This window comes from Planococcus citri, chromosome 3 (assembly GCF_950023065.1).
Source record: "Planococcus citri chromosome 3, ihPlaCitr1.1, whole genome shotgun sequence".
NCBI lineage: Eukaryota > Metazoa > Arthropoda > Insecta > Hemiptera > Pseudococcidae > Planococcus > Planococcus citri.
The window spans coordinates 81936406-83031555 of NC_088679.1; the positions used below are offsets into that span (position 1 = coordinate 81936406).

A 1095150-nucleotide genomic window follows, 5' to 3' on the forward strand; every position below is an offset into this window, starting at 1 on the left:
TACCTACCTACCTACGTATATTGAGTAATGCACGCATTTGGTGGGAGCCTGCCTGAAAATTAATTTCAGAACAAGCTTATTACGATTTGGAAGCCAACATAGTTCACTGCTTGATAAGTGACGTTTGGAGATGATTATGAAAAAAATTTTAAATGAGTTGATAGGAATTTATAGGTACTTAATTAAGTGAAATACATATATGAGCAACATAAATTCCATTTCCGCAGCGTCACACAACATAGGTAGGTAGGTAGGTAGGTAACTGTTTGTGCGCACAATTAGATTGGTAAGTCTAATTGTACCTATACTTCAAGTATAGTGTTTCGTTGATGATTTACTTGCTCGCATTGATGCGTCCATTTTTCGTCTTTTTTCGAAAAAGGAAAAATCGTTGTTGCCATTTCGGCTCATTCTTTATTTTTCTCAATGCATACCCTGGGTATTTACTTCAATTGCGCAGGGTGAGAACGTCGTACACTCAATCTTATTGTTTAATGGAGTTCGACGTTCGATTGTTTGTGTTGTTTTTTAAAACCAAAATTTCCGCTTGTACGAGTAATAGGCTATGGCCCAGGTAGGTTATAAAGCAGAAGTCGTTGTCATGGTAATTCAGAGAACGGTATTGTGTCTTTCAGTTAGAAAACACGTTACTTGTCACATTTATTATAGATACCTACTGATCTAACGAAGAAATAAAAAAACAATAATGCCTTGATCTACATAGTGTAGCTCAAGAAAAGTGATCATTCACTGACATACCTTTTGGAATCTTGGAATCTCAGAATCTCTGCACTCACCTAATAGTCCGGCATATGACAATAGGTGTAATTGCACCCCCCCCCCCGACCGATCCTCGGGGACAACTTTTTTCTCAAAGGGGACATCCTAAGGAACATTATAAAGCAAACTTGCCCAAAAAAAAGTTGGCCTTACTTACAAAATGGCGGCCATTTTGATTGACTGGTCGGCCGAAATCGCAGATTTTGCGTTTCAACATAGGACTTGCACGTAATTTTTCAAACCTTACAAAAGTAGATCGAAAGATCATGCAAAAATTTATCATCTGTCAAAATTTCAAGTGCTAAAGTGCGTTTTTCGATTTTTGGTGAATTTTTGAAAATCCAATTTAGGCCAAAAGTGAGGGAAAAAATCAAAATTTCACTAAATTGAACAAGAAAGCTGAAATTTGGGATATGCCCTATTTTTGACATACCAAATCGATTGGAAACGGTTTCAACTCGTTTTGAGCAGTTCTGGAGCCTCCAGCAGATTTTTGAAACTCGAAATTCCCACAAAATTCCATCAAATTGGAGTTGTAAAGCTGAAATTTATTCTAAAAACTAATTTCAATACGCTACGAAGTACTGCAGGTGAATTTAAAAGTCGTTTTGGAGCCTCCAGCGACTTTTTTGAAATTTCCTGTAGCCTCCAGCAGATTTTTGAAACTTTAAATTTTCACAAAATTTCAATAAAATGAAGATGGAAAGCTGACATTTACTCTGCACTCCAATTTTAACACCCTCTGAAGACGACTTCAGGTGGGTTCAAGTCATTTTAGAGCCTCCAGCGACATTTTTGAAAATTACTGGAACCTCCAACAAATTTTTGAAACTTGAAATTTTCACAAAATTTCATCAAATGGAGATGGAGAGTCGAAACTCATTCTGCAAACTAATTTTAACACCCTCTGAAGACGACTTCAGGTGGGTTCATGCCATTTTAGAGCCTCCAGGGACATTTTTGAAAATTACTGGAACCTCCAACAAATTTTTGAAACTTGAAATTTTCACAAAATTTCATCAAATGGAGATGGAGAGTCGAAATTCATTGTGCAAACTAATTTTAACACCCTCTGAAGACGACTTCAGGTGTGTTCAAGTCATTTTAGAGCCTCCAGCGACATTTCTGAAAATTACTGGAGCCTCCAGTAGATTTTCGAAACTTGAAATTTCCCGAACTATAATTCATCAAATGGAGTTGGCAAGCTGAAATTTACTTCGCAGGCTACATGGTGGTTTCATATGGTTTTGAAGCTTCCAGCTACTTCTAGGACATTTTAATTTTCCAAAAAAACGCCAGGATACAACCTTTCGAAAAGTCGCTGGAAATCCACCAGCAGTCAACTTCGTGGCGTATTGAAATTAGTTTGCAGAATGAATTTCGACTCTCCATCTCAGTTTGATGAAATTTTGGGGAAATTTCAAGTTTCAAAAATCTACTGGAGGCTCCAGTAGATTTTCAAAAATGTCGCTGGAGGCTCTAAGATGACTTGAACCCACCTGAAGTCGTCTTCAGAGGGTTTTAAAATTGTAGTATAGAGTAAATTTAAGCTTTCCATCTCCATTTAATGAAATTTTGTGAAAATTTAAAGTTTCAAAAATCTGCTGGAGGCTTCAGGAAATTTCGAAAAGTAGCTGGAGGCTCCAAAACGGCTTTTAAATTCACCTGCATTATTTCGTAGCGTATTAAAATTAGTTTTTAGATTAAATTTCAGCTTTACAACTCCAATTTGATGGAATTTTGTGGACATTTTGTGTTTCAAAAATCCGTTGGAGGCTCCAGAACTGCTCAAAACGGGTTGAAACCGTTTCCAATCGATTTGGCATGTCGAGAATAGGGTATATCCCAAATTTCAGCTTTCTTGGTCAATTTGGTAAAATTTAGATTTTTCCCCTCATTTTTGGCCTAAATTCGATTTTCAAAAATTCACCAAAAATCGAAAAACGCACTGTAGCACTTAGAAATTTTGACAGGTGATAAATTTTTGCATGATTTTTCGATCTACCTTTGTAAAGTTTGAAAAATTTCGTGCAAGTCCTATGTTGAAACGCAAAATTTGCGATTTCGGCTGACCTTAGCTGTCAATCAAAATGGCTGCCATTTTGTAAGTAAGGCCAACTTTTTTTTGGGCAAGTTTGCTTTAAAATGTTCCTTAGGATGTCCCCTTTAAGAAAAAAGTTGTCCCGGAGGATCAGGCGGGGGGGGGGGTGCATAGCGACTAAGTACCCTTTCTTCCTTTGAAATCGAAATGTGAGGAATGCTTCTAATTTCTTACTATACTTATATGTATTTGAACACTGTTTCATGTTCATCTTCCATAGTTAACATTGATATAAATTATAATGGGCGGATTGCTCGTCTGATTAAAGTCTTCTCAAAACATCGATCTTCGTTCATCGAGGCTTCGATTTCAAAAACTGAAAACATAAGTATGTAATTTTTCTATTCTGTGAAATCACGTGTAGGTTGGTAGTCGGTGTAGTACCTATTTTGAAATTTGAAATTTTGAATAATAATAAATAAAACAAGTAATAAAGTTATGAAAAATAAAATACTTATTTCATTTTATTTATTCATTGCAATATGATTACACAAAATAAAATTGTGATGGCCTTTGTCCGTTGGTCCTTTCACGGTTTTACCTTTGAGCTTGAGCTCGATTTCTTGCAAATTTTAGATTTTTCAGTTTACATTGCTGATGGCATTTGGCTACGTATTCAATGCTACACATAATATTGTATTTATTTTCCAACTATTCATTTCAAATAATGAAATGAAGAATGAAGAAAAAAAAATAAAAATCAATTTCATTGTTTCACTTCAGGCTCACCGAGAGCGTTACATGCCGAAAAACTATCAAATCGACAGATTTTTATTTATCCCGTCGACCGTATATAATGGACGAATAATTCAAATCGCAGGAAATGACGGCTAGATTTTGGATGCAGAATCCAGGAAACCTTCTGCTCATGCGCCAAACATGACGCTTACGGTGCTGGTGGAGAGAGAGACGGTTTACTGGTTGAACGTGGGTTGAACCAGTGAACCGTCTCTCTCTCCACCAGCACCGTAAGCGTCATGTTTGGCGCATGAGCAGAAGGTTTCCTGGATTCTGCATCCAAAATCTAGCCGTCACATTTTGTCTTTTTTTCACCGTTGAATTATTCGTCCATTATATACGGTCGACGATTTATCCATTCTTTCGCTTCAAATCCATCACACAACCAGTCAACCACAAAAAATAAAAATTTTTTCTTCCAATAATCAAAATTTTTCTAAACGAAAGCTCAATTTTGTTATCATGTTTTAAAAAAGCTTAGATAATTTTCGTAATTCCGAATCGAATTTGTTCGATGGAGAAAAGTGATTATTACCAAATTCGAGTAATTATTTTCGTTTTTCAAAGATGCGAGAACTATTTAAGGAAAACAAATTGTACGTATGTTTGAAAGTTTAATGGCATAAATTCACTTTCAGTGCTCGTATTAACGTGATAATTGGTGATTTGTGAGATCCGTTTCAACGTTTGACAGCTTCGAGGTACTTTCCGTTGGAAGGAAACGTTCTTATGGTGTAATTTTTGAATGATAACAAACTGGACAAAATGGAAAGCTGTTATTATAGCGGATTAACTTTGGTGGGCTTGTTCAACCATCAATCAGAAAAATCAGTCCAAACGGAACCGTCGCTTCTGGAGACCTACATGGTGAAAGACTTATTGGATTCGATGAATAAGCAAAACTTCGTCAAATACGAATGCTTCGATAGATTGAACATCAAAGAATCTATGAATCCTGTGAAATTGGATAAGCCTATGGTGGACGAATATATACCTAGAAACGATGCCAGTAACGCGGAACTGGCTTTTTTCGAGGAACAATTTAAAGCGCACTTGAACACTCTTAAGCCATTTGAACAATCCATGAACCATGACTTGAATCCGCAAGCGATCGATCGTAAAATCCATAAAGCTGATATTAAACAAAAGCCAACGAATATGATGATGACCAAGTATATCAAGGTGGACAACAAAGAGAAAAAGTACAAATGCGAAACGTGCAGTAAACGTTTTGTAAACTCTTCGGATTTTAAAAGACATTTGAAAATCCATACGGATGAAAAACTTTACATTTGTAGCGTGTGCAATAAAGGTAAAGTTATCGTGTTTTTTCTCGTATTCGTTCGCTATAAATGTATATACCTTGTCTGATAACCGATTATTATCATTACAGGTTTTAGAAGTAATTCTGATCTCACTAGACATACACGAATTCATACTGGGGAAAAACCCTACGCCTGTCCTTATTGTGATAAACATTTCATCTCATCTGGAGACGTCAAACGACATGTCAGAGTAAGAACCAAATATCCTTATTGTACAAATAGGCCGCGGTAATTGATCGCCAAAATATACCTAATCTCTTTTTCTATACGTCCAATAGGCGCATACCGGTGAGAAACCTTACGGTTGCAATATATGCGGGAAATGTTTCGGAAGTAATGCCGATTTGACCAGGCATACGAGAGTTCATACTGGAGAAAGACCTTACGCTTGTGTCACTTGCAGTAAACTTTTCAGTACGACGGCTGACGTAAAACGACACAGTCGAATACACAGCGAAGAAAAACCTTACGAATGTGAAATTTGTAAAAAGTGTTTCAAAGGATGTTCCGATTTGACTAGACATCGTAAAATTCATACTCCCGACAAACCTCATACTTGCGTAATTTGTAGCAAAAACTTCAAATTTAGCGGCGATCTGACACGTCACTATAGAATCCATACAAACGATAAGCCATTCATCTGTCAAGTTTGTAAGAAGTCTTTTCGCACGAACCCGGATCTTACGAGACATTCTAGGCTGCACACCGGCGAGAAACCGTTCAGTTGTAATGTGTGTTTGAAACGGTTCACCAACAGTACAGATTTAACCAGACATATTGTCGTCTGTGTCGGTGGAAAATTTGTAAATCATCCGTTGAGTACTTATCCCAAAGTATCTAGGTGTTCGTGAAGTTCGGCTTAATTATTTCTTAAGTACAAAAATATGTTAGTCGTTGTTTTTTTTTTTTTGTAAATAGCTATCTACGCCTATCATTTATTTGTATCGCGTGTTTCGTAAAATTGTGGATTATTCGGGTATTGGTGGTTTTTTTTTGTACAAATTTTCAACAGTTTCTTTTTCTAGTCTTCCAGCTCTGTTGAGAAAACGTTCGACTTTTAACTACAGGTAGGTTTGTGTGCGTCTCCGTTTACGCATCATGTTTTCCTATGCTCATGAATTTTTATCGAATTCAAAATGGATCACATTTTGTTATCTGCGCCCTGGTTTGAAAAAGCGGATATTTTTTCGTTTTAATATTTCGTTTCTAATTAGTATACCTATTGTTATGCTTGCCTTTAAAGAATTTATATTGTAATATTATTCTAAGTATGTAATGGTTGTAAATTTTGTTTTAAATTCTCTATTTTGTAGCGCGTGCCTTCTTCATAGCGAATTTTTCCAGTGAAGGTACTTTTAAGAAATTCCAATTTAGTATTACATCCGTTATGTTGTTTTTTTTGTTAAGGTGTATTTTATCTCCGACCAAAAAAATGCGATACTGTCTTTACGTCTTGATTATTTTTTCACTCGCTCGATACTGCTATGCAGGTATGAGGTACATACGTGTGTACTGTGTACCTAGCGCAATATTTATGAACAAAATATGATATGTGCGTTCGCATATGCATGCACGAAGCAAGAAAAACCGTACTGGAACCACCGAGTTTCGAAACACTATAGATATCAGGTCAGCTTTTCATCGACCATCGACAAGAAAGCAAGACATTGCTGAGCTGTTGCCAAACAGTTGACAAGAGTGAACTTATTCCAATTACGTATTTCATTTTCATCGGTCAGTTTGGTCTTCATTCAAGTAGGTATTATTTTTTTGATAGGCCTTACTTACGAAAAATTTTGCGTTCGGCGTTCACCATGGGACACATTCGTAACTCTCAAAATATAAAATTGTCAGATTTTTTCTCTCATTTTATAATGATTTCCTACTTTCTACGTGTTGAATTGAAATAAAGAAATTGCAATAAATTCTAGAAAAACTGCAAACCCGTTTAAGTTTAAAGTAAGCTGCATTTTAATTTTGAATAAATTGATGTTTTTCTTGAAAAAAAATTTTAAAAATCGAAAACTGAAAATGCATGAATGCAATATTACATATTAGGCGATTAAGAAAATATTAAAGATGAAAAATTTTACTTATTTTATTTTTAATCAATTGATTTTTTAATTTTTACTATTTGTGACCCTCCATAAAGAAAGGTGTAAAACTGTGAAAACGAAAATTTTACAGGAGCGCGTTACGAAGTTCCCCGTAAATCGATTGAAAACGATTTCAACCCGTTTTAAGCAGTTCTGGAGCCTCCAGCAGATTTTTGAAACTCGAAATTCCCACAAAATTCCATCAAATTGGAGCTGTAAAGCTGAAATTTATTCTAAAAACTAATTTCAATACGCTACGAAGTACTGCAGGTGAATTTCAAGTCGTTTTGGAGCTTCCAGCGACTTTTTGAAAATTCCTGAAGCCTCCAGCAGATTTTTGAAACTTTGAATTTTCACAAAATTTCATCAAATGGAGATGGAAAGCTGAAATTTACTCTACACTCCAATTTTAACACCCTCTGAAGACGACTTCAAATGGGTTTAAGTCATTTTAGAGCCTCCAGCGACTTTTTTTTGAAAATTACAGGAGCCTCCAGTAAATTTTTGAAACTTGAAATTTTCCCAAAATTTCATCAAACTGAGATGGAGAGTCGAAATTCATTCTGTAAACTAATTTCAATGCGCTACGAAGTGGACTGCTGGTGGATTTCCAGTCGTTTTGGAGCCTCCAGTGACTTTTTGAAAATTCCTGAAGCCTCCAGCAGATTTTTGAAACTTTAAATTTTCACAAAATTTCATCAAATGGAGATGCAAATATGAAATTTACTCTACATTCAAATTTTAACAACCTCTGAAAACTCAAGTCATTTTAGAGCTTCCAGCGTCTTTTTTGAAAATTACTGGAGCCTCCAGTAGATTTTTGATACTTGAAATTCCCGCAACATTAATTTATCAAATGAAGTTGGCAAGCTGAAATTTACTTCGCAGGCTACATTTTGGTTTCATATGGTTTTGAAGCTTCCAGCTACTTCTAGGACATTTTAATTTTCCAAAAAAACGCCATACAACCTTTCGAAAAGTCGCTGGAGGCTCCAAAACGACTTGAAATCCACCAACAGTCAACTTTGTGGCGATGGCTTATTGAAATTAGTTTGCAGAATGAATTTCGACTCTCCATCTCAGTTTGATGAAATTTTGGAGAAATTTCAAGTTTCAAAAATCTACTGGAGGCTCCAGTAATTTTCAAAAATGTCGCTGGAGGCTCTAAGATGACTTGAACCCACCTGAAGTCGTCTTCAAAGGGTGTTAAAATTGGAGTATAGAGTAAATTTCAGCTTTCCATCTCCATTTAATGAAATTTTGTGAAAATTTAAAGTTTCAAAAATATGCTGGAGACTCCAGTAATTTTCAAAAATGTCGCTGGAGGCTCCAAAACGACTTTTAAATTCACCTGCATTATTTCGTAGCGTATTGAAATTAGTTTTTAGATTAAATTTCAGCTTTACAACTCCAATTTGATGGAATTTTGTGGACATTTTGAGTTTCAAAAATCTGCTGGAGGCTCCAGAACTGCTCAAAACAGGTTGAAACCGTTTCCAATCGATTTGGCATGTCGAGAATAGGGTATATCTCAAATTTAAGTTTTCTTGGTCAATTTGGTAGAAATTTTGATTTTTTCCCTCATTTTTGGCCTAAATTCGATTTTCAAAAATTCACCAAAAATCGAAAAACGCACTGTAGCACTTAAAATTTTGACAGGTGATAAATTTTTGCATGATTTTTCGATCTCCCTTTGTAAAGTTTGAAAAATTGCGTGCAAGTCCTATGTTGAAACGCAAAATTTGCGATTTTGGCTGACCTTAGCTGTCAATCAAAATGGCCGCCATTTTGTAAGTAAGGCCAACTTTTTTTTGGGCAAGTTTGCTTTAAAATGTTCCTTAGGATGTCCCCTTTAAGAAAAAAGTTGTCTCGGAGGATCGTTGTTTGGGGGGGGGGGTGCAATTACTCCTATTGTCATATGCCGGACTAATATTTCGTTTGCCAGTTTTCACAATAGTTTACAATTTGTTTACCGGGAAATATTTTTTGCAGGACGAAAATCTCTTGGAAATTTTTTCTTTCGAGTCTCTGGTTGAATTAAGACGATGTTCGATAACTTATTCCATTTATTTACATAAAATTTTATTCTAAATAAATATGTAATTAAAGATAGGTACAATTTGACGATTTCTTTTCTTTTGTAAATTTACATAATTAGCATAAATATTTGACCAAGTTAACGTACGTGTGTCGATAAAATTATTATATAAAGAAGGCCTTAAAGCGACTAAGAATTTGAAGTATTGTAAGAATGCTGTTTCGTTACGGTTACAACGTTTCATCCATGTCAACCGGTTCCGTAATAGAGGCTTGGGCTGCTGGAGTTGTAGGCGCTTCTGTCGAAGGACCATCCGCTGGCGGTTGATCACCGCTCGGTGATAAAACTCCGCCTAAAATAAAACGTACACCCCAATCGTTACGATAACAATATAAGAAATTCATACAATAAGATATATCTATGTATAAGTGAGAAGATGTTGACAATACCTATGTCGGGAACCACGCTATTATTAATTAATGGATCACTAGCCTCTCGAACTTGACTATTAGCACCTTTAGGATCAAGATCGGTAGCCCAACTGATATACATCAAAGATAAATGATCATTACCTAGTTTTTTATGAACCTGAAAGCAGTACAAAAACAAAGTTGAGTAGCAAATTTAAATTTTCCTACGTACAACGACGATAATGCGAGAATCCAAAATGCAATTAATACCTTTCCAGTCAAATAGAAAACAGACGACTCTTTCGGCACCAATTCTTGTAATTCTTGAAGCTCTTGCAAAGCTTCTTGAAACCGACCACCGTGGAAGTATAAATTAGCTCGATGAAATTTACATAATGCACTTTTTGGATGTATTTGTAAAGCTTCATTCAGCGTGTCCAAGGCGGTAAATGGTTTTTGTAGCGCGTTTTGAACCTAAAAATGAGAAAATATTTCATAAAATTCATTCCAAAGCGCGCACTACAAAAATGATTCGAAAAAAAAAACTCACCACTCCGATATGACACATGATTACGGCACTTGTCGGATGAATGGATAACGCTTTTTTATAATGAATTTCAGCCAACTGGTATTTCTCTTGTTTATAGTATATGCTACCCAATCCATACCTGTAAAGCCGATAAAACATAATAATATCAGTCTATCTTTCATCGTGAACACCGGAAAAATAGGTCAGCTCAGTTAAGCTATTTCTACATACCAAGCATTGTACAGTCGCGGATCAACGCGAATCGCATGTCTGTAACATGTCATAGCTTTATCTAGTTCTTCAGTTATCACAAACTCATGCCCTAAAAGGGTATGTGCATATGCGAAATCTGGATCTAACTGTAAACAGAGTACATCGTTGGTAAAGTATTAATTATAGATAAAACTATAACTTTGAAAAACCTCGATAATCGAAACTCGTCAGCAATGATGGATACCTGAACAGCTCTTTCAAAGAATTTAATAGCGACATCGTGTTCTTTATGCAATGATACGCAATTTCCAGCAACACTCCACGTCGACGGGCTATAACGATCACACTGCAATAAATCGTGAGCTAACGACGATAAGTCTTTCTCTTTGTGCAGATGCCACAACGCTGTGCTGTAAATTTCCATCATACTATCGCGATAAGGTTCTTTCTCTCGTACTCTTTCAAAATATCTATGACAAATGAGAATGATAAAACATTAACCACGATTTTAAATATTGAAATGAACTCGGCTGATCTAGTCGTTCAGTTACCTGATAGCTTCTTTGTATTGATGCAAGGCTACGTGAGCTTTACCACAATAGGACATCACTAGAGCAGTATTTTGTTGAGGCATTGGTAAATCGAGAAAACTGTCCAATGCTTTATTCAGATCGTAATGCGCTAGGTATAAATACGCTGTACCAAAATTACGTAGCAGGGCCATTAAACCTTCTGAAAATACATAAAATGATCGTAGTACAAACGAACGATCCTAAAACATTTCAATTCAGAAAATGGATTATACTATACCCATCGACTGTTTCTGCAACGCTAAAACTTGCTGACAAGCGTTCTGAATTGATAGATTGGAGTCGCTTTCTAATTTATTTTTCTCATTCAAATCACCAAACGTCGATTTACTATTTTTCGACAATTTGATCGATTTAGTTTTACGAGACGGTGACTTAGGACTGGTGAATTTTGGACTTTTGTTGTTTTCTTTAACGTTATAATTGTTATTGGTAACCCGAGAGCTTCTACGAAGCGGCGCCGATGCTGGTATATTAGGGGTGTTTGTAACTAAGGCTGTATTACCAGATTGGCTGAATACTACTGGCTTGGCAACTTGTAACGGCGTTATAGTTTCTTTTCGTGCTACGCAGAATGAATTAATCATTACTCTTTAATACAACACAAAAAAAACACGAATATAATATAAAAGTTGATTCAGCAATAAAGAACTTACCTAACAACTGTCGTTTGGGGATAATTTTCTGATCATCGTTTTCCGGCAACGTTCCGCTCGGCGAGATCACATATCCTTCTGCTGGACTCGAATCTAGTGGTAGAACTCCAAAACTTGGCGAAAGCGGACTCAATCCGTACAGATTACGATACTTATTAGGTTTAGATACAGCTGCCGGAGCACGAAGTAACGAGAACTGGCTCTCATCCGGAGTAAATTGTCTAATCCCACTCATCGAGTTGTTTACGATTAATCCTAACGTTTGAACGGGTGTACTACTGCAAGTAAAAGAAAATATTGTATCGATTGAAATTTTTCTACAATCGAATGAGCGCTCATCTCTTCAAAACCTAGATTTCACGCGTTTACTTACCTATTATTACTATTAAAAACGATATTTTCAACATGTCCGTTAAAATTATTCGATCCTACATTGAAGGAATTTTGGCAGTTTACGGGTGTTTCGTGTTGGACAACCTGGAAAACTTTGTTCGGATCCGGTTTTTCACCGTGATCGCAAAGCTCTTTATAAGACTGCCACAAATACGGGCAAATTTTCAACGATTTACGTAACGCGTCCGCTCCGCGGACATTACGTTCGGATTTATAATATATTCGTCCGATAATCTGCAAGACGAACGCAGACTCTTCGCCGTATTCATTTTCTACATCCTCGACGGTTTGAAATCTAGTCACGTCACCTCCAGTTAGCACAAGTTCGGCTTCAGGTATCCTAGAACATAGCAATATAACGTAAATAAACACATTCGATGTCTCTTCATCTGGCAGACGAACAATTTCTACAAACTTTTCTAAATCGACGCAACATTTTGCCATGAGAAATTTACACTTGGATGAATTCAGTTTCCTAGCACGTAAGGCAGAATATGCTTGCATTTTTTTGCCAGCTCTGTAATAACACGTCGCCAACAAAAACAACGTCTCGTCCGAATCCACTGTAATTGCATAATTTGAAATATTATATCATTTCTAGCAGCTAATGCGATTAATTATACTGCGATGATGCAAACCTTCGGCTCGCAGTCTTTCAGCGAGGAATATAGCATCAGCAAAATCATAGTGATTCAGGCAATTCCATATCGCTGCCTAAAAAGCATAAATACATTCGTTTAAACAGACAATTCAAATATTTGAATTCAAAATAGTCACGAATCTATTACAGTAATGTGACATCTCATCTTATCAAAATATACGGACAGAAGTAATTTTTAACAACAATGTTGATAATTGATCGATTAGCAACCCATACGACGAACACGCATATATTCAGAAATACATTGAAAATCAACGGCCGACCACTACTTTCAAGCGATACTTCATGATTTATGAGATTATAGTCGAAGAATTTGATCAAATTACTGCACAGACATATGTACGTAGTAGATGGCCTACAAGTACCTGAACTGGTTCCTGGACTAGCATTGTTGAAATTCGTCAAAGCAGTGCAGCTGTTTTCGAATAATGATTTAACAGTACCTTTCGAAGAAACACATTACGAATATAAATGACTGATTAGTATAAATGTTTAGATAGAGGATTTTTCCAACGATGTAGATAACTCATAAATTTTTTGACAAGGTTAACACTTTTTTATTGAAAACGATAAGACGCAGTGCACAGTTTACTTCAATTAATTCACAACATCCAAACGCACAAATCGGACCAAATTCGAGGAAATTCGACAGAATGTTTGACATACATTGCACATATTATAAAACAAAACCACATATGAACATTGAACACTAAAACAACAATTTTTCATCTGACAGACAACATCGGAGAATTTTTCTTTCTTTTTTTTTCAAAAAAATTGCTAAAGGGTCTTTAAATTTTACACAGTGTTGCCTTTTTTTTTTCGATGCGTTCCGAACCGGAATTCTTTTCCCTCACGTATCACGGATCACGAATACTCGAGCACGGATCCGATCAATCCGATCCGATAAAAATTTACCGTTATTGTTTCCGTTCCGTTCCGGTCACGCAGCGCTCTCGAACATTTGACGTTTTTTTTAGTTACTAAAATTTTTCAAGCCTCACAGGGGGTATGCTGGACCGCCATTGTATTTCTTCCCAAAACGTAAACGAACGAAACGCCATAAGTACGCATACAATTTTTCGAGTAATAAACGCAATTTTTTCGATTGTTCGCGAGTTCGGGTGAACTTTTATGTGGTCTCAAATTAAAGACGATGAAATTCCCTATCGATTGATGTTAAATTTTCGTCATTTCGTGTAAAAATAACGATTTTATGAATACTTTTATTTTACGGATTTTTGCATACTACGTACGTCATCTTTAAACTAAAAATTCTCAAAATTTTCAGTGGACACATGCATGTTTCAAAATACCAAAATGTTCGGATTTTCATCCTCTTTAAAATGAGCTATTAGCGAAAGCTCTAGATGCAACCGATCAAATCTTCTTGACGTTTAAAGTTGCGAAAACAAGCTGCGCGCGGTAAGTATTTAACTTTGAACTAAAATTACTCAAAATTTAGAGTGGACACATAGGTATTTTAATACATCAAAATGTTCGTTATTTTATCCTCTTTAAAATGGTTGTTTACCGAAAGCTCTACCTCCAACCGTTCAAAAGTTTTAGAAGATTGAAGTTGCGAAAAGTGGTTACTGATCAAAAATAGCTGACTGATAACAGTGATAACACGACTTGAACACTTTCCGCGAATTTGATCTTCAAAAACTTTTGAACGGTTGAAGGTAGAGCTTTCGGTAAACAACCATTTTAAAGAGGATAAAATTACGAACATTTTGATGTATTAAAATACCTATGTGTCCACTCTAAATTTTGAGTAATTTTAGTTCAAAGTTCAATACTTACCGCGCGCAGCTTGTTTTCGCAACTTTAAACGTCCAGAAGATTTGATCGGTTGCATCTAGAGCTTTCGCTAATAGCTCATTTTAAAGAGGATGAAAATCCGAACATTTTGGTACTTTGAAACATGCATGTGTCCACTGAAAACTTTGAGAATTTTCAGTTTAAAGATGACGTACGTAGTATGCAAAAATCCGTAGAATAGAAGTATTCATAAAATCGTTATTTTTACTCGAAATGACAAAAATTTAACATCAATCGATAGGAAATTTCATCGTCTTTAATTTGAGACCACATAGAAGTTCACCCGAACTCGCGAACAATCGAAAAAATTGCGTTTATTACACGAAAAATTGTATGCGTACTTATGGCGTTTTGTTTGTTTACGTTCTGTGAAGAAAGAAAATGGCGGTCCAGCATACCCCCTGTTACAGTTCCCTAGCCTCACTAGCACTCCAGCGGATAAACTGATAAGCAAGTTTCCGAATAAAAACTGAAAAAGAAAAAAAAATTAGAAATTACAGGAAATTTTTGACTATACTGAACTTGTCTAATTTTTGTAGTCATAAAAAATTTTGCGTACGAAAATGCTGAGTGATAATTCAATGTCTTTTCCAACATTTGGATTCGTTCAAATTCAAAATTGATCTTTTCCCCTTTCCTTGTGCTTATGAATCGATTTGTAACATACCATACAATGAAAATTAATGATAATATTGCTAGTTGAATAATTTTGTATCATAAATGTATTATTGGAATTTATTCAGCCATTAAAATTACAGAAAAAAAAGTTTTCAAAAAGAAACATCTCAATATTGCGTAACCCAAGCCATGGATCTCCTTTTGCAAGGTCACATGACCTCGCTCATTTTCGAATCTCCTTTTTCCATTTTTCATCCTTTTAAATAACTAATAATGATCGTAGCAACGTCTATGTTATATCATTGAAATGTCAAAAGTGATTTTACAAATACCTAGGTGAGTAGGCACAATGTTTTGAAATCTCAAAAATGAAATAAAACTTACAGTTTCTTTCGAAGACACTTATATTGTATACGTTTTATAAAAAATTTTCAAAATAAGACGGAATATTGAACAATACATGTATATACACGCGCCGTCGTGCCAACACATACAACAAAAGTGATGTACACTACTGTATATACACACAGACATATCCATAATATGAAAAAGTTGACAAAATGTTGGTTCACACCTCAACATTATCGTAACATACCACAAGTTAATAAATTGTACATTCCGAATTGACATTGTTGAACTAATCGAAGCCATATTTCTTCACGTGAAAAAAATCACCTAGGTAATCATTAAACGATAACATCTTCTACATACATACGCAAATTTTTTTACAATAAGATATGCATTAAATTTTAAATCTTGTCACTGTTCTCGCGTCAACTCTACTCTTGAAGGTACCTATCCAGTGGATTCGAAATTAATAGTACAATCATACAAAATACACTTAAATCATTTTTTTATCACAAGTATGGTAAAGTTCAAAATATGAGACTAATACGAACGGCGTTCATTAAGCCATCTACACATAGATCAGAGTCAAATAATAAAACCATGTTTTTCAAATACGTAGTCTAATTGTTCTTCGATTATTCTGTTTTGTGATTTGATTAAAATTACAAGTACATAGTCATCGTAAGCGGATAAATATGACGTATAAAATTCGCAACATATTGTCTGCGCAAGCAGAAATTTGAGCAAACTCGAGACATGAAAGTAATCAACTATCACATTAATGGATCAAATTACACAGACGCACCGAAAAGAAGTTCATTGGAAACGAATTTCAAAGACCAGCAACATTCAACGCCTCCTTTCGGTCCGAACCGGGTTCAAAATACTAAACTATTCATCCGTTACATAATTCTGTTTCTTGGTTGAAATTTGAAGAAAAAAAATATATACGTAGGTAGATACATTAAAATTAAATATTAAAATAAAATTTTGTAACCGTACACAAACTATTCTAGCAAAAATAAAAACTTCAAAAAAAAAGTAAAATAAACAAAAAGAAAAAAAATAATAATAAAATAATAACTAACGCCAATCACAAGCCAATCAAATCACAAAATATTTTTACACCAATTACACACGTACTAGGACCTCGTCAAAGGATAATAATAAAGAGTTAATGCAACAATAATGAACAATTAGTATTACTTATTATAGTATTAACAAGGCAATCGATACGAAAATAAAAATTTTTCAAAGTGGTAATCTGGGTTCTACTTTGAAGATGACTTATTATGTTTCAGTTTTTTTAAAAAAAAAAAACGCTTTCAAAATAATAATTTCATTTTCTGCGATTCTTTTCCCGAAAATTATACTGAATTGCGAGTCGCACTATTTGTCAATCAATGCGCCATTATTTGTCGATTTAAAAAACAAAAACAAAAAAAAAATAAGTAATAGTAAAACAGAATTAATTAAAATAGGACAACGATGAGATCTTGTGACCACCAATCGTAAGCTGATGGAACGCGTTGGTTTTAATCGCAGATAGGATAAATAAATTCAAGAATTAATCGACACTAATGAGTTCGTTCGTTTCTACGTAAAAAAAAAAACGAAGCACGAACGAATCATTTTTTGTATCATTAAAGCGTATCACACAACAAAATAATGCCGAGAGCATATAATTCATCGTCTTGAAATTTTAATCAAATCCGCCATAACAGAAATTCACGAGTAGATACGGATAAAATGTCGAAGAAAATGGACGTGTTAGCGCGATTACATCTGACTACACATGAAATATCTCTGATCTCTCAAGCCAGTTCGTTTCGGGTTTTACGCATCGAACTATGCCAAACATAGGTATTGTAGTAGCTGAATATCGTTGGACTACGCATCAATCACATGTACATAAATTATACAAAGTGTAAAAAGTGTTCATAACACACAAACCTATTTATACGAGTAATCCGATCGGTAAACATTATACGCACCCAAGTTCAATTAATACACATACATACATACATAAAAATATTTCGCGTACGCGATTAAATATATCACATTTTAGCATAGGTATTCGTAAACTAAGAAAAAAAATTTGTTCGATAATACATCAGCCGGATTGCCAAAGCCAAACCACCTTAATTAATCATCGAGTACAAAATGTACTTAGAAAAGAAGAGGGAAAAAACAAATAAGACAGAAAACAATCATTGATTCACGTTAACAAATTACTAATGTCCTCGAAGAGTCGATACGAGTGTAAAATTTACAAACAAAAAAAAATCTACCATTTACACTCGACTGGGTTTGGAGAGAAGTGAACGGGTTGTTTGGTAAGTCGAAAAGTTTACTTCGGTTATTACAATATTGTAGGTTTGGATACGCGTTTATGACGTTTCAGATGCACATAATTATCAGCGACTGCTTGTTGGCAATCCCACTGAAAGCCGGAATGCGTCCACGATTTATGATTGAAGTTTTACGTCCGCGTCGCTCTATTAATAAAAATGAAAATTATAAAATTAAGAGAATTTTTGATAGAAACGAGAGCGAAAGAGACACGAACCGGTCAAAATACACAATCCGAATTCCAAGTTCCTCCATCAGTCTCCCGGATGTTCTGGACACGAACGATTCACATCGAACCATTGGTCAATACAACTGTAAGAAAATCATTCGAGTTTTTATTTGTAATTTTAATTAAAAAATTGCATCGATTACTAGTAGTGAAGCTGAAGGACTACGGATACAACGTACCTTTTATGATACACACATAAACAAGGTAATCTAGCAATGGTATCTCCTTGCAGAAGATCTTCCAAACATATAACACATTCTCCTTTATCATTGGTTAATACGTCCTCTATAACAAATGAAAAATACAATCGATCGATTAGACATCGGAAAACCAAACTTATTATACAATTTCATATTTCAATCTATTAGTATATCAAGCAATACATTCTAATGTACAAAGGGTTCAGGTATACAACATCCAAATCGTCTCTTTTATGCACTAGTAAATATTGAGGAATTAATAGAAACCAGAGCCTACCAAAATAGAGCTTTCAATGAGTAAGGGAAGGTAGATAGGTAGGTTAAGTAAGGTGGTACGTAGTTAGTGCAGAGGTGCCCGAAAGCTAATATCAATTACTCATATGTATACAGCATGCGGAGTCAGACGGCGACCGTGGCTCGCGCAAACTATCACAGTCACGCGATACCATTTCGCTGTCAACTACTCTCGCTCCTCTGCCAGTGAACTTATGAAGAAGAGTGAGAGGTTTCTGACGTAGATATACCGAGCTGCGTACATGTAACGTGTGTCACTGATAAATTACCGTCAATTTTCAGCTACACATCGATCGCGTCATCAAATTGCGAAACATTTGCGGAGGAGAAAATTTAAAAAATTTTCCGTCCCTGTAAATACTCTCGTACGTATAACGACAGAATAATACGTATACATACATTATACAGCGCAGAGGGCGCAATTAAAACCAGACAAAAGTGACTTTTTATCACGATAAATACGTGACTTGGTTGAACGTAAATGGCATCGCGTCGCCATCACACAACATTACACTAACACATCGCAAGTTTGAATAGTTCGAATGTGAACCTAAATCCATATAATCTAAAGCATTCGAGAATTGTTTCGTTCAAAAAATTCGCACGTCTGGTATTCTAAGGAACAACTACAGTGAAGCAGGCATCAATTTCCAATAGTAAATTTTGAGGAGGCAAATTTCAAAACGATTGAAATTCGAACGTTTTTTCTCGCATATTTTAGCGCTGATCACGATGGAAAACATTTTGAAAAATTTTCCATCATTCGTGTCATCTCCACTTTTTCTGGATTTTCAACGTTCCAGATCATTCAGCGTCAAATAACTCACTAAGACCCCGGGGGGGGGGGGGGCTACAGACGTTACGAAGAAAACTCTCAACACCTCGAATTTCCATGTAAAAGTTGCTCTTGCTCAGGCTCTCTTTTCCCAAGAACGCCAAATCTTTTGCAAAAGCAAACAAAAACACACACAATAAAAAATGCTTCTATAGTGTGGTTCACTGTAATATGTACACTAATGTAATACTAATATTCAACCCTTCGTTAGCAACTTAGTATACTCTTATCTATTCGTTTTCATGGTCATTTGGTTGTAGGTATCGATTTTTTCCTTGGCGTGTATTGACTTACAAAACATTAAATTATCATTACGACTCGGGCGATGGGGTGACCCTTACTTTCAGAGTCAGAATATGAATTTCCCAATCCGCCATAGTCTGGCATATGACAATAGGAGAAATTGCACCCTCCCCCCGCCGATCCTCCGGGACAACTTTTTTCTTAAAGGGGACATCCTGAGGAACATTTCAAAGCAAACTTGTCCAAAAAAAGTTGGCCTTATTTACAAAATGGCGGCCATTTTGATTGACGGGTCAGCCGAAATCGCAGATTTTGCGTTTCAACATAGGACTTGCACGAACTTTTTCAATCTTTACAAAGGTAGATCGAAAAACCATGCAAAAATATATCACCTGTCTCAATTTCAAGTGCTAAAGGGCGTTTTTCGATTTTTGGTGAATTTTTGAAAATAAAATCCAATTTAGGCCAAAAATGAGAGAAAAAAATCAAAATTTTACCAAATTGACCAAGAAAGCTGAAATTTGAGATATACCCTATTTTCGACATGCCAAATCGATTGGAAACGGTTTCAACCCGTTTTGAGCAGTTCTGGAGCCTCCAGCAGATTTTTGAAACTCGAAATTCTCACAAAATTCCATCAAATTGGAGTTGTAAAGCTGAAATTTATTCTAAAAACTAATTTCAATACGCTACGAAGTACTGCAGGTGAATTTCAAGTCGTTTTTGAGCCTCTAGGGACTTTTTGAAAATTCCTGAAGCCTCCAGTAGATTTTTGAAACTTTAAAAATTTCATCAAATGGAGATGGAAAGCTGAAATTTATTCTACATTCCTATTTTAACACCCTCTGAAGACGACTTTAGGCGGGTTAAAGTCATTTTAGAGGCTCCAGAAACTTTTTTGAAAATTACTGAAGCCTCCAGTAGATTTTCGAAACTTGAAATTCCCGCAACATTAATTTATCAAATGGAGTTGGCAAGCTGAAATTTACCTCGCAGGCTACATGGTGATTTCAAATGGTTTTGAATTTAAAGCTTCCAGCTACTTCTAGGAAATTTCAATTTTCCAAAAAAACGCCATACAACCTTTCGAAAAGTCGCTGGAGGCTCCAAAACGACTTTAAATCCACCAGCAGTCAACTTCGTAGCGTATTAAAATTAGTTTGCAGAATAAATTTCGACTCTCCATCTCAGTTTGATGAAATTTTGGGGCAATTTCAAGTTTCAAAAATCTACTGGAGGCTCCAGTAATTTTCAAAAAAAGTCGCTGGAGGCCCTAAAATTACTTGTGCCCACCTGAAGTCGTCTTCAGAGGGTGTTAAAATTGGAGTGTAGAGTAAATTTCTGCTTTCCATCTCCATTTGATGAAATTTTGGGGCAATTTCAAGTTTAAAAAATCTACTGGAGGCTCCAGTAATTTTCAAAAAAGTCGTAGGGGCTCTAAAATGACTATACATCCACCAGCAGTCGTTTTCAGAGGGTGTTAAAATTGTAGTGTAGAGTAAATTTCAGCTTTCCATCTCCATTTGATGAAATTTTGAGAAAATTCAAAGTTTCAAAAATCTGCTGGAGGCTTCAGGAATTTTCAAAACGTCGCTGGAGGCGCCAAAACGACTTGAAATTCACCGGCAGTACTTCGTAGCGTATTGAAATTAGTTATTAGAATAAATTTTAGCTTTACAACTCCAATTTGATGGAATTTTGTGGGAATTTCGAGTTTCAAAAATCTGCTGCTGGAGGCTCCAGAACTGCTCAAAACGGGTTGAAACCGTTTCCAATCGATTTGGCATGTCGAAAATAGGGTATATCCCAAATTTCAGCTTTCTTGGTCAATTTGGTAAAATTTTGATTTTTTCCCTCATTTTTGGCCTAAATTGGATTTTCAAAAATTCACCAAAAATCGAAAAACGCACTTTAGCACTTGAAATTTTGACAGGTGAAAAATTTTTGCATGATCTTTCGATCTACCTTTGTAAAGTATGAAAAAGTTCATGCAAGTCCTATGTTAAATTTGCGATTTCGGCTGACCTGTCAATCAAAATGGCCACCATTTGTAAGTAAGGCCAACTTTTTTTTTGGCAAGTTTACTTTAAAATGTTCCTTAGGATGTCCTCTTTAAGAAAAAAGTTGTCCCGGAAGATCGGTGGTGGGGGGGGGGGGGGAGTGCAATTACTCCATATTGTCATATGCCGGACTATTATTGATATATCAAATTCATTGTTCAGAAATTAATTTAAAAAAGTAAGTGACGTTTTTTTTTTTTTTTTTTAATCAAAAATCATCATTCTACTACTGAAAAAAAATACCAATTTCACTACGCAAACACTGATTAAAAAAATCATGTTTCAATCGATCACTGATCCGAATTTCTCAAAGTACTCGTATCTGATCGATTAACTTGATACTACATCTTCGGTTACAAAAATTGGCTGATTCAAGTCCGGTTAAAAAAGATGCGAAAAATTCCGAAACATCATCATTACTATGTACATTACTGCTTAGTGCTGTTACTTTTTTAAATAATTTACATCATCGACTACTCACCATTATAAGTCAGTCTAGGTTTAGTTAAACACATTACTAAATGGCACTCTACATCATCTGGTAACACAAATTTCGAACATACTGGACATTTTATACCTGTAAACCAACAAAATAACAAATTAATAAATTGTTCGGCTAAAACAAATCCAGATACTATTTTATATCAATTTTCAAATAAGATTTGAAAATTTTTGAAAAAATTCAAACGGTTTTCTTCGTAGTTTGAATAATATTTTGTGACATTATAACGATGTGTTTCATTAAAGCTCGCATTATTTTCAACGATTCTCATATTAATTAATTTTTTCACGAATTTTAAATAATTTTCACGATATTCCGAGCAATTTTCGAGCAAGCATACGCATAATTTTGATAAACATATATTACATACACATAACCAAACTAGTTTTCGTTTTTTTTCCCCATTTTTTTTTTACGTAGGGAAAGAAAAATTTCAAGGTGTTATTAATTACGTACATAAACCTCAATTAAAACATTCACGTATTGTTTTTACGCCTCAAATACTCTCCTAATACCTACCCTAATACAAGTATAAATCATCACATACAGGGTGACTGGACACGTGAAAATTCGGAGAACGTTCATCTCACTGTGTGAGTTTAAAAAACTTGAATTTAACATTCTACACACGAGCACGATGATATACTTCAGTTATCATTCAGTTTTATTCATCTCATCGACAAAATTTTATCAAAAATGGGCAAAATATACGAACAACAGGACACACTCGCTTAATACAACAACGTACCTACCTACGAGCGTTTCGGTATTTAGATTCTATCGAGCGAAAAGAAAATATGCATCTATTAAACGTAAAATACAAGCTGACCCAGGAACCGAGTAATTTATTCGCTTTATTCGCAAGTCTTTATTTCCTGAATGAACGGTGCCATCGAATTACTCGAGTATTCGAAGCTTACAGCGCAATTCATTGTTCAAAACTAGCAGTAAGTAACTATTACCCATCACATCAAGGAAGAAACTAAAGTTGGAAAATTCCATACGAAAAAGAGGTCTCGTTCATTCCAGAGTAAAAAAAAACGTACTTCCTTCGTCCACTTTCATTTTCATTTTGAGCAACACTAATAATAACAACAAAAACTCGGAGATTGAAATATTTATCACATTTACAGAAGATTCCCATTATCGAAATAAAAAACATCCAAACACATCTACTCGCATACGAAATACTTCCTACACGAAAAATTCTCAATACTCGCGGAAATCCTGCATTTTTTTTTTGTTGGACAAACGAGCATTATGAATTTGGAAGATCTAATTCAAAAAATTGTACGTAATATTCGGTATGTGATAGACATGGTCTATTCCATTGTTATCATCCCACAAGAACGTACTAGTACGCGAATAAAAAACACTCACACTTCAACTGTAGTGTAGAAATAATTGCCAATAAAATAGTTTCATGCTACATTCGTTAATCATACCTGCACATTGCAAAACAGAAAAACACGGTTAAAACGAAACATACCGAATGTTAAGAAACGAATCGAACATCAAGAAAAGAAAAACTCGAAACGAATATTTTTATTCATCGTTTGAAAATAAACCCTTTTATTTTACATATTGCGGTATTTCGGTACTTGCCATACTTCACTACGACTTATTTACATGACTACAATGAATGATAACGAACGAAAACAAATACTGCGCTTCAACGGAGAAATGTGTGTACCGAGAGGTGTATTTTTAACGTCGATTTTTCGAGTAATCAATCGAATAATATGTAATAAAAACGAATGAAGACGATTATGCAACTCACCATTTAATGACCAAATATGCGAAGGCAAAGATCGAGCGGTATATACTCGACCAAGACCAAGACTTAGACCAATATTAGTTCCCAAAGGGCTATCGAGTGAACGATCATCAGTGGAATTACTTTCAGTATCTATAGTTTCGATTTCACATTGAACTTCACTCGAATTAGCGGTTCTGTTGACATTTTCATGTCCGTCTGGAACACTGGATAACGATCTAGCTCTTTGTCTATCGGTTGAGCCAAGGTTTGGCAGAGAATGCAACAAATTAAATGCACTGCTAGCTACTACGTCTGAAGCACTTCCAGTGGAAAAACTTCTTTCACGAGCACTTGCATCGTCACCATTAGCAGTACTAGCTTTAGCACCCATCACTGTTTTATAATCATTAATGTACTCGCAATCGTTTTACAATCATTCGACACTTTCACGGCGAATATTTATTCATTTCAATCACACTATTTTAATTATAATTGCAAGACACCACCTCCGCGAAATGGCGGCCATATTGCACTAAAGGTAATAAAAAAACTTCGAAGTTTGAAAAAATTTCAACTTGAAAAAAAAATTAAAATCTGCTCACAGACCGCATTATAGACAGTAGAGGGAAGACTTCGCACTATCGTTATAAAAATGTACATTTTCCGTGCGCAAGGTTTTCGTAATCGCGAAGTTGCATGCGCGAGCGCTCTCTATTATTCACAGCGCGAGAAATGTACGAACTACATAGATTCAAGAGCATCGCTATAGAATCGCGAAGTTACATGCGCGGCGCCCTCTACAAATTCTTCAAAACCTGGCGTCCGAAACGCGACTGGTTTTGATTTAGTCCCGCTTTGAGTGCGAAGTCTTCCCTCTACTGTCTATAGACCGCATAATAAAAGAACTCAGATCCGGTCCGGCACGGATCGGAACGAAACGGAAACGAAAACACAATAAGGAAATTTTGTTTAGTTTTCTGAGATACCGTCAGGCGTCACGCGTCACAGATTTGTCAAACTCTTCTGGTTTTCGTTTCGGTTTCGGTTCCGAGAAAATTACGTTCTTTTTCCCCGGTTCCGGTTTGTTTACAATTTTGTTCAACGAATTCAAACTGATAAGAGATAATTTCTTCCATATTTTTTTCCATAAAAGTTCAAATTTTGAATTCGATTCCCCAACCTTCTGCTGCGTTTTGTGAAATAAAACTACTATCAATTTGAAGAAGAAACTTTAAACTTTAAAATAACGTAAGTTTCAGAATTATTCATTTGATTCTTGTATATAAAATGTACAACTAAATTTGGACCATTTTTGTGTCAGAAATAGATCACTAGAAAACCTCGTACTTCAAAAACGAAGCGAAAATAAGCTACAGTAGCTTCATTTTCAAAAATTAGAGGCGTTTACGATTATTTTAAGCTATTTTTTGATTAAAATTCGTTGAAAACTCTTCATTTCCGAGTGATTTAAAATACTTGTTTACAATATTTGCACTTCATTTGAATGTTGGTTTTCGCATAGATTTAAATAAATTATCATCGAATATATCTTAAAATGATCACGAAGGTTTATACTGTCTAAAAAATTAAAATCAGGCCCTCGTTGCTCACTTCCTCTTCATTTTTGAAAATTACTAGAATTTTCCCATTTCTATCTAAAAGGTGACCGATTAAAAAACCTCACGTTTCAAAAATGCAGCGAAAATGAGGTACAAAGGTTTAATTTTTGAAAAATAGAAGCTTTTACGATCATTTTAAGCTATTCGTGGTTGAAATCCGTTCGAAACTGTTTATTTGAGAAGGATCCTGAATCTTTGTTTGTAATGTTAACTTAAATTTTCGTTGCAATGTTGATGTTCACATTTCACTTTTCAAATCCTTCTCAAATGAACAGTTTTGAACGGATTTCGATCACAAATAGAACTTGTGGTCAATATTATCCTTGCTGGACTACTGTTTTTTTTTTTTTGTTATAGCTTAAAAAACTACGTGATTTCGTCTCAGAATTATGCTGTGATCTAGAATAATTGTGCTATCTACTAAGAAATATCAATCGAAATAAATTCATTTTTAATGGCAGCAAAAATCAAATTGATTGATCCACCGAGCTCAGCCAGTTCCGAAAGGTAACGATATTTTCATCACTGGAGTAAAATGTTGAAAATTTTTTGTAACACGCTATACCAAAAATGTCTACTCTTGTCTTATTGTTTTATTCAGTGATTGTAATGATAGAGAAAACGCTATCCTCAACGATCACGATATTTTAGAAGAAGAGGAAGATGCAGAGGAGAGAAATGGTATCGACGAAGTTGATCTTTCTGTTAGACCACAGACGCCCAAATCCAGTGAGTATGAAAAAACAAAGCTACCTACGTCCTGCGTTACAAGCGGAATATGTAAAAATACGCCTGTGCCTTCGTTTCAGATTCTAGAGGAATCAGTCGGCAAAAGATAGCGGTACCAAATCAGTCCATTAAAAAAACCGTCTCCGAATCGGTATTGACATCGCAAAAACGAACTATTTACACGGCAGGTCGTCCACCATGGTACAATACCGCTGGTCAACAAGTAGAGCCATTTGTAATAGGTGACTATAGATAACGGCTATTCAAATTTAACCGATCTATAGATTCGATTTCCGCTCATTTAATTTACTAACGCCCCATTCTGCCTTATTTCTCAGGCATTTGTGGTGGCAGTGCATCCGGGAAAACTACGGTAGCTCGACTAATCATCGAAGAATTAGATGTGCCTTGGGTGACTTTGTTAAGCTTAGATTCTTTTTACAAAGTTGGTTTCTAATTTTCTCTGTACTAATGGTAGCTTACTAACGTCGCTTGTGGTTTAACATTTATGTAGTGAATGTAACACTTGAACGGGTTGTTTCAGGACATTACGAGCGAAGAAGAGCTGAAATTATGTAAACGATGCGAGTACAACTTCGACCATCCCGATGCTTTCGATTTTGATTTATTAATTTCTACTTTGCAACGCTTGAGAGAAGGCAAAAAAGTCGATGTTCCCATTTACAATTTCGTCACCCATAAACGCGAAGCCAGAACTGTAAGATCTATTTTTTAACGTATCATTCGAATAAGTACTAAAATACGCGAAAATGTATTTTGTAATCGCATCGATTAGTTTATCCATAACGTAAACGTACGCGTGATTTAACGCCACGATAGATAAACTCAGTCGCGTGATTTGTGCGCTTTGCGGTGATTACCGTCGGTATTTCCTGCATTGACATAGTTTCGTCATTCGTGTTATTCTAATCTAATTCAACGCTAAGCACATCAAAAACAACATTTTAAACAAAACTCAATTGAAATATTTTAGAAACCGATACGATAACATTGTAAAGAATAGTGTTTCCGATAAAATTGGATAACGATCCCGCTTACCGCGCGACTGCTGTTTTTAATTACAGCAAGCAACAAATAATTTGTTTGATTTTTATTTCAATTAAAAATAATAAGCAGTATTGTTCGTACGATACGATGCAGCGGTAATTTATCGATTAGTTAAGGTCATTGATGCAAATACAATCGCGATAACAGTATTTGCATGCGTTACCTTACTTTTAGCGTGTATATCGCTGATCAACTTAATGATTGTTTTCGTAAATTTACTATGAAGAGAATGATAGAGGTACGCTAGTTCATTAATATTTCGGTTATCGGTTTCTTGAAACTAGTACAGAATTTGAACTTTCTAATCTCAAAATAATTGAACCTATTCCATTAACAAACACTTGCGAGTCGAAAAATATACATTTAGTAGAATCGGAATATTACTATTAGTCCGGCATCACCCCCCCCCCCTCCCCCCGGGACATCCTAAGGAGCATTTTTAAAGCAAACTTGCCAAAAAAAAAGTTGGCGTTACTTACAAAATGGCGGCCATTTTGATTGACAGGTCAGCCGAAATCGCAGATTTTGCGTTTCAACATAGGACTTGCACGAAATTTTTCAAACTTTACAAAGGTAGATCGAAAGATCATGCAAAAATTCATCACTTGTCAAAATTTCAAGTGCTAAAGTGCGTTTTTCGATTTTTGGTGAATTTTTGAAAATCCAATTTAGGCCAAAAATGAGGGAAAAAATCAAAATTTTACCAAATTGACCAAGAAAGCTGAAATTTGGGATATACCCTATTTTCGACATGCCAAAATCGATGGGAAATGATTTCAACCCGTTTTGAGCAGTTCTGGAGCCTCCAGCAGATTTTTGAAACTCGAAATTCTCACAAAATTCCATCAAATTGGAGTTGTAAAGCTGAAATTTATTCTAAAAACTAGTTTCAATACGCTACGAAGTACTGCAGGTGAATTTCAAGTCGTTTTTGAGCCTCTAGGGACTTTTTGAAAATTCCTGAAGCCTCCAGCAGATTTTTGAAACTTTAAATTTTTACAAAATTTCATCAAATGGAGATGAAAAGCTGAAAGTTATTCTACATTCCTATTTTAACACCCTCTGAAGACGACTTTAGGTGGGTTAAAGTCATTTTAGAGCCTCCAGCAACTTTTTTGAAAATTACTGAAGCCTCCAGTAGATTTTTGAAACTTGAAATTCCCGCAACATTAATTTATCAAATGGAGTTGGCAAGCTGAAATTTACTTCGCAGACTACATGGTGGTTTCAAATGGTTTTGAAGCTTCCAGCTACGTTTTAGGAAATTTCAATTTTCCAAAAAAAACGCCATATAACCTTTCAAAAAGTCGCTGGAGGCTTCAAAACGACTTGAAATCCACCAGCAGTCAACTTCGTAGCGTATTGAAATTAGTTTGCAGAGTGAATTTCGACTCTCCATCTCAGTTTGATGAAATTTTGGGGAAATTTCAAGTTTCAAAAATCTACTGGAGGCTCCAGTAATTTTCAAAAAAGTCGCTGGAGGCTCTAAAATGACTTGAACCCACCTGAAGTCGTCTTCAGACGGTGTTAAAAATAGGAGTGTAGAGTAAATTTCAGCTTTCCATCTCAATTTGATGAAATTTTGTGAAAATTTAAAGTTTCAAACACTCAAAGGGATCAAATATAACACGCATATTCCCTTTAGCATCCATCGCATGATCCTGGAAAAGAACAGACTTCGTCGCTACTGGCAACGTACTAAAGATCCAAGTATAAAACCTCAACTCAACCATTCAACCCACCAAGTTCAGAAGATCTGCTGGAGGCTTCAAGCATTTTCAAAAAGTCCCTAGAGGCTCAAAAACGACTTGAAATTCACCTGCAGTACTTCGTAGCGTATTGAAACTAGTTTTTAGAATAAATTTCAGCTTTACAACTCCAATTTGATGGAATTTTGTGAGAATTTCGAGTTTCAAAAATCTGCTGGAGGCTCCAGAACTGCTCAAAACGGGTTGAAATCATTTCCCATCGATTTGGCATGTCGGAAAATAGGGTATATCCCAAATTTCAGCTTTCTTGGTCAATTTGGTAAAATTTTGATTTTTTCCCTCATTTTTGGCCTAAATTGGATTTTCAAAAATTCACCAAAAATCGAAAAACGCACTTTAGCACTTGAAATTTTGACAAGTGATGAATTTTTGCATGATCTTTCGATCTACCTTTGTAAGGTTTAAAAAATTTCGTGCAAGTCCTATGTTGAAACGTCAAATCTACGATTTCGGCTGACCTGTCAATCAAAATGACCGCCATTTTGTAAGTGAGGCCAACTTTTGTTTGGGCAAGTTTGCTTTAAAATGTTCCTTAGGATGTCCCCTTTAAGAAAAAAGTTGTCCCGGTGGATCGATGGGGGGGGGGGTGCAATTACTCCTATTGTCATATGCCGGACTAATAGGTATTGAGAATGTTTTTCTACTCTATTAGATATTGTTGATAAATAAAACGTTATGTAATAATCCACAATCTAACGAAGTTATTTCGATTGTTACAGAAAACAATGTACGGCGCTAACGTTGTCGTATTTGAAGGAATTTTAGCTTTTCATAATCCAGAAGTGGTGAAGGTGAGATTTAATTTTATATTCTAATTGTCGCAAGTAACCTCTGAAACGAGATCGTGATTTAGATAGTTTCGTTGAGTCAGTAATTATTCTGGGCCTTTGATGTATTGTTCGATCTGCACGAAAATCGTCCCCATGGAAAATCTCATTGAAAATTGTAGATACGTACACGATGATGCATGTACGCGCTTGATAAATAGGGAAAGGTTATCGCATCGCTGAGGTACTAAAACCATAATCAGCACCAAAATGATGTTTAAAATAGTAAAGTACGTTTTTTTCAATTATTGAATTTAAAATAATTACCCTACGATGAAGTACATACATACATACGAAAAATGTACATACTAATCCTCTTATAATTTTTGATTGGTTGTTTCTTGAAACGAATTTTGTGTAATTCCGATCAATTTTTTGTCAAGATGCTGGACATGAAGATATTTGTCGACACGGATGCGGATGTACGGTTGGCCAGACGTATGAAACGCGATATTATCCAACGTGGAAGAGACGTCAATGGCGTTCTTAAACAATACGTTCGGTTCGTGAGACCGGCATTTTTACATTATATTGCTCCGGGCATGGCATACGCCGACATCATTGTGCCTAGAGGTGGCGAAAATACCGTAGCTATTCAGTTGATTGTTCAACATGTGCACTCACTATTGCAACAGGTGATATGTCTGAATAGGAAGAAGTCGTTTGAGAAAAAAGTCATTACGTAAAGTTCAATTGAAATGAGTTTAGTAACGATGTATAGGTCTCGTTATGAACAGTATTTGTTTTTTCGGGTGAAAATTCAACGTATAGCCTTTATTTAGTTCAAATATGTACTATTCATATAACCAAGTTAATGCTGACGCAGGTTTTATATTCTATTCCAGCGCGGATTCGCACTTCGTGAATCGTTGGCAATGCTAAATAAAGGTCAACCGTTACCCGGTTCATTGTACATATTAACTGTGACACCTCAAATCAAAGGTTTGCATACTTTCATTAGGAATAAGGATACGGCTCGTGATGAATTCGTATTTTATTCTCAACGTTTGATGAGACTGGTTATCGAATACGCGCTATCATTGCTACCGTTCAAAGTAAGAGGAATTCACACCAACCACGAATTGGGTCGGTAATGAACATTATTTTAATTTCGATAAATTTGGGTTTAGGATGTAACGATTGACACTCCGCAAGGTGTACCGTACCGAGGCAAGAGCTGTACGGCGGATAAGATCTGCGGTGTATCCATATTACGAGCCGGTGAAACGATGGAACAAGCATTCTGTGATGTGTGTAAAGATACTCGTATCGGAAAGATATTAATCCAAACGAATCGAGTTACCGGCGAACCGGAGGTAAAAATTAAAACCGCTGATGGTCTTATCACTATGAAAACAATCTATCCGACTACTATTGATTTCAGCTTTACTATCTACGACTACCTAAGGATATAAAAGACTACAAGGTGATCCTGATGGATGCGACTGTTGCAACCGGTGCCGCTGCTATGATGGCCATTCGCGTTTTGCTCGATCACGATGTTCCTGAGGAGAATATTCTGATAGTGTCTCTTTTAATGGCTGAATCTGGTAAGTGAAACTCTTCCTTCACCGTTACGTAAATCTTCATCGATATTATTAATTTAATGACATTTCAACAGGCGTTCACACTATTGCGTACGCGTTCCCGCAAGTCAGAATAGTTACAACAGCTGTAGATCCGGAAGTAAACGAGAAATTCTACGTACTGCCAGGTATCGGTAACTTCGGCGATAGGTATTTTGGAACTGAACCGGAATCGTTTTGAATCCTTCAACTTGCACGCAAATTATTGTGCACGTCTTCGAAAATGTTTATATCGTCAGTTTTGTTAAGTAGGTACGCAGAGAATACGCAACTTTTTTTTAAAACATAATATTTGAATTTAAGATCTCCATTGGAATGCAACTGAAACTTTAGTTACCTGAATAAAAAACAGTGAATTTTACGTTTCAATTTTAAAACTATTATTTTGCGGGCATATATTTTGTACTCGTTTTATTGTTCTTCCTAGATCGCACTTCTTTTTTCTCGTGAGTATTTTTCTTCAACGTTCACTTCATCTCTTCAGTTTTGTCTTTTTTTGTGTGTGTTTGATGAACGTGATGTGATTTTGTATGTAATAATGTGCCGTATAATGTGATGGTCGATGAATCTGTGTAATTATTTAAGATTAGTTGAAAATTTTCAGTATTGTTTGTGTAATGAATTAATAAATGGTATTTTGCTAGAAATGCTGAGTTATTCGAATTTTTCGAATCTACTTATGTAAAAAATCAGCGAATTGACTGATGAAACGTTCATGTGGCTGAAATATTATCATGAATCGCGTCCAAAATTTGCGATATGCTGTTTAAAAAATAAAAAGGAATTCAAAGTAGTGAGAATAATTTCTGTAAAATCGAAATCTTTGTAAATGGTGCAGCAGGGGCATTGCCATTTCTTCATTTCCGGTGTCAATTCGACCTCAAAGGCCAAAAACTGCCAAGTTTTTTTATAAAGTTCAAAGTTTAAAATGCAGCCCAGTAGGTATGCAGTGAAAAGGATGACATATTCGGAATCATACTGCTTAATTAGTGATTAATTAACCCCTTGTAAATTATAATAGTGTTTAATTAATTCAAGAATTTTAATCTATTTTTAAAACGCGATAGCAGCGCTATCTATAGTATGAAAGGTGAAACGAACTGTCAACAAAATTTCAAAATTTATGGAGCAGCGCTTCGGGTAGTGAAAACGCGAAGTTCTTTTGTTATTCTGATTTGGATGCAGAAAAAAGTATTTTCAACTAATTTTTCCGCATACAAATGAGGATAACAAAAGAAGTTCCTGTTCTCGCCTTCTGAAGCGCTGCATCATTTTTTTCAAAATTTGTTCTCTTCTTAAACAGTTAGTTCACTTTTGACATTACAGATAGCGCCACACTGCCACAGTCATGTCGTTGCAATTTTTAGGAGCTTTAGCCTTTAGGGCGAACTTTTAGGGGTACGAACTACGAACTACGAAGGGTCATAAGTGAGGTTTTTGGACACGAGGAAACCATTTCCCGCATCAATTCGACATTCGACCCCAAAATGCAAAGTTTTTTAAATATCAATATTTTCGATATAGAGTTCAAAGTTCAAACTTCAAAATCAAAGTTCCAAGTTACTAAATTGAAAATCTAGTTTCCGGTTCAGTTGACGGCTAGCTTATCAGAAATCGGCGATTTCTGTATTCTGAAGAAGCTTGTGTTGCATTTTGTGGTTTTTGCAGGAATGATTTTAAAAAAATGAAAATTGGCATTTCAATTATTTTTACAAATTGCTTATGAAAAGGACAACTTTGAAAGGAATTATCATTTTTTTCAATTTCTTATTGGAGGAAGTTATCATAATTCAAGTGGCATTTATCGAGTGTTTGGTAGAGATTGGTGGTATTTTTTGTCAGGTTTTCGGGATCCGAATCCTCCGAATCTATTGCCAGTATTGCCCTTTGTACGAACGATTCGAGAGGACATCTGAAAGAACAACATTTTAAACATCCTATCGAAATTTTGTCGGATATTTTTTCGAGTTGTCCAAGTTGAGTTTTCGCAGAGGCATTTCTCATCAATTAAAAATATGTCCATTGAATAACTTTCACAATCAATAATACAGACGTGCATTTTCTTACACGAACATCCTATTTCGAACTACATAGAATGAGAAAAAATGAATACACATCGATGAGATATAAAAATAATTTAATCATACCCATTTATAATAAAAGCTCATTATTGGTCGACTACATCGGAGTCATTTGATAATAAACAATAACTAAAACACGACTCGCTATCGATTTGACTACCGCAGAAAAAAACGCCTTGTTTCTAAAACCAACTTGACTGCACTTCTCGTACTTGTAGTATAAAACAAAGTAATTAAATCGATTCGGCAGGTCGTTCGCATTCCAACGCTTATTTTTCAGACCGGCAATAACAAAAAATTATCGTAATATGTAAAATTAAAATCACAAACGCCGCTGCAGTATGAAGTTACCTAGCGAAATGAAAATCGTGCCAAGTACCCGTTACTTTTTTTTAAAAAAATAAATAAATAAATAATGATAAATTTCAATCGTTATCGTAATACATTTAAATTAAAAATACGATCGCTCGTCTTTTGAAAACGAAGAAAGAAAAAAAAATGGCTACTATCACAAAATCGACATTTCACAACATTAAATATTATAAAATGGAACTGTCAACAGAAATACCGAATTATACTCGTAATATGTATGTAAACAGCGCTGTTGTTAATTTGATACAATATTTAAAAAAAAAAAAAATCCATCTTCAAGATCTCGTATAAATATGTCTGCAGGTTACAACAATGAACCATACAAGTACTAATTAGGGACGTAGGCTATTGTGGTATGCCAAATAATTACTCGATTTTAAATCTTATATAATTAATAATACTCGAAAATTATAGTCTCGAAATCAGGGAAATATGTAATACGAAAAATTTTATACGATACGTATTACGAAGAATATCATTTCGTTCGTCATCGGTCTTTTTTTTCTTCTTCTCTCATCATAAATCATGGTAAAATCGTTTGAAGCAAAATACATACCTATCTAAATACTTTGGTCAAGGTACCTCTACCTATATTTGGTACCAGCGCAATAAGGTACAGTCACGTTCGCGTATTTAAAACGAACGTGATACATATTTTATTATTGTAGTTGAGTTGGACGAAAAGATATTCTTCGTAAACCGGAGAAGCTTCAAAAACATACTATGTACTACAACGCACGTGAACGTAATTCATGTGAAAAACAAAAAACAAAAAACTCCATTTAACTCGAATTTCCTACATGCATCATTAAGTCGCGATTCAATAACTCCGGTGAAAATAAATGAACGGAAAAAAATGCGTAAGGTACATCAACGTGATTTAAAAATAATACATAAAAAATTAAAATCAGTAACAGAAAAAACTTAAAGATAAATATACGTAATTTTTATAGTTTTTTTTCACGTTTTCTCTCCCTAAATTTTCGTACAATGAAAAATTCGCGTCGTATAAAAAAATTACGTAAATAATACCGAAAAGCAATCTTAAACGTATACGAAATTTAAATAAAAAAAGAAGAAAAAGTAATACGAAAAAGAAAACAAAATATGAGAGAAAAAATGATAATCTAATTAATAATGGAAATTTGTTTAATTTTTTTCAATGATGATTATTATTCAGATAGAATGGCGTTTATGTCATGAAACTTTGTTTAGTCTCCGATTACACGTTAACAGCGTTTCCAAGTACGTTAACTGTACGGGTTTATGCAAACGCAAATGTTTCAGAGCATCCTCGACGGTGAACCATTTTCTCTGACGACCTGTAAAACGTACAAAAATATACAAAATTTAGTAATCGATTCGTTTTACTTTTGAAACAATAATTCAAGTTATATCGAATAACGTGACACGAAACGTGAACGAATACGAAAATACACTGCTGTCTGAAATTCTACTTGAAACAACGATTACTTCTGGAAGTGGAGTAGATACGAGTATACTGTATAAGCTCAAAGCGAACCAACCTAGCTTCGGTGACCGATAGTGTTTTTTTTTCTTTAAAAACAAATTTTCAAGTATTTATAGAAGAATTTTGACACAAAAATGAAAAATGTATTAGACGAATTGATTTTTTTCTTCGGAATTCCGAGTAGGAGGGAACTGAAAAGCTCCCGACACGACTCAACTTCAGACTGAAGGGAAGATCAAAATATTGAAAATTATATTCTCATGAAATCCAACAACTTCGATAACGTGTGCAATTTTTGGTCTATTTAATATTTCGGAAAATCCAATATCAGCTGTTGCGAGGGTTCCGAATTCTTCGATTGGACAGCTAAAATTTCTTTCTGAGAAACCCTACGAGTCCCCCCCCCCCCACTCTTCCTATTATATAAAAAATAATCAAAATCAACGATTGTGGGGTCGAACAGTTCCTGTGTGAAAACAAAATTTACTCGAATAACATCATTGCATCTAAAGTCACGTGTTCCAAGAAAAAAACAAAATACAAAACAAAATTAATACAAACACATTCGACCGTTGATCTTTTATCATTCGAATGAAAGAGTGTTCAAATAAATACGAATGAAATATTCGAATTATCGAATACCAATACCTATTTGCACAACACTAATTCATTCGCGAAAAATAGCTTTTTTTCGATACGCATTCGTTATAGTACTTTGGTAAACAGCAGGTGAGAACGGAGAAGAGGAGACGAGGCGAGCAACGGACGGGACGCTCGAAAAACATACGTTAGGTATTAAAAAAATTGACGATAATTCGACGTTTCGACATTTACACGATTAATGTTATCGTATAAGGGGGAATAATGAAAGAAAGAAACCGCCATCGACGTAAATCATTTTTAAATTTCGATCGACCTTGACGAAGAAGCGAGCATTTGCCATTCGAGCTAGGCAAAGGTATTCGCATGTGTTCTGTAAACCAGCATTATCAAGTGACAATAATAGCCTAATATAGGTAGAGGTACATGAAAAGCTTGCTAACTATACGCCCACACAACGTACATGGACACGCTACTACCAATGCCACACACGAGGATGTAGCTCAAGTTCAAAGGCCTCCTTTTGGAGAAATGTCTTTAATTATGGCAGACTTTTCGCGATTTTTCCGACAACTTTTTTCGCATTTTTCCAGATCGCTCCAGATATTAACTACACATCGAATGGAGGACAGAGAAAAGGGTTGAATTTTTTTCAATTTTTTCCACAGAAAAGCTCAAATCAAAGTAAAAGTATGCCAATAGGCTGGACACCAGACCAGAAGACCTCCCATTACGATTCAATAAGTGTTTCGATTTCGGACAGTAATGATGTAGGTACTCGTAGATAGGAAAATATTGTACTCGTAAAAAGAACACTAACAAACATAGGTAGGTACCTACCTACTTTATACACGTAGGTGAAAATGAAAAACACTTATACCTATGTAGAATACAGGCAATATTCTTACGCGATGATTCGGCGATTTAAAAAATTTCCTCTAACCTTGACGAGGAGCGAGCATGGGCGGCGCGATATTCAAAAGCTTTGCTTTGTTCGTGAAAGTCATCGCGTTATTAAAGCAATGAAAAATGACACCAAAGTCGAGTTACTAAGGCTAACAAAAATTTGGCTCGACTAATTCGATCGAACTAGGTACTCGGTGCGCTGCGATTTTGCCTTAAACTGTTACCTAACATGTCGTACTATGTACCTACACTTATAGCCAACCACTGCTTCAAGTGCAATTGCCTCAGCATTTTGGGCTCCCTCGCAACAAGCGGCAGCGCCACGCCATTTACCGACGATCAAAGCTATTCGCGAATTTTAATGTAAAAGACGAATGAATTATTATCGAGACTTTGCATATTTTTGAAATACACAGTACCTAATTCACTTTCTCAAGTTTTAAAACACCATAATATTCGTGTTTGAAGTTTTATGAAACGCAAAACGCCAAAAAATTAATAAATTCGGCTTATCAATATTCAAACTGTAACGCGAACTTGGATTTTAATCCAATCCATGGTATCAGTTGAGTTTAGAGCAGGGATGAACAAACCTTGAAATAAAACTTCGGCATTTGGCTTTGAGCTTTGTGGAATTTCTGTATCAGAGGGACTGCTAGATTAAATTGAATTCATAATATTAATAATTAATAAAACTAGTGATATTGGAGAGCATTCATTATTTACGATTAATTTCTCTTTCTTTTCTCGTTGCTTCTGAATTCAGAGAATTCAAATTTACAAAAAAGCCTGTAATATTCTGGCTAGATTTCAGCAGTTTCATCCACTAACTTTAATCGCTCACTAATCGGTTCAATTTATTCATCCCCTAATTCAATTAGAACTCTAAATCAAAATATTTACTCATGCTTTCAAAACTCATTAAGCGTTGTAAATTTAAACTCAAACACTTACCCACGATTCTCGAGTCAATTAATGAACAGTAAAAATTTATAGCTGTGGGCTCTTCGATTCCCACAGCCACCCCTAATTCACACGATAATTCAGAGCTCATAAAAGTCAAATTTGAAACCTTTATGGCTCTGGGCTCACATTTAAGCCTCGCGCTCGCGACCATTTTCAATATGATAAAAAACTGAAATTTGAATAATGTTAATATTTCTCATAATAAAATGATGAGACTTTTGTACAAGAGCTAATGAGCTCTAAGTACTTTTTAAACCCCTTTAAAATTAATTACAAGTACATTCAAAACATTGACATGACATTTACAACTTTTTTATCACTTACTAATTATTCAGAATTGTAATGATTTTTCATTTGTTGCGCGCACACACCCTCCAAATTGCAATTTTACAATGTTGTAAATGTCACTCGCATTTTGATTCTTTCCCAAAATAAATTTAAATCAAATTGTCTTAAAAATTTGCCCAATTTGAAGCCCTCCCTCTCAAAATAAACCAAATTTTATTATAAATACAATACAATTACATAGGGTGAGTTTACAAATCCTCAATTGTTTTCAGACTGCCAAAATAGATACTTCGAGTTCTGTTTAATGGTTTGTTTCTCAACTACTGAATTTTTAAGTTCTTACTTATCAAATTTTCAAGTTCACAGTTTTTATTTATTTTGTTCACTAATTTTCAAGCATCATTTTTTTGGAGATTTATTGAATTTATTCGCAAATCAATTTATTGGTCAATTATTTTTACTCTAGAGTCAACAAATGTTTTTTATCATGCATTTTATAATTTTTCACAAGACCATTCAAGAATTCCGATTTTTGATTTGCGAATCCATTTAGGGCACCAGACATTTCCTGTCTAATTTTACTACAGTAAGTCCCGCTTATTAGAATCGATTTGGAACCAGGTATGTTTGATTCTATAAACTGGAGTATTCTATAAAGCGGAAGGATAAAAATGCAAAATTCCAAATTATGTTGAGATTTCATCACTTTTTGATGTATTTTGAAGTTCTAATACTTTTTCAGTTTTTTTAGTTATGTTTAGCCTTTTAATATGTTTTGAGCACTTTTTTGTACGATTTTTATAAAATTTAAAAAAAATTCCATCATATTATACCAATTATCACCAATTTAAAATATTTATATTCACATTTTTATGTCATTTTCACATGTTTTCATGTAATTTTTGTTCAATTTTGCCAAAATTCATGGTTTTTTCCCATTTATGAAGATTTTTCAATTCTATTAACCAAATGAAATGTTCTTTTTATTCCAATAAACGGAAAAATTTGCATGTAAGAAGATACAAATGTTCTGTCCCAGCACATTCCATTCCATTAACCGAATTATTCTATTATCCGCGATTCTAATAAGCGGGACTTACTGTAGTTCAATTTATTTAACATTGGTAAGTCTTATTTTTGGAGTTTTATGTATTTATTTAAAATTTAGTTTAATAAGTTTTTCCTTACTTCACCTAAACCTTAATTTCATTTTTTTTTTCAGGGCTGTTAATATGAAACATAACAAAATGAAAGACACAAAACAAAATGGTAATTTTCTCCTCTGGACACGAAACGAAACGAATCAAAAAAATTACACGAAACACAACATTATAACAAAACGAATCAGTTCTGTTTCTTCAATTTTTGGATTTTCATGGCAAGTTTTTTTTTTGTAAATTTTGACCAAATTTTGTCAAATTCACTCAAATTTTATCCATTTAGAGCCTTTAGGCGGGTTTTCTTCTGCATTGCGTTACCTTAATGCCAAATCCGAGTATGCCCATACAAAAAAAGTATGATTTTACGCATCACTGATAAGGTTCGGATATGCTCGGAAGGGTTCGTTGAGTTCTGATTGAACATTGGTCAGCTTCGTGCATCTTTGGTGGAGCATTTCAACTGTACTCGAGATACAAATTTTTCAATTCAGGGCTTCCCAGAGTCTTATCAGCAGGGCTCGGATATTCTTTCCCTAAAAAACCCAAAATATGCGCTTAAATATTCCCTAAAAAAGGCCAAAATATGCTCTAAAAAGTAAAAATATTCCCTAACGATATGGGAATTGTTTTACAGGAAAAATCAATTCCTGTACAATTTTTCTAATCTTGTTGTGTGATACCAAGAATTCACGATCATGAATGCAAAACAGAGCATTTTAAAATCACAAAAAGGTAATTCTGATTCCATTATTAAAGGAATAAAAAACAAATGAAATGAACAAAAAAAAAATAAGAAGGTACAAGAGAGCTATTGCCAGTTTCACAAATTTTGAGGGGAAAAAATGAAAAATAGCCTAATACTAATTTTATGCAAAAATTTGAAATTGAGCAAAATATTCCCTAAAAATCGCTAAAAATGTAAAATATGCTCCAAAAACGCAAAATATTCCCTAAAAAATGCCAAAATATGCTTTTATATGCTTTTATGGAGAAATAATTATGCCAAAATATGCTCTAACGAATTAGGCTCATTTTACTTGAAATTTCATGAATCGTGGAGATAATTGAAAAATTCCCTATCCTCTATGCATACAAAAAATATGCTCTAGCATAAAAATCCGAGCCCTGCTTATCAGTGACGCAAAACGACAATTTTTTTTTTGGATGGACATACTCGGATTTGGCATTAAGTAAGGTAACGATTTACTACTAAAAATGTCCGCTTTTCTCACTTTTTTGGCTGGAAGGAAACGAAACAAAATGACACAAAATCGCAAGAAACAAAATGATACCACTTTTATAGAATGAAACAAAGCAGGATAACGAAACAATTTGGTTCAAAGAGCTCAACCAACATGAAACGATACATTTACATTTTGTGTCCAACAGCCCTCATTTTTTTACTTGTGTGAATAAGGATTTAAACATTTTCCAAATTCAACAGTAAATTTAGATTTTTATTTAATTAGATCTTTTATTATTTTTATCCAAAATTTTGTAAATTTATAGGGTACTTATCTAAAATTTATCAAATTAAATTTTTAAACTTAAACTCTCAAATTTTATTGAGTTCAATCTTGAGGAATATAACAAGCCTTTGAAGAGCCCCCCCTCCCTCCCAATGAAAATTTTGGCTAACTTTCGGCTTGGAAAAAATAAAACTTGCGAACTTTTAGCTTTTAGCTTAGTAGAAAAATCTGCCCGACTTTCGGCTTTCAGCAAGCTTTTCTTCCCCTGTTTAGAGCATCGCCAGGTCAAACTGGTGAATCAATGCTCCTTCATTCGCACTTATGAATAATGAATCGTTGATTCTTGAAAATGGGTCGAATCACTGTTTTCGAGCAGTTCTTCGTGATTCAAATTATATTCACGGTATCTAACGGATTTTTTTTTCTTGAAAAAAATCACTACTTTTTAATTACTTTATTCGACCAAATTTTCAGAACATAAAACAACTTCTAAAATCACGAATATGTACTATAAATAAAAGGAAATGTAGTCCGAATTCGATGCAGATATTACGCAATAGCAAAATCTAAATTCGAACTCGAGACGTTACTTTAGCGCTGAATTAGACTCCACAATAACTCATGTAATTGCATTATGGGAGAAAACCGTCAGCGCAATGACAATGCGTCAAAAATAAGCTATTCACATAATATTGATATGGGATCGACTCAAATTCGACTTCTAGAGCACTTTTTGCCAGCCAGTAGACTACAAATTTTAAAAACATTTTTCAAAAAAAAAAAAAAAAAAGAATAAAGAAAGATCCGATACGACTATTTATTTTTAGGGCCGAATTCATAGACGTTACTTAAGGGACACTTGGCTAAGTGGTGAATTTTGATTCAATTTTTCTCACGAACGAATAAAAATTTTATATTTTTAAAATGATAAATCAACACTTCGGAGTCCAATCTCTCAATTTATTCAAAAACAAAATTTCGAAAATTCGATCACGCCTGGAAAAATTGCTTCAAAATTCACCACTTAGCCAAGTGATCCCTAAGTAACGTCTATGAATATGGCCCTTAGAAATTCGTGGGCGGTCAAGTTCCACTTTCTCTCATTGAGGATTAGAAAATTGAAGTGGCTCGAGTTTTTTTCAATGAACAATGCCATTCTGATAGAAATAGATCAATTTCAAGAATTAAAATATAAAAAAAGAAAAATGAGTAGTTTTTTCACGATTTCTCGAATTGTCTGAGAACTGATGGTGAGGAGAGCGGGGGGGGGGAGGTCTTTCCGACACGACTCGATGACAAGTCGGTTGAATATTATAATTTTCTCCATAAAAACTATCAACTTTGGGGGGAATGGGAGCAAAAACCAAAAAAAAATTTTTTCACATGAGCCATTTTTTTCACAAAGCATACTCGTATTATACATCGAAGTAATATGAATAGAACACATAATACACGTGTGACGTATAATGTACACAATACACATGCATTTTTTCGCAAAATGATAAGCCGTGGCAAAAAAAAGCCATACATTAATCGTAAATAACTCAAGTACACGCGTGGTGCCTTCATTTCTTCGAATAACTCTTCTCTTGTTCCACCTTTTCTATGACGTATACCTAATTGGTGGTACATAAATTGAACAGTTTATTTATATAAACACGAGCAACGGTTTTGAAAACTTTCCTCTCGTCTCACTCTCTCTCTTTTTTTTTATTATCAATGCCCCGAAATTGCCCAGTCCAAAATATTGAATAAATTATCAAGTTACATCTATATTATCTATTCTCATTCTTCCCAGAGAAAAATGAAACCGAATAGGTACCTACCTACCTAACTAATAGAATTAAGTGAATTCGTGTCATATATTTTATAAACAAAACAGAGGGTTAAATTTTTCTGACAATGAGTGGATACTGGATATACTTAAGGTAATCGTGATCAGCATAGAAAGTTTGATACTGTAGCTGTAGCAATTTCATTAGATACATTGCATCTACGAGTAGCTGTGGCATTGAAAATATTCTATTCCGCTAACTATTTTTCTTTTTTTTTTCGATTAAATTTTTTTTTCTGCGTATTATAAAATTCATCAATTATGATAATAACCGCGTCATAATCTAGCAAATACGACAACCATTTAAAATACAAATACCTACGTATTCGTATTTACGACTACGATCCGGACTATTTAACAGCGATATAGTAAGTGTATTATATAGGTACGTAAACACAACAGGGTCTATGCACAATACTCGTACACATACACATACATACTCGTATACGTACATGTTCATGTAACATACATAGACATACATTATTATTTAGTACATATTACGTATAAGTGTGTGTGTTCAAGTTAGTATTTTAATTTCGGCTACGTAGCGGTAGCTATGTACTAGCTACAAGCTACAGCTAGGTAGGTAGAGGTACGTACAATATTTCACTATCGTCTCGATCTTAATTACGATGCCAATTGCCAAATAAATGCACACGTAAACATCAACAGACAAGATACCGATGATAACTTCTGAAAATGAAGCACGATGAGAGGTGAATGCGATCTATTCCTCTTCTCCCTTCCACGATTATTTTGATTTTGACTCGTTTTCCTCGAACGATTAAACGATTAATTTACGATTTCAATTAAACGAAATCGTGTTCGGCTAGCACGTGATAGATTATACGTAAGATTACAACAACGTATTTACATTTCCTGCATAAATTTACGTCGAGCCAACTTTGTACAAATTCGCCGTCTTTTTTTCGATCAGAAAACTACCCATCGAGTTTGACACGAAAATTGAACACACGTACGTTGTATGTACTTTCAAATCACACCAATGCCAATCGACTAGCAAATCATGAGAAACGTTTGATGAAATTTTAATTTTCCGCAAGCGATTATTTTATTCGAATATTTAAAGAGAGGGTCAGTGAAAATTATTTTTTTTTATAAATTTTTCAAACATTTCCAGGCAATATGGCGATGGCGTAGTAATTTGGATTTTCAAGTGTAATTATTATATGTACCAACATTTCGTTTAAAACACGCTTTTTTTGATGACTTTTTTTCTCGTTATTTGGCAATAAAAAAATAAGATTGGTTCTTTTCTATCAAAAAATAATGAATCATTTCGACATTTATGGAAAAATATTTTTTTGAATTTTTCTACAGCAATTTTGTATTTACTCGCACTCGTTAAAAATTATTTTCTCGAAAATATCAAAAAACATCGTAACAGTGTTTTGATATGTTGTTCTACATGAAAAGGATTTTTTTGAATTTTTTTCAGAATTTTCAATCATTGCTTTCATAGTTACTTTCAATTCAGTTACAGGTTTTTAAACCGATTTTTTTTCAAACCTTTTGTCTAATATGTACGACGTACGTATTTGATTTAAAAAATGTTTTGTAAATTTAAAGGGGGGGGGGTTTACCGGCACTACTTATTTATCACCGAGGAGGCTGACAATTTCATGGCGCGATTTTCTCAACTGAACTAACAAGGGAACCTCTTGAGGTGTCCGCCTCCGATTTGAACGGGACCGCGATTTTTGGAAAGAGCATAGTCTAAAACCCCCAAAACCAAATTTTCAGCTGCCCAAGTTCATTTTTCGATTTTTAGCGAATTTTTAAAAATCCAAAATTGACTATTTTGGTGATTTATGCTTTTTTTTTAAAAAGTACGTACTTGATCAGTAAAAATGTTCAAAATAAGTCCTAAAACCGATATTAACCCCCCAAATCCAAATTTCGCCATTTCCAGCCATTCTGGAGCCTCCAGCGCGATTTTTCAATTTCTCCAGAATTTTCAATTTGCTCTAGAAGGCGTGAATATGAAGTTGGCCAGCTAAAAATCGAGTTGTGTGTTATACTCGACCTGTTTAACGAATTTATCCACATTTGAGCCCATTCTGGAGGGGACACCTCAAGAGTGGGTTTTTGACCAGCTTTTATTCATAATAAAAATATCCAAAAATTTAAGGGAGGCCCAAGAAAGGCTGGTAATTGCGAAATTTGCTCTCGTGTGGTTAAATAATAACGAAATACAACGATTCGCGCAAATTTCAAACATTTTCTCACAAACGAGAAATTTTTGATTTTTGGATATTTTTATTTCGAAAAAAAGCTGGTCAAAAACCACTCTTGAGGTGTCCGCTCCAGAATCGGCTCAAATGTGGATAAATTCGTTAAAAAGGTCGAGTATAACACACAACTCGATTTTTAGCTGGCCAACTTCATATTCACGCCTTCTGGAGCAAATTGAAAATTCTGAAGAAACTGAAAAATCGCGCTGGAGGCTCCAGAATGGCTGGAAATGGCGAAATTCGCCTTCGTGAGGTTAGTTCATGACAAAATACTGCGATTCACGCAAATTTCAAAAATATTCTCACAAACGGGAAATTTTTGATTTTTTTGATTTTTTATTTGAAAAAAACTGGTCAAAAAACCACTTTTGAGGTGTCCCTTCCGAACCCGACTCAAATGTGGATAAACTTGTTAAACAGATTGAGTATAACACACAACTCGATTTTTAGCTGTCCAACTTCATATCCACGCCTTCTGGAGCAAATTCAAAATTCTGGAGAAATTGAAAAATCGCGCTGGACGCTCCAGGATGGCTGGAAATGGTTAAATTTGGATTTGGGGGGTTAATATCAGCTTTACGACTTATTTTGAACATTTTTACTGATCAGGTACGTACTTTTTTAAAAAAAGCATAAATCACCAAAATAGTCAATTTTGGATTTTCAAAAATTCGCCAAAAATCGAAAAATGAACTTGGGCAGCTGAAAATTTGGTTTTGTGGGTTTTAGACTATGCTCTTTCCAAAAATTGCGGTCCCGTTCAAATCGGAGGCGGACACCTCAAGAGGTTCCCTAGTGCTTTAGGAGGTGGGAGCCGAAAAGACGAAAAAAAATTCGTTTTATGTATGTATAAACAAGGTACACCATAATTATGACCAATTGACCACTTTATTCCACGTCTACAGGTACAACTACAAGGGTGCGTATAATGATGAACGATGCAAAATTAATATCGTATGCATCTGAATTTAGATGTTTTCAATATAAAAACAACGGAAGCGTTGGCGTCGTCTGAGTTGCTTGTTGAGTAGGACAGTTGTCTTTGTACACATAAACGTACAATTCATCAAAAATCAAACGGTGACGACGATAATAAACAAACGACTTCTACCGAAATTGTCAACAATGAAACATTTCCACCATAATTATACGTATACTCGTATGAAGTTGTACAAATATTTGCTTGAATATTCAACGACACTCGGCAAGAGCTGCCGGTCTTTCGTATGAATGTGCATAGTACGAGTACCTACATTAAAATATACTTACACGTATGTAATTCATACGTTACGTGTAGCAAGCAATCTACGTAGTGTACGTAGCACTTCTGTGTACAACCTCAAATCTGCCCCCTCCCCTCACGTAATTCTGCAATTAGCAGGACCAGGTACTCATTACCTGGAGGTACTACCTATACTGATCGTTTACTTTATAATTGCGTAGGCAGCACAAACGTCGAAAATGATGAATTTTCAGTCTTGAAAAATCTCAATATTGCGACAAGAATGTCACAGGATAGATTAGTAAGAAGGAACTCAGTATACATACGACTATGTACGAGTATGTGAATGAATACGCATAATGCTTTAGGTATGTAGTAGTAGGTACCAGGTACGAAGGTGGATAAGTACAGTCGTGAATAATCAAAGCGTACTACAATCGCTGAACCTGATATGAACGATAATAATTAGTACGAGGCACAAATTCACTGTGCTTGATCGGTGACAAAAAACGCGACAGTTAAGGCATTATCGGATACAGACAGACTGACAATCGATAAATGTAATTTTATAAAGAAAAACAACTAGCTATCGACTAAATGTCGATTCACCAACTTCATTTATACGAAATTTCCACAACCTTATCTCAAAAAAAAAAAACTTTCGTAGTAGCAACGATGCCACAAGGCACAACAAGATGAACGTTAGCTTTACATGTAGATTAACATTCACGTAACGTGTCACATCACAACAATATAAACAAATTACCAACAGTACTTCTTGTCCAGATTTAAAAAAAAAACAACATACCTATTCTAATGGAGTCTTCCCATTCGGGCAATTCTTCGGTGACAACCATAACGAAAACCTCCGTACGATGTTTCCTTTCGATATTCTGTAAAACAAACAAATGCAATCCGACGTGAATACACAAAAAATGCGTAAGGTAAAAAAAATGCTCGAGTCGAATTTACGAGTAAATGTGTCATGGAATGGTGAACGGATACTAGGGCCTAAAAAATTGCATTCGACTTTTCTGCCGTCGAGTCGAGTCGAGTCGACAGAAAAATCGTAACTTTTCGAAAAAATGATTTTCATCCCTTTTTACCATTCCTTGACACAGATCCATAATAATTATTATACGAGTAGGTAATTAAAGAAATGTTGAAATTTGGTTGGTTTTTTCAATTTCAAGGATAAACGATTTGTTTCAGTGCGCCAACAGCAATAATAATTTTAAAATCACACACGACTCTGAGCTGAGAACCCGCTGCAGTCGCATTAGAATCATAAACTGCAATTTTACATCATTTCTAAAATTCTGTCACTTCAGGGAGCTTCCATAATTCCACAACTTGGAGTTAAGAGATAGGCAGGGGTACACGACTACACGTGTTATACCTAAATCAGACGATATTGTCATAAAACTTTGATTGATAAAACAAAGTTGAAACATTACCAGCGCCACGTCGTCGCTAGTACAAAGTTCGTACTTCTTAATACAACCAAATCGACTGATTTCTTAGTTACAAAGCTAGGTAATTAGTGTGTAGATAACTTACTCGTAGATCAGATAGCTATCAAACATAAGCACTACCTAATACCGAATGATACATAAATGTACTACATAGAATAATGTAAGTACAAGGGCATTGGGCAATTACAGCGAACAAACGTTGATATTACAAAAAATACTCGGAGCACGGACGATTCATTAATTTTTTGAAATTTTGGATTCATATCGCAATTCAAAATACTCGATGATAAATTTGTTTCTCAAAAAACCCTCCATATCACAATTTTCAGCTGCTGAAGTCGATTTTCCAATTTTGGCGAATTTTTGAAATTTTTGTCCGACATGTACCTTACCTACCTAATGCTGTCATATCTCCCCCCCTCTCCAACTCCCCCCCCCCCCATATGAACGTCATCAGTTCGATTTTCGATGAAAAAGAGCATGTTCGATACCTCATCTTCGTTTTTGTAAAATATTAGCCACTTTAGTTTGAAAATGGGTCTACAAACAAAACTACGAAGCTATTTCGAACGCAATATCGAAAACGTACCTAAAGGAGAACAAAATTCACGCAAATAGGTCATCGTTCCTATCACTATGGCAAATAATACCGCTTAGAGAAAAGCGCGACATTTTCTCGCGTTAATCGCAAAATAAAGATTAGAACAGCTTGGAAAATTATTCAGCCATTTAATCTAAGATAGGTAGGTATAGGTACGTATATATTGTACTTTTTAGCTACAGCATCGCACTAATTATACAAAAGCTGAGCTCAAAATCAAAATTTCCCAACGTGCGAATCGTACTATTTAAAATTACATTTCTTTTTTCAATGAAATAAGTAAATAAGGAATGAAAAATGAAACAGCATCGAAATGATGGACAATAATTATACAAATATCAGGGAATCTTGACCAAATACCAAATTCAGCGCAGAAGTTCATCTCGAGTTGAAATTGACTCGGGAAAATTTATAGTTTCAGAAGTGCTCCTGGAGGGGAGATATGGGTTCTCAAAGTGGGGGAGATTTTGGAAAAAATTCAGATTTAAAAAATATTTTCTTCCAAATTTTTTTAAAATAAGTTTTAAGTAATTTTTAAAACCGAGGACACATTTTGGAATATGTGATGCCAACTTTTTGATCTACATATACAAGAATATTATTTAGATATTATTGTAAATTAGAAAGAAAAAAACAAATTTTACACGTACAGGTATCATCAGCAACGATAATAACAAACTACACTAAAATTACGTTACCTTACGCGCCAGCCAAACATACTAATTCAAATTCAAAATGGTAGGTATACGGAGAGGTACTGCAGTAGGTATAAAATAATAAACAAAACCAGGCAGCAAAATATAGAACGATACTTACTCGTACCTCAAAGATGCCTAAGAATCGATCTAATTTCCCGGTCACGCCGGCTTCTTCGGCTACTTCTCTTACTGCGGTGACACTCGAGTCTTCCTCAGGTTCGACTCCACCTCCTGGAAATATCCACTGATCGGGTCGCTTCGACGAAGTTACCATCAATACCTGAAACACGAACAGAAAACAACGTAGAGGTAAAAAATATGTAGGTAGTAGGTACATACATTATACAATTGTACATTATTACTCATGTTTCAAATTCAAATACTCGTTGACCGTCTATCGCAGTTTAATGACTTGAGAATTTCGAGTCAATAATAATAATAGGCAAGTGTGCGCTTAAAAAAACACGAGCAAAACTTTATATGTATACCTATTAGTCTGGGAAAGTTGGCAGTAAGCAACGACATAATTGTCAGCAGAAATTTTATTGTTCGAAGTTGTTTATACGTAGTAAGATCCATAGAAGCAAAACAAAACAATAATTACCCTACCCGACCGCGCTTGCGTTCTCCCCCAGTGTGGATCTCACTCAACCCGACCCCGTGGCGTCTTTAAATCACAAAATAGGCAACCAGTCGTAATGACGTTTTTTGTTCGTCTCGAGTACGTATATGGCACAATCTACAGTTGAATTCTGGCAGACGATTTCTGGAACACTCTGTACAATGTAGATGCTCGATGTGATGTTAGAAGAGATGTGCATATGTAATGTACCTACATTTTTTCGAGTTCGCATCGAAATTCTTTTAAGGATAAGGCAGCCATCTTTTAGGTATGTCACGTTTCCCATTTTAGGAGTATATTATGAAGTTGAACTGATCCATGGGCGCTGAGGTGAACATAGTAAAATCTCAGTTCCTCCCAAATACCAAAATGAAATTTTGAGTAAACCTCAATTTTTTGAAAAAATCTACTTAAGGAGTATTCCTATAAGTATAATGAAATTTTTCAATTTTCATCCGATCAGATTTTCCTCGGGTCTCGAAAGGTTAAGAATCTCGATTGTGGGTATTATTCGTAACATTTTTGAGAAACCTTGAAGACGATTTGTAATCTTACAAGGGAACTACCTGAACCGGCAGAAACGAAAATGAACGAATCCAAGCTAGATCGAAAGGGGACCATCTCAGGACCCCAAATCCAAAATTTCAAGTGCTGAAGTTGATTTCTCGATTTTTGGTGAATTTTTGAAAATTGAAAAATTCAAAAAATTATCAAATACTTAATACCAAAAATAGAAAATATTGATGAAAATTGGAATTTTCTCGGGAAGTGGTTCAGATGGCGTCCCTAACTCATTTACAACTATCGAAATTCGTCAAACCCCAATTCCAGTCATTCTGGAGCCTACAGCGATTTTTTATCATTTCTCCAGAAACTTGAAATTGCTCTGGAAAGGCTAAAAATCAACTTCAGCACAAATAACTTTACTTGGGGCCTATGTGGGTTGCCTGTGACCAATTTTTGCGGTTGTCGCAAAAATCGGCGTCTGCCGGTTCAAATGTGTATTTTTGCCCATTGGAAAAAATGCCAAAATTTGAAAATGTTAAATATTCCATCTTTTGTGATGCTACCTATCCGAAATCGAGCTCCGACCTATTTTCGACGTTCCGAATAGGTAAACCTCCCATTTCGACCATTTTGCAGCCTCCAGCGATTTTTTTATCATTTCTCCAGAAACTTGAAATTGCTCTGGAACGGCTAAAAATCAACTTCAGCACAAATAACTTCATTTGGGGCCTATGCGGGTTGCCTTTAACCAATTTTTGCGGTTGTCACAAAAATCGGCGTCTGCCGGTTCAGATGTGTATTTTTGCCCATTGACTAGTGCAATGAATAAACCACAAAATTTGAAAACATTTAATATTCCATCTTTTGTGATGCTACATATCCTGATTCAAGCCCCAACATGTGGTTTTTTCAAAAGAAAGTAGGTAGATACATATGTGCCTACTTGGTACCGCACATGTATGTACAAGTCAATGGGCTAAATACACATCTGAACCGGCAGACGCCGATTTATGTGACAACCGCAAAAATTGGTTAAAGGCAACCCACATAGGCCCCAAATAAAGTTATTTGTGCTGAAGTTGATTTTTAGCCTTTCCAGAGCAATTTCAAGTTTCTGGAGAAATGATAAAAAATCGCTGGAGGCTCCAGAATGACTGGAATTGGGGTTTGACGAATTTCGATAGTTGTAAATGAGTTAGGGACGCCATCTGAACCACTTCCCGATAAAATTCCAATTTTCATTAATATTTTCTATTTTTGGTATTAAGTATTTGATAATTTTTTGAATTTTTCAATTTTCAAAAATTCACCAAAAATCGAGAAATCAACTTCAGCACTTGAAATTTTGGATTTGGGGTCCTGAGATGGTCCCCTTTCGATCTTGCTTGGATTCGTTCATTTTCGTTTCTGCCGGTTCAGGTAGTTCCCTTGTTAGGCATTTTCAAATTCAAATGAATACATTTATTATGAATGTAAAGCTTGCTCAAAGAGCATAGTACTGGCGAGTAAATACATATTGATTCCTAGTTTAAAATTCGTTGAAATTTCCAGGAATATTCGTCCATAAAATATGATTATGAATATGTACCAGAATGACTGTTATTTTATTGTCTATGTCACTGATGAGGAGTGATCAAGAAAAGCCCCCCCCCCCACTTCCAAAAAATCAACGAATATGAAGTGATATATTGTAGGCCTATACAGTTTTTCAGTGCCAGAGGCTCTTCGTTGTTTTACAATATGTTTATTTAACTGAACACTGAAACCCATGATGCAGCTGTATATTATTGTCAGGATATTATGGTTGGTAGGTAGGTAGGTAAGTAGGTGTGGAAAGATGTGTGAACAGAAATGCTTGGCGCCGCACCAGCTTGAAGATTCAGTCATCCGAACGTATATACGAGAAAGATGAGAGAAATTAAATGAACAGCAGTAATAGCACCTCCTCCCTACTTCGTCTATCCTCGTATTTTTTTATTATTTTATTTTATATTTTTTTCGTTTTCGGTTGTTAATACATTGCGCATACTACATTACATAGATAGATATTATGTATATGTACTGTGTTTGTTTTGTCATGCTTTTGATCATGCGACGAAAGATGCGAAGCGCAATCGCGCATTCGTACGTTTTATCATGACGAGTAGAGGTAAAACTACTAACTCTAAGACCGGATGACTCGTCTCCTAGTGCCAACCAATTGTTGAATACTTATTACTTACCTACTCGTATTTTTTAATTTTTTGGCCACTTCACTCTGTGTTGAGTATATCAGCTAGGGACAGAGTGTATTGTGTCACCTTGTCTTTGATCGGTAATTTATACGATGAAAACGTCACACAATTCTGATGATAGGAAGTGTTGGTTGTTTTTTAAATTTTCATTGTCGTAGCCGACACTTTTTTCTTTTTAATTTTCGGCCTTAATGCGATAATTAATATCGTCATTCGTCACAGTTGGAGAAAGTTGCGAAGGAAGCCGGAAAGTTTTTTTAAACAGTCCGAGTATATGCGAGGAAATTTCTAGAAGCGGAAAAATGTTTCGTAATAAAGTGCGAGTTGCTCTACACTTGCTCGTATGTATTTGAATTAGACAAATTGACAGTCATCGTATGTACGAAGAACAAAATTTTATTAGAGAAAAGTTGGGCGAATTTCTATTCTGCCCCTATTTCCTGTTTTCGTTTTGAGAAGTTGATAATTATTCGATTTAAAAACCAAACATTTCAGCTGCTCGAATAACTTGGGTAGCTGAAAGTTTGGCCATGGAGGTTTTAGATTTACAATGTTCTCTCCAAAAATCGAAATCTGTTCAAACCGGAGGCGGACACCTCGAGTGGTTGCTTTCATGCTTTGTCTTGAGAATTGAAAAAAAATTGATTTTGTGGCCTCCACCATTTTTTTTTCATTGTTGAGTAAAATTGGAACCTCAAAACCAAAATACAAATTTGTTAAATTTGAATTTATTATGTTTACATATGTAATGTACTCGAGTTTTTCGACTGACTCGATATGTGTAGAAGATGGAATGCTGGCTGAAATTGTGCAATTCCATTATGGTACAACATAAATCGAAGGAAAATCAGCACGTACCTATTCACTGGTTTGGGATAAAGATGAAGTGAACACCAGCGGCGGCGCTCGCTGTGGCTTCATCGTATGGAAGAAAAAACAGGGGCAAAGATCGATTGAAAGTGAGCACTATAGGCAGACAGGATAGATCGAATAAAGAAGGGTGGTGTGAAAACTGAAAAGGGATGGTGGCATGGCTGTTGTTGTTGCTTAACCTACAAGTGGGTGCGATGGTGGCGCGGGGGCGGGATACAGCTGTGTGGTGTTATGTAGGTACCTATTTGTGTATATTACACATCTTACCGCATTACCCATCTACGAGCATACAGTCTATACTACCTAGTGCGTTTGGCGTTTGGCGTTGGGCGAGTGAAGAAAGAGTTGGCCCGAAGAAAATTTAATCAACACGCGAGTGTGCGAATGCGAAAGCGAAGAAGCGAGAAAGCCGAGAGAGGTGAACGAATTTGCGACTGGCGCGAATGCGAAATTCGACGAGGAAAACTTAATATGTAATATTGGTGCGGTGACTGAGTAATCGGGGCGGATTTGAGGAATTGGCGGCGAGTTGAGGCAAAGGCCGGTCGCGTCGCGGCCGCCGCTCGAGCTCTGCTGGTGCTATGTGCTTGTGCTAGTTCGATGGCGCAAGACTAGTTGAAATGAGGGCAAACACACGTAGGAGCGTACACCTCCGCACCCAACGGCAGCGGCAGCCCAAAGCTTCGGGTTGTTACTCTTCCCACTGTTTTTCTTTTCCTTTACTTACTACCTACCTAGTACCTACCTACTCGTATATTCGAAGCAGTAAACGTAGTATTTTGGTGTTTTTGCACGTACTAGTATGTATGTGGATGTACATTGTACCATGTACATACTGTACACTTACACATCTCTGGACACAAGCTCCGGCTATGATTTTGCAATCGAGCATTTCCAGCCGATAGTGAGTAAAATTCGCCTCGGAGGGTGGTGAACTGGTGAACTGATGATCGACCAGGAGGACGACGCGACGCGGACGTTGTCCCGGATTGTGTGCACTGTGCAGCTCAAGCTGGGGTGCTACTTGGGTATAAATGGTATACGAGTACGAGTGTATTACTCGTATTACGAGTACGATTTCGAGTCGTTTTATCCGCACCATTCTCGAGCGTGCGATCAACTTTTGTTTTCGTAAAATTCTGTTGGTATTGTACCTCGTATTGCATGTGACCTTTCTTTCACGTAGCCAGCCGATAACCATAAACCATTTTCCTCTCCCTATCGTTTCGCAGCCGTAACTTTGACGCCATTGTGACTGTTGTAAATTTGACGCATGTTTAATAAAAAAATTAAAATACTCGTATACGAGACGAGTGAACGTGTAACCGATGGCACTTTTTCCACCAAAATTCCAGAATGAAATTTGATTCTATCTGGTAAACTTTCACATCTCAAAACATTTGAACTTTTGTGTACGAGCTTTTCGTGGAAAATGTTCAAAATTTATAGGCGCTTATTTTGGGATTTCATCGTTGATCCAATGTGAGCAGTAAGGTGAGATCTATATCTAGTATCTTACTTCGACCCAAAATCCCAAAATGAAATTTGATCCCAGTGAGTGACTGAGCTTTCATGCCAGCGATTCTTTCAATTTTTTATATACGTACCTCAGCTTTCTGTGAATATTTTTCGAAATTTATAGAATCTTATTTTTACAGAAAATAATTTTCCAAAATATACATTTAAAAAAAAATAAAAATCCCCACCGTCAATTTCTTCATTTTTGACCAAAAAATTTTTTAATTAGAAAATTATGGCACTCTCACATTCTGTAAGTGTCAGAACTTGAGTAGAAAATCATTTTTAATTTTTTTTTTCAAAATTTTGGATTTTGGCTTCAAAAGATTTTGACATACTACGTATATTATTGAAAATTTTCTGATTCTAAATCGAAAATCGGGATAGAAAAACTGCCCATTTTAAGATGACCTCCTTTTTTTTCTTTGAATCTGCTTATCGAAGTTATACTCCTTCCCATATACATATAAATAATGAAATTTTCCAATTTTCATCCGTCACATTCTTCTCAAAATCTCAATGAGTTAATACAGATACACGTATGGACAGTTGGGGCACATCAGCACAATAATATAAATGTAGGTACTTTAAGGTGTATGATTGCGAAGGCCCGAGAGTAGGACATACTGTAGGTAGGTACATGCGTCATTAATTACGTAATGAAATTCGAATATTGACCTTAGGACCTTGTAATGTTATAACTCGTGCATTTGGCAAATGATAATACCGATCTAACCTTGGCTGCATTTAAGTAGTCGCTGATACCAGACGTAGGTAAATATGTACGAACACAATACATACTACTTACACAAACACACAAAAATCAACGTTTTTATTGTACTTAACTGTACCTACCTAATCAATTGGATCAGATCTTTAAGCTGATGGATTGAATTTAAATTGATTTCAAGAATACTTGTACTACATACATAGTTGTACTTATTACACAAGTAAGCTGAGAATTGATGATTCAGACAAAAATTCATTTCAAAAATACCTACGTAGGTATAAGAAAAAATGCCCAATTCTTAAATTTCTAAAAAAAAAAAAAGTTATCAAAGTGGAAACATTTCTGCTCAGAATGCTTCAAATGACGATGAAACTCGACACTAGAAACAATATTGAAAAATGAAAAGGAAGCATAATTTTGATTAAAACTAAATGGAATGAGAAACCTGAGCATTTTTGTTGTACAGAGATTTATTTCCTAATAGAAATTTATTTCGGTTTTTTTGTTAAAATTCACGATACACGTATTTATATCGAAGTATCTCAGTGCGGCAGTCTGTTTCTATAATTTCTACAGTTTCCCAAAATGCTCAAATTTCACTAGTAAAAATATTTCGAAAAATTCATTTGAAACGGAAAAGAAGGAACACCGGTGATTTTACCTTCTTTCTATAGCCGAGCAAGGGGATATCCATTATCCACTGAAAACGTCTCACACCGATCTCGAACATTTTCCTTCAATATGTGGTTTATCCATTCATTCATCTCATTACTTTGTATCGCCTATTTGTTTACGTTAAAAATACACGTACGAGTATGTAGATGTATACCTAGTTGATTGGTCGGCATAGATTTCTTTCCCAGATCAAAATGCTGTCAAAAAGCAACGAAATGCCATTACTCACACGTGAAGCTCGCTTATCTCACATGTGCACATTCAACTTTGATATACGATACCGAATAGAAATTTAAAAAATAAAAATAAAATAATACAAATAATAATACATACACAATACACATCTACAACAAATTAGATATTATGCATCGTCTCGTACATATGCAGCAAACCAGCTCGTCATTTATCGAGAAAAAAAAGCAAAAAGAAAAAATATGTAAATTAGGTACATCTGGATGCATTTTTAATTTCAATTCCAGAGAATCGCATTTCAACGCGTATCAGACTCATTAAATCAGTTAATTTTTAACCGTCATGATTTTCCGGTACATATTATCTTGTATTATCATCATTTACGCGCATTCAACTGCGAAACAAACTGTAAAAATGTCGAAAGATCATAAAATAAAATATTGAAAAATTTCATGGTACGAATACGAATCAAGAAAAATTTGAATTTTTACATCCATGTTAGGGTTGATTGGATACGGATTCAAATCACGATTCAGATCAAAAATTCACGATTAGACGAGATTCATGATCCGTGATTCGAATCAGAATTGTTGCTAAAAGTTTACCTTACAAAAATTACATCAATTTTTTGAAATTTTTAGACACGTATTTTTGTATGCAAATTTGGTGAAATTTTCACAAACTCATACCAGTTTTGATCATTTTGATGTTTTTCAAATGTTTCTGTCATTTTCACTAAATTTCGCAACAAAAAAAATGCTGCACTTTATTATAGTTTTTTGCAACTTTAACGTTTTAAAATAAATTTCTATGCATTTTTTAAATATTTCAGTTACGTTTTACGCAATTTTCTCTGAATTATTCCCAATATTTTTGAAATATTATAAGTGGTTGGTAATTTTTAATGATTTAAATGTTCTAAATTTGATGACCCTACCGAAGTTGACTCAGTTTTTGAAAATTTCATAAATCTAATTCACTATGTAGTTAGTCAGTCATTCATTCATTAGCTTGACTTTAACTTTAAAATTTTGGAAAACTGCAAACAAAATTCTGGTACAGCGAAATTTGATCTCCAAAGTTGACAAAAGTTCGGAATTCTTCGAAATTTTTGAAATTTCTCTATTTGAAAATTCAATTTAAACATAACGAGATAGATACGATTACGTACTACCGAGATCATTTTTCATGCTTTTTTGGCTGTTGATTTTTAAAAATTGAATTTAAAAAAAAGAAAAAAAAGAATAAGTAGGTAGGTACCTACATATGTTTTTTTGCCCAATGAAGCGATGGCGAAAGCTCTTGAAAATTTACAATTTGTGAAGCGCAAACAAACACTTTTAAAATAAAAATGGTTTAAAAACGAGAGGAAGCAAAAATTAAGCGGAAAATTTTCAATCAAACTCGAAAGAATCTAATCTCGATGGCGCGTATCAGACTCATTAAATCAGTTAATTTTTGACCGTCATACAATTTTCCGGTAGTCATTTTATATCATCATCATTTACGCGTCTTCTGTTACGAAACAAACTGCCAAAATGTCGAAAGTCTTATATATACATATAATAAGATATGATAACGAAATGAAAAATGTACAGTTTTTCATAACAAGTACAACATAAGATGAATGGGTTTCCAAGGTAGGAAAACGCAAAATTTCAATTTGTTGCAACAATTTTCTTCCTCGATAGATTCGAGTTAAGAAAGCACGAAAACTGGCTGCAAAATCAACCGTCCCCTTTTCGACAAGAGGTCAAATGAGGTCAGAAAGTGCGGAAATCTTTGAAATGCATCACCGATTACCAGCGTCAAGTTTCAATTTCCCAAGTCAAGGGGAGGGAAGGGGTAAACAATCGAAATGGCAAGAAAACGCAAGTTTTTCTCTCATAAAATGAAATGAGAAGACTGCTGAAAAAACAGTAGTGATCAGGAATTTTTTCCATTCGAAACTTACTAAAACTGAGTAAACAAGTACAAAAATTTTCAATCAAAAAATGAGATTCGCTCGCAGGTTCTCATCATTTGAACTATGAACTGTACCTACTGCTAAAAAAATACCACACATATATACAAGTAGCTACTTATAGCAAATGCAAAATGTCTTCGAATTTCAATTCGTCATTCAATCCTGTAAATAGTACATATTCATTTTTTCACAAATGCAAACGATTTTTCGACGCGTATCAGACTCATTAAATCAGTTAATTTTCAACCGTCAAAGAATTTTCCGGTACTCTTTTGTGGTATCATCATTTACGCGTTATTCAACAAAAAAAAAAAAAAAAGGTCGAAATAATAGTCAGAGATGAACAATATTATAGATATCAATAACGAAAATAGATCCATTTTCAGTTTGTTTTTTGCCTCTTTTTTTTTCAACAATAACTATCTAGTTTTTTTTAAAAAAAACCAATCAACTTGAAAAACATACTCGTACAACGTTATCAACACACCAAAATAAATAAAATTGCATCTAAGAATGCACATTGTGTTAAAATACTCAACTACATATATACTGGTTTTACAATTAATTTATTTCACGGTGAAATAAAAAGGGTTAGCAGCGGGGATGTCGTAATAACAACGATGATCATTCGAGATTCTAAATTTATCCAACACATTACATTATTATTAGATCAATTTGTACGAATATAGACAGAGAGACACGTTTATAGTTATTCTCATACAGATAAATTATCTTCTTTGTCAACTCTTTTACACTGCTAAAAAGGAAGGAGTGTCCGCCACGTATATAGAGGTAATTAGCGATCATTTTTCAAGCGCATAATAAATTTTTTCGTCTCGAGAATAACACACGCCATACAGGGATGGGACAATGGGAGTCGATCGAGGCGACGTCTCAACGATAACGATAATGAATCGTGTCAACAGGTCGTGTTTACCGAAACAATAATATTGTATTTTTTTTTTTATTTCATGATTCGGTAAATTTATACTTAAATACGTCTCGTCGGCGCTTTATTTAGACACAAATATACGCTCATTTCTCTCGTCAGCCATTCAACGCCTAAATTTTTCAATTTAACGCCCGCCGATGCTTTCTTTGCACTTGGACGCCAATTCTTACTCGTTAAAAGTATAAAAAGTGCAGACGTACCTTTAAATTATTATTACTTTTATTATCTTACACCAAAGTGCACGGTCAAAGACAACAAAGAAATTCACTCGCAGCGAGAATTCTTTCGCGATAAATAATTACATTAAAATAAATTTCTTTTCTTCTCTCTATTCTCTATGCATTTACTCCTCATTGAAACTGCACCACGCCGCGCGCCGCTGCCAAGAAAACAGCGAACTATGAATTTTGAAAAATGTTCATTACTCGTATTTGTTTCATGTCAATTCTGGTCGAATGAGTATAATGAGGATTGAGGAGAAAGATTCATCTGACGGTCGTGATAATGTCCGATCTCCTTTGGTATCCTCAAAATGTACAAAATAGATGGACATTTTTGTTTTTTGGACACGATCTTCTTAATATCGTTTAAAATATTATACCAATGAGATACGAAAAAAACTAAGAGTGATATTTCTTCGCCTCACTTCGCAGTAAGAAAATTTTTCGAACTTTGACTAAGTAGTGTAGGCGAATTAGCAGAAAAATCGCATTAAAAAAACATGTTTACCTAGCCAAGCTTTTTTGGCGGGAAATTGTCGAGGGTGACCCCATGAATAATTCCTGAGAGTTACCACCCCGTACCCCTCTTGCTAATTTTTTTATGGGGGGCTGAACCCCCCCAAAATGGGTTTTTCGCAGATTTCTCCTCAGGGGTTGATTTTACGTCGAAAACAGTTCAGTACTTTTTTGTTCTACGTCAAATTTCCGATCTAGTGATATATCAACTGTCCTTCTACCCCCAAGGGGGGTGGGGCTAGAACCATTTAAATGAGAGGGGTTTTCTAAAAAACACAAAAAAGATATCGTCGTGTAGGAGGGGTGAAATGGCCCCCGAGAGCGTTCGGGTTGATAATAGCATGGAAGGTGGGTACCATCGAGAAACTACCGCGTGAAAAATTTCAGATCCACACCACCTCCCCTTTTTGGGGAATCCCCCTTTTTTGAAATTTCAATAACACAGTCCTCAGCCCCATTTCAACCGATTTTGAAAATTTTTCTGGAAGTTATGTATATCCTTAGTAGGTATCCCCATAAAAATTTTCAACCCCCTCCCCTCATATTTACCCCTCAAAATGGTGTTTTTTTCATTTTTTTATGCCTGTTAACAACCAAGATTGCGAGGTACAATTTTGGAAACACGTTTTTTGGATGTATTTGTGACCCCCAAACATCATATACTATATTAAAAAATTTTGCTTTGGTGCGCCGTGGTGAAAACTTGGAATAATGTATCTTAGGGGGTGGGGGGTGAAATGGGAACTTTGAAAAAAAAATAACTAATAATGAGTAGGGTATCGTTTTCATATGATTCGATACCGCTGAACACGAATATGACGTCAGATTTTCTGCTACACTCACCTAGCCCTCTCCAGAGCCCCTCAACCCCCTCAATTTTCAGTATTTCTGAAATGAAGTTATTTTGATGACATTGATGTCGTTTTCATATGATTCGATACCGCTGAACACGAATATGACCTCAGATTTTGTGCTACACTCACCTAGCCCTCTCCAGAGCATTCAGCCCCCCCTCAGTTTTCATTATTCGTCCTCGAGGATTGATTTCAAATTTGAAATAGCTCGGTAATTTTGTTGTACATCAAATTTCTTACAAATTTTGTCCACCAACTCCCTCCCGAACATGTTAAGGGGGGATGAGGCCTCTTAAATTGTTTTTTCAAAAAAAAATTCAGTGCTAAACTAGTAACCCTTTCTGTAATAGTATATGAATTATTGCATGGAAGAATAATAAACACTAAGGAGGGGGTGAAGGCTCTGGAGAGAACTGGGTGACTGTAGTAGAAAATCTGAGGTCATATGAAAACGACACCAATGTCATCAAAATAGCTTGATTATTTCAAAAATAGTGAAAATTGAGGGGGGCTGAGGGGGTCTGGAGAGGCCTAGGTGAGTGTAGCACAAAATCTGAGGTCATATTCGTGTTCAGCGGTATCGAATCATATGAAAACGACATCAATGTCATCAAAATAACTTCATTTCAGAAATACTGAAAATTGAGGGGGTTGAGGGGCTCTGGAGAGGGCTAGGTGAGTGTAGCAGAAAATCTGACGTCATATTCGTGTTCAGCGGTATCGAATCATATGAAAACGATACCCTACTCATTATTAGTTATTTTTTTTTCAAAGTTCCCATTTCACCCCCCACCCCCTAAGATACATTATTCCAAGTTTTCACCACGGCGCACCAAAGCAAAATTTTTTAATATAGTATATGATGTTTGGGGGTCACAAATACATCCAAAAAACGTGTTTCCAAAATTGTACCTCGCAATCTTGGTTGTTAACAGGCATAAAAAAATGAAAAAAACACCATTTTGAGGGGTAAATATGAGGGGAGGGGGTTGAAAATTTTTATGGGGATACCTACTAAGGATATACATAACTTCCAGAAAAATTTTCAAAATCGGTTGAAATGGGGCTGAGGACTGTGTTATTGAAATTTCAAAAAAGGGGGATTCCCCAAAAAGGGGAGGTGGTGTGGATCTGAAATTTTTCACGCGGTAGTTTCTCGATGGTACCCACCTTCCATGCTATTATCAACCCGAACGCTCTCGGGGGCCATTTCACCCCTCCTACACGACGATATCTTTTTTGTGTTTTTTAGAAAACCCCTCTCATTTAAATGGTTCTAGCCCCACCCCCCTTGGGGGTAGAAGGACAGTTGATATATCACTAGATCGGAAATTTGACGTAGAACAAAAAAGTACTGAACTGTTTTCGACGTAAAATCAACCCCTGAGGAGAAATCTGCGAAAAACCCATTTTGGGGGGGTTCAGCCCCCCATAAAAAAATTAGCAAGAGGGGTACGGGGTGGTAACTCTCAGGAATTATTCATGGGGTCACCCTCGACAATTTCCCGCCAAAAAAGCTTGGCTAGGTAAAAATGTTTTTTTAAATGCTTATTCGCCTACACTAAAGATATCAGATCCATCATTGAATTTTTTTTCAAAACTTGTTTAACAAACCTAGTGTAGGTACATATTTTCAAATGTAAACAAGTCACAAGTGATTGCGTATTTAGGGCAGGTAAACACGATAGGTTTATATAAAACTCCCGGTGGTTTCGCCTTTCGCATAATTAATTCGACTACGGCGACGACAACGACAGCAGAAAAAAAGTCTGAATTGTGTCTATACTACAGACAATAGACATTACCTACGTCGTATAAACAAAACTATGAGCATTGTAAACTGTATAGGTAAGGTACCAAGGTACGTAGATCAGTGAGCCGTATCAATTGGAATTCTTCAAATCTTAATAATGCATCAATTCAATAATTCGCAGATGTGTACTTCCAGAGGTAGATATCATCTGTTAAAACTAAAAACTTTGAGGCAATGACTGATAACGAGAATACGGATTCATGTACAGGAAATTTTTGTAACTGGAACACTGTGTCAGTGCAGACTTCGAAATGTCTCAGGGGGTTGCCTATCAAATCACTAGGCGATTTCAGGGTAGGGACACCTTGAGGAGAAGGGGGGCTTCGGTCTGGGATGTGGTAGAGATCAAGAAGGAAGGCAAAGTAAACGGTACCACGACAGAAAATTTTATTTTGTACATGGTCACCAAAGATCGGTACAATGATAAGCCTACTGTACAAAATTTCTTAATGACATTAAAGAACCTAGTCATAAATAATGTACACAGCTTAACATCAAGCAGTTGGCGATTCCCAAGATAGTCTGCGGATGAGACCAGCTGGATTGGAGCCTGGTAAGACACTCGTTAATCGAGTTCTTCAAGAATACTCCAATCACAGTCCGGGTCTGCAGCCATCAGGAAAAGCAGAAAGCCTGATGAAGACTTTTGAACCCTGAAGATGACTATAGATTGAAGATGTAAATTGTAAATAGATATTTTTATTATAATTAGATTGTAAGAGGTGGTCAGTGCCAAAGAAATATAAATAGGCATTTTCCACCTCATATATATTCAAATGCATGTAGATAGGGTTTCAGTGTACATAGTAGTTTGTATAGGTATGGCTTGACCTCTTTCAGACGTATTTCATGAAAAAGCTTATAAAAAACACATTCACAGCAAAAAAATTAAAATTTGATTATTTTTTGAATTTTTTCAAATTTTGATTTTTTTGTGATGAGTTAATTTCACTGAGTGAAAGGGGTTTTTCAACGTTTTCAACGGATATGTAAAAATAGGGGTCAAATGGGTCAACTTTACCAATCAAAACTTTGTTTCATGTTTTAAATAAAAAAATCTCATTTTTTTGCAAACTTAGAATTTTTTTAAATCGACTTTGCGACAAGTTACCATCCCAATTTTTTAATATGTTGTTCAGCATGAACAGTTGTCCATAATATATTTTTTTCAGAATTTTTGAGAGTCGGAACGGTATGAAAACTACGTTTTGAAACTTTTTGAGCTAATTTTTTGTACGAAAAAAAGTGGCAACACTGATTTCTATGATTGTATCACCAAAAAGCCTTTCAAACCCCCTAACTATGGGAAATAGTTCCATTTTGGAAGGTTTCGCGGTTATCGAGTAATCCACTGCTGAAATGGATGATACATATTATAGGTTCACTGAAAACTTTGACACCCCCTGGCTGCCGTTAAAAATGGGATAGAGGGCTGCGATTTGCGCCATTGGTCATCCCTTCGGAAGGTCTTTCCACAGGAAAAATTTCAAAAAAATCGCCGAACCCGCCTACCACTTCTTGGTCCAATTGACGTGGAATGACCCAGATATGTACTTCCAGAGGTAGATATCATCTGTTAAAACTAAAAACTTTGAGGCAATGACTGATAACGAGAATACGGATTCATTTACAGGTGGTAACTAACCAAACCAAGCAACCTGTCGAGATGCCCTGTACTGAATTGAACACTACAGCGATTTTCGGGAGAAAAAAAATGGTCTGAAACTTCCATAATCAAAATTTCAGCTCCTCAAATTAATTTCTCAAGATTTCGTGAATTTTTGAAAACTTAAAATGGACCATTCGTGGCAATTTATGTTTTTTTTTCCAACATACATAATTATATGTATACTTTAGTTGCGGAGATTTCATCAACATCAAATGCAGGCTACCTCGAGATGTCCCCCGGTAAGATCACGTTACAATTCGTAGATCTACGCAGATAATTTTAAAGATGTGCAATATTTTCGTAACACCTTGTATGTAATTAATTGGTTAAAAATAAATTCTAATGTATAATATCCGTACACGAATACTTGTGCGAATAGTCTACAACACGCATTAACACCAGAACGCTTGAAATGTGGCAAAATTCTTTATATATACTTAATTATAGCAACGATTAAAATCGGTTGATAATTTTTCAAAACTAGAATTGCCGCATTCCAATTCCTCAAGGTTTTGCAGCATTTCCTAGACGTGATCCTCGTCGAGATTTCCGACTTGACGATGACCGGTCGGTGGTCAGCAAAATTTAAAACACATCGATCAAATTTTAGATTCCATGGAGAAAATTATTTCTCTAAATTTCTGGTTTTATTACATCGAATTAACCGGTTTAGAGGTTTAGACGAGCGACTACAACGGTCGATAAACAGAGTTGGTCACCAATCATCACCATTACTAGCACTGAACCGACTACAACTATTACGACACTTCTTCACGCCATTCCCAAATATTGGAAATTTTTTGTCCCCAATAAACTAGATGCGAACTCGAACGAATCCAGACATTATAAACGAGATCAAGGATATGTCACTATACCTTAGTGATTTAATATTGCTACTGAGAGAATAAGCGAATAATTATTATTATTTTCGTCATGAAATCCAAGCATATTATCGTTATAATCGTTTTTTCATTTTTTTTTTCATTTTATTATTATTATTCTAGATCCGATTAAATAATTATTTTTCAATTATACAGCCCACTTACAGCCGAAGGATTTCTTATTAAGAAGCATGGCATGGTTAAGCATTATCTACAGATTGTTTGCAAAAGTTCATATCAGCGTTTTCGATTCGTAGAAATTCAAATTCAAAAGGTTTCAGACTTTTGATAACAGGTGCTTACAAGTTTTTAAAAATGTAATTTCTTTTTCTTTTTTTCGTTCAGTTATGAAAGACATGAATGTAATTTGTACGATGACGTTAGAATTCAGACTCGAAAGTCGAAATAGCGCTTGGAATTTGGAAAGGAAGATCAGCCTCATTTTAGAGAGCATCCTCGAAAACAACCAACATAATGAAAAGAAGGAACCGGAACAGAAGACGCGACAAAACAGCTGGTCACTAGAATAAGACAGGCTGCCGACAGTACGACGTAACGTGACGTATCGACTACCGCAATAATCCCACACAGTTCATCATTTCTTTTGGATTTCAGCCAGAATTTAGAAATTTACAAATTCTGAACAAAATTTTCCGATTCCCATCGTTATAAAGCGTACAATACATTCGACATCGTTCTATCGAGGTATACTCGTACCTCTACCTTCGTACCTAGATGAAAATATTTACATAATTCTCAGTAGGTTGTAAATGAACGAGCTGAACTTACAACGCTTGTACGACTTCACAATAGCCTGTATAATAAGGTCGCTTTGGTTTAATAGATCGGATTTTGTATCGAGTTAATTAGCTTAGGGATTAATAAGGTGCAAAACTCGATAGTTCACGACACAGGTAGCTTCAACTTGGGAACTGACGGCGAACAATACTTTTCCAATATTTTAACATCAAATCCACTTCCATCGCTGATCGCTAGTTCGCTACGAGCTTCCGTAAGAAAGTTGAAAATCACTTCAACCATTTAAATCTACAACATGATCTGTGAGTTTCAAATTTCACTCACACGATCGAGTTCGTGTCAATTAACGCGCACCTACATGCTATTAATAGGCAAATCATATACACGACAGAAGGATTGAGAAAACGCAACGTAGCATATCGATGACCATTGACTTGTCACCGGAACTTACAGCAGAAATATTGGTGCGGGTTCACATCGTACATAAATTAAAAACCAACGATAACGATAGAAATTTATGCCAAGCATAAATAAATGCAACGTACCTGATCTTCTGAATCATTTTTCACGCATATGCAAGCAGCCCTTCTTTTGAATCCATCTGCATCATATATACGAGTAGAATTCGGTTTTTCTTTCACCATTTTGAAAATCTTGAAATTAACTAGACAACTATTTATATACTACGCGGATCTTCTTAACCGAAATGTGAACTAAAAAATAAGCTTTGTAGTACAAACACCATGTTGAGAAAAAAAGAAAAGCGAACGCGACAACGAAAATGAAAAAATTTAACTACAGATCAAATGTAACCTAGACTATAATTACTGTCAATAAAGAGAAGTCTCTTGAAATTAAACTTAAATTTTATGACAATCCCCATGCTCGATGCAGCAGGGAAAAATAATCCGTTCCGCACAAAATTATTAAACAAATCGCAAGCAGAAATACTGCAAACTGCAATTCAAAACGTCAAATGTCGACTTTTCGAAGAATGTACCGAAAAAAATTTCCGTGAAGAGAAGGTTCAATTTCACAGAGAATATATATTCAGAACTAGAGCCCTGCGCCGCCGCGCCGCGCCGCCGCCGCCACCAATTTTTCACACATTTTTTGAGCCGCCGCCGCCGCTTTAAAAATTTTTGAAGCCGCCTTGCTCGGCTGAGCCGATTTGAATCACTCAAATGGCAAATTTCAGGGAAATTTTCCCCATATTTTGGATTTTTTCAAGTGGCTAAATTTTTCAATTTCGCCACGCACTACCTAGAATGATTTCTCTTCTCAGCTTGGAAAAGAATGCTAAATGCTTATTTGAGAAGCTGAATAATTTTCGCAAAAAATTTGTATTTTGAGGTAATTTTATGATTTACAGAAAATTACCTCAAAATTTCAACCTTTGTAGCCGGCTGAGCCGCAGCCGAGTAAAATTTTTGCCGCCGCTGAAAACGTCGGCTGGAATCGGCTACGCCGCCAGCCACAACGCTGCGCTCACCATAGCCGCCGCCGATCATTTCGTCGTCGGCGCAGGGCTCTATTCAGAACGGAAACGTTGGAGAATAACTTTTGTAGTTCTGAATCCCCGATAGAGAGAGCCACTAGATCATTTTTTAAAAATTTTTTCATTTTTTTCTGTGAATAAAAATTTAAACAAGCTATCAGCTATTCGCTGATTGCAAAGGGTTTTTGCTTTTTGTTAGGTGCTTTTTTTTATTTTTTATTCATTTTTCGTAAATTTGATCATTTTGATCACAGCCAAAAGCAAGAAGAAATTTACGGAGTAACGAATTTGCAAAAAAAAATAAAGAAAACTGAATAAAAAGCTTCTGGCTTTCGCTAGCTTTTAAGTTGCTACTTGCTTAGCTAACAATAGCTTTCAACCCCCCCTACTTCCTCAGCTTTCAGCTAGCTTTCTGCTTTCCATCCCTACTATCATTTATCATATCATATGTACATTCAGTCATTGTCATTCAGTGATAATTACTTAATTACTGTCAAAACCCCTAATTTCGGACACTTTTTCACGTTTTTCGAAAAAGGCTTTAAAACGAGCGATTCAACTTGGTGTTTGTCTTCACATTCTCATAGAGTGTCATCGTGTGAATCGTTTTTGAGCATCAATTTATAAATTTTACGTGATTTTGTTTATTTAATTTGAATCCGAAAAGTGTCCGAAATTAGGTCCAAGGTACCCTAATTTCGGACACTTTTTCTTTAACGTGGGAACTCGAAAATTTTAGTTGAAAAAGAAATTATTTACCTCTGAAAAACAACTCCAATCAAAAACAGCTCGAATCATGATGTGAAATGTAGAGAAAAACGATTTTTCAAGGAAATGTTCAGCACTCTCATTATCCACTTTCTCATTAGAAAAATAAGTTGGTAACATTGAACAATTTCTTATCAAACTCCTTTTTGATGATTTTACGACTCCGACTTTTACTTTTCAGTATGGTTTTTAGGAAAATGAGTGAAATAATAGTATAATATCTTCATCAAAACTGAAAACACTTGAAAAAATACCGTCGAACTCGAAAAATACACATTTGCAAGTGCATCAGTGTTACCCTTCCAAACTCGGTAAAGCGTTAACCAAAGTGTCCGAAATAATGATCCGTTTCGCGACTTTTTCAGTTTTTAGGATTTAAATAATAGAAACAAAACGTGAAATTTGATAAATGAATTTTATTTTTAATTACCAGTGACTTCTTGATATTTTAGAGCGATTTTCGTGGTTATGAAAGCATTTGGATAGACTCTGTGAATAACTTTTTCCCCACACTTTACATGAAGCACTTTGTAAAGTCCATTTTAATGGCTAAATAAATAGTGTAAAATGAAAATTCTTACATCAGGGAGATTGTCCGTGATCTAAACTAATAGAAGAAGTGTTCACTTTTACTTGTACCCTTGGTTCTTATCAATAAAAGAGCAAAAACACTGAGTGTCCGAAATTACGTACCCTGTCCGAAATTAGGGGTTTTGACAGTAGCGTAATTAATTAGCAAAAGCAAAAAGCAAAACGATAAAGATTGAATGTTTAAAGAACATCACACATTTTCACATTTCGTTAAAACGTCGCCTATACGCGGCGCTGACGTCACACAGACTCCATGCACTCTCCAATCCAAATCACAGAATGGGTCTCTCCGAAATACTGCTCGCTGATTGGCTACAAATTAAATTGAAAATAATCAATTGCAATAGGGTTTAGTGGACTGCTACATAAGCAGCAACTAGCAACCAGCAACTGGCAACTTGGCAACCAAATCAAAAAATTTTGATTTGGTTGCTAGTTCCAGCCAATAACCGAGCAACTTCTTATCATTTTCGTTCCACTGACGCGAAACGAAGTTGCTAAGTTGCCGAGTTGCCGCTTATGTAGCAGTCCACTTAGTGCACTGCTACATAAGCGGCAACTCGGCAACTTAGCAACTTCGTTTCGCGTCAGTGGAACGAAAATGATAAGAAGTTGCTCGGTTATTGGCTGGAACTAGCAACCAAATCAAAATTTTTTGATTTGGTTGCCAAGTTGCCAGTTGCTGGTTGCTAGTTGCTGCTTATGTAGCAGTCGACTTATGCTGCTAGCAGCAAAAACCCTGGCCCGTCACACACTTGCGCTACGCTATGTTTTAAAACGTAGCGTAGCGAAGTTAGTTTCATTGAGGTATATGTAGTCGACTGCTACATAAGCAGCAACTAGCAACCAGCAACTGGCAACTTGGCAACCAAATCAAAAAATTTTGATTTGGTTGCTAGTTCCAGCCAATAACCGAGCAACTTCTTATCATTTTCGTTCCACTGACGCGAAACGAAGTTGCTAAGTTGCCGAGTTGCCGCTTATGTAGCAGTGCACGTATTGTCCGTCCAACATAGCTTGAGCTGAATTGTGTCAGTTGCATTTTATGGAAGCCAAAAAGGAATAACAGAAAGGTTTCCCAAATTGATTAGCTTTTATCTTGATCTATTTCAATAAATCTTTTTCCAGCCAATCAGCCATAAATAAACATGCAAAATAAACATAGCCAATAATTTTTACTCTCTAAAAAATTTTGGGAACCAAAAAAATTTGGAAAAATTCATGAAAAATTTGTTGGAATTCGGCTTATGCAAATGACACAATTCAGCTCAAGCTATGTTAGACGGACAATAGGACCACACACTAACGCTACGCTACGTTTTGAATGCGCTACGTTTTGAAAACATAGCCGAGTTTTGTAGATGATCTACAAAACTGCGCTACGTTTTAAAACGTAGCTGATCTCTGATTGGTCGGAATAGTGATAACGTGATATGCAGTTGCACTTTTGACTTTTTCAGGAGATATATAAACTAAATAATTAATTCTTGAGAGTAATTAATTTCACAATCCGTTAGAAGAAGTACGGATACAGTGTTTTATTGCTCCAAGACTTGGTTTTTGCTCCTATGAAGCTGAAATTTCATCATAATTGTGAAGTGCCTGGGGTAATAAGATTACGAAAACGAAGAGAACAATTATTATACGGCGAGTTATTGCATTTTGACAGTTGATGAGTTGACTAGAAAGACTGAACAATATTTTAAAATCATTTTACTGCTCTAGAAGTTTAAAATCATGAATTATACACTGAATTTGTAAGCTGAGAAAAGTGGAAGTTTCTGTTATCACAATTCAAAAGCGCTGATAAAACAGAACGTAGCGTAGCGGTGTATAGCCACAGTGTGTTGTCCAAATGTGCTACGTTTTTTTTGCGCTACGTTTTAAAACATAGCGTAGCGCAAGTGTGTGACGGGCCTAAAAATAATTAATTAATTAATTTAAAATAAAATTTTGAAAATAAAATAAGTAAAATTTTTTATTTTTAATATTTTTTTAATCACCTAATAATATTGCATTTTCAGTTTTAAAATTTTTTTCAAGAAAAGAAAAACAAAAACATGAAAACATTGAAAACATCAATTTTGAAATTTGAATTTTTATTCAAATCGAAATGCAGCTTATACTTTAAACGGGCTTGCAGTTTTTCTAGAATTTATTACAATTATTTTTTTCTTCATTTCATTTCAATTATAATTTCAATTCAACACGTAGAAAGTAGAAAATCATTTTAGAATGAAAAAGAAAAAATCTGACAATTTTATATTTGAGAATTACGAATGTAAAAATGCAAGTTACATTAGGATAGCTACACATTAGGACACACAATAACAAATTAAAATTTCAATTGAATCAATTAAAATAAAAAGAATAAAATATGTAGGTATAAATAAAAAAATGAAAAACTTGAAAAAAATATATAAACAATGTTGAATCCTCGAAATTTGATTCATAAATGAATAATAATTAGTGGGTATCTAATTCAATTTACTTCGGCAACAACTCAACAAGGCAACAACACTTCAAACTTTTAAAAAAAAAAATCGAATAAAACTATTCATTGCACGCTCGTGAACTCCACTTCCGAGAGAAACGGAAGTCGATCATAGGTACTTTGTACTTTACATATTTCGTAGGTAATTATGTTAGATTAGATGAAGAAGGAACATAAATGGTGAATATTACACTAATTTTTCTTTTTTGATTAAAAAAATGATACAAAACATATAAAAACAAAAAGGTTGACTCGATTTCATAAAAAATGGTTTCTTATGTTCGATGGGTTAAAAACAGACTCAAATTTTATTCGAGAAAGACTTTGAGAGCCAGTAGCCATATTAAAAAACAGGATCGATAACATGAGTGATTTGAAGGAAACTGAACAATAAATAAAGCAACCACAAAGATACAAGAATTACTGCAGATAAATATCTCGTTTTGATTGGACCACCTAGCTCAGCTTTTCCAAACATCGATAGTTTTCTCCTCAAAACGAGTAGTAAGGCGGCCAAGACTGCGGCAACTGAGAATAATAAAACGCTGAACTCTAAACCAGCAGATTTCACCTGAAATTGTGTACCCTGTGGGGAAAAAAAAGTGAATGATGCGGATGGAAAAATAAATAAACTTGTGAACGTTTTGGTGCGTGCAGTATAGTTTTTCATAAGGTGCATAGGTATACTTACTTTTTGAGCATGATATGCTGCAGCCACAAACCATGGCACACCCACACCAATTAAAACATTTACAGCAATCGAACCAGATATATGGATTAGAGCACCGTCAGCATGTGCTTCAGCTTTTGATACCATGCGAGCGCCGAGTATATCTGGCAATGTAGTTCCCAAAGCTACGATCGTAATAGCTGAAAAAATACGTGAAAATTGAAAAGATAGATAAGCGATCATCCAACGGAAATATGATACGTAGGTATGTAGGTCAATAATGTTTTGATGCAAACTAGGTACCTGTTAACGAATCATCGAGGCCTATTAAGCAACCGAATATGGTCGCTAAATCGCCAATTATCGTTGTCATAATTCCAATCACGCATAATGAAACAACGAAGCAAAGCCAACCATCAAATATTGCCACCGGAGGCACTAATGCGAACAAAACCTACAACAAAAGAAAGCAATTAACAAATTACGTACGCTTAAGCATATAGGTACCTATTTCACAATACTTAGATGCATGTGAACATATATTACACGTTGTGTTCATGTTTGTTTCATGCCGTTGTGTTATTTGTACCTACAGCATTTCACATACCTTCCAAAAAAATGAGAAAAAGTGCGTGACATAATCCAAAGTAGTAGCGTTTTCGACATCGCCACCAGCAACACTCATCGCCAATTTGAACTGTTCGCCCCACGTTTCGGTATGAACTCTGATAGCATCCAAATTTGCTCCTGTCAAGAGCATTAATCTATGTGCAACGCTGTTAAAATCTGCAAATAAAATTGAAATTTAATTTCGAATGTAGATTACGGTCAACGTGGCGAATCGCTAAAATGAAGTAGGTAAGTAAATTAAATGAAGAATGAATATACATACCATCGTCGTTACTGATGGTGATTAAGGTTCTATTAATATTGCCAATTTTAGCTCCGTTGGTAGGCTCGAAAAGTGCTATTTCAAAATACTCGTCTTTCTCCGGATCCATATCGTCGATTATTTGGATATTTATTTTTTGTTTAACCTTAAATAAAAAATAAAAAAATCGATAAAATTGCTAATTATTTTTTACTCGTATATTGAAAAGACTATACCTATATAGCGAATGCTCACTTAATACCTTTGTTTATATAGTACCTACATAGAAAGGTCTAACGTGTATATGTCTAATAAAATGACGTATGTACCTCTTTATCTTCGAAAACTACTTCTCCTTCACCGCCTACATAATCTCTGCCAGCAATAGCAGTTTTATCGATAGTTTTCCATTTCACAACTACACGTCCATCTGCTCCACGAGTTCTCATCACTGGAACACAAATCAATCCAGCACTTTCCTTCACCACGATGCCTCGTTTTTCGAATGAAACGATTCCAGGCTCTACAAAAATTCCAAAGTTTCATCTTTTTGCCAAATTATCGACAGATGAAAATTTCAAAACATCAAAAATTAAACAATGTTAACCTTCGTCGTCGATAATGGTTACTTCCATTATGGAGTATTGACCCAGTTTAACTCGATCAGCGTATTTTCCCACCACAGTTAACCTTAAGAAAAATTCTTCGTCGGGTTCCCATTTATTATCGTTCACTATTGAAACGGCGACCTACGCAATACAAAAATGAAGATAGGTAATGAATGAAGTACATATATACTGACAATAGCATTGCAATGACCTTCTTTCATCAACAAAGTATATAGGTACACGCGTTTATCAACGATCTGGTCTGAAGATTTTTTCCTCAGGTTTCATATGCTCGTAACAATGTAAGTAATTAAGCGTAAAAAGTTACCTTTTTTTGATCCTCATTCGGTGCAAAAGTTAACACCTCTCTGATTGGAATGTAATCTTCAATTCGTTTGGCTGTTCCATCGATGGTTTCAATTCTAAACATTGATTTTTTTTCTCGTTTACATACTAATATCTATCGTTTAATTGAATAGGTATACAAATACCTATAGCTTCATGATCATGAAGATAAATTACAAACCTAACTCTCGCTTCTTTATCTAAATTTCCATGCCTCCAAACAGTTACAAAGAAATTACCAATGTTTTCCTTTACAGCCATTCTGGGGCAATGGAATTCAATAAGTGAAACGTCTTCAGACTCGGGAGTTTGAGGTAATTCTCCCAATTTTAAACCATCTGGGTGATTTTTTATTATCTCGTATACCTGAAAAATTTATTGAAATGACAATATTTTTTTTCAATTACAGCTACTATAGGTATTCAGCGGACATAATAAGTAATAAGTTTTGTTATTGGTAAACGAATTAATGCGAGCCTTATAGCCTACCTCTTTTAATTTATTGCACAGCACAGGTTGTCCATTTTTATTTCCAGTAAATTTTCTAACGCTGTTTATTCTGTGCCAGTTTGCTGAACGACTACTTTCGTCGACTAATCTGTAAATTAAGATAGGTATACGTATATATTTTTGTAAATGATACGTAGAATATTATACGCTAAGTAAATTATTGTAAATTCCTATAGATGAAATGATTTTTGGCGAACATTTTATTAGGTACGATAGATTATTTGCAAAAGATGAAAATGAAATGAAAATTTCGAAGATAAGAGGGTCATCTGCAAAAAGTTTGGTTGTTCATAAAATTATGAACATAGCTAAATCCAGTAGCTAATACCGCAGTGAGATTTCCGATCATGCAAAAATTTATCACCTGTCAAAATTTCAAGTGCTAAAGTGCGTTTTTCGATTTTTGGTGAATTTTTGAAAATCCAATTTAGGCCAAAAATGAGGGAAAAAATCAAAATTTTACCAAATTGACCAAGAAAGCTAAAATTTGGGATATACCCTATTTTCGACATACCAAATCGATTGGAAACGGTTTCAACCCGTTTTGAGCAGTTCTGGAGCCTCCAGCAGATTTTTGAAACTCGAAATTTCCACAAAATTCCTTGAAATTGGAGTTGTAAAGCTGAAATTTATTCTAAAAACTAAATTCAATAGGCTACGAAGTACTGCAGGAGAATTTCAAGTCGTTTTGGAGCCTCTAGCGACTTTTTGAAAATTCCTGAAGCCTCCAGCAGATTTTTGAAACTTTAAATTTTCACAAAATTTCATCAAAATGGGGATGGGAAGCTGAAATTTACTCTACACTCCAATTGTAACACCCTCTAAAGACGACTTCAGGTGGGTTCAAGTCATTTTAGAGCCTCCAGCGACTTTTCTGAAAATTACTGGAGTCTCCAGTAGATTTTTGACACTTGAAATTTCCCCAACATTAATTTATCAAATGGAGTTAGCAAGCTGAAATTTACTTCGCAGACTACAGGTGGTTTCAAATGGTTTTGATGCTTCCAGCTACTTTTAGGAAATTTCATTTTTCCAAAAAAACGCCGTACAACCCTTCAAAAAGTCGCTGGAGGCTCCAAAACGTCTTGAAATACACCAGCACTACTTTGTAGCGTATTGAAATTTGTTTGCAGAATGGATTTCGACTCTCCATCTCAGTTTGATGAAATTTTGGGGAAATTTCAAGTTTCAAAAATCTACTGGAGGCTCCAGTAATTTTCAGAAAAGTTGCTAGAGGCCCTAAAATGGCTTGAACCCACCAGATCAAAAAGTCGCTGGAGGATCCAAAACGACTTGAAATTCACCTGCAGTACTTCGTAGCGTATTGAAATTAGTTTTTAGAATAAACAGCTTTATAACTCCAATTGGATGAAATTTTGTGGGAATTTCGAGTTTCAAAAATCTGTTGGAGGCTCCAGAACTGCTCAAAACGGGTTGAAACCGTTTCCAATCGATTTGGAACGTCGAAAATAGGGTATATCCCAAATTTCAGCTTTCTTGGTCAATTAGGTGAAATTTTGATTTTTTCCCTCATTTTTGGCCTAAATTGGATTTTCAAAAATTCACCAAAAATCGAAAAACGCACTTTAGCACTTGAAATTTTGACAAATGATGAATTTTTGCATGATCTTTCGATCTACCTTTGTAAAGTTTGAAAAATTTCGTGCAAGTTCTATGTTGAAACGCGAAATGTGCGATTTCGGCTGACCTGTCAATCAAAATGGCCGCCATTCTGTAAGTAAGGCCAACTTTTTTTTGGGCAAGTTTGCTTTAAAATGTTCCTTAGGATGTCCCCTTTCAGAAAAAAGTTGTCCCGGAGGATTCTCCCGGGGGGGGGGGGGGTGTGCAATTACTCATATTGTCATATGCCGGACTAATTAGTATACCTACCTACCTACCTATCTACCAGACTAATATCTCAATTCTAAGAATGCAATCCTTAGAGCCGTAAAGCGAATAATTGAAATACCTATTTTTTGTAATCAAAAAACTTGGATAAGAAATTTTGAGGAAAATTGATTTTCTACGAAGTAGGTACCTAGCAATATTGGTGCATTCAATTCAATACGGTGTAATTTTTGAAACGTGTTAGGTTACTTATAAAACCCGTAGGTAATTACAATTTTTGAAAGCCAGATTTCTATACTTTAGCACGTTTCGGTAATTACATACTTATACCTATGAAATACAATTGCAAATAGAAATGCAGAAACACAGCTTCAATTTAGTAAATAAATACTACACTTGCGTGACATTTTCGTGTTGAAAAAGAATTTTAAACGTTGATTTTAGTTTTTATACCTAAACCTGGACATCGAAATCCTACGAATTTATGTCAATGATCACCTAGCTCTCTTTTTGAAAAAATGTACTAAACTTACCTACTTAGTACTTACTTATACATAAAATAATATGTAGGTCTAGGTACACCAAACTCACTTTGTAGCGGCTAACAGAGCGATTTCTTCTTCTTTTAAATTGGGAAACTTTTTAACTTCTTTGACGAATTTAATCAAATTTTCTCTGTCGACTTCTCCATTGGCCTTACACAACGTTTTAGGCTTGCCATCTGATAATCAAATAATTTACCACCAATTACACTAGTTTGGTTACCTAATTTAATGTTTCGCTTTGATAGGACGTAAAAAGCAATCTCAATCTGGATAAGTATTGGGTAGGTAGGTAGTATTTTGTATACGTACTCAACTCACCGCCTTGCAAAGTAGTAAGCTCCAATTGTCGTTTCATATCTTTTGATTGCAAAAATCCGAAATAATCACGATCTGCGACGTAAGCGAAAACGATCAAAATTGGAAACAATATAAAAGTTATCGAAGCTTCCCATAATTCCACAACATCCGGCGAAATGTACCGTAGAATCAATAACAGCCATATGTAAGCGAAGAAGCTGAATAATCCGGTCACTAAGAATACCTGAAAAATAAACGAGCTTAGATTAAATAAAATTAATACTAAAGGAAGGTCGTGTGTTTGTTTGTTGTTTTTTTTTCTTCAATTTAGATCTCAACGTGAGTAAGTAGGTATGTATTAGAAAATAATGAGAAACGAGTAGCTATGCAAGTTGAAAAGTTATACTAACTAGGTAGATAGGGAGAATATTATACCTACTTTCATTCTATGAACTTTTTTTATTTCTCCAGGAGGCAAGGCAAGAATACAAATGCTGGTGATGATTAATAAATTAAAAGCCGCCGAACCAACGATAGTGGATGGACCCAGTTTTCCTGATTCGAAATTATGTGCGACAGTTTCCACAATCGATAGTAAAATTTCTGGCGATGCAGTACCGAAGGCCATGAGCAACAAATTGGCAACAGTATCGTTCCATACTCGCACTTCAATAATTTCAGGTTCATCTTCTTTCAATATAGACTCGAAAGAATCACTGCTACCGTCTATCTGGTTAAAAATACAAGATTTAAAAAAGTAAAATCATCGTATTGATTACCTACTTAATTGGTCATTTGTTAGCAGATATCAGATAGAATGGTACGAATTGGTACCAATTAGGTACCTATATCTGCAGGCATGGTAGGGTGTGTGAGGAAGGGTGAACAAAACTTATCCTAGCATGAAAAACTACGCGAGATGAACAAGTTGCCTATCTTTGAAAACTGAAGGGAAAAGGGGCCATATTAGAAATAGTATATTACACAACGAGGGCCGAAAAAGTGATTTTGGACGAGGGTGAGGTTTGTGACCCGAACGAAGTGAGGGGAACAACTCACACGAGTTCAAAATCACTTTTTCTCCGAGTTTAGTGAAGTAATTTTTCCTGAACGAGGGTGGAAAGTACTTATTTTTACATCCGAGCGATTCTCGCGAGGTTGGAAAAGTAGTACTTTTCACCCCTAGATAGGAAAAGGAATTTTCAAAGTCGGACTACAGCTACGCTTCGAAATAATTGAGTGTTGCATTACAATATAGATATATTTTCAAAATAGGAAACTCCAGGTAATTCACACTCACCATTCGAGTCCAGCACTGAATATAAGCATCATACAAAATGTACTATAACATACAGATAGGTAACTATAACCAGATGCAATGAAATCAGCTACGTACCTCGTTTAACTTTATTAGCCAGATAAATTTTTCTCGTATGACTTGTAATTCTATCGATGGATGTCATAAATATTTGCGTTATGATGGCAATTCCGATGAAAAAATACAACAGCGTACAAAAGTACGCCAATGTTCGAAACCACGTACTCCATAATCGCTCATCCAATAAAGGTAGAATTAATCCGGGCGCACAAATATCCTCAGGACCCCACGGATATCGGCTGTGGTTCGAGTCGTGACCCATCGCGCACAATTCTATATATAAAAAAAAAAAGAAAATCAATCACTCGACGTGAATACGTAAATGAAAATATTACGAAAAATACGACGAAATACACATATTCATAAACGACCGCATGCCTGCCGATGAAAAAGTTCAAACGACACTGAAACTGAGAGTTGTTGTAGCGTACAAGTACTACAAGAAGTATTAAGCCATATAGTCATGAGCTGCGTGTATCAATTGATGTGATGGTATGGTAGGTGAATTTGCTTGTAGGTGGGTTCTGGATTCTGGGAAATGTAAATTATCAACATCGCCCAGCGGCCAACAGGTATGCGTAATTACTAGATAACCAGTTTCCAACGAAAATAAAAGTTACTTATTTGAAGATGTGACGAATAATGTTACCACATTTTTTTTGTTTTGCTTCTTTTTTTCTCAAGTACGTACAAACACAAGTTAGTACGTATACGTATCATTCAAGTTGTGAATTACCTATACCTACATTAAGTAGGCCTGCAGATATATATCCATATCGCTATACAACATCATATTACGAGTATATTTTTTTCACCGGGATGGGAGGATGGCGAATACTCTTAGATCTTTCGTGATAATATTTATTGTCAGTGTGCGTATGAAAAATGTTTATTTACTTACTGAAAAATCCTAAATTAGAATTTTCCCTTCAAATGCTTTTTCTGACTTGAATTATTTTCAATGAACATTTGATCGAGTACCTACTTACCTACCCATATCGTAAAAGGGGGGGGGGAAATGTCTACTTATAAATTTTTATTTCTTCCCAATAACGTCTGTACGTCTGTACCTTCTTTCCTAATAGTCCAGCATATGACAATAGCAGTAATTGCAACCCCACCCCGCCGATCCTCCGGGACAACTTTTTTCTTAAAGGGGACGTCCTAAGGAACATTTTAAAGCAAACTTGCCCAAAAAAAAGTTGGCCTTACTTACAAAAAGGCGGCCATTTTGATTGACAGGTCAGCCGAAATCGCACATTTTGCGTTTCAACATAGAACTTGCACGAAATTTTTCAAAGTTTACAAAGGTAGATCGAAAGATCATGTAAAAATTCATCACCTGTCAAAATTCCAAGTGCTAAAGTGCGTTTTTCGCTTTTGGTGAATTTTTGAAAATCCCATTTAGGCCAAAAATGAGGGAAAAAATCAAAATTTTACCAAATTGACCAAGAAAGCTGAAATTTGGGATATACCCTATTTTCGACATGTCAAATCGATTGGAAACGGTTTCAACCCGTTTTGAGCAGTTCTGGAACCTCCAGCAGATTTTTGAAACTCGAAATTTCCACAAAATTCCATCAAATTGGAGTTGTAAAGCTGAAATTTATTCTAAAAACTAAATTCAATAGGCTACAAAGTACTGCAGGTGAATTTCAAGTCGTTTTGGAGCCTCCAGCGACTTTTTGAAAATTCCTGAAGCCTCCAGCAGATGTTTGAAACTTTAAATTTTCACAAAATTTCATCAAATGGAGATGGAAAGCTGAAATTTACACTACGCTCCAATTTTAACACTCTCTGAAGACGACTTCAGGTGGGTTCAAGTCATTTTAGAGTCTCCAGCGACTTTTTTGAAAATTACTGGAGCCTCCAGCAGATGTTTGAAACTTGAAATTTCCTCAAAATTTTATCAAACTGAGATGGAGAGTTGAAATTCATTCTGCCAACTAATTTCAATACGCTACGAAGTTGACTGCTGGTGGATTTCCAGTCGTTTTGGAGCCTCCAGCGACTTTTTGAAAGGTTAGGTATATGGAGTTTTTTTTTCGAAAATTGAAATTTCCTAAAAGTATAGCTGGAAGCTTCAAAACCATTTGAAACCACCATGTATGTAGTATGAGAAGTAAATTTCAGCTTACCAACTCCATTTGATAAATTAATGTTGGGGAAATTTCAAGTTTCAAAAATGTACTGGAGGCTCCAGTAATTTTGAGAAAAGTCGTTAGAGGCCCTAAGATGGCTTGAACCCATCTGAAGTCGTCTTCAGAGGGTGTTAAAATTGGAGTGTAGAGTAAATTTCAGCTTTCTATCTCCAATGATGAAATTTTGTGAAAATTTAGAGTTTCAAACATCTGCTGGAGGCTCCAGTAATTTTCAAAAAAGTCGCTGGAGGATCTAAAATGACTTGAACCCACCTGAAGTCGTCTTCAGAGGGTGTTAAAATTAGTTTGCAGTATGAATTTCGACTCTCAATCTCAGTTTGATGAAATTTTGTGAAAATTTAAAGTTTAAAAAATCGGCGTGGGGCACCATAATTTTCAAAAAAGTCGCTGGAGGCTCCAAAACGACTGGAAATCCACCAGCAGTCAACTTCGTAGCGTATTGAAATTAGTTTGCAGAATGAATTTCGACTCTCCACCTCAGTTTGATAAAATTTTGAGGAAATTTCAAGTTTCAAAAATCTACTGGAGGCTCCAGTAATTTTCAAAAAAGTCGCTGGAGGCTCTAAAATGACTTGAACCCACCTGAAGTCGTCTTCAGAGGGTGTTAAAATTGGAGTGTAGAGTAAATTTCAGCTTTCCATTTCCATTTGATGAAATTTTGTGAAAATTCAAAGTTTCAAAAATCTGCTGGAGGCTCCAGAACTGCTCAAAGCGGGTTGAAACCGTTTCCAATCGATTTGACATGTCGAAAATAGGGTATATCCCAAATTTTAGCTTTCTTGGTCAATTTGGTAAAATTTTGATTTTTTCCCTCATTTTTGGCCTAAATGGGATTTTCAAAAATTCACCAAAAATCGAAAAACGCACTTTAGCACTTGAAATTTTGACAGGTGATGAATTTTCGCATGATCTTTCCCTTTGTAAACTTTGAAAAATTTCGTGCAAGTTCTATGTTGAAACGCGAAATGTGCGATTTCGGCTGACCTGTCAATCAAAATGGCCGCCATTTTGTAAGTAAGGCCAACTTTTTTTTGGGCAAGTTTGCTTTAAAATGTTCCTTAGGATGTCCCCTCTAAGAAAAAAGTTGTCCCGGAGGATCGGCGGGGGGATGCAATTACTCCTATTGTCATATGCCGGACTATAAAGGCCAAGGGTGATCTTCAAAGCCAAATCGGAATTGTGCATTGACACTATAGTAGGTAGAGGTACCTATAACGTCATCGTTATTTTAGATCAAATCCACAAATGTGTCTTGAACGTGGGATCTCAAGGTTACATGAAATTTTTTTAGATACTTACTGCCACTTGTAAGTACGCATAAGTGAGTGTGTGGCTTGTGGATTCATATCAACCATAAAAACAATTGAAACAATACCTACCCTACATATTTAATTGAACTCACGCTAAATTCTATGGGTGAATTTTTTCCTTTGACTAAAAGTCCAAGTAAGTAGGCAATGATAAATTAAATTCGACGCAAAAAAAGAAAAGAAATAAAAAATTAGATGCATTTGGAGGACGGTGGTAGCCGCTTGAACCAAACATTATTACTCGTAATATACTTTATCTATCAATTTTTGAGAAATTTTCCTGCATAATATGGAATGCACGTATCAAAATTACCTAATCGCAGCTAATGATTCATACATACGAGTAAGACGCGCATAAAACACGAAAATATATTTAAAGTAAAGAGTGATATAGAAAGGAAAAACAAATTGATTGCAAAACAGAAATCCTTGAAATGAGTAAGTACAATGTACCTTTACGGGTAGGTCTAGGTACGTCTACGTACTTTACTCTGCCGATAAGCTTAAGCATGGAAAGCTCTTGAACGTGATATCTGTCTACTCATTTTATCGCAGCAATATAACTCAACTGTATTTTTAATTACGTTAGTATACTCTCCCAATTTTTTAGTCCAATTAAATAGGATTTCGAAAATTTGCACGTTCGATAATACTCCAGCCCAGAATCCTAGCAACGTCACTCATTATCATTCGTTTATCAGATTACTGACATATAACGTGTACATTTTTATCTACATTATATAGGTACGAAAAATCACACGCGACCAACAAGATAAGAAATATTCAACTGTACGTCGTACTAATTATAGCTACTTAACACCGAAGTCATACATTTTCCTAATTTCACATTGACATTGTAGTGTTGTTCTAAATTTAAAAAAAAAAAAAAAAAGAAAAAAAAGAATTCAGTTAGATACGTCACTTACCTAATCATAGGCGATTGGGCGATAAATGGATAATAGTTTTTCTAACTGCACCTAATACGAGTGTTATTGAATCACATCATCACCATGATTACACACACATATGAAAAAAAATTCGAAATGATAAGCGTAATCAAATCACTCCGAAGTGCAAACCACCGAGAAATTTAATGCTAGTGAAAGCACTTGCATACCGAGACCGACAATCCGACATGTAAAAACAATAAAGCGCGTATACCTGGACCTACATTTAAATTGAAACTATGTGTATCGAACAGGTTTGTATCGTTGGTGTATCATACTGTTAATGAGTACAAAATGTTTACGAGACATTGTATCTTAAACCCAGCTCATCTCGTAGTTGAGTACTGACGAAGTAGGTACTTCGAATCGAATACAAAATACTCCGACCAAAGTATACTTTTATGAAGAAGAGCACACTTATCGCCCGTACAATAATTAAAAACTATCGACACTGAAAAGACACAACAGTTCATCTATAGACAAGAGTAACAATATTCAACATTACACTACATAAATTATTTCAATTATCGAACCGAACCGTTAAGTTTAATTCGTGCCAAACGAACCTGAACCTACCACTGCATGGGTACATTACCTACATTCCTAATTTCCTATCTGTATCTGCAGTCTGTATATTATTTCATTCGTGATTTTTTATATTTTATGTGAAACGTATACCATACCTACCTAGTATCTTTGGAAAAACGAAATAATTGGATTATTTCGTACTTATTAGCCTGTTAACGTTATTTATGATGCTAATATTGCTCAAAGTCACTGCCAAGGAAATTTTTTTTGGCACCAATTTGAAACATATGATAACGTTAATTTGAAAAAATCTTCGAAATAGACCGCGATAAGAGCTGCATAATTTATGCGTCAGTTGGGATAATAAATGAAACACATTGAGCAAGTGTACTAATACGAACATTAAAAAAAAAAAAATATTTTATCGGTTTTGAATTTCATTATTTTATACCTGTAGTATATTATACTCTTCATTTGTCCATTCCCTCCTATTTTGACAGACATGAGAAGATTCACACTAAAACATATGTTGTATTAGGTATTTCATACATTTTTGACAGAAACATTTGCACACTTAGCCTTAATGGTTTTGATTTATTTCCAGGCGTGAAGTAAAATGTATAGTAGGTATTATTGGTACTTATTATTAAATGTACATAGACCGATATTTTCTTGAATTTTTTGTTAGATGAGAATAATGAGAATTCATTCAAGTATTTCATGTTCAATAATTTCGTACACGGTACAGTTGAGTAAAAGTGCTCAGGATAAATAGGCACTTATATACGGGAATTAAAAAAAAAAAAAAAAAAACTTAGGTAGATGTAATTTAGTTTCATAAAAATATTTTTATCGCCAACATTTTTTGAAATTAAAAAAAAAAAGCAACAAAAGAACAAGATGATTATAATTAGTTCAAAATACCTATGTATTTAGTCAAGTATGTTTACAAGAAGCAAGTCTCAAATGAAAAAAATGACTCAACAGGTGCAGCGCAGAACGATGAACCAGAGGCCAGTGGGCCAAACCTAAACACACAAGCTCCATGGCGGTTCCTCACATCCTACTTGTAAATGTAAGCTATTTCTCATCGAAAAACATCGTAAATTGACTCACGGTGTAATAATAGTTTACTTTCGGTAGGTACTTGTAAAAGGAATAAAAATTAAAGTCGAATCAAAAGTATGGACAAAATTGACGAAAAAGATATAGGCTCACGAGGTACCTACATAGTACTTCAAACCAAACGATTACTCAACAACACGCAGTTATTTTATTTTAAATGACGACTAATTATAGAAGAATTCTTACCCTCTAATTACTCCTCAATTATATCAATTGTAATTACGAAAAATTTCTTGCATAATAGATCAATCCTTTTTTTTTTTTTTTTTTTTTTTTCTAATAAAGTACTGTTAGTTAAAATATTGCGATTATTTTTAGTTTACAAACTCAGTCGTCGATTCGCATACAAAGTAGGTACATTGTACATTTGCTGATTTAGTGAAATTTCGGTTTAGTCAACTACATCTCGTTTTATATTTGTTTTCATTTCCAAATTAAGTAACAAAAATGAATGTGATATTTACCATCGGCCAATGGCTATTTCACAGTTACGAAGAATTTTGCGAATTAAATCTAACGTATTTCAAAATATTCGGTTTGTTTCAAATGGTGAATCCTTATAACAGAGTTAAAATGTACAGCCAAATGTTATGGATGTATTTTCACGCTGGAATCACGATATTCACCGGAATTCATACCGGGATTCAACTAGTCGGATTGTTTATAAGCGGCGACACCGATTATAAATACATGATGAACACCATTACGCATATTGGAAACTGGAGTATCGCCGCTTTGAAATTTGTCACGTTTGCTTATTCGAGAAAACGATTGCAATGGTTATTCGACGTATTTCGGTTAGATTTTCTGCACGTTACAAGTATCAAAGAAAGAAAAGACATATTGTACGATAATGCCTACCGATGCAACTGGTTCATCTTGCTTTACGTACTCAGTTGCTTGAGCACTTGCGCTGTATGGAATATTTATCCGTTGGCCGAATTGATATATTACTCGTTGATCAAAAGTGGAAATTCTACGTATAAGCCTCAAAACATCCTGGATAGCTGGTACCCGTTCGATTCTACTCAAATGCCAATTTTTTATTACATTTACGTTTACGAGTTCGTCATCTATTTCTATATGCTGTTTGCGTTTTGTTGTTACGATTCCTATTTGTTCTCTATGTTTACCATGATGACGGCTCAATTTCAAGTGCTGAATGAATCGTTTTCCGATATCGGCTACGATAGGCCTATAAGAGGCTACGATCCGCATTTGGATGATCTGTATCTATTCAGGCCCGAGGAAACGATGAAATACGTACGAGCTCATTTATTCAAGTCCATAAACAGTGTATCGCCTTTGGATAATTTAGCATTATTGAAAACTGAACAATTACTCGATACAGAACATAGAGTACGAGTTGTTCACATGAAAGGTACATATTTATCTTACTACTTTCGTAGAAATTTATTCAGTACCTCTGCCTACTTTTTGACAATTCAAAAAATTCGAATCTTAAATCCAGTGGCTTTTAAAGTATACCTACCTATATTTCCCGTTGACCGGTGATTTTATTCCATAGGAGCGGAAGAAACGCAAAAAGCACAGGATTTTTTGGATCAGTTAATAGAGTGTATATTGGATTTGCAAAAAGCGAATAGGTCAGTTTGGTAATCCAGAAAAACCCAAATTATTTCTCGTCATAAATCATAGATTTCGGTTCTAAGATTTCTTGAAGATGGTAGATTTGTACATTATTACCTGGATGATTTCATTTTCAGGTATGCAAATGAACTTATTGAAGTGTACAATAACGTTATCGTATTTCAAGTTATCGTAAGCATTGTTACCATTTGTTTAATGGCCTTTCAAACCGTAGTGGTAAGATTTTTTTTCCTTCAATTTATTAGGTAGATAATTTTTTGAAACGAAATTCTTACATTGAAAATTAATCAATTTTTCATTATTATTAACAGTATTTTTCGGTGGTTGAAGACGACGAATTTACAGGAACGCTTCAAATATCCAAAAGTTTATTGTATTTCGCTTGCGCTTTTCTACTATTACTTCTTTCGTGCATGTGTTCCGGTGATTTAAACGATGCTGTAAGTGCTATAATGTACATTTTACCTAAAGGTACAATTTTAGAGAATATTCGTCAAAAGTGCGCATAAAATATTGTATTATTGGTAGAGAAAAGAAATCAATGTCGCATTTTACAATGCCCACTGGCACGAATTCAAATTACCTCAAGATCTGATGAAAAATGTTCTATTTTCGATGACCTGCGGACAACGCACTCATGTCGTTGAAATCACTCATCGTTTTCCGGTCGATTTACATACGTTTTCCGAGGTACCTATTTATTTTGCAATTTTTCTTTAAATTTATTTATTTATTTTTTTTTAAATCAAGACGATCGAATTTAATTACTTATTTCATTATGTCAACAGATATCGGAGGTGTGCTTTTCTTATTTCACATTTCTGTTGAATTATTACCGAAAAAAAGGAGGTTATCAGTGAATTTATCATTATATTTGGCAAGTGTAGTGATTAAACCTTAACTAGAGGTAATCGAATAGTGGTGTAGATGATTACATGATCTCTTACAATTAACGTAAAAATACTATAATAAATAATTGACCTAAGATGCAATTAATAAAACATTACATCATCATCATGCACAACCGTTTAAATTAAAAAAATAAATAATAATAAAAGATAAAATAGAGTAACCAAATATTTGGTAGGCAAAAAAGATGAAATTTTCACTCGTTTCGCTGATTGATCAATTAAAATAATAACATTTCTCGATAAATCAATCGTTTTTTTTTTTAAAGATCTAAATAATAATATTACGAATACTTAAATAGAACCTAAGTATTGTCATAGGAAAATATCATCCCAAAAGAGAAATTCGTATCAGATCATACACTCATAAAGAATATATCTTTAAAAAAATGGCAAGTATCGCTTATAATACGTATATATAGTTAAATACATCACAGTCTGAAAGTAATTGAATTAATTTTATACGAGAATAGTTTAACAAAATAACCTAGATAGGTACATGCTACCAGGGAATTAAAACTAAAGTCAACATTAAAAGGCACTCGTGAAATGACTCGAGTTGATACGAGTATTTGAAAAAATCCTATGTTCATCCTTAAGGTGGGAATAAATAAAAATGCTCGAGAGTTCACTGACTCGATAAAGCTGCATAAAACACGAAAGTTTCAACCAACTTTACCTGAAGCTGCGCATAATTTTTCAGTTTTATTTCTTAGACCGACAACATTGAAATGAAACATTTCATCAACAAGAAGCGATCATATTTCATGATTTATCACAATAAGTAAAAATAGATTCATTGATTTAGAAAAAAAAATTGAAACGACCCGATTATAATGGTACATAATTACGTTTACATGAATACAATTGCTCCGCTCCTTTTCATAAATGAAATACGAATGAGACAAGACAATAAATTATCATAAATCCGAGAGTAAATTTTCAAAATTTCGAGTATTTTGTTTCGACAGATAAGAAAACTTCAAAATCGACTGCAGGTAAATATTCATCTTACGCCAATGAAAGCAAATTAAAATTATGGTAAATTCTGAGTAACCGGACGACGGTGAAAGAATTCCAATCGTTCGATAAATATTAAAAATATTTTCACTTTTTTCCCCATCAAAGGTACCGGTATCAATAAATAGTACAATATACAACCTTCAGTTCTTTTGAAATAAATTGACTACGGTTCGTTTGGAGAAGTTGGCGTTTCCTTCAACTTGGCGCTTTGATCACCGTTTTCAAATTTTCTCAAATGTATCTGCGATAAATAGGTAAATACGAGCAAAATTTAAACAATATCGAGAGAAAGAAGTGATAATGCAAAATACGTACCTTAATATGTAGATTTACTTCGTCAAATCGACTCAAATAGGGAAAATTTCCTCCAGATTTCAGTTGAGCCAATTTTGCATGAGGATAAAGTCGATAGATTTCTTCTCGAACAGGACTGCATATCGCGTATTCATCAAATACATCCATAATGGTAACCGCCATTAATCCGCGCATACTTGTCGGTTTCACTCGCGATGGAGAGCAGTTAATCGTTAATCGAGAAGCTAAATCGGCTTGATTCAGAGTATTCAACTAATACGCACAATCGTGAAATTAAAACGTGATTCAAAATATTTTTTCGATTTGTTTTTATCAAATATTGAATTACGTCGTACCTTTTCTATCACAAATTCTGCCGCATGTTTGATATCTTTGTCATGACTCGGTGTAATTAAGCTCGGCATAACGAAACGTCTCAATAAAATAAAAGGAAACATCCAAAAACTGAAATGAAAAAATAGCAAATAATTTTGATCGTCGAGCGTTTTTTCCATCAGCAAAGTAAAGAGATAGTCCTATAAATCAACTTACAAAGTGCATGTTTCAGAAAAATCAAATATTCCGGTATCAACAAATGTATTGCAGAGAAATAACGATTCAACTCGAGGGTAAGACGATGTATGTTCGACAAATTTTTGCGCTAAGAATCCACCTATAAGAGTAAAAGAGTAAGAACAAATTAACAAACTAATGCAAATAATAGATTCCGAATTTATAGTCAGTATTGAAAACGAAGTATACGAAAATTTACCCAAAGAAGCGCCGAACAAATGCACTTTATCTAAACACAAATGATCTAAAAGTAATTTAAAACCATTACACCATTCATTGACGGACCAATACGATGATGGAGACTCTACCTGAAACAAAATAAAATGAACAGAGTTATAATACCAGTGGTAATTTTTACTAAAGAGAATACGAATTTTGGTCAACAATACTCACTGCAATGACACGGTAACCACAGGTACTAAGTTCTAACAGCTGTCTGAAATAGATATCCGCCGTTCCACAGGCTGGAGGTAAGAATATCAATGGAGATCGAACATTTTTAGGACCCGCGTCGAATACTTTCCAACTCTAATATAATTCAAAGACAGAAACCATTAGAAAATCAATTAAAAGTGCTCTTCTGAACAATTGACTCACCTTATTTCTACAATTATCGACGCAGATGTTCTTCAATGGAATATTACTCCTGAACAATTTGTACTCGGCGGATTGACTCAACTTTTCCATTTTAATATAACTTTATTCGATCATCATTGAAAATTTCACGTAGCTCGTAGATTTTATTGTAAATGATTAAAAAATATGAGTAATTTTCACAATTCAAGGTATTTATTTTTTGAGGAAAGAAACGTTGAAAGATAAAAAATTTCTTATCTGTTTTCGATATTAAAAACAAAACAAACAAGAAGCAACAACCAAAACCCGAAACCGAAACCAAATTTATTTGAATTATTCCAAAATGGAAAAAGCGATCCGGGACGCTCCACACGGTCCGGATCATGGTTATGATGAACCGTAACCATACTGTAACGTAACGCAACAGAAACATAATAACAGAGCACGTGGGATTCTTATCTGAGTTACCTACCCCCTCCTCCTTCCTATCCCTTATCACTATTTCTTTTTTTTTGCCTTGCCTTCTTGATTTTTTTTCATAGAAGTAGAAATGTAGAAAAATATGAAAATTGAGTTTGAAAAATGTATAAAAATAATTCAGAAAAGTTATAAAGAGTGTAATTAGTGTTAATATGTTACTTAGAAGTTTGAAGAAAAGAAATTTCTCATTTGTTCTGAATTATATCTCAATTCGGCATGAAAATAATCATTGCTGCAGATGCTTAAGGTTGTACTTTTTGTGAATAATATCGCACAACTTGGTCGTTTTTTGCATAATGTATATTGAAAACATACCTATTATTTCAGGTACACGCAGAAGCGTTTTTCGTCTGAGAAACGAAACGAAAAGTATGATATTGCAGTCACAAAATATGAAAGCATACCAGTACAGAACATTCGAAATTTCAGTATCATAGCTCATATAGACCATGGTAAAAGTACTTTGGCAGATCGTTTATTAGAATTTACCGACACAGTTACATTAGAACCCGGAACAGCACAGTTTCTAGATAGGTAGGTATGCGCTTGAATCTTACGTTACCGTCTCATATAAATACCGTGTATTATAATTTTAGGCTTCAGGTTGAAAAAGAACGAGGTATTACTGTAAAAGCTGTCACCGCATCGATACAATATGTGTCGAAAATTACGGACGAAAAATACCTATTGAATTTAGTCGATACTCCAGGTCATGTGGATTTCGCCAACGAAGTTACTCGAGCACTAGGAGCATGCCAGTCTGTGATATTATTAGTAGACGCTAATCAAGGCGTACAAGCTCAAACTTTTGCAAATTTTTATCTGGCTTTTGGTAATGATTTGGTCATAATTCCTGTGATTAATAAGATTGACTTGAAGAATGCCAATCCAGAGTTGGTTGAACAACAGTTACACAATTTGTTTGATATTGAAAAGAAAGACGTAATCCGAGTAAGTATTTTTCTCAGCGATTCGATTTATAGGTACCTACTTATTCGATGTTTAGATGGTAAATGGTAATCATTGATTTCAGGTATCTGCAAAACTGGGTACCGGTATCGAAGATTTATTAGAAGAAATAATTGACAGAGCACCTCCGCCGCCTGCCAATAGAGATGCTCCTTTCAAAGCGCTTCTTTTCGATAGCTGGTTTGACCAGTACCGAGGGGTGGTTATGTTATTTTACGTTCAAGATGGAGAAATAAAAGAAGGGGATAGTATCACATCGCACCATAATGGACAAACGTATATAGTTAAACATGTTGGAATCGTACGTCCGAACGAATACGAAACTGGTATACTGTAAGTAATTAGTAGACGTATCGTTGCTACTTCTTCGGTGCAAACGCCAAACGATAGCCTTATTTCGTAAAATATTGAATCATTTGTTATAGAAAAGGTGGTCAGGTGGGCTATGTCACTTGCAATATGAGATCGGCGAAAGAAGCTCTAATCGGTGACACGTTTTATTTTAAAAATGCACCAGTTGAACCATTTCCCGGATTTAAACCAGCACAGCCGATGGTTTTTGCGGGAATTTATCCGGTTGATCAAACTCAAACCGTGAGTCTGCGTAACGCTATCGAGAAATTAACTTTAACTGATTCTGCAGTTACCATGGAACCTGAAACTAGGTAAAAATCATTTTTAGATTCGTATGATATGGATCCCTTGTTGGCGATTTTTGTTCATACGTTCATTATTTCAGCCCTGCTTTAGGTCAAGGGTGGAGATTGGGATTTCTCGGACTATTACACTTGGAAGTATTTAATCAACGATTAGAACAAGAATATGACGCTCAGACAGTAACGACTGCTCCGAGTGTTACGTATAAAAGTTGGTATTTCTGTTTGCAATTTTTTGCGCTTGAATTTCTGATTTTTTTTTCCTTCAAATTATCACGTCTTATTAATTCATTACGTAGTACGAATCAAAGGAGAAAAAAATATCAAGCAATACAAAAGCGAAGAAATTTTTATTTCTAATCCCACCAAATTACCGGATCCGGCAATCATAACAGGAATGTTTGAGCCTACCGTTAAAGGAACAATCATAGCGCCAAGTAAAAATGATTCACATAATACATTTTTACCGAAACTGAAAGTACACTGAAGCGAAATTTTTCTTTTTCAAGTTGAATATATGAAAGACGTTACGGCGCTTTGCGTTGATAGAAGAGGCGAACAACACTCGAGTTCACAAGTGGATGAATCGCGAATCATGATGCAATATATTTTTCCCTTAAATGAAATTGTAGTCGATTTCCACGATCAATTGAAACGCATTACTTCCGGTTTTGCTAGTTTTGACTACGAAGATCACGAATATATTTTATCGGATTTAATCAAGGTACCGCTGGTTTCTATTAATTTCTCCGAAAGCGTTTATAAATTCGTAAGTAGTTTAATTGCGAATTCGATGTTTGCAGGTGGATATTTTATTGAACGGAAATCCGGTTGAAGAATTAACCATGATTGCTCATAAAAGTAAAGTTCGTGAAGTTGCTCGAGATGTTTGCCTCCGGTTAACCAATATCATTCCAAGGCAACAGTTTTTGGTGAGTGTGCAGAAATACAGACCTACTAAGTCTACGCATCTAATTCCATAATTTCCTGCGATTCTCACTAATGGCGATGATAAAATTTACACAAATTATTGTAATAGAGTATTAACACCGTCGCGCTGCTATTCTTATTGAAATGTTACCAATTTTTCATTTTTTGTTCGCAGATTGCAATCCAAGCAGTCATCGGTGGCAAGGTGATAGCTCGAGAAAATATAAAACCTTTTAGAAAAGATGTTTGTCAAAAATTGGTGAGTGATTTTCGAACTCCAGTTAGAAAGAATCGTTTTAATTTAGATCATATTTATTGATTTGTGTGCGATTTTAGTACGGAGGCGACGTTACTAGACGATACAAGATACTGGCCCGTCAAGCGGAAGGTAAACGAAAAATGAGAATGATTGGAAAAGTGGAAATTCCCAGAGATTCTTTCATTCAGTTATTCAAAAAATAAAACCGTTGAGTTTACGATGGCGAATACAATTTTAAAGGAAGTACATTTTGTAAATAATTGATCAAAAATTAATATCTTCTAGTCGTCATCAATTTGTTTATTATTCGTAATCCCTCAATTCAGTGTTTCAAATCAAACCTTTTCAATGTTTTTTTTTTTTTTTTTGGTCCGAATTGGACATGTACGTCGTTGGTTGATAAGAATTATGAAAAGAACTGAAATTACGAGTATTTAGAAAATTTGGAGACATTTGCAACGATAAGATGTTTGGCGTGGGTTTTGATGATAAAGATGCATTCAGCTTCACTTCATCCAAATTACTATTTATGAAAGTCGAAGTTAGGTCTTTCGGAGTTGGTTTCGATTTAGAAGAACTGGCCGGAGCAGAATTAATTACTGGCTCTATCCGAGACGATGGTGCAGCTCGCCTTGTTTAGATGAGCTAAAAAAATATTCGCGTTAATAACTCTATTGTAACTTGATTTATCTGAAATATTGTAATTCGAGATAGGTACCTTTGTTATTCACGTAAATTCAGTGGTTTACTTTCCTGTTTTTTCACACTTATCGGAAATATTCATTTTGAATCTTGTAATTCTTCCGTTTGTTCGGATGTCAGCGATGTGTCCGAACTATTAGTAGAAATGTTATTGATATCAAAATCCAAATTCCTTTCAAACAGAAAATTTGAATTAGTTTCCATTCAGTTAACATCAATAAAAGCGACAGTTCAAAATTTACATATTAGATGATCATGATTACTTTTTCAATCAGAAACCGACCAAATTTTTTCTCTATACAACACTTTTTTGACCCCGGAGAGATATCAAATTAGTAAGGCTGAGATATTTATTTTCTAAACAATGCTAATAAAATATTCTCTATTAATATTTTCCTAAAAAACGTGAAATACGTATAAATATTCTCTAAAAACCCGAAATATGCAAAATATTCCCTTACAATATGGGTTATCATTTTAAAGAGAATCTTATTCTCTTTCATTTTGTTGATATTATGTGATATTTTAGGTAAATAAATAAGAAATCCTATCCTTTCCATCAAAATTGACATAAGTTTTGATTTTTGAAAAAATTTTGTTTTCAAATTTCAATTTTTGATTGAAATTTGTTTTTTTTTTAATTTCAAAATTTCGCCTGTTTTATGAGTTTTTCAAAACGAAAATATTCTCCAAAAACAATGAAAATTTCTACTTAAATATAGCATATAGCCAAATATTCTCTAACATATGTGGGGCTCAATCGACTCGAAATTTTATGAAACGTAAAACTACGTTGGATATACCTTATCTATAGTATGCTACAAAAAGATATGTTATAAAATATTTTTCTCAGCCTATCAAATTAGGTTTAAAATATTGAAACCTAAAAGGCACATGTATGTTTGAGTGTCAAAAATAGAAGGAAAATTTAGATACTTAGGTATTTGAAACATTGTTATATATATATGAGATAGGTACCTTTGTTTTTCACATAAATTCGATGGCTTGATTTCCTGTTTTTTCAAGCTTTTATCGGAAGTATTTATTTTGAATAAATATCGTAATTCTTCCATTTCTTCGGATGTCAGCTCTAAATTCCTTTTAAACAGAAAGTCTGAATTACCTGGTATAATTCTATTCGGTTAACATCAATAAAAATAAAAGCGACGTAGGGTATAGTTTAGAGTAATGCAGGCATCATATAAGGTGGTTACTTATTTTTGTTGCTATTCGCTATATGAAAAGTTACTATTCATTAGACGATTATTTTTTCAATAAGAAACCGACCAATTTTCAATTTTTTTTATCAGCTGTTTTTTGACCCAGGAGAGAAATCAAATGAAGTTAAAAATATTGAAAAAGGCACATCTATGGGGCGTTTAAGGGTCAAAAATATGAGGAAAATGTAATTTTTCCAGCTTAAATGGGATGGGATGACCTGAGATGCTGAAATTTTGATATTTTGGTCACAATGAAGGGTATAATTATGTATTCATCCGTGGCTTCATTTTTATTAATGTTGGGTCCTTATTATGGTCCTCTGAAAAAATGACCTCTCTGTAATTTCCAACTTTTTAATTTCCTCATTTTAAAGGGTAAAATCTAGATCCCTAAAAAAAAAAACTTCACTCCCTTGAAATGCAATCATTCAAAGGAAATGAAAGATGTATGAATAAAATGTGGCATGTCTGAAATCGTTCAATTTGAGCTCAAAATTAAATTTTCATGTCATTTTCCAACACCAACAAATTCTATTGTAAAAATGACACTTACTTCTGTTGTTCTTGCATTGAATAAAGTTGCTCGATTTCAGCTACAACCACATTGACCATTTCTTCTACCACAGTCATTATAGCGTTGAACTGATCCACTGTAAGAGAATTCTCAATACTAAGAGGCATCTCTAACGGCAACGGCACCTCCTCCCCGTATTCTACGACAAAATAGGCTAATCTGAATAATACATTGTATCATAATGGTAAAAATAAGACAATTCCTTACCGACACACATCAAAACTGGAAACATTTTCTCAGCTATTACTTCTGCAGGAACGGCGACTTTTTTATGATTTAAAATATTCTTATAAATACCTGAGAAAAATATGATAATTTTTATTCACTTAAAGTCTTAAACTACCTAACGAAGAAAATATGTAAATACATAATTGTATAATGAAAATCGTCGAATTAATAAGGATTGAAAATATTTTCACCTGCAATACTCATCAGAATTTCCGGCTCTTTGCGGTCTTCGACTCTCAAAAAATATAAGAAATTTAAAAGATCAACCCAAATTCCCCATAAATCTAAATGCTCCACTAGTTTACCGATACAATCTAAACAATTCACTCGAACCTGGAAAGTATGTAAAATTGAGCAGAAGTTCCAATAGATGAACAAAAATTTTTTAATGTCACTCACAGAAGTATAGTTGTATTTGTAGAGTTTTTCAATACGAGGCATCAGATCTCTATTCATCGTCTGGTAGTGGATTAAGGGAGCGAAAGTGGGTATAACAGATAAGCATTGTTCTTGCAACTGTTTCGAATTACTTTCGAGTGCTCGAAATAACACGGGTAAAATTTCTGATTTTATTTCATCGGCGAGAGCGAGTTTCAGCATCAGTTCCACTTTTTGCAAACAGATAAGTTGAATCTGCAAGATGCACAGTTTGAATAAGGTATAGATACATTACATTGCATTAACGAATACACATTGAAAAATCATCATTTTTCTCACTTGCACAGGTTCTTGCATCCTTAGTACTGGTCAGAGTTGGCGCGATTCCTCGGTTCGTCAGAATCGGATTCCTGAATTACGATTCCCATACCTGAGAGAATCGGGATTCTCCACTCTCGATTCTTTCACAGAGTGAATCCGGTTCTGAATCCGATTCTTTAGCGGTTCTCGATTCCCTCCGATTCCGATTCCCAAATAAGTACTAATTTTTTTCAACTTCAGGACTTGACAAATGAATTTTAAATGAAATCAGTAATTTCCCCAACTAGGTATATGATCATTTTTCATGTTCTATTCTTTCGTTTGTGGCTGTGAGTAGGGAATTGCAGAGAATCGCGAGGGCGCGATTCTCCATTAAAGAGAATCCGATTCTTGCATTGCGCGATTCTTTCACTGCATAGAATCACTGATTTGCAATATTATCACACAACAGCCAATCTTTAAAAAAATGTCACCAGTCTCAAACTACAAAATGCAAATGCATCACTAAAAGCCATTAAAAACAGTGCATTTTACTGTTTCAACACGTGAATAATACCTGCAAGGAATCGCAGGGAATCGAGAAGGTGCGATTCTCTATAAAAGGGAATCGGATTCCTGCGTTTTCCGATTCTTTCGACTTGAAGAACCGCGATTCGAATCCGATTCGAATCGTGAGAATCGGATTCTTTCTCGATTCTTTCGCGCGATTCGAATCGCGCCAACTCTGGTACTGGTTTTAAATAAAGTAAAATACATTGCCTAAATTCTTTTTTAGTACAATGTTCGGAGATAGCGAATACACTTGGTAAAACGAAAGGGACCATGGTTGGATTGACGAATTCTTTTGCTAAACATGGAATTATCCTGTAAACAGAAATTGATCAGTGTGAAAATACGTTTACTGTAAAATGAAGAGATTAGTAAATGAATATCTTTTTTTTTTACCTAAATACGCATACACGATGAGGAAGTTTTTCTAACATTTTAGGCAATCCTTCATAAAATTGTGATTTCTGTAGATTATCCCACTGAAACATGGAATCCAAAAACCTTAATGCTATGACACCAACATCATCGAAAAATTCAGACTGAAAATAATACGAAATAGAATAATGCGATTTTCATTCAATTAGTTTAAAAAAAGAAGCTGGGGTGATCACTTTACCTTTAAAAAATCTTGAATTTTTGGCCTCAGCTGGGGCATATAGTTCAACATGAGTTTAACTATTTCTCTAATTTCTTGAGGAATCGTTAACAGATCAGAATTGGAAATTTGTTTAAATTTCGACAAATTCTGATTATACGTTGTCCAATTGTTATTCGAGTAATGAAAAGGAAGGCCTCTATTGTACAAAGTGTAAATTAACATTCCGAATGAAAACACATCGCTGAACACTAATAATTTGCCAGATAATGCGGATTCTGGAGCCAAGTAATCTAAATTTGGCTGAGCCAACGCACAGGGTACATCCATGGCGTTTTCGATAGTCGGCCATTTTACCTGTTGAATAGATTTTGAATTTAGTTTTAGAAATTAAGTGTGAGTTTGAAACCTATTATTGGCAACGTACGATAGCTTCTGCTCCACTAATGCAGTGAACGCTGTAATCAAATCCGAATATTTTCCAGGCACCTTCTTTGTTGATTACTACATTGTGCGGACATAGATTACGGTGTAATAACTTCACGTCATTGTGTAGAAATAAAAAACCTTCGGCAATCTGTAAAAAATGTATCGAAAATTGAGTATGTTTTCAATTTTTTTTCGGTAGAATATGATGATAAAAAGTTAATGGACCTGGTGCAAGCCATATTTTATTTCAACGTCGAATAAGTTGTAGTTTTCCAACTGATCAGGAACTGGAACTGGTAAGTTGTCTACTTTACCCAAAATATTTGCCAGACTAGCAAAAACGGGTTCAGTAACAAAAGCTAAGCTATCGCTGTAACAAACAGGTAGGTAGTGTAAATATCAAATGATCACACACAGTATCAGTTTAAAGTGTACTCTCGATAGAAGGCATGAGTTAATCCTGGTTAAGTCTACAAACTTACTGTGATTCTTCTAGAGTATGTTGCACCATCAGAATTTGAGGATGTCTTAAACGAGCTAATTGAGAGATACTTTTTCTCAAAGTATCTAGCACAGCTTCACGATTATTTTTTGACAATGTCTCCAATTGTTTTTTTTCTAATATGAATATTGAAACCTCTTGGTTGGTGGATTTCTTGAATCCGCTGAATATCTTCCACAGTAATCCTACGATGGAGAAATTTCATTAAAAAATATCTTGGCTTGAGAATTACACTTTGAGGAATTATTTTCAAACCTGGTCCAGCGCTCGCGATATGATTAGTGGCTTCGTATTCTCTGGTAACCGGATTCCCTGGTAAAAATATAGATAGCTGTGATACGGTGCTACTGACAGTATAGTATAACTTATTGAGTACGTTCATTTTCAAGCAGTAATACGCTAATTCACGACGAGTCAAATTTAAACATCAATTTCTGCAATGCTTCGTAAATCTGAAGAACGTCAAATATAAGTACATATTATATTATTTCAACATATAGCGTTGAAATAATAAGAGCCTTTATTTATCAGATGGTTTGGTACTTTGAACTTCGTGCTCTTTAGTGATTGTTCGTCACTTTTGGACTTCGATGATTCATGTATATGGTTTTCCCGCCACCCTCAACATGTGACAATTGTCATAAACCGGTTTCTTTCTGCGATCGCTCCGCAAGAACGAGTCATGTTGAGAACTGAGAACACGCGATTAGCATTCAGGTTTGGTGAATTTTTTTCTAAATATTATAAATTTTTCAATGTATTTTTTTGTCTGAAATTGGTAAATAAACGAAGTACGTATTCAAACGTCAGTGATTTGCGTATTTATTTAGATATTCATTAGTATAATTTAAAAGCTAAAATCTAAAATGATGAAAAATACTGCTCCTTCGAATAAAAAATTTAGGAAAGTGACACATAAATAATAACTAAAAATGCACAATTTAAATAATAAGTTTCTACAATGTACAGAACTAAAAAAAAGAAATCGTTCAAGTATCTATAAGGTACAACTAAAAATCTCAACTATCACAGGTGGTTATTTCAACGGTTGTTGAAAAAGATGTAATGGTTTGTTTGTTGAACAAATCTACCGTTAAAGAAGCTAGAAATAATGGAATAGATTTATGCTGTTTGAGATGTAAATCTATCATGTCACTCAACGTTTGAGAGTATCCAGTTTCGAGTAATTCCATGGTTCCATTATTAGAAGACGACATCTACGATAACGTAATTAGTTAATAAAGATCATCATGTCCAGGTAAACGAGCTACGAATATTATAATGCGTACCTGGAAGAGTAATATGTCCTGCGGATCAAACGCGTATAAACTGCATAGTCTGTACTGATTGTTGGGTAAAACATCAACCTTATAACCGAAAAGCATATACATGGCGTCTCTAAAATCGTGACTTCGTTTTCTAAACACTTCGCATAACCTTTGATTTTGAATTTCTGCTGATTTCAGCCGGTCTTTAAGATCTATAGAAAGAAAAAATATAATAATATACGCTATTTTGTATCGAGAATTCAATCCATGCGAATTTAGGCCAGACTCGTACCACTGATTTCTTTCACAGATGTGCCTTGGCATCGTTCTTCTACAATCCGGGTAACGTCTTCGTTGTTTCCCTCTTCTAACACTTTGATACGTTCTTTCAATCTGTAAATTTCTTCGCTGGCTTTCGTAAGTCGATCTTCATAGTTCTGCGCTGCTTCTGACGTAGGGTTAGCTCTGAAAAATATCCGAATTTAATATTTGACAGTGCAATATTTTGATTTTGTTACACAATAAAGCTTACTTTAGATGAATGATCTTCGTCTGTCTTGGATCAAAATCACCTTTCAAATGACGATACTCTAATTGATCGCTCAAATGTTCAACTTTTTCACGTAATTTTTTGTTTTCTTCTCGAAGTAGACGTTCTCTTTGCAATAAGTCGTCTCTTTCAATGAGTAAAGCAGATGGTTTAGTATCTATTCCGACATTGAGAATTAATTTTCAGTCAACAATTTCACAATAATATAAATACACACTGCAAAATACTTTATGCTAATAAGCGTACCAGTAACAACAGCAATTGATGGATCAGCTTCGAGTTGTTTTAATCGTTCTTCATATCCATCAATAACTTTTTGCAAAGCATCGAACTGAGTATGAGAATCCGAAGCGATAGTCACATCCTTCTGACAAGAATCCAGCAAATTCCTTAAATCATTGCGTTCCTAAACAGAATAAAAAATGATTACGAAAATGGCGCGATAAATATTCACAAGACCAACCAAAAATCATATTTGAGAATTTCTTTACCCATGTAACTAAATTTAATTGTTTCTTGAGTCTTCTGATGTTTGCAGCGTGAGTTTCACACGAAGTTTTTAAAACATTCGTTTGTTCTTTATACTTGCCGACTTCCTTTTCCAATTCATCGACTTTTTCTTTTAGGTGAGAAGTCCTGAAATTTACACATCAGCGAACTACATATAACACGAACATAAGAAAACATCAACCGAGATGATAATGAAATTACCTGAGTTCTGAATCCTTACATTCGGACACGTACCACAATTCTTTTTTCACTAATTCTTCCAAACGTCGTTGAATTAAAATCAGAGGTTTCACCGTTTTGTCATCTTGTAGGCAATAATGTTTTGATAAACTTGCCCAGTCTTCCAATTCGCCCTTCAAGTATTGGTTCTCGCCTTTCAATTCGATCAATTCCTGATTCAAATTATCCATTAATTTCTGACGAGTTCTCAAATTCTCCACTTCTGTTTCTAGGTATAACACGTTTGAAATGGAAGATCTGCGAATACAGATGGCGTTAATTACACATTATAATTCGCACTGTTTGACAATCATTCGTAAACAATTACTTTAGACGCTCGTTCTCTTCTTTCAAATTAGACAATTCTTTTTCCAACAGCGGAAGTGATATCAATCTTTTATTTTGCGATTCGACGTATGCTCTAGTCTCTAAATACAATTCACGTTCTGATTCTAAATCCTAAAAAATGTAAAAAGAATTACAATTATTAGCTAGTTATAATCATGCATGGAATCATTGATACTTGAAAAGTAAACAAAGAGTGATGAAATAAACCTTTACGCGTTTCATAGCAGCCAAAAGTTTCGTTTGCTCCATCTCCAATTTCCTTAGATCGTTATTTTTTTCAATCAATTCGTTCCGAAGTTCCTCGATAAGTTCGGTGTTCATTTCATTTCTTTTCTTCATTATACTTATTTCATGCGAGAGTTTCATAATTTCGTTATTTTCCTCTTTTTTCTTATTTTCAGTTTCAGCTTCAAACTGTAACAAAAAATACAGACGATTTCAGCAAAAAAAGTCAATGAATCTTCAAACATTTCGAAACGATTACCTCGAATATTCTTTCTTTCAACAGATGATTTTCTTTCTGAAGTTGCGATAATAATTTACAGGCTGAATTTTCTTTCTCATTTTCACCAAATTTCAGGTTATTATAACGATCAACTGCTTCTGCTTCGCGTTTTCTGATGAAATTTAATCGCGACTCCAATTCTTTCACCTAAAACATAATGCTATGTCGTAAAACTAGTCTAATCTCAATGTTTTACTTCACTTGTTACCTTGGATCGTTCTTCGTCAAGATCCTTTTTCAGCGTTCTTTTTTCTTCTTGATAACGTAACGTAGTTTCGACGTTTAATGCCTCTAATTTAGAGATTCGCTCTTCGGCTTCAATAACTTGTGCTCTGGATTTCATAACTTCCGACTTAATCCTTCTAATTTCCCAAGGAGACATGACTAGAAGCGGAGCAGAACCAAAAGTTAAGCTTCAAAACGTAGAATAACTTCGTGAAACGTGAAGAAATTTGTACCTTCATCGCCAAGACCTTTGGAAGATGGAGGTGTCTCGAGCTTTGGTTTCTTATCAGATATTTCAGACTTACGACCATCGAATAGCAATCTTTTAGGTTTGGAAGATGAACAAACGGGTTCTCTGAATGCATTAACTGGCAACATAGAAGATCGATAGTAATTCTTCGCGTTTGCTCGAAATTCCTCCAGCATATTGACGATACAAGTGGGATCGTCTGCGTCGTCGTCCATCGTTATCGTTCGAATAGTAGAAACAAAACAACACAAAGAATATTACTTTGAACTATTTTAAACTAAAAAATTTACCATCGCACTGGCACCTAATTTTCGCGACAAAACATTGTAAATTCAAAATAGTAGAAACTCTAGACAATTTGAATTTGAAAATAATTGAAATTTCGAATATTGATAATCGGTAATTTTCAAAATTTGAAATTTCAGCTTCGGCGCGCATGCGCATGTCAGGTATGCGCAGAACGGGCTTAAAAATAAAAACGGAACGAAACGAGACCGATTTTTATGGTACGATCCGTACGATGCAATGCTCACGTTATCTCGTTTCGCTCCGGTCGATCCGGTCCAGCTGGAGCTCTCACGTGGTCACGTTATTTTGTTTCGGTTCCGCTCCGTTCGGAAACAAAAACAAAAACGAAATAAAAAAATTCTTATCAAAATTATTATCAGTTGCATTTTTTTGCGTAAAAAACACGTAGAATTTTTGTGCAAGTGCCAATCATCGGCAAAATTTGAAAAATGATTTGAATTTCGTGCTCCAATATGTCTAGATATCCGAAGAAATAATGCTACCAGGTATTGGCATATTTGGTTCAGGAAATATCGTTAAAATAATCGTACCATACTTGAAGCAGAAAGGCTTCAAAGTCGAAGCGCTATGGGGCAGAACATTATCAAAAGCTGAGGAAACAGCAAAAGAACTTGGCATACCGTATCACACGAATAAGATAGATAACGTGTTATTGCGAAAAGATGTTGACTTGATTTTCATTCTATGTTCGCCCCATCTGCAAGCGCAAATCGCCGTCAAAGCTCTCGGAATAGGCAAACATGTCGTATGCGATAAGCCTGCAGGTTTGTGTCAAAGCGATGCCATCAAAATGGTTCACGCTGCTCAATACTATCCGTCTTTGATATCAATCATCAATCATAGTTTACGATTCCTTCCCGCTTTCACGCATATGAAGAAAGCCATTTCTGAAGGCTTTATCGGAGCTGAAAATGAAATAACTGCCTGCGATATTCGCGTTCAAATGGAAACGTTATATTTGAATCGATACAACTGGCTATGTGAGAAATCCATGGGCGGCGGTGTATTAACGCTTATTGGCAGTCATATTATCGATTTGATATCTTACTTGATCAATCAAAAAGCTGTTAGAGTGCACGGTATTGTGAAAACTTTCGAAGAAACTTCCGGCACCATAAATGGCATCAGACGTATTACGAGTTCAGATTTTTGTACTTTTCAAATGGAAATGAGCGGTAATATTTTACAAGACTCGCTTCCTTTTTACCCAGTGTGTTGATGTTGAATAATTTCTAAAATTTGAAATTGTTTTTATCTTTAGGTAACGCTCTCGTAACGGTTACTCTTAACAGCCATCTTCCTGGTATCTATCATCAAGAAGTTTTGATTTGCGGTAAAAATGGCCATTTACTGGTGAAAGGGGGCGATTTACACGGTTACAAGAAATCCACCCAAAAAGAAGAAGTATTATACCTGGACGTTGAAGATTTACAAAAATCCGATAAACTGAATCCGCTAATGGGTAACATAATACCCAAACCTTATATAAAAGGATTTTTCAAAATGATAGGTTCTTTAAAAGAAGCGTTTCTACCGGTCGAAGATAAAAGCGGCTGGATAAAACAGCCAGTTGCCGATGCTTCTACTTTCGAAGATGGTTTATATGTACAAGCTGTGATAGATGCTTTATACAAATCCAGCGCTAGGCGAGAATGGGTGAGAGTTGATATGATTACAGAAGAACCAGACCCAAACCCTTTGCTTAGCGCTGCGGTCAGAAGAACGGGTATTTCTTTGTAAATCATATTTTCCTCTTTCGGAGCTACATTCCATTTCCAGTATTACTTTCTACAATCATTTCTGTTCACTTCGAACTATGTACACAATCATTTTAAAACGAAACTCAATAAACTAAAACAGTTATGTAAATTTGTAATGTACCCATTAATTAATATAATTGATTGAACTCTGTCGAATATTCAATAAATAATAGGTACATTAGCTTTACCGAGACAATCATCACATAAACTTGACTAAGTACAAAGGTAACTATTTATCCGGTTGCGAAATGAAAAGCTTACAAGACAAAACAAGTGAACCCGAGTTTCAATTTCGAACAGCGTTTAAACTACATTCAGAAGAGTTATCTGCCGCATCGCTATCTTTTCCAATTCAAACCTAATATGTTTCTTGCCTAAACAGAAATATAAAAATCATATCGGCGATTAATTAGTAGCTACAAATTAATCTTACGCATCTTGATTTTATGCGCTATACTCACAGTGGTAAAAGTAGCTTGAGAAATTTCTTTGGTCAGCTGAGACGCTTGCTCCGATTGTTGAATACAAGAATACAAAGCTGTCGCATCATCTAGTTGGGTTTTTAAAAACTTCCAAGTATTTTCGTAATCGGGTGACTTGTCTTGTAACATGTACAATTCAGTTACTTTGTAAATGCCAGCTAACGCTATCCTTCTTACATACCAGTCGAACTGTGAATTTACAAACAATCAAGAATTAGAACGTAACTTGGATTACTACAGCAATAATAATATGGGATCTCTTACGTCAACTGATCGATCACCAGCGTAGTAACATATATCGTCCACTAAAGTGAGTAAATTTGACAAAGCCGTAGGAACTGCTCGTGAAAGTGTTAAAGTAGCTAGAGCTTGTGGCCATTTGTCAATGTACGGTATAATCATTCTTAGTCGTGTTTCTATCGCATCGCTTACGAAAATTTTCAATAATTTTTGCCTGTGGAATAATAAAACATACTCGCAGTTAATAAACAGTGGGATATTTCCGAATAATGGTCAAATTAAGGGGTAGAAATGCCTAATATCAGTGTAGTCAGATATTTGGTCACAGAGACGCCGTAAGAAAATTTTATACTTCGAAGTTGACGAATAAATTAGCCATTTACTTGTCAGTTGGCGAGGTTTCAACAACTTCAGGTTTATTCTTCAAATACTCGCACAATTGTTCATTACAAACTGAATAGAAATACAGCACCAAATCACAACCGCCTAAAGGAAACATCTCGCCAATAACTCCAGGATATCCGATTGATTGAGCACCTACGCAATTCAGTCGTAAATTAAATGTTTCATAAAATTCTATCAAGATGATTAAATAGTATAATTTACCTGCAACGATGGCAGCTTTCGTCCATCCATGAACGGAAACATGATTCAAAGACGCAGCCAAAATTTTATTTCTTATGTTCTTCTCATATTCATTATCGTTCTTATTTTCGTTTTCAACGTCATTTTGAATAGCTGAGTTGATCTGATCTTCTGAAATAAATCTATCTATGACCTCGTTTTTCGAACTTTTTTCTTGGAACACGCATTGATACATCTGTATTCCACATGCCGGTGCGAATTTAATGGGTGATTCTGCGAACATTCAAAGTTTAAAAAATCAAATTCGATTAAAACTTCATATAATTTTCAATCATTGTTTTTCTACAACTTCAAAAAAGTATAAAAATCAACAGTAGTTTGAATTGATGATGATTTTGAAAAATTTTGCCAAAAACTGTTCTAAACGTCATGATTAGCCGTTTTAAATGATCCGAAATCGTAGTTCGTAAGAAAGTCACTAGAATTGAAAAAAAAACACAAATAATTTCAAGCGATTTTCAAAACTACACGAATGGACCAAGGTTGTACTTGTTCTACTTGTTCATATAACAAAAATTGAAGAATTCGACGTCATGAAAAAATATATTAAATTAAAATCACATTAGTAAAAACAGAAAGAATCGTACATTGATAAATTAGGAGAAAAAAATGATGAACCGCAAAAATACATATCACATTATACGAAGTAATATAATATACAATGTTACTGATACATCATTTACAGGCATTGTATTCGTATACCAATTGCATAGCATGTTCGATCATATCCAATGCGCTGAGGGCATTTTTCGTAGCGTTTATTTTATCCTCTCGCTGTAATCTTGGCAATGATTTACCTTCGACCACGATTGAAACATTATCTTCGAATGGTAACGGATCGTCGTTATTGATGAACGTAACCGCATCGCGTTTGTATTTCTCTCGAGACTTTTCGATGGCTTCTTCGATTACCGTAAAATAATTCCTATCGAAGTGATCATAATAATCGTGGATACCGGTTTGGTTTTGAGCATCTCTGCGCAACATTAACGCGAATAGATATAATAACGAAACGATTTTGTTCTTCGATGCTATCAAATCGGTATCGCTGCCTTCTCCAAGCTTGGCAAAAATCTTCAATAAATCTATCAAGTATTTTCCTTTCTGGTAATATTGGAAATTATTCTCTACGAAGCTCGTATGCATCATTTTCCTAAAGATGGTTATTATTTCGCTATCGATATCTTCGCTGCCAGTTTCCGAGGTGATATTCATGAGTAATAAATAGGTTCCTTTCGGATCAAATTTAAGCACGTAGGATTGCAGCAATTCGATGGCTAATTTCCTATTTTCAAATATGTACGAATAAATACAGATTCGGCTGACAGCTGCGACAAATTTCTTGTGAACTTTGTACTCTAAATATCCGTACGGTATGGAACCATTCGGCGTGCTTCGGAAAATTTTATCACACAGCAGGAGACCTTTTCTGACGACAGCGTTATGAAAATTTTTCATCAGTAAGACAGACAAATAAAGCAATTTGTGAAATAAATATACCGGAGAAAAGGCCAGAGGAAAATAATTGGTGAACGGAGTTTCGGTAATTCGCACCGAATAGTACACAGCCAAAGGCAGGATTTTTATTTTAGCCCATAGTGGATTACGCACCACAAAGTCTGAGCTGTCTTCATCTAAATAAGTATCTTTATCGGGCTCCAGTTCTTCTACGTCTAAGGCTTTCGTTTCGTCGATAAATTCGAACAAACAATACGCTTTACCGTACAACTTGCCAATACTGCGAAGAACTTGGTCACAGATTTCTTGTAATTTCTCGAACTTCTCCAAATACAGATACATGACAGGTTCGGCTAATATGTGAAATCCAAATGCGATCAAGGCGTCGATTTCGCGGGCCGATATCGTGTCATTTAGAAATGTTTCGTAAAATACGACAAGTTTTGCAGATAAATGCAGAAGCTTATCGACGTGTGGATCATTGACCGTCATTATCTTTTCGTCGAATTCGATATTGTGATCTTCGGGAAAATGAACACTTTCCAAATAAAATTTTATGGTACTCAGCGTCCATTCTAACCAATACTCGCGAGATGATCCTAATTTTACCAGCGTAAATTTCAAAGGGTCTAACAGCATGAGAAATTTTTCGATGCAGCAACTTTCTTCATCCACTTGCTCCAACAGAGTGACAAATAAGTCATCCGGGTCGATTTCGTCGACGATCGATTCGAGTATTTCTTCGTAACATTCGACTAAATGCGGACACTTGTATATACGTTCATCATCCATGAACTTGGATATGCTGGAAATCAGATCAACACCATGCTGCGACACAATGGTGGTGAATGTTTTTGTCTGTCTCAGTTCACGAACTCTATCCAAGTCTCCTTCGTTGAGAGCATCGTGCATCAATTTTATTTCTCGTTTAAAAAATTCATCGCCTGCCATATTTTTTGATTCTTGTAATTATTTGCTCGAATCAAACATAGACGATTCTAAAACACGAGACAGACACATATGTATGTACATCTTCCGTATGATAATTCCAACATCTGATTTAAATACAAATATAACTTGGGCGATTCTTCACCATGTGAAATATTCACTTCAAATGAGGTGTTTTGCAATCAAAATCAGACACATAAACGAGAATTAAAAACACATTTTACGAGAAACGAAATGGTCAAATGCAAAACACCGTGAATATATTACAAATTACTTTATGTACTTAATTTTAAACTTTCGTATCTAATTATGCTTACCAATCAAGCCGACAGAAAGTAATCCTTCATTTAGTAAACTTTTAGAAGCACGTTTCAACACACGAAACATTCCAATCAGAAACACCTTCTTGTGGATTTCACCGATACGATTTCAGCAATGCAAGACTGTGAAGTTATAGAATTTCTGGTATATCCGACAGGTATTTCACACATTCACGACGATAATATTTGTTATTCTTCGGCACTTCGAGTTGAATTATGAGGAGAGAATGAACACAATACGGATCAGCGAGTAGAAACTAGCGAAAAGATGGACAGAAAGATAATAGCTGATTGCATTTTATTGCTTCACTGTTGGATCTCGCGCTCGCCAAAATTGCTCATGCACATGCTCAAAAATGCTTTTCGCTTGCTCACTATGCTCAAATCTGTTAGTTTTGGTGGTGTTGCTCTTCTGTAAAAATTTCTAATGACGTCATAAAAAAGAAACCAATCAAAATAGCGGATTTTCTTATTTTTATTTACCGGAATGACGTCAGTGTTTCAACTCCATAAATTTATTTTATATTTTAATAATTCCAAATAATTCCAAAATGTTCATTCAAAATTCAAATTAATGAAATTCTTGATTTCGATTTGACAAATTTTATTTCAATTTCTTTCTGTTGGAAATTCGCGAATGAATTAATGCTCCGCTCCGAAATAGTTAGGACTAGGCAAAAAAATAACAAAACCATAGCAACGGAAGATTTTGTACTTAATTACCTACTTCATTTTGATAATCCTCCCTCATAAATAAAATTGAAAAACGAGAAAATTGTCAAACTAATGACTACAAGTAAGTTCAGCATTCTTTTAAAATACACCCCAATTGAAATTATATCACAGTTGAAACAACTAACTAATCGTGATTCTTTTTCATCAACCTTACAGTTACAGAAGATTTAGTAAGAAGAAGAGCAGAGCACAATGACGGCCAGATTGGAACTCTGGAAGAATTATCATTACATCAGCAACAGATAATAAAAATAGATCACTTACAAAATTGGTGTAAAGACTTGAAAATTTTATTTTTGCAGTCTAACGTCATTTCAAGAATAGGTAAGTAGGTACTTACTCATGATGGTCCATGGGCCAACCAAAGACTATTAGGTAAACTTTTCATCAGCGTCCTAGCTAGATGCAAGGAATTAATTTTCTCGTACACGTAATTTCAGAAAATTTGAACAAATTGAAAAAATTAGAGTATCTGAATTTGGCATTAAATAATATAGAACGGATTGAAAATTTAGACATGTGCGAATCACTCCAGAAATTAGATTTAACTTTAAACTTCGTTGGAGAACTTACCAGTGTAATTTCTTTAAAAAACAACCGTAATTTGAAAGAATTGTGAGTACCTACTTGCCTTTTCGTAACAAGTATACGAGAATAAAATGCACACAATGTTTTCCCATTTTTAGATACCTGATGGGAAATCCATGTTGCAAGTACGAGAAATATCGTGAATATGTGATAGCAGCTTTACCTCACTTAATGGTTCTAGACGGTATAGAAATCTCACATTCTGATCGAATTATAGCTAATCGGGATAGGCACGAAAATCACTTCAGAATAATAGAGCAACAGGATGAATACGGAGGTACGCAGATTTTCGCTTTTCTAATACCTACTTAACGCTGATTTTTGTTGTTGTTTTTTTTGTGTAAATCAATGGACAAACATTTTTTATACTGTACCAGAAAAGAGAAAAAGTGAAAAGCGAAACATGAACATCTCCAAAGAAGACAATAATGTTGACTATACAGATGACACTGGGTAAGTTTTCGCCTACCTGTGAAGAAAAATATCTTTAATTTATTTCAGAAATTACAAGTTACTTGAACGATTTAAGTTAACAAATACTCTCGAATTCACACCTCGCAGCTTTTGGAATGAAATGAGCGATAACACGCCGGAAACCCGATTAGCTATGATCCAACATTGTCGTAAAAGTAAGGAAAACGTAGTGGATCTGGGTGTCTCTAAGCCTAAACGAGAAGTGAAATTATTCAAAAAAGACGGATTACCTATGAATGTAAATGAAGCTAAAATTCCTTTCACACTAACTGAAGACGAAGACCGTAAAAATTTTATACTAACAGTTGAAGTGTACAAGTAAGTAATTCACACTTAAACAATCATTTTCATCGTTACATGGTACGAGTAGGTATAATTAACAACGAAACGAAGAACATAAGAGTATTTTTTTCACCATTTACAGACATCTAGACACTAGTTTACTTGATGTAGATGTACAACCATGGTTTGTTCGAGTACTTATTAAAGGGAAAGTATTACAATTGGTCTTACCTGAAGAAGTACACCCAGATCAGTCAAAAGCCCAGCGAGGAATAAGTTCGAAGAGACTTACGATAACCATGCCAAAAGTGAATATGATTTCAAGAAAACTTACTCTCTCATTATCATGTTAGTAGCTGTACCGAACTAATATACGACTTAAATACAGGAAAAAGAAATTCTGAACAGTGCTTCGAGTAAAAAATACTAACCAGTTCGATAAACTCATTCGAATAGCAAAATCGTCATGAAGGATACATGCCATTGCATACGTATATTGAGAATTACATAATGAATGATTATTTACAAGTTTATTTGGTAAAATGCATTGAACCTATGCATTTATAAGGCTTTTACAAATATTTACAGCACATGTTAATGAAAAAGGCGAATATTTCGAACGTATGTAGAATAAAAATGTAATATACATTAGTTATGTTAATAGAAAAATGATAATTTCTACAAAATGTAATATAAAGGCCTTGATAATCCTATTGATTTAAAAATCGATACCATAATTACAATTTTGTAACATTAAAAAACATTATTTCATAAAATTAATTTTCACATCAGGGAATACTACTAACAAAAAATAAACAACCTTTCAACAACCACCTTTGTAATAATTTGTGAATAGGATTTTCAACTCATCGACACCGCATATTTTGGTCCCTAAGCCTCTGAATTAAATACACGTCACGAAAATCCCAATTCCTTTCAAAATATTAAATTGTCTAAAAAATATATAAATTAGGCTAATACGGTTTTTAAAAAAAAATACAAATTTATAAAATCGTATAAAAACAATTCAACGGTCGAGATTTTTTTCTCACCCAGCGTGATATAAAATTTTTCGGACATAAATTTTAATGAATAAAGATTTTTTAAAAGACATGTTTCAATCATGATTGATTATTACAATAACACTACAAACAGAATTGATATGTTTTCATTGCTTTTAAATTCATTTATTCGAGATTTTACATCATTTCAACACTTACATAACTTCGGTTTGAGGGGGAAAAAAAGAAAGAAAAATGGATGCGTGTTTAATGTACAATTTACACGGAGTACTAAGCGTTCAAAAAGAATATTAATATGTACCAATAAATCTCGCGAGCAAGGGAAAAAATACGCTGAAAAAATGTTTCGCGAAAATGTATTTATCGCTGGTGGTTATGCTACCGCCTTTATTACGTCTCGTTGGCCATATAAAATTACATAGACAAAAGAGTTCAATTCAATTAAAACTCGAAGTACCAATCTAAGAATACACAGATGATACTGATCACCAGTTTTTAATAATAATGTCTCAGGCGAAGTAACTCCGTTCAGTAAAACAGATTACTCAAAAACGAGCTCCAATTACCTATTCAATATTCATTCCAAATCAAAACCGTAGAAAGAATTTATAATAGAAGCGTAATGAATGAAGCAGATGCGTGCTATACAAAGACGAATCCTACTCTAGTTCAAGTCTAAGACTGACACAGTAAAGTATGGGTTCATACCACGTAAAAATTTCAACTAAATCAAACTTATTAACTCATTATTGCAAGAAAACAACGGTCAATACAGCTTAAATGAAAATAAGAATATGCGAATCCATTACAGAAAAAACATCGGACACTCACGTTCCATTCATCGGTAATGAACATTGTTTAGCAGGAAAATACTTGAATGGACTCGTTTTTATACGTTTTTACGTTATCGCAAAATAAATTAAAATAAAATATGTATTGGAAACCAATGAACTAAATTATTCTGAAAATTTCGCGTGAATTAAAACGACTGGGTTAGAATACGAAATACAGAATGAACGACGAATACTTTACAAAGTGATGTTTTCAGAAAAAAAAAGAACTACTTCCTTATTTTAAGTAAGAATAGTACAAAAATTAATAACAAAGCAGGTAGAATGTTGCCTGCTACATGTAAAAACGAAAAAAAAAAAACTGATTGAAAAACAAGTAAAAATTATGATCGATAAGAAAAAAAATCTAAAAAAGCATTCAATGTAAGACTTACTTGGCGCTAAATCGAAAAAAAAAAATCATAATAATCAGCGAATTTTATGTATAATAGCCTATCCCATTATATTTATGCGTTAAAACGTGAACATTACCAGCCATCACAGAAAAAATATTCGTTCGTAAATATTCGATAAAAATTTGGGCGAGACGAAAAATAAAATGAGGATATTGGTAAAATAGAAAAGCGTTTTGAAAGACCTTAAAAGTATCGACGACAAATACATAACCGGTTAACAGCACCTATTTGTGGTTTTCTCATTACGCCTGTCTATGGTAACCCTGTCCGGAGCTTCGGTGGGATCTCTACCTGTAGTTTTATTTAAAATGGACGAAGTCAATTCCATAAATGCATCATTAATGTTCGTGTTACATCGAGCCGACGTTTCCATGAATCGAATACCATGTTCTCGTGCAATCTGTCACAACGAAGCAAATAATTAGTTCATAATTTGATAAAAATACGTAAAAATTTATCAACTGTAATTATCGTTTATAAACGAACAATTCAATTAGATAAAATAGCACGAGAATAAAACACTTACCGCTTCGCCTTTCTCCTTGCTCACAGCCCTTTTTGATTCCATATCACATTTATTTCCTAATATCATTTTCTCTACGTCTTCATTAGCATGCTACAAAAAATACACAAAGAAAGTTTTAATATAATAGGTAAATGGTAACAATTCCACAGATGGATGAGCATGACTGATTTGAAACACTAACTGTTACCTTCCACTTTTCGAACACTTTCGAACAATGATTGGAACAAAACGTATTCTGAGTAAAGAGAAAAAAAACTAACCTCATCAATATTTCTAAGCCATTTCACTATATTCTCAAAACTCTTCTCATTTGTTATATCGTACACTAATAATATGCCCATAGCACCTCTGTAGTACGAAGTTGTAATAGTGTGGAAACGTTCTTGACCTGCTGTATCCCTGTAACACGAAACATATGATGTTGGAAAAATACTACGCTGTAAGTCCGCTTTCGTTTTGAAATGGCATACGTAACAAAAACATACCATATTTGTAGCTTGATTTTTTTGCCTCTTAATTCGACTGTTTTTATTTTGAAATCGATACCTGCAATGAGAGAAACGAATTAACATATATACTTCATTATTATTTCAAAGATTCAACTTTGTCTTTCAACACACAGATCTATACCGTGTAACAAACCATATTGCTCATAGCAGAATCATACTCAAACACGTCGAAGATCGAATGTGATTCGAGGTATCAAGTATTACACGAAACAGCATATTCAGAATGAATTGTCATTGTAATGAAGTGAAAATGCTTACCTATAGTTGAAATGAACGTAGTCGTAAAAGCATCGTCAGAAAATCTGAATAATATGCTGGTTTTTCCAACACCCGAGTCTCCAATTAAGAGTAATTTGAACAATAAATCGTAAGTTTTTTTAGCCATATTTTAGTACGTTAAATTTACTTACAAATAAAATATGGATGGAAACTAAATACTTGACATTTAACCGTAATTATTTCAGTTTTTATCATCAACTGCTTTCGAGTAAGTTGATCATAAACTTATTACGAAAAAATAAAATCTATACAAATAATTCCGATATCGGACTATCGGTCATTGTCATTCGCTAACACACGGGTACATGGGTAAATCTCAATTCGTTATGCTTTTTCTTTTTTATTACAACCAATCACAGTTTAGGTGATATTGCTCACGAAAATTGAGGAGAAAATTGGTCCAATGAGAAATGAGAACCAAGAGGACATGATTCCGGTATGGTTACGAGCTATTGCGTGCCCTTACTGCCCGGACACCCGCCGTCATCCGGAACGAAAGTGTATCTGTGCTCATCAGTGCTCACGTTTATGGTTTTCTACTGAAAACATGATGATGACGTCCTCCAGCTTTCCTCCCTCCCATCCCATCCAATTTTTTTCCAATCTCAACACTGAACTTTCAGTTTTAGATGTCAGAAACAGAAAGAACTTTCGCAATCGCATGCCCCAAAGGCCCCTTAACTTTGTGATTTCTTTTGATGAAGAAAAATTGTGTCGTGCGACTTGTGCGTAATTTTGTGTAAATTATTTCATTTATGATCATCATCATCAATCGTTATCCATTACAAACAAAGTAAGAAAGAAAATTGCGTATTTATTCCTGATCTAGTTATATGCGACTCACGTTGATGTGTTCATCATACAATCTCATTCTCGTTTTGCGTTTACGCGCAGAAATTTGCAATCTGTAGTTTATGGATTTGCTCAGTATAACTGTATCGCTGGAGGAATACAGCAATTTAATTAATTCGATGAGGAAACATTTTTTTTAAAAATTCGACTTTGTTGCCATCATTGACGTGAAAACTAATAAGCCATCTAGGATACCTTTCATTCATGACTTCTTGTTTCAGTGACGTGTTGTGCTCCATCCTAATGCTTTAAGGAATTGACGAGGTGCCGTTTTCTTTGCTTTATCGTATGCATACTTGAGAAATATTTAAAAAGTAAGTTCATTGTTACCGTTTTTTATTTAAATGTGTAGTCAATCGCTGACCATTGTTGTAATTAGGTCGTTTGAAATAACGGCACTATAAATGGTGTATTGAAATATCGTTTTGTATCGATGGAATTTTTCATTTTGGAATGATATTTATTAATGTTTTCTATTAACGTTTACTCCCAACAGATGTCAGATAAAAATCAACCAGCCGTTAATCAGTGGAATTCAACATGGAGTTATCCTTTTTATCCGATGTATTCAACAATGGGGTAAGGATCAAATTGCTTACTTGAATCACGCTTAAATACGTTTTAGCTTTATTTTGTGTCGAATTTTAATGATGACATGGGAACATTTTTATTTAGGTACAATGCTCAAGGGCATGTCAATATGCAGTACTACCAAAACGCTTATGCTGCGGTAAGTTGTTATCATTTTATTGTTGTAATGTGATTTACAGTTAGATTAACGCATAATTTGTCTTGATGCTTCATTGGTTACGGCCTAAAACAAATTGATAGTGAATGGACTTATGATTAACTAATGGACTGTGAGAGAGAAAGAGGAATGATATTAAGGAATGACAATGAAGTTTTTTTTTTACAGATGTATCAGAATACATTGATGCAACAACAACAACAATACATGCAGAATTTTTTACCCGGAGGTAAGCTTTTGTTTCAATAATAGTGCATTATCTGCTTATCACGTTTCACCGTTAACAACTTACGAAACATTATTCATGTTGCAAATTTTCAGGAAAACTAGGTGGCGATAAACCCGAAGAGAAAGACGCTAAAACGGAGAATGATGAGAAGAAATTAAACGAAAACTGTGCCATAGATATGAAGGAAGACTTACCACCGTTGCCACCGGGATCTCCTCCCAAACTTCCTCCACCTCCAGAAATCTCTCTAACACCTAAAACGAGTAATTATTCTACTTTTTAGTGTCTCTTTCGCTGTCGTATTATTATCCCGTTGAAAACGTTTGATTTTTGTAGATCCGGTCAAATTTAATATTGCTGGCAAGAACGCGATCATTAGCCCACCCAAACCAATGAACGCTTTTATGACATTGACTGCTAAACAGAAAAAGAAGAAGAAAAATAAAATGATGAAAAAATTGCAAGCGGAATCGATGAAAGTTGACAAGTCAATCGCATCGTTGGATTTGTATCAAGTTCCATTACCTCAGCCTTCTCAATCTTCTAATAATTTCCAGTATATTCCTATTCCTCCCGTTCCTCTTCCTCCTGTACCTAAAGATGTAAGTGACAAAGGTAGTGAACTGGAAAATCAAAACAGCGATGCTGACACGAACGTAGACAACGACTCTTTCGCTAAAATCGATAAGGTGAAATCGACTATGGATATGAAGGAATGGCCTCAATCGTTGACGTAAGTTTTTTCTCCTGCGAGATATTTTATTCTTCTGGTGTTACATTTCTTTTTTCCCCTCGACTTTTAGCGAGTACGTGAATAGATGTTATAGTAAATGCAAAACCAATGAAGAGAAAGATCAGATAGGTAACAAATTGAAGAACAAAATTTTACAGGCAGCCAGTAGTGAACTGTTGTGGGTAAAAGATTGGGATAACGAGCCGATGCCTTTGTTAGTATTATTTTTAATGCCCTTGGCAGTTAGTAACTTGAGAGTAGATACAGATCTCCGAATTGATTACGATTTTTGTTCGCAGATTGGAAAGCGAATTGTCCACCTTGCCACAAACTCCGGTCTGTAAACAAGGCGTTTACAAAGGTGGCCGTAACATTTTTACCAGGTCGTCGTCTGAAAAGAAGCCCCGTAACAATCCGTATCACAAATATTTACCAAATTCTCATCAAGGTTATCAAAATGATAGTAATGACGATTCGCCTTCTAAATATTCAAAAAAATCCAATTCAAATGAAACTAGTTGGAACAGAAAGCAGAAGCGAAGGTATGTTTATGTATTTTATTACGGTTGTTGTTGTGTAATTTTATCTTTCAAGAGCAATGCGTAATTTTTACTTTTTGTATTCATAGACCTGAAGACTCCTCGTCTGAAGATTATATCCCTATTAAGAACTCCGATGATGATAATAATGGTAGAAATAAGAAGAAGTAAGTCTTCGAATTCGTACTATGTACATTAATACCGATAGCAACTTCGACTATTTTATGAACTATGAAACCGTGTTGTTTTTAGACCGAAGAAGTTTTCCCTCAATGTGAATGAAAATCCTAACGGGCTAGCTGTGGATAAAGCAACGATGGATAAGAGAGCTGCTCGGTTCAGTTTAGGTAGTAAAGAATCAGATGATGGTAGAAACTCGAATTCTGTCAAATCGTTATCTTTGGTGTGGAATTCCACCTTAAGTATCAACGAAGACAGAACTCCCGATTCCACCGCAGAGCATATCGTAGGAACATGTCAAGATATCGAGAAACAATATTTAAGGCTAACCTCGGTGAGTAAAATATATTTTATTTCTATTAAAATATTAATTTTAGTTGCCTTCTAATTTTACTTTATTTGAAAATAAATTTTACAACCGGGTGATTGAAATTAGTATAGAATAATAATCATATATGCACTTTTATCGGGTTTTATGTAGCAGTCTTCAAAATGGCATAAAAAGAGCCAGCTTAGTGTTGATGTTAGAATTGTCATAATGGTGTTTTATGTGCGTGAATGATTTCAGGCATTAGAAGCGTCATCGATCAGACCACCGGAAGTTCTCTCTCAGTCGTTGGCAAGAGTCAAAGAAAGGTGGCAAGCCACTCAAGATTACCATTACGCTTGCGAACAACTCAAATCAATTAGGCAGGATCTGACAGTAAGATTATTGTGGAAAGTACCGGAGTTGCGTGTTATTTTCCCTTTTACTATTTTACTATTTTACTATTCATCTTGTTTCAGGTGCAGGGAATCAGAGATAGGTTGACCGTAGACGTATATGAAACGCATGCTCGTATCGCTTTAGAAAAAGGCGATCATTACGAATTTAATCAATGTCAGTCTCAACTAAAATTACTCTATGCTGAAGTTGAAGAAAGTGCGAATAATTCGTACGAGTTCACTTGCTATAGAATTTTGTATTACATCTTCACCAAAGATACGACAGGTAAACATTTAATTTTTTTCATTTCTCGCCTCGTTCATTTTTTCAAGTTGGTTTGTTTATGGTAATTCTCACATGCGCTTGTGTTTCAGATCTTATCAAAACTATTGTTGAGTTGAGAAATGACGAAAGAGACGACGCATGCGTTTCATTTGCCTTAAAATTATCGTCTGCTTGTACCGCAAACAACTATAAATTATTTTTCAAACTGTATAAACAAGCCCCTAGGATGGCTAGTTATTTAATCGATTTATTTGTACCCAGAATCAGAAAATCAGCAGTTACTACGATGATAAAAGCGTACGTATTTACGGTATTTTGGCAAGTATAATATTTGTATTCCTCCCCCCCTCGTTTGCATGCATTTTCTTATGTAAAAGAAGCACTGTCAGTCATATCGATCCACAGGTAAGCGAATTTTTTGTGCAGAATTAAGATAATTACAAAAAGGAAAAAACTCATTCTCCGAACTGTTGTGTGTTTTTTAGTCAACGAATCGTAATCTTAACAATGTAATAATGTTCTGTTTTGAGTTTCAGCATTTGATTATCTTTAGGATTGCCAGGGTTTTAACGAATTTGATCTCTGTTATTGTAGTTATCGTCCCTATTTACCGGTATCGTATATAAAGGATATTTTGGGGTTTGAAAGTGATACGCAATGCGCGGCATTTTTAAAAGAAATGGATGTCATCTTCTCGGACGACGAATTGTCAAAAATCGATTGTAAAGCGAGTTCAACCAAATTACCCGCAGCCACAACTCGTCCAGCTCAGTGAACCAGATAGCAGCGAATAATATTTCAACGACGAAGAATCTATGCGAAAAATCTTTTAAAGAAATAAGATCCTCGGAAATAACGGAATAAAATTTATTGTGCGAAATATGTACCTCAGTTGAGGTGTCATTCGAGGAAATTTCCTGCCGTCAATTCATTCAACATGAACCGCTATGATTCGCATATGTGAGAAACGTGAAAAATTTCCATTCCAGTTGTCACCATCGGCGAACGCGAACGTCTGTGTATGCGTGAAAAATTCGGGAACTTCGAGTGCGCGAATAGATGAATTGAAAAGACAGCCGCACTAAAGAAAACGGCAGCTGAAGTCGAATGAACGTTGCTTGATGAAGAATAAGTTCAACGAGAATTTCTCTTCTGGACCTGGGAAAAATGAAGAGTACAGAAATATTTAACAAGAAATATTACATAGAAAACGATAATGTCGTTTGATGGATTCGTTGGTTGAGAACATCATCGTAATGTCGGTTGCTTCGTAAAAAAAAAAAACAAAAAAAAGTTCAGATTACGGAAGATTTACATGACATGATCCACGATGAAGAAAGACAGAAATATATTTACATGACATGGTCCACGATGAAGAAAGACAGAAATATATCACCATTTTATACACGATGAAAGAGACAACGTTGCTTCTACGAAGTTGTCGGTTGCATTATCTCCTTTGTGATCTCTTACACTCTCTCTGAAATTCCCTATTTACCTTAAATGCGATCGTTTAGGCCCAAAAGATTTCACTTTCTTATATCTTGAGATGTCTCATGTTTCGTATCATTTTATTTCAATATCTTTGCCTGAATACGTTGCGAGTGTAATTTATCAAATGTACAAACATTTTAAAATACCTACCGGTGTTATTTCTAACTGTATTTCGAATACTATCTTACGAATTTGGAGAATAATTCATTCCACGATGTACAATCAAGAAGAAGATCAACATCAACTATAATCCGACATGAAGTCGACAGTTCATTAAGAATACCCAGAGTCGTGATGTTGCATTTTCATTCGAAGAAAACTGATATTCAATTTTTTGCCGTTCCGTTGCATCGGAAATTTGCAACCAGTTACTCTGTGATAGATCGGTCAAACTTGCAACCTATCGTGATTATTTATCAACTTGTTGAAATTTTATTTTATTCGCGTATTATATTTATGTAACCACTTCTATTCGTACGGTTAAGACGCTTCAACATTTTTTAACTGATATTTATGGTTTAATTAATTTTCTCTAAAGTCTATACGTCTTCACGTAATGTAAGAAAGACACTATAACGGCGTTGAAATCGCCTGCGCGGTTCTTTTTTTTTATATTACGTGGTCAAATTGTTGAACGAAGACATTTCAAAGCAAGATAATTTCTTTTCCTATGTTTCCATTTGGCATAAATATGCCATCGCGATGTCAATTTTTTTCGTTTTTCCTCCTATTCGAAATGCCTATCAACAATAGAGCGTATCGTTATATTTCGGTTATTGTAAGCGTTTCAATTATTAGTTTACCTAGATGGTTCGAAGTAGTTGTGTGTCTTGTTGAATATTATTACTCTTGTAGTTTTTATTTATGGCGTTTAACATGTTTTTTCACTTTTCAGCGTGTGAGTAATCGATTTGCTCAATGAATCTTCGGATTTTAGGAATTTGGCTCGAGTTGAGTTTTTTGGGGTCTTATCGGACTCTTTTAAACTTACGCTGTGAATATTGTATTATTAATGTGTATTATTTTTTTTTTATTTATTTTAGAATTTATGTACGAAATTTTAAAATACATTACTTAATTATCGCGAACTGAGGTTTTTGATCATTTGATTACTTTTTTTAGGATTAATAAAAAATTGATTGGTTGTTAGTTGTAAATTCCAATATTTGATTGGTAAATGGGATCTGTAATATTTCAAACTTCGGACTTCAATTTTTGTCTTGTGAATTTTAGATTGACCTTCGATGATTGCGGCGAGGTAGCGTTTGAAAAAACTTGCCATGAAAATACCAAAATGAATTTTGTACATGTGTGAATGCTTGTAGGAAGGTAGCTAACTAGGTATCGTGTTATGGGCTCGAAGAGATAGTAAGAAAACTGGGACCTTCCATGAGACATCTCGAGAAGGAAAGAAAAAGTGAAAAACGTAGTTATTTTTTACAGTTTTTTTCTCGCTTCAGGTAAATTCAGTTTTTTAATTTTCCGTGGTATGGCAAAGCTACGAGAAATGAGGATGACTATTAATGTACTAATAACAGGACTTTCGTTCCGAAGTTCAAGCATATGAGTTGATGATGACTCATTCGTGTTTAGTAAAATGGTAATGTAATAATTCCTAATTTGTAATCAGACCGAAAGGCGACTTCTACACCAAACATGTGTAATAATTATTAATCGCTTCCTCAATATCAATAATCAATATTGAAGTTTGAAATCTTTCACTATAGAGATAGACTATAGTACTTGAAAAGTTAGGAGAAATCGAAACACACTTCTGTGGTAGCCTAACTGCAATTTGAATTTGAAATGAAAATACGTCGTCCCAGACTCCCAGTCTGATACAACAAATTCTCTGAACTTCTGAAGCACTGAAGTCAGTGAAGTGAAGTCTCGGGTCTCGGAAATTTGAATTTGTACTATTTTTCACCTCAGATTTGAGTTTGTTAATTGTTTGTAATGAGTAATAACGACTGATGAGTAAGTAAAGTTGAAGTTAGTTGCATTACTAGACGTTAAAGTGCACTAGTTTTTTTTTCCGGTGCAAAAACTCGGAAGCCGTCGGGTATTGTCGGAGGTACTTCGTTCAACTTGTATTTATCTTTTCATCGTCATCTTTCCGTTCTTTTCTTTCCAGTTCTCATCTTCTCAAATTCAAATTTTTGATGTTGAGTATTTATTCTTTTTTCCACAACTAAAGCATAATACTAATGATGTTCATATGAACTGACTTGATAGTTGATGTTGCATTGATTGAAAAACCACTATCACATCACTGTAGAGGCGAAGATTATTGACAAAATCACCGCGAACTGAGAAAGAAAATATGAAAAAACAGTAAACAAGATTATTACTTATTTCCGAGCTTTCGACAATTGTTTTTCAACTCATATATTCCAAATTTGCGTAGGTACATATGTTTCGTGAAGAGTGTACAGTTCATGAACGATATGTATCAACACTATCAGGCTTGACTTTATTAAAATTAAAAACCACCTTGAAATGATGATAATTGACCCATCTAACGGTTAATATTATGGAAAATGCTGAATAAGTAATTATTAATGTATGTAGTACGTAATGGTATTTTATATTTTCATTTTTTCACCTTTACGTCCTTTATTACGAAGCAGAACAGAGTTCGAGACTTGAGAGTTATCAGTTATCACACTAGAGAAATAGGGTCGTGCTGGATTCACCGACTCCCAGTCCAAACTTGAAATGAATCAGTCAGTCGTTCATCAAATCATCACTTTTCACTTCAGTCAGTTTTCACTCATTCGGTTTCATATTTATATTTTGAATGAAAAATTTTCCAAGTTCTGTCATTGTGTCATTTGTGTCCCATACCAACTTCCTACACCACTGTATAATTAATTCAATTTTAATTTAATTGTTTTTGAAAAGAAAATTATGATCAATTTAAAGAGAAATTTTATTTTTAATTTTGAAAGAAAAACCAATCCAACTTCAAAACTTTGAACGGATTCCCAAAAAATGGAATCAATTTCGAGCTCCAACAAATTCGACTTACGTCTTGGTACAAAACTGAAAATTTTAAAATTTAATCTATAGCTGAATAATCAATAATCTTTCCTACAATCATGAATTACGAGTTTGGAGTTGAAAACTGAAACCCATTTACCATTTCGTTGAATTAGGTAATTGTTGGAACTTCTGGAAATTATTTCCAGGAACAAGAACAACTATTTTATAATCAGAGCTCAAATATTTTTTCCCTAAAAAACCCTAAATAGACGCTGAAATATTCCCTAAAAAATGCCAAAATATGCCCTAAAACGTAAAAATATTTATTCTCCAACGATATGGGTATTGTTTTACAAAGAAAATCAATATGGGACGAAAAAATTATGCCAGTCCCACTAATTTTGCGGGGAAAAAATCCGAGCCCTGTTTAGTGTTTATAACAGTTATAGTTTTTTCAAAATCGACCAATGAAGGAATTTTGAATAGAAATAATGATACAAATTCATTCAATAAAAAGTAAAAACACTAGTAACACCCAATAAAATTGATATTAGTGCTGGTAAAGTATAATTAATTAATCAATCATCATTTATCAATCAACTTATCAAGCGAAAGACGTTGAGAGAGTGAGCGGGATTGAAGAGTCATGAAAAGAATGAGAATCATGAATCGACTCTTTTGGACTGGGAGTCGGTGAATCTAGCACGACCCAGAGAAATAGAACAAGTCGAACGAAGTACTTCCGACTGTACCCGAAGACTTCCGAGTTTTTGCACCGGAAAAAAAAACTAGTGCACTTTAACGTCTAGTATGAGCACTGAGCAATTGCTTTGGTACTACCTACTACAGCACTTCACAGCGGCAAGGTTAGAGACTTGAAGACTTTGACTTATTCAGTATTTACGTACTCTTGTAGTCGACGCCTAGATCGAGAATTCTCGAAAGGAGGAATCGGATGACGTAAATAGTGGCGCAATGGCGGACTGCGACGTTCTATGATGACTTCTGTGGTTCTGTGTGTAAAACAGTAGAGACAGGGATACTTGCGCGATTCTTCTGAGTTCATCGTTGTTTGTTTTGATACCGGAAAGTAGAAATTTTCGAAGTGAAATTCAATATAGAAGTTATTCGACCTTCAGATTTCGTGTGAAAATTGTCAGATCATTCGGAATTTTGGACGATTCCTTAGCAACTAACAAGTATGTAGATTATGTGTAATTCTGTCGTATATTGCATTAAATTTGATAGACGAGACGTTCGTATGATCGTGTAAAAATACGTTGGGTATTGTGTTTCAATTGATGTTGCAATACCTCTTCCAATATCATCGACTAGAAAAATTATTCATAACCGTACCTACAAATTCATACATATGTTGATTGTGGTCCAAAAATGGAATTTTGTTTGATCCGAAGAGACGGTTTTGAAATTTATGAAAGATTTTGATACCAACATGGGTCTCGTCTCTTCAAAGGCCTAACTACAACTTACAAATGACCGTTGAAACTTTCCTAAAAAAAGAATGGACTGTTGCGTTACTAAATAATATAGTACATGATCATGAATGTTTCATGAAAATGACCGAACATTTTGACTTGTAAAAATCCTATTTTGTTAGTTGATTTCGTCTCATGGCGACATCACCGTTTCGAATATTACGGTTCCAATTTTTTTTTTCTAATCTATGTAGTTAATTTCTGTTGTAGAGAAATTTTTCGGTGTTATTTGATGACGTGAGTTTCATCATGGCTTGGCAGCAATCAGGAAATCCATATCCTCAACAAGGTTCTTATTAAAATTAATTAGTATATCATACGCTAGATTTTAATTTTTCTTTTTCGTGATCTTTCATATTTTATTTTCTATCGCGTTGTATGCTAACGTTCTACGAGTATTATTTTTCGCATTATTTGTATCGCTGTCGCCGTTTCTGTTTCTTGTATGCATGTATGGATACCTGTATTTTTTACACGGTGTTTATTGCTTCTTATGTGTAGAAGTGGGTAGTATGTTATGGCATGTAGTTCGATTACTCGCTGTAATATTATCTACATTACGAGTATGAGTAATTCGCGTATTGGTATGATTAGGTTATTAATATCATATCGTTGAAAAAAAAATTATGAGATAAGGGAAATATGCGCGTCAGTTATGAAAATAGTACTTATTTCATTTTTACTGATTACCTAGCTTTCGTTTTTAATCCAGTGTTGTTGGATGTTGGCGGAGTGTTGATAGTTCGTGTCAAGTAGAGTAATATTTCAACAAATAGGTACTGTTTCGCTAACGCAAAAATTGATATTTTGTAGGTGGCCCACCTCCTCCCGGTTTCTACCCTGGTGGACAACCATATCCAGGACAAGCACCGTACCCAGGACAAGCTCCATACCCAGGTCAAGCGCCCTATCCAGGCCAAGCACCATATCCCGGACAAGCTCCATACCCGGGTCAAGCGCCGTATCCAGGACAATCTTATCCCGCTGGCAACATGCCCAATTACAGCTATGGTACTCCTGAAACCGCCGGCAATAATGCCGCTGGTGGTTTCGCTTTTTCGGATAAGACCATCAGAATGGCATTTATACGGTAATTTATGTCATTATTTATTATTGTATGTATTGGTTTTTGTGGCTGTTATTTTCAAATTTCTCGTGACATCTCCTGCGCGTGGGTCACATTTGGTAAATTCTCTATGAGATTTTAACGAGAATTTCTCGATTTTTATGATTACAGTAAAGTGTACGCTATTCTAACGGCGCAGTTGGCGGTTACTGGATTCTTCATCTTGTTGTTCGTTTCGAGTTCTGGTAGTCAACAATTCGTCGCTAGGAATTCATATATGATATGGATTGCCTTGGGTGTTACAATTGTCACTTTGTTAGCATTAACTTGTTGCGAATCCGTAGCTCGAACTACTCCGACCAACTATATCTTTCTGTTTGTATTCACTATAGCCGAAGGTTTTTTGTTGGGAGTCACCTCATCTAAATTTGGAGTTCAGCAGGTAATCTATCGATCTCCTCTTAGCTGGTAAATCTAATTACACACGCAGTCGAAGAGAAGTGATTGAAAAATTATTTTTTATTCGATTTCAGGTTTTGTTGGCTGTCGGAATCACCGCTTTGATATGTTTCTCCCTTACTGCGTTTGCGTTTCAAACAAAAGTGGACTTCACCGCGATGGGAGGAGTTTTACTCATATTGGTCATCATATTAATGGTAGCCGGTATAATTTTGATGTTCGTTCCGGCTATCAAACCGATACGCATTTTATACGCGAGTGCGGGAGCATTTATATTCTCATTGTATTTAATTTACGACACTCAAATGATGATCGGCGGCAACCATAAATATTCTCTGTCGCCCGAAGATTACGTATTCGCTGCTTTAGCGATTTACTTGGATATTGTTAACATTTTCCTCTACATATTGCAAATCATTAATGAGATTTCGAAAGATTGATTTTGTTTGGTTTTAAATTATAATGAAATTTTGTTTTCCTAAATTTAAATTCATATTGCAACACCGGTGAAGTAATTTTTTTTAATTTGTTTTTCTGTAACGTCGAATTTTTACTTTGTATTTTAACTTTTTCCAAGGTTATTTTGTTTACTCGATTGTTTATTGTAATTATTATAGAAATTTAGTTGGCTTTCATTTTCCGTACACATTCCTATTTTCAAGTTGCCATTTTCTATTTTTCTTACCATGCATGAATCGAAAAGACTTTCTTATTCCTGTTATAATCAATCTTATGCTAGGAGATAGTTATATTGCGTGTATATTTTGTTCTCTTATCTCTAGTCTCGTAGTGAAAATAATCTTAGGATATTTATTCGAATGTTTTTACTTCACTAAAAGTAATACCTACCTATAATGATAATTATTGTTATTCGCAAAATTTGGTTTATTTTAAATTTCCATAAGTCTACCTAAATATGATGAGGATGATTTGAATTTAATGTACCTGTACGCGTTTGAATATGTGTGCATCAAGATGTTACATTCTTTAAAATGATGAATAATTTGTAATTATATGTATCTATTCTTTTCGTTTGGTAGTTGTTCTTGTTCATTATGAACTTGTGTGCCTGTACTTCAGTGTGAAAACATTCGGCGAGTTGAAGTCAATATCATTTATTTTGTGAAGTAATGATGAACACAAGTGAATGAATTTTCGATAGCGTTATGTGTTTTTTCTATCATTTAGTTTGTTCTTCGTTATGTAATCTGTTTATCGTTCGTTATGAAAATTGGTAACAATGTATGTAAGTACTTTTATTCATTTTTCGTAATACCAGTGGTAAGTACTAAGCAACTACCTTTCCGTTTTCCATTATGACTAATTAATGTACGTCAATACCGGGTGCAATCTCCTCTATTCGTCGCAATGTGCAACCGAACACGTATGTATTTACGGCGAATCGAGTAGGCAACTTATTTAACAATGATTTAACATCATGTAAAAATTAGGATGTATTTTTTCAATCCTTCAGCCTAAATTCAAATGAAAGGTGTTGATTAAAATTAAAAAATTGATCAATTCACTTGAAAAGAAAATGTGACAGGACCACAGGTCTGACAGGTGGCCATAATCGACTGTACTTGACTTGAGTGGGCGAACAAAAAGCTTACTGAAATAAATAACCTTTCTCCAAAATTGACCTAAATTTTGAAAATTACAATATTTCGAATGTAATGTTGCGTTGCTTAGCCCTCCTTCGGCCCCTTCACCAATTCACTAGATATTCATTTTTAATTTTTAAATCTAGATCAGTGTTTTAATTTAATGACAACAAAGTTTTAGCTCCGCTTTGGTTTTAGGCTTTGGTTCAGTTCAGAGTGTTCAGACTTCACCACTACTTCAGTTCTGTCTAGACTCTGGAAAAACACCATGTTTCGTGTATTTTTTGCGCCTTAAGAGTAGGCAACCTCTTCGACACTCCCAAATATATTCGCGTTTATCTTCATTTAAAACCCCGCCATGAACGTAAAACGAGTGGTTCTGTAGTAAATCGAGAGTGCTGAGTTCAAATTTACAATTTTTATCAATCAGGGATACCAACTTACCAAATTGGAAATAATTTTAGGTACATTCAAATTGCATTTCACAATCGAATTTCATAAAAATCACATTATTTGTTAAAAAAATGCCACGTTTCTGATAATTCTTGTGCCTTGTGAGTAGGCAACTTCTTCGACAGCTAAAAGAGTTTCACATTTTCCCCATTTAAGCGACTGAAAAATTATTTTCAGCCAAACTGAGACCCCCTGCGTTCACTTCTACATTTTATTCTACTCAATGATCACTACTGACCGTCCACGGTCCAAGAAAGCTTGGCTGAATTCGCAATCAGTGACCTTACATTGAATAAAACCGGCGTTGATATTTTTAAAATCCTAAAAAACGCCGTGTTTCGTGTTTTTTTACGCCTTGCGAGTAGGCAACTTCTTCGGCAACTGAAAGAATATTTCGCGTTCATCTCCATTTCTAAGCCTTGTTTACGCGCTTACAAGCGATATTTCACTAAATAACTAATAAGACTGCAGACGTCAGTTTTACGGTCTATTTTACGCTAAGATGCTAACTTCGTGTTCCTAAAATCACTTAGGAATGTCGAATTTTGTATAACGTCTGCGCCTTGCAAGTAGGCAACTTCTCCAACACCGTGGAAAATTTTTTCGGCAAGAACGACTATCTACAGTATCACAGACGTCGAGTTCAATTTCAGCGAGTCATTTCAGCCAGATAAGCCAACTTACCATCCAAAATCGCAGGTTGAATTCCAAAATTTCCAGTTTCTTTTAAATTATCCATCGATCGAATCAAATGGCAAACAAAAATGACCGAACTTCTAATTTCAATAGGTATCCAAAAGATCCAAAACAAAATAGGTTGTTCAGATTGTTATCGAACCGAAACCGAAACTATAAACGAAACATCAATTTTCATGGTCCGTTTTTGGTAGGTTACGTTGCGTTACGACCGCGACGAGTGAGAAGTTCAGCTAGTCACGGATCACGGTGAACTTTGTTTATTTTTATCTTTTTCTTATCTGTGAAAGAGGAAAGTGAGAGAAAATTTTCACTTTGCGTCGCCACATTTTTATCTACCCAAGTACTTCGAATTTAGTTAGTTAAATAGTTAAATTGTAGTGAGCATTTTGAGCAACCAAACTGGAAATTCTGATCTCAGTGCATCGAATTGAATTAATTTTATTTCTATATTGCATTCATTGTAAGTGTCATTTCATACTTAAAATATTTACGTCTAAGTTATTCTTTCATGTGTTGCCGAAATACCTTGGAAATACCCAGTATACCTACGTGTGCAAGAAGTATTAGTCATATCAGTTTATCTTCTAGCGTTTTCAAGTTTCAAATGCATCGTTGTAAAAAAAAGAATAGCTAAACTAACTGGATACATTCATGAGAGCTCTTTTACGTATGTTTTGTTTCGCTTTCAATTCCCAGCAGTCGATTTCTTCTTATGAAACGTTTATTGCCTCAAATAATACTTTCCCTGTGTCATCCAGTGATGAATCATTATACTTCGACGCAATTTAATAAAACACAAATATTTAGCGCTAATGATGATAATTTATTAATAATTTTTCATTTTTATCGCATACCTAACACGAGTAATCATTTTATGTAAATCATTTGCAGCCTTCATACAGATTATCGAATAATGGCATGGCAACAAAGTGGAAGTTATCCGTACACTCAACAACAAGGTATGGTATGAATTATGTTTTCGCGTATTTGTTTGGAATTTAGAATTTGACTTGTTGAGAAAAGGCTGAAACTACTGGAAGTTGTTCATCACTTCATCAGCCATGTTTCATATTATGCTTGTTAATTTTCAGAACATGTTTATTATGGCTAATCAGTAATATTTTGTTTTCGTCGCTTTATTTTAAAGTATAACATACACGACAAGTAAATCAATACGTCTCGTTGGCTTAATGTTGAAACTTAGTTAATGAAACATTGAATATACAGTATTCAAATTCTGGAAAAAATAATGTATTTCAAGCGGCCTAAAGTTAACTGTTCTCGTAAATAAAGATTCTATTTTTATTTTGGTTTTTTAATGTATTCGAGAAAAAGAAATCGAATTCATTTTTTTTTTGCAGGTGAGAAAGCTCTTATCTTGGTACGTTATTGACATACAAACGCGTGTCTCAATTTCAAGGTCTGAAAAAAATCAATACCTACTCATAAATGATTAGAAAATGTTTCTTTTGGTTTTAAATAATCATGCATATACTGCGATGACAAAGGCTTTTTTAAACAACATTTGTAGTTGTATTTGTGAGACGTCCGTGTTCGTTAGAATGAATTCGTTGATTTTTGAAAGTACAAATTTGTTCCCAACATTTTCATAAACTGTATCTTCGAGTGCGAATTAATTTCCGAGCTTGTCTGGTTGTTTCACTTTTGAATTAAGCATGATGTTGAATTCTATTTCTCCTGCGGGTATTTTTTAAAAAAAATGTTTTTATTACGACTAATACTTATTGAATTTTGTAATGCTTTCGTGATCATAAAATACTTTCATGATTTTTGTTTAGCTGTTCCTCCTCCATCCTATTATCCAGGAGCTGGCTACCCCAGTGGAACCGGTGGAGCGCCTCAAGTGCCCGGATTTAAACCATTTCCGGATACGACAGCTTATCCCGGTACTCAGTCTGGAGGTCTTGGTACTGCTTACGCCGGCTATGGAACTGACGGCTCAGCTGGAGGAAATTTGGCATTCAGCGATAAAACTATTCGATTGGGTTTCATACGGTAGAGAGTTTTGTTTTTTCACCGTGTTATTCGAGTTGCGAGCATTTTTTTTCTCAACTGGTTTATACGCGTCTGTTTGCAGGAAAGTTTATTCAATTTTAATGTGTCAACTCGCGATTACTTGCGCGTTCATCACGTTATTCGTATTCAACGATAGCGCCAGAGGTTTCGCCAGAGATAACGGTGGTTTGATGTTGGTAGCTTTCGGTATCACCATCGTATGCCTATTGGTAATGAGCTGCTTCGAATCTGCCCGCCGAACACCTCCGACTAATTTTATATTTTTGTTCATTTTCACGGTGGCTGAAAGTTTTTTGTTGGGTGTCATTTCTTCTTATTACCATATGCAAGAGGTGAGATTTCATTAATAAAGACTATGTTACCCAATTCTATTCTAACTTATATGTACTTGTTAATCAAACGATTTTGATGGTTCTGTATCGCAGGTGTTGTTGGCTGCAGGAATATGTACGGTTATATGTTTCGGTTTGACCATATTCGCTTTTCAAACAAAAATCGACTTCACTATGATGGGAGGTATATTATTTGTCGCGGTTTTGATTTTGTTGATTTTCTCTATTGTACTGATGTTCTGGCGCAGCAGTACGGGTCGTCTTGTGTACGCCTGTCTCGGCGCGTTCATTTTTTCGGTATATTTTATTTATGACACACAAATGATGATCGGTGGTAATCATAAGTACGCTATTTCACCCGAAGAGTACGTTTTCGCCGCTTTGAACTTGTACATCGATATCGTCCAAATTTTCCTTTACATTTTGAGTATAATTGGTTCATCTCGGGATTAAATTTTATTGTTTTCGAGTACGAGTATCTTTTCCAGATCTGTGGATTATATTTTTTTCAATTGTAATGAAACCGTATTTGTATTTCGATTTTTGGTTTCATCTTAATTTTGGAGACAACTATCACCCTTGAAAATTTTTATATTTTACTGTACCTATACTTATGTGTATTTTTTTCCTCCCTGTTTTTCACATTTATTACATTTTAAAGTTATTTGATATTTTTAGTACATTATATGTGAATTTTTAGTTTTAAGGATAGTTTCTCTCTAGTCTGCTGTTGAGCAGTTTTTATTGGGTCTAGTTTTTGTTGCCTGATTTATATATTTTTATTATAATAGCGTTGGTAGGGTTGAGGCGCAGTGCCTTGACTACGAAAGGTCTCATTTTTTTTTTTTTTGGTTAGCCTAAATTGAAAATTGTTTCGCTTTTTTACGGGAAGCTTTGTACAGTTTCGCCCATTTCGTGCATTTCTGTTATGTCAATTGTCTTTTTACGATTAAATTTATTTTCAACTAAAACATAGACGGACTGGCGAGTGATTTGATTTTTTTCCACGCCAGATATGAATTAAGGATGAAAACGGTTGCATTATTTTTGAACTATTTGACGCGAGTTTTCGTCGGCTGCCCTCGTGAAGTGTAACATCCGAAACTGAGTATGTCAGTACCTAATTTTTCTATTTAATAGTACTATGTTTTTTATGTTTGTTTTCATATTACTTACGTTGTTTCCAACTTTTTATTGCCATCTTATGCTTTATACAAATCCATCATGTTAACTTTTTTGTATCATAGTTTATTAAATGTGTGAATTTTGGCGATTCGAGTTTTCATATAAATGCATAATTTCAAGCAGGATACAGGAGAACTGGACATGGTTTCTATCGAGTTTTTTAGTTCGGTAAATTGATGATAACATTGATAACTCATGGATGAAAAAAGTTGATATCGAGATGGTATTGTTGAAAAACTCCATGTTTCAAATAATTCGTGTGTCTTTCGGCCCTGATTTTTCCCAATCGTGAAACCTTCCACGACCGTGAAAATGGCGTTTCCAAGGTAAATCGAAGGCGCCGAGTTGAAATTAACAATTTTCACCATTCAGGGTTGCCAACTTATCAGGTTAAAAATAAATTCACGTCAAAATTGTAGGTACTTCTTTATCGAATCACTGAAAATGACTGAAAAATCATATATTAGGTATTCATTGAAAACATCCTCATTCCGATTTCGAATAATTTTTGTGCCATGAGAGTAGGCAACCTCTTTCTCTTTGACATTTTGAATATTTTCGCATTTTTCTCAATTATGAAGCTGTCTACGAACATGAAAAACTGAAAAAGGCGTGTCGTCTGGAGTAATTCGAGAGCGCTGAGCCAAGCTGAGCTGAGTTCTAATTTGCAATTTTCATCAGTCAGGGACGCCAACTTACCGGATTAGAAATAAGTTCACGCCAAAATTGTAGGTATTTGTATTTCTCAATCGAATCGAATGTTTTGAAAGTTGAAAACCTCCACGTTTCGAATGATTTTCATCCCTGGAGACGTGAGAGTAGGCAACTTCTTCGACATTTCCGAATGAATTCACCTTTCTTTGTAATTGAAGTTCCATTACGAATACGGAATACAATATGAGTATTTTAGGGGTTGAATCAAGGGCCAATTTAACCATTTTCGCCAGTCCGAATTGCCAACTTTGAAGTGAAGCTTTGAACTTACCGTCTTACCAGGTACCACCAAATAAAATAAAATAATTATAATAAATTGAAGTTCCCGCTTGAAGTTAAAATATCGTGTTGTCTATCTTACAGTAACAAAACTTCTCTTTTATTATTTGGTTAAAGTTAAAAATCAAAATCATAAATGTCGTTTTGTTGTGTTTGAATGATTCATGTTGATTTTTTTTCCAGAATATATTACATCTTCAATGTCGTTGCTTTGATTTTAATTTCAAGCTTTGCAGATTTTCATAAAATTTGTTTTTTTGCCGGAGTTGTTGACCTAAAAAAAAAAGAATTTTCGGCTGTAGAAAAATTATGTTGGCAATGATTATTGATTTGATAAAAAGTTAAAGTAATGATAAGAGATGAAACACTTTTTGAAAGGCAAGACAGAAAAGATCAATTTTATTTGAAAATTTCTGTACAATGATTTTATATCGCTTTCAGGCTCCTACATCTATCAAAACAATGTATTCATTTCTGTAATGTGCTGTATTTCGTTGGCCGACAAGCAGCCAAAATTCATTACATCGAAAACCTACTCTGCAATCTCCGATACTCGATTGCTTGAAAATGGGGAATACGTTCACGGTTTTAGGCCGGCATGCTTTGAAAAGAGTTCGACGATTCAATGTTCAAAGTAGAACCGAAAAGTATCTGGAAAGGCATCAAGATAAGCCGGAAAGAGCTCCTCTTTACGAAGCCACCATGAGAGAAGTGGAGAAATTGATGAAAGGTACGATTACGAAGTTTAGATACTTTTGCACATCTCACATACTTATCTTGGTCTACTCTAGAAATGCCCGATTTGACGGAAGAAATGAAAAAGAAAGATGGTATCTTGCTGAATAATCTGCGCAAAGTATACGTCACCTCTGAAGGCGATAATAAAGTAAGTTGAAGAAATTATACCCTTTTTCGTACGTTACATTGTTCTGATGCCGATCAACTTTTTCTCAGGATAGTTTTTCTCAAGAAAGAATAGATTCGAGCCGGGAAGCTAGATTTTTACAAGCCATTAAACCAAAAGAAGTGCTCAAAGATGCTCCACCTGGAAAATACACCATGCAGCAGGCTTTAACAATCATACAACAGTATCAAAGAAATCCCATAACGAATTCTACCAAAGCTTTAGCTGCTCAATTCAATTTAGAACCTTCTGTTGTCGGTAAGTTCTCGCCATTCGGAATTTTTCAATACGCAGATTAATTTCCTAAATATCGTCTTTATTATTTCTAGCCAAAATAACCAAACACGTTAAAATACTAGACTACTACGCTCCGAAGAAAACAAAAGAGACCTCCCACGAGAAGATGCTGAAAGACTTGATACCGATTTCTTACCAAGGTAAATCCGAATCGGATTTATTGATCGAACTGCAACAGGAAGCCGACAAGAGAACCAAATTGTTGTTCGAAAAAACTGTCCGATTAAGAGAAGCTAAAACTAAAGAAGAAATTTACATCGAATCTGATCAACCGATTGAAGGATGGCTATCGAAAGAAACCTCCGATAAAAAAGAACAAGTTTACACCGATTTAGAAATATATCGTAAAACTGGCAAATTACCCGACGGACCTAAACTAATAGAAGGTCGAAAATTGGATGATTTGACTATCGAAGATATTAAAAGATTAACTGCGAACAAATCGGATCAAGATTCGCCGGAAAAGCCTAGCAATGATGGAGATAAAGAGTCTGAAAAAAAAAACGTACCCGAAGATCAGCGAAAAGCGACTAATTAAACGTAGACATTTTGTTATTATTTCGAATTATTAAATTATCGTTTTCAACGTTTTATTTTCATTACAAAACAGTAATAGTAATCATAATTTGAAACATATAGGAAAGAAAAACTCGTATAAAATAAGTACATGTAAAAAAATAATCATTTCGGATCATCCTCCGATCGAGTATTGCTGGTTAATTGTTCAGCTTCGAATGTAGTTTTAGGTTCGGTTAAAGGTATATATTTACGTTCGCTATCTTCGTACGACATTTGCTGCCATAACTGACTACGAGATTGATGAAAAGCGTAAGGAAAGTCTGAGGTTTTAGCAGGAGCTGCGACCACAATAGGAGCAACGTTACGTGTCTCGTCTACGTTCAAGTCGCGTCTTTCGTTAGACGTCTCTTTGCTAGCCACGTTGGTCCATCGATTCGTACTAAACGTACGTATTCTTCGAGACCGTTCAGTGGTGCTTTTAGCACCGTCACGTTCGGAAGGCGTAATAAAAGGTAAAAATGCCATCCGAGCGTATCTCTCAGCTTGCTCGAAAAACGATATCAATTTTTGCGGTAAGAATTGTACGACAAACAACGACGACGAATTCTTACCGTCTTCGTATTTGCGAGGCTTCTCTTCGGTATTTTTCGTCGACCGAATACCGCCTGCTGCGTTAACGATATCCGAAGGAGAACCGGTGACCGCCGAACCGGATCCGGTCGCAACGGTGGAGTTTTGATAGTGCGACGACATAGTCGTCGGCGATAAGAATATCGTATTAGCGAGAGCTTTCGCATAAGTAGTCGACGTCGATCGCCAGTTAGGATTCACCACATTCATCGATTTACCGTATTGCGGCCTGTGCGTATGTTGCGATTTACGGGTCCTCAGCGTACCCGATGCCCTCGGCTTTAGAACCGGTTCGGTAATCTCCGATTCTAATTTAGCCGCTTCCGAATCTAAAACAACAACAGTGCCCGAAGCGGCAGCCGCAGCCGATAATTGTTCGGTAACGAATTCGTAAGGGTTGCTATCTTTTTTTCTAGACGTCGACGAGTCCGCCTCGGATGCGACGCTGCTCGTTGAAGAGATATCTAGTGACTGGTTGGACGATTTTTCCACGTCGACGGCGTTTATGTACTTTAAATGCCGGGCACCGCCGTTGTCGAATTTCGTATCGTCTAAATGATTGTGTAAATTGGAAGGTACTTCGGCCAGGTCTCCTTTCTGTTTCCAAGGATCGTTTATGTATTCGGTAACGCCGATACCGATTTTAGTAACATTATCGATATTGCTGCTACCGCTGTGGTTGCGATTCGTTAGAATTTCGTTGCCGATGCGGACCACTTGGGTTCTGGGGTACGTATTTTCGTAGCTTTTGTTGCGATGAAATTCGTTCGCGAAGCCCGCGTTATTCATCTGTAATGAAACAGATTAGAAATAATTAGTAATTACCTAATCCATAGAATAATGGATGACGTAGTAATATGAAAGCGAAAATTCAATTATTCGATGAATTAAGTATTTTCAAGTTTTCTCAATCTACTTCTAGAATTAGGTACCCGTTCGTATAATCATAAAAGTTCTTTGACAATAAATACTTATAGGTAGATACTTATTGAGGTGTTCAGTTCTCAAATAGATCCTTCTAACATCTAACAAGGGAACCTCTTGAGGTGTCCGCCTCCAATTTGAACAGGACCGCGATTTTTGGAAAGAGCATGTTCTAAAACCCCCCAATCCAAATTTTCAGCTGCCCAAGTTCATTTTTCAATTTTTAGAGAATGTTGACTATTTTGGTGATTTATGCTTTTTTAAAAAAAAGTACGTACTTACTTGATCAATAAAAATGTTCAAAATAAGTCCTAAAGCTGATATTAACCCCCCAAATCCAAATTTAACCATTTCCAGCCATCCTGGAGCCTCCAGCGCGATTTTTCAATTTCTCCAGAATTTTGCAATTTGCTCCAGAAGGCGTGAATATGAAGTTGGGCAGCTAAAAATCGAGTTATGTGTTATACTCGACCTGTTTAAAACGAATTTATCCACGATTGAGCCGATTCTGGAGCGGACACCTCAAGAGTGGTTTTTTGACCAGCTTTTTTTAAAAATAAAAATATTCAAAAATCAAAATTTTACCGTTTGCAGGGAAATTTTCGAAATTTGCGAGAATCGCTGTATTTTGAACACTACAAACCCCCCGAGGCCGAGTTCCGCCATTCCCAGCCATTCTGGAGCCTCCAGTGCAATTTTTCAATTTCTCCAGAATTTTCAATCTACTCCAGAAGGCGTGAATATGAAGTTGGGCAGCGAAAAATCGAGTTGTGTGTTGTGTTATACTAGAATTACTGTTTAACTAATTTATTCACGTTTGAGCCGATTCTGGAGCGGACACCTCAAGAGTGGGGTTTTGACCAGCTTTTTTCATAATAAAAATATCCAAAAATCAAAGGGAGACCCAAGAAACGCTGGAAATGGCGAAATTCGCTCTCGTGTGGTTAATTAATGACGAAATACAGCAATTCGCACAAATTTCAAACATTTTCTCACAAACGAGAAATTTTTGATTTTTGGATATTTTTATTTTGAAAAAAAGCTGATCAAAAAACCACTCTTGAAGTGTCCCTCCCCCCAGAATCGACTCAAATGTTGATAATCTCGTTAAACAGATCGATTTTAACATACAACTCGATTTTTAGCTGCTCAACTTGATATTCACGCCTTCTGGAGCAAATTCAAAATTCTGGAGAAATTGAAAAATTGCGCTGGAGGCTCCAGAATGGCTGGAAATGGCGAAATTTGCGCTCCGGGGGTTAATTCTTGAAGAAATACAGCGATTCGCACAAATTTCAAAAATTTCCTCACAAACGGTTATCTTTTGATTTTTTGGATTTTTTAATTTTGAAAAAAACTGATCAAAAAGCCACTTTTGAGGTATCACTTTCAAAATCGGCTCAAATGTGGATAAACTCGTTAAACAGGTCGATTGTAATATATAACTCGATTTTTAGCTGCCCAACAACATATTCCCGCATTCTGGAGCAAATTGAAAATTCTGGAAAAAGTGAAAAGTAGCGCTGAAGGCTCCAGAATGGCTGGAAATGGCGGAACTCGGCCTCGGGGGGAGGGGGGTTTGATGCGGACTAAATACAGAGATTCGCGCAAATTTCAAAAATGTCCTCACAAACGGTAAAATTTTGATTTTTTTTTTAATTCTTATTATGAGAAAAGCTGGTCAAAAACCCACTCTTGAGGTGTCTGCTCCAGAATCGGCTTAAATGTGAATAAATTCGTTAAACAGTTCGAGTATAACACACAACTCGATTTTTAGCTGCCCAACTTCATATTCACGCCTTCTGGAGCAAATTGCAAAATTCTGGAGAAATTTAAAAATTGCACTGGAGGCTCCAGAATGGCTGGAAATGGCAGAACTCGGCCTCAGGGGGTTTGTTGTGTTCAAAATACAGCGATTCGCGCAAATTTCGAAAAGTTTTTCGCAAACGGGAAATTTTTGATTTTTGAATATTTTTATTTTGAAAAAAAGCTGGTCAAACACCACTCTTGAGGTGTCCGCTCCAGAATCGGCTCAAATTTGGATAAATTCGTTAAACAGGTCGAGTATAACACACAACTCGATTTTTAGCTGCCCAACTTCATATTCACGCCTTCTGGAGCAAATGAAAAATTCTGGAGAAATTGAAAAATCGCGCTGGAGGCTCCAGAATGGCTGGAAATGGCAAAACTCGGCCTCAGGGGGTTTGTTGTGTTCAAAATACAGCGATTCGCGCAAATTTCGAAAATTTCCTCTCAAACGGTAAAATTTTGATTTTTGAATATTTTTATTTTGAAAAAAAGCTGGTCAAAAAACCACTCTTGAGGTGTCCGCTCCAGAATCGGCTCAAATGTGGATAAATTCGTTAAACAGGTCGAGTATAACACACAACTCGATTTTTAGCTGCCCAACTTCATATTCACGACTTCTGGAGCAAATTGAAAATTCTGGAGAAATTGAAAAATCGCGCTGGAGGTTCCAGAATGGCTGGAAATGGTGAAATTTGGAGTGGGGGGGGGGGGTTAATATCAGTTTTAGAACTTGTTTTGAACATTTTTATTGATCAAGTACGTAGGTACTTTTTTAAAAAAAACATAAATCACCAAAATAGTCAATTTTGGATTTTCAAAAATTCGCCAAAAATTGAAAAATGAACTTGGGCAGCTGAAAATTTGGATTGGGGGGTTTTAGAACATGCTCTTTCCAAAAATCGCGGTCCCGTTCAAATCGGAGGCGGACACCTCAAGAGGTTCCCTTGTAAGGAACATTGTGTTATCTTTTTTACATTCTTGACGTACAAGTTGCATACTTCAAGAAGTTTAGGCTTGATTTTCATTATGCGTAAATTTTATAGCTCGACGATCAGCAATACTTAATAAGGGACCTACAATCAAATGAACGATTTTTCCTACTTGAGAAAGGGCGTTAAAGAGTCGAAATCGTCAAAACAATACAGAATTTCATCACAATACTTAGAATTATGATGTTTTTTTTCTCCTCTAAAATTTATAATATGTACAATATATGTACCTACTGATAGACGAAAATAATCTCTTACGAACTAATTTCAGCGACAAATTCCGAACTGCACGAATGAACTACTAAATTTTTATTTAGGTAATGTATTACCTAGTTGATATTGGAAAAACGCTCCTCATACGTAGGAATAGATTACCTACTCGTATAACTTATGAATGATTCGGAACTTTGGAGATGATCAAACAGATGAGCTACGAACCAGTATTTCATTATACTTATTATTTGCTAACGGTATCAATAAAACAACTGGTTATCGTATACGTAGTATTTAGCAAGCTCATCGTATTCGCCTTTCGTTTATTTAGAATTCATTATCCATGCGTACTCGTATGAGCAGAAGGTATAACTATCCGAGCAAAACATAAAAATTGACAACGTTCTCTGTCTACTCGACTATACGTACTTCAACGCTAGTAAAAGTTTGATTTATTTCATGTATGTTGCAATTTCTGGGCACTAATTCGAGAATAACGGGAACACCGGTTTCTAATACTAGATCTTCTCTGCAAGCTGATAATCTGTAAGAAGAAAATGAAAGAGGAAGATATTAAGCGTGCACGGAATAAAATTTCTGATATCATAAAGCTTGGCCTGCGAGGCACGTGGGGTTTTCGAATGATCGTAAATCATCAACCGAAGGTACTTCTAAGCGTATGCGAATGTGATTATTATTATAATAGGTACGTATAGGTACCTACAATACGTACGTGTGTCGATTGACACTCGTTCAATTTCACATCACGTTTAAACAGACGAATGGACAGTTCTAGTAGAGGCATGAGAGTGTTTTTACAATCGAACACTTATTAATAGGAAAATTTTATAACGGTTCCTTCGACTTATTCAAGTTTACGTACCCACCTAGGTACACTGAGAAAGTTGAGGAACCTTGCAGCTCAACTATGTAAATACTCGTAGTTATATTCGATAATGAAATCATTTCCGTTATACAACACATAGCCCACGCCTCCTGTTTTTCTCAATCTCGTATTTCTAGTTTCGTAAAATTACTCAATGAAAGTAAAAGAAGGAAAAAAATCATTCTATCGGCGTGAATAAATTAATGTGCCCGGTGTAGTATTAGCTAGTAGGTCTAGGTACGCACTACGCAGCATCTCGTGCAGTTCTACGTACGGTGAGGTAGGAAAATAACCCATCTTCGCAGTTTAGTCTTAGTCTATGATTATCGTCGAGAGTATCGAGTATCTAGAAGACCTACGTAGATAGCTGTAAGTATACTTACACATGGCCGTAGCTGTTGGTGAGAGAAATTTTATTTATTCGCCATTTCGACGTACCGCTGGATAACCATCCGTTATAAGCTACGTAGAGTACTTGAATTTCTAAAAAATTCTGCAACGCGGGATGCGGTACTATTATTCTGCTTACGGAATCTCCGCTGATCAATTTTTCATCTTTCTTCCTGTAATCGATTAAGATGTATGAGTACATGCTATGTAGATATTGTATGGATTGTTAGTCATATTTTTTATCATCGATATCGTTCGGTTATTGATGTTTTTTCAAGGTTATAGTTGAATTTTAGAGGTAGCTTACTGAGTTATGACGAAAGTTTCGTTCAGTTCCAAGTCTCCGATTAGAGTGATTTGGATTTTTCCAAATGTCACCGATTTTTCCACCGATGATGGGTCCTTATCGGGTGAATTTTCAACTTTTACCATATATTGATTTGCTACAAGAACATAGAAAAACTTGGTATTAAAATTTGTAATAAGTAAGGTTACTAGTTATACCTATAAAATGACATTAACGCGAGCTGCTTACTGAATAGGTACTAGTTAATAGGTAGATAATAAAAGTAAAAAAAAAGGCAATCAATTTGCGAACAAAACCTACCGCAGAAAGGTTCTTCATCTCTGGTTAAAAGATACAAAGTACCTCGGCCAGAGAATTTATCGGCATAATAACCCATATTATTACAGTCTTTTAAATTCTGACACGGGAAACACTTCCCTTCGATAAAATGATCGTACGACTCGCACGGCACCGCCGGAAACTGACATTTTGGCGATACACTATCGGTGAAAAATTTATACGCTCTTCTATGATTACACAGACTCCTTCCATAAACTTCGTTAGCGGCTGAAACGTAAATGGTCGCTGTACAGATTATACATCTTACGATTCTCGGATTTCATTTTTTTTTGAATTTTATTAGAAAAGACATCGTTTGAAGCAACTTACACCAAATCATGTCGGAAACAGCGCCCACAAACAGATTCGTACATCCTTTCTGCATTCTGCCACCGTTTGGGTAAAAGTCAACGTGCCCCATCGGCTGCCAGGCGCCTAGTCCTCCCAATATCAGATTTTCCCCGTTTGAATGAATTACGTCGACGAATTGAGCATCCATCGAGTCTAAACGAGCTCTTCTGTCTTGACTTTCGAACAACGGTCCGGCTGGATCGAGTCCTGTAATTGTAATTAGGCATATACACGTTGTTAGAATCATTCAATTTCACCTAAGTCATAAAAGAACGGGAGAATTTGATATTTAATTTGAAAGGAGCGTGCGGATCTTTGAGCGTCGATTTTGATTTGAAACTATGAAATCGAAAGTGTTCAACAAATACCTATAAGATGACCTACTTGTACCCGTGCGAAAGATATGAAGGGTGGAAACAGCACTTCTAGGAAAAGATTTTTTCAAATCTTCCACGGGGAAAGAATCGAGTTAGGCCTACATTCAAATAAAAATTCATTCAACTCGAAGTGTTTGGATTTTCAAAGAGAAGAGAACTAGAATTTTTTTTAGAAAAAACAATAAATTCTGAAAAAAAGAAAAGAATTGGAAAATTTTAAATTCAGATTTAAAAAAAAAAATAAGAAAAAGTAGGATTACCTGATTACCTTTCCGGAATTTCTGGCAATTTTGGTAAAAAGGTCAGGACTTTCAACAGTTTTTCTTTTTTTAATGTTGGTCAATTTGGAGGAAAAAGATAATTTGTGGCAACAATTTTAACGATGCAAGATTTTTTTCTTTGAAATGTTGGGCAGTAAAAAAAACGATTTTTTGACATTTTAGCAAACAGCAGGGTCCTTTTGCAGATTTTGCCAAAAACAGGACTTTCACCAATTTTACGAGAAAAAATACAATTTTTATAATTTTAGCAAAAACAAAACTTTTTTATAATTTTAGCAGAAGACAGGATTTTTTGAGGATGATTTTTTTTTTGTAAACTTGGCTAAAAAAATGTCTTTTTTAGTGTGCGTAGCACATTATTAGTTTCGGTCTGAAAGTGGAAAAATTCTTTGGAATGAATGTTCTCTGAGATGGATGGACGATTTTTTTGAAATTTCTATACGTAGATGTGGTCTATCATGAGACATTCAACGCCGTAATTATAATTGCAATTACTAATTACTCAAGTAGCTTCTTGAGTAATTGCAATTAATTACGAAAATTTGGACCAAAGAAAGAATAAAAAGAGGAAAAGGGCCATATCAAAAGCAAAGCTGACAGTATGTAACACCGCAGGGGGTGTAAAATATTTTCTATTGTTCAGTTTTCAAAAATTCAAAAGCGAAGCCGACGTCAGTTAAATTTTAAAATTTATGTAACACCACAGGGGTTGTAAAATCTTTTCTATTGTTCAATTTTCAAATTGTGGTGTTACATAAATTTTGAAATTTCTTATCTGCAGTGTTATCTTTCCCCTGGTTCAATTTCAATAATTTGGTTATTTTCTAAAAGTTATAAATCAAAGTGATTTGCAGCCTATTGATATTCAATGATCCATTGTATTTGCTTATCTATCCCACTATACCTAAATGTAACACCACAGGGGTTATAAAATTTTCTCCATTGTTCAATTTTGAGAAATGTTTTTAGAACACCTGCAGGTGTTTCATTTACACAAGTTCAGTACCTAGACAACAAAAGCAGGTGTTTACCCTTTCTGAATTAAATCCCACCAGTCATTTGTGATTTTGCTGTGCTCCCAAGAGGTTTTCTCAGTACTGAAGTGCTTTTGGAGTTGCATTATGCTTTCAAGATATATCGCGTTGTGCACTGGAGCATTCAGAATAGCAAAGTGTATTCGGATTTGCGTTGTGCTTTTCTTTTCAAAATCACGTTGTGCTTTTTTTTGAAATTGCGTTTTTTTGAATTTGCGTTATTTTTTTAAAAATTAAGTTGTGCTTTTTTTCAAAATCACGTTGTGCTTTTTTCAAAATCTGGTAGTGTTTTTTTTCAAATTTGCGTTGAGCTCTTCTTTCAAATTTGTGTTGCGCTTTTTTTTTTGACACTGTGTTGTGCTTTTTTTTCAAAATCACGTTTTATTTTTGAATTTGCGTTGTGTATTTTTTAAAAAATCACGTGTTTTTTTTCAAAATCTCGTGGTGCTTTTTTCAAATTTGTGTTGTGCTTTTTTTTTTTGCAAATTTACGTTGTACTTTTCTTTCAAATTTGCGTTGTGCTTTTTTCAAAATCGTGTTGTGCTTTTTTTCAAAATCAAGTTTTATTTTCGAATTTGCGTTTTGTGTGCTTTTTTATCAAAATTGCATTGTGTTTTTTTTTTGAAATAGAGTTTTTGTTTTGGAAATAGTGTTTAGCTTTCTTTTTTTAAATTGGCATTGTGCTTTTTTTTTGCAATTTTTCGTTGCGCTTTTCTTTCAAATTCACGTTTTTTTTTTTGAAATTGTGTTATGCTATTTTTCAAATTTGCGTTGCGCCTTTTTCAAAATCGCGTTGTGCTTTGTTTCAAAATCGCGTTGTGCTTTCAAAATCCAAAATTTCTTTGTTTTTTTTTTGAAATTAGGCTGTGCCTACTTTTGTAACAAAATGGGCTACGCACACTGTTCAGCTGCAAGCGCAGCTGTCTAGTTTTTTTGTAAATTTGGCAAAATGAATGTCTTTTTTTTAAAATTTAAAGCCAGTTCAATTGAATTTTCAATAATTAGCCAAAAATCCAAAAATGAAGTTCAGAACGTGAAATCTTGGTGCTCTTTTGACCTAGCTCAAATCGGAGAGTACGAGTTCAAAAGGTTTCACTTCTTAGAGATCAAATAGAAATAGTTGAGTGTCAATATTATATCTCATTGTCTCAAGTAGATATTTTGTTCCCTCATTCAACAGAACGAATTCGTGAATGAAGTGCGATTGATTCATGACTTACATCGGGCGTTATAGTGTATGCATAATCTTAATCACAAACCAATGTATTTAGACTGCGCTCTACCTAACCTGAATCAACTTTGCTTTCTACAAACACAGATTCCATGCCCATGCCCATGCCCATACATCCGTAGACATCGGACAAGACACACAGAAGAAGAGGAAGAAGTCTGTTAGCATACTGACTGAGATTGGATATGAGCACTGTGCCGCCGCACCGGTGCACAGAGCTGTGTAGATGGTAGCACTACAGAAACAGTGTTACGAGTACAGGGTCAAGGACAACATAATCGCTTCTTCGTCCATGTCCCTCCTACATCTTGCATCTTGTACTTATGTAGATGTACTGTGCTGAAGAAAAACGCTTTGCTGGCCCACTGCACTCACTATAGTTAGTACTTACGTCTACTTAGTACTTACTACATACCTACACAGTGCTCACTGCACAATGTATAGGTACTTGGATAATATGACGCTACGAGACACGAAGTAGGTAGAATGGTAAGGTAAGTGAGAAGATATAGGTACTACGAGTATGACTGAGGTACTCGTAATACAAATACATACATACATTGCTTCAGTATTCAGGTAGACCGGCTACTCGTAAAATGTAAACGTATTACGAGTACCTATAACGGTACCTACGTATATGTACATATCGTATATTGTAAGTATATATTATCTACTCGTACGTACCTGTAATTCGACTAAGGTTTTTCAATTCCGATCCAGCAAAGCCGGCTACATGCGCTCCTAAACTGAATCCGATCACATGTACGTTACGTACGGATAAATTTACATATTTCTCCAGTCCGGACAATAATATGGCCACTTGTTTTCCCACCAATCTCGTATTGGCTGCTGCTCTAACGTAATTTGGTATCGTCGCGCCGGCTTCCCAATCTACGCAGATTATGTTACATTCTTCCTGCGATCAGTAATACGATAGGTTACGTAGTACAATAGCCAAAAATATTACGAGTACCTATACAGTTATAACTTATACACATAGGTAGATTGCTATAATACGAGTAGGTATGTCGAATACTCACCACAGACATTAGGGCAGATCTCATCTCGTAGACCCAGACATTGGAGCACGAGCTGCCGAAACCGTGAATGATGACTTTGGTAGGTGCTGAGACATTGAAAGCTTTGCCAGCCCATTCCCATATCGAAGAGATATTTTGAGCGGATACGTCCAACAATGGCGTATCGCCTCGACTACGACGCGAATTATAAAGCAAATACCTAGTATTTACTTCTTCGGGAGAGTTTGGCAATAAATCGATATAACCGGCTTCTTGAAAACAACCTAATTCGTCGTAGCATACTTTTAATGGTTCTTTTTCTGCCGTTTCATCGTCTAGCTTTTTTTCTTTTTCGCTACTGTTCGATTTACTATCGTCTTGAGATCGTTTTTTACGTAATTTACCGTGATTTTGTTCTCTGCGAAAACAAGTAAAAGTGAAATGAAATCATCTGTCGTTTTGTTCGAACGATCTGTATAGTCTATGCCTATTGCCTATTCCTATTGGTAATAGCCTACAACCTGCCGCGTCAGATTGTAGGTCTACGTACTGCGATTACCTACGAGATCGAGAAGGTACCAAGAAGATGGCATTCCGACTCGTTCGTTTTCGTTTGTGTACTTTTAATGTTCTATTTGTACACCATTGAACAAGCATTTATGTAGGTATACTTAGGTACATTTATCGAAGACGACGAACAAGCTAAGCAGAAAAAAAATAGATAAACGCACGTATTTACGTGTTATTACTTGGCGTGGCGAATTCGCTGCCTTTCCTTCCAATCGGCTATCGAATACACTACGGCGCGAAATATCTCAGCGTCTCGTCGTTCATCGAACGCTTCTTCAGAAGCACTCGCCCACGGAGTACCACCGCCGCCGCCGACGACGCCTTTTTCGTCTATATCAGTCCTTGGTACATCAATTTCATTATTTATCCCATTATGATAGGTGAACACATTATTTGCAGACAGCCAACCGTTACGATCGTCATCTATAATTATGATATTAAACAGAAAAAAGAAACGCGTTTATAGTCGAATCCCTCTTTCCATTTTTTTCTCTATGTAAGTGTTGAAATTCAACAATAGGTAGGTACATATAAACATTAGACTGGATAGGTATCGTATCCTATGTTCCAAAAGTCTCCCTGGGAACTTCTGGGACACATTTTTCCCGCGGACAGGGTCCCATCAGTAGAGAGTAAGTGTCAGGAATCGATTGAGACCACTCGCAATTTTTTCGCTCGTGTTATAGCAACACTGTGAATTATTTTTCCCGCAAAAACGTGGTTTTCAGTAGAAATGTGAAATCTGAGCAACTAGTTGGTAGTAATTAAAAATTTATTGCAAACACAGGGAGTGATTGTGCCCGGCAACGAATTAATATTTGAAAATAGATAGAATAAGCTACATTTTGGTATAAAAAAAATTAATTTTGATTAATTTTTGAGGGAGCAAATTCAAAAGCAAAAACGTAAATAAGTTTTATTCGATAATTTTTTGATATTTTTGAGCTGTTTTGGGTGTTATTTTTTCAAGAAATCGAAAAAAGGACGATTTCAGTCCGTCAGGAATGTTTTTCTGCATATTATGTCCCCTCTGTCAAAGGAAATTGATGTCTCAATTTTGGTAAAATTTCATAAAAATGTCAAATTTTGAAATTTTAAGATTTTATTAGCAAAAGTGTGTTTTTTTGAAATTTTTTCTAATTTGCATCCAAAATACAAATTTCTTACTTGACTTTTTGCATACTGGAATGATATTATTGGTATTGTCCCACTCGTCCCAGCAATTTTTGCATATTTTAAGCACTGATGGAACATATGCTGTCCCAGGACAAATATTCAAAGTCCATGGCTGGGACATACATGATCTCACCTCAATATCTTGAGTGTGAGTTAAGGAAAAGTTGTTTAGAGTTGCTCAAGGAACGATTTAATGTGAAAAAATTGGAGGTGGGATGCAAAACCAATATTTGGCGCGAAAGGGTTAAAATTATTACACAGTAGGTATTCATTTTTATTTTTTTTTCATTTTTTTTTATCATTAGTCATTGCAACTATGAAGGGAGGTACCTATTTCAACTGGCAGAAAATTTTTTGAAACCAACTTAGAGCATGAAAAATATATCACCAGCCCAAATTTCAGGTGCTTAAGTGCATTTATCAATGTTTAAAAACCAAATTTGGGATAATAATGGGTGCGATTTTAGACAAAAAAAAAGGGCGTCAGTACATTTTATTTCGTTCCTTTTGATGATATTTGTTCAATTTTTCTTGGGAGGGTTGAGGAATTTTTTTAAAGACTTTTTGGTTCCCTGGACTGGAGCCCCACAAATTTAGAAAAAGTCAAGAAAGTAGAATTAAGCGATGTAAAAAATTTTTGAAAATTTTTCATTAAAAGAAGTCAATTTTAAAAAATCGGCGGGATCTTAAAAATAAGAGAGACTCTAAACATGTGTAATTCTTAGATTATGTAAGGGTAAGGGCACCCAAAACCGACCACTTTTTGTAAAACCGCCACCAATCGAAGACTATTTCACTTCAAAATGTGGTAAATAGCTTAAAATGTAGGTTGAACCTTCCCGTATATAACTCATATCAAAATTTTGGTGTAAATGAATAATCTTTTAATATGTTTTTTGAATTTTTTTCCAAAACAACTCAAAAACAATTTTTCAAAATTTGATATCCTAATCCCGACCATCTCCAAAAAGTTAGGTACCCTAATTTCTGACCACATTTGAAAGTGCAGCAACCAATAAAATACTATTTCACATAAAAATACAGTAAATGGCTTAAAAGATAAATTGAACCTTCCCCCAACTCATATTAAAATTTTGGGGTTATAGAATAATTCTTCATGGCTTTTTGGAGTTTTCTTCAGAGGCACTTCAAAAATGACTGTTTGAATTTGGTACCCTAATCCAGACCACCCTGAATTTACATGATCTTATGGGTGATCGGGATTAGGAGACCCATATTATTTTACACTTTTGTAACAATTTTCTGTACATACTTGTGATTGATTACAAAAACGGCAATACCATCAAAATCTCACTTTAATCACGATCACAAATCATATTTAACACCACAAAATTACACTGAAAGAAATAAACAGTAATAGTTACATTGAAACGATGCACTCAGTGCATTAAAACGCGGTAATTTTGGTATAGGAATGAAACGCATTAATCAGTACATATTTAGAGAAGTAACTATTACATAGAAGTGCGGTAACCATTCCATCGCTTTTATTCAACAATATTTAAAAAGTGGGGATTGGTACTATCAATTTCACGTTTCTCCGCACATCTAAATAATTCTCACTGAAACAAATTTTTCAAGAACCTATTTACCTACGAAAATTTTCCGACCTAACCGGGATTCGAACCTGGGACCTTTCGTTCCTAACTACCTACACTTAATGACATGGCCGCGAGTAGAATGTTTGATTCAGGCTTTCAAAATATTTATAGTTTTTTCACTGTTTGAAAAGAATGATTTCATTGCAGTACGGCGATGTACTCAGTACATCGTTTACTGTATTCAGTAAATCACTACATGGTTCTCAGTCATGTTTAAGGAATGTAATCATTGCTTACTATATGATGTACTTATTACCCACCAAATGATGTTTTGAATACCATGTCTGCAGGACTGAGTCCCCAAAGAAATGTAATGAGAACATAGGAATGAATTTTGAAAAGTGATGTAATAAATCCATCCTAGCGATGTACTCATTCCATCACTTGATGCATTCTCTGATTTAACCTATGTAATCATTACATCAAAATGAGGTAATTTGAAAATTACTGTACTGTGCAGTAACCATTGCATCAATTTCGGGACTGAATAAAGCGTTTCGAAAATCATTTCTTTCAGTGTAGTTGTAACAAGTTGAAAATTTTTGGTGATAAAAAATGATGAAAAACAATTTTTTGATCATGGAATTTCTTCAAATTCAATTTACTTCGCGAGTTTTGGCTTTACAGTGGCCGGGAATTTCTCAAATTAATTGTCTGTGATAGAGGAACACGTTTATATGAATTTTCAATGGGTATCGCTAATAACAGACGAGATATACATGGTGGTCGGGATTAGGTACTGGGTGGAATAGGGGTACTTTACCCTAACCTATAACGTAAAGGTACTGAACTTATCAAGTAGGTACCTATAGCTAAAGTAGGTGTAGGTACATAAGTTGTACGAAAACTTACCATGCGACGATGCCGAAGTTAAATCAAACGCTATAAATAAAATAATTGTAAAAAAGGCAGTCGATTGAATTTTCTCCCTCCACCAAGGTCTTTTTCGTTTTTTCTTTCTTATCATCTCGTCTGAGAATGGCCCTTTGGTATATTTTTGATTTAACTGACTGACGAGTAGCGAACTGGCAGTCTTCATTTTCACCTTCTACGATCCATCGGCGGATTATGTCGCCCTTTGGCGGGGTCGCGGCGCCGTGCAGTATTTCAATTTTATCGTACTCGTTTCTTTTTTTCTTTTTTTTTACACCGCAAGTACGCCGATCATCTTCCATGACGACGGAAACTTCATCTCCTTACGAGTAACCTGAAATCATAAGATGCAAACCGGTACCTGTAGCAATCGAAAAATATATATGTACCTACTCGTATTGCATCCTCGCATAATCTACAATATCCCAATAAGATTACCCGATATTTATAATCTCGTTTCTTTCGTATCAAGTACCATATACTTTCCATACTTTACCCTCGTCCCTTACCCATCCACCTATCTGTACTTATAAGTATACCTACCTACCTGTACCTATACTGGAATAGGGTATTTCAAAATGTCATAGGTAGTCGATGCGGACTGTTGCAAGAAACCCGACGAGAAAAAGAAAAAAGTTGTCAAACTGTTCTTCCATGACAAGTGGAAATTAAAACAGAGAAACAGATAAAATGTTCTTTTGTGTAAACAGCTGTTGCCCAACTCAACTTATGGTACAATAACGTGTTGTTTACATGAAATACTCGCCGGTCTTACACATCGTGTCTAATGATGGCTGCGTAAGTAGATGTGCCATCGCAAACACAAAATTGACAAATTATTGTCATTTTAACAAGGTAAACCGCCGCCAGTATCCTGAAGTACGAATAGGCATACGTATCATCGATTTTTTTTTTCTTTCTATTAGGTATTTACACTCGTATATGAAGAAGTACCTGAATAATAATTCATCGTCTTCTTGAACTTGCCAAGTTCAAGTTCCAATATTTTTCGAATAATTTATTCAAATTTTTTATTCGACAATGTTGCCGCAGAAATTTCATCAGTTGCAAATTTATTTCGTGTGTTACGATTTTAATTAGTGTTTAACCATTCTTCATGCGAGCTTTGTCAGCTCTTACTGAAATTCCATTGGTTTTTGACCATTTATTAGGTACATAATTTCAATGATTTGATATTTGTACCCGTTTTTGCAATTTTTTCAAATTTCTCATTGCTCTGTGGATTTTCAACATGAAAAAAATTTACCCAATAAACTAGAGTCTTTGGGCTTTCGAATGGTTCATTTGAAAAAAAAAAATTCCATCATTTTTTTCAACCCTTTAAAGCTAAAAATACAAAAGGTGGTCCATTTTTGTACCACTTAGGTACTCTAATTTAAATCGCCAACATCCCGTAATTATTCGTCAAAATATTTCATACCTGCCAAGACATCGTGGCTAAAACCATGCACATTGCACATTGCACATGCTGCAGCCAAAGCACGAGTCCTAAAGTTCGGTAGGTAGGTATTTTACCGTTGAAAATAATTATGTGCCAATTGGCTTTGCGGTTACCAACCACTTTACCATTTAAATCATTTAATAAAACCATTTGGCACACATAAATCATCTATGTACATAGGTAGAGGTACCTACGCGTATGTAGCCCATGTAGTGAGTAAATACAAGCACATGCATAAAAAATTCCTCGACAGTTTTTTCTACTCGCGTACCTACCTACGTATGTATTATTTCTACGTAGACCCGCTATATACACGCTTATTATAAAGATGAACGCATTATAAACGGCCGGTATGATGCGATGTGTCCAAAACAGACACGACACCTCAACAGGAAGGCCAACTAAGTAATCGTTGATCGAGAGTTGTTCCACGTCCATCATTAACCTCGGCAGTCATAACGTCGTGACTTATTTAACTTTGCCAACAGCCAAAGTCATTCAACCTATTAAACTTTTGAAAAAAAAATCACGCAATTACTTCCATACTCGTCGACGTCTATTTACTCATTTAACAATTCAAAATGATTCGAATTCTTCTATAGATGCTTTGATATAACCGGCAATAGAACGTGCTTTGTTGACGTTATTGTTCCGTCTACAGTCGATAATACCTACCATACTCGTAATTTATGTTGAGAAAAATTGTTCAAGAAAGCGCACCACGTTATGAACATACGATTAGGTAGGTATTATTCCTAGTAAAGTGGCAAGTGGCAGCATTCGTTAGACCAACGTAAATGGCAAATGTCAAATGCGTGAAATCGAAAAACAATTACGTATCTAGCCAGTTGGACTATAGAGGTACTTGTTCATTTATCGTTTGATCGATCGATGATTAGCAGCTCACATGGTTGGTCGTTAACCTCTTCCATAGCTTACGTAGCCGATACAATTATATGGCTGCACTCTGATTGTTAATATGTACATATTATGTATATATAAACGAGTACTTACTTAAACGTAGGACTAAACACACACAACTCATAGTCCAAGTCAATTTTACATTATAAGTAGGTACTCATATACCTGTACCCAGCGCCAAATCATCAATTTGGCAAGCATCGCGGTAAGTACAAATAGAAATTCTCGAACCTCGTGTCTTGTTACGTAAAACATACATTATCATCGACTATCGTCCAGGTTTCAGTATAGGTCATTCGATGAAAACGTATTGATTGGTGACTATGTTTCTCGAATAAAGGGCCAACAATCCAACGTGGTATACGTATGTCTATGTAGGTATGTACTCGTAGTTTAGGTACTTCCTGATTCGCGGTTTCTTTACTGTTCCTGTGAGACTGAGTATTTTATGGTCGTGAATTCAGATTTCAAATCGCCCTACTTCGATTTTCGTCAAATCTGGCTGTTTCATCTCGTTTAAAGGGCCATTTTTAACGTGAAAGAGAACATGAAATTTTTAAAATAAATCATTTAGCTACTAATAATACCTAAGTATCTATATACACTTTTTCAGTGTTTAATTGGAATTGAATTCGGCACCTTGAAAATACTCGTATAAATGAAAACCACATTTTCATCTATTGAATTCATACCCAATTGTGCAAGTATTGGTAAGTCTTCGATAAAATTTCAAAAATTGAGATGGAAATCGAAGTTCTGCTGGAAGCTGCAGATTTCAAAATGAGGTTCTCATATTTTTCTATTTTTCGCCAAATTGAGACAGTAAGTTCGTGTTTTATTGAATGTATCTATTTCCAGTGGCGAGGACTTTTTCTATTTTTTCAAAATGATTTTTCGCTGACTCGAAGCACTGTAAGAGTTTCCAGCGGCCATTTTATATAATGAAGTTTCAAAGATTTAGTTATCTACCACTCTTTCACAGAATATGTTTAATTTTTTTTTTAAATATCCCGTGAAAATCGCGGAACTCTTCCACTTAGACCAATACTGCAAAACGAATGTAACTTTTTTAACCCTAAAAGGCCTGAACCAAACTGGAAGTTTATCAGAAAAAATGCTTTAAATTTGTTGAATGGGACTTACATGAATATCACTTTAATTTGTAGTATGCCCCCCTGCCCCTCAAAATTATTTCGTAAATGAGGGGTAAATTTTTTCAAATTTTTGTAAATTATGAAAGAGCAAAATACCTAATTGGCCCAAATTTGAGGTAATCTTATATAATCGCATTCCACGCACCTAATTATTGAAAGCAAATCCTTGATGAGCCCCATCCAATTTTTGGTGGGGCATAAATATGAAAAAGTTGAGGTAAAATACGGGCCAAATCAGGGGCGTAGCAAGCGATGGGGTTGGGGGGGGGGTACGGTACCCCCCCCCGGTGGGTTTGAAAAATTAAAAAGTTGGCATTTTTGAATGAAAATTCAAAAATGATAACTTTTCAATTAATCATTAGTTGAAAAGTTGGCGTTTTTGATTCAGAGTTCGATATTACAATTAAGTTAATTTACCAACTGTTGAGGCATTCTTGATTTGCCAACTGAGAACTTCAGAACTCACAATTGTCAACTTTATTTTCTACTTATTATCTAGTTAAAAAGTTGACAATTTGCAATTGTTTTAAATTAAATTTGCCAACTACACACAATTAATTTCAAATGTAATGTACCTATATTGTAATAGGTAAATTTTTGATTTACCAACTGAGTACTTGAGAATTGGAAACTCAAAATTGCCAACTTTTCAAGGAAATTATTCATTTTGTTCGAAAATCGACAATTCTCATTTATTTTGTTTACTTAAAAAGTTGGAATTTTTTAATTGAGTATACTCGTAGAAGAGAACTAAAACCAACAGAATCAACGCCATAAATTTAAATTTAATTCGGTTATTTTTATTCTAAATTTGCCAACTGATGCGAGCATGATACAATACCTGAGGACTCATGTTGGCAAACTAACCAATAATGTTGCACCTACTTAGTTGACAAATTTGTACTTGACTCATTTTTTCATTTGCTTATTTATTTTTCCAAATAATACAATTATTGTGATAGCTTTTTATGCTATTTTAGTTTTTAAAATGTACATTTCCAAAAGCTTGAGCCCTCACTTCGCTGGGGCTAATTTGTTTTCCTTTTTCCCAGTTACATTTTCTAGAAAAATATTGCGAGAATTTGAAAAAATGCAAAGATCAGAACAATGATTTTCTATATCATCAAAAATGACGTTCATCGGTTTTTTGTGTTACAAATTGTTAAAAGCTTTTGCCCTCGCTTCGCTCGGGCCATTTACATTTCACTTTCCCAATTCTAAATTTCTACAAAAATATTAGGTAAGTAAGTCTTTGAAAAATGACGTTTTTTTGACTCTCAAGTTATAAAATTTTGCAAGCTTTTGCCCTCGCTTTGCTTGAGTCAATTCCATTTCGTTTTTTTTAAGCTCTTAAAATGAAATTACTCCCTAATTATACATAAAAGTTTGAATAAAATTGCCTTAGGTAATTTCCAATTTTTTAAAATTTCCAGTAATGTTAAATAAAAACATTGGGTCAAATACAAAAATTGGGAGTATTACCTCAAATCACAATTTAGCCCGAGCGAAAAAAGTACAAGCAAAGCTGTTTTATTTGAGCAAATTTTTAATCGATTTTGCAGTTGGCAATTTCAAGATTTCAAAGTTGGCATTTTTTAGAATTTACCCCCTTGTAAAATCACTTTGCTACGCCCCTGGGGCCAATGTCCTCCATTTTTAATTTTATGAATTTGTTAATACGCTTTCACAAAATATAATCACAAAGGGTAGGTATACGCAGTGGGGTACAGAGTGATTTTTTCAATTTTTGATTAACTGGTTTCGTAAAAGTCGCTGAAACATGAGATGTGAGTGGATACATCGAGTACTGCATATGAGAATACACTTCACTTGAGTAAAAAGATATGAAAATTATAAAATGTATACATAATGCATGCCTGAGCTTTTTCAGGACTTTTCACTTTCAGTTGCACTAATATCTAAAGCTCATCTGAATAAATTTTACACATCATTAGTAATTTGGATGAAGTGACATTTTTCCAATGATGCAGTTTACACGAATAAAAGATTGAACTCCCATAAAGGAATCATGATTAGTTACGAAAATCAATAGGTAACTATGTAAACAAGAATGCCTGAGCTTTCTTACAGAATTTTAGGCTGACAGCTACTCACACCTCTAAAGCACATCTATATAAATTTCACACATCATTTGTCATTTGGATAATGAAATTTTTGTACACTGATGCAGTTTACTCGACTAAAAGATTGGACACACATAAAGGAATCATGATTTGTTACGAAAATTAATAACCATATAGACAAGAATGCCTAAGCTTTTTCAGAACTTTGAGCTGCCAGCTTTATAGATTTCTGAAGCACTAACAAGTAAACTTCACACATGATTTGTAATTAATTTGGATAGAGTGTAATTTTGGTATATTATGATGACGCAGTTTACTCAAAAACAACTTTGGACATCATATAAGGGAATTAATGAATAATCACAAAAATTAATAACTATGTACACAAGAATGTCTGAGCTTTTTCAAAACTTTAAGCTGACAGCTACTCACACCTTTAAAGCACATCCGTATATATTTCACACATGACACATCATTCATAATTAATTTGGATAGTGAAAATTTTGTATGATGATGCAGTTTACTGGACTAAAAGATTGGACACACATAAAGGAATCATGATTAGTTAGGAAAATTAATAACCATATGTATAGATTATAATGCCTGAGCTTTTTCAGAATTTTAAGCTGTCAGCTACCCATACTTCTAAAGCACATCTACTTATATAAATTTCACATATCATTCGTAATCAATTTGGATAGTGAAATTTCTGCATGATTAATTGATGATGATGGGCCCAATCATGTAGTGGAGGAAATTGCATCTAGTGTACAAAAATTTCATTATCCAAATTAATTATGAATGATGTGTGAAATTTATATAGATGTGCTTTAGAGGTGTGAGTGGCTGTCAGCCTAAAATTTTGTGAAAGCTCAGGCATTCTTGTTTACATAGTTACCTATTGATTTTCGTAACTAATCATGATTCCTTTATGTGAGTTCAATCTTTTATTCGTGTAAACTGCATCATTGGAAAAATGTCACTTCATCCAAATTACTAATGATGTGTAAAATTTATTCAGATGAGCTTTAGATATTAGTGCAACTGAAAGTGAAAAGTCCTGAAAAAGCTCAGGCATGCTTATGTATACATTTTATAATTTTTGTATCTTTTTACTCAAGTGAAGTGTATTCTCATATGCAGTACTCGATGTATCCACTCACATCTCATGTTTCAGCGACTTTTACGAAACCAGTTAATCAAAAATTGTAAAAATCACTCTGTACCCCACTGCGTATACCCTTTGTGATTATATTTTGTGAAAGCATATCAACAAATTCATAAAATTAAAAATGGAGGACATTGGCCCGTATTTTACCTCAACTTTTTCATATTTATGCCCCACCAAAAATGGGATGGTGCTCATCAAGGACTTGCTTTCAATGATTAGGTGCGTGGAATGCGATTATATAAGATTACCTCAAATTTGGGCCAATAAGGTATTTTGCTCTTTCGTAATTTACAAAAATTTGAAAAAATTGACCCCTCATTTACGAAACAGTTTTGAGGGACAGGGGGGCATACTACACATTAAAGTGATATTCATGCAAGTCCCATTCAACAAATTGAAAGCATTTTTTCTGATCACTTCCAGTTTGGTTCAGGCCATCAAGGGTTAAAAAAAGCAGTAATAAAAATAAATCAAGTTTCAACTGTGGAGGCAACTTTTTTTTTTTTGTATTTAAGGATCATTTAAGTGAAGGGTCTAATCATCAGATCTGGTTTGATCCCATCATGATGCCTGCCATACTGGATCTGATCATATCATTAGTTGAACAGATCTGCATAACATTATGTAGGTATATTGGATCCTGGGAGCGTCCGGATCTGATCTGATCTGATCAACAGGTGTGGTCAGGTATTCCAGGTATTCGTAAGTTGTTCCTTATATTGCACAATAAATTCCCCCCTCCCCTCGTGGGGAATAGGGGACACTTTGAAAAAAAAAATCCGGTCAAATTCAATCGGGTCTCCTCTATTGGGTACGATCAGATCTGAACCGATCTAATCCGATCAAAAGTTCAAAACTTTGATCCAACCTGTAGATCTTGTCTGATCAGGTCAAATTGCATCCAGAAAATATCCGAATTTGATCAGAAATCATTGTTTACTATGGGTCTACTCATGAACTTGATATTTCAGAGTTTTTGAATAGGTACTCTTACGTTTGCATTAATACCTAATTATTGACTTCCAACTTGATGTAATTTGGACACCGCTAAAATTGTTAGCATTTCAAGTTTTTTTTTGGGGGGGGGGGGAGATGGAAAATTATAGGATCGGTTCAAATCCAGAATTGACGTGATCTGACTTGATCATATTCAGTAGGGGAAACCTGATCAGATCCAATCATTTTGACATCGGGTATATTTTTTGAACCAAAGGGATCTTTCCGAAATTTGTGTAACAGTAACACTGAATTCTAAAAAATTGGGGGAAAAATTCTACAGCTAGTTCCTGATATTATGCCACGCACTTCTGAAATTTCAAAAGCTTTTGATTCAGTTTCAATTGAAACAAAATAAGCGTGAAAATTTCGATACCTTTTATCTGAATTCTTCTCACCATAAACGTGTTTTAAATAATCATTCGAACGCGAATGATGCACTTACTTATACCTACATACTCGTACATAATTTGGGCATGCCATCAAACGAGTGTCGACTTTGAATGCAATACTTTTACCCACAGTTCGCAAGCTTGAGCCAAGATAACAAAAACGAAACATAATACAATAAGTATAGTAATAACCGCTAATTGTTGCCAGTCTCAGGTGAAACGACATTCATTTACGTCGTTAAATTATTATGCAGCAGAGAAGATCTCGCCACTTACTACAGTTTTAATTAACCAACTGCGAGAGCGCGAGCGCGAGCGCGTTCTCATTTACGAACAAAATAAATGGCATTTCTACGGCAGCGACGCGAGTAAAATTTTTGCACGAGGGGCAAAGGTTGCGTAGAATTTTGTATGTACTCTCGCACTACTCCGCCGATGAATTGGTTACGCTTGTTTTCTAATCTTTTTGCACTTTCTTTCGAACACTGCAGCACCTGGTGGGACGAATGCTTCGCAACATTAGGCTATATAAGTACCTACCTACCTAGGTCCTATACAAAACACCGAGACGAGACAATACCGGCCTACAATGGGCTAAATTTGCAACATGCCGAGTTCAGAATGACTAATATTCTGGAAACGCCGCCACACGACGACGACGACGACGACGAGTCGAAGAGTCGACGACATAGCGAGTAAACCGAGGCGATTATTCATTAAGTAGGTCGTCTCTGAAAAGTGATTCGAAGATGTGGGTGAGATGAAAGTGATCATACGTAGGTACATAAGTACGTACTCTGCAGATTATCGCCAACGCAAACGCGAACGCGAACGCATTTTATAAATAAGTCATTAAGAAACGATCCCCGATATTCGATGTGCTTTCTACGTAAACGCAGGTGCGTATATACTTTTTAGAGTTACTTAACCTTAGTGCCTGTCTACTCTATACTCGCACCTCAGCTATACATATCTATGCACTTTTACATAGCACGGTGGTATTTTAAAAATGCTGCTATGTTTTTTTTTTCGTCTTCTCGTATCACTTTCGATGTTTTGATTTATTTTCATGTTTATCCTTTCGAGTTTCTACCTATATGAGTATACATGCGCAGCACAGCACACGCGTACGGCGTAAGCATAGGTAGAAAAGGGAAAAGGGACGAGAGATGACTAATATTAATGTAGAAAGTAAAATGTAAAATCCTAAATGGAACGAAAGTTAACTTGCTCGTTTTATTAAGACTATAATAGACGGTATGTGGCATGTCGATATTTTCAATCGGTACTTTTATCTGTAATTAATACACACACGCGCTCGTACCTCTGTACTTCTACCATGCCCCTGCCCGTAGTCTTTTCTTCCAAGTGTACCTCTACCTATACAGTACATATTACATGCTACATGCTACGTAGACGTACATTACGATAGGTACTACATAGACATACGAGTACACATACTCGTACATCACGTAACCATACCCATATTGTTGAAAGGGTGTCGTAAACGCCTTATTTTCTCATTTAAATTTATTCCAGGCGCGAGCCATACTCGTAAGCACGAAAACAATCATAGTAATAAGAGTACCTACCTACCTACCTAGTTACCTATAGTACCTACAGTTTACTCGTACGTACATATGTTGATGCATAAAACGCGATGATTTTCACGATAATTATCTACCTATACGATCGTTCCTTTCTTTTATATGTATAGCCACAGCGTTCGGGCACATTTGGTGAAATGAAAGTGCAAGTCAAGGTGGATATCTATATTCTATATGTAAGGCACCCAATCACCCATCGCTATAAATACCCACCTAATAAAAGGATTCGATGCGACGATGCATAAGCATAATGCGCCCAGCATTAGGTATAGGTAGAGGTACCAAGTTTCGAGCGTACATTTAGAAAAAAGTCGTTCACTCGGACCGTTGGCATATTTTTACTTTCCACCGGTTGGTACCTATTCCTTTCACTTTATAGCATCTCCCCTACACACTACTACTTGCATCAAGTCTACGTTTAAGTTCCTGGAATCAAGGCCACGGTCGCAAGATCATCAACAAACAAACTTCACACTTCTTGGAAGAACACGATCGAGATTGGAGGTGGCGCTCAAGAAACAGTTTATGACGCCCAAACTAGGTATATCTGTATAGGTAATAGGTACTTTGACACGATCCTCAAATTTATAAATTTCCCAAAGTGACCGCTTTCTTTTTAACACAGAATTCAAAACAACTGTCAGAGTGTCAGCTGAAAAGTTCTGGGAACCGGACTTTATAGGTGCTACAGAAGAGCGATATTATAACCGGCGCCAAAATTTTTGCACTGGACAGAGAGGAATCGAAAAAGGACCGTAAAGTACACGACCAAGGCCAATTTCAGCAACTGAAATTCATTTCTCGATTTTTGGAAAATTTTAATAATCTCCAACTGGTCTACTTCCCAAGAAAAAAAATCAAAATATAGTATAACTAACACGAAAGGCTGAACTTCGGTTCATACTTTATTTTTAACCTCCCGAATTAATTGATGATAATTTCAAGCTGTTCTGGTTCCTTCGGTAGATTTTTGATTTCTCCAATTTTCAAAAAAAATGTCGAAAAATAGCGTGTCGAAATAAAATTCAGAACATCTAAGCTCGGATTTACTATCTTTGTACCACTTCAGATCGATTTATAGGATCATGTATTTTCAAAATGCGTTCTTGTCAATTCAAGTCCATGTTATTATTATTTTTTTTTCAAATAAAAAATTCGTGATTCCCGAACGAGCAAACGAAAAAATGTGGAATTTCGTATATTATATCCTAGAAAAGCCTTCTTGCGGAAGGGAGCGCGATAATTGTAAGTGGTAATCATTTTTTGAACTCCCTCACCACCCCAAACATCCAAAAAGAATTGATTTTCACCTTATTGTTTAAAAAGTCCTCTTTCTGTTTCCAAATTGGCAAGCAAAAGTCCTGTTTTTTTCTTCAAACTTGCTTTCCTATGTATACCTAATTATAAGGTTCTGTTTTTTTGTTTTTTCAAATTTGCCAAGTTTTTCCAAATCAAAATGTGTCAATTTCTGGCAAAATAGTCAAGAAATGTCCATTTTTAGTAAAATTGTTAAAAAGGGCTAATTCTTACAAAAATTGTCAAACAGTCCTGTTCTTGCCAAGATTGCCCAAAAAAATCCTGTTTTTGCCAAAATTGCCAAAAAAATTAGTCCCGTTTTCTGTCAAAGTTGTCAGAGAGTGTCAGTTTTTGGCGATTTCATGAAAAAATTCTCGAGAAGTAACAGTTGTAATTGTTGCCAAAAATGCTAAGAAAATGCCTTTTTTGACAAAACGTCCAAAAAGCATTGATTTTAGGCCTGCCTGCCTAAAAAGTCATCTTTTTGTTTCAATATTTGCCAAACCAGTCTTGCAACAAAAAAATTGCTTAAAATTTTTTTTTAGTTTTTATATGCCCCCACCTCCCTCCCCCAAATTTTTCATTTTTTTCTTTTTGCATAGAAATTTTTCGGTAGGCACTGGTGCGTGCCCCCGCGTGCCTCCTCAAAAAACCTTATTCTTAGATATCCCTCCCCCCTCTGTGCACAACATATATTGCAATTTCAGATAAATTAGAAATCTTTGATTTTTTTTTATCTGTGACGAGTGCATTTTTCCAAATTGAAAAAACCCTTTTGAAATTGCAATAAGTACATGGTGCACCATATTTCGAGTTGGTAGACATAAAGTTTGCCCCTTGAGTGCCGCGTAGACGGTTCAGGGGCTCCCAAATTCGTAAAATTCAATTTCTGTAGGTTAAACATGGAAAAAATCGACGAATTTGGTCCAAATTCAGGTTGATGGTGTAGTTTGGCGTTTTTCATGATTTATGTAGGTATGTACCTATTTTGCAAAAAAAATTTTTCGGTCAAAATTGATCAATTTAAGCAGAAAAAATCGTGTAAAAGCATTTTTTGCATTATAAAAAATGCTGAAAAAATATATGTTGCGCATTCAGATGAGATACGTAAGTACATGATAAGTATATATTTTTTCATAATTGCATCTCTGAAAGATGCGATCAAAAGTGCCCTTTAAAAGCATGAATTTTATCACGGGGGTTTGGTACCATACAGGACAACAACCACTGGTTGGTTTCAAAATTGGAAGATGAGGCCAAATCGCCTATCTTACTCCGGCTATGCTCTTCCATCGTTTCATTAATTTTCTAGATTTATCGTAATTTTACCGAAATATCTCAAGTTTTTGGCAATTTTTTAAAATTAATTTTAGAGCAATTTTTTTGGTGTATTTTCGTATTGCTTTCAAGGTAGGTACGAGTATTTTTACGCAATTTGAAGTGTTTTAACGACGTTCTACGGAATTCATTGTGAATTTTGCTAACTTTCCAAGAAATGACGGCTAAAGCTACCGGTTTAGCTAACTAAGCCTTGCTTACCTGACTTTGTTATGTTCTTCATCGAACACTATACATCGATAATATTTACTCGTACGTATAGGTACCTACCTATGGCAAACTCCATCTTCTGTTTGACCTTAGTTTCCGATAAAATCGCAAGAAATTTGCGTATCACTCAGCCCTGTTTTTAATGCCAAAAAAAAACATCATAAAGGTCACATACCCGGCGTACCCCTGAACAACAAACTAAAAACCTCCCGCAACAATCCTACACGAGAAGTGATGAGAATTTTTTGGTCACAAATTGTATGCAGAACAATTTTTGTGATAGGTAATTACGTATTTCCAGAGCAAATTGCGAAAACCCGATTTAGGGGAGGTTTCATCCCCTTCCAGCAGAACGCTTACCACCTAGAGGTGGAGACTTTTAGTACATTCTTCAGCTACAGAGAGGTATTTCCTATTTATGCATTTAAAAAAAGTCCTTTTTAGGGTCAACTATGAAAAATTTGTCTAGATTGACTGGGCTATTGACTTCGCCTGAAATAATGCGAACACTCTGATAGGAAATTCCAATCGTTTACGATACTTACATTATTACACAAAAAATGATGAAATTACCCACGTTGCGGAATACACCACCTATTTTTAACATCACGCAGCGTATTAGCAGCAGGTACCCTTGTAGGTACCAGGTAGTCGAGTACTACAAAAGCATTAGTATAAGTAAGTACCTATATAGGTAGGTAGTAGGTAAGTCAATGCTCTTTGAAAAGCACCCTCGGGTAGAACATCGCGGCTTTACATAACCTTTTTCCTAATAGCCCATTTCTTTGACGAACAAGTTGTATCTGTTTCTGTTGGTGTTGGCAATGCAAATACCTACATAAGTATATGTAGTACTTGCCTCATCAGCCTGTTGTATTTGAATACTGGCATATATAATTTAGCCGCTTTAAACCAATGCGTATACCTGCACAACTTGGAAGTGGTAGTGCTGGTATCAAATTCGCAATCAACCAAGCAGTTATCCTCCCTCTAATATACATTATAAATATGTTGTCATAGACGTAAGTTAAGTATCTCTGGCTCTACCTAACGTAGGTACCTAGGTAAATACGACGTCAGCCTTATAGGTAGAAGAGTATCATAGCCTTGCCTTGCGTACAAGTACGCATCGCATCGTACGAGTAGGTACTTCAATGTCTTCACACCCAACTTCCTGGTGTGTGATGCTGCGATGTTATCATCTTGTCATCTCGCTAAACGACTAATAAGAAATTACTGACGACCAATACAATAGACAATGCGGCTACCTATATTAAATAAGCGTAAAACAGGTTCCTTCTCGATCGTAAAAATAGACTCGCGAACATAAACGTTTGAAAATCACCTTAAGGGATACATTTAGTTACTCGTAAATTTTGAATGTTCTAATATGTACATACGTATACCTTACCCTACATATGTAGATTTGTATAATCGCATATGTAAGTACTCGTTTAATATACTCGTAGGAAGGTATTTATAGGTGACCCTTTTCACTGTCAGACTTTTCGCGGCTATCTACCGACAGTGCCGAAATGACAATGAAAACAAGCAATGAAATTTTTTATAGCATACTTCATGTAGTATGTACCTATGCTAGGTAAATGATGGTGTCTTACAGTTTGGCAAATTAGCGTTCAAGATTGCAATACATACATATTTTTGTTACACATACCTACTCGTATTAAAACACATCGCTTACTTTAGACATTTCTTTCGCTGGGACTTTGATTTAAATTATCGATGTCGAATAAAATGCCGATTTTTCGTCATAAGTGAGTATGATTTATGAAGTTATTCGTGCTCGGTACAAATCGTCAGAAATATATTGAAAAACATTAATTCATCGCAATATCACGTAAGCGTGTGTTGCCCAAGAAATCGTAAAAATTGAAATGCAATTATTACTAAAAAAAAATACAAGACACACTCGCGTAATCGTAATTAATTTTGAAATTAAGTAGGCTAGGTAAATATTTGAAATACCTACATTGAAACGTGTCGAAGAACTGTAAGTACGTACCCTTACCTATACCCGTAAAAAAAGATCCTTCGCGCTAGAATTATTTTCAACATAGGTACTTGGAATTTTGAGGTTTTCATAATTTTACCTCACTCAATTAATAGACCGGTATGATTGTCAAAAATTCACCAAAAATTGAAATACTGTATTCACTTTGGCGCTTGAAGTTTTGGCAGGTGATGCATTTTTGCATTGACCAGTTTGAAAATGTTTAAATATTGTATCGCATGGAATATCTCCATTGTAAGATACTCGTAATTGGAAATGTAATTAATTATCTACAACAGTTGTTCACATCTTTTTTGTCATAAAATTAAACCCCTACTTTCTGCTTCTACGAGTAGTGGAGCACCTCGATCTTTCGGGGGTTCAATTTGTGCAATTTCAACCTTTTCTGATAAGAAAAACTTGGTATTTTCTTGGAATTTTTGGGATATTTAAATGCGAGAATTCGATAAAATGTCACCCCAGGGTCATTCCATGCTCAATTAGCCAAAATTTGCCCGAAGGGTCGCCTTAGCTTGAAATTTAACATCCTTGTTTTTTTTTTGTTACAAAACTTTGGGCATCCCATATTTCCTCTCCAGATGAACCTGGAGAACTTAAACTGCTATTCACGCCATTCATCATCTCTCCCCACGGAAAATGAATTCTATGAAATCCTATAAAAAAAACATTGAAAGATTTACTATAGAATTTTATGTCCAGAATAGGTATACCTGTAAAATTTTATCAAATCTCATATAATTTGATTTTACTTGGATAAAGTTCTATCAAACTTGTATTCTTTTGTTTTAGAAAATGATATTTAATTAGTAAAGATGGTCTAATTAACGTTAAAATGTAATTTGCGCCTAAAATGTGAAGTAGTGTAGTAAATTTTATCAAGAGAGCGAAAAAAAAAATTTCAAAAAATTTGACTGCCTTTGAAGGAGTTAGAACCTTCAACCTCCCACACCTCAATCAGATATCTTAATCACTATACCACCCTGTTCCATGAGATAGGAGGTATTAAGGCTATTCTCTACCCCCTGTTATCAGTGGCAATTTTTGATGAAAACTACAAACTTTGGTCGGGGATTGTGCGAATACTATTGGATGGATTTTTGTGGGGTTTGGTTTATTTTATTCAAAAAACATTCAAAAACTAGGGTATGTCGAGATATTTTTGATTTATGTCATTTTGTGCCCGTCATTGGGAATTGAATGGAGGTACTATTGATGCTCAGATCTCCGTTGGAAAAGCTAAATTAGAAAATATGGCTACATATCCTCGCTTTCAATGATAAACTGTTAACATTGGTGAAAAAAATTGGAAGAATTTTGAAAATTCACGGAGAAATCTCTGCCCAAAGTTCTGATGGGAGCAGGTTGTGGGACATAAATATGACTAAATTTGTTCACTCGATTACACGCAATCTTATGAACGAACGATGAAAGTAACGCACAAATCGGCTTCATATTTCAAACGTTTTCACAGAGGTAGAGAATACCCTTAAGAAAATTTATATTCTCTTTCCCAATTCCCAGGGTCTGGACTTGGAAAATTTTCTGGATTGTTTGATCAAATTTCATAAAATTTGATAGACTTTGATTAAATTTGATGAAACTTGATTAAAATGAATATCTTGCCATACCTACAGAAATTTTTTCAGTGAAACAGAAGTTCATGACTTCTATCCAGTTTTATGCAATTCTATAAAATTGGATAAAACGAAAGTACTTAAGTATAACAAATTAACTAAGTGATGCATACTTTGATCGTTTGATCAAATTTGATATAGCTTTATAAAAGTTGATTAAACAATATCACGTTTTATATAACTTTCAAGAATATGTTACATCCAACTAGAGCCCTACCGCTGCCGCCGCTACCGATTTTTCAAACATTTTTACGCCACCACCACCATTTCAAAACTTCCTCCAGCCGTTGTGGAGTAATCTGTTTGACCCAGCCGGCTTAACTCACTCAAATGGCAAATTTCAGGGTGATATTTTGCGTATTTTGATTTTCTCAAGTGTTAAAAATTGTTCAGTATTGCCATACACTACAAAAATCAAAAATGGTCTCTCTTTTCAGCTCGCGGAAAAGAATATGAACAGTAAAAGCTCGTTATAATGCTTTCGGATATAACACTGATTTCGTTATAACGCTGATTTCTTCTGGTCCCTTGACATCCCCATTTAAACCAATGTAAAATTAATCGCAATATAATGCTCATGAGTGAATATAAATCGCGTTTTAACGCTCTAAAATTCAGGAAAAATCACATTTTTTCCATAATTTTAACAACAAAACCCCAATTTTTTGCGAAAAAAAGCTCACTTATGTCTTATGTGTAAAAATTTTTTACACACTTTCTGAAAATTTTGGCTGCAACAACAGTTTTTTTTTGCAATTTTTGTAGTTTTGATTTTTAAAAAACCAAAAAAAAAACTTATGGCAAAATGTTGCCAAAAAATCATTTATATTATTACTGCAGACCTCAAAATCAAATTAAAATTTCAGATTCTTTTATTTCCAATTGGAACAGTTGTTAAAATTCAAAATAAAGTTCACGGTTCCACTTCCTTTATAACACTTTTTAGAGTTGCGAAAAAACTCTATTGTAACCACTTTTTCATGGTCATCGTAGTCATCGTAGTCATCGTAGTCATCGTAGTCATCGTCGTCCTCGTGTAGATTTTTAAAATGCTAAGCAATATGCAAAAATTAAATTCCGATTTCAATTCAAAACTTTATTGTAGATAACTAATCTATATATATTAAAAGAAACTTGAAAACCTTTGTCCAGTCCGTGTGCCTCTCCCAGTGGACCGATTTTGCTGATTTTTGTTTTAAAATCTTCCTTATGACGCGTAGATATGTCATGAAACATTTAGAATCCAAAATTTTTTAGTTTTAGCCCAAAAAATTAGAAATGCACAATTTTGGACAATTGTAACTTTAAGCTTTCATTTCGTGGCCGAATATTTCTCATTTGCTAGGCATTTTTCTTATCATCAAAATTCAAAATGATGCAGAACATCCAGCTTATACTTTGCAACCGACTATTTCTCCTTCTAACTACTCATTTGGTTCGAAAATTCATGATTTTTGCAGAAGTGAGGAAATCTGAATAAATGAAACAAAGGAAAAAGATAGCAATTGAGAATGAGAGTATGTACTTCCAAGTATATAGGTAAATAAATTGAGAAAGTAAGTAAACCAGAAAAAAAAACAGAAGGAATGAAGAAAATTAATATGGACATTTGAAAAAATTGAAAAAGAAAATAAAAAGTAAGGTAAAAGTCATGAAAAGTAATGGAAAACAAATGCATTAGGAATAAAAGAAAAGAAACAAATTAATGAATTAACAAAATCTAAATTGAAACCTCATCAATCTTGAAAAAACTGAAAAACCAGGAAACAAATTGTAAGAAAAGAAAATGTAAAAACAAAAACGTAGTTATGCCCAACCCTAAAAAAAATGTATTGAAGTGAGATAAAACAAATATGTATGTGACGCGGCATACAAAAAGGTTAACCAGACCAAAAAAAACAAAAAATGGATTTTTTTATTTGCTATTTTTATGTAAAATTGACCATAGAATACGATAAAACCATCGCCAGTTCGCTATCTTGAAGTTTAACCTGTAAAAATGGCTCCAAAGTGAGGTAGCTCCAAGAAAAATCTTTAAAACTTTTTTTTTTTTTCAATATACCTAGGTACGTTGAAATATTGCTAATGAAAATACTTTTTAAAAAATGGAAAAAACGCTTCAAAAAGTTTAAAACTCAAAACGCGGTTTTCTCGCTCAGGGTAACCTTTTTGTATGTCGCGTCACATATGGTTGAAAAAGAATAAAAATGAATTCATGATGAATACATAAATGAAAAAATGAGCAAAAAATAAAACAATAAAAAATGATAACAGAAAAGTTATGGGAATTTGATAAATCCAATACAAAATGATTCGAGTTATATGAAAAAGGAATGAAGAAGAATAAATGTTAAAAATTGATGAATAAAAACAAGAAAAAATGATGATGATGATGATGAATGTAAAAACAATTGGAGAAAAAAATTGAAAGATATCAAAACAAAAAAAAAAACTAAAATTGAATGAAAAACTGACATCAAGAAAAAGTGCAAAAATGAAACTGAAGACAAAAAATTGAAAGTAAAACATAAAAAAAAAAGAAAAAAATATAATAATAAACATGAATTTAAACAAAGAAAATTGAACGACATCTAAATAAAGAAAAACTGCAATTGAATAGAAAACTGAAACTAAAAATGGAAACCTTGAGATCAAGGATTTTTTACATTGGAGAAAACCATTGCCAGTTCATCAACAATTTTGAACTTTCAGGGGAAATATTTTCAACTTTTTTGAGGGGAGGGTCGCGAGTCGGGGTTGGGGCTGCGGAGCAGCCCAGGGAACGGACACCCTAGTATTGATATGAAAATGAAGATGAAACGGTGAGGAAGTATGTAATAAGCCAAAACTGAAATTGTAGATATAACTTTTGCGGGTACTTTCATTTTTTTTTTCAACAACGAAAAACAAATCGAATTCGTGAAGATTGTAATTTTCCAAAATAAAATATAACGATATTTCGTGTAGCAAAATTCCAAAGATTATTTTGAATTTAATTTTATAAAAATCGGGCATCTTTCTAAGTAGCTATACAAGAAGTGAAAGGGTAAATTCAGAAAAATTAATAATTTTTCAAAATAAAATAAATTACGATATTTCGTGTATGTCTGAGGTGAGATTATATTGATCATACCATCAAGATTTGTTGAAGAACTATTCAAAAGCATACAGCATTAGAATTTAGATCACCCAATAAGCAAAAGGTAAATGCAAAAACTCTCTTGCAATCAGCGAATAGCTGATGGCTTGTTTTGCTTTAAAACGAGAATTCGCGGTATAATGCTAATCAGTGTTAAAATGAGACTTTCTGTTATAACGCGCTTCGGCCTATAACACTCTTTTTCTCTGGTCCCTTGAAGAGCGTTATAGTGAGCTTTTACTGTATTTCTATTTTGAGACTGAGGACTAAGAAGTAGAATTTAATTTTTCATACAAAGTCGTGTATTTTGGGGTAATTTGATAATTTACAAAAAATTACTGCAAAATTTCAGTTTTCAGCAGGCTGAGCCGCCACTGAGTAAAATGTTTGCAGCCACCAAAAACGTCGGCTGGATTCGGCTCCATCACCAGCCACAGTGCTGTACGCTGTACTTTCCATAGCCGCTGCCAATCACTTTGTCCCTGGCTCAGGGCTCTACGTCTACATCACACTCTATAAAACTTTATAGTACCTACTTCACCAACTTTTACAAATCTTTATAAAATCACATCAAATTTTTTGTACTGTCTTACATCAAACTTTATCAACTTTCACCAATTTTTATAAAATTGAATAAAACTTCATGTGTATATTTCATCAAATTTCATCAAACTTCATAAAACTTTAACAATTTTTATGAATCTTCATGAAATTATAGAAAACTTTGCATCCACAGTTGAAATCCACTGGATCTAATCAGATATAATTTTATAAACTTTGATAGAATTCTACAAAACTTGATCGAATTTGTCATCCAATTTGATCAAATAAGATCAAATTTGATAAATTTTTATTGAAATTTATCAAATCATTTTCCCATGGGTATCATCGAGGTCTATCGACTGGATCCTTATTAAGAATGAAATATCTTGGAAAAATTACTCATCTCCAGCTTAAAAAGCTTAGCGATTTGACACTTTGACAGGGAATGGTTCAAGTGATTTGCAAATCTCAGGTCATTCGCCTTTTTAGATTAAAATACTAGTAGGTTAGGTACATCGCCATTGCATTATACTATTAGCGAATATTTTGATTCGTTTTGGGAAAGTAAATAGGTAAGTGAATAATTTGACGTGTACGAAGTACGATTATTTGAAAGTGACATAGCAAATAGCTATAATAAGCTATAAAATAGAAATTTAAATAAATCGCCTGCGACACTTAATCGTTGGCTATACTTGCCGTGTATGTAGTATGCACTATGCAGGTAATAGGTATTTATTTACTGGTTTTACATACATACTCGTAACACACACGCAAACACTTTCAAGTACCTACCTATATCCACAAGGTGTAGGGTATCACTGTATCAGCGAGCACATTTTTACAGATAGGCTATGTAATACTACCACATAGGTAGGTACCTAACTACCTATATATATATATATATTCGATCTGTTTGAGACTGTGTTATTACTTATTATAGTAAGTCGACGTAGGTAATAGGTATGTAGGTACATGTTTAAGAATTACATGCATAAGTTTGCATCGCATATCTGAAAATATGTACTTGTACATTACAATAAGTATACTTTTTAGGTACCAACGTAAATAAGGAGGAGGCGGACGAGGGCGAAGTCACTGGAGAGCTGAGTACTGTTACACACATACTACTCGCTCAAATATGAGCATTTCAAAGAGCAGAAGAAATGTGAAAGCTGGCTGTGACTGTGGCTGTGGCTGATTCAAATTACAAAAGAAATACAAATAGGTACTCCTCTTCGTCGCGTCGAGTCGCATCACTCGATTGTTGTGCTAATGCGAGCGTGCGCCCATTTTCGTTAATTACCGCCGCACCGATCACTTTTCAATGAGACAAATGTACCAATTAAACTCGATAAATTGGATGCGTTTGCGTTTGCCTTGTCGTCGTCGTCGAACCAACTTCATCACGAAATCTCATAAAGCCAACTCGTGAGAATTTATGCCCATGCCGATGCCGGTTTTTTTTCTTCTTCACCAGAACGCAGTACTCACACTCACTACTTACCTACATAGTAGGCAGGTACGTTTGTACATATAAAATGCACACTTTACGTGAATATTTCGCGATACAACGATTATATGTGTCAGTATGGTACGTACGAGTATAATACTCGTATACCTCAACTTGGCAGAGAAACAGCGTCCAAGTTTCTTGCATGTATTTACTCTCGTAGTACGATGACGGATTTCGTTAATTCATAACGAATCACTATTCTGGACTTGTGAGCTTTCGTCTCGAATATTATACGCAGGTAGGTACCTTACCTACCTAGTACAGACAAGATGTTTAGTTCCGGCGCAGCGTAGCTTTTTTCTAATTGGCAGGCTAGATCGCTGGAATTTGTTTACATCTCGTATCCAAGTGCATAGAAAGGCGGAAATACCACGCCAAGAAACGATTTGTTTTGGTCATAAAATAGGTATTTCGTCTATATAATACAATAGGTACATACTTATATGTAATATAGATTTTATATACCGCACGGTGTGACGAGCGACGACGCGACGAGTAGATAGGTATACCATACATAGAGATAGATACTATAGATACTGAAATTTCAAACCATAACACTACTTAGGTATTTAGGTATATCCTTCCATCACACTCGTTTATTTGCTATTCCGCGTTAATTAAATTTTGTATGTTTAAAAATTAATTTTCTTTTATCATTTTATAAGCGAAGCGAATCCGCATATAATTAACCCATTAAACGCGAAAGAATACTCTTTATTATTTCGTGTCTAAACCTATGTACAAATAGGTATAGGTAGCTAACTAATACCTACTCGTATGTGCGTGTATAAGAGAGACAGCGCATCTGCTCGCGGTAAACACTATCATAAGAGAAAGGTGTGTAGGTTAGGTACCTTACCTATAGTACCTACACGAAATTTTCTTTTCTTCTTTTTTTTCGGAGTCAGACGCGCGATTACTGAACGCACGTGGATTACGAGTAGACTCGTTAAGATTGAAGAAAGCCGCGCCGCACCGGAACCACCTCATGCAAGGGTGATTTCGTGATACGAGTATATTGTCAACTATGTACATATAGAAATATTTCATCTTCTCGTTGTCTTATCGAATCTAATTGTATTAGGTTGTCAGCTCCTGGTACGTACGAGTAGGTAGTAAAATTTCACTCGCATGAAATTTGCTTATCGAGATTTCAACACGATAGAAAGGTGTTATGTAAACGAGAAATGCAGCGAAATTTCCTCGCAATACAAATAGATTCGCTTTCCACCTCCAAATACGAGTACCTCTACCTATCAGGGCTAAAGATTTTTACGAGTACGAGTATATTTTCGAGGAAACCAGTTCGGGGTGTCTGATTCTGGTTTCGATCAATTTCATAAAAAGCGTAGGTATTTCAAAATTTCCACACCCAATTTCAACTCTGTTTAAATCAATTTCCTATAATTATTAGCCAAGCTGGAGCCTTCAGCGAGACTTTAGTTTTCTCCATAAATTATCGAAAAAATGAGGAGGGCCATTCCAATTTTCGGTTACGACTTTAGAAGGGTTGGAAGGTTGAAACCTGCAAAAGGCACTTCGGGTACATCCTCTCATTGTACTGTGAAAATTTGGACCCTCTAGGTCAATTTGGAGAGGCTGTGGTTTTTCCTAAACGTTGTTATAGAAAGTTGAAAAATGTGGAAAATAACCCAAAATTTTACTTTTTTGACCCCGATGAGGGGTCAAATGAGGTAAGGTTGAAACATGCAAAAGGCACTTCGGGTACATCCTCCCATATGTAAAATAGATCAAAAATCCACTTTTTTGACCCTGGAGAGAGGTCAAATAGGGTTGGAAGGTTGAAACCAGCAATAATCACTTATGGGGCACCCTCTCATTGTATGCTGAAAATTTGGACCTTCTAGATCAATTTTAGGGGTGAGGGGGGATCAAAAATTGGGATCAAATATGTTTTTTCTCACCTTAAATGGTGTGGGGATGACCTAGGAAGCTGAAATTTGGATATGTTGATCACAATGAGGGTACTAACCAACGGTATGATTTTGGACCCTTTTCATCTATTTGGGGTCATATTATGCCCCTCCAAAAAAATGACCTTTCTGTAATTTTCAACTTTGACCCTTCAAACTGCGAGGGTCAGTTATAGGTCTTAAAAGAACCCCATTCCCTGAGTTTGAGTTGATTTGATCAATTAGAGAAGATTCCAGGTCATAAAATGTGAAAATCTCGATTGTGCTGAAACTTATAAATAGATATTTGTATAACATTGGTACATTTTGCTAGTTATCACTTTTATCATTCGTATTGAAAATTTTCAACAGGTTTCAACCACTGTGTTGATGGCCAACAGGTGCTGAGATGAATAAAATTTTGGAAAGAGCATTCTCATAAATTCAGCGACAGAATGACAAACTACATATCTTATCTGAAATAGTTGGTCTATGCCAAACTTGGTCCCGTTTTTTTTACCATTGAGTTGAACCCCCATGAGCAGCCATGTAAGTCCGAAAGTAAGCATAAGTTGTGTTCTGTGATTATGCTTAGAGCATGCTCTAAGGTGATATTATGGCTTATGGCCTGAATAATTAACAAGCTATCAGCTAATCGCTGATTACAAAAGAGTTTTTGCGTTTGAGGGATAATGAATTCACTTGAATCATTAAAAAAAAAAGGTATTTAAAAAAAGAAAGTTCGGGATAAGTTTGAATTTAAATTGAGGAAGGCGATGTTTTTAAAACCCAAAAGTCACTCTTCAACCGAAGCAATTTTACAATAATTCTGATCCTTGGTTGAAACAGCTATTTTTGCCAAGTTTTTGAAATATTTTTAGGGTAGAAATTTGATGTTGAAAAAGTTTTATTGCATACATTTTCAACTATGTCGCAAATTTTTTCCAGAAAAAACGTAAAAAATGGCATTTTAAGACAGTTTTTGAGAAAATGAACTCGTTGCAGATAATTCTTTTATTCGAATCGTAAGTTGGTTGAAAGTACTTTCCTAAATACACAATAAATTATTCGCTCATGCTCATCTCAAATAACCCGCGTTTGATTTTGTTTCTCATTTTCTGGTCAGTTATATTCGTATAAACTTTTTCAAACAATTGCAAAAACGAAATCGTGATGGAATTTGGTATTGGTACCTCTTTAAACAAAGAAAACAGCTCTTCGATATTGCTTAGCATTTTAAAAATCTACAAAAAGATTTATGACGACGATGACTACGATGACTACGATGACTACCATGAAAAAGTGATTACAATAGAGTTTTTTCGCGCTTCGCGCAAAAACTCTAAAAAGAGAAATACATGGCTGAGAAGTATAAGTTGGATTTTTTGTTTACTATATATTATTTTGATGATAAATAAAATGCTTGGCAAATTGGAAATATTCGGCTGAGAAATTAAAGTTCAAACTTATGATTGTTCAAAATAATGCTTTTTTGATTTTTAGTTTTTCATGCCTAAAGTAAAAAATTTTGAATTCAAAATGTTTTATAACATATCTACACATTGTAAGGAAGATTTTTTTTAAAAAAATGAGTGAAATCGGTTCAGTTTTCATAAATTTAAAGGAGGGGGCCCAACAATTGGTTTTTGGGCCATATCTCCCCCTGTATGGGACCAAATCGGTTCAAATTTTGGGATTCGATTCAAAATGCAATTTGGAAGAAAACATATTTTCAAAATTTTTTACAATTGATTTTACGGCATTTTTCCTAATTTTAGGGCCCTAAAAATCAAAATTTGATCTTCGCTATATTTTTCGCATCAAGTACTCGTAATGAGCTTTCTATTTTAAAAACTGACACACGGGGAATCGTCTAGTTTGAGCTCAAAACGTCGAGAACTACATATCAAAATTTTTGACCCCCGACCTTTTTATCCAAAAAGTTGGGCCTACCGCAATAGCCATCATTTTTTACAAAAATTTGGCTAAAAATAGGTAAAGACAAAAATATCAGAAAATCACCATTATTTTTGGGCTTCAAAAATTCACCAAAAATCGAAAAACCAATTTGGTCAGTCGACATTCAAAATTTCATGCTCATATGTTCGTTGGTTTTTTACAGTACTTCAAATCGTATAAGTACCTAAAATTAATTGCACATACCCATAAGGGTAGAAGAAAGGAAAACAGCTCGAGAAACCTCAATTTTTCTAACGGTTGAGATTTTATCAATGATACATACCTACTGTTAGATCACCTCTCGACCCTTTTTTCTTAAGCGAAACCAATAACCAAAATTGCACAATAGTACGAGGTCCATTCATGTCTATCTGCATCTGAAAGAGCTTTACTGAAATTTTTTTTTTCGGTTCAAACACACTTAAAGTATTTCAAAGAGTAGGGTGTTTTTCGCAGGTGATCAGCTTTGGAAGAGACAATCAATAATAGATATTTTCACAATGAAAAAAAATTGAAATTTCAGTAATCCAGAATCTCTTTTACTTTCCATCAAAAAACGCACCTACTCTCACAGTGAGCTTGGTAATATCTCTCAAAGGCTTCGAAAGATTTTAAGCTCGATTACATTATTTCTCACTTCGAGTGAATATTTCATTACACCGGAATACCATGTTCGAAATATTCAAAGACATAGCTTTCGATGAAAACCTCCACTCGAATGTTTTCAGTCGAGTGTGGGTAACCTTATATGAAAAGTTGATTCACAAATTCCTCTTTGTGGGTATATTCAACTCCAAACAAGTCATGTACAAACGTATATCTAATGCTCATATTACAAAGTATAGGTAAATAGTATGAAAGAAACTCTCTCATTACCTAATTTCAGATTCATCGGATAGTGGGTGAATTTGAATACAGCGCACTACGAAAATTCAACGCGACAATGCACTCGGTCAGATTCAGATACGTATTTGAGCACAAAAAAAATCGGTCAAATTATCGAATCACTTTTGAAAAAAAATGAATTTATGATTTTAAAAAAATCGACTTATGTGAGAAAAAAAATTGAAAAAAATGATAATAAAATTCGCGCAAAATTATCGACACGCAAATGAGTAGGTACGAGTGAAATGTCGCCGATTAGTCGCCAAACTTTTCAAAGAAGCCGCACTGTTTTGCTGATAAGTGATAACAGCAGAGAATCCGCACTGGCACTGGCACTGGCACTGGCACTGGAACACAGACCGCACATCGAAAAGCTACCGTACTCGTCAAAATAGCATTGACTTGTGACTTTCTAATACCCGTAGTCGGAGTCGGAGTTGCCGTCGTACGAGTACTTACGCTTACCTCGCTTTCGTTGTACGAGTAGTACGAGTATGTACTTGGCGGATTCTTACAGTTATGATAACGACAATTCACGCGGCGGTGTACCTAGCCGAGTGCCGAGTGCCGAGTCGACGATCAAAGTTACACATTCTCATTAACCCAATCCAATCCATTCCATTCCCATGCACACATCCTATCGGTCGACTTGACTTCATTACCAGCGTTCTAGTCACCGCCGCATCATGCCTGGTTCGCCTGCACTTCTTCGCTCGTCCAGACACAAACAACCGTCATCACCGTCGCTCGTCGCGTCGACCGAAAAAAGTAGGGGCATACGGTGGCTGCTGGCTGGAAGCGAGACGAGGACGAGGTATCTACTACACACAGTATATCTACCAGTATTCCATACCAATACCATAAAATTTATTGTATGTACGTACGTAAGAGTAAGCCGTACAAGACAAAGAACAGAATGGAAAGGGTATCATCACATCACATCGAGTCTAAACAACAGCTAAGGTATTACAATCGGTCACCTACTTTTCGTTTCGAGACGGAACATTCATTAGCGTCATCGTCATCGTCATCGTGGTCGAGGTTTCTCTGCACTATGGACTATGGCTATGGTCTTATTCTGACGAGTACCTCTACCTACTCGAGTGCTGAGTTGCTGACTCTTCGAATTCGTAATCGTTTACTTATCACGTTACTACGAGCATTTAGTTTTCATCGCGTAGTCGCATTCGTGTTATTTGTTTAGAATAAGTACCTAATAGGTAAATTGTTCGGGTGCATTTTTTTTATTTTTTATTTATCCTTTCTTTCTTTTGTTCCGCAGGTACCCGTATTTTCTTTTCTTCTGTTTCCTCTTCGGTGTCGCGTAGATTGATAGTATACAATCGACACGTGACCGGGCATAATTTTCGTTATCGTGGTCAGTGGTGAAAAAAAAAAATCACCGGTGTATGCGAAGAAAATTACCAAATATCTCGTGTAAAACCTATCGTCGAATTAAATGCTCATTTATACACGTTTTAAAATGTTTAGACGAAATCATCGAAAATTACCTACCTCTCATTAAAGAAATTACCATAAAGTTGTCTTTTTGATTTATGTCGTTTATGAAAATGTTCAAACGCATTGTGTACTGTGTAGTGTGTAGGTATAGCTAGTCTCAATGTTACCTACCCATTTGAGCGAATCTAGTTGCGAATTGAGCCCATTTCATTGCCACCGTATCGGACATTTGAGTACATGCGCAGAGCCTTGATAACATCTTCGTAATAATTTGCGTTTCAATGAAAAATACTCGTAACTCGTGAAATCTTAATCCATACCATCTCTTTGTCTTTATTTTTCTCACGTTCGAACACGATTCTTTTAAAGGAAAAACTCGATTGTGCAAGGGCGCATTAAATACTAAACTTATCAACTCATTTCAATGAAACTTGCACCGGTTTGTTAATTTAGTACTTATCTCATACTCGTGAAAAAAGCCATTTTGATGAGCTAATTTTTTGTTACGAATTTATAAATACATATAAAAATGAATTCACTCGGGTATAGGTAGGTACTCATTGATACTGGATGGGATTCAAGGATTCATTCTTATAGATACTAGCAGTGTTTCCATTCTCCGGAGTCCGGAATGAGAACAAGATGGGCCAAGCATCGTATTAAGAGACCCAAAAGAAAATTATCGAGTTGGATCAGATTAAGTAAAATTCAATCAAGTCTCTCCAGATGAGTATCATTAGGTCTGAACCAAGTTTGAACAATAATTACCTACATAGCTGTAGATCCAACTAGGAAAGTAATCCCAACCGGTAATAATAGTCCGGCATATGACAATAGGAGAAATTGCACCCCCCCCCCAATCCTCCGGACAACTTTTTTCTTAAAAGGGACATCCTAAGGAATATTTTAAAGAAAACATGCCCAAAAAAAAGTTAGCCTTAGTTAGAAAATGGCGGCCATTTTGATTGACAGGTCAGCCGCGAAATCGCAGATTTTGCATTTCAACATAGGACTTGCACGAAATTTTTCAAACCTTACAAAGGTATATCGAAAGATCATGCAAAAATTTATCACCTATCAAAATGCCAAGTGCTAAAGTGCTTTTTTCGATTTTTGGTGAATTTTTGAAAATCCAATTTAGACCAAAAATGAGGGAAAAAATCAAAATTTCACCAAATTGACCGAGAAAGCTGAAATTTGGGATATACCCTGTTTTCGACATGCCAAATCGATTGGAAAATGTTTCAAACCATTTTGAGCAGTTCTGGAGCCTCCAAGCAGATTTTTAAAACTCGAAATTCCCACAAAATTCCATCAAATTGTAGTTGTACAGCCAAAATTTATTCTAAAAACTAATTTTAATACGCTACGAAGTACTGCAGGTGAATTTCAAGTCGTTTTGGAGCCTCCAGTGACTTCTTGAAAATTCCGGAAGCCTCCAGCAGATTTTTGAAACTTTGAATTTTCACAAAATTTCATCAAATGGAGATGGAAAGCTGAAATTTACTCTACACTCCAATTTTAACACCCTCTGAAGACGACTTCAGGTGGGTTCAAGTCATTTTAGAGCCACTGGAGCCTCCACACTCCAGTAGATTTTTGAAACTTGGGATTCCCGCAACATTAATTTATCAAATGGAGTTGGCAAGCTGAAATTTACTTCGCAGACTACATGGTTAGTCCAGTCATTAAAGACATTTTTACAGGAAAAATTATTATCAAACAGATCTTTCGCAAATATTGTTCACAGAGGTCCCCTCAACAACATACTAAAAGTCCTGGCCCGTACGGGGTCCGGAACCCCCTCAAAGGGGGGTGGAACCTCCCCCAAAATCAGTTTTTCGCCATTTTCTCCCCCGCATTGCATTTTAGCGAAAAATGTGTAATAGATAAAAGAATCTACGTCAAATTTCCGATCTAATGATGTATCAACTTTCCTTGTATGTTCAAGGGGGACGGAACTGCAACCATTTAAATGAGGGGGGTTTTCTGAAAAATAGATAAAGGCTATAGGCGCCTAAGAGGGGTGAAATGGTCCCCGAAAACGTTCGAGTTGATATTAGTATGGAAGGTAGGTACCATTGAGAAACTTCCGCCTAGAAAGTTTCAGATCCACACCCCCTCCTCTTTTTGGGGAACCCCCCTTTTCTGAAACTTCAATAACATTTTTCTCAGCCCCATTTCAACCGATTTTGAAAATTTTTCAGTATGTTATGTATATCCTTAGTAGGTATCCCCACAAAAATTTTCAACCCCCTCCCCTCATATTTACCCCTCAAAATGATGTAAAAATGAGTCTTAGAGAGGGTTGGGGGTGAAATGGGAATATTGGGGAAAATAACTAATTATTAATGAATAGGGTGTCGTTTTCTTATGATTCGATACCGCTGAGCACGAATATGACGTCAGATTTTTTGCTAGACTCATCTAGCCCTCTCCAGGGTATTTGGCCCTCTCAATTTTTTTATTGTTAAAAAGCATAAAATAAGTTGAGAAACACTATTTTGAGGGGTAAATATGAGGGGAGGGGGTTGAAAATTTTTGTGGGGATACCTACTAAGGATATACATAACACACTGAAAAATTTTCAAAATCGGTTGAAATGGGGCTGAGAAAAATGTTATTGAAGTTTCAGAAAAGGGGGGTTCTCCAAAAAGAGGAGGGGATGTGGATCTGAAACTTTCTACGCGGAAGTTTCTCAAGGGTACCTACCTTCCATACTAATATCAACTCGAACGTTTTCGGGGACCATTTCACCCCTCTTAGGCGCCTATAGCCTTTATCTATTTTTCAGAAAACCCCCCTCATTTAAATGGTTGCAGTTCCGCCCCCCTTGAACATACAAGGAAAGTTGATACATCATTAGATCGGAAATTTGACGTAGATTCTTTTATCTATTACACATTTTTCGCTAAAATGCAATACGGGGGAGAAAATGGCGAAAAACTGATTTTGGGGGAGGTTCCACCCCCCTTTTAGGGGGTTCCGGACCCCGTACGGGCCAGGACTTTTAGTATGTTGTTGAGGGGACCTCTGTGAACAATATTTGCGAAAGATCTGTTTGATAATAATTTTTCCCGTAGATGGGACATAATTGGTCTTTAATGACTGGACTAGGTGGTTTCAAATGATTTTGAAGCTTCCAGCTACTTTCAAGAAATTTCAATTTTGCAAAATAACGCCATATAACCTTTCAAAAAGTCGCTGGAGGCTCCAAAACGACTTGAAATTTACCAGCAGTCAACTTCGTAGCGTATTGAAATTAGTTTGCAGAATGAATTTCAACTCTCCATCTCAGTTTGATGAAATTTTGGGAAAATTTCAAGTTTCAAAAAGCTACTGGAGGCTCCAGCAATTTTCAAAAAAGTCGCTGGAGGCTCTAAAATGACTTGAACCCACCTGAAGTCGTCTTCAGAGGGTGTTAAAATTGGAGTGTAGAGTAAATTTCAGCTTTCCATCTCCATTTGATGAAATTTTGTGAAAATTTAAAGTTTCAAAAATCTACTAGAGGCTTCAGGAATTTCCAAAAAGTCGCAGGAGGCTCCAAAACGACTTGAAATACACCTGCAGTACTTCGTAGCGTATTTAAATTAGATTTTAGAATAAATTTTGGGTGTACAACTCCAATTTGATGGAATTTTGTGGGAATTTCGAGTTTTAAAAATCTGCTTGGAGGCTCCAGAACTACTCAAAACGGTTTGAAACATTTTCCAATCGATTTGGCATGTCGAAAACAGGGTATATCCCAAATTTCAGCTTTCTCGGTCAATTTGGTGAAATTTTGATTTTTCCCCTCATTTTTGTTCTAAATTGGATTTTCAAAAATTCACCAAAAATCAAAAAAAGCACTTTAGCACTTGGCATTTTGACAGGTGATAAATTTTTGCATGATCTTTCGATATACTTTTGTAAGGTTTGAAAAATTTCGTGCAAGTCCTACGTTGAAACGCAAAATCCACGATTTCGGCTTACCTGTCAATCAAAATGGCCGCCATTTTGTAAGTAAGGCCAACTTTTTTTTGGGCAAGTTTGCTTTAAAATATTCCTTCTTAGGATATCCCCTCTAAGAAAAAAGTTGTCCCGGAGGATTGGTGGGGGGAGGGGTGCAATTACTCCTATTGTCATATGCCGGACTATAAAATTTTTGTACTGGATACACTCAAGTCGAAAAAGGACTCCTAAATATATCACCAGTAAAAATTTCACCCGATGAAATTCATTTTTCAATTTTTGGCGAATTTTAAAAAATTCAAATTTTAGCCAAAATTGAAAAAAATCAAAATTTTAGTAAATCGACTTGGACAACTGAAATTTGGTTTATAGGGTAGGTCTAGGTACACTATATTTTCGACCTCTCGAGTAGATTCCAGTGGATTTTTGGTTTCTACAATTTTCGAAAAAACGATGTAACTAAATAAGGTGAAAATGAAATTCAGCACCTAATAAACTCGCATTTATCATCTTTGCGACCCTTTCAATCGATTTAGACATTTTTTCCACGCCGGTTCAAATCAAACATTTTCTTGGGCGAGTGGTAATTTAAAAAAAAACTGCTCTCGGGCTTGCACTGGATTTCGAGTTTTTCATTTCTTTAAAAATAATTACCCCAGAAAATTTTGGATTTGAACCGACGACACGAACAGATTTTGAAAATACGAGCCTAAATCGATCGGATGGTAAATTCAATCTGATTTTTTTAAGCCTCCAGCAAATTTCCACATGTTTCCAGAAATTTTTAATCGCTCTGGAAGGGTCAATAATTTATTTTTGAACAGACACTGTTGGAATTTTGCCTTTTTCGTCACCACCTGAAATAGTCTGGAAGGTTCCCTGATGAACTCTAATCAAATTTAAGACATGAAATTCATTTATGGGCCTTACAGAGTGATTTGAAATTTCTAGTTTGTGGAGAAAATTAAAAAATCGCTGGAAGCTCCAGAATGGCCCTAAACTGGATTGAAAAACCATCAACATTACGAGATTAAATGAGTAATTCCGATTAGAGCTATCACGACGACGACGACGTTGTTCCTCGAATCTAACAGCATAAATTCGACAACGGATAGCAATAGCGTAGCTCGATCGTAAGGTACTTTAATTTCGGCAGGTATAAATTTTCACGATTCATGGTACGAGTAAAACAGCTAATTTCTAATTGTCATCTAATCTCGACATTTGAAGACCGTGAAACAATAAATCTAAAAGTAATTTTTATGGTCTACGTAATGAACTGAAACCGTCGCGTCGCGTTGCAAAAAAGGCGGATCAATTTTCAAGTACATCAAAACATTAGCTAGGTACCTGCTGGCTGCTGTTGCCTTGTTGATGGACTGAAAGAAACTATCTACCTATATAAAGATCCGACTAATCATGTTTTCCGAAAAGTTAACGCGGCGGATTTTATTGCGCGGAAAAATTCGTCAGAGTACGATCGTTACCGATTAACGCGCTAACTTTATCTTACTTTCAATGCTACAGTACAACATCGTGATTGAGGAGTAATTATACCTAAGTACTTAACTTATTTAAATAGGTAAAAAATATCGCTTGTCGGCCAACATCACACAATGGTAGCTACACAAAGTACAAGGATCTACCATAGCTAAATGAGAAAAATGATACCGACACGATGACACTGGCGACGCCAGCCTGTGTGCCCAGTGTGCACGGGCACACCTGTTCATTTTCCAAAAAGAAAAAAAAAGTACTTTTACTTGACTTTTACAAATTATTTATAAAATTCTTTACCAAAAACTCATTTTTCTTAAACCAACAGTTATTTTTGAATAATTTCAAGTTCATTTCTTGATGCATCAACATTATAGACACTGGACCTGCGGAGTAAGACAACCAACTGGCAGCCATCTTGCCAAAAAAACCTGTGTAGAGCCAATTTCTCCCGCTGAGTGCTCTTGGCTGCGCTGCTGTCGATTTCTTGAACAAACTACATGCAAAATACAGCGCAGCCAAGAGCACTCAGTGGGAGAAATTGACTCTACACAAAACTCACTACTGTCCCTTTCCCCCGTTGCCTGCGGATTGAAGTACAGCGCAGCCAAGAGCACTCAGCGGGATAAATTATCCCTACACAAACTTTCTTCACCATTTCCATTCCCCTCGGCCTGCAGTCGGTTGTCTTACTCCGCAGGTCCAGTGTCTATAATCAACATCAATTTTCTTATTTCAATTTTTAAAACATTGTTGGGCCAGAATGAGAATTTTGGAAGGAAGGGGGGGGGGGAATTTTACAACTTGGTTTTATAATTTTGAAAATTGGCACACCTGTTCAAATTGCCTGGCGTCGCCACTGCACGATGATAACAAAATAAGAGTACCTACCTATAGCTAATAAATAAAAGTAAAATCTTACCATTTTACAACGACGTAGCTGTTATGAGAGTTGGACATTATTTTTGCACGTTTATCGAACTTCTGGTAGAGATGTATTATTCCATTTTTCTCGTAGAGTTGGCAATTGAAAAACATGCGAGGAATCGAGCATGAGTCATAATACGAGTACGTACGGTACGTAATTAAGAATACGATAAGGCACACAGAAATACCTACGACTAAACCATAAACGTCTATAGCGAAACGCGTTTTTGAGTATTCTGTATTAGCTTAGCTATTAGCTAGGTATCGATTGACATTATACGAATTTTGAGTCAAGCTTAGGTTTTTGAAGAAAACAAGAGAAAATTAACGATACCCCTCAAAAAATCGTAAAAAACTGCAAATATATCGCGATGCGAACAACATCATCTGATTTCATTGACCGCAGCTTCACGAAAGTCTCGAGTATTAATTTTTCCCGAGCAATCATCGCAAATTAGTCATATACAGAATGAATTACGTCCTGCAGGTATCCACGTATAAAATTGCATATCATTAAAAAAAAATGAATAAATAGTACGTAAATCATGCGGAATCTTGAAAAAATACCTAGGTATATTATGTAGGTTTTCAAACGGTCATTTGAGACAGCCGAATGAATACATATACCTATACCTGCCTACCTATCTATAGAAGGTAAGAAGTCAGGTACTACATAGATAGTCGATCACTATGGTACCCAAATCCGTTATCCGTTCCAAGTGAATTTAGCTTACTAGTTAGTTGTATAGAGGTCAAAAGACGCAGGCACTCGGTCAATATATCACACATTGTATAATTCATATACTTATTATCTACGAGTAGCATCATCTATGCACTACTATGCTAGGTATGCTATTTAGAATTCCCAGAATGCATTTATACGTGTACCATACTACCTTAAGGTTCAGCGAAGCCATATAGCATCTTTTAGATTTTTATGCATCGTCTTGACCGCGGTTACTAAGTACTTAGTTCAGTTCAACAAAACAATTTTACCTTTTCAGCACCGTATTTAGATATTTACTCGATCACTAGATGATCGAATTACTTCTCGTATTTATTGGCACATTGAACTCGCGTATTTGTCTCTTTGCGAAGATAGAATAATGACGATTTGTGTTCATCAATTCGCATCTTTCAGGAATAAACGCCGTCATACGAGTACTATAGATGCTGTTAGAAAGAGCAAACTTTTTTTCCTCAGGGAAAAATCCGGATTAGGTAAAGACGTTTTTAAAAATGTCCGTTGCCTACCTACCTACTTTCAAGGCACAAAAATATTTTCAAATTTTCAAACATGTATATCCACTTAATATGTATTTGCGAAGTTACGTAGTTGTCCCGTATGAATAAAAAATACATATATGTAAATGTATTCTGATGCTTCGGATAAGTTGGCGTCTCGGATTAAAGTTGCGAATTTTGAAACTGCTGAATAGTTTGCCTACTTTTCAGGCGTCACATCTGTTCGAATGATGACGTTGATGACGGTTCTCTGCAATACAATTTTACGAGTAGGTAGGCATTTTTTGGAAATTCGAAGAAGGCGGGTGATGAAAAGTGGCGAGGACCTCGAAAGACTGTGGGAAAAATTTGAGGTCTCAGCCAGGGTTCGGCATGATCCGGATCATTTTGATCCGGATCGTGATCCGGATCGTGATCCGGATCACTTTTTTTATGATCCGGATCATGATCCGAATCATTTTCAAAAATTTGATCTTGATCCGTGATCCGGATCACAGCCAGTTGTAGTGATCCGTGATCCGGATCACTCATTTTCGGATCATTCAACGAATCACCAACGATACCATCTTTTTTTTACTTTTTTCATTTTTTCCTCACTTTTCACCCTTTTATTTGGTTTAAAATTTTTCATGTAATTAAAAAAGGAGAAAAATCTAAAAAAATTTCAAATAAAAAAGATTTTAATGTTATTTAAATCAAATTAATAATTGAAAGATCAACAATGAGAAGTTTGATTTTGCCAAAAGTAGTGAGATCAAAACGTGGAATGTGAAAAATCATTTGTTTTTGTATCAATGTGGAAGAAAAGTATTTTTTTTTTCAATTTTCATATTCAGTGACCCTAATGGTAATAAAAAATAAAAATTGAAAATGATCCGAAAATTGATCCGAAAATGATCCGATTTTTCGGATCACGGATCACGGATCATTGATCCGTGATTCGGATCACTTTAAAGTTTGTGATTCGTGATCCGTGATCCGAATCATTTTTTCATGTGTGATCCGTGATCCGTGATCCGATTCACAAAATCGTGATCCGTGCCTGACCCTGGTCTCAGCCTACACACAGCTTTTTGCAACCGGCGTTCAAAATTTATTTTCGACTTTTTGATGGTTATTATAATAGGTATAACCCTCTATTCTATGTAACATAAGAAATCTTCCTTGGTACCGACTCCAAACAAAGTTGGTCTTCTCGCATTCAGACACTTTACTTTACCCCCCTCTCCTTCTTCCAAAATATTTCATTTTACAAATTTTCAATTCTGCATACAAGGAGACCATATTATCGTTTGGGGACAAGAGAGGTTTCTTCTTGAAAAGTACCTAGGTTATTTAAAAACATTCGGACAAGAATGAACAATTTTCAAAATATTTTCAGACTTCAATTTCGGCTTAAATTTGTCAATTTTTTCAACTTTTTTTTCAGGGTAGCCAAAAAAGTGACAAAATGCGAGCCAAACATTTTAATAGGTGCAGAAAAAAACAGAATATATTACGAATAAAATTAAAACCAATTCAATTTCAATAGGTAAGTTGAACTATTTCATGACTTTTTGACAATTTTTGGGTAGCAAAGTAAGGATTTTTGAAATTTCTGATGAGAAAAACCAATTTTTGGAAAAACAGAAGAGACGAACGATTGATATTAATGCATTCTGGACGTGAGCTTAATTCAATTGAATTCTTTATTGCGTACCTACTTTTTTAAATGCGTTATTTAACGTTTTTTTCTTCAATGTTTTGTTTTTTCTCCCAGATCACCTATTACCTACGTATTGTGAAATAATCGTAATTTTTCACAGAAACAGAAACCTACGACTCGAGTGGACACCAGATTCGGACTCGACGACTTCGATTTTCATCATAGCGCTATTTTGAATTCAGCCACTTGCAATAATTGATGATAATCGTTTTGTAATTTTACTTTCAAAATTACTTTCAATTTAGATAAAAGTTGGTAGTTTTTGCGCGTCCTCTACTTATTCCGGAATATTAGATTTTCAATAAGAAAACTAATTTGCTAAAAAAAAAAAAAACGGAAAAATAAACATTGATATTATTTTTCAAATCTTTAAAAAGGTTGTTACACTCGTGTAAACTCGTGCCTTCACCTTGAATGTTCAGCTTGGAGCTTTTCAAAGTCTTATGGCAGAATTTCTGGTATATTTTCTCTAAAATCCCACGTAGAGATTTTGTTCGAGTTCAACCGATCTTGAGGTAGGTACGAGCCTTCGTGGATTTTGCGCTTCGACGAGAAATTGCGAAGAAATGCAAAATATGTCGAAAGAATTGCATACCCAGTTTGCCGTAAATACATACAACGCCTATAGTCCGGCATAATGACAATAGGAGTAATTGCACCCCCTCCCACCAATCCTCCGGGACAACTTTTTTCTTAAAGGGGACATCCTAAGGAACATTTTAAAGCAAACTTGCCCAAAAAAAATTGGCCTTACTTACAAAATGGCGGCCATTTTGATTGACAGGTCAGCTGAAATCGTAGATTTTGCGTTTCAACATAGGACTTGCATGAAATTTTTCGAACGTTACAAAGGTAGATCGAAAGATCATGCAAAAATTTATCACCTGTCAAAATTTCAAGGGCTAAAGTGCGTTTTTCGATTTTTGGTGAATTTTTAAAAATCTTTAGGCCAAAAATGAGAGAAAAAATCAAAATTTTACCAAATTGACCAAGAAAGCTGAAATTTGGGATATACCCTATTTTTGACATGCCAAATCGATTGGAAAATGTTTCAAACCGTTTTGAGCAGTTCTGGAGCCTCCAGCAGATTTTTGAAACTCGAAATTCCCTCAAAATTCCATCAAATTGGAGTTGTAAAGCTAAAATTTATTCTAAAAACTAATTTCAATACGCTACGAAGTACTGTAGGTGAATTCCCAGTCGTTTTGGAGCCTCCAGCGACTTTTTGAAAATTCCTGAAACCTCCAGCAGATTTTTGAAACTTTAAATTTTCACAAAATTTCGTCAAATGGAATTTTAATACCCTCTGAGGACGACTTCAGGTGGGTTCAGGTCATTTTAGGGCCTCCAGCGACTTTTTTGAAAATTACTGGAGCCTCCAGCAGATTTTTGAAATTTTGAATTTTGACAAAATTTCATCAAATGGAGATGTAAAGCTGAAATAATTTACTCTACACTCCAATTTCAACACCCTCTGAAGACGACTTCAGGTGGATTCAAGTCATTTTAGGGCCTCCAGCGACTTTTTTGAAAATTACTGGAGCCTCCAGTTGATTTTTTAAACTTGAAATTTCCCCAACATTAATTTATCAAATGGAGTTAGCAAGTTGAAATTTACATCGCAGACTACATGCTGGTTTCAAATGGTTTTGAAGCTTCCAGCTACTTTTTTGGAAATTTCAATTTTCCAAAAAACGCCATACGACCTTTCAAAAAGTTGCTGGAAGCTCCAAAACGACTTGAAATCCACCAGTAGTCAATTTCGTAGCGTATTGAAATTAGTTTGCAGAATGAATTTCGACTCTCCGCCTCAGTTTCATGAAATTTTGGGGAAATTTCAAGTTTCAAAAATCTGCTGGAGGCTTCAGGAATTTTCAATAAGTCGCTGGAGGCTCCAAAACGACTGGAAATTTACCTGCGGTACTTCGTAGCGTATTGACATTAGTTTTTAGAATAAATTTTAGCTTTACAACTCCAATTTCATGGAATTTTGTGTTTCAAAAATCTGCTGGAGGCTCCAGAACTGCTCAAAACGGTTTGAAACATTTTCCAATCGATTTGGAATGTCGAAAATAGGGTACATATATCCCAAAATTTCAGCTTTCTTGGTCAATTTGGTGAAATTTTGATTTTTCCCCTCATTTTTGGCCTAAATTCGATTTTCAAAAATTCACCAAAAATTGAAAAACGCACTTTAGCACTTGAAATTTTGACAGGTGATAAATTTTTGCATGATCTTTCGATCTACCTTTGTAAAGTTCGAAAAATTGCATACAAATCCTATGTTGAAACGCAAAATCTACGATTTCGTCTGACCTGTCAATCAAAATGGCCGCCATTTTGTATGTAAGGCCAACTTTTTTTGGGCAAGTTTGCTTTAAAATGTTCCTTAGGATGTCCCATTTGAGAAAAAAGTTGTCCCGGAGGATCGGCGGGACGGGGGTGCAATTACTCCTATTGTCATATGCCGGACTATAGGCGTTGTATGTATTTACGGCAAACTGGGTATGCAATTCTATTAACATCAACAAATTTTTCCAAGATTTTCTCACGATTTCTCTTCAAGGATCAGCATGAATTTCGGTAGGTACCAACCGTGAACCGTCCACTGAGTGGAGATGTCAATTCACTACCTATTTATTTTTGAAAATTTTCATAGAGTTTGATGATCCTCTCTTCTGTAAAAAAATGCATTCCTATACTGCCCGGGATTGATTAAAAATTTTTTTAAACGATATGTTTTCTTGGAGAAAACGAAGGAATTGAGGACGGTAGATATTTCTTACGTTTAATTACGTTGTATTCTGTTTACCTATGAAAATTATTTTCCAAGTAGGTACTTCTTGAAAAAAAAAAACAACTTCTAAACCAGCGTATAAATTTTTGTAACAAAGAATTTATTGTTCATAACATTTGTACAGAAAAAAAGAAAGATAAACAGAAAAAAACACGACAGAAAAAAGAAAATACGGAAAATCGTTAATTAAAAATAAGAGTTACTACGTTACAATTTTTCTCATATTGTAAAAACATACGAATAGTAAGTAATTCAACTCAAATACATGCATACAAGAAAAAAAAACACAAAACGATAAAAGCACATCATCGTTTTCTTAACAATACATACGTAATTATTATGTACAGAAATTAAATACTGAATCATTTTATTTATACATTTTAACAAAAAAAATTCTATGGCACTTTGCGCAGGCTACATACGCGTAATACTTTCTCGGACAGTACAAACGTGATACTCGTATATATGGGCAATACTCTACTTCTTTGATACAACCAGTTCAACCGAACCGACAACGCTTGAAATTTTTTAATCACGTAACAGTAAAATGTACGTAGGTATCACGATTACCTATACTACAGTAAATAAGAAGGAAAAAAATATTAATATTAGGTAGGTACTTACGAAGCGTTAAATAAGAATAGGTATACTTAATTTGTATTTCAGGAAAAAAAAATTTTAACTCTACAAGTTCTCGCCTAATTTTGATTGGTTGGGCACTGGACAATGAATCATGAATGATAACGGATGATTTTTAATCACTAATTATGTTTTAGCTTATTTGGAAGATTTTGAAATAAGAGACAAACGTATGCTACATTTCGTTTGTACATTTCTATAATAATGATAATATCTTTGGTCGCTAATTAATTAACACAGTCTGACTTTCAATTTTTTATGATAATTTATTAACATTATGAAAAAAATACTGAACTCATTTTATCAAGCATCAGTGTTTCTGACTCTTTTTTTTTTGAACTTGATTTTTGAAAAGAAATCCCAAATTTTAAAATATCTATATGAAAAAATTTATCAATTTTTTTCGATGCAAAGATTTGATCTAGTTAAAATGATATCATTTTCGGATTTAAATTAACACATAATGCAAGGCTGGGACTTTTTTGATTACCATGAAACCTTTCATTCGACAACCTTCCAATATCTACGAGCTACTTTTGTCGAATTTCTAATCAATGTTTAGAATAAAAAAAACGCACTTATTCATGTTTAAAAAAAAAAAAAAAAAAAAATGGCGCGCAACGCGGAACACAATATCTAGTCTATATAGCCATTTGATGAGAAAATAATTTTACAAATTTTACATAAATTGTGGCAATTACATCGAAATTCGAAGCTGCCCGTTGATTCAACACACTAGGTATATATTATTATTAATCGTGTAAATTTAATGCTTATTGTTCGAATATCGCAAAATGGTACCAGAAAATACTAAAATTCTCGTACCTGTTTTGATGCTCTGTTTGATGAAAGGTTTCACATAGAGAGAGGAGAAGTGGTCGGCTACGCAATATGACAGCAAAGTCGACTCTACACCGTATTCTTACACGTATGACGTATTTATAGATACAATTTACTGCATAGGTAGGTATAATACATAAAAAATTATACAAGAAGGTTTTTCTCTAATCACAAAACGTTCTACATACATTATGGAAGAAACAGCGAATTCAATGTCATACAAAATAAAATACCTATGTACCTATAATACTCGTATTTGTATAATATAAGGATATTCCAGCTCGTTTTATACTCGACTGATCGTACGTACATATAATTCCAGACTCATCGCGTAGATATAAAAATATTGCAAATTTTACTAATAACGTTTAATACCGGCAATACCGCATTGGCAAAATCTATTATGTACGAGGCTAGAAATAACGATAACAATAGTAAAGTTAGGTACCTAAAAATATTAGTATCGTTGGTAATGAACGTCGCCATGTTTATTCCACTATTCGTCAAAACGCGTACGTATAATTATTTACACAACATAATCAATTTTCAAATTATGACAGAAATGCTCGTCGATGGTTTCATAATAACAAGTACTAATTGTAAGTACTTAACAATGTAAATCGAGAATTTCAATTATAAAATCAAACGTTCGAAAGCAAATAATGCGGTTACTCGAAATAAAAAATGGTACACTATTACTCGTAATTAATTTTCCCCCCAAGTAATCATAATAAATGCGGTAATAACTTGCGTAGTTTTGTGTGAATATAAGCCAGACTTATTATTCGCGGGCAGACTATGTTTAAAGAATAGGAACTTACATTCTAATACCTAATTATACTTTTCAAAACATCCATAAAAAACAACACATTATTTTTTTGTACGTAAAAATCGACGCGAAACATTTTTCAGATAGGTACGCGTACGCGTACGCGACCAAGTAATAAAAAAACAAAACAAATAAACAAAAAATTGGTCGTATTTTGTGCAACGTGTTCGAATCATCGACATTTTTTAAAAATTGGTAATCGTGGTTCTATTTTCCCACATTTTTAAAAATTTTTTTTCTGGTTGAAAAACATCTCTTAACACGATAACTACCTACGAATTGTTTGGTAACTCGGCACATTAAATTGATATTTTATGTGATAGGTACACACGAGAGTGAGTAAATGCAGTAAAGTTTAGGTTAAACCAGTTCAAGTTAGAATGAAAAATTTATTTTTGTTAGCATCAACGTTTAAGAAGAATTGACGTTTCTAAAAAGCCGCAAAAATGTAGGTACGGTATCTTTATAGATGATGTAGGTATGTATGTATATCTACGAACTATAAAGGTATCTAGATCATGATATGTAAAAAATCTTGCTTCAACCGAGCACATCGCCAGTTACACAATTCCTAATACGATGATCGAGCGATTTCCAGTCGTAACTTTGTGAGAATTTTCTCATTAGCATAATTTATAGGCTGTTTCGTCCGAATAATTTAGAATGAATTATTCAACAACGATTAATTTTGATTAGATTAATCTCGTAGGAAAATTATTTTCCAACGAAAAAAGGTCACCATTAGGTACTTTTCAACTAACTTTAATTATGTGAGCCTTAAAAAAAAAAAAAAAAAAAAAAAAAAATACCCAGCATTTGAAAAGTGCACAATTTGAACTTGACAAAGATGAAATTTAAAAAAAAAAGTTTTTCTTCAAATCGACATGCCCACTTTTATTTTTAAAGTTATTGAAAATGAGTGAAAATCTTTTTTTGTATAAAATTAAATTTCCCACAAAAAAGTCTTTTACACATTTCGAGTAGGTACACATTTATGCATCCTCAAGACCGAAGGAGATGTAACGATTTGAATTTCAAAACAAAGATTGATTAAACTTCCTACAAAATAGGTTGGTTTTTCTTACATTTTTTTTTAGTTTCAAAATTGAAGTAGACACGCGAGCTTAAAAAAGAAAGAAGAAAAAGTGCACTTTTTTTCATTTTTAAATAGCAAATCATTTTTCCTACAAAATGGCGGCGTGGTACAATTTTTTAATTTCCTAAAAATTTACTCGAGTCTGTAACTAACGTCAACTTGAAAAATTGAACTCGACGAATTCGCACGCTATAAATCTCTCAACTGTTACGACAGGAACCTTTCGAACACACGGTACTCTCGAATAGACGTACGTATTTTGTACAATTAACGTAACAATAATTTTGATTTTCATTACACCGCAACAAAAAGGGGAGAAAATTGAAAAACCTTATCACTTATCTCGTATAAAAGTATATTTTTATCACATTAGGTAAGCTTCTTTTCTATTTAGGTATAGGTATCTTCGAGGATATCGTAGCTAGGCGCGCGGCAACGCTTCCAAAAATTAGTGTTTTCAAAAACGTACGTAGGTACGCAGATAATACTTCATTAGGTATTATACGTCTTACTAACGGGAAAAAATACAAAATTTGCACACGAAATAGAAGAATAATATGTAGTAGAATAATACTAGATAATAATAAGAATAGGTGGTAGGTAATAATAATAATAAGTAATAATTAATAATGATAAAAAAAATTAGTTCCACAGTGATGTAAAAAATAATAAACAAAACAAACCAAAAAAAAGAAACAAAAAAAACAAAAACAAAAAACAAACAAACGTATATAAGAGATAGATAGATATGTAGTATTGCGAAGAAAGAGGAGAGAGGGGAGAGGGGAGAGGGGAGGGGGGAGGGGGGAGGGGGCGTATTATTCACACAATGTATAAGGAAAATCGAAACGTATTAGATTAGAAATTCTAAAATAATAAATGTACGTAGGTAATAATTACTTATATAAGGAGGTAATGCGACATAAAACAATAAACAAAAGAGTCATCAAACACGACAAAACACGCGCTAAACAACAAAGAAGAAGAAAAAAATTATAAAAATTTTTTCTAACTTGGACTAGAATAATGTTAATAGCGTTGAAAGGAGATTCATTAAGTTGTAATGTATTATAGTATAGCCTATATATTATTAAAAATAATACCACGTAAAAGACTCAGCTATGCGTATTTTTAATTTTATATAGAAATTTCTTCAAATACTCGTCATAAATAGGTAAATGGGTAGGTCTAGGTACATCGTACTCGTAATACATACGTAATGTAGTTATTATCATACCTACATAGGAGACGCGAATTACGAAATTGACAATAATTTTTCAAATTTTACACCACCCAATCATCATAATTATTTGCGATAGGTATAGGTACCTAGATGTTGATAAAATATCTACGAACAAGGTAGATATTGATTAATAATTACTCGTAGGTAGGTAGGTACGTGGTGATGATGCAGAGGCAAAGCGCCACTCGAATTTGGTATGCTTACGAATATATAGATAGGTAGGTAGGTAAAGGTATATAGGCTCTAAATGCAACACAGCGCGGTTCGTCCCACGTGTCATGGGTTCTAGTAAATACTTTTTTGAAAACATTCCCAAGAGTTGTTTCAAAGATATTAGGTGCCTCTATATGTAGGTATATAGACCAGCGATTTCACATCTGGTTAAAAAATGGACAATAATTCGGTTGACGATGTTTCGAAATGTCGAGTTGAAATTTCAGCTGGGCGAATTTTTGAATTTCTTCATCATCACGTGATGGAGGAGTCAAAAGATCTGATGAAAATAGACCAAAACCGAGACTTGAATTTTTTCAAAAATATTTTTCGAATATCTACTTTTGGGGGGCTTTGCAGCTGAAATTAATTTCAATTCGGATGCTTAAAATTTTGCAGAAATTATTTTTCACAGAAATCACTCTTACGAAGATTCTATCTCTGGAGGGAGCTAATCATCAACTATGGAACCTTTTGCAACGAATTTTCCGAAATTCCAAAAACTAACATTCGAGTGATGACTGTATCAGCCCCCCTCCCTCCTCTTGCAGTTTGCAGTATTTTATACCCACATCACGCAATCAGCACCACGACTGTGTGTAATATCTCATTGACTAGCAACAAAAAATGAATTCTCTCACCCTCGGGCATCGTAGCATCGTAAGAAGGGGTACGTCTATATATAAGTACGTATTGAATAACACGCGGCGATGGACAGTCCGCGAGTCTGCTTCGATATTTTTAAACATACATATGTACTAGGCACTAATTAACATAAGTACACGATACAAATGCGCAATATTATAATCAACGCCGCGGCGAACGCTTTTCCACTTTTCACTATGGTCGCGTCGCGAGAAGTAGGTAAGTATAAACGACAAACAAAATCGAAACAAATTAAAAACGGAAAATTGAAAAAAAAATAATAGGTATTTGTAAAGGAGAAGGAGGAGGAGGATGAGGAGGAGGGAAATAGAGAGAGAGAAAAACGGAGGAAAACAAACAAAAAACACGACAGAGAAAATAAGAGAATACAATAATAGAAAAAACAAATGCAAATTAGCACAAAAAAATGGTAACTTTAAAAAAGAGATACAACAGCGACCGGCTTCCTAATGCGAGACGAAGTGAAGAAGGCGTTTGCTGAGAGCGGTCACGTCCAACGTGGCCACGATACGGGCCAGTATGGGTGACGCGGACGAGCCTGAGCCTGAGCCTGCAGATGCTGCACTCGGCAGCCCATCTTCGCGTTGGCTTCGCCGATCTAGTCACATTTCGGAAAAAGTCGCTCCGCCGAAACTCGAACCATCGTTCATATCGTCGTCGTCGTCGCCTTCTTCGACAGTCACGTGGAAACGAATGTTACTCACGCCCGAGCTGGCTGATTCGGATTTATCGTCGCCGCCGCCGCTCACTGGTTCGTCCTGAGGTGGAGGACTCGGCGGAATCATACCTTGCAAAGGAAATACTACAATATTAAATCGCGTAGAAGAGAATGGTTCGAGTGAGATGGCGATGAGGCGAGTCTATCTCGACTTGGAAAATTTAGTCGTAATTGCGCTACCCTACCGTCCAGATCTTTTACGTATCTATAGCCATAGCCTAAATCCTACCAGCTCCAACAAATGGAAACCATCATCATTTCGGTTTTGTTTTGTTTTTTCTTTTTTTTGCCATCATCGTGGCCCACCCTTCCATAATCAGCTAATCAGTTAGGCAACTTATTCGACTTGGTCAAGTCGCACTGTAGCTGGCGTATGTCTAGGTACGCGGCGTAAAAGCGGATAATATAGGTAAGGTTATCGTTATACGAGTAGCATGCGGGTTGCCAAACAATACTAGCTGAAGAAGTAATCAATCGATTCGCAAATTTTCGCAGTACGATTCAACGCAACGTACTTCTCGTCGACTATCATTTCCACGGCTGGGTAAAGCCCGTGAAAACTGCAGCAAGTCAACTTTGGTACCTCTACCTACTCTGGCAATAGGTACCTCGTAATTTTATCCCAAAGCACAGTCCTGCAATTCCATACGTATAGCATGTTCTGTCGAACAAGAGTACCTACCTCTAACATTTACGCGTATTTGAAGCTTTAGTACCATAGGTAGAGGTACTAATTGAAGTGTAAAGTGTTCAAAGAAGAGTGTCAGCACTTGAGTAATTCAACTCGAAGATGGGCTCATAATATTACAAACCTAGTGCATTCTTATGACGGTTCTACAAGTATAATACGTGAAGAGGAGGAAGAGTGATGGGGGAGATGCTCGAGTAAAAAATCAAAAACTGTAAAATGTTCCAAGTACATACTCGTACAAAAGGGATATTTGGACACGGATTTTTTCCGAGCACACGAGCATCCCCTCCCACAATTTAGAGGCGAAAGAAGATTGACAATAACGAATCGAACCCGTTGAACACGAATATGAAGTTAGATTAGCAGGTGGACCCTCTTGAGGGCCACATTGGGTGCCAATGTTTTGTATTTCAATATCTTTAGAAAAATTACCAAAAATTTAGAAAATTTTTCGATTTTTCAAAGTTGGCAATAATGATTAAAAAAATTGGCATCACGTGCGTTCCAAAATTTGTTCTCATTGTCAGTTTTAGGAATGATATCTTTCAATATTTTGGCATCATTAATGCGAAATATTTGCGAAGAACCCCAGTTATAGGGTGTGTGGGGAGTGGTTGTACAAACTTCAGATTTGGATATAACTTGGTACGAGTAAAAAAAAAAGCGAGTAAGATGAACAAGTTGCCTATTTTGAAAATTGAAGGGGCAAAATACATTTTCAAAATCCAAGAGCCGAAGTCCAATTTCGACCACGGGGGTCGGTATAGTATATTGAAAAATGAACAAACTACCTACGAGTATTATGACTTTTTGCCTAACTTTGCAAATTGAAGGGACTACAAATGATTTTCGTACATCAAAAAATAAACAAATTTTGTTACGATCATTTTTTGTTTACTTTAAAGTTTAAAAAGCTTCGAAGCTCGGCAATTTTCAATTTGCTAAATATTTCATTAAATTTACAATTTTTGTGCTTCAGAAACTTATTAAATTTTAGAGTAAGAAAAAAATATGATCGTAACAAACAGCTGAAAAGTCAACGAGGATGTTCGAAAGTTGAAGAGGCAGCGATTTTCAAAATTTTGAGGCTTTTAAATCGCTCTCCATTTCAAAACCATTAAATCTCAAACATAATTGAGATTTTCAAGCGCGCGAATTTTCTACGTTTATGCTATAGGCATTCTTGTCGACAGCAGCGCATACCATACGCATGGAATAAGAGAAACGAAGAGGCAAAACAAACAAACCACATCAAAAACCACCAGCGAAAGGCTCGCCTTTATCATGATGATGTAAAATGAAAGAAAGTCAAACTGAAAAAAACCAACGCAAGCGCACTCTATGAAGCTTTGTTACCAATTTTAAAAAATCTCTAAAATCGCGTCAAGTAAACCTACTTATTATCTACGTAGAGGTATAAATTTTCTGTTTTCAAAATCGAAGCAAAAAATACGTAGGAGTAGGCGCAGTTAAAACAACACACACGTAGATATCTTCTTTTTCATTCGCTCAGACTCACTATACATATAGCTAGCTCTCCGCATCCTTTCTCTATTTCTCAGCTGAAAATCGTGTGGCAATAATAACACATTTTCGTAGCCAAGTATCTCGTTCTCGTACTCGTAGTACATACGAAGTTGGAAAGCGGGCGCGTCACTCAAAAATACGTACGCAAAATTAAGAAGCTTAATCGTAAGTCGTAACCGAGACGCCCGATCTACATATTATAAGCTACCTACGTAGGTATAGGTACGTAATACTTGTAGCACACGAAAAATACACGCATAAATAACTTACTTTGATACCAGTCACGATTTTCTTCCAATGTATCTAAAATATCTTGGGCGTCCGGGTGAACTAGATCGGCCCAAGTTTCCCATAAAGGATGCACGATGTAATCGATAAAGCCAACCTGTCGCGTAAAAAATAAAATGCAAAAATTAGTACACGTCAAAATTTACGACCAAAACTTGAGAACACGAGCTAGTAGGTATAGGGTACATTTTCTTCCAGTGCAATAAACTCCTCGATGCGTAGGTATAAGTAGCCTACACACCGAGCATGATGAGTCGCACAAGCTCCATTACGATATGGCTTTTATTTCAAATTTCACAATTTATGTAAACAACTTCTCTAATTTTAAAATCCGCAGTCAAAGGTATATAATTTGTCACGTATAAAGAAAAATACTAATTTGGTACTACCGAAAAACTCATCAACACTTTCACGGATGAGTAATTTTATTCACCAAAGGCAAAATTCATCGTCAACAGCGAGCTTCGTCAACACTAGTGAAATTTCAGAATACGTATCTACTATTAAAAGATGATGTTCTTTGACGCTTGACGGGATAGGTAAAGTGTAGTTTAACGGAAAAGAAGAAAATCTTTCTCGTATTTCTTCATTAAAACATACAACCACGGTCGCTTTAAGAGGCGTTATGAAGTAATGTATTGTGGGGAGAAGAGGGCGAGACTGAAATTTTCCCAACATTTTACATTAGATTTTCTAACTTCGGGTACGACTTGTTCGAGACCCTCAATTATTTCTATACAAAGCGGATCAGAAATCTGAAAAGCGTGAATATTGTCTAGACTTTGAAGTAGCTCAGGTACCTGATTTTCGATAAATTCCACTGCTAATGTAGGTAGTGAAGTAATAGGGAAACCTATTAGACCAATAGTTAATTCGGGAGCCTGAATCTCGTAAAGCTTTTTTGTACCCATCGACATACCATATTTTAAATTGCAACAATTTAATTGCGTGATCCATGATGCTGTTTTTCAATAAGTTAGTATTAATTTTCAAAATTGATTAAGTACGTGTACGACGACTTTGTTATGCAGCCAAATTTGTAATTTTTTTATAATTTTAACTAACGCAAGCATTTCTCTGTTGTACATCATGTTATTCTTTTGATGATCTTTCATGGAAATGCTCATATACATGATAACTTGTGGTTTATCATCAACGTAGTGAAACAAGCAAGAATTCATTGCATCGTCCATAACCAAAGTGTCTAGATGTAATTCTAAATTGTCATTCGGTGGACAGAGTTTGAAATCTTTTTTATATTCACGCATTAAAATTTCAAAAGCTTACTCTTGATCAGGCCCCCATACTATGTTTTTGCTATTACCTTTTATTGCATCGTATATAGGTCGAAGTATTTGCTGATAGCATGAAATAAACCTACCATAGAGACCAGTAAGATCAACTAAACGTAGGTAGTGCATCTTTTTTCTTTTTAATGAGAATTTCCCTGTCCTTTTATTAGTGTGTTTTTTTATAAATGCATCAATTTTCTTTATTTTATCGACATGTTAGCTATTTCATCTTTTTCAACTACAAAACCTAAATGTTTTATTTTGTCAACAAGAAATACGCATTTATCGGGATTTAGCATTAAACCAAATTCTTTTATTTGATCTAGAATGTTGAATAATCTATCCCTATGGTGATGGTCTATGCCTATAGTTTCAATAAAGCTGTCACCCCATATCTTCACATCATCTACATGCTCGCCCAGGCATAGGTGTGTCGTTATTAATTTATATACAGTAGGGTCGGGCACGTTGAACCACTGGGCAGGTTGAACCAGAGGCCATAACTTTTTTCCTATTGTGTGTAAAAATTTGGCTTCAACGTTTATTTGTTGGTAACACTGAACTGTGTTTTCATTCAAAAATTCATCACTGTAGCACAAAAATCCGATGCGTAAAGTCACAAAGAGTACTTTTTCAGTGAAAAAAAACGAAAAAAAATAATTTTGCCAGGGAAAGTTCGAATTCTGGTAAAAGTTTCCATTTTTAAGAGATCGGCGTTACTTATTATTAATGCTGTATACATCGGGGTCATTTTTCTTCAATAAAATCTATTGTAAGTGTATCACTCTTTTTATACATCTGCTGTGAGTAATGAGTGTGCAAAATGGGCAGCTTGAATCACTACCTCTAATGTGACCATCCCTATCAGGTTTGTTAACGAATTTCAATTTTTTCATTCATTATTTCAGATAGTACCATAGCAAATAACTTATAATAACATTCCCAGGTCTCTGTGATCTTGATTAAGCATTACCTTTCATGTATGTACTCCATGGTTACCTATCATCATGGTTCAATGTGCCCTCTTATGTGAATTCTATGTTGGTTCAATGTGCCTTAAGCATTGGGCACATTGAACCAAAAATGGACGCCGCTTTAAACAAATTTTCTGAAAAAACTTACCAATCAAATTACTTCAAACTCCTAGGGCTTATAGCCAAAATATCAAGCTTCAATTTAAAACTTATTCGAGCATTCTAGGTTCAAAACTTTTGAAGCAATGATGAAAAAACCTAAACCTGGTTCAATGTGCTCGACCCTACTGTACTTGCTGTGTACTTAATGCTTTTTACCCCAGCCGCCACCTCCAATTTTCCCTCAAAATTCCCAACTTTTCACCTTTATTTTTCCACCTTGGAGGGAGGGGGAGGGGTGCCCTCCATCGTTCGATACGCCTTGCGTGGCTTGAAAAATTACGGTCTAATGAATGAGTTTTTGCTATAAGTACTCAATGTACCAGTTGGAAAGTTAAAAGAAAATATAACAAACCTGAGATTTCTCGATAGTAGCATTATGCCTATCGCACATTGGACTAATATCTAGGTTCTGCTCTTTCTCTTTGTCTCCTTGCAGGAAGAATTCCTCCATTAGGAGATCCACCCATCGGCGATACAGCGGCAAAGGTTTGGTCGGGTTGCTGAGATCGGCGCAATGCACCAAATTTTCTAGTACCTGATAAACAAAGATATGAGTATAAATCAATAACCTTACTCGTCGTATTCTCGTGTCGTGATGACCTAATATCTATGTAGGTATGTGCATAATTATATTTTCGGCATATAAATCAAGATCATCGTTCCTAATTAAACAAACAACATCGCTATACGAGAGGGACTATTTATCACTCGTAGATGCGATGTCATCTATCGAGTTTCACTTCCGAATTGCTAATGTGAGTAAGCGAGAGCGACTAAGCGTAGGTATAGGTAATAGATATGATATATATTATAAGTAAGTAAATTATGGTTTTAATTACTTGAATACGGTCGGTGTAATTATCTAGTAACAAAACACCGGATCCGGCCACCTTTTTGGTTTCAACCATTGTTTTTAAATCGGCTAATAGACTCATATGTTTTGACATATCGGTTGACAAAACCTGTCGACAAAAGATGTGTAAGAAAAAATATGTATTAGTAGTAGCATCAACGTTAATAATAAAGTATAGGTACCGAATATACCGATACAAATCGGAAACGTTTTTCAATACCTAATTCGAAACTTACCATATCGATGACCATTTTTCTTAAAGTCTGTCGTTGTTTTTTGCTTAAATTTAGAAAAATATCGCAACCTTCGTTTTGTAACAGCTTAAATGCGACAGCTAAATGATGATTTTCTAACACCGATTCGTCGTTGTACATTAACGCCAATTCGGAACCTGTCAAACAAAGTAGGTACCTTAAATTAGCCACCATTCAAATTCAATTAGCTTTAGTATAGTAGGTATGTACTAGGTACTCGACGACGACGTACACCGTACACGAATTAAATTCTCTTTTTTTCCCTTCTTTTTTCGTCGCCTTGATGGTTGACTTATGGTACGAGTACCCATTACCCAAGCTAGACTGCTATAGGTTTAGGTAGGCTTATAGGTAATTAACGAGGTGTACGTGGCAGCAAAAAACTGCCATGGCGCTATTTCTTTACATAAGTAGGTTTAGGCAGGCACGCTTCGACTTTATTAAAAATTTTTATTACGAGGAAAAGTTTGTCGAGAAGGAATTAGTTATACGATGCTCGTTTGCTCATTCTAAACGACCCAAAGAGCATACCATGCTCTTGCTCTCGCATGTACCTTAGCTACATAAATTTTCACAACCCGTTGCGAAATTTAAAGTGTAACTTTCACAAAATGCGAAGAAATTTTTAGTCGTGCGACGTCTCTTCCTCCCCCATTCGTCCTTCAAAACGACCTACGAAATGTTAATCATTACGACGACGACGCTTCGATGATCAAATAGCCTATCTGCGAGTAATTTCCAACGCGTAGGTACCTACCTGGAAATTTAATTCCGACAGTAAATGTGATTCGAGCAATTTTTTTTGCTTCGTACGAAGCAGGTCGAATTTTATAATATATTTTTTTCTTCGCTCGGGTTTGATGATCGAAAATCTAGAGTTCTTTTTAAGATTGCATTGCACGAGTTATGTAGGTGTCCAAAATATGTATCGAAGAAATTCGACGAAAAAATGTTTCGAATGGAAACAATAAGAGATGATAATATTTCATTAGATATAAATTAGGTATTCAAAAATAACCAAAAAGTCATCTCGACGAAAATGATTTGAAATTTGTTCAGATTAGCATAACTAGGTATCATAAAGGAAAACATCGCGAATTGGGTGAAAAATCAAATAAGTAGCTCGCAAATTAACGGGAAAATATCAGAATACTTAGGTAAGTACCTAAGTACACGTAGAAATCATTGAAAACAAAAATTCGTGAAATAATATTCAAAAAATTGTCGAACCTTATCGAAATCAATGTGCAGAAATGGTCTATGAAAGTTATCAAAAATTTTCTCAAATATACCCGAATATACGTGTAATTAAAAAAAAAAAAATAAAAAAAATAGGTAAATACTGAAAAGCAACTTACAAACTCACTTTTTTAGAAAATTGTCAGGTGGAAGATGTACTAAAAATTGGCCAATTTGAATAAAAATGTAGGAAAAAAAAGTTCGATGATTTAAAAAACGCTCAACATTCTGTTTAGGGGTATGCTAATTCTCAAAATTTGTAAATCCATAATTTTTTGTACCCTCTCCCCACCCCAAAATCCATAAAGAATTAATTTTCGCCTTATTTATAGAAGAAGTCCTCTTTTTGTTTCAAAATTTCCAAATTCTTCCTTTTCTTCTATTTTTAGTGTGCGTATCCCACTATTAGTTTGGGTCTGAAAGAGGAAAAATTCTTTGGAACAAATGTTCTCTTAGATGAATGGACCGATTTTTTGGAAATTTCCATACGTAGATGTGGCCTAATGTGAGGCAGGGAACGCCGTGATTATAATTGCAATTACTCAAGTAGCTTCTTGAGTAATTGCAAATAATTACGAAAATTTGCACCAAAAAAAGAATAGAAAAGGGAAAAGTGCCATATCAAAAGCAAAGCCGACATCAGTTTTAAAATGTAACACCACAGGGGTTATAAAATGTTTTCTATTGTTCAATTTTCAAATTTATTTTTCAAAATTGAATAATGGAAAAGTTTTCTTCAAAGGCGGCTGACGTCAGTTAAATTTCAAAATTTATGTAGCACAACAGGGGTTGTAAAATCTTTTCTATTGTTCAATTTTAGAATTTATTTTTCAAAATTGAACAATGGTGAAGATTTTATCAAAAGCAAAGCCGACCCCTGTGGTGTTATATTTATCAAAAGTGAAGCAAACATCAGCTTTAAAATGTAACACCGCAGGGGTCATAAAATATTCTTATCTACAGTGTTACCTTTCCCATTGTTCAATTTCAAACATTTCAAATTTGGTTATTTTCTAAAAGTTATAAATCAAAGTGATTTGCCACCTATTGATTTTCAATGATCCATTGTATTCGCTTATCTGTCTCCCTCATATGTACCTAAATGTAACACCACAGGGGTTATAAAATTTTCTTTATTGTTCAATTTTGAGAAATGTTTTTAGAATACCGGCAGGTGTTTTGTTTGCACAAGTTCAGTACCTAGACACCAAAAGCAGGTGGTTACCCATTCTGAACCAAAACCCACCAGTCATTTGTGATTCAGCTGTGCTCCCAAGAGGTTCTCTCAGTACTGTAGTGCTTTTGTAGTTGCATTATGCTCTCAAGATATATCACGTTGTGCTCTGGAGCATTCAGAATAGCATCGTGTATTCGGAATCATGTTGTGCTTTTTTTCAAAATCACGTTGTGCTTTTTTTTCAAAATTGCATTGTGCTTTTTTTTTGAAATCTCGTTGTGCTTTTTTTGAAATTGCGTTGCTTTTTTTTCAAAATTGCCATTGCGTTGTGCTTTTTTTCAAATTCACATTGTTCTTTTTTTTGCAAATTCGCATTGTGCTTTTTTTTCAAAATTGTGTTGTGCTTTTTTCTCAGAATCGTGTTGTGCTTTTTTCTAAAATCACGTTTTCATTTTCAAAATTACATTGTGCTTTTTTTTCGAAGTTGTTTTTTTTAAAAATTGTGTTGTGCTTTCAAAATCAAAATTGTGTTCTGCTTTTGAAATCCAAATTGTGTTTTTTCTAAATCGTGTCGTTTTTTTTTGAAATTGGGTTGTACTTTTGTAACGAAGTAGGCTATGCACACTGTTACAGCTGTGCTACGTGCAGTTGTCTAGTTTTTTTTTGCCAAATTTGCCCAAATATTTCAATTATTGGATTATTCCAACAAACATATTTTTTGAAATTTCGCCCTCGCTTCGTTCGAGTCACGTTTACATTTCTAAATACGAAACAGTACCTAGCCTTATGTTGCAGCAGAAACTGAAGCAGGTATGCTCTCTTATAAACAGCCCCTCAAAAAAATAATTGAAAATTTTTATCATTCGTAGCCTACGGTATTCTTTATTGAATCAACACGGTCGAAGGTTACTCTAATTAAATCGTTTGAAATTCGATTTCGATTTATTATAAAATCAAAAGACAACATCATCAGCGATAAAAATAAACCCATCGTGTGCGCGATGCGACGTCAGAGTCAGAATCAATGGCGATGGCGATATTACGCATTACTTACTCGAATTGATAAGAAATTGGTTAGTTAATCCAGGATGATCGACGTCATGTATAGTAGCGGCGAATAAGGCCGCGCATACTTCCAATGGTGTGAACACAGACTGAAAACAAAAATAAAAACAGCTAAGTCCAAGTACTCGTATTCGTTAAAAGCTGCAGCCACACGTGCTTTACGTTACGTACGCGTACTCTACATATCGTAGGTACTCACGAATGCGCGAGTAATTAATTAAACAGTTACACGAATACGACCATCGTGTAATCATCATCCCATCATCACACCCGCCTTTTAGAAAAATAATTTTTACGCCCTACTTGTTGTAGGTAGGTAGCTGTTAAACAATCTATGTAAATTTTCGATAATTCTCGCATATAATGTATGTAGGTAAACGTAATATGTACATCCAACTGATAAGGAAAAATTACACTCATCAGTCGGTTTAAATACTCGTAAGATACGTAGGTACTCGCACTCGCACTCGCACTCGCACCTCCACAAAATAGAACATTAACCGCTCTATCATCGATGTATTTACACTAACGACCACCGCGTGGCAAAATATTTACCTACCTTATATGTATTATCAAAATTTGAAAAAATTAATAAAGTTGTAAAGCGTGAAAATGAGAACATCAGAAAGAAAAAAATAATAATAATAAAATCAAAAAATTGGGGGAAAAATCAACAAATTACCTACTAAGATATCGTATGGTACTTAACGTACGTAACGTAGGTACGAATATACTCGTACACTACGTACGAGTGTACGAGTACGAGTATAAAATTATATGGGTTTTACAGCTCGTAAACGAGTTTCATATCGCTCTTTTCCATTTCACCGTGCATGATTAAGAATTAATGAGCCAGATAATTACGTTTTAATCGTCTTATCTGCGTTAAATGAACATTCACCTGGGCCAGGCTCGTGTCCAATTTAACGCTACAATTTAGCAACACGCGAGTAAGCTCGTTAGACCTACGAGTACGGTACAAAATTAAGGAGACCTCATACGCAGCGCAGCAGCCAGATTGCGAGTACGCGACTCGACTCATGTAGATGCACTTAACACTTCTTAATATCTGCCCAGTGCCCACCAACCAGGTACTAATTTTAAAGCTCGCTTACGTAAGAAAATACGATTTTTTTCGACGAAAATAGCTCGACCGATGTGCTAGAAAATTGCTCCATATTTAAGCCAATTATACTCGTATATACTCTCACCTCTAGTGCAGGCGAATTCAACAATACGTTGGTAGACTGGGTAACGTCAGCTGCATGCGTACTATTATGGAATGGGTTATCTTTAAGGTAATTGTCTTCCAAGGTCATCATAAATGTGACAAACGTTTTTGCAGGAATCATAAAAGCTTTCAACAGATCTCGTGCCTGTAAAAAAACACAACGCAAAACAAATGTTTAAAAATACGAGTATAATAATTTTCATTTAAATAACTTAAAAATCAGCAATTACCGATAGGTGTACACTGTACAGGTGTGCCCTATACCGGCTACAACGATAGGTTACGCGAAAGAGAAATCGATATACGATATCAGACTACCTATCTATAAGGGATATAAGTAAGCAGAAGGACACTATAAGTGCACAAGTGAGTAGATATAAAATGTATTTCCTGGCACTGGAGTAAGAATTCTTACAATACTTTTTAAATTCAAAAGTATGTGGAAACTTATGTGAAAAATTTCACATAAACCTTCACATAGTTTTTCATTCAATCAAATGCAAAAATATTTACAAAACTTAGATATTGAAATGAAATGCAAAATTTTTTGCAATACTTAAACATTTCAAACAAATGCAAAATTTTTTGCAATACTTAAACATTTCAAACAAATGCAAAAATTCATTCAAAACTTAAACATTTCAATGAAATGCAAAAATTCATTCAAAACTTAAACATTTCAAACAAATGCAAAAATTTCATCACAACATTACCATTATACCACTAGTTAAAGAAAACATTATCTCTAATAAAGCGGTAACACAAACACCAACACCTTTATCATAGAAACTGATTCTTTTAACTAATGAATTTTTTCCACTGTGAACGAATTTTTTTGCATTTGAAGTACACCATCTTTTAGAAATTGATCCATTAGTTAAAGAAATCAATTTCAATAATAAAATGAATAACTATAATAAAATGGATAACCAAGCACCTTTAAGAACATGTGAGAAGTGTATGTGTAAAATTACATACAAGAACTATGCCAGACATTTAAAAACAAAGAAACACAATGAAGTCAAGATTAATGTGAAAGAATTAAAGACGGAATTGAAGTGGTATGGAATGAAAAATGTTGATAAAATGAAAAAATCAGATTTGTTAGTGAACAAAGATAAAATCAAGGCTATTAATATTGATAGAGAAAAATTGTTGAAATTATCAAAAAAGAAATTGATTGAGTTTATTCAGGATAACAATTTCAATATTAATAAACAGTTGAGAAAAGATCAAATAGTAGAAAGGTTACTCGATTTTCACTCAAATAAAACATTACCTCTGCCCAAATGGGAATTTGTGGATGAAAATTTTAAATCAAGACATGCTCAATTTGATATGAAAAATAACTGGGATATTAAAGATATGTCAAAGTTTTTACATTTTATGAAAAAACATGTTAGTTCTTTACTTCAAGAATGGATGAAAAAGCATAGTGGTATTAAAGTGAATTTTTGTGTTTCTGCAACTTATGTAGACACTCGAGATGAAACAAAAATTGCATACAAACATTTGCAAACTAAGAATGATAGAATTACTAATAGAAGTGAATTAACAAATGGAATTTCAACTTTAATGAAGAGTGTACTTGATAGACATGAAAATATCATTGATGAATTAACAGGTAGTCCATGGCGAATAATATCAATCAATAGTTTTAGAGTAAATATAAACAAATATGACCCGCTTAGAGCAAGTTCCTATATTGATCTTCCAAAAATTTTAAAAGATAAGAAAGCAATTATAAATGTTAAAAATACTGATAATAAATGCTTTTTATGGTCACTTTTAGCATGTTTATATCCTGCAAAAGATAATCCACAAGAAATAATAAAGTACAAAGCATATGAGAAAACTTTTGATAAAGCTTTGAAAGATATTGAATTTCCGATGAAAATTAAAGACATAGAGAAATTTGAAAATAAAGTGAATGAATTGAAATTGGTAGAAGGTGGATTATCTATTAATGTTTATCATCATGATGATCGTTATAAAATTTATCCCTTACATATTACTAAAGAAGAGAAAACAAAACATGTTGATTTATTGTATTTATGTGAAGAGAGTAATGATAGAAATACTCACTACTGTTGGATTAAGGATCTAACAAAATTGATTAAAAGTCAATTAACCAAAAACACTCAAAAAATACATTTTTTGTGCAAAAGGTGCCTTTGTCATTTTTACAGTGAAGTTAAATATTTAGAACATAGAGAAAGCTGTAAAGTACATGATCCAGTTGCAGTAAAACTTCCTCTTAAAAGTGATAACATTTGTGAATTTACAAACTATAATCGATCAATGAAAATTCCTTTCACAATAATAGCTGATTTTGAGTGTATACTTAGAAAACTTGAAAAAACTAAAGTAGAGGAAGATGCTAAAACACAAAAAATTCAAGAGCACGTACCAATTAGTTGTGTTTATTACATTTTATATGAGAATGGAGAAATATCAGAGAACATGTTTGAATATTTTGGAAGTAATACCCCTCAAGTATTGTGTGAAAAATTATCAGAAGATGCAGTACGTATTGCTAATGAATACATATATAATTGTAAAAAAATGAAGAAACTGACCAATATACAAAAATGTGAATATAAAGAAGCAACAATATGTCATATTTGTGAAAGAAAATTGAGTGATTTCCCACCTATGATGGAAAAAAATATTAATAAATTGAGAAAAGAAATAGAAATTACTTCAAATATTTTAAAGTATCATGATGATCAAACACTGACTGATAGACTAGAGAAATTAGAATTAGATTTGAAAGAGAAATTAGATGATGAAGAAAAAAATAAAAAGAAAGTTCAGGATCATGACCATATAACAGGTGAATATAGAGGTGCAGCTCATAGTCTTTGCAACTTGAATTACAATGTACCTAGTTTCATACCCGTCTTGTTTCACAACTTTTCTGGTTATGATTCCCACTTATTAGTCAAAGAATTTGCTGGAACTACAGATAATTTAAAACTAATTCCAAATAATGAGGAATCTTACATCAGCTTCTCAAAAGTTGTAAAGTTTCAACACTATTCAGGAAAAGAGGGTAAAATAGAACTTAGATTTTTAGATTCATACAAATTTCTATCTGAACCACTTTCTAAATTGGCTAAAAACTTGGAAATGTGTCATTTCAAAAATTTAAAGAAATGGTTTGATAATACAGTACCACCTGGAAATGATTCATTGTTCAATTTGTTGACTGAAAAATTGGCTTACCCTTACGATTATATGGACTCATTAGAAAAATATGATGAGGAAGAGTTACCATCTAGGGGAAATTTCTACAACTCCTTGAATGATGAACATGTAGATGAACAGGAATTTTTACGTGCTCAAAAAATTTGGGAACATTTCAACATTAAAAATCTAAAAGAGTTTACAATGTTGTACAATAAAATTGATGTACTCTTGCTAGCAGATGTGATTGAAAATTTCAGAAAAACTGCACTTGAAATTTACAAGTTAGATCCACTTTGGTATTATACTACCCCCGGATTTGCTTGGGATTGCATGTTGAAAACAACAAAACAAAAATTGGAATTGATAACTGATGTAGACATGTTGTACATGTTTGAAAATGCCAAGCGTGGTGGAATTTCCCAATGTTCAAATAGATATGAAAAAGCCAATCATAAGTACATGGGTGAAAAATTTGATAAAAATAAAGAATCAACATTCATTCAGTATTTGGATGCAAATAATTTATATGGATGGGCTATGAGTAAACATTTACCATATGGAGGGTTTTGGTGGGCAAATCCAAACGATTTTACTTACAGTAGAATTTTGAAAATGAGAGATAACCAAAGCAAAGGATATCTGTTTGAAGTTGATTTAAGCTATCCAGAAACATTACATGATTATCATTCTGATCTACCTTATTGTGCAGAAAATATTATTGATGAAAATAGACTTCCTAAATTATTCACAACATTATATGATAAGAAGAAATATGTTTTACATTATTTGAATCTTAGACAGGCTCTTGAAGCAGGTTTGAAATTGGAAAAAATTCACAGAGTTATTCAATTCAACCAATCAGATTGGATGAAAGTATATATTGATAAAAATACAAAGCATAGACAAAATGCAAAAAATGAATTTGAAAAAGACTTTTTTAAATTGATGAATAACTCGGTGTTTGGTAGAACAATGATGAATGTGCGAAATCATGTGGATATAAAATTGATTAGTGAAGGTAAAAAATATACAAAGTATGTTTCAAAACCAAATTTTGTAAAATCAACATTTTTTGCAGAAGATCTTGCAGCTGTTCACATGAAAAAAACTCACATCAATTTCAATCAACCAATTTATGTGGGTGTTTCTATTTTAGATATTTCAAAAACATTGATGTATGATTTCTATTATAGGTTGAAGAGAGAATATAAAAATGATGTTAAACTTTTGTATACTGATACAGACTCATTAATTTTGTCAATAAAAACGCCAGACTTTTACAGTGATATGAAAGGAATGATTGATGAATTTGACACATCAGACTATCCTGAGAATAATATATATGGTATTCCTCAAGTTAATAAAAAAGTTATTGGTAAATTCAAAGATGAAATGAAAGGAAAAAGTATTGAAGAATTCATAGGGTTAGCTTCTAAATTGTACTCCATCAAAGTATTTGAAGAAGATGAAAAGAAAAGAGCAAAAGGAGTGAAGAAATATGTAATCAAAAATCAAATCACCCATAATGATTATAAAGAATGCTTAGAGAAGAAAATAACAAAGAGTTTCAAGCAGAAAATTATACAAAGTAAAAATCATAATATTTACACATTTGAACAAGATAAAAGAGGTTTATCTCCATTTGATGACAAGAGATGTATATTTGACAATGAAACTTTACCTTGGGGACATTATAAACTAGAAGTAGAAAGACAGAATTTTATCACACATTTGAAAACTCTCTCTTCACTAATATAAATAACTTTGGTTAAAATTTTTTTTTCCTTATTATAAAATAATAATATGATCAATAATGAAAAGGGGCATCTTAAATTATTACTCTCTCATGTAAATTGGTATGATGTTTCAAGTAATCAGGAACTATCAGAAAATTTAATCAGAGAATTCAAAGACAAAGTATATTGGTTTGCAATTTCAGTTCATCAAAAACTGTCAGAAGATTTCATTAGGGAATTCAAAGACAAAGTATATTGGTTTGCAATTTCAGTTCATCAAAAACTGTCAGAAGATTTCATTAGGGAATTCAAAGACAAAGTAAATTGGGAAGAAATTTCACGTTATCAAAAACTATCAGAAAATTTCATAAGGGAATTCAAAGGCAAAGTAAATTGGGAAGAAATTTCACGTTATCAAAAACTATCAGAAGATTTCATCATGGAATTTAAAGATTGTGTAAATTGGCATTGGATTTCAGGTCATCAAAAACTGTCTGAACATTTCATTAGAGAATTCAAAGATCAAGTAAATTGGCATTGGATTTCATGCCATCAAAAACTGGCTGAAGATTTCATTAAAGAATTTAAAGACCAAGTATGCTGGGAATGTATTTCATGGAGTCAAAAACTGTCTGAACATTTCATTAGAGAATTCAAAGACAAAGTAGATTGGAAAGAAATCTTAGAAAATCAAGAACTATCAGAAGATTTCATATGTGAATTGAAAGATTGGGTATCTAGGAAAAAAATGCATTAGTTAAAAGAATTGTTTTCTATAATAAAATGAGTTCTATTATAGAATTGGATGAATTTATAACAAATACTTTAAGGAACAATATTCAATTATTTCAAGAATCTAAGCAAAGAGTGAAAACATACAACATTGAGGATGGAAATCTTTCTCCAGAAGTTGTGAATGATTTTAAAAACATGGACAAGTTTCAATTTTCAGAAAGCATATTGATGTTATATTTGAGAATGAGAGAAAACTTGATGAAAACAAATGTGAATACATATTTGAATGAAATGAAAAAAATCATTCCTTATGAGATTATGAAGGAAGCTTCACAGAGATTTGGTCTCATATGCAATGTATCAAAAAAAGAGTATTATCCATCCAAAAGGTGTCAAAACTGTGGAAGTACTCGAGAATTTTTCAAAGATCGAGATAATATTTTAATATGCAAAAAATGTTTTGCCGAGGTAATTCACTACAAACATAATTCTAAACCTCATTGCTTCAAGAAACAAAATTCAAACTACAATAGGTTAAGTAATTTCAAAAAGTGTTTGGAGAAATATCAAGGAAAACAAACTGATTTTATAAGTCCAGAGGTTTATATACATTTACAAGAAGCTTTATCTACATTTGGACAAGTGAAAAAATCAACTGTTTTTTATTTCTTGAAAGAACTAGGTTATCATAAACACTATGACGATTATATTCTAATTCATTCTAATTTAACAGGGCAGAAACCAAGTGATATTTCCCATTTAGAACAACAACTTCTAAATGATTTTGAAAAATTTTCCAATCAATTTGATTTGATAAATAGCCATAGAAAAAACTTTATAAATATGAAATTTCTTTTACATAAATTAATGTTGAAAGATGGTCACAATTTTGATCCAGAAGATTTCATTTCACTTGGCAACAAGAGGGAATGTGATGAAATATGCAGAAAAATATTCCTTTCTTTAGGATGGAAATATTCATCTAATTAACTGCTTTGTTCTTTTAGAACAGTGTTCTAAAAGATATTACCACTTTTTATAATTTTTTGTAACCACTAAAGCTGTATAAAACTCATTGTTTGGACTCACACATCTGTACGCATTTTGATCTGTAAAAGTTAGATTTTTGATTTCAATAAACAAGTCTGTGGTACGAATTCGCTCATTAGAAATGATGGATTCATTGTTATAATTGAACCACTTATTATTTGACTGAAATTTCTCAAAATTATAAACACATTCAATTTTTGTATTGACTCCCTCTGTTTCCATAAGCAATTTTACCCAAGTTTTTGTCACCAAATGCTGTTGACTCTTTAAATTTTGCTGCGACACTACCAAATAATCATAGTAATAGTTACTTGAAGATTCACCAAATTTTTTTGTTCTAATTCGACACATGTATTGTCCTTCATTTATAACTTTCAAAAATGATACAACCTCAACCTTTTTCTTCGATGTTGAATTCAAATATTCAAATTTATTGATACTTAAACGTTCTGGAATGTCAAAAGGAACATCTTTAAGCCATTCCAGCTGATACACAAATTCTTGTTCTGAAAATGTAACGTTACAAAATAGTGTAACTCCCTCATTGTTGACTATTTTTTGAGATCTAAAGAATAAATCATGTTCTTGTAAAGTTGATACAAAAAGGGTAAACAGAATAATACCAGCACACTTCATTTTATAATAGGAAAAAAAATTTTTCTACTATAAATGAGCAATAATTACAATTTAGTAAATGAAAATGTTAATATAAGAAAGGAATTGAAGGCAATGTATCAGGCAAGTAAAGCAGGTAAAATTTATAAGCAAGAAGTATTAGAAGAACAGTTTAAACCAATCATTACACCACTAGAAAAAATTAGAAACCAAATAACTCAAAATGTTCCAGAAACCTTCCAAATACCTTCCCAAAATCTTCCAGAAACCTTCCCACAACCTACCCAAAATATGCTTGAGTGGAATAGTTCTCATGAAAATGTTCTTGGCGAAATAGCAAAACAATATTTACAATTTTATGCTGCTGATGATAAAAAAGAAATTTGGGATACTACTTTTGGGATTCGATATGATCTAGACATTAATAAATGGATGATTGGCAATGAAGAAATTAATTTTAATGGTAATAACATCAAGTTTAAAGGTGGTATTGAATTTAAAGGAACTCATGGTTTATGGCAGTTGTTGACATTAAAAAATCCAGATCCAAATGAGTATGATTCTGAAGATTTAAAGGATTTTTGGAAAATTATTGATAAAACCAGTAGTTATAAACAAAATAATAATCCATCTTCCAGAGTGAAATCAAGTTGTGGAATCAAATACATTTCTGTAATAAAACCTTTACTGGATAAATATCTGAAAAAGGGGGGAGGGTTGTATCAAAGTGATAGCATAGATAGTTATCTAGAAAAATTAATCACAATTTACTCAGAGATTCAAAAAGGATCTTTAGATGGTAAGGTAATAGTACCAATTTTAAATCATCTCAAAAAAATGAATTTGTATGCCAACACATCTGGGGATAAATATATTTATTGGGATAACTTGCCTGAATTGTTTGATAAATTAGTTGTTTTGTATGGTGAAAAGAAAGCTGGAAATTCCAACCCTCATTTAAGAAATGAAATTGTTAGGATTTTGCAAGAACTTAAAGAACTTTGAAAAAAAAAATTTCCTATTATAAAATGAATAGTGACTCTCCATGTAGTAGTGAAGGAAATAATTCTAATACACAAAGTGGGAGAACAAGCTCCCAGCATCAAAATATGAAAACATGTATTTTCTTGATGACGATTCTCTTGAAAAGTATTTGGAAATTTAGAAAAAAAGTGATTAGACGCAAAAAGAAGAAATGATATTTTTTTTTCTGTAATAAACATGAATAGTAACAACTTTAAAACTATATTGAATGACAAAATTCGACAAAGAATTCCCAAGGTGATGTTTGATGGTGAAGTGAAAGAAGGTAGTGGTATGTTGGGTACAGTTGCAAATTGGGCAATAAAGAAGCTTCCATTACCTCCCATGCATTTAGAAGATCATAATTTTACTGGACCCTGGACAAATCCAACTTTACAAATATTGAAAGGAGTTGAACCAAGAAATAAACTGGATTATGCATCTAGGAGACATGATGTTGCTTATGAATTGATGGAAGATCCTGCTGAACTTCATGAAGCTGATTATATATTACAGAGAGAAGCTTCAAATATTGCACGTGATAAAGATACAAGTAAAAAATTGGAAAAACAAGCTCAGCTTGTGGATGCTGTCATGGGTGCAAAAAGGTACTTTGGTACCGGTATGAAAAAGGAAAATTATGAAAAAATTCCTGTCAATTTAGATGAAAAAGAGCAACTGTTAATTCTAGAGGGAATAAAGTTAGGGAAACCAATTACTTTAAACTTGGATCACAAACAATTGATTCGAACAAAAAACAGTGTGATGAAAGAAACTTATTTACCAGTGACAACATATCAAAAGAAGGAAATCAGCAAAGCGCGTACCCAAAAGAAATCAGTCAAGATAAAGTTGTCTGCAAAACAATTGGAATTTATCAACACAAATAATAAAACTGGAGGTTTCTTACCTGCTCTAGTTGCTGCTTTACCAGCTATAGCTGCGGCATCATCCATAATTAAAAATGGTTTTGATGCCTATAGCAATCATAGAGCAAACAATCAGTTAGTTGAAGAAGTTAAAAAAAGATATAAAGAAGAAAAACCTCTTCACAAACAACTAACTGATATACTAGAGGAACCAGTAAAGTCTGGTACAGGTTTGGAAAACAACGAAAAGGTTTTGCAATTTATAAATAATTCTAAAGATATCAAATTAGCTATGAAGAAAGTAGGAAGAGGATTATATTTGAATCCAGCTTCTCATCGAAAACCTGTTGAAGGTGAGGGGTTATATTTAAATCCAGCTTCTCATCGAAAACCTGTTGAAGGTGCTGGGGTTAATGTGAAAGCAAAAAAAAAAAAGAGGAAGGGAGGTTAATAAAAATTCCTATTAAACCCTTATCCAATATGGAACTGGAATTATATGCAAAGGAATTGTGTATACCTTATTTTAGGGGAGTGTTTATGAAAGATCAACTACCAAAACAAATTGGAAGAAATGAAAGCATGATTATCAATTTAGATGATTCTATTGGACCTGGATCTCATTGGGTTTGTTTTTTCAAGAAAGATGATTATATAATTTATTTTGATTCTTTTGGTGAAAGACCTCCTAGTGAAGTACTAAACTATTTTCAAAAGAATGTATATTATAATGTTGACCAAAAGCAAAATTTCAATCAAGTTATTTGTGGACATCTTTGTTTGAAATTTTTAGCTGAGTTCTAAGTATTTTAAGAGAATTTCTCTTAAAATTACATTTCTCTAATATCCAATGCTACATAAATTTTTTCATCACCAAAATCCAACAGATTACCATCTTGATCTACAATCTGAACTACAATTTCCCTGAAAGAATGTGTATTTATTTCATAGTATAAGTAGTGATATGGGATTATCCAATATTTTTCACCTGTTGGAGCTGACCAGGGGTGGGAGTATATTACACCACCTCCTCCTTCTCCATTTTCATAATTTGTATTCACTAAATTACATTTTACTTGAATAGCAGTAAGAGGAAAAATGTCAATCATTCTATCTGAATGATGTGTTACATCTTTTTCTAAAACCCTTTCACTATAACCCAAAACTCTACAAATAGAGTTGGGTACACTAAAGTCAACTTTTTTACCTTCAGATATTATCTTTACTTTATGAGTATATGGTGTCAAATTCATTTTTAATTTATCTGCTGCACACCTTCTCTCTTTAATTGCTTGTAAGATATCTTCTACTTTGTACTTATCTCCAGGAATGTGAATGTAATGACGACACTCTTTATCTAATAACTTATCTAGATGTAAATCTTCCCTTTTTTGTATTATTGTATTTAGTTTATCAAATTCCTTTGCTTTGATTGTACTCTCTAGATTATCCACATCATAAATTCCTTCTGGAACTGGTATCATCTTCTTTTCATCTTCTGAAAGATCAAATCGTATATTTTTTCTCTCAACATTATATAAAGAGTTGAATTTTTTATCTCTTATAGCGTTGATAATATCCGTAACTTCGTAGGCACCTTCTGGAATATAAATTTCCTCGTGATTTCCTTGATCATCTACAAGATCAAACCTGTTGTTATGTTTTCTTACATTCATTAAAGAATTAAAGAGACTAAGAATGAGTAAACAAACTCCATAGAGTTTATTAGAACACAGATTAACTCTATTTTTAAATATTGTGTGAATGTAAGAAGATAAAGTTTCTCCTTTACGTTCGCCTATTAAATCAAATCTCATATTTATAATACAAAAAAAAAATCCTAATATAAATGAAGAAAAAACGTATTATAAAAGTAGTTAAAAGTGATATACCTATTGAAATTGAAAATTATGATTACAAGGAGGTGGGTCCACGATATAATAGAAATTTTCCAAATGTAATTCGAGCTGGTATATTTGGTCCATCAGGTTGTGGTAAAACCAATCTTTTAATTCAAATTCTAATGGAAATAAATACATATACCCATATTTATCTTTGCTCAAAAACATCTCATCAAGAAAAATATATTCGATTGAAAAACATAATAGATATTATCAACAGAACATCACCAGAACAGAACATTGGTTTTAGTACTATATTACCTCAAGATTTGAAAGAACCTGAAGAAATGAAACCAAATTCAGTTATAATTTTTGACGATGTTTTGACAGACCCTCAAGATAAAATAGCAAATTTCTATCTGAGAGGAAGACATTACAATATTTCTTGCTTTTATCTAGCTCAATCCTATTCAAAATGTCCAAAACAATGTATAAGAGATAATTTTAATTTACTGGCAATTTTTATGCAAGATCTTAGAAATTCGAGACACATTTACGATAATCATGTCTCACATTTAGTAACATTTGATGAATATTTGGAAATGTGCAATATTTGTTGGAAAACTAAGTATGGCTTTCTAGTAATTGATAAAGATTGTGATAATGTGAATGAAATTTTTAAACAAAGTTTTAAAGGATTTTTTTATATACAATAAATAAATGGAAGAAGCTAAAGAATTACATGCACCTATTAGGAAAAAATTTTATAAAAGAAGTATTGTAACCAAAGGTATTGACGATTTATGGGCAGCTGATTTATTAATTATGGACAAATATTCCAAAGAAAATGATGGTTTTAAATATATGCTCAATGTTGAAGATACATTTTCTAAATTTGTATGGATTGAACCTTTGAAGAATAAGTCAGGTAAAGCAGCTACAGATGCTTTTGAAAATATTTTGAAAATCTCAAAAAGAAAACCCAATTTACTTCATGTGGACAAAGGTGGAGAATTTGTAAATCAAACTTTCAAGACAATGCTGAAAAAACACAACATTAAAATGTATCATACCAATAATGAGGAAAAGTCTGCAATAATTGAACGTTTCAACAGAACATTAAATCAAAAGTTGAAAATTTATTTTGAGATGAGGAAGAATTTCAGATGGATTGATATTTTACCTAAAATACTAGAAGAATATAACACAAAAGATGTTCATAGAACTATTGGTATGCCACCTATTAAAGTTGATAAGGATAATGCAGAAGAAATTTTGATGAAATTTAACAAAAATAAACCCAAATGTAAATCGAATCAGAAATTTAAGCAGGGAGATAGAGTTAGAATTTTTGCATATAAAAAAGTTTTTGATAACAAGTACAAGAATAACTGGACTAAAGAAATTTTTGTAGTTGATGAAATATTTCACACAACTCCTGTAACTTATTCTATTAAAGATACTGATGGTGAAGAAATTGAAGGGAAATTCTATAATGAAGAACTTTTAAAATCCAAGTTTTAATAAAAAAAATTTTTCCTATTATAAATATGATACAAAATTACATTGAAAGTGAAGACTTTGTAGTCTACAGACCCTCTCCACAAGATGACATAAATAAAGGAAATAGTAAAATTCGTATAAGAACATACAATGAAGATGTCATTACCCATCCACATAGAAGTGGATTACTTGTGAAAGGAATTGTTACAGTGACTAAAAATTCTGACAAGAGTGCTGTAGCAGAACTTGATTTGAAAAAAATATCATTTGTTACTAATCCACTACCACATTTATTTTCAAAAATTGAATATTTGGAATGTGATAAAATAATAGATTCAGTTGAAGAGCCAGGTGTGGTTACTACTATGAAAGGAATTGTTTCATTTGGTTCTGATTCGATTTACAATGATGGAGGCTGGAATATCTCCTCTCCAAACTCAAATGTTCTGAACAAATCTGGGTATTTTACTTTGTATGATCCTTTAGAAACACTATTTGGTTATCATGAGGATCACAAGGATTATGTATTTCACGTCCCACATGAATTAAGGTTAACAAAAACCCATCTCAATAATTATAATAATATGTTTCAAGTTGATAGTACTTTTGCAAATGAACATACTATTACTATAAAATTTACAGATGTTGCACTAATAATGTCACAGGTAAAATTGAGAAGAGAAATGGAAAACAAATGTCTAAAACAAATACTGGCTTCAAAAGATTTACCACAAATTTTTAGACATTGGGGATATGAGTTTAAAACTGGTATAACAACAAAAAAGTATACATGTGAATATACTTGTGATGGGAATCCAATATTTATTCTTATTGGGATGCAAAAAAATAGAAATGATAACATCAAAGTGGATAATAGTCAATTTGATTTATGTGGACTTGAAAACGTTCAAGCTGTTCTCAACAATAATGAACATTATCCTAAAACTGAACTAAATATAAATAGTTCAGAAAATGATTATAATAAAATTTATCAAATGTTTAAAAATTTCAAACTAGCTTATTATGGTAATGAAGGGAAGCCAATTTGTTCTTTAAATGATTATGTCAACAAATATCCCATAATAGCTATTGATTGTACCTGCCAACCTGAAAGCATAAAGGAGAGTACCACAAACGTAAAATTAAAATTTAGATTCAAGGAAGCTCTTTCTGCTGATACAGTAATACACATTGTAACTATTTATAATGTTGTTTCTACTTATAACCCTTTCACAAATAGAGCTGTTGTAAATTAATCTTACATCTTTTATGAAAAATTTTTTCATAAAAAAGTTTTTTATTCACATCATTAAAGTCTGACAATATGAATATTACTTGAGTCTAAGTTACATAAAATATGTTCAATTAAGCCTTTTGAAATATTGCGATTTACTATGTCTTTAAGTTCTTTTGGTAGTTTTTCATTTTCTGAAATTGCGCACTAATTTACTTTGTCTTTGAACTCTATTATGAAATTTCCTGATAAATATTGATACCTTGAAATTCTATACCAATCTACTTTGTCTTTGAATTCTCTCATGAAATCTTCAGATAGCATCTCATGCCATGAAATTCCTCCCCAATCTACTTTGTCTTTGAATTCCCTTATGAAATCTTCTGATAGTGTTTGATGTTTTGAAATCATTCCCCAATTTACTTGATCTTTGAATTCTCTTATAAAGTTTTCTGATAGTGTTTGATGTTTTGAAATCCAATGCCAATCTACTTGATCTTTGAACTCTCTTATAAAGTTTTCTGATAGTGCTTGATTTCCTGAAATTTCACTCCAATCTACTTCATCTTTGAATTCTCTTATAAAGTTTTCTGATAGTTTTTGACGCCATGAAATCCTTTCCCAATTTACTTGATCTTTGAATTCTCTTATGAAATACTCAGATAGATCTTGATATCTTGAAATTTCTTCCCAATCTACTTTGTCTTTGAATTCCCTTATGAAATCTTCTGATAGTTTTTGATATTCTGAAATTCCCTCCCAATCAACTTTGTCTTTGAATTCCCTTATGAAATCTTCTGATAGTTTTTGATTACTTGAAACATCATACCAATTTACATAATCTTTTATTAATTCAAGGTGGCTCTTTTCAATAGTGTTCATTATTTATTTTATAATAGAAAGAAAAAAAAAATGTCAATTTGTTTTAATCAAATGCAAAAATTTCTCTTCAATAACAACCTCCACATCTGGTGGGTGCATTAGTTAAAAGAATCAGTTTCTATGATAAAGGTGCTGATGTTTGTGTTGTCACTTTATTAAGTGATAATGTTTTCTTTAACTAGTGGTATAATGGTAATGTTGTGATGAAATTTTTGCATTTCATTGAAATGTTCAAGTTTTGATGAAATTTTTGCATTTGTTTGAAATGTTTAAGTATTGCAAAAAATTTTGCATTTCATTTCAATATCTAAGTTTTGTAAATATTTTTGCATTTGATTGAATGAAAAACTATGTGAAGGTTTATGTGAAATTTTTCACATAAGTTTCCACATACTTTTGAATTTAAAAAGTATTGTAAGAATTCTTACTCCAGTGCCAGGAAATACATTTTATATCTACTCAAGTGTACTCTAGTCAAGGTCATTTCCAATGTAAAAAATTCTCATCTTGAAATAACCGAGACGCTGCACGCTGTGGAGGTAGGCGAGGTGACAAAAAAAAGGGGGGAATGGGGAAAAATGTAAATTTGAAAATATTTTTATTAAACTTGGCGCAACTTGCGACGAGGCGAGAAAATGCTCCAGCTCCACCTTCCCCCCGCCCTCCGAATGATTGATTTAGAAGGCATATTTTCGTTATTTATTTAATGCAATATCGCGCCATCGCCAGTGTCGAGCGTTCTTTCTTCTTCTCCCTATAACTATACTCGTATACGTGACAATGTTTTATTCATTTTTTTGTTTTCTTCACTCGCCTTCCTCAAACTTCCTGTAAACGCCTGGGATTTACCGCTACCGCTTTCCGGCTTATATGCCTTAAAGCGTTACGAAATACAGTATGCGCGCAACTTGAATCAAAAAGTTGACTCGCCGCTCAAAACTTGTAGCAAACAATTTAAAGTAAGTATGTATAGAGAAAAGATTAATTTAAAAACTCGACCGAGAGAATTTCGCGCCAACGCCGCGCCGGCGGTGGTGCTTCTTTCATCTTCATATGCAAGCAGGAATTTTACGCATCTCACAAGTCATTTGCTTTCCCATCAGACTCGACTTCATTTTTAAATACCTCGAAGTGGATGAAAAGTTGGGCTATAATATTTCCAAAGTGAAGGAATCAAGTAAGGGGGGAGTCCGAATCCGATATTTCTACAACTTTTACTAAAATGTGCATTTAAACAAAGTTTCGTAACTTTTTAGTGATTTTCAATGATTTTAACAAACCATTCGTGTCTTCAAGCCATTTTACCAGCTTTTTTTTTGCAATATTCCTGAAAATTTTGATCGCTTAATCTTGGCAGAGATTTCAATAATTTAATTTGTTTTTTCATATCGCACAATTTTATCACGTTTACTGCAATTTCATCTTTTTTTGTTAATTTGCAAAGATTTTAATGCATTTCAATTTGTTTCATACAATTTTTGCTGGAGTTTGTCAAATTTCATAAAATTGTATGCCCTGCTTTTGGTAATTTTTACCAAAATCGATGCGTTTTTACTTATTTTTGAATTATTTTGCAATTCTAATCAAGATTTACATACCTACTGACACTCTCTTATAATTTTCATAAAAAACGTGAATTTTTTGACAATTTTAGCAAAAACAGGATTTTTTTGAGCTATCTTGGCAAGAACAGGACTGTTTCACAATTCTCGCAAAAATTGGTCCCTTTTTGCAATTTTACCAAAAATGAACACTCTGAAAATTTTGAAAAAAAATTAACACTTTTCAACAATTGTGCAAAAATGGGTACTTCTCGACTATTTTGCCAAAAATTGACGCTTTTTGACACCCCCCCCCCCCAAAAAAAAATCGACACTCGACAAATTTTCCAAAAATTGACGCTGGAACAAAATGAGGATTTTTAAAAACGCGAAAATAATTATTTTTGGATGTTTGGGGGGGGGGGGGGCTGGAAAAAATTAAAAACTATCAACTTTCGAAAATTGGCGTGCCTTTAGAAAAGAAGTGATCGAAAAAGGCCCGATTATTTCACAGAGAAATTTGTAGTGCCAACGTATGTCTCCTTTTATCAACGAAAAATGCTAACATCTTTTTCTACCTTTTGAAACTGCGTGCTTACGACCGAAATTGTCGTTCTTGAAACAATTTCCATCTTTCAAATGACTATCGTTCAAATATAGGTATAAAGTTGAATGAGAAAAAAGCTCGATTATAATTATTAGGCCTACTCGTATTCGCGTTTTATTACTAACTGGTCAAATTCGGATGAAGTTTAAGCTCACGAATTGAGTAAAGGGATTACGTAGGAACCGTGGGTCTTCTCTTATAGCCACTCGAGATACCGAAATTCATTATCATTACAAACGTTGCATATGTCCTAATGAATCTCTCAATTTTTCGCGAATTTGAGATAATAGATGGTACAAGACTCGTGTTATATTTACATTTCACAGCCCACATTCCCACATTCGTGGATTAGTAAATCAATACCTGCGAATTGGTTGACTAGGTACAGTATTCGAATTTCAAACATCGAATGCTACGAAAGTTATTGATAATTGCATTAATATACGAACGTTTCACGTTTTAAAAAGGATTAAAACGCAAATGATGAAGCTGAATCAGAATTTGTCTCTGACGTGACGTTGCCTATCTATAGTACCAGCCAATAGTGCCTAGTGTTGAGTTTGTCTCGAGGTACCTCTACCTAGGTACCTACATATAACGAGAACGACTATAACTTTTGAACGTTACTAAATTTTCAAGTTGAATGAATGAGGTACGAGTAGAGTACTCGTAGATGTACCATAGGTAGGGAAAACACGACATACGTATTATGAGGTAGGTAGAGGTAGAGGTACTTGTACTTTTCTAGTAATCGTATCGAGTTGGTGTTTTGTTGGATTTTCAAACACGCGGTTAATACGTAGTTTTTCCACACGCGTGGTTTTATGACAAGGTGAGGCGAGGGGAAGCGAAGAGTATTGATGGGTGTACTGTACGTCTACGTACAAAAAACAGAGTAATGTAAGCATCTCGTCTCACATGTATTTATACAGAGTATACGAGTACCTGCGTTTTACATTTACATTAGGTACCGTACGTCGAGTTCAGTGGCAATGGCGAATGGCAAATGCGCGTTTATTTGTAGGTACCTACCTAATTGTTTACATGTCTGAAAGCTAACAAGGCGACGCCGCCGACGCGACGTTAATTCAAAAGTTTATCTAATACATTTCTTTTTCACGGTTCAGCATTTCACTCGACTACGTTAGCTCGATGTGGGTAGAAACAAATTCAGGGTACCTTTGCGCCACATATGTAAAAATAGGTACTCGAGTTAGTATATACGTATATTTTTTTAGAGGTACTACAACAGCTGGGTGCTGGGTGCATTGCACTACGAACATACAAATACCTACCTACAACACTGTTTACAGTTGATGGAAATATAGGAAACGAGTACCTATGATAAAGTGTGGGTATGCGCAAATACGAGTAGATACATTATGATGGCAATGCGGTGTAAAAAATCACGTATGTACTTGGTTAATTCGTACGGGTGGCGGACACAAGTGAAAAATCGAAATACCAACATGGTATGGAAAACAATGAGCTACAAGCACCAAAAATATAATTATGTAGGTACTTGCAATTCTGGCAATATGGATTGCGAGAAAAAAAATGGAGGAAAATTTCGATCAAATTCAAAGCAAACCTTGATTTTGAGTTTAAAGCACTCGAAAAAAATTTCAGCTTCCGAGCTGCCCCTTGAAGAGAGATAGGATAGGGGTCCTCAGAGAGAAGGGAATTTTTGAAAACGGGGTGATTTTTCCGCTCTACCCCTATCCAATCTGTTTTGGGAAAAATAGCCCAGTACCAAAAGACATTACCATCAAAATTCAAGAACACTTGTAATGTTCTATCACTTGAAAATGGGAAAATCGTTTTTGAACGTTCAAAATTACCTATTCAACATTTTTGTTTACAACTCTCCCTTCCAAAAATATTGAAAGATATGTATTATTCCTGAAACTGGAGAAATGTATTAGAGTCGCAGTAGTGCCAATTTTTAGACCAAATACATTCGCCAATTTAATAAATTTCATACCTACGTTTTTGTTTTTCAAATTTTCGAATTTAGCGAATTTTCCGAATCATATCTGGCTAATTAGCATGAAAAATGCTAGAAAGCAAGTGGGTGGGTCTGGGGTTAAAATTTGCGAAAATCTGGCGAAAAAGGTCAAGAAAATGTTTTAGAAACATTGATTTTTACTAAATCTTCTAATAGCATTTCTATGGGCTACAAACTGGCAAAAGTTGAAAGTTTTCACTGTTTGTACTGTAGGGGTACCTAGTATGTGTGATCGCATCAGACAATGTGAGATGCCTTTGTATTATGTTTGACTGGACTTAATGGAACTCCAGGTATCTGAAAGCGGTTCTTGCGAGTCTGACGCATTCCACATCCACCCTCATATGGTACAGTGATACATATGCATTTCGAACTTTCTGTTTTTCTATATGTATCACGATGTAATACCATAGGGTAGAACACACTAAACTGAACTTTTTTTCTCATACAGTTTTCTGTAAGCTGGTTGGTTGAACCATCTACATTACAAAACAACGTTATCACAAAAAGGTTTCAAGCTAGGGTTTTTGAATACAGTAAAAGCTCGTTATAACGCTTTCGGATATAATGCTGATTTCGTTATAACGCTGATTTCTTCTGGTCCCTTGACATCCCCATTTAAATCAATGTAAAATTAATCGTGATATAACGCTCTTGAGCATCTAAAAATCGCGTTTTAACGCTATGAAATTTCGAAAATTATCGTTCAATGTTGTTGATTTAAGGCATTCAACGACTACTTTTTACGTGTTTTTATGCGAAAAATGATGAATGGAAAATTTGAATATTGAAAAATATCCACAATATAAAAATGTCTTATCACAATTTCGACAATTATCGTTCAAATTCGTTGATTTAAGGCATTCAATGACTAGTTTTTATGTGTTTTTATGCGAAAAATAATGAATGGAAAATTTGAGTTGAAAAATATTCACAATATAAAAATGTCTTATCACAAACTTTGCGTGAATTCGCGAATCGACATCGACACTCATCTCTAACTTCAATCAAATCGAAAAAATAACGCCAGAATTGAAATCTAGCTGAAATTGCAACTTTTGAGGGAGGATGACCGAAGGACTGCACGAGTTAAACTACCATAACATGGCAAAAAAAAAAAAAAAAAAATACGTTTCTTCCAAAAATGACCCTACACTTTGAGGACCTCTGATCATCTCCTTGAATCGCTAGCGAGCTCAAAACTTTTCTGGGTAGTCTCCCACTCAAAGATACGTGTTCGTGTGTATATGCATTTAAATTCGAAATATTAATTACAAGTTTACCTATATGTACATTGTTTTGACTTTCTTTATAACACTTTTTTCACTTTAAAACGAGAATTCGCGGTATAACGCTAATCAGCGTTAAAACAAGACTTTTGGTTATAACGCGCTTTGGCTTATAACGCTCTTTTTCTCCGGTCCCTTGAAGAGCGTTATAACGAGCTTTTACTGTATATGTATATAAGCTGTATCCAGCTTAGAAACTAGTCTATGTTAGAAACTTGGCGGAATAAACTTCACTGTTTAAAGTACTCGTTTCTTTTGCGACTCCATCTCCCTTGTTGGCCATTCAGTTGGCCATTACAAGGAAGTCCGTACGACCATTCAGTTGGTCACCACTGAAGACAGGCATTAAGCAGCCTGTGCTCGGCCATTCAGTTGACCACTACACAGAAGTCTGTACGGCCATTTAGTTGGCCACAACAGAGATAGGACCACAGCCTGTATATGGCCATTAAGTTAGCCACGACGCAGAAGCCTGTACAGCTCTTCAGTGAGCTACCACAGGGACAGGGGTACATATCATCACAGCCGCGAATCAATATAATTTGCTACCAAATAGGTGCATAAGAAGGTCTATCTCACTCTCCCCTCTGCAACCTCGTACCAAAACTACAAAGTGGTGCCAAAACCAGGAAATTTTCAAAAAAATGACGCCCGGTGCAACGACCTCAACTACTGCAACCACTGTCACTGTAACCCCTTCCATCTCCACTATAGGTTTTGCAAATTCAGGCCCACATCCAACTGCAAGTGGAATGGGTCCAATTTTCACCACAATGCCGCTAAATCGCGTCACCTTGTCGGAATTTTTACCTGCAAATCCAACTTTATGGTTTATTCTCGCAGATGAGCAATTTCGAACCCATAAAATAAGATTCTGACAATTTCTCAGTATTTTATGTTCCAAATTGCCCCCCCCCCTCCACATACTCGCTTGCGCCAGTGACATTTTAAAGTCAAATGACACTGCTGGAAATACTTTGAAAAAATTAAAAAATCTAGTCCAGTCATTTTAGATGAAATGAGAGGATTTATTCGGACTAATTCCTACAAAAGGTTTTTTTGCGGGATACTGTAGTGGAAGGGGTCCTATTTAACATACTAAAAGTCCCACCCCGTACCCCGCGTGCGTCGCGTGCTAGAGCGTGAAAAGTGTCCCGCCGCGGCGTTTTTTGCGATTTTCTCGCGAGGGTTTGATTTTACGTCGAAAATGGCTTTATTTTTGTGTTCTACGTCAAATTTCCGATCTATTGATATATCAACTGCCCTTCTACCCCCAAGGGGGGTGGGGCCAGAACCATTCAAATGAGAGGGGTTTTCTAAAAAAAAACAAAAAAGCTATCGGCGCATATGGGGGATGAAATGGTCCCGGAGAGTGTTCGAGTTGATACCAGCATGGAAGGTGGGTACCATCGAGAAACTTCCGCGTGAAAAATTTCAGATCCACGCCCCCTCCCCTTTTTGGGGAGCCCCCTTTTTCTGAAATTTCAATAACACTTTTCTCAGCCCCATTTCAACCGATTTTGAAAATTTTTCAGTATGTTATGTATATCCTTAGTAAGTATCCCTACAAAAATTTTCAACCCCCTCCCCTCATATTTACCCCTCAAAATGGAGTTTTTTTATATTTTTTATGCCTATTAACAATCAATATTGCGAGGTAAAATTTTGGAAACACGTTTTTTGGATGTATTTTCGGCCCCCAAACATCATATACTGTTTTAGAAATTTTTGCTTTGGTGCGCCGTGGTGAAAAATTGGATGAATGTGTTTTAGGGGGGGTAGGGGGTGAAATGGGAATTTTGAAAAAAATAACTATTAACGAGTAGGGTGTCGTTTTCATATGATTCGATACCGCTGAGAACGAATATGACTTCAGATTTTCTGCTACACTCACCTGGCCCCCTCCAGAGCCCTCGCCCCCCTCAATTTTCACTATTTTGGAAATAAAGTTATTTTGGTGTCGTTTTCATATGATTCGATGTATCTGAGCACGAATATGGCTTCACATTTTCTGCTGCACTCACCTTGCTCTCTCCACAGCCCTCAGCCCGACCTCAATTTTCACTATCTTTAAAATAGTTACATCAGAGTGAAGTTTTTCAAGGTCACACTCACTAGTTTTGGGAGATTAAATTGCGTTTTTTTCAAAAACATGATAAGAACCATTCTTATAGGAAATTATATGAGAACATTTTTTGTATAACAACTTTGTCGAAAAACGCGTTATTTCGCGAGATAATCAAAATATGAAAATGACTTTATTTCCAAAATAATGAAAATTGAGGGGGCTGAGGGGCTCTGGAGTGGGCTAGGAGAGTGTAGCAGAAAATTCGAAGTCATCTTCGTGCTCGGTGATATCGAATCATATGAAAACGACACCAATTTCATCAAAATAACTTTATTTCCAAAATAGTGAAAATTGAGGGGGGCGAGGGCTCTGGAGGGGGCCAGGTGAGTGTAGCAGAAAATCTGAAGTCATATTCGTTCTCAGCGGTATCGAATCATATGAAAACGACACCCTACTCGTTAATAGTTATTTTTTTCAAAATTCCCATTTCACCCCCTACCCCCCCTAAAACACATTCATCCAATTTTTCACCACGGCGCACCAAAGCAAAAATTTCTAAAACAGTATATGATGTTTGGGGGCCGAAAATACATCCAAAAAACGTGTTTCCAAAATTTTACCTCGCAATATTGATTGTTAATAGGCATAAAAAATATAAAAAAACTCCATTTTGAGGGGTAAATATGAGGGGAGGGGGTTGAAAATTTTTGTAGGGATACTTACTAAGGATATACATAACATACTGAAAAATTTTCAAAATCGGTTGAAATGGGGCTGAGAAAAGTGTTATTGAAATTTCAGAAAAAGGGGGCTCCCCAAAAAGGGGAGGGGGCGTGGATCTGAAATTTTTCACGCGGAAGTTTCTCGATGGTACCCACCTTCCATGCTGGTATCAACTCGAACACTCTCCGGGACCATTTCATCCCCCATATGCGCCGATAGCTTTTTTGTTTTTTTTTAGAAAACCCCTCTCATTTGAATGGTTCTGGCCCCACCCCCCTTGGGGGTAGAAGGGCAGTTGATATATCAATAGATCGGAAATTTGACGTAGAACACAAAAATAAAGCCATTTTCGACGTAAAATCAAACCCTCGCGAGAAAATCGCAAAAAACGCCGCGGCGGGACACTTTTCACGCTCTAGCACGCGACGCACGCGGGGTACGGGGTGGGACTTTTAGTATGTTAAATAGGACCCCTTCCACTACAGTATCCCGCAAAAAACCCTTTTGTAGGATTTAGTCCGAATAAAAAATTTAAAATGACTGTACTAATCGTATCGTTTCTCTCTACTTGATTTCTGATGAACAAAAATTAAACAAATTATTAAAAAATGTCTCTATGGGTACTAAAAAACCCCCTGTTCTTCTCACTGAAACTTTCAAGTTGAGCTCTCTTTAACTTGTATTCGATATTCTTATTTTCCTCAGAGCTTTGAGTACCCCTGTTTCCCTTACAAATGCACTTTGAGAACTGCGGTTCACGTCATTGGTCACCTCTCACGAAGGAGGTCCATATTCATACTTACACCTACCTATAAAAGATAGTAAAAAAAAATCGCCAACTTCAAAGTGCAAAAATGAAAAAGCTCGACGATTTGAAAAGGAATATCCCAGAACTGTTACATCAGTATTGTATGTACTCGTGCATAAAATACTCTGTCGTTTCTCCATATCCGGAAGTAGTGTTCAAAGTCAAACTGGATAAACCTCATTATATTTGGAGACGCTGCGCCGATGTCGACGACGCGACGGCGACGACGTCATCGTCATCTCCCGCAAGTAAGTATTAAGTATCCCGAACCAACTTAATTCCACTTTTTGAAAAGACCAAAAAAATAAACCGAGAGGAAATGTTAAGGTGACGTGTACACATTTCTAAGAACTTATTAAGCTGTCACCGAATTCATACTCGAGAATAAATTCATTAAAAGGGATTCGGGCTTTTCGGCGCAACGTTTGATAAATTCACACCGAGCTTTTGATAGTTTTATAATGGAACAACGAACAAGCCCCAGTTTCATTGTGGCAGGATTTAAAAGACGAGCCTGACAAGCGAAACAGTTTTTCATTTTACGTTTACAAAGACGGATCAGTCGGTGCAGAGCGTTCAAACTTTTTACCGCCAAGTTTAAACTTTCAGACAGATGAAAATGTATACAGGGTGGGTTGACCATTAGTAAATTACGTTTTTATTTACTCGGCACTTTTTTATCGAATTTTTTACACGACCATGATTCGAGGGTGAGAAAATTCAGCTATTATACTATCGATTATTTTTGATTTTTCGAATTGGACACCTCGAGTTTCAATGATATTTTCAGTACCTATTTCGTCATTTTCTTTATTTCTAGCCCAATTACTCGTATTTGCTCTTGGAATAAAAAATGGCCACTGAGCAGGGAATTATAAATGATCATTTTGAAAACTCTTCTACATAATGAAACGTCCAACTTTCACCACTACTATATTAATATTTAGCTGTGTTGGGCGTGAATTAATATCCCTCACCATGTACCTATTTGTAATCGACATCGAAATTTTTGCACGTCTTTTCAGATCCACGACGTTAATTGATACGTGAGAAAAGATACTTTATAATGTATGTATTACTAAAAATACTCCTATTTATATGGACTGTTCCGCATTTAAGCACCAAATACGACCAATATAATCGCGTAAATCACACCGAAGATGCGATTATTATTAACGAGTATGTTTTACAGCGCGCGGTTCAAATAGTTACTCAATCGAGACCCTGTGTAGGTGCTTAGAGGTCGTACAGTAGGTAACTACACCAACAATATATGATATTCGTTTGCGATTTGTATATACTAACATAGTACACACGATTTTGCGTACGATTTGCTATATCTGGTAACAGTAGTAAATAGTTCGAAAAATAATATCGTATAAATCGAAACGTAATTTATTACTTTTTCAAAAATACTGCCAGCGTCATCCGCAAAGTTTCTGCTCTCTACTCTTTGCATGTTGCACCTACTCGCAAGAAACACTACGAGATATTAAATTTTTTCGAGATTGACATCGTCTTTGTGTGAGACAAAAACCGAATCCTTTTGAATTTTAATCGTGGTCAGGTATCTCCTGAATCCAAACTTTGATTTAGTTAGGTACTATTTTTACATTTTACATTTACACCTAATAAATTTTTTCCTTCACAGATCTACTCCAATGCGTCGCATTTCAAATCTCGCGCCTTCATTAGAGAAACTTTGCGTAAAGTTATACGTTTATACAATCGATAGACTCTAACAAGATGCGAAGAAGAGAAGAAAACCTAGCAAAGTCAATATTTAGTAACATTTTACCGATAATAACGCAGAAAACTATCAACGCTCGACAGCTTAATCTTAAATATTGCTCGCAGACTGGCTTTAAATCTACCATCTACGTCCCACATGCTCTCTATTCAACTACTTATTTACGCATTTACAGAATACTAAATAACCCCATTCATTAGAGACATAGCGTTTCACTTATTCGCAAAGTCACAACTGTTACTTAACGTTCTGTTTTTACTCTTATACGCGTAGGTACATAGGTGTAGTAAAATTATGTAGGTATTTTGTATTGTACTCACTTGAAAGACTGTATAAGCGACAGCTGTCAATGGCTTGTTATCCGATAATTCAGATATCCTAAATATATCGATACCCCATCTATCGATTTCGGCCAAAGTCTGTTGGAAATCAATAATAATTAGATAATAATTAATTGAAAAGTAGGTATCACGAATAGAAATATTCAGAAACTGGAAACTGCTCATTTATGGTACTACGAAGTGGAAATTAAAAAAAAAACTGCTTAATAATTTGTGTGAAAATGTCCAATTGTTTCATATTTGTAACTCATTAAAGATGATCAAATCTTGAATAATTCTTCCAAAAACATCCAAGAATTTTCCCTGTTAGTGATTAAATTTGGGGCAAAAGATCTAAATATCTGAAAATTTTGAATTGAAAAAAAAATTAAAACGCTTTCCTAAGTAGTGAAAAAAATCGAAAATTCGAGAAATTGCCCCACTTTTATCTTTTTATAAAATTTTTAAATCACGGAACAAAAATTTTGAGACTCCCCCTTCTGAAAAATATTGGGGTATTTTTGGGAAAATGACTAATTTGTTTTTTATTTCATTTCTAAATTTGAGGAGCTGGCAAAAAAATGCTCGAGTAAAATCGGAACACCTAGACCCAAAACTAGCCTGATATGACAATAAACGATCCCCCCTCCCAGCGATTAAGCAGTTTGAAAATTTTTAAAAACCCGAGTTAAACTTGCCCGAAAAAAAGTTAGCCTTACTTACAAAATGGCGGCCATTTTGATTGACAGGTCAGCCGAATCAGCACAGGACTTGCACGAAATTTTTCAAACTTTACAAAGGTAAATCGAAAGATTATCCAAAAATTTATCACCTGTCCAAATTTCAAGTGCTAAATGGCGTTTTTCGATTTTTGGTCAATTTTTGAAAATCGAATTTAGGCCAAAAATGAGGGAAAAAATCAAAATCTTACCAAATAGACCAAGAAAGCTGAAATTTGAGATATAACCTATTTTCGACATGCCAAATCGATTGGAAACGGTTTCAACCCGTTTTGGGCAGTTCTGGAGCCTCCAGAAGATTTTTGAAACTCGGAATTCCCACAAAATTCCATCAAATTGGAGTTGTAAAGCTGAAATTTATTCTAAAAACTAATTTCAATACGCTACGAAGTACTGCAGGTGAATTTCAAGTCGTTTTGGAGCCTCCAGCGACTTTTTTGAAAATTCCTGGAGCCTCCAGTAGATTTTTGAAACTTGAAATTTCCCCAAAATTTCATCAAACTGAGATAGAGAGTCGAAATTTATTCTGCAAACTAATTTTAACACACTCTGAAGACGACTTCAGGTGTGTTCAAGTCATTTTAGAGTCTCCAGCGACTTTTTTGGAAATTACTGGAGCCTGCAGCTGATTTTTGAAACTTTAAATTTTCACAAAATTTCATCAAACTGAGATGGGAAGCTGAAATTTACTCTACACTCCAATTTTAACACTTTCTGAAGACGACTTCAGGTGGGTTCGAGCCATTTTAGAGCCTCCAGCGACTTTTTTGAAAATTACTGGAGCCTCCAGTAGATTTTTGAAACTTGAAATTTCCCCAACATTAATGTATGACTACGTAGTGGATTCAAATGGTTTTGAAGCTTCCAGCTACTTTTAGGAAATTTCAATTTTCCAAAAAAAAAAACCATACAACCTTTCAAAAAGTCGCTGGAGGCTCCAAAAGGACTTGAAATCCACCAACAGTCAACTTCGTAGCGTATTGAAATTGGTTTGCAGAATGAATTTCGACTCTCCATCTCAGTTTGATGAAATTTTGGGGAAATTTCAAGTTTCAAAAATCTACTGGAGGCTCCAGTAATTTCCAAAAAAGTCGCTGGAGGATCTAAAATGACTTTAACCCACCTGAAGTAGTCTTCAGAAAGTGTTAAAATTGGAGTGTAGAGTAAATTTCAGCTTTCCATCTACATTTGATGAAATTTTGTGAAAATTCAAAGTTTCAAACATCTGCTGGAGGTTTCAGAAAGTTTCAAAAAGTCGTTGGAGGCTCCAAAACGACTTGAAATTCACCTGCAGTACTTCGTGGCGTATTGAAATTAGTTTTTAGAATAAATGTTAGCTTTTCAACTCCAATTTGATGGAATTTTGTGGGAATTTCGATTTTCAAAAATCTGCTGGAGGCTCCAGAACTGCTCAAAACGATTTGGCATGTCGAAAATATGGCATATCCCAAATTTCAGCTTTCTTGGTCAATTTCGTAAAATTTTGATGTTTTCCCTCCTTTTTGGCCTAGATGGAATTTTCAAAAATTCACCAAAAATCGAAAAACGCACTTTAGCGCTTGAAATTTGGACAGGTGATGAATTTTTGCATAATCTTTCGATTTACCTTTGTAAAGTTTGAAAAAGTTCGTGCAAGTCCTATGTTAAAACGCTGCAAAATCTGCGATTTCGGCTGACCTGTCAATCAAAATGGCCGCCATTTTGTAAGTAAGGCCAACTTTTTTTTGGGCAAGTTTGCTTTAAAATGTTCCTTAGGATGCCCCCTTTAAGAAAAAAGTTGTCCCGGAGGATCGGCGGGGGGATGCAAGTACTCCCATTGTCATATGCCGGACTAAGTAGGTAATTGAAAATCAACTCACCTGGCCTAGTTCTTCTTCGAATCGAGTCTCGACGCCGTATTTTGGTAACTTTTCGCCGGTAAAGCTATTAGCATGGCATAGAGGACGTTTTACGCCCGATATATGAGACATAGGTGTGCCTCCATTCTTGTCGGTAGGCTTTTTTTTGTTCTTCGTTGCAGTTTTGGTGCTTTCTAAAGTTTTCAGACTATCTTCTATTCTTAAAGTAGGTAAATCTAATTCTTGTTGTTTATCTGCAACAAAAAGCGCATGCACGTTTCAATTATTATCCGCGTTTTTACATATTAGATAGGTACACATCTTTAGAGATGTCTTGCAACGAGCGACGTTTAAAGTAAAGAATAAAGATGCTGGAATCCGTTACACTCGGATACATACGATTCGAGTTAATACCTACGTAAGTATTAGAGATAGCTAATAAGATGTAGTTAAAATTCAACGTACCAAGGAACGTGGAACAGATGTATTCGGAAATCTGGTTACCAGATCTACTCGACTCGGAAAAATGGCTAAGCTCTTTATTTAACATTCGTTTAAACTGTAAAACAAAGAGAACAAAAAAAAAAACACCGTGTAAATTCAATTCAATACCCAAACAATAAAACCGTAATTCTAAAAAAAATACTGTAGGTACAGATTCCATTAAACGTAAAAAGTTTACCTCGCTTTGTATATAGCGAGATCGTTTATCTAAGTATTTGTATTGTTTTTTTTTTAGTTTTTTTTTTGCCACAGCAATTTGTTAAATTATTCGCGTATACTTTGTACCTACGAAGACCCCCTTTACCCCTTTATCCATTTTTATCTTTCGCATCATCGATATTATTATTCTCGGGGTATTCGAACTCCTCCGCGGTGTGAACAACACGCAGACACGCGTCTCTATAGCTATACGAGTATTCATTCAATGCGATTGCTTCTTTTTCCCATTTCTTCGTGTATTTTACAAAAAAAAAAAAAATGACGTACCTATGTGTATGCTTTTCTACATATCTACGTATTACTGTGGTAACTTTTTTCGAGAAATCCGACAATTATTTTAATTTTTTACACGACGCCAAGTTTCTCTCGCTTTTGATGATAATTATTATTTCGATCGTAATTTCCAACACCAACGCATCTTTGCTTCTGTATTTCCGACAGCGCAAAACGAGCAAAAGAGAAAAAAACCATCATAAATCGAAGATGCAATTTTCCAAGATTTTACATCCCCCTCTTTAGAAGCTTCGCCCAGGACGTAATCTCATTTTACGAAAACACGTAATGTAGGTAGCAGAAAACTGACGTTTATATTTGTGCCATGGCGTTGAAGACGACAACTAAAAATACGATTTATGGAAATTATCATTTCAGGAAGTTGGCGAATAATAATACTCGTATTTCGTTGCATAAAAAATGTAGGTACTGTGCACAGAGCTCAAATACCAACCCACTTGAATTTTGGATATGGGTGTGGGTGTGGGGACGGGGGCGCTTTTAAAACTGTCTTCGGTAAGACGTTCTGGTAAGTTTATGGAAAAGACCTGACAGGTGAATGATATTTTTCAGCGTTTTCGTACATCGTTGAGTTGAGACTAAAATTTTGAAACATTTTCCTCGTTTGAATAGGTAGGTATTGCTATATAGGTAGAGGTACATATTTAGTGGCTTTTTCACAGAGCATGATGAATGGACAGCAGTTATGATTGGCTAAAGCACTCGCAGTATTCCCTCAAGGCTCGCAACTTCACCGATACGGAGAAAAGTATACTTAATTTAAAACTGAAAAGTATCGGTTTTCAACCATGGTAAAAATTGTAATAATGAAATAAGCCGAGGCGGAATGGCAAATAATATCTATCCTTATTAAGTATTATCTGAAAGATCGCGAAAACTTGAAAAAGTTGATGAAAATTTTTGCGATTTTTCTCGTTTTTTTTTGTTCAAATTATTACGAGAATATTTTCGTCTAATTTTATTTTTGAAGAATTGAATCACGTTTGACAATTTTTGACCCTCTTCTCGGTAGATATTCTCCCAAAGTAAGGTATGTATATTAATAACTAATTTTTTCAATAATTTTCCTTAAAAAATTCCAATTGGGAAACATAATGGGGTGGCATCCGAGTATCAATTTTTTCATTCGAAATAACTCGCGTGTTTCGGGTAAATTAAAAATTCTTCGTGAAAGAAAACAGGATTTTTTTCAAGAAAATTTATCAGCAACTGAAAAATACTCGCACTATTGTAATTTAATAAGAGGGGTTTTCTCACACAATTTTCAAGCCCTCAAGATCAAGACATATCTACTTAATGGTCTAATTTTTTTTCTCCAAAATAATAGGTATAAAGTAGGGCTGAAATAAGTAGGTAATTATTTTAAAAATTAAAAGCACCACCGTGATAATTTTAAGTGCCCAATACTAAATATTAATATCCTAATCTATTTAGAAAAATATGATTAATTTTACACGTCCTTCGAAGACACCCACATTTTGAATTGATTATTTTTAAAATACCTTCTCCGCTTCATTCGAGGCAAAGCATAGATTTTGAACAAATCAAAATTTCACGCGCATCAAGGTTATGAAAACATCGAAAGAAAAGTCGTCCAATGAGTTCGCACGATGGATGAATGGTTTCGAGTAGGTACATATAAGTTATGTGAATGAAGCAGAAGACGCAGATATTCAAAGTAAAAGGGGTGGACAGCTATGTTGTGGGTGCTAACCCTTCGTCGTGGCCTATTTATGTACGAGTATTTTTACAAAAACGTCCGGCCAGCCTTTTTAAATTCATTTGTAATCGTTTTCCAAACATCGAACGTACTCGTAGATAATTTCAACGTCGAATATATTGCGACGCCGTAAATGGAACCTTGAAACGGGGCAGCGCGCAGAGCGTTTGAAATTTCGAATTATCAAAACTTTCATCCTTCTGTGCGTGGTCAAAGCATTTAGAGAGAAAGCCGAATGCTCATCCGAGTATATTACATTTAACACCACGGTCCAAATTTCAATCATGCCTGGTTGAAACATCACACGCGTAGGTAGATGAATTTTTACCATCACTTTGCAGTAATCCGGTAGGTATTTTGAAATACTCTTAACACTACCTATATAGTGAATATCCAAATTCCACTTTCTCAACCTGATCCCAAAACACAACGGTACCTACCACAGATTTGCAGCCAGTATCGATAGGTACGATATAATATAAAAGTTGCAAAATGCCGCAACGAAGACCGTACCTTTCTGGTAATGGAATTAAATTACTCGAACCACGTCTAGAAAATTATTATCAAAACTGCTAATAAATAATCGACGCGGATTTCTCCGTTCCAAAAGGATTAATCCGCGTTCACGAATGCCCTTCTGAATAACCGAACGAAATTTAAGAAATCTGGATGAAATCCATCCATTCATTATACTCGTAGAATAACTTGGCGATGAATTATGGCCCTATGTGGGGCTACGTAAAAGCCAAGGTCGCCGTCATGATGGGAGGTAAGCGTCTACCGAAGTGAAATGGTGGAAAAATAAAATCGAAAAATTTTGGAGTACGAGAGTGCATGGCACCTTACAAGATGTCCAATTGCCCACCAAACTTTGGAGGAATTTATTTTCAGAATTTTTTTGCTCCCCATCCAACTTTCAACGAAACATCTTGAGAACTTAAACTCTCACCAGGGAGGTGCCCATTTCACATGACAGCAAATTTTTCAAACCGGACAAATTTTTGCACGTTTTTTCAATTTAGCTTGGTTTTGATAGAAAAAAAAGCTTGAAGCGATGAAATTTTTTAGTTATTAATTTCGTGGAATGAAAGTCCTATCAGAATCACCTGCCCAATTTCAAACAGAATTTCTCATGTCGACCTGTGAAACGAATGAAGACGAATTTTTTAAATTTTGGTATATTTGAAACTCCTTCCCTGTTACCATTCGATTCAATGCGGATTTCAAGAGTCTCTACCGCGTCCAGATTATCGACTTTATTATTTACAATTTATTAGTGGATAAAATCTTCAAATTCTGGCTGTTTTAAAAAAAATGATGTTCATAGATCCCTAAAAATGTGCCTTGAAGACAAAATTATTCCAGAGGTACCTATACGTTTTTTTTTTAGATATTTTTTGCGGGCACGTGTTAAAGAAGAGCATACAATGCCAAAATGTTAAAAAATAGCTGAAATTCTAATTTCCATAATTTTTAGGGCATTCACCCTCCTCTTATTCAGTTACTTCAAAGTAAGTAAACAAAATCTTAATGTGAAACAATTCAGCTTTTGGGGACCAACTCCAACTTTTGTTCTTCAATTCTATCTTCAGAAGCACTCGACATCGACATAAGTTGGTGGAGCTATTAACATTTTTACTGTAGATGAATATTGAAAAATTTCACCCTCCCCCCTCCTCCTTTTCCTATTTTGTGGGCAGTTGATATAATATATGAAAAAGAACTGAAAAATTAAAGAAATTGGACAGAAAAAAGGTGGAAACGGTGGGGAAAATTCATAATTAGGTACCCCTTGCCCCCCTCGTGTCTTACATATCACACTTCACGTCACCTTGGGAATGAAGATACAGCGAAAGAGCCAACTGCCGAGTCATTAATTTGCTTAGGATCTGGGCGAGAAATGATTGGATCATGATCACGATGCCAACATTTCATGAATTCTATTTCATAAAACCAGATCTTATCAGATCTAATTGGATCTAATAAGCGGCACCTAATTGGATCTGATCAGATCCGTACATTGTCCGGATCTAATCGGGTGATAGTGTTGCGGTGGCATACCTCGATCTCATTGTCAGTAAGGCATTTGACAGGGTTGATGTTGGGATTCTTTTACAGAAGCTCTGGAACTGTGGGATAAGGGGCGTGTAGCATGACTGGTTCAGATCCTACTTGGAGGGAAGAACTCAAGCTGTTAAAGTTGGGAATAAAATTGGGAATTTCTTACCTGTAGTGCATGGGGTACTACAGGGCAGCATACTAGGACCAATCCTCTTTTTAATTTACATTAATGACATTTTCGAACTAAAATTAAATGGGACATTATATGGATTTGCAGATGATACAACTTTAGTAAATAGGGCCAAAAATCAAGATGATCTTATTAAGTTTATTAACAAAGATTTAAAATTATTGGGAGGCTGGTTCTGGCAACATAAATTAAAACCAAATTCGTCCAAATCAAAATTGTTAAGTTTGGCTATAGGGTTTCCCCTGACCTGGGGTCTATGTGCTACATGCATGAAAGCCCGGATTGTGGGGCTCCATGTGGCTGCACGCCCCTGTCACAAGTTGAGTCAACTCGATACCTCGGAATAATGATTGATTCCAAATTGATCTGGAAAGAACAGAGTTTATACTTACAAACTAAACTTAGAAAAATAGACTATTTGATTCGCTTCCTGGCACAACATTTTGACACTCAACACATGGTAATAATTTATTACGCTCTCTATCAATCTGTGCTCCAGTATGGCTTGTTCATCTAGAGGGGGGGGGGCAGCGGACTGTCACTTAGAACCTATCCATATTCTACAAAAATGGGCAGTTAGGAGCATTGTAGGTAAAAAAAGAGGGGAATGTACGTACAAAAAACGATTTTCAAAAACTAGAAATTCTGCCTATTCAAAAACTCAATCAAATCCAGGCAATTGACTATATGTGACATGACACGACAAAATCGACCTTCGGACCTAAAAAATTATTTTTCACTTCTTGACGGATTTTTGGTACTCGGACATTCAAAAATCATTTAAAACCACCCAGAAGTCCCTATGATTTGCATAGCTCCATATAGGTACATGGTAATCCAGTCAGAAGTGTGCTCATTTTTTTGATTTTTTTGATTTTTTCATTATTTCAACTTTTAAATCGACCTGGAGGCGAAACAAAGCGTTCTATGAGAAAAATACATGGAGCAAAATTGTAGAGAATTAAATTTCCAAAAACCTACAAGAGGTTTATTTTTCTCCAAAATGCATAGTTTTTCCGTTATTCTCAAAAAACAGAAATTTAATGGTAATCATTGATAGAGGGGAGATATGCCGGACCTGTAAGGGTTATATAGGATTAAGTATATGTGTTGGTAACACTGATCACGCGTCGCGACACAGGGCTACAAGCCCACGGAGCGGCGCTGCGGCCGATTGTTATATTGTTGAGGTACGTAGTGATCGGACGTGTCGACGCGGTATAATCTCGGTGGTGTATCATAGCCATAATTGGCAAGAAAGCGTATTATATTAGTTTTAATTGTGTTTTATTATTTAATTAGTTTAAGTGTAAGTATCGTGTTGATACATATAAACCTTCTTAAAAGGTATTTAATTGTGTTTATTCTTTATGTGTTTAATACAAAGTATTCACACGTGTTCTCTTTTACTTATTGTGTGATATAATTGGTATAGCCTCCAGCCGGGGTAAGTGATATATTCTTTGAGTATTCAGCTTATGCAAGTATCACCAAGTGGTACTTAATATCATTATATTTACATCATCATGAGGTTTTTGTTTTTTGAGAAAAACAGAAAAACTATGCATTTTGGAGAAAAATAAACCTCGTATAGGTTTTTGGAAATTTAATTCTCTACAACTTTGCTTAAAATATTTTTCTCGTAGAACGCTTTGTTTCGCCTCCAGATCGATTTCAAAATTGAAATAACGAAAAAATTTTTAAAAAATTGAAAAAACGAGTGAAATCACGATTGAGCCCCCTGTATCAATGTAAATAACCATTTTACCCAGTGATATTCACACAAAACAGGCAAGAAATGTTATTCACGACTATGTTTAGCTCAGTTTAGCCGGAGAACCTGATTAGAACGCAAGCACTTCCACTGAACGAGCAGAACTGGACTGAAAACTTTAACCCCCCCATAACTCAAAAACTTGTTTTCAGCTCGAAGGTCGATTTTGTCGTGCTGCGTCACATATACAAAGGAATAGGTCCAAATTTAGAGTTTATGTGAATGAGAGGGGGAGGAAAATTGATAACGCCATTGCTCCCCTACCTAGGTACCAGCGAGACAGATCTGGTGCTCAGGCTCTGTGGTGCTTGCAGAAGCTGTTTAACACAGTGATGAGTAGAGATTTGAGCTCCCAGCTGGCACTAGTCTGGTGGTTACTGGAGAGTGAAAACACCTTACAGACTACTGGGTAGTATTATGTGACATGTCTGCCTTCTGTTTGCTTATAGTATGTGAGGTCCTCTTATTCCGCTGTAGATGCACTCATTTTTTATTCTATGATGATAAATGAATTTGTCGTTAAACTTTCCTGTGTTCATTATTTTTAGCTTTTAGTTTCGTTTTATACTCTTTCATTTGCTTAATTACGTTTTTATTTTTTGGTTTGTTTTGTTTGTTTCTCTTTCTTTTTTTCTCTCCTCCTTCAATCTGTTAAATTTTTTTTCTCACTTGAACAATGTTACCATGGAGCTCTTTCGCTCACGTAATTGCGCATAGGGGGGGGATATTTTGTAATTTCGAAATATTTTTAGAAATAAATAAATATTGATTGATTGATTGATAATTAAATCTCTCCAATAATTAGAAAAAAAATTTTTTTTGATTAAATTAGATCTTTCAGACTCGATCATACACAATCATTTACCCCTGGAGTATCAAGAAAAATGTACCTACAGTATCTGATTATTGGTTAGTTACTAGTATCTATAGCCTATAGGTAGGTACTATAGAAGTACATAGATGAATATACATATTATGCTACAAAGTACAAACCTTCAACGATGCCATATCGGAGACTGATCTATGCGTTTGTATAGTTTCCAGCTGATCCAAGCACCAATCCAATTCATCCATCGTTTCGACGGATAATTTAACGTACGCTTCATCTGTCGGGCACAAAAAAAGCACATCGAAATCGGTGAGCATTGTTCGACAATTACTATGTACGTTTGCGTCTGTTCTCATCATCTCATCATCGACAGCTGCCGCGGCCGTCGCCACCACCACAAACATGGCAACTTTTAGTCGAGTTTTAATTAAAATTTACGATATTTTCGACGACCGGCCCCCGTTAATAAATTGGCTCATCAATTAATCACTCGACTCGACTTTACTCGCAACACAACACAACACTATACAGAACGTCGCGTCGTCGTCCGATCAACCGAATAATGCACGCCAACTAAAGTATTCAGACGATTGAATGCGATAACGCGCAGACTTTCCCTTTATATATACACGTAGTTACGAATATAATTTTGGAATTTTCGCATCGATAGGTAATACCCCAACTTCGCTACAAATACGAGTATGTTTTCGAAAAAACCACACACACGCCAACGACCCGGCGGAAAAACCGAAGAGTTTAAAATTAAATTACCATCGGAATTGTTTTCTCGGAGACGACAGCGCGATGCACACACGAGTTATGAGAGAAGACGTAGCAGGTCTGGCTGCCATCGCCATCGCACACGTACCAAAAAGACTACGACGACGACGACTCGACTCGACGCTTCTTAATTAATTACTCGAACCATATCTTTCGCTGGCTGACTAGTTCGCGTTCGAGTTCGAGTTCGCGTTCGCTGCTCGTCGACATTTCGCCGTGGTTAAATTGCATTCATTAATAATTTTCTTCCGCAATTTTCTACAATTAGGCGTCGTCGCGCATTCACTTCGCAGATATTCTCCCTCACGCTGTGCTAGCTGCTCTATGCTGCGATGAGGCGCGGCGGACTCAACTTTTTCACCCGCGTACCTTACCTACCTACCCATATCGGCAGCAACGTGATCATTTTTCAATATGCTGCGAGCTTTCACGTTCCTCTCACTTTAATTTCCAAGCTTCGAAAAAACTTTACTTCCGATATTACCAACTTGGATTTCATCGCACAGTACGCGAGTAGGTACTTTACTCATCGTAGGAACGTAAATTTCAACAATCAACACGCTAGCTCGTTTTTGCCATCTTCTCCATCTCCACTATGCTCAGCTCGTTATATGGTACTCGGCGATTCGAGAACCATTTTCCTCGATGAAAATTTAATTAACTGCACGTAAGTAGTACGAGTATATTATGAAGATATACATACCTCCGGGCGATAAAACTCTGTTTTGTTGCTGCGTTGCCGAAGAAGACCCCGAAGACCTTCTCGATCTGCAACACACAAACAAACAAACACCAACTTGTTTAATGCGCGCGATTTTACAAATTATTCGCCAACTTTTTACGATCTAAAGTCCGGGTCATTGCAACTACGAGTACATAAGTATCTACACTATAATACGTATTTCAATTGATCAAATTGTCCAGTCAATGATACAAATTACCAACTCATACGCGACACGACACTATACACAGAACACAACTTCACGAGTTATTTTCACAATATGTTGGTATAATCGTATAAGTACTTAAAGTTCAGATGCTATAGTTACCGGAATCGAGTCGAGTATAGTGACTAGTGAGTATATACACACAATCGAAAATACGTACCTACCGACATCGAGTAATATTAGACACGCGGACGACGACGATTATAAATTCAAATCGCAATTCCATCGCCAATGCTGTACGCCTACGGTCTATTGTACGTAGGTAAATTGTTTTCTTTTTTCAACTCCACTCCGCGCTTTGCTGCCTCGAGCCCTCGCAGTCATTTTCGAGGCTCGCGAGTCGCGATCAACTTCACACCGAACGACGAACATCCTTCTGTAGGCGTGCGTAGCTTTAGCTTATAACCGAGCATCGAATCTATGTCTACGTACGATGTGTAAAAGTAGATAAACCAAATCGACGAATAATTTCATGCAAAATAAATCGCTTTCGTCAAATTTCCTCGCATAATATTATCTTTATGCATAAGTTAAACGAGTACACGTCGTGTTTTGTAAAACAAAACCTCAAATTTGTGAAAGACTCGATCGTCATGCGCCAAACTGCCAAAGAATGCGCCGATTTCCCTACCTGACGCCATTGAAAATCTTCGAAAACATATTTTTTCAACGTCCCACAATAATTCAGAAGATAACTATTACCTACCTAGGGGGGCGGGGGGGGGGGGTAATTCCACGTCAATTGAACCAAGAAGTGGTAGGGGGTTCGGCGATTTTTTTGAAATTTTTCCTGTGGAAAGACCTTCCGAAGGGACGACCAATGGCGCAAATCGCTGCCCTCTAGCTCATTTTTAAAGGCAGCCAGGGGATGTCAAAGTTTTCAGTCAACCTAAAATGTCATCCATTTCAGCAGTGGATTACACGATAATCGCGATACCTACCAAAACGGAACATTTTCCCATAGTTAGAGGTTTTGAAAGGCTTTTTGGTGATATCATACAAAACAGTGTTTCCACTTTTTTTCGTACAAAAAATTAGCTCAAAAAGTTTCGAAACATAGTTTTTATATCGTTGAGACTCTCAAAAATTCTGAAAAAAATATATTATGCGCAACTTTTCATGCTGAACAACATATTAAAAAATTGGAATGGTAGGTACCATGTTGCAAAGTCGATTCAAAAAAATTCAGTTTGCGAAAAAATGCGATTTTTTGATTTAAAACACGAAAAAAAGTTTTTATATGTGAAGTTGGCCCATTCGGCCCCTATTTTTACGTATATCTGTTGAAAAAGTTGGAAAAACCCTTTCACTCGATGAAATGAACTCCTCACAAAAAAATCATAATTTGAAAAAATTCAATTTTCAATTTCCATCATCAAAAAAAGTTCAAATTTATTCAGTTGTCTTATTTTGACCTCTTTCTGACGTATGTATTTCATGAAAAAGTTGATAGAAATTACACTCGCAACAAAAAAATAAAAATTCGTTCATTTTTTGAATATTTGAGAATTTTGATTTTTTTTGTGAGGAATTTATTTCATCGAGTGAAAGGATTTTTCTAACTTTTTCGACAGATACGTAAAAATAGGAGCCGAATGGGTCAACTTCACCTATAAAAACTTTTTTTCATGTTTTAAATCAAAAAATCACATTTTTTCTCAAACTTAAAATTGAAGGGTTCCGTTCCAAGTCGGCCTAAGTCCATTTTTATCATTTTTGAGTTAGCAGCGCCATCTGCTGGTACAGGTCGGTTAACACCTTTATCACCTTGTCCCAACACCTGGCGTTACTTTTTTCGCTCAGGAGCGCTGTTTTGCCTGCTCGAAAAAACAGCTGATTATTCCAAAGTGGCCTAAATCATACATTTTTTAAGAATTTGTATACAAGTGCAGTTGTGCCGGTTTTTTTTTCAAGTTTTTCAACGATTTTCGAGAGACGAAATTTGAAGGTGCTTCGAATGAAATTGTTTCAGAAATGTATTAAATTAATGATTCGTGAATTTTTTTTTGAAAAAACGCATTTTTCAGCTCTTTTTCGAAATTTTTAACATCAGATAATTCCAAATGGGCCTAAGTCCACTTTTTCTGACTGTTTGACGCGCTCTGGAGCTGAAAATACGCAAAATTAAAAAAATACCAATACGGTACTTTAAAGCAGAAAGATCAAGCTTCACAACCATATAATCACATCATTTATTATTGAAGCGGAAGGGCGAGAAAAACACTTATTTGTGTTTTTCTCGAAACGAAAAAAATGGACTTAGGCCGACTTGGAACGGAACCCTTCAATTTTTTAAAATCAGCTTTGCAACATGGTACCATTCCAATTTTTTAACATGTTGTTCAGCATAAAAAGTTGCGCATAATATATTTTTTTCGGCATTTTTGAGAGTCGGAACGATATGAAAACTACGTTTTGAAACTTTTTGAGCTAATTTTTTGTACGAAAACAAGTGGCAACACTGATTTTTATGATATCACCAAAAAACCTTTTAAAACCCCTAACTATGAGAAAAAGTTCCATTTTGGTAGGTATCGCGGTTATTAAGTAATCCACTGCTGAAATGGATGATATTTTAGGATCACTGAAAACTTTGGCACCCCCTGGCTGCCTCTAAAAATGAGCTGGAGGGCTGCGATTTGCGCCATTGGTCATCCCTTCGGAAGGTCTTTCCACAGGAAAAATTTCAAAAAAATCGCCGAACCCCCCACCACTTCTTGGTCCAATTGACGTGGAATGATCCTGATGTCAATAATTCACTTTTCCTGAAAAGGATTTTGTTGAAAGGCCAAGTTGATAAAAATTTATTACATAAATATAAAATTTCATCATTTGAAAATTTTTCTAATAGGTAGGTAGGTAGGTACCTACTACCTAGGTACCACTCTTCTCCCCAACTTTTTAGGTACAGGGGAAATATTTCAACACAGAATTTAATTCTCTTTTTATGTGACAACTTTACTTCCGCAGCTCCGAGAGGAAGAATGAATTTTCACATCACTATAGGTACAAAACTAGAATGAACAAGGTCAGATGATTCATCAGTGTCTAGTCCGATAAATTCAGCATCTCGTGATTTTTTTAGAAGGAGGGGCACTGATCTTTATAGACAACAAGATGCTGTAAATTGAGTACCTTCACATTTTAACTTTTGGATGCGTAAGTTGTAAATATATATTTTTCAAATCCTTACCTACTCCGCCTGGTGCGAATTGGAGAACCCCCTCCCAAAAAAAACCTTATGGGTTTTCCTTGTGGGTCATTCCACGTCAATTGAACCAAGAAGTGGTAGGGGGGTTCGGCGATTTTTTTGAAATTTTTCCGGTAGAAAAACCTTCCGAAGGGATGACCAATGGCGCAAATCGCAGCCCTCGAGTCCATTTTTAAAGGCAGCCAGGGGGTGTCAAAGTTTTCAGTGAACCTGAAATATCATTCATTTAAGCAGTGGATTACTCGATAACCGCGATACCTACCAAAATGGAACATTCTCCCATAGTTAGGGGTTTTGAAAGGCTTTTTGGTGATATCATAAAAATCAGTGTTGCCACATTTTTACGTACAAAAAATTAGCTCAAAAAGTTTCGAAAAGTAGTTTTCACATCGTTCCGACTATAAAAAATTCTGAAAAAAATAACATTACGGACAACTTTTCATACTAAACAACATATTAAAAAATTAGGATGGTAACATGTTGCAAAGTTAATTTTAAAAAATTTAAAGTTTGCGAAAAAAATTCGATTTTTTGATTTAAAACAGGAAAAAAAGTTTTGATAGGTGAAGTTGACCCATTTGAACCATATTTTTACGTATCGTTGAAAAAGTTGAAAAAACCCTTTCACTCGATGAAATAAACTCTTCACAAAAAAATCAAAATTCGAAAAAATTCAATTTTCAATTTCAAACATCAAAAAAAGTTTAAGTTTATTCAGTTGTCTTATTTTGACCTCTTTCTGACGTATTTCATAAAAAAGTTGATAAAAATGACACTCACAACAGAAAAATAAAAATTCGTTCATTTTTTGAATTTTTTCAAATTTTGATTTTTTGTGAAGAGTTTATTTCATCGAGTGAAAGGGTTTTTTCATCTTTTTCAACAGATACGTAAAAATAGAGGTCAAATGGGTCAACTTCACCTATAAAAACTTTTTTTCTTAAATCAAAAAATCGAATTTTTTCGCAAACTTTGAATTCTTTAAAATAAATTTTGCAACATGTTATCATCTCAATTTTTTAATATGTTGTTCAGCATGAAAAGTTGTCCATAATATTTTTTTTCCGAATTTTTGAGAGTCGGAATGATATGAAAACTACGTTTTGAAATTTTTCGAGCTAATTTTTCGTACACAAAAAAGTGGCAACACTGGTTTTTATGATATCACCAAGAAGCCTTTCAAAACCCCTAACTGTTGGAAAAAACTCCATTTTGGTAGGTATCGCGGTTATCGAGTAATCCACTGCTGAAATGGATGATATTTTAGGTTCACTAAAGACTTTGACACCCCCTGGCTGCCTTTAAAAATTAGCTAGAGGGCTGCGATTTGCGCCATTGGTCATCCCTTCGGAAGGTCTTTCCACAGGAAAAATTTCAAAAAAATCGCCGAACCCCCCTACCACTTCTTGGTCCAATTGACGTGGAATGACCCTTATTCGAAACAAACGATTAAAAAAAAAAAAAGCAGCTGGAAATATTTTCTCAAATTTTGAAAACTGAGCTCGGTTTTTGAAAAGGCATAATAACAAAATATAATGAACTAAGGTAATTTTTACTCGAGTAACTTTAGAAAATCATGGTTTTCTGAGGATGAACCAGCCGTATAGACTTTCATTTGCAACAGAAACGTGCAAAAAGTTCATATGTAATTGCACCTTCGAGTAGCATGCCCTATGTTTTATTGACTCGAGTCTGGAGGATAATGCGAGTCATCTTTATGACTTATTAAACTTTAAAAATGTTTCTAAAATAAATAAATAGGTAGGTACCTAATAATATGTAGTTTCCTACATAGTACGTATGTAATCAAGTATGTTGGTACTTTGACTTTCAACCCAACAAGCCTCGCAAGAACGAAACTTGCGCCGTGTAAAAATAGAATCACGTCAGCGTACGGCAGATACTTAGGCTCACTCACCTATTCTTATAAATTGCAAGAAGTGCGAAAAAGCTCTAAAAATAAAAGCTGCCCGGCTATGAAATGGAAATTTGCAAAGTTTTGCTCGTTTAAGTACCTATTTACGAACGATGCACGATGTAAGTAAAAAATTGAGGTACCTTCGCGACAAAAACAAAGGACAATTCATGCCAAAATTACCGTCGCACAATTTGAACGCTTCATTACACATGACTTTTTTATCTCGCCGACGATTCCTTGAACTTGTACCAGATTCGCATATTTTCTCACCACTGTTTCGTCGTCGTGTACTTAATAAGTACTTATTCCAATTTTGATACCGTGTTCGCAGAATTGGACGGTGTTACGAAGCATTGGCCAATGGCCATAGCGCATAGCCCATAGCCCAGCGTCAGCATGCTTTTCAATAATACGAGTACGAGTAGGTAACACTTGCACGTGCTCTTTGTCCATATTCAACGTCATTCGGTACCTACGAATAGTGCCTTACCTACCGAAAATGGCTTCGTTTCTTATTCTTACGTTCATGTTTGCGATAAAAAGTCAAACACCCGACGAGTAGGTTTGTTTTTCCACACGCAGGTATAGATATCTACAAAGTTTACTTACTAAGTATATTATCTACACTTTTTATGTGTATCACTTACCAAATACGAGTACGTACGAGTACATATAGTACATATGAGTAAATAACCCGACTCGTTCGATTAATTTTTCATTGATAACCGTGTTTTTCTTACTCTCAATGAAGCGAGACACGACGCACGACGTGAAAAAGTGCGTAACTATAGGTAGTGTAACAGCGATCGTAAATCATGCGTCAAACTTGCTTCTTTTTGAAAATTTTAATCCGTATATTTAATATTAGGATAGGTAAATAGTTACCTACACGTTTTGGAACGATTCGCGGATTAATAGCACATGAAATTGATATAATGTAAAATGTGCTCTTTCAGCTACTACTATCACTACTTGAGCGTACATACACTCAATATTTTTTTAATCGATTTGTTTTTCGAATGTCGTCATCTTTCAAACGATCGAATTTTCGCAAAGCTTATTCGTATGTAGGTAAGTATAAGTACATCACGATATAAGGCGTAACGTAAATGAATTGCCGAGATAAGTGTATTAAATATACGATCCGACGACGACTTTCGATACACACACAGTTTACTTTTGACGTCCTCAATTTTTCGTTGCCGAATTTAAATGGATTGTTTCGAAGCGGATAAGTATATTTTTACTACCCTATACGTACGTATACACTTTACACTATACAGAGTGGTTGGTTTGCTTTCAAATGTTGACCCGTGATGACGTCATCGTTGTGTTGAATGACCTATTATTACGAGTATTTCTTTCTTACGCGTAGGCATTATTCGTATGTACGAGTTTGGCATTTCCTTGTTGGTTGGAAAATTAGTGTAACGATGTCGGTCGGTCTTTTCTTTGCTTTTTTCTCTCGTCATTAAACTTTTCCTCGTTTCCATTTTGGTTTTTGTAGGGGCGGGTGGGGGGAGATGGGGTGGAGAGGGGATTAAATTGCTGGAAAATGTGATTACATATCACTTTTAGGGGTCTACTGAGCGGTTGAAAATTTAAAAATCGTTTATTTTGAGATAAATTCGTGTGTTTGAAAATTTTTTTTGCAGATGTTTCGCATTAATTAGGTATGCCAAAATATTGGAAGATATCATTCCTAAAACCGAAGAAATGTTTTAGATCGCGGTAATATGTACCAATTTTTTGATTATTTTCGACAATTTCAGAAATTTGAAAAAAAAGAAAAAATTTTCAGCGTTTGTCCAAAAACTAGACAGCTAAGCAAGGTGTGAGTAGCTACTAGCTAGCTGCCTTTCAACAGATATAACCGCTACGTTACATAGGTAGTGCATAAGTGACTCAACCATGTCACAGTGATGAGAAATAATAATTTTTGAAACTCGTTGCTTCTAAATAATAATTTTTTTTCAGTTTTTCATATCTTCCAAATTATAAAATTTCAGAATAATTTCTAAGCTTGCATTGCCTCTAAATTAAGAAATTTTTAGTTAGTTTTTCATAGTTTGCATTATTTTAAAATTTACAAAATTTCAAATCAATTTCCCAAATTCCGCATTGCTACAATTTCTTAAAGTTTTCAATGAATTTTCAGAATTCACATCGTCTCAAAATAACAAAATTTTAAATAACTTTTCAGAATTTTGTATTGCTGCTGAGTTATGAAATTTTGAATCAATTTTTAGAATTCACATTGCCTCTAAATGACCAAATTTTGAATAATTTTTCAGAATTCTTATACTCTTCATATTAACGCATTTCATATCAGTTTTCAAGTTCACATTATCTACAAATTACAGAACTTTTAATCAATTTTTTGAATTCTCAGTGTCTCTAAATGACAAAATTTCATATATTTTTTTAAAATTTCTATTGTCTTTAAATTTACAAAATTTCAAATTAATTTTCAGAATTTTCCATTCGTTCTAAAATTATTAAATCTTCAAATAAGTTAAGAATTCCCATTGCCTCTAAATTACACAAAAAAATATGGGTAATTTTTACAAAAATTTCAACTATTTTAGCACAATAACCAGATCCCGTTCAAAAATACATAATATTATGATGAAATATGTTTCAAAACTCAGTATTTTCAACTGTTCAGTTACAATAATAATTTTTACTATAATCTTATATGTAGTAAAAATTATCATTTCAATAAATTTAGCTATACCCATACATCAATGATCACGCTAATTTCGATGTGAATGTCGACCCATCCACATCCGTCACTATTGTCAACTTGTGTTGATCTGCAGTCGTGTGGGAAATTGGCTCCGACACATGGTCAAAATTCACATCGACATGGGGCATCCAAAAATGACAGATGTGGATGGATCGACATTCGCATCAAAATTTATGTTGACCTCCTGCTTCATAAAGTTATAAAATTTTAGTTCTAAAATTAAATTTTTTTTCCAAAAATGATTTCCTCTGATGTGGCTATTGCTCGTGCTGAAAAAAGCATCGATGCAAAGTCCACTTACGAAGAAGTACAGATGAAAAGTCTGTATAATCAAAAAGTTGAACAGAAATTCCTTATATCAAAGATGGTACAATACTTTATCTAAGAGTACTAAACTAATCCATTTTCATGTCGACATGTCAATGTTAATGTTGATGTGAAATTCAACATCAACAAATACATCCATAATACCAACATCATATCATCTGCAACTCCAAACTGTGGAAAAGTGAATAATTGAATCAATTCCCTAAAAAATTTGTTTTCCTCATTGAACAAGATCATATTTTTGAATGTTTACTAAACTTTTAAACACTGAAACAGAACTTTTAATTCTGAAAAATTGGTCGACATAGTTGTAGATGTAAATTTTGAGCATCAAATTTTACATCTACATGTCAAGATGACATGTCGAGGTATCAGAAATAATGAGAAAATTTCGAAAATTTTCATTTACCTGGCTTTTGTATGGGCAGAAGATTCCTACTAAATAATTAATTGATCACTTTTCCATCATTATGTTGGAAAAAAATGTAGTCGATGTAAATGTCGACGTCGACAATTGCTGGGAGGGTAGGTACTAATAGTAAAAATCATTTTGTTTTATTAATTTTTACTAAAGCATGATAATAAAAATCACATAAACCAATTGTGTAAAAGATTACTCATTTTAAAGTAATTTTGATATCATTAAAAGTGAAAATTACTCATGTCAAGGTAATTTTTACTAATGATATTACATATCATATTTTCATAACTCAATTTTAAAAAATTAAAATGAGGGGGTAAGAGAGGGTTCAATCTTCTTTTTTTTTTGCACCATCATCATGTACCCACTTCGAAACAATTTCCAACGAAAAATCCGTCACCTACCTACCTACCTACCTCATGGGGATTCGAACCTGGGTCCCTACAGGGTGCCCAGGAATATCGAGTACCCCTAAGAAAGTTTTTCATTAAAAATATAGGTTGGCAACGTGGAATAGATGCATATGATTGGTGGAATGTTATCTCTCCAGTCCAACAACCAATCATGTGCTATCATTATTATCATTCACTGTGACCAACCAAAGTATTTTAGTAGAAAACTTTTTTAGGGGTACTCGATATTTCTGGGCACCCTGTACAATATTCCTATTCCTACCTAAATGCCCTAACCACTCGGCCATGAGTTCACATGGAGGGTTAGGGCATTAAAAGAATATATGTATTGCTTGGTAAACGCCCCACCAAACCACTCCCACTTGAAATACACAGCCGGCAGACTGGGGGTATGACAGAGTACAATGAGCGGCAGGTGTTATACAAGTCCCCTTTACCCTTTTTTAGAATTTAATGCATTAAAATAATGAACTAAAATATTGCAATTACTTAGCAATTACCTATCCAAATTGAATGAAAAATAATCTATTCCCTCCGCCTTAATGATTCTCACATTCTATCCAATAAGTACAAAAAATGGTCGGATAGTATAAGAGAACATTCATTTCCAATGACATTTCATTTCTCAAAGCGAAACCAATACACTAATAAGCGATTTGCCAATTTTTAACCTACAGGTGTGACAAAGTGATGTATGTATATGGGAGGAACTAGATTTTCTCAACTTTTTACCCCAGATTCCCCCTTTGGTATTTTTCATACTAATTATAGTTAAATGTGGTCGAACGAATTCTGGGAAGGGGAGTTGGAAATAAAAACGCATCGCGAGATAAATATTTACTTATATACGTACGAGTAAGTATCTACTCGTATACAATTTGATTCAATGGCGAACATGTTGGTGTAACAAAAGTACATGCATTAACCAATTAGTTAAAGTGAAATTTGTCGTCTAGAATTAAGAATTTCATTAGATTTCCGGGTACTCTCAAATAATACCAATTAAGTGTTTAAAATATACGCGGAATAAGAAAACTTCATTTCGCCATATTACGAGTATAAAATTTATTCTAAATGAAAGATGAATTATAGCTATTAAGTAAACGCGCCACTCTTATACTTGGCTATGAGAAGAAAAATTAAGCATAATAGGTATACGTGCGATCTCGTACGAGGTTGAATACTTAATGTTTATAAAACTTTTCACGCGTTGGGAGTTTTGTCAACGAGACAAGGTGAGGTACGTATTACATATAAGACGAGCAGGAGCGAATAGACTGTAATTATGTAAACTTGTAGTTGAAGATACGAGTACGTTACTTATTAGGTAACCTAATGCTACCTATAGGTACGTAAGTAAGTTTATTTATGGTAAAAATACGCGAAAATCGTATTACGCCACTTACGTATATACGTAGGTACTTATTACACAAAATTCACTCGCATACTTCACTCGTCGTACGGGTAAAGTTTTTAAAAGCTCGAAGCTCTAAATGAGCCAAATTTACCTACAGAACCCACATACGCGATGTGTGTGATGCGGTTTGGTACTCGTACTCGTACGAGAAGAAGAAGCTATAGCAGGCCAGCCCAGGCACCTCCTCCTACATACGATATGAATAATAGCATTTTTGGCGAACCTTTGATCCTCTTTGAGTGAATCTCGGTGTCAGTTTTATTTTGTTTTCTCTCTTTCTCTCTCCCTCTCTCCCTCCTTCGCCTTTCTCGTTCTTCGAGTACTTACTTGCCATGCCTTGCCGACCGTATAAAATAGGCTTATGGTTTCCGCTATTGCCGGTGTTAGTAGTTTTATCCCCTTTTCCCCGGGTTATTTGGAGTATTCGAACGGTTGCCGACGTGTTCGATACAATACGGAAACATCGAACGGTAACATTTTTCAAATTCATCCCTTCGTCACGTTGCTCCTGGCGCAGAAGCCGCTGCTATTTAACCTACGCAATATTACTCACGTTCGTCCTGCTGGCTGCTTTTATGTTACGATTTTCTCTTTTACTTTCTTTCTCCGCGTCAGACAATCGCCCCAATGCCCCGAAGCAAATTAATGACTCGGAGTTGGGAGACTCGATTTTAAAATTTACCTACTCCTTTCCACATTTCCTCATTATTATTCAATTTTTTCTGAAATTCGGGTTTAATAAAATTAGGTATAAAACCTATCCGAATTCTGTTCTCAAATTGAAAACAGGATTTAATAGACCTAACCAACCCGATAAAGGCTCTCGATCGTACACATATGCCAAAAGGGTATTTCATCGCACGCCGAATGTTCGTTTGTAGCTGTAGGTACGAGTAAGTATAATATTCTGTGGCTGAATTTCATCAACGGTTTGCGGTTAGTTTATTGTTTAATTTGCTTATATAATCTCTCGAAGGGGGTATCGAAGTCGGAGTGTCTCGACGAGTTGCGCTATGCCCGTTTGATATCATAACAAACCGCATAGAGCGGATTATTATCGTTAAATGAGAATACGAGTACCTCCACGTCAGGAGTTGAAAATTCGTTTAGCTCGCTTCGAGCAGTTCCATCGAATAACTATCCCCTGTTTCAGCCTACTCGCTTGGGTATTAAGATGTACCCGCTGTTGAACATTTCATATGGGTTCACCTTGATTCGTGAAAAAATGATAATAATAATGAATGCTCGTTTTGCGCCACGTTTCCTTTTTTACTATCAGCGTAGGTACTTAGTTTTCTTTTCTTCGTATAGAATATTGTACAGTAGAGTAGGAAAAGAGAGCATAGTGAAAAAATGAAACAAATAATTTCTTTTTTCGAGAAGAAAAAAAATACCTTTACTCGGCGCTGGGCCGTGAACGAGAAAATTATCGTGGAAGAACACGAAACTTGAAACGAATAAACATTTGGAGGTGATGGCGGGGTATACTGCCTCGACAAAGGTTATAAAAGTAATTTCTTTAGGTAAGTATTCAATTTACATAATTTTTTTTCCTACGTCCGCGTCGTAGTAGACCCTTCGTACCTCGTAATAATAATTTAATTAAACGCGTGATTTTCTTTTAACTTCGTACACGTAACTATACATAGCTCGTCATCGACTATGTAAATTTATTATTAATATTGTCGAGAGAGGGAAAGCAAACAATGAAGCAGTGTCGCTATCTCGTGCAAAGACCGAATTCCCCTTCCTCATTTGCTGCGGTTTTTATGTCAACCATTAGGTAAGGCTATTTCATTCAGTAGTTAGGTATGATTATTAGGAAGAATTCTAAAAATCGTTGGAATAATTGTATATAGATGTAGGTACAGTACAGATGAATATTCTTTGTGGGGTTTGTACAGGTGGCTGTTTTATTTCTGAGCTCTTAAAAATATAAACGGAATTTATTTCGTCCGCGTTGACCCATATTTTTTTCGGACCACCCTTTCAAAAAAGGTAGAATTTTGGGGATATTTAGCCATCTATTTTTCACCAAAATTAGGTTGTATTTTGATGAGGTGGTGTCGTTGTGAACTGTAAAGTGTGAAGTAATGCTTTTTTTTGCATCAATTGCTTTCTCAAAATTTTTAATATTTATGACGAGTCAAACTAGGGGTATGCTGGTTCGCCATTTTATTCGTTAAGTGTAGGTACATTTTATTGTTATAACTCGAAAACTATACAACATTTGCAAAAATTTTACAAGAGTCCTTTTTTGTAGAAAATGAAAAAATATGACCAATCGTGCAAAAATCTTGAAATTTCATGCAGTAGCCAGTAGAACTTGGAATAAAAAAACGAAAAAAATTATGAAAAATAAAATTCGATTTTTTTGTCTTTACATTTTTTTTTTTTTTTTTTTTTCAGATATCTTGGGTTCTATGTGCGCAGCATGAAATTCCAATTTTCAATTTTGCAGCTTTAAAACATGAAATTGTTAAGTTAGTGACGTTTGAAGTAGGAACTTGTACGTATAAAAATTGAACTTACCTAAATTAGATATCTGCGAAACTTTTTGACACGAATGATTTACGATATTTTAATAAGCTACGTGTCAAAAAAATTCTCCCACAGGTACCTACTAATATTTTGCAATTTTTTTCGAGCTTTTCATCGACTTTTTTCAAAATACCCAACCCAGCCCAAAAAGCGACGAGCCAACGTGGAAAATTAAAGCGAAGAAAAAGAGGGGTAAAAAAACTTTTTAATAAAAGCAGCAAATGGTAAAAATTATTGCTCGAAACGTTCGATGATGCTGGTTAGTCACATGTAGTAGAGATAAAAAAGCCCTGACCGTTGCGTTATATAAATTTAATATACGTTTGCCAATATCGTTGCTTAATGGTGCGACGTTGGTTTGATTGAGGAAAGATGGCGTTTTGTTTTTTTGAACTATATGGAGCAGATTAATGCGGCGGAATTTGTGCCTGTAGATGCACACTGTACTGTGAATGTACCATCTACCTCTTTACGTTTACGTACGAGTATACTCGTATAAACGTTGACGTACAGTTGTACGAGTATTGTAGATAGCTTCAAAGTTGTAGGTACCTCAACGAAACTGGGTGAGAACTTTTTATTACATATAATGTATTTCCAGCCATTCTGAAGCCTCTAAACATGATTTTTCGATTTTTCCAGAATTTCACAATTATTTCTGTAGAAGGCGTGGACGGTGGAAATCGGTTTGGCCCGCCAAAAATCGTAGATACTCGACTGAATCATCTGTAGTTATATTTGCTGCAACCCACTATTAAAAAATGATTTTAAAAAATCAAATTGCTCGAACTTGTATTCGTACGAGTAGAAGTACGCTACCAATGAACCATGAAATACACTCCACTGTGCAGCTGTTGCTGCTGCGAATCAGTAGGTAAATACGCGTATGTACTCGTATGTATGTAGTTATGTACACAGAGTACATCGATACGTATCGCCCCGAAAAACAAAACAAAACAATCTCCTACAACCAGTTCGTCGAAATATACCTGTCATGTCATTCGGTTAATTTGAACTGTTACGCGTTCCGCGACGAATAAATTTTCTAAAAAACATTTCGCGTCACATCTACGAGTACGAGTACAACTTGTAGTAGGCTACACGTAAATGTGAAACGTACCTAAACGAAAAGACGCCGATCTTACGTCATTGTTCAATAATTACTCAATTACACCTTTCATTAATTACTTCGATAAACTCGTCACGTCGTCGTCACCAACACACCGCACCCTCGACGACGAGCAATACCTACATAGGTACCTATACAATGAAATAGCACGAGGCGATTCGTTTTCGTCGTTTGTCGAAACAAAAAGTCAATTTCCACAAACTTGTCAAAGAAAGCGAGCGAGCTAGAGACACAGCGGGCGACCTTTTTCTTTCGACTTCAAAAGCGTCGATAAAAATGTCAAATGAAAGGCCTATTCACTCGTTCGAATTCGAACAAGAAATGAAAACATCTTTCGATGAAAAATTATACCTATAGGTAGGTACCTACTACCTAGGTACTTCTACTTACTACCTACTCGTTATTGAACCGCGCCGAGAAAAGTCAAAGGTTTATTTACAATTTACATTCTTCATTCCAACAGAGCTACAAGTACAACTTATGACGTTAGGTAGGTATCTACGATTAATGTAGATATAAGGTTGTTATGTGCTTGTATCTGGTTATTTGTCGGTGACATTTAAAACCCCGGGCCTATATTTCTACGACACCTAGATACATCTACGCAGGAGACGTATTTCTATATGTACGAGTATAATTTGTACGAACAAACGTAGCGCACATACGCATACGTATGTATTTCATTTAAATTCAGCCCAACAAAGACGACCAACTAAAGCTGAAATGAGCCCCATGTTGTTAATATAAAGTCGAATAACGAGCATTACGTCGTCGCACACCGCCGCACCGCTACCTCTACCAACTCTGTACAGTATTTTATGCTTAATTCGCTACACAGTACAACGGCCTCATAACCCATTGCATAGTTTACAAAATTCCAGTTCAGTACGAGAAAATTTATCCAATTTATTTCCAACTCGAGACCGAAAAATACAAAACCTATAGAAAGCTCATTTTTCGCCCGAGCCAAGCTGAGTACAATCGCCGCGTTTGGTTTTCCATCGTCTTCTGTTTCGCCTTTTTAACGGTATTTTAATTAACCATTATTGATTCGGTTAGTTATGTTTTGTATTAACAGAGCCAATCAGCCAAGCACGATTCATCCCCTCGTTTGGCGTTTTATTAAAACTTAATATAAAAATTTTTATTTGACCGATTGAACTGCGAAAGCTTAAAAGTTGCGACGTCAGTATTGCAGTACATATTCTTATGCTACCAAACCGCTCGGGTTCATTCGTCGTGTATGTATATTCGTTACGATGTACCTTATTCACCTTTCAAATTTGGGAGTTTCATAAAAGTTGACCAACATCATTTGGAGGACCAAATAGTGTTTTTCTTGAAAAAGTAATTATTCAGAAAGATCCACCCATAAAAGAAAAATTTTCAACAAATTTCTACAGAGATAAATTTTTCACCCCCACCCCCCACCCAATATAGGGGCTCCATACAAAAGAGCCAATATCATTTGAGGGTTAGACAAACCCGGGGAAAAAAGTTCAAACTTGGCCATACATGATCATGTATGATGACTTCATACATGATCATACTAAAAAATTGTCCCCCACATGCTCATGTATGGATCATTTGTATGAAATTGCATGTTTTATATCATACATTTTATTCTATAATCTAGAAAAGTGTCTATAATCTGGAAAAATGTCTGAAATTCATTTATCCACATTTGTCTTGCATTCTTAGCACATCTTATGTACTTATACCATTCAGCAAATCATCCCATATATTTTATACTGACAATATTTTTATTATAAAAATTCATACATTCTCGAATTTTAAGTATGATCATACATGTTCATGTTAAAAAAAATCCCCGCATTTACACATGATCATGGTTACACTAAATCATACTTGATCATACATGATCATATATGACATGTATGATCATGTGGGGGACAATTTTGTAACATGAGCATGTATGGAAACTTCGGTTTATGTATGATCATGTATGCTCGAGTTCATCCACCATACATGATCATGTATGGCCAAGTTTGAACTTTTTTCCCCGGGAAGGTTGTTTCTTGAAAAGGGAGTTTTGTGGAATAATTCCAATGTGAAACGGATATTTTCAAACAGTTTTCCTCGATTTTGATTCATTCTCGTTTGGGGATTATTTAGAAAAATTCTGACGCAGAAACAAAGAACTTTCATAAATTGGACTTTTTTTAGTGTGAGTAGCACACTATTACTTTCGTTCTAAAAGTTGAAAAATTCTTTGGCTCGAATGTTTTCTTACAATTAGAGGAATGGGCCGATTTTTTTAAATCTTTCATACATAGGTGAGACTTAACTTGAGGCAGGGAATGTCGTAATTATAAATGTAATCACTCAAGTAGCCTCTTGAGTAATTGCAATTAATTACGAAAATTTGTACTAAAAAAACAATAAAAAAGAGGAAAAGGGCCATACCAAAAGCGAAGCCGACAAAAACGAAATTTCAAAATTTATGTAACACCACAGGGGTTAAAATCTTTTCTATGGTTCAATTTTCGAATTTATTTTTCAAAATTGAACAATGGAAAAGATTTTATCAAAAGCAAAGCCGACCACAGTTAAATTTCAAAATTTATGGGTGTTATATTTATAAAAGATGCCGATCGACAAACACAATACACCAGGCCATAGAAACCTTTTACAAAAATTTCAAATTTGGTTATTTTCTAAAAGTTATAAATCAAAGTGATTTGCCGCCTATTGATTTTCAATGATCCATTGTATTTGCTCATCTGTCTCACTTATACCTCAATGTAACACGACAGGGGTTATAAAATTTTCTTCCCCTTGTTCAATTTTGAGAAAGGTTTTTAGAACTTCTGCAGGTGTTTCATTTACACAAATGCAGTACCTAGACAACAAAAGCAGGTGGTTACCCTTTCAAAATCAAATCCCACCAGTCTTGTGATTTTGCAGTGCTCCCAAGAGGTTCATTCAGAACTGTAGTGCTTTTGGAGACGCATTATGCTTTCGAGATATATCGCGTTGTGCTTTGGAGCTTTCAGAATAGCATACCTAGTAAATTTGTAATCGTATTGTGCTTTTTCTCAAAATCCCATTGTGCTTTTTTTTCAAAATTGTGTTGTGCTTTTTTTAAAAATTGTGCTGTGATTTTTTTTCAAAATCATGCTATGATTTTTTTTGAAACTGCGTTGTGCTTTTTTTTGAAATTGCATTGTGTTTTTATTCAAAATTGTGGTTTGCTTTTTTCAAAATCACATTGTTTTTTTTTTCAAAATTACATTGTGCTTATTTTTTTCAAAATTGTGTTGTGCTTTTTTTTCAAAATCACTTGGTGATTTTTTTAAAAATTGTGCTGTGATTTTTTTTGAAATCGCGTTGTTTTTTTTTTTTGATATCACGTTGTGCTTTTTTTAAAATCAAAACCACACTGTGCATGTTTTTGAAATTGCATTGTGTTATTATTCAAAATTGTGGTTTGCTTTTTTTTTTCAAAATTACGTTGTGCTTATTTTTTGGAAATTGTGTTGTGCTTTTTTTTTCAAAATCGCGTTGTTTTTTTTTCAAAATTACGTTGTGCTTATTTTTTTTGAAATTGTGTTGTGCTTTTTTTTTCAATTTTGCGTTGTGATTTTTTTTGATATTGTGTTGTGCTTTTTTCAAAATCGTGTTTTTTTTTTTTCAAAATTGCGTTGTGCTTTTTTTCAAAATTGCGTTGTGCTTTCCAAATTCAAATCGCCTTTTTTCAAAATCGCATTGTGAATTTTTTTTAAACTGCGTTGTGCTTTTTTTTCAAAATCACGTTGTGCTGTTTTTTTCAGAATCACATTGTCCTTTTTAAAATTGCATTGTTTTTTTTTCATATTTGCGTTGTGCTTTTTTTTCAAAATGGCGTTGTGCTTTTTCAAAATTGCGTTGTATGTGTCATTTTTTCGATGTTGTCCATTTTGTTTCAAAATCACGTTGTGCTTTTTTAAAAGTCTTGTTGTTCTTTCAAAATCCAAATTGCTTTTTTAAAAATCGCGTTGTGCTGTTTTTTTCAAAATTGCATTGCTTTTTTTTTCAAAATCATGTTGTGCTTCCCTACAGCTGCGCATAACGCAGCTGTCTGGTTTTCAATTTAGCTAGAGAGCTATTGACACCACTTTTTTACAGATAGTGGAAAAATAAAAAATGGGGAATCATTTTCTCACCCGAGATAACAACTGGAGGTGGAGGGGGGGATTGGAAAATTCCAACTTTGTAAAACAAGGTGCACCCTAATACTCGTACTTTACTCCCATACATAGAAGCATTTGCAGCTACAGAAATAGATGCAAGTTTATACGTAAAGTAGATATGAAAAGAAACACAAAATTCACAACGAATCGAGTTCGCGTCGATTTTCACGATACAATCACGCCATAGGTACATATTATGTAAATACGAGTAGGTAAGTATAGGGATTAGGTAATCGAGGTGTCTGCTCGGATGTATGCAAATGTTTGACAAAAATTCACACTTCGTTAACGATCGTCAATTTTCACCGTTGAATAAAATTTAATGATTCATCGATGCGATGTTGGAAAATTGAATGTACCTAGGTGTAGGTACCTCTACATAGCACAATACGAATGAGTAACGCTTACGTTATTACGAGTAAAAAAGTACTTTCCCATGAGCAAATTTTACTACTTAACGCTAATACCTATTACGTCTCCGACTGACTGTATTTAATGCGACGCGATATTTTCGCAATCCTTTCACTCAGTTTGGGATTGTTTTTCCTTCACTTCTGCTGTCATCTTTTGGTATTAACTTATGTGTGTATTAGAGTTTTCGATTTACTACAACGAATAGCGCAGAAAATCTCGTTAGAGAATAGATATTCGCCTCTTTTGAAAAGCGAACGTACCGAATACGATTTCCACATCTTGTTAAATCTCTTTTATTTATTTGAAAATTCCCACTCGGTACACAAAAAGCAAAAATATCTACCTAATATCGTCAGAGTTCAGTTCTTCACGCTTTATATGTACTCAAATTGTGAAACCTCAAATGCACTCATTTCACATAACTCGAGTATACCAAGAATACTTATTAGGTATACATTGCGAGCTTTTATGGCATTTTCTATTCGTTCTCACCAGTTTATTTCGCCCGAGTATTTTCAAATCGAAATTATACAAAGTAAATAGGACAGATTGAGGGTACTTGGACATCTGTTCGATAATAGGTAAATGATCATTATTGCGGAACGGATTTAATTCTACAAATTCCAATCATATGTAGTTTCAAATTTTCAAATAAAATTGTTCCAAAGTAAGCTTACGTATAAACCAGCCTTCAAGATTAACATGTTCCTGAAAAATGATTCGTCCAAAATCAACGTGTAGCGAAGTTCTACTTAACAACGGTGCAGTCGTGCATGAAATTCAAGTTGTCAAAGTGTCTTCATGCTGCGAGATACCTATTCGAATTCGACACGAATTTTCAGACACGTTTGTGCTTCTCTTTATTGCAAAAATGGAGAATTTTTGCGTAGGCGAGTTCTTTTGAAAATTTTTACATCCTTTTCATGACAAAAATCGACCTCGAAAGACTGCAGGAAAAATTTTACGTCTTCGGCTTGAACCATTATTTTTTTTACCGGGGGTTCAAATTTCAAAATCTATATTGAAAATCATTCAAATTTTAAAATTCACTTTGAAAATGAAAAAAACGATGATAATTGATTATGAAACCCGTTTTTGAATGTTTTTTCAACCTTTCAGAAGTTTTCCATGACTCGAAGACCTACCCAAAACTTGTCTAAAATGACATAAAAAGTGAACAAATTTCAAAAACAATGTTCTCACTTCTAATTCCATAGGTATATTTAGGTATACTGCCTGCCAAAAAATTGAAAAAAACATTTTTTTCTTTATTTTTAATGCACTTAGCCCAAATTTTGAAATTTGAAACCTTGGTAGAAAATGAAGGTTTGAGTCAGGAATCCAAAATTTTTCCTGCAATCATTTGAAGGCCTCATAATACAACTTTTTATCGAATTCCTCCTCAAATTTCCCGCCAAAAATAAAAGAGGACCCACCCTATCTCACACTCGGTAAATATTAACTTGAGTTGACCATAGATAAAAAATAAGCACGGGTCCTTTTTCATTTTCTCAAAAGTAAAACGTAGAGAAACATACGCAAGGACCGATTCATGACGGCTCATCGCGTGCATAGCTTTCAAATGAGTAGCTACAAATCGAACTGCATGTTTATCAGTTTTCAAATAAACACCGCTCTGAATGTAGGTACTCGTATAATCAGTCTACCGCAATTACCCGCTTAAGTACCGTATAAAGATAAACGTACAAGTTGTAAGAAAAATTGCTTTTTCTTCTCGAAGATCGATAATTTGTTAAACTACTCGTAGGTATAGCGACAGAGCAGCAGTGATGTGTCGCTGTTAAACTTAATTTTCGAGGCAGCGTTGTACATACGTACATACTCGAATACGAGCTCACGACGACGACGACGACGGAATTACCTCACGTTGAGATAAAGTACCTACTTCCGCAATTATGTTAATTTACTTTCAACCGCCAAATACCGATCACGTATGTGGCCAAGTAGGTATAGCTGCTGGGTGAGAATGGGTAGTTGGGTACCCCTACCCATTAACTACGAGTATTATCTACGTAGGTAGGTACGAGTACTTCGTTGACTGACTTTTAATTGAATTTCGACGTTCGACGGGCCTCAAGTGCCGATGTCATGCCATTCAATTTACCTCAAGAGCTGAATTTTATTCATTTGTATTCGAAGGTATGGTATAGGTATTCTCTCCTAATACTTATACTGGAACGACATACCCTACCTTATGCAAAATTGAAATTGCTCCAGTCGAGTTGATTTATTCAAATACTCGTAAACGCGTAAACGAGTCAGATACTCGGCACTATTGGGGTGCAAATGGCACACGATGGGTGACCATTTTTCAAAAGATTAAGCTCACTGCCAGCGCCATCAACATACCTACTATAATTTTCCATAAGCATGCACCTCTGAGCGCATTTTTAAAGCTCGTCCGTTAGAGTTGGTCTTATTAAAAATGTACATCCATCAAGAGGCTTCCAGAGATTTGCAATAAAACTCGATCGTCTTCGCGTAAGTATTTACGAGTAATACTCACTCGCGTTGAATTCGCCCTCATCGCTAGTTTGCTACACAGCTTATATAGGTACTCGTAGTACATACGATACTCGCTAAACTGCATAATAACATCAATCATTAAGCACCCCAGTAAGTATAAGTACTCGTATTCTCGACCGTAATAAATCTCCGCTCAAATATTTTCCATTCTTTGTCGAGTTTTCTCGAATCACAGTTCACAAAAACTGCACGAGCTACAAAAGATGATGCGAAAAAAGAGAAAAACACAGCATCGGATGAAGTATAGGTCGCGGTCGTCCTCGGTTCATTCTTCGAAACACGAGTACGAGTTTACCTAATTTTGAAATTTTCAGACAAAATTCAAACGCTTCGCTCGTCGACTCCTTTGATGAAATTATTTTTTCATTTTAAAGCCATTTACGTTCGTCAGAGTGACCGACGGTCCGACGGTCACTAGCTCTTTTGAACCCGATTCGTTGACGGTTGAAGCGTTTTAAAATGAAATCGTGTGTGCCGTGTGGACTGTACAGTGTAGGGTAAGGTTGCCGAAATCGTACCGGCGCCCAAATCGTACCACCCCCTCTATCTCCGAAACTATCTGCAAATAGCACTTTATGCCGATAAAATATGTTACTAGCGTGTATTTCAAGGTGCCTGATATCAATATCGGGCACATTGAATCATTGGTGGATTTTTTATGACGTTTTTTAGAAAAATTGCATCTTCCGTTAAAAAAACTGACCTGTTATGTAAGATAATTGCGACATTAAAATTTTGAAAAGCTAAGTTACGTTTAATCCTCTTAAAAGCATGTAATATTACCTACATTTAGAGATATTTATGAAAAAATTTCATCAACATCAACCTGAGTGATAGAAGATTGATGTTAAAAAATGTGAGTTGCTCAAATCGTACTTGTTGATGGTTGCCTAAATCGTACCATGATTTCAATACAGAAATGTAATGTCAAAAAATGTTGAAAAGAAAAAATGTGGAAAATGGTCTGCGGAAGATATGGAAGGGCTCTTTGGAGAAATATGGTGAAAATAATTTGGTTTGAACGAGTGCTGCTGTAAATATGAAATACCCAAGCTCAACTTTCTTTGACATTTTAGAGACATTGTAAAAAAAGGGACAGATGAAGGAATGAAGGTCAAAGGGCGGGGGGAAACATGATATGGCCACGCAGGGAAAATTAGAATTTGACTTCGAGGTGGTAGGAGGTCATAGAGCTTTATTTCTACCAATTTCATTCATGGGTACGATTTGAGAAACTGGTGGTACGATTTGAGCAACTAGGTCCCTAAATCGTACCTTTTTGAGACCTTTGCGCGGATTCAAATAGCGCCTTTGCTATTTGAGATGCAATTTTCGTTTTTGCGCTCAAAGGTAGGCAAAAGACCAAGGTACAATTTGGTGCATGAATGGTTTCCGAAAAATAATTAGAGCACAGTCCAGGTTGAAAAAAGTAAAAAGTGGTACGATTTGGGCAACCTTACCCTATACAGTTTAGTTTTTACTCATACGTACACAAACACATGGTTTAAGGTTACTCGCGGAGAATCCTAAAACGAAATGGTTCCCTTAATGACCAAAAAGCGCTACAAACATTTCGAAAAAGCGTTTGAGAATTTTTCCATCAAAAGGGTATCGAATTTTGCTGCAAAAAATGCATATACCTAGGTACGGGTATTTTTCAATATTTTTTCACATATTTTCGGTGTAAATTCGACAGTCATTTCATCACTTTTCAATAAGTACGAGTAATTAACCCTTAAAGGCCTGAACCAAACTGGAAGATATCAGAAAAAATGCTTTCAATTTGTTGAATGGGACTTGCATGAATATCACTTTAATGTGTAGTATGCCCCCCTGCCCCTCAAAACTATTTCGTAAATGAGGGGTCAATTTTTTCAAATTTTTGTAAATTACGAAAGAGCAAAATACCTAATTGGCCCAAATTTGAGGTAATCTTATATAATCGCATTCCACGCACATAATTATTAAAAGCAAATCCTTGATGAGCCCCTTCCCATTTTTGGTGGGGCATTTATATGAAAAAGTTGAGGTAAAATATGGGCCAATGTCCTCCATTTTTAATTTTATGAATTTGTTAATACGCTTTCACAAAATATAATAACAAAGGGTAGGTATACGCAGTGGGGTACAGAGCGATTTTTTCAATTTTTGATCAACTGGTATCATAAAAGATGTTGAAACATGAAATGTGAGTACATCAAGTACTGCATATGAGAATACACTTCACTTAAGTAAAAAGATATGAAAATTATAAAACGTATATACAAGCATGCCTGAGCTTTTTCAGGACTTTTCACTTTCAGTTGCACTAATATCTAAAGCTCATCTTAATAAATTTTACACATCATTCGTAATTTGGATGAAGTGAAATTTTTCCAATGATGGAGTTTACATGACTACAAGATTGAACACACATAAAGGAATCACGATTAGTTACAAAAATTAATAACTATGTAAACAAGAATGCCTGAGCTTTTACAGAACTTTAGGCTGACAGCTACTCACACCTCTAAAGTACATCTGTATATATTTAACAAATCAGTTGTAATTAATTTGGGTAGTGAAATTTTTGTGTGATGATGCGGTTTCCTCGACTAAAAGATTGGACACACATAAAGGAATCATGATTAGTTACAAAAATTAATAACCATTTATAGATGAGAATGCCTGAGCTTTTTCAGAATTTTAAGCTGTCAGCTACTCAAACTTCTAAAGCACATCTATATAAATTTCTCACATCATTTGTAATCAATTTGGATGTGAAATTTCTGCATGATTAATTATTGATGATGATGTGCCCAATCGTGTAGTGGAGGAAACTGCATCAGTGTACAAAAATTTCAGTATCCGAATTAATTACGAATGATGTGTGAAATTTATATAGATGTGCTTTAGAGGTATGAGTAGCTGACAGCTTAAAATTCTGGAAAAGCTCAGGCATTCTTGTCTATACAGTTATTAATTTCTGTAACTAATCATGATTCCTTTATGTGTGTCCAATCTTTTAGTCGAGGAAACTGCATCATCACACAAAAGTTTCACTACCCAAATTAATTACAAATGATTTGTGAAATATATATTATAGATGTGCTTTAGAGGTGTGATTAGCTGTCAGCCTAAAGTTCTGTAAAAGCTCAGGCATTCTTGTTTACATGGTTATTAATTTTTGTAACTAAATGAGAAGGGGATCATCAAAGATTTGCTTTCAATAATTATTTGCGTGGAATGCGATTATATAAGATTACTTCAAATTTGGGCTGATTAGGTATTTTGCTCTTTCGTAATTTACAAAAATTTGAAAAAGTTGACCCCTCATTTACAAAATAGTTTTGAGGGGCAGGGGGGCATACTACACATCAAAGTGATATTCATGTAAGTCCCATTCAACAAATTGAAAGCATTTTTTCTGATCACTTCCAGTTTGGTTCAGACCTTTAAGGGTTAAAAGAGATTTTTCATGTTTTTTTCAGGGTGTTTTCCCACTATTTGAACACGTTTTTGAAACTTTTTCGTGCATTTTATAGACAAATGTTTTGAAAATTGCATTAAGGTAAAGTGGGGTAATTCTGATGGCAAAATTCAAAATTTTAGCAATTTCTCATTTTTTGGATTTCCTGTACCTACATTTTGGGGCAAAAATGATGAAATAACTTTATTCCTATATGTCCTTCAGCTACACATTGACTATATTGAAGAGTGATTTGTGTGGAGGCTTCATAGGTACATATAATTGAAAAAACATTTTGGAAGGTCTAGTTATCGGAATTACCCCATTTTTGGGGTAATTCCCCATTTATTGTGTACTTAGGTTTTTATTTCGTGTAAATTGAATCATTAGAACAAAAATTAGACTAACTAGAGAAAAAAGCCCCTTTTTGATGTTTTTCTTTGATAATTTCGACCCCCCCCCCCCCAAAAAAAAATATTACATCAAAACAGAGGAAAAAAACATTACAAGGCAATTTTGCTAGGGTTATCTGAATTACCGCGCGGCACGAAAAATGATGGAAATGTTAAACAATTAAATATGTGCCACCAAAAAAAAAAAAATACAAAAGCGAAATCTAAAGAGGCACTGACACTTTAACACTTATCCATCAAATTTCAGCTTCTAAACAGAATTTTTCAACAAGTTTTGAACGATAAAACGAGTTTCAAAAATGCACGTTTTTTTGCGGCAAAGGGTTTGGGCATCCAGATTTTTTTTGAACACTGCACAGACTTGACAAAACGGAGCAGATGCACCATCTGATCATTAATGGATGTAGGTTAGCACTAAAAGTACCTACCTACTTTCGTCATCAGTTGTGCCAAAATGTGTTTTGCAACAAAGATAGGGCTTGCTATCGGAATTACCCCACTTTACACTTTATTTGATGATTTTTAGTGATTTTGTGACTCAATTTACGAAAGTGTGAGTCTAGTTGGAGTATTTTAGCGACGACACAAAATGTCTAAAAAGCTTCGAGCTTTTCATTCGATATTTCCGTATGCGCATCGAATACAAATGCTATATTAGTAGCATTTTATTTGACGTGAAAATAAAAAATTTGTCTCGGACATCCGACATGGTGGTATTTGTACTCTTACGCAGATAAAAAGCCAGCGCTTCCGACACACCGCCATTCGCCACAACCGCAAATAAGTAATTTCGTCATAAAACGGTGAAAAAATTCAACGCAACGGGGAAAAAACTGCAATCAAAAATAAACGTCTTCGCGACGATGCGATACGAGTATGATAATACGTTTAAAGAATACGCTAAATATAAATGTGTTCATTGCGAATGCGAAAGACGACCGTGTTAAATGTAAATTTATTCCAGCGCGAGATTACCATTGTAAATTGACATTTGTCGAGCGAATATTCGTGACCCTCGAAAAAACATTTCCTCGGATATTTTTTCGACGACTACGTCGCGTCGCGTAACTCTAAAGCGAAAAGTACATACCTCTACCTACCTAGGAAAAAAAAGAGAGGAAACAACATCCTCGTAGCTTTCGCTATAGGTGTAGCGTAGGTACATTTACATTGTACAAGTACGCGTAGATATACATACGTATATGTAGGTAAAGGTATACGATGAGCACGAGCAACGACGTCAGTAGGTACCAAATGTAATTTTCATCGCGATATAACGTCTTTTTATTTTCATTTCGCTCTCAGGTGCGTATTTTGGTCATCTTTTTTGCCCTCTCGAGGTATATCTACCTACTCGTAGGCTGCGGAATTCCATCATTTTACGCGGCAATACGCGACTCGTTTATGTCGGCGTATTTTTCATCGAATCGCCGCGCCGGCAAAAAAAAAGGCTTTCACTTGCCCAGCCCGACTCGGCCCCGTTACGAGAAACAAAAACCTACAGCAATATTTGACCGATAAATTGGCCTACGCACGAGCACGTCGGCGTGTCCTCGTTTCGTAGGCCTATAATAATTTGCTCGAAAAATGGAACGACAAAGCTTTCACAAAAGAAAATTTTTCACCGCGTTATAACTTCCATAAACGTTTTCGAAAATTGCAAAAACCCCTCAGAAAAAAAACAATTGCCTTTTTGCTCGTTCGTCAAAGTGCGTGTGCTTGTGCCTGTGCCTGTTCCATGTATAGTAGGGCGGGTCGAAAAAAAACGTAGGTCTCAGAATTGTCTGAAATTCACATATGTGGTTCCTTTTGAGTTGAAACCACCCCAAAAAAATTTTTAGCCCCCCGCGGCACCATGGGGCTGAGCCACGTGGCCTCAAAGTGGGGCCATTTTAGCTAAAAATTCACTTTTTTCGGGTTAAAAGCTCCAAAATCGACTTTAAAAATTTAGCCTTAGCACTCAATCGGTAGAGTTTGAGATGCTGAATCTCCCTGTGGAGTTCGTTTTTTTGTTCGGTGGTCCCTTACGTCGGCAACTTTTCGTTGAAAGTACAAAAATAGCTGATTTTAAGGTGTCAGGAAAACGTTTCCGCGAATTTATGCCCAAATGGTGTTTTGTAGGGGGACATATCGATGTTGTAAGTTGTATATGTAGTCGAGGGGTTAAATTTAGAATCATCAATATGCCCTCAGATCGCTGATAGGGTACATGATTCATGAAACTTTTGTACAACATTTTAGGATTTCATCAATTTGAAAATTTCATCAGATTGCTTCTACCTACTTTTTTCATGTTTTCAAAAAAATTTTCGTTTTATTTTTTATAAATTCAATTTTGAATGACAAATCATTCAAAAATATGAAAAAATGATAAGACAATCAAAAAACCACAAAAATTTGAGAAAATGTCTCATTTGCGTAAAATTTTGCACAGACTGCTCGGTTTATTGAAAAGTACATACGTACCTACCAAGAATTAATCTCAGAAATTCTCAAAATTGAATGATGATTTGTCAAAACTGCAGAAAGTGTCATAATAATTTTCAAAATTGAGCCAAAAAAAACAGTTTTTATTTTGAAAATTCAAAGTACAAATTATCCTAAAAAAGTTGAAAAAAAAAACAAAAAAAAAAACTCAGACCACAAAAACATTTTTTCGATTCCACTTTAGGCACCGCGTTGATGCTTTTCAATTTATTTTCGATTTTTGTCGTTTTTTGATGGTCTATCATTTTTTCATATTTTTTTGAATTAAGTATTTTCACATTTTTCAAAAAAGGTTTTGTGTACTTCTAATTCAAAATTGAATTTGTAAAAAATAAAATGAAAATTTTTTGAAAACATGAAAAAAGTAGGTAGAAGCAATTTGATGAAATTTTCGAATTGATGAAATCCTAAAATGTTGTACAAAAGTTTCATGAATCATGTACCCTATCAGCGATCTGAGGGCATATTGATGATTCTAAATTTAACCCCTCGACTACATATACAACTTACAACATCGATATGTCCCCCTACAAAACACCATTTGGGCATAAATTCGCGGAAACGTTTTCCTGACACCTTAAAATCAGCTATTTTTGTACTTTCAACGAAAAGTTGCCGACGTAAGGGACCACCGAACAAAAAAACGAACTCCACAGGGAGATTCAGCATCTCAAACTCTACCGATTGAGTGCTAAGGCTAAATTTTTAAAGTCGATTTTGGAGCTTTTAACCCGAAAAAAGTGAATTTTTAGCTAAAATGGCCCCACTTTGAGGCCACGTGGCTCAGCCCCATGGTGCCGCGGGGGGCTAAAAATTTTTTTGGGGTGGTTTCAACTCAAAAGGAACCACATATGTGAATTTCAGACAATTCTGAGACCTACGTTTTTTTTCGACCCGCCCTAATGTATAGCATCGTACTCGTACGTAGGATACATTGTTTCAGCGCCAACTTACCCCCGCTCATACGAGTAGTATTCGTACCATACTTACTCCAAATACGTAGGTACCTATACTTTTTCTACAATAATAAAAATAATACAGCGTACACTCGTACTATGCTTCCTTTCATCATTACTCATTAAATTCAAACCAAAGTTGTTTTCCGAGTTAAACAAAGGCTTTCATAAACACACTCGAATCTCGTCTCTCTTGGTACCTTCCTTTGTAGTATGATTTTACGCGCCAGCGTCCCAACTCTAGCATTTTTTACCCCAACGCCCGTCAACCGTTTTGAATAGAGAAATGTGTGCGCAGAGTTGGCGAGAAATGTCGCGAGTTACTAAATTGAGATGTAACTTTTGTTCCATTGTTTAGGGAGGATTTTTTTCAAAGGTCAAATTCGTTGACATAAATCGTCTTTTTTTTTTGCATATCTAGTTTCTAGATTTTTTTACTATTCTGGAATCAAAATCTTTTTTTTTTGAACATTGTTTTTGAGAATATTATTCAACCAGGGAGTAAGAGTGATTTTCGACGATTTTGAATTAGTTTCTTCAAAATTCGTCGAAAATCACTTTTACTTCCTAGTTGAATAAACTACCAATGTCGATTTGTGCAATTTTTGGGTAATTTTGGAAGATTTAAAACCTCTTTAAGACCCTCTGATTTTAGATCTACTCTATATGGGTGCCACTGCTCAAGCACTGGTAATGAATGAGTATCCTCGCCTTCTCGGAGACTGAGCGAATTGAGGGAGTCTCTGGTGGGTGAGTGCTTAGTGCTTACTGCGCGTATTTCAGCTTCCCAATAATAATCAAAACTAAATCAAAGTAAATAACTTACTGAATTAAATAAGCGCCTATTTTTCTCTTGTTTTTTGTATTTTTGAAAAAGATTTACTCACCTGAAACAAAGAAACAAAGTAAAATAGTTAATTGCTGCTCATCACAAGGCGACGAAACGATCCATGCACGTTTTCAAAACGGATTTGTCCACCTAGTTCGTGTCTGCGGACACTTAATGAAAATGGAGTTTTATTCGTAGGTACCTATATTGTAGGTACTGGGGGAGGGGGGGTGGTGTAGGTAAAGTTTTTCTGATGTGGCAGGGGATGCAGTGGAGGTTTTTCCCCATTGGCCATTAGCCCATTTTTTAATTTAAAGGAACCGATTAACTGAAACAATTTTTATTTTTTTTTCATAACATATTGTATTTTGTTCATTTTCTAGAAATATTTTACAATTTTGTTGAAAAACTGAATTAAAAATTTCAAGCTCCCTGATTCAATCAAATCAATCAATCAATATTTATTTATTTCATATTTTGAAATTACAAAATATCCCCCCCTCTATGCGCAATTACGCGAGCAAGGGGGCCTCCATGGTAACACTGTTCATGTGAAAAAATTTAACAGATTGAAGGAGGAGAGAAAAAAAGAAAAAGAAAGAGAAACAGACAAAACAAACCAAAAAATAAAAAGTAAATACGTAATTAAACAAATGAAAGAGTATAAAACAAAACTAAAAGCTAAAAATAATGAACATGCGGGAAAGTTTAACGACAAATTCATCTATCATCCCAGAATAGAAATGAGTGCATCTACAGCGGAATAACAGGACCTCACATACTACATATAAGCAAACAGAAGGCAGACATGTGACGTAATACTACCCAGTAGTCTGTAAGGTGTTTTCGCTCTCCAGTAACTACCTGACTAGTGCCAGCCGAGAGCCCAAACATCTACTCATCACTGCATTAACAGCTTCGGCAAGCACCACGGAGCCTGATCACCAGATCTGTCTCTTCTGTACCTAGGTCCAGGGGAGCAACGGTGTTATAAATTTTCCTCCCCCTCTCGTTCACATAAACTCTACATTTGGACCTATTCCTTTGTACATATATAGTCAATTGCCTGGACTTGATAAAGTTTTTGAATAGGCAGAATTTGTAGTATTTGAAAATCGTTTTTTGTACTTTCCCCCTTTTTTTTACCTACAATGCTCCTAACTGCCCATTTTTGTAGAATATGGATAGGTTCTAAGTGACAGTCTGCTGCTCCGCCTCAGACGAACAAGCCATACTCAAGCACCGATTGATAGAGAACGTAATAAATTTTTACCACGTGTTGAGTGCCAAAATGTTGTGCCAGGAAGCAAATCAAATAGTTTAGTTTTCCAAGTTTAGTTTGTAAGCATAAACTCTGTTCTTTCCAGATCAATTTGGAATCAATCATTATTCTGAGGTACCGAGTTGACTCAACTTGTGACAGGGGCATGCAGCCACATGGAGCCCCACAATCCGGGCTTTCATGCATGTAGCACCTAGACCCCAGGTCAGGGGAAACCCTATATCCAAAACTTAACAATTTTGATTTGGACGAATTCGGTTTTAATTTATGTTTCCAGAACCATCCTCCCAATAATTTCAAATCGTTATTAATAAACTTAATAAGATCATCTTGATTTTTGGCCTTGTTTACTAAAGTTGTATCGTCTGCAAATCCACATAATGTCCCATTTAATCCCCATGGGGTCGCAGGGGGCTAAACATTTTTTGGGGTCGTTTCAACTCAAAAGGAACTACATATGTGAATTTCAGAAAATTCTATGACCTACGTTTTTTTTCAATCCACCCTACTGCACACCCCTTATCCCACAGTTCCAGAGCTTCTGTAAAAGAATTCCAACATCAACGTGTCAAATGCCTTACTGAGATCGAGGTATGCCACTGCAACACTATCACCCTCATCTGGACCATCGACTACCTCAGTAATACATCACTCATACTATTCCCAGACAAAAATCCATACTGCTGTTTTGAAAAGAAATCTTTTGAATGCAGGAAATTTAAAATTCGATTTTTTACAACTTTTTCAAAAAATTTTGGTAGTACTGAAAGAAGGGAGATTGGCCTGTAATGTTCCATAAATAATTTACTCTTGTTCTTATGAACATGGGCAACAATGGCCTTTTTCAGAGACCATGGAAATCTTCCTTGATTTATTGCAAGATGTCAGCAATATCTGTTGTCAAAATAACAGAATTTTCCTTAAACAGTTTTGCCGTAACGTTATCATGTCCCGTAGATGGTTTGTTTGGGAGACTTGAGACCTCAGCATGAATCTCATCACATGTCACTGGAGGGAACCCCAGGTTATTTATAATTTTTTTGGCTGGGTATTAAGCACTATTTGTTTCAAGGTTTTGGAGTTCATTTGAGATTTTATCACCTCAATAAAAACTTGATTAAATACATTTGAGACCTTAATTTCATTTCCCTCAACCAAAACCTCCTCCTAATCAGTTTATCTTTCTGCTTCCCCCTGATCAAATCTATATGTTTCCAGTACTTCCTTGGGTCATTTTTACATTCGCTAGGACAGATGCCTACCTATACCTTACATAACTATAGCCTTTTAAGAAATGTTCATAATAAATTATCGCTCACGTGCCCCAAACAGCTAATCCGACCGTGTTTCAGTTTCAATTAGTATACTATCTATATCCCTCCCCCAGTCACCCTGTATATGTAGAAAAAATTACTTCAAATCATCTCTGCAAACACTTCGCGACAGCTGAAATTAATCCACGTGTTTTAAACGTATACAAAAGAGTAGTTTGTAAAAATAATAGGTGATTTTCCGCACATCGTACATTCGATCCGTATAAAAACAAGCACACTAACGTGTAAGTGCGAGTTCGAGTTCACATCACATCAAAAAATGAAGACGAACGAAGGAGGTGCCAGCGCTCGTGTGTTTACAAACCGCCGAACAACAATATCAACATCAACAATAACAATACCCACCTAAATAACTACCTAACAACAAAATATAGTACGTATAAATCCATCAACGTCAAACGAGCAACTTTTTTCCTCGTTGTATTTAAGTTACCACCTTTAACTTTGTAAAAATTAATCAAGTAAATATTTTATTTTCAGTCAACGACGACGACGACGACGTTCTACTTATCCAGTTATTCACCCTGCTTATTTTGTTAATGCATTTTAGACGCTCGTCTTGAGGGAAATAAGCCGATATTCGTTCTAAACTTTTACCAAGTAGTACCCCATGGCCTATACCTACCTATCCGCGTGCAGTATTATTTTTAAAAAAAAATCGTACATAGGTACTTTCAAACAAACCGAAAACTTATGATACCTACCTTTCTTCACCCTGGGGTTTTTTTTTTACGAGGGGATGGGTATGTACGAGTAACGTAAATACACAAATACTAGGTAAGGTACATTACATTACCTAACAAAATTTAATTTTCGTCGCGAAAAATAATCGAATCCAAGTTTTTGCTCTTTTTTCGGCAGTCGTTGAACTTATTCTACGGAAACACGAGTCTTGGTCGGTATAGACGAAGACGCATTTTTATAAATGTGCATAAGTATGGAGTTGACGAGCTAAGAGAAAAAAAGAACAGCATTTCGTAAAAATGGGTCGACGAACGACTCGAAGCGAATTGAACGTTGACCTTAATCTTATCCTCTATATCAACGACGATATGCCAGCAAAGGATAAAGAGAAAATCACATAAATGTACAATGTACGACTACGAAATTTGGATTTCAATTTGATTCGATCGATAATATGTAGGTACTTATCTACGCCCATTATTAAAGGTACCACCACCACCACCACCACCACCACATCTACCCTACCCAGATTAAATGTCGTAAACGCACCTGCCTGAATAGAGCTCTTTGACGCTGACGTTTTGCCAAATTGAGCGAAACAAATTGCCAAATCTGTCTTGGAAAAAATCCGCATACAGACACAGTGCGACGCGGCGTGGCGCCGGCGTCGTGTCTGCAGAACAAAATGACAATTTATAAGACTCGGATTGCACAAAGTAGGTACTCGAACAAGAACTCACTAGTTAGATGGTTGGATCGCGTCCTTGGGCGAATCGCGAGCACGTTTTCAGACTTTTCATAGGCTATTTACGCCAAGCCGAAGCAAAAGGTTAACCAAATAGGTACAGTATCAATTTACCAAGTTTTCTATGTACCAAACAAACAGCACTCCGAGTGTTCGGTGCGAATTATTCCGAATGCGTGAGTTTTCACGATGCGGCATCTTAACGAATCCAAACATCTAGTGATTATTTTTAAAGACCAATTTTCGAATGTTTCAAAACTTTGAGAACATTTTTCACGATTGAAGTTTGAAAACGAGGCTGACTTGAAAGTTTTTTTTCCGGTTTATTTATTCGTGCGAATAGTACTGAATCCTCTCCCCCCTCCCTTGGATGATGAAAAATTACAAGTATAGCCTCCTGGCTCTTATATATGTATACTATTTTTCTAAAAGCAATTAAATACGTACATATCATGGCGCAGGTGGAGAAATTTTGACACAGAACTAGAAAATTTGAAAGAGAAGGACATTTTTTGGTGTTTTCAATTATCAGAATCTTTTTGTGTCGGTTCAAATTCAAAATTTTCTACAGTGATCATTTTTGAAAATAATGAAAAAAATCATCGTTTAACTGAAATTCAGTTTGCATCCCATTTTCGACCTGCCGAGTCGATTGGATGACAGTATCGATGGAGCCTCCAGCGGATTTTCGTGTTTTTCAAAAATAACCCTGAAAAAAAGTTTGAACTTGAACCGGAACGGCACCGAAATTATATGTAAGATTCTTAATTTCATTTTCACCCTATTTACCAACAACGTTGTTTCCAGAACTGGAGAAACCGAAAATCCGCTGGAGGCTCCAGAATGGCTCGAAACTGTCACTAATCGACTCGGGAGGTCGAAAATGAGGTATAAACCAAATTTCAGCTTTCCAGGTCAATTTTCTGAAATTTTGATTTTTTTCTCGTCTCGGCCCAAATTTGAATTAAGTTATCAAACATTTGTAGATTTTATTGCGCTGGTTTTTTTCGAGTAATACTTCTGTTGCTAATCTTTTCGTCGAAATAGAAAAATTTTTAAGCTCAAATTTCTACGATATGATAAGTTTTGTAAATCGAAACTCATCAGTGCGGCTTAGGTAAATGGTGGGTGGTTGGTGCCTCTACTCGCCGCATCTATCGCTCGTTCCATCGAGATTGAGATAAAATATGGAGGTGGGTATGAGTTAGCGTAGCTGCTGTACGCGTAAACGCGAGGCTTTTTAATTAGTTACACAACAATGGCTGTACGGTAACACGTTGCAATTATTTAGCAGCCGCAGCCGGAGCCCGACGAGCCATCGTCGAGAGCTTATCTTTAACCGAGCAAGGGTTCTACATACTACACACCATACACTATAGCTACAGCATACCTTACCTACACCTCGTGACGCGTCTAATTATTCCTTCCATAATACTCGAGTACGCAACCAGCACAGCGAACCCATTTCAAATATTAAACACGCTAATTAAAACCGCGCCATCGTGCCCGGTATTAATTTCCAATTCCTGCGCAGTGTGCAGGTATCTACGAGTAATAAACTCGTGCCAAGATTTTGCCAAAAAAATTTCCTAACGACGATGGTTGATGGGGCAATTAATGGAAATCACTTGTAATGTGTTTCAAAGTTTGAAAAATTGGATTCATTTTATGGAATTTTACAACGATACTGACGTACTTTCGATGCTTGTTCGTCTACGAGTATTTTTCGTTTTTACTCAAAATGTCTGCGTGGATTAAAAAATACATGTCTCCCATCCAAAAAGATTCGATGTCCAATCCGCTCAATGTTTTCGTTTTGACCACTCCAATTTTGCTTCACGGGACACCCTGTATGACGGCGTTGGCTGCATATTTTTGTCACGTGGTGAAATTCCGAAAACACGACGTGTACTACAAATGAAACCACTCGTAAGTGTGCCATGAAAATTTTGTTTCCGAGAATTGAAAATTACTCTAACCGAGTCTCGGGTCTCGGGTCGAAGAGATGATCGGTTGCGACGCGCGAGACGTAGTATCCTAAATTACCTACCCATTACTCGTACGTATACGTACATTCGGCTCGTGTGAACTAGAAGCTGGATTAGGCAGTACAAGGCAGGTGCAGGGTTCTGCTGTCAAAAGATCAACTAGAATTTTGGCTACGCTGATTTCATTTTAGCTCCGTTGGATTACGAATACTCACACTTACGTTACGTACGAAATTAGCTCATTACCGAACGTAGTTCTACTCGTAGTCTTAATGATCACAATCGGTGGGCTGCGGTTCGCTGCACGAACCATCTTCGCAGGTAATTTCGTTCATTCGTCGTTTAATTAACGAATTGTACTCGTACGAGCAATTTTTTTTTTTTTTTTGCTGACGCGACGTCCAGTACGTTTTTATATACCTAAACGTCGAGTTCGTATTGATTTTTCGTCAACACAAACTGTAAATGAAAACCTCGTCCATATACGATGCGGCGAATCATAAATCCTTTCATTCCTCACCCCCACCCTCGCCCGAATCACCTCGCGCGCTTCGTTCTATCTTTAAATCCAACTCGAATGTATGTAGCTTTGCATGTTAATCGAGTCTATAGGCTACACCGAATGAAAAAGGTTTATCATTTTCATTTTTATGTATGCATTATAGCTGCGGCCTCCGGCTGTTGCGAATAAATTCGGCGGTCAACTTATAATATTGCGAAATTTTACGATTCGAGGACGATGCGACCACAGGCCGGAGCGAGCTTATAGCGTCCAAATAAACGTCGAGATTGTTATTTTAATTGCCAAATGTAGATGAAGAGTGTGCGATGTATGTACTTACTACTTAGCTCATTTTGCGAGCTTTATTTAATCGCAAAGTTGCCTGGTATAAATTTTTAGCCAGTTTACTTTTTCAGTTTAAATTTTTTTTTTACATCTCTAAATAAATGTGATAATCATGGCGTAAGCGTATGATATCCGTTCTGTAAAGTTTACGATACGATAGCTGATTTTTCATCAATTACCTAATAGTCCGGCATATAACAATAGGAGTAAAATTGCACACCCCCCCCCACTGATCCTCCGGGACAACTCTTTTCTTAAAGGGGACATCCTAAAGAACATTACAAAGCAAACTTGCACCAAAAAAAAATCGGCCTTACTTACAAAATGGCGGCCATTTTGATTGACAGGTCAGCCGAAATCGCAGATTTCGCGTTTCAACATAGGACTTGCACGAAATTTTTCAAGCCTTACAAAGGTAGATCGAAAGATCATGCAAAAATTCATCACCTGTCAAAATTTCAAGTGCTAAAGTGCGTTTTTCGAATTTTGGTGAATTTTTGAAAATCCAATGTAAGCCAAAAATGAGGGAAAAAAATCAAAATTTTACCAAATTGACCGAGAAAGCTGAAATTTGGGATATACCCTATTTTCGACATGCCAAATCGATTGGAAACGGTTTCAACCCATTTTGAGCAGTTCTGGAGCCTCCAGAAGGTTTTTGAAACTCGAAATTCCCACAAAATTCCATCAAATTGGAGTTGTACAGCTGAAATTTATTCTAAAGACTAATTTCAATACGCTACGAAGTACTGCAGCTGAATTTGAAGTCGTTTTAGAGCTTCCAGCGACTTTTTGAAAATTCCTGAAGCCTTCAGCGGATTTTTGAAACTTTAAATTTTCACAAAATTTCATTAAATGGGGATGGAAAGCTGAAATTTCTCTACACTCCAATTTTAACACCCTCTGAAGACGACTTCAGGCGGGTTGAAGTCATTTTAGAGCCTCCAGCGACTTTTTCGAAAATTACTGGAGCCTCCAGTAGATTTTTGAAACTTGAAATTCCCGCAACATTAATTTATCAAATGCAGTTGGCAAGCTGAAATTTACTTCGCATGCTACATGGTGGTTTCAAATGGTTTTGAAGCTTCCAGCTATTTTTTAGGAAATTTATATTTTCCAAAAAAACGCCATATAACCTTTCTAAAAGTCGCTGGAGGCCCCAAAACGACTTGAAATCCACCAGCAGTCAACTTCGTATAGCGTATTGAAATTAGTTTGCAGAATGAATTTCGACTATCCATAGGCCTAATCGAGGGCGAAAGCTCTTGAAAATTTTTATTTTGAGAGGCATAAAAACGATGTTTTTTTGTGAGAAATTTGTTTTTTGGCTTTAGTACTTGATTTTTAAAAAAATAAATTTTCATCTTCATTTTGAAAAAGAAAAGAAAACAAGCCCGAGCGAAGCGAGGGCAAAAGCTATCGAAAATTGATGTTTCGAAAAGTAAAAATTTGTGTTTTTAATATTCTGAAATTGTTTAATAAAGAAAATTCGCATAAAACCCTTCGAAAATGAGTAAAAAAAAGATAATTTGGATTAAAAACGTTTTTTTTTGTTTAAAAAACGAAAAAAAAAAATCAAAAAAGTGACTTTTTTGGAAGAAAAGTGACCAATAGTGACTTTTTGATGAAAAAAGTAACCAAAAGTGACTTTTCGTGAAAAAAGTGACCAAGTCACTATAAAAGTGACCCAGTAAGATGCCTGTAAAATGACTTGAACCCACCTGAAGTCGTCTTCAGAGGGTGTTAAAATTGGAGTGTAGAGAAATTTCAGCTTTCCATCCCCATTTGATGGAATTTTGTGGGAATTTCGAGTTTCAAAAACCTTCTGGAGGCTCCAGAACTGCTCAAAACGGGTTGAAACCGTTTCCAGTCAATTTGGCATATCGAAAATAGGGTATATCCCAAATTTCAGCTTTCTCGGTCAATTTAGTAAAATTTTGATTTTTTCCCTCATTTTTGGCCTACATTGGATTTTCAAAAATTCACCAGAAGTCGAAAAACGCACTGTTGCACTTGAAATTTTGACAGGTGATGAATTTTTGCATGATCTTTCGATCTACCTTTTGTAAGGTTTGAAAAATTTCGTGCAAGTCCTACGTTGAAACGCAAAATCTGCGATTTCGGCTGACCTATCAATTAAAATTGCCGCTACTTTGTAAGTAAGGCCAATTTTTTTTTGGGCAAGTTTGCTTTAAAATGTTCTTCAGGATGTCCCCTTTAAGAAAAAAGTTGTCCCGGAGGATCGGGGGGGGGGGTGCAAAAGTCAGCAATTTTATGGCGCAAAAAATTTCGGGACTCATCGTGATTCCGTGACAATGGCTTTAAGAAGCTTTGGTACGTAAAGCTTCTAGCAAGTTTCAAATTTTTCAAAATAATTTCAAACTGCTCCGGAAGAACCAAATACATGTATTTCTCGTCAATTCGAAAATCAAAAAATTAATTCTTGAATTATTACTTGATACGCCAGTGGCTTAAAACTATTGAACCATCCGACAAAATTAAGGCGCTAAGTCATTTTTGATCCCTACACATTTGAAATTCATGGAGAAAATTGAAAACCTCATATGCTCAGATGCTCGCAATGTTTTTTTTTGCATTAGAAAGATCGAAATAATCACCTTATCGAGGAATTTAAAATTCCACACAAAAAGCATCAAATCAAAAAGAACATGGGTACCGGTAGATTATTAGTGGAAAAATTACGTAGCAATAATTTGTGACACTGGCGCGTGGCGTGATTCTGACAGCAGCTGAGGGACGCGAAAGCACTGCTCAATTCCTTATTTGATGAAAAGTTTTCATCGTTTTACAAGTTTACCTATTGCAACTTGAAGCGAAAACACAAACAAACGAGAGTCAATTTTTTGAGCACCGTTCAAGGCTAAGGCCTCGTTAAAATAAACGAATGGAATATTTTCACGATGGGATTTTGAGCTCGCAAATTTTGCTAGCAGGTTCGAGTAAACTCAAAAAATGACTCTCGCCTTCGACCTACGCGAGCTTTTATGCCTACTCAACTGCTGGCGTTTTTCAAATGAGTTTATTCGAAAGTAATTATACGACCGAGAATGTTTATTTGTTCTTCGCTCGGTATTCGCGCGAAAATAAATCGCATTACACCCGTCACCGAGTAAAATTGACATTCGTGACGTCACGCGTCATCCACCTTCGTCGAGTTTGGGGATTTTTAAACCATTTACGAGTACCATTTTGTAGAGTAAAACGACTCGTACTCGTAGTACACCGAGTCGACTACCATAAATAAATTGCAAAATCAGTTGATTCTAATTAGCTACTACGTTATACGTTACGTTGGAAATAGGTAGTAGGTAGAGGTAGGTACCCCGCAGACCTACACATTTGGACCGATGAAGATGACAGCCATCGTGCCAAATATTCGCCGTATTCGTGTATTTTCGCGCTAATAGAATACGACAAGACGAGACGACATATTTCAAAACGTGAAAAATGCGAAGCTGCCATTTCAAGTTTTATTATCATTAATCAGAACAGAGTTGAAAATTTTTTCAAATATGTACCTAATTATTTGCGACGACTTTCGAAAGTGGGGCTGGGTATAGAGTACGTGCTAGGTACGCGTATGTCAAAACAAGGCGCACGCGTTCTGTGTGGCATGGCTAATATGAGTAAGTTCGCTCATGAGGGGTAGGGTAGGGTAGCGTAGCGGGCACTCGTAGATAATGGGTATGATTATGTTAATGCGGCATCAAGAAAAACACATCGCATCGCCCCGAACAAATGACATCGATTCAGACGACGATGCTAAGTACTTTTTTTCGCGACGACTTGGCCCATTTTACACGATTTCTGGATTCGAGCCTAATTGGGCAACGGAATATAAAGAAACAGAAAAACCAACAAACCATTATTCGAGATATTTGTTTTCTTTTCCGCTTTTATTAAGATAACAAAAGCTATGAATAAGAATTTCGTCGCACAACGTACGGCATTTTGAATAGAATCGGCTCGAAGTGGCTTTATACGAGTACGTATTTATGTATGTACATCCGCAGCCGTTTCGTTTTCCTATATCGGCTCTTTTATTCCTTTGCGTCGATTTTTATACACGATATAGCCGATAGGCCGATGCGATGATGCTAGAGGCAGTTGGGTGCCATCGCGTAGAATCGTCGTAAATTTACAAACTCGAAAAGAACATCGGGTTGTGAACGTTTGACGGCGATGACTCGATATCATCGCGTTCTATTGGTTCAACTTTAGATACTTTGTATTGTACATGTAGGATACCACTGTAGGAAGTGGCAATGTACCCTATGAGGACGTGTACTAATGTGTACTGAACCCTATTAGCTGAATGGTACAGTTCTATTGTCTACCTAGAACCCTCTGAGCAAGGTGCAATCAACCAACAAAAACACCCGAATTGTTTCATGTGATCTGTATTATACGCAAAATGTTTACAGTACATGGTTAGCTTCGTTTGGGATGTCTTGGCCTTTGGGTTATATATGTATCTGGCCACACAACGGATGTAGATGCATTTTTCTTGTTTGATAACGAGACCATTTTCTTCTAGTCGTTTGAATAGGGCTCGAAGGTGCCACAGTGCTGTTGTTCATTGTCAGAGGCTACCAAAATATCGTCGAGGTATGAGTAGCAGAAGTCGAGATCCCTGAGTATCGAGTGTATGAACCGTTGGAATGTTGAGGAAGTGTTTTTCAGGCCAAAAGGCATTGCTGTGAATTCGAACAATCGTTTCGTTGCAATACTTTGAACGGGCCATAGTACGGAGGTTGAAGTGGCTTTTTGACTGCGTCGTGACGGAGAAAAACGTGTGATGTTTTGTGTAGTTTTGGAGTAGGATACCACTGTAGGAAGTGGCAATGTACCCTATGAGGACGTGTACCAACGTGTACTGAACCCTATTAGCTGAGTGGTACAGCTCTATTGCCTACCTAGAACCCTCTGAGCAAGGCGCAATCAACCAAGCATCAAGAGGGACGACTTTAGCCGACAATAACACCCGAATTGTTTCATGTGATCTGTATTATACGCAAGATGTTTACTACATGGTTAGCTTCATTTGGGATGTCTTGGCCTTTGGGTTATGTACTATCTAGCCACACAAGTTATCTACAAGTAGAAAAACAGTGCTTTTTCTACTCATATACAACGGATGTAGTCGATGCACTACATACGTATGTAGTTACGTCAAGGATGCGAGTAACATTTTGAAACCAGAACCCTCGAAGAGGAAAGATCTAAAAAAATTCCCCGAAAATTTTAGTCGTCCAACTTCGAATAATGAAATCGTGCGAGACCCCCTCCCCCTCCGCTTCCGCCTCCTTGAAAAAATTTTAAAAATACAAAAATATAATTTATCCAAAAGTTTTTTAGTATTTCTGTGTCAGAATTATTCAATCCTCTTCTCAAGAAAAAACCTTTCTCTATTTCCCAAACCATGTTGATTTTCTTGCGTATAGATAGACGGAGCTTTCAAAGAGGGAAAAACCCAGAGTATAAATGATAGTTATACTCGTAGCAACAATTACTTAGTGTACCTAAGTAAGTTTCATCAGAACTGGCGAAATTTCCAACAACGGGGAGAGGGGAGGGGGCGCAGTCGTAATCCTAATACGAGTTGAAACTGGAACAGATGTTTTTTTTTCTCAATTTACGTTTGAAAATTATTTTTTAATTTCTCTAGATTAAAAAAAAAAATTGTAAAAAAATTCAAACGCTCAGATTTTCTAGTTTTTTTCACCATTTCTTTCATTTTTACCGAGTATTTATTTAACGACGCTTTTAAATTAATGAAAAATGAAATTTTAATTACATTTTTTTTTTCAATTCACAATAATAATAATAATAATAATAATAATAATAGTAATGGCGATAATAATCCTCAGTTCTGCGCAGTAAAAATGTCTTACTCGCATCGCCAGAGGGGTAAAAAGCATTCGAAAAATTTCGTCGAGTAAATTATTCTACGTTGAATTGAATTTCACACCGGAATCGAGTAAAATACCGCGAAATAAAATATGCAAATGCGCCCAGAAAGGTATTAGACTTTGTTTCTTTTAGAGTGAATAGTGAAGTAGAAAATATAGGCTACAAGGTGGATATGGATAAGGGGAGTGTAAAAGTAAAAATACCGAAATCTCGTCTCTCAGACTCTGAAATTGAATTGCACATCTCTCCAATAGACAAATAGGTCTCAACACAAAGCCAAATGACACGTATTAAGCAGGTAGGTATACGTATACTGCGATCGTCTCCGTAAGACTAAAAACTTTGGATAAGTCGAGTAAAAATTTAATGTTTCAATTACGAAGCATAAAAGCGAAAAGTTTAAGATAGTGCGGAGATTTAATCGTCGAAGCTACCTAATTAAAAATTTCTACTCTCCGGCGAAGGAGAAAAATGGTGCCGAGAAAGAGGGTGATGAGGGGGCGATTAGTCGATGAAAAAAGATACAGGTATGTACGAGGCGAGACGGCGTGTTGCTGCGTTGTAGTTTTGCCGAAATTAAATTTCTATACCTTTAAGAGATACCTAATTCAATTACGAAAATGACTACATGGTCGTGGTGTTGGGCAGGACGTAAGAGCAACAGCAGAGGAGTCGTCGACGCACCCCGCAAATTCCTCGAACAAAATTAATTAGAACGTCGTCGTGGCGGTGGTTTTAATGGAGCAACGCTGCACCGGAGACCGATAATTTATTTAAAATTTAACGCCGTAAAGCCCGAGCCCGAGCCCGTCGTTAATGAAATTTTTCTTTATTCTTATAACACGCGTAAAGATAATTACGGTTATGAGAATTACGATGATGACTACGATGATTAGGATAAAAATTCGTTTAAATTTTCGATTTCTTCGTTGAAAACTCAAACGTTTTACGTACCTACCTACTACGTACATGGTGTGGTACAAATCATGTACAGATTCAGAACATAAGGCACATGAAAGGATAAAAATTTTGTTCAATTTTTTTCAAGTATCGAGGACGTTCAACGATGACCGTCTGTAGACCATAAATTTGAAAAATAAAATTTATGTTTTTAAGTTTGGAATGGTTCCATGTTGTTTGAGATCGACGAAAACCACGCCATATGTAGGTGCCTACAATACACAAACAACGCAACGTGAAAAACTAACAAAAAAGGAAACTCGATACGTTACATCAAAAGCCACCTCGCGACGAAAAGGATCCATTTGACAAAGTATAAAATGAAGCGTTTGCCCATTTGAGAATTTACGTAGGTATCAGGCGACGCGACGTCCGTCCTCTTCTTCGAACGAGATAGAATCTTATTTCAATGTCAAGGTAAAGATGCGATCATTTTTCGTTCAGCTACCTGCTGATGCTCGAAGCTCGAAGCTCGTCAGCGTAATACGAGAAGTAGGTAGAGGTACTCCCAAAACGATGATTATGTGAATACGAATACGTGCAGCTGTAGCATTGTCTCTGAGATTCTGATACGAGTAGAATGACACTGGAATTTTTTAAAGCCAGATAAAATATAGGTAAGACCTGACCTCTTCGTTTGGCTAGAATTCCATCTTACGCTCCCCTAATTACGAGTAGAGAGTTGAAGATTTTAATGTTTTTTCAGCCAAAAAAATAAATAAAACAAAAACCTCGGTGATTTATGGCATAAGTACATTCACATATTATGTGCCTTTGTTGCTTGCGAAAAGAAACGTTTTTTTTTTGACAACTGCTAACTTTTTGGGTCATTCCATGTGAACTCAACCAACGTTTTTGGCTCATGTCCTTCGATTTCGCTCAAATTTTTTTTTACAATATCTACCCACCCAGTAAGTAAGAAAACCGCAATCAGTTTGGTCCCAGCCCCCTCAGGGGGCGGGTGGGGGGGCTTCCATTACTTTTACATTGTCTCGAGGTACTCAACTTCAGCAGCCCATTCCTCCAAAACTATGATACTTTGATCAAAACTGATTTCACAGTTCGAAAGGGCATTGAATTTTGAACTTTTTAAAAGTATTTTGAAAATTTTAAAAGTTGAAAGTTGAACTTTCAATTTGGAAGTTCAGATTTCAATTTGAAAGTTCAGATTTCAAAATGGCGCTGTAAGTGGAAGCTACCATTTAAAATTTGGAAAAAATTTCCATAGATGTACATTTTGATACTTTTTTGAAATATTTAGGTTTCGAGATGAAACTCTTGACGGAGGGGGAGCACCCTCACCACCAATTTTGGGTGAAACTTTCGAAAGAAAATCTGGGGCATGTGATTATCGAATTGTATGTTTTCGGCGACGCTGAACACTAATATGACGTTAGATTTATGATAGGACCCCATCCACGGCCCCCAACACCTCCTCAAAGGGGGTAAAAGTTCAAAAAAGTGTTTTGTTCGTGCGACACATGGAATAATATGTTTTTGGTGACGCTGAACACGAATATGACGTCAGATTTTTGATTGGACCCGTCTACAGCCCCCTGCACATCCCCAAATGAGGTAACCCAAAAAAAAATGGTAACATTCGTGTGACACATGAAATAGTATGTTTTCGATATCCCTGAACGGGAGCCCTGCAATTGCGCCAAATCACTAAAATCGTGTACCCGGAATTGCGCCGGGTGTTCATAAAAGTATACTGGCAATTGCGCCGAGTTAAGAAAATGCGAAACGAACAAGATATGAATGAATCGTTCAGTCGCATAAGTTATCTATTCATCCACTCCAGAATCTTCTACCTCCTAATGTCGTAAAAAGTAAGTCCAACAAACAGGAACAAAATTAGAGGTTTTTCAGGAGGGGTGGGGGAGGGTGACTGAAAATTTTCCGATCAGTGTGAGGAAAAAATGCCAATTTTGTAGAATAAAATGATGCATTTTCTAAAATGAAGTACGAGATGAAAGGATAATTTTACCAATAATTGATGTAGGTATAATACTCACTCACATTAAAGCTTATTAAAAAATTGCAATTTTCCCTTTTGAATTTATGGAAGTTTTGAATATGAAATTTTTTAGTTTGGGAAAGAGGTAGGAATTGGAATTGGTCTGAGCGAAACGAGGTCAAAAGTCTTCAAAAATTTGTATTTAAAGAAGTGAAAAACAATGTAATCGTTGAAAACTTATTTCTTTTTTTGCTCAAAATTTTAGAATTTAAATGTTGAGTTTTTGAAAATTTCAATTTTGAAAATGAAAAGCAAACAGGTCAGTGGCAATAACTACCTCATGCCCCTATACCTACGTCTACACCTAATTACAAATATAAGAACGAATTTTTCAAGTACTTACACCAAAATTACTTCTGACAGTCCGTAGTGTGAGCATAGGGTCGGGAAGATTCGTTCTTTTGATTGGCGCAATTCCCCATAAACACATTTCTTTATGTGGCGCAATTGCTGGTATGCTTATTTTTTTTACTCGGCGCAATTCAGGGTATATTTGGCGCAATTGCATGGCAGCCCGCTGAACACGAATATGGCCATAGTTTTTTAAATCGACCTCACCCATGGCCCTCGAACCTCCCCCAATAGGTAAAAGTCCAAAAACATTGTTGGCGGCCGTGGATGAGGTGCAATCAAAAATCTGACGTCATATTCATTCGTATTCAGCGTCACCAAAAACATATTATTCCATGTGCCGCACGAACAAAACACTTTTTTGAACTTTTACCCACTTTGGGGAGGTGCTGGGGGCCGTGGATGGGGTCCTATCAAAAATCTAACGTCATATTCGTGTTCAGCATCGCCGAAAACATACAATTCGATATATCACATGCCCCAGATTTTCTTTCGAAAGTTTCACCCAAAATTGTGGGTGGGGGTGCTCCCCCTCCGGCAAGAGTTTCATCTCGAAGTCTAATTATTTCGAAAAAATATCAAAATGTACATCTATGGAAATTTTTTCAAAATTTTAAATGGTAGCTCCCGCTTACAGCGCCATTTTGAAATTTGAACTTTCAAATTGAAAGTTCAACTTTCAAATTGAAAGTTCAACTTTCAACTTTTGAAAATATCAAAATACTTGAAAAGTTCAAAATTCAATGCCCTTTCGAACTGTGAAATCAGTTTTGATCAAAGTATCATAGTTTTGGAGGAACGGTCTGCTGAAGTTGAGTACCTCGAGACAATGTGAAAATAATGGAAGCCCCCCACCCGCCCCCTGAGGGGGCTGGGACCAAACTGATTGCGGCTTTCTTACTTACTGGGAGGGTAGATATTGTAAAAAAATTTGAGCGAAATCGAAAGACATGACTTTCAAAATCATTTTTTTTGGTTGAGTTGACATGGAATGACTCTTTTGTCAATTTTTTTTCTCTGAATTTTCACGTTTGTTTTTTTTCGTAAAAAAAATTACTCGTCGCAAGGAAAGCTCTAGAAATTATTGCCTCCTTCCTGAAGATGTTGAATTTGAAATAATTTTATTAGTATTTTTTAATCATCCCTCGAGTCTAAAAAAGAAGTCGTGCCAGGAGTCTCTTCGATCGAGTTAATACACTCGTAATAGCAAACCATTTGTATACTTAGTCCAGAAAAAATGAAAATAATGAAATCTTTCAAAGACATTTTTCTCTATTTCGCAAGACAAACACCGGAGCCCAGATTTTGCACTGTATTAATTTCAACATTTTATCGCAGCTAAATACGCGAAGCACGGAGGACTCATGACGCATCTTGAAAGAACGTATGGTAGATACGTATTAAGCTACCTACCTCAGATAAATACGAGTAGTAGTACTACATACGTATACCTAGTTACCTACACAATATACCCACCGAAAGGTATACGAACCATAGCACCAAAGAAATTTACAAACTACACACGCACTTCGCTTCTCATTTCGCATTTTATACGCTCAACTTACACACATACCTACACACGGTGAAAGAAAATTCGTAAAATAATACCGCAGTAGGTAGAGGTACCCACTACCCACCCACCGCGAAACCGCGAAAACACGCCAAGGGATTTCGAAAGTTCTACCCGACACGTATCTACGCCAAAACATGCAATTTTTTCGTCACTCTAATCCTCCTTAAATTTGGGCAACATTCGCCGAGCTCTATATGTGCTGATTTCAAAGCACGCCATCAAACTTCTCGTCGTCGGCGTCGGCGTCGTGTCGCAGCTACGTCTACGTACATACGAGAAAATCCAACTTTTAAAGCTGTTCTACATACGTATAGTGTACCTCTATCTACATAGAATAGCTAGCTAGGCAGGCAGGCAGGCAGGCAGGTAGGTAGGTAGGTAGGTAAGTAAGTAATGACGCTGACGCTATAAATTCTTAGTCGTACCTACGTGTACAAAAAGAAGGGCAGCGAGAGCGACGACGCGAGGTGCAGCACGAAATTTGTGAATATGATGAAATCCAAGGCGACTGCGATGCGTTTTGAATTTATCGTTTGTTTTGAAATGCAAATTTTCTCGAGTTAAAAATAGGCTCGGCAGAGAGAAAATGAAGAAAAAACCTTGGTTTCTCTAACTGGTACATCGTGCTTCTATCGTCATTCGTCTTATCCTTTTTTATACTTCGTAAATTCGCCGTAAAAAATTGGAATATTTTTCGCGACATTCTCAGCCCAAAACGTAAACGGAATAAATTTTTGAAAAGACTGCGAAATGTGAATAGATTATGAGAAAGCGTTCGCAAGCTACCTATATAATAAAATTAGTCGAATTTTCTCTAGAAAAATACACTCGCTTGTATAGAAAAAATTGCATGATTGTATTCGTATTTTTCTCATTTTTTTACAATAAAATGTCTACATTTTTATTTTTAAAGGCTTCCAGTTTTGTGTCACGCATAAAAATAAGCCAATTGTCAATTGTCGCGGCTACAGTTCGTTTAAATACCATTCAAAAAAAAACACCAAAATGCACACGAAGAAAAAAATTGTGTTAGCAATTTTAAAATAGAGGCCAATCATTCGATCGTAAAAATCATCCAAAACATAGAAATTTAACGCAAATGTTTCGAAATTATTACGAATTTTAAGATAGGCATCGTAGAAATTGATATTAAATACTGAGACTGGCAAAACCGCAAAAACAATTCAAATTTTTCGAGGTATTTCAAGGAATCTGATTGTTTTTCAACAATTTACTACGTTCTCAAGAAGCTTCGAAAACATGCTTATCCAAAAGGATTGCAAACCTTATAAGTACATATAGTACATAGACGTACCTACAGGATCATTTTGGAATTTGCATTTTTTTTTCATGTCAGATGTTTGAAAACCTACACTAAAAGAACTGTTTAGTAGAAATTACTGTGAAATTTAGTAAAGTGGCCCTCTGATCACCCTTTTTGTAAAATTTACTACATTTTATAGTACATACTTACAACTAAAAAATGTAGTAGAAAAAGTAATTTTTACTATATTTCTTAGTATGTAGTACGTACCATGAAACGTAGAAAATACTACAAAAAAATGACCAGAGGTCTCCTTTTCTACGTTTTCCAGTAATTTTTACTAATGAGATTTTTCTCAGTGTATTAGTCCGGCATATGACAATAGGAGTAATTGCACCCCCCCCCCCCACCGCTGATCCTCCGGGACAACTTTTTTCTCAAAGGGGACGTCCTAAGGAACATTTTAAAGCGAACTTGCCCAAAAAAAAGTTGGCCTTACTTACAAAATGGCGGCCATTTTGATTGACAGGTCAGCCGAAATCACAGATTTTGCGATTCCACCTAGGACTTGCACGAAATTTTTCAAACCTTACAAAGGTAGATCGAAAGATCAGGCAAAAATTTATCACCTGTCAAAATTTCAAGTGCTAAAGTGCGTTTTTCGATTTTTGGTGAATTTTTGAATATCCAATTTAGGCCAAAAATGAGGGGAAAAAATCAAAATTTTACCAAATTGACCGAGAAAGCTGAAATTTGGGATATACCCTATTTTTGAAATGCCAAATCAATTGGAAACGGTTTCAACCCGTTTGGAGCAGTTCTGGAGCCTCCAGCAGATTTTTGAAACTCGAAATCCACTCAAAATTTCATAAAATTGGAGTTGTAAAGCTAAAATTTATTCTAAAAATTAATTTCAATACGCTACGAAGTACTGCAGCTGAATTTAAAGTCGTTTTGGAGCCTCCAGCGACTTTTTGAAAATTCCTGAAACCTCCAGCAGATTTTTGAAACTTTGAATTTTCACAAAATTTCATCAAACTGAGATGGAGAGTCGAAATTCATCCTGAAAACTCATTTCAATACGCTACGAAGTTGACTTCTGGTGGATTTCAAGTCGTTTTGGAGCCTCCAGCGACTTAATGATAGGTTGTATGGCATTTTTTTTGGAAAATTAAAATTTCCTAAAAGTAGCTGGAAGCTTCAAAATTATTTGAAACCACCATGTAGTCTGCGAAGTAAATTTCAGCTTGCCAACTCCATTTGATAAATTTATGTTGGGGAAATTTCAAGTTTCAAAAATCTACTGGAGGGTCCAGTAATTTTCAAAAAAGTCGCTGGAGGCTCTAAAATGACTTGAACCCACCTGAAGTCGTCTTCAGAGGGTGTTAAAATTGGAGTGTAGAGTAAATTTCAGCTTTCCATCTCCATTTGATGAAATTTTGTGAAAATTTAAAGTTTCAAAAATCTGCTGCAGGCTTTAGGAATTTTCAAAAAGTCGCTGGAGGCTCCGAAACGACTTGAAATTCACCTGCAGTACTTCGTAGCGTATTGAATTTAGTTTTTAAAATAAATTTCAGCTTTACAACTCTAATTTGATGGAATTTTGTGGGAATTTCGAGTTTCAAAAATCTGCTGGAGGCTCCAGAACTGCTCCAAACGAGTTGAACCCGTTTCCAATCGATTTGGCATGTCGAAAATAGAGTATATCCCAAATTTCAGCTTTCTCGGTCAATTTGGTAAAATTTTGATTTTTTCCCTCATTTTTGGTCTAAATTTGATTTTCAAAAATTCACCAAAAACGCACTTTAGCACTTGAAATTTTCACGGGTGATAAATTTTTGCATGATCTTTCGATCTACCTTTGTAAAGTTTGAAAAATTTCGTGCAAATCCTATGTTGAAACACAAAATCTGCGATTTCGGCTGACCTGTCAATCAAAATGGCCACCCATTTGTAAGTAAGGCCAACTTTTTTTTTGGGCAAGTTCGCTTTAAAATTTTGCTTAGGATGTCCCCTTTAAGAAAAAAGTTGTCCCGGAAGATCAGTGGTGAGTGGGTGCAATTACTCCTATTGTCATATGCCGGACTATATAAGATGATTCAAATTTGAGCTACTGAATCGTTTTCAGGTTCCTAAAATAGGAATCCCAATAGTCTTTGGCAAGATAACAGTAGAGAATAATTTTAAAAACTCAAAATGATAATTCGAAGGTCGAATAAAATAAAAATCAAACGAATTAGAATAATAAAAGCACCAGTACGTTACACGTAGGTATAAACATAAAAATAATAAGTACCTACTCGTGCTGTACGATGCATCGAAGGCACGTTGAACTAATTAACCAAGCTGTAAAGAAATTGGAGAATAAAACAGAATAGAACGAGTCGTTCGTTCGACTCGAGGGTCAACAAATCTATATCGAATGTATTACAAACGTCATAAAATCGTACCAAAGAAACATGACGTGAAAATACATCGAACGAGTTGATACGAGTACATACGAGTAGACATACGACGACGAATGACACATGTCTCGAATTAATTGAAAAATTGAATTTCAACGAAAAATACCCGCGATCTACGGCTCGAATCAGCCGAAAGATTAATTTTAGAATTCCACAGTTTCCAAAAATCTCGAAACTGAAAATACCAACTACGTCAACTCGACGCTTCGCTTTAATAATCCGAATTCGAAACGTTTGATGTTTTCCAACAGATGATATCGCATCGTCATTTTTATTAGAAATATTTTCCAATTTTGATTTTTCTTTCTCATTTCGACAATAATGAAAAATTCCTATATTACGTCGCAACTTTATCGGCAGGTACGTCACGTTATACCAGTACCTACCTGGAAAATACCTGCTGCTCGTATTTTTCTCGATTTCTTTCAAAAAGGAAGGTATTTCGCGAATTTTATACGCGAGTACGTTGAAAAAAAAAACAGAAAATCTGCTTTAATTGCTTATTAATAAAATCTCACGTCAAAGAATTCTCGCATACCTTCCTCCTCTTTCTCTTTTGCGTGTACTTCTCTATCTACTTACCTACAGCAATATCGCGAGCATATCGAATCCCTAGTCGGCGAATTTCGAGCAATTTTTTCTCAAGGTTGTCAGCATCGAGAAGAGTGAATTGATTGTAAGTACGCATCATTATGTGTGGTGCTGACAGAATAACACGCGTAAATTCCTCGTCAGGTGATCGCAAACGAATATTTTTTTCGATTATTTAAGAAAATCCAAGGCGATGGTGCCGATAATGATCTTTTCGGATAATTTTTTTTAAATTGAATTGCGCTTCAGAAATTGAATTTTGAGGGGAAAAATGAAACGTTTAGGAAGAACAGGTTCCTTATTTTTTACGAACGAATCTGACTATTTTATATTTTTAAACGATGGAAAATGAATTTCCTCTCTCTTGAAAGTAGGTCAGCAATGAAATTCGAAGCAATTTTGCGAAATTTCGTACCCCACTGGTGATAAAAATTTCCCAGCTGGAGAAAACTTATAAAAATTCATCGATCGGTCAAGAAAATTACTCCAGCACGGTTATAAAGATGAATTTAAAAAATTGGCCCGAATCGGCAGTAGGTATAGGCTTTTTTAAAAAATTCCCTCAAGTTACGATAATACCGCGAGGGTAGAGCTTTTCGATGTATCTACGAGTAATTTAAACATTTCGAGCTATTTTGTTAAAGATTTACGAGTTCGAGAGTACTCGACACTCGTATACCCCGCGTAGGATATTTTGATAAATAGCGTCTTTTTACGCTGCACTATCAGAATGGCGTCTATTTAGCAAAGTGTAGAAATTATGGGAAAGAAATTTTTATGGTAAATGATTCTTGGGCGTGCTGAAAATTTTAAAATAACAAAGTTGTTCAAACACGATAAATACTTATACCGCGTGCCTACCTAGGTACTTTTTTTTTACATACCAGAGTACAAAAAAAGAGCGAAAAAGTAAACGATAGAGCACCCATTACTAATGTACATAGAATGTCACATCGCTTTATGGACGTCGCGTCGTCACATATTAATGAAATTTGAACGCGACAAACGACAATACATACGTCGTCAGTAAAATTTCGTTTAATTCATCACTCGAGAGTTGAGACAATAAAGAGCAGAACGTAGGTAGGTACAAGTAAATAAGATATTTTGTATACCTACCAATCTTTAGGGGGGAAAATTCGATATTTTTGCCGGCAAATAAAACGATTCGTGTTAATAATCTTTTGTTGGCGTATTAAGTAGAGATCCACATTATTTAATGCGCGTGTCTCGAGTATTTTTTATTCGATATACTTATCTACCTACTCACTATCAGAAAAAAAAACTCGTAGATACCTATCACCTAACCTACGTAGTAACAGGTTGCGATGTAATCCGAACTCGAGAAATTTTCCTTTAATTTGATTATTTTCATCTCGTTTCATTTTTCGTGTCTTAACCTACTACCTATAGCACCTACGTCACTAAAAAGGTTGAAGTCTTCCCTTCAATTCTTTCGCTCAAATTCTCCAATTCTTTTCCATAGAACGAGTCTGAATAGTTCGCCATTCCCATTATGCGTGGATTTGACCCAGGTGGGCAGGTATTTATTCTGGATCGTCGCTTTACGAAATTTCATATAAGTAGATAAATATGGTGAGAGTTGGAAGGACACGTGTGTTGAAAAATTTCGCTTTTTATTTTACGAGTACATAACTGGAAAAGAACCTTTGAAAATGAAGCCACAGTTGATAATCGGAACGCAGTCAAACTGATAAAATCTGAAAAAAGGGATGGGAGTCATGTGGCTAGATTAAGGGATAACAGATGGACACAAAAAGTCACTTTCTGGTTCGATACAGCAACAAGAAGACATGAGAAACAGAAGGCTAGGTGGAAGGGTAATTTTAGGAAATTACCAACTCATCGCCACTTCCAATTCCAAATAGTCCGGCATATGACAATAGGAGTAATTGAGACCCCCCCCCGCCGATCCTCCGGGACATCTTATATCTTAAAGGGGACATCCTCAGGAACATTTTAAAGCAAACTTGCCCAAAAAAAAGTTAGCCTTACTTACAAAATGGCGGCCATTTTGATTGACAGGTCAGCCGAAATCGCAGATTTTGCGTTTCAACATAGGACTTGCACGAAATTTTTCAAACTTTACAAAAGTAGATCGAAAGATCATGCAAAAATTTATCACCCGTGAAAATTTCAAGTGCTAAAGTGCGTTTTTCGGTTTTTGGTGAATTTTTGAAAATCAAATTAAGGCCAAAAATGAGGGAAAAAATCAAAATTTTACCCAATTGACAAAGAAAGCTGAAATTTAGGATACACCCTATTTTCGACAAGCTAAAACGATTGGAAGCGATTTCAACCCATTTTGAGCAGTTCTGGAGCCTCCAGCAGATTTTTGAAACTCAAAATTCCCACAAAATTCCATCAAATTGGAGTTGTAAAGCTGAAATTTATTTTAAAAACTAAATTCAATACGCTACGAAGTACTGCAGATGAATTTCAAGTCGTTTTGGAGCCTCCAGCAACTTTTTGAAAATTCCTAAAGCCTCCAGCAGGTTTTTGAAACTTTAAATTTTAACAAAATTTCATCAAATGGAGATGGAAAGCTGAAATTTACTCTACACTCCAATTTTAACACCCTCTGAAGACGACTTCAGGTGGGTTCAAGTCATTTTAGAACCTCCAGCGCCTTTTTTGAAAATTACTGGAGCATCCAGTAGATTTTTGAAACTTGAAATTCCCGCAACATTAATTTATCAAATGGAGTTGGCAAGCTGAAATTTACTTCGCAGACTACGTGGTGGTTTCAAATGGTTTGGAAGCTCCCAGCTACTTTTAGGAAATTTCAATTTTCCAAAAAAACGCCATAGGTACAACCTATCAATAAGTCGCTGGAGGCTCCGAAACGACTTGAAATCCACCAGCAGTCAACTTCGTATAGCGTATTGAAATTAGTTTGCAGAATGAATTTCGACTCTCCTTCTCAGTTTGATGAAATTTTGGGGAAATTTCAAGTTTCAAAAATCTACTGGATGCTCCAGTAATTTTCAAAAAAGTCGCTGGAGGCTTTAACATGATTTGAACCAACCTGAAGTCGTCTTCAGAAGGTGTTAAATTGGAGCGTAGAGTAAATTTCAGCTTTCCATCTCCATTTGATGAAATTTTGTTGAAAAAAGTTTCAAAAATCTTGTGGAGACTCCAGTAGTTTTCAAAAAGTCGCTGGAGGCTCCCATATGAGCTGAACCCACCTGAAGTCGTCTTCAGAGGGTGTTAAAATTGGAGTGCAGAGTAAACTTTGACTTTCTATCTCCGTTTGATGAAATTTTGGGGAAATTTCAAGTTTCAAAAATCTACTGGAGGCACCAGTAATTTTCAAAAGGTCGCTGGAGGCTCCAAAACGACTCAAACTCTACCTGTAGCTGACTTCGTAGCGTATTGAAATTAGTTTGCAGAATGAATTTCGCGTTTCCATCTCCATTTGATGAAATTTTGTGGGAATTTCGAGATTCAAAAATCTGCTGGAGGCTCCAGAACTGCTCAAAACGGTTTGAAACCGTTTCCAATCGATTTGGCATGTCGAAAATAGAGTATATCCTAAATTTCAGCTTTCGTGGTCAATTTAGCAAAATTTTGATTTTTCCCCTCATTTTTGGTCTAAATTGGATTTTCAAAAATTCACCAAAAATCAAAAAACGCACTTTAGCACTTAAAATTTTGACAGGTGATGAATTTTTGCATGATCTTTCGATCTACCTTTGTAAGGTTTGAAAAATTTCGTGCAAGTCCTAGGTTGAAACGCAAAACATGCGATTTCGGCTGACCTGTCAATCAAAATGGCCGCCATTTTGTAAGTAAGGCCAACTTTTTTTTTGGGCAAGTTTGCTTTAAAATGTTCCTTAGGATGTCTGTCCTCTTTAAGAAAAAAGATGTCCCGGATGATCGGCGGGGGGGGGGGGTGCAATTACTCCTATTGTCATATGCCGGACTAAAAGGATTGCCCAAGATGAAAAAAAAAAAAAAAAAAAAAAATGGTGCAGGCTGGGGGAGGCTTTTGCCCTATCCTAGGATCACGAGTGTTATGTACAAGTATTTTCATATAGGTTTACCTATATTGTAATACTTGTAAACAATAGAGCTTTTGATTGATTGATTGATAGATAAATGGTCACTCGTGAATGATGACCAGCAATGGACGACGAACTAACAGCTAAGCAACACTTACTACAGTAGTACCTGTGCTCGTACAATTTGCACAAATAAGCGTACAGAAAGCGCGCGAAAAAACGACAAACGGCCAGAGGTCGATTCGACAACTGAGAAAGAAAAAAGAGAATAACAATGCAAATTTTTTACAGCATTTCTCGGAATTGAGCGTTATTGTCGAGAATACAATTAATTCGTCGTCGTTTAATTATCGCACGAATGAATAGTAAATGGTATATTTGGCGACATTGAATAGGCGAGATGTTACTAAAATTACTCCGTAAATGACAGTCGCGATGGACGATTAAAGTACACAATTTAATCGACTCGAATACTCGAAACGTTCGCGTCCGTCGTCGTAGTTATGTAGGTACAATTTAATTACGACGATAAATTTTTCAGTTAGCGTTTTCCGTAGTTCTTATTATTCTGTTTTTTTTTTCTGTCGTTCATTTCTTGCTCTTCATTTTTTCGAAACTTTTTGGACGTCAAAAACGAATCAAGAATCGACGAAGAGCACTCGTCCTATATACGTATGTATACTGGGAAAGATGAGACGTTGTTTGGATTTCAATCATATTTTTCGAATCGGTTTAAAAAACCTTCCATTAAAAATGATGGCATCGGTACCTTAAGCCAAAAAAGTGCGGCTACAGTGCTTCAGTAGATATTATTTTAAAATGTGCAAAATCAACAGAAATAATTTGTTAAAATAGCCAATAGGTATAGGTAGAGGTACGTACTTATACGTTAAAAATAGCGAAAAAATAAAGACAAATAGATACGTAGTAAAACACTCACTTTTGCGTTGGAACGTTCGTTAAACTAACGAAATTATTGCGTACACTTCTTAAACTGGCTAATATTTGCGCGAATGGTGTTACGATTAAATCTTCTCCGTGACTGTAACAGAAAAAGAGAAAAAAAATTCACATTAGTCTATAGGAATAAAATTACAACAACAAAAATTCACGATTCAAATTACCTACGCCATTATTAGGTACAACAAGATAATGCGCGATCATCATCTACCTATAGTTTAAGCCATTAGAAATATTCGTGTGCTCGATCAAAATGAGTTTCTTGCACACAGCACATTTACTCGTAGGTTGGTAAGGTATGCATAAGTGTGTATTAAAGTATTCATTGATTTACGTATGTACAAATAATAAGCGCAATTTGCGATACGATCGAGGACTGATTATGCCCTCTTCACGATACATATCTACTGAGAAAAAAATTTCGCACGCGAACGCCAGACATTTTTCACCGAATATTGAAATTTTCAAGCACATCTTACGTGAACATTTGATTCAAAGAAATACCAAGTACCTTTTCATATAGAGAAAGTGTATCGTTGATATTCTACGAGGAGCCCATAACTCGAATTTATTTGGGTAATTGAAAATACGGTTTACTTCTACTTTTGGAATCTCAAGGAAAACCCTCCCTCATAATATCTCAAATAATATTAATCCCCATAAAAGCTACTAAACTTGAAAAAAAGAGAGAAAATCTTTATTCTCGAGAAAGTTGTGAAAATATTGCATTCCCTGGCCAAAACTCTTCCAAATGAGCCTTCTTTCCAAGAAGAAACCTCCCTGCTCCCCCCCCCAATTTTCAGAAAATTTTTCATTTTATCAAAATCAGAGACGTGCCCAACGAGGAAAAATTTAGGCGAAAAGTCGAGAATTTTTGAGGAAAATCGGTCGAGTTGAAAAAAGTTGAGAAAATTGGAAAGAAAAAAAAACATCGGTTTTACTTCTTTATTCAAAAACTTTCACTCTCGCTTCGCTCGGTTCAGATCATTTTTCTTTTCCCTTCTCCGACCAAAATTAAAAAGTAAGTATAGAAAAATTGCCTTCTCACTTACCAAAAAAAAAGGTCATTCCAATTCATTGCAGTCAAAACTGCCAGAAAGTCCCAACTTCTGCTAATTTATCAAAAAAGGTCCAGTTTTTCGCCAAAAATTCGGAAACAATAAGTAATAATTTATAATTTTTGTCAAAACTGGTTGTTTTTGAAAATGTAAAAGTTGTGTCCTAAAAAAAAAAACGAATCGTAAAATTTCGAGAGCTTTTGCCTAGGATTGGTACCGTTGCGAAAAAAAAATGCAAAATAACGAAAAAAGGTGCAAAATTTCATTCAAAAATACCAAAAAGCACAAAATTTGGCCTTGAAATTTCGTATCTTGAAAATGATTTTTTAGTACAAACCTCGCAAATTGAAAATTTTCTGAAGCTTTCGACTTCGCTTCGCTCAGTCAAAATCGCAAATTTTTTTTGTTCTCTTTTCAAATTTGATTTTCAAAAACCGAACAGGTTTTAAAAAAACGAAAAAAATGGCGAATTTTAATTTTAGTATTACCCTTGCAATAGAACCATTCAAATTTTTTGTCAAGTACATACGTATAAAAACGTCGTTTTTGAACATTTAAAATTACCTATTCAACATTTTTTATTCGAACACCTCCTTCGAAATTTGTTCGAACCGCAGTTAGCTAAAGCTAATTACACATATCATGAAAGACTGGGGAGGGGAGGGGAGGGGGGGTCTGTGACGAACAGTTGGGAAAATCAGGCGAAAAAAGCTGAGAAAAGTCCAGGCTCACCCGGGCCTCCCTTCCACGACATATCACTTCGTCAGACCTCTGATGAAAACCAACAAAAAATCACAAAAACAGTTTCAAAGGTATAGAGAAGGAGCCACCCTATAATAGGTAGATATTTTATACTCGTATAATTCGTCTCTAAGAAACCTCATTCGCCCTTTTTCCTTTTGTTAGCTGTGCGACCAAAAACACCCACTGTCTAATTGCTGAAAATTCGCTCTTTCAAGCGAAGAACAGAACGGTTTTTAAAGCTTGTTTTTCAATTTTCACATTTGAAAAACGTTAACCCGCTTATAAAATGAAAAACCACTCTTACCCGTATGGTTTAGCAAAGACTCAAAGTTAGTGCACAATGTTCACTCGAGCTGAAGCCCAAGCCAAAGCGAGACCGTACGTCGCACATTACAATTCACATTCACATTCACATACACCACATATACTTGGTAAGTACACACAACACTAAAACAATAAGAACTTAGGTAGGTAGAGGTACCATATTACCTAGTATTCGAAACAATAGCAAAAGCAGCGCACACAGTTGACCGAGCGTGAAATTTCTCACATGATGCGATGTAGTAGGTACCTACCTACTTGTACTCGTACGTAACTCGCCGAGTTGCGAAACGTGAACACGATGAAAAACCCACTCGAAAAATTCGAGCACCCTTAAAAAGCAGCGTATTTCGCGAAAGCGGCCAACACTTTCAAATATTTGTAAAAAGATTTTCAAACCGACCGAGTTCAAAAACCTTCGATAAGCTCGTCCTACGTATAAATTTGCGTCTTATACGTATATACAATACTACGAAAACCAAAACGAAAACGACACGAACGTAACCACAAAAAAAAAATTCAACCACGTTTTACGTATACGAGTAACATGTACGAGTAAGTGTACATGTCGAATAGGAAATACGAGCTCCTAGTCACCTACATTATGCATATTTCCTATCGCAAGAGGAAGAAAAAGAAAAAGAAAAAAAAAACACAACCATCCATTACGATAAGCTGGTCGACGCGATAGTTATTTATACCTACCTTTAGATTAAAAAAAAAAAAACACTACCTATCGCCGCGAATGGATACATTATACTACGAATTTACAACGCTGGTAGGTATAATTTTTCGGTCACTATACTGTCGAGCTTAATTTTCAGCATATGTACTGAAAATTTAGCTAGGTTCCTAGAACCTCGTATCATACGTAGGTACGTATGACACATACGAGTACATATACCATACTAGGTATAAGGTACTCGTCTACGTCTATGTCTATGTCTATGCAGTACACGCTACACGCTACAAGCTCGTGTAATGAATTGCGCAGGGGCATCGTGTATTCTACCCGCAACAAACATATCGCTTTATAGAGTTGATGATACACTGTATAGTGTATAGTGTACTTACATATACGAGTACACTTATACCTACATATAGTTTACGTGACACGCTGATCTACACCACGTCCCATATCGCATGTGCCTTCACCGCCTTCAGCAGTCTTTTAATAAATAAAAAACCTAGTCGAGGGTTTTACGAAAAATTATAATACGATACCGAGTACGATAGAAAAAATATTCCCCCCGTCACTGTCACACACGATGACAAGATTAAACCGCAACCCAACAAAAAAGAAATCCCATTCTCGCGAATGAATCCTCGTCCCTTCACCTCCCGCACGATTATACCTATCCTTTTAACAAGCAAGGAAAATGACACACTCGATTTTCACCGAATACCAGCTAACTAATTACTCGTAGCTCGAAAAGTGCATATGGTATAATCATCATCGCAGTTTTCAAATTTTTTCTTTGGCAAAAGAAACTCGCCTAGAATGCAAAATTCGATCGCACACGCGCCAATCAAAGAAACTACTCGTACTCGAAACAGGAAAAGAAAATACTGTTTTCGACGATGTAGCGCTTTTCTTTCAACTCTCGAAGCTTTAATCTCGAGAGACTGTTCGGTACAACCGTGGACAAGATACATACATACATGTGCCTAAATCAACAATTTCGGTGCGATCAAATCTCACGCCTATAAACATTTTGACATGAAGAGACCAGACACTTGAAAACCACTGCCTAGTGCCTGCCGATGCCGATGACGAAGCCGACGTTAGCGCCTTTCCTCGTGCCAACGTGACGTAAATTGCGCTAACGCTACGTCGCATCGTGTCTCGTCAATCGTCATCATTTCGTAGGTAACATAAAACATACCCCCCTACCTTTTGCCCTTTCATATCATTTCTTCTCGTGCTGACTGCTGAGCTAAGCATGTATGGGTACTCGAATGATAGTCATCGACCAATATACCTATTCATCTACATTCACGTACTCTCGTAAATTCAAAAGACGACCTTTGAATGTTGAACGAGAATTTTTTCAAACAAAGTAAATTATCGGGCTATGAAGTACGAATATACCTTATTATTGTCGGTCTATGTAGGTATTCCTCAATTTTTTTTTCTGCGAGGAGAAAATCTCGAAAAAAATAACTCTTTTTATGCCTACGCCTACACTTAGAACTACCGGAGGCCATTTTTTGTAGTACATAGAATTTTTTCCGAAAAAATGAGCGATCACTGTCTTCGACCATTTTTTTCGTCCACCCCTAAAACTTTTAAAATCTTACGCAGCTACGGAATAAAGAAATTGAGAAAATGTCTTACAAAGAGTACAACTCGAGGAAAATGGCCTATATTTTTTGTTTTAGGGTCTAAACTATCGATTACGCCCATTTTAAACCCATAACAAAAATTTCCCGTTGCCTAGTGTTATTTTCCGCCTACATTTCAACAACCTAAGTTCTTTTTTTTGGGGTGTTTGTAATTACTTGATTATTACACCCGTCGTGTGAGATTTAAATAGAGTTGGTAAGGTCAAGTTTTTAAATTAGATCTAAGAATTTTTTAATTTCGGAAGGGTCGTCTGGTATGAATAGGGATCTTTCGTCTATTTGTAGGGATAGTCTGTGCTGATGTAAGGAGGGACAGTGAAATAGTAAGTGTTGGACAGATATAATTTCTGAAGGCAAAACTGACATGTGGGTTTTGGGGCCTTTTCATAGAGGTGATTGTGTGTGATTTTTGTGTGGCCAATTCTCAATCTAGTTACAATGATTTCTTCAAGTCTGTTTGAGTGGGAGAGGTTTTTCCAAGGATGGACTGATTTTTTAAGTTGAAAGAGCTTGTTTGTGGTTTGGAGGGACCAAAAGTTTTGCCATTTCTTACGTGTGCTTTGGGTGAAGATAGACTTGAGGTCGTCAGCTGTGATAAATGTAAGGGGAGAAAGGGTGGTAACAGATTTTGCATTAATATCTACAATTTCATTTCCTAAGATTCCAACGTGGCTGGGTACATACATAAACTGTATGAAGAAGTTTGAATTTTGTAAGTCAAATAGAGTTTTATGAATATTTTGAATTAGAAGGTGATCGGAAAAAAGGTTTGGATATCAGTTAATGAGCTGAGGGAATCACTTTGAACTAAGAAGGACTTATTTTCTGATTCATAAGTGAGTATATCACAGAGACAGTGGAAAATAGCTGCGAGTTCGGCGGTGTAGATTGAAGAACAGTTATGGATTTTAAAATTTGAAATTCTATCATTTATAGAGTAGGCATATCCTGAGTGAAGTGTTGGTATTTTTGATCCATCTGTAAAGCAAAGATTGAATTTTTTGTATTCTGATAAGAGTTAAAGATAGTTCTGTTTTATTACTAATGGAGAGTGGCTATTTTTGAGTAGTTACGTAATAAGCTGTAGATTGACTTGAGAGGCTTTAGAAGCCAATGATGGGGGGGGGGGGTATAATATCGGTTTTTGGATGAGAGTTTTAGGATTGATTTGAAGATCATTCAACATTGTGATGAAATTAGAAATGGGTCCTTCTATATGGTCAGAATGTTGGGGGTTTGGCGGGTTAATTGAGTTTTGGAGTCGATAGGAAGGGTTGGTGGATGCATTTGAGATGAATTTGTTTGTTATGAGTAGGGCAACCCAAAATATGCTCTCATTCAAGGTAAAATATTCAATATATATTTGATTTTTTGAGGTGAAATATTCAACAAAAATATTCGATTACCCCTAAAATATTCAAAAATATTCGACATCAAATTTGGTATCGTTTCACTCGCCTTTACAATCACATTACAAAAATGGCTACATCGTTGGGTTTTGTTTCCTAAATCATATGCACTATTCGCAATTTTGCAAAATGGAACAAAATTGTGGAATTAAAATTCTATATTGATCATCAAAAAAAGAAAAAAAATAGAAGCTTAATTTAAAATTCAATCTTCATCATCATTTCATCAATCATCAATATCATCATCATTTAAAAAGAGCCATTTTTTTCATCTTCAACATTCTGTGAAAATGACGTTTCCTGTGTTGCGATTCTCAAAATGCAAAAATTTCCAAAATATTCAAAAATATTCGATAAATTGTGAAATATGTGGTAATTTTAGACAAAAATATTCAAATAGCAATCAAATATGTGAAAATATTCATTTTAAGGCAAAATATTCGAAAATATTCGAAATGAAGTAAGTCTTAAATGAAAGGCAATTTTCTGAAACGTAAAATGGTTTTGTTACATTTGTAATCGGAGTGCAACAAAAAAACATTCAATAAAATATATTGGGTTGCCCTAGTTATGAGAGTTCTTCTAAAATCTGGGGGTAATTCTGCTGCTTCACAATAAATGCTATCTATTGGAGAGGAATAGAGAGCACCTATACCAGATCCTTAGGGCTGAGTTTTGAATTGTTTTTAGGATATTTGAAGTTTTATTTGAGATATTTGCAAAACATGGGCTTCCATACTCAATTTTACTGCGAATTAGAGATTTATACAAGTGAACTATGGAGTTTGCAAGATGGATTATACTTGGTATTTTTGATTATTCTCAACAGATTTAGGTGTTTCATGAGATCTGATTTTACTTTTAGGAAATGACGAGTCCAATTTAGTCTTCTATCAAAAGTTAAGCCAAGAAATTTAGTAGTGGTTTTGAATTCTAAAGAGTGTCCTTTGAAGTCGAGAATGAGATCTGGAGGAATCTTTTTTTTTTTTTGGTGAAAAGTATGTAAAAAGTGGGTTTTTGACTCTGAAGACAGTTAGACCATTAGAATCTGCCCATGATTCAAATTTTCAAGGGTTTCTTGGATTACTTGAAGAGCTAGTTGAATATTATTTGAACGAAAGGAAATGTTAATATCATCAGCAAAGATTCTCAGAGAAATGGGTCTAGAAACAACATTGGAAATGTTATCAATCAAAAGTATAAATAAAACTGTGCTAAGAACTTAACCTTGGGGTACTCCGTTTTCAATTTCAAAACATTCTGAGTATGTATTGTTAACTCTCACTCTGAAAGTACGGTTTGTTAAGAAATTTTGAATAAAGTAGGTAGGCCAAATGTCCTCCTATTCCAATGGAATGTAATTTTTGGAGAATTTCATAACGCCAGGCTTTATCAAATGCCTTTTCAAGATCAAAAAAGACTTAAAGAACACTTTATTTATTCTGGAAGGCTGAACTAATTTCTTTTTGGAGACTAAAGAGGTGGTCTAGGGTAGATCTTTTCTTTCTAAAACCACTCTGATAAATACTAAGAGAGTTTGAGGAATCAATATATACCAATTAAGACGTTTAATAACCATTTTTTAAAAGTATTTTGCAAGGAACTGAAGTTAAGGAAAAGGGGGCGATAACTAGATGCAAGATTTGGGTTTTTATCAGGTTTTAATATTGGAATGATTGTTGCAGTTTTCCACATTTTTGGGAAGAAATCCGAAGTCCAAATTTTGTTATTTTATCGCACACGTTGAACTGCGCTGCACCCCGCAGGGACCTCGAATTATTATTTTATTTTGCGGAATTTTTTGTATTTTTCATCTTGGCGCGAAGCGACGAAACATATTTCGCACTCGGTAAATTTATGACGCAACACCGCGTCGCAGCACGTGGAAAAAGAAAATATTTGAAATTAATTACTCATCAATCGAGGCTTTGTCCGTCAACGTTATTTGTAAGCAGTAACAACGCAAATATAAACATGCACTTGCTCGAACACCGAGTGCGCATATTTTCAACTTACGAGTATTGTACGAGTAAATGAAATTCGCTTTATTTAATCTCTATAGCTAAGCTAAGTTATACATTTATATTCGCGGCGATATGTTTACGATTACGATTAGGTACACCAGCAAAATTACACGGTGCCAAGTTTTAAAATCGTTTCTCTCACACGGCCGCAATTAAGGATTTTTTTCACACAGAAACATTTAGAAGTGACGTCTAAAAAGGTGTACCATACCATACCATACCATACCTATTTTGGTACGTATAAGATACGAGATGTAGGTAATGCCAATGGGTATCTTTTGCGAGAGTATATAGGTATAAGGTAACCTACCTAGTTTGCGCAGGTTGGTTTTTATTTACGATTTCGCTGCTCGAATGTATCTAGTCTGAAATTGTTTTCGAGATAAAGGGTTCGCGTTCACCATTCGATAAGTTTTGTAATTAAAGAAATCGTTATTATACGAGTAGAACAGTCGAGTTATTTTTGGAATCTTGTACGAATATCACAACTACTAACTATACCCTACCCTCTAAGCACCATCTAGCGATAGTATTGGATTGGCGCTGGAAACACCTTATAAAGTTCAATATCAAAGTTATTGTTGTACAAGAAAACCTTTTCGAGCAGATAATTTAACGTTCAATGAAATCAAAGATGTGTTTTATAAAAGCAAAGTTGAAAAGACGACGAAAATAGGTATGTATGTCATTTTTTTTTCGGCGACGAATATCGACATCGTCAATATTTCATCCTCGCTCGAGGTACTAGTAGTAGTCAACTTTTCCATTTTTAATAGGTACTTTTTTCCATTTTTTAATCGTCGAACAAAAATTTTGAGACTTTCCTCCTTCTGCAATGTCGATGTCTTTCCGTATTTTAAATCAAACTTTCGAATTTTCCATTTATTCTTCCTATGCCTATTTTGAAAATTTGACTTTCTAAAAAATGTTTCTCAAGTCGTGATAAATGAAGGGAAGATCTAAACATTTGAAAATTTTGAATTAAAAAAAAATATTGAAGTGTTTTCTCAAGTAGGTAAGGTACCTACTACCTACCTAGTGAAAAAATTGACAGTAAATATTGAACCCCCTCCCCTTCCATCCAAATAAATTTTTGAGAAAATGTCCCGCTTTTGTTATGCTTGTTGGACAACTTTTCGTATTGAAAATTGGAAATCTCGTACGCATAAGCAAGTAACTTCCATTTCAGGAGTTTGCACGATATTTAACATCACCAAGTTAGTTACCTACTTATACCTACATTATATACGTAGCTTTTATTTGATGTAGTGTTACCTCGGTTGATGTCAACTGCGGAATGATTTATACTGTTAAACTGGGCGCCGATGCGGATGGCGGATTCTATTCGTAATTAAAAGCGACGTTTATGCCGTGTCGTACATTAAACACAGGTACGAGTATATGGTACTACCACAGTGCCGAGAACCGATTGCGACAGGGCTTAGGACTCGAACTTTGTAACTGCGTAGATCTCTCGCACAGGTTCTAAGACCCTTAACTGCTTTCTAAAGGAAGCAACTGAAGCAAGAAATTTCTCAGAGTAGAGAATAAGTATTGGCCACAGGAAGTCCATTATCGCATTAATAACCGCAAAGAAGCTGCAATATTCGTCAAATAGTCAGCTCAATAAGCTCTGGGTACGAGTTTCTTACCTACCTAACTACCAATTTTGAGGAAAGCAACGAATAATAAACTGTAATATGGTTATTTCCTAATCTTTGCTGTAAATTTTCAAGTACGAGGTATCCAAGTGAGTGGCTTCTAGGTGAAAATTCCCCTTATAATGCTCGTAAGTATAAGTACCTTATTTGGTTCATCGAAGCACATATCTTTACCTATATCTACTCGTAGGTATACACGAGCTTTTCGAGCGCTTCGCTCGTTTGATTCGCGATTACCATTTTCATTTATAACTACCGCGTATAGGTGTTTATATGCTTCGTACGATTGTAGGTAGTTTGTAACTACTTATATTTTTTTTATGCAAGCCGACAAGCCGGCCGGCCAATGTAGAAATTACACATTAATATACATCTATCTATGGCGTAAATGCTCAGTGTGTGTAATTTTCAGCACGAGTAATTCGGGCTCGTTAGGTACGTAGGTACTTAATTAGGTAGGTATTAATTTTTCAAAGCATCGTTGTGCGGTAGGTATGGTGCGCACGCGCATAACGTGTCTATGTCTATTTTATGAGTTGATAATTTAACAGCATAACGTGGGTATACATATTTGCAAGCACACCGGTAGCATCATCTGTATCAAGCTCGAACGACCACATTTCAAGGATATTTTTTCGATTGCAAATGATTTTTGTTTGCTCACACACGTATATTTTCCTACTCGTACCAACGTATAATTGTAATTTTTACTATTTCATGGCCAATTTGAGGTTCACCTGAAAATTCAAAGTCCCCCTCGTGTTCTTTTAGGTATGAACACGATCTATTTTGATCAGAGACTCTATGATCTGAATAGATCTGGTCGAATCAAATTGGATCGAAAAATCCAAAAATGAATTTCAAGATTTTGAATTTGATTACGTAGGTTTTAGAGCATACTCTTTCGATCTAGTAGCCTGGTTCCGTCTGTCTAAATCGGAGAGTGCCAGTTCGAAGGGCACTCTTGCGAGAAAATTAGAAAAAATAGACATTATCGGATTCATTTAAAAAATGTTCTCGACAAATACGAGTAGTACCTAAATAAAAGGCACCGAATAACTAATTGACAACTTCTTCCACCAGCACCCAATCGTCTATTCTAATATTCGTGTCGTTATTTCGCTCCCTGCGGAAAATTTCTAACGACGAAGAAATGCGAAATACGAAGAATGAAGAAAAAGGTTGCGAACGAGGAAAAGCAAAGACACACAGCACATCTATGTCTCTTTATAATAAATGAACTCGAGACACGCATCTCTTTTTCAAGCGTTACCTGCGAATAATTCTTTAATACTCGTACCTACATATTCATTTCACCTATACGACTACGAGTCGACTGCCACGTACCATTCACGTTTGATTTCACTACAAACAAAGGTGCTCTAACTGAGCTTACAGGTTAGAAAGCAGGTAGGTACTATATGGATATGGGTATAATGTAGTTGTAGCTGGAACGACGAATGACAGACACAAGTTCACCCTCATATGGGTAGGCTATAGGTAGGTATAGTATAGGTTAGGTACGTGAAAGAGTTGTAAATTCAAAAGCTACTTCATTTATAACGATCGTCTCTTCTGACTGTATGAAACTAACCAAGAACCACGTCTATCATATCGAGATTCGAGAAACCGTGACCATTTATCAAAAGCTCCGAAATGTGGCCGAGTTAACTTTAGCTGGGCAAATCTTCTCCGCAGAATACTCGTACATGTTACGTGTTCATATATCACGATAAAAATCATTTATAAAACCGTATACACGCGAGACTCCTATGATCACATACCCCACAACCCTTGCTAGTTGCTACGAGCATAGCGAACAATTAACAAGTACGAGGAATCTATATAGTACTCGTCTACTCGTATATCCGATCCGAGTCGGCGATCGCTAGTCATTTATTACCGCAAACCGATAGATATACCAAATCCACCCACCAAAGTAAAAAAAATCTCACTAAACCGTTTCGTTTGATTGCGATATATTATACGAGTAGATAGGTATCTTCCCAGCTCTCTGTTCAAAAACGACAACGCCATGCGACGTTTCGCAAAAATACCAATCTCTCAATTTTTTTTCCCTAACGAGAACAAATTACTTATACGAATACTGCATCAAACTGTAAGCTAACTATACCAACTGCCTTTTTCGCCAAATAAACGAAGATGTGATTATAAAAACCGTACCTTTTAAACTCACTTTTCCCGATTTGAACAAAACCAAATTAGATCGAAAGAACATGGGTACCTTAAAACTTCCTAAACATTCTTCATGCAGGGAGGAGTTTATTTTTCTTATTCAAACTTTGAACATTTCTCGAATTTGAGCAATAGTTTTTCAGGGGGGAAAAAGAGTAAACAGCCCGAGCGAAGCGAGGCCAAAAGCTCTCAAAAATGTGTAATTCAAACTCTAAAAAAGTCGACTAATGAGCTCTTTTCTACGGAATAAAGATCGAGAAAAAGGAACGAATTCGAATTTTTTTCATTTTTTCACTACTTTCACTACCCATTTTAAAAATCACTACTTTTTCACTACTTGCACTACCTGTTAGATACCCTGTCAAAATCTCATGTCTTCATGGCACCAACCCCCTTCCTACCCTACCCTGAAGCTAAAAAATACTGAAATCCACTAATCCAGAAAAGCATGCGGTACCTCCGTGAATTGAAAAATAATGTTCGAGAAAACTTGATCAAATCTCAAAGTTCAAGTTTAAGGTTCCTTGAACTCATATACATATTAGGTTATGTTTGGACTTTCTTGAGAGGTAAGCGTTAGCGTTAGCTTCTCGAACGATGCGAAAAAATTTTCAATTTCAGACGAATGAAAAAATTCTCATTTTTACTTACAATAGGTTATTTTTGATAGAAATTTTTACAAATTGCTTTAGAAAACAAAGAAAGATGAGGGTGACGGAGTGCGAGAGAAACAAAGTAACTTTCAAACGAAAGAGTGTTTTTTTTCTTTCTATAATATTACCATAGTTGAGAAACGCTTGCAAACAAAGGAAGAGGTACCAGGCATATTTCAACGTTATAGTGACTAAATTACCTGCACGTTATATACGAGCACACGAGTATAGCACTCGTAAGTATTCATATAGGCTGGGTATAACGCACCAACCATATTTTTTATTACCTACGCATTTCGGTAAGTAAGCAATAAGCGTACGAAGAAGAAGAAAAAAAAGTTCAATTTAGTCGGCCCATTTTGTAGAAATATGCGAAACGAATGAGGAATGGATTCGTGTAAAGAAAAATTGTCTTCTCGTTCGTGATTTATCAACGTTTAACAAATTGCAGCGTGCACCATAGGTAAGTACGCAAATTTCATTTATACACACTTGGCAATACTTACTGTTATTTTTCATTTGGTTATCAAACCCATAAAGCTATCTCAAGCACGGATATGGACACTAAAAACAACATAATATACGTAATTACGCCCGTTATAACACCTCTTACACCTGTGCCCCTTACTCGTCTTGGAACCCTCTGCAAATACATCTACATAGGTAGGTACATCTAATGGATTCACGTAAAATAGCCAGTTAGCCACACAATGTACATTGTACACAATGAACATTTTTTCGTAAGCATTTGCAATTGCAAATAATCGCAAAAAATATTCGATATTTTCGTGTTTGTTTTTTTTTCTGAGCAAATATATCTAGGTAGAGGTAGGACGTATTTTATTACCATAATGTAAGGAATTTATTGAAATTCTTGGAAGTTTTGCTTGCCTGCTGCGTGAAGCAGATGTGCAGTAGGCACGTACTTTAATAGGCTGCAGGCATACCTTATAAATTCCTATGTGTATGAGAGAGAAAAATGAACGAAAATTTGAACCAGAGTAAAAGGTTGTTAAAACTAAAACCTTTTTCGAAGACTTTTTTCTACGAAAGTACGCATTTAATATTAGAGAAATTTTGTAAAAAAAATATAAGCAGAAAAATTTTAGGTTTTGCTTCGTCCTTTATACGGCCGCAGATCGATTATTATTAGTTTATTTTTTCAAATTTCCGAACAGGCGAGTACCAAAAATAAAATCAAGATTTAATGCGATGCCTAATACACTTCATAAAAAATTTGTGAAAGAAAAAACAACGAAAAATATCGATACTTGGGTGTACCTAATGCAGAGATGCTTTTGCTTACGTATATACGAATATACGAGTACGTAATACGACGTACATATTACGTGCAATACGAAACGATACTCTCGATTGTCTTTCCCACCCCTCTTTCCCATTCATCACTCGATGTCGATAGTGGCAAAATATCGTGGTTTTCGACGTCGCTATCGCACGTCGACAAATCGATGCGCGATAAAAATAAACAATTAATCATATCGATTATAAAGCTGACAGAAATAGAGAAAAAAACTTGATCGCGTCATCGCGACCGCGGTTTAATCCACCTAATCCTCTCGTTATAGATACGAGTACGAGTACGATGGGTTTGAACGTTTGCACTCCAACCAGGTCTTTCTCTCGGTGCCCTCTTTGTCTCGTACGAGTATACTTTTCGCGGTTGATTTCGATTAAATTACCGAATCAACGAATACCCATCGACCATCGTCAATGCGATGACAATGACCGAGTCAAATTTTTAGCTCGGATTTTCAGAACAAAATGATAAATCTGCAACATTTTCAGCTTTCGAAAGCTCGCAAAATGTCAAAAATTTGAAAGAGGTTTTTTTGAAATACCTACCTACTAGTATATTGAACGATTCAGGCTGCGAGGAGAAATCAAATTTCGAGAAAAATAATACGTGTAATTGCAAAAAGCATTAGATCATGAAACCAGGCACGTATAACATCTTGAAAAACAACCATAGCTTTGAGGAAGAAGGTTATGGCTGCGATGAAAAATCATTTAGTAGATATAGAAATAAACCATCGCTGGCCATTCGTACGTTAAATTTCGTCGGTTGGTTCGACCACGACGTACTTATTTGAAACTTGAAAATGGAACAAAGCAAAGTTTAACCCGAAGACGAAGGCACTTTTAAAAGAAACTCAAATCTGCGGTCGTCGAATAAACACACAACAGACTCGTCGCCGATCTCGTACTCGTATTATCGCCGTGGGATAAATATTTGGATGAATTTTTCATCTCGATTATACGTTTCTGTTTTATTATTCGTATAACTATACACCTAAAGAGAGGATCTGGTCGTTTGTTTACACATATTGTGGAGTGGAGTACAATGGGGGTATGCGTTGCGGAAACAGCTAGCGAACGTTTAATGCTGCAGGTAGATACCTAGAGTTGAGATAAATAGATACCTATACGTGTATCGTTTATGAATTCTACGCCAGTTTCACCTTTACAAAATTTTAGAGATAGACGCTTTTGCGGTGTTTTTTACGCCGCATCGCGCCGCGTCGATTTAGAGTATTTGCGAGCAGATTTGAATACGGAAAAGAGTCACGTTCTAACAGACGTTAGCGTCGAGTTTAAAGCGAGTTGGCAACTTTCTTAGTATAGTTGAAGCAGGCTCCTTTGAATACTCGTATTAGAGCAAGTCGAGCGATCTACATATTTTAACTACGAGCATGAACGATGGTGGCTGGTGGCGTAAGAATACGCAATTTTTTCCACCAATTTGTGCGTGGCGATGGCGAATCAGAGATGCTTTGATCCTTCTTGACATAAGTTCCGTTATCATCTTTCATACTTTTGCTTTTGAGCTTTTGGAGCGAGTACAGTATCCATCCAGAAATATGGTGAAGTTTCCGTATCTTTGATAACATGCTTTTCAAAGCGTTCTAAAGTTCCTTTTTACTGACGAGGACGAGGAGTATTCTAACAAGGAAGCCTTAAAGAACAGTGATATTCTTATCCAGGAACGGTCCGGAATCTCTATAACGAGATTACAATTTTTCTCCATTGCTTTCAAATTGTTTTCAAAGGCGTTGAAATAGATCGAGGCAGGGCAGATAACATTTTTTGATTGTACCTGCATCAGGGTGAATCGCGAAAAAAAAAGTCCGGTGGATTTTGATCAAATTCAGCAGAGACCTTCATTTTGAATCGAGTTACTCAGAAAGAATTCTAGCCCCAGAAGGTGCCCTTGGAAGGGAGAAATGGATCCTCGATTAGGGGGAATTATAGATACCTAAGTCGGTGTATGTTATTAATCGAAAAAGTTTTGTAAATTACCGTGCAATAAAAAAACTGTGCTTTTTCAGTTTTCTATCAATCCATCAATCAATCAATCAATATTTATTTATTTCTAAAAATATTTCAAAATTACAAAATATCCCCCCTATGCGCAATTATGCGAGCGAGGGGGCCTCCATGGTAACATTGTTCATGTGAAAAAAATGTAACAAATTGAAGGAGGAAAGAAAAAAAGAAAGAGAAACAAACAACACAAACCAAAAAATAAAAAATAAATACATAATTAAGCAAATGAAAGAGTATAAAACAAAACTATAAGCTAAAAATAATGAACACATGGGAAAATTTAACGACAAATTCATCTATCATCCCAGAATATATATGAGTGCATCTACTGCGGAATAACAGGACCCTACGTAATGTAAGCAAACAAAAATAGACATGTGCTCCAGTAGCCATCGCACCAGTACCAGCCGAGAGCCCGAACCTCTACTCATCACTGCATTAAACAGCTTCAGCAAACACGAATATCAAAAAAGGACATAGTTTCTGCTGGAGTGATTAGTTTTTGCTAAAAATGAGGTATGTGCAGAAATTTTTGGTGCAAAGTTTTTTTTATTGGGTGCGCTAATATGGACCACCTGTGATATTGAATTTTTTACTCATTTTTTACAGCCACTGAAAAAGGAAATGCTTGAAATACTTTTTTGTTCATTTCTACAAATAAATATGATGTTTTGAAATGTAAAAATATGTTTATTTTGAAATTCTTTAGGTGGTCCATATTAGGCGTCCAAAATTTGGAACTGTCATTTTGACACTTGTCATTGAACAATTTTTAAAAAAATATTCAAAATTAACCTGAACTGCTTAGAATACATTTTTTTGTTCATTTCTACAAAAAATATGACCTTTTGAAAAATGTGAAAGCATGTTTATTTTAAAATTTTATAAGTGGTCCATATTAGGCGTCCAAAATTTTGAACTGTCATTTTGACACTCATCATTCAACAATAAAAAAAAACATACTCAAAGTTGACCTTCACCCCTGAAGTTTTGTACAGTGTTAGTGGAAGGATGGAACTTCATTTTAAGCCTTTGTGGAGGTTTCTACACCTTATAGTTTTCAAGTGGCAATCCTCCAAAATAAAGTGGTCCATATTTGGTGCCTCTACCCTTAATAAACATAATAAGATCATCTTGATTTTTGGACCTATTTACTAAAGTTGTATCGTCTGCAAATCCATATAATGTCCCATTTAATTTTAGTTCAAAAATGTCGTTTGGTCCTAGTATGCTGTCCTGTGGTACCCCATGCACTACAGCTAAGAAATTCCCAATTTTATTCCCAACTTCAACAGCCTGAGTTCTTTCTTCCAAGTAGGATCTGAACCAGTCATGCTGCATGCCCCTTATCCCACAGTTCCAGAGCTTCTGTAAAAGAATCCCAACATCAACCGTGTCAAATAGTGGTGTCAAGTACAGTGGCGTCGCGATAAGTGAAACCTCGATATGTGAAAAAACTCAATAAGTGAAATAAAAACCTCCTTCCCTTCATCTTGGACCAATTTTACATGTAAATCAACCTCAATAAGTGAAAAAAGGCTACCTCGTTAACTGAAACTAGGATTTATCCCAAAATTATTGTGTTTACCTCTACAAGTGAAATGTTGTCTGCGTTTTACCTCTATAAGTGAAAATACCTCTTTAACTGAAAGGTACTGACTCGTTCAGCCTCTATAAGTAAAAGAGAGCCTCGATGTTTTGCTAAAGTCAAATCGTTTCCAATGGATTATGTGTCGAACAAGAAGGCATAGATGGCCTGTGAGCTGTTTCAAGACTGGCTGATCAAACTAAATTCGAAAATGATCAATGAAAATCGAAAAATTTCATTGTTCAATTCATGTTTTTCGTTTTTTTTATCTGAACTTTGATAAGTGAAAATTGACCAAAAAAAAACTCTCCAACTGAAACCTTCGTATGTGAAAAACTCGATAAGTGAAACAAAAATTTTCTTCCCTTGAATTTTCACTTATCGCGACGCCACTGTATCATCGAAAAAAGGTATTGATTGGTATCGAATGACTCTCCAAAAGTATTGATAAGTATAGATACTAATCAATACTCCAATTTTTCACACTTTTGCCCATGTTTTTTTTTCACCATGGGCCAAGGCCCAGAAGAAAAAACAAAAAATACAGTGACAATTTGACAACAGCTGGAATTTCACAAAAATTTGAACAGTTTTTGGTAATTTTTTTTTTTTTTATGCTTTTACTCGCATTTTGAGGAGGTTTAAACGATATTTTGCACCATTTTTGCTAAATTTTAACGAAATTTTGTATTGGATACTCGCTTAAAAAGTATCAATAAGTATCAAATATAGCCAAGTATCGATACTATCGATATTTTTTGACACCACTAGTGTCAGATCCTTACTGAGATCGAGGTAAGCAGCCGCAACACTATCACCCGCATCTAGACCATCGACTACCTCAGTAATGTGATCAAACAGAGCATCACTGGTACTCTTCCCAGACAAAAATCCATACTGCTGTTTTGAAAAAAAATCTTTTGAATGCAGGAAATTTAAAATTCAATTTTTTTCAATTATTTCAATAGTACTGAAAGAAGAGAGATCGGCCTGTAATATTCCATAAATAATTTACTATTGTTCTTATGAATATGAACAGGGACAACAACGGCCTTTTTCAGAGACCATGGAAATCTTCCTTGATTTATTGATTTGTTTAAGATGTCAGTTATAACTTCCAAGATGATAAGGGATGTTGACAGAGACCTGTAGATCTTTGCAGGGATTTCACTTTGCTGATGTAAGCTGGTAGTGGTGTTTTTCATTCCAACTTGCATACTTTCTTCAAACATTTACTGTTTTGTGATGTACGCTTTGTGCTCCGCGCTTAACGAGGATAATTTATTGCGTCGGTTTATATTATGTACTTTACGTACACACGATACGACCAAGTATAATGCTACGTACTCGTATATACGCGTACGCGACGAGTATTATGTGGTTCATGGTAAAATTGTACTGCGGGCTTCCAATTTAGAATTAATTAAAGTTCAAGAGCGTCTTTTGCAGTTATCTAAAAAAAAAAAAAAAGAGCGGTTACATCAAACCGTGCGTACGTTACGTACTATTAAGTACTCGTAACATAAATGACCAGAGAGAAATGTTATTTTTTCGTATCCTTTTGTTTGCTTTACTCGAATACCGGTATGTACATACATATCTCGTGGTGTACGTGGCTGTCTCTATAATTTGTATTCGTACATTATTCGTATTTGCGAATATGATGATGTTTTTTTTCTTGTTTTGAATAATACGAAAAGCGGACGTAGCTATCGTTTGTTGGAGCCGGTCGTCGACTAACTAGAGCAATTGTTCCATATAATGGTATTTTACAACGTAGGAATGTATGTAAATTATGCTGTGAATTTGAAGATACCTAATATCACTATCGATGGGAAATCATTCATCGACTTCGACACACAACAAACTATAGGCCAAAGCCATCGCATAATATGGTATCTCTCATTTCCTTTGTAGATTTTGAAAAGTGAAAGATGTTCATTTCCAATGAAAGTTCATCAATTTGAATAATTGTAAACTTTTCGTTGTTCAGTCATCATAATACCCATATACTCGTAGGATGAGAAAATCGTACATATCTGGCTAAATCAGGAAATTGACCATTTGTGAGCAGAGCTGATTTTATGTACTTACTCATGCACTAACCCGATCACACGTGCGGCCTTTTCAGAGCAATTTGAAATCGCTGTGGCTTGAGAATGATTCGAAATGATTATTTGCTCTTTCAAAATTTCAAAAATTCACCAAGAATTTAAAAATAAAAATTTCCATATTCCCTGAATCCAATTTGATCTGACTTTATCCCTGGATGAGTCACTTAGCACGAATATTACGTAGGTATGACATGCTTTCTGTATGAGACGAATAATTCAATCCATGGCAAGTAGGTAGGTAAGTAATAGAACACGAACGGCGACCATTGGCTAATGATTATTTGTAGGTAGTAGGCACCTATCTCACGTTGTCGTAAAATTGACCTCGTTAACGTCTCGCTGCAGTTTTAATTTCACGAGCACGAAATAGTAAAAAAAGAATAAAGAAAAAAATGAGAGAGAGGAGTGAAGAGAAAGAAAAAGAAAATTTCAATGAAATTGACAACTACTCGTACTACATATTACGTAGACTGCCGAGTAGCTAGTGATTTTTCATCGACTGGGGCGAAAAAATTGGCTAACCTTGACCGGGTATCGTGCGGTACAACACGATGATCGTAAAGTTTTTCGTGTTTTTAGAATTTAATCACCGCGTCGTCGCGCGTCTGTCTGTCTTATTATGACCAGAAACGGCATCGGCATTGTCCATGGGAGAGACGGGGGTGGAAGCGTTAATGATCGAATATTTTTTAGCTATACCTATTACCTACCTACGAGTAAATATACGTAGATATGTATGTGCACCTGTAACTATCCAAACAGACACGTATAGGCAGAGGTAGACATTTTCCAATTCTAAGTAAGTAGCTCGTCAGCAACTTATAACTACTTACGCTTACGTTATACGAATAAAAACGATGATTTTTTCCCCTACTATTCTACTCCTCGGGCAGTAATTATATCGTATACGGCGCGGTGTTAAAATGCAAAACAAATATATTTGTTTGGCGCGTTAATTGTTATTTTTCAAGGCAGCCTCAGCCACCCTCCCTTTCACTCCCTAGTCCCCATTCGAGACGATGTTCAAAGTTCATACATATATCTACGAGTATATTAGACAATTAGATCGCTTCTCCATTTGCCTTATATACTTCTATAGCAGGTATTACTCGTACTAGGTGTCGTCTCCGTATTTCTGTAAGGTCTATTAACGATCGCGCGTATATGTCTGCTAGACCGATTATAAACATCTTGGCGTTTTTGGTTTTATTTACGAGCCGCGATGGCAGCGTATAATAAATAAACCTGATAATTCGATACAAGCTTTCTCCCCCCCGCCCCCACCTCCCCCATATTTTCCTACATTTTCAGGATGAGAAAAAAATTTCCACGTGGTGAAATTAATGGCCCATGTAAGAGGAAACTCTTTTCGAGGCAGCTTTCTCGTATTTTTCCGCTCCGCGTCGCGTCGTCTCCCGTCGCCTTTGAGCCTACACAATGGAAGTCTGCAAGTTAGAGAAGAAGATTTGCGAGCGAGATTTTTCATAAAGCATCATCCCATCGTGTACGAGTAATAATAGTCATTAAGTAAATCGCGTTAATAAAGAAAGAAAAAAAAAAGAATCATTCAAATTACGATGAAAAATTAGCCCTTGTTCGTCGTTTTTCTTAATCGCGTGAAAGTGCTGTGAAACGAAAAAAATGGGGGGATAAAATGGAATGGAGTCTAGTCACGTTACACAGCTTTAGATGTATTTTATGCCTTTCCCTCGCGAAGAAAAATATGTGAGCGAGATTTGTTTCATTTTTCAGCATGTTCGCCATCAATAAGTAATTGAAAGGGGTGGGGGAAGGGGCGAGAAAGGAATAATTTGCACTCGGTCTCGTCGATTTCCTGGATAAGCCAGGGAATGAATGTGGAATTTGAAATAATTGACGTTTTGGTTGGGAGGACATTCTCTCAGATCATTGCAACAGAAAATTATTAAAATCCCGGCAGGAAAATGACCTTACTCGTCTGACCTGCACTAATTAAATCGGATGCGGTCAGAGCTAGCTGCGCTCATCTGAACCGAAAAAATAAGAGGGAGGCCTCTTCCATAGTGACAGTAACGTCAAAATGAAATTATCTCGAGAGTTTGACTCAACGCCTGGTCAATTTTCAAAAACATTTCAGTAAGTTATTTATCAACAAATACTTTTAGTCATCCAAGGACTGAACCAAAAGTTTGGAAGCACTGGTTCACTGAGGAGACAATTAAGACAATAGAAGAGCGTAGGAAGCTGCCAAGGACCATAGAACAAGACAGACAGAGGAAAATTCTATCTCGGCGCACAACTAGGCTGTCACAACGGGATAAAAACACCCACATTTCATCAATTTGTGAGGAAATCCAGATGCACACTGAGAAGAACGAGACCCGGTTGCTCTTTCAGAAAATCAGGTCAATTACGAGAGAATTCAAGGCCAGTAAGCAGATCATTCGAGATGAAGAGGGCAAAGTTAAGACTGATGCAGAGGAGGTTGCAGAGATATGGAGAAAATACTGCAAGAAGCTATATGCTGAGGAGGAGGAGCTTCCTGATGATCCTAGGTTCAACACCGTAGAAGAAAAGGAGCCACCAATTCTACTTGATGAGGTCATCAATGCCATCGAGTACTTGAAAAAAAAGAACAAAGCTCCAGGACCAGATAAGGTGACAGCTGAGGTCTTTAAAGCTGGAAGTGAAGAAGTGACTCACCGAATCCACAACATATGCAACTCGATATGGCTGAGTGGCAAATGGCCGGAGGACTGGGTACAGTTGACATATGTCACTCTGTATAAAAAAGGATCTCTTGAGAATTGTGAGAACTGCAGAACAATCTCTTTGATAAGTCATGCCAGAAAAGTACTATTGAAGATTGTGTATGACCGGTTATACTCACTCATGCACAGTCTAATCCTTCCAGAACAAGCAGGATTTGTGAGAGGAAGAGGAACTAGGGAGCAGATCCTCAACCTCAGGCTGCTGATCGAGAAAGCATGAGAATACTGTGTTCTGTAGATGAAAGCTTTCGACTGTGTACAATGGCAAAAACTGTGGAGAATTCTGCTTGAGATGGGTGCCCCAATACATCTGGTGTAGCTGATCAAACAACTATATGAGGGGAGCATGGCAAACGTCTGAAAAAACAAAGACACAATGTCCGAGAAATTTCACCCAGAGAGAGGAGTACAACAGGGCTGCATTCTATCCCCACTCCTGTTTAATCTGTATGGAGAATACATAATTTGAGAAACGTTGCAGCTAATTGTATCAGAAAGCACCAATGACGAAGGCTCAGGTGAGTGGCAAGGAGGAGTATCAATTGGAGGTGTACAAATTTCAAACCTTTGCTACGCTGATGACCCACCCTCATCGCCTCAAGTGTCAAATATATGACTTATAGTTTTCTGAAATGCCAGGAAGAGGTCAGTGCAAAATATGGCTTGCTAATAAATAAAGCAAAGACAAAGATCATGATTGTGAACCAGCCTGAGAACAACTCGCCAGAAATACAGGAAATTGAGGGAATTGAAGTGGTGAACCAGTTTGTATACCTGGGATCCATTGTAGATAACAAAGGTGGTAGTGAAGCCGAGATAAGACACAGAGCACAGATCACAAGAAGCGCCATGTCTCATCTAGATGAGAAGATATGGCCATTGGTCAGGCACAGCAGTGAACAAGACTCTGAAGATAAGGCAGGTAAATGCTCTAGTTTTCTCAGTGTTTCTCTACGCTTCGGAAACTTGGACAGTGCGTGAGGGAAACAGAAGAAAAATTGATGCGCTTGAGATGTGGTGCTGGAGGAGAATGCTTCGGATCCCATGGATGGAGAAAAGGACCAATGTGTCCGTCCTGGGGGAAATCGGTGTCCAGAAAAGAGTGTGCGCAGTGGTATTCAGCAGAATCCTCAAATACTTTGGGCATGTCTTAAGGACTGATGCCATTGAGTCCCTATTCATCCAAGGCATGGTTGAGGGAACAAGAGGGTGCGGACGCTCCCCCTCAAGATGGACGGACTCCATTCAGAAAGCCATTGGATGCAGCTTCACAGCTTGCGTCAGGAACGCCCTAAATAGAGACAGTTGGAGGGAGCTGGTGTACCATTTCACAGAAACGGCTGCCATTGCGTCATAATCACAATACCCCCGGAGGGATGAAACGGCACCAACTATTGAAAAGTCAGAAAAATATCCTTGTGATCATCTGAAAATTTTTGTCTTCTCCAAAAAAAAGTTGGTTTTGCAAAAGGATTACAAAATTGCACAAATAAGTACAAGAAATCAAACGTGCGAGTACCTATATATTAGGCACGTACGTAATTTTTTCATCTCCATTATGAATACCTGTTCTTTACTATAAGACACGATAGTTACATTGAACAGAAAATCATTGCCACTCGTACCTATCGTTTTGTACCTGCTGCGGCCGTCTAAATTTGGTTCCACAAGTACAATAATAACTGGATAGTCTACTCGTATACGGGCCAAAAAAAGAATCCGCGTAAAATTAACAATATAGCCGAATAGGCGAGTATAATTTAGCAACCACAACCACAACCACGCAGTAGTGGCGAATGGCGATGGCGCAATGTAAAAAGCTCGCTTCACCATTAAAGAGAAAAAGGCTGAACCGACGAAAACATCTATTTATAAACTGACAGTTCATTTGAAAAAGGCCATAATTTAAGATTGACGTGAAAACGGCAGCTTTCTTTCATTCGAACGTCTCGCGAATTCCTCAATAAGAGAACATTCTCGCATCGCGCATCGGTATCTATCGGCGAATAGGGATACATTTGGTCGATAGGTTAGGTACGAGTAGGTATGGTTTCGGCGACAAAAAGCTTCGGCGAACGAATTAATTAAAACTACAAATCACTCTCGCTTCGGTATATTAAAAAACCAATCGAGTTATAGGTAATCCCTGCGGGTGTTTTTTTTCCACTCTCTTCCTGCGTCCCCGCCACGTGCCCTGCGATGCACCGCGTCGCTGGAAGTAGAGATATCGGTTCCCATTTAGGCACATTTTACCCACCATAATTCACTCCAAGTTCGTTAGTGTTGAAACCTTTTTCGAATTATAACTACGATGGGACGTATGGTTGGTGGCTCTGGCTATTACCAGGGCCATAAGGGCATGTGTTTTGGTTCGGATCGTTTTTAGTTGTTGGTATGTGGATCTCTAGGACTCTACCTATACTGTGGATACTGGATACGGTGAGCATAAACGGAACGAACCACCTAATAACCCAACTACGAGTATCATTTTGTGTCGTGTCATTGATGGTGGATGGCATGGCTTCAAAAAGAGTGGTCAACCGCGAATTTACAAATTAAATTGCAGAATAGATAAGATCTGCTGAATTTAGCCCACTTGATTACAGATAGGTAGGCAGCTAGGCACCTAAATCTCGACTCGGCGATATTTTTCAACATTACAAGCGAACTTTCACAGTCCATGAAATTAACACAAACCGCAAATCCTTTAAATAATGCCAACTAGGTACTTGGAACTACCCTTCTTTTACTCAGATAGTCTAGATACGTACAAGTTTTACCCAAATTCAAACTCGAATCAAAATCCTAACCACTCTGAAAACTCACCCCTACGAGAAATCGTTGTCATTGTTTAAATCCGTTTTAAATCTAACTCTATAGGTAAAAGTACGTGATTATTTTCCGCCAAACGGAATGATTAGCTCACCGGCACAGAACTTTAAACTTTTTTTTACGTACCTACAATAATTTGAAAAAAATCTAAATGAGTTTTCAATCGAATGCGCGCGCCTGTATAGCAATAGTCAAACCTTTACGTAAAGATCGCGTGCGTTTTTTTTCCTTTTCGAAAACGATTTTTATATCCAATACCGAACGACATAGAATTGTTTACTTTTTACAATATAAGCCAGTAATATAGACGAATAACGTAACCTTTTTGTATTAATAAAAATATTTATTTTTTGTAGCTTTTTCCTCTCCCTGCCCCTCTCTTTTCCTATTCAGACATTTTATGAGGTAATTTATTGAAACTTTTTTTTTTTCTTCAAAATGATTATATCGACGAGAAAAACAGTCTCGTCTATATAGGTAGCTAACTTTTCAACTTTTTTTCTATATAAATAAAAATAAATAACCGTATTGATATTTTTATTATTATTTTTTTACCATTATAGACTTTTAGCTTGAAAAAAATTATCGCAATACCGAATAAAGAAGAGATGGAATTTTTCGCTAACGTTGGAAAATAGCATAAGCCCGCAGTTATCGTCTCTTTAATCCTCTGAATTCGAAAGCGTATTGTTTTCTCGTCGCCAAAGTAAATAAAATTCCATTATGTACTCGTATCGACTATAATGCGATAAGTATTTGTACTTGGACAATTTCATCTTTTTGTATCATTTATGGATTTTTAGCTCAACTTTTTTCCAAATCGAATTCAACGAAAAGTCAACGAAAGTCTTTCAAGTTTATCCGAAGATTATTACAGTGGATCTCGAAGTAAGTAATTTGTTTTTACCTACACATTTGAAAGATCATTTGATCATATCTGGTTTTCCGAAATACCATTACAAATTATAGGCTATATTAATTCGATTTGACCTCGATCCTAATCCAACTTCACTCACGCAGCCGAGTCCTCTCTATAAACATCGATTACACTACGAGTAGTTCGACACTTTCTCAATAATTCAGTCCGATTTTTCACTCATTTCAAACTGTTTTCATACTCGTAGATCGGGGCTTTGCTAGACTCATTACGAACAGTGTCACCTCAAGGAAATTAGGGATTCGCAGTTTATTCCAATCGATTTAAAATCACTCCGCAGTTTCGCTCATTTAAAAACAATTTTATTCCTTTTCTCGGTAGTTTTTATACTTAGGTAATTCGCGAGTTTGAGAATTTGCTCGAACAACGCTTATATCGGCAGCAGTTCATTTTCATCGTTCAATATTTGCCCAAAGAACGAAATCGTTACCAGAATGGGTAATTGGGGAGGTAAAGGAAAGACTCCGTATCCATTGCAGTTCGTTATAAAATACGCATACGTATTAAAAAGGAAGGCAAAAAATTTGAATTTTCTTTGATTTTGCAACTCCGCAAGGGGGTAAAAGGAATTCGCGAACTGATTATAAATTCAAATTTCTTGCCCAGCAGGCTCGATAGTAATGAATTTTTTATGAAAGGGATTCGTCGAAATGGAATACCGCGTTTTATGCCTGGCGAAATGCGCCTTTCTAAAAAAACATCTCGCCAAAATACTGAAACCATCGTTGATCCTATTCGTTTCGGAGAAGTTATTCGTCTTCGCGTAAAAGACGATGAAAAACCCGCCAATTTTACGCTCGCTAATTTTAGTAGATAATTTTTTACCCTCAAACACTTCTCTCGTTTTAATGAGAAAAATATTTACGTACGGACCAACGAACGGATATTGCTTAATGCATAACACTTATATTCGAGAAAAAGAATACGAGTAGGGACCTGGTTTGAGTTGCTGTTTAAAAACAAGCGTTAAAATAAAGGTTACTCGATGATACGAATTTGTGGCTGTTTATCGGTTTCGAAACACTTCGAGTTGTCTTTTGATACAGATATTTATTTTTCAACTTTGAGAATTTAAACTCTCGTTTTCAAGATATCGATTGGAGTACAAAAAAAGCGAAACTACAAACATTTTGATAACGCGAATGGCGAAAAAAATCGGCAGATTTTTGATCAAATTTGGCAAGGATCTTCAAAATTTTAGCTCGGGAAGTGCCCTTGGAAGGGAGATTTAGACCCTCAAAAATGAAGAATTTTCGAAAAAAATTGTGGTTTTTTCGCTTCCATCGCTGCACAACCTGATTTAGAAAAAAATTTTCTCGCAAATAATTTGTAGGGAGGTACCTATTAGTTTGGCCAAAATATTGGAAGATATCATTCCCGAAGGTGGTGGGGAAATATTTTGGAATGCAGTGGGGCCAATTTTTTGATCATTTTTGCCAATTTGATAAAATCGAAAAAAAAACGTAAGCTTTTGGCTATTTTTCTCGATTTTTTGAAATTGACAAAAATGATCAAAAAATTGGCATCACTGCGTTTTAAAATATTTTTCCAGTTTTTCAAATGGTATCTTTCAAAATACCTACCTATTTTGACAAAATTAATGCGAATTATTTGCCGGGAAAAAAAATTTTCAAAACATGATTTTATCCAAAAATAAACGATTTGAAAATTTTTAACCGCTCTGTAGAATCCGAAAAGTGGTCTCGGATTTCGACGACAATAGCATATAGGTCAACGCAGAATCTCAAATACTTTGATTTGAGACTGAATTATTTTTCCGAAATAGGTTGGGTAGCGATGGGAGCAAAAACAATAACGATTTTTTCAAAAATGCCCCCTCTTTGAGAGACCATTACCGCCCTCCAGGAGCACCGCCGGAGCTAAACAATTTTCTGAGTAACTTTCAATTCAAAGCTAAGGTCTTTGCTGAATTAGGTCGAAATCCACCAACTTTTTTTTGGGGCGATGGACATGTTTTTGTAGGAGGAGACGTCAACAATTTACAAAATGCTGATTCGCGAGGCATTGATATTGGAAAATTGAGCGGGAGGGGGGAATAAGACGAATTCAGTTGAATTCTTAATATCACGCCAGACTTTTCAAAAATTGAAAAAAATTTCAATCAGTGAGTTTACGTTTCTGATTTTACAATATTATTAATTTATCTGACATATCCGAGGGAATTTTTTAATGTTTTGTAAGCCTTTCAAAAACCTTGGAAAAAGTGACCAGTTTCTGACACTTTGAGTTAAATTTACGTAGGTAGCCATTTTTGAGACATTTAGTGGCGAAGTCTGAATTCTGAAGACTTGGAAGAAATCAATAAGTTGCTATAAAACCATAGGTACCGAGAATTCAAAAAAAAAAAATGCTATTTTAAGTACATTGTTCAAAATCCAATTTCTGAACGCATTTCATGGAAAACTAGAATTTCCAAAACCTTGCTAAAGGAACCAGAATAATCTTAAACTAGGTACCTATTACCAGTTGATTCAATAGGTCAAAAATAGGGTAAAAAATTAAATGGGTAAATTTTTTCGAAAATTTTAATTTCTGAAAAAATCTGCCAAGGGCTTCAGAATTTCTCAAAATTGATCGAAACTACCTCCAATCGAATGGGGAGGGGGAGTAGCGAGGGGTCGGAAAATGTTTTAAAACAAACGTTCGCGGTCAATGCATCGCAAGTTTTGCTTCAAAATATCTTTCTGGACGGAAATTTTTCGAACATACTGTAGTAGGTACAAGTAATCGATTTTTATCAACGAACGTAATGGTAGGTAAAAAAACGTACTGATACGAATATCACAAAAATACCTCCTCGGATAAGTACCTATGTATGTAATTATGCGATTTTCGCACACGGTTCCTAATTAAATATAGCCACCCCTCTCCCCTTGACCTGCGTAATCAGCGACGATCAGAAAATCGCGTCTTGGTTGAGGCTGGCTGGATACGCTCGAGGGAAAGTAAAAGTGGTAAGGTGATTTTTCGACAGAAAAAAAAATGGTACGGTACGTCTACGTATACTCGTACTCTACAGTCGTATTTTTAATTAGTGTAGCGATCAGTTGGCATACACGATGCACGTAGGTATCGTGTATCATTTCAAGGTAAAAAGTAAAACACATACGATTGTATGTTTATTACATGTAAAGTGGCGTAGGAACGATAAACAAACGGCCGACGCGACTCATTAGCCTCGTTAACTCGTTATGTAAACTCAAACCAATGCCCGTATTCGCGCATTCGTACAGGCATAATTATTATAGGTACATGACATACTATACTGTATGTACAGCATTGCAGTCGAAATACAATATAAGAAAACAAAAATACGCCACGCCGAGGGAAAAAAATGAACGCGTGCGCGTGGCACTGGAAGAAAATCTAATGGAAAAAGTTCACCCGTCTAGTAAATCCCTTCGATAATGGAAAAAATTGTTTTTTCCAAATGTCATCGTGAAATTCTCCATCTGCGAAAGTCTTTTGTTAAGGAGGCGAATGGCGATGGCGAATCGTATCGACACCGAAGACGATGCGAGGCGACGCGACGTGCGAAAAGAAACAGCAATCCGAATTTTATAACTGTCAGTTCCTACCTATAGCCACCTACTCTCTCTCTATTTCGGGCTCACTCTTTTCAAAATTCCAATTCGGAAAAAATTACCGTGCAATTTAAGAGTTTTCCAACTCGCTGGTGTGACGCGGTTCCACATCCACTTCCACATCGACAACTACTCCGATTGATAAAACATTGTAAAGAAAATCTTCATTCGAGGTTATCACCGCGTGAACAAATCTTGTCAAGTTCAAGTACATACGCTTTAACAAGTTGACGAAAATTACGACAGAAAAAGGTGTGGAAACCTCGTATATGTACCGGGTGACTTAAAAGTCCTGCAACCGAAAAATTGGTTCCTTGAAAAAATATCAACAGCCAAAAAGAAATGAAATGGCAGTCGTTGCATAGCAGAGACTCCAAGTGATTCACAGCTAATAAACTTGTTCCCTTGTAATGATTCTTCCACAACATTTTTAGTATTAAGTAAAAATTTTCGATTTTTCACGAAAAAATTTTTTAAGTTTTTTTTCCTGAAAAATTAAATAACGATCGGCGAATGGCGGGGGGTGCATCATCTGGTGAAGACCATCGTGTAGCGTTGCATAAGCCACCTTAAAATAATCCGACGTAGGCAACCTTTCGTACACCTATGATAATTGTCTGCTTGGTAATATAAATTCAAGTATGCCTGGTCTGCCCCTGCAAAATGTGCGCTATGCAATTCGAATGGGGGGTGAAACTTCAATTACTTGGGGGAGTACCCTCCTACTATTAATAACAACGCAATTGAAAAAGCCTGCTCATAAACGTATTTTTTATTTTAAAAAAAATTTTGGGTTGCGTAACTTTTGGGTCACCCGGTATCTATATTGTATATTATGGGTTTCTCTACCTTACCTTCGTTCCTACATATGTACTCGTACTTCGTGTGCCTGAATTTTATAATGGATTCGAGAAAAACAGCCCAAAAATTATCAATCTTTTTCAGTTTTTTGACATTGGAAATAGGCACGGTACTGACTAAAAAAATCAGCACTGCTGCGTTCCAAAATATTTCCCAATTTTCAGACGATTCGCACGATTATTTGGTTCTCATAAATGTCAAAACTTTGAAACTTTTATGGCTGCAGGCTCACGTTTTCACCCTCATGCTGGCGACCATTTTCAATATGATAAAACCGAAATTTGAATAACATTGATACATATATCTCATACAAAAAGTTGACACTTGTAACAATTTGTACAAGAGCTAATGAGCTCTAAGTACTTTTTAAACCCCTTTAAAATTAACCACAAGTACATTCAAAACATTGACATGACATTCACGACTTTTTTTATCACTTACTAATTATTCAGAATTGTAACCCTTATTCATTTGTTGCGCGCATGTACCCTCCAAATTGCAAATTTACAAGGTCATAAATGTCACCCACATTTTGAAATTGCGCATCCTTTATGATCCTTTCCCAAAATAAATTTAAATCAAACTGTCTTACCAATTTGCCCAATTCGAAGCCCTCTCTCTCAAAAACGAACCAAATTTTATTATAAATACAATTAGGGCGAGGTTACAAATCCTCAGTTGTTTTCGGCCTACCAAAATAGATACTTCGAGTTCTGTTTTACGGTTTGTTTCTCAACTACCTACTTTGTTTATTTTTTAAAAAGTTTGTTACTGAATTTTGTCATTGTCCAGTTCACGGTTTTATTCATTTTGTTCACTAACTTTCAAGTACCTACCTACCACTTTTTTTTTTTTGAGATTTATCAAATTTATTTGCAAATCAATTTATTGGTCAATTATTTTTTACTATCCCGTCAACAAGCGTTTTTTTATCACACATTTTATAATTTTTCACAAGATCATCGAGAATTTTGATTTTGGTTTGCAAATCCATAGGGCGCTTGAGATTTCCTGTTAATTTTACTAAGGTAAGTGCAGCTAATTACGCCACGTTGGCAATTACGCCACTACTGCAGTTCTCATAGTAAACGAGTAGATGGCGCTGTGTGACGATTTTTAGGTGATTGTACTGTTAAAGCCAAGATAGGAAAACCAAAAATATCACCGGATCGGATAATTTTCTGATCTGTGGCTCGCTTTTTCGTAAATTTGATGCCAAAAAAAAACGTTATGTTAAATTGACCACAGTTTGGAAACATGCTGTAATTTGTAATAAGGGCGAAAAAATTTTTTGAAGATATGTTTCCTGTAGTAAATTTAATGACGATTTCAATGGGATAAACAGTTTTTTGTCATTTCTTAATGTAAGTATCGAAATGTTGAGAAATATACAAAAGTACCAATGTTGAAAATTACGCCACTTTAACAAAACTCTTTCAGGACTTTCACATATTTGACCAAAATACTAAGAAATAATTTTTAGCGATGTTTTTATCAATAATTTTAAATAATTTTTTTTGGTGGTGGGGGCAGAGTGGCGAACTGCATATGTTGATGAATACACCACATTTTCAGAAATGGAGGGGTGGGATAGGGGGAGGGGTAATGGAAAACATTTTTTTTAGGGAAAGGTAGCCAATAAGATGCCCAAAATGCCAAATGATTTTTACCAATGTTTTCATAGATTTTAAATAGTTTTTTGGGATGTTGGCGTAATTACCTGCACCTGTTGATAATTACGCCACTTTAGTAAACAATTTTCAGGAAGAGATTGGCGGTATTGGGGGAGGGGTAAGAAAAAATTTTTTTTTCGTGAAAGCTAGCAAATAAGATGTACTTTGAGGTGGTACATTCACATTTTTGTCAAAGATGCATTTTAACCTCACTAAATGACCTCAAACCTTGTGGCGTAATTACCTGCACTTACCTTAGTTCAATTTATTCAATTTGGTAAGTCTCTCTCTCCTTTTTGGAGTTTTATTTATTTATTTAAATTTTAGTTCATTTTTTTTTACTTCGCCTAAACTTTAATTTCAATTTTTTTTTATTTGTGTAGATAAATAACAGTATAATTTAGATTTTTATATAATTAGATTTTCATTATGTTTATCCAAAATTTTGTGAATTTCTGTCTTGAATTCATCAAATTAAATTTTGAAAACTTAGTTTTGAATTTTATTGAATTATTAAAGTATGAGGAATATAACATCATCATAATGAAAGGCAAGATTAATGCTCCAGTGAAGCAAGAGTGAAAATTTTTCAAAAAAAAAAAATGGATGTAGTAGGTACCTAATTTTATAGAAAATTCAATACGGGGGAGGGGGGAGTTGGCCTTTGAAAATCCATCTTACAGAACATAAGAAATTGAATAAAAATTAAAAATAAAGACAGTTTTAATATAGGTAAGTAATTACTTACACATTTTTTTTTTTTTTTTTTTTTAGAAATTTTTGTGCTTTCTGAAGAAATTTTTATACTATTTTCATGCTTTCTCGTTACCTAGGTCAAAATCTCACTTTTTATGCGCTTTCGTGACATTTTCATGCCGGAAGACACTCTGACTTCTATTTCTATGAGCTACGAGTATTCCGATAACTCTTGATTATTCTCTTTTCTATTCGTCGTAGGTATCACTAACTAAGTAAATGGGTACATCACATGGCTGTGTACATAAATTCAACTAATCTCTACTGTACACAGCTACTCGTACACACATAAGTACACGTGTTATCTGTGCCAATATGCGCCGTTCTTCCACCACCACCCCGAACCGCTCTTCACGTCAATTTTACTGAAGCACAAGACAAGGTGCACTCCACTTACCTAGTATCTCTACCTACCTATAACGTATACCCAGTTACTACTTACCTACCTACCACCTAATTGATAAAACTACCAACACAAACGCGAGTACATCGCAACACATTACCATTACATTTCATACATACATACTCGTACCGTACTATAGGTAAACGTCTTAATGCAGCGTACAGTATACAGATAAGTGTTGTCTCGATCGGTTTAAATTATTGTAACACGATAAGTATACCTGACAGCGAACTGCAGCCAGTCAGATTTTAAATTGCTTCGCTCTACGAAGTACTTCATCGCTCGGATCCACTTTTCGCCAAGTTAATATGTGAAGGGTGTTGTTGAAAATCAGCACGTAATTCGATACAAATAATAGGTAGTACATACATAGAGGTACTATACGAGTAAAATTCAAATTGTCAGTTTCCTCTTCATACACAAGGTGTATTGAACGCAGCGAAAAAATCCTCCTTCACGCAGCTCACGAAACTCTAGTACATTTACGTATGTACGTACATACGTATGTACAGAGGAAGGAAACGTATACGATTAAACACCACGTTAAACGTGATCTAATTAATTCGATCGGACAAATCGAGCACTATTATAGTCAGGTCTCAATTGGTCATCCGCTCGCTAATTCTGTCGAAAGCAATTTTATGATTGATTATTGTTCTATAGGTCAATACGAAAAAATTTAGCCCAGATGCCCTTTTTTTACCCTCCCCCTTTTCCGAGGGTCCACCCCCCTAACTTGAAAATCCGTCTATCTCTTCACCTATGGGTCGTACAGAAAAAAAGTTTAGATGAAAATTGTTCCTTAACATCTCCTCTACAACGTGGCCATCTTCAATTTTTGTTTGGAACAACCGTTGAGCTTAAAAGCTCAAAAAAGCTCTTTCAAAATCAGTTTTTTTTATTTTCTGCCGAAATTTACAGAGATACATTAAGAAGTATAATAACAAAAAGTGTTTAGAATTGAATTTACTTTCTAAAGACCCGTATAACAACCGATTTCCTCACCTCCCCCTCGATTCCATAGGACCCACCCCCCTTCCCAAGATTCCAATATTTGATTTCAGGGACAATTGAAAATAACCTTGATAAAAATTGTTTGTTTTCATTCAATAATGCTGAAATACGCAGTTTTTGATTAATATAAGACATAAAAATAGTCAAAACTGTAGGCTTATAATTGTTCTGTGAAAATGAAAAGTTGATTAGCAAATTACATATAATACGTATTAGGAAAGAAGTGGTCAATTGGTAAGTTTCAAAACATGGAGTAAAGTTCAAATTACAATAGGCAGATACGTATCAACAGTTCAACACCTAGGTAACTAACATTTCATCATTTTTTTCATTTTACTTATATGAGTACATACGTTGCAGTGTCTAGCACATTTTCCATTCCATGATTAAAAAAATCACTGGAGAAAATTTCAGTCTGAAGATATGAATCTGCACAAATAAATTTTAAGAATTTGCATAAAAAATCGATCAAAATTTCCATCATAATATCTTTTGATTTTTACAGAATAGACCTATATGTAAGTATGTAGTTTCGACTATTTTTATGCTTGAATATACAAATCAAAAACAACTGTGCATTTCAGCATTATTGAATGAAAACATAGATAGGTGCAACTACGTATTGCAATTATAATCGATTAATAATCACCGATTATTTACAATCGTCCATAATCGATTAATCAGACCTTTGCATAATTTTTAAATCAATTCATATGTTTTGGTTTTATGTAGATTAGATACCTACTTAATTTGTTATGTGGAGTTTCATATTTTCTTTTTCACTTCAACCCTTTCATTAGAATGACTTTTTCATTAAAAATTGGAATGGAAAACTATTTAGGTACATAATGGCTCTGAGAATATTGATGGCATATTGATGGCATGATGGCGATGATTGACGTCACTCAATTCTAACCGATCACAGAACAGCAGATTTTTTGACCGATCAATCGATTATATCCTATTCTTTGGGACAAAATAATCGATGTAGCATCGATTATAATCGCTGCTTCTCTGAGTGCAGGCATGTAAATGAAAAAGGTGAAATTCGGTTTATACCCCATTTTCAACCTTTCGAGTAGTACAGATCAATTCTTTATTTTTGTAATAAAAACTTTTTGATGAACATTTTTTAATTTTTTCATGCAAATTAACACCCTGAGGCCAAAATTTTCTCCATGTGATTACTTTTGAATGAACAGAAAATGTGTTAAACACTGCCATATAAAATTAAAAAATGATTTTAAAAAGTCTTTTAAAAAAAATTGCTTTTGAAAACATGTGTCTGAATTGAATTACATTTTGTCCCTATTTATGGCATACTTACCTACTTACTTATCTTTTAGAAAACCAGAGTCTAAAAATTGCTAGAGAAAATCAAAAATGGTTCGAAATCATGACTAATCGACAGGAAAGATCTAGAGTAGAGTACAATTAAATTTAATCTTTCTCTGGTTAATCTTATGACACTTACGATATTTTTTCATAGAAAACGAGCCAAATTTGAAATTTTGAAAATCCATCAAAAATTGAGAAATGCGCAGGCATGTAAATGAGAATGGTGAGATTCAGTTTATACCCAATTTTCAACCTTTCGAGTAAAAAAATTCAAAATTGAGTAGTGGATATGGTAATAGGGAGGATTGGCCACTTCTCTCCTAATAAGTATTAGGTATATGTAATTTGCTAATCAACTAATTATAAGCCTACAGTTTTGACTATTTTTATGTCTTATATTAATCAAAAACTGCGTATTTCAGCATTATTGAATGAAAACAAACAATTTTTATCAAGGTTATTTTCAATTGTCCCTGAAATCAAATATTGGAATCTTGGGAAGGGGGGTGGGTCCTATGGAATCGAGGGGGAGGTGAGGAAATCGGTTGTTATACGGGTCTTTAGAAAGTAAATTCAATTCTAAACACTTTTTGTTATTATACTTCTTAATGTATCTCTGTAAATTTCGGCAGAAAATAAAAAAAACTGATTTTGAAAGAGCTTTTTTGAGCTTTTAAGCTCAACGGTTGTTCCAAACAAAAATTGAAGATGACCACGTTGTAGAGGAGATGTTAAGGAACAATTTTCATCTAAACTTTTTTTCTGTACGACCCATAGGTGAAGAGATAGACGGATTTTCAAGTTAGGGGGGTGGACCCTCGGAAAAGGGGGAGGGTAAAAAAAGGGCATCTGGGCTAAATTTTTTCGTATTGACCTATAGAACAATAATCAATCATAAAATTGCTTTCGACAGAATACGCGAGCGGACGTCATTTTTTGTCAAATTGAGACCTGACTATTAGGCAATAACATTGTTACCTATATAGGTATTTACTCGCGTCGAAAACACACACACGAATACTTTACGACATTCGGTCTCAGGAACTACTTTCTTCATTACACACGCGATTAATAATACCGCATACTTAGGTGAATTAAATTCGTAAACAAACACGTACCAAATACACGTGTTCGATGGCGAACACAACCGACAACAAACTGCCAACACAACCTATTAGGTACCTACATAGTACATATTTTGTTTGCTTCGCGAAACCCAAAACCAAAGTCATAGAACTCGAAGGAGATGGAAAACAGAAAAAAATTACTCACACGAGTATTATGTATTTTCCCCCAAGATTCGAAATCCTACAGGTAAGTACACAAAACATATTGATAACCGAATGTCGAACAAGTATCGTCAATTACCGTAGCTAACTGCCAAGGCTGTACATGGACGAAGAGCTACGAGTAGGATTTCCCAGCTGAATTCCGAAATGAAAATTAAACCGGAGGTGATTCACGATGCGATAGTTGATTTCTCCAGACGAATTGTCATCGTACGCTTGCATAGGGACAGACAAGTGTTGTTGACGAAAATTTGCATGTTCCCTAGATAAGCTATAATTGTTTGGGTTTTCCGAATGCGTGTCAATTAAGGTGGGTCAAATTGTTCGAATGAAAATTTTCTCATATCCAACATACCTACTTATTTCCTTTTACAACGAAACCTTTTGATCTGATAAGTTCCGATTTGAAAAAACATGTCATAAAATCGCCATAACTAAAATTTCAGGAGCTTCGGTGTATATTTGGGCTTTTGGCGAGTTTTTGAAAATTCTAAAAAAATCAGTCTAAACGAGCACCTATGTACCTACCGAGGGTGGGGGGGGCTCAACAATTGGAAAAATAATTCTTAGAAACACTTTACCTTTTTACATTGTAATTCTTGGGTTTGATTTGTTTTTATCAGAAAAACACTATTGGGTCAGTCCACGTCAATTGGACCAAGAAGTGGTAGGGGGTGCGGCGATTTTTTTGAAATTTTTCCTGTGGAATGACCTTCCGAAGGGATGACCAATGGCTCAAATCGCAGCCCTCTAGCCCATTTTTAACAGCAGCCAGGGGGTGTCAAAGTTTTTAGTGATCCTAAAATATCATCCCTTTCAGCAGTGGATTACTCGATAACCGCGATACATACCAAAATGGAACATTTCCCCATAGTTAGGGCTTTTGAAAGGCTTTTTGGTGATATCATAAAAATCAGTGTTGCCACTTTTTTTCGTACAAAAAATGAGCTGAAAAAGTTTCGAAACGTAGTTTTTGTATCGTTCCGACTCTCAAAAATTCTGAAAAAAATATATTATGGACAACTTTTCATGCTGAACAACATATTAAAAAATTGGGATGGTAACATGTTGCAAAGTTGATTTAAAAATTTAAGTTTGCGAAAAAATGTGATTTTTTGATTTAAAACATGAAAAAAAGTTTTGATTGGCGAAGTTGACCCATTTGACTCCTATTTTTACGTATCTGTTGAAAAAGTTGAAAAACCCCCTTCACTCGATGAAATGAACTCCTCACAAAAAAAATCAAAATTCGAAAAGATTCAAAAAATGAACGAATTTTTATTTTTTTGTTGTGAGTATAATTTTCATCAACTTTTGCATGATATACGTCAGAAAGAAGTCAAAATAAGATAACTGAATAAACTTAAACTTTTTCGATGTTTGAAATTGAAAATTGAATTTTTTCGAATTTTGATTTTTTGGTGAGGAGTTCATTTCATCGAGTGAAAGTGGTTTATCAACTTTTTTCAACAGATACGTAAAAATAGGTGTCAAATGGGTCAACTTCACCTATCAAAACTTTTTTTCATATTTTTTCGCAAACTTTGAATTTTTTTAAATCAACTTTGCAACATGTTACCATCCCAATTTTTTAATATGTTGTTCAGCATGAAAAGTTGTCCATAATATATTTTTTTCAGAATTTTTTGAGAGTCGGAATGATACAAAAAGTACGTTTCGAAAAGTTTTGAGCTAATTTTTTGTACGAAAAAAACTGACAACACTGATTTTTATGATATCACCAAAAATTCGTTTAAAACCCCTAACTATGGGGAAATGTTCCATTTTGGTAGGTATCGCGGTTATCGAGTAATCCACTGTTGAAATGGATGATACTTTAGGTTCACTGAAAACTTTGACATCCCCTGGCTGCCTTTAAAAATGGGCTAGAGGGCTGCGATTTGCGCCATTGGTCATCCCTTCGGAAGGTCTTTCCACAGGAAGAATTTCAAAAAAATCGCCGAACCCCCCTACCACTTCTTGGTCCAATTAACGTGGAATGACCCTATTCGATAGTTTGGTTTTTCAATTTATTTAAACAGGAACACGATTTCTCGTCTCTTTATCGCAACGTTTCGCAAATTTCAATTGTAGGTAAATTTCATTCACCAAGACTAAAAATTACCAAAGTTCGTCTCAATCTCGAAAACTCGTAACCACCCATACTCCCTTTCTGAAAACTTGAAAAAAATCAAATTTGATTTATTTTTCGGGCTTCGTCAGTTTTGAAGTGAAACGAGCAGAACATTCAGCTTTCAGCTCCAATTTCAAAAAAGTACAACCTTTTGCTTCTAAGACAACGCTACAGTCGCTTAACGCTTTCGTTCATGTTTAAAAAAATTATTTGTAAAACACGGGGATTCGTGAGACTTTTCAAGAATGAATTTCTCTTAGTCAAGGAACGAGGATCCTGCAAGATTTCAAATATTTCTCGTAAGGAGGAGGGGGAGGAAGAGGAAGAGGTAGAAAGAAAAGGTAAGATATTTTCAGAGACTTCGTGAAATGACAAAAGGTGCGAATAAACAGCTAAAACTTTGTAAATCTTTAGGCCAGTTGCATTGCATCCCATTCACACTTGATGAAAAATCTTCAACGTTTTATGCTCGCAGTTTTTGAAACTATTCGAATCTTCCAAAAATAGATAAAATGTGATCAGTGGCATAAAAATGTGAAAGTAGAAGTACATAAAATTGTTAGAACACGCATCACCTTACAGATCTTTTGACATACCCTCTCACTACCTACTCTTGACTAAAAAAAATGAACGAAATCGATGATTCAATGATGGAGGTGTTTTTTTTTATCAATTAATACTAGTTTTTCATTTTTTCAATGATTTTGTGATGAAATAAGTCGATTCATTTAGTGAACTTTTAATTCCGCGAAAAGTGCTTTTTATTGATTCGTGAATTGGAAAATTATCCCAGAATCGTCGAGAAAGCCACAAATTTCCACATTTTTTTCTCAGAGGAGAAGAATATAAAGGGAAAAGGGTAATTCGAGGAGATTTTTGTGTTTCCGAATTTGTATACAATGGTGAGGGACTGTCTTTATACAGGTAGTTCAATAATGGTCAATCGCACGATCAACTTGAAAATATCGCAGATAAAATGAAAAATACTCACATATCGCGTTTGGACCTCTCTTCCCAAAACTTCTCCCAAAAAGACGAGCGATACTTGACCTTAAGCACGCTGGTACTGAGGGTTCTGGGCAACTTGAGGGCGGACGACGAAGGCGAATCGGTGCCTTCGGTGCCCATGCCGTATCGGCGAATTTGAGTCGACGACGACGAGGACAGCGAAGCGGTCGACGACGAAGAACAGCTGACCGAGAAGCCGGCCGACACGGAGGTCGTCAAATTCAGAGCCAATTTGCCGCTGGCTTTCGGAGTACTTTCTTTGGTCCGGTTCTTACGTCTGAGTCGTTTCTTTTCCTCGGAATTGTCTCCCCCACCTCCTCCACCTTCTCCTTCTCCGCCACCGCCGTCTTCGCTCTCGTCCGAACGTTCTCCACCACTGCTACTGTTGTTACCGCTGCCGGCGCTTTGATTCCCACTGGCCGCACCGTGATCTGCCGGACTGCCGCCGCTGCCGCCGTCCACGCTGCCGCAGTTTCTATCACCTTGACCTCGGCAAATCATTTCCGACACCGCACTATCCCGCAATGATGAAGATGGTTTTACCGACGCCGCACCAATTTTTACTGATGCTACCACCCTTTGCACTTGATCATAATATTCGAACGATATCTACACGCGAAACCGACTATTAAGCTGCCTCTATGGCTAACTAGTAAACCGATACGATATTGATAATTGTCGCCGGTAGCAGCGAGATTAACCCCGATTCACCAGAACCAAACAAACAGAAACAACGACAACAACAACAAAAGCGGCGAATAGCTAACAATTAATCAGCGAACAGCTCGTCAAAATTGATACAGGAACCTCGAAACGACAAAAAATTTAATCAAAAATTGGTACTAATAATTGGCAAAAATGACGAAAAAAGAAAGAATGAAAAAAAAAAAAAAACGAATGAAAAAATTGCAAAAAATCTGATCAATCGTAAAATCGCATTCAAATGGATATAACGACACGAGTCGCAGTCGAGTCGAGACGAGACGAGACACAACCGATGACGAAATGCGGTACCACGTTCACCTCGAAATTATAAGCTGCGAATACTGTTGTCAGTATATCTGTACGCTACACCTCACCGTTACCGAACCCGAACCTCTTACGTCGCGGCGGCACGGCGCGGTGCGGCACAATGTGCCATTGCGCCTTGCGCCGCCACCGTCACCGTCTTCACTGTGCGGCCGCACGCCCCTGGCGCTGGCGGCCGTCAGGCCTGGCGAACGGTCGCTCGCGCGCGCTCTACGGTGCTGGCGGCCGCGATCGTCGCGATGTACCCTCGACTCGTTCCCCGACCCATACCTTGCACGTCATAGTCGCTAAACGTCGCCGATGCGCCAAGTCCCCCCCAATTTCACCTCCTCTTGTCGTCCTCTCTTCGTATGATCCACTTTAATAACATATTTTCTCGACAGCCTATTTAATCGTCGTTTGCAAGTACATAAGTACATACATACAACGTGTTACGTATTGATATACGTATGCTAAAAGTACACATATACTCGTAAGTACATACGTAGTACTCGTACTTCATCAGCAGGTAAAAATATAGCTGAATACATGCATTTCTGGCTCATTACTCATCTCATCATCAGCCTCGCTCTCTCTCTCTATCTGTTAGGTTAGGATGCACCTTATTTTAAAAGTTCAAATTTGAATTACACCACTTCGTAATTTCACATACCTAATCGTTTCATTTCTGGAAAACCTATGGAATTTAAAATCCAAATTTTTTTCGAAAATGGTCTAAATGAAACCTCTCGGTCACTTTATCCCTGATTTTTACCATTTTTGCAGCAAAACATGGAAACCCAAAGGACAGCTCACAAAAAAAAAATTAGCCACTCCTTCGGAAAATTTAGGATGAAGAGTGTCGCATATTTATTACAAAATGGCCCAATATATGCATACACTGATGAAAAAATTGAATATCCAGTTTAGGATGGCTCTTACTTTGATGTTTCACTTTTTTGCATTCCAACCTCCCCTGAAATGGTTGGATTTGGCGAGAAAATAATTCAATACATTTTTTGATTTTCCCCTAACAAGAGAAGTAGGTATTTCAGGCAGAAGAACTGGACGCAACTGAATCGAAAGAGCATGTAAAAATACACTAGTAACCGATTTTAGGTGCTTCAGTAATAGGTACATGTTCAACTTTTGGCGAATCTTCGAAAATCGAGTCAAAATGGGGGGAGGAGGATCAAAAATTTACTAAATACATCCAGGAACCTGAAAAAAGGTATGCGTCCTGTTTTCGAACACTCCAAATCGATTTAAAATGGTATCGAACCGTTTTGAACAGTTCTGAAGCCTCTGGCAGATTTTGAAATTCCAGAGGATTGCCCAGAATAACTTAATCGCGGGTCATTCCACGTCAATTGGACCAAGAAGTGGTAAGGGGTTCGGCGATTTTTTTGACATTTTTCCTGTGGAAAGACCTTCTGAAGGGATGACCAATGGCGCAAATCGCGCCCTCTAGCCCATTTTTGAAGGCAGCCAGGGGGTGTCAAAGTTTTCAGTGAACCAAAAATATCATCCATTTCAGCAGTGGATCACTCGATGACCGCGATACCTACCAAAATGGAACATTTTCCCATAGTTAGAGGTTTTGAAAGGCTTTTTGGTGATATCTTGAAAATCAGTGTTGTCACTTTTTTTCGAACAAAAAATTAGCTCAAAAAGTTTCAAAACGTAGTGAATGGTACCATGTTGCAAAGTCGATTCAAAAAAATTCAAAGTTTGCAAAAAAATGCGATTTTTTGATTTAAAACACGAAAAAAAGTTTTGATAGGTGAAGTTGACCCATTTGACCCCTATTTTTACGTATCTCTGGAAAAAGTTGGAAAAAACCCCTTTCACTCGATGAAATGAACTCATCACAAAAAAATCAAAATTCGAAAAAATTCAATTTTCAATTCCAAACATCAAAAAAAGTTTAAATTTATTCAGTTGTCTTATTTTGACCTCTTTCTGACGTATTTCATGAAAAAGTTGATAAAAATTACACTCGCATCAAAAAAATGAAAATTCGTTCATTTTTTGAGTTTTTTCGAATTTTGATTTTTTTTTGTGAGAAGTTCAGTTCATCGAGTGAAATGGGTTTTTTAACTTTTTCCAGAGATACGTAAAAATAAGTGTCAAATGGGTCAACTTCACCTATCAAAACCTTTTTTCACGTTTTAAATAAAAAAATCGCATTTCTTCGCCAACTTACAATTTTTTAAAATCAACTTTGCAACATGTTACTATCCCAATTTCTTAATACATATGTTGTTTAACATAAAAAGTTGTCCATAATACATTTTTTTCAGAATTTTTGAGATTCGGAACGATATGAAAACTACGTTTAGAAACTTTTTGAGCTATTTTTTTGTACGAAAAAAAGTGGCAACACTGATTTTTATGATATCACCAAAAAGCCTTTCAAAACCTCTAACTATGGGAAAATGTTCCATTTTGGTAGGTATCGCGGTTATCGAGTAATCTACTGCTGAAATGGATGATATTTTTGGTTGACTGAAAACTTTGACACCCCCTGGCTGCCTTTAAAAATGGGCTAGAGGGCTGGGATTTGCGCCATTGGTCATCCCTTCGGAAGGTCTTTCCACAGGAAAAATTTCAAAAAAATCGCCGTACCCCCCTACCACTTCTTGGTCCAATTGACGTGGAATGACCCTCGCGTAAAATTTTTTCGACATTTTTCATTTTCCAAAAAACTGGTGTAAGCTACAGAAGTGCTTATTTCTAATCGATGTAGGAGTTCAAAAATAATATGTCTACCTACAAATTCCAGTTTTCTACTTGAATTTGATAAAATTTTGATTTTGCTTCATTTTTGGCCCGAAGATTTTCAAAAATTCGCCTAAAAAGAAAAACACTTTCAGCTCAAGAAATTTGGGCTGATGACGTATTTTTACATGCTTTTTCAACTCGTAGACTATAGTTTTGTCCAGTTCGAAAAATTTTCTTCTATTTGAATCGCATGGCGAGTACCAAAAAATGTTGAAAACCAGTTGAAAAAATATTTTCTGAATTATATTTTTCGAGTGCTTGAGAGAGGGGGACAGGGATTTTGGCCACAACTTTCATTTTCAAGTTTGGGGGCTGACATGAGATTTCAACGCGTTGTAAAGATCACTTTAGACATGCACAAGTGAGAAAAAAATGAATTTTTGGCTCTAAGTTTTTCAAAAAAATACTCAAAATCTCAAAGTGTGATTTGGTAGCATTTCAAAGACCATTTTCAAAATGAATGAGAAAAAGTTATCAACTCCGAAACCTTGAAATGTGCGATTGGGCAGCTATATACAACTCATGGTTATCTTCCACTTGGACAATCTTTCAACTTGAAAATTTTCAAAGATGGCAGCAGCAACTTCAGCAATCTTTTGATTTGTTCATATTTCAATAATTAATTTTAGCCCTTTGCTTTCTGGAAGCCTTTTTGATATGTGATGATTTATTTTCAAAAAATATATGTAGGCACCTTTACTTAGGTACCTAATTATTTTGAAATTACCTCCATCAATTTCCATTTTGTTATGTCGAAAGTGGACCTCAAAGCACGATGTAAATTAAGGGATACTCACTCGCAGAAGATAGAAATGAAAATTCATCAGAATACACGTGTTTCCAAAATACTCGTACATTATACCATCTAAATAATACGAGTGCCTATGTACGAGTATGTAGATACAGATAGGTAGCAGACACTTGTACCAAAATTTACACCAGCGAGCGTACCTACTCGTATACCTGTCACGGGTGCTCCGACTCGCAGACAGTTCAAAGTACACGAGATTGGATTTCGAATTGATTGCCAAAGTGAATTGAAATGCGGCGAGTTTTCCATTTTCGAAAACGCCAACGAGCTCGAGCACTCGAATAGGTAATAAAGTTCTAAATCCAGACTCGCGATAACGAGATATTTTTAATCCGAGTCGAGTTTTTTCTCTTCGAAAATTTCTTTTTACGTAAGCAACGATATCTACGCTTACGTAAGTCCAAATACCTATAATCATTCTAATCTAATCTTTTGAGTTGAATTGCGAGTGAAAATAAATTGAGGTGTTGGAGGTCATTTGATCGACTTAATTCAGAGCAGGGCCTCTACACATATGTCTATACCTATACTGAAATGGGGAAAAATTATTTTCATCGAGTTTTTTGCATTTATTCAACTATGAAAAATGTTTCCAAAATCAATTAGGTAAAATAGGTTTAATTTTATTTTTTGGAAAAGCGTTGGTACACAATTTTCAAAAAATTCGAGAAATTCAGACCGATCGAACAACAAAATGTACCGACGACGAGTAAATAAAATTACTCGCTTTAAAAATAATAATAATAATAAAAAAACCATTTTTACTCGAGCTATCTCGACGTTTAGCTGGTTATAATTTCAAATTAAGTTTGTATAATATTGCGGAAATGGCCGGATATCGTTCAGACGAAACGAATTATGCAATTTGTGCTACGTACAGTTATGTTGCAATGTTTGCAGGTCGATGAAATCGAAGGAATGCAAGTTACGTCCGTCCGTCTGTCCGTCCGTTCGTTCCAAGTGTACACTGTGCTGAATTTCTTATACCGTTTTGCGTCGCCGTTAATATTAAATATCCAAGAAGTTTAGTTTCCGTGCACTTTTTAGCCATTTCTGCCATTTTATCGATTTGTAATTTTCAACATAGGTAGGTAATGCATCTCGAGTACCCTTTTGCCCTGTATTTGCGTAAAGCGTGACGCAATTTCTTATCCCTGCGGGTTTCCAAGTTGTAGGTATAAATTTCTGTTTCCCAGTTGAAAAAATCCAATCATCCGATAGCGTAAAATTCTCAAATTATTCGTTCGCTATACCGCAGACAATGAGTCATTTTCACTAACAGCAATACATATTAGGAAAAGCTGGGGATGCGAGGAAGAAAAAAGAGATGTACCAACAACAACAACAACAACAACAGAATCCGAATGCAAATTCGCTAGAAAATTTTTTAAAAAGTTGGGTCAATTTCGGCGCCTCTACTTGTCAACATTTTATCGTAAATTTATTGGGCGGCTACGAGAACACTCGACTCGACTCGACGACGTACCTACTCGTAGCTCGTATAGTCACACTCGAGTGCATTTAAAATGAGAGAAAAAAAATTATCACCGTGTTCTTACTTACGAGTAGGTATGTACGTCTACGTAGATACTTTACACGACAAATGTTTTCAAAGTAATTCCCATTCGCAACAAACTATTTTGACGTTTTTATGGATTTTCATCGGGTTTTTTCATAACATTGTATTAGGTATTAATAAATCGCACAGATAACGCGTACGAACGAATATAAACTTACGGTACAAAGACGCAATTATTATTATTTTTTTCTCCCGTCGAAGCATAAATCAAGAATGTGAGCAAAAAAAAAGTTGCTTTTGTATAGGTACATAATCTACATATCTTGATTTACTCGTGATATATGTAGTATGTTTGGAAATACCTGCAATTCACGTAGGTACCGATATTACCTATTATTCCGTTATTACTTACTTTGTAAAATAATTTTTCTCTTCATAAGCAAAAAGCACGCCAGGTGTGTGACGAGAATACCTGCTGAGCATTGAAACCGCTAAAGTCGAACTCGAGCGATTGAAATTTTTGCTCGTTTGATTTGAGATATGGATCAGGGTGTACCACTTTATTTTGCAAAGTTGGAATTTTACAGCCCCCCCCAAATTGTTACTTTTTAATTTCTCCTCTTTCTCTAAAAAAAAGTGGCGCCGGTAGCCCTCCAAGTAAAAAAAAATAAAAAAAATAGACAAAAATTTCAATTTACGAAAATTCTTTGTTTCTGCGTCAGAATTTTTCCAAAAATCCCCTTCTCAAGGAAACATTTTCTCCGACCCTTCAAACTATGTTGGCCTCTAAAGAGCCCTTCAAAGTTGAAAAAAATCACAAAAAATGAGACTAAATCAAAATCAGAGGAAATTTTTTGAAATTTCCTATCATCTCTGAGCAGAATCCTACTTTTAAACAGGTCTTTTCGCAAACTAATCCTCGAAATTTGTAAGTCCATAATTTTTGTACCCCCCCCCCTCTCCACCAGAAACTACCAAAAAGAATTGATTTTTTTTGTATTATCTGTTTAAAAAGTCTTCTTTTTGTTCCACAAATCCGGATTTTTGACAAACTTGCTTACAAGGTTCTGATATTTTTTTTCTCCTGAAGCCAAAGTCAAAAAATGTCAAAAAGCGTTTGGCTTCGGGGAAAAAAATCAGAACCTTGTAAGCAGGCTTGTCAAAAATCCGGACTTCTGGAACAAAAAGTGGACTTTTCAAACAGATAATACAAAAATCAATTCTTTTTGGTAGTTTCTGGTGGGGGGAGAAGGTACAATGAACTTACAAATGTTGAGAATTAGCTTGCCAATCAAAAAGAAAGGGGAAAAAAGACCTGTTTAGAAGTATAAGATTCTGCTCAGAGATGACAAAATTTTCGATATCCACTGGTTATGTCTTGTACGGAGATGGGAGGGGGGGGGGGGGGGCTACGAGTAAACTTGGTGTATAAGTTGATTTTATCTAAATGGGGACTTGAATGAGGTGTTAGACATGGATAGTTTACAATTTTAAGGATTTTGTCTAATACGTAAGTACGTACTTAGACGATTTCTGATTTTGGCGAAATACAGATCTTTAAGCAGGAAATTTTTTCAAAAGTTCAGATTAGGAAGAGTTGAGTTCAAGTGCATAGAAATCAAATTCTCTACATTTACAAATAGACGCTGAAAAATTAGGAAAAAATTGAAAATCCTGACACAATGATGATCTGCTTATTAGCTTCCCATTTTTGACAAAAAAAAATAACCTTTTAGACAATTTTAGTAATTTTGGAACGAAACACCACTTTTCTACAATAATACTTACTGAGAAAAAAGCAAGACCTTTGACAAGTCTTGCAGAACCAGGATTTTTTGGTATTTTGAACAAAAATGAAGACTTTTCGAGATAATAGTCGAGCTTTTTGAGAAATGAAAAAAGTACCTAGGAATTTTAGACAATTTCAACCACAATTAGAAATTCCTGACGATTTTGAAAAAAACTAAAAAAAATGAAAGTTTGACAATTTTGACTACCTAGAATTAAAAATGTTCGGCAATTTTGACAAAAATTATCAAAATATTTCAAATTCTGGTCAAAATTGTCAAAAATTTCCAATTCTGGGCAAAATTGTCAAAAAAAAAAAAAACATTAGATATTTTGATCCAAATTGTCAATAATTTTTAACTTTGTCAAAATCGTCAGAGTTTTTAAATTGTAGACAAAATTATCAAAACTTTTTAATTTTGGACAAAATGGTCAAAAATTTTCAATTCTGGTCAAAATTGTCAAAAATAGTCTAATATAATTTTGGTCAAAATCGTCAGAAATAATATCTAATTTTAGTCAAAATTGTCAAAACTGTCAAAATTGTTTAATTTTGGTCAAAATTATCAAAAATTTCTAATGTTGGTCAGAATTGTCGAAAAAATTTCTAATTCTGGTAAAAATTGTCAAAATTTTTTTCTAATTTTGGTTCAAAATATTGTCAAAAAAATTATTCTTTTCAAAATTGTCAAAAATTCCTAATTCTGGTCAAAATTTGTCAAAAATTTCTAATTTTGGTCTAAATAGTCAAAAATTTCTAATTCTGGTCAATTGTCAAAAATCTGAAATTTTGGTTCAAATTGTCAATAATTTCCAACTTTGTTGTCAAAATTGTCAGAGTTTTTTAATTGTAGCCAAAATTATCAAAAATTTCTAATTTTGGACAAAACTGTCAAAATTGTTTAATTTTGGTCAAAATTGTTCAAACTTTCTAATTTTGGTCCCCTACTTCGATTTTTTCATATTTTGTAAAATTGACAGGCTCGCTGTTACCACTTATTTTTCACCGAGGGAGCTGAAAATTTCATGGCATGATCTTCTCACTCGAGGTAACAACTTTAGGGAAAGGGGGGCCAAAAAATTTTTTTTTTCACCATAAATATAAAAAAGGTACACCCTAACATGGATACAAATTTTCTTCCACTACCCCTCCGCTCTCCAAAGAAGGAAAAAATGTAATATGATCGCCCTCAATAACGCCTACTACCTATTATACTGTATTAAAACGTTATTTCAATTTTAGTAGGTATAGAGTCAGCTTTTTCACAAGATGAGCATCATTCTCCGGTAGTCAGATGCTCTAATTTAATTGTGTCGCGGTCGTGAGACTTACGATTGAAAACGGGCACGTCGACAAGTACATATTTGAAAAAATGAACACGTTTCTGCATTACGAGTGCGATTAATCCTTTTCCTGGTACATACTATAACGATCGTGCTGCTGTTTCTCTTTCAAGACAAGATTCTCTTCAAATTACAAATATTTTCTACTAAAGTGCACAATTTTGTGCGCGTGTATTATTTGCTGAAACTCTTTACTTCGCTGGTAGGTATTACAACAAAGTACCTACTCGTACGAGACCGATCAGGGAATCATCCGACGAAGACGCGAGAAGAAAATACTCGTAGTCGATGCGATGCTGATACCGCTGAATACGAGATTTTTATTTAATTGGCGCATCCTCTGCTCGCCATCGTTGTCGATAGACTATACGGTACCTACCTCGTCTCTACCTATCTACTCGTCGCACAGCACAGTAATTCCTCGCAAGTTAAAAATTATTTAGGTCAATTCGTTGGCGCATTGTTTCGACTAGAAGATACTCGTACACTACGATACCTACAAGAGATACGAGAGTCGAGAGTGTACGATCAGTGACATCTAGAATGTTTGCAGCGTTTACGAGTATCTAAGTATGCTTTTTCAATCCGCACGTTACTAAATCTTTATTACGTAATTAAATTTGCTTCGCTTCGCATCGCATCGTCGCTCAAAAATCCTCCAGCGCTACTTTATACTCGTACGTACTACGTAGTACGTACCATTGTACTCGTGTTTGTTGTTTTCTTCGTCTCGTACGAGCGACGAGCTTTCATAAAATTCATCGTATTTTCTCGCGATAACCGTACTGCTCATCATAAGACCATGAAAGGCAAGCAAAGCTCGTAAACGTATGGTAAAATAATGTCAATCGTGATACGGGTTATGGTATACGTTTACGTAGGATACAACCAGTCGTTGTACGAATATCTGCGAGTACCTACTTTCGTAGCGCAATTTAGCTTCTTATTGATGGAAAGGAACAGAGAAGGCACCTTTTATGAGTGAATAGAGACGATGATCGTGTCATCAACAAAAGCTTAAGTATTGCGATAGTTATGCTCCAAGCGTCCCAAATAGCATTCTGTTTCCGTTTCATTGAAAATATTATTAGGAAATTAAATTTCTCGAACTCGAATGTGAAAAAAAAGTCAAGCATCGAGCTGATAAGAATGAGGATGATTTTGTTCCTGGTTCTTAAAAGTCAGTCTTAATATCTAAAAGTCTATCTTATTATTCCGGCATATGACAATAGGAGTAATTGCACGTTGGCCTTACTTATAAAATTGCGGCCATTTTGATTGACAGGTCAGCCGAAATCGCAGATTTTGTGTTTCAACATAGGACTTGCACGAAATTTTTCAAACCTTACAAAGGTAGATCGAAAGATCATGTAAAAATTCATCACCTGTCAAAATTTCAAGTGCTAAAGTGCGTTTTTCGATTTTTGGTGAATTTTTGAAAATCCAATTTAGGCCAAAAATGAGGGAAAAAATCAAAATTTTAACAAATTGACCAAGAAACCTAAAATTTGGGATACACCCTATTTTCGACATGCCAAATCGATTGGAAGCTGTTTAAACCCGTTTTGAGCAGTTCTGGAGCCTTTAGCAGATTTTTAAAAGTCGAAATTTCCACAAAATTCCATCAAAGTGGTTCTGTAATAGTGACTGTAATCCAAGAGGAGCACCGGAATTGGATTTTCATTGCTGTTTTCTAGTTTTATGGGTTCCAAAAATTATTATTTTACAAAAATACCAACTTTTGAATGGTTTTGTGACTTTTGTGGATTTAAAATGTCCTTCAAATTAAATTTTTTCACGAACATTTTTCTTTTAATCTTTTCGTTGTGAAGGCTGAACTAACTAATTGTTTCTTTAAACGATACATTTGATTACACTCTGACCCAATTTTAAAAACTAAATTCAATGCGCTACGTAGTACTGCAGGTAAATTTCAAGTCGTTTTGGAGCCTCCAGCGTTTTTTTGAAAATTCCTGAAGCCTCCAGCAGATTTTCGAAACTTTAAATTTTCACAAAATTTCATCAAATGGAGATGGAAAAGCTGAAATTTACTCTACACTCCAATTTTAACACCCTCTGAAGACGACTTCAGGTGGGTTCAAGTCACTTTAGATCCTCCAGCGACTTTTTTGAAAATTACTGGAGCCTCCAGTAGATTTTTGAAACTTGGAATTCCCGCAACATTAATTCATCAAATGGAGTTGGCAAGCTGAAATTTACTTCGCAGACTACATGGGGTTTCAATTGGTTTTGAAGCTTCCAGCTACTTTTAGGAAATTTTCAATTTTCCAAAAGAACGTCATACAACCTTTCAAAAAGTCGCTGGAGGCTCCAAAACGACTAGAAAATCCACCAGCAGTCAACTTCGAAGCGCATTGAAACTAGTTTGCTGAATGAATTTCGACTCTCCATCTCAGTTTGATGAAATTTTGGGGAAATTTCAAGTTTCAAAAATCTACTGAAGGCTCCAGTAATTTTCAAAAAATTCACTGGAGGCTCTAAAATGATTTGAACCCACCTGAAGTCGTCTTCAGAGGGTGTTAAAATTGGAGTGTATAGTAAATTTCAGCTTTCCATCTCCATTAGATGAAATTTTGTGAAAATTCAAAGTTTCAAAAATCTGGTGGAGACTCCAGTAATTTTCAAAAAAGTCGCTGAAGGCTCTAAAATGACTTGAACCCACCTGAAGTCGTCTTCAGAGGGTGTTAAAATTGGAGTGTAGAGTCAACTTTGACTTTCTATCTCCGTTTGATGAAATTTTGGGGAAATTTCAATTTTCAAAAATCCACTGGAGGCTCCAAAACGACTTGAAATTTACCTGCAGTACTACGTAGCGCATTGAATTTAGTTTTTAGAATAAATTTCAGCTTTAAAACTCTACTTTGATGGAATTTTGTGGGAATTTCGAGTTTAAAAAATCTGCTGGAGGCTCCGAACTGCTCAAAAAGAGTTGAAATCGGTTCTAATCGATTTGGCATGTCGAAAATAGGGCATATCTCAAAGCTCAGCTTTCTTGGTCAATTTGATAAATTTTTGATTTTGTCCCGCATTTTTGGCCTAAATTCGATTTTCAAAAATTCACCAAAAATCGAAAAACGCACTTCAGCACTTGAAATTTTGACAGATGATAAATTTTTGCATGATCTTTCGATTTACCTTTGTAAGGTTTGAAACATTTCGTTCAAGTCCTATGTTGAAACGCAAAATTTGCGATTTTGGCTGACCTGTCAATCAAAATGGCTGCCATTTTGTAAGTACGGCCAACTTTTTTTGGGAAAGTTTGCTTTAAAATTTTCCTTAGGATGTCCCTTTTAAGAAAAAAGTTGTCCCGGAGGATCAGGGGTGGGGGTGGGGTGGGGTGGGTGCAATTACTCCTATTGTCATATGCCGGACTATATCGCGAGAAAGATTTTTTTAAATTTTAAAACCACGAATTCTTCATTTGAAAAAAAATTTTCTCAATACATACTTATGTATGCACAATTGTACATGGATACCATTAGATTTCCAATTGTCGGTGTTTCATATTTTCTTTCCAATAGCACGAGCATCCCAAAACCATATCCATGTTTAAAAGAAATAAGGTGTATGGTTCACGATTTCTCATCGCAAATCATGCCAATAAAATTACTGCACTCGGACAATTTCCACTGCCCAGTGCCCAGGCCCGTATTCTACCCAACTAAATTGTTTCTACAGTAAAAATCGTTTAATGTTATAACGTTTGTCCCAGCCCATTTTAATAACATTAAGCGGCTTATAACACAAACCGATTGAACAAAAAAGTGATTTTTTTCCAAAAATTTTTATATGGTCAATTTTTTACTAAATATGAAGAGTGATATTCCAAAACTCGCTTTGTCCATTTTTATCAAAGTTGGGTTTTCAGCAGTACCTGGTAAATGAAGTATGAACTCACATTCCTACATCATCAACCTACCAAAATGAGGTGTTAAACTCACCTAAATAGCCAATTCACTAAAAATTAAAAAAAAAATAATGTTCCAAAACGCGCTTTGTCCATTTTTATTGAAATTTTTTTCAACAGGATTTAGTGGATGAAGTGTATACCTACACTCCTACATCATAAATCCGCCCAAATAAAGTGCTAAACTCGCCTAAAAAGCCGATTAACCCGTTTAAAGGAAAACTGTTTTTCCTCTTTCCTGAAAAGTTGTGAAAACAAAGCGAGTTTTGGAATATCACTCTTCATATGTAGTCATTGAACTAAAATTTCACAAGAATTGTGAGAAAAAGTGTTGAAAATAGGTTGAAACTTCAGAAAGTTATGAAAAAAGTATCAAAAAATGATGTGAATAAAAAAAAGACTGAAATTTCAAAAAAAATAGGCAAAAACTGGGTGAAAAAATGTTCAAAACATTTTAAAATTACATAAAAATGCTTAAAATTCACTTAAAAGTTATAACATTATCCGATGCTCTAATTACAATAACCGATGGAATTTCAATGTAATGAGATGTAAAAGATCGGGACCGGACGATTTTAATAACATAAAGCGATTTATAACATTACCCGTTATAATAATAAGCGATTTTTACTGTATTTCTAGGTACGGTCGTCTATTCCACCACATTCGCTCGTTCGGAAATTTATGTATTAAGCAACAAGTGCACTTTTTCTTGAACCACGGGTACAATTCTTCTTTCTTCTTCGTTTTCCATTTCCAGTCTCCTTGAGAAACACCTTCTCCAAGGGTGCGTATTTTTTATACGAGTACACTCGCAGCTCACCAACGAACGGACCCCACTTACTTACTACCTACGTAATTTGTAGACGAATGAGAAAATTCTCAAGTAGAAAATTTGTCGATATAATGGTTTTCCTCTTTTTTTTTTCTTCTTCTTCTTCAACGAAAAAGGCGAAACATGCCACAGCTCGTGGTTCGTTTCCTCGATTCGCATCATTATTGAGCGTTTACACGACCAAACAGACGGACGAACGGACGCACCTCGTCGGTATAATGATATCCTCGAACGATGAAATTATTTGCCGAAATGCGCGCCCCATTTAGTCCCCGTCAGGGGAACAGAACAGCAGTTCATTAAAAAGCAGTCAGCCATTAAGCCTACATGCACTTACTGTAGTAAATGGCGGTCTTTCGTTATTCAGTACTCGAGTACGATATGGTATCGGAAAATACGAATACAAATTGATCAATTCCGTTTTCCTTCCGGTGGCGATTGTAATTATCCAACAGAATCGTAAAAATTGGAATTAATTTTTAGCAACGTTGAAAAAAAAAGTTGTTGGTCAATTTTCAAAAGAAATTTCAATAATTAAAAAATAGGTACCTACTACCTACCATCCATCAATAAAGATTTCCACCAGACAGAGTCGAAACTTTGGTATCACAGGTAGTGTATTTTCTTTACTCAAACACTCAACTGCTTCAATAGCTATACCTACTTAGGTACCTAAATATATAATGGAGACTAAGTAAAGGAAAAAATGTATCTTTTTTCATTTGAAAAACTTTTCGAATTATTTTGACGTTATGCAGTCTGGATATAAGTTGTTATAAAAGTTTGATCACCTCGATAAATCATTAGGATTTTCTACTTCCATCTACAAATACTCGCTAGAAAAGCCAGCCAATTTCTTTTCTTCCTCTCTATTATTTTTCTGACAGTTACGCAGCTAAACACATAACGTACGAATTCCAAAAGACACGGATAAACTTCTCCCTAAATGTTTGAAAAAAATGGAGAAATTTTTAGCAAAAAAAAAAAAAAAAAATGTTTTTCAGGTAGGTAAAATTATAATTTCAGCAAAATTTCACGCCTTTATATGGTACTTCCTCTCAACACCTCGCCGTTTCAGAGGCCAATTTAAACTTTCAAAGTCGACCAAAATTTCTCCATTCATTTTTCGTTCCATACGTACTGAAATGTTTGTAGGTAGTAGGTACATATTGTTCTCGAATAATATTTTGAAAACTTTGAAACCTTGATCAACTTGAATTTGAGAAATTAAAACAATTTCAACGTCAATTTTCAAACAGCTTTTAAAACTTTCTCACGAACGGTTCTCTCATAATTCGACACAATTTGAACGTGATGACGTCAGTGACTTCATTATTTTCGACACTTTTACTCGGCTTTTGAAAATTTACACCTATTTTTTTGACTTATAAGTACTTAACAGTTTTTTTTTTTTTTTTTTTTTTTTTTTTGAAACAAGAATTCCATTTTGATGAACGATAAACATTTTTGTGATTTTTCTATTTTGGCAAACCCTGATCTACCGAAGAATCATCGATATTATTGAATGAATCTACATAGCACTGTATAGCAACGTTTCCAATTTACGTCGCGTCGCTTGTCAAAACCATCCCAAAAACACGCGTCTACTCGTAATACCTCGTACTAGTCATGTTCAAATTGGAAAGTTCACAACTGACAATTATTTAATTTGGCGAGTCGAACTACCGTTAGCCATTCGTATTCTGCCGTCATCGCGAAGAGCTTCGGACACAAGCGGGCGATTAATTGAATTTTTACAGCTGTTCTGTTGCTAGCTGCGTTATTCACGTAGGTAACGCGATGTGCGACACGAATTCAATAGGCTCTAAATGTGGGCAAGGTATCCATACGATATCCAAAAATACATCGTCGTTCGAACATTTTACAAGCGGAGCTTCATTTTTCGAATTTTGCCCAATTTTTCACGATTCAAAAGCTCGCCAATACGTCACCACAAAAGGAACCCTTTTGAAGTCACATCTCTCCGATTTGAATGAAACCCAAAGATCACGTTTTAAAACCTCCGTAACCAAAATTTCCAGTTCTTAAGTTGATTTTTGAATTTTTGCAACATTTTTGAAAAGTTATTTCCAAAAATTCAAAAAAGCTGTTTTAAGGACGATTTTTATCATTCATCGTGAAATAGAGAATTTTTTCAGCATAACAAACAAATCTGGAGGTTTCAAAATTTTTCAGCCCATAGCAATTTAAGATTTTTAAAATCTTCAAAAATTTGCCAAAATCCTAGAATAAATTTTAGTGCCCGAAATTTTCCAAAATTCGTCGAACCTGATTTCGAACCTGCGTTGATGTTAAAGTTGTGAGACCAACTAATAAACTGTATCCCATTGAAATAAATTAAGTTGCGAACGTCGTCGCTAAATTTTATTATGATTATTATTATTATTATTTATTTATTTATTTTTTTAAATGTAATTTTATTTCCCTCTATTATTTCTTTTATACTTATATATTTTTTTCTTTCATCGGGGAATGGATAATGCAAGTTCAAAAAGTTCCCTCTTCAGTTTATTCAAACATAGGTAGGTAACGACCATTTTAAATTGAATGAAAATTCAAGACACACGTTTAAGCAATGCAGGACGAGATTTTGAAAACAATTGTCCGTCGTATCCGAGTCCTAAACGAAGACGAACCGTCGCCGAGTCATTTTGACCGACTACCTACCAACTGCGTTCTCGTTCATTAACTAAATTAACAACACAATAGGTACAACAAATCGTATCAGCGAAGTCTCAACTTGTACTACGTTGAAAAATGACGACAAAAATACGGTAGATAAGGCACCTAGTACCTACTTTATTCGAAACGAGCTAAAATATCGTAAGATTATAGGTACGTACAAAATAATACAAATAACACAATGGTACTCGTGTAACGTGTAAATACCCTAGGTTCGCGAGCTGCGCACGATGAAAGCATTTACGTTAAATTTCTCTGGCTGCTGTCGGCCAGAACGGCGAAGAGACGTACAGGCAGAGACGGACGTTGCTTTTTCCGCTGTTTCCTGCCGTATTAAAAAGAATACTCTGTATAAACTTTAATCCGTTCAACGTTAAATTTGAATTACTCTATACGCTTCATTTAGTTATAAAATTCATTCTCCGTTGTATGTAAACCTGTTTGTGAATATAAAAACACAATCCACCTTGACCTCTCGTAATTAAAAACAACCTATTAGCTCGACTTTAGCGTTAGAAGGATAAATAACGCCGCGTCAGGCGCCGGTACCGCATAACACACTACACACATCCCAAAGGGTACGATTCATTTAACTTTCCAACTTAATTTTAACGTTAGGTATATTTTTTCACCTTTACTCTATACATGTTACTCGTACATCTACATACCGCATTTCCATACTGCCTTATAAATTTTCATAAGTATTAGAAGGAACTTATAATATCGTACGCGTACGAAGCAGCGAAAAATTTGTTGAAAAACAGCGTATAATATGTACTTATAAAAAAAAGAGATAAAAACTGGAATTTTTTACTTTCCACATTTTTTTTATTATTATTTTTTTTACCACTCGATAGTAATTTTAAAAGGAAATGTTTTTATTTCTGCTGTTCGAGTTGTGATTCAGACACCTGGTCGACCTAATTTTATTTGATGTTTTTTTTTAAAACTTTCATCGAAGACTACGATTTTGCCAACAGCAGGTGTTCGATTCGGTGTTAATAAATACGTAATTATAATCACCACCACGATATACCTATAATGTACATTAGAAGTTGTCATTCGCAGTAACCTAAAATTAAGTAACTACCTAGTCCTAGGTATATATTTGCAGTTCTACTTTTTTTTGATTTTTTATTTCGCTGATTTCAAGTTGAAAGTTGGAGAGAAGCAAGTGCCAGCAAATACTAAGTAAGTATACCTAATGACAATAAACAGAGGCAATTCAATTTTTTGAAATTGTAATATACGATAGTGCGAGAAATGACGCTAAGAGCAAAGTCATGTTTGTGCTTAGAAACAACTCGCAGAAAAACCAACCTTCGTCTCCATATTCCAACTTGAGAAATTCTCAATTTTTTATAAATTGGTACCTAGACACTGAGAAAACTAAAAACAAGTAAATTACTAGGTAGAAGATTTTGAGATTTTGGTTAATCGCTTTAGGGCCCACTTTCAACATGATGAAGAAAAGTGTTTTTTGGAGACGCTGCTTCTTCATATAAAAATATTAAGGAATATTTTTTGAAACGCGAGATCGACCTATGGGAACTTTTATTTTGTTATAACTCTGCCATTTTTCATCAGAAATGTAATATTTTGCAAGTGGAGTGATTCTCCAGCGTATTTACATCGACCAATAAGTACCGACGATCTGTAACATTCATTTTCTAGATGAGCCAAAATTACTCGCAAGACGACAACTACGTATTTTTGAGGAAAATGTTCGTGTACTGAATCGCTCACCACAGCAGTCCCCCCCCCCCCCTCAAAATGAAACCGAAGTAAAATTTTTTCATCTGAAGTATTCTCAGCCTTCGTTATTATTCGACAGAATATTTATTTTGTGAACTATCCACCATATCATTAAACTGATATGAAATGTTAAGACTTGAAATTGTATAGAAACCGCGCCTGGCGCAGAAGCCTTCATGAACTAAGCTGCTGTTTTGTGAACTGGCATTTTCATCATAGATCCGGGCTCAGAACGCCTTTTCCCACTATTATTGAAATTACTTTTAATTTAACGAACTTGAATTTTTAGAAAAGCTCCTGGCGCAGAACTCCCCTCCCCATCATTCGACTGAACTTTGATTTATTGCAACGAAATTTTCACTATAGCTCCTGGCGCAGAATCCTATCCTCAATCACTCGAAAGAACTTTCCATTTTGTGTGCTAAATTTTCACCATGGCGCCTGGCGCAGAAGCTCCCATTGCTATTACGAACTCGACATGAATTTTTGTGCACTGATTAGGATAAACTGACATTTTCACCGCAGCTCTTGGCACAGAATTCCTTCTCCCATTATTATTAAAATGAATATTTTTCATTCCATGTAAGTACCTATTAAAATGTTTACAGTTCCTCCAGGTGCAGAACTTCTCATTTTTATCACCATACTGAGATTTGATTTGATGAACTCAAATTTTGGAAAGACTCCTGGCGCAGAACCCCCTCTTCCATAATTGAAATTGAAATAGAATGAACTGAGATTTTCACCGCAGCTCTTGCTACAGAATTCTCTGCCTTCAGCATCAACCTGAACATTGATTCTCCTTCCAAAGACTGATATTTCCACAGTAGCTTCTGGCGCAGAACTCCCTCTTCCATAACCAAACTGAACTGAAATTTTCGCAGTGGCTCCTGGCGCAGAACCCATTCTTCCATAATTGATCTAAAATTTAATGAACTGAAATTTTCATCGCAGCTCCTGGCGCAGAACTCCCCTCACTCATCATCAAGCTGAACATCAATTCTCCTATAAGGAATGATAGTTTCGCAGTAGCTCCTGGCGCAGAACTCCCTGACCCATAACCAAACTGAACTAGAATTTTCACAATGGCCCCTGGCGCAGAACCCACTCTTCCATAATTGAACTGATCTGAAATTTAATAAACCAAGATTTTCGCTGCAGCTCCTGGCGCACAACTCCCCACCACTGTAATCAAACGGAATGCTGATTGCGTGCACTGAAATTTTAAAAGCGGACCTTGGCGTAGAACTGAAAAATGTCAACAGCAGCTCCCACGCCGGACCCCCTCTTCCATAATTGAAATCAGCTCTTTAAATGAATCTTCAATTTCACGAACCAAAATTTCCATAGCAGCGCCTAATGCGGTCACCTTTCAAGGCCGTCTAACTGGACTTTAATTATTGAACCAGAACTTTCAATTCAGCGCCTGGCGCAGTAGCCATCGCAGCCACTAACTATACCTACTCTTGTTTCGTGAACTAAAATTATCTACACTGCGCCTAGCGCACAACTCTTTACCGCAAAAACGACTCAAATTGCCCAAATTTTAACACCCCTACGATGGACAAATCAACGGGAAAAAAGTTATTCTAGCGAAGAGGCATTCACACAGCTGGCAAGGCGCTATAATCGACCATCGAAATGAGATACTACTTTAATCAAAATTTTCACACGTAGCATCGTTTCATCCATCACTAAAAATGCTCCGTCATTATGATAATAAATGCTACTATTTTTCGCACCCTGATTTTTTCGCAGGTTCTAGCCAGTTGCCACTCGACCACCGCTCTTCCCTAATACGCGTACCTACAACTACGTAGAAAAGAACCTTCACCTCGGTTAAATACATTTCGGTTCGGTAAATTTATTGTAAAAAATGACAACCAAAAACCAAAACCGTATCAGTTTTAATACATTAGAAAGCTTTCCATATCGCAGCGGGCGATGTCGGCCAAACTTTAAATTTAATCAAAATCATCGTCATAATACGTATTACGAGAAGTGCCAACGACGACGCGACGCGATGATACAATACTCAATGGACGCCATTTGAACCACTTTCAGCTGCAACGTAAACCATACGCTGAACCCCTCCCGCCATCTCGCTTACCTACCGCGACTATGACGTTAATAAATTTGCCTATCTAGGCGTATTTACGGCGCGGTGACTCAACTATACCTACATAATGTGTAGTACTCGTACATACACCACACCTTACTCGCTCGCTCTTCTTTCCGCGATCTGCATAAGTAATCGAAAACACGATAGCATGCTAATTATGCATACCTAATAAGTACCTATAGAAAAACATAAGTATTCTTCGCTCACCTTTATCGATTTCAGTTCTGCTTTCTTTATTATTTCTTCACCCAACCCGCTGGTTTTTACGAGTAATTCGAAAACTTTAATTAAATACGTCAAATAAAAATACAACCTACTCGCTGATACATTCAAAATTCGTGAACGCTTGCAATCTTTTGTAAGCGAGCTGCGTCATTATTATCGAGCAAATATGCCTAAACTTGAATACCTTTTCCGCAACAAAAGTCTACTTAGTACCTCGAATCGCAGTCGCTTAACTGCGCAGTGTCGGCATCTGGTACATTTTCGTTGAATTTTCACATCATTTTTCGCTCTATCCTTCTACAACGAATAGTCGAAAGATGGCGCTCGGAGCAGACTTTCCCCAATCCTGGCATATTTTCATTTTCACGATAACGTAACACGACGTTTGAAAATTCCATATCGCCTTATTATACCTAACAATTGTTATTTCGAGACTTAATTGCTTCTTTAAATAAAGCGAGAGATTTCCTCGACAAATTTAATGTCGTCTCGAAATGAAATTCCAAGAATTTTAGTCGGCGTTTAATTAATTCGTAATAAAACTCGAAATTGTTCCATTTATTTTTCGTCGGTCGTCACCTTTTTTCTTTCTCGGATTAAGGGATGAACGAGGGATTGGGATAAAATAGACGAGTTTGAAGCAGGGGTGATGGTACGAGTAGATTCATTTTGAACATTTTTCCAGTTTTTCGGCTCAGTGGCCAGTATTTTGTTGCAGGTGAGTTGAAAATAATTTGCATAACGCTATACTCGCGTATTCATTTCGCTATACACAAGTGTTAATGAATACAAGTACGTAATATTTTACTTTGGGAAAATTACACGTGGGTCATTTTATGTTGGTTTGACAGATTTTTCGCATATCTGAGCGTCCATTGATTTTTTTCAGAATTTTTTATGAGGTCGTGTTGATCTGTGAAAATAGAACACTGAATATTGAAAAAAGAAAACTAAAAGTTTTGTTTTGCAGCTCTGCAGAATTTACTAAAAATTGAGCCTAGATGTAACGATGATGGCAGAGTAGGTATATGCCCGTAAATCAAGCACTGCGACGATAGTTTCAGTATGGCTATGCAAATAAAATTTGTTTAAAATAATGGGGGAGGTAGTTCTGCACCAGAATCTGCTGTGAAAATTTTAGTTCAGTTCAATTATGGCAAAGTGGGTTCTGCGCCAGGAGCGTCGGTGAAAATTTCAATTCATGGAATCAAAGTTCAGCTTAATGATATCTCAGTTCATTAAATTTCCGACTAATTCAATTATGGAGAAAGGGGGAGGGGGGTTCTGGGCCGAGGGCATCCGTGAAGATTTTAGTTACGTTTAGAGGTGGAGGAAAGATATTAGCACCAGGAGCTGCTGCGATAATATTAGTCCTTGAAAGGAGAATTGAACTTTATCTAACGATGAAGGTAGGGAGTTCTGCGCCAGGAGCTGAAGTGAAAATCTCAGTTAATTGAACTTCAGTTCAGTTCAATTATGGAAGAAGGGATTCTGCGCCAGGAGCACCTGTGGCCATTCTGATTCAGTTGAGTTAAGGAGGAGGGAGTTCTGCGCCAGGAGCTGATGGGAAAATTTCAATTCATCACATTCGAAGTTCATTTCAAAGAAAGTGGGGAAATGAGTTCTGCAACATATGGAGTTGCAATAAAAGTGTTAGCTCAAGTGATGAAAGTTTGATGCACAACTGAGGGGGGGGGGGCTTTTGCACCAGGAGTATTAATGAAATTTTGGTTCATAAAATAAATTCAATTTCAGGGTAATGAGGGTGCAGGCTACAAGCTACAGGCTATGGTGACAGCAGCAGCTGAGACGAGTGTTTCAAGGAACAAAAATTCATGTCAAGTTCAGAATGGCAGTGGGTGCTTCTGCACCAAGGCTTTCAGTGAAAATTTCATTCCTTGGAATAGGAGTTCAGATTGATGATGGTGATACAGAGTTCTGCGCCAGGAACCACTGTGTTCTGACCATTTAAGCGATTTTCAGGTCAATTATGAAGGTGGGGGTTCTGCGCCAGGAGCTCTTTGAAAATGTGAGCTCATCAAATCTCAGCGTGATGATAAAAATGAGTTGTGCGCCAGGAGCTGCTGTGAAATTTTAGCAGGTAGGTCGAAGCTGAAAAATGTCAGCTCATTTACCAAAGGTTCGACGCATGACCGTGGTTGGGCTTCTGCGCCAGGAGCCGCTGATAGAATTTCGGTTCATAAAATTCAACTTCATTTTAATAAGAGTGGAGGCCATTGTGACAGCAGCAGCAGCTGCGATGAGCGTTTCAGTTCATGAAAATTCACGTTGAGTTCATAATGGCAGTGAGGGGTTCTGCGCCAGGCGCTGCTGCGGTCAACATGTCAACGCATAGAATGGAAGTTCTGTGGAATGATGTGAGGGAGTTCTTCGCCAGGGGCTGCTGTGAAACTTTCAGTCTATTAAAATAAACTTCATTTTTCAATGACGAGAAGAAAGGGAGTTCTGCGCCAGGAGCTGCGGTAAAGAGGGTATGTAAGGCAAAAAGGGGTTTCTTTTCGTTTTGTTGCGTTTGATTTTTAGTGATATTCTTCAAATTTGAGAGCCTGGTAGTTCCAAAAAACGATATTACCTCACTTGAAAAATATATTTTCTCTTTCGGAAAGAAAACTCAATAGGAATCTAAAATCTTGTTTTGAAAATTTCCAATCTTTGAAAGTTAAAATTTACTTTAAAAACTTCAACTTTCAATATGATAGGGAAGTTCTACAGATCTTACTCGAGAACTCGACAAGACTTCATTCCAAGTTTTTAAGAGTTTAGTTGATGAAAATGCCAAGAGCCATCCTGGTGAAATGTTTCATGTAAAATTTCCTTAATTATTAATACAATTGATCCACATTTTAAGCGATCAAAAAAAAGTAAGAACGTTTCATACAATTTGTATTCATTAAATTTGGCTGAATTTCATCTTTTTTTTTTAGTGTTTTTAATGTAAATATTTGTAATTTTCAACACGTGCTCACAATGTTGTACGCTGTGATTTATTTCCCACGAAAAAAAATCACACCGAAATTAGGGCTTTACTCAAATTTTGACCCTCCCAAATCCAGTCATTGGTGAAAAAAAAATATCTATGTCAACAACAAATTTCAGTTAGGCAGGTATCTACTTACTTCAATTTTATCATTTTTTTTTTTTTGGCATGTAAAATGAATTGAACTGTAATCCAAAAATCGAAAATTGTTAGAAATTTGGCTCAGATGTGTACTTTTAGATGTTTTTTTAATTCGGTTCATTTCAAAATTACGATCGAATTTTCATTCCTATTTCCAATGTTGATTTCCAAATTGTAGGTACCACTTGTATAGAAATTATCATCGACTAAATTCAAAAATCATAATAGTACAACGAAGCCAGTCCCTATTTCAATTCACGAATCAACAAACTCAAAAAAGTCGATCACGATCGCGCAGCAACATAACGTCGAATAAATTGCCCTGGTAGTTCATCTTATACGCGTACGTATGTACATACAACGGAAACTCAACCATTTTCCATTTTCTGCAAATTTTCAAGCCATCAGTGGATAATCATGGTTTGGCAAGCATCGCGTGCTAATGCACCATACATTACGTACGCTTCACGTCCATTTTTCCATTACGCTAAAGTAAATTATTTACTTACTAAAAGAGGCGAGAGCACTATTTACAAGCGCTGAATTATAGGATACCAACATTACATACGTATATGTATAGTTTGTACATTATTATCGTAGAATAAATACATACCAAAAAAAAAAAAAAAAAGATAATGATACTAAATAAACCAAATTACGCAATCTACTCTGATAGGCGTCGTACTCGTATAATTCTGTACTGTAAGTTCAGTACAGCGCCTGAAACGCAGATAGCGTTACTTTACAGGGAAAAGTTGATGAAAGCTCTACCGTATGATACATGGCTAAACGCAAGCTCAAAGTTGCAGGTTAGGAACAGGTAGTTATTACGTAAACATGTAAGTATTTTATGATTTTTGGCGCGCTATAAATGTAAGTAGGCTAATGTACATACATACCTACATCATGATGCGAAAGGAAAGCTATAATATTTTTTTTTTTCGCAAGGTACTTACATAGGTATTTAAACTAACGCTGGGGTAATTGATAAAAAGCTGATTTTTTTTAGTATGTGAGTGAAATACGAGTAGGTATAGGTATACTCGGAGCGTGTTATTAGTAAGTGTATGTACGAATATATGTATAAATGAGAAACGATGCGAAAGCTTTGAGGCATTAACAATGCCAAAAATGATTAACTTACGATCGTTCCAATAATGTTTCCGATTCTTTTAGCCTGAAAACAAAATATATACGTAGAAATATAAAACGTTTACTAGAAATCATTTTAAGCGAACGCAAAATAGCCCATAATGCGACATATAAGGCTTTTCAAGCGACGATGCCATCTGTACCTTTATACCCTACGTATGGTGTGTACATATGTAGTACGTACACATATCCACCTGGTGTACTCGTATGTATTATCAGATACGAACCGAACTTTGCGCATTTGGTAACAGAAACTTAGCAGCATTCTCAAGTGCCAAGTTGAAAAAAACAGACTTTGAGGTCATACCACGTCTTATATTTTTGACATCAGTTTTGCTTGGAAAAAAGTTTGAGATGTTAGAAAAATGAAAACATTGGAAAAGCGAAAAATTCGAATGTAAAATTTTGCCTTCCACATGCCTTTTCCTTCTTGAAAAATATCCTGTTAAAAGTCCCGCTCAAGTCTCGCATTTTTATTTTGGGATTTTGTTACGACACCCTGACAATTCCTATCCTATAGAAAAGCAAAACCATTAAGTGGGACTGCAAGCTTGAAAACTCGCTTTAGTAGTCGATAACATATATACGTAGGTACCTATACTCGTAACAATTGAAATAATAAAACGTTACCTAATAACTGCGGATAGAAATCTCCATCGCAGCGAAAAGTGGCTACTTGTGCTTTACAAAATGAGGCGACTGGCAATATCATAGAGTCGTTAAGCTTCCCACGATCAGTAGGAAGGCGATGTACGACGTACGTATACGAGCACTTGCGTATTTTGAATGTAGGCAAGAGCCCCGAGTATACAATATTCGCTAAATACCTCTGGCTGTAGCTCTCGCTATGCCACCTATCCGCATTGAAATCCGGTAACCACGAAACGTTGCTCGTTCAACTGCCTCTTTTTCATCTGTACCACTAACACGCGAATACCTTCGAAATCAAGCGTAGGCAACCATACAAACACGATATTCGTTAACCCAAAAAGCTACGCGAACTTGTTTCACCGGGATAGGTTTAGGTGTAGGTACCGCATATTGCGTCTCCTCGTGCCATCATCTCGAGCGATATGGTGCGTAAATTTTTCGTACTTGTATTCGTAAAACGGTAAAACCCGAATCACATTTCGTCGAGGTTTTGTTTTAAAAGTTTTCGACAAATTTTCCAGCATCAGTCTCTCGTCGACTCGAGAGAATACACGAAAATTTTCGCAAACAACCCGACAAAAGGAGGTACCTATCTTACGTAGAAAATTGTTGCAAATTTTCGTTCAAGATGCAGCGAGCTGGCGGCGCGGCGGGGAGCTTATTTAAAATTCTCACCTTTTCACGAACGAATCGTACAGTACGAAAAAGCGAATACAACAACTACACGCAGTTTCACTTTTTGCATTTTAATTAAAACTTTTTGGCCAACTTTACCCCCATCAATAACACTCTGCAGTGTGCGCAAACACCGCTGCACCGCTCACTCTGCAACAATTCCTCGTCTTGTTCGCCAAATCCGCACTAAAACAAATTTATCGCGCAACTTCTCAACAATTTCTCCTCCAGCTATAAGTACCAACTTTTCAAAACAGCTGAAAAAAGAGCTCGCGTTTCGAATAGAAAGAAGAAAAGAAAGAAAGAAAAAAAAGGATAGCGAGAGGAAGACGGAAAAAGAAAAGAAACTCGGCGAAGCCGAAGGTGCCGGTTGTAAGAAAAGAATGATACTCGTGCAAAGAAATCCGCAAGTGCCCCCAGAGTCGACTTCGACTTCTTTCTCGGTATATAGCAAATTCGTTCGTATCAATTAAAAACGCGAGTTTGCGGCTCAGAAGTAAAAAACAAAGAGTCTGGTGAATGGTTTTTCAATTTGGAGGAAAAAAACTCGTCTTAATTAGCGCGCGAGTTCATTTTACAACGTCTTTTTGATACGATACCCATCCGTTTTGCTTTGTTGCGCGAACTAACTTTTCAACTTTCCCAGATTGTGGTTGAATGGAAAAAGAGTCGGAAACTATTCCGAACAAGTAGGAGGTCAGGTGGTGAGTGGCGGGGACGACGATGATGAGCGGATATATTTTATTTCGAGTGAATTAACCCGCTATTTCTTCGATACCACGAAAAACCACTTTGGCATTTTCAATCACTAGCACATTCTACGATCCCTGCTGTGAAGATTAGGGTGTACCATACCACGTATTTTATTTAACCAAGTCGGAATTTTCTACCTCCCACCCGGTAAAGTTGTTATGTACCTCGTATGAGAAAATAATTCTATATTAGCCCCCAAGTCCAAAAAATTAAAAATAATAATAATAATAATAAAAAATTCGCCTCATCAACATTTTTTGTTTCAGCGCTAAAATTCTTCTGATTAATCCAATGTTAATGAAAAAAAAAAAACTCTGGGGTTTTCTTCTGCTAAAGCCCAAGTCAAAAACTGTCAAAAAAACGTCAATTTTTAGCGAAATATTAGTCGTTTTGGAGCCTTCAGCGACTTTTTGAAAATTCCTGAAGCCTCCAGCAGATTTTTGAAACTTTAAATTTTCACAAAATTTCATCAAATGGAGAAGGAAAGCTGTAATTTACTCTACACTCCAATTTTAACACTCTCTGAAGACGACTTCAGGTGGGTTCAAGTCACTTTAGATCCTCCAGCGACTTTTTTGAAAATTACTGGAGCCTCCAGTAGATTTTTGAAACTTGGAATTCCCGAAACATTTATTTATCAAATGGACTGGGCAAGCTGAAATGTACTTCGCAGACTACATGGTGGTTTCAAATGGTTTTGAAGCTTCCAGCTACTTGTAGGAAATTTCAATTTTCCAAAAAAACGCAGTACAACCTTTCGAAAAGTCGCTGGAGACTCCAAAACGACTTGAAATCCACCAGCAGTCAACTTCGTAGCGTATTGAAATTAGTTTGCAGAATGAATTTCGACTGTACATCTCAGTTTGATGAAATTTTGGGGAAATTTCAAGCTTCAAAAAACTACTGGAGGCGTAATAAGTCGCTGGAGGATCTAAAGTGACTTGAACCCACCTGAGGTCGTCTTTAGAGGGTGTTAAAATTGGAGTGTAGAGTAAATTTCAGCTTTCCATCTCGATTTGATGAAATTTTGTGAAAATTTAAAGCTTCTAAAATCTGCTGGAGGCTTCAGGAATTTTCAAAAAGTCGCTGGAGGCTCCAAAACGACTTGAAAATCACCTGCAGTACTTCGTAGGCGTATTGAATTTAGTTTTCAGAGTAAATTTCAGCTTCATAACTCCAATTTCATGGAATTTTGTGGGAATTTCAAGTTTCATAAAACTACTGGAGGCTCCAGTAATTTTCAAAAAAGTCGCTGAAGGATCTAAAGTGACTTGAGCCCACGTGAAGTCGTCTTTAGAGGGTGTTAAAATTGGAGTGTAGAGTAAATTTCAGCTTTCCATCTCCATTTGATGAAATTTTGTGAAAATTTAAAGTTTCAAAAATCTGCTGGAGGCTTCAGGAATTTTCATAAAGTCGCGGGAGGCTCGAAAACGACTTGAAATTCACCTGCAGTACTTCGTGGGCGTATTGAATTTAGTTTTCAGAGTAAATTTCAGCTTTACAACACCAATTTCATGGAATTTTGTGGGAATTTCGAGTTTCAAAAATCTGCTGGAGGCTCCAGAACTGCTCAAAACGGGTTGAAACCGTTTCCAATCGATTTGGCATGTCGAAAATGGGGGAGGTATATCCGAAATTTCAGCTTTCTTGGTCAATTTAGTAAAATTTTTCCCTCATTTTTGGCTTAAATTGGATTTTTAAAAATTCACCAGAAATCGAAAAACGCACTTTAGCACTAGAAATTTTGACAAATGATAAATTTTTGCATGATCTTTCGATCTACCCTTGTAAAGTTTGAAAAATTTCGTACAAGTCCTATGTTGAAACGCAAAATCTGCGATTTCGGCTGACCTGTCAATCAAAATGGCCACCCATTTGTAAGTAAGGCCAACTTTTTTTTGGGCAAGTTCGCTTTAAAATGTTGCTTAGGATGTCCCCTTTAAGAAAAAAATTGTCCCGGAGGATCGACGGGGGGGGGGGGGTGCAATTACTTCTATTGTCATATCCCGGACTACAAATTCAACCATAATTCTAATCTATGTAGTTTTACAGGTCGGAAGGTTACTTGATATTAAAAATTCAACGAAACGATAACCAATCTTTGAATCATTATAGGGTCAAAAACGATAAGTTTTACATCACTGGGTGTGAAAGTATGTATGTGTAATGTAATGTAATGTAATGTAATTTAGTGTACGTTTATTTGTTGTCAGCACTCTTAAAGACCAAGTTGAAATGAGCTTTTTGAAAATAGCACACCTACAAACATAAAGCATACGCCATCTCCGACAACAAATGAAAATCCAGCACTAAAGCTCGCTGCAGAGCATCGTCGTTATCGGTTGCTCTTTTTGTGTGGCTCGAACAAGCGAGACAGAATCCGACATATGCGCAAGAGTACGAGTATTCAGACTGGAAGTGGATTGTTCATAATCGTGCGATAGAAAATAGAAAGAAGAAAAGGTAGAAGGATCAGGATGGAAAAGACGCGAAGGCGAAGCAAAAGTAATATTAACTTCGACATGTACTCGTGCTCGTACTCGTACATTTTCAGAACAGAATAGAGCTAGCTCGTATTCGAATACCATCTTATTGCGATTTGGCGTTTCGTACGACGATGTGAAATTTAAACTTCGCGACGTACACTTCGCTTACATGTGTTTAAATTGGATCAAAATATACGCGTACGCGTACACGCTTCGTACCTATCTACCTCCCTACTCGTCGCTATGTAGCATAGCTGCGATATACTATGTAGTATACAGTATATACCTACGTAATACGTATACACATTATATACCCATACATGGAAAAATTTTAATATATTATTCTCGTCGCATTGAAACGCCAGGCTATTTCTAATTCATATGCAAAACAAACGTTGTCGTCGCAGTCGTCGACGTCGGCGTCGGCGTCATTTTCCTTTTTTTACTTTCAAAACAGCTAGCGTCGAATCTACTCGTACGTACCTTACCCACTGACTTATACTCGTATTCTACCGGCTGCGGCTCTATAAATACGAGTAGCTATCAAAATTGTTGAATTTTATTTCCTTTCCTGTCTCTCACTCGAGCCGTACTTTTTCTCATTTTTCTTCCCGAATGCGGAGATTGCGTTTAATTCAAGTTCGATCGGATACATCAATTCGGGAAAATTAGACAGATTTTTCAAACTAATCACGAGTCGGAAAACTAGTAGAGATTTTTCGTAGTCTATTTTCACCCTAAGTAGTCGTCAAAGGTACCAACTGAATTTCGTTTCGAGCCAACAATTGCGCAATAATTTATCGGGTATTTTTTCAAATAGACGTATACTGGAGAATCCGAAAATCATCTGGAAGCTGCAAAATAGCTCGATTCGAAACCTTCACTAATCGATGCGAAAGGTCGAAAATAGGATACAAACCAAATTTCACTTTTTTTAGTTCACTCGTAAGCAAACCGCGAATTTTTCATTTACTCGTATGTGTTTGGAAAATCACTGGAGAAAATTTTGGATTTGAACCACAGGTCCATTTTTGTTGAAAAATGCTCATAATTCAGCTAAGTTAGTAAGAGTCTGAAAATTCTGTATTTTGAAGTCACACCGTATTAAGAAGGAGGGGAGTAGAACTCTAATGATAAGCTCATATAGTCATCTCCTGAACGTCTACAAATGGGAACTGCTGAAAAATATTCGATTCATAAGGAAGGTATCTAAACAGGCACAAAATTTTTGGACCGAACAAAAATGGATCAAAACAGAATATTACCAGTGCAAATAATTTAAGCCTTCATTTCTCGATTTTTGGTGAATTTTCAAATTGTATAAATTATGGTCTCCTTTTCTTTGAAAAATTCAAAATTTTGATCTCATCAATATAAAAGGCTGAAATTTGGTTTTCAGCTTAGGTACACCTTATTTTCAACCTCCCGAACCAATTGGTGATGGTTTCGAGATGTTCTGGAGCTTCCAGCAAATTTTTTTTTTTTGATTTCTCAAGTTTTAAAAAAATGCTTTAAATGAAGACGAAATGAAATTCATTGCCTGTAAACTCGGATTTATTATCTTTGTGACACTTTCGATCGATTTTGGCACATATTTTTAAAATCCCTCGAACCGGTTTAAATTCAAAATTTTCTTCAAATATCCACCAACTACATACATATGTACTTATTTTCGAAAATATATAAAATTCATGCCCCAGAATTTTTCAGTTTTCACGATCTTCTCGTCTTATTTTTTGAAAATATTCTCTGTCGTATTCTCAACTTTTCATGTAAATTTTTCGCACATTCGAGTAATGAAATCTACTTAGGCATGGACGAAAAAAATGTGACGTTTCGACAGTATTTTTCGCCTTGCGAATTGCTCCTTTTGGTGGAGTTTTTTATACTTTTTTTCTCAACACTCACTTACTCATTTGAATTGAACGATTCAGATTATTCCACTTTTAACTGCTTTTTTGAAGATTTAGCTAAGCTTAAAATGTTTCCTTTTCATCCAAAAATTCGCCATCGCTCGAGAAAAATTTATCCAAAAAAATCGAATTTCGACGTATCGAGTTGGAAAAAAACCTGCCAAAAAAATCTCCTAATCCAAAATTTCAGTCATCCGAAGTTTACGTCTCGATTTTTAGAAAATCCTTAAGAATGTCAATAAGTAATAAGCCCAATAAATTGATCAGAAAATAAAATTCTCAAAATTAGGGCACACTGAGTTTAAATGTAGATATAGAAATTTTGTTCACTATACTCGTAGCTAATCGTGAACCACTTGAACCCATTTTTTTTTTTTTTTTTTTTAGAATTTCAGACATTCTAGAGCCTTTAGTGCATAATAAATTTTCTCTACGAATTTAAAATATTTCCAAAACTGTTCAATATCAGCTTGACCTGCTAAAATTGTGCATTTTTCCATAAGATTTTTGGAGGCCTCAAATATGAAATTTGTTTATCCTAAAACGAGGAAAAATTGGCCCGAGCGAAGCGTGGGCGAAAGCTTTTGAAAATTTGTACTTCGAGCAATAAAAAATAATGCTTTTCTATCAACACAGGCCCTTATTTTACCATATCCTCCAGAAAGCGCGGGCCCGAGGCCAACTGCATCCTTTGTCCCCCCTCTCTTGACAGCCCTACCAGAGACGTTTGAAGACTCCGAGAGGAACTAATTTTGCGCTAGAGGCTCCCATTCGAAAAATGAAAGGGAACTTTCACCAAATTTTAGAAAAGTTTACACTCGAACCATTCGCCAAAAATTTTCTAAAATGGAAATGCGCATTTATTGACCGAGCTAGTCGAAATTAGGTTCAATCAAAATTTTTAGCAGCTCAAGTTAATATCCAAGTACATTTTCTGAAATACATTTAAAATTCAATAGAATAAACTAATTTTGCATTGGAGGCCCCAAAACGTCTGGAATTCGCGAAAAATGTATATTTGGAAACCTCATTATCATTGTATCAACATGAATTCCAGTTTTTCAATACTCAATTACCTACGTTGCGATTTCAGAAATTTATTTTCATCTATTTATGCCAAAAGTTGAGAAAAGAATTGGGAGAGGGGCTAAAATTTTGGATTTCTGGGCGTTTTAACACATTTTCTTTCCAAATATCGAAGAATTTTTCAAATTTCGAAATGTAAGGTGATTTTGGTTTCAAAAAAAAAATTGATGTGAAATTCAGCGAATTTTCGTCCTTCCTTCTCTCTTTATAATAACACTCGTATTGCGCGGTTAATGCAGCACGAGGAAGATGGGCTAAAAAAAAAGTGAAATTATTCTATTAAATTTCGCCTCACTTTTTCGTGGTTCGGTTGGAAATTACATTCAATTATGAATTTGCATCTCATTCGCATAAGCAAATAATTAATAAGGTCCGAGAAACCATCGCAGGTAAACGTACCTAACCCATAGCATTAGGATTTTTTCGTCGGTTTTTAATTACGTAGCCCATTGCATACGTATACGTATAAGAGTTAAGAACGCATAAATTACTCGATTATAAGACTATTATTTTTTTTTCGCGAAGAAATTACCTACGAATATCTCGCTACGGTGTTAAGTAGGTCTAGGTACATACATATATTTGATTGCGGTATTGCAGTATATACGACATACGTGTGTGTAATCATTTCACCGAGACCAAGACTCAGAATGAAGGTGAAAATAGCATCGTGAAAAGCTCGAGATTAATAAGCCAAGCGTCAAAGAATTAGAAAAATATCAATAAAACCATCGACTCGATATTACAATACCTATCTAAATTAAAATATTACCATCCCGTATGATTTTAGAGCATATTACTACGTGAATTATTCAAAATAAAGTTGAGAAAACGCACCTGCAACAGAAAGGGAAAAAACACCAAAATTATTAATAAACCTATGTACGAGGTATGATTAAATACATATGTATGTACATATAAATGTAGATTTAGATACTAAGTACGCGTAGTGAGCGTCTGCTTAATGAATTAAAACGACGACGAGCCTCGATTGTAAATTGAAAATCTGTTCACGAAGCGCAACGTCTGCTGCGTCTTATCGAAGCCATACATTTCGTGCTGTCCGTACCACTCCCTGCCCAGTGCCCCTATCGACGTGATATCCTATTTCAAAAAATCGAATCGCTTTCACGAAACACGAACACGAGTATATTAATATGACGACGACACCGTATACCTACCTTCCTACCAACTGCTAAAAGCAACCATGGGTGAAGCAGATTTTTAAAAATCTATTAACGTTTGTGTAGAAATTATAGCCTGCAGTTTCGATGATCAAGTCTCGCACGTCACTAGGTTTAGCACTTGGAATTCATTCAAAGGTCATCTCAAATGTTCATAAATCATTCGCCGCGTCGAAAAATACCTCACAAAACGAGGGAAAAAAGTCTCGTTACTTCGTACTATACTTATACGTTCCATGTGGCCAACTACGTACCTACCTACTACATATCTAGCCCTTAGGTAATTGATCAGAGCAATTTTACACGTATTAGAGGGCGCTAAGTGTAAGTACCTCTACCTATATACGAGTAGATGTATACGTAAGTACATCTCGTAGTGGTACTTATTGCACCTACACGTACGTGCTCGAACTTCCTCGCCACTCGTGTCCTTACTTACCGCGAAAGAGAAAAATTACGCATCATTTTGGATCGGAATTTATTAGGTACTAATACTCGAACCGACAATAAGTCGAGTACCTAATGTATTTTTGGAACGAATACAAGTCAAGTCGGTATAATTTATAAGTTGAAAGTTGAGATGGTGAAGCCGGAGCGGAGCTGCTAAAAATACTCGTTTTTTTTTAAATTCAAATCATCGGACACGGTTTCGATTCGACAGAGGAATAATCGCTTATTTCCACGACGAATGCATTTATGCAAAAGTGTCCAATCGCGTGCGAGCATTCTTCACACGAAAATCTTATCGTTAACTTAGCAGAGGTTGGTACTTGGTAGATAATCAGAAATCGAATCCAGTTAGCATTTCTCATCATATTCGATCGTCAAAAGCAATAAAGCCACGTTCTCATGGTCTCGCCGTAGAACATGCCACATCCCTTATTGAGAAAGCGAATTTAAAATCAGTAAAAGCGACACCACGACACGACACGATGAAGAAGAGAATTTAAAACTCGAGGTAGGTACTAGTTTATATGTACTAAGTATATATGTGGAGGGTTCGAGTTGTGGGTCTGGATACAAAGTGCTCGCTTTGACAAAACCACGTAGACGTACCTCTACCTCTACCTCTACCTACGAGTATGTATACGTATGGTTAAAGGTACGCGACAACAAAGTGGCTTACATGACACGAAAAGCTACAAAGATAACTATCGCAGGTATCACGCTAGAAACAGAAACGAGAAAAGGCGAATAGTTTAGTAAGTTATACGCATACGAGTATCTCGCCGAGCACAAATACATAACTCGAGCAATTTCGCAAATGTTTCAAAATATTACGTATGAAAACTGACATCCCGAGCCGGCGATCTACTGTATACGTAAACATACCTACTCTGTGTACTACACATTGCTAACGCCCCTGCTGCACAACTTTGTCTCCTCTTTGCAAAGTCACACACCATGGTAATGGTTGGCAAAATCAGCAAAGACAAGATTGGAATTTACACCATTAACGCTCCGCGGAGTAAACCGAAGCATGAATTTTGCATGTTTTCGTAAAAGGCAGACTAGAAAATCGATCCTCTTTTCGACGATTTATGGCTTTTCGTCAAAATATCAAAACAATGCTTCAATACGTACTTTAAATTGTATATGTATTTTTCTCTGTTTCAGAAATTCAGCTCCTATTAGGGTCATTCCACGTCAATTGGACCAAGAAGTGGTAGGGGGGTTCGGCGATTTTTTTCAAGTTTTTCCTGTGGAAATACCTTTCGAAGAGATGGCCAATGGCGCAGATCGCAGCGCTCTAGCCCATTTTTAAAGGCAGCCAGGGGGTGTCAAAGTTTTCAGTGAACCAAAAATATCATCCATTTCAGCAGTGGATTACTCGATAACCACGATACCTACCAAAATGGAAATTTTCCCCATAGTTAGGATATTTGAAAGGCTTTTTGGTGATATCATAAAAATCAGTGTTACCATTTTTTTCGTACAAAAAATTAGCTCAAAAAGTTTCAAAACGTAAGTAGTTTTCATATCGTTTCGACTCTCAAAAATTCTGAAAAAATATTATTATGGACAACTTTTCATACTGAACAACATATTAAAAAATTGGGATGGTGACATGTTGCAAAATCAATTTAAAAAAATTCAAAGTTTGCGAAAAAAATGGGATTTTTTGATTTAAAACATGAAAAAAAGTTTTTATTGGTGAAGTTGACCCATTTGACCCCTATTTTTACGTATCTGTTGAAAAAGTTGATAAACCACTTTCACTCGATGAAATAAACTCCTCACAAAAAATCAAAATTCGAAAAAAATCAATTTTCAATTTCAAACATCAAAAAAAGTTTAAATTTATTCAGTTGTCTTATTTTGACCTCTTTCTGACGTATTTCATGATAAATTTGATAAAAAAATACACTCACTACAAAAAAAATGAAAAATCGTTCATTTTTTGAATCTTTTTGAATTTTGATGTTTTTGTGAGGAGTTCATTTCATCGAGTGAAAGGGGGTTTTCAACTTTTTCAACAGATACGTAAAAATAGGGGTAAAAAGGGTCAACTTCACCCATCAAAACTTTTTTTCAAGTTTTAAATAAAAAAATCGCATTTTTTTCGCAAACTTTAAATTTTTTTAAGTCGACTTTGCAACATGTTACCATCCCAATTTTTTAATATGTTGTTCAGCATGAAAAGTTGTCCATAATAATATTTTTTTCAGAATTTTTGAAAGTCGGAACGATATGAAAACTACGTTTTGAAACTTTTTGAGCTAATTTTTTGTACGAACAAAAGTGGTAACACTGATTTTCATGATATCACCAAAAAGCCTTTCAAATATCCTAACTATGGGGAAAAGTTCCATTTTGTTAGATATCGTGGTTATCGAGTAATCCACCGCTGAAATGGGTGATATTTTAGGTTCACTGAAAACTTTGACACCCTCTGGCTGCCTTTAAAAATGAGCTAGAGGGCTGCGATTTGCGCCATTGGCCATCTCTTCAAAAGATCTTTCCACAGGAAAAACTTTTAAAAAAATCGCCGAACCCCCTACCACTTCTTGGTCCAATTGACGTGGAATGACCCATAAGTAAACACCGATTTACCATCTTAGGGACCTTTTTGATCGATTTCGCCATTTCAAATCAAAAGTTTTCTCCGAGTATTACAAAATATTTTAGAAAAAAATGAAAATGAACACGCGAGGTCCGGTGGACCTGGCAGAGGGTTCCTCAGATTTGGATTAAAAAAATCCTCTTTTTTTCGGAGATATTTTTATCTAATCAAAGTTCAAACGATCTTTATAACAAGTACCAAGTTAGATTGAAAATTGAACGAAAATTTTGCAATTTTATACACCTTTTTTCCCTTGTTTTTGGAGGATAAATATTTCATTATTTTTGTTCCACGAGGACGTCTGGCCATGTACCTCTACCTTTCTGTACTTATTTATCCGTCCAAATATTTTTCCAATGGAAAATTCTCATCATTTGGTAGAAAATTCCAATTTCTGTACGTTTCAACGAATTTCAAACACCTAACACCTATGTAGGTATTATTACTCTTAGGTAACATAGTTTCTTTCAAATCACGACGCCCACGTCGCGTCGCCTCGAGAAGAGAAGATTACCTACCTAAAGAAAGTTTGATCGTGCGTTAGCATCCACGTCCATCTTGTTCGGCATTTTGAAATTCGAGCAACGGACACGGGTGCGATACGAGGCACCAAATTCAATAATGGAAAAACACTTTGTAATTTTGACGAAAAAGTTAATCATCGAGTTTTTTATTTGCTCCGCAAGTAAAGCGAAAAGATATTTTAACACGTCGAACGACCTAGTAGCGTGTAAAGCTTCGTCATCGGGTCATCATTCATTGTTTGCGGCGATGACAGTTTCTGGTTTCATCACAATCATATAATTTATAGCGTGATAGTAAATTATAAATGCAAAAAAAATTATCTGAAAGAATAATTAGACATAAATATCTTCATTCGGCCAAGTACCTGCATAAAATCTCATTTGATGTGATCAAGGAACCATAGTAAGTAATCATTTGAAAATTAAATTTTACTACACAGGGCTTTCGAGCATTGTGTCCAGCGTGTAAGTATAGTTGTACGTATGTACCTAATTTTACTCCTTCGATTTCAAAATCGAGGCTATTCAAAGTTTTCAAAACCGGCAACACGTTCGTCTGGATTTTTGCGACGCTATTCGGTTGTTACATTTAAATTTCCAGTTTTGCCACCCTCTCCTCCGACACCCTGTATATTAATTTTTCAATGGGAAAAGACAGAATGGCGTTCTCACGAACTTTTTTTTGTTTACTTTGTTCAACGAAAACTTCTTTTAGTTGCTCCAAATTCGAGAAATGGAAATTTTAAATATTTATACAACCGGCTGATAATTTTGAGAAAGAAAAACTTGGCTGATCAGATTCCTTCTTTTGAAATTCTCTTTCATACTAGTAAGTACTACAAAGTAGGCATACCACACAACTACACAGTACACAGACACACACGCCGACAAAATGTTATGTACATTTATTCAAACTTAATGCAGTAGGTATGTATTTGGGAAAAGGCTTTGATTTATTATTAAATTATAACTCGCATCGTATAGTACCTACGTATTTATGTGTACAACAAAGAGTGAAACAGAAATGAAATTTGATCTATAATTCAAAGGCGTGCAGAAGCGCCTCTATCCGGTGAACGATGATGGCGGCTCGTTTAAATTTATAGCGTACACTAAACCGGATAAATCAATTTGGAAAATTCATAAACTAATATACAATTTATTCGCCATATTCGCAGACTTAGTTTGCATTATAAAAACACGTGCTGTAGCCATTGCGAAAGGCTACGAGTATAATATGTGTGTACGTGCACGGTGTAATATAAAATTAGGTAGGTATACCTATCTGCACTGCAGACATCAACGTACATAATCCTAATCCATCATACTTGTCGCCATCTTATTTTTTTCCTTTTCCGTTTTCAAACCGTGTGTAGATACTTAGACGTATTCGCAGCTGAGGTGCCTCGGAGCCGAATAAATGTCTACTTTCACGGTTAAACTTGATACTGAATCGGCTGGTTCGGCTCAAATGTGGATAAATCCTTTAAACGGGTCAAGGATATAGACCACAACTCGTATTTTAGGGGAGGGGAGCTGCCTAAATTTATTTCCATCCTTCTGGAGAAGATTTTAAAAATTCTGGACGAATCTAAAATCCTTGCTGCAGGTTCTAGAATGGCCAGAAATGGTAAAATTCCGTTCCAAGAACATTGATATCAGTTCAGGACGAATTTTCACAATTTTTACTACGTACATTACGTATGTTCATTTTTTTTTTTTAAAGGTAAAAAATCGCCGAAAATGGCGAATTTTGAATTTTTATAAATCCTCGAAAATTTAATCAGGGCAGCTGAAATTTAGGCTAAGAAAGTTTTCTACCATTCCCTTCCCAAAAATCGTGGCCTTTTTTGAATCGGAGGTAGTCATTTCGAAATTTACCTTGTGAGATGAGTCGAGTTAGGAAAAAAAAAGAGAAAAGTTGCTACTTATAGGCTTACAACCTCTACGTTAACGCGTCCAATGGCCTTTTCTGGAGCCGATATCTTCGGCAATTGAAATAGACATTTTGCCAACATTTCGCTACAAAAAAAGTTTCACCAGCTCGAAACGAACCTTGGCCGAACTTGAAATCAGCTCAACGGCGCGCCGCTCGCTGTAAGGCTTGCGGTTCGGTAGTCACATTTACTTAATTAAAATAAGCGGAAATAAGAAAAGGTGAATGAAAATAACACTAGGCAACGGCATATTTGTGTTTGGGTTGAAAATGGGCTTAATCGATAGTTTAGACCCTAAAACAAAAAACAGAGTGGGCTTTTTCAATTTGAGTTGTTTTTGTGGTCAGGAGAGATGATCAAAGTTGCAAAAATGGCCGTTTTTGCCCTATTTCACGAGTTTGTGGCGACATCAGTATTATGTTTCAAAAAAAACCAAGGTCATATTCGGATTCTACGCACTTTTTTAAGTAAACATCTTTACCGGATTTTTGATTTTCGAACATTCAAGCGCATACGGAAGATTTTTGTTTGTAACATATTTTAAAACTCGGAGCGCGCGATGCTGGCGTTACTCCACGATGCAATCGTGGCGCGGAACCGTGTTCGCGCGGGCGAGGCTCTTGTGCAGTAGAAATCTCGTGTTACAAACGAAAATCTTCCGTATGCGCTTGAATGTTCGAAAATCAAAAATCTGGAGAAATTGTTTACTTAAAAAAGTGCGTAGAATCCGAATATGACCTTGGTTTTTTTTGAAACATAATACTGATGTCGCCACAAACTCGTGAAATAGGGCAAAAACGGCCATTTTTGCAACTTTGATCATCTCTCCTGACCACAAAAACAACTCAAATTGAAAAATCCCACTCTGTTTTTTGTTTTAGGGTCTAAACTATCGATTAAGCCCATATTCAACCCGAACACAAAAAAAAGGTCAAAAATTGTTGCCTAGTGTAATGGTCGTTAATAGCTTTTTATCTAATGAGCGAGTCGATTAAAAGTTTACCTACATAGCTATTTTGTGTTTCTCGAAAAAAAAAAAGAATTAAACGATCGAGACGAGCAAAAAGTAGGTATTTTAATTTCAGAAATTTGCGAACATATCGATGAATAGAAAACAGATAGGAAGCTATTATGGGGCGAAGGTTGATTTATGCAGTAGGTAAAACTTTTTCATTCTTCAAAAATGTCAATTTTGGCTTTTTCTTTCTGGATAGGTAAATTTGCATTTTGCTGAATATCGATACCGGTTTCAGGTAAAATGACCGAGAATAGAATTTTAAATCGGCGTACGTCAGCATTTCCTTACTTCATTATGCTGCAAAAGTCACCGCAAGGTTTTAAAAACCTTTTCACCCGTAAAGATCGTGGTGGTGTGACATTATAAGAGTTTAATTAACCCCATAATCAGAGTCGTCTACGTCTTGTTTGTAAGAAAGGAGAGATTAAAAGTGAGCGAAACTTGTGACAGACACATGTAGATTTGAAATACTTAGTAATAGTACCTATAGAAATAAGAAAGTGAAAGCTGCTTACATTATAAGGGATGAGAAAAGGCAAAAACGTTCTTTTTTTCAAGTAGACAAACACAACAGGAACAATACGAAAGGTTTGTGGCAAACATTGTGAGGGACACATATAAACTGAAACCAAAAGTGTACAAAATAATTGAAAGAATATCGGAAGATGAGGTACACAGAGCCAACATTGCCCCACCAGACTGTGAAAAAATGGTCGAATACTATGCGAACCTATGGAGTGATCCCGACAATGAAATTGAAGTGGCAAACCATGAGGAGAACAAGTATGAGCCATTCTCTTGGGAAGAGCTAGATGGAGCCTTGAAAAGCTCCAGAAATGGAAAAGCCCCAGGCAGTGATAAATTACCAACAGACTTATTCAAGAACCCCACAATAACCGTTAAGAAGAGACTGCTGGCTTTCTACAATAAAATACTATCAGGTGCAACCATACCAGAACACTTCCGCACTGCAATTGTAATACCCATCTTCAAAAAAGGAGACCGAAATGACCCAGGAAACTACCGTGGAATTAGCCTACTAAATGCTGCTTACAAAATACTTGCAAAGATGCTAGCAAGAAGAATTGAGAGCCATGCGGAGCCAATAATATTGGAATGCCAAAATGGATTTTGGAGGGAAGATCATGCATAGATGGGGTATACGCAACAAAGCTGCTGATGGAGAAGAGACGAGAATATAACCTAGAGACCCAAATGTGCTTTGTTGATCTGAAGAAGGCATATTATGATCAAGTACAAAGGAAGAAGTTGTTTGAAATCCTGAGGAAAATCGAAGTGAATGAACAAATAGTATGCCTAATTGAGGAAATATATACAGATAATGTAATAAGAGTAAGATCTGGAAACATGTTGGAAGCAAAGAAGATAGGAAGAGGAGTAAGACAGGGATGCCCAATGTCATGTGGTCTGTTCAACACAGGGGTTGAGGGGTTGAAACTGTTAAAAATCCAAAAACAAAAATGAAGGAAAAACCAAATATAAATCTGTTTTGTGCAAAACTCAAAACCAAAAATAAAAAATATTTGATCAAAACCAATTAACCAAAAACCAAATATAAAAAATCGTTACCTTAATGCCAAATCCGAGTATGTCCATCCAAAAAAACATTGTCGTTTTGCGTCACTGATAAGACTCTGGGAAGCCCTGAATTGAAAAATTTGCATCTGACTACAGTTAAAATGCACCACCAAAGATGCACAAAGCTGACCGATGTTCAATCAGAACTCAATGAGCCCTTCCAAGCATATCTGAACCTTATCAGTGATGCGTAAAATCGTACTTTTTTCGCATGGACATACTCGGATTTGGCATTAAGGTAACAAAATTTAAAATTTACATCATCAAAATATGAGTAATGTTTTGACTTTTCTGCATTAATTGACCAGTAGAAATGAATTCAATAATTAATAATAAGTACTAATACTACCTAGAATTAGGTGGCATAATGCGATACTTAATTGGCAGGAAAAAAAAACCTGAAAACTGAAACCAAAAACCCAAAACCAAATAAAAGTACCAAAAAACTGTAAACCAAAAACCAATTATCAAAAGGTGAAAACTGAACTGAAACCCAAAAACCAAAAATCAATTTTTTAACAGTTTCAACCCCTGGTTCAACATCTACTTTGATGACATGATTAAAGAATGGTTGAAAACCAAGCCAAAAGGGCTAGATATCAACAACACCCATGTCAATACCCTGTTGCTTGCTGATGATCAGGTGGTCTTTGCTGACAACGAAGATGACTTGCAGAGAGCGATGTACATACAACCTTCAGAAGACAGCTGATAAGTACCGAATGAGAATCTCGTCATCAAAAACAAAGGTGATGGCCTTCGAGGGGTAAGAGCCAATACTCAGTAAAATTGTTGTAAATGGACTGCCAGTTGGACAAGTTAAGAGCTTTAAATATCTCGGATGTGAGCTGTCATATGAAGAAGTTGACGCACAACTTGAGATCAGTAAATTCCTGAGAGTAAGCGGAGCTATAAACCGAGCCACACCTCCAAGAAAAGTCAGAGCCGAAACTCGAATAAGAATCTACAATACGCTGGCAAGACCAATGCTGCTGTATGGAAGTGAAACATGGACAATGAGAAAGGATATAAAAAGCAGAGTAACCGCAGCGGAAATGAGATTCATGCGAGCCACAGCAGGATATACTAGACGAGATAGGAAAAGGAACAAAGACATCCTGAAGGAGCTAGGAGCAGAGTCAATCATTAGACGAGTGAAAGATTACAGAAAGAAATGGCGAAAACACGTTGACAGAATGCCTGATGAACGGTCCCCTCGAAAAGTCAGAGAGTACACTCCAACTGGCAGGAGGAGTAGAGGAAGACCGAAGAAAAGACTTGATGATACATCGGCAAGCAATTCTTTTACATTTTCCCAGACGGGCTGAACAGCTCACTGGGCCAAAGTTCAATGATGATGTTGATGACTTGAAAAAAAAAAGTTTTTCATAAGAAAAATTCAACACACTAGAAACTTCCACATCTATCTCCAATATTTGTGCCCTTCTTGAAATTTTTGAAAGTATTTAATGACATCCCAAATTCCTATTTTTGATATACCTTATAGGTATTACTACATAGCTGATTTTGTCATTCAGATCCAATAAAGAAGACCTGATTGTTTCAGATCTGGACAAATCCGGATATTCCCACAGATCCTCCTGCATCCTGATAAATACAACAAATAAAATACACGGATGATTTCTGACTTGGTGAATCTGTCGCCAAAGAGTAACCATATTATAGGTTTTTGTTGGTCATGTGGCGAATTGTTGGTGAAGTCATCACCAGAATGTATCAAATGGACTAGAAAATTTTTTCGATTGTCTGGTGACTTAATTCTTGGTGACTAATTCACCAAGCAATGACCACGTCCACGTGTACATATATGTAGAATTTATACTAGAAAAATTCCAATCACGAGTCCGAATGGTCTATAACCAACATAGGTAGAGGTACCTCGAAAGAAACCACACACCGAACGTAACGAAACGTAACGTAAACGGAAGCGAATATTTCACGAGCTTCAACTGCAGCAATAACGTAACGTACGAGTATGTAGGAAGGAGCATCATTCATGTAAGGTTATGTACTACTCGTATAGTATCGTCGCATCGGTCAAACGTGGTTCCTTAATTCGTATTTATTTCATGGCCCATCAACTTCGGGTGGGTTTAGCTAAACATTAACGGATAACTTTTGGCATCGGGCGCTTTTTCACTTATTTTACGACTCATTAAAATGGTACAGTCGGTGACAATGCGAACAAAAATTTCGCAATTTTACAAGATACGATACGCAATGTTGTAGGTACTACGTACAACCTACAGAAGATGGTGAATTCCGCTTTCTTTCCCATCCGCCATGGGTACCTCTTTTTTTTTGACACGATAATATTTTATTCATTAACTTTTTAAATAATGAAGGTACGCTGCGGGCTACAAAAAGCTCGGACGACTTTTCTTTTTTTTTTCTTTTTTTCGGTAAAATATTAAAACATTTTTGCATCATTTTTGTTAGGTATGCTCGAAAGCATTGATTTTTCCCAAGCTTAATTTTAGACTACGTCATTACCCTTTGTTTTTACGATTCACGTTGAAAGTTTTCCCCGCATACTTTTACTTTTTACTACGATGTAATACCTCATCCTCCCTCGCTCTTTTGTACCTGCCGTTATTATTATTTTTTTTTCTCAACTTATGTTACTCGTATATAGTATTACCCGAATAGGTAAGGGAACAAGCTTCTAAACTTGATGAAAAATTAACAACGACTCGAGTTTTACGACGGGATGGTTTTCTTTATTCGACAATGTGCAGAAGCCTGTTAATTAGGGTTAATTAAATGGCTTTTAATGAGCGAATTTATAGTTTTTATTTCACCTAATCAGTCGAGCAGCAAAATTTTACATTTTGTCGTATAGTTTACCTACGTAAGTTTCTCCATCAACAACGCCAACAGGGTAAGTTTTGAATTACAAGGTACTTATACTTACCAACTCGCATACGAAAAGCGTGGGCTTCATTTTTACAAAATAATTTTTCAAACGCTCCTGATGGGATTTGCTTAGTTTATTTTCATTTTTCCTACAATCTTGGGGGACGAGCTCGATGTGACTTTCCAGTGATGTATTATCAACATTCCCGACCGATGGCAAAGAACAACTTATAATTCGATTTGCACCTACAGGACCACTATCTTTGGAAAGAGAATGGTCCGAGACATCCGTAATCAAACTTTCAGCAGCCTAAATTGATATTTCCGTTTTTCAGCGAATTTTTGACATATTTGCTGATTTACTTATGCTTTGAAAAAATGTTTTCTTAAAAATTTACGTAGTTTTTTCAAACCATTTCTGGTCATGCTGGAGCCTCCCACGTGATTTCCGATTTCCCCGCAATTTTAAAATTGCTCCAGAAGACGTGAAAATTGGCTCGCGGGCAGTTGAAAATCGAGTCAGCTGAAATTTCAGTTATATAGGACTTTCCGACCACGGAGAATCAAACGTGACTACCTACAGGGTTCCAAGACCTCCCATGCGGATGCTCCAACTTCGAAAACGAAAAAAAAAATACATAATCAAATTGCCCCATAAGAGTATAAGTTCACAGAAGGTTCGTTTATGCGAAAAAATCTCGTAGAACGAGTATGCGAGTGAGTAATTCGCAACTTATGTCGCTTCGCGATTCAGGTCTCGTCGCGAAGGAATTCTTTATGCGTAAAATTCCTCATAGTCAGCCTATAATCATTACGAGCCGCACACTAACCAAGAGACAGGGTACCTCTACCTATATTCTACGAGCCATAGTACGTCGTCGTATAAGCGAATATCAGCGATATTTTGCGTTCGCTTTTGCATCGTTAAACGCACCAGGCCGATTTAGGGCTTATTTTAAATGAAAATCGTGATAACATGTTCAAACACCGGCTTTAAATTCGGTTTTTGTCATTTTACCCAGCTCGTCGCCGGCTCTTTATGGAAAGCTATATACAATAGGCCTACCTAGACCGATGAAAGCATTCACACAGCTCAGAAGGAGACGAAAATTTGCACATGTTAGACACAGTACGACACAGGAAAAAGGCTAGCACGAGTCATTTGCATACCATTTACGTAGAGAGTAAGTACTCCTTTTTTTTCCTTTTTTATACGTGGTCATCGTATACCTCTACGATTCCACACAAAATGTAATACCTATAATACTTTCGAACAAAGGCGAGACGAGGAGATTTCATTTACCTACGCGGTATTTTTCTTTTATCCGTTAAAATCGAGCGTCCTTCGTGTTTAAGTTCTTTTCAACACGCGACATATACATCGACGTCTCACAACACGAATAGATTATAAGGAGATTGACCGATTTCATGTTTATAAAGTGAAATAAATTCCACCTTGTACTTAAATACTATAGATTACTGCATAAACACACACACACACACATACATACATACATACATACATACACACACACACACACACACACACACACCCTCGCTTTATTGTCGAGTTTTTTTCGATACTTCTTTATGAAACAGTAGCCTGTATTCTACAGCTAAAGCGGAACCCTTCAAAATCGTACTCTCAGATTTGAACGAAACGGAGTTAGATTGAACAAGCATGTTCTGAAACCCCTGTAACGAAAATTTCAGACTCTAAAATTCATTTTTGGACCTTTAACGAATTTTTGAAAATTGAAAAAAAAACGCAAACGCATGTTTTGAAGGCGATTTTTCAACGCATCTCGTGAAATATATTTTTTTTTGAGCAACGTGAACCAAATGCGCATAAATCTTTCAATTCAAATCTCACACACTAACTCGTAGTTTTGGACCATTCTGGAGCCTCCTATCAAATCTGTCTGGAAAGGTCGAAAAAAAGACAAATTGCGATTATTTTTGAGTCTAATGATCGCCAGACGAAATAGATATTGTCGAAAAATTCGCTCACGTGATATATGTACTACAATATACCTTCCTTGAAAATTCGATTTTTTTTCTCTTTTCTTGGAATTTTCAAAGTGGTCAAAAATTCACTTTTGAACTCACACTCCGGTCGAGGGGATGCCCAATATGCACCTATCAAAGTTTTACATTCCATAGCTCATTTTTGGCCCTTCCAGAGCGATTTGAAATTTCTAGAGCGCAAAACTCGCTGGAGGCTCCAGAATTGTCCAAAATCACTATTAGTCCGGCATATGACAATAGGAGTAATTGCACCACCCCCCAGCCGATCCTCGGGGACAACTTTTTTCTTAAAGGGGACATCCTAAGGAACATTTTAAAGTAACTTGCCCAAAAAAAAGTTGGCTTTACTTACAAAATGGCGGTCATTTTGATTGACAGGTCAGTCGAAAACGCAGATTTTGCGTTTCAACATAGGACATTAGGATTTGCACAGACTTTTTCAAACTTTACAAAGGTATAGATCGAAAAATCATGCAAAAATTTATCACCTGTCAAAATTTCAAATGCTAAAGTGCGTTTTTCGATTTTTGGTGAATTTTTGAAAATCGAATTCAGGTCAAAAATGAGGGAAAAAATCAAAATTGTACCAAATTGACCAAGAAAGCTGAAATTTGAGATATACCCTATTTTCGACATGCCAAATCGATTGGAAACGGTTTCAACCCGTTTTGAGCAGTTCTGGAGCCTCCAGCAGATTTTTGAAACTCGAAATTCTCACAAAATTCCATCAAATTGGAGTTGCAAAAGTAAAATTTATTCCAAAAACTAATTTCAATACGCTACGAAGTACTGCAGGTGAATTTCAAGTCGTTTTAAAGCCTCCAGCGACTTTTTGAAAGGTTGCATGGCGTTTTTTTTTTTTTTGGAAAATTGAAATTTCCTAAAAGTACGTAGATGGAAGCTTCAAAACCATTTGAAACCACCATGTAGTCTGCGAAGTAAATTTCTGCTTGCCAACTCCATTTGATAAATTAATGTTGGGGAAATTTTAAGTTTCAAAAATCTACTGGAAGCTCCAGTAATTTTCAAAAAAGTCGCTGGAGGCCCTAAAATTACTTGAGCCCACCTGAAGTCGTCTTCAGAGGATGTTAAAATTGGAGTATAGAAAAAATTTCAGCTTTCCATCTCCATTTTGATAATTTTGTGAAAATTTAAAGTTTCAAAAATCTGCTGGAGGCTTCAGGATTTTTCAAAAAGTCGTTGGAGGCTCGAAAACGACTTGAAATTCACCTGCAGTACTTCGTAGCGTATTGAAATTAGCTTTTAGAATAAATTTTAGCTTTACAACTCCAATGTGATGAAATTTTGTGGGAATTTCGAGTTTCAAAAATCTGCTGGAGGCTTCAGAACTGCTCAAAACGGGTTGAAACCGTTTCCAATCGATTTGGCATGTCGAAAATAGGGTTTATCCCAAATTTCAGCTTTCTTGGTTGATTTGGTAAAATTTTGATTTTTTCCCTCATTTTTGGCCTGAATTCGATTTCCGAAAATTCACTAAAAATCGAAAAACGCACTTTAGCACTTGAAATTGTGACAGGTGATAAATTTTAGCATGATCTTCCGATCTACCTTTGTAAAGTTTGAAAAATTTCGTGCAAGTCCTATGTTGAAACGCAAAATCTACGATTTCGGCAGACCTGTCAATCAAAATGGCCGCCATTTTGTAAGTAAGGTTAACTTTTTTTTGGGCAAGTTTGCTTTAAAATGACCCTTAGGTTGTCCCCTTTAAAAAAAAGTTGTCCCGGAGGATCGGCGGGGGGATTCAATTACTCCTATTGCCATATGCCGAAATATATATTACATATGTATGTACATACCTAGTTGTTAGTGTGTGAGGGTGAAATTGGAGGAAATATTCACATCGAGTCACTTTGCTCGAAAAAAATCATCCCTCATGAAATTAGTTCAAAAATCGTCCATAAAACAGAAATTTTCAAAAATTCGCCAGAGGTCCAAAAATGAACTTTAGAATCTGAAATTTTGGTTAGGGGAGTTTCACAAGATTTTCTTTCGATCTAGCTAGGTTTCGTTCAAATCCGAGAATGCGACTTCGAAAGGTTCGCTTGTTAGGTAGGTAAGGTACGTAAACAAAACATAGTCGTGTATTATTCGTATAAATTCATCATCGCGTTTTTTCAACGATAAATAACCCAAACTGCGGCCCTGTAGTTACACTCGTTAGATAGAGAGAGTGGTAAGACGTGACGGTGCAGAAGGTGTACCGAGTATTCGTGATACCGTAATTATTCCTCGCTGAATTTATCGTTTCGTTGATAATATTAGTTTTTCTAATACGAATAAGTACCAAATACAAACTCTTACATATAACATCGATTTAAGTAAATACACGTGTATACAGGGTGGTTCAACCAAGAGTCGATGATTTGAAAAATCAGTAAAGCAATAGTCTCGTGCCTCCTCTCATCTCCCCCTCTCCCCCCATAACCTTTTGGGTGATTTACAGTACCTTTATGCAAGTTTTGCTACATATTGTCAAATATTACAAAAAGATTTATTTTAAGAAATTTTGGCAGAGGAGATGAATTGAGAAGTATTTTTTCAGACTATTTCAGTATATTTTTATTTGGAACTGAAGTGGTTCTACGGGTACCTAACAGTTTTGCAAACAGAATATCGACTCAAAAATGAAGAATAATGACTCGGTAGAATATATATTTTTTTAAAACGCACAATTTTTTTTCCAAGCCAAGTACGAAGAATTTTTTTCAATTTTTTGCAATACGGGAGAAAATTTGCATTTTTTGAAGGGGGAGGGGGCAACCCGCGAATATTTTATTCGCTTACGGTATATAAATAATTTTATTTTCAAAAATCGTTGTAAAAAAATATGCATTTACTCGCCGATTCACCTTATATACATATCGAAATGTAATTCTAGATCGCTAAGCCAGATTTAGCGGCGATTATTGGTGTGACTTTTACAAACTCGCGGTAGATTCTAATTGGCATCGTAGGTACGACCTTATAACGGCAGCACAGAGCGTTTCCAGACACGCGATTCGAACAACTTGAGTAGGTAAGGTAAGGTAAAGTAAGTACTTCTCGTTAAGTGCTCGATATTTCAAAGCTACCACATACACAAATAAAAATATCGTACATAAGATAAAAACTCGCTTCGTATAGTATGGCTTGTTTTTGTTTATTTTCTTGTCACCGTAATCGCGATCTTTGCACGAAACTCGTCGTCGTCGTCTACCATTTTATAGCTAAGGTACTATTACGAGTAAAAAAAATTGACACGCTTACCTTTCGCTGGCAATGGACGAATTTCTGGACATGGATTTCGGAGACATTTCAAAATCGGAATCCGATTTATACAGGAACGACTCTCGTCTCTGAGGGAAATTTTGCAAAACCAAGCCGCCCGAAGACGGCGAGGTTCCGCCCGTTTCCAGAGACAGCTTGTCGCCGGCTGACGCTTCATTTTCAACGTCGAATCTGCAAACACAAAAACATAAACAAACCCGTTAATTTTTTACAATTTTTTCCGCCTCGCCTCGCCTCGTCTCGTCTCACTCGAAAACAAGGATACGAGGAAATGTCGTCGCATCTTCGTCGTCGTCGTCGAAAATTCCAAATATTTTTATACAAACATACATATACTCGTATAACTACTACGTTTTTAAGTATTTTATAAATGCTCGTCGCGACGCGACACGGAGCTAACAAACACGCAGGACAGGATTAAGAACGACGACGGGTGGGGTGGGGTGGGTGGGGAAGGGTCAGGCGAGGATGAAAACATTTTAAGGACGATTTATTATAGAAATACTCCGGTATAATACATAAATACGAAAAACATAGACATAAAAACCGAGCACACTTTTTCTCTTTCAATCTTCAATAAAAACTTTATCGTCTTTGTAAATCCTCTTCATTTGCCAGACGTGCCCTTGTCTTCTCGGTTACTTCGGACCATATAAAAGACGAGCGACGAGCCATTAAAAATAAAGAATTTCAACTCGCACCGCGCGATGAAGAACGAGAATATTTTTTCGCCCCATAAAAAGCGTAAATTTAATTAAACTTTAACCGGAAATCTTATTTTTATCCGAGTTTTTTTTTATGGAGTTGTTTATTCTACACCATATACCCATATTCCGCGCGTACACTCGTCGCAGCGATCGACCTTATATACGAGTACCAATTTCCAGCCCTTACAGGCCTACGCCAACGCCTAGCCTCCCCCCCAAAAAAACCATCAACAACAACCCTTTCCCTATCACCCCCCCCCCCCCAATTGAGCTCAGGAGCAACTTGGCGAAAAAAAGCGATATGGAAATTTGCTTGTCGAGTTTATCGATGAAAATGGCAAAATTTTACGTTTATGTTTTTCATTATACTACAATGTATAGGTATACGATTCGAGTAATTTCAAACTCGAGTACAAGTTATAGGTACTTATTTGTGTAGTAGTTAACCCACCTAGCGTAAAAAAACTTGGTTGGTTTAATTTTTTTTTTACGTATTTCACACGCCGCTGGCCGCATCTTTTTGCGAGGCTTCGCATCAATCCCTGCGCCATCGTCATCGCCATCGCCATGTCGGGCCGGGATGCCATACTGACGTTATTTTCGAACCCGTGTCCGCGTATTTTCTTCACCTCGACACCACCCTGCGCCGCCCGAGCACCTATGCTCGTCGTGTATAATGTATATGTATACATATTATTTAGTATGCAAATAGTAATGGTAATCCGGTTAAAATTATAACATCCCACAAGACCTGCATTAATCGCCAACACCGTCTAAAAGCGTCACAATTCGTGTTTCAATAAATAAAAAATACACGTATCGTACTCGTACGTGCACACGTAACCGCATCGCACCCAACTCCACATACTTGCCCATTCGGCCAGAATTCCTAATTCATAATCAACGCGTTAAAAAATTTTCTCGACATAAATGAAAACGTGATTTACTTAATTTTGGGCGGAATTTTACGAAGCGAATGAACAAAAAAGGACTTTATTTTACTTAAAAAATTTGTAAAAGCGTAAATGAAGAATATTGACACGAAAACGTGGGCGAAAAGTTGAAGAAATACGCGTACAGAAAAATCTGCCGCTCGTGACTCGGTTAGTTTCTGAAAGCATGATTACTGAATTGTGCCATTTCCAAATCTAACCGCATCTGGACTGAAAATTGAGACTAGAATTTGAAAATTCAAAATCAGAAGCTCTGAAAGGGAACATGGTTGTCGGTCATCTTCTTTGTTCCTGCATCACAGTCATACAATCTCAATCAATCAATCAATCAATATTTATTCATTTATAAAAATATTTCGAAATTACAAAATACCCCCCCTCCCATGCGCAATTACGCGAGCGAGGGGGCCTCCATGGTAACATTGTTCATGTGAAAAAAATTTAACAGATTGAAGGAAGAGAGAAAAAAATAAAGAGAAACAAACAAAATAAACCAAAAAATGAAAAATAAATACGTAATTAAGCAAATGAAAGAGTATAAAACAAAACTAAAAGATAAAAATAATGAACACACGGGAAAGTTAAACGACAAATTCAGTTATCATCCCAGAATAAAAATGAGTGCATCTACAGCGGAATAACAGGACCTCACATACTATAAGCAAACATTAGGCAGACATGTGACGTAATACTACCCAGTAGTCTGTAAAGTGTTTTCACTCTCCAGTAACTACCAGACTAGTGCCAGCTGGGAGCTCAAATCTCTACTCATCACTGCGTTAAACAGCTTCGGCAAACACCATGGAGCCTGAGCACCACATCTGTCTCGTCAGTACCTAGGTACGGGAGCAACGGTGTTATCAATTTTCCTCCCCCCTCATTCACATACCTAAACTCTAAATTTAGACCTATTCCTTTGTATATAGGCCTAGTCAATTGCCTGGACTTGATAGAGTTTTTGAATAGGCAGAATTTCTGGTTTTTGAAAATCATTTTTTGCACTTTCCCCTCTTTTTTTACCTACAATGCTCCTAACTGCCCATTTTTGTAGAATATGGATAGGTTCTTAGTGACAGTAAACTGCTCCCCCCCCCAAAATGAACAAGCCATACTGGAGCACAGATTGATAGAGAGCGTAATAAATTTTTACCATATGTTGAGTGCCAAAATGTTGTGCCAGGAAGCGAATCAAATAGTTTATTTTTCTAAGTTTAGTTTGTAAGTATAAACTCTGTTCTTTCCAGATCAATTTGGAATCAATCATTATTCCGAGGTACCGAGTTGACTCAACTTATGACAGGGGTGTGCAGCCACATGGAGCCCCACAATCCGGGCTTTCATGCATGTAGCACCTAGACCCCAGGTCAGGGGAAACCCTATAGCCAAAACTTAACAATTTTGATTTGGACAAATTTGGTTTCAATTTATGTTGCCAGAACCAGCCTCCCAATAATTTCAAATCTTCATTAATAAACTTAATAAGATCATCTTGATTTTTGGCCCTATTTACTAAAGTTGTATCGTCTACAAATCCATATAAAGTCCCATTTAATTTTAGCTCGAAAATGTCATTAATGTAAATTAAAAAGAGGATTGGTCCTAGTATGCTGCCCTGTGGTACCCCATGCACTACAGGTAAGAAATTCCCAATTTTATTCCCAGCTTTAATAGCTTGAGTTCTTCCCTCCAAGTAGGACTCGAACCAGTCATGCTGCAGCCCCCTTATCCCAGAGTTCCAGAGCTTCTGTAAAAGAATCCCAACATCAACTGTGTCAAATGCCTTACTGAGATCGAGGTATGCTGCCGCAACACTATCACCTGCATCTAGACCATCAACTAAGTACAGGCATGCCTATACTTAGTAGGATTTGTGTATTTGGCACATACAAAAACCTCTGATGTACCTAGTCTTTGTACTGGTCTCGGAAACGTACCTTGTTTGTTAGGGCATCTAAAATGGCGATTAATCTCGTTGCCTCAGTGGTGTAGTGGATGCACGCTGGACCGGCAATCCAGAGGGCCTGGGTTCCATTCCCAGGCTGGGCACAAATTTTTCGTATGTTAGATGCATTAGAAAACAGGTCAATTATAAATAGGCCGGTAAAAGAAAAGAGACTTCTTCTTGTTTGAATTATCTCATCGGTCTAAAAGTAATTTCCTTGCAGGTTGCCTACCTGTACTTAGTATCAAATACAGCCAAGTATTGATACTATCGATATTTTTTGACACCACTAGTGTCAAATGCCTTACTGAGATTGAGGTAAGCAGTTGCAACACTATCACCCGCATCTAGACCATCGATTACCTCAGTAATGTGATCAAACAGAGCATCATTGGTACTCTTCCCAGACAAAAATCCATACTGCTGTTTTGAAAAGAAATCTTTTGAATGCAGGAAATTTAAAATTCGATTTTTTACAACTTTTTCAAAAATTTTTGATAGTACTGAAAGAAGGGAGATCAGCCTGTAATGTTCCATAAATAAATTCTTATGGACAGGGACAACAATGGCCTTTTTCAGAGACCATGGAAATCTTCCTTGATTTATTGTAAGATGTCAGCGATAACTGGTACCAAAATAACAGAATTTTCTTTAAACAGTTTTGCCGGAATGTTATCATGTCTCATAGATGGTTTGTTTGGGAGACTTGAGACCTCAGCATGAATTTCATCACATGTCACTGGAGGGAACCCCACACTATTTATAATTTTCTTGGCTGAGTAAGCACTATTTGTTTCCAGATTTTGGAATTTATTTGAGATTTTATCAACAGAGTAAATAAAAAATTGAAGAGTGATATTCCAAAACTCGCTTTGTCCATTTTCTCAATTTTTCAGGAAAAAGGAAAAACAGTTTCCCTTTAAACGGGTAAATTGGCTTTTTAGGCGAGTTCAACACTTTATTTGGGTGGATTTATGAAGTAGGAGTGTAGGTAGAGTAGGTGGGGGCAAGAATCCGTACTTAGTGTTTGAAACGCTATTATTCGGCTGCAAATTTGTCTAGGGGAAGGGTAAGTATATTTATACAATCTGGGAACCTTTAGCTACAAGTTTTTATTGAAAAAAAAAAAAAAGTCGTCAGCATTTGGAGTTATTAACGTTTAAAGACGAAGTGTCAAAATAGGACTCTTACCCCACCGGGTGGGGTAAGAGTCCTACATAATAAATATCAGGATTTCGATTCTCAACATTTTTAATACGCTCTCCGGCATGATCTTTTGATCCATTTTTCTAACATAATCCCTAAAAATAAAATAAAAAACAATAAATTATTATCCAAAATTGAGATCTTATCAGTAAAATGTAGTGATAAATATTGTAGGATTCTTGCCCCAACCATGTGTTTTTATAGTTTTTACATATTATTCAAATATTTATAAAGGTATTTATTATTTCAACGATTGAAAAGGGTACCTCAACTCATGGTCTTGACAAATGATCATTCAAATAGTTTCAAAAATCACTTATCGCAGCTTGACATGCTAAATATGAAGACGTAAAAATTACAGTGGAGAACAGTGAAAAATATAAACTGATATTTTCACTACTTAAACGCGTCGCAGGGTTGCCAATTTTTGTAGGGTGACTAAATTTTGCTAAAGGTACATGTGACTAAAAAAATTGAAATTTTTCAGTGTAGCCAAATATGAGAAATTCAAAATCGGACTCTTACCCCGCTACGTACTCTTGCCCCCACTTACTCTAAGTATACACTTCATCCACTAAATACTGCTGAAAAAAATTTCAATAAAAATGGACAAAGCGAGTTTTGGAACATTTTTTAAAATTTTTTTATTGAATCGGCTATTTACTCGTAGGTGAGTTTAACACCTCATTTTGGTAAGTTGATGATATAGGAATGTGAGTTAATACTTTATCTAACAGGTACCACTGAAAAACGCACTTCGATAAAAATGGACAAAGCGAGTTTTGGAATATCACTCTTCATCGAGACCTTAAAATCATTTCCCTCAACCAAAACCTCCTCCTGATTTATTCTAATTTTTGTCAGTTTACCTTTCTGCTTCCCCCTGATTAAATCTAAGTACATACATGTTTCCAGTACTTCCTTGGGTAATTTTTACAAATATCACAAAAACAAATCACATAAGACATAATGACAACCTCGCTATCGCAATCTCTCGGCCATAATGTCTCGGACACAATCTCACAATTATAAACTCGATTCCACAGTCACATCCTCAAAGTCTCATGTTTACTAGTACATATTAGAGAATCTTACTTTTTCAGACGCGATCTCGCTATGAAAATCTCACAACTTTTTCATCGGAGTTTCATCGTCACAATCTCATAACAAACAATCATACCCTCGCAATCTTTTGATCACATTCTCACACACGATTACATAATCACAATTCATTATCACAATACCTCAGTCACAACAACACGATCATAATCTCACGATCACAAAGTAACAATTTCACTTCACAATCACTAGGTGTACTGGTGTAGGTACTGGTGATGTTGATGCTGCTGAAAAAGTATTGATTCGTAGGATACCTTGCCTACCTACTTATGTAGTTCATTACTGAAATACTTCGAGACTAAGATGAGAAAATAAAAGGGGAACGAAACTTGAAAGGAAAAACATCTCTATGAAAAGTTTTAATCACGTTACGAACGCATGTTCGCAATACAGTATCGGATTGCGAAGCACAAAGCGCGGAAATATGTATTAATCATGCATCGAGAAATACTCGTAAGTTAAAAGTTGTCGAATTACAAATTACGAGTAAAGCAAAAATTGTATTAAAGGTCGAGTAAACTAACTACCGAACAAGGTCAAATAGTGAAAAAAAATTTAGGGTAGGCGGCTATATCACTCGTACCTACTAACTTGGAAAAACGAGCGGGCTGAAACGGATATGAAATGTAATCGAGAGGCAGGAAAACGTCAGTTTAAAGAATAGCTGCGCTGCAGCGGCTGCAACTAACTTAAAGGACAGCGTAGCAAATTAAACAGCGCGGCGGTGGTGGCGGCGGCGGCGTAAGAACTTAACAGACTTAAAAGATCACCCTCATTATGCTAAATTGCCAACGTTCACGGTTCATGTAGCAATCAAAATGTCAAAAGTCATTTGTTGCGTTATTCGATGCGATTCAAAATGCTTCAATACCTAACGTAGGTAGAGGTACTCGTACTCGTACGAGTAAAATTTAACCTCTCAATATCACGTACCCCTAAGTACCTACTCGATCGTAGGTATTTATACCTTGCTAACGTGCAAAGAGTATTCCCTTGGTGGATTTTCAATTTCGCGCGTACACTATAATCGTTACTACCGTACACTAAACTAGGCTAAATTGGCTTTGCACGGTACCTCTTCCACCTATATAGGTATGTTTTCCATATACAAGCTGTTTTGCATATTATATGAACTTAATCGTATAGAAAGGGGGGGAAGGAACCAAAATTTTTCATTTCTTTCCTCGTATATACGAGGGATGTTCGTTTACAGAGAGAAATTATTTGCGAAAAAGTACACTCGTAGTTAGTAGATAGGTAGGTAGGTAGGTAGGTATTGTGGTGGAGGCGAGTACGAGTGAGAATATAAATATACCGCAAGAATTTCGCATTCGAGCAACAAGTTGTGTATGTGTATAGCAATAGCTGTATAGCTGTATACTCGTACGTATTCAACTATTCATGCGAAGCAGTGACACTTACGTTGAAAAATTGTGATTAATTATATTAAAAAATTCTTACATTGTGTCCCAATTGGCAAGAGATGGTAATTCGTTGGTGACGCTCGCGCTACAACGCGACGCCGCTGTACCTACTCTATGTTTTGCTTCTCGTTTTTTTTTATTCGAGTATTTTACGAATTTAATAACGAAACCGAGCTGTAGTGGCATTAGAGTAATTTAATTTGTCGTTTAATTGTACTAATTGAACGATGCCGCGATTTTATTCTCGTTTATTTGTATGTTTCGAGTGATGCGGCAAATTTTTCGCGCGTGCTTCGTGTGGAATGTATTCTTATCCTATTCGCGCACGAACCAACTCGAATTTTGAATTTCTATTTTAAAAAACAGTACTTACATAAGCATTTCAAAGTTTTTTAAAAAAATACCGATGAGGGTTTTTTTTTACAAATTACATAGCTTCAATCACTATCAATAAAACCACAGGGTTTCAATTTTTTTCAAACTCGCCAAAAATTAATTCTCAGGCTAAAAAAGGAAATTAACTGAAAGCTTTTCAAGAATATTTTGAAACGCGAATGAGGACGTGTTACAAATTTCACAGCCTTCTTCTCAAATTCTACGAGTAGGTATCACTTTTATTTTCAAATTTTGTATCCATTCCCCTTCTTAAAAAATTAATTAAAAATTCCACTTTTTTGCCTTAGAAAAATACGAGGGTACTTCAATAAGTTACTAAACAAAGTGACCTGGAGGGGGGACGAATGACCCAAATTGGTTGATTTTTCGATATGTTGAAGCTAAAACTCTTGGGCACAACATATCAAAAAATTAGCCATTTTGGATCATTTTTTGCATTTCAGTGAGCCCAAACTTGTGGAACCTCCACTTGCATTAAACACACACGAAGAGTAGTGCGCTGTTATTCGATTTCTTCTCTCTAAGAACATTAAACCATGTGGAATTTATCGGAGAATATGCTGTCACAATACGTTAGTTTCGGTATGAATTCGATTTGTTTTCATTTGTGGGTCGAAAATTTCAATTTTGGCCCACAAAGTGTGAAATTAGCCTGAACTCAGTTGGCGTTGAAATGCATGCTACGTAGTATGAGCAAAATGAGCAAGATCGTGGTGACTGAGCAACTTAAAAATTATTTTATGCCAGTTTAGATTCAAATTCGTAGACAAATCTTGTGTTATGATACGAATACAATATACTCGTATGTAGCATACAGTTACACGCGAGCTAATTAATTAAAATAAACTAACATATAATTTTGTTTTGTTTTGTTTCAGGTGAGTGTGAATTTTCACTCTGAAATTGGTATAGAATAAGACAAGTATGAACCAGAACCTACCTGTAAGAATGCGTAAGTAATTTTATGATTTGGGAATGTATGTAGTTTGTAAATCTGCATTCACAAGTTCAGAACTGCAGAAGGTCTAGGGCCAACAATCTCGAAAACAGATCTTCTCATTCAGTAAATCGTGTGATACGCATTTCGGAAAATACTCCAATGTTCCTTATACAACTTGCGTAATTATTGATCCAAAAGCAGTCAGCTGTGCCTATTTTTTGACTCCACAATTTTAGAATTTGAGATCGTCAGTCAACATCGTAGACTATGCAGTCCGCCAATGTTCGTTTGAATTTTCAGAACTCGGTCAGAAATTGAAAAACGAAATTCAGCTTTAAAAATTTAACCCAGGGTTGTAGAATATTTTTTAACACTCGTATTACTCGTATTTCGATATGTATTTGCCCGATAGTTATAGGCACTGCCATTGTTTTCGCACAAGATGTTAGCTACTTTTTGCGCTTTATTTGTAAATAAAACGTTGATAGATATTAAACGTGTAGTAGGTAATTACACCGTACTCGTACCTCTACCTACATCATGACTACCGACTACATATGTGCCAATTTTTAAACGGATTAATTCGACGAACGAGCGCGAGCTGGATTACGCTGGCTGGCCAGCAAATGCTTCGCTATTAACGTGATTTGCTATTGCTGGACGCTGCTGGCGTTGTATTTTCTCAATTTTTCAAACAATACCGAATAAACGGACAGGCAAAAAGTTGCCAACATTAAAAAGCTCGTTGTTTGGGGAAAACGCTAAACGTTCGCAACTTGCGCGGTTCCCATCGTATACGAGTACAGTAGGTAGGTAGAGAGGTACCTCTACCTATACTTATAACTCAATCCATGTTTAAACAGACTCGCCGAGGCCATACATATCGACGTTTGTTCGAGCCGAGCAAATCTCATATTGTAAATCCTTCGCCTTTGCAATTATACCTACTCGTACAATACCCACCTAGCGTTGGTACGTTTTTACGAACGCAAACAAATATGTATTAACCGCCATCTTTTGTCCACGCTCCATCGCATCGCATACTGTAACATACGTACTTATAACACATTCTCTCTGTCTCGGATAAATAGGTATCCTTCTCATGCAGTATTTTCTCTGATAATCTTCGCAAATTAACCTTCTAGCGAGATTTGAAAAACACCACCGCGTCATTTGTCTCAAAAACACCTGTGACGATGGCAGCTTTTACCAGCATAAATACCGGCGATAGTTTCTGTAGTGGATCTAAGCTCATCGAATTAATCTATTCAAACTTCTCTCGAGTGGCCTTCGCCGTTTATGTTGATATTATGTTAGTGCAGGTCGTTTAGTCTGCTAAATATGTACGTATGTTGGCGTGTAAAAGTACCCGGTTCAAGTTTTTAATCTCATCATCGAGTGAAAAATCATTCGTCTAGAATCGATAAGCTTAATTCCAAATAAGGATAAAAGTCCTCGGTGACTGTCGAGGGAATTTCAACACGTACAACTTCGGGTAAAATTTGAACACAAAATTTCAATTTTTTTCCATTTTTGCAACAAATTGAACTTTTAGGAAATAAAATTTCAGACCGAGGACAATTTTCTCACAATTTCAAAAATCAGAAATTTTGAAAAATATCAAAATGATTTCGCTTCTTTTTCTGCCACCAGTGTTATAATGTTCTACTCTGATTTAAGATCAATTATAATTTCATCGCGGCGAATCATCCATTTAAAAAGTAGGTAGGTAGAAGAGTTGAAGGTACCTACCCTACAGTAAAACTGAAACATACCAAATGCTTCGGGATATAGAGTGCAAATCACGCGATGAACAGAATAAATGAACCGAATGGTAGTAAATTAAGCGAAGTCAGCCTATACTTATTGGTGAAATTTCGATTTACCAATCCGAATCATTTTCCAGTGTAAAAGTTCAATTGAGCGGGAAAATTATTACGTTGTAGTTTTTCACGCTCGGTTTTTGATTTAGTGTATCTACTCGTAAGCCTACTAACGTTATAACTTACCTATTAGGGCCGCGACTCGAGCTGTCGTTGTCGTTTTTCAAAATTATCAAGTTACTTTTTTCTTTTCGCTGCAGCCATTTTTGGTGAGCGGAAGCGCGTAATTTTACAAAATACTCGACGTCCATCAACCACACCCCCAACTTGTTGCTTCGATGACAAGTTTGCGAATTACTTCGCTAACGAATACGTGCGTATGTGCGAGTGAAGCCTCTACAGTGCTACGAGTATACTCTTTCGCCTTCTTCAAAACTGACGTAATGTGACAAAATATCGTTCTTTTTTTTTCTGCCTTATATTATTCCGATGCTAAAATTTCATTTACTAGTCGTTTAAAGTTCTATGGTTGAAGAATTATTCTTTTGAAGAACGATAGAAGAACATGTTTTTTTTCGAATGTTGAAATGTGGAAGGAGGCAGAGAAAAGTTGGAAAATAAAATTTAAAGTAGGTACCGGGTTCGGCAGAAATAAAATTCAAAATTTAAAAAATAAAAATAAAATTGCGAATTAAACTGAAAATAAAATTGAAAACCAAAAGTACTTAGAATTAAAAAGCAAAAATTCTGAAAATTGATTCAAAAAAACTCAAAAGTCAGAATCTTAAATTTCAAAAATTAAATAAAAAACATGAAATTAATTGAATTTTGAAAATTGAAGTTGAAATCGAAAACAAAAAGTTCAAACCCCAGAATGATATTATGTATTAAATTCTGAAAATCGAATCCAAAACTGAAAACAAAATCTAAAATGAAAGAAAAATCGTAAACTTTGAAAATAAAATCGAAAATTGAAAATAAAACCGAAAATGAAATTGAAAGCTAAAAGTAGGTACCCTACCCTAGAATTGAAAAGTCAAAATTGAATTGAAAATTTCGAAAAAAAAAATCACCACTCACGTATACTTACCAAATCAGAATTAGGTAGACCTACAGGTACTAATCAATGCTCTCAATTCACCGTGTGTATTCAAAATACTCGTAAGTATGTATTTATGTAGGTACATAGAAGAAGAAAATTAGCAAACTGCGAAAATACAAAAGTAATTGATACCCTAAAATCTTAAAAAATAAGCGTCTCTTTCACCATTAAATTCGTAACATTTCTCAACCTCATTCCATGATTTTCCAAAAACAAACGATGACCTACCTATGTACGTACATCGTTTTGCATTGGAGAAACGCCTTTCCTTACTTATGTGTACTTTGAAAAAATAGGTAGGTACCTACTACCTACCTATAGTGCAATTTTAGTATAGGGTAATGATTTTGCGAAAACAAACCAAAGTTTATCCGTAGTCCTTCCTCGCATAAAAAAAAGTATTGGCCAACATTTCATTATCAAAGTTCGACATTATCGAAGGTTTTCCTGATAGAGTAGATAAGTAATACTATAGTTTGAGAGAGCCTGAAGGAGGTTGTATTAGTTTTCTAATGCGATTATCTACTGTTGTGAAAATAGAAAACTACTCGTATGGACAGGGAAAAATGCTGTTTAAAGGAAGCTCGAACTCTTTCAATGGGAGGAGGGAGGGAGGGAGGGGTGGAAGGACGGGTACTGATACTCGCCAGAATTAAATGAAAAAGAACTCGAGTGCAATACACGTACAAATTTGAATCCTGTTCGACGTGAAAACCATTTACTTTTATTTATTTATTTTTTTCTCATTTCATTGGAACTTGTATGTATAATTCGTCTACCGATTCGTTACTGGTGATGAGGAAATAAAGAAAAATTGTATCAAATGAAGGCTTATTTTGGCAATTTCGTGTGATACCGATTTCTCTATAAAAATCTCCTGCTATAGGTCTATAGGATCGATGAATTTGCACAACATTATCGTTCATATTGAGAAAAGAAACGATGGAAATTCGCACCGCGTAAAAGTCGTAGCTGTATCGAATTTGGAAACCTAACTGTGTAAGTGTGTACGAAATAATGAGATGATTTTTTTTTTCTCGTCGTCGATATGCTTCGTTTAGACTTTCGGTACCTACGAGTTGATATGAAATTCGTCGACTTGATTTTTACAAACGAATTACACAGTTGTAAAGTTGAACCTGACAAGTTGATGTCGCATACGTCCATGAATATCAAGCTACGTACTTACATAAATCGCATCAGCACGACGACGCGACGACGTCAACGAACAAAGTCGTAAAATTTATCGAAATTTCACTTCGTGTAAACATACTTATTCGACGCATTTTATTACGTAGCACCGTAGACGTGTCGATTTCGACGATTCGACGTGAAATATAACAGAGTTTTCCAACATTCTGGTCCAATCAATTCGAAAAAACAATGAACTCGAGGCTTATTTTCAACAATACTTATCCAAAAAAGAAGAGAAAAAAAAAGCCGAAGCAAAAGCAAAAGAAGGAAAAACCCGGAAAAACTTGGAAACTGTTCAAAAATTGCTTTATAGAAAGGAAAAGAAATTTGCGCGTTTCTTTATCCGGGATAAATTACGTTTTATAAATATGAATGAGGGTGATCGGGTGAGATGAACTTGGGCGCGAGAAATATACTTACTTATCTCGACACCCTTTTCTGTTTAGATCCGGTACGACGACGACGACGACGATGAAACTGAAAGCTGCTGACGTTGCGTCCGTCCCGTCGTCGTACAGTCAAGATATACAGCAGCTCATCTGTTTAGCGTATCCTTTAAATAAACAACATGCTTTTTATTTTTCTATACCATCGAAAGCTGTCGTAAAGCCGAAAAGTCAATCTACGTACGTATTTTATCGAAAAAATGCCATCTAGCGCCGAGAAATTAAAAGTCAAGTAAATAGCTATAAGAGTAAGATATGCGGCTCAGCTCAGCTGTGTGTGTCGTTGCCATCACTCGCGTTTCAATAATCAGTATTCAAATCCGTACATAGAATGATTGAAAATGAAAATCTTATAGTGTCGGAATTTGCATTCGAGGATGATTTTTGCCTCAAAGTTTCACCTTTTTTACGCTACAATCTCTCGAAGGGTTGTTGGTGAAAATTTTTTCAAAATGGATAAACCTAATCGAAGTGTAGATAATATGCAAATGTATATGATCAGCCAAAGTGCATTTTTAAATTTTTGGTGAATTTTTGAAAATAGAATTTGCGCATTGACAAGTTAAGCTGAAATCTGTATGCACCCAATGTTTGATTCCCCCTTCCCCCGCAATCGATTGGAAACGTATTCAAACCGTTTTTAGCAATTCGAGAGCTTCCAGCAGATTTTTGAAACTTGGAATTTTCAAAAATTTTACCCATAGTGAAGGTGGGAAGCCAAAATTTACTTCATAGGTACTCTTATTTCAACGTGCTGACTCGATTGTAGGTGGTTTTCAGCCGTTATGGAATCTCTAGCTGTATTTTTTAGAAATTCTAAATTTTCAAAAAAGTGCCATAAAAACTGTTTAAATGAACTTTGGCTCATATAAACGCGATTTGCGCTTGTTAATGATCCTTTTGATTGATAACGCGCCATTTTTTCAAAATCGGTTTCTGTCTGCTGTGGAATAAGTACCTACCTAACCGTACATTTCTCCAACGATTTCACGATTAAAAGTTGCTAAATGCTCCAAAACTGCTGAAGTGAAAAGCAAATTTCAGCTTTCCAACTTCATTGGGTTAAATGTGGAAACCTCAACTTCCAACTTTTACCAATCATTTCGAGGGGACAGGAGGATCGAAAATAAGGTACATGTCAAATTTCAGTTTTCGATTTGATTGGATTTTTTTTTCAAAAATACACACCAAAATCGAAAAATTTTCGCAAGTTTCTGCATTTTTGGCTGAAGATGCATTGTTGCAATTTTGCGTGCTCTTCTGTTTTAGCTTTCTCAAAGTCAAAAATTTTCTCATCAGTTGAGATGCTTCTCCTGTAAGTCCAAAAAACTCGTGCTCTTTAAAAATTTTAAAAAATTTAATTTATCCAAAAAATGATTACTTTTTAGTTTTTACACCACAATTCTTCTATACCTAGATGTGTAAACCAAACCTGCCCCGAATTCCCAAGCATGTTTAATCGTTTTCCTGTGTAGAGCAGAGCGCCCTTGGATTTGTAAAAAATAAAAAACAATGGAATGAATCAAAATTGGTGAACATTTTTTGAAAATGTCTCATATCTATGTTAGAATTTTTCCAAATAACCCCTTTATCAAGAATAAATTTTACTCCGTGTTCCAAACAATGTTGCAGCTAGGTCTCGTTGCGTGTAGTTGCCTTGGCCCAAAAGTTGATAAAAATAATAAAAATGTCTGCAAAAATTTTCAGAAAAATTTCCATTTTGTAGTAGAATTCTTCCGACCAACCACCTGGTTCCTTTGCCTCAATAATGCATCTCAAAATTTGAAAAAATAAAAAAAATTCTCCATTTCTGGTGAAAATCCTTTTGAATGATAACTCTCCTTTTCAAGAAAACCCCTCTCTCGGTCTCTCAAACAATTTTTGCCCTTATAAATGAAACGCTGGCACATTTTTTTTTAATTTCAATCCTCGAGTCAAAATTCCTGTAAATAATCCCGGAAATCTTACTTTTTCCCCGAACAATGTTGGTTCTCTTATTATGTAGGTAAGTACTTGGAAAAATTCAAAAAAAGAAAATCAAATTGAACTCGGTTAGCAATTTTTTTTTTGAAATTGAATTCCTCTTTGTAATTTTTAAGAAGTTTAGGTAACTAAAGTTTCATTTTTTGGTTATCCAGGGGGAGGGGATTCTAAATTTTTGAATATCGTGCTTCTCTCTTTTAATGAAAATTGACCAAATCTGCGGATTAGAATGTAAAAACGTAAAAACTAATTTTTGGAGAACTGGGAAGAGGGTTCCCGGAACGATTTAATTTTAAATTAACGCGACTATATTTTTCAGTCCCCCCCCCACCCCCAAAAAACCAGCATTATCGAACGAGGAGGAAATAAAGCCACTCTAATTCGAAGAAAATTTACGAATGAGATTTGTTTCATCTTAAAAAATGTTTACGATGGTCAAACGTACAAAAAAAGTGATTTCCAATTTTTTGGAGTTGGAGTAAGTAATCTGTAAAAAGTTTCGCAAAATAAATTCGAAGAGATGAAATTTCAAGAACGCCCTCGCGATGACCTTCCGAACACGATTCGTTTAAGAAAAACTAGGTATAGAAGAAAAAAAGAAGAGCAACGAGAGAAAAGATCGAATCGACGATAAATACTCGAACGAAAGAACGAAGCGAACACCTTGCACAATAATACCATTATTTCACTCAAACTTTACCAAGATTTTTTTTTCCACAATCCACAATCCGTATACTTTTTAGCTCGTGGTATCTTCTCGCCGCGTCGCGTCGGTATCGTCAACGATGGCGAAAAAAAAAAAAACTCGAGAAAAACTATGAATGGAAACCGCCACCGCGCATAATCATCTTGGGAATAAGGAATATTTTAAAAAGAGATTTCGATTTGGAAATGAAATGGCACCTCGATGAAATCGCTGAAGCGTGTATGTTGAAAAATTTCAAATTCGGATTCGAGTTGGAGTTCGGGTTCGGGTTGGGATTCGGCTCGTTTCCATTTATTTTTTTACGCGTTAGTTGTAAATTGGCGACGAAAAAGGAATGGAAAAATGCGAATTATCGCGACGACGACGACGACAGCGACAGCGACAGTGAGAAGACGTTTCAAACACAGTCAATAATTACTGCTCGCTTTTTTCTTTCCAATTACTGTCACCCGGAAAGCGAGAAGCTTTCTACGAAACAGACAGCGCAGCTATTCCTATTAGTAAATTGGATTCGCCGAGGTGATGAAATTAATACTTACGAGAATAACTAAAAAGAACAAATTCGATATCGATGTACTCGTTTTAGTGGGTTCTATCTAGCTCCACCTTCTTATATGTACGAGTACGTCTATCTTTCCGTTGGTAAAATTAGTAATGCATTACGCGTAGGTAACCTGCTGCTGAAATGCCCAAAATGTAATACTCGTACGTACTCGTAACTTGTCCGATGAGGTCAATTTCAAACGTAGTTTCTTCTAAAACAATACCAAGGTGTGTTGGATTTATCAAAATGTGGACTTCATCAGCTTGCGAAACTGATGTCCGCAATATATTTCCAAACACTTTTTACAATCATGTCTGCAATAATTTTACACATACCAAACTAGTAGGCTAGTACCTACCATTATAGTTTCATCGATGCGATAAAAAATTACTTTCTACATAAATAATATGTACGAGGTACCTATATTTGTACATTTTCTCATTTTCATAGAATGGAGGTTCAATTTTGTTTTTTTTTAGAAAACTCATAATAATACGATGACCGTGTAGGTAGTAGCCTCCTCAATATAGCCATCGGTAAGGAATACCGGTTGTGCACTAAATTAAGGTTCCAAGTTCGAACAAAGAGCTTTATCTGACTATGTTAAAATTTGATCGCTTAATTCAGTTCGTCTGGGCATAGTTACCAACGTTAATACCTCGAAATGGCGAATTAAAAGGGGCTAATTTGGATTTTATTAGAACAAGTTTCTCATTTCTGCCCAGATTTTCATTCAGTATCTCTATAGGTAAGTATCTGCGTGAAACAAGGAATACGTAGGAAGCTAGGAACCTTTCATCGAGGAACCTATTTAAACTCGAGCAATTTTCATGTAAAATTAACACCATCGTGGGAATCGTCCAGTTTTTTATACCGTAGAAAGCGTAGAACGAGGGAAGCGGAGTCTCGTGATTATTTTACAACGCTATTTTAAAGCGAATATTTTCCGCATCATCGTTTTATTGTACCTATTGTGTTTTTCGAAGAAGAAAAAAAAAGTGTATGAATAATGCAGAAAAGTTCGATTTTTTTGCTGGTCATCAGAGTACCGTGCACTTTAGTACACCTCGTACATACGAGTATACCGCCGCGTAGATGTATAGCTATTGCAGGAAAAAATAAATCGTTTAAAGAGCGCTGCTTGGTCTCTCCAGAGAGCACTAATGGTGGCAGTTGTCTAAAATAAATAAAATAATACACTTATCGCCGCCTTTTATCGAACAGTTTTGTTGTTCATGCCAAAGACGCACTCGTGTATTTAACCCCCCAATTCAATTCGGGAGGAAAAAATCCAATTTTATTTTTTTTCACTTACTTTTACATCAGCAAAAAGTTCAGTTTTATGTACTTAGTACTTACTTACACAATACAAGAAAGGTATCACAATTTGTAAAATGATACGGGGAAGGGGGAGAGTTCGGATAGTTACAAAATTTTTTGCAATTTTTTCGATTAGGCACAGTGAAATGTCAATAAAAATACGAAATTACGTTCAAGATCTGTCCTACCAGTACAAGAGGAAAAAGATAGATTTTGTTCAAATGTGATCAAATCCGAACCAAACGTTGACTGGGTTGGTGAGAAGGTCCCAGGCGGATTGGGGCCCTCAAAAAGTTACCCCTCCCCCTGACCCCTCAAAGAACCTTTCTCCTGCTGTTTTTTTCTCAGGTTCGGATACTTGAAAACTTGAGTGTTGGGGGGGCGGGGGGTTGTGAAAATTTTTCCGACCAGTACATATGAGAAAAAAAATTTGCTTAATAAAACGACGAGTTTTTAAGATAAAATGAATAATGACAATTTTACCTATTTATGTAAAACTCACATTCGGTTAGGTTCGTTGAAAAAATTGAGGAGTCGGCCTGCAAAGTGACCTAACTGCAAAAAATTGATTTCGAGATAAATGAGAAAAACGTGTCCTAAGAAAATGAAGTCACATTTTCGAAATCTGTTTTCGGGAATCGAAAGAGTCAACCCTCACTCACTTAATCACCTTTTCGTTTCTGAAAAATATGAACACGGGTTCGCTACAGGGTGTAACAAAAATGAAAAATGCTGCAGTTAGGTCACTTTGCAGGCCGCACATACGTTTTTTTTTTGTTTTTTAGTGATATGTACGCAATTTTCTCCGGTTTTTCATTGAGTATGTTATTTTTTATGAAAGCAAAGATTTATTCATTCATTCAAGATTTTTTTATGTACAGGAAGCTGGGTAGCTAAAACTGGAGTTGTGGCTTATTCTCAACTTACGATTTTACCATTTCGAATCACTCTGGAGCCTCCAGTGCGATTTTCGATGTCTCCAAAATTTTAGAATTTCTTCAGAAGGGGTTAAAATTAATTTTGATTTCAACAAACAGTACCCTCTATGAAACACATTTTCGGAAAATCGTAAAAATAAGGTCACTTTGCAGGCCATGCTTTTAATTTTATCATTTTCAAGGGGGGAAAAGTGGTGTTACGAGTGAAACTGGATGAAGGTGATATATTCCTTTTGTAGGGCATGTCCTAAACTATCAGATAGCGTTGCTATCTCAAAAATCATTTTTTTGCAGTTAGGTCACTTTGCAGGCCGACTCCTCAATTGTTATTTTCATTTTTGAATGTATGGAAGTTTCAAATTGGGATTTTTTTTAGCTTATAGAGATATGAATTGAGCTGAGCGAAGCAAGAGCAAAACTTTCAAAAATTCGGGTTTCGAGAATTAAAAACAATGTTTGAAAAATTTTGTTCATTTCCTTTGCTCCGAAGTTTTAGAATTTAATTTTGAAAATGAAAAGTAAACAGAGTCCAGTGAAGGAAGGGCAGAGCTCGTACTCGTAGGTACTAGGTACTCGATTTTTCTCCCAAAAAAATCATTTCGTAACCGAAAAAGCTCGAAAAAGTAACCAAAAAGTAATTGAAAAATAATTGAGAAGTAGCCAAAAAAAGTGTAAAAATGCGAGCAAAACATAAAATCACAAAAAAAAAAACAGAATTTATTACGAATTGAAATGTAGCCTATTTAATTTTGAAAAGTTGAACTACATATTTCGAAACTTTTCGGTGAAAACTCGAGACTTTTTGACAATTTTTTGGCAGAAAAGTGAGGATTTTGGTAATTTTTATTTTAACTAGAGGAATGGTTTTCTGACAGTTTCTGGCAAAAAAAACGAGACATTCGGACAATTTTTTTTAAAAAGTAAAAATTGAAAATTTTGGAAAAAACGACTATTTTTTGAAATTTTGTTAAAAATTGGGAGCTTTTTCACAAATTTTGACAAAAAGCAGGATTTTGACAATTTTAGTAAAAATTATCAATTTTTGAGAATTAGAAATTAGGTAAGTACATTTTTTCGCAATTTTTTTTTCCAAAAGTGAGATTTTTCATTTTGCACTTAGGTATAGTAATTTAACGTAAAAAAATCGAGACTTTTCCTATAGCGCGAAATAGCTAGAGAAAGGGAAGACTTTTGGATAATTTTTGGTAAAAAAAGAAACTTTTTGGAATTTTTTGCAAAAACTGAAAATTCTAAGCAAAATGCAAGACTGACTATTTTTGGGGAAAGGCACGAATTTTTGACTATTATTGGCCAAAAAAATTATGTATGATACTTTTTCCCAATTTTCGTTGAAAGTGGGAGAACTTTTTCGGTCATTGATACGAGGATACTTCAATAAGTTACTAAACAAAGTCACCTGGAGGGGGGACAAATGGCCCAAATTGGCTGATTTGTTGCATTTCAGTGGGCCCAAACCTGTGGAACCTCAACTCGTGAAGAACACGCATTTAGGACACCTTTTTTTTTACCTCTTCAATTTTCTCAAAATTCTTTCCTCTCAAATACGTTTTTGGGGGGTCTCATAAGACAGAATAAATCACTCCAGGCTATGTGGAAGGTGCTCCAGTAGTTCCCAGCCCAATTTTTGGAAAGTTTACCTACTTAGGAGGAGGGTATAGGCGGGGACATCGTCTTCGTGGAAAATGACTCCTCTTTCGTGTAGTTTTTTTTAAAAATTTAGAGTTTCACGGATGATTTTATGGATTGTTTCAACTCAGACACCCAATTCGATTGATATTTGTTCCACAGAAGCTCGCCGGACTCAAAACTGAGCCATTGGACGTTTTTACTAACTAGTTGAATCGATGAGAAAGAGGGAGAGGGTGAGACTTTCTCGGAGTCGCTTTAATATTTCAAGTTTTCAATGAGAAGCCCTGGAACGTGATTCTTTCTTCTTTCTTTCCAAAGATTTTCTCTGGTGGCATATTAAAAATGAGTTTTCCTGGGAGTAGTACATAAATGTATGTAGAAAGGTGAATGAAATGGAAATTGCTACAACTACACGTATGTACATAGTTGAAAAAAGAAACAAAAAAAGGCAAGTTTATAAGAAGTTAGGTGGTACGTAGCGATGTAGGTAGATAGATATACTCATCGTACCTCACACAAGTGGAAATACGCCAACCCACGCAATTTTCACCAACTTCCTAGCTCGCCTGCAACTGAAACTCGCATTCGCGGAATACTGGTAGGTACACGAGATAATTTGACGCTTTAAAAGAAATAGACTACGTAATAATAATAAAGTATTCATCGCGGAGCGTATTTCGGGTACAACAACATAACGCTAACGGTTAATAAAACGGCCAAGCTTGCGGGTACGGGACATGGGCGCCGGGCGCAGGGCGTCGTATCTAGCTCGGTATAAAGAGTAATTTTTGTAAACTCGATGTAGCCATTATCGCGCCGACTAAAAGTTGGTTATAAATTACAAAACAAGACCAAAGTAAAGTTAGCTTTTACCGCACACGAATTCACTCAGACTCACGTAATACCCAGTTACCTACCCATACCCGTAAGTTATACACGGCGGCGCAGCGCAGCGTCGAGTTATGTTTTCGTGAAAATCTCGCAAAATAAAACGGCTTAACGCCTGCCGCGTCACGCCTCCATATTCGTGGCATCGTGGCTATGGCTATGGCTATATAGAGCTCCAGCAAAGGCGCTTTAATTATTTTCATCATCACTTTTATCGACTTTGGGCTAGAGTGGTCTGCGGGTCGGCACTGGTTATTAAAACGAAGAAAGCTAGAAGCAACCCCTAACCTCGCACCAGTAAACCAGTATACGAGTCAGCTCTACACCTTACCTAACCTAACCTAACCTAACCTATAGGTACTCGAAACGCGTGTAAGCGTAGGCGTTTTTGAAACTCATAATCAGCAGACGCGCAGACAGCAGACAGCTGTGGCCGCCCCAAAAGACGCTTAAATAATTGAAAAATGTTAAATACTCGTACCACGCGAATGAATATTTATTTCGGACTCGTTGATTTGTCAGCTCGACATTTTGCCCTCTTATATTTTCAATTTTACGCGAGCCCGAGTCGAGCAAACAAGAGAGAAATTTTTCTCGCCGCCGGTGACACTTCCGCGAGGATTATACGCTTAAGTTTGACGGCGTCGGCCTTTTCAATTCGCCTTTTTTCGCCTGCCTCTTTTCGCTTCTTTCTACTCTGTGCCAGTCGTATTTCATTTTTGATGCCGTCGGCGAATAATAGGCGAGTAATTAATTTTATTGCCGAGAAAATACCCGGCGAGGTTTCCAGTCTAGAGATGTTTATTATTTATGTGCATGCAAATTGGAAAATTTACGTGTTTGACGATTCGCACTATATACCTACTTGTTCTCTACTAGCGCAACCAGCGGAGCGCGGCGTAGCGTGTTTTTAAATCATTTAAACCGCCATTATCTAGTCGTATAATGCCTATTATACCCACGGCGTGGCGCGGTGCACAGTTAATCGTCACCTAGACATCTTCTCTATCAATTTCCCCACAGTAAACTTCCAGACTACCGTAGGGTATCCCAATTATAGGAAGGGGAACGAAAGGAGTGCCAACTTTGGCTCACGAATCAATTTCTGGCGAAAAAAAATATCAATCGCATCTCATCGTGGATAATTTAAGGCATCAAAGGCCACATCAAATTGCCAAATCCACCCACCGCGCCGCCGGTGAAAGTCTATAGCTGACCCCAAGTGGGCTGTAGAAATTCATTTCTCAATTTTTAGCGAATTTTCAAAATATCAAAAACTTACAATTAGCTGCTTCGCATTTTTTGTATTTCTTGGATTTCCAAAAAAATCGAGTAAAAAGTAGTTTTTGACTAATTCGAGGTCGCCGCTCGCCGAGTGCGAATCTGGTGTCCATTTTGTTCGGGCTCAGCGACCTCAAACTATAGTCAGAAAACGTCATTAAAAATGCGAAATTTTACAACTATTCGCTGGCTCAGTCTAAAAGATGACTCATTTTAAATGAGAGGAGACCGTGTTCTTGAAGGCCGTCTGGCATCCTTTCTGACCTCGTCCGGTTATTGACCTGTTTGTCTGGCTTTTGAGAGTCGTCTGAGACGTTTGAAAGGCGCCTGGCATTCAGTCTAGTCTCAAAGATCATATCATTGACCTGTCTGTCTGGGTTTTCAAGACCATCCGGGGTTGTGTCTGGTCTCAAAAGGTCGTTGACACGTCTATATGTGGTCCTTTATGGTCCCAGCTATTCTCGTCTCATTTTTGAACACAAAAATCGCCTATTTCTGAGAGAATTTTATGTGCTCTGGTGAAAATCTGATACCGGAAATGAAATCAATGTCCCGGAACCCCCTTCCCATTCTCCAACTGAATGTCGCGACTCAATTTGTGACAAAAAGGTTTTCGATCGAAAAAATGCACGATCCCTTTTGCATTTTTGGATTTCTTCGTGTTTCAAAAAAATCTAAGAAAATGTGGTTTTCGACTAGGTATTTTGAGGTCGCCGAGTCTGAATCTGCTGTTCACTCGAGTCGTGGGTCGCTGCTTCAGTGAGAAATTTGCCACTAGTTCACAAACCACAAATCCGATTGCAAAATGAGCGCCATTTTCGTGCTCAGCCACTTCGAATTAGTCAAAAAACGCCATTAAAAAAATGCAAAATTCAATCGCGTCTTTCTTGGGGTCATTTTTGAGCCGAAAATGCGCCTTTTCTTATAGAAGCGTGCACTGTGGTAAAAATCTGGCATAGAAAATGAATTCGCCGGCTCGAAAAACTCCCCTAGCCTAAATTTCGACTCAATTTGCGACAAAAAATTTTTTTTTTCAAAAAAATGCGTGAACTATTTCGTAAAAAAAATCAAAATTTGATCGAATCGATGTGAAACGAAGAAATTGGGATTGTAAACTGTTCTGGAACCTCCAGCGGATTTTCAAATTCTACAGCCTTTGAAAAAATGCCACGAGTGGTGTCAAATTAAGTTCTGAAAATATATAAGCTCGCATTTACTGTTTTTGTCATCCTTTGGATCGATTTTTAACAGATATTTTCTTCAATTCTTTTGTGCCGGTTCAAATTCAGAATTTTTTCCATCTAACAAGTACATATTATCTTTGAAAAAAATTACAACAATCAACAATAATAACAAAAATAAACTCGAGGTTCGCGAACAAGTGAACGAAAAGATGCTGAAATTCAATTTTTACACCCATTTTTAACGTGTCGAGTCATAAATCAGAATTTATAGATAAATTCTATATTAATTCAACCGTTTTTTTTTTTTCAAGCCGAAGATTCTAGAAATCCTTTGAGACTTCAAAATATCTCGAATCCATAGTCGATTGACTCGGAAGGTCGAAAATCGGATACCAACCAAATTTCAGCTTTTTTTGCGGGCACAGTAATTTTTATTGATTATTTTTCAAAAATAATTAATCGCTAGAAACATTTTTTAATTTGAACAAGCGCAAAATGATTTTGAAAACATTTGTCAAAAACAATCAAACCGATCTCAAACATAGTGAATTCGAGTTTACAGACGCTGAATTTCAATTTGACTTCATATTTTACTGCATTTTTCTCAAAACTGTAGAATCAAAAATTTCACCGGAGGCTCCAGAACGGCTCCAAACCATAATCAATCAACTCTATACGTCAAAAATGGGCTATAAATATTAAAATTTCAGCCCTCTACGCTATTTTGATCAAATTGTAATTTTTTTTTCACGGAGCATTGGCCTTTGAAATTTCAAAAAACTTGCTAAAAATTAAGTGGCGATGCAAAAAAAATCAAAATTTTACCTCGATAAACTGAACTTTTATTTTGTTGACTAGATCTTTCAGCACTGCGCCAGCACCTGGCGCCTCATAGGCCATGTACCGAACTTTCTTTTTATAGAGTAACATTTTAATAGCAGCGCCTGGCGCAGAACCCGCCATCTCATCATCCATCGATTGAACTCCATTAAATGGGCTAAAATTTCGACAGCAGCTCCTGGTGCAGAACCCCCTTTCTATATTTTATTCATAATGAAGGAACCAATCGAGATTTCCGCCGCTGAATCGAACGGGGCCATAATTTTCGGAAACAGAGTTGTCTAAACCGTTCGTATAGTCAAAATTTTAGCAAACCGAATTGATTTTTTAATTTTTGGCGAATTTCTGAGAATTCAAAATTGACCATTTTTAGAAACTTAGGTATTCATTTTTTTTTTTAAATTTAAAAAACAATTAGTTCATTAGGTATTTAATTGAACTTTACTACATATTTATGGGCATTGGGGAGCCTCCAGCGTAATTTTAGATTTCTCCAAACTAATTTAGACAGTTGAAAATTGAGTTGAGAAATCTTCGATGTTTTTCCCGTATACTCTCAACCCAACTTTCAATTCGCATCTCTTCTCTCTTACGCCAATGCGTGATACGATGCCATAAAACATGAAACCAATCTCAGCACCGAGCCTTAAGCATGGCTTGCCACGAATAAGGTAATGGATGGTTATACAAAGGCGAGGCTGTTGTCTTATGTTTATGTTTCTAATTAAATAAAACTATAAGCAACGATTTCGTGTGATAATTTTCAGCAGTTCACGCTTTGTTGTAATGCTCGTTAAAAAAGTTTATTTCCTTTGACTTTATATGCAAGATGTGCCAAAATAATTAGACGCAAAATAAAACTTTCGCAATAATTATAATACGTTCGCAACGTAGGTCTACGATACCTCACTTATGCACGCTATGCCCATGCCGATGCCCATGCTACGTTGCCTGGTGCCTGCACCCCTCTACTTCAACCCCATTTCCCAGTTGTTTTAATTACTTTTTTATTGCCGCCGTTTGCGTTAATTTCGTTGCGAAGGGTAATTTATTAATTTCATTTTTGTTGCGGATAAACTTTCGTGTACTCGTATTCGAGTACGACTTACGAGCCACACTAGTTACTATTCTCTACAATTTCCCACTTTCTAATTCAGCGAATTCCACATGCCATGGAAAATTTGCTTTTCACTCGTAATCGTAAGCAAACAAAAATCACTGAAAAAGGTACGAGAAATTCGCGTACCAGAGAAGAAATCACGTTCCGAGGAAAGAAACTCATCGATCAAATTTTCAAATTTCAAGATTACGTATTTTCCTCGTACGTTGACGGATTTTTAAAATTCCAGATTTTGCGCCAATTTTTAGCGAAAATTTTCACATCCCAACTCCATGTGCCAGATGTTCTGATGGAGGTTCCAATTTGCAATTTGGCCAGCAGCGTGGAAATTTAAACCCTATACTGTAAAGTGTAAATTGATTCGTTGACCGTGAAATTCAAAAGGTAGAGTTACCAAATATGTTACATATGAAAGAATATGCCTACGCGTATTTTTGAACATAAGTAACTAAGTACGCAGCATTTTGAAACATGTGAGTGCTCGAGTGAAATTTTATCAACCCCATCCATCTGACTCTGGCAAATTTTGATTTTTCAAAATAAGTAAATTTTAATAATGAGGGAAAAAAGTGATTTATAAATGTCGAAAATTAGCTTTTACTCGTAAAAAGGATTAAGCCACTCGAGCCAAGTTAAAGCCCCATCCACGGCATAATAAAACTAACCACACCCCGTAGGCCTACCTTATGCATATTAACTACCAAGTAATGGTATCGATTTTTGCCTCGAGTTGCATTTAAAAAATTCTTCTCGAGATGTAGCGACATTTTTTGCTCGTTAGTTACTATGCAAAATACACAGAAATAACGCAGCTTTTACGTTCAAAGTACACAACTTATTTAATTGAAGCGTTTACAAGAAAAAGAAGAAGAAGAAGAAGAAAGTAAGATAGAAAGAAAAAGAAAAAAACTCGCAAAAAAAAGACAGCAGGCTGCTTAGTTGACGAGGAAAGATCTTTTTACAGCATTATTTGCTTCATTAGCAAATTTATTCGGCGTCACATTGCCAAAGAGTCGAATAAAAAAGGTGAGCTTTGAAACTCGATATTCTTCACGCAGGATACCGAAAGAAAGAAGGTAGAAAAATAAACAAGAAAAAAAAGCTGGGTTAAACTTTTCGCAGGTTCTTCAAACATTTGTTTTGTGTTCGTTCGACGTGCGAAAAGTATTTTTGTACTTTGTGCATAGATTGGTTTTGTGGTTTTGTGCTTTGGGGTTTCTAAAAAAAAAAAAAAAAAAAAAGGAAAAAAAATACGAAGTAACGCGGATTTTTTTCACATAGGTAGGTAAATAGTATCATTTCTTTGTGAAGGTTTTGAAAACTTCGCAGCAGTATTTATTTTCTTCCGCTGCTAAACGAGTATACCACAATGATTAAAAACACAACAAAATTTGTAAGTTGATGAATCATCGTGAAAGCAACAAGTGATACCATAGATACGCTAATACGTGATGTTCACGTACATACCTATACTGGTCAGTCACATGTCGACGACCTTTTTAATTCAATTCATGTTCTACTGTACAATGTCAATGTTTCACAAAAAAAAAAAAAAAAAAAAGATCGTGACCTTAGAAAAACATTTTTAATTTGGTTGATCAGGCCCATCTCTAGATCAAAAGGTTTGATGATAAAATGTACATAGAAGAGAAGATGATCGAATAAATGTTTTCACACAGGTGATAAAAAACAAGAACAGACATCACTATTAGGTATTTTCTTTGCGAGTGGGGAATGAAATTACAACTGCACTTATAGAGCATCAAAATTATTCAAAATCACCTAAAACTGCAAAGGAATCGCAAGTGTTGAAATTTATTTCACGATTTTTGACGAATTTTAAAATTCATATTCGACTCGTTTCTTTATGAAAAAGAATTAAAATCTGATCAAAGTGACTTAAGAGGCTGAAATTTGGTTTGTATGCTATTCTCAACCATTTGTTGATGGACTCGAACCGTTTCTAGAGCCTCTAGCGGATTTTTGGACTCTTCAGTTTCCGAAAAAACATTTTACGTAATTTCAAATCAAAATTTTTCCTCTGGGATTACCTACCTACTTGTGAGAGAAATGACTGGAGAATGCGCCGGAGGCTCCAAAACGGCTCAAAAGCATCATCAATCGATTCGGTCGGTCTAAAATAGAGTACAAAACAACTTTCAGTCTATCGAATCAAATTGATCAAATTTTGATTTTTTCCCCTCATTTTAGGACCAAATTTTAATTTTGAAAAATTCTCCAGAAATTCGAAAAATGAATTACAACAGCTGAAATAGAGTTCTTTGTTCGGTTTAAAAATTTTTGTGCCGATTGAAATAGTCGCTTCTCTCGCGTAGGGTAAAACATTCAGAAATTCAACACCAAAACACGGAAAGACTTCAATGAATAAAACATCATAAAACGGAGCTCAGGCATTTATAAGCGTATACCTATACTTACACATAAAATAATAATGGCGATAATTTTTTCATTTTATAAGTTCGTCGCAGCAAACGAATGAATAAAATATTCGCATTAATTCGGCACAGTAATCATATTTTTTCCTTTTTCAAGCGCTAACATTTTGAGTATTCGATCGCTATAGACATAAATTAAGCATCAATATTCATCATTAGATAGACGTACTCGTACTTCACTTCATCTGCCAATGACAAGCGAAATATATTCTATAGGCACACCTTCATTATACATGTACTTAATATGCCCTTTTGGCTTTTGGGACTTGGGTGTTAAATACGGATATGCAGACCGAAAATGAACGTGACAATAAGTTGAATTTTTTATAGCATTTAACGATAATATGGTTTCAAATCAGGGCGGAACTAGGATAAAAAGAGGGATGGAAAAACGATATTGCGTTATGTGCTTACTGCTTACGTCTGTTGCTATAGCTAAGGTAGATACTTATCACATAATAATACGAGTACGTCACGGTAGGTACTAGGTAGGTACCTACACATACATTAAATTATTGTCGTTTTCTACTCATATCTATGTACCATTGTACTTACGAGTATAAAAAAGAATCTTGATAACCTGAATACCTTTACCTACCTATTACCTACTGTTGGGAGTACGTTTAAATTATGCCCACTGCGCTGCGCAATAACATAGAATAAGTAAATTTCACAGGAGTAAAATTTTTCATCGAATTTCTTAAATGGAACCCGCGAACACAAAATTATATTTCAAATGTTCCAAAAGCCCCGAAGCCAAGTCATCAAAATTCACATTTTTCTGCCAAAAACTGGTGAAAATCGTTTACTGATGTTCTCTAAAAAAAATTACTCACGTGCTTGAAATTTTCAAATTTCAAAGCACCATTTCGTTCACTAACGTCTATGCCTATACTACATACATATAGTCCGGCGTATGACAATATGGGTAATTGCACCCCCGGCTGATCCTCCGAGACAACTTTTTTCTTAATAGAGGACATCCTAAGGAACATTTTAAAGCAAACTTGCCCAAAAAAAAGTTGGCCTTACTTACAAACAGGTGTCCATTTTGATTGACAGGTCAGCCAAAATCGAAGATTTTGCGTTTCAACATAGGACTTGCACGAAATTTTTCAAACCTTACAAAGGTAGATCGAAAGATCATGCAAAAATTTATCACCTGTCAAAATTTCAAGTGCTAAAGTGCATTTTTCGATTTTTGGCGAATTTTTGAAAATCTAATTTAGGGCAAAAATGAGGGAAAAAATTAAAATTTTACCAAATTGACCAAGAATGCTGAAATTTGGGATATACCTTATTTTCGACATGCCAAATCGATTGGACACGGTTTCAACCCGTTTTGAGCAGTTCTGGAGCCTCCAGCAGATTTTTGAATCTCGAAATTCCCACAAAATTCCATCAAATTGGAGTTGTAAAGCTCAAATGTATTCTAAAAACTAAATTCAATACGCTACGAAGTACTGCAGGTAAATTTCAATTCGTTTTGGAGTCTCCAGCGACTTTTTGAAAATTCCTGAAGCCTCCAGCAGATTTTTGAAACTTTAAATTTTCACAAAATTTCATCAAAATGGAGATGGAAAGCTGAAATGTACTCTACACTCCGATTTTAACACCCTCTGAAGACGACTTCAGATGGGTTCAAGTCATTTTAGAGCCTCCAGCGACTTTTTTGAAAATTACTGGAGCCTCCCGTAGATTTTTGAAACTTGAAATTTCCCCAAAATTTCATCAAACTGAGATGGAGAGTCGAAATTCATTCTGCAAACTAATTTCAATAAGCTACGAAGTTGACTGCTGGTAGATTTCAAGTCGTTTTGGAGACTCCAGCGACTTTTTGAAAGGTTTGTATGGCGTTTTTTTTTTTGGAAAATTGGAATTTCCTAAAAGTAGCTGGAACCTTCAAAATCATTTGAAACCACCATGTAGTCTGCGAAGTAAATTTCAGCTTGCCAACTCCATTCGATAAATTAATGTTGGGGAAATTTCAAGTTTCAAAAATCTACTGGAGGCTCCAGTAATTTTCAAAAAAGTCGTTGGATGCTCTAAAATGACTTGAATCCACCTGAAGTCGTCTTCATTGAGTGTTAAAATCGGAGTGTAGAGTAAATTTCAGCTTTCCATCTCCATTTGATGAAATTTTGTGAAAATTTAAAATTTAAAAAATCTGCTGGAGGCTTCAGGAATTTTCAAAAAGTCGCTGGAGGCTCCAGAACTGCTCAAAACGGGTTGAAGCCGTTTCCAATCGATTTGGCATGTCGAAAATAGGGTATATCCCAAATTTCAGCTTTCTTGGTCAATTTGGTAAAATTTTAATTTTTCCCCTCAAATTAGATTTTCAAAAATTCGCCAAAAATCAAAAAACGCACTTTAGCACTTGAAATTTTGACAGGTGATAAATTTTTGCATGATCTTTCGATCTACTTGTAAGGTATGTTGAAACGCAAAATCTGCGATTTCGGCTGACCTGGCAATCAAAATGGACGCCATTTTGTAAGTAAGGCCAACCTTTTTTTGGGCAAGTTTGCTTTAAAATGTTTCTCAGGATGTCCCTTTAAGAAAAAAGTTGTCCCGGAGGATCGGCGGGGGAAGGGTGCAATGCAATTACTCCTATTGTCATATGCCGGACTAATACCTAATGAGTAGGTAAGCATAAAGAAGTCAAGTTGAATTCAAAAATGTTTCGTTGAAATTCATTCGCAAATTACGAATGAAATTTCACTCGAGAACGTTGCTGAAGTCGGCGCTCAAATTTTGAAATGGCTCTTTTAAATCATCACACACGTACGCACTGCACGCGCACTATTTTAAAAAGAATGATGGTATAAAATGTATAGAAGCAAAAAGTTATAATCAACGCGTGATAAGTGTAATGTGTACAGTGTACACTCATACACTGTAGCGGCTCATAGTTGAAGTTACATAAGTCGCGCCGCGCCGCGCTGCAATAAAGCAGAATTTATCTCACTTATAAATGTTTCGGACGATAAATGAATCTCAATTTACACATTTAAAAAGATTATACCGAGACCTAGTCGAGCTATTAATTTCATCTCCTCCACCGCGCCGCGCCCTGTACCAGTATATACCCTTCAACTACATCCTAGTAGTCTTACTTCTATTTCTATAGCAAGCTCGAAAGTTGAATTTAATTTCCCCAGCCCACTCTCGCTCACTTTCCCCAACAAATACTTACTACAAAATTTACTAACGTATTTACAGAATTTTTGGCAAAACAGCTGAAATACAGGCCCTTCGCTGTACGTTTTCCAGCACGACGCGACGCCGAGAAACCTTACTGAGAAGAAAGAAAGAAAGAAAACTACGAGTAAGAAAAGAAAAATATATTCGCGTAAATGGTTTCGAGTATAAAAAGTTATCGTTCGAGAATCAAAATTCTTCACATGTAGCATTCGACAATTTGTTCGTGTCTTACTCGACCGTGCTAGGTGCTCACTGCTCCTACTCCTACTCCTACCCTACCACGGCCACACAACGGTATACGTAGTATGGTATAACAAAAACACTACACACAGAGGTACCTACTCGTAGTTGCCAAAACTTCTTTTTCACTCTGACGATTATGACTTTAAGATCGAATTCCCTAGAGTGTTTTCACATTTCGAAATATTTGAATAGTATAATATATTTTGGTGTTGTTAGGTAGGTATGGCACTTGTTCGTTTTCGCTTTTACGTCTCCCTGGTTCGACCCACCGACCCCACCAATCCGACTCCCGACTCTTCGTCGTGTTACGCAATTTTATCGCTTTCCAAAAATGAAAAACCTCAGCTATGAATATCAAAATTTATGCAATTTGCTAGCTCGTACTTTTATATCTATTTTGCCATCCGTATTCCGCACGAAAAATGAATCAATATTTTCTCTTTTTTTTCGCTTCCAGTTCCAGCTGAAAGTCTGGACGGTCAATGGATAATTGCTGTCATATCGGGCGGTTCGTTTCTTTTTCTTTTATTTTAGAATACGAGAACTACATTTTTATTCTACGCATCAAACGTCGAGCTTTGCTATTTATATCGCGCGAAATCTATTAAGTATTTCATACTGCGAAAGTTCATTCGTCTAGATGAACTGAAAACTGAAATCATACGTAAGACGTGACATTTTTTATTTATTCCATTCCACGAGACAAGTCAGCTTTATGAAAGAATTATTTTAATTTGCAGAGAAAAGGAGAATGAAGGAAGTATAAAAATTGCGAATAAAAATCCGATTTTCGCTCTCATTTGTCATTATTTATAACGTAATACACCGGACAGTTGCGAGAATAATTAAGACTTACCGAATGACAAACAAAAGAGAAGACTTTTTGTTCTTTCCAACAGTGGCGTCCACTCGGAACTTATTTCAAGTGAATTCTAATTGAAAATAAAAATTCATCGTACAATGTGACAAGAAAATACCCGCTGAAACTTTTTAAGCCGAACAAAAAAGTTATCTTATACCGAGACAGTCTATCTCTAAAATTGAAGGCACTACATGCAAATGTACTTTTCAAGGCCCAATGCCCATCAAAACTTCAATAATTTACCTACCGCCGCCGGCTCCTTCAATTTCGAAGATACGTAATTTCACAAAATGGCATTTTTTACTCGTCCCGAAAAGTTATGCGTTTCGTTTACCTTGTTGAAAATAAACAAATTTCAACTCGCCAAAAAAAAGTTACACTACGGTCATTCGATGCGAAATCAGCCAAAATTTGCCGCAAAGAGTCGTCGATTTTTTTCGTAGGTACCTGTTTTGCATTTCGGTATTTTCGGTAGAGATTATCAAACGATGGGAAATGACGCAAACTAGAGTTTCCCAAGATGTTTTAGCGGGAACGAAGCGTATTTGAAAAATTTCAAAATGACTGACAAACAGAAATTTCATTGTTTTGCGAAATCCATCGCGAAAAGTTCGTGCAAGTTGTAATAATTTCATAAAAATGTACTAACGCTTCCTGAATTTTTTCGATTTTTAATTTTACCAGCTTTGAAAAGTTGAACTTTCAAAAAGAGCTTCATTTTGAACTTTTGAATTTTAGATTATTTTTAAAAGTAGGTATCTACTCTTAATTATTTTCAGAATGCAACAGATAGATTTCCTCCAAGATGGTGTACTTGTAGTTCCCAGCAATCAAATTCTAAAATTGGTCATCATGAGAAAAATAATTGTAACTGCTCAAAAAAACACACACCCACACACAAATCACCTACCTCGAGATTAGTTCAGGGGGGGGGATAGCGATTTCACTTTCTTCCATAATAAGAGAAGAGCTTATTAAACAAATTTTAAGCAAAATAGAAGGACTTCAGTAAACTCAAAACCTGACTAATTTGACATCCTACATAGGTACCTATTCAATTAGGTATATTTGGGTATAGGAGTCACGAAAAGGACTGGGGAGAGGGAGTTGCATGCTTCAAAATTTTGAAAATTAGTATTTTCTTCATTTTTGAACACTTTGCAACCAGTGTGCGTAGCACACTATTACTTTCGTTCTGAAAGTTGAAAAATTCTTTGGCTCGAATGTTCTCTTAGAGGAATAGACCGATTTTTTTGAATCTTTCATACGTAGGTGAGGCTTAATTTGAGGCAGGGAATGTCGTAATTATAAATGTAATTACTCAAGTAGCTTCTTGAGTAATTGCAATTAATTATGAAAATTTGTACTAAAAAAACAATAAAAAAGAGGAAAAGGGCCATATCAAAAGCGAAGTCGACAAAAGCAAAGCTGATGTCAGTTAAATTTCAAAATTTATGTAACACCACAGGGGTTGTAAAATCTTTTCTATTGTTCAATTTTCAAATTTATTTTTCAAAATTGAACAATGGAAAAGATTTTATCAGAAGCGAAGCAGACTTTGGTTAAATTTCAAAATTTATTAGGGGTTGTAAAATCTTTTCCATTGTTCAATTTTCAAATTTATTTTTCAAAATTGAACAATGAAAAACATGACTCCTGTGGTGTTATATTTATGAGAGATGCCGATCTGCAAACACAATAAGCCATAGAAACCTTTTACATAAAATTTGAAAATTTGTTATGTGACCCTGGTGGTGTTACACTTAGAAGGGCAATAGAAATCTAATTTCTTATCTACAGTACCTTTAGAAAAATAAATAAATTTTCAATGATCCATTGTATGTATTCGCTTCTCTATCTCGCTTATACCTAAATGAAACACCACAGGGGTTAAAAAATTTTCCCCATTGTTCAATTTTGAGAAAGGTTTTTAGAACTTCTGCCGGTATTTCATTTACACAAATGCAGTACCTAGACAAAGAAAGCAGGTGGTTATCCTTTCTGAATCAAATCCCACCAGTCATTTGTAATTTTGCAGTGCTTCCAAGAGGTTCATTCAGAACTGTATTGGTTTTGGGGTGGCATTATGCTTTTGAGATATATCACGTTGTGCTTTGGAGCTTTCAGAATAGCATACTAAATTCAAAATCACGCAATGGATTCAGAATCGTGTTGTGCTTTTTTTCAAAATGGTGTTGTGCTTTTGAAATCCGAATCGCGTTTTTTCAAAATTGCATTGTGATTTTTTTCAATACTGTGTTGTGCTTTTTTCAAAATCACATTGTTTTTTTCAAAATTGCATTGTGCTTTTTTTTCAAAATTGCGTTGTGCTTTTGAAATCCAAATCGCGTTTTTTCAAAATTGTGCTGTGATTTTTTTTCAAAATCAGGCTGTGATTTTATTTGAAGTCGCATTGTGCTTTTTATTAAAAATTGTGTTGGACTTTTTTTCAAAATCTCGTTGTGCTTATTTTTTCAAAATTGCATCGTGCTTTTTTCCAAAATTGCGTTGTGGTTTTGAAATCAAAATTGTGTTTTTTCAAAATTCCGCTGTGACTTTTTTTTGAAACTGTGTTGTGCTTCTTTTTCAAAATCGCGTTGTGCTTTTTTCAGAATCGCATTGTCCTTTTTTTGCCAAAATTGCGTTGTTGTTTTCGAATTTGCGTTGTTCTTCTTTTTCAAAAATCGCGTTGTGCACTGAGAAAAATCACATCAGTAAAAATTACTGAAAAACGTAGTAAAGGGGACCTCAGGTCGATTTTTTGTAGTATTTGCTACGTTTCATAGTATGTACTACTAAGAAATATAGTAAAAATTACTTTTTCTACTACATTTTTTAGTAGTCTGTACTATAAAATGTAGTAAATTTTACGAAAAGGGTGACCAGAGGGCCGCTTTACTAAATTTTACAGTAATTTCTACTAAACAGTTCTCTCAGTGTGCTTTTTCAAAATTGCGTTGTGTGTGTGCTTTTTTCCATGTTGTCCTTTTTTTCAAAATCATGTTGTGCTTATTTTTTTCAAAATCGCGTTGTGCTTTTTTTGAAGTCTCATTGTTCTTTCAAAATCAAAATCGCGTTCTGCTTTCGAAATCCAAATCGCTTTTTTTCAAAATCGCGTTGTGCTTCTGTTTCAAAATTGCGCAAGTGCTTTTTCCAAAATTGCATTGTTTTTTTTCGAAATCATGTTGTGCTTCCTTAACAACATACGCTATGCACACTGTTACAGCTGTCTAGTTTTTTTTTTTCAAGTCCAACACCAGGTAAGGTGTAGTGTGTCTCAAAATTCTTAAAATCAACGTAAATTTGCCATATTTCAGATTGTTTGATTCGTGAATATTGAAAAAATACATACCTCTGATTTGAGACATGAGACACCAAAAATAGGCTAGGAAAATGATGTGATATGTTTAAGAATTTTTTCAACATTTTTAGGGCAACAAAAATTCTTTTTGAACAGAAAAATTCAACGTCGCGTCGCAATAAAAAAAACAAGCGAACTAGGTACTAGGTATGTACTTATCTATACTGATTTTTAAAACTTTGCGATATTTCAAACCTCTCTCCCTCTTTCTCAACTCACCGCGGGTTTCAAATGTAGTGTTGCGGAAACAAAACAATTGAAAAAAAAATACGAAAACAGTAATAAAAATCTCACTTTCTGAACGTTTTATCTATATAAAGAACCTTTGGGTGCCTCTTGAGCTCTCAAAATGTTGTGAAAAAAGAACAAAAGTGTAACATGTTGATTCCTGTGAAAGGGAGATCATCGCTAAATTATGCAACTAAATTTTTTCTTAAAACTTGTAAAAAGAAGAAAAACAGGTACATAAAAACAGATGTCCTCTTTCACAGAAAATATGGAATTCAAATCACATACTTACTAACTCCATGACAATTATCCTCAAAGTAAAATACATTCGATCAACTCACCTGTAACAAAGAAAAAAAAACAAGTCGATTAGAAACAGCGAAACTTTTATTTTTCATTCAATTACGATAAAGATTCACAAATCATCAAAAAACGTAATTCGTTGGCACAATGACAACTTGCGATCTACGAGTACTTTTATACTTGATATGTACACATCGATCGATTAAATCTGGAAAATCAGGAACAGTCGGGAAAAATCATTTCTTTGAATAACTGTTAGGAAAAAAAATCCTATACTATCAGAAATAATAACCGTAATGAAATTATCTATTGGGCGTTTGACATTTCAAGGGAGTGTTGTAGGTTGTTGGTAATGTTGGTGCATCATTTTTTCAATTTCCAGAACAATTTTTTTTCACTCGGTATAGCACTATATAGTCGTTTCACGTATCTTGTAACGCAGAGAAAAACAGTCAAAAACATCCGACAAAAAACTGCGATTAATTGGAAAAAAGAAGCTGTCGTTGATAATATCTACATTCTACAAAATACAATGGCACCCCCACCCCCCCCCCCACCCGCTCTGTAATCCAGGTCTGTCGCACTAGCAATTGCATACGTTGCAGTCTCATTACGTGAACTCTGTAACAAAAAATATTTTCCAAGTATGTACCTTATTTCAGGTCCAATTACCACCGTCCATCCACGTCTTCGACGTCCGCAACGAATCCTGCGATTCGGTCCATCGCTGGGTGCCACTTCTTCGCAATTCTTTTCACCGCACATCTCATCCTTGCTCGAATCACACATCAGAGATAAGAATTACTCGTCGAAACAAAACCTGTAATACTCAAACTTTAACGACAACCATCAGCCCATCACACAGCACCGCATCATTTCGATCAGTCTGACGGAGACGTGAGTAAAAATAGGTAGGTATCAATATCGAACACAGCACTATATTATTATACACGACTCATCACGTCGTGTCACTCAAACAAAAAATCGCGGCTCAGAAGTGAATCCGACGCACCAAATTCGAAAAAAGCTGAAAAATGTGCAACGAAAAGACCACGATTATCGAACTACTCGTATATATTTCAGATTTAAAAAACACTCGAACCGTTACTCAACGAAAGCATCTTTACAACTGCGGTAAGTCTCGTAAGTAAAATTAGCGGTTAAAAAAACGACGAACACATCATCACATCATAATTTACAGATGTCTGTCTACCCTACACCTTATGGTTTTGGTGTACATGAGACATCAGACAATAATGCACAACTTGTATCACACAGGTACACGGACACGCTTAGATAAAAACACATACACAAAATACGAGAAAATATAAGATAACATCGTTTTGTGTGTTCGGTCACTTCGAAACGCCAACAAACGTACGACGAGTACGTATACAATCGCAGTGCAAGGAAAAGAAAAAAAAGGGCAGAAGGGCAGAAGGGCCGAAGGGCGAGCGACGAGAGCGTCTAAAAATTCTCGAATTCTTGAGTATTTTTAACGCAAAAACGTAGGTACACCAACGCTCTTAGTCTCATTTTCATCATCCAAATTATTTCGCGGATCAGTTCGCTGCACGTTGACAACGGCGAATATTTTTCGTATATTTCATATTTGTACATAGACATACGACCGAACCAGCACCGCACACCGCGCACCCCCGCGCTGCATCGCGTCGTCCCTTGCGGACACTTCTTCGCAATAAGCCCTGCTCTCAGTGCTCAGCCTTCCCCCTTCGTACAGAATTGGAACGCGGACGTGCCACCCAACTGTCTCTCTATAACGTTTATAGTAAATGCGGTGTCTGTGTGTTGTGTTGTATGTACTTGTACTAGTACGAGTATATGTACCTATCTACTCTTCTACGAGTATGTTCTAAATTAGCCACGCGATCATTAAGAGGTACGATTTACGGCCAAAGCTTTGTGCGAGATACACAGACACACATATGGGTGGGCACTGGGCACCGGGCACTGGGCAGGTAGGGGCAGAGGTGTTAGCTTTTCAATTCTATGTAAAAAGCGTCCGCAAATAGATAGGCAGGTATACCGATACCCGTAGTATACCTTCATTTATAAAGTTATCGGTTGGGTTAAACACGGTCAGCCTATGAGCCTACCTTTAGTACCTTTACACATACAAAGTAATTCGATGCGACGACGGCGCTTTTCAATGTCGTAAAAACTTGATTACGACTCGATTTTCTAAACCTAAATCTTGCCTTTATACGATACGTTCAACGGCGCACTAACGCGCACATATTGTACAGTACACCACAAAAATATGTTGTAAGTTCATTAGATCCTCGGGGAATACTCACGTCGTCGTGTCGTCGTGCCGATGACCTTTGACTTCGTGAAATAAATCAAGAAATTACCTACAACCGTTTTGATTTGTCAAAAGCCATCAGTTTCGATTTCGATCTTAAGCAGCGATACTTCAAAAATACCTCACGAGTAGACACCTTTGAGCAGTGGCGCTAGCGTAGCCAGGATTTTCTAAAGGAGTGGGCAAAATCAAATTTTACAGGCATGAAAAATCGAAATCACAGATAATTTTCTGGAAACCTTTCGCGATGTGGGATGATTTTACTCGTATGAAGATAAAGGTAAAGCGAAAACTTTCCGAAAAAATAGGTCCAAAAACCGAAAAAAGTCAATTTTTGTGAATTTATTTTGAATTTTTGATCGCCAGGGGAGCGCTTACTCCCTTCGCCACATGTGAGCACCCTCAAAACGGGCGTAATTCAAAAACTTACAATAAACCCAAAAACAATTGCAAAATGATATCCTCCCTTACATTATTGGTGCCGCAGAATACGAATTTGACAACATTTTTTTTGTAGGGGTATGGGGTTGGGGGGTGAGGGGGGTCAAAAATTCATAATTTGATCATAATGACGTGTGATATGTCGAAATGTATGTTTTCGAGGGTGTAGATCACGAATTTGACAATATTTTTTTCGTAGGGGTGAATGGTGAGGGACGAAGGGGGTAAAAACGGTGAAAAATTCAAAATTTGATTATAATGATGTGTGATACGTCAACATTTACCAAGTATGAATAATTCAACTGAAAGTAAGTACTTTCCATAAATTTACTGGATTTTAGTTTTTATAAAGTAATTATAGAGATAAAATTCATCTTGAAACCCCGTTTTTCTCCTACTCGGCTGCACAAATTGGAATAGAACAAATTTTCGCACGTAGATGCACGGGAAATTCCAGTGGCTGGTAATACTTGAGATAGTGTATTTCAAGATGTCAATAGCCATTTTCGACCGCCAAAGTGACCCAACGACCCCCACAGTCGATTGTAGTGAAAAATCATAGTGAATTTTGATAAAAAGTTGGAAATTTTTGTCTTAGTGGGACTTTGACGGCTCCCCAACAGAAAATTCTTCATTCCCCACCCTTCACCCCTCCTACCCCCTCGAAAACGTACATTTTGACATATCACACATTATTATGGTCAAATTTTGAATTTTTCACCCCCTTCATCCCCCACCATTCACCCCTACGAAAAAAATATTGTCAGATTCGTGATCTACACCCTCGAAAACATACATTTCGACATATCATACAGCATTTGAATCGAATTTTGAATTATTCACCGTTTTCACCCCTTTCATCCCCCACCATTCACCCCTACGAAAAAAATATTGTCAGATTCGTAATCTACACCCTCAAAAACATACATTTCGACATATCACACGTCAATATGGCCAAATTTTGAATTTTTGACCCCCCCCCCCACCCATGCCCCTACAAAAAAATATTGTCAAATTCGTATTCTGCGACCCCAAAAACATAAGGGAGGATATCATTTTGCAATTGTTTTTGGGTTTATTGTAAGTTTTTGAATTACGCCCGTTTTGAGGGTGCTCACAGCCCACTGTGTGTCACTGCCCTTGAGTGTTCAAAAGAAACATTACTTAACTCGGATTTTTCTCAACCAAGACATCGGTTTTCAAATTTCATTTTACAATTTTGTTTAGAGAAATTCACCTTTCCTTTGAAGCATTTTTGGTGATTTTCTGATTTTTACGTCGGGTAGGGGTAGGCTGGCGTATACGTGGAAATTTTTTAAATCACCAAAAATATACCTAGTCGAAATATGCGGTTTGAAGTTGCGAATTCAAAGTGATAAACGTAATTACCTGCGAGCGATTCCGCTGTCTAATTTATTTAAGAGAGGAAAACGGTAATAAATTTTACGATCGGAATGCGAAAACGACGTAGGTAGGTACATAGGTTTGCAGGATACTCCGGTACAGGGGCATGGGCATGAGCATGGCAGAATAAACGTGATAAAATATGCGCCGAATTTCGTACAATAAAATTGCCGCATTCGCGTTTCCAAATGGTAGGTAAATTACGATCAAAACGCACGTTGTGGGTTGTAAGGGACAAGGACGAGGGTGATGTGTGTCGGAAAAGAGGGCTCGAGGCGTTCATTTTGGTAAATTCCGATGATGTGGCACACGTCGGAATTACGCGGTGGTGAAAAATTTCGCCCCGTTAACCAACCGGTTTCAGCTGGAATTTCGGCGGTCTGGATGAAACTAGGTACCTCTACCTGTGTAGTGGTGTGCGTGTGTTCTGCTGTACAGTATATTGTTTGCCACGATAACGAGATAACTAAGTGGAGCGAAAACGAATTCGGAAACGAGGGTGATTAATTTGAGGAAATTTACGGGTTGCTTTTTGTTGCCGAAAAGGTGGGATTGGCGAGTGTTAAATCTTACGACGCGCTGCTGTAGGTATTACCTACTCGTAGTTGTGTTTTACCTGCACCCTACCCTTACAAATAGGTAGGTAGGTAGGTACCTCTGCCTACGCGGAGGCGTTCATTTTTCAAAAACTGCTGACTGCGGTGCCGATGCCAATGCTGAAAATAAGGTGTTCCAATATTGGGTCTCGTAGGTACGAGTAACGCTGCTTAAAATGCCATTCTATTTATTTTACGATGAAAATTGCTCGGTAGGTTTCAGTATACGTACATATAGCCAACGTACATACTTGGAATATGTATTAAGCGAAGTTTTCTTACCAAATTTTATATGTACGTATTGTTCGTTGTCAGCTGTTGAAGAAAAAAATCGAACAAAGAGATTTCAGCTCTTTTTGAAAGGATTTTTTCACAATTAGAGAATCCAAAAATAAGCATCGCCGCTCGATGGGGAGGGGGGCGGGGTTGAAAAATAGGGCATCGGGAAAATTTCGGTTTCTCATTTCAATTTGGCAAAATTTCGATTTTTTTCACAAGAAAGGTACCAAGCACGCTGAGAGTTCTAAAAAGTTGGGAGGAAAATATCAAATACTTCATACGATAATGTCAGACCTTTGAAAACTTGAGGAAAAAAACTCGACCAATTTGCAATATTTAGAGTAGGCAAGTAGTAAGTACCCTATAAGACCAGTGTGTTTCGATATTTCGACACAGTACACGCCAACAAAACTGCTTTCATTATCCACCCTTATTCCATCAATATCGAACGTACGGGTGATTCATTATCGACGATAAATTCCTCTGGCATCTTTCAGTTGAGGAAAAAAAGGATGATAATATTTTAGGCAATAGTTCGCTTCATTATTAAAAAGATACGTAAACGAGTATCGGACGGGTACATTTGATAAATACGAGTAAATTAATCTAGCTACAGGTACTTCAAGAGGTATATATCTACAATACACGAATAATGAACGATACTACACGCGTTCGCGATGTTCGCTTCGATATAGGTAAGTATACCTATTACCTACCTATAACAGCTCCTTATACAAATTTCGAATTCCGATCAGTTCGTAGAGCGATAAAATACAAATAGCATCTAACCTACCATGTCGACATTTTGAAGCCGGTTTTAAATTAATTATTCTCAATAAACATCGCACCTTTATACCCAAACTTAATATTACCCAGCCTAACGTACTACAAATAGACACTGTATAGCTATACACTGTACAGAGGCAGTGTACAGAGTGGCAAACATGTACATAATAAACTTCTTTTTCACCTCATCATCATCATCATCGCGTTGAAACTTTGATAAATTACGCGCTGAAAGCTATATCGTTGTAATTATTATTGTATGTAATGCGAAAAATTACGAAAAAATATAGACGCAAGCCACGTGTCCGCTGCGCCACGCCACACTAAGCTAATGCCTGTGTTTTCAATTAAAAATGATGTATAAAATTATACACGCAGTACGTCGTTTATTCGATCGATGCGATGATGAAATTAACGCAAGTACATTATCCATTCGATTGTAGGTGCCAAAATTACCTCGTTTACCATACTTAATTACATACTAAGTTGTTGAATTTTGAAATGTCAGACTTTTTGAGACGGAAACTTTCCCATATTTTTTCTCTCTTCAGTACAGAACTCCGCTCCCCTCCCCTGCCGTAAACAGATGTGGTGATGCAAAAAGTTGATTTTCATGGCATTAGCATTTGTAAATGTTTTCAGGAAAGTATAATATTTTTAAAAAATACCTAGAGGAGAAGGTACAAATATGGACCCCCTCTACCTTTTTGGCTTTAAAGGGTAGAAAAAAATCAATTTTTTTTTTCGAATATACCATTCAAAAGGCCAAAGAATCTAGTACATATATTGTGTAAAAAAAAAATTTTTTTTTGTTAAAAACTCACGGAGAAATTTGAAATTTAGAAACGTGTCATAAAGTGGTACAAATATGGACTCGGGTAAAAATATAGACCCCCTCAAAAAATGAATAAAAATTTCAGAAAATTGTAAAAAAATTTATTTGAAGATGTTTTTAATGCTTTGGACTTGTCTTCTTTTCTCGGTATTCTAAAAACCATTGAATCAAAATTAGATGGAAAAAAAATTTAGGGGTCCATATTTATACCCATGCAAAAAATTGGCCAAGTTGATGAAAAATGAAAAAATTATGGTCTCATTTTTGACACTTCGGACATGTCTTCTTTGTTAATAACACTTTTCTTGACATTCTAAAAAACATTCAATCAAAATTAGGTAAAAAAATTTAGGGGTCCATATTTATACCCATGCAAAAAATCGGCTCAGTTTATGAAAAATGAAAAAAATTATGTGAAAAAAACCCCCCTCACCCCAATTTGTCAACGGCAGCGACATTTTTTCAATATATTTCACTCTTAAAATAAAATTAGGTAGGTACTTACCTATAGTACGAAAAATGGCATTTCTCGTCAATTCGTTGACAAATTGGGGGGAGGGGGATTTTTTTCACATATTCGTCTACTCATTGGTAAAATATCTCAAAAATGCAACATTTTTCATTTTTTAGGTTTCTGATCGTACTTTTGCAATAAAAATAAAACTTGTAATTTTTTTTCTCAAAAATGAAAAAAAACGCCCCTCTAATTTTTTGACATGTTATTCTGCATAAAAAGGACTAAAACTGAGAATTTTTTCAGAATTTTTACTGGGAGACATCGTGGTTATATTTAAATTATAAGTTTTTAAATTGATTTTTTCAGGTTTCAGAAAGTGGCAACACTGATTTTGACATCATTCGTCAATTACCCCCTCAAAGTACTGCAATTTGAGAAAAAATTCGAAATTCTATACCGCGTACAACCGGAGCAATTTGCAACTGAAATTTTCCATTTTCGGCCATTTTGGAGAACTTTGAAGTGCCACAGCTCGTCAAAAAAAATCCAAAAAATGTCCGGTTTGCGTCATTCGTCATCGTTTGATGACCTCTACACATGATCTGATTTTGAAAAAAATCGAAGAACTTTGGGGCAAAAATCCGCCGATTTGGCATGGAATGACCCATATCTAATTCAAGAAGTGAAAATTCACGGTTTTTGATAATTCTTTGAATTTCCATTTCCTTCAAAATTTCCAACTTGTCGCCTAAAATTTTCTTTGGGAGGGGAAGGGGGGTCGATATAACGAAAAATAACTGAAAAACTGGCCGTTTTAAAACGAACCATCGAACGAATCGCATTTATAAACAAACGCTAGAAAAATCTGCGTGCTCGAGAAAATAATTACGCACAATAGACATTCTCGTAGGAAAGTTTCCGAAACAATTAATCAAATTTGAAAACTCGAGGTTTATTTTTACTCGACTGTGCAATCGTTTACTCATCTACGACGTTTGTTTTTCCGCCTGCCGACTCATCGTGTGAAATATCTCGCGAAAAATACGGAAGAAACCAGCAAACCACCGCTCGGTGAAGTGTAAGTGTTTCGGAATTCGAAAACGAATAGACAAAAATGCAACGCGCCAAAAGTACGCGATGTATGTACTTGTACAAATACGAGTTATACTCGTATGTCTATCAGTGTAAGTGTAATTTGTATTCGCGGTACTCGTGTACTCGTGTACGAGTAATAACGAAAATCTATAAATGTTGACCGCCAACGCCGAACGCCGGCCCATTTCTCAAATAGATGCTGTTCAAATTGTCAAACAAGCCGATCCCTTACTCTGTTCCGATATTTTATGAAGTACCTATGTATGTATAATACATAAAAATAGGTACAGTGGTTTTATCGCGAGCGTTAAACCAAATTCGAACCAGTATTATGTAGTATATCGAACGTAGGTACCTACTTATCGTCACCTACAAGAATGTGAATTTCCTATCTGATGAATCATATACAATTTGAAAGAAAACCGTTTTGAAATTTTTCCACGGATGACAGTAGCCAAATTTTAACTCTTGAATGGCCTAAAGCCCGAAGTGCTTGATACTCGTAGGCAGAGGCACCTACCTACATTTATTTTGAACAAATCAAACCGATTAAAATTTTGAACTTTTATTCGTGATGTGGTTTTTCATAAAAACTACATGCGACCTCTCCTCCTCTTCGAACACTTGTTTATATTATTTTTCTGATGAAATGATGAATGAACTAATGATTTACTCACATTTTATTCCAAATTTCTAACATATTCCTTCCCCAACTTTCTCCTGCTCTTTTCATTTTTCTACCCTGCCATTCGTCTATTTTTCTTCGAACGAACTTTTGCGAATCACAATAGAAAATCCATTGGAAAAAAAAAACAAAAAAACGAGCAGGAATCTAATACATATTTTCAAGTGAAAAAGCACACATCGCAGTCTGATAACTCGTGCCTATAAGTATCTAGATCTACTCATCCACCATCCACTATATATCCACCGCATATATATTCGTAGCTAGGCTACTACTTATCAATTAGATCATCTGAAACGCCCAAAACTGACCATATGACTATCGAACGAAGGCCTCCGAATGTCAAATATAAAGCAGAAAGAACGCGACGATTACATAGTTTATGGCAAAACGTCGTGATAAATCCATTAGTGGAAATTACGTACGACGATATACCCAGCAAAGGCATAGCGAGCATTGTAAAAGGAGAAAGTGAGAGGAGAAGAAAAAATTAATTTACTAAAAACAATAAACGGGTGCGCGTGATCGCATAGACAAACACTCGGACGCACTGGCAAGCCTACTTGGACAGTTATTGCCATTAATCATTCGTGAATTTCACCAGCAGCAGCCAATTTCTTCGACGTTTTCCATCGCCAATATCTAAATGATACTACATATATACTCGCTTACTCGCGTCGTAACGACGTAAAAATTGTAAACAAATGTTCGAACTCGAGTCAAGTTGCCAACAACACTCGGAAATGCCATAACCAGTATACCTAGACCTACCTACAGTTCCAAGTATCATTGCATGATGGATCCATGGTCCATTTTGAGCACTCTCTTATGTTGTTTGGCTACAAAACGATGATGATGGTCAATTTTTCCACGTTTATAGCGCCTTTGACTGGTTCAAACAAATTACAATAATGTTCTTTGGAAGTACATATCCTACTTATGAAAATACGCTATATCAACGTTTAAAATATGATAGGATGGATCGCAAAAAAAAAGCTCGAATAATTGTTACCAAATTCGGCACGGCGGAGACTTTCATTTCGAGTTGAAAAGTCACTCGGAAAAATTTTCTGTTCCAAAGATACCCTTGAAGCCTGAAAGAGAGATAAATAGGTCCTCGAAGACGAGACAAAAATCTCCGTGACAAATTTCAAGAAATCACTAATTCATTTCACCTTTATTTTTATTTTATTTTATTTTTTATTTTTTTTTTTGAAAAGGCAGATCCATATGGCAAAAAAACATCCGAAGGGTCATTCTACGAAAAGTAGGCAGATTTCGAACAAATTCAGCAAAGACCTTCATTTTGAGTTGAAAATTACTCAAAAAAATTTTTAGCACCGAGGGTGTCCCTGGAAGGGAAAAATAGGCTCTCGAAAGAGAAGGAATTTTCGAAAAAATCGTTGTTTTTTCGCTCTTGTCGCTACTCAACCTGTTTCAAAAAAAATGATCCTATATCTCAACTAATAGTACTTAGGTATTTGAGATTCTGCGTCGATTTATGCCGATGCCGTCAAAATCCAAGACCACTCTTTTCAAAATTCTACCGAGCGGTTGAAAATTTGCAAATCGCTTATTTTTCGATAAATTCGTGTTTGGGAAATTTTTTCTTCGGAAATATTTCATTTCGCATTGATCACGTCAAAGTATCAAAACATAATTGGCTACTTCTGGAAATTGACAAATATACCTATACGTATTTCAAAAAAATCAAGAAAAATTGCCAAAAATGGAATTTTTTCGATTTTTTTGGTCAAAAGCCGTCGACTTTTTTTGAGTAACCCACCCTAATGTTTATAAGGGGTAGAGTGCATTTGGAGGGTAATTATGAAAGCTCAAATTTTCGGTCTCTCCGATTGGGTCTGATCAGGTCTGAGAAATCACTAAATAAATGGGGATTTGTTTCCTCCAAATTGTTCCAGCTAAGGCTGATTTCTTCATTTAGTTATTATGCAATTTTTTATCTCTTTCCAACTTTTTTGACTGTTTTCGTCTCTCTTCGTATCTCCTGATAATTTAGACACACGCAAATTTTGAATCGATATAAGTAATTAAAGTATCCAAATTTAAGTAGTTATTACTTTTTTGTGGGGCGAGATAAGAAGCTGGGGTTTGCGATTTTTGGCATTTTCAGTCATTTTTACGTAGGTAAAATAGGTACTTAGACTTACTTATCCGAAAAAATTGAAAACCGAAATTTTGGTTGACAACTCTCAAACCTTATTCTGGGACACGCGTAAAGAGACAGCGAGGGTGGTGACTGGTGATTTCCAGGGAGGGTGAGGCTGAGGATTTTCAAAGTCATTTTCGCAGCTTCAAATTTTCCTTTATGTACTTACAAGGGAACCTCTTGAGGTGTGCGCCTCCGATTTGAACGAGACCGCGATTTTTGAAAAGAGCATGTTCTAAAACCCCCAAATCCAAATTTTCAGCTGCCCGAGTTCATTTTTCGAATTTTGGCGAATTTTTGAAAATTCAAAATTGACTGTTTTTGGCGATTTATGTTTTTTTTTTTTTTTTTTAAAGTACGTACTTGACCAATAAAAATGGTCAAAATAAGTCCAAAAACTGATAATAATTCCCCAAATCCAAATTTCACCATTTCCAGCCATTCTGGAGCCTCCAGCGCTATTTTTCAATTTCTCCAGAATTTTGAATTTGCTCCAGAAGGCGTGAATATGCAATTGGACAGCTAAAAATCGAGTTGTGTGTTATACTCGATCTGTTTAACGAGTTTATCCACATTTGAGTCGGTTTTGGGTCGGACACCACAAGAGTGGTTTTTTGACCAGCTTTTTTCAAAATTGAAAAATCCAAAAAATCAAAAGTTTTCCATTTGCGAGGAAATTTTTGAAATTTGCGCGAATCGCTGTACTTCGTCCACAACTAACCTCCCGAGACCGAATTCCACCATTTCCCATTGATCTGGAGCCTCCAGCGCAATTTTTAAATTTCTCCAGAATTTTGAATTTGCTCCAGAAGGCGTGAATATGCAATTGGGCAGCTAAAAATCGAATTGTGTGTTATACTCGGTCTGTTTAACGAGTTTATCCAGTATCCACAATTGAGTTGCCCAATTGCATATTCACGCCTTCTGGAGCAAATTCAAAATTCTGGAGAAATTTAAAAATCGCGCTGGAGGTTCCAGATCGGTAGGAAGTGGCGGAATTCGGTCTCGGGAGGTTGGTTGTGGACGAAGTACAGCGATTCGCGCAAATTTCAAAAATTTCCTCGCAAATGGAAAACTTGATTTTTTTTTTTGAAAAAAGCTGGTCAAAAAACCACTCTTGAGGTGTCCGTCCCAAAACCGACTCAAATGTGAATAAACTCGTTAAACTGATCGAGTATAACACACAACTCGATTTTTAGTTGCCCAACTTCATATTCACGCCTTCTGGAGCATATTCAAAATTCTGGAGAAATTGAAAAATAGCGCTGGAGGCTCCAGAATGGCTGGAAATGGTGAAATTTGGATTTGGGGAATTATTATCAGTTTTGGGACTTAATTTGACCATTTTTATTGGTAAAGTACGTACTTTTTTTTAAAAAAGCTTAAATCGCCAAAAACAGTCAATTTTGAATTTTCAAAAATTCGCCAAAATTCGAAAAATGAACTTGGGCAGCTGAAAATTTGGATTTGGGGGTTTTAGAACATGATCTTTCCAAAAATCGCGGTCCCGTTCAAATCGGAGGCGGACACCTCAAGAGGTTCCCTCGTTAGAATCTGACCATTTTAATTTTTGCTAAGTGAATTCGATCGTGTTCCAGGTACAGTACAATTTGGTAGGTAGGTTCTACATATCGAATTTTAGTGCTTTTTCAGCGATACAAAATCCGTATTTTCGCGTATACTTTCGAAATATTAACACTCAGTTAGCATCAATTTTAGAATACGGCGGCGAAGACGCGTGATAAAAATGATAGGCTCGCTCGTTGACACGTACACTACAGCCCTCTCCGACTCGGTCTGCCTCTGCGTCGCATCGTCTTATGGCATTCGGCTGAAAATTGGAGTGAGCTCGCGACGATGCGATGCGGATACGAATGCGTCAACGTAAAATGGATTAATTACGACGTATCGTCGTCAACTATTGAAAACTCCGACTCGGTCGAAACGTACCATATTCTTTATCATAATATTTGCATAACTCGTTCGCGAGATGTTTACATTATTCGTTAAGACACACTTTATACTTAGGTCGCATTCGCTTCGTCGTCGCCTGTATTTGTATTTGTACGCATCGCATATACATACAAGTCCAACACGCGCACACGTACGCCTAAAACTAATATCACGCTATACGAGTATATGCCAAATACAAAGAAGTATATAATCTTCACCTTTATCGTAGACAAATATATGTATACGAGCTTCGTAACCCTTTAGGCGGCTGATGACGCGTCGCGTCTTCAAATCCGCGCGTACGCGTACGCGTATGGTGCATTTCATTCGTACGTAATTATAACGCTACAAATTAACGTTCATTATGAAAATAATATTTAACGGCGCGGCGGGTTACCTATTAATGATTTTTTCCCCAAGCCTCTCTGCATTACGAGTACCTATGGGTTATTGCTATTATCAGCTTACTAAGTAAGTCCCAGTGCTCGACGCGACGCGACGTGTACCTATTACCTACACAATTATGGTACGCGTACACCTCATACCTGTCTACTTACTAGGTGTAGTAGGTACATTATAATAAAACAACTACTCGTACCGCTGCATAAATTCGTAATTATTTATACACAATACACATTACACATACATACTCGTAGGTATCAGGTAGGTACACAACGAGTTCGTTGATGCCACAGCTGAAATCACACTCGACAGTCGACAGTGTAGGGCCAAGGTAGGAGGTAATATAGCTTTGTATTATGTAGGTACACAGTACGCGCACTTGTTAAATCGTAAATGACTGTAATAGCAAACAATTAATTTAACTATTCAAATAACCTAAAATTACATAATAGGTAATGATCTAGAGAACTGCTGTAAATTCTGGAGCGTTCGATCTTACCTACGTGTACCTACGTGAAAAACGAAAAAATTACGAGCCTTCATCAACGTACGAGTAGTAGACTAGATATACTTAGATTTACCAAGGCCAAGACAAAGCTCAGGTTCGTCACAGTGATTTCACCATTCCTAAGTGAAGATCTGTCGTCTTCTGACAGAATCTCTGGCTCAGTTTTTATTAGAGCAGCGAGACCAACACGGGGTTTTAAATTTTTCGAAATGGTCCAAAAATTCCAAAAATTGCTGAAAAAGTCATAACGTTCAGAGGTGTGCCAGGAGGGGTGGAGAGGGTCTCACCCCCAGACAGAATAATTTGGGTGAAACGTTGTGAAATTAGCTCGTGACCCAGCTCTAAAAGATATGTAGATCATTCTGCGTTGACCTAGGTCATTATCATCAAACTCCTAACCTATAAAGTTGTAAATTTGGAACATAGATTGTTTTTGACCCCCCCCCCCCCCAATAATGAACGGTTTCGAACCCTTCTGAGCAGTTATAAACCTACATAATATTTAATGAAAGCTGAAATTTCCACAAAATTTTACCAAATAAAAATCAATAACCTAAAATTTCCTCTATAGCTTAATTTCAGCATAAATTGAGTCGGCTGGATATTGTTCCAACCCGTTCTGGAGGCTCCATCGATATTTTAAGAATTTCAGCCCCCCCCCCACAAACAAAAAACTCAAAAGTTGTACGTCTAGACTGTATACCAACTTTCAGCTTTCTAGGTTCTGAAATTCTGATTTTTTTGCATTTTTAACGAAAAATTGAAAAATGCACTTCTCAGAACCTGAAGGGTCATTCCACGTCAATTGGACCAAAAAGTGGTAGGTGGGTTCGGCGATTTTTTTTAAATTTTTCCTGTGGAAAGACCAATTCCGAAGGGATGACCAATGGCGCAAATCGCAACCCTCTAGCCCATTTTTAACGGCAGCCAGGGGGTGTCAAAGTTTTCAGTGAACCAAAATATCATCCATCTCAGCAGTGGATTACTCGATAACCGCGATACCTACCAAAATGGAACTTTTTCCCATAGTTAGGGGTTTTGAAAGGCTTTTTGGTGATATCATAAAAATCAGTGTTGCCACTTTTTTCGTACAAAAAATTAGCTCAAAAAGTTTCAAAACGTAGTGTTCATATCGTTCCGACTCTCAAAAATTCTGAAAAAAATATGCTATAGACAACTGTTCATGCTGAACAACATATTAAAAAATTGAGATGGTAACTTGCCGCAAAGTCGATTTTAAAAAATTTAAACTTCGCGAAAAAATGCAATTTTTTGATTTAAAACGTGAAAAAAAGTTTTGATTGGTAAAGTTGACCCATTTGACCTTTATTTTTACGCATCCATTGAAAAAGTTGAAAAACCCCTTTCACCCGATGAAATGAACTCATCACAAAAAATCAAAATTCGAATACATTCAATTTTCAATTCCAAACATCAAAAAAAGTTTAAATTTATTCAGTTGTCTTATTTTGACCTCTTTCTGACGTATTTCATGAAAAAGTTGATAAAAATTACACTTGCAACAAAAAAATAAAAATTCGTTCATTTTTTGAATCTTTTCGAATTTTGATTTTTTTGTGAGGAGTTACTACATATTTCATTGAGTGAACCGGTTTTTTCGACTTTTTTAACAGATACGTAAAATAGGGGTCAAATGGGTCAGCTTCACCTATCAATACATTTTTTCATGTTTTAAATCAAAAAATCGCATTTTTTCGCAAACTTTGAATTTTTTAAAATCAACTTTGCAACATGTTACCATCCCAATTTTTTAATATGTTGTTCAGCATGAAAAGTTGTGCATAATATATTTTTTTCAGAATTTTTGAGAGTCGGATCGATATGAAAACTACGTTTTGAAACTTTTTGAGCTAATTTTTTGTACGAAAAAAGTGGCAACACTGATTTTCATGATATCACCAAAAAGCATTTCAAAATCCCTAACTATGAGAAAAAGTTCCATTTTGGTAGGTATCGCGGTTATCGCCGAATAATCCACTGCTGAAATGGATGATATTTTTGGTTCACTGAAAACTTTGACACCCCCTGGCTGCCTTTAAAAATGGGCTAGATATATAGTCCGGCATATGGCAATAGGAGTAATTGCACCCCCCCCCCCCGCCGATCCACTGGACAACTTTTTTCTTAAAAGGGACATCCCAAGGAACATTTTAGAGCAAAGTTGCCAAAAAAAAAGTTGGCCTTACTTACAAAATGGCGGCCATTTTAATTGACAGGTCAGCCGAAATGCGTATTGAAATTAGTTTGCAGAATGAATTTCAACTCTCCGTAGCTTCCCATCTCTATTTGATGAAATTTTGTGAAAATTTAAAGTTTCAAAAATCTGCTGGAGGCTTCAGGAATTTTCAAAAAGTTGCTGGAGGATCCAAAACGACTTGAAATTTACCTGCAGTACTTCGTAGCGTATTGAAATTAGTTTTTAGAATAAATTTTAGCTTTACAACTCCAATTTGATGGAATTTTGTGGGAATTTCGAGTTTCAAAAATCTGCTGGAGGCTCCAGAACTGCTCAAAACGGGTTGAAACCGTTTCCAATCGATTTGGCATGTCGAAAATAGAGTATATCCCAACTTTCAGCTTTCTTGGTCAATTTGGTAAAATTTTGATTTTTTCCCTCATTTTTGGCCTAAATTCGATTTTCAAAAATTCACCAAAAATCGAAAAACGCACTTTAGCACTTGAAATTTTGACAGGTGATAAGTTTTTGCATGATCTTTCGATCTACCTTTGTAAAGTTTGAAAAAGTTCGTGCAAGTCCTATGTTAAAACGCAAAATCTGCGATTTCGGCTGACCTGTCAATCAAAATGGCCGCCATTTTGTAAATAAGGCCAACTTTTTTTTTTGGCAACTTTGCTCTAAAATGTTCCTTGGGATGTCCCCTTTAAGAAAAAAGTTGTCCCGAATGATCGGCGGGGGGGGGGGTGCAATTACTCCTATTGTCATATGCCGGACTAAGAGGGCTGCGATTTGCGCCATTGGTCATCCCTTCGGAAGGTCTTTCCGCAGGAAAAATTTCAAAAAAATCGCCGAACCTCCCTACCACTTCTTGGTTTAATTGACGTGGAATGACCCCAGTTGAAGTGTCGATGCACGAGCATGTTTGGAAGCTCTTTCGATGCTTCTTGTACAGTCCAAAACGTTTTGTACTGGCTCCTAATTGGAATACCTTTAAGCGAATATCCCAAATCATGGACGAGAAAAAAATCATCGACTTTTTATGTATTTCGACTAATGTCCGGTTATTTTTCTGTTTCCAAGTTTTTCATATCTACACGTGACATATGTACGTAGACGTACCTACTTTCAAGTTGTTTACCAACGTAAGAAGTTACGTATAAGATCCGTATAAGGGAATTCGTCCCAGTTGGAAAATTATAGGAAAAGCGATGGGTTTCGTTAGCAAACAGTAAACAAACAGTCAAACACATACGCTGCGCTATACACCGGATAGTTTTATATTGCTCAAGTTGTATCGTTCATACTCGACTCGTAAGTCATAAAAGCGAGTAAATCTCCGAGTATACGAAAGTTTCCGCAACAGATTTCGTACGCGATACTGTTCATTATTTTGGAGACAAGTTCGCGGCGATAGTGTCAAAATTATGATTTAACCCATCGAGTCACCGCCCCCGCGCCACGCTGATACATCCCGAGTTGGCTCCTAGGTATTTTCTAACACACATGAACATTGCACGTTGTTATAGCTGGAGACTGGAGTTAGTTTCAGCGAGTTTTTTAAGACTTTTTGACAACACCGCCAATGTGTGGGCTAAGATCAGGGAATTCTTTGTAAGGATACCATACGAATACGGTCAAGTTTTCCGAATCGGTTTTCAAATTCATAACTTGACAGATTCTTCCCAGCAGATTTCACGTCTTCGCAGCTTCTAAAATGGCCGTATCCTTTGCTAATTTGAAGACCCATTCCCTCCAGTAAAACTGCACTATTTTGCTTCGAACTTCGAACGTAGCATTTCCCCTGTGCTGCCCTCTGACTGTACAGGTAAAATAATCTGTACAATAAGGAAATCTCGACTCGATTTACATTACAAAGTTAGCAGTCGACGCGACGTCGAGGTATCGTTTAAATAACATTAATTAACGCGCCAAGCAGCCGAGCATCGAAACGTTTAATCTCGCAAAAGCGACAAATCAATTTCGATAAATCAGCCTCGGTCGTCGCCGAAGCCGCGCCGTCGAAAAGCACCTACATTAATACAATTTAATTCTAAATTAATTGGCAATTTATTGAAATTAATTAAAAACGTTTCGACGAGACGAGTAGGTGCGGGATAGGTATGGTAAGTAAGTATTCTTTGAGACGATGACGATGACGATGACGACGCCGAAATCGCGACTGCCACGCCGCGCCGCCAAACGTCGCAATAATCCCAAAAGACTACGTCGTGTGCGCAATCAACGTAATAAATTATCGCTTGTACTCGTACCAGTAATTTGTCAAAGTTAAAATTTACGCTTAGCCCATTATAAATGGTTCGCCATTCATCTTACGGCGCGATCAAATAACAAATTCAAGGTTCTCTCGATACGAATACGCTTACAAACCTACAAATTCAGGCTCAAACTCGGGCTCGATCGTACACGAGCAAACGAGCATTAAAAGCGATTATAAACCTTTCAATGTACTCGTAGTTCAAAGATGAGCCTGAGTGTCTCGTCTTACTCGCCGAAATTGTGTCGCGAACGGGAACAATACCTATACGCCAACGCAGTGCATGGCTTTCGAAGCCAGGTAAAGGAATACCTACCATATGAGTAAGTCTACGTACCCTATAGTCTGCATTCTGGTATGTACATATACAGTAGATATAGGGATAGAGGTAGAAGTACTCGCGTACAATAACGATAATCCCCAAAAGTATAACGGAGAATGTCGCGCGTGCCAAACGTCAAACAGCAAATACATATATTTGTACGTAGACATACGTACGAGTAGGTAAGGTATTCTACCTGCAGTACACACGGCATTTAACAATCCGCAAAACATCGCTGAATAAACCATAAGTGTCTTGCAGCTAAATTGAATTGCTTTTTCATGCCACACCGCAAAAGCCAACGCCACTCTTTGCAATATCTACCTCTACTCCAACCCCTACCCCTACCGATACCGTATCTTCTACGGAGAATACGAGTATGGGTTGGAAAATGATTGATAAACTCGCATTCCAACTATACGCGGTATCATTTTATTTCGCTTTTCCGCCATATCCGCGTAACCCGCAACGAGACCCGACCCCCTCTTCCCCACTCTCTTGCTCCAAATTCGGCTTTCATAGTCAGATATACTTTTCAACTTTTCTAATTTATTAGCGAAATAATCGCCGAGATGAATAATTAAATTAGGTACCATACACATTTTCTTTTCGAAGAAATTATTCGTTTTGGGGGAATTTTTTTTATAGATTTAGTAAGCGTGAAATTCTCGTAGAGGGGTGAAATGCGGTACCCTATCGATTTCAATGAACGTAACCAACTACTGAGAAAACATTGCATAAAAAAGTTTCACAATTTTGGGCGATTTTTGAAAAACAACCAAACAAAAACAGAACGATTGTGGGGCATGGTGTTCACTGTTCAATATACGCGTTTAAATTCGATGATCGCCAATTGTAATGCCCCCCCCCCCAACTCATCCCTTCAAAGCATAATACCGCACACATCTTCAAATTTGTAATTTCGCAAGAACTGAAAAACCGAGGTACCTAAACGATTAAATATGTAGCCTACACCTATTTATAAAAATCCACACACGCGTGAGAAAATTATGTATTGCATTCCTATAAATTGAATCTGACCAAATGTACGCTTGATCTGATCTAATCAGATCTCATTAAACAGCTCTAAACTGCTCTGATCATTATCCCCTGAATATATGTACGAGTATAATATGATCTTAATACTTATGTATAGTCCTTAGTCCGGCAAATGACAATAGGAGTAATTGCACCCCCCCGCCGATCCTCCGGGACAACTTTTTTCTTAAAGGGGACATCCTAAGGAACATTTTAAAGCAAACTTGCCCAAAAAAAAGTTGGCCTAAAATGGCGGCCATTTCGATTGACAGGTCAGCCGAAATCGCAGATTTTGCGTTTCAACATAGGACTATCTAGCACAAAATTTTTCAAACCTCACAAAGGTAGATCGAAAGATCATGCAAAAATTTATCACCTGTCAAAATTTCAAGTGCTAAAGTGCGTTTTTCGATTTTTGGTGAATTTTTGAAAATCCAATTTAGGCCAAAAATGAGGGGAAAAATCAAAATTTTACCAAATTGACCAAGAAAGCTGAAATTTGGGATATATCCTATTTTCGACATGCCAAATCGATTGGAAACGGTTTCAACCCGTTTTGAGCAGTTCTGGAGCCTCCAGCAGATTTTTAAAACTCGTAATTTCCACAAAACTCCATAAAATTGGAGTTGTAAAGCTGAAATTTATTCTAAAAACTAATTTCAATACGCTACGAAGTACTGCAGGTGAATTTTAAGTCGTTTTGGAGCCTCCAGCGGCTTCTTGAAAATTCCTGAAGCCTCCAGCATGATTTTTGAAACTTTAAATTTTTACAAAATTTCATCAAATGGAGATGGAAAGCTGAAATTTACTCTACACTCCGATTTTAACACCCTCTGAAGAAGACTTCAGGTGAGTTCAAGCCGTTTTGGAGCCACCAGCGACTTTTTTAAAATTTTTGGAGCCTCCAGTAGATTTCTGAAACTTGAAATTCCCGCAACATCAATTTATCGAATGGAGTTGGCAAGCTGAAATTTACTTCGCAGGCTACATGGTGGTTTCATATGGTTTTGAAGCTTCCTGCTGAGTACTTTTACGAAATTTCAATTTTCCAAAAAAACGCCATACAACCTTTCAAAAAGTCGCTGGAGGCTCCAAAACGCCTTGAAATCCACCAGCAGTCAACTTCGTAGCGTATTGAAATTAGTTTGCAGAATGAATTTCGACTCTCCATTTCAGTTTGATGAAATTTTGGGGAAATTTCAAGTTTCAAAAATATACTGGAGGCTCCAAAACAGCTTGAAATCCACCTACAGCTGACCTCGTAGTGTATTTAAATTAGTTTGCAGAATAAATTTCAGCTTTCCGTCTCCATTTGATGAAATTTTGTAAAAATTTAAAGTTTCAAAAATCATGCTGGAAGCTTCAGGAATTTTCAAGAAGCCGCTGGAGGCTCCAAAACGACTTGAAATTTACCTGCAGTACTTCGTAGCTTATTGAAATTAGTTTTTAGAATGAATTTCAGCTTTACAATTCCAATTTGATGGAATTTTTGCAAATTTCGAGTTTCAAAAATCATGCTGGAGGCTTCAGGAATTTTCAAGAAGCCGCTGGAGGCTTCAAAACGACTTGAAATTCACCTGCAGTACTTCGTAGCCAGGGGCGGCTTTAAGGGGGGGTATAGGGGGTATACACACCCCCCAATCATTTGAAAATTCGGAATTTGTCGGCAAAATCAAATCGTTAATTTGCCGACAAAATCAGCAAACTATCCTCAAAAATTCTCAATTCTTTAAAAAGCGTTTGCCCTCGCTTCGCTCGGGCTAAAATGTTGTTTTCTATTTTTCAAACTAACCTTTCACATCAAAATTACTGCTGGTTTGCTTCTTGAAACTACAAATTTTCAAAATCTTTTGCCCTCGCTTCGCTCGGCCCACTTTCAAACTCACAATTTCGCGAAATCTGTGATTGAATTTGAAAAATATTGAGATCAAAAAAAAATTCCTTCATTAAAATTGACGTGAACTCAAAAATTGAAAAGAAAATTCCTGAAATACTCGTAGTAATACTCAAACTATTTGAATAGTACGAATTTTTCATTTTCTCTGAATAGAGCCAACTAACTGTTCAAAAACATACAAAAATGACTTTTTTTTCGTTTTTTGGACCAATTTTTTAAAAAAAATGTCGCTCTCGCTTCGCTCGAGCAGTAATTTTACCTTCTTTTCAATAAACTGATAATTCTTTTTGAAAAGTTTTCAGAAAATTATCTAAAATTCCGATTTTTCATGTCCAAAAATCTGGTTTTGCTCCCCCTCCATCAAAAATGAAAATAACCCTGTCCCCAATGATTTCAGCATACGCTACTGGTATTCAGCATGTTAAAATTTTGATTTTTGTCAGAAAAATCACAATTTTTTTGTCGGCAAAATGACATGATACACCCCCCCTCCAAATGAAATGACTTCGATTCGCCTCTGCTTGTCAGTAAGTAAGTAGGTATGTATGTACTTAGATATACTTCTTTTGTGAGCATTATTGTTTTTCAGACTGTAAAAAATTTAAATTTTAGTCGCATGCTTAATTTTTCATGTCAAGAGCAGGATTATATTGGAAGAAAACGGTCAAGAGTATAAAAATAACCGTTTATAGGGCCTGACTAATTTAATAAAATAGGTATTTTTGAGGAAAGGGAGGGGGGAATGAAAATTCATGAAATTATTAGATATATTAAAGCGTGGGCCGAAAAAAAAAACTTCGATGTTTGATATTGATAACGATCAATACTTACTTATTATTCTACATTAAAAATGATAAAATTCGGGGATAATTTACTTTGTGTTGTAAATTGACCTGCAGCATCTCTGTCTCATGAAATTCGCGTCTTCATTTGAAATATTTTCTGAAAACGAATTTTTCAGTATCGTTTGCACGCCTTGCCTGTTTATTGAATTTCTATTACCTACCAACACGTATAATTCTTGGTTATATCGAGCACTTTGAACTCGTTCGATTCTTTTTCCTCGCGTTATTTTTTTCCTTTGGAAGTTGGCAAAACTCAAAATCACTTCTGAATTTGATTACATATCAAACTTTGGCGCCCACAACGAAGGAAAAAAGTAATAAGACGAAGTAGAAGCGTGAAAAGAAAGCAACAAAAAAAAAAAAAAAAAAAAATAGGCAAGAATGAAACGATGACATAAGGATGAAGACATATTATCAAGTAAAAAGAAAACGCGCGGATTGAATAACGACACCGACTCATTTTGTCGACAAAAGCGAAGAAAGTATACGAGTAGAGAGAAGGCGTTAGCTGCGAGAGCGAGAGCGAGAGCGTTCAACGTTGATATTCGCTGAGAGTGTTAAGTTTATAGGACACGCTGTACACGTATAAACATTTTTGCGGCAATAATCGAAAAACTATTTCCTTACAATGTCACGATCATCAATCATTTTCCAACATTTTTCGCAACTTTGTAAAATCTTCATCGCATCGCCTAGGTTTATAATACTCGTACGTATTATAAGTATACGCGGTAAAGATGCGAGAACAGCTCGTACGATAGTGGGAAACGAGGCTGCTCCGTGGTTCTTGGTTAGGGTCTGTGTACTCAAACTCATACTATAGCTTTGCTTTTCACCCAAATGATGCAAATTACATAATACATAAATGTAGGTATGGTGTAATGGTGTATCGAAATTGTTTGATTTTTAATTTAGCTGCTGAATCGGAGGAAAATATTTTTCAAATTGAAAGATTTTCTTCGGAGAATTTAAAGTACCTACACCTATAGTACCATAGAGCGACGATGAGACGCGAAACAAAGTTGGCGAGGAAAAAATCGAAATTAATCCTTGGCCTGGTTTCGTGCTGTAATTTGGTTTAGATTAAGGTGGTCGTGATACTTATTCGTATAGTAAGTTATACATATAGCGTAGACCTACTGTGTATTTATTTGACGTAGCGTGGGTAATTTTTTTCATGCGTACTATACGTAATTCGTAGTTATAGGCTACGTGCGATGACATGATATGAACACATTTTGGTGTATTGTCACACCTCTCGAACTGCGTGCAATTGGTCGCCCAAAGGGCACATGGCGGGTATTTTTTACTCGATCGACTTGAAAAATACGTACGTATTCTTATACCTGTAATCAAAAATACCTTTACTACGATCGTTTTAACCTTTAGCTGGCGATTAGCGGGCATAAGTAGCCTACCATAAGCAGTCGGTTCTTGGATATCAGTTCGGCCTGCTAATGTGTTTTAGTACATTACATACTCGTGCATACAAAATTTATAACGATCGTAATCACGCACATAGCGTATTACGCGCATCCCTTACAGTCCACCTAACTGGTCGTAATTTCTTCCATTGTGAATTTCTCCAAGTGGAAAAATTTTCAACGTACATATGTGAAAATAAGGCGAAAAAATACAATCTCGTTAGGTATTCCTTTTAGAGCACACCTCACTATCCTGTATTCGTATTCGCATTCGTATTCGAGTTGCTTTTTTTCCTCGTTCACGTTCTTCGACGCCCATAAAATATGCCATTGCCCTTTAACCTCTTCCACGTAGGTATCTGGAAATGTTATCCCATATCAAGTATACCTGCCGGAATTCACGCTACAACGGTGAAGTTTGTGTTCGCCAGCAAAAAAAAAAAGAAAGAACACGACAACTTTTTTGCCAGTTGTTTTTCCGAGTTTGTTTTCCTTAGTTGGGTGTTCTTAAACTTGGCCGTTATAATTAGATCTCTCGTCGTCTAAAGACAACTATCTTTAATTCGATTGAATAAATTTCGAATGGCGCAGCTGGATGGTTTGAAAAGTACGAGTAGGTATCTATCGCGAGTTGTTTGAATATACTGCAAAAGGATATACTCGACTGAGGGGTTGTTTAACAAATGCTTAAATTTTATAGATGATCAATGATCGTCCTTTCCAGTTACTTATCTGAATTTCGTAGTTCACTGTTGTCTTTGCGAATGTTTCACTCGACTTTGCTGTTGAAGAAGCGTTTGAGATGTGCGATGTTTATTGTTTACATACCTTTTGCCTGTTACGAGATAAACATTAGACTACTCGTATTTCGCTGTACCGTGGTCCATTCGAATTTGATAACTTTTATCGATAGGTACTAGCTAACCTACTCAAAAATCTTATTTTTGCGTAAATTCGTGTTTTAAACATTTTTTATTCTCAAATATTTCGCATCGATGAGACCAAAATATCGAAAAATTTCATTTCTGAAACTGGGGGATTATTTTCGAACGCAGTGGTGCCAACTTTTTTTGGCCGTTATGGGCTATTTCAAAAAATCGAGAAAAATAGCCGATGACGTGACAAATTTTTTGGTCTTTTGAAATTAGCAAAATTCATATCTCGCCATGTTTCGTCTTAATTATCGCAAAATATTCGAAAAGAAACTATCGAAAATTTTCAGGTCCTAAAGTTTATTTTTGGATTTTCGGTGAATTCGGGAATGCTTAGGTATTTGAAAACTTCAAAAAAGCTGTTTCAAAGGCCATTTTTATACTTTTTCAGTTTGAATGACTCTTTTGATTCAACTCCCCCATATCATCAACTACTTTTTTTGGGTCACTCTGGAGCCTACAACGATTTTTTCCAGAAATTTCAAATCACTTTGAAGAAGCGAAAAATGAAATTCAGCGAATATAATTTTAGTTGGAGCTTATTGGGCAATCGCTAAACCGCTTTAGGTAATTACCTCAAAATTTTCACGTTTTTAGGTTTTTTTGAAATTGACAGTAATGACCCAAAAATTGAAACCACCGCGTTCCAAAATATTTCCCCAGTTTCAGGAACGATATCTTTCAATATTTTGGTTTTTGCGAAGAAAATTTTTGCGAAACACGAACGATTTTCAAATTTTTAACGGCTCAGTAGAACCCTAAAAGTGGTCTTGGATTTTGACGAAAACATCGTATGTACCTATATGTAGATTGGCGCAAAATCTCAAATATGTACTTTCATTTAGGGCTGGGCCATTTTTTCCCAAACAGGTTGGGCAGCGACAGGAGCGAAAAAATACGATTTTTTGAAAATTCCTTTTCTTCGAGGGGTATTTATCTCCTCCAGGGGCACCTCTGCGATTGAAATATTCATTAAGGAACTTTCAACTCAAAACGAAAGTTCCTGTTGAATTTTTTCAAAATCTGCCGAATTTTTTTGGGGGGGATCCGGCCGTCCTAATTAATTTATACCTACGCATTTTTTGAACACAACAGATGTGTTCTTTTTATACGGATTTTGGCAGATTTGGAATCCACAAGAATCTGCATCGACTCGCGAGGTCATAAAAATGGAGTACAAATCACAATTCAGCCTCGTACGTTATTTCGATCTCTCGATTTTTTTCATGAGAAATAAACCAAATTTGAATTTGCGAAAATTCGCCAAAAATCGAAAAATTAATTTCAGCTCCTAAAATTGCTTCTGGTGGCGTATTTCAAGACCCTCTTCCAATTCCTCTTCGTCCGACCTAGAAATGCTTATGCTCGTTGAGATACTTACATTTATAGAACCGTTGAAAGTAGCCAATATAAAGCTTGAAATAAAAGCTTTGCGCCATTTCACACAAAGTTTTCAAAATTGAATATTGTACAGACAAATTGGAAAAATTTTACTGCCCAATTAGGAAAAAAATCAGCGAATCAATCAGGTCTGGTCATTTCACATCCATTCGTCCAAAATTTTGACCGCCCAAACACCTCACCTCAGAACCATCGACTCGACACAATTCCGTATTTAAACCATGAAAACGATTGAAAAAACCTCGAGGAGGAACTGACGAGGTAAGTACGTGAAAGATAATGTACTTTTCCCTCCCCAGTCACCATCAACGTTAAGGTAGTTCATCTGTTGAATTGTTTTAAAAAATGAATGAAAAAGAAAATGGAAAATGCGAACATACAAAAATAGAAAATAAATCCTACTCGAAACAGATGAAACGAAAAGATACAAGATTTTCCAGTTTTTATTTCGTATTTTGTATTTTTTTTTCTTCTTCCGCAATCTGTCCAAAAAAATTTACGCGATATCAAATTACATACAACTGAAATAGGCTTCGGCTACACTAAAGCTAATATAGTTTTTGATAGCGTAAACATCGAACCAAAGTCTCTCTATTTCGTTGCAAAATCGCATATTCTTTGATCAGTACTTACATCTCGGGTCTGGTGTATGTGATATATTTTTTTTTCATGCCGTTTTCTTCTCGGCAACAATTCGCTTTGATATTTCCTTTTTCATTTTTTACATCTGGCACATCTTTATGAGCTGGATTCAGAAGGCAACATAATAACGGGAAATACACACTCTCGTATATACAATACGAGATGAGAGAATAGAAAAAATTGCGCGTTAAAGCAGAAATACTAGGGCATCTGCGTTCATCTTGCACATAATATTCATTGTTATCACGTATTTCGCGTTTATACAGATATACAGGCAGACAGACAGACGCAGAGCGAGCTTTGGCTTGAATTATGGGTGCTATACCATGCCATACATACATAGACAATACGAGTCCTATGTGCCATGTACATACCAAGACAGACACAGAATCTCTATCTAGCCTATGCATCAATTACGATGCTATTTCCACGACCAAAAAGTAAAATACGACTAAGCCTTTTGCCATTTATGCATCCGCGATGAGTGGTCAAATAGAGTTTGGGCTTCTTATATACTGTATATGTATTATTTCCATTTCATCGCGTGTTCGTGCGATATACGACGCACGTGTCGAAAGAAAAGCAAACTCCAACTCGCAGATGATGATGTGGAGAAATTTTAAGAGGAATTTCATGTCGTACGTGTGTTTCGAGCGTGTATCACATTTTTGAGTCGTAGGCACCGCGTTGTGCAAGAAATTGATAAAACCACAAAATCTGCTCACAATCAGAGGGGAATCTTTTCAGCAGGCAAAAAAATTCTTGAACCCGGGCAAGCTTAAATCAAAAGCGCATAAAAAATACATCAACGGCCAAACTTTCAGAGCCCTTGTACATTTGTCAATTTTTGGTGAATTTTTGAAAATAAGTAGCAGGTATTTGGGTTTAAAAATAACTGGAAAAAAAATCAAAATTTAACCAAATTGATTTAGAAAGCTGAAATTTGATATGAGCCTTTTTCGGGAAAGCTAAATTCCACTTTACCGTATAGTTTAATTTTGATATTATGATGAATTGGGTCTGAATGTGGAGGGAGGGAGGGGGGGGGGTTCGAGTTATCCGAGAGCGAATTCCAGATTTTTAAATTGCCATAAAAAAACCGTCTAAATTAGTTTTAGAGCTTTTAAATAGAACAGTTTGATTAAATTCGATCAGATCCAATCTGAAAAATCTCTAATCTAATTTCTTCTGATCAAATCCGATCATTTCACCCCAAATTGATCTGCAAACTCGTGAGAGTAATCGAATGTCACGAGTTTCGTCAGATTTTTTCGCGATCAAATCAAGTTTTATCAATTTGTACCTTCGTAACACCCACAACGACATCGACAACAAAGAGCAAATTATTGTCCTTCTTCATTGTAATTCGCAATCTGTTTTCTGTACATACTTTAAATTAGAGTAGGTAGGTACCTATATTTCAGTTCTACGACCGTTTTACTCAATTTATAAATGCAGTAGCACGCTTTCACCGAGTAAATCGAGCTGTGGTTTTATTCAAACTCGTTAACGACCTTTTTTTCCCCCAACAGAGGCGAAAAGACAACTACATTTCGAGTTGAATTCGTATTTCATAGCAGTTAGAAATACTTTATCGATGGTGCCATGTTGTTGAAAATGTCGCGCTCATTATTGACTATCGCGTCGTCGTTGATATGCGATAATATTCATCGCGAAAATTACCCTTTTAAAAATTCACAACGTAATAAAATATAATTTATGGCGTGTTTTTTTTCTTGAAATATGTTCTAGATATATTGTAAGTTTGAGCTATGTTACAGGCCAATGCTATGTAGTAGGTACTAGGTACTCGTACTTCTCTATTGTCTGTAGCTTTGAGGTCATGGGTGTTCTGTTCGTGTAAGTACATATATGCAATAGCAAACCAAAAAGTTGACCGTATTTTTAATACCCGAAAAATTCCAACTGAAAGTGGTAAGTAAAGCGCAAAAATTGGATTAGTTTTTTCCTATTTTTTGAAATTGGCAATAATGCCCCAAAATTGACACATTTGCGTTCCAAAATATTTCCCCAGTTTCAGAATTAGGTATATTTTTTCATATTTTGGCTTAATATCGTACTTGGAAGTCACTCAAAGAGTTCATCTTACACATCTGCAATCGCATGTGGCAAACTGGAGAATGGCCAGATGATTGGACCCAACCAACAAACATTACATCATTTACTTACAATGTACTTTGGACCATTCGGACCATTCGTAAAGAAGATCGGCAATGGATCAAAGGGATAAAAATGTGGTGCTGGAGACTGCTGCTGAGAGTCCTTTAGACAGCAAAAAGAACTAACACCTCTCTGACTGTGGTGCAGGTGGTGCTTGGCCGAATACTTTAGTACTTCTGGATGGGTCACAGGAACGGATGCCAAGGAGACAATTTTTGTGCAAGGCAGAGTAGAAAGAGCCACAGCATGAGGATGATCATCAACCAGATCAACCTGGTGGCGGCGGACTGACTCCGTTTACAGAGCAATGGGCCACAGCTTTGCTGAATGCGTGAGAAGCACACAGGACACGGGGCAATGACACTTGATTACCTGCAGGATTACATAAATGTTGTGATTCGCAAACTTTCAACCACTCAGCAGTACTCCAGAAACGGTCTCGGATTTTGATGCAATTTTTTTTCTCGTATCAGGTTGACATGCCTAAATTAACATACCCTTCTCCTGCCAGTACCCAAGGAATCTAACTGCTTCATCATCAAGTGTCCCATTTAATTTTTCAGGATTGATTTCTCCTAATAATTCACACTCAAATAAGTGTTTGTCAGTCTGAACGTCGCCGCATTCACCCAGATCATCATCAGCCAACTCGTCATCGTTTGATGACCTCTACACATGATCTGATTTTGAAAAAAATCGAAGAACCCTCGTGCAAAAATCCGCCAATTTGGCATGGAATGACCCACTAACATCCCGCACAACAATTGTCGACGTCGACATTTACATCGACTACGTTTTTTTCCAACATATGATGGAAAAGTGATCAATTAATTGTTTAGTAGGAATCTTCTGTCCATACAAAAGCCAGGTAAATGAAAATTTTCAAAATTTTCTCATCATTTCTGATACCTCAACATGCCATCTCGAAATGTAGATGTAAAATTCGATGCTCGAAATTTACATCTACAACTATGTCGACCAATTTTTCTGAATTAAAATTTCTGTTTTAGTGTTTAAAATTTTAGTAAACATTCAAAAATATGATCTTGTTCAATGTGGAAAACAAATTTTTTAGGGAATTGATGAAATTATTCACTTTTCCGCAGTTTGGAGTTGTAGATGATATGATGTTGATATTGTGGATGTATTTTGTTGATGTCGAATTTCACATCAACATTAACATCGACATGTCGACATGAAAATGGATTAGTTTGATACTCGCAGATAAAGTATTGCACCATCTTTGATATAAGGGATTTCTGTTGAACTTCTTGATTATACAGACTTTTCATCTGTACTTCTTCGGAAGTCGACTTTGCATCGATGCTGTTTTCAGCACTAGCAATAGCCACGTCAGAAGAAATAATTTTTGGAACAAAAAATTAAAAAATTTTAAATTCAAATTCTATAACTTGACGAAGCAGGAGGTCGATATAAATTTCGATGTGAATGTCGATCCATCCACATCCGTCACTTTTGGATGCCCCATGTCAATGTGAATTTCGACCCTGTGTGGAGCCAATTGTCGACACGAATGTAGATCAACATCAGTCGACAATTACATCGACAATTAGCTCGACACAGGGTCGAAATTCACATCGACATGTGGCATCCAAAAGTGACGGATGTGGATGGATCGACATTCACATCGAAATTAGCATGGTCATTGTTGTACGGGATGTGCCTGTCGCCATAGTCTTGACATTCTTGAAGTTTCTATACAGGCATTAAACACTTTTTGGATCCAATTTATTGACTTTGGTCCAAAGTGTTTGATCTGTTCAGTATATATGTTATCCACACCAGCAACCTTCCTATTTTTGGACAATTTGAATGCAGACTTCACTTCTTTATTAGTAATTGTTGCAGCAAAGTTATTCACTTCCTCATCCATGCATCTTTCCACTTTTGTTCGGCTGCTTTTGCTGTCAGTCTTGCCATTCAGGAGTAGTTGATGGGCTACTTGGTTAGCTGTAACCTGAATGAAATTGCTCTGTTGGGTTTTGCCTCCATCAAGTCTCTTCAACAGTTTCCAGGCTTTTCAGTTATCTTCGCAGAAATCCAGATTTTCTACTAATTCCTGTCATTTTTTCTGTCTAGATTCTGCTATATCACTTGCTAATCATCTTCCACTATTGAAGGATGCCGGCAGTTTTGCATCAAAGACCAAGCTCAGCTTCTGCTCTTCAGCCCATATCTCCACTAGGCCACCATCTATATCATTTTCAGCATATCCCCAGATTACACTATGGCTGTTGAAGTCTCCAACTATTATTCTTGTTTCTGTGGATGCCATCTTTTGAAGCTGGGTTTTCCCAAAAACTGGTTTGGTGGGGGCCAGAGCAAAAGAAAATTACCATAGAGGTACCTAATGTTATCACCGCAGAAAGTTGTGATTTTTCTTCAGTCTTGTTTTACTCGTAGCTCTTGTAGGAAGGGACAATTGAAACAAATTGAAGATAACATACGACATATAGGTATGAGTCGAGCATCTTGTCCATGGGTACCGGTTACCTACTTATAGCAGAAGTGCACTAACATTAAACGATCACACGGCTGGCCGAACGCATAAGTAGACGCTACACCATACACCGTACTCCTATACCCTATACGTTTGCCCTGTGGAAGCGCAAAGTGCATCCGTACACAGGGAGTGCTTTTAAATACATCATCTATTATTACCTAGTTTTGAACAAAGTGCTTTTAATGGTTTACGTAAGTGTGCTCGAATGAAGGAGCTATTCAAATTCTACATTTGTTCTTTTTCATGGCTCGCGTTTGAGATTTCACGTACAAATACCGAGCGGTGCGCCCGCGGCCCGCGTCGCGCCGCATCCCATCGTCGTCATCGCAAACTCTAAACGCCTACTGTTAGTTTATACAAAAATACATGTACACAAATGAAAAGTGGCTTTTCCATATGCGCCAATGTGAATAAGTTATGCGCGTGTACTTTACGTGCGCATATTTTCAGTAGCATTTTTCCAAACACCCGTCGGCAGTCGTATAAAGAAAAGGTCAAATTATTATAAGATCGACACTGCTTACACGAATACTTTCCATTTTCACTCGTATTTTTCATATTTAACAGTAGATTTGTCAAAGACTAGCAAACAGTTGGAAATGGACAGAAAATCTACTCGTAATATGCAGTTAACACCCCCTCCTCCCTCTCCAATCACCCCAATTTCATTTACTTTTCATAGTAATTATGCAACCCACCCGAGCTGGTTCCATTACACAACCACTTGTAAAAGAAGTTTTCTGAACCTACATATAATATAATGTGTGACAATTTCACTTGGTACAGATGGTCCAACATTTCAATTCAATAGTTGAAGTTGGAAACCAAAAAGAAAACTTTTTGCCCCGCGACAAATTAAAGAACGGAATATTTTCTCTCAAAACTGAAATTCATCAATACCGTACCGTCGCGTCGCGTCGCGTCGAATAGTGTAAGTTATGTAATTTCGAGAAAAACACCCGAACGAACTATTATACAAGGTCACGAACCGGAACGTCGAATCGAAAAGCAATCACGCCGAAACAAAATAATCCTACATACGAATTCGACATTATGTATTTCGAAAATTCGACAATAGAATTAGACTCGTACAGAACAAGGCGTAATACCCGAATCGAGCGATAAATAAGATTACGTCGAGATTTCATCTATAAGAAAATTAAGAAAAGCGTTGGAAAGCTTTAAAGCCTTCGTATCACATTCGATGATATAGACAAAATTTGCGTATAGTTATAAGCTTCTTTGTAATAATAAACTCGTCATCATCAGCTACAAAAAGTTACTCGCAGGTAAAACTTTATCCGAGTTGGAAATTTTCGGCGATAAGTACGAGTATAAAGCTTCAAAGACGCGACGCGACGCGAGGGTATAGCAGAGAGAAGAGATATGCTCGATGCTGGGGAGTGCGGCGCTGCATAATAATTTCATTCGCCGCCGAATGATGCGGAAATGACTCATATTCATCTTATACGAGTAGTATATACCTTCCGGTGTAACAAACACAAGACTGATTCAGTCAATATTCGAAGACGACTACAGCGATGAAAATTAAAAGGAAATTATCGACGATAGTTTCATCGAATACCAGGCAGCCTTCATAACTTATCAACTTTGATCGATCGAACTGAAATTTAGCTACTTAATTGAAAGAGTGTGACCCTTCACACTTTAGAGCCTCAATTTAAGAATTATCGAAATTTGTTTGTGAGGCCTCCAATTCCACATGAAGTTTTTTTGTAGGTTCCCACATTAGAAAAGAAGGGAATTTTTTATCATTGGCTCAACCCCCCCCCGTGGAGCCGAGTGGGGGGAGGGTGAAGTTTTTTCAGAAATTAAAATTTCTCGTATCGATGCCAACTTTGGAGTTTTACTGCTCCAGACTGCTGCACTTGGACATTGAAGAATATCTTGCGGTGATGGTGTTTCAAAGGTATCTATGTAGGTAAGTAAAGCTTTTTTAAAAAAGAGTGAAAATTCGAAAAAAAAAGTTTTTTTCTGAAAAGGGGATTGTTTAGAATTATGACTTTAGGATGGAAAATTCGTCCTTTTTTTTTTGTTCATTTTCAAACTCCAAAAATTACCAAATGTAAGTGCAAAAAAGTAAAAATTCCAAATAAGAATCACCCTCAAAAAGGGATGTCCTAACTGGCAGAACATTTTTTTGCATCGATCGAATGTAGATCGAAAGAGCATTTAAAAATACACCACCACCCACCAGCCAAGAATTCAGGTTCTGAAGTGGATTTTTCAATTTGTGGCGAATCTTAAAAAATTAAATTATTTAGATCAAAAGTGCAAAAAAAACTGAATTTCAGTAAACATGGCCTAAAAATGCTGAAAATTGATATACGATACCTTACAGCTTTTCAGGAATTTTTTGGGGAGCTGAAATTTCCAATCAACATGCTGAAGCTATTGAGGAAACTTTAGCTTATCAACTTTATTTGGTGAAATTTTGTGAAAATTCCAGCTTTCAGAAATCTTTTGCAGGCTTTTAACTGCTCAAAATGATTTGAAACCGCTCGCAATCGAGGAAGGCTCTTATTTTATACTTGGTGGCAATTTTTTTTTTCGGCTTCTTCTTTTCTCACCCCCAAAGTGGATCCATTCGATTCGAAGACAAAATAAATCCTATGAAGTTTCAACCTTCCAAGTGAAAAAAATGTTGCCAGATTGCGCTCAATTTTCCAAAAAATCATAGACAAATTCAAAATTTCACTACAAAACTACCTACTTTGAAAAAATAATTGGTTCATTTATGAATTCATTGAAACATTGCTATTTGATACCCAATTCCAATGATGAATGGTTACCAGTATTTTATAATCGAGTTACTTACCAGTAACAGTAACTTATAAATTAAAAAAAAAAAATCTCAGAAAATTGTAACAAAATGAAGGCTACCTTTGAATCATCTAAAACTTTCAACAACTTACCGAACTATAACTGAACTGACAAAAGTGGACACGAGCTAATTACAAATTTCTTATTTTTACACGTGCAATAATTTTTCAAAAACGAGTTTCAAAATTTTCTTCCAATTTTGTAAATTTTGTACATTTTTGACGGGTTTTCATACTTTCTTACTTCTTAGTCATTATCGAATTTCGTACTTTTTTTCGTGAATTGTTAGTTTTCTCGGCCAGTAGACATCCGACCTCAACAACTGTTGGAAAAAATTGATTTTTTGGGCCGTTTTGGTTCAAAGGAGGAATATTGAGATGAACTAAAATGTAAGAAAAAATCAAAAATTAGAAAATTTTGGGTGATTTTCTATTTTTTAATTTTTTGAAAAATTGGGGAGGGGGAGCAATCTGACACCACTTTTTTCCCTGAGATAAAAAAAAATCGTGAATTATTTTCTTACCATATGGAACAACTTTGGGAGGTGTGAGCAAAAAATCTCAAACTTGAAAATAAGAACCACCCTAGAAGGAGGAGGAGGGGGGGGGTTAAACATATCTACGTAGGTACAAAATTAAAACCTTCTAGGTCAGTTCGATAACATTTTGAGTTCTCGGATTTTAATGATAATGGTCCTAGGTCAACGCAGAATCTACTATCAGCACTGGTAATTCTTCTCGAAACAGGTATAGGGCGGGCATGGGCCGTAGAGGGAATACTCCGACACTTTTTCAGAATACCTCGTTTTCGATGACTCATATCTGCCCTCCAGGAATACCTGCAGAACTAGAATTTGTTCCGAGTGACTTTCAACTCAAAATGAAGGTTCCCGACGAATTTAGTCAACATTGTGCGACATTTTTTTATTCTCGATTCACCCTATCCACACTCGTACAGCACAGAATGAAATGGTACGTAATTTCGCGCATAAATTTTCGCTTCGTAGAACGTTTAATGAATGAAAGTAGGGCTATCGCACCCACGATACGACGAGGGGTTGACAATAAATAATTGTTAATCCGTTGGTTCGAATGCTACCGCGGTGGCGATGGCCAAGATACTCGTAACTGCAGTCACTTGACACTCGACGAGTAGGTAAATCACCCAACGAACCTAAGTTCATTAAAATATACGAGCAAAATACTCTACTCATCGTACTAGAGAGATATAGATACGCAGAAAATACGAGTATCGTTAATGCTTAATCGTGCAACGATCGTTAAAGACGTATCATTAGTTATGTTCGGGTTCGACGATGACGATGGCGAAGTACAGACGCAGACGCATCGCTCGCAATGATAATTTAATTCGAAATTCGACGCTTTCGAGTCGCACTCGCAGACTCGCTCGCCGTAATGGTTATGGTTTCGCCAGCGCTAGCGCCAACGCCAACGACACCAGCAGCAGTTCCATCGCCGTGCCGTGCTGTGGCGGGGCTTAAGGCTTAACGCTCACGATACTCAATTACCTACTCAATTTTCGCACATAGGTAATACGTAGGTATTCGGGTAAATACCTATTACCATTACCACCCATTGTTGGTATTTCGCTATCGCTGCTTGGCAATGTACCTACGAAAGATGCTAATTCGCTAAGACGATTACCTCGCGCGCCACGCCACGTGTGCTAAACAAATTGTCGTAAATTCTTCCGCACACGCGTGAAAAATCGCCCTACATTTATTCTGAAATTTAGACGTACCTACACTCGTATTTTACCCTTTACTACCGCACCTACTTATCATGCCGCAGTCACATAGCGAATCCGAGAAACAGAAAACGCTTCGATAAATACGTCTTCGCACAAATATCGCGCCATAAAAATAAATTCAAGCGTGTTCGCGAAGATTTCAGAATTTTCCAGTCAAATTACTTATTGGCTAGATTTTGTAACCCAACCAAACCGAATCGTTCCTTTCGCCTCACAAAAAAGTTCAATTACTACCATTATCGTTCAAGGTTTAGGCGGTAATAGGAGGTAGTCAACCTTCACTCGAGGGTAATTTTTTTCTCCCGGTTTGAAATTAATTACATTTTATAGAGCGTAATTTGGCAAAATGTTTACGTTATTACTTTTTTTTTTTTTTTTTAATATTGTATGTACAGATAGGTAAGTAGGTAAGCACCCTCAAAATACTTTAATCGCGGCCCTCTAAACGTTTTTATAGCCTATAGGTACCTATACACGAGTTCGAAAAAAATCACGTATTTCTTTCAACTCGATTTCCGAGCCCACATGATTCATAATAATAATATTCCGCGATTATAAACATTAAACACCATACCTACCTACCTATCTCATTAATATACATTTAATACGTAGGTAAGCACCTAATCTACGAGTAATATATGAATCGGTTGAAACCGTGTGTTTATCGAGCAATTATAACTTTTATCGACTTATCGAGTTTATTCCAACTCCCCCGAGCACGTACATAATATTTTTCTCTATTGTAGATTTTTCACAATTCATTATCCAATCGCAATCGCATATACATAGGTATGTTATGTATTGTCAACAGCGCAGTGTTTTTTTCTGTTTTTTGTCATCAATTAAGTAAGGCTGAAGGATATTTCGACGTCGAGGCAGTGCATCGAAGTTATGAAAACCATTTTTTTTAGTCAGGAGTCACAAAATCCAGAAAAATGACTTCCAATCGACAGATAGTCAGATATGTACTTTCACACATTTATGTAATTTCCGAAAATTGATAGAATATTAGAAAACGGCTAAATGTACATCAAAATGTCGTCGAAACTTTCCATAAATTGTTTAGATCATTATTAAAACTTTACACTCATGGAACATCCAAGGTAACTTACTGCACTTTATAGCCAACTTTTTAAAAGATAGACTCTTCAGAGTTGAAATTTCAAGTGAAATCTCTGATGAATACTCTCTTGTCAATGGAGTTCCTCAGGATGCTGTGTTAAGCCCAACTCTGTTCATTGTAGGAATTAATGACCTCACTGAAGCAATTCCTTCTCCAATCAAAAAAGCTTTATTTGCTGATGACCTCAACATTTCTCTATTTTGTAATCACATAGAACTTGGCGAATCTCTACTACAACAAGCCATTACCAGCTGCTATCATGGTCACAACAAAATGGTTTAAAATTTTCTCATTCCAAATCAGCTGCCCTACATATTTGCAAACGAAATAATTGTACTCATGAACTAAACATACACTTCAACAATACTCAAATTCCAACCCTCAACACTATCAAATACTTAGGTATTAACTTTGACAATAATCTCTCCTGGCCCTCTCATACAGAAGAAATCCGATCTAAATGCTTCAAAAAAATGAACCTACTTAAGAAACTTTCACACACCTCTTATGGCTCTGATCGTCATACCTTACTCAAACGCGCACACTCATCAGACCAGTTTTAGATTATGGATGCTCTATCTATACCTATGCTCCTGAAAATCGCCTCAGCAGGCTAAACACTATCCAAAATACAGCTGTACGGATTTCCACTGGAGCATTTAGAACTACCCCCACAGTAAGTCTTCTCAATGATGCTTCTGAATGTCCACTTGACATACGTAGACAGTACATTTCTACATCAACATACTTGAACATAAAATCAAACCCAGATTTCAACTTGAAGTTGGAATATATGATTCCTATGCATTCACTATCTGTAAAATTCCAATCTTTTCTACAACAAGTAGAAGAAAATAACATCAAAATACACCATTTGCTAGTAAACCCTACCCCACCTTGGCAATCTTTTAACCCTATCATTGACCTATCTTTAACAGAATTTAATAAAAATCTCACCAACCCCATCATACTTAAAAGACATTTTCTTCTTCTTCTTGACAAGTATAAAGAATACAGTCACATATATACGGATGGCTCAAAAACCAAACACTTCACTGGATGTGCTATCATTCATGGCGATATCTCTATTCCCATTGCTCTCCCCTCCCTTTGCACCATTCTCACTGCTGAATTATATGCAATTAAATCTGCAATAACATATTCCCTTGATTTTTCATTAAATAAAGTTACAGTTTTTACTGACTCACTATCAGCTCTTTTATCAATAAAAAACTATAGGTCAAAATATTCACATCCTATATCACTTGAAATTATTAAACTCCTGCAACTCTTCCAAAATAGCACACCCATACTATGCTGGATACCTTCACACTCCCAGATTCATGGTAATGAGTTGGCTGATAAAATAGCTAAGCAAGCACACCTGCACCTCCCCCTTGCCAACATTCCAATCCCTCTATCAGACCTAAAGCTCCATTCAAAAACTTTAATGCATGAAGTGTTTCAATTTTCATGGTCTCTAATCCCTAGCTCAAATAAACTAAAAATTATAAAAAACACTACATCTTTGTGGAAAACTTCTGAACAACTTCAGTGTAGATCTGAAGTTCTTCTCACCAGACTCAGAACTGGTCACTCTCTTCTTACTCACCAATTCATATTCCTCAAACAGCCTCCCCCATCATGCCCAGAATGCAACATCCCTTTAAACATGGCTCATCTACTAATAGACTGTCCTTCCTACCAAAATGAACGCTCCAGACTTCTAAATTCCAACCAACTTCAAGTCCTCCTTTCTGATGACCCCACTCATATAGACAATGTCATTAAATTTCTTTACTCTACTAAATTAGATAAAAAAATTTAAAATTTAAAAACCCAGGTAGCCCATTTCTTTGTACTGATTGTAACTTTATTTCTAGATATGTATATACATATACCCTAATCATAAGTTTGTCTTAATATAGGGCCCCTAGCATAAGTTGCTGTAAATGGCTCTTAATAAATAAATAAATAAAATTGAAAATTATCAAAATGAAAATTATCTACCTACCAAAAATTAATCAAACATTCTAAGAACTGAATAATAATTCGTCCAGAATGCAGGAAGCGGGTATAAATACCTACTAGTAAAAATCTTCATTACTAAAAATGACCAATCATGAATTAATGCAACAAAAAAAACAGATTATTTAAAAAAATTTTGAAAATCACTTTAAAATTTGTTGAATGCTGTAAAGTAACTGAAATTACCAAAAAATTGATGAAAAATTGCAAAAATTGAGCTAAATATCTCAAAAATGCTCGAATATAAAAGGAAAATTGTTGAAAATTACAGGCCACTGATAAAATATGCAACAAGTATCGTGAAGTTTGTCAAACTGACTTCTCGAGATTTCAAGTTATTGAAAATTATCAACTATTAATTAATAAAAAGTCAACGCGATTGAACAAACATTCGCAAAATTTGCTTAAAATTTCGTTAAAACATCGTGAAAATAGTTGGAAATTACTGAAATTTCACGAAGTGTATCTTGAAATGTGAATAAAATATCGCAAAAATGCTCTAATATAGAAGCAAATTGAAGATTACAAAAAAAATGATCAAATAAGTAGATACATAATATGTACGTACTACGTAGGTAATCAGCGAGCTGGAATGGCTCATAGTTGAATCATACATCACAAATTACGGTTTAAAAAACGCTTTGAATCACAAATCATGAATCACATCCGAATTAAGATTCGAATCGCGAATCAAATAACGACATTTTGACATTTTCGATCGGAGTTTTTTTTTCTTGAAAAAATTGTTATTTCGAGAAATTTTAGAAAAACGAAAAGTTGTTATCAACTCGGGCTTATTCTATTTTTCTTAATTTTTTCAACTAGAAGGGAGAGGCTCCGGACAGGAAATCCGGAATATCACGATGGATGTGGCGGGGGGGGGGGTCCTTCTTGAGAAGAGACTACATTATATGTAGGAGAATTCTGATGTATCTACTTATAGTTAGAAGTAAAACAAATTTGAATAGACTAGATTTTTTACATTTTTTGAAATTTTGTTGAACAGGCAGAGAGAACGTGAGACGTCATCCCGAAACGACTTACAATCAAATTTGAGGACCAACATTTTTAGAGAATTTTTTACATAAGACACAACAACTTTGGAAGCAGGAGAAAATAAAGTCGCAAAAAAAAATGCAATTACTAATAGGTAAATATCATAAAAGCCAGTCACAGTCACAGCCACTTCATTCACCTCACATTTTTCAAGGTTTATGATAAAAAAAATTCATTTTTTTTAGTCAAAATGAACCGAAATAATTTCGCAATTGGGAGCAATACACCTGATGAAGGCACTGCGTGCTGAAACGTTGTGTTCTCGTGCATTTTAACGTAAATCTAATCAAGTCAAAATGTGTAATTTTTGTTTTTTTATACTCCTCTATAAAAAATTGCTTTACAAGTATTGACAGAAAAGCATCGAAATTCCAACACAAAATCATTGTGAATGCCTACATACTCGTAAGTATGCAAAAAGTGATAAAATGCTGTTAAAATTGCACGAAACAATCCAAAAATAGGTAAATTTGTTGAAAACCAGCAAAATTAAGCGAAAATCATTTTAAAAGTAATGCAACAATTTAATGAATTACCGACTACCTGTATCTACTCATTATCAAAATAACACAAAATCATGGAAAAACTTCCTGAATTACAAAATTTTTTAAAGAATTCAAAGAAATCCAATTTACCTACCTAAACAATTTTTTTGGCACGAAATGTTTTCTAAATAGAACTCGTACCCTAGTAAGTATTTGAGTGGACGAGCAAAAACAGTTATTATGACAAATTATCCGTCTTCAAAATTGAAGGCGCAAATACAATTTGAAAATTCAAAATTTTCCAAATGCAGGGCACGACTTTGGAAATTTTGAATCAAGTTTGCCCTTCAATTTTGAAGATGGGCAATTTGTCGTAATAACATTTTTTTTCGTCCATTCGAGTTCTATGGGTTATGGGAATTATGGAGAGGAGAGGGGGAAATATAAAATGAAAGAATCATTTTTTGTAATAAGCAAATCATAACTTACTCACGCAATTTTATAGGTACATACTCCAGATATAGGTACACTCTATTTATTTTCCCCATGGAAATTTGTACTCACCTGAAACAAAGAATTAAAATAAATCATCAGTAAAGTTAGTTTCACGCTAATCATGTGACATTAGAAAAATTAAAATTTAATGCGCCAAAGGTACGATGATTTTTGAGAATTGGCAGTAGGGTCATTCCACGTCAATTGGACCAAGAAGTGGTAGGTGGGTTCGGCGATTTTTTTGAAATTTTTCCTGTGGAAAGACCTTCCGAAGGGATGATCAATGGCGCAAATCGCAGCCCTCTAGCTCATTTTTAACGCCAGCCAGGGGGTGTCAAAGTTTTCAGTGAACCCAAAATATCATCCATTTCAGCAGTGGATTGCTCGATAACCGCGATACCTACAAAAATGGAACTTTTTCCCATAGTTAGAGGTTTTGAAAGGCTTTTTGGTGATATCATAAAAATCAGTGTTGCCACTTTTTTTCGTACAAAAAATTAGCTCAAAAAGTTTCAAAACGTAATTTTCATATCATTCCGACTCTCAAAAATTCTGAAAAAAATATATTATGGACAACTGTTCATGCTGAACAACATACTGAAAAATTGGGATGGTAACTTGTAACAAAGTTGATTTTAAAAAATTTAAACTTTGCGAAAAAATGCGATTTTTTGATTTAAAACATGAAAAAAAGTTTTGATTGGTGAAGTTGACCCATTTGACCCCTATTATCGCGTATCTGTTGAAAAAGTTGAAAAAACCCCTTTCACTCAATAAAATGAACTCATCACAAAAAAATCAAAATTTGAAAAAATTCAATTTTCAATTTCAAACATCAAAAAAAGCTTAAATTTATTCAGTTGTCTTTTTTTTTACCACTTTCTGACGTATTTCATGAAAAAGTTGATAAAAATCTCACTCACAGCAAAAAAAATGAAATTTGCTTTTTTTTGAATTTTTTTGAATTTTGATTTTTTTGTGATGAGTTCATTTTATTGAGTGAAAGGGGTTTTTTCAACTTTTTCAACAGATACGTGAAAATAGGGATCAAATGGGTCAACTTTACCAATCAAAACTTTTTTTCATGTTTTAAATAAAAAAATCGCATTTTTTCGCAAAGTTTAAATTTTGTCACCTGATCATTTTTAAATAGACAGTCGAGTTGTAATTCAAAAATGTGAAAGAAAAATTCGAGAAACGCGCACTTTTTGTGATACACTCCTCTCCGGCAGGAATCTCATTATTTTTGAGATTTTTCGTAACTTTATTCAAAATTAAATTTTCTAACCGAATAAATTCTCGAAATTAACTTCCTATTGGGGAATAAAACTCGAATTATTAAATTCCCCTTCCATTTTTTCGAGCGATAGGAATAATTGAAATGATTTTGGAAAATTGAAAAAAAACAGTCTGTACGAGTATAACTGGGAAAATTCGAGAATAAATCCTTTTTCTAAAAGAGTGGATATGTAGGTATCCTATAGGTACATACTTATTATGATTACTTATCCGCCAAAAAAAAAAAAAAAAATAGAGACATTAACAGAGATTGAGGATGTTTCTAATAGTTTGTACACTCTACTATACGCCAAGTAAGACGAATGATATTTTAAATGTTTCGTCTGCCGCGTATTAATTAAGAAGAAAACAAAAAAAAAAACAAAAAAAAAATCGAAAGAGAAAACTTAACGAGTGTTTTATTTTACCTTTCTGTTCGTTCTATTTAGTGATTTATTGGTGTCTATAGGAGACTAGCTAGATGTGTGGACGTTCAGCGAGAAGAAAAGAAATTGAAAATCTTTTCTTCTCTTTTTTTCCTCCAAAAAACATCATCTTCCCTTTGGCTCGAGAATTTCGCTTTTCTCGCTGTATAGGTAAACTAACATTGATGGAGATGAATGAAAAATAGGCGTTGAAAAAAAGCGCGTGTAAGAAATCAAAAAAGTACTCGTATAATGACGATACGATGGAAAAATCTGCGAAATTATCCGGTCAAACCGATGAATTTGTTTCAAGACTGGGATATTCGACTACTCCATTTTGTAGCGTAATTAAAATGTACTTTCCGGTGGTTGTACATACGATGTACGGTTAGGGAGAAGATCTATCCGAATGAGTCGTGCATTTACTTATTCGTTTCTATTGCTGTAGTAAGTCCAAGTACATGCTAATACCCGACTAGGCGACTACCTATTCCGCATTTTCGCGACCGCGACCGCGAGCAAAGTAACTGGGTAATTGGAAATTATTCTGGTCGCTGGCAAATCGTAATAATGCAGGTTGTTGATATAAATTGGTCAAGTCGTAAAGACGTAAACACGATGACGTCATGAATACGATTATTCAAATATCTGCGAATTTGCACCGGCTATATCGGCGATGTAATTTATGATTTTATTTAAATTTATAAAACCGACGACGCGCGACGCGACGGTCAGGCTTCCTATATTATTCGCAGCGAGTGAATTCTCTTTCATCGCTTATTTCCGCGCGTATTTGCTCATTCCTTTCCTTTACTTTACTGAGCTTTTCTTCACACTTTGAACCCAATGGTTCCGAATTTCATCCTGCGTATTGCGTATCGGTTTACTTCTGCTCGTTATCAAAGTTACTGTACTGCGGATTCATTTTGAGATATTACCTATTTGTTGAAGATACTACCTATTCTACGTTTAGATATCATACTAGTAATATTCGTCTTTAAAAAGGTCTACGTATACCCTTTTAGTCATCTCAAAAAACGCAAATTACGTATTACATTGAATTTTTTTTTTGCCTCGTGAAATGTCACCAAGTAAATTGATTAAATACCTTCGTCTTCGTAAAATGATAGATAATAAATACCATAAATATTCGAGATTATATTTTTGTTTTGTTCGATTAAAAATACTAAAAACAAAATTGCGACATTTTTCCATCGTCATAGGCTACGATGCTGACATTGGCGCTTCACTCTCGCATCATCATCATCATCATCATCATCATCAGGTGTAGGTGTAGGTGTACGAGTATAAATCGCTTGTAAACGTACTAACGCACACGGTTCAACTTTGTACGATAAATAAAAAAGTAAACGTAAATTACGAAGATGCGATTAAAATTTATTACTTTTACGACTTAATAAAGCTCGACGCGCCGCGCCGCAGCGCCGCACCACGCCACGCTACGCTGATGAAAGAAACAAACCAGTTTTATTTATGCTTACGCTATTAAACGCGTTAAAATAAAATCGTAAAAATTTCAAGTATTCGAGTGTAATTCTGTTTCCATCGATTACCAACCTCTCGCTCGGATTGTTTCTCCTTTTTTCATCTGCCTTATAGCTTAAATCTCGGCCAGGGTTACTATTTTTCAGCACCCCCTTTCTTCCTTTAAAATTTCTATTAATCTGCGAAAGGTTCCGAAAATTTTTGAAATATTCGTAGTTATTACGAACTTACTTGAAGATGTGAAGATTGTGGATTGTTGGAAACTTGTTGTCCATTTGCTTCCTAAAAGTGTTAAACTCGAAGCCTTCTACTCGTGTAACCAAAATTTCAATTCCTCAAGTTCATTTTTGAATTTTTTTTGCAGATTTTCGAAAATTTTGAAAAAATTTAAAAAACCTGTCGTAAGGGCGTTTTTTGAACTTTTTCGTTGAATAGGTAGGTGGTATCAACTTTTTAGGCAAAGAGAGCCGATGCGAATTAAAAATATTTTTTCCACGATAATATTATTTTTCAGGCCTTCCAGCTAATTTTTGGCACGTGGAAATATAGGAACCCTCATTTTCACAACAACTCCAAAAAAACGCTCCTATGGATTTGCAAATTGGAAAATCCGTATTCTCGTCTCCAAAATTCAGTTAGATACTCGTAGCTGCACTGCGCACCGTTCTTCATATTTTATGGAGATCTTTTCCTACTAAAAAGTATTTGAGACATCCGCCAACTCAAAATACAAAATCCTGTGTGAAAATGAGCAAAGCAATCCGATTTCTTGGGAAACAATTTCAAGTGAAATCTCCGATGAATAAATTCCCTCTCCAATCAAAAAAGCTTTATTTGCTGATGACCTCAACATTTCTCTATCTTGTAACGACATAGAATTTGGCGAATCTCTACTACAACTAGGGCACACTACAAACCAGGTATGTCAGATGGCCATTTTGTTCCTGGTTTGACCAACTTAGCATTGCAGTATATGGGAATTTGGCAAACTTTAACCGCGTTTATCTTCAAAACCGTGCCCTTTTACAACTTTTTCATAATAACATCTTTGAAAAAGAATTGAACGAGCTTTCCAATGGTATGCTACATGTATCAATTGAAGTACATTTAATTTTTTTGAATTTCAGTCATTTTTCAGCACTTCATTTTCAGGTTAAAAATAGTTTGAAATTATGTGAAATTCACAGCATGTGCTCTAATTCAATGATTACTTTCATTCTATTCCAGAAATTCCGTCATAAAAACCTTGAATTGAAAAACAACAATTTTTGAAAGTGAGGAACAAAATGGGAGTCTGGCAAAGCCCGGGTTATAGTACCTTACTACAACAAGCCACAGACCAGCTGCTATCATGGCCACAACAAAATGGTTTGAAATTTTCTCACTCTAAATCTACTGACCTGCATATTTGCAAATGAAATAAATGTGCCCATGAAATAAACATACATTTCAATAATACTCCAATTCCAATCCTTCCCTCTGTTAAATACTTAGGTATCAACTTTGACAACAACCTTTCCTAGTCCTCTCATATAGAAGAAATCAGATCCAAATGCTTCAAAAAAATAAATCTACTCAAGAAACTTTCACATACTTCTTATGGTTCTGATCGTCATACCTTACTCAAACTATACCTCACACTCATCAGACCAGATTTAGATTATGGATGCTCTGTCTGTACTTATGCCCTGATAGTCGCCTCCGCAGGCTAAACACTATTCAAAATACAGTTGTACAAATTTCCACTGGAGCCTTTAGAACTACCCCCACTGTAAGCCTTCTTAATGATGTTTTGGAATGTCCACTTGACATGCGTAGACAGTATATTTCCACATCAACATACTTGAGCATAAAATCAAACCCTGACTTCAACTTAAAGTTGGAATATATAATTCCTATACATTCACTATCTGTAATATTCCAATCTTTTCTCCAACAAATTGAAGAAAATAACATTAAAATACACCACTTGTTAGTAAACCCTATCCCACCTTGGCAATCTTTTAACCCTATTATTGACCTATCCTTGACAGAATTTAACAAAAATCACACCAACTCCATCATACTTGAAAGACATTTTCTTCTCCTTCTTGACAAGTACGAAGAATTCAGTCATATATATACTGATGGTTCAAAAACTCAACAATTCACTGGATGTGCAATCATTCATGGCGATGTATCTATCCCCATTGCTCTCCCCTCCCTTTGCACTATCCTTACTGCTGAACTATATATGCAATTAAATCTGCAATTTCATATTCCGTTGATTTTTCTTTAAATAATGTCATAATTTTTACTGACTCACTATCTACTCTTTCATCAATAAAAAACTATAGGTCAAAGTATTCACATCCTATATCACTTCAGATCATTGAACTCCTTCAACACTTCCATAATGGCACACCCATACTATGTTGGATACCTTCACACTCCCACACTGAGAGAAATTTTTTTAGTATAAATTATCATAATTTATAGTAAACGTGCTCCAGTATTGGCATTATAGTCGAAATTACTATAACTATAGTAAATTAAATACTATACGTATGGTAATATTTACTATACTATAGTATTTTTTATTATAATTATAGTATTTAATTTACTATAGTTATAGTAATTTCGACTATAATTCCAAAACTGGAGCACGTTTACTATAAATTTATTGTAATTTATACTATACATTTTTCTCAGTGCAGATTCCAGGAAATGAGCTAACAGATAAAATAGCTAAACAGGCACACCTCCACCTCCCCCTTGCCAACATACCAATCCCTCTATCTGATTTGAAACTCCATTCCAAAACACTAATGCATGAAGTATTTCAATCTTCATGCTCTCAGGTCCCAAGTTCAAATAAACTCAAAAGCATCAAACACACCACATCTTTATGGAAAACTTCTGAGCAACTTCAACGTAAATCTGAGGTTCTTCTCACCCGACTCAGGACTGGCCACTCCCTTCTCACTCACCAATTCATATTCCTTAAACAGCCTCCACCACTATGCTCAGAATGCAACAACATCCCCCTAAACATTGCTCATTTACTAATAGACTGCCCTTCCTACCAGAATGAATGCTCCAGACACCAAAGTTCTAACCAACTCCAGGTCCTCCTTTCTGACAACCCTTCTCACACAGACGAAGTTATCAAATTTCTAATCTCAACAAAATTAGATAAAAAAATGTCAAATTGTATGTACATACTTAACTTTATTTCATGTGTATAACCTACGTAATTTTAAGCTTTTCACTTGTAAATACGAGCCTCTAGCCGATAAGTTGCTGTATATGGCTCATTAAATAAAATAAATAAATGAAAATAAATTTCAATTTTAAATGCAATATACGTAATACAAGTAGGCATTTTTTTTTTTTTTTAATATGAATAGGGCCCGAGCGAGGTGAGGGCAAAAGCTCTCTAAAATTCACAATTCTTCGTTTTTTCAGGACATAATTTTTATATTTTCAAAAACAGCCAGCTTTGGCAAAAGTTATTAAATTTTTGTTTCCAAATTTTTGGCAAAAAATAGGTCATTTTTTGATATTTCAGCAGAAGTTGGGACTTTCTTGCAGTTTTGACTGAAATGCATTGGAGAGACTTTTTTTGTTGGAAAACCAATTTCAAGTAAAACAAAATTATTTTCGATGCGAGGAGCCAATTCTTCTACTCTGTAAAAATCGATGGTTCTTGGTAATTCTTTGACTTTCCCCGCTCGCAATACATATTTCTTCTTAATTCCAGCACTGCCAATTTTTCCCCAAAAGTTCCTAAATTTTTGCGTCAATTTTTCTGTCGGAGAAGGGGATGAAACTCCCCGGTTCAGCACTCTTGTGACACGTAGTCTACGTATGTATGATACAAACGTATTTGAAAACTAAAATAAAATGCGCTAAGAATGGGCAATTGGGCAACTGCAAATTATGGGAACTCGTAATCTCTCAAAAAGTTCTTATAAGAAGTAGGTATTCGAGAATTATTCGCGTCGATGATAGGTAGTTAGGTACGTACGTAAACGTAGTTAGGTACCTCTACCAGCTACCTGTTTATATGTAGATATCAAATAGCCAACATTTTCTGCAGGCTGTCTTACTATACGAGCTAATTCGTAACCATATGAGGGAAAAAACCGACGATCGAATAAAATAAATAAAAAAATCATCCGAGAACAGAAATTACGAGTGAACTCGAAGTAAGTATATGTACGAGTAGTGTATAATTTAGCAGACAGTTTTGATTTGCCTGACGGATATTTTCATCTTGTTAATTATTACGCAACACATCTGGTAATTTGATAGATAAAAAATATGTTAATCGGGATAACGCATTTAGTAGTGGTTTTTTCCTTCGCAAAACGACCGTGAAATGTTTCAAACCATAGGCTAAATGTCGAAGCGCTATAACTATCACATTAACACGGAAAAGAACTAGATTTTCTGGCGAATAATTAAAATCGGAGCGACGATGCGACCGAGATGTATACGTAAAATATCTACGAGTACGAATACGAGTATCGTTAACTTTACACGCATAAATCGAGATGATTACACATTGGATGGTAGTCTACGTCTACGTGTGTGTACCTTACGTAGTTACTGAAGCACGCCAACTCATTGCAAGATTCTGTTTGTACCGAAAATTCTCGCCAATTAGAAAATGATCACATGTAGCAAATATACGAGTAGATTTATGCTGCTTTTGAACCAGGTTCTCTTTAAAGTCGATTACTTGTATTATTAAAATATTGAGCTCGAGAAGCGTCGCATTTTGCTTTCAAAGATGAGTATTGCTATAGACCTACGAATAAGTACGTCTACGTATGTACCTATTACCTACCTAACTGTTTATATAGTTTAGCTGTAGGTATACAAGTACAGGGTGCCCAGAAATATCGAGTACCCCATAGAAAGTTTTTCATTACAAATATAGGTTGATGGGCAACGTGAAATAGATGCATATGATTGGTGGAATGTTATCTCTCCAGTCCAACAACCAATCATGTGCTGTCATTATTACTCCTATCATTCACTGTGAGTCTGTGACCAGCCGAAGTATTTTAGTAGAAAACTTTTTTAGGGGTACTCGATATTTCTGGGCACCGTGTAGGTATACAAGTACATAGGTCTAGGTACCTTTTACTGACGTCATACCGCATACGTGTGATAGAAGTATATATACGCCATACCCACAGTACAGAGAAGATAGGATATCTTACGTTAGCTATACCTACTTATAGCTACGTGAATTTCTTTTTTCTACATACTCGTATATTCATTTCTTATGCAAAAGCTACGGGTATCTATCTATCTAGATACCCAGTTTACTCTGCGGGCGAAAAAATAAAATACGTCGAGCTTTAACGAGTAGGTAGGTTAGTTAGGTACCTCTCGTTTCTCGTTCGTCAGAAAAACAACAACAACAACAACAACCGCAACCGTATTCCCGTCAACTACGAAAACAAAACTTAAAAGTCGAGAAAAAAATCCCATCTCAACCTTGGAACGTTTTCTGAAATACTCGTATTTTCACGAAACAATTTCAATTTCGAGAATGGGATGCTATACCGGCGATACCCTCATTGACGAAGGAATGAAGGATACTCTTATTTACGTACTTGTGCCGAACCAATAGCGATAGCCAAAAACGGTCAGGACGCGGACGTCACACAGTCCAGCTTAACTGCAACACGAAGCCAGAAGGCGAGTTCATCAGTCATAAATCTTCGCAATGTTATCGAATAGGTAGAGGTACCTAGACCTACGAGTACATAGCTACATAGTACATACCCCTTACCCCGCCGCCACGTGCATCCATTCTCGGCCCAAACTATATTCGCAAAATTACGCGACTACTTTGCGCTTTTATACACCAAAACCAGCGTGAAACTTTTAAATTAATTACGTTTCTCTCTTTAACCAGCATCATCGCTCGTGCCGAGAAACTTATAGCTGCACCACTGCGAGATTTCTAATTTGCCAAAACGCCATCGCCAGCGCAGCGTCCTTCTAGTTCGCTTGCGGCTCGGCTGCAAGTTCAACTACCATACCAGGTGCTGGCTGAATTGGTTGGAGCCACTATCAATTTGGGTCAAACAATTCAAAAAAAAATCAAAATTTTACTCAATCGACATGTATCCTATTTTCGACCCCCCTCCGGCCTCCCCCTCCCCTCCCTTAATTGAAAACTGCTTTCAATCGTATTGCGCAGTGCTGGAGTCTCTAGAAAATTTTCGAAAGTTGAAACTTCTAGAATTTTAGCCTCTTCCCTCCCTCTCCTCAGAATCTTTCTACATACGAGTATTCGGATGACTCGAATGCGAGTTGTAGAATTGTTTTTTTAATGGGTTGAGGGGGGGGGGGGGGTTGGAGGTGTTGAATAATGATTTTTTTAAATTTCAATTTTAAAAATGACAATTAAACAGACTCGAGTGAAGCGAGGGCAAGGCTCGAACTCAATTTTCCTTCCGGAAAAGTAGATAATAATAGAGACATTTGGACAATTTTTTGAATAAAAGTAAAAATTTGAAATTTTTTGAAAAAACGACCATCTTTAGAAATGTTTTTACGAAGCGAAAATTTTTCACAATTTTTGGAAAAAAGCAGGATTTTGACATTGTAGTAAAAAAGAGAAGAGCTTTGTGAGAATTATGGTCAAAAAGAGATACCTACTTTGGCGATTTCTGGCAAATACCTAAGCGGGGCTTTTGGATAATATTGAAGAACAAAAATTTAAAGCAAAAACTTGATATTTCAAGGAAGAACCAGCAATGTTTAAGAATATATTTTTTCATAATTTTTTTTTCGAAAATTCAGATTTTTCACTTTGCAACTTAGGTATATAGCAGAAGACTTTTAGACAATTTTTGGAAAAAAATAAAACTTTTTACAATTTTTAGCAAAAAGCAAGACTGACTATTTTTGGGGAAAAGCACGAATTTTTTGCAATTATTGTCCCAAAAAAATGGTACGTACTTTTATCGGGCATATACAATTTCGGCACAAGATAAGTAAGCACACCAGGGGGTCAGTAATGACGCATACAAACTCGGCACATGAGAAAAAAAGAACGAAAGTAACACATACAAATTCGGCACATTAGAATGAGCGAACGAAATCGAAAAGAACACATACAAATTCGGCACATTGGAAAAAATGAACGAAACCGAAAAAAGAACATACCTACATACTAATTCGACACGCTAGAAAATAGTAAAATAGGTAAAATAGATAGAACATGTATCCACTCATTATGTTCTCAATAGATTTCATCCAAGGCAGATACGTACATACATACTTATCAAAAAAGTAGGTACCTACTACCTACTCTGTTAATTCATGTACTTACAATACTGGCAAGGGAGGTGCCTCAGGTGACATTCACCGATTTCAACGATTTCAACGATTCTTGCACCATATTGGATAGAGGACACCGAACATACTTACCCCAAATTTTCAGCTGCCAAAGATGATATTTCAGCGGTCTAGGGCGATTTTTTGATTTTTGACCAATTTTTATTTCAAAATTGCAATGTGAAAATCGAAAAATTGTCCTGCACGGCCGAAATATCAACTTCAGCAGTAGAAAATTTCACTGTGGGTTAGTCTCATCATACGTACTATTAAATTGCCAAAATAATATGAGAGGATTTGGTATGCGACCTGGGCCAACTATTTTTGGACAATTTTTCATAATTGCTACGTAGGTATGATACTTATGTGAAAATCAAAAAATTGCCCTGGACGGCTGAAATATCAACTTCAGCAGCTTAAAATTTGTGGTTAGGCTATATTCGATGTCCTCTATCTAATGGTGCAAGAATCGTTGAAGTCACCTGGGGCACCTCCCTTGTTAGGTACCTAGTAGGCTAGTACCTACATAGAATTATCCCTATTATCCGTATTTGAGTACGTACCTAAACTAGGTACCTATCTACTTGCGTATTTATGCGTAGGTTAGGTGCGACAAGTTTTTTACATTCATGTTTTAAATGCGAGGTTCATTCTTTCCTATGTGCCGAGTTTGTATGTGTTAATTTCGTTCTTTTTTTTCTTGTGTGCCGAGTTTGTATGTGCCGAATTTGTATGTGTCATTAGGGAGCGATTTCTAGCATTGTGCCGAGTTTGTATGCAAGAAGTGAGAATGTGCCGAATTTGTATTTGCCCCTTTTATCGGAACTTTTGGGTAATTATTAGGGCGAAAAAGTGATCATTTTTGGCAAGAAACGAGACTATTTGGTTTTGACAAAAGGTGAGATTTTTAACTATTTTAGGCAGAAATGTAGACTTAACTTTGATTATTTTGCATCGTAGCCAGTTGAAAAACGATACAAAAGTGTGTAAGTATAGGCCGATACTTTCTCAAATTATTCATTTCCCGATATTATTAGCATTTTTTTCTCTTCAAGATGTAAGCACTATGTAAAAATTGAATTTTTGAAATTTTCTCAAGAGTAACTTTAGTAACTAAAACTGTTGAAAAAGTAGCCAAAAGTACTTTTAGTAACTTTGGTAACTTAATTAAGTACCCACTTGAAAAAAAAACTGAGTACGAGCCCCGAGCGAGGGAAAACCCTTATTTCGAGAAATAAAGTTTTTTCAGTTGAAAAGGGCGTTTTTTGGCTAAACCTTTCCTAAAATTTGAATGATATAGGTATTTCAATTCAATTTTAAAAATAAATAACGCAGGAGCACAAATGATTCGAGGGCGAAAGCTTTCAAAAATTCGTATTTTGAGAGATAAAAACCTCGACGTTTTGGGGTTCCTGGCAATCGTCAGTCAACATCACATTCACAGACCAGTCCGCCACTGACTACTACATACCTTACCATACTCGTACTCTATCAAAATTGGAAAAAATTTGCGAATGAAACAATAAATGAACCCTCGAATTGCAATACTCGCATTCATCATCGTATACGAAAACGCGGATCCATGTACAAGTAGAAACTACGCGTATAAGTAAATGATATTGCGAATAATTATACCTATATTTTCATTTGCGAAACAAAATCTCTACAAACGTGTTTGCATCGCAGAAAAGTCATCACCTAAGGAAGTGCTCGGACTGGCACATATTTTGCATTCAGATCTGCCGCCCGATCACCCCGTAATAATCTTACGAGTAGCTTCACATATCATTAGTTTGTCAAGGTTATTTTGTGTAGGTACTCGTAACTGCAGCATAATCTCACCTACAATGCAAATACCAATCAAATCAAACTGCAGGTTGCTATTAGTGATTCGCGTATTTTCATAATACGATACTTACGAGTATTTCTACTTGTGTTTTATTCGTACTACTGTGCGAATTGCGAATAGATCAGCTCGAGGTACGACCTCTTACCGCTTACGTAACATTTCTGGTTCGTTAATCGTGGTCATTTATCATCCAGTTCAAAGAAGCAAACCCAGAAGTATAAGTAGATACGCGCCGAAAAAGACTATAAAAGATAGGATGCCTTTCATAAACCCGACCGTGTTCTTTCAGCTTCATGTTTACCATCAATGTCCTGTGATTAATAATTTTGTTCATTCGTCAACATTTTTATTCTACGTATTTCTCGCTTAAGAATCTTCTTACGAGTAATCAAAAATAAAATGGGACAAGATTTTTCAATAAGAAATCGCAATTGAAAGAATTTTTATTTGGCTATTCCTCATTCCATCTCTCTCTTCCTTCCTCAGAGTTAAGTTGTACAATTCACGTAAACGCTGGAAAATTTTTTGTAATAAACGCAGAGAAAACCAAAGAACAACCGAAACACCATAAAATTAAATTTCAAGAGCTCGATCTAATTTCTCGATTTTTGGAAATTCTAATTTGACCTAATTCCGAAAATCAAAATGTGATCAATTTGAGCCGCGAGGTATATAATGAAATTTGGATTTTAAGTGCGCCATTTTTGATCTACTCTCTAAATGTAAAGCAGTCAAATTTCACTGCTTAGCAGTCACGACATTTTGCCTTTTTAAAGCAGTAGTTTTTTTTACTGCAAAACAGTGAAAAATTACTGAATTGGTCAGTCAAAATGATTTTTTACTGACCAATTCAGTAATTTTTCACTGTTTTGCAGTAAAAAAAACTACTGCTTTAAAAAGGCAAAATGTCGTGACTGCTAAGCAGTGAAATTGACTGTTTCAAATTTAGAGAGTAGCAAATTGTTTGGCGATAGCCTCGAGCGGTTGTGGAGCCTCCATGGAATTTTTGGGTAGTATGTAGGACCTTCCAAGTTGGAATAGCCATTCGTAATCTTACCTCAGAAGAAGCGAAATAACGCAAAACTTTAAACCCCCCTCTTGTGGAATTTTATTTTTGGCCATAAGGTACCTTTTCGTATGCGCCCTCTCATAGAAGGATTCGAATTGAGAAAATCGTTTCTAAAAAATAAAAAATAAAAAATTGTTTTTCTCTTCAAAATTGGGAGAAGTTTTAATAAACAACTTACTGCAGATTTCTTACTCATAGGTATTGTTGTTCTTTTGACCTGAAAAAAAAATCCAAAATCGATCGAAAGGGTCAAAAATTGTAGTAAATACGAGTTTATGAGCGCTGAATTTCATTTTCGTCTTTCTTTTGCACGGTAATTTTTTTTAATTCGAAAATCATGAAATCCAGTACAAAGGCTCTCAGAACAGCTCAAAAAATCGAATTTATAAGTATTCGATTCGGAGGGGTCCGAAAAATGACAACTAAACCAAATTTCACGCATCTTCTTCAATTTGATGAAATTTTGAGTTCTTCACGAAAAATTATTGGGAAATTTACATTTTGTTAAAATTCATCGAATTTCTATGTAAAATTGACAAAAGCATGCGATTTTTGATCTGAGGATCATTCCACGTCAATTGGACCAAGAAGTAGTAGGGGGGTTCGGCGATTTTTTTGAAATTTCTCCTGTGGAAAGACCTTCCGAAGGGACGGACGACCAATGGCGCAAATCGCAGCCCTCTTGCCCATTTTTAAAGGCAGCCAGGGGGTGTCAAAGCTTTCAGTGAACCAAAAATATCATCCATTTCAGCAGTGGATTACTCGATAACCGCGATACGTACCAAAATGGAACATTTTCCCATAGTTAGAGGTTTTGAAAGGCTTTTTGACAATATCATAAAAATCAGTGCTGCCACTTTTTTCCGTACAAAAAATTAGCTCAAAAAGTTTCGAAACGTAGTTTTCATATCGTTCCGACTCTCAAAAATTCTGAAAAAAATATATTATGGACAACTACTCATGCTGAACAACATATTAAAAAATTGGGATGGTAACATGTTGCAAAGTAGATTTTAAAAAATTTCAAGTTTGCGAAAAAATTCGATTTTTTGATTTAAAACATGAGAAAAAGTTTTGATAGGTGAAGTTGACCCACTTGACCTCTATTTTTACGTATCTGTTGAAAAAGTTGAAAAAACCCTTTCACTCGATGAAATAAACTCCTCACAAAAAAAATCAAAATTTGAAAAAATTCAAAAAATGAACGAATTTTTGTTTTTATGTTGTGAGTGTACTTTTCATCAACTTTTTCATGAAATACGTCAGAAAGAGGTCAAAATAAGACAACTGAATAAATTTAAACTTTTTTTGATGTTTGAAATAGAAAATTGAATTTTTTCGAATTTTGATTTTTTTGTGAGGAGTTCATTTCATCGAGTGAAGGGGGTTTTTCAACTTTTTCAACAGATACGTAAAAATAGGAGTCAAATGGGTCAACTTCGCCAATCAAAACTTTTTTTCATGTTTTAAATCAAAAAATCACATTTTTTCGCAAACTTAAATTTTTAAATCAACTTTGCAACATGTTACCATCCCAATTTTTTAATATGTTGTTCAGCATGAAAAGTTGTTTGTAATATATTTTTTCAGAATTTTCAAGAGTCGCAACAATGTGAAAACTACGTTTCAAAACTTTTTGAGCTAATTTTTTGTACGAAAAAAAGTGGCAACACTGATTTTTATGATATCGCCAAAAAGCCTTTCAAAAGTTCAAAACCCTTAACTATGGGAAAATATTCCATTTTGGTAGGTATCGCGGTTATCGAGTAATCCACTGCTGGAATGGATGATCTTTCAGGTTCACCGAAAACTTTGACACCCCCTGGCTGCCGTTAAAAATGGGCTACAGGGCTGCGATTTGCGCCATTAGTCGTCCCTTCGGAAGTTCTTTCCACAGGAAAAATTTCAAAAAAATCGCCAAACTCCCCCCCCCCAACCACTTCTTGGTCCAATTGACGTGGAATGACCCCTGATCGCATTTTTTTTCCCGCGCTCTTACGATTTTTCTTCGTCCACTCGATAATATGGCGGTTTCTTTAGTTTGGTGAAAATGAAGTCCTTGCGATCATTTACCTATTTTCATCCAAATTACTTTTCGTAGTCGATTCTGTTTGTAAAATTATCGCGTGAAGCTCGATCATTGTCAATACGCGTGTGAAATGTGAAATGATACTTTCAACTATGGCACATATTTCTAGTTGTACCTATCTAATGTGAACGTCATGTTTGAGGGAAAAATGTTGCTACTCGTAAAAATACAAAATTATTAGGTATCGTTCAAAGCATCGTCACCGCCACGCCGCTAGGTGTGCGGGTAATAACTGCGAAATTGGAACGCGTCGAGCGTGCTATATGACGAAAATTGATCTGCGAGATATTAATATTTATGATGATGATACCTACACCTACACGTAGACGTACATTACATACATAAGTTGTAAATGTTTACGTGTTATAGAGTTTTTCTCTTCGTATCGTATCGTATGGAGTATTGCATTTTGTTTACACTGCATAATAATACGCGAATGATGTTTCATTTCGATTTCCAAGCCGGCTGCAGAGTTGGAAAAATTCTCATTTTCCAATACAAATATAAGAATAGGTATTGCTCGTTTTGCAACTGAACTGATGCTCCAGCTCAACACTCGTGCACAGTACATATTAGGTATAATCATACGTACATGCATTGCTGCATCACGCTGTGGAAAAAATTCCTATATCAGGAAAAAAAACACTGAAAAATTACAGCGAAAAGTATTAACTCTTTATAATTATCGACGGAAGATGGACGCTGTGATTAATAATTTTTCGTGAAATAAATTGGTACTCTAGGAGAGAAAAAAATAACATAACAGCGGGAAATTCACTCGATGTAGGAGGTTTTCGAGATAATGGTTTGTTGTGCGTTTTTTTCTGCCGCTGTGTTGCTGTAGTAATCGATAACGCTTCATTTCGTGCAACTTATAAAAATTTCATATCTTTTGAAACATCTTTCTCGACAAAACCGAGAGAGAAAGGGGCAAAAGTAGATGTAATTTAATTTCTTTTTTTCCTTCCGTTTTTTTTTTTTTGGACCTAAATGCCTTAAGTATGAAAAATAAAAGTATAACGACGAATGGGAGAAAAAACGTAGATTAGATTTTTAATTTACGTAAAAAAATTCTTATCATTGAACTCATTTCTTAAAAGATTTTTTTGGCTGAAAAATTTGGCTCGTTAAAAATTAAATGTTTCCGCTTCTTTTTTATTTATTTATTTTTTTTTTAGCGACGTATTCGTCAAGTCTCTATGGCAGTAAACTTTGCACCAGAGCAACTCGAGCAAAAGGTAATTTTTATTTTACGAAGGAAAACTACAGTTCTCTAACTACGCGAAGGTAGGTCTATAGGTACCTACAATATTTCAGGTGTTTTCGAACGCGATGCTTTTTTTTTTCTCTCAGCGAAACGTTTATTATGAAGTGCTGAAGTACTACTTGCTCGTGTAAACGTACTTTTGGTCTTTTTTTTTCTTCGTGGTGGATTTGGTTGGTTGGTTGGTTCGAGTAGACCGACGATGTGTTGTTTCATTTTTCAAATTTCACCCTGGTAGATGGGTGCTGAGTGGTGGTGTGTGTTGAGACCAGGCATAGGCACCAGGCCACGCAGCTTCGCGAAGCTCGAAGCTCGATATACTCGTAGTAAAGGGTACGATGAATGTGCGTTACAATGATAGATTTGTCTATTACGTAATCGAATCGCTCGGATAGATTTGACGAATGGAAAAACGATAAGGTTTTGGACGATGTCATTCTTCAAACGCGTATCGATTACGTGCCATTTTTAAAAGCTATCAATCTTTCATTTTATCGCTATCGCCAGCAAAAGGTGTACGTAGACTTAGACGTATAGACGTACGTCGTACATCTTTATTGGAGTGTGAGAAAGATGCTTATACGAGTATATGTACTCGTACGAGAGACGAGGCTTCACCAGACAAGTATCAAGTGGCCGTATAGCCTAGGCTGCGTCTAGTTCAAAGCACACATTTATGTACCTCTACCTACCTATATTATGGTATGGTACGTAATGTATCGTTTCTGGTGTATTTCGATGTGTATGGCTGGCTCTGGCTGTGTACTAAGTATACTCGTATGGTCGATATTATATTCGTAGGCATACTGTACTGTAATATAACGTCTATCTCGCCTCGGCTCGCATATAGTATGTACGTCTACGTATGTACTGTAGGCTAGGTACTTGTATATTGCGGTTGCTCGTAATACACGTAGAATATTACTTTTATTGTATTTGATTTGATTTAATCAATCTCGCTATTGCACGTCTTCTCACGCAGCACATTCAGCTGTATTCTGTGCTGGCTTAGCTTAGCAGATTTCGGCGAAATAACAATTTTATTTTGTGAGAATATACATTATGTACTCGTAGGTACTTACGCTACGTTGTATGACGATAGATAGGTAGTTCTCAACTTCTCATATATGTAGGTAGGTATATATAGGTATTATTATGATGTAACAAAGAACGAATTTGCTAATGGTTATCGTGACCTGTTGCCTTGGATCGGTGGTAAAAGTTAAGTATCACAACACAATACTTATACTTACTACGAGTACCTATACTCGTATCTACGTATGTACGATGCTATTACCAGCATCCACCATCCACCATCCAGCTCGCGTAAATGATAGGCGAGCACACGTTTTGTAAAACTGATACCTAATTTCGCGGTCGAAATTTAAAGGTATAATTTGTACCAACATCAGCTTACCATTATGGCTGACTAAAATTATACAACAACGAAAGTTCAAATGGAAAATGTGTAATTTTGTAGCGATTACCCTGTGGGCACGTTTGGCACTTAGGACGCAATGCCAGCGAAAAAGTGCCAAAATCTGACACTAAGTGTCACATTTTGGCACTCAATGTCAGATTTTGGCACTCGAGTGTCAGGCATTGGCACTCCAATGTAAAATGTTGGCACCGGAGAAATTTTCCAATAACACAAGTCTCCATTTTTTAGTTTTAAACTTTAAAACTTTGATTGAACATTAAAAATGAAAAAATTCGCAAATTTCAGATTTTTTAAAAATTGAATTTTAATTTAAAATCAAGTTCAAAAAATTTTTATGCATCAAAAGTTTGAAATTAAGTTTGTTGGTAGGGTGGTTTAATAATTATAACCTTACAATAAATGAGTTGGTGAGTGGTTTTAGAGAAAATGGCCCAGTTCTAAAAGATAAGTATTATTCAAGATTTTGCGTCGATGTAGACCATAGCCTTCAAAATCCATTAGCACTTTCATAGTTCTGTTGAGAGATTGGAAATTTTCAAATCTATTTTTGGATAAAGTAGTTTGAGAATTTTTTCTTCGCAAACATTTCGCATTAATTAGGTAGGTATGTCAAAACATTGGAACGCTTACTTCTAAAACTGCGGATATATGCGAGGGGTGTTCAATAAAGACTGAGAGTGTTGCTGGTGTGCCGAAAGATCGACTCAGAATCTCAAATTCTATCTTTTGGAACAGGATAATTTTTTCCAAAACAGGTTGTTTTGGGGCCAGAGCAGAAAACCCAAGATTTTTTGAATATTTCCTCTCTTTGAACTTTGAAGACCAATATCCATCCTTCAGGGGAACCTCCAAAACTGAAAGTTTTTCTGAGTGAATTTCAACTTAAGATGGAGGTCTCCGCTGAATTTTCTCAAAATCTTCCAAATTTTTTTTCGCGATCCATCCAAAAGAACATACGAGTACATAATAAGAAATAAAAGTTTTAAAATTTCTTCATTGTGCAGTTATTTTCTTTTCAAAAAAAGAACAGGCGCTTTTCCAACAAATAAAAATTCATTTTTTTAAATATTTATAATTTTTAAGCCTTACCATTGGAATTTTTTTTTGAGAAAAAAATTAAAACTTATGCTTACCTACTCGCTTTGTTGTTTACTTTAAAAAAATATATTCTTTGTGAAAAAAATCTATAATTTTTGAAAAAAAAACTCATCTTCAAGAAAAGTTTTTAAGATCAGCATTATCAATATTATTTTCATTTTTTTTTTTTTTTTTGAATAATTATGAGAAAAATTTGCTTTGAAACCTTATTGCAACTTTTTCCTAAGCTCCAGTGAATGCTTCTATCTCACAAAATTTTTTTCAACTAATAAAAATTCTTTTTTTTTGAAAAATATTTTAAATTTTCAGGTTCATACTTACCCTAGAAAATTTTCATTGAGAAAAAAAACGAAAAATTGGAACCCCTCTTTTTAAAAACAATATTGTAAAAAATAGTGTTTTTTACAAGGAAAAAATTGAAAATTAGAATCGAATAAATTTAAAAATTTCCCCAGTAGGACAGGTAATAATTTCAGAGAAAAAAATCTTCAAGAAATAATTACTAGTGTCTAAAAAGTGCAGTGATGCATGCTCAAAATGAATGAGCAATCAACTAACAGTCGCTTCATCACGAAGAAATTATGTCTCACGCGGTGGCGTAATTGGCAAAGCATCGGACTGACACGCAAGGAACCCGGGCTCGAGTCCAGCCGGAGCCGAAAAATTTCATTGGAAATAGGTGGGAAAACAGAAAATTGGAGAAAGTCACACTCAACAACTCTATACACAGGCAACACTGCTGCGAAAAAGTATGTACTAAAGCTCTTTAATACAAGTATGGAAATAGATTATACTCTTAAGAAAGTCATAGGATTTTACGTAAGTTTTACGTACTGCGCAGTGCGCGAGCAAGCATCAAATCAGCTGTTCACGTACAACGTTGCACCCCATTGGTTGCTCCACCCACCTCCACCGCGTGACGACACCAACCTGCCATGCGCAGTACGTAATACATACGTAAAATGCTAAGACTTTCTTGAGAGCATAATCTATTTCCATACTTGTATTAAAGAGCTTTAGTATGTACTAGAATTGAGAATAAAAACTTTCTCATAATTTTTCCTCGCTGACACCGGCACTGGCACTGGCACTGAAAATTTGCATTGCGTCTCAGTCTCACATTGACGCAATGTATCAGTTCTCAGTGCCAGTGACACTGACACTGGCACTCTGACACTATGACACTGGCACTAAAAATTGGCATTGCGTCCCAGTCTCAATTTGACGCAATGTTAAATACTGGCACTAAATGCACAATAATGTAATACGAGTAAAGGTTCCATTGTCGAGGTCGTCCAGCGCAAAAGCAAAGAGAACGCGCGAAAACTAACTCAAAACTGGTAGGGTTAGTAGAAAAATGAGAAAAGGACGCTGTCAGAAAATAAGAACGTCAGGTTCGATGACCTTTGCAGCGCTTTAAAGCAAATTTCACACTTGAAAGGGAATGGGAATACAGATTCGGTAGCACAAACACAACACAACACGAGCCTTCTGTAGTACGAGTAGTCTATACCTATACGTAAGTATATTTTTACGTATACCTATACCTACATATATTGTATTTACGTAAAACGAGAGTAAAATGGTGACAGCACGTACGAGTATATACTCGTAGTGAGGGAACGCGAGCAACAGTGTTTACGTATTTTGAGGTAGGTATATAGGTATCTCGACTCTTGGGCATTTTTTTTAACGCCGCTAGTAAATTGATATTTAAAGAGGACGCCTACGATATAGGTTAAGTGCTGTTCGTACTTGGTACTCGGTAGTCGGTACACAATTTCAGACCGAACATGAAAAGAAGTGGAAGAGAGAGAAAAAAAAGCTATTTGCGCGAGATGAATCGAACTCGTTGATGATCCTTCGCATTGACTTCAACTTCAAACACAACCGACTCGATGAAAAATTACCTACCCTTCGCGACTGCCATGCCATGCCATACGATGTCATGTCGCTAGCGCGCAGCGGAATCCGCTTTACGACTAATTGCTGCTGCCACTTTTACTCGTATACCAGCAGCAAGTAAGTCGACGCGATGACGACACCGACACCGACGGATATATGAATATTTATTTCGTTTTTCTGCTACGTCGTCGTCGTCGTCGTTGTAACGAAGCCGAATATTGAAAAAAATAAAATCATCCTCCATCCGCGGCGATAATACGACGAATAAATCTCTTAAATTGGCGCTCGGCGAATAAGCGAGGGCCCCGGCTCGGCTCGTCGTAGTGAAAAAAAAAACGCAAACGCAAACGCTCTCTAAGCTGTAATTATCAGCGAGCAAAATGGAAACTTGTAATTCGCTTATCGCTGGAACGTACCCTGCATCCCTCACTCCGTCACCGTCCCCGTAGAATTAAATTTTTACCAGATTTATGGCTTCGAATATTTTCGGCTTTGCGTTGCGGATACGGCACGGCGCGAACAAATCGCGTAAAACGTAAAAATCCCTTCGCTCAATCGAGCCTATCGGCTGAGATTTTAATTATCCGACCACCTCGGCCTCACCGCGCTCGCACCTCTGTCGCTGAGCAAATGCTATCCGTGCCAGTTACACCTACACCTACCTACACCTATTGGTACGAAAAGCAACACCCTGCTACACCCTTTACCCGCATACACCTTTGCAGATGTATACAGCTACAGCTTTACCTGCGCGTGCATAAAGTTGGCCTGCGGAACGATCAGCAAGCTCTAAGCTGGCGCGAGGGCAACAAAAAATCCGCCACTTCTTATACTCGTAGATACGCACACAGTTTAACACTCTCGTCTCTCGTATAGGTACCGATGAGCTGATGAAGGTGCGTGGCGGTGTCAGTCGGCAGCCACTCCGAAGCAATCTATTACTATCGTTTAAAGCTGATTATTTTTAATTTCCCGCAGGAATTAGTGTTTATCAAAGCTAAATAGAAATCGCCCCGTCATAATAGAGAGAGCGTTCGGTGTTGAGCGTTGAATTTCGTATTCGTGCAGTATTCGCATTCGCATTCGCATTCGCATTCGCATTCAATTTCGAGCTGTGCGCTCAATGGAACACACCACACAGCTCCGAGCTTTGTTTATCAACTGCTCGCGCGTATTCGACAAAAACAAACAAAAAAACAACAACAACACTTCGTAATTAACTCCACCGCACACCGCACCCAGCGTCTCGCAACTCCTTTGAGCACGCTTCATTAAGACGATAGCGAGCAATTCGCAAATCCTTTTCTTGCGCTTCGATACTTCGAACCTGACCCAACTCGCTCGCTGCTGTTTTCCTCCCTTACTTTTTCGACACTTTCGAAATCCCGATACCTATTACCTACACCTACCAACATCTCGGCTTCACTTTAATCGTATGCGGTATACACTATACACTATATACACCATCTATACAGGGTGTCCCATTTAAGAGTAGCCTTCTTTGACTAGAAACGCAAGTAACCCCTGGCACGTCTCGAGTTCATATTACGTAGGTCTTAGATATGTACATATGTTTGCTGAGCATCAAAATTGAAGACGCCGAGTTCAGCTTGCAAAAAAAAACTGAATTTTTACAAAACAAGGAAATGCTTACTAAGTGTAAGTATCTACATTCAGGGTGAGACTGAAATTTTCTCAACTTTTTCCACCAGATATTCCCAAATTTTGGTGTCATTCTTTTCATCTGTGAAGGTGAATTTCAAGTCGTTTTGGAGCCTCCAGCGACTTTTTGAAAATTCCTGAAGCCTCCAGCAGATTTTTGAAACTTCCAATTTTTACAAAATTTCATCAAATGGAGATGGAAAGCTGAAATTTACTCTACACTACAATTTTAACACCCTCTGAAGACGACTTGAGGTGGGTTCAAGTCATTTTAAAGCCTCCAGCGACTTTTTCGAAAATTACTGGAGCCTCCAGTAGATTTTTGAAACTTGAAATTAACGCAACATTAATTTATCAAATGGAGTTGGCAAGCTGAAATTAACTTCGCAGACTCCATGGTGGTTTCAAATGATTTTGAAGCTTCCAGCTACTTTTGGGAAATTTCAATTTCCAAAAAAATCGCCATACAACCTTTCAAAAAGTCGCTGGAGGCTCCAAAACGACTTGAAATTTACCTGCAGTACTTCGTAGCGTATTGAAATTAGTTTTTAGAATAAATTTCAGCTTTACAACACCAATTTGATGGAATTTTGTGGGAATTTCGAGTTTCAAAAATCTGCTGGAGGCTCCAGAACGGTTCAAAAGAAGTTGAAACCATTTCCAATCGATTTGGCATGTCGAAAATAGGGTACATTCCAAAGTTCAGCTTTCTTGGTCAATTTGGTAAAATTTTGATTTTTTCCTTCATTTTTGGCCTAGATTGGATTTTCAAAAATTCACCAAAAATCGAAAAACGCACTTTAGCACTTGAAATTTTGACAGGTGATAAATTTTTGCATGATCTTTCGATCTACCTTTGTAAGGTTTGAAGAATTTCGTGCAAGTCCTATGTTGAAACGCAAAATCTGCGATTTCGGCTGACCTGTCAATCAAAATGGCCGCCATTTTGTAAGTAAGGCCAACTTTTTTTCGGGTAAGTTTGCTTTGAAATGTTCCTTAGGATGTCCCCTTTAAGAAAAAAGTTGTCCCGGAGGATAACGGAAGGGGGGGGGGGCAATTACTCCTATTGTCATACCTATGCCGAACTAATATATATATATAATATATATAGATTTAAACTTAGTCATTGTGGTGCCCGTTTGAAGTATACGTAGTCAATGTGGTGGTCATTTTTATATAAAACGATGCAGAATCGAGTGAAATGCACTCCAAGGTGAAAAAATTTTTTTGAGGCGGGCACCACATATGACTAATCATGATTAAAAACCAAAACTGCACCAAAACACCTTTATCATACATGTATTTATGTGATCCTCTATGTACGTGGGCACCACAACTACCATAAAAAACCCGGGCACCACAAGGTACATACTAGGTACATGTATTCATATATTTTTTTCAACTTTTCTAGATTTCACGACTTTTTCCAACACACCCAATTCTTCCGAAAATTTCCAACTTTTCATCGAGGAGATGTGAGGGGGGAGGAGTGAGCACTTTATTTTATTTTCCTTTTAAAATTTCAAAATTAATCGACTACAATATTTCTGATTTCATTGCCCTTATACCTATGGATACTTCAGTGTTCAAAATTGTATTTTTTTTGGTAGGTGACTAGGTACTTATTTTTTGAAGAAGAAAAAAAAACAAAGAAAGATGAAGAATCCGAGAATTAAACGATCACGAACCACAAAATTTTGAAACCGATTGAGCCAATCACGACACGATTGATTTCGGTTTCCATTCGTCAAAAAATCGTATGTACTCGTATGTCTTTCTGGAATGTTCACACTTCACAGCTACGTGTGTTTGCTCGAGCCTCGAGTACGTACAATATTTTAAAGTTCTGCGAATTTCCCTGTGAATTGATTTTTTTCCTCGGCTATTTGCACGTCTGATCTCATGATTCATGCATTCAGTTTAAACTGTTGGAATGACGATTGTTTAGATTACGTGATATGCATGATTGCATGGACTGGTGTTATATTAATGTATTAGGTAATTGTTTATAAAAAGGATTACTGACCAGCATATGTATGTATAGTATACGCCTATGACGATGTGCAATATAATGTATGTACAATGTACGATAGAAGACATGTACATAAGAAACAGAGTTCGCTGAAAGTTATGGCACAGTTAGCAAGAAACCATGCTACGAGCCCAACGTCAGCAGATTGGTAATTAATTGAAAAATTCAGCCCAATCGAGAGAATAAGGAACAAGAGGACAGAAACGAAACAACATAGTAGGTCTAGGTAGTAGGTACCAAGGATGACGATGACGATGACGTGACAAAAATTCAAAAAAGCGATACGATATCCTTTGCCTTTGCTGCCGCGGCCGCGCCGGTTCGATGAAAATTCATTTTGTTTGGCGGTGGATCCGAGAGGTTGATATTGTGTTTACCATGGACTTGCGTATGCGAAAATAAAATGTAAATTGCAACGTTCCGCGTTCTCGGAACTCGTTACCTTTTAATTTGAAAAGCAAATTAAGTTAATTGTCGAGTTTTATGAATTTTATATTAAGCGGTACGCGATGACGGTGGTGATTCTCAAGATGCAAACTTTCTAAACGAAAAAAAAAACAAAAATTCTCAATTCGGTTTTATTAGGTTGGGTTAAATTGAAAAATGTGGCCCTTGTATTAAAATGGAGAAAAAGTACGAAAAAAGGCCGCACTTAGAGCGCCGTCCCGTCCGTTTGCCTTTTAATCTAACTGCGGAGACAGTGAAGCGAGCTCGGTAAATTTTCATTTTGTAATTATATTGCGAAAACAAAAGCTCGCTGGTTCGTATTCTGTTTGTTATACCTTCGCCTGCCCCTTTTTTTGTTTTTTTTTTTTTTTTTTCGTCGAGCAAAGTAGAGCGAATTCGTCTGGTCTTCGGTATTTTTTCTCAGAGGACCGCAAAGTTCTCGGAATAAATATGAAGCGAATGACCTTATTAAAATTGTAAATAAGAGTGCGCCAACCTTTCGAGATGTGTATTGAAGTTGTTCGTCAAGTTTTTGAAAAACATCGCTACGAAGAACACTATAGGTAGGTAAAGGTATGTACCAACTTGTACCTTCCTTCCCGTGCGAAATTTTAAATAAGCGGAATTTAATTTAAGTGAAAATTAACAATACGTTGCGCTGCCATTTGGGATTAGAACACCCGAGTGAGCTCTATGCATCGACAAATATTTCCCTTTTACCTGACAACTAACGTTTTTGAAGAGATCTCCTTCGGGATGAAATTTCAATTACTCGTTGATGGAAAATGGCAGTTGCGCGATAACGCGTTTAAAAATCGTATTTGTACCCTACAGTACACTACATACGTATCTATGTGTATATAGGTAACTGAAAAATTAAAAAAATTAGAGGAAATGGCGAAATCGGAGCGAACTTGGCAACAAATTGCTGGAAACCTCATATCTCAAAATTTTACCGAAATGTAAGAGTAATTTTCCCTCCATCTCGTTTGGAAAAAAAAATCATGAAAAAGTTGGAAGGCGGGAAAAACTCGTGACTCCAAAGAACCGCATGAGCAAAGATTTTTCTATATGTACTTAATCTAATATTAGAACGAAAGAATCATACTTAATTGTAAATGAAATGAATAACTTACGCAATTTCACACCAAAGATATCTATTCAAAGTTGTATTCATCGATGGAAATTTTTACTCACCTGTAACAAAAAAAAAAATAAAACAAATCATTAGTTAGTTTATTTTGGAGAAGTTGAAAATTTCAATTTTTCCACTGCTTATTCAGGTATTCTGTTGTTTTTTTTTCAAATTTCAGGAAAAATTCGTTTAGTGTGTGAACAAAATCGACGATTTTCAATCTTTCTATAAAATTACGATAGACATTATTTGAATGTACCTACCTACGTATATGTATTTCAAGGTATGTACATATTCAATTCGTTGGGTCACTAAAAAATGAAGTCACAGTCACGGGATCCTAAAATGGCGCAATTTCAATTTTTTAAAACGTGAATGAAAAAAACATAGGTAGAAAAAAACTTACGCAATTTTGCCAAGAAAAATGAAATTTCTTAACATCGGATCAATTTTTAGGAATTAAATTTCATTTTTCAATGTTTGGTGAACTTTTATAAAAAGGGTATTTTCTATGCTATTTTCATCGTCTGGGTGAGTTTGACGTTTCTGATACCTCCTGGGGTGTCGGTTCACAGAGCTATTAGCAACTATGTGTTTGCTACGGATTTTTATGGTACATAGATATGCATATAGATTTTATGATGCACTATTGGCAGCTGCATTGAGTTGCATTTATTATGAGGGGTTATTTTAGCGACCATGGGTGATGGAGGCAAGGGGTTCTCCCACTTATTTGAGTACAAATATACCAGCAAAGAGTTGGGCTGAGCACAGAGATCTCAGTCGAAGTAAGACTGTCTTAAAAGTAAAGTGCCTGCGCTTGTTGCTGCTGTTTTCCCTGGTCACCTAAGAGATACCTGCTTCATTGATGCTGTATTAACAATACAATTTTGATACTAAGTATTACACGAATATGTAAGTTATCTTACTGAGTACAAAGATACATGAATACTTGTTAGAATATGTTTTGCTTTAGTTATTTGAATGATATAATGGTGCATTGCGCATGAAATGTAACTTGATATGATTTCAATTGAGACAGTGATTGTGATTAGTACAGTGGTCGCCTTTTGATATGTGCATTGTATGTCTTGTCAGTGAGTCAGGGCCCTGTGGGGGACTCAAAGAGGTACCACTATGCAGTATGTGTGAAGAGCCATACAGGCGACGATGTGGCCTCTCGGATAAATCTGTGTTGGTGCCTATGGCGTTGTTGAACAGCGCTGCTAGTTGGCCATTGAAGATCACTCCGTTATACTGACACTGATGGGTGAACCACGGGTAGAATTGGTACTTGGGTCCAAAGCATCCCTGCAGTTGGCCGTGGCTGAGACTGCACAGCCTGAGACTGAGGTCTTTTAGAAATGATTGAGAATTGAGATTGAGATATTTACGAGTTATCTACGAGTTATTTACAAGCCTTGCATGATCTATGAGTAGTAGTACGTGTACTCAAAAGTGATTATTTTTATTACAGATTGCTATTCATCCATCCAAGCTCCAGCAAAGTTAGAACTCTGGACCTGACAACCTCAATTGATTGATTTACAACATCAATTTAGATAATTTGCATATTCTTTTGATGACATTTTGATTTACCTGACAATTGCTCATGTTTAATAATTAATAAATAGTTGTGTGGTTTGTAATGGCTATTTCCTGGCACATTTTCAAACTACTTTTTGAAAACACTCTCTTACAAAATGTTGGAGCCAAAAAAATTTCCTCCACCACCCCCTCTCCTGCCCACAATGGCAAAAAATTGCCTTTTTTGAGGGAAAAAAATTCATACTTGAATGAATTTTGAATAAAAATTTTTGAATTCAACCAAAACATATAGAGGAGACACGAGTCCAGCTATGTGAATGTTTTTCAATGGGGGGAGATATCGACGAAAGAAAATTTGAAAACACCATTATCTCCGAACCTAATTCAAGTACACAAATTTTTTTTCTTTCAAAAATATACCTACATACATGATTACTAAATTAGAAGTTTTTTCCAATTTTCCCTCCAGGTGAATCGTTATTAAAAACTCAAAAAACCCTAAAAAAATGCGGTTTTTGCGTCACGGCACCACCAAAAAAGTGATACTGCCAGCAATACAATTTTGCAATTTCGCACTCGGGCCTCCAAAAACAATATAAATCCAAACAACTTCTTGAAACCCCAATTTTGGGCCGAAAGAAAATTCGACAATATAGGATATGAAGTTAGATTTGCAGTTGAACCTTCCTAAGGGTCACATTGGTGAGGGGGGGGGAGTGCCCAAAAATCGAGTTTTCACGTGAAAAATGCTAGCACTATTTACGCCATTATATGGAAGTTGCATGGTACAAATAGCACTAGTTCGGAAGGTTTCCTTTGTGTAAGTAAGTAAGTATTGTAAGAGGCATCCTACTGATGATATATCGTACATATAAGTATGTATATTTTTTTTATAAATTCGCAGATACTCGATACTACTTGAACTCGAGCATTCAACAATTCAACATTCGTTTTAAAGATGTAACTCCAGAAACATTTTACCAAAGCTACCTAAGTACTATTCCATAATGTTTCATATTTGAAGTCTCGCGAGCTATTTGCCGAACATTACAGAATACTTAATCCTATAAAGATGGAAGAATGGATCTGCGCAGATAATTAGCCGAAAAATTTAATCTAATTAGCTAAAATGAAAACAAATTTCACGCTCAGCTGAGCAGCGTAGCACTTCCGATGCATCTGGCTTCTGGCTTTTTGGCCAATTACCACACTGTTGAAATTTTAAAAGCGTTTGCTTAATTGATATCCGGCTTTTTTCATTATGAGAATATCGCTGCTTATACTTTAGCTTATAATAACATCTATCTGACGAGACGATATGAAGGATTCTTCAAACAAAACTCCTCTCCTCGTATACCACGAGTAGAAATTCGGGCACACGTGTATAGTGTACGTAAGAACAGGCAAAACAGTCATATTACCTAATAGGTACCTATATATATCTATTAAGTTATTAAGCTATTCGATTACCTACTCGTATACTCGTACGTATACCTAGTTTTGAGGGTGTGTATTTGTAGTTCGCCTTCGCTCGCAAATAATGGTACCAAGTTCTGTACGAAAACAAACGGTCTCGTGTATAGAAAATAGAAATTTTAATCGATTCTCCCATCTTCATCATGGTTTCGGGTAGGAAAACCGACTTTTTACTCTACTTTCAGCAGCGTACGTAGTACAACAGAAAAAAAAAACAAATGTTTCCATAGCGTATTTCTTTTCTTTCCTTTTTCGTGTTTATTTTTTTTCCAATTTTTTATTTTTTTTTTTATTTTTATATATTTTTCCTCTCTATTTTTATTTCTCTACAACACACATACATACCTACGTGTATTAGGTATACGAGTAAGTATATATTGTAGTACGTATGTATGTAGTATACTGCGTTTCATTACACGAAATGCCATTCCTCAAAGCAACATATTTTAATAACGAAAGTCTTTCCACTCTTTATCTCCGGTCTATACGCGACTACGCGTATACTTACATATACGCGAGTATACGAAACTATAATATTTTTCCATGTCATAAATATTCTGCTTTTTATACCAGCATTTCCGCTGAAATAACTCTGTAATATAAAGATGGAATCGCGCGGTTGTTGGTTCTTTTTCGATGTATCTACATCTAGCTATCTACTACTATTTCTTTCATGCCAAGGGCAAAGATAGCGACAACATGCGAGAGCATTAAGTTGGCCGCAAAAAATCGCAATAATGGATTTCGCCGAAGACAAAATAAAATTCAGTCATTCGCCTCCTGCACCTCAGACCTCGTCGCGTCGCGGCGACCCCTCGCTATTCGCTATTCGCTTTTCGGCCACACTAAATAAAACACATCTTCTCTCTGGGACCGAACCGAAGCCTGGGCCCGAATTCATTGTCTAAAAACAATGACGTCCTTCGACTCGAACACCGCGCCGTACATCTACGTATATTATATCGTATCTATTCTGTGTGTACTGCGCTGTATACTCGTATATTGTCGTATCTAGTAGGTATCTACTCCTAGAATAGGGCACCGGAACCCACGCAAACGAGATTAATTTCCAACTAGCGCAGAGTACAGATTGGACATTGCGAACATCAAAAGAAATCCATATAATTCGATTGCATTACCGTTTGAAAAATTACTCAAAATATTGCAACGTTGCGGATTAATAAGTACATTATGTGCGCAGTATGCGCGCCATGGCTATGGCTATGGCTCGCTCAAGCTCCAACTCTCGCTCCTGTCTCCTACTTAATACGTCGAGTTACGAGAGAATTTCATTTTTATCGAAAACTTTTTTTCCTTCTTACGCTATCAATTTTTTTTTCGTATCCTTTTTGATCAAACGAGATGAACTTTATTGTCGCTGAGCGTATCGCAAATACCACTACGTAGGCATGTATTTCGTCAATTTATGAAATTTGATGGGAAATTTATTCGCTGCTCTATATAGCCTACTCGTACTGTCTTCTCCTTATATACTCACTCTTAGTATAGAAGCTACGAAGGATATCGTGCTTCGCATAAATTGACAAATTATACAGCGCTGCGCTGTGCTGTATATAGATATACGGACGAAGTTTGCGATTTCGCACCAACTCTGACGTCGTTCATTACGTACATGCAAAAATATTTACCCAAAAACGAATAACTGCCTTCATAAATCTTCGCATTTTCTAGCTCACTTGATGAATAGATATTTACATTCTACAACGCTGCATTTTATGAGAAAATTGCCCAAATTTTAATGCAAGATGTGGGCGAAAGGAATCAAAAATTTTCCAAATACGTACCAAGTACATAATATGTGTCATTCCGTTGGTAATGGGCCCATTTGGTCGATTCTATATTTATCGAGATGATCGTGTTTTTAGTGAAAAAGTCGAGAGAATCGATAATCGAGGTTTTGATGGATTTTGATGTAGAACATATCCTAGGGTGGTTCAAAGAACAATAGAAAAAATTTCATGCTTTAATTTTTTGAGCTTACCCCCCCCCCCCCAGAACTGTTCCATTTGGTCAGAAAACACTTCAAAAATTTCAGGTTAAAAAAATAATATTTAGAGGTCGCGCAGGAGAGTTGAATGTTCGTTCCCTCGTTGGATCGAAGCAGTACTACAAAACGTTACCCCCTCTACAATGCATGATAAGTAAGTCTAGTCCTTGGTGGGCTTTTTAAGATGTTGTTAATGAAGAGTCAATGACAATTTTTCAATTCCAAAGCTCATTGCAGGTGGAAATACAAAAGATTTGAAAAGTAAAGAAAAAAGTATGAATTTGAGGTTGTATTATTCTATTCTACTTGGAAACCGAAGGGAAAAGATGTATAGGATAAATTTACGTTGAAATATTAATATTTTATAAGATTCAGCACTTCAAGTTGATGTTTTAATTATTATTAATTTTAAAGCTGTACCTACCTAGTAAAAATATAATTTCTCGATTCTAAATTTCATAATTCGGGTTCAAATGAATTCTACAGCAGGAAAATCATAATCAATACTTTGGAATGGATGGTTTACAAATCCAAGAAAAATTGGTATCCCTTAATAAGTTGTAGTAGGGATGCTGTGCTCAGTATACTTAGTTGCACAGAATCAACCCCGTCAAGCTTTGTTGCGTTTCCCATGACGCTTTTGTGGGAAGTATTGTGCTTGCATGGCTCGTGGCTCTAAACACTCAATGCTTGTGCGCGACCTTTAAATATTAATATTTTTCAACAAAAATTTTATGGTGCCATTTTTTCATCAAAAGGAACAAAATTAGGGTAAGACCATAAGAGTTTTTCTAAGAAGGGCCCATCTGGTTGATTTTGTTTTTTCGCGGTAAATTCATTTCCGAAGACTTCCGAAAAAATACCCTCTGAATTGTACTGCACCTAGTTGCCAGTGGCAACATGTATACCATTCAAAATGCGGTTTAGCTATGTAGCTGCAGCGCTAGCCGTGTGGCATAGGTAATGGATTGCTGAACGGGAGTATGAGTTCAAATCGCATTTTGGGAAGAAATTAAAAAAAAAAAATTACGATTTTTATTTTTACAAGTTGAATTTTGACAGAAAATGTAATTTAATAATTTTTTTTGCTTTTGAACAGAGTAATGAATTTTTATGCAAAATTTTAATTTATTATCCATTGTTTTCCAGGCTTAAAATGCTCATAAACATGAAAAGATTGAGTAAAAAAAATTGCTATTGCAGGTGGGTAGTAATATTTGACAGTCCGGAAACAATAATCTTCAATTTTCGGTATGAAGGTTTTGGGATTACATGAAATTTCAGCTTTTTTCAGAAAAAAAACTTTGAAGGCAATTTTCTCAAAAGTTGAGCTTTTCAAATTTTTAATTATGGATTTTTTGAGGTTTTTTTTTTTGCAATTTTTGGGCTTCTATCCAGCTCATATGATTTCTCCGGAGGTTTACTTCGACCCCCCCCCCCCCCCCCCAATAACTCAATATCGACCAAATGGGCCCATTACCTGCGGAATGACACATATATCCTCAGCAATTTCAAAATTTGCCAACTCCTTTAATACCGAAGAAATGTAGAATTTTTGAATAATTTAGATAAGTAGGTATTGGTAAATCGCAACTTTAGAATTTATTTTGAAATTTGAAAGGAAAATAAAACGAATATTAGATTGAACAGCTAAAAAAAAAAATCGGACAAATTTTGGCCAAATTCAATAGAGGTCTTCATTTTCAGTTGAATGTGATTTAGAAAAATGTTTGACTCCGAAGGGGCCCCTATAGAAGAGAAATGGGCCCTCAAAGAGGCGACATTTTCAAAAAAAGTCGTTTTTTCGCTCCTGCCGCCACCCAGCAGGCGGTATACCTAACCTACCACTATCAACCAAAAATTCTTATCTCTACGATAACCAACTACATACAACATAATTATTTGGCACATTAGTAATATTACGCTTGTTATAATACGTATCACGCCTGATATGAAACCATTTATACAGTATACACGCTAAACGATAATTTTATCAACACGTCCTCGTTCCGTTAACTGTTCACTGTTCAGATATGTCTCGCAGTCGCAATTCGAGTCTGCGAGCTGCTGTTGGCGGTCATATCGACCGGACTGTGCGAAATTCCGAAAAGGGAGATGAGGATGAGGAGTGCGCAGCATAAACCAACTAGGTACATATTACGAGTATTATGAAAAAGCTATCGCATATGAGTATAGTGGAAAGTGGAAAGTGGAAACAGGGGTTGGTTTTGGTTATGGCTACACATAGAAAAGGAGGTGAGCAGAATAACGTAAACAAATTAGCGTGTGTAACGTCGAGAGGAGTCGTTCAGTTAGGATGTGGTGAGGACGACGACGAAGGCAGGGTTCCTGTTCCTATATACGGATCCTGTTTAGTGGGTGTATGTAATGTGTAATGTACAGTACGTTACATTACATAGCATAGCATAACATAACATACAGAGGAGAGGAGTAAACCATACACGTACACGCTGGCTACATAAGAGAAGGCGGCTGACTGCGAGATAAACTCAATGACCTGGAAAACTGTCATTTCCCCGAGAGAGTATATCTATGCATGGGCCAGCCATTGCCATGGTGTGGCTATATGGCATCGCATAATGTGGCACAATATCAGTTACTCACACATGTGCTTCACTTACGCACAGCACACGATAGGACACGTTGACTATACAGAGTTCAGCTTCAGATGTACACGGATAAGAGTTGCATGACGATAATCGGGTCTCAATTTGACATAAACACAAGTCCACTCGCGTACTCTGTCGAAAGCAATTTTATGATTGATTATTGTTATTCTACACGTCGTCGATAAGAAGAAATTTAGCACAGATGACCATTCCCCCCTCCCCCGCCTCCTCCTTTCGAGGGTCCAACACGCTAACTTGAAAATCCGTCCATCTCTTCACTTATTGGTCGTATAGGGAACTAATTTTCAAATGAACATTGTTCCTTGAAATCGCCTCTAGCCTCTACAACGCGGTTATCATCAATTTTCAATTTTTGTTTGGGAGAATCTTTGAACTTGAAAGCTAAAAAAAAAAAATCATTCTCAAAATCATCGAAATCAGTTTATTTAATTTTCTGTCGAAATTTACAGAGATAAGTACTCACCTAGTGAGTACGTAATATACTACATTAAGAAGTACGATGACATAAGTAAATTTCCTTTCGAAGGAATCGTATCCCAATCAATTTCCTCGCCTCCTCCTCAATTTCATATAAGATCCACCTGTTTCCTATCTTTCAGCCAAAAATAACTAAAATAAAATCTTGCCTTTTGTTAAAATTTCCACATAGCCTCCTTTTCGGCCGAAAATCGTTACTTTTTCGCAAAAAAAATCAACAAGTAGGTATCCATTTCCGTTCCCAAAAATTACCTAAAAATCCTGTTTTTTTTTTTTTTCAATAAAAATGTCGATGACCAAAAAATTTCTCCCATTTTTAACGGAGATTGCGAAAAAATTCCATTTTTTTGAGCCCAAAAATTGTCAAAAATTCGCGCTTTTCCATAAAAATAGTTTCATTCTTACCGTTTGATAAAAATGATAAAAATTTTGCGTTTCTTGCAAAAAAGTCTCCATTTTTTACGTAAAATTGCCATAAGTTGCAATGTGAAAAATCTCACATTTCGAAAAAAATTGCGACAAAATTTAATTAATTTTTACTTTTTACTTTTTTTTATTCTCGAAAATTACAAATTTTCACTAAAATTATCTTTTTGCTTTAAATTTTTCTTCTTCAAAATTATCTAAAAGCCCGGCTTAAGTATGTACTTGCCAGAAATTTCTAAAGTATCTCTACCTACTTACCTATCTCTTTTTGCCAATAATTTTCACAAAGTTTCTTATTTTCGCTAAAATTGTCAAAATTTTGCTTTTTGCCAAAAATTGCTGTTTTTTCTGAAAATTTCTAATTTTTACTTTTTTCAAAGAAAAAGTCCAAAGAATTGCCTTTTTCATCAGAAATTACCAAATTCCTTACTTGGCTGTCGAAAAAATTGTCAAAAAGTCTCGATTTTTCATCAAGCAGTTTCAAAAATTTTCCAATTCGTGATAAGTATTCTGATTTTTTTTCTATTTCTTTCTGTGTTATAATGTATTCGCTCGCATTTTGTCACTTATTTGGCTACTTTTTTTTATGTATGACATTTCACTACTTTCTGGTTGATGGGGGGGGGGCATGCTAAAATTTTGAGGGCCTTATTCGGTGCATCCACCAAAGGCTTCCCATCGACTCGATCTACGTCTGTCTAGGGGGCCAACTTGGTTATCTTGGGAGGGGCTGATATGGCTATGGGTCATTCCACGTCAATTAAACCAAGAAGTGGTAGGGGGGTTTGGCGATTTTTTTGAAATTTTTCTTGCGGAAAGACCTTCCAAAGGGATGACCAATGGCGCAAATCGCAGCCCTCTAGCCCATTTTTAAAGGCAGCCAGGGGGTGTCAAAGTTTTCAGTGAACCAAAAATATCATCCATTTCAGCAGTGGATTACTCGATAACCGCGGTACCTACCAAAATGGTACATTTTCCCGTAGTTAGGGGTTTTGAAAGGCTTTTTGGTGATATCATAAAAATCAGTGTTGCCACTTTTTTTCGTACAAAAAATTAGCTCAAAAAGTTTCAAAACATAGTTTTTACATCGTTCCAACTCACAAAAATTCTGAAAAAAATATATTATGGACAGCTTTTTATGCTAAACAACATATTACAAAATTGAGATTGCATTATGTCGTAAAGTCGATTTAGAAAAATTTTAAGTTTGCGAAAAAAATGGGATTTTTTGATTTAAAACGTGAAAAAAAGTTTTGATAGGTGAAGTTGACCCATTTGACCCTTATTTTTACGTATCTGTTGATAAAGTTGAAAACCCCCTTTCACTCGATGAAATAAACTAACTCCTCACAAAAAACTCCAAATTCGAAAAAATTCAATTTTCAATTTCAAACATCAAAAAAAGTTTAAAATTATTCAGTTGTCTTATTTTGACCTCTTTCTGACGTATTTCATGAAAAAGTTGATACTAAAAATTACACTGACAACAAAAAAAATGAAAATTCGTTCATTTTTTGAATTTTTTCGAATTTTGATTTTTTGTGAGAAGTATATTTCATTGAGTGAATGGGTTTTTTCAACTTTTTCAACAGATACGTAAAAATAAGGGTCAAATGGCTCAATTTCACCTATCAAAACTTTTTTTCATGTTTTAAATCAAAAAATCGCATTTTTTCACAAACTTAAAATTTTTTAAATCAACTTTGCAACATGTTACCATACCAATTTTTTAATATGTTGTTCAGCATGAAAAGTTGTCCATAACATATTTTTTTCAGAATTTTTGAGAGTCGGAACGATATGAAAACTACGTTTCGAAACTTTTTGAGCTAATTTTTTGTACGAAAAAAAGTGGCAAAACTGATTTTTATGATATCACCAAAAAGCCTTTAAAAACATCTAACTATGGGAAAATATTCAATTTTGGTAGGTATCGCGGTTATCGAGTAATCCACTGCTGAAATGGATGATATTTTTGGTTCACTGAAAACTTTGACACCCCCTGGCTGCCTTTAAAAATGGGCTAGAGGGCTGCGATTTGCGCCATTGGTTATCCCTTCGGAAGGTCTTTCCACAGGAAAAATTAAAAAAAATTGCCGAACCCTCCTACCACTTCTTGGTCCAATTGACGTGGAATGACCCCTATGTGAGTTCATTTCACTCGAAAGAAACTTTTTAGAGGGATTGGAACTTAAAATTTTCGAATTTTAAAAATTTTTCTTCAAAGTTTGATTTTTTAAAATTTTTTAAAATTAAATTTTTTGTTTTGCCATGTACCTACGTAGAGCAATAATAAATCATAAAATTGCTTTTGACGAAATTAGCGAGCGGATGACCTATTGAGACCTGACTATGACGTACTCGTATTTTGTGTAGATTACAGATTGATACTGCACAGGTAGGTAATCCCAAAGCTAGACAGATTCGTAACCAACTACCCACCTACAACATGGACGTAGCGAGCATGTACTTGATACTTTTACATATTACTACGCTGAAGTACGTACTACGTACACAATACACATTAATTTAATAAACGCTACGTAAATAAATACATATGGTGTATTCTTGGTGCAAAGTTTATCACATGCGGGTCTTTCTCTCTCTCTCTCTCTCTGCCTCCCTTTCTCTCTCATTTTCTTTCTTTGAATTGGTACTGTAATGTATTACATATTGTGTACGAACTTGAACGAGTATCTAGTACGTGTCTCGATACAGATACAGACCTACAATAAAATGTAAAACTGAATCCTACACGTAGATGTAGAGCTCCATATGTATCTCTATCTACAATACGCAATGACGACACGAGACTATGCGACGCTCGCTCTGGCTTTACCACACATGTAGTATAATGTATTTCATACGAATGCGAATACGAATACGAATACGATGATATACAGTACGTCGCGTCATTTAATAACGCGGATGAAAACAATAATTATTACATATACTTATTTCTCGTTACACATTTCCAACTTCACACACATCTACACATATCATAATAATATACTAAATAGCATATGTGTGTGCAGCTCGTAAAATATACTTGCGAAAAAAACCGCGAGCGTACACACATACGCGTATGCACGCAAACACGAGTTAACACGTTAGAAAACAACGTTTAAAAACGAATAACGATAAAAAGCCGACACATGACTTATCAGCTGGCGTAAGTAGGTATGGGTGCACGATAAATGAAATTTTGCTAAACTTTTCATAATATAGACGACCATGCTCGACGTATAATTTAGAGCTACCTATGTAGATACTCGTACGTATGTAGAAGGTAAGGTAAGGTAAGGTACCTCGTACATTATGCACACGAATGCACTACGTAGACAGGCAGGCAGACAGACAGACAGTATTACTCAAGCATGAAGATATACGTAGCATACCACGTAGATATAACCTGGGCACATGGGGCTATTGGAAGGGAGGAGAGGCACGATACGATCGAGAATTATAGACCATCTTACCCGCAAATCCACGAATGTCTCCTCGACCTAGCACTCCTTGGTACCAAAAGTATACCCGGACAGGAGGATTCCTTATCCGGATCGTTTCTGTGGAAGACCGGCACCGAAGATGACCATCTGAGAGACTCGGCGGCGGCTGCGGCGGCGACCGCAGCCGGCAGCTTATGATCGCCGCCGGTCGCCGACCCCGACGATGGGGTGGTGGTGGTGGAGCAACAAGAAGAGGAAAATTCGTCGGTGATGAGTAGCCGAGGTATGGGCTTTTGCGATTGCGACGACGACGAGTTGCATTTTTTTTCACACTCTTCCAACGTGCTCATCGATACACAATGTCGAGAAAAAAACTACGCACCATAACAGCACAAGCACAAGCACAAGCACAAGCACATATACCGCACGCCGCACGCCGCGAAATGAAATTTTCTACTTTACGTAATACACGAGTAGGTAATAGGAGGTATACTACGAGTAGACTATACGTATTATCTCGGTAATGATTTTGATTTTTTTTTCTTCGCTAGCAATTTTTTTCAGCCGTATGAACGCAGCTCGACAAGCACATCGCCGTATACGAGTAGAAGAGTGTAGTCGGAGACTCGTAGTTGTAGTCGTAGTCGTAGTCGTAGTCGGAGTGGCAGTCGCAGCTTCGGCTGTTGTGCGGCGGATGCCGGGCGCGTAATTCACAAAGGCACGACCCTTCGGAGCGGAAAACCAAACGCAAAGGAAAAAGGCACATTAACACGGAACCGGGATCGGGAACGCGAGGCGCCGTTTACATCGCGTATCACACTCAATAAACACAAGCGCAACTTGTATACTGATCAGCACCAAGTAAAAAAAGTTGATACCGAAAAACCGCTGTGCTACCGTCGTCGTAGTCGTCGTCGGTGTACGGTATAACCGCCGCCGCCTGCCAATACGCGACCGTAATACATTCTTTCCCGCCCCCACCGGCTTCGACTTCGGCTTCAGCTTCGGCTTAGCGTATCGTATAGCTTTATAGCTTTAGCTATACGGCTGCTCTTCGAGTTCGACGAGTTGGAGTTGGACTGCACTGCACTGTACTGCACTACACAACATCGACACGCTATTCGCTAAACCACCGGCATCCGCATCCGTACCGTACCTCCACGCCGTCCAAAAATACATAACAATAATACAGGTAAATAAAGAGTTAGCTGCCGAACAGCTGATCGTCGCATCTTAAGGTCATGCCATGCCGTACCTAACCAACTCCGCCACCGCCACCGCCATGCAATTCTAATCCAGGTAAACCATTACCATCTCTCGTGTCTGGTTTTAGTGGTTTCCACTAGGCAGGTACTTCTACATACTTCCTCCTCTCACTGCAGTATCTTTCCATATCCATTTCCAACCAGCTGGACTATATTCGATGCAGCGCAGTCGTGCACGTGCAATCAGCAATCATCACACTCACTCTTTTCTCCTCATCTTACGTGCTTTATGAAAACCTACTGTTCTCAATTCTCATGAACGTTCAACACCTTGACTTGTACTCGTAAATTACCAAAAAAGAATTTTTTAATAAAAATAGGAAAAACAATATTGAGAGCAGATTACCTAAATGTGAACTGGAACGACATTATTTTTTATTCCTACCTAAACACTTGAAACAAAAATTGATAATTTTCGAATATTCAAAGTAAATATCCCTGCTTATTTGATTTCACTACACTTCGTCTGACTTTCAAGTTTTAATGACTTGAAAAAAATTGAAAAACTTGGGAAAACATTTTTGTTAAATTACCTACCGGCAATTTCTATAAATTACTGGTAATTCTGAACTAGATACCGGTTATTTAATGGTAATTTTTAGTGAATAACTGACAATTCTCAGTAAACCACTGGTAATTTTTAGGGTCATTCCACGTCAATTGGACCAAGAAGTGGTAGGAGGGTTCGTCGATTTTTTTGAAATTTTCCCTGTGGAAAGACCTATCGAAGGGATGACCAATGGCGCAAATCGCAGCCCTCTAGACGTTTTTTAAAGGCAGCCAGGGGATGTCAAAGTTTTCAGTGAACCTGAAATATCATCCATTTCTGCGGTGGATTGCTCGATAACCGCGATACCTATCAAAATGGAACATTTTCCCATAGTTGGGGTTTTGAAAGGCTTTTTGGTGATATTATAAAAATCAGTGTTGCCACTTTTTTTCGTACAAAAAATTAGCTCAAAAAGTTTCAAAACGTAGTTTTCATATCGTTCCGACTCTCAAAAATTCTGAAAAAAATATATTATGGACAACTTTTCATGCTGAACAACATATTAAAAAATTGGGATGGTAACATGTTGCAAAGTTGATTTAAAAAATTTTAAGTTTGTGAAAAAATGCGATTTTTTGATTTAAAACATGAAAAAAAGTTTTTATAGGCGAAGTTGACCCATTTGACCCTTATTTTTACGTATCTGTTGAAAAAGTTGAAAACCCCCTTTCACTCAGTGAAATAAACTCCTCACAAAAAACTCAAAATTCGAAAAAATTCAAATTTCAAACATCAGAAAAAGTTCAAATTTATCCAGTTGTCATATTTTGACCTCTTTCTGACGTATTTCATGAAAAAGTTGATAAAAATTACACTGACAACAAAAAAATGAAAATTCGTTCATTTCTGGAATTTTTTCGAATTTTGATGTTTTTGTGAGGAGTTCATTTCATCGAGTGAAAGGGGCATCAGTACTTGGGTAAATGGGTATAGTGTTTGAACTGCACATAATTGGTATACAATGGAATATGATAAAGTTGTAATTGAAAACTGTCTACATTTTGCCACTTCTCCAGATGTGTCTTTAAAGGAGTGGATCTCTGGGTATCAATGGGCTGCTCAAAACAAAAAAGTGATTCAAATTCCAGGCGATTCCAGCGCTGCTCCCTTTTTTTTCACTACCTCCACCACAGCCAAACACTCAATTACTCCCAAATTGATCGAAACCTTCAAATCTGCAGTCTGCAGACAAACATTGGAAAACTTTTGACGAATTCCTCAAACTCACACATGGAATTTGGAAAATCAGCATTGTATCGAACAATTTGGAATTATCAACTTGTTCATGCCCTTATTTCATGAAAAGAACAACATGGAAACATGTACTTGGAATGCAAAGTTGTCAGAAATGGATTCGGGCTCCCCCCAGGCGAAATCCATTTCCTTCGGCAAAAAACGCAAGAGTGGGAGGTCAGCTAAATCCAAAAGGGCACTATTGGTGCAATGAAAGTTTTTTTTTCTATCAATTTGCAAATGTGTAGATGTGTAGTCTCTTTTTAATTGCATAAATTGCCGTTTTTTATTCATAAAATTTGTCGTTCCTAGATACTATTGTGTCGTGAATTTCGCTTATCCGGTTGTCGTGTAAAATAATTATTTGTCGTTGAATGCATTTTTTTACCCTGCAATATAAATGCCTGTCGTTGAAGTAATTTTTTTGTCGTGTTTTTTGTGGGCCGTGGTATTTATTTTTTCTGTCACTTAAACCCCCTTATTTTTGTCGTCCATTTCCCCTTTTTTGTCGTAACGATAAATCATACCCTTTAGGTTGACTGAAAACTTTGACACCCCCTGGCTGCCTAACGGCTAGAGGGCTGCGATTTGCGCCATTGGTCGTCCCTTTGGTAGGTATTTCCACTGGAAAAATTTCAAAAAAATCGCCGAACCCCCCTACCCTCTTGGTTCAATTGACGTGGAATGACCCACATAGCATAAACTTGCGAAATAAATTTTCAATTCTTTTTCCACCTACCCACTGAAGAAGTTGAGGGGGGGGGGAAATGCTGAGAATTGTAGCTCAACAGTCGACAATCAAATTGTGTCAAGAGCTCTCGAAAAGTGAAAAAAAGGTGAAAAAAATCTCGAAAATTTGTACCTATATTGGACTGGTCTCTTTTAATCCCCTTCTTTAAGAGAGGATATCTGCGATTCTTCCAACGCGAACGTAAGCAGAGTTGTCCTCTCTGTTCAAAAGCAGCTCTCTCATGTCGAAAAAAATCAAAAAAAAATTGAATAGGGTAAATGTGCCTAAGTTTGCGCACCTAATTTTCAAACAGTCACTACTTTTTATGAAAAGGAGCTAGAATATTGAAATTTGTACAGAAGGTTCTTCAAACATTTAGCTATGATTTGCGCCAGAAATAAAATTTTTAATCGATTTATTTTTTAATATTTTGAACAAAAACCAAAAAAAGTCAAATGCGCAAACTTTTAGGCATATGCCTTCCTAAGATTGCGCACCAGTGAAAAACATGGAAATTCGTCAAAATTATTTAATTAATGATGAAAGCAAACAAATCGTCTCACACGAACGTGCATTTGAAACTTCTGAGTGAACCACACTGGAAATGCGCTCATATCTGGTATTTCCAGCATTACACCCATTTCTCCCTAGCTTTTGACAAGGAGTAAACTCTATACGTATATAAGGTGTCATTTCATTCAAATAAATTGAGTTCTTGATGAAAATTTCGAAAATCATCATTATTAGTCTAGAAAAGTAGCGAAAAATAAAAATCGCAATCCTAGGCACAGGGGTGTTTTTTTTTTTAAAATTGAAAAATTGAAACCTAATTAAAGCAGAAAATACTTGAAATATGTGCTTGTTATAATCCCCAGTCAATGACGAATCTAAAAATAGCTTATTTAGATCTCTACTGCCATTTCCATAAAAATTGTCACGTGCGACTTTTATTGGAAAAGTTATAAAAAAATTTGAAAAAAAAAGTGTTTCGCTTGTCAGTTGGCAACACTTGGTGCTACCATCACCAAAAAGCGTCAAGTATGGTCATTTTGATTCTTCTTTCAAGTAAAGGTGGTATCAATGTTGTAACTCTCACTGGTTCTGAGAAATCGTTACTGCGCAATCTTAGGTGAAGCGCGCAAACTTAGGCACATTTACCCTACAACGAAAGTCGGAGACGATTTTTAAAATTCTTTCAATATCTGAGTCACGACATGACATGGTTCTCCTATAAAAAGATTTTCAAAGTTGGAAAAAAATCAAAATTTAAAATTTTTTAAAAATGGTAAGACTTGACAAAACATACTAGCAAAGCACCGATGTACCTAGACCTACGTTTATATGAATTATCAACAACAACAACTGAAGAAATTTCCGCAAAATTTAGCCAAAATTACATTTGAGAAAAACATTCAAAAGAGATGATTAAATGACGAAAAAGTACCCATATAAAAACGATCAAAAATTGATGAAAATTCTCCATTTCCAAAAGCGACGAAAATTGGTAAAAGTTGAGAAATTTTAGCAAAAATTATGTTGCTTTAGTAACACGAAATTTCATAATTTTTTATTGATTTGCAGTCGCTTCGGCTTAGTGCTTAAAATTTCCAGTCTCGCCTCGCCTATCATATTTGTTTCCTTTCTCCTCGCTTTCGATCCGCGCCTTTCCCTTTTCCACCGTTTATCCTCATTCATTTAAAATCTGTACCTGGCCTTTTCCTCAGCTGTTTTCTCTCCACTATGCATGTGCCATGCCCTGCCGTCACGCACGACCCGGTCACACACGTAGTTACTTAGTCTATATGTATTTTCGTACAATCCGTGACATGGTGATGGCGATGGCGATGGCGCCCTGGCCTCTACTCGTATTTTCTCATATACACCTTTCGTACGTGAACGTGAACGTGAACGCAGCACATCAAATACCACGACCACGACCACGTACCTAAACACGATTTTCCTCGGCTTTACACACGTACTTCATTTCCTAACCCATCCCTAACGAATATTTCAACCCTTAAGCCCCGAGCCCCAATTCGCGGGCATACTCGTATATTCAGCGGTCGCGATGCCCATACTTACGAGTGTGATGACTATATATACTCGTATGTAGTATACCTATCCCCTCATCATACTTTGACGTCGTATCAGTGTTTTATGCATAGTCTACGTAATTATATGTAACTACGAGTATATCTATATTGTGAAAACACCACACACATCCGATTTCGGATACATCAACGACATACTCGTATGTGTACGAGTACGATACGCTATTTACTATATGTATATAGGTACGTAGTAGGTAGTAGGTACATTATACATAGACATACCTACCTACACATAATATTATACAAACACATGTTAGCTAGCGTATGGGTAGGCAAGAGTCACTATACGAGTAACCCTAACCCTATCTACGATACACGATGGTTCATTTTCACCCCTTCTGCCATTCTACGAGTATGCATACAAAACGCTTTGGGCACCTCCCACCCGCACTTATCGTTTTGACGACTCTCGTGAAAATTAATTACCTATCGTATCTGGAACGAGATTTTCCCCACAACGCAACGCAACGTCACCCAATTATTTAAAAAAACACACCGCTAAACTTAAATCCTATTAACGGCGAATCGGTACAGGTTTTTTACTTTTCTGCCATCTGCCATAGCCGACGACTACCAAGAGATGGAGCCGACACGACAGAGGTACATGGAAAAGCTCGATGCTCGATTCATTTTCACAGCCAATCGTAAAAAGTCGCCGAGGGTGTTTCGAGTGATTAATTTTTCGGTCGATTTGATTCGTCGTTCGCCGGGAAAACCATCCACCACCCTTCTTCAGAAGAAAATACGAGTAGGTATACTTATGAAAATTTGTTACACGATTCATTAAAATAGGTACATCTACATATATCAATTTCCAATCTAATCTATATTTTCTGTCTATAGTCCCCCCCCCTCCATCATTTTATGATAAGTTTTGAGATCGATTCTCTCGAGCTTTTGATATTTCAGTTCATGAAAATTTATCTCAAGTCTGTTTTTGAGGAAATTTGCTGCCGAACACCAAGACTCGATGGCGCTAAAGGTAAGATACGAGATGATATTACGCACGTACCTTAGTTTAAAATGTAAAAATTCGAAGAATTTGATGTTATTAAAAATTTCTTCATTTTTCTACTTATGTATATGTAATTGATGACATTTTTCAGTGTAAATACCAGTTACGAATTGTGCTGTTCAAGGACGAATTGACGTGGCGATACTTTAGGAAAAAAATCTAGGTAGGTACTTACTACCTATTTCAAAAATTTATTCCCCATTATAGCGATCGTAGCGCGAGTAAACATGTTTTTACTGGGATGAATTATAAATAATAACTACGAGTATTTGCTGCACTTGTTCGAGCCGGATTTTTTTTCCATCGTTTAATTTAAATTACAAATTTATCGTGTTAATAACCTCATCGACTCGTCGTTGAAAAACAATTCGAGAATTTTTGTTTTTTACAGGCAAATCCGTATCCAAATACGAGATGAAAAAATGATTTTCTGGAAATATTACTCGTATCTACTCGTATAAGTATACCTATGTAGTTTGTACTTTTTCAGACAAAATTCTACCATCTTATTTTGTTCGATTTTATTGTTGGTCACTTTTCCTTGGCCTGGCCGCAGAAGCAGAATTTACTGAGCCATCATCACACCATTGTACTCGAATGAAAAAATAGAATAAAATAAAATAAAAAATATCAACCACGCGGTAAAAAGGAAAAATTTTAATTAAAATTCATGCGAAATTTAACCCAACTGTCATTTCTTTTTTGTCAGAGAAGAGACCGGAGACCGAACGTTTTTAAATTAAAATATACACCGAGAAAAATAATATCAACCGACGAGACAAAAGCTGTTAACATGTTTGTGTCAAATACGTCGCGATGAAAATTTTCAAGAAAAAGACGAATTTATCCAGCAGATTTTGTCTCGTTACACTCGCATATTGGAGAAAATTAATTAAAAACGTTACGTCTATTTCTCCGTAATGTACGACGCGACGTACGTCTACGTAGTACGTACCGTGCGCTGGCAGCGAGAAATTTCCAAAGTTCCCAAAGCGCTCTTTTATGTATTATAGTAGCGAATTAAATTTAGTATGTACCTAAACTCTAAACTCGTTTTCGTCCCTTGCAATAAGGTCGCTCAGTTGCATTTTACGTCAAAATTTACACCAATTTAACCTTTTTTTTTGAGGGGGGGAGGTGTTATCTTCTCCCTTTCAGAATTTACTCTTACTAAGGCTAATTAAGAATTGTTATTTTCCTTTTTCAATTTATGAAAGTTTCAAATATGGAATTTTTTAGTCTAGGAATGATACTTTCGTATTTCAAGAGCGGAAAATCGATCTGTTTTTAAATAATTTTTTCGTTTTTTTGGCTCTAAATTTTCAGAATTTGAACGTCGAGTTTTTACAAATTTCAATTTTGAAAACGATAACTGATCAGCAAACAGACCTAAGCGAAGCGAGGGCAAAAGCTAGTTTCCAAAAGTCAAGAACTATGTGTTTTTTTAAAGTGAATAGTGTATTCTGTTTACTTAGTTTAAACATTTTTTAAAATTTGAATTATACATTTTTTCAAAGTATAATTTGAAGAAAAAACACACAGCAGTCCGAGCCAAGCTAGGACGAAACGTTTTCAAAAATTCGTATTTCGAGAAGTGTAAAAAACAATGTTTTTTAAGTGACAAGTCGCATTTTTTTGACCCCACAATTTTAGAATTCTAATATCTAATAGGTACCTACCTAATTAAAAATTCCAATTTTTTTTTTGTTAAACATGGAGCTCCGGGGCTCTCTAGGCCAGTCCACCCTCGGAATCGTACATCGATCGATTCGGATGATATTTCAAGTGAGGATGCAAAAATATTTCAATTTCAAGTTAAAACTCGGAAATAGAATCGGGAACTAATACCTACGATCTGCCGACTCGACCGAGCTGAAATTTGCTTACTCGAAAGAGAACAGTTTAAAACCAAATTTCGAGTAGCCCGAGTTGATTTTTCAATTTTTGATGAATTTAAAAAAATGGCGGCAAGTTTCTAGCAAATTGGTAGGTAAGTTTAGGTAGTTAGGTAGGTACATTAATTTTATGCAAAAAAAGGCAAAAAAGAAGAAAAATCCAAAAATTGTTTTATATACCTTCTACCTACTGAAGTCGATTTCCTCCCACCCTTGAAATCGGGCCACTTTTGAAAAGATCTGGAGGCCTCCTCCCCTTCCAAAAAAATATATATATTTTGCAACGATTTTTGAATTTTTTAAAATAAAAATTGTCAAAAATTCTAAACGTGAACATTAGGACTTGAAATTTTATGTATACAGGGATTTTAATACGTGCTCTTTCAATCTGACTCGGTTTGGTTTGATTCAAATCAGAGAGTGGCAATCCAACAGGTTCCTTTGTAGGAAAGAATTTAGGAGTAAAATTTATATGATTTTTGTTTTGTTGAAATTTCACGTCGTCGTTTACACGGAAGTCGATTTTTTCAATAATCCGTCACTTTTTCTTCCAAAAAAACACGAACAAAAACAAAACAAAAAACTCCAAACATTACTTATCTATTCGGTAACATTAGAAGGAGAAAAGCTCTACATAAACCACTATCATTAACCTCTTTTCGCCTTTTCACAACGCGAGACCCTTGTCATAATAATTTATTCTGTGGAAATAAAAAAATACACGCCAAAAAAAAAGACGAAAAAAAAGAGGGAAACAGAAAAAACAGCAATTTTACGAATACGAGTAAAAAGATCTCGAAAGCGTTTAATTCGCTCAACCTCAAATAGAAAATGTTATCGGGTGGAATTTTTTGCGGCTCTAATTCATCTCGAAGGAGTACTTTTGGTATGATTAAAGGACTACACTATACCGTATAATTCTCTGACATTAGTCTGGCCAATGAAACGCATTTGGCTGCATTATTTTTTTCGCAAAGCTCATTACCAAAAGAAGGCCATCCTCTATACCGTTTAAATAATAACAATAAAAAGAAAAACAGCGATAATTAATCAGCGCCAGTTGGACACTCATTCTCCTACCATATAGCTGATATGTACCTATAGGTATTCTTACACGTTGTACACGTGTTGCTTTACTATTACTGTATGTAGGTACTTGGCACTAATTCGATAAAATTTACCATTTTGTATAGGCGTAAATTTTATAATGAAACTTGAAAGAAGATGAATTTGCGACGATTAGGCTGTATAGTGTACAGCTGACACTGCAAGTATCTATATGAACGAGTATGTAGAAAATGATTCGAGATTATCGACTTGCCTATCCAATATCCATACATGCGTAATTGCGTATGCGGTGCGGCTGCGGCTGCGGCTGCGGCAGTTGACGGTCGTCTTGATAATTTTAAACATTAAGCCGAATCCGTAATAAGCACCGCACCGCGCACGCATAGGCATACGAACGAGTATTCATACTCGTAATCATAACAACCAAGATGAAAACTACGTCACGCATTCTATTGATTACGATGATACATAAAATCACGCGATGATAATGAAAACTTGCCGTTTTCAAGTTCACGTTCATACAGAACAGCGCAGCTCTCGCTATTTTACTCATTACACTTAATACCTATGTACTTATCGTCAGGTACGTTAGTTAGAGGTGTACTTAGGCCTAACCTACCAACGAGTACGAGTACGAATAGAATAGATATAATATTTCTATCTCTCTGGTCTCTACGCATCCATATGAGACACAGGCACGAGCACACAACACTATACACTCATACAGTAAGACAATCTCGTTAAAACATTTTGTCTTTCTACAAGAATAACTTGTTAATCTTTGATCTTTAATCATAGTGTAATTTTTTACGAAATTTATCACCGTTCTCGTTAGCTCTGACCTTATGGACTACTGTGGTGACTCTTCACATTACTTGTCAAAATTTCAACGCCTGATAAATCAGCAAACAAATCACATTCAAGGCGAATTGTTCTTCGATTCTAATTTGCATACACTTACTTACGAGTACTTACTCGTAGTACAATGTGACTACGAAGCTACGAAGCAACTAATGGAAACGAACGTAGGAACGTACTATTTCAGTCGCAAACAATACGTACAAACTTCATTCGAACTACGTATTGTAATGCTTTGGACTTCAATTTGGCATCCATAAACGACAAAACTTGCAAAAAATTGTCATCAACACGAACATTACGCGGATATACGAGTACATATTGTATATTTTCATCCATCATCCAAAAAAAAAAATCAATTGAAGGCATTCTCAAATCTTATTTTTCTTCGTAGAATTACAAAGTCAAGAAAATTTCGAGCAATTCGGGTACTTTTGGTAATTTTTATTATTTTTTTTGAAAGGGTATTCCACGGTAAGATAGACGAAATGGCCCTGTTCCCAGATTTGGAAAATTATGATGGATTATTGTTGGGCACCTCCGATGAAAATTTTAATCATTTTTGCCAAAATTGTACAGAAGTTTCTTTTTTAAAAAAATTATAAAAAATCCCAACTGTTATTAAAATTGCCAAAAAAAGTCCTGTTTTTTGACAAAATTCTTGAAAAATACCTTTTTTAAAGAAGTCATTTTTTTTGCAGAAAATGACCAAAAAACTTTGTCAGTAGCAAAAATTTTGAAATTTCCTGATTTTGCCGAAATTATCCTAAGAAGTCTTTGTTATGTTTTTTGCCTAAATTATCAAAAAAGTCTCGTTTTTGTGACAATTGTAAAGAAGTTTCATTTTTTGTCTAAATTATAAAAAACTCCCAACTTTTGTAAAAATTGCCAAAAAATTCCTGCTTTTTGCCAAAATTGGCAAAAATTCTTGCTTTTGCCCAAATTATTCTAAAAAGTCATGTTTTTTGCCAAATCATTGTCAAAATTCATTACTTGTGCAGCCACGTGGGCTAGAGACACATTTTGAAAATTACAATTTTTTTGTGTTTTTTTTTTTGCCAAAATAAACACATAAGGTACCTATTGTAAAAAAAAGTTCTAATTTTTCAAAACTTCTGCTCTTTGTCAAAATTGTCAGCAAGTTCTAATTTTTTTGACAAAATAATATTTCTTGCAGAAATGACCAAAAAACTTTGTTAGTAGCAAAAATTTTGAAATTTCCTGATTTTGCCGAAATTATCCTAAGAAGTCTTTGTTATGTTTTTTGCCAGAATTGTGTGCAAAGTTCTGTTTTTGCCAAAATTATCAAAAAAGTCTCGTTTATGTGACAATTGTAAAGAAGTTTCTTTTTTTGTAAAAATTATAAAAAACTCCCAACTTTTGTAAAAATTGCCAAAAAAACTGCTTTTTGCCAAGATGTTCAAAAAAATCCTTTTTTTGTCAAATCGTTGTTAAAATCAATTTTTTTGATGAAAAAAAAAATGTTTTGCCAAAATAAATTCATACTAAATATTGTAAGAAAAAAAAACTTTGCTTTTAGCCAACATTTTCAAAACTTCTGCTTTTTGTCAAAATTGTCAGCAAGTTCTAATTTTTTGACAAAATATTGCAGGCTAAGACCTTTTTTTGGCAATTTATCCGAGAAATTCTGTTTATGCCGAAATAGTCAATGCTTTTTTTGACAATTTTGACTAAAGTGAGGATTTTTAAAAATAATTTTGACAAAAACGAGACTTTGTTCGATAATTTTGGCAAAATCAGGAATTTTTGGCAAGTTCGCAGTGACGATTTTTCGCATTATCAGAAAGTGCAGGTACTGAGCGTTTTGATAACCTTTTGACCACGTTCTCTCGGGTGAAATTTGACGCTTAACATTTTTCGTCCTATACATTTTTCGCATATTTCGCATAATTTTGCAAAAACACGCGGAAAAACGCGTATTTTTCAGGGATTTTCACAAATATGAGCCTTTTGCAGACAAAATTTCAATTTTATGGATTAATAGGAAGAAAGAACTTGTAAAAAGACACATTTTGGCGAAAACAGTTTTCACGATAAACCATTTAGCCCGGAGCTGTGGCGGTTCAAAGTTTTCTTTTGTCAATTTTACCCCCACCACTATGATAAATTTTTTTGAAAAAAATCATGTTGAAAGGCCCTGGCTTCCCCTACATATTCCGCGTGGTACCAGAATTTTCTATTCACTACTCACAGATACAGAATTTTTCTCCCAAAAAACCGTTTTTCGGCTATACTGTCCAAGGAGGGGGGGGGGGGAATTCCCTCGAAAATTTTCAATGGAGGTACCCAACAATAATCCATCATAATTTTCCAAATCTGGGAACAGGGCCATTTCGTCTATCTTACCGTGGAATACCCTTTCAAAAAAAATAATAAAAACAAACAAAGTTGGAAAGATGATGAGATCTACAACACTTCATAGTTCACACCTACCCCAATAATTGCGATGGTTTTAGACCGTTTTGTAAACCTCCCGAGACTTTTTTGAAACGCTAATTTTTGTAAATACGTACAACAGAAGGCTGCAGTACAGTGGCGGATTGGCCTATGATGTTCACTGGCGATCGCCGGGGGTCCCGAAACACCAAGGGGTCCCATGTTAAAACCGAAAATATCTTGGAAGTAAAAAATTCTAATAATAAGTACCTATCAATAAGTGACAAATTTGCGAAAGTATAATCGCCCTACTTATATATTTTTGTATTGTTTTTCAATTGGCTACAATGCAAAATAGTCAACGTCTACCTTTCTGCCAAAAATAGCTAAAAATCTCACCTTTTGTCAAAATTTCCAAATAGCCTCGCTTTTGGCAAAAAATTTTACTTTTTCGCAGAAAAATTCAAGAAGTATTCATTCCCCTTCTTAAAAACTACCTAAAAGTGTACTGCTTTTTTACCTAAAAAAATGTCAATGATCAAAACATTTCTCCCATTTTCAACGAAGATTGCGAAAAAGTACCAATTTTTCAGCCAATAATTGCCAAAAATTCGTGCTTTTCCAAAAAAGAAATACGCGTAGTCATTCCTGCTTTTCGCTAAAAATAGTCAAAATTCTCGGTTTTTTAACTGAGAAACCTGTAGTTTTGAAATTGGGCAGCGGTTCTCTTCCGAGGACACCTCTTTTGTGTGACAACAGCTATCTCGAATTCGCAATTGAAAAATAACTCGTGTCCTTGCGTCATACAGGTACTAAAAATTTCAAAATTCTCAACAATACGAGTATGCATGTAGGTACATATACCTATAATCACAAAACTCAAGATTGAAATTTTGCAAAACTGCCGACCCACTTTACACAACAGGAACTTAGAAATATGCTATCGTGACAACAGCTCAATTTCAAATTCAAACAAGAGATAAAAATTACATCTCATAAACGCTTCTTCTTCATGGATAAAAACATTTCAAATTTTTTCTGCATTCAAAACTGAAATACGAACCATGGATTTAGAACAAAAACTGAAATCTACCCAACTTATATTTCTGCTCCAATTTTAACTCGATCTATACCAACTTTTCCCCATTTTTTACATAATCTGCGAGATAATTACCATAATCTCCGCGATAAAACGATAAACTGAAAAAAAAAAAAAAAAAAAAAAAAAAAATAGTTATCAACTCGCGGATAAACTTTTTCAAAACTTCGACAATTATGCAGCGGACAGAGAGAGACAGAGACAGAGACAGAGAAAAAACATTAAAAAGTTATCTACAGGAGTTATAGGTTAACTGACACTTTGGTAATTTTTCAATACGAGCGAAAAAAATTACCAGTTACTAGTACGCGTATCTCTTCGCTAATCAATCAATTTAACGTTTGATTAATGCTTTTCTATGTACCGAATCGTTATTATTCGAGTAGGTATTGTTTCGAGACACGGCCAAAACTAATTTTCCACGGATGGGTAATAGAGCTATATGGTGCGAAAGGCGACAAGGTTTCAATATCGAATAATTATAGGTAGGTAACTCACAAAAAAAAAATTGGACGAGCACGAACTATTGAAAAAAAAAATTTCTCGCATAGTTACTTACTTATATGTACTTACTACTTCTTAATGGAAGTCAAAATCTATAAAATGTCGACAATCATCAATTGCTTGGGGGGGGGGGGGATTGCGAATTGAAATAGATGTGATAACTCCGGAAAGGGGCGAGACAAAAAAAAGGGAGTTGAAAATTTCTTCTGCGGCGCTTTTATAATTTACGTCGAGTATCTATTACGAGTAACATCTTAAGGTTATTTTCATTTGAATTCGGATCAAAGGCGATTCTGCAGGTAATTTTATTTGCACTTGAAAGTTTCTCATTATTTTCATAATTTTTTCTTTAGACTCGACATTATACGCTCTACTTCCTCTAACATGCTACTTCACTTCTTCCATCCACCATCCGCCATTTTCTGGTTTGCATCCCGATTATACGACATTTTTAAGAAGCTAAATAAGTATCTATGTAGGTAGGTATTAGATGAGAAAACATGAAAGTAGTAGATCGATTGATGAGAGACTCGTCGTACCTATTATTAAACCTTCACAAACCGTATTCGTATGTGTATGTCAGGTATTCACGCATCTCATACTCGTATCTATAGGTATTAGTGGTAGGTATAGGTAATATTGGAGACGGAGAGTAAAGGAAGGCGGGCGACAACGTACAATTTGGTCGGAAATTAAAAATTTATAAGCATAACACTCGAGAAGTTAGTTGTTAAATTGAACAAACAACGCTTTCATTCGACGCTTTCGTAATATCCGCAAAATGTATTCGGGCTTTTCAGTTTTCGCTCACATCCCTATTCGGATATACTAAAGCGGAAGAAAAACAAACGTACCTAATCATTCGACGGTATTAAGGGGTATACGTTAGTAATCGAGGAACAGTTCTTCAGAGACCTTTTTCTGTATATATAACCTTGGTTAGGGCTTCGCCTTCGCCTTCGCCAGCACCCGTACAAAAATATACAAGTACGTACTTAGTTACGAATACCATTCGCGCCAAAGTAACCTATGTACTGTGACTGTGGTACGAGTAGATGAACGTGGTGATGGGGTTATGGGTACGTTTAACGTTTACATGTCAAAAGGGTATACGAGAATAGCTCGTCGAATAGACAGTGACAGTTCTCGAAGATCATATTTCCTATTAGTCGGGGAGCCCACTTAAGGATAAATTGCACCCCCCCCTCAACGATCCTTCGAGTCAATTTTTTTCTTAAAGGGGGGAGTCCTAAGGAACATTTCTAGCCCTTGTACTAAAAAAAAAGTGGCCCTACTTACAAAATGGCGGCCATTTTGATTGACAGGTCAGCCGAAATCGCAGATTTTCCGTTCCAACATAGAACTTGCACAAAATTTTTCAAACTGTACAAAGATAGATCGAAAGAACAAGCAAAAATTTATCACCTGTCAAAATTTCAAGCGCTAAAGTGCGTTTTTCGATTTTTGGCGAATTTTTGAAAATCAAATTTAGACCAAAAATGAGGGAAAAAATCAAAATTTTACCAAATTCACCAAGAAAGCTGAAATTTGGGATTCGCCCTATTTTCGACATGCCAAATCGATTGGAAACTGTTTAAAACTGTTTTGAGCAGTTCTGGAGCCTCCAGCAGATCTTTGAAACTCGAAATTCTCACAAAATTTCACCAAAATGGAGTTGCAAAGCTGAAATTTATTCTGTAAACTAATTTCAATGCGCTACGAAGTACTGCAAGTGAATTTCAAGTCGCTTTGTAGCCTCCGGCGACTTTTTTATAATTCCTGGAGCCTCCATCAGATTTTTGAAACTTCAAATTTTCACAAAATTTCATCAAATGACGGTGGAAAGCTGAAATTTACTGTACACTTCAATTTTAACATCCTCTAAAGACGACTTCAAGTGAGTTCAAATCATTTTGGAGCCTCCAGCGACTTTTTGACAATTACTGGAGCCTCTAGTAGATTTTTGAAACTTGAAATTCCCACAACATTTTACTAAATGGAGTTGGCAAGCTGAAATTTACTTCGGAAACTAATTTCAATACGATATGAAGTCGACTACATGGTGGTTTCAAATGGTTTTAAATGATTTTGAAGCTTCCAGCTACTTTTTGGAAATTTCAATTTTCCAAAAAAGACCACATGACCTCTCAAACAGTCGCTGGAGGCTCCAAATCGACTTGAAATCCGCCAGCAGACGACTTCGTAGCGTATTGAAATTAGTTTGCAGAACAAATTTTGACTTCCCATCTCCGTTTGATGAAATTTTTTAGGAAATTTAAAGTTTCAAAAATCTCCTGGAGGCTCCAGTAATTGTCAAAAAATCGCTGGATGCTCCAAAACAACTTGAAATCCCCCTGCAGTTGACTTCGTAGCGTATTGAAATTATAGTTACGTGCAGTGTAAATTTCGGCTATCCAACTCCATTTGATGAAATTTTGTGGGAATTTCGAGTTTCAAAAATCTGCTGGAGGCTCCAAAACTGCTCAAAACAGTTTCCAATCGATTTGCCATGTTGAAAATAGGGTGTATCCCAAATTTCAGCTTTCGAGGTCAATTTGGTAAAATTTTGATTTTTTTCCTCATTTTTGGCCTAAATTTGATTTTCAAAAATTCGCCAAAAATCGAAAAACACACTTTAGCACTTAAAATTTTGACAGGTGATAAATTTTTGCTTGTTCTTTCGATCTACCTTTGTACAGTTTGAAAAATTTTGTGCAAGTCCTATGTTGGAACGCAAAATCTGCGATTTCGGCTGACCCCTCAATCAAAATGACCCCCATTTTGTAAGTAGGACCACTTTTGTTTTGAGTACAAGGGCTAGAAATGTTCCTTAGGACTCCCCTTTAAAGAAAAAAGTTGCCCCGGAGGATCGACGGGGGGGGGAGAGGTGCAACTTATCCTTAAGTGGGCTCCCTGACTGAGCAACGTGTACTACTGTGCTATAATAATGCCAAAGATCAAAAGTCTTCAAAGATATGATCGAGGAGATGGAAGGGAGGTGTATGATGGTATTCTTCACAAGGACCGTGGATCAACCTTCATCAAGGAAGTTACAGGTGGTAAGGTAACGCTATAATGAAAGGCATTCTTCGAGAAAAACTCAAGTTTAGGGCAATCAACCCCCCTCCCCCCCAATGGGGCCCAAAGAAGGGTTCAATTTTTATTCCAACTTCATATTCGTGTTCAGGGGCTTCGATTCATACGAAAATGACAACCATATTGTCAACCATTTTCAAACCCTAATATAGGGTAGGGAGGTGCCCAATTGCCCGTGGATTCAAAATAAGCTTTTTGAGGAATTGTTGCATTTTCTCTAGTTTTTTAAGATTTATGCGCAAAGTTTCAGAACTTCGTCACGAGTATTTTTTTTTGGCAGAGTTTTTCAAGTTTTTAAAGATGGCCGACCTGGAGAAAAAATTGTTTAAAAATTCTAAAAATAAGTAGCACCCGAACATATTTTCAGAAGGAAAAAAATCTTCTGCGCTTGAATTAGGTTCGGAGATATGGCGGCTTTTAAGTGTTCTTTTGTCAATATCTGTCCCCGGGGGGGGGGGAGGTGCCAAAATGAGACACCCCCCTCGAATGAGACATTTTTTTCGTCATTGTGGACAAGGAGAGTTGGGGGAATAATTTTCAGATCAATAGTTTTTTTTTTTTAGAGGTGTCCAACAATGTTCAATCAAAATTTCAAAAATCCTAGGACAGGGGTATTTCACCTACGAGTATTTTACCATGGAATACCTTTGACTCTTTTATGAAATTTTCAACATTTGAAAATTTCGAAGGCTCCAGAACTGTTCAAAATGGATTGAAACCGTTTCCGAATGATTTGGAGGTAAATTTGATAGAATTGTGATTTTTTTCACATTTTTAAGCCAAATTTGATTTTTAAAAATTCGCCAGAAATCGAAAAAACGCGCTTTAGCTTCAGCTTGGTCAGGTTCAAACATTTTTCTGTCAATTGAGATACCCTCCTTGTAAAAAATTTTAGGATAAAATATGAGGTGGTAAGTAATAACCAATTACCTTCAGGTGGGCTAACAACTTGAGCGTTTGCATTCAACTTTGGTACGAGTATGTTTCAGGTAAGCATACTTTCGACGCACAAGGTAGGTAGGTAGGTACATATGTAATAGGTACATGTGTATAACACTACTGACTACTAAAGTACGAGTAGGTATGTATTAGGTAATGGTGATTTGAAAACTTACCTAACGTTGGCAAGAGTATGTCGACGACTGCGAAGATATCGATTATGATATTTTTGTAAATCACCGATGCTTCCCTGCTCGGCCTGCATTCTGTTCAATGCGATGCTGGAGATACCGGCGCTCGCGCTTCCGCATGTATTATCCGAACTAGTGCTGCTACTGGTCGCCGACCGAGTCCTCAAATTACGTTTCTTTTTGCGGCTCTCGCACTTTTGCAATTGCGGATGCTGCTGATAAGCGCCGGACGCCGATAACGTTGACAGAGACGTTTTCACTTTGTTTAAAATCAACAACGAGTTGGAACTTTCGGATATGGGATCTTCTTCGAGCTGATCGTCTTCCTCTTCGATATCGTGCAGCTCCTTGATGGTCAGATAGTTGTTCAGACACGTCGTCTGACCGCCCCCTCCGCCCGCCTGATCGCCGCCACCGGCATCGTCCTCCTTGGGCGGATCTGCTGGGCCGCTACCTTTGCCGGACGGACTCGCGGACGATTGCGCTGCGGCGGATGATTTGGAATTTGACGCGGAAGCCGCGGCTGCGGCGGCGGCAGCAGCGGCAGCGGCGGTGCCCGAAGCCGAGTTATAGCTGGCGGCAGAGGTCGGCGCCTGAGCGGATCGTGGTTGCGATGTTAGGTGGGTCGCGCCGGCGCCGTCGTTACGCGTCGACGAAGGATCTCGCGACTGCAGCTGCTCTGCGCATCGGCGGCAGCAGCAACAATTACCTTTGCACACAGCACCCCCCACTACGCCGGTTTTATTACGGCGAAATGATAACTTCCTTTTTCTTCTGCTTCTTTTCCACTGCAGCGCCGCCGCCTCCTCGCGATTTTCTCTTCCTCACGAGCTTCTTGTAGATTTTCCTCTTCACCAGTACGAATGCTAGTACGACTAGGCTGCTACGATCATCGATTCGCATTGAGGCGCTTATTTATCGAGATGTCCGATACCGTCCACTTTCTACCGCACGCGCACCTGCAATCAAACGAAATCGTACGTCTTTATAAATATACTCGTATGTACATCTACACGAACAGCTGCATCAAATTCAATAGATACATATGCATATATCATCATTAGCAAAAATGCAAATACACAAGGAGGAACAAAAGACTCTTCCTCAACGAATTACTTATACGAGTAGGCATTAAAAGACGACAACGGTGAAAGGGAGAAATATATACTCCTAGGCGTAAGAAGAGCGTTTGTCCTTGAAACCTCCCAAAGAAATGTACATTTCTTTCCCTTCACGAGATTCATTTCAGTCTAAAAGTGAGATTTCACCCCCCAAAGTTCCATATGCCCATAAACGAATCATTGTCCAAAAAAAAAAAAAAAAAACTGGCAACAGGTACACCATGCTATGAAGATGAAAAGTACCTGACACGTCGAACAGAACCAATTTTTCTCAAATACGCAGAGCATCCAGCAATATCCATAAAAAACGCGCATCCGAATTACTGAAAAATTTGTCGACAAGGAATCATACTCGTATTCGGGTGGGTTACAAAATAGCACTGTGTTCGGTATCTATTCAGTTCAACACAACTTAAATGTTTACGTACTTGTGACACACTGAGTGAACGTATTTTTTTTTATTTTTTATTTTTTTTTCAAAATGTAGTTTGTCGCCAACAAATTGTGATAAAAATGATAGCGATGAGCGATGCCATTATATTCCAAAATCAAGTCGTCATAAAATTCAAAAAATAAATTAGATAAGCTCATCAGCAGATGAATTTAGTACGTCATTCAGCTATTATGCATTATGCACGGAATGCAGATAAAATAGCACGTCCAATCTGATAAATTATCGACACATAGGTTCGTTGAAAGAGTGCGTCATCCACACCACTGAACCAAATTAGGTAAATTTTTGAAGGAAAAAAAAATGAAAATCTCCGAATCAATTTTCACACCGAAGTCAATCACAGGTCATTTTCGCTATTTCTTGAAATTGATTTTCAGAATATAGGTACCTATTTCAGTATTTTGATGGGCTCGCTTCATCTGGAACCTCCAGCCAAAAATTGATTTCCTTCCAGGGTTCTAGAATCAAGCCACCAGTTGCCCCTAAAGCACAAGTCAGCCACAGAGGACACTCGCGAGTAATGCACTCGTACAGTAGCATAATTCTGAACAAAACGTGGAATAATATTGCGAGACAATGCTATTCGGCAATCCTTCAAGCAAAAGCCGGACACGAAAATTCTGATCACCCTATGAGCCGAAAAGTCACACCAAACTGTCACTGAGGACACTCGATTCGCAAGAATGTCGCGTAATGAGGCACTAATCCAGGCGACTTGGCGAGAAAAGTTCAGGTGGACAATCCTCTTCAATGAAGTAGGAAAAAAGGCTGGACAATATCCTCGAGGCAAGGTATACTATACACTATATAGTATATAGCTATACACACAGTATGTCAAGGAAGTAGCACCCTGGAAAGACAAATGGTAGAATTAAAAGCAAGAAAATTATTTGTAATCAAGCAGAGGAAGTGAATAACTTTTCGTCACTGTGAACATACTCCGAGGTCACAGCAGCTATATGCTCAGCCAAAAATCAAAAAGCAGTAGGTGTTCATAAAATGTATGTGGAGCAGATAAAGCATTTTGGGCCAAAAACTGTTACATGGATCCAGGAATTGTACAACACCTGTGTAGAAACATCAAAAATACCTTGATCATGGAGACATGCCCATGTCATTGCTATCCAGAAGCCAGGCAAAGACCCAAATGACCCTAAAAGTTACCACCCTATATCGTTACTATGTCACCTGTATAAGATATTTGAGCGAGTGGTCCTAAATCGAGTAGCTGAGAATATTGACAAGAACCTAATCAGTCAGCAGGCAGGTTACCTGGGAAATCTTGTACTGGTCAGGTCCTGAGTTTAACACAGCCCATTGAGGATGGTTTTGAACAGCGCAAGGTCAATGGTGCTGTGTTTGTAGACCTCACAGCAGCATTTGACACAGTGTGTCATCGGTTACTTCGGTACAAGATTTATGAACTGACCTGGGACTACAAATTTACAGAAATCATCATGACACTGCTTAAAGACCGGAGGTTCTATGTGACTTTAGATGGAAAGAACAGCACTTGGAGAAGGCAAAGGAATGGCTTGCCGCAGGGAAGTGTCCTGTTGCCCATCCTTTTTAATATCTACACCAATGACCAACCAATTGGAGGACCTGCACATCGCTTCCTTTATGCAGACAACTTGGCGCTCACAGCATGGTGTGACACATTTGTATAGGTGGAAGATACACTGAATCAGGCAATAGAAGAACTCGACGAATACTTGTTCATTCCACCTGTGAAACCGTGAGGCCAAGAGATAGCTCAACATCCAATGGGGAAACACTGCACTGAATCACAATGACCACCCCAAATATCTAGGAGTGACACTGGATAGATCACTCACCTACCAGCAACACTGTGAAAAAACCAAAATGAAAGTGGCTGCTAGAACAAATCCAATCTGAAAGCTGGTAGGGAGCAGACGGGGAGCTAAACTAAACCACAGGTCCTGTGCACATCAGCACTAGCGCTGTGTTATCAAGTTGCAGAATATGCTTGCCCAGCATGGGAATGATCAGCACATGCAAAAAAGTAGACGTGCCCCTGAATGAAGCCTGCCAATTGGTGACAGGATGCCTCAGACCAACTCCACTCACAGCTCTGCATTGTCTCGCAGGGATTGCACCACCAGAAGTGCGTAGGAAGGTGGCTGCCAGAGCAGAAAAAAATAAAGCAACACACAACCCCCTACACCCCATGCATGGCTACAACGAATTACCAGAGAGCAGACTAAAATCAAGACAAAGTTTCCTGAGAACAGTGAATGAATTAAGTGCTCATGCCGAAGTTGCAATACTATGAGCGAATCATTGCCCCAAGGCAACTAACTGAAGTACAGCCTATGGAAAAGGCTGAATAGAATTAAAAGCGGAACAACACGCCCAAAATCCAACCTACACAGATGGCACTTGGCTGATGACGATCTGTGTGAATGTGGCGAGGTACATGATGACAGACACCTTTTCAGGTGTCGCTTATATGGTGACTTTGATGCAGACGAACTGAACTGGACAATTGATGACGAGGGGATGAAGTTCCTCAAGTATTGGGGCAAGAAGGGAATTTAGATACTTCATATTGCCGACTGGACAAGAGGAAAAAAAGTGCCCATGTGGCTACAATTTCCAAATGGAAAGAGCTGACGAGATAAACGAAGCGGCGTCGAGTAGCAAAAAATAAGGGCCTTTCAAAAACTCCTTTGAAAATTTCAGGCCCATATGCTCAGGATGCCTAATACAAATTGAAAAACCGGTTTGGTCAAAAAATTCAATCCGGTTTGTACTGGTGAAATGTACATATTCTACACACTAAGGCGACAAAAACGTACTTAATACGAGTACATATCGCACCTCGGGAGTAATAAGGTGACATCTCAAAAAAGTGAAATTTTACAGGAGAGTGATTTTCTTTTTTTTAAAAACTTGATTCATTATTTTTATCAACTTATAATTAATTGTGAGGAATGAATAGCACCTCATTTTAAAGATCCGGTATCCTACCTTCATTTAGCATAAGAACACTTTGAAAAATAAAATCTTAAAGAGGAAATATTTCAATGTTTGGAAAACATTTTGAGTTAGAACCTTTCATTAAAGTTGATGTGGAGGCGAAAGGAAGCGTCCAAAAAAAGTTCATGTAAACAAAGTTGTAGAGAATTAAATTTCCAATCGACATAATGCCGTTAGTTTTTTTCTGAAGTGCTTAGTTTTTGAGTTTTTCTCAAAAAACTAAAATTTCATTATCTGTGAAATTCATTTTTCTGAAAAGTGATCAATTTAAAAAAATTTTTCCATTTGGTACAAACCAATGAAAAATGCACTCCTTGTGACTATTTCTTACTGACAAACATTCTAAACAATCAAAACTGTTTGTTAACACTCTGTATTGTACTAAATTTGCTCAAAAAAGGTGGAGTTTTTTAGATGTCACCTTATAACTCCAAACAACTTGCAATGTTGTTGGGATTTTGAGTTAGGCCATTTGAGTTTTTTACATGATCTAGATAATGTACCCAACTCAGAGTGTTATTTTTGGTTGAGGGGGGTCATACAAGCCCCAAAAATGCAAAAACATCAAAATCAATTTTTTTTGAGATGTCACCTTATTACTCCCAAGGTGCGATATTATGAAATATTATGAATTTTTTGAAACCGGTTCATTACTTTGCAACCAGTTATTAAAAATTACCTACTTATCTAAAGTTTGGAGATGCAAAAAAAAGCTCGAACCAAAAGTTGTAGGTTGTATAGGGCGTGAAAAATTACACAATTTTGTCAAATCACGTTTTGAAACCAGTTCGTTGGTTCGCATTTAGCAACCAGTTTTTGAAAATTGCAACCAGGTAATTTTTAATAATACCTAATTGTTGCAAAATAATGAACCGGGTTCAAAACCTGATAAGCGAAAATAGTTCAATTTTTCACACTCTACAACTTTTGTTTCAAGAGTTTTCCCTTCCGCATCTCAAATTTTGAGATAGGTAATTTTCAATATGTAACTGGTTGCAAAGTAATGAACCGTTTCAAAATCTGGTCAGCGAAAAAAAGATCAACTTTTCACGCTGTAAAACTTCTGTTTCAAGAGTTTTCCTGTAGGCTACCTCGAAATGTTGGGTGATTGTCAAAAACTGGTTGCTAAATGTGAACCAATGAACCGGTTTCAGAATCTGATCATCAAGGAGTTCAATTATTTGGTGCTAAGATTTTTTCTTCATCTTCAATTTTCAGGCGATTGTCAAAATCTGTTTACTAAATGCAAACCAATGAACCAGTTTTAAAATACGATTAGACAGAATTGTGTAATTTTTCACGCCCCATAGCTTTTGTTCTAAGCTTTTTTTTTCTTATCTCTAATTTTTGGGTAATTTTTTATGACTGATTGCAAATCAACAGAAAGGGCTCCAATTTTAAAGACAATAATAGGTATAAGTATAAAAAAATCTACCCCCCCCCCGAAAAAACCTCTTTATAACTCTGAAGGGTGTTCATTTTCATCGAGTTGGACTATTTTTCGCTGCATTCGAGTATGACCTTTTCCCACTTGGTTCATTTCATGCAAACATTAAATTAATCCATCCGAGTGAACTATTTGTCTAATAAATTTTAAGTACAAGAGGGAAAAAACACAACAAAAAAATGACAAAAACTGTGCCATATAAAACTACTAGGTGCATTACACACCAACATTTTTCTTTTCTCACTTCATCAAATATCCTCGTAAATCTAATCCAACGTGTAAAGGAATCTCTAATATTCATATTACGTTTTCTCTTTTTGAATACAGAAATGCGTGCCAAGAAGTGTACCATAGCCCATGTACGTCTACATATTACGCGTATATTATAATAATTTTGCAATGCAGGGCAACGGCGAAGGCGAAGGCGAAGGCGAACTCTCACAGTGCAAACGCGAAATACTACGAGTATTTGTAATTTTGTTACGACCGCGAAATATACGCGCGTTTTTTTTTCACCATTTTTTCGCGTCTTATCGCCGCCACGCCGTGACGCTTTTTTGGCAAAGATACTCGAATCTTCGTCGGCTCGTAGCGCCTTCGAAATAAGTACATATAAATTTAATCCCGATTCGCACTTAAGGCTTACTTGAAGTAGGTACTGCGTAGGTAGGTACGTACCTAACTTTTTTATAAAAAGATTTCGATAAGCAACATTGCGAGTTTTCAGCTTTAAAAAAATCAAGTCGTAAAACATTTAAGAGGTGCTCGAGCAGCCGAGATATGCTGCGAAGGATTTAGCAGAAACTAAAAATTAACAAGAAGAGGCTGTTTCTTATAAAATGAACATCTATTGTTGGAAGTAGCAAAATCGTATCGAGAAAAGATTGTTCTTAATTGAAAATTTGAAGAAAAAAAAACACACGCCAATGAGTTTTTTTATGTTTGCTTTTATGTAGTTGATTTAATTTAAAGGCGACTTCGTCAAATAGAAAAATTCATCAATCAAGTAAATTTGAAAAAAAAAAATGAAAATCAACTGAATTTGGATTTGAACCAAAGCTTATTTCAATATCCACTTTCGAGATCATTACTTAGGTACCTACTTATGTACTTGATTATGAAATTCTAAAATAAAATATCGAAAACCTACGAAAAACAATTTTGATAGTTCACCTCAATGGGGGGGGGAGACGGGTCCATATTTTGAACACCGGGGGTATAGGGGGATTCAACCGACGGGAAACGCTCCATCGTAAACATTTTCAAATAATATAATCCAAAAATAATGCCGATTCAAACGCTCACATCTTGGAATTTAATATTATCAGTTCAAATGATCATGCAGAAAAATGCAATTTTTTGACTCCGCATCGCAAAACAAACGTGAGTGGAAATGGGAATGAATAGAATCTGATAACAATCACAAAGGAACGCATCGACAGTAAAACAAAACGCAATGGGAGTACCATTTTCAAGAAGTTTTCAAGTTTGGTAAGTAAAGTTCACCATCGTCGCATCGATTGGCATAAAAATTAAAAAAATTCTAGAAATTCGTAATAGTTTGCAACATTGTTGCAAAAGAAAGAAAAAAAATGTACGAGAATTTGCCGCAATTTAACAACTTTTCATTACACCTTTCTCGTTGTTTTCAAAATTCACTGTAGGCTGCAAATTTCTTCATGCACAGATAAGGCTGTTTCGAAGAATAATGAAGAAAACTAAAACAAACATGGAGCATTTTTTTTTTAGCTGCAAAGGTCGAGTATACGACTTGCTGCTTTAAAAGACACACCATCGAAGAAAACTTTTCTATCTCGTTATTCACAGTTGAAAAATTTCGCGATGTTGTTATTTCGTTTGAAAAACAATAATACGCGAATTGAGGGCGCGGGCCCGCGTCCCTTCCTCTCCGTCGCGTAGACCGACGTTTATTTAAACGTTGCGTTGATTAAAAATGGAGAACTAAACGAGCAAATTGTTTGAGAAACATTGTTGCGACTACAAATTGCCTCGACTGTGTTGCATTTATACGAGCACGCAAATAAAATGGGTGGTTATCAACTATACGAGTACGAGTACGAGTATGACTGAGTATGAAACGTAATACACTCGAACGCAATAAGAAGGTCTATACACTATGTACTGGATAGAAATCACTTCGTACATCGTGTACGTAGTCGTACCTCTACCTACCTATACATATAAAATAAGGCGACTTGCCAAATTTTTATCATTATTTTTTCACAAGTTAACGAACTCGTTGTAAACAAACGAATGTACAACGTTCTTGTACTTCGCTATAGGTACCTAGAATTATGAGAAGTATTCGACGTGTGTGTCGTGATATAAAGTATAAATTTGCCTCTTTTTTTGCTGTTGTTGTTGTTTTCATTTAGCTATCGTTAAAAACAACAAAAAAAGACGTGTATCCGTATGTCCAGTTGTTGCTGCTGTTAGAGGGCAAAAAATGAAATAAAAAAGAGTAAACATACATTTATATAAGTACGAGTAGAAGAGATTTGAGTGAAATGCACATTGCACACGCTGCTGATGGAATTACCGTACGACGTACACAGATCACGTCCGAAACGAGGAATTTTTTAAACGACTGAACAGACGAACACGGCAAAAATGTTTAATTTTATCGAATGTAACTCGGGCGTTAATTAATTGCGACGTACTACTACTCGTAGCTAGCTAGCTAGGTAGGTAGGTAGGTATAACGAGAAAAAGCTAAAACCCCTTTATTGAAATTCTATGGGCGAGCTGCTACTCGTATCCGACGAGTAGGCTACGCGAATTTCGAAGAATTTTACTACGTTTCATTTCATCGCGTCGCGTCGCGCTCGATGGCAAAATATTTGATGTCTGGATGAAATCATTTATTATTCCCAACGATTCGGCTAATTTGTTCGGTTCACTTTGAGCTTCCTAATACGATTCATTACTCCTATTTAAGTACACATAGCGTAAGTACGAAGGCCAAAGTTTATCAACAGTGTTTTTATACTATTTCACTGGATTGGATATTCCATACCTACCTAGTACCTACCTATAGTTGTCTCCAGCATACTTCTATTATAATATTCAGAGAAGGTAAGTACATATATCGTATTATTCATAATGGCGAAAGGTTCTTCACCTTATTTTCATATTTTTATATTTATACGCAGAAAAAAACATTTAAAGAAAAACATTAGGGTGGAATGCCCTCTAAAATTGAATATTTAATCAAATTGAATTAATTATCACCTAAATTAAATTTATCGTATCGAACAATTAAATCAATTTCAATCATATTCTAAATTGAATTTGAAGTTAAATAAAATTAACCCTTAAGGCCCGAACCAAACTGGAAGTGATCAGAAAAAATGCTTTCAATTTGTTGAATGGGACTTGCATGAATATCACTTTAATGTGTAGTATGCCTCCCTGCCCCTCAAAACTGTTTCGTAAATGAGGGGTCAATATTTTCAAATTTTTGTAAATTACGAAAGAGCAAAATACCTTATTGGCCCAAATTTGAGATAATCTTATATAATCGCATTCAACGCACCTAATTATTGAAAGCAAATCCTTGATGAGCCCCATCCCATTTTTGGTGGGGCATAAATATGAAAAAGTTGAGGTAAAATACGGGCCAATGTCCTCCATTTTTAATTTTATGAATTTGTTGATATGCTTTCACAAAATATAATCACAAAGGGTAGGTATACGCAGTGGGGTACAGAGTGATTTTTTCAATTTTTGATTAACTGGTTTCGTAAAAGTCGCTGAAACATGAGACGTGAGTACATCAAGTACTGCACATGAGAATACACTTCACATAATTAAAAAGATACGAAAATTATAAAATGTACATACAAGCATGCCTGAGCTTTTTCAGGACTTTTCACTTTCAGTTGCACTAATATCTAAAGCTCATCTGAAAAATTTTTACACATCATTCGTAATTTGGATGCAGTGAAATTTTTCCGATGATGCAGTTTACACGACTAAAAGATTGAACACACATAAAGGAATCATGATTAGTTATATGAAAATTAATACCTAACTAAGTAAGTATGTAAACAAGAATGCCTGTGCTTTTACAGAACTTTAAGCTGACAGCTACTCACACCTCTAAAGCACATCTATATACATTTCACACATCATTTGTAATTAATTTCGATAGTGACATTTTTGTACACTGATACAGTTTCCTCCACTACACGATTGGGCACATCATCATCAATTAATCATGCAGAAATTTCACTATCCAAAGTTTGTCTAGATATGGCCTGATAAACTCAAATACTTGACGTAAATATTTAAAATAACTGTAAATATTGTACCTTTTCATACTTTTTTTATACTTTTTTATTTTATTATATCTTTCTTTTTTTTTAATCCCCAAAATACTGATACCCAAATACAGAAAAGTTATTCAAACATCCAGAAGTCGCGGTTTGAAGACAGTCCTGGATCAAGATATCTAAAATTGTATATAGTAACTTTAATCTAGCATAGAACGTCATAGCAATCTCCATTGTGGGTGGTTGGTGAGAAGTAAGCAGCAAGTGCGCTGACCACCCCACAAATATCCCAATGTATTCACGGTCTTTTAACTAGGGGCCCCAACTTGTTGGGATCACCCCTAGGCGAAATCACTCCCCCTTCAAACTTCCCCCAGAGACGGGTCGGGGGCCCGGTCTGCTGTCAGATAGGTACGCGTGAATAACGACTCCTGGAGCTTGGCAGAGATCGAGCCTTAGGCAACCGCCTAGGGGTCTGGGTCAGGGTGGACGATCCGTCTCACTCTCCCCCCCATTCCCCTTCCTGTCCCTCGTCTTAATCTTGGGGTTGAAGGTATAGCTATATTCTAGAATAATTAATAGTACTTAATATTAGTAACCCTAAGATTAAGATTGTTTTTTCTTTTTAAATAAATTAAACCCTCGGCGCCTAGTGCGACCGAGGAGTTTTTAAAAAAAAAAAAAAAAAAAAAAAAAACTAATCATGATTGCTTTATGTGTATCCAATCTTTTAGTCAAGTAAACTGCATCATCATACAAAAATTTCACTATCCAAATTAATTACGAATGATGTGGGAAATATAGGTATACAGATGTGCTTTAGAGGTGTGAGTAGCTGTCAGCCTAAAGTTCTGTAAAAGCTAAGGCATTCTTGTTTACATACTTACTTAGTTAGGTATTAATTTTCATATAACTAATCATGATTCCTTTATGTGTGTTCAATCTCTTAGTCGTGTAAACTGCATCATCGGAAAAATTTCACTGCATCCAAATTACCTACATATACGTTATTTATAACATATTGTGATAGGGTAAAGTCACCAGTAGTTGACACCTACGTCACAAAAATCGCCATTTTGGTGTCCCAGTGTGATTATTGAAAACACTGATTGCACTAAAAATTAATTCGTACCTCGCTTATTATTGGCCGTGAGTTAGGTGATGATTATCAGTCATACTTTTTGCGTTTTATCAACTTTTTTTTTCACCATGAAAATTTTGCAAAGTGTTTTACAATTATTTTTCCATCAAACAATTTTGAACATTTTGAGATGGTTATTATACCATTTGAAAGCTAATGAGATACACTTTCTTTCTAACTACTTTTGATTGATTCATAATCACATTTTCATGCTTGATAAACCGGGTGTCAATTACTGGGGTTTTTTGGACACTTTTTGAAATGATCGTAAAAATCTCAAAAATGCACTTACGAATGTGAAACACAAATCAAAATGTAAGGAAAACTGTGTTCTTTTAGATCTACTTACCAAAGTTTTCAAAAAAATATCAACTTGAGCTGTAGATTGTTTTTTATCAAAAAGTATCAAAAATCTGTTCAACTACTGGCGACTTTACCCTATCCCACCTCGGGAGTAATAAGGTGACATCTCAAAAAAAAATGATTTTGATGTTTTTGCATTTTTGGGGCTCGTATGACCCCCCTCAACCAGAAATAACACTTTGAGTTGGGTACATTATCTAGATCATGTAAAAAACCCAAATGGCCTAACTCAAAATCCCAACAACATTGCAAGTTGTTTGGAGTTATAAGGTGACATTTCAAAAAACTCCACCTTTTTTGAGCAAATTTGGTACAATACAGAGTGTTAACAAACAGTTTTGATTGTTTAGAATGCTTGTCAGTAAGAAATAGTCACAAGGAGTGCATTTTTTATTGGTTTGTACCAAATGGAAAAATTTTTTTAAATTGATCACTTTTCAGAAAAATGAATTTGCACATATAATGAAATTTTAGTTTTTTGAGAAAAACTCAAAAACTAAGCACTTTAGAGAAAAACTAACGGCATTACGTCGATTGGAAATTTAATTCTCTACAACTTTGTTTACATGAAATTTTTTTTGGACGCTTCCTTTCGCCTCCACATCAACTTTAATGAAAGGTTATAACTCAAAATACGATTTCCAAACATTGAAATACATATTTCCTCTTTAAGATTTTATTTCAGAGTTCTTATGCTAAATAAAGGTACGATACCAGATCTTTAAAATGAGGTGCTATTCATTCCTCACAATTAATTATAAGTTAATAAAAATAATGAATCAAGTTTTTTAAAAAAAGAAAATCACTCTCCTGTAAAATTTCACTTTTTTGAGAGGTCACCTCATTACTCCCGAGGTGCGATATAAGATTATCTCAAATTTGGGCCAATAAGGTATTTTGCTCTTTTGTAATTTACAAAAATTTGGAAAAATTGACTCATCATTTACGAAATAGTTTTGAGGGGCAGGGGGGCATACTACACATTAAAGTGATATTCTCATGTAAATCCCATTCAACAAATTGAAAGCATTTTTTCTGATCACTTCCAGTTTGGTTCGGGCCTTTAAGGGTTAAACGGCAACCCGGATAATTAGTTAGATTCAATAAAAGATCAGAATGAATCTAAATTACTCGTAAAGCGAGTTAATCATTTAATCATTTTCCAGTCAAAACGAACTGACTAATTCGTTGATGAGAGCAATAAAATTCGGAGACATTTCTCACCAAATATAACTGCAAGTTTGAGGGAAGGGGGAGGGGAGGAGGCCGTAAGGTTTATTTCTCCGGATGCAAAATATAGTATAGCTCACTTTGTATTGCGGTAACGTGAAGAAAACCAACTATGAAAATGTTTTCAAAGCCATACTTTTCCAAAATATGAAAATTCTCAACCTTTTAATATTCACCAAATAACACGAAAAAATAAAAAGAACTAAAGTTTTTTCAAATTATTAGGGACGAAAAAAAAAAAGGTAGAAAAAATGCAGTAGGTACCTAATTAATAGCTAGCAGCTTTTTCTCTCTAAAACGTTTTTTTCTTCTTCAACAGATCGCATTTAAACGTATTTTCATTAGATGAGTAGGTAGGTTAGGTAGAGGTACTATGGATAGGTAATAGGTATACGTAAGCGAATATTAAACGACGACAACGTTCGATAGAGAAAACATTTTCGGAAAGCTGGACTCGCCTTTTAATCAACTCTCACGAAATTAATCCAGATTACGAATTCAATGTGGTCGCCTACGCAATGCGAATGCGAACGCGAACATGTAGGTCTATTCGTAAAATACTCTCGAGCGTAAGGGTACCTAATATGTATTCGTCGGGCCTATAGTACTCGTATAATATGGCTTGTGAGGCTGATTCGTCGCCGTACTGGCTACAAAAATACGAGTACGAGTACGAGTTACGAGACAGTCGAGTGAAAGCATCGACAGGCCTTTAGTTCAACGCTAACGCTACAATACAGGTTAGTTGTAGGCTTACATAAGCTGCGTCTGGTAAAGGCAAAGGCAATGGCAAAAGCGAAACTTTTGATCGACGCATCCGCATTACTTACGAGTATGGCGCACTCGCAAAAAATTCCTAAACGCGAAATTCTTTCTTTTTTTAAATTTGGTCGAAGAAAAAAATACGCTCGCTTACGCTAACGCCATCTGTGACGAAAAAACTACACCATTTTTACGAAGCAATTAAGCTCGTCGCCGCGCCGTTTATACTCGTACTACGAAGCTTATCCACCTGAGAAAGCTTGATTAAAGCTCCCACTCGTAGTACCTACATATTATTATCTCGCCGCCGCGCCGTGCTATTCGGTCTTCGCTGCTGGGGATGGTGATGGCGATGGCGTTGAGCGCTGACGTTCTTTTCATGAAAATTACGCAATTACCGTAAAGGTATACTCGTACACCCTCCGTGCCGCCGCGTCGGTCAGCACGTTCTACGACGTGAGTTTCGACTTTACCCGCGGTGATGAGACTACCAGTACCAACTACACTAGCGAATAAAAACACGTTGGCGTTTTTAAATTTCGATTAAATGATTAAGTAATTTTTTTCCGCTTCGCTCAACGCGTCGCGCACCGCACTCAGGCAAAAAAAAACCACAATGTGTCGTGTAATAACTAAGCTTTGTCAAACTTTACATTCATCGTGTGTCCGGCTAATTTATTAAATCCGATTAATAAACAGGATTAATTCGACGCGGCGAGTGAGAAAAAAATCCAAATCCTGCCTCCGTAGTTAGCTTGTAACACGCCAACGCGCCACACGGAAAACGCGCATTTCGCGTACTGTAACCCTATTCGCAAATTCGCAAATTCGCAAATCCGCGTCTCGTCTGTCGCTTTCAACTCCAATCTGTGATTAGAAATTTTGGCGGTATTCATTTTTTTCCGCATAATATCTCTCGTATTCGACAAAAGTAAGTAGGTATACGATACGCGTAGAATAGAAAATTCAATTTAAAATCGATATCTATTATAAAAGCTCGACGAGATTTTCGTTTTGAAATGGCAAAAAAAAAAAAAAAAAAAGTTATTCTAAATTATACATATTGTATAATGTTCATTCGATACAGCCGAAAAAAAAAAGTTTGCTCGCTTTTTTCAAATGAACTATTTTACAATTGAAATTCAATTTAACGCCGCTGCTAACTTTTCCTTCAAACTTTTTTGCCGCTGTGTGTAGTACGAGAGTACGTAAGTAAGAAGGACCTATTCTTAAACACCATTCGGCATTCGGCATTCGCTAAGATTCGTGACAAAATAACATTACACGGGTATCTATTCTGACCTAGTTCAAATACATAAGAAGTAGGTATGCCTTTTTTTTCATAAGTACGTATTGCAATTGTGCGCTCCCCTTTTATATAGTCCAAGAGCTATACCCACTGCGATTGCCCTGAAATGACTGAAAGCTGGGACTAGTCTCAAAAGTTAGTATACATACCCCTATTTTAAAACCACTCGGTCTGCCAATCCGCAGCTGCTGCTTTAAAGCTCAGCGAAAGCTCAAAAGTTCACAATTTTTCTGAACTTTTGCCCGAGAAAACTGATGGCTCAAATTGGTGCCAAATTATAGCATTTTTTGCGCTGAATCCAAATATATAGGTTTGCCGACCCTAAAGTGCTGCCAAAGCCCCGCCAGACGGGTTCAAAGGGGGAGTAAATTTGGTAAATTTCATGTTGAGCTGTCACTGAACTTTGAAGCAGCAGCTGCAGGTCGGGGGACTGGGTGATGTAAAAAATATTACCATAATCGAATTCTGCAGCTCAAAAAACATATTTTTGATGTATCACAAGGCCATATTCGGTGAATTGTTCGACACCCCCTTATACCCCAGACCGCAAAAAATGAAAATTTCGAAAAATTTTGGCGTCTAAAAATCATCTTATCATTAGAGCATTTCGTTAAACTGCTTGAAAATCATTTTTAAATCGATTTTATAACTTTTTATGCGAATTTAGCCCAAAAAGATGAAATTTTCGAAGTTTGACCCCCCTTTAAACCAGTCTGGCGGGGCTTTGGCAGCACTTTAGGGTCGGCAGACCTACATATTCGGATTCAGCGCGAAAAATGCTATAATTTGGCACCAATTTGAGCCATCAGTTTTCTCGGGCGAAAGTTCAGAAAAATTGTGAATTTTTGAGCTTTCGCTGAGCTTTAAAGCAGAAGCTGCGGATTGGCAGACCGTGTGCTTTTAAAATAGGGGTATGTATACTAACTTTTGAGACCAGTCCCAGCTTTCAGTTATTTCAGGGCAATCGCAGTGGGTATAGCTCTTCTACTAATACAGGGTCCGCCAACGAAGTGTATCACATTTGTTTTTCAAATAAATCAGCAACACTGATAGCTACAACGCTGGTGAACGCATCATTTAATAGCCAAAACTGTACATTTTTTTTGGTAAAAATTTCGTTTCTGCTGATTCATTGTAACGATGCCTGAATGGAATTAACAATTAACAAAAGAGCTTAAGTATTTTGCAAAATTTCTCAAAAGTTCATTGCAAAAAGTTTTAGTTTTTTGCCAAAAAATCAAAAACTAAGCATCCTAGAAAAAAACTAACGACATTATGTCGATTGGAAATTTAATTCTCTACAATTTTTCTCGACTTCATTTTTTCGTAGAGTGCTTTTTTCCGCCTCCAGATCGATTTTTATGAACTCAGTTTGCAAATTTTTCAAAAGTTCATTTCAAAAATTTGCAAACAGCGTTTCATAAAAGTCGGTCTGGAGGCGGAACAAAGCACTCTACGAAAAAATGAAGTCGAAGAAAATTGTAGAGAATTAAATTTCCAATCGACATAATGTCGTTAGTTTTTTTCTAGGATGCTTAGTTTTTGATTTTTTGGCAAAAAACTAAAACATTTTGAAATGTGAAAATCGGAACAAACTTTTTAGCCACTCCGTATGTAATGACTGTAATGTTGTTCATTCCATTCAGGCATCCTTACAAGTGAATCAGCAGAAATGAAATTTTTACCAAAAAAAAAAAAATGTGCAGTTTTGGCTATCAAATGATGCGTTCACCAGCGTTGTAGCTATCAGTGTTGCCGATTTATTTGAAAAACAAATGTGATACACTTCGTTGGCGGACCCTGTAGATAAGTATTTCTGATTCTCGAAGGTGTGCGATTGAAAATTTTATAACCGCACTTTGAAAGGAAGTTGAAGCCGTTAAACCTTACTTACAAACAGAATCCGTTTTCAAGAAAATTAGTCTCGAGGAGCAGTGAAAGTATTTCATCAACATTTCTTGGTTTTTTGGAACAATTTCTTCCAAGTTTTCCGACCTTTCAAGTACGACGAGTACCTACTACCTACATACATAGGTATTACGTAATTATTACAAAGAGTTTACGAAGCTAGGATACCTTGAAAGGGAAATTATTTTGACAATAGGTACCTACGTACGTGCAAACGTTATCATACCCAACAACTAGGTAGGTAGATGCTAGGTACGAGTACATGGTTTCTGTTTTAAAAAATTTTTTGATTGAAAAATTAAAATTAGGTAATGAGTTTTTCAATCATATTTTTTTTGGACAATTTAGAATAACATCGGAATCTTTCGACGAACTGATGGAAAAGGAGGTAACGTTCCAGAAATTTAGAAAATTACCTCGCGAGAAAGTTCCCAACCAGTGGAAATTTGTTTGAAAAGAACCAATCTATAGAGCGAGGGTATTTTTTGATTTTCAGAGATGGGTTTTGAAAATATATGTATGTACAATTTGGATGAAAAATGGAAAAAATCAAAATTAAGTACACCAAATTGAGCTTAGAAAGTTGAAATTTACAACTGACGTCATTTTCGTTCCTCCTTTGCCTGGATCGATTGAACGCAGTTTCAATCCGTTATGGACAGTTCTGAAGCTTTCGAAAAATTTTTGGAACGAGTAATTTCCACAAAAAGTTATCCAATCGAATTGTAAAACTGAAAATTTATACATTAACTCGTACCTTGTTCTCAAACATGCGCGAGTCGATTAGAAGTGGTTTCAAATTGTTCCGCTTCTAGCAGCATTTTGGAAATTTTAGTTTTCCAAAAATAAAAGCTGCATAAATTGCGATAGTAACCCACTTCTCTGGAATTCGTTGAAAAGGTTTTTATCAAAGCAAGTTTGCTTTAAACTGTTCCTTAGGATGTCCCCTTTAAGGAAAACGTCGTCTCGGAGGATCGGGAAGGAGGGGGAGCAATTCCTTTATTTTGTGCCGGACTATCATATTCTATGTACATACATACATAGAATGTTCATGTGAGTGATGAACTTGTTGCCAATGAAAACTGGAAAAATGTATTCTCAGCTTAGAAAGATCTTATTTCATGTTTCTCAAATTGTGTTTTTAACGCGAAAGTACATACAAAATAAAGGGCGCTGCTGCAAAGGTACCTCTAATCGTAGCTTTGTAAGGTTAGTCTACTTTACGTTATCGCAGTTGAAAGTTATATTAAACAAACAGCGTACTTGTAAGTTATCTCATTTGAAAGCGCGCTAATCTATTTTTTAGTACACATTTACGCGTTCTATAGACGGCTTTAGATGAGTTTAAAATATTCATAAAATATGAATACAAAGAATAAGTAAGTAGGTACGTAAGTAAGAAAAGCGACGTGAAAATGGATGGATACGCGCGATATTAGAACGCGACGCGACGGCGGCGTGTGCAGCGTCGTCGTATATGCGAGTACGTTCAACTTATACATTCTGCTGTTTTGTAATCTGCGACGACGGCAATGTGCAAAAAATTATTCAAATTATCAATCACGTCCGCGTACGCGAGAAGCTCGCAATTCGTTTTTCATGCTGGAAATGGAAAATTGAAAAAATTGAAAAAATCTGCGAGCACGTCGCCTTTTACACTCGAATCGCCACGTTTTTCATAATAAAACAACGCGTCAACTTGGTCGATTCGAAATACTTACTACGAGTATTTGTGGGTACGTATTTCAGTCGGTTTCACCTTCTCGTTGGAAAATTCAATTAGGTACACGTAGAAGAGGAAAAATGATTCGTAAAAAAAATTCCTCCCAATGAGCGAAACGAACGAGTTCATCGCGCTATCAACGAGCCGGCAAAAATCAATTAAGTACCTCGAAGAAACGAATTAAGAATTCGCAAAGCATGGGTATAGAAGACCTAAAAAATATCGACGACGGTAAATAAACTTTCGTTATTGCGTATCTATCTGCTGCGCCGCGGCGATAGAGGTTCAGGTACGACGAGGGGATCAGCATTCAGCAGAATGGAAAGATCCTACCTTCTGTTTTCGGGTCGTAGAAATGAACGAAATTTACTTTTTCTTCGCAGCACGCAGATGAGAAGACAAAGAATAGAGAATGGAACAGACGCGAAGAAAAAAGTGAAAAATACAATAATTATTCTTTTTTTTCCTCGTCGAGAATCTGCCTCTGCCATAAATAGCGAATAGATGGCGACTATCGTTCATAAAACGTAAAACGATGCCTGTCAACGTCGACTTTCTTTACTCTGATTCATTCGTAAATCTTGATTTTTTGATCGAAAAGCGATCTTTACACAAGTACCTACACAGTACATACCTACATACATTAGGTACACTAAAGTTGAATTAAAATTTTTCAAAAGTGCAGAAAGTATCCTAAAAGTTGTTGCGTTGATCTTCCGCAAGTACCTAGTTGAAAATTGACCATAAATTGACAAAACAATCAAATTGAATGAAAATTAATGAAAAATTGCAAAAAATAATCAAAATATCTTAAAAATGCCTGAATTTTGAAAAAATTGAAGTAGATTAAGAAAAGTTGATCAAATATGGACCATTGGACCTATCTCGAAATTTGATGGTTTAGCAAAAGTCCCTAAAATTATTAAAAATTAATCAGATAGTAATTTCTCAAAATTTCGCGAAAATTCGCCTTTGTGGAAAAAATTGAAAAAGTTGAACTGACCTGTCAATAACTTATACCGCACGATTTTTTGATGTTTTCAAAAATTTGAGGGCATGTAACCTTCTCCAATTCAGTTTTTGAATATGAAAAAGTCAAAGTGGAAGAAAATACGGATTTTGAAAATTTTGCGACAATGACTACCCTTCTTCGTACGAGTCTGTTCCAAGACCTTCGTAATTTAAAAGTAGGTACCCAAAATCCTGCTCGAATCAGGCTCACATTTTTCACGAGAAACGACGACAGAGAGGTTTTGAAAAAAATCACTCCATTCGCGAATAAAAACCTCGCGATGTCGCGAATAGCCGAATAGGTATTGGAATTAAAAACCTGCCCGCAAAACGTCACCGAAACTCGAATTCAAATTCGCAAACACACCCACCCACTCACTCACTCGCGTAAAGTTGAGAAAAGCTGCGAAATCGAAACCCCTGGTATACAGCAAAAAAGAGGCAAAAACACGTCTTTCTGCTCCACCCTCGATCGGTGAAAACTTTTCGAAAAGTACTCGTACAAAAAACCTCGACTGAAATCGAGAAACTCGCGTACGATATTGAAAGACCGTTCGGTAATTTATAAATTTAATTTTCTCGTTTAATAGTCGGCGTATTTAATTACCGCCATCGCCATCGCCATAACGAACGCGTTGAAATTTCCACGATGATTTTTTTTGTATGCTTCTCACACAGTTTAAAATCTTTTACAAAAATAATCCGCCGTTTTAAAAAGGTTTCGTCGAACATTTCATTAAAAAAGAAATCACAGAAGCCGAGCAAATGTTTCTGGAGATCTTTTTATAATTTTAATTAAGGGATGCCGCCGCCGCCGCGCCGTATCGTCACCTGGCCTCTGCGAGCTATTTGAACATCGTTCGGTTTGCTTGCGTTTTTTCCTCTTCTTTGACGAAAAAAAAAAGTTCAAGTACTTAATATTTTAAAGTAAGTAAATTTTACTCAAAAACATCGCACGTTTTTTTACGCACACAAAATACCTAGACCTAACTATCTCACACGGGAACGTCGCGTCGAAAAGTGTCCCCAACCGCCAAAAGGTACAAAAATGTTTGAATCGAACAAAGGGAAACCGAGAGAGTATAGGTACTCCTAAATATACCACCAGCCAACATTCCGGGTGATGAAATTCATTTTTTGAGTAAGTATTTTTGAATGTTCAAACTTGGGCAAAAATTAGGGGAAAAAAATCAAAATTTCAGACAAATTGACCCGGTAAACTGAAATTTGGAATTAGACAACTAGGTATTTAAACCCGAACGAATCGAGGACAACCTTTTCATCCTCTTCACCCAATTGTGCGTCATCAATTTCTCTCCCTTATCAATAAAAAGTACTCGTACATTCAGGTTAACATGAACCGTTAAATCCGGCCCATCAAATGTTTACTTCCCCCCCCCCCAATAAGAAACTGTACTTATTTTATTATTTACACGAAATTAGCATAATTATCAAATGAATTTCAGAATCAGCATTTCGTAATACGGGCAATGAGAGGGTGGCGTGGCGGGTGGAGGGTCACATGTCTCAACTACACTAATAATTCGTCGGAAACGAACAATATTATGCATTTTAATTCAAGCAGTTACCCAAGTACACTAATAGTATACGAGCAATATTACACGTTTTAATAATGAGTAAGAATTTCAGTTAGGGGGGGGGGTGACTACTTGTTTTTTTTAGGGAGAGGGCTAATATTGTCATGAGAGTTCATTTTACTAAATAGCGACTTTTTAGAGGTGTTGAAACTTGAAATTTTTAAATTTTGAAAATTGAGAGGCCCATCCCCTGCCAAAGTTTTTCAAAAATGGAAAAATAAAAAAATAGGGATTTTTTGTTTACGCGTTTGCAATCGAAGATTTTTCTGTTTTTTTTCCCTCAAAAATGACCTTAGAAGGAAATTTTGGATTTGAACAGGTACGAAAAAATGCTGATAATATGTACAACAATACGTAGGTACGTGTCTAAATTTATCGAAAGGTCCGCAATGATGTTAAATTCGAGTTTATAGATGTTGAATTTCATTTTCATCCTATGTACAGCGTTTTTTCAAAAACTGGAGAAACCGAAAATCTGCTGGATACATTTCTGAGATCTCACTTCACTTTTTCCACCCCCTACCCCCCAAAAAATTACAATAGAGACGCCGAAATGGCTAATTTTAAGAAAACAGCTGGCCCTCTTTAAAGGTCAATAACTCCGAAATGAAGAGGTTTTGGTCCATGGTGTATATAACATTTTTTACTCCTATTTATGAGTAGAATACGTGGTTTTAATTTTTCAGGTCTTATCCGAATCACCCTGTATATATATTTAAAAGTTTGCCGAAACTCAAAAAATGAATTTCAGCACCCGAAATGGTGTCTTGTGGTATATTTTTTGGGTGTTGTTTCGATTCGTCTTTGTTCGGCTCAAATTTTTTTTGCCAGTTGGAATAGGTACCTACTTCCCTTGTAAGTGTAGGCAAAATTCCCGCAAAATGACCTCACTTTTTTCAAAATTTAAAACAAGACACAAACCTCGATCAAAATATGCAAAAATACTCGTAGTCGTAGGTAAGTATGTACTCGTATCTACGAGAATATAATATTATTGCAGGATTACGCTAGTATAATGTATGTAATATGTATAGGTACATTTATACATTTATGTATACGACGCCATTCCATGGTGGATATTTATATAGGTAGGTAGAGGTACATTCTTTCGCTGCGCGACCGGGTACCGGGTACCGGGTACACAGATTTTATTAAATCAAAATCGAGTTTTACCCTCGGTATTTCTGTCGCTTTTTATCAGCGAACAAACACGAGTATACGTACGAGTATGTGTATGTGCAGCTTTTATATGAACCAGCTACGCGGTAGGTACTTTATTAAATTTCCAAGCATAGTGATACAGTCCACGTAAATAATATAATAATATGAACGAGAAAAGATATTGTTACCGGACAAAAAATGTCTGCGTGAAACTGTTGGAGAGATACATTTATACGTTCGTACCTACATATGTAGCGTTCTATAAACCAATTCTCGATAGCTGCTGACCTCCCTCCCTGGTGCATATTTTTCGTATTTTCCGAAAAGAAAAATAAAGCTTTTCACCGCTGATTTTATCTCCATAGCAGTTACACACCGTCGCTGGGATTTATTTCGTAGCATAAAATGACTCGATATCTGACACCCTGCGCAAAATTTTTCATACCGTTTGGATTAATCGTTCACGAATGCAACTCGTTGAAACCCACAAACAAAAAAACACCCAAAAAACTTTTAAAAATTCCATTCTAGCTAGGTACATCATTCTTCATTGCAAAACTAGCAAACAAAATTCGTCAAATTTTCTGCCCACGCTTTCGTTAGATACTGTAGGTATCGCCATTCAAAATGATGATCAACGAAACTCGTATAACTATGAAGTGAGAAAAAAAGATGGAAAAACATTGAAATGAATAAATAGGTACTCGTACTTCGAATACCTCACTGACGAGATTCGCGAATTAATCCCAACAAAAAAGGATTATTCCAAGTTATTGTTCGTTCACTTTTCAACTCGCGATGACAGTTCATTTTGCAATATTTCAAACTAGTATCTTCGTCGAACCAAGGAAGAAGAAAATCCTCCAAAATGCCAGAACTCGAAAAATTTGAAAGTAAATATTAGGTAGGTATACTCTAAATATACGAGAATTCCGGCACAAAGTTAGCAATTACTCTTCTGCGACGACGATTAAAAAATTACCAGCGTTTTTGGCACTGGGCAAAGTTTCATCCTCAAGTCGAACCATGTATAAACGATTAATTTTCAAAAATAAAAACAACTCGTACAAATACTTATATCTATATACTGGGATAAAAAAATACGCCCTACTTGGCGCCGATATAAATTCCCGATGCTTTTATTATATTAAATCAAGGACGGTCAATATAATATAAACTAATCAAATCATCCGGCTTGATGGCTTATATGTACTACATATACGTAGTACCTATGTGTTATTCTTTTTGCTCGCGCTTTCGACACGATGTGTTCGAAAATCACTTCGCTTTTTAAAATATCTATCGTTCGTTTATTGTATCTGCGAGCGGGTGAAGAGCCCCTTTTCCATCGTAATTCCATATGCTCGTAATACACGATCTATGTTTTCGTTCGTCAAATCATGTTTTTCCTGTATGAATTGTTAAAGTGCTAATGCAGTATACATATCAACCATCAACACTGATCGCCAGGATATTGTAGAAACTTCTCATACGGATCATGGTACCAAATAGTTTTTGTATGATATTTTGTTAGCTGAAAAATACCAGACAGCCCTGAGAGATCAGGACATTTGTTTGGTTTGGTCATTGGTGTTTGCAATCGAATCGAATCATTTACGAACGATTAGTGATTGAACAAATTGATTGATTTCTTGGTGAATCATTCGCGAACCGAATGATCATTTTTAGTAAATCATTCGCGAACCAATTGGTTAATTGTTGGCGAATCATTCGCGAACGAATTGAATCATTTTTGGTGAATTATTCGCGAACAAATTGATTCGTATAAGTTACTTGTTCGCGAACGAATCGATTCTTTTATTTCATTTTTGGCGAATCGTTCACGAACGAATCGGATTGAATAAGTAATTTGTTCGCGGACGAATTGAATAATATTTAGTGAATCATTCGCGAACAAATTTATTCATGTACACGGAAAAAAAAATTAATAAAAATTACTATTTCAGTATAGTAACCGGATCCCATTCAAAAATAAAAGTGATTTTTACTCAGCCAAAAAATACATTTTATCTAGAATTAGGTAAACATTTATTACTCTCAAAGTAAAATTTACTAATCTCATAGTAAAAATCACAATATTTTTGAATGGGATCCGGTTACTGTATGAAATAGTAAAAATTATCTATACTTTTTTTTTCCGTGTAAGCGACTCATTCACGAACGAATCGATTCGTCGTGAAAAGGGAGTTACGCGGGAAAATTTTCCCGAAAAATCGAGCTCTTTAATAAACCAACGTTTTTTTATCGAACTGGTTGATTACTAAAGAAATTATGGACTGTATTGTATGAGAATCAATTTTACTTATGAACATTATTAAAGAATACAGCTTAAAGTTAATTTATAATATATTTGCTTAGCAAACCTTAAGTAAGACATATTTACCAAACTCCCCCCATTCGATCTGAAGGGATCGAATATACATTATTTAGATTTATAAGGAAAGTTTTTTTTTTTTTTTTTTTTTTTTTGTAAGGACTTTTTAAATAGGACCTTTTCAACTTGTTTTATAAATGGATGAGTTTATATATTTTTGTTATTATATTTATTTATTATTATTATTTTTTTTTTTTTAATTTATCCATAGAGACTGGTACCAGATTTTAGATTAGGTCCATTACCTATTTTAATTAATAGGTAAATATATTAGATTTGATATTGTTCGTTGAATATGTCCTTTATGTGTTTGTAAAGTTACTAATCTTATGCGATTATCTTTTCCTTGATGTAATTGAATTACTCGTCCCATAGGCCAATTTACAGGAGGTTGATTTAGTTCTTTAATTATTACTAAATCTCCTATTTGAAGACCTCTGGAGTTTGTACGCCATTTATTTCGTTGTTGTAGAGTATGTAAGTAATCAGAAGACCATTGTTTCCAAAACATTTGTGTTTTCTTTTGAATTTGTTGCCAATATAGAAGTCGAGATTCTGGAATATTAATATAATTTTGTTCTGGCAAAGAAGTAATTGGTCTTCCAATAAGAAAATGTGCTGGAGTCAGCACTTCCAGGTTATCTGGATTATTACTTATTGGCGTTAATGGCCTAGAGTTGAGTATGGCTTCAATTTGACATAGTAATGTTGTGTATTCATCAAAATTATAGTGTGAGTCATATGTAATATTTCGTAAATGTCTTTTTATACTTTTAATATTACTTTCCCATAGGCCACCCCAATGTGGTGCATATGGTGGTATAAAATGCCACTCTATGTTTTGTGTTTGGGCAAAATTTATAATTTTATCCTGATTTATTCGCAAGAATTCTTTGAAATTCTTGTCTAGAATTGGTTTGGCTCCAACAAAGGTTTTGCCATTATCAGAGTGAATTTCCTTTGGAAGCCCTCTGCGTGATATAAAACGGTGTAAAGCACTTATGAATGCTTGTGAAGAGAGATTGCCTACTAATTCAAGATGTATTGCTTTGGTAACAAAGCATACAAATACTGCAATATATGCCTTAAAAACAACTTTGTTTCTTCCACCATGACATTTTACATTGATAGGACCTGCATAGTCAACACCAGTTATGTGAAAAGGGTTGTTAGGTATAACCCGAGATTTTGGTAAGTTAGCCATGAATTGTTCTTGGACCTTTCCATTATATCGTAAACATTTTACACAATTTCTAATGCAATTTTGAATTGCTGTGTGTAATCTAGGGATCCAAAAACGTCTTCGTATAATGGCACTTAGTGAATGTGAGTTGGCATGTAAGTATTTTGAATGTTCATGTTGAATTATCATCTTTGAAAATGTATGATACCTATCAAGGATCATGGGATGTTTTTGATCAAAAGGTAGACATGAAGCATCCAACCTACCACCAACTCGAAGTATGTTTTGATTATCAAGAAATGGATTCAAGTTTCTTAGTGGACTATCTTTGAGGATTTTTGCAGAACTCAAATTTTTTAATGCTTTAATTTCAGAAGAGAAAGATTCTTCTTGAGCAGTGCGTGTAAGCACTGTTAGAGCATTTTGTAGTTCAAAGTATTTTAAATGTCCACTTACAATAGGACCATTTCCTAAACTCCTTTTTCTTACTCTGGTATTGACACAAAATCTCAACATATATGCAGTGACACGAATCAATTTATCAAAATTTGAAAATCTGGTGAATATAGGATTTGAAATAACAGTGATTCCCACTATGTTTTTGATTTTCTTGATTCCTATTTGAGTAGGATTATCAGAAGGAGTAAACTTCATTTCTCTTGGCCAAGGTTTAATACTTGTTTTGAGCCAATCAGGGCCATTCCACCATAAATGTGATTGTAATAATTGTTGTGGAAGTAAGCCATGAGAAATTATGTCAGCTGGATTGTGTTCGGATTTAACATAATCCCATTGGAAGTTTTTTGTACTATTTTGTATTTTTTGTACTCGATTAGCTTCGTAAGTTTCGAGTTTATAACTGGGAGTATGAATCCAATATAGAGCTACTGTTGAATCTGACCACAAACGAATGTTTGTGAATTGAAGATTGTAAAATGCTTCAATTACTTTATTTATTAGCTCTGAGAGTAATAAAGCTGCACATAATTCTAAACGAGGTATAGATATTTTCTTTAGAGATGCAACACGTGATTTGGAGCTAATTAGTTTAATATTGACATTTCCCTTTATATCAACACTTTTAATATATACCACTGCGCCATATGCTTGTTCAGAAGCATCAGCAAAACCATGTAATTCGCAGAAGAATTGATCTTCAGGAGTAAATAAATAACGTGGTATTCTTATTTGGGAAAGTAAATTCAATTGTGAAGAAAAGACTTTCCATTGATCTAATATATTATCAGGAATCGCATCATCCCAATCTAATGTTTTTTGATCAATGGTAACACTCCATATAAGTTGCATTAGTAATCTGGCAATTATAGTAATAGGACCAATTAGTCCTAGAGGATCATATATTGATGATATTTTGCCAAGAAGTTGTCTTTTTGTTTTTACTTCTCCTTCTATATCTTTGATTTTTACAAAGATCTCATCTTCTTTAGGTAACCAACACATACCTAGAGTTGTAATCCCAGTTTCTCCCCCCAACGAGAGAATTTTAAGTTTCTCTCGTTGAGAGTCTGGAATTTGTTCTAGTAAAGATGGATGGTTGGCTGACCATTTGCTTAGTGGAAGTCCTGCACTTTCAACAAGTTCTTTTAGTTGTTCTTGTATTTTTAAAGTTTCAGAAATTGTATTTCCACCAGAAATAATATCATCTATGTAAGTATCCTTTAATAGTACAGGGTAAGCTAGAGGATACTTGATCTTTTCAGTTTCAGCCAAATAGGTTAAACATCTGGTGGCTTGATATGGTGATGAAGATACACCAAATGTAACTGTATTGAGGGCATATGTTTTTAATGGTTCAGTTGGAGAATTTCTCCAAAGGATGCACTGAAACATTGAATGTTCTGTGATAACACGGATTTGTCGGTACATTTTGGTTATATCTGTTGTAAACACGTACTTATGTGTTCGAAATCTCATCAAGATTGAGATTAATTCAGATTGTACTACAGGACCAGTCATAAGAATATCATTCAACGATTTTTTATTTGTTGTTTTCATGCTAGCATCAAAGACAACTCGTAATTTAGTTGTTGATGATTCTTCTTTTATTACAGCATGATGTGGAATGTAATACATACTTTGCCCAGGAAGTGGAATTACTTCTTTCATGTGATTGAGATCTATATACTCCTGAAGGCAAGCAGCATATCTTTCTTTAAGAGATGGATTTTTTTGTAACCTTTTTTCTAAGAAATGGAATCGTCTAATAGCTGAATCTCTTGATTCTCCTATTTCATTAGGATTTTCTTTGAAAGGTAGATGGACTATAAAACGTCCACAAGGTAAATGCTTTGTTGTTTGCAAGAAGAGAGCTTCACAAGATTTCTCTTCTGCTGTCCATTCCCTTTTTTCTGGTTTTAAAGTTTCTGTATCCCAAAATCTTTCTAGAAGGTCACAAATTTGTTTACTTTCGTTATATATAAGGTTGCATGAACCTGTGGTTGTATTAGTGGTGACTTGGCCTGTTACTATCCAACCAAATCTGGTATCTCTGAGTTCTGGTAGATTGTTTTGTAAAGAATATTTTGAATTCCCTAATAGCTTCCAAAAGATATTAGATCCAATAAGTAGATCTATTTCTGATGGTATATTGAAAGTTGGATCTGCTAATTGCATGTGAGGAGGGATATTCCAACTTTCAATGGAAAAATAATCATTTGGAAGATAGTCAATTAGTTTGTCAATTACTAGACACTCTAGAGAAAGTTTGTATGACGTGTGTATGGATTTTACCAGAATGTTTGTGCTAGTCATTAGACCTTTCATAAAAAGGCCACCAACTCCTTGTATGGCTTGATGGACACTTTTTGTTTTAGGTAAATTTAGTTTTGTTCTTAATCTCTCTGTGATAAAATTGAATTGACTTCCAGAGTCTAAAAGAGCTTTATAGTAATGATGTCCAATTTGTACAGTTATGGTGGACAATAATGAACCCATTATGTTGAGAGCTCCAAAAGTTTGTAATGCAAGAATAGGAAATTTTGCTGATTCTTGGAATGAAAGAGATTTGTAAGAATCAGAGTTATTATTATCCTTGCTTATTTTTACAGGTGGTTCATCAGTATTTTCTCTATTAAGAGAATTGGAATTTTGGTTTGTGACCGATGAAGGACGGTCGCAATGAATCAAAGTATTATGTGGCCTACGGCAAATTCTACAACTAAACTTATTACAAGAGGAATTACATTTACGTCTTAAACAACGAGCACACAAGCGTGATTTTCTAACATACGAGTTACGAGAATTTTGATCAAGTTTTAGAAAGGATTCACATTGGTGAATAAAATGATTACCTGGTTTTTTACAGTAAAAACAATATTTCTTCGACTCTTGATCGCCTGTTGCTACCATTACGACTGCACGAGGTTTTATCATCGAAGAGGAAGGGTTGCTTCTTTCAATAGCATTCGACTGTGACTCCATATACTGTAGAAATTCATTAAACGTTGAGAAGCGATTCCTTAAAGAGACTTCTTTTTCCCAGTCGCCACGTAGATCTTTTGAAGTCTTAGACAGGAACAAGGAGATCATTACTTCGGATATCGCATCTAAATTATGTTCTTTGACGATCGATTGAAATGCGGCAAAATTCTGTCGAAAAGATCCAATAATTTGTTTCAACGACGCTCGTTTTTCCATCGAAGGCTGATGTAAGAGAGCTGACAAGTGCGACGATACTTGCTGATGTGGATCATTGTAGTGAAGATTGATAATATCCCAACATTCGTCGTATGTATTTTCAGCAATATCGAGATTCTTTATGAGGCTCAAGGCTTCACCTTCGAGGTACGAATGTAGATACGTGTTCTTTTTCAATTTGGTGATTGACGAATTATGAATCACAGTAGTAAAGATGTTACGGAAAGTAAGCCAATCTGCTTGAGTACCAGAGAATTTCGGTACATTTAACTTGGGTAGTTTAACGTCTTTTTCGTCGGTATTAACTTCTTTTAAATTGGTAAGCTGTTGCAGAATCTTGTTTCGATTATCTTTATATAGCTTTGTAAAGGCAGCGCGTTGAACCAAATCGACGTTGCCATCCAGTTCTGCATCAATCGATTTTTCGTCGTATTTTGTTTTTAGCAACTGCAGGTCTTTCAGTTCTTCCTCGAGTATTTCTTTAACATTCGTGATCGGTTCGTTTTCGTCTGTACTCTTTTTGAGACCGTTATAGATGATGGTACAATATGACTGGTTGTCGTCGAAACTGCTTGTTGATGAGTTTCCATCGTCGCCAGTACCATCGTCTTGCTGAGCGGATGACTGCTCATTTACCGTTGATTGCCGTCTGCTAGAAGACATTCTGCATCCGGCTCGGAGGACCAATTTTTGGTTGATTACTAAAGAAATTATGGACTGTATTGTATGAGAATCAATTTTACTTATGAACATTATTAAAGAATACAGCTTAAAGTTAATTTATAATATATTTGCTTAGCAAACCTTAAGTAAGACATATTTACCACGAACACTTTTCGGAAAAGAATTTTAAATATCTTTTTGTAAGTTATTTTTTTGGTTTTATTCAAACTTTTGGATGCTCCCAGCGCAACTAAATTTTCTGTTAGGGGAAGGAGACTGAAATTTTCATAATTTTTTTTCTTCATAAAAAAAAGTGGCCTTACAAAACAAAATGGCGGCAATTTTAATTGACAGGTCGGCCGAAATCGTGGATTTGACAAAACTAGATCGAAATAACATGTGAAAATTCGTCACCACCCAAAATTTCAAGTGCTGAAGTGCATTTTTCGATTTTAAATGAATTTTTAAAAACCAAATTTAACCCAAAAGTGACAAGAATATCAAAATTTTACCAATAATGGGATGTTTCCTATTTTCAACCTGCCAAATCGATTTGAAACGGTTTCAACCAGTTTTGAGCAGTTCTAGAGCCGCCAGCAGATTTCTGAAACTTGAAATTTCGTCAAATGAAGTTGTAAATCCAAAATTCACGCTGCAGTCCAACTTCAACATGCTAATAAGTCGACCGCTGGAGGGTTAAAGTCATTTTGTAGCCTTCAACGACATTTCAAAAATTCTTAGAGCCTTCGAGAGATTTTTGAAATTTGAAATTTCCACAAAATTTCATCAAAACGGAATTAGAAAGTCGAAATTTATTCTGCAAACTACTTTCAATACACTATGAAGCCAGCTGCAGGTGGTTTCAATTCGTTTCGAAGCTTCCGGATACTTTTTGGACCCTCGTGGCCGAAAACGTACCCGCTATTTTTTCAAAATCGGTGTATTCCACTTCCAGTCTGAAACATATTTTTGTCCAGCGGTTTTGTACTCCTCTGAAAGTTTGAAAAATTACGCTTCCACTTCCGTTTGAGGTAGAAAGATGAAATCCAGTTTACAGCTTATTTTTTACAAGTCGACTTCTTAGCGTACTGAAATTAGTTTACAGCATGATTTTCTGCTTTCCAACTGCATTTGATGAAATTTTGTGGAAACTTCAGGTTTCAAAAATCTGCCGGAGGCACCAAGAACTGCTTAAAACGGTTTGAAATCGTTTCCAATCGATTTGGCAGGTCGAAAATGAAGAATATCCCAAATTTTGCCTTTCTAGGTCTATTTGGTAAAATTTTGATTCTTTTCTACTTTCGGCTTTAATTTGGTTTTCAATAATTCGCCAAAAATCAAAAAATACACTTAAGCGCTTAAAATTTTGGATTGTGATAAATTTTTGCATGATCGGAAGGGAATAAAATAGATGCGAAGTTCCCATCTCGATGCATTATAGTCAGTAACGAATACATGGCCAGGAGGCAAGGTCATTTCAGTAGTTCGCTTAGATGAGAATTTTAAAAGCAATTTCTATACCTCCTGGCGCAGAATCCGCCTGTTCTGAAACTTTGAATTTGAAACTGCATGTCATGTATTCATAGGTACGTAGTTTTACGTGGCTTGTCCTCTCCTTAGGTCGGATGGCCCTCTTATTTTGTTTCCCTAATTGACTTCTTTGGGGTGTGACGTTCAGAGCGAGCTCCAGCCGTAATACAAAAATTTAATACTGTAGGAATAAAAAAAAAGTCGTAGCAGTCTGCCGCTACGTAAGAGCCAAATTTTTGTGCCAGAAACATTGAAGGCTCCTGAACTACTCGCACCCTCGCTTCGCTCCCGTGCTTCGCCTGTTTTTGGGGGGGACTTTGTCCCCCCTGCACCCCCATTGGGCTTCGCCCACCTACCTCCTATACATGCTTTTTTTCATGTTCTGCGCTTCTCTTGGACTACTCGCACCCTCGCTTCGCTCCCGTGCTTCGCCTGCATGTGGGGGGACGTTGTCCCCCCTAAACCCTCCTTGGGCTTCGCCCAACTCTCTCCATCCGCTGTTTCCTTCTTCGGTTCGCGGTGGGACGTTGTCCCCCCTGCACCCCCCTTGGGCTTCACCCAGCTCTCTCTTTCCGCTGTTTCCTTCTTATGTTCGCGGGGGGGACTCCGTCCCCCCTGCACCCCCCTTGGGCTTCGCCCACGTACCTCCTGTCCATGCTTTTTTTCATGTTCTGCACTTCTCTTGGACTACTCGCATCCTCGCTTCGCTCCCGTGCTTCGCCTGCGTGTGGGGGGGACGTTGTCCCCCCTAAACCCCCCTTGGGCTTCTCCAAACTCTCTCTTTCCGCGATTTCCTTCTTATGTTCGCGGGGGGACTCCGTCCCCCCTGCACCCCCCTTGGGCTTCGCCCAACTCTCTCCTTCCGCTGTTTCCTTCTTATATTCGCGGGGGGACGTTGTCCCCCCTGCACCCCCCTCGGGCTTCGCCCAACTCTCTTTTTTCTCCTTCGAAAAATGTGGTAACAAACCGGTCTTGACCCTGATTTAGGTGAAATGGGGTTGGAAGGCTGAAACCAGCAAAAGGCACTTTGGGTACATCCTCCCAATGTACTGTGAAAATTTGGACCCTCTAGGTCAATTTGGAAGGGCTGTAGGCTTGGCTAAATGTCAAAATTGTCAAAAAAACCGTATAATTGATGAAAAACTCCACTTTTTTGACCCTGGAGAGGGGTCTAATGAGGTTGGAAGGTTGAAACCTGCAAAAGGCACTTCGGGTACATCCTCCCAATGTGCTGTGAAAATTTGGACCGTCTAGGTCAATTGGGAAGGGCTGTAGGCTTGGCTAAACGTCAAAAAACATGCAAAAATCCACTTTTTTGACCTTGGAGAGGGGTTCAATGAGGTTGGAAGGTTGAAACCTGCACAAAGCACTCAAGGGGCACCCTCTCGTTGTATGCTGAAAATTTGGACTCCTACGGTTAATTTTAGGGGTGAGGGGGTCAAAAATAGGGGTCAAATGTGGTTTTTCCCACCTTAATCAGAGTGGGGATGACCTAGGAAACTGAAATTTGGATATGTTGATCACAATAAGAGTACTGACCAATGGTATAATTTTGGACTCTTTTTACCTTTTTGGGGTCATATTATGCCCCTCCAAAAAGATGACCTTTCTGTAAAAATGGGGTTGGAAGGTTTAAACATGCAAAAGGCACTTCGGGTACATCCTCCCAATGTACTGTGAAAATTTGGACCCTCTAGGTCAATTTGGAGGGGCTGTAGGCTTGACTAAACGTCAAAAAACACGCAAAAATCCACTTTTTTGACCCTGGAGAGGGGTCAAATGAGGTTGGAAGGTTGAAACCTGCAAAAAGAACTCAAGGGGCACCCTCTCATTGTATGCTGAAAATTTGGACTCCTAAGGTCAATTTTAGGGGTGAGGGGGTCAAAAATAGGGGTAAAATGTGGTTTTTCTCACTTAAAATGGGGTGGGGATGACCTAGGAAGCTGAAATTTGGATATGTTGATCACAATGGAGGTATTGACCTATGGTATGATTTTGGACATTTTTCGTTCATTTGGGGCCATATTATGCCCCTCCAAAAAAATGACCTTTCTGTAATTTTGAACTTTGACCCTCCCCACTGCAGGGGTCAACTCTAGCTCCCAAAAGAACCCTATTGCCCATGTTTTATCCCATTTCATTCATTAGAACGTCTCTTGATTTAAAAAGTAAAAAATTCAAGTTTCGGTGAAACTTCTATATAAATAAATATATATATAAATATTCTAGGGGGTAAACTCGTAACTTTTTTATAGATTAACCAGCAAACTATGCGTTTTGACAAACTCGTAACCTTTTTAGGACGTGACTTTTCGATGAGGTGCCATATGAATCTACAAGGTGTGGGGAGTCTACTGGCAAAGTTTGAGCAGGGACGTGAGATTGCCGTTTATACACTTTCTCTTTTGACTCAATTTTCAAATGAGTGCATAGCCTAAGTATTATGTACAAGGACATGAGGAAAAGGTGTTTATTGCCAAGAATCATTTTTTACGTTTTTTACGTTCTTTTTGGTGATTCTGGTGGTTGAAGATGTCCTCTTTCACATGACGTGGTCAAAAATCGTCTAAAATAAATTTTTGACTGCTCAATTTTAATTTAGAGTTGATTATACAGGTCCGAATTTTCGTGTTTTTCAGTCTAAACAGTGATTTTATGGGAAAAGTATGCATCCTAGGAAAAAAATGCCATGAAGGAAATTGTAGAGAATAAAATTTTCTTTCTGCTTAGAGCTGGTTATTTTTCTGTGGGATGCTTTGTTAAAAAGCTATTTGCGAAAAACAGAGACGTAAGGGACTTTTAAAAAAAAGCTTTTCTGAAAAATTGATGTTTCGGCAATGAGATACCTCTCCACAGGTCACCCAAAAATCAAGTTAACGAATATAACGCGGCCTAGCATCGAGTACTATCAGGCCTATGGGGTGACGCGTCGAGCGCATGCACAGCAACGAAGTTATGGAGGGGTCTTGAGATTGCTGTTTATACAAAACGTTACGAGTTTGCCTGTATGCGGCTATATATAAATATCTATATGGAACGTGCTTACTATCCGAGACCCAGTGCATCGTACTGACGATCCGAGGCCCGCGTCTTTGACACTTAGAAAAATTTTAAAGAGTGCCTGGTAAATTCGTTCGCGCATGCGCCTTGCTAGCGGCTATTAAGCCTGGTCTAGAGCCGTTGGTGCGATCTCCAAGGAGTGATTTATACAGGAATGACGCGAGTATGAAGTTTCTGTGTGGGGTGAAGTAAGGTAAGCTGTATATACTGTAGGTATGATACCTACTTTGTGAGTCCCAGACAAAAATTTGTCTATAGCATCCCTGAAGTGTGTACATCATGAAAATATAGTTTTTAATAGGAAAACGTTCCGAGACCCGCTAACGGGCCTCGGAACGTCGCGTCGGGTCTCGGATAGTCGATGTCACTTCCAGAAACGGGCCTGTATAAGCTGTAGCAAGCCTGTATATATATATAAAAACTGACACACCGGGAATCGTCTAGTTAATTCAGCTTAAAACGTTGAGAACTATCAAAATTTTTCATCCCCGACCTTTTTATCCAAAGTTGGGCCTACCGCAATAGCCATCATTTTTTACAAAAATTTGGCTAAAAAATATGTAAAAATTAAAAAAAATACTAAAGAAAAGTCTCTTTTTTGCGGCATTGATGGGGATGGAGAGAGAGGTTGAAAAGTCAAGACTCGAAAGGAGTACGTGCAGATCTTTTGACATGCACTACGTTCCAAGCTACAGTCGCACACCTCTCTCCCTTCATCGTGGGGGAGGGGGTGCTGTGACATAGTAAATTCTGAAACTTTAGACCACAAGGATTCTGCGCCTGGAGGGTTCAAATGGTTTTATATTCTGATCTGACGATCTTACTTGATTTTTGGATAATTTCACATCCTCCTGGCGCAGAACCCGTCTGTATGAAAACTTTACATTTGACTCTGTAATACGCCTACGATTGAAAATGTGTCGATAGTGGCTGGCTGAAAGTAACTGAAAAACCAGTTCCAAGGCGGGTTCTGCGACAGGAGTATTCCGCATGATTTTTGAAATCTTTCTGGTGCAGAATCCGCTTGTCATAAAACTTTGAATTTGAGCCGGGTCGAATTCAAAATTTTCTCCATCAATCGGGAAATTAAGAAAACGGTTGACCCAGAAGATCGGCCGGGGAAAGGGGCACAATTACTCCAATTGGCATATCCCGGATTTGATACAATAAATTACAGTGGTCAACAGCAAATAAGTAAGTGTTCGATATGAAAATGGGCTTAATCGATAGGTAGTTAGGTACCTACCTACTACCTAGTAAAATTTGTATGGAGGATTTTTACATCAAAGGCAACCATTTAAACCACTTCCAAGTCCGACTCAATTTGATTCAAATTCTGATTTCAATATCTTGTACATAGAAGTTTAGCCCCCAAAAAACCAGAACTTGGAATAGGTACAAATATTTTTTAAATTCGCCAAAAATCGAAAAATATGTAGGTACATTTCAGCATCTGAAATTTTTGCTGGCAATGTATTTTTGCATGAGCGATGCTCTTCCGACTTGGATTTATTCAGTTGAAAAATTTCCCGTCACTTGGAATATACATACATACCTTCTTCCCTCGTCGGTATCAATGTGAATCACGGTTTTGTTTGCCAATTTTCCAGTAACTCGATAATTTGATTCGAACACCAACAACTACGAATGAAATAAAATAAACAGGCCCACCACGATGTGAAAAAAGAAAAAGTTCGGACGAACCCACGCTTTACAAAAAATTCCGCTCGTGCTGTGGCTTTGAAAAACGAGAAAAAAATACCAATCAGTTCGCAAAACTTTGTTGCTATATAGTCATATGGTTCAGACAGAAATTTAATATCAAGTCATGCGAACTGATTGAAATTTAAAGTTAGCCCCCTCCCCCCCCCCCCTCAGAATTGTTTTTCGGCAACGCCATCAATTTCATAGCGTAATGAGCATTTTAATTATGAACATTTAAATTTAAACGAACGTTTTTCTCTTGACCTGTTTTATGTATGTACATATAATAAACGAGTTAACGCGAACTGGTAGGTACTATCTAGTTACATTTATATTTTATACAAAGGTATTCCGTATTCGCATCTATGTGTAGGTCTAGGTACATACATTCTACGTGTGCATCGTGAAATCCATTAACATTAGCGAGCATAGCCGCAAATTATTTATGTTACATTTATATGAAACATAGACGTACGTATATTAGACTAATTTGCTTTTGGTTCAATGTTACAGCGGAAAAAGGTATATAGGTACATTGTACAAGGTACATGTATCTATCGAGGTATTGTATTTTGTAGTATCTATACCAGTCATACCGATTGCTTGTCCACTTGATGCATGTCAAACTACCTGTTAACTTTGAAGCAACGTTTGAAGCCCTCAAGTTCAAACAGTAAAGCATTCGTACATAAATTGGCATTTGGATCCTGCTAAAAAGCTCCATCATTTTTCCGACCATTTTCACTACCTAGTTTCATTAAAAATGTAACTCATTCATACCTATGTCTACTAAAGTCGTGTCTTTTGCAAATGTCTTATTATATTGTATATTTCATATACCATAATATGTTCCATATACCATACGTAGATACGCGAACGTACTGCGGTCGCATACATCATTTCACATACTCGTACCATAAAATACCATACACATACACGTACATACTTTTTTTGTTTTGTTTTCTTTTTGGCCTATATTCGTTTGAATGAACCCTCTGGGGATTTACACGCGTTTCGAATAGCTTAAAGTCGTTGATGGATGACGCTTCTTGTGTGTACGTTACGTAGACGTATACGTACTAGATATTTCAAACGCAAACACTACACCGCCGCGCCGCGCCGCACCGCTAGACTAAGCTATTTTCGAAATATTTGCCAGCCTGTTTATTATACTCGTAGGCTAAATTCAGCCTATACGAGACTGACAATGCGTGCAATAAGGGAATTCGACTTCAATTTTACGCCGATAATTTTTTCTTTCAAATTGCCACCGCGTCGCGTCGCGCTGCAGCGACACGATGTGTGCTTTTATTTTTTAATAGGTCGATTTCGCCTCGTACCATGTTTGTTTTCGCGAGCTTGCGGATAACCAACGACTCAATTTGCATCGAAAAATGTGAATTTGAGAAGATATAAATTTTAAAAAGTTTTTAAATTGAAGTACGAGGATCTACAGTTGAAAATAGGTACTAAAGCATCGGCCTTCGATGGTATTTCAAACAATACTGGGCCCAAACAAATGCCGATCAAGGTGAAAATTTCGAAACCCTAGTCCAATTATTATTGTACATCGGATGAGTTCAAAGAATGAACAAGACAAAGGAAGCTACAAAGAACAGTGCCGCAAGACAAAAAAGATAAGAGAAACACGACAGGAACAATGCAAAAGGTTTGTGGCAAACATGGAGAGGGAGAGGGGACGGAGGGAGTTGAGGGACACATATAAACTGAAACCTGAAGTGTACAAAATAATCAAAATAATATCGGAAGATGAGGTACACACAGCCAACATTGCCCCACCAGACTGTGAAAAAATGGTCGAATACTATGCGAACTTATGGAGTGATCCCGACAATGAAATTGAAGTAGTAAACTATGAGGAGAACAAGTCGCACCTCGGGAGTAATAAGGTCACATCTCAAAAAAAATTGATTTTGATGTTTTTGAATTTTTGGGGCTTGTATGACCCCCCTCAACCAAAACTTACACTTTGATTTGGGTACATCATCTAGATCTTGTAAAAAACGCAAATGGCCTAACTCAAAATCTCAACAACATTGCAAGTTGTTTGGAGTTATAAGGGCACATCTCAAAAAACTCCACCTTTTTTGAGCAAATTTCGTACATACAAAGTGTTAACAAATAGTTTTGATTGTTTTAAATGTTTGTCAGTTAGAAATAGTCACAAGGAGTGCATTTTTTATTGGTTTGTACCAAATGGAAAATTTTTTTTAAATTGATCACTTTTCAGAAAAATGAATTTGCACATATCATGAAATTTTAGTTTTTTGAGAAAAACTCAAAAACTAAGCACTTTAGAAAAAAACTAACAACATTATGTCGATTGGAAATTTAATTCTCTACAACTTTGTTATCATGAATTTTTTTTTGGACGCTTCCTTTAGCCTCCAGATCAACTTTAATGAAAGGTTCTAACTCAAAATGTTTTCCAAACATTGAAATATTTCATCTTTAAGATTTTATTTTTCAAAGTGTTCTTATGCTAAATGAAGGTAGGATACCAGATCTTTAAAATGAGGTGCTATTCATTCCTCACAATTAATTATAAGTAGATAAAAATAATGAATCAAGTTTTAAAAAAAAAGAAAATCACCCTCCTGTAAAATTTCACTTTTTTGAGATGTGACCTTATAACTCCCGAGGTGCGAAGTATGAGCCATTCTCTTGGGAAGAGCTAGATGGAGCCTTGAAAAGCTCCAGAAATGGAAAAGCCCCAGGGAGTGATAAATTACCAACAGACTTATTCAAGAACGCCACAATAACCATTAAGAAGAGACTGCTAGCTTTCTACAATAAAATACTATCAGGTGTGACCATACCAGAAGACTTCCGCACTACAATTGTAATACCCATCTTCAAAAAAGGAGACCGAAATGACCCAGAAAACTACCGTGGAATTAGCCTACTAAATGCTGCTTACAAAATACTTGCAAAGATGCTAGCGAGAAGAATCGAGAGCCATGCGGAGCCAATAATATTGTAATGCCAAAATGGATTTCAAAAGGAAAGATCATGCATAGATGGGGTATATACAACAAAGCTGCTGATGGAGAAGAGATGAGAATATAACCTAGACACCCACATGTGCTTTGTTGATCTGGAGAAAGCGTATGATCGAGTACAAAGGAAAAAGTTGTTTGAAATCCTGAGGAAAATTGAAGTGAATGAACAAATAGTATGCCTAATTGAAGAAATATACACTGTAGTGGTCTGCACGGGCCTGTCCGAAAGCCCGCGGGTCGAGCCCGATAAAAGTCGGGTTGGGCCGGGCTTTTCGGGCTTTCTCAGGCTAGGGTTTATGTACTAACTGGTACTCAACCCATGCGCTGTAAATAAAGAAGTGTAGCACCATGGTCACGTCACAACAATGCCTATTGTTGGGAAAACCATCTCATCGCATCACGCCAACGTTGCAACAAAATTTATCGGAAGTGTTGAAAAATTATTTTCGGGTCGGGCTTGGGCCCATCGTGCTTGTTTCGGGCTTTCTACACGGATAATGTAATAAGAGTAAGATCTGGAAACATGTCAGAAGCAAAGAAGGTAGGAAGAGGAGTAAGACAGAGATGCCCAATGTCATGTAGTCTGTTCAACATCTACTTTGATGACATGATTAAAGAATGGCTGCAAACCAAGCCATCAAAAGGGCTAGACATCAACGACACCCATGTCAATACCCTGCTGTTTGCTGATGATCAGGCGGTCTTTGCTCACAACAAAGATGACTTGCAGAGAGCAATGTACAACCTTCAGAAAGTGGCTGATATGTACAGAATGAGAATCTTGTAGTCAAAAACAAAGGTGATGGCCTCCGAGGGGAAAGAGCCAATACGCAGTAAAATTGTTGTGAATTGGACTGCCAATGGAACAAGTTAAAAGCTTTAAATATGATGGGTGTGAGCTGTCATATGAAGGAGAAGTTGACGCACAACTTAAGATCAGTAAATTTCTGAGAGTAAGCGGAGCTATAAACCGAGCCATTACCTCCGAGAAAAGTCAGAGCTGAAACTCGAATAAGAATCCACAATACGCTGGCAAGACCAATGCTGCTGTATGGAAGTGAAACATGGACAATGAGAAAGGATATAAAAAGCAGAGTAACCGCAGCGGAAATGAGATTCATGCGAGCCACAGCAGGATATACTGATGAGATAGGAAAAGGAACGAAGACATCCTGAAGGAGCTAAGAGCAGAGCAAATCATTAGACGAGTGAAAGATTACAGAAAGAAATGGTGAAAACACGTCGACAGAATGCCTGATGAACGTTCCCCTCGAAAAGTCAAAGAGTGCACACCAACTGGCAGGAGGAGTAGAGGAAGACCGAAGAAAAGACTTGATGATACATTGGCGAGCAATTCTTCTACATTTTCCCAGATGGGCTGAACAGCTCACCAAGTCAAAGTTCAATGATGATGACATCTACATACATAGGAGTGGGCACCAAAATGAAGTTTTTGTAGTCGATTTTTTCATTTCTCACCAAAATTAGATGAGAAATTTGCGTTTTCTGGAATAAATGTTCTCGATAATGGAAGGAATTTGTGCAAGTTTTTTCAAATTTTGTCGATGATTTTTCGCCAAATTTTGTAGGTACATCTAAATCCGAAACAATCATTTATCTGAAATTGTTGGATTAGGTATTTTGAAATAGAGAGTGCCAATGTTTTGGTCGCTAATGCCGATTATAAAAATTCCAGAAAAATATCCAAAAGTTAATCAGATATTTTCACATTTTTGCACCAAATTTTCTTGAGGATGACGGAGGGCTCAGAAGTGGTAGTTTTTTTAAGAGCGTTGAAATGTACCTAGTAGCAATTTTACCGCCGTCTTGTTTAAAAAAAGAAAATTATGAAAACGTTGGAAGCCGCGAAGAAATCACCACACCGAAGAAGACTGAAAAGTATGAGCACAGATTTTTCTACGATCTACGATTAGAATGAAAGAATCATTGTATGTAAGAATGAATAACTTACGCAATTCTACACCGAAGATATCTATTCTATGTCAGTAGGTATTTATATTCACGATGAAAATTTTCACTCACCTGTAACAAAAAAAAAAAAATAAAACAAATCATTAGTAAGTTCATTTCCGAGACGTTGAAAATTTTCAATTTTATTACTACCTACGTCCCTACGAGTACTCGTTCAATTTTTTTTCAACTTGGGAAAATGAAAATCCTCAAAAGATAGGGCAATTTCATCTTCACAACACGATACTCTTTGCTTACAAAATGGCGACAACAATCGAAATAATAAGATACCTATTCTCACCACGCTGCCGCGGCCACGCCGCGTACTTCGGCACAAATTTCATTTTAGAGTTCAGCTCAACCAGACCACTCGCATTGACCGTTCGTCGAGCGGTAATTTTTCATAGGCACTGTAAACGTAAGACGGTTAATTTGTTTGGATTTTTCTTTCATCGCTGCTTGAAAAACGACGACGTCGAGTTAATTTGCCGCCGCGCCGCGCCGCGCCGCACCCACGCCCGGTCTCTGCTTGTCGCACGTTAACGCAGCCTTCAGCGAGTGCGAGTGCGAGTACGAGTATATCATGTTTTTCGATGATTTAATCAATAACGCCAGTCGCCGTTTTCGCCGCCTTAAAACGTGATTTTCAATTTATTCGCGCGAAATTGCCAGTTATAAAATTAAACGCCAAACCGTTCTCTCGTGAGCTGAAATTACCTATTGCTCATGTAACTACATAATTTGAATCCTTAATTTATGTTCTGAAAAACACGTTCACGTCGCGTTGCCTTATATTCTTCCAACGTCGTCTTACGTTACCTTAGGTAGATACCATTTTTCTTCACCTTTTCTACACCTCGTTCTCTGTTTCTCTGTTTCTCTGTTAGGTAGGTGGCTAATAGGTGTAGGTGCCTAGTCTACCTTTCGATATCTCGTTCACGTTGTTCGAGAAAACTTCAACTTCAACTATCAAGTCCTTGTCGATGATGGGGTGTGGCAAACGAGGCGATGGCGTGGCGTGGCGTGGCGCGGCAGCCACTCGTCAACGGATAATGTCACTTTTTCTGTTGCTAAAATAAAGCTCGAGAAATTAGAAAATCAACGATAGGCCAATTTCTTTTCATTAAATCAAGGTCTGCTGTGCCGATGAAATATTAAAGCGCGAAATTTCTCGCGCTAGTTTTTCAGCGCCTCAAAGTAGGTACTTGTATCATAGGGACCTACGTATTAGGAATATTTTTTATCGTGAGATCCGAACGAGGTGCAAATTCATTGCGAGCAAAACATTCTAACACAGAAAAAAAATCACAAAAAGCAGTACATGTATTGCGAATTGAAATGTAGGTATTTAATTTTAAAAAGTTGAACTATATTTCGAAACTTTTTGATGATGATTAAAAATCGAGACTTTTTGACAATTTTTTGACAGCAAAGTAAGGATTTTGGCAATTTTTGACGAAAATGGAAATTCATGAAAAAATAGAACGAGATTGACAATTTTAACAAGAGGAATCGTTACTATTTTTAAAAAATAATAATGAAATGATATACCTTTGAGAACCCCTACAGTGATTTTTAAATTTCAATTCAAAAATGTGATAGCGCATTAAGAACTGATTAGTTTCTCGTTTAAACTGATCCTCGAGAAAAAGTAAAAAAAAAAAAGGTGTAGCCTTTCCCCATAAAAATTTTAAATTTATACGACAGTCGTAAAAGTTGATGAAATTCCAGTTCAAAGTTGGTAATTAAATTACGCTATATTTGCATAATAAAAATTACTAAGGCAGTTCACCGCGCTCGAACACTTGGGTGTTTTTAGTTGTCAACTTCTTGCGACCTTTGTCGATTGCCCGATCGGTTTCACAAACAACGACGCGACGCGGCGTGTATTTTGGAAATATTTGAAAATCTCTTCTACGACGAAAAGCTTTTCAAAAGAAATTCGCGAATATCGAAGAAAACGACGAGACAAAACGTTGCAGTAGTTTTTATATACGTGCAGCTTTGGAAAAACGAGACGAATGTCGTTAAATTAAAATAAATACGGCAATTTCACGTGAATCGTATACAATTCCAGACGAAGTTATGTATCAAATTATATGTTACGGATCGCAAAACGTTATCATCTCATCGGCACATCAGCCATACGAAGCACGATATTTCCGAATCTTGAGAATAAACGACCTCGTCTTCGTATAAGCTTCAATATACGCCTCCGCGCCATCAAAAATGTCTATTTTTCTCATACATACGCTTACACATTACGAACGTCACACACTAACACTCGCCTAGTTACAAACGCGTACTCGTACGAGTACATTGGTATTTGGTATTGGTACCTACATTACAGTGTACCTACTATATGTGTGCATTGCGTATACTCTTGGGGCTAAAAACGTTTATCGCGGTTCTGTCATTTTTTTTCTCGTTGTACTTGTACTCCAAGTCGAACGTTTGATGTTTTCAAATGATCGCATTCGCATCGTCGTCGGCATTTTCCTCGACAAAAAATAAACCCCATTGTCACAGAGAGAATTAGAGAACTGGCGGAAGAGGAGAGTCCGAATACCACGCATTTGTAACGTAAGCCATGATTTATAGATTTATCGAAGCAATCTCTAAAATGCAAAGCGAAACAACGACTCGACGCTAGAATTAGATATCTCTACTTATGTATTAGGTTTATCAACTGTTAAAATATTAATAGATACATTTGATAGAAGTAAAATTCTGAATTTTTTCGAAACGTTGGCGCCGAAAAGCACAGTTCTTTCACGAAGTTCTCATGGAAAATGAAACACTATACTACTTTTCGTTGTATACCTACGTCAACAAATGATTTAGGTATGGACATGACTCGAACCACGAAACACAAAAAATAGAATATTTTAATAACTCCTCGAAAACAAAATTTCAGTTTCCCACATTGATTGAGAGATAATTTTGAAATTGGTCTAAATTTTTTTAGAACGTGAGGTGCATGAAGAAAAATTTAAAAAGTGAATTAACCGATTGTGAATCAAAATTCGTAGATACCTACGTAATTTGAACGAGAGAATCTCATATTTTTGCGTTTTCTGATCTTGGAAACACTGGTGTCACTCTGCTCACTCCCCCCCCCCTCAAAAAATAAAATTTTGAACAGCGGACCAAAGGAAATCATAAACAGGACCACAAAATGTACCACCAGCAAAAATTTTGAAAATTTAAATTAAGCTCACTTCTCAGTGGAAAAAATCAAAATGCCAAAATTGACTGTCACATAAACGGCGTGAAATTGGATCCTTTCGGTCGATTTATTAGGCACATATTTCCAAAATTTGTATGTGACGGATCAAATCCTAAATTTTACCCAGTAATTATTGAAAAAAAAAAAAAAAATGAAAAATTCATCGTTCGTGAACGATTTAGGTCATATTTTCGATGGCGTGGATTTCGTATTTGAGCTCACTTTTTCTAACCCCTTCCTTGGTTTCAAATATAAAATGAAATAAAAGTTGAATGAACTACGAATAAGGGAAGATTCACAAACGATGAATTTTCAAAATTCTTTCACAAGAATACTGGAGAAAATTTCGGTTTTGAACTGGCACAAAAATATTTCAAAAATATGTACCCGAATCGATCGGAAGGGGCACAAATATGATAAAACCGAATTTTATAGGTGCTTAATTCGATTTTCACTCAACTTACTAATACAGTGTTTTTTTGGTTTTCGAAAACTAAAGATTCTGAAAATCTGCTGGATGCTTCACAATTGCTTGACACCATTTTATCAATCGACTAGGGATGTGTATTTTGAGGCCTTCTTCCTATCAATTTTCAAAAATGTTTACATGTATCGTGATTAGGGTGGCTCCTGTTCCCTAACTTGGAATTTGACTCTATCGTGTCTTTAGGATAATGACTAAAACGTATCGGGATGGATATTACTTATGCAGAAAATTCAAAGTGGAAGTTTCTGTTTTTCAACCCTTTTCCCTTCTCTCTAGCAACAGGAGGATTTTGAACCAGGATAATCCAAAATGGTAGTTCGATGATGGTCTGACATCGTATCTATCTTGATCGAGTTCTCCTGGCGCAGAACCCGCCACGATCAAAACTTGCGATTTGACTGTGTAATGCGTTTCAGACGATCGATGACTAAAATGCATTAGGATGGAAATGCAGTAATTGCGAAGGCACCTTAGGAGAGCCTGTTGGGAGATGGGAGTTTCTACTTTTCACCCGCATCGCCCTTTCTCCCGCCACAAAAAATAAGGTTTTGCAATTTTTTTAGCAGTTGAAAAATACATTTCAAATAGTGTCAATCTTACAACCAAGTTTTTTCAACATCAGCAGTTGAAATTATTGTGAAAATTGAATTTCATCGATTATTATTAAGTAGATATTATATTTTACTTCTCATTCGGCATCGTTTAATTCATCTATTCGCAAATGATTCGCCCATCTGTTATCATTACGATATGTAATATGAAATCACTAATTATAACTATGGTAATGCGATTCATTCGAGTTGTTGTGCATCGAGCGAAGGTATAGTAGGTAGAGGTACCTACTCGCTCATTTTTCTCGTAATTACTATACGCATAGCGCTAGCGCATACAATCGAGACATGTATGAAAAAAGCTGCTTCCTTTTACTCCCTTCCGCTGTTTATGCCAGCATTAGCCTTTTCTCTCAGCTGGTAAATTTTCCGCTATTATTGCACGAGACAGAGAGCACGAGAAAGAGAAGTAAGCGGAACAAATTTAATTCAAACATCAAAGTTTAGTTTTATTACGCTTGTAATTCGCAAATCGTGAATTCCGGCCCCTCGAAGCCTTCCAGGCGAAAACCTAGAAGTTAAAAATTTCGCAAATTGCTATAAACATTGTTTCTGGGTGAAAAAAGTTTAAAAACCAAATTCCTTACCAAAACTTTTTATTTAATTTTTTTTTCTGCGGCTTAACAGAACGCTTTGAAACGAATGTTTTTCGTAATAAAAAACTTTTCGGGTGCTCGGTGTGTGTTGCGCTATTTTCTCTCTCTCTCTCTCTCTCTCTCTATCTCTTTTTTTTCCTAAACGGGGCATTATAAATTTTCAGCCGACGCTTTGTTTTCATTTTGAGGCTCTTTTGATAAGTAATTTCCTTTTTTTTTTCTTTTCAATTTTAAATAATTGCTAGGTGAAAAGTGGTCGAAAAATATACAAAATTATTTACCAGTAGGTATGCTCGACGTGTTTTTTTTTCTTCGGGTCGTTTCGAAAAGAAACTTATCGAAAAGTTTGTGCAGTAGTTGAAAGCCATGGAGCGAGTTTTTGGAACGAAGTGCATTTTCCAATATTGTGTACCGAGAGAGATTATACAGGAAAATTCAAACTATCAATTCGATTACCAAATACTACGCAAGTTCAGTCGCTAAAAGCTTTCGTTGCAAATTTCAAACGTTCTTAAGTAGTGAGAACGGGTATTCCCGGGTAAAATAGGTGAAATACCCCTTTGTTCGGATTTTTGAAATTTTGATGAAACCTTGCCGGGTACAGTATGATTTTCCCCTCCCGAAAAACACATTCACCTATTTTACTCGTGAATATCCTTTCTTTCGAACAAGCGAATTATCGATTGCAATCTAAACATCACACACTACAGCAATCAAATTTTTTATTTTCGAAAAGTCAGGTGAAAGTCAAGAACCCAGTTTTTTAAAAATGCTCATTTAATTTTCAATTTTTTTGACATTTTTCACCATTTTTTCACACAAACTCTGTCTCTTAATTTCCAAATTCACGAATTGTCTTTAAAAAAACAACAACAACAACAACAATTTATTTGACTCGAGCTGCTACAAAAAAAAAACACAACAGAAAGCTATGTACAAGATACGTAAAACACAATCTGAAAAAAAAACACCCAAAAATTCCAGTAAGAAAATGAATTTCGGCGGAAGGAAAACTTACGGTATTTTTAACGTGCTTTTTCATGCATTCAAAACTCGCGAGTAGTAACGATACTCGTAGATACCACAATTACTTTAAAATTCGTTCTCGTCTTTTTGTACCACGACTGCGAAGAGAGCAGCCGAGCCGCAGCCGCATCTACTTGTACGCTGTGCTAGTTGCGAACCCCATAGCGAAGTATTGTCTAAAAGTACGCGAGTATACGACAACGAAGCCTATAATCTTAGCCACGTTCAACTTTGTCAATATATGGAAACTTTTAATGTATAATTTGATCTTTGAACTCGATATACTTGTTATGTTCTCAAATAACCGCATATATGAATATTTCGCTTACATTCTCTTACGTTCGAGAGGTTATCGAGTTTAAAAGTTTGTCAGGTCCTTAAACATTAAAAGTATAATACCCCGAGGCTACACGTTTCCGTTTATACGACTTTTTTTCCTATTCATAAAAACTTCTACACGCTACCGGAGTTACGCGAATATTTACAAAGCTGCTAGAACGACTTATCAATTTCAAAGATGGCAAAAAAAAAAGAAGGTATATTGAATTCCCAAATGATAATACTGATAGAACCCAAAGGTAAACGTAGTCTATCATCTGGTTACTTTTCGTGAGGAGAAGGCAGAGTGGGAGAGAACAGGAAAAAAATCGATCCACTTAACCAACAAAAAAAAAGTATTCGTATCCGTTCGTTGTACCTATCCTAATTCTAATGTAAAGCTGCTGAAGAAGAAAAAAAATATATATTCACGCTTACACTACACTACATATTATGTGGAACCTATAACTTGTATCGGGCTTATCGCGGTAAGAATTCCTTTGTGGCCTGTACCATTCTGTGCGGGGAAACACAAAGGCCGAGACTTTTTCAACATGGCCAGTGCTCTCTCATCATTCACTGTGCGGTTATACGAGTAGTAGTAGTAGTACAAGTATACGAATGTTGAAAACCATTCTGAGGTCTATTTAAGTCGGTCGCGCTCGCGGTTACAGAATTCTCCCTCAGCACGCCAACGACGGCGACGGCGACGACGACGTAAAGCTGAAAGAAAGACACTTCTACTAATCTAGTCCGTAAACAAAACTCAAATTAGTCGCTAATTCACGCGCTGACGATGACGATGACGATGACATCTCGTTTGTACGTATTACGTGCTGCCAGAAACCGATTTCGAAAATTATTTATTCAATAAGTAATTTGTCGCTAATTGGACGACATCTGCATTAAAAAAGACAAACACATGTTTGCCATCCTGTCAGTTAGATCGTAGAGCGACGTTTTCGAGGTTGTGTTCGAATGAAATGGGCGAAAGATCACCAACACACACGCGCGCGCGCACGAGCTTTATAGGAGCACGAACATCTGAGCTAAAACCATTTCAACAAAATTTGTTAAAATTGACGCATCTGAGCTCAAATTTTAAAGAAAGAATGTAGATAAAAAGAGTGAATGTGTAAAATTGTAGGTATCTTTCATGTCCATAATATATTTATGTACTCAATAAAATCTATTTATTCTACTAAAAAAAAAAAAATTAATGTAATAATTGAAAGGAAATCAGAAATTGTGAGTCATATCAAAAAATCAGCGTTTTCTTGAAGCAATTTGAGAGGGATAATCCGGGTTTTTCGGGTTCATCAGCCTTGAAGCTAGCTCATTGAAGAAATATAAATTTCTAGCAACTTTCTGAACAGTTTACGCAGCATATTTCCATACCCTACATGCAACCGCTCACCATGCCTAAAAACCACTCGAAAGTGCCACTTTTTCGATTTTTATTTTTTTGATTGCTATTTTTACGTCCCATTATTTAGCAGGGGAACGTCCCTTTATAATTTATTTATCACGTTTTTGTTAAGGTAGCTGTTTTTAGTGTTGGGGGGCGTTGTGTCCCTCACCTCGGCTTCGCCTGTATGTTTCCAAAATATAAATTTCCAGAAACATTTCATACCTAGACGGAGACCTAGACCTAGACCTCTAGACCTAGACCTAGACCTAGACCTAGACCAGACCCCTAGTTTTCCCTTTTCCATCATCATCACTGCTGAAATGAAATTAAGACGTACTTGTTGTAATGTAAGTCCTAAGTTTAAAGTTGTAGTTGTAGAAGTAGAATGAATCGGATAACGTTACAATTCGTACAAGAAACGAAAAATGGCGATGGCGTTGGCGATTACAGGCATTGGGGTTGGCAGGGTTGGCATTGGCGTTGACGATGGCGTTGGCGTTGGCAAAACATTTTGACCGCGCTATTCCATGTGAATTTCTAAGAAAACGGGGAACTAGAGGGACCGGTTAATATTATCCAATTGAGCTGAAATTTTCAGGATGCTATTGAGAGCGATCAAATTCGAAAAATAATTATTTTTTTTAATGCAAAAAAGGGCCACCTTACCCCTCCATGACATAAAAAAGTCGACAATCGAATAAAATATGTGTCAACGGACTCGTATTCGCGATGAAACGAAAAATTTGTATATTGCAGCGATTCTGAAATTTCCTCCACCGAACACCCCTAAATGTTTTTTTTGGGGGGGGGGCTGACAACTGACCACTGATTTTTCTAATAAGAATAATTTATAATTAAATTATTTTCATCGCAAATTGCTGATTGATATCAATATTTCAATTTTTTAATCTCTTATACTTACCAGTTACCATTCGTGATGAAGTTGGATTTTCTTTTGATTAACATTGATGAATGATATCATTGCAAAATCAATTAAGTAGGTAGGTATGTATGGTACATTACTACCTATACTGAGAATTTCACTAGATTTTAATTTCCAATAAGTAATAATCTAATAATGATGTCTCGATTATCAAAATAGATAATTTAATTAGGAAGTACATAGTAAAGTTGAAATACTTGATTTTATTTATCAAACGGCTATTCGAACGCATTCTGATAATAATAATTCTGCCATGAAGCAATAAAATACGGAGAAATCACAAGTGAAATTTTTTGTCCTGTACACACAATTTTGGTATTATTACACGTACCTCAAGCAATGTTTCCCATTTTACAGGCTACTAATTGTAGACTCGACGCACTCATCACTCATCTCCACGACTCGATTTTTAAACCTTGCGCCACCTAGCGGAAGTTGATGAAACGGGGTGGGCAACTTTGTATGTAGCCTCAACGTTTGACAATCTGGTCCTGGGCCAGATGTTATGTAAGAGTTACACATACTATAGCATGGGCCACATGGAAGGAAATCTAAACCTATATCTATATGGCGGAAAACGTCGAACTTGAGGTCTGGGAGTCGAGAAATATGAAAAAAAAAATTTCGACCACTTTTTCCAAACTTCGACTTACCGCAATAGCACTCATTTTTATTAAAAATGCGGCTTAAAAAATTCCTACCTAAATATTGATCGAGAATTTTTTTAGGATGCTTTTAAGTTGGATATAATTTCAATTTACAATGAGTTGTGATTATTATCGAACTTGATGAAATGAAATTTATATACGTCTATGAACCTAAAAAATAATATTATGGGCAGAGAATTTTTTAAAACTCGACTCGCAAGAGTTGATCTCAGACTCCGTTTTCAAGAAGAGTAAATATGTATGTACATTTAGGTAGTAGGTATACATATGGAAGTCTTTGTAAATGTATATATGTAGTTGCGCAAATAGTAAATTGGAAAAAGTTTCATTAAATTTTGCTGCATGATAAAATCAGAATTAGCAATGGAGCGTTTAAAGAAACATAATATACATACATACATACCTACTATAGTATTAGTTTAGTATCAGATAGAAACATCTTATCGCGATAATTTTACTTTATATATTATCGGAAGAATATCGAGCCATTTCAATCAGAGATTGATCAAGTTCTCGTCAGTTCATTAGATCGACAGTACGACCTTCTCGTAGTTACTGCAGACAAAAGTGTGATAAAATCTTCAATTTTTTCTAAATGACGTCTTGTTTTTTTTTAAAAATGTTGCATTCCATACTAGGTATTTGAACTTTGAAGTAAGTTTTATATAATAGGTGGATTAGATACTGTATTACCGTAGATACGTACTTAAACCTATTTTAGCTACTATTTTGATTGATTCCAAGCAAAAACGTTCCACAAATTTTGAGATAACTCGAATAAAGCGTTCCCTGAGTTATCCTACTTACATGCTACAATAGTCATTTTCACTTTTTTTTTATACTTATTTCAAAAATTAATTTTAGAGAACCCCTGTTTTTCGCCAAAAGCCACCACTCCAAAATTTCATTTTTCCAATTTCCGCCACCCCAATTTCTGCTCCCTAAAAAACCTGAAATCTGACCTTTTTATGTTGGAAAACATTTTTTATTCAATATACGATGTAAAACGAACTTTTATGAGGTTAGTTTGAACGAGTAAAATCATATTTACGAACATATTTCGTGAATTATGATGAAAAAAACGAGCTTTTATTACTCATATTTGAAGAAATTTACAAGTACATTTGTAATTTGAAACTTATCCCACCATATCGGGAAAAAATCATGCATCATCTCATGTAATAACGCCAGGTTAGTGAAAAATGTAATTTGCTTATTCGAAGTAATTTATAACGATTGTTTTTAATCAATGTACATCGGTGTGGCCGCTATTAGAAAAAATATTCTATTCAATTTCTAATAGCCGCCACCCCCCCTTTCTCACGCCATATTGGATACCATAAAATTTAGCAAACAAGTGGTCATACATAATCTACTGACTGTCTAGTTTCTATTGATATTATAGGTACCTACATTGATTAACAACTATTATTATAAAGTACCTACTTCAAATAAGCAAAAATAATTTTCACCACAAGATGGTGTACGATTTTTTCCCAAAATGGTCGGATAAATTTTAACTCAAAATTTTACTTGTAGCTAAATCACAAGCCTGCCTAAAAAATGTGGAATCACTTTCGAGCACATATTAGCGCCCATTCGGATACAGTCGTTGAACTTGACTTTTCTCTTTGTGTAAATTTTTTTTTTTGAAACAATAATTCAAATTCAATTTCAAATTTTATCATTTTGAAGAAAATATAATTTTTTAATGTTTTATTTTTTGAAAAAATTAAACTTTTTAATTTTTCAATTTTTTTAAAAAAATAGGTACCTAGGTACCTAGGTATTTTAAAATTTTTTTTATTTTTTTATAGAATAGGTACTATATATGTATATTTTTTGGAAAATATTTTCATCATTTTTCAATTTTTTTTTTTTTCATTTTTTTATATAAGTAAAATATAATTATTTCAATATTTTTTTTTGGAAAATACATAGAAAAAAATTTCAGAGATCTTGCGGTCATCAAACTGCTGAACATGTGCAACTGTAGTAGATAATTTGAAAAAAAAATTGTAATTTTTTGGGGGAAGGGCGAAAAAATGACAATGGGGGAGGGGGTACCATAGAAAAAATTGTTGAAGAAATTGGGCAATAAAAAAGTGATGATATTTTACAAAGTTTATTAGTTAGACGCAATACTATTGGAAAATCGCATCATGCGTATTAAGAATAATTTTCTCAAAAATACACATTTTCCCCCTCCCTACCTGTTTATTGAAAATTAATACAAAAAACAGTCGAATATATCTATGAAGGTAAAATGATGTAAAGGAGCTTATTTGTTTGGGTCTCGATTTACCTATGCAAAAATTTTTCATATTTGTAGGTACGAATATTGTTCGCAGACATTCTCGTCTACTGCAGCCCTATCACCAGCGCACATGAAGAAGATGGAAATTCTATTGAGTTTTGTATATTTCAACTTGGCGTTTGCATTCGCCGACTGGGAACAGACGAAAATATTGACTAAAAAGGGAGTTAATGTATCAGATCCTTATTTAGCCTCGACACAAGTCGCAGTTAATTTTCAAGCTATGATTGAAAATTCTATAATGTGGATCGATAAATCGCTCTTCATTGATCAGATCTGGAAAGAGTACCAATACACAACTTTTATAAATACTTCGCCGAGGCGGTGGGGAAAGACGATATTACTAACCATGTTGCAATTTTACCATCAGCTACCCATTGATGATTTTGGAAATGTGGAAAACAGAGACAAATCTGCTAATTACCTTTATTTCACCAAAGGTATAATAACTACCGATACCAAGGATTCTGAAACTGACAGTCCACCGTTGATTTCTCAGCGTGAAACCGTTAATAACGATCATTTGGCAAGGCATCCTGTTATAATGATAGATGGTACGATGCTCACAATTGATGGTGGCTTGAGCCGTTTTCGTTCTATGATAGAAAAAGTTTATCGCAGTCACCACTATTTACACCATTATTTGAAGATCAAATCCACTAACCTTACTGCCACAATCTCCGAGCGGGCAGGTGCTCAGTTATGGTTGCAGAAAATAGATAAATATTACGTTTCAAGGAGTGATCTATCCGAAGGCGAAGTAGTGCGAAGCATCGAAATTTTGAGTTCAGCACTGCATGAAGTGTATGGGAAAAAAGTGATAATTTTAATGGACGAATACGATGCTTTCGCTTCCAACACATATTTTCATGAAGCTTTAGCACACTCATTACCATCAAAGAAGACTACTGATGATTTTGTAAAGCTCTTGAAAGAATTCATGCAGGCTACATTCAAAACTAACACACATTTTGAAAAAGGTTTTATCACTGGTATCCTGCCCATCAGAGAGACATCCGGACTCTCTGGTTTGAATAACGTCGATTTGAGGCACGGGTTTGGCGTCAAGGATTTCTTCCCTTATTACGGAACTTTTGAAGAAGAATTTCGAATACTATATTCCAAAAGGGGTATTAATCAAACAAAAATGGAGAATGCAGTTGATAAATATGATGGATATAGGACATTGAGTCATCTTGCTGTGCCTATGTTCGCTCCTTTATCTGCGATTGGGTTTATCAACTCGCAAGTAGTGACTGATTATTGGACAATATCCGGTAAGACTGAAATTGTTAATAAACTATTTACACACGATGATTTCAAAAAAGATGTCGGCGAGTTATTTAAAAGTTGGCGGACCAAGACCACAATCCTATCAATTTCATATGATAAAATGACATCACTTACATTGAGCGATTTCGAAATTATTTATAATATTACGTTCAACATGTTAAAATACGACTCAGCAGAACACTCAGATATTGTATTTTCACTTTTGATGGCCATGGGATACGTGTCGGTTCATCCCCACCAAATTGCACCGGAAGACTACCAGAATATGAAGGTTTTCATTACAATACCAAACTTCGAAGTTTACTATCAATATAAAAAGCATTTTCTCAAATCATCGAAATTGGTTCCCCTTTCAGATGAGAGAAATACATTATCGAATTTCATAAAACAAAAACAAGATGATTGTAGCACGTTAGGTCCATTAGCCAAATCCTTATCCCAATATTTGATTCGTGTGTTGGGTGACAAACGTTTCGGGGAGTGCGAAATAAAGGCAAACTTATTATCCGAAATGTTGAATCGTCGGTTTGCTGGTAATGAAAAAATTGTCGAATCCTTTCTTTTGTCATATTTCATCAGTGCAATGGAAACTAAAAGAACATTAGAAGACTGTAGTCCATCAGAAAAGTATCGAATGGCAGAACAGGTTAATTTTGTAGACGAAGTAACTAGCAGACAAATAATCGATTTAGTCTTCACAGATAAATATAAATCGACCATGTTGCTAGTTGAACTAAAATATGTCAAGCAAAAAATGACACCCAGCGAAGAGAAAAAGTGGAGTTTGCCCAAGGCCTTTCAGCAGAGCCTTAGTTATATGACTGTCTTTCGGAATAAGAATATCGATGTACCCCATGTCCAATTTTTGGGAATTCGGGTGCACTGGAATGCCACTGTAGAGCTGATGTGCATCAGCATGACACCAACCGAAGTAGAAAAACGAATAGGAGAAGCTGATACTTATTTTGAAGAGCACAGCAAAGATAAAAAAACGAAACCAGACCTTCGCGTGGAGTGGGCGGCCCACCAGTACGATAAAATAGTAAAAGAAACGCCGAACCGAATATGCAGTAGTGCATATGATCCACAGAAACTAAACCCAACGTCAATCTGCCAGGGAATGAATTCTAATTTAAAATTAACCCTTTAACCCAGAGGTCTATTGTTCAATTCTCAAATAAATTCGGTTTTTAAAATGTCAAGATAGAGGGCTAAAATGTTGGGGGATTTTTTTTCATTTTTTTAGGATTTCAGATTTTTTAAGCCCTTTTCTAATTACAAATTTTTTTTTTGAAACTCGAGGCAGCCAATCAAAATGGGTGTAAGGTCTCTGCTCCGAAGAAGTTTTGAATCATTTGATTTAGTTTCATGGCTAAAGCAGAGACGCTCCAAAAAACCAACTTCGATAGAGTGAATAACTCAGAAGTGAAAGATCCGTTGAAACGAGCCAAAGAACGATCTCGATAGAACCATCTCGCATAAAAAGTATAATGAGCGAACACGAGTAGGGGGAAAATTACATCAGAAAAATTAACACCCTTCTTTCTGATACACATAGGGCGTATTACTTCATCGCAATTGGTCCTCAACTTATGTATTTCAGCCATAGGCACATGAAGAAGTCGAATCGGAAAAATTAGAGTGGGCGGGTTCTGCGCCAGGAGGATCTTAAATTGTGTTCAGATTCTTATCTGATGATCTACTGAAATCACTCGATCTAATTTGGAGGTCAAGTAAGATCGTATCATGTTAGCAGATTACCAAATGGGAATTTTGGGCGATTTTGGATCCTCCTGGCGCATAACCCGCCCATTCAAAAACTTCAGATTTGACTCCGTTATGTGCCTATACGCATGATGAAAATGCATCAGAATGGAAACTTTAAAACAGTTTTGGACCTTCCTAGCGCATTGATTGATTGTGGGATTTTCAAAATGGGAATTTTCACGCTAATTTCTCAACCAAAAAAAAAAAATGTAAGTTTCACTTTGCTATATTCAAAATGAGTAAGTAATAAAGTAAGTAGATATTTTTTGCGAATCGATTTGTAAAACAAAAATTTTTGTAGGACGCGAAAAATAGAAATATTTTCATTTTTCAACAATCTGGCAGTGACTGAAAATTACAGTTGGGCATTCCTTTTTTTGTACACGTATGTACTATGTGCATATTTGTACGTATATTATGGTGTTCGCTAGTCATGTCTTCAATTTTTCAGAGCTTTTGAGACCATTTTCAGATGCTTTTCCATTTTTGGTAATTTTTCAGAAAATATTGAGCTTAAAAAATACATCTCTGGTTGAAATTAAGCTTCGAAACTCTGAGCAGGAATGATTATTCGCAAAAAAAAACTACTTAGGTACTCTTTTAAATGCTGCGCCATTTTTCAAAAAAAAAAAAAAATCATCTGCATAAATGTACATCTTGTACGCGTATTATGTACAATGTATCTACATCGAGCAAAAGCTTCCTTCTTCGTTTCTCATACAAGACTCGAGAACATAAAAATATGCAACTCGAAAATTACAAGTATTGATGGAACAACGCCAATCCATAAGAATTTTTAATGATTGATCATGCAGCCAATAATGTACTTTTTCTGTATTTTTCTCAAGTTAACAGCTACAACAGCGTGGTTCCAAATTTAAAACGAAAAATACTGTTAAAATACACGAATTTCGTCTTTCCTTTTTATACTTAATTTAATTATTTTACAACTTGATGAAAAAATTTTCTTTCGTCTGTCACCGCGTAACATCTTTGTAGCCTATTTTCGCGACGCACATCGCCTCGTAGTTCGCGCCTCGTGAGATATTTTTACTACGTTAGCAAAAAAGAAAGAAAAGAAAAGAAAAGAAAACGTCGTCGTATTATGTCATAATCAAATTACCAAATATTCAGATGAACTCGAGATACTCGTATTATGGTTATGGGTTTAGCGTCAGAAAATTTTTCAATTAAGTTACAACGCAACGAAGAGCTCGTCAAAATGAAAAATTACCGATGTTGGAAAGTAGATAATTTTATCCTTCAAAATTCGCGCTATCGTTGATTTTTTGCAGCATCAATTCGTTCTTTATTTTAAGCACCGCTCGAACCAACGTTATATTCGCAACACGATAATTTTACGAGATTAAATTATTAAAAGGCTCGTCGCATTCGAAAAAAAAAAACACGAGAGTGTTGCGAAGTGAACATTTTCGTTTTTCTATTGAAATTTGCGTGTTCTAAACGAGAAAACAATAAATACAGTTTTCATTGAAAAAAAAAAATGAAAGAGACTCGAACATTAACGTGCAATTGTTCTTTTTTTATGCAGATCTTGAAAAAAAAAAAAGGTGGAGGTTACGACCTGTTGCGTTGCACTTACGAGTCTATATCAATATAAATCAGTAAATCACTATTATTCGTGCAGTGTGTACGGATATGATTACAGAAAGCTTAACAATAGTCACGATCTTCACCTGTACTTCGAAAACTAGGGAAAAACTTTGAAATGCATCAATGGTGCCACTTTTTTAGTCATTATTGCCAAAAATAGCAAAAAACTTTCCAATTTTTTTTTTTCGTTTCTTGAAGTTGTTAATAATGGTGAAAAAATTGGCATCACTGCATTCCACAGCTTCTAAAAAAATACTTCGTACTCCACTCCAAAAACACGTTGTTGAGACAACCAAATATTTAATACCATATATTGTGATAGGTGTTACTATAAGAGAGGGGCACGGGGAATGACGTAATATGTACATGGCGCTTTAATGGAGGATTTTTCGCAAAAAACTCAATTTCAGGACAACCTTATTCACAAATGGGGCTCTCAAAAGAGTTCAAATGCGAATCTAACTTCATACTCGTGTTCAGGGAGTTCGATTCATACGATAACAACCCTCTGTCCTAATATTGAGGGAGGAGGGAATGCTGTGTCTATAGGCCAAAAAAAAAAGTTTTTGATGATTTTATATCATTTTCTAATGTTTCTGGAGGTTCACATACGAAATTTCAGGACCAGGGGGTATTTTTTTGGTCGTACCATACACCTGAAAATTTTTTACATTCCCTCCTTCCCTCCTATAAAACAAGTAGGTATGTTTTGTTTTCAAAAATTGAAGTCAAAAATGAGTTATTACTTACAAAACAGAATTTTCAACAAGGTTTCCCCAACAGAGAAGCCCCCTCCTCACAAAAAACTGATGATTTCGCTTACAAAAAACGGAATTTTTCTTTTAAAAAAAATGGTTTCTCAAATGAGAAATTTTCTTTAAAAATAAAGAAAATCAACTCTCGAAAAAAAAGTTTGGATACTTTGCTCAAAAACGACATGAAGTTTCAACTATTCATAAAATGAAGTTGTTATAAATTCTGTTCAAAAATGCAGTTTTCATCGCATTTTATGTAGGTACAGAAGTGAAATCTTCATTTCCTGTTCAAAAATGAAGTTTTCATTTATTTTCTGTTCATATATCGAAGTTTTCATTTACTGTTCAAAAATGAAGTTCGCATTTTCGGAGGTTTTGTGAGAAAATTTCTGAAAAAATGTAGGATGAGGAAGGGGAAAATTTTATACAGTATATCGAAAAAGGAAGAATCAAGCTTTAAATTGACGGTTTGAGGTTGAAAAAAATCTTCGTATAAGTAAGAACGAAAAAAATGGCGTGAATTTTAATTTTGAGAAAAAATAGCGTAGATATATCATTATTGGAAGTTACAAAAATAGGATGTCACATGTGAATTTTTACCAATCTGAGATTGCCGACTACAAAATAACTAGGTATTCAATTTTGTCAATCAGAACCCCCATTTTGAAGAAAATGTGGTACTGGCGGCTCGAATGCAGGCTCTCCTCTACAAGCTAACGAGCAATTTCGCATTGTTGTTCTCTTCCCTCATCACTAATGATACTAATAAGGTATACGCTTGATTTTTCCTTTTTGAATACTTACGTCCATTTCAAATTTTTGCAAACATTTTTCTCAAACCTAAGCAGCGCTATTTTCTAAAAAAAAAAAAAAAAAAACACGCTTTTTTTAATCGCGACTATAAAATACGAGTAAGGCAAAAAGTTACAAAACTATAAACGCCAACTCGCGTCGAAAAATGATTTTTCAGCGACACCGCGCCGTATAGCTGAAAAACTCATAAACATGAAGAGCTACTTGAATGAACTTTTTGTTGGCAACATGCAACACATTAAATTATCGATTATTTTACGTTCCGGAATGTACACTTTCGAGAATAAAAGCAAGAGGTGAAAGGAGTAGGAGGAGAAGTGGCAAAGGGGGTGGAAAAAATGAAATCGCGGACGCGTATTTTTATAGCACGAATACTAAATTAAAACGATATGGGTTGCTTTTCGAAAGGCTTTCGATCCGTGTTCGGTGTTGGTTGTTGGTGAAAAAAAAAGAAGCATCGAGTGTTCAACATTATGCTTATGCTTATGCTTATGTACAAGTATAGGGCGGTAAATTAGTCTATAAAGAATAATTTAGACGAATCCCTCGTACTCGTGGATGGAATTATGTGTAGATAACTATAGTTGTTCAGTAGGTATAAATGTGTATTGTGTAGTAGCTACACGTAGGTAATGAGTAACCTATGTACGAGTACGTATGTACTTGTGTTAGTGAACTAGAAACGATATGGTACACTATACCTATAGGTAGATACTAGATATGTGGAATAATCCGATCTGAATTGGCATGCTAATTTACCTATGTGAAAATATACGTATCAATACCTCGTATTATTACGTATCAAATGACAATTAACCTAATAATTAAGGATTAACTTGGTAAGCTGGACGCGATAGTAGCTACTACATACCTACATACCTGTAAGCTGGCGCGTTAATGCTCATTATTCGAACCACTGTCGTAGATAGCCGATATACCCGCGTATTAGTATTTGTACGAGTATGTATGTACTAAATGGTACGGTAGTTTAGTTAGCTAGCTAACTATAGGTACCAGATCTAGGTAGTAGGTAGGTAGAGGTACGACTACGAAGTAGATTAGATACTTCGGTATGGTAGTAGGTACATATTACGAATACGATAAAAACGATGAAAATAAACCTCTGCTCGTCGGTATGTAGTTGTGTCTTTGTCTTGCTGAATTGTGGTTAGTGAGTCGAGCCTATATTACCGACATAAGTTAAGTGGTATTTCATATTTCAGCGTACCTTTAATACGTAGGTAGAGGTAGGTACTATCGATTGATATGCAACCAGCAAAAGCAAAATGACCGCCGAGAATTTAGCCAAAACTATTCGGCATCTTGAGACTATACACTTCCTTAATGGTTTTCATTAAGGGTAAAACAATTTCCAACTATCCGTCGAACGTGAAATTTTCTCAGAAAACAGTTTACTTTGTTATTCTTCTCGCTGAACGCTGAAATAGCAGAGCAGCGATTTCATTGCGCAAAAACCATAGTAAAATGATAGGTACTTTGGACGTGCCTTGCGTCTTTTATACGCGTCAAATGGTTCCGCCGCCGCCGCGCCGCCGCCGCCGCTACAGCTACGGCTTTTCCACCTACTCTCTCCGTCTCTCTTTCACAAATTCCTCTCCACCGTTAACGTCATCTCCTCATCTCGGTACCGCGATACGGTAGGTCTAGCTATAGGTATACTGCTGAGTCGCTCGCTTTCTCTCCTTTGCCATCGCTATACATACACATAGGCAGGCTGTAGGTAGGTATAATCTACTCGTATTCTGTTATACTTTTGAACTGTTTTACCCTGATTCACAATACAAGCTTCGCTTCGTTTGATTGTACGCTATCAGGTTGTAATAGGTATCTTCTTCTCCGAAAGGTTTCTTTGTTAATGAGGTGTTCTTCGAGTGGTTTACGGTGGGCACTTTTGCCGCGTCTAACCGAGAAATTGGTTGGTTCGTAGTCGTAGTCTGTCGTTGTTATTCATTTTTACGAGTATTAGATATCGCGTGTCCGTGTATTGTACGAGTAGCTCGGCCAGCTTTGAAATCACATCATTACCGAAGTGAAACGTAGATTAAATATTGAAAGCGGAATGAATAAATATTGTAGACTCTATCAGACCAGACCAACAACGATGGGGTGAGGATGGTGAGAATGTCTATTGCACTCTCGATTAGAGCATTTTACTCGTATATTGGACTATCATCTATCGAAAAATAACACCGGGTCGCGGTCGTTGTGTGCGGTCCTGCAATACGTCCACGTTGCTTATTTGCTAGGATAATGTTGTCACAAAAAGCATCCCCAATCTGGGATGTAATATTACCAACTGTCGATGTACATAATAATACGTGTCAATCTTGCGCTCATTATAAAATCGTCGAGGGTTATAATTCCAATGAACGAGTATTGTATTTACATATTTCGGTTCGAGAAAGCTTTTTCGAACTCGCGGGGTCATACCTGCGGAGGATAAGTTTCAGGGATTATTCTTAAGATTTTTTCGAAGCTGCACAACCAGGATAGTTTTCAATATCAAAATTTTCCCCACCCCATCTCGGCTCATTTTCCCAACTCTCCTTAATTTTCTTACCTCATCCTCCCCCCTCCCGACATGGCTGGATCAAATCGTCGCAGTTTTGACGAACTGGTTAGCTTCAATATGGCCGTGGTCAAAAATGGGATCCGAGAACTACATATTGTATTGATTAGAATAGATCAACAACAAAAATGGTTGAGTGAAGGAAACTCCAAAAGCGAGGACTCGGGCGCGCTTCAAACAGGTATCTCTAGAAGCAGTGAAAGCTGGAGATGTTGACAAAGAGAACTCGGAAGAAAATGTATCGAAAACCAAACCCAAACCACCCGATTAAAAAATGTTTGTTCGAAACAATAACGAAAAATTTCAAATTTTGATGTAATTTTTCAACGTTTTCGTATTTCTGAAATTCAAATACTCGCGAGGGAATATTTCCTATCCAGTGCCAACATTTTTGAACCGAACAAAGGGGAATCGAAAAAGGTCCAAAAATTTGAAAATGGTTTATTTTTTATTTTTATTTTTTTTTGAGGAATTCGTGTCTTGAAAATTTTTTCTCCGCAAATATTTCACAATAATTAAGCCAAAACATCAAAAGATATCATTTCTGAAACTAGGAAAATATTTTAGAACCCAGAGGTTCCAATTTTTTTGGTAAAAAAAATGCAAATTTCCAAAAAACCGAAAAAATTTGATAAATTTTCGGCTATTTTTCTCAATTTTTTCAAATCGACAGCAATGCCCAAACAATTGGCACAACTGCGCTCCAAAATATCCCCCCCAGTTTCAGGAATGATGACTTTCAATATTTCGGCATAATTGACGTAAAATATTTTCGAAGAAAAATGTTTCAAAATTCTAATTCACGTTTGAATAAACGATTTGCACATTTTCAACCACTCAGTAAAATCCTAAAAGTGGTCTCGGACTTTGATGGCAAGGCCGGCGGTCGATGTAGGATCTTAAATGTCATCTTTTGGAACTGGACCATTTTTACCAAAGCAGGTTGAGTGGGATTTCGAGCGAAAAAAATATCCCTTATTTGACGACCCATAATATACCTGTTCCCTTCAGGAACACCTCCGCAGCCAAAATTTGTTTGAGTCTTTTTCAATTCAGAATTTCAAAAATCTTCCAACATTTTTTTTCACGATTCATTCTTATTTACACGAATAAGAATTAAATAAGGTACTAAAATAACTTACGTACTCGTTATTCTTCGATTATTTTTATCTATTATGGGAGCACAATTTGAGACTCACCTGAAACAAAAAAAAGAAATAACTCGATTACTTATAAGTTATAACTCGAATTATTCTGACTGTGGTATATATGTAGTACATATAATACATATATTTATAGTTCGGCTATTATAGTCCGCCATATGACAATAGGAGTAATTGCATCCCCCCCTCCGCCGATCCTCCAGGACAACTTTTTTCTTAAAGGGGACATCCTAAGGAACATTTTAAAGCAAACTTGCCCAAAAAAAGTTGGCCTTAATTACAAAATGGCGGCCATTTTGATTGACAGGTCAGTCGAAATCGCAGATTTTGCGTTTCAACATAGGACTTGCACGAAATTTTTCAAATTTTACAACGGTAGATCGAAACGTCATGCAAAAAGTCATCACCTGTCAAAATTTCAAGTGCTAAAGTGCGTTTTTCGATTTTTGGTGAATTTTTGAAAATCGAATTTAGGCCAAAAATGAGGGAAAAAATCAAAATTTTACCAAATTGACCAAGAAAGCTGAAATTTGAGATATACCCTATTTTTGACATGCCAAATCGATTGGAAACTGTTTCAACTCGTTTTGAGCAGTTCTGGAGCCTCCAGCAGATTTTTTAAAATCTAAATCCCCACAAAATTCTATCAAATTCGAGTTGTAAAGCTGAAATTTATTCTAAAAACTAATTTCAATACGCTACGAAGTACTGCAGGTGAATTTCGAGTCGTTTTGGAGCCTCCAGCGACTTTTTGAAAATTCCTGAAGCCTCCGGCAGATTTTTGAAACTTCAAATTTTCACAAAAATTCATCAAATGGAGACGGAAAGCTGAAATTTACTGTACACTCCAATTTTAACATCCTCTAAAGACGACTTCAAGTGAGTTCGAATCATTTTAGAGTCTCCAGCGACTTTTTTGAAGATTACTGGAGCCTCCAGTAGATTTTTGAAACTTGAAATTTCCCCAACATTAATTTACCTAATGGAGTTGGCAAGCTGTAATTTACTTCGCAGACTACATGGTGGTTTCAGATGGTTTTGAAGCTTCCAGCTACTTTTAGAAAATTTTAATTTTCCAAAAAAACGCCATAAAGCTTTCAAAAAGTCGCTGGAGGCTCCAAAACGACTTGAAATCCACCAGCAGTCAACTTTGTAGCTTATTGAAATTAGTTTGCAGAATGAATTTCGACTCTCCATCTCAGTTTGATGAAATTTTGGGGAAATTTCAAATTTCAAAAACATACTGGAGGCTCCAGTAATCTTCAAAAACGTCGCTGGAGGCTCTAAAATGACTTGAACTCACCTGAAGTCGTCTTCAGAGGATTTTAAAATTGGAGTGTAGAGTAAATTTCAGCTTTCTTGGTCAATTTGGTAAAATTTTGATTTTTTCTCTTATTTTTGGCCTAAATTCGATTTTCAAAAATTCACCAAAAATCGACAAACGCACTTTAGTACTTAATTGAAATTTTGACAGGTGATGAATTTTTGCATGATCTTTCGATCTACCTTTGTAAACTTTGAAACATTTCGTGCAAGTCCTATGTTGAAATGCAAAATCTGCGATTTCGGCTGACCTGTCAATCAAAATGGCTGCCATTTTGTAAGTAAGGCCAACTTTTTTTTGGGCAAGTTTGCTGTAAAATGTTCCTTAGGCTGTCTCCTTCAAGAAAAAAGTTGTCCCGGAAGATCGGGGGGGGGGGGTGCAATTACTCCTATTGTCATATGCCGGACTATTAGCTTAAAATGTCAAAGATACAAATTTCAACAATTTTTCACCTTCGGGGTTGAAAAACAATGATTAAAGAAATTTTTTAAAAAATGGCGAGTTTTCCAGTCCCCCCTCCATAATTACATATGTACCTACTTATGATGAAAAAAAAAATTGAACCAAATATAAAACTTCATAGGTATGTATTTCATTTTTAAACGTGAAGTTTTTTTTCAAAATCCATCTGATAAAAAAAAAAAAACTTTTGAATCGTTTACTTATAGGTAATTCTATATAATTATTTATAATATTTTTAAACAGGTATTCTATCAGAAGCAGCTCATCACTTCCCGATGAAAATCGGAAAACAGTACACGATTTCTTTGAATCGAGTTGATACGTTCAAAATAGGTACCTCACGTGAAGCCCACGAGCACATTCTCGAAACAACAGAACGAATAATACTCGTAAGTATCGTTCGAATTAGCACGTTTACAGACACGTGAGAGACGAATACATATACAACCCGTATAAACGAATCGCAGACGTCACGTTAGTAGATACCAGTACGAGTACAAACGTCGACGCTGAAAAAAATTGATTAAAACATTTTGTTTCTGCGATAGAATAGCATACGAATTACGAAGCCGTTGTACTATGCCTCTATCGAGCGGCGCGGCGGCGAGACGAAGGGTTAAACGACGTAATAAATGATTTTTTCACACTCGAACAATCGCATTATGTTTTTTTCTTTTCAGATTCAATTGTGCGTCTTTGAAATGTCTATTAAAGATGATAAATTTCCAACGGGGTGGTATGAAAACTTTTCACATGCGAAGTGAAGTGGCGTGGCGTGGCATGGATTAAGTATTTTTAGAATTAGGTACGTCGGTGTCGCGTGCGTCGCGTCGCGTCGGTCGTGTACAGCTCGAGGTGCGAAAGAAAACGTGTCAACGAGATTAACGGTCTTCCTATATCAACCTCAACGTTGGGCGAAAACTCGCACAAAAAAAGGTAGCTCTAGCTATACGAAGAAAAAAAGATAAGAAAAAATACATTTCTCGGAAGATACCTACGCCGCCCAGGGCATGTTGTATAAGTTGTACCGTTGTATAAAGATTTTCGCGACGCACTAACGGGATTAAAAATTTACACGTGTTTCGAAAACTACAACAGAGAAAATTAAGAAAAGAAAAGAAAAGAAGAAGCGAAAAAAATATCTAAGCGAGTCGACCTTCCGATAAACGGAGACGAACACGACTCGGAGTCGAGTCGAGTCGAGTCGACTGCCACTACCTACTCGTGTCTCGTACAAATATAATCACGCACCTGGAAAACCCCACGAGACACCAGCAATACACACGATCATTAAAAGTAGCTTAAACGGTAGCGAATTCTTCGCTACGACGACGATAAGTTTTACTCCTGGCGCAGAAACCGCCATCCGCGCCGAGTCTTTTTTTAACGTGAAATTTCGCACAGGTACGTAACTTTATTCGCCGATGGGAGAATTTTCAATAAAAACATCCAACTTCTTACTTGTTACCTTTTTAAAATTCCATTTCGACGATAAGTTTTTCGATAATGGGGGATTTATTTACATTTTAATGAATACCTACTCGCAGTAGGCAAATTTCATCGAAAAATAAAATTAGATATATACTCGTACGCTTTTACCCGCTAACAAATATACGATAAAAGTAACAAGGCCGTTAAAACCTTCTGTGCTAGTACGTCGTACGCTACGCGTATAGGGCATGTTAACGCGAAAAGTGAAAAAGAAAAAAAGACTAGAAGAAAAAGAAACGCGAAAAAATTTCGAATTACACGAAAAACGTAACATTTAAACGAGGGTTCAACAATAATAAGTCTAGACGCTTGTTATCGAAAAAAAAAAAAAAGGAAACTTGTCCTCGACAAAGCCCGGATTCTTTTATTTCCTGTTTTGTGCGACAAGGCGACTGTTGCCGAATTTGTCGAAAAACGTCGGAATTTTAATTCCTCGCAGATTAGGTTCTGGGCTTACGAGTATTGTTTTTTATTTCGCTCGACTAGTCGAGAAATTTATGGTTGGTACGTGAATACCAGAAATTTCAGGTTCTTCGATGTGTGTACGAGTATACGAATTATTTTGATAGAAATTTACCGAAATTTCGAGGAAGTCTGAAATTGACGAGATACACCACACACGCGAACCTCTTAGAATAATGACACGCTGATCCGAAAGTAAGTACATTCATTTTCCATAATTTGTTCAAACAATCTACACACGAAAAATTCAGCGCAGAAAACCAAAAATTGATGCGTAGGTATTCCCTCTGAAAAGAACTCTTCGAATCATGTGAGTATAAATATTTTATACGTAATTAGGTATTTATAAAAGCTTTTCAAAAAGTAATTCAGGAAAAATGTTAATAGAAACATTGTTGAAATCTGTTCTAAACACGAGGAAAATAATTAAATATACGTAGGTATAGCGGTAGACACGCTACTAAATAACCAACATCTGGTGAAATTTTAATTAAAATTATTTTTTAAAGTTTAGAATCACATAAAAATATGAAAAATCTACTTCAACGAAACTCAAAATGTCAAAAAGATAATTTTTTCAATGGTTTTTCCAAAGTCTCGCATAAAAATATTGAAAATTTATCAAATTCTTTTACAAGTTTTCAAAAATTTCACGTTGAAAATTCAACAGTTTTTTCCTCGAGTTTTTAAATGCCAGCGTCAAGCAAACCGACGCGACGTCTGAAAAATTCTGGATAGCTCCTCCTGACACAAAAAATACTTATGAATTAATCAATCGAGCGTACTTATCCAAAAAAGACTTACCTCCCTACCTACCAACGTACGAGTACGTACAATAAAAAATTATGTACCCTGATACCCTTCGCGGTTGTTTAAAGTATTAAAGATTATTGCCATAAAATTAGTTTACAGCAAACCGTCTGTTCGAATCTAAATCACATCAAAAAGTTCGACTCTGGGATGTTCGTGTTATTTCACATTATAAAATCGTTTCAAAGGAATAATCTGCTGGGAAAATTTAATTTCCATTATTGCTGAATAAAACCAGCCTTTGTTCGATACGTAATCCCTCGACTACAAAAATTCGCTTACTTTTCTAGCGTATATTTTTGTAGTTTCGATATGGCATACGAGAAGGGGGAAAACATTACACGATAGTTTCATAATTAAATAAACTCTGAGTTTAGCTGGTGTCAATGGCCTTTGTGAATTGTAATAACGGGGAAGTTATTGCTAATTTTAATTTCCCAGTACCTACCTAATTTGAACGTTTCTTTGATCAAAATTACTTTCAAGAATGACGAATTAAATCATTCCAGACGAGTTTCAAAACAAATACTGTACATAAGTTCAAAATAACTATGTACGTTGTTTGGTACAAATAAAGTACCTCGGTAGATATTTTCCAAGAATGTTGTTTGCACCGAAACAATTATAAAAAATGAAAATTTGAAAACTTTTGAATTTATCCAATGGACTGAAGTGTATTAAAAATGAACAATCGTACGCAGCCTGGTTCGACATTGACGACACCGCTTCTATATCGTCTCAACATATTACTCGTAACGAGATTACGGATTTGGATTTTTAGTCGTTAGCTAAAAATCCTAAAGTGATTTTATATTTTCCTTTGGCGTTATAAAGAATGTAACCTAATTTAATACAATAAAACTCGGCATCGACGCCTTTTAACGCACGCTTCTAACCCCGAAGGGCGTTCGTCGTTCGTGAGAAAATACGTTGTTTTCCATACACTGTTCGACTGGATATTAATACTTTTGACGCCTAAGAGGCACCGTGTTCTGTTCTTAAACTTTACTTCTTGTTGGATGAGGTACCTACTACCTTACCTACCTAACAATTCTTCAACTTTTTTAATCGTCGTACGCGGACACAAACACGGACAATATTTTTTTTTTCTTTCAGTTACTTAAAATATATTCATTCGTTAGATGGCGAATGACATACTTTTCATGGTCAGAAAAAGTGAAAAATACATCGACAGATCAAATTTTGGGCACTGATTTTCATTTTGCCATGTTGGGTAAATTTTTTAAAAGGGTATTCCCGGCGAAAATAGGTGAAACGCCGCCGTCCTCGGATTTTTCATCGTGACTCTTAAGAGAGCCCAACTGCAAATCTAACTTCATATTCGTGTTCAGCGAGTTCCATGTATATGATAACGATACCTTCTATTGTCAATCTTCTTACGCCCCAAAATCGGGGGAGGGGATGCCTATTTTGCCCCAAAATTTGGGTTTCCACAATTTGTTTGGTTTTCTACTGTTTTTGGAGTCATTTGAAAAAATTTACGTTGCTAAACTCCTGTCTCCTCCATATATTTTGGGTGAATTCAAAATTTTTTAATCAAAACTCGTTGAAGTAAGTATGGTGTTTCCCCGAAAAAAGGTGTTTTTTGCCATTGCGGACGAGGGGACCTTTTTTTCAAGAGGTACCCAACGATGTTTCATCCAAATTTCAAAAATCTGAAGACAGGGGCATTTCACTTATTTCAGCCGGAAATAGGTAAGTACCTTTCAAATCTACAGTTTTCATTTTTTTTTTTTTTAGTGTGTATAGCACACTATTAGCTTGATCTGAAAGTGGAAAAATTCTTTGGAACAAATGTTCTCTTAGATGGATGGGCCGATTTTTTTGAAATTTCCATACGTAGATGTGGTCTATCATGAATTCATGAGACATTCAACACCGTAATTATATGTAATTGCAATTACTCAAGTAGCTTCTCTTGAGTAAGTGCAATTAATTAAGAAAATTTACACCAAAAAAAGAATGAAATGGGAAAAGGGCCATATCAAAAGCCGACAGTATGTAACACCGCAGGGGGTGTACAATATTTTCTATAAAGCGAAGCCGACATCAGTTTTAAAATGTAACACAGTCGGGTTCACAAAATATTTTCTATTGTTTAATTTTGGAATTAATTTTTCAAAATTGAATAATGGAAAAGATTTTGTCAAAAGCGAAGCCGACATCAGTTTTAAAATGTAACCTTGCGGGGGCGTAAAATATTCTCATCTACAGTGTTATCTTTCCCATTGTTCAATTTCAAACATTTCAAATTTGGTTATTGATTTTAAATGACCCTTTGCATTCGCTTATCTGTCTCCCTTATACCTAAATGTAACACGACAGGGGTTATAAAATTTTCTCTCATTCAATTTTAAGAAATGTTTTTAAAACACCTGCAGGTGTTTCATTTACACAAGTTCAGTACCTAGACACCAAAAGCAGGTGGTTACCCTTTCTGAATCAAAACCCACTACTCATTTGTGTCCTAAGAGGTTCTCTCAGTACTGTAGTGCTTTTGGAGTCACATTATGCTTTTGAGATACATGTCGTTGTGCTCTGGAGCATTCAGAATAGCTTAGTGTATTCGGCATCACGTTGTGCTTTTTTCAGAATCGCGTTGGGCATTTTTTTTGAAATTGCATAGTGTTGTTTATTTCAAAACTGCGTTGTGCTTTTTTTCAAATTCGCGTATTCATTTTCGAAATTGCAATGTGTGACGCGGCGTGACAAAATCGACCTTCGAGCTGAAAACAAGTTTTTGAGTTATGGGGGGTTAAAGTTTTCAGTCCAGTTCTGTTGCGTTCTAATCAGGTTCTCCGGCTAAACTGAGCTAAACATAGTCTTGAATAACGTTTCTTGCCTGTTTTGTGTGAATATCACTGCGTAAAATGGTTATTTACATTGATACAGGGGGCTCAGTCATGATTTCACTCATTTTTTAAATTTTTTTAAAAATTTTTTCATTATTTCAATTTTGAAATCGATCTGGAGGCGAAACAAAGCGTTCTACGAGAAAAATATACCAAGCAAAGTTGTAGAGAATTAAATTTCCAAAAACCTACAAGAGGTTTATTTTTCTCCAAAATGCATAGTTTTTCTGTTTTTCTCAAAAAACAAAAACCTCATGATGATTACCATAAAATTTCTGTTTTTTGAGAATAACGAAAAAACTATGCATTTTGGAGAAAAATAAACTTCTTATAGGTTTTTGGAAATTTAATTCTCTACAACTTTGCTCAATGTATTTTTCTCGTAGAACGCTTTGTTTCGCCTCAAAGTCGATTTAAAAGTTGAAATAATGAAAAAATCAAAAAAAAAAAATCAAAAAAATCAAAAAAATGAGCACACTTCTGACTGGATTACCATGTATATGGAGCTATGCAAATCATAGGGACTTCTGGGTGGTCTTAAATGATTTTTGAATGTCTGAGTACCAAAAATTCGTCAAAAAGTGAAAAATAATTTTTTAGGTCCGAAGGTCGATTTTGTCGTGTTGCGTCACATGTGCTTTTTTAAAATTGCGTTGTGCACGCATTTTTTCAAAAACCTGTAGTGCTTTCTTTGCAAATTTGCGTTGTGCTTTTTTTTCAAAATTGTGCTGTGATTTTTTTTGAAATCGCATTGAGCTTTCTTTCTGAAATCGCGTTGTGCTTTTTTTGAGTTGAGTTAATTTTTCAGATTCGCGTTGTGCTTTTTTTAGTCAAATTAAAATCGTGTTTTTATTTTCAAAACTGCTTTGTGCTCTTGTTTTAAAATCACGATGTGCTTTTTTTCAAAATTGCGTTGTGCTTTTCTTCAAATTGCGTTGTGCTTTTCTTCAAATTGCGTTGTGCTTTTTTCAGAATCGCGTTGTGCTTTTTTTAAAAATCGCGTTGTGCTTTTCTCTCAGAATTGTGTTGTGCTATTTTTTTAAATTGCGTTTTCATTTTCAGAATTGCGTTGTGCTTTTTTCTAAAATTGTGTTTTGCTTTTTTTTTCAAATCGTGTTGTGCTTATTTTTTAAAAATCGCATTGTGCTCATTTATTCGAAATTGCGGTGTGCTTTTTTCAAAATCGCATTGTGCTTTTTTTTGAAGTTGTGTTTTTTTTGAAATTGTAGGTATTGTGCTTTCAAAATCAAAATAGTGTTCTGCTATTGAAATCCAAATTGTGTTTTTTCAAAATTGTGTTGTGCTTTTTTTCCAAATTCGCGTTGTGCTTTTTTTCAAAGTTGTGCTTTTTTTGAAATCGTGTTGTGCTTTCGAAATCCAAAATTGTGTTGTTTTTTTTTAAAATTGGGGTGTACTTTTGTAACAAAATAGGCTACACACACAGTTACTTTTTTTTTTTTTTTTTAAATAATACTACCTACCTAGTAATAAATAAAAAATGTGATCAAAATTACGAGAAAATCTGAAATTTACCTACGTACTTCACTGAGAAAAAACTGTCGAGAAAAAATCCGATTTGTTCTTTTCTTTAGCACCCTTACAATATATCGTCCCACGCTAACCACCTTCTGGCGGGGCGCCGCGCCCGACCTGTACCTACAAGTACGTAGAAGAAGGCGGATGCTGAGCGTGGATCGTGCCCTATCGTTCATTAATTTCATAAACACACGCCAGCGTGCAATATTGCTCAAACAGCGAGCCCCCTTTCACCTCGACGCGGCTGTCTGACAAACGCACACACAAGCTTTTAAAATCCTCTCGCTCATTGCGAACGGTAATCGTAATAAAATTAATCTGCTTACGTGTACCAGGCTACGGAGCGGCGAGACGAGGCGAGGCAACAAATTTAGCGAATAAATTTCGCATCATACTGAGAAACTCAATGAACAAGCGTGGATCAACGAACCACCCTTCGCAAGTCTGCTCATCTCTCCCTTTGAGAGCTGAGCTTCTCATACAGAGCATACGAGTACCTACATGAGTCAGTTATACCTACTCGTACACAGACACACGCACACCTTAACACCCTAACACGCTTTAAAATATACTGCCTATTATATTACTCGCTGATATAAACGTAAACGTAAACGTATATCCTCCACGAGTAAAAGCTAGAGCACGAATATTAATTCCTTTGTTTGCTACGTTTAAGTGGTTTTTCATCTTAATATCGAGATGAAGACTGAAGCAAAACCTGCAAATACACGCGCGCTATTTAAAAGGTTTTAAAAACGTTTTCTCAATTAATCGCCCGAGCGGCGTGCCACGCCGCGCCGTTAACTAAGAATTTCCTCTCCATCAACTACGATAATGCTTACTCGCATATTTTCCTCTTGTATGTAAAAGTATACTTTCTTTTCTCCTCTCACCTACTTTTACTAACACGTTACTCGTATTGTGAAAATGCGCCACATCCTTCCCTACACGTATAACGTAGGTAGAGGTACGCGTTATGGCTCCCTCAACCCTCACCCCCCCCCCCCGCCGGGCAACTCTTATATGTACTACGAGATTATGTACAAACAGAGTTGCTAATTTGCGCGACCGCCGAATGCTTTCTACGCTTTTGTTAACATTATTAAAGCTTCGCATCCAAACAAAACTGCGTCACGTCACGTAGGTAGGTACATACCTTTACCAATATACGGGTTACGGGTGCATTGTAAATTGTACACCATTTTACCTGCTTATAGTATACGCGAGAGTTCGTACACAGTTATATCGTGTACCGAGCACAAAAGGTAAAAGCTTTCGTTTGAAACTTTCTCCCGCGACGGCCAACTCGTCTCATCGCTCGTCTTTAAATAGCCTAACAAAGTCATCCAGTCAAAGGCTTTAGCCAGCCGGATAAATTTTCCTCGCAGTCGCGGTATAATCGATAAAACTTGAAATCTCTTCGCTTATACTCGTACCAAGACCTACGAGTAAGTAAGCCACACTTCTCCGCCACTCTGCGTGTTTGTTGATTCCTAGGTAGGTAATTGTTTTAGTTCGACCGAGATGAAAGGTGACGCGCTTCGTACGAGTAAAAGGCGAAAAGTAATCACATTCTCGTAATTTCTTAATAATATTAAGCGCTTTTGAAACCGCATGGTTTGCACATGAATGCGAATCCTTGAACAAACCGTTAGGCAACTCATCTGACATGATACTGTGCTCAGAGCCTCGGACCATTCACTGATGAAACCTACGAGAATTCATTTCAGTAACAGCTAAAATTAGTTCCACAAGAAATCTTGTAATTGAATACGGATACCAAACCTATTAACTACACACGAGATTTCAGCTCAACTCGAATGAAAAAACAGAAATACATTACAAGCCAAAATTACCTACAAGAGTTGAAGTTCATTTTACGATTTTGATGATTTTTTTGAAAACAAATTAGCGCAAAAACTAGGAATAAAATCAAATCCTTCTCAAATTGACCGAGAAAGCTGCATTTTCAACTCCTCGGATCGATTAGAAATGGTTTGGAACCTGCAACTATTTTCAGCGGTTTTCAAGTTGGGGAGGAGTTGAAGAGTCCATACATCCAAAAGGCACCTATGTATAATGCGTCTTCAGATGTGCATTGTAAATTTAAATTCTCTCGGCTATTTAAGAGAAGCTCTGACAGAATCGAATCCGAAGTATCGGAATAGGCGGGTTCTGCGCCAGGAGGTTCCGAATAATTTCGTTGTTTATTCCCCTGGCGCAAAATCCACCATTTTTAAAACTTTAAATCCAACACGGATCAAATTCAAAATTTTCTCCAACGATTGAATATTTTCGATAAAAGTAGAAATTCTCAGTTTGCAAATTGGATTGAATTTTTGAAGAAAAAAAAATTGGCAAAAAATGAGAAAAAAATCAGTATTTTACAACGGCTGTGCTCGTTTTGATGCCAATTCTCGAGAATCTGTTTTTTGGGCAATTTTATAATTGGGACTCCATTGATGATCTTACAAAGTCTAAAAGTCTTTGATAACAAAATGGAGAATCCGTCTTCAAGAGTCTACTTGGGAGTAGATTCAAATCGTTATAAAAACGGATTCTGGATTTATTAACGAGAATCCGCGTGAAACAAACACAAGTCAGTGCCATAAGCGCAATAAGTAACTATGTTTCTTGATTCACCCCCAATCAACTTGAAATGGGTTCGAACCCATTCCGATATTTTTGGCTAAAATTCAATATGTATTTAAAACTTTGACTAAATTTTTTTTTCAATTACCAACTGGTTTGCGAACCGTAAGGTTAGGTAAATTTTGAATTTTTTTTCATAAATTCCCAATTGATGGGGAAAATTTTGAATTCGACCGGGTTCAAATTCAAAGTTTTATAACAGACGGATTCTGCGCCAGGAAGATATAGAAAAATCATTCGGAATATTTTCGGCGCAGAATCCGCGTTTTCTAAAACCTTGGCTCTGTCTCTGTCGAAACCACCTTTAAATGACTTGGAGGACTGAAATGTGCAATTTAGATTCCTTTCAAAACCATTCACTTTTGACTCCTTCCTCTTCCTCTTTTGCTTTAAAAAAGTTTTAAAATTTTTTTAGTCATTTCCAATGTACATATTGGTTGGAGTCTCCCAAAAAGACGAGTCTCAAAGTGGTGCATGCAACCCAAACAGAGTTGAAGAATACTCTGAACAAACCGAAGAACGACCAGAGGGCAACTGAGCGAAAAACCAACGAGAACTTTCCTTATTGACACATTATATAGAATGTAATATTGTACTGAAACTGGTTCTTTAGTTCCTTTCAGCCAGCCACTATTGATGCATTTTCAATCGTAGGTATATTACAGACTTGAATGTAAATTTTTCAAACAGGCGGGTTCTGCGCCAGGACGACTTGAAATTGTTTGAAAAATTTAGTGAGATCATCAAATCAAAAGTCAAAACTATTTGAATTCCCCTGACGCAGAATCCACGTGGTCTGAAATTCCAGATTTTACAATGTGACAGCCCCCCCCTCACCGATGACAGGGGAGGGGGTTGCTGTAACTTGGAATATATGTACATGCCGAAAGATCTGCAGTTCTGCGCGTACTCCTTTCAAGTCTTTCACCTCTCTCACCATCCGCAACCATACCACAAGAAGGGGACTTGTACCTATTATGTTTTTTTTTTACATTATTCAATTTTATATTACAGCCGGAGCCTAAGTCAACTAGGACAACAAAATAAGAAGGCTATCCGACCAAAGAAGAGGACAAACCAGGTAAAACTATGTATGTACTATGAACACATGACATGCAGTTTCAAATTCAAAGTTTTAGAACAGGTGGATTCTGCGCCAGCAGGTCTGAAAATTGCATAAAATTCTCATCTAAGCGATCTACTGAAATGACTTGCCTCCTACTTGATAATTCAGAAAGATTGTGTCACTTTGGCGGAACAGCAAACGGAAATTTTGAGCTATTTCGGATCCTCCTGGCGCAGAACCCGCCTATTCCAATATTTCAGATTTGACTTTGCCCTGTGTTCGTGACTGGCTGTAATGCATCAGGATGGGAACTTCGACTTCGCAACTATGTTATTCTCTTCTTATCATACAAAAATTTATCACAAGCCGAAATTTTTGGTGAATTTTTGAAAACAAAATTTAAGCCACAAGTGAGAAAAAAAATCAAAATTTCACCAAATAGACCTAAGCATAAAGGAAAAATTTGAGATATTCCTCATTTTCGATCTGCCAAATCGATTGGAAACGGTTTCAAACCGTTTTGAGCAGTTCTGGAGCTTCTAAGAAATTTTTGAAACTTTCAAATGACGTGACAATGGTTAGATATTCAAAATTCACGCTGCACTTCAACTTGGACACGCTATTACGGCAACTGCTAGTGGATTAAAGTAATTTTGAAGACTCCGACAACTTTTTGAAAATTCACGAAGCTTTTAGTAGATTTTTGAAACTTGAAATTTCCGCAACATTTTATCGTAATATATTATGAAGCCAAGCCGACTGCATGTAGATTTCAAGTCGTTTTGGAGCCTCCAGTGACTTTTTGGAAATTACTGGAGCCTCCAGCAGATTTTGCAATGCTCGTAGTTTCCATGAAATTTCACTAAACAGAGCTAGAAATCCAAAATTCACTCTGCACTACAATTTCAACGCGATATCAAGTCGAACAAGGTGGGTTCGGGTCATTTTGAACCGTCACGGCCGATCAGCCAAGAAATCTGAGGAACTGTTCGAATTAATTTTAGCACGTACTGTGCACAGTAAATTTCGGCTTTTCAAACTCCATTCGACGAAATTTTACAGAAATTTCATGTTTGAAAAACTCACTGGAGGCTCAAGTAATATCCGAAAAGTCGCCGGAGGCTCCGAAACGACATTGAATCTACTTGCAGTCGACTTCGTAGCGTACTAAAATTAATATAGAGAATAAATGTCGGCTTTTCAGCTGTATTTGATGAAATTTTCAAGTTTCAAAAATCTGCCGGAGGCTCCCTAACTGCTCAAAACGGTTTGAAACCGTTTCCAATCGCTTTGGAAGGTCAAAAATAGGACATATCTCAAATGTCCAGAATTTTGATTTCATTTTCGGCTTTCGGGATGGTGATAAATTTTTGCATGATTTTTCGATCGAGCTTTGACCAGTTCAAAAAATTTTGTGCAAGTCTTAGATGTGTTGGAAAACACCTGTTGATCAAAATTATTACCGCCATTTTGTTCATAGCGGCAGTTTTGTTTTGGCAAGGTTGCTTTAAATGGTTTCTTGGGATGTCCTCATCTTTAAGGAATAAAGTTGTCCCATAGAATCGGAGGGAAGGCGGGTGCAATTATAGCTTTTGCCATAATAAATACCGGATTCGGGGATATAACTTTTAGTTTCGATTTTTTTCGGCGATTCCATCGATGTTTTTGTAACGTCTTTGAGCGACTGTTCGTCGACATTTCTTTTCTTCTGCATACGTATCAGCAATTATTGCACGAAAATTATTAACCTTTTTTTGCACCAGAAAAAAATATTTTTTCTACAATTCTCGCTGGTTTTAGAAATTCAAGTTACTTATTCGTAAGCTACTTTTGAAATCTGTTGATGAAAAAGATGAATGCGCCTATCATCGTTGTATGTACCTACTTTCCGTCGTTATACAATTTAGAATTACAGATTAGGTACAATTCCATGTGATGAAATCCATGCACATTATGAAACCTTCATTCACATGGGTCGCACGACGGCGCGGCGCGGCGCGGCGACGGAAAAATAAATCGACTCTGAAGAGGAAAAGGCCGTGAAACGTACGCATTTTACCTTCTACCACCATCGCTCGCTGCAGCTTTCTCGCTAGAAAATTCGTTTACAAAAAAAGAAATACCAACGCGATTCATTTTTTATACAAGGCGTAAAAAAAAAAAGGAAGAAAGGAAGAAAGAAAGAAAGAAAGAAAGAGAGACCGCCTAACGTATTCAATTAATATGGAAAAAACCTTCTATGTAGTTGTTGGCTTTTTTCCCTTGCACAAACAAAAAGCTGAAGAAATACGGTATTTTTAAAAGTAATGCCATTAATAAAATACGAATTCATTTTACCAGCGGCAAGCAGTCTACATTGACTGGTTAAACGTGCGGAAATTTAATGGTAGGTACAGCGTATTTCAGCGTATTTTTCCTATCCTCGTGGCAACGTGTACATTCTTCGCTCTTCTCGTTTTACACTTGGTACGTATAACGTATACACTATACACTATACATAGTACGAGTCTAAAGTATAAGTATACAAAACGTTGGCGCGTTCCCGTTCATTCTACTTCTATGTATGTAGGTCTAGGTATAATACTCGTATGTATACACGGCTGGTGCTTTTTCTTTTCCTTTTTCGGGCGAAATTTTTCTCGTCTCGATAATATGTACTCGTAATACTCATAATCGAGCTAGCACGATTTCAGTTACATGGGGTGCGGTTTACCAGAATATAAGCACACTTGGGCCTATTTACAGGTAAGTATGTATTAGGAAGAAATAACTCTTGCTTCTCAGTTTTTACTATTTATTAGCCCACAACAACACCATCAAAAGCTTGAGACAGAAAGGTGTCTACTATATGAAAGCAGACAAGGGAAACACCGTAGTGATAATGAAGAAAGATGAATACTTGGAAAAGTGTGAAACCCTTCTTAATGAAGGACCTTATGAGAAGTTAAAAAGTGATCCTGTGGATAAAATGGTGAAAGAAGTGAAAAGTTTGGTGAAAACTACTCCCTTCCTTAATAACACTCCTTTTCCTTCCAATCCTAAAGTTCCTAAAATGTACTGTCTTCCCAAGATCCATAAACCTAACTATCCTATGAGACCAATTGTGGCCAATATCAACTCTCCTTCCTATAACATTGCCAAAAAACTCCTTTGTAACCTCCAAAACCTTCCTTTTCCTGAAACTCTTCAAGTTAAAAATAATTATGAACTTGCAGAAAAACTGCAAGGGATTACTATTAATGACACAGACAGGCTCATATCTTTTGATGTACAAAATCTTTTCCCCAGTGTGCCTATTCCTGAGACTTTAGAAATGATAGAAAACTGGCTAAAAGAACAAAATATCAACAAAAAAGAAATAACCCATTATATGAATACTATAAAATTATGCACTTCCCAAAACATTTTCCAAATAAATGGAACTTACTACAAACAAACAGGAGGCACAGCTATGGGCAACCCCTTATCTCCCTTTTTGGCAAATTTTTTCATGAGCCACCTTGAGACAAAATTCAAAAAGAACAATAAAAACTTTCCCAAAGCATGGTTTAGATATGTTGATGACATCCTGTGTATCATTCCTGAAGACTTCAACATTGAGGAATTCCTCAATGCTTTAAATAGTCTCTATCCTACCATCAAATTCACTTATGAGCTTGAACAACAAAACAAACTCCCTTTTCTGGACATGTTAATCATTAGACATTCTGACCATCTTGAATTTGATATCTATAGAAAACCCACCCACACCAATAACTACATTCCTTCAGACTCTTTCCAGCCTTGGAACCAAAAATTTGCTGCTTTCAACAGCATGATACACAGGTGTTTAAATCTCCCCCTAAATAAAAATAACCAAAATAAAGAAATAAAAAACATCATGTCTATTGCTTCCAACCTTGGCTACACAAAAACATCTATCCAAAAACTTATAAGAAAACATGAAAACAAAAAACTAATCAGAGATGCCACAACTTTTATTGCTGAAAAAGATGATGTCAAAAGAGTTAGGATCAGTTACTATCCCCCTCTCACAAATAAAATGAAAACAGTCTTCAGAAAACACAACATACAACCCATTTTCACCAATGATAACAAAATTAAAAACCTTCTTGGTAACACTAAAGACAAAGACAAACCTGAAGACTGTAGTGGCATCTACAAAATCAAATGTAAAGATTGCCAAGGAATTTATATAGGTCAAACCAAAAGAAACATCAAAAAGAGGTTCAAGGAACATCTTTATTATGCTAAATACAAATATGAAAATAAGTCTGCTCTCTCAGATCATCTCATTGCCACCAACCACACTACTTCCTTTGAAAACCTGAACCTCATACAAAAAATAGATAAACCATCTCAATTAAACATTAGGGAAGCAATAGCCATGAAGAAAAACAAAACAAATTTACTAAATAATGACTTAAAACCCTTAGAAAATATCCTACTTTCTGTTATTAAAACCAAACTTGAAGACATGACTCCTACCACATCCTCACCTACAACCACACCCTCTTCCACATGACCACACCCTTGTACTGCCACACCCTTGTACTGTTAAACTACCACACCCTTGTACACTAGTATATAAGCTTGTAGACTTGGTTATTTTGTTCAATAGTGATTTAAGCCTGATGATGAACACTTGGTGTTTGAATAGCTTTGCACTAATAAATAGTAAAAACTGAGAAGCAAGAGTTATTTCTTCCTAATCTAACAAACTTCTCGCTAAAAGGTTCTTTTTACCTTTGAGGTAAGTATGTAGTTGAAATACCTACAGTAGGTAGGTACACCTCACCTCAAGTATACGTATACGTATACGTATACGTAAATGAGTACGTGCGAGTACGATGAGCAGCGGCGATCGTATCAAAAGAAATCGATTAGTAAACATACCTACCACATACTAAAAAAGAATACCTACACTTTGGCCCACCACGAATACCACGATACGTGAAAAAAATTTCCCCTTGTGTAACACACGCGATCATCGACACGCTTCCACAGCCTATACAAGTAGGTATTCCTAAAAACCTAAAAACCTAAACCAATACGGCGTTTTACGTATCCTACTCCAGCAATAAGACCGATTCTCCTCGTAGTAGGTACGAGTAGGTATACTCGTATATAGAAATATACGCAATACGCATACTACTATGCTACCTGCCAGCGGCGTAAGCCTATCAAAATATTAAAAACTTTTCTTTCCGTATCGAAAAACTTACACCAACACTATACCGCGCGCCGCGCCGAGATTTATTCGTTTCAGGGCACAATTGCCCTCTATCATTCCAACAACAACAACGTAACCTATACCCACGAGTAAGTATTAAATAAGCAAAAACTTGCTCGAAAAATTCACACAACTACATATAATACTCGTACACAAGAAAACCAGCCGAAAAGCTGCCTTTTGTGAAATACGAGTATCTATACCTTTGTCAGGGTGAACTCTGTCTCTCTTTCTCTCACTCGCTCTCCTTCGAATACGACGAGTATCTATCGTCATTTATACAGGCTACAATCGAACGTAGTAGGTACCTACGTAATAATACTCGCGTCGCGAATCGTACGAACGAAATACCTAAATTCAATACAGGATTCGGGCATAGATAATTTCCAGCGCAGCGTTGAAAAAAATACCTACGTAAAATAAACATAATACGAGTACTCCCCCAATATATACGTACAAATATTATAGCTTTAGTCAGTACACCTAGATATGTACGAATATTACATATAAATTACATAATTTTCTTCGTGCATTTGGTATCAACGCATGCGCAATACTCGTTAAACTATCGAATAGTTATTCAGTTTGTTGCGTTGGCGTGACAACATCTTATAGGTACTATCAGCTGCTAAGGGCAGCGAATTAAACGAAATTCACCCCTTACGGATTACACGTATGTACCTACGAGTTTTCAGGCAAACACTTTTCGACTTTTTTGCTTTTTAATGGCCCATTATAATACGTAGACGTACGTATGGGTGTTCGTAAAACATCAACGTATCAACATTTGATTTACTTTCGTACACCTACAGTCCTATACACTAATTGGTGGGTGCTAATTTCGCAGATACGCGAGCAACGACAACGATTTCGACAACAAAACGCATAAATTAAGTATCTCGACGAATTTCGAAGAAAAAAAAATCGATTTACCTACGTAAATAAAAAATATACGTAACGAGCAATATGCTTCCAAAAAAATGACAAATTTTCACGAACGGAATTTCTTTGCTTTTTATCATCTCTAGCTACATTATGTAGGTTATTTTTTTTTAATGCAGAAAAAGGTACGGCGGCGAAGAGCACATCGCGTCGGCAATATCTTTCTTCTTGGAAAAATATCGATAATTTATTTACTTACGCGAAGGGGAAAGAATGACGAAAATTTGAATGACGCAAGGAAATACTACGTAGATCTATATAGGCGTTGGAAATTTTACCAACAACCTTGCTTTCTTCTTGCAATGTTTGTTGAAAAAGATAAGGAAGTTTCGTCGAGTTGGTGGCAAAAAATTATACTACGATGGAGACAAACAATTCAATTATAATTGAAATACTCGCATCAGAAGGAAAAAGTTTTACATTTTATTCGATAAAACAAAAAAAATACCTACCTATTCCCGTATTTCTCCCTACTTGTGTAGAATTGAATTGGAGGGGCGATGGCCCAGTTTTTTATATCCTCTCTAGTTTTTTTAACCCCCTCCCCCCAAGGATTTTGCGAAAAATAAGCCACCAAGTCACGCATCAATTTGAAACTCATAGCAAAAATGGGTGGGGGGAGAAGTAAAAAAATTAGAAGACTAGTGTAAAACAAATGGCGAACTCATTTTTTTGTAAATTAGGTACCTGATAGATAATTTTTTTAGGTCAAAATAATAAAATTAAAGCTTATATTTTTTGCATTAGCAATTTTATACTACTCGTAAAATTCGATAAAATATTTTATTTTCAGGGTAGGCCTGTGCCCCCTCCCTCCGAAAAAAAAATTAAAAAAAATATATTCGATGGATTTTGATCAAATTCAAGAGAGTACTTCATTTTGGATTGAAAGTTACTCGTGGGTCATTCCACGTCAATTGGACCAAGAAGTGGTAGATGGGTTCGGCGATTTTTTTGAAATTTTTCCTGTGGAAAGACCTTCCGAAGGGATGACCAATGGCGCAAATCGCAGCTCTCTAACCCATTTTCCACGGCAACCAGGGGGTGTCAAAGTTTTCAGTGGACCAAAAATATCATCCATTTCAGCAGTGGATTACTCGATAACCGCGATAGCTACCAAATTGGAACTTTTTCTCATAGTTAGAGGTTTTGAAAGACCTTTTGGTGATATCATAAAAGTCAGTGCTGCCACTTTTTGTAGTACAAAAAATTAGCTCAAAAAGTTTCAAAACGTAGTTTTCATATCGTTCCGACTCTCAAAAATTCTGAAAAAAATATATTATGGACAACTGTTCATGCCGAACAACATATTAAAAAATTAAAGTTGAACCGTTTGACCACTGTTTTTACGTATCCGTTGAAAAAATTGAAAAACCCCTTTCGCTCGATAAAATGAACTCATCACAAAAAAATCAAAATTCGAAAAAATTCAGTTTTCAATTTCAAACATCAAAAAAAGTCTAAATTTATTCAGTTGTCTTATTTTGACCACTTTCTGACGTATTTCATAAAAAAGTTGATAAAAATCACACTCACAGCAAAAAAAATTGAAACTTGCTTATTTTTTGAATTTTTTCGAATTTTGATTTTTTTGTGATGAGTATTTCACTGAGTGAAGGGGGTTTACAAACTTTTTCAACAGATACTCGTACGTAAAAATAGGAGTCAAATGGGTCAAATTTACCAATCAAAACTCTTTTTTATGTTTTAAATCAAAAAAAAGCATTTTTTCGCAAAGTTTGAATTCTTTTAAATCGACTTTGCGACAAGTTACCATCCCAATTTTGTAATATGTTGTTTAGCATGAACAGTTGTCCATAATATATTTTTTTCAGAATTTTTGAGAGTCGGAACGATATGAAAACTACGTTTTGAAACTTTTTGAGCTAATTTTTTGTACGAAAAAAGTGGCAACACTGACTTTTATGATATCGTCAAAAAGCCTTTCAAAACCTCTAACTATGGGGAAAAGTTCCATTTTGGTAGGTATCGCGGATATCGAGTAATCCACTCCTGAAATGGATGATATTTTAGGTTCACTGAAAACTTTGACACCCCCTGGCTGCCGTGTAAAATGGGCTAGAGGGCTGCGATTTGCGCCATTGGTCATCCCTTCGGAAGGTCTTTCCACAGGAAAAATTTCAACAAAATCGCCGAACCCATCTACCACTTTTTGGTCCAATTGACGTGAAATGACCCTCGTGAAATATTTTAGCTTCCAAGGTGTTGTGCCCCTGGAGGGGAGATATCAATACCATATAGATCAACGAAAAAATTCAAATATTTTCATTTGAGACTGTAGGTACCATATGTATTTCCAAAGACAAGTTTAGGTTGGGGCTATCACGAAAAAACTACGATTAGGCATCTCGAAATACATAGAAAATTTCAAAAGCCATTGCCCTTTCATATTTGAGGTCTCCAAAACCAAAAAAAAAAAAAAAAAGTCGACCCAACTCAACCCCTCCCCCTCCTCCTCTTCCTCACAAAAAACCTCGACATAGCTTCTGATTTAGAAATTGGGGCCCGACATGATATTTGCCACGGGCCCGCATCGGCTCTCGACGGCCCTGACAAAAACGTCATAATTCTGCCTGAACTATTTCAACATTGGTTGACTGAACTTCTACATTGACTGATTAAACTTCGCTAGTTGCGCGTAAATTGAACGGCTATTTTGACTGATAAGACTTTGAAATTTGCAGCCAGAACTTCAACAGTACTCAGTTAGTTGATCAAAGTTGAACATTGTTTGACTCGACTTTAAAATCGGTTGATTGAATTCGAACGTCTACTGACTGAATTTAAACATTGATGAACTCGACCTCAATAACAATCGAATAAACTTCAAAATTCTGTCTGATGATACCTACCTATACTCGTGCTTCTAGTACATACATGTAGGTTGATTCAACTTCTACACTGAATAACTTTATTACTTATTAACTTCAAATTAGTCAACATTTTTCAGTTTGAACTTGATCAACATTGGTTGATTAAACTTCTTAATTGATTGATTAAATAAAATCGAATGTCGACAGATCAAATTTTGCAATTTATTTTTCTGCCAAAACTTGACGGTGAACTGAACTTGTACATTGACTGACTGAACTGTTAGGTACCAACTACCTACATCTACACTGATGGTCAATTGGTCAAGCTTCGAATGACAACTGATCTTCAAACTTGACAAACTGTCCCCAGCACTTTGCGATCAACTTGAGGATTTAACATTGACTGTCTAGTTTCGACAATTCGTCAAAGCGTCATCTTTCACCGAACAAGGGATGTCAGCTTCTGCATCACTATCGTACACAGACACACTACACAGCACAGCACACATTATCAGCCGACGCGACGCGACGCCGAAAATACGAGTACCTAAGTAGGTACCTGGTGTGTGCTCGTTTGAAAAATACCAGTACCCAGAACCCAGTACCTACCGTGTACAAAATGTCGAGGTAAAATGGGTAGGTAAAGGTATTTATTATTCAACGTCGGTAAACACTATATGACAGAAAATAGTCGACTAATGCGCCTGAAAAAGCAACACTATAATTTTACGAAGCGACGAGGGCGGTGGCCGCAACCCGCAATACCGGTAATTTTTTTCGCCGACTATACGAGTATATGCGTACCTAATGCGTATACACACTATACAGATACAATACATAATACAGAATACACATTAGGCACAGGCACTAGGCGCAGGCAATGTGTTAGTCGACCTGGCGATGGCGGCGAAAACGTGTGCGGCTGTAGTTTTTTCCTGCGTTTCGTTCTTTATTTCTTTCTTCTTTTCTTTTTTCTCTCTTTTTTTTCGCCATGTGAAAATCTAGATTAATGAATTTTTGAGAACTTGAAACACCCTTCGAGTTTGTAACACGAATAAAATGCTTAGTTGTAATTACGTGCGCGTTAAAGAAACCGACTGCCGTCGACTGATTTTTATTAATATTAATTTCATTTTTACAACCGGATTAAGGGGAATTTTCGGCGCGGCGCGGCGTGCTCTTTTGTCATTCGAAGCGCGGATTGCTTTCAGCTTTTCGAGCTGTTTGTTCGACGAGGATTTACTCGATGTATTCTCGTCGTCGCTCTAATCTTTTACTCTTTCGAGGTTACTTTTTAGTTTTTTACTAGGTCATTTGCCACGTCTCGGAACGCGTGTGTACCTAAATTTGCTCTCGAAAGTGCAGCAACATCGTTCGAATTACACATTTTGAAAATCGCGGAGAAACCCATTTTGAAAAATTGCTCCAATTTCAAAGCGAGCCCAATTTAAACATTTGCAAAATTTGTTTATCGAATTATACTGCGAGTAGTGCGACTTGCAAAGTTCCAGTCGTCTTTTCGCTCTAAGAATTTATGGAGGTCATTCTTCAGCAGACACCCTACAGTGTGCTCTAGGTATGCACCGATGCTGCTCGTACTCGTACATTATAAATACGAGTAAACAACAATTTTTTTTTTGCTACTCGTATTTTATCCTACATATTAAGCTGCGCAATATTTTCGGCTCAGTGTGATGGCGGCGCCGCCATCGCCATCGCCACGTAGTACATATTTCAAACAAAAAGTATTATCAACAATTTAGCGTCTCCGTAATGAAATTTGCGTATACTCGTGCTAAATTTGAAACGTATCGTATACCATAAACGAAACAAAACGTACGGCTACGGTGCCGGTGCCAGTGCCATTGCCATAGTCGTTAAGAGCCCTGGGTACGAGTTTGAGTATACTCGTAGTCTATTCGCGTAACGAATACGTTTGTTTTAGTCGTTAATAAGGCGTATAGTGAAATGTCTTATAAAGCGAGAGTAGATAGCTAATTGTACTTATACTTATGCACCGCAATTCGAGAGAAACTTGATGGAAATTCTTAGTCGTCAGTAATTAGGTAATGAATGGTTGGAATAGTCATTGTTTTACGTAGTGTATACTGTATACTCATACTGTATAGTGTATACTGTATACAGTGGGTGTTATTTTGTACTTCTAAGTACGTAGGTACGTAACTGCACTGTATGGTGACTAACCTTATGTATTCGAGCCTATCGGGGCACCTCTTGACCTCGTCGTTTGTCGGATTTGAATAAATCAGAAAAATACTTTTGAATCTTGAGAGTACTTACTTATACTTACTTACGTTTTTTGAGAAAGGTGGTTTTACGTATTTTATTGACTAAAATTTGCATCAATTCGAGTTCCAATCTCGATAAACGCTAATGTTCCATATTTTTCGGGAGAACATTCGAAAATCGCTAGAGTGCTCCAGAATGACCTAAAACCTAATCATTTTTGACACGCGACTATAGAATTGAAGAAATTGTTTAGGTACATTAGTTCATTTTGTTCAAAAAAATTTATACATACGATTTCATGAAACAGTCTGAAAATAGCCCTTAAAACAGCGCGGCGAAGCGTTTCAAAATTTCTTCATTTTTTCAAAAACCCAAAAATGAACACTTCGGGGGGACTTGAAATTTTAGTTAGGGGATTTTAGGACATGCTCTTTTTTCGTTGAAGCTCGGTTTCCTTATAATCGAAGAGTGTCACTTCAAAATATTCATTTTGTTAGGTAAAAGTTTAATGATCAGATTCAGGTCTGTAAAAATGTGAAAATCAATCATTATAGTCCGGCATATGACAATAGGAATAATTGCACCCCCCTCCCGCCGATCCTTCGGAACAACTTTTTCCTTAAAGGGGACATCCTAAGGAACATTTTAAAGCAAACTTGCCCAAAAAAAGTTGGCCTTACTTACAAAATGGCGGCCATTTTGATTGACAGGTCAGCCGAAATCCCAGATTTTGGGTTTCAACATAGGACTTGCACGAAATTTTTCAAACCTTACAAAAGTAGATCGAAAGATCATGCAAAAATCTATCACCTGTCAAAATTTCAAGTGCTAAAGTGCGTTTTTCGATTTTTGGTGAATTTTTGAAAATCCAATTGAGGCCAAAAATGAGGGAAAAAATCAAAATTTTACCAAATTGACCATAAAAGCTGAAATTTGGGATATACCCTGTTTTCGACATGCCAAATCGATTAAAAACGGTTTCAACCCGTTTTGAGCAGTTCTGGAGCCTCCAGCAGATTTTTGAAACTCGAAATTCCCACAAAATTCCATCAAATTAAAGTTGTAAAGCTGAAATTTATTCTAAAAACTAATTTCAATACGCTACGAAGTATTGCAGGTGAATTTCAAGTCGTTTTGGAGCCTCCAGCGACTTTTTGAAAATTCCTGAAGCATCCAGCAGGTTTTTGAAACTTTGAATTTTCACAAAATTTCATCAAATGGATAAGGAAAGCTGAAATTTACTCTACACTCCAATTTTAACACCCTCTGAAGACAACGTCAGGCGGGTTCAAGTCATTTTAGAGCCTTCGGCGACTTTTTTGAAAATTACTGGAGCCTCCGGTAGATTTTTGAAACTTGAAATTTCCCCAAAATTTCATCAAACTGAGATGGATAGTCGAAATTAATTCTGCAAACTAATCTCAATACGTTACGAAGTGGACTGCTGGTGGATTTCAAGTAGTTTTGGAGCCTCCAACGACTTTTTAAAAGGTTATAGGTAAGTACTAAGTAGGTATGGCGTTTTTTTGGAAAATTGAAATTTCCTAAAAGTAACTGGAAGCTTCAAAACCATTTGAAACCACCATGTAGTCTGGAAGTAAATTTCAGCTTGTCAACTCCATTTGATAAATTAATGTTGCGGGAATTTCAAGTTTCAAAAATCTACTGAAGGCTCCGGTAATTTTCAAAAAAGTCCCCGGAGGCTCTAAAATGACTTGAGCCCACCTGAAGTCTTCAGAGGATTTAAAATTTGAAATGCAGAGTAAATTTTATATTTCCATCTCCATTTGATGAAATTTTGTAAAAATTCAAAGTTTCAAAAATCTGCTGTAGGCTTCAGGAATTTTCAAAAAGTCGCTGGAGGATCCAAAACGACTTGAAATTCACCTGCAGTACTTCGTAGCGTATTGAAATTAATTTTTAGAATAAATTTCAGCTTCACAACTCCAATTTGATGGAATTTTGTGGGAATTTCGAGTTTCAAAAATCTGCTGGAGGCTCCAGAACTGCTCAACACGCGTTGAAACCGTTTCCAATCGATTTGGCATGTCGAAAATAGGGTATACCTACCCCAAATTTCAGCATTCTTGGTCAATTTGGTAAAATTTTGATTTTTTCCCTCATTTTTGGCCTCAATTGGATTTTCAAAAATTCACCAAAAATGTAAGGTTTGAAAAATTTCGTGCAAGTCCTATGTTGAAACGCAAAATCTGCGATTTCGGCTGACCTGTCAATAAAAGTGGCCGCCATTTTGTAAGTAAGGCCAACTTTTTTTTGGGCAAGTTTGCTTTAAAATGTTCCTTAGGATGTCCCCTTTTAGAAAAAAGTTATCCCGGAGGATCGGCGGGGGGTGGGTACAATTATTCCTATTGTCATACGCCGGACTATTATGAAGTAGATCCAATCCGATCTACCGAATCAGACAATGGGCTAACAAAGGAACCTCGCAAAAGTGCAGTAACCAATTTGAACAGATTTTTTTTTCAAAGTGAATGGTCGTTTAGTGTAGTCCACTAGAGTTGGTCGTTTTTCAAATTTTGTCAAATTTTGATGGAGGCCAGCAAAAGAATCGTGGCCAAATAAGCTCGATAAGAGGTTGAAAAAACTTCAAACTTTCTGTTCAAAGTTTTTTTTATTTTTTTTTTTTTAATTCAAGTGCTCATAATATGATCGATCTCAAGCCATCAAAAATTCAAAGTTTGCTTTTAAAATACTTATAATTTGTTTTGTAATCAACTCCCGAAGATGATAAAATTATGATCGAACAATTGATTTACATTTATACCTACCTACCTACCTACCTACCTACCTACAAAATAGTAGACACGTGAAAAATTTTCAAATTTTTAGAACATCAAGCTCGAGCTGAAGGAGAGAGGGGGGTAATACGTTGGCCAAAAAATTAATTTTCCACGCTTTATTAAGGTGATTTGGCAATTTTTTCTTACTTGGCTCCATCGTAATTTTACCGAGGCTATTCGGTGAAAACGCTCGGAAAATATTTTTACACGTGTGTGTTCCTTCAAAAATGATCATTTTATGACCTTGATCCACTCAAAACTGACAATATTTCTTTCATAGATGCTTTTACCATCGATACATCTACAACGAACGCTGAATCGAATCGAGGTAGTAAAGGTGTTTCAGCGGTGCGGTGTTACAAACGAGCAGCAACAACTTGGCGTAGGCTATACTCGTATTTTGGTTAAATATGCGAAATTTAAAATAACAAATGGGGCAGATACGAGCACGTTTACGTATGTAGTAGTACGACTACAATTGTATTATGTTGTACAGTAGATATACGACATACGTACACCTATGCTACGCTATACACGTTAAACAGTATACAACACAATACATTCATATACTCGTACAAACACAATATACATAAGTACAACATACAGCACAAACGTAGAGGCATGGCATAGTGTACGTAGACGTACAATGCAATGCACGTCTGCGGCGAATAGTTTAAAAGTTAATGACTGTGAACAGATGTTACGAGCAAAGTACGCTAATTTAGCTTGATGAGTGTTTTCTTATTAATGAAGGTGTCTCTCGTATTCGTGTACGTATTTCGGACGACGCGACGTCAGTGTTGCGAAATGCGAACAATTAATTTTTCCACTATTCGCCGCTCGCGCTCGCCGTCGACTTCTTTTAATAGGAATAAATTTGCTAAGAAGGTCTCGTTCGTAAGTACGAGTACGAGTACGTTTCTAAGGCTCGATATCGACGACTCGGGCTTACTCAGCATCTGTTATGACGAGTACGTCGAGTACCTCTATTCGAATAAAGCTGCGTAAGTATGCGAAAAAATGGCAAATTTCAACGTCGTCGTCGCGTCGTCGTAGTCGTGCAGAAACATCAACGTACCGAGTTGACTTTCACGCAGTGGTGAGTTATATACTCGTATGTACTCGTAATAAACTTGACGATACGACGGCGACGTTTAAAATGAACTTTTCACCAGAACACGAAGCTGTTCGTTCAGTTTGCCTATACTCGTATATGCCTGGTGTCTCTGTCTAGTGTCTATTCACCATCTACTGTAATACGTACGTATCTACTATCTAGCATCTACTATCTAGCACTCATCTACCTGCGTTTTATTTCATTCGTGTCTAAACGAATAGAACTGACGAATATTGAAATGTTACTTTTTTTTTATTGCGAGCGAAAAAAAAATTCAATTCTATCCTATATTTAATATCCAAACGAATTGAATATCATGAAGATGTAAAATTTCATACCTATATCTATCCTTAATACTCGTGTTTTCGTCAAAAAAAAATTTCGATTTTTTTTTTTTTTTTTTTTTTTCGGTGTTCAGCGAGTGTGCTTGTGTTTCAAATGTAGGTACAAAAAGCAATCTCGAGCATTTATCTATCGCCATATTTGCGATGAAATGCTATTTTTCAATTTTTTCGATTAATGTTGTCACGAAAAGGGTTAAAGATCGTAAACGATGACACGTGATGCGGTAAAATCGAACCAAATCGCACATACGTGCTAATAAATATTGAAATTACATCGACATCGATAAGTATAAAAATGCTGGTCGTAGTAAGTTCGACGATGGGAGACAAACTTGGAAAGTGTACTTTTTTCCAATTATTAATTCAACGAAATTTATACTCGTACAAATACATTTGCGCTGAAATGAAGTTATCGTTAGTGTACCTAATAGATACTTACATAAATACATTTATGTAGGTATGTTGTCAGTAGTAATCGAGGCATCAGGCATCAGATACGGTACGTCTACAACAGTGAAGACGCCAGACAATTTGAACAGGTGTGCCAATTTTCAAAATTATAAAACCAAGTTGTAAAATCTCTCCGCCCCCCCCCCCTTCCTTCCAAAATTCTCATTATTCTGGCCCAACAATGTTTCAAAAACTGAAGTACCTAGGTAAGAAAAATGATGTTGATGCATCAAGAAATGAACTTAAAATTATTCAAAAATAACTTTTTGTTTAACAAAAATTAGTTTTTGGTAAGAAATTTTATAAATAATTTGTAAAAGTCGAGTAAAAGTACCTTTTTTTCTTTTTGGAAAATGAACAGGTGTGCCCGTGCACACCGGGCACACAGGCTGGCGTCGCCAGTGGTCTACAATCACTACCTACCTACTTTTTCACAACTTTTTTTTACTAGGTATAGGTACCTATGATTTTGTTCAATTTTGAGAATGTCAATATTTGATCAATTTTTGACAATTTTCAATGTATTTTTTTTTCAATTAGTAGCCCACACATATTTTTGCAATATTTCGCTCCATTTTTCCAATGTTTCGCCATTTTTTTACATAATTTTAAGTTTTAATCATTTTGAATAAGTACATTTCAAACAAATTTCTAATTATTGTTTCCAACAAGAGAGTCTTTCAAACTACAGCACTCTCCGATTTGAACAAAACCAAGCCTAGATCGAAACAGCATGTTCTAAAACTCCCATAGGTAACCAAAATTTCAGATTTTAAAATTCATTTTCGGATGTCCGGCGAATTTCTGAAAATTTAAAAAGAAAATCAAAAAAACTGTTTCGAAGAGAACTTTCAACTTTCTCGTGAAACATAATTTTTTCAAGCAAGGTAAACCAGCGTGAACAAAATATGCTTCAATTCAACTATCACACACCAACAACTCGTAGTTTTGGACGATTTTGGAGCCTCCAGCGAGTTTTGAAATTTCTCCAGAAATTGCTCTTTCGATCTACATAGCTCAGTTTTCTTCCAATCGGAGAGTGCAAATTTGTGGTATTCCACTAGCAAAGTGGCCGAAACTGAGTGGAGTGATCTGAGCTCGAAAGATGCAGAAATCACTGAGAAAATCATTTTCAATTTCAAAAATACAAAAAGTTCATAAAAAAACGTTGAGAAAAATGAATTTTAAGTTTTTGAAACTGGAAAGCTTTAAATTTTGGTATCTTTTCTGCATAATACATACGAATCTTTTGTCGCAAAATTTTGGACTACGATTCTTCGAGTAATTTTATCCATTTTTTTTGGGGGGGAGAGGTTTCGCTTGTTATCGGGATATAATTATGTACAATGAAAAAAACCGCATAACCGACCAAATGGACCCTTTTCGAGAAAAAAACATGAAGTATATTCGTAGAGAAATACGTTTCAACAAATAATTTTAACAATCTCACTTACCCTTAAACCATCTTAGAATTTTTAGCCTACGAGTATAATGAAAAATTTCAATGCTCACCTGAAACAAAAACCAAAATAAATTTCCCATTAGTCACCTCGCAAGCGGATTACCTGCGATTGAAATAGGTAAATACTTAGACGATAATACGTAAAGATAAAATTTAATCGAAAAGTAGGTATCTATAAAACACCTCGTAACTTTGCACGGTGATGTAGGTAATGAAATAAACACCTCTAACAGTTATCGCCTATCGGACAGGCAACGAATCGCTAAAAACACGTTTTAGTTTACCACGAGTTGCGATATAACGATTTCGTTGACAAGGGGGTTTCAGCGCCAGGAGTAAGAAAAATAAACGTAAACGCCGTATCGCGTACCTACTCGTCGAGTGCTCAAATTAACTGGATTTCGACTCGAGGTGTACGTAGGTACGAGTACGAAACAAAATGTACGCTGTGCGCGTTAAGGTGGAATTTATTACGAGCCGAGTTCTTGATTTTAGGGCTTACAGTCGTAAAAAAAATAAATAAATAAATAAAAATAATAAACGCGTTAAAATCGATATTTGAAATTGGCTTCGAGTACATATTTGCAGCTAACGAGCGTATGCGATAAGTTACGTGCACGTTGTGCCGTTTTCGAGCATTGATTTTATAATCGTTACGCGAAAATTTTCGTTTTAATTGAGGTTCATATTTGTATGTACATATTTTGAATACCAGTATGTACATAAAGGAGCGATGGTATTGACCTTTTGACTGAAATTAAAATGTGGCAAAGGGAAACGGAAGCTGTGTACAGATAACAAAACTGCATCAGCATTAGGGTGTACCTTCATACCTTGTATATGGGGAGTTTTTCTAGTGTGTGTAGCACACTATTGGTTTCATTCTGAAAGTGGAAAAATTCTTTGGAACGAATGTTCTCTTAGATGGATGGACTGATTTTTTTGAAATTTTCATACGTAGATGTGGTCCAACGTGAGGCATGGAATGTTGTAATTATAATTGCAATTACTCAAGTAGCTTCTTGAGTAATTGCAATTAATTACGAAAATTTGAAGCAAAAAAAAAATAAAAGGGGAAGGGGGCCATATCAAAAGCAAAGCCGACAATAATGTAACACCGCAGGGGTCATAAAATAATTTATATTGTTCAATTTTCGAATTTATTTTTCAAAATTGAACAATGGAAAAGATTTTATCAAAAGCAAAGCCGACCCCTGTGGTGTTATATTTATCAAATGCAAAGCCGACATCGGTTTTAAAATGTAACACCGCAGGGGTCGCATAGGTTGTAAAATATTCTTATCTACAGTGTTACCTTTCCCATTGCTCAATTTCAAACATTTCAAATTTGGTTGTTTTCTAAAAGTTCTAAATCAAAGTGATTTGCTGCCTAATGATTTTCAATGATCCATTGTATTCGCTTATCTGTCTCGCTTATACCTAAATGTAACACCACAGGGGTTATAAAATTTTCTCTATTGTTCAATTTTGAGAAAGGTTTTTAGAACATCTGCAGGTTTTTCATTTTCTTTCTGAATTAAAACCCACCAGTCATTTGTGATTTTGCTGTGCTCCCAAGAGGTTCTCTCAGTACTGTAGTGCTTTTGGAGTCCCATTATGCTTTCAAGATATATCACCTTGTGCTCTGCAGCTTTCAGAATAGCATAGTAAATTTGGAATCGTGTTGTGCTTTTAGTTCAAAATCGTGTTGTTTTTTTAAAATCAAGTTGTGCTTTTTTTAAATCACGTTGTGCTTTTTTTCAAATTCACATTGTGCTTTTTTCAAATTTGTGTTGTGATTTTTTTCAAATTCCCATTGTGCTTTTTTGTTGTGCTTTTTTTTTTGAAATCGCGATGTGCTTTTTTTCGAAATGTCGTAGTGCTTTTTTCAAATTTGTGTTGTCCTTTTTTTGAATTCGCGTTGTGCTTTTTGTCAAAATCGTGTTGTGCTTTTTTTTGAAATTGCGTTTTCATTTTCAAAATTGTGTTGTGTAAGCTTTTTTTAAAAATTGCATTGTGCTTTTTTAAAATTCGCATTGTGCTTTCTTTTTCAAAATCTCATTGTGCTATTACTTCAAAATCACATTTCAATTTTGAATTTAAGTTGGATAAGTATTTTTTTTGAAATCAGGTTTTTATAAATCACGCTGTGTTTTTTTTCAAAATCTCATAGTGCTTTTTCTCAAATTCGCGTTGTGCTTTTTTTTTGGCAAATTTGCGTTGTGCTTTTTTTTCGAAATCGCGTTGTGCTTTTTTTTCAAATTCGCGTTGTGCTTTTTTTCGAATTTGCGTTATGCTTTCTTTTTGAAATCCCGTTGCGTTTTTTTTTTTCAAAATCGCGTTTTCATTTGGAAATTGCACTTCTTTTTCAGATTAGTGTTATGCTTTTTTTTTTCAAAATCAGGTTTTTATTTGGAAATTGCATTTAGCTTCTTTTTCAAAATTGCGTTGTGTGTGCTTTTTTTAAAAATTGCATTGTGCTTATTTTTCAGATTTGGGTTGTGATTTTTTTTAGTCAAAATCGCGTTTTTATTTTCAAAACTGCGTTGTGCTCTTGTTTTAAAATCACGATGTGCTTTTCTTCAAAATTGCGTTGTGCTTTTTTTCAAATTTGCATTGTGCTTTTTCTTCAAAATCGCGTTTTTTTTCAAATTTTGTTGTGCTTTTTTTCAAATTTGCGTTGTGCTTTTGTTGGAACCGCGTTGTGCTTTTTCTGAAACTGTGTTGTGCTTTTTTTCAAAGTTGTGCTTTTTTTTGAAATCGCGTTGTGCTTACAAAATCAAAATCTCGTGGTGCTTTCGAAATCCAAAATTGCATTGTTTTTTTTGAAATTAGGTTGTACTTTTGTAACGAAATAGACTACGTACACTGTTACAGCAGCGCTCTAGCTGTCTAGTTTTTTTTTCGTTTTTTCCCCTCTCACACCATAAAGCTGTTACCTCCGCTGAGAAAATCACGCCATCCGCCATGACATGAAATTTTTAGAGCCCCTCCCCCCGATTTTAATTATCTCCGCTTATTACTGACTTGCGAATTAGAGGGTAGAGCTCTTATTTATACCTGCTTTCTGCATCTATGTTACATAGTAAAAATAAATCGTACCGGAATGCCCCCTCCCCCCCAACAGTTCTCAAAAATATATCTAATAGTATCTAAATCCGAAAAATTTACATTCTTACTTTGATTTTTGATTTCTGTGCCTATTTTCAGAAGGAGATGGAAAATGTGATTTTATACATCATTTTCACGAATGTGCTACCCACCCTTATATAGCTTTTGAAAAAGAAAAGAAAAGGAAAAATCAATACAAGTAAAGTACGGGTACCTACCTATTGTACAACTGACCGTACAATGTACATAATATGTAGATGGGTATTGGCAGATGTATACATAGATACATGTACGTAGGTACGAGTACATCCAATTTCAAAAAGACTCGTTTTCACGCTCGAATTGACGTTTATTTTTATTGATCTTGGTCGAATCTCGCAGATGCACGGATACATCCAGAAACGGAAGTAGCCTAACGTAAGCGATGCATTTTTTATTTCATTTGTGTTTTTTTTTTGTTCATTTATCGGATATCGGCCATGTACGTAATATGTACAGACTACATACACGACGACGGTATTATCTTTTCACAATATAAGAATACAAAATCTCGCCCGGTGTTAGTACGTCTCGTACATACAACGTACTACATAAATCAATCATTCGGCCGCAATTTTACCAGTCCAACGAACTACGAGTAGCATATACTCGTAGGTATGTTTGGATTGATCAAGTCGTAAATCAATCTCGAAGAATACACGTAGGTATGCGATTTTATTTGACGTCAGTTCGCCTTCGCGAGCAAGTAAATCGCACGGCGAACTGCTGCGAGCTTTTCTCCGCTCGTATTGGCCGTGTAGGACTAGGTATACTATAGTAGAATTTAGAGATCAATACGATGAGATACCGCAGATGGGATACTATTGTAATTTGAAGAGAAAATCTCGTCGATACGTAGAGGACAAAATACTACCTACCTATCTCGTAGGTAGTAGGTACCTATCGCACAGCAGTACGTCGTCACACGCAGCCAGCGCGGCGGGAAAATTTCGCTGGCGAATCTTTTCTTAGATATCTATTTGTAATTCCGTTGCGAGATCATTAGCGTTAAATCTGCCCTACGAAGAGAAAACGAGCTTCTAAACAAAGGCTACCTTTGTTGAGCTTTATGACCTGTCTTTATCTCTTTCCCTGCCATGAGTTGGGGCGCGAATGCGTCTCCGCCGCTGCCGCAGCGTCTCATCATCTTACACTTTATCGACGAGTATATATATCGTTACACAATACACAAAATGGCTACTTCGTAAACAAAAAGAGGTACTCGGAGACGATAGCTTGCTGCTGGAAACTACGAGGTGGAGGTACCGAGGTACGTAAACGTATACTTTGGTATAAACGAAACGAATCCCTCCTTATATACTCGTATTATTCTTCTTATATGCGTTAGAGAGAGGCACGAAACCGACGACGAGTTATACGCGTATATTTTATCAATGAAACTGTCAACAACCTTGGCAGTCGCTTGTCAACGGCAAATGGACAGTGAAATTTCTACGTGGTAAGGGCCTATACGAGTACAAAATTCAACGCAATATCGAGTCGCATAGCGCATCGCATAGCGAGAGCGACTAGCGTATCTTCTTCGAGCCGAGCGCAAATTGCCTTCGCTCGCATTGTTTTTACACTCGAATGTATTCGACAGCGACAGGGTAGCGATTTTTTTTCCTACTCTCCATTCCATCGAATCAAGGTCTCGTTTCGTGTACGCCGTACGGTATAGTCTTATTTTTACCATTTCGTAGGCAGATTTTTCCACAACAAATAATTTGCCAGCGCGCCGCCGTTCGGAAAAATCAACTTTGATTCGTATAAATTTAAGAATGAAAATAAACCTACGCAATGCCTGCTATAACGTTACGAGTGTAATAAAAATAATTCTACGACTGCCATTTTATAAGACTAAAATGGCTCTTTCCAGCTCTCCTCCTCTCCTAAAGTCGAAAAAATTGATGAAATGATGAAAATTTGCCGAATATATTCGAAAGGAAGGACACAACTAGAATTTCTTGAAGGTTGAAATTCAAAAACACAAAAATGAAGCGATTAAGTTTCAATTGCGGGGGGGGGGGGGGAGGAGAGAGACCGAGGCTTTACTTATCAGAGACAAAATTTTTCCATTTTGGAGGAGAAGAAAGCAAATTAAAAATTCAGAAATTATTGGCAAATTACAAACTTTGTTACAGGAAAAATAAAGGCACATTGCGGTTAAAACTTATGTATTTTCAAAGATGGAGTAGAGAAAATGAAAAAATAAAAATTCTGAAATTGGAAACGAATTCCCCACGAAGCCTGTAATAATCTAGTAATTAAAAACTACTCCCTCCCCCGATGAAGAATTCCAATTTTTACATTTAACTCTTAAAGACCCCTGTTAATCCTGAGATGTTGTGTAAAAATGTTTTCAATTTCCTGAATTAGATCATCACAAACATCACTTTAACCCACAGTTCACCCCCCAGCCCCTTGAAGCCGTCACGTAAAAGAGGTACCGATTTTTTCAATTATCCTCAAAAACCGAGGAAGCAAAAACCCCAATGAGGTCAATCATGGAACTGAATGATAAAGTATCATTAGATGTACTGAATTGAGTGAAAACATAATCTCAAAGAACACCCCACCCCTTTTTGGGGGGCAAATTTTGAAAAAAGTTGGGATAAAATACAGGGACCCGTGCTCCATTTTTGGATGAACATATTGATGGTAGAGCTTTCACAAAATGAAATCATGAAAGGTGTGTGCAGGGTGGACCAGAGCGATTTTTTGAAAATTTGATAAGCTTGTCTCGATAAAAACCCGAAAAAAGAGAGCATGCATACGCAGAGTAATATGGAAATATTATCAAGTAGGCTTGAAATGACATAAAAAAAAGTTGAAAGGAACACAAATGCTCTTGAACAGACCGACGCTCAGAAAATCTACAATCCACCCAGCAAATCCGTTTATCAATCCGTGGATATTCTTTCTCAATATTTGTCACCAGATAGTTACATCTCGCAAAGGTTAGCAGTAGGATTGTTTTTCTACAGAAATACCGAAATAGAATTATCTAGCGCTGTGAAAAGCTTTACACAGTCAAATTGCAGCAGTCTTTGGCATTTCATAACAGTCAAGCATTCATGAAGAGGTCACAACCTCTCCTCGATAATAGATGGTGAAGTTCTACACAATGAAAATTGCAGGAGCAGAAGTTGTTGTTTCCAATCATGAGAATGGGTCTAGTTGATTACTACTAGATTCAGAGGATGATGTAGAACTTCACCATCCATTATCGAGGAGAATTTTGTGAAAGCTCTACCATCAATATGTTCATCCAAAAATGGAGCACGAGTCCCTGTATTTTATCCCAACTTTTTTCAAAATTTGCCCCCCAAAAAGGGGTGGGGTGTTCTTTGGGATTATGCTTTCACTCAATTCAGTACATCTAATGATACTTTATCATTCAGTTCCATGATTGATCTCATTGGGGTTTTTGCTTCCTCGGTTTTTGAGGATAACTCAATAAATCGGTACCTCTTTTACGAGACGGCTTCAAGGGGCTGGGGGGGGTGAAAGGGTAAAATTTACGTTTCGGATATTTTGAAACGTGCTGTTCGAAAAAAATTTGATTCGAGTTGAATGTAAAAACAAAATTATCACGAAAAATGAAAATAAAATACCTACAATACGAGTATTTAAAACTAGGAGAGTAAGGTAACAAAACACCAAAGAACATATTAAGTATTTGCTGCATCTCAAAATCTGACAGAATGAAGCGAAACTCAATCTTTCGGTCGTTTCAAAATCAAACAAAGCTCGAACCGCGAAAGCAATTGCAAATCGATTTCAGTTTCTGACCCAGTCTGAATTCTCAATCCGAGAGCAAACAAAACACCAAATAAATTACATCACCATATCACCTCGATACGAATTTGCATCTTTGAAAAGACAGACGATTATCCAGGTACAAGCGCGAGCGACGACGGACGACGGACGACCTAGCTTCATTCGGAAATGAAAAACATCGCTTCAAAGTATAATTCGTTCTCCTCGAACGATTTCATATGAAAAAGAAAAAGAAAACTTAAACCAAAAAGGGAAAAAAGCACTATAACGTAGGAGTTGTAAGATGTTAAGAAAAACGTTAATATTACTTACACGGAAAGAATCTCTCGTTACTTATAAACTGTTGCGGAACAGCTGAACTTTTTGCACGAAAAAAAAAGAGAGAAAAAACTAGGGGAACGTTTACGCTTTACAGTACGTCTACGTAGCACGAGTACTTGAATCGATGAAATACAAAACTCGTATACGACTACGTAAACGTATACATACATACAAGAATGCATCGCGATAACGACAACGACAACGACGACGAGAACGTCGACAACTACGAGTAAGTATACGGTAACATTATAAAACAAACTAAAGCTTTTGGCTGGTTCGCTTTGTTGAAGAAGAAAAAAAAAGCAAAAAGTAGTATTAAACGAATGAAATAAAGAACTGTTGATTTTATACAAAGAAAAAGCCGACAAAAAGACAGCTAGCAGCGAGCAGCGAGCAGCGAGAGAAGGGCAAGAGTGAGAGAAACGACGAAACGTTAAATATCCAAAAGGCGCGTTACGTGCGAAAACTGAAGAGTGTTTAGCAGCGAACTAGCAGGTGGCTCGACGAAATGAAACGCTAAATTCCGGCGTATTTATTGTAAGATAGACATTATTTTAAGCTGCGTAGGTTTGCTTTGCTGGAGTTTTTCTAATGTAGAAAGTAGGAAGGTACGAGTACCTCTACCTACTAACGATACCAACATAGTAGAGCAACAATACACGAGGGAGATTATCACCTTCGCTTATTAGAGTGTGATTGTGGAATTCCCCCCCCCCGCTTTTTTTTCGTTTTTTTCCACTCCCACCCCTAATAAAGTTGTTACCTACCTCGAGTGAGAAAATCAAGTCATGAAATTCTCAGCCCTCTCGGTGAAAAATAAGTGACGCTGGTGAGCCTCCCCTCACCTCATTTTACAAAATACATAACATAATATGCAAAAAATCGAAGTACATATTAGACAAAAATTTTTAAATTGCTAATTTTCCAATTCCAACACCTCAGTCAAGTCTCCACTTAGGTAAGCTGTTTTGAATTTTCAAAAATTCGTCAAAAATCCTAAAACGAAGTTTCAAACTTTTCAAGGCCTTAGCAATGGGTTCGTGTTACCTACTCGTACTTCATCTTAATAAATTCACAAAGTAAGCCCGACAGGCGAGATAGGATATCTATAAAGAACTGTCGGTGTAATTTTTTTTTCAAACCGAGGAAAAATACGGATAATTTTTTACGTTTTGTTTTCAAACGGTGTGTGAAGATACCGCCGCTCGTTTCGCCTCCACCGTGTCTATCTCAGCTGTCAGCAACATGGTTCGCCCCTTATTTCTGGAATCCGGCGCGGTGTTCTCGTTCATTGGTCTACGGACGAGCAAATTTTTCATGAAAAATGTTACATACTTTATTGAAAACGGAAGAGAAGGCAGAAGGCAGAAGGCAGAAAACGCTTTGTGATACGACATCGAATTATATTTTTAGGTGTGGCGATGGCTATATGGCGATGGCGCGGCGGTGTTTGGTGTTTGTTAAACTCGGGTAAATTTTCAAATTTAATGTGTATTTACGTACCTAGACCTACTGTATGTATATTTCTTTAAGCGAGAGCCGCTCGTGTAGTGTACGCGAAAATTTAACGCGTGGGCAGAAGCAGAACGCCACCATGCCGTCGTGGCAACCTTGCAGAATTGCAGACATTTTGGTACTCGTCGCCGCGCGCCATCATCATCATTCGAACAAACCATAAAAATCATACCTACCTACGTGAAGGGTAAAATTCAACTTCACGTCGGTGTGGCCTTTTTTTTCTGTTTTGTTTTGTTTCGTTTCGTTTCGTTTTATTTTCATTTAACTCCACGCTACGTAATCAATTTTAAATCTCGGTAAATAGTTGCTCGGCGTGTAGACCGGGGTAGTGGAGCACCATCCCCATCCGTACCTACGTCGGATTTGGATTGAACGAGAGCAAAATCGAGTAAATAAAATGCGTCCGTGAGCAATGAACATTCGCCGTTAGCGTATACTTACGTTAGTTACATTAAGGTTGCGAACAGATGAGAAAACTTTTCAAATAACAGCTCGACTAAAGGTCTAGAATTAATACCGCACCAAGGCTGTATGAACATTATTGAACAAGTGCACCAGTTTTCAGTTTATTCTACTCGTACTCGTACTCGTATAAGTGATTTTCTCCATCTCTCAACTTTTACGATAGGTAGTTAGGTACGCGGTACGCGAACGTATCACTTTAATAAATCGTCATCGACCAAACATCCAATCGAACAGTCGTATACTACGCGTATAAGCACTAGAGCGTATCTGGAATTTTCCACCTCCCACCCCCCCCCCCCAAAGTTGTTACCTCGGGTGAGAAAATCATTCCCCATTTTTATTCCCCCTTCCCCCCGTCATAAAAATGTGCTACCGGTAGCCCCTAAATTGGGGAAAAAAATTTAAAAATTAAAAAAAAAGTTTGATATACTCGGTATGTATGAAAATTCTTTGTTTCTGCGTCAGAATTTTTCCAAGTGATTTTCAAACATTTTCATGAAATAAGTAAGTACAAATTTTTTCAACGAAGCCAAACCAATAGTGAATTTTCTTCAATTCAATTCCCACGCATCAGTAAAACTACCAGTTTTGGGCCTTTCTAGAGGCTCCAGCAATTTTTCAGTTTTCTTCAGAACTTTCAAATCACTCCGGAAAGCCCAAAAATAAACTTTAGCACTAGTAACAATTTAGTCGGGGCTCATTAGGCTCCTTATCGGCCGTTTTGGGTGTTATCGCGAAGTTCTGGAAATGTGAGGGAAGGGCCATAAGTGCATTTAGACACATTAGACGAATACTTTTTTGAAAAAACTAAAAAGGCCGAAAAGAGGCCCAAAAAGCCCTGATCAAAGTTATAGGGACTCGAGTCCATTTTTGGCACTTCCAGAGCGATTTGAAAAACGGAGAAAATTGAAAATCGCTGGAGGCCCCGAAATGGCCTGAAACTAGTACTTGTTGATAAAGGTGACAGTTGAATATTGAAAAAATTATTTTTACATTATTGTTGACTTTCCTGAAACAAAAACTATAATTATTTATGTATTTCATGAAAAAAGTTGACTCCTTAAAACAGTTTTTTTCAACTTTTAAAATTTTCAAAAATTCGCAAAAAAAATCCATAAATGAACGCGAGCACTTGAAATTTTGCTTATGGGTCTTTTAGGACAGCCTCTTTCGATGCTAGCTTGGTTTCGTTCAAATCGGATAGTGTGAGTTGAAAATGGTTTCGTTTCGAGATGTGTATGCCATTTACTTATCTCGAAAGTCAGACAAAATATTGTATTTGTAAAAATATTCGTCGGTGATGAATTTTTTCAAAGTTTTTAAACGTCTGACATTGTGCTTTTCTGATGACGGTCGACCAAATCTGAGGATCGAAAAGAAGAAAAAAATGTAAAAATATTCATCGTTGTTCACGTTTAGAGGAAAGGGATAAGTTCTACTTTTTCAGCATGTAAGCGCAGAGGTCAAAAGTAGGTATTTATAACAGTACCTAATTCTAATGAAAATGGACCAAATATAAGGATTAGAATGCAAAAAAATGTTCAGTTAGCGTTCATTTGTTCAGAGCATTATATTATCGTTCTGTTCGGGTAACGTTCAGAAAATTTGAAAATTTTAGTGTTTATCGTTCCGTTCATAGTGTTCTGTTCTGTTCTGTTCACCAGCCCTGCCTGGAGTAAACACATTAACGGTAACATATATATAAAAAAAACTTATCGCCCTTACTTCGCTCGGACCAATTTTTTTTAGTTCAAAAATTTGAAAAATCACATTTTTGAGCCCTCAAAAATCCAAAACCGAAGATGAAAATTTTTATAAGTCGCACACGGAAAAAAAAATTATGGATAATTTTTACTATTTCATACAGTAACCGGATCCCATTCAAAAATATTGCGATTTTTACTATGAGATTAGTAAATTTTACTATGAGAGTAATAAATTTTACCTAATTCTATAGTAAAATGTATTTTTTGGCTGAGTAAAAATCACTATTATTTTTGGATTGGATCCGGTTACTGTACTGAAATAGTAATTTTTATTGTTTTTTTTTTTCAGTGCATGAATTAAATATGATATCAGTAGGCGAAATTGTAATTTTTTCATTATAACAGCGGCAAATTTTCAGTCGAACCTGCTCCCTCCTCCTCCCTCAAAATACCTCGATATAAGGGTAAGGTGCCCGAATGTCGACCACCTAGTTTATTTTTGGAATAAAAAGACCTGTAATTGACCCAGGTTCGCGCACAATGGCTCAAATGATAGCCACATGCCTCTAGTTTAATGCCCTAAAGTCACTAAACCTAAAACCCCCCCGCTGATTTTTCATGGCGTTTTTTCCAAAAAGTGAGAAAATTGAAAATTGCAAAAATGGTGTCCTAATTCCGACCACCCCAAAAAAATTGAAAAAAAGAAGGTAAATAATACCTCAACATCGTTGATTATGAATTAAAATGACACCAATAGAAAGGAAATTAATTATTTAAGCAAAAGGGGAACAAATATTCAATTTTTTTTACATTTTTCTGACGTCGTATCACAAATCTCATGTCCCCATTTAAAACACTTGAAAATTGTTTGGACGCCTTTAGATACCCACATTCTCAGTTTCTTACAGCTTTTACAGCTTTGTTCATTGCATCAGCACACCATTTATTACGTTTTGACGTTTTTTTCGAAAATCCAGGAAAATAAAAATTTTAAGTATACAGCCAAATCATTGGTGGTCGGAATTAGGACACCCTATAAAATTAAATTTGATGGGAAACTTTTCAAACTTGCCTGTAATTTATCCAAAAAATAATTATCAGCTTTTATTCGTCGAACTTTGTACTTTAAAAAATAATTAAAACTTTTTTCACGAGAAATCACACATTTGCGCAACAGGCGATTGAAGTTGCGGGAAAAGTTAATTTTGACTTTTTGAATTTCGTTTTTTAGCTATATTTTCGCGAGTTTTGGCTTTTGGGTTGTGATTTTGGTCTTAATCGTTTTTTCTGTGAAAAATACATACGAAAATATTTTTTTCCGAATTTTCAAGGCATTAGTGGGCGAGATAGGCTTGTGGTCGGATTTAGGGTACTGGTCGACATTCGGGCACCTTACCCTTACTCGTAGTTTCGTCCCCAGAAATGGGGGGGGGGGGATTATATTTGCCTGGTAGCCAAAAAACAACGATTGTTTTCAAAATTGCCTTCTCTTTGAGAGCTCTTATATTTTCTCCCCTCTTCCGGGGTTGCAATTTTTTCTGAGTAACTTTCAACTTATAACAAAGGTCTCCGCTGGACGATCCATCCTACGATCCCATATTTATTTGAGAGAAAGCGATAGGACCTGATCAGGTCTATTCTTAACGTTCTGATCGGAGGTGATTGAATCATATCAGATTCAGACACGTCTGGGATCGGTTCAGAGTAGAAAATTGGCCCAAGTGAGCAGACATATGATTTGATTGTATTACAAAAATAGATTAGATCGGCTCAGATCCAATCATCTTTGGGAAGACGTGAACTTGAAAATTTTGAAAGTGGCTCAGTTTTTCACGAATCGCCGAGAAAATGTCTGGAAATCGTTCGAACAAGCGCTTAAAGAATAAAAGGACACTGTTCCCTAAATGATTTCCATTAATATGGGGAACACGTCAGAATACGAATATTACCTATACTTACTGTACATAAAAATACACATACAGTCGGTGAAATACGTACGAGTACTTATTACTTACCTTCTACGAGTACATATGAGTACTTTAGAGTCAAACCCAGAATTCTCCACTTTTCGTCATTTTGAGAAAAACACAAAAAACTGCTAGAAGGTTGGTATCAGTAGTAGCAGGTTTCTAATCTCGTCTATAAATAGTGCTTTGGGTAACAATCGAATTGACGAAAAAAAAATTTTTTTTCAAGTCTTTCCATAGCAGTAATTCACGATACCATTTTGGAGAATTCTGGTTTTGACTCCAAGTCTGTAAAAAAATCAAAAAAAATGTCAAAAATACATGATAAAATGAGGGATAATTCTAGATTCAAGTCTGTTGAAAGTATCTCAAGGTTGTTTACAGTCGACTGGAATAAAAAAAAAAATTTTTTGAAGTATTTTTTTCAAAGTTTGACTCGAACCCGGGACTTTGGACCCCCTCACCATCATGGCATCGAATGGGTAAAATGTAGAATGGCAATTGATGCGTACCTACTAACTGTACCCAAAACAACCATAATCTCATTTTTGAAAATTTTGGACTTTTTTCGGAATTGGACTCGGACCCGGTACTTTGGACCTCGCTGACTTCGTCATTATGTCAGATTGGTAAAAACGGAGAATGGCAATCGATGCATACCGACTAACTGTACCCAAAACGATCATAACCTCATTTTTCAAAAATTTGGAGAATTCTGGGTTTGACTCTAAGGTACTCATATATTATGTACAAATAGACGCAGTTGATTTTGCAGCTTTTACACGACAACGATGGAATTATTGCCTGTTGATAGTTGGTACAGTAGTGTGCAAACGTGCACCTGCACCCTATACCCTGCGCTAAACGCCTTTCCCACCTATGCCACTTGCCAGTGCGATGTGACGCGACGCGATACATCCTCGCGCTATTTTAATATCTCTAATTTTACGAATTGGGTCGTCAATGTGTTTACGTTACTCGTATTATTATTATTACCATCATTTTTTTTTTTTTTTTTTCAAACAAGTACCTACCTACATTTACACTCTACAGTGCTCGCAGCTTATACTCGTAGTATAGTAGGTAGTTGGTAGTTGGTAGTAGGTACTGCTTACGTGGGTATTTGTGAAACATGTTTAGTTGCGGTTTATCAACTCGCGTGGCGCGTCACGAGAGAAAAAAGTCGTAGCAGTCTGCCGCTACGTAAGAGCCAAATTTTTTTGCCGGAACATTGAGGGCGCTTGAACTACTCGCACCCTCGCTTCGCTCCTGCGCTTCGCCTGTGTTTGGGGGGACTTCGTCCCCCCTGAACCCCCCTTGGGCTTTGCCCAATTACCTTCTGCAAATGTCTTTTTTTCATGTTCTGCGCTTCGCTTGAACTACTCGCACCCTCGCTTTGCTCCTGTGCTTACTTCGCCTGTGTTTGGGGGGACGTCGTTCCCACGAACCCCCCTTGGGCTTTGCCCAATTACCTTCTGCAAATGACATTTTTTTTCATGTTCTGCGCTTCGCTTGAACTACTCGCACCCTCGCTTCGCTCCTGTGCTTCGACTGTGTGGCCCCCCCTGAACCCCCCTTGAGCTTCGCCCAACTCTCTCCTTCCACTGGTTTCTTCTTATGATAGCGGGGGGACTCCGTCCCCCTGCACCCCCCTCGGGCTTCGCCCAACTCTCTTTTTCCCCCTTGAAAAAAATGTGGTAATAAACCTGTTGACCCTAAAACAGGTCAAAGGAGGTTCGAAGGTTGAAACCGGCAAAAGGCACTTCGGGTACATCCTCCCATTGTACTGTGAAAATTTGAACCCGGTAGGTCAATTTGGAGGGGCTGTAGGCTTGGCTAAACATCAAATTCAAAATTTTCAAAAAAACATGTAAAATGGATAAAAAATCCACATTTTTGACCCTGGAGAGGGGTCAAATGGAGTTGGAAGGTTGAAACCTGCAAAAGGCACTTCAGGTACATCCTCCCAATGTACTGTGAAAATTTGGACCCTCTAGGTCAATTTGGAGGGGTTGTAGGCTTGGCTAAATGTTAAAATTTTCAAAAAACACGTAAAATGGATGAAAAAATCCACTTTTTTGACTCTGGAGAGGGATCAAATGGGGTTAGACGGTTGAAACCTGTAAAAGGCACTTTGGGTATATCCTCTCAATGTACTGTGAAAATTTGGACCCTTTATGTCAATTTGGAGGGGCTGTACGTTTGGCTAAATGTCAAAAAATACGCAAAAATCCACTTTTTTGACCCTGGGGAGGGGTCAAATGGGGTTGGAAGGTTGAATCTTGCAAAAAGCACTCAAGGGGCACCCTCTCATTGTATGCTGAGAATTTGGACCCCCCAGGTCAATTTTAGGGGTGAGGGGGTCAAAAACTGGGGTCGAATGTGGTTTTTCCCACCTCAATCAGGGAGGGGATGACCTAGGAAGCTGAAATTTGGATTTGTTGATCACAATGGTAGTACTGACCAATGGTATGATTTTGGACCCTTTTCATCCATTTGGGGTCATATTATGCCCCTCCAAAAAAATGACCATTCTGTAAAAATGGGGTTGGAAGGTTGACACATACAAAAGGCACTTCGGGTACATCCTCCCAATGTACTGTGAAAATTTGGACCCTCTAGGTCAATTTGGAGAGGCTGTAGGCTTGGCTAAATGTTAAAATTTTCAAAAAACACGTAAAATGGATGAAAAAATCCACTTTTTTTACTCTGGAGAGGGGTCAAATGGGGTTAGAAGGTTGAAACCTGCAAAAGGCACTTCTGGTACATCCTCCCAATGTACTGTGAAAATTTGGACCCTCTAGGTCAATTTGGAGGGGCTGTAGGCTTGGCTAAACGCCAAAAAACACGCAAAAATCCACTTTTTTGACCCTGGGGAGGGGTCAAATGGGGTTGGAAGGTTGAATCTTGCAAAAAGCACTCAAGGGGCACCCTCTCATTGTATGCTGAGAATTTGGACCCCCTAGGTCAATTTTAGGGGTGAGGGGGTCAAAAACTGGGGTCAAATGTGGTTTTTCCCACCTCAATCAGGGTGGGGATGACCTAGGAAGCTGAAATTTGGATATGTTGATCACAATGGAGGTCATGACCTATGGTATGATTTTGGACCTTTTTCGTTTATTTGGGGCCTTATTATGCCCCTCCCAAAAAATGACCTTTCTGTAATTTTCAACTTTGACCCCTCAAACTGCAGGGGTCAGTTCTAGGTCCTAAAAGAACCCTATTCCCCAAGTTTGAGTTGATTTGATCAATTAGAGCAGGTTCCCGGTCATAAAATGTAAAAATCAAGGTCGTGCTGAAACTTATAAATAAATAAATAAATATATATCTATATATATATATATGTAAAAACTGACACACCGGGAATCATCTAGTTTGAGCTCAAAACGTCGAGAACTATCAAAATTTTTCATCCCCGACCTTTTTATCCAAAGTTGGGCCTACCGCAATAGCCATCATTTTTTACAAAAATTTGGCTAAAAATTCACGGAGAAGTAACTACTCGTAGTATAGGCAGACAGGGAAGGGAAACAGAACGTCGTATCGTAAATTCATCGTAAATATACACCCTGGGCTCGTGCTGGCGATGGTGAAGCCTGCATAACGTTGTTTTTATCCCGTATTGTTTACAATCTAAATCACCGAATGGAGAAAATACGTACGTAACTGCGAGAGCGATCTACGAACCAAACGTGTTTATGTAACACCCTTTATTTATACGAGAGCCTGCGCTCCCTCCCGTCGTCGCGTCGCACTTTCTCGCCATTTCAGTATTCAGTATTCAGTAGGTAATAATGGTATATACGTACGAAATTTATTAATAAATCGATTTAGTTATAGTTTTACGCGTGAACCTTTGCACTATAGCTGTGCATACATTCAATCCACGATGTGTGGTAAGTTATACTCAGGAAGCTTTTACGAAAACGCCATCCATTTACTCGCGCACACAAAGTCAGAAGTGTTACAAACTTTTTTGACGTAGCATCGTTAACTCTTCGTGGTCACCACCACCACCACCGCCACCACCACCAACTCTTCGTGCTTCGTGCTTTCATCTCTCGCGAGTGGAATAATGCTTTGGGACGATTGATTGGTGGTGTCAGCGTCATATCGAAGATATATTTCATTTACACTAGTTAATTGGATTCATTATCAATGAATTTTGGCTACCAGCCACGTTCGAGTATAACATTCGTTCGGAAACTGTTGTTTTTTTCTTGAATATACTCGTACTTAATTGCTGCCGCAGTACACGTCGCGTACTGAATCTTTCAAACTAAAACTGATGTTGTTTTCAGACTCCAGAGAAGAAATATCGATAAAGTAGTACTTCGCAAGGTTGCAACTTACTAGTTACTTTTTATATCTGATCGAGTTGGGAAATGTTGAAATTTCGTGTTCATTTGGTGATTTTCTTTGGGGAAATGATGAACTACGTATAGAATGGTTGCATGAAGAGTTCCTGTTTGTGATATTTAGGTACCGAATTGAACATTTATGATTCATCTGGTGAAACTGCATGGTGTAAAATTGGTTTTCCAACCTTACAAGGGAATCTTCAGCGCATTTGAAAATGTATGCAACGATATGCTACACAATATTTGACACTTTTTCACATTTTATCAAAATTTGGGAGCTTTGCACCTTCTTCTCTCTCCATGGTATTTCAAATACCACGGTGAAATATCTTTTTCAACAACTTTTTTTTAGGGTGAGGGATGGGAGAGAGAGACTACTTATTGAAAAGTGCAAGTCCATAACTTTTTGTAACACCCCCCCCCCCCCCATTAATCCAAATACCCAAAAAGAATTGATTTTCGTCTTATCTGCTTCAAAATTCATCTTTTCGTTCCTAAATTTCCAAACTACCGAGTCCTGTTTTTTGCCTAACTTTCTTAAATTTGCCGAAGTCAAAAAGTTTAATTGTCAAACAGTCCTGTTCTTGTCAGAATTGTCGAAAAGAAATTATGTGCAACTTGTCAAAGAGTATCAATTTTTGGAAAAAATGTCGAATATTGTCGATTTTGGGGGGGGGGGGGAATATCAAAAAGCGGAAATACATGTTAGGAAAAATAGACACGAAGTGTCCATTTATGACTCCATAGTCAAACAGTCCTGTGCTTACCAAGATTATACTAAAATTCTGTTTGCCAAAATTGTCAGAAAATTACGACTTTTTTTTGTTCGAAATTGTCAGTGTGAATTTTTGGCGAGTCGACAAGAGGCGTAATTTTTTTTTGGGGGGGGGGGGGGGGGGTTGAAAAGCGCCAATTTTTGGCAAAATAGTCGAAAAGTGTCTGTTTTTGGTAAAATTGTGAAAAGGAATCATTTATTCCAAAATTGTCAAACAGTCATGTTTTTGCCAAAATTACTCATCTAAAAAATTCTGTGTTTGCCAAGCCAAAACTGCGAAAAAAATCCTTTGATTTTGTCATTATACTTAATTGTCAACCATCTTTTGTCAAAGTTGTCAGACAGTGTCAATTTTTGGGAGAAAAATACATATCAAAAAGTGCCAAGTTTTGAAAAAATCGTCAGGAAGTTTTCATTTTTGCCAAAATTTTTAAACAGTCCTATTCTTGCCACGATTTCCCAAAAACTTTTGTTTTTGCTAGAATTGTCAAAAAATTACCGTTTTTTCTGAAAATCGTCAGAAAGAGGTCAATTTTATTTTGGTCAAAATTCTGAGGAAGTATAGTTTTTTGGTGAATTAGTCAAATGGTCGTAATGTTTGCCAAAGTTTGCTTACAGTAGTGCTTTTTTTGCCAAAACGTCCAAAAAGTAATAATTTTTACCTTTGTCTGCCTAAAAAATGCTCTTTTTGTTTCGAAGTTTGCCAAACGTACTGAAGTCCATGTGATAACGACCTTCTGCGTGCACACACGTTTCAAAGTTGTGCAACGTTAAGACGAAGTCAGCACATTTGTGGCTTTGAAATTCGTCTATCCATTTTGATGATTAAAATTCAGTTCGAATGTTGTATTTCTTTACATAGTATCGCTCGAAAATAGTCCGCGGAACTTGACAAAATTGGTGCGGAAAATTTGAAAAAGTCGTAAGAAATTATTCTGGCATTCTGGACATGAAAAAACCGCGGCGTTTGGTGAATTTGCTCTAATCGATGTCTGTTTTGGTGGTATTGGTGGTACGTCTACGTTGTGCAGTTGACGTTTGGGCGTCAAGGAGTTTTATGTATCTTGGCGTAAGTATATGTACTCGTACGTTTTGCTTCAGTCAATATCGTACCGTTCCATATTGCTTATTTTAAAGTTACTCGCGTATTTTCGAGTCGAGTATAGAGTATAACGCAAGCAGAAGGATAACGAAAGGGAAATATCCTGCTCTTGCTCCTGCTGTCCTACCCCCTGCACAAGGATAAAATTTTTAACGTTGTCGTCGTCGTCGTCGTCGGACGCCGCGCCACGCCGCGCCTTGATCGTAAAATTTGCGGTTAATAAAAATTATCTATTTTTTATGCATATCAACTATCGATTCCGTAGCCGAGTTTATACTCGTAAGTTACGTATGTATATTATTAAAATGGAAAACGCGTAAAATTTTGTTAGTATAAATGTCAAACTCGGATACGGTGCTTACTACGTACACGTATGTACAAGCGAACAGCGAGCAGAAGAGCGAAGAGAATGGAGCGTAAAATAGGAAATTTCGAATCCGTACGGTGCAGTGTTATGTGCGCTCTAAAATTCCAAATACTCGTACGAGTATCTAGTCGTTGAAATTACGCTACGAGTATTTCTAATAACGCCAGATAAGAAACAGAGAAATATAGGGTGAATTTATTCGGCTGTTGAACTTTTTAGCCCGGTAAATAAAACCGTCCGTCGAGGGTGGAATAAATTAATAGCGAGTTGTAAACAATGCGACCTAATTAAAATCTATAAATTATAAAAAAGTCGATATACCCCGTTCGCTGTTTATTTTACTCCGTAGCTTTTTAAAGCGGAAAAGCGAAAATATGATAGTGAGACTTATTTTGAAATGAAAATGTACCGTGTACAACACTGTACAATGTGTTTTGCCTTTAGGTAGGCACTAGGCAGCCAGGCACCTTTGCCGAATTGTCGAGATTAAGAAAGTACGCTACCGAAGTAATTTTTCATCATTCGCTTAAATTATTGATAACAACAAACATTCCCTTCTTCCCTCATTGAGGAGTTTTTTTTTGACAAATAAATTTAAAGAAATTTCAATTAATGTTACGCATGTCCCTAAGGATCAGGGAACCACTGACTGACGTGAGAGGGAGAAAGATTAAATGCCGCGATAAATCTTTGATTTGGGAATTGAAATTTTTTACTCTAATTTCAAACTCTGGGGCACGAGAGACTCCGAGTGAGCTGAAGAAGAGACTTCAATTCTTTTAGGTACGGCTGAACAATATTAACGCTGTTGCAAAATGTCTGAAAATGTTTGATACATTATAATCTCACCCTTCTCATATCAATTTTAGCCCTCTATCTCCACCCAAGACTAACCACTGATTAGAGGGGAGAGCTCGTATTTATGAAATCCAAAATTTTGAAGTATTTTCGGCGGAAAAAAATAAAAAATCATATGTGTACATACCTACTCGTACATAGTTCGCGAACACGTGAACAAAAAGTAGTAAAATTTAGTTTGTGCCCTATTTTCAACCTCCCGAGTCGATTGACGATAATTTCCAACTGTTCTGCAACCTCCAGCAGATTTCAATTTTTTTTCCATTTTAAAAAAATTTAACGGTGGAGAAAGTTTTAGATTTGAACCAAAGTGGAAAGACTTTGTGAAAATATGTGCCCAAGTTAATCGAAATGGTCACAAAGATGGAAAAACGAGTTTATAGGTGCCAAATTTCATGTTCACTGTTCACCTTCCAGGACGATTCAAAACCTCGAAAGGTCTACAATTTAAAAAAAGTTCGGCACTTTTAATTTCTCAGGCTTATTAACATCTCATAATGGAAAGTTCTTAATAATTTTTGACAGAAGTGTTTTGTTCGGTAAACAAATTTAAATTCGCAATCGTTACAAATGATTGACCCACCAGCTAATACTTAGCGATCTTGTACATCTACGTTTGAAACAACGAAATATCGAATAAAAAATCATATCTAATACACATCTTCGCTCGATATTTAACGTAACGAGTTCCAGGGGGAAAAAAACGTAAATATACGCGAATACACATACTTAAGTACGCGTACGAGTAGGAAACGTCACAGCGTTGCATTCTCAGTGTCAGCGTCGACGACTTATTGCATGGCTAATTGTTGAATATTTGGCGAAACGAGGTGGGCGAAAGGCGAAATTTTTATTGGATTCGATCCAGTATCAACACGCCAAAAGTCTTAACAGATCTGACAAATTTAAAATGCAGCTAAAACGTTATACTCGTAACGTGTAGCAGACATGACGTCTCACTGGGCTACGCTAACTATAACTATAATGCTGCGCTAGTCTCGAAATCGAGTGGCACGCGCATACGAGTATCAATGATTCCATCCATAATGTCAATTTCCGAATCGAAAACATACTTACTACATAGCAGATGACGACACAAATTGAGAGAACCATGCGAAATTCCGTACAAATAAAATACGCTACGAAATAGCCTATCACAAAGTATAATACCTATTGAAAAATGAGTAAAATAGACTGAATATTGAACCCTATACCTCCTTCAATTTTCCTCTCCCTTGTGCTGGCCTTCCCAAAAAAAAACTCTGACGAATCAAAATCATTCGATCTACTATACACAGTCCATCAGCCCATGAAAACTACTGTAACTACGATGATCTTTTTTTTTCAAAATCAGCTTGATCTCAAAACACTTATCTTCGAATGATGATGCGTACCTATGTACTTTTAACATGTATATTTTCGCTGTCTCGAGCTCATTCAAAACACACGCGACGCGAGTTCCTTCGTCCGCCATCGACATCAAATTTTCGATCGATTAGTCGAGAAATTTTCGCAACCTACTACCTACCTACATGTACGAGTACATACACACACTTTGCACTATAGCATTTATTTCTCTCGAGTCAACATTGAACATACCTACTACGCGCGTATTTATAAATCAATTTCGTCGACGACCAACGTCGAGCTCGAGCATTTGTCCATCGTCTTCAGCACCCCACCCTACTCCACCCACCCCGAGTCTGGCTCGTCGATAGCGTTTCGCCCAATTAATATTCGTGGAAAACTTACGCCTTGGCAAAACACCTTTCTCGAGCACCCTTATTAACATTTTCACGTGACGATCTGACGAACGAGGAGCCGCCATCGCCATCGCCACCGGCGGCCTCACGAACAACAGGGCAGCGCAGGGCAGGGCAGGGTATCGGGAAAAGCGGAGCATAGCTTTTCACGTACGATTAGTCCGGCCATAGCATTGCCATACCACGCGACATCACCTCAACCGACGGAAAAACTTTTTCCTGTGTTTTTTTTTTTTTTAGTTTTTTTTTCAATGTCCGATTTTCATTTTATTCATCGGTCGTCCGCCCACCTCGGTCGATGCGCATCGATTTGATTCGAAACTCGAGCAGGATTACAATTATAAAGTTGTAACGAGCTCGACCAACGACGACGACGACGACAACGCCCGGTACCAGAAAAATCATTAATATCTTACATCTTCCTCGTCGCCATCATCATCGTCGTCGTCGTCGTCGTCGTGCTCCGTAAAATGAGAAATTTTCCAGCGTAAAAACTTGTTGCTGCGGCAGGTCTAATATTAAAAATGACATTCTCGCGCGTAGATATTGTATAACGTAGCAAGGCGGATCCTCCGCATCCGATGTACCGCTTGTAACGAAGCTTATTATACGTAAATCGATCGCCGCGCCGCTCCGTGCCGCATTCTATGTACTCGTACACAGATACGAAGGTGGAAGTACGAGTACGAGTACATAGTCGACGAAACACAGCCCAAGAACCCAAGAGAAAGCATTCCAAATGTACGAGTACGATAAGTTGTTAACTTAAGAAGTACAAGATATAACGAGGATCGAGTACGGTGAACAGCTGAACACACAGATTTCAGACGTGACTTTGATTTGGCGCAAGAAAAATACATGGAGCACGCGAGTACGAAGTCAGATCAATGTACTGAAGCAAATACGCGTACGTAGGTACTCGTACACTTATAAAATCAATACAAAAACAGCGATGCAACAGAAAAAGGGGGTTAGGGGGAAATGGATCAAATCCAATTCGAGCCAACTCACCAGTTAAGAAAAGAAGTTGTTCCACAGGGTGTCCACTCATTTCTGGAAATGATTTTCCCTGACTTTTCCAGGTTTTCCAGACCAATTTTTCTATTTTTCCAGACCATTTTTCTCAATTTTCTACGCTTACCCCATACTTTAATTTAAAAATGGGGGGGGGTAATTTTTTTCATAAGCTTCTCTTCGAACTGGATACTTCTTCGGATATAAAAAACAGCTTAACTTTGATTATTAACTTTTCTAATTAAAAATAAATAAAACATGCATCAAGTTTGGCCAATTGATAAAATACATAATATATGTATTCATATAACTTATGAAAATTTTTATTTTCTTTTTTTGATTTTTGAAGGCCTCAAAATGCGAAATTTGTTCATTTCAAAATGACAGACAAATTGGCCCGAGCGAAGCAAGGGCGAGAACTTTCGAAAATTTGCATTTCAAGATGCCTGAAAACGAGTTTTTTTTGAATGCGAAGAGTGTTTATTTTTTGGTTTTTTAAAATTTTAATATTGGAATGGATGTTTTTTTGAAGGAAGTTCACTCTTGAAAAGAAAAGAGAACAGGCTCGAGCGAAGCGAGGGCGGAAGCCTCTGAGAATTTGAGTTTCGAGAGGCATAAAAACGAGGTTTTTTTTATGTGAGGACGAGTTGCTTTTTTTTGGCTTTTAAAATTTTAGAATATTTGAATTATGTTTTTTTTTAAAGGAAGTTGATTTTGAAAAAGAAAACAGAACAGACCCAAGCGAGGGCGAAAGCTCTTGTAAATTTGTATGTACATTCGAGATGCTTAAAAACGATGTTTTTTTTCGTGAGGAGTTCATTTTTTGGCATAAAAACTTGATTTTTATAATCTAGACATTTTCATGTTGTCTTTGAAAGAGGAAAGAAAACAAGCCCGAGCGAAGCGAGGGCAAAAGCTTTTGAAAATTTGCGTTTCGAGAAGTGAAAAACAGTGTTTTCCTTTCATCACAGGTCCTTATTCAAAATTTTCAATTGATTCGTTTTTTCAAAATTCCAGGGATTTTGCGTGAAAATTACGAAATTCCCTGACTTTTCCCTGACTTTTCCAGACCGACCGAATTCCCTGACTTTTCCAGGTTTTCCAGGTTTTCCAGACCTGTGGACACCCTGTTCCATCGAGTTGAGCTATTTAATTTTTTCTCGAAATAACTTGGAAAACAAACCCTCGGAAAAGATTTTTCCGCCAAGAAAAAATTGTCGAAGAATTCAAACTTTTAATAACAAAAAACTCAATTTTGGGAAAAGTTGAGGATTACTAATTATTATTCTACTTACTCGTACAAAAAAATGAGTTGAAAAAAAATTGTAGAGCATACGTAAAATTCCCCCATCAAGTGAGTTGGAAATATCAAATTTTTGCACACTTTTAATTAAAGAGAGCGCGCGCGCCGCCGCCTCCCCTTCCAGTTTAAAGGAAAAATTGAAGAAAAAAAATCTCGAAAATACGAGACATGTCGAGAGTTATGTTTTTCAAGGTGCAGAACACCGACGAAAATACAAATATATTTTTACGATACGACTCTCACAAATTTTCTATTTTTGGTTGATTTTCGAAAATCTAATTTGGTTCAAACATCTGAAGATTCAAAATGTTGCCAAATCGACCCGAGAACGCTTACAATTTGGTACTAACCCTGCTTTTGCCCCCTCCCCACAGTTATTTGGAAACTCGTTTGAACCGTTCAAAGTAAGGAGTTCTGAAGTTCCCAGCAGATTTTTCAAAGTTGAAATTTTCACAAGATTTGAACATACTCGCACTCGTAATACATAATTATGAAGTTGAAAAGCTAAAATTCACTCTACCTATGTTTCAATTTCAACACGCCGAGAATTTCAGTTTCCTAAAAAAAAAAAAAAAAAAAAAAACTGTAAAAGCTATCCAAATCGACTTTAGCACGTAGGTAAGAGTAAGTATGTATGCCCTTACGATTGGTGTTCGTTAGTGATCTATGTATGTACTTGACCAACCACATGCCATTTTTTCGGAATTACTGTCTGCCAGTTCAAATCCGTATATTTTTTGTTCGGCGATTTCATAATTAAAAATTTGAAAGATTCGCAAAATTCGTAAAATTTTTCAAAATGTCGCTAGTGACTTCAAAACGGCTTAAAACCATCTGCAATCGACTCGGAATATCAAAAATAGGGCGTAAATCAATGTCACAATCAGCTTCTTATTATTGTAGTATATGTAATGTACCTAGACTAGATCCACTTAAATGGTGGGGGAATACTTTTAAACTTTCAATTATGAAAATCACTGGGAAAACCCTGTACGGTTCCGAACTGGCAGATACTGATTTTGGGTCAAGTGGGTCACCATCGAGTACCAATCGCAAGAATGTAGGTTTATAGAAAACTAGAATTTTCAAGTTGCTGCTGACTCTTAAGAATATTTGAGCATTTTATCAAAAAACTACTTCGCGAGCATTTTGTCAAAAAAAATCATTACTTTTCATCAACTCGTCAAAACTTGACTCTCTGGTAAGTTTGGCAAAAATCAGGAATTTTTTGACAATTTTGGCAGAAATATCAATTTTTAGGAAATCGAGGCAAGAAAAGATTGAAAAAATGGCATTTTTTGATAATTTTGCCAAAAATGAACTTTTCTTGACGATTTTCTTAAAAATTCACATTTTTTGATATTTTCTCAAAAGTTGACATGTGGAAAATTTTCTCAGAAATTGACACTCTTTGATAATTATGTTTTCCAAAAATTGACACTTTTTGGCGTTTTTTACAAAATAATCGACACTCTGACAATTTTGACAAAAAAAAAGTACCCAACTTTTTGACAATGTCGGCAATCTTGACAAGAACAGAACTGCAAAAATGGTCCTTTTTTGACAATTTTACCAAAAAAGGCACTTATTGACAATTTGCCAAAAAAGGCACTTTTTGACAATTTGCCAAAAATTAATACTTCTTCACGATTTCCTCAAAAAATGACACTTTTCGACATTTTTTCCAAAAATTGACAACTTTGACAAAAAATGGGAATTTTTTGACGATTTCTCAAAAATTGACACTTTTTAACACTATTTGGCTTAGACAGCAAAAGAAACCTTATTAAGCATGTTTTGCATAAAATGTGACTTTTCTTTGCAATTTTGGAACGAAAAGAGGAATTTTTGAACAGATAAGGCGAAAATCAATTCTTTTTTGGATGTTTGGAATTACGGAATTACCGCATTTGAGAATATAGCTTGTCCTCTCTCCCCTTCCCTCAACCCCCCCCCCCCCCCCCAAGGACAAAAAGTCCCGAGTACGTAGTCAATTTTAGCTTTCCAATTTTTTTTGGTAAAGTTTTATCGTTCCAGTTTCAAACACCTGCTGGAGGCTCCAGCAGTACTCATACTCGTATAATTCGAAACCATTTTCAATTGATTTAGAGGTTCGAAAAAACAGTGTACCCGTATACCAAATTTCAGCTTTTGTAGGCCAATTTAATAAGATTTTGATTCTTTTATATTTTTGGCCCAACAATTTTCAAAAATTCACGCAAAATCGAAAAAGGCACTTCTTTAAAAATATTTTTCCTCGGAAAATCGAAAAATTACTCCAAATTACCTTATACCCGATAGAAATATCCAGCAAAAGTGACTGCAATTACTCCGAGAACATTCGACTGGGTATACTCTAAAAACAAAGAGTACCTAACCCCAAAAAATTGGGAAATTATCAAAAATCACCCTTTTCATTTGGTAATTACCGTAATACATCGTAATTGTAGCGTTAACGGGTCGCGTATAGTTCACGATTAAGAGAGGTAAAAATGCAAATTAATTTGAAATATTTTAGAAAAATAGAAAAAAACGCAAAAATGAATTCAAGATGTGTGTTTTTTTTAATATAATACTTAATAGCCGAAATTACCCAATTCAAATACCACATTGCGATAAAATATCGTAATTGCCGTCGAAAATACTGTAATTAGGTACCAGAAAACATCCCATTAAGTACTTCAAGAATTAAGCACCATTTCTTTAGATTATACATTTCACTGAAGAAATACGTACGATCAGAACTTACTATGCCTCCCTCTGTCTCACTTCTGTATCAATATTTCGCACTCGAATACTTAATTGGTGTGAAATTGATTCATATTACTTAGTACAGTACATACATTACATGCTACATACATAGTACATCTACATACATACTTACACACACATTAAGTACATACCTTTATCTACGTACATAAATTACTCGATTTTGGGGCTGATCCGAATCGTCTCGACAGCTTTCCTCGTGATGAAAAAACGCACATTTATACCTTTTCGTCATTTTTTATCAAATAAATCACGTAGATATAGGTAACTAAGATGGCTACGACTACGAATTGAAATACGAGTACATTAGTACATTACCCTGAATAATTCGTTAAAAATCTCGGAAAACAACGCGAATACTCCGGAATGAATAAATAATTCAAAATTGATTTAACGAGTGAAAAAAAAAACATCCAAAACTGAACGAAACGAAACTAACGAAACCACGGGATGACGCGAATCGACATTACTCTACTATAGCTAGTAGCTATTCTTCATCAATCAGTAATCGACACGCGAAATCGCCGAAATGTTCGCACGATTAAAGTAACGAGAGCGAGACAAATTTTTGCATTCCATTTATACGAGTATAAAACACCGATAAGGGGAGGTTATTCATCACGGCCGCCCGACCCGGCGATGCGTCATATCAATCGAACGACGCTTCGTAACTTTTAACAAAAGACACGATGAACCAGTTGAAAACTGAAAACTGAAAACATTTCAACGCTACGAATTTTACATATTTTCAATTCTGTGAATCATTCTTCTGATAAGACCCTTTAGCACCTTGCTAGTTGACTTGACTTATCGGTATTCGGTACCTCTACCTAACATTTTAATGCGTTGCGGTGTTGCCAAATAAATTACTCAAGTATTTTTATTACGATGAACTAATATTGAAATGGATAGATATGTTTATTGTTTTTAGCTTCGGAGGGAACAAGTTTGCGATAAAATTTTGGCAAAAAAACCTAAGTAGATATCTATCCATTTTATGTAAAACTTACTACGTACCTCTACCTACTTTATACTGTAGATGGTAGATATGTAAGTAGTAGGTACAGATTATTTATTCGATGGTGCATGCGGTCAATTTTACCAAACTTTGATTTTTTTTTCATGAAAAATGGCCTTCATCAAAAATTTACCAAAAAATCGAAAAATAAATTTCAATCGATGAAATTTGCGCTGGTAGTGTATTTTACGTTTTTTTCGATCCCGTTCGTCCGTTCCAAAAATTCTCGTTCCAGTTCGAGGCTGCAGAATGGCTTGAAACTGGGAGTTTTCGAATTGGTGGGTTGAAACTGTTGAAAGGATCTAATTATTCATAAATAAATACTGGTTCGATGTGTTTAAAAAAAAAAAAAAAAAAATTTCGGATTTCTTTGAATTTTCAAAAATTCACCAAAAATCCAAGAATGAATAATTATACTCATAAGTAGTTAGTACTCGAAACATTGATTATGGGCGTTTTAAGACAAGCTGTATGTCTATGCATTCGATCTACGTAAGTAGCTTGGTTTCGTTGTAATCCGAATTCCGATCGTGTCAGTTTAAAGGGTTTCCTCGTCGACTATAAATTTTAGAATCAACCTACATATGTACATACAATACTTACTATGATAAATAGGGACGTTTATTTTTGAAAATTTCCACAACTCTACAATCCTATTGTGACTTTGCTACAAAAATAAAGTTGATCCAACGATCATAGCTACTCTGAACTACTCGTATGATGACGAGCAAATGCAAACCGCTTGCACCATTTCGTATACAAGTACACAATACTTATATGTACATAAGTAAGTATTTTCAAATCGGAACATATTTTCACTCAAGTTGAACTTATATGTTAGTGGCAGTCTATTTTAGCCTACAACAATCGTACGAATAACTATGTACTTATTTGAAAACTATTTTCGTACTATAAGTAATTGCATGGCAGCGTCTAAGTCTGCGACTGCGTCTAGTGTAATAAATACGTAGGCTTACGCTTGCAAACGTGTAAGACTGTAAGGCATAAGGAAGACCAAGACCGGAGACGATGAGACGCGGTGGAAACGGCAAGAATTTCATAAAAGCGAGATTCGGTCTCTCAAGAACGACGACGATCGTAAACGGATAGAGAGAATCCACCCCTGTGGCCTGCACAGTGTATACGGTACACGGTACACGGCACGCCATCTCCACAGCCATAGAATTGCTAGAAAAGGCCATAAAAGTGTAACATAAAGAGACCACGCGGAAGCCGAAAGGTACGCGAGTATTTCATTCCGGCGAAAATTTTAATTACATTTTTTGCCTCGCCTCCGCTTCGCTTTGCTTTGAAAATAGTCTCGAGTGAAGGTTTCTTTACAGCCAACGGAAAAAAGTGCCTCGCCTTTCAGCTTTATCGAAAATAAATCTAAGAAATTTCGATACGCGTTTAACGCCACAAATCGTGGACATTTCTCTTTTTTGCTCTCTCTCTCTCTCTCTCTCTCTCCTCTCTACTCGTGTAGTAATACAGAATTACAAAGTAAGTAACCACCGCATAACCTGTATCACATTCACATTTTCGAGATTCGTTACATGAAAATAATGCTACGAGTATAAGACGACGCCGTCGCGGCAGTGTCGAATTTCGAATTTAAAGGATGACAAGCGTCTCTAGCTCCCACGAGAGTTCGATACTGAAAATAAGTAGGTACTCGTATGTTATCGAGACAAGTCCACTACACAACACATTCTGTACTCTCCTTTGTCGCTTGGTAGTTATTGCTCGGTTCAGCACCTTTGTCCTTTACTCGCGTTTGTATAAATAAATTTACTTAATAGGTATAGGTAAAACTCTCAGTACCGCACTGTTTTCAGAGCGGTATTGTTACACTTTACCGGCTACTTTCAACAGTACGGTACTGACGCGAGTTTATCAGTGACACTACCGTAATATCAATAATACCGATGTGTGTATGCATAAAATGGCGATTGGTGAATCTTTGTAACATTTTTCAGACGTTTTTGAGCGAATCTATTCTAACTGAACTATTAAATTAATTAAATATTCTGTACTTTCAATACTATAATTAAGGATTTCGGCTAGTTCATTCCTCATACTTATTCCTATTCGATGAAATTTAGTTTCAAAAGATATCAAGTTACGTTATTAAATTCTTTTATGAATATTATCAAAGTAAGAACATCACACACCACAGCACCTGTTGATAATTCCTTGGGAGAGTTGATTTACAAACAAAACACACATTGAGAATGATCAAGTGATGTGTAATTTTGAGAATAAATGGTAATACATACGAGTACATACTTCGGTAAAATTCACACCACTTTGTTATCACATTATAAACAAAACGAAATTCATTTTCTGATAGATATTTCAAAACTAAACGAAGTGAAATTCACTCAAAGAAGTAAGAAATTCAAGAAATCACATGTACGTAAGTCTGTAATCTACTTTCAGCCAGTTCATTCGAAGGTATTCGATGAAATTTAGCTTCAAAAGATAATTATCAACTAACTAAGTATGTTGTAAAATTCTTTTTTGAATAATTTTATCAAAGTGAGAACATCACAGACCACAGTACCTGTTAATAATTCTTAGGGAGAGTTGATTTACAAACAATGCTTAGAATAAACGATATTGTATGTGTATGTACGAGTATGTAACTATGTACTTCAGTAAAATTCACACCACTTCATCACTTCACATTTTAATGTAAATACTGAAAATTGAAAATTGATTTCGTAAATAAATAAACTGAAACAAAACGAAATTCATTTTCTGATAGATAGAAATTAAACACCCATGCTTTATTTCAAAATTAAAGCCATTAAAGGAATAGAAGAAGAAATGAATTTGAAATTGTACGTTATCAGCACGCTTCGAATGTAAACCAGGGTTGCCATTTAGATGAATGATTAAAGAACTACAATTGTAATTTTTTTTACATTTTTGTGTAATTTTGTACGCATAGTGACTTAAAGACAATTGCCTTGTTTTAAACAGTGAGGCACTGAGAGCTTTACCTATACTAATTAAGTAAAACATATTACTTAATAGGTATAGGTAAAACTCTCAGTACCGCACTGTTTTCAGAGCGGTATTGTTACACTTTACCGGCTACTTTCAGCAGTACGGTACTGACGCGAGTTTATCAGTGACACAACCGTAATATCAACAATACCTATGTGAGTATGCATAAAATGGCGATTAGTGAATCTTTATAACATTTTTCAGACGTTTTTGAGCGAATCTATTCTAACTGAACTATTAAATTAAATATTCTTCTGTACTTTCAATACTATGATTAAGGATTTGGGCCAGTTCATTCCTCATATTCGTACATATTCGATGAAATTTAGTTTCAACTTTCAAAAGATATCAAGTTACGTTGTTAAATTCTTTTATGAATAATTTTTTCAAAGTAAGAACATCATAGACCACAGTACCTGTTGATAATTCCTTGGGAGAGTTGATTTACAAACAAAACACACATTGAGAATGATCAAGTGAAGTGTAACTAATTTCGAGAATAAACGGTAATACATAATATGAGTATATAAGTACTTTGGTAAAATTCACATCACTTTGTTATCATCACATTATAAACAAAACAAAATTCATTTTCTGATACCTAGATAGAAATTGAACATCCACGATTTATTTCAAAACTAAACGAACTAAACGAAGTAAAATTCACTCAAAGAAGTAAGAAATCACATGTACGTAAATCTGTAATCTACTTTCAGCCAGTTCATTCGAAGGTATTCGATGAAATTTGTGTTCAAAAGATATCAAGTAACCATGTTTTAAAATTCTTTTTTGAAGAATAAATTGTATGTACGAGTACATAACTAAACTACTACGTACTTCAGTAAAATTCACATCACTTTGTTATCATCACTTCACATTTTAATGTAAATACTAAAAATCGAAATTGATTTTGTGAATAAATAAACTAAAACAAAACGGAATTCATTTTCTGATAGATAAAAATCAAACACCCATTGCTTTATTTCAAAATTAAACGAATAAGAAGAAAGAAATTCATATTCAAGAAATCAAAATCACTACCACATGTACGTACGTTATCTTTTCTATCTACTGAAAAACACGCTTCGAATGTAAAGCAGGGTTGCCATTTAGATAAATAATTAAAGAACTACAATTGTAATTTTTTTTACATTTTTGTGTAATTTTGTACGCATAGTGACTTAAAGACAACTGCCTTGTTTTAAACAGTGAGGCACTGAGAGCTTTACCTATACTAATTAAGTAAAACATATTACTCAACGATTCGGCAAATGTACGTGAACACCAACTCGTGTGCTTTGCAACGCTCGCCTTCGGCTCGCGCTGCAAAAATCACACTCGTTGGTATTCACGCACTTTACCGAACAGTTAAGTAATATACTAGTACGTACTACGTCGGTACCTGATTGTAAAAAAAATAATAATGTAAACGTATTGTGGACGCTAAACAGCTTACATGTTAAAGCGTCCTTAAATAAAAAATTTCATTCATTCACCTACGGCATCGTCCTACTTGTATCTGTATCTACTCGTATCTACCCCATATGTGGTGTTTCCTTTGCTTTTCTTTCAATCGCAGACTGTCGTTATCAGGCGCGGACTGGGTCGGTTGGAAACCCCTGGCGGATGCACCGAATAAGGCCCTCAAAATTGCCCTCAAAATTACCCCCTTCCCCCCGGGATATTTTTCCTACTGTTTTTTTTTCTCAGTTTCGGATACTTGAAAGCGAGTTGTACAATTACGAGTATGTTTTTTTAAGTTTTTTATTCACTTTTGCGAAAATTAGGCAATTTTACGAGAAAAAAACTGGAGTTTTTTGGGAGGGGGCGAGGTGGAGTGGAGTGGGGGTGGAGGTGCAGACTGAAAATTTTCCGACTGTTGTGAGAAAAAAATACCAATTTTTCCGGAAAAAATGACAAGTTTTCAAAAAAAAAGCCAATTGAGTAATAATACATAATAATGTACCTGATACACACACTAGGTTAAGTTCATTAAAAATTGTTATCATCATTTTTGAATTTATGGAAGTTTTGAACTGCGACTTTTTTAGTTCAGAGATAACAATTCACCGCACCGAAACAAGGGCAAAAGCTTTCAAAAATTCGGGTGTCGAGAGGTAAAAACAATGTTTAAAAAATTTTGTTTATTTCTTTCGACCAAAATTTCAGAATTAGGTATTTAAATAATTAGTTTTTAAAAATTGTAATTTTGAAAATGAAAAGTAAACAGAGTCGAGTGAAGCGAGGGCTGACATCGTACTCAATTTTTCCCCAAAAAAAAACAATTTTGTAACCAAAAAAGCTCGAGAAAAAAAAACAAAAAGTAATCGAAAAGTACAATTTGTAACAGAAGGAATGGTTTTCTGACCATTTCTGGCAAAAATGCGAGACATTAGGACAATTTTTTAAAATAAAAGTAAAAATCAAATTCTTTTTAAAACGACAATTTTTGAAATTTTGTTAAAAAGCGAGGATTTTTTCACAATTTTTGGCAAAAAGCAGGATTTTGACAATTTTAGCAAAAAGATGAGCTTTTAAATAATTTTAAGCAAAAATTTGATACGCACATTTAGTAAAAGTAGCAATTTTTTAGAATAAGAAATTAAGAAGTACATTCTTATACAATTTTTTTCGAAAAGTAAAATTTTTCACTTTGCAATGCAAAACAGCTGGGATTTTCAGCAATAGGGAAGACTTTTGGACAGTTTTTGGGAAAAAATAAAGCTTTTTAGGTTTTTTTGCAAAAAACCGAGAATTTTGACAATTTTTAGCAAAAAGCAAGACTGATTATTTTTGGGGAGAAGCACGAATTTTTGACAATAAATTATTGGCCAAAAAATGCTAAGTACCTACCTAATTTTCGCAATCTTCGTTAAGCGAGGGCAAAAGCACTCGTAAGACAAAAATTCACAATCTCGCATGAAGTGAAAAAACATAGTTATTGATGCGAGAGGTCAATTTTTCTATCCTTTTTTTTGGTTGGTTTATCAAGACTCAACTTCTGGTTAAAGAAAAGAAATTTGCGAGGGTGAAAACTTTTGAAATTTTGAATTTTTATGATTATTTAAAATACCAACTTAGCAGTAGCACTACTATCGAATAGGTACGAGAATTTTTTTTAAATTTAAATTCGGAACGATTTTTCGGGACTTTTTGGTAATTCTTGATGAAAATCTTTTCAAAATCGCGACTTTTTGCGACTTTGCGACCTGGTAGACACCCTGTTTAAGTTGTACCTAATCGATTTACGCTGCTTTTTATAAATTCAAACCCCTTTGATGAAAATACACCCAGACCTAAAACTCAAAAGACGAAAATATTTTGACGTCAGCTTCGACGAATAATTATCCCATCTGACGTTTTCGTCGCTCGTCGAAGTACATACATAAAACAAGCCACGAAAGAACAGCTGGTTTGATTGCAGTCGAATATACTTTTAAATATTTATTTACTTACAACAACGTTACATTTCAAATACCGGGCTTATTTTTTGGCAATATAATCATTACTTACGGTAGTGTTTACTGTTTACCCAATACCCATATACTTCCTATCCCTCAAATGCCACGAACTGCGTCTTTTGCTACACGCTATATGTACACATACGATTTTAGAAAGAAAACACACAGCTACGTCTCCTTATAGGGAAAAAAATAACATCGACCCTACCTATTACCTATATCAATTCAAACCAACGATTTCCAGAGAGTAAATTTACCAGGTCAGCATCTCCACGTGTGGTGTGATAAGTAGGTAAGTATACCTGACTCTGTACATTGGTTGCCGAAAAAAATGAAGAATAAAAAATACAGACACAACACGCGTGTGCCTAAAACCTACACCCTACACCCTCGCATCGTCCGTCATGTAGATAATTCGAACACGTTGGAAGGTAACCTGTGTTTAATTGTAATTTAAATTTGTTTTGGTGAAATGTGGCGGAAGTTACGTTTCAATTATAGTACATTTACTGATCGTAATTAAATCGTTTCGAATTATTTGCTCAATGTGGTACGCGTCATATAATTATTTGCATTGTCGTTCGAATAACCCGAAACACTATTTACGAAACAGTGGGTACCTATTACTGCTATTGCATAGATGAAAAACTAAAAATTTCACATTTAATTTTTTTTTTAATCGTCATTTTTTTCTAGCTTATTTGTAGTATGTACATATATTTACATAAGGTAAGTACATATAATATGTAAATTTATTCGTCGATTTATTTACGTATTTACTCGTTTGTTTATTTATTTTTGGGGAAAAAATACACAAAATAACCAGAGGCGAGCCGAAAAGTTGGAAATTCTTGGAAAAAATTGGATGAGTTGGAAATACATATCTTCAAAAATAGGAATAACATTTCGGAGTGGGTTCAAATTTAGTTTCTGGGATTGTGGTAAAAAAACACTTCTAATTCTTAATTTGGTTCAAATGGGTCGTGCAATTTCTTTCCATGATTCTTGCGAATGAAAGCTATTTTTCATTCTGAAAGCATCAAAATTTTATTTTACTTACAATATGGGGTGCCTCACTGAGAAGTTCATCATCGGGCCAATTTCCAGCCGGACGATTCGAATGCGATTGTTGGTTTAATGGGGCAATCTTCATATTCTGACAGGGGAACCACTTGAAGTTCTCACCACCAATCTGAACAGAGGTTGTACACAAAATTTTAGCTGCCCAAATTGATTTTTTTTTTAAAATACAAAATCGACATTTTCGAAGATTCGTGTTTTTTTTTCTCGAAGTAATTACGATATTATTATTTTGTACATAAAAATGTTGGAAATTAGTTCTGAAATTGATGTTAATTTCGTGGAACAGATATTCGCCATTTTTTTTCAAAATTCCGAATACTTAGGAGGTAGGTAAGGTACTCCAGTTTGGTTTTTGATTTCTTCAGAATTTTTAAATTTTTCCAGGAGACGTTGCTGCAATTAATTATAATTTCCTTTGCACTCTATTTAGGTACAACCCCCACCCCATTATTATTATTATTATTTTTTCAAAAATTATCGTTGGAAAGAAATTTGTATTTTAAACACCACGAAAAGATTTCCTAAATATGTGTCTAAATCCACACAGGCGATAAATCTGAGTTATATCTATGTGCTAAATTCCACTTTCAAATTGGAGAAATCAAAAACCAACTGAAGGCTCCAGAACAGCTCGAAGCCATCATCAATCGACTCGGGAGATTAAAAATAAGATACATGTCATAATTTCCCGAAAACTATTGTTGAAATTTTTTTATTTTTTCACTTTTATTTTACTTTTTAAATTACTTATCAATTTTTTCAAAGCTGTTGCTCTCGCTTTGCTCAGGCAGATTTGAAAACTGTGCAATTTTTCAAAAATTTTCAAGAATGAAAAGTTAACTTCAGAAATTTATAAGAAACATATAACCAAATCAATACCTAGAGGGTTGGTACCAGTTCAAAAATGCTCAGAATATAACGAAAAATGATGCGAAATTTCATTCAAAAATACCAAAAAGCACAAAATTTTGTCGTTGAAAATTTTAATATTGAAAATGATTTTTTTATACCTCATAAGTTGTGAATTTTCTGAAACTTTAGCTCACGCTTTGCTCAGGCAAAATCGAAAATGTTCTGTTTTTTTTGTATTTGATTTTCAAAGGCCGAAAGACTAAAAAAACACACACACACACAAAAAATTACAAAATTTTGATTTTTGATTTCAGTGCCATACAACTTTGCAATACAACAACACAAATTTTTTGTCAAGTACGAAAAACATGGTTTTTGAACATTTGAAATTATTCGCCTTTTTTGTTTCCAACTCTCTCTTCCAAAATTTCTTCGAACCACAACTGGCTAATTGGCACAACAAATACTGGTTGGAGGGGGGCTAGGGTAAAAAACATGAGAAAATCTAGCGAAAAAGTTTAGAAAATTTCTGCCCCCCTCCCTCCACGACATATCACTTCGTCACGCTCCTAACTTTCACATTTATTTATATTCCATGCTCGTATTCGAGTCAAATTCGAGCTACGACTCGGAATCAATGTCCCTCTCCCCCCCCCTCCCAAAAAAATCATTGAAAAAAATACAACGTTTGCGAAAACCTTATAACGAAAAATTTCACATCGCAAATGCAACAGCGACGAGTGTGTCGATAGTAGAAATTCGCTGACGAAGATTTCACTCGGTTACATATTGTACACGACCTTTCACACACGTTTGACTTGAATTCAAACGACACAAGTCGACTGGTACGTCAATTTACATGAACACAATCGAGCTTCGCGCCTTGAAGCGACATTTCAATTACTCGACTCGGACGTACTAATCGATAGCCGGAATATTTACGGAAATAATGCGTAAAGCGTACATTTGCAAAGGCACACCTCCTATACTGCCAGGAAACGTTGGAATTTCACGATGACGACATTGACGACGACAACAAAATCATGAAAAGTAAGCATGTACTTATTGCCAAATGCCGACGTACGAATCGACGTACGTCTGCACATGGAGACGCGACTAGGTTCCCTTAACGCGGTGTTAATAAAATTGCATATATCGGCGTATTTACGGGACCGTCGCCGCCGCTGCCACCGCCGCAGCCGGATCCGGGGTTACAACCCTTGTCGTACATGAGATTGTTAATAAAATTGCAGAATGTGCTTGCGAGTTGTGATACAACGACCACGATGACGATGGAAATGTACACAACACACACGTATTACGACGACGACGTATATTATTTCGACGTGAGGTACAACTACGATTATACGACGACGACGACGTACGAGTATATAAGTAGGTAGGTAGGTAGGTACGATGGGAAAGCAGGAAGGTAGGTAGGTACCTAATGCACGCGTACGTGCGGCGTATATACGAGTACAAGCGTACTGTGTACAATACTGTGAGCTTTTTGCCTTTCTGTACACAGTACACACACACAATCGTCAGCTTTAACGATCGCCTACCCTCCAACTCGCTGTACCCTCCCTCGTTTCAAGCTCTCGGAGAAAAACACTCGCTATACACATTCGATCAACAGGGTTCACGTCGGCGAAAAAATTTTCCACCGCTGCAACCGCCGCCGCCGCCGCCTTCGCCATTCGCCTTCACAGCTGGCGAAAACACGAAGCACCAGAAGCAGAAGCACGAGTGACTATTTACTTGAAAAACTCACTCGATTCCGCATACAACAGTTCATTTTTCCATTCGTACATAATAGTTATCTCTTTATACGCTCCATCATTTCGCCGACCAATTAGAGCATCCTAATTAAAATTAGCCGTAGCCGTAGCCATATAGCTATAGCCATCGCGATAGCCGTCGTTGCGATCCTGCAATAACGTCCACGTCGAGCTCGAGCTCGAGCTCGTCGAGTTTTTTAATTAAAAATTTTCATTAAAATACCATTAAGTACTGCGGAGCACCAATTTTTCTCCGATGTACGCGGTACACAGTCGAGTTTTTTCGCCCTAACACCCTGCCTCCCTCGTACCACAATAATCGCGCCGCGCCGCGCCGGTAACACGTTAACGTATAGCTCGTAGAAGCGTCTTTTCATTGTATTCGCTCAACAATAAGGCAGCGCGGCGTGGCGGGCGAGCTATTGCCCAGAAATACTGGTTGCATTTGCCATTCAAACGTTTATATACGAGTACCTTTATCGAGCTGCCTTATCTACCTATTGTTTGCATAATGCATCTTTCGATGGAAATTACACGAATGAAGCCTCGAATCTGAAGCCAGGCCTATTTGAAAACAGCCACAGATTATGGTCTCCAGTTCGAAAGTTCACGTAATTGAAACAAGAAGAAAAACGACTTCAATTTAAAATTTTTTTTTCAATTTTAAAAGTAGAAGCGCACTTGAAATATCCCATTTTGAAAATTGGTTCGTTGTAAAAATAGGTACCTACTCGTAGTATGAAATACTTACATAAATGTGTTTGCGGTGTAATTTTTTTAAAATTTTTAAATACCCACGCAGCCTTCAGCTTTTGTAATCCCGATGAAAAAATGTATTTTTTGCAGCAGAGAATCAACTTTGAGATTTTTGATTTCAATATTGATTAAGAATTTTCAATTAATTCTTATTTAAATTTCACACGCAAGAGCGAAAACAGCACTTTTAACGTATGTTATTCTATCTGGAATTGAGATGTTCTTTGGTACAAACATTTGATGAATTTGGTTTCAAGAAATCGTCTTTCCACCGATGCCTCCTTCTCCTCTAAATTCAGTCTCGAGCAAAATTTAATTTTAAATGCAGGTTTTTGAGCTGTGATTCAACATTGAAAGCGCCAAACCCGGGGATAATTGGCACGAAACCAATGGTTTTGATGTGGGGGGGGGGTTGGAAAATTTCCGACTGATATGAGAAAAAAATAAAACGAAAGATGAGAAAACAATTCTGCCAGTTGACATTATGGGTAGGTCTTCTTAATTATAGCCTATCATTACTTTAAAAAATTTGCCAGTAGGGTATGGAGTTTCTGATCAAATTTCGATCTTTATTATAAGCTTTCAAAAAATATTCTAGCAGACATGGAAATTACAGAATTGGGCACCTGAAAATTTTCTCTTAGAGGTTAGAATTGAAAAAAAAATAGTTGCCTTTCCTCGCGAAAAAAAAATTGCAATTTAAACCACATACCACAACCTTGAAAAGGTTCTTCACGATGAAAAAATTCGATCAACTCACCTGCAACAAAGAAAAAAAAACAAATCGATTAAAAACGGTGACAATTTTTCACTCTAAAAAAATGAAGGTGCGCTTAATACTGCTAAAAGAAGTAAAATTCGGGGAATAAGCTTCGAACAATTATGTAGGGGAAATGAAGTACATACGTGAACCTTGATACCGCTGTACCTTGGGACACTTGTAGCCTTTTAGCGTTTTTCTAACCTTTTGAGCCAAAGATCTGTTGCGATTGCACCTTTGTTTTTGAACAGCTTGGAATAGTTTTGCAATACCAGGAGTATAAATAAATTTCGTAAAATTTTCTATTTTCGCTGTTGTGACTAGAATGTAAGTAAAAGTAACATTTTGTCCATTATTCCATAGTCAAATAAAAATTTTCAGAATTTGTGTAAGATGATGGACGACTTAATATATAACGAGGCGTCGATGATTTTTATATTTCAAAATTTTTTGTAATCCCATGTACTCGTATACCTTGAGACACAAAACATTTTGTGCCTAAAAACGCACACAAATATACGCAACGTACGCGTATAATTCTACGTACCTAAGTATCAAATATTCCATAATTACATTTTGAACGAACATTGTACATACACAGTACCGGAAATACTTCATAAAATGTACATGTTATACTTTTTTTGTGTGTTTCTTGGTTGGTAAGTACAAGAAGTTGTTCGTTTCGAGACCATCATGCAATCTTCCATCATCTACAAATACTTACGTCAAAAGTTTCCCAGAAATACGAGTAAGTATATATTTGACAATGGAATCGAGAGAATTTTACGTCTTAAATTTGAATTCAGATTCAGTTTTCAGGGTGTTTCAAAGTACACCAATTAGTGTTTCAAGGTACATGACCATGTTGCACCTTGAAACATTACTCGAATCTAATTCCGGAGAGTTAATATTATTTTCAGGACCAATTTTCATCATTTTTTACGAATAAATGCATTTTTTCTGAAATTAATCCCAAATCGCTGAAAGAACTGAATTTTGGATTTCCGAAAATTCACCAAAAACCAGAAAATCGGTCGCCAAGCAACTCCGAATAAAATAGAGCAGTGGTACCATTCTTTTGGGCATTATTAGCTCAAAAAACTGAAAAAAATTTTACACGTTTTTGAGCCTTGGGGTGTTTTTTTTTATTTATTTATGAGGTCTATATAATTATATCAATATTTCCTTTGTTTCACAAATGATATCTTTCGATATTTTGAAATATTTAATGCGAAGTATTTCGGGGGGGGGGAGTTCAAAGAATGAATTTACTGGGAATGAAAATGGTTCTAGATTTTAAAGGCTATGACCATGACCTAGGTCGACGCAGTATCTCGAATAACATCTTTCGAAACCTGGGCCATTTTTCGCAAATTAACAGGTTGGCTAAGTATAGGGACCATAGAGCGAAAAAAAACACGATTCTTTGAGGACTCTATCTCCCTTACAAGGGCATCTCCAAAGTTTAAATTTTTTCTGAGTGATTTTCAAATTAGAATGAAAGTTTCCATAATCACCTTAAAATGCAGAGACGATGCTTATTGAGCACCGCGACCAAAATTATAGGTGTCAAAGTTCATTTTCATCCCTTTCAGAGTGATTTGAAATTTCTTGAGAAAATTACTCGCTGGGAGCTCCAAAGCGGTCTAAAACGGAGTATCCAACAAAATTTCAAAATAAAAAAACAGGAATTTAGCGGGACCTTTGGCAGGGCATTTTTTAAACGTTCGAGATTTTTGAAGAGCGGGAAGGGGGCGAGCGAGGTAAAATTTTAAATTCAAATTTTTCACTTTTTTCAATGTCTTCAAACATCCCAAGATTTTTTTAAAGCGAGCGGATGTCGAAAATATGTATAGAAAGTCTATTATTTTACTACAAAATTTTAAAATTCGAATTATGATTTTTTTTTGTTGAAAAACACAAAATTAAAAAAACAAAGGAAACGAGCTCGAGTGAAGCGAGGCCAAAAGCTTTCGCAAATCCATATTTTGAGAAGCTGAAAAAAACGTTTCTTTATGCAAGGGAGGAGTTTGTTTTTCTGATTCAAGTTTTGAATATTTCTGGAATTTGAACGATAAGTTTTTCATTTGGAAGTGGAAGAGCAAACAGCCCGAGTGAAGCGAAGGCAAGAGCTCTCAAAAATGTGTACCTAATTCAAGTTCCACAAATGAGCTCTTTTCTACGAAATTTTTTCAAAATTCCCGAAAAAAGAGAATATTAATTCGATAATTTGAAGTTTGATTGAAAAGAAGCGGGACTTTTCGATGAAAAGTGATAAAAATCAGGACAAGTGCCGGATTTGCAGGACTCGTCGGCAAAAAGCGGACTTTTGCAGGACTTACAGGACCGTTACACATCTCGTAAAATTAGTACTTAGTTATTGATGTAGGTACGGGATATGAGTTGAAGGAATTACTCAACATGGCTCATTATTCCTTCGAATTTTCAAAAATTCACAAATCCAAAATTGAACTCGAGCATCTAAAATTTTAGTCGGTGGGTTTCGAGATATGCTCTTTCAAATTAGCTCGGTGCCGTCCAATTCGGAGAATACGAGTTCAAAAATGTTCTTCGTCAGGATTACCTACCTGATATGAAAAATAAAGAGGTGAAGGGGATGAGTAAAAACGTACACGTTGACTCTCTCGTTGGCTCGTCGCTCCATGCTCCATGCTTCACTCATCATCACTCATCAACGACTCGACATTCGATACACACGAATACCTAAGCACTTGCTACTTGTAACTGTACGTATACAAATGTGTACATCTACATACGATTACAGTCGTACATTCGCATACAATGTAACATCGTATAGTTACTCGACACACTGGGGCTCACTTAACACTCGACGAATCACACGTATCTCGTGCTTTTTGTAGCACGATACCCTTTTGACTTACAAATAACATGTATGTAGGTAGGTACCTACTACAGGTACGTGATTCTGATGTATAGGCTCTATAATATGTACGTCTATAAGACGAAAATCACACGCGCCAACAACTTCTCAACGAGCATTTACCTCACTTACGATAAACCATACGAACCGCGAGTCTCGCGTCTTATGAAAGAGAAAAAAACCCCCGCAATGGGTGATAATTGCGGCATCCCTCGAGAACTCTAATTAATACTTGTAACAGAAAAATCGCGGAAATCGGGCTCTATATACTTTTGTTTACAATGTGTGTAATGTATACTCGTAGAGAGGAGCGGCGCAGCGCAGCGATGGTGAACCGAGACGAAGGAAGGAAGCAGTATAGCCCAGTGAACCAACATAGGGCCATCGTACATTACATATAAACGCGTATGTAGAATACGTATAATTATGATGTATTTGTGTACACACGTACGAACGATGAGAAAAGCAGAAACACGCGTACATGCGAGCGATTTTTTTTTTTTCATCGCAGCCGCTCTCAGCGGTAAATACACATAGAGGAGCAGAAGGAGAGGAAGAGAGACGGGGCGGTTAAGTTGTACTAAGGTCATTTGCAATATTCGTGAAAGTCAAATTAATCGTTTTCGGTACAAAAGCGAAATATTTTAGGTTACTGTATAATATCTAAACACGAGCAATACGATACGCGGTCAACTAGGGGTATACATACATATTACATATACTATATACTCGTAGTATACTCGACACTCGTATTATATAACGAAATGATAATGATGGCGATGAGGCAGAGTCGAATGAGGCAAGTAATGTGGTACAATTTGGATTTGGCATCGGTTGGTTTTCAACAAATGTTCGCGTCATGTGACGTGCGAATGATGCGGTCGGTCGGGGATCACATTCGTAGGTAGGTACTTTAGTGCAGGTACTGCAGGTACTGCAGGTACTCGGATCTGTAACACTTGCAATCAACTTACCTACTTACGGAAGAAGTATTGCTAAACATTATCATGTACCTATCCGAGCGAGGAGAAGGTATGAGGAAATGCAATCGATAAAGCAACATGCCGAACAACACACATTCGCAAAAGAGTAACGAGAAAACACACGTTACTACATAGTACGTACACGTAGCACGCTGCACCGCTCCATCTGTGTATGGTACGAGTACAACAACCACACGAGATGAGAGACTCTCCTAATCACGCCATCGCCATCGCCATCGCCAGTTCTGGAGGTAAAAAGCTGCAAAGTACCTACTACCTACCGTTTCAAGGGATGGGATGCGGGATGGATCTAATATCTAAACGTAGACGTACTACCTAGTAGGTAAACACGAGGATAAAAATTCTAGATGCAATACCTTGGCCAAGTTTTCGGCAGGGTATTTCCCAGCTTTAGATCGGCCACATGACGACGCGACGTGTTGTGAAGCAAAACGTGTCGTTTCGCCTGCTGTCTGCCGCCGATCCACACACACACACACACACGATGATCTCACCAACACCGCAGTACCTATGCTGCTGGTCAAATAACGATGCACACTGAAGCACCAATTAACATTCGTGATCGCGAGTTAATAATTAAGCTTATAAGAAAAAATTCACCATAAACAAAACTACGAGTACGATCATCGATAATACGACGTATTATGCGATAATTTTCGAAACTCTGATCGAAAAACAACGTGCTACGTGATGATTCATGATCGCCGCGCCGTGGTTAATTTTTCATCCGTTTCTCAACTTGGATAGCATTTTTAGCATCGGACACAAAAATTTCTCAAATTCGGCCAAAAAAATTGAACGTCGCGCTTCACCACGCCACGCCACGCCACGCCACACCACGCCGCGCGAACAATAATACCGAAAACGTTATTCGAATCGACCGATCGCGCTTCGAACGTATAATAGTTACTCGTACTCGAGACGAACGAAAAATTTTCGTGCACGTTTGCGGCGGTCGCTTTTACAACTACAAAGCGCCAATCAACGTGTGCATGAGGAAGAGAAAAACACCAAGACACGAGCTTGTACGCGCGTGAGCGAAAAAGACAGACGTATCGCCATCGCCGAGGAGCAGGAGAGCGTTCACCGAGTATCAAACCGTACGTACGTACACCGTACACCGAACGCCGTACGCGTTCCTCTACGTTCCTCTACTTACGCCGCCGCTGTTTTGGGCAAAGAGCGGCGCGACGCGACAACGACGACGCAGGCGGTAGCGCCGTCCGCGGCGCCAGCAGCCGCAGCCGCAGCCGCCCGAAGCCGAAGAGACAGCGCTGTATCGCGGTCGTTAGACGAATTATCATCGCAGTGCCGATGCCGACGTCGTCGTCGGCCCCCGACCACCTTCTGCGAGAAGCGAGAAACACCCCCCGAGAGCCCCCCCGGCCCATCACCGTGGCAGCGAGGTGCATCATAGCGTCGCGGTGCCTTTGCCCAACACCGGCGAACAGTGCCTCTTTTCTGCAACACCCAAATCCACCAACCCCCACCCCCAACTTCCTTCACTCCATTATTGCTTTCATCTTGTCGCGCAAATTTTTCAACTACCTGCCCCCTCACTCGATCATTCCATTACCAACAGCTTTATACATACACAAACTAAAAGCCAAAACCTATTCAACATGTTTCACGGAAGGTTAAACCTCAAAATTTGCAAGCACCTCGGGCTCAGAATACCTGCACGAATGCATTTTGAAGTACAAGATCTGTACATGTTCTAGCACATACAAACTGAACATTTACAGCCTTTGCGAAGAGGAGGTTTTAAAAAATTATCAAATTTCTTTATCCATTGCTGGAGAGGGACGAATAGTTTCAAAACACTACGGAATTTTGACCAATTATGTGATAAGTATTTGGAAAAAGATGTGCCAAAAGATGAAACTACAGGTACATACAACATAGTACATACATATGTTGGTATAGGAAGGTAGATACCCCGAAGCTGCAATTGTATTGGATCAACGCAACCCAATGAAAAAACTATCCTACATACAATGTTCCATGGGAGACCTGCAGTCTACCCTTGAATTTCTGAAATCATCGTATAGCAATGATTTGAGAGCTTATTTTCAGTTCCTGAGGACTGAGGGTCATTGGAGGCGAATCTTTACGCTTTTAAACGCGCAATGTTGAATGAATTCATATTTTACGTTTTAAAAGTAGTTATTACACATAATCTTTATTTCTTTGCTGAATTCAAAAACTGTATAGTTGTCTTTGACGATTCATCGCAGAGATGTTTTAATTTTAAAATGACAACCCCCCCGGTCTCTCCCTTCCCAGTACCCCCCTCCCACCATACGGAAATCAGTCTCATTTACAATACTGCTAATTATTGCTAAGGGTGTAACATGCTAGGATGTACCTACAGTCTTTCATAGAAATGATTTTCCTTGGCTTCTCTTCTCTCAGTTTTACGAGTCATTTTTTTGATTTTTAAAACCTTTCCAAAACCAACACGCAAGTGGAACGAGAGGGAGGGAGATCCCGGACAGTAAAATTTAGGTCAAAAGTTGGGAACAACTTCTGTTAAAATATCAAAAAAATGTCTTCTTTTTCACCTGAAATTTGGAAACAAAAATTTTTAATTTTTTCCAAAATCGGTTGTTTTCGAAAATTAAAAATCTTAATCAATTGGTCGCTTTATGGAATCTTGTGTCACAAAAAGCAGCATAAGCAAACATCAAGAATGCTTTCAATCGAACTTCTACGCAGACGGAAACACCCAAATACACCTCAATGATGAAGAATATGCCAATTTATCCCTCGATGGAGAAACTGGAACAAAAAATGATACTTCAAAATCCTCAACAGCAAAAACCGAATCCAACTTTAACATCCCCGAATACGAGTCCAAAAACTTTCAACATCGACAAAAATGGCAATATGGCCACGAATAAGTTCAAACCAAAAACTGTGTCAACCGCTCCAGCAGCTCCTGTCCAAACCGTACAATTCTATCCTGAATTGAACGAATATGTTGTCATCGAAACCCCTCAAGAAGACTTGACTGATCAAGTGGCGATGTGCAACATGTTAATGACCATATTCGACAACACAGATTCAGAATTGGACCTAGAAAACATCACAGCTGCACTCCAATCTTTGATGACGAATGTACCCTCAGACCTGAGCGAAGGTCATTGCTCAATGTCCTGAAAAAAGTAAAGAATAGTGAATTTTTGAAAAATATTATATAATTTCCTAAAAATTGAAAATTCTGAAGCCACGAAAACCAACTTTTTGCATCATCGAAAATTCAAAAATGTGTAGTTTTACGTTTCGAATCATCAATTTTTTGCAGCTTTCGACCGAAGTAGGAAGGGTTGAAAAATTGACTTCTCACATAGAAAATAATGTTGTTTTACATTTGAAAAATTATTAATTTTCGAAAGCTTAAGTTGAGAAAATTTCAGTTTCACCCCCCCCCCCTCCTTCCTAGTAGCGAAATCAGAATTTTTGAGAGAAAAATTTAAGTAAGTGCTCCAATCATATTGAGAACATCGGGATCTTGAAATGAACTACATGAGAAGGAGTGAAGGAGAGTGAAATGCCCTGAACATTTTGAAAACTGGTATTTCAAATGGGATTATTTTAGATTAGTTCTGACGCAGAAATGAAAAATTTTGCGGATTTGAAAAAAAATAACAACAGTCTTGAGGTTGGGAGCAAGAAAATCTGAATTTTAAACGTACAAATAAAGAGTCACCCTGCCCTCTCCATCCGAATCACCCGAATCGAATTTAAAGTACCGTTCTAAAAAAATGTCTATCACTTCCTAAAAAAGGTAATGCCAACCTGGCGGAATTCTTCGATTAAATTGCCACGTACTTAGATGTGTACAAAAATCAGTACCTACTAATAAGCAAAACAAACACAAACACAGCGAGCAAGAACCGCAACAAAATGTACGAACACATGAAACAGGAATAATCTAGAATAAACCAAATACGTATTTTTTGCGCAGCTACGAGCAAAGTTGCACGTGCACGTTGAAGTAAGCTGCGACTTGCGAGTTGATCTCCAGAGCTTACGAGCCTATACGAGTAAATGTACAACCAACACCGAGTACCTAGTGCCTACTACCTACGAGTAATACGAGTAGCAATAGCTATGCAGCAGGAACCCATGTCCTAAGTGAACCAAGTTCGTCTTAAACCGATACGTAACCTTGAATTTATCGAATTTACGGGCGCATGTAAGGCCACTGAACCTTTACCTTATTTTTATATAGGTATAAGCAGTAAGGTAGCAGGTACCCGTACGACGTACGTACTCGTAACGCACAGTGCCTCTTGATCTACGCAGCTCGTTTCACTGCGCCGAAATTCTCTACCTGGACGCCTACAATTTACTCGTAAGCACTCGTACACCTATGGCTATGGCTATATTATCTACCTAGCGCAATTTGCATCGAATCGTTGACTTGTTCTTTTTCAACGTAGTACTTATGGTTTTTTTTCCCTCTCACTCTTTTTTGGCAGCTTAAAAATTCGCCGCGTGTTTATACATTATGATTATGGCGGTTTTAAGTTAAAGGCGCGAAATGATGCCACAGCACCGGAATTTGTTAACAACTTACGAGCACTTTTGCAAAGGTCACCGCGCAAATGCTTGCAAAAACTGAATATCGAATGCGCCGAAATTTTTTTTATTTTTTTCAATGTGCGGCTTAGATTGGCAAGAATTTGTTCCGTGTACTCTCTTTCCCATTTCCACCTATACAAAATGTACTTACGCGTAGATACCTAATCCGAGCGCCGAATATGCCTTTGTAGACGAAATAGCTTACATAAACCTAACGAAATAGGTATACATTCTATACTCGTAGGTTTGAAATTCTTCGCTTTGTTTGCCGTATCAAATGCGCGAATATACGAGTACAAAAGTATGTATGCAGTACCTACTGTTTTACACCGTCGCGATGCTTTAAAACAGCTTAGCTCTCGTTTGAAATTTAATTTAAACGATACAATTTAAAATTTATTCTATGCGATCGTGTTCGAGTTTATTTTGTCGTATGAGGCGCAAAGAAAGAGACGGGAGAGACAAAATCAGAGTTGAACAGCGACGAGGCTTTTGAAAAGAAAAGTTTATATAAAATTACGCGATTAAATACGTACGTAACTATACTCGTAGGTAGTCAGTAGGTATAGGTAATGCGCATATTTGCGAGTAGAATGTAAAAGGTTTACAGTTCACGCCCATCAGAAGGAAATTTTTGAAAGCACATGTCGAAGAAAAACAAAAGCAGTCTAAAAAAATGTTTCAGCAAAATAAGAAATGAAAATTTTAGTTACAGACGAGTCAATGGATACCTACGAATTGAATGCCAATAGAAGTCATGGAAGGATCCTCCGTACGCAACGACGACGTTCTCGTTCACGGTAGATAGCAGAATTTTGAAACCAGAAATCAAACTCCTCACATGAAAAAATAGGTACATATTGCTTTTTCACGTTTTGTCCCTCAATTCGTTGGGGTTCGTTTGCATTTTTTCAAACTAGGAATTTCTAGAAATTTATCATTCCCCTATCAAAATACGAATTATCGAAAGCTTTTGCTCTCAGTTCGTACAGACCTGTTTGCCTTTCTTATTCCAAGTAGCAATTTTTAAAAAACCATCATTCAAATTCTAAAATTTTGAAACCGAAAATTTCGAACTCTTCGCATGAAAAAAAAATCAACAGCTCTTTCACCTATCAAAATACCAACGAATTTTCGAAAGCTTTTGCCTTCAATTCGTTCGGTTTTTTTTTCAAAATAATTTCCAAAAAACAACATTCCGGAGCCCCTAGAAAGTATTTAATTTTCGGTAGTACGAGTATCGAGTAATTCTACGTATATTAATGTGAATGGGCCCAAAAATTAACTTTGGCACCTAATAACTTTGGTGGGTGTTCGTTGGTGGTCCTTTGAAAAATTTTAAACAATTGCCTTCGAATTCAAGGCGTAGCCAATCAATCCAAAAATGATTTATTTTCTGATCTACATTCCTTTTGAATTATCGGAATTTCGCGACAACACGGTCTGAAACAGCAAAAAGCTCGCCACCCCTTTCCCTCATAAGTAGGTAACGTTTTTGTAATACGTAATACGAGCTCGCATAAGACTCGCGCAGAATAATTATTAAAACAATGTGCAAGTTTGCGAGTGCTACGTAGGTAAAGCTACCTACGAGTATACGCATGATGAAAATTAGCCAAGCGGGAAACAATAAGGAAAAAAGAAATTTATACAGCGGCGCAACGCGAGAGAGGTGAACTTGATGTTGCGAGCGTTGATTAAGGGTATAAGACGATTAAAAACTAGGTGAATAGGGTCGTTTAAAAATTATTAAAAGGGAGGTACCCAACAAGTCGGCCGTTTAACGTAACGAAATAAGGAATAGCTTTTTCACATGCCTCCACCTTGACAGGCTAAAGGTGACCGTGGCCGATTCTCTAAGGTTTAAAACACCACTCGTAACCCGCGTTATACTCTTTTCAAGTTTTCAGACAACAGGCTACCTACCTACACTCGGTTTACCATGCCCAACTCGTGAAAAGAGCACCATTTCATTACTCGTGCCATCGAAGTTCGCTTCCTGTTCTGTAGGTCTTACGAGACGGAGAAATATACTCGTATTTTCTTCCAACTTGCGACAATGTCAGCTTTAGCTGCAGCAGTATAAGCTACTCGCATATTTTACACACAATTCGCTGCGAAGATGCCTCCCTCGTTGCGAATATATTTTTTTACCAATAATAGCCTCGACACTACGGACATAAGTCGTTAAATCCGTTTGACCGGAACTCCATCGATGAAATTTCCGTTTCTGCGAGCTTTCGTCCAATTCTCGTATGGTATCCTTTATGCACGACACGACACAACAACGGCAACGTTGGCATCTCAAACGGTAATTTCGAATTTACATAATACGCGTTCGAGTGTCCTTTTTTCCCTACTCGCCTCTTCGCTTTAGCCCGGATTCTCGAGAACGCTCGCTTACAGGTACCCACTGCGTTATTTTTCAAGTTGTTGTTGTTACACCTACTTGCAGTTCTGTTGTTCTCGTTTTTTATCCCGATGGCTCTTCGTTTGCAAAGTGTCAAAGGTAGAGGTACAAGTCTGGCTTTATTGAGATAAATTTTGACTGGAGAAAGATTCTAAAACTCTCAAATATGTACATACTCGTATGTAGGTACCTATAAGTTTTGTAAAAAAAAAATTCAGAAGCAAAAAGGCATGGTGGAAAATGATTTCCGCAGTGATAAATCTAGTACTTAGGAGGGGAGGGGAGTAAACCAAAAACCAACTGAAACTGAAAACATTGAAAAATCGAAAGAAATAATTATTGCTCTTACGTTGGGTTAAAAAAAAAATCAAACTTTAATTCTGGGAAGTGAAATTTTAATCACAGCGCCCGGCGCAATAGCACCCAGGCACCCTATTATCAAAACTTGAACAATCATTTTATGATTGTATGTTTTATTACAGCTCCAGAAGCGTAGTAGCTTCCTTCAACCATTAAACGAAACTTGAAGTTTATAGACAGAAATTTCCAACGAAGCTCTCGATGTAGTAGCCCCTCACCACTATCAAACGGAACTTCGATTTGATCTAAACAGATTTTCTCAGCAGCTCCTGGCGCAAAAGCAATTGAAAAATTGAACTTTTACTTTGCAGACCGAAGAATGATCGCAGCTCCTGGCGCAGTAGCTCCTTTCTTCCATTGAACAGTAGATACTTTCATTTTATGGATCGAAACATTCACTATGAGACCTGACGCAACGTCAGCAGCGGCCCATTCCCCGCGACATCGTAAAATGAATTTTATTTTCATTTTCAAACGTGTTCACAGCGGCTCCTGGCGCAGTAGGTCCCATTCCTAATTTAACAGAACTTTCATTTTTTTAAGCAGACATTTTCACTGAGACACCTGACGTAGACTGACACTGTGACAGAGTTGCTCCTCCAAGACGACATCACGTTGAACAATATGCATTGTTTGGTCGGCAGCTGATACTTTCCTAGCGCCTCCTGGCGCAGAAGCCCTCTCTCAATATTCACCTGAACATCTACTTTACGAATTGAAATTTTCATTGCGAGACCTGGTGTAGCAGCCTCTCTCTCTTACTACTCATACCTACCATAAACCAAATTTCAATTTCACCAAATTAAATTTTCTCTCTAGCTCCTGGCGCACTAGCCCCTTCCATAATTCGACACAATTTCTATTTTGCCCGCTGAAATTTTCACTGCGAGAATTATCGTAGAAGGCCAAACCACTACCACCACCACAAACTGAACGTTCAATTCGTCAACTTATATTTTTGAAGCCGCTCCTGGCCCAGTAGCCTCTTCCGCCATTAAACTCAATTTCAATTTTGAGCACTGAAATTTTCCCAAGAAAGCCTCACAGAAAATCCCGCACCACAACAAACCAAACCACAACTGACACAAAATCCACCATTGCTACGAACCAAACTAAAACTTCATCACATGAGAATTCTCCCGAAGCTCCTGGCGCAGTAGCCCTGTCCCAATATTCATCAGAAATTCGATATAGTTACTCGAGTTTCACCAAATGAAAATCTTACAGCGGCTCCTGGGGTAGTAGCCTCATTCACATTTGAACTAAATTTTATAAATGTGCTTCGAAATTTTCACTAGGAAACCTGACATGGCATCCTTCATCGCTTCAAAATTAACGTTCGCCCCATCAAAATAGTCGCTCCTGGCGCAGTAGCCTCCTCCACCTTTGGACTGAATTTAGATTTTATACGCTGAAATTTTCACTGAAAGACGTGACATGGCAATCCCTCACTGCCACGAAACAAACGTACAGTTCAAAATAAGATTTTTTCAGTAGCTCCTGGCGCAGTACCCGCCTCCACCTTCGAAATGAATTTCAATTGTGCGCACTGAAATTTTCACTGGGACGCCTGACACAACTCCTCCCACTGCCACACAACAAACTCACACAATGTCAAAGGATATTTTCACTGAGATACTTGACCATGACATCCCTCACTGCCACAAAACAAACGTACACTTCGAAGTAAGATTTTTGCAGTTGCTCCTGGCGCAGTACCCGCCTCCAACTTTGAAACGATTTTCAATCGTGTGCCCTGAAATTTTCGCTGGGAGTGAGACACCTGACACAGCACCCCCACTACCACAAAACAAACTCACACCGTGTCAAATGGTATTTTCATCAGGGCTAGCGCAGTAACTTCTTAAACCTTTGAATTGAATTTTATAAATTTGTTTGTGTTCTGAAATTTTCACCAAGAGACTTGACGCGGTATTCCCCACCGCCACAAAAACAAACGTACACTTCGTCAAATAAGATTTTCATGGTAGCTCCTGGCGCAGAAGCCTCCCTCCCACCTTTGAACTGAACGTCAGTTTTCACACTGACATTTTCACCGGGAAACCTAGCACAGTACCCTCCCGCTCCTGCCACAAAAACTGCGTATTATGTCCAATGAGATTTTCACAGCAGCTTCTGGCGCAGTAGCCCCTTTTACCATCTGGCTGAATTTCAATTTTAGGTACTGAAATTTTCATGATTTTTACTCTTGGGCAATTGCCCCGGTCACCCCAAATCGAATGTGCACTCTGTCAAATGTGATTTTTACAGAAGCTCCTGGCGCAGCAGCCGTTTACTGATATTCGACCCGAACTTGAATTTTGTGAACTGAAATTTTTATTGCGATGTCATCAACTCAAATACTTGTCATAGTGACTCCTGGCGCAGTAGCCCCCCTCCATCATTCAACTGAAATTTTAATTTTCCAAACTGAAATTTTGACTGCAATATCCAATGCAGTAGGTACACACACTGAACCATCATTTCATTGACTGCAATTTTTTGCGGCGGATCTAATAGTTATCAACCTGAACTTTAATTTCAAGAACTGAAATTTTCTCTCCGCTATCAGGCACAGCAGCTCCACTCCCTTACAATCATAAACTGAACTTCAATTTCATCGTCTGAATTTTTCACAGCAGCTCCTGGCGCAGTAGCCGCCTACCACCATCAAACAGAATTTCCATTTCATGAAATGAAATTTTCACCGCAGCGTGTGGAAACTGGAATGGTAGGTAGAGGTACGTATATTTACGAATCGCACAGTGTGCCAGCAAGTACGTATACATACGTCGCAGCGGCGTTCCATAAATAATTATGGAACATTGGTGTCTCCATTTTCACTCGTATACAATTGTATAATCGTTAGATGTCTTTTTCAGCGTGTTTGAGCCTACGCACAGATATTTTGCGTCATCATTCGAGGATCGAAGGATGTCAATAACATAGATTGGAATTGACGTAAAAATTTGTAAAAAAAAAATACCTACTGGTTAAGGGGAAAATTAAGACTGTTGGTGAATTTAAAATACGTATCTAAAAACATATCGTTATCGTTCTAGCGTGGTCTAATTTATTACGCATACATTTAGCTGATTTGGAAAAATAATACATATTTTCTTCTTCTTTTCTTTTTACATCGGATTTCCGCATAGGTGGGCACGTGGGAAAGACAGAACGAGAAAAAACAAATAAGGACCCCTCGAAGCTAATACGATAATTCGTAGATAATAAAACCACACCTACTTAAGTAGGTACATACAAATAGTCATATTTTTCAAAAAGTATTGAAAATTGTTTCGAAAGTTGGAATAATTTCTAGAAATTTACTCGATTTTAAAATATTACAATTATTTTTAGCTGAATTCAACTCGAAACATATCGAATCTCTCTCACACTAATCAATTTTCCACCGAGTGATTTACTTATAGTATTTCTACAGGTAGGTATTAAGTAAGGACTAAGTTTCGATTAAAAATTTAAAAAATAGTTTTACAAGCAAAAGAAAGATCTCCTCGAATAGGTACCAACGATTTCCTATTAAAACATTATCTCAGCAATTTGACGATTATTTTTTATTAGAAATGTCCAATGTTCCCAATTATATGTATTAAGACCTTTTTTCGTGGCGGTCATTTAATTTTTTCCATTTAAAGAACGTTTACTGGTGACACGTTTCTTGAATTTTCCACGATTTCGCTGGTTCTATCTACGTTTCATTATGTTTTTAAATTTACTATTTCGAACGCGAGTTGCACCGCAATCCCTTTTTCTCGCAAAATACGGACGGTATGCCTACAATATACCAACATATTAGTCATTCGCCACTTTCGAGGTATGACCCTTGACCGTTGTTCAGTTCACGTGACGACCAAAATAAAACGACGAGTTCGCCGCTATATTCAAAAAGACTTTGTTCTGTCTTGTCCCCCGACAGTAGATTCACTCCAGGAGTCCGGAGTCCGGAGCCGGGAGCCCGGTGCGGGTGTTAAAGAAATGAGCGGCTTTATATTCGTCCAATTTTAATCCATATTCCAAAAGCGACGCGCGACTAAATGACATTTTTAACCACAAATGACACGCTTAATCTACATTTTACAAGGTGTACCTATATAGATAAATGTATACCTAATGTTTTACATGGCAGAAGTGCGGCGCGGTGGCCGCGTCGCTGATGCTTTTTTACCAACAACTAGCAACACCTTCAGATGAACATGAAAGGAAAAGGGTGGTGGTGAAACGCGGCTTGTTTATTACATTGCCATTTTCCTACCGCCGCTACTGTTTTAGTATAGAAGTATCGATCTCACCTCACCCGCCGCACAAATACTACCGGCACCTTCTTCACTGCCACCAATTTGTAAGCCTATTTATTGCCAGAGTGGAGAAATTGCATACATACATGCAGTGCAGATAGCACATGTAATGTTGTAAGTGCGTACATACCTACATATATACAATCTGTGGCACTGTGTGTTGGTTAGTCCTCAAATTGATACAAAATCTTTGCCAAAGCGAGACATTTGGACAATTTTATTATAAAAAGTAAAAATTCGAAATTTTCAACAAAAAAAGACGTCATCGGGTGTAGATAATAATCTTGTAATTATAAACACCCCCCCCCCCAAAAAAAATATTTTTGAAAAACGAGGATTTTTTTTACAATTTTTGGCAAAAAGAGAAACTTTGGCAATTTCTGGCAAGTACCTGAAGTACCTACCTAATGCCGGGCTTTTGGCTAATTTTCAAGCAAAAATTTGATAATTTTAGTAAAAATCAGCAATTTTTGAGCAAAAGACACAAATTGAGTACATTTTTTCACAATTTTTTTTCGAAAAGTGAAAATTTTCACTTTGCAACCGGCAATTTTCCGTAAAATTCGAGTCTTTTCAACTGCGAAAAAGCAAGAATCTTCAGCAATAGGCAAGACTTTCGAAGAATTTTTGGGGAAGAATAAAACTTTTTAGAATTTTTTGTAAAAAAACCGAGTCGTTGAAAATGTGAGAAATTTTTTGATGATTGGCATTTTTTTGGCAACAAAGCAGGATTTTTAGGTACGAGTAATTTTTGGGAAGGGGAATGGATACTTGTTGAATTTTTTTGCGAAAAAGTGACAATTTTCGGCCGGAAACGTGGCTACTCGTATTTGGAAATTCTGACAAAAGGTGAGATTTTTAGCTAGGTATTTTTGGCAGAAAGGCCGGTTTTATCCACTATTTTGCATTTTAGCCAGTTAAGTAACAATACAAAAGTGTACACTGTACATGTATAAGTAGGCCGATACGTTTGCAAATGTTTTTTCTCTTCACGATTGAAATTAAAAGAAAGTCACTTTAGCAACCAAAACTATGAAAAAAAGTAACTTTAGTAATTACCCATACTCAAAAAGTAACCGAGGTCGAGCCCTGAGTAAGGGCAAAAGCCTCTTCTTTCGAGAAGTAAAGTTTCATCAGGTGAAAAGTGTGCTATTGGCTTGACATTTCTTAAAGTTTGAATAATATACTTTTTCAAAAGTCCAATTTGGAAAAAAACATATGTAGAAGCTCACAAATGGGGCGAGGACAAAAGTTTTCGAAATTTCGTATTTTGAGAGATAAAAATAATGTTTTTTTACGTACCCGTACGACGAGTCTACTTATTTTTTGACTGCACAATTTTAGAATTTGAATTGGCGATCACCATGTCAATATCATAGGCCAGTTCGATACCGAAATGGATTTAAAAATTTCAGAAAAATCAAAGTAGGTACCTAAAATTCTTTCTAAAAATTCACCGCTTGCCCTGAAATCAAAATACTCGATTGAATTTTATGACAAATGCCTGCGCCTTCACCCTCTCGTAGGTACTTACTAACTAAACGATTTTTATTCGCGCCATTTCAAAACCTAAACTATAGAAATAGAGGTTACATACAAAGTGTATTGCCCCCTTCGAGTGCAACAATGATTGGCTCGTACGATGCTGTGTACGAGTAAGTGTAACACTGTAACAGGGCTGATACTCGTAGAACAAAAAATACGTAGGTAGAGGTACCTACCTAACCTACGGTGCCTGCCGGGTCACGTTTTGGCAAGATAAATTTGCATACATTTTCGACGCCGTTAACATAACTTATTGGTTCCGAGCGATTGCTTCGTTCGAAATTAGACAGTTTTACTTAACGCGAAGCAATTTGCAGGCGAATGATAATGGATTTTTAAATTGCATAAACTCGTTAAGGATACGAAAAGAAAAGGAGAAAATCGAGTGAAATATGTCGTTTGCTTGTAAAGTAAAATTGATCGAGTTTTTCCTTGTGCAACTTTAATAAGCAATTCCGTTTTGTGGGAAATCAATTTCAAACTTCTCGAGGGAGAGAAAAAAAAAATGATCGAAAATATGAAGTCAGCTTAGCTAAAGGCTGGCGCTGGCGTAACGTTCTTCTTTGATATGAACGTTTTCAAAGTTCGAGGTGGTTTCATCTTGTGCAAAAAAATTTACGTTCGTATGAAAATTTTCATTTCGCGCGAAAATTAAACGCGTAATTAACCGTTATGGCCGCAGGAGGCGGCATCGGCTAAGTACTCGTAACTTTGAAGTTAGGTAGGTACTTATAGCGTGTCCGTGTGTTTTCGTAAATGTAAGTATACCTACGAGTATTTTTAGGTCCAACGGATCTACTTCGATCAGTGTCGATGTAGCTAAAGTACATATTTTAAATACTTTTTTCTTCTTTTCTTTCTTTTTTTTTTCTAATGGAGGAAGGTGGTTAGAATAACAAGTTGACAGGTTTTTCAAATCGATTCTCAGTATACACGGGTAGGTAAGACTATTCTTAGGTATACCTATTACATTTATGACGTATTTGTATACAGATTTTTTTGTATGTACGTCGCAAGGTTTCGAAGAAGCGTGCAAAGTATTCGAGTATAATTTCCCCCTTTTTGGAAACAAAAAAATATGTACCTACCATACCCTATGCTGGTTACGCGAACGTTATGTCTGAGTAAACTATTAAAACAATAAAACTACACGCTGGAAATATGCGAATGTGTTTCTGACACACGTTTAATTCGGCGGTGTAAATCTGTTTCGACGTGTTTTTGGTACTCGTAAATGGATTTTTTTTCGTTTTTTCGTTTTTTTTCCGCTTTCAACTCGTTCGTGTAAATTTTTTTCACAAGTTGCGTTAAGATTTTGCTGTATGGCGGCGTTTACATATGCGGATTATCGGTGATTTGTTTTTGTCAGATTTTGTACCAGCGTTTTGTACTTTACTAAGCTACGTATATGTTGTGTACCAAGTCCGAAATTGTACAATTCGGGGTTGGTACAGCCAATTTTGTACCATCTCCGAAGTGTCCGGACCAAGCGTGAATATTATTTTTTCATCGGACTTGGTTTGTACCATGCCCGAAGGGTCCGGACAAAGTGTTCGACTTGGTACAATTGTGTTGTGCAAAGTCCGAAATAGAGTTTTATGATGAATGAATTCGAATTTTACACCCCTTTATACCACAAATATTGAACCAAATAAAAGGAAATTTAAAGATGGCTCTAAATATAGGTACACCACCAGCAAAATTTTCAGGTGCTGAAATTCATATTTGTTGATTTTTGGGGAATTTTTAAAGATTCAAATATTGCTACGCTCACTTCCTAAGAAAAAAAATAAAAAGATCAAATTGAGGTACTTACTAACTAAACTAAAATGCTCAAATTTGGTTTTTACTCTCTATTTTTGACTTCTCGAGTCGTTTGGTGCTGGTTTTGAACAAGGCAATTCTTAGGCAGCAAATTTTGAAGCGTTTTCATCTCGATTTTTGCGATTTTTTTATACTTGTAAATTGTACATAAGTATTTAGAGTATAATTAAAATTTAGCATAAACCCGGATTAGCCATCGATCTTTATGACCTTTTCGATCAATTTTTCCAAAACCATTTTGTATTACTTCAAATCCAATTTTTTTTTTATTTTTTGAAAAATTACGGGAGAAATCAGCTATTAACTCAGAAAAATGGTACAAACCAAATTTCAGCCTTTCACGACAATTTGGTAAAATTTTGACTTTGAAAAATCCATAAAAAAATGAATTTTGAATCTAAGTTTTAGTGCACGAGAATTTCACGACTTGAGAAGTTGAAAATAAAGAGTAAAAACCAAATTTCAGCATTTTAATTAGTAAGTACCTCAATTTGATTTTTTTTATTTTTTTTTTCTTGAGAAGTGAGCATAGCAATATTTGAATCTTTAAAAATTCCCCAAAAATCAACAAATGAATTTCAGCACCTGAAAATTTTGCTGGTGGTGTACCTATATTTAGAGCCATCTTTAAATTTCCTTTTATTTGGTTCAATATTTGTGGTATAAAGGGGTGTAAAATTCGAATTCATTCATCATAAAACTCTATTTCGGACTTTGCACAACACAATTGTACCAAGTCGAACACTTTGTCCGGACCCTCCGGGCATGGTACAAACCAAGTCCGATGAAAAAGTAATATTCACGCTTGGTCCGGACACTTCGGAGATGGTACAAAATTGGCTGTACCAACCCCGAATTGTACAATTTCGGACTTGGTACACAACATATATATATACGTATCTCTAACGTTAGGCTAGAATTTTCTTTCAGATAAGGCTGTTTGTTCGATGGAAAAAATATATACCCGCAGTTGACTCGGTTTTTTTCTAATTTTTAACCTTGTCGCGTGTGATTTATTAGCTTTTACTGGATCAAGTGTGCGGTAGTATATGTAGATATTATTACCCTACAGGAGGTACGAGAGAAATTCTGAAATTGGATTTTTTTTCGCTGTATTTGAAAGTCGACTGATGTGTTTCCGTATCGCTGCAGGGGAATTGTCACGTTTGACTTCTGTGTAGGTTAAGTGTATATAGGCTTAAAGGATTCAGAACGGAATGAAACGATTTTTTCTCCGCAAATGAATCGCTCCAGAAGGTGTTGTACAATTGACTTCATTGACATTCTGCATCAATTTTGGGAAAGGGTATATTTTTTTACAAAAAAAAAAAAAAATGAAAAACCTCAGATTTTAAGAAAAAAAAATTAAAATTCTCACGATTTATTACTTTGGTTTTTGGGAAATTTTGAAGACAGCAATGAGCACGTTGAAAAGGCCGAATAAAAAACACGAGTTTATACTCGTATTAGTATTCAGCGCTCTCGAAAACGTGCGAGTAAATTCCATAAAAATGTGCACTTTCGAGATTTTTTTTTTCAAATTATACATATATGTAGCTCTAAAACTTGACGAGGTTTTGAAAATTGAGCTTTCAAGAAAAGCTCATTTTTGGAACTGTTTTTTAAATTTTTGAGGTTTTCAATTTTTTTTAAAAATACGTTTTTCCGGAAGAATACCAACAAGTTGATTGCAATGTCTTCTGAAGAAATTTGAAATCACCGAAGAGGAGTAGATTTTCGTTAGAGGCTGCAAGTTGGCTCAAAAATGGTGCAATCGATTCAGAAAGTTAATTTTTTGAGGTTTATTCTTTCAGCAGAAAATGAATAGGCCTGTGTACAGTACACTGATGAATTATTTTTGCCATTTTTAAAAATTCCCCCCCCCCCTCAAAGAAAAGTCCCTTTGGGCAGCTCAAAATTTAGTTCTGATTGGTGAAGTTACTTTTATATATTTTTTTTTATAAATTCAAATTTATTCAAATATTGGTCTCACTTCTTGAAGAAAAAGAAAAAAAAATGTAACTACGTTGATTATAATATGTACATCAATAAGTGAATCATTTGGCATAACATTGCATCTAGGAGCTAAAAATTTCTGCCAAAAACACCAAAATAAGCAACTTCTTATCAAAATTGACCAAAAGTCTCATTTTATGCGAAATAATTGCATGAAATGATCTTTTTGCAAAAAATTCCAGTCTCCTTTTTTAAAAATTGCCAATAAATCTCGTATTTTGCCGAAAAATTACAAAAAGGTCTCACATCTTCGACAAAAATTACTTTTTTGCGAATAATTGCCAAAAAGCTAGGACTACCTTTGGCTTTTTCCTAAAATTTTCAGACCTGGTTTTTACAGAAATTGCCGAAATACGCCATCTTTCGATGAAATTGTCAAGTTTTCGCTTCTCGCCAAAAACTGCCTAAAATTCTTGCATTATTGTAAAAAATTGCCTAAGTCCTGTTTTCTGCCTAAAAATTCCGAAAGAGGTCTCACTTCAGCATCATCATCATCATCATCATCAAAATTCGACCAAAAATGTGATAAAATCTCACTTTCTGCCCAAAAATTTCCAACAAGCTTCACTAGATTTCAGAGAAAATTGTTTTAAAAAAAGATTTGAAGGGTTGAGGAAAATTCCCCCTTGAAAAAGGAATTTTTTAGAAAAATTCTGCCGCAGAAATGAATAAAAAATGTTGATAAATTTATTTTTTTCATTTTTTCAACTTTGGAAGCTATTGGAGGCCACTTGTTCTGCACATGGAAAAAATAAATAACGTGGAATGGTTTTCTAACTTGTGAAGGGTTGGGGCCGGGGTGGGAGGTGTGGAATTTTAATTTTGTAAAATAAAGTAGGTACATCCTATTTGACAGGTTTACGCAACCAATTCAATGATAAGAATCGCCATAATTTCTCGACTTTTTCGCAATTTTCTCTATTTTTCACATACAGGCGTAGGTATGTAAGTGATTTTTCTCAGGGAAATCATGAAAATTAGAACTTGAAAAAGACTTTTATAAGGGCCTAATTGAAAATGAGGACAAAATCGTCGTAAAAATGACCAATTATGACGCCTGCTCAGATAAATTCTTACAAACTGACACTCCGGCCGTTGTAGAACTAGAACAACGTGACGTGAACGAAATATTAACGCGGATGAACGACATTTTTACATCAATCAAGCAACCAGAGATACGCATTATACGAGTTACAATTATGTGGTCTCGTCAAATAAACCGCCTTCGATATACTTTGACAAATACGACACATCATATAACACAGACCTCGACTAAATCAGATACACCGATCAACATCAATTAATCAAGGATTCGGTTTACTTTGAAATAAAAAGACAGCATATAGGTAGGCATTAGGCAATGTTGAGACAATTCGTCGTTTGAGCCTAAGCGGTGTGGCATGGCATGTCTATTGTCTCTTCGATGTGAAATAAACTTACTTACCTTACCTATCTCGGCAAATTCCGCCCAATACATCTTGTTTGTCGAACCGATCGAATTATTCTTTTTCGAGTCATTTATTCCAAGTGCGGAACGCTTGTTCGTAAATGGATAGTCGATTTAGAGTAAATCCTTCACGAATAGTACTCGAATCAATCAAACTTACACCTCGAACATACGAGTACAATACACCACACTATTCCTCGATAGGACCTCGTGATGTTGAAACAAAACACGGAGTAAGAAAAAATAGCTTATCACTTTACAATCTGCACCACGAAAAAAAAACTATAATAGTAGGTAGAAGAAAAATTCCCAGCCCTATTAGATGAGGGAAAAAACATTTTACGAGGAAAATAGATTATTTACAAAATTAATTTACCTACACCGAATTTTCAATTGAAAAAATACCAAGCGCGAAGCGTTTCTCGATTAAATCCTCCCTCACCCCACAAAAGTACCTACCCCTCTTTTCGGACCACGTTTTTGAAATTATCCCCGCAAAAATTTTTAGAAATGAGAAAAAAATCATTGGTAGTTATCTTCCGAGTACCACAACTCGTCATTTGAACCTCACAACACCTTCGACGAGTATCGAAAAAATAAACAATAATTTATCAAATTAGCAACAAAATACTCGATCTCGAGTTTTTCAGATTTGTTTTGCGTCCGCATGATTTATGAGATTTCTAGTAGAGCAATTCTTCTACACGGTATTTGTATTGTCGCGAAAATAGTAGCAATGGGTCTTGGCACAAATAAATTGCGAGCAATTAGCGTAAGTTAGGTATACTACGAGTATGTTTTACAGTTCAATAGAGAAGGTATCATAGATCTTAGGTATACATGTACAATTGTACATATACACTCATATACATGCGTGTTTCACCCACAAAGACATAATGAGAAAACAAAAAGCTTCTCTCGCGGATGCTGCGAATGCTAATTCTACGCGCCGCGCCGCGCCGTATGATTTTTGTGATTGGAATAAATTAGAAGAAAAAAATTACGAAGGGCGCGAAGAAAGCGTTAAAATTAGCATTTTTTTATATTGTCAGATTTAGTCGAAAATTATCGCAGTTTCATGTTTCAGCTATTGCATTGCAATTACTTTTTAGTTAGGTAGAAGGAAAATATTTTTTCACGCCGCCGCGCCGCGCCGCCGCCGCGCTGCCACGTTGAATGTAAATTGTTTCATTTATAAAGATGTAAATTTTACCCTAGCTATGTTTTCTGGCGTTTAAACGATTTTTCAAAACGCACAAACAAGGTATTGTATGAGGAAATGCTTCGTTTAAATATGCAAATTAGTTCCTAATTGCCAATGAAAAATCTAGCGTAAAGATCGCTATAACGGAAGATTTCAAAATAAATAAAAAAGAAAAAAAGAAAAAAAAACGATACCGTAGGTACTCGTAATATTGTACCATACCGTAAGTATACGATACTAAGATAAGTACCTTAATGGACTAGCAATTAGGCGTTAGGTAGGCCTTCCCACGAAAAAAAAAAAAAAAATCTCAAAGGGATACCCGATAAATACCTACAGAATTGCGTTCACGAGTGTTTTTGCGCGAATGAAGAAAAGAAAAATATGGTGTAGATTTTTATAACAAAATATCAAAACATATCGTTCCGACAACGCTATACGTACTCGACTACTCGTATTAAGTATAGTTTGACGGGGCGAATAAAGTTTTTAAATAAGACTACGACGAGCTGTTTATAGACACACGAGAGAAGACAGAAGAGTAAACCGAACCGAACAGAGGCGAATGGCGAATCACACGAAAACGTGCAACTGTTTTATGGAGTTACGAGTAAGTTGGAAGAATTACATTTTGCTAGTTCGAATGGTTTTATTTCCTAATGCCCGTTACGTTTGCGATTTTATTTCATAGTTTGCTTTTCGCCAATTTCTTGGCAGACGTGTTTTCGAGTATTTTAAATCCTTTCTATATAACGTACGTAATATACTCGTAGTCGTAGGTAAGGGGTACGTCTACGTATCATCATCCAATTTCCAAACACTTTCAAAAAGCAATAATTTCAACTCGAATATATGTATACCACTCGTACCAGAAAAGTGGGTACCTTACCTACGTACGAGTATATCCACAATGTATTCAGATTTTACAAACAAACCCCCATCAACGTTTCATCCTACCTACTCGTATACCGGTCCTGTGACTCTTGTTTGCTTTCAATTATGACGCTTTTACTATTCCATTAATATTTGCGATTTATTTTTGTTTTGTTGGTAGTCGAGTAGGGTTACCTAGTACGTGTTTACCTAGTTGATTACCTAATCAGTTCGATACATAAATTCTCCCATATACTCGTAGTAGTAGGTATGAGCAAAAACAACCACCTCGAAAAAAAATCAAAATTGACGTACCCATAGGAATTTGATCAAATTCACAAGAGGGGTTCACTTTGAATTCAAAACGGTCAGAAACAAATTTGAGACCCACACAGGTGAAAGGGGGGGGGGGTGTTGCTACATTTAGGTATCTAAAGTAAAGTGATTTCCAAACAACAACAAAACGCAAGTTTTTTACAATTTCACCCCATACGAAAGCTGCCAATCGCAAAAATCGTAGTTTTTTTATTGAAAAAAATGAGAATGAAATTCGATTCAGAAATTCAGAAATTCTACCATCGTTTCCAAATTAGTTTTCAGCGAGTTGGTGTAGGTGGTATTTGTAGGTTATGATTGCGAATAAGCAGAAATTACACCTCTGTGATGAAAAAGTTGCACATCTCATTTCAGAAAGGAGCATCAACTTCAGTTTTAAACGGATACAGTATGCTTTTCGCTTGAAAACTCGTAGGTATATTTTTTGTGCCAGTGGTTTGGAAGTATCCTGTTGATTTCCTGAAATTATATCACGCTTTCTGCCAGACTTTTGACACCTTGGAGAAAATCCGTGGGTCCATTTCCAATATTTGGATCAATTACGTATAAGTACGTTGCTCCATTTATTTAAATTCACAAAACAAAGAGGTAAGGGTAAGGTGCTCTAATGTCGACCACATTTTTTCTTTTGGCTGCCAAACGAACACGTTTTGAGATAGAAATCGCGGAAATGGCTTAAAATACACCTTGATCCTTCCCCCAACACATGCAAAAAGCTCATTGACATCAATAAATTTCTAAAGTTTTTACAAAAGTTTTTCCTCAACAACTCAAAAATTGAATTCCAAATTTTTGGGTCCTAATCCCGACCACCCCCGAAATTGAAAAATAAATGTGTAAAAAGAAGTACAAAATCAATTTATTTGCGAGTAATTAAAATACTTTTCATAACTCTATCATTCATTTAAGCTATATCTATATAGACATAATGATTTTTCGAGAGCATTCCAAGTGTTTTTTCCCAAAATGACCCTACTTTGAGGGACCACTGTTCCACAGCAGGGGCAGGTGAAAACTAAAATTTTTTTGAGGCCATTTCACTCCAAATCTTCAACATAATATTTCAATTTTCAGCAAAATCAAAGATTGCGTAAATTTTTTAGATCCGCCCTAATAGGTAGGTATAGGTAATGTGATTTGCTTGCAATTTAGAAGAAATATGAGGTAGTCGACATTACAGCACTTTTCAAAAAAAAATTTTTTTGAGAAATTTTTCAACTTACCTTTGTCAAATTTGAAAAATTCTTATTTCATTGAATTCCTCATCTTTTTTTATTCTCAAAAGATACCTCACATAATTAAAAACACATGAATCCCCGAAGTCATAAAACGCAATGTGAGAGGCGCCAAAAAGTTTTTGACTTTTCAAAACCGATTTTCTGCTCTATCTATGTAATTCAATTTTGGTTTTAGGGTTACGATTTTGGTGTCATTCGTTTTGTCTGTGAAAAAGGAATAGAAATACATTTTTTCCAGAAAATTTCCGGCATCATTTGAATGAAATTGGCAGTTGGTCGGAATTAGAGTAGTGGTCGGCATTAGGGCACCTTACCCTTAAGTGCACCAACTCATGCTCCATGTTGCTCCAGTTTTAAAACAAAAAAAGTCAACGCGGAAACAGAATCTTTAAAAATAAAAAAGGGTGAATGGAGCTTTCTCATAATTAGAGAGCATTCAATTTTCCTCCCTCTCTCTCCTCCCAGACTATTACAAAACCCCCAACATCTCAAAGGTTCGTTCGTGATAATAGGTACGAGTATTTAGAATATGTATGTATGCTGATTAATCTTACGTACTTATATCTGAAAAATCAAATAGAAAAAAGCTACATTTGAAAAAAATATTTATCAGGAATTCCTCCGAAATGATAAATAGCATCCAAGAAGTCGGCAAAATAGGAAATAGCTTTGGGGTCATCCCACGTCAATTGGACCAAGAAGTGGTAGGTGGGTTCGGCGATTTTTTTGAAATTTCTCCTGTGGAAAGACCTTCCGAAGGGATGACCAATGGCGTAAATCGCAGCCCTTTAGCTCATTTTTAACGGCAGCCAGGGGGTGTCAAAGTTTTCAGTGAACCTAAAATATCATCCATTTCAGCAGTGGATTGCTCGATAACCGCGATACTTACCAAAATGGAACTTTTTCCCATAGTTAGAGGATTTGAAAGGCTTTTTGGTGATATCATAAAAATCAGTGTTGCCACTTTTTTTCGTACAAAAAATTAGCTTAAAAAGTTTCAAAACGTAATTTTCATATCGTTCCGACTTTCAAAAATTCTGAAAAAAATATATTATGGACAACTGTTCATGCTGATCAACATATTAAAAAATTGGGATGGTAACTTGTAACAAAGTCAATTTAAAAAAATGTAAACTTTGCGAAAAAATGCGATTTTTTTAATTTAAAACATGAAAAAAAGTTTTGATTGGTAAAGTTGACCCATTTGATCCCTATTTTCACGTATCTGTTGAAAAAGTTGAAAAAACCCCTTTCACTCAATAAAATGAACTCATCACAAAAAAATCAAAATTTGAAAAAATTCAATTTTCAATTTCAAACATCAAAAAAAGTTTAAATTTATTCAGTTGTCTTATTTTGACCACTTTCTGACGTATTTCATGAAAAAGTTGATAAAAATCTCACTCACAGCAAAAAAAAATAAAATTTGCTTTTTTTTGAATTTTTTTGAATTTTGATTTTTTTGTGATGAGTTAATTTCACCGAGTGAAGGGGTTTTTTCAACTTTTTCAATAGATACGTAAAAATAGGGATCAAATGGGTCAACTTTACCAATCAAAACTTTTTTTCATGATTTAAATCAAAAAATCGCATTTTTTCGCAAAGTTTAAATTTTTTTAAATCGACTTTGTTACAAGTTACCATCCCAATTTTTCAATATGTTGATCAGCATGAACAGTTGTCCATAATATATTTTTTTCAGAATTTTTGAAAGTCGGAACGATATGAAAATTACGTTTTGAAACTTTTTGAGCTAATTTTTTGTACGAAAAAAAGTGGCAACACTGATTTTTATGATATCACCAAAAAGCCTTTCAAATCCTCTAACTATGGGAAAAAGTTCCATTTTGGTAGGTATCGCGGTTATCGAGTAATCCACTGCTGAAATGGATGATATTTTTATGTTCATCGTAAACTTTGACACCCCCTGGCTGCCGTTAAAAATGAGCTAGAGGGCTGCGATTTGCGCCATTCGCTAACTTTCAATTTTTTTAAATCGACTTCGCGACAAGTTACCATTCCAATTTTTCAATTATGTTGTTCAGCGTGAACAGTTGTCCATAATATATTTTTTTCAGAATTTTTCAGAGTCGGAACGATATGAAAACTACGTTTTGAAACTTTTTGAGCTAATTTTTTGTACGAAAAAAAGTGGCAACACTGATTTTTATGATATCACCAAAAAGCCTTTCAAAACCTCCAACTATGGGAAAAAGTTCCATTTTGGTAGGTATCGCGGTTATCGAGTAATCCACTGCTGAAATGGATGATATTTTTATGTTCATCGTAAACTTTGACACCCCCTGGCTGCCGTTAAAAATTGGCTAGAGGGCTGCGATTTGCGCCATTGGTTATCCCTTCGGAAGGTCTTTCCACAGGAAAAATTTCAAAAAAATCGCCGAACCCACCTACCACTTCTTGGTCCAATTGACGTGAAATGACCCTTTGGGCAGTGAACAGCCATATAAAAATGATCAATCCGAGACGGAAAAGTTGCATATCCAGTTATTCGAAGGTGTTCTCCGATCGATGAAAACCCTGTCCCGTTTCAAGTACCTATCCCACAAGTAGGTAAGTAAGTAAAATTTGACATCGCACAGTTTTCATAATAAATAGGTACTCGACGCAACAATTTAATCAAAAATTTCCGTCAAAACTGAAAAACTATGGAAATTTATCAGTCAGAAACATAATTATAATTCGTGGACCAAAACTGTCGATCTCACCGACATTCGACATGTTAAAAAAAAATATACACACGTGAAAAAAATTGTGAACAAAATTTAAAACGATATATTTTCCTTTATAAATTATTCTGAGTAAAGCGCTAGATTTTCAAGTATACGCATACGCCATCTTGCTTACGGAGAAAAAGCCTCTCACGTCTCACCAAGTGTTTACCACACGTACTTCGGATTTCGTTATTGTTCGATATTTTATATTCTACAATTTTTAATCAAAGTCGTAAATAAAATAAGTTTCATTCGTTTCAGCCCCGAAAAAGCATTTTCTCCGCGAGCAAGGTGGCGTATGCGCATACTTGGGAATCTAGCGCTTCAATTCTGAGTATAATCATCAACCTAATAACATTCGAAGCAAAGAAAAGAAAAAAAAATTGAAGAATCTTAAAAATTATAAAAGAGAAAAAAAACATCTTAGGTAAATAACTTACTTTTAAGTTTTTTAAAGCGATTATTAGTCTGTCAAATTGCACCTCAACCTCGTTCTATGTGTGTAACTTACACGTAAAAAGAATAAATAAATAAATAAATAAATAAAACTTGACAAATAAAGGAACAAATCGACAACAGAGAATTACAGGGGTGCAACTTAATCGACTACTTACACTTCTGAAAATTGGTAAACATTTGCCTTAAGCTACGAAATCTGTTTTCCCATTTGTGTATAAAACAGAAATAGAGAATAATTTTTTCTCTTATAAATTATAATATATACTTTCATTTCGCAAAGCGCGATAACTTAATCACTATTTACACACAACCGATATCCGAAAAACTAGACCAGTATACAACAAAAATCTTCACCGTATTAGTAAATCTTTGGAAATTCCACCAACTTTCAAACTGAGACTCATCAATAATATCGAGACGTGCTCGCCTCACACAATACCGCCACTTATAGGTAATAAATTTTAAATAAATTAGAAATACTCGAAGGAAGAAAATATGTCTAAAATACACGTAATAAAAAATACGCGCCAAAAACGAATTTGTAATACTAAATACACTCCTTTCTCTCCGTCACACACAGTTTCACTCTCAAATGCCTAATACACATATGTACTCGTATACACTCGAGCCTACACTCCTACAGCTACTTGCAGTCGTCATAATCAACCCATGCTTGCGCGTTATAATACCTACATTTTTATGATTCAGTCTTCTAAACAAGGTATAGCCTATGTACATTTTGCATATACCTGCATTACATAGTATGTACATAGCTACTATAATATGCAGTATTCGTCGACAAACAAAGAAAAAGAAAAAGAAAAAAAAATAGAACATAATTTACATTTGGAATGAATTATTTGAATGTTTGCGATAAATACATATACGCATTACGCAACACAGTATCCTCTAATATGTTACCAATAGGTAAAATACTCGGACAGGGAAAATACATATTTCTTTCCCCGGCTTCCCCAGTCTCTCTGTCTCCATCGCTCATTCTTTCCTAAGTGACGTTCGTCATACAGATGACTTCATCTTTTACGAGCCTACGATTCGTGATCTTTGTGCGAAATCGTGGCTGGTATACTTGGAGGACAGGGAGTCTGTTTTTGATTATCAGTTTTTTTCTGTTGCTGTTGCTGCTGCTGTTGTTGCTGCTGTTGCAATTTTATCCAAGTGTCTCCTAAAGCTTTTGCGAAATGATCGTCGACTGTGGAACACAATATAAATCAACAGATATTCAACTACAATGATGAAAATACCAAATTCTTCAACCGAAGCGTTAAAATACTGGCGTCATTCACTAGCATTAGCATTAGCATCAGCATTACTATTTATAATGTACTTTGTACATAGGTACAGTAAATGCGACCATTGTGTAATGTGTATTGTTCATGCAAGTTAAGTGCGTTTTGTCAATTTTTTCACGAAATATTTCATAAGTAATAATTAAAGATGAAAATATCCGAAACAGTTTTAAATGGACACATACAACTGCAAAATTGCCAAAAAAAAAAGGCCTGTTTTTTCCAACATGTTCAAAAATACCCTATTTTTGCTAAAATTGCTGAAGAAGATCCATTTTGCCCAAAATTACCAAAAGGATATATTTTTTACGAAAATTATCAAAAATCCAACTTAGTTTTTGTCAAGATAGCAAAAAATGTCCCATGTTTTGTCAAAACTACCAAAAAGTCTGCCATCTTTGTCAAAATAGCCCGAAAATTCATCTTTTTGAAGTCAGCCCATTTTCATCGGAAAAATAAGCCTACCATTCGATAGTTCTAACCACCTCCTTGATAAAAAAAAAAAAAGTGAAACTGTCTCGAAACCCACTTTTAACTAAAACATTGAATTTTCACGTTTTACATTCAAATTCTTGAATTTGGTCTATTTTTATAAGAAAAGCGCTATCGTTCAATAGTTTTTAACCTCACTCCATCCTCTCTTCGCTTTAAGAAAATATGAAACTTATTCACCACCCCACTCCTCCTCTCGAAAAATAAAAATAATAAAACTTTGAAATTTTCACATTGCTATTCGAGGGTCTCCAATTCTCCATTAATGAGGGAGTACAAAGGGTTCTATTTAGAAGACTTTTATTTCATTCCATTGTTTTAATTTTCCACAACCTAGGGGGGAGGGCTCTATACAGGGGACTTGACATTTTTTTGGGAGGCTGAAGGAGGTTTATTCAAAAAGGGAATTAAGGTTTGAAATGTTTTCGAGTAAAAACAGAAAATTTTCAAAAAATTTAAAAACACGAATTTTTATTTAGATACTTTATATGTATAGCTGTGGGAGTTTTTTTTTTTATAAAGGAACAAGGAGGGTTCTGACGAGAAATGAAAATTTTTCACAGAGTAAATTTTTTTAAAATCTTTTTTGACAACGGACGGGGAGGGAATCCATAGGAGGACCAACATTGTTCGGGAGATTCGGAAAGTTTTTTCTCGGTAAGTGAGAGTCATTTCAGAAATTTTTTCGTAAAAAAAAAAATTCAAAAAGTTTTTAGAAATTTAAATTTTTAACATCATTTTTTTTCAGTTTTGGGAACCTTTTTTTCTAAAGGGACCAACATTGTGAGTGTACTGAGGCCACTGAGGGAGGTTGCTAATTGGAAAAAGGTCATTCTAAAGGATTTGGACCAGAAATGCGGAGCTTGTACTCGATTCTTTTCTAACAAAAAAAAAAAAAAAAGGTAACTCGAGTAACCAAAAAAGTAACAAAACGTAAAAAAAATACGAGGTAGAAAATAATGACCCCAAAAATGCGGAGCATTTTATATTGAAATAATTCTTGACAGATTTCTGAAAAATGTTAGATACATATTTGACGATTTCGGCAAAAAGTATGATCTTTTGTTAGGTAATTAAAATCAAAAAAAAAATGATACTTTTTCGCAAATTTTGTTGAAAAAAACAAGAATCACTGATGCAGTTTGTGCCCAATCTTTGGTGAGACCTGCCTTAAAATTACAATTTTCACGTTTCGATCCTGAATGCTTCGATTTCGCTTCAATTACAATCTTATTTCACAACTGCGATCGAATTTTAACCTTTCATAGAAGACATGCTCTTTACTTTATACAACGAAACAATACAAGGTGGATAACTGGATATTCGTATGGTAGAGTTTGTACATCGCGAAACACAGAAAATACGAGTAATTAAAACTGCCACGAGTAATGACTGCATCTGTATTTCGTACACATGTACCTAGCTACCTAGCTACAGGGTGCCCAGAAATATCGAGCACCCCTAAGAAAGTTTTTCATTAAAAATATAGGTTGGCAACGTGAAATAGATGCACATGATTGGTGGAATGTTATCTCTCCAGTCCAACAACCAATCATGCGCTATCATTATTACTCGTATCATTCGCTGTGACCAACCAAAGTATTTTAGTAGAAAACTTTTTTAGGGGTGCTCGATATTCCTGGGCACCCTGTAGTAGCAACCTACACTTTTGTTAGTTCATTGCTTTATCGATTCCACATCCATAGGTACCTTAATATTGAGCGTAATTTAACAAAGAATTCTGCTATGTAAAACCAAATACATACAAAACACAATCCCGATGGTTTCACGAGATAATAATCAGAACTCGAGCCGCTTTGCGATTTCTACTTTCCAGATATGTACTTAAGTGGAAATTAATTTTTCCATAATATGCCACCCAATATGCCATTCGTTGCCATCGCGTCGTATCTCTTCTTTGACACGTGACACGAAATGGTAACACGAGAGTGAAAAAAAATTATTAGGTAGGCTATGTTCCTTCGCACTTATTTTACTTTTTCAATATCTGCTACGTACGAGCTACTATACGTAAACGGATATGGCCGCCAGCCTATCAAATAAACGTACCATATCCACGCGTTTCAGTACGAGTACACTGTACAATCGCAAAAAATTTCGCAATAAACGACAACTTCAACTCGTAAAAAGTTTTCTAGTACAAATCGTACGTTTATTTGAAAAGATTCGAGTCCAAGTTTTGACGTAAAAAGCTATGCAGGCAGATGTAGAGGTAGGTACAAAATTTACTGCTTAGGTGGGTGTTTATAAACTGAAAAAAAATTGCAAGAGGATTGATGAACAAATTGAAATACCCAAGTACAACCCAAATACGAGTATATATCAACTCAAACACAGAGCAATGAAATTTAGACACCTGAGATTTTTCAAAAGAGGAAGAGGGTGGGGGGAGGCGAAATTTTATATTCAAATTTTTCACTTCTATAATATCTTCAAACATTTCTAGATTTTTTTCAATCAAGCTGATGTCGAAAATATAATTTCATCATTTCAAAGTTTTCGATTTCAATTTCACCATATTGGGTTCTTGCTAGTCGCTACTGCAATGAAATTGAGCAATTTATTTTTTTCTATCTCAATTCTCGTTTAAAACTTTGAAATCTTCGAACTCGAGTAATTATTCGTTGGTAAAGGAATACCTATTCTATCAAAGTACCGCCAACGGTCAATCCCATAGGTACTCAGATATGTAGGCCCATTATTCTAGGTAGTATAACTTGAATCAGCAAAGACTCGGTAGGACTCGCGTCAGCTTCGCATCGCGTGTTACCATCACCAGCGATCAACCAGGAACAAGAAGCGCGTTCCGATGAATAAAAATTTACAACTTTATAATTCACAATAAACTTATCAAGCTTTGAAAGGCGCGCGTTCTCGCTTAAGGTTTGGGCAAAGTTATATAGCAGGAGCAGGAGCAGCCAGGATAAAAGTTAGCTACTTTTTGCCATCTCAAAGATAATGTGTTTGTGGTGGTTACTGGTTAGCGAGAGAGGATTCGAGGATAAAGGAAAATCTCGCCGTGAATTATTAAACTTTATTAAAGCATTTATCGTGCAACCATATCGTTCGCGAGCGAGTAAGGGAGCTAAGTACGGAATTTTAAATCAAAGAAAGTACAATCGAAGCTACTTTCGTTTATTCATTCTTTTTTTCTCTCCTTCTCTCGCATCTCGCTCTGGCCGCCTTCCACTCTCACGTCGACTTTCGACCTCGAAAGTACCTATACCTATACCGACGACCATTCTATAGAGTAATCGCAACTTTTTATTCGTTGGCCAAAAAAAGAAACAGCGAGAGAGTGAGAAAAAGGGTAGAAGAAAATCTCCAAGTTTGAAGATTAAAAATGATTCTCGGCTAAAGTTGCGGCGCTTAATGACGTCAAGCGAAAACAGTCCACTGATACGATTATACGTATTATAGGTAGGTATAGGTACTGTAGTTAGTAGTTTAGTTACCTTAAACGCGTTATTATTATATCAATCCTTGGAAATTATGGCAGGTAGGTAAGTGCAGGTACAGTAGATATTGGTAAGCGCAGCGAGAAGCGAAATTGATTGATTTTATAATATACGAGTACTAAAAAATATTATTCTCTTATCGTGTAATTAATCGATGAAAGGCATAATCACCATGCTTAAATCGTGCGTGTAATTTTCAAACCAAATCTTTACCTATAGGTAGGTACTCGTATTTATGATAATGTGGTACGCATTTTAACATCGCATCGTGCCAAACTCAGTCATAAGCTCAGGCTGTGTACTTTGCGCGTTTATAAATCAACTAACTACCAACTACCAACTCGTATGAAATAAGGAGAAAAAACACCTACCAGATAGAGGAGACGGCGATATACATCTGGAATCGACCTTTTGCTGGCTATCTTCGTCGCTATGCACCTTAGCTGGAGACTGGACAGTTTCGATCAGTCTATCATCTTCTAGTTCCTTATTGGTTGGTTGCTTATTGGCGGAAAACACGTTCAAATAATCTCTACCTAATGATCTTCGGAAATGCTCGTTTATCACTTGATCACACATCGCTTCTTTATCATCTATACATTGAACATAGATATCCAACACACGTTTCGTTCGTTAATATAGGTACATTAATATTCATTCCTCGAAACCAGCAACGCGTCCGACATCGATCGAATCGATCGATCGATGCGATGAGGCGATCGCGATGGCGACGGCGAACGACGATGCCACGAGACGCGAAGCATTCGAAAAACCAGAATAAATTTTACCTGTCGAAGTCGATGTAGTCGGAGACAGCGATGAATTGCAAGATGTCGTCGTCGTCGTTGTTGTTGCCGCCGTCGTCGTCGTCATAGATGGTGAGGTCGTCGTCGTCGTCGTCGTCGTCGAGGACGCACTTATCTCCATCGATGAAGGATAAACAACAGCCGAGACACCGGATTGACGACGACTGTAATTAGAGCACAGGATTGATTGGAAATACGACGGAGGTTCTCCTCGTTCCTTTGCCACCGTTCTTTTCGACATGTCTAAAGGTTCGGCTTCGTTTTCTAACGAGGTTCCGTCGTTGTTGCCACTGCCGCCGCCGCCGCCGCTGCTGCTGTTGCTGTTGCTGCTGCTGTAAATTTAAACATGAAAATTCAAATAATACTCGATAAGTAAGGCACGGACTGGGTCGATTGGAGGATCCTAGATGACGGATGCACCAAATGAGACTCTCACAATTTTAGCCCCCCCCTCCCCTCAGGATCTCTCTCCTACGGTTTTTTTTTCAGGTTCGGATATTCGAATGAGAGTTGAACGACAACTATTTACTTTTGCGAAAATAAGTCAATCTGAAAAAACTGGCGTTTTTTGCAGGAGGGATGAGGTGGAGTGGAGTGGGATGTTGACTGAAAATTTGCCGAACTGGTATGAGAAAAAAAAATACCAATTTTGCCGAATAAAATGACAAGTTTTCAAGATGAAATGACAAAGTGTTATTTTCATTTTTGGATTTACGGATGCTTCAAACTGAGTTTTTTTTAGTTTAGAGATAACAATTGACGCCACCGAACCAAGGGTAAAAGTTTTCAAAAATTCTGATTTCGAGAGGTAAAAACAATGTTTGAAAAAATTTGTTCATTTCTTCGGTTAAATAATGAGTTTTTAAAAATTTTAATAAATTCTGAAAATGATAATTGAACAGACACGAGTAAAGCGATGGCAGGGCTCGTACTAAATTTTTCCCAAAAAAATAATTTTGTAACCGAAAAAGCTCGAAAAAGAAACCAAAAAGTAATTGAAAAGTAGCCAAAAAGGTGACAAACTACGAGCAAAACATTTAAATCCAAAAAGAAATCACGAAAAAAACCGAATATTATAAGAATTGAAATGTAACTCGATATTAAAAAGTTGAACTATGTTTGACAATTTTTTTGGCAGCAAAGTAAGAATTTCGGCAATTTCTGACGAAAAAGGCAATTCTTAGAAAAATAAAACGAGACTGACAATTTTCACAAAAGGAATGGTTTTCTGAAAGGTTTTGACAAAAAAGCGAGACATTTGGACATTTTTCTTTAAAAAAGTAAAAATTCGAAATTTTCCAAAAAAAACGACTATTTTTTTAGACTTTTGGGAAATTTTTGTGAAAAAACAAAACTTTTTAGAATTTTTTGCACAAAACCGAGAATTTTGATTATTTTTAGCAAACGGTAAGGCTGACTAGTTTTAAGGAAAAGCGCGAATCTTTGACAATTTTTGGCCAAAAAATGACACTTTTTCGCAATCTTCGTTGAAAATAGGTGAAATTTTTTGGTCATTGGCATTTTTATAGGAACAAAAGCGGGATTTTTAGGTAATTTCGAGGAAGGTGAATGGATACTTCTTGAATTTTTTTGCGAAAAAGAGATAATTTTAGAATTATTCACGTACTTATATTATTATCTAAAATTTTTTCCCTTCAAAATGTATGCAAAAATTGAAGTTTTGTATTTTTTTTTCAAGTAGGTGCTAGGTACCTACCAGAGTACTGCACGGTTAAGTTAAAATAGCCGGATAACCGCCGGAGCTATCGGCTAATTTAACTACAGGTTACAAACTGCAGTTACTTTTGTCGGCGCGCGCAACCAGCGGTAAGTTAGGTTAATAACCATACGTTAACCGCATTCGGTTCTCTGGTGTCTCAACAATACATTTTGGTGACTCATCAAACAGATAAGACAGAATCGAACATTACATTTCCGATAAGAGCGCGGTATAATCGCAGGTAGTTTAGTCATTTTAACTACAAAATTATCCGCATAGGCTAACGCTAATATAACTGCTTTTGGATGAGTTATATTTGGTAGCTTACCGCACACGACACGCGACTAACGCAGATAACTTTTAACTATACCGTGCAGGACTCTGGTACCTACCCAGTAGGTAACTTGTTTATTTAAAAAGTAACCGAGTACGAGCCCTGAGTGAGGGGAAAAGCTCGTTTCGAAAAGTATGGTTTTTTCAGGTGAAAAGTTCGTTTTTTGGCTTGACATTTCAAATTTGAATGATATACATATTTTTAAAAACATTCGTTTAAAAAAAAACACAGGAGCCCAAATGGAGCGAGGGCAAAAGCGTTCAAAAATTCGCATTTTGAGAGATAAAAAATACTGTTTTTATGACGAGTCTGCCCACCTATTTTTTTATTCTACAATTTTAAAATTTGAATATTGGGTAGGTAATTAAAAATTTAAATTATGAAATAAAAGAAAGAAAAGCAAACATGGCCGAGCAAAGCGAGGGCAAAAGTTTTCAAAAATGCATTTTTTTAGAAAGAGTGCAAATAGTATATTTCCCTCGGTGTTTCGAGGACCCTGGCGATCGCCATTCGACATCGTAGACAGGTCCGCCACTGCGATAAGTAAACATCAGAAAAAAATTTCATCGCGCAATGAAGAAATTAACTACCTAGGTACCTAATTTTTATCCTTCGAGGTTTTTTTCTTAAAAGGTTTCGTGGCCCTCTTTAATTATCTAAAAAAGAGTATTAAGGGTGAAAAAACAACTAATTTCCTTTCTCACTCTGCTTGAAAAGTTGATGAGCAACGTTTATGCCTCACAACTTGATGAATTTCCCAACAAGGAACTGCTATCGACAATTTCAACTGGCTGTGGACTTTTTTTCTACGAGTACCTATAGGTACTTGTATTTTCATTCGTTTGAACTAAAGCCTTTTTTTTTCGTTTATTCATTTAGGCACCTACTGAATTAGTCGAATTATTTCTCTTCTTTTGAAACCCTCGTCCCGCTTCTTCTTTGATGAACAAATGGACGGCGCGGCGTAATTTTTAGACAATTTTTCTTCGAGTATTTACATACTTTTGTTGATGGGTATTTTCGAAAGTTCGTTAGATTTCAAAGGAAAAACCAGCATGATGGAAACAGTTGAACCAATTAAAAATTTCCAACTTGAATAACATCGCATAATTTTTAGTTATTCGAATTTGCTGTGAAAGCTGTCAGCTCATGCCAAACTAGTAACTTTATTTCGTACCTCCCTTCTGTTGCGAGGTATGTACATTCGACTTTTTCGGATCAAATTTTTTCCTCATAATTCGAGCACCTACCTACGTAAATACATCATACATCGACTCAAAAATTGAACAATCTACTCGAAGTAGAAAAACTCTCATCTGGGGCTATCGATTCGAGTAAAGTGCCGATGTGCTGGCTGTTTTACGCCGAATTGACTCGGTAGCTATAAAGGTTCTTCTCTAATTAATATCTTTCAAGAACAATCAATACAATGGTCACGACTGGATAAAAGCAACTCGAATTCTAGCAGTAGCAGTGTTACGAGTAGAAGGAAGAAAGACTGATCTTATACTCGTACGTACTCGTATAGTTACTCGTAGTTTCATCCTCTGTTTTCCTGTTTTGTTTCCCAAATGAAGTAAATTTTTCGCATTAAAGTAGTTAAATACACATAAGGACGAGAAAGTTTTTCTTAATGAGGCTATTTGTAAGGTAGACAGAGGCTGAGGGGACGACTGCAATTCTCAAAATCAAGCCAAATCGAGAACCGATGCTGCGGGGAAATATTCGAAATAAATTTCGCGAAATTAGCCAGCCCAGCCGTGTGTTTTCGAGTTTCGTTTTCTTCGCATTTGTAAAAAATACGAGTAAACCACGCTAATGCGTCGCAAGGGTGCCCCAGCTCGCCTACTTTTTTTTTACCCATTTCTCGTACGCCCATTCGATATAAAAAATGTCTTTAATTACCTACGCGCGCGTAAATATTCAAATACACTCACCATTTGTTATTAACATTTGAAAGATACTTTGAGGTTGACTTCAAGTCCGATGACGTCGAATCACATACTGAAGCGAGTGAAGTTTTATGCTGATATTTTTTTTCTCTTTTCCATTTTCCGGATCCATTGCTGGTTTGACTATTGAACGAAGTTGTCGAAGCACTGAACGATGACGTATCATTAGCCAATGGTTTACATTTCCTCAAGATTTTTTGTTTTTGTTGCTGTTGATGCTGCGAAAGAGACCGTGCTTCATCTGCAACAGAAAAAAATACGTAGGTAGGTCCGTAAATACGAGTAAACAATGTAAACATGATACGTATAAATTAACCACCTCAATTTAAATGAAATACGCTACATGGAAGATTCCAAGGCAAGGATAAACGCGTAAGTAATTTTAGTATCTTTCCACAAGGTTTACGTATTTTATGGATTTTTGAATGATAAGTACCACATCCAAGTCAATGACTTCGAGATATATGTACTCGTGCTTTTCCCTTTTCGCGTCGTTTTATTTCTCAATTAATTCATTAATTTGATGTTAGCTCGGCGATCGGTGAATATTTCAAAACCTGATATTGACAAAGCGTGAAACAAATGTTAATTTTTTTCATTTATTCAACTTTTTTCACGCAGGCGATTTATATAAAATTACAAAAGCATTTTTTTTTTTTTTAAATGTTTGTATCAAAAATAAAATTACTTTTCTAATAAGGAAAATATCCTAACTGCCGAAAAACACTTTTGAACCGGACAGAGCTAAATTGAAACCATGCAAAAATACCTACATACGTACGGCACCAGCCAAAATTTTAGGTTCCAACGTTCATTTTATGATTGTTGGTGAATTTTTAAAAATCAAAATTGGTCCAAAAATGAAAAAAAAAAATGTTTACCAAATTGCATATTATTATTTTTACTTCTCCGAATTGATTGGGAACGATTTCAAACCGTTTTGAGCAATTCTGCAGTCTTCAGCAGATTTCTGAAAGTTGAAATTCCAATTACGAAATCGCTGGAGGAATAAATTTGGTTTCGAATCTAAAAAAACCGATTCAGGAAAATATAGTTTTAAATGTGACTAGAGGCTCCATAGCCTGCCCAGTCAGATCTGGTCAATCAGGGCAGGTAGACCAAATTCCCCCAACAACTTTTAGTTACTCAAAAACAAGAAAAAAGCTGATTAATATTGCAAGTTTGAATGTTCGGACCCTTTTAAATGAAGAAAATTTGCTGGAACTCGAAAGTGCTCTAGAAAATTCCAAAATTGATATCTTGGGAATGGGAGAGGTGAGGAGAAGCGGGGAAAATTTAATTGAAACGAAAGAAGGAAACCTTCTCTGTTACATAGGTAGTAGTTTTGGACAAAAAGGCGTTGGGTTCTGGATCCACAAAAAATACAAAAAGTCACTAAAAGAATTCAGAGGAATTAATGACAGAATAGCTGTTTTAGTAATGAAGACAGGTAAAAAAGATTTTCTAACACTAATTCAAGTTTATGCACCTACTGCCACCTCCGAGGAAAATGTGAGTGAGAAATTTTACGAGGAACTCGAAGAAACCTATAACAATATTAAAAAAAATAAAAGCAATCAAATCATCTTAATGGGTGACTTTAATAGCCAAATAGGAAAGAGAAACGAAGAGGAAAAAGCAAATTTGGGCCCATATTTCTTTGGTAAGAGGAACGATAGAGGATGGCGATTGGTAAGATTTTGTCAAAAAAATAATTTAAAAGTAGTAAATACTCTGTTCAAAAAAAGATACAATAGAAAATGGACCTGGGAAGCACCAAACCACGAATTCAAAAGTGAAATAGATTATATGCTAACCCCTCTGAACTCAAAAAATATCACAAATTTCGAGGTCATGTATAACTTCCCTTACAATTCTGATCACAGAGTAATATCATGTACTCTGGAGACTCAAAACTCAAAATATCTCCAAAAACCCCAAAAACTCCAAGAAACTCTAACCAATAAACATTGTGGAAGACCCTCAGAGGAAAATAAGCAAGCATACCAAAACGAACTAAACAAAAGTCTCAATGAAATAGACTGGGATGGGGAGACAGATTACCTAAACGAACTCATAGTGAAAGCCTTAATAAATGCCAATGAAAACACACAAATAAAAAACGAAACACCAAATCTCAGCAAATTACCAGATGGTATAAAAACCTTGATTCAGGGCAGAGAAAAACTAAAACTCAAAAAGCATAAAACAACAAAAGTAAAAATAGAATTAAATCTACTATGTAAAAGGATAAAATCAGAGCTGAGGATCTTCAACAAAGAAAAAAACGAAAAATATATTCTCAAAACTTTGGAATCTACCAAAAGCTTGAAGCAGATCAAAAAAAATCGATGTCTGGGAAAAATTTACACTCCTTACCTCTCTGATGAAAGAAATAACAGAATTTATGATAGAAATAAAATTAATGAACACGCAACTCAATTCTATTCCAAATTATACGAAGAGAAAAATCATTTGAATCCATCAGAAAATGCACTAGGAATAGGCTTTTCGGAGCCTGAAATATTATCTAGAGAAGTAGAGTGGGCTATAAAAAACTTAAAAAACAACAAATCTCCAGGCCCAGACAAAATTACTAATGAATGCTTTAAAATAGGAGAGGAAATAGTTACAAAAGTGTTCACCAAATTCTTTAATAAAATCTTGAAAGAACAAAGGATTCCCAAAGATTGGAAATATTCAGATATCATTTTAATCTTTAAAAAAGGAGAAAGGGACAAAATTAATAATTACAGACCTATTTCGTTAAGTTCAAATATTTCTAAAATTTTTTCAAAAATTCTAGAGAGGAGACTTAGACATTTTTTATATCAACCTAGAGAACAGGCTGGTTTTCGCTCGGGGTTTTCCACAATTGATCATCTCCAGGTCCTGAATCAATTAGTAGAAAAATGTAACGAGTACCAAATAGAACTCCACCTAGCCTTCATAGATTTCACTAAAGCCTTTGACTTACTAAATCATAAATTTCTGCTGTTGGCCTTGGAGAGACAGGGGGTCCCTCCCTTCTGTGTTGGGGTCATAAGAGAACTATATTCAAATTTGAAAGGACGAATAATTACAGATGTACCTGGGGAACCTTTTGATATTCAGCGGGGAGTAAGACAGGGGGATCCCTTGTCACCCCTGATGTTCAACAGCAGTCTGGAGGAGGTGTTCAGAGATCTGGGATGGGAAAAAAGGGGTCTAAAAATCAATGGGGATTACTTAAACAACCTGAGATTCGCAGATGATGTAACACTGGTAGCAGGGACAAAACAGGAGCTGGAAAAAATGATAGAAGAACTGAACGAAAAGGGGAAAAACGCAGGTTTAGCAATGAACTTATCAAAAACGAAACTGCTTAACAATGTGGATGAAAGATACAACATAACCATTGAGGGAGAAAAAATTGAAACTGTAGGAAGTGTAATCTATCTCGGACAAAAAATTTCATGCAAAAACAACCAAATAGAAGAAATTGAAAGAAGAATAACTCTGGCTTGGAACAAATTTTGGTCGCTAAAATTTATTTTCAAAGGTCCCTTCCCAGCAAAAATAAAAAGTGAAACTTTCAACACATGTGTCCTCCCAACTCTTACGTATGGCTCTGAAACATGGACAATATCAAAAAAAATAGAACAAAAAATAAGAACTACTCAAAATGCAATGGAAAGATCCATGCTAAATTTTAAAAAAAGAGATCGGATAAAAATCAAAACAATTAAAATGAAATTGAAAAATAACCGAAATGCAGTCAATCTGATAAAATCAAAAAAATGGGGGTGGGGGGGGGTCATGTGGCTAGATTAAGGGACGACAGATGGACACAAAAAGTCACTTTCTGGTTCAATACGGGGACAAGAAGGCAAGGGAAACAGAGAGCTAGGTGGAGGGACGACTTTAGGAAACTACTGACCCATCACCATTTTCAAAAGATCGCCCAGGACAGGAAAGAATGGTGCAGGCTGGGGGAGGCTTTTGCCCTATCTTAGGGCCACGAGTGTTATCTATTGATTTGTAACACTTGTAAAATAAAGCTTTTTATTTTTATTTATTTATTTATTTAGAGGCTCCATAATGGCTTGAAACCATCTTCAACCGACAGCATTATTGAAAATGGATATGAAGTAAATTTTAGCTTTCCAACTTTATTGGGTGAAATTTTGCGGAAATTTCAATTTTCAAAAATCTGCCGAATACTTCGGAACTGCTAAAAATTCAAGCTTTCTAGGTTAATTTGGTGAAATTTCGATTTTTTTCTCCCATTTTTGGGCAATATTTGATTTTCAAAAACAGATTTTCCAGTCGCAATTGAATTACAATCCTATATGGAGGCTCAATTGCAGTATAAGTGAGGATTATGATGGTTTTATTTTGAAGTTTCAATTTTTTATGGCCTCGTCGAGTTTTCCAGGATAATCGTAAAATTTTTTGGTTTTTTTGGTGGGGGGGGGGGGGGGGTTTGAATTTCAAGTTGGAGTGCGGCAAGAATTTCGGATTTCCGACTTCAATAATTGATGAAATTTTGTGGAAATTTCAAGTTTCTAAAATCTGCTGGAGGCTTCACTCCAGAACAGCTGAAAAAGGTTTGAAACCGATTCTAATCGATTTGGTAGATCAAAAATAAAGTTTATCCCAAGAAATTTAAGCTTTCCAGGTCAATTTGGTAAAATTTTGATTTTTTTCTCATTTTTGGCCTAAATTTGATTTTTAAAAATTCAGCATAAATTGAAAAGTACAGTCTAGCACTAGAAATTTTCGCTGGTGATTTGCATGCTCTTTCGATGTAGCTTTGTCCTGCTCAAAAACCTTGTGCGAGTTGTATGTACATTGGAAGGCAAAATCTGTGATTTTGGTTGACCTGTCAATCAAAATTGACGCCTTTTTGTTAGTATGGCCAACTTTTTTTTAAGGCAAGTTTGCTTAAAAATGTTCCTTAGGTTGTCCCCTTCAAGCAGAAAGCTATCCAGAGGATTAGGAGGGGCAGGGGTGAAATTATTTCTATTATCATATGCTGGATTATATATGTAATATTAGATTATTCATCAGTCATCGCGCAAATCTCCATAGACGACGCTACATGGGCTAAAAGAGCTTAGAGGAACGACTCTACGATCAGTACTAATGATGTAACAAGTGATTTCTCGAACTGCTTTGAATTGATGATTTAGTCTTCAGATACCTACTGCATTAAATAACGTACGAGTAGAAAAGTTGCGCGTGAAATCACGAAACTAGTAAAGAACGCACAACGCAGCGATAAACGATGAAAAAGTACTCAGAAATATGCGCATATGCGACAGCCAGCCGGAATCAAAATTTCAGATTCCTTGGCCCGGAAAGTACGAGTAAGTAATACGACAGAGTAGGTACTCGCAGTACCTATTTGATTTAACGAAACGCGGGGATTATAATTAAACGCACAAAAAAGGGATGGTATTGGTATAAGAATAAGGTAGGAGGAGATCGGTGGCCCAGCAAATGTACACATACACATACACACGTGTATAGCTGTGAAGGTAGACCAGGTAACCTTATGTGAGATGATTATTTTGTCAAACAAAACGTAATTAAAAACTCGGCATGTTTTCCGGTACAAAGCGAGCACGCGTACGCGTATAAATGGTACGAGTAAAATATATAGGTACATACACACAGTCGTACCGTTTGTAATCCACGGCTGCCAAATTTGGGTGAAATGCGTAGAAAACGTTTGACGCAGCTGCACCATCATTTACGTAAACTTAGTTTTTGATCGATCTTAGTACATATAAATGTGTAGTGACGTATAGTGAGAACTTGACACCGCAAAACTTTCGATGATCTAAAAGACGCGATTCGTACACTTGGAAAAACACCCTCGGATCAAAATTGAGAAAATTGAAAATCGAGAGAACACGAACAACAGCAGTCAACACCGACACTTGAACGTCAGACGATCGAGATCGAGATCGAGTGAACACTCGAACCATCGACCATACGATTATAATACGAGTATAGACTGATAGTAGAACCGACACCGAGAACGAACAGATAATCTGATTTAGTTGGTGAATTCTGTGTGAACGGATGTACTTCACTAACCGCTGCGCCATGCTGCCGAGGCGCGATCGGAACTAGAAGAAGAAGAATAAGAATAAGAAAAAGAACGACGACGACGACGACAGGAAAAAGAAGAAGGCAACGAACGATGCATCGTCGATCATGGAGCCTGGCTACGGCACGGCTTTGGCTGAGCCCTAAACCCAGGTTTACAACGACCTAACCACCGCCTCCGCCGCTCTTACGAGTATAACCAGGTATAGGCAATAGGTATACGTAGTAGCATCTCTTCAGTATCTTCATCCGCAGTCATTACGTTCGCCTCTATTAGCCTTAGCCGCCACACTACCACAGCACCGCACCATTCAGCTCATTCTCATGTACTTGTACAGCATGTCTCGAAAATCATTTCGATTGCCGATTACTGAACGACGAATAATCCAGACATGGGCAATTGTCCTAGTGTTCGCATCTGAACTCGGGATTTCCATTAGCGAGTCCTTTTTCACGTTTTTCCAATTTTCCAGACTTTTTGCCGGGTATTTACGAAGACGTACTACGCAGAGGGAGGAGGAGAGGTGCACTGCACACAGTTATCCGGATCAAAAATTTAGCTAAGAGTTTTCCACTGAAAAACAGTTGCAAGTTTCATAAAACTATACAAGGGTTCTGAAAGGCACCGATTCGGATTTTGATGACCATTTGATCTCAAAACTCGAAAAAGCACTCGAAGAAAATGCGCAGAATTAAAAGTTCTTTTAAAAAATATACAATATTTGTGCTTAGAATCATGATTTTTCGAAATTTGGCCCTTTTTTGGGGAACATATAGACATTAGGGGGTGGGACCCAAAAAGTACGTTCATATTCGTACTCAGCGACCTCGGAAACATAGCATTCGATATATCACTCGACGTTTCACGATTTTTCAAAATTTTAACCCCCTTTTTGGGGCACAGAGGGGCTTTGAGGAACTGGGCCCAAGAAATAAGTTGGCATTCGTATTCAGCGACCTCGAAAACATACTATTCGATATATCGCATGTCCAAATTCGTTTTTCAAATATATGATTCAGTTGTGTGTTACTTGAAAAATCAAGCACACCCTCCCCCCCCCCACCAACCCCGGGGAGGATTGAAGACCAATCAATAGTGGTGTAATTACTTAATAGTTGAGTGAGTAGACTTTGTAAAAAAAATTTGATCGAAAACGAATGATATAAAGTGGTAACTTTGATCAATTTATTGAACTGACCTTTTATGAAACACCTTCTCTTTCCACCCCTTTTTTCAGACACCCCTTTTGAGATATGGGTATCGAGAATAGCATCAAATTGTCGAGAATTTGAAGGGGAACATTTTTTGTCATGGTATTTCTTATCGTAAACCTAATATTTTCGGAGTAAATCGCAAAAAACGTGCATCGGAACCGGTTTCAGCCCCCTAAAAAAATTAGCTCCAGGGGTAGAAGGCGCGGTTTTTTTTTTGGTAGTTCAGGGGGTTCATCCGAACACATTCCCGAAGAAAAAATTTATGTTCCAATTTTTTCCTTTTCGCCCTCGCTTTTTTACGTTATTTTCCTGTTATAATAGTGAAATTTGGATTTTTAATTTAAAGGGCGCAGAATTCATTTTTGATGACCATTTGACCCCAAAACCCAAAATGGGCCCGAAGGAAAAGTGAAAAATTTGTAATTAAAAAAAAAAATACGGCGTTTGTATCAAAATGTGCTGAATTTATTTTTGAAAACGACTTGACCTTAAACCTCAAAACCAAAATAAGTTGGTGATGCGTAATTTCGAGCTATTCTGGAGCCTTCAACACCGGACAAACGCAATCCCATTTTAAATGGCGCTCTAAACACGATGACTGTAAAAATATGTAAAATCGAAACTCCAATAATTGATTGTATGTAAGTACATACTTAGGTACTACAACAATAAAATACTGGTACCAACTATCGAAATAAACTAATTGGCATCGATACGAAAAGACTTGACGAACACACGGTGCATCCACTACTCTGGAAAAATATTACTCATCTTCACTCCGCGTCGTTCTGCCATCTTTCTTTGGACCACTGGGGACAGTCCATCTCATCCAAGTGAGGGGAGAAGAGCCCATCGTATATTTATTCAATCCTCGAACATCTTTATCCGTCCTGCCTCCTCATCTCGACCGCACTAGCATTTAATTTGTAATTGCGAGCTGAATAGCGCCGGCACCTAGAGTCAATCGTTTCTCGTGCTTCCTCTCTCGATGGTTTTATCACCATAGGAGTCGAACCTATGTAACCAGCTAACCAACTGCGGCTGCCTCCTGCCGCCACTCTAGTCGCGCAGTCATTCATCTATACACACAAAACCACTCTTATTCTCCGCTCTCACTCGCTCAGTCGCTCTTCTTTACATCTTATTCCGGGTTACATTATGCTCATGCTCGTTGTTTGGGTTGTTTTTTTTTCATCTCCTCCTTCATCTCATTCTGCTTCTTCTTATTCACTTCTTCAGTTTTTTTTTCTTCTTCTTTTCATCCTACATAATGGTACTTTTTATCTACTTATTCACATCTTTTTAGTTCTTTTTTACTCCAATACACTCTTTTCCCCGCATTCGTTCTTCTCTTCTTGATCTTGGCCGTCTTGGCGTATCCGTTCATTCTGTTTTTTTTCCTGTCTCGAGGTTTTTTTCTCAATGAATACGTAGGTACTCGTATCATCTCGCGTTAATGCAGCACACATACGTACTACGATTTCTGAATGGGATATTATGATTACCTACTATTCTTTCACAACTTGTATGCAATGTACATGCGTACTGCGTTGTTTGGCAATGGTGTGAGAAACTGCTCAATTCATGTTGTCATTGTCAATTGAGAGTTTCTACTCGTAACTTGTCCACCTGTGCTCGAGATGGACAATAATTTACATTTTAGTCGCCCTCATACTCGTACTTGCATATACGAAGTTCTCAATTGATACGTTTCCGGCCGTGTAATTTGAGGGTGTTTCAACGACTGACTATGAGAAATTACAGATAAATTCAACGGTGAACCTTCTCAACACCCTTGAAATAAAAGATTAATCTAGGCCCTGACGAAAATCATTCTTCTCACACAATGACGATATTGGCCTAATGATTGAAAATTTGGTATTGTTTAGATGATTTAGAACCCGCAACGAGGTTTCAATTTTATTAGCAAATTTTCTAACTGCTATTGAAGATGTACATAGAAGTAAATTTTGAGCTCACACGAGTAGTTAAAATTGGATGAAAATTGAAGGAACATCGCAAAAATTAAGCAAAATATCTCAAAAATACTCGATACCTACATATTTATGTACGAAAAATATTTTAAAATGTCATCGAATACCTAATGGAATAAAATTTTGAAAAAATCACGCAAAGCGTCATAAAAACTGTAATGACGTGAACTCTACTTGAAAGTTAAGTACCAAAAATTGATGAAATATGTGTCGAAATTGATGTAAAATTTTGCGATAGTCACCTAGATTATTAAAAATTAATTCGGTATAAAATATTACACCAACTGCGTAGAAAATCACGAAGACAGCGCTTCTGTTTGGGAAATCTTGAAACAAAAAGAGGACTTTTCAGGCAGGAAAGGTAAAAATCAATGCTTTTTGGACGTTTTGGTAAAAATAAGCGCAAGTTCAAGTCTCAGCAATTATGGCAAAAACTATCATCATTTGACGGTTGACTACTTTATCAAAAACTACTTTCTGAGAATTTTCACTCAAAAACATATAACTTTTCGTCAACTAGACAAAAGTTGACTCTCCCTGACAAGAACGGGCTTGTTCGATAATTTTCGCAAAAATTGGCCTTTTTGACAATTTTATCAAAAATATACACTTTTCTTATTTTAATAAAATTGAAAAATTGTTGACACTTTTGGCCGAAAATTGACACTTTTTGACTCGGGAAAATTTGGCAAAAAAATATCAGAGCCTTATAAGAAAGTCTGGCAATTTTGGAACAGAAAGATGATTTTAAAAAGAGTTAAGGCTAAAATCAATTCCTTTTGTATGTTTGGGGTAGGAAGATGGGTACAAAAAAAATTATTGACTTACAAATTTCCAGAATTGGCAAGCCTTTTAAGAAAGAAGTGACAAAAAAAGGCCCGAAGATAAGTACCACAAAATTACAGTAAAATATCGTGAAAATCGAGAAAATGATCCGCGAATGTGATCCATGGGTCATAATTGTTACGAATCACGAGTTACGATTGTGATTTGAATGTTTAGTTACCCAGGTTGATTACAATTTCTTTGAGAGCAATTAAGACTTATTTACCTACCTACTTACTGAGAAAAATCAACGTTTTCTGAAAGATCCAAATTAGCGCGGAAATGGCCTCAATCGATTTGGAGGGAGGGAGGGAGGGGGTGTCAATTTTACGGGCACAAACCTATTTTCAGATTTTCATCTTGAAATTCACTATTTCTATAGAAAATTAGAATATTGGAGGGATACTTTCATCATTTTCAAAAATTTAAGGAAAATCAAAGCATTAACTTCGCGGCTGCCAAAGTTTTGTTCTAAGGGGGAAGGGGGCATGCTTTTTCAATGAGTTGAATTTCAGCTCATTCGGAATTGACCTTGAAGTTGTCCGGTTTCATGACCGGAGAAGGGGTTTTTCTTGAAACGCGCTTATTCAGAAAGATTCTGCCGATAAAGAAAAATTTTCAAAAAATTTCTACGGACATCAATTTTTTTCATTTTTCCCAAATTTTGATGGGCTTCGTACAACAGAGCCAACGCAACATCATTGGGGGTCCATCAAGAAATTGTTCTTGAAAAGAGATTTATGTAGAACAATTCTAGAGTGGAAATGAGATATTTTCAAAAAAATTTCTCCGATTTCGATTTATTCTCAGTTTTTGTGATTTTTGAAAACTTTTTGAGGGGCTCCTTACTGTGGGCCAATATGGCTTGAAAGGTCTGAGAAAGTTTTTTCTTGAAAAGGGGATTATTTAGAAAAATTATGACGCAGAAACAAACAAATTCTCACGAATAGAATTTTTTTCAACTTTTTGGATTTTTTTAAACGTAGGAGGGGGCACTAACACCACTTTTTTACAGATACGGAAAAAAAGGAATTTCTCCCTCGAGGTAACAACTTTTCGGGATGGTAGGTGGAAAATTCCAATTTTGCAAGATAAGGTAGGTACTAGGTACACCCTAAGCTGTACCCTTTTCCTTCTACCTTCATCAACAATGTCATATTTGAAGAATTCAATACCTATACACGCGTAATTAACCACTAAATCGACGAAATAAAGCGAAAAATCTCACAAATGAAAATTATTTGTTTGAATAAACGACCCAATCGACAGAATTAATTATCTTATTTCGTCGATCGAACGAATATACGTTTAGTCGTTTACGTACGTAACCTAACCAAAACCACGCACGCCACTCCCCCCCCCCCCCCTTACATTGGCATTTCAAACAAAAGCATAGAAAAATATACGTCGTATTTTAACGAAATAATGTAATCATTCGAACGTGCGTTCGATTAATATTTCCCATTACACGAGTTTACTTATACTCTGTTCGATTTCGATATATATTCTTCAGCTTAGTGCGAAATTTATAAACGGATACGAGCTGTCGCAAGTGGTTCTTTTTCATAATCGAAAATACCGACTTAAACGCGTATCTCTAAATACATACGCGACGTACACAAGCTCCTGCTCCATTTACATGCAAATCCGCACCACTCAGCAATGGTGGGCTTTCCGCGCTTAAAAGTATATAGGTATAGGGATTTTTTTGCCCTAGCAATCTGCTCGTGTGTGTGTGTGTGTGTGTGTGTCGACTTCATCGAGTATCATATAGCTCGTAGCACGAGTATAAGCTTAGGTATTTTTGTAATCGCTATAGGTTACAAATACATACAAATAATCTCGTATCGTACGAATCCGAGGCTTAAAAATTATAGTAATCTAATTCCGGCGACGATTTTCCATTTACATACCAAAAAGTACCACGCTAACCATCCATGAGCTGATACTACGAGGTTTAGCTTGATTCGTTCGAAACGTTTTTTTTTTTCAATTAATAAAAAACATTTTCTTTTTTTCTTTAAAAAAAAAATGGGTTACATGCGACGTTGTGTATTGCATAAAATATAAATTTTCATTTTTTTCCAGAATTTTACGATCCATTGTAGATACTCGTATTTGCAGTGGCACATAGCGTATAACTCTCATCCGCACATCATTTATAGACATACTACAAATTTACAATTGAAGGTTGCACAAAGAGTAGGTAGTAGGTAGTAGGTACCTATAGCATAGAAAAAATAATAATAAATCCCTTTATCGTAATTACATTTTGCGAACAATACGGATGGAAAAATAAAGCAAAAACCACACCTTCGATAATTCAAGTAATATTGTCTACCGTCTACCCCTTTACTACTTAAGCTTTTGAGGAGCTTGAAAACGGAACCCCGAGGTACAGGATAGTAGCAATAGCATAGTGGAGGTACATAGGAGGAGGGTGTAACACATAAAAATTCACGCCATCGAGGCAGGCAACGAACAACGAAGACGAGAAACGTGAAAGCTTTTCTGAGTATAAAATCGTTTTAACACGCTAAAATCCCAACCCACTATAAATTCCTTTTGTGTCAGTTACATAAACGGTAGTCGCCTTAAAAGCTTAACCAAGCGCCCAACAATACACCTATCTGATAAAAACCTATGAATGTTGCGAGCTTTTTTTAATGTTATTTTTTACATCGACATATGTCCGATGCATAAAACATGTCCGAGCAACTGACTCTGAGTGTTATCAACAGCGTTTCAATATTCACCTTGTTATCGAGTAAAAATACCAGTAAAACGGTCATTTTTTCAAGTAACACTTGCCTGCGCAAATTTTAGTCTTTGATAGGAATTTATCAGAGGTTTTTTTTCGCATAGCAGCAGTTTCCTCCAGTCTTGTATAATCTTCCAATAGCGGGTTTCTCGATAAAATTTCCAAAAAAAAACAAAATTATCAATTTTTTTTTTTTAGAAAGTTGGAAATAAATGCGAAAATGTTTGTACTTATTACAATAACCTAATAATAAAAAAGTACCAATTTTGTGCTTCCAAGAGAGGTACCTACCGTAGGTATCCCAGACAGAGCTGGATCGAAAGAACATGCAGAAATGCACCACCGAGTGAGCAGCATACGTTCATTTTTATAACTTTGAGAAATTTTTGAAAATCAAATTTGAGCCAAAAAAAAAACTACAGAATAATCAAAACTTTACCTAATTGAGCTATAGAAAGCTTAAATTTGGCATGTGTTATATTTTCTACTTCCAGAATCGATCGGAACTTATTTCCACAAAATTTTACCCAATTAAACTAGAAAGCTGGAAAGTACTTCATATGTAGGTACTTCATTTTTAACCTATACCAACAAGCACCAAACTTCATTTAGATATATTTTAGAGCATTTTTTGAAAAACTGGAATTTGTTAATAATATGTACTTTGAGTCCACTTTATAAGCATGTCGAAAATAATGGAATAGGGTATAAAGTAAATGAGAAAAGTAGTTTATCACTTTCAGTCTTCGTCATATTAAATAAGGAAAAATCACTGTTACAAAGCTTTGTGACAGTGATTTTTCTTTCTTTATTTAGTACAAAGTAAATTTCGGCTTTCCAACTCGACTGGATGAAATTTTGTAGAGATTTTGGTTTCCAAAAATCTGCCGAAGGCTGAAGGCTTAAAAACATTTTCAACTGATTTGCAGGGAGGTTTAAAATCTTCATCTTTTTAGGTCAATTCGGTGAAATTTTCTTCAATTTTCACACACAACAAAAATTTGACTGATTCGGAAACTTTTTCGCCTAAAAAAATCAAAAATTCATAATCTGACGAAAATTGAAACATTTAGAGCTCAGGATGAGTTCAAAAAGAGGAGAAGGGCTTTAAAATGCCTCAAAAATTTTGAAAATCAAAGCCTGCTTTATACATTTTTGAAATAATGTTTTTGTTGTGCTGATCTTCGTCAGCTGTGAAAGCATTGCGCAGCCTTCCCAAAAGTGTTTGAAAATTTTGAAAGCATTGAACGCCCCCCCCCCCCCTCCTCTTCCTCGTTTCCCAGGTCATTCTACTATAAATATCTCATAATTATTCCAAATCAGTGTGTTTATTTCAATTTAATACTCGTACATCGAAGATTCTTCATTTCTCAGGGCATACAACCACCCACCATCCAATTTTAGAACTATGAAAAAGTATCAAACTCGGAAACAAAATGTTCAAAAATGAAGGGAATACCTACTGATTTTCAGAATTTTTGGGACATTCAGCCTCACCCACCCTCTGTTCCAAGATCGTTATACTACAAACATGATTGAAGTATCAATAATTTTAATCTCTTACAAGGGAGGCATCTCAATTAGCAGAAAAATTTATGAAGCAAGAACAAAGCAAAAATTTTCACTTCGCCAGCCAAAATTTCAAGGATTAAAGTGCATTTTTTGATTTTAGGTGAATTTTAAAAAATTAAACGGGCCAAAAATGAGAAAATGAAGTTAAAATTTGGCCAAATTTTCCCAGAAAGCCGAGATTTGATCTTCCTAAATCGATTGGAAATGGTTTCGAACCATTTTGGGCAATTCTGGAACCTCCAGCAATTTTTTTAAAATTTGAATTTCTACAAAATTTTACACAATAAAGCGGGAAGCTGAAATTAAATCAACGCCATAATTTCAATATGCCGAGTCGATTAGAGTTGATTTCAAGACGTCCTGAAGCCTCCGCCCATATTTCAGAAATTCTATATTTACAAAACAAAGATTTAAAAATAAATTTTAGCTTTGATAGAATCTTGTGAAAATTTTAATTTTACAAAAATATTCCGGAGGCTCTAGAACTGCTCAAAACTGTTCGAAATGGTTTCCAATCGATTCAGGGGTCTCAAATAGATCACCTACATACGTTTCAGCTTTCTAAAGCAATTTATATAGAAAAATTTTGATTTTCCCTCCTATTTTTGGCCCTAATTTGATTTTTGAAAACTTCACCAAAAAAAATCAAAAAATGCACTTTAGATTTTGAATACCTCTCTTCTTAGTCGAAAAATTTATCAATTGGGAAAACGTTCGCTGGCTTCGTGGATATTGGAGCACATGACTTCTCCAAATGGATCTCTATGGGGTCAAAGCTATTGCTTGATGTCCCTGCCCACGAAATTTCAAGTAATCAGGATCAAATCACCTCGTTTTTCAGCAAAAATGAATCGGTCAAGTGATTAGAAGCAATAAAATTCCAAACAATTTACCATCAATGAGCGTTTTGAAACGTGGTAAGTTCTTTATGACTTGAAAGGACCACATTTTTAGAAGAACACTCAGTATAATTTACACGAAGTTACTACGAAATTATCACTTATCGAATTAATCGGTTTTAATTACAAAATTCCTTTGTATTGAAATGAAAATGGCAAAATTTCCAACATCATTTCTGCTTCCAAAAATCTGCTGGAGGCGGCAGAACTGCTCAAAATGGCTCTAAGAGCGAAGGGGGCTTAAAAACAGAGTGCACACTACATTTCAGCTTTTTGGTGCAACGAGGTAAGATATTGTTTTTTTTTTCTTCATTTTTTCCGAGCCCCTTTGATTTTAAAAAATACTTCGAAGCTACAAAAATGAACTTGTATCTGAAATTTTCATTGAAAGAGTATCGGTATTTGTATTTTTGAATACTCGTTTGATCTTGATTCGTATGATCAACAAATTTCTTTCGGATCGAGATACCTTCCTCGACGGTTCGATTTTCTTCAGAAAACCATTTTTTACATTTTTTTTAGACATCCTGCATAATGAACTGAAATGTCACAGTTCACAAATCAATAAAAGAAACGCCCAAAACACATCAAACCCCTCCTAGAGTACCCAACTCGTCCACCCAAATCCAAGCAAAAATAATTGAACACACAGACCATCGTAATTTTACATCAGCAAACTGAATAAAATGTTCATAAAAATGTCACAATACCAACTCTGATAACTTTTTCACCATTTTTAAAATGTTCATTCAACAACATAGAAGCATACGCCACAAATCACCCTGTGTAGCCAAGATGAGCACCGTTTTAATAAACATCGCAGCTATTCGTTGTTAAGACGGTTTATCTGTGGCATAAAAACTTATCCGTTACGCTCTAAATGCTCAAAAGGTTCCATAATTTTACATAACAATCGAATCTTTTTCTCGCTTCGATTATCAAATCAATTCCTGTGCCATGCCGCTGAAATATATTCAACAACACTGTAGAAGGAAATCGTTTAATATTTCGTTGACTGCGAATCACCATCGTTCATACCCATCAACTACTTTTCATTACCGCGCGGTGGTTCGGTTCGTTACTTTTTTTTCTGTTCATAAATTAACTAGAGCAAAACGCGAATCTTGGGCAAAGTACATACTTACATAGTAGAGATCGAGTGTAGTTTTAATACACTTAACGACAACGGCGAATGTCAATAATTTAAATTTTTAAAACTAATTTAAATGAAAAAAAAAAAAAAATAAGAAGAAGAAAAATAATCTGAATAAACATCGCAAAATTAAAAGTCCGTCTATCCTAAAGTAATGTCTATCCGTTGAAATAGATTGAAAGTATAATTCACTTCGTTAAATTTCACTCGAGATTTCAAAGAAAATTACTCAGAATTCTCAAAAACTGCAGAGCTCCACGACTTTTTACGTCGAATATTGTACTCTCGAATGAAATGAAATAAAATTGCAATATTTTCAAACAGTAACTAAATACCAAAGCATCAGCTAAATCGCCCATCTTCTTAATAATGCAGGTAAGTCGAATTGTAATGATTGCGAAGGAAGTACATAGATATGGGCGATAAAACTCCAGAACGAAGTTCAATTTTAACGCTGGCTGGCCATGCTAATAAGTTGAGCATAATTACAGCATGCACTAGTGTGTGTACTGTGTAGTATAACGTAATTATTCTATAAATCTGATTCGACTGGTACACAACTACGATGATCTCGGCACAATAATAACAAGAAAATATTCAATTCAAACGAATTCGTCTACGACGAGAAAAAAAACAACAACCAAACACAGTGAACAAAATAAACCACGATACCAGCAAAACATCCAGGTAACCTTAAGGTGATTTGGCCAGATTAAGCGCAACAAATTCGCTAAACGTGCTAAAACAATTTTCATCATTTTTCACAACGACGCTTCGACGTACAATGTAAAAGGTGGGAAAATTCTTCAATGGAACATTAACTACTATTAATTTGAATTAGCTGGCAGGGCGCCCATTAAAAGATGATTACAAATAGCAAAAAACATTTCAGTTATCTTTTCCTATACGAACACCCAAACGCTGGTATGTGGTTTGGCTGAAGCACAGTACATCTTTTTAGAGGCTTATTGTACGTAATAATGTTAAATAGTTTTATAATTTATAAAATATAAAATAAAAATTCCTCGAAGACATGCGGCGTGCTCGGATTTTCAGCCTGTCGCTGTCGTCTTCGAGAAATTTTCATTGCCATTGCCAAAATTTAATCTAGATAAATCATACCGTAAGATGGAGGAGGTAAGACATTCCGCTGAAGCATAACCGCAGCTCTGGACAGCACCTCAAGAGGAGACTCGGCGGCCTCCATTTTTACTATCGAGATAACAAAGATGTATTAGATATTACAAAGTGATGAAGACGGAATAACTAATACGTAAATACAACGAATGATCTAGAGAGTAACTTACAAAGTGTTGGTTTTCAAACGATCAGTTCTGAGGAATTCGTCCGATTTGACAGCATACTTGAGTTCACGAAGATCCTGTAAACCGAACAACGAAATGAATTTCTCGTCGAATAAATTCCTATTGACACATATGTAAGTATTTAGTAACTTGATTGCATAGAATTGACAATGTGAACGTGCATTAGAAAGTTTCACCCTCCAAAACGCTGCAGCGGCAGCTGAACGGATAAAGAAATCGATATCGTAGCTGAAATACTTACATCTTTACAGTTACAGAAGAGTTGCAGATTCTGCTTCTGATAAAGATACAGCTAGCGATATACCGTACGTAAACATTTACAATTATTTACATCGAATACCACGTGAGGTAAATACTTACTCTTTGAGAAAACGTTGAGCGAGACGAAAAATCGATTTTTACACCGAATGCGAGTACGACTGAACGATGCGGAGCTATTTCAACTGCGATTATGGCTGTCGTAAGACGATAGCGTCAAACAGAAAGTACTCGCGTGAAATATTTATCGATTATTACGCGATTTTTAGGATGATACAAATTACAAAACTATACATGCTAATGCGTAAAGTATTCAGCGGATATTTGGATTTGGAATGTAAAGCACGAAAAGAATTACATGCCTGGTGTCGCCTCTGGTGAAAAAAATGTACTTCATACTCGTCGTATTATTCTCGTTCCAACTTTATCAATAATTTGGACAGGAGGGGGTGAAACGTGCAGACAAACAGCTGCTCGGTTTCCTGGTTTTACGATTTTCGTGATTTTGGCGCAAAGAAATGGCATTTGCGAGACTCGTTACGTGTATTTTCCTCGCATTTACTAGTTTCGTGATTTTAGATACCATTTTTATCGCAAAAAAAGGCCGAACCGGGGTGTTTTTCAATTTTTCTCGATAATGTTCTTAATCGTCTCCAAGCTAGCATCACTGTTTCGCAGTGTTACCACAATTCAATGTTTGAAAATGATCTATTTATTTGTAAGCAATTTTCAATAAATTGAATTTCGGTTCAAATTACTTTCATTCGATGTAATTTAATACTTCGAAGAATGAATAAATTACAATTTCAACTCGATTAACATTTTTAATAATTTCAAATTTTTTATTCCCTCAATTAGTCACTTTGACGAAAATTGTCGAGGAAAAAAATACAACGGATGTCAACATTATACAACACTGCTCAAATTTCAAGGGAGGTTCCCTGGACAAAATTTTCAATTTTTTCCATTTTTTGTTAGTGCTCGATGCAATCAATGTTTATATGTTAGTGATTAAAAGATTACTGTTTTCAAATAAATCTCCGTGCGAGTGAAATTCCCAGACAAATATCCAAGTTTTTGAAGAATTTTTTGCATTTTTACGTTTCGTCTGCGTTGTAATTGGTGTAAAATAAAACAACAGGAAGAATTAATTACGTTACACAGTCTAATGTTTTCGTTTTCTGTCTATTAATTTGCGAATCGCATCTTCAATTTATCAATGTTGGTTTCGCTAACAATGAACTCAACCGAACTCGGTTCATTCTCATGTATCAAATAAAATGTGGACTCCTACAAAGGAAAAGAAATTCGGTGTAGGTAAGGATTCGATGGAATAATTTCCTAAATTTACTTACGATATTTTGATTAAAAAAAACTAAACCAAAACAAACCTTTAATTTCAAATGCTGATAAGTAAATAATTTTAAAATTGCAGCAATTTATAACTGGCCTGGCGAGATTAAATATGGATTACCTTTGGAAATTGGAGATACTGTTCAGATTTTTGAAGAATGTTTAGGTACCCTAAGATACGACCTTTGCACTATTTTGCTGTTGTATATTCGACCAGTGTGTTTTAAAATGTGTTTTGTTTTTCATTGTTTAGGATGGTATCGAGGATTTGTGACGAAGAATAGATCGATCAAGGTGCAAATTACAAATAGAAAATAATATTTCACGTGAAAACCAAGTGTAGAACTTCGATTTAACGTTACGTTTATTTTTCAGGGTATTTTTCCTTGTAACTACGTTCACTTGAAACCTTCCAAACTTGAGAACGAAGGGTATGTATTGATACACAGTAGATCCCTTATAAAAATTGAATGTATTTGAAAAGGGAGGATATTGTAATATTTTCTTTTTTTTTTACTCCTAATTGTAATTTCCCATATTAAATGTTGTACTGTTTATAGATTATTCGAGACGGCTGTCCCCGTAGAAGACCCGGTTGTTCGAGAGGTTACCTTGGTGTTGAGAGAATGGAACTGTATATGGAAGAATTTATACGTGGTAGGAATTTAATTACCTACCGAAGAATTTATGATTTTTCTATAGGTACCTTCGAATGATTTTATTTCTAATTGTAATGTTATAATTATTCAACAGGAAAGGAAGACGTACAAATTTGTCACTTTACGAAAGGTTATGAGAGAATTGCTGGATTGGCGTAGACAATTATTAACTGGTACATTGACTCAGGATCAAACTAGAGAATTGAAACTGCGAATCACTTCGCAAATCGACTATGGAAACAGGTACTTTGAATTTTTCTTTAATAATTGCATTCTTCTGATCATTAGTTGTACCTTCGGTGAGGATTAGGTACATATTTTATAATGAAGAGGTTTATTATGGTGGTATTTATCGGTGATTTCTGTTTAGGATATCGTTGTTTCACCTCATATAAGTATAAAGTGAATTAATTATTTTTATCGCCGACATTATTGATGAAAATGGGAAAATTTTTTGATCAGATAAAAAAAACGTGACATTTGAAAAAAGTTGAATTAGAAAAAAAAAATGTTTCGAATTTTTTAATTGACCATGCATTTGTGATTTTTATTCCAAGTGTTATTAGTATCCTGGAATACTACATCTCCCGTCTCCGTTAGACTGTTTTAAGCTGGCATTTAATTGTACCTACTTTTTTTTTAAAAAAAAAAGCTCACTCGAAAATTATGTTTAAAAATGTTTTAATTATCGAGAAAATTGACTCATAACCCAAATATTTGTTGAATCCAGCTATATAGCTAGATAAAAACTTATATCCGTGTAATGAATCGATAAAAACATGAATAATTCACTTTTAAACGGAAATAACCACAGTTTTATTGTAATCATTGTTTTAAAACGATAAAAAATTGCATTCTTGGATTATCTTTTTGATATACCTACTTGATTTAAAATCGTGAAACGATGAAAACAACTAACCGAAAGTATTCGTAGGTCATTTTCAAAAATTCTCGTCAATCTGTTCATTTCAAAATTAACGTACCTATTCAAAGTGGCTAAAAATCGGTGAAAAACGATTAATTGCTTGTTTTCTGGGAATCAGCAGCTTTAATTTCATGAACATGCCACCTATTCTGCGCTATATATGCTGTAAATACTTTCATTTCGCTGATTACGTGGAGAGGTCCAAAAATTCCGAAAACCTAGTTTTGAGACATATCTCCTTCGCTATGGGCTCAAATTTATTATAATCTTGAATTTGATTTGACACTGAAATGCAATTTATGAAAAACATACTTTTCCAAAAAAAAACCACTTGCAAAGATTTTTTGGGCACAACATTCTCAAAAAAATCTCATAAATACCTATTTAAAAAATTAGATTGAGCTACTACAACTTTTCGGAAATCGCGTTTTTTAGTCACAAGCAGGGGTTCGTAGTGCTTGGGCGCGATTTCGAGTCTGCGCATTCAAAAGAATATTTTTGTGTTCAAAATTTTCAAAGAATTTCCCAAAAATGGTCGAAAAATGCCAAGTCACAAGACGAGTTGCCCGAAGTTTGGGAGCGATTATTCAAGTTTGCGCATTTGAAAGGGTACTTTTTGTAGTCAAAAATTTCCGGAGAAAAGTCGAAAAATGCTTTTGTGCAGCTACAACTCTGGGAATCGTTTCTTTTCATCAAAAGCCGAGTTTCAATCAATCCCAAAAGTTGTAGCTGCCCAGTCGTTTTCTCAGATAACTTTTAGGAAATTTTTGCACCCCCAAAAAATATTTTATGGACCCTGCGACTTTTTGAGGCTTGATATGTCATACAATTTTGCTTTTTTGGCGTATTCTTCCTTTTTTTTTTTTTTTTTTTAGACCTTTGGATCTCTGTGGGGACCATGGTTTTGTGATCGTACAGGTACTTATAAGTTTTGTGGTGGACCACCCTCGTAGACTTCTTACTTTAAAAAAAATCTAGTCGAATCGGTTGCTACATACTCGTGAGGTTTCCTTGTTAGGTATGTAGATTTTGGGACCCTATCCTCCCAAATTTAGAGCCATAAAAATCAGAATTGCTCTTCTACTATAGCTTTATGAACAAGTACTCGTCAAGAACTATTGATTTTGTAAAAGATTTTAGCTTTCTAGCTGTAATAGGGGCCGAGTCAAACTTGGGTGAACTTTTTCATCTTCACCAGAAGACATACTAGAATCTTGAGACGAGCGAGTGGGAGAAGGAGGAGGAGGAGGGTCGTACGCCATGAAAATTTTGAAAATTAGTGTTTCAGAAACTACGAGTAATTTTTATAGCTACATTTTGCTATCACACTGATTTCTTCAACTCAAAAAAATGGAAAAATACAGTTTGAAATGCAAAGTTCACAGAATAGTGTTGACTTCTGAGTCCAATTGAAGCGATTTTTTTGCAACAAAATTTTAAAACTGCTAAAATTAACCTGATTTGACAATTTTCTTGCTAAAAATTTGAAATGGATTATCTGAAGGGAACATTTGAGGCTTACGATGGATTGGAAAGAAGGGGTGCGAGGGTAGAAAATTATCAAAATTTGAGAAATCGACACTTCATTTATTTTAAAACTGTTGGTCGTCTTGTTGACTTTTTCAGCTCAAAAAAAGATTGTAAGGCAGCCCAAAAATAATTCGTAAAAATTAGGGAGCATTTGAACCTTGTTACCCTCCTAATTCCAGATCTCTCATGTCTCATATTAGGGCATTTATTTCAGTTCATAATTCTTGATTTGAGAAAATTTTCATAAGTTAGCAGCTTTCAAAAATTAGGAGGCTATTAACTTTCGATAATCGATAATGTAAATGCGAGCTCAATTTATTCTGAAAATTGATAAATCTACAAGTAGGTAAATTATTTTCACAATTTTGAGACCTCCGCCTCCTTCTTCTTTGCCATTTTCAAAACCATCATACCTGAACGTCATTGAAAGATTCGCTTCAATTTTTTAATCAACATATTTTTCATTTCAAGGAATGTTTGCTATTTTAAAAAATTTCAAAGCACAAAACCTCCTCTTCGTATGGAGACAAAATTATTCGCAATTTTCGCCCATATGAATTTTCAAGCTTTGGAATTTAAAAAATCAGAATTTAGTAATCTTATTCCCCGATATTGGATAAGAAATTGCAAAGTCCTCTCCTCAAAGGTCAAATTCTCTGACTTTTCTCGGTTTTCTAGAAACTGGACACCTTGTTTCTAATGCATTATACTTGCCTCGTATATGAAATAAACCATTACTAATTGCATGTACTTATTCCTCAAACGATTAAATTAAATTGGCAATAATTAATATCGACCATAACGATTACATTTTATTACTTTATGATAACGTTCAAATAGATCTTCTCGGCGAATTTTTAATATTATTTTTTTCTGTTTCTTGGGAGGTAATTTTTATTTAAATATTCTTTCTCAATGTCGTAATCGCACCAATCAAAAATTTGTCCACGCTGCTTATTTTTAACTAGAAAGTTGAATACTCTTCAGATTTAAATTCCTTGTTTATAATGCAAATACGAGTAATAAATCCTGAATTTTGTACCTACAATCCAAAAATACTTCGCTGATTTATAAATTCATATGCAATCTCAGTTTAGAAATTATTGAAAATCATATTTTTAATAATTTACTGTGGTAGGTATATATACTTAATAATAACGCTTGATGATTACAAGTAGGTAATTAATTTTTAAAAAAACAAAAAAAAACTCTTATAAAACGTTTTATTTATTAAACATTGAATTTTTATTTTTTTTACAATTAAAATTAAGCATTTTGTTCGCACATATTTGATCAATGCTGGAAAACTTCTTACCAATTACATCACGATCTCTTACCTCCAGTTTCGCTGCCCGATCCTCTTATAAACATTTCACAAAAATATTAAAATTCAAACTAATAGAACAATTTTTCAAAAATAAATACAAAAAGAACTACATTTAAGCTAGTTTGAACACGATAATAAATAAATTATAAAAATGAGATTCGCGTAAAAAAAAAGATGAAAAAAAAACACTAAAATTATTGTCATATTTTTTCAAGTATAATTTTACTTATAATTAAAAAAATGGCAATCGTAAGTCGAAAGGAAGACATTCACAGACGCATCCGAAGGATGACTTCATCATGCCTCTGTCTCTTTATGTAATTTTAACTTATCCGACGTGTACATAGGAGAAAGTTCCATTGTTGAAGGAGCAGTTGGAATGTTATTTTCGATATGTAGCTTGTGACTGAGCTCGTCGAGAAGTTCTCCGAAACACATCATGCTCATATTTTGACCAAGTAAATGTAACAAGAAGAAATCTCCGATCTATAAAGTTGAAAAAAAAACGGTGATAATTTAGGTACAACATTTCCCTTTTAAGATAACAACGAGCGACGCGACGGAAGAAAGAAGATTGTACGCTAGCGATGTACAAACATAAATAAAATTGTTTACACGCACGTTCGAGTATGTAATAGCAGATAAAAATGACTCACTTGAGTTTTGCTTATGAGAGCAGATACTCCGGTAGGTGGCCCAAAACGGAATCTTCTCTTCAATATTACTTCTCGAATTGAGGGCAGCATTAACACAGCTAAAGAGTAGACGATTGCGATGGCTGACAAGAAAGCTAAGAAGATCAGCCAGAACCTGCGAGAAGAAAAACAATTCAAGTTGGTTCGTTCGATAATGTCCGGTCATGTGGATCTTCACGAAGGGCTCGGCTCGGCTCGGCTTACCATAAAAATATGTATATTTTTTCGTTGAGAATATTCAAGGCAAGAACACAGAGTGAATCGTGTTTTTGGATCGTTCCGGTGGGACCGTATTTATGGAATGTGCATTTAGTGACTCGAGGGAAAATTTCAATCATCGGATCGGTTCTGTTTTCCTGATTCATGTTAGCGAATTCCAGTACGTCTAAACCATAGGTCATGAATGTGCCTCCGAGGAATGTGTCGATAATGAACATGTTCAAAATCTAGCGACAGAACGTAAAATTATTGAGTCTTAAGACATATCGTGAACTCGAAGGGTAGATATTCTACCGAATGAGGATTTGATTCGAGTACTGAGTCAGAGTAGCTATAAAAGCTATAAGGTTATGTACATACCACGTTGATGAAGTTGAGGAATTCGCAGAAGAAGTACCCCAAAGCGTATGCATTGTGCATATGCAAAGTATCGACGATGTATTGGACTAATCTTTTCTGGCGAGCTTTTCGTTCGTCTTTCATTCCAATGACAGAGCCTCTGACTCCATCGGTGACCATTCTAATTTTACCTTCTTCCCAATTTTTCCAGATCCAGTGTGGTACGTAGAATAATATACCCTGTGAAATTAAAACTTTACATTAACGCGACGTTTTGACTAAAAAGAGATTATCAATTCCTCGGTAGAGGTACCTAATTTAGATAAAATAAAAATAAAAATGTACTCGCCTGAAAGAATAACATGAATGGAACCCATTGATAATACGAATGATAGATAATTTCGTCATCTTTAACGTATGGACCTAATCCTGGATGTGCAACGTGACTTCCAACAGGACTACCAACTCGACCAGGTATACTGAAAGTATAGGTTATCCAACAAAAAGTATTTATCACGTGTTCCGGTATACTGCCGTCATTAATACAGTTGATAGGATCACCTGAGAAAATACGAGTAGTAAAGTTAAAATCACTGCTGTTTCCATCATCGAGTGCGGCGCAAATCTGTGTAGGTAATTGTGTATGTACTACGTACCTATCAGATTATTACCAGTGACGAGAATACACGATACGAAAAATATAGCCGTTGTCACTCTGTAATGGGTCCTGAAGACTAAATTATCTATAACCGCCTTGTCGAGTAAATATCGCACCTTTACGAAGCCCGCAACCGCGGACACCATCGCCAACACCGACATCTTGACTGTTTTTTTCTACTTTTACACCGTCCTGTTGACAAGCAAACAAGAGAAACTTTGGTTAAACTTTGCATCTACAATAAATTAAACAACTTGGCACTGAGACGCGAATTTTACAACTTATTGTGTAAATAATTGGTGCAAGGTTATTAATTGAGTTCAGAATAATCTCCATCGAGTCGCATGAATGGATCCGCATCAATCGTATTGCCATTTGCGAGTATACCTCTACCTACTTATATGTACTATAGTACTCGTACAATCGAATGCTATGTGTGCAGTTTTGGTAATTTGCACTGTGTGGCTTAGATTCGAGCTCTAATTATCGTACGTTTACGATGTTTCGACTTCGAGACCCAAATACGATACGCGATTTTATTGCATCGCGGTTTTCACGCTGTAAAAATATTGAATGGTGACATCTGCGTGTCGAGTTTGACGATTACTCGCTTCGACAGTCGTAGGAAATACGGTTATTTTGAAAACATTGAACCTTAATATGTACTTAGACTAGTGACAGAAGTAATCGCAGGATGAAGGAAAATGTCGTATATTTTGATGGATATTTTCAGGTATGATCCTATACAATACTTAGACTTACGTAGAGACGATGCATACATCTTTGTTTTACTAATTTCACCCTCGATCGTTGTAAAAGTGGCCACCTTCACTTAATTCTGTCGAAATCCCCCCCACCTCCTCATCCCCCATTGAAATATCATCATTTGACGTAGATGCCTAACCTACCTACCTATTTTCAACTGAAATCGTCAAAAAAGCTTAAATTTTCGCAGCGAAATTGAAATTGATTAAGAAGGTTCGCTTTATTCGAAACGTTCATCGCAGCAACGATTTCACGAGGCAAATTATCATACAATCTTGATAATATTTGCGGCTTACAACTTGAGAGATCGTTGACCAAGATAGGTAGTTACTAGTTACCTATAGCATAGCTAGTCCAATAAGAGAATTTAAATTTGCATGTTTTATTTCCTTCTCGGCGGATTTTTTACGATGGAAAAATATGTATTATGTAGACTTATTACGTACAAAGAATCGAACGAACAATAAGATAAAGTGATAAGCTTCCTAAGAAAAATATACGTAGGTATCGAAATTACGAATTAGGCGGGGTCAAAATACGAAATGGAAGTTGTACGTACTTGAATTTTGATTTTTTGTTGTTGACTAATGAAAGTTGATAAACAAAAAAAAAATGCTCCAATTATCACCGTTCAGTTCACTAATATGGAAAATAACGCATTATGCGCCTAACGTGTAACACAAATACGAGTAAATAGTGTAGATATGTATACAATATGCATATTAGGCTGTGGTACATATCGTAGAACGAGGCAGATTTACAAATGTATGAACTTTATTATCGCTTTAGCAGATTATTACAGTGGTATACTTTTTGCGATAACGAGAAACCAATGTAAATTTGATAACTCGGTAATAAGTAATTTTGCGTTCGTGCAATTTCATTCACCGAGTGGAGCAGATTAATAACAATGAAATTGAAAAGTAGATGTTTTTTTGCAAAAAGATTGCAACTTACTTGAAATCAAGCAAAGAAGATGGAAAAATTAACCCAATTTTTAACGAAATATGGACATCTGAGCTGGAATTTTATGCAAATGAACTATCCGAGTACCTCTAGACTCAAACACAATAGGAACACATTCTCTCGCCGAATGAATTCCATCAACGAGTTATTATGTATACCTATGTCTGTATGATAGAAAATACGAGTTTTTTCTTCAATTTCCAGGCAACATTGAGGAAAAAAAATAATATCTTGAGCAACTTTTTGAACGAATGCCGACTAACTTGGATCGGAGTGCACAAATAGAGAAACTTGTCGTCTCCTTGTAAACATTTGGCTGGCGATAAGATACCGTAATGTCATCTTAGTAATCTAGTCATGCTCGTTAGATTGATAATACAAGTCAACCAGCTCGTTCTCTAGGCCTAGGTAGCAGATACACCGCTTCACTGCATTCTAATGACTTGGTGAAGTAATATCTACGGGTAGTACATATGTGGTGAGCTGGTGACTGGTGTGTGGCTGTCTTTCTCTGGATACAGTAGGCAGTTAGGCACAGCACAGTGTATAAAAGTGTAGGTAGCTAGAAATACCGAGAACTAGCTTTTGAATACGTGGTATGGGACACACGATCAAAGATTCGCCACATCGCCGCGATTCCTTGTCTATCTGATCCACCTCGGTGTCTCTATAGGTTGATTGAATATTCTACGTATGTTCAAAGTACGATACATCTGATACCAGATACAGGTGCCAATTGTAAATTGAAACGAAATCATGGTTTGGGATTGGAATGCGTCAATCTCTTCGATACTTGAACTGAGGAAGATGAGATGGAAATGTTGAGACCAGGATATAAAAGCTGTTCTCCGAGAGTAGCTTATGGTCGAAAATTATACCCCCCCCCCCTCCCTATCAAAATCAAAACATGCCGCAATTGGAAGAAAAGGTGAAGAATATTGGAAAGACGTTGAACTGAACCATCAAATATGAACTTGGAACCTGAGAAACCCTCATAAATTTGTATAAAACTTGAGGCAATGAGTCCCAGAGAGCCCTTTTCTTTCCTTCTTTCTTTTTCAAAAACCTTGTGTAAGTATAAAACTTGAAATCCAATCACATCGTGTCTGACTTAGAAACCTGAAAAATTACGATTTTCTTTCATTTCACAGATCACTTTTCTCGAGAGATTTAGCTTTCATGTTTCTACATATATCCCACTACAGTTTCATCAAGAAATATTAGCAATTTTTTTGTTTTTTTGCCCCGTTTTATAGATACTTGACAGTCTTGTTAATCGTGCTTTTTTCCTTTCTCTGTTCTGATTTTCGCTCGTGTGTCCCTCTATCTTGCTTTTTGGTTCCTTTTTTTGCCTAAAAAAAACTTGCTTTTTGCCAAAATCGGCCAAAATTCTTACTCCTTGAGAGAGACAGAAGTGCAAAAAAATGCAAATTTTTTGTTAAAATTGCTTTCTTTGCCAAAATTGTTGAAAAAAATTCAGCCGTTTTCTCAAAATTGTCCAAAAATTCTGTTAATTAATCGTGCTTTTTTTTTGCATAAATTAATACATAATCCTGCTCCTGCTCTTCTACCAAAATTTTCCAATACCCCTTCTGTTTAAAAGTCATACTCTTGTGGCAGAAGAGCAAAGCATTCCAGATTTTTTTTCAAAATTGTCGAAAAAAACCCCACTCATAAAATTGCTCAAAAATCCTACAAGTTTGCTAAAATTATTGCCAAAGACCTTCCTTTTTTAACAAAAATTACCACAAAATTTTACTCCTATGTCAAAATTTTCCAAAAAAATCTTGTTTTTCGTCTAATTGGCAAACGGTCTTACTCTTGTGTCAGAAATGCAAAAAATTACATACTGTTTTTTGGCCAAAATTTCCAAAACAGTCTTGCTCGATGACAAACTTGTAAAATGTTTTGGTTTTTGATGAAATTGTTTTTAAAAAAAACCTGCAATTTTCCGACAATTGTTCAAAAATCTTTCTGTTTGGCTAAAGTTACTAAAAATTATTTGCAGAAATAATTCTCGCTGTTACGACGCGAACTGAACTGTCTGAAAATCTTGCTTTTTCACCGATGATTTTTCAAAAAATCCTACCTCTTCATCAAAATTTGACAAAAAGTCTCACTTTTGTGCCAGAAATGCGGAAAGACCCAGATTGTTTGTAAAAATTGCCGAAACAGTCGTGAATTTTGGACAACTTTTAAAATACTCTACTTTTTGCCAAATTGTTCAAAAAATCCTTTCTTAAAATTACTCAAAAATCCTGCTATTTGACTAAAATTGCCAATAAAGCTTGCTTTTTGTAAAAATTAATTCCACTGTTTTGCCAAACTGCCACAAAATCGTGCTTTTTATCTAAAATTGGCAAAACAGTGTTGATTTTTAACAAAGTTACAAAACTTCTGCTTTTAACCAAAATTATCTAAAAAACCCTGCAGTTTCCTTGAACTTACCCAAAAATTCTGCCATTTCGACAAACCTGCCACAAAATCCTGCCATTTCGACAAACCTGCCACAAAATCCTGCCATTTTACTAAAATTTTCCAAAAAAAAAAAAACGTTTTTTTTTACCCAAAATGATTACCATGAAAATCCAGCTTTATGCTAAAATTAGCAAAAAGTCTCGTTCTTGTGTCAGAAATTCAAATTTTCCATCCACACATTTTCTTTCGTGTTGTAAATTTCTCGGATCTTTTTTTCTAGTTCTACTCAAAAATGAAAAATGGTGACTCGAGACTATCGTCCTCAGATTGAAACATTTGAAAAATAATAATGTCTCGTTAAGTCATTCTGTGTCGCCCCCCCCCCTTCACCACACCTCCAAAGTATTGAGCGTTTCGTGTACGATAATTTGGCTCAGTATCGCGAGTTTTTTTATCGAGTTATTTTGTAAAATGTCAGTTGTCACCTCGCTACTGATAAAAGTCTCATAGAAAGAAACTGTTTAACGGTAGTTGATTATGCCATTTTCCATAATATCCTCGACTAGATCTTAATAGCAAACCTATACTTTCCAATCTGTTGTCTCCGGCCAAAACGCGGTTTGTGGTATTCGACCAGGAAAGCTGGCCAAAGTGTATCCTGTACACTTATTCTGTTCCTGAACAATTTCTATCAATTTTTTCTCAATAGCTTCGTTGAGTTGGTTTTTCCAAACCTTTCGACTCTCTAGACTATTGACTTTTTTATGGAACACCCTGTATTGTGCATTTCTGCCTTCTCATTTTTCTTCTCTGAGACTCTGATACATAATACCCGCGTTATGCGGACGTCTTGCATTAATGTTTTTGTCTAATTAATGGCTTCTATCGATTTTTTGATTCGAGACTCTGACGAACAAAGAGAAGCCCAATGAATAGAGACGTCTCGTTTATTGTACGGTACTGCATGTTACATGTACAAAATAGACGTATTTTGTCGGAATTTCGCATCTTTTGTATACATTTTTATGCAATTGCATCGGATTGAAGTTGGAAGATGGTAGATAGATCGATAGATACTCTAAGAGGAGGAGACGATTACGGGGCAATAATAAGCATTAAAATTTTTTAAATGGTTGTAAAATTGCAATAAATAGATACCTAAACCTATTACGTATATGGCTGGGTGTAAAATTTGCCAAGTAAGCGAAGAGATTCGGTGATAACTACATACAAGTACGAATACATTTAGAAAGAATGAATCATAGTAATCGACATATTCATTGAGATGACTATCTTTCGCTTCTTTGCCATTTAACTCTGTTTATTAACCTACACACTAGATGGAATTTAAAACTACCTCCGCATTTTAACGTTTCGATTGATTTATTAGAATTAGGATAATTACGGAGCCAGCAGCCAGGGCTGTGTACTGGTGTACTCGTATTTGACTGGAACCAGTCTACACACCTTCACCTTCGTGCATTTTATATGATGTCACCTAATAACAAAATCATACCGTAGGTATTTCGATATTTTCATAATAAGTATAGGTATTTCGGAATTTCAGACTTTACACTCGGTATGGAAATCGTAATTTGTAGCCTGATTGTTTATAAAGAAAGTCGATTAGTCGAACCATGTTTTGATGATGGTGAAAAGTGGAAATACCTTATAACGTAATCGAGATTACCTATACCTAAAGACGTATAAACACTAACGTTATGGTATTGGTATTTGGTACCTAAACAACTCACCTAAGGAATTTTTTTATAAATTCATCAGAATAGTTTTACGAATGCAGAATGGCTCGTGGGAACGGCGTCTAATTGGTTGGGTTGAATTGTAAGTAGGTAGGTACAAGACGTATGGTACGAGTATATCGAAAACAAAGCGAGTATCGTACTATCGTATCATCCACCTACTGGAGTACTGGACGGATTTCGGAGTTACCCTCCGGTGAACTGTGTATGATTTGGATTTTACAAAAACAGTAAACACGCCAATCACGAACTGGTTTCCAGCAACACCTGCGTGGAAAAGTCGAAGCACTATTTAATCTAAAAACACTTGAAACACATCGCTGCGATAATATAAGTATACGTATACGAGTAGAGTACTATTCTCAGCACTCAGCACTCAGCATCACATTCGTGGTACGAGTACTACATACAACAACACATGCACTTTGAAAAACACTTTGTACACGACCGACGATTTTTGCGCCGAAAATAGGCTGAAATTAGGCTAAATCGCATACAGCAGATCTGAAGGTGTGACAAAAATTGACGAAAAAATATCGCGTAAAGATTCGAAATTTATTAACAACGTACCAGTTTAAATTAGCGTACTATTTAAACGATGGCCAGTGATGATGAAACTGAACCGGAGTCCGGAGCACTCGACAAATACCATGCAACCACACGCGTATAAATTCTTTTAATTTTAAATTGCTGGGAACCACGATCCACGAACGACCGAATGCGCCTGTATATCTTGCGCACCTACAAAATCAACTTGTTGTGGAGGTTAGTCTTCTCACTAGTCACTGTAGTCACTTGGTTGCTCGATGCTCGATTTCTACAGTAAAATACTCGTACGTATGTACGCGCATATCCACGTTGCCAGCTTGAACGTGCCGTATTGTATACCTGAAAATGAGATTTTTTTCTCCATTTTCTCAGGTGTGCGCTGTGCAGTGTGCAGTGTTCAGTGTTTGCCTGTTTATGCATTGTGTTTACTGTTTACTGACACCGCGCCGCGCCGCCGCCGCTAGCCCCTACCCTGAAACGATGCACCGCGATGTGCATTTGTGCAACTCCAACGTACCTATACCTACCAGATAGTATATGGTACATCTACATATTAGCTGTAGCTTCGTTTTACGGTTTGGGTTCATGTGAGTTGTGACGCCTGGTGGTGAGGCTGAGGATAGGAGGATGCATTGGTAATGAGCTGGGGAACAGGGGAAGGATTAGAAGGAAGATGACTATGTTTTGAGAATCAGATTATGTGCTCGAGAGTGGAGTTTAATGAACTTAGGACTGAAATTGAGCTATATAGGTAGGTACTTAAATAGAGGAAAGGATCGTTTTTATCTTAAGGAAGGCCTTCGTTTTAAAGTTTGAATATTCATCTCCCAATCTAATGGAATGACACATTGAAAGAAAATGGGAAAGCGGGCCCCGAGCCATACTTATTCTAAAGAAAATTTGAAGCTGCGCAAATACGAGTATCTTGAAAAATTCCCACCCTCGCTGTCTCTTTATATGTGTTCTAGAATAAGGTTTGGGTCTCAGTGATCGAGATTTCGGTTTTCACTTTTTTTCGGATTAGTGTGTAAAAATGTCTGAAAATGTCAAAAATCGCTCATCCACCCCCCCCCCCCCCTCCCACTTTCCCACCTCTCCAAAAAAAAAGTTACAACTGTTCAAATTTGATTACTTCGATAATTTTGATTAAAAATTTGTGTGTGTCCAAATTATGAGGAAGTATGCAGATTGAAGTGAATGAAAATAGTCAAAAAAGTCGAAAACAGAACAAAAAGTTGCATAATATGTAAATGAAAAAATCAGCCTCCTAGAGCAATTCGGAGGTGACAAATCCATGTTTTTTTTTTGTTTTTTTTGGTGATTTTAGACTTGATCAAATCCAATAGGGCAGACCTGATTCGGACATTCCCCTACTTCCGATGAAATCTTCGTGAATAATTTGATTTGAATCATTTGATTGCAAAAATAATTTATGATTAGTGACACGAATCGGTCGTTCAGGGGTCAGGATCGAAAGTGAAGGTGTTCAGCAGATTTGCTTATTCTGCTTTTGTCAAAAAAGTTCTTTTTGTTGCCAAAATTTTTAAAAAGCCCTGTTTATTCTAATGTTTTATTTTTTAAAAATTGCCCACAAGTCCTGTTTTTTTGTCTGTATTGCTGAAAAGTTTTGCTTTTTTGTCAAAATTGCCAAAAACTCCTTGTTTTTTGTTTCAATTGTCCAAAAGTTTTGCTTTTTTCCTAAATTTCCAAAAAGTCCTATTTTGTATAAATTGCAAAGGTGCTACTTTTTTTCAAAACTATCCAAAAGTCATATTTTTTTTCTACATTTTCGCCAAAATTGCCAAAAAGTGTTGTTTTTTATATCTACTAAAATTGCCAAAGATCCAGTTTTTGTCTTTTTGCCAAAATTCCTGAAAAGTCTTTCATTTTTGTGAAAATTACCAAAAAGTTTTAGTTCTTTCCCAGAATTTCGAAGTCTTGTTTTTTTCGCCAAAATTACCAAGGAGTTACTTTTTATCAAAATTGCAAAAAAAAACCAAGATTTTTTACCAAAAATGCAAAAGAATCTTTTTTTAAATTTTGTTTCTACAATTTTCAAATAGTACGAGGTTATTTTCTTTTTTTTTTCAATTTTCATTATTGTTTTCGTTTTTTTTTTTTTTTTTTTGAAAATACAACTAACCCGAAACAATTCTGACATTTCTGACTTGAATAAATTTTGACATCCTCCTCCCCCCCTCGGCGAATTGAACAATTTACATAAATTGAGGGAAATTCAGTGGGATTTTTATAATAATTTTCGCTACTTACTTCTTGGATTTTAATTCACAAGAGCTTTTGCATTTGCTTCACTCGGGCTCGATGTTCAATTTTTTTTTCATTCCGAAACTTTTGCACTCGCTTGCTTCGCTTGGACAGGTTTAGGTAATAATAATCCTATCGCATTATTATTCTGGAAAATATTTATTGATACTCGTAGAAGAAAATGATTCAAAAATTCCAGAAATGTGATAAAATTGGTTGAAAAATTTTAATTTTTGCCCAATACCGACGTTTTTAAAAAAATTTATAACCATCCCAAATATTTTCTTCCGACCCCCCCCCCTTCACCCTTCTTGAAAAAATTGTCCGAACTGCCTTTGGCCGCGCTTACAGACCTCTAATTTTACCGAAGAAATTTGAACTTTGATATGTGAGTTTGTGAAGTGAACCTGCATGGGTTTTTTGAAAATTTCTCAAATTTCCTGCCCACGTATGTATCTACTCTTTTATATAGAGACCGGAGGTTTTCCATCCCTCCGTGCAAAGTTTTCTCGAAGGTGGAAGCATTTTGGTTGAAATTGAGCTGGAGACTTCTGGTAATCTCTCCTGCAGACAATTGAGGATTCGAAGTAGGGATGATTCTTTTCGAAGCAAACTTTAGGAGCCCCTTGAAGCAGTTGAAGTGCTGTACCATCAGAGTCAGGCAGAGATTCTTCAAAACAAGCCAAAAAAAAAAGAAAAAGGTGGAACCTGGAGATGGAGGGTAAAAACTGGTGATCTTAAGCTGGGAGCAACTTAGTCTCCTTTCCGTAAATCCCTGCTTTCATAAATTCACTCCGAATGCGTACCTAATGCAGATTTTGTAGGGCCCAATCCCATCAATAGCTTTTACACTTTTTGAATTTCACGTTATTATTAAAAATTAAAGCCCATTTTGATTGCTATATCATAGGCTGAAATTTGGAAGTCTACATCAATTCGAGGGATATCCTAGACGAGTCTTTCAGATGTTTTGACTTTTCCAACTCCTCTCCATCCCTTTTCAGTTTAATGTAGATTTGAGCATTTGTTATACTACCTATACTAATTATTATCTATTTTTGGAATTCCAAGTATGGGTTTTCAACCCCCATAAAGTAGCCTACTTTGTTTTCCTGTCTTTTCTTTTCAATTCTGTCTCTTGCAAGTTGCAACCTCATTGAATTTTTCACTGTCGGTGCAAAGTATCACTACTTGATAAACGCGATATATTCGCATAGTCTAGCCTGGTATTGTGTAGTGTAGCGAGTGCATCGTGCATTGATAAATTAACGCGAAAACAAAAATGCCGGATAATAATACATGTAGCTAGTTCGATTCAACGATGCTTTATGTATTATGTGATGTGGTATATAGAGAAGCTGTCCTTGATTGTACATGACCCCTAAATATTCTACTATCTCAGGTTAATATTCACATTCACAATGTACCTACTCGTACGTAGCTCATGTGCATGTTCATGTACCTGGTCAAGTTCTTTTTGTTTGTACTACGCTACGATTCGCTAATTAAATTTTAAATCGGAGTAAAATATTCGTCCAATTTGTTAGCCATAGCCACGGATGGACGGATGGTCGCACCACGGTGTTCAGAAAAGTAGGTATCAAAATATGCATAATAGGGGTCGGGCTCGGGCTCGAACCGATCGACGGAGTTTTGAAAAATACCAACTACCAACTGCTTAGGCTTACTCTTGTGTAGTGTACTCGATGGGTCATATAAATCAACTTGGTGTACTTGTACAATAAACTACGTATTAAGTAATTATAACGGCGTTAAGAAAGTCGGAAAAAATGGCAGCTTTGATTAATTTAACCTTCGAATATGAAAGTTTAATTGAAATAGGCCGCCGCGGCCGCGCGAACATACGTATACGTATATAAAAGAAAATGGTAAAATAGAGTCTTCGAGTATTGACGGTATGACCGTTTATCGTATCGAGCAATTGATATAGGTAGGTATAGGTAAGGTACCTCCGACTCCGAGTATGCGAAAAGAAAAATATTTATTATTATTTGAATGGAAATTAATTCACTTTAAACGATGCACGAGTACGAGAATAGACATCGCAGGTCTAAAGTGTTGGCCATTTTTAGAATTTGTCCGAGCATATACATACATACATAGGTAGGTATAACTGGTTTTATTTATTGTATTGACGATATCTTCTTCGTCGCGAAGACGTTGGGGAAAATAGGAGTAAAGACATTAATATCTGTGGAGCAGACAGCATTTTTACAAAATAAACAAAGACCGTGTATTTTAGAGAGCCTAATTCTTTTCATTTCATTAAGTGGTACCTCGAAACAAAAAAAAATGGCATTCTGTTGGAAGCATAGGCTGCGGAGGTTTACAGTTCACACGATGTGGTCTTTGGCGGCTCAGATTGTCCCAAAAGTGTTCTGTCGACTAATTCTAATCTCTCAAGCAATCGCACTTTGGAATTTGAAGCCAATGAATGATTTATGCGATATTGGTGTAAGAATTGATTCCAATTCGGGTGATTGTTTTCCAGCAAGTTTTCCATTTGTTTTTCGATTCATACTTACAAGCTTGTGGTCATCGTAGATTTATTACAACGGTGGTTCCAGGATTTGTTAGTCAGTTTTTTTCACGATCAATTTCATTTCCAGATTCCAAGTTGTGAGGATGATTTTTCATTTTCATTTTGAGGTCTTTGCTTAGTTTTCAGTTTCCCTTTTCATTCTGGTTACATTAACTTCTATAAAAAAATACTTGATTTTTTCATTCTTTTTTCATCTTTGATACCTACCTATTCATTTTTTTCATTTCATTATTTTTTCTTATTTTACTTATTTATAATCTAATTTTTGTCCTTAATTTCGATTTTTTTCTTTTTTGGCCCACTTTTTGAATTTTCCGTGTTTGTTCTAAATTTTTTTCTAATTTGGATAGAACTTTTCGATTTTTTTTTTTTTTTTTTGATAAACCTTATCCTCGGTGAACTGTTTTGTGTCGCAAAATTTCCAAAAAATTAGTCCTGTAGATTCGGCGTAATGCGATCACGTAAAATTGGCTACTTTAATCTAGGTATAAATTATATAATACCTAGATTCTGATTGCAGATCCAAAATCTACATAATATGGTATCCAATATCATAGATCAAATTTGTACTAAAACACTCGGATTCAGAATGATAATTGATATTTATTCATTTTAATCGAATTCTGGTTTCTTCTGTTTACAGAAAACTGGGATTGGATCTGGTGCCAAGATGTGGAGCAGAAATGGTAGATCCGAGTACCATGAGCGTAGTGGAATTATATCACGTGGTAAGTGAAGAAAGAATACATCTTTATTCTTCCACAATCATTAATCACACCCGGAACTGAAACCCATTCGTCTGAAAAAATTACCTACCAGACTCGCGAATATAAGCACATTTAAAAGAAAATCGTGGTACTCGTACATCAATCCTTACGGTACCTACGTTTTGGAATACTCGTTTCGAGGTATTATTACGAGTACTGTAAAGTGCAGAATGGCAACATCGACGACAATTGTGATTTTGTGATTGTACCATTCTTGACACAACTACCTAAGTACCTACATATAATGTTTTACCTGTACTCTGTACTGTACCGAGTCAACTGAGAAATGAGAATCGAACCCACCAGCTATCCGTGGAAATAATCGTCCTTTATTCTTTACCATTTACATTCCGGCTCCGGGTAAAGCTTTATTTGTAGCAGAGCAGTCGCTGGCAGTCGCACGTTACTGGGCCGGCGATAGACGGAGACGTACTCGCACTTCATTAAACCAGTTCTTCTTACCATGAAGTTCTTCTCATTCTTTATGATAGTGAGTCATGTTCAGAGACTTCACGTTTACGTATCTCATTCTCATCTCGTAAACGTAAGTCGTAGCTGGATGCTGGAAAGATGTTCTTCAGCATTCAGTTCTTGAGAGTGCAGAGATGTTGATGTTGATGGTACATGTAGAGGTATCTGTTTTGTGGTGCGGTCTGCGGTCTACCGCCGCGCCGAGATTTCTTTATATTTATATAGGGTGTTTCGGCGAGAAATTCCTGGTACTAAGGGTGCGGCAAAGGAGGACAAAAATACCGTTCGAATCGTCTGCCTCGAGTGCAAATATTGGAGATGCTTTTAAATTTGCATATGTTTAAATTGAAAGGCGCAATTTGGTGAAAATTGCGCCTTCGTGATTGTTGGTTATTGCTATTTCAACTTCCGATTAGTCGTTCACTCGTTCGTTAAATTTTTGAAATTGTGAGATATTTTAAACCCCTTTTGCCTCTTTCTCAACTCATCGTGAGTTCCAAATATTCCAATTTGTCGTCAAATAATTCATTTTAAATTTTTTGATGAAAATGGAGAATTTTTACTGTATTTAAAAATTTTGGCTCCCGTTAATTCCCTCAATTAGGTTTAAATCACATTCCGAGATTTATTTCTCATGTTGTTTTTTTCATTATTGAAGTGTTCGTTGTAATTTAAAAAGTTTTCAAGGCACTTTCAACCCGTTTGCCCCCTTACATTTGATCTTATTGTTAGCTTTCTTAACCACTCACCAAAAAGTCTCCGAAGTAATTGATGAAATTGGTCGATGATGACGTTGAAAAAAATTCACCCCCTCCCCCTTCTGATGTTTGTAGTATAGTTGATGTTTGAAGGAGATCAAAAATACATAGGAACAATTGGTATAGAAAATCGGTAAAGTTGGAGAACGTCATTTCTGTGGAAAACTTGACACGCTGTCGTTTGTCTCTGGATTAGCATGTGGCAAAGGTTCACCCCCCCTTTGCCCCTTCACCAACAGCCCTTCTCATTGAAGAAAGAAGATTACAAAACTTCTGTTAGCGAAATTTCAGCAGCCATTTCTAATAGGAAAAAATCAAATCTTCGCTTGCTCAAGTCAATTCTCATTTGTTTAGCAGAATTTCGAAAGCATTTGTGAAGTGGATTGAAATCTTTCTGGAAATTAAATTTGAGTTTTTTGACCGATTTCCTACTTCAGACTGGAGTAGGATCTTGATAGAAGGAAAACTAAGTACCTACCTAGATGGGAACTCGAAGGTGCAAAAAAGTGAAAATGTTACTTTAAGTAGGTAATTCAAACCTCAGTTTTCCACGTAAAATACATTTTACACTAGTCTTTCAACTCGCTGTTGAATGTTTCTGATTGAAAATTCGATTTTAGTTTCATTTTTAAAATATTTCATTTCTTTTGAAAAATTTCCAACTAGGTAGTAGGTACATACGTACTCGTGTTTAGAGTCGAATTTTTATTAATTAAAAATTCTATCCTTGGCTTGGAGAGGACAGCTCTGAAAATACATAGAAACAATGATCGTTGAATTTGAAGTGAAATTTCGTACTTACTATCTGACAATAAAATAGAACTTGTACGTGGATGTGGATATGCTAAAATATTCTTTCAAAAGTTTTCATAAAGACTTCTGTACATTAAAGAATGACAAATAGACAATCAACCAGCTACCATCTGCTGCTAATTACATTACTTGGTTGTTTACCTGTTTCTGTCTTAATATTCAAAAAGTTAACAAGGCTCGGAAAAATACCCATACCCTGGCTCACTAATATTTAAATTTCATGTACCTACTCGGCACGTACGTAGTTGTACTTACACTTAGTACAATGAGCGTGAATTCTTCATTAAATCGAACAATTAGCTTAATTGCGGACCATCCTGTAGAACTATAAGCAAAAAGTGAGCTAATTAAAACTAGATCTTTCCGATTTTTTGAATTCGAGAAAAAGAAAAGTTTTTTAGGCTTGAGAAGAACAATAAGAATGCAAAGTTATCAAGCGATAAAAAAAAATGATAAAACAAGTGCGAAAAATTGGCCAACGAGGTATTACAGTATAATTTTACAAACTATCGATACAGTAAGCGAACCGTGACACCGTTATAACAAGTGCATCAAATTAAAATGCTTTACTGCCCACGGATCTACTATATACCATATCATTAGAAGTGTATTTTACTCGTAGTTGCGTGCGTTGAACGAAATGAGTCTACGAAGGCCAAATCTGTCCTGTGTAATTCGTACATTTGTGTGTACGAAATCTGTGGGTCCTTTTCGAAGGATAATACCAGTAGGTACTCGAGTAGAATGTATTGTTTTTCCTCGGTGCCTGCGTGTGATATGGTCGCAATTTGTTGAATGTGTTTAATTAGAATCATTCGTAATTGGCAAGGTTGAGAGGGTGGAGATTGAAGAATCTGCCGTTCGGCATGCTGCATGATGCTTGGGCTTGGTGCCTCAGCTGTAATGAAAATTGTCCCATAATCGACAAGATTTTTCTGCTTTCCATACTGAGTTGAAAAAACCTGAATCTGGTCTGTGTGGATTTTCTGTGTACGTTACACTTTCTAAATTCGATTATTACGCGAGAGTTCGATTTCGATGGGTTTTTTTTCTCAATTCGTTCAATTTTTTTAGATGTGTACATTATGGCGGCTTGGCGTGGAAACTAGAATTACAATTCGTTACAATTCATTGTCGTTGAATGAGATGTCGTAAACGTGATTCCGTTACGTCACGAGCATACTGTATAGTGTATATAGCGCGATTTCCGTATATTATTAATTCAAACAGTAGTTAGAAGCAGAGACAGAGATAATAGCGAGTTTACCTCAATCCAACTGGTCATTTTTCGCTTTAATCATCTTATTTCTACACGATTATACGACACCGAAATTTCTAAAAAAAATTTCGATCTGTCAAATCGATTAGAAACTAACTTATTTCAAGCCATTTTGAGCAATTCTGGAGCCTCCAGCAGATTTTTGAAACTTGAAATTTCCACAAAATTTCATCAAAAGCAGTTGGAAAGCTAAAATTCATTCTGTAAACTAATTTCAATACGCTATGGAGTCGACTGCAAGTAGATTTCAAGTCGTTCTGGAGCCTCCAGCGACTTTTTGGAAATTACTGGAGCCTCCAGCAGATATTTCAATGCTTGAAATTTCCGTAAAATTTTACAAAACAGAGACACTCCATATTTTACATTATTCTGAGGTGGATCGCAGGCAGTTTCAATCCGTTTTTGAGCCTCCAGAAGATTTTTAGAAACTTCTGTTTTTCTGTAAATGCTACGAAATCTATCCGAACTAACTTTCGGCTTTTCAACTCCATTTGATGAAATTTTGTAGAAATTGCAAGTTTCAAAAATAAAATGTAAAGGAGGCTCCAGTAATTTCCAAAAACTCGCTGAAAGCTACAAAACGACTTGAAATCTACTTACAATCGACTTCATAGTGTATTAAAATTAGTTCACAGAATAAATTTCGGCTTTTGAACTCCATTTGATGAAATTTCAAGTTTCAAAAATCTACTGGAGGCTCCAAGAATTTTCAAAAACTTGCTGATGGCCACAACATGACTCAAACCCACCAGCAGTCGACTTGATAGCGTGTTTAAGTTGGATTGCAGCGTAAATTTCCTCTTTCCAACATCATTTGATGAAATTCGCGTTACGTCATCGTGAGATCACTATTTAGTGTAATTCGCTTACAAAGAAGTTACGTCGTTGTGTGACATCATTAATTATTGTGACGATATGTTATCTTTTTTCCGGAAGTCCACGAGTTCTTTTTTCTTTAAATACTCGTGTAGTAGGTCATTGTCACTCTTGTGATCGCTTTTTTTTTTACAAAGTTTTACCTGCATATAATATGTAAGTTTTAGCGTAAACAATAGAGCGTCGAGTTTATCACTTGTGTAAATCCAAGGTTCATAAAATCACGATCTTAAAACCACGTTTTCGATAGATAGGTAATATGTAGGTATGTATTTCTTATTCGATATGTAAACCAACGTATTAGTCATAAATATGACTCAAGGAAAGATGAAAGGATGAGACTGCTGAAAAGTTTACGCAAGTCGATAGTCATTAAGAATCTAGCATATTTAATTCCCTCTTTGAATTTTTCCTCAAGTCCAAAAAAATAACGTCTCAGAAGCTCCTTCCTACCTCCCTAAGAATTCAATTTGTCCTTAATTTTCCATTTTTGCGTCGAAATTCTTCTAAATAACTTATTACTCTTTTCAAAAAAAAAAAAAAAAAAAAAAAAAAAAATTTGGACAGGTAAATTGAGTAAAAATTGTTTGGAAAATTTCACATCACTGTGTCAGAATTCCAACACCCTTTTCAAGAAAAACTTTTCTCAGTTGTTCAGTCCCTCAAACACTGCGTTTGGTCCCTTCCCATAAAGCGCCTCAAAGTTGGCATAAAATGTTTAGAAGATAATTATGAAAAATTAAGATCTTTTAGAATATTATTTTTCTGATCAAATCCAACTGGTTCTAAATAACCCTCCGCCTCCCCCTTATGAAGAAAAAACTTCATTTTTCCAACGTTGGGATGCTCTATACAAACAAGAGAACCAATATTATTTTGGGAACCAAAAGAGATCATTTCTTGATAAAAGGATTACCTAGATCTACCTTGAAAACATCCTGAATTATATAAGTAAATCTGTCGCGAGCTTGAAATAGAAATCATCATACAAGTAGAATACATTACAAAAAGAAATGAAAAATTTATCAACTTCCATTTTTCATTTTTCAATTTTTTATTTCTTCCAATTTTGTAGGAGAAGGGGGAGGGGGTTCTTAAGAGAATTCTGGCACAGAAGTAGTAAATTTTCAAAATATGTTCACTGAGTAATTTAATATTTTTTATGTTCTTGTTTTGTTCAAATTTTGAGGAACTTTATAAAAGGGTACCAAAATAGCTTAAAACTGGGACTTGGAGAAAATATTTAAAAAATAAATCGTGATAAATCTTTCGTGAATTTTTTTTTACAAAAAATTTGACATTTTCTCGTCCATTTAAACTATAATTTTTTCTTTCACTTTTTATTGTTTCAGCATGTTCAGAATTCGGAGTCTACTAACAATGTGCATAATAACGTAAGTTTTTTTACTTTTTGAAAACTTTTCGACGAAAGTAGACGTTATCTGTATTATTCGGCATTCGTGTTTCTAATTGGTAGATACGCTTAATATTATTATTTTTTTCACAGCAGATCCACTGCGTGACAACACTAAGTAAAACGGGGTTAAAACGTAACGCACCTGCTAAAGTTCTAACTCATCATTTGTACATGTGCATGCGAGATTTTGGGTACTTTGTCGGCGAAGATGTGGAAATTTATTTTTCTCTTTACGATGCTAAAAGGGCGAAGTATATCAGGTTAGAAGATTGCTTCCTGCGAAAGAATTTATTTGAAAATTCAACTTTTGTACAATGTATAATCAACAATACGTTTTTTTTTTTTTTTATTTCAGTGAACGTTTTCTAGTCAAAATTTCAAAGGAAGGATTTTCCAATTATCTTCTTAAGTTACACAATAATTGTACCATTTTTACAGTAAGTAAACGTAATTTTGAAACTAATTGATCTCCCTCCTCCCCTCCGATTACCCATGGACTCTTTTTTGCGCAGGATTTGGGCAACGGCGATCTGAACCGAGAACTATTCATGGTAGCTCATGTAATGCGAATCGGTAAAATGCTACATTCGGAATCTAGTAAAAAGCTATCCGCAACGTTAACCAGTTCTAGTCAGTATAACGGCTGTATTTTCAAAAGACCCTTCGGCGTCGGCATTTTAAACATCGGAGCCGAACTGTTACCATCAGCCAATAACGCAACCAGTTGCGAAGAGAAAGAATATTCCTTCAAAGTTTACCAATGCGAAGACAAAGAGTTTTATCAATTGCACGAATACATTATACGTAAACAAACCTCGAAATATAGTCCACTTTCGGCTCAACAACATTACGGTAGGCTATACTTACACTATGCAGGGGTCTTAACTTTCCTATTCAGTTTTGCATGCGATGGCTCTTTTTACGCCAGTAATAATAATTTAATTTCTGCTTAATTTCATTCGATAGGAGCTACCGGTATCGATATATCATTGAAACTTCTCGACGGATCATTCACCAAAGTCGAAGAAGAGAACCCTCTATTATTCAAGAACGTCTCTCTAACCAGAAAAATGGGTTACCCCGATGTCATTATGCCCGGAGATGTCAGGTAGAAATTGCCCCCCATATATTTGTGAATTGAATTGACCTATGCATACGAGTAATGCGATAGGTAGGTATTAATTTTAAACGATTTGCCTTCATTTGACAGAAATGATTTATACATAACGTTGGAACGGGGCGAGTTCGAAAGAGGTGGAAAATCCACCGGAAAAAATATCGAAGTTACCGTGTTAGTGGTGGACATTGATGGTGAAATTATCGACGTGAGTTTTGCCCCATTCTGACTTTTGAGTCATATTTCGAATTTCGATTTTATTTGTTCGTCTACGAGAGTAATAATTTTCAAATGCGATTGGTTTTATTTTGCAGAATTGCCTGTACGGAGCTTCTGGTACTGAGGGCACGGATGAATATCATTCCACCATCATCTATCATCATAATTCTCCCTGCTGGTATGAAACCATAAGATTGCGCATTCCATTGGATAAATATAACGTTGCTCATATAAGATTCGAATTCAGACATTGCTCGAGTAAGTTTCCATAATTTACCTACAAAACTACATAATTGAAAAGTGTATCCTTTTTTTTCCTTCGTCATACAAGTTGTATTGATTTGAGTTTTTGTTCTTCTTTAGCGAGAGATAAAGCAGACAACAAGAAGTTGTTTGGATTTTCTTTCGCCAGACTGATGGAACCCGAAGGAGCTATTTTACCCGTAAGTAGGCTCTTGTAGAATATCTACAAATTTTTCAGGACGTCCAATTTTCTAGAAAACTGAAAAAAGCCGAGAAATTTTCCAATTTTTGGAAATAAAATAAACTAACCTCGAAAAGTCGGAGAAAATAATTTTTCTAAAAGTCCGGACACGTACCCTTCGTGAATTATTTTAGAGAGCTCGACAAGTAGAGTTTAGTTATCGAGTATTAATTTTTCAGGACGGAGTTCACGAATTGTACGTTTACCGATTCGATGAAAAAATCAAATTGGATCCAAGCTTGTACCTGATGTTACCGTCGAACTACAACGATTTAGAAAATGGTTACAAGTGCGATTATAATCCTCTGTTTACGTGTAGTCATAAGGAAACAGTTTTCGTTCATACTTTATTATGTTCCACAAAATTAACCCAAAATGGTACTTTTTTTTTCAATTACCTACCTATCTATACTAGACGAATGGTATTATTTCTACGCCAGTCGACGTGCTAATTTAATTAACTAACGTTCTCGGTTTTAGCCGATTTGTTGTATTTGCTTCAATGGCGAGATCATCCGGATCGAATACAAGAAGCGTTGACCAGAGCTCTTCGGTTGAATGGCGAAGAATTGGTGAAATTTTTACAAGATATTTTAGACGCGTTATTTTCCATGTTTTCGACCGAGGATGGCAATTCGACGACCCATTCTGGATTAGTATTCCACGTCTTGGTTAGTTTCAGATTTTATTTTTTGAAACGAAATACTCGTAGTTTCGGTTTTGTGAAATGTATCTATACCTACTCTTATTTTTACAGGCGAGCATATTCCATCTTTTGTACGACTCGAAATTTGAACATTTCCGACCCGTAATGGACGCCTATATCAAGAACCATTTCGCTGCTGCTCTCGTTTACAAGTTAGTTCTTGAGCTCCGCTCCCCCCCCCACTCATTCTCATCATTTTTTCTCGCCTAAATTTGAAATGAAAATTAACGGAGTAATTTTGCCCCGCAGAGGTTTATTAACGAGCATTCAACATTGCGCCGATCGAGTGACAGCTACCGAGAAACAAGAACCTATCAAGAAATGTTTTCGATCGCTGGAGTACATCTTTAAATTCATTATCGAATCGAGACTGTTATTCGCTCGAGCTACCGGCGGCCAATTCGAAGATAATTTTAAAATGGATGTTTTGGGAGTATTCGCCGTATTCAACAAGATGTTGACGCATTCGTACGATACGATATTGCCCACGCAAGTACGCCTTCATCGTTCGTCTAGCTGTTTGCCTGTCGCAAAAAATGGCAATTTGTTAATTCGAAATTTTGTGCGTTGCGTAGGTGGCCTTACTACACAGTATTAGCGCGGTTTTTGATTTATTATTGCAAGTTTTATCGCCTATCGATGTAGCTAAATTGGCCATAAAGATGATCGAAAGTTTACCTACGAGAGATCCTACACCGCAGCTTATACAAGCCAAACTTGTTCTCATCAGGAATATTGTTTCGAGTCAGTTATTCAAGTGTAATGGTGAGTAATTGAGAGTATGGTGCTTGAAAATGAAAAAACTAGTAATTAGGTAGTTGAAAATTCTGTCTACGAGTCGATGAATTCAATTTATTCGTAAACCGACTTGAATTATTTTATAGAATGCAGAAGTTTGCTGTTAACGAACAGTTGTCGTCACTTGCGGTATCATTTGAATCGTCGCGATGAACTGAGGTTATGCATGGATATTTTGACCGAGATATTATCCTTTTTGTATCACCGATCGAGATCACCCGAAACTCAAGGAGAGAAGGTATACCTACATATAAATCGAGTTAACAACGTGTATAGTCCGGCTTATGACAATATGAATAATTGCACCCCCCCCCCCTGATGGACTACTTTTTTCATAAAGGGAACATCCTTAGGAAGATCTTAAGCCAACTTGTCAAAAATTGGCATTACATACATACTAATAAAATGACGGCCATTTTGATTGAAAGGTCAGCCAAAATCACAGATTTTGCTTTCCAGCATAGGACTCTCGCGACATTTTTTGAACTGCACAATGCTAGATCGAAAGAGCATGCAAAAAAATTGACTGTAAAATGTCCCTCAAGACGTCCCTTTCAAGAAAAAAGTCGTCTCAGATTATCGTTTGTAGAGGGGAGGGGGGAGGGAATTATTCATATTGTATATAATATGCCAGACCAGTACCTACCTAATGAAGTATTTTCGAAAAAATTGTTTATGGAAATATTTTGCAGGCGAGCACAACTTTACATCATGAAATTGATATCGTTTGCTTGAGTGCTCTAGACATGCTAATTCAAACTGTATTAATCAGTATGGATCGATCGCCTCCTATTCTGGTAAGTTTATTAGAAATTTTTTGCGATGATTACAGTTTTTTTTTTTTTTTTTTTTTGAAAAAATCTTTGTCGAGCATTTATAAAAACAATAAAGTCAATAATAATTTTCGTTTCAAATCGCAGGGTTGTTTGGTAGCCAATCTAGTCGGTCTTCTACAATTAATGGACGAATGCCATTACCAAAGCTTATGGGATCAATTAGGCGATAGAAAATCGTTGAAGGATTTCATATTAAGAATTTTCCTCGTGTATCGAAATCTAGTCAAACAGGAAGTATTCTCGACTGATTGGTTAGTCATGAAGATGGTCATGAATAACGTCTTGTTAAATTCATTGCACGAGATCACAAAACCTCTGATTAGGTATTTTTTGGATTCGCGGTACAATTTCGATAGTCAGGTGAGTCTTTTCTATTCTTCTTTTTGAAACGTACTTACTCTCTAATTTCGAATAGTGAGACCTAATACTTGAGAACTTATTTCGCAGGTTTGGAATAATTATTTCAACTTAGCTGTCGAGTATTTAACCCAGCCAGCTCTGCAATTGGAAAAATTCAGCGATGTGAAACGTGAAAAAATTATCGAAAAGTATGGCGATATGAGAGTATTGATGGGATACCAAATGTTGAAAGTTTGGTCTAAGCTGGGTAAGATTTTGAAATAATTTTTTTCACTTTATTCAAACTGAATTAGTTCACGTATGTACCTAGTACATACTTTTATGAGCTTTTTGAAGACTGTTTTGTTTAATGCTGAGACTTATCGAGTAATTTCATCTGACAGGCGAACATAAAGTGAATTTCATACCAGCGATGGTGGGTCCATTTTTAGAAGTGACTCTGGTACCGGAGTCAGATTTGAGAAAAGCAACGTTGAATATATTTTTTGATATGATGCAAACGGAAGAAAAAGTCAGGGGAAATTTCAAACAGGTATGTGAGTCATTTACTCGTGAATAGGACCAGTGTCCTTTTATTGCCAAATCAACGAATATACGCGAGTAATAATGCATAAACGACGTATTCGTAGGTCGAGTCAGAACTTATCGATAAACTGGATTATTTGATAAATGAAAATAAAGGCGATGACGAGTATAGACAGTTATTCAATACAATGTGAGTACCTTACCTACCTATCTCAAGAATAAAAAAAAGAAAATGAATCACCCTTTGTAGTTATTGTAGAAGTAGAACTATCTTCATAGTTGTTACCCCTACCAGCCACAAATGTCTAATAGACATCTATTAGATATCTTTTTCAGCCACAAAATATAGCTAATAGATATCAGAAGGGCGAATACGTCTCGTATACAAAGCTAGAAAGTACCTTTTATGTTCGATTACGGGGCATATGCATGACCAATAGATATCTATCTACAACGTTTATGACACAACTGAATATTCATTAGATAGGTATCTATTGGATGTAGATGTGTTAAAAAATTACTCAATGTCTGATTTTGATATATTTTAGCTATCGTAAGAGTATTTCTAATGGATTGATAATTTTGGCTGATAGTTACATAATACATATAACCAATAAACGTTGCTTCAGATTCTATACAACAATTTTTAAATAGATTTTTGAATAACTTTTCTATGTAGATATCTTAAATATGGATAATGAATAACTGAATAGCTGAAAATCTGTTACAAGTCATAAATATTTCGTCTATTAGAGATTTGTGGCCGGTAGGGACCATTCTAGTATTTTAGTATTTTAGAAGCGATTACAATAATTTAATTATATTTAATATTATTATAAAACGCTATCAAGGGAACAACTTAGCGCAGTGTAAGTACTTGGTATTAATCAAATAAATGAACTACCTATAAAATTAGAAATAATTTTTGTTGAAAATTTTCAGGCTTTTGGAGAGAATTCAAAACGAAGATCCGAACTGGAGTGAGACCGGATCAGCGTTTATTAATTCGGTTACCAGATTACTAGAACGATTGCTGGATTACAGAAGCGTTATCCAAGGAGACGAAAATCGCGACAAACGAATGTCCTGCACAGTTAATTTACTGGTTCGTACAAAAGATTATGGTTAAGTGAACTAAATTTCTGCTCAATCAGTGTTAATCAGTTGTAAAGGCTCTCGCGTTTGCAAACCAAAATTTTCAAAAATTTTTTTTAATTCTATGCGCAGAATTTCTACAAAAATGAAATCGGTCGCAAGGAGATGTACCTGAGGTACATTTATAAGTTACACGATCTACACTTCTCAGCCGATAATTTCACCGAAGCTGGATTTACCTTGAAATTGTACGCCGATTCTTTGAGTTGGAGTTCAACCAATTCTCTACCGAACGATAGCCGAGCCAAAGAGGCACCCGAATGGAAACGAAAGGAAGAACTGTATCATCAAATTGTTAATTATTTCGATAAAGGCAAAGTAAGTTTTGCAATCTGGAGTACCTAACTGTGTATAATTGTGTCTCTAAATCTGATAACTTGGTCTCGATTGGAAAATCGTTTACAGTGTTGGGAAAAAGGAATACCCTTGTGCAAAGAACTAGCTAATTTGTACGAAAAACAGTTGTACGATTACGTTAAACTCAGTTCAATACTTCGTACTCAGGCTCGTTTCACTGATAACATCGTGAGCAATAAACTGAGACTCGAGCCGGAATATTTTCGAGTCGGTTTTTATGGTTTGAGTTTTCCATTGTTCGTTCGAGTAAGTAGTTTCTGTAGGATTTAATCTAATAATAATAATAACCAATAATAATAATTTTTAAAATAGTTAGAATCATATTTACAATTCAAAAAAAAATCAAATTCAATAATAAAAAAAAAATTTTAACGCTAACATGCTAACATATTTTTTTTCTAAAAATAAATTCCTATTATAATATTAAGTATAGGTATATACTTTTTTAATTAAAATTTTGAACAATTTTTTTAATTTTTTTTTTTTTTTGTACCTACTCGTAAAATTTTACAATTACTTACCTGCCTATTTGTGACTTTTTGCATTTTTAAGAACAAAGTTTTCGTATATCGTGGACTGGAATACGAACGAATCGAAGCATTCACTCAACGTTTACAAACAGAATTCCCTCAAGCTCAGATTCTTACCAAAAACAGTCCTCCTTCGCACGCAATTCTTCAATCAGAATCACAATGTGAGTAATTTCTGCAAGACTTGCCTACTTAACTCATTTGTTGTGCGATTTGACGAGTTCGCTGTATTTTCCAGTTATTCAAATTTGTAACGTGAAACCAATTTCGGAAAACGGGCCTCCATCGGAAGGAGTCCCGCTCGCCTCAGTTCCATCTCAAATAGCCAGATTTTATCAAGTCAACGATGTATCCAAGTTTCTACTTGATCGACCTCTACATAAAGGAACTATCGATAAAGAAAACGAATTTAAGGTATGTAGGTACTGAGATCTCCTTCTGAAGAACGAAGTACCAAATTGAAGTTGCCTCTTGCGTTGGTAATATATTACATATAATGAAATTTATTCTATTACAGACCTTATGGCTGGAACGGACGATTATGACTATTAGCAGCAGCCTGCCTGGTATATTGAGATGGTTCGAGGTGATTCATAGTGTTACCGAAGAAGTACCTCCCGTTAGATTCGCTTGCGAGACTATGGAAACTGTGAATGCCGAATTAAGGCAGTTGATCGCCGTTCATAGTGCTGATCCTAAACAGAATATTAATCCTTTGAGTATGAGATTGCAAGTGAGTAGTAAGCTCTGTGTGCAAGATGAACCAGAGTCGTCGAAAAAGAAAATTACACGCGTGCTTTTTTTCTTTTTGCCAGGGTACCATCGATGCGAATGTTATGGGAGGTATTTCGAAATACCAACAAGCCTTTTTTACTCCGGAATTCGTTCAAAGTGAACCTCATTTAGTGCCATACGTTCATCAATTGAACGCTTTAATCTTAGATCAGGTAATAAAAACAAAATATTTCCATCGTCTTGTGAACGTTAGAGCGAAAGAAAACATTTCCTCAAACCATCTTATGTCTGTTTTCAAAGGTGGATATTCTAGAAAGAGGATTGGTGGTACACGGACAACTCGCTCCTCCTGGAGTACAACCTCTTCACCAAAGATTAGTCGAAAGGATCTCTCAGTTGAAGCAAAACTTGAAAAAGCCACCAATTCCTATTCAAAGGTGACTTGTAGCCTATTTTGATTCATTTCGTACTTACGTAAAATCATGCAACGTGATTTTTTTCAGTTCTCCTTTGCCTTTGCCTCCTAGCGATGAAAAAGGACCTGACCAGTACACAAATACTGTTAGTTATCAGTATCTTTCCGAAGCGGACGATGACGATGATATTTACAGCAAACCAATTGTACTGATTTATTACCGATTACCTATGTATCTATTCGATAGTCTCGAGTATTTTTCCTTTTTAATGTTTTTTTCCCTTTTATTTTCTTCAAAATAGGAACTGTTGGAAAGTATGAGTTTGCACGAAAGTAGCTCAAGCCATAATGTAGAACTACCTGTAGCCGCTAAACGTGTTTTTGGTCGTACAAAATCCTGCGGATCAGCGAGTATCGACGGAATTTCATCAAAAATCGGGTATTTACTCGAATCTCGAATCCATCATAGATAATTATTGTGCAAAACTAACTCGAATCTAATTCGCAGAACGGCTGAAAGAAAAAAAGAGTCCCAAAAAAGTAAAATAGCCAGCGTCAAGAACTCGCAACAGAGGCATTCGCTCGAAAGTGGTTCAGTATGTGGCAATTGTACACACGAAGAAGCTCCACCTTTACCTCCTCGATTAGGTATGTATAAAATTGGCATAATTTTGAATTGTTGAGAAGTTCCGTATTCCGATTACCTAATTAATTACCGTGTATTTGTTTAATTTTCGTAGCCGTTGATCGACGTAGTATCTCCGAAGTGCCGCCAACTCCTCCGAAACGAATATCTCTTCGAAAGGTTCGTATTATTGTGACGATTTTCAGTAGCATTTAGCTTAATATATATAGGTATTCGTGCACCTCACACTTACAAAATTCCCGTATGATTTTAGGATTCTGAAACCTCTGTTAGCATAGAAAACACGTTACCTCGTACGAAATTACGCGATTCTGGATTCTCAGAATCAGTTACAAATGTAGTATTGTCTTCCTCGTACGAAGAATTTCTAGTTGTTCGTTCATCTTCAGCGTACACGACGTCGGGCAATACTCCGTCCCCTCCGCCAATTCCCTTATTATCACCCCGTACATCGACCGGTAGTTCTTTACCACCTCCTCTTCCTCCTAAAGTTTTAAATTTGCTGGATAACGAAGACGAAAGTAATTTTTTTCACATATTATAGCACTGTTAGATACCCATAGCTGTATATTATTAGGTACAGTACGTATTTTCACTTCTAAAATGTTCGAATTTTTAATTCGCAGGTTCCAAAGAGCAGAAGAGAAATCTTTCAGTAGAAAATTACTCTATACCAAAGTTACAGAATACCGACGTGATAGATTTACGTTAACCTTTTGCCTATTTTTACGTGTTTTTTTTTTCATGTTTTCCCATTCCTATAGGTATTACCTATTAGCCTTATGGGTTGTAAATAAGCGCTTCCTTCTTTTCTTTCCATTTCTTTTATAATATTATAATATAGTCAATTAGTCAATTTGATCGTTTTAATCATCAACATACCTAACTATGTGTAATATTATTACAGCATTATCGAAGCAATTTTTTGTAGCATTTTTTTCATTTTTTATTTCCCTGTAAATGAAAGCAGACTAGGTTCTGTCCTGTCGTTCGTCTCGAGCCTATAAAAATACGAATATGTGTTGTGACGAAATTTCATCCATCTGAAAAATAACTTCCAATCAATCGGACACCGAATGCAACGAATAGACTTATTATGTAAGACACTCGCGTGTACCTACGTTAATCCGTATTATTTGTAAAATATTTTTGTGTTGTTGTGATATACCTATGTGGCATTAATGCAGACTGGTCTGTGGGTTACCAAAGACTGATTGATATTTTTTATTATTTATCATTCCTTCTTTAATACTTCCATAAATTTTAATCTTAATACTCATTCGTTCAAGTGTAATATTTTTAACCATAGTTACTATTATAAAATGTGTAATCCGTTTTATCTCCTTTGGATTAGCTATTTTTTAAAACTCCCATAATTGTACGTATATTTTATATAGAGATACTTAGCGTGACGTAGGTAGCGGTTTCGTATTTTTATGCAAACTAAACTTTTTAGATCATTTTTATGTTGTATCGCGAATGAATTTATATTACGTAGGTATTAATTAAATAATGCTCTATGATTTCTTCCTAGTTTTCATTTTTATATATATGCCCAATAACGAGAATTAAAGCTGAAAAATTTCAGTGTTTTGGGGCTGAAAGAAGAATGCGAGTGGAATTGATGAGTTGCATCTGTTCAATGTCTATTTCTGTTCGTTCGATCAGAAATGTTCACACATTTATAAAGATATGTTTAAATTGTTCGAAACTCTGAAGAAATAGTTTCGTAATATCGTAATGCATTTTAATGAAATTTGAAATACCCGGGCTATGTTTCTGCATTAATGACAAACAGATAGATTAGTGGCGGTTATTTTACATTTCAGAGCAACAAATTGACCTCTGATTTTCCTTGTGACAATTAGGTAGGTACCTATTGCCTTTATATTGAAAACTGAACATTTTACTTTAAAGGAAATTGTAGTGAGACAATACCTATTAAAATTTTAATGGACAAATGTTTATTTAAAATTCGTATATTTTCAATATTCAAGTCGTTCAATTTGTATGCTTCTCCCTCCCACCTATCCAATTAAAAACTCATTTGCAACATCACTAGCACTGAGCAAAATCGGCAAAAATCTATTTTTTTTTTATTAAGGGTAGAGGCACCAAATATGGACCACTTTTTTTTTGAGGATTGCCACTTGAAAAATATAGGAGGTAGAAACCTCCACAAAGGCTTAAAATGAAGTTCCATCCTTCCACCAACACTGTACAAAACTTCAGGGGTGAAGGTCAACTTTAAGTATGTTTTTTTTATTGTTGAGTGATGAGTGTCAAAATGACAGTTCGAAATTTTGGACGCCTAATATGGACCACCTATAAAATTTCAAAATAAACATACTTTCACATTTTTCAAAAGGTCATATTTATTTGTAGAAATGAACAAAAAAACTTATTCTAAGCAGTTCAGGTTAATTTTGAATATTTTTTTCAAATTGTTGAATGACGAGTGTCAAAATGACAGTTCAAAATTTTTGAAGTCTAATATGGACCACCTAAAGAATAATTTCAAAATAAACATATTTTTACATTTCAAAACATCATATTTATTAGTAGAAATGAACAAAAAAAAGTATTTCAAGCATTCCCCTTTTCAGCGGCTGTAAAAAATGAGTAAAAAATTCAATATCACAGGTGGTCCATATTAGCGCACCCCATAAAAAAAAACTTTGCACCAAAAATTTCTGTACATACCCTCATTTTTAGCAAAAACTGATCACTCCAGCAGAAACTACATCCTTTTTTGATATTATAAACATCAATGCCATTTAGAAAATTACACCACATATATATTTTAATAAAAGTTGAAAAACACACTGAAAAAATTTTTCAGTGTCTCAAAACAGTTTTTTGTAAATTTCTCAGCGAGTTTTGACTTTACAGTTGTAATTTTTGTCTCATTCGTTTTTTTGATGAAAAATACATCAGAATACATTTTTTCCTGACAGATTGCGCTAATTACCAATGAGAACGGGCGCTGGTCCATATTGCGGACTGGTCCATAATTGGTGCACTTACCCTTATTATTATTATTTTTTTATTATTGCTGGGATAATGGGTGAGGAGGAATCGAAAAATCGAAAGCTCATTACTTTTTATCTTTTTCTTATTGCTATTTTGATTTTTTTTTTTGGTCATTTTCACACCCTCGACTCCTTTTTGAAAATTTAGGCACAGACGACTTTTGAGTCAAGGTTATTCCCACTCACACCTTTACGCAAACCAATGCCAATCCAGGTTCAAATATCAGATTTGACTTTGAGCGAATTTCGTTGAAATGGTTCTGAGTGAGATGCTCTCGAAGTCCTGGGGGAAAATAGGTATGCTAGGTTATACCATTGATTTTTACGAATACGCAAAAAATCAATGGTTATACCTACCTATCTAATAAAATGTAGCCCATTGTGTATCAGCAAACATGCTTAAAAACGATAAAAATGAACTTTAGGACCCCAAAAGCTATTTTATGCGAGTCCCTTCATCCCATTTTGATGATGCAACATAATGGGCCTGGTTCTTCTCGAATTCGAAAGAAAAATTAGACTGATGAGAACCATTATTGTTGAAATTTTCTCATCAGTGGTCACCATAGCCCTAATACGTGAGGAAAAGGGGCTTGGTGCAATAAATTTTCGGCTACGAATAAATTTAAATCGAAAATGAGCCGCTGACCAGCTGATGCGAAACCTGAAGCGCCACTGCGCCAGGCGCGACTAAACCGCGAACCGCGACCAAACAATCGACTGTAAATCGATAGCGAACATTGAAACATCGACTCGAGTCTCGTGCAATCGAAACAGCAGTTTTTGTTTACTTTCATAGCCCTACTTTCATTCGTTGGGTTGTTTACTATGTTTGTATCGTTGCTGTACGAATTGACGTGTATTTTTTTTTTCAATTCTAAGCGGGTGATATAATCGTGTGATAACAAAATATTACATATATTTTTTCGGATTCGTAATTATACGATTATCGTGTTGGGAAAATCTATTCCATCGTGAACAGTGCTATTTTTTCCACTCGAAACTCACTCTTCAGTGCACTATCTTGTGTCGGATTCGGATTGTCGTGCGTTTATCTAACTGTTGGATGCGATAAAGCTCAAAAGTTTGTCGAGTGTTCGAGTGTTTCGAGTTTTATTTTTTCTCAATTCGGCGTACGACTCGGTCGAGTGAATAAGTTTTTTTCCCTCCCATTAGTAAATCAATTATTTGAACCTTGACCGCGCAAAAAACGACAATATTTTGCGAGTAAGTTTAACGATTTTTTTCTCTCTATTGCATGTGAAAACATTTTCCTTATTTGCAGTCAATTTTCAAGGTCTTAGACAAAATTGAATTGCGCACTGCGATTGTATTCGCGTTGGCGATTTACCTATACCTATACCAGTATACCTCTTATATCGGATATCGAAGAGAGATTTTATCGCTGTAAAATTGAGCTATTTTTACTCAGTCTCTCACTAGTCAATTAATCATGCGGAATTATTGGGTAGCTGAATTCGGCGAAATTTAATTTGCGATATTCAGTTGTCTATTTTGGATAGTAATTTCAAGGCGGGCTCTACTGCGCTGTATAAATCATCGTGTGTGAGTGTGACTCATTCTTACACCTCAACAGCTAGAACATTCTAAACGTGAAATATTAGATGTAATAAATGGTCATTTGGCATGTAATCCAGCGATCGATCACGCGGTTTATATGGCATGGCAATTTTGTGTGTCCCTGTCCACACCACTGTGTCCGTTATGTTTTTCTGCTTGCTGCGAGATTATTGTAATTTTATCGTCGTACATACATATATTGTTTGATGTCAATACCTACAGATGAGGTTTTGTTTCTCTGCGTATATGTATTGATCATTAGGTAAGGTAACCAATAAATAACCTGCAAAGTGTAGAACCAGTTCGACCCAAAATCCTAATGAAGGATTTTATGTATTTTTGTATTTACATACATTTAACGAGAATTCGAAACGGTGCTTCTCGGAAAGTATCAAGCTGTTACAGCTGGCAGTGGCAAGTGACAACCGTCGACGGTCGACGAAATGCAGTCTGATCTGGTGCTGGTGGCACTGCCAGTGTCCTCCACTCCTGACTCCATGGACGTGGGTCATCGGTGTCGCGGGTCACAGGTCTTGCAGTATGCACGATTCGTGATTCGTTTCGTACTCGTTGTCGTTGGTACTTGGTAAAAATCTTCTTCGTGTTCCGGTTATTTTAAACATTTTCATCCGAGGGAAGTGTGACAAAAAAGAGAGCTTTTGTACGATAATCAGCCCAATAGCTAGAGTAAAAGATGAATTAGAGGACATTTGGGATTGGAAGCAATTTCATCCTGGTTCTTCACCTGTGACGTAAACTGCAAGGTTAGGATGGCTTTTATTTTGAAGTTTTGCTTCTATTTTTTGATCTTCTCTTATCCTACCGAAAAAGTGCGCGAGAAGGCTCCGATGAAATTACGTCGAAGAAAATGAAAAATAATTTCAATTTATCCGAAAGTTTTTAACTTTTGCATCTCAAGTTTTCTAAAAATTTTCTTTCAAAAAGAAAAAAACACGCCAATTTCCTCAGGTATGGGAGCCTTAAAATTGAGGCACTTGAAAATCAGAATTTTGAAAAACGATGGTTTGAAAATCAAGACATAAAAAATTAAGGTTATTAAAAATCGGAGTCTCAAAAATCAGGGTCCTGAAAATCGAAATCTAGAAGAGCATGATTTTGAAGATTGGCATCGTGAAAATAAGGATTCGCAAAAATCAGGGTTTTCAATTGAAAATGAAGATATGAAAACAGGAGTGCTAAAAATCAAAGTTTCTAAAAATGAGGATCTTGAAAATTGAGGGTCTCAAAATCTAGTTTTTAAAATCGAAGGGTCTTGGAAATCGATAGCCTACCTATCTACGTATTTTGAAAACCAATATCTTGAAAAGGGGAGTTTGAAAATCAGGGGCCGAAAACCCAAAGTTCTTAAAAATTGGTATCTCGAAAATCGATGGTTTTGAAATTCGGGATTTGAAGATAGGAGTCTTAAAAAGCAAAATTCTCCAAAATGAGGATCTTAAAAATTAAGGTTCAGAAAATGAGCGTCTCAAAATCAGGTTTTCAAAATCAAAGGTCTTTAAAATCAGTACCTAAGTAGTATACCTACTTACCTATTTTGAAAAGCAAAATCTCGAAAAGTGGAATTTTGAAAATCAGGCACTGAAAAACCGAGGATCTTAAAAATTGGTATCTTGAAACGCGAGATTTTGAAAATCAGGGTTCTGAAATTCGAAATCTGTCTTAAAAATCAAAGTTCTCGAAAATTCGAGGACTTTAAAAATTAGGGTCTCGAAAAGTTATTAAAATCAAGGATCTTAAAAATCAATATTAGGTATTTTGAAAAACAAGATTTCGAAAAGGGGGAGTTTGAAAATCGGAGACTGAAAAATCACATTTGTGAAAATCGAGGTCTTGAAAATATTCTAAAAAACGAGGTCTGGAAAATGAGGGTATAAAAATTAGGGTTGTGAAAAGCGAGGTTTTGAAAATCAAGTCCCGAAAACGTAAATCCTAAAACTCAAAGCTCCTTCTTAAAACTTAACACCTCGAAAATCATCGTCTTAAAAATCTGAGTCCCACTCGATATCAGGTTCTTAAAAATCAAGATACGTTAAATCGCAAATATTAGGTACGAAATTCCTAATTTCATCCCTCATACTAGCTGTAGGTACGTATAGTATTTTAATATGCCTATACGTATAAACAAGGATTTAATGCGCAAAACGTCTATATCATTTTGATAGAGAAATGCACAAACTATGTAGTAGATGTAAATGTTGGACATTTGTTGGATAATTTTGTTGTCAAGTTTTACTCGCGAACACATCTTACTTCTGTTTACTATTGTGCATTATTATTCATTCCTCTTTTCCTTCCCTAAAGATGCTCATAATTCATAAATTAATATTCATTTTGCCTTATGCCTTTTAAAGCCGTTCAAACACGATTGTATCGACAACTAGGCATAACCAACCGCTAACCGAACGTTTTCTAATTTGCTCGAAGACCTGCAGTTAGAACTCTCTTTCTCTTAACTTGTCCATATTCGTTATGTAATCGTACTTGCAAGTTTTCCGTTGTATATACTCGTATTTGTACGTAGTACGTACCTACGAGTAATACCTATGACCAAAAAAAGAAAATAGAAATACTCGTACAAATCAACATCCAACGTAAGACTGGATTCGATTTTTTCAAAGCGATTGTTATACGTATGGACGAGTAGGTACGAGTAGGTAGGTAGGGTACATTATTATGCAGAAATATTATAGCGGATAGATACCCGTTGGCCGTTGGCTATGATGGTGGCGGTCAATTGGGATTGGGAGAGTGAGAAAACCTGCAGAGTGCAGCTGCAGATGGTGAGATGGTTGACCATTGAATGCCATATCGACTGATGGAATTGAACGTGCAAAAACTAAATTTGCGAATGGAATATTTCTGAGCTGTTTGAAATGAGGTTCATGTTGAACTTTTTTAATAGTGGAAATTTTTCATCATACTGTAATGGACGAGTAGAGGAGTCAATGTTTTGTCCCAAAAGCTGAGAGAAATTGACCCGTTAAAAGTATTTTTTAGGCACAAATTATTTCTAAAAAAAAGTCTTGAAACCTTAAGATTTGCGATTGGGCAACAGGGGATGTTTTGTTTCGTCCATATCCCACCCAACTTCCTACGCATTTTCAGGGCCCGTTCGCTCGTTCTACACGAATGAAAAAAATTAATTAGGTACCTATGCTTTTTGAGTCCAACTTATTTTTTAAAATTATCCTCAAATCTCGGAATGAGCGATTAGGCAGTTGGATGATTTCCAATCAAATCAGCCAGAACTCCGGTTTAGGTCCTCTGATTTTGCTCAATTTGATAGCGTCTTTTGATATGATCCCTTCGACGCCCTTTTCGGGGCTCCTAAAATCCTAAGAACACACATATCGTATGATTTCTTTAATTTTTCAGACAACTTTTGGAGTGGGTAGGGGAAGGGGCGTTGGAGAGGTCGAATCAAAAAATGAATTCAATATTCAGACCTCTCGAAAACGTATGGGACGATATGTCTGACGATATTCGTTTTTTTTTTCACGTTTTGAGCAATTTTTTTGGCTCTGTTACACCCCCCTTACCCCCCCTCTTCACGGTTTTGCAAATCCTATCGTAAAAGTTTGTGACTGTAAATACCGTCGAAATTTATGCCTAATGAGTTTTTTTTTCAAATTTTTTAATTATTATAGCTCCGAAAAGTTACAGACTTCTGTAAATAAAGCTTCCACGTAAAGCTCAACTTTGAACTTTTGAAATTTTCGGAGCTATTTTTGACACTACTCTTAAATATAGAAATTTCAAGTTTCAGAAATCTACTGGAGGCTCCAAAACTTTCAAGTTTTAAAAATCTGCTTGAGGCTCCAGAACTGCACAAAACTGTTTGAAACCGTTTCCAATCGATTTGGCAGATCAAAAATAAGGCATAACCCACATTTTAGCTTTCTATGTCGATTTGGTAAAATTTTGATTTTTTTCTGATTTTTAAAAGTTGACTTTAAGGGTGATTTTGATCAAAATTGAGAAGTCCTTGCACCCTCGGGTTTTGAAATCCTATTTCAAAACTATGTGTAGCTTACAAAAAAAAAAAAAAAAAAAAAAAAAAAAGTAAAGCTGGATTTCATGTTCTACAGAATGAATTTCTTGTGTTTTTAAACGGATTTCACGTCATTGTTTCAAACAATTCATGCCTTGTTTGCACGATTTGTATGGTGGCAAACTCGCAACTGCGATGGCAGCGCACAATCACGCGTGTCGCGTTTTACATATAATAAATAAATGCAAATGATGCTGAATCCGAAGGAAAAAATTCTATTCAATCATATTTCTATTGTTTATATTAAATTCAAGGCACGTGTTCAAATTTGAGGTAGTTGAAGAGTTAGATACATACCTTCCTAAAGGGGTCAGGACCTCTGAAATGATCTTCTGTGCAGTACATCTATGAGTAGGTATTGAGTGAAGACTGAAGAGGATGGAAATTTTTATTATTATCTTTCACCGCGTGCGCTTTATAAATCATTCGAGACGAATTGTTTTTCACGTACCTACCTATTTAAGTTAAGAATGTGGTAATTTGTTCGCTACGATTTCTGATTTTTCACCAACTACTCGTACCTACGGTTCGCTCTCGGTACCAAGACCAACACTATGGGTACTGAAGTAAAGTAAAAGAAAAAAACAAAAGAAAAAATCTGCCAGTATTTGATACGATATTGTTTCAATTGATGTTACAGTTGCGGTCGATTAGAAAATAGCATGATACCGCCTGCTACTCAGTTCGATGTACACACAGTAGTATTACCTCACAGCACTTGCCACAAAAGAACCGATATGGTGAATCGACAATTGGTACAGAACGGTAACGCCGCTTCTCAGGAGCTCATACAAGATGAAGTCGTATCTTCGAATGATATATCGGAACGTGGTTTGATATTACCGAAAAAACTTCTCAATCCGTGTCTCGAGTCGCCGGAACACCAGCACTTACGTAAAGAGTTAATCTTCAATAATAAAATGTGAGTACAAAATGTGTACCTATACCTAGTCTAGTATAACATCTTAATTAGTAGGTATCGTAGCTGCTTGTATACGTAGCTTGAGAATATTTTTTCAATGTTCGGAGAGCTGTAGGTAGTAGCGTGACGAAGTGATGTGTCGTGAGGGGAGGAAAGGAGGGGCTGTAACTGAAAATTTTCCGTCTTTTTTCGCCAGACTTTCCCAACTTTTTACCTCAGATCCTCCTCCTCTTCAGTAAGTACGAGTATTTTTCGTGCTAATTAGCCAGATGTGCAGGTTCGAAGAAATAATTGAAAACAAAAATATCGAAAACTTACCTAATTTTAAAGGTTCATACTCGTAGGTTGGTACTGATTATCCGAAATTGAAAATTCGCAATTTTTTTCATGTCCCACCTCCAACCCCCTCATTTGGAAACGTAAAGTGATTAGGAAAATTGGCGAAATTGAAAATAGGAATCTAGCAGGCCACTTTCACTAGGTTAACTTTTGGAAATATTGAAAAGAACTTTCCAACACCCAAAAAAGGCATGCCCTATTGAAATACTCGTACACTATTGAGTTGCTCGACGAGACGTTAGCATACCTATACTTCAAACTACCAGTAGGTATAGTTGAAGTTGGTAATCGCATCGTATTCGTATCACACCACACTGTATAGTGTATAGACCGGAAAAAGAACGTATTAATGAAGGAATTTAATGCGCAATCGAACGTATAACTTGGAAACGAGAAATACTTAAACAGCATTCCATCTGGAAAGCGGTATTGCGCGCTTATCTCACCAAGTGCGGCAACAGCACATCGTTCTATGCATTTACCTACTGTTTAGTGTTTATATTACGTAGGTATACGCATCGATTTTGAAACAATATGAACAAATTTTCATGTCAAAAAAGTCGAATCAGCATCTTGATAGAAATAAGTAGAAAATCTCCCAGCGGAAAATGATCGGACATTTCCTGGATCCCCATGATCGCGCGCGGATCTGGTCAGATCAAAGTTTCGATCGCATTGGATTATGTAGATCTGTTCAGATCTGGTCAAATCGAGAATGACGACCTTTGAACTAAATTTTCCAAAGCGATGTCATTTCCTAGAATGTTTATTCATTTCCAACAAAGATGAATACTGTATAATAAACTGATGCATGGTAAAAAGGAAATTGGTGTTTAAAAAAAACACAGGATATTTTTCGAACAAATCCAACGAGAAAATTCTGGGAAGAATTATGAACGAGAGTAAAATAAATCGTATGAATCGATGGCGTCAGAAATTATCCATTTTTAAAAGCAGACATCATCAAAAATTTCTCATCGAGCTACATATTTTGGCAGGGGAAAAGTTGGGAAATTGTGAGAAATACAAGAAAGTTAGGAAAATACAAAAATTCCGACAATAAGTATTTTAGTTTTGGAATTTTAAAATATTAAAATTTTTTACAATCATCAAAGTTGAAAACTTTCCCAACTTTTGAAGCCAAACCAGTTTCTAAATCTATGATTTTCCGAACTAAAATTCACATTTTTTTCAAAAATTTTTGCCTCGCTTTGCTCGGGCAAAATTGTTGTGCATTTTCACGTTAACATTACAACTGTTTTGCTTCTTGAAGTTACAAATTTTAAAAATGTTTTACCCTAGCTTCGCTCGGGCCAATTTGTTTTTTTTTTCACGCTTGAAAATTTCAAGAAACTATTGATAAATTTCTAAAAATGTTGAGATCAGAAAAACCGAATTTTTTTAGTTAAATTTGATATTGTTCTACTTTTTGAATTACAATTTTTCCAAAGCTTTTAGCATCGATTCGCTCGGGCCAATTTGATTCTCTTCTACTAAGTTACAATTTCAAGAAACGTATGATTGAATTTGAAAAATATTGAGACCAGAAAAACTGGATTCTTTTATTGAAATTATTGATGTTCTACTTTTCCATTTCAAGTCACATATTTTCCAAAACTTTTGCCATTGCTTCACTCGGGCCAATTTAGAGTTTTTTTTTCACTCTAAGAATTTCACAAAACCACTGATAAAATTAAAAGAAAGTTGAGATCAGAAAAACTGAATTCTTACATTAAAATTGATGCGTTGTTCTACTTTGCGAACTACAAACTTGTCGATGCTTTCGGCCTCGCTTCGCTCGGCCCAAATTGATTCTCATCTGCAAGGTTGCAATATTTTTAAAAATCTATGATTGAATTTGAAAAATGTTGAGATCAGAAAAACCGAATTCTTTCATTAAAATTGATGTTATTCTACTTTTCAAATCATAAATTTTCCAAAACTTTTGCCGTTGCTTCGCTCGTGCCATTCAAAATACTACGTTAAAAAATTTTAAGAACATGAAAATTAAACAGAAAAATTCCAGAAATACTCATAATATGTACATATTAAAAGCTTATTAAAAATGCAAATTTTTCATTTCTTTCGGAACAGAACCTCTAGCTTTTCAAAATTTTTTAGTACCAGAGTGTTCAGCACGTTAAAATTTTGATTATACTTAGTCAGCAAAGTTACAATTTTTTGGCTACAAAATGTCGTGATACAACATTGTAACTTAAATATCCTCTTTTTTCATCCAACTTTGGAATTTTCAGTCGAATAAGTTGGGAATTTTCAGTCAAATTAGTTGGGAATTCTTAGGATCTTCGCCCCCCCCCAGAAAAACTACTTCGCTACGTCCCTGTCCACTTTGATAATACCTATTCAATCAATTCCATTTTATTGGTGGGTAATGGGTAATGTTTTAAAATCTGCGTAATTTTCACGAAATCTTACTCAAATTTTGAAATATTTTATCAACTTTTGTTTATTTTTATTTTTTTTATGTCGGTTTTAACGTTGTTTTGTGCAATTTTTGCAAACTTCACTGTTTTTTATGATATTTTGCATCGGTAATAACTGCAAATTGATTCAATTGTGATAAAATTTGATCAATTTTTGATCTTCTACAATTTTTTTATTTGGGTATTTTTGTGGTACCTACATATTCTACTCCTACCTCGAGATTTATCGTATTTCATCAAATTTCAGTAATTTCTCATTTCCAACCATAGGTACCTTATTATTCGTAACATTTTAAGAATTTTTTCAAAATCTAGAATTTCCAAGGGAACTCTACTCTAGAACGACATGAAACCACCTCCTGTTGACTCAACATATAAAATTAGAAAAGGGTGGAGTAAATTTTAGTTTTTGAACTTCACGAGTAGGTCAATTTGGTAACTTTTGAGTTTTTTCCTCCATTTTTGACTGAGATCTCACTTTCAAAATTTCGCCAAAGATCGAAAAATGCTCCTCTACACGTGCAATTCTGGCTGGTGATATTATGGTTTGGCACGCTTTTTCAAATTGGCTTTGCTCGTTTTGAAAATGTTTATGCCAATTGCGGTACCTACAGTACATACATCCTTTATTAGATGAAGTTTCCCCTTATTTTTTCTCAACCGAACCAACATTTTTCAAATTTACCACGCAGCTGAAATTTTGGTTACAAAAGTTTTGAAATGCAGTCTTTTCAACAACCAAAAAAAAAAATACAAGTTTTGTTGCCACCACAACACACGGCTCGAGTGATTCTTTACGCATTTAGATGGAGTTATTCATGGTGGGTACTTTCAAAGAAGAGAAATACCATGTACGTATCGCAAAAATAAATAAAAAAAATCTAATCGCGAGTTCAGACAATTTAAAGTCGTTTAAATCATCCTGTAAATTTAGAAGAAAAAAAAAAAAAAAAAAAAGTTGAAAAACACGTGTCTTTAGATGATAAACTTTCCGAACGGAAACAGCATCATCTGTTCCTCGGTCTCATCAAATACTGTACGTCCCCGATTCGATGTTGATTCATCAAACTGATAAGTACATCACATTTTCCGCGTAGGTTTAAGGTATCATCGTGTTTCGGAAATTTCCAAACATGGTGTCGAAATTACAAATGATAAATTTTATACCGCAGCAAATATGTAACGAGCACTCGATTACGATTAGAGGTGGTATTCTAGCACAGGCCTTGTCGATGTCGCCGATATACGAGTACCTACTTACTTATTTCTATTGACAATTTACGTAGGTACCTACGCAGTACGCACAGTGATTCAGAGTAAGTACATATCTACAGGATACAAGTAATAGTGTTGAAGTGCCAGATAGTATCTGCTAAAGACGATCAAGTATACGCCACGGTATTCCTATCTCTAAACTCTAATTAAACAAGGATTACATTACTGATTACATTACACGAAGGTGTGAATTATTATTGCGCTATATGTGACATTGGATTCAACACAATCGCGCCCGGCCCAGCTGTAGGTAACTCCTCGTGCGTCGTACTCGTATACTCGTAAAATACACGAAATAAACGACGAGATACGTCTTAACGGGTATAAATTGTTTTAAAATCGTAAATTCGACGACACACATAAACGTCAAAGCTGCCGAATAAATGGGTATTTCAATTACCTAAGCGTCAACGTCAGCGTCAGCGTCAACCAAGACCGCTATAATTAATGCGGGCACGTCCAAGGCGACTGCTGCTACAGCTACACTATATCGAAGTGTCGCTGTCGGTGTCGGTATGGCTATATGGATATTATTCACACGACCGACGGTCGACTGATTGTCTTACGTAGTATTTCATCATTCGTGTGCTTTTATGTAGTTTTGGAAAATTGACAATAATAAATGCGAGTCGATTTATCGCCATGCCACGCTGCACTGTGTTTTTCCCGTTATTATCGCTACGTTTTGAGGCGCATCCTGCCCGAATATACGAGTAAGAAGTTTACCAAAAAAATTATCGTTACTCGTCTCGAAAGTGTGTTATTATACTCGTAGTATGGCAAGCTCATGGCGATGGCGGTCTCGGGACCCAGCAGAGTGAATGAAATTTCAATCTCCATCTCTCCCATTCACTGAAGGTTCGTTTTGTGGAAAATTTGACCATCGATGAATTTTGCAAATTCAATATTTGGGTAATCGACAATTCGTTGATTTACCTCCAATTTTTCAATTTTGCAGCCCTCTACCTAGAACTTGAATTCTCTTTTTCTATAGCCCAAGGCGTGCCGAACGAGGAGACGCGACGGTGTCTCACCAGAAAAATTTAGGCGAGTTGGGAATTTTTTGGGAAAAATTTGGGAAATTTGGGAGGAAATTGTGTAAGTAGGGAAAATAAAGAATTACCAAAGACCACGGGTCTTTATACTCCTTGAATTACGTACAAATTTGCAAAACTGTTCGCCTTCGTTTCGCAGGAGTCACATCATTTTCCTTTTCCTTTACTGCGACCAAAGTTGGAAAGTAGTAAAATTGACTTCTCAGATCGAAAGTACATTATGCTTCACTTAAAATTTTCCAAAAAAAAAAAAAAAAGGTCTCTGAAAAGCATTCCAGTCAAAACTGCCAGAAAGTCTCAACTTCTGCTAAAATATGTACTGAAAAGTGTCAAATTTTTCGTCGAAAATTCGGGAAAAAATTATAAATTAAGTAGCTTTCCCAAAAAAAAAAAAAAAAATGAGGCAGTTTTTCTGTGAAGTTGTCAAAAAGTTTCCGAAAATGAGACATTTTCTCAACATGCTTTCAAAACTGAAACAATTCTTGAACAAAAGTGTAACTTTTTCTGAAATAAATACATATACAAAAAATATGCTTAGGTATGGCTTTTTTTTTTCAAAATTTTTCAAAAAATCAGGCCATTTCCCTCTTAACAGAACAAAAACTCAAAACTGAAACAATTTTTCCGTCAAGTTATCAAAAATGAAGCAATATTTTCCGAAAAAATTATGAGTCAGTTTTTCAAAAAAAAAAGAACCAAAAATGATACATTTTCTCAAAAAGATTTCAAAATTTAACTAGTTAGTCCAGTAGATAAAGCAAAAAAAAGCGGACTCTAGGGGAACTTGAGCTGGCAAGCTGAATTTTGGTTTATAGGGGTATTTTGATGTGCTGAATACGAATCCGGCGCGTCCGGTCCTCTCCGGGCTGTGCGTTTTCCCCTATTGTGGATCTTAGCCCCCCAAAACCAGTTTTTCGTCATTTTCTCCCCCGCATTGCATGTTAGCGAAAAATATGCGATAAAAAACGAATCTACGTCAAATTTCCGATCTAATGACATATCAACTGTCTTTCTACCCCTAAGGGGGGTGGAGCTAGAACCATTCAAATGTAAGGGGTTTTCTAAATAACACAAAAAAGCTGTAGGGGCATAAGAGGGGTAAAATGACCGCCGAGAGCGTTCGGGTTGATACTAGCATGAAAGGTGGGTACCATTGTGAAACTTCCGCGTGGAAAGTTTCAGATCCACAGCCCCTCCCCTTTTTGGTGAACCCCCCCTTTCTGAAATTTCAATAACATTTTTCTCAACCCCATATGAACCGATTTTTAAAACTTTTTAGGATGTTTTAGATATCCATAGGACGTACTCTCACAGAAATTTTCAGCCCTCTCCCCTCACATTTACCCCTCAAAATGGTGTAAAAATATTTTCGTAGGGAGGGTTAGGGGTAAAATGGGAATTTTGGGGAAAATAACTAAGTATTAATGAGTAGGGTGTCGTTTTCTTATGATTTGATACCACTGAGCACGAATATGACGTCAGATTTTTTGCTACACTCACATAACCCTCTCCAGAGCACTTAGCCCCCTCATTTTTTACTATTGTTAAAAAGCATAAAATGAGTTGAAAACGCCATTTTGAGGGGTAAATATGAAGGGAAGTGGTTGAAAATTTTTGTGGGGTTACCTCCTATGGATATCTACAACATCAAAAAAAATTTTCGAAATCGGTTCATATGGGGCTGAGAAAAATGTTATTGTAATTTCTGATTGAGGGGGTTCCTCAAAAAGGGGAGGGGCTGTGGATCTGAAACTTTCCACGCGGAAGTTTCACAATGGTACCCACCTTTCATGCTAGTATCAACCCGAACGCTCTCGGCGGTCATTTTACCCCTCTTATGCCCCTACAGCTTTTTTGTGTTATTTAGAAAACCCCTTACATTTGAATGGTTCTAGCTCCACCCCCCTTAGGGGTAGAAAGACAGTTGATATGTCATTAGATCGGAAATTTGACGTAGATTCGTTTTTTATCGCATATTTTTCGCTAACATGCAATGCGGGGGAGAAAATGACGAAAAACTGGTTTTGGGGGGCTAAGATCCACAATAGGGGAAAACGCACAGCCCGGAGAGGACCGGACGCGCCGGATTCGTATTCAGCACATCAAAATACCCCTATAAACCAAAATTCAGCTTGCCAGCTCGAGTTCTCCTATTCAACGCTTTATCTACTGGACTATAGTTCTGAAAAAAAAAAACATTCAAAAATGTAGAGTAGTTTTTCAAAAAATTAAAATACATAAGTATATGAAAAACTGTCCAAAAATAGAACAATAACCCACCATTCCCCTCCCCCTTCACCCCCAAAAAAAACTCAAACTCAAAAATGAAACATTTTTGGAACAAAAGTGTAACTTTTTCGGAAAAAAATGTTTAAAATTTGTCGTTTTTTCAGAAACAATCATTTATAATTTTCTCCAAATTTGGTCGCTTTTGAAAATACGTATAAAAATTGTGTTCCGAAAAAAATAAAGAATTGCGAGTTTTCGAGAGTTTTTGCCCTCGCCTCGCTCGGCCCCCATTCGTATTATTAAAAATAGGCTATTATAATTTCCCCGAAACTAAAAATGCTAAAGCCGTGGAAATCAACTTTTTGCATCATCAAAAGTTGAAGAATGACGTTGTTTCATTTCGAATCATCAATTTTTCACAGCCTAGATCATTTTTATTTTATTTTCTCCGACCAACGTTGGAATATTAGAAAACTGAACCTCACATCGACAATAATGTTGTTTTACATTTGAAAAATTATTAATTTTCGAACGCTTTTGCCATCGCTTCGCTCGGGCCTTATTCCTATTTTTGAAAATTTTAAATGTTGAAGCTACATATAAAAATTAACATTTTGGTTTTTGCATCAGTTATTTTACTTTTCGAATAATCAATTTTTCAAAGCTTTTGCTCTCACTTCGTTCGGGCAGATTTGAATTAGGTATACTGTGCAATTTTTCAAAAAATTTCAAGAATGAAAAATTTATTTTAGAAATTCAACAAACATAATCAAATCAATACCTACAGAGTTGGTACCGGGGCGAAAAAGTGCAAAATAACGAAAAAAAGTTGCGAAATTTCATTCAAAAATACCTAAACGCTCAATATGATTTTTTTTTACCTCACAAATTGTAAATTCTGTTCTCTTTTTAAATTTGATTTGCAAGGCCAATAAGCTAAAAAAAAGAAAGAAATAAAGAAAGAAAACAAGAAAAAGAACGCGAAAAAAATTGCGAATTTTCGATTTCGTTTTTCAGTACTAACCTTGCAATAGAACAAATCAAATTTTTTGTTTCCAACTCCCCCTTCCAAAATTTCTTCGAACCTTATTTGGCTAATATGTAGACCGGGGGGGAGGGGGTCTGGGGTGAAAAGTTGAGTAAATTTCAGTCCCCACCTCTCCCCCCCCAACACATCACTTCGTCACGTTTCTGCGAGTACCTAATACCTATAGTCGAATCTACGTCTTCGTAAATGCGATAATATTATGTAGGTACCTAAATATCCACGTAATGCATGCATATAATCTCGTGGCACAGTATACCTGTACCTACCTTACATATGAATCTAGGTCTGATTAACTTGTGTATATTGTGATAATTTTTTCAATACGTGATCCCATTTATACTAGAATACGTAGAACGTCGAACGTCTACCGGTCTACGTCGTAGATAGGTAGAGGTACTAGGTACTCGTAGATTACACATGTACTTACTCGTACCCAATTTTTCTCGCCATTGTAATAATTGGCAACCTGGATGGCGCTATTCAGCCATATCAACTATCAAGCGTATAATTTATGCAAAATCTACTCGAATGATTTGCTTTGTTGGTACGTACGTCGCGTCGCCGTCTTCGTCTTCGTCTTCATCTTATGGATGCACCGCGATGACCGATATGTCGTCGTAGACTCGTAGTATTATACAAAAATTAGGCCTATATCGTATTCGTATGTAGGTAGGTAGGCTGCTGTATGCTCGTACCTACTACGAGTAAGGTACCTCTACCTACTATTCATTTTCTGGTCCATCGATGAAACGTGTTACCGTAAGCTGTACGAGTATAGTAAATTTGCCTAGAACAGTAGGTACTACGAGTAAAAGGTCGAGAAAATTCGCAACGCAGCGGCGTGTATTGAAAAATGCTCGATTGTTGGAGTAACTACACGAGTAAATTAATTCTAAAAGTACCATAAAAACGACACGACGCGACGGCGTGGCTGTGGCAGTTGCGTCTGCGGAATCGGAGTTGCTGGAGTCGGAGTCGGAGCTCGGAGACGATGCTAAATTGATGTACCGTAACTTGTTCCATCAAATATGTACCTACAACAACTTTCTCTGACCAACGATGATAGATTCGCATCGTTGAGTATCGATGCTGGAGCTGGATGCGCGAATTTCGATATCACATGAGCATACTTAATACGTATACGTATACTCGTATATTCTGATTCCTGCGAGTACGATGAATGATTAGCCTCGCAGCTATACTCCGTTAGGTTATACTCGTACATACTCGTATTATAGCCTCCTACCTGCGTATACGATGCCACCGTGGTAAAAGGCCACGAGCTTTAATTAATTTCTTCTCGCACGTAGGTCTTGGCACTGTATATGTATACTTATACCCAGGCCCGTAGCCAGAATCTAGCTGTAGCTGGGGCGAAGGAAATATCAGCTGGGGCAGCACTTTTTGAGGCTCGAACATCTGTGAAACATACCCCCCCCCTTTAACCCCCCTCAACCAACCGTTATTTCAAACCAATTTTTTAAAAAAATGAACAGAATGAGTGTGTATATTGCAGAAAAAGATTATACATAATGTGTAATGCTGGGGTTGAGTCTAAATACAGCTGTAATCTGCGCGATTTACTGTGAAACTCTTGTAATAATTCTTTGGCTGTGACTGTTTCTGTTTAAATTTTGTCAGGAGGTAAAATAGTCAAATTTGACTCGCGTCCAAACAACATTAAAAAAATATATCATTCAAATTTTTAGAGAAATGATAAGCCAAAAAACGCACTTTTCACCTGAAAAAACTTTACTTCTCGAAACAAACTTTTGCCCTCACTCAGGGCTCGTACTTGGTCACTTTTCAAGAAACTAAGTTACTAAATTGGGTTACTTCTTCGATAAGTAGCTTTGGTTTTCCAAATTATTATTTTTTTTTTAATTTCAAAAATTCAATTTTTGCATTTATCTTGATGAGAAAAAAATGCTAGTAATATCCATAAGTGAATAATTTGAGAAAGTTGACCTACTTATTACATACACTTTTATCGCCAAAAATAGCTCAAAATTTCAGCTTTTGTCAACATTTTCAAAAATATCCTCGTTTCTTGCCAAAAATTGTTACTTTTTGGTAAAAAAAATTCAAGAATAATATCCATTTCCCTTTCTAAAAATTACCTAATAATTCCCCTTTTTTGCTTGAAAAAAATGTCAATGACCAAAATGTCTCCCATTTTTAACCGAAGGTTGCGAAAAAAATAATCATTTTTTTGGCCTATGATTGCCAAAAATTTGTGGTTTTCCTCAAAAATAGTCAATCTTGCTTTTTGCTAAGATTGTCAAAATTCTCGGTTTTTCGCAAAAAATTATAAAAATTTTCATTCTTTCTTAAAAATTGTCCATAAGTCTTCCCTATTACTGAAAATTTTAGCTTTTTCGAAGTGTAAAAGTCTCAATTTTTTATGTAAAATTGCCATAAATTGCACAAAGTGAAAGTCTCACTTTTCGAAAAAAATTGCAAAAAGATGTACTGGATTTCTAATCCTTACAAATTACTAATTTTTACTCAAATTATCAAATTTTTGATTTAAAATTTAGTGAACGCATCGAGCGAGCCATCGAGCTATCAAATGCAATTCATGCTAGTGTAGCCATTTCATGAACATAACCATAATTTTACATTGTTGAGTTTTTGGTTTTTTGCACTTCCTAATTTTTTTTTCTGATTTTGCTGGTAGGGGCAAACAGCCTTTCTAGCCGGGGCATTGCCCCGGCTGCCCCTACGCTGGCTACGGGCCTGCTTATACCTTTAGTTGGCTGCAACTACTATTGGTAGCTAGACTTACCTTTCGTATTATCTCCAAGTCTCTATAAGATGGTCTATCCATCTATCCTCCTCTACCTCTGGTGTTCGATGTTTGTTGCTTGTATTAGTCAATCAGCTATTGCTCCTTCTTCCAGCTTCCTCTATGACTCTTTTTGCAACGCAACGTAACATCCGAGTACCTATGAAGTACTCTTTCTCTCCGGTTTTGCATCTCGTCCTCGTCGTCGTCGTCGTCGTCGTCGTCATCATCATCATCTACTATAATCGTACCTACCTATAAGAGCAACGGTAAAAGTACTAGTATTATTCGAAGCGATTTACAACATCCGTAATTACGTGTAATGGTCTAGTCTATCTCTAGATACGAGTAGGTAATAGGTATATACCTAAGCAAAGCAACAGTAGGAAGTAGAGGTAAACGGCATTTTCAAACGAGTATACCACGCAGGCCACGTATACTTACCTATATACGAGTAGAGTAGGTACATCATACATCTCGAGAATCTCTTTGTTCTGACGAGTGAAAAGAATAATAAAAAAGAAGTAAATGCCCCAACGTAGTATTAAGCTCGTACATACGTAAGTCATCGTAACCCGTATTATAAATTGAAATCGTTCGCTTTGATGTGGCTTTTTGAACTGTAGTAGTTACTCGTATATGTAGCGTACTACTCGTAGTCTAATACTTAATACGTATATGCATAACTACACTTACAGATAGGTACACTTGGAGGCCTCTCTCATCCTCAGTATGTTCATTGCTCGTAATCGCGTGCGACCATTGAATAACGTTCCGTCGTTATCGTATTCGTTGTCCTTTTCAAAATTTACGATAAATTAATAATCAGCAGCATCCGGTGAGCTGTTGGCTGTTGTTGATGAGACTGTATTCAACATCATTTCGTCAGATGTTTTGTGCCACTACGCGTTAATGCGTTATGTTCGTTTTGTATCCTCGACTGGATAAAAATACCGCATTTTGGACAAGTTTTTCCAACACATTTTTGTGAAAAACCAGTGGTATTTTTTCCAAGAATATACGTTTAAATGCAATCAAATAATTCCACAAAATCCACTTTTCTTCACAAATTGTCCAATGGTTCTATTTTGGCAAAAATTTCGAGAAAGTATAATTTTTTTCCATTTATTGCCTGGAAATCCGGATTTTTGTTAAAATTGTCAAAAGTCTTGCTTTTTGCCAAAAATTGTCGCTTTTTCAAAAATTGACAAAATTGTAGTATTTTCGCAAAAAAAATATCAAAACGTCTCACGATTTTCTAAAAAATAGTCCAAAAGGTTTGCTTTCTCGACAAAGACTTTTTTACCCATATACACACAATAGTACATATGTACTTAATTTCCAAAAAAAAAAAAAACTGATTTGTGCTAAAATTAAGTACCTATACCTTATCAATGTTTTGCTTTTTGCCGACAATTCTTGCTTTTCAGCAAAACTGTAAATTACTGAAAATCTTTTCTTTTTTTTCAATAATTGTCAAAAACTTTCTCTTTTTTTCTTTTTTTTTTCTAAAATTGTCACGAGGTATCACTTTTTTGTCAATAATTTCCAAAAAGTTCTGCTTTTCGCTAAAATTGTCAAAGTTTCGCTTTTCCCCAAAAATTCCTCAAAAATTTGGCTTTTTAAAAAAATTGCTGACAAAATTTTCCCTTTCGTAAAAAAATTCCAAAAAGTCTCAAAAATTGCAAAGATTTTCATTTTGGTGCCAAAAATTGCTAAAAAAAAAGTCATTTTTTCACCAAAAATTTGCAAAATAATGTAAGTTTTAAAATTAAAAAACTAAACATTTCAATTTCAAATGTTTTTTTTTTTTTTTTTTTTTTTTTTTTGTAATTTTAGAAATACCTACAGTGTTTTGTTGAGATTTTGTCACTTTTTTGGTTATACTTATTCGAGTTTTTCTTATTCCCAAGTTACTTTTATTGAAGAACCGATTTCATTTTGGAAAAAATTGAAATTTTTCAGTAAAAAAGTGACTTCTTTTAATTGTCAAAATCAAAAATATGACGTTTCATTGACTTATTTTTAAGACTTCACGTTTCTTCTATACCTACTTCGATTTAAACATAGAAGCTGTCCACTAGTCATTGGAATTTATCACCGATAGTATTAAAAAATGAAATATAGGTAACTGGGAAATTTTTCACACTCGTGATTATTACCTCCTCTCCTTCCCATCTGAAATCCCCTTATACTTGACCATATCATATCCGCACTTCCATAACTCAACTATGGTGATTTCCCGGACCTGACGGAAAGTTCATAGCTCCGTATCGTGTCATAAAAGCAGAAAAAAATTACTCGAATTATCAACACCCACCTAACAGAAAGACTCGCGATTACGTCAGCGACGCATTATGAAAATTAAATACCATTTAATCGAACAATTTACTAACATTAACGAAGTGCTGACAACCAGAATACAAACGAGTTGAAATTTTCGACGAGAAGAATTATTATAAGTATTTCGTTTATATAATACGAGTACACGTTGCTAATTGTTGTAATCGTGTCTGGCTAATTTGTAGTATTTACAAATATATTACGATTCAGGTCTCGCTTGGTCGCCTTCCACGCCTTCTCTTTGTATATTTCTACGTATATGAGCTGTGTTTATTGTTGTACGTGTAGATACATGCATTAGCGTCTTGATGAACAAAAAAAAAAAAAAAAAAATACTTTGTAATTCGCGATTCTGATATCGGTACCTACGTCTTCGTGTGAAGTAAACTGAACTGCGTTGGTCAGTGTTGTATGTAGACTTTGAGGACGCTTTGCTCGAGCTTACCCGTCAAAAATTCGTCGCGAATTTGTTTTGCGCATGCTACGTACTTACACGTCTAAATTTATGTAATTTATTTCTGTTACAGAGGCAAAAATGTATTGAATCAAAAATCCGAATTGCGTAAAGCATTGGAAAAGCATAAAGATGCCCAGCTCAAAAAAGAACTCGAACAGAAGAAAAATGAGTCGAAAAGTTTACTCGAGAAAGCTGTCGAAGATCGTGCTGAGAAAATTGAGCAGGTAAAGTACTCACGTATGCCTAGCCCTACAGAAAATTTAAAAAGATACTACAAAAGCCTTATAAAAATGAACGGTTTTCTTTTTTTTCTTTAGTGGTCAATGTAAATGTTTATTAGAAAATGAATTTTTATCGATTTCATTCAGAAATCAGAATACAAAAATGCTCAACCTGAACTTTTTTTAAAAAAATCGAACTTCTAATTGATTCAAAACCACACCTATACCTATAGTTATTTTCGTGACATTCGAGGGCTAAAATATAACTCCTCTCGGGGACTCAACGCAACGCGACGTTGTTGGACGTTGAAAAAAATTGAAAATCCAACTACCTTGGAAAATGAACCAAAATTCCCAATGAACTCTAAAAATTTCTAGATTATCATTCTCGAAATGAGAACCTCCTTCGGTTTGCCGTTCGATTCATTAATTTCAACATTCCATTATACCGGCGTTTATACCCGTGTACTCGAGAATTCGGCTTATCTTCACATAAATTTAACCCGTCGAATTCCATTTTGCCTCGGCATACACAAATATAAAAAAGTAAACAAAACCGCTCGCATGGTTTATAAAAAGTACGCATCTATAAACAATACGCCGCGGCGTAATATTCTATCGCCGATTTCGCGCCTTATTAGCTTTCTATAGCGATTAAAATGCCATATATTTTCACGCCAGCTAATAAAATCGCCGTGTCATAAAACCTAAAATAACTCGTTATTATTCGAGATACACACAGAGTACGAGTACCTCTCTATATGTAAGTTTTATGTATACCTACCTATATTTTTTTTTCAACATTTTACCTTTCTGTTATTTGTATTCTCTCACAGATGAAAAAAACAGTCGAGGAAGATCTCAATAAACCGGAATTTTTACAAGTTCACGCCAAACTCAGAGCTAAAATGGAGTCAAAATCGTAAAATAAATTCGTATACGTGTACTTGTTCGTCGCTGTGTTTTGCAGTGTGTGGTTTTTTTCTTCTTTTTTTTTTTTTCTTAACAGAGCAGAATGGAAAAAAGTGATCGATTTGTAAATACCTACCTACTATAATAACCTATATATTTTTCTCGATGTGTATTATAGAAGTAATCTAATTATTTCTTATTTGCATAATAATGTAGCTTAAGTTGGAGAGAAAAAAAAACATTAATAAATGTACAGCTTTTTAGAAAAATAAATATTTTATTACGTAATACTCGTCTCAATTTACGTTACCTATTTCTTTAAAAACTATTTGTTCGATTTAATTTAAACTATACATTTGAAAAAAAAAAAACATTCAATAATAAGTAAAAAGAAGATGAATTAAAATATTTAGGTACCTACATGGCCCTACATGGCCGTATGAACCTAAAAAATTGAGCGTAAAATATTGATTGGAAATCTACCTACTTACACAAAGGTACGATTTCACAGGCAGAAATTCGGTATTCTAACATACAGATCAAACACATGGCACGTACTTGCTTTTATTATCTCGATATTGCAAACGTACGAACAACTTACATACGTAAACACGCTAATTAGTAGCCTAATTATAGACCACTAATAATTGCCATTTATGCACATTAAACACACTTGAAGATAACACTGCGGTAACGATGGCCTGGTAAATGTGATTTAATCGTACCGAGTAGGAATTTTCAGCGTGCAATTCTTACAGCTGCAGCGTAATAGGTATGCAATATGCATTTAAAAAACGGCGTAAAAAATTTCAAAAAACCAGCAAAATGAGAAAAAAGGTCGAGCATTGCAAAATGATTGAATTTGTCGCCTCATCTTGGCGTAGGTAAGTAAGGTATACTGTATGTATTCAGTCGGACGAGTTAAGCGAGCCGTAAAACAACGCTTTGTAATCGGGCACCGGACAATTAAGTGTATCGTTACACAAAATGGTACGATTGCGGAAATATGTTGTTGAGAATTTTTAATATGAATCAAGAGGATACCGGTTTCGTGAGAAAATATCATCCATGGCGTCAGTCGTCAGTCATCAATGTAACCCGAATAAAACGTATTACACCATTTTAACAAATGCTTAAGCTCGCCAAAAAAAAGGGCGGGACTGTTGCTGCCGGTGATAGACGTTTCGTACTCGAATCAAAACAGACGAGAGAGTCTTGCGAAGGAAAAATTTGGACAAAGAGAATTATAAATATCACATTTTTAAGAAAAATAAACAAAGAATACCGAGTTGGTAAAGTATCCTTAAGCTATAAAAAGGCGAAACAAAAGGCGTCGACCAACATCGAGTTGATATAAACTGAAAAAATACTAAAAATTAAACTTGATAAATTAAAAACACTCGAAAGCGTTTGTTCTAAAAATAACTCCCTCGGGATTGATGGAAAAATGAACGAATGAATTTCAAAAAAATGTTCACTTAGGAAGAACCTTACGTAAGAAGTTTGGAAGCTGTTTGTGTGGGCATTATTTTGAAAATGATCGAAATCCAGTAGAATAGACCCGAAGATTTTACTCAAAAGGTTTGGAACACGGCAGAAAAAAAAATCAATACAATAGCCTATGTACATTCAAAAATACTCCACTGTGCAAAATTTTCAGCACAGAGTTTGTTTTTTTGATTTCGGAAAATTCCATAGACCATCAAAAACCTCATGGCTCATATTTTGAAAAAATGTAAATTTATTTCCATTCCACTTCCAGTAACTTTCTGAAAAGCTTCCGCAAGTTTCCGGAATAATTGAAATGTGCATAAATTTTTGGAAATTTAATATTTATTATTCCATTCCTAATCTCTTATGTAGGCAGTAGGTAACCCACCAAAGCTTGATTAAGTGATGTACTCACCGGAAGCCTCGTTCTGCGAAATATAATTAACTAGAGAGCTCCGCTCCCTGGGCTGCTCGCCTTGTACCCCGCAAACAAATGAAAATATTTCTCCTGAAAATTCCAAAATTCAAAGTCCCTAAAAAAAACTCCAAACGATTTCTGCGGAGCGAAAAATCCCTCTACCTCGTTCAGTTGGATTGGAACACTATTTTTATAACTTTTTTTTGATTTTTTGGACCTTGAATTGAATTTGAAAATTTTTGTTCCAAAATATTCTTTGACATAAAAGGAATCGATAAAAAAAATCACGAAAAAAGATTCATTGGGAGAGGCTGGCCCGCTGGGCGATTGGAAGATCTTTTAATATATACAGAACAATTCATTGATTGAATGATTGGTTATAAAAAAATCATGAGTCTGATCTGATTCAAATTCAATCATTGCACGAAACTCACGAAAGTTCAATTCAAATCAAACACTTTTAATTTTAAAATTAAAACAATAATTAAAACTCTAAAAAAAATAAAAATGATTCCAAAAAAATAAACAAAAATCAAAAATTCAAAAAATTCAAAAAATAATGAAAAAATTTTAAATTTTGCATTTTGCGAATCAGTGTTACCAACAACTTCAGGAACCGAATCGGAAACCAATAAAATCGAGAAATGAGAATCTGTGCAATCTCGTTCAGTTTGTATTTCTTATCACCTTATCACCACCGTCAAACTTCGTGTGGTTTGTGTGGTTCAAAACTTCAAAAGCTAAATTTTTGAACCGTTCAGTGGTCTTGTACGATGAGAAATTTTCAAAAAAATCTAAATAATCTTCTCAAATATTTAATCTGCTTATTTATTACATAAAGTTGAAATCCAGCTTTCGAAACTATTGGTCTCAAGCTAAGCGGTGTTTATGGTTCGTGGATATTTATACCGATTTACTGTTATCACTCGTACATCATCATGGCAAGTAATGAATTCTGCGATTGTGTGATTTCCGTGTTCGGTAACTGGTCTGCTTTACAAGTGAGTAATCCGGTCTGTGTATCTGTTACTTCATAGTTCATACAATATGAATTCCATAATGATTAATCATCTTATTCAGCTGGCAGTTGATCATGGCATGGGAGGTTCTCCTCAAGAAACTCACAAGAAGGTTTCCGACATGGCTAACAGTATCGCAACGTTGTGTTTTTCCAAAAGTTAGTGTTACATGCTCTTTGTCATGTCAATGATTAAATTCTCTATCGATACTTATTGATAATAATATTGTTTCGTAGATGTTACCGATGGAGTAGATATAGCGTCAGAACTAGAAGATCTGATGGATGATAATTTTGATACCCTTTTAGAAGATGGATCAGCCGACGAAGTTGGACAGTTATTATGGGATTTATCTAGACAATGGTTATCAGGCGATAAAGACGGAGTTAATAGCTATATTGCTAGTTTAAAGAAAGACGTCCTTAAAAATCACGTGAAAAGCGAAGTAAATCCAGAAGTCACCGAGGAAATGGTTAATTTTCATTGATTTGCCGAGTTCTTTATCATACGTGTTGTATTTTTGAATCAAGATTTTCTAATTGATGATCTCTTTGTTTCATTACTAGGATGTGGTTGAAGATGCAGGGAGTAGTTCTAATGTTCCTTCGAATCAACCAGATCCAGATGGTTGGGTTGTTGTTAAAAAAACAAGAGGCCAGCGTCATTAGTTTACGTCTCGGAAGACATCATGTTCTTCAAATTACTTATAAAGTGTATTTATAACCCTTAAGTATGAGTAATTTTGTCCATCCTTGAAAGACACACAAAGAAAAGATCATACAATTCTTCTAGTTTTTATTTTATGTACAGTCGTAATCGTGATTTTTAAATAAATTTGATGTCGTTTGTCGAATCGTGAATCGATGTTGATAACGATAACGAATACGAAACGGTTCTTCATTCTTTAATTTCGTTCGTTTGTGAATCATTTAATTCGCTCATTGCTAAAAAAATTCATCCATACAAACGAAAGAGATCATTGGATCATAATTTTTTCTTCGAAAAAAGGGGAACAATTTGAAAGGTTGTAAATAAAGTCAACACTGTTTTCGTTCTTGTCTGTTTTTTTCTCAGTTTTGATTCCTCAACTTGTTTAGTTTTCTTGGTCAATCCGATCACTCGCACTATGGAAATTTTTATACTTTAAACTTTGATTAATTTGTAAATAATTGCTGCGAATGTAATAAGTAAACTCTAATTCCATATTATTCGATGTAATACTCGCGAATTGTACGTTCCGTCGTATTGGAAAATTGCTTCATCTAATACTCAAATTTTTTATCAGTACGAGTCAAGTTCGGTAATCGGAAGTTTTTTTTCCTATAATGCTCACTTTTTAATTATTTTGTACTCGAAGTACTCGGTCGCGAAATAATCACCAAAAAATGGCAGTGTTAAGCAAAAACATAATTAACAAATCACTAGCCGGAGCCGCTTCTTTCACCACGTTGATCTTGGCGTTGAAATTGTTGAATAAATTCAAAAACGATGCTAAGAAAAGGTAAAGAATTTCAAATTATATTTTAATTGATCATTTAACGCCTTGCCAATTCCATAGGTCCGTATCTTTGTACATATCAGAATACAAATTTTACCATTCAACAAAATATATGATGTGCTGGATGAGTATAACAATTCTTTTGTTGCGCATACGATACACATGTACGGAGCTATTCATTGTGTGATAAATTCTCTTTATTCTTGTTCGAATTCAGGAAGTCTTTAGCATCATTCTATTGTGTAACAGTACAGAGTAGTCCAGGTGTCCAAGTCTCTGTATCCGATTTTCACCACACTTGACTGCTACAATTCTATCGATTTTTAAAATAATTCTGCAATTTGATCGACGATTTGAATACAATTACCTGTAACATGGGCAGTTCGAACGTCTTTAATTATTATTCTCATCGTCGTTGAGAATTTATTCGTGCATGAATTGTCATCGACGAATAAATTTGAATACGTTCAACGGATTTGATACAGTTTCAAAAGCTATCATGAATATTCATCAAAATTTTACCGTTTTAGTTGTTCTGTCTGAAGGAAATAACCATCGACTGTACATTGCTATAGTCCAATTGCTAGAATATCTAATCATTTTTGTTTGCTTGATTTCAGAAAAAAATTGGCCAAGAATGAAATCCAATACATGATAGGAGAGGTAGGCATAATCTCACAATTATTGTAATACTTGTTAGTATGAACCTCACTAGATACTCCGACAATGCAAAAAATAAATAAATCGATCCTCGATCGTAAACATTGTCACAAAGTTGAATGCATATTTCCGTAAGATCAATGCGCCGAGAAGAAAAATCGCAAAAATTGATTAAATTTTTACAATTGGTCAAATATTCTACATTACAATGTACCATCGTTATTTATTTACGTATTACTTAAAGTTAGTGCTTAAAATTGGGATCGATTTTTCGAGCGTGTAAAGTAATAACGTTCGAATAAAACGAGTTCTCAATGAAACCGGTTTAAATAATTTTTAAACGAGCATTACTATATACTTAAGTTTTATTGTTTTATAGAAACCTTCAAACAAGAGTCAGAAAGCTCACGTGAATAAGGAATTCGTTCGACAATTATGCGTGATTTTAAAAATTTCCATTCCCGGCGTATTCAGCCCGGAATTCGGATATTTACTCTTGATCGCCGGATCTTTGGTGGCCCGATCGTTGTGTGATATATGGATGATTCAAAATGGCACTATGGTTGAAACGTTCGTGTCGATTTTTGATTTTTCTTCTTTTCCCCCTTGTTGAATGTCTAACCAGATAACGATGATTATTTTCTCCTCTGTTTCAGGGCCATTGTCAATATGGACAAGCAATTGTTCATTAAAAGACTGTTATATTTCTTTTCTGGAATGCCTTGTGTAAGTTGAAAGTTGGGTTTCATCGTACTAAATTAATTAAATCGGATGGGCTCGATGCCTATCAAAAATATAAGTACCTACCTGTATAGTACCTACCTACATATATTTGTTGCCAAATAAAATAAAACTATTTAAATAAATTGTTTCAGATTGCAGTTGTGAATAACATTCTGAAAGTAAGTTCGATGCTCTTTTACATGGATACATACTTACGGCGTGTCCATGTCGTACGTGTATCTTATGTTGTTCTACACATGTAATAATTTCACATCACAGTTGGTAATTACCATCTGCTAGACTCTAAATTACATAGCAGAATTATTACATTTGGAAACAAAATACATACAAACGTACTATTCACATGTTGTATATGTGTACAAAAAGGAAAAGTACGAGTATTCATTCAAGGTAATCTACGACCTTACATTAATCTAAAGCTATTTCTTCTGTTTCACAGTGGAGTTTGGGTGAATTGAAATTAAGATTGCGAACGAGATTAACGCAGCATTTATACGATCAATACTTGAAGTAAATTGAAATCGATAATTTCGTTAATCCATTTTTATTTACGTTACGACTCATTGTACTTATTACGAGTATTTCGAGTCTCGACGTAAATTTTTTTCATATTCGACTACATTGGCAATTTTTTTCAGGGGTTTTACGTTTTACAAAATGTCAAATCTCGATAATCGTATAGCAAACGCTGATCAACTGTTGACCACCGATGTAGATAAATTTTGCGACATGTTCACAGACTTATACTCGAACATTAGTAAACCAGTTTTGGATATATTCATTTACGTGTACAGATTGACAGCTACGTTAGGTTTTCAGGTAATGAATACCTATTTCGAGTAATCTTCTCAGGTACCTTATGTTATAATGTAACATAAAGGTGACAAAGTGCACCATTACCGACCTTCACAGATTACAAAATCATCATCCTGCGAATAAGTGTGTTTATTTGCTTTTAATAATTTTAATTTCGTGTTCGTTGTAACTTGTAAGTGGGTAGGTATTTCGCTTACTAATTTTCTTTCATTTTGACGTGTTTCAGACTCCTTCTCTTTTACTAGGATACCTAGTAGTGTCTGGTATGTTTTTAACATATTTACGAAGACCGGTGGGTAGAATGACAGTGACTGAACAAAAATTAGAAGGCGAATTCCGCTACATTAATTCCAGACTTATAACCAATGCCGAAGAAGTCGCCTTTTACAATGGCAATTATAGAGAGAAATTAACGCTCCTCGCTTCGTTTGAAAAACTGGTCAGTATAATATTGAAATGCTCATTATAGGTACTTCAATTGATACGACGGTTGCAGACTGTTGAAAATTGAGTCCATTTTATTCGCAAACTTTTTTTTGAATTTTTTGATGAAAGAAACATTGTTCTTCGTGGAAATCTAAATCACTTCCATATTTTTCAAGGCAGAACTCCTCTGTACTTTTGAATCCTTCCCCCCCCCCCCTTCAAAGGAATTTTGAATTTTTGATAGCTTTTGCTCAAAAATTTCCTTTATTCACAACTCAAAAAAAAAACATCGTATAAGTGATTTTTTTTTCTTTTCATTTTTATTGCGAGGTTTTTTTTCTGTTTCGTCTTCTTTTGAAATCTTGTTGGCATTTCACTTGAAATTACTTACCAACTTGATTGATTGAACCAATCAATATTTGTATTTCGATAAAGTAATTATACAGTCTAGAGTCTGAAGTGATTTGAACGATTAAAACGTTAAAACGCTTTTGAAACCGGTTTAATGGTTCGCAACCGGTCTTGTGTTAATTCCGTAAAAATCATTGTATGGAAACATTTTATCAGCGTAACTTGTAAAGCTTAAAAAAGGAAGGAAGAACTTCAATTTTGGTAATCTGCGTTGGAAAAATTGAGGAGCTGAGAATCAAAACTCACATTTGCCAAAAAAAAAAAATACCGTTTTATGGCGGATTTGGATATACCGTTTTACACTCTATAATGTGACATATTCGGTTTTTTTGGATCAAAGTCATTTTGGTGTGAAATTCACCTTCAAAACCAAGGGTTAGAATCAAAACTCACATTTGCCATTGGCAAATGTGAGTTTTGATGAAAACTTAGTTTTGTTTGCAAAATTCCATAGGGAAAAGTTTGATAACAAGCTGAATTTTGGTACACGGGGGTTTTTTGATACGCTGAACACGAATTTGGGGTGTCCAGGTGAATCCGGTGTACGCTTCCCCCTTTTTTGTGGACCTTAAGCCCCCAAATTTGTTTTTTTGCGTTTAAGTCCGAAAATATGCAATTTTATGCAAGATTTATGTTTTTTGGGTCGCAGAATACGAATTTGACAATATTTTTTTTGTAGGGGTGGGGGATGAGGGGGTTAGGGGGGCGAGAAATTCAAAATTTGACTATAATGATGTGTGATATGTCGAAATGTATGTTTTTGAGGGTGTAGATCACGAATTTGACAATATTTTTTTCGTAGGGGTCAATGGTGGGGGCTGAGGGGTGAAAATGGTTAAAAATTCAAAATTTGACTATAATGATGTGTGACATGTCGAAATGTATGTTTTCGTGGTTGTAGATCACGAATTTGACAATATTTTTTTCGTAAGGGTTGATGGTGGGGGATGAAGGGGGTGAAAAATTCAAAATTTGACCATAATGATGTGTGATATGTCGAAATGTATGTTTTTGAGGGTGTAGATCACGAATTTGACAATATTTTTTTCGTAGGGGTGAATTGTGGGGGATGAAGGGGGTGAAAACGGTGAACAATTCAAAATTTGACTATAATGATGTGTAATATGTCGAAATGTACCAAGTATGAATAATTCAACTGAAAGTGAGTAATTTTCATCAATTTACTCGATTTTAGTTGTTATAAAGTCATTATAGAGGTTTAATTTACGTTAAAACTCCGTGTTTTGCCTATTCTGCTACATAAATAGGAATAGAACAAATTTTTGCACGTAGATGCACGGGAAATCCCAGGGGCTAGTACTTCAGATAGTGTATTTCAAGATGTCATTTGCCATTTTTGCCCCCGAATGCCCCGGCGACGACAACAGTCAATTATAGTGAAAAATTATGGTGAATTTTGTTTAAATGTTACAAATTTTTTCTTCCAGGGACTTTGACGGCTCTCCAATAGAAAATTCTCCATCCCCCACCCTTCACCTTTTCTACACCTTCAAAAACATACATTTTGACATATCACACATCATTATGGTCAAATTTTGAATTTTTCACCGTTTTCACCCCCTTCATCCCCCACAATTCACCCCTACAAAAAAAATATTGTCAAATTCGTGATCTACACCCTCAAAAACATACATTTCGACATATCACACATCATTATGGTCAAATTTTGAATTTTTCACCCCCTTCATCCCCCACCATCAACCCTTACGAAAAAAATATTGTCAAATTCGTGATCTACAACCACGAAAACATACATTTCGACATGTCACACATCATTATAGTCAAATTTTGAATTTTTAACCATTTTCACCCCTCAGCCCCCACCATTGACCCCTACGAAAAAAATATTGTCAAATTCGTGATCTACACCCTCAAAAACATACATTTCGACATATCACACATCATTATAGTCAAATTTTGAATTTCTCGCCCCCCTAACCCCCTCATCCCCCACCCCTACAAAAAAAATATTGTCAAATTCGTATTCTGCGACCCAAAAAACATAAATCTTGCATAAAATTGCATATTTTCGGACTTAAACGCAAAAAAACAAATTTGGGGGCTTAAGGTCCACAAAAAAGGGGAAAGCGTACACCGGATTCACCTGGAAACCCCAAATTCGTGTTCAGAGTATCAAAAAACCCCCGTGTACCAAAATTCAGCTTGTTATCAAACTTTTCCCTATCGTCGTAATTGAAACAGTGAAAAACAATTTGATTGCAAATCTTGGAGTCAAAACTCACATTTGCCATTCTTTGTCTGGATATTGAAGCAGAAGGGAGCTAGGTGAAAATCAGTCAACACAGGGAATCGTGTTCTAGTAGCGCTATCTAATGATTCATTTTGGTATTATAAGTTTTTTCAACTGGCAACACTACTAACTCAGTTTTTCGCGTTTTTCTCAAAATCGTTTATGGTGGCAAATGTGAGTTTTGATTCTCAGCTCCTCAATTCTTAATTAATACAATCCGATGGGATACTTTAGCTCAATCAAGAGGTTGGAATCAATTTAATGATTGAATAAAATTTTGCCAACTAAAGTCGTACCTTTTAAAAATTAGTAACTTGAAAGACGTGTAATTTTCATTAAAGCTACATACAATCAAGGCATGTGGCACATTCAAGAAAATACAGGTATTGTGGATTGATGGTCGATTTGAACTCTGAATGAAAGAATTTTAAAACGGGACTCGGGTTTTTTGAACTTACCTCGTAAAAAAGGAGGCCTGCAAAGTTCGCGAATTGTCAAATTTTCAAAATCGTTCGAAATAGAATTTCGTTTGAAAAGCAATGTAGGTATGTAATAAAATTGATAAAATCATCAATTTTTGGATCAAAATGGGGAAAAAATGTAGGAAAAAGACATTCAAAAATGCTCTATTGTGCAAAATTTGAAGGGCGTAATGTCTTTTTTCGATTTTTGAAAGTTCAAAAGCCCATGAAAAGTAATGAAATTTAACATGATAAGAGTAGGCAAATTTTAGCCTCGCTCCTCCTCTCTCCACAAAAAAATCTTGAAGTGTTTAGTTTACGGAATGCTTCTCCAATGAATAATTCATTACACCATTTTTCAATTATCAATTATTGGTAATTGAAAAATAGTGTAGGTTTCTGACTCATCCCTCCCTACTTCCCTCCTTCCGAAAAAATGTTGGAATGTCCGCAGACTGAATTAAAATATGAAGTGTTGACCTTCCTCCTCCTTCTTCCACCTAGTGGTTGAAAAATATCATACCAAAACTTTTACTCAAGTTCTGCTTGTGCATTTTGATTGAAATTTTGTCAACTGTCAAGACACCTTGTTTGGCTAAAACTTGAAAGTTTAAATGTCATTAAGAATTTGAGACGTAAACTTTTTGTAAAATCGTCAGCGAGAAAGAGGTTAGATCGAAATTTCTGTAAAAGATGATAATATTTTCTGGGTCAGTCTTGGTCATAAATCGGCTTGGTTCTGGCTGATTTTCAGCCATCATTGGCCCCTCAACCTTTCTTTGGGAACGTGCGATGGTTTTTTCTGAAGTTTAAATTTCTTACCTGCTTGTTGCGTCTAAAGGTAATTGAGAAAAAAAGTTCAAAGTTGATTTTTTTTGAAAGCTCGATTTTCAAACCTCATCAAATTTTGAAGCTGTATAAGAAATTTTTTAAAAACCCAAAAAGCATGCATTTTTATGATGTTCACAACTACGAACTTTTTGTGCGGGATCCGTAAAACTATGGCGGGGTGGGATAGGGGTTACGGAGCCTCAAATTGTTGGTCAAAATGTAAAAAAAAAAAAAATGTCAAATATCGTGTAACACATCGTTTTGTATAATATATTCTCGAGGTCGCTGAATACGAATATAAACTTATTTTTGATTTGCCCCCCTCCAAAACCCTCGTGGCTCCTCAAATTTTCTGAAAATTGAAAAATTTGTGTGACGAATGGTTTGTTAGGTTGTTGGGAGCGTTGAATTTGAATATCGGTGTATTTTTTTGATTCTGTCCCTCCAACGCCACAAGTAATGCCCAAAATTTTTTAAAAATTGAAGAAATCGAAGTTATCCTAATGATTAAAAACATTCGCAAGGTTTCCATGCACAACTTTTGGTTTCTTTGGAAAGGAAGGCCAGACCAGTGGACTCTAGGAAGAATGAGTTGAATTTTTGTAATCGTTATGAACATGAACCAACCAAACGTGCCTATGCATTGCATGAAAAATTTGGAAGGGTTAGCAAAGACTCCCAGAATGCCCTTGATATACATATGTATGCAGTATATATTTCATTAAAAATTTGGAACATTTTTATCGAAACACATTTAACGAACGCCCTTTGATGTTACCTATTATCTGGCATCTAATTTGTTACGGTTCGTGTCATTACAATAAGATAAATTCAACGAATATCAGGAATGATTACCTACGTGTTTTTATCAATATTTTGTGTTTCTGTGCAGACGGACCATTTACGTAAATTCTTAGAATTTCGTGTGCTAATGGGAATAGCAGACAACATTGTTGCCAAATGTAAGTAAAAATTGAAAATTCAGTCAGCAGAATTGAAAATACATTCAAATAGTGTATGTAATAGGTAAATTATTACAACGATGGAATTCGATTGTGTGTTGCAGATATTGCTACCGTAGTGGGATTTTTCGCCGTAAGCATACCATTCATGGATTCACGTCACAGCTTTACCGGGCTCGGTAAAGATGAACGATTCAGAGTGGGTATTTTTAGTGAATAAAATCAGCACCCTGAAATCGACCTATTCATAATTGTAATTCTACTATTGCAGTTTTATTATACGATGGGCCGTATGCTTGTTAAACTTGCCGAAGCTATTGGAAGACTGGTATTGGCTGGTAGAGAGATGACCAGATTGGCCGGATTTACTGCCAGAGTCACAGAAATCATGGTCGTACTGGATGATCTGAATAAAGGCCATTACGTTAGGAACATGGTACAGAATAATCCCGAAAATGGTATCGCGAATGGTGAAATATGTACGTAAAACTCGAAACCTGTCTATATGTATCTTCTAATCTGTAGAATTGCCTAAATTGACTATGACTACCTATTTTTTTCCTCTCACGATGAAGGTTTGCCTACCAAAACACTGATACCTGGCTCGGGCATTATTAAATTCCAAGATAATATCATCCGTTTCGATAATGTCCCATTGGTCACTCCTAATGGAGACGTTCTCATCGAAAGTCTTACATTTGAAGTGAAATCCGGTACCAATGTGTTGGTCTGTGGGCCAAACGGTTGCGGAAAATCGTCACTGTTCAGGATTCTGGGCGAAGTAATTCAAATCTTTGTACTGTATTTGAACAGTGTGCGCAAAAGACGAAGCAAATCTAATTTTTCGTTTGCTTCGTAGTTATGGCCGTTATTCGGAGGAATGCTGCGTAAACCACCTCGTGGAAAATTATTTTATATCCCTCAACGTCCGTACATGACATTAGGAACATTGAGAGATCAAGTATGTAAATCAACATTCAACGGTTGCCCTTTATTTGTTTTCACACTTCTCGCGATCTAATTTTGAATCGAAATTTCACTCGCAGGTTATTTATCCGCACACGAAAGAAGAAATGTTGAAGAGAGGTAAAACAGACAATGACCTTAAGAACTTCTTGGATATAGTTCAATTATCTTACATCCTGAATCGAGATGACGGTTGGGATACGGTCGCTGATTGGATAGATGTGCTTTCTGGAGGCGAAAAACAACGAATCGCTGTAAGCATTCGCCTACGTAACGTCACCGCGCCGCAGATGCTTCCATCATCTTATCTTTTCACTAATGAGGCTTAATTTGATTCGCAGATGGCTAGATTATTCTACCATAAACCTCAATTTGCCATATTGGACGAATGCACCAGCGCTGTCAGTGTAGATGTCGAAGATACCATGTATCAATACTGTAAAAATAGTAACATCACCTTGTTTACGGTCAGTCATAGGAAATCTCTGTGGAAACATCACGAGGTAAACATCATTTCACGTTCGCCAACAATTTTCATTCGCAAATTGCAATCGACTATAATATTGGCTTTTTTTTTAATGCGCAGTATTACCTACAAATGGACGGCCGAGGAAGTTACGAGTTCAAAAAAATTGAACCCGATACTCAAGAGTTTGGATCGTAGGCGTTTTTACTATCCATACAGGGTTCGGAATGTGATAAATTCTGTGGTTAGCAAAGACGCGTTAGTTACCATTATTTATGCCCATCTTGACAAAACAACAATCTTTTACGGAGGGTTGATTTTGTGGACGTTATTTTTATACGAGTATTTTACGTACCTATGCCCAAGTTTATATCGTTAAATATCTCATTGTATACTCGGTTTATTTTCTATTTTTTTTTTTTTTTTTTTCGTTATAATATTCTTTTGTGTAGTTTGAATGTTTGATTCTTGCTTAGGTGTGTAGATCGCCCTATTTAATGGTTTACTTACGAAGTTTTTCCATTTCATGAACAGAAGTTCTTAGTTTTCTAAGTACATATATACTCCTTCGTTAGTGTTATTGTATCGTCACTAGATACGATTCAAATGTTTTCATTGGTTCTGCAAGTGTGATGTTATTCTGATATTTTTCTTGTTTGGAGTATGGTTATGTATTTTTGTTTTTAACGTTTATAATACCTATGTATTTTTTTTTTGTTTTTTTTCTTTTCTTTTTTTTTTCATGTACTTATGAACATACCTAATTAGGTTAATAAAGCTGTATTTGAAATGTTCTAGTGTTTTTGAAAACGTTTTGTGAATTTTTAGTTTCAAATTTCGGAGATTTTGAAATTGCAGTTTTGCACAATAAGGAAAAAACTAAAAGTTTTGTTACTAGTTATTAAATCAGAGTTCTGCAAAATTTCAAAAAATATTGTCTATTTTAAAAAAAAAATGAATTATCAGTTGAATTCTTTCCTCATAATCAAATCATTTTCAAAAATGTAATGTAGGTAGTAGGTACTGGGTGACCCAAAAGTTACGCAACCCAAAATTTTTTTTTAAATAAAAAATACGTTTATGAGCAGGCTTTTTCAATTGCGTTGTTATTAATAGTAGGAGGGTACTCCCCCAAGTAATTAAAGTTTCACCCCCCATTCGAATTGCATAGCGCACATTTTGCAGGGGCAGACCAGGCATACTTGAATTATATTACCAAGCAGACAATTATCATAGGTGTACGAAAGGTTGCCTACGTCGGATTATTTTAAGGTGGCTTATGCAACGCTACACGATGGTCTTCACCAGATGATGCACCCCCCGCCATTCGCCGATCGTTATTTAATTTTTCAGGAAAAAAAACTTTAAACATTTTTTCGTGAAAAATCGAAAATTTTTACTTAATACTAAAAATGTGGTGGAAGAATCATTACAAGGGAACAAGTTTATTAGCTGTGAATCACTTGGAGTCTCTGCTATGCAACGACTGCCATTTCATTTCTTTTTGGCTGTTGATATTTTTTCAAGGAACCAATTTTTCGGTTGCAGAACTTTTAAGTCACCCGGTACCTGTACCTGATGGACTCTTTTTTGCAGTAATAGAATGCATAAATTAAATGCCGAACTTCAAGATATTTTTATTGTTTATCATCTTTGTAGCTCAAAAAGACGAAAACTCTGATTTATGGTTATCTACAGAACGCTGCAGAATTTACAGAAAACGTAAAAAATTAGAGGTTTTGAGCGCTCATGATAGACCAATAGACTCATTGTCACTTGTCAGTAGAAGACTAAAGTAGAATGAATCGGATAACGTTACAACGTTACAATTTGTACAAGATGAAGATACAAGAAACGAAAAATAACGAAAAAGCATTCTGTTTCCACAATATTTCTATCTCCTCCATCCACAATTTGAGACTGTTATTACATCGTTGGATAAATTCTACCACTATTATAAATTCAAAATTCCCTCTCCACTGCCGAAGAAAGAAAGTCATGAAACGAAACTCACTCCGAATCCGAAAAGTAAGTAGTCGCTGGTGAATATGCATACGCAACTAACGAGTAGATCTTCTCTGTGTGACCTATTTGTGTGAAATTTTTACTTTTTCCTCGTATTTCTCATTAATTTTAGCTGTAAAGTTTTATAAATTTTTACCTAAACTTTGTATCATCGTTTTTATAGTGTTTAAAGTAGTTAAAGTTCAATCTGTTAATTGTGTTTCGTTGTAAATTATCAAGTATTAAAATCATCTCAGTGACGTTTCCAATACAGTTGAAAGTGTTTCTAATATCCGTGTAAAAAAAATATAAATTTCTTTTTTCAATTAATCCGAAACGTTAACTTCATCTTAAACAGTTCGTTGCGAAGCAGATTTACCAGTCTTTAGTCCACAATCGTAAGAATTATCGATACAATGCGCGTTATTAATATGTAGCTCATCGATCAACGATAAACTCCTGTATTGATTGCTGAAATTGATATTACAAATATATCCGAGTTATTGTCGCCGATTGTGTTTCGTAAAAGGTGATCGTTCTTCTGTATTAGTTTCGAGAAGTTTGGTGTTTTTCAAAAAAACGTAAACAACGCGCAGGTTATTCGAGGTTTTGCGTAAGTGTAAATAAGTTATCGATTCGTGCAGATTGGAAATCGGTCAATGATGGATAATTCAATTAATCGCGAGCGATGCGATGATCATCGGCAATCGTTGTTTCAAAATGGGTGTGGTTACTCGCCTACGATTACAATCACTGTTAATCCAACCACCGGTGGCCAGTTCAATTTGGATATGGGCAAAAACGATACTATCGAGAACTTGAAACGAATCATTTCGAAGAAACTCAAAGTATCCAGAGATAGGATTTGCTTGCTGTATAGAGAAAGGTAAATCATCGCTAATATACATATTATTAGATACGTATTTGAGGACGAAGGGTCGACCTGTAGTCTAGATCTGTATCTCTAAAGATACGTCATAGCACAAAATGTCGATAGAATGGGAAAACTGGCAATCCGTGCTGAGACTACTTCAACTCCATTCACCATCCCTAATTCCGTACAAAGGCATTTCATCCATCCAATTGGTCTTTTATCCTTTGCAAAAGTTGTCTACGAGTGAAAGCTCAACTTGCATGCTTTAGGCCTGCACTAAAGAGTACGGTAACACTGCCATTGCACTGCCTCTATTTAGTAGGTTTACATAACGGAACTAAAACGGTACAAGTTCGATGTAGATTCTGTACTCTTATATACGCGTATTTACTGATGGACGAAGCCATGAAACGAATGTTTTTCTACACGATGAAATTAACCGCAAAACTATCAAATGACTCGATCAGGATCAGTACAAAAATAGTCGAAAGACATGTCAGAAAAATGACCATTACCTTGCACACTTCACAATACTGTGCGCTGTTTATCCAGTTCACTTGGCGTAACCAAGTCGATAGGTATCAGTCAGTTTAACAGCACTCGAGTTCTATTGCCTAATCTTACATTCGGCTAATCCGTGGATAATAAATTGAAATTTTTCATTCGAAGGGACCCATGATTACGTATATAAAAAACTTGGATTTACTCGTATCGAGTGGAGCGCCAGCCATCCCCATTCCCCAGCCCAGCCAGCTTCAGTTCATCAAATGACCTACTTCGTATCTGTAATGTACCGATACGATACCGAATCTCTCACTCTGCATAGACCTATTATTCATGGACGGAAAGTTAAAATATACTTTCACTTTTTTTTCATTCGTATTCAAAATTGATAATAAGGCGAAACAGAGCCGGGTATTTGAGTATTCTGTTGATTTGCCTACGAGTACACATACACACTTACCTATACTCGTATTATGATTAGCGTAGTATGTACATATTTGATATTTCAGACTTCAGAATAGGTTCTCAACTTCTCACACAGGCTAAAAAGTAATACCTATTACACCTAATAGCTCGAGTAATGCAATTACTGGGTTAACAGCTTCTGTGCATGTGCGGTAGGCGTCAGACGATAGGCAAATAACTGCGACTGCGACTGCGAGTACATTTACGTATATATCATTTGCATAAAATTACATTCGAATGCGGCCGATGTAGGCAGCAAATACACATTATACCTAGGTGGAGATTTGTGAAATCTATTTCCTTTTGTTAGTGTTACTCGTACTTCGTAGATGGCCAGTTAGGCAGTTAGTGAGTTTTTCAATTAGTAGGCTGTGGTCTGTGGTCAAGTTCCGCCATATCAGACAAAGTTTACCCAACTTTTTTGTAGGTGCGATATATGTACATGGGTGTATACAATATACGTAGATACTTGAAAGAATTTAATACATGCTGGCAATGCCCAGTAAGTACAGGAATATTATAGTTTTTGAGAGTATCTAAGAGATCCCATGTAGGATGCGGAATTGAAAATGCAGTTTTCTCGGTGTACTTTATATTGTATTAATAGTTCAACATATACGAGTATTATCCCAATTGTAATAATTGCACCACCTCCCCCCCTTCCTCGCCGATCCTGCGGGGCAACTTCTTTTTTTCTTAAGTGGGACATCCTAAGGAACATTTTACAGCAAACTTGCCAACCAAAAAAAAAGTTGACCTTACTAACAAAATGGCAGCCATTTTGATTGACAAGTCAGCCAAAACCGCAAATTTCCAAGCTAGATCGAAAGACCGTGCAAAAATTTATCACCAGACAAAATTTTAAAAGCAGAAGTGTATTTTTTGATTTTTGGTGAACTTTTGAAAATTAAACTTTGGGCCAAAATTCAGGAAAAAAATTAAAATTGTGCCAGTTTGACCCAGAAAGCTGAGATTTGAGGTATACCCTATTTTCGACCTGCCAAAAAACGCATGGAAACGATTTCAACCCGTTTTGAGCAATTCTAGAACCTCCACCAGATTTTTAAAACTAGAAATTTCCAAACATTTTCATCAAATGCAGTTGGAAAGCTGAAAATTTTATTCTGTAAACTAATTTCAATACGCATATGAAATCGACTGCAGGCAGATTTCAAGTCGTTTTGGAGTCTTCAGCTGTCTTGTGGAAATTTCTGGATCCTCTAGTAGATTTTTGAAAATTGAAATTTCTACTAAGTTTCATCAAAAATGGAGTTTGAAAGCGGAAAGAAGTTTTTTAAAAAACTGCTGGAGGCTCGAAAACGGATTAAAACTGTCTGCAATCCGTTTCGGAATTAACGTCAAAAGTCTAAAATAGGGTCTAACCAGAATTTCATCTTTCTGCCTCAAGCTGAGGCGAAAGGGTAATTTTTCAAATTTTCGAAGAAGTATGAAATCGATGGACAAAATCGGTTTGTTTTTTTTACACGGATTTTGGCAGATTTTCGAAAATCTGGATTTTGGCAGATTTAAAATCCACGAGAATCTGCTAGGATAGTAGCTTTTGAAAATGGATTTTGGATGTTTTGAAAGTTTGTGGTGGGGATCTAAAAGGTGTTTAAAAAAGAGATTCAAAAAACGTTCAAAAACCATATTTCCGAGAATCCGTGTAAAAAAAACAAACCTAATATGTTTCGCACTGGAATGTACGCAGATTTTGAAAAAAAAAATTACGGGTATGGTAACCTTATTAGCCAGGAAGGTCCGAAAAATTGCTGGAAGCTTCAAAACGACTTGAAACCACCTGCAGTCGACTTCGTAGTGTATTGAAATTAATTCTCAGAGTAAATTTCGGCTTTTCAACTCCATTTTGATGAGATTTTGTGAAAATTTCAAGTTTCAAAAATCTGCTGGAGGCTCCAGAACTACCCAAAACGGGTTGAAACTGTAATTTGACTGGTCAAAAATGGGGTATACCCTAAATTTCAGCTTCCTGCGTCCAAAGGATTTTTTTCTCATTTTCGGCCCAAATTTGATTTTCAAAAATTCACCAATAATCGGAAAATAAACTTTAGAACTTGAAATTTTGGCTGGCGACTAATTTTTGCATGCTCTTTCGATCTAGCTTTGTCGAGTTCAAAACTTTTCGTGCGAGTCCGAAGTTTGTTAGTAAGGTCAACTTTTTTCAATAATAACAATGCCATGCCATTAACTCTGATAATCTCGATGTGGTGGAATTTTTTCATTATACTTTTTTCAGTGATCAGCGCGAAAAGTTTTATAAAAATCACCCATCGAAGTTGAATTTGAAACGTACGTATACGTAATTTCAAAAAAAGGTTGTCCATTTTTATTTTCATTTTTATTTATTTATTTTTTTTGATTTAGTAAACAATCCTTGGAATATTCGATGTTTTAAAACGACCCACTAAAAGCGACGTATTCGTTGAAATGTTGTCTGTCTTGCCTGGACTGATGCTCGTCTCAAAAATAACCAGTTTTAGGTCGTTCCAGAACATCCAGCGGTTAATTTTCAATTTTCTCTAACAAATATCAAGGGAAGATTCCCTATTAGCAGAAAATTTTTTGAACCGAACAAAGCTGAATCTAAAGAACTTGCAAGAATACGAATAGGTACTGGTACGTAATTAGCCAAAATTGCCGGTGCCGAAGTGCATTTCCTAATTGTTAAAGAATTTTTGAAAATCAAATTTGGATTTGGCTAAAAATGGGGAACAATCGAAATTTTGTCAAATTGACCTAGATGGTTCAAATTTGATAAGTATGTACATATTCTATTTTTTACTGTCCTTTTAATCGATTAGAAATGGTTTCAAACCGTTTTGGACAGTTCTGAAACTTCCATCAAAATTTTGTAAGTTGAAATTTTCAAAATTTTACCCAACAAAATTTAAATAGCTAACATTTATTGTACTTTAAACCCCAATTTTAACCTACCGAATCAATTGAAGGTGATTTCAAGACGTTCTGGGTCTTCTGCCGTATTTTGGAGATTTCAGATTTTCAAAATGTGTCTTGAAAACTGTGAAAATTAACATTAGCTCGTATAAATGCTAATTTGAGTGACCCCACTTGTGACTTGACTGATTACATAGTACATCTACATACCATGCATTCGACAAATTTTTCGACATTTGTGGGAAAATCGAAATTTTTACAATATGGCAGTAGACTCGATCAGAGTGTTGAAATTAGGGCATCACGAAGTAAAATATTAAAACTTGGACTTTATTGGATAAAATTTTGTACACATTTCAGCTTTCAACAATCTGCTGGAGGCTCCAGAACTAAGTACGTTAAACGATGTGAAACCGTTTTTAATGGATTCTGGACCGCGATTATGAACATTCGTTAATGTTAACGAATTCGTTGACTCGTATTTTTTGTCTGTGACTTTTCGTTAACTTTTCGTTAAGCCATGTTAAAGTTTACGTCAGTTAAGTTAACGAATAGTTAACGAATTCGTTAACTGTAACGAAAATTCATAATCGCGGTCCTGGGAGGGGAAACAGTTTTCTCGGTCGATTTGGTAAAATTAGGATTTTCCCCATTTTTGACTCACTCAACCTGCACGAGTAGGTAAACAAGCACTTTTCAGTCATTCTGGAGCCTTCAGCCAGTCTTCTATTGCAATAGGCTGTTACTAAAAAATTCCAGTTCAGAAGCTAATTTTTGACTAGTAGATTAATTCCAGTATGTACCTAAAAATACAAGAAGTCGAATTTTTCAAAATGACATATCACAATGGCTCATTTATTTAAATGCTGTCTATTGAATTTAGTTTGTACATCAACGACTTGATTCAAAAAAAAAATCGGGTGATTTCATAGCTTGCAGCGAGTTTTTAATCTCTTACAAGAGTTCCAAATCGCTTATGCTTAGGAAAAATCAAAACGAACTTCAGTAGAGATGCCATACCTATAATTTTAGTTAGTGCCCGGTGCTTATTGGTAATTCGATTGACTATTTTAGGTGTTCATTACCATGAAATTCCAAGTGTGTCAGTTCAAAATCATTAATTTCATTTTTCGGTTCTATCTAAGTATGTACATTTTCGAATTTGGTTTTGGAAATCCACAAATCTACTCGTTCTGATCAATCCTCATTTACCAAAATAAGTGATAGACTACTCGGAATTCAATTCTTTATTCCAATATCACTATCTAATTTTTCACCACTACTTGCATAAAAATTTTTGAAGTTCATCCGTTGAACTTGTTCCGGACGTTGTGGGAAATTGAGACGTGATGAAGTGTTTTCTATTCATTATTGGAGTAAGTATTATTTAATAGAAATTATTGCAATTCCGTCGCATTATTGTTCTCGATTTAGTGCCCCTAAAATTTGATACCTTCCAGTATTACCAATGCGTTTTTTTTTTCATAAATTATTTTCGATGAGGAAGAAGAGCTACGTGAAAGTGGTTCCCGATTGAGAGGTTTAAAATCATTTTCTCTTTCTTCAAAGCGGTTCTTTTTGTTTTGGGGACCCGATGATCCTATTTTAATGTTCTTGCTGCTCCTATCCATTCATTTTTTCGATAAGTTACAAATATTTCAAACTAAAAATCGATCCGTTGAAAAATGATGTTCAACTTTTTCTGAAAACATCGCAGTACGTACGAGTATACGATTAATTTATCATCTAGTAAATTCAATCCCAAAACCATACAAGCTACCTATACATATATTATTGACAAAATGTGGTGAAAAAAGTCTCAGATAGGTAACTCGTGTATGGCGAGAAAGAAAGAGAAAAAATTGATTTGATTTTCATTTTTTGCGGTGCTTCATTTTGTCTTTTTTCAAATTACCAACTTACAGCCACCCTATAAAAATGCTATTTTCATATTTTTCAGTCTTTCCGTTCGCATTGCTATTACGTTGGAGATTTAAATTCTTGTTTTTGTTTTCAAAATACGAGTCGGTATAATAGGCAACTATTTGCCAAGGACACGAGCAGACTTTCGTGAGGTATTCTGAAATTTCATTCGCTTTAAGTTTGTTTTACGTAGGGACTCTTCGTTGAGCGTTCACACCACAGGCATTTCATATCTCAACCTACCTACGTTAGATTTATATTGCTTCTTACAAAAGGGTCTTTCATTTTGTGTGGTTCACGCAGATCGATTACAGCTTTTTAAAAGGCAAACGTATACTTATGTAGGTATGTATGCGTAGAAGTAGATGTACCGGCTATATTACCTACCTACGTAATACTCGTGTTGGTATATTTTTTTCCCAACGCTTCGATGCTTCATTCGTCGAAAACTATAGCATCCTACGATCGACAACGACAACGATAACCAAGCCGACTTGAACCTACACGTAACCAAACCACATTTCGCCCTCGTTTTGCAAAACAAAACATTTGAATTTCATCAAACACGTGTCAAGTAAGATTTTTCATGTGGCTGCTTGGGTAGGTAATAGCCTAATAGGTATCTGATTTGGCTTTGACGGCGACGACGCGAGGGTTGAATAAGAGCACCAGAAAAAAAGTAGATACGTAATTTCAATCAGGGAAGGGTTTCAATTCAAAAGATGAAATAAAAAGTAACGAGTTTAATTTTTTGGAACGGGAACGGGAACGGCACAAAAAAGCTAATGGAAATCGCATGCGGGCTAAACATTAACGGAGGATTTTTGCGACACAACGATGACGACGCCGCGCCGCGCCGCATTGCCGTTGTATTCGTAACGATATCTCTTTGTTTTATACGTTACTGGAAAAAAAAATCCGTATTTTCTACTTTCACCATTTTTACGTTACGCGACATTCATTATATTCAACATCGGAAGCGATCGTTGTATGCTTTTACGTGGCGTAAATTAAACAAGGGCGTGTGGTGAAGGGAACTTGGTTGCTGGCTATCTCCCTTCAGAGATTGTGGTAATAAAGATCGGCTTTAAGCAACAAAAAAAAAAATGCATTTGAAGTGTCACAACAAAACAACGACGAGTGGTCAGTTTGTTTCAAAGTGGCACCAAAGTTGTAGCTTGCAGAATGGTTCACTGAGGTGATGAACAACTCGAGTGAATTTGTACTACATACACGTAGCTTAAAGTCATTAAAGTGGCAGTAGTTGCAGCTGAGCCTGAAAAAATGTGGCAAAATGGTTCATTGAAGGACCATTCTGGTTTTTTTTTCAATCAAAGAAGCCCATTTCAGGACCATGTTTGTGTTTCAAAGTGGCACGTACAAAATGGTTCGTTCAGGGGAGGGGGGGGTCAATTTGCATTTTCTGCTGTGAAAGTGCTTCATTGAAAAATACGTTTGTATTTTCTTGTCGAAGTGACCAATTGAGGGACTATTTTGAATTTTTTGAGAAAGTGGTCGATGATATTCGTTCAATTTTTCATTATGTCTGCAGTTTGTTCACGCTTATCGAGGATTTTTGAGCAATTTCCCAAAATGATATTCTGTTTCGTCGACTGTTTGTCATTTTTAATGGTTTTTATCGCGTTTCAACAAACTTCTCGGAGCGTTTTCTTGAAATTTTCACTCGCAATTAAATCTATTGTTTTCCCATCAAATTTATGGCTAAAATTTAATGCAATTTGATTCGAGTGATATTTGACAAACTTTCGGTGATTTTCATTTTCAATTACTTATTCTTGTACCTATTCGTAATCTTACAAGCTTTTATTTTTCTGAAAGAAATTCATTTTTGAGAATTCAGTCCCCCAAAATGCTTGTCGTGCAAAAAATTACTCCCCTTTAGGTTTTCAATGTGGTCCATTGAATTTCCAGCTGGTGTATCCAAAATGATCCATCGAGGGACCAGTTTATACAGTAGTCCCCGCTTAATGTAGTCACGGTTAATAGAATAATTCGGATAATGGAATCGAAATGGGTTGGGACGGAACACTTGCATCTTCTTACATGTAAATTTCATCGCTTATTGTAGTGAACAAGATCATTGAGTTTGGTTAATGGAATTGATTAATCTTCAAAAGTTGGAGAAAATCATGGAAATTCAACAAAATTTAACCAAAAAAAGGATGGAAAAGACATGTTTTAAACATGTTAAAATGGCATAAAAACACAAAATAAAGATTATTTTGTAATGAGTGAAAATTAGCAAAAAAGATGATTAAATTTTTGTAAAATTTTATAAAAATTTTACAAAAAATTGTTCAAAACATATTAAAAGGGTACCTATTGTTTCGCCGCGGACGATTCGCCGCGGACGTTTCGCCGCAGATCGTTTCGCCGCCGCTGAAAAAAGGTAATTTTTGGAAAAACGTTCATTTCGCCGCCACAGTGATATATTACGTAATACACATCTGTTCATACATAAAATGCAAGTGAATGGGAAGTAGATACCTAATGTTCATATGTACGTACATGAAATGAACTGAGTAATGGCTGCTTATTTCATCTGACTCTGACCCAAAATATTCAAAAACATGTCTCAAATAATGGTCTTGGATCCGAATACCGTAATGATTCTTAGTTCCGCTGCAAAAATGTGATACGCGATTTTCATACTGGTCAACTTTAAAAGCTCCTCAAACACGTTCGCAAAGTTGTAGACTCACCAAAATTTGGGCACAGAGTCAGGGGGAAGTGCTATTCAAGTTATTAAAATTTTTTTGAAATATACCTATGCATTTTTTAGAATGTTTTATGGCTTTAGTCTCAGTTGTTTTTGAATGCTCCTCCTACGTACTTATAATTTTATCAAACATAAATTCATTTTTCATCATTATGTAATATTTCACCGTGGCGGCGAAACGAACGCTTTTTTAAAAATGACCTTTTTCCTGTTTTTTCGGCGGCGGCGAAACGATCTGCGGCGAAACGTCCGCGGCGAATCGTCCGCGGCGAAACAAACGGTTCCCATATTAAAAGACTAAATGTACCTAACTAAACAACCAAAAAAGTACTAAAATCGACTCTGAAAAACATCGAAAAGTGATGAAATTTCAAAAGAATCTGGAATATTGTGTGTTTATCTTCAGCTTTCTGTGGTTTATAGAATGAAACATACCTGGTCCAAACTTGATTCTAATGAACACGTAAAAATGGAAATTAAAAAAGGAAGTCCAAGCTTATTTATGACCAGGGGAAAGCCCAAATACGAGTAGGATTTTTGCAGTACAGGGTTATAAATTATAATGCTATAAGCAAAGATACCGGCTACATATCGCACCTCGGGAGTTATAAGGTCACATCTCAAAAAAGTGAAATTTTACAGGAGAGTGATTTTCTTTTTTTTTAAAACTTGATTCATTATTTTCATCAACTTATAATCAATTGTGAGGAATGAATAGCATGTCATTTTGAAGATTGGGTATCCTACCTTCATTTAGCATAAGAATATTTTGAAAAATAAAATCTTAAAGAGGAAATATTTCAATGTTTGGAAAACATTTTGAGTTATAACCTTTCATAAAAAGCGATCTGGAGGCAAAAAAAAGCGTCCAAAAAAATTTTCATGATAACAAAATTGTAGAGAATTAAATTTCCAATCGACATAATGTCGTTAGTTTTTTTCTAGAGTGCTTAGTTTTTGAGTTTTTCCCAAAAAACTAAAATTTTAATATATATGCAAATTAATTTTTCTGAAAAATGTTCTATTTTAAAAATTTTTTGTTTTGGAACAAACCTACAAAAAATACACTCCTTGTGATTATTTTACATCTTAAAAACGTTCAACACTATCGAAACTGGTTTCTGACACTTTGTATGTGCAAATTTTACTCAAAGAAAGAGGAGTTTTTTGAGATGTGACCTTATAACTCCAAACAACTTGCAATGTTGTAGAAATTTTGAGTTAGGCCCTTTGCATTTTTTACATGATCTAAGCAGCATACCCGACTCAAAGTGTTATTTTTGGTTGCAGGGGGTCATGCAAACCCCAAAAATGCAAAAACATCAAAATCAATTTTTTTTGAGATGTGACCTTATAACTCCCGAGGTGCGATATTTCGAAATTTTTTCTGCGTTTTTATCTTAGACCGCTTATTAGAATATCCCAGTTAATGGAATTAAAAGTACCTTGGCCCAAACTGATTCCATTAAGCGGGGACTACTGTATTTAAATTTCAAAGTTGTTTGCTAAAGAATCGATTTGCATTTTAAAAGTGGTCCACAAAGGGACCAGTTCATGTTTTTAAAAGTTGTTTCTCGTGGCCCGTCACAAGACCAGTTCACATTTGCAAAGTGGTCCATCGAAGGATCAGTTTGCATTTTCAAAGTGACCCGTTGAGGAACCTGTTCGCATTTTCAAATTGGTCCTTTAAAAGGACCAGATTGTTTTTTCAAAGTGATCTATCGGGGAACCAGTTTGCATTTTCAAATTGGTCCCTTAGAAGACCATATTGTGTTTTCAAAGCGGTCTATTGACGTATCAGTTTGCATATTTTTCAAGGTGGTTCATTGAGGGACCACCGGACCAGTTTGTGTTTTTAAAGTTGTTTCTCACGGTCCATTGGTTTGAAGGACCAGATTGTGTTTTCAAAGTGGTCTATCGAGGAACCAGTTTGCATTTTCAAATTGGTCCCTCGATGGACCACATTGCGTTTTCGAAGTGGTCCATTGAAGTGTCAGTTTGTGTTTTCAAAGTTGTTCCTCGTCCTCTTAGCTCCGTTTTGAGAGCAGTTTGTATTTTAAAAACGGGCCAATGACGAGGGTCCAATTTGTATTCTCAAAGTGGTTCGTTGGGGCACCAGTTTGTGTTTATAGCCAATGTGATCTGAAGGCACTGCGGACACACAGTGAGAATGTGTTATGAACTCCCATTTATAATGTACATCCCCTTTTGCAATTTCAACTAACAGTCGACTTGAAAACTTATAATTTGAAAGCCTATTTTCAGTATCCTTTCATTTCCACGCAGAATTTAAATAATATGTACATTTGCGAACATTCTTCAGTTTTTTCGAATTATCTGATTTGAAAATCTACCAAATGATGTCTGATAGCTGAGTCAGCACATTTGCTAAAATGTATGCATTACCTTGGATTTTAAAGGCTACATAAGGTGGTCTCGATCTTTTTTTACTGCATTTCAATAGCTGCATTTCCAATGATTGATGGATGATGGAGTATATTTACCTACGTACAATCATTTTTGGGTTTTTGTCCGGAAGTCCTTTTGTGGAGTCTTTTTTGTGTAGCCTGCATCCGCACATGAAGCTCAATCAGAACGTATCTATGAAAACTCCCTCAAAATAGTGCTTATAAAGCATAAAAATTGAAGCTTTAGGACCTCCGTCCGTATAGTCAGTAGTCACTTTCTGATGAAATAGACGTGTAGATAGTAAATACCTATACCTACATAACTTGATTGCAAAGCCAATCAATGTAGACAGTGTAGACTAGTGTGGGTAAATGTATACGTAGCGTAGGAGCTACTCGTACATTGTGATTGCAAATGGTTTATGGAAATGATACTTACGTTAATAGAAATTAACGGGTCTTGGTACCTCAACCTATGTCTATCTATACGTATGTAGTCGTATGTGCCCTGCTAGGCACTAGGCAGTCTCTTAGTCGCTGATAGTAACCAGAACGGCGCGGCGAGCGACGACGCGACGCAACGCAGGCAGCAGAGGCGAAGCGTACATGTATTTTTATTCGTAGTATACACTTTTCTCGTATACCTTACCTACCTGGTTACCTGGGCTGCGTACTGCTTAGTGCCTGCTTACTATACAAGTCTGTATTTTATGTATACCGATAGAGCTGTTGTCGAAACAGGCGAACGGCGCGGCGAGAAAAAGTACGCAACGGTATCGTGCACCTGTGGCTAATGCATATCTGCGTGTACATTCGAATACGAATAACGCGTACGAGGGAAAAAAACTTTCTCTACCTGGTCGACTGGTCTGTGTCTGTGTCTGTGTCTGTATGAGCCCAGGTACGCGCTTATTTAATACTACTGGCGTCGCGCCGCCGCGCCGCACCGCTCACCCATCGCACGTCTCACAGCCGTCTTGGTCGTACCCGTAAGCTTATGTACGAGTACGAGTACGAGTACCTACGTCTCGATGTTTTATATGTATGTAATAATCGCTAAAATACACCGCTATTTGTTTCAGACAATTGAAAGAAGGCACCCTGGAAGAGAACGAAGTAATTGATGGAAGCCGTTTGACGCTGTTGCCCATCGTCGAGACTGGTCTTACGGTAAGTTAAGGAATTTCCTACACTACTAATACATACATTACAATTTACATAGGTAGAAGATGATGCGCTAACTTTTTACTATAGTCATCGTAATTTCGGTGCATTATGTAACCTTCTGCAGTAGGGTGTGCGAGTAAACAAGTGAACTATTTTATTGGCCCTCGATTGGCTTCAACTTTATAATTCAACGAATAGAAAGTTACATTTTTGAAAATTCTCGAATTTAAAGTGAAAAATTTCAAAATTTCCCCATATTTCTCTGATTATTCCGGAAGGCTCGAGTTTTCCGACTTTTATACCAGGTTTCCAGAGAACAGACGCCGCCCCGCATATTTGATTTTTCCATCCATTTGTATAATTTCTAAACTACATACAAACATATGTTGAACTTTCAGTGTTTCGGTTGGGTGGCTGCAGTTTTTTTTATGAGCTTTCCTACGTGTTCCCATGTAGAAAGAAATAAACGAAATCGATAACCGACTGAACTAAAGGTTTAATTTCATTATTGAGCTCGTTTATGAGAAGAGCCTTTTCCCCTAATTTGAACGAAATTGAGATTTTGGAAAAAACATGGTCTTAAACCATCACTAGCAAAGTTTCAGCAACGCTAATTGATTTTTTGATATTTGGCGGATTTTTGAAAAAGAGAAAAGACGTCGTGCACACTTTGAGTGATTTTTTTTTACCAAGGATTGGACAAAATGTGGTCGAAACCTTTTTGAAATACAGGCGGAAACGCGTAAAACCAGTAGATGAAATTTCATAAATGACTGTAAATGAGGTAAAAATTGCTCTAAAAAGTGCCATACCTAAATACGTTGATGTGATTTGAAAACATGGGAAAACGCTTTAAAATCAATGGAAATCGACGAAATCCGAAAAAATTTCGGCAAAATGATGGATAAGTGCGTAAAATATCGTTAAAGTGACTTGCGACAGTATACGTAGTCTTTGCAAATCTACGATAAAATGACGAAATTTCAGTAAATTTTTTCCAGAAGTGTAGGTCAAGGATGGACCAAAACTAACGAGGAAACCTCTTGAGGTGTCCGCCTCCGATTTGAACGGGACCGCGATTTTTGGAAAGATCGTGTTCTAAAACCTCCAAATCCAAATTTTCAGCTGCCCAAGTTCATTTTTCAATTTTTGGCGAATTTTTGAAAATCCAAAATTGACTATTTTGGTGATTTATGCTTTTTTTTATAAAAAGTACGTACTTGATCAGTAAAAATGTTCAAAATACGTCCTAAAACTGATATTAACCCCCCAAATCCAAATTTCGCCATTTCCAGCCATTCTGGAGCCTCCAGCGCGGCGTGATTTTTCAATTTCTCCAGAATTTTGCATTTGCTCCAGAAGGTGCGAATATGAAGTTGGGCAGCTAAAAATCGAGTTGTGTGTTATACTCGTTCTGTTTAACAAGTTTATCCACATTTGAGTCGATTTTGGGAGGGACACCTCAAGAGTGGTTTTTTCACCAGCTTTTTTTCAAAATAAAAATATCCAAAAACCAAAAATTCCTCGTTTGTGAGAAAATTTTTGAAATTTGTGCGAATCGCTGTATTTCGTCATTGATTAACCACACGAGGGCGAATTTTGCCATTCCTAGCCTTTCTTGGGCCTCCCTTCAATTTTTGGATATTTTTATTTTGAAAAAAAGCTGGTCAAAAAACCACTCTTGAGGTGTCCCTCCCAAAATCGACTCAAATGTGGATAAACTCGTTAAACAGATCGAGTATAACATACAAATCGATTTTTAGCTGCCCAACTTCATATTCACGCCTTCTGGAGCAAATTGAAAAATCGCGCTGGAGGCTCCAGAATGGTTAGAAATGGCGGAACTCGGCCGCAGGGGGTTTGTTGTGTTCGAAATACAGCGATTCGCGCAAATTTCAAAAATTTCCACGCAAACGGTAACATTTTGATTTTTTTGGATTTCTTATTATGAAAAAAGCTGGTCAAAAACCCACTCTTGAGATGTCCCTCCCAAAATCGACTCAAATGTGGATAAACTCGTTAAACAGAACGAGTATAACACACAACTCGATTTTTAGCTGCCCAACTTCATATTCGCACCTTCTGGAGCAAATGCAAAATTCTGGAGAAATTGAAAAATCACGCTGGAGGCTCCAGAATGGCTGGAAATGGCGAAATTTGGATTTGGGGGGTTAATGTCAGTTTTAGGACGTGTTTTGAACATTTTTACTGATCAAGTACGTACTTTTTATTAAAAAAAAGCATAAATCACCAAAATAGTCAATTTTGGATTTTCAAAAATTCGCCAAAAATTAAAAAAAGAACTTGGGCAGCTGAAAATTTGGATTTGGGGGTTTTAGAACATGCTCTTTCCAAAAATCGCGGTCCCGTTCAAATCGGAGGCGGACACCTCAAGAGGTTCCCTTTGTAAGGAGTCCATATAATGTTTGAAAAGAAAAACTCTCTCCTTATTTTTAAAGCTTTTATTGCAAAGATCTTTTCAAAAAGTACAACTTTTCATCATTTATTGCTTTTTTGTGTATTTTCTGATCATTTTAATTTTTTTTTAACACTGTCTTTTTCATGCAACTTTTGTTGGATTTTGTCAATGTTTACCGAGATTTCATCATATTTTCAATGATCTTACGTGTTTTCAAATGATTATTCAGTTATTTCTCTGAATTTTGCCTAATTTAGTCGGAATATGTTCAGTTTTTAGTGGTTTTCTTCGATTCTGGTGGTTTTTTTCGCGTGTTTCGATATCATTTTACACGTTTTTAATCATTTTTACGCAGTTTTTTCCAAATTCTAATGGGTAGTTGCCAGGAAATCGAAAATTATCAAGAAATAGGAAATCGTATATGTATTGTAGAGGCCCCAGAATGGCTGCAATTGATGCAATTCGGTTTGTGGAGTCGATTTTAGCTTCAGAACTAATTTCCAACAGTTTTACTGAAAAAATACCTTCGAAAAAGTGGTTTGGAATTCACAAATTTGTCAAAAATCAAGTCAAAACTTGAGGTACCTACCTACTATTTTTTTTTGATTTGTGGCGAATTTTTAAAAATCAAACGGTGCAAAGAAAACTAAACATCAAGATTTTGCTTATTTGAGCTAGATGCTGAACTTTTCTATAGGGCCCGTTTTCGACGTTCTCAATCGATTGGAAGCGGTTTCGAGTAGTTTTAAGCAATGCCTCCACCAGATTTCTGCAAGTTGAAATTTCCAGAAGTGGTCGCTAACTTCTCTTTCCCTATTATCGAGACAACCGTATCGTGCCCAATTTAAATCATATACTTACATTTGTGTTTTCTCATCGCTCATCCTGAAAAATTACCTAAGTAATTTATTCATTCGTTTTTGTTTTTTCATTTCAGGCTCAAAAACCCGAATTAAGCGTGATGAATGCGTTGGAAAGCCTAAACGAAGCTCAGGTAAAGAAACTTTCTGAGTGTAGATATTAATTTTCAAGTTGTTTGAAAAACATTATAGGGCACCACAACCAACAACCAACAACGACGAGGCGATATTTGTAAAAAAAAAAAAAAAATATGTATACTTATATAAAGCGTCGTCGTATCGCCTACGTTGCTAATTTTCTCGTATCCACCGGTAAAAAGAGCTAATAATATCGATAAAGAATGAAACGCGAAACGTCATCTTGTATACACGTAACGCCTTCTCGAATTGTTGATTCTCTTTATTTTCGCCGTTTTGAAGAGTCACCGAAAGTCTGACTGTTGAAAATACGGGTTCGATAGCACGGTCTACTAAATCAATAATCAAACATTTGTTTAACGTGAAATACGCCAATTAAAAAAAAATAAAAATAAAAAATAAAAACGCCTCCGTAATGCTCGTGTCCGATGACGGTTCGGGTCGGACATGCTTAAAAACGCGAATGCGAATGGAATTGAGAATTTAACAACGGTGCTCGTTCGCATTTGAATTTAAAAGCGAACGACTGGACGTTTTAGACGGTTTAGGTTGAATTTTGTGGAAATTTTTAACGGTAGATTTGAGACCTGAACTGACTAAGCGAGAATAAGCGTTCGGACCTCGCTGGCCCTGGCTGCTGTGTACATACTCACTCGGATATACTCGTACACTATAGTCGATGTAGGTAATGGTAAAGGTACTCGTATAAGCTATGTAGGTACCGTTTTACGTTTCGTAGTATGGCGATGGCGATGGCGGCGCGTTAACGAATTGATTTTTTCGAATTCGCCTGCAGACGCCTTCGTCGTCGTCGGCCTAGTTCGTTCGACGGTCGAATGTGCGGTGCTGCTTCATTTTTGCGTGTTATCGATGATTCGGAGATTGAGAGATCGAGTCAAAATCATCCATGTTCATTTGAAATTGCAGTTTTTCAACGAAAACGTGAGATTTAAACAGAAAACTGTTTCTCAGATGACAAATTTTCAAGCAGCTTTTGTATCTGCCGAACGAGGGTGGCGTGAAAAAAGGAAACATATCTCGGATTCTGACGAAAATTGGCGGAGAAGTTTGCTTCTAGTGGGAAACTAGCCAAAAAAAATGTTGAACCTTCCGGTCCTTCAAGAAGCTGAGTCAGGGAGCCTAAAAGTCGAGTCACTGGGGTCATTTTTGAAAATATCGTGGTTTTTTTGCCACTTTTAGGTAACATAACCTGTCGAGTTTGTCAACCTCCCTGGCCCTTCGAGTTCAAAATTTAACAACACTTTTAGCCCTTTACCAAACGCTCGAAGATTGGGTTGGTGCTCCCAAAAAAACCTAATAAACCATCTGTCACACGGTTTTTTGAATTTTCAGGAATGGAAAAGGGACTATGAGGGATCGAATCGAAAAAGTGAGTTGATATTCGTATTCAACGTACTCGAAAACGTGTGAAACGATAAGTCACGTGATACTTATTTGACTTTTTTTTTTACATTTCGACCAAAACCAAAATTTTGGGGCTTTGTCCCCCCCCCCTTCCATCATGGTTTTGTGAATCCTCTCACGAAAAATTCGTTATTGTAAATATCATAAAATTGCATGCTTCTTCGTGCTGTCTTTTGGCCAAAAAATGTACAAAATCAAGGGAAAAAGTACAAAAATCGAAAATGGACTTGAAAAGTTTGAAATAACCACCAAAATGCAATAAAACATACAAAATTCACAAATTTTGAAATAAAAGAACGTATTTTTCCATATACTCGATGAGAGGGGGGGGGGGTAAATTGAATTGATACCATTCAAAATAATGATGTACTTGTGTCTACGAGAAAAGTACGAAATTTTGTTTTTCCGATTCGTTGGACAACAATCCTGGATTTTTTTAAATTTTTAAATATAGCAGCTCCGAAACTTGATGAACTTTTAAAAATTGAGTTTTCAAAAAAGTCAACTTCCGAATTTAAAAATTTTTGCCGAATAAGTATATTTTTGAAACTAAGGACCTACATACTCTTGATTATCTTTAAAAAAATTTGCAAACAAGTTTTCCCCAATTTTTAACAGTCTCGAGCTATGAAGCTCCAAATTGGGCATTATGATCTAGAAAATTCCAACTGGTAAAAAACCATTCCCGTCATCGCTCATTTTTAGATAAATTATTTCTGTTTTGAGAATTTTTTTCTTCTCAATAAAAGAAACTTTCAAAACACGAAATTACTCCGATTTTTTTGATTCTCAACCGCTCCGTAGAACCCTGAAAGTGGTCTTAGATTTTCAAATACTACATATCTTTTGGGACGCGGCCATTTCTCTCAAAACAGGTTGGGCAAGAAAACACGATTTTTTCAAAAATGCCCTCTCTTTGAGGACTCAAACATCCTTATCCAGGAGCACCTTTGGAGCTAGCAATCCTTCAGATTACCTAATTTTAAACTCAAAATGAAGGTTTTTACTAAATTTAGTCAAAATTTTGATTTTTTTTTCACGATCCACCCTAATACGCACGAGTATGTACCTACAATGACCCATTTCAATGTTTTTGATATTATATTATTGATTTTATTCTAACTTTTGATTTGGTGGCTGACTGCAGGTTAGAGATATATGTACCTTATACCTACTTTGTTGTATGTTCGATGTACTCGTACTCGTATGTACCGTACATAGGTAGGAGAATGGATTTTAGAGCGCGAACTTGGCGATGTCTAGATTAATTAACGACGACGCGATGCGGCGCGGCGCGGCGTGGCGTGAAAATAAGTCGTGGTACCTTTAAGACCTTCATGACGCCGTGTATGGCCAATATGTGGGACAATGTTATAGGTAGCGTTATTCTGGAAAAACTCGTTTGGCGCGGCCGCCGTGTGCTTATTTTGCAACGTCTGGTCTGCTACGATGAAGTTCATGATCTTCTTTCTTGGTGGATGTGGATGTGGAAGATTTGCCCATGACGACGTTACGTAGCGTTAAAAATAACGTAACTTACTTACTCTCGCGCTCTGTAGAGATAGGTATAGGCGAGGTAGGCGAGGTAGATGTGCATCAAATGGGAAAAGAGCCGAGAATAGTGTGCTAGGTTGAGTGGAAAGAAAAAGATCCTTCAAAGTACAGGAGTTCGTAACATTTCCCAATTCCAATACAAAGATAGGTTCTCAGAGATCTCTCGTTGATTTCACAAATTTGATCAATCAATAATCAACACCCAACAGCCGTTCTGGGGAGGATTTGGTTTCGGCGTGAGTGAAAGAAGCGTGTGAAGCAATGGTGACGTGCGCCATCCTATCCGCCATCGCCATGATCTAGCGTTTATTTCGACTTTGTTACACGTTGTGAATCGATTCGATTGTTATATAGGTAATAGGTAAAGATAATTGGTAATTTTCAAAACGAAGGCTATACAGCTGTGATCGAGTAGGTATTGTTTTATTTTAACTCTTCGACAACGACGACGACGACGACGACGACGATGGTGTGGCGTATAGGTCTAGGTACGATGGTATGGTACGAATATATGGCGCACCGTGTACCACGGTCAAGTTATATAAGCTGTAGTTGATTTGTAGCTTGTACTTGTGTATTATGATGGCGATGGCGTGGTTACTGGTTAGGTATAGGTATTGTGTGCTGGTGCTGGTGCTGGTGTTGTATGCTTGGTCGAAGCGCCGCCGCGCAACAGTACAATACGATGGGCGTAATACGTGTACCAAGTTTCGCAATATATATGCGAGGTATATTGGCGGCCGTCAGTGAAGGAAAAAAAGACTTGGGCCGACGACGATGTAGCATAATCAACGAAAATTAGCCGCGGTTTCGGATCGTCACCTGCGATAGGTCTTTTCTCAATCGTAATTCCAGCTATACGCTGTAAAACTTGGTTATAACGATCCCTCTGGTGACCGATCCAACAAAGATTGCGAAAATGTACCATTTTTTCAATAGTCAGTATTGCTTTTGGCCAAAAGTTATCCGTTTCTTGCAAAAAAAATCCAATAAGCCTTACTTTTTTCTTAAAATTGTACAATATTGTCTTACTTTTTGCCAAAAATGCTGGCTTTTCAGCAATTGTTTTTTACATACTTAGTCAAAAATTACAAAAAAGTGTCATTTATTAATTCCGAAAATCTGCTGATTTTTCGGAAATCTCGTTTTTTTGGTCAGAATTTACTGTCAAAAGAATATTACTTTTTTGCCAATAATTTGGACAATAATTGCCAAAAAGTCCTGTATTTTCCTGAAAATTCTTTAAATAGAAAATAAGATTGTCAAGACTGCATAGTCCAAAACCATCGATACCTACATTTACAAACAAAATTTTCCATTTCTCATCTGAAAAAAGTAAGATTTTTCTGGTAAAATTGAGAACCCCTATGGGTAAATATTGATAAAAGAATACGTATCATTTACAAAAGAAAATCCAGTTTGTCATCTTTGGCCAATATGAACATTGAACAAGTTTTTCGTGGGTGAAATAGTGATGAAAGTTTTTTTAATCCTATCACAAAAAGTTGATAGATGTAAACATCTTTATACACGATTGCCGGATTTTTTCAAATTTTTAAATTACTGCTCCAAAATTTGGCTAGCTTTCGAAAAATTGAGCGTTCGAAAAAAGCTCAACTTTGAACTTTTGAATTTTTTGGTAAATATTTTTGAAACTGATCTCAATCGCATTTTAAAACTCGGTAAATAGATTTTTTTTCTCAAATTTTTACTGTAAATAAGGTATTTAAAAGTATCGCTTTTGCCAGAAATTGTCAAAAAGTCTCGCTTTTTCGACTGGAATTTATTTGCGAATAGGATTATTTTCTCGCCAATAATTTTCAAGAAATTGAAGGGCCCAGTTCCAAGTCGGCCTAAGTCCATTTTTATCATTTTTGAGTTAGCAGCGCCATCTGGTGGTACAGGTCGGTTAACACCTTTACCACCTTGTCCCAACACCTGGCGTTACTTTTTTCGCTCAGGAGTGCTGTTTTGCCGGCTCGAAAAAAAAACGATTATTTTTTTCATTTTTTTTTCTTCAGAATAGACGAAATTTGAAGGTGCTTTGAATGAAATTTTTTCAGAAATGTATTAAATTAATAATTCGTGAATTTTTTTTTGAAAAAAACGCATTTTTTCAGCTCTTTTTCGAGATTTTTAACGTCAGATAATTCCAAAGTGGCCTAAGTCCACTTTTTCTGACTCTTTGACGTGCTCTGGAGCTGAAAATACGCAAAATTAAAAAAATACCAATACGGTACTTTAAAGCAGAAAGATCAAGCTTCACAACCATATAATCACATCATTTATTATTGAAGCGGAAGGGCGAGAAAAACAGTTATTTGCGTTTTTCTCGAAATGGAAAAAATGGACTTAGGCCGACTTGGAACTGGGCCCTTCAATTGTCAAATCTTAATTTTTGCCAAAAATTGTCAAAAATGTTTCACTTTTTCAAAAATTGGCAGAAATTGTCGCTTTTTTCAAAAAATTCCACAAAGTCAGTTTTTTTAAAAAAAATTCCAAATATTTTTCTTTTTAGTCAGAAATTTGCTAGAAACCCTTCCTTTTGTTAAAATTGCCAAAGTCTCGCTTCATTTTGCTAAAAATTAGATTGTTGCCAGAAATTGCAAAAATTCTCACTTTACTGCTGAACATTGTCAAAAAGTTTCAAAATATATTGTACTGTAGTTCAATTTTTCAAAGTTGAAACCCAGAATATTATACGAAAATTAATCGAATCTGTAATCATTGATCAATTTGTGTGTTTTTTTTTTGAGATTTCTTCTTCATTTCATTAAAATGGTTTACTCGCGTTTTGTCAATGTTTTGGTTGCTTTTTGATTACTTTTTCAAGCTTTTTTGGTTACTCCTATGTACTTTTTTTTGGAAAGAATCGAGTACGAGCCCTGATAGTCATCAAAAAAGTTGGGATGTAGCGCAGGTCACGAGAAGAAATTGTGCAACTGAAGTCGAGGCCCGCGACCTGAACACAAAGCCTTAGTTATTTTTAAAAAATAGCATGCTTAGCATAGGAACCCGTAGCTTTGATCATTTTTCAAGAGACTAGAACCCTAAACTTTGAGACCAAGCTAAGCAAGTTGCAGAACCTGAGCCTCAATGTAGGAATTTCACACTTTAGACCGAGAACTCGGAATGTGAAAAAAATAGCTGAATTCTCAGCACTGATGTAAACGGCAAATCATCGTTTGCGCTTCTAATTGTTATCAACGGAAGCGCAAACGATGTATTTTTTTCAATCGTTTGCGCTTTTTACTAAAATTTCGTCAGAGTAGCAGTGGTTCCCAAAACAGCATTTAAATATTAATTTTTTGAGAATTATTTTCTGAAAGTTTCAGCATTTTTTCGTAGTTGGTGCTTTTTGAAGGAAAAAATGATAATATGTATAGTTAAGTTCATAAAAACAGTTCTGTATTTTACTTATTATCAATTAAACAAGTGCAACAACACAACGAGTAAAAATAACCAATTAAAAAAGCGAGAAGATAAAAAAAGCGAATTAAAATTCGATATAAAAAACACGAATCTTCAATAAACGTACAACAAATAGAAAATTAGTTAAAAAGGAACATGAAAATAAGTACCTATTGCACTAGAGTGGAGCGGAAAAAATTTATAGTCTTCGATTTCGCTGAAATTGAAGTATGTTGGAGATTTTGAGTTGAAATGACCCCAAAAAAATTTTCAGCCCCCCACGTGCCCCTACGGTGGAACGGTGACCCTCCAAATTAGGGTCATTTTGGAAAAAAACGTTGTTTTTTGAATTTACATAAAAGTATCAATAACCAACTTTTATCGATAACATTTTATTTAATAAAGTCAACGGCATGTAGGTAGTTAGGAATGTATCCTACCAATGTAAGGCGCATATATATGTACAATGTACCTACCTGTAAACTCTCATATCCATTACATATGCGCTGAGTACAACTTACATCAATCATTTACCCATTCTAGTTATTTATAAGGGAAGAGAAATGTGAGTAGGTACCTATTTATGGGACTCTGTTGAAGTGAAGAAATGCTTCTGTATGTGTATTGTGTACTAACACCTTCCAGTAGGTGCCTAGATGTTACTAACAAGTTTGGGAACCCCTGCTTTTCAAAAGCGCAAACGATTTACGAAAAGCGCAAACAGTTAACAGCCATGTAAACGTATCTTCACCCCACCACCCCCTCCCTCACTTACCAGTGAAGTAAAACAAAATATTGCGTGTTCAAAAAGAACTCTGGCAGAAGTTGAAGTTTTTGGGCATTAGCTTTAAAAAAGTCGAGGACTTTGGCGAGTATTACGTAAATCTGGTCGGTTTTGGATTTGGGTCTTCCAATTCCGCTCAATTTTTTCTAGATTTCTTACTTTGGGAAAAAAAGAAAATTGCTATCTATTTGCCCTGAAATAAGCAGTTTGCAAATTTTCTGCTACTCGATCGAACCCTTGAAGCGGTCTTGGATTTTTATAGCAATGGCCTAGGTCGAAGCGGAATGTCAAGTGCTATCTTTTGAAATTGGACTATTTTTCCTAAAAGAGGTCGAGTATGAGCTAGAGCGAAAAAAACGCCGCCGACTTTTTTTTTCGAAAATTACCCCTTTTGAAGACTCATATTTTCCCTCCTAAGGCTTTTTTAGAGCTAAAAATTCCTCTGGGTGACTTTCAACTTGAAATGAAGGTCTTTTTTTGGATTGGGTGAAAATTTTCCAAGATTTTTTCTACATAAATGTGTCTAATCTAGCCGTACCTATACTTCAAGTATTGTTCCGAGCGAAAACGTATATCTTATTTGTGATTTTGTGTTGAACAGGTGAACGATTTCCTATCGGGGAAGCAGCCACTAAATCTGACGATGCGATTAGGAGATCACATGATGCTCATACAATTAATGTTATCTACAATTTCAAATCAAAGTCACGGTAGCAGCAGCAGCAGCAGCAGCAGCAGCGCTTCATCTAGCCGCAGTAAATCCACCGAAGAAGTTTCAAAATCAATACCACCAGCGGCGGCGGCGGCGGCAGTGGCTGCGGCAGCCGCAGCCGCTACATCAGTAGCCACCGAAGAACCAACAACGTTGGAAAATGAGAAATCTGCGGAGTCGTTTTTGTACACAGCCAGTGCTAGCACCAGTACCACTACCACTACCACTACCAGTACCAGTACCCGTCTGGAGAAGATTTTATCGTCGTCTTCGTCTTCGTCTAGCGGTACCTCAGCCAACTGTACCAGTAAGTCGACCAACGTGCGGCAGAAGGAAATAGACCGTGATGATAGTCAACATGGTACACGACTCGGTACGGCCGCGGCTGCTGGAGTCGCTGCTACTCCTTCTATCGAAAATGAAGCTCTTGCGGCAACTTCGTCGGTCTCTCGTCTCGCCGAAAAGCGAACCAGCGAATTTAGAACGTACGACGAATGCAAAAGAGCCAGAGCCGCTGCCCGCAATGGCTCCGATAACGCGGATGCGTCTGCGTCGTCGTCGTCGTCGTCGTCGTGTACGTGTACGTCGTGTCCTCGCGTATCGTCGCTGCCGACAACGTCCACCATCTTTGATGCATCGACGACCGCCGCCTCTTGTACGTTAGATTCGGTGGCGTTATCCGAAGCTACGAGAAATCTAACGCAAACGTTGAAAAAGCTATCCTCCGAAGTGTTAACCTCGAAGAGAACCGTTTCTGTGCCTCAAGTAAGTCTACCGTGTACCACCAGTACCACTGTACCATGTACAAAATACAAATGCGCACAACGGCTCAAGCAGCACGCTGTTGTTCATTCATTCGTTCGTTCGTTCGTTCGTTCGTATTAGCTGCTTACGTAAGCAGGGCCGAGCCCAAAACCTGGCCTGTGTCGGTGGTCGCGCCTATTGATCGCCAAGTCTGCGGCCAGGCGTTTAAGCTGATTCGTCGTGCCTCGTTTCTGATCGCGCGTACTTTAAATTCAATCACCCTTGAAGCGATTCTGTAAATCGCAGTATTCGAATCATATATTTTGGTTCAGCCTAATCCGCACATTACTGGGTGGATAGTTGGATACCTACCTACTCGAGTACTCAATCACTCGAATTGGAATTGCAAATGCGTTCATTCGTCGTGAAGTCGTGAAATTACGTATTTGAAAAATGTTCATGCTCAACGTTGCCAAATTAAAGTTTCTTATACGAGTAGGATGCTCGATTTTGAACCGAACAAAGTTAAATCATGCAAAAATATGTTTGATCAATTTCAAAAAATCAAATTTTGTCCAAAAATAGTAAGTAAAATACTTAGTATCAAAATTTTAACGAATCTACCTAGAAAGCTGTTTCCGCAACATTTTACTCGATAAAGTTGAAGAGCTAAAATTTACTTTAGGTTTACGTAGGTGAAGTTGCTGAGCTGATTGAGAGTAGTTTCAAGCCGTTCTGCAGACTTCGGAGCCTCCAGTAAATTTTTATAAAATAAAATTTCTTGATTTGTACAGTTTTTATGGCGTATTTCGAAAACTGCAACTTCCAAAATATGGCTTGAGGTTCCAAAAACGATTTTTTGAGGTCCAAAAATTTCGAAAAATTTTCAAAAAATGGTCGGAAAACGCGATTGGGCAGCTACAACATTGTGAATCATCTTTTCTAGTCAGAAGTAATATTTCGTGGCGTTTGGGGGCAATTTCGAGTTTGCGCATTCGAAAAGGTATTTTTTTGAGCTCAAAATGCGGTATTTAATTCCCCATAAAAAGTCGAAAAATGCGATCGGGCAACTACACTAAACTATGGAAATTGTATTAGGCCTATTTTCTAATCAAAAGTCGAGTTTCAAACAATTCCAAAAATTACGACTGCCTAATTGCATTTTTCGACTATTTAGTTATACACTGCACATTCGTGGGATTCTCTTGTTAGTATCACAAATCTAAAAGAAATGGGGGGGGGGCGGTATTGATGATGCAGAAACAGTTTCCGCCACTTTTTTGAGTTGATTGAATATTACCATTTTCACTGAGAAAAAACATGTACTTTCGTAAATAACTGCGTTTCATGACTGTTTTCCGCAATTTCTGGCTCTTAGGTCAACGAAATCGAAACAACCAGATATGTAGTTGGTGGATTCTAAGTAAAAAATTAGTTTTTTTGATAATTTTCATAAAGTGTCGCTCTTCGCTTCACCCAGGTTTTCATGTTCTAAAACTTCAAATGGTGAAAAAAACATGAAAATATGAACCAAAAATGAAGAGAAAATATTGTGAATACTCCTTTAGAAGATGTAACTTTATGTTAAAGAGCGAAACTTTTCCTTCATTTTTACCGGGATTTTTTTTGCTAATATAAGGCGAATAAATGGCTAAAAACAGCGGAAGAGGTGGGGTAGGGAGGCGACAATTTTTAGGGATTTTTTTTTTCTCACCAAGAAACATTATGTGAGAGCCCATTATAGAGAAAATCGAAATGGGGGCCGATTTCATCCCTTCTTCGATTACACGCTTTGGATTTCTCCCCATTTTTGGTCGTCAAAAATTCTGTCAAATTCGAAAAAGGCACGAACCTTAGCGTGTGAAATTCTGGCTAGAATAATACATTTTTGGCCGCTCTTTCAATTTAGCTTTGTCCGGTTGGAAATTTTCTGATAGTTGCGATAGTTATTTCTCTTTTCGTAAGTGTATCGAATTTCTCGAATGAAGCCTAATTATGTACTCGTATTTTGCGGATTTTAAACTTCGTAGTCGTACACAGTTTTAGGATTTTTTAAAAACATTTCCACTTATTAGTGTAGGTTGAGTTTTGAGTTTTGTAAAATGTTGCTCTTGTAGGTATCAAACTATAAGCTACATCCGGGGTTTGCAGCAATTTTTGGTACTATTCATTTTCAAATTGATGTATTTCCTGCTATACCCACGCCGCAATTTGATTTCCCTCGAGTTATTATTATGGTCTACGAGTCGGTAGTCGGTAGTCGGTACATGGTAATTTTCAAACACGTCATAAGTACTCGACACTCGTAGGTTCGTTCGAGATAGGTATCCGCATGGAAATTCGTGCACTGGATATTTTTATATCTACATAAATATTCAGCGTGCTACAATAAGGTATCGCGCCTATTTCGTTACAAAAACACACACACACAAAAAAAAAGAAGTTATGTAAACGTTTGGCTAAAGCATCGACGAAAGAATTACGTATTACGCCTGTTTTTAAAATTCAGCATCCCCCTGCCCCATTTATACCGCCTACATTTTCCATCATGCGAGGCGCGTCATGGAGAAAACTCTAAAAAGCTGGAAAATTCGCGGTTACGCCGTGTAAGTTTTGTACGAGTACGAGTACGATTACGTCCCGTCCATAATCTAAAAAAACCCGACCCACTTTCTGACCAAGATAAACGAAACAGTAAACGCGGTTGTGGAAGAACGACGAAAACAAAATGTGGGTCACGAGTCGATTGCCTTCACGATGTTATCGTTACCCATTTTACAGTAGGTACTGAACTGTAATGATGCTGGCGTGGCACGATGACGTCCAATTGAGCAGCTTTTCACCTAATTTTTTTTAAAAATCCATTTGTTATACCCGATCGGCGATCTTGCCCTTCATTACACATGCCTACAAAATACATACCTACATGATAGTTTTAATAAATTTTTGGCATAGATTGATTCTCAATAGCCGGATTATTGACCAAATTGGCCGTAGTCATGGTTGTAGGGAAAATTTCAGTATTTGTTTCATTTTTATGGTCAGTTTTTTAATTTTCTTTTTTATTGTTCGCAGAAATTCAAAAGCTTGAGAAGTAACGTGATGCATTATAAAAGAAAACCGAACGCTATTATAGAAAATATGAATCATCATGGAAGAGGAATTTACTCGGGCACATTCTCAGGTAAATTACTTATTACTCTGGACGCTCGACGGTGCGAATAATTCATCTCAATACGAGTATGTGCGTCTTATAGGCATTTTCGGGGCTAAAAATAACCGAAATACGAAATAAAAGACTTTTAGGTATCCGTTTGTCGTAATTCGTCAACAGCGTACCAAATTACCTATACCTAATTTACTGATTCGAACGCGGGTTTGCTTACAGGTACCCTGAATCCAGCTTTACAAGATCGTCACGGTAGGCCTAAAAAAGATGTCAGTACGATTATACACATATTGAACGATTTACTTTGCGCCAACCCCAGACCGCAATGTCGTAAATCATCGTGCGCTTGTAACAACGCTGGCGATTCTTCTTCGAACGGATCCAATTCATCTTCAAGTATGGTGATCAATGCGCCATCCACTTCCTCATCCAACACTGCCAATGACGAGCAGACCAACTCTACTGCCCAAGTTCCTGCCCCAAGCACAACCGCCTCAGCTACACCAGCGCGTAATGAAATTGGTAAGTTCGTCGATAAGTTACCTTATCGTACCTAATTTTGAACTGGACAGTGGGCACGTATTCGTCACGCTTACTTTTGTCTTATTTTTATTCGCAGTTGACGCTGTTAGCAAAAGAAACGAAAATCAAACCACTCGTAATAAAATGAAACAACTCAAGTCCATAATGGAGGAACGTAAAGAGAAAAGAAAAGCTAAACGTGTTTCTCCTTATGAGAGACCGTTCCCTTGCATCGACTTAATCTCATCGCGGAATTTGAATTCATCTGGAGCGTGGTCTGGTCCTTCGTCTGATTCCGCCAAATCAATTGAACCAGATCCGTCACCATCGATACTTTCTGAACCAGTTATAGCCTAATGGGTAGGTAAGTTACGCGTCGGGAAAGAAAATATGTACATATCTGCCAGTCACCAGTCCAACCAGCAAAAAACGCTCTAGAAGTTGATTTTCTCAGTTGCACAATAGGAGGATGGAGCCTAAAAACTTACAATTTTCAAAACATTTACGGGTTAGAACTGGGCACTTCCCTCTTTCCGAATCGTTGTAGTGTCCTTTGAGTGTGATTTTTGAGATTTTTGAGCATATTTAGCAGAAAAATTGTTACGCAAGCGTCATCGCCAAAAATTAATTCATATTATACGTAGCATGAAGCAGTTCATGCCACGCTCATTTAGGAAGCCAGACAAATTTTAGAGTAGAGCCCTCCATATTTCGAGTAAAAATGAACTAGTGTCGTAGAATTTGATTCAAAAGTGAACTCGCGACTTATCAAAATGAGTTGAAACTTCGACAGGAATTCGAGTATTTTCACGAATATGTTTTTAGAGCGTTTTTAAAGAATTTTTCGGATTCAATATTGGGTCAAGTTTTTGTTATTTTTGAAAAAGTGCCATGTAACAATAAGTATAATCGAAAACGAGTGAAGTTGGCGAGAAATTTAAATATTTCGACGAAGATGTTATATTTTGAACATTTCTGAAGAGTTTTGAGTTCAAAATTAAGTCGAGCTTTTTGGTACTTTCGAAACTGTGCCATGTGACCTATCGTAATCATTTGAAGTTTTGTGAGAAATTCGAATATTTCGACAAAGATGTTATTTGAACCAACTTCTGAAGTGTTTCGAGTCCAAAATTGAGTCTTGATTTTTGGTACAATTTTCGAAAAAAGGTGTTTTAATGGGCTGACGTTCCTTGCATCTGTCAAAACTTATTTTGAAGAATTTTTAGACCCAACTCGATACATGATTTTTGAAAAATTGCCACGAGACTTATGAAAATATTGATTTGATTTTCTAAAACAATAACAAATTTTGAATTATCGAAAGGGGGATGTGCGCTGCGGCCGCGTAGGTATCATAATTAAGTTGGTTGAAATTCTGAAAAAATTAAATTATAATCATTTAAAATAGGTACATTGGAAATTGGAATTCTTGCGAGATTTTAATAACTTTTAATAGTAGTTTGCACATTGCACGACACCTTTACCTTTATGAACATTTTTGAAAATCGTGACCAGTTTTAGACTTGAAATTCTTCAAAACTGCTCAAAACGCATTCTCAACTAATATTTTCGTCGAGATACTCGTATTTGGAACTATCGGTAACTTTTAATTAATTATGATAGTTCGCATGCGAGTCACTTTTATCAATAATCCCGAAAATCATGACCTAACTGACCTAAGTTTGAGCTCAAATCTACAAAACTGTCGAAAAAAGTTTTCACAGTAATTTTTTATTTTACTGTGGAAATTTCAACCCATTTTAATTAATTGCAAGACACCGTATGCAACTACAACGAAAAATTATGTCACCATTTTGAGCTAAAAATTCTTAAAAATGGCCAAAAATCATTTTCGTTGAAATATTTTAAATTCTTACAAAATTTGATGGAAATTATTGATTTTCTTTTGAAAATTTAACCCACTTTGATGGGTCACATGATACTTTTTTCAAAAATCCCGAAAAATCATGGCTCTGTTCAAAAAATATTTTTGTCGAAATATTCGAATTTTTTGTAAAATGTTAACTCGTCTCATTAGATCGTATGGTAGGACCCTAAATTCTTTAATAATGTTCTAAAAACATTTTCGTGGAAATATTTGAATTTCTTTCAAAATTTCAACTCATTTTGATCGGTCGTAAGGTCGCTGAAATTTGAGAGGGCCCAACTTCAAAATTCGACTTCTCCCCATGGTGCAAGCCGTGTTTCGCAAACTTTGGTTTGGCTAGATTTGCCCAAAAATCACACTCAGAGGGCACTATCGACTCATTGAGCAACTGACCAGCTGAACTAAAGTGAACATATACAAGTTCTTAAACTCGAAGCGAAGAGAGAGCGCTCAAGCTAACCTGTAAATTTCGATTTCGAGAGCATTTTTTGCTGGTTGAATTACAGGTAGATCATTTATAGACGATTATTAGGTACCTATAATAATTTCCACGTTGAATCTTCTAGTCTAATGGTACCGACGTCCAAGATGCCAGCGGTGGAAATCGAGTCGCTGTGTACATATCGTTAAATATACTTGAGAAGAAACATTTTGTACATTCGTAGATTGTTTTTGTGCTGTATCTATTCGATGTAAATGCGTATTTTTATGTGTGTCTGCGTATAAGTGTTTCTATTGTATCTAGATGTATCAAATGAGCTTAGTATTCCCGTCGAGTCTGCAGTTCTTACATAGGTGGTATTTTGTTATATTATTGTTGATTTTCATTGGCGAAAGTTTCCGTTGGACTTGATGGGGTAGCTGGGAAGTATATACAATTTATTCGTAACGGTACCTATTCAAATCTATTTAATTCTTGATTCAAGTTTAGGATCTCATTTGTTTTATTTTCAAATTGTTTTTCTTTTCTGTTCTCTAAGAATGTTATAAATAATCTACGACGCGATAACGTTTTAATTATACGTGGTTTATTAATTAATTCACTACTCCAGTAAGTAAATAAGTTCGGTTTTATATCAATTTTTCTGTGAAAATCAAATATCTTGATCGGTGTTATCGGCACAAGTATTATTAAATATTGCTTTACTTCCGGATGGTATATCTGCGTAGTTTGTAGCTCCGTTACTGCATAATTTAGCCATGTTGGATCCTTCAATTTTTCTAAAAAGAAAAAAAAATATTTAATAGCGTCGTTATATTTAAATAGATCGCGAACCACTTTTTTGTAGTCGAATATACTTAATTTGCGAAATACTTACTCGAGTGTATTCGATAGATCACTCGTTTCTACGGTGATACTTTTAACGTAAAGATGATCATTGCACCAGAATACGCAAGTGTTCTCGGGGTGCAAGATATCTATAGCTTTGTTCCATTGCAGAACTATTTGAGATACGTTACTTATCTGTTGCGGATGAGTGACGATAAAACTCGGAGAAGTTCCGTGACCAAATTTTAAGCTACCTCTGAAACACGAGAGCGATTTTTTTTTATCGATAAATTACGCTTTCAGAATTCAAATCGTTGTTGAACTTGTGTCAACTATTGTGAATAATAAATATAGGTATATTATTTGTTGTTTGTGAAATTTAATAATATTTTCAATAATACCAGCATGTTGTAATTTACTTTTGAATATTATTTTTTGCTGTTATATTCGTTTTTATTATTGCATTCGTGTCTCGAACTGTTTAAAATTGATGAGTTCTGAGTTCAAAATTGTTCTCGAGTTTTGGTTTTGTTTTTGTATCATTCTGTTACGTTTATTCACTTTCGAGTTTCTTTTCTGTTTTATTATGTTTTTAAATTCTATTTTTAAAACCATTTTTAATTTGAAGATCTTTATTTAGACGATTTCTGAAGTTTATACCTACAGTATTATAATTTCTAAAATTTCTGACATGATAAAACTTCTGAGTAGGCAACCAACAACGCATGATTGCTGTGAAATTGGCCCTCTTGTCCACTGTTTTTTGATGTTTGACTTTTGATTTTGAGAAAAATTATTGTCAAAATTTGACTGGTGGCTACTTGGCTAGTGGCTAGTGGCTACACAGAAAATTTAATAGAAATTTAAAAGCTTTTGAAAAAAAATTGTCAACATCTGGCTGCACTGATTTCATAAAAGCTCTGCTTGTCCCAGCATTACTCCTCCAGTAAACATCCATGTTATGTTCCTTTGAATTATTATTCGGTTTCGCGTTAATTGTTCGTTAATTTTGTGTATTAAGTGGAATATTTGGTCTAATTAATGATTATTTAATGCCAACTCGTGAGTGTGATGTGTGAACCAACTTCGCGTTGTTCGATCAGTTCGGTACCATGGTCAACGATACGTTAGTTTGGTGATTTCATCGTTTGTTGCTGTATTATTATTGTGTAAGTATCAGATTCAAACTTACTCTGGGGTAAGATTAAACTCAATCGTATCGTTCGTAGTATGTAGGAGAACTTTAACCAAACCCATTACCCAAGATTCAGCTTCAGGTGGTAAAGCTAGATTCAGAGTAACCTTGTAATGTTGTCCTGAAAGATTGAGATTATGGTAGTTCAACGCCAACAACATCGCAGGTATTCAAATGAACATTTTATGTCATAAAAACAATGATCTTACTGCAGTATGGCAAACTACTACCAGTATCGATGAAGTATCTTCCACCGGGTACTAGATTGGTGTTTTGATCAGCGTTGAAACCCATTACTGCGCAGCTAGAATTTCCTTCGCATGAAAAACATCCTCCCTAAGATGTAAGCCAATTAATTTCACTCGAATGTTTCAAAAATCCAAAATTATTTTTGTTCGAGTTACTTCTTCGAATCGTTCGTAACTACTGCAACGATATCCGGTGAAAGTACAGTTATTGTTGATCGAATCTACAAACAGTTTAGCAGATCGCAAGTGTTCGCATCCTGTCAAAGCTGAAATTGCTTCTCTCAAACCATGTTTTTTGAACTCTGATAGTAATTCATCTCCTTGTTCGTGGGCTTGACATCCTGGCTGATTTTTACCTCCGTTGACGTAGAAATCAACGTGCCCGCTGAGATCTGAGATCCCTTCACCGAGGAATATATGATCTATACCATTGGTGTGTATGGCATCGACAAAATCAGCATCGCTAGAATCTAAACGTACCAACGGATCCATACCATGGTAAAAGAATACAGCAGGATCGAGTCCGCTGATTCGTCCGAGATTTTTAATCACATTTCCGGCGTAAGCTGCCACCTGAGCTCCGACGCTGTGGCCAATTATGTGAACGCTTTTAGGGTCAACTCCGTAGTTATCCTAGAACGAATGAGTTTAGTATGTAATACAAGTTGTAGCGTATTGAAATTTTTTCAAAAAGGTTACTAACTACGAGATAGTTGACGAAGTATCCGATTTGCAATCCTAATAAGCGAGCATTTGCGACTTGTTTGAAAAAATCTGGAATCAGTGCTGCCAAATCGTAATCTACAACTATGACGTTATAATCACCGTGTTTCAGCAGCTCCGATATCATATCCTGCAAATGGTTTCCATTATTCATTTTAGTTTGATGAAGATGTACCTATACGTACTTCTTCACTTCTTCAGAGTTTTCTTCTGCTATCAAGAGCTATGATTATTTAGTTACCGTGATCCATGCAGATTTTGTTGAACCAAATAACCCATAGATGATTATTTTTGTTGGATTATTTGCATCGAAATTGGACGAGTCGAGGGATGTGCCAGAACTCAAATTCAATATTGCACCCTGCAAGTTGTAATGCCTTTTTAGTCAATGGAAATAATCTACGAGTATTAGACTCCGGCGTTATTGTAATGTTCGTTGAATCAGAACCAACTTTGCTGGGATTTTTTCTTGTAAACAGTATGAATTGTGTATTCATTAATTGAGGTGGGATTGGAAAAGTATTTGCCCATCTTGTAAATCCGTACCAATCTCGAGTGATATTTAGACAGCCTACTTCTCCGTAGCATCTAGTTTCATTATTATCTACACATTCGTAAATTGACGAAAACACATTAATTTGAAGAAAGGACCTTGCTAGACGTTTACCTATTTCAATATCGTGATATTATTATGTTGTACTAAAAGAAAATTCTCCAATTACTCACGTAGTACTAAAAAAGGAAGCAGATCCGCGACTTTGTTTGCCAATTGGTTCCATTCTATGATTCCCCCTGCAGCTTCATCATTTAGGGCGAAAACGAAAAAAAATAGTACTAAAAGTGCTGGTTTCACTTGGTTATCATTTTTCATCGACAATAACATTTTTTTTCTAGATAAATTCATCCAGCAATTCAACTCACTGTGCGCATGTAGCCTTAACTTTACGAGAACCAATTGTTGTTGTGAATTTCATTTGAAAATTGACTGAATTTTCCATATCTTAACTGAAGTGACGTACATAAAAACTTTACTATTATGGCTGTAAGACGAAAAAAAAATTGTAACCGGAAAATGATAATCGTTAAAAAGTTGTTCGTTGTGTTGGACATCAGTCGATAGAAATACCCTTGAAAATAAGTTGAATGCTTTATTGTTCGATATACCTGATAGGTCTCTTTTTAACAGGCAGGTACCTACATTGGTATATTTTTCGCATACATTGGTCATCGATGGTTTGTGCTGTTCTTGGGTTAGCATAATCATTTTTTATTTCAATTTTTCACTCGACTTGTACAGACATCGCGGTGTCGACAAGTGACGAATTATTTCGGGAACTCGTCTTTTTCATCAACTTTTGCATCAATTGTGCTACGCGAGTTAGCTCAAAAGTGATGAATTTTAGTGAAAATTGGAAAAAAGGAATGAAAAATTGCTATAAAAAAAAAAAACATGTTGAAATAATTATAAAGAGGACGCTAAAAAGCAAAACTTGTTAAAATGATTCAAAAACACTCAAAAAAGGCATTAAAATCTGTGGAAATTATTTTGAAGCGATTAAATTAATGATTTGAATTTTTAGAAAAATTGGCCATAAAAATGCATGCAACGGTTGCGAAAACCTATATAAAATGATTTTACAACACTCAAAGAAGTCAGAAAATCACTGGAAATTGCCTTAGATGATGAAATTCCAGTAAAATTTATCAATAAAAAAAATTAGAAAGTGTTCGTAACTGAGGATTACGCAAAGTTTTTGAAATCTCAATAAAATGTGATTAAAAATTAACAAGTGTTCCATACTTTACACATTAAAAGTGTGAAAAAGTAGTTGAAAATAAGTACGTTTAAATCACTAAAAATTGACGTAATTCAAAATTTAAAAAAAAAACTTGTATAAAATGCATGGAAAGTGTTGAAACTGTGTAAAAAAATAGGTGTAAAAATTTTCAAAAATGCATTTAATTTACTCGCACCACAGATCACCCCAAAGATGGAATTTCATTAAAATTTTCCAAAAATACACAAAAAAGAAGTGTCAGGGTATCTATAACAGGTAATTAGTGAAAGTAGTGAAGAAGTAGTGAATTTAGTCAAAAAGGTAGTGAAAAAATGAAAAAATTCATTAATGCGTTCATTATATTGTTTTTTTGTATAGGGTAACTTTAATTGAAATTTGACGTAGTTAATTTTTTATGTGTGTAGGGGGGAGGGGTTGAATGGAGAGCTTTCTGAAAATTTGGTTTTAAAAAGGTTGAAAAAAGTAGTGATTTTTCCAACAAAAAAAAATCCGTTATTACCAAAAAAGCAGAAATTTCAGTATTTACCATAGAAGCATGAGAAAAAAAGTACTTTTCAAAATACTGTATAAACAAGCTAAAAAGCTATAAAATCACTAAAAACTTTCAAGGAATTACAAAATTTTAATAAATTTTTTCTAAAATGCACCAGAAAGTTTTAAAATTTGCATTGATATGACTTCAAAAACACACACACACCCTCCCCCTCCCCCCTCAAAAAAAATATATGCTTATATCAACGATTTTTGCTCAAAATGCGTGATAAAAAGTTGAAAAATGCGTTAAAATGATGTAAAATTACATGCACGCACAAAAAAATAATTGAATCCTCGAAAATCACCAAACAGTGATGAAATTTTAATTCAACTATGTCAATGTGCTAGAAAAAACTGTGAACAATTTATCAAGATCACCGAAAATTACCCAACACTAATTAAGTGTTCCTGAAATATCGTGTATCATTAAAGAAGTTTCATCCAAAGATTTTTTTTTTGCAAATTTTGCTAAATTTTGGCAATTTTTCCTAAATTTTATGATTTTTGTTGATTTTTACTTCTTTACACATTTTTGACAATTTTTACAGAAGTTCTGTTATGGTTTGTTGATTTTCAGTGATTTTAATGTTTTTTCAGCGTTTTTTGGTATGATTTTAACACGTGTTTGAAAGTTTTTCATGTATGTATTGTTAACAAATTCGCGTAAAATTAGCGAAATTGCGTAATGTTCTGTTGATTTAACGTATTTCTGACAAATAACTCTGTGAAATAAACCAAAGTAGAAACACTATTTCCGAAATAGCCTCCTCGGAAACGTCTTGCCAACTTTACGAGTATGCTTTTTTTCGTTAAAGATCCGCCACAGGTGATGGTGAAAAGTGTCCTTTATGTATCAATATAAAATGAGACTCGTGTATTAAATTATTTTGATTTATTAACATTTTTCTTTTTCAAAATACAACCAATAAAATAATTTAAAACTATGATTGAATTCTTAAAATTGTATATTACTCATAAAACAATCATGAAGTATACAGTCTTCTTTTACAAGTTCACCCTAAAATATAAAAAAATTGGTACTAAACATAGCATAGTCGAGTCAATTAAGCTCACAGTTAGAAATTTTTTTCAAATAGGTACAGGAAAATCTTTAAATAACTCTGTACCCTAAATAATCAAATATTGATTTTTTCAAATGGAAAATGGTAACGGGTATTATAAAAGGTAACTAAATGCATCTGAAAATATTACGCTTCAAAAAGCTTTATAATTTCGAGATGAAAAGGTAAACGAGAAGAGTATTGATCAGAATCTTATGTAAAATTTAAACAAAAAACAAAAAGATGAATTTATTATTTTTTTACAGAAAAATTATAAAATTACGAATACACGAATTACAGAAATATAGTCAGGATGCGGGAAAATACCGTTAGATGTTGATTTTATGACAAGTGATGTTAAAGAACCAATCAGAATTTTCTTTTCATTTTTTTACATTTAAATTTTTTCAGTTGGTATTGGTACTACATGTAATTGTAAGCGAAGATACTTTTCCACTTACTACTCAGTCATTACTCAATTACATTCAATTGCGAATGTCTTATCTATTCTTATTTGCCTAGTGGTGCTTTTAACAACGCTTTTCTCACTTATCATTTATACAGTGAAATCAAATGACAATGACGTAACTAAGAAACCAAGCTTAGAAAACAATTACTTTTCATCACCATTCTTCATCAACTCTTGAATGAGAATTGTGACGAATTGGATAAAAATCTAGTTAGGTTCTTATTACCACTATTTACGTATGTAATTAAACACCTTTCTTACAATACGAGCATTTCAATTACGTCATTGGCAATAATATCAGCATTATTTTAAAAGTACAACTAAATACTGCAGTACCTATGTACAGAGATGTAAATTATTTTGTCTCGATCAAAAAGCCTAGAAAATTGTAGCTCATTCGACATTTTGTTAAGAAATACAAATACTTACTTTGAAAGTGGAAAACGGCATTTACACATAAACGCCGGAGTTGAAATTTTATTCCACGAGTATATTCCTTACATATACTTTGAATTTACATCCCTGTATCAGTAAGTAAGTATCTAAATTAAACTAAAAAAATAATGATAATGAAAATTTTCGTCTTAAATGTGTAACTCTTCTCATTTTTTTTTTCAATTTATACAATTGGCAGTCTTGGTAAATCTTATAAATATAAATACGCAAGGATAAGGACAAGAACAGAGAGAAAGGGAGGAAAAGTAAAAGGTAAATATTTTGATATGTTAAAAGCCTTAGAGCTAATCAAAATGTAAATGCTTTTCTCTTTTAATTGTGAGATTACATACATTAGGTAATAGGTACCTATTTAGGTAGGTAGGTAGGTAGGTAGGTAGGTAGGTAGCGGAAAAGGCTACTGAAGAACGTTCTATACTAAATCATCATCACAGTCGTCAACAAATACAGCCGAAGTTCTGGATGCTATATCCGCATATTCTTTGAGTCCGGTACTGCATAGCTTGCTTTTCGTTTCGATTTGTCTTTTGCTAAAAAATATTGATAAAGGATGAGTGAATTTCGGTCAAGTCGAGAATTTTATTTAATGGCCGTGGGTAACTTACTCTCGCGCTGTAATATCTTTAGTTTCAGTCACACGAATACTGGCTACGTAAAGGTGATCGTTACACCATAGGAAGCATATGGATCGAGGTTGTAACACATCCATGTCGTATTCCCAGTAAAATTCGATTCGTCTAATACGACCTATGTCGTCTGGATGTGTGACTACGAAACTTCGAGATGTACCATGTTCTAGTTTTTCATATCCGCTGAAAAATACCAGAGTGGAAGTTAGCTCGTACAAAAAATATTTTTTAGTTGGAATTTGGTTCTTTTATTAATTGTAATTTATTTCAACCAACAAATATTCACGTGTCATTCTGTCATTGTATGTCAAATTAGCTCGGCTTTGGATTTGGGTATAGGTACCCTGGTTTTGCTGAAAAGTTTGGAAAATTGCCATCATTGGCTCTCCTACGCTCCATATATTTTTGAGCATTTTTGAAGAATTTTGAGCCCAAAGTTGGGTTATAAATTAAGAATTTTGGCGGTTTTTAAAAAAAGTCATGCGACGCAGCGTGTCAATATAGGTTAAAACTTGACAAGAAATCAAAATATTCCAACAAAAAAAATGTATTTTGAGCAATGAGCATTTTTCGAAGAATTTTGAACCCAAAATTGAGTTATGATTCAGTTGAACAGAAAATCAAAAATTTCTATCAAAACCATTTTTGATCACTTAACGAATTTCAAGCTCAAAATTAATCATGATTTTTGAAGGGGTTGAAAAAGGTGTCGTGCGACCTATCAAAATTGCTGCAAAAGTCCTGCTTTTTGCCGAGGAATCCTGCAAGTCTTGCAAGTCTTGCTGTTGTCCTACTTTTTTCACTTTTCATCAAAAAGTCCTGCCTTTTTCAATCAGACTTCAAATTATCAAATTCATTTCTCCTTTTTCTGGAATTTTGAAAAAAGTTGGTAGAAACGGGGCTCATTTGTCGACTTTCTTAGAATTACACATTTTTTGAGAGCGCGTTTGCTCTTCCTTTTTCGTTTTTTGAATTTTTCAAAAAAAATCGTCATTCGAGTTTTAAAATTTTGAAGCAAAATAATAAACTTCTTTCGAATAACTCCTCACACAGAAAAACATCATTTTTTATACCTCTTGAAATACTGATTTTCGAGAGCTTTTGCCCTCGCTTCGCCAGGGCCAGTTTGTTTTCTTTTCCGTCATTAAAAAATTCCAAACTTGAATGAAAACTAAAAATTATAATTTATATCTACCTATCAAAATGACAAAATTGTTTTTTTTATCCCTTACTAATTGTACGTAGAAACTCGCCGTTTTTTTTCTCGAAAAATTGGTACCTAATTTGATCCAAGCAGATCTAATTGTATGTAAGTAATTTAATCAGAATTTTAATCAGATTGACCTATCAGAGCAATCTTTCTGGCCAAGATATTTTTAACGTCTATCACTTTCGCCATTGATTAAGGTTTACTTATCTGCTCCAAACCATATACGTAGAAACTTACTTTGGAGTGAGATCTAGATTTCTTATAACGCCATTGTCGCTATGCAGCGTGACTTTCATAAAGCCTTGGACCCAAGTTTCAGCACGAGGAGGGCGTGCCAAGTCTAATGTTACTTTGTAGTGTCTTCCTGCAATAAAAACACAAAAGTTACTCGGTTTCATCGAGTCGTTTAGATTTGGAATTTTCCATAAATATCCACGAGTACATGGGTGTTTTGTAGGTGACATACCTCCTTCCACCAGGTAAGTAGGCAACATATGCTGAGCACAACTACGTGTGTTTGCCGACCTTTTGAATTGAAGGGGCAAACTTATGCTCGATTGAAAAAAATTTTTTTCCAATGTTGGATGGAAACTTTAACCTTCATTGAAAAGATTGGGATTTTCTCTCGGGGAATAAATAATAATAATTAGGTATAAGAACGAAAAGTTTTTGAGAAATTTTAGATGAAAATGTTTTTTCAGATATTTTGTTTTGCATGACCCTTCCTGATCAACTACCATAGTGATCAGCCACATGGAAAAATTCTTGACAAGCTATTCAATGGCACAAAGTGCAAGTCTGTACCTGTAATGGTTCTCCATTTACAAAAGCTTAAAGTTTGCAACAAATATTGAAAACAAATTTTTTTGTATTTTTTCTGCTCTCGTTTTCCATAATTCAAGCTCTTGTCACTTTTTAACCAATCAAGATAGGGAGATGCGCGTAGCGCCATTAAAAAGATCAAACTTTTTTCTTCGAGAAACAATAATAAAAATGTTATGTGAAGAGGAAGAGTTTTTGAGAAATTCTAGAAAAATGGTAAAAATCATCAATTTTTGAACACGTTTTTACGGATATTTTGTTTTGTATGACCCTCCCTGATCAACTACGATGATGGTCATCCACATGGAAAAATTCTACATAAAATTTGCTATTTAATGGCGCAAAGTGCAAGTCTCTACCTATCATGGTTCTCGACTCACAGAAGGTTGCAGTTTCCAACCAACATTGAAAAAAAAAAGTTTTCAATCGAGCATAAGTTTGTCCCTTCAATTCAAAAGGTCGGCAAACATACGTAGTTGTGCTCAGCATATGTTGCCTACTGACCTGGTGGAAGGAGGTAGGTCACCTACGAAACACCCTATACTATTACTCGTAGATGTTCATCTCGATAATACTTACTACAAAATGGCGGCTCTTTTCCTGTAGCTACAAAATATTTCGAGCCAGGAACTAAACCACGATTTAGATCCGATTGCAGTCCCATAATGGCGCAACTGGAATTGTTTTCTTCGCAGGAGAAGCATTTTCCCTGTAAATATGTACAACCATCGATGGTAGTAGCTCATTATTTGATAAATTTGAAGAAAGATGTGCGAACAACCGAAGACGGATCGAGATATTTACTTGCATAAAATGTTGATAACTAGGGCATCGGTGGGCTACGTACGGACATTTGGAATTGATGGATTCTGTAAATAGTTTAATGGCACGTACATGATTGCATGCAACCAGCACACGGCTGGCTTCTTCTATGCCTTCTTTGATCAAAGTCAACGGTAACGGAGTTTCCGTCAAATCACATCCAGGCTGCTCTTTGCCATTATTTGGATAAAAATCAACGTGCCCGGCAGGTTCGCTCATACCATACCCTGCGTGCGAAGTGCATAAGCATACTCGTATACATACTCAAGGATTTAGTTTATCAAAAGAAGAAACAAACCTACCTAGTAAGAATATGGAGGAGCCATCAGTGTGGATGACATCGACGAGATCAGCATCACTAGGATCTAAGCGCACTTGTTCGGGCATACCTTGGAAATAGGGTTCGGCCGGATCTAATCCTGTTATTCTACCCAGTTTATCGATACGTTCGCCAGCATAGCCGGCCGTATGAGCTCCGAGACTGTGTCCTATTATATGCACGTCTTTAGGATTCAAGCCATGATTATCCTGCGCATAAAAATCGCACCGTTGTACATAAGTACATATAAATAACCGCAAATCAGTACAATAAAATTACAATGTTGACGAATGTACTCGTTTAATGTACAGAAAAATTAACAACGGTATCGACGAGTACCTACCTTAAGGTGATTAATTAAATAGGCCACCTCGAGACCGACTAGTCTGGTATTAGCGGTTGCTTGTGTGTATAGTGGTAAAGATCCTCCTGCCCAATCGACCACGATAACGTTCCAGTCCGCGTGCATTAACAATTCTCGCCTCATTTCCTGCGTGCAAAAATATACGCGGATACTTTTAAAAATTCTGCGCCGTGAAAATGTTTCTAGAATCTACGAGTAGATTTACATAAGTAAGTGTAGGCGTTCAACGAAACACTGGTGCCATTTCAGCACGTGGTGGGGGTGTAACGATGCGAGTTCAATTTAGTAAATGGGAAGGATTTTCTTCCTTTTGCTGCGGAGATGTTAGTAGCATCTCCACTCCATTAGGTATACTTTACTTATGTGAAACCAATGACGAGTGTTAAATAACTTTATTTCTGATTCTAGGTTATTGGACTTTGGTTTCGCTATTCAGACTCGAATACCTAGAAGCACAGTTCGTGGGAAATCCAGCCAATCCAGAGCATTGAAGATCAAGGTAAAAAGCAATGCAATACCTAAGTTTATTAATATTGAAGGGGGAAAAACGCTTTATCATCATCCTATAGCTCAGCACAGAGATGTATGGAGGAGTGTCATTGGTGGTCCAGGAACCAGGATACTCGCTAGCTCAGGGTATGGAAAATGGCTGAAATGAGCTAGGTAAAATGAAGCGTATCCTGGATTTTGACAAATATTGGTTCCCTCGAACGAAAGGCTACCGAGAAAACTTTAAAGCCTACTTGCCGTACAAAAGGCTGAACCAGGGATCCTCAAAGTTGACTCATTGTCAGCTTTGATAGTGATGGTCGAGCCAGCAGTTTTCCACGAGGAGACGTAACAAGATTTTTTGATGTAGGTCCTCGAAACAAAAACAACTCCCATTTTTAATGCGTTTCACGTTGAATTTTCGCTCATTTGAACCCCCTCCGCTCTCCTCTCCCTTGATCGAGTCCCTGATTTTTGATGCGTTGGATGGTCGTAAAAATTCATTTTAGAATTGAAAATTCTGAAAAACTTTTCAGAGTAGCATTGAAAAAAAAAGGAATTTGGTCATTTTTCAGGAGGGAGGGCAACAGACAATAGGTAATAGCATTTCGCCTTTTGGGTGGGCTATTTTAAGAGATGACGAATGGCGTAGACGTAGGAAAACCCCCAGTTCTCCTAGTGCATTCGCAGGGGTGGGGGCTAGAGGTGCTCAGAGTGTATTGAAAAATATGGATATTATAAATTTCAAGCAGCAGCAGGGTCAACTTTTGAAAATTACTGATGATACATACATACAAATTATGGAATTTGTATGGAATCTTTACTTCTGCCAGTGTGATGGAAATCAGTGCTGCCATTTTTTTAAGCACCTAAAATTAGCTAGAATAAATGAAAATGTATGATAAAATTTCTCCGTCGGTGATATAAAAAATGTCGAAAAAATTACCTCAAGTACCACTTTTTAAGGTGATTAATAGATATACATGGGGCGTATAAAAAGTAAGGTTACCTATTTTTTTTTTTTTGAAATTCAAAATTGCGCATGTCGATCTTCTAAGAAATAATAATTTGATTTTTTTCCTCGTATGCAATCTGAAGTTGAAAAGAACCCTTGTAAAGTCTATTGAGGATGCTGACTTATAAATGATTTGTCTCTGATTGATTTTTTTGTTTTGTTTTGTTTTGTTTTGTTTTGAGAAGTGGGCCTTGGCACACAGGTTAATAATTTTACTTATAGCCCTCTCGGAGACGCGTGAGATGAATAAAAATTAATCATTATGCGGTTTTTTTTTGACATTCCCTCCGGTGTATGACCGCGGTCATTGAAATCCTCTAATTTGAATAAGTACAAGTAGGTAGGTAACTATCTTGAATAACGCTGCTTTTTTCCTTTGGGTCTTGAACTCGAGTATTCGAAGATTATCGATGAAACCAAAATTACTTTTATTCAAATACGCGTATCGCGTAGCCCTGTATTTCTTAATTAATAGGGTAACTACCAATAGGCGCATTCATCATGCCATGGCATATTGATAAATACCATTATCGAATTATCGATAGACAAAGAATAATTTTTGTATTTTTCCATATCATTCAGCCTTGATCCACGGTTATTGGTGAATATTTATATTCGAGAATTTGAATAATGATTGTATAAAAATTGGGCCAGTGTAAGTAAATTATTATAAAATTAAGAATCGGTATAGTTTTTTAATAGCTTCCAGAATTTATTCGCATTCGCATATTATTGCGGTGGGTAGGTACTTGACGCGGTGGCGGCATCGTACTCTTTAATTAAATTATAATTCGAAATACGCGCGCGTATTTAACTCGCGTATAACTAATTTTTACGGCCAGTTACTACATTTATGTAGATAGTTGGTGTCTTGCATTTGATTATACTCGTACTTAGATATAGGTACCTGGATCTACCTAATTGTTGTCTGAACTCGGTGTAACCACTTGCGCGTTACGTGCTCTCTCGTATTTATATTATGTATTTATGTAGTAAATATAATAAAAATTTCAACGCAGATGTGAAAAAATTTAGACGAAATACTGTTTTCGCGTTTGAAATACGCGCGTAATTACCTTGACCCAGCTGGCGTGCGGTGTGTCGATGAAACCGTGAATTATGATTTTGGTCAATTTTTTCGCGTCAAAAGTCGATTTCTGTATGTTTCGTTCGGCTTGGATTTTCAGCTGGTAACCCTGCGTAACATCAAAACATGTAAATTAGATTATATGTAGTACAATGCTGTGGCACTTATTGTTGATAAGCGAGCCCATACAAAAAGGAGTATCCTTAATATCAATGAAAGCCCTTCTCAAACGAATGAATTTTGAAATAAAATCGTGAATGGAGAAGTAAATCACTGATTTGGGAGATCATGGAAGCTCCAGAACGGCTTGAATTCATCTCTATTGCTTGGTACTTTTAAATTGGAGCATAAAGTGAAATTTAGCTTTCTGACTTCTTCGCGGGTAAGATTGTGTCTGTGTTGAAAAGGACAGCTCTCATATACACGCGTTCAGGACAGGATATAGTCCGGCATATGACAATAGGAGTGATTGCACCGAATGCACCCCCCCTCCCCGCTGATCATCCGGGACAACTTTTTTCTTGAAGGGAACATCCTAAGGAACATTTTAAAGGAAACTTGCCCAAAAAAATTTGGCCTTACTTACAAAATGGCAGTCATTTTGATTGACAGGTCAGCCGAAATCGCAGATTTTGCGTTTCAACATAGTACTTGCACGAAATTTTTCAAACCTCACAAAGGTAGATCGAAATGCGTTTTTCGATTTTTGGTGAATTTTTGAAAATCCAATTTAGGCCAAAAATGAGGGAAAAAATCTAAATTTTACCAAATTGACCAAGAAAGCTGAAATTTGGGATATACCCTATTTTCGAGATGCCAAATCGATTGGAAACGGTTTCAACCCGTTTTGAGCAGTTCTGGAGCTTCCAGCAGATTTTTGAAACTCGGAATTTCCACAAAATTCCATCAAATTGGAATTGTAAAGCTGAAATTTATTCTAAAAACTAATTTCAATACGCTACGAAGTACTGCAGGTGAGTTTCAAGTCGTTTTGGAGCCTCCAGCGACTTTTTGAAAATTCCTGAAGCCTCCAGTAGATTTTTGAAACTTTAAATTTTCACAACATTTCATCAAAATGGAGATGGAAAGCTGAAATTTACTCTACACTGCAATTTTAACACCCTCTGAAGACGACTTCAGGTTTTCATTTTAGAGCCACCCGCGATTTTTTTGAAAATTACTGGAGCCTCCAGTAGAATTTTGAGACTTGAAATTTCCCCAAAATTTCATCAAATTGAGATGTAGAGTCGAAATCCATTCTGCAAACTAATTTCAATACGCTACGAAGTTGACCGCTGGTGGATTTCTGGTCGTTTTTAAGCCTCCAGCGACTTTTTAAAAGGTTATATGTATGGCGTTTTTTTTGGAAAATTGAAATTTCCTAAAAGTACCTGGAAGCTTCAAAACCATTTGAAACCACCATGTAGTCTGGCGATGTGAATTTCAGCTTGCCAATTCCATTTGATAAATTAATGTTCCGGGAATTTCAAGTTTCAAAAAAATCTACTGGAGGCTCTAAAATGACTTGAACCCACCTGAAGTCGTCTTCAGAAGGTGTTAAAATTGCAGTGTAGAGTAAATTTCAGCTTTCCATCTCCATTTTGATGAAATGTTGTGAAAATTTAAAGTTTCAAAAATCTACTGGAGGCTTCAGGAATTTTCAAAAAGTCGCTGGAGGCTCCAAAACGACTTGAAATTCACCTGCAGTACTTCGTAGCGTATTGAAATTAGTTTTTAGAATAAATTTCAGCTTTACAACTCCAATTTGACGGAATTTTGTGGAAATTCCGAGTTTCAAAAATCTGCTGGAGGCTCCAGAACTGCTCAAAACGGGTTGAAACCGTTTCCAATCGATTTGGTATGTCGAAAATAGGGTATATCCCAATTTTCAGCTTTCTTGGTCAATTTGGTAAAATTTAGATTTTTTCCCTCATTTTTGGCCTATAAATTGGATTTTCAAAAATTCACCAAAAATCGAAAAACGCATTTTAGCACTTGAAATTTTGACAGGTGATAAATTTTTGCATGATCTTTCGACCTACCTTTGTGAGGTTTGAAAAATTTTGTGCTAGATAGTCCTATGTTGAAACGCAAAATCTGCGATTTCGGCTGACCTGTCAATCAAAATGGCCGCCATTTTGTAAGTAAGGCCACATTTTTTTTGGGCAAGTTTGCTTTAAAATGTTCCTTAGGATGCTCCCTTTAAGAAAGAAGTTGTCCCGGATGATCGGCGGGGGGGGGGGGTACAATTACTCCTATTGTCATATGCCGAACTAATACGTTAGTTACCCACTTGAACAACTACGTTCTAGGTTTTCAAAAATTGGTTTCTGCCAGTTCAGAACCATATACGTTTCCAAATTAGAACAAACCAACAAGTACCAATCGCATTTATTCATGCAAAACTTAATTTGAACGGTTTTTATGGCTTAATCATTTTGTCAAAAATGACAAATTCAGAGGTAGATTGCCCTAAAGACCTATTTTTCGATAAAATTGTAAAAGTCCCGCTGTTCACAAAAAATTTCAAAAAAATCGGTTTTTAGCAAACTTGCTTAAAAATTTTACTACCCCCCAAAAAAATTTTGCTTTTTTACTTTAGCAATAATTATGGTACTTGAAGATTTCGTTTTTTTTAAAATATTACTTCTTTGCCAATATATAGGTAATATTAGGCAACAGCAAATTTGGCCTTAAAATGAAAAAAATCCAAATGTTTCCAATTTCATCAGAGAAGCTGAATTTTGAATGTACCTTAAAAATACACTTCGGCATCTGAAATTTTAGCTGATGATTCATTGTTCCGAGCTCTTTCGATTTAGCTTCGTCCAGTTTAAAAAAACTTTTGTTCGTTGAGATATTTTCCTCATTGTCATTACTCATTAGTGTAGACTGTAGAGAGAAGCTAATTTCATGGAATGAGTACAGATTTCATCTAGTAAAAGTAGCACTATGTACCTACATACTACATACATACATTTATGTATTTTGAAACCGTAGGTACGTTGAGGGCCCAACGCCCTACGTTATGTTGTAAGTTTCCAATATCTACATGTGTATAGAAAGCTCTGGTCGAGATTCTCAACTTTTAGTCACTCGCTTGTTTTCATTGTTCGTTCTTCGCATTAGCTTTCTTATTTTAAATGAATAAGTAACGTTAAAGCGGTCATGTGTCGTGTACGAGTTGGGTAGATCGCATCACATCGCGCTGCCAACGTCTCGTCGTTCACGTTTCTTATTGCTCTTCTCAGCTTGTTAGTGACATTATGTAAAAGCCACATCGTTGTACTCGTATTACGTAATGAGCGGTTAATTCTTAGTCGACAAGCTCCTCACTTTTCAACGTATAGGTATATCGATTCTCTAGCACCTATGTATAAATCTATAGCTTACGGTAATAAACTCGAATGTGCATTCCAGTGTGCCTCAGAAACTCTCCCCCCTCCCTCCTCTGCAAGGGTCATTTTCCACGATGGTTTTTTTTTTGTCAAAATTATTCGAGAATTGAATTTTGAAAAAAATGACACCTAAAATTTTACATCGTGGATGTATTTTTTGCTGTAGAGCTGATTATGATCTGTTTTTGTCCCGAAGTTCTAAGTCTGGGCATGGCGTATCTAATGTTAAGAATTCGTCACATTTTTTTCAAGTTCTTGATAATTAAACAAAATAGGTACTTACCTATTTATAGAAAGATCAGATGCGTTTGATTTTGATTTTTGCTTACTTTTTCAATAGAACCCCTTAACTTTTTTGGATCACTCATTCGTTTTCAAAGAAGCATAAGCGGTGAGTTTTTGTGGGAACAAAACAAAGTTTTTTCTGTACAGTTTTTTCCTTAACGTGTTTCGATACCTAATAATAGTGAGGTTTTGAACGACGAATCCCAGATGGATTTTTTAGATTGCTTCCTAGACCTGCCCCGAGCCCCAATGCTCGGGTGCTTAGGACTCGTGCAGTATGCTCAATGCTCATTGTCACCCAATGGATTCAATTACGCACGTGTCAATTTTCATTTTCGTATTCAAATTTCTCGCGATTCAAATCCTGTCAGCTATACGTATAGTTGGTCATTTCCTTATAAAGTACGCGACATATGTACAATGTATTTTGTATCGAAAGATGAAAAATAATCACGCGAATGGGAATGGTACATATCTTATTATAAAAGCTCGTCTTACAGAAAACCATCTCCAATACGTACTTTAGACTTACGTTCTCGTAAGAGTACTAATAACGAGCATTACGTATTTATTTTAATTTACATAATAATTTACGTCGAGATTTCGTAATAATTTTAACAAGATACATAACAAAATTGTATGTACAAATTAAACGGCCGGTGCGGTGCGGTGCGGTGCGGCGCGGCGCACCGCGTTCATTTGCTGGCCGTGAAGATTTTTTTTTTTTGGTAATTTTATTCTATTCGAGACATACGAGACGTGCACGCTGTATACACTTTTGTAACAGTCTGTTGAACCCGCGTTTTGCACCTCTACCTACAACCTATAGGGTCTAATACTACGTATACGGTTTGTTTGTTTATTTCTACTTTTTCATTGGTTTATGAAATATGTATGTAGGTAGGTATTTGTCGGATGCTATTACACATCTAGGTTATTTTTATGGAAGTAAATTGAAGTTTTCGGGGAAGAAAGCCCTTATTTTTTCGTTGCGACGACGCGACGCGACGATGAAAACTTAGCAGGTGTTACGTATTAAAGTGACGAATTTGTTGCGTTTTATACGTCGGCGGAAATTTGACATTATATAAATTCTGGTCTACTTAGTACTCGTACTTACCTTCGGTTGTTTCCTGGTGTGCAGCATGAATCTGGTGTCGATTACTTGGCGAGGTAGCGGAAAAACATTCAGAGGTCGATAGATCAAATGGTACCATTCGCGAGTTATGTTGATGCAACCTATTTCATCGTAGCAGCGAGTCTCATTTTCAACTGAAAATTAAAAAGCATCGAGCTGCGGTTAATTTAGTCGAATGGGGATGGCGCGGCCATTCAAGTTACGAATTTAACAAGTCTTCATTATTAGTCATTTCGTCGTTATGGATTGTAATTTTTCTCAATTTTTTGCCTCCCTGACTGCAAAATTTCCCCGTTGGAATTCCAAACTAATTGTTTTCCGCATCGCAACACTTTCTCGCCCAATCTTCCGTCTTTTTTTTTCATTTTCGAAAAACCTACTTTTCCACTTCTCGCAACTTTTTCGCCAACTATTTGTATTTTAGGCCAACTAAAAACAATTATGACAAGTTGAAAACTTTCAAATTGCAGACTCGAGACGTGACTTCAAAATTCAATAAGCTATAAGTTATCGATTTCTAAAAAGCACTTTTTGTGCGTACTTAAACGCAGTCGAAAAGTAATAGATATTAATTAAAGTGGAAAGACGTGTCTAAAAAGTCTAAATATGAGAAAACTTTCGGCACGTTTTTCGATAATAATACTTAATAATTTAATGGTAAAATATGTAAGATTATTCACGTAGTTATTACGGAAGCCTTGCTAGGACACATATGGAAAACCGAAGGAGAGATGAGATATTTGTTTCGTAATTTGTTGAAAATTCAGTTTCAGACGTCTCAGTGGGCCACAGACCCCCCCCCCCCAAACGACGATAATTCGGATTCAACCCTCATCGATGTATGTACAATGTGTCGATTAATATGTTTTCGAGGTCGTAGAATTCGAATCTGTACTTTTTTTTGTAGGGGTGGGGGTGAGGCGTGGGGAGCGAGAAAATTTCAAAATGTTGCTTTCATTATCGTGTAATATATATCGATTTATATGTTTTCGAGATCGCAGAGTTCGAATCTGGAGTTACTTTTTTGGTAGGGGTAGGGGGACCACGAGCAGAAGTAGCTTGAAAAACGTTGTTTTTTGTGCATTTTTTCCATCTCATTTTTCAAGATTCTTTTGCGAATTTCGCGAGAGCAAAATGAGATAGTAAATTCTATCAATGGTAGGAGATCCGCAACTAAATTCCGGTCATTTTGGTGTCCCATTTATTGAATTTTGGTTGAAATTAAGAAATTAGCAATAAAAAAAACGTGTTTTTTCATTTTTTTGTAACTCCAAATTCCAGTATGAATGATGGCGCATTTTGAAAATAACAGCTTCATTTTGAAAACCAATGGCTAATCAGCATCGGCTAAGGTCCATAAATGTCCATTTAATCGGAATCCATGTTTAATTACTTCCAAATTTACAAAGGAGAAGTTGCGATAAGGCCATTTTTTGGCACCAGCTAGTTATCGACTCAACCACTCTTAAAATGTTGTAATAAATGTCCCAAATACGAATCCGTGGTTGGTTAACCCAAAATGACCATTTTTTTGGGCTTCAGGGGTTCCCAAAGTTCTGAATAAAAAAATAATTTTAGGAACCACGAGTATTATTTTCAAAAACTTTTTTACCATGAAACATCTGTTTGAACCCGATAAACGTTATGCGAGGAGATTTTTCTATTTTCGACCCCTGGGGGCAAAAATTTTGGAACCACAATTTTGGACCTATCCCTGCAGACCCCGCTAAAAAGCTTTTTACAGTTCATTAGTATCTGAAAGACCTCCATCCTATACCAAATTTTGAGCTCAATAAAAATTTTCGCTGGTACTCAAAAATTTAGTTTTTCAATTTTTTCGTAATTTCAATATTTTGGGAACCCCTGGAAAGCTAGAAACCTGCGATTTGCGCCAAACGTAACGTTTTGAGGCGTATATTCAATAATCAAGATGAAAAAGTTGAATTGAGCGCCCTGTATATTTGTAATTTTGAACCCTTTTTTCAGAGCCCCCCATTTTAGGCACCCCTAAAAAAAGCGTTTATGCATATTTTTTCAAATAAATTGAAGAATTTACGTTTGAAACACACTAGCAAGTGCTCGATAATTTTTCATTTGATTTTTCCTGTAACTTTCAAAATTAAGCTATTTCAGGTCAAATTCTGGCATTTTTACTTCGTTGAAATCATGAAAACGTTATTTTAACGCCTTTTCGAAGAGTTAAATCTCAGAATTTGATCCATAGTAGCTCAATTTTGAAAGTTACTGGAAAAATCATATGAAAAATTATCGAGCACTTGCTAGTGTGTTTCAAACGTAAATTCTTCAATTTATTTGAAAAAATATGCACAAACGCCATTTTTTGGGGTGCCTAAAATGGGGGGCTCTGAAAAAAGGGTTCAAAATTACGAATATACAGGGAGCTTAATTCAACTTTTTCATACGTCACGTTTGGCGCAAATTGTAGGTTTCTTGTTTTCCAGGGGTTCCCAAAATATCGAAATTACGAAAAATTGGAAAACTGAATTTTTGAGTACCAGCGAAAATTTTTATTGAGCTCAAAATTTGGTAGGATGGAGGTCTTTCAGATACTAATGAACTGTAAAAAGCTTTTTAGCGGGGTCTGCAGGGATAGGTCCAAAATTGTGGTTCCAAAATTTTTGCCCCCAGGGGTCGAAAATAGAAAAATCTCCTCGCATAACGTTTATCGGGTTCAAACAGATGTTTCATGGTAAAAAAGTTTTTGAAAATAATACTCGTGGTTCCTAAAATTATTTTTTTATTCAGAACTTTGGGAACCCCTGAAGCCCAAAAAAATGGTCATTTTGGGTTAACCAACCACGGATTCGTATTTGGGACATTTATTACAACATTTTAAGAATGGTTGAGTCGATAACTAGCTGGTGCCAAAAAATGGCCTTATCGCAACTCCTCCTTTGTAATCACCTATTTATTACTGAAAAACTGATTTTTTTCCTAATTGGTGAAATTTCATTTTACAACTCGAAAAATTTTTCATAAAGTAAACGAATGCTTCCGAACCAAAAAAAAGTGTTCCTTGTGGTCAATGATATGATATAAAAAATTCAAAATCAGTTTATTTCATTAAATAGTACGTATTACCCCAGAAATCTGTTTATGTAGTAGCAAAAAATTGCGCTAGTCTAATAATTTTCACACCACTGTAAAACGTCAACTTGCTTTTTTCAAAGTTGCCAAAAAGCCTCGTCGTTTCTTGGTAAAAATTGTGGTTTCTTGCAAAAAATTCCAAAAAAGTTCCTTTTTTTCTCAAAATCTCGCTTCTTTTCCTGATATTTGTCAAAAATGGCCAATTTATAAGTAGATTACAAAAAAGACCTTTTTTAAATTAAAATTGTAAAAGTTTCGCTGTTTGCTAAAAATTGTGTAAAACTCATTTTCCCCCCAAGAATATCCAAAAATGTTTCTTTTTTTTTGCCAAAAATGACGTTAAGATTTCGCTTCTCATCAAAAGCTTGCAAAATAGTTCAATTTTTTTGAAAAAATTGTGAAAAGGTATCACTTTTCTTCCATTAATTACCCAACAGTCTTGTTTTTTGCTAAAATTATTGTCAAGTTTTTTTTTTTTTTTTTTTTTTTTTTTTAAGAACAAAAATTCTCGTTTCTGTTATTAAGTGTCACTTTTCGCTTTTTGTCCAAAAATTGTCCCAAGTCTTGCATTTTGCTATAGTTATTGGTTTCAAAAACAACCTCTTAGTGATGTTTTCTCGTTTTCTGCCAATTATGCCAAAAATTGCTAAAAATTGTTTTTTTTCTTACCAAAAATTCTAAAAAGTCCTTGTCTTTTTAAAAAATTGTGCTGTAGAGTCGCTTTTTTTTCCGGAAGTTGCTCTACATTCCGTCAAGTAATTCTTGAAGAAGACTCGAAGTTTTTATAATTTCGTAAACTTTTTCGAAGGGTTGGAGCTTTTTTTAAAAAAATGAAATACCTGTTAGGTATTTGAATTTTATAATGAATTTTTTTCTACGTTTTATTCTTTTAGCTAACCATTTTAGCGTGTGGAAAGAACATTCGAGGAGGGAGAAGAATTCAGGAGAATAAAGGTACGAAATTATTATTTCGTGTTTCAAGTTGGTTGATTTTGTTTAGTCCCTGATTAAATTAGCATACGAGTGAACTAAATTTTTGAGTCCGCAACTCCAACTGCCCCAATATTTCTCCTTTTTTGTGTATCTCTTTTCAAAAATTTTGTTTCTCGTAATTTTCCTTTCCTACCTTTCTTTAACGCAAGTACGAGTTATAGGTAGTTGAAGAAAGATAAATCGTGTGTTGCATCTACAGGTAGGTACTACGAAAGTATACATAAAACAGACTCGAATCGATTAGATAACTACAGTATAAGACGAAGTAATATTGGAATACTAATGGAAGTATGTCACTACATTGTAGTACTTGACTAGATGTCTATTTATGCGAGTAACCCAGGGTGTACGATTTTAATGCTCGTTATAAGTATACCTCTATACCTCTACCTACGAGTACCTACATATTAGCAAAAAAAAAAAAAAAACCATTGACGTCATGCGACGGCATTTTTATAAGTCACCAACTGCCAGTTCCGAACTAAAAAACGAGTAATGCTTCTCTGTCTGCATCTACTTGTAGGTATAAAAGTGTTAGTATTCTAGGCAAGTCTGGCGAATATTATAATCTACATGATGCGTATCTAACTCCTGTATAGGTAAAGGTATAATTCTGCTAAAATGGATACTCGGAAAGTCGAAATACGTGTACGTCATAAAATGAAAATGATATCTATCGAACTATAAGGTATACAAGTAGTTAGTAGATGGGTGTTCGATTATACTGAGCTTGTAAAAAATTAGGGATGAAAAGGTTAGACTGGGTGGTCATGCAGATTGTTGTGACTGTGACGCATACGAGTAAGTATATGTTAGTCTATACCACATAATAAGTATTTAAGCATTTTATTTGTAGCTATTTAACAATAAGTAAGCTATGTAATCGTAGGGTTAGGGTACTACTTACATGGCAGCCAAGGTATGTTCACTTCGATTTTATTCGCTGCTCGTCCCCAATCTAGTATTCCGGCCGAACTCCATTTAACCACACATAAACTCAAAAATAGTGTTATTCCAAATGTCGGTTTTGCCCATGAACCAACATTCAACATATCTCCTGCAAAAACCATATCGAGTATTTAGAAAATGTTCTAACGCTAATAAATATGTAGGTATACTGCTAAGAGCACATTTGTAACTTTGCTAATGCGAAATACCAGTATACTCGTATATTCATTTACCTTCCAAAATGTGGAGGAAATTGGCAGTGTTTCTTCTATATTATGCATTCAGATATACGTGAATCCTGCGAAAAGAAATTTATTCAATTTTTTTTCTACTATTCGGCCTTAAACCGGCTTAAATTAATGTGAAGTAGATTTGTATAGCTATTAGGTAAGTCTAAGAGTAATTATATTTTACGTGTAGCATCGAATTTGTTCATTCGAACTGAACTGAACATCTTTCAATTTTGCGAGGCAGGGGACACGAGCTATTTTTTGTCCATATTTTTTTCTTCAATTCGTCGAACTTTCGTTGACTCGAAGTCGCGTGCGCGTTTCACAATTGAAACAATTTTTCGAAAACCGTATTCGAAGACGCGATGAATACGTAATTATTTTTCAACAATGCCTGCTACAGGCTACAGTAGGTATGCTACCTGGGTACCTATAGGTATATCGGCGTTTAATCGAAGCATTTAGATTTTAATTAGCACGTTGTGTGCGGCATGGCGTAAAACTGGTCGCGCGATAATGGCTGAAATTTCTATCCGTTGCGTTGCGTTGTACGAGTACGATGTACGAGAATGTGACTAAAATTTCCAAGTTGGCGAATTGATTCCAGTTGGTGCTGCGGTGTATTTTTTATTCCATCCAACACCACCGTCATCTCTCGCATCCGTGAATATACACGGAACTCCTTTCTGTTTCGATAAATGACAACAGATCGGCTACGGCTATACTTACTTGATTTTTTCATTTTTTTAATATTGCAACCAGGTTTTCCGCATTAAGGAAGTTCCCTCGGCGCGGCTGTATAGCGCAAATTTTACTTGGAAATGTCAGCGAGCGAGGGTTTGATTTGTTTTATGGATTTGAAGGTTTTATCGTATAGCATGGCAGATATTTCGCGTTTAATTTTTTAGCCAAGAAATTAATCGATTGTTTGACGTATTTGTTCGGTAATTTATTCGAATAAGGCGTACGTGATTTACCAACACGATCAGAATTTTATCGAAAATGTGGAACTGTTTGGGTTTTACGTTTGATTTGTCAAGTTGAAAGCCTCTGCGTGTCTCCAATTTGAACGGGAACGGTTTAAAACTCCCATAGGCAAAATTTCAGCTGTTCAAATTGATTTTTTGATGTTTTTGCGAAATTTTGAAAATTCAAATTTGACCATTTTTGGCGATTTAGGTACCTAGGTATGCTTTTTTTTCAAAAAAAATGTGGGCAGCTAAAATTTTGGTCATGTGTCAAAGTTGCAAAAAAAAAAAAAGAATGAAAATTCCGCGTTCAAAGTTTTCCTTTTCGTACGAGTCCTAAAAAAATTGAGGAGGGATCAACTCGGCAGTCGTTTGCTTCTGTCTGCTTTTTGAAATTTAGGTCAAATCCTAATTTTTCAATCGAACTTCTCGCTCAAAATTTTTTTGAAAATCTCCAGAAACTTTTTGGTGACGTTTTAAAATTATATATTAATGGTATATATTGAATACCTCACCCGTGATCAAAAAAAGAATAGGTATGGTATACAGAGTGCCCAGAAATATCGAGTACCCTAAAGAAAGTTTTTCATTAAAAATATAGGTTGGCAACGTGAAATAGATGCATATGACTGGTGGAATGTTATCTCTCCAGTCCAACAACCAATCATGTGTTATCATTATTACTCGTATCATTCACTGTGACCAACTAAAGTATTTCAGTAGAAAACTTTTTTAGGGGTACTCGATATTTCTGGGCACCCTGTATATGTATATAACGCCTGATTCGTGAGTTTGGCTTCTTTCGAAACCATTATGCCTACTTCGTGTAATATTAAACGAGTACATTTAGTGAATTTAAATTGCGATAACATTACCTGCGGAATTATCAATACGGCTGGTAGTCGTTTGTTTTCAAACGATGGCCTTGTTTCGTTTTTTCCTACTCTTCATCGTCTGGAATTTCTGCAATGAAAATGGTTGGTAAATTAATATACATTATCCATTATTTTCCTCTCTCCACTTTTCAATCGCAGATTCGATAATATTAATGTTTAATACTCGGCGTCGAGGTGAAAATGCGCCATTATGCGAACATCATTAAAACTAAATTCAAATAAATTATCGTTTTATGTATTGCAATTCATTGGCTGTGAATTGCAATTCATCGGTTGGTAAAATTTTTTAATAACCGATTTGTCGTGCGCGACATAATTGCGGGATGAAGGTGTACCTATTTTCATTGTCGAGCTAATTTCTCCTTGAAATGTTTATACTGCGTACTTATGCGTTTTTTTCTCGATTGAGAAGTGGGTGATGGTGTGAATTTGGCGAAGAAGGAGAATGTGGGTGGATAGAAAGTACCTGTACGAATTAAAAACTTGTAGAAAAATGACCAATTTCTGACATTTTGACTTTGACTAACATTGGAGTGCGTAATATTTAAATCTTGAATTGAATCCGACTTTCAAGAGCTTGTAATAAAATTATGTTGAATTTTCACTCGAAACTTATTAACGTTCTAACGTCTTTCTAATGCGAGACTTTTGAGAATTTGGAAAAAATCGTTTAGAATTCCTATCAATGATATTTCATTTTTAGTTTTGAAGCAAAAAACGTATCCGTGATTTTTTCAATTTTTGGGGGTTTCGTTATCTGGAGGATCAGAGGGCATTTTTCTTGAAAAAGTGGTTATCTAAAAGTACTCTGCTCAGAAATGAAACATTTTCAAAAAAGTACAGATACCTATGAATTTCTCATTTTTTTGTTGATTTTTTTCGACTTTGAGGGGCTCTGTATAGGGAACTGGCATGATTTGGGGGACCGAGGGAAGGGTTTTCTTGGAAAAAAGCTTATTCAGAAAGATTCTGCCCATAAATGAAAAGTTTTCAAAAAATTTCTGCAGACATCAATTTTTCATTTTTTTTATTTTCGCCGAATTTACGGAGGGAGCTCCATACGAGAGAGCTAACGTTATTTGGAGTCCAACAAAGGTAATCTTTTGAAAAGGAGGTTATGTAGAACAATTGAATCGGTGAGAACAGAAAAAGGACTAAGTCCATTTTCGCAGTTTTCAGGAATAACAAAAAACTGATTTATTCGGAAATCTAAAATTTTTGGTAAACATGCTTAAGGTCATTGAAAGAGAACCCCAAGACATAATTTTTAGCACAGTTTCGAAAAAAAAAATATTCACGTGCGCCGGCGCTGTTGCTGCCTAAAAAAATGGGACTTAGACCCTTTCTGCATTCAATCGCCAAAATTTTTCTTGAAATTGCTCGGGCACGAATGGGACTTGATTCTACATCTAAGTAACCCTACATCACTTGGACTGCTATCTCGTTTAAATTGGCCAAAAAGCCCTCGAGGTGTAAAACTTTTTGCCCAAGTTGTTGATTTTTTCGTCTTTTTTCAGTACATAGATGAATTTGAATTTCAAAAAATGGTCTTCTCGAAAATGTTTGTTATTTTTCAAGGAATTCAAAAAATTTAACAAAAAAGGTCATCAATGCAGACCCGCCCTTTTTCTGTGCCCAAATACCACTTTCCCGGCTGCAGTTTCGCGGAAATCTGACATCACCAGTCGATCCGCCGTATTTCAAAACCCACATATCCGTGAAAATTTTTTTTTCCAAAATTGTGACTTGGTCCCTTCCTGTTCTCACCGATTCAATTGTAACGTGGAAATGAGATATTTTCAAAAAAATTTCCCCGATTTTGATTTATTCACCTTTTTTGTGTTTTTTTCAACTTTGAGGGGCTTCTCACTAAGGGGTCAATATGGTTTTGAAGGGTTGCATGTGGGAAGTTTCTTCTTGAAAAGGGGATTATTTTGAAAAATTCTGACGCAGAAACAATAAATTTTCATAAATTGAAGAGTTACCGGTACTACTTTTTACAGACAGGGGGAAAATACAAAAATAGGGAATTATTTTCTCACTCGAGATAACAACTTTGGGGTGCGAGGTGGAAAATCCCAACTTTGCATGATAAAGTACGTATTACGTAATACGTATACCCCGTATACGTATAATTACGTACGCAGGCAGGCACGGTATGATTTCAGCTTCAGAATCAATTGACACTGTTTCAAGACAGTGTTTAAACCAAGATCAATTAAAATGGTCTTGAAATTTCAGTAATCATCACTCGAACCACGTGGAAAAAAATCTATATTACAAGCCCACCAACTGGAAACAATTCATTTCAAAATCTCAAAGAACCGCCATTGCCAGAATCCAATTGCAGTTGCACCTCAAATGGTTTGGCATCAAGAGTGAAACACGTAGAAAAAATGTTTCATCGATTAAAATTCATTAGAGTTTGGACAAGATGAGAGTTGGTACATTAACGAACCTGTGTGAAATGTGGAAATATATACAGTATTATAGACATGATTGAAATGAAACCAGACTGCACGACGTGCATGTGCTCTGCGGCTGCACGCAGTCATCATTGCACTGTGGCATGGCATTAACTACATACCTAAGGTTAACGAACTACCTCTTCGGACATTGCAACTGCCTACTGGTCAGCGACGACGCCGACAACGCCGACGTACACTTGTTTACAGACATACAAAGAATACCTGCGTGCGTGCGGGTAGACATGTTCAATGTTCACGTAAAGATACGATACATAGTAGTGCAAGTACCATACGTAGTAAACGTACCTCTCTACCTACTAGCTCAAATACATACACCTTTACCTACACATATCACTGAAATGCGGTATTTAATGCTATAGTAGGTATGCTTGTGTACTGTACATAATTCAGGTTTATACTCGTATAGTATCTGCATACAATATATGTATACATACATAAATACACCTACCTATATTGAAGGAATACAGAGCCATGTCAAATCATTAATACACTTTCGATTTTAAAATACTTCTTCAAAGGTCAACTCGCGCGCCATAGAGGTCGTACAGATTCGAGATAAAACAATGCACACCGCTGTGGCTTCGCTTCGACCAAAGAAGAATGAAAACCCCAATCCAGCCAGATGCTCGTTTCAATTACGTAAGCGTCGTATGAAAATACACATACATAATACGAGTAGGTATAACCGCGAACTGACGAAGAAGTGTAAACGCACAGCGCGGAGCAGATTATGTAAGCGAAATAACGCGTGTATGTAGAGGAAAATGCGCCCGCTGAGTACTGACTAGTGACTACTCAGCGTTCCTTGATCCTTGACCATAATGGAATTTCACCTGATCAGCATTCACTCGTATGTATGTATCTTACCTACTCGAGTGATTTGGCACTATTGAGGGATGTTGGATGCTGACTTCATACAAGAGGACAGGAAAAAGTCTAAAAAGCCGAATAAGTTCTGCTGTTTTTGTCAAAAAATGGTCAAAAATTCTCGTTTCTCTTCTAAAAATTACAAAAAAGCTTCACTTTTTCGACCAAAAGTGCATTGAAATGTTATCTCATTGCCAAAAATCTTCTAAAAGACTCGCTTTCTACCTTACTTCTTTTCTAAAAAAAAATTGCTGAAAAGTTTCGCTTTTTTTACCAACAATTTCTGAAAAACTCGGTTCTTTTGCTGAAACCAAGTATCGAAGTCCTGCTATCAAACAATAGTAGGTACTCTCTAAATTTGAAGCTGTCAAATTTCACTGCTTAGCAGTCACGACATTTTGATTTTTTAAAAGCAGTAGTTTTTTACTGCAAAACAGTAGAAAATCTACTGAATTGGTCAGTCAAATGATTTTTTACTGACCAATTTCAGTAGATTTTTCACTGTTTTGCAGTAAAAAACTACTGTTTTTAAAAAGGCAAAAATGTCGTGACTGCTAAGCAGTGAAATTTAACTGCTTCAAATTTAGAGAGCAGCAAAAACTTTCGTATTTTGTCAAAGTTCCCAAAAAATGTCGTTTTCGCCAAAAATTGCCCAAAATTTTGGCTTTTTGTCAGAAAATTTCCAAAAAGTCTATTTTTTATGTTTTTTAAAATACAGACTTTTTGGTCGGAAATTTCCAAAAATTTTCTAAAAATTTTTTTGTTTTTTTTTGTTTTTTCAAATCAATTTTTTTTTTACTAAAAATTTCCATTAATTTTCACTTATTTGGTTGAAATTTTTAAAAAGTTTTACTTTTTGCCACAAATTAGTAGGTAAAAAGCTCTGCCTTTCGCTGAAATCGTCCTTAAAAGGTTTCCCCTCCGGTATAAAATTTCCAAAAAGTCACAATTTTTTGTCAATAATTGCCAAAAATTCTCACTTTATTGTCAAAATATTGCGAATAAATAGTCTCATTTTTTCGACAATAGGTACCTAGGTAATTTATTTTCAAAAAGTCTCGTTTTCTTTTATTAGTAGGTAATTAGGTATGTACTCGTACAAATTGTCAAAGTCTTCTTTTGGCCAAAAATTCCCTCAAGTTTTCAAGTTTTTTTTTTGCCAAAAAATCTTTTCTTTTGTTGCCGAAAACTGCTAAAAAGCCCTGTCTTTTGCTGGAAATTCGCCAAAAATTCTCACTTCTCTGCTAAAAATGGTCGAAAAGTCTCGCTTTTTTGCTAAATATTTCTAAAAAATGCGCTTTTTTCTGAGAGTTTCGGCCAAGTTTTTTTTGTTATTTTTTTCCGCATGTTTTGCTCTAATTTTGAACATTTTTTTAAAAGAAATATTCCTTATCGTGTAACTTTTATTGCCACACCTCGCAGTTTACAATTTGGGTACCCCAAGTGACAGGAACCTCACGATTTAACCCACGAATGCTTACCTAAGAAGAATAACTTATAGCTGTTCAGCAGAACATTTCGATGTTGAGTATACCTCTACCTCTACCTACCTACATATTTTACTAGCTACCTATTTTTTCAATGATGGCTTTTGTTTGATACGTTTTTCTAAGGAGTTCACCTACGTATTGATATGAAATAGAAACCATTGAACCAGTTTCAACAATGTGCGCGTAAGACTCGTTTGAGCAATTCAATTAAATGTGACTGCCGAGTGCTTATGCTTTAAATGGTACCGCGTCATTCTAATTAGAATGGAGAACGAACTGTTCGTATGAAAAGGGATTCTCTCTTACTCTATCTGTATTGAAGTCTGGATCGAGTTGCAAATTTACTGGCACCGAAAAGATGTTTTGAGATTGAGACATACTGCTCGAGTGTTCATTTGTGGTGAGCTGTTGCTGTGGTACCAATCCGTTCGTATGGGATCTAACTAGTAACTCTAACTACAACTACCTTGTTGCGGCTACCTAATGCTCATTCCTGCTATTTTCTCTCGATATGATTTCAAAATGCTACAAGTACGTGATAAAGTATTGTAAACAATTAAATGCGAGTAAGTACAGTCTGTGTACAGCGAACGTAATATTTGACCACAAATACGGCGATGGAGATGGCGACAGTGACGACAGTGACAACGACAACGACATACCTACACGATCGTAATGACATGACTAGTTTAACATACGAATAGGTAGTAGGTACCTATTTGTATCCAAGTCGAAGAATAATACAAGATCGATGGGCAGTGGGCAGTGGACAGTTGGACAGTTGGGCACACCAAGTAGTGAGAGCAAAAGCGTAACAGAAACGTTTCTGCGAAATGAACGATACCTACCACGAGGGACTTATGAGACGTTGATACTTCATACTCGTACTTACAAATACATACTAATGTTATGTAGTGTTAGTGTACCTAGTCGCGTACCGACTACCGTTCGAATTGAAGGCGGCGCGTCGCACTCGCGGCCGTAGCTGAAATTGGCGAATTTTCACGCTACTTTGATCGGCGGATCATGATCAATTGATCACGAATGGCACTAATGGCACATTAACGGCAACGTAAGACGACTTGCTACGGTTTAACAGCGTTACCCGTGCAGTACTCTATACCAGACTCCTTCATTGCCATTTTACGAGTACGTCTACGTACTACGAGTACCACGAAGATGGTAATTGAGTTGTCTCTACTCGATTGTAAAGGTGGAACTTGCAGTTCCATCGAGCATCAATTCGCTTCAGATCGTGCTGATGACTCACTTCCTTCATCTGCGATGGGCGATGCAGTTCCGGTTTCGTTGTCGACGACGGTTCGTGTTTTTTCTTCGTCTCTTCAGCCATTTCCGAATTCCGAATGGGCTCGCTTCGATCAACGTACGCGTATTTAAATTTATTGGATGGAAGTTTGCCTGGACTGTGGACTTACTGAAATGCTCTTAGTCCGGCATATGACTACCTATAGGAATAACTCTCCTCCTTCCCCCCCCCATCCTTTGGAACAAATTTTTTCTTATAGAGGGGACATTCCGAGGAACATTTTACAGCAAGCTTGCCATAAAAAAGTCAGCCTTACCAACGAAATAGCGGTTATTTTAAGATTTGGAAAGACAAACAAAGGAATTGAAAGGTAGATACAATTTCTAAAGGAAAATACACGACGTTGATCCGTATCACGCAAATACATACCTTCGTGTACTGAAAAACTGAAAAGTTGGTAGGTATGTCCTGGAACGATAGTACAAATTTGACGAACCGAACACCGATCAGATTTCCGAATCGTGCGTACAATTTTATCGACTCTGGAAAAGTGGGAAAAACGCGAACGCGTTAACATTCGGCCCTGCGTGTACAAAGAATGCTCATCGAATCACCTTGTTCACCAAACGATATTAAAATTACTCGTAAATGTTGAGAAAATCCTTGCCATTGCAATCTGCTTGGCGGCATGCATACGCGTTTCGTCATGAAATGACAATAAATACGCTAACGTACTTAATTAAAACTCGATATAGACGCTGAAAAAAACACGCATTGCGTTCGTTTGGTATGGTAGTTGGTTGGTAGGTGCTCGCGAAGAAGTGAAAAAAAAAACATTGTCAACCATCGCGACCTTGTTTTTAATTCTTTTAATTTCTCGCCATTATAGCCGTTTTAACGTTCGTGTTACGGATTCGTATTATCGTATTCAAAAGTATTAGGTACTTTTCGAAGTTTCATGCACCCAAGTTTTAATTGTTTTCGACGTAAACGAAAGTAAAGTTAGAGTGTTTTCAATTACTCTACTCGCCGGTGTTGATGGTTGTTGGTAATTTGATAATGAGGCGATTTGTAGGTAATTAGTATATAAGATACATACAACTTGTATATCAGCATAGCGAGCATCACATTTCCCTATCTGATCTCGTGTACCTACGAGTATTATTACTGTTTGATTATCTAAGAGACACGACTCGTGTCACGCTTTGCCATTTTTTAAAATAACTCTTAGAGTTAGTCTTATGAAGTAGTATGTATGTAGTTTGTGTACGATGCAGGTACGAGTACACGGTGTTGTGTTATCTTTAAATTGAATAATCTCCGAATGATTGACGAGACCTCCTCCGTAGATGCTGGCTGTGCACTGTGCAGTGTGTACTGTGTATGGTAACTAAGAAAGGAATCAGATTTATGTAATTTTCGATCGAAGATATGGGATGGCGGGACTTACGAGTAGCTTTGCTTAGGGTTTGATCGATGCAACTTGGTGATGGTTACAGTAAGGTACGAATATCTGAGGTGGTTGGGATTTGCGAACGAATACAATAGGTAGTTCGGGGGAGTGGGATATTACATATGTACATGTAGGTTTATGACTACCTTACATCATTTTTACTCGATATATAATTTATATACCTACTTACTCGTACTTTTTCCGAGTAATAATTTCGAATTTCCAAAAATTCAATCTGGGCAGCTGAAATTTTGGTTTTGGAGATTTCAGACCGTGCTCCTTCAAAAAATCGCGATCCCTTTCAAACGAGAGACAAACATTAACGCTATCTGAGAAGAAATTCAAATGAGGTTCGATAATTTTTGAAAAATTTCCAAAAGTTGAAAGTAACGCTTTTTATGAAACGCATCCTTCGCCCCTCGGAATCTTTTCCGTGGCTACTTACTGATTTTGACAGATATCAAAAATTCTCAAATTTGTGCAATAGGGTGTTCCGTGCTCGTTGGGTTGATTTTTGATGATGCTAAGCTCAGATTTAGTCTCCGTTTTCAGATATGTGAGATATGACATCCCCCCCCCTTTCTCTGAGGTTATTAGGGTAGCTCTTATTTTGAAGTTTCGGCTTTTTACGCTCCAGCTACCTGAAGTTGGTGTATTTTCCAATTTTTTGATTTTTCCCCAAGCCCCAAAAACGCCGTGCTATGGAGCTCCTCATGTACAAAATGGTCAAAAAAGAGGAATGAAAAAAAAAATTATTCAATAACTTTACATTTCTGCATCAGAATTTTTGCAAATTATTTTTGTTTCAAGATGAAACTTTCTCAGGCTCCGCAAGCTTGTATTTTGTTTACTTTTTATGGACTCTTTCCTCCCCCCCTCCCCTCTCATCAATAAAATGTTGGTAACATGTTTTTGGAATTTTCGAGTTTCTAGATCAGAATTCTTGCAAATATACCCCCTTTTATCAGAAAATACTCGGATCTCCTTGTATAGAACCGCTTCCCCTCCTCTCCACCCCCGCAAAAAATGAAATAGTCTGTTGAGAAACGTTTGAAAACTCTTCATTGTTGGTAAGAACTGTATTCTGATAGTCCTCTATTCGAGATTGTCAAAACCCTTTTAAAAAAACTCCACCTTTTTAAGAAAAAAATTATCTCGGTGTCCCAAAAAAATGCATTACCCTCTTATTTAGAGGTCCCCGAAATGTGGTACTGGAGGCGGCTGCTCAGAGTTCCATGGACAGCTAAAAGAACTAACGTCTCCATACTCGGAGAGTGAAGCAACAAGCTGCAGCTTTGCCGAATGCGTGAGAAGCGCGCAGGATTACGTACTTAACTGGAATGGTCACAATCATGTAAAACGTAAAACTGTCATTTTCTCGGATCTTTTTTCTTTTTTAAAATTTGGATGACTTCACGACATGACTCAACTTCAAGTTGGAGGCTAAAATTTTTCTATTCATAAAAATCAACAACTGGGGGGGGGAGTAAGAAAAACGCGATGAAAAAATCAGTAGTATAAATGAGAGCTGACCCTATTGTAAAGGGTGATGAGGCTTTTTTGTGAGAATACGCGGGAAATTTCAAAAACATTGAAAAATTGCCGCAAAAACTCACAAAAATTAAGAAATTTTGGGAAGGAAATGAAATTTGGCAAAAAAAGAAGCTGTCAAACAATTTTGTGAAAAAAAAAAGGACTTTTTTTGGCAAAATTTGAAACAAAAAGTGAACTTTTTAGGCAGGCAAGGCAAAAATCAACGCTTTTTGGACGTTTTGGCCGATAAAGTACAAATTTTTTGTCAATTTAGGCAAAAATTACGACCATTTGACTATTTTATCAAAAAAATATTTTGACGAAAAAACATAACTTTTCGTAAACTCGCCAAAAACTGTCAATGTGGCATATTTTGACTATACTGGCAAAAACAGGATTTTTTTGGGCAATCTTGGTAAGAACTAGGATGATTTGACAATTTTTACAAAACTTGCCCCTTTTTGAAAATTTTACCAAAAATGAACACTTTTTGATAATTCTGACAAAAACAGTGACACTTGTTGAAAGTTGTGCCAAAAATGTGCACTTCCTCGATTATTCCGCCAAAAATTGACGATTTCTTATACTTTTTTACAAAAATTGTGTTTTTTTTGACAATTTTTCCAAATATTAGTTGAATTTGAAAAAAAAAACTGATCACTATGATCGAGTTTTGTCAAAAACAGGATTTTTGTTTGACAATTTTGGAACAGAAACAGGAGTTTTTGAACAGATACATGTGCAAAAATCAATTCCTTGTGGATGTTTGGAATGTGTAGAGGGTACGAGGGTACATAAAATTATGGACTTACAACATTCGAGAATTAGCGTGCTCCAAAAAATAATTGTCAACAAAAGGTCCGATTGTAGTTACCCTATTTCTGGTTTTTGTCAATAGAGGATCCTTCATTTAAAAAAATGCTCATTTGTTTCATTTTTCCCCTGTTTTTTCAATGCGTGAGAAAAATTGAGAAAAAATCGATCATTTGTTAAAAATTCGGAGAAATTGCTCGCAAACTTACCTATAAATAAATTCAAGGTCTTTGCATCCGAATTGTGGAAAATGCAGAAACGCTTTGTAAGAAAACTACTCACTTCGTATTCAAGGTTAATGAAATGCTATAGTGAAATTTCAAGAGCCTGATTGAAATACTTGTTCGGTTTATATTTTGAATAGTGATAACTAATGTGAGCATTCCGAGAGCAATCATTACACAAATTAATCATTTTTTTGTGAAATGATTTTTGTGACACCTAAAAAAAGGTTGGTATTGGGAAAAGTACCAATAACTATAACATTTCACTATGCGGCACAAAATTTTAAAAGAAGCTTGAAATCTCGTTCAAAAATTTTGAAATGCACAAAATTTCAACTTCGAAATTTCTTACATTAGAAATAACTTATTTTTAGTCGGCAAATCGTAAATTTTCAAGTTTTCCTTCTTGTTTGTCCAGACAGTTTTTTTCCTTCTTTTTTTCTGAATTGAGGTAAAGTGTTGATTTTTAATCATGGCGTGCTGAATGTCGATCGCTCTTGAATATAGATTTATGTACTTGGCGAGGTGATCAATATTTGGTAATTTCATTTTATTCTTACTCTCCTTGCTAAATTTTTAGTTTTCAGCTCCTTAGGATTCACGTGGACTACCTTAAGAAGAGAAAGAGCTATGATCATCAAAAAGCAAAAATGATCAGATCTGGTGATGTGTACATAAAAAAATGATCTCGGACCATAAGTTACTTATACCTAGATCTGAATAGGTATAGGACATATAGGTAAAGGTATATACTTTGCATCCATAATATTCGCTACTGCATACACCCATAATGTGTTCGTACAAGTTTTTATCGTATCCGAAGAGTTAAGGACCTTGATCTCGCCGCGAGCCCAGACCTAAATAAATAGTAGAGAAAGGTTCTTTTGCAAATCGAACCTGAAACTGCAACAGGTATAACGGGAAAATATTTCATAATTTTCAAAAATAAACATTCCTTTCTGATACTCCGCCGCATTGATATGTAAAATGTATAACGATCGATGTCGGATGAAAGCGAATTAATTTTCTATATTATGTACTGTTTATACTTCGGCGCCTAAATATTGTACATATCTACACATGGCAAAATTCCAGTAAAATTGATAAGATATCTATAAAAAGAAAATACGTTCATTGACGTCAAATCGAATAATTGTATCTTGTGTTCTTTACCCATGGAATTGAGACAGAGTGGTGTATACAGTGTACGAGTATAGTACATGGAACACACTTGACCAAAAAATATAGCCGCATCGTATCGCCTATAGGCCTAAAATTTAATCATTCGCTGTCAATATAAGTACCCTATAGTAAAATATACGCACGTACTAAAGATAATTATACGTAATTTTCGTATAATTGTAATAAAAAATTCACTCAAAAGTTGTAAACCTGTCTGGCGCGGCGGCGTAGAAGTTCAAAGTTACGTAACACTGCTCTCTGCTACGACTATAGTACGAGTATGTATACTGTATAGTGTCGAGTACGTATTGTAAACCTTGCCATGAGTGCATTATGCAGTTGCCAATGGACCTGATGTTATGGTGATCAGTTGAGCGATCAGAGTAGAGAATTTTTCATCATTTGCACAACGAGAACCGTATATACTCGTAGATAGGTATTAGGTACCGTAGGTATTATTTTAATATCGTTCGCGTTTAGCCGTTTACCATTATATAATAAACGACGAAATAGTCGGAGAGAAAAAAACAACGACGTACGATTGGCGGGCAATAAATTTTTCAAAGAATCGCAAAATACGATTATGTAACGAAAATAGCAAATAGCAACAAGCTGTTGCTGGTGTGGAGTCGAGAAAGCGACGAAAAAATACACTTTCATACCGCAGCGCAATTTACGAACTCTGAACTAAACACAAATAAATTACGAGTATTCGTCGTAGACGTAGGTCGTACAGATACCCAAACATGTGGAAAAATTGCATATAAAAATCGCGCATCTGGCGTCAACGAACTTACCGTGTACGTCACACTGTCACATGAGAAATTATTAGGTAGGTACTCGGTATATTCGGCGATTGAGAAAAAATTGAAGAAAAAAAATTACACCGTATCGAAAAAAAATTAGTCTACAACGAAATGAAAAATTCACGCAAATTTTATCGTAAGTTATGTCGCGAAAAAAATTACTCGTATTTTACCGATTAACGAGATGAATACGCACTCGGCTACTTGGTTCACTACGACACAGAACAATGTTGAAGACCGGCGACGAATTGGACTCTGAGAGATCCATTTTGTCTCGATGTCGATGGATCATCGTGATCATGCACCATACACGTCCAGTCCCCCTCCATCGTGTACGAATATCTCCACCGTCCACGCATCGGTCGACGTAATCACCTTTACTTTCCTTGTTGTTTGTTTTTGTTTTCGTTGCATCGCGTACTCGTACTCGTATTCATTATCGCCACCGAACCGTTATTAGGTACCTGTAGAATGGGTAGGTATAGGTGCTAGAGGTACTCGACTTGATGGAAAGATTGCCAACAATGTTGGATGTTGGATGTTGGAAATTATTACGAGTATTTGTAATACGTACTCCAGTTTATTGGTCTCTGACGCAGATTCGAACGCTCGCAGCCAACTTGGTTCGCAGAATTCGCTCGCGTGAAATCCGCGATGAAATTTGAAAAAATCTGGCGAAAAGTTTTTTATACTCGCGTAAATTGAATGCGAGACGCGGGCGAGATCTTCAATGCACTAGACGATGGACATGTCAAATTCAGAGGTCAAAATATGACCGTGACCAGCTTCGATTCGTTTGAGGTACTAGTATGAAAAATATTTAGTTAGAAGTGTGCCATTTAATTGCGGTGCGGCGCGGCGGCGGTTTGTTAAATTAAGCATTCTCGATAGATTCCGTAGGTCATTTTTATAAGTAAGGTAGTACTTATGGATTGGATGAGCTGTATGAGAATAACACCTGAAAATTGAAAAGAATTATGTAAAGAAATGACGAGGAAAAATATTAGTAGCTATGCCGATTGAATAGGTATCTACCGAATAAAACTTGAAGAAGAAGCACCTTTTGAGGTTTCTACTTTTAAGCTTGTATCGCTCGCGTCCGTCGCAACAAAAATTTACATAAATTTTTCGAATGACATACTTATTTCAAAACTAGTAACCAAAATTTCAGTCGCCCGAATTGATTTTTCGATTCTCAAAGGATGTTTGAAAAGTCAAAAGTTGCTATTTTTTGATTATGAAAAAAAGGCCCAAAATCGAGCAAAAATTGAAAAATTGTATTCGGATTGCTACAATTTCGTTTATACACCAGGAAACCTCCGAGTCTCTCAGTCGCAGATTTCGTTCATTTTACACATCAGAACATGGCAAGACCCTTAGGGTTAGCTCTCAGAAAAAATTTCAGGTGGCCAAACCAGAAATTGAAGAAGCTACGAGATTTTCAAATTTTCTTAATCGCCCAAAATCGCATCGCATATTAAATTGGTGACAAAGAAATGAACCGCGGCAGGAAAAAAGTACTCTGAAAGATGTCAGCTACATGCAATCACGTTTTAAGGACAGAATAATTTTGATATCGGAGTGTAAAATTGTCTTTTATGCAGGAGGGGCGTGAAATTTTTTGATAAAAAGTGTGGAATCCTAGAAAAAAAAGTAATCGGGTAAAATCTTGAATTGCTATTGGGCAGCTGCAGCTCGAGGAGTCTTTTTTTAGGCCATATTCCACGTATGGTACCAACGCTTTTTGAAGGCCATTTTCGACATTAGTGTGATAATGTGTATTTTAGGGTACTTCGTATGTATTGGAGAAGGGAGAGGGGAAGAGGCAAAAAATACTCGCGATCTCACTCGTGTCGAAAGTGGACCTCGTACGAAATTGAAAAAATATTCTAAGGGCTGCAGCTGTCCAATTCCTGTAGGTATGACTGAACGTTTTGCTCTCCCTACAACCCATTTTTTGCTACGCAACGAAGCGCATGTTTTCGACAAAATTTTAAAAAATACCGTACTTTTTTGCCAGAATTGCAATACTAGATAATCTTCACTTGGCTTTTCGGAAAAATTACAAAACATACGATTCTTTGGGTAAAATTTCAAAAGTGCTATTTGTTACCAAAATTGTAAAACAAATTTTGTTTTTTTGAAAAAACTTTCACAAAAATCTAGATTTTTTGCCAAAATTGCGAAAACTCGTGTTTTTGTCAAAATTTATTGCCGAAATTGCAAAAACACGCGTTTCGATCGCCAAAAATTGTATAAGAAACTGTTTTTGACAAAATTTAAAAAATTCTGTTTTTTTTTTTCAAAATGCATTGTCTTGATAAAATCCATGTTTTTTTTTTTGCAAAATTTAAAATTTAAAATTGTGAAATAAACACTACTTTTTTTTAAATCAAAATTGCAAAAAAGTGTTTTTGATCGGACACCCCCCCCTCAAATTACAATAAAGTTTGAAAATACATAGGTATTGTTTTTTTTTACCAATGGGGACTCTCCTGATTTCTCGGATTAGTTGACCTATGATTAATACGCACGTACTCGTATGTTTCAATGCGATCAAAAATTTCAATTTTCGATTACAAATTCACTTTTGATTACTTACTTACCTATATTGTTTATTTTATTATTTTCATGAAATTCTGAACAGCTTCGCTTAAATTTTTACAACTCTTAGCAGACAAAATAATGGCAGGGAGGTAGGTAGGTAGGTCTAGGTAAGTAGGTATAGTGATTTGAAATTCATTACCATTAAAAGGGTCGGCCGAATTCGCAAAATTAATCTCATCTGGAAATCCACTGCAATTCAATATTGGAGCAATACGTATGATACATACTTTTTTCAAGCAGACTCGAATGGACTGTTATGCAACACTTTTGAAAAGTTTCTAAATACTGTTGGTCGATGTTTTGCGCTACTGCAGTCTTAAATGATGTGTCTTGATGCAATAGAAAGAAATAAAAAGCCCATTTTGCGCTAATTGCCGGATGCCACCTATAGTAATAAGACAAAGACACCCATAAAGCCATCGTGTATTCGATTCGCTCTTCATCGTGTCAGAATTTGACCGCGCCGAAGCAATTTCACCGGTGTTTTGAACTTTCAGCCGCGTCGGGCGAGCCGCGAGGTGACGAAAAGTAATTAATTTCCATCATCTAATGCGTGCATGCCACTGATGCCACTCAGACCGCAAACGATTTTTGTTCTCCGCATACGTTGCGCCAAAGCATTTTTACCTAAACGTGTCGAATGTTGATGTAACCCTACAAACTACTGCAGGTACTAGCGAGTACTCAGCTATCTAACAGTTACTCGTGTGTTCGTACGAGTAAGTGTAAGTATGTATGTAGTCTTACTTACACGTAAATTTAAAATTCGTAAGCATACCAATGGAAAATTATTATAAAAACCGTTGTTGCGCCAGCCAGCGAGCAACGGTTGCAGTTATTTGACAGCGCCACACAAATTCCATCCGCTATCGCCACTGCGCCGTCCAGAGAGAGAAAGGTCACGAGGTGGCAAATTTTCACGAATTTCTAACCAGATCTTATTACATCGCTGGCGCTGGTTCGTCTTCGCGCTTACAATCACCATCAAAAATTCACTTGCACTTTCATGTCTTCGGGCCATGGGCATGGGCATGGGCAAGAGACCAGCGGTCGTGAATCAATAAGTACTTATTTGTATACATACCTACTCGTACGTACGAGTACTTACATACAGTAGTCGGTAAATGTAATGAACGAAAAATTAAATCGCCCATTATGGGAAGATTTTTACAAAACCGTTTCAATACACGTTTAACCAAAAAAGAAAATAAAGAAAGCGGAGATCGTGGTCTGGTCTTCGTATACTTACATACATACAATGTAATAATTAATATTCATTTTGTAAATATTTCTAACGCGTGGCTTTCTATAACGCATAATACTCGTACTTACACCGGCATCATTTCGTAATTTTCATTATTACGTTTATTCCATAACAATTAATTTTCAAGTGCTCGAATAAACACGGTAATTTGATCTACTCTTCGGTCTGCCTGTGCCTGTGCCGCGATATCGAAGCCGAAGCGCGAACGTGTGTGAGAACTTAATCAAGCATCGAATCGATTCGCAGATACACCCTGCCGGCCTGCCGCTGTCTTCGCACTTGTTTCATTTCATTTCATTTCGTTTAAGCTTCTCAACTCGGGTCCTCGCCTCCTCGGTCTCAGTGAAAGCAGCATATCGCTCATAAATTTCAACACGAGTAGACACTTAGACAGTACCTGTACCAGTGTACCTTTCATCATGCCAAAAATTTTACCCATAATTTCGATGAAAACTATATGCAATACGTACCTAGCTACCTACATATTATTTATGTATTATTCAATTCGTAAGAGTGCTAAGGTGCATTATCCGCTGTGCAACTGAGTGAAATGATCGCCAAAGTGAAATTAACACGACGTCGAGCTTGTGTTCTTTTACGAACGTGATATTATTAATTTTTTGACTGGGCGTAATTCTGATTCAAATTGAAAGTTGGAACGGTAGTTCATTTTCGGTTCGAACGTTACGTACGACGATGATGGTTCATTTCCAACTGCATTTTAGATGAAATTTCAAGTTTCAAAAATCTTCCGGCGGCTTAGAGAATTTTCAAAAAGTTGCTGCAGACTCCGAAATGACTTTTAATAACGTGATCAAATTGGAATGCAGCGGGGAGCGTGAATTTCAAATTTCCAACTTCATTTTGATGAAATTTTGCGCAACTGTCAAAACCGTTTGAAACCGTTTCTAATCGATTTGGCTGGTCAAAAATAGGGTATATCCCAAATTTCAGCTTTCTGGGCCAATATAATAAAATTTTGTTTTCCCCCCTCATTTTTGGCTTAAATTTGATTTTTAAATATTCACCAAAAGTCGAAAAATGCACTTTAACACTTGAAATTTTGGCTGGTGATATACTATTTTTGCATGCTCTTTCGATCTAGCTTTGCCCCGTTCAAAAATTTCGTCCGAGTCCTATTTTGGAAAGCAAAATCCGCGATTTCGGCTGACCTGTTAATCAAAATGGCCGGCATTTTGTTAGTAATGACAAATTTTTTTGGCAAGTTTGCTTTGCACTGGAGGCTGCATGATAGGCTTTGGAAAAGGTTGCAATCAACTTTGGGAGGAAGAAGGCTCGACTTTGGCATCGAAAACAAATTTCAAATTTGATCTCAAAATATTAAATACCGCTGGGCTGTTTCCGTCATTTTCGAAAATTCGCCAAAAACCGAAACATGAACTCCACCAGTTCAAAATTTGATTACGAGGTGTGGCAGAGTATCTTAACAGGATTTCATAACAGTCAAGCATTCATGAAGAGGTCACAACCTCTCCTCGATAATAGATGGTGAAGTTCTACACCATCCTCTGAATCTAGTAGTCATCAACTAGACCCATTCTCATGATTGGAAACAACAACTTCTGCTCATGCAATTATCATGCTGTAGAACTTCACCATCCATGATCGAGTAGAGGTAGTGACCTCTTCACGAATGCTTGACTGTTATGAAATGCCAAAGACTGCTGCAATTTCACTGTGTAAAGCTTTCCACAGCGGTAGGTAATTCTATTTTGATATTTCTGTAGAAAAACAATCCTACTGCTAAGCTTTGCAAGATGTAACTATTTGGTGACAAATATCTAGAAAAAATATCCACTGATTGATAGAGGGATTTTCTGAGCGTCGGTCTGTTCAAGAGCATTTGTGTTCCTTTCAACTTTTTTCCCTGTCATTTCAAGCCTACTTGATAATATTTCCATATCATGTACTCTGAGTATGCAATATGCATACTCTGTTTTTTCAGGTTTTTATCGAGACAAGCGTATCAAATTTTCAAAAAATCACTCTGGTCCATCCTGCACACACCTTTCATGATTTCATTTTGTGGAAGCTCTACTATCAGTTCATCCAAACTCTCTAAATTTGAAACAGTCAATTTCACTGCTTAGCAGTCACGACATTTTGCCTTTTTAAAGCAGTAGTTTTTTTTTACTGCAAAACAGTGAAAAATTACTGAATTGGTCAGTCAAAATGATTTTTTACTGACCAATTCAGTAAAATTTTTCACTGTTTTGCAGTAAAAAAAAACTACTGCTTTAAAAAGGCAAAATGTCGTGACTGCTAAGCAGTGAAATTGACTGTTTCAAATTTAGAGAGAAAATGGAGCACGGGTCCCTGTATTTTATCCCAACTTTTTTCAAAATTTGCCCCCCCCCCCAAAAAAAGGAGTGGGATGTTCTTTGGGATTATGCTTTCACTCATTCAGTTCTATGATTGACCTCATTGGGGTTTTTGCTTCCTTGGTTTTTGAGGATAATTGAAAAAATCGGTACCTCTTTTACGAGACAGCTTTAAGGGGCTGGGGGATAAACTGTGGGTTAAAGTGATGCTTGTGATGATCTAATTCAGGAAATTGAAAGCATTTTTACACAACATCACAGGATCAGCAGGGGTCTTCAAGGGTTAAGAACTTAAGACTCATTTATAATGGTAATTGTAATTGAAAAACATAGAATAAAATAATTGAAAAGTTCATCTGTCGACCTGTCGTTTTTCAATAAAACCAATTTTAATCAGTAATTGAAATTTTTGTGATTTTTCATTGAAAAGTTGGAATTTTCAACTTTTCAATTACTTTTGCTAGTTTTTCAATTACCATTATAAAAGAGCCTTTAAAAAGCTAGTGAAAAAATGAAAAAATTCAACAATGTGTTCGTCCTTTATATTGTTTTTTTTTCTTCAAATTTTACTTTGTTAATTTGTGTGTGTGTGTGTGTGTGTGTGTGTGTGTGTCGGGGGGGGGGGTCGAGTGGAGAGCTTTCTAAAAATTTAGTTGAAGAAAGTTAGTGAAAAAAGTAGTGAAGAAGTAGTGGTTTTTTGAATAAAAAATCTGTTAGATATCATGTGTGGATGACTTGCTCTTTCATTTGAGTTCAAATTTTAAGTCGATCAGAGTTGATGGGAGGCAAATACAATAAAGACTACCTCGTGAGCGAGTATGTTTTACAACTTTTTACTACTTACTTGTGTTATTTCCATATCAAGCAGACGTATCCTACTCGTATTTTGTACAGAGACCGGTACTCTTATCCTGTCTATACGGAGTAAGCTAATAAAAATACGCCTAATCGCAAATCGACTTCTCGTACAACTAATGGTATAATAAATTGTTACACCTCGCAACATACTCGTAATTATTTATAACGCTAAATATCTCATCACCTTAATGTGAGAATACTCATACAGGATAGGTGAGTAATAAAATGAAGAAAAAAAATGATGTTATCGAAGAAAATACTCGCTGATTTGTATGTAGGTTACGAAGATAGCTAAATAACAAATATCGAGGTGACTTTTTCTGCCGCATTCCATGGAATTTTTGAATCATTATCTAATTCGGACTTTTAATTATTTATTTGTCTCGGTTCTTTCCTCGTTATATGGCGCAGCAAGCCAGCAACGATGACGCCGACGATGACGCTGTACAGTGTACAGTATTCGTATTGGTACTCGTATCTACGCGATTATCAATTATTTAACAGGAGCGCCTTACAGCTCATATAGTATACCAGTCCAAAGATGGAAGGTGTTTTTCTCATAATGACCGCTTTAATTGTTGACCTATTGCACCAATTCTTCCAACACATACGCAGCAGTTGAATAGAGAGCGAGCGCCTTCATTAATAATTGAACAGCTTTTATTAGGTTAAAGTTACGTGTGCTTGTAGCTGGATATGTGATTTTTTATTTTGGCCCAGCCATATAGCCATAGCCATAGCCATCCATCCTCCGAGTCATACGCGCTGCTGACTGCTAAAAACTTATCGTAAGATCAAAACAAACCATGCTTAATGTACGGTACGTAGCTCTAGCTTTCGACGAATAATTCAACCATTTACGTATATTCAGGTAACTGACAAGTAAGCATACGTAGCGATTCTTCGATCATTCGATGAAAAAGCGTAAGATCCATACATATACGAGTACGTGCTACGTGAGTAGCGAATACCGAGTGGGGTACCCTGCAGCTTACTTTGTCACTCGGAAATCCCTTATTTCGTAATTTTCCAAGAGGCGAATTCTGGTTGAATTGAAACTGCATACCATAGGTACTTATGTAGGTAAGTAGGCTTCTTGAAATGATGTTTTTTTTTTTTTTAATAGTTCACACGTCATTTTAAACGAATATGTAAGAACGACTACATAATAGCAATCTAATCTAATGCAAATGATCAAATTACTCTAGGAAATGAAGATATACTTATATCGCGAGAATAAGACGTATACCTCTACCTACTCGTAAATCCGGGTCGCATTCGCGTTCACAACTGGTCTCAAAAGTTCTCCAATTCTATCGATTAAAAAAGCGCAATTTACGAGTATTTCGCATCAAACGTTTAAAAATATGCCAAAATATGCCCAGTTACTTGTAATCTCTAATCTCACACGTATCGCGGCAAAATATTTAAAATACAAAATGTTTGCGGATATACCTATTTGACATATTTAAAGGCGTATGACTTCGTGTACGCGTACCGTATCTGTACAGTAGAAAATGTCAACAAATCAACATGTATACTTAGACTTACCTACTCGTATTCTCGGCAAAATGCATCAATTCGGTAGCAGAGCTATTCTAGTCGAGAGCCCAGACCCATCTGTATATTACGTAACGAATACTCGATAAAGTTGAAAATCACGCCACCGACAGTGTTGCAATTTTAGCAAATCATCAACCTCGCCACCAATTTTAATGAGTTTTTGTTTAGGTTATGTTACTCTCGTATCTATATGTTCTATAACAGTGGCTCATCAATACGTTTACGTACGTGTAACATGTTGAACCTTATGATCAGACTAATACGTAAGATTTTTTTCAATAACCAATGAGAATAGTTAACGAGTCATAAATTATTTATTATGTATTTTTCGTACCCCAATATCACACTTTTACTGGTGAAAATTGCAGAAGAAACAGTTTCGAACTCGATAGGAACCTAATTCAGCGAAATCATTTGAAACGTGATTACATTTTTACAGATTTGACGAATTTTCTCGAATTCGCCATAATATTAGAATAAAATGGAAAATTGCTTTAGAATAATTTGAAGTAATTTTCCACTCGGTATCACGAGTATTATTGGGTACCTACCGTAATTTCGGGCACTTTATGATCAAATGAAATGAAACTTGGCGAAAATTGGGACGATCTTGGATGTTGATGGTTGAAATTCTAAAGTGTGGGTTCAATATCAGCAATGTGAACAGAATGGCGCAGCAAAATGTCGAAATTCAGAAAAAATTAGGTACATGAAACATCCTTGAACATGTTAGAAATGGCATAAAAATATTTTACGAGCATTAAAATCATTTTAAACTCGATGCTGTTGAAAAAAAAACTAGAACATAATTTAAAAAGCTTGAAAAAGTCCCCAAAAAAGTGACAAAACATGGGCAAAACATTTCAATCTAGAAAAAAATGACAAAAACATAAATAAAACAAATAAAAACAGAACGTTACAGATTGCAATTTTCTGGTTTTTAAAGTTTGAAAATTTGAACTACGAGTAATTTGAAACGTTTTGATTTTAAAAAAAGGACTTTTTTGGCAATTTAGTGACACTTTGACAATTTCAACAAAAGTAAGGGATTTTTGAAATACCTACCCCGGTAATTTCTGGCAAAGAAGTTAGACTTTTGTACAATATTAATAAGGTACCTACTTGGAAAAAAGGTCTGTTATACTTTTTGTAATTTTTGGCAAAAAAACGAAAAATAGCAATTTTGCTGAAAAGTGAAAATTTACGTCAAAAAGCAAAAATTTGAAAATGTAAACAGGAAGGAGTCATTTTTGGAAATTATTGGCAAAGAAATTATATACAAATGTGAGCGCAATATTTTTCAAAAAGCGAAACTTTTTGGCAGCTTTTAGGGAAAAAGTGACAATTGTGATCTGTCACGAGAAAACCAGGTTAGTGTCCAAAACATAAATTTTACAAGGCGGGCATTTGAAGTTTTGAATCCATGTGTTCGGCGATCTATGATTCGTAGGTCCGTGAAACTTGGACCACTTTTGACCACAAGGGGTGCCAACATAGCCTGACATTTTTTTTTCAAAATCAGGGTTGCCAAAGGCCGATAATCGAAATTTCCCTAAATTGATTTTTGCGTTTTTTTAAATTTTGCGCCAAAAATTTCACGAAAACTACTAAGAATGAATTATTAATACAAAATAAAGTTATTTATTGAGTTTTTCAATTTTTTCAAAAATTTTGTTCAAGATGAAAAGAGTTGATTTTTCCAGCTTAAGCCTCATTCAAATTTCAATAAAATGGCACTAATCTTCCGAATGCGGGCCGATCACCCCCAAAATTTGCATATTGACTCCCCAACATACTTTTCAAGAAAATCACCAAAAAAAAAATTTTAAAACTTTTTTTGTAGTTGCTCTATAAGACTTTTTAGATTTTTTTTTCTGCGAAAAAGCGACAGTTTTCAGCATGAAACGAAACCATTTTGATATAATTATCGACATAAATCGATAAATTCTGCGTGGATCGTATTTGCGATAAAAAGTGTAGGTACGATGTAAGTAGCTATACGTACCTACGTCAGTAGCGTAGATATCGTAACACATTTGCCAGTTTTGACAAAATGTGAGATTTTTTGAAATTTTTGGCAGGAAGCGAGACTGACAATTTTAGCTATAGGTAGGGCTTCGTATAAAAAAATTGAATTTTTGAAAAAGTTATTTTGGTAACCAAACTTTTCCTCCCCCTCCCTCTCTTCTTTCCACCACCCTATTAAAATATTTGAAAAAAATTGTTAAACATAATCCTGCTTTTGTACTGCATTTGCACATTGTCCTGGACACGTTGAAAAAAAAAAACATTGAAGATGTTCGATATGCTTTTCTTATCATGCTGGAAGCTCTGGATTTGCTGATAATGCTGGAATTCGGGGAATGAACAATAAAAATTTGAATGCTTGCTCGATGAATTTTTATAGATGACAGAAATAAGATATTTGTTGGCCTAAGATCTAGACGGCTGAAATCTTGGTTGATTATTCCAAAAATTGTTGTTTTTCTTGTTGAGGTGGAGGCCAAAAGAACTCCGAGTCTGATGATTCGCAGGTCACCAAAAGTAGATCCAAACATTCAAATTTTTTTATTCGGTGCAAAAATTCGTTTCTAAAAACTATAAACTTGAATTATTATTAGGTACTTATTAGATAGGTAGATAATTTATAAATGATCGATGTATCGCAACTTTGATTTTCTCGCCTAATTCTATTGTTGAAATTGAAGGCTAACGTGACTTGACAAGAGAGCAAGTGTACCTGTACTTACATGATTTCAGAATTGACCGTGAATACCTATTGCCTGAGAAAAATTCCTAACCGACGTATTCTGTTTTTGAATGATGACCTTTCGGTGGAAAATGGACGTTGGAAGTGCATTGAGCCCATAACTCGACAAACGATGGAGGTTGTTCGATGTAAACACTTGTACTTTTTCGTACGTATGATATGGCGTTCATCGTACCAGACAATGAAGTAATAACGTTCACTGCAGCTCGTCATCATAAACAAGTTTGAATCTTTCTTGAGGAATGATTTTTTTTTTTCAATTTTTAAAATTATTTTTACTGTTCGAAGTGTTGGCTGGTAGGTAAAATGATTAGTTTTATCACATCGTTTAAAATTTCCTATGCTGTACAAATGGCATTTCTCGGTAAGCGTAGATGTGCAAGTTACTCGTATGTACTCGTACGTATGTAGACTTGAACGTGGGTAAGTACAGATAGGTATAAATATGCGGAATTTTCAATTACTATACAAAATACACATAATATTTACTATTTAGATTAACTTTATCACTATTACAAGTCAATAAAAATGACCTTCTATGTTTTGTATTACTTGTTACAATAAATTACGTATAGGTAGTAGGTATGATATGGCGCGCGTCTGTTTTAGGATAAACTTTCTCGTGAACTCAATACTTGTGTCAGACAGAATATTGCAACAGAGAGAAGTCGGAGAAAGTAATCCAACTGGTAGAATTACATCCACCAGTAATCGCCTGTACTTTTGCTTTCTTTGAAACACGAGACACCTATACTCGTACGTCACATGGTTCAAAAAAATCTACCTACGACTTGAAACATTCCGCAAAGGGAGCAAGGCAGCAGAAAAACGTGAAAAATAACTAAACAAAAAAAACAGACATAAACAAAGATATCGCTGTACGTAAGAGCACTTGCAATTAGTTCTCTTTTTTTTTGAAAAAAGTATACGAACAAACTGAAAGTAAAATTTAAATAATTTCTCTTGTTCTAGTAGGTAAGTGTAATACCTAAGTTCGTATCTCGCGTTGTTAGTTGCAATGTGAAGGTTTTTAGTATTTTTTGCCTGGCGGGCATTCCGGTATTTTACAAAGTAATAGCTATTACACAAGAATAAGAGTAAGATCCAATAACCGTTAATGATGTAGAGATTTGAGAAAGAAAAAAAAATGTTGAACGTGAGTGGTGAAGTGATTCTTTTATTTAAATACATAATTTTATGTAATACGATGCGAGTACTCAGATAAAAATTGTATTATTTATAGTACTCGTGCCTACCTATACAAGCTATATAGGAAGTCAAGCCGAGGATTTTTTTTTTTGTAAAGAAGCATACGTATACCTGCAACCTATCTATAGAAAGATAATGTATCTGATTTAAAGATAACGAGTACAGAGATGTGGAGTACGTATTGTTTCCATCGTAGATTCAAGAATAAGCTCGCTCGTCTCGTGGTGAAATTTATTTGAGATAGAGTACTTATAAGAGGATGAGAATGGTGAAATTACCTTTTGGAGCCAGCGAGACAAAACTTCGATGGTACGAGTAATTAGGTAGGCTACTAGATAGTGTCGAGATGTGACCACCAAAGTTCCAGACCTTCACACGAGTGGTTCTTGAGTAAGACCACTTTTCCTCAAAAGTCAGAGGTATTCGTGAATTAAGTATTTTGTTGAAACTGCAGGCCAAACTGATTTTGACGAAACATGGCCAAGCTGGATTTAAAGGTCATTTCTTGAAACCCCACTTTCAGATTCTAAAGTTCATTTTTGTATTTTTGAAAACTTAAAGAATTAAAAAGAGCTGCTTTAGAAGGGCGTCCAACTGTCCTGCATATCGTGAGAATTTTGCTCTTTTGTCCTGTTTTTGCCGATTTATGTCCTGCTAGTCCTGCAGCTGTCCTGCTTTTTATCAAATTTATCAAACTGCTCCGCGTTTTTTTAAACAGATGAGAAAGACTTTAAATTTTCAATTGGTTTCCTTTTTTTGTAGGATTTTGAAAAATGTCGTTGTTTTTCCTTCTGGCTGGCGAAAATTTTTTGAGTAGATAGTCTGTAACAAAATGATGGAAAAATACGAAAGTTTCAAAACATTTCTCCCTCGCACATTCATTTACCTTTCTTTCCTCTGTGATAAAATGATTTTTGAAATTCTAGATTGAAAATTTTTCAAAAATTAATTTTTGATAGCCTAATTATTAATTTACATTTTTTCAGATAAATTACGTCGAAGAAGTTCCTATTATGATGAATTGATGATTTTATTAGAAACACTCGAAAGAAGTTGAAATATTTGAAAAACAGAAAATTGAGGTGGTAAAAATACTATCAACCTCCCCCCCCCCTCCCCACCGACTAAAAAATATTGGAATACCTACCCCCATAACGTTGGAGAAGGGAAAAAATTGTGCGTAAAATTTTGATCCCTCTCCAAACCTCCCTCCCCCTCCACTTCAAAAAAAGGTGAAGTGATTCTCGAACCGCTCAATGTGGAGTTGTGAAACTTTGGCAATCGAAGTATCTCGATAGTCTACCTAAGTATTCACTTCTGGATATCGGATCGTTTCGCTGACTCCAATAGCCATTTAATCTCTGCAACCTGTGATAGAAGGTTTGATGAAACATTTCACTCAGCGGATCGTTGAGGGGAAAATTTTTCACAAATATTTAATTGGGAATTTACTTTCATCATTTTACCGATGTTACGAATATGTACGTTCACTTTTTATCGCGTGTTCGTGAAAGGAAAATGCTATTTTGTGCACTTGTCGTAAGAATATTTTCGTCTCAAACCTTAGTAAGTAACTACGAGTATAATGAAATTCCAAATTTAAACAAAAAAAAAAAAAAAAAACCTGGAACGTGCGAAAGTGTACAGTTTCACTCCTCAAAACGTTGGAATTTGGTAAATATCTCTAATTAAAACGCCTAACGAACTCCATAGATATGAAGTAGGTACATATGTATCTCTACACATGGATTTTTTTTATTCGGATGGCATTTTAATTTTATATCCGAGTAAACGATGGAATTATTCAAACGTACCGAATTCCAGGTTTTTTTAAAAATCAAACTTTATAATCTCGTAAGAAAAAAAAACTTCCGTTACGTTTGACAGATCAACATTTTTAATACAATTTTCAAGAAAAACTGGTTCGCCAACAATAAATAAAGCATTAACTTATTTTGACAAACGCATTTAAAATGAAATACTCGACGCTGAGCGATTTATTATAATTATTCGGGTCAAGAACAGTTATTTGAAAATAAGAGAGAGAGAGAGTAAAAAAAAACGAAACCGAAAACGAAAGAAAAAAAATTACGATTGAATTCCTGTAAAGCTTCGAAGTAAAGTGCTCGCAAGTTGAACCAGAAAATCAAGAATTACATAGATGTAACAACGCAACGCTACCTTATCGTATGAAAACTATCCCAGTTTGATAAAGACAGACGAAATCCAGTTTATTATTCAATACGCTAATACTGATGGTTAATTTGATGAAAGCTTGATTCTAACCTTGAAGTTTTTGCGTGAAAATTCATACAGCTGACTAGTCTCGAGAATGTATATTTTCTTTTGTACTAAAGTTCCTACCAGAACTATCTGGTTGCTGAGAAGTGAATAAGTAGGTACATAATTTTAATTTATGAAAAATAGGCGAAGTTTTGTCGCCTCCCCCTCCCGAAATGAAACAGTATTCCAAACAGCAGACAGATTTTGGATCAAACAAAAAAAAATCGAAAGAGTATCAAGAATGAAAAAAATTCACCATCAAAGATGAATTTCAGCCATTGAATGTTTTTAAAATTTTTTGTTGTAGATACAGGGTTAATACCCATTAAAAAAAAATATTAATCCAAAATCAAAGCGTGTACAAAATTGAAAAAAGAAATATGCGCATCTTCACGTGGTCTTCTTGTATAATTTTTGAATATTTAAAACGACCTTTCGTATGGAAAAATCAAAATTTGATTAAAAGCCAAAAAATAAACTCCTCGTCTTAACATGAAAACAATCGTTTTTATGCCTCTCGAATTACAAATTTTCAAAAGCGTTGGTCCTCGCTTCGCTCGATCCTGTCCTTTTCTTAATAAAAATTCACTTTCTAAAAAAAAAACCATTCGATTCTAAAATTTTAAAAACCATGAAATGAACTCCTCGTACTTTAAGAAATTTCGTTTTTAGGCAATCTCGAAATGAAAATTTTCAAAAGCTGTCGGAGCCAATTTGCTTCTCGTTTCAGATAAACAAAGTTCACATTTGAGGCGTCCAAAAATAAAAATTTTCATAAGTCATACGAATACATAAAATTGATATTTTACTCACAGTCACACATCAGTCGACATCCCCTATCCCCTCTCAAAAACCCGAATTTAACTTCTGCTTTAGAAATGAGGCACAACATGATATTTGCCTTGGGCCCGCTTCGTCGGCCGACGGCCCTGTTTGGAGGGGAAATATGGGCTTCGGATCAGTTTGAAAATTGTGGCAATCGATTCGAAGGGTGGACTTCAATACATGAACCATGTTTCGTATGTTATTTGCTCTTTTTGTAGAAAATTGAATAACTACACTCATCTTTCTATTTTTTTGTCACTGCCCCAGAAAATGATAATGGGTAATTGCGTTTATGTAGGTATTAGCATTTAAATGAGAAAAAAATTTCGCCAGCCAGATGACAACTGCTGATTTCGATGGTGAATTAAATTCTACCTGCAACATGCAGTTCACAGTTCGCAGTTCGAATTGTAGGTATTATTATGTTCATGCGGTATCTTTCGAATTATCTCAGTTCCGTTATGTTGGAATTTTTAATTCTTCGAGATCAGCCGGCGAATGGAATTTTCACGAGACTACCACGAGCACTGAGCAGATATGAAATTTTCCCTCATTAACGCCTACAATGAATTACCTATATGTATATACCCTACGAGTAAATAGTGAAAATTTATTCATGCCCATTGTTGTTTTCCTGTCTCTGTGAAATGAAAACAAATTCGTATTTTTTACAGAACTGGCGTGAACATGTTTAGAATTGCACAAAACTAAATCGAATGAGCTTGCCAAAATGCATCATCATTCGAAATTTCAGATGCTAAAATGTATTTCTCAATTTGTTGTGAATTTTCGAGGGATCAAGTATCATAATTTTACCATATTACGAGTACATTTTTGTATATCAATTTTAGAAAAGTTTTGTTTAAAAAAAAAAAAAAAAAAAAAAAAAAAGGTTGTTCTCATTTCAAAAACTCTATTGGAGGCGTCTGAACTGTTCAAAACAGTTTGAAACCAATTATTTCAATCGATTCGAAGGAGAACAGGTCGAAAATGAAACGTATATCAAATTTTAGCTTTCTTGGTTGATTTGGTGCCATTGTAATTTTCCCCTAGTATTGGCTGTTTGATTTTAAAAAATTTACTTAAAATTGGAAAAATGTACTTCGGTGTGTGAAATACCGAGAATTTGTTTTTTCCTCCTTCTGTCTGATATTGGCCTTCTTTTACGATTACTTTCTTTCTTCACTGTCTGCTGATCATTGAGACGTTTCTAAGTTTGAGCGAAAATTATTCTATGTACAAATCGAACTAATCAGAGAAGTTCTAACGAATTTTTGGTTGTGAAATTTTGAAGGATTATTTTTACAATTGAAGGGTTCCTTTCCAAGTCGGCCTAAGTCCATTTTTATCATTTTTGAGTTAGCAGCGCCATCTGCTGGTACAGGTCGGTTAACACCTTTATCACCTTGTCCCAACACCTGGCGTTACTTTTTTCGCTCAGGAGCGCTGTTTTGCCGGCTCGAAAAAACAGCTGATTATTCCAAAGTGGCCTAAATCATACATTTTTTAAGAATTTGTATACAAGTGCGGTTGTACCGGTTTTTTTTCAAGTTTTTCAACGATTTTCGAGAGACGAAATTTGAAGGTGCTTCGAATGAAATTGTTTCAGAAATGTATTAAATTAATGATTCATGAATTTTTTTTTGAAAAAACGCGTTTTTCAGCTCTTTTTCGAAATTTTTAACATCAGATAATTCCAAATGGGCCTAAGTCCACTTTTTCTGACTGTTTGACGCGCTCTGGAGCTGAAAATACGCAAAATTAAAAAAATACCAATACGGTACTTTAAAGCAGAAAGATCAAGCTTCACAACCATATAATCACATCATTTATTATTGAAGCGGAAGGGCGAGAAAAACACTTATTTGTGTTTTTCTCGAAATGGAAAAAATGGACTTAGGCCGACTTGGAAAGGAACCCTTCAATTCTGTTATTCCTTCTTAGTTAGTTCTTACCTCTAAATATGCAAACAAATTGCATTTGATGATTTTTCAACGAAATGAATGTTTCATTTTTGTACTCTTACGTTGTTGTATCGCATAGTCAATGAAATATTGGCAAACAATCGAGTACTTATCGATTTCGCATTATAAAATAATGTATCAATACCTACTCGAATGCATACGAATGGTACAAAGTATCGACGAAATGATGGAACAGTTTGTAATAAAGAAGTATTTTTATTGTTTTATCAAATTGAAATCAGAGTAATTGTTGAAATTTCATTGGCTGACCAAGATTCGAGCCAAGTTTCATCATGTAATCTTGCAAAAAAGTTTGTTCTCAGAATCCAATCTACGCTATGTTTATTTGTGTCGCGTCGTTTTGTATTCCATGATGTATGTAAATTTGAAATGAAATATCTCATTTTAGTTAGGTATATATTATGTATTGTATTGATGAATCTTGAGGCATAAATAAGAATACTACTCCTATTATTGGTGATACTGCAACCACATATTATGGCATGTTTGTTAGGTGATCTGCAGATCTATCTTAACAAAGACCCGCAGAAATAAATTCATGCTCTTATATCGTTGACAACTAAATGCTACTTATTTTTTATTTTAATTACTTTGTTTGAATTTGTGAATTTCATCTCAATATTACGCGTGTGCAAAATCTCTCAATTTCGAAATTTGTCTTTTTCTTCTGTTTTAGGAGTGACAAGCCTTCAGAGGTGATTTTTCCCCATTGTATTGTGGACCATCGCATCGTTATCGCATGGTAAGCTATTACCAAAAAATTATACTTTTTTCAATCCTGTAAAAAAGGTGTGTTTTTCGCCTAAATTGTGAAATAGTCCTGGTTTTTGTTAAAATTGCCCGAAAGTCATGCTCCCCACCCCATTGCAAAAATCTGTTTGTCATTTTATTCATTTCTTATTTTCAATCTAACTTTTTAACATTTTTTTTAAAGGTTTCTTTGAAGACAGAAAAATGGTGTTGACATTAATTTCAACTGCCCCCCTGTCCAGTCATGTTCTGCTGAATGACTTGTTTTTCGTCAACAGAGTCTTGCTTTTTCCATTAAAAAGAAAAAAAAAATTGAAGTTCTCCGTTAAAATTTCGTTTATTGGAATTTTGATTTTCACCCTATTTTGTGTGTATCGAGAACGGACTCGAATAAATAATTGAAGAGCTCTATTCCAAAGTGGGTTAAGTCATTTTTCAAAAAAACACGTTTTACGGAGATTTTTACGTCAAAAGTGGGTTAAGTCGTTGATTTTTCAAAATAAATTTTTCTACAAGCAATTGTGCAATGTCCAAAGAAAGGGAAGGTACACCGACCTTTGGAAACAGAACAAATTTCAGCATCAAAAATTGTGAACGCATTTGGGGGGGGGGGGGAATGACTTAACCCACTTTGGAATATAGCTCTTCAATTGGTCCGATCCCAAATTGAAACATTTTTGAAACTGGTGGGGTGAAGTCACGAAAAATATCGTTCGAATCACGGATCACGAATCACTGTTCAAATCGATATACTACATACAACGTATACTGCTCAGGTGCGAGTCTTTTGTAAAACTGAGCTTTTTTTCCAAAATTTTGGCAAAATCTTAAACTCAAGATTTCATTCTCCCCCTTCTTTCCACCATCCGTTAAAAAAATCACTCTTGAGATTGAACTTGAGCATCGGTGTTTCAACAACTTTCATGCCTCTCCTCTCCTTCAAAAAACACAAGATCAGGAGTATTTTTCAGATTACAAGACTTTTGTGAAACTTTTTGAAAATTTTTTCGAGACCTCGAGCTTATGGTTTTCCTCTGATTTTACCTTTCTCTCTTCGCCCGCCTCAGAAACCACAATTTCCAGGTTTGAAATATTCCTCAGACAGCTGAACTTTTCCAGGAGTGCTTTCTAGATTTTCTGTGTAATAGCAAGGATTTTTCAAAAAGGTTCCTCTTAAATTTTCAATTTCATAATGCATTTTCCATTTTGTTTATTGTAATTTTTCTCATTAAAAATTGTTGATTTCTACTTTTTGAATCATAAATTTTCGAAAGGTTTTGCCCTCGCTTCGCTCGGGCTGAATTATTTTGTTTTTCCTCAATTATTTTGCTTGACAAATCTTTTTAAACAAAGTTGAAAGTGAAAAGTGAAAATTGTAAAAAGCATTTGAATAGAAAATATTGGTCTTATACTTCTTGAATTATTATCAATTTTCAAAAGAGTTTGCCCTCACTTCTCTTTGAAATCGAAAGCTATAAAATTTCAGGGTTGTACGAGGCGTCTCTGGGGACTGAAATTCGGCAAGTTGGATAAAATTCGGCGAAATTTCGAATAAGGGCCTATTATAAAAGAAAACTCAGGTTTTTTACTTTCCAAAACACAAATTTCCGAAAGCTTCTGCCCTCGCGTCGCTCGGGCTTGTTTTCTTTGCTTTTTCAATACCAAGAAGTCCAAGATGAACATTTTAAAGAAAAAATCAAGTTTTCTAACTAAAAAATGAACTTTTCAAAAAAATCGTTTTCATTCCTCACCGAATTACAAATTTTCAACTTGAGCCCTAGCTTGGGCCTGTTCTTTTTTTGTTTTTCAAAATCAATTTCCTTCAAAAAACATCATTTAAATTCTAACATTTTAAAATCCAAAAAATAAACTCTTCGTCTTCACAATAAAAAAAACCTGGTTTTTACGCCTCTCGAAGTACAAATTTTCAGAATTTTTTGTCGAGTCGGTTTTCTTTCCAAAATAAACTCCTCGTATTAAAAAACTCTCGCTTTAGGCATCTCAAAAATATCAATTCGCGAAAGCTCTCGCCCACGCTGAAATATGTTGACAAATTTCACATATGTGAGGGCGCATACGGAAAGGGACCTACCGACCAAAAAAAAAAAAAAAAAAAAATTCTCTGAAATTGTTGTAGGAACTCGGTAAAGGGTTCCTACAACAATTTCAGAGAACTTTTTTTTTTTTTTTTTTTGGTCGGTAGGTCCCTTTCCGTATGCGCCCTCACATATGAAGGCTCCAAAAATCCAAAAAATGGTAAACATTTTTATTAGTCAATTGGTGAAATTGATATTTTTTTTCTACATCAAACGACTAATTTTCAGTTCACACCACCTCCCTCTCAAAAACCTAAAAATACTCGTAGCTTCTGCTTTAGGAATGAGACCGGCCCAACATGATATTTTCTCCGGGCCCGCATATGTTCTCAAACGCAATTTTTGGTTTTTCTTTCGGCATTTTTTAATTTTCATTCGGCAGCGGCATCTTCGTGGTAATTTTTAATTTGGTAAAAGTTTTTGGAAAATTTTTCAAAAATTTCTAGTATTCGAATCGTGAATTGCAAATCAATAGTTATTTTTGATGAATAACTGGTAATTTTTGTTTCAACAAAAAACGTCAAGTTTTTGGTAAATAGCCAGTAGCCAGTAACTTTTGATGAGGTAAATGTTGGTAAATTGGGGTAATTTTCACTTTTCCAATAAAGTTGGTCGAAAATTTTGGTAAATTGCTGGGGTAATTTTTGATTTGGTAAAAGTTTTTGGTAAATAGCCAATAACTTTTGATAATTTTTTTATTTTTCTGTATAACAGAGCAAAGTCGGTTGATCTTGCGTACTGCGCAAGATGTTTTTTCAACTTGGAATCAAGCGGTTGGTTAATGACACGTTTATAAACGAAGTTTGGTTTCGGTTTTGAGCAATTTTAATCGGTTTTTGGGGGTTTTGGTTTTGGTTTCGGTTTGCAAGCCCTGGATGGACGACTTCACGTAAGGTAGAGTGGGGTAATTGCAAAAATGGGGTAATTGCAAAATTGTGACCTCGTGCAAAGAAATATCAATTTTCTGGTTGTGCCAACTAGGGGGTGTCGAAGTAACAACCTTTACCAACATATTCTCGTGGTCACAACTCGCGGGGTTCATGTCGCTCCATAGACAACAGTTTTATCAAAGCATGTTGAAACCACTCATAAATAAAGTGAGAGGTGTTTTTTTTAAAAATGTATGTGAAATAGAAAAACTTGCCGATTTATCTGGAATTTTCACGATTTAAGGTCATGAAGGAACAAAGTTTAAGGTGAGATATCGCAATTTGAATTTTTTTAAAAATTTTGGTCGTAAATTGCGTTTTTGCAATTACCCCAGAAAAAAACCGACGCGGGGTAATTGCAAAAACGATTTTTTTTTCATTTTTGCACTTACCACGAATATTTTTTTGCCCTAAATAACTTGAAAATGGTTCTAAATTACAAAAAAAAAAATAATCTTCCATGGTCAAATGATGAGTTACATGTTAGAGAAGAGATTAACAATTTTACTGAAATTTAAAATTATTGCTCCTTTTCAACGTTTTACTAATATATTTGACGAAAAATGTATTTCTATGACGAGTTTTTTCCATAAAAAACATCAGAAATGATCAATAGTTGATTTTTTGTTAATTTTAGCGAGTTTAAAAAAAATAATTTTTCAACATTTTTTCACTCCCCTAAAATTTTTTTTGGGAAGTGGAAAAGTTATCGAATTTTTAACCGAATCAAGACCACGAATACATCAAAAGTTAGCAAATGACACGTAGAATACAGCGAGTGTGTTGAAAATGCAAAAAAATAAAAAAATAAAAAAAATATCGTCTCCTTTTGCATTTACCCTAGCATGAGGTAAATGCAGAAGTCGATTTTCCAATTTTCAAATTTCAATTTCCTCGACGATTTGTGGACCAAATTGTACCAAAATTTTACTATTGATAGAGAACCCCCTGAAGTATAAGTGGTACAAATAAAGTATCACTAATCAAAAAGTGCTTTGCAATTACCCCACTCTACCTTACACATACTCGTAGTTCATTAATATAGTAGCTATACTTAGATGTACAAATATAATACATAATTCTACAACATGTAACATCATTTGATCGTATCAACGATCATATTAATGGACCATAAACGATTAATCTTGCCATCGTAATCCGTTCTCCGTTCTTCCTTCTTCTCTTCTACAAAACTCGCATATATTATATGGTAATAATACGCGCGGTCTCTTTTACAAATGTACATACGTAATACACATGTACAATGTACATCCCTTGTTTTTTCCTTTTCCTAGGGTGTCTTATTTTGTCGCCTCTCGGTTCTTCGTGTCCTGAAAAGTTCTGCTTTTTGCTCGAATAAGGAAGGTTCTTATTTTTCAAAGAGTCCTGCAAGAATCCTGATTTTTAGTTTGAAGGTCCTTTAAAATTTACCAAAAATGATTTTTTCCAAAAAAGTTTGAAATTTCAATTTTTTCAAATTTTAAGACTTTTTACCAGTTATAAGATATAAGACTTCAAAGTTGGGTACGTTCGTAAACGTGAAATGGGAAGATTGTGGTAGTTCTCCAAGTTGTCAGGGAAAAAATTTTGAGCGAAATCGAAGGGCCCAAGACAAAAATTTGGACCATTTGATATGGAATGACCCTGCGGCTGTTGATTGATTTATTGACTGAAAGAGGTGGCTGTAGAGATTGAAGGCAAGCAACGCCTCCCAATTTTGTATTGTTATTTTTTTGTTAATTTTGAATTTTGCGCATTCGAAACACAGCTGCTCAAATAAAATATGCAACGAAAAATCATTTGTCAGATAAAGTAGGTATGGTTCGTTACGATCAGTGGCATTTATCTAAAATTCCAACAGATAAAGAGAAAACTCATGGTCAAATACTTGATTGAAATTAGCGGAATTCATTTGTAAATTCTCTAACTAGGTTTTTCAAATTATCAATATTATCAATAGGTAGGTACTTATTGATAAGCACGACTAGGTATCGGTAGTTTTCGATAAGGAATCAGAGTTATTGATATTTTAATTATCGCTAATCACAATTTTTCTAATGAAACTTTAAAAAATCATGCTAATAAAAAGAATAGTCAGGTCTCAATTGCATATCCGCTCGCTATTCATGTCAAAAGCAATGATTGATTCTTGTTCTACGCACTAGAGCGAATAAATTTAGCTTGTAAGCCTATTTTTGCCCCTCCCCCTTTTCCGAGGGTCCACCCCAAACATTTGAAATTCGTGTATATCCTAATCTATGGGTAGTACAAAAAAAATTATAGAACAAAAATTGTTCCTTGACATCAAATCTACAATTTGAGCTCATCAAAATTTGTTTTGGAGCAACCCTTCCCCCTCAAATTTCGTAAATACCCCTCCAGAAAACATCAATTTTACGTTTTTCACATTTTTAATGAAAAGTTTCAAAGTTGAAGAAAAATCTGTAATATCTAACATAAATTGTTCAGAATTGAATTTCTTTTCCAACGAGTTATATTACGACCATTTTTCCATCCCCCCGGTTACAAATAACAGACAACAAGGGAAAAAATCCAATGCAAGTTGTTTCGGGTTGAAATTTGCATGGTAGGTGGGTACCATCGAAAGACTCACGCGTGGAAAGTTTCAGACCCCCTGACCCCTCCCTTTTTGAGAAACCTCCCCTTTTTTGAAATTACAATAACAATAATTTTCTCAACCCCATGTGAACCGATTTTTTCAATGTTTTAGTATGTTGTAGACATTGATAAGTGGTATGGGTTGGTGATAATTGAACGTTTCAAATTGCACGTGAAAAATTGCACGTATACAATTGAACGTGTGTGATAATTGCACGCATGTGAAAATAGAACGTTTACTGGGTTCAATTATTACGTTCAACTATCTGTATTGTTCTGAAAAGGCTAAAAATGAAGTTCAGCCCCTATAATTTTGGTGAGTGCACATTGAGCACCCTCTCAACTGTTTTAGGGAGTTGTTGCGAAATTCCATGAGTTTGATTTCAAAAGTACATTTTTTATCTGCTCGTAAATTCCAGAAAAAAATGAAAAAAATTCAAGTAATATCGTAAATTTAACATGCGGTCGATTTCAGACGGTTTCAACCTGTTCAGAAGCTCGTAGCCATATTTCGAAAGTTCAAAAGTTAATTTAGATGGTTTTTATGGAACTCTGTGAAAATCTGAAATTTCCAAAATACAACTGGAGGTTCCAGTTCCAGAACGCCTTGAAACCATCTCCAATTGACTCAGCATGTTGAAATTGAGGTTTGAAGTAAATTTTAACATTCCACCTTCTTTGAGTAACATTTTGCGAAAATTTCAACTTTCAAAAATCCGCTGGAGGCTCCAGAACTGCTCAGAACGTTTTGAAACTGTATTTTGGGTTGGTGAAAATCTCACATTAAAATCATTTTCAGACATTAAATTTGCAGACGTTCTATATTCACATACGTGCAATTATCACACACGTTCAATAATTGTATACGTGCAATTTCGCACGTGCAATATTCACACATGCAATTTCATACATGCAATTTGCCGGTCCCCAAGTGGTATCCCCATAAAAATTTTCAACTCCCTCCCCACATATTATTTACACCTCAAAATGGCGTTTTTCATGCTTTTAATTAATGAAAATTGGTAGGCACAATTTTTTAAACACAATTTTTGGATGTATTTTTGACCTCTAAATATCATATTATTCAACGCCAATATTATACAAGTAGCCGTATTTCAAGAATAGTGAAAATTGAGGGAGGCTGAGGCCCTGGGGGGGTGCTGTATGAGTGTAAAACAAAATCTGACACAATATTTGTGCTCAGGGGGTTCGAATAATGAAAACAATATCTACTAATATCACCAAAGTAATTTTTTTCAAAAATGGTAAAATTTGTGGTGGGGGTCTGGGAGGTCTGGAGGGGGTTAGATGAATGTAGCAGAAAATCTGACGTCATATTCGTACTCAGCGGTATCGAATCATGCGAAAACGACACCCTACTCATTAATGGTTATTTTCCCCAGAAAAGGGAGGGGGAAAAATAGGCATACAAGCTAAATTTATTCGCTCTAGTGTGTAGAACAAGAATCAATCATAAAATTGCTTTTAACAAGAATTGCGAGCGGGAGCTTCTTTGTGAAATTGAGACCTGACTACTTAGAAGTGGTTAAAATGAAAAATGATAAAAATTTGGATCAAGATAAAACATAAAAGTTCTTATTGCGTGTTCAAGCTAAATGAGAAAAATGAAAATACGATGTAATTAGAAATATATTACCTCCTTCCCCCCGCCCCCCCCCCATTTTGAAAGAAAATGTATTGATATTGAAACTTATCGATAAGAATCGTCAAATTAACGATGGTTATTCCAGATTTCATCATAAGATAACTGTTGAACAAATATTCATCAAGATGAATGCTTAATACCAGTAAAGTAATGTTAGTTCTGATTTCTGGTTGTTGGATGCATTATTGACTAATTCTGGTTCGGCGTATAAATGTTGCCCAATATGATTTTCCGATGTGTTGGTTCGTTAGTAATTGTGTGTTTGATCAGAAACCCATTTGTTACAAGTTCAGGTATTTGTACTGACCAAAGTAATGCTACTAAAAGTAATATTTCAAAATCGGTTGCCGTGACTCCCTATGTGCCTTACCCAACACAAAGAAACTGTTGGAATCCAACCAAACTGCGGAATGATGATTCATCAAACGATCCACAAACAGCAGATGTTGATTTTCCTTACTGGAATAGTGCACAACAAAATTCCATTATTTATGATGATATGCTAAAACATAAAAATCTTATGCTAGAACAGAAAGATTTGATGCTTCGAAGCGAAAGGTTAAAGAATGAACAATTGCTGAAGGAGAATGAACTTTTAGAATGTGAAAACCACAACTTCACGTGTTATAAAATAGAACACGTAGTCTTGTCTTACTATGAGCTCACGTACATCAAAATGGATAAAAATTATCCATTACCCGAGAATTTTAATGAATCCGATGCTTACTTTTTTATGGAACTCATCGGATTCAAGTTGAGTCCCTCCATAATAGTCGACCGCATATTATCTCGGTATGGCGCAGTGTATGATGTAAACAAAAAAATGATAGTACCTAGAGGTGATGAAGCTACACCAATGCTGAATCGAACCTCATCAAATATCGCACGCATTGAGAAATGGGTATGGATGTTACAGACAATACGTGATATTATCCGCGATAATGAAAAATTTTTGATGATTGCTGAGAAAGAACTGCACCTGTGGGTAAATTTGATTTTCGATTATGAACAAAGAGATTGCAATATTCTTTGTTTAGCAAACATTGTAGTTCGGTGTATTACCATGGCTAATAAGGCCATGCGTTTAGTAGAACCAAGTTCCTCAGACTTCGATTATTTGGACGCATCAAACATTCAAACTCTGAAAGCACACGTCGCAAATGTTAGTAATCATTTTAAGCAGTGTTTAGAAAATTTCCGTGAATCATATTTCAAGGTCAACCCGGTTACAAAGAAATTTGACAATTTATTACATGCAAAATTTACGTCGAGGATTATTCCATCATTTAGAACAATTCCATACTACATATTATTTCCAGGATGGAGAAATAGAACTACTGATGAGTAATCGTGTAAGTGCTACAAAATCAGTATTCTTTTTCCAAAAATTGAGCATTATTCATTGACTGTAATTTTAGTTTAAATACAATAAACCTGCTTATAATTATGAATGCATGTGGAATGTGCATGTATAAGTTATGTTTGATTCATATTGGTAGACCTATTTCGTGTTATTTTTGTGTATGTCCTTTATCGCTTTCCGAATGTATTATTTGTAAGATACCTTAATTTTCATTATTTTTCTCTGTGTATATAAAATCTAATACTGTGGACCTTTCACAAAGGGCAAATCTTGTGCAACATTGAATCTAACTTTACATTATGCCACGTTATATTTTATAGATAGTTTTCGTGTAAATTATGTAATTAAATTGTACAGTCCACTTAACCCGTTCCATTTTTCATTTTATGCACGAGATGCTAAAAACATAGTGTACGAAGGATTAACACGAAGTAAGCTTCGATTTTTTTGTATTACACATTACTACCTTCACTTAAGATACCTTAGGTAAATATAATGAATTTATTTGCTTGAGAAATTTTTGTATGGAAATTTTTTTTCTCCCAACACCTTTTCTGTGAGGTCTGGCCCTCAACTCGAATCAATCTACGACTTGGATAAAATATATACTTAGTCAGACAGACAGGTGCGTGACAAACGTCTGCGACTGTGGCTAGAGTAGCTAGAGTGAGAAGTCGAATTGGAGAGAATGTAAAAACACAGGTTTACCAAAACAAGGTTTACCCTTATCCTGGGTGAGAATGAAGTGTACTTCAAGGAAAGTCTATTTTTAGGTTTACTTTTGGTAAATCTGCACATTAATTCGTTGTATTGGTTTACTCTCGAGTAAACATGCACCCTAACATTCGTTGATCAATTTGTTAGGGTTTACTTCTAAGTAAACATGCATCATAACTAGGGCAATTATTTTTATGCGCTAAAAACACCAAAAAAAGCGCTTATAATATGCTGTAAAAATCTGGAAAAAAAACATTTATATGCGCTAAAAACCTGAAAAAAGCTTAAATAAGTGCAATAAAAGTGCACCATCATGGGTATCAAAATGTTTGTATTTTCAGTGCGATATCAAAAAACATGAGAAAATAGAAAGGAAAGTCAAATATTTATTTTTTTCAATAAAAATTCATCGTATCATCAATCATGCTTCAAAATATGCTGCAAATGAAAAAACATTCAATTTTTACTTTTTTTTTTTTTTTTTTTTTTTAATATTAAAAATGTCAAATTTTTTGTTTTCCCTATTTTGTTGATTGATTTTTGCCGTTTTTTCCCGAAAAAGCTTTAATGACCTGAAAAAAGCTCAAAATAAGCGAAATTTTTACGTTTTTTAACTAAAATAAGCGTTTTTATGCATTTATACCAAAAATATGCGAAAATATGCGCTATAAAATTTCACTATTTGTCTTGAAATTGCATGAAACGTAAAGAAAATTGCGATATGCGGTATCTGGTGTAGCAGGAAAAAATATGCGATATCATAAAAATAATTGCCCTAATCATAACATTCCCTGAAATCAATTTTTTTTTGATAATTCAATTTTTGCTTGATTTTGATTTTGACAGATAAAATAAATAAAATAATAAAATATTGTGTAGGCAAATAATTATTTTATTTTATTTTTTGTTTGAGCACAAATTTTTTCAATTTTTTTTTACAATTTTTCATTTTTACCATTCACGAGTTGATTTTTGATTTTGACATTTTTGACAGAAAATTGATTTTATTTTAATCAATTTTTTTGATTTTTTTTTATAGAATAATGCATTTTTTGGACAATATTGTATCGTTGAGCAGTAGAAACTAGAAAGCAGCATGGTCCTATTTGGTATGATTTTGTAATTATTAAAGAGAGGTTAGGTCAAGGTTAGGTTAAATGCCGATATGTTAATATTGAGGGAGGACCGAATAAGTGCAGAGTGAGTGAAGCAAGCTCTTGCTCCGAGTGCGGCCCTTGAGGGGCCGCGAGGGCGCGAAGCGCCCGATTCACGAGGAGTACTCGCATAGCAAAAGTAGGAGATACGGACACGCGCCCCCCCAACACTGAAAACAAAATCTTATCTTACCAAATGCATGATAAAATTAAAAATTTTGTCTGGGTTTACTCTCGAGTAAACATACATGGTAACATTCCTTGAAATTTTCGTCGGGGTTTACCCCTAGGTAAACCTGATCGTAACATTCCCCTTCATGCGAGACTTTTGAGAATTTGCGGAAAAAATCGTTTTGAATCCTTATCGATGAGATTTAATTTTTAGGTAGCAAAAAACATATCCGTGATTTTTTTCAATTTTTGGAGTTTTCATTATCTGGGAGGACCAGAGGGTATTTTTCTTAAAAAAGCGGTTATCTAAATGTACTCTGCTCAGAAATGAAAAAATTTAAAAAAATTTGTACAGATATGAATAATTTCTGATTTTTTTGTTGATTTTTTTCGACTTTGAGGCCCTCTGTATAGGGAACCAACATGATTTGGGAGACTGGGGGAAGGGTTTTCTTGGAAAAGTGATTATTCAGAAAGATTATGCCCATAAATGAAAATGGCATTTATCTAAAATTCCAACAGATAAAGAGAAAACTCATGCGTCAAATACTTGATTGAAATTAGCGGAATTCATTTGTAAATTCTTTAACTAGGTTTTTCAAATTATCAGTATTATCAATAGGTACTTATTGATAAGCACAACTAGGTATCAGTAGTTTTCGATAAGGAATCAGAGTTATTGATATTTTAATTATCGCTAATCGCAATTTTTCTAATGAAACTTTAAAAAATCATGCCAATAAAAAGAAGTGGTTAAAATGAAAAATGATAAAAATTTGGATCAAGATAAAACATATAAGTTCTTATTGCGCGTTCAAGCTAAATGAGAGAAATGAAAATAGAATGTGAGTGATTAGAAATATATTACCTCCCTCCCCTCGCCCCCCCCCCCAATTTTGAAAGAAAACGTATTGACATCGAAATTTATCGATAAAAATCGTCAAATTAACGATGGTTATTCCAGATTTCATCATGAGATAACTGTTGAACAAATATTCATCAAGATGAATGCTTAATACCAGTAAAGTAATGTTAGTTCTGATTTCTGGTTGTTGGATGCATTATTGACAAATTCTGGTTCCGTGTATAAATGTTGCCCAATATGATTTTCCGATGTGTTGGTTCGTTAGTAATTGTGTGTTTGATCAGAAACCCACTTATAACAAGTACAGGTATTCCTACTGATAAAAATATTACTACTTTAAAATCGTTTCCCCTGATTGTTTATGCGCCTCACCCGGTGATGAGAAGCCGTTGGAATCCAAACAAATTCCGGAATGATGATTCATTTTATTACGATCCACAAACAGCAAATGATTTCCTTGATGGGATTGAGATGAGAAACTTATTTCTTACAAGTTCGGATATTAATACTGACCAAAATAATGCTCCTAAAAGTAATATTTCAAAATCGGTTGCCGTCATTCCGTATATGCCTTACGCAATGCAAAGAAGTCGTTGGAATCCAACCAAACTGCGGAATGATGATTCATCAAACGATCCACAAACAGCAGATGTTGATTTTCCTTACTGGAATAGTGCACAACAAAATCCCATTATTTATGATGATATGCTAAAACATAAAAATCTTATGCTAGAACAGAAAGATTTGATGCTTCGAAGCGAAAGGTTAAAGAATGAACAATTGCTGAAGGAGAATGAACTTTTAAAATGTGAAAACCACAACTTCACGTGTTACAAGATAGAACGAGTTGTCTTGTCCTATTATGAGCTCACGTACATCAGAATGGATAAAAATTATCCATTACCCGAGAATTTTAATAAATCCGATGCTCACTTTTTTACGCAACTCGTCAGATTCAAGTCGTGTCCCGCCTTAATAGTTGACCGCATATTATTTAAGTACAACGCAGTCTATGATGTAAACCGAAAAATGATAGTACCTAGAGGTGAAGCTATACCAATGACGAATCGAACTTTATCCAATGTTGCACGCATTGAGAAATGGGTATGGATGTTGCAGACAATACGTGATATTGTCCGCGATTATGAAGAATTACTGATGATTGCGGAAAAAGAACTGCACCTGTGGGTAAATTTGATTTTCGATTATGAACAAAGAGATTGCAATATTCTATGTTTAGCAAACATTGTAGTTCGGAGTATTACCATGGCTAATAAGGCCATGCATTTAGTAGAACCAAGTTCCTTGGACTTCGATTATTCGGATGTATCCAACTTTAAAACTCTGAAAGCATACATCGCAAATCTTAGTGATCATTTTAAGCAATGTTTAGAGAATTACCATGAATCTTATTACAAGCTCAAACAGGTTACGAAGTTCAAAGACGAACGTCCAGTAATGCACAGAAAAATGAACAAATTCGACGATTTATTACATGAAAAATGTCCGTCGAGGATTATTCCACCATTTAGAACGATTCCATACTACATATTATTTCCAGGATGGAGAAATAGAACTACCGATGAATAATCGTGTAAGTGTTGCAAAATCAGTATCCTTTTTCCAAAAATTGAGCATTATCTATTCATTGACCGTATTTTTAGTTTAAATACAATAAACCTGCTTATTATGAATGCATGTGGAATGTGCATGTGTAAGTTACATATGTTTGATTCATATTGGTATACCTATTTCGTGTTATTTTTGTTTGTCCTTTATCGCTTTCAGAATGTATTACTTGTAGATACCTTAATTTTCATTATTTTTCTCTGTGTATATAAAATCTAATACTGTGGACCTTTCACAAAGGGCAAATCTTGTGCAACATTGAATCTAACTTTACATTATGCCATGTTATATTTTATAGATAGTTTTCGTGTAAATTATGTAATTAAATTGTACAGTCCACTTAACCCGTTCCATTTTTCATTTTATGCACGAGATGCTAAAAACATAGTGTATGAAGGATTAACACGAAGTAAGCTTCGACTTTTTTGTAATACACATTAGGTACTACCTTCACATAAGATAGGTAAATAATATAATGAATTTATTTGCTTGAGAAATTTTTGTATGGAAAATTTTTTTTTCCCAACACCTTTTCTAATCCAGTTTCAAAAAAATGGTTTTAACCAAGTCGTAGACCATCCCTCCCTTCACCTTCTCCCCCTTTAAAAAAACTTCTACTTTGAACACTTCATCTTCTAATAATATACTGATATCTTCTAAAATGATGCCCCCTGAATGAGCATCTTTCAACTAGAAGAATATATATTTTTTTTCAAAAAAGCCCTATATTTACCCAAATTACAGACAATAAATTGAAAAAAAACATAATTTTGAAAAATTGATCAAAATCACAAAGCTGAAATTTTAAGCTCAATAAACTTTCTTTTTAAAAATCTAGTATGTTTATGCGGTATCTTTCGAATTATCTCAGTTCCGTTATGTTGGAATTTTTAATTCTTTGAGATCAACCAGCGAATGGAATTTTCACGAGACTACCACGAGCACTGAGCAGATATGAAATTTTCCCTCATTAACGCCTACAATGAATTACCTATATGTATATACCCTACGAGTAAATAGTGAAAATTTATTCATGCCCATTGTTGTTTTCCTGTCTCTGTGAAATGAAAACAAATTCGTATTTTTTACAGAACTGGCGTGAACATGTTTAGAATTGCACAAAACTAAATCGAATGAGCTTGCCAAAATGCATCATCATTCGAAATTTCAGATGCTAAAATGTATTTCTCAATTTGTTGTGAATTTTCGAGGGATCAAGTATCATAATTTTACCATATTACGAGTACATTTTTGTATATCAATTTTAGAAAAGTTTTGTTTAAAAAAAAAAAAAAAAAAAAAAAAAAAAGGTTGTTCTCATTTCAAAAACTCTATTGGAGGCGTCAGAACTGTTCAAAACAGTTTGAAACCAATTTCAATCGATTCGAAGGAGACCAGGTCGAAAATGAAACGTATAGTTATCAAATTTTAGCTTTCTTGGTTAATTTGGTGCCGTTGTAATTTTCCCCTATTATTAGGTCTTTGATTTTAAAAAAATTACTTAAAATTGGAAAAATGTACTTCGGTGTGTGAAATACCGAGAATTTGTTTTTTCCTCCTTCTGTCTGATATTGGTCTTCTTTTACGAGTACTTTCTTTCTTCATTGTCTGCTGATCATTGAGACGTTCCCAAGTTTGAGCGAAAATTATTCTATGTACAATTCGAACTGATCAGAGAAGTTCTAATGAATTTTTGGTTATGAAATTTTGAAGGATTATTTTTACAATTCTGTTATTCCTTCTTAGTTAGTTCTTAGGTACAGTAGACTTCCGCTTATCCGGCTTCCGCTTATCCGGACAGCCGTATTATCCGGACGAAAATAAATTCTCCTTATTATCCGGACTTCTCGGTTATCCGGAGAAAATCCGTATTATCCGGACAAGCATTCACGAATTACTCACAAGTACATGGTCAAACAATTTTGTAATCTTTGTTTTTGGTAAGTTTTTTTCTATTCTGTGAAGAAATAAGATTTATCCGTAGCACTTTTTATCAAAAATACCAAAAATACATCATCATTATCCAAAAAACAGTCATTTTCTACCAAAAATTCCACCAAAAAAATAATAATCCGTATTATCCGGATTTTTGCTTATCCGGACAACCAAATTCCCCAGTTAGTCCGGATAAGCGGAAGTCTACTGTACCTTTAAATATCCAAACAAATTGCATTTTTTGATGATTTTTCAACGAAATGAATGTTTTATTTTTGTACTCTTACGTTGCTGTATCGCTTAGTCAATGAAATATTGTCAAACAATCGAGTACTTACTTATCGATTTCGCATTATAAAATAATGTATCAATACCTACTCGAGTGCATGATGGAACAGTTGGTAATAAAGAAGTATTTTTATTGTTTTATCAAATTGAAATCAGACTAATTGTTGATTATTTCATCGGCTGACCAAGATTCGAGCCAAGTTTCATCATGTAATCTTGCTAAAAAGTTTGTTCTAAGAATCCAATCTACGCTATGTTTATTTGTGTCGGGTCGTTTTGTATTCCACGATGTATGTAAATTAGCCGAAAATTACGTAAAATACTCGATTCTCGTAAAATGAAATATGTACAATTTTAAATCACGTCTTGAATGAAATGAAATATCACATTTTAGTTAGGTATATGTATTGATGAATCTTGAGGTATAAATAAGAATACTACTCCTATCATTGGTGATGCTGCAACCACATATTATGGCATGTTTGTTAGGTGATCTACAAATCTACCTTAAGAGGGTGCTCTACCTTTTGTTGGTTTACTTTTTAGCATACCCGCGTGCAGAGATTAGACATTTTTCAAACACATTTTTTTATTAGTTGGAGAGAATGAAAGTGAATAATTATGAGTGAAAACGTTATTACTGTATTGAAACAACATAATAAAACTTTGAAACAAGCTAAATGATTAAAATATAATGAATTCAGACGATTCTCTATATTTGAGCATTCATTGTCAGTAATCACATCATAATTCTGAAACTGCTGAACAGAATTCGATGAAATTTGGATATATTGTGCATAAAAATGGTCCAGAGAGGTTGACGTTGCCCTTTTTTCAAATTTCATTGTATTTTTCGAGATATTGCCATTTGAAAATTTCAAATGGCTATAACTTTGATTCAACAAAATTAATCGAAAAAAGTCCAACGTTAAGTTGTCGGGAATTCATTTATGCACAACATAATGTGACCGTCCGCGATAAAACCGACCATCCGCGCGATCCGTCGCAAAAAATCGAAAATGTTTTTTCGCCTATTTTTGGGCCTTAAATGGTTTAGGGAACAAAAATTCGCGAAAAAAATTTTTTCAATTTTTTGCGACGGATGGTTGGTTTTATCGCGGACGGTCACATATTCAAATTTCATCAAATTCTGTTCAGTAGTTTCAGAATTATGCTGTGATGACTGACATGAATGCTCGAATATAGAGAATCGCCTGAATTCATTATATTTCAATCGTTTTGCTTGTTTCAAAGTTTTATTATGTTGTTTCAACACAGTAATAACGTTTTCACTCATAATTATTCACTTTCTTTATCTCCAACTAATAAAAAAATGCGTTTGAAAAATGTCTAATTTCTGCCCGCGGGTATGCTAAAAAGTAAACAAACAAAGGTAGAGCACCCTCTTAACAAAGACCCGCAAAAATAAATTCATTGGCAATATTTTCGCTCTTATATCGTTGACAACTAAATGCTACTTATTTTTAATTTTAATTACTTTGTTTGAATTTGTGAATTTCATCTCAATATTACGCGTGCGCAAAATCTCTCAATTTCGAAATTTTTCATTTTCTTCTGTTTTAGGAGGGACAAGTCTTCGGAGGTGTTTTTTCCACATTGTATTGTGGACCATCGCATCGTTACCGCAAGGTAAGCTATTGCCAAAAAATTATACTTTTTTCAATCCTGCAAAAAAGGTGTGATTTTCTCCTAAATTGTGAAATAGTCCTGCTTTTTGTCAAAATTGCCCGAAAGTAACGCTCTCCACCCCATTGCAAAAATCTGTTTCTCATTTTATTTATTTCTTGTTTTCAATCTAACTTTTTAAAATTTTTTTAAAAGGTTTCTTTGAAGACAGAAAAATTGTATCGACATTAATTTCAACAGTCCCCCTGTCCACTCTGTTCTGCTGAATGACTTGTTTTTCGTCAACAGAGTCTTGCTTTTTTTCCATTAGAAAAAAATCGAAGTTCTCCGTTAAAATTTCGTTTATTGGAATTTTGATTTTCACCCTTTTTTTGTGTATATCGAGAACGGACTCGAATAAATAATTGGTCATTGAAAGATTTCAAACTGGTGGGGTGAAGTCACGAAAAATATCGTTCGAATCACGGATCACGAATCACTGTTCAAATCGATATACTACAACGTACACTGCTCAGGTGCGAGTCTTTTGTAAAACTGAGCTTTTTTTCCAAAATTTTGGCAAAATCTTAAACACAAGATTTCATTCTCCCCCCTCTTTCCACCATCCGTTAAAAAATCACTCTTGAGATTGAACTTGATCATCGGTGTTTCAACAACTTTCATGCCTCTCCTCTCCTTCAAAAAACACAAGATCGGGAGTATTTTTCAGATTACAAGACTTTTGTGAAACTTTTTGAAAATGTTTTCGAGACCTCGAGCTTATGGTGTTCCTCTGATTTTACCTTTCTCTCTTCCCCCGCCTCAGAAATCACGAACTCTAGGTTTGAAATATTCCTCAGACAGCTGAACTTTTCCAGGAGTGCTTTCTAAATTTCGTATTCACCAGTCGACCCTCCGAATCGATTTCCATCACTTTTAAGTCGTTTTGAAGCTTCTTGCAAAAGTTGACTTTTCTCTATCAATTTCGAATCGCTCGCAATACTGCCTCCTGCCCCCGCCCCCAAAAATACCATCGGTATGCTTCCATCAATTTCGAAGTTAATTTTTTGGTCCGGTTGTACATAAATAACTATGCAACTTATACTGAGGTTATGTTGGCACGTTTGCCTAACCTTCGAGCCATAGGGATAACTGCGAGTTCATTGAGAAGAAAAATCAATATAGTCCGGGGCGGCATACGGCATATGGCATGTATGAAGTAATTGCACCCTCCCCCCTCTCCCGATTCTCCAGGACAACTTTTTTTTTAGAGGGGACATCTCGAGGAGCATTTTAAAGCAAACTTGCCCAGAACAAAGTTGGCCCTAGCCAAAATTTCAAGTGCTAAAGTGCATTTTTCGATTTTTTGGCGAATTTTTATAAATCAAATTCGAGCCAAAAATGAGGAAAAAAATCAAAATCTTGCCAAATTGACCCGAACAAGCTGAAATTTTGAGGCTTACCCTATTTTCGAACAGCCAAATCGATTGGAAACCATTTCACATCGTTTTGAGCAGTTCTGGAGCCTCCAGCAGATTTCTGAAATTTGAAATTTCCACAACATTTTATCAAATAGAGCTAAAAATCCAAAGTTCACGCTGCACTACAATTTAAACGTTATTAAGTCGACTGCTGGTGAGTTCGAGTCATTTCGGAACCTCCAGTGACTTTTTGGAAATTACTAGAGCCTTCGTCCAGCGAATGAAATTCCAACAAACAGAGCTGGAAATCCAAAATTTACTCTGCACTCCAATTAATTTCGAGACGCTATCGAGTCGCGTGCAATTAGATTTCTACTTTCTAGTCGTTTTAAATTTTTGTATCTTGAAATTTCTGCACAATTTCATAAAATGGTGTTGGAATGGCGTAATGCACTCTGTAGAGTACGTTCTAAAGTTAATTCGTATAAATTTCGTGACATTTTTTGAAAAACAAAAGTTTCTAAAAAGCCACTGGAGGCTTCAAAACGGACTGAAACTGCTTGCAATCCCGCTCAAAATTAATGTCAAAAATAGGGTTTAAACTGAATTTCATCTTTCTACCTCAAACGGAGGCGAAAGGGTAATTTTTCTCAATCAAGTTGATATCGATGCACAAAAACATGTTTCCAACTGTAACAAGTATAGGTACGTGGATTTTGAAATAAATAACGGGTATATCTTATCGCCCACGAAGGTCCAAAAAATATGTAACTGGAAGCTTTAAAACTATGTACTTGAAACCACCTGCAATCGACTTCATTGCGTATTGAAATGAGTTTGCAGAATGAATTTTGGCTTTCTACGTAACTCCATCACTCCACTTTGATAAAATTTTGTGGAAATTTCAAGTTTCAAAAATCTGCTGGGGGCTCCATAACTGCTCAAAACAGCAGTTTGACGAGACCATTTCTAATCGATTTGACAGGTCGAAAATAAGTACGGTGTGTGTGCAGTATGCCGAATTTCAACTTGCTAGGTCAATTTGGAAATTTTTTTCTCATTTTTGGCTTAGATTTGATGTTTAAAAATTCACCAAAAATCGAAAAATGCACTTGGCACTTGAAATTTTGGTTGGTGATGCTCATTCGATCTAGCTTCGCGCAATTCAAAAAATTTCGTGCGAGTCCTATGTTGGAAAGCAAAATCTGCGATTTCGGCTGACCTGTCAATCAAATTACTCGTAGTAGTGCCAACTTTTTTTTTGGCAAGTTTTCTTTAAAATGTTCCTTAGGACATCTCCTTTAATGAAAAAAAGTAGTCCCGGAGGACCGCCGGGGGACCTTGTTTCGATCTCTCAGATCGTTTGATGATGGTTTTGAGCCCTTCTCGAGAGCCTTCCGCAAATTTTTATACGAATATTTTATTTATTCTCGAGTCGAAAAGGTACAGAATTTCTTCGAGATACTTATTTACAAAATTGTTGATCAAGGCGAAACGCAATGATACGTAATCCTCTATGATATTTCCTGAATTTTAGCCTTTTTTTTTCACTATAAGTTCTCGTTGTAATCGATCTACCTGCTTACTTACTTGCGTATTCGAAACTCGACTTTGATAGGGTTTACTTACCTGTTTCCCATCCGAATACTCGTACATGTGTACTACAATCTGATTTTAATTGCTGCTGGTGCGGATCAGGGGACGTGCAGAGGTGGAAATTTTACATAATACTGTAGCTAGTAGCTACTAGCTATCTTAAAAGACACGCGTATTATTTTTTATAACTTCAAACTTGGCATCGACTGCTTTTTTTTAGAGTAGAAATTTTCATTTTTAATGAATAAAATCACCGTTCGCAGATTATATCGTCGAATGTCGAATGTCGAATGTCGAATGTGTGTGACACGTTCGAGTTCGATTTAAATTTTAGCGTGTTTTTTTTTCCTTGGTCTGGAGCATGGACGAGATGCTGCTCGCTCTCGCTAACCGCAACCTTGGCGAGTTTCACTAACAGAAGGGAAACTTATATAAATTTATTCGTGCAACGGCGAACGGTTAAAGATCTTTTATGAAATGGAGTATCGAACATTGGAACATTAAATACGTAGTTCATTACAGTGTGTGCGTTGTGTTGTGTTGTGTAGGGGTAATCAATATTATTAAACCATTTTCATCGAGTTTTTCTTCGAAATTCGAGCATGTTAACTTTTCCAAGTTTTTTAGTATTGGTTAAATTTATTCATTATTTAATAGGTTGCGAAGGTTCTTTATATTTTAATAGTACAAATACATTATTCCATTCCCGAAGAGATTATACTACATAGGTAGATATATGATCGAGCCGAAGGTGGCATTTCCTTAGAAATTCATTCATCCGCAGTGGCGCGGCGCGGGCGCGGGCGTGGGCATCTGGACGTTAATCTTCGCCACGAAATTCAAGTCTTTCTCAAGATTTTCGGAATCTGTTCTAAAACCTAGCTCGTTTTGAGTTTCGAATCTTAAGTGATTTTTTCGAAGAGGAAATTATTCCCGAGGCCTCAATTTCTGGGAGGAAACATCTTAATGAAAAGCGTCACATTGCTTTTAATACCTAATACATATAATTGTACCCGAGTTATCGATGATATTTTTTTTACGAAGGCAATTATCATAATGTTTCTAACGTATGCAATTTTTTCCTCGACGACATAGTTAATATATTCGCTTTGATAAATTTATCATTCATCGGTTCGTTTTAAAATGAATAAAATTTCATCGTCGCGAATTACTAAAAATAATGCGTGTAATTAAATTCAAAGTTTTCCCAACGATTGATTAATTTTCACTGGGGAAAAAAATTAAGAATTCTGGGTAGGAATTTTTTTGCGCTCGCTAAATTAGCTTTATAAATTTTCATAAATGAACGACTTCGGGCTAAAAATGATTTTTAAGCCGATTTTGTAAAGAGAGCGAAAAAGAAAAAGAAAGAGTAGGAATGTCCTATGTATCTATGTATAATCGCACGTATAAATTTTACAATGAATTCTGATTATCATATTTTAACGCTTATGTATATTACATCAATATACGTAACTTTTTGTAACTGATACCGCCGAATATAGTCGTGGCGATAATTTTGTAACCACTGGCGTTAATCGTTTCAATTGGCATGAATCGACAAAGATGTATAATGCGACACCTGGAATCGAAATGAACTGGTCAAGATCAAGGTAATTTTAATAAATTGGACTGGTTTCAAATTACATAATTTTTGTACCAAAAAGAAAAGAAAAAAACTGGTTAAATTGTAGAAAAATTTTTATGTTACCGATTACACAGTCGCGGCGTTTTCATTTTCTGTGGGCCAGCGTTTTTTTCTCCTTTTTTTTTCTTTTTTTTCTTTTTTTTTACTTTCAATGCGATGGCACTCGAACAAAGCGTATAATAGGGAAGGGTTTCTATAAGTAAAATTTACGAGGATGGTATCTTAAAAGTGGTACAATTTATTGCTTTCGAGTTGCCGCTGTTATTTATTCACACGGAAACTGCTGGAGAAAAAAATCAGCAGATGGCCAATGATGATAATGTATTTTAGCCAAAAAAAAAAAAAAACAAAAAAAAAACGGTAAGAGTTAGGTTTCCACTTTTGGGTATGCGAAGAAAATTATGAAAATTTGATGAATGATGAGTATGGAAGAGTCAGTTTTGTGGAATTTTTGCTTCGAAGTGGGGAAAATTTTGAAAGACAGGACGTGCATCAGTTTACTACTCGTACTAAGTACCTACTACCTATTATATCAAATACCTACCTAGGTACTTGATTTTTCAAAAACTTCGCCTTCGATTGTGTGGGGGAAAAGAATGCTTTCTTATTTTGATTCTTGACTTTTCTTCGTAAGTGCGGTTACTTTATTTTTAAAAAATCCTACGTAATGAAAATATAGTTGGCCTATACTCGTCATAATCGAGTTCAGTTTTGAAATTTTGAAAAACGAAATGTTCTATCGACCCTCCCTCTTCCCATCCTCCTACTAGAGAAGCGCTAAAAAGAGAACTTTTACAGCTCGTCAACTCAGATTGAGCTGAAATTCGGCTCATTGGAAGAGCATGTCAACCACACCTCAGAATCAAACATTCAGCTGTTTAAATTGATTTTTCGATTTTTGGAGAACTTTCAGTTCAATTTTCTTTAGGATAAGAGAAGCCCCAGGCTTATGCAGGGTTTTTGGGTACTCAGTTATTTATTTAAATTTTTACAGTTACTAAAGTTTTGTGAAGTGAAAGTAGATAAATTTTGGTTAGTCAAGTTGCTTTGTTTGGAAACTTTCAAATATTTATGATTTTTCTCAATCTTAGCCTTAATTTTTGCAGAAAAATGAAAAGAAAAAAAATTATACTTAGTGAAAAATGGAAAAAATTGAAAAATCCGATTTTCCACAAAATATGAAAAATGTAAAAATAAGTCTTGTTTTTTTCTAAAAATGGCAAAACGTCTCATTTCTCGCCTAAAAATTGGATTTTTTGCAAAAAATTACAAAGTCTGTTTTCTTTTCGAAAATAGCCCAAAAATCTTTTTTTTTAACCAAAAATTGGCAAAAAGTTCTTTCTTTTGCAGTTTTTCGAAAATTTTCAGAGCCTTTTTCTTTTAAGCAGTTATTGGTAAAAGAAAAAGCCTCGAATTATTACCAGAAATTGTAAAAATCGCCAACTCACTTTTTCATCAAAAAGTTGAAAAAAGCATCACTTTTATGCTAATAACTGCCACAAAGTTCTGTTTTCTAATCAAATGATGAAATTTTTACTTTTTTCCAAAAAAAAATACCATTTTTTAGTCAAAATCATTGAAAATTACAAATTTTTGCCTGTGCTGTAAAACATTGCTTGTTTTGAGAATCGAATCTTAAGTGATTTTCCAAACATTGCCTAAAAATGTCAATTTTTTGCCTGAAATTGTCACTTTTTCGCTAAAAAGTGTTAAAATTGCTTAGAAGTCTCGCTGTTCTATACATATAATTGAAAAGTTGGGAAATAATCTCACTTTTTTGTTGTATCTAAAAATTACATACAAGTATAGGTATACTTCGCTCTGCCTTTTGCTAAAACTATCAAAAGTCTCACTTTCTGCCAAAAATATTAAAAGTTTCGCTTTTTGTCTTAAATTGTCAAAAAGTACAAGTTTTTTGTAAAAATAGATAATATTACTTAAAATTACCGAGTATAATTTTTTCCAAAAGTTGCCCCGAAAGTCTCACTTTTTTGACAAAATTGCTGAAAAGTACATAAGTATCTCTTTTTTGCCAATAATTGCCAAAAAGACCTGTTTTTTTTCAAAAATTGTCAGTCGAAGTATGGATTGAGTTTCATCATTGAATTTTAATTGAAACGACTTTTTTTTGTTTTATCTGTAGGTAGGTACGTGTTAATAGCGTAATCGCGTTCGAAAATGACGCTCTAGACGTCAAAACGGGTAGAAAAGTTGTAAAAAGTACATGAATATTTTTCACGAATGACGCGATGAAAGTGCTATATTTGTCGATTCATGACATGACGATTTCTTAAAAAGTCCTCTCGAGAGCTTTTCTAAATTCGTAAAATCCACCTAAGCATTTATTATTAATGTAATCACCCTGGAGGATGACGCTGTAGACGTCAAATCGCATAATTATGCAAGTTTTAATGCATATTTTTCATGACGCAAGTAGTAATAGTGAATTTTGTTTTCTATTTGCCAATCGTGACGAATTTGGCAAAAATGGCCCCAAAGGTTCATTCACACGGTTTGTATTGAAATCAAAAATAAAAATTCGAATTTTTTTTCGTTTTTTTCGCGCGTTTTTTATGCTTTATTCGGCTTTTGATCTTTGAAAATTAAATTCAAAGGGAGAAAATAGGTAGCATTTTTATGCCCAAAAAACCCAAAGGAAGCGAAAGCGCAACGTTTTTGGAAATGCGAAAGCTTTTGAAAATTTACAATTAGGGTCATTCCACGTCAATTGAACCAAGAAGTGGTAGAGGGGTTCGGCGATTTTTTTGAAATTTTTCCTGTGGAAAGACCTTTTGAAGGGATGACCAATGGCGCAAATCGCAGCCCTCTAGCCCGTTTTTAAAGGCAGCCAGGGGGTGTCAAAGTTTTTAGTGATCCTAAAATATCATCCATTTCAGAAGTGGATTACTCGATAACCGCGATACCTACCAAAATGAAACTTTTTCTCATAGTTAGGGGTTTTGAAAGGTTTTTTGGTGATATCATAATAATCAGTGTTGCCACTTTTTTTCGTACAAAAAATTAGCTCAAAAAGTTTCGAAACGTAGTTTTCATATCGTTCCGACTCTCAAAAATTCTGAAAAAATTATATTATGGACAACTTTTCATGCTGAACAACATATTAAAAAATTGGGATGGTAACATGTTGCAAAATGGATTTAAAAAAATTTTAAGTTTGCGAAAAAATGCTATTTTTTGATTTAAAACTTGAAAAAAAGTTTTTATAGGTGAAGTTGACCCATTTGACCCCTATTTTTACGTATCTGTCGAAAAAGTTGAGAAAACCCTTTCCCTCGATGAAATGAACTCCTCACAAAAAAATCAATTTTCAATTTCCATCATCCAAAAAAGTTTAAATTCATTCAGTTGTCTTATTTTGACCTCATCATCATCATCATCATCATCAAAAGTTTTATTTTATGACGTCCGGCATCTTGGCCTTAACGTAGTTTTTTTTTTTTGACCTCTTTCTGGCGTATTTCATTAAAAAGTTGATGAAAATTACACTCATAACAAAACAATAAAAATTTGTTTATTTTTTGAATCTTTTCGAATTTTGATTTTTTTTGTGAGGAAGTCATTTCATCGAGTGAAAGGTTTTTTTCAACTTTTTCGACAGATACGTAAAAATAGGGGTCAAATGGGTCAACTTCACCTATCAAAACTTTTTTTCAAGTTTGAAATCAAAAAAGAGCATTCTAAGTGGATTTCAAAAATTTTTCTCTACTTCACATCCTACGTGAAAGTTCGTACTTTCTTTCAAAATTTCAGACAGTCGCTAGTCGTTCGGTGATGTTCGTATGTAATTTACGTATTCAACGCGCATCTTGACTAACTATAGTAAGATGATAATTCTTTGAAAACAAGCGACTCGATGGAATTAAGTATAAACACGCGGAACTTCCTCTCCGAATAATTACATCGATTCGCAGACTCCAGAGAAAAAACACTGCAGCTTACGTTCGCATGAAACGGCAAACTTCTTTACTACCTTTACAACCTGGTTGTACGATTAGGTAGTTTACACGCGATGAATAATCGTATAAAGAATAACAAATTACGTATTAATCACGTCGATGATTTGCGAATAATTTTTTGTAGAATTTCATCTCAGGCCTAGTGCTTTGTAATGCGATATTATCGCATCATCGTGCTGTACTGCACAACTTTATGAACGCGAATCTACCAATGTATATGAAAAAAAAGCAGTCAGTTTCAAACAAGGCGATTAATAATAGGTATAAATACGTAGGTAAAATACGAATAATAAGCAGGCGCGATAAATAAAACAATAAAAAATAACAAATTTTTCATACCTAGTTTATCGTTTTCAACTTGAATAAAATTTTTATCCGACACGAAGGATTGAAAAATTACAAGTAACGATAACGAACGCAAATTCGAGTTACTTTTGAGTCAATTTTATAACACCCAAGTTGACGTTTTTCTCGATATTATCAGCCTCATCGTCGTAGTCATCTTTCTTACGTCCCCAGAAGGACAATTTCCTCGCCTCAACGGAGTAAATACGTAGCCTTCCACTACAGCGTTTAGGTACTCGTATCTTATTCCAATTTCCAATTTTAAGGGAACTTGCACCTACTCGTAGGTAGAGGTACATCTTGTATAATTCTCTTCTAAACTTAATCAACGTTAAATAATGCAGAAGTGCGAAAATACTCGTACTCGTACATCTCAAAGAAACCCCATTAAAACGTTTGAACGAAACATTCGCCTGCACGCTCAACTATAGGTTAATAATTTGCTCAAATTGGTTAACATTTACCGCAAATTTCAGTTTAGATGAGAAAATAACACTCTTCCAGTTTTACGTCCTTTCTGTTTCGCGGTTTCTCGCGCACTTTGCGTGCTTAGATACAGTAGAACTTCATCACTTCGTTGCAAAAATCCAGTCAAAAATATTTTCTATTTTCACCAATACTCCGAGGAGGCGTACCTGCGTTCGCATGTACTGCAAGCATATCCATAACTTGGATAGAAATACATACTCGTACAGTACATAAAATGCGGTAGACTGCATAAAGAATAGAATATCCCCCGAAAAAATACTTTTAAAAAGCAAAAAACCCGCCAAGCTAGAAAAAAAAAACTGCAAAAGTTGATCTTTGAAAAAAAAATGATAGAAAGACATACTTTAACAAAAAGAAAAAAAAGACTGATATCCCCGAAAAAATACTTTTAAAAAGCAAAAAACCCGCCAAGATAGAAAAAAAAACTACAAAACTTGGTCTTTGAAAAAAAAACTGGTAGGTAAATGTACCGTACCTAGGTACCTCAACAAAAAAAAAAAAAAAAAAAAAAAAAAAAAACAGGAATCTTCTGCTGAAAAAATAATGTGATATCACACTACCGCCAAGCAATCATTGTTTAAAAATCAATTTTTTCTGTCTGTGCTTTGAAAAGTTTTAGGCGTATCAGTTTCAAAGATGTACTTTACAAAATCATATCAAAGTAAAAAGTGCTTGAAAATCATTGTAGGATAGAAACACTCAAATCCATCAGGAATTGAAAATGAATTTGAAAACCGGGCCGAAAAGTTCCCGCCAAGCTTGGCCCGGTTTTCAAATTCATTTTCAATTCCTGATGGATTTGAGTGTTTCTATCCTACAATGATTTTCAAGCACTTTTTACTTTGATATGATTTTGTAAAGTACATCTTTGAAACTGATACGCCTAAAACTTTTCAAAGCACAGACAGAAAAAATTGATTTTTAAACAATGATTGCTTGGCGGTAGTGTGATATCACATTATTTTTTCAGCAGAAGATTCCTGTTTTTTTTTTTTTTTTTTTTTTGTTGAGGTACCTAGGTACGGTACATTTACCTACCAGTTTTTTTTTCAAAGACCAAGTTTTGTAGTTTTTTTTTCTATCTTGGCGGGTTTTTTGCTTTTTAAAAGTATTTTTTCGGGGATATCAGTCTTTTTTTTCTTTTTGTTAAAGTATGTCTTTCTATCATTTTTTTTTCAAAGATCAACTTTTGCAGTTTTTTTTTTCTAGCTTGGCGGGTTTTTTGCTTTTTAAAAGTATTTTTTCGGGGGATATCAGTCGTTTTTTTTAAAAATTGTATTTGCTTACCAATTTTTATTCAAAGATCAACTTTTACAGTAAATTTTTTTAGCTTGATAGGCTTTTTGCTTCTTAGAAGTATATTTTTACTTTTTAGAAGGATATCAGTTGTTTTTTTTTTTCTAAATGAATAAGTAGGCATAAAAAATTTAAAAAGTAACAATAATTTTTGCATGTATCTGTCATCTGTACACTAGTGAATGGTACTTCTAATCAGTGATGAAAAATTGAAACTGAAATGAAGAAATTGAAACTGAAAGACACAATAGTCACAATACAAAAACTGAAAAAAGCAAAACTAAAACTGTAACCTGAAAACTGAAATACAAAAGTTTTGCCATCACTGCTTGTAATTGTCACATGGTTCGCAATTGGCATATTATGATGCCAGTAGTATAGGTACTTACCTGAAACAAAAAAGAACAAATTTTGCTTTAGTTTTTCAATTAATATAGCTTCAGTAAATAATTTGAAAGTACATATTGCTAACAGTAACTATCTAGTGTTTATCGTAAATACCTAGGTAGATAATACATATGTATGATAATTATTTGAAGTCAGTTTGACCACTTCAATATTGATTTGTAATCGCGACATAATATAGATAAATAGAAATATTAAACTTGAGACAAATGAAGAAATTTATGAAAGCTGTGGTCAGGGACGAAGCGAAGGGGGGTCTAAGGAGGGTAGCCTGCCCCCCTCCCCGTGTTCCGTGAAAGTTGGGGAAAAGTTGGGAAATTGTGAGAAATTGCAAGAAAGTTGGGAAAATACAAAAATTCCGACAAAAGTATTTTAGTTTTGGAGTTTTCAAATATTAAAATTTTTTACAGTCATCAAAGTTAAAAACTTTCCCAACTTTTGAAGCCAGAGCAGTTTCTAAATCTATGATTTTTTCAACTGAAATTCACATTTTTTCGAAAATTTTTGCCCGAGCCTTTTCACGTCAACATTATAACTGTTTTGCGTCTTAAAATTACACATTTTGAAAATCTTTTACCCTCGCTCCGCTCGGGCCAAATTGTTTTTTTTTTCACTCTTGCAAATTTCAAGAAACTATCAATAAATTTCTTAAAAAGTTGAGATCAGAAAAACCGAATTTCTTCATTAAATTTGATATTGTTCTACTTTTTGAATAACAATTTTTCCAAAGCTTTTGGCCTCGTTTCGCTCGGCCCAATTTGATTCTCTTCTACTAAAGTTAGATACAATTTCAAGAAATGTGTTATCGAATTTGAAAAATATTGAGACCAGAAAAACTCGATTCTTTTATTAAAATTGATGTTCTACTTTTCCATTTCAAGTCACATATTTTCCAAAACTTTTGCCATTGCTTCACTCGGATCAATTTAGTTCTTTTTTTCACTCTAAGAATTTCACAAAACCACTGATAAAATTAAAAGAAAGTTGTGATCAGAAAAACCAAATTCTTACATTTTAATTGATGTTGTTCTACTTTGCGAATTACAAACTTTTAAAAGCTTTCGGCCTCGCTTCGCTCGGCCCAAATTGATTCTCATCTACGAGGTCACAATATTTTAAAAAATCTATGATTGAATTTGAAAAATGTTGAAATTAGAAAAACCAAATCTATATATTAAAATTATGACCGGATTTTTGTAATACTGAGATCTCAGGAACGGCTGAACCGATTTTGATCAACGAAGTCTCAAAAAAAAGCTTGTGACCCGTAGATGTGCAGGTTTTTATCAAAAGTTCAAAAAGTTGCACCATAAAGCTCAAAAAAGCTCAATAATTGATTTTAGCCTATACGTAGCGCATTTAACGTATACAGAGAAGTACGTATATTATACCTTGAAAGAGCATCAAAAGAAGTCTAATGTCAAAGAAAAAAGTTTTTAAAAAAGTTGCGCCTTAAAGCTCAAAAAAAGCTCAATAATTGAATTTAGCCTATACGAAGCGCATTTAATGTATACAGAGAAGTGCGAATATTATACCTTGAAAGAGCATCAAAAGAAGTCTAATGTCGAAGAAAGAAGTTTACAAAAAAGTTGCACCTTAAAGCTCAAAAAAGCTCAATAATTGATTTTAGCCTATATTTAGCGTATTTGATGTATGTAGAGAAGTATGTATATTATACCTTGAAAGAGCATCGAAAGAAGTCGAATTTTGAAGAAAAGTGTTTACAAAAAAAGCTGCGCTGTAAAAAGCTCAAAAAAAGCTGAATTATGACCGGATTCTTTTGACTCTAAGATCTCAGCAACGGCTGAACCGATTTTGCTCGACGATGTCTTAAAAAAAATCTTTTGACCCGTAGATGTGCAGGTTTTAATTAAAAGTTCAAAAAGTTGCGCTGTAAAGCTCAAAAAAGCTCAATAATTGATTTTAGCCTATATGTAGTGCATTCAATGTATACACAGTAGTACGTATATTATACCTTGAAAGAGCATCAAAAGAAGTCAAATGTTTAAGAAAAAAGTTCACAAAAAAGTTGTGCCTTAAGCTCAAAAAAGCTCAATAATTGATGTTAACTCTATACTCAAAGCCTTCAACGTATATAAAGAAGTACGTACTATATTATATACTTTGAAAGAGCATCATAAAAAGACAAATCTTGAAGAAAAAAAGTTTCAAAAAGTTCCAGGTCAAAGCTAAGTGAAAGCTTGAAAGTTTTGAATTATGACGCTGATTCTTTTGTCTGTGAGATCTTAGCAACTGCTGAATCAATTTTGATAAATGACATATCGATAAAGGCTTTGAAGTGTAGTTGTGCACTGTGCAGGTTTATGTTGAAACTTCAAACAGTTACACTATAAGCTCAAAAAAGCTCAATAATCGATTATGCTATATTTGGTGGGTACACAAAAGTACCTACATTGTACCTCAAAAAGTCTCCGAGGAAAAAAACTTATGACAAAAAAAACGTTCAAAAGTTGAAAGTTGTGGTCATGCAGTATTTGATCTTATTTGATGTGTAAAAAAATATACAGATTGTACCTTGAAAGAGCACAGTGAAAAAACCATTCTAGACTGTAATCAGCTTTTAAATATTGTCGGCAAAAGTTCAGCGAAAGTTTAAAAATTCATTATGAGTCGGTTTTTTGTCTCAGCAAGATCTCTGCAATAGCTGAACCGATTTTGATAAACAGCCGCTTGATAGAAAATTTTTGAATAGTACATAGATATGCAGGTTTATGTTGAAAGTTCAACAATTTTCACCATGAGCTGAAAAAAGCTTGAAAACCATTTACTAAATTTTGAAATGTGAAACGAAGTTACGACAAAAAGTTGATTTCTCTCTATATTAAAAAATCAAAACCCGTCAAACAACTTCTGGATGAGAGCGAACGACTCGGAAGTCGGAGTTGTGTTAGTAAGGCGTTTACAAGACGTTTACAAGACGCTGTATGTTTGTGGTAGTGAGAGTCGAAATACACCGAAAATGTCCGAGTGGTGGAATTGCAATGTGACGTGTATTAACATAGTACTGTGTTTGTAGTGGTGAGCCTTGGCGCAGCACAAGCCGCGTGAAACAATTGGGTGTTGAAGTAAGGAACAGGAGAAAGGAGAACGGACAGTGTAGGTGATGAAAGAAGGTAGAGGGACAAGGACAAGGAGAGCGGGAAAGCAGTACATATATTGAAAGAACTGGTCTGGTTCAAGTACAGGAGAGAAGGATAGATGAAGCGAGGATGCGGATATCACTAGATCGCCGAAGTACGTCCTGCTATTTGATATGGTTGCGAATTTTCGTAGTTCCCGCGTTATAACGAATTCGTTCTGCGGTGCCACCGTGGGCAAGAATCCATCGACGCTCAAAAACTGTTATGTGACTTCAATCATCCTGAGGAATCGGTTAGATTTAGTTTTGAGATTTTAAACTTTCAGGATTTTATTAAATTCAACTGTAGATCGTTATTATGACTGGTTGATTTTTTTGTGAGTTGAAGGAGCCAATTGCTTCGCAAAACTCGAAATTTACGGATTTTGAAAGAATCATGGGCTTAATAGATGTTTAGACCCTAAAATTTTCTACAAAATTAGGTATGTTTGAAAGTGCAATAGAAAACAAGATTTTAAAGCTCAAGTACAAAAAAATATGAAATATCAATTTTTTCCAGAAGTTTTCTTCTATCACGCAGATGACATTTAAACCCATCCTACTTTGTACAGAACTTTACTTCGCAATGCTATATATTTAATTTCATCTTACATAGATTTTGCTTTAGTTGTTGAAAGAAAAAAACTACGCTTCTTTACGGTCACATGGCAACCATTTAAATGAGGGGGGTTTTCTGAAAAATACATAAAGGCTATAGGCGCCTAAGAGGGGTGTAATGGTCCCCGAAAACGTTCGAGTTGATATTAGCATGGAAGGTGGGTACCATTGAGAAACTTCCGCGTGGAAAGTTTCAGATCCACACCCCTTCCCCTTTTTGGCGAACCCCACTTTTCTGAAACTTCAATAACATGTTTCTCAGCCCCATTTCAACAGATTTTGAAAATTTTTCAGTACGTCATGTATATCTTTATAAGGTTTCCCCACAAAAATTTTCAACCCCCTCCCATCATTATTTAATCCTCGAGATGGCGTTTTTTTCATTTTTTATGCATATCAAGAATCAAGATTGCGAGGTACAGTTTTAGAAACGCGTTTTTTGGATGTAATTTTGACCCCCAAACGTCATGTACTTTTTTCGACATTTTTTCAATGGTGCGGCGTTCTGAAAAGTTGGAAAAATGTGTCTTAGTGGGGGGGGGGGTGAAATGGGAATTTTGGCAAATATAAATATCAATGAGTAGGGTGTCATTTTCTTATGATTCGGTACCGCTGGGCACGAATATGACGTCAGATTTTGTTTTACACTCACACAGCCCCTCCGGAGCCCTAAGCCCCCCTCAATTTTTAATATTTGAAAAATAAACTTACTTTGATTTCATCATCACTTGACAGACAATTTTTAGAAATTCATATTTTTAAAAAAAAAATGATAAGAAAAAAAAGAATAAATGGGAAGTACAAAAATTGTTATTTAAAATATGAAAAAACAAATCATTTCCTCTTAAAAATAGGTACTTCAATATTTTTCAGAAGGGAGTGTCTCAAATTTTGTTTCATGATTAAAAAAATAGAAGAAGTTAGTAGACTACAAAGTGTCAAACAAACAGGATGTCATGTAAAAAAGAGGAAAACAGCAGAACTTTCTGGAGTGAAGGACAACTTTTTCAAATATTTTAAACGTTGGGAATCAAATGAAACCAAAATTCATCACTTTTCAGTCTTTACCGAGAAATTGTTATGGAATAAAATTAAAAACGGCTCAAATCATTTCATTTTCTGACTTCGAGGAGGTGAGTTGAGTTGATAGCGTTTTTATCAGTTTATTCATTAATAGCGACCTCTGGCGTGTATTTTGATATGTCACATGCTTTTTTCTTCACGCATACTTCGCGAATTTGCTCGGTGAGCATATGCTCATAACATCACTAAGGCTGATGGCTTCCCAGGGGCTATGTGAGTGTAGCAGAAAATCTGACGTCATTTTCGTGCTCAGCGGTATCGAATCATAAGAAAACGAGACTAAAATCATTAAAGTAAGTTTATTTTTAAAAATATTAAAAATTGAGGGGGGCTTAGGGCTCCGGAGGGGCTGTGTGAGTGTAAAACAAAATCTGACGTCATATTCGTGCCCAGCGGTACCGAATCATAAGAAAACGACACCCTACTCATTGATATTTGTGACGCGACCAGCAATACCATACCATATGTCGGCAAAAATTTTTTTCGTTTTATTGTGGTTTCTGGTAGTGTTTTTCTTCCTCTTTTCAATGGTGCAAACAGATTTTCAAAATATTAAAATTTGACAAATTTGCAAAATTTCAAAGTTGCGTATTTTTTGAAATTCGAAAACCAAAATTCTGAGAAAAACGTTTTTGAAAGTTTGGGTTATTTTTGTAACATTTTTAAAAACCAGTGAACAGTATTTTTTTTTTTTTTGACATTTTTTTATGAAAAGCACTTTTGTAAAACCGGTTTTTCACCACTAAAACGACGTGTTTGAGATCGGTGGGTACACCCATTCCAAAGTATAGGCTTCATAGTATATGAATAGACAAAAAATTTTTTTTTGATATTTTCTGACTTTTTCCATGAAAACGCGATTATCTCAAAAAAAAGTTTTCCGACTTATGGTATGGTATCGCTGGTCGCGTCACATTTATATTTGCCAAAATTCCCATTTCACCCCCCCCCCCCCCACTAAGACACATTTTTCCAACTTTTCAGCACGCCGCACCATTGAAAAAATGTCGAAAAAAGTACATGACGTTTGGGGGTCAAAATTACATCCAAAAAACGCGTTTCTAAAACTGTACCTCGCAATCTTGATTCTTGATATGCATAAAAAATGAAAAAAACGCCATCTCGAGGATTAAATAATGATGGGAGGGGGTTGAAAATTTTTGTGGGGAAACCTTATAAAGATATACATGACGTACTGAAAAATTTTCAAAATCTGTTGAAATGGGGCTGAGAAACGTGTTATTTAAAAAAAATACAATTTAAACGAAATTTTGAGTGAGAACATAGGTGTTTGAGGTAAGGAAAATAATCTACGTAAAATTCTCTACGAGATGGAGTAGCTTAAAAAGTTATCCATGCGATAGAAAAAAAGTTATAAAAACTAAAATTTGTAAAACTCTTGGAAAAAATAGTTTTTCGTATTTAAAATAAGTACCTACATATCTACCTACAAATTTACTCGAAATGTTGAATAAGGACATACGTGTTTTGGGTATGGAAGACGATCAAGGTTAAGTTCTGTACAAGATAGAGTAAGTTAGAAAGTTATCAGTGCAATAGAAAACAAGATTTTAAAGCTCAAGTACCAAAAAATATGAAATATCAATTTTTTCCAGAAGTTTTCTTCTATCACGCAGATAGGAATGGTTGACGGGCCATGAGGGGGGTTTAGGGGGCGGAGCCCCCCAAGCGAAGTTCCGAGGGCGCAGCCCGAGGAACGAGCCGGGGGTTGGGCCGCGAAGCGGCCAGGGGGCGGAGCCCCCTAGTTATAATAAAAAAACATTCAGGGTGCATCGTCAACATTACCTCATGTCATGAACTTTAAAGCTTTCACTGAACTTTTACCATAAACGTTTGAGAGTTTTTTTCTGTTGAAAATTGTTTTTCAACTTAGATCTTTCAGGGTACCTACAACATAAGTATTTTTGTCTGCCCATCAAATGTTTTTTCAGCTTACTACACAATTTTTTGTACTTTCAACGTAAGCTTGCACATCTACACTTCAAAGCCTTTTTACTGAGAGGTTGTTATTTTAGGTCAAATACCACATGTCAAGAAGTTTTGAGCTTTCGCTTAGCTTTTTTTCAGAAATTTTCAAAAGTTGATGGTAAAAGTTAAGCAAAACCTCAAAATTTCTTGACATGAGATATTTGACCAGATCAAGTCATATACATATGCAAGGTTGAAAGTTTTCACCAATTCATGCAGAGGGTGCAGCAGATTGAGTCATTTGAGTCGAGACTTTTATAATCTTAGCAAACAGAAAAAGAACTACTGAAATTTTTGGTAATTTCTGATAAAAAATGATTTTTTTAAAACTAAAAAACAAAACATTTTTGTAAATTTAAAAGAAACTAGATTGTTGATTTGGTAAAAAAAAAAGAAACTCAATTTTAGCAAAAAGTAGCAAGTTTGGTAGTTATCGACAAAAAAATTATGTAGTTTAAGTACATTTTTTGCAATTATTTTTGTTGCTTTTATTAGGTAAAACTATAGGGTTAAACACGATTTTTTTAAAATATATTTTTGGTAAGAGTTTGCAATGTTGCCAAAAAGTTATCATTTTTTTAGACTTTTTAAGAAATGAAACCAGGACTTTTTGCCAATTGTTGGAAAGAGTGATAATACTTTTTCGCAACTTTTATTGAAAAACTGGACATTATTTTGATTTTTGATGAGAGTGATTGAGTGTTTTTAGAATACATTTGGGGAGAAAGCGACGCTTTGGGGTAAATTTTGGACTTTTTGCGGTGATAAAAGTTGAAATTAAGTACCTATTGGAATTTTTTGCAATAAAACAATATTTTTTTCTGTTAATTTTCAAAAAAGCCTCATCAAGAATTACAATGTTAGCCAAGAGCGGAACTTTTTGAGAATAAGATATAAACAAAGAAAGACCCTTTCAAAACTTTTCAATAATTATGAATTGCGAAAAAAGGAGAACTTTTTAGTAATTATCAATTAACAGTTTCTGGCAAAACAGGTAGATTTTTGAACAATTTTTTTAGAAAAAAGGTAGGCCGCAGATTTTTTACAAATTTCATCAAAAGCAAAATTTTTTATCAATTTTTGCCAAAAAGCAAAATTTTGATCTGTACTTAAGGGGATATTCTCAATACATGGTAGTATATCTGTCCGCCTGCCAAAAATTTCAAACACATAATTCAGAGCCATTTGTGCATGGAATAGCTTCAAATTGGGTATAATACGTTTTTCAAAACATTTTGAACAATCCTGTGCATGCATTTGTCGATACGTTGAGTAGTTTTCGAAAAAATACAATTTAATGAAATGTTGGACTTTTTGAAAAAAAAATCCAACGTTTCTTAAAACTGTATTTATTGAAAAACTATTCAACATATTGACAAATGCATGCACAAGATTGTTCAAAATGTCTTGAAAAACATGTATTTCAAATTTGAGCCCATTCCATGCATCCGCGGCTCTAAATTATAACATTAAAGTTTGTCCCATAAGACCAATGTAAAATAAGGCATTTTGGTTATACTAGCTACTACTATGTATTGACAATATCCCCTTAATAGGAAAAAACATGGCTTTTTGACGATAATTGTCATAAAAATTATACCTTTTTGCATTTCTTTTTGAAAAAGCGAAGCTCATTTTTTTGAATTTTCCAATAACTAACAGTGAAAAAATCGTGATCATTCTACATATTAGCTAATGAATTTTTAAAATGTACATTTTAGGTTTTGAAGAATCGCGCAGTATGCGCGATTAACGGGTTGGCTAGTTCTTTCATTAAAATCGATGTTATTCTACTTTTCAAATCATAATTTTTCAAAAAATTTCGCTCTCGCTTCGCTCGGGTCATTCAAAATGCTGCTTTACTAAATTTAAAGAATATGAAAATAAAACAGAAAAATTCCAGAAATATTCACAATATTCAAAGTTTATAAAAAAATGAAAATTTTTCATTTCTTTTAGAACAGAACCACTAGCTTTTCAAAATTTTTCAATACCAGAGTGTTCAGCACATTAAAATTTTGATTATAGTCGGCAAAGTTACAATTTTTTGGCTACAAAATGTCGTGATACAATCCCCTCACTACTTGTAACTTAAATACCCTCTTTTTTCATCCAACTTGGGAATTTTTAGTCAAATAAGTTGGGAATTTTCAGTCAAATTGGTTGGAGAGAAAATTTTACCGCGATGTTACCGAACAGAAATTAAATTCTCTACACTTTTGGTTCTATTCATTTTCGTCGTAGGACGCTCGGTTCGCCCAGAAATTCGAATTGAAGAACTTTTTGTGAAAGCAAATTTTACGACTATAACTTCAATGACGAATATTATAACTGCGATGTTACCGAACAGAAATTAAATTCTCTACACTTTTGGTTCTATATTCATTTTCATCGTAGGACGCTCGGTTCACCCAGAAATTCGAATTGAAGAACTTTTTGTGAAAGCAAATTTTACGACTATAACTTCAATGACGAATATTATATAAAAATTAAGCTTCCTAGAAAAAAATTGACTGTAATGTTTCCGAAAGGAAATTCAATTCTCTACTACTTCGGTTCTGCGTAGTTTTTAGAAGCTTAGTTTTCATATTATTCGTCATTGAAGTTATAGTCGAGAAATTTGCTTTCACAAAAAGTTCTTCAATTCGAATTTCAGGGCGAACCGAGCGTCCTACGACGAAAATGAATAGAACCAAAAGTGTAGAGAATTCAATTTCCGTTCGGTAACATCGCGGTTGAATTTTCTCTAGGAAGTTTAGTTAATTCGTAGAAAAAATCTGATCGCTTTACAGGGAAAGTACATTTAATTCTCTACAATTTTGGTTCTATTCATTTTTTTCCTAGGATGCTTCGTTCGACCGGAAATTCGATTTAAAAGAAAAAAGAAATTTCAAAACTGCAAATGAAACCGAATAATAAAATTGCGTAAAAGCACAAGATAAAAATAGGAAATTGAAAAAAAAATGTGTATTAAAATTGAAACAATGCGCGTACAACGCTCAGCAATTACGTGTATTATGACTCGATCAACGATGAAGGTGCGTTATACTGAATTTAACTGTAACCTTAAACTTAAACCTAGAAGTTGAACAAAGGCAACTTTTATGTTAATATACATTAAGTTCAATATAAACCAGTCTTATTCTTAAGACAAATCAATACATCACAAATCTAGCTATTCTAACAGGATGCAAATTCGATCCTACGTAATAATACGCAGTTGGATATAAAGTACATTGATATTGATTGTGATGGACCATCGCAGCATTTTCTAGACTTTTCTTTCAGTTTACTTTGCTCTTCGGCTTTTTGTACCATGAGCCGAGTCAATTCTAAGAATAATTTTTCTATTCTATTTATCACGGTTTAGTTCTGCTGATACTGTTTTGCTATACTTTTGCTCCAACTTGTTTAGCGTATCTAGAACAAATAGAATTGAACACATTAGTCAAGTAAAAATGCAGCTAAACATGAACCTGAGATCTGAAGTGTACTTATACTGTTCAACTAATTCTAAAATTCTATCTTTTTCGAGTAATTTCATTGCCAACGATAACTATGCAGATATCTTGGGTCGTTTGTTTGTCTCTTTGGTGTCGATTCATCTAATAACGATATTCACGTTTCCATCTCATCACTAAAGCAGCTTGATGTTCCCTTCGCATACGTTTATATCCGGACATTTGCTGGTGCAAAATTAAGGGTAATAATATACTCGACAGATTATACCGACAAATCCACACACACACACACTAGATAAACACAAAATCTGAATCTGAAACATACCAATTTACGATGTGATTCGATAGAATTACACAGAATACATTCGCAAGGTCAACATATAAGGTATTTCTTGGCAATATTTTCAGGAGGATTACTTTTCAATTGATTGAAAAGAATCTTTCATTCGTAATCTTTGTCATCGTCACTTTCTTCGATCCATCACTTTCTTCGAGCACCAAAATTGTTCCTTGATTGAATCCTTGAATTTCGCCTGAAAATCAACAGATGATTAATTTCACTTTTTCAGACTCAAAAATGTTCATTCATCACTCACTTGATTCAGGGCGGCAAACCAGCAATCAAATCACAGGTTCGGAAGTTCGGAGAAAACATGGAATGGACATTTTCTTGATCTTGATTCTTGATCAACTCGATGTCGCCGGTGATATCACGATTCATGAAGGAATATTCTTATCACTACTTTCTGTTCGTTGGGGGGGGGGGGTCCCCCCCCACACCCCCCCCCCCTTGGGCTTTGCTCAAACCGCTTTCTCCTCCTTGTTTACCGATGCCGGCCGCCGTAAATCAGTATAAAATATACCGCCAGAACTTTCCGTTGACAAGGCTACAGCCTCTTCAAATGAACGGATTTACTTGAAATTTTGTATAGTGGTAGTGTAAGTCATGTAGATGACCCTTTTTTACACTTCAACTGAAAATTTTCATTTTATTTCTTCTTTTCCACTACTTTCTCATTTCTGTCACTGAAAAATCATGAAGGTAATTTCCGTTGACAAGGCTACAGCTTCTCCTAATGAACCGATTTGCTTGAAATTTTGCACATTGATAGTGAATATGATGTAGATGACCCTTTTCTACGGTACTACGAAAAATTTTCATTTTGGAGGTGTTTTTGGGGGGAGAGAAATTTTCAAATTGAAAAAAAGGGGGTCAAAAATAATTTTTTTTCAAAACTGACGTTGTATTTAAAAATAACTCGTTAATTTACACCAATGTACGAAATTTGACTTCAATTGGTTCAGTAGTTTTTTGTTGACACGAAAATTTGTGATTTCAAAAATTACCCCAAAATGCTAACTTTGGGTACTTCAATCTACATCATTTTTTACCGTAGAAAGTTTGTCAGCATATCAAATTAAAGCTCTCGTTGATGCCAACAACATATCAAAAAATCAGAATCGTACGTTTTTTTATTCGCGAGAAATTGAACATCGAAAATACGCTTAGTTGTTCAGAGAATTAAGCAGTAAGTGGCCGGACTGTCATCACGTTTGTATTATTATTATGTTGTTGTTTTTTTTGTGTGTTTTTTTTTTCTATCTTGGCGGGGCAGTCCGACCGGACTGCTTGATTACTCGTATAGGCTTCGCGATGAGGAATCATTATTACCATAAAAGTCCATTATATACTCGTATCTGCTTGTAGTAGGTGTAGGTACGAGTATAAGGTACACACATAGGTTACTTCGAAATGGATTCCAAATAAGAGTAAATGACTCGAAGTATATTTTATTATTTAGTCGCATTAATTATTTAATGCGTTATTTCATTTTCGTTTAGGGGAAAAAACGTGTTCTACCGCGAACAGCGAGTGTCTTCGGTCTTCCAGCTGCCTTTTGGCTCATTTCCAAAACCATTTATTTGTCTTTTTATCATCTAGTCGATGATGTACCGATACCTACGAGTGCAAATACGAGTACATATAGATATACGCTTGGTCGTGATCAAACAAAATCAACACTTGAGGCTTTTGGCAAAACTTGAAAACTGTGAAGATTCCCAGGGTACTCTCTACCTCTGTAGAAATAAAAACTCATTCGTCTACAGCTCAACACCGAGATGAGTTTACTCGTATTTTAGTGTCAATCAAATGGTCGACAAGCTACAAGCATCGAATTTTTTCAAGAAGACGAGTACCTCTACCTATATGAATAAGAAAATAATGAAATTTTTCCACCTCGTCAAAATGAAACTTTCTGTTTGAAAAAAAAAATCAGCGATGATTCGAGTAATTAGGCTATGGCTACTGTAAATCGTATAGCAGCGATCCTCGAAAGGCTTTAAAATTTAACTTTTGGGTTACAGATTTTGACTCTCGAAGGAAGATTTGTAGGGGCTCAATAATCATACAATTCTGGCGAATCGCTGATACTTTGCAACACTGTTCGACAATTATTGGGATATCGACCCCCCCCTCCCCGACTTCCACAAAATTAAGGAGCCAGACCCTTTCAGAAATGGGAATGGATGAAAAAGGGTGAAAGAGTGGAAATCCCCAAAAGGCACATCTAGAGCATGCAGTATGCCTCCTCTAAATACACACCCAAAGAATTGTTGAAAATGTTGATAAGTACGTATTATTGAAACTCTCGAAAAGCGCGAAAAAAAAACCGGAAACATTGTGAAGACGTGTTAAGAATAACACAAAACGAAACAAAAATCACACTAAAATACGAGTGTAACCATAAATTACCAAAATATGGTAAATCAAAGTCTTTTTGTGCAGGTTCAAATCCAAAATTTTCTGCAATGATGTATGTACTCGTACTTTTGAAATAAATACAAAATTCATCGTTCGCAAAGTCGTGAACAAAAAAAGTTGAAATTAGGTTTGTACCCTATTTTTGACCGCCGGAGTCGATTGGTGACGGTTTCAAACCGTTCTGAGCCCTACAGCGAATTTTGATTTTTTTCATGTTTTTAAAAATAATCATCTTTTTGGAAACTGGAGAAATCGAAAATCCCTTATTAGAGGCTTCAGAACGGTTCGAAACCATCATCAATCGACTCGGCAGGTCAAAAGTTTGAGTTTTTCTAATTTTGGCCCAAATTTAAATTTTTAAAAATTCACCAAAAATTGATAAATGAATTTCGGTATTTGAAATTTTGGATGGAAGTATATTTTGAGGTTTTAATTCGATTCCTCTTGGTCCGGTTCAAAATATTTTGTATGTAGGTACCGGTTGAGATGCTTCCCTAGTTCCCTAGTAAGCAGCTTTGTTTTCGAGCAAAATTCAATTTTTTTGATAGGAAATGCGGTGCAGAATAATTTGTGTGCATCACGATAACCTTCTCCATGCTGTAATTGCGAAAGAATAAAATTGGATCTGTGACGTCAGTGAATAATTCATTCGTTCAATCAATCACTAACATGGGAAGAAATGCTAGTGCATGGGTAAACACGAGTGTGTGTGATCCATGTAATATCGAGTGCTTAACTGCTTAAGTATGTTCCCGCAGGTACATACTACATAGTACATAATAGGTACTTATTTTAATGTTTAATGCGTGTCGGTACAAATAAGTTGGAAAGCGGAAAAATATTCTTCATTTGCGAAAGTTTTATTTGAACTTTTGTCGAAATTTTCTTTCAAATTCCTTGTACCCTAAAGCTTTTTATCGAATAGTATTCGTATTCGTATTCGTATTTATAGTCGAATACAGAATTGTGTGACACCTCAGACCTCACCTTCTGCGCTTCTAACGATTTGACACTCTATACGTGACGCGTAAAAATTTCCATCATTTTGTAGGTGTGTAATTCTCTATTTCCTTATTTTTTTTACTCAATTCAACAACAGCTCGATATAAGTTTACGAGAGTATTGGTCGTAGGTTGTGCAAGTATGCGAGTACGATGAGACGAGATGATATTATGATAATGAAGGTGGAATATACATACTCGCAGGTACGTAAGTATACGTGTAATTTCCTCTTTTACAATGTTTCAACGAGTTGATTGATTAATGTCGACAAGAGGAGCGATTAAAGTAGCAAATGGCAAATGGCAAATGCGGTAATCCGCTAATTAATTGGATTACGTCGAAGAATTATAATTCGTCGATAAAATTGAAATTTCTATCGTTTGATTTAAATTTCAACAAAATGTATCTACGAGTATATCTATGGAAAAAATGGCGGTTCGAGTAAACGCGGCGCGGCGCTAATTATTCATTTCGACACATTATTTATGCAACGCTGGAAGCGAATTTTCTTCATTAACATCATCTTTATATAAATAAACACAGCGTACAGCCACAGCCACAGCCACAGCGCGAACTTATCAAATATGCAACATATAGTTAGGTATAGGTACCTACTACCTACATATTTTAAATTATTTTTCAAAATATTTTCATATACCATACAGGCATACTTACACACACGAGCACACTCGCCGTCTAAGGCGTAAAAAAAATTTATGCTCCAGTGTAATTTGTGCTGTATATGTATTACCTCATCGCGAGTGGCGCGGCGCGGCGCTGAGGACGATACCGCATTCGGGCTCTTTCTCACTTCAAAAGGTTACCATATCTGTAGCTCTAGCTACGTAAATTACCTATTTGACTGTACGTATAGTCAATTTTTGGCTGCCAAAATTACACATGCTGACAATTTGTTTGTTATTCGTATACTTTATGTCGCGGTAGTGAAGGAAAAAAAAAAGTACAACATCGTAATTGGATTCTCATTGATATTATAATTTAGTATTACTTACTTAAGCGAAGATTGCGAATGGAAAATCTATTTATAATATTGTCAGTAAAGTTCCTTAAATAAACAAACCATCTTGCTGTAGTTTTTTCATTATGAAAAATCGAATGTCAGCACTCAGCAGTATATAACTTACTCGTATATTATTATGTACTAGTTTGTTATAATTTTTATGTATCTTTCTTTATTCTTGATTTTTTTATTTTATTTTTTTGTTAATCGTACTTGCGCTACTGCTACATGCTGAAACTGATTAGATAATCGCTACTTCTTTTTCATTTCGGAACCGGTAGCAGGATTTTTTCATTTTTCGTGGGAGAAAATCTGGTGTACTTATTTGTGGGTGATGAAAGTCAGAAAATTCTGTTTTGTGTTTTGTCGTAGGTACCTCTACCTATTAGGTATAAAGATACGAATATTTATGGAAAATGTTCCGAAAAATGAGACGTCAACTTTGGCACTTCAAAATCCGATTTTTTCCCCCCAATCCGCACCAGGCGGTGGGGGTATTTTATTATTAAAGAAAAAACAATCTTAGACTAAGGGTTACCAGAATAAACATATGTATCTAAATATAATTATAGCTTCACCCCAAGTCTAAGCAGGGGGGGGGGGGGTGAGGGAGGAGGTGAGACGGATTGTCCACCACGACTCAAACCCCTAGGCAGTTACCCAAGGCCCAGTTGTCACTTCCCAGGTTTCGTTTCCACGCGTACCTGTTCCGATCATGACTGAGCCCCCAACATATCTCAGGGTGAAGTTTGAAGGGGGAGTGATTTCGCCTAGGGGTGATCCCAACAGGTTAGGTCCCCTAGTTATTGCCACGAGGTTTATTTAGACTTTTGTGGGGCAGTTGGTGCACTTGCTTAGGGCTTCTCACCAACTGCCTACAAGAAAAGATTGTTTTCTGTATTATAAGTTTAGTATTTACAAAGATAAATAGGTATTATAGTAAATAGGATTATCTCAAGATCCGCGTACGTTCGGTCCTGAGTATTTCATGTCTTGAATTTGGCTTCGGGCATAACGTTACCTTAATGCCAAATCCGAGTATGTCCATACAAAAAAAGCACGATTTTAAGCATCACTGATAAAGTTCGGATATGCTCGGAAGGGTTCGTTGAGTTCTGATTGAACATCGTCGGTCAGCTTCGTGCATCTTCGGTGGTTCATTTTAACTGTACTCGGCTTCCCAGAGTCTTATCAGTGACTCAAAACGACAATTTTTTTTTGGATGGACATACTCGGATTTGGCATTAAGGTAACAATAATTTGTTTTACAGTTGACAATATTGGTTTTTAAAATCTTGTTCAGGTAGTCACGCTTCCATGTTTGGTGGGAGGGTGCAAACTCTCAGAGTCACTGTAAGGCCCTTGAAGCACTATATGAGCGCTTGTTTAACTAGTGGCCATTCAAGTTGGTCCAAGCCACACCCTAATCTTGGTACTGCGATTTTTGTGATGTTTAGCTGCATATAGTACATAGTTCCCTTTGCTGTGTATCTCCACCACATCACCCACTTTGGCACCCCTTGACTTTAGAGTGTCAACATTGGCAAAGGCTCGTCTGAATTTGACTCATCTCAAAGTCCCAGCTAACACAATGCGCCAAGGCATACTCTGGGATTTGCAGTATTAGGTCATCTTCTAGTTCATTTACTGTAAATACTCCATTTGATCTTACTGATATACGTCCCCAGTTGTCCCTCTGGATCTTTGCCTCGTGTTTCCTTTTGATATGTTCAAGTATACTCTTCACCTGAGTGGGAGTCAGTTCCCCTGAGTGCAGTTCACTGATGCTTAGGTACTCCCTGTATGGAAGCAGGGAGGACACGAAGCTGGCCCCACTGGGTGGTAGAATCTCTCCTTTATGGCTCTGAGCACAAGATATTTCATCGCGTTGGTGTATCTGTGGTTTGTGAAGATCAGGCTGTAGGGGTGTCCCAGATCGTTGGATATAACTAGCTGGTCCATGGCCCTATCAAACTATCCTACACGCCACATTTTGGTATTCGATATCGGCAAAGTACTTCCCCAGAATGGACTGGGGGCTGATCGGATTGTCCTTAAGAGTTGGCTTTTTTGTATGATCAAAGAATGACCTCACCACTAGAAGTCTCGAGTTGACATCTTCCAACGTGTGGCTGTTCTCATACGATCCCGGTGGTATAACCCTTGTTCCAGACACCTGCCCCCCGGTGGGAGCACTCTTCAGCTTCCGGTTTTTCTCCAACCACCAATCGCGAAGCCTCATGCCTTTCAGCACTACTCAACACGTCGGTCGTTGTGGCGCCTTCCGCTTCCAAGCTGGTTTTTGCCTGGTCAAGGTCAGAGACCCCGGCCATTTCTTGATAGGAGGACATTTCACCATCTTCGGTTATTGTGGTTATGCTGACATTTCCTGTCTTGTTGACTATATGGGATTTGTGGCAGATTCTAAGATCATCTAGGTTATTTATCTGAGCTGCATCTGCACTCCTGGCTGTTTTCATCTTTTCATTAGTGCAAGGTAAGCTATTTTTTGAAGATGGCCAGAAAATCCTATACTTTTTTGTTGGAAAAATTGAAAAAAATATTCTATTCTGCTTTTTGCACTTTTTTTTGAACAAATAATCAAACTTTTGAAATTTTCCATTCATTTTCCTTTCGGTTAGTTTTTTTCATTTTTTCCAATTTTCCTTGAAAATAGGCGATTTCTCGCTGAAATGAATTTCAATTGGCCTTCCCTCTCCTCCATTTATTGCTAATGAAAGCCACCAGTTTTTGTCAAAATTGCTTAAAAGTAACCCCTGCTCTACCTCAAATTGAAACATCTGAAGCATGAGTAAAAACTTATTTTTTTGAAATCTATCCGCTACCTATGGTGATAGATGGTTATCAGTTGTTATCAATGTATTGCGATATTTTAAAAACGATAATTTGTTGAACATTTTGATGCATTTTTTTCCAAAACTACGCGGTACCTTAAAAACCTCGATTTTATACTCCAAATTTCGCAATTGGCCGACTAAAATTATCTCAGTATGCCACCCCATAATTTTTCCAATTTTGAAAAGAAAGTCTTCGTGTCTGAAAATGACCTCACTCCCACACGTGAGATTCTCTCTTCAGTAGGTATACACGTACGAGTGTGTTTACCTGCGTTGAGACATGGCCTCGTCGACGTCGTGTAGGGTATTCGAGTATAATATGGTTAAAAATTGAATTTTAAATGAAGCCGCTCAAAGTGATTGTACGTAGGTACGTTGAATCGGATGTTTACCTTTGCGGCGATAACCGAATCGTAAAAATATGAATTAGAAAGATCGTAAAACTTTGATATTTATTTAGCGAGGCGAAAAAAAAATTGGAAAATTTAAAAACAAGTTACGATTAATTTCGCTGTTGAAAGTCGTCTAAATGAAGAAGAAATGTTCAACGAACGTGGTGTATTTTTTTTTTTTTTTTACCTTCGAGTGGTAAATAGTATCTATAGAAGGATATTGCATAATAATTTTTTCACCATAAAAATACAAAACAGTATAAACAGAACACAAACTGTACACGTGTGTGATGTGAACTTTCACGAAGTCGATTTATTTTTATATTCTTCGGTATATGCTCCACTCTTATATTCTCCTACGTAAGTAAGGTAAATAGGTACTAAATAGGTTTTGTTTCAAAATAAATTGGTAATTTGTCCACAATTTCAAGGTTTTGTGGGATACTCGACTTCGTGAATCTCGAATAATAATGTTTTTGCACGTCTTTCCTATTGGAAAATTCGCCATTATATTAAGCTAATAAGATTAGAGAGTATAAATTTAGCAATTTGATGTGTTAGACTGTTCGTCGACTCGATGCATTATAACTTGAGGGCATCCAAATCCTGACCGTAGAGTTCAAGAAACTAATTTTTTGCTTTTTTGGAACCAGTTTTTTAGTTTTTTTTTTTTTTTTTTTTTTAAGATACTTACAAAGTCGGGGTCGTTGAAAGATGATTGAGAATTTTTTTTACTGCCTGTGTAAGAGAACAAAGTATTCGTGAAATGTTTTGATACGATAAAGAGGAAGGATAGAAAAAACTTGATATCGGTTTAGGAAACAGGGATAAGTGCTTATATAGTTCGAGTGAAAATCTAGTCGTTGTGTGTAAGTATGTGTAGACGGAGAAAGATAAATTTTATTTAAATTGCATTTTGACATAACTGCTGGAAAGTAGTAGCTTGCAGTGTGTTTATATCTGGGGATTAAAACCGCTGTTCCTCGTGTTGAAATACATATTATAACGGAGTGAAGAGAACCGCTAGCGGATGCCATTAGGTGATAGTCTTCATCAGAGATATTGGTAAACGTTGTGATAGACTCCAAAAATATGCAAAAACCTTCTTCATAGGTAGCTTATTTTTCCGACTGATAAAAAGGCTCAATTCGAGTATGATGTGAAATATTGAATGTGTATTATGTGCATTGAGTACCAGTAGGCCTACATTTAGCAAGAAATGCGAAGGCACGAACTTACTCGTATTTACAAAAACACTTCGCCAAGATTTCAAAGTGGTTGAAAAATCTTCAGAATATCCAAAGAAGTCCCGTTTTCTCCGAAATCGCCTAAAATGTTGTGTTTAATTGACAGAATTACATATTGTTAAAAAAAACAATTTTGTTAAAATGGTCAAAAAGTTGTAATTTTTGTCAAAATTGCTAGAAAATTCCAACTTTTTCCCCTGAACATCCAAAAAGTATCGATTTTCTCCTTAGCTGTCTAAGACGTCTCATTTTTTTTTTCAAAATTGCCGAACAAAAATATATTGTTCTCTCACCAAATAAAACGTGTAAAATCCTGGCAAAATTGCCGCAAAATGTACCTACATATGTTTTTTGTCAAAATTATCGAAAAAATCTTTTTTTTTTGTGAAAACTATCAATAAGCGTTAGTGTTTGTCTAAATTGTCAGAAGTCTTCCTAGTTGTAAAATTGCCAGAGAGGTTCTGTGCCATAAAAAGTCCTGATTTCTAATTATTTGAAAAAAGTCTTGTTTTTCGCCAAAATTGCCGAAAAAAGACCCATTTTTTTTATCAAAATCCCTAATTTTTTCTCAAATTTTCAAAAAATTATCAAAAAGATTATTTTTTTTTTCAAGAAAATCGTGTTTTTTAAAATTATTGAATTGGTGAAAAGTCATTTTTTTCTGCCCAAACTGCAATTAAAAAATCAGCTGTTTTCTGTCTACTTCAGAAAAGTCCTGTTTCTTTTTCACAAGAATTGTCTTTTTTGATTTTTTTCACTTTTTAACCTTAGTAAATTTTTCATTCAGTCTGGAAAATTGGATAAATTGGTCAGCAAACTGGGAAAAGTGCGGGAAAATCATTTCTTTAAAAGAGTGGCCATCATTTGATTTTTTTTTTATAATTCGAATTTCTAAAATGAGAGAATACCTTTTTGGAAAATTTTTAAAGATCAAAAAAAATATCCGAAATCAAAATCCCAAAACAAAGAGTAAATTAACGGTAGATTTTGAAGCATCGTTGAAAAATGGAAAACCAAGACTATTTTTTGGTGGAAAAGGGTGTTGAAAAAGTCTAGAAGGAGCCTTTTCCAAATATTTGAATAATTGAGATCTGGGCGGGGAGACAAATTTTTTTAGATTTTTTTTCAATTGTACTCGTATATCACCGAAAGAACAAATATGTTTAAAAATCAAAATTCCAAAAGGAGGGACAAAAACTTGCTTTTTTTTTACAATTGTGACAAAAAATGGGTCTTTTCTTTTTCGCATTGTTTACAAAAAAAGCAAGATTTTTTGAAAATTTGCGACAAAAGTCCAGATTTATTGGTATTTTAATAAAACCTGATTTTTGTGTGCAGTTTTGACAAACGAAAATTTCTTGCGAAAAGAGAGCGAGACTTTCTGGAGATTTTGACTAAAAAGGAAGAAGTTTCAGCAATTTTGGCAAAAATAACTCTCTGGCAGTTTTGGTAGAAAATGTTTTTTTTTTTGGTGACAGTTTTTGACAAAAATGAGTTAAGTGGGTCCTTTTTGCAGTACTTATTTACAAAAAAGTAGGTACAAGGTAAAATTTGTCATAGTTTTGGTGAAAGAAATAAAATTTTTTAGTGATTTTGATTTTTAAAAAACAGGTTTTATTTGGTTATTTTGACGAAAAAGGCAGATGTTGTGTAACAAAATTGCAAGACCCCCATAATAAATTTCAATCTGGGCCAAAAAAAAAACGTTTTTTTTGGCAACTTTTGTGAAATGCATACATTTTCGGCGAAAATTTTCTGAGTAACTTTCAAGTAAAAGAGAAGGTCTCTCCTGAATTTGGTCAAAATCCGCCGACCTTTTTTTTGGAGGGAGGGAGGGAGGGAGGGTTGGGGTGATTTTAATAATTGAAAAAACGGAAAAAAGCATCGAGTGTACGTAAATGAGTTAATTTTTTGCCAAGTGAGTACAATTTTTAAAAAAAGGTATCAAAAAAGTTGCATATTTTTTGAGTGGAATAAGCTCGTTTTGAGTTGTTTGAATTTCGAAATAATTCGCCAAAAAATCAGAAAATTAGGTGAACATTAGCTTGTAAAACTTTGTAAAAAATGATCTCCTAAGGTCATCTTTCTATCCATAATCGGTTTTTTAAAAATTATTATCATTGGTTTCTGTTAAGGAACTAAATACCAGGTATGGAAATACGCCATCTTTGGATATAGAAAAAAAATTTTAAGGACTCAATTTATTAATAATACCGCCAATTTACATTATTTTTTTACTTCATATTCATTTTAATACACAAAATAAACATTTTCCCACCATTTTTTTGATTTCATTTCTTTATATGACTGAAATGAAAAAATCACATCACCGTCAAAACTACGAAATCTATATCCAAAGATGGCGTATTTCCATACCTGGTATTTAGTTCCTTAGTTTCTGTTGGTTCGAGAACTTGTATTCGTGATGTGCGCAGTTTCTCGAGATGTATTCTGACTAATACGCGTGCAGAGTTCATTTGGATAGTAAAATTTCATCTCATGCACTTAGCTACCTCAGCATTCACTATTCCATTTTGAAAATTCGGGGAAATTAATGCAAAAACAGAAAGACGAACGAAGAAATTTAATAATAAGTTATAGGTACGCGTGACAAAATCCATACAAATACGCGAGTTTGATACTTAATACGAAATAAAAAAAAACCGCGGAAAATATTAATGGCTCGATATTGGCGGATTATTTAAATGAGAGCGTAAGAGAGTATGTAATAAATTTCCACAGATTGTGAATGGTGCTGTTCGAGTATATTATATTACGTGTATCATAAAAAGTTTGAAAATCAATTTAAAAAACTTTAAAATCGCTATTACTCACCGTTATAATGGCAATTCACTATTGACTGTAAATGAACCATCATCCACCCACTCGTCTCCATATATTATCTAATTAAATTCGCTTTTAACGTAAATTAACTTTCCATCTACCTTAAAGAGTTACCAGCCAGGAAAGAGGGAAACATTTGAACAATATCGTTAAACATTGTGTTTATGGAATATTCGTAGTATTTTTTTTTTTTTTTGGCGCGAAACGATGATTCATTAAATTTGTATACGCCATGTTAAGCACTTTTTACACCTCGTAAAATACTCGTACAGCCGTAGTGCGGGCGGAGTGCTTGCTGCGCCGTGAATTTTGTCTCATTGATTTATACGGTATACGCGAGTATGTGTGCTCATGTGCATAGGTCAGGTATAGGCAATAAGCAATATGCATGGCTGTGGTATCTATTAAATACACGTTACGCATTATGAATAAAAATGACATAATCGTAAATACTTACTTCGTATAATTGCGTGGATTCTGTTTCTTTCGTTTGTCCCATGTCTTGTCGACTAATTAGTTTGTACGAATATGTAGATTTATTTTGTGTGTGATCGAGTTGGGCGGTGTTCAGCTGCTGCCTAGTGCCTAGATTCTCGTGTGGAAGTGATACAAGTTTTTGGACTACGGGGAATCTAGAATAAGTTTGTAAAAATGGTCGTGTAATGACAAAAAAGGCAAAAAATTGGCTCAGTTGAATGCGATGTACCTACATTGCATTTTTTTTTATACTCGAGCTATTAATGACCAAAATCTCAGCTCGAGTTTACAATTCTGTAATCGTACCAGTATTCTTTCAAATGACCTCGAATTCTTGGCCAATGTGTGAAGTGGACGTGAGTTTGATGATGATTTTTTTCTAATCGTTTGACCATCATTCGACTCGAATGGCTTCATTTTTAAAATACATCGAGATTTATTAATTAATTTTTTTTGCCAATCCCAGATTACTTATCTGAATAACTCGCGCATTGGGTCCAATTCTGAGCAATGAGCTTAAGTACTGAAAAATTGTCCGATAAAAAAGTTGACCTACAACTTGATTTTTAGCTGCCTAAATTGAATAAACCCTTTGGCCCGCGAGTCTTTTAGAGAAATCGAAAAAGGTGCTGAAGGATCCAGAATTGCCAGAAATGGTGAAATTTGATTCGAGGGAGTTGAGTTGATATTAGTTTCCGGACTAATTTTCATAATTTTTACTGAATCGGCGTACAATTTTTTTTTGAAGTACGAATCGTTAAAAATGGTAAATTCTGAATTTTAATTAGCTAAAAATCAAAAAATCAATTATTTGGACAGCTAAAGTTTTGATTATGGGGATTTCTAACCGTTCTCATCTCAAAAATTGCGGCCCCGTTCAAATCAGAAGCGGGCACCTCGAGAAGATCCCTCGCATTGTTGAGTTTTCAAATCGATTGGTACCGCTTCCCAGATAATCCAGAACCACCAGAAAAAGTATAGACTATTTTCCAGCGATTTCAAATCACTTCGGAAGGCGCTGTTGTAATCAACTTCGGATGCCGAAAATTTTACCCTGTGGCGAGTTCGACTTTTCGAATCGATTATGATGGGTGAATCGTAAATCCGAGCTGACGAGGAAACGAACATTTATTTTTTCACAAGTTGGATTATCTTACATTCAAAAAATCAAAAAAAAAAAAAACAAATCCAAAATCATCAATTTTTGAAGAAAACTACTTAAAACTCCTCCCGCCCCGAAAGTCGACCTTCGAATCAATTGCCACCAGTTTGGGACTGATCTGAAGCATCCAGTAAAATGTACTTTTTTCCACAAATTTTAAATCGCTTCAGAAGACACTTCGGCAGTTGAAAATTTTTTATCCTGTCATAACTTCAACTTTCCGAATATGGATTTCCGGTAAGGGGTGGAGGGGGAGGGTGAGGGGTGTCAGTTTTAAGGAGTGGAAGAATTCTCGAGGAATTTTTTATAAAAATTGACGATCTGAAAATTTTTTGAAATTTTTCTACCAACCTACTCGTAAAAAAATACGCATTTCAACTTCACCTCGAATTTGGACTTCGCCTAATTCTACTCGTAATAGATTCGGAAGGTCGAACTTATGACAGGGTTAAGTTTTCAACTACACCAAAGGTGTTACAACGCCTTCTAAAGCGATTTGAAGTCACTGGGGAAAGTGCAGTACTTTTGCTGGAGGCCCCAGATCGGCTGGTAAGTAAATAGTGGAAATCGATTTGGTAGGTTGACTTTTGCGAGTAGATGAAGTTTCAAGTACATACCTACCTAATTTGTTGCAAAAATTGACGATTTTGGAATTTTTTTAAAATTTACGATTTTTCAACTTGTAAAAAAATGCATTTTCTGACTCGTTACCTGGAATTTGCGATTCTCCTGCTCCTGCTCTGATGGATTCAAAAGGTCAAATTTACGCCATAATTAAATTTTCAGATGCCGAAGTTCTCTGGAACAACTTGAAATTACTGAAGAAAAGTCGATTTTTGCTAGAGACTTCGGATTGCAGGTCCTGCGAGTCTTGGTTTTGCACTATGTTTTGCTGATGTGTCCTGCAAGTCTCACAGTTGCTCTGCTTTTCAACAATTTTATCACAGAGTCCCGCTTTGTTTTTCAATCACACTTTAAATTTTCAATTTATTTCCTTTTTTTGTGAAATTGTGAAAACTGCAAGAAGTCCTGCTTTTTCATTTTGAAATTTTGTTAGACACCTTGTATCGGTTGGAAAATGATTTTGATCGATTTCAATAAGGGTAGGCAATAGGCATTAATCGAGTTTCAGATTTTCATCTCTAATACATTTAATCTTTTTGCGGAAAATTTTATGATTTTAGATTCAAACTTTTTCAAAGTTCTGACGTTTATGTTGCTTTTTTTTGTTCCAGGTGAGTACCAAGTATTGCCAGTTTTTATGTAAAAGCGGATCAAATATCCGGATGAATCTGCCGTTAGTCTGTAAGTTGCCTATTATTGGTTCTTTTAATTTTTTATACAGTTTTTTAAATGTGCCTTGAACGATTTCTTCTTCCGTCGTGTCGTCGTTTGTTAAAAGTTGCATCAGAAATTAAGTACCAGTGTTGAAAAAAACTGGTCTGAAAAATCGTTTCTCTGGGTGACTGGACAAAGTCAGATTGAGAAGAAGTCTCTTTTTCTTAACCGACCTATATTTACCTGCTCGGACCTGAGGCTTGAAGAAAGACCTCTGCAATTGCGATTTTCTATTTCAGAAAGAAGTGCAAAACGACTCCCCCTCCCCCCTCTCCTCTTTATACGATATTTACCCCTATTCTACGTGCAATCCTGTTGCAATGGGAAACATGCGGTGTTGTTTTTCATTGATTTTATAATCTTGTGTTATGAGAAAACAACGTGAATATTCAGTGTTATTAGATTATCCACCTATTATACGTACATACTTGTATTTTGTATGCGAGACTGGTATGCAAAACTGGTTAATATACGACAATGACAGAGGCGGGTCTTGATTGAGTAAATCATTTAAGCTGCTGAGGTTTATTAGCTTTTATACGGTAATTAGTAAGTATATTTTGTTAGTTTACATGAACGAAGAGAAGGATTACGTTATGCCCACGAGTGGAGTGGAAGGTGTATACCTTTACCTACTCGTATACTACCTAGTCTGTAGATACAGGAAAGTTGATGTAAACATATGCGATGTACTTGCAGCGTATGTGATGTGCACTTGACATTGGTAGTTGTGAAAAAAATATGCGGTATTATGCCGACTGTGCTGCACAGATAATATGGCAAGGTATCTACGAGAAGGTGGCTCTTACTTTGAAGTTTCGCTTCTTTGCGCTCACATCCCCTCAAGTTGTTGAATTTTATGAGAAAATAATTCCCTATTTCTTGATTTTCCTCCTCCTAGTCTAAAAATAAACCAAAATTTCATCGAATGAAATTTGAAAATTGGAAATTAGAAATCCGAAATTCACGCTGCATTCCAAACTTGAATACGCTATCAAGTCGACTGCTGGTGAGTTTAAGTAGGCTCCAAAACGACTTGAAACCACCTACAATCGACTTCATGCGCGTAGCTTATCGAAATTAGTTTTCAGAGTGAATTTCGGCTTTCCAACTCCACTTGATAAAATTTTGTGAAAATTTCAAGTTTCATAAATCTGCTGGAGGCTCCAGAGCTGCTCAAAACATTTTAACATCGTTTCCAATCGATTTGGCAGGTGAGAAATCGGGTAGGTACGAATCCCAAAATTCAGCTTTCTAGATCAATTTGATGAAATTTTGATGTTTTTATCATTTTTTGACATTTTTTGCTGGTGATGAATTTTTGCACGCTTTTTTGACCTTAGTTTTATCCGGTCAAAAAATTTCGTGCAAGTTCTATGCTGGAGAGCAAAATCTACGATTTCGGCTGACCTGTCAATCAAGTCGGGTGCCATTTCATTTTGTGGGGCCAACTTTTTTTTTTGTAAAGTTTGCTTTAAAATGTTCCTCAGGATTTCCTCTTCATCGGAAAGGGGGGAATGGTGCACTCCATATACCTATGTTACATGCTGGACTACTACGAATCAGCAAATTTTCAATCGCTCAATAGAGCTCCAAAAGTGATTTTGGATTTTGACGACAATGTACCAAGTCGACCCAGAATTTCAAATACTACATATCTTTTGGAACTTTCCCTAAACCGGTTTTGTAGGAGTTAGAGTGAAAAAATTACACGATTTTTTTTCAAAAATCGCTTCTCTATAAGGACCCATATTTCTTCTCCCCCCGGGGGGGGGCATTGAAATTTTATCTGAGTTACTTTCAACTCAAAATTTACATGTCCACTGAATTTAGTCGAAATCCTTTCACATTTTTCATTTCGCGACCCCCCCCCCCCTAACACTGCAGCACACGTCTGTATCAAGAAACCGTAAGCTGTGATCTAGACGAGCTGCTGCAGCTATGTAAAGTAAGGTGTTTATGCGATGACAATAGAATTATATACAGCTAACTAGGTATAACCATAGCCATGGAGGTATTCGTTACTCGCGTATACGCGTATGTTCACGTAGACGTGCAAAGTCGAATGAGTAAAGTACCCAGCAGCCAGCAGACAGCAGCCACCCAACTACCTACCCGGCTACAGGTACTCGTGTACTCGCACTGACTAGTGACTGGTAGGCAGGTATCGGTAAAAATGCAAATTAGCAGCTAGAATCACAGACAGCAGGGAGCCCTTCATTGATATAAATACGTGTCGCAGACGGACGCCGATTAATTTCGCGCTTTAACGAAGGGTTGTAAGATCGATCGCGACAATCCGGTTTTACTTTTATAGTTAATCTTACAGAATATTACTCGTATGTGTTGTGTATTTTGTGATCGTTCCTAGTTGGTTAATTTTACGTTCGCGTGCAGCCAGAGACTATCCCAGTATCCCTGAACGGATTTACTATAGTTACCAAGTAAGTCTTTGACGATTATTTTTTACTCGTATTGTAGGTAGTATTAGGTACATATTTTAGTTATCGATTCTGTTTTACGTTATTTTTTCCTCTTCGCTTTTAATTTCATCATCGTACTCGACCTAAGTACCCGAAATGAAGAGTGGTTTGTAATTTTCTTACCTTAATCTTATTCTCAAAGCGTAATGTGTAGGTTTTTTTTTTTATTCCTATTTTCAAAATAACGTATATTTTTGTATCCGTTAGTTTTTAATATTTGGAAGGTAGGTAGTAGTAGGTACGAGTAATTTCGGTATAAATGGTTAAATATAAATATCCAGGTAGTAGGTATTACTTGGTGAGTTGAACTTATCGCCGTAAATCCTGCGATTAAAAAATTTTTTCAACGATGGAATTCTAATGAGAAAAATCTCGTAATTTGTAAGCCCAATGGGATTTGCGATCGTCTCGCGTGGTTAACCGAACCAACCAAGTGCTCGACACGACTATACCGATATAAATAATATAGGAAAATTTTTCACCTAAAACTACATATTTCACTCGCAGTAATTTTCAGCGATTTCATTTCACGAAATGTCGAAGTAATTTCTATACATTCGACTTATCTCGCGTTGATAATTTTTTTAAACTTACTAGTAATACCTTTTGGAATGAAGAAAATGGCATGCGAAACACCCACATTCTTATAAACATCTTGTCGTATTATAGAAAGTTTTCAAAGTCATTTTTATACGAGTAATATAACTTTTATCCGAGTGCCTGCGAGTTTGCGAGTGAACGGAATTAACTTATCGTGTTTGCGGTTAAAGATGTTCTAATTTTCACCTTAAGCTTAAATGAAATGTGACGCGAGAGAAAAACCGTGAAAACTTTATCCGAATGGTTTCTCGTCTTTATCGTCGTCGCCGAACGCCGATTGGGATTTGAAAATAGCGCTATTTTTACCGCTACTTGATGGGTTTTCGGCAAATGGACAGTACATATTCCGAATGGATGGCGTATTTTTCGGCTTGTTTTCGTTATCGTATGTAGTTTGTTGTTGTGGGGGAGGTCGGTATGTCGGGTGTTTAATTTTTGCTCGATTTTGAGCGCTTATGATGTTCATTAATGTTGTAGAATATTTAATTTCTGGATGTGAATTTACTTGAAATTTATGTTTTAATTACAAAAGTATTTTATAGGGTTAGTCATTTTTTTTGAAATTTGAAATTGTGGCGAAAAAAGTTGTTCCTAAATGATTGAAAATGACCGAGGAAATGATCGAAGTATGAAATTGGATTTTGATGGTAATTTTTGAAATACTCCCAAAATTTCAAATTCATTCTGATCGTAGTGTCACTTTTTGGGATTGAGGGCGATAAGGGGAGGGTGCAAGGCTAAGGCACACTTGAAATGCCATCTTTTATGAATTTTTTTCCGAGTTTAAAAAATAGGTAGGTAGGTAGGTACTAAAAAATATTTTTTTCAAAAAAAAACCTACGTATATTAGATCTATTTTTTCTTATTGTTTCTAAAACTTATCGCGAAATTGAATTTTGAAAAATGGAAAAAGATTATAGGTAGGTATTGATTCATAGGTACCTATTATATGTATATTTTCATTAGAAATTTTTCAAAATGTTTTCTAAAATTTTGATAGGTAACAAATTCGATTTTGAAACTGAACTTTTTCTAGCGAAGGAAGGAAAGGTTACATGTTTAATCGAACAACTCACATTTTTACTAGGTACCTACTTGAATCTTTCGAGGTCAGTTGACAAAATTTAGGTGAATCGACCCGAGTCAACTTTTTCAAAATTTTCCACAGTCTCCATTTTCATTGGTAAGTGGGGGGGGGATTATCTCAAGGCATAGGACTTTCTCACGTGCAGCTTGATCTTGTACATTTTTTGGTCAGTGGTAAGAAATTTGGCATAGGGTATTAGTGGGGGCTTCTAGTGCGCAAATGCCTCCAATTTTTTTCCTTCGAGATTTTTTAACCCTCAAAATTGATTTTGAAAATGTTGCCCGAAATTCGACTAATTTTGAATATTTCTTTTCTTCAAGGTAAAAATCTGCAATTTTTCTTAAAACCCCAATCAAAAAATTTGAAAAATTGAGTAAAATGGGGTTGAGTCGCTAAATGCAAATCCAAGATTTTTTAGATGATTTTCTGAGAATCAAATTCCTACTTAATCTTTTTTTTGAGATTCCAAAAATTCTCTGCAAAATTTCTCAGTTTCTAGCTTCGAAAAAATTGACTTGAAACTCTGTAGGAGAAGGATTGAAATCATTTCCAAAATTTTTGAAGATCTTACGACGTTTTGGCAATTGGAAGAATCCCACTTGACAGCCATAATTTTGAACCAGCCGAAGCTAAATCGAAACAGCATTTTTCGATTTTTGGTAAATTTTTGAAAATTTACCTAAACTGGTTCAAACCTCTTTGGGTGGTTCTGGAGCTTCCGAGAGATTTTTGAAAATCAGATTTTTCGCAAAATTTTACCCAATAAAGTAAAGTTGGAAAGCTAAAATTTACTTTGCGCTTTAATTTCAACTTGTTCAATCGATTGGAGGATGATTTTGGGCTATTTTGGAGTCTCCAATCATACTAGCTTGGAAATTTCATATGATTTTTTCGAATTTTTATAAAGTGGGTCATTACCTACTAAAGAAGCACCAGTCGCGTTTATGTGTGGTGAAGTTAAATTAGACTGATTTTATGGAACTTTTTGAAAATCTAAAATTTCAAAAACAGGTCAATTTGGTGAAATTTTTATTTTTTTCCTCATTTTTGGCCTAATTTGATTTTGAAAAATTCACCAAAAGTTTAACACTTGAAATTGTTTTGTAAAATTTTGATTTTTTCAAATTTTTGGCGCAAACTTTATTTTTAAAAATTCATTGAAGTACATACGCAGTTTTGCTCCTAAAATTTTGGCTGCTCCTTCGATTTAGCTTTGATGTTTCTTGTTTGTATATTTTTTTCCTCGATTACTAAATAAAAAGTACTTAGAGCTGAAAAGTTGAATTCGCCAACATAATGTTTGATGATTGATAAATACGTTTCAAATTTTGGGCGCATTTCAGACCCCCTCCCCTTCCTTCCCAACTCACCGTTGATTCGAAATGTCTTTACCTGTCATCAAATTACATAGGCTATTTAAAAAAATTATCGAATCGAGCGCGTTATTTATTACCTACTATTTTTGCACATTTCGGTGCGTAATATAAATCTTCTCGAGTAGGTTCAGCTCCGTTTCATTATCCCCCCCCCCCGCTGGATTTTGGTGTATTTTTTGTTTTTCGGGTCAAACAAAAAAATTCAATGTCGTGCCGAAATGCCCAAAAATTATTGAATTTGGGTCATTCAACTTTCCCACCCTCTCTGTCCTCTCACTTGTTTATCAAAATCTGACACCTCAATAATAATCATTGCAAATTTTTCTCCGAAATTATTTTCAAAAAGTACGATACTTATTCTTAAAAACTAGTTTTAGGTAATCATTTCCTAATTTAAAATTTTCAGAACTTGGACAAGACAGGTTGAATAAACTTCTTTTCAAAAATAAATAAATAATTTAACGATAATAATGATCGAATAAAAATAATTACACCCCCGGGAATAATACGAGAAAAAAACGAAGGAAAGCGATGATTACAAACCACAAATCATTTCAAATTATGTATTTTTAATTGACGAGCATCCGTGACCGGATATGATTGAAATATTTTCAGGAAATTAGTTAATCAGTAATGTACCCGCGAAAGGGAAATGAAAAAATTTACGCCTAAATCGAACTATAGGCAAGCAATTTTAAAATATTATTCCGGTCACGTTTGTTTTCACCAGTTTTTCGCCCATTTCTGGAAATTTTATGCAGCACGTGAGCGCGAATCGTAAACTTATACGTAATTGGACGAATCTACTCTTTTAATTATACATACTCGCTATCGATGCTTCAATGCGTCACGCGTCTAATCGGATGTTAGGTGATTTTATTTGTTATAGTTTTCGAACGGCAGGCTTGCAGCACGCAGCAGAAGAGTTTTTCAAGCTGAAGCATATAGCTATAAGCTGCAAAATACAGTACTATTTATGGATTGTTTAATCGAATTTTATAAACTTTTCGCGCCAGTGGTACTGCTGGTATTATACAATGTTGGCGGAATTTCGGCGTCCTGTTATAACAAATACGTCATTAGTGAGTTGAATTTTTGACTAACCATAAGCTCGTTTCTAGTCGCTTAATCTGGTCACATATACCAGTAACGTATCACGTGTGCAATATCAGCTACGTGCCAGCTTCTACACAAATGTACGAGTTGTAACATATTTATACAATATGTCGTGTGTGTGTGTGGATGGGACGTCATTGGGGGGGGGGGGGGGAAGGAATAAAAACGGGGTCGATTTTAATTTCAATTAATAATACCGAGAGGGAGTGAGAGTTTTCAAGAAATTTGGGGTGTTTCGAGTATCGACGAATTCAAAATTGCAAGAAAATATCTCGAGTAGCTGAGATAATTCACGTGAAATGTGAATTCACTCGTTATTTGTACCAGATTCGATGCGAGATGCGATATGCTTTCGTTAAGTTGTCGTTAATCGAATAATAATTCATTCTGATAAATTTGTGCAGAAAGAGGACTGTCATGCGAAGACAAGCAGTTGATATTAGAAATGCATAATCAGTTGCGACAATCAGTTGCTCTAGGACAAGTTCAAGGCCAGCCGGGTGCTTCCTCGATGATGCTCATAGTAAGTATTTCTACCACCATCGCGATCGTCGTCTAAATTCGCTTTAATGTCGTATTCGGATTTTATACATATCTAATCTATATACGATTTGATGAAGAGGAGGTGCAGAAGAGATAACTGATACGGTATGCGATGTACCTACAGATCTGTGTCATAAATTGGAAATTTGGACGAAAGACAGAAGTAAGATGCGAGAAAATTCCGAGCCCGAGTTTTAATTATACCTACTCATTATAAAAACAAGTATATGTAAATGTGTGTGTGCGTGGAACAAGAATCGACGAAAAAAAAAATGTATCGAGCAATGAGGTTGGTACGAGATTTCGTATAATTTGATCGTTAACGTCTTTTGAATGAGCCAAAGAGCTAAAAACCGGCGGGCGTTTTCGCGTAATAAAATTTTTTACAACGTGAAACTTAATTAATTTAAATATACGCGCGAGTCGAAAATTTTTTGGACATATTCGGTAATTTATTCGCGTCTGAATTTTTTTCCACCCTTCTAATTTTATTTTTATTTTTTCACGCGCAGTCTTGGGATCAAGAATTGGCCAATAAAGCTCAGCAGTTAGCGGATTCTTGTAATTACGGCCACGATTCACTTTCAGCGCGATCAGTTCGTAAGTATTGAATATTATTACTATACCTACCTAGTACCTTACCTACCCCTTTAGGCGAAATGAATAAAATAAAATAAAAAAATAATAATCAAGGTATCGCAAGTATAAATGATGAACGATCCGATCACGTTTTTTTAATTACTGAACTAACCGAGAAGTAAGATATACGAATAGGAAAAAGACGAGTAATTCGTATAATGAATAAGTATGTGTAGGTGTTTCATCAGGTGTTTGATGACGGAACGAATAAAAGACGCGGTAATATCCGAAAAATACTCCTCACTCACTCACCCCCCCCCCCCCGCCCGGCCGTATACACCAGTCATCATCAGTCGAACGATAAATGTCAGGGATTCGTAATCGTGTGTCGGTCTCCTCGGATTCAACTCTCTACGAGACCTTAACATATTATTGACCAAGGTGAGAGTTGATCTACTCGTAAGTTGCCCGAGCGACGTCTTCATATGGGTAGATAATACTAGATAGGTTAGGTGCCTCGTCTCCTCCTGTCTATTCCATTTCCTAGTTAATGGTCTCCTTGAGAAGAGTTTTTCATTAATCAAATTTTTCGGTGATGAGGTTTCACTTTCTATCTTGAACGAAAGAATTGCAGTTGTACGGTCAGTTCATAGGTTGGGGAATGGCTAATGGGGATCGATCGAAGAAAATCTGCGAGGATGATTCTCTATGAACAAGATGAACACTTGGTAGACGTGTTGATAGTAAGTACGATAGGTAGATTCGTACAAAATCTAGAATATCTAAAAACAGTTCAATTTCACATTTCTGCAAAAAAATCTCCACCTTTTTTGAATTTCTGATAAAAAATCAAAACTTTTCTGAAATCTTGACAAAAATTGAGACCTTTTAAAAGAAATTCTGATAAAAAATCAAGACGATTGGAAAAACGAGGTAGGTATGTATTTTCGAATTATATACTGGAAAACATGAGAACTTTTTCCCAACGTTGGCTAAAAAATCTTGACTTTTTTCAAATTTCTGATAAAAATTGTGACTTATTCGTTAAAATTTTTGGGGAAAAACAGAAATTTTTAAATCTCTCGCTGAAAAATCAAAACTTTTCAAACTGGCAAATGGCACCTTATATTAATTTTTTGACAAAAAAAATCAGGTCGATTTCAGAATCGAGACTTTTTTGCATTTCTGTAAAAAAAAAATTAGGACTTTTCTCCAACTCTCGCTAAAAACTCGGGATTTTTGCAAATTTTCTGACATGAACCTGTCTCTTTTTAAAATTTTTGGTAAAAAATCCAAAAGTCGTTAGAATCCCTTGCTTGAAAATTGGGATTCTTTGAATATTTTCTCTCGACTAGAAGCGGGACTTTTATTAATTTCTGGCAAAAAGTCGAGACTTCTTTAAAACTTCTGTTTGAAAATCGAGACTTTTTCGCATTTCTGGTAAAAAATCAGGATTTCTTGAAATCTCCGGTTAGAAAATGGAAACTTTTTCGAATTTCTGGCAAACATCTGGACTTCTTTGAAATCCTAAAAAATCAAATTTTCTTAAATCTTGCAAAAACCAAGACTTTTTTTGAAATTTTGACAAAAATTATGATTTTGAGCTAAAAATTAGGACTTGTAAAAAGTACATTTGATGGGCGCTTCCGATAAGTCTTTTTAAGGTTTCAACTTTCAAACTCCTTTTTCACCTCATCACTGGAAAATTGTTTGATTGGCACAGGAGATTGATATGTATGTATTTAGTAGATTTCTGTGAGCAGTCTAACTGCGTTTTCCAAAGGTTTAAATTTTTCAGCCTCCTCGCCTTTTCCTCCTGCTTACTCACTCACTCTCTCCCTATCCCACAAATTCAGGAGTCCGTGCTTACCCCCTCGCGGGGGGTTTTACCAACTGTAGCTCATTCTGCGAGAAATTTTGTGTTATGTACAACAACAATGAACTTACGCAATGTTTCATAGCAGTGAAATTCAATGAGATATGACCAAAAAATCATCCTGGAGGAGGCAGGAGCCACCAGAGGAGAAGGCTGATTGACCGATGGTGTTTTTACGAATGTGTTCATTTGTAATAGTCGTATTAAAAATTCATTTCATTTCATAAAACGCGTACGACTGCCATTTTTTTCACTCATGTAGTGTAGGTAAAGTACCTAATGTAGAGAATTTAAATGAATAATCGTATTTTTGAATCTTATCCTAAAGAAAACTAACTTCTCAAAACATTTTCCCCTTCAATACGAGTATGATCCACATGGTAATTGTACTTTTCGAATTACTTCGAATGTAAGTTTTTGAAAATTCAATTTAAATTTCGCGGATTAAAATACCAGGCAAACTTCGCTCGCTGGATGTGTTTTACAAACGACGTAAACGTTTGAAATTCAATTTTCTACCACACGATATCGTTTACTCGTTGAAAAATAATTTTCGCTTTTGGCTATTCCCTTTCCGAATTTGCTACCATCAACATCTTGAAAATCTTTCGCAATTATTCCGATGAAAATGGATTTGTTTTCTTGAAAGGTGGGGGGAGGGGTACGACGAATTATTGAAAATCAAACCCTAATCGCGTTGTAATAATATTTCATCTTTTATCGACGATTATACGTAAATGGAAAAAAATAGGAAATATACGTAAGAGCAACAATTCTAAATCGTCTCATTTTTCGATGTTTTTTTTTTTGGCGTCGAAATGAAACCCACGTTAGCTTTGCGTCGAATTAATCCGTTTAATCATTACGTATTATTTTCTCTTCAATCCCGTACTATACACATTCTAGTCTTCATTGAAGCATGATTTGAATGAACAGTTCGCTGTGGCAGGTTTTACCTCTCCTGTTAACCTCGTCTACATTCTTTTCGTACACCCGCGCCCGGTGCTCTGATTTACTCGAATAGGTGTGATTAAAATTGCATAAACTATCGCCGTGAGTTTAACTTGTACATATAACGCAGCTGCCTATCTATTTTGAAGAACACTGACAAGTCGCGAATCCCTGTTGACGCGAGAGTTTTGTATCACTTTCGATAATAATATTCTGGCGCGGAAAAAAAAAAAAAAATATTATTCATTACGATACGATGTAGATAGGGTATTAGGTATAGGTACATTTCTATACGTTGGTCGGGGAATTTGAATTTAACTGCGAACCTGCTTCAATAATTTTGAAAATGCTTTTTCTGTAGATAGGTAATCGAAAGACACAAGGGAAATGTAATGGCCTTTCATACTCTCAACAGCTTCGCATGAAATTTTAGGGAAAGAAAACGAAGTTGAAGAACACGGACTATGTTTTGACTCTTGAAGCTCTATGATTCGTTAAAGTTTTAAAAATTACCAAATCACTATGAAGATCCTATACTTGTGTGATAAGTACGCTTTTTTTTGTTTTTTCAACCAGTAAGAACGTTTTTTAGAAGAAACATTCGGATTCAATCACTTCGTTAAATTGAGCGAATTTGTGTACCTCATTTAGTATGCATCGAGTATTTTTTTCTATTACAGAATTGAATTTGTGTTTTTAGAGGTGAAAGTATTAAACAGAAATCTCGAAAAAATTCAATTCTGCGTGTCCCACATACAATACGTCTTCTTCGCTTGTTTCCCCTCTTTTGTTTTTTTTGTCACATTTGCTAAGAAGATCTTGCTTTCTTGACAAAATTTCTAAAGACTTTTTTTTTTTTAAAACTTCTAATAGGATCTTGTTTTTTTTTTTTCATTAAAATTTCCAAAAAGCCCCAGTTTTTTGCCAAATATTTCAAAAATGTTCTTCGTTTCTCAAAACAACTGAAAACTTCCTGCAAACATTCTAATTTTTGTGAAAAAATGACCAAAAAGTTTTTTTTTTTGCAAAATGTTCAAGAAGATGTAATTTTTTTGTGAAGTGGAATTTCCAAAAAGTCCGGATTCGTTTTGCCACAATTCTCAAAAAGTTCTTTTTTCATCATTTTTTTGCCAGAATTACCAAAAAGTCTTGTCGTCGAAATTTTCATAAAGTCCTCATTTTTTGTTAAAGTTGTCAGAAAATCATGTTTTTTTTGCATAAATTCTCAAACATTGAAATACCTTCGGTGAAAAACTGCTAAAACTGCCAAAAAGATCTTTCTTTCTTGGCAACATTTCCAAAAAGTCTCAAGTTCCAACAAAATGATTTTTTTTGAAAAAATGGCTCAAAAAATTTTGTATTTTTAACAAAATTTCTGGGAAATAATGTCTAATTTTTTTTCTACAAGCACAATCCTCAAAAAGTTCTGATTTTTTTGCCAAAATTGTAGAAACGATTTTTTTGCCCAAACTACTGGGCAGATCAGGACAGATCCTGTTTTTTTTTTTTTGACAAATTGTCAAGAAGTCTCTTTTCTTTTTTGACAAAACTTGGAAAAATTGAATTTTAATGTGATTTACTTCAATATATGGCTAAAAAATATGAGTCTTTCAAGGAAATTTAGCTCCTCACAGGACAGTAAATCCCCAAAATTAAGGAGTTATAAATGCAATTTACGAGTATTATATTTTGAGAAAAAAATGTGATTTTTTTGGTGAGTTCATCAAGAATTTTGTTTAAAATTAAGGGAGCTGTGAGGCAGAAAGTCGATGAAATTTTTAGGTAGGTACATTGGAAAATTAATTTGTCCAAAACGCCTTCAATTTTAGAGATACTTGCTCGGGTCAAAAGTAATCGTGGTGAGAAATTTATTTCTTGGGAATTCAGAAACCGCGTGGGCAAAAGTTGTCATCGTGGTAATAAAAATTTCCCAATGATTATTAAAAAATATAGTTTCGATTTTTCAAACTAGGTACTGAACCTGTCTTTTATACGTGTTTTCAAACTGTTGGTTTGAGTTTCGATAAAATTTCGCCTTAAAGGACTCGTTTTATGTAGTACCTACCTATTTATTGAGATAATTTTTAATTATCATTCGCAAAAACTAACATTAATATTTTGCCTGTTCGTTGATTCGCTTCACAGAACGATTCTACGTTGGACAGAACATCGCCACCACGTGGTCGACGTGGGAAAGAGATTCTGTAGCTGATTTTGCAACTCAAATAAAAGCGTGGTTTAACGAGGTATACGCTTACCGATTTAATAGCGGATTTAGCCACGAAACTGGTCATTATTCGCAGGTTTGTACTGTTCAAGTTGAACGTTTGCATATATGTACATGTCGCGCTAATATTATATTTAGTACGTAGACGGTAGATGTACCGCTTATTTATACCTAAGTATACTATACGTTTACGTACACTACCATTTTGAAAGAAGAAAATCGCCAATATTTCTACTCGTAAGTACCTAACTACCTATATTATTTTGACGCGGGATCAGTCAGTTGGTACGTCGAGTACCTACATTATGGGCACGTGTTATGACGATAGCGATAATAGCAATGTGCATAATCTTGTATACTTATTTGAATTTAAGAACCTCGTCTTTGAATTGTCGTTGCAGATGGTCTGGGGTGATACGTACCTCATCGGTTGCGGATTCACATATTTTTACGACGGCTATAGGTACCAGAAAATTTACGTCTGCAATTACGGCCCTGGGTAAGTTCAAATCAAATAAACACGGCTCAACTACTCGTACGAGTAAATTCCCACAAAACAATTATCGGTATCTAATTTGATTTTTCGCCTTCTCTTCAACAGCGGTAACGTTGCCGGTAAAGCTCCTTATTATCCCGGGCAACCTGCTTGCGACACGCACGGTATGATCGGTTCCTCGAAATATTACGGATTATGTGGTAAGCAAAGTGCACCATTACCATTACCATTACCATATTACCTATGCAGTTTACAAGCAATTCCAGTATAGTCATCGTTGAAATGTACATAACTATTATTTATTGTTTTGTTGTGTTCGCAGATTCTTATAGAACTTTCTATCCGGATTACACGTGCTATAAATACTAAATTCAAAAAAAAAAAAAAAAAAATGAAAAACAACGTGTCACCTACTCGTATGTATGTATGTACTATGCTCGTATGTACTGATGATGAAGGTGGTGCGAAACAGTCTAGTCCTTGGTGATGATGATGATGATGAGCGTACAAAATGCTCAGCCAGCAAAATCATTAAAGCATTTCGTATTTTGTTTATAAATCATTTTTGTCTCGCTTTAAAAAATATATGTACGTATAACTATAGTTTGTAATTATTAATGTTGAAGTTTTTATTGCGGAAGATGGTAACGTCATCGCATCAGCAGCAGCTGTGAAAATGACTTTTGAAAAGCAAAATTGAAAAGAGAAAAATATGTAGATGGAATTTTTTGTTTTTTAGATCACATGCAAGCTTTCATCAACGATCGGGCCCACCTACGTACTCCGTAGGGACAAAATTTTCGGAGCACCAGAATGATCTTACCCAGAAAATGAGTCCGCCAGATGACAAAAGAAATAATTGGACCCCCTCCTCCCTCTCGCAAGACCGATCCTCTGGGGCGACTTTTTTTTTTTCAAGGAGACATCCTAAGACACATGGAAATGGCGGCTATTTTGATTGACGGGTCAGCCGAAATCGCAGATTTTGTTTTCCAAAATAGAACTCGTACGAAATTTTTTGAATTGGACAACGCTAGATGGAAAGAGCATGCAGAAATTCATCACCAGTCAGAATTTCAAGTGCCGAAGTGTATGTTTCGATTTTTTGGCGAATTGAAAAAATAAAATGTTACCAAATTGACGTAGAAAACTGAAATTTGGCATATACCCTGTTTTCGACTTTGAAAACGCTTCCAGGTTATATTTGAAACTTGAAATTTCCACAAAATTTCATCAAATGAAGTTAGAAATCCGAAATTCACGCTGCAATCCAACAAACACGTTATTAAGTCAGATGCTGGTGGGTTCAAGTCGTTTTGGAGCCTCCAGCCACTTTTTGGAAATCACCGGACCTCCCCAGTAAATTTTTGAAACTTGAAATTCCCACAACATTCAATCGAATATGTACAGATCCAGCCGAAATTCACTTTGCAAACTAATTTCAATACGGTATGAAGTTGACTTCATGTGGATTTCAATCCGTTTTGGAGCCTCCGGCGGGTTTTTTGAAACTACTTCTGTTTTTCAAAATACTATGTCCCGCTAATCTGAATTTTTGAGGCGTCTCAGATCCGCCTCTCTCGTCTCTCCTATTCCTCAACTCATCGCTGGTCTTCGAACCATTTATTCAAATTTTTAATTTAAAAAATTCGTGATAATTACACGAATTTTCATTTAATTTTCGAACCATTTGAGGCACGGGCACTGGGCACTGGGCAGTACAAACGATGAAGTTTTCAGCATAAACCTAGCACAAACGAATGGTAAAGTTTAAAGCCTATCGGATTGAACGGACTGCCGAGAAATTGACACTTCTCCCTCCCCTCCTCCTCGAATTACGAGTAGTAGGTATATTCGAAGAACATTCTGCACCAAATAAAAAATATCAATTAACGAAAATAAATTTTAATCCGATAGACACACAAAAAAATGTACATGCAAAAAAATAATTTATTAAAATAAATAATACTTAGAAAACATACTTAATACCATGTTTCGAAGGAAAGCTTGCGAATGAAGTAAAGAAAATGAAGTAGGTACCTACTCGTACGTATACGACGATGAATGTGGGGGGAAAAAAGTAAAGCTTATATAATATTGTCCTTTTACGTAAATATGAAATCTTATAATTGTTTTACCATTCGATGAAAATTGTACAAATGTCTCTCGAGGTTATGTATATACCTACTTGATCGGAGAAAGATGAGAAGATTTTCGAAGAAAAATGATGAATTGTGTGGTAATACGTTTTAGAAAAAATCTTATTCTGAAAATAATAAAGAAACCATATTAGCCGATATTGCGTTCGAAATACTCGTAAATGTACAGATGAGAGAAGCCCTTCTTGCCTGGTTAGTGCTCGCTGCTCGCTTACCTTATGATTAAAGAGTCTGTCATGTGCGCGATGTTATTCGCTGGATAAACTCGGACATAGGACCCCAGATTCGGTATTTTCTTCCGCGTTTACTTTGCCAATGGTCAGTGTGATGAGGTTGTTTGTGGTTCCGCTGGAAACCAGCCTGATTTTCGTTACACCGCAAAATATCGAGTCCAGGATGTCGCCTGAGGAGCGAGTTGTATTGTAAGTTACAATAATGTAAGTTGAGAAACTTGCCAACTATGCCGAATTGCCGATGAAAGCTGCGGTACATGCGAACTTACCGGGTATCGAATCAATTCCGCAGATCGAGTCGCTGATTACAGAATATTCGCCTAGTTCGGAACCGCCTCCTATTTGGACATAGTCTGCAATACCGTTTTGATCGCACTGAAATTCGAAAATGCAATATAGGCTACAACGTAGGTATAGTTAATTTATCGCATAGTTCGGTTATACCTATTACCATCGTGACCGAAATTATACTTTAGGTGTTTATTTATTTTGAATTAAGAATTCCAAAAAAAAAAATTGTTATAGCCATTCAAAAACTTTCAAAAGAATTTTAGAAATATTATAGGGTGATTTGTGTTTTCAAAAAATATATTCATAGCGTTATTATAGCCATAAGTTGTTCCGTTGAAACGAAGAGAGGAATATTCGAATGTTTCTTCGCGAAATTGAAAAAGAAATAGAATTAACGATTGTTATTTTTTTTTATCGAATCACCGCTGTTTTTTTTTCGTAGTAGAGCCATAATTGAGTTTGTGTGACGTTTTTTGATACCTCGAGTTATTTACGTATTATTGAATTGTCATTCCATCTCTTTCTTTCTTCGTCGAATGTTTTCAAATTCGAGTTGAAAAGAGAGGACATTTTCGAAAAAATCTTGTTTTTTTCGCTCCTGCGGCTACCCAATAAGAAGGGCGGGAAGGCTTCCGATAAGACTTTGTTGGACTCGAGGGAAAATATTGAAAAATTTTGCTGAAAAAATTAGGAATTTTTAATTAGGTATTCGTGTCTTTTCTTTCATTAGATCTATTTCTTGATTTTTTTCAATTTTGGTAGTCTTCTTGGCTCCACTTTTTCGAACCTTTGTGGAAAATAAAAGAGTAGAGAGTTATTTTCTCATTAAAATTGACAACGTCAGGGAGTAGGAGTGAGTGAAAAAAAAACTCAAATTAAGAGCCCCTCTAACGATCTTTCAGGAGAATTCTACAGTAAAACTTGGAATTTTTTTTTGTTAAGCTTTATACTCGTAGTTTATCGCGTGAATGTCTTTGTTGTGATATTACATACGTTTACCTTCGAAAAAATAAATTTAGATTTTCCGCAGGTACTCACGTTATGAAAAGTGCCGGTTTCGGTGTATCGTGTTTTTTCATACGTATTTATTCCAACAGTCAATGAGAGAATTTGAATTTTGGCCGGATGCATCGCTAATAAACTGCAGTTCACTCGTTGGCCGTAGTTACGCAGTGTGTAAATATTCGTATTACTGTCCACCAAAATGTTGCAGGCTGTAAAACAACAATTATATAAATACAGATACGTTACGAGCAATACGAGCATGCAATTTAATAGTTGCAGAAATTCTCTATATATTATGTAGTTATGTAAATTCTTGGTCATTAATTACCTGAAAATCCGACGTTTTGCTGAATTTGTGTAAGCCTTGCCGTTTGCCAAAAATTTCGCTTTTTTAAAAATTGACAAAATTGTCGTTTTTTTGTAGAAAATTTCAAAACCTCTCCTTCCTTTCTAAAAATAGTCCAAAAGGTTTGCTTTCACGCCGAAGATTGCGAAAAAGTCATTTTTTGCCCATAATTTCCGATAAGTCCTGATTTTTTCTGAAATTAAGTACCTATCAAAGTTTTGCTTTTTAGCAAAACTGTTATTTACTAAAATGTCTCGCTTTATTTTTTCAAGAATTACCAAAATACTTTTCTTTCTTTCCAGAAATTGTCACGCAGTAGGTAGATATTACTTTTTTGTCAATACCTAATTCTCAAAAAGTCCTTTTTTTTGCTAAAATTGTCAAAGTTTCGTATTTTAACAAAATTTCTAAATAAATTCCCTTTTTTAAAAAAAGTTCAAAAAGCTTTACTTTTTTCCTCAAGAATCTTACTTTTTTGCCAAAAATTGTCGAAAAGACCTTCCTTTTTACTAAAATTGTCCATCGTCTTGAAATGTTTTTTTTTTTTTTTTTTTTTTTTTTGCTAAAAATTGCGAAAAAAGGTCTCTTTTTATGCCATAAAGTTGTAAGTTGAAAAAAGAAAATTTCAATTTCAAATGTTCTTGTTTTTTTTTGTAATTTTTGTTTGTACATTAGATATATGTTTTTCTTGAGTTTTTTCACTTTTTTGGTCACTTTCGAGGTTTTTTGAATTCTAAAAGTTACTGTTTTTGGAAAAAATTGGATAAGCACGAGCTCTGCCCGTGAATATTTTCCAACTCCGAGCCAAGAGTCAATTCATCTATCATTACCGAGGGTACCCTTTTCTCTATCAAAAAGGACACAATTACACGTGCTATCAATATGTAGTATGAACATACGAGTATTTTGAGCCACATTTATAGTAACATAGCATTCGGCGAATGCAAAAAATTATCGACAATTTACAGTCTGCTGTGCTCTTACAAGGTACAAATGAAGACAACCTATCTTCCGATTCAAGCAAAATATCTGAAACACAATTTGTCGAAGTGGTACGAATTTGTGGCTGTATTTTTTGCGAATGATAGACGCTCGTAACGTAATGGAGAAAGCGAATATCACTACGAGGGTTTAGCGGGCCGAAAAATTGACGAAATATTCAATAACAGATCTGTATGTAATATATATGGCCTATGTCATCACCCTGCTCTTCTACTCCCACCCTTTACCAATATTGTATAAAAAAGAAGAAATTTAGGTAGAGAACTCGGCTATAGTACGAGTTAGGTATGGCTACGAAATATGTGAAAAAACAAAACTAAAAAATATCAGAACACGCATCGAATAAACTTACGAGTGGGATTTTTACGCGTGGTGAAGTAAAAGCTGAATCCGCGGCCGCTTTTTGGAATTTGATATCGTACTAAAGCGGCATTTTGCGACGATTCTAATACCACTTTGATTCGTTTTTTGCCGCAGAATTCGCGTATCCGTTCTTTCATCGGTTTCGTATAATCTTGCTCGTTTGGAAAATACGAGCCGTTTAACTCCCAGCCGTCGACGAACTGAAAACAAATGCAAATCGTCTCGTAAAAAAAAGCCAGCCAGCGCTTAAAAATTTAATACCTGTACGGTTTCGTCAAATGTCAAATTATCGAAAATGTATCGTAAAAAAAAAAATTAACTACATTATTACTGGGCCCCTTTATACGTGTATTGGTATTACTAGGTAGTACCTATGTGTTTCTTTACTTGCGCTTTGCTGTACCACGTTAATCAATTTTTACGACTCCATGTGGTTTGCAGAGCGTCGTTATTTATAATTTTTCTCATCGTGACTTGAACTGTGATTGGCGTAAGATTAATTTTTTTCGCCGCGCCGATAAAACATGCCAAAAAATATCGTCAATTTCGTAGCTTTACAGAGCGGCCAAAATTCGCAATTTTACATAAACGACCGGTATCGTCGATAGTGATAAAACTTTTTTTATTCCATCTACGTACGTAAAAATCACCATCAATTGACTTAATTTGTTTTCAGAGTGTTGTGCGCGTTATTGCAAAGTGACTTGAAATTATGAATTACGATCGACCCCCCCCCCGGCCCCTCTTTTTCACCTCTGGTCAACGTTTGGATGTGGAAATCTGCGCCGCCGCCGCCGCCGCGCCTTGAAGCTTCAGCAATCTAAATTACGAGTAGATAGATAGAGATACTACATAGATAGGTACATAGATGGTTGCCAATGATCCACTGAACTAGAAATTTTGTTTTTCCCCCTAGGAAAGAATTCGAGAATTTTAGAAACAATCAAAATTCTGCTGGAGGATTTGAATTCCTTAATATGTATTTTGGACGATAAAGTAATTTCTCTTCATTTAAATAGGATACAAAGATGATTTGACTATTTTCAAAATATTTTCTAATTCGCCTCCTTGGTCCATTTCTATCAGAAAATCTCTATTAGTTTTAACTCCCCGCTCTCCCCTGGATGATTTGAATATGGAATCTGAGCTCCTGAGCTCCCTAAATTTTCAAGAATGACTGGATATACGAGTAAGTACTTATAGGTTAATGTGAAGGAATTCCGGCCCAACAATTTTTTTTGATTTTTCTCATCGTTCAGACCCTTCATACGTATAAAAAAAGCTGGCATTTTCTGGGAGGCCGAAGGCATTTTTTTCTTGAAAAAACTGTTACATATTTAGAAAGGTTTTTACCACAAATGGAAACTTTTAAAACAATTTTTAGGGATTTCAATCTTTAATTTTTTACCGACTTTGCCGTGAAACGGAAAAGTAAGGTATTGTATTTGTCATGATGGTTCAAGAATTGGGTGGGGTGGATTTTCTTGACGTTTCGGAGTGTGCTGATCACGATAAGACGTATGGCGCAAAACGAGATAAGTTTATATTTATATAGGCATCTCGGCAGGCTTATGAGCCAATTTTTCAAAATTTCAAAATTTTTAAAATCATTTTCAATTTCTGTTCTAATTAACTAATTGAAATTCTAATTGCACAGTCATTGAAATATATAATTTATCTGTATCAAGAAACAGAATAAAAAATTTTCTCCAAAAATTTTTTGAACTATATTGAATTTTGTGAAAATTGCTTGGTTGTCAAAAAGTCTGAACCACATCAAAATTTTTGGTATCAACAGTATTCCCATAGAGCAATAAAATGCAGAAAAATCATTAGTCAAATTTATCATCGTGCATACCCAATTTCAACAGGGCTTTGGGTATGCCGACCAGTAGGTACTTCCTATTCTATAGGCCTCATGTTAGTACTACATCTAGCGAACATCTCTGAGAAACATTTGGTGCGCGCAGCTAACTTTGACAAAACTAGTTTGAAACAGGTGGCTGACTTGTTATGTAAGATTAACCTTTACAAAGTGAGCCAGGCTGGTAAACCTACTGGTTCACTTCTTATGCAAGATTAACCCATACATGGGTTCACAAGTGTGCTGTTGTGAACATATATATACATATTTATATATAAACTTCTCTCGTTTTGCGTCATACGTCTTATCGTGATCAGCACACTTCAATTCGTCAAGAAAACCCACCCCCACCCAAATCCTCAACCATCATGACAAATAGGTACAATACCTTACTTTTCCGTTTCACGGCAAAGTCGGTAAAATCGTCTTTGTGCGTCAGTCACTGATGACTGATAAGACTCTGGGATGCCCTGAATCGGAAATTTGCATCTGGGTGTAATAAAAGTGCACCGCGGAAGATGCACGAAGCTAACAATGTTCAATCAGGACTCAACGAACCCGCATACTGGTGCTAGGTAGGAATATTTCATGTGTGTGTTGATCTCGATATCTACATTCTACTCGTACTGTCATTTGATAAAAGGCAATGGATATGGATAAGTTGAGTCATGTAATGTAAGTTTACGTCTACCGAAGTACCTAGACCTACTTATCATCTATCGAACGTTGGTGTTTTTTCATTTTTATTTTTGTTTTGCTGTGTTTTCGTATTCAAATTCGCCGTATTTTTAAGTGCTTTGCAAGATCGAGAATTATTTGAAATCGAGTAAATAACTCGTAAGTATTGTGATTTATTTTTTTCACTATCAGGTATTCTCTGTACAACAATTAGCTTTAAAATCCATGTGAAAACATGTGGTCATTTTTTATCATCGAGAGGAAAGTAATCAGTTATTCGGTACTTATTTCGATCCAATAAAGCGGAGGAATCTTTTCAAACGAATATTTTTTTTTCAGATATATATTATGGTTCGAATTCTTTTTGATTATTTTATTTCGGGCAATTTGATGAAGCTTGCTGTTCAATATTATGAGAATCTCTGCTGAGCTCGAATGTTCAAAAGCACCATTTTCGAGGAGTTTTAAACGCCGATTGTCCACTGTGGTGAGTGATATCTAGATGTACTACCTGTAGGTAGCTGATTTACTTAAAAATAAGACCCCTTTAGTGATGATGATATTTCCTTTAATTGTGATCTAGTCGTGGTTTTCGATTTTTTGGATAACAAATCGTATATTTCTTCCTCTCAATCGATTAACCCGTTTTTCTTGCGATGTTTGGAGGTTTTTATTTCGTTTGACATTGCAGAAGCTGCAGTTCAGTTCTGACTCTGAGAAAGGAGAGGAAGCTTTTTGTGTCGATTCGCTTGACTTTTGCAGCGTCGCCTAGTTGTGTTTTGATTTTGGAGATTCGTATCTCGTAATTTTATTAGACTAGTAATTTTGGGTAGGTGTTTTTCAGCCATAGCTATGATTTTGTGGATTTGTGGCAATTTTAGGACGCGAAATAAAAGAATTCGAAATAGTTGAGCAAATTGCCCAAGCTTCAAAAAAAGTTTACGTTTTTGCAAAAATTGTCTCAAAGTCTCGCTTTTTTTGGCCAAAAATTGTCTAACATACTCGATTTCTCAAAAATTGTCAAAAATTTACGCTTTTTAGAAAAATGGCAGAAGATTGCCCTTTTTTAAGAAAATTCGAAAAAGACCTAATTTTTTTCCAAAGTTCTCCATAAGTCTCGCTTGTTTGACAGAAATTGGGAAGAAGTATAATTTTTTTCCCCCAGTATAGTTACTAAAAAGTCTTGCGTTTTGCTAAAATTGTCAATACTTACCTTGTTTTTTGACAACAATTTTCCAAAATTCCAACTTTTTAAAAATTTAACAAAAACTTTCGCTTTTGCAAAAAAATGGCCACAGATTACCCTTTTTCGCAAAAAATTCCAAAAAGTCTCATTTCTTCCCCAAATTGTCGAAAAGTTTTGCTTTTTTCACAAAAATTGCGAAAAATAATATTTTTTGCCAATAATTATTATATCTACCCATATTTCCAGTTTTTCCTAAAATTGTCAAAAATTCTCGCTTTTTAGTCCAATTTGTTAGGTAATAATTTAACTGTTGAAAAGTTAACTTTTTTCAAAAATTTCAAAAAAGTGTCACTGTTTTGCCAAAAATTGAGCCAAAAAGCCCCCTTTTTGCAAAAATTTGTCGAAGTTTTGCTTTTTCAAAAATGAAAAAAATGTTCGTTTTGATTTTTTTTTGTAAAAACCAAAAAATTGTCAAAAGTTTTGCTTTTTTGTCAGAAATTCCAAATAGTTGGGGAGCTCGCAAAATGATATATTGCCACCCTCCCCCCGGTCGATCTTCCAGTACAACTTTGTTCTTGAAGGGGGGGGGGGTCCTAAGGAACATTTCTAGCGCTTGTTCTCAAAAAAAAAGTGGTCCTACTTACAAATGGCGGCCATTTCGATTGACAGGTCAGCCAAAATCGCTGATTTTGCGTTCCAAAATAGGGCTTGCACGAAATATTTTAAACCGTACAAAGGTAGATCGAAATATCAGGCAAAAATTCATCACCTGTCAAAATTTCAAGTGCTTATGTGCGTTTTTCGAATTTTGGTGAATTTTTGAAATTCAAATTTAGGCAAATCAGAATTTTACCAAATTGACCAAGAAGGCTGAAATTTGGAATATACCCTATTTTCGACACGCCAAATCGATTGGAAACTGTTTCATAACGTTTTGAGCAGTTCTGGAGCCTTCAACAAATGTTTGGAAATTCGAAATTCCCACAAAATTTCATCAAATGGAGTTGTAAAGCCGAAATTCATTCTGCAAAATAGTTTCAATGCGCTACGAAGTCGACTGGAGGTGGTTTTCAAGTCGTATTGGAGCCTCCAGTTGATTTTTGAAACTTGAAATTTCTCAAAATTTCATCAAATGGAAATGGAAAGCCGAAATTCATTCTGCAAACTAATTTCAATACGCTACGAAGTCGACTGAAGGTGGATTTCAACTCGTTTTGGAGCCTCCAGCGACTTTTCGAAATAGAAATATTCCTTAGGATTCCCCCTTCAAGAAAAAAGTTGTCCCGGAGGATGGACCGTGAAAAGGCTCCTCCTTTTACTACAATTGTTACAGTTTCACTCTTGGGCCAAAATTGTTTTTTCCCTCCAGAAATTGCAAACATTCTGCCAAAAAGTCTTGTGGGGGGGGGGGGTGGCAAATTTCCAACTGCCTAGGGGCGCGAATATGTTAAATCCGGCCATGGTTGTTTGAGAATTTGTAGATTTCTAGTTTCATTCCTCTGAAATTTTGAGAAAATTTTTGCTTTGGCTTCAGAAATTCAACAACTTATATTTAGGATGGGTCATTCCGTGTCAACTCAACCAACGTTTTTGAGTCATGTCTTTCGATTTCGCTCAAATTTTTTTTACAACGTATACCCACCCAGTAAGTAAGAACCCCGCAATTAGTTTGGTCCCAGCCCCTTCAGGGGGCGGGTGGGGGGCTTCCATTATTTTCACATTGCCTCGAGCTATACTCAACTTCAGCAGCCCATTCCTCCAAAACTATGATACTTTGATCAAAACTGATTTCACAGTTCGAAAGAGCATTGCATTTAGAACTTTTTAAGCATTTTGAAATTTTCAAAAGTTGAAAGTTGAACTTTCAAATTGAAAGTTCAAATTTAAAAATGACGCTGCAAGTGGTAGCTACTATTTAAAATTTTGAAAAAATTCCCATAGATGTACCTTTTGATGCTTTTTCGAAATATTTAAGTTTCGAGATGGGATCTCCCAATGGAAGGAGGAGCACCCCCACCCCCAATTTTGGGCTGAACTTTCGAAAGAAAATCTGGGGCATGTGATATATCGAATTCTATGTTTTTGGTGACGCTGAACACGAATATGAGGTCAGATTTTTGATAGGACCCCATACACAGCCCCCAGCACCTCCCCAAATGGGGTAAAAGTTCAAAAAAGCGTTTTGTTCGTGTGACACATTGAATAGTATGTTTTTGGTGACGCTGAATACGAATATGACGTCAGATTTTTGATTGAACTCGTCCACGACCCCCAGCACCTCCCCAAAGGGGGTGACCCCCAAAAAAATTTGTTACATTCGTGTGACACATGAAATAGTATGTTTTCGATGTCGCTGAACACGAATATTGCCTTAGTTTTTCGAATCGACTTCACCCATGGCCCTCAGAACTTCCCCCAATGATAAAAGTCCAAAAAAATTGTTGGGGGCCGTGGATGGGGTCCAATCACAAATCTGACGTCATATTCGTGTTCAGCGTCACCAAAAACATACTATTTCATGTGTCTTACGAACAAATCACTTTTTTGTGAACTTTTACCACCTTTGGGGAGGTTCTGGGGGCCGTGGATGGGGTCCTATCAAAAAGCTGACGTCGTACTCGTGTTCAGCGTCACCAAAAACATAGAATTCGATATATCACATGCCCCAGATTTTCTTTCGAAAGTTCAGCCCAAAATTGGGGGTGGGGGTGCTCCCCCTCCATTGGGAGATCCCATCTCGAAACTTGAATATTTCGAAAAATCATCGAAAGGTTCATCTATGGCAATTTTTTCAAAATTGTAAATGGTAGCTCTCACTTGCAGCGTCATTTTTAAATTTGAACTTTCAATTTGAAAGTTCAACTTTCAACTTTTGAAAATTTCAAAATGCTTAAAAAGTTCTAAATGCAATGCTCTTTCGAACTGTGAAATCAGTTTTGATCAAAGTATCATAGTTTTGGAGGAATGGGCTGCTGAAGTTGAGTATAGCTCGAGACCATGTGAAAATAATGAAAGCCCCCCGCACCCCACATACCCCCTGAGAGAGCTGGGACCAAACTAATTGCGGGGTTCTTACTTACTGGGTAGGTATATATTGTAAAAAAAATTTGAGCGAAATCGAAAGACATGACTTTCAAAATTGCCTTTTGTTGGTTGAGTTGACATGGAGTGACCCGGATTGGTGCGGTTGAATGTGGGCGATTTTTGTAGAAAATACAACGTAGAACTTGCCAACTCGATACGATGAATTTTTGATCCCATTTTCTCCTCTCCTCCCCCCCCCCTCCAAGTTACATCTGTTGGTATAGGTGTGAGTATAGGTATATGGATTAATTGATAACGACATTTTTATGGATTTGCAGGGGTGATTATTGTTCGCGGAGTTTGCAGAATCGGAATTCCACCGTTTTGACATGGAAGAATACCCCCTAATGTTTATGAATACGCCGGCTTCGCTGCAATATCTCACGTCAGCCGAGATGGCTTTAATGGTATGGCGATGTAAATACGCGAGTACGAGTCATCTATACGACACCCCTAGATCATTCTTGGGGGGAAATCTGCGAAAATTCGGCTGCAAAGAAGTACTCGTTGTTCCGATTCCGCGTCGCATCGAAGCGCTGATTAACGACCACATTCTAAGAATTGGCGGCGATCTGTATTCTTGGATCGAGTTTCATGCTGATGATAGGAAATTCTTGGATGGAAGTTGTGCCGAAGAATTTTGCCGATATTTTAAGCATCTAGTCGTCGATTTTACCGGTTCCATTGGCTTTAAAGCGAGCGCCGAAAATATATTGAATTCGGGCGAATTTAGCGACGACGTGCTGAATTATGAAATCGCCTGTACGTTTTGTTTAGAAGACCAAGTCAAGCGGTTCTGGCCTTCGGTAGAAAATGATGCGAGAATAAAAGACGTAAAGTTTGGCCACGATACGTGCTACCTATTGTATTGGCATGGATGTATGAAATCAGGAAATTCGATCAACGATGCCGAGTTGGCTAAAATACTGATTCTGCACACTGTCGGGAGCCATGGCTACAACGGAACAGCGTTCGACTATTTTTATAAAATGTTACCAGATCACGAAAGAGAATCCGTATTTGAGTTTTTAATCTCGGAAGCTGGTTACGTATATACAGCTCTTATATTTTACTCTTCATCGTTTCATAAATTGGACCGATTCCAAGCTGAAAGGCTATTCAAACGTGCGGCTGGTTGGATTTTTACGTTTTTATTCGAGGAAGAATATTATTTCCAGTTCGCGCTTCGATTGTGGACTCGTATGGGACATTTAGTACTGGAAGATGCCTCGATATCCCACCGAGTCATTGATGCTCTGTGGGAAGCGTTACATGCAGGGTATGAATTCAATTATATCCACGATTTGATGGTAGAAATCTGGTCTGATGCTTCGGACGAATTGAAAAGTTACATTTCGGATGGTTATCTGACCTACGGTTACGACTGTGGATTTTCCTAGGTAAACGAGCACAATGTGGCATTTGTGTTGGCGTTGCTGAGTAGTTCGCGAAAGTTCTCCAAAGAAAAGGCGTGGGAAAGTGTTTGGCTTGAGGTGGCCTTACGGTCACAGGCTTTATATTTCGAACAATTGATGAAATATTGTTTAACCGATGACGATGCCGTCGAACTTTTCAAAGACCGGGTTGCGGATTCCAAACGTCTTTTCAAATCGTTGATCCAAGCAGGATCTTATGCAGACTTGAAAGATTATCTGATGTTTTGTTCGAAGGATACGAAACTGCAGTTTCAACAGCTGGGTATAAATGTGCTCGCCTCGAATCTGTACTTCATTTTACAACACGATGACGATAAATTCGCTAAATTCGAATGGTTCGTCGGCGAACTATTCTCAAACGTGCGAGAAAACGTAGATAAATTCAAAGTCCAGATTATCTCGTCTGTTCAATGTGTGCAGTTTTTGCTCACTGTGCGTCAAGCTGATGAAGTAAGCTCGAACGATTTTGGCAGAATAATTGACCGATTTGTTAGCGATGAACGAGAATTGCAGCTAGTGAAACGTCAACTATTTGAGTGTTGTCGCACTTGTTCTCTTGATTTTATTTACGAAACGGATAAATTCGACGCTAATCAATGGCCAAAGTTTCTCGAATGGTGTACCTCCGATCATGAAAAAATAACAGCCTTCAAACGCTCGTTAAATGTGGACGTGATTTTCGTCGCCCATTTGAGGAATTATCTGCGTGATGAGAGATATGGAAGAGTTTCAGATTTTCCTGGCAATTTTTTGAAATGGTATTTTGACAACGCAGAAGACGAGAAAAATTTCAAATTGGAGAAAATAAAAAATTACGAGCAAATCGATGTTCTACGTGTCGAAATGAGAGGGGTAATTTACGATGAATATTCTACATATAGACTGTTGGAGTGGTTTTTCGACAGTAAAGTTGAAAATTTACGCGAATTTTGTAAAACTTGTAACGTGGAAATTCGCACTGGCTCATATACAGCTCCATCATGGGAGTGGGACACTGTGTTCGATATTGATATACGTACAGATTTTGAAAAAAATAGGTTAGCGCGCGAGTTCAATTCAATTCTCGATAAGTTTGTTTCTTAATTGTAAAAAATGCAGGCGCTTAATTTGTAGAATTTTATTTCAAATCGTGTTTTTGTATTGTTTTGTTTATTGATTTTTACGAGTTCTACCAAAAAATACCTATCGATGATTTTTTTTTGTGGTTTGAATCTATTCAACTTTTTTATGGCGATAAATTGAATTTTTTCGTCTATATAAGTGTTTGATTTCTCGAACGTGCTTTTGAGTATAAAATTTCTACCATCTTGTATGTACTTCCAAGTCCCAGTGGTCAACAAAATTTCTGTATTCGTTTATTCTATGCAGTTTTAGTTCTTACCTATTATACCTATTTAATTTTACCTATACCTACCACTTTACGTATTTTATGTTTAATAAAATGTCTTCAATGTTTTTGATTAATTTTTATGATAGCATAACAAGCTCTAAAAGTAATTTGAATGGTTTTTACTTTCTTTTTTTTTTTCAAATTTAGAATTTCAAAAAAGTTTATAAATGCTCCAAAACGACTTGAAACCATCTACAGTCGACTCATCGAGTTGAAAATAAATTTTGATTTTTTTTTTCTTTTCATTTTCGAGCCAATAATTTAATTTTTTTAAAATTCGTCGAAAATCGAAAAAAATGCACTCGAGCGTTTGAAATCTTGGCTGGTGATTTTTTTTTTTTTTTGGAAATTGATGCCATTTCGATCTAGATTTGTTGGGAACAACTCGTTCGCAATTTCAAGTTTTTCTTTTTGCCAAAATTGCAAAAAAATCTAGGTCTTTTTCTTAAAATTGCCCAAAAGTTTTGTAAATTGCAGATGGCAAATATGCCATGAAATATGATACTACAAACTGTAAAATGGGCATTAAAAATTACTGGAAATTACCAAAAATTGATGAAATTGTGGGAAAATTGAGATGAATTGAGCAAAAAATTCATCTAGTCAAGTTCTTCTGGATAAAGGGGAGGGGATGGACCCCTTCCCCTCCCCCTTCCATCCTCGAGTTGTATGTTTTTTAGATGAGGTTTCATTATCTGATTTGACAATCACGGAATGTCCCATTTGGAGAGAAACCGAGCCTATACACATTACACATAAATTTACTGTTGACTTGATAGAAAGCCAACGTTCGATGAAGTGGTGGTGGCTTGGTGCACATGAACACGGTCTGAGCAATTTTATCGGTAGGTATATTTTTCTTTGAACAAAAATTTTTCACTGTACCTACCTAAACCTATAGGTTCGCGGACAAAGTTGGAGAATAAGTACCACACCAAGTCATAAAAATAAACACTTACTACCTACGATTCTTTTTCAAGAACTCTTTCGGTCTACTTTTAAAACTTCTTCATAGGTAGGCCTATATCTACAGCTCAACAATCATATTAACGTCCGTCGTGGAATCTGCAAACATTTCCGGTCATTTCGGAAAGCAAGTTACGTAGGATGTTCGAGAAAAAGGGAGTTTAGCAAACTTATCTTGTTTTTTTTTGCAATCGAGTCACGAATCTTCAAATTGAACACTGAGATGTGATACGAGAAAAAAAAACGATTTAGCCGAGACGATTAACACGAATAAAACGGATCATAAGATTTGATTTGATTTGATTGCTGCACAATTTCGAACGAATAAATAGGTACGCACGTAAGGGTGGAAATTATTCGAAAAAGTGTTGGTCTCAATGGAACTCGAATGAATATGAAATTGTTTCATTAACAAATAAAATATCAAGTAGGTAGTTAGGAAGGTAGGTGTAAGAATTCTTCGATCGTTTTTTTATTTTTTTTCTTTCCTAATGGATTCTCAATCAAGCAAAAGCGTAACACTTCTATACCTATTATAAGTAATTAAACACATAAAATAGTGTAATTTACGACCGAAGATGCTTTTTTCTTTTCAATAACACAGGTTTGAGTAACCCATACACACACACACTTCACACGGGTAACAACCAACCAATAAAATTCCGAACGCAATGAGATAGCGCAAATAAACATTAACTTGCGGCTATTTGTTAAATCATCGCCAAAATAATGCCGTTGCTGGCGGTGATAGGTAAGGTGTAAGGTACCTCTACCTACAGTCCTACACTTACAGGTGTGCGTATTTGGGTCATAAACTCGCGTATAGTCGAAGGAAACGTACTTTAGGGAATTAAAAACAAGGTTTACACTATCTTTGTTTTTCTTTTCCAATACCAATTGTTGAAACTGTATTAATTCGTAGCAGCGCGCGCCCGTGTCCGTGATATTTATTCGACATAAACCAAAAGACGAAGATTAACATTTCACCCACAGCTCCGAGTAATCGAGCATTTTGCACCGGTGAGCATCAAATAATGAGATTATACGCGTTTGTTTACCTCCACCTCCACCTCCACCTCCACCTCTACCTATACGAGTATAAAACGACTCCTCGATGAATAACTTTCCTCATTCATCAGTTTTCATCGCTGCGCTGTGAGGTTTCTTTTTCTCTTATATTTTCCTGCAGATCTTGAAAAGTTCGCTAATTTTTTCCTCCCACGTTTTATCAAATAACTCGTTAACGAGTCTATAGATGGATTGATAACTACGTACTTATAGTAAATAAATACAGGATGTTCCGGAAATCGTACGTTTAGCAAAATTCAACAATACTTGAATGTGCGTAGATATTAGATACTGTAGTGATCGAGGATACGAACAAAAAACATCATTACGGTGGTTGCCTATCTTGTGAATTGACAGAATATCCAACAGGTGGTGAAAGTAGTGAAAAAGTAGTGAATTTAGTCAAAAAAGTATATTGAAAAAAGAAAAAATTCATTAATGCGATCGTTTGTATCGCTTTTTTCCCCTAATTTTGATCGAAATTAAGAAATAGGCTACTTACTTTATGTACAAATTTTCTTCCAATTTCAATTTTTTTTGGAAATTTTCCTGTGAAAAATTTGATTTTGTTAATTTTTTAAAATGTGGTGGGAGGGGTTGAGTGGAGAGCTTTCTGAAAATTTGATTGAAAAAAATAAGTGATTTTTTCAAGAAGAAAAATAAAAATCCGTTAGATACCGCGAATTCAACTTCTGGTAATTTTCAATACTAGAGGGGGGGGGGGGTTAATTTGACAAATTTTATGACACGTTCTGCAGCTTTGACAATCATCATTCAATTTTGAGAATTTCCGATTAATTCTTGGTATTTTTCAATGATCTAAGCTCTTGAGCAGTTTGTGCAAAATTTTACCCCAATGAGACATTTTCTCAAATTTTTGTCTTTTTCCGATGGTCCATCAATTTTTGATGTTTTTGACTGATTTTCATAAACAATCAATTTTACAATTTTTGTGATACTTCCTTTGTGAATATTCATTTCGGGCTCTTTATTAAACGTCGAGATCGTCAGAATTTTTCCTTCGGCCTTCGACCATTATTATTTCATATATCTGTCAATTGATCAGTAATTTTATAATCAACTAATCCTTCTTAATTTTTCTTTGTTTCAGGTGAGCACGAATTTCCTTCCAAAAGTGATTTATGTGGAATACACAATGAACTCGCGTATGAGAATAAGTACCTACCTAAGTAATTTTACTATCCTTGTGAGAATAGTTACGTAAGTCACTTTTACACATGTAACATTTTATTTTCAATGGCAAATCAAAAAAAAAATCTACAATCACGGAATTTTAAAATTAGCTGTAATAATTTTTACTGTAGGGTACATCAGGTTTGAATCGAGATGATCTGATTTTCCGAATACGAATTGGAAACAGTAGATGAAATTTTTGAGTTTGCAAACGATTTTGATTTCGAATGAATTTTTGAAAATTCAAAATGTTGAAGTCAAATATGGGAAAAAATCAAAATTTCACTTAATAGACCGAGAGAGCTGAAATTTAGCGTGTGTCCTGTTCTTTTTTCGAAACCTCAAAATCGATTGATTGGAAACTGTTTCGAACCATTTTGAGTGGTAGACGGTAGTGTCTGGAGCACCGCCCTGGCAGATTTTTGAAAATTGAAATTTCCACAACATTTTACCCAATTGAGTTGTTGAAATTAAATTTACTTAGTAGGTAACTAGGTACCCCATTTTTGATATGCCGAGTCGATTGGAAGTGGTTTCAGGTTCAGACTGTTCTGGAGCCGTCGCGTCGGGTATATTTTGGAAATTTCAGATTTCCTAAAAAATGTTCTAAAAACCGTACAAATTAACTTTAGCGTCATTTTTTTCAGAATACAGGGTATCTAACAGGTAGTGAAAGTAGGTAGTGAAAAAGTATTGATTTTAAAACGGGGCTGCGAGAGTAGTGAAAAAGTAGTGATTTTAGTCAAAAAGGTAGTGAAAAAAATTTTTAAAATGCAAACGTGGAACAGAAACCTTTAAATTATTGAAAAAATTGATTAAAATTACTACTTACTTCGTAAGCAAATTTTTTTCTGTGTGGTGGGGGGGGGGATCGAGGGGAGAGCGAGAGCTTTCTAAAAAAATTGGTTGTAGAAAGGCATAGTGAAAAAAGGAGTGAGAAAGTAGTGATTTTTTCAACAAAAAAATTCTGTTATATACCACGATTGAAGAAGCCACGTGCTTTACAAAATTCGTAATTTACTGATTTAAAAAAAATCATCAAAATGTAAGAAAATGTTTGAATCATTCAAATGATGTCCATTACCCATAGGTGAGCGAACAAAAAATTTTATTATGGCAAATTGCTCGTGTTCAAAATTGAAGGGGCAAACTTGATTTAAAATTTCCGTCGTGCCCTAAATTTTGAAAATTGTGTTTCCTCTTGAATTTCGAAGATGGGTGATTTGTCATAAAAAAGCATGACTTTTATTTGGCAATTTTGGAACAAAAGGAGGTCTTTTTGAACGTGCAAATCAATTTTATTTTGATGTTTTGGGTGTGGAGAAAGGTACAAAAAATTATGGACGTATATCTTTCGAGAATTAGCTACCCTTAAAAATGAAGTGACCAAAAAAAAACTGCTTATCTCACAAAGAAATTTGTAGTGCCAACGCCTTTTTCTATCGTTTAAAAATGCCGTGCTTACGACCTTTTTCATTGCATTCAGTTATATTTCCCAATTGGAAACATTGGTCTTTGAAAAACTGAGGGAGGGGGAATCAGAAAAAATCATTGTAAAATGGGGAAATCACAAAGGATTGCAGATTGTCTATTCACTTCTTGACCATGTTTGTAATCCTACTGCGTAGTGCGTACAATGTACATACAAGTATTTATTGTTAAAATAAAGTTTGGAACTAAATACCTATACCTAGGTGATACTCGTGGAGTAAATATTTACCGAGACAATCTCGTTGTTTTCGCAAGGCATGTCAATATAGTCGAAATGAATCTGAATAACTTCGTCCGGATTTGCCATCATGTAAACACCGCATGCAGCATTTTCCAATTCGTACATTTCTCTGGTCGCTTTGTAATAGTAGTGGCCTTTTTCCGACGTGACCGTCATACAATCTGCGAATCAGGAAAAGAATAAGACATAACTAACATACGAGTAGTAGTACACCTTCTTGAATTCGAACACGAAAAGTAAAAGTGAAATTTGTCCTTTTTAGTAGAAAAAAGAAAACTACGCGTACCAACTGGGTCATTTGTAGTACGAGTTTCGCTGCAAATTTGAAATTGTGTAAAGAAGAACCACCGAACGAGTGACTTTAAAGCTTTCAGGTTTATGGTACCTATTGTACATTTCTTGATGCGAGTCGATGTTTCGAAAAACTTTGCGAAAGGAGTTTTTGACACGAAAATTTAAAAGTATGATGGTTGAGTGGATCTTTGGGAGTGTGAAATTCACTTTTCGTCTCATTTTTACGTAGGTATAAAAAAATTGAAAAGATTTTTGTTTTTGACGAAGATGAACGAAAAAAATGAAAGTTGAAAATGGGCACGAGCCTGATTCAAATTTTGTGCCACGGTTACAAATCTTAGTTTATAGGAAGCATTTTTTGTAATTTTTTCGAAAAACTCGCGTAATTTCGAGCATTTTGAAAGCAATGGTGTCTTTTTAGGCTCTGTAAAGCTGTTCGTCCTTGGCTAATTGTGTACTCAATTTTTCGGCGACGACGCTATAAATGACCCTCTCCTTTAGTCGAGATCTCGTTCTTTTAACGGGTAGGTAAAGGTATGGGGTATGGTAATTTGAACTGTTTTTAAGCGCACCGGCATTTATTTACGAGTATATAATACTAAACGTACTCGAGCGTATAATTTTAATAAGATCGTTTACTCGAGGTTACACTTACTCGTAATTATCTAGTCGTTCATTATGACGTACTACGATGTTTTGTAATTTACGTACCTAGTCAAAAACTTGCATTAATTTGAAATATCGTACTCGATCGACTAATTAAATTTATCGAAAAACAGGGTTGTTTTACCATCGCATCGTATCAATTTATAAAGATGATGTTACTCGGTGTGTCGGTAGCGCGAGCGTACAGAAAAACGATCTGCCGCAAATAGCGCGCGGTCATTTCTCGTCTTTTTGTGTATCGCTATCGTATGAACGTCCGTAGGTGGTGGCCCACTTATAGGTTTTGGTACATCGAGTTTTTCAATTTATTGAAAAGTATTATAAGGTCCGACGACCGGTAGTGGGTAAAAAAAAAAAAAGAAAGAAAAAAAAGGCAACTGAGACTGAGCAAAGTTGTGTGCGAAAGTTATTAATTTATAGTTATTAGTGGAATAATACCGTCGCCGTCGCCAAGTTATCGACTGTTTTTCGAAGCTGGACGTCATGTAGGCTTTTTAGTCCGCAGCAGTAATGCTTATGGTTGGTACACTGGAACACAACCCTCGGAGGGGTAAAGGTGATTTTTCTTTTGTGCTCGAATTCGTTTTATGTATGTTTTGATACGTCGTCAGCTTTTGTTGCATGTACTTATTTAGGTACGAGGAAGATATCCCAAATGGCAGAAAAATGCTTGGACCGAACGAAGCTATATCGAAAAAGCATGCGAAAGTCCGCCCCTGAGAAAAAGGGTGTTCCAAAGCCCTTGTAATCGAACGTTTACCAGCTCAGATTGATTTTTCAAATTCTCGAGTCTCCAGCAATACCTCAGTTTAATCGAAAAAATTTAACCGACACATTAAAGTAGGTACCTATACCTATAGGTAACAAATCGACCAAAAAAGAACTCATTCTGCGGATTCAAAATCTATTATTTAAAACGAAAATTCGTATAGGTACCTACCTAGGTATTTATTTTATTTTTGTATTCGCGAAATAAATTCAATATCAATACCTATGGAAATGATTCAAATCACTCGCTGCATTGTTAAAACGTGCACCCTCGCACACACCCACTCGCTATACCAACTTTAAACCATTTCCTTCTCTCGGCTCCGCCAGCCTAGCATTTCTTTACAGGCTGAAAATCGAAAAAATAATTATTATTTCGTCGGTAGTAAAAGTGAAATTAAGTATTATATAAAATGTTTCTCTCAATTGATTTTTATTCACGTTACAATTTATTCATTTCTTTCGTTATTATTAATTTATGTAGGTACTGGAATATCCGCGAAAAAGTCTGTAAATTTCTTCGTTACAGTAAAAATGTTAACCAACCAACGCGTATTTCGCAGCAGATTTTCTACAAAATACATAGTAAGTCGATTTCTTCCAATTACGCGACCAGTAATCATTGCTAAGGCTATACCTACAGTTTGATTAGAAAAGATGAATACTGATCAATCTGGCAAGAATGTCTTGCTTATGTTTTATGTTGCATCGCATGCAGTTATTACATATGTCAGAATGTCGGATTTTGGTTTTACTTCGAGTCTTCTGCAATCACCACAATAGAAAATTATTTTTTAACGTCTAGAGAGCATCTTACGAACGTAGCAGAAATACAAGTCACTTTGCCCAAGTACTATTCATTCTGTGCCTTTTTCAACCCCAAAAACCCCTGTAATCTTGAGAAATGTTTAAGCCAAAAAAAATGCTCTTTTTACTGGAAAAAACATTGTTTTCAACTTCTCGAAACAAGCTTTTGCCCTCGCTTCTTACGGGTCTGTTCGCTTTTCATTTTCAAAATTAAAATTTTTAAAAACTCGTCATTCAAATTTTAAAATTTTGGATTAAAAGAAATGAACAAATTTTTAACACATCGTTTTTTACCTCTCGAAACCCGAATTTTCTGTCTCTAAACGAAAAAAAAATCCCAGTTCGAAACTTCCGTAAATTCAAAATGCAAATACCTAACAATTTTTTAATGAACCTAACTTAATGCGAGTATTATATATTATGGATTGCCAAAATTGGCATTTCATCTTAAAAACTCGTCATATTACCATGTATTTTTTTCTCATACTAGTCGGCTAATTTTCAGTTACCTACCACCCCCCCCCCCCTCCGTAAAAAACCTCCAGTGGGTCGCCTTACTTCGCGAAATTGAATTGAAAAAAAATCAATTGTACATCCGAATCTGAGAAAAAAACAGTGGGAGAAGGATTCGGAAGAGGGGAGGTGGTACAATCCTACCGACCCGGTCCATGCCTCTGCTTTTTCAGGAAGCTTTTCAACTTTTGTTTCGAGTTTTCTTTTCTGTTTGTTTGATTTTTCAAGAGTTTCAATTTCTATTTCAAGTTTGTTCCGCATCTCAAATTTTTGGACTATAATTAATGACTGGTTAGGGTTACTATCCAATGAACCAGTTTTTGAAAATATTTCCTCTGAATGTTTTTTTTTTTTTGATAACTGTTTGAATGGTTGTGAACTTGCGAACCAGTTTTATAAAAATTGTTCTTTTAGAATCGTTCACTTTTTAATTTCTTTCAACTTTTGTTCTACGCTTTTTTTGTGTACAAAATTTTTAGGTGATTACTGATGATGACTGGTGGCAATCCAGTGAGCCGGTTTCAAAAACTATTCCATCGTGATTCATTCAATTTTTAATATGCTTCAACCGTTTGTCCGAGGTTTTTTCTGTAGGTACCTAATACGTACCTCAAAAAACGGATTTCGAACTAGTGAACCGGTTTCAAAAATCGTTTCACCAGAATTGTTCGATTTTTCATGTGTTTCTATTTTTCTTCTCCAAGTTTTGTTTCTGTTACTCAAACTTTTTTTTGTAACTGGTTGCAAACCTGTGAACCAGTTACAAAAATTGTTTCAACAGAATTGTAAATTTGTAGTGGGAGAAAAATATTTTCTTCTGTCACCTATTGTGGGATAAAATTATTCTGTCTATGTACAGAATGGATTTTTTCCGGTATCTTAGGCAAATACATATTTTTCTGTCCCCTTAATGACAGATCTTCGACTAGTTTAGTTACCAATTAAGTATGACGTCAGTGACCAGACCGCGACATTTTCCCCTACCTATCTAGTGGTGGTGGCGCTTTTACGACCAATAATAATCACAAATTTATAGAATATCTACGATTATAGGTATACTTGAATATGACCTCGTATTTCTGGTAGTGGCGCCAAGATTTCCACCACTTCCGCATTTCTAACCAATTAACAATCAAGTTTTTTATGATTATCGCCACTATTCCATTTTCGACTATTGTAGGTTATACTTATAAAAACTCCGATCCGAGACAAAAAACCTTAGTTGTTCTTCAGTATTTGCGGTATGTGTAATATCAAATATTGTTCTTCAGTAATTTGTGGTTCTCATAACTTCGAATAGTTAGTTGGTAAGTACTACAACTTCCAATGTCGTCGTTTCATCTCCTTGGACTGGGCAGGAGCCCAGATCAACAGAAGAATTCGGATTCAGATCAGTTTGTGTTCAAGTTAAATAGGTATTTCGGCCATACTAAACCTATCAAGCTAAATGGATCAGACATCCGCAACTTGGGCATTATCATCGCCATAGACGATCTTAGTCCTTAACACTGTTTCCATAGGGATAAGTTGGTGATTCTTGTCTGTCTCAGATCGCTACCTGACAATTAGTACAGAGATAGGCACTTCAGGGCCTTTTTATTTTCCTATGTTTTTTCCTTCAAAATTCCTTTATTCTGATAAGTTATTCTAACAAGTTATTAGGTACCTAAGTTCAACAAGGCGGTGGCTCAACACGTCTCTTTATTGATAAATTATTCCGATAAGTAAATCCTCAAATCCCAACAAAATCCTTTTATTCTGATAAGTTATTTCCTAAGTACACAAACTCAAAAAAGGACAATTTGTCATAGAATGTCAATAATTACGCTCGATTTAAATAATTATATCATGTTCATTATCTAAAAGTTCTTTTTTTATTTATTGACATTTATCGAATTCATCATTTATTCAACTTGGTAAATCATTCCATCTTCAACACTATAGTAAGTAGTTCTTCACTACGAATATATCCCTGCGCTTAAGACACAATAATATTATCTGTTTGTGGGCCCACTCGAAGCCACTTCACCCCACGTAAATATAAATAAATTTAAATTATTATGGAGGGAAAAACCCCCTACATCCGCAATTCATACAACCCTTTAAAAATCAAAAATTTCAAAATAAAAATTTCTCAATTTTTGTTTTTATGGTAGTTTTTGAAATTTTTCCTGTATTTTCTCCCACCACAAATTTTTGTGCCACGGTTTTTTCTGCATTTTGTTATTGAATCAGAATGATGAGTGGATAGGAACTACAGTGAACCGGTTTCAAAAATGGTTCTTTCCGAATTAGGTATATTTTTTGTGTTCAACAGCTTTTGTTTCGAGTTTTTTTTTTTTTTTACATCTCTGATTTTTTGACCACTAGTTACAAATCTACGAACCGGTTTCTAAAATTTATAGTTTCCAAACGTTGAAATCAACTCGGGCTTTGAAATTTACCTAAGCTTATCGTCGTCCATTTCACATATCTTCTTAATAGAGTGAAATCACATCGAATTCATTTTGTATTCAGCCTGTTCGAGCATTATGAAAAGTCAGCCCACCAGTTTGCAATTTCATTCATCTTTAGTTAGCGAACGATATTATTTCATTTTGCGAAATGAAACGTGTCCGTCTACGCTCTTTTAGCCTAGGTTCTCTTAATACCACGTATCCGAAAAGCTGCTTTTGCGATCGGATATTGGTCAGACAAGCGTGTACGAGTACAATCGCATTCGCTTCCTATCGGAAGATTACGAATTGGTAGCCCTCTAGACCTACGTACAAAATGAAAACACTCGTATATCGGTATATCTGCCAATATTAGTCCAACGTTCGTAAAGGCCATCTAAAAGCTATACGTGCGTACGTATATTGAAGAAAAGTTGGTGGCGACCGACCCGCGACCTTCCCTACCTTCTGCCTTTTCCACATAAGGAAATGATTAAACGACGATGCGTGTCGACGCGATAACGTGGTTAGGATTTCTCATTTTCACTTTCATCATACGGTATAATGTAGTAGGTCTAGGTATGTATTTGTATGTATTATAACGAGTGCGGAATTATGTAGAATGAAAATTCTACAAGCTTTTTCAATATTAATATTATTGTACAATGTACATAGATGCGACATTCTCTGGAGGAAAAGTTTACGCGTTTAGGTACCACCATAGTGGTGCTTCTGTGTATTGTGTATTCTACTCGTATTTTACGTTTGTATTTGTGTATACCTATCAGTACCTATATTAGAGAATTCGTTATAGTTTTTGTCATGTAAGGGTAAGGTATCTCCCTCACTATTCCTCAGTTCTCCAAGTTGAATGTTTTTTCAAAAACATACATACGTACGTACACAGTTTGCCAACTCGTGGCAACTTTTCATCTCAGTATTTGTTTCACATCAAACGGAATATTATCTCATACACCGTACAGGCGTACACGAATAAAACTCTGCACTCTTCGTTATAAATAAATTATGCGTACCTATTTTAGTGAAACGTGTTCAAAAAAATACGAAAGAAATAAACATTATAATGGGCGTAGAAATTGGTATTCGATTGCTGTTGTGTGATGTACTTCGCGATATTTTTCCTTTTCCTAGCTTTTTCTTTGTTTTTTTTTCACTTGCCATTCGCGACGTTTTGTAAATATTGTAACGTGTGTTTTGATGAAAAGATTGGATTCGTCTTAAAATTGTTATATTGTACGTTTCTTTGTTGTGTCTGGAATTACGGATGTATCCTATCTACCTATCTATTCGTACCTCTTTGAAGAATAGATTTTAAGTGCAAGAGTTACATTATTAAATTGTATTTCTTTTCGAATTGTCTCGAGTGTTGTTTTGATTTTTCGCTCTTTTTTTTTGTTTTGTTGTTTTGAATTAATATTTGACCTGGAAGCTATATGACGTAAAGAAAATAGAATCTTTGAATCGTCACTTTTAATACCTCCACGAATTTGCTTTTTTTTTTTGATAATAGGGAAGTGCTTTCATCTTTTTTTCTTCTTTTTTCTTTATAACCTATTTATACATTCCCAATTCCTATGCAGGTTGAAGGATGTCTTTAAGCATTCGCGTAATTCGATATAAAGCCGCTTTGAATTCATTTCATCTCGGAAAAAAAGACGTAAAACTTATTGGAAAAGGTATTTTTCAACAACCATTTCGTTTCTCGCTCTTTGGAAAATTATATTTAGTAAATCATACTTACTAACCTACCTACTCAGCTTCTACAGGGTACAGGGTGCGCAGAAATATCGAGTACCCCGAAAAAACTTTCTGCTAAATGTTTCGATTGATTGCGGTGAATGACAATGATGATAGCACACGATTGGTTGTTGAACTGACGTGATAACATTCTACCAATCATACCTATTTTTACGTTGCCAACCTACATTTTCAACGAAAAACTTTCTTCGGGGTACCCGATATTTCTGCCCACCCTGTATAATACGTTTATAATAATGTAGTTGAAATTGTACCAACTTACCCGTTATTATGTGCTCTGACGTCCTTTTATTCCTGTATCCATTTAAGATATCGTTAATCAATTTATTTCCCTGTAACAAAAATTGATACAAATGTAATAATTCGCAGTTTATACTTAAGTTTTGTGGGAGTTACAAAAAAAATGTGAAAAAAAAAAACTAACAGAAATGAGATAGGGTACTTAATTCCGATGATCTTGAGAAATGAATACCTAGGCATAAACCAGCATAAAAACTGCATAATTGTATAAAAATCGCTCAAAGTTATCAAAAATTGATGGCCAAATGACCATTTTTAGGAACCACCGAGTTGTATTTTCAACAACTTTTTTAGCGTAAAATATCTGTTGGAACCCGATAAACGTTATGCGAGGCAATTTTCCTATTTTCGACCCTTGTGGTCAGAAGGGGGGGGGGGGTGGGTTAATTTTTGGAAAATTTTGGAACCACCATTTTGAACATTGCCTCCCCCCCTTGAACCCCGCTAAAAAGATTTTTACAGTTCATTAGTATCTGAAAGGCCTTTTTTTTTTAGAGACTCCCACTTTAGGCACCCCTGAAAAAGGCGTTTTTATGCTTATTTTTTCAAATAAATTGAAGTATTTGCATTTGAAACACACTAGCAAGTGCTCGATAATTTTTCATTTGATTTTTCTTGTAAATTATAACTTTCATAATTGAGCTATTTTTGGTCAAATTTTGAGATTTTACTTTTCGAAAAAACGTTCAAGTCACGTTTTCACGATTTCAACGAAGTAAAATCTCAGAATTTGACCCAACATATCTCAATTATGAAAGTTATGAAAAATTATAGAGCATGCGGCGAAGTTCCAAGAGTGCTAATTCAAGTGAAAAAAAAATAAATCAAGTTGTTAAAGAAGGGACACGACGAGGGATTTTTTGGGAAATGTATCGTTTGGTGTGTCTCAGCTGTCTACGATCTCAATTTGATTTTTTTGGTCGCTATGGAAGGATAAAAAATGAATATTAACAGTTGTAACTTTGTTCGCGGTATTTCGTCGTACACCTTTTTTGAAAATTTGGATTTTACTTATCACTTTTTCTGGAATCGACAAATTCTTCGATAATTCACTTTTGAGGTGACAATTCTTCAAATTTTGCAGTAGGTAATCATCTCTATAAAACGGTCAAGATTGTAGCCATAGCCAATAATCCACGACCAAAGTTCTGGAGAAATTTGAAATACGTGGAAAAGTTTGAAAATCATCCTTAGTAAATTTTTAAAATTTCCAAAAATTCGCCAAAAATCCAATAATGAATTTCAGCTTCTGAAATTACGGCTTTGGGCATTACCTACTTTTTAAATAGTTTTTATTGGTTTTACTGAACACTCGCGAGTAATGGTAAAAAAAAAGAAAAAACTAAAGAAATCTCTAACTACCTATGTATTTACAATCCGTCGCGTCGCTCGTCGTTTCTTTTCTTATTTCAAAGGTAAAAATGTTTTTAAATACTTACACATTTTCCAGGAAAAATAAGTGATTTTTTTTTTTTTTAAAGCACCAAATGGCGAGTATTTTGAAAAAGATCTCCCTCTTCGTTTACAGCTTCTGTGCGATGTTTAATATGAGAAAAGGTAAATAAAATGAGCAAACACCTTATACGCTGCTGATGAAGTTGTTTCGAAATTAAATTATTTTCACTTTTATAAACGAACCGGGTGTTTTTTTTTTTTACAAGGACGAGAAAACGTTTGCGGCTGTATTTAAATGAAGCACGGTGTAGGATAATTTAATGGAAGTACAGCAAAGTTGAACTGTTGAAGTATATTAGTCGTAACAGAACTTTCAGCTCCATTAGCTCAGCGTAGGTATTTACTTTGACATTTTCAAAGATTAAGTTTCGATATTAAGTATGCTTTGTGATGACTTCGTATCAAGTTATCGTGTACTAGTACCTCGCGACGTCAAAATATGCAAAAATTGAATTAGTATCCGGGTAGTTGGAACCTGCGAGAGGAAAGATTGAATGTATAGAGTCAGATATGTGTTGGTTGTTGGTGTTGGCGGGAGTGAAAACGTTGAAGAAGATTTTCATTTGAAATCGATAAATTACTCGCTTGTTTAGACTCATTTCGGAAAAACTTGACAGGCCCGAGGATGCGTTAGTACATTTTCAATTGTTTTAGTTTCAGCTTCGAATGGTTTGGTAATGAAACGGAAACGTTCATTTTCAATTTAGCCGGATGTCTGGAAAGCGTTTTTTTTTTGACGGGCAATTACAACGAGTGACGAGTGTGAAGAGAATTCCAACCTGGGGGCAAATTCGTCTCGACTTATTCGTATTTTACTCGTACGTATACGTAGAAAGGCAAATGAAAGTGAGATTTCAATCCATAAGCTTCCTCAAATTATCTGCGCTGGTCTTTGTATACTCGTAGGTATTAGGTACATATCTAGGTAGTGTAGGTACTATTTTCCCAAAATTTTCCCATTGTGAAAATTTTTTTGCTACGTTTTCGATGATTTTGTCATCGGTGTGATGTAGGTAGGTATAAACTCGTCCTAAGCGCACGATAAACATATTGCGAGTTTTACTCGTATTTGTTTTCGTCGTCTTGAATCAACAAAGCAGTTTTCTATGCTGTTCGCAGTCGTAAAAAGCACGCTAGGTATATTTTTTGTGATTTTTGAACTTGAATGAAACACTGTGTGAACATGTGTTTTACAAAGCACCAGACAATGTTTGTACTCCGAGTATTTATTTTATTCATACAGGGTGTTTTTTTTGATCGCAGAACCACTCGGTAAAGGGTTACGTGCGTGGGTGGCTCTCTGAGTATCATGAGAGGATGTTTTGGAGGTAATATTTGCGCAAATTGTTCCATATTAGCTACGTATTTTTTTTTTTTCAAATTCATTTTTTCGCGTCGCGTTTTTATTTTACTGATATTAAATATGTTAATTAGCTATATGTTTCTTTTTTTTTTTGTTTTCAGGTATAAATTGATCCTTCATTTCGGTGCGAAGAAGCGTTGATTGTTAATTTGCAGCAACGAAAACAAATAATTGATTTACTGTTGTATCGAGGTAATGGCAGGATGGCCTAAAATCTCATAATATTTCTGTAAATTTGTTAATTGAATAGAAATAATGGAAAAGTTGTGTTCTACTTCCCTTTCTCGATGTCCTTGAAATTTGACTACGTTGAAAAAATTTCAAAAAATTGAATAAAGTGAAATTTGGAGCTAAAAAAAGCTACATTGAAAAAGCATAGAAAAATACTCCTACATTAACAGCCAAAATTTCAAAAGCTAAAGTACATGGTGCAATTATTGAAAAATTTTTAAAAATCAGAGAGCAAAGAATGATTTTAAAAAATCAAAATTTTGCCAATTCGACCGAGAAAGTTGAAATCTGGTTTGTACTATATTTTCGACACCCTCGAAATCTCGAATTATTACGCAAACTGTTTGGAACCATTTTGAGCTATTCTGGAGCTTCCAGCAGATCTTCGAAAGTTGAAATTCCCATAAAATTTTACACAACGAAGTTGGAAAGCGAAATTTATTCCATCAATCTTAATTTCAACAACCCGAGCCGTTTCTTGTGATTTTTTTTCTAAATCTGGAATATCCGAGGTTGGGTGGGGGCTTCAGAAAGTCCTGAAGTCACCTCCAATCGACTCGATGTACCTATTAAAATGAAATTTTAAAGTACGAGTTTCATCTCTTCGCCTTCATTGCGAAAGTTTTGGGGACATTTCAACTTTATAACGTCTACTGGAGGCCCCCAGATTTGCACAAAACAGCTGAAAATCGTTTCCAATCGACGGGAGGGGGAGAAGGGAGATCCAAATTTTATATCCTCGTGGGTTAATTTGATAAAGTTTTGATTTTTTAAGATTTTGTGCCCAAATTTGATTTTAAAAAATTCACCAAAAATCGAAAAACGTACTGTATAGATCTTTAAATTTTGCATGTTCTTTTGATTTAGCCATTGCGTGGTTCAAAATCTTTTGTGGCAATTATTACACCTCCCTTGTGAGAATTTTTTTCAATTTTCAACTCTTTGCTATTATACTTACTTTTTCAAAAATCATGTTCAAATTGATTTTTATTGGTTTTTCTAAGTATGGTAACACTGGTTTTGTTATCATAAGTTATGTAAAATGGAAAAAAATCACCCGAATTTAATTTAAATACCGCATATCTGAAGCAAAAAACTGTACTACTGAGAACAGAACTGCGGCTTGTGTCATTTGCAGACTATTAGATAACCAAAAAAAAAAAAAAACGATCACCTACTCGATTTTCGTTCGATCTGACACGAAATTGTCCATCTATTAGGTAATTTATTTTTAGCATTTGATGTTGAAAATTTGATATCTTCTCAATACGAAATTTTGAAACAAGTAGAATTTTTTTGACCTAATACATATGAAAGAAGATTGAAATTCGAATAAACTGTAGAAAGTCAGATTATTTGTCCTAACAAATTGTGAATTTTCAAACCTCGCTTCGTTCGGACAACAAAACGTTCTCTTCGAGATTTGAATTTAATTTTCAAAGATCAATAACCAAAGAAGAGCGTGATAAAGAAATGCGAAAAAGAAGAAATAGTCTTTGTGGTTGATGAAAAATTTTCATACTTGGGGTGGGGGCGAAGGAGGAGGGTATGAATCATATTGACAAATTGACACCATTCAAAATAATGATGTACGAAGTACGAAAATAGTACGAAATTTGGGTTTTCTGATTTGATAGACATCTTATGGTATATTAAATTAGATTTTGAATATAGAAAAATTCGTCAAAATTCGATGAAATTCAGGACCTGAGTGTTGGGTACCGTTTCTATTTTGCTTTGTTCGGTTCCCCTAGGTGTGTTGGTCTTCTTATATCTCCAAAACTGTCTAAAAAAAATTTTAAATTTAACTCTGTGGAAACTTTCTGAAAATTTCCCATTTTCTGTCTCAGAATTTTTCTGAGTTGTCTCTGGGTCAAGAAAACGTATTTCTTGACCCCTCCGTTTTTGACAAACATTAAAAAAATAGACATCCGATGTCTGTAGAAAAAAAATTGAAATTTCCAATCATTCTGGTAGAAAAATCTTTCGAGTAACCCCGTACAAAAAACCATCCCTCGTTCCTCCTATCGAAGTTGGGCTTCATATGTAGATAGAAGTCCTCCTAGTTGTTGAAAATCAAAAGAATTAAATACGTAACGTAATAACCATGAAATTCCAAAAAAAAAAAAAAGACAATTTCTGTGTCGCAATTCTTCTGAATAACGCCCTTTCTAGAATTTAGCGCGGAGCGAAGGGAAGTTGAAAATAATGAAGTATAATAATTATTAAAGTTGTTAGTTTTTTTTTGGGGGGGGGGAGAAAGAAGAGTCTGAACTATTGAACAGTGCTTGTCCTATTATGAAAGTAGTCCCAATTCCAAGATTATAGAATGTAAACGAATGAAAAATTCCAATTTTCTTGATTTCAAGTTGATACGTATGTAGCTTAAAATTTTCATGATTTCAGAGCGGTATATTTTTTTTTGCAATAATTTAATCGATACTTAATTACGCCAACAAGAATTTTGAGTTTTATATTAAGTTGTTATGGTGCAATCTGCCTCCACCTGCTTGGTGATTATTCTTAGGGTTACCTTTTACGCGATGTGATTTATCTTTATTGGGTAATAAAAGGTACCGAGTACGTGGGAAAGTATTCAGATATTAGGGTGTGAAAGACATCTGTCAATCGCCAAGGAGGCACGAGCTTCTGGCGATCTGAATGTCTCTTCACTTGGTTTTTGCAATCGGCCGTGGCAAGATCCTCGTCGAAGTATGTGGTCAGGGAGTAATCTGTATACGAAGACAGGCTTCTGCCTAAGTAGTATTATTTCGTTGTTTTACCCACCTCGCGTGTGGACTAGATTAAATTAAAGTCTAATCATAATCGTCGGTTAATAATTCTAATGGTATTAATCCGACGATTATACCTAATTTTACGGTCTGCTTGAGATGTACCTAGGCATTGAGAGAGCCGCTTTCATAACGTGAATTTCCTTGAAGTAAAGCAGCCACCGACAGCCACTATTATTGGGGTAGGCTAAGGGAAAGAGGTGGTGAGATGGTCAGCAGTGTTAGGTAAGTGGGTACTTACATGGTGGTGTCTCCACTGTATTAGCTATAATTATATCGTAGTTAATAGATGAAGTCAATCGTCGTAAGGGATGGAGCAGAGATTCCTCACTTACGCATAAGCTCATATATTTCGCTTACATGGTTGTTGTACATTGCGCAGCCAGTATGGTCTCAATTCCTTGTATAATTGGCATGATTTACCCAGGAGAAGTACCTTAAGTACTATCCTATTTGTTTAGATAGAGCACATTCGTCGAAGTAATAACATATCTCAATATGTTATGAATGTAGCCAATGTAGTGAATATCTTCTCAAAATAAACCTTGTGTACATAAATAGTATTTGAATGTTGATTATTTATGTACTTGATGACTTAGAAGTATAGGTGATTACTCTTTTCAACTCCCATCTGAGCTAGCTAGGAGTCGAATAAATGTCCCCCCTTAGGTGATATTTATGAGATGGACCATTAACACAATCGTTATAGAACCTATCATCATCTGCTAATCCTTATCACTTTTAAGATAACAAAGTATTACGTTGCGGGATTCGCAAGAATAGTGTAGTGGTATTAGATGAATTTCAAGAACTCGTGTAGTACCACTTCTGGAAAAATGGTCACTTTGTCATTGTTTGAATGAAAGTTTCGTGGTTTTCTATTTTCTGGTTAATCGAACGCAAAAGAGCGGTTAAAATATGTTGTATGTATATTAGACTTGTTTTCGTTTGAAATTCAAACCCCACTCTCGAGTGAATTCGATTTAATAATTTTATTTTGCGGATATTTGGTTGAATAGCTGAGATGAAACGGATACCTACACGTATTTAAAGGATTTTTCTAAGCACACCTTATCAAAGGTAACCACACTTGGAGGTTTTCCCCAATTTTTTGATCATTCGAGTGTAATGTGAGTTGTAGAATAGAACATGTCAACTTGTGGTATGTACCTACTACCTAAACTAATTTTTAAAATTTATACTTGTCAAGAGATGGGAGTAGTCTCAATTTTAACCTATGCCCGTTCTCTTGAGATACACGTGTGTATTGTGTACGTAATACTCGACGAGAATCTGAAATTTTACATCATCTATTCTGTGACCTATTTCGAGTACCTATAAAAAATTCGCGGAACGAGTCGTACTCGTTCCAAAATAGTGTTTGCGGATTCTGCATGTAATACGAGTAGGTACGATACAAATTGATTTATTTGTTTACCGATGTGATATTTTCGAGAAATTTTTAATTTCATATTTTGATATTTCGTAATCGAAGAAATTACGTCAAATGTCACGTGAATGAGATGAAGTGTTGTTTACGTGCATCTCGAAGATAATGAACCTCCACCTCTACATCTGTGTAATAGATAAATATTTTCAAGTAGGTATCTGCAGTTACTTTAGGGCTTTGACGTCGCGTCGCGTCGTCGCTCGCATAATTACACGAATGCTAATAATAATAAAATGTATACACCGAGCGAGAATATTTTACAAAAGTAAATACGTGTACAGTACGACGGCGCGGCGGCGCGGCGGCGTTTTGAATAACAATGTCCTCGAAATGCACTTTTCGCTGGAATATGAAATTTTCCCTTTTTTTTCATAATCCGCGAATGAAAACTCTCGCTCGACTCGAGTATATTGTGTTATAATTAAGATGAATTATCGTCTAAAAATTTCTTTCGTCGTTTTTGTCAAAGTTTTCACTAGTCAGTTGGGCTGGGTATAGCGGTAGATAGATGTGCATGTTATCTTGCGCGTGCAGCCTTCACCGTGCTAGTCGGTTGGTGTTTTTGCGCCCCCGCAGACTACAGGGTGGTTCGCGAAAAAAATCCATCGAGAAAGCACGACGACGTCTCTCTGATTTCTAAGGAGTTGATTATCCTCTTTTGTATTGGTTTCCTTACTCTTACCTATTTTTTCATTTTACGAGGGTGCTCCCGCTCCGTACAAGAGGAACCAAAATTGTTAGGGATGAGGGAGGTTGTATCTCCATTTTTCCTATATGTATTTATAAAACGATTCCTTTGGAAAATACGTATTTAAGTTAATTAATCAATTCAATGAGAAAATTGAAAAATCATTACAAAAGAACACTCATCCGAGAATTTTGAAATCGACTATGTACTTACTTGAACAAATGACCCAGACCGCCAATGACAAAAATTTGATTACTCTTATAGCATATCTACCTATTATCTTGCTATCGTTTCAATGTATTTTTTTTATTCAGGTATTTTATTTTTACCCGATGTGATTATCTAAGAGAGAAATGTGTCTAAACTCGATCAGAGCGATACGCTTTTCTACCTTTTAGGACACGACGTTTTCGAGGTAAAAAAAAAAAAAAAAATGTATTGAAATAAGCCAATGATGACAATTTTGATGACACGACTCGACGTTCGATGATGGTTTTAAAAATTGATTCTTTTTCCATCGTGTTACTTAATGAATATTGTCGTTAAGTCGAAGCAAACGAGCGAAAAAGACGAAAAACGAAATTCGCGCCGTTTTGGTCAAAGTTTTTATACTTATTAGTAATTCGATTTGAAAGTTTTTAAAACTGACGTCGCGATATCGTCATTTACCTATGGTACGAGTACATGGCAAGTTTTGTTGTTTTTCTACGATGACAAAATCACCGAGGTAATTCACATTTTTTTCAAATCTATCTACGTATTTCTTCTCAAATCGAAAACATAGATATAGGTAGAAGTACATATATGTAGGTACTATTACGTAGTAGGTACGTACCTACTGGCTACTTGGATAAAATGTCTGCGAATGTGTGAAGTACCCCTACCCTACCCTACCCTTCTTATTCATTAAATTTCGCGACTGGAAATGCGTAATTGGCCGTAATAAAAGACCATGTAACGAACGTGGCGCAGTCGACAAAACCATTAGCCGTATTAATTTGTAAACTTTATTTTTACTTTTGCGATACAATTTCGATTCTGTAGAATGAGTTTTTGATTAAACGACAACGTAGACAGCGACAGCGACAATGACATCCGAGTCGTCGGCGATAGTCTGCTTTCTTCTTTTATTGAACTCCAACTCGCGTTTTTTGTCATTGTTGAATTTAAAAATACAGTCAATTTGTTTCGTATGAGGCCGAGGCGTGAGGCGAGCTAACCCTTCGCAACGTCGTAAAAAATTGGTAATCATTTCGCAGTCGACTAGTGTATTTAGTTATGGTATCTACCTACCTACCTACCTACCTACCTACGTAGGATTGTCGATCAATTCGCACTGTCGAAGGATTTTGCTTGTCTGTCGAACAATTACCGCCTGCTCGCTCCTTCGCGAAGTGTTTTGGCATATTCGAATTACAAGCTTTTGTGTTAAATGGAGTTTTAATCAAAATTCGCTTCCTCGGCTCGCTAAGTCGGTTTTTCATTATCTCTCGTCTTCTGACTTATTTTCTGTATGTAGGTACGAGTTTCGTTATTTTAGGGCGTTATTTTATTACGGAGTATAGTACGTATGTACATTGTACATTATTATGTTTGTACTTATTGAAATGGTAACGAGTTGATCGGAATCGGATGTGTTGCGCTTTTTTTGGGGGGGGGGAGGGGGATTCGAACGAGAAAAGGAAAAGTTTTGGAAAATGACGTCAACAATACGTGAGAAGAAAAGTGAGAGTTTAGAACACTTTTTTTGAAATTTTAACGTAACTGAAAGAAAACCTGATCGAGATGAGTTTTAGTTTGGTTTTTGAGAGCATACGTATTTCTATGTAAGAATGTACTTTTATCCAGTTGAGAAATGAATACCTACCTCTACCTATTTTGTATTTTCTTATTCCCTCCCAATCGACACACCGAACTAAGGAGAATCGAAAGAGGATCCAAAATACTTACACCACTATCAAAACTTCAGAAGCTGATTTTTTAATGAAAAAAAAATCAAAATTCGATCAAATTTGCATAATACGTATGTAGGTTGAAATTTGGTTTGTATCCTGTTTTCGACTCCTCCTGTGTGACTGGAGGCTCCAAAATGGCTTGAAACCGCTCCAATCGACTCAGTAAGTAGAAATTGGGACGTGAAATAAATCTTAGCTTTTCCACTTCATTGGACGAAATTTCGTTGAAATTCCAACATTCAAAAGTCTGCTGGAGGCTCCAGAACTGCTCAAAACTGTTCGAAACTATCTATTTTTAAACATTTTTTTGCTTCGAAAACGAACTGTAGGTACATCAGATTTCAGCTTTCTAGATCAATTTGGTAAAATTTTGATTTTTCCCCCATTTTTGGCTCAAATTTGATTTTAAAAATGCATCGAAAATCGAAAAACACACTCGAGAGTTTAAAATTTTGGCTGATGAAGCGAAGATGTACCTACCCATTTTTGAATGCTCTTTCGATTCCCATTCCTCTAGTTCAAAAATTTTTTCTGTCAGTGGTGACACCTCTCCAGGACCGTCGAGAGCCAATGTGAGCCCGGGGCAAGTATAATTTGGCTCCACTCTATATGAAAGTTATTTTGAGAAGTAGAAGAGGTTTTACTAAAATTTTGCCGACCGATATGGGGGAAAATACCAATTTTTCCGATTATATGTAGGTATATTATAATATTATTCGTGTGACTTATAAAAATTTTCATTTTTTGTTTTGGATTTTTGGAGGCCCGAATGTGAATTCTTTCATTTTAAAACGAGAAACAAATCGGCTCGAGCGAAGCAAGAACGAAAATTTTTATTTAAGAATAATAATGTATTTTTTTTTTTTTAGAAATCTCAATTTTGAAAAAGAAAAAAAAGTTTTCGAATTTGTGTTTTGAGAAGTAAAAACTCGTTTTTACTGGTCCTTATTTTGCTGGGCCCTCGGCAAACTGCCCCCTTTGCCTCCTCCCTCTCGACGACCCTGCCGTTTTGTATCCAAAAAAGCTCTTTTGGGGAAATAATTTTTTAGTAAAATTGTAAGAAAGACCAATTTTTTTATTGTAAAGATTTACTTCTTCAGACTGTTTTTTCTTTTCTTTTGAGCTCGCTTTACCTTCATCAAGTCTCGTATTGTGATGTGTCAGATTAGAGATCCTTCAGGTAATGTACAATATAAGAACACGTTGCAATAAGGATAAAACTTATTGCCTGGGAAAACTTTAGTCGTCAAGATATGATACACAGCTCTTACCTGCTGGAGATAATCGTCACATACATACGAATTGTGAAATGAAGTAATCGACACCAATTCGCGAACGATAAAGAGTTTATTTTGATGAATATTAACAAAAGGTTTATTAGTTTTTGAACACAATATTTCTTTAAATAGAAGTATCACTTGTTATTAAGAAAAATTGATCAATAAAATTTGTAAGATTATTTTACATAAAAAGATTCAAACATTAACCGAAGTTAGAAATAGATTTATTTCAACGATGAATGTACGTTCTGTTGCGCGGTCAGAAACGTACTTACCAAAAAAGTATTTGTCAACAACAGATGTTGTTGACAAAGTACTTAGAAATCACCAGCCAGTGATTTCTGGACTTCACACGTACACCAAATGTCGGCATGATAGTATCTCACATATGCCCCTCTGAGCTTTAATCCGTATGTAATCACAAACGGAAGAAAGTTCGGAAGAACACATGAAATAATATCATGACGACATAAAACTCATGATATGACCTTAACAACAGATGTTGTTGACAAAGTACTTAGAAATCACCAGCCAGTGATTTCTGGACTTCACACGTACACCAAATGTCGGCATGATAGTATCTCACAGTATCTTTTTACAACGCTTTATCACAAATTTTTCAACAAAACAAAAATAGGTACTTTTGTAGCCAAAAAATCTATTTTTCCTGAAAAATTGCAGGTAACAAGTCGCATTTATTATCTGAGAGTCCCATTTTTGTCAAAATTGTTGAAAAAACATTTTTTTTTTATAAAATTGTCAAAAAAAAGTTGTTAAAATTGGAAAAAAGTGTTGGTTTGGTCAAAATTGTTAAGAAGGCTAATTTTTGAAAAATGAATTCAGAAAATCCCTTTTAAAGTAAAATTTTTAAAAAAGTCTCACTTTTTTGGCGAAATTCTCAGAAATTATTTTTGTGTTGGTAAAATTGTGAAAAAAGTCACGATGTTTGGCGAAATTGTCCTAGTAAAAATGTAGCATGTTTATCCTAAAATATGTATGTCGAAAAAAGTTGCGCTTCTTTCCATCATCATTGTAGAATTGTTTAAAATATTTTCTCGCCTTCAAAAAGTAAGTTTTCTACTATTCGCGTACCCACGTAAGTTTCAAGGTAGACGCCTAATTTGTTCGGGCGCTTTTTCCTTTTCCTTTTTTCTTATGTTTCAAACAAAATGAATTTTCCAGCATCTCAACTCTTATCGTGAGATTCTTAAAATGCTTTCAATTAAAATAATTTCACAAGTTTCACTCGAGAATTATGTACTTAATTAGCTCGAAATTTCTCGAAACATTTTTTATGGCATGGCATGAAAAACCGAAGAGTCCAAGTTCAACTTCTGTACTGTAGTCTACTCGTAGATTACACATACAGCTACAGCTACACGTAGGGTCGTAGGCAGCTGTTAATGCTTAATAACTTGTAGGTAGAGCTACTTCGCCTCCGCCCCCTTTCTTGAGAAAAAAACCGCGATACCGATACCCATACTAAATTCTTAAATTAAATTTCTTCAAACAGTTTGACGGAAAAATGAGGAGGTGCACGAGTATTAAAATGAACACGTGCTTCGTATTATCGAACGAATACCAGACTTGTTCGGAAATCTCTTCTCATATACGTAAGTTTATCTTACTCGTATAATGGTGAATAAGTTTTCGTCGCGATTTTAATTTTCACGTCAAAATACAACACTACGTACTATACTATCCGGGGAGAACGTGCTAAAAAAAATATGGTGATTTCTCACCCCCCGGCCCTCCCATCCCATCCACGTCTTTGGTCATCTTAAATGATTTTCTCTTTTCGAGGAATGAAAATGTTAAAAAAGGTCAACTGTATATTAATTCTGGTAATTTATTCCGTAAAAATGAGACGATCTCGGCGTCGTTTTTTTTTCTGAATGAAAAATCATGAAGAATCCTAAGTTAGTTGTTGTCTACCTAACATCGCGAAGAAGTTAAAAGTTAAAACGATAACGATTTAATGACTGCTAAGTACGCGTTTATTTGTGAAATATTTGTAGTTACGCGAGCAATTAAAATAAGTAGTCTCGAGATAATAGAAGATATTTTGCTCGCTATCTCCAAGTTGCAGGTTTTTTTTCCCCGAGGCATTGAAAAAAATAATCTTCTGCTTGACATCGTATCACCTGTTTGTTTTAAATTCAACTCGAGATTTTTGTATGAGATATAATTTTAGTCGAAAAAATTCAATTTCTTTCTTCGCTACAGTAAACAATATTATGGTCTTACGGACTTACGGAATGGAATTTCTTTTTTTCACCCTTTTGGCGACTGGAGAGCTCGTTTTGTTTCCGCAGTAATGAATTTCCCGAGACGAAAATAGGAATAATAGAAATATTTGTAGTTGGCCACAAAAATGCAACAAGTGGGAAAGAATCGTGTGCCGAGAAGGGATTAAAATATGTTCAAGGTGTTAGGGTGATGGTGATGGCAATACCGAGTACCTACTAGTACCTACCCTGTCCTGTAAGCTTTTCGACATTTTATCCTTAATGGATTTAATAGGGTAAAAATCAGTTTGCTTTTAAATCCACGTTGGTTGATGCGTAAAAATGTTACAAAAATAACGTATTACTCGTATACGTCATTTCCAGCCATTCGAAAGACATCAATTTTGAATTCGCGGAGTCTTAACCCTTTGAGACCCGAGAAGAATCTGAAGGATGAAAATTGAAAATATTCATTATGTGAGAAGGAGTATAACTTCCTTAAGCAGATTTTTTAAAAAGAAATAGGTTTAGTCAAAATTTCATTTTTGAATTTGAGCAAATGCTCGAAATGAGCATTTTTTCTATCCAGATTTCCAAAATAAATTTTCGATCTGGGGATACGAAAATTTATCCGAAAAGTTTTTCTAGGTAATACCAACATGAAAATCAGAAACATTTGAATAATATTACGTCAAAACTGTCGAATCCAAAATCCAAAATTTTGAGGAAAAATGAAATAATATGATTTTCGGCACTAGTTGTGATAATGGCAAATGTAGAAGTGACATAAATTCCAAATCAAAAAAATTTTGGTCAAAAATAAAAATATCGAGGGTGGGGATTTTTACTTGAAAACAAAATTAGAAATTGGTTTTCTAGGTCGTTCTATGAAAAATATCATTATTTTGTAAAACTTTTCATAGTCATCGAAAATTCATCTTTTTTTACTTACTATTCGATGCCATGAAAATTTTGAAAATCCAACGAAGCGATCTCCTTTTTTGGAAATTCATTCAGAAATTTAAGAAACATAATCAAATCAATACAATACATAATACCTACAAGGTTGGTACTAGTGCAATGCGAAAAAGTGCAAAATAACGAAAGGTGCGAAATTTCAATTTTGGCGTCGAAACTTTTTACGAGTAGGTATGTTTTTTTTTTTTGGTGTTTATAATTACAAGATTATTACACCCTACGTAAGATTATATTAAATTTGTCAGGTTGTGTTTTTTAACAAGAGTAATAAATTTTTCCATTTCGAAGGGGCTGTCAGAGATGGAGAGAGAGTATTCATCTATTTGGAGAGCTAATCTATCTTGGTGTAATTGGGGACAATAGAAAAGTAGGTGTTGAACAGATATAGGTTCAGATGAGCAAAATTGACATGAGGGTTTGGGGGCTTTTAGGTAAAGATGGTTATGTGTAATTTTGGTGTGTCCAATTCTCAGTCTTGTCAAGATAACTTCTTCAAGTCTATTTAAGTGGGATAGGTTTTTCCAAGGATGAACTGATTTTTTATGTTGAAAGAGCTTGTTGGTTGTTTGTTGGGACCAGAAATTTTGCCAATTCATGTATATATTTTGAGTGAGAAAAGATTTGATGTCGTCAGCTGTGATGATGGTAAGGGGGGAAAAAGTAGTTGCAGATTTTGCATAAGTATCAACAGCTTCGTTTCCAGTCATTCCAATGTGGCTGGGAACATACATAAACTGGATAATAAAGTGGGAATTTTGTAGCTCAAATAGTTTTTCAAGAATATTTTGAACTATAGGGTGATCAGAAAATAGGTTTTGTATAGAAATCAATGAACTTAAGGAATCACTTTGAATCAAAAAATGTTTGTTATTTGGTTCAGAGGTGAGTATATCACAGAGGCAATGATAAATAGCAGTGAGTTCAGCAGAGTAAATAGATGAACAGTTTGGGAGTTTGAAATTTGAGATTGTACCATTTATAGAGTAAGCATATCCACAATGATGATTTGGTATTTTTGATCCATCTGTGAAACAGAGGTTGAATTCATGATATTTTGATAGAAGTTCCAGATAGTTATTTTTAATTACTAATGGGGAATGACTTTTCTTTGAATAGTTGTTTAAATAGTAGTCAATTTGGGGAGGTTTAAGCAGCCATGGAGGGTAGGATATCGGTTTTTGAACGAGAGTTTTGGGGTCTATTTGGAGATTTGTCATGTTCTAATAAAATCAGACATAGGTCCTTCTAAATGTTCAAAAAGCTGAGGATTGGTTGAAAATAAATTTTTTATTCAAATTTTTTGTCGAGTATAAAAGCGTCGTTTTTGAACATCTAAAATTATTCGAAATTTTGGTTTCCAACTCCCACTTCCAAAATTTGTTCGAAGCACATCTGGATAATTAGCATGAAAAATACTGGTTGTGAGGGGAGTGTGGGGTAAAAAGTTGAGAAAATTTCAGTCTCACCCTGCCCCCCCCCCCCACGACATAATTCTTCGTCACGTCTCTGAAAGGCACCTCTAAAATGAAACAATTCTCAATTTTACCCCATTGTTTATCATCACAACGCGACGTAGGCTTCTCATTCTCAAAAATAAGCTTTGTTTTTTTTATGCTTCTATGCAGAGATATATTTGTACTCGTACGAGTAATTTTGGTAGTTTGTGGCAATGTAGTATGTTAAACGTACTCGTATACGACCATTCATTTTCCTATTTCACTGTTTTCCAATCGGAAAAGTAACCGAGTTGAACAATGCATCTTTGACGTATCAATGAGCGAGTTGTTTATTTGAGTGATAAGTGGCGCTGTTAGTCCATTAAAGTACTTCGTATCGACACAGAATGTTATAAATCTGAACATTGTGTGTATGTACTCGTACAATGATTCGCAAAGCACACAAGTTTACGAGAGGATACGTGATATGTGAGCCTATTTATGTGTAAAACAATAGCTCTCTCGAGTGACGAAATAGAGAACGGCTCAAGTACCTCGAATCGAAGGAAGCTCAATTCCACAAGTTTTTCTAGATGATGCTCGACGATGAAATTCTCTTTACCAATCTATTTTCCAAACGTATCTATCGTGACAGGAGTTTTTTTTTTTTTTTTGAGGAAAACATGACACTGTTTTCAATATTGAAAGATGTGAATTGTGCTATATGTGTCTATTTTAGAAAAAATGTTGAGATTTAAAGTAAAGCAGTCTTACAAATATCGAATTACCTAATTGTTACTTTTTTGTGATATGTTCTCGACTCGAGAAACCTTGACTGTAGTTAATCACTTTTATTGCTCTGATTATGTTGAGTGATAAGTACGTAATTCGATTGATTTGTGAAGTCTTTCTCTATGAAGACAATAGTTACGCAATTTTTTTCAAAACGAATCCAATGCAATGTTATGCAATTTTAATCAAAATTAAGCCGACAGACAAATTTTTAGGGTGTGGTGGAGGGGGATGGGTTTAAATGGTCAATATAGTCAAAATAGGAAGTATTCGATAGGAAATCAAAAGTTTTACAACGTGTTCAAAAATCAGTCTGATTTTTTTGACCTTGAAAAAACCTCGTGTCGCGTCCTCCCTCCCTCTCTAAATTGATCTAGAAGGCTGAAAAGTGAAATTTACCTTTAACATACATCAGATGATACCATGAAAGTGTTGTTGTTGTTGTTGTTGTTGATTTTTTTTTTTTTTTGAGATTTCGACTTCTCAACCTCAAACTCATCTCTTTGAAACAACAAAATAATCGATGTTAGCGCCTTTTTTGAAGATTTTAAGGGCTCGTGTTCGATCAAAATTTTTGTAATCCAACTGGTTTTACTATCTCTGAGCCCTGCCTTTGGGTGAAATTGACGAAGTCTCGCTCTCTGTCCAATGTAGAAAAAAATCTCGGCTTTTGTCAAAATGACAGCGTTGCCTTTTTGCTAATCTTGTCGAAATCTTACTTTTTACCACCATTATTAAAATGAAAAGAAAGTACCTACCACTTTTTGGCAGTAACTTCCAAAAAGTCTCGCTTTTGTGCCAAAAATACACTAAAAATCTCACTTTTTACCAAACTGCTTATTGCTAACCAAGAATTTCCAAAAAAGCTCTGCCTTTTGCTTAAATTGTCAATATCTTGTTTTTTTTTTCAAAAATTGTCAAAAAATTTTGCTTTAATGGGAAAAAGATAAAAATTTGGAAGGAATAAAAGTCCTGTTTTTTGAAAAATTGTGAAAGTTTCAATCAAGTTTCATTATTAGTTTCAATCGAAGTGTTGTGATTTTCGGTGTAATTTTTTTTACTTTAAAAAACGTTTTGCTCACATCTTGTAACTTTTTTGGCTATTTTTTTCTTGATTTTTCATCATCGTTGAAGTCTTCTCAAATTAACCAAGAAGGCTTAAATTCGATATGTACGCCTTTTTTCGCTTTGCTAGAGCGAAACCATGTTCCGCTCCTTTTTTTAAAAATAATCTTCACTTCGAGGAATTAATTTGATATGTATTTTTTGAAAACAAATTCGTCGAGTATTTTTAAAATCCTCATCTTCGTTTCAAAAAATCTTGAAATATTAGAAAATCACTAAAAATCAACATGTCAAATTTTTAACACCCCCCCCCCCCAAACCCCCCCCCAAAAAAATCAAGGAATTTTATAAAATTAACGATCTACAGTATACGTGATAATTTCGTAAAACTTCAGATTTTACTACACTTTTTGGTGATTGAAAAACTTCCCCTTAATACGACCTTCCCTCCCTCCCTCCCTCACTCTCTTTCTCATTCTCTCGGGCAATTCGAGTTTGGTTAATATTTGATGGGTTTTGAAAATTTGAAAAATTGTTAGAAAAGTCAGGGAAAATTATTTCTTCAAGAAATGGACACCCTGTAAATTGTGCAGCGTTGAGCGTTTGAAAAATATCATGCCAAAAGTCTCGATAAAGTTTTCCTTTTCTATTTTTAAATTCCTTCTTCGCTTCTCTTTTTAGGATTGCATAAAAATGTAAAAAAATCGTATTTTTAGTGTCGGTAGCTTTAAAAAATGAAAATGTTTACGAAGAAAAAATGTCAAAAAATGCTCTCATTGAAGTAAAACCAGAACAGTACCTATGTACTAAGATTATATCGTTTTAAAATTCGTTTCAAAAATGTTCACGTGAGAAGTTGAACTCGAAAATTCAATTGCGACGTTTAAAAAAAATAAATTCGAGCCATATTCGCCAACTTTGGAAATTGAGATCCTTCCGTAACGAGTATGCGGATTTCCAAACCCAAATCTAAACAAAAGGTGAAATTTGTAAAAATTTAGAAGGAATAAAAAAATGGTCAAATGTCGTTGGGTGGTTTTGAGTTTTAAAAAAAAATTAATTTTGAAATTTTTAGAAATTCGATTAGGTAAAGCAAAAAAAAACAAAGGATCAAAATTGTCGAAATTTGAAATGTCCCTGGGATTGGAAGACTAATTGTAAGTATTGTACTGGTATGGACAATTTATTTATTTAAATTTTCGATGACTTGAAACTAGGTATTTTTGGAACTAGATTTTAAAAATTCAGTAACTCCTCATTTTTTACTTCGAAATGATAAGTTTTTGTCTCATTTTTTCTTCAAATTCTAATACATATACCTATAATTCCAACAAATTTTCAACTTTTTCGTACTTTTTCTCATTTAAAATTTTTTAAAAGATTTTTACCCGAAGTAGATTTTTTAAAAAAATTTATAAACATATAGATTTTGTTAGTTCTCAATAATCTTCAAAAATTTGAATTTTTTACCAAATTTTTTTCGAGTCTCAAAATTCCAATTCACAGTTTTTTTTTCAAAATCAAAAATTCTCGCGATGACATCTGACCCCGTTTCATTAAAATTTTGTCGCGATGCGAACATTTTCCCCTGTAAGCTGTCGAAATTGTCAAATGAAAGGAATGACTCCGCGTTTAAATTTTTCCTTTGTGACTTAAAAAAATGAAAGTGGATCGAATTGGAAAAATTTTCAGGTGATAGAATTTTATTGCAAATTTCCTCTTTCTTAGTCTTTAATTTTCGTTCGCATCTTCGATCTTCGAAGCTGATTTCAGACATATTGGCACGAACGTTTTGAGAAAATTGAGAAACTCTTTAATTTCCCCAGTGAGTGATGGCATGATTTTTTTTTCTCTTATCACTTATCACAACCTAATTTTTGAGCCAAACTTACCGCAAATTTTTGAAATTTATTCGTCGAATAAGTATTAACTGAATAGCGAATACTGATAGTAAATTCGTTAAATTCCTTTCGTGTATTATTATTGCACTATACGAATACAAAAATCGCGATACTCGAGCTTTTCAAACTTTGCGAACGTTACCAAACCGTGGAATTTTTCAATAACCGATTCGGCTCGTAAGTTTATAAATAGGTGAATTTTAAACCTGGAAAAATGTTTTTCTCGTAGACCTTTTCAGTGAAAAGAAGTTAACTAAACGTCTCATATTTTGAAAAACTGTTTCGTTTTTTCAAGTGTTCCTAATGCTTACATTATTTATAAAGCGCAAACTGGTCGAGGTACGAAGGACGAACAAACTCGCACGAAATTCACAAGTATACAATTTCCTGTATTTAAAGAGTAGGCAACTAAATTAACTCGCGAAATCTGTAGTTGTTGTTGATGTAGTTGAAGTTGAACTTCTCGGATGGTAAATTTATTTTGAAAATTGAAAAGCGTCGATTGAAAATTTATTTATTTTTTATCGATTAGTGTTTTTATGAAAAGGAAGATGCGATCGTTGAAGATGTTGGGTACAATTTATTTTGTGACTATTTACTTTTTTTTTTTTGAATTTTGAATGATTTTTTTTTCTTCGAGTTGATTTATCGCGTGTTTGAGAGAATTAATCTCGAGCTTACTTTTATGAAATTAAAATTCTTTAGATGGATTTTTGGAAAGAAAATTCCACGAAATTAATTGTCACCGTTTGTACAGAAGCTTCGCTTCAGTTTTCGAGTTTTTTTTTTGGGAGAGAGGGAGGCGAGATTTTCCGAAGGATAGGTATGCATAGGAAAAAAACCGAAAAATCGATTTTTTTCAAAACACTTTTCATCTTGCTGTTTTTAAAGTTTCTACCTTAATTATTTTCATTTTCCATCTGTTTACTTATGCAAATCCTATACATATATTCATTTTTCGATTTACGAGCAGACGCAAATATTTTTTTTAATCGTTTTCAAAATTCAAGAATTTTTACTTTTCGAGTTAATCAAAACGAAAAAAAAAAAAAAAGGTAATAAAAAAAACTATTTGAATAAAAAAAAACTACGTAAATAGGTAATACGCTTAATAGCTATAATTATAAGAAATGTATAAAAAATTCGAACTTACTTTTTGACTAAATGAAACTCGATTGACGGCAGGATTGGCGTTTAACGACGACGAAAATAAAACAAATAAAAATAGTAAAAGCGCAAAAAACGTGCACATCTGCGATTTGAATGCCATAATTGCGGAATTAATTAAACGTTAATGAAGGTGCCGAAAGACAGCATACATGCGTCTCGCTCGCGATGATTACGTTATCATGAAGAGTCGGGAAAAAAAAGTTTGATAAGTTTTATATACAGAGCGACGCGACGGAGAGAACATGATGATAGCTAAATTGTTGAGAATGCGCCGTATGCCGTATGCCTTAAACATAACGCTAACGGGATCGGCATCGGCATTGGGATCGGAATCGCGCGGTATTGCGCTATTTTCGACTGTTCTTCGATGGGTGATGGGCGACCAAAACACGACCGCTTAGACAGAGTCGGATTTTCCCCTGTTGTTGTACTTTTGTACATATACTTACCCATGTGGTTGTGGTTGATGCCCACCCGAAATCACTTTTTCTGCACTTTCAATTGAGAAAAGAGGGTGCGTAAGACTGTAAGTGGTACATTCTATGAATTCAATTTCAAGTATAGGCATTAGGCACGATTCATTAATGCGTGTGCTTTTCGGTCATTTTTGATAAAAGGATATAAATTTACCTACCGTCTCCTATACCTATGTATTATCGTGAATACGCTCAGATTGCTCGTGGTGTATCATATTCTCGACACGTAAGCTTTTTCGAGCTTTCAAAGTAATAGAAACTGTCGACGTCGTACATGCCATGCCATGAGCCAAACACGCTTAGCTGTTAGCTATGCTATCGCTTTGCCTTGCTTTAACGCGGTACCTACTCACTTAATTAATCGTTTTTAAACAACAATCCCTTTTGGTTTGTTTAGTGTTTACGTTTTAATTATACAGCATCCAACGTAAGATGTCCGGTCATCTCGTGGTTTTGTCGTCTTTATTGAAAGTGAAACTACAACTACTACTATCAACTATGTATCACCATTAAGTATAGCTATAGCATTACGATGATGAACGTGTGGCGCGGAGGCGCGGTCTTGGAAGGTGTGAAGGGTGAACTGAATTAGTGAATAATTTTTCAATGGGGGAACGACCTTTGAATTGAGTGTTTCTGTGATTTTCAAAATTTTGGCACCCATTAACTTTTTTTTCGAATCGAGTCTCTGCGAAGTTATCATGTGATATTCACGTCGCATAGTTTACTGGGGACATTCTGGTACCAAATTTTCAAACTTTATAGTCCGGCATATGACAATAGGAGTAATTGCACACCCCCCCCCCCCGCCGATCCTCCGGGACAACTTTTTTCTTAAAGGGGACATCCTAAGGAACATTTTAAAGCAAACTTGCCCAAAAAAAAGTTGGCCTTACTTACAAAATGGCGACCATTTTGATTGAAAGGTCAGCCAAAATCGCAGATTTTGCGTTTCAACATACAGAATACAGAATATTTATATTTTTTAGCTTCAATAACTAACAATTTTTAGATAAAGTAAGTTGTGAAGCTGAAATTTATTCTTAAAACTAATTCCAATACGCTGGAGCCTCCAGCGGCTTTTTGAAACTTGAAATTTGCACAAAATTTCATAAAATGGAGATGGAAAGCTGGAATTTACTTTACACTCCAATTTTAACACCCTCTGAAGACGACTTCAGGTGGGTTCAAGTCATTTTAGAGCCTCCAGCGATTTTTTTGAAAATTACTGGAGCCTCCAGTAGATTTTTGAAACTTGAAATTTCCCCAAAATTTCATCAAAATGAGATGGAGAGTAGAAATTCATTCTGCAAACTAATTTAAATACGCTACGAAGCTGACTGCTGGTGGATTTCAAGTCGTTTTGGAGCCTCCAGCGACTTTTTGAAAGGTTGTATGGCGTTTTTTTGGAAAATTGAAAATTCCTAAAAGTAGCTGGAAGCTTCAAAACCATTTGAAACCACCACGTAGTCTGCGAAGTAAATTTCAGCTTGCCAACTCCATTTGATAAATTAATGTTGAGGAAATTTCAAATTTCAAAAATCTACTGGAGGCTCCAGTAATTTTCAAAAAAATCGCTGGAGGCTCTAAAATGACTTGAACACACCTGAAGTCGTCTTCAGAGGGTGTTAAAATTGGATTGTAGAGTAAATTTCAGCTTTCCATCTCCATTTGATGAAATTTTGTGAAAATTTAAAGTTTCAAAAATCTGCTGGAGGCTTCAGGAATTTTCAAAAAGCCGCTGGAGGTTCCAAAACGACTTGAAATTCACCTGCAGTACTTCGTAGCGTATTGAAATTAGTTTTTACAATAAATTTCAGCTTCACAACTCCAATTTGATGGAATTTTGTGGCAATTTCGAGTTTCAAAAATCTGCTGGAGGCTCCAGAACTGCTCAAAACGGGTTGAAACCGTTTCCAATCGATTTGGCATGTCGAAAATAGGGTATATCCCAAATTTCAGCTTTCTTGGTCAATTTGGTAAAATTTTGATTTTTTCCCTCTTTTTGGCCTAAATGGGATTTTCAAAAATTCACCAAAAATCGAAAAACGCACTTTAGCACTTGAAATTTTGACAGGTGATAAATTTTTGCATGATCTTTCGATCTACCTTTGTATGGTTTGAAAAATTTCGTGCAAGTCCTATGTTGAAACGCAAAATCTGCGATTTTGGCTGACCTGTCAATCAAAATGGCCGCCATTTTGTAAGTAAGGCCAACTTTTTTTTGAGCAAGTTTGCTTTAAAATGTTCCTTAGGATGTCCCCTTAAAAAGAAGTTGTCCCCGAGGATTGGCCGGGGGGGGGGGTGCAATTACTCCTATTGTCATATTCCGGACTATTAGAACAATTTTCAATTCCTCATGTTCTCTCTTTCGACGAGATTACCCATAGAAAAAAAGTGGAATCAGTAAAAATGTTGACTGTTTCCAAAAATACTTATTGGTGCCCATAAATCCTCCCAGAATGATCTTCATGAGGTCAAAATTATCCGCGGAGATTCGCTTTTTTGTGTGCTTGTGGGTGAAAAAGAATCCTCGATCGTTATGACAATAATTCAATAATGTCTGAAGATTGCTCAAGTACATACAAGTACCGATTTTCAGAAATTTCAGTCAGGGATTTGATTTCACCCTCCCTCCAGTCTGTCTCATCAAGATCCTGACTCTCTCGATATCGGTCTGATTGGAGTACTGCAGTGCTTACATCAATATTTTTGTGAGAAGGACTCTACCAGCTACCTCCTCTCCCTAGCCCTTTCCCAATCGTAGCTTATGTAGCTTCGTAATTACTCCGCGAAATTTTATTGGATTAGGTAATGAAATTCGTCGGTGATAACGTTTGAAAAAATGTAAACCCCCCCCCCCCACCTCTCTCATCCTATTTAGTGTGTTGGTATATATCTGTGTAGTTGTAGTTGATATTAGAAAAGACGTGCTATGTTGGAAAAATTGGTCTGGAAAACGAGGAAAAATCATTTTTCTAAAAAACTAAACGCACTTTGGATAAGAAAAATCGAAATTTACTCGAGGTAAATTTATGAAATTATCGTCGAAATCACGCGCAATAGCGTTAAAGTATGTACAAAAATTGAATAAATTTCATAATTTGGAAAAGAATTTCCAAATTTGAGAGAAAAAATTTGAAAATCCAAAGAAATGCTGTAAAAATAATTCAAAACTGATGAAAGATATCGGTGGAAAAGTTGCAAAGAATTCCTCGAGTAACTAAATGAAAATCGATTCGACCTCTGCTTCGCCAGGGCTCGTACTTACTCGGTCACTTTTTAACTAACCAAGTCACTAAAATTAATATAAAAGTAATTTTTGGTTACTGTTTTTAAATTTTAGGTGCTCGAGTTACTTTTTTTTCTTTGAAAATGTTCAGACATTTAAATTTTTCAATGTCTAAATCTCTATCAAAAATCGCAAAAAGTTTCGCTTTTTGTCAAAGTTGTCAAAAAAATCTCGTTTCTTGCCAAAAATTGTTGAAATTTTTTTTTTAAATTATCAATTTTGTCAAAAACTGCCTTAAAATCTTGTCTAGTCTCATTTTTTCGGCATAAATTGCAAAAAAGCAGCACGTTTTTGCTACCTAAGTATTGACAAAAGTTCCCATTTACTCCAAAACTTTGAAAATTTTTCGTTTTATGCTGAATAGTTTTGCTTTTACTCGGAGTGTATCGAAAAATTTTCATTTTCTTCCGTAGAAAGCTTTGCCATTTTGCCAAAATTTACTGAAAAGCCGCGCTTTATGTTGAAATTATCACATGCTAAAAATGAAAAACATTCCAAAAAGTTTCATTCGTTCTTAAAAAATTTCTAAAATATCTCGCTTTTTCGTCTAAAAGTTTTAAAATAGTGTCATTTTTTAAATGAAAATTGTAAAAATGTATCACTTCGTCTTTAACATTTGCCAAGAAATCCTACAATTGTTGCTAAACTATCCGAAATCCCGACGTGAGCTTCGATATAAGATTTTAATTGAAACGTTTTTTTTTTCGTAATGTTTCTACATTAAAGTTTAATTGAAAAGTTTTTCATGTTTTGTGTGTTTTTTTTTTGCTGCATTAATGTGTCTTGCAAGCGTTTCTTAAGTATTTTATTTACATATGGTACCTACCTATTTATTTTATAGGGTGTCATGCACAGCTACTAAGGCTAGGGACACCACAACATTTAATTTTGGTACAGTTACAAAGTTTTTTGGTTATTTAAGTAACTTTTTTTTTTTTAAAGTTTCATACTCTTGTCTTTTTTTTTTTTTTTTTTCAAATCTCGGCCCTAAGAAAACAAAAAATAGATGTTGAAAGTATCAAAAGTAAACGCATTTTTTCAATTCATTTTCAACTTGCGACACTGCCTTTTCAGCTTAAGCTTATGGTTACGAAGTCCTGTCTTTTGCTAAATTTGTCAATGTCTCGATTTTTGCCAAAATTAGTAGGTAGGTATTAGAGCTGAAAACGGTACTCGCTGACAGCGGGTAACTATCTTATCCGTATCGTAAATTCTCGCTACTCAGTAGTAGCGGGTAGCGAATTGAAAAAATGTCGCACCGGTTCAGGATATAACTAGTAGCGCATTGAATGCGTAGCTGGTGTACCGGCATGACATCATCATTGTCATCAATCATGTCAAACGTCAATCACACATACGAACGACAGGTGTAGAAGCGTAACTCCTCCCACTTACGCATTATCAAATTTTGGGGTGCGTGCGCAGACCAAGTGCGAAAACATTCGGGTTGTACTCGCTATACGCTACTATCTATATCCGAATCAACCCAATACAACCACTTAGCGGGTTTAGCCGGTATTTTAACCAGATACCGGTAAGCGGGTAGCGTAACCGTTTTCGGCTCTAGTAGGTATATACAATGTGGCTGTTTTCAAAGTTGTTGAAAAGCCTCGTTTTATCCTAAAAGTTGCGGTTTTGTGATGAAAATTCCAGAAGGTTTCATTTTTTAAAAAAGCGCACGAAAGTCTCGATTTAATGCGGGAATTGTTAAAAATTCCAAAAATGAGAAAAAAGCATATTTTTTGACGAAAATTGCTGATAAAATCTCAGTTTTTTCTCCAAGAGTTGAGCATTCTTGCCAAAAATTACATAGACCCACTAAAAGTTACGTTTTTTGTCAAAAAGTTGCAAAATAGCCCTATTTTTTTAAACAAAAATTGCGAACAAATATACCTATTACCTACCTACCTGTCACTTTTTTTTGCAAATAATTGTCAAACTGTCTTGTTTTTTGCTTAAATTGTCAAAGTTTTTCTTTTCAACAGAAACTTTCGCTTTTTAGCTAAGTGGCTACTACGTTTCACTTTTTTCTCCGGAAAGTACCCGAGTCTAGTTGTTTTGCTAAAAAATGCCAAAAAGTACCACTTTTTGCCAATAATTCCCTAAAAGTCCAGTTTTTTTCAGAAATTGCCAAAAATTACCGCTTGATTTTGCAAAGTTGCTAAAAAGTTTCGCTTTTTTTATCAAGATGTTACAAAATCTAATTTTTTTTGGCAAAAATTACGAAGTACCTCTTTTTATGCGCTCTATCGAGTTCTATTTTTAGATTTTTAGATTTGAAAGAAAAGTTGTCATTTTTTCGATGATTTTTCCTTCATCAACATATTTTGTCATTTATTGGTCTCGCCTTATACCGAAATACCTGTTCAAAGAAACATTTTTACTTTTTGTATGTAATTAATTAGTTTGTACCGATCGACTATTATAATTCTCATCATTTTATTCGTTTTGTGTTTCAGGAACGTGTTTTTTTGCGACGGGTTGTTCGTTTGTGGCAGGTAAATCTATAATTTTAAATTTTAAATCGCTTCTGGCTTTCTCCTGCCCTCTCCCCCCTTCAGAAACTAATTGAAATCATATTTTCTTCTCGATCTTGCCGAACAACTTTTACTCGTAGAGACAGACGAGAGAAGAAGCAAAAAGGTAATTTTTACTCGGTCCTGGTTTTTTTAAGGTAGGCAACATGCTATTCACTAATGTAAGTTGAATTGCCATACCTATAATTTTTGAAAGGAATGCATTTAGTATTTTGAAGTCTTTTCGCCCATGGAAATCGTGTTTTGCATTTTTATCGCTTGTGTACGTCCGAGTAATTCATTTTTTGGCTTTGAAAATCTACGTCCTCATTTTTGTAATTTCTAATCGAATTTTTAAGAGTCCTGTTCGATTTCCTGTACCCGTTTACTCGTTTCGTTTACCTTTTCAATTCCTTTTTCGTTCGCTATTTCGCTATTTCGAAATTCTTGGTACAAAAGTTTATATGTATTTTCGTTCGCTATACGCCTACAATACTCAGTGGTCAGGCAATTTACATCGCCGAAAATGTGTCGTAACTTGTAATACGAGAACGTCTTCCGCCTGTATATTATTTTGATTTTGAAAACGAATGGCTGGTAAAGTTATAACTACTTTATTCGTTCATTAGGTACCTACTCGTAGACCTACAATAAAAGTTGATTCGTTTTTCGGTTCTAAACGTAGTTGTACGTATCGTAGGTACACAGACACACTACACACTACACAGGCAGGTATCGTAAGTTGCATACCTATTATCGGTTGTGTAGGCGGTTAGATTCGAAAATAAACGAATAATTGAATTTGGGTTTTCTCGGATAAACTTTTCAATTACCTACATAATTTTTACCTACCTGTAAATATTCCGTAGGTTGAGTTTTTCTTTTTCAATTTTGCCGAATAAACGTCAAAGCTCCGAAGACGGAGTATTTCGCTGCTCATTCGTCACGTCAATAATTTTTGGTACCTACTTTTGAAAATCAAACTTGTAAAATCTTTTATATTCTTTCATTACGATTTGCTGGTTGGAATCGGAATTTTGAAACTTTTTCTGCCGGGCGAACAGTGAACACCCACGTGGTGGTCAGGTCCCAACTTGACAAAAAAAAAAACACGTCCGCTCGCGCGTATTTTGTCGAAAGCAATTTTATGATTGATTATCGCTCTACAAGTCAATATAAAGAAATTTAGCCCAGATGCCCATTTTTCCCCTCCCCCTTTTCTGATGATCCATCTCCCCAACTTGAAAATCTGTTCATTCTTTACCTAATCGGTCCTACGAAAAGAAAGTTCGGGTGAAAATTGTTCCTCGAAATATCCTCTACAACGCGAACGTGGTTATCATCGATTTTCATTTGCAAGAACCTTCGAGCTTAAAGGCTCGAAAAAAGTACTCTCAAAGTCATCGAAATCAGTTTTTTTGATTACCTACATTAAAAAGTACATATACAATGACGAAAAGTGTTTAGAATTAAATTTTCGTTCGAAAGACAGGAACGACTCGTATCACAACCCATTTCCTTACCTTCCCCTCCCCTTATCATGTATAGGACCCGCCACCCTATTGCCATAGGTATCATCTACATCTCTAATTTTTTCCCCTGTGCAACATTACATCTTTTGTTCGGTAATTTACAACAGCGAACGACTTTCAAATTTCAAAACTATAGCCTGAGTATGAAAAGCCAGTGGTAAGTAATCCTTCAATTGGATGCGAGACTTTTTTTGAAAAATTGAAAAATTTATTTTTAAAGAATTTGTTTTCACGATGGCTGATGGCACAAAAAATGCAAAAATTTCAAAAATAGATATTGTTCCAGAATGAATTTAAAACTGCTGTACCTTCCATCTTTAGTCATTAGGTCATTGCAGTACAGTAATTGAAATTGTGGTGTTTTTATATATGTTAGTTTTGTGAATCGAGCCGGTGTCTGGTGCTGATACAATTGATAAGTCATCAGAACAGAACAACCGGCGAAACAGTATTCACTTATTCAGTAAATTAATCGTAATCGATGCTAGATGAGTATACTGCATATCAACGTTCGAATGAGTGCATAGAGAGAGAGAGAGAGAGAGAGAGATATATATATCCTAGATGGTGATATAAATAGAAATAATGTTCTTACGTTCATTTCAGCATTTTATAACGAGTTAGGTTGTGTTGTAAAACGTTCGCCATCGCCATTCCAACTGTCTGTATACTTCTTCCTTATGCCTATTTCAACGTGATCATAGTCGCAAATTGAAAAATGCTGATGACAAAAAATCCGACGAGGTGTTGTTGGTAGAATACGTACGTATATGCATACCTAGGTAAAGAAAGGTTCCTATACCTAATACAGTAATACCTATAGCGACGCTTTAAATGTGAAATAGTCCGTGTGTAAATTATTATATATCGTTATTTATTATTGGTCGCAACTCGCAAAAATGTACCTACATTTTTATATAGCTCGATAACCACGTACGGGTTATGCGCCGAGTGGGTACTGAAACTGAACCCATTATGTACTTTTACGTATTTTTAGTCTGACTTGCGAGTTACAAAAAATATTTGCATTTTTTCTTTCCAAGTAGAAAAGTCGTACGTCGAATTGTCGACCTCTGAAAAAAAAAACCATTACGTGTGATGCGCTGCGCTACGCCGCGCCGATGATGAGACACTCGACTCTCGAAGCTTGCGAATTAAAAATACACCTTCAGAAGTACGTCAGTCAACGTGCTTTTCGGGGGATAATTATTGTATGTAGGTAGGTACCTACTTACTTAAGTCTCATAGTTGGTTTGTATGGTTCATAATATGGTTGACAGTCGTGCACACTGCACAGCTGGCTTCTATCTACGAGTAGTAGACTTCATCGCTTATGTAGCCTCATAAATGACATAAGTAAGAGTGTGTTTAAGGATACGATTATACGTACGATTATCGAGCAGGTGACATCTTCTTGCGTCGAAAAGTACTTAAACTCGATGTGCGTAGGTCTAGGTACCTACCTAATGTTGAATGTGGGTCTATCAATACACATGCGACCGGAAGGCAGAGCCGAAGGCGAACCATTGAGAAGGCTGTTATTCTGAAAGTTGGATTTTTTGAGCTATCGCGCCCTAAAGTTGTTGAATTTTATGAAAAGAATAATTCCTTATACTAAAACAGCTGAAACTGAAACTGAAAACCGAAAAAAAGCAAAACTAAACTTCAAGTAGGTAGTTTGTTTTTTCCTGAATATTTCCAAAATATGTACTACAAAGATGGAAAAGTAAAACCAACAGAAACTGGTTAAAAACTGAAACTGAAACTGAAAAAAGCTAAACTAAAATTCAAGTAGGTGGTTATTTTTTTCGAAAACAAAACTGAAACCAAAAAGTGAAAAGTGAAACTAGAAAAATCAAAACTGAAACTGAAATACAAAGTAAAGCTGGAACTAAAATTGAAAACTGAAACTGAAATTCGAAAATCTTGCCAGTGGCTCTTCTTTCCTAGTTGGAAAAAACACTTCAATTTCCAACTTGTGTGGAAAATCTTGATTTCAACTCGTTGTTCAAGCAGTGTTGCCATTCCAGATCCGGCAACATTGACAAAAATAAAATTGTCGATTTTCTCCTAAAACTTTCAAAAAGTCTCTAATATTGAAGAAAGGTCTCGGTTTTTTCGACAGAAAAAAATGTGAAAGATTATCATTTTTTAGCCAATAATTTACCAAAAAGTCCTGCTTTTTGTTGAAATTGTAAGTCTCGCTTTTCGCCAAAAATTATTTTCTCGCTTTTTCAAAAATTGACAAAAATTGTCGCTTTTTAGGAAAATATGGCCAAAGATGGTCATTTTTTGCAGAAAATTCCGTAAAGTCGTGTCTTTTCCAAAACTGTCCGAGAGTCTCGTTTTTTTGATTACAATTTCGAAAAGTGTCACTTTTTTGCTCATACAGTAGTTTGCTTAGGCACATTGCCAAAAAGTTCTAATTTTCGCTAAAATTGTCAAAGTCTTTCTTTTTTTAAAAAACTAATGCAAAACTTGGTAAAAAGTTTTCACTTTTTTTCACAAACTGCCTAAAAGCCCTTCCTTTGTTGAAATATTGTCAAAATGTTTCTTTTTGTCAAAAGCTGTTAAAAATTCTCGATTTTTCAAAATTGACATAAATTTTTGTTTTTTATCAAAAAGGGTTAAAAGTGTCGTTTTATTTTACAAAAAATTAGGTATGTAGGTACAAAATAGTCACATTTTTCAAAAAATGCCTAAAAATTTCGTTTTTTTTTTATACCAGAAATTGCTGCGAAGCCCCGTTTTTGCCAAAATTGTCAACGTTTTGTTTGTTGTGAAAAATTTACTACTTTGACAGAAATTGAAAAAATTCTTGATGTGTTTCCAAAAATTACCATAATTTTGGAAATTGAGGAAAGCTTTAAACGTACCTACGAAAAACTAAAAAAAAATGAAAAATCAGTTCAATTGTACTCGAAAGAGCTCAAATTTGAACTGTTGCGAATTTTTTTGGTTCCATAGCACGTTGAAAACCTAGAATACCTAATTAATTTTTCAGCAACATCACCAACGATGATCTTGTGGCAAAGAGTAAAAGAACAGTGCGATCCCGATGTGTCCATTAATTTTCACAATACTGCGAGAAATTCCACTGTTGATGATCGTGAAACAACAACAATGGAATTAGGAATTAGGTATGCTCATTCCACGTACGTAAAATTCTCAGAGTCACAACTGGTGTGTTTAACTGTTTATTGTTAGAAAATTCGTGTATCATTTTGTATAAATATACATAAATGTACATACGATAGTTATCTTATCGAGATCTACATCCGGCTTACGCCGATAAGAGCCGGTATGCCGGTAACGACTTTTGAGACACCCTGTAGAGCAAGAGCAGGGTTTCACAACATTGAAAAAGTTTCGACGAATACCTACCTTGAACCTAACCAAGAAACGACGAAAAAAACGCCCAAAAAGTATTGGCGGGTTTTACCTAAAGTAATTTTAAAAATTCAAAAATCGCTTCGAAAACATGTCAAGGTACGCACTACGCAGATTGTAAAAGTTTAATAGTTTTTATTCGCGAGTTAATTAATTTTCCACGCGAACGATAATCGTATTTTTAGAGTCGAAGGAAAATTAGCGAAGTAAAAGCGAAGCTGTTGCAGCGTTGCTGTTATTGTAGCTAATGTAGCTGCTTTTGTTTTCTTTCTTTTCAAGTTTTTTTTTTTCAATCATACAATGAAATGACACGACTCGGAGTGGAAATGATTAAAATTTCTATTTTCAACCCTTGTCAAATGTGTAATCGTGCGGTATGAGGTCATATCGAGGTAAAGGACTGAAAGGAGTAAAGATACACGTTGGTAATCGCATTTAAAAAGTTACAGGTTTGGGTATGGTAGAGGTACCTACTCTACTTATGCACTTGAACGAGCGTTAAATATGTTTCTAACATAGTGTACTCGTATGTATGTACATTGACTCGGGAAGAAAAATCATTAATCAAAATTTTAGGTACCTAGCTACCTACTCGATACAGGCCTAAAGCAAATTTACTCTTCGAGAGAAAAAAAAAAAAACCTGAAAACTCTGTCGAGTGTAAAATTACGCCTACAGACGAGGTAGGACAAGAAAAAAATGTCCACTCTGTTAAAATAGGAATATACTCGTAAGTTTGTTGGCAGACGAATGACGACGATAGGCAAACGCAAAGGCAAGTCAGGAGCTAGGTTTGTCATTGCCCGCGTTATTCCACACCAAATATTATCGTATTTGTAATAGTGAATTCTAGGTTTGAAGGATAGAATTGGAAGGAATGAGCGAGTGAGTGAGTGAGTGGTGGTGGAGTGATAACGACTGCTATCTCGTTTGAAGTTTGAACGTTATTCAAACATGAAAGATGTAAATGTGCGACGTACTATTAGCGACACCATACCAATTTATGTACAAAACCAACCACATAACCACATGTGCGTTACCATTTCCAAACATAGATAAGTGGTGCACCTCTCTTACCTCCTACCATGTTGAACGGTTCCAAGTTCACACGCTCGTTCATTTCTAAATCCTCCGATGATAGCATTTTCTATGAAATATTCACTGTTAGAGAAGAAATAATACGTATAATATGAAAAGAAGAAACATTGGAATTTGATTGTTTGCTCATGCTCACACGAGTAACGTTGAAACTTGAAACAGGAAAGAATAAGGAAAGAGAAGGGCAGGAAAGGAGAGGACGTGTTTTCTTATCGATGAAACCAAAAACGAACAAGAACATGAAAGTAAAAAGCGATCTAAGAAAATCCCAGGTGAAAATATTTTCAACTTCAACCCTTTGAGACCAGAAAAGAATCTGAAGGATGAAAATTGAAAAATTTCATTATATATTATGGCAGGGAAGGAGGAAGCAGTATAACTTGTAGTTTCTCTTGGTACCTAACACCGATATAAAAATCAGAAAATTGTGAATAAGATATTACCTACTTATGAATGTGTACGTCAAAAATTTTTGAAGGCAAAATCCAAAATTTTTAGAAAAAATAAAAAAACGATTTATATTTTCCATGTACAGAAAAATGTAGTAACTCAAGAATGAAAATATTGTATTCTCATTTTCCATAATGAACCAATGAAAAAGAGAGGTGGCGTAAATTTCACAAAAACACAAAATATTAGGACAACTGGCTAGGTAAATATACTTACTGCTGAAAATGATTGTTCTGTCTTGATAAAACATTTAATACCTATAATAATAAACCATTTCTCTCGTACTAAAAATTACGAATTGTCGCAGCTTGAATGTGTTTTAGAATTCACGTGAAACAGAAGACAGCTCACAGTTCACAGCTCGATTAAAACTTCAGTCCAATTTTACGATGTGAATTTGGAAATCCAAAATGTAACTTGGAACTGTTTTCGAAATTTTTCACGAAAAAGTCGATTATAAAAGTTCAGTCTTTCGGTTTTCTGAAAGTTTACACCCTCCTATACATAGAACAAGGTATCTAACAGTCCTTCCGCTTCAGAAAGTCAGGAAAAGTTTGTCTTTTTGCCTATGGCTCTTTCTTTTCAAAAAAGTTTTCAAAATTTTTCATTTTTTTAAGCGTCAAAATATGTTGTAACTTAATTAAATATAGGTAATAAGTATCTAGCAAAAAATTGAATTTATTTTGTTAGATAATGAAAATGAATCAATTATTTCCATTGTTAGATGTGTTTTCGTGATTATTTTTTAGTTTGTGAAGTTTTTTTTTGAAATTATTGAAAATTAATTGAGGGGGGGGCTATCAGTGCATTTTTTCAATTTTGAAAATGTTCTCCCAACAGGTCCTCTAAGGTCCTCTTTTTTAGTTTTCAGATCGTTGGGGGAAGTGGAATAAAAAATTCCAAGCCAGCAGGTATCCACTTTGTTCAAACTTGATGTAGGTAGGTATATTGGACTGGTATTCCCTGTTGTAGGATTCCGTAAATTTTGAAAATTTCTCTCATAAAATTCGTAATGAAAGTGTGAACTTTTTAAAGTGCGAAAAAAAGTGTTCCAATGGATGAAACTTTCATTTTGCAATTCTGGGTCGAAGTAATATACTTACCATTTATGTATGTAGGTCTCACATCAGTGCTAACTTTTGGAAAATTATAAATCATAAAAAGTTCGAACTTTTGTGTAGAAGCTTTTTGTGAAAAATGTTCAAAATTTATATAATGCTATTTGGGAATGCAATTACCTACACCAAGTTTGGACAGAATGTATAATTGTGACCGTCCGCGATAAAACCGACCATCCGTCGCAAAAAATCAAAAAATTTTTTTTCGCGAATTTTTGTTCCCTAAACCATTTAAGGCCCAAAAATAGGCGAAAAAACATTTTCGATTTTTTGCGACGGATGGTCGGTTTTATCGCGGACGGTCACTACTGATTTGAGAATTTTTTAGTCAATTTCGACCAAAGTTTCAGATTGAAGTTTTCACATCTTGAACAGTTTAAACGTTTGTATAGGTACGAGCTTTTTGTGAAAAATGTTCAAAATTTATATGTGATTATTTATGGGATTTCGTGTACCTACTACAGGTTGATCCATCAGTATAGTATACGAGTATTTACTTCGAACTAAAATTCCAAAATGAAATTTGATCCCAGTGAGTGAACTTTTACATTATAGATTCTTCAAACTTTTATATCTCAGTTTTCTGCGAAAATTTTTCAAAATTTGTAGAATCTCATTTTTACAAAAAATTATTGCGGATCAATCTTGAAATTCAATTTCCAAAATGATTTTTTTTTCAAATAAAAATCCCCATCGTCAATTTCTTTAGGTATTTTTGACCAAACATTTTTTTGATTTGAAAATTATGTCACTCGCATATCGTTTTACTTAATATATTATTCAAAATTTTCTGATTTTTATGTCGGTATTACCTAGAGACACTTTTTAGAAAATTTTCGTATACCTAGACCTACCTACATGGAAAATTTATTTTGGAAATCGCGATAGAAAAAATACTCATTTCTTCAAATTCCAAAATAAAATTTCGAGTAAACCTCAATTTTTTAAAAAAAATCAGCTTAACGAAGTTATACTTTTTCCATATAGGTAATGAAAATTTTTCAATTTTCGTCCGTAAGATTCTTCTCGGGTTTCAAAGGCTTAAAGTGTCGTAAGTTTGAGTCCGTAAGAGATCGCAGTCGTTGCCAACATCGCATGTACGTAGGTGAACACGAAATGCTTCTTCAAAGAAAGGTCTATCGTGCTTGTTACGTTTATGTGTATTGTGTATTTATACAGTTACTATAGGGTGTATAAAATGTACCAATATCATACAGGTCTACCACTACCTTGATTTCTACTAATGTGTCACTGTCGCCGGCTAGACTTTTCGATACCATCCTATGTTACTCGTGAACATGCCTAACAATAAGTTCGCTTTTACAGGTAAAATATACCTTTCTCCTCCAAAAGTGTTTAGTGATTGACGGTGACGATTGAGATTCAGCATAGAGCACAACTGACCATGTATGTCGGCGACATTCATGCCATCGTGCCATATGGGACAATTGTAAAACAAATAAGGTTTTTTACTTCCGTTTTCTTTCCCCTCTCATGTCACGGTCTCCTCCACTGTCAGGTGTATGTGTATACCAGCAATACCAGCATGCATTTTGAGGCGTAGGTAAAAAATGGTGAATGCATTGGTAAGTACCAAATGTTTACTCTTCTAGTCATTAGTCAGTTATGAACGAATATTGGTTGGTCTCGATGACATACGAGTAGCAGGCAAGATGGTGGTGTAGTAGGCACTAGGCAGGTTTTCAGAAGACTATTATTACGAGTACATTGGTACAACTGCAGTTTTGCTTTCGGTAAGGTACTACCTATCTATTAATTGAATAACCCAACAAACTACAGCAGTGGAATAAAATTGACGAATTGAGGAATTTTATAATGTACTCTCGTAATATTAGGCTAGGTATCAATCAACGACAACAGGGTGCGAAACTTGAACATGGCACAGACAGTCGTATTCGAATAAAACATATTTTAACGAATATACTCGTATACTGTACCTGGACAAAAGTAATATAAAGCTATGCTATGGTAAATGGAGAGAAACCAAACTTACTTATTTAGAGTACGAGTAGGTACTACAATATTTGAATAATGAAGCGCCGAAGAAGAATTTAAATTCGTGGTGGTGAATAAATTATGTACGAGGTATAACTTCACGCAAAACCAGGTGAGGTTCAACTTACTTCGATATTGTACTTTGTTGTGTCTGTGTAAGACAATAGCGTGGTGCAACCATTGAAAATTTTACCAAATCAATATTTCGTGGAAAATTCAATTCCGGAATAAATAGCCAGCGGTATGCTACGCTTTAACGTAATTCAAATTTTATAATTCTACGTTGTTGGTGCTGATTAAAAGTGAAGCATTTTTGCATCAATTTAACAAAAAAATAATAATGGCCGGTGTATCAACACCAAAACACTGCACAGAGAGCTTCAAAAAAAAAAAAAGTGTCACTGTTCCTTTCGAAGCACCCTATATGTGCGATGTACATACATACGTTATGGTATATGGTTAATGATAACATGGCAACACTGTAGACTAAATAAAATACAATAGAGTAGGAGTAGGCATTAATGTAAGAAGTAAAACGATGCGAGACGTTGACCAACACTATTACGAGTACCTACTCTCCCTGCTCCGTCCATCCTACCCCAGATGGGTTAATCTGCGACAGCTACCGATTCCGCAGTATTATTTATTTGTTTGCTAATTCTCGTATGAATACAAAAAAAATACGATGCTAATAAGGTAATAAAATAAGCCAACAAAGATTCCACCAGAAGTAACGGATAACTTTTCATGGTGACCGGTGTTGCCATTTACAAAATTTTCTCCCCCGCACTTAGCAGCTGCTACAGCTACACGCTACACGTTGACCTTGATGATCGTGGAGAGTTTCAACTTTTCAACCTCTCCTGGTCCTTTTACAGCTACGAAAACGTGGATTTATTGAATTCGACCTTGGAGTCTGAAGTTTGTCCCGTATAGTTTTGGGGAATGGGGATTTCAATTTTCAACCTCCTCACACTTCCCTCCTGCCCCTATGAACAACTTCTGGGTAGCAACTAGCAAATAAAAACCGACTAGGTAGATAAATTAACGCGATTAAAAGTTGATGAGAATTTTCAATTGTTCAGAACTGCTTGAAAATGCCAAATGATGACCAGAGTGAAATTTTTCAAAAGATTGTAAAAAATTGATTACGTATCACAAAAAAAACAGCAAATTTTATTCAATTTGTGGTTGTGGACAATTTTGTGATTTTTTTCCGCAAATGGGGTTGACTATACGATGGATTTTGAATCAAATCCAATAAGAGTGATCGTGTCTATAGAAAAATTAATAAAGTCCTCAATTTTTTACAAACTATAGCATCATAACGCCATAATTTTTTGATTTTTACAACTCAACAAAAATAGGCAATATTTATGATTTCAACGCGTTAATTACGCAAAATTATTCGAAAAAAATTGAAAAATTGATTAGGTATAAAAAACAACAAATCTGTAATTTTTACGACTGAGGTGAAATTTGTAAAAAAAATTGAAAAATTAACTACAAGTTAGCAAATTTCATGATGTTGACAAACTTACGAAAAGTTGTGAGAACAAAAGTCGTCAAATGTTCAACCAGGAAAATTTATATGAATTTTATGGTTTTAAAAATTTTAAGAGTGAAAAGATTGACTTTTCTACTTTTTTAAATACATATTAGGTATGTAGTTTTGTTCCAAATTTAAATTTTTTTAAAAGTACCGTTCGGATTCAAAAAATATTTAACGCAAAACGAACTTTTATAAAAATATGGTTTTTTTGTTTACTTTTCGAAATACGAATTTTCAAAAGCTTTTGTCCTCAAAAAAAATCATTCAAATTCTAAAATTTTGAAGCTAAAAAGACATGCACTAAACTCCCCACATGAGAAATATTGTTTTTTCCAACTTCTCAAACTTCGTTCTAGCCTGTTCGCCTTTTTATACTGGTATTTCAAAATTAAAATTTCTAAAAAAAAAACAACATAGGAATTCAAATTTTAAAATTTTGAAACCAAAAAAATGCACGCTAAGCTCCTCTCATGAAAAATATCGTTGTTTTTTTTCTTTTTAAAATAATTGATAGTTTTCAAAGTTTTTGCCCTCGCATCGCTCGAGCCAATTCGTTTGTTTTACCTAAAATTGAACATAGTTTACCTTGTCTTTAAGCTCGAGAAGCAAAAAAACACCTGTAAAATTTTAGCGGCTGAAGTGAAGATGGAAATTTTGGTCGCGAGAGTTGGCATTTTTTGGGATATGAGGAACCACTTCGATTCGTCCTTGTTGGTATAGGAGTGAATTTTTGAACCTATCTGAACAGTTTTATGAAAAATTGCATGAAATTGACTGATTTTTAAAAAGGCGATATAATGTGCTTATCGCGCTGAAACTGGTATTAGTTAAGTTACGAGTACATATCTCTGCGTCGTCGTCGTAACAAAACAGCTAGTTTTAAAGGAAATTATTGTCTCCAGCCAGATGTTGAAAATCTGTTGCTTTGAAAACATTTCACATTTCATACGATAATGTTGGTTCATTGGCCGGTGCACAACTGCACACTTTTCAATCAAATTCCTCTCTTTATCGAATATTCTGAAAATATTAGTATGTACTTACTTACTCGTTTCTTTCATTTTGCAGAGTTTTTAGAGAGTTTTTACTAGCTATAAATTCGAGCTATTTCAACATGCTTGAGGGAAAATTGATCGAAGTTGTGCTGTGCGAGTTTTTCAAATATCCGAACCTAACAAATCTAAATACGTAGAATGTAGATAGCCTAGATGCCTACTTATTTTTGTGATAAATTTCGAAAAATTCAATACGTCCACCAAACATCAGGTTTCCTGTTGAGTGCTCCCAGTCCCAAGGGCCAATTCTTTATTTCCTCTTCGAGTCGATGTTTTCATTCTGCCCCTAATTTCTTCATTGTGCCTCCTGACTCAATTGCCGGTCTATTCTCTATTCATCATCGTCTTGCGCAGCGTACGAAATATTATTTCGTAATCATTCTCATCATGTGTTGTACAATAGTGTTCGTTTTAACAGTTTCTACCGAGGGTGTGGGTATTGGGTAATGGGTAGCTGGGTAGTGGGTACTTATTTCTCAAATCCTCCGGCCACATTTGCCAGTCACATTTGTAGCGTAATATGCTCGTAGATTTTCCCCCATTATTTTTATTTTTTGCGTGGTACAGTCTGAGTGATTGTCTAGATTTCGTTCAAATTGAATTTTGGGAGACGATTTTGATCATTTCTAGACATCGTGAATTTTGTCTGAGGGCTGGTTTAATTTATTATTTAGCTGTATTTATTTTACAGATTCTTCGTTTATTTTAGGCTGCGATATTACTGCGCTGGATAGAAATTTTGCTCTTTTGCTTCTTGAAACTAAAAATTTTGAAAAGCTTTTGCCATCGCTTCGCTCGGGCCAATTTAATTATTTCATTTCCGCTTAGAATTTAAAAAAACCATCGATGAAATTTAGAAAAAGTTGAAATCAGAAAAACCGCGTCTTTCGATTTCGCTCATTTTTTTTTACAATATGTATATACCCATTCAGTAAGTAAGAACCCCGCAATCAGTTTGGTCCCAGCCCACTCAGGGGGTGGGTGGGGGCTTCCATTATTTTTAGATTGTCTCGAGGAACTCAACTTCAGCAGCGCATTCCTCCAAAACTATGATACTTTGATCAAAACTGATTTCACAGTTCAAAAGGGTATTGAATTTTGAACTTTCTAAGCATTTTGAAATTTTCAAAATTTGAAAGTTGAACTTTCAAATTGAAAGTTTAAATTTCAAAATGGCGCTGTAAGTGGGAGCTACCGTTTAAAATACTGAAAAAATTTCCATAGATGTACCTTTTGATGCTTTTTTGAAATATTCAAGTTTCGAGATGGGATCTTTTACTGGAAGGGGGGCACCCCACCCACAATTTTGGGCAAAACTTTCGAAAAAAAATCTGGGCATGTGATATATCGAATCGTATGTTTTTGAGAACGCTGAACACAAATATGACGTTGGATTTTTGATTGGGTCCTATCCACGGCCCCAAGCACCTACCCAAATGGGGTAAAAGTTCAAAATAGGTTTTTTTTTCGTGCGACACATCAAATAATATGTTTTTGGTGACACTGAACACAAATATGACGTCCGATTTTTGGTTGGACCCCATCCACGGCCTCCAACAAATTTTTTGGACTTTTACCAATTGGGGGAGGTTCTCGGAGCCATGGTTGAAGTCAATTTAAAAAACTAAGGCTATATTCGTGTTCAGCGATATCGAAAACGTACTATCTCATGTGTCACACGATTAAAACCATTCTTTTGGTAGGCTACTCCCCCTTGGGGAGGTGCTGGGGGCCGTCACACAATGCTGTTCTTGTTGTGTAAAGCTTTCCTCTCTCCCCCTATCCCCCTAAAAAACTGAAAAAAATTGACGATATATTAAATGAAAGTTTGTAAAAATTTTTCATTTCTGGTAGGAATTCTTCTAAATGATTTCGTTTTCAGGAAAAAAGTTACATAATATGAATTGGTATATGCTTCTCCAGTATGCAGTCCTTAATTCTGTTTTGATTCTTACTAATTTTAGGGAGCTCCAGACAAAATAGATCCAAAATAGCTTGAGGTATTACTAAGGGAGATTCCTTCTTGAAAAAATTCAGGAATATTCTGACGCGGAAATGAGTTTTTTGTAGACGAGTAGATAGAACTTTTAATTTTTTTTGCGCCGTCTTAGCTTAGCTGAAGGGGGAGGGAGGATCAAGCTTCCCGGATACTTTTTTGGACCTGATGAAAAATCCGATCTTCTGAGAGAATCCGACAACTCATAAGTCATAATCATCGAGTGGGAGCCCAGAAAAGCGAAACTTAAAAAAAAAAAAAAAAGAGGCATACCACGGTAGGGGGAGAGGAAACATTGCACCTCACTTGATAATCCGCTGTATGACTACTAGATACAGAAATTGAAATTGGTTTGCAGAGTAAATTTCGGCTTTATAACTCCATTTGATAAAATTTTGTGAAAATTTCTAGAGTCTCCACAATGACTTGAACCCACCAGGTGTCGAATTAAGAACGTGTTTATATGTAAGTTGGATTGCAGTGAGCGTGAATTTCGGATTTCCAACTTCATTTGGTAAAGTTTTGCCGAGATTTCGCAAGTTTCAAAAATCTGCTGGAGGCTCCAGAACTGCTCAAAATGTTTTGAAATCGTTTCCAATCGATTTGACTGGTCAAAGATAAGGTAATTCTAAATTTCAGCTTTCTACTTACGTCAATTGTCGATTTGGTAAAATTTTGTCGTTTTTTTTTCTAATTTTTGGCTTAAATTTGATTTTTTTAAATTCGCCAAAAATCCAAAAATACACTTTAGCGTTCGAACTTTTGGCTAGTGATACATTTTTGCGTGCTCTTTTGATCTACCTTTGTCTAGTTCAAAAAATATCTGCGAGTAAAATGTTGAAAAGCAAAATCTGCGATTTCGGCTAACCTGTCAATCAAAATAGTCGCAATTTTGCGAATAAGGACAACTTTTTTTTTTTTGAGAAGGTGGCTCTAAAATATTTCTTAGGATGTCCTCTCTCATGAAAAAGTTGTCTCAGAGGATCGCGCGGGGGGGGGTTTCAATTATTCCTATTGTCATATGCCGGAGGTCTATGTTGACTGAAAATAATTCCATCAAATCAAACCAAAATGCTCATATTTTAGAATTTGAAAAAACAAAACTTGTTTTCTCACAAAAAAGGCGAGGGAAGGGTTCAAAGTTGAAATCTGTCGTATCAAATTTTCATTCTGGCCTTTACATCCAGTCATTCGAGATTTTTTCCGAATTTCGAAAAATATCTTTTTTGAAAAATGAATTTTTCAAATAAAATTTTCAACGATTTAATGAACAGATGCTCCGATGAAATTGTAATTCATCTCTAGAAGTACGATATTTGTGTCACAACCAACTGGAAGCAAAAAAAAAAAACAAAAAACAACAACAACAACTAAATAACGTCAATGAAATGCATGTTAAATTTATTAGGTACCTAAATGACACATAATTTTATTACAATCACACATTCAGTTAAAAAATATTGAAAGTCTAAAACAAACAAAAATAATCAATGAAAGTTGATAAATGAAAATAAATACTTATTATATAATATTACAGAACAAAAATAAATTATAATGAAAAAAATGTACAAATTAATAGGTACCTAAATGAAAGTATCGTTGCGATTAATTAATAATTAATAAATAATCTCAAAAAATGTACAAAGACTAAAAATAAGTAGGTAGGTAGGTAGGTTAGTAGGTAGGTAAGTACCTACATTTAAAAATAAAAATGAAAGTGAAATGAAAGAAAAAGGGAGAAATGTGGCACGTATTACTAAAAAGAATAGTTGAAAAAATTGTTTTTTGATTCCCTACACAGTACACAAACACTATGAATAGGTGGTGGTGGTGGTGGTGGTGGTGGTATTATTATTATTACGAGTACCTACTACAAACTTAACTGTGATGGATTTTTTTACTTAATATTAAATGATCCTTTCGTTTTGAGACGTCGTTTTTGCGATGATAATAAGGAGCTGGGGGGTGGTAGTAAGGTTCGTGGTAGGAATGAGGATAGTGCGAGTGAGCGTGATGATCTTCGCCATTACCTATGTATTTTTTTAAACTTCCGACCATGGCTAAGAATAAAGCCAGCTTGCTGACGAGTAACGTTTTACCGCCTAGCAGCAGTAAGAATTTAAAGCTCAACGGTATTAGAATCGAATACAATATCATGTAAGCTCCTACAATTACGGGAAACACCCTTCGATAATGGTGCAAGCGTCGACCTGAAATCATTACGTAATAAATTACCTTGAGTATTTTGTTTTTTGTACGAGTAGGAGTAGGTAAGATTATAGAGATTCGGGGTGTACGGGCAGAGGGTGTGACTGTGGCGAGGCTTCGAGTTTTATTCGATTTGAAAATTTCGACAAAAATTCAACTTGGGCTACGTAAACGTTGAGGTAGCTTGGTAAAAAAAAAAGAAGAGAAATATTACGCATCTGTGGAGAGAATTTATCTGGCTTTTACGATAAAACGTGTTGCGATATTGCTATGCGAGATTTGAGATAAGTTTCGTTTGAATTGAATGAGTTTATCGTTCAATTTACTAATGATGAGGAATCGAGTTGAAGAAAAAAACAGAAAAATGCCAGCCAACGAACGACGGATCTCGTTTGGCTTTTCTTATCTTTCGTGAGTTTGGTATTCAGTTTTCCAAGTTTGGACAAAAATACAAGCATGGTACGTTGGGTCAGGGTCAGGTCCTAAGTCCTAATGCTCGATGCTCGAACTCATCGTTAGGTACCTCATTGTTGGTTATTTTTTTCATCACGTGAGAGGAATATCGGCTCGAGTTTCTTATCAAATTGTATGGATGAAAATTTAGCTTTTGTAAAAAATACATGTATTTCTTTTTGTCAAATCAGTGGTTCTCAATATTAGGCATTACAGTTTCGAAGTAAGTAGGTACATTAATTGCAATACGAGGCCTAAGTGTTGGTTTGCAGTATAGGTCTAGATATACCTACATAAATGTAGATGTAGTGCTTCGTCAGCTCGTATTTTTATCGCTTAACGTAATTATTTTACTATGACGTCGTCTTAGTGCAAGTTCTATGTCGTGTATGTCATTTTTGTCGTCCTCATTTCGTACCTATTCGTACACAAACACATGTAAATCTTTCTGACGTAGGTCCTACCTTCACGACTACGACTACGACTACGACTACGAGTACGAGTACGAGTTATCTAATCGTCGTTTATACAAGACAAGTGTGATACCTGATTTGTAATTAATTAAAGCGATTAATTTCAAAACGGAAAACTTTAAAGAACCACTGAACTTGACTCTGGCTGCGGCAGTGCGGCTCCGTTCGCCCTGTCGAAGATGACTTAAACGTAATGATTTCAGGTCGCGACGTTAGCGCAAGTGTAATAATTTGAATACTTTTTTCTCCTCGTCTATTCCATTAGACAAAAATAGAAAAAAAAAGTATGTACCTACGAGGAATGGCGACGACAGAACTTTGTAGTAGGTATTTAGGAATTATCAAGGAGGTCGTTGGGATTTGAAAACGCTCGATGGAATTTATATTTACAAACAAATGTTTCGTCACTCGCGCGAGTAATAATCATTTTGTCGAGTACATTTTTTTTTCCTCGGATAAAATGAGCTTTACTCGTCTAAATACATACGTACTATGTGATTTTTATCACGCACGTATCTCCTCTCGCTAAGCTCGGTAAAAAGTTGAAATGATACGTCGAATACCTCCACCACCGTACCAAAAGTACAATTTTAAAATTGTTTTTCCACCGGTATCCGGTATCCGGTATCCACTATCCAGCGGAGTTAGTATAGGTAGGGCTAACACTGTTTTCAAGCTTTACGAATTCGCACTGGTCGTTTATATGTATTTAGGTATATTCGAATTGATCGTCGAATTATTTTTGAATTTATGTACGACTATACGTATTCAAAAATAACTCGTTCCGAACATCGTAATTTTGATGGATTTTAAACCAAATTACTTTCAGCGTTTACCAACACCTTTTTTTTTTTTCGTTTCGAATAATTTTTGTGCAAGTGTCAGTGTCGATCTAAACCTTGGTGGTTTTTTTTGTAAATAATGTCTGGAAAAGGAAGTAACCGGAGAAAGTCTAGGTACAGGGTGAAAGTAAATGGACAAAAAAAGACCAAAATTTGTCCAATTGTGGAATATTTTTTATTTATAAATCGAAACGAGAACTCCGATTTTGGGCGTGAGAGACTTGAGGAATGGGATAAGAAAATTTTCATCGCATTCGATCCGCCTTCCACTCGGTTGATCTGAAGATCATAATCGAAATAAGAGCCGATGTAACCCGTAACCCCTCCTCCTCTTCCCAACCGTGCATTACTCCGTAAACATTTGTCTAAAATTTGAAAGTTTCCCCGTGAGACTGCAAATTTGTTTCTACTCGTCACGAATTGCCAACAAGTAACAACTTTGAAAAATTGTTCTGGTTTGTTTCTTTGAAAGCTCCGTCTCCCCCTTCAGCGGTATTTTAGCGCGAAAAATTGAATTTCTGAAAATTTTGGCTGAAAGGAAGACCTTTTGGATATTTTGTCCAAAAATAAACCCTTTTTAAATGTTTACAAAAAAAGAGATGGATTTTTCGAATATTTCGGCCAAAAAAAACAATCATTTTTTGCAATTTTGACAACAAAAAAATGTCCTTTTTTATACTTATGTAATAGGTAAGGGCAAAAGAGCAGGACTTTCCGCCGATGTTTCGCCAAAATGTGTCCTTTTTTTACAGCTTCGAAGTAAAAAGCGCAAGTTTTAGTGATTTTGGCTGAAATGAGAATTTTTTGCAATGCGGGCAAATAAGTGTGAATTTCTAGCAATTTTTACAAAAAAACAGTCCTGTTTTTACCAAACATTGAGAAAGGTTGTATTTTTGAACGAAATATCCGTAAAATCTTGCTATTTGGAGTAAAAATGTTCAAAATTCTACTTTTTGTGCCAAAATTGTAAAAACAGGTCTTGTTTTTAGACCCTAATATCCTAAAAGTCCTTTTTTTGCCTAAATTTCAAAAAACAAAAAAACCCAGGAGGCACTGATTTCTACCACGACTACCAAAAATTCTTCTTTGTGTGCCAAAATTGCAAAAATAAAGATTTTTCTGCCTAAAATAAATAAGTTCTGTTTTTGGTCAATGCGTCCAAAATTGTCCTCTTTTAGCCAAAATTATAAAAAAGGACTAATTTTTTTTGCCAAAATATCCAGAAAGTTCTGTTTTTTCAAAAATTGCAAAACAACTGTCTATGTTCGGTAATCAAAATATTCAAAAAGTTCCGCTCTCTGTCAAAATTTCCAAAAATTTGTTTGACCTTTTGTGCCAAAATTACAGAAAAATGAACCCATGTTTTGATCAGAATATGCGGAAAGTGATTCTCGCAAAAAAAAAAAAGTCCTGCTCTTGTGACCAAAATAGGTAGGTACCAAGAAAATCTGGCTTTCTGTCAGGATTCCCAAAAATTCTACTTTTGCAGCGACATTGCTAAAAAAGAACCTGATGTTTTGGCGCCAATGTCTAAAAAAATCCTGCTTTTTCGCCAAAATTTCCTAATTATTCGGAGTTTATTTATTCTGATTTCTTACGAAAGAATAAGCCTATCGACGTTTGAAAATTTTGTATATACTTTTCTTCCCTTTGTCCCCCACACGCACTGTAAAACAAGGAGGTTAGTCTTGTTTAATTAGTCCCCTCGGTATGGTTTTTTAACCTAAATGACTCATTCTGCCCTCGAAGTCATCGATAATCGTTATCTTAATCGATTTTTCAAGCTATAAGTAAATTTTTTTTAGATGCTTTCTTCGAAGGCGTAGTTTGTAACTTGGTAGGTAGTAGGTAGAGGCACTCATTCCAAGTACCTACTACCTAGTACCTACATAATGTAACGAGTGGGCAGAAAAATTGGGTAAAATGCTATACATTTATCGTATCTCTTGTACATACATTTCCGTTATAATTGACGTATTATCACCCCCACCACCACCAGAAATGCTCATTAATCGCAATCGCAACTAACAGATGATTGCCAGGCTTTACTTATGTCGTCGTGTGGGGTGTGGTGTGTGGTGTGTGGGGAAAAATGGAAGTATATGGAAGAAACGAGTAAATTCGTCGTTGAAAACAGTGTTACCTACGTACGTAAGAGTGGGAAACGAAAACTAGCTGAAAATGTATTCCTTTTCACGCTGCCACATCTCCCTTTTGCCTATAATTATGGTACTTCCTTATACGTATGTCATTGATTTTGCTCTAAATGACTGTACAAGGCTTTCGGGGAATACAAAAGTATAAAAAAAATTGTATTAGGGGATAGATTTTGGTAAATTTTGTAAGGTTTGACGTAGGTATTGTGGACTGTGGTACGAATATGTACGTGTACTGTGTACTACACTGATGATGGGTCTAGGGCTAGGCTAGGCATGGTATAATCGTGTATTAATAATTTCGAAAGCTTACGCTGGTAGTGCGCGAGTCAAGTGTGTATTTTTCGTACAAATTTTCTGCCTGGCTAGTGGCTGGCTATTGACGTAAGATAGGTACTTAGGTAGGTAAACGATGGAATAGGATTGGGAGGAATAGGTTGGTACTGTAGGATAAATTGGAAATACATAATGTAGAATGACGTTCAAGTTTAATGGTTTGACGCAGTTGTATCGTATGTTATATGGTTCGCGGTTGTAGGAATTTTCGCGTTTTCGCACCCAAGTGTTTGAATTTTCTGTTGTTGTTTTTTTTTTTTTTGAAATTCGCTTAGTTTGGGCGTGTTGTACGCGTATTGCGTATATACAATATCGGTATACCTAATTTCTATAGTACCTATATACAGATACACACACGTTGACGTGTTATTATAATAATATCTATTAGGTAATTACGATACGATTACGAGGTACGTAGGATACAAGTTTTACCTAAATATTTGTAAATAAAAACTATCTACATTTAAGTCATATAGGCTGTATTTTAAGCGATGGCCGACGGCGCGGCGCGGCTATTGGGCTAGGCCGAGGCCGAGACCGAGGCCGGGGTGTATAGCGTATATAGCGTATAGCTAGGCTATTAGATTTCTTCGGAAAAATGCGAATAATCGATGGCGGGCTCGTCGTAATTGGAGATTTTTCTGAACTCGTCTCTCCTCCAAGGATCGTAATAGGAAGGATAAGCCGGAGGATGGGCGGCGGTCGGATAGTACGTCGGCGTGTAGTACGAATGCACGATCGCCTCCGTACCGTAGCCGAATAATTTCTTTATGCTACCCATCAACGAGATCATCAACGATAATTTACTAAGGAGTAACGATTTAGTACCGAGCAACGTCATGAATTTGAACCCTAACGGAATGAGCACCGTCGACAAGATCATATACGCGCCGACCACTATAGGAAACACTCTACGATAATGTCGCCGACGACCTGAAATCATCAACAAATAATACTCTGTAATCAATAAGTACGAGTACGAGTACGCGTACGAGTAGGTAAATCGTAAGTTGCGAACACGAGCCTACGAGCACAAGTCCAGTCGAAACAGCAGAATTCGCGAGGTATCTGGTATCTACATACGTCGAGTTAACGAAAATGGAATTCGAATTATTCGATTCGCATTCGCATTCTCAATGCTTCGTGTTACCTACGTTATCGGTTTCAATTTTCAAAAATAACAAACCGAAAAAACAAACACCACAATCGAGTCATAAAAGACTGTTCGCAGAGAATGGCGTGTGTTCATTGTGTACCTACAATCCACGTCGAGACGTTTACACCTCCTGTTCTTATATGCGAAAGAATATACCCGAAGCAACGCGAAATTCATTCGATTGTTTTAGGATTTGGATACGAAAAAATCGAAAATGAAACTTCGCCAATGTCCGTTTATTATTGGTAATTGAGGCTATTAACGCTATTGTATAGTGACGTCAAATCAAGTTAGTTGTTGGCATGAGACACCGCAGCGACAGCAGTAGAAATGCCACATGGGCAGATAAATATGTAGTTTATACAATCAATGCATAATTGCATAGGCATAGGCTATGGCGTCACTGCTACTGCTGTAGATGAATTTTTGTGTTTTAGGCAAGACTACGTCGTTTTCAAATTACAATCGCCAATTGGTAAAATGTTCGAGAAAAGCTGTTCATCTGTGATGTTTGTTGAACAAATTGATTGAAAATTGTAAGAGAAAACGACGCCATATCGTGATTTCAGATCGACGGCGTTCAAATCGAATCCCTTATCGGTATATAATGAGCCGAGAACGCGTATACTTATATCTTCGTATTACATACATACATACATACATTCATTCATACGAGTACACACAAAATATGTATTTATCGGTAAAATTAAACGATAAGGCGAATGAAACGTTCGGAAAAATGGACTTTATTACATTTTGCCATGTTTTAATTTTCAAAACCCAGCCAAAGTTTACCCAAATTTTTAATGAAAAATTGAGATTTATGACGATCGATGCGGATTGTTTATCAAATCTTGGGACATTCTTTCAGAGTAAATACTTTCATTGGAGTCTGCCATATGGCAAATGCGGAGTATTGCACCCCCCCCCCCCCACCGATCATCTGAGACTACTTTTCACTTTAAAAAGTGACATCTCGAGCAACATTTTAAAGCAAACTTGGCAGCAAAAAAAAGTTGGCCTCACAAACAAAATGGATGGCGGCCATTTTGATTGACAGGTCAGCCGGTAATCGTAGATAAAACCAAGTACATACCTACTTATAGTGAACAAAATGTTGCTTCTTTACATCAACTTACTTTTTTGAAGGAAAAAAACACCCCCAGACTCTAATCAACGTTCGTCGTCCTTCAAAGAAATTGAAATAACCAAAAGAGTCAAATAGAAGAGAAGTTGGTGAGAATTTTTCAAAAATTTTCAATTCCTGCGTCAGAATTTCTTCTACGAGTAATATTACTCTCTTTTAAAGAAAAAACGCCTCCCGGTCACCCTAAAAAAACAGAATAAAATGAATTCTTCAAAAATTTTCGAGGTTCTTTGAAGGAATTCTAGCGTAAGGATTGCGAATCTTCGAAAAATTGTCAACGACTTTTATTCAATTTTTTTTCAGTTTCTCAACTTTGAAGGGATCTATGCGAAAGAACCTTGAATATTTTCTTGAATTGGATTCACTAAAAAATTGTGATAGATACAATCATATACCTATGCATCGAATATTATAATGTTTATTGCATGTTTTTGCTTTTGTTTCAATCCCCTGTACTCCAAATTATTGAACCCCTCGAGATGAAAAAATCTACGCTCACTGTAGTTTTAAAAGCATAATGTAGGTACGAGTACCCCTAAAAAAGTTTTCTACTAAATACTTTGGTTGGTCACAGTGAATGATACGAGTAATAATGATAGCACATGATTGGTTGTTGGACTGCAGAGATAACATTCCACCAATCATTTATGCATCTATTTCACGTTGCCAACCTATATTTTTAATGAAAAACTTTTTTAGGGGTACTCGATATTTCTGGGCACCCTTTACATACTTAATAGTTTTTCATTGAAAACAATTCTGTCATGTGACTATAAATAGAGCTGAATTAAAATTGGATAAACTTGTATGCTCTAACCCACACCCTCTCTTCCGTTCCTACACCCAGAATTTCAATTCTAGAAAATATTTGAATATCTCTTTAGAGAAATATAAAAAAAAAAAAAAAAAAACAAACTTGGAATAAATAATACCTATTATGTATTATCTATGCGTTGATGAGACTTGGAGAATCCTCGATGAAAACTTTTGGGCCACATGAATTTTTCTTTCTTGTTCTTTTTTTACGCTTTAGATTTTTATACGTGCGTACTATGTCGTGTTGATTCTGATTTCTTATATGAATTTGCCATCTCTACAAACGAATTTCTGCTACCTACTCGATAAACAACCAAATTATGTAGTTCTCAATCTCATAAATCTCAATTTTTCATCTACTACGTAATAAAAAATAAAAAAAATAAAAAAATGTGATACGGCCTCTTTCTTCCGCTAAAGAACGATTTCGTTTAATTATTGTCACGTTTCGCACAAAAACACGCTAATTTTAATTTTCTTTTTAAACGATACCGCAGTAAAAAATTATGAAAAACGTAGGTAGGTAATTTTTGAAGAAAACTTTTAACGGTGGCTTTATTCTACAGTATAATAGGAATAATTAATCGGTACTCTTTTGAAACGTTTATCGGATTTTTTCCATTGTTGCGGATGGGCATGTTCGTAATAAGAGGGTGATTCGTGAGGTGGATGCGGAGGAGGGTGGTACGCCGGTGGAGGATGGTACGACGGTGGTGGTGGCGCGTGGTGATGCTGATGAGAATGCGAGTGGTCTCCTGAGGCTAGGAATTTACTAACGCTACTGAGGATGGCGAAAATCAGGGCAATTTTGGCAACGACGAACGATTTGCCGCCCATCATGGCCATAAATTGGAAAACTACCGGTATCAAGACGGCCGTTATAGTCAAGTAAACGCCGGCGATCACCGGAAAAACCCGGCGGAAATAATGGCGTCGTCGACCTGAAATCATGAAAATAAAAAAAGAAAGCTGAGCATATCCGTTTGTACCTGACGAGGATAAATCGGCGGCTACGCGGTCTGCTTTTTGCATTGCAGTCGTTCTTGGTTGTTTAACCCAAACGTGGAAAGTAAAAGTCGAACCTTTGACTGATTTAATTTAAGTATGTTCGTGCTGTCAAGAGTCGAGCTCGAGCTCGAGTCGAGTATAATATACCCTTTGGAATGGTGCTTCGAGTTAGTTATAATTAGTTCATCTCATCATCTGTTTTCTCAATAACGCCCTTCCCTTCCTCGATTATTCAGAAATAAAAATTTTAGGGAGATTGATATTTTTCCACCATCCTGTTCGTTCCTGAACGTCACTCGCTGTTCAAATGTGTTCTCATTTTAGGTTTCCCTTTCCTCTCGTTCTCGCGTATGGTGTGATTGGTGTGGTGTAATACCCCGGGAAAAAAAGTTTTATAGAATTTTATAAAAAATACCCACTTATTTTCTATACAAAATTTGTCTCTATCAAACTGTATACAATTGTATAAAATTTTATGCAGTTGTATACAGTTTGATAGAGACAAATTTTGTATAAAAAATAATTGGGTATTTTTTATAAAATTTTATATGTGGTCGCTATGGGACCAGGACATTTGACCCCTGTGCATTTGACCCATGCGACATTTCACCCACGATTTCGTAAATTCGCCATTTTTAAAAAACGACATTTGACCCATGGGACATTTCACCCAGGTTTTTATCCATGTTTACAAAATACCAATGAGACATTTCACCCATGCGACATTAGACCCACAGTAAAATATAAAAATAAATCGACATTTCACCCATAGGACATTTGACCCACAGAAATTTAAAATAGAGACATTTGACCCATGGGACATTTCACCCACAATTTGAAACAAAGTAGGACATTTGACCCATGCGACATTAGACCCACAGTAAAATATAAAAATAAAATGACATTTGACCCATGCGACATTTGACCCATGGTAATTAATGTCAGTGTTGCAATATGCCGCGGCAAAAATTCTTTTTTCTTATTGAATATTGAAAATCAAAACAATTTTTCTCCTTTGAATCATCCAGTGGCAACTAAATTAATTTTTTCAGGGTTTGTTTTGGGGGGGGGGGTGGGGGTTTGAACAGTCTTGTTTTTTACCGATGGGTCTTTGTAGTCTTGCTAAAGTCCTGCTTTCATCAATTTTATACAAAAGTCGAAGTCCTTTAGTTATTTTTCTTTTCAATGAGACTTTTTCAAATTTTCAATTTTCCTCTGCTTTCTGGAATTTGAACCAAATTTTGTGGAAAACGGAAAAGGCTCATTTGTCGACCTTCCTAGAACTTGAATTACACATTTCTGAGAGCTTTTGCCCTTGCTCCCATATAGAACACTTGTTGTTCAAATTCAAGAAACATTCAAAGTTAAAATCAAAAAATAAACTCCTCCGTCCCTCAGTGGGCTGTGAGCACCCTCAAAACGCCTGTAATTCAAAAACTTACAATGAATCCTAAAACAATGGTACAATAATATCCTCCCTTATGTTTTTGGGGTCGCAGAATACGAATTTGACAATATTTATTTTGTAGCCGGGGTGAAGGGGGTGAAAAATTCAAAATTTGACAATAATGACGTGTGATTTGTCGAAATGTATGTTTTTGAAGGTGTAGATCACGAATCTGATAATATTTTTTTCGTAGGGGTGAATGGTGGGGGAGGGGGATGAAGGGGCTATAAAAAGTGAAAATTCAAAATTTGACTATAATGATGTGTGATATGTCGAAATGTATGTTTTTGAGGTCGCAGAATACGAATTTGACAATATTTATTTTGTAGCCGGGGTGAAGGGGGTGAAAAATTCAAAATTTGACAATAATGACGTGTGATTTGTCGAAATGTATGTTTTTGAAGGTGTAGATCACGAATCTGATAATATTTTTTTCGTAGGGGTGAATGGTGGGGGAGGGGGATGAAGGGGGTATAAAAAGTGAAAATTCAAAATTTGACTATAATGATGTGTGATATGTCGAAATGTATGTTTTTGAGGTCGCAGAATACGAATTTGACATTATTTTTTCGTAGGGATGATTAGTGGGGGATGAAGGGGGTGAAAAATTCAAAATTTGACCATAATAATGTGTGATATGTCGAAATGTATGTTTTTGAGGGCGTAGATCACGAATATGACAATATTTTTTTCGTAGGGGTAAATGGTGGGGAATGAAGGGGGTGAAAACGGTAAAAAATTCAAAATTTGACCATAACGATGTGTGATATGTCAAAATGTACGTTTTCGAAGGTGAAGGAAGGGTGAAGGGTGGGGGATGAAGAAATTTATGTTGGGGAGTCGTCAAAGTCCCAGTAAGAAAAAATTTGTAACATTTAAACAATAGTCACCATGATTTTTCACTACAATTGACTATGGAGGTCGTTGGGTCACTTTTGGTCAAAAATGGCAATTGACATCTTGAAATACACTATCTCAAGTATTACCAGCCACTGGAATTTCTCGTGCATCTACGTGCGAAAATTTTTTTCTATTCCAATTTATGCAGCCAAGTAGGCAAAAAACGGAGTTTTAAGGTGAATTTTATCTCTATAATCACTTTATAAAAACTAAAATCCAGTAAATTGATGAAAAGAACTTACTTTCATTTGAATTATTCATACTTGGTACATTTTGACATATCACACATCATTATAGTCAAATTTTGACTTTTTCACCGTTTTTACCCCCTTCATCCCCCACCTTTCACCCCTATGAAAAAAATATTGTCAGATTCGTCATCTACACCCTCAAAAACATAAATTTCGACATATCAAACATCATTATTGTCAAATTTTGAATTTTTCACCCTCCTTCACCTCCTCACCCCTCGCCCGTACAAAAAAAATTGTCAAATTAGTATTCTGCGACCCCAAGGAAGGATATTATTGTACCATTGTTTTAGAATTCATTGTAAGTTTTTGAATTACAGGCGTTTTGAGGGTGCTCACAGCCCATTGTGCGTATCCTCCCACCATGAAAAAACTTTATTTTTACTTACTCAAGTTCTCAAAACACGAATTTTTGAGTTGACAGCTTTTGACCTAGCTACATTTGGAATTGTTTTTCTTTTTCCAATTCTGACTTCTTTTTAAATCATCATTCAAATTTTGAAGCAAAAATAGCTAACTTTCTTCATTTATCACACAAGAATTAAGAAAACGATCGTTTTCATACCCCTCAATATGCTAATTTACGAAAGCTTTTGTCTTCTCTTCACTTGGGCCCCTTTGATTTTATTTTTAAATTTTGAATTTTTGAATTTAAAACAAAAAGAAAGAAATCATTCGAAAACTGTTGCTTTGTTTCTCAGAATGCTGATTTCCGTCAAGAGTTTTCGCCCTCGCTTAGCCAGGGTCCAGTTTGTTTCGCTTTTCCATAGTTGAAAAATTTCAAAATTGGAAAAAAAATGTAAAAACGACTAACTACCTTCAATGATTTTTTAGTATCCTGCTCGAAATTTTCAAAAATCTGCATAATTTTTTCCAAGTTTGGTGAAAATACTTGCAATGGAACGTTTCAAGTCATTGCCAGTTGGTACCAATTTTGCCCTCTTTTCACCATAGCATGAGTATTCATAAAATAACTTCCAATGAAGGCCTGTGAAGTTTTGAATTATTTCCCAAAAATGTTGACAAATACCCAAAAATTCATTTTTTTTTCAATCATTCTGGAAGTTGACATTTATCATGCGAGAACGCTGATTCTAAGAGTTGTAGCAGGTTAGGTAATTGAACATTTCAGAATTTTGAGCCTTTCTTCAGAAAAATTTGGACACTCAAAACTATAACACTGTTGTCCTGTCTTATTGAACCCAATATAAACGACAAATGGGTTTTCAATGTTTTTCGAATAATTCTCTTTACACATAGGCATATACCATACCGCATTGTAATTTCATAATATGATACGAACCAGAAAAATTGTTTTGTTACTTTTTTTCACTTGTATTGAAGAACAAAATATTTACCTATTTGAAAATACTTTTTTTTGTTTTGTTTTTTCGTTTTTTGTTTTATTTTTGTTTGTTATCTTTTCTTTTCCTACCATTTTCATGAGGTGTTGACGTTGTCCATATGTGCGTTATTCTCTCAGTCTCACTGTCTCAGATCAGAAATCTAAATAACTTTTTGGCCAAGTTGAAAAATTACAAATTTTGAAAAAATTGTCTGATGCGGCTCAAATTTGGCAAAGAGGTAGTGAAGGGAGAAGACTGAAATGACATCCTAATTTTTTTCAGCCCCCGACGAAATTTTTTGTGCCTTAAAATCCAAATTTTGGGTACAGCCCCACCTTTTGGTGCCTGAATGGTCCGAGCATCCGTAAAAAAATGAGCGTATTTTTGGGTGATCTGGAGGCCGTTTATTGATATTTAAAATTTTTCTTCAATTTTTCGAGAAAATTGATTTCAGGTGGGCCTGTACTTTGATTTTTGATATACCTCACTGGCAATAATTTTTTAATTGAACCCCTCCTCCCATAAAGACGTCCTCGAGGGGTTTCAAGTGGGTCGGACACCTATTTGGGTCACAGGATCGTAACCATGCACCGCCTACAAAAACGTACATTTTCTGATATGAAGATAGATTTCAAACAAGACTCGAGACTTCAAGATTTGAATACCCCCCCCCTCCCCGGCACAAACACATTTAAATACCCAAATTTGGGTAAGAGAGTTTCATATTACAAGAGAGATATGAAAATACTAAGTACCTATATAAATAGAGAACTGCCAATGAAGCACAATATTTAATTTACTTATTGTTGTGCTTCCTCATCCTTTTTAGTTTTATTTTTTATTGAAGGCAATTCGCCTCCAGCTCCAGCTCCGGCTCCGGAGATTTTTTTGTGAGTGCCTCCGCTCCAGAATCCAGAAATTTGTGGCTCCACTAGAAAAATTTTAAGTAGCTCTTTACTACAATACAACATGACAAGTACCGGTGTCGTTGAAGTTGCCGCTAAATGATTCAAACAACACAAATTGTTATTATAGTCCAGTCAAATTAGCTCATATTTTTCTGCTACTGGGGGGGGGGGGGGTTAATTGGTCAGCCCTTGCATCCAATGGAGGCAGTTGAATGTGCGAGTGTAGCAGAAAATCTGACGTCATATTCGTGCTCAGCAGTATCAAATCGTAAGAAAACTACACGAAAATCATCAAAGTAAATTTATTTTAAAAATCTTAGAAATTGAGGGGTGAGACTGAGGGGTCCGGAGGGGCTGTGTAGGTGTAAAACAAAATCTGACGTCAAATTCGTGCTCAGCGGTATCGAATCATATGAAAACGACACCAATGTCATAAAAAAAAACTTTATTTCGAAAATCGTGATAATTGAGGGGGCTGAGGGGCTCTGGAGAAGGGTAGGTGAGTGTAGCAGAAAATCTGAGGTCATATTCGTGCTCAGCGGTATCGAATCATAAGAAAACGACACCCTACTCATTGATATTCATGTTTCTCAAAATTTCAAAATCACCCCCACCCCCCTAAGACACATTTTTTCAACTTTTCAGCACGGCGCACCAAAGCAAAAATTTTGAAAGAACTACATGATTTTTGGGGGTCGAAAATACATCCAAAAAACGTGTTTTTAAAATTGTACCTCGCAATCTTGATTGTTAATAGGCATAAAAAAACGAAAAAAACGCCGTTTTGAGGGGTAAATGTAAATATGAGGGGAGGGGGTTGAAAATTTTTGTGGGAGTACCTACTAAGGATATACATAACTCCCAGAAAAATTTTCAAAATCAGTTAAAATGGGACTGAGAAAATAAAGTGTTATTGAAATTTCAGAAAAGGGGGGTCACCAAAAAGGGGAGGGGATGTGAATCTGAAATTTCCCACGCGTAAGTTCCTCCATCGTACCCACCTTCCATGCTGATAACAACTCGAACACTATCGGGGACCATTTCACCCCTCTTAGGCGCCTATAGCCTTTATGTATTTTTCAGGAAACCCCCCTTTTTTGAATGGTTCCAGCCCCGCCCCCTTGGGGGTAGAAGGACAATTGATACATCACTAGATCGGAAATTTGACGTAGAACGCAAAAATAAGATTATTTTCGACGTAAAATCAACTGCTCGCGAGAAAATCGCGAAAAACGGTGCTGGGGGGCACAAATGTGGGTCTGGGGGGGAGAAGCTCCAGGCGGATTTAGGGTGGGTTTTAGTATGTCATTTAGGACACCATCCTGAGCATTTTGGTGCAAAAAAAATTTTCCCCCCAATTTATTCCAGGTGAAATTCCTATTTGACTGTATTATTAATATTTCAAAAAGAATTTTCTCCATGGCATATTGGTTGCAACACTGACATTATACCGTGGGTCAAATGTCGCATGGGTCAAATGTCATTTTATTTTTATATTTTATTGTGGGTCTAATGTCGCATGGGTCAAATGTCCTACTTCGTTTCAAATTGTGGGCGAAATGTCCCATGGGTCAAATGTCTCTATTTTACATTTCTGTGGGTCAAATGTCCTATGGGTGAAATGTCGATTTATTTTTATATTTTACTGTGGGTCTAATGTCGCATGGGTGAAATGTCTCATTGGTATTTTGTAAACATGGATAAAAACATGGGTCAAATGTCGCATGGGTCAAATGTCGTTTTTCAAAAATGGCGGATTGCTGAAATCGTGGGTCAAATGTCGCATGGGTCAAATGCACAGGGGTCAAATGTCCCACTGCCGGTTGCTATGAAGACAAATTTTAACATTGATTCAAAATTATTCATGAATTGCAAGATCATTTTGTGGATTGTGGGCTTCCAAAGCATCCACTTTTTATCAAAAATTAAGTCCCACGCTTGTCACTTCACTACACATGACACTTTAAGTGGAATAATTAGAAGAGACCAATAAAATCAATATATAGAGAATGATGCAGTACTTTATCTAAGAGTACTAACTATACCATTTCATTTGATACAATTGTATCATTTTTGATAAACTTATATAAAAATGTATACAATATTGTCTATTTAATAAAATTACATAAATTTTGATTTAAAAAAAAAAATTAAAAACTAACACCATATTTGATCACTTTTATCAAATTTTATACAGCTAAATCAAATTCTATACAAATGTATACAGTTTTAAACAATTTCATAAACGTTTATACAATTAATGCAAAATATCCATTCTACTGAAAAAAATTTTATCCAATTTTATCAAAGCAATTACTCTTCTTTTTATCAAAATCTATATGAATGTATAAAACTGTATACAATTATATGCATTTGATACACCTTTATAAAAAGCTAATTCAATTTTGATGAAATTCTATAAAATTTTATGCAATTTTATCAAAGCAATTATTTTTCTTTTTATGAAAATGTATAGGAATGTATAAAACTGCATACAATTGTATCATATTTGATACACCTTTATAAAAAGCTGTTTCAATTTTGATGAAATTCTATAAAATTTTATGCAATTTTTATAGAACTCTATACAAGTTTATGCAATTTTTATAGAATTCTACACAAGTTTATAAAACTTTTTTTCCTGGGACATAAGTAGGTACATATATGTATTATGTATATTGAAGATCTACTCGAACGAGTATAAAGTTTGAATTTTTTATAACGTCGGTTGATTGTGTATTTCTTAATACATAGGTGGTTATTTCAATAATTGGCCAGTGTATATACGAGTATATCTGTATTGTAGGTTTTTATACGGGGCATCACAACTAAGTAGGTAATTTTAAACCAGATGTACCTACTGAGGCTGCTGATAACCGACTTATCTCAAAAAATGCCTGATTCGATGCATTCAACCGTATATCGGTACTCGAACCCTAATCAGAGCAAATATTTGGAATTTGGATGAAATGTGTGTATAGCGTGTGCATTTAAACGTACTTATTATAAAAATGAATCAATTTTCGTGAACTGGTCTCATACGTATTTAATGAGCTATGTGACTGTGAGTGTGAATACTGAATAGTATTTATGTACCTAACGATAGGAAATTCTAATTTTGAAATAGGTAGGTAACTGAATCTGCGATCTTTCGTACATTCCAGTGAGTAAACCTTCGTTTGTGTTTTCAAAATTAATTTTACCCCCGAAGATATTGATTCTCAACTTGCGCAGAAATCATCTTCATTACCTACGAGGACCATTTTGATGTTTTTTTTTTTTTTTTCAAATCTTCAAAACTAATAATGTAGTTTGTAACTATTTTCTCTTTCTCTCTCCCTCCTCTGCCCTACCTTGGAGTACTATGAAGCGTTTGGTCTCGCTATACTATACATATCGCACCTTGGGAGTAATAAGGTTACATCTCAAAAAAGTGAAATTTGACAAGAGAGTGATTTTCTTTTTTAAAAAAACTCGATTCATAATTTTTATCAACTATAATTAATTGTGAGGAATGAATAGCACCTCATTTTAAAGATCTGGTATCCCACCTTCATTTAGCATAAGAGCACTTTGAAAAATAAAACCTTAAAGAGGAAATATTTCAATGTATGGAAAACATTTTGAGTTATAATAACCTTTCATTAAAGTTGATATTTCGTGTTAACAAAGTTGTAGAGCATTAAATTTCCAATCGACGTAATGTCGTTGGTTTTTTTCTAGAGTGCTTAGTTTTTGAGTTTTTCTCAAAAACCTAAAATTTCATTATACATAATGTGCAAATTCATTTTTCTGAAAAGTGATGATCAATTTAAAATTTTTTTTCCTCATTTGGTACAAAGCAATAAAACATGCACTTCTTGTGACTATTTCTATCTGACAAACATTCAAAACAATCAAAACTGTTTGTTAACACTTTGTAAGTACAAAATTTGATCAAAAAAGGGGGCGTTTTTTGAGATACCTATACCCTTGTAACTCCAAACAACTTGCAATGTTTGTTGGGATTTTGAGTTAGACCATTTGCGTTTTTTACAAGATCTAGATAATGTACCCAACCCAAAGTGTTATTTTTGGTTGGGGGACCATACAAACCCCAAAAATGTCAAAATCGATTTTTTCTGAGATGTAGGTAACCTTATTACTCCCGAGGTGCGATATGCCAAAGCCGAAGTAGGTACGCTTCTTCTAAAATGGATACATATTTTGTTGTTGCTCATTTTCATTATCTATAGGAGTAATTTTTTCAAGATTTATTTTTTGATCTCCATTATTATTTAATATTTCTTTAAATAATAACTGATTAAAAATTAATTTTTTTAATCTTTATTTGTTTTGTGTTTCAGAAACGTGTTTTTGCATTTGATTGCAGCGAATTGTTGGGATAATTTTCGAGACTTTCTTCGTTTGTAGCGGGTGAGTCTATCTGTCTTTGTACTTACACCTATAGTAATAAATATATGAGTGGATTGTGTTTGAGTGTCATTCACATCGTGACATCGAGTATGATGAAAATAATATAGTAAGTTTGCATCAGTATTGTGTACCGATTTAAAATTCTCCTACATTGCCCTCTCCTAAAAAAAAAAAAACACTAGAGTTGTAGTCTCAAGGTTTCATGAATCTTGCCAAAATGTCTATTACTTTGCGGCCAAACGTGCAAGAAAACGTCTAGTCTTTTTGCTAATGCAAAAAAGTACACATTTTTAAAAAAATTTGCAAAAAAAAAAAGGTCTCAATTTCCGTCTTGATTTTTCTTTTCTGCCAAACTTTCGAAAAAAAGTCTCGATGTTTCGCTATTTTTTTTGGCAATCTTACAAAAAAGTCTTAATTTTTGCCAAATTCATCGAAAAAATCAACTTGCGTGAAAATTCTAAAATATGTACTTTGACAAATTTGTGTAAAAAAGTCTAAAAAGGCGCCATTTTATGTCATATTTGCTAAAAAAAAAAAGTTCAATTTTTTAATAAGTTGATGCAAAAAAATATATACAAATGTTTGCCAAATTTACAAAAAAGAAGCCAATATTTTCATTTGCTGAATTGATATCAAAAAGTTGCGATTTTTCTAGGTTTTTTTTTTGGGCAAATCTGGCAACAAAATCAAATTAGAAGTATTCATTTTTGACAATTTTGAAAAAAAACACGATCTCAATCATTTCTTGCACATTTTTGTGGAATTCTGCAAAAAAGTTCGAATTTTTTGAAAAACTAGTCTTAATTTTTTTGACAATTGAAGAGCTCTTTTCCAAAAAGACCTAAGTAATAAGTCGTTTTGTTTGTTCACGTTGAGAAAAACGAACAAAAAGTTTCCGCCCCAGGGAGGTAATGTAGAAATTTTGCCTTTTACATCCCCGAACCGGTTGGCGGTTGCTTTTCTCAACGTGGAAAAACAAATCACTTAGGTGACTTTGGAAAAGAGCTCTTCAATTATTTTGCAGAAAAAATCCTAATTTTTTGGCTCATTTTTTGAAATTCTGCAAAAAAGTTCAAATTTTTTGGAAAACAAGTCGCAAGTTTTTGGTAAATTTACATTTCAGCCAAACTTGCGAGAAAGTCTCAATTTTTTAGCCAAATTCGCATAAAAAAGGCTCAATTTTATATCAAACTTACGTAAAAAGGCAACTTTCTGTCAAATTTGCCAAAAAGAAGTACCTATAAGTACCTACATAAATGTTTTATTTGTTGAACTAGCATTAAGATGCTTCGATTTTCTGCCTAATATGGTGTATAAAAGTCTGAATTTTTGGCCTATGTTTTCGACTGCTTTGCAACAAATTCTTAATGTTTTACCAAGTTTTTAGGCAACCTTGCAAAAAAGTTGACATTTTCTGGCAAAATGCCAAAAGTTCAAACTCGCACGGAAAAGTCTCCATTTTCTGACAAACTTTCAAAAAAACCTCAATTTTTTGCAAAATTTTCTGAAAATTTTGCAAAAGTGTTTGTTGAAAGTCTCAATTTTCCGCCAAGTATGAAAAAAGCTCAATTTTGTTGATAAACTTGCGTAGGAAAATCTCAATTTACTGACAAACTTTCAGAAAATCTCGTTTTTTGGTCAAATTAAAAAAAAAAAGTTCAACTCTAAACTTGGAACCAAAGCAAAAAGTCAATTTTTTTGACGTTGTTAGATGTGTGGATTAATGAAGTCTCAGTTTATGTACTAAACTTGCGAAAAAAAAACTCAATTTTCTGTAAAATTTGAGTGAAAAAGTCTCATTTGATTTTCTGTCAAAGTTGCAAAAGAGGTTACGAATGATTTTTTTGTAATAACCTAATAAAAAAAGTTCTACTTCTCTGTCAAAATTTCTAAAAAGTCTATGCTTTTCTCCTTTTTTCAATGTTATATTTAATTATTTCGTCGTCGTTAGCTTCTTCTAAAAGGTTGGAAAACTTTGCTCAGTCTTCCTACATCTCCTTCTCCATTTCGTATCGCCGTTTTCATTTTTTTTTTTTTTTTCAAAACCAAGATATCTTTATCTTTAGAAATTAGAAATGGAAACAGAAAAAGTCTTCAAGGTGCCAAAAATAACGTTAAAAATACGTAAAACATTGTAGAAAGATGAAAGTACAACATTTTTCGTTGCGTGGCTCTATTGTGTTTTGTGGCATACTTGTACTCGTACTGATAAAGGATAACGATAAACGATCTAATCAGATCGTGCAAAAATATACCTACGTTACGAGTGTTTCGTAAGTATATAAATGCACAATTTTTCTTGTTAGCATTTGCACGTAAGTATTTCATATTTTATTCAAAACTTGATTGCTGAACTGCCTGCAGAGAAAGAGTAGGTCTAGGTAGGTACTTAGGTAGGTAGGTATAGGTAAATGAAATTCAGTTTTAGAGTCGACGAGCCTGTATTTTTATTGACAAAAACCAGCGAGATGCATTTCAAGTTATACGTGGTCGTGCAATCTGCAGATGCGATGTACGAATAGTTACAATTACCCACATAAATTTCGAGTCGATTTTATACATTGTGTTGTTTACAGTTCGTCTTCTGTCTCGACTGTAGGGGTGGGTGGGTGGGTAGGTAGGTAGGTAGGTAGGTAGGTAGGTAGGTAGGTAGGGAGAGGTAGTACATAATGTACAAGTAGGTACTGCAGCTAATACAATTGATGCTATCGCGTTATACTCGTACATCGAGTTGCAATTTGCAGTAGGTAGGTCCTATCTAAATCTCGTATTTTCACGGCCATCCGTCCGTTTCCACCTCGTTACAATGTATACGTATATTACGTATGCATATGCAATATTGAACATTTGTTGATGAAAAACTGGTTTGTAAATTTTTAACGATTCGAATATACCGAGGTATGTGTCGGTTCATATAATTTATTCTTTATTCAATTTTGCGGTTTGCGATAACGTGCCAAGATGCGAGTGTAAAGAGATTCGAATTTTCAGCTATTCTGCTTTTTATTCGAAAAAAATCGGGGAAAAGATTGGGGAAAAAAGTCGTCGATGATTTCGACGAATACGAGTAACTGAGCGAATTAACCGTAGAAATCAGTGACTATGTGGGGTTAAAACGACTAGGGGCCACTTGTACGACTCTCGGTCAAGAAGTTGAACTCAGTTTAACTCGTCAAAAACAATGAGTTAAACTTTGTTCAGGATTTGAACGAGAGTCGTACAAGTGGCCCCTATTATGTGACCTTGTGATCTGCTAAAATCAGAAGAGGGTAAGAGGGATATTCGTTGCGACTTGCGTGCATCGAAAGGTCGCTTAATTTGATCTCGTCAATAGCTGCGTGGAAAGTTATTGGAAAAACAGACCATCATCTACGTACGAGTATTAAGGATATTGATTCGAGTCTGTTGACATTCGAATCTGAATATGGAACGAACTTTCGAACTCAGTTGAAGGTTCAGTTTAATTATTATGTAAAATGTAATTACAATAGGTTTTCAACTGTAACCACGCAGGCCTACGTTGGCTACGTTTGGAAAAATAAATAGCTTCGCAGTTGCGCATATGTTTTCACGGTTTGCTGGTTGCTGGTTGCCGGGACTGGGAGTCATTTGGTTGCTTATTATTAAATGAAAAGTAGGTATAAGGTGTATGCGGTATACGCACTCACGAAGTATGGGACACGGGTATGTTTAGGTGAACGAAGAGGCATAGTTGAGAGTGGAGTGAGTACTGAGTAGTGAGTTGAATTTTGTTGATTTTCACGAGCTTCAATTTTCAAAAATTAATAGACTTTTCATTTATACTAATACGGCCTTGAGAAATTCGGAAAGCACTGCGACGCTCCTATTGTTTTGAAGGAGTTTGAAAAAAAAAATAGGGATTATTCTAATCAAATGATACGAAATGAAAAATGTTGTTCAAGTAGCTCCGTTGTGAAAATATGTAGGTCAACGGTGATAAATTTCAAATTTTGATAATACTTTGACGGCTTTCAGGTGTGTATACATACACTATTTTTCAAGTGTTGGAAAATGCGTATTTTGAATCATTTGAGCGAAAAAAAAAAAAAACATGGAGGCTACCTGTTGAAAAAAATGTATTGTTGCGCTTGTGTGTCCTCTGTTTGCTTTACTTTCTCGTTGAAATTGTCAAATTTTCGTACGTTTTGCAAAAAAGGTCATAATTTTTTGTCAAACTTACGAATAAGTCACAATTTGTTGCCGACCTCGCAAAATAGTCTGAATTTTTCTCCTGTAACTTGGAAGAGAAGGTCTTAATTTTCAGCCAAACTCGCATAACAGTCTCAATTTTTAGTCAAAACCAAAATAAAATAGCCCACATTTTTTTCTCTAAATTTGTCAAAAATTTTCATTTTGTGGGAAACTTGCAAAAAACTTACAATTTTCCGCTACATTTTCATGAGAAAGTCTTGCTCTGCTGGCAATCTTTCAAAAAAGTTCCAATTTTCCGTCAAACTGGAATAAAAAAGTCTTAATTTTCGAAAGATCTCGAATAAAAGTCATTTTTTTTGCCAAACATGGGGAATAATAGGTAGTCATTTTGCGGCAAACTTACGAAAAACTTTCAAATTTCTGCCAAATTTGCATAAAAAAGTTTTCATTTTTCTGCCATGCCACACAGTATTAAGAAAGTCTCAATTTTTACTTCCAAAAGTCGTGTGAAATTTCAGTATAGATAATATTTTATCAATTTGGTGACTTTTTATTCAAAACTTTCAAATGTATTCTTATATGTATTACTAGTAGAATGAAAAAAATCGTCAATTTTTGCCAACCTTTCCAAATTCCGAGTACTCTCAATTTCTTGCCAAACTTGCGTATGAAAGTCTTGCAAAAAAAAGTTAATTAAAAAAAAGTCCAATTCCTGCGAGAATTGCAAAACAGTCTCGAGTTTTTGCCAAACTGGCGTGTAAAAGTCTGAATTTTTACCGAACTTGCATTTTTTTATCTTCCTGTTTTTTTTTTTGTTTCTTGTTTTTTTCAAAGTGACGAATTTTAATAAATTTTTACTCGGCCTTTCTCCCTCTAAAATGAAATATTAAAAAAAAATTCCCGCATGAAATCCTATTTTTCTGCTGAACTTGCGGAGAAGTTTTTATTTTTTGTCAAGTTTGTGAAAAGGTCCCGAAGTTTTTTCCAATTTTTTTCTAGTTTTTTTTTGATAATGAAAAACTTCTTTCACATGTCGTCGATCTGTTTGTCAGACACGTTATTGTCTTCCCCCGTTGAGCATTGCTCAGGGGGGAGGGGTTTGCTCTCTCAATTTTTTTTTTAGACAAGTTGAGATTGCACTCCTATATTTGCTGATTATCTCAGATCTCTCAACTTGAAATTTTCTTGATGTAGAAAGAAAAAGGGTGGGTTGGTGGTTGGTGCCAAAAAAAATTCAAACTTTGTATTTTACTAGACACCCTACATATTGTAATACTGTATTGGCAAAAATAAATTTTACGTACCTTCGATTTGATATTTATGATCTTCTTGCGAGTTGACTAATTGCACTCGAAGCGAATGAGTTGAAAATAGTCTCGACATTTTTTCTATCGTATTCGATATCCAGTCTATATTCGAAGAGCTTGATCTGGAGCTGGAAAAATGAAAAGGATCGAGTGAAAAATGAAGAAATCGCGCCATGTTTTGAAATTATTAATGCTTCGTAATTCGTATGGGTATATGTATTATATACCTTTCGTGTTCCACGATAGAGGTAACATTTTCCTTGACCAAAGAAACGCTGTCGGTTAATTTGATGGTTTCGCTGTCTATGGCATTATCTAATACTTTGGTGGTGATTTTTTTCATGCAGACTATCGGACTAGGATCTTCGTCTTGTAGTTCGGTGTAACATTCGGTAAGAAGTTTCTTAATTATGTAAATATTCGTCCTCAACGTCTTCGGCATCAAGTCTTTCACGTCAATACCCATGAATTTGAAAACATTAAAATTATGATTTCTTCGATGAGGCTTGAAGGACAGCTGATGATTCTTGTTTTTGGAACTCTTATTACAGCTGGTTTGACCGGCGGAAGTACAATTCTGCGCGTTGGCGTTGGTTTCATTGCTCGTGCCAGATTGGTCTCGGTGTTTGGGGTTAGTTTGCTCGGACGATTTTAGTTCGTGACTCGAGTCGTTTTGAGAAGATCTTCTATCGAATGACCTATCTTCTCGGCTAAAGCTGTCGAAAAGTGTACGATAGTATTCGGCGGTGAAGTAAGGCGAAGGTTGGGCTTGGGTTTGGGTTTGGGTTTGGGTTTGTTCCGCGATCACGATCGGTTTGCCTAAAAATTTACCTCCTTTCCCGGCGGAGTGATTTTGTCCTCGAAAATACGACAATAGCCAGCTATCAGGCTCGTCGTTCTCGTCGGGAGTTTCTGCGGTGGGATGCACGTTTATAGGGGTGCTTTTAATGTCCATTTGCGTGTAGTACCGTTGCTCGTTTTTATTTTTATCGACGGGATCGACGGGCGGTTGGGATCGCGAAGGGTTGCGGTTGATTTTTATGACTCTCTCATTGTCGGGGGCATCGTAAATATCACTCTTGCGCGGGCCTGTCGCTTCCTTGGCCGAGTGCATCGAATCGAATTCATTTTCTAGGGTATTACTCGTATGTAAATCGACCGACGACGACGACGAGTATTTATCGTTATCGCTGCTAGTGCTAGTGCTAGTGCTAGTGCTAGAGCTAGATGCTGCTTCGATCGACGAACGAGTTTCGGTAGCCTGCATTTTGTCGTCGAGATTGATCGCCTTCCAAGAAGAATTGACAGCAACACCGTCGCCTTTACTTACGGCAGCGATAGGTTTAAAAGTAGGAGGAGAATGGTCTATGATTTCGTATATGTTTTTGGGTAAATCCTTCGTCGATTGTTTTACTCTGTATTGAGAATGGTATTGTTTCTCCGAGTTAGGTTTTTCGTAATTTATATCGTTTTCAAGATTCGCTTCTGTCGTCGAAGGTTGGTCGTGTTGGTCTTGGTCATCGTCAACGGGACCGTAATGCATCCACATTATATCGTCTTCTTTTATGATCTTATTTGTCGGGCTTTTCCAAGGTTTTACAGTCGCCTCGGTGGAGCTTTGCTGAATGAACAGAACTGCTTGTTCGGTAATCGGGTCGTTGACAGGACTAGACTCGGTGACTGCGGATTTTGCGTATTGAGAATGACTTTCTTGAGGGGTTGATTTTTGAAAATATTTCACCGCTGGTAAACTGCGAGAACTTACGATGGGTTTCCAGCCCTGGTATTTGTTTGATTTTGGTATAGAATTGAACGCAATGTGATGCTGTTGAGGGATTTGATTGTCGTGGTGATCGGATCTTCGATAGTGGTGATAATTAGCTTGGTCTCGAGGACTCGAATCGAGTTGAGATGATAATCTTAGGTGGGAATCTTTCGACGAGATTTCGTATCCTTTGCAATAATTGAAGAATACTATCGTCGTCAGGATGATGACTATGATCGAATAGCTGTAAATCTTCGCCATTTTCGTGAATTGCTGCGCACTCTGCGAAACTGTACCGAGTGCTTCCCCGAGTCTGGAAAATACACGGGTTGTATTAGTTATGATTTCAGTAATATGTCAAAACATAGCTGAAAGAACGTAGTTTCTGAAAATATACATATTAGTTTTTTTGCGTTATCTTGTTTCATCGTTGAGAAAAAAATAGGGAACCTTAATTTCTATACCTAGATATACACTCCTCATAATTTGTTTAGTGAGAGATGAATTCAAGTTATTCTGAAGCAGATGGAAGAATCTATGTAGGTAGGTACCTACATAAATGTATTTCTGCTGAAAAATTATCAAAAGGGGAGAAAATTGTCCACAAATAACAATTTTAAAAAAAGTAGAGAGCTTTTGTTGACCATTTGGTATTTCATTATTTTTATAAGTATAGGTATTTATGGTGTCTATGCCTCTGAGAGGAGTAAAACTGAAAAATTAGTGAAGAAAATGCCCAGAAGAAGGACGGGTATTGAATTTTGCAGATTTGATGAGAATTGAAATACTCTGCGATGGCCGGGTTGGGTAGGTCATTTCGCGTATCAAATCAGTCCGGTTTTGGGCTTGGGCCCCTGATTTTCTGATTTTTCTCAGTATTGTTTTGTTGAGATTCGTCTCGTCGTTAGGAAAGAACAAAAATCGCTATCATTGGCCCATGACCCAGCAACTGCCTTTTCGGGACAAGTGAGGTGTTCTCTTTTTTCAACAATTGAAATTGAAGTCAAATGAAAGTAAATTTTGAAAATATTATAAGAAATTTTCAAAAATTCAAAGTCGAGCTTTTTTGAAAGCTCAATTTTCAAAAGCTGTCCAAAGTTTAGAGCTATAAGTATAATTTAAGAATTTTGAAAAATCCAGAAACGTTTATTTCTTTTATTAGGTATATTTGCACCCACATGTGAAGTTTTCGCGATGAGATTTGAGAAAACGTGAGGGATTTGAGAAGGGGGAGGGGGTACGAGGCTTCAAAATTATGGTCAAAACGTAAAAAAAAGTCTTAAATATGTATAGTGTGACACATCGTTTTGTACGTTTTCCAGAGCGCTGTTAAGCCTAGCTCTCGGGCTTTTTAGATTTATTTTAAATATTTCAACAACTTTTTTTTGTGCTATTCTCTTGGCGTTTCAACGAATAACGAGCGTTAATTATATTTCGTGAAACTATCCAAATAGGTACCTACCTACATGCTGAGAATGAAACATGTGGGACGTTGAATTGAAACACCAGAAAACTGAATTCCAATGTTCCATGGGTATTATTTTGTTGAAAAATTATGCTTATCACTTATCAATTTTTATTTATTTTTATCGCTTACTAAATAATATTCGCGTTTCGGTGTGTGTGTGTGTGTGTGTGTGTGTTTTGTAAATTCAGTAAATTCCATGTTTAGAAACGAAGCACCCTTCTTCCATTTTACGTACATGTGATAATCTAGATGAGTCACTCTTGCCAACCTCTCTGTTTGTCCCGCATGTATACTCGTACATCCAAAATGGCGTATTCAATTTTCGGTATCGTCCTCCTCCTCCTCCTCCTTGTTTTTTATCCGAGTGGAAATTTTGAAATACCTAATTTGGTGTTTTACAAAACTACGCCGCCGCGCCGATTCTATGTGAATTTTTTGAAATAATTTTTTTGCTTAGCCGAACATACCTATGTATGTAAATAGCTAGGTACCTATTTTTTGGTCCATGAATTTTACATCAGTCGCTCGATAGCCTTGATCAACACTGATCTATGTCCAATTGTCCATTTTCATGCTATTTTGTGTACTTCTCGGGCATTATCACAAAAAAGTAATTTTCATTTGATAAGTATAGGTACATTAATTTGATCGGCACTACTTGTAAGAAAAATATACCTACTTTTGCATTTTAAATCGAAAGTTTTTCCTGTTATTGTAAAAAATCGTTTAGTCGCGAAAGTTTGCTCGTAAAAAAATACCAATCTATCTACCTAGTTTTTTTTTTTTTTTTTTTTTTTAATTTCAAAACGCTTCGTAATAAAATATCTGAAACTCCGAAACGTGCTTTATTCAAATAGTAGAATTCTGTGTAAATAAATTAAGTTTTTAAGTTTTTAGTGATAATAAATAAAGTTACAACCGTAAGCAAATTAATCAAAGCATTCGTTATGCGCACGAAGAAGAGAAGGGTGAACAGAAATCTACAGAAGAAGAAAAAACCATAATTTTTATCCACCCACGAGCGTATCACCCCGCAAAACACATAAAAATTATCGGTTTTTACGCTATTTTAGGTATACTTGCAAAAGGTGATTTATTATGTAAAAAATTTTAATTCGTTAATTTTTCCAATCTATGCCTTATGACGCTATATACATCATCGACTCGATAAGTTTTCCCTTTCGGGTGGAAAAAAAAAACAAAAAAAAAAAAAAAAACGTTTCGTTGTAAAATTTGAAAATTAATTGAAAGAATTAGAGCTGGAAGTAACGAAGCGTGTACATGACCGAATTGTGCGGAAAAATACGATCGAATGTCGTTTTTTATAAATAAGCGAAATGAATCTCTTTTGTTTGAATTTTTCTCAAATGAGATTAATTTAGGGATTTGCAAAGTAATTATGTGCCAAGATGAAAAAGACGAGGTTTTTTTCCCTTTCGAAATTAATTTTGTGTAAGGTACTCGTATCGTATTTTTTTGCTGCGTTGTATGGACGCGAAATTATTAAAAATCGAAAAAATTCGCGCGTGGTTAGGTGTAAATTAAAAGTCGCTTTGTGCAAAAAGAAATAGGAATTGTGTTCGGTCTGTACGCAGGTATAGGTATTCGAGTCTCTTTTTTTTTCAAAGGTAAAAATCAAAATTGTATTGTACAGTACGAAGAGTGAATATGTCGATCATCGATGACATAGCTCGCGCCTGGTTGTCTTGAAAACTCATTGTAAGGTCTAGACCATAGACCATGCGAAGTGAAATTGCTAGCAGATACCTGCGATGGCTTTTGCCTTTTGTTCGGGGGTTGTATCCAGAACGGTAAATTTTCTTAATACGTGACAGACGAAGAGTTGTCGGTCATCGTGATGTTCCTACATATACGAGTAATACTGCCACTGCCAGTACAGTGTAATGATGTCTCGGTTTCACATTCTTCATTCATTGTCAAGCCAAAACAAGTCCAAGTTGATCCACACAGGAAGTCTTCAATTGTTCAAAAGTGGCCATGTATTATGGAGGGTGAAAACAAAATAAAATACAAAGAAGACGGACTGAAAAAAATTCCCCGTTTTTTAAACAATAATAGTTGTGATTTAGAAAACAGAAAAAATCTCAATTTTAGGTTACCTGGGTTACCTGCTATTGCTACACTATTTGTATCTACTATCTATCCACGATCTATCCTTATCTTCCGTAACAAGACGTTAGATTTCACTGTGTAAAATAATTTCGATTGTAAAACATAACTTCTTCTGTATGTTCAGGAATAGAAGAACGTTGAGAAATCTTTCGTACTTGTGTTAATTGGTATTATAGTTCTGATGGTTTTGGACGAATTTGAATTTTTTTTTTCTTTCATTTCGATAACAAATATGAGATAAGAAACTAATAAAATCATGTAGTCGCGCTATAAAACATTCGGATAATGATAATTTTGAGAAATACCAACATTACTGAAAGCCAGCCATGTAGGTAATTTACATTAACGAGTAATTCATTTATGTAGGTACCTTTATCAAGTTTATCTTTTTTAGAGGCAACGTTCTATTATTTTGAAATGGTCCAATGTTCATTTATCATTAGCCTACTGTGAATTATTGAATTATTTTTAGCATGACGCAGATGCATTCGAGGAAGAAGGGTTGGGGAGGATAGTGAACAAATATCACTCATCATTTTTAGCCAAATTTTTGTAAAAAATAATGTTTATTGCTGTAGGCCCGACAGATACCTTATTGTATTTATAAGTTTCAGCCCAACATTTTTTGACTTGGAACCTGTTCTATATGATGAAATAAAGTCCAACTTGGGAAATAGGGTTTTCTCGGAAATCATATTTGGCCCCTCGAGAGAGGAGGAGAGTCAAAGTTGAAAATTACAGAAAGGTAATTTTTATAGAGGGGCATATGTTGGCTCTCAATGGATGAAAAGGGTCGAAAATCATATAATTTGGTCATTACCGCCCCTGCGATCAACGTATATGTAATTATCCAAATCATTAAGTCAAGTTCAAAATAAAATTGTAGGTACTCGAGTTCATTTTTTTCCAACTAGCTACGCTGCCTTTTCAGCGTTATGGTTTATGGTTATACGAAGCCCTACCTCTTGTTGAAATTGTCGAGTCTCGATTTTGACAAAATAACCAAATACTTTGTCGGTGTTATTGTTTTTTGCCAGAAAATGTAAAATCGGTATTATCGTTTTTTGCAAAAAAAATTCCCGAAAGTTTAAATTTTTTTCAGTTTTTAAAAATCACACGTTTTACTTTTTTGCCACAAAATGCTGAAAGTCTCACTTTTTCACGAACAAATTGAAAATAAAATCTCACTTTCTCGACAAATACTGCGAAAGTGTCATTTTTTTGCCCTTACATAATTGCAGTGCTGCCTTATGTTAAAAATTTACAAAAATTTCCGCCTTCTATAAATATATACTTACGTACTCGTATGTATTAAAATTTGCAAAGTCTTGCTTGTTTCGTAAAAGTTGCCAAAGATTACCAAAAACTTTCGTTTTTTTTTAACCGTAATGAAGATGCAAAAAACACTTGCAGTGGCGTACCCAGGATTTTCTCAAGGAGGGGGCAAAACCAGATTTTTAGGCATGAAAAATCGAAATGAGGGGTAATTTTCTGGAAATCTATTGTAATGTGTGGTGATTTCATAAAAATGAAGGCAAAATTACTGCTCGAGCGAAGCGAGAGCGAAAATTTTTGGAAAAAATGGGTCCAAACAACGAAAAAACGTCCATTTTTGCATGTTTTCTTTCAAATTTTCGCTCTCAAGGGGGGGCCATGGCCCCCTTCGCCCCCCCTGGCTACGCCACTGAACACTTGCTCTTTTGACAAAAATTACGGAAAAATGTAACTTTTTTGCTAGTACCTAATTTCTAAAAATTATCAAGTACTTTTTAATAAAATTGTCAGATTTGTGCTATTGGCCAAAATTCTCAATTTTTAGTAAAATTGCTCAAAATTTTCACTTTTTTTTTTTACAAAAATTACCTAAAAGTTTTGCTTTTTTCCTAAGGAAATCGCGGATGGGGAGGGATGGCAATAGGAGCGTTGAAGAAGTCGAATAAAAAAATGTGTCGTACATTTCACTTTTTTCACGTTTTAACCATGATTTTGGGGCTTTGTTCCTCTCCCCTCTTCTTATAGTTTTGCGAATCCCACAACGAAAAGTTCGCGTATAGCTGTAAATACAAATAGTATCCTAAAAATTTGAAGTTTCTCGGTTTTTAAGAGTAGGCTATATTTTCGAAAACCACTCTCGGCAATTGAAATTTTTTTCGAAGAATGCAAAATTGAAAAACGTGATACGATATGATGATTTTCGGGAAAGTCGTCTCAACTCCATCCTCTGATTCTAGCCTCGTAAATAGTACGTGGATTAATGATGAAATCCGCGCAACGCTGATGACGTTTGAAGAATTTGACCCCTCTCGCTGCCTTTCCACTATTTTTCGTTGCGGTTGCTGGTACTTGGTAGCCCTATTTGAGATTTGAAAAATCTGAGAAATTAAAGCGTGGGAAATTGGAATTGGGAAAATCGGCTACAAAATATTTTCTCGTCATTTCGAGACCTTGGAAAAGGTGTTGCAAAAACTCGTCATTTTTACCAGACAATTTAACTATCTACTAGTGGAAACAGGAAACCCCTTTGTCACACGTCGCGTCGCGTCGTCGCGTCGTGTCTTTTAATGAAGACATTTGGCATTTGCCAGATGTTACGAACAGAGCCCTGTGCCTGTGAGAGCCAGAAACTGATTGTTGTTGTCAATTTTTCGAAACTTGGTAAGTGAGGAATGGCTTTTATATGTACGTAATGTAGCCTAATGTTTGGGTGCGAGTGATACGAGTAGGTACAAATCTAATGAGAGGAGATCTGAAAGTGAATTAAATTAACGTAGGTAGGTGGTAGGTAGTAGGTACTATAGGTAGTAGTAATCTTACCAAATTATTTGGTTATTTCTCGGATAAGTAGGTATCTGTTGTTGGTCAAAAATAACGCATACTCGTAGCACAAAATATCAAGTAAGTACGAGTAGGTACGAGTATTTACTACTAAAACGACTCGATACACCTGCACACGAATTGAATTTCGAACATTTGCACTTTGCACGAAAAACACGAGCACAGCACACTAGACTGGAGTACTTGGATTGACATCGGCGTCGTCCAACTCAATGAAGTTGACATTGCAAACCTCGAGTTGAAGAAAATAAAGGAAAAGTTGGCTTAAGAAAAATGAGAGTAGGTAATGGTGGTACCTACTATAAGGGAACTAGTTGTTTGTGGAATCATTGAATGTAAAATGACTATAAATTTAATTACACGGCTGTCGTAGGTCTACAGAGGTATGGTACCTTACCTTTACCTACCTGTGTGCCATACCTGCCATACGGTATAGAATTTTTTAGCCTCTCGTGGGACGTACCCGCGTAAGTCGTCTAATTATTAGGTTAAGTATTTAGTTAGTCAGCAGTCAGGCTGCAGTGGAAGGACGGTAACGGATATGAAGCGCAAGTAGAGTAACAGATAGGTACTCGGTACTCGGTACTCGTACTTACGAGTATAATTGCTCACCGCGAATATCGAGCAGTGACCAGCCGACCACCGATTTTTTCGTAACCTTTTTTACTTTACTTTCCTTGTAGCTCGATAGCTCGTGTCTCGTGTCATACGCATACGCGTATGACATTGTAATTTGTAACGAGGAAAGTATTAGATGTATTGAGTGAGCAAAAATCTTGTCGTTATGGTAGCACCTGCCACCTACTTACTACCTATACTTAGTTCATTGGGTATAGGAAGATGAGACTCGAGTACACATATCGTATAGTGGAAATTCAAAGAGTCATTTAGGTGCTGAGAAAATTTTCAACTGTGGTAGGTAGGTATTTGTATTTTTCGCGTTTTGAATTACGATGAGTGGGCATCATTTTCTCTCGTATGTACCACTACCTAGTTCCTATACTAATACTTACGTAGGCAGCTACAGCTACGATAGCTTGTTCAGCATTTTTGTATTTTTGCACGTTTAAAGATAAGATGAATGGATCTGAATGGATTTCTTTATTGAAAACGAAGGCACATGTGAACGAGTCCGCGATGTTTTCAGCACATACATAAGTAGGTATTTCATAGGAAATAGCCTTCAAATATAGCCTAACGATGGCCTGATTTTTTCGTAATCATTCTCCATTCTAAATTTTTCATTCATCTTTACGATGCTTAACAACTGCAGTTCATTTTTTCACTCTCGAATACTTTTACGTAGATATTGCTGGTTAATGTAACCATGCGGCAAACTCATCAGGTGAGATGGGGAAGGGCAACGTTGAACGTTTATTAAATTCTTAACAAATTAACCACGAATGAGGAGGCGTTGCATAAATCATAAATGATGAATTATTTATCGAGAATCGACTGGTTTGTTACATTTTTTATTCAAAGGGTCAGCTTTTCAATTTCGAGGGTATAAGAACAAGCGGGAAACTTTTTCTAATAGCCTACTTTTCCTGCATTTAGGGTTCGTTTTCTAAAAAAAACTGTATTTTATAGTCTATATGATTGAGTTGACTATAGCATTTGGTGAATTTCTGTTTAGTGGATCGCCAAATCGGAGTGTCCAGTGTCCGGATAAGTTTAGGAATTTGGCTGCTCTGGATAAGCCGAAGGAATGTTGGAGAATTTATTAACTTTTGGTCCAAATTTTGCAAATTTCAGATTTATTTCTATTTTTTTTTTTTAAAAACCTAAAATTTGACTTACATATATCCTGTTATGAAGATAAAATTTTGCTTTGAGGTTCGCTTCTTGTGTTTTTTGAGGTGGGGAGAACGAGTTTCGAAGAAGTCAGTAATTTGCCAAAATGTTCGGTAATACGTCCTGTACAGATCCTGATATTTCAATTTCAAATGTGCCTAATTTGAATTTGAGCACTTAGGATGAAATTTTTGTCCAACAAATTCTTGAAATAAAACAATGCACTAGTGCTGTATGCTAAATTTGTAAGTTTTGTTTGCCAAAAATTGTCAAAAATTCTCGTTTTTTTTTCAAAAAGTTCAAAAAAAACGAAAAGTCTTACTTTTTTCCCTAAAATTTTCAATATTAAAAAAGTGGCCTTCTTTTACCTAAAAAGTTCAAAAGTCTCACTTTTCGAAGAAAAAAAAATTATAAAAAATGTAATGTTTCTACATCAAATAATTTCAAAAACTAGCTTATTTTTCTAAGCTTCGTTATTTTGCCACAAATTGTCAAAAAAATATCACTATTGTTTGTCAATAATTCCCAAAAAGTCTTGTTTTTTTCCAAAAATTCAAAAAAATGCTCGCTTTAAGTATAACAAAATTGCTAAAAATTGTCGTTTATTTTTCGTTTTTTTTTCAAAAAAAAAATTCCGAAGTCTCATTTTTTTCAAAAATTGTTTAGAAATTTAGCTTTTTTATCGGAAATTGCCGCTATGCCCTTCCTTATGGAAAAATTGTCAAAGTCTCGTTTCATTTCGTCAAGATAGTTATTTTTATTTAAATTTTATTTTTTTGCTGGAAATGGCAAGAAGCCTCACTTTGCTGTCTTCAAAATAGTTCAACTTTTTGAATTTAAAAACCAGAACATGACGAACATTGCAATTTGTAATGTTCTGTATTTTTGCTTTTTATGATCTGTCCCTCTCTTTTCCGTTATTTTGTGTGTATTTGATATTTGAAGGTCATGGAAAATTTTTTAAATGGTTTGGAAATTCTCAGTTAAAAGATTGGAAACAAAGTTGTATAGGTTTTTTTTGGTGATTAAAACATTGAATAAATTTTAGAGTTTTTAACACCAAAAAATCAATTTTTGAAAAAAACTAATCTGTTTACAATGTTTTAAAGTTTTGACTAGTTGAATGAAATTACTTTGCGGTGTGGGGGGCGTATGTTTGAGATATGTATTTTAAACAAAAATTAAGCTTCTTTTTCAGGTATTTTCAGAGTAAGTTCAGTTTGAATTATTATTTTTGATGAAGAAACGAATTGATTCTTTATCCACAATACTAATTGAAACCGAACTTACGCTCAAAATACCTACCCGAAAAAAGAAGCTTAACTTTTGCTCAAAATATCTCCAACATCCGCCTCCTCGCTTCCCCTTCTAAAAAAAGTTATTTTTAGTTTTTTTTTTTAAATAATTGTGTAAATCATGTTTTTATCATACCCATTGATTCAAATTTCAGTTAAAAATGTCCTCGGGCGAATGCTTAGTAGGTAGGTTAGGTAGGTACCTGGTACCTATTGGGCAGTGAGCACAACTTGAATTAAATTTTCAAGTTGAATACAAGTAATGAAAATATTTATGAAAGTTTTAAAAATAGCTGTAGGTATCATGAAAAAGGTTGGGATAGTAGGTTTTCTAGATACTCTGTAATCAGTTTTTATCATTACTCATTTTGTGGTTCAATTATAATTATGCATTAACGATTAGATATCCACTTACTTCTCGCAGGAAACGAATACCACACGTTGGCGGATCACTGCCAGCCAGATACAGTATTTATTATGTATTTCCTGTGTGAAGTTTGTGATTCTGACAAATTCTTTGAAAGTTTCTCCGTCAGAAATTTAAATGAAAATCAACGTAATACGGGTGGATTGTGCTTGCAGCTTGCGTATCGAATTTACTTCTTTGAAAATTCAAAATGAATTTCACGATAGGTAATACGAGTAGATGAACCAAGGCAATCGTCTGTTAATAAATGGTAAGCCCAGTGGGCATAGCTCAGCAAAAAATGTACAGATTATGCGATCATGTATCTTCCAAATGATTGTTGAGATACGTAGTTCGCAAATTCTCCTTTCCAGCTGCAATATTCACGAGCAATACATATACGTTTAGCCTCAATATCTTCTATTTTAGTTAACGTTTGAAAAACACCATATCAAGGTTCTGTAACTTGTCATATAAAAATTCGGAACTGTACTTAAGTTACTCATCAGTCATCGCTTGTTAGGTTACACTATCCAGACCCATCGAAATAAAAACTTTGAAAACCGATTTCGTTACGATGCACAATTTGCCCTCGTCACTCGTAAAGTCACTCGTGATATGCATTTTAATTCGCATATGTGAGTGCGCAGCTAAATAGTGATTATTGTAGTGGTTGAATTGTCGCAGACCTATCTCGATACCAGCGAATTATAATTTTTAATGCGTTAATTAGAGGATGAAAACGTTTGTTTTTACTGGCATACTTTGCTCGTTTGCTTGGGCGAGTTTTTGTTGTCAATTTTCGCGGGAAGTTAATTTCACTTTTTTTTTTTTCAATATTCGACCAACTTTAACGTAAGACCTTCACGGACATTACTTAGTTAGATACGAATTATATCGAGAGGATGGGACCGGATTCTTACACAGTGTGTTCGTTTACGATTTACTTAAAGTCTTACTTACATCTGCCATCTGGTGATCTGGTGTCTTTTAATACGTGCGTACTCGTTTGAATTCTTTAGATTTGTATAAAATTGCTTCATGTGTGAAAATTTTATCGTAGAGAGATTAGGTATATGGAAACGTAATATAGACGTACCTAGTGGCTTATGTTTGTGGAATGAAATTAGACTCCAGTACTGTTTATTGCTTATTCAGCGCAATTGCGTTTTGTACGCTTTAATGTTGAATTATTTACAATTTTATAATTCCAATTGCGATGACTCTTTTTGCGTAATTTTTCTCATTAGGCTTCCTATTCAACTGAGCTTTTCGTTCGTGTGATAGAAGAAATTTTAAAAATAAGTACCCCATGTCTAAGAAACTGACTCCATTTTGCATTATTCTATAGAGGTTTTCAAATTCAAGAAAATGAGAAAATTATCAACGTAGGTTACAGTCGTTGTTTCCAATTCGTACATAGAATTTTGTTGATCTTCAGAAAAGGTGATTGTATAGTATGTTGAAAGAAAGGACAGCTGTACTACGCGAGATACAGGACGAAAGAAAGGCATTTGAACGTACAGTCCAGTAAAAGCGGTACAATGACAAAAAAAAACCAAAGACAACAAAGGATAAAATACGACTGGTTGGAAGTTAACTATAAGACACGATTTGTTGTTGTTGATGATAAATGACTCGAAGAATCGAATTCTAGGAATCCACCAGTCCTGTCTGGTGTTGATAACCGAAAAACAATGACCTTTGTTTTCATGGGCGCCGAGCTCCTGCACATACATGTGCCTACGAATAATTCTGAGAATTTTCAGGTTGAGTTTCAAGTTGGCAAATTATAATTTTTATTCAGGTGCGTAATTTTTCTGCTTATGCTAAACTGCCCAATCCAGGATTAAAAACTTTTAAACTTATACCTATTACCTACATACATACATCATTGTTCTTTTTTTAAAAAAGTAAAAAAAAACAACACGTACCTATTTGCCATTTGTTAGAAAATTAAAGCAAAATCAGTCTTGATAGGTACATAAGTTATAAAGTACCTAATTAAATTTAATTCGAAAAAAAAAACTGTTATTTATTACTTATTAGATTCTTCGAAATTATTTTAAAACGAAGTTTGTATAACATTTTTACGATGATTTTCTTTTTTTTCAAATACGAACCATAGGAATCTCACTGTTTAGTGAATTACTTGAGTATATCATTTATATGTATCCGGTGTCAAGTTTTTCTTACCACCAGAGTGATACTTCACTACCTTTGATCAATTAATTTAATATAAGTATGTAGTCCCTGGACATAGATCCTCGAATACATTTCTTATGAACCGTTATTCAGTATATGTACGTGTGTCTTTTGAATCGTTTTCAAGTTCCAAAGCTGTAGCAGTCGTACTCATTATTATGCGGTTCCGATCTATTCACTTATTCAGATAGTCGACCACGAAACTATAATTTTAAATGTTTATGCGATATTTTCCCCAATTTTCGTCGCGTTAGAAATACCTGAAAAAAATTTTCGAAACTAGAAACAAATTACCTAATTGAAAAATAAAATTTTCAAAAATAATTTTGCCAAGTGAAACTGAACAACACTTATTCCGTTAGTAGTTGGTAACACTGTTTTCCTGCCTGACCGTAGTTCCGTTCGTTTAGCGCTAGTGTTGCTCGGTAAAAACCGTAACTCCGTAACTCACCAGGTTTTTGACGATCCTGGCTTTTCGTTTTGGACATTCTTGCGAGTGGTGGTGGGAGTGAGGAGAAGATCGTCTATTGGCTGATGCAATTTTAAAATCAGCGGCAGGATCACGGAACGGTTTCGGGTAGAATCAGATTCGAACTTTCTACACTCCATTGTCAGTTTGGTTTTCATTCCCTTTTGGTACGTTAATTGTTAATGGACGGGTACCCTTCTGTGTCGTGTCGGGTTTAATTTTAGGTTTTATATGCATTTTTGACGTTTTTATTTCTATACGTGTGTGTATGGTAAAGTGATCGCGTGTGATGTATTGTCGATTTTATTGACTAATTGATGGTTTTAAATGTTTTAATTCGATCGTTCTAACGTCTCGCGTTTTATTCGAATTCGACTCATTTCATACTTAGTTTGGTGGCGATCAGTTTGGAAAGCACGTTATCGGGTTTTAATTTTCAGTCAGAAAGCGAGGTAAGATTTTACATTTTGGTTGTACGAAGACATGTCGTCTGTTGAATTATTATATTACATATTCGTTAGAAGTCTCGATATCGTAAGTAGTTTGATAATTTCATCATCGAAATTCATATTGCGCATTATCTGTATTTTTGTGCAAGATTATGGTCAATAGTTGTCAAGTTGTGCGCGTTCGGTCGTGATTTTTGGCTTCAGCGATAGCTAGTTCTATAAATTGTACATCTACAGTTAGGGTTCCACATATTTTACATCGAGTTATGAATAGAATAGAATAAAATAGAATACAGATAACAGACGTAGCCGACCGGCTTCGAGTTTGCGCATGAATTCTCTACCTTCACCTTACCTTCGTTTATTTCGGTATTTTTTCTTTTTGGTGTAACAAACATGATAGAATTATTTTGAAATTATGACCGCTTTCGGTACCGTCCCTTTTTAGCTGAGAAGTATTCAAAAAATTATCGTGCGACGTTTCCGTACTTGAAATTTGAATTTGGTGCTGCTTCGTACATTGCTGTTTAAATTTGAATCGAGTTTATCTTTTTCCAACATTTTATTTTACACTCCGTGTAGATTGTAGATGAACTATTTCAGCCTACATTTATTTTCCTCGGTGCTACACTGATGCCGGTAAAGTAGTTCGCGCCAAATTCTTGGCAATCATATTGCAAAATGTAGTTCGTAATTGTTAGTCGTGCTTAAAGTTCAGAGACTTACGTCGAGTCGCCATTTGATCACGTGGTGCCGGTGGTCACTGGTCAGCACTTTCATTTATCGAATCTAGTCTCGATAAAGTGCCAAGTTTTTTTTGGCATGGGTGATTCATCAATTCATCGTTGATCTTTCGGCTCATTCCGCTCATTTTTTTACCCTCCTCTTCCTCGCTCCCTGTACCCCCCCCCCCTCCCCAAAGGAGAAAGTGAACGAAAGTCACCATGCATGAAATCAGGCAAGGTTTCTGTCTGAAGAACGGGTTTTTTGTCATTTTTTTTAAAAAGATCAGATTTTCATCTGTACTTACTTACATCAATTGAAAATTTTACGTTTTTGATGCTTAAAGTAAAGAGTTTGTTTTTTGTTTTTTTTTGGTTGAATAATTAGCGATCAATTAGATGCTAATTTTTGAGTTTTTTCCTCTCAGTGTAGTTTGCCTACAGTGCATTTTTTCAGCCAAACTAGATTTTGAAGAAAATAATAGTTTGAAAAAATTTCCCCTCGGTAGTCCTGCTTTTTCCATTGTTTGTGTTGAAAGCGTTTGCTAGTTTTGTTTGAAAATGAAAAAAATTTAAACCCGTCCCTCCTTTTAATGAAATTGAAGCTTTAAGTTTATGTATAGTTTGAATTCGTTTTGAAAGTTGAAAAATATCGACTATTTAAAAATTCTAAGCCTGCCCCAGGGATGCGATGATACCGTATCGATACTTCTGAAAATATCGTGATACTTTTGTTTGTTTATTTTAGCTTTAGAAGTTGGCTGCAATGCCAAAACGGTCACAGATAAAATAAAAGCCAAAAACAAAAAAAATTCCAAAGCTCGGTATCAAGTTTGGATCGATACGTATCGATAAGTATCATAATATATCGGGTATCATCGCATCCCTGGCCCCTACTCTCGATTTTATTGAAACACTCGAATAAAACCCCTGCCAAAAGTACTGCTTTTTTCTATTGTTTTGAATTGAGATTTTTATTTTTGAAGTACTGTCATTCTAGTTCTCTTTGAAAATGAGAAAAATTGTGTTAAATAATTTTGACCGTGTCTTTCTTCTCCTACTTGAGAAAACGGGAATATTTTTTTTATAAAAAAGTTTTCTTTTTTTGCCAAAATGGCTAAGAAAAAATCTTAACTATTCGCATAAAAGTCCTGTTTAGTCCAGGAAAAGTAACATTCCATAGGGAAAAGTGAGGTAGCAAGCTGAATTTTGGTATACTGGTTCATTTATATGTGCTGAACACGAATCCGATGAGTCCCCGCGCGTCGCTGGTAGCGTTCTCCCCTATTGTGGATCTAAGCCCCCCAAAATCAGTTTTTTTGCACTTTTCTCCGCCGCATTGCATTTTAGCGAAAAATATGTGATTACTGATTAGGTAAAATAATCTACGTCAAATTTCCGATCTAGTGATATATCAACATATTTTTCGCTAAAATGCAATGCGGCGGAGAAAATTGCAAAAAAACTGATTTTGGGGGGCTTAGATCCACAATAGGGGAGAACGCTACCAGCGACGCGCGGGGACTCATCGGATTCGTGTTCAGCACATATAAATGAACCAGTATACCAAAATTCAGCTTGCTACCTCACTTTTCCCTATGACCCCTTGTTTTGGTCTAATTTTCCTGGACCATGTTGATTGTTGTTTTTTAAATTTTTTGAAAATAACAAAAATTTGGGGATTTGATCCTTCTTGTTCCTTCTTTTAGTAAATTAAATCATTACCGTTTCACTGTTTGTCAATCAACCTATTATTATTTTCGTTCGTTTCCGGGTAGTTCTCTTTGAAAATGATATTTCGCGTAGGGTGAATGATTTTACAGGCACCTCGTGTTGTGAAGTAAATTTTGCGTCGTCGATTCCTCAGATTTAATGTAATAATATTCGAAAAGTCGAGTGCAAAATCACTTGGTTTTGGAAGCCTATTCTTAGCCTAGGTACTGTGTTCTGCTTGTACGTCAATTTTTGATATCAATTTTTTTTGCTGATTACTAAATCGAGCGTTTTATCATTTCTGGATTTTTTTTTTAAATGTATGGTGTATTTGGCAACAGGTAAAATAGTTCTCTATATTCGTTAGAATTGTCAACTCGACTCCAGTGTAATATCACCTGCCCCTGGCGGGTTGGTTCGTGGTTGATAGTGTTGTTTACAAACGTAGGCGAGTGTGTGTTGGAAATCCTCCTGCATCTTCCAAACCTGTCGCTGTCGCAAGCAACATCGTTCGTCTTTTTTTTGGCGATACTTTGTAGTCTTACTGTTAGCTTTCAAACAAGTCACACCCTACTGTAGTTTTATTATGTCTACAATCTACATACATCCGAACTGCCGGTGCAGTCTCCGAACATTGTATGGCATTACATATTTCAAGGCTACCTGGATTCGCTTTCGGAATCAAAAATCCAAAATTACCCGATGAAGTCGGCTGGAAATAGAATTCTGGAAATCGAGGTTGATCACGATTCGATGGCGTTTCTTTCTTTGTCTGGCTTCATTCTTATTGTTGTTATTAGGTTTGTGAATTTTTTTCCGCGACCCAAAAATTTCCCTTTTTCTTTCAGAACACGTTTGAATTTGATTTTTCTCACGATAAAACGCATTTACGCCAAACCTGTTCCGAAAAGAAGTTCGTACTTCCGAGTGTTGTGGTATTTGATTTGCGAATTTAAGTACTAAGAAGTACAAATACATCATACGACTACCGTACCTCCTCTTTGAGACATGCGACACTTGGAATGGGCTGAAGAAAAGCAATTTGAAACTGCTTTCAATTTTTTCAACTTTTCAACTTTTTTAGAGCGTCGAATAAGTTAAAGAATATTTAATCCTTTTTAAAGTTGTAGAAGTCAACGTGGCAACAAAATGTTTGAAAATGCACCAAGTAGTGATTTTTTCGTTTTTGGGACATTATCAATCCCTAGCCCCACCCTTCTTTTTAACTTACCCTGGATCTCAATTATCTTTACAATCTCGGAAAAAATTGTCGAATTAGGCTAATTTTAAACTTTTAGCCTGCTGAAATCCCCTCGAATGAGTCCCTCGCGAGGTCCAGATTATTTTCAGAGGTTTGCTTTTCGTATATTTTCGGACTGATTTTCTTTAGAAGGCACAAAGGAGAAACAAGGCCTATACGGTCCATCATGATTTGCTCGTTTGGGGAAGGGTAGCAATAGCAACTATAGCAACATCCATTATGGGGCCCCATAAGCTCATTTTCATCGATTTTTACGCGAGTCCGATGGTTTTATCCATCGTTTCATTTCTTTGATCGTACTCGTAACTTCGTGAGGTCATCTCAGCAAAAGGAATTCACAATAATTCACTGAAATTTGGTATTCAGGCTAAGTATGGCGTTGGACTGTTGGACGGGAGAAGTTGGAGTGGGGATGGACGGTGAGTCATGTATGGGAGGAACAGACTTGAATGAAGAGCATGCGTTTTTTTGGTCCAGTCGAAGAAGTTGGTTTGGTATGAAGGTGTTGAAATGTCCCGGGATTACCAAGGTACCAGTCCAATTTTTGAGAAATTTTTGGTGCTGTGGAGTGTGAACCTCGCCCCCTCCCTCCTCTTGCCACTCTTTTCTTACCCAGTTTAGACGCCTCAGTATCTCGATGCTCCAAATTGTACGTGTAATTTTAGTTCCAAATGAGAACCATCCTTACTCCGCTCCCACCCCCTGCACTTCCCATCTTCATAAATCATTCCTCGGGGCAATTTCTTGAATCGGTGTGATGAAATTTGCCGCTGATAACATCTGGAAAAAATTTCCTCCCCTCCCCCTGCCATTCTATTTCGTGTGTAGTAGTGAAATCCGCACTTACCCCAATTTCGACGAAACTCACCCAAAATGTAAAACCATCCCATAACATCTGTTGAGTCGACACCCTCCCCCCCCCCAACTCAACCCGAGAAGTGTGTTCAAAATTCTCGTTCTACGGAGGGGGTGGTTCAGAAATTTTGAAACTTTCATAGAAACAGTTATTTTCAAGAAATTTCCGGGGTTGGGGTTGAAAATGTTGAAAATTCGCAGAAAAACAAGGAGAAGAGCCTCTGCGAAATTTGTTCAGAAATTTAGTTATACTTACTCCAAGGTATAACATACGTATATTTTTTGTGGAGCTCGAAAATCGGTACATGTTGCTCAAAAAAATCATATCTTGCAGAAAACGTACTTTTTCGTCATTTTTTGCCGTGTTCGTACTTTCAAGGTCAAAATTTTTGGGAAAATTCAACTTCAACCAAAAAAACGTAAAAAGACACGAAAATGACAATTTTCCATTTTTTGAGCCCCAAACGTAGGCGAAAACAAATAGTCCGGTGGCAAATAGAAAGTGAACTGCATTTTCATGGTAAGAGCACAAAATTTTGCTGGATGCTCGAGGACTCCAAAACAAAATTCGCAAGCGCGGGAGACACTCGCTAAACCTCATAGGAGCGATCTGGTAGGTAGGGTCGAAGAAGGTCAACCTCCCCCCCCCATTTTTCAAAATTTTCGTTTTTGGCGTAGTTTTCATGTAATTGAACCCCGCCAGAGAACGGACGAGTCCTCGAAAATTAGGACTCTAACATGCTAGAAGGAAAAACCCGAGGTTCGTAATGTGTGAAGTAGGTAGTAGGTCTAGGTACATTATTATAAACTTGAAACGCGTTTTTCCGAAGTCGCCATTTTTTTCGAGACCCTTTCTTCCACCAATCCTTTCAATTTTAGTTTGTTCGTTAGTTGGCAGCTATAATATGTAGCGTAGCCTAAATGCGAGAAATGAAAACAGTATTAAATTACCTGCATTGCGTTTACCTGTTGGGCTTGTTGATAGTACTGAAAAGTAAATTTAGTTTGGGATTGGTAACACTGCGGCGATGAAACATTGAAATGATAACCCCAGGTCTCTTGCTGCGATACTGTATCTGTGTAGTGTGTATTGTCAATTGCGTATGTCAAAAATAGTACATTTATGTGGTGCCGGTACATCGTACATCGTACGATTAGTGTTCGCGAGTTGTCTCTTGCTTGAGAATTATAAATTTCGAATAAGGTATGTAGCTATGTACATTTGCAATTGAAAGTAAAAGTTGAGAATTTTCTGCATACTTACGGCGTCTTTGCCGTCGTGTATCATTATTGAGTTCGGTTCAATCATTTGAGCGATATTTCTATTTTCTATGCGTTTAATTCTTTCGGTGAAGTCGTTTGTTTTTCGTTTTACTAGTCTATTTTCGTTTCTAATGTGTACACGTGCAGTGTTGTCCGCCGGAAACAGCTGAATTTTCCGGATTGATATTCTTCTCTAACAGGTATATTGATGATGCGTGTATATTGTACGAGTATCGTGTATTATTACGTACGTACTATGTTCGAAAATTTGATACATATTTTACGTATGTAGTATCGTAATTGGAATAAATTCAACTAAAACTAAGGCTGTTCTGCAATGTTCGTTGGTTTGTTTGTTTTGGTCTATTTTGTATAACATGAAAGGTTGATAGGACTTGAGGTACGAAGTGTGTGATGCAGCTTTTGATATACTTCGTGTATGTATATTTCTGTGTACAAATGGTTGTAACGGTGGTGTTATCTTTGTATTATGCCCTAGCCCTGGTCTTGTGGTCTTGGGTGGGATGAGTGGGGTGATCAACGTATTCGTATAGCTTCATATCTATGTACTTATGTATTATGTTGGTTCGTTTTTGCTCCTCTATCCCTGCGCATCATGTTGAAATGTCAAATGTGTGTGTGTGTGTGTGCTGCGTTTCAAGCAGATGGCTGAAGTAAATTTCGTATGTAGTTTTCACAGTGTACGTTTTTTATCTTACTACATAGATAACATGGGGAAGTGATATCCGGAGTTTGAGAAATAGTCCACCCATACATTCTGTAGTAGTGATCCTAAAAATGCCACCGCCGGTCATAATCAGGCAAAATTCTATTTAAAGAAAAAATAAAATTAGTCTTAACAATAATTAGTACATGATATGAAACGTCCGAACGTCGCAGTATGAATTCCCACGTAGCCTTCGTGGAACGAAAATTCGACACTCGGGCGTTTTATGGTTAATTTTTTCTTTTATAAAAGTTTGCCTAATTACGGACTGGTGGCACCTAGGATCATTGCTGCAGAATGTGCGATTAGACCACTTTCCAAAAAGTGTACCAACCCCTCCTCCCTCCCCGGAAGTACATATTTATTTTAAAAATGGGTAAAACACATTATCGTTATCGTGGTCCGTTTTGTTGCCAGAGATACAGAGTTTAACTTGAAACTAGATCTGCCTCCAGAACTGCTCGAAGTGGTTTGAACATGTTTCTAATCGATTTTGGGAGGTTGAAAATCAGGCTTGTACGTACGAAAATTTCAACTTTCTGGATCAGTCGAGTAAAATTTGGTCTTTTTATGATTTTTGGACCGATAGTAAATTTTCAAAGACTCGCCGAAAGTTGAAAATTGCTTTTTTGTAGTTTTGCATCTGAAATTTTGGCTGATAAGTGATCTCTTTCGATTTATCTTCGTCCGGTTCAAAATTTTTTCTGTCGGTCGAGATACCTCCCTTGTAAAAAAAATGAATTTTGGTTTTTGCCATTTTCCTGATTCTCTTTTTTGTAAATAGAAATATTTCAATGTGAAAGAAATTGCTACCATCCTCAAAGCGGAGCTCCTGAATTAAATTCATTGCTCTAAATCTCGCTTTTGTACTGCTTTTCCATACTATGTAAATGGACGAATAGCCCGAATGTTTATTTTTGCAATTCGGCGAACGTGATGAGCTGATGACTGATGAATTTAATGATTTTTCTTTCCATAACAAATTTTATCGATCTACCTTGTTTCGTATGTTTTTCCATTTTCATCTCACTAACAAATTGTACGTATTTTTGTTACAGAAATGGAGGGTGATCAAGGAGCCGGAAGATCCAGAGGCCGCGGTCGGTCTAAACAAAAGCAACAACAGCCTCCTCCATCGGTAGCATCTTCATCGTCTCAACCGTCGTCTCGGCCTACTGCTGCGCCTTCAACGGCGCCCAGTACCACAGCTTCATCTGGTTCAACATCAACGGCGCCCCAGGCTCATGGCCGTGGAGCTCGTGGCAAGCCCGGTACGAGTACCGCCGCAGCCGCACCCCCAACGACACAAATGCAAGGATTGCAGATCTCTGGACAAAGATGTAAGTACTCGCTCGTAAGAAAATCTATAATACGATGTGCCAGAGGTCGAGTATCCAGTGATTTCATTTCATCGCATGTTACGTATGTGTATTTCAGCAGCTGGTGGTAATGGTAGCTCGAACGGAGGTAATGGAAATGGAAACGGAAACGGTGGAGATAAAGCCGTGGGTCGATACAACATCCGAGGTGGAAGATACATTGACGGACAAACTCTACATAGCAGACCCGAAAGCGTTAGGGAAACGAAAAAAGGTACGTGAGATTTACAAAAAACCCTTTAAAAAGTCAAATTAACGAGCAATCTGATCAATTTTAACAACGACTACGTGTGTATTGTTTTTCTCGCAGGAGCGTCTGGTCAAGGAACGAAAATCCAAGCGAATCTGTTCAGACTTACAATGAATCCTAATTGGACCCTTAATAAGTATCATGTGGATTTCAACCCGCCTGAAGATCGAACAAGAATGAGAAAAATATTCCTCCGAGAACATCGTGAAAAATTAGGGCAGTACTTGTTCGACGGATCGACGATTTTTTCGTCCCATATTCTGTGCCCGAATAATGTAAGTTGGCGGTGGTCGAATTATTCTTGTCAGTTCCCTCCCCCCAATATCGATGGTTTTAATGTTGTTGTTTTTTTTTTTATTGTTTTCCGATTCGCAGCAATCGTTGGAGTTGTTCTCGCAACGTCAAAGCGATAACGAGAATATCAGAATCACCATCAAACCGGTAGGAACAGTGGAACCGGGCGATTATCAACGTCTTCAGGTTTTCAATATCATCGTTCGCGAATGTCTATCCAGAATGAATTTGCAGCTGATTAAGAGAAATTATTTCGATAAGGAGGCGGCCGTAAGTATTTTTCTCGAGTATATGGAAACTATTTAACGTTATTAATTTACTCGTACCGTACCTAATTCTCAAATGATGTGTTTTCGTTTTCGTAGGTGTCTGTAAGGGAACATAATTTGGAACTTTGGCCCGGTTATATCACCTCGATGGCCCAGTACGAGTACGATGTGCTGCTGCAGGCTGAAATCGTTTATAAAGTGTTGAGGAAAGATACGGCTTACGATTTGTTCAGAGAATTGACAAGATCCAGTGGAGAAAGGGTAAGATCGAGTCTCACTTTATGATCGTGTTAACTCGGTTCTTCTGCGTACTACATTTATGTATAGTATACGAGTAATTTGATTGTTGTTTTTTGTTCGACAGGGTTTCAGGGACGCTTTTTGTTCGACTATTATCGGGTGTACCGTCATGACCACCTATAATGACAAGACGTATAAAGTAGATGATGTATCGTTCAGCGAAACGCCCGAGTCGACGTTCCCGCAGAAAACCAGGGACGGCATTAAGCATATTTCGTACAAGGATTATTTCCAACAGGTAAGCGTCGAGCGACGGTTCCGATATTTTTTCTGTCCCCGAGACAGCGAATGTTATCTACTCGTAAAAATGCCTAATAATATCGGTTGGTTTTTCGATTTTTTCGTAGAAATATCAAGCTAGAATCAACGATCCGAGACAGCCTATGTTGATTTCGAAAACTAGCGCCCGCGACAGACGAGCTGGAATGCCAGAAATGGTGTACCTGGTGCCCGAATTGTGCATAATGACCGGACTGAACGATTCGATGAGATCGAATTACACGTTGATGAGAGCCGTCGCCGAACATACCGCCGTTGGTCCTTCCGACAGAGTTCGCCGTCTTGAGAATTTCAAAAATCGTCTCACGAGTATTCCCGAAGTACGTACCCCTCTACCTATTGTGAAATCGATCCGAGTTGGTCTCATCTGGCTCGAAGATGATTTCGGCGAACTAATTTAATTTGGTTTTTCGCGTCGCAGGTGTCGAAAAAATTGAAAGATTGGGGCTTAGGCATATCCGATAAATTGGTCGAAGTTGACGGACGTATTTTACCGCAAGAGACGATCATCGCCGGTCAAGGAAAACGATTCCAGAGTGGTCCCGATGTCGATTGGACGAAAAATTTACGAACGTCGCCGTTGTTAGTTTCCGCCCCGTTGAACAAATGGGTAGTTGTATTCCCGGCCAAGTTATCGCAAGAAGCGAAAGATCTAGCGCGTATGATTGGCGATTGCGGACGTGGAATGAATTTCAACGTGCCGCAGCCTTCGCCGTGAGTATTCTAGTTGCTAGGGTTTCCATCCACTTTTTTCAAGAGTGAACTCGAAGTGATACGATTGTATGTAATGGCCGAATTGTTTGATTTTTTTTTTCTCAAGTGTTTCGATTCCAAACGATGGTGCTTCGGCCTACGTCCAAGGTATCGAGCAGGCTGTTAACCAACATCATCCCGAATTGATCGTTTGCGTTGTACCGAATAATAGATCGGATCGGTATTCGGCTATCAAAAAGAAGACTATCGTCGACAAAGCTGGTAAGTTCAAACGATATCCATCGTGTTTTTTTGCTCTACTTTGAGAAATTACGAAATATCTAATTTACCTACGTTGTCGATAACGAACGATTTTTCTTCGTGTGTTCGTAGTACCGTCTCAAGTCGTGCTATTGAAGAACATCAAGGCGAAGAGTGCGATGTCGATCGCTACGAAAATAACCATTCAAATAAATTGTAAGATCGGAGGAGCGCCTTGGGGTGTCGATATTCCCATCAAGGTAAGAATACATTCGTTCTCCAACTCAGCTACGCTTTATTCTTTCGAGTGATTTTTTTCTGTTTGTTTATTAAACCGCGTTATTTTGTCGGATTTTAGGAAGCGATGATCGTGGGTTTCGACGTCTGCCACGACTCGAGAGATAAATCGAAAAGTTACGGAGCGATGGTTGCCACGATGGACTCGACGTTCGGACGTTATTTCTCGACTTTGGGGTATCACGCGAGCGGAGACGAACTTTCATCCAGTTTCCCGATTAACATGACGAGTAAGTGGCCGTGCTGTGTCTTCTTGTACTCGTGTACTTTAATTTTTACGCGGCGGTTTTCTAACGATTTTTTGTCGTGTAATTGCAGAGGCTGTCGAACGTTACCGAAAATTGAATGGTAAACTCCCGAATCCCGTAATTTTGTATCGTGATGGTGTCGGCGATGGTGATTTAAAAACCGTGTACGAAGTTGAGATTGAAGCAATCCAGGTGAGTGAATCGTGAAAATTTCGTCTATATTATTAGTTGAAGTGATGAGGTAAAATTGAATATTAATCGTACTGACGGGTGATGCCTCGAAAAGAGCATTACGTATGACTTTCGTGCGCCTAGCTCGAAATTATATCGAATACTGAACTTGAACTTGAACCTATGAAAAAAATCATCATTATTCGAGTTCTCCTAGGTTTAAAAGTGATTTTACGATTTACTCGTTATGTAGACCCGTTCCCCCTCCCAATTACTTATTTATAATGTTAGCCCCGTGAGACGCCTGGAACCTGTGAAAAGGGTTCCCTATTTTTAAATGAAAATTATGGCACTTTGATTATAAAACCTAAAATGCTGATATTACTAAGAAGATGAGTCCGGAAAAATTTAACAAATTTACCATAAATGACTCGCAGTAGTGTCTTACATCCATGCAAGCTTGAAAAAGTGAGCATGTGAAATTTAGGCTATTTGAGGAGGGGAGGAGGGATGTTAGGACATGTTATTTCGCTCAAATCAGAAAGTTTACATCGTAATTTTACTTTTAAATTTCCAATTCAAATTTCAGCAAATTTTCACAATCTTCGTACTCTTTTTCTCCCTACGATGATTTCCATTTTATCCAAATTCCAAAACGCCGTTTTAAAAATTCTAAAAAAAAATGAGTTGGAGGAAATTGATACGATCTTCAGATGATGGAATTTTATTGCAAATATCCATCAACTTGGTCATTCGTTTCTTTCTGCATTATGAATTTTGACCTTTTTCTCTTTTGAAATCTATTCGCTGAATTAATTTGAGGCGTGTCGAAGCGTTGAAATGGGCGAGAGGGTCGGATCAGATCAACATTTTCAGAATGATTGAAAATATTCGGCAATTTCTGCTGGAGCTCGTGGTGGGGGGAGGGGGTGTCCGAGGTGGGCGATGGACTGAACTGAAGGTGTACGTAGTACGTACTTACGGTTCTATTTTTTCATCCTGAACATTTTTTTCAAAAAGGTTCCGTTTTCGGCTATTTTGATGAAAATCGCGAAAAAGCGTAATCCTAAGGTTTATCGCGTTCCTCGTTTTTGAACCTGTAAAGGAAAGGGAGGACTGTGATCGAGACATTCACGCTGTTCAAACGACGAATGCTCATTATTTTTCATTCGTGTATTTTCGTGTTGCAGAAACAACTAAATCCGTTATACGAAAAGGAGAAATCTGCACTTCGTTTCGCAGTTATTATTGTAACGAAACGTATCAACACGAGACTTTTCAATAATGGACGTAATCCGCCCCCAGGAACCATTGTCGACGACGTGGTTACCAACCCTCACAGGTAGGTCTTGATTCGGTTGATTTTTTTTGTTCTATATTTTCAATTACGAACTTAACCCTATTGTTTTTTTGGTTTGCTCATTGCCTTTTTTTCTTTTTGTATTCAGATTCGACTTTTTCCTCGTTTCGCAATCCGTACGTCAAGGAACCGTTTCGCCGACGCATTACAACGTGTTACACGATACGACTGGCCTTAAAGTTGACCACTTCCAGCGGCTTACGTATAAGATGACGCATATGTATTACAACTGGAGTGTGAGTATAGATAAATGGACTATTGCGATAATATACCTAATGCGTGTGTAACTTTGATTAATTTTTTTTTCTTTTTTCATTTCAGGGTACCGTAAGAGTCCCAGCACCGTGCCAGTACGCTCATAAGTTGGCGTTCCTCACGTCCCAAAGCGTTGGTTGCGCACATTCGAATTTGGACCAACTTCTTTATTTCCTGTAAATTGACCGCGTCGACCAGTACAAAGTTTCGAATTTTTTATTTTTACTGTTTTGTTATTAAAGGTAAAGCGTATTTTTTTATCTTAAGCGAAGAATTTGTTTTTTGTTTTACTCTCTAAGTTGACTTTTTGATTTTTCTAAGGACGGAATTTTTTTCGCGAAAATTTTCTATCTTGACCCGTCATTTTACGATTTGTTTTTTAAAGGTGAATACGTGTGAAAGGTTACCCCGAGTCTTATTCTCTCGAATTATCTAAGTTTTTGCGACTTTTTTAACACCCCAGTCATCCGGACTGATATTAACAAAAATGAAGAGACGACTTTTTTTTAACCCCCGCGGGTTGAGGTTTTTTAAAATTTATTTTGACACGTTTCCTTTTATATTAACGAATTGTGAGTCGTTAACTCGTTGACTTTCACGTGATATTAATTCTAATCATTTAAAAAACGAGGTGCGAATGGAATCAAGCTTTCCCAAAAAATGAAACGATATGCCAGAGTTCTCTATGTAATAAATAGATTACGTACGTAGGTGTTCTTTTTAGTTACGTATACGTACGATGCTAATTTTAGGGAAATGTCGCGCACTAGTCTGATCTCGTTGTTTTCTCCTTATTGGGTTAAATGATGACGACGATGAAATTCAGTGAAAAAGACATTTTCATTTTATGATGTATCGTCTCATTTTGTGTGATAATTTTAAGCGAAATAATTATAATTATTTTACATTATATAATTTTTATACCTTGACGCGTGTTCGTTTTCATTTTCTGTATGTTTTCGACTTCGGAGCAATTTATCATATTGTTGGATATTGTTCGTGAGGTGACCGGGAGTGGTGGCGTTCTCCTGTAATCCATGCTGAGGAGGTCTGATCGGCTCCGAAGTGTGGAGAGAGTGTGCGTAGAATATGAGATGTCGTTCAGTAGACAGCAAAAATTATCCTCGGAAGGGAGGAGGGACTAAATCTGAAACCATATTTGGTTGAATGTTGTCCACCAGTCTCATTCCAGGTTCCTCTTGTGAACAATTTCTTGCCATTTATTCAACTACCACTATCCATTGGGGGGGGGGTCAAGTCTTGAAATTGAGTTTCCTTTTTGAAATTGATCCATGCCGGAAAGTATCTCCCCTTTTTTCAGAAAGTAGAAAAGACCCAAAAATTAGAATTGTTTTATTTTAATCCTTGATTTTGGTCCGTAACCAGCAGTATTGACTCTCGCCCCCCCCCCCTCAATGATGAAAAAAGGAACTTGGGCCCTACCTACTCAAAAATGTAGAAAATCCAAAAAAATCAAAATTACACCTGTTAGCATTCTTATTCGTGAATTTGGTCCTTTTTCCATTAGAAATACACGAAAAATTGTAACTCTGGTCTCCCCTTCAGGCCTCCACCTCTTCCCCTGAAAAATATATTGAGAAAAATTTAAAAATTGTAGTTCCTATTTTCTTCTCAATACAAGTGAGATTTTACCTGTTTATTTTCTAATTCGTGAATTTGATCTTATTTTTTTTAAAAAAGCACTATATTTATTCTTTTTACCTCTCTCTTCCCTATCCGATGAAAATTTGGAACTTTAACCTCGCCACCTCTAAAAGAAAATCGGAAAAATTTGGTTCTTGATAGAAACTTGATTTTAAAAAGTGGAACTTAGCAACGATGAAGAAGATAAGTTTATATTCTGGTGTATGAATTTCGTCCTTTTTCATGAGAAAAGCTCCGCGCCTCTCACTAAAAAACTTAAGTAATGAAAAGGTGAAAAATATGAAATAATCTTTGGATTTAGTTGTTTTGACTCATCCTTTCTATAAAAAACTTGATAGAAAGATTCAAAAAATTTGTTATGTTTTTGTATTTTAATCGTTGGATTTGGTCCTGTTTCAATAGTTTTGACTCTCCTTTTCCCCCTCCACTGATGAAAACATGAAACTTAGGCGTGGGCGACACTAAATTAATTTTTAAAGATGATTTTAATAGGTAGGTACCTAAGTTTCGTAAAGGCATTTCTGACATAGAAATAGAAAAAAAAAAACATTAATTTATTAGGTACAAAATAATGGTAAATACAAATATTGAAAAACGTAGTTACATATCTTAAAATTGAATTACGCTGTAGGCTAATTTAATTCACCGAAGCTGTAGTTGGCTAGCAGGTAGATCTTCGCAGACATTTGATCATGATTTTAATGCCAAATTGAGAATTTCGTTTACGCAATCGTTGAATTTCGTAATTCATTCAGACATGCCGAAAGATGAAGACTCACTGTGGTCAATTTGATCAATTCGTTAGATCAACACGAACACGGTCGTGTAAAGCCTAATAATTTAGATACGCCTTCGCGTCGCTTCAGCATTTTGTGGAATGCCGGGTGTTCACTCTGGACATTTAGCTTAGATTTCTCGTTTCAAAGTATTCCTCAATGTTGTCGAGTCATTGAACGTATTCAAAAGATGAAGAATACGATGTTCACAGGAACTACGAGTATTCTGGTTCTAATCCGTTGGGAATAGATACTCAAACGGGACTAGATCTGCCATCGCACCCATAGTTGCTCTAAAAACATCTGTTAAAGCGTCTGCTACTGCTGGACCAACTTCTTTGATTATATCTCTCCAATTTTCGTTCAAAAATCTGTTCATATTTTCACCTGTTGGGGTGAGATAAACAAAACGAATTCGTCGAAGAATTTATTAATGAGTAATACGTCGCGTCATACGCGCGAGTCGATATTTTTGTAATAAATAATTAATTACCTAGCAGCTTATCGCCGTTGAATAAATTTTCCAAATGGATGTACATTCCTCCTATTTTGTAAGGTAAAGTGCTGTTGGTTAGTCGAGCGTAATGTTTACCATTCTCTTTTAAATCCAGATCGTAGTCGTATAAAAACGAAAAACTAACGTTGGCTGTAACAAAAATCCCCAATACCTATGGTTATTAACCTGATTGGTGTAACTGTTTATATTTTGCGTAATACCTATCGCATTCCCTGTACCGAAAAAAAAAAATTAATAAATTGGGAGTATTTATTAGACCAGAGGTGCGAGGTGGAGATACTCGTTCATTAATATTCGTATTTCTAGTCTGTAAAATTTTGCTAGAGGCGATGGGTTGTTTGAAACATTGGTAAAAAAAATCAGCGCGCGTAATCATTGGTGTTTTGACTTTGAGATTGGAAATTCCAAAAAAATACTTTCCTGTACACCCTGTCGGGTTTGTGAAATAGCCTCAGAAATAGGTTTGTTATTTGATGAAATTGAAATGAGAGTTTTAGAATGCATTTTGCTTCGAATTTTCAAAATTCTAAAATAAATCGAGCTGGAGGCTGGAGTTGGACAAAGGATAATGGGGCCAATACGGGTTGGAGATCAGATCACTGATAAAGACAAAGTAAACAAACTTCAGTGATTCTCAAACTCAACTCAAACAAAGAAAAACTGAAATCGTGTGGAGTGACGTCATAACACGGCAGCCTTTTGTCATACTTTGGGAAATGTTCAATAGCGAAGCCGACTGCCGGCGTGAGTCACTTATGAGTTATGAATCAGTTTTCAATTTCAATCCTCGACGTGATTTGTGATTTCTAACCATTTCTTATGTACTGTAAATGTTTATATTTCTCGCGTATTTTAGTAATATTTAGCCGTATAATTGTGGATTTACGAGACGAGCTATGGTTATGCAGAAGAAGATAGTGAATAGTGAAAGACCGTTGAAACCAGGAACAGAATATCTCCATCTCGGAACGATTTCGCCGCTAGGTACATGTGTATTAATCAGAATCAGAACTTTCCAAGTTTCTATTCGAATTCCGAATTTCCACTAATTGCGAGTAAGTAATTACATGTATTATTCGTTCAAGTTGACAATTCTTTCATCGCTTACAATTCCATGTTTTATTATTTAATACCGTAGCCGTAATTCATACTGGACATTTCGGTTACAATATACAATACCTACAAACATTTTTACGAGTATTTAGGTCGACTTGTTGAACCGAATGTCAAACATCAAACTCAAAACGTCAATTATTCGCTAAAAATGCTCAAAGATGATAGCGAGGTATTTAAAAGGTAATTAATTATCGATTACAGATTAATTATTTCGGTTTACGAAGAAATAAATCGCCGGCACTTCTGTACGGAATGGGCATTGCATTGGGCATTCGTACGTCATCCAATCTCCATCTCCAGTCAGCTGTTCAACAAGTGGCAAGGTGCCGGGTGGCGTCTGAAGACTGAAAACGTGTAATGTGTCTCTGTCTACCTCTACTACGAATTACGATGAACGTTGAAAAACAAAATCAATCTAGAACGGGTGTAATAATATAATATTACAATATCACCGGTCACCGGTCATCTCGCCTCGCGATGTAGTCTTCGAGTAAATACTCATACTGGTTGCTTCTCAACTGGCCTTAATTTTCATGCAACTCGTTCTGTTCTACACGAATGATGAAGAACGATATGTCGGTGTATGGTGTATGGAAAAAGCACGATAATTCGAAATTTTCTCGATGAAATAAAAGAAGAATAGGTACATCTTCTAACTACGGTGGTGAAGGAAGTGCGAGACCAGATATCTTAATAATAATGGATATCGTGTATGAAAATTAATATTGTAAACAATGCGAAGGCTGAGATCAAATCTTAATCTTGATGTCTATTTGCGCGTGCTTCCAGTGTGTGATTTTTTTTTTTTTTCTAATTCGAAGATGACGAAATTTTATAATTAGAGGTTACTTCGCACCGCATTTTAATTCGACATTACCTAATTAAGATTTATTTAATGGGTTTTTGGATAGTTCTCTGCGTACATTCGGCGGCTCGGTTCTTTATAGGCATTCGGTTGGTTATACCAATTAATTCTATATACTATACCTATAGGTATTAGTAATGAAAATTAAACGATCATGTTTGTCCAGTGATAACCTAGTTTATCTACTAATAACCAGTATGCATATGGAATAAATGAAATATCTCTCGTACTATGGTGTGATTATAGGTACGGTATATTGAATTGAACGCGGTGGCAGAGTTGGAGAAAAAAACTAACGTGAAAATCAACAAAACGAAACAAGGTCAGGTTTATTCGCCTATGAGAAATTTCTTTTATTGTGGACGTCGCGTTTTGTCTCATCGTCCGCGGGTTCGGGGTTACAGACGAAATATTAATATCGCCGAGGTAGGTAGTTTTGAAATTATCGTAATGTATATTTTCGTACTTACTTAATGTAATATTAGCATCACCGGCTCCTGTGATCGGTAGTATGAGAACACGACCAGATACTTTGTATTTGCCCAGAAACATGAGTCGATCGAGTGTAAAATCCCATTCGACGTGTCTTTTTTTCAAATCAACCCTGTAATGTGATATTGCGTCAATAATCGCATCGTTTTGAAGAGTTAAGGTATTCGTTCTCAAGCTAAACAGCTAAACTACCGTACCTAGCTGTGGTGAAATTTACTTCGGATAAACCGTACAAATTGCACTCTTGACATTCCATTGTCATTCCTACTTGTCTAGTTCCTTGTTCAATTCTCATTTTTGATATCGTTAATGGTTCTAATTTAGGTATTCTGTATTTCGCATCACCTTATCAGCAGCAATCAAACGAAGCAGATTGTACGATCAATGGGAATTTAAAAGTAAGTAAAGTACGACTACGAAGATATGTTCGCTAGAACTACATAATATAGGTAGTTAGGTACTAGATAGATTAGATACCTTGTGTTATTCTTCTGATTACCGGAGCTCCTGTTCGAACTACGCATTCGTTGAGGTTTGGATCATTGGCTCGACATGCCTTTCCTACGTACGATGCTGTAATTTGAAAATTTTTTCCAAATTATTAACACGATTAATACCTACGTATAATAAACAAGTTCGAGTTCGGTATTAACAGCGTCTACGAACGATCAAGAACGAACGAATTTTCAGCCCTGGAAATGTATACCTAATTACCTATCATAATGTTTTTCCAAGGATGGAAAATTTTCTGATCCACGAATAAGCGATGCCGAATAAATCAGCATCGTGACTCATTGGTCTGCGTTGCAGTTTGAAAAAATTAATTTTTGATGTCGGAAATAAGTATGAAGAGTTTTTTTTTTTTTTCGAGTATGTACTAATAAAATAAACGAATTACCTATTTGGTTATTTTTAGTTGAAAATTTTCAACCAATGCCACGAAAAATTACAGGCAAATGATAAAATTTTACACCTAGCGTATTATTAAAACAAAGAAATGTTTTTTGGTTTAAACTGGTTTTTACTATTGTTATCAACGATGCAGAATTAGCGTGTTAGTATTTTGCGTTTTCCAGTAAAGTATAGTAGTACCTAGGTAGGTAGTAGGTACTTAATGAAATATTATGATGGTCGGTGCATGGATCGGAAATTATTTCCGGGTTGGTACTTATTGTTAAATGCATAGATACTCGTACGTATTCATTATTTAAGGACATCGATCTTCAACAACGCCTTGCTTGTGTTAATTTTTGGTGTAATTAGCAGAAGTTGCTAGTTGTTGAATTTCCTGCTTGTTTGAATTGCGCGTAGCTCTGAAATAAGCCTAATAACTTGTAGAAGGTATTCGTAATAACTGTCTGTTTGGCTCCAGAGGTGGATTTAAGTAGCTGGGTGGTGGCGCCCCATGAACAGTGAGCCTCTTCTAATTGATCTATCGTATTTAATTTTTTATTAATTGATCAAGTCCCTATTCTAGAAACAGATCACTGAAAAATAACATTAAATCGAGTTTAAAGTAGGTCCCGAATGTTCAGAAAAGTCACCGAGTGCAATTATTTTGTAATGCTGTTTTTTTTTTCAAAAATCGTATATATATGACGAAGTATTATCCTATTGTACGAGTATTTTTATTGATGGGAAAGCTATTAAAAGCGAGTGCGAATCCTAATTCAATAAAACCAAGAAGGAGCCAAAACTTGGGAAGTTTTTCTAAAATTTTACTCAAAATGCACAAAAAAGTGTTCAACACCCATTAAAGTGATCTGAAAAATGTTCAATGAAAGCATTTAAAACACTCGAACGTTCTAAAAAGTAAAAAGTGCTTAAATTTGAAATGTTGAATGTACTTTGAAATTTACGTAAAAACATTCGAAAAAAAGCATTGAAATGATTGAAAATTGCCCAAAAAAGATCAAATTTTAGTATTTGCCAAAAAACACCAATATTATGGAGTTTTTAAAATTTTGTAACAATTTTCCCAAAATGCACAGAAAAGCATTAAAAACTTTTGGAAGCGATGTAAAATGAAAACTCTCAAAAACAGCATGGAAATTACCTAAAATTACCAAAAATTGACGAATGAAGAAATATTGAGAACATTAATTTAAAGTGATGTGAAAACATTAGAAAGCATTAAAATAACTGAAAATGACGAAGTAGGTATTTCTAAAATCCGCTAAAATTGTAAGAAAAACTAGGAAAAGTTGAAAACCTGTAAAAATGATGTGAAAGCAACAAAAGAACATTAAAATCATTTTTAAAAATATCTGTAAAGCATGCAAATTGAGAAAAAGTTGCCAAAAATTCGTGCAAAAATGTCAAAAACGTATTAAAATCTTAAACTGCTGAAATTTTGATAAAAGTTGCACAAAACCGCACTAAAAAGTGTTATTAATTTGTTAACGCATTAAAATAACGTGAAGACTCGAATGAAAAACCCTAAAATCGCTGAAAATTACCAAAAAAATGTTGAAAAAATTGATAACATTGGCCTAATGAGGGTTAAACAGTGTCGAAAATCGGTTAAAATGATGTAAGAACACCTAGTAAAGCTACTAAATTACTCAAAATTGTCCAAAACTACTGAAATTTGATCAAGTTGGCTAAATAGGTATTAGGTACCTATGTACAAAAAAATGGTTGAAACCCTGTTGAAATGGTGTAAAAAATGTAAAAATACTTGAAAAAAACAGCAACGAGAATTACTTACTGAAATTTACGAAAAACTACTAAAATTTTGATGAAGCTGACCTAACGCATGAAAAACGTGTTGAAATAATGTAAGAACAACAAAAATCAAAAAAAAATCATCAACATTATTTATAAAATTATTAAAAAGTTATAAAATTTTTGTAGAATTTGGCAAAATTGCCCGAGAAAAAGTGCTGCAAATGCTTTCAAATGATATGAATTTAGAAAATATAAGCTAGTAAATCCATCAAAAATGATAAATAAGTGCGAACGTTGCAAAAAATGAATGAAAAAAATGTTGAAAACTCGTCAAAATAAAATCGAAACCACTCAAAAAAATCATTAAAATCACTAAAAATTGCTGTAAAAGAAACATGAGATTTCAGGAAAATTTGTCAAAAAATATGAAAACGTGTTGAAAATCATTTTAAAACGATGTCAAAACACACAAACAGCAATAAAACCCTTAAAAATTTCAACCAAAAAAAAAAAATAGTAAAACCCTGGAAAATTGCTGAAAAAAAATTAAAATCAGCGAAAATGACCAAAAACTGCTAAAAAATTTAAAATGAAAGTGGTCAAAAATGCATAAAAAATGGTTGAAAACGCGATGTAGAACACTAAAAAAAAACTGCATATTAGAATCATTAAAAATGATCAAACTTTGAAGAAGTATTAATAAAAGCACATAGTTGAAGAGCGTGAAAAAATGTGATAATATTGAAAAAACTGGTGAAAATCCCAAAATTACTCGATGAAATTTTACTGAAAGAATACATATTTATTTTTTTTTTGTGATTGTTATACTTTTGTAGTCTGAAATGGTTTGAAGGTGTTTTTTTTGTTGCAATTTTCATAATTTTCTGTGAATACCAACGTTTTTGAAAATCGAACTATAGATTAAATTTTAGTATGCCATTTTGGCATTTTTATCTTTGGCAATGATCATGAATTTCAATCCTAGAATCATCGCATATTTGAAGTCTGGTAATTCGTTCGTACGTTCGTTTGTTCGAAAATTTTTTAAATTTCGCTTTTTTTCTCAAGGTGGCTTTTCCATTGAATATGAAATACTAAAAAGAATTTCTAAAAGAACTGGAGCTCCTTTACTTCGTCTCTCCATTAATAAATATTTATCTTTCCTTATTTCGATTCATTTGAAAACCTTCGAGATTTAATACAAACCATTTTTTGCCTTTTTTTGCAGATCGTTCAAGAATTTGAAACTTGTTCTGAGAGTTGACGAATACGCCGAACATGGACGATCAAATTAACAAATTCGTTCGTCTAATGCCAATTTGATGACCTTTCATCTGTCATAAAAATTTGTCCAAATATGCAACCGGTAGCGTAAAAGGTAGGTGTAAATATTGAAATTTGCATACTTAGTACGTAGACGTACCTACATCAAAGTTGAAAGTATTACAAGGGCGAGTATTAGTGGTTGTAAATGACCGATTTTCGAATCGAAATGCATAATTTTAAATCTCAAGGTATAATATAAAATACCGGCGAAAGAAAAGTATTCGAAAAATGCTTCGAATAGTAGTCATGCATGGTAGGCTAATTTTTCAATGCGTTCGAGAGGTAGGTAGGTAGGTACTCGTAATAGAATCGTACTGTATTGGTTTGTTGTTGTTGTTGTTTTTGTTTTTGTTTTCATCTCGCTAGCAATAGCCTACTGTAAACAATCTGTTATGAGTTGTCTGCAGTTTTGTATGCAAATGAATTAAAATAGAGTAAGAAAAATATGCTGGAACTCGAGAAACAATAAGACTGGGCAACCACCGCGCCGGTGGTACCTATTGTACCATTGACCAAGATAAAGACTTTAGAAAAACCGCATCTTCAACGTGATAGGTAGGTAGTTACGGATTATGGAAACTTACGCAAAGGCAGTGCAGGAATTTTAACTGGTTCGACGATATGGACTAGGTGTAGCACACACAATAAACATGTTATAAAAACCGTAAACGCTTCGCATAAAAATCGATAATTGCGACGAAACATGTTTGCGACCATTTACCGTGATAGAGTGAGAGCTGTGAACGCATTCACGAAGACCACGTTTTCCGTTGTGTTTCTCGCGAGTCGCGAATTATCGTAAATACGAATCCAATCCGCGTACCTTCTCGTATTCTTTGAGCCAAGCGCCCAGCACCAAGCACCTCTGCAATTATAAATCTCCAAGGTCGTTTCATTCCAAACTGAACCCTGCTACATTTACGAAGGAAAACTGCTTTTAAAGAGGATTAAAAGTTATCAACTCTACGGTTTGGTTTGGATTGTTGGTTTTATATACTTCGTCGTCGAAAAATTTACCGTTTTTTTTTGTTTTTTATTATTTTTTTTGGTGTTATTTTTGTAACGAAGGATGCTGTTGCTGTGTGTGTGTGTGTGTAGAGTTATGAGAATTATTCCGGTATTGTAAAATTATTCTCGTATGTGTGTAATCTTTACGACGATGGTGATTCTGCGCGTTTTCGCTGTTCCCTTGATCTTGGACGGGTGACCCGATGGGCCGATCCCGATGACGGCTTACGTTAGAGCAATTATCACTTGCAGCGATTTATGGCTAAACTGATCTACTCGTCGATGGTTAATATCGTTGAAATTCTATGGAGTTGGATTTTTTTCTCTCGTGCACGATGTTTCTGTACGCAGACGAACAATTTTTGGTTCTATGAACACATACTCGTACCTAAACCTACTACCTACTACTAGTACAACCTACCTATACGTATACGAGTAGATAACTTGACATTATTACTTGTTTCGGTACTACGTAGGTAATTATGGTGATTATCATTCAATTTAAGCGAATGATTTTACAGATGAATGTAATTATACACTGCATTTTGAATTATTTGTTGGTATTATGCCAGGATCATCCTGAATTTATTTTATCAAAGTATTCGAGGTTGTGTGTACAATCTTTATAGGTACCTATTGAGTATTGATGAAGTTGCAAAATCGATCTACGCTACGTAGTTTGGTTCCCATCTCTAGTTCTAATTCTCAATCATCTCATTTTTTTTTTCTCAAGTTGGCCCATAATTAATATAAGTTGGTATTTGACCGGACTGGTGACCGGAGAGTCCGAAGAAGATGAATTTCTGTTCTTACTTTTCGGATTTTTATTGTTGATTGAAAATTAAAGCTGTGCTTCGAGATTTTTGCATTGGACCCTTTCCGTTTTCGACATTTTTGTTAGGTACCTTGAACGTTGCATTCATTGATATCCTGAACCTGATCGTAGAATAAGTATACGATTTCAATAACAATACTGTAACGTGTTTTGCATTACGAAAGTTTGAAGGCGTATCTAGCAAATTTTGTTCTCGTAAAATTGACATTTACAGAAAATAGCCGAAAAGTCGTACACTTTAGCTAAAATTGTCAAAGTCTTGCGTTTTGTCAGCATTTTTCAGTAATTTACCCAAAAAATCGTTAGAAAAATCTTATTTTTTTTGACAGAAATGTCAAAAAAGTATCACTAAACATGACGAATGCCAAAAATATCACAAAATTTTGAAATCACTCCCTCCCTCTGCTCCCCAAAAAATCATTGAATTCAACTGTAGGTAGGTAATCAATTCATTTGTAATCAAAAACAAAGAAGTCATAAAAAAGTATCAGTGTTTTGTCTGTAATGTTCAAAAAATCGACCTAAAAAAAGTCAAAAAATACCAAAAAATCTCGATTTTGCTAGTTGCTACTAATTATTGAAAAATATCACTTTTTTGCCAAAAATTATTGCAAATTGTCGCTTCTGGGCAAACAATTCCAAAATTTTTTGGGTTTTTCTTTTAAAAAATCAGTTTGCAAAAATGTTGTTGGAATATCGCTGTCAAAAAATTTCCAAAAAGTCTTGCTTTATCTCCGAGTTTCATTGTTAGGTTTTGATTGGAATGTTTTTGAAAATGTTTTGGCTTTTTTTGTGATTTTTTTTCTACATTAAAAAATATTTTGCTCCCGTCTTATAACTTTTTTCACTTCTTTTTGGTTCCATTTAAACTCTTTTTAGTTACCAAAGGTAGTTTTTTTTGTTTTTTTGTTTTTTGTTTTGGAATGAATTCATGAAACGAGCTTTGTGTTGGACAATATCTCGTATCATTTCAAAAATTGCTGATGTACTTATAGATAATTGTATTTCCCCCCTCCCCCCTCCACCTCGAGAAATCTCAAATAGTTTCACTTTTTAAAAAAGAATTGTTCAAAAGTTTCGCTTTTTTGCCATAAATAGGCAATTATATTACAATAAAATTGCCTATTTCGTTTTTTGCCGAAAATTGTGAAAAAATCTCACTTTTTTTTGCAAATTATTGCCAAAAAGACGCTAGTTTTTTATCAAAAATCGTTGTTTTTGTGCGAAAAATTCCGAAGAATTATTTTTTAAAAATTCTGTTTGTTTCTGAAATTATTCAAGTAAAATTCTCATTTTTGAGTTTTTACCAAAAAATTGCGAAAGGGGCTCACGGCTCAGGGCTCATCCTTTGACAAAAATATTGAAAAACTTACTTTTTCCTAATAATTGAAAATTTTCTGAAAGATCTCTTTTTGCAGAAATTTTCAAACCCTCAAATTTCCTGAATTTTTTTTCTCGAAAATAAGCCGGAAGCTTTGTTTTGCTAGAACTTGCCAAAAATCTGTATTGATAAAATCATACGTTGGATTTCAAAAAATGTTGGAAATTATCACTTTCTTCTCAACATATTATTTTGTTTGTTGCTAAATTGTCAAAATTGCACTTTTTACGATAAATTGCAAATAAAAATCTTTAATCTCACTTTTTTGCTGAAAATTTTGAAAAATTTTGTTATTTAATTACATATCAACGTCTCGCTTTCTGACAAAAATCAGAAAGTTTCTCTTGTTTCCGAAAGTTGCCCAGGACCATCTCGCTATTTCGCCAGATATTGCCAAAAACTCAAAAAGTTCTATCAATTGCTAAAAATTGACGATCATTTCATTTTCACTTGAAAAAAAATAGTCTTGAAGTCTCACTTTTTTGCCGACAAGTCACGAATGTACGAAATGATCCATTTTTTTTCACCGACAAAAATTACGGCGATCAGCGATGACAGTGTATTTTTTTGTCAATGATTTCCAATTCCAACAAAAGGCCTGCTTTTTGGGGAAATTTGATTGTTGAAATTAAAGTCTCGATCGAAATTTTTAGTAGGTAATTTAAAAGTTTTTGTGTATTAAGTAAAATGTTTTGCTCATGTTTTGTACTTTTTCGGTTAATTTTTCAAACTTTTGCTGTTTTTTTTTTTGTTTACCGAAGAAATTTTGTTGAGAAAGAAAAATCAAAATCACTAGGGCAACGATCAGAGACTGAAATGAAAACTGAAAACGAGAACGAGCAACGAACGAGCCCGTTACTGTAGCGAACCTAGTGGAACTTCCTATAACTACAGTTTCATGCTGGCTAAAAAGCGTCACCAAACTTGAAAGTCAACAAACAACACGTGCAGAAATTTTATTATTTTTTTCACGTTTCCGTGGTTGCTTTCCTTCGTGAGTTTATCAAACTAATTTAATCAGTGTTCTAAATTAATTATTATGAGTTTTTCGTGCGAAACGATAATTTAATCTCTACTCGTCAAGTTGATCTTACCTTACACGAGAAATGGGTAAAGTGAAAAAAGCCCGACCGGGCAGAGGGTTGCCGAAAGTTTCCCTCGAAGAGCAACTCACCAGCGATAAATTACCCAAGAAACGTAACAGAGAACCCAAGATTAAATTCAGATTCGAAGAAGATGATAAAGTGAGTACTTCAACGAGTATTGCTCCCAACAATAAGTCGTTAAATTCACCCGTTCGTGTATTTTGTGTGTCAGGTTCTCGATCCGCAACTATCGAAATCAATTTTAAGTCAAGTCAGAAAACAGCAAAAAGAACTCGAAGAAGATGAAGAAGGTTCGTATATTTTCATGTACGTATTTGAAATCAGAGTTCACTCTAGAATAACGCTCGTTATTTTGTAGAAGAGATACGCGAAACTATTACGAAACTGGGAGACGATTCTGAATCCGAAGACGAACCAGAGAATACTGAATTTGCTGAAAATCAGTTCGAAAGCAACTACTGTCCCGATGTATGTAAATGTTCTAAGTATCGCGATTATTCTTCTAATCATTTCGTATAAAGCAGTTTTTTTTTTCTCGAATGTTTAGGATATAACCGAAGAAGACGAAAAAGCTTTGGAAAAATTCATGTCCGCCAATCCAGCACCCAGATTAACTCTAGCCGATATAATAATGGAAAAAATTACAGAAAAGCAAACCGAAATTCACAGTAAATTATCAGATGCTGAAAGTAATATTACTTAAATCTTGATTCAAAATTTCGCTTTCGTGTTTTGGTAAGTACCGCGTTAATTCTGGTAATTTTTTTCCACCAGGTATCCATATGCAAGACATTGACCCTCGTGTTAAAGAAATGTACCAAGGAGTTAAAGAAGTCCTGATGAAATATCGCAGTGGAAAACTACCAAAAGCTTTCAAAATTATCCCTAAATTGAAAAACTGGGAACAAATATTATATATTATAGGTATTACGAAATATTGAATTTGAAATTCGTACCTGATTGCGATTGAAACTTGACAATTACCTTGATTGTTGCAATTTTTGTGTACAGATCCTCCTAGTTGGAGTGCTGCAGCCATGTACCAAGGTACTAGAATATTCGCGTCGAATTTAAAAGATAAAATGGCTCAACGTTTTTACAATCTAGTTCTACTTCCTCGTATTAGAGACGACATTAACGAATACAAAAGACTGAACTTCCACTTATACGAAGCTCTGCGTAAAGCTTTATTCAAACCGGGTGCCTTTATGAAAGGTATCGTTATTCCATTGTGCGAAAGCCGATGCACGTTACGCGAAGCTGTAATAGTGGGTTCAGTCGTTGCGAGAAATTCTATTCCTATGCTCCATTCGGCCGCTACGATGTTGAAACTGGCTGAAATGGAATACAACGGACCTACCAGCATATTTTTGAGAATTTTATTCGATAAAAAATACGCTCTCCCGTATCGTGTCATCGACGCTGTTGTTTTCCATTTCTTAAAGTATGTGACGCTGACGTGATTGGTGATCCGCATTTTGCGTTATTTTGTATCGTTTTTGTAATTGAAATTATTCGTTTTAGATTCGAACGCGATGAACGCGAGTTACCAGTTTTATGGCATCAAGCTTTGCTAACCTTCGTACAACGGTATAAAGGTGATATTAGTACGGACCAGAAAGAAGCTTTGCATAAATTGCTGAAAGTCCATTCGCATTATCAGATTACTCCCAATATTAGAAGAGAATTAGATAGTGCCAAATGTCGCGATGCCGAAGTACAAGATACTGAAAAAATGATCGAATGAATTTGTTTCGTTGTATAATCGATAATTATTTAAATACACGTTTTTTAGTTTTATGTATGTTAGGGTACTAAAAAAGGGGGTAAAATCATTGTCCGGCATTTTGGTTATTTCTGGATGAATTGAGGTAAACAACCACGGCTAAGGTAGTGTAAGGGAGGGTAAACTCAGTTTAGCAGTCCGTTGAAAACTGTTATCACCGTAACCAAAATGGTGGCCAATAATTTTACCCCCTTTTTTAGTACCCTATGTATGTTCGTATTTCATTTTTAGTATTACATATTATCATTTTTTTTCAAATTGCAACCGTTTATTAACTCTCGAACATTTAGGCTAGTATCCTAAAACGAAAATGATCGCTTAAGCAACAACTAAGCACCGGATTGTTGGTTGCTTAGCCAATAAGCTAGCGTCGTGCATTGCTTAGCCATTGCCTAACTTTAAGCAATGGTTTTAGGATACCAGCCTTAGAGTAAATTTTGCTCCTGTGAAAAGTACTCGAATTTAAAATTATTATTTTTAATAGGTACCTACTTAATTGAGCGATGGTAATTCAATGTCGAACGTTCATTCGTCGAATTAAATTATTCCGAAAGGAATCAACTGCAACCTTAATAAATTGAGTATACTTATTTTATGTATTGTTTATGACTCTTCTACGTTTCCTGAAAACCGAATAGTTTACTTTCAAGTACTTTTCCGTCTCAAACCTTATTAATGAGATATTACCGTTTCTTAATTGTTGAAAATTATAACCATCAGATGGGTGTAGTATGCAATTACGTGAGAACTGGGTAATCGGTTTATGAGAAAATTTTTACATATTATGCGCTTTTATTCGGTTTCTATTAATTAATAGGATGTTCGTTCGGAAGGTCAACTAAATTGAGCGTTGCTTGTGTGTTTTAACACGTTAGTTGGGGTCTGACGACGACGTGCCGTGCTCTAAAATTTCTTCCAAGTTTACGGACTGTTGAACTGGACGGTTATTTTGAAAGGAGAATATGATTGCGGCGAACTGAATAGAAAAAATGATAAGATTGAATCCATTTCTGAAATCATTGTGATTCTAAATAATTTTCCCTCGAGTCCGTGAAAAGTTATGCCAATAGCCGCCCCCCTCTCTAATTATTAAAAAAGAACAATTTTCCCTAAAAATTGAATTTCTGCTCAAAAACTTAATTTCCTAAATAATAATTTCACGTTTTCAGGAAAAATCTTCCCTCGTCCCGCTTCCCATTGTCATCATGGCTCCCTTGTATGGAGGCCCCAAAACTTGAAAAGCATAAAAAAAAATGAAATAAAATCAAAAATAGTAGTTTTTTTTTGAAAATTCGTATTCCTGTGTGAGAATTCTTTCTAAACAACCCTCTTATTTCAAAAAGACCCACTTCCTCAGTTCTCAAAACAAGGTTGATCCCATTGTATTGAGCTCTTAAAATGGAAAAAATACCAAAATTTTTTAAAAAACTTACTAATTTTAATTCGTGTAATGTTTTTTATATATTTCCAACGGGAATGGGGGGAGGGGGTCTCTCATACAACTGGATCAAAACAGTTTGGCAATTTTGGAAGGGATGTTCTTGAAAAGAGATCATTTAGAAGAATTTTGACGCAGAAAATATCATAAAATTTTGAATAAATAGAATTTTTTTCGATTTATTTTGAACTGAAGGGACTATAGAGAGCCATCAGAGCATGGAAAAAAGAATTTTAATGCAATTAATGAAAACTTTAATCCTTTGTGTTTGAATTTTTCTGAACGACCCATATCTCTTTAAAAAAAAAAAAAAACAAGCTTCTGGTCTCCCACGCCATGTTTCCCCTGTACCAACTCAAAAAGAACTGTGTGTAAGTAGTAGAGGAGTTTTTTTTTGTTTTTTTTTTGGAAAAAAGTGCAAGCAGAAAGGAAAAATTTGAAGAAAAATTACAGGCCTTGAATTTCTGTTTTTTTCTTTCCAACTTTGGACTTTTGAGTGTGCTGCATACTAGGAGACCAGTTACGTCTAGTGATTTTTCAGCCGTTTCTGGGAGTAGGATGCGCTCTGGTGAAAATCTGACACCGGAAATGAATTGGCTGTCCCATAAATTTTTGGGGAGAAGATGGAAACTCGGCAAGACGTAGATATTAGCAGCCTAAAGAATGAAAATGCTGCGGCTTACCAAACTGAAACGAAACGTTTACTAGAATTATTTGCGAACCGCAGCAACGGTGGCTTTGAATTTTTACCGCAATTTGAACGCTCAACAGTCAACGTCGCTGTACCTAGGTGTAGGTATACTCGACAAAATGCCGAATGCCCGAGCTCGCTTCCATTGTTCTACTCGTATTTTGTAACCGAGACCCGAGAGTGTGCGGTGTTATTAATTACAGTTAATTTTAATTATCAAACGAAGATGCCTGACGAAGCCACGTGCGGTGCGGCGCGGCGGTGTAAATTAGTAAATTACTAAATGATGTAATAAAATTTTCAGTTCCGGTCGCCCAGATGACGATCGAGTAGCTGGAGGAGGTTCTGCGTGCGACGCGACGAGATGACACAGCGATTGCCAATAATCACCCGCTGTTAGGCTAGAAAACGACCAAGACGAACGATAATCGAGTGTTCACTCTCTGTGCTCGCTGCTGCTGCTGCTGCCGCTGCTGATCTGCTGATAACCATCGTTATGGAATACCTGCTAATATGCTAAAAGAATACGATCAACAGTCTTCGGTCGTCGTCAGCGAGGGCCGAAGAGCGGTTCAATGAACTAGCATACAGCAAGAGCATAGCAATGCCTAATGCATATGGATTCGTACTTCGTAGTCGTTGGTACTCGCCGAAGATTCTCGCCTCTCGAGGTGTCGCAACTCGCGAGCTAGGTAATTTCACGAGTGATATTTTTCCGCGTCTATTAATTACCTACTGCTCGTGCTCGCGGTATATGAATGCCTGCAGAGGGTTCTCTTTGTTGAGTAGTTGAGACGATGAACGACGTTAAAGAGATGACTTTTGGTTAGCTTTTTAGCTCGCTAATAGTCGCTATGCCTATACTCGTATGAGTAGGACCTCTGAACGTAAAATCCTCGGATCAGCTATTTCGCGTCGAGAAAAAATGTGTAAATACCTGCTGTTTTGCTGTTTTTTTTTTTTACTCGAATTGTGAATTGAATTTCATTATTACTGTTGGAGGTTGGAAATTCACAAGTTCGTTGTAGTGTACAAGTACATAAATACGCGACGACGAGTGCGTATATATATGTACCTATACCTACTCGTAGAGAAGCAGGGAGCAGGGCGGGCGCGGCGCGGCGCAGGGCTCGCCTGTCTTTTAAAGCACCGATGCGTATACTGCGTTCGCCAACTCGGAAGAAAAATCACAACTGGCCACTGCCATTGCCAATGCCAGTGCCACTGGCCGTCATCGTGTATGGATTTTTATTAATAGCGTCGAAAAAAGATACCACTAAAACATGTCGAATGATGCGTATCCGAAATATTATAAAGATTTGATGAAATCTCTCGTGTTCAAAGTCAATGAACTATTTGTTTCATTATGAAATAAACAGCAGCGAGTGAGAAAGATACGAATGCGAAACCGTTAATGGTGTAAAATTGCTGTACCTATAGCGACTAGTTGAGCATATAACAACTGCAATTACGTGCAACGTTTTTCGGCTTCTTCGCCAATAGATGGACTGGGTATACGGGGTATAGGCTGATTTTTTTCTCAACATAATGTACCATAAGCAGCATAACGTCCGAGGTATCGTAGCTTCTGGTCTGGTAGTCTGGTATATACATCATCGTAGGCTGTATAGGTGTAGGTATAGGTGTTGTAGAGGTACTTTTTAACGGAGCTTTGCAATACGAGTGGAAATCTGTTTTCTTAATTGGCATTGATCAAAGTCTTATGAGAGTATTCATTGTGTGCTTCCAGTTCCATAATTACGAGTATAGTAGGTAGGTATAAGCAGCTGGTTACATTTCGGACAATGTACAGCGTGTATCTAGGTTGAGAAAATGCCGAGTTGACCAAGTTTGTCAAAAATCCAGTAGATTTTCATTCGAAGATGTTGTGTACAAATTCGGCAACTGAATGTCTAATTCTGCCAAAAGTATGGCATTGCGAATCAGTAGGGGTTAGGGCAGGCTAACTGCGAATCCGAGGTGATGGGTTGAAAATTAATTGTATAATATTACTTACCTAAGTATCTATAGTTTGAAATATTTCAAATTTCGAAAAAATTCCTGAATCGTTCATTTTTGTTGCAAATCACTGGAAATCTTCGTTACTTGGTAAAATCGACTCCCCTACCCCCTCCCCGGTCTTTGAATCGATTGCCGTAATTCTTGGGCCTATATCTACTTAAAGCCTCCTGCAAAAAAAGTTGCCGGACGGGGAAACTGAAAATAAAATTAAAAATTGACGATAAAAAATTGAAAACTGAACTGAAATAGGACATTCTGAATATTGAAATTAAAAACTTGCAAAAGGCACATATTGTACTTAAAAATTTGGACCTCCTAGGTCAATTTGGAGGGCGGGCTGCAGGCTGTCCCAAAGGTTGAAAAACACGTAAAATTGGTCAAATATCTCAAAAATCCGCTATTTTGGTCTTGGACAGGGGTCAAATAGAGTTCTTACAATTTCAGCAACAATTTCCACAAAAAAATCTTCTTTCCTACAATTATTTTGAAAAAAAAAAAATGTATTTTTGGCAATTTTGACAAAAATCAGAATTTTTTTCACAATCTTGTCCTGAAAAAAAGACAATTTTGGCAAATCAACCTGACAGTGTAGAAATTTTGATGTGAAATTTAATTTCTTTAGTTTCTTCGTTTTTTGTCATCATTCGCTTAAAGTTACTATCCATCGGTTTTGCTTTGCACTAACGCTAACACATTAAACAAATACTGTGCTTACATACATATATGTCTGAAATGATGTGACTTTATAAATACAGAACATTGCTGCTTAATTTGAGAAAGATCAACATTTTTACTCTCCCCCCTCCTCCCCCGACCAGCAAAAGCCATCATTTTTAACAAAAATTTGGCTACCTACAATGAATTCAAATCTATCGAACAAATTATGTGGAAACTGAAAATAAAATTGAAAAGTGAAAGTAAAACTGAAAAAATGAATTCTGCATCGACCGGGATGGCTGTGTTTTTTTTTTCAACTGAAATGGTGGGCTTTCGCAGGTGCATAATTAATTACGATCTTATCGTGTCTTGGTTCGGCATTTTACTCAAAAGTCACACCGTAAAGAAAGTGTTCTGTTTGGATTTGAAATGAATGATGGCGGCGTCAATTATTGAGACACCTCGCCAGACGATATCCGTTAAAAATATATCTACCTAATCACTTTCAACAACCAACACCCCGTTACCTATCACTAACCTACTCGTACCTACATCGAATTATCGATGCTGCAAATTTGTCAAATTTTAGTTTAACCAACAAGAAAATATCCGTCAATCCGTCATCGTATTTCTCAGATTAAACAATAACAGTTACCTACGTACGTGATTTCTTCAACTTGACCATCTGCAATATGTATCTCTATCTGTCTAAGTGTCTGTCTATCTATCTATCTATCTATCTATCTACGAGTATTGTGGCCTCTTTGTTTTGCAATGTCTGGGTGGGCTTTGCGAAGGTGGTAGATATACTAACTTTCGAAAGTGAATGACCGTTTTTCGAACTTAATTACAGCGACGACGAATCAAAATTAAAGTAGCTACTGTACCTTTTTTTTTTTTTTTTTTTGGTATTTGTCCAGTTCTAATTCTTTATAATTATTTTACTTGCAGAGATTTATCAACTACCAACCTATCGAGAAGATATATTGCTTCGACGACGTTTTAATTTACGATTTGATGGTATTTTCATGTAAGAAGAAATTAAACAATACTTGTATACCTAATACTATACCCAGATACTCGTATCGGTGAGTATAATTTTCGTTAATTTCACCGAAAGTATTATTTTTTCTCGTCACCTGTTTGCGAGTTTTCGTCGTAACGGTCGTTTCATCGATTTTATTTCATCAACTCATTTAACTCTGGTTATTTGCATAATTTTTTTTATTTTGTGTGTTTTTTTTTCTCTCTCTCTCTCGAACTTTGTTGCAGGTTACTAAATTATTATCAACTCGATTAACGAAGCGAGTAAATTTATGGTCCAGGTGGACACCGCCGAACTATGGGCTGGCATGCGGTGGCGGCGGCATTCAGCACCAGAGAGGCAGACGATCGAAATAGATCGTCCCGTCGAAATGATTTCTATTTTCATGAAAGGAGTTCTGCCATTGCCCATTAACCGTGTTTGGGTCACCTACACTTTACAGCTACGATAATATACCTACCTACCTACTCGTAATTAAACGCACGAAAGTTTGCGAATTTAATTTTGTCGTATTGAAGAAGGAAGATTTTATTGACATTCGGATACCTACAGGCTACACATGTACTCGCCGTATAACTAACGTGTGCGACGTGATGTGCGAATTGCGAATTGCGATGGCATGGTAGGTACCTCTACCGAGTGATAGCCGCCGTCGTCGGTCGTCCTCCTCCTCCTACGAATACATACTCGTATGTATTGTATGTCTGCGAATGGAAATCGAATCGTCGTCGTCGTCGTCTGCGTGGTGATGGTGAGTAACAATACTTAACCTAGTATTAGTTAATTATCTCTAGTAATCAACCTATTTTCTTCTTAATTGCTCCGAGTATCCATACTCTTTTGCCTATCTATTCTATAGTATACGAGTATTCAACGTGTACGTACAAGTCGATGCTACGCGTACGTAATACTCGTACAATGAAATTAAAGGTCCGGTCCATTCGTGCGATTATTTACGCAGTTCAATCGTAATATCGGCGTTTGCCGACATGGGCGTTTAGTCGCGATGGCGATGTGTCGCTCCTCACAATAAACTAAATGATTGCGCTGATTAGTAAAAATTCCATACCTAGTACCTACCTACCTATTTATTAGTTGCATGTATTTGATATATGTGACGCGGCACGACAAAATCGACCTTCCGTCTGAAAAAATTATTTTTCACTTTTTGACGGATTTTTGGTACTTGGACATTCAAAAATCATTTAAAACCACCCAGAAGTCCCTACGATTTGCATAGCTCCATATACGGGGTAATCCAGTCAGAAGTATGCTCATTTTTCTGACTTTTTTGATTTTTTTTTGATTTTTTCATTATTTCAATTTTTAAATCGATCTGGAGGCGGAACAAAGCGTTAAATGCATAGTTTTTCCGTTTTTCTCAAAAAACAAAAACCTCATGATGATTACCATAAAATTTCTGTTTTTTGAGAAAAACGGAAAAACTATGCATTTAGGAGAAAAATAAACCTCTTATAGGTTTTTGGAAATTTAATTCTCTACAACTTTGCTTGAAGTATTTTTCTCGTAGAACGCTTTGTTTCGCCTCCAGATCAATTTCAAAATTGAAATAATGAAAAAATAAAATGAAAAATTGAAAAAATGAGCGCAATCACGACTGAGCCCCCTGTATCAATGTAAATAACCATTTTACCCAGTGATATTCACACAAAACAGGCAAGAAACGTTATCCTAGACTATGTTTAGCTCAGTTTAGCCGGAGAACGCGATTAGAGCGCAAGCGCTTCCGCTAAACGAGCAGAACTGGACTGAAAACTTTAACCCCCCATAACTCAAAAACTTGTTTTCAGACGGAAGGTCGATTTTGTCGTGCCGCGTCACATATTAGTATTCGGATAGTGATAATTAGATACTCAAGTTTTAAGATGCTCGATTCAAATGTTGCTAGTCATTGAAGGGATTAATGTTTTTCATCACGAATAGATCTGTCCTATACCTATGCATAAAAGAGTGAAATTTAATAGGTGCGGTTATTCTTGAGATCGATAGAACTATGGAGTTGATTATCTACTCGTAGCTTGAATGTCGTAACTCTTACCTACCCTTATAGTTTTTCCCTTGCAGAGGTGAGAAGAGAACTTTTTGAACCCTGGAATGATATCTAATGCTATAAAAAAACTTCAAACTTCCAGTTGTCCTTTTTTTGGGAGGGGGGGGGAGAGATTTTTGAAAACTCAAAATTCTGGTATTTTGTCAGAAATCTTAAAATTTGACGCTTTTCTACTGAAATTCATACAATATCGCGGTTTTTTTTCAGTATTATTATTATTTGTTAGACTTCGGGACTTGGGAGAATTGAAAGATCTCAGAAGAATAGTACATCACCCGTGAAATCATTTCCTCGTTTTTTTGCGAATTTTTAAAATTTCAAATCTGACTCATTCCCCCATGAAAAAAATCAAAATCTGATCAAATTAACGTAAAAAGCTAAAATTTGGTTCGTCTTGGTAAGCTACCTATGTACATATTTTCGACTTTTCAAGTCGACTGTCGATTGGCGATAGTTTCGAACTGTTCTAAAGCTTCCGGTGGATTTTGGTTTTTCTAGTTTTTGAAAAAATATCCGGCACCTATAAACTCAGATTTATCGTCTGTGTGACCCTTTCAATCAATTTGGGCACACATTTTCAAAATCCATTGGCGGGGGGTCATATCGAAATTTTATTCGAGGGTATTTCGTGTTAAATCAGTTCGATTTTGAAACTGAGTGTATTTAAATTCTGCTAAAAAAATGTCTGTCGTACCTACTCGGTTATCTTTTTTTTTTTTTTTAAATTTTCGAAATCCCATTTTTTCAAATCTCAATTCTACAATGAAAAATATCTCGCTTTTTGCCAAAAAATACTAAATCCTACCTTTTTCAAAGTTGCCCAAAAACACTCGTTTCTTGCTAAAAAAAATTATAAAAATTAGGTATGGTTGTTTCCAAAAAATTGAGAAAAAGTCTCATTACATTTTTTCTTTAAAAAAGTACCAGAAATCTCGCTTTTTTGCGGGAAATGTCGGAAATTATCAAAAAAAAAAAAAAAAAAAAAAAAGTCTCGAGTTTTGCAAATCTACCTACACTTTCTTCAAAGTGGAGCCTTTTTTCCAAAAATTAGGTACGCTAATGTCCCACTTTTAACCAAAAAGATGCAAAATAGTTGAACTTTTTTGACAAAAATTGCAAAAAAAATACCTATTACTTTTTTACCAATTATCGAGAAGCCTCGTTAAAAAAAAAATTGTTAATGTCTTTCTTTTTGACGCAAATTCTTACATTTCAACAAAATGTTTCTAGGTGTTTGGCTTCGCTTTTTAGACAAAAAGTTTACTATGTAAAAATTGCTTTTAAAAAAGACCCTTTCTTTTGCTAAGAGATTATCAAAAGTTTCAATTTTTTTTTTTTTTTTTTTTCGTGGAAAAAATGTGTACGAGCCCTGGAGATAGGTGGAGTGTTTTTTTTAGCAGTGCAGTTTGGAGGAAAGAACCTCGGTTTTTTCGAATCATTGAAAACCCTGTGTTATTCCCCTCACCCGCCCCCCTTGCAGTCCTGCAAATTGACTGGGAAGATTGAAAATGTACAATTTACATACATTCGAAGGTACCCCAAATGTGGCTGAGGAGAGGAAGGGTCGACTTTTCAACCCTTCGTCTCCGAATTTTCGGTGTGAAAGTGGACATTTTTTGATACCTATTTCAGCAAAAGTAAGGACTTTCTGGTAGTTTTGACGTCGTTTTTGAAAATTTTGAATTATTCAACATTTTTGTTTCCAACTCGAATCCCCCTTACAAAATTTGCTTAAACCACATCTCGCTAATTATCTGAAAAAATCCGGGAAGGGGGGCAGGGGGAATCTGCAGTAAAAAGTTGGAAAAATTTCAGTCTCGCCCTCTACCCCCCTCCCGCCACACATCGCTTCATCACGTCGCGCGCGTCGTCTCTGAAGGCTTATAATTTTGTAGGATATGAGGAGGAAACTACTTCTATGATATTATACGAATACCTAATACATTAGGTATAGTTACTTGATAGTTGAGATCGTGGTAATGAACTCGAATTTGAATCGAACATGCATAAAACTATTCGTAGGTACTCGTATTTGCATTCCTCGATACCTACGTTCTTATATCGGTATTTGTAGTTGTACCTAGATGCTTTAAACACGTCGTTATTTGCTTAACCTATCTCAATAGTCAATGGTCAATATGTAACGGTCGGATGAAATTTAATAACCATGAAACTTACGACATTGTACCTACGTATTATACTCGTATGTGTAGTGTACTTCCCAGCAGTCTGTTTACTATAGGTCTAGCTGTATCTATTGATCATTGATCGTGTATGAAAAATCCGTATATTCTTATACAAGTAGATAGGTACTAGTAGGTACACAACTACACATTATGTGTGTATTGTGTGGTGCGGCATCTATTCTAGATCAGGTTCGATTAGATCTTGATTCGCGACCGATTTGACAACAATGCCAATTATTGCCATTGCCATGGGCCATGGGATACAACTCCGAGCTTGCGACAATAATTCTGAACTTGGTCGAAATCGAACCTTTATTTAAGAAATTTCCGTTTTCAAAATTTAGATCAAAAAATTTTCAAGTCTTTTTATCAATCTTTTCAAAAAAAATTCTCATCTCGTTAGTTTTGTATGCGAAAATTGAATTTTCAATTTCCCGACGATATGATACTTATGTGTTTATATTGATTTGTAGGTATTTACTTTTTTACATCTCGCCGCCCCCTTTTATATATCATTCTATATGTATATGTGCTGACTGGACTAAAATAGCGGGCTGCATTTGAAGCTCGAAACTTGAGTTGAAACCTGATACATGACTACCTACGTGTGTCATGACTGTCATGCGCAAGCACGCAGAAAAATACGCGGAGAAAATTCTACATAAAATGACATTGTACGTGTACCTACTCGTACGTTTCTTGCCAATTTATTTCGTCAACTTAATAACTGCAGGTGCATTCTTCAGCCTGCACAAAACAGCAGTTTTCGAAAGAAAATTGTCTTTACGTGGTAATATTTTGCTATCGGACACGGACACCGAACAACAATTAAATAAAATTCCATACGATCGACGCGACGCGACGTCAAATTACGAGTACCTATTGCTTCCTCAGACACGAAAAGAGGAAGAGATAGGTACCTAGGTCTAGGTATCTACCTAAAAGGCTATCTACAATCTACATACATATAGAAATACCAGAATGATACACAAATTGTGCCATAATAAAATACTGGAACGAAATGCGTTATTCGCGATCGTATACGTAGTGTATTTGTATGTATATTTTGTTAATACGAATACGAGTACGACGAGTACCTAGTACCTAGTACCAGTAGTACCTACACTTACTTACTCGTAACTACCCGTATGTACGACTATAACAAACATTTATACGTGTGTTTTCATGTTCAAGAACGTGCTCATCGCATTGTCACGCTTTATAAAAATGTGCATACGATGCAAACAGTGTTAGAGTGTACCCTGTGGCCTGTACCTACCTCTAGTCTCTACTCTCTATACCTATTGCCATTTTGATACCTGGTAGCTATAACTAAGGTATATAGCCGATTGTGTACGTGTATATTGATCTCGAATGAACAATGAAATTCTTTTTATACTCGTATGTACTTCGTACAAATAAAGAACCTTGCCTTTTGGTGGAAAAAACGTTAATTTCATTTTTACTGAGGTATACCTATTATCTACATACTCGTAATAGATAGATGGTGGATCATCCGACGATCGACGACTAAATATGCGCATTCTGCGAGTTTATGCTTATGAGAACCTCGATCTACGAGTACATCGTCAAATGTATTCGAGAATCTAACGGCTAGTCGGCTACCGTGTGCAATTCTTCGAGTCATTCGAGATCGAGATTTTCAAGTGTAGCCGTGTAGGACTACGCAAGACTTACAGTGAAGGAGCGAGCAGCCTTTACCGCCCATTTAATGCTTCTAATAACCTAATCGATCGCATGTCATACGATTTCTTCAATTACAATTGACAAGTATCAGAAAATTGGAGGGATGTTAAAAGGGTCGAGGTCGAATCAACAAAATCTCGAAAACGCATGAAACGATATGTCACACGATATTTCGCATTTTTTGACGTGTATTTGCGAATTTATGTCAATAAAAACGAGGCTTTTGGACAATTATTTTTTGGAAGAAAGCGAAC

General features: G+C 35.7%; 41 protein-coding genes and 2 long non-coding RNA genes across 78 annotated transcripts; 22 read left to right on the forward strand and 21 right to left on the reverse strand.

Moving 5' to 3' along the window:
- Nucleotides 1-4003: 4003 nt before the first annotated feature.
- On the forward strand, nt 4004-6393 carry LOC135839819 (zinc finger protein 501-like). The gene is made up of 3 exons (XM_065356030.1): nt 4004-4931; nt 5013-5134; nt 5223-6393. Exons 1-3 carry the CDS (start codon nt 4385-4387, stop codon nt 5793-5795), a joined length of 1242 nt encoding a protein of 413 aa, XP_065212102.1. The 5' UTR covers nt 4004-4384; the 3' UTR covers nt 5796-6393.
- Nucleotides 6394-9088: 2695 nt separating this feature from the next.
- On the reverse strand, nt 9089-13600 carry Cdc27 (cell division cycle protein 27). 3 transcript variants are annotated; one of them, XM_065356033.1, is made up of 13 exons: nt 13449-13600; nt 12508-12583; nt 12285-12432; nt 11850-12209; nt 11477-11754; nt 11041-11385; nt 10782-10962; nt 10475-10700; nt 10249-10376; nt 10039-10156; nt 9759-9962; nt 9528-9666; nt 9089-9430 (listed from the first exon to the last, which is right to left on the reverse strand). In XM_065356033.1, the coding sequence occupies exons 3-13, from the start codon at nt 12371-12373 to the stop codon at nt 9309-9311; spliced, it is 2190 nt and encodes a 729-aa protein (XP_065212105.1). In that variant the 5' UTR covers nt 12374-12432; nt 12508-12583; nt 13449-13600; the 3' UTR covers nt 9089-9308. The 3 variants fall into 3 exon arrangements, with proteins under 3 accessions (XP_065212105.1, XP_065212103.1, XP_065212104.1); XM_065356031.1 differs by lacking the exon at nt 13449-13600 and adding an exon at nt 12896-13298; XM_065356032.1 differs by lacking the exon at nt 13449-13600 and adding an exon at nt 12658-12690.
- Nucleotides 13601-15358: 1758 nt separating this feature from the next.
- On the reverse strand, nt 15359-24414 carry LOC135839823 (E3 ubiquitin-protein ligase ZNRF1). The gene is made up of 5 exons (XM_065356035.1): nt 23816-24414; nt 22015-22110; nt 18081-18186; nt 17890-17984; nt 15359-17818 (listed from the first exon to the last, which is right to left on the reverse strand). The coding sequence occupies exons 1-4, from the start codon at nt 24183-24185 to the stop codon at nt 17927-17929; spliced, it is 630 nt and encodes a 209-aa protein (XP_065212107.1). The 5' UTR covers nt 24186-24414; the 3' UTR covers nt 15359-17818; nt 17890-17926.
- A 465-nt stretch (nt 24415-24879) lies between these two features.
- LOC135839821 (uridine-cytidine kinase-like 1) lies at nt 24880-32039 on the forward strand. The gene is made up of 12 exons (XM_065356034.1): nt 24880-25042; nt 25771-25920; nt 26015-26142; nt 26223-26384; nt 26481-26587; nt 26687-26860; nt 29699-29770; nt 30190-30441; nt 30652-30861; nt 30937-31122; nt 31191-31356; nt 31428-32039. The coding sequence occupies exons 2-12, from the start codon at nt 25868-25870 to the stop codon at nt 31571-31573; spliced, it is 1656 nt and encodes a 551-aa protein (XP_065212106.1). The 5' UTR covers nt 24880-25042; nt 25771-25867; the 3' UTR covers nt 31574-32039.
- Nucleotides 32040-33512: 1473 nt separating this feature from the next.
- Aps (diphosphoinositol polyphosphate phosphohydrolase 1 Aps) lies at nt 33513-66772 on the reverse strand. 2 transcript variants are annotated; one of them, XM_065356037.1, is made up of 4 exons: nt 66318-66772; nt 48915-49070; nt 46825-46909; nt 33513-35167 (listed from the first exon to the last, which is right to left on the reverse strand). In XM_065356037.1, the coding sequence occupies exons 1-4, from the start codon at nt 66414-66416 to the stop codon at nt 35043-35045; spliced, it is 465 nt and encodes a 154-aa protein (XP_065212109.1). In that variant the 5' UTR covers nt 66417-66772; the 3' UTR covers nt 33513-35042. The 2 variants fall into 2 exon arrangements, with proteins under 2 accessions (XP_065212109.1, XP_065212108.1); XM_065356036.1 differs by having other exon boundaries at nt 48909-49070; nt 66318-66769.
- A 4395-nt stretch (nt 66773-71167) lies between these two features.
- Nucleotides 71168-83103, reverse strand: LOC135839825 (sodium/calcium exchanger Calx-like). Of its 4 annotated transcripts, none has more exons than XM_065356041.1 (15): nt 82594-83103; nt 78214-78468; nt 77257-77543; nt 76839-77061; nt 76567-76696; nt 74107-74215; nt 73799-73983; nt 73601-73694; nt 73272-73413; nt 72994-73187; nt 72686-72830; nt 72401-72579; nt 72097-72247; nt 71815-71993; nt 71168-71709 (listed from the first exon to the last, which is right to left on the reverse strand). In XM_065356041.1, exons 2-15 carry the CDS (start codon nt 78455-78457, stop codon nt 71467-71469), a joined length of 2505 nt encoding a protein of 834 aa, XP_065212113.1. In that variant the 5' UTR covers nt 78458-78468; nt 82594-83103; the 3' UTR covers nt 71168-71466. The 4 variants fall into 4 exon arrangements, with proteins under 4 accessions (XP_065212113.1, XP_065212110.1, XP_065212112.1 ...); XM_065356038.1 differs by having other exon boundaries at nt 76830-77061; XM_065356040.1 differs by lacking the exon at nt 82594-83103 and having other exon boundaries at nt 76830-77061; nt 78214-78687.
- A 1216-nt stretch (nt 83104-84319) lies between these two features.
- LOC135839826 (uncharacterized) lies at nt 84320-86892 on the forward strand. Its single transcript, XM_065356043.1, has 6 exons — nt 84320-85648; nt 85796-85874; nt 85995-86094; nt 86190-86318; nt 86407-86568; nt 86667-86892. Exons 1-6 carry the CDS (start codon nt 84715-84717, stop codon nt 86736-86738), a joined length of 1476 nt encoding a protein of 491 aa, XP_065212115.1. The 5' UTR covers nt 84320-84714; the 3' UTR covers nt 86739-86892.
- LOC135839827 (maspardin-like) lies at nt 86729-89506 on the reverse strand. The gene is made up of 7 exons (XM_065356044.1): nt 89274-89506; nt 89070-89204; nt 88876-88984; nt 88656-88776; nt 88460-88568; nt 88125-88376; nt 86729-88050 (listed from the first exon to the last, which is right to left on the reverse strand). Exons 1-7 carry the CDS (start codon nt 89361-89363, stop codon nt 87973-87975), a joined length of 894 nt encoding a protein of 297 aa, XP_065212116.1. The 5' UTR covers nt 89364-89506; the 3' UTR covers nt 86729-87972.
- Nucleotides 89507-89777: 271 nt separating this feature from the next.
- waw (Translation factor waclaw) lies at nt 89778-92837 on the forward strand. Its single transcript, XM_065356047.1, has 11 exons — nt 89778-89979; nt 90060-90266; nt 90329-90683; nt 90766-91034; nt 91127-91366; nt 91441-91568; nt 91657-91794; nt 91867-92081; nt 92161-92289; nt 92463-92546; nt 92624-92837. Exons 1-11 carry the CDS (start codon nt 89885-89887, stop codon nt 92747-92749), a joined length of 1986 nt encoding a protein of 661 aa, XP_065212119.1. The 5' UTR covers nt 89778-89884; the 3' UTR covers nt 92750-92837.
- Nucleotides 92462-96191, reverse strand: LOC135839837 (SCY1-like protein 2). Of its 2 annotated transcripts, none has more exons than XM_065356058.1 (8): nt 95988-96191; nt 95670-95903; nt 95462-95603; nt 95250-95339; nt 95022-95181; nt 94227-94346; nt 93265-93420; nt 92462-93191 (listed from the first exon to the last, which is right to left on the reverse strand). In XM_065356058.1, exons 1-7 carry the CDS (start codon nt 96003-96005, stop codon nt 93327-93329), a joined length of 858 nt encoding a protein of 285 aa, XP_065212130.1. In that variant the 5' UTR covers nt 96006-96191; the 3' UTR covers nt 92462-93191; nt 93265-93326. The 2 variants fall into 2 exon arrangements, with proteins under 2 accessions (XP_065212130.1, XP_065212129.1); XM_065356057.1 differs by having other exon boundaries at nt 95022-95196.
- Nucleotides 96192-96276: 85 nt separating this feature from the next.
- On the reverse strand, nt 96277-98708 carry LOC135839833 (SCY1-like protein 2). Its single transcript, XM_065356050.1, has 7 exons — nt 98300-98708; nt 98025-98229; nt 97768-97912; nt 97541-97690; nt 97135-97470; nt 96915-97057; nt 96277-96833 (listed from the first exon to the last, which is right to left on the reverse strand). The coding sequence occupies exons 1-7, from the start codon at nt 98424-98426 to the stop codon at nt 96500-96502; spliced, it is 1440 nt and encodes a 479-aa protein (XP_065212122.1). The 5' UTR covers nt 98427-98708; the 3' UTR covers nt 96277-96499.
- Nucleotides 98709-98842: 134 nt separating this feature from the next.
- Nucleotides 98843-102330, reverse strand: Mad1 (Mitotic arrest-deficient 1). The gene is made up of 12 exons (XM_065356045.1): nt 101903-102330; nt 101653-101828; nt 101424-101591; nt 101147-101353; nt 100920-101050; nt 100574-100849; nt 100354-100498; nt 100109-100268; nt 99845-100019; nt 99605-99777; nt 99334-99524; nt 98843-99261 (listed from the first exon to the last, which is right to left on the reverse strand). The coding sequence occupies exons 1-12, from the start codon at nt 102132-102134 to the stop codon at nt 99064-99066; spliced, it is 2232 nt and encodes a 743-aa protein (XP_065212117.1). The 5' UTR covers nt 102135-102330; the 3' UTR covers nt 98843-99063.
- A 243-nt stretch (nt 102331-102573) lies between these two features.
- Nucleotides 102574-104139, forward strand: LOC135839834 (glucose-fructose oxidoreductase domain-containing protein 1). Its single transcript, XM_065356052.1, has 2 exons — nt 102574-103403; nt 103490-104139. The coding sequence occupies exons 1-2, from the start codon at nt 102704-102706 to the stop codon at nt 103966-103968; spliced, it is 1179 nt and encodes a 392-aa protein (XP_065212124.1). The 5' UTR covers nt 102574-102703; the 3' UTR covers nt 103969-104139.
- LOC135839832 (ubiquinone biosynthesis protein COQ9, mitochondrial-like) lies at nt 104081-108408 on the reverse strand. Of its 2 annotated transcripts, XM_065356049.1 has the most exons (6): nt 108079-108375; nt 105317-105568; nt 105094-105247; nt 104735-104924; nt 104450-104659; nt 104081-104362 (listed from the first exon to the last, which is right to left on the reverse strand). In XM_065356049.1, the coding sequence occupies exons 1-6, from the start codon at nt 108146-108148 to the stop codon at nt 104327-104329; spliced, it is 912 nt and encodes a 303-aa protein (XP_065212121.1). In that variant the 5' UTR covers nt 108149-108375; the 3' UTR covers nt 104081-104326. The 2 variants fall into 2 exon arrangements, with proteins under 2 accessions (XP_065212121.1, XP_065212120.1); XM_065356048.1 differs by lacking the exons at nt 104081-104362; nt 104450-104659; nt 104735-104924; nt 105094-105247; nt 105317-105568 and adding an exon at nt 105880-107811 and having other exon boundaries at nt 108079-108408.
- A 166-nt stretch (nt 108409-108574) lies between these two features.
- tilB (touch insensitive larva B) lies at nt 108575-112494 on the forward strand. 2 transcript variants are annotated; one of them, XM_065356054.1, is made up of 8 exons: nt 108575-108877; nt 108973-109140; nt 109257-109431; nt 109503-109681; nt 109782-109857; nt 109966-110196; nt 110303-110468; nt 110549-112494. In XM_065356054.1, the coding sequence occupies exons 1-8, from the start codon at nt 108868-108870 to the stop codon at nt 110588-110590; spliced, it is 1047 nt and encodes a 348-aa protein (XP_065212126.1). In that variant the 5' UTR covers nt 108575-108867; the 3' UTR covers nt 110591-112494. The 2 variants fall into 2 exon arrangements, with proteins under 2 accessions (XP_065212126.1, XP_065212125.1); XM_065356053.1 differs by having other exon boundaries at nt 110303-112494.
- Nucleotides 110628-114036, reverse strand: Rab10 (RAS oncogene family member Rab10). The gene is made up of 5 exons (XM_065356059.1): nt 113722-114036; nt 113440-113500; nt 113215-113353; nt 112955-113044; nt 110628-112828 (listed from the first exon to the last, which is right to left on the reverse strand). The coding sequence occupies exons 1-5, from the start codon at nt 113846-113848 to the stop codon at nt 112643-112645; spliced, it is 603 nt and encodes a 200-aa protein (XP_065212131.1). The 5' UTR covers nt 113849-114036; the 3' UTR covers nt 110628-112642.
- A 312-nt stretch (nt 114037-114348) lies between these two features.
- LOC135839829 (leukocyte receptor cluster member 8 homolog) lies at nt 114349-120596 on the forward strand. Its single transcript, XM_065356046.1, has 15 exons — nt 114349-114535; nt 114816-114908; nt 115091-115173; nt 115270-115324; nt 115511-115571; nt 115664-115834; nt 115908-116304; nt 116375-116518; nt 116604-116846; nt 116933-117010; nt 117096-117357; nt 117592-117726; nt 117810-118014; nt 118104-118311; nt 118609-120596. The coding sequence occupies exons 3-15, from the start codon at nt 115091-115093 to the stop codon at nt 118787-118789; spliced, it is 2223 nt and encodes a 740-aa protein (XP_065212118.1). The 5' UTR covers nt 114349-114535; nt 114816-114908; the 3' UTR covers nt 118790-120596.
- A 2860-nt stretch (nt 120597-123456) lies between these two features.
- LOC135839836 (protein lifeguard 1-like) lies at nt 123457-126545 on the forward strand. 2 transcript variants are annotated; one of them, XM_065356056.1, is made up of 5 exons: nt 123457-123692; nt 124184-124278; nt 124803-125079; nt 125227-125497; nt 125589-126545. In XM_065356056.1, the coding sequence occupies exons 2-5, from the start codon at nt 124239-124241 to the stop codon at nt 125952-125954; spliced, it is 954 nt and encodes a 317-aa protein (XP_065212128.1). In that variant the 5' UTR covers nt 123457-123692; nt 124184-124238; the 3' UTR covers nt 125955-126545. The 2 variants fall into 2 exon arrangements, with proteins under 2 accessions (XP_065212128.1, XP_065212127.1); XM_065356055.1 differs by having other exon boundaries at nt 124200-124278.
- Nucleotides 126546-128560: 2015 nt separating this feature from the next.
- On the forward strand, nt 128561-131910 carry LOC135839842 (protein lifeguard 1-like). 3 transcript variants are annotated; one of them, XM_065356064.1, is made up of 5 exons: nt 128561-128730; nt 129162-129229; nt 130070-130286; nt 130369-130639; nt 130733-131910. In XM_065356064.1, exons 2-5 carry the CDS (start codon nt 129184-129186, stop codon nt 131090-131092), a joined length of 894 nt encoding a protein of 297 aa, XP_065212136.1. In that variant the 5' UTR covers nt 128561-128730; nt 129162-129183; the 3' UTR covers nt 131093-131910. The 3 variants fall into 3 exon arrangements, with proteins under 3 accessions (XP_065212136.1, XP_065212138.1, XP_065212137.1); XM_065356066.1 differs by lacking the exon at nt 128561-128730 and adding an exon at nt 128777-128937; XM_065356065.1 differs by lacking the exons at nt 128561-128730; nt 129162-129229 and adding an exon at nt 129807-129974.
- Nucleotides 131911-133153: 1243 nt separating this feature from the next.
- LOC135839841 (protein NDUFAF4 homolog) lies at nt 133154-134604 on the forward strand. Its single transcript, XM_065356063.1, has 4 exons — nt 133154-133547; nt 133609-133703; nt 133772-133979; nt 134051-134604. Exons 1-4 carry the CDS (start codon nt 133385-133387, stop codon nt 134554-134556), a joined length of 972 nt encoding a protein of 323 aa, XP_065212135.1. The 5' UTR covers nt 133154-133384; the 3' UTR covers nt 134557-134604.
- Nucleotides 134592-183702, reverse strand: LOC135839840 (uncharacterized). Of its 3 annotated transcripts, none has more exons than XM_065356061.1 (11): nt 183621-183702; nt 149517-149871; nt 146046-146289; nt 145318-145714; nt 144962-145193; nt 141334-141561; nt 140986-141249; nt 140686-140821; nt 140372-140551; nt 139532-139646; nt 134592-135956 (listed from the first exon to the last, which is right to left on the reverse strand). In XM_065356061.1, exons 2-11 carry the CDS (start codon nt 149701-149703, stop codon nt 134700-134702), a joined length of 3240 nt encoding a protein of 1079 aa, XP_065212133.1. In that variant the 5' UTR covers nt 149704-149871; nt 183621-183702; the 3' UTR covers nt 134592-134699. The 3 variants fall into 3 exon arrangements, with proteins under 3 accessions (XP_065212133.1, XP_065212132.1, XP_065212134.1); XM_065356060.1 differs by lacking the exon at nt 183621-183702 and adding an exon at nt 175781-176439; XM_065356062.1 differs by lacking the exon at nt 183621-183702 and adding an exon at nt 175781-176433 and having other exon boundaries at nt 140986-141231.
- A 5749-nt stretch (nt 183703-189451) lies between these two features.
- On the reverse strand, nt 189452-664312 carry dnc (phosphodiesterase dunce). Of its 8 annotated transcripts, none has more exons than XM_065356110.1 (17): nt 663695-664312; nt 526048-527021; nt 390727-390918; nt 365657-365689; nt 300473-300574; nt 243813-243877; nt 242494-242606; nt 235204-235297; nt 234760-234992; nt 232161-232259; nt 206350-206514; nt 205128-205227; nt 201640-201794; nt 201390-201512; nt 200903-201085; nt 198105-198219; nt 189452-195700 (listed from the first exon to the last, which is right to left on the reverse strand). In XM_065356110.1, the coding sequence occupies exons 2-17, from the start codon at nt 526134-526136 to the stop codon at nt 195501-195503; spliced, it is 2061 nt and encodes a 686-aa protein (XP_065212182.1). In that variant the 5' UTR covers nt 526137-527021; nt 663695-664312; the 3' UTR covers nt 189452-195500. The 8 variants fall into 8 exon arrangements, with proteins under 8 accessions (XP_065212182.1, XP_065212183.1, XP_065212177.1 ...); XM_065356111.1 differs by lacking the exon at nt 663695-664312 and adding an exon at nt 646841-646858; XM_065356105.1 differs by lacking the exons at nt 526048-527021; nt 663695-664312 and adding an exon at nt 507142-507937 and having other exon boundaries at nt 189452-195685.
- Nucleotides 455861-458733, forward strand: LOC135841723 (uncharacterized). The gene is made up of 2 exons (XR_010557988.1): nt 455861-455958; nt 458305-458733. It is a non-coding gene; the product is annotated as an uncharacterized LOC135841723 (long non-coding RNA).
- Nucleotides 526142-527107, reverse strand: LOC135840670 (zinc finger protein ZIC 2-like). Its single transcript, XM_065357297.1, has 5 exons — nt 527082-527107; nt 526997-527021; nt 526891-526945; nt 526196-526741; nt 526142-526152 (listed from the first exon to the last, which is right to left on the reverse strand). Exons 1-5 carry the CDS (start codon nt 527105-527107, stop codon nt 526142-526144), a joined length of 663 nt encoding a protein of 220 aa, XP_065213369.1.
- LOC135840671 (uncharacterized) lies at nt 548957-556486 on the reverse strand. Its single transcript, XM_065357298.1, has 2 exons — nt 552623-556486; nt 548957-549013 (listed from the first exon to the last, which is right to left on the reverse strand). The coding sequence occupies exons 1-2, from the start codon at nt 556484-556486 to the stop codon at nt 548957-548959; spliced, it is 3921 nt and encodes a 1306-aa protein (XP_065213370.1).
- Nucleotides 577544-583147, forward strand: LOC135839857 (uncharacterized). Its single transcript, XM_065356087.1, has 2 exons — nt 577544-577717; nt 579396-583147. The coding sequence occupies exon 2, from the start codon at nt 579451-579453 to the stop codon at nt 581821-581823; it is 2373 nt and encodes a 790-aa protein (XP_065212159.1). The 5' UTR covers nt 577544-577717; nt 579396-579450; the 3' UTR covers nt 581824-583147.
- Nucleotides 664313-688267: 23955 nt separating the features above from the next.
- Nucleotides 688268-717295, reverse strand: LOC135839866 (uncharacterized protein DDB_G0271670-like). Of its 3 annotated transcripts, none has more exons than XM_065356100.1 (7): nt 716985-717295; nt 716607-716680; nt 716422-716511; nt 698767-699022; nt 694758-695107; nt 694341-694562; nt 688268-689901 (listed from the first exon to the last, which is right to left on the reverse strand). In XM_065356100.1, exons 3-7 carry the CDS (start codon nt 716504-716506, stop codon nt 689738-689740), a joined length of 1077 nt encoding a protein of 358 aa, XP_065212172.1. In that variant the 5' UTR covers nt 716507-716511; nt 716607-716680; nt 716985-717295; the 3' UTR covers nt 688268-689737. The 3 variants fall into 3 exon arrangements, with proteins under 3 accessions (XP_065212172.1, XP_065212173.1, XP_065212174.1); XM_065356101.1 differs by having other exon boundaries at nt 716866-717295; XM_065356102.1 differs by lacking the exons at nt 716422-716511; nt 716607-716680; nt 716985-717295 and adding an exon at nt 704449-704808.
- Nucleotides 717296-717837: 542 nt separating this feature from the next.
- On the forward strand, nt 717838-752662 carry spg (dedicator of cytokinesis spg). Of its 4 annotated transcripts, none has more exons than XM_065356092.1 (41): nt 717838-718199; nt 718318-718401; nt 718489-718529; nt 718611-718666; nt 718796-718892; nt 718989-719137; nt 736517-736601; nt 742190-742231; nt 742345-742514; nt 742610-742691; nt 742767-743106; nt 743221-743362; nt 743465-743579; nt 743686-743848; nt 743954-744033; nt 744254-744452; nt 744555-744745; nt 744832-744932; nt 745030-745273; nt 745356-745545; nt 745665-745816; nt 746271-746375; nt 746499-746774; nt 746862-747021; nt 747158-747306; nt 747404-747489; nt 748151-748168; nt 748242-748404; nt 748527-748772; nt 748860-749057; nt 749364-749505; nt 749580-749755; nt 749859-750074; nt 750157-750288; nt 750377-750513; nt 750580-750697; nt 750794-750930; nt 751000-751139; nt 751232-751296; nt 751391-751658; nt 751764-752662. In XM_065356092.1, exons 1-41 carry the CDS (start codon nt 718163-718165, stop codon nt 751847-751849), a joined length of 5778 nt encoding a protein of 1925 aa, XP_065212164.1. In that variant the 5' UTR covers nt 717838-718162; the 3' UTR covers nt 751850-752662. The 4 variants fall into 4 exon arrangements, with proteins under 4 accessions (XP_065212164.1, XP_065212165.1, XP_065212166.1 ...); XM_065356093.1 differs by having other exon boundaries at nt 742348-742514; XM_065356094.1 differs by lacking the exon at nt 748151-748168.
- On the reverse strand, nt 722556-731298 carry Inx3 (innexin 3). Of its 4 annotated transcripts, XM_065356096.1 has the most exons (8): nt 731067-731298; nt 730491-730763; nt 724586-724779; nt 724279-724490; nt 723951-724169; nt 723576-723817; nt 723333-723486; nt 722556-723162 (listed from the first exon to the last, which is right to left on the reverse strand). In XM_065356096.1, the coding sequence occupies exons 3-8, from the start codon at nt 724746-724748 to the stop codon at nt 722974-722976; spliced, it is 1179 nt and encodes a 392-aa protein (XP_065212168.1). In that variant the 5' UTR covers nt 724749-724779; nt 730491-730763; nt 731067-731298; the 3' UTR covers nt 722556-722973. The 4 variants fall into 4 exon arrangements, with proteins under 4 accessions (XP_065212168.1, XP_065212170.1, XP_065212169.1 ...); XM_065356098.1 differs by lacking the exon at nt 730491-730763; XM_065356097.1 differs by having other exon boundaries at nt 730491-731298.
- Nucleotides 752663-754946: 2284 nt separating the features above from the next.
- On the forward strand, nt 754947-776143 carry LOC135839870 (uncharacterized). Its single transcript, XM_065356113.1, has 4 exons — nt 754947-755396; nt 760463-760744; nt 774793-774946; nt 775780-776143. The coding sequence occupies exons 2-4, from the start codon at nt 760485-760487 to the stop codon at nt 775867-775869; spliced, it is 504 nt and encodes a 167-aa protein (XP_065212185.1). The 5' UTR covers nt 754947-755396; nt 760463-760484; the 3' UTR covers nt 775870-776143.
- A 2319-nt stretch (nt 776144-778462) lies between these two features.
- Nucleotides 778463-779568, forward strand: LOC135839871 (pre-rRNA-processing protein TSR2 homolog). The gene is made up of 4 exons (XM_065356114.1): nt 778463-778765; nt 778845-778941; nt 779020-779255; nt 779350-779568. Exons 1-4 carry the CDS (start codon nt 778703-778705, stop codon nt 779449-779451), a joined length of 498 nt encoding a protein of 165 aa, XP_065212186.1. The 5' UTR covers nt 778463-778702; the 3' UTR covers nt 779452-779568.
- Nucleotides 779569-779702: 134 nt separating this feature from the next.
- Nucleotides 779703-790090, forward strand: Pmp70 (ATP binding cassette subfamily D member Pmp70). The gene is made up of 16 exons (XM_065356112.1): nt 779703-780284; nt 780902-780944; nt 781321-781511; nt 781598-781667; nt 781817-781843; nt 782125-782195; nt 782324-782504; nt 782728-782940; nt 787795-787864; nt 787969-788063; nt 788136-788343; nt 788440-788645; nt 788724-788825; nt 788911-789084; nt 789172-789333; nt 789417-790090. Exons 1-16 carry the CDS (start codon nt 780169-780171, stop codon nt 789492-789494), a joined length of 2007 nt encoding a protein of 668 aa, XP_065212184.1. The 5' UTR covers nt 779703-780168; the 3' UTR covers nt 789495-790090.
- A 1220-nt stretch (nt 790091-791310) lies between these two features.
- On the forward strand, nt 791311-823637 carry stx (stuxnet). 2 transcript variants are annotated; one of them, XM_065356139.1, is made up of 8 exons: nt 791311-792186; nt 804213-804300; nt 807654-807710; nt 815490-816365; nt 819420-819528; nt 819733-820035; nt 820133-820399; nt 822490-823637. In XM_065356139.1, the coding sequence occupies exons 1-7, from the start codon at nt 791960-791962 to the stop codon at nt 820390-820392; spliced, it is 1920 nt and encodes a 639-aa protein (XP_065212211.1). In that variant the 5' UTR covers nt 791311-791959; the 3' UTR covers nt 820393-820399; nt 822490-823637. The 2 variants fall into 2 exon arrangements, with proteins under 2 accessions (XP_065212211.1, XP_065212212.1); XM_065356140.1 differs by having other exon boundaries at nt 820133-820395.
- LOC135839891 (pancreatic lipase-related protein 2-like) lies at nt 823004-826382 on the reverse strand. The gene is made up of 9 exons (XM_065356144.1): nt 826086-826382; nt 825812-825963; nt 825601-825720; nt 825340-825489; nt 824793-825269; nt 824598-824724; nt 824386-824509; nt 823243-823449; nt 823004-823144 (listed from the first exon to the last, which is right to left on the reverse strand). The coding sequence occupies exons 1-9, from the start codon at nt 826261-826263 to the stop codon at nt 823018-823020; spliced, it is 1662 nt and encodes a 553-aa protein (XP_065212216.1). The 5' UTR covers nt 826264-826382; the 3' UTR covers nt 823004-823017.
- Nucleotides 826383-828583: 2201 nt separating this feature from the next.
- LOC135839892 (pancreatic triacylglycerol lipase-like) lies at nt 828584-860828 on the reverse strand. Its single transcript, XM_065356145.1, has 13 exons — nt 860515-860828; nt 848379-848466; nt 846539-846603; nt 846265-846414; nt 841239-841390; nt 836425-836544; nt 833824-833970; nt 833464-833689; nt 833144-833388; nt 832919-833048; nt 831755-831881; nt 830284-830490; nt 828584-830208 (listed from the first exon to the last, which is right to left on the reverse strand). Exons 4-13 carry the CDS (start codon nt 846407-846409, stop codon nt 830091-830093), a joined length of 1617 nt encoding a protein of 538 aa, XP_065212217.1. The 5' UTR covers nt 846410-846414; nt 846539-846603; nt 848379-848466; nt 860515-860828; the 3' UTR covers nt 828584-830090.
- Nucleotides 860829-934851: 74023 nt separating this feature from the next.
- LOC135839900 (venom allergen 5-like) lies at nt 934852-946546 on the forward strand. Its single transcript, XM_065356154.1, has 8 exons — nt 934852-935053; nt 939026-939237; nt 939676-939794; nt 940327-940414; nt 945366-945523; nt 945849-945946; nt 946049-946143; nt 946266-946546. Exons 2-8 carry the CDS (start codon nt 939132-939134, stop codon nt 946310-946312), a joined length of 711 nt encoding a protein of 236 aa, XP_065212226.1. The 5' UTR covers nt 934852-935053; nt 939026-939131; the 3' UTR covers nt 946313-946546.
- A 1286-nt stretch (nt 946547-947832) lies between these two features.
- Nucleotides 947833-994514, reverse strand: LOC135839896 (corticotropin-releasing factor-binding protein). The gene is made up of 8 exons (XM_065356148.1): nt 994270-994514; nt 973465-973534; nt 965929-966101; nt 951332-951542; nt 949665-949840; nt 948605-948710; nt 948318-948505; nt 947833-948209 (listed from the first exon to the last, which is right to left on the reverse strand). Exons 1-7 carry the CDS (start codon nt 994384-994386, stop codon nt 948351-948353), a joined length of 1008 nt encoding a protein of 335 aa, XP_065212220.1. The 5' UTR covers nt 994387-994514; the 3' UTR covers nt 947833-948209; nt 948318-948350.
- Nucleotides 953691-960385, forward strand: LOC135839895 (uncharacterized). The gene is made up of 3 exons (XM_065356147.1): nt 953691-954043; nt 954224-954371; nt 958433-960385. Exon 3 carries the CDS (start codon nt 958484-958486, stop codon nt 959552-959554), a length of 1071 nt encoding a protein of 356 aa, XP_065212219.1. The 5' UTR covers nt 953691-954043; nt 954224-954371; nt 958433-958483; the 3' UTR covers nt 959555-960385.
- Nucleotides 994515-1016170: 21656 nt separating the features above from the next.
- Nucleotides 1016171-1048620, reverse strand: LOC135839888 (uncharacterized). Of its 3 annotated transcripts, none has more exons than XM_065356137.1 (4): nt 1048301-1048618; nt 1040348-1042198; nt 1040118-1040248; nt 1016171-1016987 (listed from the first exon to the last, which is right to left on the reverse strand). In XM_065356137.1, exons 2-4 carry the CDS (start codon nt 1042144-1042146, stop codon nt 1016656-1016658), a joined length of 2262 nt encoding a protein of 753 aa, XP_065212209.1. In that variant the 5' UTR covers nt 1042147-1042198; nt 1048301-1048618; the 3' UTR covers nt 1016171-1016655. The 3 variants fall into 3 exon arrangements, with proteins under 3 accessions (XP_065212209.1, XP_065212208.1, XP_065212207.1); XM_065356136.1 differs by lacking the exon at nt 1016171-1016987 and adding an exon at nt 1021604-1022178 and having other exon boundaries at nt 1048301-1048544; XM_065356135.1 differs by lacking the exon at nt 1016171-1016987 and adding an exon at nt 1024411-1025305 and having other exon boundaries at nt 1048301-1048620.
- A 5988-nt stretch (nt 1048621-1054608) lies between these two features.
- LOC135839886 (piwi-like protein Siwi) lies at nt 1054609-1068465 on the forward strand. Of its 4 annotated transcripts, none has more exons than XM_065356134.1 (16): nt 1054609-1054942; nt 1062539-1062820; nt 1062921-1063073; nt 1063170-1063384; nt 1063485-1063673; nt 1063769-1063933; nt 1064037-1064210; nt 1064320-1064571; nt 1064673-1064965; nt 1065072-1065226; nt 1065338-1065465; nt 1065564-1065732; nt 1065821-1065942; nt 1067112-1067263; nt 1067370-1067517; nt 1067603-1068465. In XM_065356134.1, exons 2-16 carry the CDS (start codon nt 1062541-1062543, stop codon nt 1067714-1067716), a joined length of 2709 nt encoding a protein of 902 aa, XP_065212206.1. In that variant the 5' UTR covers nt 1054609-1054942; nt 1062539-1062540; the 3' UTR covers nt 1067717-1068465. The 4 variants fall into 4 exon arrangements, with proteins under 4 accessions (XP_065212206.1, XP_065212203.1, XP_065212205.1 ...); XM_065356131.1 differs by having other exon boundaries at nt 1054610-1054942; nt 1062918-1063073; XM_065356133.1 differs by lacking the exon at nt 1054609-1054942 and adding an exon at nt 1060573-1060694 and having other exon boundaries at nt 1062918-1063073.
- Nucleotides 1068466-1069734: 1269 nt separating this feature from the next.
- Nucleotides 1069735-1077810, reverse strand: LOC135839899 (protein takeout-like). The gene is made up of 6 exons (XM_065356153.1): nt 1077548-1077810; nt 1073445-1073540; nt 1073165-1073312; nt 1072946-1073079; nt 1070471-1070623; nt 1069735-1070364 (listed from the first exon to the last, which is right to left on the reverse strand). Exons 1-6 carry the CDS (start codon nt 1077678-1077680, stop codon nt 1070210-1070212), a joined length of 819 nt encoding a protein of 272 aa, XP_065212225.1. The 5' UTR covers nt 1077681-1077810; the 3' UTR covers nt 1069735-1070209.
- On the forward strand, nt 1071333-1073446 carry LOC135839901 (uncharacterized). The gene is made up of 4 exons (XR_010557658.1): nt 1071333-1071549; nt 1071812-1071964; nt 1072722-1072901; nt 1073292-1073446. It is a non-coding gene; the product is annotated as an uncharacterized LOC135839901 (long non-coding RNA).
- Nucleotides 1077811-1081130: 3320 nt separating the features above from the next.
- bys (Bystin) lies at nt 1081131-1083093 on the forward strand. Its single transcript, XM_065356124.1, has 7 exons — nt 1081131-1081431; nt 1081505-1081583; nt 1081652-1081761; nt 1081841-1081982; nt 1082068-1082217; nt 1082305-1082737; nt 1082818-1083093. The coding sequence occupies exons 1-7, from the start codon at nt 1081294-1081296 to the stop codon at nt 1083038-1083040; spliced, it is 1275 nt and encodes a 424-aa protein (XP_065212196.1). The 5' UTR covers nt 1081131-1081293; the 3' UTR covers nt 1083041-1083093.
- Nucleotides 1083094-1095150: the final 12057 nt, after the last annotated feature.

Bases quoted from the DNA above. Each gene is read 5' to 3' on its own strand.
- LOC135839842 (XM_065356064.1), top strand. From the start codon at position 129,184: ATGGCATGGCAACAAAGTGGAAGTTATCCGTACACTCAACAACAAG. The intron at 129,230-130,069 runs GTATGGTATGAA...ATTTTTGTTTAG, and splicing joins TCCGTACACTCAACAACAAG to CTGTTCCTCCTCCATCCTAT. The intron at 130,640-130,732 runs GTGAGATTTCAT...TCTGTATCGCAG, and splicing joins CTTATTACCATATGCAAGAG to GTGTTGTTGGCTGCAGGAAT.
- LOC135839833 (XM_065356050.1), bottom strand. From the start codon at position 98,426: ATGAACGTACTCAATAAGTTATACTATACTGTCAGTAGCACCGTATCA. The intron at 97,471-97,540 runs GTACGTTGCCAA...TCTATTCAACAG, and splicing joins TTAGTGGAGCAGAAGCTATC to GTAAAATGGCCGACTATCGA. The intron at 96,834-96,914 runs GTAAAAAAAAAA...TTCTGTTTACAG, and splicing joins CATCGTGTATGCGTATTTAG to GATAATTCCATGTTTAGCAA.
- LOC135839870 (XM_065356113.1), top strand. From the start codon at position 760,485: ATGATACCGCCTGCTACTCAGTTCGATGTACACACAGTAGTATTACCT. The intron at 760,745-774,792 runs GTGAGTACAAAA...TTTCTGTTACAG, and splicing joins TTAATCTTCAATAATAAAAT to AGGCAAAAATGTATTGAATC. The intron at 774,947-775,779 runs GTAAAGTACTCA...ATTCTCTCACAG, and splicing joins GTGCTGAGAAAATTGAGCAG to ATGAAAAAAACAGTCGAGGA.
- LOC135839866 (XM_065356100.1), bottom strand. From the start codon at position 716,506: ATGGAGGCCGCCGAGTCTCCTCTTGAGGTGCTGTCCAGAGCTGCGGTT. The intron at 695,108-698,766 runs GTGAGTGTATTT...TTAAATTTACAG, and splicing joins TCAAATGTTAATAACAAATG to CAGCAGCAACAGCAACAGCA. The intron at 689,902-694,340 runs GTAGGTGTTTTT...TGTGTTCCACAG, and splicing joins ATCGCCGTCTCCTCTATCTG to TCGACGATCATTTCGCAAAA.
- bys (XM_065356124.1), top strand. From the start codon at position 1,081,294: ATGGGTAAAGTGAAAAAAGCCCGACCGGGCAGAGGGTTGCCGAAAGTT. The intron at 1,082,218-1,082,304 runs GTATTACGAAAT...TTTTGTGTACAG, and splicing joins ACAAATATTATATATTATAG to ATCCTCCTAGTTGGAGTGCT. The intron at 1,082,738-1,082,817 runs GTATGTGACGCT...TATTCGTTTTAG, and splicing joins GTTGTTTTCCATTTCTTAAA to ATTCGAACGCGATGAACGCG.
- LOC135839895 (XM_065356147.1), top strand. From the start codon at position 958,484: ATGGAAGAATACCCCCTAATGTTTATGAATACGCCGGCTTCGCTGCAA.
- LOC135839834 (XM_065356052.1), top strand. From the start codon at position 102,704: ATGCTACCAGGTATTGGCATATTTGGTTCAGGAAATATCGTTAAAATA. The intron at 103,404-103,489 runs GTAATATTTTAC...TTTTATCTTTAG, and splicing joins TTTTCAAATGGAAATGAGCG to GTAACGCTCTCGTAACGGTT.
- LOC135839837 (XM_065356057.1), bottom strand. The intron at 95,604-95,669 runs GTGAGTGACATT...CATACTTTCCAG, and splicing joins ACAAATACAACTATACTTCT to GTTCGAGTGAATTGTTTAGA. The intron at 95,197-95,249 runs GTAAGGAATTGT...TATTCAGATTAG, and splicing joins TCCAGTTTTGATGTGTGTCG to CCTATTTTGTCGTAGAATAC.
- LOC135839840 (XM_065356061.1), bottom strand. From the start codon at position 149,703: ATGAAGACTGCCAGTTCGCTACTCGTCAGTCAGTTAAATCAAAAATAT. The intron at 146,290-149,516 runs GTAAGTTTTCGT...TCATAATTATAG, and splicing joins AACTTCGGCATCGTCGCATG to ATGACGATCGTAACGGTTGG. The intron at 145,715-146,045 runs GTAATAACACGT...TTGTTTTCGCAG, and splicing joins CAGCGAATTCGCCACGCCAA to AGAACAAAATCACGGTAAAT.
- LOC135839823 (XM_065356035.1), bottom strand. From the start codon at position 24,185: ATGGGTGCTAAAGCTAGTACTGCTAATGGTGACGATGCAAGTGCTCGT. The intron at 22,111-23,815 runs GTGAGTTGCATA...GTTGGTTTACAG, and splicing joins GCATATTTGGTCATTAAATG to GTATAAAATGTCCAGTATGT. The intron at 17,985-18,080 runs GTACGTTGTATC...ATTTTCTTACAG, and splicing joins TTATGTGTGTATCATAAAAG to TTGTATTGACCAATGGTTCG.
- LOC135839888 (XM_065356135.1), bottom strand. From the start codon at position 1,042,146: ATGGCGAAGATTTACAGCTATTCGATCATAGTCATCATCCTGACGACG. The intron at 1,040,249-1,040,347 runs GTATATAATACA...TCATTTTTCCAG, and splicing joins TCTATCGTGGAACACGAAAG to CTCCAGATCAAGCTCTTCGA. The intron at 1,025,306-1,040,117 runs GTACGTAAAATT...TCATGATTTCAG, and splicing joins TCATAAATATCAAATCGAAG to GTCGACGACGCCATTATTTC.
- Cdc27 (XM_065356031.1), bottom strand. From the start codon at position 12,919: ATGCTAGTCCAGGAACCAGTTCAG. The intron at 11,755-11,849 runs GTAAGTAAACGC...TTTTACTTGCAG, and splicing joins GTTTTTAATAGTAATAATAG to TAGTACACCCGTTCAAACGT. The intron at 9,667-9,758 runs GTATTAATTGCA...TACTGCTTTCAG, and splicing joins TTTTCTATTTGACTGGAAAG to GTTCATAAAAAACTAGGTAA.
- LOC135839829 (XM_065356046.1), top strand. From the start codon at position 115,091: ATGTCAGATAAAAATCAACCAGCCGTTAATCAGTGGAATTCAACATGG. The intron at 115,835-115,907 runs GTAATTATTCTA...TGATTTTTGTAG, and splicing joins CTCTCTAACACCTAAAACGA to ATCCGGTCAAATTTAATATT. The intron at 118,015-118,103 runs GTAAACATTTAA...CTTGTGTTTCAG, and splicing joins CTTCACCAAAGATACGACAG to ATCTTATCAAAACTATTGTT.
- LOC135839871 (XM_065356114.1), top strand. From the start codon at position 778,703: ATGGCAAGTAATGAATTCTGCGATTGTGTGATTTCCGTGTTCGGTAAC. The intron at 778,766-778,844 runs GTGAGTAATCCG...CATCTTATTCAG, and splicing joins GTAACTGGTCTGCTTTACAA to CTGGCAGTTGATCATGGCAT. The intron at 779,256-779,349 runs GTTAATTTTCAT...TTTCATTACTAG, and splicing joins CAGAAGTCACCGAGGAAATG to GATGTGGTTGAAGATGCAGG.
- LOC135839892 (XM_065356145.1), bottom strand. From the start codon at position 846,409: ATGTTGAATGTTGGTTCATGGGCAAAACCGACATTTGGAATAACACTA. The intron at 836,545-841,238 runs GTAAGTACGAGT...GATGTTACGCAG, and splicing joins ACACCAGGAAACAACCGAAG to GGTTACCAGCTGAAAATCCA. The intron at 830,209-830,283 runs GTAAGTTACCCA...AATATTTTTTAG, and splicing joins AAAGATATTACAGCGCGAGA to CAAAAGACAAATCGAAACGA.
- Aps (XM_065356036.1), bottom strand. From the start codon at position 66,416: ATGGTGAAAGAAAAACCGAATTCTACTCGTATATATGATGCAGATGGA. The intron at 49,071-66,317 runs GTACGTTGCATT...TTCGTGTTTCAG, and splicing joins AAAATGATTCAGAAGATCAG to GTATTGATGGTAACTTCGTC. The intron at 35,168-46,824 runs GTATGTTGTTTT...TACGTTTTACAG, and splicing joins GGAAGACTCCATTAGAATAG to GTCGTCAGAGAAAATGGTTC.
- LOC135839819 (XM_065356030.1), top strand. From the start codon at position 4,385: ATGGAAAGCTGTTATTATAGCGGATTAACTTTGGTGGGCTTGTTCAAC. The intron at 4,932-5,012 runs GTAAAGTTATCG...TTATCATTACAG, and splicing joins TTGTAGCGTGTGCAATAAAG to GTTTTAGAAGTAATTCTGAT. The intron at 5,135-5,222 runs GTAAGAACCAAA...TACGTCCAATAG, and splicing joins ACGTCAAACGACATGTCAGA to GCGCATACCGGTGAGAAACC.
- LOC135839821 (XM_065356034.1), top strand. From the start codon at position 25,868: ATGGCAGCAAAAATCAAATTGATTGATCCACCGAGCTCAGCCAGTTCC. The intron at 25,921-26,014 runs GTAACGATATTT...TGTTTTATTCAG, and splicing joins AGCTCAGCCAGTTCCGAAAG to TGATTGTAATGATAGAGAAA. The intron at 31,123-31,190 runs GTAAAAATTAAA...TATTGATTTCAG, and splicing joins GAGTTACCGGCGAACCGGAG to CTTTACTATCTACGACTACC.
- LOC135839899 (XM_065356153.1), bottom strand. From the start codon at position 1,077,680: ATGGTCGCAAACATGTTTCGTCGCAATTATCGATTTTTATGCGAAGCG. The intron at 1,073,541-1,077,547 runs GTAAGTTTCCAT...TTCAAATTACAG, and splicing joins AATTCCTGCACTGCCTTTGC to CATCGTACGTAGGAAAGGCA. The intron at 1,070,624-1,072,945 runs GTAAGTACGAAA...TTTTTGTTACAG, and splicing joins TGATGCTAATATTACATTAA to CCAACGTTAGTTTTTCGTTT.
- LOC135839900 (XM_065356154.1), top strand. From the start codon at position 939,132: ATGGATTGTTTAATCGAATTTTATAAACTTTTCGCGCCAGTGGTACTG. The intron at 939,795-940,326 runs GTAAGTATTTCT...TTTCACGCGCAG, and splicing joins CTTCCTCGATGATGCTCATA to TCTTGGGATCAAGAATTGGC. The intron at 945,947-946,048 runs GTAAGTTCAAAT...TCTCTTCAACAG, and splicing joins GTCTGCAATTACGGCCCTGG to CGGTAACGTTGCCGGTAAAG.
- LOC135839826 (XM_065356043.1), top strand. From the start codon at position 84,715: ATGAATGTGATATTTACCATCGGCCAATGGCTATTTCACAGTTACGAA. The intron at 85,649-85,795 runs GTACATATTTAT...TTTATTCCATAG, and splicing joins ACGAGTTGTTCACATGAAAG to GAGCGGAAGAAACGCAAAAA. The intron at 85,875-85,994 runs GTCAGTTTGGTA...TTTCATTTTCAG, and splicing joins GATTTGCAAAAAGCGAATAG to GTATGCAAATGAACTTATTG.
- dnc (XM_065356104.1), bottom strand. From the start codon at position 507,461: ATGAGCACGTTGGAAGAGTGTGAAAAAAAATGCAACTCGTCGTCGTCG. The intron at 234,993-235,203 runs GTACGTTGAATT...TTTTTGTTGCAG, and splicing joins CATCTGTTCCACGTTCCTTG to ATAAACAACAAGAATTAGAT. The intron at 201,795-205,127 runs GTAAGTAATGCG...TTTGTTTGACAG, and splicing joins CCAATTTCTTATCAATTCGA to GTTCCGAATTGGCGTTAATG.
- stx (XM_065356139.1), top strand. From the start codon at position 791,960: ATGATGGATAATTCAATTAATCGCGAGCGATGCGATGATCATCGGCAA. The intron at 792,187-804,212 runs GTAAATCATCGC...TATTTGTTTCAG, and splicing joins TGCTTGCTGTATAGAGAAAG to ACAATTGAAAGAAGGCACCC. The intron at 807,711-815,489 runs GTAAAGAAACTT...TGTGTTGAACAG, and splicing joins AAAGCCTAAACGAAGCTCAG to GTGAACGATTTCCTATCGGG.
- LOC135839825 (XM_065356038.1), bottom strand. From the start codon at position 78,457: ATGGGTCACGACTCGAACCACAGCCGATATCCGTGGGGTCCTGAGGAT. The intron at 77,544-78,213 runs GTACGTAGCTGA...TTAACCAGATAG, and splicing joins GGCTAATAAAGTTAAACGAG to ACGGTAGCAGTGATTCTTTC. The intron at 71,994-72,096 runs GTACCTAGTTTG...GTATTTTTTCAG, and splicing joins CCTCGATGATTCGTTAACAG to CTATTACGATCGTAGCTTTG.
- LOC135839891 (XM_065356144.1), bottom strand. From the start codon at position 826,263: ATGAATTTATCTAGAAAAAAAATGTTATTGTCGATGAAAAATGATAAC. The intron at 825,270-825,339 runs GTTAGTAACCTT...CATTCGTTCTAG, and splicing joins ACTTCGTCAACTATCTCGTA to GATAACTACGGAGTTGACCC. The intron at 824,510-824,597 runs GTAAGATCATTG...TCAATCTTTCAG, and splicing joins TAGTAGTTTGCCATACTGCA to GACAACATTACAAGGTTACT.
- LOC135839836 (XM_065356056.1), top strand. From the start codon at position 124,239: ATGGCTTGGCAGCAATCAGGAAATCCATATCCTCAACAAG. The intron at 125,080-125,226 runs GTAATTTATGTC...TTATGATTACAG, and splicing joins ATCAGAATGGCATTTATACG to TAAAGTGTACGCTATTCTAA. The intron at 125,498-125,588 runs GTAATCTATCGA...ATTCGATTTCAG, and splicing joins CTAAATTTGGAGTTCAGCAG to GTTTTGTTGGCTGTCGGAAT.
- Inx3 (XM_065356098.1), bottom strand. From the start codon at position 724,748: ATGTCGGTGTTGGCGATGGTGTCCGCGGTTGCGGGCTTCGTAAAGGTG. The intron at 724,491-724,585 runs GTACGTAGTACA...GTATTTTCTCAG, and splicing joins CACTGGTAATAATCTGATAG to GTGATCCTATCAACTGTATT. The intron at 723,818-723,950 runs GTATGTACATAA...TTCTGTCGCTAG, and splicing joins TCCTCAACTTCATCAACGTG to ATTTTGAACATGTTCATTAT.
- LOC135840671 (XM_065357298.1), bottom strand. From the start codon at position 556,486: ATGTCTTCTAGCAGACGGCAATCAACGGTAAATGAGCAGTCATCCGCT. The intron at 549,014-552,622 runs GTAAGTGGACAT...AATTTTGCGCAG, and splicing joins GTTTAGGAAATGGTCCTATT to GGTGTCAGATATCGAGTCAT.
- LOC135839827 (XM_065356044.1), bottom strand. From the start codon at position 89,363: ATGGAAAAGTTGAGTCAATCCGCCGAGTACAAATTGTTCAGGAGTAAT. The intron at 88,569-88,655 runs GTAAGTTGATTT...TTTTCATTTCAG, and splicing joins TTTTCTGAAACATGCACTTT to TTTTTGGATGTTTCCTTTTA. The intron at 88,377-88,459 runs GTACGACGTAAT...TGTGCGTATTAG, and splicing joins CAGAATTTGTGATAGAAAAG to TTGAATACTCTGAATCAAGC.
- Rab10 (XM_065356059.1), bottom strand. From the start codon at position 113,848: ATGGCTAAAAAAACTTACGATTTATTGTTCAAATTACTCTTAATTGGA. The intron at 113,501-113,721 runs GTAAGCATTTTC...CTCTCATTGCAG, and splicing joins TACGTTCATTTCAACTATAG to GTATCGATTTCAAAATAAAA. The intron at 113,354-113,439 runs GTATGTTTTTGT...TTCGTGTTACAG, and splicing joins AAAATCAAGCTACAAATATG to GGATACAGCAGGTCAAGAAC.
- tilB (XM_065356053.1), top strand. The intron at 109,141-109,256 runs GTAAGTAGGTAC...ACGTAATTTCAG, and splicing joins TAACGTCATTTCAAGAATAG to AAAATTTGAACAAATTGAAA. The intron at 109,682-109,781 runs GTACGCAGATTT...ATACTGTACCAG, and splicing joins GCAACAGGATGAATACGGAG to AAAAGAGAAAAAGTGAAAAG.
- LOC135839886 (XM_065356131.1), top strand. From the start codon at position 1,062,541: ATGGAGGGTGATCAAGGAGCCGGAAGATCCAGAGGCCGCGGTCGGTCT. The intron at 1,064,572-1,064,672 runs GTACGTACCCCT...TTCGCGTCGCAG, and splicing joins GTCTCACGAGTATTCCCGAA to GTGTCGAAAAAATTGAAAGA. The intron at 1,065,943-1,067,111 runs GTGAGTGAATCG...TTCGTGTTGCAG, and splicing joins TTGAGATTGAAGCAATCCAG to AAACAACTAAATCCGTTATA.
- LOC135839857 (XM_065356087.1), top strand. From the start codon at position 579,451: ATGAAGAAGATGGAAATTCTATTGAGTTTTGTATATTTCAACTTGGCG.
- LOC135839896 (XM_065356148.1), bottom strand. From the start codon at position 994,386: ATGGCATTCAAATCGCAGATGTGCACGTTTTTTGCGCTTTTACTATTT. The intron at 951,543-965,928 runs GTAAATATTTAC...ATTTGTTTTCAG, and splicing joins AAAACAACGAGATTGTCTCG to TTCGTCGACGGCTGGGAGTT. The intron at 949,841-951,331 runs GTAAGTTTATTC...GTTGTTTTACAG, and splicing joins CACGCGTAAAAATCCCACTC to CCTGCAACATTTTGGTGGAC.
- Mad1 (XM_065356045.1), bottom strand. From the start codon at position 102,134: ATGGACGACGACGCAGACGATCCCACTTGTATCGTCAATATGCTGGAG. The intron at 100,020-100,108 runs GTACGCTTATTA...ATGTCGGAATAG, and splicing joins ATCAATTGCTGTTGTTACTG to ATACTAAACCATCTGCTTTA. The intron at 99,778-99,844 runs GTAAGCTTTATT...GATATTTTTCAG, and splicing joins ACGAAGATCATTCATCTAAA to AGCTAACCCTACGTCAGAAG.
- waw (XM_065356047.1), top strand. From the start codon at position 89,885: ATGTTACTTAGAAGTTTGAAGAAAAGAAATTTCTCATTTGTTCTGAAT. The intron at 92,082-92,160 runs GTACCGCTGGTT...CGATGTTTGCAG, and splicing joins TTTTATCGGATTTAATCAAG to GTGGATATTTTATTGAACGG. The intron at 92,290-92,462 runs GTGAGTGTGCAG...TTTTGTTCGCAG, and splicing joins TTCCAAGGCAACAGTTTTTG to ATTGCAATCCAAGCAGTCAT.
- spg (XM_065356092.1), top strand. From the start codon at position 718,163: ATGTGGACTCCTACAAAGGAAAAGAAATTCGGTGTAG. The intron at 749,756-749,858 runs GTATGTAGGTAC...ATTCTATTACAG, and splicing joins ATAAAGAAAACGAATTTAAG to ACCTTATGGCTGGAACGGAC. The intron at 750,289-750,376 runs GTAATAAAAACA...CTGTTTTCAAAG, and splicing joins ACGCTTTAATCTTAGATCAG to GTGGATATTCTAGAAAGAGG.
- LOC135839841 (XM_065356063.1), top strand. From the start codon at position 133,385: ATGGGGAATACGTTCACGGTTTTAGGCCGGCATGCTTTGAAAAGAGTT. The intron at 133,704-133,771 runs GTAAGTTGAAGA...ACTTTTTCTCAG, and splicing joins CCTCTGAAGGCGATAATAAA to GATAGTTTTTCTCAAGAAAG. The intron at 133,980-134,050 runs GTAAGTTCTCGC...TATTATTTCTAG, and splicing joins TTTAGAACCTTCTGTTGTCG to CCAAAATAACCAAACACGTT.
- LOC135839832 (XM_065356048.1), bottom strand. From the start codon at position 107,764: ATGGCAGGCGATGAATTTTTTAAACGAGAAATAAAATTGATGCACGAT.
- Pmp70 (XM_065356112.1), top strand. From the start codon at position 780,169: ATGGCAGTGTTAAGCAAAAACATAATTAACAAATCACTAGCCGGAGCC. The intron at 781,668-781,816 runs GTAAGTTGAAAG...AAATTGTTTCAG, and splicing joins TCTTTTCTGGAATGCCTTGT to ATTGCAGTTGTGAATAACAT. The intron at 787,865-787,968 runs GTAAGTAAAAAT...TGTGTGTTGCAG, and splicing joins AGACAACATTGTTGCCAAAT to ATATTGCTACCGTAGTGGGA.
- LOC135840670 (XM_065357297.1), bottom strand. From the start codon at position 527,107: ATGTATCTATTGAATTTGATGCAGCT. The intron at 527,022-527,081 runs GTTCGTGTAGAT...GTTTGATTGCAG, and splicing joins CTATTGAATTTGATGCAGCT to GTGCGCGTGCGGTAGAAAGT. The intron at 526,946-526,996 runs GTATCGGACATC...CGATGATCGTAG, and splicing joins CGTGCGGTAGAAAGTGGACG to CAGCCTAGTCGTACTAGCAT.